The sequence below is a fragment of the Carcharodon carcharias genome, chromosome 3, assembly GCF_017639515.1.
Source record: "Carcharodon carcharias isolate sCarCar2 chromosome 3, sCarCar2.pri, whole genome shotgun sequence".
Classification (NCBI taxonomy): domain Eukaryota; kingdom Metazoa; phylum Chordata; class Chondrichthyes; order Lamniformes; family Lamnidae; genus Carcharodon; species Carcharodon carcharias.
Genome location: NC_054469.1, coordinates 102,335,540 through 103,488,972, shown reverse-complemented (window position 1 = coordinate 103,488,972; position 1,153,433 = coordinate 102,335,540). Strand labels below are relative to the sequence as shown.

The 1,153,433-nt window shown below is 41.9% G+C and overlaps 7 protein-coding genes and 2 non-coding genes across 39 annotated transcripts; 4 read left to right on the top strand and 5 right to left on the bottom strand.

The window, feature by feature from the left end:
* Positions 1-16,312: 16,312 nt before the first annotated feature.
* LOC121275773 lies at positions 16,313-85,332 on the bottom strand. Of its 3 annotated transcripts, XM_041183379.1 has the most exons (19): positions 85,236-85,332; positions 84,919-85,015; positions 83,311-83,379; positions 76,689-76,710; positions 67,798-67,851; positions 64,695-64,793; positions 58,355-58,491; positions 53,466-53,588; positions 47,019-47,085; positions 43,477-43,590; positions 42,922-43,017; positions 42,715-42,825; positions 34,647-34,782; positions 34,176-34,236; positions 32,888-32,953; positions 26,246-26,353; positions 25,027-25,228; positions 24,090-24,323; positions 16,313-17,398 (listed from the first exon to the last, which is right to left on the bottom strand). In XM_041183379.1, the coding sequence occupies exons 2-19, from the start codon at positions 85,000-85,002 to the stop codon at positions 17,331-17,333; spliced, it is 1,851 nt and encodes a 616-aa protein (XP_041039313.1). In that variant the 5' UTR covers positions 85,003-85,015; positions 85,236-85,332; the 3' UTR covers positions 16,313-17,330. The 3 variants fall into 3 exon arrangements, with proteins under 3 accessions (XP_041039313.1, XP_041039315.1, XP_041039314.1); XM_041183381.1 differs by lacking the exon at positions 43,477-43,590; XM_041183380.1 differs by lacking the exon at positions 85,236-85,332 and having other exon boundaries at positions 84,924-85,004.
* Positions 85,333-85,570: 238 nt separating this feature from the next.
* Positions 85,571-167,572, top strand: LOC121276532. 9 transcript variants are annotated; one of them, XM_041185059.1, is made up of 15 exons: positions 85,572-85,739; positions 101,379-101,463; positions 104,577-104,645; positions 108,160-108,187; positions 108,601-108,681; positions 111,577-111,713; positions 127,659-127,781; positions 132,300-132,366; positions 134,830-134,973; positions 138,356-138,935; positions 144,881-144,908; positions 147,950-148,021; positions 152,529-152,630; positions 157,432-157,555; positions 163,528-167,572. In XM_041185059.1, exons 2-15 carry the CDS (start codon positions 101,389-101,391, stop codon positions 163,734-163,736), a joined length of 1,839 nt encoding a protein of 612 aa, XP_041040993.1. In that variant the 5' UTR covers positions 85,572-85,739; positions 101,379-101,388; the 3' UTR covers positions 163,737-167,572. The 9 variants fall into 9 exon arrangements, with proteins under 9 accessions (XP_041040999.1, XP_041040993.1, XP_041040994.1 ...); XM_041185060.1 differs by having other exon boundaries at positions 108,571-108,681; positions 138,356-138,815; XM_041185056.1 differs by having other exon boundaries at positions 108,571-108,681.
* Positions 167,573-199,987: 32,415 nt separating this feature from the next.
* Positions 199,988-359,496, top strand: tex10 (testis expressed 10). Of its 5 annotated transcripts, XM_041184793.1 has the most exons (16): positions 200,267-200,529; positions 200,872-201,336; positions 204,554-204,744; positions 215,271-215,986; positions 221,615-221,849; positions 223,051-223,163; positions 236,199-236,440; positions 237,157-237,295; positions 242,976-243,145; positions 248,941-249,118; positions 270,619-270,707; positions 275,383-275,516; positions 327,853-327,933; positions 335,730-335,911; positions 345,856-346,066; positions 358,625-359,496. In XM_041184793.1, exons 3-16 carry the CDS (start codon positions 204,565-204,567, stop codon positions 358,736-358,738), a joined length of 2,784 nt encoding a protein of 927 aa, XP_041040727.1. In that variant the 5' UTR covers positions 200,267-200,529; positions 200,872-201,336; positions 204,554-204,564; the 3' UTR covers positions 358,739-359,496. The 5 variants fall into 5 exon arrangements, with proteins under 5 accessions (XP_041040729.1, XP_041040728.1, XP_041040725.1 ...); XM_041184795.1 differs by lacking the exons at positions 200,267-200,529; positions 200,872-201,336 and adding an exon at positions 199,988-200,171 and having other exon boundaries at positions 249,031-249,118; XM_041184794.1 differs by lacking the exons at positions 200,267-200,529; positions 200,872-201,336 and adding an exon at positions 199,989-200,171 and having other exon boundaries at positions 242,979-243,145.
* Positions 359,468-788,791, bottom strand: invs (inversin). Of its 15 annotated transcripts, none has more exons than XM_041184776.1 (20): positions 788,716-788,791; positions 778,366-778,471; positions 769,991-770,090; positions 709,928-710,063; positions 658,698-658,864; positions 610,915-611,097; positions 601,551-601,718; positions 596,328-596,508; positions 588,946-589,055; positions 584,050-584,221; positions 557,965-558,120; positions 545,764-545,993; positions 533,177-533,283; positions 510,777-510,986; positions 489,626-489,969; positions 475,049-475,790; positions 421,961-422,196; positions 421,581-421,661; positions 391,341-391,460; positions 359,468-363,499 (listed from the first exon to the last, which is right to left on the bottom strand). In XM_041184776.1, the coding sequence occupies exons 3-20, from the start codon at positions 769,991-769,993 to the stop codon at positions 363,387-363,389; spliced, it is 3,459 nt and encodes a 1,152-aa protein (XP_041040710.1). In that variant the 5' UTR covers positions 769,994-770,090; positions 778,366-778,471; positions 788,716-788,791; the 3' UTR covers positions 359,468-363,386. The 15 variants fall into 15 exon arrangements, with proteins under 15 accessions (XP_041040710.1, XP_041040712.1, XP_041040711.1 ...); XM_041184778.1 differs by having other exon boundaries at positions 769,991-770,087; XM_041184777.1 differs by lacking the exons at positions 778,366-778,471; positions 788,716-788,791 and adding exons at positions 776,264-776,401; positions 781,587-781,669.
* LOC121276616 lies at positions 775,165-775,276 on the bottom strand. The gene has a single exon (XR_005942698.1). It is a non-coding gene; the product is annotated as a U6 spliceosomal RNA (small nuclear RNA).
* Positions 788,792-788,908: 117 nt separating the features above from the next.
* Positions 788,909-899,451, top strand: erp44 (endoplasmic reticulum protein 44). Its single transcript, XM_041183624.1, has 12 exons — positions 788,909-789,072; positions 837,249-837,321; positions 838,673-838,712; positions 846,862-846,977; positions 864,416-864,600; positions 875,359-875,474; positions 881,266-881,323; positions 881,518-881,634; positions 886,519-886,630; positions 894,391-894,532; positions 896,295-896,397; positions 898,723-899,451. Exons 1-12 carry the CDS (start codon positions 789,013-789,015, stop codon positions 898,822-898,824), a joined length of 1,224 nt encoding a protein of 407 aa, XP_041039558.1. The 5' UTR covers positions 788,909-789,012; the 3' UTR covers positions 898,825-899,451.
* LOC121276617 lies at positions 815,334-815,452 on the top strand. The gene has a single exon (XR_005942699.1). It is a non-coding gene; the product is annotated as a 5S ribosomal RNA (ribosomal RNA).
* On the bottom strand, positions 899,400-1,002,244 carry stx17 (syntaxin 17). Of its 2 annotated transcripts, XM_041183626.1 has the most exons (8): positions 1,002,145-1,002,244; positions 979,728-979,892; positions 956,982-957,047; positions 914,860-915,088; positions 907,945-908,069; positions 907,541-907,591; positions 900,243-900,329; positions 899,400-899,890 (listed from the first exon to the last, which is right to left on the bottom strand). In XM_041183626.1, exons 2-8 carry the CDS (start codon positions 979,848-979,850, stop codon positions 899,642-899,644), a joined length of 930 nt encoding a protein of 309 aa, XP_041039560.1. In that variant the 5' UTR covers positions 979,851-979,892; positions 1,002,145-1,002,244; the 3' UTR covers positions 899,400-899,641. The 2 variants fall into 2 exon arrangements, with proteins under 2 accessions (XP_041039560.1, XP_041039561.1); XM_041183627.1 differs by lacking the exons at positions 899,400-899,890; positions 900,243-900,329 and adding an exon at positions 900,362-901,914.
* Positions 1,002,245-1,030,566: 28,322 nt separating this feature from the next.
* Positions 1,030,567-1,063,193, bottom strand: nr4a3 (nuclear receptor subfamily 4, group A, member 3). Of its 2 annotated transcripts, none has more exons than XM_041184519.1 (8): positions 1,062,595-1,063,193; positions 1,059,167-1,059,417; positions 1,055,700-1,056,547; positions 1,053,665-1,053,794; positions 1,052,872-1,053,032; positions 1,050,747-1,050,946; positions 1,048,986-1,049,164; positions 1,030,567-1,032,145 (listed from the first exon to the last, which is right to left on the bottom strand). In XM_041184519.1, exons 3-8 carry the CDS (start codon positions 1,056,543-1,056,545, stop codon positions 1,031,889-1,031,891), a joined length of 1,773 nt encoding a protein of 590 aa, XP_041040453.1. In that variant the 5' UTR covers positions 1,056,546-1,056,547; positions 1,059,167-1,059,417; positions 1,062,595-1,063,193; the 3' UTR covers positions 1,030,567-1,031,888. The 2 variants fall into 2 exon arrangements, with proteins under 2 accessions (XP_041040453.1, XP_041040452.1); XM_041184518.1 differs by having other exon boundaries at positions 1,059,250-1,059,417.
* Between the last annotated feature and the right edge of the window lie 90,240 nt (positions 1,063,194-1,153,433).

Sequence of the window (1,153,433 nt, the reverse complement as noted above, 5' to 3'; positions counted from 1 at the left end):
GAGAAGGTGGTGGTGAGCTGCCTTCTTGAACTGCTGCAGTCCATGTGGTGTAGGTACACCCACAGTGCTGTTAGGAAGGGAGTTCCAGGATTTTGACCCAGCAACAGTGGAGGAACAGCAATATATTTCCAAGTCAGGATGGTGAGTGACTTCCAGGTGGCAATGTTCCCATCTATCTGCTGCCCTTGTCCTTCAAGATGGTAATAGTTGTGGGTTTGGAAAGTGCTGTCAAAGGAGCCTTGGTGAATTCCTGCAGTGGAGGGAGTGAATGTTTATGGAAGTGGTGCCAGTCAAACGAGCTGCTTTGTCCTTGATGGTGTCAAGCTTCTTGAGTGTTGTGGGAGCTGCACTCATCCAGGTAAGTGGGGAGTATTCCATCACACTTCTGACTTGTGCCTTGTATATGGTGGTCAAGCTTTGGGGGGTCAGGAGGTGGGTTACTTGTTGCACGATTCCTAGCCTCTGACCTGCTCTTGTAGCCACAGTAATTATATGGCTAGTCCAGTTAAGTTGCTGGTCAATGGTAACCCGAAGGATGTTGATAGTGGGAGATTCAATGATGGTAATGCCATTGAACATCGAGGGGGTGATAGTTAGGTTCTCTCTTGTTGGAGATGATCATTGCCTGACACTTGTGTGGCACGAATGTTACTTGCCACTTGTCAGTCCAAGCCTGGATATTGTCCCGGTCTTGTGCATTTGGAAATGGACATTGCATAAGCCATATAGACCTCAATCCTTAAAGGTATCTGAGGAAAGGGGGACATGTAGTAAAAGTTGTAAAGGAGTCTGATCACATCCAAACAGGAGAAAACCCAAGGGGAAAAGGCAAAATGTGGTACAGCTGTGATAAAAGGGGTAAACTAATAAGGGGAAACTGATGGCCCATATGGAGAATTTTCCATAAATATAATAACTAATGAAAATAAGGGAAAATGGAGTGAGGATGGCTAACTATGATGCAGAGAGCAGTTAACCTGAATGAAAGATATACTAACTCCAGAGAGCTAAATTTGAATAAGCTACTGTCATGTCTATAAACATGAAAGAGATTGTAAACTATTTAAATCAAACCTTACTTTCTGCTTATTTAAAAATTAATTTTGCTGGATCAAAAAAAAGGTACAGGTCACATAATTTGCAAGTTGGCTACAGTTCTGGAAAATTCCAATAGCAATTACGCAACAAAGCTCAATCCTCATCCTTGTGGAATCTCACAACTATCATAGTGTGGACTATTACATCAACAAAACAAGGGAGCAGCAGATGATTTGACTCCAAGACTGAACAGAAAGAGAGCCATTGAAGCTCATTATATCTGCGGAGGTGCTAATAGCCACCATTTATCTCCTAAGGTGAACAATGGATTTTGACCAGAGACATAGAAACTGATTGGTTACCTGAAACTGACTCATCAATGGGTAAAAACACAGGACCTAAGCTCCTCTGGCCTTTGGAAATTTTTAATATTACATTCCTAAACTGTCAGGGCAGTCTGCTGTTAAACATCCAGCCTGTCAATATCAAAGCTGAACTCCAGGCTGACAACAAAGCCTACCTCAAGTCTGAACCTCCTCGAAGCCTAGTTCTCTGGAAGATTCCTGCCGTCACCTGTAGAGTGGACCAAATCTCTGGATACCAACCTCATCTTGTTGCACCATCACCAACTTTAAAGGAATTCTATAACTCCTGCTTTCAGCCAGCTGAACCTTAACTCCTGCCTAAAGGAACCCTCACTGGACTCTGACATTCACATGAATTAATCTCCATACTTTTGGTTCTCTTTTTAAAATTATTCCCAGTTACAAAACTCTTTTCTTTCCTAGTTCCTTGTGTATATGTAGTTGCGAAGATCATCCTCTGTGTTTGAATGTATGAATAAACAATACTTCTTATTTAAACCTAAAGAGAATTTGCCACGAGGCGCTTTAAAAATTGACTTCACAAACAGAGGGTTTGAGGAAGCATACCACAGCCTATTTAAAAAATTAAAACACCTCTGCTTACGGGCAGACGGCAAGTAAAAACAAATGTGTTCCGGTTGACTTTTTCCCCTGTTGTAGCACTGGCCAGAACCAGAACCTTCAGAAAGAGATAGAAAGTTTGAAAAATTAATAGGGAACTATGTTGGCAGAATGCTGCCTTCCAGGAAATAGCTCACTTACTCACCCAACTACAGAAAACCATGGAGACAATGATTAAAAACAGGAAAAATTAAATTACGTTAAAAACAATTAATAGAGACCCATGAAACTTGTCTCATGAGAACAATGACAGAAGTTTTGAGGAAATGGAGGAGCAACAGGGAAGAGAATGGGATAAGATGAAGTGACAGAGTCGGAACACCTAGTAAAATCACAAGCCCCTTGTCACTCTCCAACAATAAGACTAATATCTCTGCTCACACCAGGTCTTAACTCCATGTCTCAATTGTGCAAATGGCCCCTGTAATAATTAAGAGGGTGAAGACCAAGGGCAAATTTGACACAACTTCACAGCAGCACAATAGGGATTTTACTCTTGGTGAGTCATTTCAAATGGGATCATAAGTACCAAAGTATGAGGGTATAAGTGATCCCACTCCACTGTTAAACAAAGTAGCAGCTGACCTCCATTCTGATAAAGATGCTGGTCAGTTAATGTAACAGCCACATCATGTAGACTTCCCTAGGGTTTTCCTTTGGCAACATATCCATTCAGTCCACCTGTTTATAGAGGGTATCTAGAGAAGCGGGCTATGGAATGGTGACAAACATGGGCAAGATAATGAATCATTAACAAGGAAACAAGCATTCCAGTCAGTACTTAAAGGTCTTTGTGGGAACACACGAAGACTTATAAAAGGAATGCTGGAAGGATGGAGTTGAGAGGAAACAACCAAATGATAATTATAAAGACCTTGAAAACTATACTTGTGATTATACATTTTGCCAGTGTGCTATGGAGTTAACAGTCACTACAACAAAGTAAAAGGGGGTATCCAGGCAGCTCTTCCACTTAGTATGAGTCCCAGCTAGACTGAAAACCACCAGAGCTCCCAAACAACAAAACAAGCAGTAACTCTTGCAGCAAATGAAGGAGCAAAGGCAGTGAGATCTTGCTTTATTGCAGGAGATGGGGACACTTTGCCAGGGAAGTTATGCACATGCACTATCAATTCTTTGAAAACAGGGTTGATGGGGACAGGTCTCAATAGTTGTGGTGAGTCAGCTTGCAGGTAATGAAGAGGGTAGATTATCGGCCATAACTTCCTTGGAGTGGCAATCAGCACTGGACTGCCACTCCATGCCCAATACTTGTGTGATTTTTCTTCCTAGCCTGTTTCACCTGACCTTCCGACTCTGGCTGGGTGAGATCCACACAGTGCAGCTCGTCCTCAAGGCTCAGTGTCATGCTCTGTCAAAGGAAAGGAGGCCACACCCCCTTTTTATGGCTGTAACTGCCAAAAACCAGGTAAATTAAAGGTCCCATTAAAATTTAAAAGTCCGTGGATAGGGTTTTGGGGATGAGGGAGATCAGAGGTCTGGGGCAGGGGGGATAGGAGGTCCTGGGGGGGTGTTGGAGTTTAGTGGGGAGGGCATTCCTTGGTGGGGGTGAGGGGGTTTGCACCTTGAGGTGAGAGGTGGGTGGGGGCCAGACCTCAGGTGGAGTTCGACCTCGGGGTGGACTATCGGACCTCGGGGGTGGGGGCTATTGGACCTCAGTGGTGGTGGGGTGGGGGGTCGAACATTAGGGAGGGTAAGGGTGGGTTGGTCCTCACTGGGGGGCGTGGACCTTTGGGGGATGGGAAATTGGGTGGGGGTGGGGGTTGGGTCGGACCTGCAGTGGGTGTTGACTTGCTTATAGGTAATGTCAGGTCAGGCCAGGAATGTCGGGTCGTGTTCACAGAATCACATGCTGTGGAAGAGGCCCTTCAGCCCATTGAGTCTGCACTGACACGTGAGAAACACCTGACCTACCTACTTAATCCCATTTACCAGCACTTGGCCCATAGCCTTGAGTGTTGTGGGGGTTAGGTTGAGGGGGGGGCGGTATTGGGTAAGTGGTTGGGGTTTCAGTGGGTCGGTTTGTTGGGGGGGTGGTCAGGCCTTGGGTGGGTAGTGGGTGAGAGTTGGGGCCGTGGGAAGGGGAGTAGTCCCATGTGCATGGGGGCATCCCATGGAGGGTGGAGAATACCGTGGGGGGTGGTTAGTCAGCGGGAGGGTAGGGGGAAACCTATGAGGCGTGTGCGGTCTGGGTCTTTACAATCATTACCCAAACATTAGAAGAGGTTTCAATTCTTCTTTTTCCGCGTAACTATTGGTGTAGCCCTGTCAAAACCATCCTAAGTTTGTGATTTAAATCACAATTTTGGATGGTTTCCAGAGCAGGGCAATCGTCCAGAGGAAACTTGCACTTCTGGGCAATTGGCATGCAGGCCCTTACCTAGGAATTTCCGAGAGGGATGTCCCAGCGTGTCTTTGGGGTACCCCACAAATCCGGCACTGGGGAGCTTGGAAGTTATGGTTCTGTATTTCAATCTTGGTAGGATGCCGCCAGGGCATTTTAGCCACTGGTGCTTACTGATCTATCACTCACCCTTCCAGCCTGTGGGTACTGGGAGTAGATGGTGAGCTATTTCAGCAAAGATGACCTTACCACTCCAATTGGACATTAAATTTGCATTTTCATTATCTATGGCATCGAAAAAGGAAGGTTGATCCTTGAAGTTGTTTTTATCTATGTAAGATGATAGACATACATCAAATCCATTGACATTGGGATAGTTTCACATAGAGCACTTTTGCTCAATCCATGAGAGGCTGGTTCTACCACAAGTGCTGCATATGAAGTGGTTATCACGTGTTGTGGAATGCTGTTTTTGACATTGCCACCTATTGTCAAGCTGCGGTAGCCACTGATTGTCATGGTGATGCACGCTGGTTCACAGGTAATATCACCTTTTCCCGATGTTGTTGGATAATGTCTCCTACTAATGAAAATCAATATTTAGGGCCTTCATGTTATGCTTGCAAGCATCTTTGAAACAGAACTTGTGTATCCTACTGGTTGCCTGGCTCTGTATACCTCGCCATACAGAAAATCCTTGGGAAGGCGTCCATTTTCCATTCTATGAGCATGTCCAAGCCAACAAAGTTGCCTCTGCTTGCTGGATGCTAGCATACATAGTAAATTTGCCTTTGAGAGGATTGTCACATTCGTGATTTTGTCCTTTCATGAGATGCTGAGAATACACCAAAAACATCGATGGTGAAAATTGTTGAAAGCAAAATACCTCGGATGCTGGAAATCTGAAATAAAAACAGAAAATGCTGGTAAAACTCAGCAGGTCTGCAGCATCTGTGGAGAGAGAAACAGAGATAGTGTTTCAATTCCGTATGATTCTTCTACAGAGCACAGATGCTGCTAGACCTGCTGAGTTTTTTTTACTGCATTTTCTGTTTTTATTTTATACTATATATGAAAATTGTTGAGTTTCCTTTCTTAATAGCTGTGAGTTGTCCATGTTTCACAGCTGTACAAGGTGCTGAAAATACAGTCCTCATAAATCAGCATCCTGCTCCTAAGAATCAGCTCGTTGTTTCTCCATGTCCATTTTGTAAGTTAGCCAAAGGTGACAGATACTCTCCCTGTGCATCAAGAGTCAGACTGACACCGTGGACCCAATGTAGCAGAATTTGCTATTCGCTTCCAATGGGGTGTTGTTTAGTGTATCAAGGGTGGAGATGTGACAGCATGTCCCATAACCATGATTTTCTTGATACAGTAAGGGAGAACAAGTTGCAGCATAGGAGACACAATTCATGTGTCTTGCGGCAGAGTTTCCATATGGGAGACTACTAGCTTGGTATCATTGGCATAGAGAAGTTCTCTGATCAAGACATGCTGTAGTTTTGTCTTTGCTTTCAACCTGTATAGCTTGTCGTCTGAGTATGCAGTTAAACTCCTTCAATCTGCAGGGAAGGCAAATGTCAGGAGCCTGGAGTAGAAAATACCAAAGTTGGGGCTAGGACACAGCACTGTTTCACTCCAATCTTCACCCTGAAGCTGTTGTCCAGCTGTACAGTACAATGCATGTCATCATGGAAGTAAAAAATGAGGTTATAAGGACCTTTGGCGCATAGGCATTAGTCTCCTAAATCTTGTAGAGTCCTTTCCTGTTGATTGTGTTGAAAATCATCTTGTCAGTTCTCTGAAAGCAAGACAGAGAGGTTTATCTTGGCTCCTGCACTTCTCTTGTAGCTGGTGTATGGCGGTCATGTCCACTATAGATCCACCAGAATGGGAACTGCACTATGCTTCTGGATACACTTGACCTGCAAGTTTGAGTCTTTTCTGCATGACTCTAGGAAATGCACTTATAGTAATCCTGAGGATTATGCATATCCTCTGGAACGGATCCTGACCTCAAACAGAGAAAGAGGAGGTTATGAATGTGTGGGACTTTCTGTGCTTTAAGCAGTTCATTTGCAATGAGGGTTCTGTGTCTAACTCAACTGTGACAAATCTTGATGTTGCAAATCATACAATTAGGCAAAGACCTGAGAGCCTGCCCCTGCCACACCAACGTCATATATCAACTGTTGCACCTGATGTGCACTCAGTACCTGAACAGGACAAAGCCAAAGACAGTGATGGAGCAGCATGGGAAATTGGCTGTAAGGGGGCAATTCCGCAAGTATGACTATGTCTGTGTTGTTGCTTGAACAGTCTATGGGACAGCTCTCCCTACTTTGGCGCAAGTTCCCAGGTATTAGCGAGGAGGATTTTTGCAGGTATGACTGGACTGGGTATGCCTTGGTGTGTCCGAATCTGCATTTGTTTTGTATTGTTACTGATTTGTAGTACCTCAGCTTACACAATTCCATAATCCTATAAATGTATAAAAATTCATTATTACCTGGAAAAACTCAGCAGGTCTGGCAGCATCGGCGGAGAAGAAAAGAGTTGACGTTTCGAGTCCTCATGACCCTTCGACAGAACTTGAGTTCGAGTCCAAGAAAGAGTTGAAATATAAGCTGGTTTAAGGTGTGTGTGTGGGGGGCGGAGAGAGAGAGAGAGAAGTGGAGGGGGGGGTGTGGTTGTAGGGACAAACAAGCTGTGATAGAAGCAGATCATCAAAAGGTTTAATTGACTGCCACTGCTCTTCAAGAAATGCCTACCTCCTTGAAGAAGTTCTGTTCTTTTCTGCGACAAGATTTCCGGTCCTCTCTTTTGCCCTGCTCACCTTCCTTGCTTTCCATTTCCCTCCTGGTGTTTGACAAGGTGTTTACTAAAACCCGCTTTCACAACCACATTTCCTTTCTCAGTGACTGTCTCCATCTCCGACTTACCCCACGTAGATTTCAACTGAAATTCCACCCCTCATGTTTCGAACCCACCCAGGATTACAGGTATCTCCGGGACATAAAACGTTTCTCGGACTGCTGTTCCCGTCACATTCTGAAATCCACATTCAGTGCCATGCACCGCCATATGAACACACTCGACCTCTCCCTCCAGCAGCACCGCCGTACCCTTTTTCAAAGCTGCGCGTGCCCCCAGTTTCATTTTATCCTTCGGCTCATCCGACGCCTCAACAAGAAACTTTTTCTCTTTCTCTCAAGTGCTAAGGAACGCAAGCTCCAACAACTGATCGACACCAACACCCATCTAGGACCCTCCACCCCTGCCTGTCCCTCCGTCCCCACCCCATCTTCCAATCCCAACCCCAGCCGTGTATTCACTATACCCCCTGACCTTCCCCTCTTCGATGCTGAACGTTCAGTGTTCAGCAAAGGACTTAGTTTCATATCCTTACGCCCTCACCTCAATGAATTTCGGGCTCGGCATGATGCTGAACTCTTCTTCCGCCGTCTTCGTCTCCGGGCTCACTTCTTTGGGCAGGAGTCCTCTCCCAGTTCAACGGATCCTTTTACCCATCTCCAATATTCTCCCTCCACCTGGACCTCTCCCTCTGGATTCTTACCTTCTCTTGATCTTTTCATTGAGAACTGTCGGCGCGACATTAGTCGTCTCAATTTCTCTGCTCCTCTCACCCATTCTAACCTGTCTCTCTCTGAACTTACTGCACTCCATTCTCTCAGGTCCAACCCTGACATTGTCATCAAACCTGCTGACAAGGGTGGTGCTGTTTTTGTCTGGCGCACTGACCTCTACCTCGCGGAGGCTGAGCGTCAACTCACAGACACTTCCTCCTACCTCTCCCTGGACCATAACCCCACCACTGAACATCAAGCTATTGTTTCCAGGACTGTCACTGACCTCATCTCCTCTGGGGATCTCCCTCCCACAGCTTCCAACTTGATAGTCGCCCAACCTCGGACGGCCCGCTTCTATCTCCTACCCAAAATCCATAAACAGAACTGCCCCGATAGACCGATCGTCTCAGCTTGCTCCTGCCCCACAGAACTCATTTCTCGTTATCTTGACTCCCTTCTCTCTCCCCTTGTCCAGTCCCTTCCCACCTACATCTGTGATTCCTCTGACACCTTACGTCACATCAAAAATTTCCAGTTCCCTGGCCCCAACCGCTTCCTCTTCACCATGGAAGTCCAATCCCTCTACACCTCCATCCCCCACCAGGATGGTCTGAGGGCCCTTAGCTTCTTCCTCGAACAGAGGCCCGAACAATCCCCATCCACCACTACTCTCCTCCGTCTGGCTGAACTTGTTCTCACACTGAACAATTTCTCCTTCAACTCCTCTCACTTCCTCCAAATAAAAGGTGTGGCTATGGGTACCCGCATGGGCCCCAGCTATGCCTGTCTCTTTATGGAGAATGTGGAACATTCCTTGTTCCAGTCCTACTCTGGCCCCCTTCCACAACTCTTTCTCTGGTACATCAATGATTACTTCGGTGCCGCTTCATGCTCTCGTCAGGACTTGGAAAAATTTATTAATTTTGCTTCCAATTTCCACCCCTCCATCATTTTCACGTGGTCCATCTCTGACACTTCCCTTCCCTTCCTTGACCTCTCTGTCTCAATCTCTGGTGATAGACTGTCCACCAATATCCATTACAAACCCACCGACTCCCACAACTATCTCGACTACAGCTCCTCACACCCCGCTTCCTGTAAGGACTCCATCCCATTCTCTCAGTTCCTTCGCCTCCGTCGCATCTGTTCCGATGATGCTACCTTCAAAAACAGTTCCTCTGACATGTCCTCCTTCTTCCTTAACCGAGGTTTTCCACCCACGGTCGTTGACAGGGCCCTCAACTGTGTCCGGCCCATCTCCCGCGCATCCGCCCTCACGCCTTCTCCTCCCTCCCAGAAACATGATAGGGTCCCCCTTGTCCTCACTTATCACCCCACCAGCCTCCGCATTCAAAGGATCATCCTCCGCCATTTCCGCCAACTCCAGCATGATGCCACCACCAAACACATCTTCCCTTCACCCCCTCTATCGGCATTCCCTCCGGGACACCCTGGTCCACTCCTCCATCACCCCCTACTCCTCAACCCCCTCCTATGGCACCACCCCATGCCCACGCAAAAGATGCAACACCTGCCCCTTCACTTCCTCTCTCCTCACCGTCCAAGGACCCAAACACTCCTTTCAAGTGAAGCAGCATTTCACTTGCATTTCCCCCAACTTAGTCTACTGCATTCGTTGCTCCCAATGTGGTCTCCTCTACATTGGAGAGACCAAACCTAAACTGGGCGACCGCTTTGCAGAACACCTGCGGTCTGTCCGCAAGAATGACCCAAACCTCCCTGTCGCTTGCCATTTTAACACTCCATCCTGCTCTCTTGCCCACATGTCTGTCCTTGGCTTGCTGCATTGTTCCAGTGAAGCCCAACGCAAACTGGAGGAACAACACCTCATCTTCCGACTAGGCACTTTACAGCCTTCTGGACTGAATATTGAATTCAACAACTTTAGGTCGTGAGCTCCCTCCCCCCTCCCCACCCCCTTTCTGTTTCCCCCTTCCTTTTTTTTTCCAATAAATTACATAGATTTTCCTTTTCCCACCTATTTCCATTATTTTTAAAAAAAATTTTTTAAATTCTTTTATGCTCTCCCCACCCCCACTAGAGCTATACCTTGAGTGCCCTACCATCCATTCTTAATTAGCACACATTCGTTTAGATAATATCACCAACTTTAACTTTAACACCTATGTGTTCTTTTGTTCTATTGTTGTTGACATCTTTTGATGATCTGCTTCTATCACTGCTTGTTTGTCCCTACAACCACACCCCCACTCCACTTCTCTCTCTCCACCCTCCACATACACACCTTAAACCAGCTTATATTTCAACTCTTTCTTGGACTTGAACTCAAGTTCTGTCGAAGGGTCATGAGGACTCGAAACGTCAACTCTTTTCTTCTCCGCCGATGCTGCCAGACCGGCTGAGTTTTTCCAGGTAATTCTGTTTTTGTTTTTGTTTTGGATTTCCAGCATCCGCAGTTTTTTTGTTTTTATAAAAATTCATTACTGTTTAATTGTGTTGAGTTTATTTTATAAATGACAAAGCTCACAGAATTATTGATTTTTAGGTTATTAGCATTTTTGTGGTCCTTTCCTATTGTCTGCAGTTATAACACCACAACAACAGTAGTTGGGGCCAATATTATGCTATTTATTAGTATGCTTTTCCCACCCGCTGAAGTGTTATTCTATGCTGCAGCATTAATTGGTTGGCTAAAGGAGGCACAGATTAGGATGGCCAGCACCACAGGGCACCAAATCCACTTTGGTGGTGCACATCAGGGGATAATGTCATCATGAACATGGTGACATCATCATGTTTGGAGATTCCTCACCCTGGAGGGAAAGTATAAAAACAACTAACTGACTTTTGCATCCCCATCGCAACAAGGCTGCTGTAGACTGGGAAAGCTACGAGCAATGTCCCCTGCCACTGTTTCACTAAGGATTAAAGGTTAAAATACTGGATGTGAAGCCATTTAGTACTAGACAGTGGTCAGACCAGCTAAAAACTGGATTGACAAGTACAAAAATTGATGTCTGGTCACCCTACGATACTATCAAGACATTCACAGAAAATGATAAAGATGCTCCAAGCCACAAAAAGAGAAATAGAGTGAGCTGGGAAACCAGTTCTGAATGTGCATTTCTTTTAAAGAATAAACAATTGAGTTGTTATTTCCTTAGATAAAATTCTGCAAGGTCATTGCAAGTCTGCTAGCATCTGAAAAGAATAAAGTTCAACATATCAGGTGTAGACCCTGTTGCAGTTTTAGTTCTCACAACATACTTTACACAGCACCTTTGTATATGCAGTAAAGGTGGTCTCTATTAAGCAGACCTATGCCACCTATAAATTGAAACTTGCATTGTTATATGCAATATGGATGGAACAGCATGCCTAACAATTAGCCTGTTGCCACTATTTTGCACTGGAGATTTTGTGGGTTGAGGGAATAATTCTAATGAGGAACCTGGGTTTGCAGGGCACCATAATTGACACTGTGGAAACCCAGCACTCGGATTGCTTCAGATTCCGTTCTTAAGGATGACCAATGCTGGGAGATGATGTAAACAGGACTTTGGTGCAATGCTTCCATGATTTCTTGGTAGCTCTATGCGCTCCTTGTGTCTTTCAGGAAAAAATGTAATCACTGGACTTGGCAAACAATGCCTCATCGTCCTGCTGCACCATACTACCTCTAGATTTGACTATTGCAATGATCTCCTAGTTGTAATCTTCCAGCCAACATAAACTTTGGAGTTCATTCAAAACTCTGTTGCCAATATCCTTCCACAGGCCAACTCCTGTTCACCCATCATCTGTGCTTGCTGAACTACGTTGGCTCCAGGTCTGGCTTCAATCTTAAAGTTCTCATCCTGGTTTTCAAGTCCTTCTATGGCTTTGTCCCTCCCGATCTCTTTAACATTCTCCAGCCTGACAACCCTCTAATATCTCTGCGCTTTTCTAACTCTGGCCTGTTGTGCAGCCCCGATTTTAATCACACTACCATTGGTGGCCATGCCTTCAAATGCTTATGGCTCTAAACTCTTGAATTCCCTCCCTAAACCTGTCTCTCATCCTTTAAAATGCTCCTTAAAACCTATCTCTTTGACCAAGCTTTTGATCAACTGCCCTAATATCACCTAAGGTGACATGGTTTCTAATTTTATTTGATAACACTCTTGTGAAGTGCCTTTAGGCATTTTACAGAGATAAAAGTGCTATATAAATGCAAGTTGTTGTTTTTGATCGACCTAATGCTCTGAAAGGAACCTGTAGTATAAAACATTCAAACCAGCTGAATATTTAACAAAATATAAATTGAGACATTTGCGTTGCTGGCAAAGCTAGCATTTATTGCCCAACTTTACTTGCCCTTGAGAAAAGGTGGTGGGCCATCTTCTTGAACTGCTGTAACCTGTATTGTGAAGGCGCTCCCACAATGCTGCTAGAAAGTGCTAGGATTTTGACACAGCAGTGATGGAATAGCAATATCTATCCTAGTGCAGGTGGTGTGCAACCTGAAGGAGAACTTGGAGGCGATGGCACTCCCATGTATCTACTACCCATGCCCTTCTATGTACTGGCAATAGTGAATTTGGAAGGTGCAACCAATAAAGCTTTGGTAAGTCGCTGCAGTACATCCTGTAGATAATAATATACACTGCAGCCACAGTACACTGGTGGTGAAGAAGCTGGATGTTTTAAGTTAGTGGATAAGGTGTCGATAAAGCAGACTGCTTTGAGCTGCATGGTGGCCAGCTTCAAAAGTTGTTGTAACAACACAGCCTGGGATGAACTTCAGGACATTGATGGTGGGAAACTCACTGACAGTATGTCATTGAATAATAAGGGAATACAGTTAAAACTTGATCTTAGCAGGCCTGACAGCATTTGTGGAGAGTAAGAGTTAACGCTTCAAGTCCAGATGACTCTTCTTCAGACGAAGAGGAGTCATCTGGACTAGAAACATTAACTCATTCTCTCCACAGATGCCGTCAGGCCTGCTGAGTTTTTCCAGCAATTTTTAATTTTGTTTCAGATTTTTGCTTTTATATAACTCATCTTGTTGGAAATGGTTATTGTCTGGCACAAATGTTTCTTGCCATTTATCAGTACGTAGGGTGTTGCCCAAATCTTGTTGCAAATTATTAAAATGATCACATTATGAATGATAATTAAGATTAATTTTTTTTAGTGTTGTTGGTTTTTGACCTTATTTCATTGCAACTTTTTTGGGGACAGATCAAACACATATCAAACCCTCGAAAGCATTACCTGTGTAAAAGTCAACCCCCTAACTTTTGGCCTAAAATATAGGTGGTCTCAAAAATCATATTTTATATGAATATCTACAGTAAAATTCACATTATGTATCAACATACTTTATAAACAGATTTTCATAGTTATGATGTAATTTGTAAAAAATTTTATCTACTCATGTAGATTTCAGCAAAGCTCTCCATATTTCCAAGTGACAGAAGAATGTGAAACTCTTCTCTCCCCCACCCCCCACACACCTTGATGATTCCCTCACAAGCCCCTCCCACACATTGTAATCAACCCTTCCTCACCCACACACTGTAATGAACCCATCTTTCCTCCCACAAACTAATCAATCCCTCTCTGCCCCACATATACATATCAACGCCCTTCTGCCCCACGCAATAATCAGCCCATTCTTTTCCTCACACACTGTAATCAGCCCCCAAACCCCACCCCATGCAGCACAGAGAACTACCTGTAGAAGCAGTGGAGAGGCACGACAACTCTGACAGCCAAACACCAACTTGAGCTCAGGCTAATTCACCAAACCCATGCTCCTGTTCTACCAGCTACTGTCTATTAAGAACTTAGTTTTAACTAAAAAATGTTAGGAAAATATTAACTACTCCACTGGAATAAACTGGTACTAGGAGGAAAACTGTAACTGATATAGGGTCTAAAGTTCAATTTGTGGTGGAGCAGAACATGGAGGTTGGGATTTAATGTGGGTGACGGCGGTGTTGCCAGAACCCCGCAGCAATTTTCTCCAGTGGCCCAAGGCTATTACATACTAATAATGTGGGCAGTGTTGAGCCTCCCATCTGCTTTAAGCCCCAGTAGGGTGGAAATCTCACTCACAGGTCAGAAACTGTCCAGTACTGGCAGTGCCCCAGGAGTGGTGACCATTGCCAGTACTACAATGGGGCTGATAATGAGGATCACTGATTGATCCTCAGGTAGTGTGAGCAGGATGGGGTTTACTGGTGAGGGATGGGGGGAGGGTTTGGAAACGAGGGTGGGGGCAGGCTTCCCATAGCACCACCGCCTTTCCTATGCCAAGTCCCTCAATTGCCTATGAATGAGGGACTCTGCGCCCCCACCTCAGTAGGCTGCTGGCAATCCTAAGAGAGTTTGCTGGACAGCCTCCCTGAATGACAAGTCCCCCACCCACTGCTGCTTGAATACTACCAGCAGCAGAACCTCAAATGGCTTCTGTGCAGGAAGGCTACCTGCAAGCCTTCCTGCCCCTCACTTGACCAGTGGGAAGCAGGATCTCCACCCTCTTACCTGATCACATAGCTCTCCCTCCCTCTGCGGGAGCTGGGGATTAAATTTCACCCTGGGGTTGCCAATTGAAACAATGGCTAAGGAAGGGGAAGTGTTAAAACCAAGAGCAGAGTTTGTAGTTGGGCTGAAAATAACTTTGGTCTTCCCAATATGGAACTTGATAAGTTAGCACTTGGATGTTGGTCAAGCAATCTTGGTCACAGCTCATGTTAAGGGATAAAGAAAAAGAGATGAAGTCAAAGTTAGCATCATGAGAGTGCAATAGCTGAAGCGAAGTCTGTAGATGTTGTTGCTGAGAGCAACATGTAGATAAGGGCAGTGAGAGCAGATCCTTGGGGCATCTTAGGAAGTGATATTGCAGAGTTAGAAAATAAACCACTGCTGGGGCATTAGAACCATGGAAGAAGTCTTACACAGTTGGATGACAGGTGAAATGTTGAAGCACTATTAAAAGCAAGATTTTCAATTATAGCTTCTTTTATGATCTTAGAACATCTCTTCACAGCCAATTAAATATTTTTGCAGTGTGGTCACTGTTGTAATATAGAAAATGCAGTAGCCAATTTGCACACACCAAGGTTCCACAAAAATCAATGTGATAATGACCAAATAGTCTGTTTTTAGGATGAATATTGATCAGGGCACTGCTTTGGGAACTTTGTGTTCACCTGAGGATGTAGAAGGGACCTTGGTTTAATGCCTCATCTGAACTGTGGCACCTGCAGTATTGCACTGGAGTGTCAAGCTCCAATGATTTTCGTGTCCAAGTGTGTGGGGTATGCCTTATCCACAAACTTCTGACGTAACATTCTGACACCTCAGTCAACTGAATCATGGCTGCCAGTACAACCGCTGGAGAAGGGCAGCATGGTCAGTCACAAAAGATATCATTTCTGGCTTTGCCTAGAATTGTTTTGATGTTGTGGGAGATAGGCTGGAAAATGGAGTTTCAATAGAGATGGAAACAATGCTGGGAGGCAAGGGAAAATAGAATTAAGGGAGGTGGAGAATAGTTACCATGAGAGGATGCATGGATCCAGGGAAATTTTTCAGTAGGGTAAAGTGATGTATTGTAGGAAGCAGGCAGTGTGAAGGAAAGCGAACAATTCTAAATGGCAGCCATTATAGGGGTCAGCAGGGGGAGTGGAGTGAGATGGATTATGGAAGCAAGATATGAAGCTTGTGGAAAAATGATTTGGAGAAAATTGGGAGAGATGATGGTCAAGAAATCTTGGGGGTACTGGATACAGTGGTAGGAGATAGCAGAAGCAGCTCATGGATAATCTTGGCTTTGGAGAGGAAAAAACATCATGACCTCCTTCCAATTGGTGCTTGAGGCAAGAAGGGACGAGGGATGAGTGGTTTAAAGAGCAAGTTCTTAGTGGAAGAAAAGTTGTCCTTGCTCTCCAGAATGATCCTAGAGTAATATGTGGTTTTGACTGGGAATAGAAGGTAAAGCATGTTTTATGATTTGATGTTCAATTAGACCTCACAAATAACAACAAATCCAATTGTGTGCCAGATTTCCTCAAGTTTGAGCTTGAGAGAGTGACAGGGATGACAGATAGTAACAGATTTGCAGGTAGGGATAGGGATGACGAAGCAGAATCACAGCATGAGGTACTGGGATAAATGGGCATGAAAGGTGAGCAGGTTAGAATTTGAGCAAGTTTGGAAGACTGGGGGAAGAATTGCCAAAAGGTGTAAACCCTTTCTCCTCATTGTGTACACAATCAAGAATACTACTGTTGCAAACATCCATTAGTATCTTGCTCTATTCTAAAATTGGCAACACAAATTAAAGATTCACAAAGGGAGTTGTATAAAGCTTTATTCTCAGTACAGTGGAGGGGTGGTGTAGGACACTGACCCCTGGCCATGTCATGCAATCACAAAAAGAATGAGATTATGACAAAAACAGTTGCTTTACTAAGTTACATAACAGAACAAATTCTAACCTTAGTTTAGACAAGGCTATTTAAAAAGCTAACAAGCAAAGCAACTTTAAAATACATTTTATATTATATTTTGCCGAGTTTACTGAAGCTGCATTACATCAATTCTTTAATCCCAGTACTCTGATAATCTTTGAAATCACTTGCAATTAAATGACTTGTAAATTTCAGATGTATCTACATCAGCTACCTTTAGCCAATAAAATGAATAAGTAAACTGCAGGCATAGAGAATGGGATGTTACAAGGATGAAGAACTCTAAACACGCTTGGTGAACTCTTCTGAAAAATGTATAATTACAGCACTAAATTTAAATGATAATTTAAGTCCAAGAACACAGTAACACATTGCTCTTGACACTTCCTCAACATTGAACTTGAAATTTTATGAGTTTATAGAAAGACAAATGGAGTATTTTTAAAATTTATATACCTAGAATAATAACATGACCGTCAACACGGGCTACTCAAATGGATGTCACTATACTTCACAAAATGTACAAAGGTTGTAAGTTACAAATGTACTAAAGTTTTGAAGTTCCATTGTACGGTGTGTACATCACATGTAGAACAAGTCAAACAAAGCTCATTAGCAGACAAACATCTCAACATTAAGAAAAAAGTTGCAATGAAACATCTGACATCCCACAATGCTTTACCATCCCTACCCAAAAATATGAAAAAAAACAAGTTTATTTCTTACAAGCTAGTCTAGGTCTTTACTCAATTTATTGCAGAATTTCAAAGTTTCACCAGTGGTCAGCATCTAAGACAGCAGTCTGAATAAAGCTCAAAAGTTCACAATCAGCAAAGTCTATATCTTTATAATAGCCCTGCTGATGTTCTTTTGTGAACACCAACTCCATTTGATAGCGGCCTTAAGTCTGAACATTCTTCAGCACACCAGCCTCTACCAGCACATTAACCAAGACAGAGACCTTTACACCTAGAAAGTAAACAGACATGAAGTCAAAAAGTGTGAATTTCTCAAAACTAACTGCAGAGCAATTTAAAAGAGATTTACCAAATGAGCATATTAAATCCCAGAGGATTGAAAAGTTGTGAATTTTACACCCTTGTTCAAAAAAAGGAGTGATAAACATAGTACATAAGAAATAAGTTGGGCCATATGGCTCATCACTGCTATACTATTCAAATGATCATGGTTGATCTTGGGTTTCATCTCCACTTTCCTGCCTGCTCCACAAATCCCTCCATTACTTGAGACACCAAAAATCTATCTATCTAGGCCTTAAATATATTCAATAATGGAGATTCTACAACCCTCTGTGGTTAAGAATTCCAAAGACTCATAAACCCTTTGAGTGAAGAAATTTCTTCTCATCTCAGTCCGAAAAGACTGCCCACTTATCCTGAAACTTTGCCACCTTGTTGTAGATTTCCCAGCCAGGAAAAACAATGTCTCAGTATCCACCCTGTCAAGCCCCTTCATAATCTTGAATGTTTCAATGGGATCACCTCTCATTCTTCTGAACTCCAGAGAATATCGGTCCAATTTATTCAGCCTCATAATAGGACAACCCTTTCATTCCAGGGACCAAACTATGAACCAGTCAGCCTAACGCTGATGGTGGGAGGCTTTCAAAAGACAACAATGCAAGACAAAATTAGTTGCCACTTCGAAAAACATGGGAACAAATCACATTTGACAAATTTGATTACAAACTCTTTGACAAAGTAATGGAGACGATTGATGGACTTTCCAGAAGCATTTGATAAAGAAGCACCTAATAGACTGGTTAGAAAAATTGAAGCCCATGGGATTGATGGGCAGTGGTAGTGCGAATCTGAAACTGGCTAAAGGATCCAAAAGCAGAAACCAGTGGTAAACTGCTGTTTTGTTAGACAGGAACGAAGTATATAGTGGGGACCCTATGATCACTGCTCACTTTCACATATTAATTACCTGGGCTTAGGTATATAGAGCAAAATTTCTAAATTTGCAGGTGATCTAAAACTCCAATATATAAACAGTGAAGAGGCTAGCAGACAACTGCAGGACGACGTGGACAGGCTGGTGAAACGGGCAGTCACATGCAAATGAAATTTAATCCAGGGAATTGTGAAGTAATGCATTTGGAAGAAAGAACTAGAGGCAATAATGCAATCTTAAATGGGGTACAGGAATGGAGACACCTTTGGCTCTACATACACAAATCTTTGAAGATGGTAGAAGTTGACATTAAAAAAGCATATGGGATCCTTAGCTTTAAAACAGAGGTAAAAGGGTAAGATCTTCCAATGCCAGGGATGTTCACTTCTGTGCGCATCAGGATCCTTCCGAAGTCCTGACCTGCGGGCATGGTGATAATTGCCCATGAAGTTTAAACTACCATTGGGCAGATTTGAGATGACCGGGCCCCTTTGAAAATGCCTTCTACACTGACCTCAGTTTTGGAGATTTGGGCTTGTTGTGTGATACTTACCCAGATACTTACCCTAGTATTGTTCCACTGTTAACTTTGGCATAGGTCAGCGAATAACAGCAAAACCCACTCCATCCAAACACCTGACCACCTGCCCCGACCCAAATATCCTCCACCCCACTAAACTCTTCATGCCTTTAAAACTTACCTGAACGTGGCAGCCGATGTCGTAAAGAGTGTGGCCTCTCCATTGTCCATCTTTATCAGTGCTCTGTGTGGATGGCAACACCAGGGAATTGCTGTTGCAGCCAGGACAGAAAGACCCGGCAAGGATGGAAAATAGTAGGGCTGTAATTATCTTCGCAGCAGAAGTTCTGGCCCACAGAATAAAAAGCAACGAGGATGTCAAGGCTTTAGGGAGGATGCAATGGTACCAGAGATGAAGGATGTCAGTTATGTGGAGAGGTTACAGAAGCTAGGTTTGTTCTCGTTAGAACATAGAATATTAAAGAGGAGATTTCACTTTGTCATGGGTTTTGATATAGTAAAGAGAGAAGCTGTTTCCAGTAACAGGAGAGTTGGTCATTAGAGAACAGATTTAAGGTAATTGGCAAAAGAACCAGAGGAAACATGATGATTTTTCTTTTGATGCAGCAAGTTGTTATAATTTGGAATGCACTGACTGAAAGGGAGGTGCATGATTTAATAATAACTTTCAAAATGGAATTCAATAAATACTTGAAGGGGCTATGGCATAAGAGCAGGGCAGTGTAATTAATGGAGGATACATCCACTTAGAATCTAGCTGTCAAGCCCCTCAGAATCTGATGACTCAATAAGATCACCCCTCATTCTTCTAAACTCCAATGAGTTGAGGCCTAAACTGCCCAACCCTTTTCTTGTAAGACAATCCCTTCATCCCACAAATAAACCTAGTGAACCTTCTCTGAACTGCCTCCAATGCAAATATATTCTCTGTTAAAGGAGACCAAAACTGCATGCAGTATGAATTATGAGGTGCCAGATTCCATACCCCCTGGCTAAAAGATCAGGGGGAGCCCGCTGATGGCAACCTGTAAGGCCAGGCATTTGGCAAGGGCCTCTCCTACCAACAGTTAAATTCTGGTGGCGGAAGGAATTAAGCCCTTATGTGGGCATTAATTTTCCACTCAGTGATCTCAATCAGCTCACTGGTAGATGCCACATCCACCGCTGGTATAAGTGCAGTGGGTCAAGGGTGGGCAGGTAGGTCACCACAGGATTAAACCATACTCCCCCACCTTCAAACCTATTGGCGGGGGAGTGTTACATCCAGCCCTAGGTATGGTCTCACCAACATCCTGCACTGTTGTAGCAAGACTTCCCCTTTTATATTTCATCCCCCTTCCTAATTACTTGCTGTACCCCCATGTTAACTTTGAGGTTCATGTACAAGGACACCTCTGTGCCACAGTATTCTGTAGTCTCTCTGCGTTTAGATAATAATTTGCCTTTCTATTCTGGATAACCTTGCATTTTCCAACATAATATTCCATCTACCAAATTTTTGTCCACTTACTTAACCTATCGATGTTTCTTTTCAGGCTCTATTCTACTCAACTTGCTTTCCCACCTTTCTTTGTATCGCCAGCAAATTTAGTTACCATATCTGGTTTCTTCAGCCAAGTCATTAATAGAGTTTGTAAATAGTTGAGCCTCCATCTCTGATCCTCTGGCACTCCGCTAGTTGTTCTTCCATTCATTCATTGGGAAGTGAACATCACTGGCCCTTGAGAAGGTGATGGTGAGTCACCCACCTTGAAATGCTGTAGTCCATGTGGTGTAGGTTCAGCCACTGCTGTTAGGGATGGAGTTCCCAGGATTTTAACCCAGTGTTAGTGAGGAGCGGTGATATGATTCCAAATCAGGATGATGCATGGTGGTGGTGGTGCTAATGTTCCCATAGGTCTGCTGACCTTGTTCTTCCTGTAGGTTCTAGAGGTCACTGGTTTCAAAGCTTCCATGAAGGAGCCTTGACGAGTTGTTGCAGTGCATCTTGAATATGGTACAAGTAAGTGAATGTTTAAAATGGTGGACAGGGTGCTGATCAAGGCTTTGTGCTAGATGGTGCTGAGCTTCTTGCATGTTGTTGGAGCTGTACTCGTCCAGGCAAGTGCAAAACTTTCCATCACACTCCTGACTTGTAGACAATGGACAGGCACTGGGGAGTCAGGAGGTGAGTTACTCACTGCAGAATTCCAGCTTCTGGCCTGCTCTTATAGCCACAGTATTTATATGGCTGATCCAGTTCAGTTTCTGGTCAGGGTAACCCCCAGGATGTTGACAGTGGATAATTCAGTGATGCTAATGCCATTAAAAGTCAAGGGAACATGTTTAGATTCTCTCTCGTTGGAGATGGTCATTTCCTGGCATTTGTGTGGTGCAAATGCTACTTGCTGCACATGACCATGGACTGCTTCAGTATCTGAGGTGGTGTGCATGGTACTGAAAATTGTGCAATCATTAGGCTCACCTGAATGCAAACAGCATTTATAACAAGATGGATGAACTGATTGCACAAATAGAAATAAATGAGTATGATATGACAGCCATTACAGAGACATGGTTGCAAGGTGACCAAGGCTGGGGACTGAATACTCAAGAGTGTTTGACATTTCAGGAGGGAAAGGGGGTGGGGTAGCTACACTAGTAAAGAGAGAGATTAGTACAGTAGTGAGAAATGATCTTAGCTTGGAAGAGAAAAAAGTAGAATCAGTTTGGTTGGAGATTAGAAATAGCAAAGGAAAGAAGTCACTTGTGGAAATAGTTTATAGGCCTCCCAACGGTAGCCTAGCTGTAGGACGCAGCATAAATCAAAAAATAATGGAGGCATGTAAAAAAAGGTACTGCAATAATTGTGGGCAATTTTAATCTTCATTTAGATTGGATAAATTAAATTGGCAAAGGTAGCCTGGAGGATGAGTTCAAAGTGTATATTTGGGATAGTTTCTTAGAACATGCAATATGTTCTGGAACCAACAAGACTGTTTTAGACCTGGTAATGCATAATAAGACAGGATTAATTAATGACCTCAGAAGGATCCTCTGGACGAGCAATCATAACATGACGATTTTCACATTTTAGGGAAGATCGGAAAATTAGGGCAAGCCCTTCTGCTGCCTCCACACACAATTCCTTTAGCAAAACAAAAACAGAAACAGAAATACCTGGAAAAACTCAGCAGGTCTGGCAGCATTGGCGAAGAAGAATACAGTTGATGTTTCAAGTCTTCATGACCCTTAAAAGAACTTGGAATGCAAGCATTTGGGCCAGCTGACTTATCCCGGTCTAAGCACAGCCAGCTTTTCCAGGACACCCTGCCCATTAATTTTCACTCCATCTATTACTTCTAGCATCTCCAATATTTTGTCAACATGCTCTTAGTAAAGATGTTAAAGCACCCATCAAGTATTCTAGCCTTGCCCCGAACTTCTAAGCATATAGCACCTCCTTTATCACTAATAGGACCCACCCAGCTTCTTACTACCCATTTACTTTTTACATGCAGGTGGAATATATTTTGGGTTCTTTTTTATGTGAACTGCCATTCTCTCTCTTATTCTCTCTTTGCCAGTCTTATTTGCCTCTTCACTTTCCCTCTCAACTTATTGTATTTGGCCTGATTCTCATTTGAAGAATTCACCTGACATGCATCACACAGCTTTTTTTTATTTCATCATATTCTCTATCTCCCTCATCATTCAAGGAACCTTGACTTTGGGTCCCCTACCTTTCACCCTTGAACTAGACCTAGCCTATATCTGAAATAAGTCCTCCTTAAAAATCACACAAAATTCTATTTAACCAAAGTCAGTCCTGGGTAGATCCCATCATTCCATTGAAGTTAACCCCCTTTCTAATTTAGAAATACTACTTTAAATTGTTCCTTCCTCTTCTCCATTACTAATCTAAACCTTATGATACACTGATCGGGCTTACCCAAGTGTTTCTCCCACAGACACTAGGTCCACTTGGCATAACATATTGGCCAGTCCCAGATCCAGCAATGCGTCCTTCCTAGTTGGGCTGAGAATATACTGGCCAAGCAAGTTCTTCTGAAAATATTTCAGAAACTCCACCTCTCTTTTCCCTCTACTCTCCACATTAATCTATTGGGATAAAGTACCCCCCCATATCACCACTCTATAGTTATTGCATAGCTGCAACTTTCCTACAGATTTGCTCCTCCTTCTCTTTTTCACTAATTTGAAGCCTATAGAATCCCCCAGTAGTGTGATCATGCCATTTTTTGCTTTTCAATTTCAACTAAATGGATTCTATCCTTGTCCCCTCAAGGATAATCTCTTTCCAACACTCCAATGCCTACTCAAATCAGTACTGCTACTCCAATTGTTTTCCTTCCATATCTTCCCTGAACACTTTGAAATCTCCGAGTATTTAATACCCAGTTCTCACTATTTTTAATTGCTGCTACATCATATTCCCACATGGTTAGTTGTTCTTGTAGCTCACCAACCTGATTCACCACCTTTTGTGCATTTACCTACATGCATTCTAAACCTATCTTTGTATTCCTCGTAGTCCTCTGCTCCCAATAATATGGTACTATTTCTTCTCTCATACTATCCAACATATTCACATAACACATCTTATGTTTCTTCTCGGCTTCTATATGTTGGTGCCAAACTTCCTGCCAATTTCATTTAAATCCTCCCCAACCACACTAGTGCACTGCCCAGTGATGACATTGGTCCATGGATTCAACTGTTATGCATTTGTATAGGGGAGAAGGGGAAACTGTGTTTTCAGAATAGCGTGTCCACAGAGGTATCAGAGGAATGTGAAATTCTGTTCATTCTTGTAACGTAGCCTGTGATCATTAGCAATTAATGCACAGAAAAGATTAATAAACCAGAGACGGTAAAAGATAATGGAGATGAGAATAGAGTTAGAACACTCCAGGTCAATCAACTATGGATGTGTTGCACATATCTAGTGGTTAATGCACTGGACAATAGTATGCTAAACTCCCAGCAAGATGACATCTAAAAAATGCGGCCACCAAAGGATCAAATATTTTGATGAAATCAAAAGTGTGAAGTGATAATTTGATTATTACAACAATTAGTATTTATACATGGATGTAACTTAGTATACTTCTAAATTGGGCTTGAAATACTCAACTGAACTTTACTAAATGAAATGAAATGAATGGAAGTTGATGAATTAAGAGAAGATGCAATTCTCACCTTTCAATGCCGGATTTGTTTTTGACAGTTTAGCCAGAGTCTTAGTGGCTCTACTAATATCCATTCCACGGACGGCCTTGAGCAGGTGTGGGGTCAAAATACCACTACGTTTTGATTTTGACAGACCAGTATTAAAAGTTGCAGGTTTAAACTGTCTTTGATTTGATTGAAAACCTGGTTTCTTGTTATTTGATTTAGACTGCAATGCAACTGCCTTCTTCCAGGCACCACCAACTGCAAAACATAAGATGTTCCGGAAACATTAATATTGCTCTGCCTATACAACTTGAGAAAACCTGCAAGATAAATAAAAACATTTCTACGAGTAATGTTTGACGGTTTCAAATTTTATCCATGACACTTGAGGATTATATAAGAAAAGTTATAAACCAATTTTTTACTTTCACTGATTTAACCTGTTCAAGTTCAGATCTACGTACCATTAAAAATACATAAGGTAAACCAAGAAATTTACTTCAGTGTGGTTTCCTTTTAATCCTCTCTAGACTGTACAGCCTGACATTCTCTAATCTTTTGTCACAGCTCATCAGTTTATACTTTGGATCATTCTTAGAGCTTCTCTCTCTTCCCTTTCCAAAGAATGTACTACTTTTTGTAGCATGGTGACTGAAAATTAGCAAAATAGGTAGTGCGGTCTGTTTTAAAGCTATTACTAAAATGCCTAGACTTAAGTGACATGTCCATAATCAGTCCCTTTTTCATCCTGGGCTGATTTTATTCTATTAATTGCACACAAAGGATACACATCCTTGACCAAAAGGTAAAAATTTACATTGAGCACTGGTCAATTTTATTTTCCACTTATTTTCCCAGTTACACAACTGATTTAACTCTCCAAATGTTTCTGTCTGTGTCTTGTTGCAGTGAGATTTGATACAAGACTATTTAGGTAGTCTGAACTTTTTGGTCAATTTACCTTTATATTTAGGTCTGAAGTTAGATGAGCTACCAGTGTATCTCTGAGAGTTTCCTGGTGCTGGACGTGGCATAGCTGGACGTTGCAAAGCTGGACGTGGCATAGCTGGACGTGGCATGCGAGATTCATATCTCGAGCGTTCATCTGGTATGCCAGGGGGTTGTCTCAATTCCTCATCCAATGGAGGCCTTTTATCTTGGTTCTGATAAAATGAAAGACCGAGTTATAGAAGTCTACTGGGTGCAGCAAAGATAAGATTTTACACTGTTGATTTGGAAAATTAGCTACTTCAGCAGAATCACCAAGTGTATTAATATCTACCTACCAAAAAGCTAAAATTTGAACATTTGATTTTCTTTTAAACTTTGTTTGCCCCATGAAGAGACAGTCATTCTAAGAATTCATGCTGGGAGCCTGAAATTTACAGGTATCTATCAATTTCCAAACTTTCTTCACCACAAGGGATATTTCATCTTAAAAACATAGATCCATGTAACAACATTAAAACTTAATGTCTCAGCAATAAAAACAGGTTACCATCTGATCAACGGCAAGTAAAATGGATCCATCTCTTCATATGTTAACTGATTTCAGGTGGAGACCACCACCAACTAATGATTAAGCATCACAGCAGTGATGCATAAATTCTCAACATCAGAGATGTCTGTAAATTTGAGTAGATACATTCATCCTATTCTCAATGCCAATAAATTACTTCTTGATTTGGAGATAGGTTTGACACTCCCGATGAACACATTAACTTAAGTTGCTGACTTCCCTCCATACAGCCTGCATCTGTACTTTTACTGGAGGGTGACCATGAGACTCAAATAGCTTTTAGTGCAACTTCCTGCAGTACGGCCTGCAACTCCAAAGATTTGCAGCGATATCCGTGTCTCTATTCTATCACTGGGAAGAATTAGTCACGTTTTCTGTTATCTCATAACTTGCTCTTCAATGGAAAATCACAAATCTTTAAGAACTGCCATCGCACTGGACTTATCTTTCCCCACTTAGAGAACAAGTTTTTGAAATGCGAGTGGGCACTTAAATTAGAGAAAGATTCCCAGTCACACAATTTGCCGCTGTTGGTCAGGGCCCTTTTTGCTCGAATTGGAAAATTACTGCTAAAACATTCATAAACTCAGACCAAACTGACACAAATACCCCATTCAGGATGGGAACAAAGAACCCAATTTAAATAATTTCAAATACTTACTAATCCAGTCATTGTCTTGAGGCGATACTCCATCAGTCCATCTGTGAGACTCTGTGTAACCTTCAGGGCAAAACTTGCATCACTGTCGCTAGTGATTTGAAAATTTTGCTGGAAGACAATATATCAACTAATATTGTTTTCTTATTTAGATTAATTGCAACACACCAGGAAATGCCTGCTGAAAATGTAATGTTTTCAAAACCTAGGAAGTATATCCAAATAAAAGTAATGTTATTTAATGACACAAATAGATCAGCACTATGGGGTGATCTGTGCAATACTCTACAAGTTAAAGTTCACAAAATACCCATAAGAGAATTACATTTTTTTTTAACGCTGGACAAAATGAAAGTTACATAATTGGGAGAGCAGGTAATGCTGGATATAATGGTGAAACACATGTTAAAAAATGAAAGCTTGTTGATTTAACCTTTAAGTTTCCCTTCTCTGGAGAATCTCAACTGCACTATGCCACAAATGATTCAAAATGTTAATATATTGTCAGTTCTCCTAAAGCCTTGCTCATGAATAGTCAATTTCAGCCTAAAAATGACAATTATTCAAAGTAATGCAGTCATTTTTACTGCACCAAAATACAAGAATGGCTCTTGATACTTGATAAGATAGTGCACTGATGGATATATTGACTTTTAAATTCAAAAAATTTACTCAAGATGAAAATAACCTCTGCTCAAAAACTCATTGGTTATTTAAATTAGGTTGAAAAAAAAAACCCTTCAGTTTCAAGCAAGAGATACCTGTTAGTCCATCCTGCTCACGTATTTATAGTATTCCTTTGGGGTGTTTTAAAATTCATGAATGGAATTCAGTGTGAATAGAAAGGCACCAAGGGAATAATTGTGGATAGCTGGGCTAAACATGAATCTTGTGATTTCCTTCTTGAAGCCCACTGAAGTCTTTTATTCCACCACCTGTGCTGGTAATCTATTTTGCATTCTTACCACACTTCAAGGAAAGAAAGTTATGTATTTTCTGTTTATTTTTCCCCAATCCATAATTTGTAAATATGGTCCTGTTTAAATTCGATATACGGGCAGAAAAGATTACTTGGATTCAGCTTGTCCAAATCTCACAATTTTAGGCATTTTTATCATATCGCCACTAAAACCAAAACTAGTCAATCCCATCTTTCCTTGTATCTCATTCCCTTAAATTCTGGAACCGTCTATTTTCTGCCTTCTGGAGAGGGGATAAGTAGACTTACAAAGCAAAAGAATACAGCGGTATTGCAGGGCAGCTACTTAGGTATTGATACCCAGAGCGTGACAGGGAGGGACAGAATATACAAATGTAAAAAACAGCAGCAAATAGGGTCAAAGGAGAAAAAAATGGTAAAAAGGCAAAATTAATAGCTCTTTACTTAAATGCACGTAGCATTCAGAACAAAATAAATGAATTAGCGGCAAAGATAGAAGTTAATGGGTATGATCTTATAGCCATTATGGAGACATGGTTACAAGGAGATCAAAACTGGGAACTAAATATTCAGGGGTATGAGACTTTTTGAAAGGACAGGCAGGAATAAGTACGATAGCAAGAAATGATCTTGGATCTGGAGATGTGGAATCCATATGGTGGAGGTAAGAAATAACAAGGAGAAGACGACACTAGTGTGAGTAGTCTATAGGTCCCCTAGCAGTAGCTATGCTGTAGGGCAGAGAATAAATCAGGAAATAATGTAGGCATGTAAAAAAGGCAGTATATTAACCATGAGTGACTTTAAATCTTCATGTAGATTGGGAAAATCAAATTGGCAGAGGTAGCCAGGAGCAAGAATTCATAGAGTGTATTTGGGACAGATTCTTAGAACAATATGTTGTGGAGCCAATCAGGGATCAGGCTATTTTGGATCTGGTAATGTGTTATGACGCAGGTTTAATAAATGATCTCAGAGTAAAAGATCCCCTAGGAAACAGTGACCATAACATGGTGGAATTTAGCATTCAGTTTGAGAGTGAGAGACTCAGGTAGAAACAACTGTGCTAAACTTAAATAAGGATAATTACAAAGGAATGAGGGCAGAGTTTGCTGGAGTGGACTGGGAAAGGAGTTTAGCAGAAGAGACGGTTGACGAACAATGGTAGACATTTAAAATGGTTCATGACTCTCAACCAAAAGATAAATCCCAGTGAGAAATAAAGAAGGGGATAAGCCAACCATGGTTAACCAAGGAAGTTAAGGATAGTATCAAAGTGAAAGAAAAAACATACAATGTCGCAAAGATTAGTGGTACACCAGAGGATTGGTAAAGTTTTAAAAACCAAAAGATGAGCAAAAAAAGGGAGAAAATAAACTTTTGAGGGTAAACTAGCAAGTAATATAGAAACGGACAGTAAGAGCTTCTTTAAATACATAAAAAGGAAGGGAGGCCAAAGTCAATATAGGCCCCTTAGAGAATGAGGCTAGGGAACTAATAATGGGGAACCAGGAAATGGCAGGAGTTGAAAAATACTTTGAATCAGTCTTCATGGTTAGAAGACACTAATAGCATACCAGAAATATGAAAGAATCATCGGGCAAAAAGGGGGCAGGGGGAAATAAATACAATTACTATCACTAGAGAAAAAGTACTAGGGAAACTAATGGGGCTAAAAGCTGATAAGTCACCTGGACCTGATGGGTTGCATCCTAGGATATTAAAGGAAATATCTGCAGAGATAGTGGATGCACTGGTAGTAATCTTCCAAGAATCCTTAGATTCTGGAAAAGTTCCAAAGGATTGGAAAACTGCCAGTGTAACACCCTTATTCAAAAAGGGAGGGAGACAAAAAACAGGTAACTATAAGCCAGTTAGCTTAACATCTGTCACAGGGAAAATGTTGGAGTCTATTATAAAGGATGCAATAGCAGAGCATATAGAAATGCACAATATAATCAAGCAGAGTCAGCATGTCTTCATGAAGGGGAAATTATGCCTGACAAATTTATTAGATTTCTTTTGAGGTGATAACAAGCAGGGTAGATAAAGGGGAAACAGTAGGTGTAATATATTTGGATTTCCAAAAGGCGTTCGATAAGCTACCACACATAAGGCTACTTAATAAGATAAGAGCCCATGGTTTTGGGGATAGTATATTAGCATGGAGAGAGGGCTGGCTAACTAATAGAAGACAGAGTTGGGATACGGGGGGGGGGGGGGGGGGGGGTGGCATTTTCAAAATGGCAACCTGTAACTAGTGGAGAGCCACAGGGATCAGTGCTGGGCCCACAATTATTTACAATATATATTAATGACTTGGATAAGGTAAATGAATGTACTATCGCCGAGTTTACAGATGACACAAAAATAGATGGGAAGGCAAGTGGTGAGGATGGCAGCGTCTACAGAGGGATACAGACAGGTTAAGTGAGTGGGAAAAACGTGGCAGATGAAATATAATGCGGGAAAGAGTGAGGTTATGCACTTTGGCAGGAATAGAGGAGCTGAATATTACTTAAATGGAGAAGGACTGAAGAAAGCTGCAGCACAGAGGGGTTTGGGGGTCCTCATGCACGAATTCCAAAAAGCTAGCATGCAAGTTCAGCAGGTAATAGGTAAGGCAAATGGAATGTTGACCTTTATTTCAAAGGGAATGGAGTACAAAAATAGGGAAGTCTTGCTAAAGCTATACAAGGCACTAGTAAAACCACACCTAGAATATTGTGAACAGTTTTCATCCCCTTATCTAAGGGGAGATATACTAGCATTGGAGGCAGTCCAGAGAAGATTCACGAAATTGATCCGGGGGGGGGGGAAGGGATTTTCTTATGAGGCGAGGTCAAGTAGGTTGAGCCTGTACTCATTGGAGTTTAGAAGATTGAGAGGCAGCCTTAATGAAACATTTAAGATTCTTAGGGGGCTTGACAGGGTAGATGCTGATAGGCTGTTTCCCCTTGTGGCAGATTCCAGGACCAAAGGGCATAATCTCAGAGTAAGGGGGGCACCCATTTAAAACAGAGATGTGAAGGAATTTGGCCTACTTCTGCTACGTATTATGATCTTCCAATAACTGAATACTGTTTCTTGCAATTAAGGGAACCAAAGCCACATGTAGTGCTCCAGATTTGGGCTCTCCAGGGCCAAATACAATTTTAAGATCTCTAGATTTATCTCATAGCAGTTGTTATGCAAACCAACATTCTTTCTGCTTGATTAAAAATCACCTGGGAGCTGTGTTAATAGTTTTAATGATCTGTGCACTAAACCCATCACCGCCCCCCGCAGACCTTGCTCGGTCTCCAATATCTGAAGCGCATTCCCATTTAGCCACAACCACCCCTCTGCCAAATCTCTTAACCTTAAAAGACCCCATATTAAACTGCATCTACCATATATCTTTGCCCACTGTCAAGTTTATAAAAGTACTTTTGAATTTGTGCACACGCATTTTCCACATTTACTCTACCTCCTGTACCAATTTTCTACAATGCCAGTATTGGTTTATTCTTCCTTCATCACTCCCTAAAACCTTCCTTCCTTTTCTTAGTTAAGTGAAAAAAATAAATTCTATCTCTCCTTATTTCCCATGCTAGATTTTTGTTTTAAGATTTTACTTCAACTATGAATTGTGCAACAATATATCAGGAAGTTTTTTTGTATCAAGACTCCAATTGAGCAATCTTTTGAGCAGTTGGGGCCCAAGCATGTTAAATAACCTGAAGGGCTAGCTGCAATGCCTGAATTCAACAGTCTCTCACAAACATCATCCTCTGGCTTTGTTGCAAGCATCAGTCCACACGAGATTAGAGTACAATGGAGCGGATTATATAGGAGTATACTCAATATTGCAGATGATATAAAGCTAGGAAATAGTAAACTAGAGTAGAAAATTGAACAGACAGATTCACCAAGTGGGCAGATCTACTATGGGAGATGGAGTTTAAAATGAAATGTGCACTTGAGGTAAGGAGAGTATATGGAGTGGAATCTGAATTGGGGGGGGGGGGGGGGGGGGGGTGGGGAGGCAGAGCAGAGTGAGTGAGTGAGAACGAGGTGAGAAAAAAGAGAGCACAACAGAAATAGTTTCTCTTTCTACTCTATTGCACTCCCTTTAATATCTTGAAAACTTAGACCAAATCAGTCTTGAAAGGTTTAACTATCCCAGCATTTTGGGGGTTTGAAGAAAGAACGTTCCAGATTCCTACTACCCTCTCCATGAAAAATGTTTCCTGATTTAAATCCTGAATGGTCTGGCTCCAATTTTAAGATTCTGTCCTGGATTTCCCCACCAGCCAAAATAGATTCTCAATATCTAACCTATTGACTTAATCTGTAATTTTAAACACATTGACTAGATCACCTTCAATCTTCTTTACTCAGGGGAATATAAGTCAAGTTTATCCAACCAGTCTTCATTTTAATCTTTTAAGCACTGGTACACCACTACTTCCAGTGTGCGAGAATTAAAATCTCCCACTATTAACTGCTTTACTGTTGCTGCCAGCTTATATGATCTCCATATTTATATATCCTGCTACTACCTCAAACATTGTGTGGCCTATAGTCAACTCCCACGAAGTCTCACATCTTTGCTATTTCCTAATTCCATCCAAAAAGTATTTCCACTGCCTGCTCACCCTTGCTGATATCCCTTCCGCAAGGATGAGCGGCTAGGGAGAACTGAGAGGACAAGAAAGGAACAACAAAGAGATAGAGAAAGACAACATTAAGTTAACAGACAGGTTAAACTGGTAGCACATTCTGTGACTTATCACCCAGGAATCAGGAGAATTATTAGTATACATACACACACACACACGTACAATATGGTCTCAACACTGAAGCCAAGTCACCCCTTGCCAGTCAATGAAACAGCCATTTATATCAACTCGGCTGTATGCCTTTTAGCCCTCCCTCTTTGCATAAAAAGAGAAGTCATCAATATACATACACACATTGTATATACATATATACACACACACACACATATATACACACACGCACACATATATACACAATATATAAATATTATATATTTATATTATATATCAAATCAATGTCACTGATTCTCAACTGCTTGCATCAAAGTTTCTGCATGAACATGAGTTTTCCATGCAACTTTTGCCCATTTCCAAATATGTATAAAAAAAAACCTTCTAAATATACTTTATAGTCATTTAGTAGTACAGAACTTGAATATTGCTGAAAGAGAGACATACCTAACTTTTGGTCAAGGCATTGCCCCGAGGGTTGAGTCAGCAATTGGATGTCACTTATTTTGTTTAGCTGAAACAGGCGTAATGTACGTACATGTTTTGTCTGCAAACTTCCTCTGAGTAATGCCTTGACCAATCAGGGTCAAGCTGCCTGGTTTAAATTTCAAACAATGCTTGGCAGTTAACTGTCAGTCACCATCAGTGATGCATTCGCCATGGCAATGCCACTTGCCAGCCAATCAACACACTTTTCACATACAGTATAAGTTGTTGCTTGCCCCATACATTAGTATTCTTGCAAGTGTCCTGATGAGTGCAAGACAAAAAACTTAGACATGTCTCTTTTTTCAGCAATAAATATAACTTTAGTTGCAGAACCAAATTTAAAAGCCAGCCATGTTTTCTTTCAAAGTGTTTTGGTGTTTTGATTGCTGCATTTAACATAGCTTTATCATAAATTCAGTATCATAAAAATTTCATACTCACCAAATATTCAAAAAGCTCCTCATTTGTATAGGTTGGTTTGGAATCACCTGATCTGTACGGTTCAAACTAAAAACCCAACACAAATGAAAAAGGCTGATAAGAACCTACAGGCACTAAACACATGAAATACACTTAAAACAAACTTTGGATGCTAAGATGACTGCCAAAGCATCAAATGATGTACTGGGAATTTTTTTTTAAATAAAAGAACATATTCACTCATTAATTAACACATTGCTACAGGACGGTGTCCATATGGACAGACTATTGGAATTGGTAAGATAGGGAAATTAAGGAGCCACGCGCTAAGTTTTTTTTTGTGGTTCACTGCCTGCAAGAGGTAGGTGGGATGTTGGCACATATGCTCATGGTCACTCTTCCTGAAATTGAGTTGAATGGCTATGGGGGAGCGGTTGTTTGAGACGAATTTCCCAGGTTTTCTTTTTCCTTAAATTGGTTGAGGATCTTCCTTTTAAATCTGACCCACCTTAAGGAGATTACATTGCTGCTAGCGAGAACAAACACTGGTGAGAAGAAACACTGGCAGTCATAATATTTATTGATTGATAGATCAGATTATCTTTTTCTCTGTTTTTTCATTTGTATTTTGTATCGCTAGCAATGGAGAGGGCCCCAAACTTTACCTGGTTCATTTAGCAGACCTGCTACCAACATTTCCAAATTCATTGGGTGATACACGTATAGAATTAGTTTGCTACTTCAAGAATAAAATCTCATGCTCATGGATGGCCCCATTTCTTTCTGGAAATACTTTTAAATACAACAGGTCCCAATTGACAATATGGGGAAATTTGTGCAAAAGGCAGGACAAGCACTCTCTTTAAAAGACAAGGTCACTCTTCAAAATATTCAATGAACTGTATACAATTCTTCTATTTACCAACTTTATTTTTTTCTCTTTTCCAAGCTGTGCAACTTTCTGGCACAACATGCAGACCTAAATATGCAAAAATGCTCACATATGTTTTGGGGAGATCAGGTGAGGATTGTGTCAAATATGCTATTGATGCTGTTCATGGTTAATGAACCAATGCCTAATGTCTGAATTCAAGCACAAAGATTGGATATTTCATTCAATACTGGAGAACTGCCAATATCTACAGAACCACACCCAGCATGAGACGCTGCCTTCAGGAATATGGGGAGAGGGCAAGATTTGGAAATCAATTTGTAACTAGGAGGTTTTCACTTAATGCCAATGATTAACTGCTTTGTACCTACACTAAAACAAACCACATTCAGGGAACCACATCATATTGCAACTTACCTCGTTTTGCATCCAACGATCATCAACATCGGATCCTTTGGTGTAATCGTTACGATAACTCCTAGGTAAGAGGAAAAACTTTAATCGGAACTCAACAGAAAACTTGAAAAAGGTTTTCTGTTCTCAATTTGAACCAACTAATAAATAACTTTTTGCCATATGACAATTTCTGCACAGGAACTGATGAAAATAAAAATTCAACAACTTGTATTTATAAAGCACATTTAATATGAAGAATACCTCAAAACATTTCACTGATAAGTGCACAAAACACTGATGTCCAACCAGGGAGGACAAAATTAAGAGGGTGACCCCAAAGAGATGCAGATTTTTAAGGGTGCTTTTAAATAAGTGGCAAAACAGAGGGGTTTAGGGGGACAATTCCAGAATAGAACCCAGAACCCAAATAAAGGCTGCAGTATTTAAATTCTCCTTCAATAGAAATGCTTATATTCTTCAAATTTTGATCACCTCATTTGTTCTCCTCTCCTGTAATCATCTCCAGAGTCTCGTATGTTGTCTCCACCCCAACTCATATGAAAGGTTTCTTCAGATTTTATATTTTTTCTCCAGTCATCATGCATAACCTCTCCAGTTGATCTGTAATCTTCAGAAAGCAATACATAGCATGAACGTTTATTTAGAGACAGCATGGTAAATAAAGGGTTTCCGTATATGGAAAAGGGAGAAGAGCGTAAGAAAACGGACAGGTTCAATGATTCTACACAAACTTTTGAAATGCTTTTGGCAATGACATGAAGTACTGTGTAAAATAGGACATTTTCTCAATTTGTACAGAGTCGACATTAAGTAAGCAAAGGGATGAAGCAAGGTTTCTTTTCAGGATAGTTAAAGATAGGTAGGGCCATGAGATGAAGATGAAATGGTGTACTTGAGTTACATCAAGTCTACAGTACAGAAACAGCCAACAAGTCCAGGCTGGTGTTCATACTCCACATGAGCCTCCCCACATCCCCCTTCATCTAACCTTATTAACATATCCTTCAATTTCTTGCCCCATCACGGACTTATCAAGTTTCCTCTTCAATGCTTCTGTGCTTTTTGCAGCAACTACTTGTGGTAGTGTATTCTTGTCACTTAGTGCGTAAAGGACTTGTTCCTGAATTCCTATTGGATTTTTAAATGACTCTCCTATATTTAAGGCGTTTAGTTTTGGTCTCCCCAACAAAGGTAAATATCTCCACATCTACCTTATCAAATCACTTCAGTTTGGTCAATATGAGTAGTTGCAGAGAGATCATAAATGATTACAATAGAAACAGATTGCAAAGTTAGGAATTTGGTGTAGAAGCAGAAAGGTGGTGTAGCTCAGTGGCTTGAGGCAGCAAGTAAAACAAGTCCAGTGTTTTAGCATTCTGTGCAAGTTACTGCGTTGAAACCAGGATATAGAAACGGTTTGGGCAGAGATGAGGAATGATAAAGGCAAGAAGTCACTCGCGGAAGTGTGTACAGGCCCCCCAACAGTAACCACATTGCAGGACAGGTTTTAATGCAAAAATAGTGGGAGCTTGCCAAAAAAATGATCACAGGGTGATTTTGATCTACATATAAACTGGAAAAGTCAGATTGGGCAAAGGTAGCCTAGGCGAAAAATTCATAGAATGTTTTCGGGGTCATTTATTGGATCAGCACATTCTGGAGCCAACCAGGGAGCTGGCTATACTGGACCTGGTATTGTACAATGAAATAGGACCATTTAATGGCCTCACAGTGAAGGCACTCCTAGGTAGCAGTGATCATAATGCGATTGAATATTACATTCAGTTTGAGGGAGAGAAGAGTGGGTCTAAGACTAGTATTTTAAATTTAAATAAGGGCCATTATGAGGGCATGAAAACAGAGCTAGCAAAACTGTTAATAATGAACTGGCAAATGAAGTTAAGGGATCAGTCAATAGAGATGCAGTGGCAGACATTTAAGGAGATATTTCAGAATACACAGAATACATACATTCCAACGAGAAAAAAAATTCCAAGGGAATTTTTGCATTGATACCCTGTCCTGCAATGTGGTTACTGTTGGGGAGCCTGTACACCACTTCCGCAAGTGACTTCTTGCCTTTATCATTCCTCATCTCTGCCCAAACCACTTCTATATCCTGGTTTCCTGAACATGTATGTTTTATCTTTTTCAACGCAGTAACTTGCACAGAGGATCCACCATCTGTGGTTAACTATAAATACTAAAGATAGTATCAAGCTTAAAGAAAAAGCATATAATTGCACAAGGATGTGTGGCAGGTCAGGAGATTGGACCGAATATAAAAAAAACAGCCAAAAATAACCAAAGGATTAATAAGAGGGGAAAAATTAGAGTACAAGAAAAAGTTAGCTAGAAATATGAAGACAGATAATAAGAGTTTCTATAGACACAAGAAAAAGAGTCAACAAAGTAAGCGTTGGTCCAATGGAAGGCGAGTCTGGGGAGTTGGAAAATAAGCAGATGGCAGATGAATTGAATAGGTATTTTGCATTGGCCTACACTACAGATGATAAAAGTAACGTTTCAGAAATGGCTGTAAGTCAGGAATTGGAAGGGAGGAACTCAGGAAAATTACAATCACCAGGGAAGTGGTACTTAGCAAATTGTCGGAACTGCAGATTGAGAAGTCCTGGGTGCTGATGGATTTCGTCCTAGGATCTTAAAAGAAATGGCTAGTGAGATAGTTGCTGTGTTGATCTTAACTTTCCACTGCCTGAAGGGGTGGTAGAGGCAGGAACCCTCAATTTAAGTAGTATTTAGATAAGTACTTGACAGGGCCATAGCATACAGGGCTACAGGCCAAGTGCTGGAAAATGGGATTAGAATAGGTAGGTGCTTGATGGCTGTCATAGACACAATGGGCTGAAGGGCCTGTTTCCATGCTGTATAAATCTGATTCTAAAATTCACTAGATTTGGGGAAAGCTCCATTAAATTGGAAAACAGGTAACGTAACTCCATTATTCAAAAAAAGGGAGACAGAAAGCAGGAAATTACAGGGAAAATGTTAGAAGCTATAATTAAAACATTATAACAGGGCACTTAGATAAATTACAGGTAATCAAGCAGAGTCAACATGGCTTTGTGAAAGGGAAATCATGTTTAACCAATTTATTGGAGTTCTTTGAAGAAGCATGTGCTGTAGATAAAAGTACTGTACTTAGATTTTCAGAAGGCATTTGATAAGGTGCCTCATCAAAGTTTATTGTGGAAAATAAAAGCTCACGGTGTAGGAGGTAACATATTGGCATAGAAGATTGGCTAGCTGACAGAAAACAGCAGGCATAAATGGTTCATTTTCTGGTTGGCAGAATGCAATGAGTGGCGTGCCACAGGGATCAGTGCTGGGGCCACAACTCTTCACAATTTATATAAATGATTTGGATGAAGGGACCGTTTGCATGGTTGCTAAGTTTGCTGATGACACAAAGATAGTTAGGAAAGTAAATTGTTAAGAGGACATAAGGAGGCTAACAAAAGGACATAGCTAGGTTAGGTGAGTGGGCAAAGATCTGGCAAATGGAGTATAATGTAGGAAAATGTGAAGTTGTCCATTTTGACAGGAAGAATAAAAAAAGCATATTATCTAAATGGTGAGAGATTGCAGAGCTCCGAGATGCAAAGGGATCTGGATTTCCTAGTGCATGAATCACAAAGGATTAATATGTAGACACAGCAAGAAATTAGGAAAGCTAATAGAATGTTATTATTTGAATTCAATTCTGCTTGCAGTAAGAGTAGGGAGGTTAAACCTTAGTTATATTGGGCATTGGTGAGAACACATCTGGAGTGCTGTATATTGTATTGGTCTCCTTATTTAAGGAAAGATCTAAATGCAATGGAAGCAGTTCAAGGAAGGTTTACTAGACTAACACCTGGAACGGGCAGATTGTCTTACGAGGAAAGGCTGCTCAGGCTAGGCTTGTATCTGCTGGAGTTTAGAAGTCTAAGAGGCAACTTGACTGAAACATAAGATCCTGAAGGGTCTTGACAGATGGATGTGGAAAGGATGCTTCCTCTTGTGGGAGAATCTAGAACTAGAGGCCACTGTTTAAAAATAAGGGGTTGCCCATTTAAGACAGATATATGGGAAAAATTCTCTCTCCAGAGGTGCTAAGACTTTGGAATTCTCTTCCTCAATGTGGTTGTACATCTTTAGGCCAGAAGTAGTTAGATTCTTGATAAGCAAGAGGGTGAAAGGTTATCAGGGTAGGGAGGAATGTGCAGTTGAGTTAAAATTACACCAGTCATAATCTTACTGAATGGCGGAGCAGGCTTGAAGGGCCGAGTGGCCTACTGGTTCCTAATCTGTACGTTCGTAAACAACTAAAAAAGGTTTAGTAATGAGCCAGATTTGGTTATCAGCCGAATATGGTGTTGAAAATTATTTAATAACAATCAAAATATGATCAAGTGTTTGAAAGGGTGCAGGAGCAGCCTAATTTGGCCAGGGTCCTTACAGCCACCTAGCTGCCAAGATTCTGCAGCCATGTGACTCACCAATGCTGAACCTACTGCCCACCCCAACTCCCAGCAAAAAATATCCCCACAGTCAATAATTCTTCCATTTCACTGACTCCCACTGCCTGTCTTTACTCATGTCATACTATTTACCTCAAGGCTGATGTGCGGCAAGAGTGGAAATGACTGGACAACAGTCTTGAAAAACATATGGTGCATAAATAATTACAATAAATTTGTCAATTAACACACTTCTAAACTGTCAAGTGAAATCATGAAACTTTATTTTAAAACCTGTTATTTCTACATGGCACTATCACTTCAGCAGAGACAGGGGCAGGCTGTTTGCTTCCCTGCTCTTAATTGCTGAGATGTTTGTGACTGACATCCTATGGGCTTTGGAGCCCATGAGTGCCCTGACAAAGATTACCTCACCTGTCCATCAGGACAAGGGGCAGTCTATGACCTCTGACTGGGAACGGGGAAGCGGAGGCGCAAGGGGGAGGAATTGGAGGGCCTTGATCTATCCTCACTTGCACATATCTTTTCTCCGTCATCCTTCTCATGGATCACCTGCAATATATTGTGAACCATAAGCTGGAGAGCACTTGGTTGTACTTCAGTGAAATTCTCAACAGCCAAGGGGCTTTATCCTATTTCAAACCACAGACCATGCAGGCTGCCCATGATGACCAGCATGCACTTCATTGCCTGCTGCTTCTGAATCTCCATGTAGTAGGTCACTCCCTCCTTGCAAATCCATCTTTTAAAATTCTGACTGTGGTTTCCAACTGAGGTCGATTTTGAAGGAGAAAATAAATGTTAATAACTATAATTTTCCAGAAATAGCTACAAACAGGGGTTCTGCAAGGAAAGGAAGGGAAATAAGCTAGGATATCATAACTCAGATATATTTCCCTGTTAAATATAAATTTGTTAGATAAAATTAATCAATACTAAGAAAACAATGGGATAATCAGTGACAACCAGCAAGGAGCTTAAAGGGTAGTTCATGTTTGATTAATTAAATTACATTTTAAGGAAATCACAAGAGCTTATAAAGAAATGTGGCGGACATTGTAGGAACCCGAGAAAGCCATTCAGTCCGTCAAGCCTGCTCCGCCATTTAATACGATCATGGCTGATCGAACACTTCAATGCCTTTTACCCAAACTATCCCCATAACCCTTTATGTTACTGTTAATCAAAAATCTATCAATCTCTACCTTAAACATAGTCAATGATTGAGCTTCCACGGCCCTCTGGGGTAGAGCATTCCAAAGATCCACAACCCTCTTGATTAAAGAATTTTCTCCTCATCTCGGTCCTAAGTGGCTTCCCCCTTATTTTGAAACTGTGTAACCCTGGTTCTAGACTCCCCAGCCAGGGGAAACATCTTACCTGCATATACGCTCTATTCCTTTATGTATTATGTAGGTTTCAATGAGATCACTTTTCATTCTTTGAAACTCTAGAGAATACAGGCCCAGTTTGCCCAATCTCTCTTCATAAGACAGTCCTGCCATCCCTGGAACAAGTCTGGTGAGTCTTCATTGCACTCCCTCTATGGCAATAATAACCTTTGAGGTAAGGGGACCAAAACTGCGCACAGTACTCCAGGTATGCTCTAACCAAGATTCTACACAATTGAAGCAAGGCTTCACTACTCTTGTACTCAAGTCCTCTTGCAATAAAGGCATTTTTTTTTAAAAGGAGTTTCATCAGTTAACATATAAGACTTGCAGTGAAAACTAAGACATCATATCAAATGAAATGTGACAATGGTAAAGGGATGGCAGGTGGTATAAGAAAATGGAGGATTTTTTTTTAAGGTTGGCAGGATTTGGCCAAGGATGTGCTTCAAGAATCCGTGGTGGTACCAATTTTCATCCATCTATTCAAATGATCTGCGCACAAGCAGAAAAGGAAATAGGTCAAAATTTATTACTGGTGGCAAATTAGGGGCATGGGAATCTGTGAAGAAAAATGCAAAAGTGACAGGCTGGTGTTGCAGTAGATATAGTTCAATTTAGAGAAATGCCAAGTTGTATACTTAAGCAAAATCAGGGAGATGAAGTATGCCCTAAAGAGGAAGTTCTTTCCAAAAAAGAAAAGGGCCAGAAGTCTAAGGTGCATATAAACAAATGCTTAAACAGGAGTGCAAGTGGAAAGGCCATAAAAAACGACAAATGGGATTACGCTTTATAAGTAAAAGCAAGGTCTTGAAGTTAAATTTTAATTAGGTTGAAGTTGGGGCATTGATTTTATTCCAGAAGAGGCTGAAGGCAGTTTTAAAAAGGCACAGGATCATACCCAAAGAGAAGGAATAATTTACACCAGCTAGCATGGAAGCCATGAAGCAAAGTTAGGTGCCCAAGAGGTTAATGGGAATGGATCAATGGAGTAGGCAGCTGGTTGCACAGACAAGATGATCTCCAAGATAGCATGTGGGGAAAATCGAAGAGAAACTACTGAAAGATGCAGATTCAGCACTAGGGCAAGAGAGGCTGTGAGGGAACTTGAACTGAAAGGCAGAACAGGCTTAACCTCCTGAAGGGCCAACTTCTTTTCCAAATGTAAAAACCGATTTGAATGAAGGCCTTTATCTTCATCTGCTATTCTTCTTTGGTCGTAATTGGGTCACCACTTACAATTCCAGTGTGCAGCACCATTTCCTCCAATAATGAAAAAGCCCATGATAGACTACAGCAGCACACGGACAAACTTAGGTTGTTAAGGGGCAGTCAATGTTTGCACCACATAAATGACAGGCAATGACCATTTACAAGAAGCAGCCCAAATGCTTTCTTGACTTTCAATAGCATCAATATTTGCAGAATTGTCCATTGTCAACATACTGAAGAGTTATCTGTTAACAGGACCAGCATATCAACAACTTGATTAGAACAGCAGGGCAGAGACTGATAATAACAGAGTGCTTAAAGTACAGAAGGAGGCCATTCACCCTAGATCCTCAAAAGCTTTCTCACTATCTACAGGGCTAAAGTCTACCTGATTGGGTACAGCTGCAAAAAGAAAACAAACACAAGTAGTTTGATATTTTCCAGGACACAGAAGACTGCTTGATCATTGCTGACACTGGACTCTAAAACGGAGCTTCTTCACTACCGTACTGTGGCTGCAGTACAGCAACTCACCAAGTTTACTTTAACAGCAGCTTCTCTCTTGAGCAGGACAAAGGCAATATCATGTAAACATTACTTCTAAATTACCTATCGCTCCTGGATCAAATTACTATATTTCCCTATCCAACACCATTCCCTTTTGCTTACGTGGCATTATCACAAGGACTGCAGCAGTAGAAAATGGCAGCATTCACTACCTTCTCAGAGGAACCAGGGCAATAAAAGCAGTCTTGCCAATGCCACAAACCCTTAAATAAACAATGAAAAGAACTTGCATTAATATCGTGCTTTTCATAACTCAGGGCATCCCAAAGTATTTTGCAGCCCATAAAGCACTTCTGAAGATATGCAGCAAGTCAATTTGCTACTGAAAAAAACAAAGAACTTCACAGAGGCTAAAAATCCTGGAAGTAACCCAGGCCTTGTGCATGATAAACAACTTGAAACACCTGAGATTTTGATTAAAAAATAAATCCAAACTGGATGGAACACTTCCTTCGCTGTTGGATCTAAAGAATTTGTTACCACAAATCATTTTGTTATTCATTTTTCTGCTTCTCCTGAAGATGATAACTCAATCTGGACCAGTCACATTGTTGGTAGAAATGCTCAGCTACAGTGCCCAAGTAGTAAGCCTGGAAAGCTTATTGATTTACTTTTGATTACAGGGGGGAAAAATGCAGCTAGGCCCAAACCAATTTTCACCCAAAGTCCAAAAGTGTCCACATTTCAGCAGGGTTGACAGAAAGAAGTGAGAAGCAGATAAACCCTAATTTCCATTTCCAGGCCCAGAGAGTGACACATTCTATCACCATTTTAAAGTGTGATCAGCTAGGTCAGGCAGATATCAAAATTGAGAGTTTTGTAATCTTTCACATGTAGTTGGTATCATACAAGGAGTATTTCTGAATGAAATTTTAAGTAGCCTACCTTGAGAATGTGGCATTCTTGATTCATAGGAACTGGAACTTCCCATGTTAACATGCTGACCAAAATTACTTCCAAAGTTCTCATATCTTGAGAAGTTGCCCTGTTGCCCATCTGAAATACAAAAGAATAAAAGTTATGACAAACAAGTATATTTCAAATAAGTTACTTATACGCATGTGCATGTCCAAACCTACTTAACTAACATACCTTGTGATCGTAGCCTTCTTGGGTCATAGGCACTGGAACTTTCCATATTAATATGATCAAAACTGCTTCCAAAGTTCTCACGTCGTGACTGACCATCTGAAACAGCAAAAATGGAACGGTGAAAGAACAGCATATTTCACTAAGCTAACTATATTAAACAGGTGCAATAAGAGTTTTCCTGCACATTTGAGAGATGAAAATTATAATTAATGAAAATTAATATAAATTATAATTTCCATGGGGAAAATGGTGGCTTAGTGGTAATATCACTGGGCTAGTAAAGCAGAGTCCTTGAGGACATGGGCTCGAATCCAACCACAGCAGCTGGCGGAATTTAAACATTTTTGGAATTCTCTACCCCAGAGGGTTGTGGATGCTCCATCACTGAACACATTTAAGGCTGGGATCACAGATTTTTGGTCTCTCAGAGATATGGAGAGTGGGCGGGAAAATAGAGTTGAAGCCTAAGATCAGCCATGATCATATTGAATAGCGGAGCAGGCTCGATGGGTCATGTGGTCTACTGTTTCTTTTATGTGCTTAGGTTCACCCTACCTTGTGATTGTGCCATTCTTGACTCGTATGAAATAGAACTTGCAGCATTCATATTCTGGCCAAAACTACTTCTAAAGTTTTCACGGCGTGAAGATCTGGAGTCTAACTGACCATCTGAAATACCCAAAGCAAGATAGTTCTCAATAGGCAAATACATTTTTCATACCTAATTTTCCTTTATTGTAGTTACAGGTAGTGAAAATCAGGGATCTACTCATGTTCTTGTTTGCATTCAATATTAGCATGATCGTTTTGCCCTTTCAGTTCATTATTTAAAAAAATAATTCAAGGAAGCACTGTTGTTCTTGTTGCCCATCCTCCAACTGATTGTGCTTATAGAGCATTTCAGAGGGCAGTTAAGAGTTAACCATGTTGCTGTGTGTCTGGAGTCACATGCAGGTCAGACCAGATAAGGACAGCCAATTTCTTTCACTAAAAGACATCAAGGAATCAGATGACTTCTTACGACAATCTGGTAGTTACAATGGGCTAGATTTTACTGGGTGCTGTGGTCCCCATTCCCCCACCACCTCCAGCTTAAATGTTTTAAGGTGAGACTTCCTCCCTAGATAGGGGCGGAAGTTGCCTTAGAGAGCTGCTGCCCAATCAGATTGGCCAGAAACTTTGTAGCCCCAGCAGCACCACTGGTAGCCACTGCTGGTATTAGAAGCAGTCCCCAACAGAGGAGCCCAGACTGACAAGTAAATCCAGGGTTGGGGTTTGTGGCAAGAAGTTGAGCAGGAATGAGGTGGGAAAGACCAGGTTCAAGAGATCAGGAGAGGGGGGGTTGGGGTGAAGGACAGAAATGCCTCATGGGCCAACAGGGTCCTCATAACCGACACCAGCATATACAGTGGTGCTGGACTTCCAATGTGGCATGGGCCTCTCCCAGCTGTGGGCTAAATACTGGCACAGTGGGGCTCACTGCCCAGCTCTTGTCCCACTCTCACAGAGTTTCAGACAGGTAAGAAGTGGGCAGGGAAGCAGCTGGAAGACCACCTGCTGGATATTGTGCACCCCACCTTCAAACTCACTGGCAGGGAACATAATTCCAGCCCATGGTCACTCTTACTGATGTCATCAATTTTTTTGTGCCAATTTATTTAGGTTTTTGTTCAGATTTATCTGAATTTAATTTCCCCAGCTGTTCTGGTGCAAATGGAATTCATGCCTGCAGATCATCAGGCCTGCTCTCTGGTTTGCTAGCCTAGTAACATAACCATGAAACTGCAGTTCCCACTGATCATATTCTTTCAAAGTCTCAATCTTACACTTCTTCAGTGAGTTGAATGTGCTGGTATCAATGACCTTTTCCTAGCACTTCTAGTTGTCAATCACTTCCTGTACACAAATGTTGCCTAAGCTTTGTCCTGCCTAATTGTGAACCTGTGCCCTTGCTTGCGGCCCAGCTACGTCTGAAAATATTGGATATGCTGTCAACCATTGTTGAACTGCTGCTTCACTTGAATTTTTCAACACCCTGACAGAACTCCGCATTTCTGGCCAGGTCTTCAGAGTCCAGCTTCTTCAGAAATGCAGAGTGTACAGTTCCATGAAAAACGGCACCACAGCACTGTAGCATTGGGCGGCGGGGGGGGTTGGTGGTCAGTATGAATGACTGGGGTTCAGTAGTTACTCAGGAGCTCCACTAGGATTTTTCTGTCTATCATTTCCTGGGGTAACTATTTAGGCAAGTTCCACGGGCTCTAACACCGAGTCGGAGACTTTTGCAGAGGATCCTGGGGAGCAGGGGAATTGCCCATCGGAAGTTCAAACCTCCCAGGCAATTCCCAGAGAGGTCAGCAAGTTGAGACTTCCACAGGGTCCTAACACACATCTTGGGTCGTACATGAGGTCTCTGATAACCTGGAGACCGGAGGATCTGGGCCATTGTTTCAAATATTGTATTTTTTTTACATTACATTAAATATCTTACTTACTACTCTTCCCCCCCACCCCCCCAAATCTGTTCTCTGATCTGAGGTCAATGAGCCTTAGTTTATCTAGTTATTTGACACAGCTCTTCCCCTCGACACTCACCAATCAACCTCAGTGCTCTCTATACTGCACCTAAAAGCTTTCACATCAAGGTGACTAGAACTGTATGCAACATAGCAGGATCTTCAAAACATTAATTCTAAAGGCTAGGAACTCAACTGCATTTCATGCTGCTCTTGTTGCTGCATCCACAAATGTGCTTCTCAAATGCATTTGTCTAATTTTACTATGATCAAATCTACTTGCAGCTATAACCTCTACTAGGAAGCCTTTCCAAAAATTGACCAACCTCTTTACCTTTGCCCCATATGCATTTAACTTCTCAGATTATTTTTAGGTCTCTTTATTCTGCTGCTTGGTAACAATTCAATTGGCATCAGTTGTTCCCTACATCTCCAAGGCATACTAAATTGAATGCCTCAATCATATAATTCTTTACCAGAGAAGAATTCCTGTTCTTTCAGCCTATGTGCAAGTTTCATTCTCTGGTTCCTTTATTATAAGTTCTTTTTAATAGCTTTTGTTTAGTTCTGTAATTTGAGTGTTCAGGATTGCTGCTAATATAAGTGTGGTTTCACCAAGGCATATATAGTGGCAGAATTACTTGGCATGACTGCACTCAACTTTCTCTTACACCACCAACATCTCAATTGCTTTTTTGACAGCAACCAGACATCAGCTCCATGTCTCAAGAAATCCATCATGCCTCCCAGATCCCATTTCTTATTTGTCTGTGTAATGATTTTTACTGTTAATCTTGAAATTCCCATCCATTCTGTATCCTTAAGTGCAAAACTTACACTGAGGCATCAAACCACATTTGCTTTATTTGCTCACCACCCCCCATCCCCCCACTAGTCTAAGATCCATATTGCATGCCTCCATCTTCAACTGAATTAATCAATTTTGCCATCAACTGCCAAACTCAGAGATGAAGGTCCCTTCCAGATTATTTCTGGACAAGTTGGGAGAACTTGTCCCAACAGTGCATTGCAGGGTCTGACTCAGTGTACCACCTGTTTGCAGATCCTTTCTTTTGCCATGCTTCAATCCACCTCTGCATTATGCTGCCAATACTGTATCTGCTAATTTTCTGAACTAGGCATTATGAAACATCTCATTATAAGCATTAGAAAATTTCAAATACATCACTTACATCGTCTTCCTTACCTGCATTTTGTATTACTTTTATCAACAATTCTACAAAGCTGCTTAATCACGACCTAGCTATTCACACTTCCTTGTTGACTCTCAACAATTTCTTTATATCTCCCATGGTTCCACTACCAGCTGAAGTGACCAAACTCAAAGGCATAGAATTGGTGGCAAAGGAAAGCTGAAAGGTTCAGCCTCAGCAACTTCAAACATATATTGAATAAAAGGTTTTAATTTTTTTCTTACAAGTTGAAATGCAATGGATCTCCCTATTCATTACAGAAACGACATTTCTTAAAAATAATACCTATATTTATTTGGTAATGGACAAGGCTAAAGGAAAACTGGAATCTCTCCTGCTAGTTAAGCACTGAGTACAAGGAACTTACAGTTATCTGAAACTCTTCTTCCAGAATTCCCTCCAGAAAGTTCAACTGGGACATCATCCAGGACAACCTGAAATTCACATCATGAATATTTTTGAAAAAGACAGTTTAAGTATCAGCTGATCATAAAAAAAAATCTACAGGTCAAGGAGTACATCATTTACAGATCAGTGGAGATGAACCAAGAAAGGATCATCAAAACTCCCACAAGTCCCAGAAACACAGATCTTAATGACACACAAATCCATCGCCTGATCTGGCTGGACTAAAACAAATGCCAGCAGATCTAACTCTCCTCTGCCAAATCGGCTCACAACTCACCAACTTACCATGGAGACCAATAACAACGTGCAGGTTGCTTGTGCAGAAAATAAACATCCCACCCTTGCCCCTTCAACTCATACGTGTGAGGGGTTAGCAAGCTTCTTGGTCACTGAACTGCTTTCCTTTGTCCAAGACAAAGGCTCCTCAATGTCCTAGACTTGAACCTATGTATTTTCCTTCAATTGCCCCCTCATGCCCTCTGAGCTCATCTTGTCCATGCGACCCGACTCTTGTTCCCTTGATCCAATTTCGACAAAACTGTTGACCACTCAACTTGCCTTATGGCCCATACTAGACAATTTAAATAGCCCTAAGGTGTTAATGGTGGGGGAGAGGGGGGTTCAGCAATGGTAATGCCTCTGAATGTCAAGGGGCGATGGTGAGATTCTCTCTTGTTGGAGATGATCATTGCCTGGCATTTGCATGGGGTGAGCGTTACTTGCCACTTATCAGACCAAGCCTGGATATAGTCTAGGTCTTGCTGCACATGGACACTGACTGCTTCAGTATCTGAGGAGTCACGAATGGTGCTGGACATTTTGCAAACATCAGCAAACATCTCCACTTCCGACCTTACGACGGAGGGAAGGTCATTGGCGAAGTAACTGAAGATGGTTGGGCCTAGGACATGACCCTGAGGAACTCCTGTAGCAATGACCTGATGACCCAGTGCCCCATCAATTCCCTCCCCCCATTCCCCTAAATTCCCCTTGACTCCAGTGTTGCTTGGTCTCCTTGATGCCACACTCAGTCAAATGCTGCCTTGATGTCAAGGGCAGTCACTCTCACCTCACCTCAGGAGTTCAGCTTTTTTGTCCATTCTTGAACCAAGGCTGTAATAATGTCAGGAGATGAGTGGCCCTGGCAGAACCTAAACTGAACATCAGCGAGCAGGTTATTGCTGATTAAGTGCTGCTTGATAGCACTATCGATGACACCATTTATCATTTTGATGATGGGGAATAGACTGATGGGGTGGTAATTGGCTAGGTTGGATTTGTCCTGCTTTTTTGTGTATCGGACATACCTGGGCAATTTTCCACATTGCCGGGCAGGTGCCAGTGTCATTGCTGAACTGGAACAGCATGGCTACGGGCACGGCTTGTTCCCGAGCACAAGCTTTCAGCACTATTGCCGGAATATTGTAAGGACCCATAGTCTTTGCAGTATCCATGGCCATCAACTGTTTCTTGGTATCACCTGGAGTGAATCAAATTGAGTGAAGGCTGGCATCTGTGACGCTGGGGGCCCAAAGAGGGGCCTCAAGATGGATCATCCACTTGGATGAAGATGGTTGCAAATGCTTCAGGCATGTCTTTTGCACTGATGTTCTGGGCTCCCACATCATGGAGGATGGTGATATTTGTGCAGCCTTCTCTTTGAGTTAGTTGTTTAAGTGCTCACCACCATTTATGACTGCATGCGACAGGGCTACAGAGCATAGGTCTGATGCATTGGTTGTGAGATTGCTTAGCTCTGTCGCATGCTGCTTCCAATGTTTGCTATGCAAGTAGTCCTGCCAATTTGAAAATGTCCCTGTTTATCTCTGCTGTTTGATTTTTGTCCATTAATCACTCTGCTATTCATGCTAATATATTGCCCCCAACTCCATGTCCTTATCTTGCATATTAACCTTGTGTGGCACCATGCCAAATGCCTCTTTCGGAATCCAAGTAAATGCATCTAGTTCCTTTTATCTACCCCCCCTAATTATATCCTCGAAAGAAAAACATACATTTGTCACTCATGATTTCCTTTTGTAAAACCATGATGATTTTGTCTGATCATACTATGCTTTTCTAAGTGCATTTTTAAGACTTGTAGAACTGAATCTTCCTCTGGGCTCAGGAAAAACCTGACTTGTGCACTTTCATGGCTCATAAACTGCACAGACGACCCGTGAGTGACTTCACACGCCGTTTTTGTCTCATCACACCAGTGTCGGGTTCGCAGTGCAGTTTGTGGCCACTTTAGACTGAGAGGAATATGGGTGCAGAGGCAGGCCGGTTAGAAAGAACATAGTGTCCCAACTCCAAACGGTGTTTAACGTCCTCCTAAACCATACCCTCATGCAGCCAATGCCCCCTCAGATCTCCCTTGCCATCCAATGCCCCCCAGTGCCCTCATGCATCCTCTATTGCTACTCACCCAGTATGCACTATGTACAGTCCTCAAATTCCATGCAATATCAATGGAAAATATCTTTCCCCAAGGAATGAAAATAAACCTCTCACCATTTAATAAAATATATTTGATATTGAAATAAATATGCACTCGGCAATGAGAAAATACTGCATCAACAGGTAAACATAGAAACTAGGAGTAGGCCATTCGGCCCTTCAAGCCTGCTCTGCCATTCATTATGATCATGGCTGATCATCCAACTCAATAGCCTGCTCCTGCTTTCTCCCCGTGCCCTTTAATCCCTTTCGCCCCAAGAGCTATATCTAACTCCTTCTTGAAAACATACAATGGTTTGGTCCCAACTATTTTCTGTGGTAACGAATTCCACAGGCTCAACACTCTCTGGGTGAAGAAATTTCTCCTAATCTCAGTCCTAAATGGTCTACCCCGTATCCTCAGACTGACTGTTGGTTCTGGTCTTCCCCACCATCGGCAACATCCTTCCGGCATCAACCCTGTCTAGTCTAGAAGTTTATAGGTTTCTATGAGATCCTCCCTCATTCTTCTGAACTCCAGCGAATATAATCCTAATCAACTCAATCTCTCCTCATATGTCAGTCCCAACATCCCAGGAATCAGTCGGGTAAACCTTCACTGCACTCCCTCTATAGCAAGAACATCCTTCCTCAGATAAGGAGACCAAAACTGCACACAATATTCCAGGTGTGGTCTCACCAAGGCCCTCTACAACTGCAGCAAGACATCCCTATTCCTCGAATTCACTGGCTATGAAAGCCAACATACCATTTGCCTTTGTTACCACCTGCTATACCTGCATGTTTACCTTCAGCGACTGGTGTACAAGGACACCCAGATCTCGTTGCACACTCCCCTCTCTCAATTTATAGTCATTCAGATAATAATCTGCCTTCCTATTCTTGCTACCAAAATGGATAACCTCACATTTATCCACATTGTACTGCATCTGCCATGCATTTGCCCACTCACTCAGCTTGTTCAAATCACACTGAAGCATCTCTGCATCCTTCTCACAGCTCACCCTCCCACCCAGCTTTGTGTCATCTGCAAATTTGGAGATATTACATTTAATTCCCTCATTTAAAACATTAATATATATTGTGAATCCCAGCACCGATCCCTGCGGTACCCCACTAGTCACTGCCTGCCATTCGGAAAAAGGCCTGTTTATTCCTACTCTTTGTTTCCTGTCTGCCAACCAGTTTTCTATCCATCTCAATACACTACCCCCAATCCCATGCGCTTTAATTTTGCACGCCAATCTCTTATGTGGGACTTTGTCAAAAGCCTTCTGAAAGTCCAAATAAACCACATCCACTGGCTCCCCCTCAGCAACTCTACTAGTTACATCCTCAAAATTCCAGTAGATTTGTCAAGCATGATTTCCTTCTCATAAATCCATGCTGACCCTGTCCGAGTCTGCCACTGTTTTCCACGTGCTCAGCTATTCAATCTTTTATAATGGACTCTAGAATTTTCCCCACTACCGACATCAGGCTGACTGGTCTATAGTTTCCCGTTTTCTCTCTGCCCCCCTTTTTAAATAGTGGGAATTTTAAATAGGTAGCTTGTATGACCAAAACAGAAACTACATCAAAGGAACAATCCGTTGTTATTTCTTGAAACTGTCAGTCATTCATTCTCAACTGAATGGAACACCTACTGTGCTGAAACCTATTAATACTGGAAAACTTAGCCAAGTACTGATAATGGCCACAGCTGTCCAAACAATAACTCTCCGGGAAGAACAAAAAGTGTTCATTTCAATTTCAAAGCAGAGTGCCTGTCAATCAATGTAAGGGGCAGGTGGTTAAGACTTATAGCCCTAAATGGCAAAACCATATTTTCAAAAATCAGCCAGAGCCATTTAAATCATAGCCTGTGCTGCCATTTTTCACTGCAGTATGGTGCTTTCTCCATTGGAAAAGCACTAATGCATGTGAACAAATACACAAGGCTGGTCATTGGAAGGATTAATTTAAAAGGACAATCTCTATGAGGAATCATTGCATTAAAAATATCTAATTACAATACAGCACCTAATAGTGACATTTGAAGGTGTGAAAACACTTCACACCCATCTTTCAGAATGTTCTGGACTCCACAGCAGTCTTTCCATTTTCTTTATGAACTCTCAAACCTGGCATGCTTTTCATGGGTTTCGAAAATCCTGCACCACCAGTTGAAAATGATGTGCAGGTGGAAACTGAATTTTCACCTCCCATTTAAAACGAGGAACCAGACTTCAGCAGGAGTCGTGTGCATATTGCGCACTAAGTATTCCTGACCTGCAAAAAGGCCAGAGGAAAATGCCAGGATAGGGAACGTGAAGAAAAATTGTATTTCTTCCAGAAAAAAAAAAGCATGGCCATGCATGCATCAAAATGCACCTGTGCACCCAAAAATTCAACACCTAGATCAACCATTTTCCCCGAGTGATATAAGGCTAACTGACCTCTCGTTCCGTTTTCTCTCTCCTTCCTTTCCCGAATAACGGTGTTACATTAGCAAACCAGTAACCCACTGGGACCATGCGAAAATCAAGAATGTTTTGGGAAGTCATAATCAGTGCATCCAACTATTTCTACCTTCATTAAAACCCTAGAACATAGGCCATCGCGTCTTGGGATGTGTCAGATTTTAATTATTTCAGTTTTCTAATATCTTTTCTCTGCTGGTATTAATTACCTCACTCTTATTAGTTCCTCTATTTCTGGTATGTAATTTGTGTCTTCTGCTGTGAAGACAGACAAATTATTTCTTCAAAGCATCTGGCATTTCTTTATTTCTCATGATAATTTCCCCTGTCTCTGGGCCAAAGGGAACAATGTTTACTTTAGCTATCTTCTAGCCACCATATAGTTGGAAAAGCTCTTGCAATCTGTTTTCATATTCCTGGTTAGTTTAGCCTCATATTCTTTTTTTTCCTTTTTATGAAGTTATTAATGACCCTTCGGTGGTTTCTAAAACATTCCCAATCCTCAGGCTTCCTACTATTCTTTGCAACACTATTAGCCCTTTCTTTTAATTTAATACCATCCATAGCTTCTTTAGTAAGCCAGGAATGGATCTTAATAATAATATAAAAACAAAAAACTGCGGATGCTGGAAATCCAAAAACAGAATTACCTGGAAAAACTCAGCAGGTCTGGCAGCATCGGCGGAGAAGAAAAGAGTTGACGTTTCGAGTCCTCATGACCCTTCAACAGGAGGGTTGAAGGGTCATGAGGACTCGAAACGTCAATTCTTTTCTTCTCTGCCGATGCTGCCAGACCTGCTGAGTTTTTCCAGGTAATTCAGGAATGGATCTTTCTCGCCGAGTGTTTTTATATGAAATGTACTATTGTTAAAGACAAAATTCAACATGTTCAAATGTTGTTAGTCTATTTACCCAATCAACCTTCGCCAGCTCTCCCCTCATACCTAAGTAACAAGCTTTAAGATTCTTGTTTGGGACTACAGTATGCCACTTTCAAGCTTAATGTGGAATTCAAATGCACCATGATCACTTTATCTCAGAGGATCTTTTACACTGAAATTAATAATTAACCCTGCCTCATTGCATAACACTAGATCTGAAGCAGCTTTATCCTCAGTTGGCTCCATAAAGTATTCTTCCAGAAAACTGTCACAATAACATTCTACAAACTCATCTTCCAGACCACCATAGCCAATTTGATTGGTTCAGCCTATATGAAGATTAAAGTACCCCCCACCCCCCACAATTTTTACATTACCTTTGTTACAAGCTCCAATAATTTCTTGTTTAATACTCTGTCCAACGGTATAAATACTGTTAGGGGCCTATCGACAACACTACCCCATCCATGACTAATCCAAGACGCAATAACATAAATGATGCAGCACTTGATGTTGCGATATTAACAACAAATCTATTGATATATGCCTTGCCAAATGAGATCAAGGCACAGAAGAAATCTTCAAAAACATTAGTAAATTTACCTTGACGTTCCCCCTTCCGTCGATCTTTTCAATGAATTCTGCTTTTTCTTTAACTAGTGCATTCAATTCTGACTGCTTTAGTTTTGCTCCATCAAGTTGTAGTGCATCTGGATATACTTTTGCCTGAAAAATTAAATGGTATTACATGGATGGAATGTCACATGTCTTTAACAATCCACTCAGAATTTGACTCTCAACAAATTGAGCAATTTTTTCAAATTTTGTTTTCTAGTGCATAATTCTAAATACTGGAAAAGGTTTAGCTCAGCAGTAAATCTTTTCCAAGGTCTCCCACTTTGGGGGAAAAAAAGCATCATTTTGATTTAACTGAGCTAAAACGCATATTTAAACATTAAGCCAGTACACACACATTGTGTGTACTCAGTTGGCATTCAATAACAGGTAATACGTGGATTTTAAAAAAACTGTTAAGTATTGATAAAAATTCAGGAATGCAACCCATATCAAGTACTTTAAATAATGGAACAGTGGGCAATTCAGGCCCTTGAGCCTGTTCTGTAATTGAACAAGGGCACAGCTGACGTGCATCTCAATTCCATCCACCTGCATTGGCTCCATATCCTTTTCTACTCTAATCTAGCAAATCTTGGATTTAAAATTATTAATCAATTTTTGTGGAATAGATTTCCAAACTTTCTTCAGTTTGCATGAATAAGTGTTTTTTAATTTCTCTTGAATGATTTAGCTGATTTTAAGGCTATGTCTCCTTCTCCTAGACTTCCCTAACAGCTTAAAAAGGTTTATTTCTATCTGCCTTATCAATTCCTTTAAAGATAGTAAAAACATGAAATTACATCCTAACTTTCTATCCAGGGAATGCAAGTTGAGTTTATATAATTGCTCCTCATAATTTAGCCTTTGGAGCACTGGTAACATTCTAGTGAATCTACACTGCACTCCTACCATACACAATATAATCTTCTCTTAAGGTGTGGTGCCCTCAACAGTGCACATACTCCAGATGTGGTCAAAACAGAGCTTTGTACAGCAGAAGCCAAACTACCCACACCCCTTTATATTCTATCCATTTAGTCATAAAGCCATTTCATTAGGCTTTTTGGTTGTTTGTTTGTAACTGACAACTACATTTTGGTGATCAGTGTACATGGATCCCTAAATCCCTTTGGGGCCTTCACAGTTCCTAGTCATTATTTAACAATGCACGCTGATCCTATTTTTGATGGTCTCACAGACAGATTCAAAGTACTCCTGCTAGTGTGGTCAGCAGAGAGGAGTGCCCCTTCAGCAAACTACCAAGCAGAAATGTAGGGAGAAAAGATAGTCTCTGGTTATAGGGACGTATCCCGTAGCAATCTAAGATATCTGGAAGATGTGCGCTGGCATGGCTGGAAATTGAGAGCAGTGCCTTTTGACGGTCACTCGATGCTATCACTTGGCAAAATGGGGAGAAGCAAGCTTGTTGGAAGATGGAAATAATAATGGACTGATTCCCTTAAAAACTGCAATTCTGCAGACAGTGGGTAGTAAAGTATAGCTGCCGTTATCCCTGCAACCGTGTCTTCTAAAACCATTTAAATGATGTCGGTCGTTAGGTCCATGGATTTGTCAACTTTTAGGCCCATTAATTTCTCTAGTGTCTTTCTAAACATTAAATTTCCCACTGTCTTCAGATCCATGGCTCTCCACTATTTCAGTTATGTTTTGTGTCTTCTACTTAAGACCTCTTCCATTTCTTTAAACACCATTATAACTTAGGCACTTTGCCTCCAAGTGACCAACATTTGCATTTGCTAATCTTGTTCCTTTTAGATAATTGCAGAACCTTTTACAATGTGTTTTTCAATTTCTTGCTAGCTTACTCACATTCTATTTTCTCCTTCATCAATTTCTTGGCCATCCTTTGCCAATTTCTAAAAACCTTCCAGTCCACAGGGTTACCACACTTCTTGGTGGCATTGTAATTTCTCTTTAATTTAAATACTATCCATAATTTCTCTAGTTGGTTGGTCGACTTTATTCATGGAGATTTTTTTTATTCCTCAAGTTGAGTTATAATTGTTTCTTTAAATGCTCACCATTGCTTATCCAGCACATCTTTTAATCTAATTTCCCAATCTACCGTAGTCAACTCGCCCCTCACAATGTAATTGATTGGTTTAAATTTAAGACCTCCATTTTGGACCTAACCACTCAAATCCAATATAAAATCTCATCATATTTTGATCACTCTTCCCTGGAGACAAGGATTACTAATTAACATTACAGTCAATCTAATATAGTCTGTTTCCTAATTATTTTCTTTCATCAAACTTAAAGCCAATTTCGTAGATATGAGGGGAGAACTGGCTATGGTAAATAGACTAAAAAGTATGCCTCTAAATGAACAATGTGGAACATTTAAAGAAACAATTCCAGATGCCCAACAAAATTCATTCCATGAGAGAACAAAAACTCAGCAAGAAAGACTCATCTGTGGCTCACTCAGGAAGTTAGAGACAGTATGAGATTAAAAGAAGAGGCTTACAATATCGCAAGAAAAAGTTACAAGTCTGAGGATTGGAATGTTTTAGAAACCAAAGGACAACCAAAAAGTTGGTAAAAAGGAAAAAAAAAACAGAATGAAAGTAAACTAATATAAAAGCTCTTATAAAAAGGAAGAGAATGGCTAAAGTTAACGTTGGTCCATTAGAATCAGAGACAGGAGAAATTATCATGGGAATGGGGAAATGGTAAAGGCACTGAATAAATATTGTGTGTGTGTCTTCACAGAAGAAGACATGAGTTTAATTCCAGACAAAGAAAGTAAACTAGGGGCTAAAAAGTGAGGAAAATTAGGGAAATTAATAACAGAGAAAAAGTCTTGGACTGAAATGTGACAAATCCCAGGGGAATGGATGGGCTATACCCTAGGGTTTGAAAAGACATAGTTGCAGAGATAGTGGATGTGCTGACAGTGATTTTCCAGAATTTGTTGGGTTCAGGAACGGCCCCATCAGATTGCAAATTGGCAAATATTACTCCTCTTTTCAAGAAGTGGGGGATAGGGGGTGGGAGAAAGAGGCAGAAGAGAAAACGGGGCCAGTTAGCCTAACATCAGTTGTTGGAAAAATGCTGGACTCTATGAAGAAAGTGTTAACAATGCACTTGGAAAAGCATTGTATGATTAAAGTCAACACAGTTTTACTAAAAGGAAATCCTGTTTAACAAATTTATTGGAGTTTTTTGAGAATGTAACTAGTAAGATAGATAAAAGGGGAAACTAATAGATGCAGTACACCTGGATTTCCAAAAGACTTTCAATAAGATGCTACAGAAAAGGTTACTAGCCAAGATATGTGCACAAGGAGCTGGAGGTAATATGTTAGCATGTATAGCGGATTGGTTAAGAGATAGGAAGCAGAGAATAGGCATAAATGAGACTTCTTCCAGTTTGCAGATAGTGAATAATGGAGTACCACAAAGGTCAGTGCTGGGGCCTCAGTATTTAAAATCTATACTAATGGCTTAGATGAAAAAACAGAGTAAGGTATCCAAGTTTGCTGATGATACAAAGCCAGGTGGAAAGGTAAGCAGTGAGGAGGTAAAAGGCTACAAAAAGATATGGTCAGGTTAAGCAAGTGGGCAACAAGATGATAGATGGAGTATAATAGAGGAAACTGTTAAGTTATTCACTTTGGATGAAAGGATAGAAGAACTGAATATTTTTTAAGAGGTGAGAAACTTGTAAGTGTGGATGTTCAAAAGATACTTTGTGTGCTTACACAAGGAATTTAAAAAGTTTACAGGTACAGCAAGCAATTAGGAAGGCAAATACCATGTTGGCCTTCATTGCAAGGGGACTACAATACAGGAATAAAGAAGTCTTGCCAGAGTTGAACAGAGTTTTGGTGAGATCACATCTGGACTACCGTGTGCAGTTTTGATCTCCACATTTAATAAGAAATATACTTGCATTGGAGGCGGTACAGTGAAGGCTCACTAAATTGGTCCATGAGATGAGGGATTTACCCTATAATGAGAGGCTGAGCAAATTGGAGTCTTATTTTCTCTGGAATTTAGAAGAATGAGAGGCAATCTCATTGAAAGATACAAGATTCTGAAGGAGCTTGATAGGGCAGATGCTGAGAGACCGTTTCTGCTGGTTGGGCAATCTAAAATACAGAGGCACAATCTCAGACTAAGGGGCTGATCATTCAGGGCTGCTGAGAGGAAACTGCTTCACTCAAAGGGCTGTGTATCTTGAGAATTCTCTACCCCAGAGGGCTGTGTTAAATTTAAGGCTGGGATAGACAGATTTTTGGTGTCTCAAGGAATCAAGGGAAATGGGGAATGGCCAGGGAAGTGGTGTTGAAGCCCAAGATTAGCCATGATCGTACTAAAAGGTAGAGCAGGCTTGAAGAGCCATATGGTCTACTGTTCCTACTAGTTGAATTCTGGTATTATAAATCAGCCCTTCAACAGAGGAATCAACATTAAGTCAAATCAATTCCAGAGCTTAGATATCTCCTTTGTACTTGAGTGACCAAAAACGAACACAATACTCAAGGTATGGCCTGATCAGGGCATTGCACACTTCAGTACGAAGGCCTCAGACTTGTAATCTGCTGATCTGGCATGAAAGCCCTCTATTCTCTGTTTTGCTGTTGCTTGGAAAAGCTAGCCCTGGCAAATGTTGACACCATCCCTTCCCAGATCTCTTTCATTCTCTCCCCTAGACTCATCAACATTCATTTGGAATTCTGCTTCCTTTCTTCCAAAGATATACACATGTTGGAGTTACTCAAATTGAATTCAATTCATCATCACACTGCTGATTTGCAAATTCTGTCTGTCCTTTTGCAGTTCCTGATTCCTCTGTAGGCGGGTAGACATATTTAACAACTGGATGCCATGTAAGAAATGCTTACCATATAATTCAGTCTGTGTTTATAGCCAAGTAAATGCGACATGAAGGAAGCAAATCCTCCTCGACAATTGCAAAGTTCACAGAAGAATGCTGGATCTGGTGACCGTTCAGTCTGATATTCAATCACATAGTTCAGTCCTGTAGAAACAATATATTCACGCCTGTAACCTTATTTTTTTTTTACTGATGATGACTGAATAATTCGTGTTGTGCGTTTATGACATATAACCCCACACCTGAAAACGCTTATATTTCTATTCCTAGTCTGGCAGCTGGACATGAGCCATTATGCCTCTGCATTAGTGATCACCGCGACTTGAATTTCTGTTATCATTAAGCAAACAGAAGCAAAAAGTCTCCTACATATCTGTAATGGAGAGGTTTGGCATAATATAACTCAAGTCAACTGCAATGGAGTAGTGAGATGTTGGCCAATGGTGAGGCCTAGATCTCAGTCACCAAGGTGGGAGTAAACCAAGCAGAAGCCCAACATCTCAACTAGAAAAAAAAGTTACTCTAGAAATCTTGCAGGCAACCTCCAATCCCATTCAACAATAGAAGATCTAAAAATGGCAGGGAATTGAAAACGTTAGGATTATCTACTCACGATTTCTATTCTTAGATATAGTGGATAGCAGACAATCCACCTAGATCAAGGATGCAAATGCAGTCTACTACTGAAAAGTAGCTGTCTAAAAGAGGCAGAAGTCATTGGGCAGAATTTTGTCCTTGATGGGCGGGCAGGCCTGACCGACTCAGCAGCAGAGCCGCCGAAACGGGCCCCACCACCATTTTACGTGGACGGGCAAATTAAGGCCCACACAGCGTACCACCCGACCGGAAGCGCTATGCACTACTTGTGCCGGGGGGGGGGATTCTCCAATTGCAAGAGTGCGCTCTTTCCTGCGCATGCAAGTGCCTCAGGGAGATCGCTGAAAGGGTGTCAAAAGATAAAAAAAACAATAAAAAATTAACATGTCCCCCTCATGTGAAAATGTCACACGAGTTGGGCCATGTTAATGAAGTACACTAAACCTTTATTAAACATTTTTAAATCCGATATCAAACCTCATCCTGCCACTGGATGCGGTTTGTTTAAAAAAAATATCACTTACCCACTTGCCCGTTGGGCTCGTGCGCCGAGCCAAAGTTCGCACGAACCCCTCAAAATCCTGGTCGACTACCGAGTTAAGGGCCTTAACAAGGCCTTTAATTAATGGTGGGCGCATGTCGCGCTGCATAGCACACCCGCCGACCTAACTATCGCGATGTCGTGCACTGACGTCAGGACGCTCGCGTGATATCAGCGCACAACATCTTCAGTGCTGGCGTGTGGGCTCCGCTGCCCGCACATCAGCCAGAAGATTCAGCTCGTTACAACCAAGAGTCCTCCTAACAGAATTGGTTGATAATGAAAACCCTATTTGTGGATACCATGCCAAAATTCACTTGTAGTATTGTGTACAAACTTCAACTTGTTCAGTACACTTACCTGGGCTCCTTCTGTTTAAATTGCTCATACAGCAATCCATCGGAGTCATATTTTGTTGCTGTTATCACGTCTCATTACTGAAAATGAGACTGTGACTAAACAGAGACACATGTCTGAAGAATCCCTTGTTGTCAATTCTGCTAACACTAGTGATATGTTCAAACAGGATTAAGGACAGGATTATAAAGCCATGATTTGTATCAAAAATTACTTATTAATTGGGCTGAAACCACTGGTTGAGTTCTAAAACACTGAACAACAACATTTCAGTGACTTAAAACAGCAGCTTCCAAGATTGCTGACATTCGCATAACTCTACTTAAATTTTGAAGCCATTAAAAACCTGAGTCAGGCTGTTAAAGACAATCATCTTATATGAATGCCCAGGTCTCCTGACCCAATCACAAACATCCAGGCAATCACCTGGGTAATCAACTGGTTGGCGAATAAGCCATTAGACAAAATCACTTCAGACAAACAGACCCTGGCTGAGAAAGGAACTAGTCCAGCCATTGTTTAATCAATTCTAAACCATGAACCTGGAATCAGCTTGCTATGACCATGTTTGGTTAACTGGTTAGATGGTAGGAGGGGATAATGTGATGAGCCAAACTAACCCTCTTATGTATTTCAAGAAACTATCTTTCTCCAGGTCAGCCAGAATACAAGCAGCAACTGAGTGGGTTCTCTCTCTCCATTCATTCCGCAAGTTTGAGCCCCATCTATTATTTGACCACCTACACACCACAGGCAGCATTTTAAGAATCAACCCAACAGCTGCTGTCTCTCAAAGATAAATCATCCAACATCATCTTTAAATTGCCTTGACAAAGAATCCAGAAGGACCAGTGAGCTCAGCTTGAAACCAATCAAGTCAATCTACAAGATCCATGTGCCACTGATATTTATTGGCCTACAAAAATACTATTTAAATGCGTTAATGCACGTGTGCGAAAGCGTCAGAGCTTTTTATTATTTTAATTTATATCAGGTGTTATGTGCAATAAATAACTTTTTCTTTTCAAGAATTTACAAGGAAACCTGCCTGTGTATATCTTTTACTTACAGTACGTAAGCAGTTAAACATCCACTGGTTTTGCAAGTAAATCCTTTTAGAAAACGGCATTGCTATCAGATTGAGAAATGAAGCAAGCCACTCTATCCCTCCTCACCTGACCGTAACAATAGGTTGGCCATTTAAACCTTTTAATCCCACTCTGCCATTCAATTAGATAATGGCTGATCAAAAGTGCAACTTCGTTTACCCACCTTAGCTCCATATTGCTTGTTATCCTGAACAAACAAAAATATTACATGGAAGACTGCATCACAAGATGCATCCAACTTGATCATACAATGCACAGCAGGCCCTTAGACAGCCAGAATCAAATAAGGGACTACGTGCCCCCTCAGTTCCTGGATGAAATCACTTCTGACCAAGAATATGGGTGTCAATCCACATTGGATGCGGGAATAGCTGTATCTGCCGCCTTCCTTGGACTTAAAATGGTTATGGTTGGTTTAGTACTGACTTCAAGAGACACAGATTGTACCAAAAGTTAAAAACAATTTACTAATATTATGCAAAAATAAAAATACCTGGAAAAACTCAGCAGGTCTGGCAGCATCTGCGGAGAGGAACACAGTTAACGTTTCGAGTCCATATGACTCTTCAACAGAACTAAGTAAAAATAGAAGAGAGGTGAAATATAAACTGGTTTAAGGGAGTGTAGGACAACTTGTCAGGGAGGGAGTTCCAGGATTTTTGACTCAGCAACAGTGAAGGAACAGTGACATATTTCCAAGTTAGGATGGTGAGTGGCTTGGAAGGGAACTTCCAGGTACTGGTGTTCCCATGCACCTGCTCCCCTTGTCTTTCTCGGCAGCAGAGGTCGTGGGTTTGGAAGGTGCTGTCTAAGGAGCCGTGCTGAGTTCCTGCAGTGCATCTTGTTAATGGTACATACTGCTGCCACTGTGTGTCGGTGGTGGAGGGAGTGAATGTTTGTGGATTGGGTGGCAATCAAACAGGTTGCTTTGTCCTGGATGGTGTTGAGTTTCTTGAGTGTTGTTGGAGCTGCTCTTATCCAGGCAAGCGGAGAGTATTCCACACTCCTGGCTTGTGCCTCGTAGATGGAAGACTGGCTTTGGGAAGTCAGGAAGAGAGTTACATGCCACAGGATTCCTAGCCTCTGACCTGCTCTTGTAGCCACAGTATTAATAATGGCTAGTCCAGTTCAGTTTCTGCTCAATGGTAATCCCCAGGATGTTGACAGTAGGGTAATTCAGCAATGGGAATGCCATTCAATGTCAGAGGGTGATGGTTGGACTCTCGTGTTAGAGATGGTCATTGCCTGGCATTTGTGTGGAGCAAATGTTACTTGTCACTTGTCAGCCCAAGCCTGGATATTGTCCAGGTCTTGCTGCATTTGGACATGGATTGCTTCAGTATGTGATGAGTTGCAAATGGTGAACATTGTGCAACTGGCAGCGAGCATCCCCACTTCTGACTTTATGATGGAAAATAATTGATGAAGCAGCTGAAGATGGTTGGGCCTAGGACACTATCCTGAGGAACTCCTGCAGTGATGTCCTGGAACTGAGATAATTGACCTCCAACAACTATTTTCCTTTGTACTAGGTATAATTCCAACCGGCAAAGAGTTTTCTCTCTGATTCACATTGACTCCAGTTACGCTAGGACTCCTTGATTCCACACTTGGTCAAATGCTACCTTGATGTCAAGGGCAGTCACACTCACCTCACTCCCGGAGTTCAGCTCTTTTGTCCATGTTTAAACCAAGGCTGTAATGAGGTCAGGAGCCGAGTGGCCCTGGCAGAACCCAAACTGTGTGTCAGTGAGTAGGTTATTTCTAAGCAAGTGCTGCTTGATAGCACTGTTGATGACTCCTTTCATCAATTTACGGATGATCGAGAGTAGACTGGTGGGGCAGTAATTGGCCAGCTGGATTTGTCCTGCTTTTTGTGGACAGGGCATACCTGGGCAATTGTCCACATTGCCAGGTAGGTCCCAGTGTTGTAGCTGTACTGGAACAGCTTGGCTAGGGGTATAGCAAGTTCAGGAGCACAAGTCTTCAGTAATATTGCCGGAATATAGTCAGAGCCAATAGCCGTTGCAGCATCCAGTGCCTTCAGCCGTTTCTTGACGTTGCATGAGAAATGCCGGGGACCTCTGGAGGAGACCGAGATGCATCATCCACTCGGCACTTCTGGCTGAAGATTCTTGCAAATGCTTCAGCCTCATCATCTGCACCGATATTCTGGGCTCCCCCACCATTGCGGATGGTGATATTTGTGAAGCCTACTCTCCAGTGAGTTGTTTAATTGCCCGCCACCATTCACGACTGGATGTAGCAAGACTGCAAAACTTAAGATCTGACCCGTTAGTTGTGGAACTGCTCAGCTCCATCTATCATATGATGCTTCAGCTGTTTGGCACGCAAGTAGTCCTGAGTTGTAGCTTCACCAGGTTGACACATTTTTAGGTAAGCCTGCTGCTACTCCTGGCACAACCCTCTGCACTGTTCACTGAACAAGGGTTGATCCCCTGGCTTGGTGGTAATGGCAGTGGGGGGGATACGCCAGGCCATGAGGTTACAGATCGTGATCAAGTACAATTCTGCTGTTGCTGATGGCCCATAGCACCTTATGGATGTCCAGTTTTGAGTTGCTAGGCTTGTTCGAAATCGTTCCAATTAGCACAGTGGTAGTGCCACACAAAACGATGGAGGGTAGCCTCAATGTGAAGATGGGACTTCGTCTCCACAAGACTGTGCGGTGGTCAATCCTACCCATGCTGTCATGGAGAGACGCATTGGTGGCAGGCAGATTGGAGAGGATGAGGTCAAGTATGTTTGTCCCTCACCACCTGCCGCAGACCCAGTCTAGCGGCTATGTTCTTTAGGACTCAGCCAGCTTGGTTAGTTGTGGTGCTACTGAACCACTCCTGGTGGTTGTCATGGAAGTCCCCCACCCAGGGTACATTCTGCACCCTTGCCACCCTCAACATTTCCTCCAAGTGGTGTAAAACATGGAGTAGTGCTGATTCATCAGCTGAGGAGGAGAACAGTATGTGGTAATCAGCAGGAGGTTTCGTTGCCCATGTTTGACCTGATGCCAAGAGACTTCGTCGGGTCCAGAGTCGATTTTGAGGGCTCCCAGTGCAACTCCCTCTGATGATATATCACTGTGCTGTTACCACTGCTGGGTCTGTCCTGCTGGAGGGACAGGACATACTCAAGGATGGTGATGGTAGTGTTTGGGACATTTTCGGTAAGGTGCTATCCTGTGACTATGTCAGGCTGTTGCTTCCTCTCCCAATTTTGGCACAAGCCCCCAGATGTTAGTAAGAAAGACTATGAAGGGTCAACAGGGTGGAGTTTGCATGTTTGTTTCCGGTGCTTAAGTCAATGCCGAGCGGTCCATCTGGTTTCACTCTTTATTGACTTTGTAGTAATTTGATACAACTAAGCGGCTTGCTAGCCCATTTCAATCAACCACATTGTTATGGGCCTGGAGTCACATATCTGGGCAGGTCAGGTAAAGGACAGTAGATTTCCTTTGCTAAAGGACATTAGTGAACCAGGTGGGATTTTTGGACAATCGACAGTCATCACTGGACTTTGAATTCAATATAGGATTGGAATTAAAATTCCACCATCTGTCACGATGGGATTCAAATCCGGGTTCTCTGGTTTACTGGTCCAGTAACAGTACCACTGTGCCGCCAACTCCCACCCAACAATTTGCAATAGCAGACTCATTAATTAATTGAATAGTACATGGTATAGGATAAAATAATCATACTGGGCACAGAAGGAAAAAAACATACCAATTAAAGGATCTTGTACACCAGCATCTCTTAAGTGTTGTTCCAAAAGGGATGATCCATAGACATGTTGTGAATCAATTGTTGGGACCTTTCTTTTAGCTATAAACAGAAGAACCGAAAATTAAATGTGTACTACTACAAAAAAGTTGACAACGTCGTGCCACTTTTATGTAACTGTACTATTAAAATATACCAAGTCGCTCATTTTGACAAAGTTAATAGCTAAAACATACAAGGTTGATATCTTAAGTCTTTTTTGAACTTTGCAAATCTTGCATAACTGTTGAACTCTATCCCTCACTGGTGCACTCTGGCTTCCAGTTGCTTAGGTGATGGTTGGCTTCTCATCAATAACACTGCTGATCTTGACTTACAAATCCCCTTTTGAAAATGGAATAACAGCAAGGGTGGCTTCTTCTGATTTGTTGGAAGAGTGGCAACAAAGATGCTTCAAGTTATTGCATTCAGTTGAGAGAGGGAAGAGATTCCATTTTTTTTTTTACATATATGTAAAACAGCTCCAGTTATTTATACCCCTCAGGAAAGTCAGTAGGGTCAAAATGGCTTCATGACAGTACCAAGATGTGAAAAGTCTATTACAAGTACAGTGTCTCAAAACCAGCAACCTTGGGAACGAGGCACTGCCAGATTTCGGGTCAGGTAGTTCAGAGCAAGCTGGGATGGGTGTGGCCAATGGTTGCTCAGAGCGTGGGAATAGACCAGCGTGCGAAGCAGCAAAGGTGATAACTAATCCAACGCCACACTGCACCAATTCGCCACCTAGCCGAACTGTCCAGAGTTTTTTTTTGATTGAAATTGATGCATGGCACAGTATAAAAGATGTCTAGATTTCAGGCAGCTTATTTGGACAGCTGAATTTGATACACTGTACTTGTACAACAATAGAAGTAGGATAAATGGACTGATTCTATATTCTGTACCTTCATTAATATAGGTTATGCACAAACATGTCAAAATTCCTTTTCAAAGGCTACCTTACTCTTCAACCAGAAATGCAAAAGAAATTTTGAAACTTGTTTCTTAGGAAACAATGAATTCATCATTTGCTTTGCAAAACACAGGGTTATGCCAAGATTAAACACAAAAGTAAAAAACTTAAAAAAGTTATCGATATCAAATGCATCTTCCAATGATGCCCAAGCCCTGAGCCACATCAGTAGAGGGGTGAATGTTGTTCCTGTGTTTAGCTCATGATATTGAACATGCATATTCAAAGTCCTGTTGCCAAAAATTTTGCTCCTGGTACCATGCTAAAACTAGGAATGCCAGAACAGTTGAATAGCGTACTATTCATTTTGAATAAATTCTTATTTTGTGATGAACATCTGAAATGGAGTTTCAGGAGGCATGCCAACAATTGTGTGAAAATTCAATTCCAATTCTGGGGCAGAGGTGATGTGGAAATCCTTCAGCACTGGCTGAAATAGTTTTACTTCTGAGGAATTACGATGAACTAAAGCATATAGGCCTGTATTTTCATTCAGGAGTCGGGAACCTGACATGGGGGGTTAGTCTTTGGTATCAACACTGCATTGCATGTTATATACATGCCCAGCACTATCCTGAAATGGAAGGCCTTTCAGCATTCAGCCTGGTAGCCCCACCTGTAGAGGTGGGACCTATCGATCTGAAGATGGAGATGCAAGGGAGAAGGCCAGGTTAAGGTTTTGCGCTTTTATAAACATCCACAGCTGCCTGAACATGATCCTGGAGGGGGCAACCCCTCCAGGGAATGGCCTGCAGCCACACGTGTGTGTGTGTATGCACTCGCACGTGGGGGGGGATTTATTAACAATCACAGCCACTCCCTTCCCACCCTGAGCCCACCAGGTTGACTTGTGGGGTGCCTGCAATGCTGATTCGAAATCCTTATTGGTGAATTAATTTTTAGAAATTTGGCTACCAGTGGGCAGCCAATCCGACCTCCGCCCAGTCTCTTAGATAATGGCTTGAGGTCAGTATTGTGGTGGGGAAATGGCACAATTGCTGGCAGCCTCAAATTGTGGGCCCACCCACCTCTAATCTGGGCCCTGCTCTGGATTGAAAATTTGTCCCAGTGTTGATAGAAGGTTTACTTAACTGATTGGGTCATCTTCATGCTTCAAATGATATGAACACTCCACATCTGGCAAAACTATTGCCCCAGAATCTGTGAAGCTAGGCAATCTTTTATAAACACACAACTAGTAAAATAATAGCTGAAAGGAAGGACGGGCTGATTATGGAGCAACAGGAGATATTCTGTGGAGGCTGAAGGAATTGCTGATGTACTTATTTTGTACCTGTCTTCAGTGAAAGATGCTGCCAATCTAGTAATAAAAAGGTAGAGGCAAGAGAGATATTGCACATGATTAAAATAAAGGAGGAAGAGGAGAACAATGGTAATAGACATTTAACAGCATCCATGTCAGTGGCCAGGAAGTTTGATTTCTATAAATGCAAGCTTTTCTGCTTAGGTGAGCAGCATCATCCACACACTAGTCTTTAACTTTAAATATATATTCTTCCAATGGATATCCATCAATCTCCGAATTCTGTGGTAATATCATTTAAGCGTTGAATTTAACTTGAAAGGGAATATTTTTAATATAAAAATATACCAAGATCCTTCAATATGTAATCCATCACCTAGGATGCAAGACCATAATATGACAGTTTCTGGGAAGCCTGAAGAATAAATAAAAAAAAAATGAAAACTCCAAGAGTCCAAACTTTGGAAATGCCTTCCACAAGAAGCAAAATCTTCTCGCCAGGAAAAAAAATAACAGGCACAAATGCATTGTATGACACAGAAGCATCATCTAAATTCAGCTCTTTGTCTATCTGAAAAATCTTGACATTTGCATCGATATGACCACTGAACCTCAAAACAGTTTTAAAAATTCTTTCGTGGGATCTGGGTGTCACTGGCTAGGCAGTTTTTGCGAGTGCGCAAAGTGAAGACTAGCATTTATCAAAATCCATCTTTATGAGCAACAAAACTAGAGGAACAGTGACAGGAATGAACCTGAAGCAATGCAATGGTGATCAAACATTTTTGTCACATATCATTTAGAAGAAATAGTGAATAGAAAATACATACCAGAGTTAAAGGTCTTGACCTCTGTGCTTTTGTAGTGTCCTTTTGATCCAGAAACTGAGAAACAGAATCCAAAATTAGGAACAATACACAACTGAATTTATCACCACCAGATGTATTCAAGTCATAATACCTCCTGCACTGAAAAACTTACAGCTCTGGTTTGACTTATATGCATCCAATATATGGAAATGCTGCAAATGAGTTCATCTCATTCTCCTGCTATACTTCATCTTGAAAACTATGCTTTTAAAATCAATTCAAGGTTAGGTACAGTGCACCTTGCCACCATATTTTATGTTCTCATCCATGCCATCCACTACATAAAAATCCACCTGTTGTTTTAATAGTCCTCCGTATTGTTAGGATTACATAGGATATATGACATAACATGCCATTTGGCCCAAACAGTCCACACCTGTGTTTGTGCTCCACATGATATGACAAATGACATGTTCAGATCCTGGTCCAAAAAGAATCAAATTGTTAATTCTCTCTAAACACTTAAAAAAAAAGCAAATCTAAATTCTGGACAACCATTTGCAGCCCCTCTCCTGTAGAAGGAACCTAACTAACTTGCACAGCAGTTTACAAACGTTTGGAATCAACTACAATTGGGGCAAATAATTTTGGTACTTATAAGAGGGAGTTGGGCAAAACAAAAAAAAATTGTTAGTGAATTGTACATTCTATTCTTGAACTCAGACTGACCAGATTTGTCTAAATGTTCCTTTCCAGTTGCTACAAATTTTAGATCTATCCCAATATTCCCACTGGTCCAGTGTCACTCGTTAGACCTGCAAGTGAACCCTGCATCATCTACGAACCGAGTGTTCATCTATTTCCTAATATCTAGCTAAGCGATACTGTTACGGCCCTTGGCTGACTAATTCCCTCCACAGTGTGCACTGAAAAAAGTGTGGCCTCACACAGGTTGACAAATACTATCTATTTTTCTTGTGACAGGCAGATGGAAACAGGAGTATATAAGTTGACGTGAATAAACAATAGAAAAATGCTGAAAATACTAAGGTCAGGCAGCAGGCAAAGCGGAAAACAGAGTTAACATTTCAGGTGGATGACTGGTGGCTATGCTTTCAACAGCCTAGGACCTAAGCGCTGGAATTCCCTCTTCACACTTCTCTACTTCATTTTATACCGATGAGACATATCTTAAGACTTACCTCTTTGACCAATGTGAAAATGGCCAGATAATGTTTTTGTGATGTGGGATGAACTCCCCTGCTCCTCTTCGAAATAGTGCCATGGGATTTTATACGTCCACCTGAGAGCAAACCTTGGTTTAACGTCTAATGAATGACAGCATCTCCTACAATGTGGCACTCCCTCAGTACTGCATTGGGAGTGTCAGCCTGGATGATAAGCCTTGGTCAACTAACCCATTATCTCCATATGTCCCTTGGTCATAATTTGCTCTTGTGAAGCCCTTTGGGACATTGTGTTACATTAAGGTGCTATATAAATCCGAGTTGCAATTGTTGTTCTTTCATATAGGTCCAACATATTTTATAAATTAACAGCCTCCTTGGTGAATAACACAAAGCTTCAAAAGCAATTCTGCCCTGACTGTTTCAGCTCCAATACAGGATCCAACAACTGGTCAACATATTGAAGACTGGCTGGTTGGCTGGCTGGACTTACCAATAAGAATAAGAACTCACTCCTCTCGGCACCTTAGTGCGAAAGTTAAGCCAACTACATCTTCTGTTTAGATAGGCTCCTCCAGGGCATCTTTGAATGAAAAATCGTTTTAACACTAAATGGTGAAAACAACTCTAGGGTGTGTTGGATGATTCTCGGTCTCAAAACAACGTGATATGGTGAGCACACACAATATGAGATAGCAGATTCATTTGACCGTCTACCCAATTTGTCCCAAATAATACCACCCGATCACCTGCATCTGAGAATCAGCCCTCTGAAGTGAAGTCAATTTTATAGCAGCCACAATGGAACTTAAAACAAAATCCATTTCAGACCAAATGGGTATAAGTTTCAAAATGCTACAATCTATTTTGGTTGCAGAGGCTCTTTTCAATGCAGAAAGTTCAAACTGGGCTACACAGGCACAATGTACTTTAACCAAGATCTCATAAGATCAGAAGAAAGATTAGTAATTGTCTTCCATGTTTTTCAAATATTCACAAGTGTGATTATGATCAAGGGCTAAAAACAACTATTAAATAAATTCCTCAAATGGAATAAGATACACAAGTGGTAGGATGTTGGCTTCTGACCACAGTCCACCGACTGATCTTCAAACTTGGAAGGGTGCAAAGGTAGGTCAAGTGCCAACCAAAACAAAAGGTGGGAGGAAAGAGTCAGGAATAGGTTATATGCTTTCCCAGTGCAGAAGCGGTGGAAAATAGTCAAGTAGAGAAGTACCAATTGAGAAATTCAAATAACTCCATATATATTTCAGAGTTTCACTGCAGTCATTTCAGGTTCAAAAACAAATTTGCATTTAAGTAACACTTTTAACATAAGGGAAAATTATGAAGTGTTTCACAGCTTAGGAACTAAATAGCTAAAAACCTCAGTGCCAACGATGGTGTGAACAAGTGGGGCCCAAGTTGGAAGAAGATCAAATTCTTTGCAGCTGCAGCACGTCACCTGCCCTACTATTGCTATTTAACTAATTAGGTTTTCAAGTTTTGAAATTTCACTCAATCTATTTATTATTTTTAAACGAGGTAATAACCTTGTTTCATTCATTAAATATAGTTATATAATTTACTGTAACTTAGCCTACAGTCCAAATTTAAATCAGCAGACCAGACAATGTTGCAGCTGCAGCATGTGGGAGCTGGTGGACAGTGTGATTCACAATCTGCCATGTCTGGACTTGAACTCGAATTTACAAGCTGGAGTGCAAGGTTCAGATACAATGATGCATCAGGGAGAGAGAAAGTTACTTGGACATAAAAAGCATCCCAATAATAGTCAAAAATCTTGGGGGAGAGGAAGGGAGGGAGGAACTTAAAACAATTATCACTGTGAAGTAGTATTAGGGAAACTTAGCAAACGTAGGCTGACAAGCCCCCCGACCCGATGGCCTCCATCCTGGCGTTTTAAAAGAAGTGGCTGCATATATTGTAAACTTCCTCGATTCTGTAAAGGTCTCAGCAAATGGGGAATACTACAAATGTAACCCTACTCAAGAAAGTAAGATGACAGAAAGCATGTGTAATTAGGAAAATGATCGAATCCTTTGTTAAGGTAGTAGTAATTGGGACAGTTAGAAAATCATAAACTATGAAAGAAGGATAGTGTTTGGCAAATTTATTGAGTTTTTTTGAGAGTGTAACAAGCAGGGTGGATAAAAGGGAACTAATAGATGTAGCATAGAGTATTTGGATTTCCGAAAGGCATTCTATGCAGTTCAACATAAAAAGATTACTGCACAAGCTAAGAGCCCATTGTGCTGTGGACAATATATTAACATTCATAGAGGATTGTTTTTTGTTAGTTAGCTAGAGTGTGGGGATGAATGGGTCAGTTTCATGTTGGCAAATCAAAAGTAGTGAGGTACCACAGGGATCAGAGTTGGGGTCCCAACTATTTACAATCTACAATGACTTGGATAAAGAGGAGATATTGTGGCTCAGTGGGTAGCAACCTTGCCTCTGAGCCAGAGCTGTGGGTTTAAGTCCCACTCCAGGACTTGTTGATCATGGAAGCAGTCATAATGTGTTTCAAACAGGTTGGTAATCAGCATGGTAATCTTGTCCACTATTCCCAAAGGGAAGTTTGTGTGAAGACACGAAGCAAACAACTTGAATGAAAGAACGGAGTGTATTGGAGCCAGATTTTCTAATGATACAAAAACAGATGGGAAAGAAGTTTTGAGGAAGACTGTCTATAAATGGATAATGAGAGTGAGGCAAGGTTAATCATGTGGCCAAAAATTTAGCAGAGGCATATAACCTGGAAAAATAGCAGATTATCCATTTTGGCAGGAAGAACTGAAAAGCAAAATATTACTTAAAATTAAGAGGCTCCACAAAATGGTAAGATATGGAGGGGCCTGGGTCTCCTTGTAGATAAAACACAAAGTTAGCATACAGGTACAGCAAGTAAATAGGAAAGCAAATGAATTTTGGATTTTATTGCAAGGAGGATGGAGTACAAAAAGAGGAAATCTTGCTGCAACTGTACAGGGCATTGGTGAGACCACACCTGTAGGAGTATTGCACACAGTTTTGGTCTTCCTTTTTAAGGATGGATATCCTTGCATGGAGGCAGTTCAAGGTTCACTTGCTTCATTCCTGGAATAAAGGGGTTGTCTTATGAGGAAAGGTTGAGTATTTTGCGATGATACTCAAGAGTTTAGAAAAATGAGAAATGATGTTATGGAAGCATGTATGAGTCTGAGGGGGCTTGACAGGGTATATGCAGAGTGGATGTTTTCTTCATTGCGGGGGAATCTAGAACTAAGGGGTATAGTTTCAGAATAAAGGGTTGCCCATTTAAGATGGAGATGAGGAGGCTTCTCTCACAGGGTTGTCAATCTTTGGAATTCTCTACCCCAAAGAGCTGTGATGGCCAAGTCATTGAATACACTCAAGGTGGAAACAGGCAGGTGTTTGAGCTATAGGAAAGTCAAAGACTATGGAGAAAACAGACAGGAAAGTGAAGTTGATGCCAAGATTAGACCAGCCATGATCTTACTGAATGGCAGAGCAGGTTCAATGGGCTCCTCATACTCCTATTTCTTGTTATGTTCTTATGGGACATACCAACACCAGGAATTAAGCATTCACTAATGAAATACGTGTGTTATAATGAAATGGGGAAGAGAAGAGGGAAGACCTGGGAGACCAGGCACTGAGGCAACACAGGTAAAGCTGCTTTGTTTCCAATGATCAGCCTTACTTTGGGTATACACTGAACAGAGACAGCTCAATCTAAGCAATGTTCTAGTAAGAATCATAAGGTCAAGTTTGTCAGCAATTCCCGGTCATGTATGCAGCTTCACTCTGCTGAGAGCTCTTTTGCCCAAAAGCTGAAAACGGCTGCAAAATCTACCTGATGCTGGCTTGTGCTTTACTTTTACTGTACACTAATTAGATGGCGTATATGGCTGTCAGGAACTGCAAGTTAACTTGCTGATACCCCCAACATCTTATTATAATTTTAACCTGCCTGGAACTGTACAGAATTGAACAACATTCTAAATTGTTTTTATTGGTGATACTGCTCGCAATCAACAGCCCACTGATGCTCAATACCTGGGCTCACAAGACTGGTCACTTCAGTGAGATACCGGAAGGCTACTGGCAGCCACATAATCATACCTCACTATGACCTAGTGAATGCAGGAAAAAGGAGGAAAGATGATGGGATGGGGAGCAGAAATCAATGTTTTGTTGTTGAAATGCAGAGTGAAGCTGCAAAGCTCACCTGCCATCCATTACGGAAATTCATTTACAATATCACATGCAACTGCTTCCCATGCCTGACTGGGATACATTGGGCTGCTTCCGACTAGTGTCGCAAAGTGCTGGCCCGCAGAATTAGAAGAAATGCCTACTTACCTGGTCTTGAAAATTAACTTGCCACTTCCATTTGCCAGACCTGCTTGGGGCCTACATTGAAAGACTCCTCACAGGCCCCAGCGAAGTCTAGCTCCAGTGGATTCAAGGAGGCCATTCCCCCTTCTTTTAAATGGCATTTGCTGCCATGAAGCAGGTTAAGATTAAAGAGCTAGGGAATTTGACAGGCCAGGGGCAAGGCGAATGTCTAAGGTAAGAGAATGGGACTGGGGAGGAGGTCAGTGGGTAGTGGACGTCTGAAGTCTGGGTGGAGGTTGGACATCTGTGGGAAGGGGAGGGTCTGAGGTCTGGAGGGTGTCAGAGGGATTGAAGGATGGACTCTGGTGTCGGGAGGGTGTGGGGGCGAATTCCGTGGGGTCGGTCTGGTCCTTTACAATAGTTAGTTACTCAGAAGCTAGAAGAGTTTTTAATTCTTCTAACTTCTTCTGAGAAACTATTGGTATGACCCTAGTGGAACCATCCAAAGCTTGCGATTTAACCCACATTTTTGAATGGTTCCCAGTGCAGCACAATTGTCCAGACGAAGTGTGCACTTCCAGGCAACTGCCATGTAAACCCTTACCTGGGAACTTCCTAAAGGGATTCCCCAGCACATCTTTGGGGTACCCCCCCCCCACCCCGCAAACCAAATCCAACACTGGGGAGCGCAGAAGGTACCGGCCATTATGTATTTACAGCAAATCATATTGCTGCATTAAAACCTTTAAAGTGAGATTAAACAACTGTTAACTATTCCTTTAAAAAGTGCCTTTATATTGAACATGCAAATTGACTTGTTGGTATTTGCAATTTTCTTTAAGGTACAAGGTAGCTACACAATTTAGTTTGTTTGAATAGAACTTCTATCATACTGCTTGAACATAAGCATGCAATAGATTTGGTAGGGAAAGTGGAATTGAGGCAGGAGATCAACCATGATCACCTCAAACGGTGGAGCAGGCTCATAAGGTCATATGTTCTATTCCTGCTCCTACTTCTTCTGTGGCATATTATGAGCTCACCCAAGAAGTTTACTCCAGTGCTATTATTCATCTCAACTTTCTTCTCTGAAGGTATGGAAGGCCGACTGGTATCTACGTGTTTCTTTTGGTACTTCATCCAAACGATCTTTCATAGCAGATCCTTCATGATGAGTGTCAGCAAGTTACTTGACCACAGAAGGCATCACAGTTGAACCCAATCCCGTCCTTGCCGACATCTACCTGATCATTTTTAGCAAGGTGTCGGCACAGGGATGTCACTGGATGGCCATCAGGGAAGGAACCTTAGCTGATTAACACTCTAAACCCTGGGGCACTGAGAACAACAGCAATATTTTACTGTCTCCCTGACTGAGGTCTGTTCACTCAGTAGAGACTCAGTACCAAACCTGGGGTCTTGTCCTTCTGTATGGCTCAGCTACTCAAACTCACTGAACCATCAGCAGTGCCTTGATCAATGATTTTGCTGATGCTCCAAAAGTTCTAGTAAAATTCCCAACCCGAACAGAACTGTGTACAGCTTTAAAGCAGATGGCAATCCTGATGAAAGTATACACAGTAAAACAGATCAACTATGAGCTTCTAGTCCGAATAAGTCATGGAAAATTGTGCTGCTGCAATGTTGTCGCAGAATTTTGATTTACTATGCCATAGTTACATGTTGAGTACTAATGATCAAAATAATTTAAGTGGGCATCCATCAACAAAATTATACAGGAAATGATGCAATGTCTCCCACTGCAGTGCTGCAATGCTTGCATTGGCAGGGAGTCCTTGATGGAAGAAGCCCTGGACTTCATTGTTGTCTGTTGTCACATTTTAACAAACACGCTTCAGTCACTGCATTCATGGATTCAAAACTGGGGTTGGCAGAACACTGGAGCATTCAATGCAAGGAATTGGGCACTTAACTTTACTTCAGATGCAGTACCATTATTACCACCAGTTAAAACAGGACAAGAATTTTTTTCTTGAAATACCCAGTAGCAAACTTTTGTCACTTGCCTATAAACCAGTAACACTGCATGAGCACCTTCAGCCAACATTCTGATGGCAAGACAATTCTTGCCAAACTTCACCACTCATGGTACTCCAAAATGTTGTAAGTGGGCCACCATATTGTGAATAGGGCACTAACCCCACTCATCTTGGGATTTGTAGTGTTTTCCCAACAAAAGGCACCACCAGCTGAACTGGTACTGGCATAGACAATGCAAATTCTAGTCATCAACCCTTGACTCAAGTGGATTTTTAATTTTGCTACTGGGATACAGTTAATTTCAAGCACTGAACCATGTCACATCAACATGAAATATTTTAAGAAATGTGGGTCAAGTGTATCACAACATCCTTCATCACTTTTGGTGACAGGCTGAGTACCATGCACACCAGTTTTGAAGTAGAACTCAGTGGACTCAAAGTTAGATATCAAGTCCAGAGAGGAATGATAAATCAGCAACCCTTGCTCCACATTCCAAAATGGAGTAACATCAATGGTGCATTTTAAAACAAGTGTGCAATAGTAACACTTGTTAGCAGTAAAGGTTTTTCAAACCAGAGCCTGCTGTATCATTTACACCACGACTTCAAATGTTACACTGACCCAGCAGCATCTTGGGAAGAACCTGGCAACAATAAAAAAAAACCTCCAAACCTTTATTTCCCAGTCCCAAGTGACTGAAATTAAAATGCAAAAAGAAAAATAAAGATGCATCAAAGGAAAAACTAAATAACTTGGTGAAATCAAAAAAAAGTGAACAGAGAAAAAGCTGGACAAAAAAATTGATTTGTTAAATGTTGGAGAAGGTGAAAAGGGGACAAAAAGACAAATTGTTTCTGGTATCTTCTCCAAAAACCAGCATTCTTTCTTGTAAATTATTTTACTGTGGTTTTGTAAAAATGACTGAAGTTTACGTTCAACTTTCTAAGGTTCATGCCAAGTATCCTAAACTATTGGCAAATAAAGCTTCACAGTGAAAATAAATTTCACAGCTAGAATGATCCACAAGTCAAACAAAAATGTCCTGACCTTCTCATCCTGCCAATCCTTCAATTTTGGAAGTTGGCACCAATGCACATTGCAATGGCATAAGAATATGATGAGGTATAAATAAATTGAGCTCAAAGCCCACCTTGTGGCTTAGATGCAAACTGAAACATAAATGTTCAGTTATTCCTTTTAGCCACAAATTATTTTGCAAGGTAAACCCCTATATGTTTACAACTGGAAGTAAACTTGATTGAGTCAGTGCATGATTTAAATAAAATTTAGAAGCGTCAGACTTTCTATAGCGTCTGTAAAGATAACAAGATCCTTAAAGAATCTTGTAATACTTACCATTTTTAAAGGTTTCCTCATTCTGTCATATGACGTTCGGGGTGAACCATCGAGGAAATTGAACAGAAAAAAAGTTAGCAGGGTTGCTTCTGTTGGGACATAAAACTGAAAGTTTTCATTAACAATGATATTTTGCAGACTCTCTTCTCCCAGAAGGTCATCTTTTCATGTGTTATATTCAAGAAAAGGAACCCTTCAGGGTATATTCTGCAAAAATTCAATTGAGCTCTTTCATATTTTTCTGACAAGTGCAGAAAAAAATTCACAAGACCAATTCAAAAACAGTGCCTAAAGAAATAGCTTTTGTATATTAGAAAGCTGATTTAGTAAAATTACAGTCATTAGTAATTTTACTATATTCAAAAACACATTTAAAACACACTTAAAAGATTCTGAGATTTGTTAATCACATGTTGTTGAATATCTGAATACTGTAAGACTTTCTTACATCATTGGGGCTTAGAGCAGTCTAGTGCTAATGACCAGAAACTTTATTCAAAACAATTTTGTTGGGCAAACTTTACTTTCTGCCCCACTTTTTGAAGATGCATTGCAGCCTCCGTTTACTTGATGCACCAGAGCCTGTGTTTTCCAAGACTTTCTTGAGGCAGTAAGTAATATGAATGAACAAATGTCCTCAGAGTCGAGTCCTTCCCTGTGCAACTGCACAAAAAGACGTTTGCACACTGTGAACATCACAAACATCTAACTGTCCCACTGGACATCTGAAAAATGTTTGGTAGGACTCTTGAACTTGGAATCAAGAAGCTGGAACTTTTTTTGAAAAAAGTTACTACGAGCTCTGGGCACTCAGAGTGCTATCCACTGTCCCTTGCTTAATCCCTTTGTTTGTGCATGTTTAACCCACCTCCAGTTCAACTCTGGCTGTTAAAAAAATGTTTTTCTTTTAACCAGAGCGAGATGGTTACAGCACAGGTTGTGTCAAAATAATTTGTAAGTAAAGTATTCCCATCAAATTTAGTGAAAAATTAAAGGTTGATGAGTCAATGTTTAAAAGGCAATATTTACAGATAGCCAGGGTTCTTAGCAGATCTGTTTTCATAAGAACCACAGAATGATAGAAGGTCTTTTGTTCAACTTCATTTTGTCTGTTGAACAATTAGACAGGTCAGACTCTCAGGACAGGACCAATCATTGCCATTTCATTTATATCAGTCAGATTTGGCTAAATCCTTGATTTCTTAGTAACTCGTGCACTTCATTTACATGTCTGCAATAGCAGGCAGTCAATAATAAAGCTAAAAAGGCAAGAAAAAGATGAAATTAAAACAAAAAAACCACAATGACTTTGGTTTAATTCTAAGACTAGATGCACATTTAAACAGTAGCAAAAATACTTAAGCAATACAATGAAATTCTGGTTGTTGATATAACAAGTATAGAAGTATTATCAATTGAAGCCAATGTTAAACAACTGTTTCTGTATTCAGACTTAATTAACCAACACAAATACTTAAAAATCCATTTCCTAGATGGGCGATCTTGCCTGCTACTGATGGTCAAGTACTTCCACTATATAATCCAACCAAAAAAAAAATAACTGAGTTCAGCCAAGCCTACCATCTTGAACAAATGCTCAACAACCACATTTCAAGACGCTGGTAATGCACACTAAGATTAACTGAATTGGATGGATCCACCACAGACTGCTACTCTTTTATCATGCATATCTTCACACACTTTTCCTCTTTCGTCAATGTGGGGAGAAGGTGGAAGGATCACTGGGCAAATTATCAGCCTGTTGTATCGTGTCATGAACACTTCTCCTGTTGCCAACAAGTCTTGGCATGGGACTTGAACTTGGAGCTTCTGGCCCAGGGTAGGATGCTACTACTGCGTAACAAGACTCTGTTACAGAGTGCTACTTAGAAAACACAATTTCAATACAAGTGCAACTCCAAAAAAAGGCATAATGTTAAAGTGAGTAACTCATTTGGTAGTAAACCAATTGGGTTCTAATCTGCCTACAAATACACTTAGCTAATCGTTGATAATTTTCAAACATTTTTCTGTTTCCTTGATGCAAATACAAATAACAGTGATAGATTCAAAGTGTGGTCAACACATTAGGCTTCAACTTATAGTTAACATTTGCTCCATTAAACAATGTTGCACTGGCAAATCATCTTTATTTCCTTTGTTTTACTTCAATATAGAAAAGTAATTGGAACTAAGTTTGGTTCATAGAACTTGATGCCCAAGACTAGCAGGAGTTTTTGAGAGATGTTTTCATGGAGAAATTTTATTTAATGCTTGAAAAGTATTTGAATAGTTCAATTTATTTCACAAATGCAGATTTAGTTACAAATTTATTAACATTAACTACATAGGGAAAATCATTCTCTGACCTCTCACACAGCAGAGCAACATGGCTGATTTTGATAGGTTCCAGGGGATCATTGCCCAACATGATCACTTACTCCCGGGACCTCAAACCCTGGAACAAACATGAGGGAACCCAGGGTTCTATGCTGTCCAATAACTTTGCTCCTGTTGTAAATTCCTGGCAGCTCAAGCGACAGATATATCCATTGTACTGCAATCTATTGCATTCCAACATAGTTTATGAGAATTATGTCCCTCATTCCTCATTAACGTGAGTGACTACGAAGTCATTATTTAAAGACTTCGTTTTCCCCATAATAAAAAAAACCCAGAAATGTGTTAGCAGCAGTAGTTTCACTGCCTGATGAGCCATATACATTGCCCAAATATGCACTTCCATTGTACCCATTTTACATGAAGACGACAACAAGGGTCTCCCAGGCTGAAAAAAAACACCGGTCTCTACTATGACCTGATGAAAGATGCATGGAGGAGCCCTTAAAATATTGCTGCCAACAGACCATAGATTTGCACTGGTACTTGGTCCAGAGGAACTAGATAAGGAAGTGTATCACAAACACCTTGCAAAATTTCTGTACAAAGAACCACATGAACAGCATAAACTCTTTTACCATCCAACAGTCATGGGATCAGTTGCTACTGCAACTCAAGGCATCGTAGAAAGGACTGGGCAAGGCCACAAAATAAGGACAAGGAAGCATAAAACATACACTAAGCCATATGCTAAACATTTCCTGCTTTAGTACTGCAGCTTGTGTTTACTGCTCAAAGACATTCAATAAATTCATCGTATTATGGTTAGGCAAGTAGTCTTAAAGACAGACCAATTTTTTTTTTAAAATAGCAATGTCGTGAATTTGACAGATTGAAACCTGACCTCTTGTCATAATCAGCTGCTCCCCGAGGGTGGAGGAAGAAACCTACCCAACCAGGAGATATTTGGAGCATTTAATCATTCATAAAGATTGCTGGTCTACAATAACCCTGGAGCAGACGCCTCAACCATTCAAGTGCTCAGATCAGAGCAATCCAATAGCCCATGTTGCAAACTGAGTTGCCTCCAAGCTTGATGGGGGAAGGTAGACTGCCATGGCCAGAAGAATGCAGCACAAAAAGACAAAGTTTAAGTTTCTGAGAATACTGGAACCGTTTTGCTAATTCTGTCCCATCTGGGTGGAAACACAAGTTGAATATCCATGTCGAACAGCAACAGGAAATAGATCTTACTTATTATACAGTTCCACAGCATTAGAATAAACAGAGGCAGCCATGTTTCTCTGCCTTGAAGTCCTGGTTCAAGGATGAGTGATGCATATAATGGAGTGGGGGAGAAAGCATAAATCTTCCTAGCTAGTCAGTCTCTTCATCACACATTGTGAATTTCTAATATTCTTGGGTTGAAACCCTTCTCTAAGCCAGAGACAAACTCTAATTTGTGTCTGCTGAATTTATTTTTATCATAAAATAGAATAAATATATTTTTGGTGATATCAGTGAGCCAGAAAAACTCAGGTATTTATTGCTTTAGATAGACCAGTCTTGAAGGACTCAATAAGAAAATGGCTAGGGGAAGATTTTGTACACATCCCTGCAACCAGAGATCATCAGGATAGAAGGAAGCCTTTTCCTTTAGGTGGCTATAAAATACCTTAAAGGGTCTTAACAAAAACACCAAATACTTCATCTTTAAAGCTATTCCCCCGCCCCAAATAACTCAGCCACAATAGTAGCAAAACAAAAAAAAGGTACATCCAAGACCCCTGCTATAATTGCATTTTTAATCTACTCGAAACCACCCCCCCAAACCAAAGGCAAACTCTAATTTGTGTCCAATGGATTTATTTTTATAAATCTATTTTTGGTGATATCAGTGATGCAGAAAAACTCAGGTATTTATTGCTTTAGATAGACTAGACATGAAGGACCCAAAACATTTGGGGAACGATAGGCTTTACGCACCACATAGGCAGTTTTGCCAAATAAGTTTTTAAAAAATCATCCTTGAGTTTTAGCAAACAAGAGTCAGCTCCTTACAAGCCCTCAAGTAATCAATATGAGAGAAGCGTTAAGAAAACGAGTAACCACGCACAACTGAAAACTGAACATATCTCCCAAAATCCATGAAGATCAGGGAGGCCTGTCTCTAGAGGTCAGATAGTGATCTTAGGACAAACTAGGGTTATTAAAAAAACCTGAAAATTGTGGAAATACTGTCTAGATCAAGCTACATCTGTGGAGAGAGATGAAAGGTCATCGCCCTGAAAGTTGTACTGATTTTCGTTCTACAGATGCTGCTATTTCCATTTATTCTACTTTTATTTCAGATTTCCAGCATCCACAGTATTTTGCTTTTGAAGGGCAGTCTCAAAACATATACTTCAACAATCAACAAAAAGATTTAATTAGAGCTTAAGAGAAACTTTTCAAAATTATGGGAAAAGAACAGTTATTATGCAAGTCATGGCCTTCTACAGAAGGGGGGCAGGCGTGTCTCAATGACATTTGGAGAAAAAGATAATCAGAATCAAATTCTAGACAAGTTCCTATGTGTTGGAATGTCTGAATGACAAAGAAGCTCTACTGCTCCCTTTGACTTCAAGTCCTATTTCAAACGCGTTTTTAAAAATGGTATGGAGGCACCCATCCCCCATTTGTCCATAAAAAGTGATGGTGAGCCTTTTCTGTGAACTTTGCAGTCCGAGTGACGATGGTGTTCCAACTCTGTGTGCTTCTGCCGTGTAGATATCAACCATAGTGGATGAGTTCACAATTTGTAAGAATGTAATGAGTTTTGCAAGCTTGTTGCACCATGACAACAAAATATCAATGAGCGTTATAGTGTTATAACAAGTTGACCTCTCTGTACAAGGTATTTTTCTGTATTAAAAGCACATAAATGCATTTTCTTTACTCTCCTTACAAAACCAGTTATCCAATCTTAATTTAAGCCGAACTGGTCTACATCACAGCATATGTTGAGCTGCACTGAAAAGTAAGATCTGAAGAACAACCTTAGGCAGAATCTTTATGTTGTACCTCTGGTTCTTTGGCTGATCCCAAGTTTGTTCCTTTCAGCTCTGTCAAACAAAGCAGTAATCTTACTTCCTGCCATGAGCCATTTAACTTCCTGCCAGTGACAGGCTGACTTTAGTAACAATTCAGTTTAGTAAATAATCAGTTTATTGCTAACTGGGACCAAGGTACTGAAGTCAGGCAACAAAATATTGCAACTATTAGTTGAAGAACATTGAGAAAGCTGCCATAATACTTTAGTACAATGAAATCTGTATTTTAACAAAATTTCAAAAAAAGCATGATGATACAACATACAAAAACTTGGATCATGTGCACTAGCTTTTAAGCCCCAATGAATTGTGTACAGTTTCAACAACAAAGAATCTAGTCACTCTTAGTCTGCCAAGAGTAGACAGCCAGAAGTTAACAGTCTCATGTCATTTTTGTTCAGTCTCTAGTAATCTGATAGCAGATAGAGAAAAGATTAGAGCTGAGCAAAAAAAAAGTGTGTTTTAGTAGCCCTGTGACCATCAATCAGACATCAGGCAGTGCCAAATCTGTCATGTGGTTGTCACCTCATTGGGTAACGCACTGGCCAATATATGATGGTGACCTATAGATATTTTTTGTAACAGCAAATGCTCGTTTCGTTCATTTTCAGAGCAGAAAATTGGATGCGAGATAGCTCCAAATACTACAGGAACAGATATCGTGCCCAACCATAACAAACCAAAAATTGTACTTATGTTTACAAATGGAAGTGTATAGAGAACCAGGTGCAACATTATGTTGCAAGTATCTCAACACTAATGGAACCTTGTTTACAACAGATTCAGAAATCTGTTATGTGGAACATACAATATCACAAGGCCCTCATCTGTTCTGCTCTCATAATACACTGTAAATGAGCAGAGGCATATTACAGTGCTATTCATAGAAGCTTACAACAGTAAATTTTAGATTTTCTATTCCAGACCAGTATTTTAGTACAACAAGAGGAGAGATGGTTACTCCAAAGGGAGCAAAATAAAAAGCCCAGAAGTGTCCCTGAAAATCCTTCCGTCAATTGGCATGCCCAGCAAAGCTAGGAAACGAACCACATTAGTGAGCTCTGTAGTACAGCTTTTCTGAGTCAAAACAACAATTTATAGACAGCCAATTTAGTTGTAAAGTTGAACTTCTCAGCCACAAGCATTTTTTCTATATGTTCAAATGAAGTTTCCCCATTTGGTGCTCTTACCTTTTTGTGTTTCAACCCAATGAAATGCATTTTAAGATTCATCTCGGATGTACAACGAACATCACAGATCTAAAATTTAAATATAAATGCATGGCGTTCGTCATTTAAATATGAAACGTTACATATTCATAATTAAGCTATCCATTCGAAAATATATGATTGATTGAAAATTCAATTGTTATACAGCTTAGGTTATGAAACTGTAATCTTGAGAGAATCATATTTTACAGGCAGACAATTTTGTTGCAGTATATACAAATAAAAAAGTCTGATATCCACAGATCCACAAGCAGTACATACACAATCTGGGCAAACACTACCCAATCAGTCCACTCCAAAATGATCAGCAAGTAATAGAAGTAATTGTTGACAATGCTACTGAGCATCTTAACTCATCGATAATTGGCTCATTGGTGCTCAGTTTGGAATCCGTCAGGACACCCCAGTTCCAGACCTCATTTCAGCCTTGGTCCAAAAGCTGAATTCCAGAGGTAAGGCAAGTGACTATTCTTGGAAACAAGGAGCCTGAGGAAAATTGAAATCAGTGGAAATTTGGCAGGAGAAACCTTCTACTAGTTATGTCTCAAAACAGTGAAGAGGAAAATAAAAGCAAAATACTGTGGATGTTGGAAATCTGAAATAAAAACAAAGTGCTCAAAAAGTTCGGCAGATCTGGCAGCATCTGTCATCTTGCACTTAACATTAACTCTGTCCCACTCCTAAGAAGGAGTTGACAACCATGGACCTCCATGTTAAACTTAATCAGCTGATTAACCTAAGTGGGGAAATCTAAAGAAGCATTTTCAAAGCACTTTTAATATAGACTAGGACAGTTTCATGTTTAATTCTCAGTCTGTGCTAAATTAGCCAGCACAGTAGTAGAGTGCTACAACTCACTTTGTTTCGTGGGGAAGGTGAAAACAAAATGTTCTCTGCTCTTAATCACTATGGTAACCAGATTTCCCTGGCGAAAGCGCGAGTACACAGACAGAAAATAACTCATCTATCATACAATGTTCAAACAGCCACTTACATGAACAGAAATTTAGCAAAGGGCAGGAGCATCTGGTAATTGAGGAAGCCTAATCGACTGCATGTTCTTTGTGCATTACGTAAATTGGGGTAAATGACTTCCCTTGTCCATAAGTAATATTGAGTGAAGGAACAGACTCCGAAGAAGCAGCACTGAAATGACTCCAGCGACCGACGCATATGCCTGCTGACGGTTGCAGAGAAAGGGTGGCTTCAGACGTGGTTAAATTTGTAGGAGACAATTATCCTAAATTGGATCGGTTTAGAGGAGGAAGCCAGCAAGGGCAGGCGCCAGGTGGTCGTTTGTATGGAGATAGCGATTGGTGTGCCATAAAGGACAACATCGTAAAAGTTCAAGCTCACAACGGTAAAAACATATGGCCAGGTTCACAAGGTAAACCGAGTTACAATACAGTCAGTTCTCTTTAAATTGGCAACGAAATACACTAGCCGCCATTTTCCCTGTTGTTTTGTAACCAGATTCAAAATGGCGGAAGGCCTTTCCTCGCGCGACAACTTATGCCACAAACGTCTGCGCGCTCCAGGCATATGGCGCTTCCCTGCATTGATGCGCACCTTACAATAGAAAACGTTGGCCGCAACCATATTTTTCATCTCACGGTTCGCCCGATCTTGTCGCCGATTAACGTCGCCCATCATCGCGAGGCGAACTCTGCAGCAAATTAAAGTAAACACATTGGTAATACGTTTCAGGATTTCAATGTGACAAATACGCAATATAAAAAAGAACTGATCGTCTGTGAATCTCTAATCATTCGTAAATTATTTTAATATTATCGACACTCATTACACAAACGGAAACATAAAATGCTCATAATAAACGTGATATCCATTTCCCGATCCCGTAATTTGCACGATAATCTTTAAATTACCCAAAAAATCAAATCCTCTCGCGCAAATCAACCGACTCCAACCGACACCCACTCCCTCGCGATCTTCCGGCGTGATTACGTCACTTCCTTAGAAACGGAAAACCCCGCGCCCAATCCTCAAGTAGCAAACAAGGCTTCGAAAACGAGATTAACAGTAAGAAAAGTCATATTGGCCTCGAACCCAATAGTTAAGGACCAAATCAGCTAGCCTGAGATAATATTTCATGAATTAGTAATTGTAGTTATAAAGCAATATTGGATTTATTATCATTCACAAAGAACATGTCACCTCACATCCGGGACACGGGTGCTGGTGTGGGAAATGATGTAAATGGCCCATCGGAAGTCACAGTTTGACGAAGTCTTCGTCTTTGAAGAAGCGTCGATCGCGGAAAGCGCCAATTATTTGGTCGTCGTGGTTATCAATAATCATCAAGATAGAGCTTGGAATATCGTACAGTTGCTTTACAAATTATCTCCATCACGCACGGAGGAACTGCACTGGTCAGTAAAAAATCTGTTAGGTGAAGGAGATATACGTATATCGAATGCAGCTTTGTGTGTTAGGTACCCGCTCCTAGTGTTTGTGTATCTTTTAGGCCCGGGCCGTCATGATGAGATTATACCTTTTTTCTGTCTTAAAGTTAATGAGGCCTGATTAAGTATTTAAGTAAAATAATAAAAATATTCATATGACTTCAAAGTTAGGCCATGAAATACGAACGTACGAATTAAGAGTAAGAGCAGGCTATTCGACTCTCGAGTCTGCTCCGCCATTGAGTAAGATGATGGCTGATCTGATTGTGGCCACAATGTTTGCCTACACCGATAACCTATACGTAACGCAAAATATTTTTCCATTTTTGCAACATCATTAAAAGTTAGGATGTAAATAATGTGAACATTGCATATTTTAAAATTAAGCCATAAATTGAAGTGCCAAAGCCCATTGTCAAGGATGCCACTAAGTTTGAAGTGTAACGAAACAAATTAGAGACAGCTTGCATACCGAGGTATTGGTTTAAAAAAACGGAAGATTTTAGGATGAAACAACAGTGAGGAAAGAAAGAAATTCCACGGTATTGAGAATTAGACTAGAAATTAGTTTGCGTATTAAAGCAAACTATGAGACTATCACATAGGACATATAGAAGTGGGTTAACAAGAAAAGTACACTGGAGCTTAGAAGGAACATGAGGAAAAACTTCAGCAATGTTTGAGCTGATTTTTTTTTTAAAAAGTATGAAGAGTGTGATGGAGAGAAGAGTGTTCTGAAGAAGTCATATTGGACTCAACATTAACTCTCTCTCTCTCTCTCTCTCCACAGATGCTGCCTGACCTGAGTTTTTCCAGCACTTCCTGTTTTTATTTCAGATCTCCACTATCCATAGTATTTTGCTTTTATTTGTAGAGGAGAGATATTGGAGGTGCAATAAGTGCTAGATGAGGTTTACCATATAAGAAATGGGAGTAGGAGAAGACCATACGGCCCATCTAACTTGCTCTGCCATTCAATATGATGATGGCTTATCTGGAGCTTCAATCCCACTTTCCTGCTTGCTCCCCATATCCCTTGATTCCCTGAGAGATCAAAAATCTATCTATCTCAGCCTCAAATATTTTCAATGAGAGTGTATCCACAACTCTGAGGTAGATAGTTCCAAAGGTTCACAGCCCGTTGTGTGAAGAAATCTCTCCTCTGAGTCCAAAATGATCAGGTCTTTATTCTGTGCCCTTACTCTAGATTCCCCAGCCAAGTCCTTTCATAATCTTAAATGTTTCAATGAGATCACCCCTCATTCTTGTAAATTTCAGACCCACTTTACTCAGTTTCTCATCAAAGGACAATGCGCTCATTCCTGGGATCAATCTCGTGATTCTTCACTTCACTGTCTCAAGTGCAAGTGCATCCTTTAAATATGGAGACCAAAATTGCACAAAGTATTCCACATGTGGTCGCAACAAAGTCTTGTACAATTGTAGCTAGACTTATTTATTCTTATACTCCAATCCACTTGTAATAAAGGCTAATATAAGATCATTTGCTTTCTTCATTGCTTGCACTACCTGCATGCTAACTTTTTGTGTTCCTAGTACAAGAATCCCCAAGTCTCCTGAACATCAACATTTAAAATCTTTGCAGTTTTTAATAAATATTCTGGTTTTCTATTCTCCTGACCAAAGTGAATAACCTCACACTTTGCACATTAGACTCCATCTGTCACCTTGTTGCCCACTCGCTTAACCTGTCTATGTCACTTTGCAACCTCTGTGCCCTCACAGCTTGCATTCCCACCGATTTTTGTATCATCAGCAGACTTGGATACATTGCTCTTTGTCTCTTCATCTAAGTCATTAACATAGATGGATATAGCTGTGGCCCCAGCACTTATCCTTTCAGCACTCCAAAAGTCAAAGTCAACTTGAAAATGCCCCATTTATCCCCACTTTCTGCTTCCTGTCCATTAGAGGATTGGATAAAAGATAAATAATCTAACTGTGCTAAAAATCACCCAAACTCCATGAGCCATTATCTTTTGTATTAACCTTTCTGTGGAACATTATTGAATGCCTTTTGGAAATCGAAGTATGCTATATCTACCAGTTCCCCTTTATCAACCCTACTAGTTACATTCTCAAAAAAAACTAATAAATTTGTCAAACAGGATTTCCCTTTTGTGAAACCATGTTGCCATCTTCTAACGACACTATACTTTTTTTAAGTGCATTGTCAAGATTTCGTTGTTAACAGGTTCCGATACTTTCTTGATGACTCAGATAAATTGGCCTGTAGTTCCCTGTTTTCTCTCTCTCCATCATTTTTTGAATAGCAGTGTAAAATTTGCTAACTTCCAATCTGCTGTGACGTTCCAGATCTAGGGAATTTTGGAAAATGATAGCTCCTGCATCCGCTATCTCTGCAGTTATCTCTTTTAGAACCTGAGGATACAGGCGATCAGGTCCAGGGGATTTGCCTGATTTTGGCTGCTCGAGTTTCTCCATCACTATTTCTCTTTTGACATTAATTACCTTAATTTCTTCACCCTAGGTTACTTTCAATTCCTGGTATGTAATTTGTGTCTTCTACTGTGAAGACGGACACAAAATATTTGTTCTATGTCTCTGCCTTTTCCTCGTTCCTATGCTAATTTTGCCTGCCTCTGCTTTTAAGGGATTAACATTTACTTTAGGTACTCTCTTCCTTTTTATGCACTTGTAAAAACTCTTACAATCTGTTTTTATATTCCTAGCTAATTAACGTTCATATTTATTTTTTCACCTTTTTATCAACGTTTTGCTTCCCCATAGCTGGTTTCTAAAAAACTCATAATCCTCAGACTTACTACTATTCTTTGCATATTATAAGACTTTTTAATCTAATATTATCCATAACCTGCTTAATAAGCCATAAGTGGATCTTTCACATTGAGGTTTTCTTTTCAGTGATATGTATTTTTTTGTTGAACGTTTTGAATTGTTTCCTTAATTGTTTCCCACTGTTTATTTACTGACATATCCTTTTGTCCATTTACCCAATCAACCTTACCCAGCTCTCCCCTCATACCTATGTAATTGGCTTAGTTAAAATTTAAAGTTCTCGTTTGTGATTGGGACACTGGTATGTTGTTTTCACATTTAATGTGGAATTCAATTGGATTATGATCACTATTTCCCGGTAAATCTTTTACTATAACATTACCAATTAACACTTACCTCATTGGACAACACTAGATCAGATTGCTCCAGGAAACTGTCACAAAAGTATACTACAAACTCATCATTCAGACCTTTTCCAATTTGTTTGATTCATTCCATATCAAGATTCAAGGCCCCCACAACAATTACATGTTTAGTGTCCTGTCCAACAATGTAACCACTGTCTGGGGGGATGGGCCTATAAACTATGCACCTACCAGCATTTTAAGACTATTGTTAATTTTAATCTCCTCCCATACTTACTTTAATTCCTGATTTTTCTGAGCCAAGATCCTTTCTCACTAATCATCTTACATCATCCTTTATTTTCAGAGCTATGCCTCCTCCCTTTCCCTTCTATCTATCTTTTCAAAATGTGTACCCTGGTATGTTATTTTCTCCTCCTTCGTAACCTTGCAACCATGTTTGTAATGACGATTTGATCGAAATCACATTTGTGCCTCTAATTCATCTACTTAGTGTGGATGCTCCACACTTCAGATGAGGTGACTTCAATTTTTTTTTTACCACTAATCCCTGCATGGACTTTACTCTCTGATGCACTATTACTGTTAAACTCTCTACTCCCCTATCCCATTCGGCTTGCCTTTACACACGTCGACATATTTTTCTCTTGCCTTAATTTTTATCTTTGGATTTTTAAATCTCCTGTCACCTGAACCCTTCTCCCTCTCTGTATAGTTTAAAGCCCTCTCTATAGCTCTAGTTAACAACTCACCAGAACACTGGTCCCAGCGTGGTTGAAGTGAAGTCTGTTCCAATGCTACAGTTCCCTCTTTCCCCAGGACTGGTGCCAGTTACCCATGATCAACACCCATTTCTCTCTCATCAATCTTTGAACCACACATTTAACTCTAATCTGAATTACCCTTTGCCAGTTTCTTCATGGCTCAAGTAATAATCCAGAGATTATTACCTTTGTGGTTCTGCTTTTTATTTAGCTTCTACTTGTCATAGACCCCAGCAGAAGTTCTTAGCCTTACCTATGTTGTTGTTACCCATGTGGACCATAACAACTGGATCTTTCCCTTCCCACTCCAAGTTCCTCACCAGCTCTAAGGAGATGTCCTTAATCTTGGCAGAGGGCAGGCAACACCGCCTTCAGGTTTCACGCTCTTGTTTGCATAAAACAATATTTATCCTCCTAACTATCCTGTCCCCACCTTGAAACTACATTCCTTTTTAGTCCCCCACTTAAATGATCCCTTGCATCATGTTACCATGGTCAGTTTGCTCATCCATCCTGCAGTCCCTGCAAGAACCTCAAACCTGTTGGACGATTGCAGGGGCTGAGGCTCCTCCATTGCTACCTTCTGGGTCCCCAGATCTCTCACTTGCAATAGTACTTCCCTGTCTCTGACCAAAGACCACATCAGAGGTACTGAGCCTAACGGGTGTGACTGCTTCCTGGAACAAAGCACCCAGGTAATATCCTCCTTCCCAGATGCCTTGCAGTTTCTGAAGCTCAGACTACAGCTCATCAACTGTGAGCTGAAGTTTCTCAAGTTGCAGACATTTGCTGCAGATGTGGTTGATGTAGATCATGCAGGTATACATCAGTTCCCACATGCTATAGCTGCAAATTGCCTTGCCATCTTTATTTTGTTTTATTTAATTAGGTTTCATATTGAGGGGAAAAAATCATTCAATAGTAATTTGTAAGTAGTTTAACTAGTTAAACTATGAATTTGATACAATATTTAGATCTCCCTGCCAGATGAACCTACTGCCCTCTCAACTTGGCATTTAGAGAGGAAGAAAAATACTCTCCAACCAATCAGTTACCTACTTCTCTCTGACATCGTGCTAAGATTTTTTTTTGAATATGGTCGGTGAACTTTGAGCCCACACACCTGCCACTTTTGTGCTCACTGCTGGTTTCGCTCTGTACTCATTCTCACAGCTGCCACCCTCATCTCCCCACTAGTCTCGCTCCCATGTAGTGTAGTTATCATCATCAAGCCTCAGATGGACATCAGCTTTATAAAGATTTAAAAGTAAATGAGGAGGAGGAGGAGAGGTAAAAGCAACAACAGTCTGCTTTTACATAGTGCCTCTAATGTAAAACAAAAGTAGGTTTTTATGAAACAAAACTAGAAAAGGCTGGAAGTATATAGGTTAATCAGCGTTTGTGAAAATGAAAGATTAATGACATTTTGGATGTTTACCCTCAAATTTTTAAATTGCAGAATCCATGCTGCAGTATAAATCACTTATCAGGAAGACAAAGACCAAAAGCATGGAGATCCTGTTTTTAAAAAAAAAACATAAAAATAAATATTCCAAAATATTCTCCAATGCACTGCAACCATATCTGCAGGAAATGCCTGCAGCTCAGGCAACTTTGGCTCTAAGTTGCTGAGCTGGAGTCTGAGTTGTGGGGCATCAGGGAGGGGGAGAGTTACCTGGACACACTGTTCCAGGAGGCAGTCATTCTCCTAAGGTTAGGCAGAACTTGAGTAGGTCAGGGACAGGAGGATGTGACTGCTAGTCAGGCAGGTAAGGGAGACCGGCATGTACTGATGAAGGAGCTTCAGTCCATAACTTTCAGTCCAACAGGTTTGAGGTGCTTGCTACCTGTGTGGATGAGAAGAAGGACTCCAAGGTAGATGAGCAGATGGACCATGGTACCATGGTAAAGGATGCCATTCAAGTGGGAGGAGCGAAGAGGAATGTGGTAGTGATAGGCAACCACATAGTGAGGGAGATAGATACTGTTCTCTGCGGTTGAGAGGGTGAGTTCAGGTGGCTGTGTTGCCTGCCAGGGTTTGGGATATCTGCTCAGGGTTGGAGAAGAGCTTGCAGTGGGGGCGGTGAGGATCCAGTAGTCATGTACCATGTAGGTACCAATGAGATAGGTAAGATTAGGAAAGAAGTTCTGCATGGAGCATGAGGAGCTAGGCACTAAATTAAAAAACAGAACCTCAAAGGTGGTAATCTCTGAATTATTACCTGAACCACGTGCAAATTGGCACAAGGTAAATAAAATTAGAGAGATGAATTATATATTATTATTATAGAGAGATGAATTTGTGATGTGGGAGAAGTGGGTTCTGGTTCGTGGGACACTGTCAGCAGTACTGGGAAAGTGAGGGGCTGTACTGTTGGGATGGTCTACCCCTGAACCATGCTGAAACCAGTGTTCTAGCTCGTTGCATAACTGGGTAAGTAGAGAGGGTTTTAAACTAAATAGTAGGGACAGGGGATCAAATTTGGGAAGATGTGGTAAATCAAAGGGTAGAGACAAGGCAAGAGAGAAAGGTATTAACGTGGGAAACGATTAACAGCCCTGACAGGAAGGGACAAAGTACAAATAGAAGAGTAAAGCAGTAGACAAGGTTAGAGGTTACAAAGATTATACAAGGACAAGACTAAAGGCTCTGTATCTGAATGCATGTAGCACTTGAAACAAGACAGATGAACTGATAGCCCAAATAGAAATAAATCAGCATGATCTGATAGCCATTACAGAGACATGACTGCAGGATGACATAGATTGGGAACATGACATTTAGGAAGGACAGGAAGCTAGGAAAAGGTGGAGGGGTGGCTCTGTTAATTAATGATGAGAGCACAATAGAGAGGGATGACCTAAGTTCAGGAAACCAGGATGTAGAAATGGTTTCGTTAGAGGAGTGGTGTACAGGCCCCCTGATAGTAACCACACAGTAGGACAGGGTATAAAGTAAAAAATAATGGTAGCTGGTCAGAAAGGTATGTCAATAACCATGGGGGATTTTAATTCACATATAGACTGGAAAAATCAGATGGGCAAAGGTAGCCCAAATGAGGAATCCATAGAATGTTTTCAAGATAGTTTCTTAAAACAGCATGTTCTGGCACCGACCAGAGAGCAGGCTACACTAGACCTGGTATTGTGCATTGTGGTAAGATTAATGACCTCATAATGAAGGTGCCCCTAGGCAGCAGCGATCATAATATGATTGAATTTTACATTTGTTTTGAGGGAGAGAAGATTGGGTTTAAGACTAGTCTTTTAAACTCAAATAAGGGTAATTATGAGGCCATGTAAGCAGAAATAGCTAATGTGAACGGGCAAATTAAGCTAAGGGATAGGTCAATAGAGATGCAGTAGCAGACATTTAAGGGGATCTTTCAGAATGCACTTAATAGATAGAAAGATTCCAACGGGAGCACCCACCATCCATTGCTAACTAAAAAAAAGTTAAGGATAGTATCAAACTTAAAAAAGCGTATAATTGTGCAAAGATAGGTGGCAGGTCGGAAGATTGGACAGGATATAAAGAGCATTAAAGAATGACTATAAGATTAATAAGGAGGGAAAAGTAGTATGAGGAAAAAGCTAGCTAGAAATATAAAGACAGTAAGAGTTTCTATAGTTCTTTAAAAAGGAAAAGAGTTAACAAAATGAGCGCCGGTCTTATAGAAAGCGAGTCTGGGAATTAATGGAAAATAAGGAGATGGCAGATGAATTGAACATTTTTTTGCATCGGTTTTCACTATAGAGGATACAAACATCATTCAGATATAGCTGTAAACCAGAAAATAGAAGGGAGGGAAGAACTCAAGAAAATTACAAGTGGCAAATATTTGGAACTGTGGGCTGACAGGTCCCTGGGTCCTGGTGGATTTCATCCTAGGGTCTTAAAAGAAGTGGCTAGGAGATAGTTAATACATTGGTTTTAATTTTCCAAAATTCCCTAGATTCTGGGAAGGTTCCATTAGATTGGGAAATAGCGAGTGTAATTCCTTTGTTCAAAAAGGGAGGGAGACAGAGCAGGAAACTGCAGGCCAGGTACATGCATAACATCTGTCACAGGGAAAATGTTTGAAGCTTATTAAAGACATTATATCAAGCCACTTGGAAAAATTGAAGGTATTCGAGTAGAGTCAACATGGTTTTGTGAAAGGGAAATCTTATTTAACCAATTTATTGGAGTTCTTTGAGAAAGCAACATGTGCTTGAATGTACTGTACTTAGATTTCCAGAAGATATTTGATAAGGTGCCACGTCAAAAATTATTGTGGAAAATAGAAGCCCGTGGTTTAGTGGGTAACATTTTGACATGGATAGAAGATTGGCTAACTAACAGGAAACAGAGAGTAGACCTAAATTGCTCATTTTCTGGTTGGCAGGATGTACTGAATGGTGTACTGAGATCCGTGCTGGGACCTCAAATTTTTACAAATAATATAATTGACTTGGAAGAAGGGACCAAAGGTATGGTTGCTGAATTGGTTGATGAGACAAAGATATGTAGGAAAGTAAGCTGTGAGAGGACATAAGGAGGCAACAAAGGAATATGGATAGGTTAACTGAGTGGGCAAAGACCTGGCAAATGGAGTATACTGTGGGAAAATGTGAAATTTTCCCTTTTGGCAGGAAGAATAAAAAAGAAGGATATTATCTAAATGGTGAGCGATTGCAGAGGGATATGGTTGTCCCTGTGCATGAATCACAGAAGGGTTAGTACGCAGGTATAGCAAGTAATTAGGAAAGCTAATAGAACATAAGAACTAGGAGCAAAAGTAGTCAATTCAGCCCCTCGAGCCTGCCCCGCCATTCATTACAATCATGGCTGATCTGATTTTGGCCTCAACTCCAATTTCCCACCCTCTTCTCATAACCTTTCAACCTATTACTAATTAAAAATCTGTCTATACCCCCCCCCTTAAATTTATTCAGCGTCCCGGTATCCATTGCACTCTGAGGTAGTGAATTCCACAGATTCACGACCCTTTGAGAAAAGTAATTCCTCCTCATCTCTGATTTAAATCTACCACCCCTTAGCCTAAAACTATAGCCTCTCGTTCTAGAATGCCCCAGAAGGGGAAATATCGTTCCACGATTACTTTGTCTATCCCCTTTAGCATCTTATATACCTCAATTAGATCTCCTCTCATCCTTCTAAACTCTAGTGAGTATAGGCCTAAACTGCTCAATCTCTCTTCATAAGACAAAGCCTGCATCTCTGGAATCAATCTAATGAACCTCCTCTGAACTGCCTCCAATGCAACTACATCTTTCCTCAAGTAAAGGGACCAAAACTGCGCACAGTACTCCAGGTGCGGTCTCACCAATGCTTTATACAGTTGCAACAACACTTCTCTATTTTTATACCCTATTCCTTTAGCAAATGCCAAAATTTCATTTGCCTTCCTTTATTACCTGCTGTACCTGTATACTAGCTTTCAGCGATTCATGCACGAGGACACCCAGGTCCCTCTGCACTGAAGCATTCTGAAGTTTCAGTCGCCTTTTTATTCTTCTGACCAAAATGGATAACCTCACACTTATCCACTTTGAACTCCATCTGCCAAATTTTGGCCCATTCACCTAACCTGCCCATATCCATTTGTAAATTTCTTATTTCTTCATTGCAACTTACTTTCCCAACTATTTTGGTGTCATCTGCAAATTTAGCTATAGTACCTTCTATCCCTGAATCCAAGTCATTAATATAGATTGTAAATAGTTGGGGCTCAAGAACCGAACCCTGTGGCACCCCATTAGTTACAGCTTGCCATCCAGAAAAAGACCCATTTATCATGACTGTCTGCTTTCTGTTGGTTAGCCAATCCTTTATCCAAGCTAATATATTACCCCTAACTTTGTGTGATCTTATCTTGTGTATTAATCTTTTGTACGGCACATTATCAAAGGCCTTCTGGAAGTCCAGATATACTACATCTACAGAATCCCCATTATCCACTTTGCTTGTCACATTTTCAAAGAACTCTAGCAAAATAGTCAATCACGATTTACTTTTCATAAAACCATGCCGACTCTGATGGATTGCACTTCGACTTTCCAAATGCCCCATTACTCCTTCCTTACTAATGGATTCCAACAATTTCCCATTGACAGACGTCAAACTAACTGGTCTATAGTTTACTACTTTCTGCCCCCCGCCCTCCCGCCTTTTTGAATAAGGGCGTTATATTAGCATTTTTCCAATCCACTGGAACCTTTCCAGAATCCAGGGAATTTTGGAATATTATAGCCAATGCATCCACTATCTCTGCTGCCACTTCCTTTAAGACCCTGGGATGTAGGCCATCAGGTCCTGGGGAGTTGTCACCCTTTAATCCCAATAGTTTGCTCAGTACTTTTTCTCTAGTGATGGTGATTGTAAGTACCTCCTTCTCTATATCCTCTGCACTACCTGTTACTATTGGGGTGGTACTAATGTCCTCCACCATGAAAACTGAGGCAAAATATTGATTAAGCATTTCTGCATTCCCACTACTAACTCCCCAGTCTCGTCCTCCAAGGGACCAACATTCACTTTAGCTACCCGCTTTCCTTTTGTATACTTGTAGAAGCTTTTGCTATCAGTTATTATATTTTGCGCTAGTTTTCTTTCATAATTTACCTTTGCTCTTTTTACTATGTTTTAGTCACCCTTTGTTGATCCTTAAAAGTTTCCCAATCTTCCAGCCTGCCACTGACCTTTGCAATTTGGTATGCCTTAGTTTTTGCCTTTATGTTATCTTTAACTTCCTTGCTTAGCCTTGGATGCTTTTCCCCCTCTTACCATCTTTCTTCCTCTTTGGAATATATTTTACTTGGGAGGAATTGAATATCTCCTTAAATATCTGCCACTGTTCATCAGCTGTCCTACCTTGTAGTCTTCCTGTCCAGTCCACTAGGGCCAAATCTGCCCTCCTACCTATGCAGTTACCTTTGTTTAACTTCAAAACACTATTGTGGGGCTCAAGTTTCTCGCTCTCAAACTGAACTTGAAATTCTAGCATGCTATGATCACTCTTCCCTAAAGGATCCTTTACTATGAAATCATTAATTAATCCCATCTCATTACACAAAACCAAATCCAGAATAGCCTGCTCCCTGGTTGGTTCCACAACATTTCTCCAAGAAACAATCTCTAATACACTATGAACTCTCCCTCAAGGCTACCCTTGCCAAATTGATTAGTCCAGTCTATATGCATATTAAAATCACCCATGATCATTGCTGTGCCTTTCTTACATGTTCCCAGTATTTCCTGGTTTATACTGTGCCCGACTGCTAAACTGCTGTTTGGGGACCTATAGATTATTCCCACCAGGGACTTCTTTCCCTTGCTATTTCTTATTTCTACCCAGACTGACTCTACATCTTGCTCTCCAGTGCCTATATCATTCCTCACAATGGCACTGATCTCTTCCTTTACTAACAAAACTACACCACCCCCTTTTCCTTCCTGCCTATCCTTCCGAAACACTGAGTACCCTTGGATATTCAACTCCCAAACCTGTTCTCCCTGTAACCATGTTTCGGTAATCGCCACTAAATCATACTTATTCATCTCTATTTGTGCTCTTAACTCATTAGTTTTATTCCGATTGCTACATGAATTCAGATACAAAGCCTTTAAGTTTGCCCTATTGTCAATTTTCCCCACTCTTACAATTCTTTGGTGCAATATGGCATTCACACACCCTGTCCCTTCCGTTCACTTTTTGATAGCAATCAGCCTTGTCACTAACCTGCACTCTTACCCACTCCTTAAACGTTGATTTTTTTATATATTTCCATGCAACTGAACCCTCCCCTGAATGTTACTGTTTATTGTGAGGGGAATTGAATACAAGAGTAAGGAGGTTGTGCTTCAGTTATATGGGACATTGGTGAGACCACATCTGGAGTACTGTATACAGTATTGGTCTCCTTATTTGAGGAAGGATGTAAATGCATTGGAAGCAGTTCAGGGAAGGTTTACTAGACTAATACCTGGAACGGGCAGGTTGGGTTATGAGCAAAGGTTGGATAAGCTAGGCTTGTAACCACTGGAGTTTAGAAGAGTAAGTGGCAACTTTATTAAAATACACAAGATCCTGAGAGGTCTTGACATGGTGAATGTGGAAAGAATTTTTCCTTGTGCGGGAGAATCTAGAACTATCGGTCACTGTTTTAAAAATAAGAGGTCACTCTGTCAAGATAGAGATGAGGACAATTTTTTCACTCAGGGTTATGAGTCTTTGGAATTCTCTCCCTCAAAAGACAGTGAAAGCAGAGTCTTTGAATATTTTAAGGCAGGAGTAAATAGATCCCTGATAAACAAGGGGGTGAAAGGTTACCAGAAGTAGACAGGAATTTAGAGTTGAGGTCAAAATCAGATCAGCTATGGTCTTATTGAATGGTGGAGCATGCTCATTGCGGGGAGTTGGGTCCAAGTGGCCTGCTCCTACTCTTAATTTCTATGTTTGATAGTTCTTGACATATTGGGAAAGTTTTTAATGAATTTAAACAGGCAAAAATATTTCAGGTTCTGCCCTAGATTTTTAATCCTCTGGCAGGCAAATATTTAGATACTACTAGATAAACTAGTCTGTACAATTTTTAAATGGGACAAATATCAATGCAGTTATGTTTTGCATGGTGTTGCCCCTTCATTTTTAAACATTAGCTTTAAACTTATTCCCAAGACACCAACTTGCATTTATAGAGCATGTTTAACATAATAAAATGTCCCAAGATGCTTCACAAGAAGCATTATCAAACCAAATTTTCCAAAGCACTTCATGCAGAGATAATAGAACAAATGACCAAAAGCTTGGTCAAGGAGCATCTTAAAGGAGGAAAGTGAGGTAGGGCAGTTCAGGAAGGAGTTCCAGAGCTTTAAGCTCTGGTTGCACGATTTTAAAATCAGATGCGTAAGAGAACAGAATTGGAGGAAGTTTTTAGGGCTGGACAAAGTTACAGAAATAGGGAGGAGTGGGGCCATTGATGGATTTGAGAATTTTAAAAAGGAAGCACCGCATAACAAGGAGCAAATGTAGGTCAGTGAGCATTGGGGTGTTGGGTGGATGGGACTTGGATCAAATTGGGATACAGGCAGCAGGTTTTTTGAATTCGCTTCAGTTCACGGAGGGTGGAAAATGGTTGGTCGGTACTGTTCTAGAACTGCCAAATCTAGAGGTAACAAAGCACTATACAAAGATGCATACTTATGTTTGGATTAAATACCCTTTTGTTATGCCCAGGATGGGAGGAGTGTGCAAATTATCAAGCCCCCCTACTCCACAGGCTGTACTAATAATTTAAATGTTTAATTTTCTCAACAAAGTGGCCAATTGTGTACCTATACCTCTAGTACCCAGATGGAAAGAGATTCTGACCAGGCTTCTTTCAAAAACTCAGAATGATTAATTTATTTTAAAAGGAAACTCCTTTTAACAAGTTGCAAGTACTGGTTAACACACAATTGTAATCGGGAAGTAAACCTACCTATCTATCTGTTAAAGAATTCTCCCAGTGCGTGCACACAAACAGAGTCTCTCTGCAGAGATGGGTTTTGGAGGATGAGCGTTTTAAAATAAAAAATAAGTCTGCGGGGTCTCAACGCTGTCGACCTGGAGTTCTCTCGTGTGAAGATGGGCCGGTCACGATGGATACCTGGAAGTCCTCAGCACTGGTCTCAGCTTTGCAGGTCCAAATGCAAACTAGTTACACTGAGATGAACATTCTCTGGCAGAAGGTTGATAGCCACACACAATTTTAGGCAAGGTAGAGAGAGAGAGGGAGCCAGTCAAGTTAGCTGCCTTTTCTCAGCTTATTCTCCAAGAAAACACCCTTCAAAACAAGCAGGTTCACAAATTAAATTGTTTTCCTCTCTCCCATGCCTTTTGTCTCCCAGCTTTTCATTAATTAAATTCCTTGTTAAATTCCTTCCCTTCCTTGACCTCTCTGTCTCAATTTCTGGTGATAGACTGTCCACCAATATCCATTACAGGCCTACCGACTCCCACAGCAACCTCGACTACAGCTCCTCACACCCCGCTTCCTGTAAGGATTCCATCCCATTCTCTCAGTTCCTTTGCCTCGGTCGCATCTGTTCTGAAGATGCTACTTTCAGAAACAGTTTCTCTGACATGTCCTCCTTCTTCCTTAACCGAGGTCTTCCACCCACGGTGGTTGACAGGGCCCTCAACCGTTTCCGGCCCATCTCTCGCGCATCCACCCTCACACTTTCTCCTCCCTCCCAGAAATATGATACGGTCCCCTTTATCCTCACTTATCACCCCACCAGCCTCCGCATTCAAAGGATCATTCTCCGCCATTTCTGCCAACTCTAGCATGATGCCACCACCAAACACATCTTCCCTTCACCCCCACCTCCCCCCGGCGGCATTCCATAGGGATTGTTCCCTCCATGATACCCTGGTCCACTCCTCCATCACCCCCTACTCCTCAATCCCCTCTCACGGCACCTTCCCATGCAACCATGGAAGATGCAACACCTGCCCCTTCAGTTCCCCTCTCCTCATCGTCCAAGGGCCCAAACACTCATTTCAAGTGAAGCAGCCTTTTACTTGCATTTCCCTCAACTTAGTCTACTGCATTCGTTGCTCCCATTGCGGTTTCCTCTACATTGGAGAGACCAAATGCAGACTGGGTGACTCGGTCTGTCCGCAAGCATTACCCAGACCTCCCCGTCGCTTGCCATTTCAACACTCCACCTTGCTCTCATGTCTGTCCTTGGCTTGCTGCAATGTTCCAGTGAAGCTCAATGCAAACTGGAGAAACAGAACCTCATTTTCCAGCCAGGAACATTATAGCCTTCCGGGCTGAATATTGAGTTCAACAATTTTAGATCATGAACTCTCTTCCCCATCCCCACTCCCTTTCCATTTCTTCCCCCCCTTTTTGTTTTTTCCAATAATTTATATAGATTTTTCTTTTCCCAACTATTTCCATTATTTTTAAATGTATTTCCACCCATTGTTTTATCTCTACCTTTTAGCCTTTTTAGTATTCCTTCACCCCGCTCCACCCCCACTAGATCTATCTGTACCTTGTTTGTCCTGCTTTCTACCCTTAATTAGCACATTCCTTTAGATAATATCACCACCTCCAACACCTCTTTTTCCTTTTGTCTGTGACATCTTTTGGTTATTTCCACCTATCACTGGCCCTTTACCTAGCTCTTCTTGTCCCCAACACCCCCCCCCCCCCCCCCCCCCCCCCCCCCACACACCAGCTTATATTTCACCCCTTTCCTATTTTTTTACTTAGTTCTATTGAAGGGTCATGAGGACTTGAAAAATCAACTCTGCTCTTCTCCACCGATGCTGCCAGACCTGAGTTTTTCCAGGTATTTCTGTTTTTGTTTTCATTAATTAAAGTACTTTACAGTTCAACACAAACAACTTCTCAAGTACCATGTAGGTCAGGTGATTTCTTGGAAGAGGCCTGCTTGTTTCCAGCTCCAAAGTGAGTTTATGACTTTTTTTAAATCCCAGATTAGCATCCAAGTGTCCAGATCATGCCAAATCCTTCCATTTTGTAAAAGAAAACTCCAGTCCTGAGAGATATGATTCTAACACTTCAAATAAGTGAGAATAAATGGAGAATTGATATCCCCCAAAAAAACCTATTTGCTGCTATTTTTTCTACTTATGATGAAATAATGAAGTGACATTTCATTGTTTCCTCAGATTTGAAAAAATGAATATTGCTGGCATGAAATCCCAGTTTGAAGAGATTCCAAGAAATGTTCCCTGTAGCAAGTACTGGTGCGACGTAAGTGTTTTCAATGGATTAAGTTTACAGTAGTAACTTGTGTTTATTTTATGGTGCCTTTTAACATTAAAAGAATACAAGGTTTTAGCACATACCTGCAAGCAAAATACATATGCTGAACCAAAGGAAGCAATATCTGGAGGGGTAACCAAGAAATTGGACAAAGGAATGGATTTTTGGAGTTTATTAACATGAGGCAGGTGGAGAGCCATATGAGTTGGGAAAGAAATCTGAATGTAGGGATGATTTAGTACACCTAAAGGCATGGCTGTTGAGAGTGAGGCAATAGGATATGAAGATGCACACCAAGCTGGAGTTGGGAATAGAGAAGGAAGTGTGTGCATGTTTCTGTTTGTGTGTGTCTGTCATGTGGTAAAGAAGCTTGTGACTTGCAGGCACAATTTGCCATATGGGACAATGATAGAGTAACAATGATAGACATGGCTCAAAGAAGGACGGGATTGGAAACCTGTTATTCCTGTTTAAGGTTTTCGGAAAAGATGGGTAAACATAAAAGGGGGGGGAGTGGTAATAATGATCAAAGAGATCATTATAACACTGGAAATAGATGATATAGTTGAAAGCGTCAATAATGGAATCAATGGTTAGAAGTAAGGAACAATGAAGGAGCAATTTGGAAACCAAATAATAGAGTAGAACTTGAGTATTGCTGAAAATGAGACATGTCTAAGCTTTTTGCCTTGCACTCATCAAGATACTCAGAAGAAAACCAATATGAGGGGTAAAACAACAATTTATACTGTATGTGAAGAGAGTGCTAATTGGTTGCCAAGTGGCATTGCCATAGAGAATGCACCACTGATGGTGACTGACAGCTGCCAATCATTGTTTGAAATTTAAACCAGGCAGCTTGACCCTGATTGGTCAAGGCATTGCCCTGAGGAATGAGTCAGCGAATGGCTGATGTTTGTAGACAGCATGTATATACGTTGCTCCTATTTCAGCTAAACAAAATAAGTGACAGCCATTCGCTGACTCATTGGAATCAGGGTCAGCTGCCTGGTTTAAATTTTCAAACAATGCTTGGCAGTTAACTGTTAGTTACCATCAGAAGTGCATTCTCCATGGCAAATGCCACTTGCCAACCAATCAGCAGTCTCTTCACATATGGTATAAATTGTTGTTTTTCTCTTATATTGGTATGCTTGCGAGTGTCCTGATGAGTGTAAGACAGAAGGCTTAGACATGTCTCTTTTTCATCAATACTCAAGTTCTGTACTACAAGTGACTGCAAGAGTGGAACTTAGAGCGAGATGCAAGAACTGAGAGAGATGTGGTAATGGTGTACTTCACTTATCCTAATATAGACTGCGTTAATAAAGTGTAAAAGGATGAGGAGGGGAAGGAATTCTTTTGGTTTGTTTCTAATTTGCAGTCCAATGATGAATGAGGTGGTTTGGCTCTAACTTGGAAATCAGTGAGACAAATGGGACACAGGAGCATTTGGGCAACAGTAATCACAATATCATCAGGTTTAAAATAGCTATGGGAAAGAACAAGAAACTGTCAAGTGTAAAGATACTTAACTGGAAGAAGGCTAATTTTAGAGAATTAAGAGGGGATCTTGCCCAGGTAGATTGAACTAATAAAATTGTCACAACAACAACAATTTACTAATAGAAGGCATTCAAAGAGGAGCTTTTCCCATTACTTCCTCAATATTCTATGATCCTCTTTTGCTGTATCCTTTTAGCAGATATATTGGCAGCCTTCATTTTTGTGCACTGTTCCTTATTTGAGTTGAGTCATCAATGCCCTTAACTTGTGGAAATTTTTTTTAACATTTTGCCTGACTTTGGGTACAGTCAGCCACCTTGGCCTTTTCCCAACCACACTTCCTTTGATTCTAGGTACATATGTCTTCCGCAGTGTTTACCTTGTTCTTAGAAACTCTCTATTTATATTCTACATCAATCTCATCACCACCCAGTAGGATAAGTCAATTAACCCATTCTAATTCATCTGCCATTATAGCAAATTTGCCCTTCTGAAAACTATTAAAGAGTTTTAGATTTCCAGTATGCTTAATTCTACTCTCCAATCGCAACCGTATAATGTTATGGTCACTGTTGCCCAGATTTTCCCTTGCATCAGCAGGTGCAGAAACACTGATCTATCCTGGACTATCAAATCTGGCTATGACAATTGCATTTCTACATTTTGCTATGCTGTTCTTTGCAGTCATTTGACCTATGGTGCTGTGGATTTGCTCTAGACTGCATTTCCTGACCACCAAGGGTTTGGATACACAAATTAATTGGAAGGTGGCCTGGAGATTGTAAGAATCCTAGAGTTTGTAGATGAAGAAGACACAAATGAGGATTTTAGTTGGGCAAGCAACAGCTTCATTTTCAGTTGTCTGAGAGAGCTCAGGCTGACAATGTTATGGAAGTAGAAGTCAGCAAAAACTCAGCTTGGGGTCAGAAAGGATGTTGGAAGTTGCAGGTGGTCTAGTTCAGCCAGAGACAGCAGTCATGGAAGGGCATTGAATTTAGTGGCATTAGTTATGAAATTAAAATTAAAGGGATGATTATGAAAGTGAAGTAGTTGAGGGATGATGAAACTTAAATGGACTAGGTATGTAGGCATGAAATATAGAGCAGTTGAATGAGTTTTGCTTTTGTGGAGAATAAAATAAGTTACAAAAGTAAGATTTCAAAAGGTATTGTCTTTATCAGAAGGTGCAAGAAGAAATGTTGCCTGTTATTTGTCGTCATAGTCACAAATGCTACAATATGTTTAAACCTTACTCGTAAACTGTGACTTGAGCAGTGCAAATAAACAGAATAACCCATGAGGGTGGTGGAATTGGAGATGATGAAAGATTTCAAAAGGAAATTGGTTGGGTACTTGAGGGAAGTAAACTTGCAGGACTACAGGGCTAGACCAAGAGAAGGGACCAGATTGGATTGCTCTGTAGAATAATCTTGGTGAGCTTAATGGCCTCTCTGCAACAATGACTCTCTAACTGCAGCTGACCCCTTGCATTACCATCATATTGTATGCATGGTGGGTGCGCAGATACTTTGCTTTAACTGTTCAAATGTGATAAGTTATAAGATTAACCCTCTTCTTTTACATTTTATGTCTAGATCTGCAAAGTAGCTTGTGTATCTGCTCTGAATCTTCAGGAACACATAAGGGGGTATCAGCACAGAAAGGTAAGATTGGTTACAATGATCAAGCTCCATGTGCTCAAAAGTATGTTTGTGACTCATTGTAAATTTAATTTTAAACTGTAGATTTATGTAAATTTAATTTTAAACTGTAGATTGAGCTAAAAGAAAAAGTTGGTTGTATTGTGCATGAGGTCACAATTGTGCAATCTTAACTGCACATCCCTGTCAAACTACAGGAAACTACAATGGCATTAAAGTTTAAAATGGATGTTTATGTTATAAAATAATGTTAGGGTCAAAGTTAATAATGGATTTTGATATTGAACATTTCTCTGGCTGAATAATTATAACATGACAGGCAGAGTAACCTCAGAGTAACATGCAGTATTCATTCGAAATTGCTATACAGCTTTTGATTGGTTACAGACTGTCCTACAGTAACAGTTCTATATTGCTCAATTAGAAAATGATAAATATGCTTTCAACATGTTGCAGTTCTGCATTGCCTATCAGTGAGGGGAATGTGAACACTTGGACTCCAAATATATGTATATGTACACTGTGATTTTGCACTCCAAGGACTTTGATGCCTTGTTGGCCTAAATCATTAATGAATGCACAAACCATATTTCCCCTCATGACTTCTGCCGCTTCCCCATTGTATAATATGCACACATATTTGCAAAGCAGTTATCATTTCCAATTATTATACTGAATCATTTATAATAACTTGCAGGGAAGACCTGGATTCCAATTGATTTTAGAAGAATTGAGGAGGTGGGCAGAGGCAAGGCTGATGCATGGATCTTGGGTGGCTTTTGAGGGCGGGGATTGAAAAGTAGCTAGGGGAAATGTTCTAGAATGGTAGGTTGAGATGGCTAAAAGCTCTACCATTAATTTGAAGGTGGTCAGAGTAGGAAAGAATGGAAGACCTGAGTTGGGGCGGGGGTAGAGGGTATTGCAGGGGTATAGCAATGCCAAGGGAAAAGTTGCAAACGACAGAAGAGATATTAAATTTAATGCTTTATGAGGGGAGCCAATGGAAATGGGTAAGGACAGAGATGATGTGCGAGGGACACATGGTGCTGGAGATGAAACAGCTAATAGAGTTTTATACAAGTAATTTGGACATGAAGTATATAAAAATCTGACCATACTGCAGTGGTCATGAAATAGTGGTTGTGGAAATCTAGAGCTGGGAGTTATCAGCATAAATGTGGAAGCTGACTCTCAAGTCTATGGCTACTGTATTCAAGAGTGTCATTGAAGAAGAACAGGAAGAGGCTAAGGATACAAATTTGGGGCAACCAAGTTTGTTGGTGGTACCAAGGGTGGCACAATAAATAATGTAGATTGCAAAGGATATTGATCAAATGAGTGGGAAATGGCAGATGGTGTTCAATGTGGTGGGAAGTGAGGTCATCCACTTTGTAACTAAGCTCTATAGCTCAGAGTTTGTTCAAAATGGTGAGAAGCCAGGAGCTGTGGCGGAACAGAGACTTAGGGAGCTAAATAGAGAAATGAGGTCAGGTACAAAAAAAAAATTAGAATGCCAAGTAAATGTTGGCCTTTATCTGAAGGAAACTGGACTATGGAGGTGTGGAAATTTAGTTATATGAACGTTTGTAATTCTTACTCGGGAGATGGGCATCGCAGGCTTAGCCAGCATTTGTTGCTCATCCCTAATTGCTCTTGAGAAGGTGGTGGTGAGCCACCTTGAACTGCTGCAGACCCTGTGGTGTAGGTGTACCTACAGTACTGTTAGAAAGGGAGTTCCAGGGTTTTGACCCAGTGACATTGAAGGAAAGGCGATGTAGTTCCAAGTCAGGATGGTGTATGGCTTGGTGGGGGGCTTGCAGATGGTGGTGTTCCCATGCATCTGCCCATGTCCTTCTAAGTGGTAGGGGTCACGGATTTGGAAGGTGCTGTTGAAGGAATGTTGGTGAGTTGCTGCATTTGGCATATCGTATAAACTCTTACCACTGTGTGTCAGTGGTGGAGGGAGTGGATGTCGAAGGTAGTGGATGGGGTGCTAATCAAGCAGGCTGCTTTATCCCAAACAGTGTTGAATTGCTTGGGTGTTGTTGGAGCTGACCTGCTGTTGTGGCCACGGTATTTATATCGCTGTTCCATCTGGTCAGTGGTAATCCCCAAGATGTTGATAGTGGGTGATTCAGTAATGGTAGTGCCTTGGAGTGTCCAGGCCGATCTGGAGCACTTGACCTCAGGAAGGTGTAGTTTTCCTTTCAGGGGATGCAACTCAGATTCACGAGAATGATGCAGGTGCTAAAATGGTTAAATTACGAGGTTGCATAGACAAGATATTTGTTTCCTGGAATATAGAAGATTAAGGGTCATCTAATTGAAGTGTTCAAGGTGGTTAAAGGAGTTGATAGGGTAAAGAGCGCAAAAAGCTATTTCCACTGGTGGAGTGTCCAGAACGAGAAGCACAGCTTTATGAAATTTAGAGCTTGACTGTTTACGGGTGATGTTGGAAGCACGTCACAAAAAAAGGTAATGGAAATCTAGAATGCTTTCACTCAGAAAAAAAAAACAGGCTAGACGGATGGAAAATATCAGGACTGAGATGAACAGACTTTTGTTGGAGAAAAGGTTACAAAATTCAAATGGGTAGATGAAGGTAAGTTACAGATTAGCCATGATCTAATAAAATAGTGGAACAGAATCAAGACTAAATGGCCTACTCCTGTTCCAAGAGGGCAGTGAAACAAAATTGGGTAGTTGGCATTATTGAACAAGGCAAGTAGGAATAATGTTCCATTGTTACAATGACAATGTCCATGATTTTGACAAGCGCACACTCAGTGCTGGGAATGTATGGAAACCAGATTGAAAGGATTTAAATGAGAAGTGGTGGGAGGATAAGTGTGGGATTTGGTGACTTTGACATTTAAGAACTTTCAAGAGGTCAGAGGGTGAGTGATTATTGGCAAAGATGAAAATATCAAAGTAGGTTTCTTTCAGAGATGTGTGAAGGCAATTTTGAATGGTAGGGAAATTGTGTTGCTCGTGGTTTACATTGGAGTGAAGGAGTGGGAGAAGAGAATTGGGGGAGGTGGAGTGAGGTTTTTTGGCAATTAATAGTATGAGATAGTCCAAGCAGATGTGGAGTGAATGATCAAGTCTGTGATGTGGCACGGGCATTCAAGTTCATGAGGTCATCAAAATTGGAGTCATGGGTGCTCTTACCAGGTTGATGGATGTGGCAGTGAAGGATGATAAGCTTAGAGTAGGAAAGAGGGTGAATTTCTCCTGGGACTGAAGGGCATTGGGTATTGTGCGTGGGAAATGAGCAAGTAGTGAGAACAGTCTTGCACCACCTTCCTCCTGCAAACTTCTCCAGCCCCAACTCTTGGTTAACCTCTGGTCTTCTGACTGAGGCCTGTTGTGCACTTGCCTGTCTTTCTCCCTACCACCGTCACTTGCATTTAAGTGAATTATGATGCAAATGTTTGTTTTCTTTGCAAAGAAAGGAAACTTACAATTATTTTTCTCTTTCTTGCTCCTGGATCATTCTTGGCATGTAACATGAAAGGTTGAACAAATTTTAAAAGAAACTTTGGGTGAGTATATTTCAGCTCTTGGAGCATTAGATGTAGTCAGTGTAATTATATTGTCAATGCAACAAAGTTAAGCAGCGTGTAGTCTCTGATTCAGCACTTTAGACTTAATGGTTAGATAAACATATCTTTAGCATCAACAGTAGAGTATTACATTTAACAGTGCGTTTTAAAGCATGTTGGCTATCAGGTCCCTGTCCTTCACTTGTTTTTAAAAAAAAGTAAATTCTGAGATTCTGGCAATAATGTTGAATCATGTGTTTCCCTTTTTGGTACACAAATTAATTGTAAATAATCTACTTAAATTTAATGTAAACTCGTAACAAGTTATGGTTTCCCTGATGTATTTCTGAAATGCAAAATTGTGATGAGTTTTTGATATGCAGGTAATAAAGTGGGCACCCCTACACCTACAGCTCCTGCAATGAATAGTGGTTGTGATACAAGAACCTTTGATGATTACCTTTTGTCTTGGAATGCTGATGAACCCTTAATTGGTATGTATTTTTCCCACAAGCTTTGTGGAATAAATGCTGAGGAGAAGTTATGACTGTACTGCAATTAAAAATAGCTAAGTATATGGTTAAGAATATTTCCCTACATTACAGCAGTGACTTCATTTCAACAGTACTTCACCGACTGAAGCACTTTGGGATATTCAGAATTTCTGAAAGATGCTGTGCAAACGCAAGTGTTTTTTTTTTCATCCTTTGGAATTCGTCCATACCCAGCTAGTAGTCAAAATCTTCAATTGAAGGTGTAGGAAGAAAATTAATGCATAATCTAGTTTACATTTTTTTTTGTTTTAACTCCTAAGAAATATTCTATTTTTTAACTAAAAAAGAGTATTCTGGGTTGGGTGGAAGGAATCTCAATGTCACAATGTTTAACACACTTGCTCATTTAAAGCCATGGAGTCATTATAGCTCAGAAGGAGACCATTGAGTCCATGTCAGTCCTCTCTCGAGCAAGCCAGTTTGCCCCATTCTCCCACTTTATCCCTGTAGTCCTAGTTTATTTCCCTCAAGTGCCCATCCAATTCCCTTTTGAACTTATTGATCATTTTCATCTCCGTTTCCACCTTCCATATATGCGGCAAGTTCCAGGTCATTACCATTCGCTGTGTAAAAATGTTCTTCCTCACATCCCCCTTGTACCTCTTGCTGAAAACTTTATATCTCTGGTATCCTAGTTCTTAAAGCATCACCTAATGGGAACAGCTTTTATTTGTCTGCTTAACTAAACTGGCTTTATATTGTACACCTCTATCAAATCTCCATTCAATGTCCTTTGCTCCAAGAAGAGCAACCCCAACTTCTCCAGCCAAACTTCCCTCATTTCTGGACCAACTCTGGTAAATCTCTGCACCCTCAGGAACCCTCACGTGTTTCCTAAAGTGTGGTGACCAGATCGGAATGCAATACTCTATTTGTGGCTTAACCAGAGCTTTAACTAGGTGCAGTCGAACTTCCCTGTTTTTGTACTTGGTACTTATATTTAGAACTGTTATTTAACGTGTATCAAACCTCCCTATCCCGTCTGTCAAAATGCATCAGCTCACACTTCTCTGTATTACATTCACCTGCCACTTGTCTGCCCATTCTGCTAGCCTATCTGTCCTGTTGCAGTTGATCTGGTATCATCCCCATTGTTTGCCACACCTCCAAGTTTGGTATCATTGGCAATTTTGTCTTATAGGTACTAGGAATGCTCTTGCACTCCTTGAATAAGGCTGTTACATCTGCCATTCTCCAGTCTTCTAGCATCCCCCCCTGTATCCAGGGAAGATGGAAAGATTAGAGTGAGACTTACAGCTACCTCCAGCCCACTTCCCTTAGCAACCTACAGTGAAGCCTTACTGACCAGCCGACTTATCCATTCTAAGCATGTCCTGCCTTTCAAGAGCATCCCCATTTATGAATTTTCACCTCAGCCATTACCTCTGCCATCCTCTTGTACCAATATTTTGTCAGCATCCTTTTTCTTAGTAAACACTGCAAACTTCTCATTAAGTATTCTGGCCTTGTTTTGTACCTTGAAGCATAAATCATCTTCGGTACTATTCGGACCCACTCCGCCTCTAACTGGCCATTCTAGTCTCTTATTCTCTCTTTGCCAGCCTCATTTTCCTCTTCACTTCCCCTCTCAACTTATTGTATTTGACTTGGTTCTCGCTTGAAGAATTCACCTTGTATAATTCACCTTTTTAAAAATCATATTCTATTTCTCCTTGGTTACCCAAGGAGCCCTGGGTTTGGTTCCCTTACTTGTCCCCCTCAGAATTTATGTAACCTGGATCAGAAACGTCTCTTCCTTTAATATCACCCAATGTTCTGTAATAGTTTTTCCTCTCCAGCTCTGGTTCCACTTTAAATAAAAACAAAATGCTAGAAACACTCAGGTTAGACTGCATTAATGAAGAGAAACAGATTAATATTTCAGGTTGATGACCCTTCCTCACACTCTGGCAAGATGGCCACTCATTCCAATCCAGTTAGATCATTTCTTGCTGTTCTCTGTTACGAATCTAAAGCATACAATACAAAATCGTTGTTTTCTAGCATTGGCCCGATTAAATTCTCCCAATAGCAGCATATCTGCGGATTGGCTCCTTTATTTCTCTCCCACTTTTTGAAGACCTTGTAGACTCTTCTTGCTTCTCAACTTCAACCAAATGGATTCTATTTTTGCTCCATCAAAGAATTTTTTGAAGGAATGCAATGTTTTTTGTAATCAGTACTGCCTCTCCACCTCCCATTTTTCCCTTCCCTATCATTTATGAACACTTTGCATGCATAAATATTAAGCTAACAGCTTTTACTATGTTTAAGCCACGTTTCTGTTATTGTCACTACATAATGATCCTTTTTTGTAAAGTGAAAGGTTCTTAATGACACAGTTTTTTCTTTCTGGTGTGCTTGAGCTAACATAAGATGTTTGCAACCTCAACCGCCATTGCATAGTGATGTACTACATGTGCATCATCCTGTGTGGGTATCATGGACCTGTGCTGGTGTTTTCTTCCCCGCTAATTTCCTTCAGGCCGCATACCTCCTACATTCACACTGATGAAGTTGGTTGTTCATACTCCTAAAGGCACTAACAGAAGAATGACACAGGTAGAAGATACATTGTTGAGTACGGAGGAAGAATTGATTGGTGAATTTTTTTCCTTTGGTTGTTTTAGGAAGATTCTCTCATACCTTGCTCAAGCTCGATTTATCTGAAGTGTATCACAGTTAACCCTAACATGAAATCATGTGTGTTAATTTCCTGCAGCAGTTGTACCATAATGAATGAGTACTGTGGTGATATGTCTTCATTTTGATGAAATTATGTTTTATATCAGTGAATGCCATATGAAATGTTGTTACTTTGATGTGTCTGCGCAGGGCTCAATTATGTGATTGAATACCAGCGAGATGGGGGAAGAGACCCAATGTACGAATGCACATTATGTGACTTCACAGGTTATCTGCGCATATTTGTTTCGCACCTTGGTGGTATCAAGCACAGAATGAATTACATGGTGAGTATATACATAAACTGGAGTGGCTTGTATGTGCTTGTAAAATGGAGGAAAGGTTGATGAGATATGAAACGAGCCAAAATATAAATGAAACAGAAAAGGAGCGTTCAAGGCAAGCTTCACCAATGAAGGCTATAAATAACCAGGGAATAAACAGTTATAGACTCGTCGTGTAAAAAGATGGTTAAAAATGAAGTGAGACAATCTTCTGATTTGGTCTGACATGAGGCTGTGACTGCAAGTGAGGCAGGTATGGGGATTGATAAGGTAGCATGGGGGGGGGCCTCAGCCCTTACAACTATCCAACAGGTTCAAGGTTCTTGGAGCTTGAGTGAAGATCAATGAGTGAACTGACCATGGCACCAAGTGGTGAGGAGTAAATAGAAATGTAGTGCTAAGTCAAGGCAGTACAGTCAGGGGGATAGGCACAGGTCTCTGCAGCTGAGATTAGTCCAGAAGGCTGCTTGGTGTCAGGGTTTGGAACATCTGCTCCAGGCTGGAGAGCAACTTGCAGTGGGAGGGGGTTACCAATGACATGGATAGGACTAGGCCACAGGTTCTGCTTGGGGATTATGAGCAGCTGGGGCATGCATTTAAAAAGGAGAACCACAAAGATGATAATCTCTGGATTACTATCTGATTCAAGAGAGAATTGGCAAAGGGTAAATAATATTAGAGTTGAATGCATGACTCAAAAGATTGGCATGGGTGATTGGCCTGGGACACTGGCGCCAGGAGTAAAAGGAGCCTTGGTGGTTGGGAGGTGAGTTACTCACCACGGCCTCTGACCTGCTCTTGTAACCACAGTGTTAAGGGCTTGGGTGGAGTGGATTTCTTGAAATGGGTACAGGAGAACTTTTTAGGTCAATATGTAGCGGGTCCAATAAGGGACGGCGCAGTGCTGGACCTAATTGTGCAGAATGAAGCTGGACAGGTGGCTGAGGTGGTGGTGGGCGAGTATTTTAGCGATAGCGACCACAACGTGGTACAGTTTAAGTTTGTTATGGACAAAGACATCAAGTTGCAAAAAAATGTTTTGGATTGGGGGAAAGTGGATTTTAGTAAAATAAGGCAGGATCTGGCCAAGTTAGACTGGGAACAGTTACTTGTGGGGAAATCTACAGAGGAACAGTGGGGGGTGTTCAAAAAGGAAATCGGGAGGGTACAGGATCAACATGTTCCCTCTAGGGTGATAGGAAGGAGTAACAAGCCCAGAGAACCATGGATGACCAGAAGTGTTCAGGTTACGATGAGAAGGAAAAGAGAGGCTTTTAGCAGGTACAAGGAAGCAAATCAGCAGAGGCATTAGTGGAGTACAGACAGTGCAGGGTGGAATTTAAGAAAGCAATTAGGAGGGCAAGGAGGGGATATGAGAAAGCCCTGGCTGGTAAAAGTAGGGAAAATCCCAAGATATTCTGTAAGTATGTCAGTGGGAGGAGGATAACCAGGGAAAGAGTAGGGACCAAGGGGGCAATCTATGGGTGGAGCTAGAGGACATCGCTAGAGTGTTGAATGAATACCTCACATCCGTTTTCACCCAAGAGAATGAGGATGAAGGTATCAAACTCGGGGAGAGAGACTGTGAGGTTCTTGAGCAAGTTGATAGAGGGAGTGACAAGGTATTGGAGGTGTTGGCAGGCTTAAAAGTGGACAAATCTCCAGGTCCAGGTGAGTTGCCTCCCAGACTGCTGAGGGAGGCATGGGAGGAGATCGCAAGGACTCTGACCCAAATTTTTAATTCCTCTATTGCCATGGGGGAGGTGCCAGAGGACTGGAGAACAGCTAATGTGGTTCGGTTATTTAAGAAGGGTTGTAGAAATAAGCCAGGGAACTACAGGTCAGTGAGTCTCACGTCAGTAGTAGAGAAACTATTGGAGAAAGTTCTGAAGAATTGTATCTATCTCCACTTAGGGGAGGCAAGGTTTTATCAGGGATAGTCAACATGGCTTTGTCAAAGGGAGGTCATGTCTAACAAATTTGATTGAATTTTTTGAGGAAGTGACCAGGTGTGTAGATGAGGGTAGTGCAGTTGAAATAGTTTATATGGATTTCAGCAAAGCCTTTGACAAGGTCCCACATGGGATACTTACAAAGAAGGCAAATGCACATGGGATACAGGTTAATTTGATATGGTGGATTCAAAATTGGCTCAGTTATAGGAGACAGAGGTTGATGACAGAAGGATGCTTTAGTGACTGGAAGCCAGTGTCCAGTGTCATACCACAGGGATCTGTGCTGGGTCCCTTATTATTTGTCATTTATATAAACGACATAGATGACCATGTTGGGGGTGGGATTAGTAAGTTTCCGGATGACACAAAGATTGGTCGGGTGGTTAACAGTGAGGTTGAGTGTCTTGGGCTATAGGAAGATATAGATGGGATGGCCAAATGGGCAGATAAGTGGCAGATGGAATTTAACCCTGAAAAGTGAGAGGTGATACACTTTGGAAGGAGTAATTTAACAAGGAAGTATTCAATGAATGGCATGGCACTAGGAAGTTCTGAGGAACAAAGAGACCTTGGCGTGTGTGTCCATAGATCTCTGAAGGCAGAGGGGCATGTTAGTGGGGTGGTGAAAAGGGCATTTGGGACATTTGCCTTTATCAATTGAGGCATAGGTTACAAAAGTAGGGAGGTCATGTTGGAGTGGCATAGAACCTTAGTGAGGCCACAGCTGGAGTAGTGTGTGCAGTTCTGGTTGCCACATTATAGGAAGGATGTGATTGCATTGGAGGGGTGCAGAGGACATTCACCAGGATGTTACTTGGGATGAAACATTTAAGTTATGAAGAGAGGTTGGATAGACTTGGGTTGTTTTCATTGGAGCAGAGAAGACTGAGGGGTGACCTGATCGAGGTGTACAAGATTATGAGGGGCATGGATAGGGAGCAGCTGTTCCCCTTAGTTGAAGGGTCAGTCACAAGGGGGCATAAGTTCAAGGTAAGGGGCAGGAGGTTTAGGGGGGATGTGAGGAAAAACTTTTTTACCCAGAGGGTGGTGATGGTCTGGAATGCACTGCCTGGGAGGGTGGTGGAGGCAGGTTGTCTCACATCCTTTAAAAAGTACCTGGTTGAGTACTTGGCACATCATAACATTCAAGGCTATGGGCCAAGTGCTGGTAAATGGGATTAGTTAGGTAGGCCAGGTGTTTCTCACGTGTCAGTGCAGACTCGATGGGCTGAAGGGCCTCTTCTGCACTGAGATTCTGTGACAGCTCAGCCAAGCAGAATACCTGTCCTGTGGCATGTGGGGAGCCATGGACACTTCTCCTGACCTCGGCGAGCCCATGTGCAAAGTGTCACTGGCTGCACAAACTTGAGTTTCGCGTTTCAGAGCTGAAGCAGTGGCTGTAGTTGCTGTGGTGCATCTGTTAGGCAGAGAACTATGTGGATAGCATGTCCAGAGTGGCGGTCACACCGCAAGTTAAGAGCAAGTAAGCAGACGGGCTGCCTGGCTGCCACCCATTCCCTAAAAGAAACAGGCAGATTGTGCAGGAGTCCCCAGAGGGCCCGCTCACTAACCACTTTTCCACTCTGAATATCGGTGAGGGCGATGGACCCTTGGAGGAGTGGAATAAGAGCCAAGCCCATTGTACCACGGGTGGCCCAGCTGTGCTGGAGGGGAGGAAGAAAGGCAGTAGTGATAGTGGATTCTTTAGTTAGGGGAACAGCCAGGCGTTCCTGCAGCCATCAGCGTGACTCCAGGACGGTTTGATGCCTCCCTGGTGCTCGGGTCAAGGATGTCACAGAACAGCTGCAGAATGTTCTTGTGGGGGAGGACAAACAGCCAAAAGTCATGGTCTACGTTGTTACTAACGACATTGGTAAGAAGGGGGATGTGGTCCTGCAATTGGAACATAGGGAGCTAGGTAGAAAATTAGTAAACAGGACCTCTAAAGCAGTGAACTCAGGACTCCTCCCAGTGCCACATGCGAGTAAGCACAAGAATAGGGAGATTGAGCAGTTCAATATGTGACTGGAGAAATGGAGTACGAGGGAGGGCCTTAGATTTTTGAGGCATTGAGACGGGTTCTGCGGCAGATGAGAACTGTACAAGAAAGACGGTTTACACCTTAAAAGGACTGGGTCTAATGTCCTCATGGGGAGATTTGCTAGTGCTGTTGGGGAGGGTTTAAAGTAGCTTGGAAGGGGGGTGGCAAACTGAGAGGAAATTCAGAGTGGGAAGGAGAAAACCTGGCAGTGGGTGGTAGAGAAGTATCAATTGATAAGGAGGATATATCAGAGTAATATCAAGCTAAATAGAATTCTTGGAGAGTTTGATAGAACTATAGTAGTCTATAGTAAATCATTAGATGGGGTCAGAGCAAGGGGGAAAGTTATAAAGCCTAAATCAGTGTTAATGTGCATGTATGTGAATGCAGCATGTGATTAATAAGGTTGGTGAACTACAGGCACAGGTTGACAAATGGAACTGTGATATTGCTGTGACGGAGACCTAGCTCAAAGAAAGGCAGGACTGGGCGTTATATATTCCTCGGTACAAGGTATTTAGGAGAGACAGAAAAGGAAGAAAAGAGGGTGGGGAGGGAGAATTGGCAGTATTGATTAAAGATGGTATTACAGTACTGGAGAGAGAGGATGTTCCAGAGGGGTCAAGGATGGAACCTCTGGCTAGAGGTAAGGAATGAAAAGTGCAATAACATTGATCGATGTCATATCTAGACCACCAACTAGCGGGAGGGATGTAGAGAAACATATTTGTGAAGAAATTATAGAGCAGTGCAAGAATTATGGAGTAATTATGGGGGACTTCAATTATCCAAATATAGACTGGGATAGGAATTGTGCAAAGGGACATGATGGGTGAGTGTTTCTGAAGCATTTATGGTAATTTACTGCAGTAGTATGTTTCTGGTCCATTGAGAGGGCAGGCTCTGTTAAACCTGGTTCTGGGGAATGAGTTGGCCCAAGTGGATCAAATAACAGTGGGAGAGCATTTAGAGGACAGTGACCATTGTATCATAAGGCTTAGGTTGGCCATTGGGAAGGACAAGGAGCAATCCAGAGCAGGGATAATTAATTGGGGGAAAGCCAACTTCAAGGGATGAGAATGCTTCTGAGTCAAGTGAGTTGGAATCAAATATTGGCGGAAAAGATGATGGCTGAACAACGAACTACCTTCATACAGATAGTATTGCAAGCAATGTCAAGGTATATTTCCTTGAAGGGGATAGGTAGGACAATTAAATCTAGAACACCCTAGATGACAAAAGAGAGGTGAGGATGAAAAGGAAGAAGTAAACACATGACAGATGTCAGGTAGAAAATACAGTGGACAGCCAGGCTGAATGTGAAAGGACCAATGGGGAAGTGAAGAAACTAATAAGAAAACCAAGGAAAGAGCATGAAAAGCGGCTGGCAGCTAACATAAAAGGGAACCCCAAGGTCTTCTATAAGCATGTAAATAATAAAAGGGTGGTAAAAGAAAGAGTAGGCCCAATTAGGGATAAAAAGGAGACTTGCATGTGGAGGCAGGAGAAGTCGCGGAGGTATTAAACAAGTACTTTGCATCTGTCTTTACAAAGGAAGAGGATGCTACCCAGGCCAAGGTGAGAGGGGAGGTAACTGGTACGCTTGAGGAATTTACAGTTTGAGGAGGAGATGGTGTTAGAATTAAAATTGATAAGGTACCAGGACCAGGAGATGCATCCAAGTATACTAAGGGAGATGAGAGTGGAAATTTCAGAGGCATTGGTGATAATCTTTCAGTCTTCCTTAGACATGGTTGGTGCTAGAGGGCTGGAGAATTGCAAATGTACACCCTTGCTGAAAAAGGGATGCACGGATAATACCAGTAACTACAGACCAGTCAGTTTGACTTCGGTGGTAGGTAAACTGGAAACAATAGTTCGGACAAAATCAATAGTCACTTAGATAGGTGTGGGATAATTAAAGAAATCCAGCATGGATTCATTCAGGGAAAATCATGTTTAACTAACTTGCTTGAGCTTTTTGAGGAGGTAACAGAGAAGGTTGATAAGGGCAATGCTTTCATGTATATATGGATTTTCAAAAGGCATTTGATACAGTGCCACGCAACAGACTTGTGAGCAAAATTCAGGGTCATGGAATAAAAGGGAAAGTAAGTACTTGGATGAGAAATTGGCTGAGTGACAGGAAACAGCAGTGGTAAATGGTTGTTTTTCAGATTGGAGGAAGGTCTGTAGTGGAGTTCCCTAGGGGGCCAGTTTTGGGACCCTTGCACTTCCTGGAATGTGGTATGCAGGGCGGATGGTACAAAGATTGGAAGTTTTGTCAATTGTGATGAAGATAGTCTTGAGCTTCAAAAGGACATCGACATATTGGTGGATTGGGCAGTCAAATGGTAAATGAAGATCAATGCAGAGAAGTGTGAGGTGATTCATTTTGGTGGGAAGAATGTGAAGAGACAGCAGAAAATAGAGGGAGAAACTCCAAAAGAGGTGCAGGAACAATGGGACCTCAGCGTATATGTACGTAAGTCATTGAAGATGCAGGGCATGTTGAGAGAGCAGTTAATAAACCATATAAAATCTTAGGCTTTGTTAATAGGGGCATTGAGTACAAGGGTAAGGAGGTCATGTTGAACTTGTCTAAGAGACTAGTTAGGCCCCATCTGGAGTACTATGTCCAGTTCTGGGTGCCTTACTTGAGGAAGGATGTGAGAGAATACAAAGAAGATTCACAAGAATGATCCCAGGGATAAACAACTGTAGCTCTGAGGATAGATTGGAAATGTTGGGTCTGTTTTCCTCGGAGAAAAGAAGGCTGGGAGGTGGCTTGATAGAGGTGCTCAAGATCCTGAGAGGTATGGACAGGATAAATACTAAGAAACTGTGTTCTCTGAAGAGTACATCAAGAATTAGAGGGCACAGATTCAAAATAAGGGGCAAAAGGAGTAGAAGTGATGTGTGGATTTTTTTTTTTCACCCAGAGGGTGGTTGGAGTCTGGAATGAACTTCCTGAAAGGGTGGTGGAGGCAGGTTTGATCGAGGAATTCAAAAGGGAATCGGATTGCTATCTGAAAAGAGAGAATGTGCAAGGTTTCGGGGATAAGGCAGGGGAGTGGGATCAGGTGTGTTGCTCTTTCAGCGAACCAGTGCAGACTCAATGGGCCGAATGGCCTTCTGCACAATAATGACTCTGTGATAAGATCGTCACCAAAAATCAAGTGGGGAATTCCAAAGAAATGTCCTCCCCTGGAGAATGGTGAAAACATCGAACATGCTTGGAAGGAGCAGTTGAAATAAATAATGTAATGAATTAAAAATAAAAATACCTGGAAAAACTCAGCAAGTCTGACAGCATCTGTGGAGAGGAATACAGTTAACGTTTCGAGTCCATATGACTTTTCATCAGAACTCTGACTCTGACAGACTCGAAACGTTAACTGTGTTCCTCTCCACAGATGCTGTCAGACCTGTTGAGTTATTCCAGGTACTTTTGTTTTTCCAGATTTCCAGCATCCGCAGTATTTTGCTTTTATCTTAATGAACTTGAATATTGCTGAAAAAAGAGATGTCTAAGCTTTTCATCTTGCACTCACCAGGACACTCGCAAGAATACCAATATAAGGGGAAGACAACCATTTATATTGATACACAGGGCCCTTTTCTTTGCAGACAGAACATGTACATACATTGTACCTGTTTCAGCTAAACGAAATAAGTGACAGCCATTCGCTGACTCATTCCTCAGGGCAATGCCTTGACCAATCAGGATCAAGCTGCCTGGTTTAAATTTCAAACAATGTTTGGCAATTAACTGTCAGTCACCATCAGTGGTGCATTCTCCACGGCAATGCCACTTGGCAACCAATCAGCACTTTGACATACAGTATAAATTGTTCTTTTTCCCCCTTATATTGGTATTCTTCTGAGTATCCTGATGATTGCAAGACAAAAAGTTTAGGCATGTCTCCTTTTTTCAGCAATGCTCAAGTTCTATAATGAACTTGAGGGGTAACTAGATAAACACTTGAGGGAGAAGAGATTAATGGGTTTTGTTGATAGAGTTTAATGAGGAAGAGTGAGAGGAGGCTTGAGTGGAGCAAAAGCACCAGTGTGGAGCTGATGGGCCAAATGGCCTGTTTCTGTGCAGTACATTAGATGTTCTTGTGCTTTCGCAATACTTTTTCTGTTGCTTGTCGCGCAAAGGCAATTTTCATGAGCAGATCACATACCATGCCACATGACCAACTATGAACTTTTTAAATTGTGTAATGCATCGGAGATACATGGGATGGCCACCACATTTAGCTGTCTATTTGGAAAGGTGGTTGAAATCACCCTGTTCGAACATTGTGTCAGGCTAATGCTAATCAAGTTTAGTTCAAAGTAAGATATTGTACAGAAGCAGTATTTTTTCAGATGAAAGAGTCTTAGTACATGGATGCTGCTATTCTTGTATCTACCAAAGATAACTCTTCCAGAAACATTGAAAATTTAAGTCAGAGGAACACGTGCAACTCATTCTCTCTGCCAGCTGTAAAGACCTATCCAGCCCATACCTACTTTTGAGTTCTTGGTCCTTAGCCCTCTAGGTTAAGGCACTTGCGATTGCATATACCAGTAATATTTTTTTCAAATGCAATGAGGATTCCTGCTCTACTACTCTTTCGGGTAGTGGGTTCCAGATCCATACCAGCCTCTGTGAATAATTTCCTCTTCAACACCCCTTCATCTTTCTGCCAATTATTTTAAATCTTTGTTCCTTGGTTATTGATCGCTCTTCTAGATACACTCTGACCTGGATTTTCGCCATGACAGAGAGGCTCTCCGTCATGGCAAAAATGTTGGAAATGCTGTCCCCAAACCCAGCATTTCCCATCTTCATAGGTGGTGGGGGACTGGAGTTGGGCTGGGATTCATGCATGTGCAAGTTCGCAGAGGTAGATGACTATTTAAATCAGCTGCCTGCACTGAAGTGAGATTTTGGAAGAACGGGGCCAGAATTTTAGTTTAATCAGGTGGGTGCATGCCCAACCCGAACGCACATGAAATTGTGTGAAATGATGTCGGGCATGCATCCCGACATCATTGCACACACAAGCATTATTGAGGTCAGCGGGCATGATCGCGAGTTAGAACTGTACCCGCCAACGACTAAAGGGCCAATTAAGGCCATTAAAAACCCTATTGTCCACGATTTCACATTGCCCGTGCGATTTCACGCTCGTTGCTCGGGAAAAACGAGCAGGCGGGCAGTTCGTTTTAACGGAACCTCTTCCAAGGGCAGGATGAAACGTCCAGGGTGAAGTATACTGAAAAATGTCAGCAGACTAATCTTTTTGAGTTCAGTCAGGTGCTTGAATGTGTTGCAAAGTCAGTTTGGTATAATTTCTTTCTTGACGTTTAGTCTGTACACATCTGCAGCTATGCAGCAACTGTCTGCCTTCAGGGAGCTCGCTAAAAGTGCCCACCTGCTCCCTCATTTTTGTTGGCACCCACCCTCTTCCCGCACCCCTCTCAGCAGTGCTGAGGCTTTCTCAGCGAGTGTTTCACACTGGGTGGCCAGCCGTTAGTTGCCCAGCCAACATGAAATTGCTTTCGGGGGCCGATCGCTTGCGGAAGCACATTTCATGTCCACCTCTGGGCCTGCTGACTTGGTACACACGCCAAGCATGAAATTGAGGCCCAGGAGTATGGAATCCAGAGTGTACAGATTAGAACAAGTAAGAGGAGGTCTGAACTTGGTAGTTGTGTTTGATAGCGAGGGTACCCCTTTGGAGAGGTAAGTTGCCCTTTGGAATCCTGTCCTCGGACACCTTTGGGTGAGATAAGGCACCCTTTGGAATTGTTAAAAGTGAACATGATTATGCACTTTTTATACACATACTCATTGTAACTTTCGAGCTGTTGAAAGCTGTCTAGATGTCCAGGAAGTGTCAAAGCTATCCAGGAGGTGTCAACCCTGTCGAGGAACTGTCCAAGGATACTATGTGAGTTGGCATGGAGGGGGTAAGGGTAAAGGGTGATAATGGAGGCGTGGATTGGCATGAGTTGGAGCTAAGTTGTCATGGGTGTATGAGGACAATGGAGGTTCGTAGAGAGACACTAAATTGGCGTAAGGGCTTGAGGGATCATAGGGGTGGGTAGAGAGGCACTAAGTTGGCATAGATGTGAGGGTCCATGGGGGTGTGGGTGGGCATGGGTTGGCATAAGTTGGCATGGATGGGGCATAGGGAGCATGATTTTAGTTACACAGTGCCAAAACACAGACCTTGCGCGCAGCCTGCTTCCCGCACCCAGCAGCCTGTGTGTTAATTCCAGGGTCACTTACCCCAACTCCTTTTTCGGCCATCCCTCAACCCCCACCCGCACCAACTGAAAACCTGACCTGTGGGAAGACATTTTTAAAGATCATGATCGCTGTGACTTGGCGAATCTATCCGGGGATGAAAATCTGAGTTTCCATCTTGGTGCTTTATGATTTTATAAATCTTTAATTAATTCTCTGTTCAGCATCCTCTGTTCCAAAGGTAAGAACCCAGCATATCGAATCTTTTCTCATAACTCAAATTCTCCATTGCTAGGAATGTAAATTTCTTTTGCACCCTCTCATGCGATCGCATGCTTCTGGGAATGCAGTGACCAAAAATCCAGTCAGTACTCTAGCTATGACCTAACTAGTGATTATGCAGCTCTAGCATAAACTTCCTGCTCTTATATTCTGTGTGTCAGCATAAAGGAAAGGATCCTGAGTGCCTTCTTAACCATTGTATGTACCTGTCCTGTTTCCTTTAGGGATCTGTGGAGGTCCTTCTGTTCCTCTGCAGCTCTCAATATCCTACTTTATATTCCCTTGCCTTGTTTGTCATCCACAGAAGCATTACCTCTCATTTTTCTGGATTGAATTCCATTTTCCACTTTTCTGCCCATTTGACCAGTCCATTGATGTCTTACTGCAGTCAACACCTCACTATCAACTACATGACCAGTTTTGTATTATCTGCAAACTTCTCAATTATTTATAGGTCTAAATCATTGATAGGTGCCATCACCACCAAGGGACATTCCACTGAGCCCTGTGGAACACCACTGGAAACAGCCTTCCAATCACAAAAACCTGTTGACCATTACCCTTTGCTTTCTGCTACTGAGCCAATTTTGGATCCACCTTGCCATTTTTCATTGGATCCCACAAGCTTTTATTTCCCTGATCAGTCTGCCATGTGGCATCTTTTCAAAAGCCTTGCTAAAATCCATTTAAACTAGATCAAATATGCTATCCTCATTGACTTTCCTCAAAAAATTCAATCATGTTAATCAGACAAGATCTTCCTTTAATGATTCTGTGCTGATTGTTCATGATACCTTTTCAGAAAAACATGAATTAGACTTATACTGTCCCATTGAATGAGTTTCAGATATTTGGTCCACCACCAAGGTTAGGCTGACTGGCCTATGATTTTCAATCTATTCCTTTCCTTCTTTTTGTAAACAATGGTACAGCATTAGCAGCCTTCGGTCCTCCAGCACCATGCCAGTAGGCTGAAAGGATTGGAAAAGATGGCCAAAGCCGCCACTATTTCCTCCGTTGCTTCTCAACAGCCTGAGATACGATTCATCCAACCCTGGCATTGTATCTGTTATGTTTATCCAAAATTTTACACCCTTGCCCCTTAACCACAATGCCCTCCCTTTGGTAAAGACAGATGCAAAATATATTTAAGAACAGTGCCCTTTTTCCATCTCCACACCTGTTACTTTTTTGGTTTCTAATTGGCCCATCTCTTCCATAGCTATCCTTTCATTGATTTTACTTGCCTTTTTTTTCATTCCCTCTTGTTTGCTTTCCTAATTAAATTCTTAATTTTATCCCTGCACTTTCTGTACTCCTCTAGGCTTTCTGAAGTTCTGAGCTCTTGATATCTTATATAAGCTTTTTTTTTTTTGCATTATCCAACCCTCTGTAAGCTCTATGACATCTGGTGTGGGGGCAGTCTAGATTTGAGAATTCCACCTATTTTCTTTGTGGGAACATTTTTTTTAAAACTTTATTTATTTATTTATTTATTTATTTATTTATCTATCATCTTTGTCTCCCACTCCTGACATTGATTTACTTTCAAGTAGCTGTTGCTGTTTACCTTTTGCAAGATCACATTTCAACTTTTCTCTGATTTTAAACTTCTACTCTTGGTCTGTCTTTGTCTTTTTCCATAACTATGCAAAATCTAAGAGAATTATAATTACCACCAAAGTGTTTGATACTCTTGCACTGATACTGTTTCCATCTGATCAGCTTTATTTCCTAAAATTATATCCAGAATTACCCCTTCTCTTGTTGCGCCTGCTATGCGTTGGCTAAAACAAATTCTCCTGAATGCATTTGAAGAACTTGAGGAAAGTCTACTAAAATACATATGAATAAAAAGCTCAGGTGGGAGATGTTTCCAATCCATACGAATGATCAAGCACTTACTAATGGCGCTTACCCAGGGATGTTTTAATGCTTTAAGCAATGTATATTTTAAATTACCCTAGAACAAAACCCCTTGATAATTGAACCATCTAATATTTAATGCATTGTTTGTACGCTTCTATACTTTGGCACTTGCCAAGTGTTCTCCTTACAATTGACTGGTGAAAACTGGGATCTACAGATTAAAGTTGGTAGAGTTTAGAAGATTTGAAATTGGAAGCAAACTCATACATCTTGGCTAATCTACATACGCAAGAACTTGCCTTTCTTGTAATTGGGCATTAAATTAAATTTTGAAGTTCTGATGAAGGACACTCATTTATAACCTTTCAATTATTCCTAAGATGCACTACCTTAGATAAGTTCTGTGCTTTAGTTCCAAACAGGAGATACTGCTGTCCTAGTGTGTGAATCTAAACACTGGCATCAACTTGGCTCAGTGGCAGATTCAATTCTTCAGAGTCAGAAAATTGTGGACTCAGGTCCTGGTCTTGAGCTCATAATCTAGCAGGCAACTCATTTGACCAAGTGTGGCATCAAGGAGCCCCAGAAAAATTGAATTCAGTGGGAATCAGGAAGGAAACTCTCCAAAGGTTGGAATCATATCTAGCATAGAGGAATTAGTTGTTATTGTTGCAGGTCAATGATCTCAACCCCAGGACATCACTGTAGGAGTTCCTCAGGGCAGTATACTTGGCCCACCATCTTCAGCTGTTTTATCAATAACCTTTCTTCCATGAGGACAGAAGTGGGCATGTTCACTGATGTTTGCACAGTGTTCATTCCCATTTGCAACTCCTCAGTAACCGAAGCAGTTCATGCTCACATACAAAAAGACCAGGACAAGGTTTGGGATTAGGCCGAATGAACAGCAAGTAATATTCATGTCACACGAGTGTCAGGTAATGACTATCTCCAAGAAGAAAGAATCTAACCATCTCCCCATGGCATTCATTGGCATCGCTACATCCACATCATCAACATTCTGGGGATCACTATTAACCAGAAATATTACTGAACTAGCCATATAAATACTATGGCTACAATAGAAGGTTAGCTGGGAATTATGTGGCAAGTAACTCACCTGACTTGCCAAAGCCTGCCCACCACCTACAAGGCATATGCCAGGATAATGATAATATGCTCGACTCTTGCCTGGATGAGTGCAGTTCCAGCAACACTAGAGGTCAGTACCATCCAGCACAAAGCAGCCCACCTCATCAGCACCCTTTCCACCACGTTAAATCATGATCCCTTCCACCACTGATGGACAGTGGCAACATGTATCATCTACAAGATGCACTGCACTAACTTGCCAACTTTTCTTCAACTGCACCTTCTAAACCTGCAAACTGTATCATGGAAGAACAAGGGCAGCAAATGCATGGGGAACACAGCACCTGCAAGTTCTCCAAGTCACACTGATAACTGTATTGCTGTTCCTTCACTGTCACTGGTCAAAATCCTGGAACTCCCTACCAACAGCACTGCGGGTGTACTTACAGCACATGGAGTACAGTAGTTCAAGAAGGCAGCTTACCACCACATTATAAGGACAATTAGGGATGGGGAATAAATGCCTAACCAATGACACTGCCACCTCATAAACGAATACAAAAAAAAACTACATCTTGCGTTGTCAAGTGTTTTTCAAATGAGCCATTAAGGCTGTGTTCTCCTGCCTCTCCAATCAGGTGCAAGTTTTTTTTTTTTTATTCTTTCATGGGATGTGGGCATCACTGTCAAGGCCAGCATTTGTTGCCCACCCCTAATTGCCCTTAAACTGACCTTGATAGGTCATTTCAGAGGGCAGTTAAGAGTCAACCACATTGTTTGGATCTGGAGTCACATGCAGGCCACACCAAGTAAGGATGGCAGATTTCCTTCCCTAAAGGACATTAGTGAATCAGATACTTTTGGAACAATCAATGATAGTGATAGTGACTTTGAAATTGAGACTAGCTTTATATTCCAGATTTAGTAACTGAATTAAAATTCCACCAGCTGCTATGCTGGTATTCAAACCCATGTCCCCATAGAATTAGCCTGGGTCTCTGTCTGGTGACATTACCACTATGCCACCATCTCCCGTGAGATGATTGTGCTTTTTTTAAAAAGCGGCGGGTTTGCCTGCTGGCCAACTTGTGTACCAAAACAGAATGATGGTTTGTTTTTCCCCAATTTGTTGTTTTTGTAACTTGGTCGCTATATAATAGTGATCATACTGCAAAGTTTACTTATTACTTGTGAAGTTCTTTGGAGCACTCACAGGAATAGAAAACATTATTTAAATACAAGTTCTTTGCTTCTTTACCATAATGAAAGTAAATTTGGCGAGTGAGTTTTATGTTTGAGTTTCTATTTTCCCCAATTCTATTTGATCACATGATTTCTGTTGGAATGGTAGCAATGACATTACAATTGGCCCAAGTGCCTCTGAGAATCACTTGAGGCTTTTCTGTCAGTGATAAGTAAAAACAGGCTAGAAAGTACATGGGTACTTGCCAAAGAACTTGTTGAATAGCCTACAGCCATTCGGTCCAGTCTCCCAAACAGAAGAAGGTTCCTGATCTATGTTGCACACTGTTCTTGTTTGAGTTAATGGAGGAGATAGGTGCTCGAATTGATAATGTGTGGCTAGTGGCACACCCCAATGAACTCATTTACTCACAGTATTAAATAATGACTTAGAAGATAGTATAGAAAGCTGAAATTCAAATTTTGCTGAAAGCATAGGTGAAAAAGATTTGCTGGAAAGATAGGTGAGGTTGTAAGCAATATGTTTGTTTGAGTTAATGGAATTGGCCACTGGACCACATTCTCAGCTCCTGATTGCTGTCTGGAGACACATGCTAGAGTATTTGAACATGGAGATGTATTTTGGTTCTATTATGATCATGCTCAGAAGCTCCTTCGGTAAGTCGTTTTGAGGCTGCTGAAGAAGAATAATGAAAGAAGAAAACAGAATTAGGCAGGGAGTTGGGAATCTTTTGTGTTGGGAATTTCCATTAATTGGGTAAGATTATTCATGCACAATTTTACTATCTGATTTTTGACAAGCCAGTTCATAAGACAACTTTATGGGGGTAGTGAGATAGAACTCTGTTCTGTGCAGAAAATACCCTTTAATGGTTTAGGGATGAGTACTAACTCTATTGAAAGACTAAAGTTGTGAAGTGCCAGCCCCTTTTTAATTTGTGATTGTGAGACTGCTTTTCCTGAAAATTCTGGAACAAAGCAACACATTTCAATTCAAAAGCAAACTACTGTGGATGCTGAAAATCGGACATGAAACAGGGAATGCTGGAAATATGCAGCAAGTCAAGCAGTTTCTGCAGCGAGAAAGAGTTAACTGTGTTAATGAAGGGTCATCGACCTGAAACATTCACTTTGTTTACTGCTGTAGTCTAACTTGCTTACTATTTCCAGATTTATTTTTAAACCTGTTTTAATTGCATGTCCAGGGTAATTTTACCAGTATTAGATGAATCGCTTCAACTGTCATTTTTTTTTCTTAGTCAAGGGAATATCCGGAGATGATGAAGTGGGATGCAAATAAACTAAAGCAAGAGGAACTGTGCCTCATTGTTAAAGAAAGAGCTGCTATTATTGAGAAATTGGAAGGAAGGAGGACCATAAAGGTAACTTACCACAGAACATTTCATTGGCAAAGACATAGTAATTTTATGGTTTAACTTAGTGCATTTTTGTCTTAGTAATGAAATAAAGTTTACTGAAAAGACAGAAGGCAGGACTAAATTAACTGGCCTTTAATCGATCTATGAATTCTGAATAGACTTTTTTATGCTCCCTTAAACACTTTTTAAGGCTGCTGTTTTTGGTTGCATTGTATGAACATACAAAATGTGAATTAGGAGCAGGAGTAGGCCTTTGGCCCCTTGTGCCTGGTCTGCCATTTGATAAGATCATGGCTGATCTGATTGTGGTCTCAACTGTACTTCCCTGATTGCCCACTATACCCTTAGATTCTTCACTGACAAGGGAGTTGATCTAATTCAGCCTTAAAAATATTGAATGACCCTTTCTCCACTGATCTGTGCGGAAGAGAATTCCACAGACGAATGACCCTCTGAGAGAAACAAATTGTCCTCATCTCTGTTGAAAATGGAAGACACCTTGTTTTTGATCTGTGTTCCTCTAGTTCTCGTCTCGCCCACAATGGAAAACATCCTTTCAGCATCTACCCTGTCAAGTCCCCTCAGGTTCTTTATGTAAACTCCAATGGATACAGACCCAACCTGTCCAATCTTTCCTCATCAAACAACCCCTTCGTCCCAGCAATCAGTCAAGTGAACCTTCTCTGCACTGCTTCTTATGCAATTATATCCTTTTTAAATAAGACCAAAACTATACACAGTACTCTGGATGTGGTTTCACCAACACCCTGTACATTTGTAGCAATACACTTCCCTATTTTATATTCCATTCCTTTCAATAAAACATTAACATTCTATTTGCCTTCCTGCAAACTAACTTTGATTCATATGCTAGGGCACCTAGAGTCCTAAGTCCTGCAGTCTCTCTCTATTTAAATAATATGCTGCTTTTCTATTCTTCCTGCTAAAGTGGGCAAGTTCATATACTTCATCTGCCAAATTTTTGTCCATTCACTTAACCTATCTATATCCCTTTGCAGACTTCTTATGTCCTTTTCACAACTTACTTTCCTAGCTATATTTGTGTCCCCAGCAAATTTAGCAACAATGCATTTGGGTCCTTTCAGCTAAGTCATTGACATAATTGTAAAGAATTGAGGTCCCAGCACTGGCCCCTGTGGCAGTTCGCTCATTACATTTTGCCAACCCGAAATGACCCATTTATCCCTAGTCTCTGCTTCCTGTCAGCTAACCAACCTTCTATCCATGCTAATATGTTACCCCCTACATCATGAGCTCTTACTTTATGTAGTAACCTTTGATATGGTACCTTCTCAAATACCTTCTGGAAATCCAAGTACACCCCATCTATAGGTTCCCCTTTATCCACATTGCTTGTTACTTCCTTAAACTCTAATAAATTCAAAAACATAATTTCCCTTTCACAAAACATTTCAACTCTGCCTGGTGCATTAATGTTTCTAACTGCCCTGCTGTAACTTCCTTTAATAATAGATTCTAAAATTTTTCCTATGACAAATGTTAGACTAACTGGCCTGTGATTTCCTGCTTTCTCCCTCCCTCCTGGGTTACATTTGCTATTTTCCAGTCTGCTGGGATCTTTCTCGAATCTAGGGAATTTTGGAAAATTACAACTAATGCATCTACTATTTCAGCAGCCACTTCTTTTAAGACCTTAGGATGAAGTCCATCAGGACCTGAGGACTTGTCAGCTTTTAGTTCCAATAATTTTCTATGCATCCTTTCCTGGCAATTGTAATTGTTTTATGTTCCTCCCTTCCTTTCACCTCTTGGTTTAAGTTATTTCTATCTATTTTGGTCTTAAAAATGCTTAGTGACTTTCCACGGCCCTCTGGGGCGGAGAGTTCCAAAGATTCACAGCCCCCTGAGTGAAGAAATTTTCCCTCGTCTCCGTTTCAGGCAGGCCATTTAAGACTATGTCCTCTGATTCTAGACCCACCAGATAGGGGAAACATCTTATCTACATCTACCCTGTAAGAATTTTGTAAGCTTTAATGAGATCATCTCCCATTCTTCAAAACTCTAGAGAACACAGGCCCAGCTTCCTCAATCTCGCTTCATAGCCATTCCTGCTATCCCAGGGATTAGTCTGGTGAACCTCCATTGCACTCCCTTTATGGCATGTATATTCTTCCTTAGATAAGGAGACCAATAGTACACAACGCTCCAGGTATAGTCTCACCAAGACTTCATACAATTGCAGCAAGACGCCTTGTGATGAAGACTAATGTGCCATTTGCCTTCCTAAATTACTTTCTGCACCTGCATGGTAGCTTTTGGTGACTCGTGAACAAGGTCACCGACGTCCCTTTGGACGTGAACACTTACCAACCTCTCACCATTTAAGAAACGCTTTGTCTTTTTTTTTTCTACCAAAGTTGATAATTTCACACTTATTCGCATTACACAATGTGTCGAATAACCTACTATCTGGTTGGCTCTAGAACGTGCTGCTCTAAGAGACTGTCCTTGAAAGCACTCTGAGCACATCTTCCATGCTACCTTTACCAACCTGATTCATCCAATCTATATGTAGATTAAAATCACCCATGATTATCTCCATACCTTTCTCACAAGTTGCCCATTATTTCTTCCTGTATACCTCATCCTACAGCTTAGTTACTGTTGGGGGAGCTAGAAACTACTCCCACCAGTGACTTCTTAGCTTTTGCTATTTCTTACCTTTTGCTATATTCCTTATCACTACCCAAACTGATTATACATCTTGATCTTTAAAATTATGGTCATCCCTCACTAGTATACTAATGTCATCCTTGATTAACAGAGCTAACCCACTACCTTTTCCTAGCTTCCCATCCTTCTGGAATGTCATTTAGCCTTGAACATTCAGATCCCACCTTTTGTTACCTTGCAGTCGATGTCTCTGTAATGTTGATCAGATTGTAAATATTTATTTCTATTTGAGCTGACAATTGAGTTACAAATGCTATGCAAATTGATAAAGAGAGCTTTTAATTGTCTTTTTTTTCTATTTTTGTGGCCTCAGGCCTTATCTGTTGGTGCAGTCCTTATTTTGTGCACACTGTCCCTTTTTGCCACGCTATTTATTACTACTTTGTTCTTTTGCCTTTTCCTCTCCCATTAATTTACCACATCTCTTAATTGATCCCATGCCCTCTCTATTTAGTTTAAAGTCCTCTTTTATGTGATCTATTTGGTTATAGATTTGTTTCATGAATTAAGATGTGCCCCTACACTCTTCTATATAAATCAAAATCTGCCTTCTGTCTGGTACTGGTAAAATCCAAATTTATTCTTCTGAATTTTAAATCTAATCTGAAGATTATTCTGCCTATTTCTTGCATAAAAATCCCCATATTAATTCAGTCGGTATTTGATTTAGTTCAGAGTAGTCATTTCTAGAAATGCTAAGATTCATACTTTAATTGTATGAACGTTTATGACTGGGTGTGAAAATGCTGTTTCTTACTTTTATGAGAGGTGGCTAAGTAAATTTGAATAAAGTTATATATTCATTGCCTTTCTTTACTGCCACTAGTCAATAAATTAGTAATTGAGGAGATTTTGTATCTTTGGAGGTAAATCTGATTTACTGTGTGTCAATTTTAAATCACCAGTTTAAAGCTGTGTTTTATTGTAATAGTAATAAAATCATTTTTAAACTTGTGTGGTTATTGGGCATTATTGAATTAGAGTATAAGCCTTTTTTCTTGTAAATTTTTCTCCTGAGGCCTAATTTGAAGATCAATCCTATGTGTACAGCTTGCTTTTCAGCGTTTGTGGACCTATTTTGTAATATGAGCTCAGGTTTTCCTCAGTAAGCTTAGTTTTTATTTGTTCCAACCTCCCCTTATATTTTCTAATTGTTCCATCCTCTACTCTGGGGGAAGTTCCTGTTTACAGCAAAAGCTCTCTTATTGACTCCTATCATCATACTTGCCTCAACATGTTCCAAGAATCTTATTACCTCACACACTGAATTGATAGGCTGTATTATTAAAAAATTAAACCTGCTTGATGTCCTCAAAAGTGATCCCATTTCTATTTTTTTTTGACATATGGAGTTGTCATATACAACAAAGAGATCCAGCTGAAAACTTAATGTGCACCTATCAAATATCCTTACCCTTTCCCACTTCATCTTTTATTATTTTGGGTTAGCTTTATATAGAACAATAGGAATATTTTCAGTTAGCATTAGTGGGTTCTGTGATCAGTCAGGCACTGTTTTTTCAAATTATAAATGTAATTCTGAAGCAGTTATGAAATACACATTTGCTTTGTAGTTCAGATTTGCTAGCACAAAGCATTTTATTAAACAGAAGTCAGAAGCTGCGAGTGCAACCACAGTACAAACAATAATTGTGTTTACTTGTAGCACTTTGAGACAAATTCCACCAGCTGGTTTTCTTGGTTACAGTATATAAAAACATTGGATAATGAAAAGAGAATGTGTACTAGGTTAACTCTTTTGTTTTCTGTAATTCAGTGATGTTTATGGATATTTATGAATCATAGGTTATCAGAGGGCAGGATCCACCCAGTACAATTGGTGTAGTGAAAAGGGTTCCACTTCCAAGCAACCGTATGTATGCATTACCGTATTGTTTCCATTAAGTTCCAAATCCAAACACCTCTAACAGGTGGTATGAAAGATTTCAAGTGTATCTTCACTGGTAATTTGATGAATTAAGTTGGGAACGCAAATATCCCATAAGAATTTGAATAGATGCTTTGAGATTTAATTCTGCATATTTTCATAGATATTTTCTGAATCTTTTTTCTTTTACAGTGAACAAAGTGTTGCATTAGTACTATGTACAGAGCAGTGTTTACTTCCGGGAATCTGCTGTAGACTCGATTCCTGTTGTTTTGTAGTGACATGATTAATTTGTTGCTTCAATGGTATTTAAAAAAAATTGAGGAACTATTTCATGAACTTTGTACTACATATAAATACACTAAGATAAAAGCAAAATACTGTGGATGCCGGAAATCTGAAACAAAAGCAAAAATTGCTGAAAAACTCACCAGATCTGACAGCATCTGTGGAGAGAAAGACGAAGTTTCAAGTCTGTATGATTCTCCTTCGGAACTAAAGAGAAATAAAAATGTGCTGAAATATGTACTGTTTAAGGAGGGGGCGGAACAATTGAAGCTGGATAGAAGGTCAGTGATAGGTGGAGGCAAAGGAGGGATTGCAAAAGATGTCATAAACAAAAGGTCAAAGCGTGTTACTGGTGGTGATACAGGCTAAAGGAGGTGCTAATGGTGACATTAAGAGCAGAAGGCAGAATGAGCAAGTGACAGATGGCCCTGGTGGGGGTTGGGTGATGGGACGGTGTGGGGGAAAAAGATCGAAATAGGCTAAAAGGTGGGGATAAAACAATGAATGGAAATAAATTTTAAAAATAATGAAAAGAGGTGGGATAAACAATATATAAATAAATATTTAAAAGGGGATCAAAAATGGGTGAGGACGGAGGAGAGAGTTCATAATCTGAAGTTGTTGAACTTAATCTTAAGTCTGGAAGGTTGTAAAGTGCATAATCGGAAGGTGAGGTGCTGTTCCTCCACTTGCGTTGAGCTTCAGTGGAACATTGCAACAGGCCAAGGATGGACCTTTGGGCATGAGAGCATGGTGTTGTGTTGAAATGGCAAGCAACAGGAAAGTCTGAGTCATGTTTGCGGACAGACCAAACTGGTTTGGTCTCTTCAATGTAAAGGAGGCTGCATTGGGAGCAGCGAATGCAGGAGACCAAATTGAGGGAAGTGCAAGTGAAATGCTGCTTCACTTGAAAGGAGCGTTTGGGCCCTTGGACAGTGAGGAGGGGGGAAGAAAAGGGACAGGTGTTGCACCTTCTCTGATTTGCATGGGAAGGTGCTGTGGGAGGGGGTTGAGGTGTTGGGGTTGATGGAGGAGTGGACTTGGGTGTCCCGGAGGGAAAGGTCGCTACGGAATGCTGACGGGGCTGGAGGGTGGGGTGTGAAGGGAAGATGTGTTTGGTGGTGGCATCACGGCGGGGGATGATCCTTTGAATGCAGAAGCTGGTGGGGTGATAAGTGAGGACAAGCGGGTCCCTATCTTGGTTCTGGGAAGGAGAGGAAGGTGTGAAGGCATAGGTGTGTGAGATTGGTCGGATATGGTTGAGGACCCTGTCAACCACCATTGGTGGGAAACCTCGCTTAAGGAAGAAGGAAGACATTTCAGAAGCACTGTTTTGGAAAGTGGCATCATCGGAACAGATGCGACTGAGGTGAATGAACTGAGAGAATGGGATGGAGTCCTTACAGGAAGCAGGGTGTGAGGAGTTGTAGTCGAGATAGCTGTGGGAGTCGGTGGGCTTGTAATGAATATTGGTGGACAGTCTATCACCAGAAATTGAGACAGAGAGGTCAAGGAAGGGAAGTGTCAGTGATGGACCATGTGATTCCCATACCGTTCCCACCCCACCCCCTACTAGGTCCATCTGTCACTTGCTCATCCTGCTTTCTACTCTTAATGTCAACATTAGCACTTCCTTTAGCCAGCATCATCACCATCAACACCCCTCCGATCTTTTGTTTATGACTTCTTTTGCAGTTTCTCCTTTGCCTCCACCTATCACTGGCCGTTGATCCAGCTTCACCTCCCCCCCCTCCCTTAAACAGTGTATATATACATTTTTACTTCTCTTTAGTTCTGAAGAAGAGTCATACGGACCCAACGCTGTCCTTCTCTCCACAGTTGCTGTCAAACCTGAGTTTTTCCAGCAAATTTTGTTTTTGTTACATATAAATAGTTTGTGATATAACAAATGCCATTTTATACTGAAGCTTTGGCTTTTGATACATCCTTTAATTCTCCCTTCCTGTAAAAAGTACCCAGGACAGCAGGTCAGACTTGATTTCTTTGGTTCCAAATTACTTTATTATTTATGTGGGAACTGATTTAATCAAAAATGTAATTTTTGGCTTCAAATGCAAACAGTTAACAACATCATGCAATTGATTTTTATAACTACTAAGTTTTTTGTGAAAATTCTTTAATAAAATATTTTTGTTCCAGCTGGCCCAATTGCAAATCCTCCTCAGCCTTTGTATCCACAGTTTAACTCTTCTGATGTCAGAATGAATCAGGGTGGAAGCATACAAGAGGGAATAGATTCTCAAAACTATGCACACCATTCCTATCAAGAATATGGATCCAAAGGTATATTTATTCACTTGTAACATTTTAAATGTAGAAGTAAAACCTAGTTTAGTTCAGTTCTTAATAAGAGCCTAGTTTTTATGCTATGCTTGTTCTATTTGGTTTCATATTATTTTTTGAGGGTGTCATTTAAAAGGTATGATTTGAAACTGTTCTAAATAGACCTTGGTTTCCCTACTGAAATTTAAGTTAATTGTTGCTTTTAGATATGAAGGACAGCGCTTGTTACATAAATGAAAAATATATTTTTCATTTAACTCAAAAGATAAGTTTCAAGAAGAGTCTGAAGAGCATTGGAGTTGCTGTGTCTGGAAGTGACAAACACATGGATGAAGGTTTCAATGTCATTGGGCTGAGGCAGGGACAGTAGCATAGGTGAATGTTGTAGTCTTCGTGATGGGGTCAGAAGCTTAGCTTGTGTCAAAATAGGCCACCAAGGTTGTGAACAATCAACTTCAATCCAAGAACATGAATACAAAGAAGGTGGAATTGTGGATGAAAGCAAAAAACTGCGGATGCTGGAAATCCAAAACAAAAAAATACCTGGAAAAACTCAGCAGGTCTGACAGCATCTGCGGAGAGGAACACAGTTAATGTTTCGAGTCCATATAACTCTTCAACAGAATTAAGGAAAAGTAGAAAAGAGGTGAAATGTAAGCTGGTTTAAGGGGGGATGGGACAAGTAGATCTGGATAGAGGGCCAGTGATAGGTAAAGGCAAAGAAGAGATTGCCAAAGATGTCGTAGACAAGAGGACAAAGAGGTGCTGACAGTGGTGACATTAGCTAAGAAACGTGCTAATAGGTGATATTAAGGGTAGAAAGCAGGACGAGCAAGGTACAGATAGCCCTAGTGGGGGTGGGGTGGGGGTAAGGGATCGAAATAGGCTAAAAGGTAGAGATAAAACAATGGGTGGAAATACATTTAAAAATAATGGAAATAGGTGGGGGGGGAAAAATCTATATAAATTATTGGAAAGTGGGTGGGGATGGAGGAGAGAGAATTCATGTTCTAAAATTGTTGAACTCAATATTCAATCCGGAAGGCTGTAAAGTGCCTAGTCGGAAGATGAGGTGCTGTTCCTCCAGTTTGCGTTGAGCTTCACTGAAACAATGCAGCAGGTCAAGGACGGACATGTGGGCATGAGAGCATGGTGGAATGTTGAAATGGCAAGCGACAGGGAGGTCTGGGTCATGCTTGACCGAAGGTGTTCCGCAAAGCGGTCACCCTATCAATCTGCGTTTGGTCTCTCCAATGTAGACTAAGTTGAGGGAAGTGCAAGTGAAATGCTGCTTCACTTGAAAATGCTGCTTCACTTTAACCTGCGGTTAAATGGGAAGGTGCCGTGGGAGGGGGTTGAGGTGTAGGGGGTGATGGAGAAGTGGACCAGGGTGTCCCGGAGGGAACGATCCCTGTGGAATGCCGCCGGGGGTGGTAAGGGAAGATGTGTTTGGTGGTGGTATCATGCTGGAGTTGGCGGAAATGATGGAGGATGATCCTTTTAAACGTGGAAGCTGGTGGGGTGATAAGTGAGGACAAGGGGGACCTGGGAGGGAGAGGAAGGTGTGAGGCCGGATGTGCGGGAGATGGGCCGGACACAGTTGAGGGCCCTGTCAACCACCATGGCAGAAAACCTCGGTTAAGGAAAAAGTCAGAGGAACTGTTTTTGAAAGTGGCATCATCAGAACAGATGCGACTGAGGCAAAGGAAATGAGGGAATGGGATGGAGTCCTTACAGGAAGTGGGGTGTGAGGAGCTGTAGTCAAGGTAGCTGTGGGAGTCAGTAGGCTTGTAATGGATATTGGTGGACAGTCTATCACCAGAAATTGAGACAGAGAGGTCAAGGAAGGGAAGGGAAGTGTCAGAAATGGACCATGTGAAAATGATGGAGGGGTGGAAATTGGAAGCAAAATTAATAAATTTTTCCAGATCCGGACGAGAGCATGAAGCAGCACCGAAGCAGTCATCAATGTACCGGAGAAAGAGTTGTGGGAGGAGCTGGAGCAGGACTGGAACAAGGAATGTTCCGCATACCCCATAAAGAGACAGGCATAACTGGGGCCCATGTGGGTACCCATAGTCACATCTTTTATTTGGGGGAAGTGAGAGGAGTTGAAGGAGAAATTGTTCAGTGAGAGAACAAGTTCAGCCAGACAAAGGAGAGTAGTGGTGGATGGGGACTGTTCAGGCCTCTGTTCGAGGAAGAAACAGAGAGCCCTCAGACCATCCCAGTGAGGGAGGTGTGGAGGGATTGGACGTCCATGGTGAAGAGGAGGTGGTTGGGGCCAGGGAACTGGAAATTGTTGATATGATGTAGGGTGTCAGAGGAATCGCGAATGTAGGTGGGATGGGACTGGACAAGGGGAGAGAGAATGGAGTCAAGATAGCAAGAAATGAGTTCTGTGGGGCAGGAACAGGCTGACATGATCGGTCTGCCGGAACAGTCCTGTTTGTGGATTTTGGGTAGGAGGTAGACACGGGCCTTCTGAGATTGGAAGCTGTGGAAAGAAGTTCTCCGGAAGAGATGAGGTCATTAACAGTCCTGGAAACAGTGGCTTGATGTTCAGTGGTGGGGGTCATTGTCCAGGGGGAGGTAGAAGGAAGTGTCTGCGAGTTGACCCTCAGCCTCTGCGAGGTACAATTGAGGATGATGGTGGTGGGGAGATGAGGTGAGGATGAATACTTCCATTTTCTCAATATTTAACATCAGGAAATTGTGACTCATCCAAGACTGGACGTTAGACAAGCAGACTGGTCTGCTCCCATTCTACCTTTTTCCGCCCAGACCCATAGTTCCCTAGTTTCTTCTCCTGCATGTATGCCTAGCAGTCAGGAATGGGAAACCAGATTGATTTTTATTCTTCCCTCCTTAACTTGGGATTGAGTGCTACAAATGCACCAGTTGATTCAATTCAACATAAACCTGGGACATTCATGTTGCATTAGGAAATGTGTTACAATAAAGGGGAATCAGAAATTAAAAGAGAGAAACACAGGGCAGAATTTTACGGCCCCGTTTCGGCAGGGACGGGGCTGTAAAATGCGGCGGGCCGTTATAAATCCCATTGACGGGAACATAAAATCCCACTGTCATAAAATTCTGCCCACAAAATTTAATACACACAAAGAAAATTGTGGGATCCTATCACATCTCAAAGACATCTTAAGATGTCATTTTCCTGAATATGCTTTTTTGTACAGCAGTTTCTAATGGATATGTACTGAGCTTGAAATGTCTATATAGTTATGATATGACAAAAATAGTTTGAATTACATAACAATGCAATCTACTGCCCTTAACGTATTTTAATATAATAATAGTAACCATATTATATAAAGCTCTCAATTTTATTCATATCATTGACCTATTTGTTTTTCCTTAGGTTGGCAGCAAGAATGGGGAAGAAATCCATCTAAACTGGAACAAGATTTGATGGAAGGCATAATGAATGCTAGAGAGCAGTCTCTGACAAGCGAGATGATGTATTCGGTGCCGAGAAATGAAGAAGGGCAATATAGAGCTGATGTCAGAACTGCTGATATGTATTCTGACTGGAGAAGAGATAGTAAAGACCTATATGGAGAGAGCGTCGGAGCTATGGACAGATATGCAGAACCGAGGAAAGATAACAAAACGCAATACCGAGAAAATATTTCAAGTGGATATACTGATTGGAAAAGAGATAACAAAGAACAATATGTAGCTGCCACTGTAAGTTATGATCATTACTCTGATCAACGAGGGGGGCCATATGGAGATCGTGTACAAGATTCAGCTGGATATGCTGATTGGAGAAAAGTTCGCCATGAGGAACCTGAAAATGATATCCGGAGTTCAGATAGGTATTCAGATATAAGAAAAGATGATCAACTACAGTACGTAGATGACAGTAGAGGTGCAGACTGGAGAAGGCATGACAGAAAACAATATGAAGATGAATATAGTGCAAGAGAACAGATTGGGTTGGTTTCTGAGAAATATTTATTTTCTTTTAAAAAAGGACCATATGAACTGGTTTCAATGTAACACAAACTTAGTGTTTCTAAGTATTGTGTGCCCTTTCGTTTGTTATGTAATCTTAGGCAATTTTGGCAAGATCTGAGCATAAACTGAGTTACCCTGACAATACAAAAACAATTGAATCTCTAAATCTTAATTTACAAATTACAAAACTCATGGCCACATTTTATGATGAGAAAACATGGAAACAGGAGTTGGCTATTTAACTCCTTGAGTCTGTTCCACCATTCATTGAGATCATGGTTGATCTGTGACTTAAATCCACATACCAGCCTTTACCCCATATCTCTTTGGTCAACAAAAATCTATCAATCTTAGCTTTAAGATTATCAGTTGACATAACATCAATTACCATTTGCAGAAGAGTTCCAAATTTCTACTCTTTGGGTAAAGAAATGTTTCCTAGTTTCACTTCTGAGAGATCTGACTCTGATTTTTAGACTGTGTCCTCTAGGCCTAGATTCCCCAACCTGCAAAAAATAGTTTCTTCTTATCTGTTCCTCTTAATATCTTAGACTTCAATCAAATTGTCCCTTAGATTTCTAAATTTGAGAGAATATAACTCCAGCTGGTTCAACATCTCTTTGTAGATTAATCTTTCGAGTCCAGACATCATTCTGATAAATCTACGCTGCTGTCCCTCCTAGGCAATATATCCTTCTGGAGATCTGGTGCCCAGATCTTAACCAGGGCTTAGTCTACCTGAAAGATTACTTTTGTCCCCTTGTATTCCAGTCCTGGAGAGAAAAGGCCAGCATTCCCAATAGCTTTTTTGATTATTTTCTGTACCAGTTCACAACATTTTAATAACCTGTGTACCTTGGCCCTCAGGTCTGTTTGGATCTTCACTGTTTCTAGCTCTTTGCTGTTTAGAAAGTACCCTGTTCTGTAAGTTTTGGGACTAAAGCAAATGACCTCATGTTTGCCTATATTGAAATCCGTTTGCCACAGTTTTGCCCATTCACAGAACTTTATGCTTCTATCTATATTGCTTACAACCTCACCTATCTTTCCAGCAAATCTTTTTCACCTATGCTTTCAGCAAAATTTGAATTTCAGCTTTCTATCCTATCTTCTAAGTCATTATTTAATACTGTGAGTAAATGAGTTCATTGGGGTGTGCCACTAGCCACACATTATCAATTCGAGCACCTATCTCCTCCATTAACTCAAACAAGAACAGTGTGCAACATAGATCAGGAACCTTCTTCTGTTTGGGAGACTGGACCGAATGGCTGTAGGCTATTCAACAAGTTCTTTGGCAAGTACCCATGTACTTTCTAGCCTGTTTTTACTTATCACTGACAGAAAAGCCTCAAGTGATTCTGAGGCACTTGGGCCAATTGTAATGTCATTGCTACCATTCCAACAGAAATCATGTGATCAAATAGAATTGGGGAAAATAGAAACTCAAACATAAAACTCACTCGCCAAATTTACTTTCATTATGGTATCATTATCTTTGCTTTGTCTCTTACCGCTCGGCCAATTTCCTAACCAGGCCAATAATTTGCCTTCAATTCCATGAGCTTCAACTTGAGCTAACAATCTCTTGTGAGGAATTTTATCAAACGTCTTCTGGAAGTCCTTATGAATAATATCCATGCACATTCCGCTATCCGCTACTTCAGTTGTATTTTTGAAAATATTCCACAAGGTTCATCAGTCATAACTACTTACAAATGGGTGCTGACTCTGATCAGCTGAAAATTTTCAAGAAGTTCGCTCACTCTATCCTTAAAGACTCGAGCAATTTCCTGGCAACAGATGTTTGGCGAACTCGTCCATAATTCCTTTGTTTTCCTCTCACTTTTCTTAGAGTGGAGTAACATGCATGATTTTTCAAACTGAAGGAACATTCCAGAATTGAGAGAGCTTTGGAAAATTATCATTAGGGCATCTGCAATATTCCTATCCACCAATTTTAAAACTCTGGGATGGAAACTATCTATTTTTGGAGATTTGTTGTTCTTCAGTGTCATTAATTCTCCAATATTGTTATCTTGATTATGTTAATTTTGTTGAGCCCCTCTCTTTGATTGAATAATAATTTCCTTGGGAAGTTTGAAATGCTGACCCCTTCCTCTACTCTAAATACTGACATGAAATAGTTATTCAGCATGTCCACTATTTCCTTATTTTAATTGACAACAACACTGTTAGCAGTTTTCAAGGGGCCCCAGAGTACTTCTGATAACCCTCTTTTTTAATGCAATTGTTTAAAAAAAAATGTTTTCCTTGATTTTAATGTCCCCTTCAATTTTATTTCATGCCCCATTCTCATAGCTTTTGCTATTAGTATTGTTACTCTTGATGTACTTAGATCTTGGGCAAATGGGAAAGATACAGTGTTGTTGTTCTTTGCATTTTTGCCTGTTGATCTTCTGTAGTTTTACCCATGAACAGCTTTGCCCATTTTACTGTGGACAGTATCTTATCTCTATAAAGTCAGTCATGGCAAAATCTAGAATCTTCGTAGCTGTTTTGCATTTCTCCCTTTTTAAACAGTGCATTGAACTCAACTATATTAAGATTGCTGTTTTATAAATATTCGTGCAGCATTGGACTATTAACCATATCTGATTCACTATTCATTTCTAAATCTAATACTGTATGCTCACTATTGGTTCTAAGACATAATGTTGCAGACAACTATCACAGACTCAATAAATTCACTACATTTTTGATGTGCTAGTCTAATTATCCCAGGGTCTATGCAAGTTAAAATATCCCATTAAAACCACTTTTCCTTTGTTTCATGCTTTTCTAATCTCAGCACTTATACAATTTACCACTTCACAGCTGCTGGCCGGGGCCTATACACAATTGTCAGAACTCCTTTTCTGTTTGTTAATTCTATCCATAAAGTCGCCACTGCCCTCTTACCTCTTGCTGTATCCTCTCTTACCATTGAACTGATTTCATCCTTAATCATTTAAAGCTGTTCCTGCCCCTGCCATTTTCCATATCTTTCTTGTAAACCTTGTGTTATGTTTAGTTTCCAGTTCTGACAATCTTGCAGCCATGACTCAATAATGGCTACTGTGTTATATCCTCCAAGTTGAATTTGTGCTTGCAATTTAATCGGCTTGTTCCTTGTACTCGGTGTATTTGTGTGAAGAATGCTTTTTTGGGCCACATACCTAAAGCTATCGTTCTGCTGTAATGTTTACTCACATATTTCCCATTTCTGACTCCTGGTTTGGTTTAGTTACTTAACACCTTTTAGTTTCCCTTTAGCTGTAGTGCCTACAAGTATAATTTGTGATTGTTCTCTTTTTTGTTTGTTTTTGAACCAAAATACCTTTTCCATCTGACCTTACCCATCTTATTAGTTTAAAGTTCTTGTGACTCCTTTTTTTCCAAATAGGTCCCAGCACAGTTCAGATGGAACCCATCCCAAAGCTGCCATTCTTTACCGTGGAAGTATTGATACAATGAAATGAAACCCTTCCATCCCATGCCATTCCTTCAGTTATGTTCACCACCTCAATCTGATTAATCCTCAGTAATTTGCATGTTGTTCTGATAATAGGAGATTAGATGCCTTGAAGTCTTGTTACTTCAGTTCCTTCTTTCTAGTACTCTCTGAGCTGGACTCCTTGCTAATATTTTCCCTATATTTCTGGTCTCAACGTGGACCACAACAACGCAAACCTACCCTTCCTCTTCAATATACTTGTAAGTTCGTGAAGTTCTTCACCCCCACACCAAATAGGTAACAAACCATATGCAACACTCAATCCAGCTTACAAAGGATGCTGCCTGTCCCCCTAATTGTTGAATCCCCTACAATGACCATATAAGACAGCCCTTCCGCCGCCAACGACCACATAAGACAGCCTTTCCGCCTCCTTGCTCCCTCCCACTTTGGAGAACTTACTGCTTTTAAGGTGCCATAGTCCACATTCTGACTATGCTTTTAGCAGTCTTTATCATTATCCTACTAGACAGCAAGTATATTGTGCCTGTTGAATAGGATTTGTTTCTGTGATTCCTCAGTCGTGATTCTGAGTTAAGAGAGATTTGAGATGGAGACGTCTGCCACAGAGATGGAGACGTCTGCCACAGAGATGGAGACGTCTGCCACAGAGATGGAGACGTCTGCCACAGAGATGGAGACGTCTGCCACAGAGATGTCTTTGTTTCAGGATCGACTTACAAACTGCCACCCATATCCTGGCGCAAATCCTGCCCTTCATATCTTAACCTAAATTATTTATATCCACTTATTAGTTTTTCTAAGTTTTGTTCTACATACCAACATGCACTAAGCAGTGGACAAAAAAATTAAACACTTACTGCTTCAAGTTTCTGCTACATGTATTGGAGGTTTTAAAAACAAGAAAATAAGCACCCGTTTCTCCCTCTGCACCAAATTTGCAATTTTAGCACACATATCATGTTGCACTCTTTCAAAACCACTTTGGGCTATCATTCCATTGAGGTTATATTTGATATCATTAGTACAATTGAAACAGTAACTGGGTCATGTTACTAGAGAAAGTATCAGTACCTGAATCTTGAGAGGATGTAACAAGGCACTAGTTAGCCCCAGTGTAGCTTAATGTGTCTTGTGCTTGTCATCATACAAAGGAGAAATGTTCTTGTAACCCACATGAAGGTGCTGCAGAGGACTGTAAATATAGTAGTTGGTCTTGGGAAGTTGTGAGAAAAGGTTAAGAATGGTGGTTGTGTTCTCAGTGGAAAATAAAGTTCAAACTGATTTGTGGGTTCAATTGGGCCCATAATTTAGAACTTGCTGTTAACATGTAGCTGGTACTGTGTTGCAGTTGTAAGAAGGGGGTTGTCCAGGTGAAGAGAATGCTTTGAAAATTAAAGCTATCTTAGCAATTACCATAGAAGCTTTTAAATATCCTTTCCTGTATTGAACTTGTCCCACTTTAATCAACTGATTAGTGTAGAGTTCTTGGGCATTTAAAATGGATGTACAATGCCAACTCCTGAACACTGTTCAATTCTATATGTTGTTTTCCTCATAGGATATTGAAAAATCTTAAGTTTAAAGAAGGCCATAGCACTCCAAAAGAATTCAAATGTTGAACACAGTACAAAAGTAGACATTGTTTTTAAAATTTCAATTGTTGTTTACTCTGGGTGGGATTTTAAGTTTCCACTGCAGTCAGTGGAGTTTAGAATAGTTTGCTGCATATTACCAGGGTAATAAAATTCCGGCCTCTGTTTCTGCTTTCAAAGCTAAAGTTGGTTGCACGCAGGAAAAAAAATCAAATATTCTGTTTCTAATACCATGAATCAACAAACCACGAGTAAATTGGGATGCAAATTCATTACTACAATTTCCTGGTCTCGAGTTGATTAACATCCTCACCAATACTCCAGCATTAAGTGGTACAAAATGAGCTTAACTGAAGACAACTGCTGATTGGCTAGTTTTCTGATATAAGGCTGACAAAAATGGTACTTAACAACAAATTTCTCAGACAATTGAAGTGATTGCTATTTCTTTTTGTAGTTAGATGGTGTGTTTAATACTTGTGATTCTAAAAATAGAAAACTGAGCTTCATGTTTCTGGAGCTAGAAATTGAGTAGGATGGGAGAACATGGGGTGAAGATGGTTGTAAAGGTGCTAGTGAATTGGGTCAAATAATCCTCTGTTTCTAGACTTCCCTGTATTGACCTTTTGTGTTGTTAAATACAGTCAGCAATTGACACGTTATCTAAACAGTATTCAACCAGTTTCATTATTTGTACTTAACCATTTCGAATGCTGACATACTGAGCTATTTTCTCATTTTCTGCCCTTCAGCATTTTTCAGATTCTTCATGCTCTGTTCACTTTGTGCTAAAATTATGAAATATTCCAAATATATTAAAAATGCTAAACTTTTAATTTTTGTGCTGCAGGAAGCCTGATCACTGGACAGAGCAAAAGGTAAGTCACAGTTCAAGTGACCAAAGAGTTGCCAACTTTTCAGAATTTGAGTGAATCACTTAAATTGTGTCTTTTTTAAATCGGACTCTTCATAGAATCATATGGCACAGAATGGTGCCGTTTGTCCCATCATGCATGTGCTGGCCCTTTTTTAAAAAGCTATCCATTAGTGCTACTTGCCTCCACTTCCCCATAGCTCTGAAATTTTTCCTTTTCAAAAATATAGTGAAGTTCTGTTGGAAAGTTTCTATTGAATTTGCTTCCACCAGCCTTTCAGGCAGTGTATCGTAATTTACTGTGTAATTTATTTCTTTGAAATTTCCCTCTGGTTCTTTTGCCAATTATCTGCTCTATCAAAAGCTTTTAGCATTCTGAACACCTAATGTGATCGAAGCTACCATTCTTTGCATTCTCCAAAACCTTTGATATCCTTCCAATCATGTGATGCTCTGATTTGGACATACTATTCCTCCTGTGGCTTAGCCCTGTATTATAATTATTGTTTTTGTGCTCAATTCCTCTGTAAAGCCCAGGATTTCGTATGCTTTTTGAACAATCTTTTGAACTCTTAATGTTGGCTTCCAAAATTTGTATATATACCCTTCAAGGCCTCTATGTTTATGCATTCCTTTTAAAATTGTGGAGTTTCGTTTTATATAGATAATCCTAATACTTCCTAGCAAATGTAGCCCTTCACACATTTTTGCAGTAAATTCCATTTGTCATCTGAGGCTGTGTCATTTGATAAACAAGGGAGTCAAGGGTTATGAGGGCGGGCAGGAAAGTAAAATTGAGACCACAACCAGATCAGCCATGATCTTGCCAAATGGCAGAGCAGGCTTCAAGGGCCAAATGGCCTAGTCCTGCTAAGTCCTACGTGTCTCACTTATGGAAGTCTGTTACTATCCTCCTCACTGTTAGCTACATTTCCAAGCTTTGTGTCGTCTTCAAATTTTTGAAACTTTGCCTCCACACCATAATCTCCACACCATGATCTTCCCTTCCCCTTCACACAGTGTTTAATCTGTACCAGAATTACCTTCTCCCTGAAGCCCTCTATTGCCTGTTTATTGTTCTACTTGCCAATCTTTGTTTTTGTCCACCTTGGCAGATCCACTTTTCAAGTCACTGAAATTATCCCTCTTAAGTAACTTAATCTTCAGTTGTTCATGGTCAGATTCCATAGCTACTCTAAACCTAATGATGTTCTGATCCCTGTTTCCCAAATGTGCTCCCACTGAAATATACTCCATCTGCCCCACTTTCCATCCCAAAAACAAGCAACTAAAAGCACTTTAAAAAGAAATGTTACATAGAGCAAATTAAAAGTTTGGAAGGTAGAAGTTAAATTATTCTTAAGAAACTTTTTTAAAGGTTAAGGTTTAGCTTAAATCTGCTATTTTTTTTAATTAACAGCACTCCACGATCATAAAATTATCTTTTTCATGGAATTTCTCGTCCATCAAATTTTATTAATTACAACAGTTAAAAACATAAAAACTTGATTGAACAAGGTGTTACATTTTGAAATGTTTCAAATGGTGGTGTGGATATGATAACTCAACTCAATCTGGGAGAAGCCACAAGACAACCTGTGTCAGAATTCTCAATAACAGCACAACTTCAGGACTTCCATGGTGATCAGTGCATGCTTGATATCCTCAAGTTGGCTCAATGATGCGATCGCCAACTATTCGCTGTCAACACCCTGCCTCCCAACAAAATCTGACCTGTTTCCTCATTTGCTCCTTTAGCCAAATAAAAACAATCCTAAAGGGCATTGTCTATTTCTGTACAAGTATCTACTGCCGCCCCTATTATTCACTCCCCTATTTTTCTTGAATACATTGTAGCCAAGAAATTTCAGTTCCCATTCCTATCCTTGTTGAGCAAAGTCTTTGCCATTGCCATGATAACATAATCACGTTTGCCAAATTGAGCCTGAACACTCCAATCTTATTTGCATGTGGTTCAGCCTTGCCTTAGTTTGCTTTGCATTTCTTCCCTGTCTGATCCCTCCACTTCTTTACTCTAATGCTGTTTGTCTCTCTGTCCCCTGTGATATGTTTCTGCTCTCTGCTTCATCCTGCTTTCCCCCTGTCCTCACCGCCCCCCCCTCCCCCAAATTAACTTAAACCCTCCCTGAAAACACTACATCTGAGGTGCATCAGTTTATTTACCTTTGTCCAGAAGAGAAATGTTTTGGTCATAATCGGGCACAATCAGCTCAGAAACCTTTATTTCAACCCAAGGTAGTTAATAAAATGAGTTGGTCCATTGAGCAAGGTTGACATTTAAACAAAATCTTTTGTTCTATCTCTATTTCAATCTGCTGCCAGTATTCAGTCAATGCCTGAAGAAATCTGTAATACAATTCCTTATGTAATGGTTTATTCTATTGAATTTTATTTCATGTTTGCTGGGAGATGCAACACTTTTGAGTATTTAGTGCCTCTATCAAAATCTCTCTGGACAGAATTTTTAATAAAAATTCTCCTTTTTGTTTTGAAAAAGCATTTTGATAGACTTTCTTGATTACACTGTTTCTCTCATTTCATAAGCCTTTCATTGTCATCGTGACAGCACATCTAATGCATATGTTTACAAGTATTTATACTCTTCTAGTAATAAGAATTATTACAGCATTGTAAACATAGCAGCCATATTGTGAGAAAGATAGTTGTTCTAAATACGGAAACTATTACTTGTTCTGCTTACTAACATTTTTCTAAGGGTGGATTATACTAATTTGGAAAGGAATGTATCTATCTGCATTGAATAATAAAAATATAATAGTTGGTCCTTTTTTCGTTGTGAGGGAAGTTCATGGGGCTGTTTAACATGAAGGCATAAGATGACAAACATAATTCAATTTTTTTTTCCACTATTGAGGTCCAGACTCTCTCTCTCTTTCCAAATCTACTTTCATATATGATGTTCTTTCAAGTTGTGATGGAAGTTGAATGCACCTGCAAATGAAAACTCCAGTTTATAGCATTGAACAAAGCCTCCTGATGAGCTTTCTTCTTCTATCTTTAAAGGGTGATTATTCCAAACCACAGAGTTTTCCTGATGCGATTGATCTTAAAAGAAAGAAACTCTATGAGTATTTGGTGAGTCTGAATTAATTTTGTCTGTCATCAATAAAGTGGTATATGTTATGTAATGGGGAGCTGAAGCTTACAAGTTATACGTAATCCAAAATGTGAACTTTTTAACAATGCCTTGACAACATACTGCACTATATATAGGAGTATAGGCCCAGGCTAATGCCCTAGGAACATGGGTTCAGATCCCACCATGGTAGCTGGTGGAATTAAAATTCAATTAATAAATCTGACATTGAAAGCTGGTCTCAGTAATGGTGACCATGAAACCATTGTTGATTGTTGTAAAAACCCACCTGGTTCTTTAATGTGCCTTAAGGGAGGCAGATTTCCTTCCCTACCCAATCTGGCCTGGGTAGCAATGTGGTTGACTCTTAAAAGCCCTCTGAAATGGCCTGACAAGCCATTCAGTTCAAAGGTAATTAGGGATGGTCAACAAATGCTGGCCTTGCCAGTGACATCCACATCCAATGAAAGTATTAAAAAAACTGATAGCAATGCTTCACTTATTTATGTGTATGAAGTTTAATCTTTCATGGTTGTTCTGTTTGTAAGGACTTGCATAATGGTGAAGTAACTTAAATGATCAAGTTGAGTAAATTAGCGCCAGCCTTGTGAAAGAAGACTGCTGGCTCTGCCAAACAGCATACATACATAATGAAAATTGGTATGTCTTGTCACTCAAATCTTCCTTAACTTCTGAATGTTGAGATCCATGGAAGTTAGTGTATTTAATGTTAATGAGGAAAAATGACAATTGAGCAAACAGTGGCACTCCGGGTAATCAAATCTCTAGGATTTGAGGATTTTCACACAAGTGTTCAAAGAAAAAGGTGTGTTTTAGTCACAATTTTCAAAAGTATTCTTACTTCAGGAATTGTGCTTTTTTTATTAGAAAATTGCAAGTGCCACTCACTTAAGAAGTGAGAGGAGGAGAACCAGTTAATGGTCGATGTGTTAATTTAACATCATTTGTGGGGGAATTGCTGGAAATTATAATCAGAATGACTGAGCGCATGGCTGAGCTGATCAAAGAAAGTCTGCCTGGATTTGTGATAAATCATGTCTGAATAATCTAGTTAATTTTTTTGAGCATGTCACTATCATGGCAAATAGAGGTGTGTTAATTTAATATTAATTGTGTCTAATTGTACGCAGGTGGTTGGCATTAACTGAGGATTCACTGGTAGCCCTTCAGACACAGAATGAAACTGTTGTTGAGTTAGGTGGTGTATGCTTCAAATGTGTAACTCTAAATAAATGCTTATGTAAGTGAATAAAGATTGGCTCCAAGTCTATTCTTTACTGGCTGGCTTTCTGGACAGAATGTGGTAGCAGAAAATCATTGCCGAAAGATGAAGGTTGGAAGCCAAGAAATTTTCAGACAGGAAACTATAATCCTTTTGACCATTTGTGGAATATGGCCGTAAGCAAATGTAAATTGTTGAGGTACGATTACCTTCCAATATTCTTGGAGTCTTGGTGAAAGAATGAAATGGCTGTGTGGACACCATATAAGCGCTGCAGTTTGCCACATCCAGTTGTGAATGGTGGTGGACAATTAAACATGTAATTGGAGGAGACGGCTCCACAAATATTCCCATCCCATCACATTAGCACATTTCTTAGTTAATATCACCACCGTCAATACCACTTTGTCCTTTTGTCTATGATATCTTTTGGCAATCTCCACCTATCACTGGTCCTCTATCCAGCTCTACCTGTCTGTCCCGTCCCCCTTAAACCAGCTTGTCTTTCACTTCTTTTCTATTTTTCCTTAGCTCTGATGAAGAGTCATTCGGACTCGAAACGTTAACTGTATCCCTCTCCGCAGATGCTGTCAGACCTGCTGAGTTTTTCTAGGTGTTTTTGTTCTAGATTTCCAACATTCGCAGTATTTTGCTTTTATCCCCATCCCAATGATGGGAGAGCCCAGCACATCAGTACAAAAGACAAGGCTGAAGCATTTGCAGCATCATCAGCCAGAAGTGTCAAGTGGATGATCCAGCTCTGCTTTCTCCGGCAGTCCGCAGCATCATAGATGCCAGCCTTCAGCCAATTCGATTCACTCCATGTGATGTCAAGACATGGCTGAAGGCACTGAATACTGCAAATGGTATGGGCCCTAACAACATTTCAGTAACAGTACTGACGAATTGTGCTCCAGAACTAGCTGTGCCCTTAGCTAAGCTGTTTCAGTACAGCTACAATGCTGGCATCTACCTGGCAATGTGGAAAACCAAATCCAATTTGACCAATTATTGCCCCATCAGTCTTGATCATCAGCAAAGTGATGGAAAATGTCGACGCGAGTGTTATCAAGAGGCACTTAATCAACATTAACCGGCTCACTGATGCTGATTTTGGCTTCTACCAGGGCCACTCTGCTCCTGACCTCATTACAGCGTTGATCCAAACATGGACAAAAGAGCTGAACTCCAGAGGTGAGGTGAGAGTGACTGCCTTTGACTAGTTAGTAATACATAGCACAAAGGAAGATGGTTGTGGTTGTTGGAGGTCAATCATCTCGCTGTTGTTGCATGAGTTCCTCAGGGTAGTGTCTGGGGCTCAGCCACCTTCAGTTGCTTCAATCAATAACCTTCGCTCCATCATAAGATCAGAAGTGGGATTGTTTGCAGATCATTGCACAATGGTGTTCACCATTCGTGGCTCCTCAGATACCATGCCCATATCCAGCAAGACCTGGGCAACATTCAGGCTTGTGCTGATAAGTGGCAAGTAACATTGGTGCCACACAAATGCAGGGCAATGACCATCCACAACAGGAGAGAATAAAACCATCTCCCTTTGACATTCAGTGGCATTACCAGTGCTGAATCCCCACTATCAGCATTTTGGGGGTTACCATTGACCAGAAACTGAACTGAACCAGTCATATAAATACTGTGGCTACAAGAGCAGGTCAGAAGCTGGGCATTCTGCACAGTAACTCACCTCCTGACTCCCCAAATCCTGTCCACCATCTACAATGCGCAAGTCAGGAGTGTGATGGAATACTCCCCACTTGCCTGGATGAGTGCAGCTCCAACAACACTCAGATACGACACCAGTCAGGACAAAGCTGCCTGCTTGATTGGCACCCCATCCATGGCCTTCAACGTTCATTCCCTCCTCCACCGATGCACAATGACATTAGTGTATATCATCGACGAGATGAACTGCAGCAACTGACCAGGGCTCTTTAACAGCACCTTCCAAATCTGTGACCTCTACCACCTAGAAGGATAAGGGCAGCAGATGCCTGCAAACACCACCACCTGCAAGTTCCTCATCAAGCCACACATTATCTTGACTCGGGACAATATAGCCGTTCCTTCACTGTCACTGGGTCAAAATCCTGGAATTGTCTCTAACAGCACACTGGGTGTACCTACACCAAGTGGACTGCATCGATTCAAGAAGACTGCTCACCACCACCACCACCTTGAGGGCAATTAGGGATGAGCAATAAAACTGCTGTCCTAGTCAGCGCCTACATCCCATGGAATAATATTTACAAAGAGCACTGATTAGGTTCCTACCAAAGATGACGTCTATGTCCAATTTAGTAGGAATAGGATTGAGTAAACAACTGGTAATCTCATAGACAGGATGGGCTCAGCGATGCCATGATGGTACATAGGAAAGAACCTAGAGAAAGATGTGAGTTCAGGGCTAGGGAAAAGAGGAATAGTAAAGGTTGGCCAGGTGGGCTAGTAGAAGGGAGGCAACAGCAGCTGCTGATCGGATTGTCTCAATCTTAGTGATAAGTCCATAAACTCACACTTGTTGAAGTTCATTTTATGGAATGGGGAGAGGGGTTTACGAAAATAGTCTGAAGTTAAGGTAAGAAGCTGGGGGTTATCTTTGCATTCCAGGATGATCCTGGAATAGTGAGCAGTTTTAGCAGACGATAGTAGGACCTGGTAGTATTTTAAGTGGTCAAGTGAGGTCAACTAAAGCAAACCCTGCACTGTTTTATTGGTGTCATAAAGGAAAACTTGCATGCGTCTTCATGGTGCATGTTGATGATTTCTTAGGGGTGTGAATTTAAGATATGTTATAGTGTGGAATTTAAAATTTGGAGATTTATAGGACTTTTCATAAGTAATGGTTTAGATAGTCAGCAAAGTAGATTTGGAATAACTTTTAAATCAACAATCCTGTTTGAGTGTTATTCCCAGACTGGTTGGTTAGTACTAGGTCACTGCAAGATTATATTATTTCTATGGAAGAAACTGAATGCTTGTGAAGTTTGATTGGTTAGTTGAACTGGTTGGGCACTCATCAAAACTAGCATCTGGTCAAGTATGTGCTTAAGTTAAGTACTACAATGAAACCTGCAATAGTCAGTGCAGGGTGCACAGTTAGGCACAGAATAAATTTGTTTTCTTGGACATTTGTGACTAGTCCTGGTTACTGAAATTCCCAGTTGTGCAGGACATGTTTCTGACTGGAATAATTTGACCTTCTGTAGTGAGGTGTGGAAATGTAACTTTGTATTTATTTTCAGCAACGCTTTCAGATAAAAAGTGAAGACGATGCCAGTTTTGTTCTGAAGGTTACAAAGGCTTTCAAGGATGCATTGATCAGTTACTATCAAAAGAAAGAAACTGTGAGTATTTTGAAATTCTTCCACGGACTGATCCATGAGTCTACATATAGTGAATGATTCAGCCCTCTCATTCAAATGATAGTATATCTTTACAACAATTGCTCTTTTTGGTTCTTGTGGTGATATGTGATCTGTTTTGAAGCTGAAAAGGATTGAATTTCTTACTTCAGGTTTTTTTCCAGCTTTTTTGTTCAATACAATTGCTGCAAATATCTCTTGGTTAACTACTCCACAGTACAAAATGCTGTGTTACCTCAGCAATTGAAATGTGCTGTGTGGGGAACAAACATGCCGTGCGCAAGCAACGTTTTCTTTGAAATATGTAGCTGCGTGGCAACAAGCTGGCCACGTACAGCAAACAGAAGTTAAGAGGCAATGTTGTTGCACTGATGTGTGGCATATGGGCTGTTGAAGAATGTGACATATCTGCAATTTGTCTCAAAGTTCTTTCTCATTAATTGATATCTCTGGATTTAAACCTATAATATAAATTCTTCTGATTGAATTGTTGTTGTTTCACCGTACATAATCCTCAGAGGTATGAATATAATGCATTTGCAGCTGAATAATACTTCATAATTTAACACAGATTAATGGGAGTTTTGTGGTGACTTTCTAATTTGGTGCAGCAGCCTTAAAAGGAATTAGGCATGTGTGAGGAAGATATTTTGACTTTGTGTGCCGTCTTGAATTCCACCAGCATTATTAGTTTATTGAATTATAAATAATGACGGCTAGTCAATAATTTCTTTAACCTTTTGCATTAAAAAAAAATTTACAATTTTGAAAGCCAATAAGAAACAGCACACTATTAGTGTTTTGTTTGCATTGGTCAATTTCTAGTCTCAATTCGGTATTTTTTCCCCCCGAGAGTAGGCAGTTTTACTTTAACATGCCCACTCATTTTTGCACGTACTGTTTCTTTCTACCATCACTATCTGGAAGCTGGAAAGAGGGAACAGCGGGACTGGCACTAGGAAAGTCCTGAGGTGAGTAGGTTTGAGCTGGGTCAAATAAGTGCCCTCTCCACAATGTCATCAACTGCATTGGATCATAATTAAGATGACTTGAACTCTCGATCTCCGAAATAGTGAACACAGTTACTTGTCTTATGCGAGTATACTGGACAACGGATTTCCAACTTTTCTGAATAAAATCTGCCCAATTGTGGTTTGTATTAAAAGATTTTGTTACTTAATACTTTGTAATGTGTAGGTGTTAGTTCATTAAAGTTTAATTCTTGCAGAACAACCAATGTGAGTTTTTTTTCTTGTTTTATGTGTCTGTTTTGCACTTCTCCTGCACTCTTGACAGATGAACGACCATGTCAAACATTGATCCATTGTACCAAAAAGCATAACCTGTGCTACCACTATTTACACAAGCACCTACTATGTCAAATAGAGCTCTCTGCATTTTTTCACAATAGGACAATTTGCATCTGAATGAATTGTCTATTCATCAAACTTTCCAAAAATCTATCAGCACTAAAACTTTAACATTAATTCCTTATACCATATATCAACTTGGTATAGGGGCTTAGGCATATTTTATTCAAAGTGTCAAAACCAACCAGATTAAGGTCTCCTATCATATGCAAGGAATCATTCGGTACTCTGGAATTAACATTTGAAGAAGTTTTGTGAACACTTCTTCAGTTTTTGGCTGGGAAGGAGACTTTATACTACATTTCAGTTCTGCACAGAGGTGGTTACCTGGTATATTTTCTCAGCTGAGGTTTTTGGTACCAATTGGCTCAGACTTCTGTTTCTTGTTCTGACTTCCTTGAAATCACATACCAACACAATGTTAAATGTTCCTTTAGTATGCAGACTGCTTCTTCCTGCACAAATACCTGGATTGTTTTACAACTGATGATCATCAGCACAGATAATTTGCACGCCTTTAACCATTACCATTTCTTAATATTGCTGCTAATGAAAAGTGAAGATAAATACTCGTAATCCTCTCAGTTTTATCTTATAACTCCACAAGCTACGCCATTTTTCCTATGGTGGTCTGATGGTCCTTTGCTAGAACTCAAGATGGAAAGAAAGCAGATTTTTGTTCAGTTCTACCTGGTTGTGTTTGGTATGGCATACTTCCAGATTTCATGTTACAACTGTTCTGTACATTCTTTGATCCAATCCAAGTAAAGATTAGTGTTTTTTCTTTCAACACAACAGTTGCAGGAATAACCTGTGTATTCTCCTAAATTAAGCAGTAAATATACAAATTCAAAATGAGGGTCGTGCATTGATGTTACCAAAGCCTTAATCTGTTGTGATCGCTAAGTTTTGCTGCAAATGAGGAAAATACTGTAAACTATTTGAGTCCCTATTTTCAGACAGAATTATGGTGTAACTATTCCTATGTAAAGGAAGAAAGAGCTTGCATATATTGTACATTGCCACACTTTTTAATGTCTAAAGTGCTTCACATCCAAGTAATTATTTTGAAGTGCAGTGACATATTGCAACGCAGGTGTGGCAGCCGTTTTGTACAGCAAGATTTCACAAAAGGCAATGAGGTGAATGATCTGACCCATTCTTTGTCATGCTGTGTCAGTTGAAAGAATATTAGTTAGAACACTTTGCAAACTCTGCTTTTCACATAATGCAATGTGATCGTGAACATTCATCTTAACAGTGTGTTCTTATGGATAGCACCTGTGATAGTCCCATACTAGAGTGCTAACCTAGATTATGTGCTCAATCCTGGAGTGGAGTTTGAAATTACCAGCTTCCAACAGTGCTATCAACCCATGCAAGGACATCACAAGTAAGAAGGCAGCTGGGAGGTGTGTACCAAAGTTGATCATTCTGTGCATTGGAGTGGGTCTTTGTCGGAGAATCTTGATGTTCAGCAGAGAGTAGCATCCAGTTTCAGCACTTGGTTCAGGAACTGCTAGAAGATGACCAGAAGTCTTTCTAAACTCTAACAGTGCACTGGTTAAGGAACTTATATGTCTCTAATGACTTTTAATTTTGCTCGCCAAAAGACTTTCTTCCAGTGGTACTTATGTCAGACTATACACATTGCTATGGGCTTCAGGAGAGCTCCTTTGCTTTCTTTACTTCTCGCTAACTTTATATGAAAGTTATTTATTTTCCTCCACTATGGCCAGAATGCATCAGATTGTTCATGTTATACAATGCAGTTTAGTAATCTTTTTTACATATTTAAAAAAGGTTTGGATGATTATCACCTGTACCTGTGCTCAGGAATATAAGCTTATATTGCTTCTTGTTCCATACAATCAGATGAGTTTTTTTACTTGATCTGGAAGTAGGTTTCCTTTGCTAATAAGAACGTCAAGGACCATCATCTAAGCAATTTGAAGCGACAGTAGTTGACTTAAATTGTGAGCATATCTAACGGTTGCTTACTGCAACAATTCTGTCAATGCTTGTAGACATTTTCTACATTTTTCCATTGTTTAGGATGCGCAATGCTGCTCTTCAAGTTATCCACACCAGATAGAATTTCCATACATTGTATGGCTGCAAAAACAACTGATTTAATTTACCTTCACCAAAATGACTGGCTGACTTTGACCTATATCCAAAAGTTACCTTTTTTAAAAATTTTAACAACCAGGTATCCCTTTTCATGATAATTTGGAATATGGTTCACCCAAAGCTTTAACTTCAAACAGACATATAATGTAATATCTCCATCTTCAAAAAATTCCAGATTCAATTCATTTTTTCCCCAATTACACTTTTTAAATCAAATAAAATATTTTCTCCTGCTTGTCAGTGAGTTTTTTTGGTTCCAGTTTTGATTCATAACCAGACAGTTGTCTTATGTCAGTTATGCTCTTGGTCGATCGTTTTGGGTACTTTCAAGATTGTGGTAAAGCCTTCACTTCTGACAATTGATACTTTACGGATCAACTGGAGAGTCCATCAACTCTTATGTGCAACACTGTCATGTATGAAAAGTTTCATATGACTATTTGAAACTTCGTGTTTGGAATTCTTATTGTTTGTGGGAACCCTTGCCAGAGAAAATATTTCTGAAGATAATTAGCATTAGCTCTAATGTTTTACTGGAACAGACTAATGCACTCTTCTCGATATGTTCTTGTAATTGTTGGACTTCAGATGACTTGAGTCATTCAGCAGGAAGGCTAAATTGGCTTGCAGATCATTTTTCAGGAATATATTCAACCTGTGGAGGTGGAAAATAGTCTACAGTGATAAAACGTTCAACTCTCCCGTTGATACTTTTCGAACCAAATGGCTGCTACTTGCTGCCTTGTTCTCTCCACTACGCAGACAGCAGGCTGTCTTTGAATGGAATAGGAAACTTAAATAGATTTTCTGATTCTTTCTTCACTCACAGATGTATTGTCCCCACAACACAAACTGGAACTTTTAAATTCATATTTTTTGAAAAGTCGTCATTTTGAATTTTTCACTCCAGAATTTTCTGTTTTTGCTGCTAATTTCAGAATTAGCTTTATTGCAGTGAAATTACAGCTAAATTGAATAAAGCAGCTTGAAAATCAATACTGCTTGGGATCTGTGTTTATTTGTTTCACTGAACTCAAGTATCATACTTTGATCTTATATTGATTACCAAAGGTACTTGACGGACAATCCCAGTGAACTTTATTTACTGTCAGCCTAAAATGCTTCAATGATCTTAAGTTATAGTAAATAAACTAGAACTGGGTTTTCTTCTTTTGGGGAAAAAAAACTATGTTCTTATGCTTTGTTTTTAACTAAACAGTGTCTTCGTAGTTCTAGCTGTATCCCATTTCAAACCTTTTTTCCCTTGCCCAACCTCAAAGGACCCAGCCATGAGGCCAACATTGGATCAGAGAACTGCAAGATCCATCGGTATACCAGATGACTATTCCAGATATAAACCTGATGTGCCAGCTTCAGCGGTACGAGGCTCTGAAAGCCCGAGAGGTAATTCAGATTTGAAAATTATCAGCAACATCTCTATTTACAGGTGCCAGCAGGCAAACCATATTACCTCTTACCTCATTTGGTATCTTTGAATTGACTTCATTTGACCAATTGAGGATTTTTGTCTGAAATTTAGCTTGGATTTTCAGGTAAGTGGGATGAGAGGATTTGTAATAGGACAGCACTTGGAGCTATGATCAAAAGCCAATTGAGATCCTAATTTATATTCTGGATCAAAAGTTCAGATTCCTGCAATCTGTGGTGGCTTGATCTGGCATACCAGCCTAGTCCAGTCTTTGGATCATTTTCAGAAATGGTTACTAAAGTGCATCGTTCTGGCCAAATCTGTGTTCCGCTTTGCAGTATTGGTTCGGTTCCTGAGATCAAGGACCCATCATTGGGATCCACGTTGCACAAGAGTCAGCTGTCATTGGCTACACCAGCCAGTTGCTTTTGTAGGTTAGCTGACCCTTGGTGCACAAATCAGGTGCCTAAAATCCAAATTTATCCATGCCAGCTTTATTATATTTCGGGCATAACTCCTTTAAGTGGATTTGGAGCTGAGTTTCCACCTGCAAAACTTGCCCTTTGCAACCTCCGGTCGGAGTGAGTCCTGTTAGTGAGTCCTGTTTGTCGTATTCGAAAGCCTGAAGGTTAAACCATTTAAGTCCTACTTGCAGGCAATGCCAGCTGTTGTAGAGGTACCACCATCACCAATGGGCAGTTGCAGTCACTTTGGTCCCAGTATCCAAGAAACCCCTCAAAAGCAATATTTGCTTAACAGATCTTGAGTATATTACCAGTTGCTTAAGATTCATAATTATCTGTGCCAGCTTTTTTGTACCTTGGGGGTAGCTCCTATTAGTGGACTTGGGAGTTGTGTCCCCAGCTGCAAAATCTGCCCATTCCAACACTAGGTTGGAGTGTAGTTCAACCTTGTAATTCTTTTAAGGCTGAACCGTTTAAGCCTTACTTACAGGCAGTTCCATGTTTTGGAGAGACACACTGCCATCATTGAGCAATTTCATTCACCTTGGTCCCAATTTCCAAGAACCTCCTCACCACCACTCATGAGAGAACCTAAAGAATGCTCTCTTTTACATCAAGGAAGAAGTCCATTTTTTCATAACATTGAATTGAACTCAACCTCTGTTCAAGTCAAATTTCTTTGACTTTAATGAACAAATGGCTTCAACCTTCTAGCACTTTTACATCAAAAGAGTGTTGGTAACAGCATTCTGTGGTACTCAGGTGTTGATAGCATTCTGTAATGTCAAGGACTGAATGGAATCAGAGACTGACATTTTGAAGGTTTCATGAGTTGCCCTTCTCCACTTGCCTGTAAATTTATGGAGCCAAATTCTGCCCCTGAAACTACAGGAACCACTGGACTTTACTCTCCTACTGGCCCAGCTTAGGAATGTCAGCACCACCTAAATTTTAATAGGATTGAGCAATGCAGAGAGATCCATTTGAGTTGCACTCTTCTGGAGCTCCTCATGAAAGCACAAAAGTACCTTTTTACATAATGACATTTGAGTTGGGAGAAGGTAATGGTGCCTGTGACTTTCTGCATTTACTGGTGCTTGTGACTTCCTCCATTTGCTGAGGCAGGGTTATCTATGTCCTGTGAGTTTTAATGGTGAATGAAACCATCTGTAGTTTCGACATAGATTGTTGATTCTAATAACCATATGGGGAGCCTGTGCAAATGGTGTTTGAATAACACTGTCAGCAGAATTCACTGTCTTGTATAAGGTATGATCCACATTGAGAAGAGAGAACTCTGGAAATGTTCCAGTTGTCTTTAGCTTCCAATGAATGCATCTTTGTAAATTTGTTCCATTGCTGGCTTGTGTCACTAGCTGCTGAACATATCCCCATAATACCTTTTCCCTCCCAGCTGGAAGATTAATGAATGCTATATGCATACTGTTTGTTCTGGTTTATCAGGCATCTATGTAGACATGTGAAGCTGACTAAAATGCAGTTGAAAGCATCAGTCAATGACTGAAATGGAAATTCAGTTGATCCTTTTTTGGCTGATTCCCTACACTCACATTTGTGCCTGTGCATCTATCAAATGTCACCTAAGGGTTTGGTGATTTGAGTTAGACCTGGTAAGTAATTATCTGGGAGATTTCAGAGACAATTTAACGCATGCCGAAGATTCACCAACATTTTTTTAGTTGGGCTTTAAATACCTTCACTTCAATAAAATTTGTGTCATGAAAAATGGAACATGATCCACTGCTTTTGTTCCAGGACACTACTTCAACAATGGTTTGTGCCTTCAAACCATAGTGATCGAATGGAGAGCATGTACCTGCTATTATTTTTGTGGTGTGATTAAAAGCCTGCGATTGAGTCAGATTCCAATGCCACAGGTTTTTCGCTCCAATATTAAATAGCATTCTGCACATACATGCTCTGGTATGGCAGTGGTTGGCAAAGGGTGACTTATAAAAAGTAATTATATTTTTCACCCTAAAGGAGATCTGCTTCAAGGACAGGAGAGGTATAAGTGTTATTCCTGTACCTGCTGCTGGTATTTTCCAAGGACAGAGACTTAGACCTATCCTCAAGCACAAGAAAGCAAAACCGATATTTCAGGATCAAAGTGCTTGAGTATTCCCTGGTCTGATAGTCACTGCATTCTGAGGGATTTAGCCTGCAGTTATTGATCTCTCTGATGCTAACCAAAAATGGCCAAGTATTTGTGCCATCAAGTGCCAATAAATGTTGCCAGTGCAAAAATACTGCTGGAATCACAACTTCTAGATTCCATGGGTTGAATGTATACCCTTAACTCAGGAACTGGTTCATCCAGATCTGCACAGAACCTCTATAAATTGAATCAGAATTCTGATATCTTTTTTAAGCTAGTCAGTAATTGAACTTCTGTTACAGACAGAATTTGCATGGCAGAGAACTGGTGAGAACCGCCATCACATGATTCTGACAAAGTATCTTGAGAATTTGTTTCTACTAATCAGTTTTTAAAAGAGAAACATTGTGTTGGTGTATATGTTTCAGATTTGTTGTGTCATGGTGTTTGTAGCTACCAACTTCTGGAAGTGGTTTAGCATTTTTGCCACATGTCAAATTGAAATGCTTACTTCACCTGAGGATTTGAAAATGCAACTTGTAGCACTTAATGCCACATTGCATTACTTGTTTTATAATGGGACATTTGGGTAGCTGCCTTGCTATAATTTTTCAGTAAGATGAAAGCAAAATACTGTAGATGCTGGAAATCTGAAACAAAAACAGAAAATGCTGGAAAAACTCAGGTCTAACAGCATCTGTGGAGAGAAAAACAGTTAACGTTTCAAGTCCGTATGACTCTTCAGAGCTAAAGAGAAGTAAAAATGTGATTGAAATTTATACTGTTTAAGGGGGGGTCGGGTGGAGCAGGTAAAACTGTATAGAAGGCTGGCAACAGGTGGGGGCAAAGGAGAGGTTAACAAATGTGTCATGAACAAAAGGACAAATGGGGTGTTAATGGTAGTGGTAGGGGCTAAAGGAGTGCTGATGGTGGCATTAAGGTAACAAAGCAGAATGTGATAATAGGACAAGGGTATGTACTCTGAAAAGAAGATAAACTAGTGACAGATGGCTCTTGGGATGGGGTGGAGGGAGAGATTGGTGGTGGGGGGAAAGGTTGGAAAATAGGATAAAAGGTGGGGATAAAACAATGAATAAAAATGAAAATAAAAAGTGGATAAAGCTTTAAAAATAAAAATGAATATGGAAAAAAGGGATAAAGGGGTGAGGATAGAGGAGAGAGTTCATGGCCTGAAGTTGTTGAACTCAATGTTAAGTCCGGAAGGCTGTAAAATGCCTAATCAGAAGATGGGGTGCTGTTCCTCCAGTTTGCGTTGAGCTTCACTGGAATATTGCAACAGGCCAAGGACGGACATATGGGCAGGAGAGCAGGATGGTGTGTTGAAATGGCAAGCGACAGGGAGGTCTGGGTCATGCTTGCAGCAGACCAAAGATGTTCCACAAAGCGGTCACCCAATCTGCGTTTGGTCTCTCCAGTGTAAAGGAGACCACATTGGGAGCCGCGAATACAGTAGTCCAAACTGAAGGAGGTTCAGTGAAGCAGTGTTTCACTTGTCAAGTGTGTTTGGGCCCTTGGAAGGTGAGGAGGTAAAGGGACAGGCATTGCACTTTCTGCGATTTGCATGGGAGGGTGATGAGGTGTTGGGTGTGATGGAGTGGACCAGGTGTCCCTGAAGGATCAGTCCCTACGGAATGCCGATAGCGGGGAAGTGAGGGGCATGTTGAACATTCCTTGTTCCGGTCCTGTTCAGGCCCCCTCCCACTACTCTTTCTTTCAGTACATCAATGGCTGTTTGGGTGCTGCTTCATGCTCTCACCTGGACTTGGAAATCTTATCAATTTTGTTTCCAATTTCCACCCCTCCAACACCTCCACATGGTCCATCTCTGATACTTCCTTTTCTTGATCTCTGTCTCAATTTCCGGTTATAGACTGTCCGCCAATATTCAGTACAAGCCCACCGACTCCCACAGATACTCACACCCTGCTTCCTGCTTCCTGTAAGGATTCCATCCCATTCTCTCAGTTCCTTCGCGTCCGTCGCATCTGTTCCGATGATGCCACTTTCAAAACAGTGCTTCTGACATGTCTTCCTTCTTCCTTAACCAAGGTTTCCCACCCACTGTGGTTGACAGGGCCCTCAACCGTGTCCAACACCTTCCCCTCCCTCCCAGAACCATGACAGGGTTCCCCCTATCCTTACTTTTCACTCCACCAGCCTCCACATTCAAAGGATCATCCTCCGCCACCTCCAGCATGATGCCACCACTAAACACATCTCTCCCCCCTGCCCGCCCCCACCCACCCAGGTCAGCATTCCGTAGGGACTGTTCCCTCCGGGACACCCTAGTCCACTCCTCCATCACCCCCAACACCCCATCCCCTTCCCATGGCACCTTCCCATGCAATCGCAGAAGGTACAACACCTGCCCCTTAACCTTCTCCCTCCTCACCATCCAAGGGCCCAACACACTTTTTTCAGGTGAAGCAGCGCCTCACTTGCACCTCCTTCAATTTGATCGTTCCCAATGTGGTGGTCTCTACATTGGAGAGACCAAATGTAGACTGGGTGACCACTTTGCGGTACACCTTCGGTCTGTCTGCAAGCATGACCCAGACCTTCCAGTCACTTGCCATTTCAGCACACCAATCTGTTCTCATGCCCACATGTATGTCCTTTGCCTGCTGCAATGATCCAGTGAAGCCCAACGCAAACTGGAGGAACAGCACCTCATCTCCCAATTAGGCACTTCACAGCCTTCCGGAATTAACAGTAAGTTCAACAACTTTAGACCATGAACTCATTCCTCTATCTACACCCCATTTTCCATCTTCATTATTTTTTATCCACTTTATTTTTATTTATTTTCATTTTTATTCATTGTTTTATCCTACCTTTTATCCTATTTCCAACCTTTTTTCCCCACCACAGTCCCCTCCCCCACCCCACACCAAGGGCCATCTGTTACTTGTTCATGTTGTTCTTTACAGAGTGCTTATCCTTGTCCTGCTATTATCACATTCTGCTTTCTTACCTTAATGCCAAGATCGGCACCTCCTTTAGCCCTTACCACTACCATTAACACTTCCTTTGTCCTTTGTTCATGACATATTTGTCAGTCTCTCCTTTGCCCCCAGCTATCACTGGCCTTCTATCCAGCTTCACCTGCTCCACTCCCCCTTAATCAGTATAAATTTCATCACATTTTTACTTCTCTTTAGCTCTGGAGAAGAGTCGTGTGGACTCAAAACTTTAACTCTGTTTTTCTCTCCACAGATGCTGTTAGACCTACTGAGCTTTTCCAGCGTTTTCTGTTCTTGTTTTATAGTTTTTCAGACCTCGCATCGCAGTCCATTTTTACTGCAACAAAATCTACTTACGTTCTATTTTGCTCTTTTTTTAGGCGGTTATGATTGGAAACAGGATACTTTGGCAACAAACCTGAGACAGTCACTTGAATCCTCATCGTACCTATCCTCTGCCACTCCTGCCAGAGATTCTGCGTTGTATTCCTCTTCAGGCAGGGGCTATTCGTCAGATTACAAATCCAGTATTCAGGATGTAAACTGGGGCATGAATACAAGCACAACCAATACCTACTTTGGTCGCTAAATTCATTGCAAGTTTGTATACAAAAAATAATGGTTTGGGCTGTGCGTTCTGAACGTGGCACACCTGCAGCACAGCACAAATTGATCTCTTAGTTCTATAACTTCCCTGACCATCCATTATACTATGTGTGCTTTTTGTATTTGTTTCTTAAGTAGCTTGCATCTCCTGAAAGGTTAGCCATATGACTTCTGCTCTAACCCAAGCTCACAATTCAACTGAAATTCAATGAATTAATATATTTCTCTGCCACCCTCTTGACACTTATTGAAAAGCAAGCAGTCATGTCTAGAAGCAATGTTATAAATAGCTTGCCTTTTTTCTCCTGTCATTGAACACTACATGTACACAACCTGATGTGCTTAGAACAACTAGTTTCACGAGTGAAATGTTATTTTTATCAACATACTTTTTTTGTTCATCTTGTGACTGCATTTCCATAGGCACGAGCATCCACCACTCAAACTTTCACATTATCTGTGGACAGTTAGATCATGATGGGCATCACATACAGGCCCCATTCTGTCCTCACCTGACATCAGCAAGCATCTTGTTGAGCAGGGATTATTGGCAATTGGGAACAGGAACCTGGCTGCCAGCACTGTCCTCCCCACAACTTCCATATCTAGGGATACTGAGTTATGTTACCACTATTGTCTGATGTGGGATCAACCAATTCTGCAGAGACCCAAAGCTTTTGTTGGGTTGTCTAGTTCAGCACCATGCCATATGATACATTTACTCAAAAGTTTTTAAAAGAGGGAGAGATACGGTTTTTCTACAATTTTGTACTCAAATAAGTTTGTATACACAATGCAAACAACAATTGATCTGTGATGCCCATAAGCCAATAAAGTGATCATTTAGAAATGAAACATAGATATTTTAATGTTCAATTCAAATGGTAAGACCATTTTCAAAAAAATAGTCATTAATAAAAATGGTAACCTTTTTATAATCTTTAGTGATGGGAAGCTTAAGAATCTGTTGTTTTATTTTTGTTCACTGATATTTATCACACTGGTGTTCTAACTAGTACACTCAGCTCACAAATTGCTTTTGTGCATCAAATGCCAATAGGCAATGCCATTTGGAGAGGGGAGCAAAAAATAATGATACAACTATTTGAGCTGGTATTGAAATTGGGGAGAAAATCTCCCAGCCCTGTTCCCTGAAGACTAGTTTGTGTTGAGTGGGAAGCCTTAAAAAGAGCAAACATAAATTTATTCGAAATTCTCTCCTGACAGTGTTGACTTGGGCAGTCTTCAGCATGTACACAACATCAGTTTACGAGCTAAATGTGGCCACCAATACATGCAGCATGAAAGCTATGATTTGGTTTGGTAGACATTTAATACAATAATAAAGATGAGTTTCAAGGTAGTTATGGCATCAAATCTAATGCACTTCAAGCAGTGCGAGGTGTAGTTAAGTTAGGCAACTTGCCTAAATCTATATTCTCTCCCCCCCCCCACCATTTTGAATTTAGTAGTAGGGGAAAATGCTTCTTATTTATCTGGCTATAAGTGGCTTGATGATTTTGGTAAACTTTTGATACATGACAGAAGTGTTGAAAGGCTACTTTTGGGTGATTTAGAGAGCTTTAACTGTCATGTCTATTATATATATGGAAGAAACATTGGGTGACTGAAACTGTTTTTCTGTTAGGCATGGAACTACGGTGTGCAAGTCTGTGAGTTTATTTTGTTAGTGTTGCGTTAATTAGCTTGACTTTTTAATTTCAAGAATCTTGGTGTTCTTATACACCCAAATAGAAATGTCCTTCAGCTGATAGCTATTTTTATGTGCAAGTGTTTGTTAACTAATCGTTTGAATATTGCATTTTCCTTGTAGCTTTTAAATTGCACCCTTCGTCAGTTGTATCTGCAAATTCACTTTGTAGTACATATTGAATATTAGAAAGCAGAATTGGAGGAATTTGCATGATCGTCGACCATTTCCTCATTTGGACTGTTCAGAGTACACAAGTATTGTGAATTTTGGCTATTTTAATACAATATCTTTCAAAAGATTGTTGCAGTATCAGATTTGTAACTGAATCAGACCCATGAAACTCTTTCACTGAATCGTTTAGCTTTAACTTGTATGTGTGTGAATTCACTTGTAAAAGTGAATTATGTCCTTAAGGAATAACCATCTTATTGTTTTGCGAGCTGTAATTAGATGAGCAGTGTTTTGAACATTGGAACAATATGCTATTTAAAATAAAAAAAACCTTCCCATTCTTGAGTAATTTAAAAATGTGCTTTTTATACTCAAACATGCAACCAAAATATATTGCTAAAATGCTTTAAAGATAATGTAAGTGGTTCTGCTGATGGCCAAGTCTGTTATTCCACTGTTTAGAGCATTAAGGTTCCATGTTCAATTCTCAGTTAAGTGTTAAGTTACCAAATCTTAATTAGGGCAACCACTTAATTGATTATGGCACCCATCAATTAGGGAGGGGAATATTGACTAGAGTTCCTATTTGATCACAATTCAAGGATTCTTGCTAAAGTGCTTAGGTATCAGCATTGACTTGGATTAGGGTTAATCTCAACTATCTTCCTGCACTTGATTAATTTGCTGATGATTACTTTGAAGATAACTAGCACCCATGCATAGTAAGGAGGGGACAGGAGAAAATTGCCCAGGAGGCTGAAAAGTGCAAGAGTTTTTATCTCCAATACTAGTGCTCTAATATGCAGACAATTAGAAACAGAAGAATATCTAAGTAATAACCACAACTCTTAAATTGAACTTTATTGGTGAGGAATTTGGTTCTTGTGGCACAGCCTGGTTGGGCAGGAGTCAGAAGGAGGCTATATACTTTGCCACAGAGGAGCCAAAATATTGGTGAATGAGATACCTTGGGTCACGCATGAAATCTCCAGATGGTTTATTTTAGGAATCTAAATTATGGCTGGCTGTTTTGTGAGGTATGGAGTGAGGCCTGGAGACCCTGTTGGAAGGGCAGAAAAACTCGTGCATGAAATATTGAAATATACAATCTCCTGCGTTTAATACAGATTGAAATGGCCATTAAATGACAATACTTGTATAGTAAAATGTAAGACACCTCATAATTACTTTCCTCATGGATACACTCGACATTGATAGATAACTTAAATATTAGAGATTCAAAATTGCGTGAATCTGTTTTCTAACTAGGCCATTTTTCAATGTGTGAGGTATTATTCCACATAATGCACGTTGTACTCTGTTGCTAAGCATCAACTGTGTGAGATGTGACCTGTACTTTGAGGGTCATATGGTCTAAATGCTATTTCATGCAAAATTTGTTTAGAGGCTATTAGATCTTAAGAACATCTGGCTCCTGAAGCAAGTTGGTTTATTTTTTGGGAAAGTTTTTGTAGATTGGAAGTGATTGACTTTATTTTTAATTATGAGCTTTGCACAGAAAATACATGAAGTGCAACAGGTCTGTTTTAAAATATGTAAGTGTAAAGTATCTGGTAAATAACCCTTTCAAATTTTTACAACTAGTATGATAGTTGCATTTACGATTGAAATGTCACAAACATTTTTGATTTTATTTTGTGTTTTGGTGACATGGCAGAATAGATAGGGAAAGTACCCTTTTTAGTGAGGAATGTCATTTTGTGAAAATTGTGTATTACTATCCTTTGAAAGCATGGTTGATGCTAAGCAACAGTGATGCTCAAAATGTAAAGCTGCAGGAAGTGTGATCTATGTTCTGATTTTTATTTCTAAAATTTTTGAAAAGTTCGTAGTGTTTCATCAATGTTTAAATAAATGTGATGTTCACTTAGTTTTTGTGACTGTAAAGGAACCAAAATAAACAGAAAATTCAATACTGTGTTCAGGACAATTTTTTCTTCCGAATCAGTCTATCGATGAGTAAAAAATCTTTTTATATCTCTTACTTTATATCTCAGGGGGACTGGAAAGACATTTTAAAAATGTATTCTTTCATGATGCTGGCCAGGCTGTTGGTTCCTAAGAGCACAGTGGGTGTTCCTACAACACATGGACTGCAACGATTCAAGAAGACAACTCATCACCACCTTCTCAAGGGCAATTAGTGGTGGAAGATGAGAGTTGGCCTAGCCAGTGGCACCCATATCCCATGAATGAATAGTTTCTTTTCATATTGCTCACCCCTAATTACCCTTGGAGGTGGTGGTGAGTTGCCACCTTGAATGGTTGCAGTCCATGTGGTGTTAGGTACATCGACAATGTTGTTAGGAAGAGAGCCCCAGGATTTTGACCCAGTGAGAGTGAAGGAACAGCAGTATAGTTCCATGTCTGAATGGAGGGGAACTTGGGAGTAGTGGTATTTCCCATGTATCTGCTGCCTTTGTCTTTCTAGGCAATAGAGGTCGTGAGTTTGGAAGGTGCTGTTGAAGGAGCCGAGGTGAGTTGCAGTGCAACTTGTAGATGGTACACACTACTGCTGGCACTGAGTTGGTGGTGGAGGGACTGAATGTTTTAAGGTGGTGGATGGGGTGCCACTCAAGTGGGCTACTTTTATCCTGGATAAAAGTGTCAAGCTTCTTAAGAGATGTGGGAGCTGCACTCGTCCAGGCAAGTGGAGAGTATTCCATCACACTCCTGACTCGTGCCTTGTAGATGGTGGACAGGTGGGGAGTCATGAGGGGAGTTACATTCCACAGCATTCTGAGCCTCTGACCTTCTCTTGTAGCCACAGTATTTATATGGCCAGTCCAGTTCAATTTCTAGTCAATGCTAACCCCCAGGATGTTGATAGTGGGGGAATTCAGTGATGTTAATGTCATTGAATGTCAAGCGGAGACAGACTCACTCTCTCGTTGGAAGATGGTCATTGCCCTGCACTTGTATGGCATGAATGCTACCTGTCATGCTTAAGCCTTTGTGCTGGGTATGACCCCAACCAATTTCCCCTTCAGATCTATTTTCACCTTCCTTTCACTGCAAAATGCAATCTTGTTTTTCCCTGATCATCAAGAAAGAATAAGCATCAGTTTCCAAAGTTTGGCAAGTTGGAAGTCAGAACGTTCAGTAAATATGGCTATTTTTAAATTAGAAAAGAAAATCAATGTCTATGGTCCTAAAATTTACGGTTTGTAATCCTACAACTGTATGACTTCCACTAAATAGTATCATTTATTCAATGGGAGTATGGATGAGAAATCTAGCAGATTCTAATCACACAGCCTTGGCCTGCTTTTTGTACTTGCATCGAAACATTATGCTTGTACTCCCTAAATCTTTCCCTCCATTAAAGAATATTTATGACCCCCTTCAGCTTTGTCATGGATCATAGTCACTTCCCAGACAATGCTATGTACATGCGCTTCTTTATAACCATCACCAGCCATAACCCTACTTCCTCCATGGGTAAATAATTTCTCCCCAGAGCCAAATCACTCACAACCACACTTGTTCAATCTCAGTTGCCTAGCATTCAACCTTCTGTTCAATTTGGTTGGTGGGGTGCAGGGGGTGGGGGGGCATGGTTAGATTCTCTCATGTTGGACATGGTCCTTGTTTGGTGCAAATGTTACTTGCCACTTATCAGCCCAAGAGTAAATCTTGTCCAGGTTTTACTGCATAAGGGGATGGACTGCTTTTTCAGTATCTGAGTTGCCACAAATGGTACTGAACATTGTGCAATCATCAGTGAACATCTCCATTTTTGGCTCTGTGTTGGAGGGGACTTCATTGATGAAGCAGCTGAAGATAGGTGAACCTAGGACACTACCCTGAGGAACTCCTTCAGCAATGCCTGAAAATGCTAATGTCTGTGACAGCATTGGTAAGATTTGCCACAGCACAGTCCTTGTGGAAATGAAGCCTCAACTTCATACTGAGGACATCGTCCATCTTGTGTAGCACAAACACTGTTAAATGAGATGGACTCAACAAACTGAGCAGTCAATACTGGACAACTGAGGCGCTGAGCCATCAGTAGCAACAGAATTGTATTCAACCACAATCTGTAACATCATGGCCTAGCATATGCATTACTGTATAATTCTGATGAAACCAGGGAACAAATCCTGATTCAATAAACTGTTTGGGAAAGCATGCCAGGAGCAACAACAGGCAAACCTGAAAATGAGATGCTAACCTGATACTGCTTCTGATTTTTAACATGCATGTTGTAGCTTTATGCTCCAAACTGAGTTAAGCAATCCCAACACCAACAGATCAAATCAAACAATTCTGCCATATCCTGTAATTGTCAACAGCTGTTGTCAAATAATGAAGCAGAAGTGGCTCCAAAAACATCCCCATCCTCAATGAAAGTGGAGCTTGGGAAGTCAGCACAAAAGACAAGGCTGTAGCATTTGCAGCCATCTTCAACCTGAAGCATCAAGTAGACGATCCATCTCAGCCTCTTCCTGAGTTCACCAGCATCACAGATGCTAGTCTTCAGACAAATTCAATTCAGTTGAAGTAATATCAAGAAATAGCTGTAGGCACTGGATACAGCAAAGGGTTTTGGTTCTGACAAAATCCCGGCGGTCGTACTGAAGGCTTGTGCTCCAGAACTAGCCATGTCCTTAGCCAAGTTGTTTGTGTACAGCTATAACACTGGCATCAACCTGACAATGGAAAATTGTCCACAAAAATGACATCCAATCAAGCCTATTACCTCCCCATCAACCTACTCTCAATCGAAGTGATGGAAAGTATTATCAATAATGCTATCAAGTGACACTCAGTAACAACCTGCTGGCTTGGTTTCTGATCGAGCCACTTGGCTCTGGTCCTCATTACAATATTGGTCCAAACATGGACAAAAGAGCTGAATTCCAGAAGCAAGGTGAGAGTCACTGTAACATCAAAGCAGCATTTGACTGAATATGGCACCAAGGAACTCTAGTCAGTGGAAATCAGGAAGTTCTCCACTGGTTAGAGTCATACCTGCTCCATACTTTAGCAATCAATGCCAGATCAAGTTAAATGTCAAACACTATTGGTCCTTATCTTCCTTTGCCAAAAACACACCCCAAGTCCAGGGTATTACTTGCACTGTCTCTTTCATCCTTTCTCTTTTTACCTACTCCATTCTTGCCTCTTAACATAATTGTCTCATGAATGTCTTGTAATTAGGATTGAGATCTTTTCAGCTGCCTGTGCTGCTGTTTCACTTGCCCACCAAACTTCCCACTACTGCACTGATTTTCAACATTGTATTTCTGCATTTCTTTTCATCTCTTGTGAGCTCATCTTGTCCAGGAATCCTGCCTCTTGCATCCCATGGCACTTGACATTGTGAATGGCCCCTTCTCCTTAAGAACCATCTAATTACTTTCCAAACCTTTTCATCTCAAAAAAAAAGACCCTCTATTCCTCTGACCTTCATCTAACTTGTCACCATGATGAGTTTTTTTAATTCATGCTTCCTGGAGCCTTTGAACTATTTCCAACACCTCTCTTCCCCATCTTAACACCACCATTCTCCAACCCTCTAGTACCTCTGTGTCAGATGTTTGTCTGAGATGTGGTCTTGGACAAGCGACAGTTTTCCCTAATTAGTGAGAAGATCAAAGTCATTGTCTTCAGCCCCTGCCAATAATTTCACCCCTTCAAGCCATTGTCCTGTGGTCAGCTAGACTGTAGTCTGTGCGCTGTACTAGACCTCGATGAGCTTACAACCCTACAACCTCTCCTTCACAAAGATAACCATCTCAATCCATCTGCTGCTGAAACTCACCAAGCCTTGATTGCCTCTCACCTTGAAAACTCCAATTCTTAGCCAGCTTCCAATGCTGCAGCCTCTATAAAACTTGGTTCATTTACAATGCTGCTACCCATACCTGATCTTACATCAGCTCCCACTTACCAATCACAACTATCCTTATTTCAAGCTGACTGATTTACCAACAATTCTAATTTAATTTTCTCATCTTTGTTGAAAGCTCCAAATGCCTCACCACTATCTCTGCAACCCCTTCCTGCCCCCTTTGTCCCACCATTAACAGCTATTGCTGTCTGCTACCTATGCTCTGGAATCAGTAATATCTCTTTCGGCTTCCAGCGACCCCTCATCTAAACAATTTGAGTCTGACGTCAAATATTGCTTGCAATAACAAATCTGTTTGCCCAAGTCCAGAGGAATACAGGAGATATTCACAGTATCTCTGAGGTGGTAGGATGTTGTGCCTCCATCTTGTAGGAGCCATTTTTTTTTAAAAAAACCATAGAAAAGTTATGGCACAGAAAGAGGCCATTCAGCCCATTGTGTCTGCTCTGGCCAAAAAAGAAACTAGCCTCTTATTTTAACCCCACTTTGCAGCACCTAGTCTACCCTTGCAGGTTACAGCATTCCAGTTGCAGGTCCAGATACCTTTTTCAAATGAGTTGAGCATTTCAGCCTCAACCACTAATCCTTCTACCAATCGCCTTAAATTTATGCCCCCTGGTAATTGACCCCTCGGGGGAAACAAGTCTGTCTCATTGTCAGGAAGATATAATAATCCTCAAATGTTAAATGGAATTTATTGTAAAATAATGTGCCTGTATGTGAGATGCTTAATTGTATTAAAGACAGCTGGTCTGAAGTCTTTGATGCAAACATGGGGGAAGTTTAGAATGTAAGGTGTAAAAGGACATTTGCATTTTTAAATAAACCAGACTAAATTTTTTTCAAAGGGGTGAAATATGTCACCTAGCCAGGTGAAGTTGAGAAACTGTTCATTTTTCCCCAAAGATTATTGGTAAAACTTAGTACTAAGATTATCAGAAAGTTAAAGTCTAAAGACATAGTGAAACAATGGGAATTTCTATTCAAAGGGGAAAATATGTATAAAGGCTGTGTGTAACGATAGGCATTTTAAGATTTAACAAGAGTGAAAAGCCTTCAGCATCTATGCCTCAAGCTGCTGTTTTCAAAGAACTGAAGTTAAGAAAACAGACTTTGTATTTGACTGGTTCAGGATATTGTGTGTCACTTTGCCTGGGTCTTTTAAAATCTGTGTCATACTGTTGCCTTAACAAAAAAATGTAACAATCAAATTAAGTAGGGGATTTATCATTGTCGTAATTTGTAGACATATGTATGTGCTAAAAAAAAATCATAATCCAGCTGTGGCCTCACTAAGGTTCAATACAACTGCAACATGACCACCCTACTGTTGTAATCCATGCCTTGATTGATAAAGGCAAGTGTCCCATATGCCTTTTTCACCACCCCACTAATATGCCCCTCCGCCTTCAGAGATCTATGGACAAACATGCCAAGGTCCCTTTGTTCGTCAAAACTTCCTAGTGTCATGCCATTCATTGAATACTTCCTTGTCAAATTACTCCTTCCAGACTGTATCACCTCACACTATTCAGGGTTAAATTCCATCTGCTACTTATCTGCCCATTTCACCATCCTGTCCATATCTTCTGTAGCCCAAGACATTCCACCTCACTGTTAACCACCCGGTCAACCTCTGTCATCTACAAACTTATTAATCCTACCCCCCACATAGTCATCTATGTCGTCTATATAAATGATGAATAATAGGGGACCGAGCACAGATCCCTGTGGTACGCCACTGGACACGGGCTTCCAGTCACTAAAGCATCCTTCTGTCATCACCCTCTGCTTCCTACAACTAAGCCAATTTTGAATCCACCTTATCAAATGACCCTGTATCCCATGTGCATTTGCCTTCTTTATAAGTCTCCCATGTGGGACTTTGTCAAAGGCTTTGCTGAAATCCATATAAACTGCACTACTCTCATCTACACACCTCAAAAAATTCAATCAAATTTGTTAGGCATGACCTCCCTTTGACAAAGCCATGCTGACTATCCCTGATAAAACCTTGCCTCTCCAAGTGGAGATCAATACTCTCATTCAGAACTTTCTCCAATAGTTTCCCTACCACTGATATGAGACTCACTGGCCTGTAGTTCCCTGGCTTATCTCTACAACCCTTCTTAAATAGCAGAACCACATTAGCTGTTCTCCAGTCCTCTGGCACATCCCCCGTGGCCAGAGGAATTAAAAATTTGGGTCAGAGTCCCTGGGATCTCCTCCCTTGCCACCCTCAACAGTCTGGGACACAAATCATCTGGACCTGGAGATTTGTTCACTTTTAAGCCTGCCAACACCTACAATACCTTAACAAAAACAAATACCTGGAAAAACTCAGCAGGTCTGGCAGCATTGGCAGAGAAGAACAAGGTTGACGTTTTGAGACCTCATGACCCTTCAACAGAACTAAGTAAAAATAGGAGAGGGGTGAAATATAAGCTGGTTTAAGGTGGTGGGGGGGGGGGTGGGGGGAGGAAAAGAGAAGTCGGGCGGGGGTGGTTGTAGGGACAAGCAAGCAGTGATAGGAGCAGATAATCAAAAGATGTCACAGACAAAAGAACAAAGAGCTGTTGAAGGTGGTGATATTATCTAAAAGAATGTGCTAATTAAGAATGGATGGCAGGACATGCAAGGTACAGATAGCTCTAGTGGGGGCGGGGTGAAATAAGACTAAGGGCAAAAAAGGTATAGGTTTAAAAATAATGGAAATAGGTGGGAAAAGAAAAATCTATATAAATTATTGGAAAAAACAGAAGGGAGGGAAGAAATGGAAAGGGGGTGGGGATGGAGGAGGGAGTTCAAGATCTAAAGTTGTTGAACTCAATATTCAGTCTGGAAGGCTGTAAAGTGCCTCGTCGGAAGATGAGGTGCTGTTCCTCCAGTTTGCGTTGAGCTTCACTGGAACAATGCAGCAAGCCAAGGACAGACATGTGGGCAAGAGAGCAGGGTGGAGTGTTAAAGTGGCAAGCGACAGGGAGGTCTGGGTCATTCTTGCGGACAGACTGCAGGTGTTCTGCAAAGTGGTCGCCCAGTTTACATTTGGTCTCTCCAATGTAAAGGAGAACGCATTGGGAGCAACGAATGCAGTAGACTAAGTTGGGGGAAATGCAAGTGAAATGCTGCTTCACTTGAAAGGAGTGTTTGGGCCCTTGGACGGTGAGGAGAGAGGAAGTGAAGGGGCAGGTGTTGCATATTTTGCGTATGCATGGGGAGGTGCCGTAGGTGGGGGTTGATGAGTAGGGGTTGATGGAGGAGTGGACCAGGGTGTCACGGAGGGAACGATCCCTATGGAATGCCGCCACTCTTACCTCCTACCATCAGTGTGTTGAACTTGGTTTGGAGCAATAAGATAAAATTTGTTTAGGGTAAATACTGCGTTTCTTATTATTTCCTTAGGGTGCTGAAGTTTTTCTTCAACCAAAGGAAGAACTGCAGGGAGGTGCCGCCAGGGTGGGTGAAGGGAAGATGTGTTTAGTGGTGGCATCATGCTGGAGTAGGCGGAAATGGCAGAAGATGATCCTTTGAATGTGAAGCTCAACACAAACTGGAGGAACAGCACCTCATCTTCCGACTAGGCACTTTACAGCCTTCCGGACTGAATATTGAATTCAACAACTTTAGATCTTGAACTCCCTCCTCCATCCTCACCCCCTTTCCGTTTCTTCCCCCTCCCTTTTGTTTTTTCATTACCCCCCACTAGAGCTATCTGTACCTTGCGTGTCCTGCCATCCATTCTTAATTAGCACATTCTTTTAGATAATATCACCACCTTCAACACCTCTTTGTTCTATTGTCTGTGACATCTTTTGGTTATCTGCTCCTATCACTGCTTGCTTGTCCCCACAACCACCCCCCCCCCACTTCTCTTCCCCCACCCCACCACCTTAAACCAGCTTATATTTCACCCCACTCCTATTTTTACTTAGTTCTGTTGAAGGGTCATGAGGACTCGAAACGTCAACTTTGATCTTCTCCACCGATGCTGCCAGACTTGCTGAGCTTTTCCAGGTATTTCTGTTTTTGTTTTGGATTTCCAGCATCCGCAGTTTTTTGTTTTTATCTCTGTGTTTAATTGACTGCCACTTCTCTTTAAGAAATGCCTTACTTGAAGAATTATTGCTCTTCTCTCCGACAGGATTTCCGTATCTCTTTTTCCTTGTTCACCTTCATTGCCTTCCATTTCTCTCCTGGTGTTTGACAAGGTGTTTACTAAAACCCGCTTTCACAGCCATATTTCCTTTCTCAGTGACTGTCTCCGTCTCCAACTTACCCCACGTGGATTTCAACTGAAATTCCATCCCTCATGTTTCGAGCCCACGCAGGAATACAGGTGACATAAAACGTTTCTCGGACTGCTGTTCCCGTCGCATTCTGAGATCCACACTCAGTGCCATGCGCCGCCATATGAACACACTCGACCTCTCCCTCCAGCAGCACTGCCGTACCCTTTTTCAAAGCTGCGCGTGCCCCCAGTTTCATTTTATTCTTCACCTCATCCAACGCCTCAACAAGAAACTTTTTCTCTTTCTCTCAAGTGCTAAGGAACACAAGCTCCAACAACTCATCGACACCAACACCCATCTAGGACCCTCTACCCCTGCCTGTCCCTCCGTCCCCACCCCATCTTCCAATCCCAGCCCCAGCCGTGTATTCACTATACCCCTTGACCTTCCCCTCTCCGACGCTGAATGTTCAGTGCTCAGCAAAGGACTTAGATTCATACCCTTACGCCCTCATCTCAATGAATTTCGGGTTTGGCGCGATGCTGAACTCTTCTTCCGCCGCCTTCGTCTCTGTGCTCACTTCTTTGGGCATGAGTCCTCTCCCCGTTCAACGGATCCTTTTACCCACCTCCAATATTCTCCCTCCACCTGGACCCCTCCCTCTGGATTCTTACCTTCTCTTGATCTTTTCATTGAGAACTGTCGGCGTGACATTAGTCGTCTCAATTTCTCTGCTCCTCTCACCCATTCTAACCTGTCTCTCTCTCAACTTACTGCACTCCGTTCTCTCAGGTGAGAGAAACCCTAACATTGTCATCAAACCCACTAACAAGCGTGGTGCTGTTGTCTGGCGCACTGACCTCTACCTCGCGGAGGCTGAGCATCAACTCACAGACACTTCCTCCTACCTCTCCCTGGACCATGACCCCACCACTGAACATCAAGCCATTGTTTCCAGGACAGTCACTGACCTCATCTCCTCTGGAGATCTTCCTCCCACAGCTTCCAAACTGAAAGTCACCCAACCTCGGACGGCCTGCTTCTACCTCCTACCCAAAATCCACAAACAGGACCGATCGTGTCAGCCTGTTCCTGCCCCATGGAACTCATTTCTCGTTATCTTGACTCCCTTCTCTCTCCCCTTGTCCAGTCCCTTCCCACCTACATCCGTGATTCCTCTGATACCTTACGTCACATCAACAATTTCCAGTTCCCTGGCCCCAACCGCCTCCTCTTCACCATGGACGTCCAACCCCTCTACACCTCCATCCCCCACCAGGATGGTCTGAGGGCTCTCAGCTTCTTCCTCGAACAGAGGCCCGAACAATCCCCATCCACCACTACTCTCCTCCGTCTGGCTGAACTTGTTCTCACACTGAACAATTTCTCCTTTAACTCCTCTCACTTCCTCCAAATAAAAGGTGTGGCTATGGGTACCCGCATGGGCCTCAGCTATGCCTGTCTTTTTATGGGGTATGTGGAACATTCCTTGTTCCAGTCCTACTCCGGCCCCCTCCCACAACTCTTTCTCCAGTACATCGATGATTACTTCGGTGCTGCTTCATGCTATCGTTGGGACCTGGAAAAATTTATTAATTTTGCTTCCAATCTCCACCCCTCCATCATTTTCACATGGTCCATCTCTGACACTTCCCTTCCCTTCCTTGATGTCTCTGTCTCAATTTCTGGTGATAGACTGTCCACCAATATCCATTACAAGCCCTACCCTCCCCATTTCCTTTTTGAAAACCCCCCACTGTTCCTCTGTAGATTTCCCCACAAGGGGAGGGTAGGGCTCAACATGTTCCCTCTAGGGTGATAGGAAGGAGTAACAAGCCCAGAGAACCATGGATGGCCAGAGGTATTCAGGTTACAATGAGAAGGAAAAGAGGCTTTTAGCAGGTACAAGGGAAGCAAATCAGCAGAGGCATTAGTGGAGTACAGAAAGTGCAGGGTGTTCCCAATCTACCTTGGCCAGACCCTGCATTATTTTATTAAATATCCACTTTCCCCCAATCCAAAACATTTTTTTGCAACTTGTTGATTTCTTTGTCCATAACAAACTTAAACTGTACCATGTTGTGGTCGCTATTGCTAAAATGCTCGCCCACCACCACCTCAGCCACCTGTCCGGCTTCATTCCCCAGAATTAGTTCCAGCAATGCACCGTCCCTTGTTGGACCCTCTACATATTGATCTAAAAAGTTCTGCTGTACACATTTCAAGAAATGCACTCCAACCAAGCCCTTAACACTATGTCTATCCCAATTAATGTTGGGAAAGTTGAAATCACCTAATATAATTACACTATTGTTATTGTTTTTACATACCTCCATAAATTGTGTACATATTTGCTCCTCAATTTCCCGCTGACTATCTGGGGTCTATAATAAACACCTAACAATGTGGCTGCCCCTTTTTTATTTCTAAGCTCTACCCACAAAGCTTCATTCGATGCCCCCTCCCAGATATCATCTCTCCTTACTGCGGTAACTGACTCCTTAACTAATAATGCAATGCCTCCTCCTCTTTTACCCCCTCCCCTGTCTCGCCTGAAGATTCTATATCCCGAAATTTTGAGCTGCCAATCCTGCCCTTCCCTCAACAATGTCCCAGTGATGGCTACTATATCACAATTCCACGTGTCAATCCTCACCCTTAACTCATCCGTTTTAGCTGTAATACTCCTGGCATTAAAGTAGAGGCCATCCAGCCTTGCCTTACTCCCTTGAAGCTTAATGGAGCTTTATTCCCTCTGATTTTATTGTTTTACTGTATTATGATGTGTCCCTATTCTGCTAACATTCTGTATCCCCTTCTCCTGCCGAATTAGTTTAAACTCCTTGCAACAGCACTAGCAAACCCGCCCGCAAGGATGTTAGTCCCACTCTGGTTCAGATGTAGACCGTCCCGCTTGTACAGGTCCCACCTTCCCCAGAAACGGTCCCAGTGATCCAGCAATCTAAAACCCTCCCTCCTGCACCAACTCTTAAGCCACGTATTCACCTGTGCTATTCTCCTATTTCTGTGCTCGCTAGCACGTGGCACTGGGAGTAATCCAGAGATTACAACCTGAGAGGTCTTGCTTTTTAATCTACTGCCTAACTCCCTGAATTCTTGATGCAAGACCTTATCCCTCTTTTTACCTATGTCATTGGTACCAACACGTACCATGAGTTCTGTCTTATCACCCTCCCCCTTCAGGATGCCCTGCAGCTGTTCAGTGACATCCCGGACCCTGGCACCAGGGAGACAGCATACCATCCTGGAGTCATGTTGAAGGCCACATTTGCGCCTCTCTGATCCCCTGACTGTAGAATCTCTTATTACTATCACTCTTCCTCCCTTCCTCTTCTCCTGTACAGACAGGCTGCTTGTGGTGCCAGAAGCTGGGCTTTGTCTGCATTCCCTGGAGGAATCAGCACCCTCATCAGCCTCCAAAATGGCATACTGATTTGCGAGCGGGACCCCAGGGGTTCCTGAACTACCTGCCCCTTTCTCTTGGACTGCCTGGTGGTCACCCATTCCCTTCCTTCCTCAAGTCCTCTCATCTTTGATGTGACCACCTCTCTAAACGTGCTATCCATGATGTTCTCAGACTCACGGATGTTCCACAGCGTCTCCAGCCGCCATTCCAGCTCTGAAACCCAAGCTTCCAGGAGCTGCAGCTGGAGACACATCCTGCACACATGTTGGTCCTGGGCACTGGAAATGTCCCCAGCTTCCCACATAGAGCATACCACGGCTTTGAGCGCTCCTGCCATGATTTATCCTTTTAAATTAAACCTTTTAAGTCAATTACTCTAGGGCCTTTCTTTCCTGATTCTCATTACTGTAGAATATACAAATTGTAAACCACAAAAGGACCTTAAACTATAAGCAATTAAAGTAGTAAATACCTTACCCACTAATTACCAGTGATTACTTTCCCTTATAGCTTTTACTGCTGCAGCATGTTCTGAAGATTTAAGAAGTTGGATAGCAAGGAAAAAATACATAGAGCACCTTGTCCCCTCTGCAGTTCAATTCCCGCTTTGCACCAAATTGCCAATACCTGCTCTGGGTGCGCCCCACTCAGGATGTGCACTCTCTCCAGTTTGTGCGCAAGCACACTGTAGTGTGCTTCTAGATAGTCCCTTTCTTAAATAGAGATGAGTTGACTCACCGCTAGTTAAGCTTTAAATAGTAATTAACCCCTATTCAGGCCCTAATCAGGCTTCAGATGATTGACAGTTAACTGTCACAGTCAGCTGAGTCAGCTACCTTACCAACCTTTTAACTAGACCATTGAACTTACCAAAATTAAAGAGAAAGACTTACCAGTTCAATTCCCGCTTTGCATCAAATTGCCAACACCCAGTCTGGCTGTGCCCCACTCAGGATGTGTTCTCTCTCCTGTACGTGTGTCTCAACATCCTCCCATTTATTGAATATTCCCTTGCTTTGTTTGCCCTCCCCAAATGCTTAACTTCACAGTTCTCTGGGTTGAATTCCATTTGGCACTTTTCCGCCCACTCAATCAAACCATTGATATCATTCTGGAGACAACAGCACTATCAACAACAGGGCTAAATCTTGTCATCTGCAAATTTCTCAATCCTGCCTCACATTTAAGTCCAAACAGCAAGAGCCCCAACACTGAGCCCCGTGGAACGCCACTGGAAACTACTTTCCATTTGTAAAAGCATTCAACCATTATACTGTTTCCTGTTGCTGAGCCAGTTTTGGATCCAACTCTCCGCCTTGCCCTGTATTCCATGGGATTTCTCTTTTTTGACCAGTGGATTTGCCATTCTTCATCTGAGAGGTCAGCTGGCATGCTGCACAGGTGATGTTGTGCTCCTGGTGTTATAGGAGTCTGTGGTTGATGTTGTGTCACTTGCTGGTGACATTGATGTTTGACCACTTGTTGGTGATGGTAGTGATATTATCTTGCTGGTCAGTGATGTTGCTGGTGGTGTTGTTCTTTCCTACTTCACCAACTCTGGTGTAGGTCAAAGATGGATTCTGTTCCTTCACATTGGTTTACCGGTTTTGGTCTCTTGGAGTCTCAGCTTCACCAACAACTTTTGCTGGGTTCAGGTTTTCATTATTGGATCATGTACATGTTACAGTTTGTCCTTTCAACAACTCAGGCAGGGAATTGGCACTCTTATTGAAATGTTGATCTCCTACCTGTGCATTAGTGAGTTATTGTCTTACCTCCCCTAAATAACCAGGAGGAAGTATCTTGCTTGGCAGAGTTGTCTTATACTTTTTCCCATTCAACAGCTCTGCACGTGACTTCAGGTCAGCCTTGAGAAGTCTAGATAGGAATGAAAATTAAGCATGTTTTGGGTTTTCCTTTTGTCCTGCAGCATTGAGGGCTCTCTTGATCGTCTGAACGTGACTTTCTATAAACCAGCATCCCCTTGAGTACTGTGGTGATGAAGTGATAATGTTGAATTCCTTAAATTCTCTGGTGAACTGTGTTCCAGTGTTATATATTATCCCTTCAGAAATCCCTTGCTTGGTGAACTGAACTCATACTGCTGACATGATTGTTGTGGCTTTCAACTTTTAGATAAATGGGTACTTAGAATAGAAGTTTGCAACTATGAAATACCGTTCTTGATTGTTTGAGAATAAATTGGCTCCCACAGTATGCAGTAGCCTGGGTGGTACATCAGTGGCTATTATCTTTTTGCTGTGTATTTCTGTGCTTCTGGCAAACGTTGCATGTAGATACTGTTCTTTTGATATTTTTGTAGATTACTACCCAGTAAACAGCTGATCTGGCTCTGAGCATACACTCCTCTGTTCCTATTTGGTCTTCATGTATCTTCTGGAGAAGTTCTTTCTGCATGGTTTTGGGTGTGATTATTCTGGATCTGGCTAGCAGAACACTCCTGATAGTGAGATGTCATTTCTGAGAGACAAATATGGCCATATTGCTGGCTGCGTTTGCTGTATCTTATCAGGCGATTGCTGGATCACTTGCTGAGAGAGCACCTGTAACTCATTTTTGCTGTGCTCATCTCTAATTTGAATCCATTCCAGTGGTGTTACGTTCAGTAGGTGATGGATCTTCAACCTGGAGTTTTTATGTTCTCCTGTGGCGACTGTTGCATTTTTGGCTTCTTTATGTGAACTTACCAATCTTAAACACAGGATTGGTAAACTGTAAGTAGTCTATTTATTTGAAGACCAGAACCATATACATACCTTACAGAAGAGCTCCACAAACAGGCTCACTCTAGGGATTCAGCACACAACAATCAGCACCAACACAGCCTGCTTGTCACATGCTCCTTTACATCCGACTTCTGTGATGACATGTACAGCATTTGTATATTCTTAGTGATCTTGAAAAATCCCCCCCAAAGATAACATTACATACAGTAAGAGTAAATATACATAGGGTGACTCCGAAAACTATTTACACATAAGATAGATCTCTTCTTTATTTAAGAGTTTGAGTCTGTATAATGTGTAGGTGGCTTGCTAATCCTCAGGGATGTTGGACAGTATAATCTTCCACTTCAGTGTTGTTGAACATAAGACTTAGGAGTCAGCCATTTGGACCTTCAAGCCTGCATCACCATTCAATAAGATAATGACTAATCTTGTGCTCTCAATTCTACTTTCACATCTGCCACCCATGACCCTTGACTCCCTTGTAGATCAAAAATCTGTCTAACTCTGCCTTGATTAAATTCAATTACCCAGCCTCCACGGCTCTCTGGGGAAGAGAATTCCACATGCTAACGACCCTCAGAAAAAAATTCTCAATCTTAAAAGGGAGACTTCTTATTCTTAAACTGTGTCCCCTCACTCCAGTCTCCTCTACAAATGGAAACATCCTCCTGGTATCTACCTTATCAAGTCCCCTCAGAATGTTCTAAACATTCTTCTAAACTCCAATGGATATCAGCCCAATCTGTTCAACCATTTTTCATAGGATAAGCCCTTCATCTCAGGAATGAGTCAAGTGAACCTTCTCTATACTACTAACATAATGAAATCTCTTTTCAAAAAAAGACTAAAACTGTACACAGTATTCCAGATGTGGTCTCATCAATTACCTGTACATCTGCAGTAAAACTTCCCAACTTTTATGTTCCATTCCCATTTCAATAAATGCCAACACTCCATTTATCTTCCTAATCACTTGCTGTACCTGAAAACTAACTGTTTCATGTTCCAGGATATCTAGATCCCTCTGTACCACTGAAATCTGCAATCTGTCTCTATTTAAATAGTATACTGCTTTTCTATTCTTCCTTCCAAAGTGGACAAGTTCACATTTACCCACATTATATTCCATCTGCCAAATTTTTGCCCCCTCATTTAACCTATCTATTGTCCTTTGCAGACTTCCCACCATCACTTGACAACTTTATTTCTTACCTATCTTGGTGTCATCAGGAAATTTAGCTACCATACATTCAGTCCCTTCATCCAAATCATTACAGATAGTTGAGACCCCAGCACTGATCCCTGTAACAGTCCATGAGTTACAGCTTGCCAACCCAAAAAAAGACACATTTATCCCTATTCTTTGCTTCCTGTTAGCTAACCAATCATGTTATCCATGCTAATATGTTACCCCCTACACCATGTTCTCTTGTCTTGTGCAGTAACCTTTGATGTGGCGCCTTAGTGAATGCCTTTTGGAACTCCAAGTACACCACATCTACATGTTTCCCTTTGTCCGCCTTGCTTGTTACTCCCTCAAAACTAGTTAATTAGTTGAACACAATTTCTCTTTCAAAGCCATGTTGAATCTACCTGATCACATTATGATTTTCGAAGTATTGTGCTATAACTTGGTTGACTTCTAGGTGCATAGCCATCCTACATGTTATTAGACTGCTGATTGTTTTCCACAATTTCACACTCGTAATTCATCTTGGTATGTTTCTATTGTATGTGAAGATTTCTCATCAAAATTCACATTCCAGTAGCCATTTCTTGTACTAACCTTGCTTAAAACCTATACCTCGGCCAGTGCTATCGTGATCTCTTCCAGTGATGGAATAGGCTAGTGATTCCACTTTATGGCTTGATTAAGATATTTGGGATCCAGGAAAATTATTAGCTCTGGCTTCTCTTCTGTAGGCTCTGTGACTTCCTTCTCTTCCATCTCTTGGAGCTCTCTTTCATGCTTTTCTTTTAGTTTTATTGGTACTTTACATGGATCTCTGATTTCTTGGCTATTCTTCAATAGTGATGCGATACTCAAAATCTTCAAAGCATTTAACCGTCTCAGCCACTCTGGATACATTTGTACTTCTGATCAGAGGCCACTACCGGAAGGGTTACTTTCAGCCCTCAGTTCGGCCTCCTTCACCTTATAGTTTACTGAGATAAGCTGAAGTTCTTCACAAGTCTCAACCTCAGGATAACTGGACTATCTGTTTTTTTAAACTTGTTGATGGGATGTGGGTGTCTCTGATTAGGCCAGCATTTATTGCCCATCCCTAATTGCCCTGTTCAGAGGACATTTAAGAGTCAACCACATTGCTGTGCATGCTGATCAGACCAGGTAAGGACGACAGATGGGTTTTTGCGCCAATGGTTTCATGGTCATCAGACTTTTAATTCCAGATTTATTGAATTCAAATTCCACCATCTACCATAGCAAAATTTGAACCTGGGTCCCCAGAGTGTTACCTTTGGTCTCTGGATTACCAGTCCAGTGATTATCACTACGCCACCACCTCCCCTAATTTCCTTTGCGAGTCCCTCCGATTTGGGTCATTCCTAGATGTCAAATTTCAGTTCTCCAGTATGCTGTTAGCATGACATTGTTCGATTTCAGAGCATTTTTCCTTGGGTAACCATTTCCTTCCAAATTTTCAGGAAAGATCTTCTGGTATAGCCTGAGTGGGCTGATATTGCTGTGCTCATATCAATCTTCAGATTTATGGTTGTGGGCTGATTTCTCACCCTCTTTGTGGCCTTAATGGTTGTGACAATTTCTTTTCTCTGGGTACAATCCAGCATTCAGCCATTTCATGCAGCTGCGTGCAGCTTAAGCCTATTGTGTTCTTAAACTCTTCCTCATCTTCCAAGGCATGGATACTTTGGTTTCTTTTCCCTCTCATTCGCCCTCTGCCTCTGATAATCTGTTTACCATCTTTCTTTATTCTGCACATCCTTTCTCAGTGATTGGGCTTTCCACAGGTTTGATCCATATGTGAGACATTTTCTTCTGTCTGTGAACTTGTGGTTATCCACAGCTCCTGCACATCTTTCTTTCTGGTGTGCATTCATTTGTTGTTGTTTCATTGCATCAAGCCTTCTGCCTTTCTCGTGACTTAATTGAAAGCTAGCTGTTTAGGTATTCAGCATCTTGGTGTGTCTACTCATGACTTCATGCGCTCTGGCAGTGTACACAGTCTGAGATATTGTGAGCTTGTCCTTTTCAGTCACCTATTTTTGTACTTCAGGGTTTGCAGAGCACCAACTGAGCTGATTTATCAGCCTTTCATTGGTTTCCTTGAATTTACATTTTTCAATTGTGTTAAGTAATTGTCAACAGATTCACCTGGTTCCTTCCCCAGACTTTAAAACATATGTCAGGGTCTGATGATTTGATGTTGGCTGGAGATGTGTGCTGAACTTTTCAAAAATTTGTCTTGGTTTGTTCTGTAGTCCTGACTCATTTCCCAGCTATTATACAAATTTATCCCCTTCTCTCCTGTCTACAAAAAGATATAGCTGACCCTTTCCTCTTCGCTAGTGCCTTTTAGAAAGCTATTGAATGTCAGTCTGCACTTTGTTTGAACTTCTCAAATGCCTCTATGACATCATCTGCCTCTCAATTTATCATGGGCCGGAGTTGCGTGTTCATTGCTGCGGCAGCAGCAATTTCATTATTGCACGATTCACTAGGTTTTCCTGTCTCTGGCACTAATTCAGGTTGATTTTCTTCAATCTAAATCAGCATTACCTCTGTTTTAAGATGTTTGGTTTTTTTACTCAGACACCTGTTAACCACCACCATCTCCTTGTTCTCAGAATATCACCTTTAGACTCAAAATTTTAGAGCTTCATCGAGGGTATTTCTTACTGCTTTCCACGTAGAGAGTGACACAGGATAACGTCACTGGACTAGTAATCTAGAGGCCCAAGTTAATCCTTTGAGGACATGGGTTCAAATCTCACCACGGCAGATGGTGGAATTCAAATTCAATTAATAAATCTTGAATTGAAAGCTTGTCTAAGTAATGGTGACCATGAAACTCTCATTTTTTTGTTGTAAAAACCCATCCGGATCACTGATGCCCTTCAGGGAAGGAAGTCTACCATCCGGACCTGGTCTGGCTTACATGTGCCTCCAGACTCACAGTAATGTAGAGACTCTTAATTGCCTTCTGAAATGGCCTAGCAAACCACAGAATTCAAGGGCAATTACAGATGAGCAACAAATGCCAGCCTTGCCAGTTATGCCCTCAACCCATGAAAGAGTTAAAAAAAATGTGGCTGGTGGACTAGAATTGTTACTAGGCACCTTACAGCAGTAAATGTGGCACTCTGGATGTACATCCACATAATAGTTATATTCTAGCTCTTCACAAATAACATAACACTGATTTTACTATTGGGAAGGAGGCAGGCACCAAGTTTCCTTCAACTGGGATCAAACCATATGCTGTTGATAGTGTGGACCACATTCTAGCCATCGAACCAACTGAGTTCGTTGACCTAAGATAAAAGCAAAATACTGCGGATGCTGGAAATCTGAAACAAAACAAACTCGGGTCTGACAGCATTGTGGAGAGAAAGAGTTAACGTTTCAAGCCCGGATGACACTTCTTCAGAACTAAAGAGAAGTAAAAACATGGTGAAATATATACTGTATAAGGGAGGTGGGACAGCTGAAGCTGGATAGAAGGCCAGTGATAGGTGGAGGCAAAGAAGAGATTGCAAAAGATGTAATAAACAAAAGGTCGGAGGGGTGTTGACGGTGGTGATACTGGCTAAAGGAGATGCTAATAATGACGTTAAGAGTAGAAAGCAGGATGAGCCAGTGACAGATGGCCCTAGTGGGGGTGTGGTGGGGGGAGGGGACGTGGGAGCAAGGGTCAAAATAGGCTAAAAAGTGAGGATAAAACAATGAATGGAAATAAATTTTAAAAATAACAGAAATAGTTGTGAAAATATGTATATATAAAAGTTTTTAAATAAATATTTGAAAAAAAGTGGGATCAATAAGGGGTCAGGACGGAGAAGAGAGTTCATGATCTGAAGTTGTTGAATTCACTGTTAAGTCCGGAAGGCTGTAAAGTGCCTAATTGGAAGATGAGGTGCTGTTCCTCCAGTTTGCGTTGGGCTTCTCTGGAACAATGCAGCAGGCCAAGGATGGACATGTGGGCATGAGAGCAGGGTGGTGTGTTAAAATGGCAAGCAACAGGAAGGTCTGGGTCATGCTTGCGGACAGACCAAGGTTTTCTGCAAAGCGGTCACCCAATCTGCGTTTGGTCTCTCCAATGTAGAGGAGACCACATTGGGAACAGCGAATGCAGTAGACCAAATTGAAGGAAGTGCAATGAAGTGCTGCTTCACTTGAAAGGAGTGTTTGGGGCCCTTGGACGGTGAGGAGAGGAGAAGTAAAGGAGCAGGTGTTGCACCTTCTGCGTTTGCATAGGAAGGTGCCGTGGGAGGGGGTTGATGTGTAGCGGGTGATGGAGGAGTGGACCAAGGTGTCCCAGAGGAAATGTTCCCTATGGAATGCCGACAGGGGTGAAGGGAAGATGTGTTTGGTGGTGGCATCATGCTGGAGTTGGCGGAAATGGCGGAGGATGATCCTTTGTTTACGGAGGCTGATGGGGTGAAAAGTGAGGACAAGGGGTACACTATCATGGTTCTAGGAGAGAGAGGAAGGTTCGAGGGCAGAGGCGCGGGAGATGGGTTGGATATGGTTGAGAGCCCTGTCAACCACCTTGGGTGGGAAACCTCAGTTAAGGAAGAAGGAAGACATATCAGAAGCAATGTGTAGGAAAGTGATATCACAGGAACAAATGCAGAAGAGGCGAAGGAACAGAGAGAATGGGACGGAGTCCTTACAGGAAGCAGGGTGAGGAGTTGTAGTCAAGATAGTTGTGGGAGTCAATGGGCTTGTAATGAATATTGGTAGACAGTCTATCAAAATTGAGACCGAGAGATCAAGGAAGAGAAGTGTCAGTGATGGACCATGTGAAAATGATGGAAGGGTGGAAATTGGAAGCAAAATTAATAAATTTTTCCAGGTCTAAACGAGAGTATGAAGCAGCACCGAGGCAGTCATCGATGTACCGGAGAAAGAGTTGTGGGAGGGGGCCTGAGTAGGACTGGAACTTGGAATGTTCCACATACCCCATAAAGAGACAGGCATAACTGGGGCCTATGCAGGTACCCATAACCACACCCTTTGGAGGATATGACATGAGTTTAAGGAGAAATTGTTCAGTGAGAGAACAAGTTTAGCCAGGAAGAGAGTGGTGGTGGTTGGGGATTGTTCGGGCCTCTGTTCAAGGAAGAAGTGGAGAGCCCTTAGACCATGCTGGTGGGGGTTGGAAGTGTAGAGGCATTGGACGTCCATGGTGAAAAGGAGATGGTTGGGGCCAGGAAACTGGAAATTGTTGATATGATGTAGGGTGTCAGAGGAATCACGGACGTAAGTGGGAAGGGACTGGACAAGGGGAGAGAGAATGGAGTCAAGATAGCAAGAAATGAGTTCCGTGGGGCAGGAACAGGCTGACACGATTGGTCTGCTGGGACAGTCCTGTTTGTGGATTTTGGGTAGGAGGTAGAAGCGGGCTGTCCGAGGTGAGGTTGGAAACTGTGGAGGGAAGGTCTCCAGAGGAGATGAGGTCAGTGACAGTCCTGGAAACAATGGCTTGATGTTCTGCGGTGAGGTCATGGTCCAAGGGGAAGTAGGAGGAAGTGTCTGCGAGTTGGCATTTAGCCCCTGCGAAGTAGAGGTCAGAAGACCAGACAAGAACAGCGTCACCCTTGTTGGCAGGTTTGATAAAGTCAGGGTTGGACCTGAGAGAACAGAATGCAGCAAGTTCAGAAGAAGGCAGGTTAGAGTGGGTGAGAAGAGCAGAGAAATTGAGACAGCCGGTCACGCCGACAGTTCTCAATGAAAAGATCAAGAACAGGTAAGACGTCAGAGGGAGGGGTCCAGGTGGAGGGAGAATACTGGAGGTGGGTGAAAGGATCCGTGGAACGGTGGGGAGAACTCAGAATTACAGAATCTCAATGCAGAAGAGGCCCTTCGGCCCATCGAGTCTGCACCAACATGTGAGAAACACCTGGCCTACCTACCTATTCCCATTTACTGGCACTTGGCCCATAGCCTTGAATGTTATGATGTGCCAAATGCTCATCCAGGTACTTTTTAAAGGATGTGAGCCAACCCGCCTCCACCACCCTCCCAGGCAGTGCATTACAAATCGTCACCACCCTCTGGGTAAAAAATTATTTCCTCACATCCCCCTAAACCTTCTGCTCCTCACCTTGAACTTAAGTCCCCTTGTGACTGACCCTTCAATAAGGGGAACAGCTGCTCCCTATCCATCCTGTCCATGCCCCTCAATCTTCTCTGCTCCAGCGAAAACAACCTCTCTTCATAACTTAAATGTTTCATCCCAGGCAACATCCTGGTGAATCTCCTCTGCACCCCCTCCAGTGCAATCACATCCTTCCTATAATGTGGCAACCAGAACTGCACACAGTACTCCAGCTGTGGCCTCACCAAGGTTCTATCCAACTCCAACATGACCTCCCTACTTTTGTAATCTATGCCTCGATTGATAAAGGCAAGTGTCCCATATGCCTTTTTCACCACCCCACTAATATGCCCCTCTGCCTTCAGAGATCTATGGACACACACGCCAATGTCCCTTTGTTCCTCAGAACTTCCTAGTGTCATGCCGTTCACTGAATACTTCCTTGTCAAATTATTCCTTCCAAAGTGTATCACCTCACACTTTTCAGGGTTAAATTCCATCTGCCACTTATCTGCCCATTTGACCATCCTGTCTATATCTTCCTGTAGCCCAAGACACTCAACCTCACTGTTAACCACCAGACCAATCTTTGTGTCATCTGCAAACTTACTAATCCTACCCACCACATAATCATCTATGTCGTTTATATAAATTACGAATAATTGGAGACTGAGCACAGATCCCTGTGGTACACCACTGGACACTGGCTTCCAGTCACTAAAATATCCTTCTATCATCACCCTCTGCCTCCTACAACTAAGCCAATTTTGAATCCATGTTGTGGTCGCTATCACTAAAACGCTCCCCCACCACCACCTCAGCCACCTGTCCCGCTTCATTCCCCAGAATTAGGTCCAGCACTGCGCCGTCCCTTGTAGGACTCTTATCAAATGACCCTGTATCCCATGTGCATTTGCCTTCTTTATAAGTCTGCCATGTGGGACCCTGTCAAAGGCTTTGCTGAAATCCACATAAACTACATCAACTGCACTACCCTCATCTACACAACTGGTCACCTCAAAAAATTCAGTCAAATTTGTTAGGCATGACCTCCCTCTAACAAAGCCATGCTGACTATCCCTGATCAAACCTTTCCATTCCAAGTGGAGATAGATTCTCTCCTTCAGAATTTTCTCCAATAGTTTCCCTAACACTGACATGAGACTCACTGGCCTGTAGTTCCCTGGCTTATCTCTACAACCCTTCTTAAATAGTGGAACCACATTAGATGTTCTCCAGTCCTCTGGCACCTCCCCCGTGGCCAGAGAGGAATTAAAAATTTGGGTCAGAGTCCCTGGGATCTCCTCCCTTGCCTCTCTCAGCAGTCTGGGACACAAATCATCCGGACCCAGAGATTTGCCCACTTTTAAGCATGTCAACACCTCCAATACCTTGTCACTCCCTATATCAATTTGCTTAAGAACCCCACAGTCTTTCTCCCTGAGTTTGATACCTTCATCCTCATTCTCTTGGGTGAAGACGGATGTGAAGTATTCGTTCAACACTCTCTTGATGTCCTCTGGCTCCACCCATAGATTGCCCCCTTGGTCCCTAATGGGCCCTACTCTTTCCCTGGTTATCCTCTTCCCATTGAGATACTTACAGAATATCTTGGGATTTTCCCTACTTTTACCAGAAAGAGCTTTCTCATATCCCCTCTTTGCTCTCCTAATTGCTTTCTTAAGCTCCACCATGCACTTTCTGTACTTCACTAATGCCTCCACTGATTTGCTTCCCTTGTACCTGCTAAAAGCCTCTCTGTTCCTTCTCATCGTATCCTGAATATCTCTGGTCATCCATGGTTCTCTAGGCTTGTTACTCCTTCCTATCATCCTGTACCCTCCCCATTTCCTTTTTCAATGTCCCCCACTGCTCCTCTCTAGATTTCCCCAAAAATAACTGTTCCCAGTCTACCTTGGCCAGATCCTGCCTTATTTTAATAAAATCCACTCTCCCCCGATCCAAAACATTTTTCTGCAACATATTTCTTTGTCCATAACAAACTTAAACTGTACCATAAAATCAAAATAATGCAGATGCTGGAAATCTGAAACAAAAACAAAAATAGCTGGAAAAACTCAACAGGTCTGACAGCATCTGCAGAGATGAACACATTTGAAGTCTCGAGTCCGTACGCAGCTGCTGTCAGACTTGCTGAGTTTTTCATGCTTTTTGTTTTAAACTGTATCATGTTGTGGTTGCTATCACTAAAATGCTCCCCCACCAGCACCTCAGCCACCTGTCCCGCTTCATTCCCCAGAATTAGGTCCAGCACTGCGCCGTCCCTTGTAGGACTCTCTACATATTGACCTAAAAAGTTCTGCTGTACACATTTCAAGAAATCCACTCCATCCAAGCCCTTAACACTATCCTGCCCAAAGAAGTGAGCACGGAGACAGAGGTGGCAGAAGAAGAGCTCAGCATTGTGCCGAGCCTGGAATTCATTGAGGTGATGGCCTAAGGGTAGAAACTGAGTCCTTTGCTGAGTACTGAACTTCAGCATTAGAGAGAGGGGAAGGTCAGGGGGTATGGTGAATATACAGCCGGGGCTGGGATTAGAAGACAGGATGGGGTCAGAGGGATGAGAAAGGGTGGAGGGTCCTGGATGGGCGTTGGTATCTATGAGTTGTTGGAGCTTGCGTTCTTTGGTACCTGAAAGAAAGAGACAGAGTTTCTTGTTCAAGCGTCAGATGAGATGAAGAATAAAATGAAACTGGGGGCAAGGACTGCTTAGTGATAGGGTGAGTTGGTGCTGCTGGAGGGAGAGGTCGAGTATGTTCAGATAGCGACACATGGCACTGAGTGTGGATCAGCAGTCCAAGGAGCATTGTATGTCCTGGAGATATTTGTAATCCTGGGTGGATTTGAAACATGAGGGATGGAACTTCAGTTGGAATCCATGCGGGGTAAGTCGGAGATGGAGATGATTACTGAAGAACGAAATATGGCTGTGAAAGCGAGATTTAGTAAACACCTTGTCAAACACCAGGAGGGAAATGGAAAACAATGGAGGTGAACAGGGCAAAAGAGACAAATGGAAATCCTGTTGGAGAGAAGAGCATTACTTCTTCAAGGTAGGCATTCCTGGAAGAGAAGTGGCAGCAAATTAAACACTAAGATAAAAGCAAAATACTGCGGATGCTGGAAATCTGAAACAAAAACAAAAATTGCTGGAAAAACTCAGCAGGTCTGGCAGTATCTGTGGAGAGAAAGAGTTAACGTTTCGAGTTCAGATGACTCTTCATCAGAACTAAGTAAAAATAGAAAGATGAAATATAAGCTGGTTTAAGGGGGTGGATAGAGCTGGATAGAGGGCCAGTGATAGGTGGAGATAGCCAAAAGATGTCACAGACAAAAGGACAAAGAGGTGTTGAAGGTGGTGATATTATCTAAGGAATGTGCTATTTAAGGGTAGAAAGCTGGACATGCAAGATACAGATAACCCTAGGGGGGTGGGGTGGGGTGAAGGGAAGGGATCGAAATAGGCTAAAAGGTAGAGATAAAACAATGGATGGGAAATACATTTTAAAATAATGGAAATAGGTGGGAAAAGAAAAATCTATATAAATTATTGGGAAAAATAAATGGGGAGAATCGGAAAGGGGATGGGGATGGAGGAGAGAGTTCATGATCTAAAATTGTTGAACTCAATATTCAGTCCAGAAGGCTGTAAAATGCCTAGTCGGAAGAGGTGAAATATAAGCTGGTTTAAGGACTGTCCCAGCAGACCGATCGTGTCAGCCTGTTCCTGCCCCACGGAACTCATTTCTTGCTATCTTGACTCCATTCTTTCTCCCCATGTCCAGTCCTTTCCCACCTACATCCGTGATTCCTCTGACACCCTATGTCATATCAACAATTTCCAGTTCCCTGGCCCCAACTGCCTCCTCTTCACCATGTCGTCCAATCCCTCTACACCTCCATCCCCCACCAGGATGGTCAGATGGCTCTCCGCTTCTTTGTCCTTTTGTCTATCTGCACCTGCCACTGGCCCTCTATCCAGCTCTACTCCCCCCCCCACCTTAACCAGCTTATATTTCATCTCTTTTCTATTTTTACTTAGTTCTCGAAATGTTAACTGTGTTCCTCTCCGCAGATGCATCCAGATCTGCTGAGTTTTTCCAGAAAAAAAAAGAGGCTGTTGCCTGATTCGTTCCTGCTTGCGATAACACAAAAGAAGAAAGAACATTAATCAAGAAGTGGAATACATTGTTCCTTCTGGGGGAATACAGGCTTAAAGTGGATTGACTTGGCCGTGCCTCAGCGCTAGGGTGAGGCATTTACCTGCAGAGTGTGCTTTTCTCTCCTGATGAGCTGGTGGCACACTCCTGTATGCCACATCCTAATGTGATAGCAGCTGCCCCTTGAACACTTTCAATAGCTAACTGCATCAAAATGCCAGATGTGCCTCCCTGTGTGGAGGCCACTGTCAGAATTGGCTCACTCGTGAAGGAGTGGGCCCATTTCCTGGATACAAATGGATCTCCTACTCTCTCAATCACTCAGAATCACAGAATTGTTACGGTGCAGGAGGTGGCCATTCGGCCCATCGTGTCCGCACTAGCTCTGAGCATTTTAACTTAGTGCCAATCTCCTACTCTTTCCCCGTGACCCTGCATATTGTTTCTATTTAAATAATCATCCAATGCCCTCTGGAATGCCTCAGTTGAACCTGCCTCCATCACACTTTCAAGCAGTGCGTTCCAAACCTTAACTACTCTCTATGTGAAAAAGTTTTTTCTTACCTTGCATTTGCTTCTTTTGCAAAACACTTCAAAACTTGGCCACTGGTTCTCAGTCCGTTTACAAGCAGGAACAGTTTCTCCCTATCTACTCTGTCCAGACCCCTCGTGATTTTGAAAACTTCTATCAAGTCTCTTCTTAGCCTTGTCCTCTCCAATCTTTCCTCATAACTGAAGTGCCTCATCCCTGAAACCATTCTCGTAAACCTCTTCTGCACTCCAATGCGTTAACATCATTCCAAAAGTGTGGCGCCCAGAACTGCACACACTATTCTAGCTATGGTCTAACCAGTGTCTTATAAAAGTTCATCATAACCTCCCTGCTCTTATGCTCTATGCCCCTATTAATAAAACCTAGAATACTGTATGCTTTAGAAACAGCTGTCTCTACCTGTCCTGCCATCTTTAATGACTTATGTACATATATATGCAGAACTCTCTGCTCCTGCACACCCTTTAGAATACTCTTTCCCCATGTTCTTTGTACCAAATTGAATCACCTCACACTTCTCCACAATGAACTTCATCTGCCACCTACCTGCCCACTCCACCAATGTGTCAATGTCCTTTTGAAGTTCTACACTGTCCTCACAGTTTACAATTCTCTCAAGTTTTGAGTCGTATTTTCTACCAGACACTGGTCATAAGTACACTTTTTTCTTCTTTATCTTAATCTCAATCTCCTTTTTCACCCAGGGAGCTCTGGATTTGTTTGTCCTACCTTTCCCTTTCGATGGAATATACCTTGACAGTGCCCAAAGCAATTATTTTTTGAAGGTAGCCAATTGTTCTGCTACAGTTATTCCTGCTAATCTATCTAGCCCAGCTCCATTCTTGCCCCAAAGTCAGCTCTTGTCCAGTTAATTATTTTACTCTGGATTGCCTAACGTCCTTTTCTATCATCCTAAAATGTACAATACAATGATCGCTATCTTCTAAATGTTACCTCACTAACACTTGATCTACATGGCCCATCTCATTTCCAAGAACCAGCTCCGACAATGCATCTTTTTCTTGTTGGATTGGACACATACTACTGTAGAAAATTCTCCCGAAAATAACCTATGCCCCTCTTCACCCTTTACACTACCTCTGTCCCAGTCTACATTTGGGTAATTAAAGTTCCCAATTATAACTACTCTACAATGCCTGCATCTCTCTAATTTCCCTGCAAATTTGTTCTTCAAAACCCTTCTCACTATTTCAGGGTCTGTTGACTACACCAAGCAATGCACCCTTTGTGTTCCTTAGCTCTAGCCAAATTGATTCTGTCCCTTGAACCCTCTGGGACATCCTCTTTCTCCAGCACTGCAACGCTCTCCTTAAGCAATACCAACACCCTTCCTCCCTTCCCATCTCTTCTGAACACCTTGTTTCTGGGAATATTTAACATCCAGTTCTGCCCTTCCTTGAGCCAGGTCTCTTATCGCCGCAACATCATATTTCCACATGGCAATATGCGCCTGTAACTCCCCAATCATATCTACCATACTCCGTGCATTCACATATATGCATAGTAATCCAGATTTAGATTTTTTGTTACTTTGTCCCTTACCCCAACTTTATCTAATAACTTACTATTCTCTATTATAGTGCTATCTGTCCTTCCCAGTATTTTGTGCATCTTGGTATTCCTCTCATTTTTTCTTGGTTCCTACACCTCTGCCGAGTTAAGCCTTCCCAAATGCAAGGGACTCGGTCCCAGCTCTATTCAGGTGCAACCCATCCAGCTTGTCCAGATGCCATCTCCCCCAGAACCAGTCCCAGTGGCCCAGAAATTTAAAGCCCTCCCTTCAGCACCATTTTTCCAGCCAAGCATTCAGTTGCCTTATCCTCCTATTTCTGTACTCACTGGCATATGGCAATGGGAGCGATCTGAAGATGACTACATTAGAGGTTTTGCTTGCTAATTTTCTACCTCGCTCCCCAAATTCAGATTGCCAGACCACATCCCCCTTTCTACCAAAGTCATTGGTACCAGTGTGAACTACGACATCTGGATGATCACCCTCTCCTGGAAGAATGTCCTGCAGCTGCCCTGTGACATCCTTGACACCGACACCAGCAAGGCAACATACCACCCTAGAGTCACATCTATGGCCACTGAAACGCCTGTCTGTTCCCTTAAACAATGAATCCCCTATCACTATAGCTCTTCCTTTCTTCTTCTTCCCCTCCTGTACAACCAAGCTGCTCGTGGTGCCACAAACTTGGCTCTGACTGCACTCCTCTGAGGAACCAACACATTCACCAGCTTCCAAAACTGAAAACCAATTTGTGAGCGGGACCCCCAGGGACTCCTGCACTACTTGCCTACTTCCCTTGGGCTGCCTGATGGTCACTCATTCCCTTTCTGTCTCCAGGCCCTTAAGCTGCAGTGTGACCACCTCTCTGAACGTGCTATCCACATAGATCTCAGCCTCATAGATGCACCACAGTGACTCCAGCCACTGCTCAAGTTCTGAAACCCGGAGCTCAAGTTTCTGCAGCTGACAGCACTTTCTGTACATGTGGTCAGCTGTAGCATCCATGACTTTGCACATATTACAGGACACGCATTCCAGTTGACTGAGCTGCCCTGCCATGTCTTCCCTTAATGCTAACTTTATTATACTTTGGATTATTTATATTACATTATTATATTAGCCCTAAATTTCCCTTTTTCCTGGCGTTTTACAGTTAAATCCAAGTATAGGAACTTTAAAAATTTTATACTTTTCTAATTTACTCACCAGTTCCCACTTTCCAAGGCCACTGCTCTTCTTTCTGAGCAAAGGTTGAAAAAGAAAAGACCACTTCTTCCGTTCTCACTGAACTCCTTCAGTCACCAAACTCCAACTGAAGCTCTCTACTGCAGCCAAAAACAGCACTCTAGTTCAGACATAGTCAGCACTATGAGATAGCCTACTTTTATACTCTCTGAACCTAGCCTCTGAAAGCCTGATTAAGCCAGTTATCTAATTAACTAGTTGCAGTTGCAAGCAGAGTCTGTATGAGCCTTGTTTTAAGGGGCTGGATGAAAACTCACCTCCTTCTAACCCTAACAGCAACTTCCAGTTGATTGCTAAATTAAAGAGAGACTTGACTTTAGATAGAGTTTATCCCTAATTTAACCATTAAACTCCCTCAGTCACCAAACTCCAACTGAAGTCTTGCGCGCTCTCTCTCTCTACCACACACCCACCCACCCATACACACACACTCACCCACACACACACACACACACATACACTCTCACTCCCACACGTATTCACTCCCTCTGATTCCCACACACACTCATTCACACTTTAACTCCCACACACACTCACTCACTCCCACACATTCATTCTCTCAGTCTCACACACTTTCACTCCCACACACACTCAGTTTCACTCCCACACACACTCAGTTTCACTCCCACACGCATACACGCTCATTCTCATCTTCACTCCCACACACTTACTCACTCCCACACATATACATGCTCACTCACAGTTTCACTCCCACACACACACTCCCTCACTCTCACACACTCACTCACTCACCCTCTTACTCCCACACATACACACACACTCACGCTCTCACTCCCACACACTCACTCTCACACTCTCACTCCCACACACTCACACACTCTCACTCCCACACACACTCACTCACACTTTCACTCACTCCCCCATGCACACACACTAACTCATCTCTCACTCCCACAAACGCACTTACTCATTCCCCCCAACACACACACTTTCACTCCCACACACATGCAATCACTCACACTCTCACTCCCACACATACTGATTCACTCACACTCTCAATCCTCCCACACACACATTCCCACATATGCACACACTCACTCAGTCTCTTACTCCCCCTCACACACAATCCCTCACTCTCTCACTCCCACATGCACACACTCACTCGCTCTCTCAATCCCACACTCTCTCACTCCCACACACACACTCAGCAGTCAGCCTCTTCCTCTGTCCCCTCAACCACCCCATGGGGCTCCGCTCTGCAATGGCTCATTCCCAGATCTTGCAGCCAGCCTCTCCTGCCTGAAGCCCTGAACCTTGCAGCCTGCCTCTCCTTCCTGGGGCCTTGGACCTCGCAGCTATCCTCTCCTCCCTGGGGCCCTGGCACTCTGCTCCACTGCACTCTGCTCTCTGGACCCTGGTTGGGGCTGCCGGATCAGGCACTATACTACTGGTTGGGGAGCTGCACTTAACGTTGATGGGACCACCACTGGCTCGTGGGCCTCACAATGAAGAATACTGTCCTGGGATCTTGAAAGAAGTGGCTAATGAGATGGTTTTAATTTTCCAAAACACCCTGGATTCGGGGAAGTTTCCATTAGATTGGAAAATAGCAAATATAACTTCGTTATTAAAAAAGGGGCTGGGGATCGGGGGAGACAGAAAGCCGGAAACTACAGGCCAATTAGCTTAACACCTGTCATAGGGAAAATGTTCAAAGCTATTATTAAGGATGTTATAACAGGGCACTTAGAAAAATTCAGGGTAACCAGACAAACATGGTTTTATGAAAGGGAAACCATGTTTAACCAATTTACTGGAGTTCTTTGAAGGAGTCACATGTAGTGTAGATAAAGGGGAACTGTACTTAGATTCCCAGAAGGCATTCGATAAGATACCACATCAAAGGTTATCATGGAAAATAAAAGCTTGTGCTGTAGGGGGTAACATATTGGTACGAAGAGAAGATTGGCTAGCTAACAGGGAACAGAAGGTAGCCATAACTGGGCCTTTTGCTGGTTGGCGGGATGTAATGAGTGGTGTGCCACAGGATCAGTGCTGGGACCTCAACTTTTTACAATTTATGTAAGTGAATTGGATGAAGGCAGTAAAGGAATGGTTGCTAAATTTGCTGATGACACAAAGATAGGTAGAAAAGTAAGTTGTGAATAGGACATAAGGACAAAGTGACATAGATTAAGCGAGAAGGCAAAAATCCGACAAATGGAGTATAATGTTGGCAAATGTGAAATTGTTCATTTTGGAAGGAAGAATAAAAAAATGGGTATATTATCTAACTGTGAGAGGTTGCAGAACTCAGATTCAGAAGGATCTGGTATCCAAGTGCATGAATCACAAAAGGCTAAGATGCAGCTACAGCATGTAATTAGGAAAGCTAATAGAATGTTATCATTTATTGTAAGGGGAATTGATTGCAAAAGTAGGGAGATTATGCTTCAGTTATACAGGGCACTGGTGAGACCACATCCAGAGTACTGTGTACAGTATTGCTTTCCTTATTTAAGGAAGATGGTTTACAAGACTAATACCAGGAATGGGTGGGTTGTCTTATGAGGAAAGGTTGGATGATCCTGAGGGGGCTGGACAGAATGTTTCCTCTTGTGGGAGAATCTGGAACTCGAGGTCACGATTTAAAAATAAGTGGTTGCTCATTTAAGACAGAGATGAGGAGAATTATTTTCTCTGAGAGTTGAGAGTCTTTGGAACTCTCTTCCTCAAAAGGCAGTGGAAGTAGAGTATTTGAATATTTAAGGCAGAACTAGATAGGTTCTTGATAAGGGGGTGAAAGATTATTGGAGGTAGGCAGGTATGTGGAGTAGAGGTTACAATCAGATCAGCCATGATCTTACTGAATGGCAGAGCAGGCTTGAGGGGCCAAGTGGCCTATTCCTCCTCCAAGTGGCCTATCCCTCCTCCAAGTGCTGGAAAATCACAGCAGGTCTGGCAGTATTTGTGGAGAGAAAAACAGAGTTAATGTTTCAAGTCCAATATGACTTCTTCTGAACTGGAATGCACAGATGCACCAGATTGGCTGCATTGTCCCAGCACTTGGTATTTTTATTACATTTTGAACTTTTCCTAGTTCTGATGAAGGGTCATCAACCTGAACAGTTTAATTCTGTCTCTCCATGAATAATGCCCACCCTGATGAACATTCCCAGCCTTTTGTTTTTGCCCCCGACGTGATCAAGAACTACATTTCCCGGAAACCCCAGTGGAAGGACCCTGGGCTGTCCTCAGCACTGCTTTCTGAAGACATAGTTATTGAAATCGTAAACGGCCTGTGGACCGGAAACGGGGCAATGAGATTAATTATAACCAAATAAAACGGCGTCACCGTTAGTGACAGGAGCGAATCGGCCAGCTATAGTGCGCGTTGGGAAGAGGAGAAGCCCGGGAAGGCCCCGCGTGTTTCTGGCAGTTGAAGGAAGCCTCGAGAAGGCGGCGGAGCGGGTAAAAGGGCGGCCAGGGGAAGGGGAAGGGGAAGGGGAGGGGGAGGGGGAGGGGGCGATAGGGGGAAAGCAGGGGCCGGAATCTAGGGCTCTCCCACTTGGCCCGCTCTGCTGCCGCTGAGCCGGTCAGGTTTTGTGTGCTGGGTTGCGCGGCCTGTTTGGGCCCTTGTTGATTTTGGGGATTGTTGTTTCCCTGTCTATGAATGGCCTGTTGGTGCTGAAATCATAGCAGAAAGCGCTGGAATTATCCAACAGGTCCGTGCAGCGAGAAATATGAGTTCACGTTTCAGATCAGTGATCTTTTCATCAGTTGAGACCGGAGCGAATCCGGTTCAATACACGCAGGCATATTTTTGAGAGTAAGAGATACTTTAAAAATATTGTACATTTTCTTTTGTTATGGATACTCCACTCGCATAAAAGTTGCGGATTCCAGATCAGTAAAATTGTGTTTTTTTTGTCTGGGGCAGAAAGTAAACATTGGGATTTCTAAAGGGTTTACTGAAACTGATGCTAACCTCCAATGCATGTATAATTTTATTTCAATGCGCCACGCTGACACTGAAATCCTTAAGATAGACAATGTAGATAAGCACGTGACTGCATAAATTTTTCCTGTGTTAATGGGAACTTCATAAATGGGTGCAGTACCATACAGTTGCTAACTGTGGCATTGCTGAGCTAAAAAGTTATTTTTTCAGAAATTAAAATACTGCACGTACTGGACAGCTGAAAACAAAATCTGGAGACATTCATACCAGGCAGAATTTGAAGAAACAAAAGTTAGTCGAGATTTCAGGTGCACGACTGTTTCTCAGGACCGAAAGGTATTAAAGATGAACCGAGCAGCAAGTAGGGAAAAAAATGCACATGTAAAAAATTGTGAAGTGCTTGGACGGAGAACCAGGAGATGGTTAAGTAGCCGAAGTGGTGTTAGCAAGAGACGTAGGAAGCACACAGTGTTGTTTCCCCAATGTAGGGGAACTCACATTATGAACAGCTAATACAGTGTACTGAAAAAAAACACTGCAGATGCTGGAAACCTGAAATAAAAACAGAAAATGCTGGAAAAAGTCAGCAGGTCTGGCAGCGTCTGTGGAGAGAGAAACCGAGTTAACGTTTGGAGCCTGTGTGACTTTTCTTCAGAACTGAATATATTGCAATAGGTAGGAGGAAGTACATATAAATTGTTGTGTGTCTCAGGAGTGTTTGGGGCCCTGGACTATGGTGTTGATAAAGGTGTATTTCCTGTGATTGCATGAAGAGATGCCAGGTTTATGAGATGACTGCTTTAAGTATTTTTTAAGGGATTCATGCCTGATTATTCTTAGTATGACACATTTGATAGGATACAGTTTGTTCATGTCCTTGATAAGATTTAAGTTGCATTTTTCTCTTCTATAATTATATGTTTTTGAGTTTTCACTACATTTTTCTTCTTGTAAGACTGCAACTCTTACTGGGGTACAGCGCATTCTTCATGTGAGCCCAACTAGTGAGCTTTGGAAGGTAGTTTGCCTATGGAGGAAGAAGCATCATTGCAAAGTTTGACCCTCCCCTCATGGTGTGGCACTCACTGTATGGTAGTGCAAACTAATTATATATTTGGTTCCTCAATTAAGTTTGATTTGTGCCCATATTCTTATACCAAGTCTGTCCAGTCACACATTTGCATTGCTGAGACATTGGGGATTTTTTCCATGATCTCCACAAATTCATTTTTTATATCTCTTAAATTTTTACTGGAAACTAAATGCTCCTTGTCAAAATTATTTCATCTTTGCTTTCTAGTTTGTTCCTCTTTTTGACAAATTTTGTTACGTTTGGTAGCTCAAAGTAAAATTAAATAACTAATACCATAGTTATGATTCTTTGAATTGGTTTGATGTACAATTTGTATTCATGGAATGTGGGTTTGTGGCAGGCACATGTATAGAACAGAGAGAAGGTGGGGAAAGCACAGCAAACATGATTAATTTTGTTGCATCTTGTTATTCTCTGGTTAGTTTCCTCAGATTCACGTAGTTGCAATTTTGAGCTTGTTGTACAGTGCTGGCCTCTATTTTTAGAGATAGATATTGTCTGTGTACTTTCACTACTTTTGTAGTTAACTAGCAGAGTCCTGCAAAACATTTGCGTTAAAATTAGTATCTTCATTGCAACAGTGTTTCTTTAAATACGTTATTTCTAGTTATTCTTTCACCAAAGACTTGAACATAATCAAAACTTCTCATTCTGGAAAAAGCTGCATAAAGCATGAAAATGTGTCAAAACACCCAGAAATATAAATACAGTTTTGTCAAGAGTTTGGTCCAGTAATTTTCAATTATAGTCATGGAAAATGGCAGTCTAATTGGGAACTGTTTTCTCCTGACTTAAAGGCAGGTTTGCATTTGACGGGCACAATATCATTCAAGGAATAAACACCCCAAATCCTTGAAATCTGTTAACTCATTTGTAGAGAGTGTGAAGAGCATGAGCAATTGGCTTTACTCTGGGGAAACAATGAATGTGTGATCTGGGCAAAAGTACAGTGATCAGATTTACAGAAATTGATCTTGTAGTTCTCATCGAACTTGGATAAAATAATTTATAACACAATTGGAAAATGAGAGTCAGGATTGTAGGTTTTTGCTTTATTCTCAGATGAGGACAGACCTAAGGTGATAGTGCACTGAAGTGTCAGCTTGACATTATTGTAGATGCTGTCTTTCAGAAGAAATCAAGGGCTCATTTGCCTATGTTGGTGTACACAAAGGACTTTGTGCTACTAGGTAGAGCATGCCATACAATATAGGTTAACTCATTCATTTCATTCCCTCCATCTCATTCCTTATTTGAGGATTTTTCTGTGTGCAAATTGCCTTCTGTATTTGCCCAAATAAATGATTATCGAATTTCAGTTTTAAGCATACAGACCATTTGCTTTCACACCATTAAAGCTTTGCATTGTAGTTTATTTCACACCAATTATACAAACTGACCTTTATTTATAAGCTCTTTGTGCAGAAAAGAGCTGACAGGATGAAACAAGGATTTCCCTCCTTTTTCTGTCACCCTCTTATCAAGGTGTTTATTTCTCACTGAGGCACAGTTTCTTGGTACCATCTGCCTTCCGATAACCATTCCAAATGACTGTCACCCTGGCTAACTCATCCCAGCTAAGACCTAGCCTCGACTCTTGCAACTCTAGGCTAGCAAGTATATTTTCCAGGGAGAAACTTAAATTTACTTTGTGCTGCTTCTTTGGGGTTTCTTCCAATCTCTCTAAAATTATTCAGGTGATTGAGAGAATCCTGGTGGAAATTTGATCTCCATATGTCACTTCCTTTTTAGCTTTATTCTTTTTGTTTTTGTCTTCACCTCCACCAGCCCCACCCCCTACTCTAATCTCCTATGTCTACTCAAGCCTAATTTCTCCTGTGTTTCTGAATACTCCTCTCCCGTTTTCACCAATTCTCAGATCTATGAATGCCCTTCTTTCATTCTGAATTAATCTATTAATATGGGAAATAGTCCAATTTTATTGTGTGGATGAAGCTATGATAGTCACATCTCCCATTTGTGCTCCCTGAAGAATTGTCTCACCGAGGAAGCAGCAATATATACATGACAAATCAGTAATGAAAGATCAAGAATCTGAAGCCATAACTAATTTTAAATGTTCATGCATTTGTGTCTGCAACCTAAAAGTTAACCTTGAGATAAGAATGGATAAAGTAAGATTTTAAAAAAAATCTAATACTTGTTTGTTGAATATGATGGGGAAACCTCCACCAGGACATTTTATTTGTGGCAACAGAACAAGTATAGATTGACCGAATCAATTAAAATATTCCAGTGCCAATCAGTCATGTTGTAAACAACATCAATCTAACGCAAATGGAACATCAAACTACAATCAGCACTCTGTTCCCTGCCATGTAGGTATATACACAACCACAAGAAATTATGGTCAAGACCTAAAGCATTTTGTGAATGGTGAGGGAGGGAGTTCAAGTAGCCAAGAGCATGTTATAATTTGTCTGAAAAGAATCCTATCTCGAATATAAATTCTGTCATTGGTCCCTGACTGTGATTCAGGATGGTGGTAATCCGGTTCAGCAGTGGTCCTTTTGGTTTAACCCTCCATCTGATTAGTGCCAATTTGATTTTTTTTTTAGCTTTTTGCATTTCTGTACTGAATTCTCTCAATGTCGTCTACTTGAAATCATATAGATCAATCAGTTCTGGTCCAGCCTCTTAAAGCCGGCCACTCGGAGATGTGCAAGTGTTCCAAGGTGACTCTTGCTGAGTAAACCTAGGAGAAAATCTGAGGCATTTTCCATATCTGAGGCTCACCATTTCTTGTGAGAAGTTAAGAATTTGTGTTCTTTGCTACAGGGTAAACCAAGATGACTAAGAAGAGAAAGCGTCAAGATGACTTTCAAAAAGTGAAGCTAAAAGTTGGCAAAAGGAAACCTAAAGCAGACAATGCAACCAACACCAGCTTCAAAACTCGTGCCATCTATGTTCCAGAACAACTGAAGTGTGATGCATCACTGCCAACAAATCACCGCAAACTTAACATAAAGGTACATGTGCTATCCTCAGTCTGTGATATTTGATGGTGAAGTTAAGTACAATGCAATTTTCTCTTTTAATTTTCTCTCTCCTTGAAGGTTGTCATGAAATCCAATTATTTTTGTCCCTATGTACTTTATAAGTTAGCACCTGTGCTTTTAGGGCACAGGATGTTCCAATGAAGTTTATCTAAATCTCAGTGGATCATGACTCTGGGTTGTTTGCTGTTTGCAGGATGTTTTGCTTGTTACATTTAATCCTGCCTAGTAATAAGAGGATGGGGGGGGAGAAGACCCTCTTAGAATGTTTTGATAGGCTACCCAGAAGTTCACTTGTTATTGAAGAGCAGTTCAGGGTCAGTCAGTTTTAGTCAAAGAGAGAGTCAGGAGCAGGAGAAGAAACTCCATGCAGCTAAAGTGCTCTGTTAGCTCTGAGGAGCTGGGTTGGCAGGCTTCAAGTAGCGAGGGCTTGGGAGAAGCTCCGGTGAGCCAAAAGGCAGAGAAGGATTGGTGATTCTGTGCTGTGGGCAGTGGGGACAAAGGTAATCCTTTGGAGCAGTGGTGTTCTGCTTGTCATGCTTGTAGAGCTGAAGTTGTGCCTGTGAGTTGGTGCTAGAATGTAGTCTTGGGAATCCAGGGGGACATAGTTTTGGGAGATGAAATTGAAATCCTGGGAAATGAACATTGTTGAGGCAGTCCAAGTCAGAGTGGTTTTGAGAGAATTCAGAGACCTGATCTTCGAAAGTGGAAAGTTTGGAATCCCTCGTAAGGGAGACAAAGTTTCAACAAGATTGTCTAAATCTCAGTGGATACTGACTCCGGGTTGTTTGCTGAGAAATCTGTGGGATCTGTCTTGGTCACATCCGCCATTGATTGTGCAGTGTGGTGTGTTCGACCACAGTTTGCCTGTTAATTCACATGTGCCTCGGCTTGATTCTGAATGTTAGAGTATAAGATAGATATTGTAAATTGTTTTACTTTCCTGACTTTGTATAGTAAAGTTTATTTTTTCATTCAAAAGCCATGGAATCTTGTGGTTTTATTCACTTTGTCTACTTTAACCAAAAAGTTATTTGGCCCTGACTGGGTTGTACAAAAAATTTGGGGGTTTGGTTCAAGATCATAAGGTAAATCCTTATTTGCTGATCCTCAAGTGCCAATTTGTTATGGATGCTAAGGCATCCATAAGCGAGTGCGTTGGACATACAGATCCTGTTTTCAACTTATATTTGTGTGACAGCACTTCCAGAAGGAGTCAGTGAATAAAACTAGAAACCCTGACTGATATCCTTCTTGCCTCTTGCCTATGAGTGGCAGGTCACTTGGCCCGCCCCAAACATTCTCTTGGCTGACAATGGTTAAATTGGCACAGAGCATGTGTTAATTGCCTGGTCTATGTCTCAGTATCTTATTTGCCATCATTATCCTCTAAATCAAGTGTTCATTCTTGTCACTTGCTAAAGCTTTACTGTTTGCAGCAATTACCTAAAAACAGGCCTAGAAAGAATGGAGACCACGTGGGTTTGACAGGCATTAGTGGAGTACCTAAGTATGAATGATCAAAAAAGGGGATTGCATAAAATAGTATTTCAAAATTTGTAGCTAACTTTCAGGCTTACTATTTTTTTTTAAATGCTTGTGCTCGTGAAAAAAAAGAGAACATGAGATTTCCTGAACTCATTACTTGCGTTTGAACCCACACTGGGCAGGATTGTCTTGCATGGAATGATTCTTCTAAGTTTAATTTGCACGACTCTCAAAAGGTTAAGTAAGAAAAACATTGACTAAGTTTTTGTGGCATGGACAGCCTCACCAACTAAGTACTGTTTGTCAAAGTCTTCTGCACTTTCAACAATCATGGCAAATGTTACTACATCAAACTTGTTAGCTGTTTTGCTTGTGGTAGACTCCTCGTTGACTATGTCCAAGCTGTGCTTATCCTTATGTGACTCTGTGGGTGGCACTCTTGTCTCAGAAAGTCCTACCCCAAAAACTTGAGCGCATAATCTAGGCTGATATTCCAGAACTGTTGGAGCTGCTAAAAGCTATGTACTTTCATGTAACTTACTACCAAACTTTTAAAAAGAAAATCTAGCTTAAGAGCCAATAGCTTGCAGTGCTGCTCAAGTCACAATATTGCAGAGGAATATCTGTTCAGCTATATCTTGCCCATTCCCCTATAGTTAACATTGGCAAGAGTGTGACATGAAATTTTGCCATCTATTAGATAAGGTAGACACTGGTGGCCTGGTAGTCTCATTAAAACTATTGGTCTCCATAGCTTTACTGCTTTTTGATATCAGTACTGACTGAACAGAAATTTTCTCCACTGGAAGGATAGAAGCCATTTTTTTCAGTCCCTGTTCTGAAGTCTGCTCCCTAGCTAATGATTCCAGAGCTCTCCATTGCAAAAATCTGTGATTAAACGGACAGTTGCAACCTTGCTGTCATATTTGACCCAAAGCTGAGCTTGTGCTCACATATGCGTGCCATTGCTAAGATCTCTGTAACTTCCCTCCCTCCCTGCAACCACCGCCTCTCTCCCCCCCCCCCCCCCAAAATCCAACCTCAGTCCATCTGCTGCTGAAACCCTTGTCCATTTGTTACCTCTTGTTGCCTTTGTTACCTCTAAACGTGACTATTCCAGTGCACTCCCTGTTACCTCTAAACGTGACTATTCCAATGCACTCCCAGCTAACCTCCCACATCCCACCCACCATAAACTTGAGGTCATCCAGTGGGCTGCTAGTGCCCATTCACCTATTCCCCTGTGCTCATTGACCTACGTTGTCCCTTGGTCAAGCAATGTCTTGATTTTAAAATTCTCATGCTTGTTTTCAAATCTCTCCATGACCATGTCCCTCCCTGTCTCCTGTAACCTTCTCCATACCCACAACCTCCCGAGAAAGCTATGCTCATCTAATTCTGGCCTCTTGAGCACCCTATATTTTAATTGCTCCACCATTGGTGGCCATGCCATCAATTGCCTACGTCATAAGCTCTGGAATTTTCTCCTACAAAAGGGGAGATATGGTGTAGTGATAATATTACTGGACTAGTAATCCAGAGACCCAGGCTAATGCTCTGGGGAACAAAAACAAAAATATCTGGAAAAACTCAGCAGGTCTGACAGCATCTGCGGAGAGGGATACAGTTGACATTTCGAGTCCGTGTGACCCTTCATCAGAACTAAGACATATAGAAATGAGATGAAATATATGCTGGTAGAAGGGGGTGGGACAGGAGAGCTTGATAGGGGGCCAGTGATCAGTGATAGGTGGAGGCCAAGAAGAGACTGCCAACGATGTCATAGACAAAAGGACATAGGGATGTTGATGGTGGTGATATTATCTAAAAGATGTGCTAATGGGGATATTAAGGGAAGCAAGTTAGTGGCAGATGGCCCTAGTGTGGGTAGGGGAGGGGGGGGTGGGGGAGGTGGGGTGGGAAGGGATCTAAATGGGTTAAAAGCTGGAGATGAAACAATAGATCAAAATAAATTTAAAAATAGGAGGGAAAAGAAAAAATAGTGTTTTAAAAAAATATATAAATTATTGGAAAAAGGTGTATCGGGATGGGGATGGAGGAGAGAGTTCATGATCTGAAATTGTTGAACTCAATATTAAGTCTGGAAGGCTGCAAAGTGCCTAGTTGGAAGATGAGGTGCTGTTCCTCTAGTTTGCGTTGAGCTTCACTGAAACATTGCAGTGGGCTAAGGGCAGACATGTGGGCATGAGAGCAAAGTGGTGTGTTGAAATGGCAAGCAACAGGGAGGTCTGGGTCATGCTTACGTTTGGTCCTATCCAATGTAGAGGAGATCGCATTGGAAGCAGTGAATGCAGTAGACACTTTGCTGCCTTCCGGACTTAATATTGAGTTCAACAATTTCAGATCATGAACTCTCTCCTCCATCCCCATCCCCTTTCCGATCCTTTTTCCAATAATTTATAATATTTTTTTAAACACTATATTTTTTCTTTTCCCTCCTATTTTTAAATTTATTTCGATCTATTGTTTGCTCCACCTTTTAGCCCATTTAGATCCCTTCTCCCCCCACCCACCCTACCTGCACTAGGGCCATCTGCCACTAACTTGCTTCCCTTAATGTCCCCATTAGCACATCTTTTAGATAATATCACCACCATCAACATCCCTTTGTCCTTTTGTCTATGACATCATTGGCAGTCTCTTCTTGGCCTCCACCTATCTCTGGCCCTCTATCGAACTCTCCTGTCTCACCCCCTTCTACCAGCATATATTTCATCTCATTTCTATATGTCTTAGTTCTGATGAAGGGTCATACGGACTCGAAACGTCAACTGTATCCCTCTCCGCAGATGCTGAGTTTTTCCAGGTATTTTTGTTTTTGTTCTAGATTTCCAGCATCCACAGTATTTTGCTTTTATCTTAATGCTCTGGGGACATGGGTTCAAATCCCACCAAGGCAGTTGGTGGAATTTGAATTTAGTTAAATCTGGAAGTTTGAAGCTGATCTCAGTAATGGTGACTATGAAACTATTGTTATGATATGGCAGATGGTAATTGCCAGACTGACCAAATCCCAGAAGGAAACTTGGTCAAGCTATCACAACAATTTTGCAAATTGTATTTATTACGAGAAGGTAAACGAGAATGTATACTGAAGTTAGAAGTAAAGAGTCCACTACCATCCTTGGAGATTTTAAAGATTAAATGAGAACATTTATTAACAAAAGAAAGTAAGTTAAAAGCACAAGATTACACTTTTATACAGTTAAACTTAGTCTTACAACATTTCCCAAAGGATTTTTACTTAACTAGACTCTCAATTACACACCCCTTTAAGGCAACAGCCCAAATAGATTTATTAATCTATAAAACATCCAGCAATAATACTACAAGCACCCATTGTTGCTATAAGGGAGGTATTTCACAGCTTCTCTCTCCTTCTCACTCGACAATGGAATTCCAAAGCTTTTTACAAAACCTTGCTCTCTGGAACAAGCAAACACTTCTCTGGGGTGGCTAGAGGCTGCTTTTGCACAGGCCTATTTTACACAGTCCACTTCTCGAGATCTTCCAGGGCTACTCCCCATACAGCTTTCTGTCTTTCTTTTCAATATATTTTCCCCCTTTTGATCTGTAAATCCCATTGTTTCACCCTTTCTTTGGCAGTTACTTTTCTCAGAATATAAAAATCTTTCATGTTGTCACTATGGCCAGCACTTTCGGGCAAAATAAACTTTTTGCCTTATTTATCTTGCCAGTGGTAAAACATCTTATGTCCCTTTGAAAATCAAACAGCCTCTCAATTTATCTACAGCTGCAAATTCAATACACACTGTACCTGCTGAGACCTTATCTCCATTTCAAAATGCCTGTTTTACACTTATCCTGTTTGATGATTCAAATCTTGCAGTCTGACCGTCTTTAGTTTAATTAAATTAGACACACACACACACACACACCACCCCACAGTCCCCCACAAGCCTGCTGTAAAGTATCTCACAGTAATATTAGGAAATAAATGCTTTCTTCTTTACAGTATCATCGATTGTCATAACAACCCATCTGTTTCACTAATGTCCTTTTTAGGGAAGGAAATCTGCCGTTTTTCGCTGATCTGGCCTACCTGTGACTGCAGACTTACAACAATGTGGTTGAATCTTAACTGCTCTCTGAAATGGCCTTGCAAGCCACTCAGTTCAAGGGCAATTCGGGATGGGCAACAATGCCCACATCCTGTGAAAGAATAAAGAAAAAAAATGCCTCCTCCTCTCTGTTTTCCTCCTACAAGACACCTATCTCTTTGATAAAGCTTTTCGTCATCTGACCTAATTTCTCACATGGTTTGGTGTCATATTTTGTTATTTAATGATCCTGTGAAGTGACTTGGGTGTTGAGTGATGCCAAAAGGCACTTCATAAATAAAAGTTGTTATTGAATCAAAAAGTAAGAGATGGTTTTCTCTCTAGCCAGCAAAGATAGCTATGTAAACTAATCTGCTGAGCTGACATAAGGTGCTTTTTAAATTAAAGTGCTCATGAACATTATGGATATACATAATATGTACACAAACAGTAGTTATGCCTCCTTGAATTGTACATGGAAGAGTGAAGACCAAGTATAATCTTCAGGAAAAGTAAGGCTAGAGGGAAGAGGAATTGGATCAGGACATACAGATGTACTTAATATCAAATATTCTGTGCTTATATTTGTATAATACACTGATTTGCTATTTGTAATCAAGCAGCAAAATTTAGGACAGTTTGTAGAGCAGTGAAGGAGAGTTAGCTGCATCATAATTGCAGGTAGCCTTGTGGCATGGATCGGTAATTGGTTGAGAGGTGGTAGACGAAGTAGGAATAAATGGAACGTTCTGTAGTGGGATATGACAGTTGGTATTTCTCCAGGATCTGTACTTGGTCCTCAGCTTTTCACCATATATGGTAAATGACTTTGCAAACTTCCTTATCTCTTTGTAAAATAACACTGCTAGGAGGCACAGAAAGATGTATGAAGGGGAGCAGTAAGTTATGAAGGCGTATAGACATGTGAAGAGACCCCATCTAGAATTTTGGGAACTGAACCTCAGAAGTCTTGGGGGTACAACTCAGATTTACTAGAATGATATCAGAACTCAAAGGGTTAAATTATGGGGACATATTGTATAAAATTGACTTGTAAGGAAAGATGTAAATGCTTTAGAAACTGTTCAAAGAAGGTTTGCTAGACTAATACCTGGAATGGGCGGGCTATCTTGTGTGGAAAGGTTGGACTGGTTAGGTTTGAATCCACTGAAGGTTAGAAGAGCAAGAGGCTACTTGATTGAGACCTTTAATATCCTGAGGGGTCTTCACAGGGTGGATGTGGAGAGGATGTTTCCTCTTGTGGGAGAATCTAGAACTAGGGGGTCACTATTTAAAAATAAGCAGTTGCTCATTTAAGACAGATCAGAATTTTTTTCTGAGGGTTGAGAGTTTTTGGAACACTCTTCCTCAAAAGGCAATGGAATCAGAGCCTTTGAATATTTTTAAGGCAGATGTAGATAGATTCTTGGTAAGCAAGGCGGTGAAAGGTTATTGGGAGTAGGTAGAATGTGGAGTTGAAGTTACAATCAGATATTTCGTAATCTTATTGAATGGCGGAGCAGGCTCAAGGGCTGAATGGCCTACTCCTATTTCATATGTTTATATATGAGTTTTGGAGGTTGTTTGGTAAATGAATTGGGATTTTAAAAAAATGATTCATTCATGGGATGTGTGTCACTGGCAAGGCCAGCATTTGTTGCTCATCCCTAATTTCCTTTGCGAAGGTGGTGTTGAGCCACTTTCTTGAACTGCTGTTATCCATGTGGTGTGGGTGCACCACAGTCTTATTAGGAAAGAAGTTTTAGGTTATTGACCCAGTGTCAGTCAAGGAATCATAACGTAGTTCCAAGTTGGGATGGTGTGTGGCTTGGAGGGGAACTTGCATTGTGCTGCCTTTGTCCTTTTAAAGTGACAAAAGGATTTGACATTCTCTGTATAGAGAAACCATTTCCTCTGAGAGAATCCAGAGCAAATGGGGGCATAATCTTAATTTTAGGATTGAAATGTGGAAGCACTCTTTCCACATGAGACAGTGGGAATTTGGAAATCTGTGCCCAAAAGGTAGTGGATGCTCAGTCAATTGAAAATTTCAAAATAGACTTTTTTATTAGGTAAAAATAGATTTTTATTAGGTAATAATATCAAGGGAGATGTATCGAAGGTTCAGAAATGGAATTGAGGTACAGGTGAAACAAGCTAGAGTAGCTGAATGACCTACTCCTGCTCCTCTGTTCCTTTGAAATTTCTCTGCAGTACAGACTGGGAAATGCAAAGCTGAGGTACTTCAGTGCCAGCACTTGTGGGTTAGTGTGATTACAGCACAAGTTAAATAAACAGTTGCCATTACATATGTAGACCTAATTTTTATTGGAAATGCACACAAATGTGTATAAATAGCTAATAGATAATTTCAAAAATTTTGTAGGAAAGGCATTCAAAGGGAAGTGTGATTGAAAGAAAGAAAACATAATAGCATTTATATTCGGCCCTTCCTGACCTCAAATTGGCTCAAAGCGCTTTGCAACCAGTGAAGTACTTTTTGAAGTGTGGTCACTGTTGTGATCTAAGTCTTTGAAATGTTAACAGATATTGAATATTTGAGCAAGTTATTTAACTTAATTTACTACTTATCTGCACATCCAAATCCTCACCTCTACCATTGCGCTCATCCCCATTAAAACCATTATTCTCTTTCATCTTGGATATTCCTCCAAGTATCTGATCTTTGCTCCCTTAGGCCCAATGGGTGTAGTCTAAAATGGATATGATGAACTACTGGGTTAGTCATTTATCTCCAATTCTGACTGGACCACACAAAGCATCATTGGGTCCTGCAAAAATTGCTCACTATTCCAGGATCATTCCGGAATGCAAAGATAACACCGCCCACCCACCCCCAACTTTTTTTGTCTGTAAACCATCTTCTTAAAATCCTCTTCTGTCTCCTTCAACTTCACCTCCAGCAATCTGTAAAGAGCTCACAGATTTCTTTGTTGCTGAGATTGAGTTCATCCAATCAACTGCCTCTGCCAACTTCTTCCTTTACCCAAGCCTACCGAGCTAAAATCCTCTAAATCTCCCCTTTTGCCCAGCCCTGCACCTGTATCTTTCTCTACTTTCTTTATTATCTCTCCATATGTATTTCCCAACCTCATCTTGTCCATATGATCTACCTCCTGCTCTATTAACCCTATTTTTGTTAGACTGACCACCTAACTTTCATTCCTGGCTTTCATGGTAGTTGACATGGTTAACATTACTCTCTCGTCAGGTACTGACCCCTCCTTAAAAAAAAAACAATCTTTGCCTGTCCTGCCAAACTACTGCCCCTTCTTCAACCTTCCTTTCCTCAAGCCTTTGAATGTGTTCTTTCTCAAATCTGTGCCCATCCTTCCCATAACTGTTTGAATTCATCCAATCAAGTTTCCTTCCCCTGCCACAGTAATGAAACAGCTATGATCAAAGTCACAAATGACATCCTATGTGAGTAACAGAAATAAACTATTTCTCTTCGTTCTTTTTGTTTTGTCCTCAGCCTTTGACAATATTGATTACAATGCCCTCCAACACCACTCCACTGTTGTGCAGCTAGGTGGGATTGCACTTCTTTCGTTCCATTTTTAACTATCTAATCATGACCATCAAACCGCCTGCAATGGCTTCTCCTCCTGCTCTGTTGTCTCTGGTGTCCCATCTCCACACCCCCACCCCCCCTGCAGTGATCTATCCTTAGCTCTCTCCAATTTCTCATGTACATGCTGCCCCTTGGAATATCATCTATCACTTGAGAACAAAATTCCAGTTTCTGCACGTTTGCTGACAACACTCAATTCTACCTCAACAGTACCTTTCTTGATGCCCCTGCTGTCTCAGTTGTCAGACTGCGTATCTGACATCCAGTACTGGATGAGAAGAAATATCCTCCAATTAAATATTAGGAGGATTGAAGCTATTGTTTTTGTTGTCCGCAACAAACTTTGCTCCTTTGCCACAGACTCCATCTCTCTCCTGACAGCTGTGTGAGGCTGAACCAGAATGTTCTCAACCTTGGTGGTGTGCGTTTTTCCCCCCCAAGCTGAGCCACCAACCACATAACTGTGCCATCACTAAGACCTCCTACTTCCATAAGATCATAAGAAATAGGAGTAAGTGCAGGCTGTTCGGCCCCTCTAACCTGCTCTGCCATTCAATAAAATCATTGCTGATCTGATTGTGGTCTGTACTTCATTTTCCTGCCTGACCGCCATTACCCTTGACTCCTTGTAGATCAAAAATATGTCTATTGCAGCCTTGAATATATTCAATAATCTATCCTCCACTGCTCTCTGGGGTAAAGAATTCCAAAGACTAATAACTCTCTAAAGAAGAAATTCCTCCTCATCTCTTTCTTAAGTGGGAGACCACATATTTTTTATACTATGCCTCTAGTTCTAGATTCTCCTATGATGGGAAATGTCCTCTGTGTCTACCCTGTCAAGCCACCTTCATAATAGCACCTGACTTCACACCGACCTTAGCTCATCTGCTGCTGAAACACTTATCTATGCCTTTGTTACCTCTCGACTTGACTTCTCTAATGCGCTCCTGGCTGGCCTCCCACATTCTTCCCTTTGTAAACTTGAGGCAGTCTAAAACTCTGTTGCTGGTGTCTTTGACTTGCACCACATCCCTTTCCCCTATTACCCCTGTGCTTGTTGACTTGTACTGGTTCCCAGTTAAGTAATGGCTTGATTTTAAGCTCATCATCCTTGTCTTCAAATCCTTCCATGGCCTTGCATCTTCCCATCTCTGCAATCTCCAGCCTGAGAACGCTCTGAGATATGCGCTCCTCTAATTCTGGCCTCTTGAACATCCAGATTTTAACTCTTTCACTTTCTGAGGGATTAAGAAACATTGTGTGAATTTTTTGTTTACACTGCCATTGAAGTGTACAGTTTATAATTTAGTTTTTCCTTTTTCTCTCAATAGGATCTGCTGACACAGTTGCACCATTATAGTTCAGGCATCAAACAGAGTGCTCTAATTGGCCTTAAAGATCTTGTATCCCAACATCCATCAGTAATTGCATCTCATCTTTCCAGTATTCTCAGTGATGTAGCAGCTGTGTTCACAGACAAAGACCCTACAGTCAGATCAGCAGCTGTTCAACTTTTGAACTTTCTTGCTCCTAGAATTTCTGGTGATCAAATGGCTCCTTTTTATCCTTTGGTTTGTGCACACCTTTCCAGTGCAATGACTCACATAGTGGAAGGGATACAAGAGGATGCCTTGAAGATCTTAGATATTTTGTTGGAGCATTATCCTGAACTTCTTACAGACCATAGCAGCATCCTACTGAAGAATTTTCTGGAGCTCATTTCACATCAGAGATTGTCAAAGGACTTGAAAACAGGAGGAAAGATGTCTTCCTGGATGCTTTCCGTCAACCCAAACCGCCGGATTACTTCTCAGCAATGGCGACTTAATGTACTGAGTAGGTTAAGAAAATTCCTGCAGGCAATTGTTGAGGGTTCAAGCCAGTCTGTGGAGAATGAAGCTATTTTTGAGAGTGACGACAGGATCAGGTCTGAACATGTGACCACGTTGCAGGTCAACTGGGAGAATTATGTAACTGGACAGCAGCACATACAGTTGTATGAGCACTCTGGATCCCAACCCAGTACCGTGATTCCATTCAAACTAAGGTGAGAAACTTTGGGAAGATCTGACTCTCCACTAAGAAATGTTAAATGACTCCATCTTAACCGAGTAGAAAGAAGACTGTTTTAATTACCCATTGTCTTTTAGTTGAGCTTGCTATGCATGTTCGTTCTATGTGCGCTAAAGCGCATTTATTGAGTAAGGAACACAATTAGCCATTTAACCTGTTTATGTGCTGACTCCATAAATCTGTTCTGCATGGCTTGCCTTCATGCAAATTAATTCTGCCTCATCAATAAACTTAAATCTGCTTATCTGTATCGTAAGGTACTTGGTAAAGATTGTGATGTACAGAACATATGGCTTCTATTAAACTCCACACTCATCCTGGGATGGGTGTGAAGGGGGTGGGGGTGGTTAAAACTCTAAAAATGGGTAACTCATCTCAACCCAAGTGCATACCCATTGTAATCCTTACAGTGTTGAGTAACAGGGTGAATGAATGAGCTCCTTATCCTGGAGAGGAAGGGGAGGGGGGACATGCAATAATACATTTAAATCGGCCTCCCACAGTGCAGTTGGGAGCCTGATAGGCAGCAATTAAATTTCAATCATGTTTCCCAGGGCTTGGGGAATCCAGCAGTGAAACAACAGGGGCTGTAGGCTCTGGAAGCTAAGTTCTGTTCATAGAACTTATTGCAGCAATGCTTCCACAAGGAAGCCTTTGTTTCTCATGTCCCCCATCCTTTTGCTAATTGACACCTTTCTTGACTCTGCCACTGCCCCTGCCCTAGGTAGTCTAATTCATCCCTATGTGAATGATTCCCACTCACAGCTGGTCTATTTTTATTTTGGATATATTGCATGTTTTTGTGTAGTTACAGTTTTGTTGTGGTTTAATGGTAATCAATTAATCTGTAAAATTACGTTACTGTCCTCCAATCACACTCGTGCTTTTTTGCTATTTTTACTGCTTCCGATTTTCTCCTGACCTTTGTGGCTTTTATTAAGGTGTGGTTCCTTCGGCACCAGCTGCATTTTAGTGTTGTGCCAAATGGGCTGTCCTGTTTGTGAGCTTGGATAGTGAATAATCGGTAACTATACCTGGACCCTCACAGCAAATCCATCTACAAATAAGCTGTTTTTTCCCAGCATAAAAATCGGGAATAAAATCTCTTGGTGTTCTATTTTTCCCTTGTCCAACCTTCTGCTGAGGCTTGCTGTGCAGGGCTTTCACTACTGCTCATTTTGAGATTTGCTATCTTGCCTGGGTGCGTGCTTAGCTTTGGTGAGGTTCGTTTACCCATTGACCCTTTGGAAGGGCTCTATTGAATTTTGCTAGTTTAGCTATTCGTAGGTGATTTAACAAGTCTGAGGAATTTCATGTGTATTCTGGATTTTGCCTTCTTGGCTGATCTTCCATTTCAGATAATCCTGACACACGTGACTTCCCCACCACCCTCCAAACAATAATTAGAAGAAGGGTTCTTCTTGGTATTGAGGGTGGTGAGGAAGTCATGTGTGTCAGGATTATCTGAAATGGAAGGTCAGCAAAGAAGGCAAAATCCAGAATAACTGAAAGGTAAAACTCTGAAAGTTCTGTTTTTTAATTCTTAGCTGGAATACTTAGTATTATTCCCTATACTTTAGTTGATAGTTAATTTATTAAGATTTTAATATAGATTGCAAAGACCTAATGAGTTTAGTTCAAACATGTCCTTTTCATAAACCCATATTAGTTTATTTTCTTTAGCTTTAATGGATCTTGAGTGTCTTCCTATACTGTTAAGTTTCTTATACCAAAAGCATTAAGCTGAACACTTAATTATTTCAAGACTCTTGAGTTTGTTGTTTACCAAAAGCTTCAAATTGGCAACAGTGATGCAAATTTGTGACACTTATGGACCATAAATTGTTGCAATGATAGTTTTGTGGTGTAGTCTTAATTGGACTAAGCTCACGATTGACATTAATTACATTTACATCATATTGCTGGTGCCGCGATCCAGTGAATTGATAAGGAAAATAAGGACAGAAAGAAAAAGTAAGAGAACAGCTAAGAATAAGCAGGACATTTGACCAAATGTGGCATCAAGGAGCGCTAGCAAAACTGGAGTCAGTGGGAATCAAGGGGGGGAAACTCCACTGGTTGGAGTCATACCTAGCACAAAGGATGATGGTTGTGGTTATTTGGGGTCAGTCATCTCAGCTCCAGGGCATCACAGCAGGAGTTCCTCAAGGTAGTGTCTTCAGGCCAACCATCTTCAGCTGCTTCATTAATGACCTTCCTTCCATTATGAGGTCAGAAGTGGGGATGTTCGCTGATTGCACGATGTTCACCATTCGCGACTCCCCATATACTGAAGCAGTCCATGCCCAAATGCAGCAAGACCTGGACAATATCCAGCCTTAGGCTGACATGTGGCAAGTAACATTCACGCCATACAAGTGTCAGGCAATGATCATCTTCAATAAGAGAGAATCTAACTATCACCCATGAAGTTCAATGGCATAACCATCACTGAACCCCTCCACTGTCAACATCCTGGGGGTTACCATTGACCAGAAACTGAACTGGACTAGCCATATAAATACTGTGGCTACAAGAGCAGGTCAGAGACTAGGAATTGTGCAACGAGTAACCCACCTCCTGACCCCCCAAAGCCTGTCCACTATCTACAAGGCACAAGTCAGGAGTGTAACGGAATACTCCCCACTTGACTGGATGAGTGTAGCTCCCAGAACACTCAAGAAGCTTGACACTGTCCAGGACAAAGCAGCCAGCTTGATAGGCACCACATCCACAAACATTCACCACCGATGCACAGTAGCAGCAGTGTGTGTCATCTACAAGATGCACTGCAGGAATTCACCACGGCTCCTTCGACAGCACCTTCCAAACCCCTGACCACTACCATCTAGAAGAACTAGGGCAGCAGATAGTTGGGAACACAGCCACCTAGAAGTTCCCCTCCAAGTGATTCACCATCCTGACTTGGAAATACATCACCTTTCATACATCACCATTCTTTAATTGTTGCTGGGGCAAAGTCTTGGAATTCCCTTCCTAACAGCACTGTGGGTGTACCTGCACCACATGGACTGCAGCAGTTCAAGAAGGCAGCTCACCACCACCTTCTCAAGGGCAATTAGGAATGGGAAATAAATGCCGGCCCAACCAGCGAAGCCCATATCCCATGAATGAATTAAAAAAAGTATTTGGTAGGCTAGTTGTGCAACATATTCAGACATTCTTGACCCATGCAGTATAGAACCAGCAGCCCGTCCATGATCATGAGTAGTGGAGACCCAATGGCTTTACTGTTGTACTGCTTTCATAAGGTATAAATTAATAGACAACAAAGACCAGATAAAGGCCAATGACCATTTAGTTTGCTTTCTACTATTTTGGTAATTATACAACGATAATTGAGTTAGTAGTTAATCATATCAATCACTCGTTACCGGTTAGACGCAGAAATTGCAGGGAAAAATTCCAGCGGTGTAGAGTTGTGGGAACTTAAGTCCAAAGTTAACCTTTTTCTCCCAAGCAGACTATGCTTAGTACACTTCATGCCTGAAATTACTCATAATTATTGTTTATCCAATATAAATTGATTTAATTTGTATTGCTGATAAAAGAGGCATTTTCTGTAAAAGCTTTTCGTCTTGCATTCATCAGGACACTTTGCAAGAACGTACCAATGTCGGGGGAAACAACATTTTGAGACTGTAGGAGAAGAGAGTGCTGATTGGTTGGCAAGTGGTCTCTGGTAGAGGTGGTGCCATGGAGAATGCACCAGTTGATGGTGACTAACAGTTAACTGCCAAGCATTGTTTGAAACTTAAACCAGACAGCTTGATTCTGGTCAAGTCATTGCCCTGTGGAATGAACCAGTGAATGGCTTTCACTTATTTTGTTTAGCTGAAACAGGTGCAATATGTGTACATATTCTTTCTGTCTGCAAAGAACAGGGCTCTGTGTATTAATATATGTAGCTTCCAGTACATGTAAATACACCACACTGCGAACTCGACTGACAATCTTAAATTGGTTGTCAGCGTAATTCTGAACACGCTGAGGATTATTTAGCAATTGTTGTCCAATCGCTGAAGTAAGAAAGTAAGAGCGGAGTGGCAACCGGCTTTGCCATTCCACGGAAGTTCATGCGCATTGTAAATCCAGCAAATTCGCAATGAAAATCAAATTCAATGGGAGCTTCATTTCGAAAAATAAAGTTAGCAACTTTGGCTAACAGAGGAGTGAAGCAATTGTTCAGTAATTTGCACAGAATGGGATCACTTGGTGTACCTCTTTTTATTGTGAAAGATTATGGATTATTTTTCTAGGAGTTATTTTGGTTCTTTCTGATATTTGGGGCTAGGATCCAACTGATCTAGCAACACCATATTTAATAATAAACTAACACCATACTAAAATAATTCGAAGAATGTGTACAATCACTCCACCTGATTTGCCTCATTTTCATTACTTATCATTTTCTGTGATGCCAAAACATGCTGCATTGTAACTAGAATTGCAGTCTTCACTTGAGCACGTAATGTCACCATACCTACTCAAATAGATTTCTATATTAAACCCTATGAAATATTATTTAGTGATCACATTTATAATCAACTTTTTAGGTAATTAATAAGTAAAGATATGATTTGGCAGAGTTGTTTATTTGGCTATTGTATTCAAAATTTTGTTATAAATAATACAGGGAATGGGAATAGACTAGTTCCAAATGTGATTGTCTTATTTTTGAGTCGTTGTCTTCTTTTTTCAGCTCCTGCTATTTTGACTTGTGATCACCATGATGCTCATTTATCACCTTCCCCGTATCCTGCAAGTCGCCCATTCCTCTTCCAGTCCTGCTGCATTTAAGTCCCTTGTTGCCACATCTTTCCATCTGGTCTGAGGTCTTACTCCTCTTCTCATTCCTCCTGGCAGTCCCATCTCTCGCTTGTCTCATCACATTTCCTGCCTCTCTCTCTGCAACAGATGATCAAAGCATTTCAATCTCTTCTCAATTTATTGGTTAAAAATCAAACCCCTTTTGTACCCTTGACATTTTGAGGAGGAATAAATTGATCTTGATTGATTTTACTCTGGAGCTGTTATCTTTGTGCTGTTTCTGAGGCTGGATAGTGAAATGTGATTTCGCCTCGATACCTCAGCTTCCTGGAGTTATCAATTAGGAATTACAATTTAAGAGCAAAGGGCATATATTTCTTTGAGTACCAAAGTTTAATAATATTGCAGTACCTTTTCAGCCGAGGGAGTTGTGAATAGTGATATTTCTCATAAGCGTAGGATATCTGTTGATGGTCCTTTTTCATAACAGGAAGCTATATTTGTAACAATACTTCCCTCTCTTTCTTGGTTTGATTGTCCTTCTTTGTCATTCTCTAATTATTCATTCTGTCCTAGTGTTTTTTTCTTCATCACTTAGAATTCTTAAAATTTTCTTAGCAGCCTTTTTCTTTTCCCTTTCTATCGCCTAGGTATTTAAGAATATTTTTAAGCTTTTAAAGAAGGATGGATCTGTAACTGTCAATAATAAGACTTAAATGATATATGTTTGGAAAATAATATTTTGTGGATCAGTATCTCTACCGCTCATTGTGCATTTATTTTTCTATTAATTCTATTTAATATATTCCAGACCTTCACTTAATGCCGAAGAAACTTTGTCCTCCTTGGAGAATCTGAAAGGCTTCATTCAGATACTAGTGCCCCTTCTATTGGAGTGTTGGGTGGAAACCTCTCCTGCTCAGCTTACTAGCCCTACACCAAGTAATCTACTTGAACCAGAAGCCATGATGCTTAAATTGCAGGTTCTCGGCATCATCCAATTGTTGTGGAAACTAATGCAACACCAGGATGAGACTCAGAAACTGGTAAGGAAAATAGTCATTAATTTTGAAATGAGATGGGGTTATTGTAGTGATTTCTTTGTGGGTGGGGGCAGGGATATTGAAATAACCTTTTGCTTTTTAAACTGAAGAAACATTTTTAAAGTTGGCATTTACACAAGTAAACAGGAAGCATGTAAACATCATGTATGAAAGAGAATTGTTAGAAAGTGTCAGATTCTGTCAATATCTTCTATTGTGGAAGAAAGGGCATTAAAATTGAACTGATTTTGGGGTGGTGCATGGGTTTCGTAAAAGTATGAATACTTTGAACCTATTTAATTTTATGGTACTATCTATAACCTGCTCAGTTCCTGATCTGAACAGAAGTTCTGATATCTCCTTGCAGGGGGAGGGAAAATTGCACATTTGCAATAGCTCATGCATGACTACCAGATGGATGAAACATTGGTAGAAATGAAGCAGCTGCACTCGTTGTTGTGGTGTCAGAGCTATGAAAACTAGATGGACCTATTAAGGCCCCAAACTCTGGAATTTCCTCCCCAAACTCCCCTCCTGTTCTACCTTCCTCTTTTCATTTAAGACCCTGCTTTAAAACCAACCAGCTGACCAAGATTTTTAGTCACTCTTCCTAATATCTCCTTTTTTGGTTTTGTCATCCTTTTTTTTCTTTAAGCCTATGTGAAGCACTTTTGAACTTTTTTCTATGTTAAAATTGTTAAGTATATTGGAAAAATTCCATGACTTGATATAAGATTTTTTGGTGCATTTGGAAATGAAATATTGCAATCTTCCCTTTTATTATGTAATAAATTTTAGTTTGATCTGCCTCAAGAATTGAGTCCCTTAGTCAAACAACTAAGTGTGCCTGGATCAGGCCATTTTAAGTTGCAGTTCTGAATTTGGGCAAGACCTCCCGCAGCCTGACGCAGTCCAGCCCTCCTTATGCTTCTGTTTCTCATTCGCTCGTTTGGCCTTTGAATTTAATAGGCCTAGAGGTTTTGTAAAGATTGATTTTCATGTTGTGTCATTGGTTGGTAAATAAAATCACAATACCAGGATTTTTAATATCAAGAAATTGAGAAATATATAAATTGTTGAAAAGTTGATTGAAATTATATATATATATATATATATATATATATATATATAGATGTACCTGTTCTAATATTTTACTTTGCCCTGTTATAGTTAAATATGTGCATATTCTTTCCATTTTTTTCAGGAATCCTGGCTGAGGAATCACTATCTCTGTGATTTTAAAGATCAGTTCTTAAAACATTTTCCTTATTCTGTGTTAGAGACAGCCAGACATAAAAAGAAAGATGGGGCTAAAAAGTAAGTAAATGATAAATATCACTAGAACATTTGTTTTTGCATTGAAGCCGTGAGTAGCTTAAAAGTTGAGGAACTAGTATAATGCAGTTTTAAGATTCCTTTTTCATTTATGGAATTTAAATTTGAGCTAATGAGTAAAACTTTGTTACATCTAAGGTTCCTAAGGAATCTGGTGGTCACAGCACAGCTCAGTTCTTGCAGTGTGTGAATCCACTCACAAACTTGACAATAGGTTGATATCCTCACTGCTAGAGGAGCTATAAATTGTAGAATGATACAGCAGAGAAGGGGGCCATTTGCCCCTGTATTTCTCTGTTGGCTCCTTGCTAGAGCTATCTAATTAGTCCCTTACGCTGCTGCCTTCCCCATATTTTTGCCCTGTACTTTTTCCCTTCAAGTATCTATCTAATTCCCTTTTGAGACTATTAGCAAATCTGCTCCTACCAACCTTTCAGACAATGCATTCCAGATCACCACAACTTGCTGCGTTTTTAAAAAAAAACAACTCATACTCCAGCAAATTGCCATAAATCTGTGCCCTTTGGTCACTGACCCTTATGCTATGGGAAATAGTTTCTCTTTATGAAAACTATTCTTGATTTTGAACACTTATCAAGTCGTCTCCTCCTCCAAGTTTCACGTCATCTGCAGGCTTTGAAATTATGCCTTGAGACCCAAGTCCAAGTCATTAATATATGTCCAAAAGAGCAGAGACTTCAAAACTGATCCCTGGGGGATAGTGCAGCTCACTCATTATCTGTCTCTGTCTCTCTCGCTCTCTCGTCCTCTCGCCAGCCAGCTACTATTCTGACAAGTGTGGGAAATAAACATTATGTTGATGCTTGTTTTTGGTGCTGATGTATCAGCATACATTATCCTGATGTTCTGTAGTGGGCTTGCACCCACAATCTTCTGACATAGCTACCACTGAACCAGTTAACCCATGATTCCAAGAGGTTCCACCAGAGATAATAATGAAATAAAGAAAAATGTGCACCAGTTGAGTTCCCATGTCACTGCCTGATTGAGAATAACTAGAAATGAATTGAGTGTCAGGTATATCCTGCTCCATTTAAGTATGAGTCACTAACGTTCTAAAAAGGAAAACTGTACACACTTCATTTCAACAAAAGACTTGGTGTTAACTTATTGGAAAGCCAAAAATCTTGAAACGGCTAATTTTGAAGTTTATAGGTAACTAATCTTAGAAGCAGACATTAATCTGTGGAACATTCTAATATTCTTTTGATTTAAATTTATACGTGTCACTAAACTATAGTATATTCCAGCTAAGTATATAACATGCAGCTATCACCTTGGAGTGTTTTGAATATGCTAGCAGTATAATTTAAAAAAGACAAACAGATCATTCAGATAATGCCTGATTTGACCTTGGTTTCAATATGGTGTGCAGTGCTTGCAGAGAATTTAAGAGTAAATCTACAAGTACCCATTTTTTTTTGCCTATTTTACAAAATTGAAAGCAGATATTAAATCACTCATTTTTAAGAAAATTTGCATTTAAACCAGCAACTTTGAGTTTTTGTGATACTCAACAATCAATACAGCTTACTTTCAGTGACAATTCAAAAATCTCAACATTCAGAAAGATTTAATTTTTGAAACTTCATACCCTCGTATGACAAATACAACCTGACATGGAGTTTGAATGCAACTCTGAGAAATAGTGCTATAACTTACGAGCTCCAGGGCAGTGTATCAAGGTGGGAATGTACCCCAAAGATGTACTGGAGAACCCCACCTGTTGGAAGTTCCAAGGTAAGGATTGCATAGTAATTGTCTGGGAAGTTCAGACTTCTTTGGGCAATTGCCTTGTATTGGGAACCATCCGAAAATGCAGTTATAAATCGCAAACATCAAATGGCTCCAATTGTCTCGCAGAAGTTATTTAGAATTAAAACCACTTCTAGCTTCTGGGTAACTATAGCACTGACCTACCTCGGCCTGACCTACCCACTTTGCTTATGCACTTACCTTCTCCCTGGCTTGTCAAAGTAGTTGGACCTTAAACTCACCTGATTTTCGACAGCTAGTGCCGTGTAAAGGGGCGTAGCTTACCTTTGATTGAGCTGCCCTCGACTGTAGGCCTTGGGAACCAGCTGTGCTCCACAGATCTTTCCTGGCCTGTGTCAGAAGGTCGGGTGTGATTGGAGCAGCTAGATTTCAAGGTAAGTAATTACAAGCAGAGAGGCAATCTGACTCAGTTGCCACTCTGCTGGAAGTTACGGTTCATAGTTTTTAAAAGAATCCCTGAACTCTCTTTGCACTTTTGTAATTTCCAGCAAGGAACTTGTATCTAAATTTTCAGGACATACAGACCTGCCTTGAGTAAAAAGCATTGTACAGCCAGTACTGACTTTTTTTCCCAATCCAGTGTCTGCTGATCAACAGCGAGGCAAGTTCTGGATGCTGATATTTGAGAATGTACAAACAGTTGATGCCATCAGAGCAGTTTTGTAGTGTGCATAGAGAGCTAAATTTAAAAAAAAAAATTCTGCAGTAGCTATATGAATTCATATTGCACATCATATTTTTAATTCAGTTCTAGCTTCTGGTTAACTTCTTGGGATTCAAGTGTTAATAGGCTCAGTGGTAATATTTTGTAACTGAGTCAAACAGTTGAAAGGAGCATTGAAAGTAACAATCTAAATTTTGAGAAACCCCTGCATATGGAAATTCTGAAAAAAAGCACTAATTTGAGTACTAAGGATTGAAAATACTTCTTTTTCCCATGCATTGTCTTTCACATTACTATAGCACAGAAAAGTAATACTTCAGTAGCAGAAGGAAAAAAGTTTACATGAGAGAGGAAGAAGGATCAAACATGTTTTTACTTGTTTTTTTCCCTTTATTCATAAGATGTGAGCATTGCTGAATTGGCCAGCATTTATTGCCCATCTGTAATGGAGCTAGAGAAGGTGGTGGTGAGCTGCCTCCTTGAACTGCTGCAGTCCATGTGATGCAGGTACACCCACAGTGCTGTTAGGGAGGGAGTTCCAGGATTTTGATCCAGCAACAATGAAGGAACGGCGGTATGGTTCCAGGTTGGTGTGTGGCTTGAAGGGAAACATCCAGGTGGTGGTGTTCCCAAGTATCTGCTGCCCTTGTCCATCTAGATGGTAGACATCGTGAGTTTGGAAGGTGCTGTCTAAAGAGTCTTGATGAGTTCCTGCAGTGCATCTTGTGGATGGTGTACACTGCTGCCACAGTATTTCGGTGGTGGAGGGAGTGAATGTTTGTGGATGGGGTGCCAATTGAGCGGGCTGCTTTGTTTTTGATGGTGTCAAGCTTCGTGAGTGTTGTTGGAGCTGCACTCATCCAGTCAAGTGGAAAGTATTCCATTACAGTTCTGATTTTGCCTTAGAGATGGTGGACAGACTTTGGGGTGTCAGGAGGTGAGTTGCTCACCACAGGATTCCTAACCTCTGACTTGCTCTTGTAGCTACAGTATTTATAATCCAGTTCTGTTTCTGGTCAGTGGTAACCTCCCAGGATGTTGATAGTGTGGGATTCAGTAACGATAATGCCATTGAATGTCTTGGGGCGATGATTAGATTCTCTCTTATAAGACCATAAGACATAAGAGCAGAAATTAGGCCATTCGACCCATCGAGTCTGCTCTGCCATTCAATCATGGCTGAACCCCATTCTCCTGCCTTCTCCCTGTAACCTTTGATCCCCTTACCAATCAAGAACCTATCTATCTTGGTCTTAAATACACTCAATGACCTGGCCTCCACAGCCTTCTGTGGCAATGAATTCCATAGATTCACCACTCTGTGGCTAAAGAAGTTTCTCCTCATCTCTGTTCTAAAAGGTCTTCCCTTTACTCTGAGGCTGTGCCCTCGGGTCTGAGTCTCTCCTACTAATGGAAACATCTTCCCCACGTCCATTCTATCCAGGCCTTTCAGTATTTAAGTTTCAATCAGATCCCCCCCTCATCCTTCTAAACTCCATCGATGATAGACCCAGAGTCCTCAAACATTCCTCATATGTTAAGCCTTTCATTCCTTGGATCATTCTCTTGAACCTCCTCTGGACCCTCTCCAGGGCCAGCACATCCTTCCTGAGATACGGGGTCCAAAATTGCTCACAATATTCTAAATGTGGTCTGACCAGAGCCTTATAAAGCCTCAGCAGCACATCCCTGCTTTTATATTCTAGTCCTCTCGAAATAAATGCCAACATTGCATTTGCCATATCATCTCTTGTTGGAGATGGCCATTACCTGGCAACTGTGTGGTGCAAATTTTACTTGCCACTTGTCAGCCCAAGCCTGGATATTGTCCAGGTCTTGCTGTATTTGAACATGGACTGCTTCACTGTCTGAGGAGTCACAAATGATGCTGAACATTGTGCAGTCATCAGCGAACATCCCCATTTGTGACTTCATAATGGAAGGAGAGTCATTGATGAAGCAGCTGAAGATGGTTGGGCCTAGGACACTACCCTGAGGAACTCCTGCAGTGATGTCCTGGAACAGAAATGATTTACCTCTTCTTTTGTGCTAGGTATGATTCCAACCAGTGGAGAATTTTCCCCCTGATTTCTGTTGACTCTCGTTTTGCTATGGCTCCTTGATGCCGCATTTGGTCACTATGATACAAGATTTTATTGTTCATCAGCATCAAATAAGATGGTGCGAATGGAGTCCCAAATCCACTTATGGGTCTCAATCTTAGCATCGAGTTCCTTCAAGTCAGGTATAACATCAGTTTGATGCAGGGTGACACTGCCTTTGTTTTGCTCCAAAAATGTGTATGTGTTCATTCCCAGCTTCTGATGAACACGTTTGACTACTTCAGCATGACGGTTCCATTTTTCATTGCAATTTCGGAATGGTACCCAATTTTTGATGAATCATTTGTTTTAGATGTTTTAACTGGTATTACAATACAACAATTGTAGGGATGTGAAGTCATCTCATAAATATGGTTATTAATCTTGGTTGTGCAAATATTGACTATGGAAAAACATTTTGGGCTTTGCAACAACATTTGTGGGATTACTTTGAGTTGGTGCCATTTTAGAAACAAGATGTTGTAAAGTGTTAAGGCACGTTGGCTTAGATAGATTTTCTTATGATCGATAATGATGTGTAAATAGCCCGAGTGTCAACAGTGGTTTCATATTATGGATTATTATGCACCAGGAATTGAGCAAGAAGTCCACCCTCATTTCACATGAGAGTCTTTTAAAACTGCCTGGAAGAGGGCTTGCATTCTACCATACTGTACAGAGTTCCAGAAATGCAGTTAGTGTTTCAATTCACCTTGTTTATCTTGATTTGGACTTTAAGAATAAGTTACTTCTCTGATTAAAAGTGCCATGCCACAAGGTCATAAAACCGTTTTTGCAACAAAGTTGACATCATGAGCAGTGGCTGGATTAGTTATCCAGAGGCCCTGATTAATGCTCCAAGATATAGCAGCTGGTGGAATTTAAATTTAATAAAATCTGGAATTAAAAGCTAGTCTCAGTAATAGTGACCAAGAAACTACGGATTGTTAGAAAAACCCATTTGGTTCAAATTAGGGAAGCAGCTTAGCCATCCTTGCCCAGCCTGGCATCAGTCCCAAAACCGTGATCAACTCTCAACTGCCCTCTGAAATGGCTTCGCAAGCACTCTGTTGTACCAAACCACTACAGGAAAGTCAAAATCGAATAAAACTGGGTGGACCATACTGCATTGACCTAGGCATGGTAATTGACAACAGCACACCATGCACAGTTGACCCTGTACAGCCTTCTTTATCAACTTCTGGGGACTTGTGCCAAAATTGGGGGAGTTGTCCCATAGACTAGTCAAGCAACTGTCTGACACAGTCATACTCCGTGAATCATACCTTTGCAGCCAATTTCCCAGACTTCTTCCTAAGCCCTGGCAGGACAGACTTACCAGAGGTGACGGCACAGTGGTGTACAGTTGGGCGGAAGTTGCCCTGGGAGTCTTCAACGTTGAATCCAGACACCAAGACGTTTTATGGCATTAGGTCAACCATCAGCAAGGAAACATCATGCTGATGTTCAACTACAACCCTTGCTTAGCTGCTGAATCAGTATTTCTCCATGTTGAACACCACTTGGAAGAAGTGTTGAGGGTAGCAAGAGTGCAGGTTATACTCTAGTTGGGGAACTTCAAAGCCCATCACCAAGAGTGGCTGGATGGCACCACTACTGACCAAGCTGGCTGAGTCTTGAAGGACGTATCTGTCAGCCTGGGACTGCAGCAGGTGGTGAGAGAACCAACGAGGGCAGAAAGTTATTTGACCTTGTCCTCCCCAATCTGCCTGTCGCAGATGCAACTGTCCATGATGGTATAGGTAGGAATGACCACAACACAGTCCTTGTAGGGACAAAGTTCTATCTTCATGCTGAGAACATGCTCCATTGTGTTGTGTGGCCCATACCTCCATGCTAAGAGCTTGGCTAGGGGAGCGGCTAGTTCTGGGGCACAAGTCACGACAGTCAGGATGTTGATGGAACCAATAAGAGACAAAGATCTACTTGACCTTGGCCTCATGAATCTACCTGTTGCAAATCGAACTGTCCATGACAGTATTAATAGGAGTGAGCACTGCACAGTCCTTGTGGAGGTGAAGACCCATCTTCACAGTGAAAGATACTGTCCATTGTGTTGGTGGCACTACCACTGTTCTAAATGAGAGAGATTCAGAACAGACCTAGCAACTTTACAGTGGGTATCCATGAGACACTGTGGGCCATCAGCAGAATTGTATTCAACCTCAATTGCTAACTTTATGGCCTGGCATATCCATCACACTACCACTATCATCAAGCCAGAGGACTAACCCTGGTTCAATAAGGAATGCAGAAGACAGCATGCCAGGAAAATTACTAGGCACACATGGAAATGAAGTGCTAGCTTGGGGAAGGTAAAACACAGGACTACATGTATGCCGAAAGTGGAGACAGCATGAAATAGATAGACTGAAGGGATCCCACAACCTACGAATTGGATCGAAGCTTTTCAGTTCTGCTGCATCCAGTCGTGAATGGCGGAGGGCAATTTGAAAAGTAACTGGAGGAGGAAGGTCCACAAATATCCCCATCTTCAATGATGGGACAGCCTAGCGTGTCAGTACAAAAGCAAAGGCTGAAGGATTTCCAACTGTCTTCAGCTAGAAGTGCTGAGTGGATGATCCATCTGGGCCTCTTGGGTTCCCCAGCATCACAGATGGCAGTCTTCAGACAATTTGATTCACTCTATGTGATATGAGGGAACAGCTGAAGACAATGGATACAGAAAAGTCTATTTGCCCTGACAATATCTTGGTAGTAGTATTGAAGACATGCTCCAGAACTACCCACACCCCTCGTCAAGCAGTCCTAATACAGCTACAACCCTGGCATTTATCGATTTTAATGTGGAAAATTGCCAAAGTACGTTCTGTCCACAAAATGTAGGAAAACTCCAATATGACCGATTACACCTCAAATCTACTGTCAATCGTCAAGTTAATGGAAGGTGTTGTCAACTGTGCTGCCAAGTGGCACTTAAAAAGCAACAATCTGCTCACTGATACCTAATTTGGGTTCTGCCAGGGCCACTCGCTCCAGACTTTGTTGTCCATGTTTGGACAAAGGCAGTAACAGAGTTAAATTCAAGAGGTAATGCAAGAGCAATTGCCCTTGACATTAAGGTAGCATTTGACTGAAAATGGCATCATGGAGCTTTAGCAAAATTGAAATTGAACTCACCATTGCTTAGTCGTACTTAGTACAGAGGAAGATTGGTATAGGTTATTGGAGACCAACCATCTCGGTCCCAGGAAATTGCTGCAGTAATTCCTCAGTACAGCCCTCAACCCAGCCATTTTCAGCTATTTGAGCAATGACTGTTCCTTTACCGTAGGTCAGAAGTGGGAATGTTTAATGATGATGATTGCACAATGCTCAGTACCGTTAGTGACTCCTCAGGTACTGAAGCAGCAAGACCTGGACACTGTTCGCACTTGGGCTCCTAAGTGGCAAGTAACATTCACTCCACACAATGTGCCAGGCAACAACCATCCCCAACAAGAGAGAACCTAACCATCTCCCGATGACATTCAATGGCATTACCATAGCAGAAACTGAACTGGACTAGTCATATAAATATTGTGCTACAAGAGCAGTTCAGAGGACAGGAATTCTGAGGCAAGTAACTCACCTGACTCCCCGAAGCCTGCCCACCATCTACAAGGTACAAGTCGAGAGTATGATGGAATCCTTTCCACTTGCCTGCATGAGTGCAGCCCCAACAACATTTAAGAGCTTGACACCATCCAGGATCAAGTGGCTCGATTGGCACCCCAACATCTTACAAATTCACTTCCTCCACATCCGGTGCACAGTAACAGCAGTGTGAATCATATACAAGAAAGACTGCAGCAACTTGCCAAGTTTTCTTTGACAGCACCTTCCAAACATGCGCTGTGTGCCATCTAAAAGAAGGGCAACAGACGATTGGGAACACGACCACCTGCAAATTCCCCACCAAGCCACACAATCCTAACTTGGGGCAATAACTCCCTTCACTTTCACTGGGTCAAGAACCTGGAACTTCCTTCTGTAAAGCACAGCATGTGGCCCAACACGAGATAAACTGCAGTAGTTCAAGAAGGCAGCTTACCACCACCGCCTCGAGGACAATTAGGGATGGACAATAAATGCTGGCCTTCCCAGGTGATTGCTCACATCTAATGAATGAGTTTTAAAAAAAAAAAAATCTGTAATCCTGGCATTCACCTTGACCTAAGACGTAGTAGCAAAAGTAGGCCATTCGGCCCATGAGACTCTGCCACTCAGTGAGATCATGGCTGACCTGATAATCCACAACTCCACTTTCCTGCCTTTTCCCCATAACTCTTGATTCCCTTACTGATTAAAAATCTGTGTATCTCAACCTTGAATATACTTTATGACCTAGCCTCTACTGCCCTCTGTGAAAAAGAATTCCACAGATTGACTACTCTCTGAGAAGAAATTCCTTCTCCTCTCTGTTTTAAATGGGCACCCCCTTTCTCTGAGATTATGCCGTCTGGTCCTAGACTCTCCCACAAGGGGAAACAACCCCTCAGCATCTACCCTGTCAAGCCCCCTAAGAATCTTATACGTTTCAATAAGGCCACCTCTCATTCTTCTAAACTCAAATGAGTACAACCCCAACCTACTCAACCTCTCCTCAAAAAAAAATCCCTCCACCCCGGGATCAACCCAGTGAACCTTCTCAGGACTGCCTCCAATGCCAGTATATCTTTCCTTAGATATGGGGACCAAAACTTTTCACAATATTCTAGGTGTTGTCTAATTAGTGGCTTGAATAATTTTAGCAAGACTTCCCTATTTTTATACTCCGCTCCCTTTGAAGTAAAGGCCAGCATTCTATTTGCCTTAAAAACAAAAAAACTGCGGATGCTGGAAATCCAAAACAAAAACAGAATTACCTGGAAAAACTCAGCAGATCTGGCAGCATCGACGGAGAAGAAAAGAGTTGATGTTTTGAGTCCTCATGACCCTTCGACAGAACTTGAGTGAGTCCAAGAAAGAGTTGAAATATAAGCTGGTTTAAGGTGTGTGGCGGGGGGTGGGGGGAGAGAGGGAGAGAGAGAGAGAAGTGGAAGGGGTTGGTGTGGTTGTAGGGACAAACAAGCAGTGATAGAAGCAGATCATCAAAAGATGTCAACAACAATAGAACAAAAGAACACATAGGTGTTAAAGTTGGTGAAATTATCTAAACGAATGTGCTAATTAAGAATGGATGGTAGGGCACTCAAGGTATAGCTCTAGGGGTGGGGAGAGCATAAAAGATTTTAAAATATTTAAAAATAATGGAAATAGGTGGGAAAAGAAAAATCTATATAATTTATTGGGAAAAAAGGAAGGGGGAAACAGAAAGGGGGTGGGGATGGGGGAGGGAGCTCAAGACCTAAAGTTGTTGAATTCAGTATTCAGTCCGGAAGGCTGTAAATTGCCTAGTCGGAAGATGAGGTGTTGTTCCTCCAGTTTGCGTTGGGCTTCACTGGAACAATGCAGCAAGCCAAGGACAGACATGTGGGCAAGAGAGCAGGGTGGAGTGTTAAAATGGCAAGCGACAGGGAGGTTTGGGTCATTCTTGCGGACAGACCGCAGGTGTTCTGCAAAGCGGTCGCCCAGTTTACGTTTGGTCTCTCCAATGTAGAGGAGACCGCTTTGGGAGCAACGAATGCAGTAGACTAAGTTGGGGGAAATGCAAGTGAAACGCTGCTTCATTTGAAAGGAGTGTTTGGGCCCTTGGGTGGTGAGGAGAGAGGAAGTGAAGGGGCAGGTGTTGCATCTTTTGCGTGGGCATGGGGTGGTGCCATAGGAGGGGGTTGAGGAGTAGGGGGTGATGGAGGAGTGGACCAGGGTGTCCCGGAGGGAGCGATCCCTACGGAATGCCGATAGGGGGGGGTGAAGGGAAGATGTGTTTGGTGGTGGCATCACGCTGGAGTTGGCGGAAATGGCGGAGGATGATCCTTTGAATGCAGAGGCTGGTGGGGTGATAAGTGAGGACAAGGGGGACCCTATCATGTTTCTGGGAGGGAGGAGAAGGCGTGAGGGCGGATGCGCGGGAGATGGGCCGGACACGGTTGAGGGCCCTGTCAACGACCGTGGGTGGAAAACCTCTGTTAAGAAAGAAGGAAGACATGTCAGAGGAACTGTTTTTGAAGGTAGCATCATCGGAACAGATGCGACGGAGGCGAAGGAACTGAGAGAATGGGATGGAGTCCTTACAGGAAGCGGGGTGTGAGGAGCTGTAGTCGAGGTAGCTGTGGGAGTCGGTGGGTTTGTAATGGACACCAATATCCATTACAAACCCACCGACTCCCACAGCTACCTCGACTACAGCTCCTCACACCCCGCTTCCTGTAAGGACTCCATCCCATTCTCTCAGTTCCTTCGCCTCCGTCGCATCTGTTCCGATGATGCTACCTTCAAAAACAGTTCCTCTGACATGTCCTCCTTCTTCCTTAACCGAGGATTTCCACCCACGGTCGTTGACAGGGCCCTCAACTGTGTCCGGCCCATCTCCCGCGCATCCGCCCTCACGCCTTCTCCCTCCCAGAAACATGATAGGGTCCCCCTTGTCCTCACTTATCACCCCACCAGCCTCCACATTCAAAGGATCATCCTCCGCCAACTCCAGCATGATGCCACCACCAAACACATCTTCCCTTCACCCCCCCTATCGGCATTCCGTAGGGATCGCTCCCTCCGGGACACCCTGGTCCACTCCTCCATCACCCCCTACTCCTCAACCCCCTGCTATGGCACCACCCCATGCCCACGCAAAAGATGCAACACCTGCCCCTTCACTTCCTCTCTCCTCACCGTCCAAGGACCCAAACACTCCTTTCAAGTGAAGCAGCGTTTCACTTGCATTTCCCCCAACTTAGTCTACTGCATTCGTTGCTCCCAATGTGGTCTCCTCTACATTGGAGAGACCAAACGTAAACTGGGCGACCGCTTTGCAGAACACCTGCGGTCTGTCCGCAAGAATGACCCAAACCTCCCTGTCGCTTGCCATTTTAACACTCCACCCTGCTCTCTTGCCCACATGTCTGTCCTTGGCTTGCTGCATTGTTCCAGTGAAGCCCAACGCAAACTGGAGGAACGACACCTCATCTTCCGACTAGGCACTTTACAGCCTTCTGGACTGAATATTGAATTCAACAACTTTAGGTCTTGAGCTCCCTCCCCCATCCCCACCCCCTTTCTGTTTCCCCCTTCCTTTCTTTCCAATAAATTATATAGATTTTTCTTTTCCCACCTATTTCCATTATTTTTAAATATCTTAAAATCTTTTATGCTCTCCCCACCCCCACTAGAGCTATACCTTGAGTGCCCTACTATCCATTCTTAATTAGCACATTCGTTTAGATAATATCACCAACTTTAATACCTGTGTTCTTTTGTTCTATTGTTGTTGACATCTTTTGATGATCTGCTTTTATCACTGCTTGTTTGTCCCTACAACCACACCAACCCCCTCCACTTCTCTCTCTCTCTCTCTCGCTCCCCCCCCCCCCCCCCCCACACACACACACACACACACACACCTTAAACCAGCTTATATTTCACCCCTTTCTTGCACTCACTCAAGTTCTGTCCAAGGGTCATGAGGACTCGAAACGTCAACTCTTTTCTTCTTCGCCGATGCTGCCAGACCTGCTGAGTTTTTCCAGGTAATTCGGTTTTTGTTTTTTATTCTATTTGCCTTCCCTGTTACCTGTTGAATGTGTACGTTAGCTTTTTGGGATTCATGCACGAGGACTGCCTTCTGCAGTCTTTCTCCATTTAAATAACATTCAGCTCCTCTATTCTTCCTCCCGAAGTTCATAACCTCACATTTTCCCACATTATATTCCATTTGCCAAGTTTTTGCCCACACATGTAACCAGTCTCATCCCTCTGTAGACTCCATTTGTCATCCTCACCACTTACCTTCCCACCTATTTTTGTGTCACCTGCAAACTCAATGTGGATAAGAACTGTACTCATAGAATGCTATTTTCTATTTGAGGAGTAGTCATAATTTCTATTGCGATTATACCGCCTAGATTTTCATAATACATGAAAAAAAAGAAAAGTGCACTGTTTCTACAAGGATGAAGTTTACCCAATTGCATCAACCTAGGGAGTACATCATTACATGCATAACCCTATTCCTGGCAAAACCATGCAGTATAATGAACTATGATCAATGATTCTTTCAGTAAACTTTTCTGTTTTTAAAATGTCATTTTTAAGACCACCCTTTTTTAAATTGAATTTAAGTATGACAACTTTTGATAGTAATTGACGATTAGTTTGCTATCAAAAGATTAGCACCAACTGATAAATATGAGTGGGTTTTCTTCAAAACAATTAATTTGACAGCTGGAAGATGTGTAAATAAATTTTAGTTTATCTTTTTATTTTTGTCTAGTTCTACATTGTTAAGTATGTATCAGGAGAAAGTCATGTTATATTTTCATCATTTATTTTCAGGGACAAACAAGCAGCAGCATTCATGAACAGTGCAGACCATCCTCTTGCATTGAATCTTGCTTTGTGTCAGGTCATGGTGTCACTTACCAATGCTTTAACTGTCCATCTGGATACTGACTGGTTAGAGCAAATTCGAAAATTTGTCACAGAAAGCTTGTCAGATGGCAGGAAGTTGACCTCTCAGCAACTGAATGGGATGCTGATGTTGGTGTGGAGACTTGTACTTGTACAGTGCAACAGAGGTGAGATGAAATAGTAAACAGGATGGCTGGTGCAAAATTCAGCAGTTAATAGAGTTGATAAAATCTTGCAATGAATGCTTGTGAATTAGGGACAGGTGACACACTGGCATAGGCACATCATCCATAAACCAAGTTTGGTCCCTGAGAACTTTTAGAACTTTTATTTACTTTTATTACAGTTTCAAAAATAATGAGGTCCTATATGTTTATTTGTTGCTAGTTTGATACTTGAAGTTATTATAATTTATTCAGAGATTTTCTGCATGAATATATTATCAGAAGCATTTTTAAGCATTCAAAATATATCTGAGGAGAAATATTAAGAAAGGGGAAGTGTTTTTTAAATTATTCTTCAGTTTCCTTGTCTCCCATATGGACATTGGGTTACCTTGCCCAGGTGACCATCCTTCATGTGCAAACATAGACCGGTATTGGCAACATATTTAGCTCTGTGGGCATCACACGGAGCTTCATGCTTTCCTCACTGCACATCATATAGTTGTGCACGTTCTTGGCAGGAGTCATTGGACCATTGAGGGTGGACCAGGCTGTTTTTTTTTTCTCATTAAGCCTCTGATCCAGGATCACTGAGACCATTTGCTGTGCTTACTGTCAAATTGGCTGAAATAAATGAATGTTGTAGTGGTTATATCTTGAGAGAGTTGGGACTTTGTTAGAACTTGCTTATTTTCTCACTTATTTTTATTTGTTTTCAGGTTCCACAGAGGAATTGCTGAGGGCAGTTTATGCACAGTACCAGCAGCAGGGTCTTTCCCTTTCAGTTCGCACTATGTTGCTTAATTTCTTTAGTGGACTTTATCTGAGAGAGAAAACATCCAACCTTCAGATTGCTAGGTAATATGCTGTGATCAAGAAAGAAGTTTCTATCTCTTTCCTCTCCCCGCACCCAGTTTATTATTTGATTTCTCAGGCCACACACATTCTATTCAACATAGAGAATGCTTGCTTCCAGTTCTGTAGCATTTCTGGCTTCAGGGTTTAATTGCGGCATGATGAGTTTATTTAGACAGTTTTTTAAAAGTGTGGACATAGAAATTTTAAATTGAAATATGAAAATAAGGACAGAATGCATTGTTTACAATGGGACTGCTATTACATCTACGGATCCTGGCCCAATTATTCCCCACTCTAAAGATATGTTGCCTGAAGACAACACTTGATCTTGACTCCCCACGTGCAACAGTAACTAACATTAATAAAAATTTGCTATGTGGATCCTGTACCCGATGGAAATTTCATCAAATAATTTTTCCACATTTCAGCTGGCAAGTGGCACTCTAATGGGAATTTCAAGGTGAGGGATGTCACACCTTGCCTGTTGCATTGTACTGTTATGAACGGTGTTCATTTCCACCTTTTCTCCGGAACTTCTCTATACTTTCCCAAAATTATAGTCTGCCATTTTTTTTCTTGGTAACTAAAATTTCTACACCTAAAATATGGGCTGCAGCAACAAATTCAGTAGATTACATAATTCAGAAGAACATGGTAAGATTTATCTAATGAATTGTCTTTTATCTCTCTTGATGATCTTTATCAAAATTTTTACTTTAATACCTCAATTTCTTACAAATGTACAGGTTTGAATTTGATGATTTTTGCCCAGAGCTGTGATAGTAGCTGAATTCCAATTGTGAAGTTGAGCTTGGTGTAACAATTCAGTTAGGGACCATTACCATCAATTTAACCAACAGAACTATACAACAAGATTTCACATTTTTAAACAACAAACTTTTGTTTCATGAAAAAAAAACAAAAACAAAGCAAGCGCTATTAACTTAATATGTTATTTAAGTACGTATGTTATGCATTCAGCTTTACTTCTTACCTCCCCCTAAGAATTCACTTAGAAGACACATCAATCCGAAAGTTATTTATTTCTTTAGGGATCATCCATGAGCATTCACAGTCCTCTGGAGACTCTTCAGGTTCAGCTGTTCTCACATGTAAAACTTTAATTTACCATCTCTTGACTGTAGATGCCTCAGTCCTTTGTTCTGGTTACTTTTTCAGTACTTCCAAGCTTATATGCTGGTTGCTTTATTTGCCACAAGACTCTGAGAGGACCACTGTAGAATTTTCCACTCATTTCAAATTAGGCAATCTTCCAGCTTCTGTTCCCTCATAAAATTCAAACCGAGATTAAGCCTCATCTGCATTCCACACGGTGAATATTGAAGTCAGTTTCTTTTTACTCTGTTTACTGTGCGGCCCTGTCTAACGCTCATTTACTTTGGCTATCTTCTCTCTGCACACACCTGTTTCAAGCTGCAACTACTACTTGGATGGCTCTGTGTCTCTTTATTATAGCCTCAACTAGTTTCAGTCTGCCCAGAAGTTTTGGTTTCCAAATCTCAGGTTCAGTTTTTGTTCCCTTAGAAATGGTTAGGGTCAGTTTCCTTTGTGTTTCCTTTTTCAGTTTCTGTTTTCATTTAGGTCGTACATTGTTTTAAGTTTCTCCCTGCTGTTTTATGGTTTTATCTCTTGTATTCTGACCTTTTTAAGTGTAATAACCTCCCAGTTTGTTTATGTTGCATTTATCCAATTTTCTACAGTTAAAAGTTTAATTCTTAAAATTATATTCCAAAACGTATATTCTAAAACATGAACCATGAATTAGATATTTGCTACAATATACAATGTGACTTTTTTAGTTAGCCTCTAGCAGTCATTTTTAAAATTATTTAAAGAAAAGGTGGAAAAATTTTAAAAGCTTCACTTAGATAAAGTTTTTATATTGAGTGATTTTTAAATAGCGCCTTTGTGTGTCTGAATTGGGAAAGTAGAGAGATAAAGACAATGTACAGATAACAACCCTTTTACTGCTTTTGTTTTGTGTTCTATAAATTCAGTTTGTTATTCCTCATTTTTCCTTGAACTTTGAAATAAATAGCATCTAATTGCTACTTGATTAACTTGTATTTGTTAACATCTAGAAAGTGGAAAATGAAGAACGGAAAGCTAAGTGCTAGGCTGTCTCGTATTTTTCCCTATTTTGAAGTTATCTTCCACTTGTCAACCCAAGTGTAGATATTGTTCAAATCCTGTTGTAGGTTGCCATGTTCTGCTTCATTGGTGGATTTGTGAATATGGTTGGTTTAGGGCCGACTTGGTCTGGCAAAACCAAACTTTGTGTCACTTTGTATTGGGTATTACTTGATGGCACTATTTAACACTTTCATCACTTTGCTAATGAATGGATGTAGGCTGTCGCAGATGCATCAGTCCATGACAGTATGGTAGGAGTGACCACTGTACAGCCCTTGTGGAGATCAAGTCCTGTCTTCAGATTGAGGTTACCCTCCATCATGTTGTTTGGTACGATCACTGTGCTAAATGGGCTAGATTTTGAATAGATCTAGCAATTCAGGACTGATTAACCATAAGGCACTGTGGGCCATCAGCAGTAGCAGAATTGCATACAACCACAATTTGTAACCTCATGGCCTGGCATATCCCCCCTCTACCTTTACTATCAAGCCAGGGGATCAACCCTGGTTCGATGAAGAGTGCAGGAAGGCATGCCAGTAGTAACACCAGGCATACCTAAAAATGAAATGTCAACCCATTGAAGCCACAGCACAGGACTCCTTGCATGCCAAACAGCTTAAGCAGCATGCAATATGCAGAGCTAAGCAATCTCACAACCAAAGGATCAGATCTAAGCTCTGCAGTCCTGCCACATCCAACCGTGAATGGTGGTGGACAATTAAATAACTTGCTGGAGGAGGAGGCTCCTCAAATATCCCCATCCTCAATGATGGGGGAGCCCAACACATCAGTGCAAAAGATAAAGCTGAACATTTGCAACAATCTTCAGCCAGAAGTGCTGAGTGGATGATCCATCTCTGCCCCCTCTGGAGGTCCCCAGCATCACAGATGCCAGTTTTCAGCCTGTTCAATTCATTCCATGTGATATTAAGAAATGGCTGAAGGCACTGGATACTGTGAAGGCTTTGGGCCTGACAATATTCAGGCAATAGTACTAAAGACCTTTGTGCCAGAACTTGCTGTGCCCCTAGACAAGCTGTTCCAGTACAGCTACAACACTGGCATCTACCTGACTATGCGGAAAATTGCCCAGGTATGCCCTGTGCATAAAAAGCAGGACAAACCCAGCTTGGCCAACTATTGCCCTGTCAGTCTATTCTTCATCAGTAAAGTAATGGAAGGGTTCATCAGCAGTGCTCTCAAGTGACACTTGCTTAGCAACAACCCGCTCACTGATGCTCACTTTGGGTTCCGCCAGGGTCACAACTCCTGATCTCATTACAGCCTTGCTTTAGACATGGACACAAGAGCTGAGCTGCAGAAGTGAGGTGAGAGTGACTGCTGTTGACATCAGTGCGGAATTTGACTGCGAGTGGCATCAGGGAGCCCTAGCAAAACTGGAGTCAATGGGAATGCAGGGGAAAGCTCTCTGCTGGTTGGAGCCATACCTAGCACAAAGTAAGGTGGTTGTGGTTGTTGGAGGTCAATCATCTCAGTTCTAGGACATCACTGCAGGAGTTCCTCAGGGTAGTGCCCACAGCCCAACCATCTTCAGCTGCTTCATTAATGACCTTCCTTCCATCATAAAGTCAGATGTGGAGATGTTCCCTGATGATTGCAGAGTGTTCATCATTCGCAACTCCTCAGACACTGAAACAGTCCATGTCCAAATGCAGCAACACCTGGACAATATCCAGACTTGGGCTGACAAGTGGCAAGTAACATTTGTGCCACACAAGTACCAAACAATGACCACCTCCAACGAGAGAGAATCTAACCATTGCCCCTTGACATTCAATGGCATTACCATCATTGAATCCCCCACCATCAACATCCTGGGGGCTACCATTTACCCGAAACTGAACTGCACTAGCCATATAATTACTGTAGCTACAAGAGCAAGTCAGGCTAGGAATCCTGCAGCGAGTAATTCACCTCCTGACTCCCCAAAGCCTGTCTGCCACCTGCAAGGCATATGTCAGGCGTGTGATGTAATACTCTCCAATTGCCTGGATGAGTACAGCTCCCACAAAACTCTGCACCATCTAGGACAAAGCAGCCCAATTGATTGGCACACCGCCCTCAACCATTCACTGCCTCCACCACCAATGCACAGTGGCAGCAGTGTGTACTATATACAAGATGCACTACAGTAACTCGCCAAGATCCCAGGCAGGACCTTCCATGGCCACTACCATCTTGAAGGACAAGGACAGCTGATGCATGGGAATACCACCACCTGGAAGTTTCCCTCCAAGTCAGTTACCATCCTGATTTGGAAATATACCGCTGTTCCTTCACTGTTGTTGGGTCAAAATCCTGGAACTCCCTCCCTAACAGCACTCTGAGTGTACCTACACCACATGGACTGCAGCGATTCAAGAAGGCAGCTCACCGCCACCTTTTGATGGGCAATAAATGCTGGCCTAGCCAGAGACGTCCATATCCCATGAATGAATATAAAAAAATAGCCGGTATGGTGGTAATTGACTAGATTAGATTTCCTATGCATTTATTTTAAATTATTTATGGCTGTGCTCTTAATATCTTGGCTTGAGAGGAGCTAGTTCTTCATATCTGGGTGTTGTCAGGGCCCCCATAGTTGTGTTCAGCCTTCTGTTCTTACCCATCTTACTCAGCCACTTCTTGTAATCAATTGGTGAGACCTACAATGGCTGGACACTGGCATCTATGACAATGGAATCATCAGGAAGAAGTATCATCCATTTGGCATTTTTCATCTGAATACACTTGCTGACACATTAGACTTGCATCTTGCGCTCAAGTGCTAAGTTCTGCCACGGCTGAACCTCCTCTTCAGTTAGCTGCTTGACTTGACCACAGCCTTTCTCGGCTGTATATGATAAGGTGACATTGGTTTGCTCTGATCCTTCGATTGTGGGATTACTTAGTTCTGTTAATGGGATGTTGCTTTTGATTGTGCAGGTTGCATAATGCTGTAGCTTTATTAACATTAAATGCAAATGTAACTTTATGGGCAAGTACTTGGGTAGATGAGTGCATTCATATGTACATCCTTAGAATGCGGAACTAGGCTTCTACTGGGTGTTGACTGGTGCTCAGATTTTTCTGGAAAAGCAATATCTATTGATGCAGATATGTTGACTAGGATCCCTGGCTGTGCTCTCCATCTTCATAATCCATCTGTTTATGCAGGTTGGTTGGAATGGCACAGGAGCACTGGAAATGTTTTTTAAAATGTATTTGGAGTAACTCCTTACTATTTGTGGTACTGAGTAGAGTTGCATGCTTCAAAGATGTGAGTTTTAATGAATTTCACATTTGAAATAAAAGGTGGCTGATGTGAAAATTGTATGAATACCTGCTGACCTGCTGATGGAAAGTTTTTGATAAGGCATAATCTTCAGTTCTGTGATTCTGAAGACTCATGTTTTGGGCATGTACTTTACAGCATTTCTGTAAGAACACCCATAACCGTCATTTATTAACTGATGGTTTGTTTTCTCTTGACTGCTGATGTGCTTTTTCTATTGTTGGACAGAAGCAAAGTGCTGTCTCGTTGGCTAGCTGGGCTGCCATTACAGCTGGCTCAGCTTGGTTCAAGGAATCCACTTCTCTCAGCACAACTTATTGATGTGATACATGTGGCAGCTGCCCGTTCAAACAAAGAGCTACTTCAGAGCCTTCAAAGTAATGTGTACAGGTTGTATGGTAAGGCTGCTTTTTGGTGCTTACTATTTCTCATCACTTTATTTATAAGATCATAGGAACTAGAAGCAGGAGTGGGCACATTCAGCCCAGAGGGCCCACTCTACACCATTCGTTAAGATTATGTTTGATATGATTGTGGCCTTAACTCTACTTTCCTGTCTGTCCACCTTAACCCTTAACCCCCCTTGTCATTCAAAAATATGTCTAATTCAGCCTTGATTATATTAAATGACCCAGCCTCTACTGCTGTCTGTGGCAGAGAATTCCAAACATTAATGACCCTCTGAAAGAAGAAATTCCTCCTCATCTCTGTCTTAACAAGGAGACCTCTTATTTTTAAACTGAGCCCCTGGTTCTCGATTCCCCTATGAGAGAAAACACCCAGCATCTATCCTGTCAAGCCCCCTCAGAATCTTATATGTTAGATCACATGTTCTTTTAAACTCTAGTGAGCATAGGCCCAACCTGCTCAATATTTCCTCCTAAAACACCCCTTCATCCTAGAAATCAGCCTGGTGAACCTTCTGAACTGCTTCCATTGCAAGTATATCCTTCCTTAAATAGGAGATCAAAATTGTACACAGTACTCCAAGTGGTCTCACACATGCCCTATACAGCCGCAGCAAGACTTCCTTTTAGCACCCCCCCCCCCTTACAATAAAGGTAAAATTCCATTTGCCTCATTAATTACTTGCTGTACCTACATGCTAAGTTTATTGATCAATGCACAAGAAGACAGAGATCCCTCTGTACTGCAACATTCTGCAGTCTCTTTCTCCATTTATAGAAGATATGCTTTTCTAATTTTCCTGCCAAAATTAACTTTCCCACATTATACTCCATTTGCCAATTTTTTGCCCATCCACTGAACCTTCTGTGTACGTTTGCAGACTCTTTGTGTCCTTCTCACAATTTGCTTTCCTGCATTTCTTTGTATCATCAGCAAATCATTGTAGAAGAATAAAAGAGAAGCATGTTATCTAAATGGTGAGAGATTGCAGAGGGATCTGGGTGTCCTAGTGCATGAATCACAAAAGGTTAGTATGCAGGTAGAGCAAGTAATTAGGAAATCTAATAGAATGTTATTGTTTATTGCGAGGGGAATTGATTACAAAAGTAGGGAGGTTACGCTTCAGTTATACAGAGCTATTTTGAAGTACAGTGTACAGCATTGGTCTCCTTATTTAAGGAAGGATATAAATGCGTTGGAAGCAGTTCAGAAAAGGTGTACCAGACTAATACCTGGAATGAATGGGTTGTCTTATGGGGAAAGTTTGGACAGACTAGGCTTGTATCCACTGGAGTTTAGAAGAGTAAGGGGTGACTTGATTGAAAAGTATAAGGTCCTGAAGGATGTGGAGAGGATGTTTCCTCTTGTGGAAGAATCTAGAACTAGTGGTCAGTGTTTAAAATTAGGGGGTCACCCATTTAAAACAGAGATGAGGCGAAATCTTTTCACTCAGAGGGTTGTGAGTCTTTGGAACTCTCCCTGTAAAGGTGGTGGAAGCAGAGTCTTTGAATATTTTTCAGGCAGAGGTGGATAGATTCTTGGTAAGCAAGGGAGTGAGGTAGGTGGCATGCAGATTTCGAGTTACTGTCAGATCAGCCATGATCTTTTTAAATGGTGGAGCAGACTCGTGAGGCTGAATGGCCTACTCTTCCTTGTTGGTAAATTTGGCTACAATACAGTCTGTCCCTTCATCAAGATCATTAATGTAGATCATAAATATAGATCTTGAATAGTTGAGGCTCCAACTATGTGCATTTTTGGTCTCCTTATCTGAGGAAGGATGTACTTGGTATTGAGGGAGTGCAGCGAAGGTTTACCCGACTGATTCCTGGGATGGCGGGACTGAACTATGAGGAGAGGTTGAGTGGATTAGGATTATATTCGCTGGAGTTCAGAAGAATGGCACTCCACAAGTTACAGTTTGCCAGCCTGAAAATGACCCATTTATCCTGACTCTCTTTCCTGTTAGTTCGCCAATCAGCTATCCATGCTAATGTAGCACCAACACCATGAGCTTTTATCTTGTGTGGTAACCTTTTTTTGACACCTTAATGGATGCCTTTTGGAAATCCTGATACACGTGTTTTACTGGATCCTCTTTATCCATCCTGCTTTGTTACATTATCAAAGGACTCTAATAAATTAGTCAAACATTATTTCCTTTTCACAGAACCATGTTGACTCTGCCTGATTGTATTTTGATTTTCTAAATGTCCTCTTACTGTCTTCTTAATTATGGATTCTAGCATTTTCCCAGTGACAGATGTTAGGCTAACTGGCCTGTATCTCCTATGACTTTCTGTCTCCTTCCTTTCTTGAATAGTGGTGTTACTTCTGGAATTTTTGAATCTGCTGGGACCTTTCCAGAATCTAGGAAGTTTTGAAGATAACAACCAATGCATCCACTATCTCTGCAGCCATTTCATTTAAGACCCTCTGATGCAGGCTATCAGGTTCAGGGGAAACATAGAAACTAGGAGCAGGAGAAGGCCATTCAGCCCTTCGAGCCAGCTCCGCCATTCATTATGATCATGGCTATTCATCCAACTCAATAGCCTGCTCCCGCTTTCTCCCCATATCCTTTGATCCCTTTCACCCCAAGAGCTATATCTAACTCCTTCTTGAAAGCATACAACGATTTGGGCTCAACTACTTTCTGTGGTAACGAATTCCACAGGCTCAACTACTTCCTGTGGTAACGAATTCCACAGGCTCTGGGTGAAGAAATTTCTCCTCATCTCAGCCTTAAATGGTCTACCCTGTATCCTCAGACTGTGACCCTTGGTTCTGGACTCCCCCATCATTGGGAACATCCTTCCTGCATCTACCCTGTCTAGTCCTCTTAGAATTTTATAGGTTTCTATGAGATCCCCTCCTCATTCTTCTGAATTCCAGCGAATATAATCCTAATCGACTCAATCTCTCCTCATATGTCAGTCCTGCCATCCCAGGAATCAGTCAGGTAAAGCTTCGTTGCACTCCCTGTATAGCAAGTACATCCTTCCTCAGATAAGGAGACCAAAACTGCACACAATATTCCAGGTGTGGTCTCACCAAGGCCCTGTACAATTGCAGCAAGTCATCTCTGTTCCTGTACTCAAATCTTCTGGTTATGAAGGCCAACATACCATTTGCCTTCTTTACCGCCTGCTGCACCTGCATGCTTTTAGCAACTGGTGTACAAGGATACCCAGGTCTCGTTGCACATTCCCCTCTCTCAATTTATAGCCATTCAGATAATAATCTGCCTTCCTGTTTTTGCTACCAAAATGGATAACCTTACATTTATCCACATTATACTGCATCTGCCATGCAATTGCCCACTCACTCAGCTTGTCCAAATCACACTGAAGCATCTCTGCATCCTCCTCACAGATCACCCTCCCATTCAGCTTTGTGTCACCCTTTTAAGCCTTTAGTCCAATTTGTTACAAAGTACTTTTCCTTTAGTGGTCGTTATTGTTTTATGTTCTTCCCCACCCCTACACCCCCTTTGCTCCCTCATTTTCTTGGAATACTTTGTGTCTTCTACTGTAAAGACAGGTACAAAATACTCATTCCTTATTTCCCATTATTAATTCCCCAATCTCACCCTCTAAGGGGGCCAATGCTTACTTAAGCTACTCTCTTCTTTTTTAGAAACGTAGAAGCTTTTACTGCATGTTTTTGCATTTCTTGCTAGTTTTCTTTCACACTCTAATTTCTTCCCCTTTTTTTTAGTCATCCTTCGCTGATTTCTAAAATTTTCCCAATTTTACAGGCTACCACTAATCTTTGCAGCATTGTACATCTCATCTTTCAATTTGATATCATGCTTATCTTCCTTCGTTAGCCACGGATGGTGCATCCTACTTGTAGTGTCTTTCTTTGAGTGGAATATATCTTTGCTGAGAATTATGGAATAGCTCCTTAAATGGCTGCCACTCCTTCTCTACCTGCTACTCCCTTGCTAAGAGCACTGTGGGTGCACCCACACCACATGGGCTGCAGCAGTTCAAGAAGGAAGTTCACCACCACCTTCTCGAGAGCAATTAGGAATGGCGATAAATGTTGGCCTAGCCAATGATGCCCACATCCCATGAATGAATAAAAAAAATCTTAGCTTTAAACCTATTTTTCAGTTCCACTGTACCCAACTGTGTTTTCATACCCTTAGGTATGTAATTGTCTTTGTTTAGGTTTCATACACTTAGTTTCAGACCCATATTTCTCACCCTCAGAATCTATCATTGCTATCTTTTGGTTTCCCATAGCAACCTCACTTGTAGTCACAACCTCCTGTGCCTGGCCACAGGTCGCATCTGAAGAACATAGCCAAAGGGGTGAGCCCCTCCTGGAACAAAGTGCAGAGGTAACTTTCCCCCTCCCTGCTGCATTGCAGTGCCTGAAGCTTCGGCGTCATCTTTAAACTCTGAGCTGGCATTCCTCGAGCTGCAGATACTCAGACGTGGTTGCCGTGGAACAGGTCCCACATGCTCCAACTGCAACACATCACCTGCCTTCTTTATTGTTTTTAATCTAACTAATTACATTTCAAATTTGGAAATATCACTGAAGTGTTGTCTGTAGCAATATCAAGTACCTTAATAGTTGAGCTATAAATTTAACGCGATATTTGTCTCCCCAGTACTTGTTTAAATTGCTGTCTGTGTTTAGAAGGCTAAAATCTTAACTAAGCAACAATCACTTGATTAAAACCTCAGACACTCACCAGTTTATGGAGGCTGAAAAGAATATAAAACGAAGCACCATCTTCCTCCATCTGCACCAAATTAACATTTGTCAGACTAAGTGCAATGAACAATAAGTAAATTTAATTACAGCGGCAACAAAATATCTTAATAGCTTTGTGTTTTAGTTTTATGCATTTGTGCTAAACAATTTCATTGTAAATGAACTGCATTTACAAACTCCGTGTTTTTTAAACTTCAGTCAATTCCTTAGTTAATCTTTTTGGATGCTGACCAGCTGGCGTATTCATGTGAAATCAGGCGAGAATCACAGGTACTGCAGTAATAAATGTCAGGGTCAGCAGCCACTTAATGCTGTAAAAATAATTTCAATAGTTAGGTTATTTAAAATGTTACTACAATCGATAAAAACACTGAGGAATCTGCAAATATTTTCACTGGTCAGAAAGCACTTCATTGAACAAGATTGTTTTCAGCCCATGAAAGTAATGATTCATCCTCGTGATGATTGAACATGCTAGGAATAGTGAACAGCTCAAAAATTACTTGTGGTTGATTGTACTTACTTCAGTGTTTCATCTGCCTTCATAAGTAATTTTTCAGCACCGGCATGTTCTGGTACTGAAGTAGCAGCAAATCAAATCCTGCGTCAGAAATAGTTGAGTAAGTCGATTAAAACCAGATCTCAAGTTAGTATTACCTGGATTCTCAAACATCCCAGACAAGGAGTACTTGAAAGTGCAGAATTGGATTTTCTGACATTTTCAATTCCAAATGTGTTCCTTTTCAAATGTGAGAGAAATCAGTAAAACCATGGCCTAAGTCTTCATTTGGGTAATTCGCCATCTTTTGTAATGAATTGATTGCTTGGTGATGGGTAGCACTGAGGAAGTCAATAAAGTTTTTTTTTTTGTTAAATAAGTGGCCCAGGTTTTCTCCCTCATTCCTAAAGGTATCATTACTGGTATACTCATACTGGTTGTCACTTTAAAGATTATTGAGATCTTGTGATGTTTTGTTCATGTCTGAAACTAGATGGTGGTTTTAATATTGACATATGTTGTCTTATTGATGTCATTGTAATTTTAACTTAGATCCACAAGATGGCACTCTGGTCCTTCTTCCAACCGGAACACAGCATTCTTTGGTGCAGCTTGTGTATTTTTTACCATTTATTTCATCAGAGTTATTGTCTTGCCTAAGTCGTTGCTGCACTATGGGAAGATTGTCCTCCAAACTAGCCATTAGTCTTATCCGGATACTACATACGAGGTAAGGTTGTGAATTATTAAATTCTTAAAACTATTCCTTTTTTGGATTAAGTAAATGTCAATGCCCAGAAAGCAAATAATGCTCTTGTAGTACAAATTAATTGTTGCAATATTACTGAATATCCTGAAATGTTTTATCTTTGATATTCTAAAAGTAGCCCTATTTGCTGCTTGAAACAAGAAAGTGGAGAAAACCAAATTAATAACTCTTTCTCTAGATTTTTTTTTAAGTCCTGGAAGATATTGTACCTAGAACAACATAGTGACCATAACATCATTAGATATGATAAAATTGATATGGAGAAGGAACAGTGAAAAGAAAGCAAGGTACCTAACTGGAAAAAATAAATCTAAACAAATTAGCCCAGATAAATTAGGATTGGTAGATAAGATAGACTGAACAGTTGGAAGTTTTTACACAGGAGATGGTTATGGTTCAGACTAGGCATATTCAACGTGACAAGTAAAGGGCGGTGCAGCAGAAAAAAAAAGAGAAATTAATGTGAGACTTGGAAAAAAGGACTACCTAATGATACAAAAGCAAGCCAATTGAACGGAAGCAAAATGTGTTTTGCAAAAAGGTATAAAGAAAGAGTGGAAAATAATGTATAGGCAAGTAATTTAAGATTTTGGGAACACCTAACAAGTCAAAGAATAGTATGGCTGCTTAGAGGTGAAAAAGAAATTCTTTTGAATATACTTAATGAGTAAAACAAAAACAGAATTACCTGGAAAAACTCAGCAGGTCTGGCAGCATCGACGGAGAAGAAAAGAGTTGACGTTTCAAGTCCTCATGACCCTTCAACAGAACTGATTGAATGTTAGAAGAGGGGTGAAATATAAAACAAAAACAAAAACAGAATTACCTGGAAAAACTCAGCAGGTCTGGCAGCATCGGCGGAGAAGAAAAGAGTTGACGTTTTGAGTCCTCATGACCCTTCGACAGAACTTGAGTTCGAGTCCAAGAAAGAGTTGAAATATAAGCTGGTTTAAGGTGTGGGGGGTGGGGTGGTGTGGTTGTAGGGACAAGCAAGCAGTGATAGGAGCAGAGTGCCCTGCTATCCATCCTTAATTAGCACATTCATTTAGATAATATCACCACCTTCAACACTTCTTTGTTCCTTTGTCTGTGACATCTTTTGATTATCTGCTCCTATCACTGCTTGCTTGTCCCTACAACCGCACCATCTCCCCCCACCTTAAACCAGCTTATATTTCACCCCTTTTCTAACATTCAGTCAGTTCTGTTGAAGGGTCATGAGGACTCGAAACGTCAACTCTTTTCTTCTCCGCCGATGCTGCCAGACCTGCTGAATTTTTCCAGGTAATTCTGTTATTGTTTTGGATTTCCAGCATCCGCAGTTTTTTGTTTTTATCTTTATACTTAAGGAATACTTCACTTTGATTTTTACAAAAGATTTTAATGATGGGAATAAAAATACTGAAATTAGGTGGAACTCAGTGGAAAGTATTCTAGAATGTTGAGAGAAGTTGCAAATGAAATAGCACAGGCTCTGACCACAACCATCCTTCAATTAAAAGGTTGGCAGTGTTGCACAATTGTTCAAGAGGGACAAACCATATAGCTGAAGACCTTCCAACCTAACATCAGCGTAGGGTAAGCTTTTAAAGTCTCTTCATAAAGCATAAAGTAAATAATCATTTAAAAAGGCATAGGTTAATTAAGGATGGCCAGGACTGATTTTTTTTTTTAACAAAGTCTGTCTGGCAAATTTATTGCAGTTCTTTGAGGAAATAGAATGTACTGATAAAGGAAATACAGTGGATGTTATATATGGATTTCCAAAAGGTGTTTTTGAGGTGCCCCGTAACAGATTTGTAAAAATTAAAACAGCTGGCATTAAAGAGAATATAAAAGCTTGGATAGAAAATTGGCTTAAGGACAAAGTAAGTTCATGGTTAATGGATATTTTTTAGACTGAAGGGCTGTAAACAGTGGTATCCACTAGGGGTAATAATAAAAAAATAAAAAATGCTGGAAATACTCAGGTCATGTAGCGTGTATTTTCCAGTCTTTCTTTATACCTTTTTTGCAACACACGTTTTGCTTCCGTTCTATTGGCTTGCTTTTATATCATTAGACAGTCCCTTTTTCCAAGTCTCACATTAATTTCTCTATTCTTTTTTTCTGCTGCAGACAGAAGCAGAGTTAACATTTTAGGTGGTTGATGACCCTTCATAAGAACCTTCAGCCTGAAATGCTAATTTTGTTTCTTTAAAAGGTTGCAGGAGCTGTTGATAAAGCTGAAAAAAGGAACCAATTTATTTTTGGGTATAAAAGCAAAGACACTTAAATCTGTTAAATTGTGTTTAATTTTGGGCACCCTAATTTATAAGGAACATCAAGATCATGGGAAGGATGCAGACGTTGATATCGGGGATGAAAGTTTCATTTATGATGAGAAACTTTGGCTCTCCACTAAAATGGAAAAGGTAAAAGATCAGATATAGGCTTTAGATCAGGTAAATTGAAAGAAAAGTTTCAGTTGAGAAGGGAACTTGAGGGCATATATTTAGGATAGTTGTTAAAAAGGAATAATGGGTGAATTTAGAAGGCAGAATTTAATAACATTTAAAAGGCAATTGTTTAATATTTGAACACATTATTTAAATGACAGAGAAAAAAATTGACGTTGAACTAAATGGATAGTTTTTTTTTCTCACATCTTGTGCAGGTATGATGGACTTAATGCTTCCCCTGTGCTGTCAAACTCTAAAATTCCCTTTGAATGTGTAGAATCAGAACTGAACTTGAATGTAATTGGAAACTTATTTTGACCTTGATCTGAAGAATAGGCACAAAATGATTTTGTGTTTTTTTAAAAATTCTGATCATGATGTCATCCACATTTTTCTAATGTTGACAACTCTAAAGAAGTTATAGGAATGAAAGTGGTACAGAGGTTAGCTTCTTGATGTTGTGCATCTTTCTACACAATTTTTTCTTTTATTTGCTTATAGGATCAGTTGTGCTGGCAAGACCAATATTTGTTACCCACCCCTTATTGCCCTTGAGAAGGTGGTGGTGAGTCCCCTTCTTGAACCGCTCCATTCCATGTGGTTTAGCACACTCAATGCTATTAAAAAGGTAGTTCCAGGATTTTGCCCTGGCAACAGTGAAGGAATGGTAATATAGTTGTAAAGTCAGAATGGTGCATGGCATGGGGGGAGCTTGCAGGTAGTGGTGTTCCATGTGTTTTCTGCCATTGTCCCTTCTCGGTGGTAGATGTTGAAGGTTTGGAAGATGCTGTTGAAGGAGGTTTGGCGCACCTTTATAGATGGTATACATTGCTATCACAGTGCACAGGTGGTGGAGGGAATTTGTTTAAGGTAGTGAATGGGGTACCAATTAAACAGCTGTTTAGCCTTTGATGGTGTCAAGCTCCCTGAGTGTTATTGGAGCTGCACTCGTTCAGGCAAATGGTGAGTATCTCACCACACTCCTGACTTGTGCCTTGCAGGTGGCGAATCGGCTTTGAGATACATGCTGCAGAGTTCCCAGTTTTTGACCTGCCCCTGTGGGCATTGTACTTTTTTGGCTGGTCCAATTAATGAAGTCCAAAAATTTCACAATTTTAAGGTTATTCTAGACGATCAGTGGCGATGAGATTGGAAATTGATGTCATACAGGTGCCATTTGCCAAATTTTGCTGATGTCATCTCTTTGTTATTAACTGATTACTTCTAGTGTAGAACAATACTGTTTCCACACAGGCCCTTCTGAAAATAGCTGTTTTACTGTGAAAGATAGAAACTGTTAAGAAACATTAAAACCTGCCAGGTAACAGTGTATATTTAAATGCTTTGAAATAAGTCTCTGTGCATCGTATATATTGTATATAGATGAACCTGTAAATGTGAGCTGGGCTTATATGGAATCATGCAAGTTCCAAAGCAAAAGTAACTCTTCAGCTGGAGCTGCCTACTCCAGCCTCATTTCCCTGTTCTTTCTCTCAGTCCTTATATTTTTTCTTCATCAAATACTTATTCAGTCCTATTTAAGTTATATGGTTTCTGGCCTGAATGACATTTGTGATAGTTATTAGGACATAGACTATTTTATGTGAAGAAGATTGTTTTAATTTCTCCCTTTCTTCATTTTAGTAGTAATTCACTTGTTGCTTGCCCCTTGTTACCAATTCATTAACCAATGGAAACAATTTTTCATTATTTATCTCTATAAAAGTTTCTGTAATATTGCAAACCTTCCCTGAATCTCCCATAGCCATCTCTGTTTCAGTGCAAAATGCTCCAGCTTTTCAAGTTGTTCTCCACAAGTATAACTAGTAATTCTTTATTAGTGTAATAGACGTAACTTGTTTATAAAATCGCACCGTGTGTAAAAGATGTTTTAACTTGTGTTTTTTGATTTATAATAAGCTATGGAGTACTGTACAAGTTTTTGTCTGATACAAAAAGCATATGAAAGGCTTGTGTCATACAGGAGGCAATTTTAGTTAAAGTTAAGGAATAAGTTCATTTTAAAAAAAAAAATGTTGAGGGTTAGAATAATAATACCAGAGATTGTGGGTTCAAATTTGTTTTTGTCAGTCATTAAAGATCATCTGTCTGCCTGCATAAATTTCTACAGTTTCTGTACCATTTTGAAGAACAACCGGCAAAACCTCTGGATGTGCCCCACTTCTCAAAGTGGCACTGATATCTGCTCCACAGTCTGTGGCCTTTGCACTTCTGCTTTATGAATGAGTGAAATAAATATAGCAACAGCAGTTACTTTCCCAAAAAATGGAATTCTTGTCTGTCTTCAAAGGGAAGAATTTAAGGGGAGGCAGATGTGGGGATAAAAATGTTGCAAAATACAACAAGTAGGAAATGCTTCTGATTTTTCTTTAGCATCTAAATTATAATTAGATACTTGTGTCCTCTTAAACTAAATAAACATTTGGTATATTTTTCAGTTTACAAATGGATTTTTCAACTTGTTAATGAATTATTTGTTTATAATTCCTTGTGTGTTGACAAAGCAAGTATTTCTAGAAGTGTTGCTTTTACCATGTAAACTTAAATCTATACAAAATATTATATAAGCTATTGTTTGAAAATTGGAAAGATATTAATTACAAAGTTAATACCAGGAACGAGAGACTTCAATTATCAGGAGGAATACAGAAATTGGGGATATTTTCCCTAAAACACAGCAGATTCAGAGAAATGGAGAGAGAAATTAGGATGCTTTCCGTGCAGATTTTGTTAAACATGGAGTTAGCCCACTTGAAACAGCAGAGTTAATAAATAGCACAGAGCAAAACTTATCCTTTCTAAACATTTGTGTCTTCCTACCTCCCATTGCACCAGTTTAGCATTTTCTTTCTGTGCCTACCATTATCTATTCAGTCCTATCTGGCTCAAAATTGGTACAATGTTATGCCATGGGCCTACATTCACTAGGACATAAGTTGAAAAGATCAATGCTCGTTTCTGATAATCCATGCAGCTAGAGGAGAATAGAGATTTAACTGCTATTAGTTTGGATGAGATTGCAAACCAGGTTGAAAAGATGAAATGACAATGCACCTTGCCACTCTATCACCCTTGTACAGAAATACTTTGTGATGCACAACAGGGACCCAGTTCTCTTAACCTGTCTGCTGTGAGGGAAGTTGTAGTACAATGTTTTCTGTTCATTGTTGAAAAGAGAGACATGTTTACGTCTTGCACTCATGAGGACAAAAACAAGGATGCCAAATTTCAAAGGATCACAACAAATTATACTACAGGAAAAAAGGGTGCTGATTGATTGGCGAGTTGACTCTGGCCAAGATATTGCCATAGGGAAAGCAATGGGGCACTATATGCTCCCCAGGTTTCCTGGTAATTCAAAATGCACAAGGCTTGAACATATTCCTTTTACTTGGAGCGAATGGGTCCCTGTATATGAATGTATGTCACTTCTAGCAAGCATGAATGAGCCATGTTACGAGCAAAGCTGATCATCATCTTAAATTGGTTTTTGGTGTAGCTCAGGATTTTTCATCAAGTGCTGCCTAATAATGGAATCACATCCAACAAACATTAGACGTTTTGCAAAGCTGACTAGTTGAGTATGGTCTGTATTCTGCCTCTTATGAACAACCGAAAGAACATGCTATTTGATTCAATCAGCCAATCACTGGAACGTACGACTTACGTACCTGGCATCACACCAGCACTGATATTCATAGAAGACCTTGCTCAATTTTGTGGTAGGCAGAGTGTCTTTTTGGACAGATTGCAGTCTACTTCAAATTACCCTGGAAAGGCAAAGTATCTCAAAATTTGAACAGCAGGTTAAGCAAGCTGTTTCATGCTACTACAATGAAGTGGCTACGTGAGTGGTATTTTTAGGTTGTTATGCCTACCACACAATTGAGAATGTCATGTATAAATTTCACTGCCAGTGTGATGCCAGAAAAACAGGCCATATTTACTAGCATTTGGTTGTTCGAATCAAACAGCATGTTCCTTGAGTTGCTCATAACAGGCAAAGTACAGACTGTACTCAACCAGCCTGTGTTTGCCCAAAATGAAACATCGTCTTCTGGATGTAATTACATGATTGGGCAGCACTTACTGAACAATCCCGAGTGCGCTAATAGCGACACTAGCAAACAATTTAAAATAATCAGTCGAGCTTGTAACATGACTCATTTGCACTTGCTAAACGCCATACATTCATACACCAGGACCCGTTCTGTCTAACAAAAGGAATATGTTGAAGCCTTGCACCTTTCTTGAATTATCTGGTTGCTTTCTCCATGGCACCGCCTCGGCCAATTGGAGTCGACTTGCCAACCAGTCAGCACCCTTTTCTCCTTCAGTGCAAATAGTTGTGATCTTTTGACATTTGGCATTCTTGCTTTTGTTCCAGTGAGTACAAAATGAAAGCTTTGGCAACATGCCTTTCTTTTCAGCAACATTCAAGTTCTGAGCTGCCAACCGACTGTTTCTCATTCAATGATTTTGTGCCTATTGAAATGAAAGAGCTGGCTACTGTAGAAGTGGAAAACCCCAGCTATTGTACTTTGGGAGATGTTGCTTATCCACATATTTTATGATTAGAAAAACTTATATTAGGTTTTTGTACTGCATGAACAATGTCTCCTGTAGGATAATTAACAATTCTTTGCTTAGAGAAGTTGACTGGTGCAAGAATAAAAAAAACAAGCAGCGTAACAGCTATTGATCCTGTTTGTAAAAAATAATTTATCCTGTAAATATATAATTTCCTCTTTGGATTGGTGGTGAAGGTGGTGGCGAGGAGAACAATTTAGGATTAAAAATTAGGATTAAAAATTAATACTTTTTTCTCATTCAACATTCATTCAGCCCATGATGCTTGTTTCATTCTCGATACATTTGCAATCTCACCTATCGTGAGCTGCACCTCCCCTTTAAGTGTCCTGAAAAGTTCCACATAAATATCCTAAGATTGTTGAAAAGCAAGCAGAATTTAATCCATTATTTAACCTTGGCCTGCTGCCCTTTGCTCAGTGCAGACAGCCAACTTTGACTTTATTGTCTTCTCATTCCATTGAAAATTGGAAGATTAATAACCAGTAATTGCCCAATTTTAAATTGCATTAGCTATGGAATAATGTGTAGAATACGGTTAAGGAAGGCATAAGATTTGTTTCTACATAGTATTTTACCGTATCAATGTGCTGTAGATGATGCACCACTTGAGACTAGCTAAGGGCCTGAACTTTGGTTGTGATGTCAGTGAAACTGTCATTTGCTGTTATTGACACCAACTTCTGGAGTCTACATGTATAGTTAAGTGCCAAAATTCAGAAGTTGCTGTCAGTGCTTCTACACTTTCACAATGCTGTTAATATAAGAACACAAGAATTCGGAGCAGGAGTAGGCCATTCAGTATCTCATGCCTACTCTCCCATTCGATAACATCATGGCTGATCTGATTGTGGTCTCAACTCCACTTTGCTGCCCATCCCCCATAACCCTCGACTCCCTTGCTGATCAAAAATCCATCTAGCTCAGTCTTGAATATATTCAATGACCCAGCCCTTCTCTGCTCTCTGGGTTAAAGAATGCCAAAGACTTAACGACCCCCTGGGAAATAAAATTCACCATACCTCAATCTTAAATGGGAAACCCCTAATTTTTAAACTGTGGCCCCTAGTTCTAAATTCCCCCATGAGGGGAAACATCCTCAGCGTCCACCCTGTCAAGTCCCCTCAGGACCTTGGATATTTGAATAAGATTACCTTATTCTTCTAAACTTAAAGGGGTATAGGCCCAACCTGCTCAACTTATCCTCATAAAATAACTTCTTCATCCCAGGAATCAGTCGAGTGAACCTCCTCCGAGCTGCTTGTAATGCAATTATATCCTTAAGTAAGGAGACCAAAACTGTACATGGTACTCCAGTGTGGTCTAACTAAGGCCCTATACGCTGCTGCAACACTTCCCTTCTTTTATACTCGAGTCCCCTTGCAATAAATGCCAACATTTCACTTGCCTTCCTAATCATTTGCTGTATCTGCATACCATCTTTGTGTGGTTCATGTGCCATGACAAATCCTTCTGTACTGTAGAGTTCTGCAGCCTATTCAGATAATATATTGCTTTCCTATTCTTCCTGCCAAAGTGGACAAGTTCACATTTTCCCACATTATACTCCATCTGCTAAACTTTTGCGTACTCACTTAACCTACCTAAATTCCTTGTAGACTCTATATCCTCTTGACAGCTTACTTTCCTACCTATCTTTGTGCCACCATTTAAGGATTCCCCCCCCCCACCCCCAGAACGCAATCAATTAGAGGTTGAACTGACAGGGTACTTCCTCTGTTGTGCCCCTAGTCTCACTAAAAACCCTTGTTGAATTTTTTATATTCATTCATAAGATGTGGGTTTTGTTGCCAGGGCCGGCATTTATTGCCCTTCCCTAGTTGCCCTTGAGAAGGTGGTAGTGAGCTGCTGCCTTGAACTGCTGCAGTCCATGTGGTGTAGGTACATCCACAGTGCTGGTGAGTGACTTGGAGGGGAACTTCCAGGTGGTGGTGTTCCCATGTGTCTGCTGCCCTTATCCTTCTAGTTGGTAGTGGTCATGGGTTTGGAAGGTGATGTTGAAGGAGCCTTGGTGAATTCCTGCAGTGCATCTTGTAGGTGGTACAGACTACTACTGTGTATCGATGGTGGGGGGAGTGAATGTTTGTGAATGTGGTGCCAATCAAGTGGCCGTTTTGTCCTGGACGGTGTCAAGCTACTTGAGTTGTGGGAGCTCATCCAGGCAAGTGGGGAGTATGCCATTACATTCCTGACTTGTGCGTTGTAGATGGTGGACAGGCTTTGGGGAGTCAGGAGGTGAGTTACTCATTGCAGGATTCCTAGCCTCTGACCTGCTCTTGTAGCCACAATATTTATATGGCTCGTCCAGTTCAGTTTCTGGTCAATGGTAACCCCGCCAGGAATGTTGACAGTGGGGTATCAGTGATGGTAATGCCATTGAATGTCATGGGGCGATGGTTAGATTCTCTCTTGTTGGATATGGTCTTTGCCTGACACTTGCTTGGCACAAATGTTACTTGCCACTTGTCAACCCAAGTCTGGTTATTATCCAGATCTTGCTGCATTTGGACGTGGACTGCTTCAGTACCTGAGGAGTCGTGAATGGTGCTGAAGTTCCACATAACGAAGTGGAACTGAGTTTAACAGTGTGTAAATTTCATAATTACTGCTATACACCCTCACTAGCCCTGCAAGAGTAATTTTATATTTGTTGAACATCAAATTTCTCTATTATGATAAGTCCACATTTTTTAAAGCTTATTGATATTTTAGTTTCCACTCTAACCCCAGGGGTCTGCCCTAATCATTTACTTTGATGAATAAAAATTAGAGGCAGAGATTCAGTGCATTTTACTCCTTGGTTTGCTGTCTGGGAAAATACTTCATTGTGATTGGCTGCTTACTTTGCTTGATGACATTACTGTTGCTGGAAGCCTGGAGGTCATTTTGACTTGTGCAAAATTTAAACTGATGTCAGAAAAAGGGAAGCCCATGCCACTGAGATTACCAGATCTTTTGTGGGCAGCTTTCTTTGAGGTCACTTGAGTATATTACTTCGCTGTTTACCTCAAAATTCAGCACAATGATTATGTTGCTTCTCAGTTTATTAATTAAATCTGCCCTTGATCTCTAAGACTTGATGACAAGTGGTTTTCACAGTAAAATTTTATGATGCAGGTAGAAACCCAAGTCATCAACTTGTTTTTAGTGACCTTTTAGCTATTTACAAATATAAACAAATGATCTTTAAGATGAATTTTACTTTATCAATAAGCTTGAATAATAACTTCTTGTTCGTTTCACATACTTTTGTTCCAAGAACTTTGTATTTCACGGTATAAGTTGCCAACCTGTAATTGGAAGCAAGGGCTGATGAATTTTTCCACAACAGTTGATTAGGTTAGAGCTTTAAAAATACTTGGTGTTGAAGAGGGGATCCCTTGAAATGACAGTTGGGCATCATTTTTGACACATTGACGTCAGCATAAGATAGAACAACAGATCTCTAGTTGGAAGCTCTGTGATGCTTTGTCTTGCAATACACACACAAACTTTGTCTGATGATAGTGACGCAGATGGAGCTTTCATTTTTGGTAAAGGGCATTGATTATCTGGACAACTAACATAGTTTCTGAGTTCCTTTATAGTAACTGGCGTCTTGCCAAGCAGTTGGAATAGATGGGGTTTTTTTTTTGAACTTGTAATTGCAACAACTCAATGCCGCCAGTGAATAGTTGCATTTTGTAGGTATTATCAACCTGTGCAGCAGAAAATAATGTTTTGCTTGTTTCCTATTGCAGCAATAAAGGTAATTACATATTTTTAATAAAATGATTTTTGCGCTGTGTTCATTGACGTGGTGACATTAGAAAAGTTAGAGGTACCTTAATTAATTTCTTTGGTGTAACAACTTAAACAATTTTCCCCAATGTGAACGATTGGGGTTTAGCTTGTTGCTATGCCTATGAATGTAGTTAGAGTTGACTTAAAGAATTATGGAGCTGAGTTATTGCTTTTCTGCTAACTTCTACAACCATTTCCAAACTAGTTGAAGTACCTTCCTTCTCACTTCCCCTTTTTAGTTAGAGTTGTAAATCTGGTTCTGAAGATCATTGACAAAGGTGTAGCAGCAGGACACTTGTACTTTATTTGGGGAATGTTGTGTAGCGAGGAAGTATCTCGAGGTGTTTACTGCCCCAATGAGACTTGGGACTTGCTTAATTTAGATGTCACTTTCCTTATTCTCCAGTTTCTGTTAAAGGGCTGGGGAAGAAAATAGAGGCCTTTGAAATGTGGATGCTAAGACGTATGCTTAAAATTCCATATACAGACCATAAGACAAGTTAAGAGATACTTGAAATTATAAGAATAAAATGAACTCTCAAAAATGACTTCCAGAAAAGAAAATGTCAGCCTTTTCAGAGCTGAAAAGCTAGAGATCTCTTTTTAGAGGGCAAAGTGGAGGGCAGCAGAAAGAGGGGTCAATTTAAGCATAGTTGGATGATGGATGTCACATAATGATTCCAGACAGGCTATAGTGGATGTGTGAGGGTGGTGCAAGACAGATTAGTGTGACATACCATGACTGCAGATCTTCTGGTAGAAGTAGTCACATGCAGCAGCAGTTATCAGAAATTAACAACATATTTTTCCAGATTTTATTACTTATTTAATTGAGGAAACATTCTGAAAGTAACTTCATTTTGATGAGGATTTTCACACTTCATCTGGTTTTTAAAAAATTCTTCCCACGAAGTTAGTGACATTTTCTTGAATGCATGAGTAATTCCACACTAATTCCACTGTTGGTGAGGAGGTATGCTGACAAAGAAATTGGGTTGTAAATTGTATCACGACGGTCTTAACTCTGTTTCTCCCACCCCGACTTTTGTGAGCATCACTTTCTCCACACACATGCACCCTCCCCCTCCTCAGCCAAACTGGGAGTGTGAGATATATTTCAAAAAGGCACCAATGAGTTCTGTGGTAGTTTCCTGTGTATGCTGGGGTGGTGGTAGTTGAACCTAACCTGTTCTTGTTCAATGCTCACTTCCAGCAAGGTGTTCCTAGATCAGTGCTTCTCAAACCTTTTTGTTCACAGACTGCTTAGGCCAGGCACCCACTGCTCCTACCCCAACCTGCTTTCGTTTGCCACCCCCAAAAAACTGATCAGAATTAATGTGAACAATGACACTGCCTTTCATGAGACCTCAATGAGGTGATGTCTTGTTCCAAGCTGGAGAGCTTAACTCTCATGCCGGGCTCCACGTTCAGCTAATTCCTCTGTTTTCAGCTCTACAAAGGTGGGGAAACCTGACCTCTCAGTTGTATGTTGTAACAGTAACGTAAACCTTGCTTAAAACTGGTTCTGTGATGTCATGCAGGTGGTGGGAAAAAGGGCCTGGCCTGTTCTTTCATATGGCCTAGGTTATGGTGTTGAGTATCAGTGACTTGCATTTTGGACCAGCCCTTGGAGCACATTTTGAGAATTACTGTCCTAGATAGCGAGGAAGAGAAAAGCTTATACACTTAATTGTCAGCTGACATCTTCAATCGGAGGGAAAAGTTGTAAATTATTGTGCTTCAGTTACGAAAACAAAAGTACAGGTCCTGTTTTGCATAGGGGAAATGGGGCATTTTCCCTCCAAGCCCCACAGCATCCTGACTTGGAACTATATCGCCACTCCTTCACTGGCTGGGTCAAAATCTTGCAACTCCCTTCCTTTACAGCACTGTGGGTGTTCCTAACAACACATGGACTGTGGCAGTTCAATAAGGCAGCTCACCACTACTTTCTTGAGGGCAGTTAGGGATGGGTAATAAGAACATGAGGAACAGGAGCAGGAATAGACTATATGACCCATTAAGCCTTTTCCACCACTCAGTATGATCATGGCTGATCCCGGACTTGAACTCCATTTTCCTGCCTGCTCCTCATGCTCTTTAATTCCCTGAGAAACCAAACACCTCCCACCCCAGCCTTAAACATCTTTAGCAATGGAGCATTAACAACCCTCTAGGCTAGAGAATTCCCTTTTGAGTGAAGGAATTTTTCCTCCTCAGTCCTAAATGACTGTCTCCTTATCCTGAGGCTGTACCCCCGACTAATGGAAACAATCAGCATTCACCCTGTCAAGCCCTTTCAGAATTTTGTAGGTTTCAATGAGGTAAATGCTGGCTGAGCCAGCGACACCCACATCACATGAACAAATAAAAACATTTTTTGAAACATTTATTTCATGAATAGTAAGGAATATTTTTTATTTAGAATAGCATTTTGAGTAGACCTTGTTGACCAAAGGAGGGCTTACAGAGTGGGTTATTTCTTTTTGTGGAATGATATGCCTTTGAGGTGCAAAAATTCCATTTATTTGTTTTATTTTGCATTTCATCCGTTTTCAACCCCCCAACACACACACACACCACACACCACACACACACCACACACACACACACACACAAGAAAAAGGTTTTGATTGCTCATGGAGTTTTGTCATTGCTGTCTTACTTCGTAAGCCTCGGCTTCATTCATTTACTTATATGCCCTTCTCTTCATCTCTTTACAGCATGCACAAGCAAGGGTTAAACTTCCACATATATATGCAGATGACTCCTAGTTTTACTATCTAACCTTCTCCCTTGGTTCCATAGATGCTGCTGCACTCTTTGCCTGTTTAACAGGATCTAATGAGCCAAAATTTCTTCTAGCTTCATGTTGACAAAACAGATGTATCCGTTTTGGCTCCTGCGAGCATTTATTTTCCTCTGACCTTGTCTCCATCAACCAGTGTCACCTCGAGCCAAGTCCAGTGATGAAAACCAGTTTCCTTTATAAATGTATTGGCTAATGTGAAAATCTTGCATCTTAATTTAAATTAAATAAATACTCTTCGGCAGATTACCATTATTTTACACTAATTAAATTTTAGAAAAATCTGCTGCTTATCAGCAAGCTATAAACTTAACCTAACTAACTTACATGTGTATCTTTTTATATCAAATTGTGCAAAATTATTTTAAACCAACCAATAACAAAACTTAGAACAAGTGTAAGAAATCACTGTATAGTAATTTTATAAAATTCTAGGGAACTTATTGAATATTAAATGAATTGTGTTCTCTCTGCTTTCAAGAAAGCTCCCATACCTGCTTCCTAGTGTGACAAACACAAGCCAGCAAAGGTTGTTATCTCTGCTAAGGACATATCTTGAGCACAAGCACTGAAACAAGGCATTGTTAATCCTGAAAAGGGGGGTGGGGTGGGAGGTGACCTCATGACCCATATGTAAATCAACAGTCTGCAGGTTAAGCAGGAAATCTTAACAAGCATGAACCACGAGATGACTTAATGAACGTCCGATGGAAATAAGAGGGATTACCTTGAATATCTGCCTCTTGCAGATGGACAATTGAATAAATGATTGACATATCTATTTAGATTATGGATAATATCTAAACTGTTGCTTTTTAATAAACTTAATAAATTACCTTCAAATCAGTAATGAATTTGGGGTAATCTGTGACTCCCGAACCCAAATCTTGCACAAGCTTCCAGAATATTTGATGTGTTGATGCAGAGCACGCAATGTTACACTTGTAGAAACTGCTTGTTGTTTTATTCAATGTACTCTGCTCAATTGGATACTAAATGTTTGGAATATTAATTTTAAATAAGCACAGTGCGTTTTTACTCTAGATCAGAATCCCTTTTAAAATTAGAGTTTTCCCCTTCAATTATTTTTCTCCCTTCTGAAGCATTGGGGAATCCTTGAAATACAGCGACACAAATGTTCTACGGCATTTGGCTCACTTGGTGACCATTTGAACTGCAGTAGTGAGTTTAGCAGTAGGACGCGTTATGTATGCCTAATGTCTTAGTTCATGTGTTTTAAAATATAACTAAGTTTAAGGAATTCAAGTTTTAACAAGAAAGATGGGTATCTGGTTGAGAAATTGGTAAAAGCAGCCCTGAAGTAAAAAAAAATCAAACAAATTTGGTGTTTATTACACTTAAAAGGTAATTTGTTTACTGGATAAAGTCGGAGTAAAAGGGTGAGAGTCATGAAACAGCAGATGATTTTACTTAGCTAAAGAACTGGAGACATGATGTCTGCAATTAGTCCAGTAAAAGAGAAGCCTATGGTTTCCCAGCCTGGGATCAGGCCATGTGTACCACATTGCCATGGAGATGGATGGAATTTAGTGAAATGCTTTGTGGAGTGAGTGAATGTTTAAGGTGTTGAATGGGGTGCCAAGATGGTGAGTCGAGCTGTGTTGTTCTGGATGGTGTTGAGCTTTTCGAATGTTGTTGGGGCTTACTCATCCAGGTAAATGGAGAATATTCCGTCACACTCCTGACTTGTGCCTTTTAGATGGTTTTGGGAGTCAGGAAGTGAGTTACTCTCTGCAGAATTTCCAGCCTCTGACCTGCTGTTGTAGCCACAGTATTTTTGTGGCTGGCCCAGTTCAGTTTTGGGTCAATGGTAACCCCCCCAGGGTATTGATAGTGGAAGATTCAGTGATGGTAATGCTATTGAATATCAAGGGGAGACAGTTAGTTAGTTGTGCAATCATCCACGAACATCCCCACTTTTGATCCTGTGATGGAGGGAAGGTCATTGATGAAGCAGCTGAAAATGGTTGGGCCTAGGGCACGACCCTGAGGAACTCCAACAATTTTCTAGGACTGCGATGATTGACCTCCAGCAACTGCAGCCATCTTCCTTTGTGCTAGGTATGACTCAAACCACTGGAGAGTTTCCCCCTGATTCCCACTGACTTCAGTTTTGCTAGGGTTCCTTAATACAGCACTCTGTCAAATGCTGCCTTGATATCAAGGACAGTGCTCCTCACCCCACCCCTGAAGTTCCTCTTTTGTCCATGTTCAGACCAAACCTTTAATGAGGTCAGGATCTGAGTGTCCCTGGCGGAACCTAAACTGAATGTCAGTTCAAGAAGTAATCAATTTGGTTTGAAACTGTAGCAGCAGCTATTGGAAACCAAAATTATTTTCTCATGTTTTTAAGCAAGAGTTGCAGGGATACCCACTCTCGATCTGTGAAATCCAGAATTGAGGTCAGTGAAGAAGTCGGAGAGTCTCTTAGCCAAAAGCTAATGGAAGGACCCTGGTAAAACCTTGTACCTTGGTGAAGAGCAGGGTGGAGTGTTGAAATGTCATACCTAGCACAAAGGAAGATGGCTGCAGTTGCTGGAGGTCAATCATCTCAGAGTGCATTCTGGAGAGACATAGTTATGTCGGCTAATTTCTGGATGATCGGATTTCTTCTTTAAATGTTAACAGTCCCCAACAGGATCACTATGGTTGTCACAAACAAGCCTTGTGCTCAGTCCCAGCATTGGTCATTTGCCATTTTTTCATATCCTAACCTCTCCCTAGTCTGGGTGTACTGAGGACCCTATTCTCACCTGACATCACAAAACTCGGTTCAGGAAGTCAGCCAATATCCTGTCTGGTCTATATGGCTCAATTGCTCACTCAGTACCCACAGGAACTTCTAAAATTAGAGTTCTGATTATTTAAAGTACTGATGAGTGGAATATGTGTTCTTGAAATTATAGCTGAATGATACTGCATTCAACAATGTACCTGCTGTTTATTGTATTGTTAAACATGTAGAACTTGAAGAACTGGTTCTGGTTATTAATTTGATCTGAATTTAGCTTTAAAAGATCTCTGCTGCCACAATTGATGGTTCTGATTAATCCAGTTAGTTGTGGCTTCAGATTGTATCTTAATACTTGATGCCCTTTCTTCATTCAAACGAAAATCAGCACTTTCAGCGGGCCCTGGAAAAGGTGTTAAAGAGTGAGAAGAGTTAATATCCTTCCTAAGCTTTACAATCTTGACAGACCTTTTGTCTGAAATCTGTATTTGTTTTTGAAAACATTTTGCCAATCAACACCATTATATTTTGATAAAAGCAAAAAACTCCGGATGCTGGAAATCCAAAACAAAAATACCTGGAAAAACTCAGCATTTGCGGAGAGGAACACCGTTAACGTTTTGAGTCCGTATGACTCTTCAACAGAACTAAGGAAAAATAGAAAAAAGGTGAAATATAAGCTGGTTTAAGGGAGGGCGGGCCAGGCAGAGCTGGATAGAGGGCCAGTGATAGGTGGCGATAACCAAAAGATGTCATAGACAAAAAGGACAAGGTGTTGAAGGTGGTCATATTATCTAAAGAATGTGATAATAGGTGACATTAAGGGTAGAAAGCAGGACGAGCAAGGTACAGATAGCCCTAGTGGGGGTGGGGTGGGGAGAAGGGATTGAAATAAGCTAAAAGGTAGAGATAAAACAATGGTTAGAAATACATTTAAAAATAATGGAAATAGGTGGGAAAAGAAAAATCTATATAAATTATTGAAAAAAGGGGGGATTGGAAAGGGGGTGGGGATGGAGGAGAGAGATCAAGATCTAAAATTGTTGAACTCAATATTCAGTCCGGAAGGCTGTAAAATGCCTAGTCGGAAGATGAGATGCTGTTCCTCCAGTTTACGTTGAGCTCCACTGGAACAGTGCAGCAGGCCAAGGACGGTCATGTGGGCATGAGAGCAGGGTGGAGTGTTGAAATGGCAAGCGACAGGGAGGTCTGGGTCATGCTTGCAGACAGACCGAAGGTGTTCTGCAAAGCGGTCACCCAGTCTGCATTTGGTCTCTCCAATGTGGAGGAAACCACATTGGGAGCAGCGAATGCAGTAGACTAAATTGAGGGAAGTGCAAGTGAAATGCTGCTTCACTTGAAAGGAGTGTTTGGGCCCTTGGATGGTGAGGAGAGGGCAAGTAATGGGGCAGGTGTTGCACCTTCTGCGGTTGCATGGGAAGGTGCTGTGGGAGGGGGCTGAGGTGTAGGGGGTGATGGAGGAGTGGACAAGGGTGTCCCGGAGGGAACGATCCCTGTGGAATCCCGCCGGGGGGCGGGGAAGGGAAGATGTGTTTGGTGGTGGCATCATGCTGGAGTTGGTGGAAATGGTGGAGAATGATCCTTTGAATGTGGAGGCTGGTGGAGTGATGTGAGGACAAGGGGGACCCTATATTTTGCTCTCCTTTGTACTTTCTTTCTAATTGGAGGAAAAGGTTAATTTCCTCCTCAGTCCACAAAGATTTCCCTTCTTCTCTTAGGTGAATTATTCATTTCTATTCTTTTCATATTATAGACCTCAGCATGGAGAGACCTGTCATTCCTGCTGGCTTAATCTCTTTGGATTTAAATTTCAATCCACATAGATAGAAATCTCCCCAGTAATGTGCGTCTTCCATTACATTTTCATGTGCTGGCATGTTATTGAGTGAAATTTCCCCATAGCACATTTTAAGTGCATTATAACATTGTTTCCTGTAGATGGCGGTATTCCACATCACACTGCCAACTTGCTCAGGTGTATTTATCACAGTATCTGTAGTTAGTACTGCCGTCTTGCCTAGCAGATTTATGGAGTAGGATTTTGTCACTGTTCCACCTGTTTTTGAGACAAGAAAAGGGCCAACATTAACTATATTTTCAAGCATTGTATTTTGTGTTCCAAGTTTGTCTGAAAAATATCCTATACAGTCCTGGCCTTGGACTATTTTCAGGTGGCCACCTAAAGGGTGTTGGGTGCCTTGTTGCCAATGGAATGCTAGAGAAAAATATTCTTTCAATTTTAATGTGGAAGCGCGAGGAGTGGACAAGTGGATGCTACTCCCATCTTGTGGTACTGTGAGGCTGTTGTTGATCAGATACTGACCCAAAGTTCAATACTTCAAATAAAAATGAGGAAAACCAGAATATCTTTCTGTGTGTGGGAGCACATTGGATGCTGGCAACTCAGCCAGAATCTTTGAGACCCAATTTCTGAATGGCTTCTGGCTTCTTGATTTGTGTGCATGATGCTTACGTGGTTCCAAGTCCAAATGAATTTCTATCCCAAAGTGTCATAATAACACTGAGTAATTTGTATGTCACCTAAGTAACAGCTGGTGACTTGTGGAAATAGATCATGTTTATGTCACAAAATAAAAATATTCTGGTTTTCCTCATTTTTATTTGAGAATTATTCCTTTGTTTTTAAAAAGTTAGCCCATGAAAGAACAGCTTATAATTTGACTTTAAAAATGAGCATCTCCTCTCAGGCAAGTATATTCTTGCTTATGTATGTAGAGCAAAACTGTACACAGTACCCCAGGTGAGGTCTCACCAAAGCCCCAAATGATCGCAACAAGACTTCTACCCCACTTCCAATAAAAGATTGACAAGCCATTTACCTTCCTAATTGCTTGCTGTATTCCATCCTTACCTTGTGCCTCTAACATATATCACTCTCCTTGTCCTTAATAGATCCTACTCAACCTCTAACTATCACTTACTGTTTACCTACTCGTAGAATATTTTTGGGCTTTCTTTTTGTTGAATGCCAGCCTATTCTCATACTCTTTCTTCTCCAGCTTTATTCTCCTCTTCACCTCTCCTCCCAACCTATTGTATTTCACCTGGTTCTCACTTGAAGAATTTATAACTGTCACGACCAAGATAAAGAAAAAGGGATTCTTAAAGATGATATTTCAAATCAGTCTCTGTGAGATATTGTTGCCAGCCTGTTGTTTGAATTCCTTCTTTCCAAAGTGAATGGTTTGAACTTGAGGTTCGGTTTAGTAGCTGCAATGGCTCCTGCGGTTAAAGCTTTGGAGTTTGCCTTTGCCGGTGGACTCGGGTCCTGGGAGAGTGAAGGCTCCTGTTTTCACTGTTAAAGTAATGCAGGTGGTGGCCCTTGGTAGCCTGATTTAGTGCAGCTGTCTAATAGCTGTTTCTGGAAACCTTCCTCAGTCTCTCTCTCTTGAGAAGCAGTTTCTATTTCAAGGTGTCTCTCGCATGATGTTCAAGATGGTTCTCTCTTTAGGCAGCTTCCAGCCTTTTCTTACAGTATGAAACCCAGACATGTCTGCTTCCAAACTGATGAATCATGCTTCAATGTTAAGTATTGGCCATTCAAGCAGTCTTTCTACTGACTGGTTTCATTTTGCGTGTTTTATTAAGGCCCTTATCAGTTAATTGTCTTTGTTCTGAAAGAATACCAGCAAGTTGAAGGATCTTGTTTATACTTGTGGAACACTTGTTGTCTTTCGTGACCCTTTAGTTAAACAATTTGATAATGTTTTGGAACCAACACAAAAGTGCCAGGTTTCTGAACAAAGGTTTTTTTTAGAAGCTTTTTTAAACAAATGTGCTTTTCAAACAGTTGGCTTTAAAATCTATAATATCATAATTACATGTACTTGGCAATAATCTTTAAATTCTTTCTCCCTTCCTGTCAAACCCAGCTTATCTTTACCCAAATTTTGTGCTCAGTGGCTTTTGACTTTTCTCTTCACTCGAGGCTAACATCCAAGAGGCATATACTTCGATTGTGTGTATCCCAATCAACCTTAAAAATATAGTGATTTGTCAAGTATCATGCCCTACAGTGTGCTTTTTAAAAAAAAAAGTACAAATTCTATATGTATACGCTGGGTCGACCAGTTAGAATTACAGGTGAATCTGATTGCTTGAGATTCAAGCCCCAATTCAGGACTTATGCACCATAAGAGACTGATGGTTCATTGCAGTACTGAGGGAGTGCTGCATCATGGCTTTTGTATGAGATATTAAAAGTGCTGTTGGGTGGGCTTGGCATTATTCAAAACAAAACTGAGTTCTGGTGCTCTGTCCACTATTTATCCTTCAAAAAGCATCGCTAAGTAAAACTGATTATCTGGTCATGTAACTAATCGGTGTTTGGGACCTTGCTGTGTTTAAACTGACTGCCATGTTTTCTATCTTACACCCGTGACTATCCTTCAGAACCACTTCATTGACTATAAAGTACTTTGGGATATTTTGATAAACAATGTTACTTTATAAATATGTGGTCTTTTATTGAATTATTTCTGTTTTATATCAATATTATTGCCAATGTTCAATTTGACCTTGAAGGAAAGAGTTGCTAGGCATAAGGTAAACATTTAATGAGTGTGTCTTATAGAATGATGGTTCTACGATTTAATGTAGAAAACATAGAATATAGCCCTTCAAATGACCAAACTTAATCTTTGGACTCAAAATAAAGAAAAAAAATAGCATTTGCTAAACATTTGTCTTTAAAGGGTTGTAATTTATGGAAACAAGATGAAATTTATGTTTAGATCTTTAAATATGGTCCATTTAGATTGTAACCCTTTGTTCATACTGATCATAAGTTTTTTTTCTTTAATTCTCACCACTGAGACTTGTGCAAATTTCTGTTTAAGTGCATGAGCATTTTTTTAAATGTGCTTTGATTTTTTTTTCTAACTTCTCTAAGTAAAACTTCTGTTACGCATGTAATCTCGTTTTCTCCTTTATTAGCTGTTATTATAAATGTTGGTGTTTCAAATACGCAAGACATTTAATGCTGTGCCTTATTTCATTCCAGGTCATCTTTTGGTGGATGGACTACTTCACTTCCAGAAAGTCTAGTCAATGACGTGGATTACTTCAGTTTTCTGTTTTCTACGCTGACAGGTATTAACTATTCAATTTTCTTCTACTTGCATTTAAATATTAAAATTCAAAATTTTCTTTTGATGTAATAGACAATGCATTCCAATTTTAACTTTGTTTTTCTCAGTAAGCCCCAATTCATTCATGATATTCCAACTGTATGTTATCACTGTCCGCATACAATCGCTCTACTGTTTCAGCTGTGATGCATGAATTTCCTAGGTCTTGTTACATGAACTATATTACTTCCAAACAAATAGTTTATGTGCCACTTGCTACTCTGAGTTTTTTTTGTAATATCTTTTAAGGGAAGTCTTAATAGCACTTTGGAACAATAAATGCAAAATATTGCCCATGATGGAAACCTGAAATAAAAACAAAATGCTGCAACTACCTCTGTCTGGCAGCATCTGTGAAGGGAGAAACAGAGTTAATATTTCATGTTGAATATGACTGTTCAGAACTGAAGGAGGATAGAAATGTAATGGGTTTTATGCCATCAAAAGAATGAGGGAGAGGAAGAAGGGAAGGTCTGGCATACGCCAGATGGTGGGAGGGATTAAATGACAGAGATCCTGAAACAAAAGGCAAAGAGAGTTGTAATGATTGTAGTAAAGAGACGAAGCATTTGTCCAGAGTAATGCAAGAATAATGAACAGCTCTGTCTGAAAGCAAAAGCTTGAAAAATACGGCTCAAACCAGCTCATGGTCAAAAAACAGGAGCAAATGGGGGACAGAGATAATGGTCTGGATTTGTTGAACTCAAGTGTTAAATGCAGAAGGCTGTAAAGTGCCTAATCGGAAGATGAAGTGGTGTTGTTGGAACTGGTGTTGAGCTTCACTGGACAGCAGCAGGCCAAGGACAGAAATCTTAGCGTAAGAGCAAGATAGTGAATTAGAATGGCAAGCCACTGGAAGCTCAGGGTCATACTTGCAGATTGAGTGGAGGTGTTCCGCCAAGCAGTTACCCAATTTGCATTTGGTCTCCCCAGTGTAGAGGAGACTGCATTGTGTGCATCAAATACAGTTTACTGATTTGAAAGAATTATAGGTAAAGCACTTTGGAACCTTTTGGAGTGCAGGCATGTGGCTGCAAAACAATGGATGAATGCTATTAGATTTCTCTAAATTACTGAATTACTAATCTCAGCAAGGATTTTGAGATGCAGAGTATGAAGGTATCTCCCAACTGTAAAGAAGAAAAATTAGGCAGAGTTGACCTTTCAATGCTGTTACATTTCTTATGGTGCCTGATTTGGACGCATTTGATAAACACCTGGGAGTATATTGCACATTGTGGACCCTCTTGGCTGCAATATTGTTTTTGGACAGTGAATGTTTATATACTTGGAAAACCTAACTGAAAGTGTTTTCAAACCAAGCTACCAAGAAATCTACAATTAAGAGTTTTTTTTGTCTTGATGTGAAATACACATTCTTTTTTTTAGGAACATGTCCAACTTAGCCAACACCATGCAATTTTAATGCAGGTTGGCATGAACCAATGAGTGAAACCCAGCTACTTGCACGGATACCTGCTAAAATGTGAACATGCTGAATTGATGAGTCAGGAAAGATCAACTAGTCCACCAAGCCTGCTCTAAATCATGATGGTTGGGCCATCGTTGCTAAATGCTTATTTTTTCATCTCCAGCCATGTAATCTACTGGGAGAGATGGAAAAAAAGGCAGTGTGGGGAAAATTACTCTAAAATTTTTCTGTAACCTGTTCAGGAGGTCATAAGGATCAGGTATACTTATCACTATTGTCTTCTACATGATGCAGTCTTTGCTCCAGTCAGGAGCCAGTCCGGCACCTTCTTGGAGGCATGCAAAGAGTCAACATCCACCCCACTAGTCGGCCATGTATTCCAGAGATTTACTAAGCTCTCGGAAAAGAGGAACTGATGAATCTCCAGTCTATTCCTTCTCTTGTATAGTTTAAAATTCACCTCTTGTCCTCCCTAAACTATTCAATTGGAATAATCCAGGTATAGTCTCCGCTCCTTGAAAATAAATAGATGGAAGAGGTTGTTCTTATCCGAGTAACTGAGCTTCTTAAATCTAGGAATAATTCTTATCGCTCCCCTTTGGACCTTCGGAAGATGTTGTGTCATTCACCATGTCGGTGGATGAAAGCTGCGCTCAGTACTTTAGATATGATCTGACCAGAGATCTATGTAGTGTTAAAATTGTGTCTTTTGATTTATACTGTGTGTTTCTATTAATACAACCCAATACCTTGTTAGCTTTAACTACAATTTCTCTGCATTGATCATGAATCTTTAGTATCTTCTACCCAATAATGCCTTGAAAATTATACCTGTATATAGCTTTTTAATTAATTCATGGGATGTGGACATTGCTGGCTGGGCCAGCATTTATTGCCCATCCCTAATTGTCCTTGAGAAGGTGGTGGTGAGCTGCCTTCGTGAACTGCTGCAGCCCATGTGGTGCAGGTACACCCACAGTGCTGTGAGGGAGGGAGTTCCAGGATTTTGACCCAGCAACAATGAAGGAACAACATTATAGCTCCAAGTCAGGGTGGTGAGTGGCATGGTGGGGGTGGATCTTACAGGTTGTGATGTTTGCTGTCCTCCTCCTTCGAGATGGTAGTGTTTGTGGGTTTGGAAGGTGCTGTCTAAGGAGGCTTGGTGAGTTCCTGCAGTGCATCTTGTAGATTGTACACACAGTTGCCATTGTGTGTCAGTGGTGGAAGGAGTGAACGTTTGTGGATGGGGTGCCAATCAAGCAGGCTGCTTTATCCTGGATAGGGTCAAGTTTCTTGAGTGTTGTTGGAGCTGCACTCATGCAGGCAAGTTGAGAGTATACCATCACACTCCTGACTTGGAGTTGGGAGGTGAGTTATTTGCAACAGGATTCTTAGCCTCTGACCTGCTCTTGTAGCTATAGTATTTATATGCCTAGTCCAGATCAGTTTCTGGTCAATGGTAATCCCCAGGATGTTGATAGTGGAGGATTCAGCAATTGTCATGCCATTGAATGTCAAGGGCGATGGTTAGATACTCTCTTGCTGGAGATGGTCATTGCCTTGCGCTTGTGTGGTATGAATGTTACTTGCCACTTGTCAGTCCAATCCTGGAGCTTGCCAGGTCTTGCTGCATTTGGACATGGACTGCTCAATCTGAGGAGTCGCGAATGGTGCTGAATGTTGTGCAATCATCAGCGAACATCCCCACTTCTGACCTCATGATGGAAAGAAGGTCATTGATGAAGCAGCTGAAGTTAGTTGGGAATAGGACACTACCTTGAGGAATTCGTGCAGTGATTTCCAGCAACTGACATGATTGACATCCAACAACCACAACCAGTGGAGAGTTTTCCCTCAAATTCTATTGACTCTGGTTTTGTTACAGCTCCTTGATGCCACACTTGGTCAAATGCTGCCTTGATGTTAAGGGCAGTCACTCTTACCTCACTTCTGGGGTTCAGCTCTTCTGCCCATGTTTTAACCTAGGTGTAATGAGGTCAGGGGCTGAGTGACTTTGGTGGAAACCAAACTGAGTTTCAGTGAGCAGGTTATTGCTAAGCAAGTGCTGCTTGATAGCACTGTTGGTGACCCCTTCCATCATTTTACTGATGGAGAGTAGACTGATGGGGTGATGGTTGGGCAGAAGGATTGTCCTGCTTTTTGCGTACAGGATACACATGGGCAAATTTCCACATTGCCGGGTAGATGCCAGTGTTGTACCTGTACTGGAACGACATGGCTAAGGGCCTGGCGAGCTCTGGAGCATGAGTATTCAGTGCTATTGCTGGAATGTCAGGGCCCATAGCCTTTGCAGTATCTAGTGCGTTCAGCCATTTCTTGATGTCATGTGGAGTGAATCAAATTGGCTGAAGACTGGTATTTGTGATGCTGGGGACTTCCGGAGGAGGCCGAGAATCATCCACTTACGATGGATCATTCACTTGGCACTCTGGCTTAAGATTGATGGAAATGTTTCAGCCTTAACTTTTGCGTTGATAGACCTGTGGTTGTCTGGCTGTGATTTGTCCCCTTTTGTTTTGAAAATAGGAACTGTACGAGTTAGTTTCCACTGTAACAGAACTATGCATGACTATTGAACTATTGAATATATAGGCAAGGGGCTGACAGAGTATCTGCTCATCTCTTTAATTATCCTTGAATGGATATTATCTGGTCCTGGAGCCTGGTCAGTTTTACACAGATGGCCAGCACAGAGCCGCTGGAAAACATCCTGCTGGTTTTTATGTCGTAACCGTCTTACCTTTTGGGGAATTGACTGGAAAGAATCCCCAATGTTAGGGCTTCCCATGGGAGAGCTAAAAGAATTCTTACCTTCATCCCCGGAAACATTGAATCATAATAGATTTATTTTTTGTTATACCATAGATATTGACACTTGCATGCTAACAGTGAAGTCATAGAATGGCTACAGCCTAGATGGAGGCCATCAGCCTGTCTAGTCTGCACCAGCTCTTTGCAAGCGCAATGCATTTCGTGCCACACCAGTGCTTTTTTCCTGTAGCCCTGTAGAGTAGTTTTCAGTGTAGGTATTAGTAAAAGATTTATAAAATGTGAGAAACTGTGAAGGCAATTTTAAGCCTAATTTTCAGAATATTTTATCTGTATGGTAATAAGGATATCATCAAAGGGGTCAATTTTTTTTGAAAAAAATGCGATTTTCTGATTATTTCCTTTTTTATTGCAGGATTCTCAGGAGAAGAATTGACTTGGCTCCAGAACAGCAGCAGTAATCCTCATATAAGCCAGTCCCAGTTTTCATCTGTGCGCCTTTATGTAACTGATCTTGACCAGTTTGTGCATCACTGGGCCTTGACTGAGGTAACTCATTACACTTCGCAAGAAATATGAATTCTAATTGTAGGCAGCACAGCCTGAGCTCTATGGTGAAAGCAAAATAATGCAGATACTGGAAATCTAAAATAAACACACAAAATGCTGGAAAAACTCAGGCCTGGTAGCATCAATGGAGAGAGAAACAGTTAATGTTTTGAGTCCGTATGACTCTTCTTCAGAGCTGGGGACTTGTTTTTCCAGCATTTTCTGTTTTTATTCCTGAGCTTTATGATATCTCTTCATATCAACAAAGGACTCTGGGTCATAGAACACTAAAACCTTTTGTTAAAGACATAACACTTTTTATTAAGCCTTCAGGGATTGCATTTTTAATTGTTTATGTTCTTTGCAAGTTTTGAAGTATAATATTTAATCTGAGTCATACATGGATATTTTCTGCATAGTTCCTGAGCATTACTTGATCTCACAGATCTTAGTGCAAAAAAATTAAACAGTCATCCAGGTAAAAGGTAACAACAGTTCCTGGAAAACATGCATAAAGTAATTAATTGTTTTTTTAATTCTTTGAATGCTGTGCATCTATAAACGCAATTAATTTTGTATGTAAGTACCTTGGGCATTGTTTGGCATGTCACTTGCACACTTTTGAAATCTGGTGATTGAATTGGCTATTATAATAGTGTAAAATTACAGAATTATTAAATTACAAGCATAACTTGCAATTATAAAATTACAGAAATATACAGATTCCTAGATATTTAGCTAATTTATGCTGTTCATTGGATAAACATTTTACTGGCAGTTTAATGAATCTAAAATTTTTATCGTGGTGTTAAAATTCTTAGTTGATGCACAATGTGTTAGCAATCTCCATATCCCATTATCAGTTAACTACTATTTTAAACACCTGGAAAAACTGCAACCTTTCAAGTTTTAATTGAAGGTAAGTTCATATTTTTTTTATCAAACTCATCCACTTCCCTGTGAAAATGCAGTAACTGGAGGGATCATGGAAACAAACTTTCACTACTCAGCCTGCCAAACATGTGCCAGTTTTTTGAAAGAGCTATTGAATTTAATTCTGCACGACATGTCCATTAGGTCTTTCCTTTGCCCTGAGGAGAACAATCTCAAATTCTCCAACCTCTCCTCTTATTTTTCCATATTTTGTATCATCTGCAAACTTCAGAATTATACTCTCCACACCCAATTCCAAGTCCTTTATGTAAAACAAGGAAAGCAGTGGTCCAACTCCCAACCCCAGGAGGATTCCACTGCATACTTCTCTCCAGTCGGAAAACTCCCGTTCACCAGTACTCTGTCTCATAACCCTTGGCCAATTGTGTACGTAAGTTAACTCGGGTTAATCAGACATGATTTGCCTTTAATAAAGATGTGCCAGCTGTCCCTTACTAACCCATGCTTCTCTAGGTTAGAATAAATTTTGTAATTGTCAATTGCTTCCAGTACTTCAACCATCATTGACATCAGACTAACTAGTTTATCCATCCCGTGTCTTGATTAGGGATGTGATATACACAATCCTTCAGTCCTTTTGGCAGCACCCCAGTATCTAAGGAGGATTGAAAGATTGTGATCAGAGCTTCTGCTATTGCCATCCTGGTTTCCCTCACCAACCAAAGATGCATCTCACCTGTAGCAGCTGACTTTTGTTGACTTTGAGTGATTGAGTGATGTCAACATATTTAGCACCATTATCCCTACTCTTTCTCTCCGACCATTTTGACTCTGTCATTAACTTTATCCTCTTTTGTGAAGAAGAACACCTCGGTCATGCCCCCTGCCTTCAAAAGATGATTTCGTCTTTTGTTCCTCATTGGCTGTATCATTTGTTTAACTATCTTTTCATTTTTTATATATTTATAAAAGGATTTCTGGGTTCTCTTTTATGTTAGCAGCAAATTTTTCTGCGCACTATCTCTCCATATTCTTGCATCCTTTTTCAATTTCTTCCTCTGTCTGTGTATTCTGCCTGACTTTTGCTTTCTGTACCGGAAATTTGTCACAAATCTTTTTTATTTTAGCTTCTACCTCCTTTGTTGCACAGAGCTGTGGCTTTGGATGCTCCATCTTTCCTATTTTTAATGGGAATATGGTTGGTTTAAACTTAAACTATCTCTGCCTTGGAGGTCTGTCATTGATGATTTGCTGTTTGCCTTGTGCCTATACTTTTCCCAATCCACTTGTGCTGGATCCTTTCTTAAATCACTGAAATGGGCTCATTTCCAGCTGGCTATTTTCATGTTTGAGATTTTTTTTGCCCCTTTTCATAACTATTTTAAATCTAATCAAATGGTAATCTCTGTTACCCCGTTGTTTTCCAACTAAACCATGTTCCACTAACCCTACTTCATTCCACAGAATGAAGTCCAATATTACTTCATTCCTCATTGGACTGAAAGCCTGTTGATTTAAAATGTAGAGGAGAATTTGCTCACAAATATTTTTCATCCTCTTTTCTCTTTACTCCGTTTTTCCCCTGGTCTATTAAAGTAATAGAAGTCTCCTATTATTTTTGCTCTATTGTTTTTACATTTTTCTGAATTTAGTCTGCAGATTTGCTGCTCTAAGTTCTTATTATTTGGGGATCTATAGTAGAAATCTAACAGCTCCTTTTCTAATCTTTAACTCCACTCTAACCAAATTTGAACTCTGTAGTATATTGTTCCTCTGTAGAACAGTAATATTACTCTTGATCAATGCTGCCACCACCCTGCCTTTCTTTTTCCCTTTCATGTTCCTCTTGAATACAGTGGCAAGGAAAGCTTTGTTCCCAGCCCTTGCCCATGTTGAAGTGAGATCTCAGTTATAACCACAATGTCATAACCTCATGTGGCTACTTGTGCCTGCAGCTCGTTGACCATACTTACAATACTCCTTGCATTAATGTAGATGCATTCCAACACAGTGCTATTCTGCTTCTCCATTTCTTTCCTGCTCTTACCACATTATTCTTTGATTTGTTGTTTGTTCCTCCTACTTTTCTGTACATCATCTCTCTCTGCTGCTGCTTTCTGGTGCACCTCATGCCAGATTAATTTTAAACCCTTCCCACAGGATGGTGGAACGTTTGGGAACTTGTGTGCAGCAATTGATGCGGTGAATTTGTGCACATAGATTCCCAGCATTTGTTAAGTGATTCCCACAGGTTGTGAAGGAAAATTGCAAGGGGAGCCCTCTGCTATAGTGTCAACTGTTGTTCAGTTGGAAGCACACTCTCTTCAAAAGGCTGTGGGTTTACACCCCACTCCAGAACTTGAATGGAAATATCAAAGCTGACACTCCAGTGCAATACTGATGGAGTACTACACTGCTGGAGGTGCCGGATGAGACATTAAACCAAGGCACTGTCTGCCACCTGAGGTGGCTGTAAAAGATCTCCTGGCAGTTTCAAAGAGGAGGGCAGTTATCCCTTAGTTAGTGACCTGGCCAATACCTACTCCTCAATCAACATCACAAAACAGATTATCACACTGCATTTTGTCGGAACTTGTTGTGTGCAAATTGATTTCCACGTTTCCTTCATTACAACAAGTAGCTACACTTCAAAACTACATCATTGGCTATAGACTCCCTTGGGACATCTAGAGGTTGTGAAAGGCATGATACAAACACAAATCTTTTTTGTTTATTCCCTTATGTCTGCTTGCAAGTGGTTGAACAATAGTATTGATGGAAGTTTTTTTTTTTCCTACGTTCATGGGATGTGAGCATTGCTGCCAAAGTCAGCATTTATTGCTCATCCCTAATTACCCTTGAGAAAGTGGGGGTGAATCGCTGCCTTGAATCACTGTGGCCCAAGTAGTATTGGTACACTCAAGAGTATTGTTAGGTAGGGAGTTTTAGGATTCTGACCCATTTAATACTGAATCAATGGTAATATATTGGCACCCAAACTACCACCTTAAACATTCCATGCCTCCACCACTAACGCACATTGGCAGCAGTATGCAACATCTACAAGATGCGCTGCAGCAACTCAGCAAGGCTCCTTTGACAACACCTTGCAAATCTGTGACCTCTACCATCTAGAAGTACAAGGGCAACAGGTGCATAGGAACACCATCACCATCAAGTTCCTCTCCAAGCCACACACCATGCTGACTTGGAACTAGATCACTATTCCTTCACTGTCGCTGGGTCAAAATCCTGGAGCTTCTTTCCTAACAGCACTGTGAGTGTACCTACACCATGTGGACTGCAGTGGTCAAGAAGATGGCTCGTCACCAGCTCTCAAGGGCATTTAGGGATGAGCAATAAGTGACTGGCCTAGCCAGTGATGCCGACATCCCGTGACTAATAACTTAAAAAAAAAAATTCCCAAATCAGCATGGTGCACGACTTGAATGAGAACTTGCAGGTAATGGTGTTCCAACTGTTCTTGCCCTACTAGGTGGAAAAGACCATTGATGTGGAAGGTACTGTCAAAGAGGCCGTGGCAAGTTGCTGCAGTGCATCTCAGATAGTGTACCAGTGGCAGCTGTGATGCTTCGGTGGTTGAGGGATTGAATTCTTGGGGTGGTAGATGGGTGTCAGTTAAGTGGGCTACTTTATCCTGGATGGTGTTGAGCTTCTTCAGTATTGTTGGAGCTGTACGCATCCAGGAAAGTAGGGAGTATTCAATCACACTCCTGACTTGTACCTTGTAGAAGATGCATAGACACTGGGAACTTGGGAGGTAAGTGTTTCGCCTCAGAATATCCAGTCTCTAACCTCCTCCTGTAGCTACAATATTTATATGACTGGTCGAGTTCAGTTTCTGGTCAATGGTGACACCCCCAGCATGTTGATCATGGGAAAGTCAGTAATGGTATGGCCATTGAATGTCATGGGGAGGTGGTTAATTCTTCCTTGCTGGGGATGATCATTGCTTGGCACTTATGTGGTGTGAATGCTACTTGGCACTTATCAGCCTAAGCCTGAATTTTTTTCAGGTCTTGCTTCATATTGGCATGGATTGGCTCATTATATAAGTTGTGGTGAATGGAATTGAACTCCCTTTCTTTATCAGTTTCTTGGTCCTTCTTTGCCGGATTCTAATTTGCTCCTAATCCCCGGGCTTGCCATTTTTTTCTGGCAACCTTAGCAACCACTTCCTTTGATCTAATGAAATCTTTCACTTCTTTTGTTAGCCATGGTTGATTCACCTTTCCTGTTGGGTTATTGTGTCTTAGAGGGATGTATGATTGTTGTAATACACATTTAAATATTAGCTGTTGTCTGTCTATCATTTTTTAGTGAATTTTCCCAATGCACCTTGGCTAACTTGCCCCTTGTACCTTCATAGTTTTCTTTGTTCAGATTTAGGTTCAGAATGAGCTATATCGCTTTCAAACTTAATGTCAAATTCTATTATATGGTCACTATTCCCTAAAGGCTCTTTTTTATAGCAAGGTTATCAATTGACCCTTTCTCATTACATAATACTAAATCTAAAATAGCCCGATCCCTAGTTGGTTCTTCAGCACGCTGCTCCAGAAACTCATTTTGTACATACTTCAGGAAATCATCTTCCCCAACATTAATGCTAATTAGATTTACCCAGACTATGTAAATTGAAGTCGCCCATTGTTACTGTATTACCCATGTTACATGCAGTCCTAGTTTCTTGATTTATTCTGTGCCCAACATTACCACTAGAATTTGGTGGGCAACAAACAATCCCACCAGTGTTTGCTGCCTTGCTGCCCCTAATTGTTTCTTAGCTCTACCCAAACTGATTCTACATCTTGATCCAAGATCATCTCTCACTAATGTATTGACCTTATCCCTTATTAACAGCGTGATCCCACAACCTTTTCCTTTTTGCCTATCCTTCCTAGATGATGAATGTTCTTGATTATTCAGTACCTAGTCTCAGTAACCCTGTAACAATGTCTTCATTATGGCAATTAAATCATACCCATTTACCTGTATTTGTGCCTTCAAATCATCCACCTTGTTGCGAATGCTGCGTGCATTCAGGAGTGCCCTTAACTTTGTCTTTTTAACATTATTCTGCAGTCTGATACTAATTGATGCTTGCCCTTGCTTTGTCTGCCTTCTAATTTCACTTGCATTTTTCTATTTCCTGTTACCAGTTTTGCTTCCCTCCAATCTGCGCTCCCTCTCAGGCTCCCACCCCCACTGTCAATCTAGTTTGAACCCTCCCCAGCAGCCGTCGCAAATCTCCTTGCGAGAATGGTAGTCCCAGTCCTGCTAAGGCCCATCTTGTATAAGGCCCACCCACCTCAGAACTGATCCCAATGCCTCAGAAATCTGATGCCCTCTTTCCTACACCAGTTCTCTGGCTGCATGTTCAATTGTTCAATTCATCTATTCCTATGATGCCTAGTACGTGGCACTGGGCTGAGATTACTGCTTTTGAGATCCTGCTATTTAATTTCTTTCCTAATTTCTGCCTTCACAACTTCAACCTTCGTCATGTCATTTGTGCCTACGTGGACCATGACCTCTGACTGTTCGCCCTCCACTAGAAGAACACCATGCAGCCGCTTTGTGACATCCTTGACTTGACCCTGGCACCGGGAGGCAACATACCATCCTGGAGTCATGTCTGCAGCTGCAGAAATGCCTGTCTGTTCCCTGAACTAACGAATCTCCTATCACTATTGGTGTTCCACTTTTCTTTCTGCCTCCTGTGCAGCTGAGCCAGCTGTGATGCCATGGACTTGGTTCTTGCTGCACTCTTCTTGAGGAACCATTGCCCTCCACCAGTATCCAAAATGGAAAATCGGTTAGCAAGGGAGATTGACCTAGGGCTCCTGCACTATCTGTCTTGTTCTCTTAGACTGCCTGGCAGTCACCCATTCCCTCTCTGTCTGCATGTTCCTAACCTCCCAAAATGTGCTATCCATATAGTTAAAGGCAGTCATTCTCATCTCATCTGATATCCAGCTCTTTCGTCTATGTTTGGGTCAAGTTTATGATGAAATTTGGTGGTTCTGCTTGAATCCAAATTAAGCATTCGTGAACAAGTGCCACTTAATTCCATTGTTTTGCTGATGATTGAAAGGCCACTAGCAGTAATTGAGTGGATTGGATTTGCCCTGCTTTTTGTTGACAGGATATACCAGGGCAGTTTTCAATGTTGTCTGGTAGATGCCAGTGTTGTAGCTGCATTGGAACAGCTTGTTTTGGGGGATGGCTAGTTCTTTCGTTGTCAATTACATTGTGTGGCAGGATTTCAGAGCTTTCCTCTGATTCGTTGGTTATGGGATTATTACGGTGAAATCAAACATCTCGGAGACTCGGTTTTCGATCGTTTGTTCAAGCGAACACAGGAAGAACCTGTTTTAATCAGAAAATGCTGGAAAAGCTCAGCAGGTCTAACAGCATCTGTGGAGAGAAAAACAAGAGTTAACATTTCAAGTCCATATGACTCTTCAGAGCCAGGATTCTGCTCTGAGTTTGTTGCATTGTCTTTTATACAGTTAGTCCCTGCCCTTTCATGACTGTGGGTGTGTTCCTGGTCACAGGCTCACAATCTATCACAATAGGTGTAAAGTGTTTCAGATTTCCATCCTCCTGTGTACCTTGGCATTCCAGTGACTGACATCTTGTTACCTACAATTGCTGCCTCAATGAGTGCTAAGTGTTGTTGATCTCCTGTCTCGTCTGACTTAGCATTCTAGTGACCTGACGCCTATCTACCTCTAATCACTGGGCTCACACCCAGAGTTATTCTGGACTAGTTTTTGTTGTGTCTTTTATCTCGGCTGATAAAAGCCAAGTCTCCCAGCAGCTTCTTGACTGCTACCAAATACTTTTTCATGGCTAAACCTGCTACTGGCTAAAACTACTATGGTTGTCATGCTACACTATCAAGCACCTAGGTTACCCTGGCTAACATGAGACACACCTTTTAACTCTCTAACAGGATCACTTAGCTCTGTCTATAGCATGCTGCTTTTGATATTTAAAAAGCATGTAGTTCTGAATTGTTGCTTCAGCAGGCTGGGACTTTGTTTTTAGTTATGTTTGGTGCTATTTCTGGCATAGTCTCCTACAATCCTCGCTGATTCCCTGGCTTGATGGTAATGATAGAGTTAGAGGGATATGCTGGTCAGGATGTGGTTGAGTACAATTCTTCTGCTGCTGATTCACAGAGAATCCTGGATGCCCAGTTTTGAGCTGCTAGGTCTGTTCTAAATCGATCCCATTTAATACACTGGTGGTGTCACACAATATGATGGAAGGTGTCCTTAGTGTGAAGATAGCTCTTTGTCTCCATAACAGACTGTGTGGTAGCTACTGCTAGCAGTACTTCATGGACAGATATATCTGCAACTAGTCAGTTGATGAATATGAGGTCAGGTAGCTTTTTCCCTCTTGTTATTTCTCTCACCACCTTCCACAGGCTCAGCCTGGCACATACGTTCCTCAGGAATAGCCAGCTTGGTCAGCAGTGGTGCTTCTGAGCATCTTAGGGAGGCGGTGGCACAGTGGTATTGTAACTGGACTGGTAATCCAGAGACCCAGGGTGGACCAGGATTTGAATCCCACCATGGCTGGTAAAAATCTGGAATTAAAAGCCTAATGATGACCATGAAACCATTGTCAATTGTTGTCAAAACCCATCTGGTTCACTAATGTCCTTTAGGAAAGGAAATCTGCTCTCCATGCTTGGTCTGGTCTACATGTGACTCCAGACCCACTGCAGTGTGGTTGACTCTTAAATGTCCTCTGAAATGGCCTGGCAAGCCACTCAGTTGTATCAAACCCGCTACAAAGTCAATAAAAAGGAATGCAACCAGGCGGACCACCCCCATCGAGCTATGCACTGGAAATGACAATGGCAAACCCAGCCCTGCAGAGTCCCCTTTACTAACATCTGGGGGCTTATGCCAAAATTGGGAGAGCAGTCTCTCAGACTAATCAAGCAACAGCCTGACATATTCATACTCTCAGAATCTTACCTTACAGATCATGCTCCAGGCACCACCATCGCCTTCTCTGGGTATGTCCTGCCCCACCAACAGTGGTAGTGGTATAGTGCTATACAGTCGGGATGGAGTTACCCTGGGAGTCTTCAACATCGACCCGGCACCCATGATGTCTCATGGCATCAGGTCAAATATGGGTAAGGAAACCTCTTGCTGATGACCACAAACCGTGCCCCCTCAGCTGATGAATCAGTACTACATGTTGAACACCACTTGGAAGTTGCAGAGAGGGTGGCCAGGGTGCTGAATGTACTCTGGGTGGGGGGCTTCAATGTCCATCACCAAGAGTGGCTCGGTAGCATCACAAGAGACCGAGCTGACCAAGTCTTAAATGACATAGCTGCTGGACTGGGCCTGCGACTGGAGGTGAGGGAACCAACAAGAAGGAAAAATATTCTTGACTTCATCCTCACCAACCTGCCTGCCACAGAAGCATCAGCCCATAACATTATTGGTAGGAGTGACCACTGCACAGCCCTTGTGGAGACGAAGTCCCACCTTCACATTGAGGATATTCTCCAACGTATATAAAAACAAAAAAACTGCGGATGCTGGAAATCCAAAACAAAAACAGAATTACCTGGAAAAACTCAGCAGGTCTGGCAGCATCGGCGGAGAAGAAAAAAGTTGACGTTTCGAGTCCTCATGACCGTTTTTCTTGGACTCGAACTCAAGTTCTGTCGAAGGGTCATGAGGACTCGAAATGTCAACTCTTTTCTTCTCCGCCGATGCTGCCAGACCTGCTGAGTTTTTCCAGGTAATTCTGTTTTTGTTTTATATTCTCCAACGTGTTGTGTGGCACTACCACTGTGTGCTAAATGGATAGATTTCAGACAGATCTAGCAACTCAAGACCGGGCAGCCATGAGCTGTGGGCTATCAGTAGAAGCAGAATTGTACTCAACTACAATCTGTACCGCCCCGGCCAGGCATATCCCCCAGCCTAACATTATCACCAAGCCAGGTGATCAACCCTGGTTCAATTAAGAGTGCAGGAGGGCATGCCATGAGTAGCACCAGGCATTCCTTAAAAATTAGGTGTCAACTTTGTGAAGCAACAACAGGAGTAGTTGCATGTCAAACAGCAAGTGATAGACAGAGCTAAATGATTCCACAATGAACGGATGAGATCTAAGCTCTGCAGTTCAGCTACATCCAGTTGTGAATGGTGGTGGACAATTAACTCACTGGTAGAGGCGGCTGCACAAATATGCCCATCCTCAATGACTCACATCAGTGCAAAAGATAAGGCTGAAACATTTGCAGCAATCTTCAGCTAGTAGTGCAGGGTGAATGATCCATCTCGGTTTCCTCCAGAGGTTCCCAGCATCACGGGCGCCAATCTTCAGCCGATTCAATTCACTCCACATGATATCAAGAAACGGCTGAAGGCACTGGATACTGCAAAAGCTATGGGCCCTGACAATATTCCGACAATAGCACTGGAGACCTGTGCTCCAGAACCTGCCACGCACCCTAGCCAAGCTGTTCTAGTACAGCTACAACACATATCTACACAGCAATGTGGAAAATTGCCCAGTTTTGTCCCATACACAAAAATCAGGACCAGTCTAAGCTGGCCAAATATCACTCCATCAGTTTACTCTTGATATCAGTAAAATGATGGAAGGGGCCATTAGCAGTGCTTTCAAGTGGCACTTGCTTAGCAATAACCTGCTCACTGATGCTCAGTTTGGGTTCCGCCAGGGTCATTCAGCTTCTGACCTCCTTACAGCCCTGGTTTAAACATGAACAAAAGAACTGAACTCCATAAGTGAGGTCAGAACGACTGCGTTTGACATCAAGGCAGCATTTGACCGAGTGTGGCATCAAGGAGCCCTAGCAAAACTGGAGTCAATGGGAATCGGGGAAAACTCTCCGCTGGTTAGGGTCATACCTAGCACAAAGGCAGATGGTTGTGGCTGTTGGAGGCCAATCATCTCAGTTCCAGGACCTCACTGCAGGAGTTCCTCAAGGTAAAGTCCTATGCCCAACCATCTTCAGCTGTTTCATCAATGACCTTGCTTCTATCATAAGGTTAGAAGTGGGGATGTTTGCTGATGATTGCACAACATTCGGCACCATTTGCGGCGACTCAGATACTGAAGCAGTCTATGTCCAAATGCAGTAAGACCTGGACAATATCCAGGTTTGGTTGACAAGTGGCAAGTAATATTCACGCCACCCAAGTGCCAGGCAATGACCATCTCCAACAAGAAAGAATCTAACCTTCGCCTCTTGACATTCAATGGCATTACCATCACTGAATCCCCCGTTATCAGCATCCTGTGGGTTACCATTAGAACCTGAACTAGAGTAGCCATATAAATACTGTCCCTACAAGAGCAGGTCAGAGGCTAAGAGTCCTGCGGTAAGTAACTCACCTCTTGACTCCCCAAAGCCTGTCCACCAACAACGTTGTGCAAATCTGGAGTGTGATGGAATACTCTCTGCTTGCCTGGATGAGTGCAGCTCCAACAACACTCAAGAAGCTTGTCACCACCCGGCACAAAGCAGCCCGCTTGATTGGCACCCCTTCCACAAACATTCACTCCCTCCACCATTGACGAACAGCGGCAGCAGTGTGCACCATGTACAAAGATGCACTGTAGAAACTCACCAAGGATCCTTAGGCAGCACCTTGCAAGCCCACAACCGCTACCATTTAGAAGGACAAAGGCAGCAGATACAAGGGAACACCACCATCTTGAAGTTCCCCTTCAAGCCACTCACCACCCTGATTTGGAAATATATCGTTGTTCCTTCATTGTTGCTGGGTCAAAATCCTGGGACTCTCTCCCTAACAGCACTGGGTGTACCCACACCAAATGGGCTGCAGTGGTTCAAGAAGGCAGCTCACCACTACCTTCAAGATAATTTGGAATTGGCAGTAAATGCTGGCCTAGCCAGCGATGCCCACATCCCATAAATGAATAAAAAATTGACATACCCCAGCCAAAGCAATTTCTTCATGGTGTTTGGAGTCAGTATTGCACGCTCCCAGGTCCACACCCCCTCGATCACCTCCGGGCTGGTGGTAGAGGAGTCTAGGCTGATGGGTCTTCCCGAGGACAACTGGGGATCTACAAATTCTGGCCTTGTCCGTGACAGTTTTTGTTTTGATTCGTTCATGGGATGTATGACTCTGTGATTATGACTGTCGGGTTGTTGCTTGACTCATCTTGGGACAGGCCCCCAGATGTTAATGAGGAGAACTTTGCAGAGTTGACTAGGCTGGTTGTGCCTCTGCTGTAATACAAGCAGAAAATTGTTGGGAATACGCAAGCTACAATAGTACCAAGCAATAACCATCTCCAACAAGAGAGAATCTAACCATTGCCTCTTGACATTCAATGGCATTACCATCACTGAATCCCCCACTATTAACATGTGGCAGTTATCGTTGACAGGACCTGAACTAGACCAGCCATATAAATAATGTGGCTTAAAGAGTAGTTCAGAAGCTGGGAATTCTGATGTGCATAACTCACCTCTTGCTTCCCAAAGTCTGTCCACTATCCACATAGCACCTGAGGACTGTGATGGAATACTCTCCATTTGCCTGGAAGTGTGCGACTCCAACAATACTAAAGCTTGACACCATCCAAGACAAAGCAACCTATTTTATCAGCACTCGGTCAACCAACTTAAACTTTTACTGCATTGACATCCAATGCATATTGGCAGCAGTGTGTACCATCTGCAAGCCGCACACCATCCTGACTTCACCGTTACTTCATTGTCGCGGGATCAAAATTCTGGAACTTCCTTCCTAGTAATACTGTGGGTGTATCTGCAACAGATGATCTGCAGCAGTTCAAGGCGGCGGCTCATCACGACCTCCTCAATGGCAATTAGGGATGGGCAATAAATGCTGGCCTTGCCAGTAATGCACAAATCCCATGAAAGAAAAACAACAGATCAGGCAGCATCTGTGGAAAGAAGCGGCATTAACCTTTCAGGTTGATAGCCCTTCTTCAGAACTGAGGAAAGATAGAAATGTAATAAGTGTTCAACTGAAAGAGGCAGGCAGAAGGAAGAATGGAAGGGAAGGTTTGTGTTAAGGTGTAGGGCAGGAGGATTAAATGACAAAAGGTTTAGTGATACAAAAGCCAGGAAGTGGCTATAGTAAAGAAACAAAAGGTGTGTCTAGATTAGATGTGAATGGCTGGATAGCAACCATCTGAATGCAAAGTGAAGGAATAAAGAAATAAACCTGAAAAAACTGAACCAGCAAAATAAGCATGAAACAAAATGGCAGCATAGGTTATAATCTAAAATGATTGAACTCATTGTTGAGACCAGAAGGCTGTAGAGTACCAGGTTGAAAAATGAGGTGCTGCCCTCTTGACTTTATGTTGAGCTCATTGAAATAATGTAGAACACCACGGATAGAAAGGTCAGAGTGGGTGCAAGCTGGAGAATTGAAATAGGAAGTGACAGGAAGCTCAGGATCATGCTTATTGACTGTCTGGAGAACTTCTGCATTGCATCTGCCATGTAGGGAAGACAACATCATGAGGAGCGAATATAGTAAATTGAAATTAGCACTAGTAAATTGCTGTTTCACTTGGAAGGAGTGTTTGGGGCCCTGGATAGTGAGAAGGGAGGAGGCAAAAGGGCAAATGTTGCATCTCCTGTGCTTGCGTGGAAAGATGCCGTCGGAAAGGGTGGGGTGTTGGGGTGACCAGGGTGTCACAGAGGAAACAGACCGTTCATAATGCTGGGAGGGGAAGATGTGTTTGATGATGGTATCATGCGGAAAGTGGTGTCTTTACTGACACTAGCATTTTATTCCAGATTTACTTAATTAAATTAATTTAAATTATTGTACAGAATTTAAATTCCACAGCTGCTGTGGCGATATTTGAGCTCCCTTCTAGGTCATTAGTCCAGACTTCTGGATTAATAGCTGGTAGCTGAATTGCCATACCCATTAATCAGCAAACAGGTTAACCACAGTAGTTGCGTGACTTTCTTTCACTTCCAGAAGCTTCATAATTTGGACGGTAACAACAATAAACTTAATTTTGACCTTTGCATCGTTTGACATTTTTTAAATTCACGTGAGGCAGTGGATATATCTATAAACTAGCACTATAGATATATTAGCTTTTAAATGGGAACCATGTTTGTTTTCAGATTCTTCTTTTAAAAAAAAAGCTGTTGGCCTGCTGCTTGATTTTGGTGGAGTTTTTCTTGTTGCGGGGGTATCAAAAAAAAGGTTTATGAATTTGCACAAGATTCAGTTCCTTTTTTTTAGATCTTTTAAAATTATGGCCATGTGTCTAGTTTTCAAATATGCTTGACTGTTTATTACACACATGGGTCAGGGAGTGGTTGAAGTGAATAGTATAGATGCAATTAATGTGAAGCTAGACAATGTATGAGTGAGAAGAGAACAGATGGTAGATTTAAATGAGAAAACATGGAAGGAGGCACGATTGGAACATAAATACTGGCATGGAGTGATTGGGCTGAATGTCCTGTTTCTGTGCAATATATCTTATGTAATCCAAAGGTTTAATCCATATAAGTGGTTGGCTGTTAAAATATTATGAAAATTCCAATAGATTGACTAGCTATATTTTACTTGTATTTCATATCAATTATCTGCCTAATGAAAAATGTTGCATTCCAGTATAACATTTCCTTCCTGCCCTCAAGTGTTTCTTGTGTTATGAGCACAGCGGATTTGGGATTTTAAAAATTAAAAGTTAAAGTTTTACTAACAAGAAAGAAAATAGTATTACAAAACATTTCCCCCAAAAGACACTCTACTTGGTCAGACCCACAAATAAACACCTTACAGGCAACACTCCTTTATGGATGTTTAGCTATAAAAATCCAGTGACATTACCCAAGGCAAATTGCTGCTTTAATTAAGGCATACAACATGACCTCTTACGCTCTCTCCCACTCTGCTGTGGAAATCCAAGACTTTAGAACAGGACTACTTTTTGCAACCCAAGACTTTACTGGCTTGGCGGGATGGCTGATTCAAACTGCATCTTCTCCCAGCCTAGAGCTGTTTCCTGGAGATCTTCCTCATACAACCAACAATAAACAGCTACAGCTCACAGCCAACAGCTACCTTGAGCTTTCCACAGTAACTCTAAAATGCCTTTTTCCTTCTTTTCATCTTGTGTCCCATTAATCTCACACCTCTTTTTGAAAGCCAAATCCTTCCAAACTTAAAATCTTCGATGTTTCTACTTTGTTTCTGCTTTCTGATCAATAAAATGTAAAATATCCTTTTCTATTTACCTATGGAACTTCTGGAAGATGCAAACATCTTTATTGTCATGTCTGACTTACCTTTGATATTTAAACAAGCTTTCAATTTACCTAAAAATGCAAATGTTAGGTCTAACCTGTTCACTTTTACTTCAAACATAACGCCTCCGTCCTTTCATGTTTCAAACCCCGAGACAATCTGTCTTCTAGTAACTTTTTTCCCCAGCTTAACTAAATCATTATATACACACAGGCACACAGCCTTCTTCACAGGAAAGCACAATATTCCCCAAAAATATTTTTAAAAACATCCATTCTCATGCTTGCTGTAACAATTTATATTAACATTTGCAATAGAAACTGCCTATGTAAGCATTTATGGGAGAACCTGTCGAAACATGCCAACATCTTAGAATAGGATCTCCGTCTCTCCTTTTAAGATCCTCTTTTAAAAATAAACTTATCTCTTTGACCGAGCTTATTGTCATCTCTTCTATAGTCCCCACTGCTTGAAGTGGGCATGATGGTGTGAAAGTGCATTATACATGATGGCCAGTATTTAGAGATAAGAATTACATTAGAATAGTAGGGCTGTCAATTTAAGGATCCTGTTCACTTGGATCCCACCAACAAAGCTGAGAAGATGTCGAGTGGATCTGGGTGTGAATGGGCTTTTGGTACCACAAATTCTGCTCCTTTGCCACAAATTCCATCCATCTCCCCCAGTAACTGTCTGAGGCTGAACCTTTCACTGGAACCAGTGAAAATGTTTCATTTTAATCAGGAGTTTAATTGGTGAAAAACATATATAGAAAGAATCTCATGTGAAATCATCTTTCAGTTATGAAATCATCAAGAATCTCATGTGAAATCATCTTTCAGTTAATTTTTTTTAAATGAGAGCCCACGCTAATTATGTTTTTACTTAAGTTGTGGACAGGGGAAGCAATCGTTGAGTCTGAAGAGCATGTTTATCATGATCTGACTGTTGGTGATTATTAACAGTTTCAACCACCCCAGCTTGCTTGCGCACCACATACTGGTCAAAGTAGGTTTTGGTTTAATTGAATTTTGCAGTTTAGGATTATTTGATCCCATCTATGTTATAAGTCACTCTAGTTAGAGAAAGAACTTCATCCTAGAAACATCACAAACTAGAAGCAGGTATTCCAAGTGCTGAACTTAGGAAAGACACTCTCATGATTGCATCAGGCAAGCTGCTCCATTATTTGCTAGTCCATGATTGAAGGCTTTGATCCAGGGGCCAAGACAACAGTTCAAGGCATTCTGTTGTTCACAGTTTTGAAACTTGTGTAATTCACAAGAAAATTGTAGATCAAGACTGCAAATGTGAACTAGTAAGTAAGCTCAGTTGTTTCCATCTGAAATAAGCAGATCACTTCTGACACTATAACCATAACATTGAAATGGACATTAACGTCAATCGTAAATGGTTATGGCTTTTGGGCTGATACCAAGCGATTTCTTGTTTTAAATATGGACGTTTTAAGTAGTGGGGACTGTAATAATTTGCTATCTATTTTTTGATCGTTTGTTAAGTTTTAGATTGGATTTGGGTTGCTTTTCTGTGTTGCAGGTACAAAATAAATGGTTGTTGCAGTTGCTGTAGTTGTCATAGTTGAAGTTGTAGTGGTAGTGGCATGGCAAATTAATGTCCATTTTCCTAGAACTCATGTTTGTACCCCTCTTGTCAGGCTTTTGTACCTGCTACAGCACCAAAATTACTCTTTCAAAGTCACACATGACAACCTATGTAACTGTGACAAATACAAACTACCCTTCCTCGATTTTTCTGCAACTTTTGCCGTAGCTGATCACACCATCTTCCTAAAACACCTTGGTCCTGTTGTCCAGCTGGTCCCATTCATGTATATCTAATCATAGCCAGAGAAGAAGCAACAATGGCATCTTTTTCCATTCCTGTGCATTTACCCCTGGTGTACCCAAGGATCTAGCCTTGCACCCTTCCTGTTTCTCGATGACATCCTCTGAAAACGTAACATTAGTTTCCATATGCACACTGAAGAAATCCAGCGCTACCAAGCCATCACCTCTCTTGACCCTCCGCTGTTTCTAAATCGTGAGATTGCTTCTCCAACTGGATGAGCAGAAGGTTCACCAATTAAAAAGAATGAAGCAATTGTTTTTGGTACCACAAATTCTGCTCTTTTACCACAAATTCCATCCATCTCTCCCAGTAACTGTCTGAGGCTGAACCTTGTTGTCATATTGGACCCAGAGATAAGCTTTCACCCACTTATCTGTGCTGTGACTAAGACCACATATTGCCACATCTATCATGTTGCCCATCTCTGCCCCTGCCTCAGCTCATCTGCCGCTGAAAACCCCATCCATGCCGCTGTAATCTCCAGATATGATTATTATAATGGGCACCTGTCTAGCCTCCCACACCTGACCACAACTATACTGTAGGGCAGAGAATAAATCAGGAGATAATGAGGGTATGTAAAAAAAAAAAGCTAACACATTCATCATGGGTGACTTTAATCTTGGGAAAATCAAATTGGCAGAGGTAGACATGAGCAAGAATTCATAGTGTATTTGGGACAGTTTCTGAGAACAATATGTTGTGAATCCAACCAGGGATCAGGCTATTTTGGATCTAGTAATGTGTTCTTTTTCTTATCGTGTCTGTGGACAGTCTATACATGGCCCAGGTAATGTGTAATGAGGCAGGTTAAATAAATGACCTTAGAGTAAAGAATTCCCGAGGAAACAGTGACCAGAATATGGTAGAATTTATCATTCAGTTTGAATGTGAGAAACATGGGTTGGAAACAAATGTGCTAAATTTAAATAAGGGTAATTACAAAGGAATGAGGGCAGAGTTGGCTGGAGTGGACTGGGAAAGCAGTTTAGCATTTAAGACGGTTGATGAACAATGACAGACATTTAAGAAAATAGTTTATAACTCTCAACAAAAAGATATCCTAGTGAGGAAGAAGGATTCAAGGAAGGTGATAAACCAACCATGGTTAACCAAGTTAGTTAAGGACAGTATCAAATTGAAAGAAAAAACTACAATGTGGCAAAGATTAGTGGTAAGCCAGAGCATTGGGGAAGTTTTAATAACCAATAAAAATGACCAAAACATAATAAAGAGGGAGAAAATAAACTTCGAGGGTAAACTAGCAAGTAATATGAAAATGGACAGTAAGAGCTTCTTTAAATGTATAAAAAGGAAGAGAGGCCAAAGTGAACATAGGCCCCTTAGAGAATGAGGCTGGGAAAATAACAATGGGGAACCAGGAAATGGCAGAGGCATTTAATAAATACATTGCTATAGTCTTCACGGTAGAAGATACTAATAGCATTCTAAAAATACTAAATAATCAAGGGGCAAAAGGAGAGGAGGAAATAAATACAACAACTATCACTGGAGCAAAAGTACTAGGGAAACTAATGGGGCTAAAGACCGATAAGTCCCCTGGAGCTGATGGGTTGCATCCTAGGATTGTAAAGGAAATAGCCACAGAGATAGCGGATGCACTGGTGGTAATCTTCCAAGAATCCTTAGATTCTGGAAAAATCCCAGAGGATTGGCGAACAGCCAATGTAACACCCTTATTCAAAAAGGGAGGGAGACGAGAAACAAGTAACTTTCGGCCAGTTAGTTTAACATCTGTCATTGGGAAAATGTTGGAATCTATTATAAAGGATGTAATGGCAGCGCATTTAGAAATACATAATCTAATCAAGCAGAGTCAGCATGGCTTCATGAAGGGGAAATCATGCCTAACAAATTCATTAGAATTCTTTTGAGGTGGTAACAAGCTGAATAGATAACGGGGAACTAGTAGGTGTAATATATTTGGATTTCCAAAAGGTGTTCGATAAGGTATCACACATAAGACTGCTTAATAAGATAAGAGCCCATGGTGTTGGGGGTAATATATTAGCATGGATAGAGGATTGGCTAACTAATAGAAGACAGAGTTGGGATTTTTGGGGTGGCAACCTGTAACTTGTGGAGTGTCACAGGGATCCATGCTGGGGCCTCAATTATTTACAATATATATTAATGACTTAGATGAGGGAAGTGAATGTACTATCGCCAAGTTTGCGGATGACACAAAAATAGATGGGAAGACAAGTGGTGAGGATGATGCAAGGAGTCTACAGAGGGAAATAGGCTAAGTGAGTGAGTAAAAACTTGGCAGATGGAATATAATATGGGAAAATGTGAGATTATGCACTTTGGCAGGAAGAATAGAGGAGCTGAATATTATTTAAATGGACGAAGGCTGCAGCACCGAGAGATTTGGGAGTCGTGCATTCATCACAAAAAGCTAACAAACAAATTCAACAGGTAATAGGGAAGGCAAATGGAATGTTGATCTTTATTTCAAAGGGAATGGAGTATAAAAATAGGGAAGTCTTGCTAAAGCTATACAAGGCACTAGTTAGACCACATCTAGAATACTGTGAACAATTTTGGTCCCCTTATCTAAAGAAAGATATGCTGACATCGGAGGCAGTGCAGAGAAGGTTCACTAGGTTGATCCTGGATATGGAGGAATTTTCAAATGAGGAGAGGTTGAGTAGGTTGGGCCTGTACTTATTTGAGTTTAGAAGAATGAGATGCGACCTTATTGAAACATGTAAGATTCTTAGGAGGCTTGACAGGGTAGATGCTGATGTTTCCCCTTGTGGACAGTCTAGGACCAGAGGGCATAATCTCAAGAGTAAGGGGGTACCCATTTAAGACAGATGAGGAATTTCTTCTCTGAGAGTAGTCACCCTGTGGAATTCTTTACCGCAGAAGGTTGTAGAAGCCTGGTCGTTAAGTATATTCAAAGCTGAGATAGACATATTTTTAATCAGTAAGGGAATCAAGAATTATGGGGAAAAGGTAGGAAAGTGGAATTGAGGATTATCCAATCAGCCATGATCTCATTGAATGGTGGGGCAGACTCAATGGGCCAAATGGCCCACTTCTACTCCTATGCCTGATGGTCTTATGGTTTTAATTTACCCACAGAGAGTTTGACGTCATTCAAAACTCTGCAGCTCATACCAAATCCACAGGAAATACCTTGCACTAGCTGACCTGTACAGGCTTCTGGTTGAAAAATGCCTCAATTTTAAAAATCTCACCCCTGCTTTCAAATCCCTCAATGGCCTGGACCCTCACTATCTCTAATCTATCCAGGCTTGGACTGACAAGTGGCAAGTAACATTTCGAACTACACAAGTGCCAGGCAATGACCATCTCCAACAAGAGAGAATCTAACCATCACCCCTTGACATTCATACCATCCTTGAATTCCTGACTGTCAACATCCTGCTGGGGGTGGTTACCATGACCGGAGCAGGTCAGAGGCTTGGACTCGTGTGGCAAATAACTCACCTCTTAACTCCCCAAAGCCTCTCCACTATCTACAAGTTGCAAGTCAGGCGTGTAATGAAATGCTTTCCACTTGCCTGGATGAGTGCAGCTCAACAACACTCAAGTAGCTTGACACCATCCAGGACAAAGCGCCCCATCCACAAGCATTCACCCTCTCCACTACTGACACATAGTAGCAGCAGCGTACCATCTACAAGATGCACTGCAGGAGCTCAACAAGCCCCTTTAGACAGCACCTTCCAAACCCACGACTACTACCATCTCGAAGGACAAGGGAAGCAAACAGATGGGAACACCACCGCCTGCAAGTTCCCCTCCAAGCCACTCACCATCCTGACTTGGAAATATGTCGCCATTCCTTCACTGTCGCTGGGTCAAAATCCTGGAACTCCCTCCAGAACAGCACTGAGTGTACTTACACCTCATGGAGCGGTTCAAGAAGACAGCTCACCACCGTTTTCTCATGGACAGTTAAGGATTGGCAATAAGTGCTGGTCTAGCCAGTGAAGCCTACACCCCGTGAATGAATTTTTAAAAAAATCCTCCAGTTCTACAACTTTGAGGTATCTGGGTTCCTCTAATTCCAGGCTTTTGATCGTGCCTGATTTTAATTGCTTCATCAGTGGTGGCTGTGCCTTCAGCTGCCTCGGCCTTAGTTCTGAAGTTCCCTCCATAAACCTTTTCGCACTCTCTAGCTTGCTTTCCTCTTTTCAAACACTCCTTAAAATCTGCTTCTTTAACGAAGCTTTTGGTGATCTGCCCCTTCTTTAGTGGCTTGGTGTCATATCTGTGAGCGCCTTGGGACTTTTATTATCTTAAGGCACTATATGAATGCAGGTTGTTGTTGCAAATTCTGGATTCCCCCAATGCTCCAAAACCGCTTATCCAATTTGCTGATTCCTAGAAACCTCCTTTACAGATTTTCCACAATGCTCCCTATCTGAAGATCCCTCTGTTAATGTTCACAAACCTCTAACTGCATTTATTTCCAGTTATCCTTGATTCCAGAATCACCCCATTGTACCCAGACTCCGAGACTTCTCTCTTCAACCTGTCAGGTTTTGGAATCTGTAATCAAGAACCCTGGAACCTATATTTATGTGTTCAGGCCCATTGTTCTGTGACAGCTTTAAAAATATATATTCCTACACCCAAGGATGCCTTCCCAAATCTCAGGACCAACCCAATTCTGATGCATTGATGTAGCTGGTAATGTTACTCGGTAACAGCCTGATCTTACAAAAATTTACAACTTGCCATAAGTGTGATCCAGTGTGTCATTGCAAGTCTTGTATAAGGGGTGTATTTTTGCTCTCAAACCTTACTTAGCACGATTTTGAGCTATGCAGTTTATACAAACATTTAAAATAGAAACTACCAATGTCAACATACATAAGAATCCATATGTCAACATACCATGTGATACCATCACTTATTGCATTGCAGTTGCAGGCTTCAGCTACCAAGTGATGTTGTGGTGCATAATTCAGCTATTTGTCAGCCATTTTGTTTTTCATTAGATGTAATGTTTGCTATTTTTAATTTGGATGTTTTCTTTGATTTATATGTTTTAATGTATTTTAACTTAATGCTGCTTCTGAGCAGCTTACCAATCTTTGGCACTTCATTGAGTTAGTAGTTTTGTCTTTTTTTTCTCGATTGGGAGAGCATGTGATCCGTCTTAGGCTTTCCACCAATGCTGCCATACAGTTGGAGATGAGGAAGTATGTGCAATGCTGCCATACAGTTGGAGACAAGGAAGTATATGAAAGCTGTCTATGGCAACAATTTGCCTCTCTTCCTGCCTTTGTGGGCAGATGCAGAACATCTGGCCAGCAACATGTTATAATAACATTCAAAAAAATAATTCATTCAAAATCGAAGGCCACATATAGCATATGTCAATATAGAGTTCCATATTTCATTCTGAGCGTTGTTTTTTTTTATTCATTCACGGGATGTGGGCTTTGCTGCCTGGGCCAGCATTTATTGTCCATCCCTAGTTGCCCTTGAGAAGGTGGTGGTGAGCTGCCTTGAACCGCTGCAGTCCATGTGATGTAGGTACACTCACAGTGCTGCTAGGGAGGGAGTTCCAGGATTTTGACCCATCAGCAGTGAAGGAATGGTGATATAGTTCTAAGTCAGGATGGTGAGTGGCTTGGAGAGCAACTTCCAGTTGGAGGTGATCCCATCTATCTGCTGCCCTTGTCCTTCTAGATGGCAGTGGTTGTGGGTTTGGAAGGCACTGCCTAAGGAGCCTTGGTGAATTCCTGCAGTGCATCTTGTAGATGGTACACACTGCTGCTACTGTGCATCGGTGGTGGAGGGAGTGAATGTTTGTGGATGTGGTGCCAATCAAGCGGACTGCTTTGTACTGGACGGTGTTGCAGTTCTTTTTGAGGTATGACAGCCAGAATGGGTATTGATGAACAGAAAGCAACGCAAGGGGCAGGGTAACACACGAATTGAACTTCAGAAGAAGGATTAGGATTTTGTGAACTTCTGTTACTCTCCTGTGCAGATCCTGGGCATCATATCTCCTCTGAGTTGTTAATGCATTCATAGCATGATAACTTTATTCTTAATGTGATGATCAAACCTCATCAAGTGCTCATTATTTTTTTAGTCACGAGCAATTTCATTATATGGCGTAGAGAGAGGCTAGATGGTGGTGTGGGGGGTGTTAGTTTTATAAGTTCGTTGTATGTCCAGGAGCAACGGTGAGACATAAATCAAACGGGGTTCATAACCTAAATTTCTAACACCTATATTTGAGCATTAGAACAGATTTGAAAAATCAGTGATACATTTTTTTTCTAGTTTGTATTCCATGCATTTGGCAAATGCTTGAGAACTAATAGAACTTTTGATGTGTGTTTAGAATACTTGTGTTTTGGAGAGTATTCTCAATTGAATTTTCCAGGGAAAATGTTGTTCCGATAATTAAAAATAATGTAATTTCACTGAAACAAAATTGTGAAAATGACAGTGCATATAATCAAATTGCATTATGATTTAATTAATTGTAACCCTGCTATGTGCATGTCTAATGCTTGCAATATGTAAAAAGCGTAAACAATTTTTCTGAAACCTCATGTAATGGAAATTGTTACTTAACTAAGACTTGATTCAATTTTATTTATGTGATACTGTATTGTGCAATCGTTGAATCCAAACATTTATTATTAGAAATTCAGAGTTAAGTGTCTGTACTTAGGTCTCTTGAAAGAACTTAAGTGCTGTACCCCTCTCTCAATAACATTGTAGCTAACAACCTACTTGTTTGCAAGCTTTCTGTTGAATTATTTTCATTTATTAGGATTTACACGTCAGGAATCTGGCAGTTTTACTATCACATCTAGTACAGAAGTGGCTAGTCCTCAGTACCTGAGCGAATTAGAAACATAAACCCCTGTCCCTTTGCATATTGGTAGCTACTTCACTGGCTGCAAAGTACACCCGATTGTCTAGTTTTTAATAGCTTATATTGAAATTGTTCTTTATCACAAAAAGTTCTGTAATATGTTCTTCTTATGTTTCATTTTTAAAGGTATTTTTGTTTTGTTTCTTGTTGTAATTTTGGAGGTCCACGGTCACATTACACAATGGTCAACTGTGTAGAGTCAGGAGAAGGGTAACTGCTTCAACAAAGCCACATTAGTGCCCAAAGACAAATTGGACAAAACCAGAAATATCTTTCCATGGTTAGGGTAAATAAAATTAATGATAATATGGTTAGACATCTAACCTGCTGAAAGCACTGAATGGCAGGGAGAGATTTTAATGCAGATTTGGGGTCCTGTGACATGGCAAAGGTTTTCAACAACTTCCTTGCATCAATTTTCATGACTTAATATGGTCCTCATTTACCAATGCGAGTGTTGATATTAAATTTGATGGTGAAGTAGATGCAGGTTTGGTTCTTGCTAGAATTGGAGCGTTACATAGCTGATAGCCATGATGCCATTCACCCATGGATGTGAAGAAAATTTAGGGCTGTTATGCAAGCAAGGCCATTGCTTTTTTCTTCATCAGCAGTCTAGGTGATGGCATCTGGAGAATTATGTGCAGGATGGCATGTGACACAAGAATACATGTAAGGGCTATATATAAAAGTCAGGTTGTAGACAGCTCTGGATGCAAAGAGGAATGGCCTGGTCTGAAAGATATCTAATAATATAGACAAATGCAGTGTAAGACCTATGGATACCATGTAAATCTGTTTCAAAGCTGCCAAGTGGGAGAAAGAGCTTAGGAATTTAGTACATGACTCATTGAAGGACTATGCCCTTGAGTGCCATGAAGGTCTCAAGCTGTTATGGAAGTGAATAGGATGTGTTATATTGCAGTTACAGCTGAATATAAAATACACAGTGCTACCCTTGTATGATAACTTGATCAACTTGCATCTTATCCAGTTTTGGTTCCATCAAATGATACCTTGTCTAAATGATTTTAGTTTTCAGAACAGGCTTGGAGACCTGGGGCTTTTTACTTGGGCTAACTTGCCAGGATATATATTTGAGGTCTTTAAAACAATTAAGATATTACATAATTTGTCGATATGGATGGTCTACTTGAGCTGGATAGGTCAAAGCGGCCTGAGCACTGACCTAGGTTAGGTTTAAGGAGATGCTTCTTTTCGCAGGGAGACTTTGATCTCTGAAATAAGTTGTCAGCATGTACAGTGAGTGGGGATTCATTGCTAGTATTCTAATGGGAGGTAGCTGAGTTTCTACAAGCAGTAAACATGCCTACATAGAAGGTAGGACTAGTGTTACCATTCACCATGATCTACTGGAGCTTGCATTGATTGGCTTTAAAAGTCAGAGAAGAATTTCCCAGAGTTATTTCCTAATTTGTACTATGGCTTTTATCTTCATTTCTGCAGTTGTGAGGGGATAGCAGAGGGTGGTGATGGTGTATAAATTGTCATTCTGGTATGAAACATGTTCGACGGACTGGCTTGTTTGTAATTTTTGTTTCAATAGTTAAGTATGGTAGTTTCGGTAAATTCTCACATTTTGATTCTGGTGGTTCCCCAGAATATATCCACCTACTTCTCTGTTTCAAATTATGAAGCTCATCAAATATAAATCATGTTGTGGAAAAATTATTGATTAGAACAAATTTCCATTCTGTGATGCCTGTTAAATTGGGAAGATGAGGCAATAGTGTTCAGTTGATTTGGCATATTATTTATGTGATCGAATGGTTCCGATTACATTGGCTGCAATTTTACATTATCATTGGTTGTCACAGTGTCTTCCTTGATGAGAAATATTCGTAATGCTGTTAGTAATGTTATAGCTTCGAGGAGGAAAGTGGAAAATCAGTTTCCATTGTATCCAAGCTCAAAACTTAAAATCCTTCAGTAAAACTGTCATATTCTTCTAATTAAATTGCACTGTCAGTGTTAAATACAAACAGACATGAATGGCTTAGCTGGGCAAGTGTGATAAACCCTATTCTTTCCTGCTGAACCTTGGGGTTTTTCCACTTTTTGAAAAATAGAAACACTTGGAAGCATTTTAGTTTTGAAACTTTACCTGTCAAATTTTCAAAATGGAATCTTTTCAGGTGGTCAGTTTTGTTGTAGGGAAGTACAAAATGTGGATCTTTATTAGCAACCAGTTCCCATAGAGGAACTCCAATCTCATTGCTACAGTGCTGATATTAAATCCCATCTGAATATACAAATGTTTACTGCACATTGAGGGAAATTGGATTTGGAGAAATCTGCATTTGAGTTGTCTGGTCAGTGACCCCTCTCTTCCACCTGCCCTCCACCCTCCTCCCCCAACCCTCCTTCCAATTCCCAAATTAAACAGTTTTAACTTTCTAGTATGCCAACTGTGACTGCTACTATCAATAATATCCTTGAGTGCCAGGGTGGAGAGAAGAAAGTGATGAGACTTCAGGGATCTTTTATTATGTTAATGGAACTATATAAACACATTAATGTACCACTTGGCCTGGAGTGCCACTGATTACTGCCAAGGACAGTGGCTTGATAGGTGTCTGCCTGCATGACGATATCTCTCAGGGAGAGTTCTATATATGTAGTCACCTGACCACCAAAGAGAAATAGGAAACTAGATTTCCAAGGGTCACACTTAAGAGCACCAAAGAGAGGCATAGTAAAGAATAAACAGGATGTTTGTGGATTTAAGTATTGTTTGTACTGATTAAATATGCTGATCTGTGGTAAGGTTGGAGAAGAGTTGCAAAATGTATCTGAATTGTTAGCATTGGAATTGAGAGGAATATCAGTGCAAGAACGATTAGATGTCCTTTCACAAGAGGATACCATGAAGGCATTAGGCATTGCAATTATTTAACTGAAGAGGTCTCCTACGAGCCCCATAGCTAACTGGAAGTGAGCATTGGGTCCTTCTGATCTCTTTTTCAACATGGTCTCTGCTGCCTGTTGGACTTAGTCTCTTTCATCTTCTCTGAGATTAATTGGCAATGGCCTAGAATTCTGTGCTGTACAGTAATGACTTGTACTGCCACGGGCAATTCAGCAACTCTGGTTGAGGTTGCCTGTTGATCCAAAGTGATACCACTTCATTATTGCCTCACCAGGGAAGCAGACCCTTCTTGAGAATTGCTGAGTCATAAGTTTCAAATATAGCTGTCTGGGTTGTGTACACAGATATTGGGGACCTACAACAAGTAGCATGAAACTGCCAGTGGTGCTAGTATCGCTACGTAGTTCCCCTGATTTTCCTCTCCCTCTTCAGAACAAAAGGAAAGGGCCACAGTCATGATGATAAAGAAATAAAGTTAGGAGCAATGCTGAACCCATCAAAAAGGATAAGATGGCAAAAATGAGCCTTCAGCATTCTATTTTTAAAAATTCTTTCATGATGTAGGCGTCGCTGGCTAGGCCAGCATTCATTGCCCATCTTTAACTACCCTTGAGAAGGCAGTGATGAACCATCTTCTTGAACGGCTGTAGTCCATGTACTGTTGGTACACCCACAGTGCTGTTAGCAAGGAGTTCCAGGATTTTGATCCAGCAACTTTGAAGGAATGGCAATTTAGTTCCGAGTCATGATGGTGTGTGGTTTGGAGGAGAACTTGTAGGTGGTGTTCTCATGCTTCTGCTGTCCTTGTTCTTTTTGGGGGTAGAGGTCATGGGTTTGGAAGGGGCTGACAAAGGAGCCTTGAATTGCTGCAGTGCATCTTGTAGATTGCACACATTGCTGCCATTGTGTGTTGGTGGTGGATGGGGTGCCAGTCAAGCAGGCTGTTTTGCCCTGGATGATATCAAGCCTCTTGAGTGTTGTTGGAGCCACAGTCATCCAGGCAAGTGGAGAGTATTCCATCAGATTCCTAACTTGTGCCTTGTAGATGGTGGATGGACTTTAGGAGTCAGCAGGTAAGTTGCATGCTGCAGAATTCCCAGTTTCTGAGCTGTTGCAGCCACAGTATTTATTTAGCTAGTCCAGTTCAGTTTCTAGTCAATGGTAACCCCCAGAATGTTGATGGTAGGGGATTCAGCCAATGGTAATGCAACTGAATGTCACGGGGCAATTGGTTTGATTCTCTCTTGTTGGAGATGGTCATTGCCTGGCACTTGTATGGCGTGAATCTAATTTGCCATTTACCAGTCCAAGCCTGAATGTTGTCCAGGTCTTCCTGCATATGAGCATTGAATGCTTCGGTATCTGAAGTCAAGAATGGTGCTGAGCATTGTGCAATCATCAGCGAACATCCCCCACTTCTGATCTTATGATGGAGGGATGGTCATTGATGAAGCAGCTGAAGATGATTGGGCCTAGGACACTACCCTGAGGAATTCCTGTAGTGATGTCCTGGAACTGAGATGATTGACCTCTAACAACTCCAGCCACATTCCTTTGTGCTTGGTGTGAATCCATACCAAGGGCAGTCACACTCATCTGATCTCTGGAATTCAGGTCTTTTGTCCATGTTTGGACTGTAATGAGGTCAGGAGCTGAGTGGCCCTGGCAGAACCCAAACTGAGCATCAGAGAGCAGGTTATTTCTGAGTATGTGCTGCTTGATAGCACTGTTGATGACACCATCCATTACCTTGCTGATGATTGAGAGTAGACTGATGAGCTCAGTAATTGCCCGGGTTGAGTTTGTCCTTTTTGTGTACAGGACATACCTGGGCAATTTTCTGCATTGTTGGATAGATACCAGTGTCATAGCTGTACTGGAACAGCTTGGCTAGGGGCCAATCAGTTCTGGAGCACAATTCGTAAGTACTGTTGCTGGGATATTGTCAGTCCGTAGTCTTTGCATTACCAGTGCCTTCAGCCGTTTCTTGAAGACTGGTATCTGTGATGCTGGAGTCCTCAGGAGGTGGCTGGGATGGATCATCTGCTCGGCACTTCTGGCTGAAGATCGTTGCAAAATGCTTCAGTTTTCTCTTTTCCATTGATATTCTGGGCTCCCTTATCATTGAGGATGGAGATATTTGTGGAGCTGCCTCCTCCCATTCATGACTGAATGTAGCAGGACTGTAGAGCATAGATCTGATCCTTTAGTTGTGGGATTGCTTAGCTCTTTCTATTGCATGCTTCTTATGCAGTTTGGCATGCAATTGGTCCTGTGTTGTAGTTTCACCAGGTTGACACCAAAATTTTAGGTGTGCCAGGTGCTGCTCTAGGTATTCCCACCTGCACTCTTCATTGAACCAGGGTCGATCCTCCGGCTTGTTGGTAATAGAGTGGTGGAAGATGCCGGGTCATGAGGTTACAGATTGTGGTTGTATACAATTCTGCTGCTGCTGATGGTCCGTAGTGCTTCATGGATGTCCAGTTTTGAGCTGCTAGATTTGTTCAAAACCTGTCCCATTTTGCATGGTGGTCATGCCACACCACGATGGAGGGTATCAACAATTTGAAGACTGACTTCGTCTCCACAAGACTGTGCAGACTCCTACCAATACTGTCATGGATAGATGTATCTGTGACAGGTAGATAGGTGAGGATGGGATCAAGGAGATTTTTACCCCCTTTGTTTGTTTTCTCATCCCAAACCAGCCCAGCAGCTGTATCCTTTAGGACTTGGCCAGCTCTGTCAGTGGTGTTGCTATCGAGCCACTCTTGATGGACATTGAAGTTTCCCACCCAGAGTACATTCTGAGCCCATGCCACCCTCAATGCTTCTTCCAATTGGTGCACAACATGGAGGAATACTGATGTATCAGCTAAGGGGGACAGTAGGTGGTAACAGTTATTCACAATAAGTGCTTGTCGTGGAAGGATGAGTCCAAAGGTCTTTTACCTCAAGCAGATTTATTCTCAAGACAGCTCTGCATGTAGTAGATTCTCCCAGTCCCTTCCATACTGGAGTGTTACAGATGTAGCGGTTTATAGGTGAGCCAATGTCCATCACTGTTTTAACAATGCAATTGTCTTAACAATGTAATTGCTTTACAATGCAATTGTTACAGTTACAATGTGACAAGAAGGTTGTCGTTGGACCATGACAATGTAATTACTGATACATTGACAGAACCAGCAGGAGGTTTCCTTGCCCATGCCTGATCTGATGACATGAGACTTAACGGGGTCAGGAGTCAATGTTAAGGACTCCCAGGGCTACTCCCTCCCGACTGTATACCACTGTGCCTCCACCCCTGGTGGGCGTTGGTGGGACAGGACATACCCAGGGGTGGTGATGATGGTGGTGTTTGGGACATTGCCCATAAGGTATGATTGCTTGAGTAAGCAGCCATGATCTCATTGAATGGCGGAGCAGAGTCGATGGGCTGAATGGCCTCCTTCTGCTTCTTTGTCTTATGGTCTATGTCAGGCTGTTGCTTGACTAATCTATGGGATAGCTCTACCAATTTTGGCACCATCTCCGAGATGTTAGTAAAAAGGACTTTGCAGGGTTGACAGGGCTGGGTTTGCTGTTGTCATTTCCAGTGCCTAGATTGATGCCGGGTAATCCACCTGAATGTGGTCTTTAAGCCTTTGCATATGTCGACAGCTACCCAGGAACCCTCATTGCTTTTTCTTGGGCAATGAACCTAACACATTGAGAGAGAAAAATACAATGTTCAACTTTAAATGGAAATTTAAATGTCTTTAGTGTGCCTCAATATTTGATTGTATGCTGTGGTCTAAGGGAAAAAACAGCTGTTGATTCAGCTCCCAATCCATTTTTTTTCTTCCACCTACCCCAGATGTCTGACATTGCCCCAGAAACGTGAATAAAATCCAGCCTCTAGAGCTAACGTAGAAGCTTAGACTACTTAAAACATTTGGTAGAATGGAGGGATGAGTAGCTGTGAAGGGATTTTGTTGTCCCTTTATACCCAGCACTAGATGGTAATTATAAGGCCATTGAGATGATGGCCTTCATCTCAAGTGGGCTGGAATACAAAGGAGAGTAAGTGATGATTGAACTAACAGCCTGTTGGTGGGACCTGATCTGCAGTGCTGCATTCAGGGCACTAAAATGCAGAGATGATATATTGGCCTTGGAGAGGATACACTGCACAGAGGAAGATGGTTGTGGTTATTGTAGGCTGGTCACCTCAACCCCAGGACGTTGTTGCACAAGTTCCTCAGGGTCCTCTTCAGCTGCTTCATCAATGACCTTCCCTCCATCAAAATGTCAGATGTGGGGATGTTCACTGATGATTGCATTGTGTTCAGCATCATTTTCAACCCCTCAAACACTGAAGTAATCCCTGCCTGCATGCAACAAAACCTGGACAATATTCAGGTTTGGGCTGATTGGCAAGTAACATTCACACCATACAAGTGCAAATGATGACCATCTCCAACAAGAGGGAATCCAGCAATCCCACCTTGACATTCAATGGTATTATCATTACAGAATCCCTCACCTTCAATGCCCTGGACCAGAAACTTAACTGGACCAGCTATATAAATAATGTGGCTACAAGAGCAGGTCGGATGCTTGGAGTTCTGTAACTATTTACTCGCCTCCTGATTTACCAAAAGCCTGTCAACCATCTGTAGGGCATAAGTCAGGACTGTGATGGAACACTCTCCACTTGCCTGGGTGAGTGCAACTCCAACAACACTCAAAGCTCCACACCATCCAGGACAAAGCAGCCTTTTGGCTGAGTTGCCGAATCTCCTTTGGTGGGTCCTACCATGTTTGGGCCAAGAGAGGATGGTGTAGTCATATGTGCCAAATGCTGAGAAGGACAAGGCAGGAAGGTTTACCTTCGTCACAGTCAAATAGGATGTCATTTGTGACTTGAGAGCTGCTTCTTTACTGTGGCAGGAGCGGAGACCTGATTGGAAGGATTCAAACATGGCCTCTGGGGAGAATGGGCATGAATTTGAGAGGCCAAATTCAAGGACTTTGGAGTTGGTGTGATAGTTTGAAAGAATGGTGGTTTAGGGGGTGATTTTTTTTTTTTTTGTTGAAGAGTTGGGTGATAAGACAGAAATTAATGAGAGAACAACAGTACCCGAAGAGAGCAAACAATTAACAACATCAGCTAACATTCGGACCAGGAAAGGCAGTTGAGTGATCAACACTTCAGAAGAATTAGGGTCAGGAGCAGGATACAACAGGAACTTGGTGAGGGACATGTAAGAGAAATTAGAGAACGACATGAATTCAAGGCTAGGGCAGGGGGAAGCTTTAGAGACAATTTGTCCAGGGGTGTTAGAGGAAGGGAGGGATGTAACAGAGGCAGCTGATTGATGGTCTCAATCTTATTGATAATGAAGGCCATGAGTTTTTCGCACTTATTGTTGGGGTTGAGGGTGGTGAGACAGCAAAGAAGGGTTGGGGTTTAAGAAGTAGACAAAAGAAGCAGGAGCAACCTTTGCATCCTAGGATCACCTCTCGCCCTCAAAGACCGGATTCTGGGACAGCTCAGATTTTCAAGACTTAGTGGATTTTTGTTGGGTGAGGGCATTGAAACAAATGGAAGAAAGGTGAATAGATGGATTTCACGTGTAATTCAGCCATAATATCGAATACTGGAGTAGGTCAGAGGAGCTGAATGGACTACTCCTCCTTCTACATCCCTATGTCTACAGGACCAGTCTTGGATGACTGACTGAGAAGTTAGCATTCAGGAATTTTTCCTATGTGAAATTATAGACCGCAAAAATCTAAGCCGCTTATTAATATCATATACCCGTCATTTTGCCATTAATCAGGGATGAGCAAGTTCTGACTTGAAGAACTTAGACTGACCTCTGGGGAACATTTCCGTATGCTTCATTTCTGGATGGAGACCTGAATTCTGTGTATGTATTGCACATTGGATTCATCCACAGACATTTCATTCAAGTCTTGTTGCTTATCAGACTATGCAAGATATATTTGGAAAAGGGTATTTAACCCTATTCCATTTTTAATTTAAGTATTCTACTTGCAGTACCTTCTATGTATTTGATGACTAAAATATTAATTTTAGCTTGTACAGATTGATGAATTGGCATGGATCTTCCACTCGAGTCAGGAAAACGCTATGGGCATCTTTGATTTCAACTGGTTGATGTTGCATTTGGGGTGTAATTGTTAAGCCTTGGTATATGCAAATTTGCTTTCATGGGGGTTCTCTGCTTTATTGAAAACGCTATTTTGACTTCACTATGGTGAAAATATTATGAGTCTTCAGTGTAACCCCATGTAGTATAATAAACATCGGATATTGCACTTATTGTTGTAAAAATCCTATTAAGTTGCTGAGTGACCACACCATTTGAGTGCCAATACGGACAGTGTGGCTGAATTGGTGTGAAATCTAGTCAGCATATTATAATTTTTGTGCCAACTTTATGCGACATACAAATTGTAATGCAACTAGGATACCAATTTATCAGCTCTTTCCTGTTACTCTGTATATGCAAAAGTATTAAATATTAACTTTTATGTCACATTGGCAATGTTGTGAGTGGCAAGCCTCTCAAGTCTACTACCCTAATAACAACATTGGGACATCTCTTGCCAAAGTCACAATGGTGAAGCACTATCCCTGCTCCTCAGTCCCTTTGTAACATTTGATACTGTCAGCTTCACCATCCTTCATCAGTTCTGCTCTGTTGTCTAGTACCTTGTGGTTGGCCCATGTGTTTCCAGTTCTACTCTCTGAACCTAGCAAATGCATTTCCAGTGATGGCTTATGAGCATACGAACATATGGGTTAGGAGCAAGAGTAGGCCACTTGGCCCCTCGAGCCTGCTCCGCCATTCAATAAAACTATGGCTAATCTGATTTTAACCTCAGCTCCACGTTCCTGCCTACTCCCAATAACCTTTCACTCCCTTGCTTATCAAGAATCTACCTCCCCCTGCCTTAAAAATATTCAAAGACTCTGTTTCCACCATCTTTTGAGGAAAAGAGTTCCAAAGACTCACGACCCTCTGACAGAAAAAAATTTCTCCTCAGCTTGTTCTCCTTATTTTTAAACAGTGACCCCTAGTTCTAGATTCTCCCACAGGGGGAAACATCCTTTCCACAACCACCCTGTCAAGACCCTCAGGATCTTATGTTTCAATCAAGGCTTCTCTTCACACTGTTGCGTTGTTTCCTACAGATGTTCATGAAGGTCTTTTGTACCCTCTAATTCCTCATTTTGAAGCTGTCTCTCTTATGCCTGCTTTCAATCCCTCAACCACCACCATGCTATCAAATTCCTGATTGAAATAATTGATAGGTCACAATTTGCTTCAACTGAATATCAAGAAGACCAAGGGCATTGCTATTGACCCCCATTGGACACAGTCAATTCCCCAGCTGTTTGCTCATGCTAGACTATGCTACACTAAACGTTGGTGCTTGATTTGAGCTTTGACCCTCGTGCCCTGTTCATCAGCAGCACCACTATTTTAAAGAAGGAGGGAGGGAAAAAAACAGTATTACAGACCGGTTAGCCAATAGTAGGGAAAATGCTAGAGTCTGTTATAAAGGTTGTGATAACAGGACACTTAGAAAATATCAAAGGGATTAGATAAAGTCAGCATGGATTTATGAAAGGGAAGTCATGCTTGACAAGCCTACTGGAGTTCTTTGAGGATGTAATTAGCAGAATGGATTAGGGAGAACCAGTGGATTTTATGTATTTGGATTTTCAAAGCTTTTGATGAACTCCCACATAAGAGTTAGTGTGTAAAATTAAAACACATAGGATTGAGGGTAATATATTGACATGGAATGAGAATTGGTTAGCGGACAGGAAACAAAGTAGGAAAAAAATGGGCCTTTTTTGGAATGGCAAGCAGTGACTAGTGGGGTACCGCAGGGATCAGTGCTTGGGCCCCAGCTATTCACAATATATATCAATGATTTGAATGAGGGAACCAAATGCAATATTTTCAAGTTTGCTGACGACATGAAACTTGGTGGGAATGTGAGCAATGAGAAAGGTGTTAAGAGGTGTCAGGGTGATTTAGACAGGTTGAGTGATTGGGCAAATTCATGGCAGATGCAGTGTGATGTGGAATAAGTGTGAAGTTATCCACTTTGGTAGGAAAAATAGAATGGCAGAATATTATTTAAATGGTGATAGATTGGGAAATGTAGATGTACAAAGGGACCTGGGTGTCCTTGTACACCAATCACCGAAAACAAGCATGCAGGTGCAGCAAGCAGTTAAGAAGGCAAATGGTATGTTGACCTTCATTGCGAGAGGTCTTGAGTCAGGGGCAAGGATGTCCTACTGCAGCTGTGCAGAGCCTTGGTGAGACCACGCCTGGAGTATTGTGTGCAATTTTGGTTTCCTTACCCAAGAAAGGATATATTTGCCATAGAAGGAGTGTAGCGAAGGTTCATCGAATTCCTGAGATGGTAGGATTGTCGTATGAGGAGAGATTGGGCCTACCAGGCATGTATTCACTGGAGTTTAGAAGAATGGGAAGAAATCTCATTGAAACATATAAAATTCTGACAGGGATGGACAGACTGGATGCAGGGATGATATTTCCTCTGGCTGGGGGGTGGGTGGGTGGGGCCAGAGTGGTGGTGGGGGGGGGGGGGGGGGGGGGGGGGGGGGGGGGGGGGGGGGGGGTTGGTGTTGTCTGGAACAAGGGGTCACAGTCTCAGGATAGGGTTAGACCATTTAGGACTGAGACGAGGAGAAATTTCCTCACTGAGAGGATGGTGAACCTATGGTATTCTCCACCACAGAAGGTTATTGAGGCCAAGTCACTGAATATATTTAAGAAGGAAATAGATTTCTGGACTCTAAAGGCATCAAGGGACATAGGGAGAGAGTGGGAGTATGGCGTTGAGATAGAGGATCAGTCAGCCATGATCATATTGAATGACAGAGCAGGCTCAAAGGGTTGAATGACCTACTCCTCCTCCTATTTTCTATGTGTCTTCCACCTGTGCAACAGATGCCTCTGAACCTACGTCATCCTCTCCTCTGAAAGCTTTACCAATGTTTGGATAAATTTGGGATACAAGATGAGATAAATTCATGTTAGAGCAATACATATTTCTGATTGGCCATGTTGCTACTTGGTAATCCTTTGTCAGAGCTGATACCATGTAAAACTCCCTATGTTGTGCTCCAATAATATATCAAACTGCAATTTGAAAAATGTGCCTCCTTTTACACTGAACTGAATTATTTCCATGCAATCCATCTTTTGACTGAGATTAGCAAATTGGGCAGTTTGGTTTTACAGACTATCTCCCACTAAGAACTGGCGTGACTCTGTCCAAGCTCTCTTCACGTTCAGATACATGCAGCCAACAGAATGAGAAGATTTAAATTGTATTGGACAGGGTTGCATTCAAATATACCTTCAGAAATAACAGACTGAATTTTTGTAAATATTATGGCATGAAGGTACATGTTTGTATCCTGTAGGTGATTGGATTATGGATATTTGTTTCCCTTGCAAACTGTCTCCAAAAGTTCTGAATTTGAAGTACTTATTAATTTAAACCCTGTGATCTAAGGCAAGCCCTTATGATGAAGATCTCTTGTTATTTAGCAACTAAAGTGTTTGTTAATATTGTCCTGTCAAATCCATTTACTTCATTCAGTGTAAGCAGGATCTGACTGAATATATTTTGTAGTAAGACAGAGAGCCCCATGGGCTGAAACACTGGCTTTGGAAGCTAAGTTTCCCCAGCTGCTTCATCACCTGGAAATTTCTAGCTTTCTATAATTTCACTGAGCATGTTATTCTGGATAAAGTCAAAGCCTCTGTTTAACAACAGATTTGCATCAGCCAGTTTTTAGATTAGGGGTTCCAGTTATGTACTTACAGAATGACGCAGTATTTTTAAAATTGCATTTTGGTCCATGTGACCAGTGTATTTTAATTGATTTCCCCCATTAACCTTTTAATCCCCCCATTACATTTGCTAGTTGCATGAATTTGAATTAGGTTTTAAGTTGTCAATAACAGACAATAAAAATGTCTGTTAGCTATTAATGAAAGCTGCAGAAATATTAACATGCTTGGATTTCTAAATTCTGCGCTCAAGTACTAATTGTAATGACATTTTTTTGAGATTCTTTGTTTATAAATTGATTCAATGCACTTATGGCTAAATTCTCAGTTTTTTTCAATATGTAACTTTGTGCCAAATCAGAATCTAATCACACTACTCTGCAAAACTGGACATGACTATTGAATATTTTTTATCCACAAAAACTTCATGCATGTTTGCTTTTGTCTTCGTATCTTTATTGGAAATATATAAATTATTTGATCAACATGACTGCAAGAAAAAGTAAAATAATATTTTAATTGAAATTTTTAGTATGAAAATTTTAAAATATAAAAGGCCCAAGGACACAAAACAATGATTAAAAAATCATTTTGCCTCATACAATTAAATGCCTGAACCAAGGAAGCTCAGTTGTTGAGTGACATATTGATATTGAGCATGCTAATTGCAATCTAAATTTATTCAATCCATCACACCACCATCACTGTATAATCTTGTGTTGCAATGTTGTTTGAAGCGACAGTCTCTGAAATTCTAAATAATTCAAGTAGCAATAGATTCTTTAAACGTTTTTAAGAAAAATAAATTGTAGTTTGTTTTCCTCATTTTTACCTATTTTGTGAATTTCCGGAACATATGTGTGTATAGTGCAAGAGAGCAAACATTTCCCTGGCCAATTTTGTCTCTGGCAATTGCATTGAAAAGTCAAGTCTCCAGTTTACCCTTTTCACCAGTTGAGCAATTCTCTCTGTTTGCTCCCCATGATAGTGCAACCAAGTATCCCAAGTGCTGAGGAAAAACTGAGGAAGTTAGGTTTTCTCCCTGTTTTATTTTTCCAAAAATAACCCCACTAACTATAAACATCACTTTAAAGATTTGCTGAAAAGCTACTGAGCAGTAAGTGCTAGAAGTTAAAGAATGCTGTCCTACCAATATAAATACCTGGACGATGATGGGAGATTTGGCACTGTGCACATGCTGAGACTGCACAGCCTGTATTCTGCTCTAAGCATTGCTTTGGACAAGAATATCAAATCTGTAAGACCAAAATTTATTGTGAGAGACTGAAGTCTTCAAGTTAAAAACTTTAATGAAGGCATTAAAATGCATAAAACAATAAAACATATGTTTAATCATTTCATAAACTATGCATTTTCATTTGTAACTTTGTTTAGTTCCGTATTTTGGACATTAGAAATTTAAGAATTTGTTTGAAAGAACATGACTAAAAAATTTCAGAAAGCGTTCTGGGGAATTTATGGGAACCCAGGGGCTTGATCTTAATTTCAATTTGCACCATATATTTTAACTATAAAGTAGCAACAATTATGCTTCACAGTGTGACACCTTTAGCATTGAATACAGCCTTGGTTCAAACATGGACAGAAGAGCTGAATCCAGGGGTGAAATGAGAGTGACTGCTCTTGGCATCAATAGGATTTGACTGAGTATGGCATCAAGGAACCCTAGCAAAACAAGTCAGTGGGAATTGGTGGGAAAACTCTACACTGGTTTGAGTCATACCTAGCACAAAGGAAAATGGTTGTTGTTGTTGGAGGGCATCATCTCAGGTCCACTATAGGAGTTCCTCAGGGTAGTGTCCTAAGCCCAGCCATCTTCAGCTACTTCATCAATGATCTTCCATCATGAGGTCAGAATCAGGGGTGTTTGCTGATGATTGCATAATGTGCAGTACCATTTGCAATTCCTCAGATACTGAAGCAGTCCTTGTCCAAATGTAGCAAGATCTGGACAATACCCAGGCTTGGCTGACAAGTGCCAAATTTCATCCGTGCCAGGCAATGACCACCTCCAACAACAGAGAATCTAACCATCGCCCTTTGACATTCAATGGCATAACAATTGCTGAATCCCCTACTATCAACATCCTGGGGGTTACCATTGACCAGAAACTGAGCTGGACTAACCATATGAATACTGTGGCTACAAGAGTAGGGCAGAGGTTAGGAATCCTGCGGCAAATAACTCAACTCACCTCCTGACTTCCCAATCCTACCCACCGTATAGCAGGCAGTGGTCAGAAATACTCTCCACTTGCCTAGATGAGTGCAGCTCCAATAACACTCAAGAAGCTTGACACCATCCAGGACAAAGCAGCCTGCTTGATAGGCACCGCAACCATAAACATTCACTCCCTCCACCACCGACGCACAGTGGCAGCAGCGTGTACTATCTACAAGATGCACTGCAGAAACTCATCATGGCTCCTTTGACAGCATCTTCCAAACCACGACCGCTACCATCCAGAAGGACAAGGACAGCAGACACTTGGGAGCACCACCACCTGGAAATTCCCCTCTAAGACACTCACCTCCCTGACTTGGAAATATATCTTCCTTCCTTCACTGCTGGGTCAAAGTCTTCAAACTCCCTCTCTAACAGCACTATGGATGTACCTACACCACATGGACTGTAGTGGTTCAAGAAGGCAGCTTACCACCACCTTCTCAAGGGCAATTAGGAATGAGCAATAAATGCTGGCCTAGCGACGCCCAATCCCACAAATGAATAAAAAAAATACTTATAGCAGTGCCAAGTGCTTGAGTGACACTTAATGCAGATACTTAGAACAGGTTTTCAAGGAAAAAGGTGCTCCCCACTCACCAAATTTAATATAAATGTTTTTTATATTTCATGAGATGCGAATGTCCCTGGCATGGCCAGCATTTGTTGCCCATTCCCAGTTGCCCTTGAGAAGCTAGTGGTGAGACGTCATCTTAAACTGCTGCAGTCCATCTTGTGTAGGTACACCCACAGTGCTGTTAGGAAGGGAGCTCCAAGTTTTTGACCCAGTGTCAATAATAAATATGTTTCCAAATCAGGATGGTGTGTGGCTTGGAGGGTACTTGAAGGTGGTGGTGTTCCCATACATCTCATGCCCTTGGTTTTCTTGCTGGCAGAGTTTGCGGGTTTGTAAGGTGCTGTCTGTGGGGGCTTGGCAGCTTGTGGGTGGTACACACTGCTGTCACTGTGTACCAGTGGTGGAATGAATAAATGTTTTAAGAAGGTGGATGTGGTGCTGATCAAGCAGGCTGCTTTGCCCTGGGTGGTGTCAAGCTCCTATAGTGTTGTTAGTTTTGTGCTCATTGAGGCAAGTGAAGAGTATTCTATCACATTCTGACTTGTGCCTTAGATGTAGATGATGGACAGGCTTTGGGGAAGTTGGGAGGTGCTCTGACCTGTCTTTGTAGCGACAGTGTTTATGTGGCTGGTCCAATTAAGTTTATGGTTAATAGTAACCCCCAGGATGTTGATTGGTGGGGGATCCAGCGATGATAATGCTGTTGAATGTCAAGGGGCGATTGATAGATATTCTCTTGTTGGAGATAGTCATTGCCAGGCACTTGTGTGGCACAAATGTGACTTGCTACTTACTAGCCTAAGCCTGAATGTTGTCAGGTCTTGCTGCATACAGACATGGACTACTTCAGTATCTGAGGAGCACACTTGAACCATCAGTGAACATCCCCACCTCTGACTTTAATGATGGAGGGAAGGACATTGATGAATCAGCTGAAGATAGTTGAGCCTTGCATCTATTTAATCTCATTGTTTGTTTAAGATTTCATTGGCTATGAATAAAGATGGGACAACTTTGTCATTTCATCCATGAACAGGTCAACTGAGAGGTGATGTGGAGATCTGAGATGGTGAACATTAGGGAAAAAGTGTATCTGAAAATTTTAGATTTGATGTTGGCACAGTGACCAAGACTTGGAATAGAGGTGCAAGCCTGGGAATCTTTGAAGAAACAGATTCATTGATGGTAGAACTGTAGAATCTTTCTGGATGTGCAAGCTTAGCTGGGCAGAATGGTTTTAATCTTGTAGAAAGCAATTTTTTAAATGCGTGTCCTTGGTTGCAATGCATATATGAACATTAATTATATGCAAGTATATAGGTTTCCAAAATAAATTTTAGGTATTATAAGTCAGTACTTTATCCAGGCTCTATGAAATTTGTATTTAGCATTGATGTAACTTATAGATGTACTATCACTGTCAGCTATTTAGAAATCATAACACTTTTTTTGTAGTATGCCATGCAAGATGCTACTATGATTCCTAAGCAGTTAATCACTACCTCATCTAGTTACTATGCTCAAGCCAGTAGCACAATTTTCTACTCGTCTTTTTTTTACGTTATGCATCATTTTTGCATTATATCCTCATGTTTCTTATTTTAAGGTAGCCTTTTTGAAAATTTCCAGCTCATTTTTGGTGCAATTCACCAAAGCTAAGCTCTGTATTTTAAGTAATTTCATAGCTATTTAGGAACTAGGTAATTTAAGTGGCTTAAAACAAAACTACAAATGCTAACAGTTTAAAAAAGTGTTGGAAACACACAGCATGCCTGTCTGCATCCATGAAGCAAAATTTTAACTGATATTCCATGTTTGTAATCCTTGTTGAGGAACCAATAAAGTTAAACCTCTCTTTTCTGTTTACAAATGCTGACAGATCCCTCTTGACTTTTCAGCATTTTAGATTTTTTATCAATGATATTAATGATAATGACATAGTGTTAGTTTCCACACATATGCTGATGACACCCAGCTGTACCCCATCACCATCTCTCTTGACTCCTCCACTGCCTCTGCATTGTCAGATTCTTATCTAACATCCAGCACTAGATGAGCAGAAATTTCCTCCAGTTAAATATTGGCAAGACTGAAGCCATTGTCTTCAGCCCTGCCATAAATTCCAGTCCTTTGCTATTGATTCCACATTTTGTCTGACAATTGCCTGAGGCAGAACCACTGTTTGCAGTGTGGGTGTCATATTTGACCTCGAGGAGCTTTCAACCACATATCCAAGTTGTCATTATGGCTAGTCATTTAGTAGTATAGAATGAGTATTGTTGAAAAAAGAGACGCGTCTTACACTCATCAGGATAATTCACAAGAACACCAATATAAGGGAAAAACAACAATTTATATTGTATGTGGAGGGAGTGCTGATTGGTTGGCAAGTGAACTCTGATTGGTAGAGGTGTTGCCATGGAGACTGCACCAGTGATGGTGGCTGACCGTTAACTGCCAAACTCAGAACACTGTCCAGCATAAGATGTGATTCTGCAATTGGGCAACATTTGCTAAATAATTCTCAATATGTTAAGAGTTACACTGACAACCAATTTAAGATTATCAGTTGGGCTCATGGTGTGGTGCATTTGCATGTACCGGAAGCTACATATATTAATACACAGGCGTTACGTTTTAATACTGGTACTGCTGATAACTTCTCAAAGATTAATTAATACTCACGTAGGGGCGGAGGTGGTTGAACATTGTGCTTTCGTTTACTTTATTTCAGCAACTGAACAATAAGCAAATGGATTCTGCAATCCCATAATGCACTGGCTTGCAAAGTACAGCAAGCTAAACAAGACATACAGTACATAACATATTTTTCCCCGCTTATTGGAGATGTCATTTCAACAAAACATTTTTGTGAACTGGCTAAAGAGGGTAGACAGCCTCTATTCCCGGCTGAACCCTGGGGATTATCCTGCCCCCCCCAAAAGAAACACTTGGATTCGCCTTAACTATAACTCAGATGCTCAGGAGCTCTTCTCTCCCAGTTTGGGTTATGGCGGACTTCTGGTGCTTTTACAGAGTAATGTTCATTGGAGACTGGTGACAACTTAGGACTTGTAGCAGAACCTGAAGTTGTGTCTAATGTTGGTGAAGGTGAGACAACTTCAATTTAGCCGAGCTAGACTGAGGAGGTGAGACTGGAGTCGGCATTCCTTGACTTGGAGATGGCTCTTCCATAAGAGATGTACCCTTAGATGGTGCTTGACTTGGCAATAGTTGGTCAATATGTCTGCACCAGGTGAGATCATTCGCAGTTTGGACTGTGTACGAAACCGGTCCTGTCTGAGCAGTCACTGTACCAGGAACCCATTTAGCTCCAGTATCTTAATTACAAGCTAGAACTTGTCCGGAAAAGAAAATTTTTGGCTTTGATCTTTGTGCTCTTCTCTCCACTTGGCCATGCTGTTGATCTTGCACAACTTGTGTTTGTTTTGGTTTTAGCAGATCAAATCAAATGTACAGTTGCCGTCCCATTATTAGGAATGCTGGAGATGCTTTTGTGGTAGCATGTGGTGTGTTTCGGTATGTCAACAGAAATGTGTCCAGACGCTTCTGAGTGGAGGAATGTCCTTGTGCTGACCATAAAGCATGTTTCATGGTTTGAACAAATCTCTCTGCTAATCCATTGGTGGATGGGTGGTAGGGCGCTGAGGTGATGTGATGAATTCTGTTACTTCTCAAAAAATTCTCATTTCTTGCGAGACAAACTGAGGTCCGTTGTCTGTCACAAGTTGTTCTGGTAACCCGTAGTGACTGAACATTTCCCTTAGCCTCTGAATTGCAAAGTCAGCAATAGTAGAGGACATCCCTGAAACATAAGGCCATTTGGAATGAGCATCCTCAACCACCATGAACATAAATGGACCAGCGAAATCGACATGGATGCACTGCCATGGATTTTCCAGCCAATCCCATGGATGGAGGGCTGCCAATTGAGGCATGTTTCTCTCAGCCTGACATGAAGAACAAGATCTTGCCTTGGTTTCAATGTCTTGGTCCAGGCCAGCCCAGGCCACCAAAAGTAGCTTCTTATAATCTCTTTCATGCGAACTGCTCACAGTGTCCAGAATGCAGTTGGTCCAACACTGGCTTCCTCAATATTGGCGGAATAATAACTCAAATGCCCCAAAGCAAACATCCCGAAGTGACTGATAACTCCATCCTCCTGGGAACCTGAGGATAAAGGCCATGTGAGACTCGGGAAGAGTTGCCATGCATCACAAGGTCTATGACTTTGGACAATGTTGGGTCCACTCAAGTGGCTGCCTTGATTTGGACTGAAGTGATGGGTGTGTTTTCCATGTGTAAAAAAGCCTCTGGGCCTTGGTGGGCTCATTACTACTGAATTCATCTTGAAATGAAGTACAAATTGCAAAACAATTGTGGCAGCTGTTTGAAGTTTCCCTCTGGGATTTAATCAGTATGACATTTACTATCTGCTGTGAAATAGCGGCCCCAATTCCATAAGACCATACATCACATGCAAGTTGTAGAGGTAAGGAGGGGTCAAAGTGCGTCAGTACTTTGGAATCTGCCAGCGTTGCTTTAACCTTCTTGAATGCAGCATCACAGGCTTCGGTCCATTTCCAGGCTTTGTTCTGACAATGAAGCTCATGCAGGGGCTACAGCAGGATTGCCAGCTGTGGAATAATTCAGCAGCCCTAAGAACAAGCAAAGCTGGCTGATATTCGGAAGAGCTGGAGCTTCCGCAATAGCCTTGACCTTGAAGGGTGATTTATGAAACCCAGCAGCATCAATGACATGCCCCAAATATTTCAGAGGGCTGAAAAAACTCGCATTTGTCTTTGCGAACTCATAGGCCACACCCCTCTAGCCATTGTAGGGCTGCATTCAAGTTCTTGAGATGAACCTCATCGGTCTTGCCTGTTACCAAGATGTCGTTAAGGTAGCACTGAACTCTAGGCCAGCCACTCTAGGCCCTTTGAAACAAGGTTGGAGCTGATGTTATTCCAAAAGGCAAACGACAATATCAGTACAGTCCCTTGTGTGTTGTGATGGTAAGATATTCTTGTGACTTCTCATCAATGTGCATTTGTAAGTAGTTTTGGTATAGATCTATTTTGCTGAATTTCTGCCCAGCAGCCAGGCCAGCAAAAAGGTCCTCAATATGGGGAAGTGGATATTGTTCAGCACGCAACACGGGGTTAACAGTAACCTTGAAATCTCCACAGATGCACATGGAGCCATCTTTCTTGAACACTGGAACAATGGGTGTTGCCCAATCGCTATGGGAGACAGGTACCAAGACTCCTATCCTGACCAGACACTCTGAGTCAGCTTCGACTTTTGATCGTATGGCATAAGGCATGGTTCTGGCCTTCAGAAATTTTGGCTGAGAAAATCAACTTTTGATATTCAATTTTATGGTAATTCCCTTCATGCTTCCCAAATCTCCTTTGAAAACAACAGCATGTTTTTTTCATAACAGCTGTGAGACCAGTTTCTTTTGCAATGCCGTGTACTCCTGCCCAGTTTAACCATATCTTCTCAAGCCATGACCTTCCAACTAAAGCTTGTAGTTGCCTTTTACCACAAATAGTGGTAGCTTAGCAGTCTGTCCATTTAGTTCCACTTTAACTTCCATTTTGCCCATGATAGGTATAGGTTCCCCTGTATATGTTTTCAGAATGATTTTTGCAGGCGTCAAGGGAATATGTTTAAGCTTTTCCTTATACACAGCATTTTGGACCAGGGAAACTTCTGCCCCTGTATCCAGTTCCATACGTATTGGTTGGCCCTTCAGCAGTGTTACCCAGTTGCCTTGTGAGCCACCTGCCACTGATGAGATATGGAGGAGCACATTTTCTTCAGACTTGGTGTCACTCTGGTGCACTCGTTCCTGCAGTATGACATGTAAATCTTTCTTCTTGTGATGCAGATTTATTTTCCTCTGATTTGCTTTTCTGATTCCTGCTACTTTTTTGTTTTTACAAGCACACTCAATGTGTCCCTTTTTGCCACACTGACGGCATTGAAGATCCCTGCACCAACATTCAGATGGATGGTGACCAAGCTTTCCACAACGGTAACATTCTTGGCTGCATGCTATTTTGTGTGCACACTCAGTGTTATGTTATGCATTCGAGTTGATGCACTCAGCTGCTGTGCTTCTTTTGCAGCCAGCTCCATGGAAACAACAATCTCTCTGACTTTCTGCAAAGTGAGGTTAGCCTCTGTCAGGAGGCGTTTCTGGATTGCTTCACTATGAAGGCCACAGACCAACCTGTCAAGGAGGGTATCATTCAGTACTTTCTTGAATTCACAATGTTCAGTGAGCTTTTTAAGTACTACAACATACTGTGCAATTGTTCCCCCCTCTTGGTTTCTTTTGTGAAACCTAAATCTTTCTGCTATGATAAGTGGCTTGGGGGAACAATGCATCTCCAGTACTTTTACAATGTCCTCATATGATTTTGTGCTAGATTTGTTAGGTTGCACCAAGCTTCTTCTTTGAGCCAAAGGTTCTAGCTCCTATCATACTTAAAAATTGCCATTTTCTTATCATTTTTAATTCCATTTGCAAGGACAAAAATTTGAAGTGTTCAATGTAGGAGCTCCACTGTTCAGCAGTCTCATCAAATGTCCATAGGTCTGAGTGTAGTCATTCCCTGCCTTAAATGTGTTGCTGCTTTAAGAGCTGTAACCCTTTTACTTCAGGCGTTCTGTGCAGCTGTCAACAGCTTGTAGGTTTTGGCTCTGCGATTTTCCCGTGCTTTTCAGGATCTTGGTGGACTCACCGGCAAACATGGCTGCTTCACTTTTTCTGTAACCCTTTTTAAAGAAAATACTGTAGGAACAGTTCTCCTTTTTCTCCTCCAACCCTGTAGACCCTGTCTGTTTTGAACTTTGTCAGCTTTTTATGCTCTTGAGTTTCCAGCTTTTTGGGATCCCCGTGATTGTGGGCCTTTTTTTTTAAACTTCTAAAGCATTTAGAACTGCAGCAACTCTTTTCTGAGCGAGCCTTTGTTTTTATTTGCCTTTTAACTTTGCAGGACTTTGCTGTTTTTGAACTTGCGCTTCGGGAGTATTGGCGGGTGTGCTTTTTTTTGCTAGAAATTTCCTTTTAGTCGTTCTTCACTTTAGGTTCTCTTTTCAAGTGGCATTACCACAAAGGCCCCTCGTTCTCATTGCCAATTTGTTACGTTTTAATAGTGGTACTGCCATTAACTTTTTAAAGATTAATCAATACTGATGTAGGTGCGGAGTAGGCTGAACATTGTGCTTTCGTTTATTTTACTTCAGCGACTGAACTAACAAAACAAAATGGATTCTGCGATCACATAATACACTGGCTTGCAAGGTACAGCAAGCTAAACAAGACATACAGTACATAACGGGGCCCTGTTCTTTGTAGGCAGAAGAAACATGTATATACATTGTGCCTGTTTCAGCCAAACAAAATAAGTGACAGCCATTCGCTGACTCATTCCTCAGGGCAATGCCTTGACCAATTAGGATCAAGATACCTGGTTTGCTTTCAAACGAAGCTTGGCAGTTAACTGTCAGTCACCATAACTGGTGCATTCTCCATGGCAATGCCTCTACCAATCAGAGTCCACTTGCCAACCAATCAACACCCTTCACATACAGTATGAATTGTTATTTTCCCCTTTATCTTGGTATTCTTGTGAAGTATACTGATTAGCATAAGATGAAAAGCTTCAACATGTCTTTTTCAGCAATTTCCACCTCTGCACTATCACCTTTCTCCGCTACTACTTCAGCTATTCTGCCACTGAAAACCTCATCCATGCCTTTGTTAACTCCAGACTTGACTATTCTTGGCTGGTCTCTCACATTCTACCCTTCATATACTTGGGGTCATCCAAACCTCTGCTGCCCATATCCTACCTTACACCAAATGCTGTTCATCTATCACCCCTTTGCCCACTGACCTGCACTGGTTCCTGGTTAAACTGTGACTCCTTGTTAAACTGCAATCCTTGTCCTTGCTTTCACATTCTTCCATGGTCTGGCTCTTTTCTATCTCTGGTAATTTCCTGCATCCCTACAGCCCTCTGAGATATTTGCACTCCTCTAATCCTGACCTTTTGAGCATCAGCAAAGGTAATCGCTCTACCATTGGTGGCTGTGTCTTCAGCTGCCTAGGCCCTAAGCTTTGCAATTCCTTTCCTCAATGTTCCCCCTTTACGAAAGTGCTGGAAAAACTCAGCAAGTCTGGCAGCATCTGTGGAAAGAGAAACAGTTAATGTTTTGAGTCCAGTATAACTTCTTCTGAACTGGAATGTTTTATTATGTGCTACGTTTTCTTGGGCATTTTGTCACGATTGAGGATGACTTGTTTCCAATCCATTTCGATGGGTTCTGAAATGTCTGATAAGCCCAATATGTGGGGCAGGTAGCGCCTGTAGCTTTAGGTAGATGGGTTGTTTGGAGGCTTGTTTGTTTCCCTCGATGCCTTGAATTCAGCTCTGCATTTTCCCGATGAAGTCTCTGAATGTGTTTGGTCCCTTCCCGAATGAGTCTTCTCCATTTTAGTCAGTCACATACCAGGATCTCCCATGAGTTAGCAGGTATGTTTGACCTCTTCAGTGAAGCTTTAAGGATATCCCTAAAGCATTTCTGCTATCCTCCTGGAGTCTCCTGCTACGACTGAATTCCGTGTAGAGCAATTGCTTCGGGTCAAGTATACGATATGACATCTCCCAGTAGAGCTGCTTTTGAGTCATTAATGCCTCAATGTTGGGCAAGTTGGCTTGGTAGAGGTCACAGCTTTAGACTGCCTTTCTTGCCACCGGATTTGCGAAGGTACCACTGCTGGTACTTATCCAGTGCTTTGAGATACCTGATGTAGCTTGTCCAAGTCTCTGAAACATATAACAGCATAGGGATCACTGCTACCCGGTAAACCATGATCTTAGTCCTGACTTCATGAAAGCTTTTGACTTTCTCAACCACAGAGGCTTATCGAGTATTCTCTGCAAATTTGGTTGCCCTAGAAATTCTGACTACTCCATGATGAGCTGCATGCCGTGACCCTCATCAATGGAACCACCGCAAACTCTGTCGTTGAAAATGGATCAAACAGGGCTATGTTATTGTGCCTGACCCTCTTCTCCATTTTCCTCATTGCAATACTGCATCTCAACTCAGCAAATTACCCACAGATGACAACAGATGGGAAACTGTTCAATCCAAAACCAAAATCATTCCAGTCTCCGTCACGGAGCTTTAGTATGCAGATGTGCTTGTGTATGTGCTCTCACACAGACACTGACCTCCAGGTCATTGTTGGATCCTTCTCCAAAGCATATGAGAAAATGGACCTTACACTAAATACCGGGAAAAATTGAAGGTGGTCTTCCAGCCAGCTCTCACAATAAAACTTTGATTAAGATCAATGGTGGGATCCTGGAAAAAGTGGACCATTTTCAGTTCCTTGGGAGGCTTGTTCTCAATGAAGGCAGACTTGAATGACAAAATTCTTCATTGCCTCCAAAGTGCCAGCTTAGCCTATGGCCAACTGAAGAAAAGAGTGTTTGAGGACGAGGATCTTAAGCCTGAGACTAAGGTTATGGTTTTATTATGTTAAAGGCACTATATAAATACAAGTTTTTATTTGTTTAAAAATATATCTTGTATAAGTAAACTGTACTAGGGATTTATTTCAAGAAGTGCATTAACACTACTGTTCAGAGATATTTTGTCTGTTTAAGTTGTATTATGTGCACTATTAAAATTTTTATGCATTTTAACTCTGCAGCCTTAAGATAAAAGCAAAAAACTGTAGATGCTGGAAATTCAAAACAAAAACAAAAATACCTGGAAAAACTCAGCAGGTCTGGCAGCATCTGTGGAGAGGAGCACAGTTAACCTTTCGAGTCCGCATGACTCTTCAACAGAACTAAGGAAAAATAGAAAAGGTGTGAAATATAAGCTGGTTTGGGGGGGGGCAGGGGTGGGACAAGAGGAGCTGGATAGAGGGCCAGTGATAGATGGAGATAACCAAAAGATGTCACAGACAAAAGGACAAAGAGGTGTTGAAGGTGGTGATATCTAAAGGAATGTGTTAATTAAGGGTAGAAAGCAAGATGAGCAAGGTACAGATAGCCCTAGTGGAGGTGGGGTGGGGTGAAGGAATCGAAAAAGGCTACAAGGTAGAGATAAAACAATGGATGGAAATACATTTAAAAATAATGGAAATAGATGGGAAAAGAAAAATCTATATAAATTATTGGAAACAACAAAAAGGAGGGGGAAAATCGGAAAGGGGGTGGGGATGGAGGAGAGAATTCATGATCTAAAATTGTTGAACTCAATATTCAGTCTGGAAGGCTTTAAAGTGCCTTTTCACTTGCACTTCCCTCAACTTAGTCTACTGTATTCGATGTTCGCAATGCGGTTTCCTCTACATTGGAGAGACCAAATGCAGACTGGGTGACTGCTTTGCAGAACATCTTCGGTCTGTCTGCAAGCATGACCCAGACCTCCCTGTCACTTGCCATTTCAACACTTCACCCTGCTCTCATGCCCACATGACCGTCCTTGGCCTGCTGCATTGTTCCAGTGAAGCTCAACATAAACTGGAGGAACAGCATCTCATCTTCCGACTAGGCATTTTACAGCCTTCCGGACTGAATATTGAGTTCAACAATTTTAGATCATGATCTCTCTTCTCCATCCCCACCCCCTTTCCGATTTTCCCCCTCCTTTTTGTATTTTCCAATAATTTATATAGATTTTTCTTTTCCCACCTATTTCCATTATTTTAAAATGCATTTCCATCCATTGTTTTATCTCTACCTTTTAGCCTTTTATGCTTCCTTTACCCCACCCCACCCCCACTAGGGCTATCTGTACCTTGCTCGTCCTGCTTTCTACCCTTAACTAACACATTCCTTTAGATAATATCACCACCTTCAACACCTCTTTGTCCTTTTGTCTGTGACATCTTTTGGTTATCTCCACCTATCACTGGCCCTCTATCCAGCTCTGCTTTCTCCACCACCCCCCCCACCCCCCGACTTTAAACCAGCTTATATTTCACCCCCTTTCTATTTTTCTTTGGTTCTGTTGAAGAGTCATGCGGACTCGAAACGTTAACTGTGCTCCTCTCCACAGATGCTGCCGGACCTGCTGAGTTTTTCCAGGTATTTTTGTTTAGTTTTTAACTTTGCAGCCTTATTGATATTCTCCTTCTGAATGATTTATGACTTCCTTTAATCATGAGCAATTAGTTACAAAGGCACACATGTGCTGACTCTATCCAGTTCTATGTGCTGTTTGCTTAGACTGAGTTTTTTGAATGTAACTCTTGATTTAACCACCAGTGGATGCTCAAAATAAATGTTCAGTTATTTGTGTTAGAATTATATTTTTAATTTTGAAAGAAATTAAATTGTTGTTAGTAGGAGGATTGTGATATTTCTAAAAGAAAGAAAAGCAAGCATTTGGTTTAACGTGAACAATTCAATTTATAAAATTGCAAAATCTGAGAAATCTTACAGGACAGTAGTGGAGATTTGGGATGGCAGGTTAAGTCAGTTTTCTAGTTTTGAACTACTCAATGTTGTCATATCTGAGAATTGGATTCACTTGAGACCTACCTCTTGGGTGCCATCAAATCAATGTGCAAACTTCCTAAATCTGAAGTAGCTCTGGTTTCAGTTGATTAAAATTATCCAAATTTTAGAAAAGTTCATACTTTTTTTGCTACTATGGATGAAAAGTACCTTTGTATTACATCTCTAGTTTTGTGCCTAGTGTTGGGGGATACAAATAATTGAGCGATCATGGAGCAGCCATCAGGTGAAATTGTTTTATGGATAGAGGTGGGGTTACATTTCCACACATTTCTGCAAGGCAAGTTCCTAATTTCAGTCATGTCATGTGGAAAGGTTTTGAACAAATTAGCCATTAGGGAGACAGTACCACATCTGGTAACCAGATCACAAATAGTGCTGCCAGAAACTGGGAGAAGATCACCTGTGCTCAGCTGGGGATGTTGCATGTCCTGTGGAAGAAGAAGGAAAACATTATAGATGGTTAGTAATTGCTCAAACAAGAGATCTTACTGAATATAAACTTAAGAGATCCATTTGTCTAGATTCGTGCTCTTGTGAGTACTGTTTCATCTTGTGAAGAATATTTTTTGCTAAGATCTATAAAGCACATGTCACTCTTCATTTTTGCCTGATTCCCAGCCTCCTTTAGACTTCAAAGTCAAGCTAACGACTTCACTTATTTTAAGATTGCAGTTTGATATTTTAACCTACTGCCCATGCCCTTCAAAGTATTTGATTTTTTTTCTACTTAGTGACTGGCCCAAATTAAATTTCAGTTAGCTTTGTTGTTGGCTATCATAAAATGAATATGCTTTTATTTTCAATTTTCCTGGTTTGCCTGGTCCCATGAGCTGTTAAACTTCTGCTATAATGCCCTTTATTAGTCAGCAACGCAATCCGTTCACCTGATAGATCTTTGGGCACTTTTTCATATGAAGGGTCATTGGAGCATTAGATGGTTGTTGGTTTTTTGCTCTATGCGTACACTTATGACTTCACATTCTAGTTATATTAGCATTTATGCTTGATCATCATATATATTTATTCTTTAAATTCCATTCAACTGTAGTTCAATCCTAAATGTCAGTTCCCCTTCTACGTAAAATATGGATAATATTTTGGAAGATAGCTGTCATACTTAGTATGTTAGGGATTTTCTATGTTATATTTTGCTATTAACTGCTTGAGTGTTTTATCTTTCAGGTGGTATGCCAATGTTTATCAGCCATACCTTCCAGAATCCAGTGCTGTGACATCTTACAAAGCGCCATCTGTAAACACCTGGTAAGTCCAGTAATTGGTTGAATTCTTGCTGATGGGTCACTGTTTTGGATAATTATACTTATGGCATGGGAGGGCACCATGGGCCTTGACTATATGCTGGACCAGACATTAAAGATATGAACAAGGATGGTCAGTATACTGAGATACCAATTCAGTGCAGCTTTGTGTTATTACGCATATCTGACTGCCCCACTTCAAGTTCATAACTTCAGGCTTATTATTGGAGGAAAGCAGGAAGTTGAGGCTAGACACTTTCTAACAGAAGAGCTAAAAAATCAGAGGCTTGCCACAAACTTCGTGCATGGCCAAAGACCAGAATTGAAAATGAGATCAAAGAGGGATACTCAATAGAACAATCCTTAAGCTTTGTGTGTTACTAATGTAAGCGTGGTCAATGTCATGTCCTGGACTAGTTTCTATTGCTGAGAGGGGTTGGTCAAGGAGCTTTAAATTTTTTTTGGACTTTGATCTGTTTTTTCACTTCTCACAGGAGAATATATAGCAAGTAGGAGGTAAGGAGTCTCTTTGGTTCTACTGCAACAGATGTAGGATAGAGATTGGATCAAATCACAAGATTTCAATCTAGTTTTAATAAATATATGAAATAAACAATGAACACATGAAATCTTATCTATATCCTCAAGAGTAAAATAAAAGTACCTTTTTACTAAGATAAAAGCAAAATACTGCAGATGCTGGAAATCTGAAAGAAAAGCAGAGAATACTGGAAAAACTCAGCAGGCCTGAAAACATCTGTGGAGAGAGAAACAGAGTTATTGTTTTGAGTTCTGAGGAAGAGCCATATGGACTCGAAATATTAACTTTGTTTCCCTCTCCACAGATGCTGTTAGACCTGTTGAGTTTTTCCAGCATTTTCTGTTTTTACTACCTTTTTTGTGAAAACAGTTCATAACACAGGAGTTCATCTGTCTCAGCATTTACAATTGCAGTTCAGTTACTTTGTTACCATACATACCCCTTATGTCCACGTGCTTCAAATATTTATTGACCTTTTTTTCCCTCTACGATGGTCTCTGCCTCAATTTCATCATTTACTCCTGTTCCTAATTTGTATGTCCGTATGTATGTTCGTTATTCCTGTGTCAGGGCGTTCCATTCTTCAGACTAAAAATCATCTCCTTACGCCTCTCCTCACTATCTTTGTGTCAGGTTAAATTTATGACTCTGTTAACTGACTCCCCAACCAGAGTTTCCCTTTGTGCAATTTTTAAAAAATCTATTGAATTGCTTTTTAACATTCTTTGCTTCACTGGGAGTGGTCTCAATTTCTCAAATCTTTCTTCAACTGTAGTTTCCATTTCTGGCACCTTCCTACACTCCTTCACTGACCTCACTCACTTAACATGTGTTAAAAAAAGTAGATCGAGGCAGCAGCTTATTAAAAACCTTTTAAATTAGTGTTTATGCCTGCTTAAGAGAGAGCTTCTAGTCCAGGATGAGATACAACTGTTTTTTCACATCTCACAGGAGAATATATGGTAAATAGAAGGTAAGGAGTCTCTTCGGTTAGAGCGAGGTTCTACTGCAACAGACGTAGGAGAGAGATTGGATCAAATCACAAGATTTCAATCTAGTTTTAATAAATATATGAAATAAACAATGAACAAATGAAATCTTATCTATATCCTCAAGAGTATTTGTTACAAGTGAAATAAAATCAGTGAAACTGCTTCGCAGGTTATTTTAAGTGATAAAGTTATCAGTACAATTTTCAGTATATTCTTTGTGTCAGTTGGTAATTTTGAAATATAAATGTAAAGAAAAAGATTCCTTTTTACTTGCATTTATTCTGAACCTTATGGGGAAAAAAAGTAATGGCCAAGTAAGTAATAAAGCAAATGCTTGTGCCTATTTTTAGATTGAGCAATAAACAAATGCCTGTTGAGTTGCAAAAGCAGCCACATGCACCTTATCTCTGAAACCTTAAAGTTGACATTTTTAGCTTTGAACTGCAGTTAATAGTTACGTAATGACACTAGCATTGAAATATGGATTATAGGTAGCACCATTCGTTTACAGTGAAGGAATAAGTGAAATTCTGTCTCCCTGTTTGGAATCACCAATTTTTATTTTTACTATTTTTGGGGGGATTGAATTCCATGATTCTGTCCATTTTATTTTTCTGAGAACAAAACCTGTGCCTTCTAGGCTGTCCTCAAAAATCAGGCTCACTGGTTTGCAATGATTGAATAATTCATGTACCACTTTTATTTCATGATTCTTTTGGGGTTGATTTATACCAATATTTTGGAGATTTTGTGCTTTTTTAACAATTTTGTTGTGAAATCAGTAACTTTGGTTATGAGAGATGTATATTTATGATGCAGGTTTCTTGTAGTAGCATAACAATTCATTGTGCAATGTTTGTGAAAGATTGAAGACAGAAATAGAATAAAGTTGACTTGAGATAAAGGTTTATATCACATTTCATTTCTTATACAAGCACAGAATTTTAAAACATCAAACAAAGAGGGTCCTAAGCAGTGATTCACTAGAAGGCCATTCTCATCAGCTTTTGTGGAAGCACGTCAATGATTTAGATAGGCTGAAGGCAGACAACATTCAGAAAATAAAAGCAAAATGCTGCATTGTTGGAATGCTGAAATGAAAATAGAAAATGCTGGAAATGATCAACTGGTCATCGACTTGAAACATTAACATCAAGAATGTTCTGTGTGAACATTTTAGTTGCAAGTGACCAACTTCTACCAGAAACCAAGGAATATCGTAAGCTCATAAATAAGAGCAGGAGTAAGTCATTTGGCCCCTGGAGCCTGCTCTGCCAATCAATAAGATCATGGCTGATCTGAGTGTGGCCATAACTCTACTTAGCTGCTTCTTCCCCATAACCCATGACTCCAGTATCGGTCAAAATTCTGTCTAATTCAATCCTGAGTATATTCAATGAGCCAGCCTCCATTGCTGTCTGTGGAAGAGAATTCCAAAGACTAAACCCCTCTGAGAGAAGAAATTCCTCCTCATCTCTGTCTTCAATATGAGGCCTCTTATTTGTAAATTGTGCCCCCAGGGTCTAGATTTCCCCACAAGGGGAAAAATCCTCTCAGCATCTACCCTATCAAGCCCCGTCAGACTTTTTTTAATATTTCAATAAGATCCCCTCTCATTCTTCAAAACTCTAGAGTGTATAGGCCCAACATGCTCAATCTTTCCACATAAGACAACCCCTTCATCCCAGGAACAAAAACAAAAAATGCTGGAAAAACTCAGCGAGTCTGCCAGCATCTGCGGAGAGAAAATCAGAGTTTCCTTATGACTCTTCTTCAGAGCTGAAGGGAAGTAAAAATGTTGTGAAATATATGCCGTTTAAGGGAGGGTGGAACAGATGAAGCTGGATAGAAGGGCAGCGATAGATGGAGGCAAAGGAGAGATTGCGAAAGATGTCATAAACAAAAGGTCAAAGGGTTGTCAATAGTGGTGGCTCTGGCAAAAAGAGGTGCTGATGGTGACACTGAGTGGAAAGCAGAATGTGATAATGGCCTGACCTGGGTAAGCACTCTGGAAAGTCTCAGATGGTCCTAGTGGGGGTGGGGTGGGGGGGACGGGATGGTGGTAGGAAAAGAGATCGATAAAGCTAAGATCTGGGAATAAAACAATGAATAAAATGGAAATAAAAAATAATAATAATGAAAATAAGTTGGGGGGGATAAATAAATAAAAAACAAAAATGAATAAGAAAAAAGGAGGGGAGAGGGGATCAGAAAGGGGTGAGGATCGAGGAGAGAGTTCATGGTCTGAAGTTGTTGAACTTAAAGTTAAGTCCGGAAGGCTGTAAAGTGCCTAATCGGAAGATGAGGCACTGTTCCTCCAGCTTGGGTTGAGCTTCACTGGAACATTGCAGCAGGCCAAGGGCAGACATGTGGGCACGAGAGCAGGATGGTGTGTTGAAATGGCAAGCGACAGGGAGGTCTGGGTCATGCTTGTAGACAGACTGAAGTTGTTCTGCAAAGTGGTCACCCAGTCTGCGTTTGGTGTTTCCAATGTAGAGGAGACTGCATTGGGAGCAGCGAATGAAGTGGACCAAATTGAAGGAGGTGCAAGTGAAATGCTGCTTCACTTGAAAGGAGTGTTTGGGCCCTTGGGTGGTGAAGAGTGGGGCGGGGTGGTGAGGGGAGTAAAGAGGCAGGTGTTGCACCTTCTGTGATTGCACGGGAAAGTACCGTGGGAGAGGGATGAAGTGTTTGGGGTGATGGAGGTGTAGACCAGGGTGTCCCGGAGGGTCAGCCCAGTGAATCTTTCTAAACTGCTTCCCAATGGAAGTATATCCTTCCTCAAGAAAGGAGACCAAAATTGTACACAGTACTCTGGGTGTGGTCTCACTAACATCCTGTACAGTTGTATCAAGAGTTCCCTATTTTTATGATCCATCCCCTTGCAATAAAGGCCAATGCTCCATTTGCCTTCCTAATTATTTGCTGTACCTGCATGCTAACTTTTTTGTGATTCATGTATAAGGACACCCAGATCCCTCTTACTGCAGCATTCTGCAGTCTTTCTCCATTTAAATAATACTTTGCTTTTCTGTCCTTCCTGCCAAAGTGGGCAACTTCATATTTTCCCACATAATTTCCATCTGCCACATTTTTGCCAACTCACTTAACCTATCTATATTCTTTTGCAGTCTATTCGTATCCTCCTCACAACTTACTTTCCTTCAACATTCCAATCTCCCCTCAAATGAACCTCCCTCAATCCCCCAGCCCCATTATTTAATTTAAAGCCCTCTCTACAGCCCTAGTTAGATGATAGCTGTAAGCTGGTCCCAGCACAGTTGAAGTGAAGGCCATCACAATGGTACAGCTCCCTCTTCTTCCCCAGTACTCGTGCCAGTGCCCCATGAATCAAACCCATTTCTCACACCAATCTTTGAACCCCAAATTCAACTCTGATCTCATTTACTCTTTGCCAGTTTGCTTGTGGCCCAGGTAGTAATCCAGGCATTATTTGTGATTCTGCATTTTAATATGGTCCCTAGCTGCTCATGCTCCCTCAGCAGAAGTTCTATCTTTGTCTTACGTATGTCCTTTCTACCCATGTGGATAATGACAACTGGATTCTTTCCCCTCCTGCCCCAAATTCCTCTTCAGTTGTGAGGAGATGTCCTTAACCCTGGCAGCTGGCAGGCAGCGTAGGCTTCAGGACCCACGTTGTTGGCTGCAGAGAAAGGTACATATCCTCCCAACTATACTGTTCATTACTACAACTACATTCCTTTTTGCTCCCCCGACTTGAATGGCCTCCTTCACCACGGTGCCATGGTCATTTGTTCGTCCTCTCTGGTGTCCCTTTTGTAGTGAAAACAAACTGCATGGGCAGCAAATCTTTTGGACGTTGTAAGGGCTCTTCCATTGCTACCTTCTGGATCCCATACCTGCCTGTCTTACAGTTATACTTTCCTGTCCCTGACGATAGACCAAATCTGAAACACAGACCCTAAGGGCTATGACTGCCTCCTGGAACATAGTGGTAACTTTCCCCCCTCCTTGATCATTGCAGTGTCCAAAGTTCAGACTCCAGTTCATCAGTCCTGAGCCAAAGCTCCTCGAGCTACAGACACTAACTGCAGATGTGGTTGTTGTGGATCGCACAGGTTTCTATCAGTACTCACGTGTTACAACTGCAACACATCACCTGCTCTGCTATCTGTCTTGTTTTTATTTAACTAATTGGGGAAAAAATTTAGAATATCACAAAACGATTATCCGTAGTTATATTATGGAGTTTAACTAGTTGCACTATAATTTTAATGCACTGCTTATTATCACCCCAATACCGGTTTAAACTATTGCCCTAGTTTAGAGGAGCAAAAATCTTAGAACTCACTAATCAATTACCTGCATATCTACTTAATGCCTCTGAGCTTCAGCTCTCGGGTCTCTCTGCCTCTGGCTCCCTCTCTTGGACCACTCCTTTTTTGTAAACGCTACGCTGAATTCCCTAACTTAGCAAATTCCTGGATTTAATCAGTCTCCAGCTGCCACCTTCATGCAACATGCCATTTCAATTTTTAATGCAAGTAGTGTAGCTGCCCTCAGTTACTGATAATCTTTTGTTCGCTCAACCATGTTGCATATGGTGGCAAATGAAAAAGGAGAAAGCATTGAGCCAATTACCTGGAAGATACATTGCTGTGAAATGGAACCAGTTATGGATAATCATATAATAATTTTTCAGAGCAGTGTTTGTATTCACCCCAGGAAAAGAAGCAACTAAGATTCACTGGCACAATGCAAGTTGGGAGAGTGCAAACCCCACCTGGCATTTCAGCTAATTAAAGAAGTGGCTGATTTGAACCAAACACTAGGAGCCTTAAATAGTTTTGGGAGGTGGGGGGGGTGGTGGGGTAGCTTTAGCACTTTTTTCACTAGTTGGGTAGGAATCACCAGTTTGAATTGTAATCAGTCTAAATGCCACAATCAAGGCTTGCATGATCTTTTCGGGAGTGCATTGGTACCAAACCATATGCCATTTATTTTCATTAGACAGGATAAAATCACGTAATACAATGAAAAACAAATTTGGTAGTTGTGGAGTAGCTTCACACTCCTGATTCCTTGAAGCTTGTCCATCATCTAAAAGGCACAAGTCAGGAATGTGGTGGAATGCTCTCCGCTTGCCTGGATAAGTGCAGTTCCAACAACATTCAAGAAACTCGACAGCATCCAAGACAAAGCAGCCCGATTACTCAGCATCCCAACCATCACCTCAAACATTCACTCCTTCCACAAGCAGGACACAATGGCAGCTGTATCTAAAGACTCTAGACTCTAAAGGCTTCAAGGGGTATGGGGAGGAGTATGGTGTTGAGATAGAGGATCAGCCATGATCGTATTGAATGGCGAAGTAGGCTCGAAGAGCCGAATGACTGACTCCTATTTTCTATGTTTCTGTGTGTGCAAGGTACAAGATGCACAGCAGCAACTCGTCAAGTCTTCTTTGACAGCACCTTCCAAACCAATGACCTTGACCACCTAGAAGGACAAGCACACCACCACCTCAAGTTCCTTTCCAAGTCGCAAACCATTCTGGCTTGGAACTTGTATCACTGTTCCTTCACTTTGACTGGGTCAAAATCCTGGAACTTCCTTCCTATAGCACTGTGGGTGTATGTAGACTGCATGGACTGCAGAGATTTATAAAGGAGGCTGACCATCAACTTCTCAAGGCCAATTAGGGTTAGACAATAAATGCTGGTCTTCTCAGTGACACTCGCAACCCAAAAACAAATAATAATAAAAGCAATTATGACCCTTTGGTCCATTTGATCGCATCTTTCCTGAATACAAACTCTCTTGTTATTCCATCGCAGAATCTCTGTTCTTAACCAAGTGCTCAGGAACTCCCTTCAGGTCATTTCTAATATTGATTCTGGACCCATTTGATCATTTATATTCAAATTATTCACCAAGTGTGTATGTGTGTCTTTTTATGTCTTTTAACAGCGCGTAAACTCCATTTTTCCAAGCACTTCCCAAAGGACACAGTTCTAAAATAGGGTATTCTACTGGAAATCAAAGGCTTTCTCTTTCTTCCTTGAATAAATCTGTTAGCTAAGCCATGCAGCGGCACTGATGCCAAATGCTAAAGAGCTCTCAGTCAATCTGTATCAGCTAGAGGAATGTAGATGGAAAGGGTATTTATATTCCTTCTCCTGGATTTCTGATTAGATTGCTGGCAAATGTTGGTATTTGAACAAAAGTAATTTTTGCAGAATAATCATCTTTCATAATGTAAACCATTTTTCTGTCATTCCTCAGGTTAACGTTCATCTCTTACCAGACAGCACTGCAGGGTCAATCTTAAAAGCTGTTGGCCAACTCATAGATCCAGCTTTTATTCCCAATGAGTGTTTGTTGAATTTCCTTGCTGGGTGTTGCTATAGCCTCCTTTACTTCATACTAACTTTGGAAAGAAACAGCAGAGGAAATGCACAGAAGAGGTAATTAAAATTTCTTTGGAGTTTTCTGCTCACATTCCTCTACATTCAAGTTTATTCTTTATTTGTCAGCCCAGGTGAATTTGCTCGGGACTCTTCTTCCTGCCTATTAGCTCTGCTTGTTCTTACTATTGGGAAGTATAAAAAAAAGTCTGCACTACATGTGCAGAAGAATTAAAAAAAAACTATTACGCACTGGTTTAGTTTCACAGCCTGCAACCCAGTATTATTTGAGATATATTTTGGGTAATTGTTTGCTAAGATTTCAGCCCTTGTAAGATCTACCTTTTAAATGAGTACCTGTGTCCAGCTAGGTTGATTGGAGGAAATGTCACCAGTACTGAACATGCTATCCTTTGGGTGTGATATTAAACTGAAGCCACATTTGCCCTCTCGGGTGAATTTAAAACAACTTGTGACACTTTTTGAAGACGAGCAAAGTTTTCCTGGTGTCTTGGTTAATATGTATCCCACAATTGATATCATGAAAATAGATTATTTGTGCATTAATCTAATTGCTGTTTGTTCAATTTCCCTCTGCTCAAATTGGTTGCCACCTTTCCCTAAAATACATTAACAACTACAGTTCAAAAGTATGTTATTGACTGCGAAGTGCTTTGAAGGTCCTGAGGTCATTAAAAAACATAAAATAATTTTGCTTTCTATACTCAAAAGATTAATGGATATAAATTTTTTACATACAAGGTTCTTTGATTCTTTGTCAAAGAGAAATTAGCTGCTTGAAAAAATGACCAGGATTAGACCTGATGCAGAGAAAAACATCGGTTTAAATTTGATAGGTTGCAGCATCTGTTTTTTTTTATATATTTGTTAATGGGATGTGGGCATTACTGGCTAGGCCAGCGTTTGTTGCCCATCCCTAATTTGTTCAGAGTGCATTTTTAAGAGTCAACCACATTGCTTTGGGTCTGGAGTCACATGTAGGCCAGACCAGGTGAGGGCAACAGATTTCCTTCCCCAAAGGACATTAGAGAACCAGATGGGTTTTTACGACGATCAACAATGATTTCATGATCATCATTAGACTTTTAATTCCAGATATTTATTGAATTCAAATTCCACCATCTGCTGTGGTGGGATTCAAATCCGGGTTCCCAGAGCATTACCCAGGGTCTCTGGATTACCAGTCTAGTGACAATACCACCAGATTATCAGTCCAGTGACAATACCACTATACCACCGCTTCCCCCATTCTGTAACACTCTGATTTCAGACACCACAAGCATTGGTAAAATTAGCTTATGCTTTACTATTGGCAGATTGCAGTTGAATTTGCTCTTGTCTTGCCCATATCCATTAATATTATTTTTTTAGTATCTACCTAATTTCCTTTTAAATGCTGTGCATGATTGCTTTGAAAGCCACTTGTATTTATGTATTTGATATCTGAACAATTGTGCAAAAAATCCTCCTAACATCCACTGGCATGTTTCTAGGAGTAGTCATGATTTTATGTTCCTCCTCCTTACTGAATCATTAATCATTGTAAATTGTATCTCACTATTCACTCTGAGACCATTCTATTATTTTTTAAATGTTTACTAGATTTCATTATTTGTCTTGTGTACTCCAATGAAAAGGGCCCTAATTTTATTAACATTCTCATCAGGACTATATTGTGTTATCATGAGTTTTATACTAGTTCTATAATGAGCACAAATCAGCATACCATACTCCAGGTACAGCCTAAACATGTCTTATACAGGTCTTATAATTCTTTACGTTGTATTCCATACCCAAAAGATAACTGCAAATTCCATTTGGCAGTTTATGGCTTTTTCCACCTACAATCACTTGCAGCACTTCACTGTCTCTGGCTCCAAATCCTGGAACACCCTTCCTACAGAACTGTGGGTGTACCTACACCACGTGGGTTGCAGCAGTTCAAGAAGATGGCTCACCAAAACCTTCTCAAAGGCAATTAAGGATGGGCAATAAATGCTGACCTAGCTAGCGACAACCAAATCCTATGAAAAAATAATTTGAAAAGCAATTAAAAAGGGAGAAAGATCACTTCAAGTAGTTGGAGATCTCCAACTTTTTTGAAGTGCTTTTTTTTTCCCTTTTTTAAGTGCAAGTCACACCTTCTTGTAGCTCTAAAGTGTGTGGGAGATCAATAGCTAGTATATCAGCAGTTTCAGTCACTTAATGTTTAGCCTTGACCAGAGTTTTGGGAGTCAGCATTGTGTTCTGCAAGTCAAAAACAAATATACCTGGAAAAACTCAGCGGGTCTGGCAGCATCTGTGGAGAGGAACACAGTTAATGTTTTGAGTCCAAACGTTAACTGTGTTCCTTTCCGCAGATGCTGCCAGACCTGCTGAGTTTTTTCAGGTATTTTTGCTTTTGTTTTGGATTTCCAGCATCCATTTGCTTTTATTTTTGTGTTCTGCAAGTGTTTCACTAGCTATTGTTGGAGTTTCTGCTCCTGGTTGCCCTTTGTGAAAGTCAGTGCCTATATCAGGTTGTTCGATATCATCGGTATCCTAACCAGAATAGTTAGGTGAATTAGCACCCTGGTCACATTCATCAGCAGCGTTCTGGTCGCATTCATTCGTGGTATCTTGGTTATCGCCCTCATCCACACTCTGTTCAAAAAGTAGTGCGAGTTCCATAATTTCTTCTTCTGGCTGGTCACTGCTATCTGTGGTCGTCTGGCTGCCTTCATCCATTTTCTCCACAAAGAGTAATGCTAAGTCCAAAATGTCCTTCTGTGGCTGCAGATGTGGTGCTTCACCTATGGGGACTAGTTGAGATGTTCTGGACTGACTTGGGTTTCCACTGCTACTGGTGAATGAAGAAGCTGCAAAGCTATGCAAGCTTCTCTGCTTAATAAGGAACAATCTTGATTATGGATAACATAGTGTCAGTAAGTTCTCTTCCATTATATCGAAATGTAGCAGTCATCTGCCCTTGTACCTTGAGTGGGTTGCCCCGGACCATGAAGTCAAGTTGTAGATGGTTTGAGAAATTCAGGCTTCAGCCACTATGCGGTATCAGAAAGGATAGACACTGCTGCACCTGTGTCCAACTTAAAATTGGTTTTGTGGCCATTGACTATGATATCCACACTCCAAAAGATGTCCTTGAATTTTGCAACTTCACCCAAGAAAGGCAATTTGTATTCCTCTGTATTTTGTATTTCCTGGATACTGCATGATCTGATTGATCTCCCTTGCTGCCCTCTCTTTGTTCTGGATGTGTTTTTTAATGGGTGTGCTGGTTCCTTTATTGCTCTCAAACTGGACTGAGTCAGTAGTCTGACTCTACAAAGGTTCCCTATCACCATGGATTAAAACTTTTCTCTACTTCTGAAATTCAGCCTGTTGCACTAATAATTTTAGCTAATAATGTCAATAATGTTAGCTCTTCTCTTGACTGCAGAAATCAGATAAGGCTTCATCAAGAACGCCCACCACAATAATCAGAGGTCGTGAGTCTGGGGACTCTCTTCCCCAGAGAGTGGCAGAGGCAGGATCACTGAATATTTTTAAAGCAAAAGTAGATAGATTCTTGACTAACCAAGGGAGTCAAAGTGTATAGAGGGCAGGCAGAAAAGTAGTATTGAGGCCACAATCAGATCAACCATGATCTTACTGAATGGTGGATCAGGCTTGAGGGGCCTACTCCTGCCCCTGATTTGTATGTTGGTATGAAACTCGGATGAGTTCCTCTTTTAGAGCCCCCATACTCTCAACTATCAACCAAGTGATACAGGTCATTAATGAAAAAATCATTACTTTCTCCGGATTCCTGAGAGCGCTTGTTAAATCTCGCCTAGCCTATAATAATGTTCCTCCAAAGACTAAAATACGAATCAAAGGCCTTAATAACCTCTTCATAGGCTTCTGTGTCCTCAGTGACATGTTGTCTGCACTATTGTTAATGGGATAGAGTAGCGTGCTAACCAGCTCTTAATCAAAATTCTGAGCTAACCCTGAAGCAGCCCTGTACCTGTAAAACGGTTTTTCCAGTATGCTGCTTGATCGGGCCTTTCATGTGGTCAAAGAATTCAGGTAGAGGAAGGACTTTTTCCCTGGTTGTCTGTTACTTTGACTGTCTTGGGACCCTGTTGGCGCTATTCTTTCTGATTCCTTGCTGCAGTTGTTCTCTCACTGTTGTATTCCTGATGGCTTTCGCTTTCCTGCCACCAGAAGGATCCTTGTAATTCAGTTAGTTTACCGCTGCCACCATTAAGTAATATCAGAAACAGGCCCAGGGTGTGTTTGACAGAGACTATTGGAAACAAGACATCCAGGAACTTCCATACTTTTATTAGCTATATACAATTGATGGATGTTAGCTATTAGCATAATAGCTATTAACCCTTTATACTGCAGGTGGCGGAGGTGAGAGGGAAGTAACAATCATAGAGTGGATTAAATGACCTGCAAACTGCTTAATAGAATGTAGTTAGATACACAAAAGGCACCCAGTAACACTGCAGACATGCTGCAACAAGTGCATTGACGTTGACAGTGCTGCCCCTGGCTCTTGAAGGTTCCCGTTGGCATTGGAATGGCGAGGTGCTTGAAGAGGTTGCACCATGTCTACTCTATTCACGGTGCATGTGGGTCGAGTTATGATCCCATAACAGAGCGGCTGCACGCCCCAGAGGCTGCCTACCATTCCAAGGATGAGGCCACCATCATCAATTTTGAGTTGATGTCCTTCATTGGGATGCTGAGGATAGCAATGAAGGTATTAATGTCAAGGCAGCATGGAGGGCGCAGGTGAAAAAGGCTCCTCTGAGCTAGTCATCGTCGTCCTGGAACCTTGTGGCTATAAGCATCTCGAGGGCATGTCTGTTGTGTCTAGTCCATGCTATGGCCTCCTCTGGAGCCCCAGCTTCCTTGCCCTCATCGAGCTCAACCCTCTTGATGTCCCCCTCATCAAAAGAGATGTGCAGCTCCTCCATCTCGCTATCTGGCAAGTCATATCCCCCTGGTAGTACCAGGTTGTGTAGAGCGCAGCAAACCATGATGATGCGGGAGACTATGTGGGGCGATTACTGGAGAGCACTGCCTGACTGGTCCAAACATCTGAAACGCTTCTTCAGCATGCCGATGGTCTATTTAATCAAGGAGCGTGTCGCAAAATGAGCTGCATTGTACCTCTCCTCTGAAGCACTTTGTGGCTGCCTAATGGTTGTCATTAGCCTTTTTTGGATAACCTTTGTCTCTGAGGAGCCAACCCTGGATGCACTGAGGGCCCTCAAATCCATGGCACCTGCAAGTGACTCAAGGTGTAAGAGTCATGGAGCTTCCGGGTATCTCGCAAACACCTGTATAATCTGCTTCTGGTGGTTACAAATCAGCTGAACGTAGAGAGAGGGGAAACCTTTTCTGTTGATGAATCATAGTGGCTGCTGTCAAGGAGCTCTTAAAGCCATATGTGTGCAGACAGTGGCACCCTGCACCTGTGGGAAGCCAGAGATCATTGCAAACCCCTTTGCTCTGGCAGCCTGGCTGGCTTCATCCAGGGTGAACTGGCCATAATTGTGTACCTTGCTAAAGGGGGCATCAGTTACCTCTCGGATGCATTTATGAGCAGATGTTTGGGATATGCTGCAGAGGTCCCTCGTGGAGCTCTGGCTTGAGCCACTCTCATAAAAGTGAGAATAGCTTGCAAGAGGCAAGAAGGTCCAAAGAGACAACTGAAAGTCTGTAACTCTTGCTATGGGTATGTGAAGCAGTGGTATACTTTTGAGAGCTAAGTCGATGAGATAGAGTGCGTAGAAGACAACTTAAATGCAAATGGCAACGCAGGGAAGAGGAACACTGGAAGGAGAGTTCAAAACCCTGAAGGTGAACCTTTGTGGGAGGCGTCTGAGCGAAAGCATCTGTTTGGGAGAAGATTCCAAGGCGAGGCCTTGGAGAGTGGAGATTGGAAACCCTCGTGTGAAAGCCAGAGTGCAGTGAGACTGGTTGACTCAGTGTGACAAGCATCTGGGGGGAGTTGAGGAGAGATCCATAGCATCTCTTTGGGGTGGCATCTGTCACTTGGCTTCAGAGAGTGGTGTGTCTGGCCACAGCGTCGCCATGGATTTACATGGACTGTGTGCTTACTGTGGACATTAAAGTATAAGATAGCTTTTGTAACTTGTGTTATCCTTACAAATCTGTATATATCTGTAAAGATTATAGTTGTGGGTGAAGGAGTAATGTAATATAATTCATTGTTTCTTGTAGAATAAATGTTTTATTCTTTTGTTAAAAGTTCATCAACTGACTTGTGTGACTCTGTTCAGGGGCTACTCTCCACGTATCTAAGCAAACAAATAAAAGTTAGGATTTATCTAGCTGCATTCCACCCCTGGGATCGGGCTTGTCCAGGAGTGGTCTCAGCTGGGATCATAACACTTTGTCAGCCTCAGTGTCTGGGTCTTGATTGTTCCTCAGGGTGAGACTCTTTGCCATGTCTGACAGAGATGGGCCTTTCTTCTCTGCCTCAGTTGCCTGAGAGCAAGAAAAAGGCAATATTGCTTGCTGCATCCATTCTCCACTTCTCTTTTCAGTGGAAACATTGAACAGATACATGATTGTACTTCACCCTGCAATGATCACCTTCCAGTCGCAAGCTAAGGAGTCACTGTGGCGCCCCTCGATAGCTCTCATTCCTGGAATTCCATACCTAGATAGTCTCTTGCAGCTGTAGCACAGCCTTGAGCACCAATGGAAATGCTTTCAGATAGGGTTTGGATCTGGATGAGTGCAGCCAAGTGCCAGCAATCTCAGTCAGTGCTCTGTCAGACTGAGCTCTTTGGATTAGGCTAGAGCCCAACCTTGCACTAATGTAATGACTGTAATCATGAAGGCATAAGCCTGGACTTTTCAGCTCCGAGGTGTGGTGGTCTTTGGGGCTTTAGGCATATTCAGTTTGGCTGTTGTCTCTTTACAGCTGGATCCTTCTGAGGGTTGAGCTTTTTCTATGGGAAGGATAAATGGTCATTGGAACACAATTAGAATCTAGTCTCAGGGTGGAATGAAGTCTCGCAAGAATGAGCATCATGAGTTAAGGTGCCCAAATCCTTCAATTGGCTTGTGCTGCTGTGCACCTTCCCCAGTCATACCCCCGCCCCCTTAGTCACGTGTGTCTGTCCACTCTTATTTCTCACAGCCCCCAGTCATGTGTCTCTGTGCACCCTTCCCCCAGTCAATCTCCCGGCCTCCCCCACTCCCCAGTCAAGCCTTTGCCTTCCAGCCTCCACCCTTGCCTCTGTCTTGTCTTAATGCCACAACTCCCCCCACGTCCCTCCTGTCAAGCCTTTGCCTTCCGGCTCCCCACACCTTGCCTTGACATGGAACCTGAGTAGCTTTGAGTGCAGCACAGTGAAAGGTAGGTGAGAAAGGTGGCGTGATTGGAGTGAGCTGGGTTTTCAATGAGTATTCATGATATTCAAATACATGTAAATTTGTTCCCCAACATGGCACAGCAGGCTACTTGAACTGCCATGAAAATAGGGAGTGGAAAATTTAAACCTATTTTCATGCCAGTGGGAAACTGACTTTTGGCTGCACTCCAAATTTTTCCAAGCCACCACCATGATGTCTGCCACTGGCCGGACCAGAAAATCCCACCCAGAATCTTATTGAGCGTACAAAAGCAAAATACTGCAAATCTGCAATAAAAACAGAAATGCTAGAAGTACTCAGCAGGTCAGGCAGCATTGCTGGAGAGAAATAGAATTCAAGTTTCAGATTAATGATGACCCTTCATCAGAACAGAGCATATCTGCCATTCTGTTCTTTTCTAAGATTGCCTTCCTCATCTAAACTGATCTTGCCCAATAACTAAGAAAGCTAGGTGGACCCAGGAGCTCACGATTAATGTTATTTATTTTTTGCTGAGAGTCAGGCAAGCCTGACCTGGCTAAATTTTAGTATTTAATAAGTTAAGTCAAATTGGTCAATTTTGGGTCACATTGTGTTCACACATTAGTGTGCCATGTTGTCAATTAATCAGGCAAACAATATCTTGAAGCCAGAACATCCCACATTAGATGATGAAAGAGATGCATTGAGCAAAAGAATGGTGGGAGGGAAGAAGCAGGAAATAAAAAGGCGTTCAGCTTGTGAACTATTAGGGGAGATGGTGGCGTAGTGCTAATGCCATTGGATTAGTAATCCAGAGCCCCAGGCCAATGCTTTCAGGACCTAGGTTCAAATCCTACCATGGTAACAGGTGGAAATTTAAATTAATTAACCTGGAATATAAAGCTAACCTCAGTAATGGTGGCCATGACAACTATCATCGATTGTTGTCAAACCCCATCTGGTTCACTAATGCCCTTTCAGGGGGGAAAACTGCCATCCTTACTGGACTGGCCTACATGTGACTCCAGGCACAGCAATGCGGTTGACTTTTAACTGCCCTCTAATGGTCTAGCAAGCCACTCAGTTCAAGGGCAATTAGGGATGGGCAACAAATGCTGGCCTTGCCAGTGATGCCTACACCCATGAAGAAATAAAAAGAATTCAGTGTAATACTGTTACAATCCGTTTACCCTTTATTTGCAGAGTTTATTCTCATTCCTTGGTAATACTTAAGGATTGATTTTAAATAGCTGCTATTCTGATGGAATCAAATTTTAAGACCAGCAGGGCAACATGGCTGTGGTGGAATTGCAACCCAGAAACTCGGGTAGATTTATAGAACATGTACATCTATCTTGAGCATTGATAAAACTCAAGAAAGCAAACAAGGGATTTATTTGAAAAATGACTTCACAATTATTTATACTGTTCATTGATACCATTTTCATAGGACTTGCCAATCTTTGACTATCGCTTAACGCCTAGATAACTTGTTTAATTAAAGTAAAATTGAGGAATCTTATTCATGACTGTGTCATCTTTCGCTTACCTGCATCTGGAATAATAAAAATTGTTGGACATTGTGGGGGATTGTTGAAAACTTGATGTGTGACCCAAGTCTGTTTTTGTTGAGCTCTGTCTTTGGCTATTGGTATGGTAACTCTGTCAGTGCACTTACTGTTCTTGCTCCATATGTATTTAGGAATGAAGACTGACATTTTCTGCAGTAATAAAGACTTGCAACAGAAATTAAAAATGATCCCAGTCCACCCTTTATATTTACATGAAGGCATTAGGAATTTTATTCTCAAAGAAACTCAAGTATTCTTGACTGATTAATCACCCAAAAGAAATGCAATTTATCAATGAAACTCTGTTTTTTTAAAAAATAATTCTAATAGTTGCTGTGCTTTGGAGAATTCTATAGGTCCTGTGTGTTTCAGTGACCCATGTGTGTTTTCTTCCTCTCTGAAGCATTTCTAAGACAATTAGTTGTAAATGAGATCACAGGAGACAAGATGTTTGCTACACTGTCAAATGTGATTTGTGTCCATTTGTTTCCTGACCCACAGCTAGATAGAGCAATATCATCTTCATTCAATAATCTGATCACGTTTATCAGCAGCAAATTCTTTAGGCTTTTACAGAACCCTCAAAGAGGTTCATTGTTGAAATAAAAATAGGTCGGATCGTTGAATTTACACAAGTTGAGTTAACTATTTGAATAGAGTATTCTTAGCTTACAACAGGTATGTTAAAATATGTAAGCTCTATCAATTTCAACTGCAGTGCTTGTAAAATAGAGTTTGAAATGTGTTGAAAATGTTCGAATGAATTTCAGTATGAGCTAATGCCCAAGTTCTGAGGTAAAATGTAACCCACAGTGGTACTGAGTTTTTTTCTTTATTTGTTCTTGGGATCTGAGCATTGCTGGCAAGGCCAGTATTTATTCCTCTTGAGGAGGTGGTGATGAGCCACCACCTTGTACTGCTGCATTCCATGTGGTGTAGTTATGCTATTGTATTCTGTTCCTTTAGATTTAGATAAAAACAATTTCATTTTGTCCATCTTATCTTTTGTCTAATTGCGATGTATTGACAATTTCTTTGCAGAGAATTGCTGTGGGGATCATGCCTTGCTGCATTGGTCCGCATCCCCCGCTTGCTGCGACTGATGCTGCAGAGTCTGCAAGTAAATGGCACCTGCCAGGAGGAACTTCCTGTTGTTGCGCAGATCCTTCGCCTTCTGCTTCAGCAAGCACAGCTTAGGCAGCACATGGTAGTAAATGCAGCACTGGTGCAACAGGTCATACAGGATATCACGGTATGATAGCTTTTCTTCACAGTATTCCAAGAGCACCAAACTCTGGTGCTTTTATGAATATCAATATTTGTAACTCACTCTTTATTTTACAGTTCTACCAGATATTGTAAATACTTGTCAGAAGAGTTGCTGGATCCATCAACATATGCATTTCAGTTTCGTTGCTTGGCAGTTTTGCTAATCCTAAAGTGTGTCTGAGGCTGAAATAAATTAGTGGTACAGGTCGAGTATTCTTTATCCAAAACCCTCAGGGCTGATTGTGTTTCGGTATTCAGATATTTTCGGTTTTCGAATCTACCCTGTATACAATAGGCCTAGGCTTACTTACATTACAATAACCTAAGCCTCGGCTGGCTATAGTCTACAAACACTAGGTTGTTTCGCCATTTGCCAAATTTCGCACACTATACTTCTTACCTGTTAACGCTTATAACACCTCTAAAACATTGCTTTCTTAACATACAAATTAACTGCATAGCCGTTCAAAAAAAAGTTTGGTTTTTAGATGTGTTCCTTTTTCGGATGTACAGATAAAGGCTATTCGACTTAAGTATTATAGATATTTTGTATGATGCAGATTAGTTAGAATTGTGGGCATTTTAGTCACGTACAATCCCCTCACTTCAAATTGAATCACCTTCACGAGCCATAATTCAGCTTCATGTATTAAAGTCAATTTCTAAGTTGTTGGTTATATCATCTTCATAATCTTGTTTATTTCCGGGAGAGACAGTTGTGTTTACTTGCTAGTTGACACTTAAAGATTTCTCCTTCATTAAATTCACCTCTTGTGTCCTTGCCTCTAGTTTGGCATACTTTGGAACATTCCACTCTGATCACTTTGCTCAATTCACAGTCCTTCAGGTTTTACACTTCAATCATGGTGCTGAAAAGGCCATGGCTTTTTCTACCAGAGTCGTGGCAATTTTTGTTCCTCCACCCTTCAAAGCTTGTTTCACAGGTTCTTTCCACAGTTTGTTCTTGCAAAGTTGACTTTTCCACATTTTTTGCCTGAAGTGATCATCACAGTCGTAGACATGCAAGCTTTTTGCCAACCCGTCTTTTCCACTTCTTTTGAAGGCTATGGCCCCTGAAAACATTCTGGCAATATTATTGAAGACTTGTGCTCCTGAGCTAGCTGCGCCCCTAGCAACAAATCAGCAATGACACTGGCATCTATGTGGCACTGTGGAAAATTGCCCAGGTATGCCCTGTGCACAAAAAGCAGGAAAAATCCAAGCTGGCCAGTTAACCACCCCATCAGTCTGCTTTCGATCATCAGCAAAGTAATGGAAGATATTGTCAACAGTGCCATCAAGCAGCACTTAGAAATAACCTACTCACTGACGCTCAGTTTTGGTTCCGCCAGGGCCACTCAGCTCCTGACCTCATTACAGCCTTGATGTTATGAAATAGAGAGAGTTTAAGTAAGCTATATTGGTATTTGTGGGTGTTAAGAATTAGTTTTATCTTTAAAGCTTAAGTTTGATTTGTATTTCTGTATCTGTGTTAAGAAAAGTCAAATTAAATTTTAGTTTCACTTTAAAAAGGTGCTTGCATTTCTAATGAGAATTTACAACTTAAATTAAACAGGAGTGGAAGAATTGGACTGTTGCCTAGCAACAGGGGTCCAGAGAGACAGGTTCATCCCACAGACACATGTAGAAAAGCTAGAAACAGCAGATTTGTTTTGGAGTTCAGTTGGTTTGAAGACAGCTGTGAAGCAGAAGCAGCCTAATAGGAACAGATGGCAAAACCCAAACCAAGGAAAACCCAAAAATCCAGGAGAGTGGAAGAGGGGAACATCCAAAGCAGACTTTCTAGTCAAAGGAAGGAAGGAACCTGGAAAAAGTCCAGTTAATGAAGTTGAGTGAGGGGCAGAGAGAAAGGTGCCAAGGTTCAGATTCAAAGAGACAAAAGCTGCAGAAAGCAGATTTAAAGTGAGAATGGCTTGCAAGAGGCAAGATGGTCCAAAGAGACAACTGAAGGTCTGTAATTCTGCCATGGGCAAGTGAAGCAGTGGTACTGTTAACGCAGAGTCAGTGAGAGAGTGGAAGGCAGTTTAAATGCATGTGGTGACCAGGGAAGAGGAACATCTGAAGGAGAGTTCGAAACCCTGTAGGTGAACCCTCGTGGAAGGCTTCTGTGAGAAAGCGTCGGTTTGGGAGAAGATTCCAGGGTGAGGTCTTGGAGAATGAAGATTGGAAACCCTCATGTGAAAGATGGAGTTCAGTGAGACAGTGTGACAAGCATCTGGGGGAGTTGAGGTCATCTGGTTGAGGTGGCATCTGTCACTTGGTTTCAAAGTGTGGTGTGTCTTGACCTCAGGGTGCCTATTGGTTTACATGGACTGTGTACTTACTGTGAATATTATAGAGTATAAGATAGCTTTTGTAACTTGTGTTATCCTTACAAATTTCTATATACCTGTAAAGATGTAGTTGTGGGTGAAGGAATATTGTAATTTAGTACATCTTTTCTTGTTGAATAGATGTTTTATTCTATCAAGCTGAGCTCCACTCTGGGATCAGGCTTATCCAGGGGTAATCTCAACTGGGATCATAACACTCTGTCCAAGCATGGACAAAAGAGCTGAACTCCCAGAGGTCAGGTGAGAGTGACTGCCCTTGACATCAAGGCAGCATTTGACGGAGTGTGGCATCAAGGAGCCTTAACAAAACTGGAGTCAGTGGGAATTGGGGGGTTGTGGGAAAGCTCTCGACTGGTTGGAGTCATACCTAGCACAAAGGAAGATGGTTGTGGCTGTTGGAGGTCAAGCATCTCAGCCCTGGGATGTCACTGCAGGAGTTCCTTAGAGTAGTGTACTCAACCCAACCATCTTCAGCTGCCTCATCGATGACCCCACCATTAGAAGTGGGGATGTTTGGTGATGATTGCACAATGTTCAGCACCATTCGTGACTGCTCAGATACTGAAGCAATCCATGTCCAAATGTAGCAAGACCTGGACAACATTAAGTCTTGGGCTGATAAGTGGCAAGTAACATTGGTGCCACACAAGTGCCAGGCAAATACCGTCTCCAATAAAAAAGAATCCAACCATTGTCCCTTGATGTTCAATGGCATTACCCTCGCTGAATACCCCATAATCAACATCATGGGGGTTACCATTGACTAGAAACTGAACTGGACCAACTGTATAAATACACTGGCTACAAGAGCAGTCCAGAGGCTGGGAATTCTACAGAGAGTAACTCACCACCTGACTCCTGAAAGCCTATCCGTGATCTACAAGGCACAAGTCAAGAGTGTGATATAATACTCTCCACTCGCCTGCATGAGCGCAGCTCCAACACCATTCAAGAATCTCAACACCATCCGGGACAAAGCCAGTTTGATTGGTACCTACGAGATTCACTGCAGCAACTCACCAAGCCTCCTTCAACAGCATTTTGAAACCAGCAACCTCTACCACCTAGAAGGTCAACAGCAGCAGATGCTGGGGCACACCGCCACCTGCAAGTACCCCTCCAAGTCACACACTACCTGACTTGGAATTATATTGCTGTTCCTTCACCGTCGCTGGGTCAAAATGCTAGAACTCCTTTCCTAATAGCACTGTGGGTGTACCTACACCACATGGACTGCGGCAGTTCATGAAGGCAGCTCAACACCATCTTCGCAATTGGGGATGGGCAGCAAATGCCAACCTAGCCAGTGACTTTCTCATCTGAAAGAATTTTAAAAACCAGTAATGAACCATAAGAACCTAAGAAACACGAGCAGGAATAGGCCATCCAGCCCCTTCAGCATGCTTCGCCATTCGATAAGCTCATGGCTGATCTGATCTTGATCTCAACTCCACTTCATATCTGTTTCCCATAACCCTTGGCTCCCCTGCTGTTAAAGAATTTGTGTATCTCAGCCTTGAATATATTCAGTGATTCAGTCTCCACATCTCTGGGGAATCATAACCATCTGAAAGAAGAAATTCCTCCTCATCTCCGTCTTAAATTAAATTCAGTCTCCACAGGTTCAAGTCAGTGTTTATGCTTCTCGTGAGCCTCCTCCCACTCTTCATCTAACCCCATCAAAATATCCCTCTATTCCTTTATCCCTCGTGTTCCCCCTTAAGCGTATCTTTGCTAGTCACCTCAAACCCGGCTTGTGGTACTGAGTTCCTCATTTCTAACCATTCTCTGAGAAAAGCCGTTTCTTGTGAATTCTTCCCTGCAAGTCGAAACTTCTTCTCTACATCTGACCTATCAGGCTGTTTAATAATAAGGACCTTTATCAGGTCACCCCTCAGTTTTCTCTATTTTAGAGAAAAGAGCCCAATCTGTTCAATCTTTCCTGATAGGTATAAACTTTTTGTTCTTATATAATTCTTGAGTCTTTCTTGCACTTTCAAACTGTTTGCATTCGTCCAATTGTGGTCTAACCAAGATTTTATACAAGTTTAACACAACTTTTCTGTTTTTTGATACAAGTTTAACGGAACGTTTTCAAGAACATAAGTAATAGGAACAGCTACCAGTTATACATATAAGATAAAAGCAAAAAACTGCGGATGCTGGAAATCCAAAACAAAAATAAAAATACCTGGAAAAACTCAGCAGGTCTGGCAGCCAGACCTGCTAAGTTTTTCCAGGTATTTTTATTTTTACCAGCTATACATGTTGAGGCTGCTTCACTATTCAGTTAGTTCATAGTGTATCTTCATCAATTCCATTTTTCCACCCTATCCCAATATTCGCAGAATTCCTTAGTGCCCAAAGTTCTATCAATCCCCATCTGGAATATAAACAAGAGAGCATCCACAGCCTAGCATCATTAGTGGCTAGCTGGCTGAAGATTGTTGGTTCAGCCTTATCTTTTGCACTGCTGTGCTGGGCTCCTCCATCATTGAGGATGGGGATATTTGTGGAGCCGCCTCCTTCAGTGAGTTGTTTAATTGTCCACCACCATTCACGACTGGATGTGTTAGGACTGCAAAGCTTAGATTTCATCTGTTGGTTGTGAGATTGCTTAGTTCTGGTTTATCACTTGCTGCTAATGCTGTTTGGCATGCAAGTAGTCCTGTGTTATAGTTTCATCAGGTTGACATCTCATTTTTAGGTATGCCTGATGCTGCTCCTGGCATGCCCTCCTGCAATCGTCATTGAACCAGGGTTAATCCCCAGGCTTGATGGTAATGGTAGACTGGGGGATATGCTGGGCCACGAGGTTACAGATTGTGTTTGAGTACAATTCTGCTACTGCTGATGGCCCACAGCGCCTCATGGATGTCCAGTCTTGAGTTGCTAGATCTGTTCGAAATCTATCCCATTTAGCACGGTGGTAGTGCCACTCAACACAATGGAGGGTATCTTCAAGGGGGGACTTCATCTCCACAATGATTGTGTGGTGGTCACTCTTACTGATACTGTCATGCAGGCAGGTTGGTGAGGATGAGGTCAAGCATGTTTTTCCCCCTGCCTCAGACCCAGTCTAGCAGCTATGTCCTTTAGGACTCGGCAGGTGGTGAGATGATACAAAACTTAGTGTGATCGTGAAGGAGAATGGTGACTTCTAGAAGGCTGGCGGAATGGGCGGATGAGTGATGGATGAAATTTAACGTTGACAAGTGTGAAAAGATACATTTTGCTAGAAAAAACAAGGAGAGGCAATATAAAATAAAGGGTGGAATTTTAAAGTGGGTGCAGGAACAGAGACATCTGGGAGGGTATATCTGCATAAATTGTTGAAGGTGGCAGGAATGGTTGAGAAAGGAATTACAAAAGCAAACAGCGTCCTAAGCTTTATAAATAGAAGCATAGAGTACAAAGGCAAGGAATGTAATGAACTTGTACAAAACACTGATTTAGCCAGAACTGGAATATTTTGTCGAATTCTGGGCACTGCAGTTTAGGAAGGCTTTAGAAAACATGCAGTAGGAATTTACTAGAATGGTTCCGGGGATAAGGGAATTCAATTACGTGGATAGATTGGAGAAACTGGGCCTGTCCTCTTTAAAGATGAGAAGGTTGAGAGGAGATTTGATAGAGTTGTTCAAAATCATGAAACATCTAGACAGCATAGGTGGGGTGTAGAGAGAAGTTTCTCATTGGTGCAAGAGTCAAGAACCAGAGGACACAGATTTAAAGTGATTGGCAAAAGAACTGATGAAAGAACAAAGGCAGTCTGAGGAAAAGCTTGCTAATGCAGTGAGTGCTCTGGAATTCTCCGCTTGAAAGGGCAGCGGAGAAAGATTCATTCGAGGCTTTCAAAAGACTGTATAAGAGGAAAATGTTTGCAGGACTACAGGGAAAGGGTGGGGAGGAGAGGAGCCACCTTGATTGTTCTTATGAAGGGACACATGGGCTCGATAGGTCAAATTACATTCTTCTGAGCTATGATTCTGTGCCCTTCCATTTATTTGATTGCCAAGTCTTTCAATCAGGGTCAAAATAACATTTTTTTTCTGGAGCTCTTTGAAACTTTTTGGGGGGCTACTTTTTATGGGGCTCCTGAAGATAAAGCCTCCTATTAAATGATATTAAAGAAATGAGAGACTCCCTGCTGGGCAGGCACAATGTTGCCTGTTTCCCACCCTCTCTCTGTTGGCCTGATAGACCTCTGTCTTCCCCTCCAACCCCCTTCTTTTTCATCAGTGTCTCTCTCTTTCTTCCCCCCCGCCCCAATTCCTGTGTCTCAGAAACAGCCACAGCTGCTTTACCTGCATTGGATCTGCCACCATCTTAGCCTCCCTCTCTATTTCAGATCTGTGAATGGCAGTGCCCAGATCCCAATTTTCCTCTTTTATGTTGAAATAGGAAGTAGTTGTAACTGGGTGGGGAGGGGACTGTTTATTTAAAGATAATTTTTTAAAAAGGTTCATCTCAGAGTATTCACTCGGCAGCTTCCAGAAACAGGCACCCTTTTTCCCCCTCAATAAGAAAAACACAACTCTAAAAAGATTGTAAAAAAAAAATTCCAATGGTGGAAAAGTTGAAATAGACTCCTAAGTTCTGAGGTTCTGGTCTGAGGAGAATGGTTTGTTTCTTCCTCTGCCTCTTCAACTCAGGGTAAAGTTTTTTTTTCCCCTTCAGTTCTCCTCTCTCCATGCTGACTGTTCCAGCTCCTCCAATCCCAGTTTCCCTCCCTGCTGCCCTTGCTGCTCCTACAATCATAGATTCTGTCTCTGGTGGAGCAGCAAGAGCGGAAGGGAGCTGGAGCAGCCAGCATGGGAGAGACAGAATCTGTGTTTGGAGGAGCAAGCACCTCGCAGGTTCTGTCTCTTCCACACTCGCTACTCCTCTAATCAAACTCTGCAAGTTTTCCCGCTCTCAATGAGATGCCTGTGCCTACAATTGTTTATTCCTGGATCATGGAGGAGTCATAATGTAAAGTCATGTTATACAGAGGTGACCTTTCTTGAATTCTTTGCCTAAGTATGATATTACTTTATGTTTTTGTTTTATCAAAGGCTACTTGTTTTGTTTCAAGGCTAATTTGCCTGCCACCCCTGTGTGTTTTGAACCATGCTTTTGTCAAGATGTTAGTATAGCAAACCTTTTGGAGAAATAGGAAATACTGACAGCAACTTCCTGTTTCTACATATAACTGCCTATGTGCTCCACCAGAAGTTAGTCAGTTACTTTTTAATAATTGTGAGCGCTGATAATGTCACCATTATTTTTACTGCAAAATCTGGGTCAGTAGTCTCTTGTGAACCATGAAAAGCACTTGGGTCTCAATGATAACTCCCTAAACTGTGGCAAGAGAAGTTCGTTGCTTAGGGATTTTTTATCCATGGGTTCAGCCATTTTGAATATTCAGATCTTGCAGAAATAGTTGACTTGAAACCATATGCAAAACTGTAAATTATGTTATGACGTTGCAAATGATGTGTGCCAGGTGAACCAAATCCACAGGGGAAACTTGGTCACGCTATCACAATGGTTTTGCAATTTGTATTATTATGAGAAGATGTGCGCACTGAATTCCAAAGTAATGAGTCCACCAAGACCTTTAGAGATTTTCAAAATTAAAATTAAAATATTTATTACAAAATAAAAGCTTTGAAGCACATATGTAAGATTATAAATACAATAACAACTCCTAAGATTTCTAATTAGCCTGACTTCTAGTTGCACACCCTCTTTAAGGCAACAGTCCAAAATAGATTTTAGATTTTTTAAAAAACCAGCAAGTTATCACAGTACCCACTTGACAGTGGAATTCCAAATAGTTTTTTCCAACTTTAGTTACTGGACAGAACAGACTAATGCACAAATGGCTGGAGGCTTATTCAAGGCTGACCATTCACGAACACACTCCTGTTAGATCTTATAGGCCCCCAACATAGCCTTTCATTCTCCTTTATATATTTTTCTCTCTCTTTAATACGTCAACTTCATTGTTCCATATGTCTTTGGAACTGTACTTTTCCCATAATATAAAAATTTTTATGCTGCCAATATTGCCAGTAACCTTTGGGATAAATGAGCACAATCCTTAGCCTTGCTTATCTGGCTAGTTGTAAACAGACTAACATCCCTTTGAAATCCAAACAATCCCATCACTTATCTAAACATGCAAATTTCCTTCACACCTTACATGCTAAGATAGCATCCATGTCTACTCATTAGCATTTCAAGTACATTTCCACATCTAGCTTCTTTTGATAATTTCAAGCTTGCAGTCTACCTGACTCCAAAATAACTAAATTACACAGAATCATACACGCTTATACCCATAAACCTACTTTACAACAAACCAGAATAATGTTATGAAAAGTATTATACTTTTGTAACAATTAATATGTAAAATATATATTAATAAAAGATAGTAATTTAATATGTATAAGGAACCATCTTTTTTCCCTAATCTGTATATGACATACCATGCAAGTGATATGTCAGGGACTTGTCTCTGCCACAGACATTAAAACATTTTTACACCAATATAGTTTTTTAAATCCTTTTATCGCAGTGGTTTTGTAATTCTCAAAAAATAATTGAGGATTTTCAACTTTTATCATAAATAATAAGCAAATGTCTTCCATTTATCTATAAATTGGTTATACTAGTGAGAACAGTTGCCACTATCACCAGTTATTAAAAACATGTACGTAGCAATAAATAGTGAGTGAACAGAATTTTTCCAGTACCACTGTGTGATATTAACTACGTATGTTTTGTGTCTCAATATTTGCTGATGCCTTGCAGCAAGGCATGTAGAAGTTGGAAATATATTTATCCAACATTTGCAGTTGGGTGCCTGGAAGAGTGTCACATCTAACTGTGAGGTTCATTTGTTAGCATTTATACGAGTGATTAACAAAGTGCATTTTTAAAAATCTAATTTAGCATTAATTTGAATTCACCTTTATGATTTATGCGCATCAGGGGTTAGGTGATATGGTGGTGATCCATGCCTTTGGCTACTACTATTTAGTTCTGAAGACTGTGTTTCATTTGAACCAGGAAGAAGAGATGAGTGGATTTGATTTCCAGCAGCTGTTGAGGATCACAGTTGCCTCCCATTTCATGAGCTTTTGTCTTACTTAAATTTGAAGCAGAAACTCACTGGCATCAATTTATAAGCTTAGGGCTGAAAGAGAGGAGACAAAGTTTTTTTTTTTCTTTATTCATGTGTTTTGGGAAACCTGGATTTATATTTTCGAGTGGATATTACTTGTATTGTCCAGAGACTCCCTGAATTTCTTTTAGAAAGCAAAGTAAAACTATCACAAAACAAGTTAAAACATTTTTCAATAATTTATAATTTTTAAATCTATTTTTCTTTTCCCACCTATTTTTAAATCTTTCGTTTCATCTCCACCTTTTAGCCCATTGCGATCCCTCGATTCTCTCTCTCTCTCTCTCTCTCTTTCTCCCCCCCCGCCCCAAACTAGGGCCGTCTGCCACTTGTTTGTCCTGCTTTCTACCCTTGATGTCACCATTAGCACATTCCTTAGATAATATCTCCACTGTCAATCACCCCTTTGTCCTTCTGTCTACGACATCTTTGGCAATCTCATCTTTGCCTCCATCTGTCACTGGCCCTCTATCCAGCTCTACCTGTCCCACCTCCCTCTACCAGCTTATATTTCACCACATTTCTATATTTCTTTAGTTCTGATGAAGTCATATGGACTTGAAAGGTTAACTGTGTTCCTCTCCGCAGATGCTGTCAGACCTGTTGAGTTTTTCCAGCTATTTTTGTTTTTGTAAAACATTTTAAAGTTGTTTAATATGGAAAAGAATAGGTCCTGCAATTGAGTTAAATATAAACTAATTTCAATGATAAAATTGCATTTAGAATGTATAAGCATTGCCCTGGTGTAGAGGATATACTCTGAATGCCTTAACTATTTTTGAGCTAGCTTTCGTAGTGACTGTAAATGCCACACAGAGCAGAATGCACTTTTTATGAGATTGAAATTGAGACGTCAGCTCCATATGGGGGTGGGGGGGTCTTTGCATAGTCGCTAGCATAATGCTAAATGCAAAGCGAAGAAATATTCTATTGTCGAGTACATTTAGCCTTCACTATGCTAAACAGAATCAATTGTACCAATCTATTTCTAAATAGAATATATCTAATCGGAATTGGTGGGCGGAGAATTAGTATTTCCATTTATTTATATTGCCTAGCTGAAAGTGTGGGCAGAAAAATTGCTTCCATACTTTATATCCTGCTAATAGGGGGTGCAATGTCAGTAGGCTGGGGTGATTGACCCACTTTCTCTTTCTCTCTGACCTCCCCCTATGGCACAGTGGTATTGTCACTGGACTGGAAATCCAGCGACCAGGTAATGCTCTGGGGACCCAGGTCCAATTAAAAAATTCTGGAATTAAAAGTCTAATGGTGACCATGAAACCGTTGCTGACTGCCATAAAAACCCATCTGGTTCACGAATGCCCTTTAGGGAAGGAAATCTCCTGTCCTTACCTGGTCTGGCCTACATGTGACTCCACACCCACAGCAATGTGGTTGACTCTTTTAAATTACCACTAAAGGGCAATAATGGGCAATATCCCATAGCCCACAAACAAATAAAAAAAAGTGACCATTCATAAAAGGTGAGTGACTTGCTCCTAAGAAATATTCCCAAGCCTTGGAGATATGATGTTCCCCTATACGTAGTGGTAGTTAACATGGGAGGAACAAACCCATATCTGACTTAAGATGAAAGCAAAATTCTTTGGACCAAAAGAAGAGTTCTGAAAAAGTCATATTGGACTCGAAACGTTAACTCTGTTTCTGTCTCCACAGATGCTACCAGACCTGCTGAGTTTTTCCAGCACCTCTTTTTATCTCTTATTTGACTATATTGACCTAGAAGTGTGATGCACCGCTCTGCTCCTTTTTGCCCAATATTTGGTAGGTGGAGAAGTGGTTGGCCTTCATTGATTATCTTGCTCAACAATGCAGCTAAGATTGGGAGCATGCTAGGTGAAATGGAAAACATAATGTTCCACAAATGTGTGAAACACAAATGCTCACTATCATTGTCAAGGTATACTATTCATAGGTTATTTCACTTAACAAAATGTAGAATAAGCAATGCACTGTTGTCACTTTTTAAAAAATATTTTTCTTTCAAACGTTCCCCCTTCATTCTTAAGATGTTGGCTTCTTGCTGGGGTTTGGCATTGGAACTGCTGATCAACTTCTAGTATATCACTCAAAAGCTATTTTTCATGTATGAGCAAATGAAGGGTAACATCACAGATGATCCCCTCGCCTAAAATTCACAATCCTAGTAAGAATAGCGGAATAGAATTCAGGCATAGGAATCGAGACAATTTTTATTCAATCCAGTATCTCTATGGCCAGTGTAATACTCCTACCTCCACTGAGATTAGCTAATTTGGTAAAGGTGAGGAATCAAACCTCAAACCTTTACAAAATTATGAGTGGCATGGACAGAGTAGATAGTCAGAAGCTTTTTCCCAGGGTGGAAGAGTCAATTACTAGGGGACATAGATTTAAGGTGAAAGGAGAAAACTATAAAGGTGATGTGCGGGGCAAGTTTTTTACGCAGAGTGTAGTGAGTGTCTGGAATTCGCTGCCAGAGGAGGTGGTGGAAGCAGGTACGATAGTGGTATTTAAGAGGCAGCTTGACAAATACATGAATAGGATGGGAATAGAGGGATACGGACCCCAGAAGTGCAAAATGTTTTAGTTGACGGGCAGTATGATTAGCGCAGGCTTGGAGGGCCGAAGGGCCTGTTCCTCTGCTGTACTTTTCTTTGTTCTTTGAGCTCAAACTGTCATTCAACTTTAAAACTTCTTAAGTGAAGCTTAACTTTTTGACCTGAAGAAGGCTAGATGTTGCAACATACAATATAAGATTTAAAGATGTAATTTATATTGCATTAGCTTTAAGGTAAGCACCACTCCAATAGATTTGGGAGTGTTTAGTCCTATAGTAGCGATGTGGACAATGAAGTTACCACTATCAATTGCCCTTCTCCCCTCCTTACAAAAAAAATTTGTAGCCTATGGTAGGGAAGAGAAAAAATGGATGTGAAGCATTTGAAAATCTGTGGAGAAGTGAGGGACAATTGGCTGGCTTTTTGACATTCCATATTATTTTTTTCAGAACTTCAAGACTGAAGATTTCCAAGAGCAATGGTTAATCGACCTTCATTACTGCTTCAGAATCTACCTTACAACACAGCACAGAAGTTCAGCTAATTTTCCAGTTACCTTTTAAAATGAAAGAAATCCAGCAAAATAATGATACCCACTCTTTAAAAAGTGCTACATCAGAGAACAATTAGATATGGTGGATTTGCAGCTCCATAAATGTAGAACTGAGTTTACAAACCTATAAAATAAGATGAAAGCACTGTATGCTCAGATATTCCTCGGGATAGGTATCTTTAGCTTGAAATCCATAGAGATAACAGTGCTTCATTTGTTGTATAATGGAGATTAGACATATTCATTGGTTCTGAGTGATGTAGCATATCTCAAGAATAATACATTCCTTATTCTGTTGGATAACTTCCTGAAAGTATGAATGGGGAGCATTCTACACAACATATTCACAGGAAATTTCTGTTTGCAATAATATTTCAAGGTTGTGCTCAGTGAAAGTGGAAAGATTTTAATAAACATGTAGAAATATCTTTTTATTGCAGTTTCTTGAACCAATTGCACGTGTGCCTAAAAACGTCCTATAGCTATGTCAAATTTGCTTTTGTTTCCCTGACCAAAGTCATTTTCACCGCAATCCATTTATATCTTTGTGGTGACAGAAATACTCCCTGCCCTTTTTTTTTTGTAAAAGTGCAACTTAATTCTTTCCTAAATTTCCAAGTTTGAATCTTAATTATGTATCCTTTCACCTATCAATCTACATGACTCATCACAGCTCCTCTTTAAGGGCAAGATATTTACATGTTTTTGTTTGCGATCATTTATTTTGTTACACCAATAAACAATTTGAATAAAAGTCTTTATTGAAAATGTATATATTCATTTAATAAAAACTACAAAAATAATTAATCTGTAAGAACATGAAGCATTTCTGATACAAAAGGTTGTTTTAAAAGGGCAATGACAAATATTTCTAGATACATTTAAACACAGGTAAAATAGATCTATAACAATTACAATGGTCTTGTAAGTTATGGAGTACCATCAGATAATATTGTTCACCTAGTGCAATGTGGATGCAACATGTATTCATTCCATTTGTCATATTATAGCTAATTGCTGTATTTGGACATTTCTTTCCAAACTTCAAGCATAATACTGTACATTATGTTAGTGCTTGCAAGTGAATGGGTAGGTAATATTTAATCATTAAAATGATACATCATGGTATTTTACAGTAATGAAAGGACATGTACATTATGCATGGAACTATGTCAAAAAGTCAGACCAATCCAGTTGAACCAGCAGCTCCTGGCTATTCCTGTTAATTGTCATTTTTTAAAAACTTAGTAGTTTGGAATAAATAATTTTAATAAAACAGCACAGGAGACAGTTTTTGTGTGGTTTCAATTTAAATTTACAAATAATTAGAATTTAAAGTAGACAAGAATAAATGTTGATGCTGAAGGTTTAACCTTTTTCATCTGAACTTTAACATAATTCCTATTAAACCCAATTGTCATATTTTACCTCAGTGCCAATGAGATTTCATGCAATTGGGAGTGTATTGCAAACTGAAGTCTGCTGGATTTGTATTCATTATCACATCTGTGTAGCAGGTGTTAACAAAAGGGCATTTGATGATTTACTAATCAAAGACCATGAAATTTGACTACTTGAGGGGCTAATCATTTGAAGGATGGCAATATTTCACATACAACTTAAAAAGGTGTACTAAGTATATATAATTTTAGGTTTATGATTGCCCACCCCCCACTAAGATTTTTTAATTTAAAAATAATTTCCATGGGAATAGCAAGTTAAGTATACATTTCAATTTATTTATTGTACTTTAACTTTCATTTCATTTTAACATTTCAATTCTAGGAACTTCTATTAAATTTGGCTGCCTTACTGGGCTGGCTTGAGTATCTTAATGTTACTTGATTATGTATGTAGTTGATTAGCTGTTCTCCAATTATTTTTCTCAGTTGGGCTATTGTGTAAGAGTGCAAGTTTGAATTAGTGACAGTTAATCTTGAATAATTAAAGATCAATGGAATTACAAAGACCCAGTAAGGTATGGAGTCAATTGGGAGTTGAGCTTTAAGTTCCAATCAGCCTACAATTAAATTTGAGTGGTTAATGTGTTTAAATTCATCACTTTTTTAGGATACGACTGCTTAGTTTAACAGAAGTCAGTTGAAACCTCTTATGTGCAGTATCTGTGCAATATGAAAAATCTTGGACACTTGGGTGTGGCCAAACAAGCATGTGTGCAGAAAGTATTTTCAATTGCATGTGATCAATCTCTCAATTTCTGATCTTGAGCATATGGGGATGTGCCATTTTATATCGGGATTGGAGAAATCATGGATTGCACATTGCAGGAGTTGGTCACCTTGCAGGTGGAGTGAATCAGTAAGGAAGAGAAGTAGATGACCATTCATTGGAGTAGGAAATGGAGTCAGTGCAAGTGATTGCCAAGGAGAGGAGGGCGAAATTCCATAGGCAGAGGAGCAGACAAGGGTTTTTGATGTCACAACTTTTCACAACCAAGATTCCTAAATGATCCACTTTTTAGGTATGTTCTCTAGTTAAATGTGACTGAAGAGGTGGCATTGTGGGACAAAGTTGAGATTCACAGAGCCTTGATAAGTTTTGGGTGGAGAGATCAGCACAGGATAATGGGCTTCATCTAAAAGTGGCAGGACCTATGCTCTCACTGGGAAAGTAACAAATAGTTGTTTGGTAATACAAAACTTGAGTATTGTTGAAAAAAGAGACATTCATTGTCAAAGCTTTTCGTCTTGCACTCATCAGGACAATTCGCAAGAAAATACCAATGTCTGGAAAACAACATATTTATACTGTATGAGAAGAGAGTGCTGATTGGTTGGCAAGTGGACTCTGGTATTACTGTGAAGAATGCACCAGTTGATGGTGATTGACAGTTAAATGCCAAGCATTATTTGAAATTTTAAACCAGGCAGCTTGACTCTGGTCAAGATATTGACCAAATGAACGAGCGAATGGCTGTCACTTATTTTGTTTAGCTGAATCAGGCCCAATGTGTGTTAATGTTCTTTCTGTCTGCAAAGAACAGGGCTTCCAGTCCATGTAATTGCACCACACTATTGAGCCTAGCTGTCAATTTCAAATTGGTTGTGTGTAATTCTTAGCACACTGAGGATTCTGCCCCAAGAGATTTGAGGTAGTATTGGGACTGTGTGCTGGAGCATTATAGGTTGAGATTTAGCTGATCTTTTTAACATTTATGAACAGTTTGATAGTGAATAGGAAAGATAGTTTCTTTGGTTGATTAAACAACTACATTATAAATCTATAGTTATCACTCCAAGTGAGGAAAGAAGTTAGAGGAATTTTATTATGGAGAATATTCTTGTTACATGGAAAACTTTGCCCAGAAAATGATTACAGCTGAGACTGTTGTATCTATTTAGGGCAATTTTTAATAAATATTAGCAAAGGTACAAGGCTTTGGAGATGAGCAAGGCTGTGGGGCTATTTTTAGATTGCTTTAGCAAAGAACTGGAACAGATATGCACTGAGATCGCTGCCTCCTGAGCTGTAAGCATTTTTGGTTTTGTAGAAAAAAAGGGAAAGTTATATAAAAGAACAAGTATTGGGGATTAAAACAGGTAAGATTACTGAACCGGTGTGTTGAAATGTATGCTAAATACACAATGATTTATGAATGAAATTGTTGACTCATGGTACCAACACACTTAACCACAGGCAGGGCAAAAATATACAGCGTCTTAGCTGTGAACATTCTAAGTAACCAGGATAACAGACAGGTTAATGGACTGATTGCTCCTCCCAATCCTGACACGTCAATGTTTTGGAAGAAAAAAATGTAAAAGTATGGTAAAATAATGGTAAAACTTTCAAAGGAGTAACTGAGCAGAAATCTCTGGGAGGTCAAATTAATGAAGTTTTTTAAAAAGGAAAAAGCATTTACAATCCTGTTTTATAAATGGGGGAGTATCTAAAGTGAAGAGAATGTTAAACGTACAAGTAGCTGATTCAGCTGCAGTTGGAACATTATGTTACGCCTTGTTGATCTACTTTAGAAAACTTTCGAAGTCATGCAAATGGGATGCATAAGGGTATTTGGATTGAGAGACTTTATTTGTGAGATTAGAGAAACTGGCTCTTAATTGGATAAATCAAATAGAAAGTGTTCAAAATTATGAAAGCTTTTGATAAGGTAAATAAGGAAAACTATTTCTACTGGTAGTGAATTGTTAACTGAAGAGCACAAACTGAAAGTCATTGTTGAACATAAATTTAAAATCATTGTCAACTGAAGGGACAGGCCAGGAGAAACCATTTGTTTACATAGAAGGGTGTTAGGATATTGAATGCCACCCCAGAATCCAAAATTGCTTTTAAAAGGGAAGTGGATAAATATTTGAAAAATAACATTTTTAAATGTTGTGGGAAAAGGACAAACATAATGGAAATAAGTTGGTATCTTGGAGTTGACGCTGACATGATGGACTGATTGGCTGCCACCTATAATGTAACTTCTATGATTTAGATAAGATATTATAGCAGTGCATTTTTTCACATTCTATGGTATTATTTAATCCCTGTAGAATTAGAGCCTCTTTTTAAGAACATTTGTCTAAATACACCTCAGTAAGCTTCAGTGAAAAGCAAAAAGAACCTGTACACTTCAATGGGCTGAACTGGGCACATTTCCATCTTGGTTACAGTCCTGCGTCACTGCTTTATTCTTTTGGTTTAGTTCTGTAGGTCTTTGAAGTGTGTGGTCTCATGTTGTAGGAGAACTGTTTGGAATTTCCAGCGTTTCCCAAGAGCTGAACATGCTGAAGATTTCTCACTGTGGATGAAAGCAGACAAGTCAAACACAACTCTGAAATTGTATGTTGTGTCCCTCTCTTGTTTTTGCATAAACATTTATTTTGTTACAAATATTCCATGATTCATGATATTTCTTTCTATATATTTGCCATTGGAGGTATAAGAACTGATTTTGTAAGTATAAGTCACAGAATAAATCACGTAACTTGCTCCCAGCCTATCAAGGTATCTATGCCATTTAAAATAAGCTGCTGGAAGATGCTCAAGTCTGGGCTAGGTAGTACTGTCCTTATTTTCTTTTTGTGCCTATCCCCACAGTCATTCTGAGATCGGGTTCTTTGGGGTGCAGGAAATCAAACAAAGAAACAGAAAACTTAAGGCACAGAAGTCATTCAGCCCATCATATCTATACCAGCTAATAAAAATGCTCCAGCCTGATTCCACTTTCCAGCTCGTTGTAGGCCTGTATGCTACAACACTTCAAGAGCAGTTATAAATATTTTTTAAATGCAATGAGAGTTCCAGATCTCACCCACCTCTGATTGAAAGAAATTCTCAACTCCCCTCCAATACTTTAAATTCATGACCCCAGGTTACTGACCTCTCTGTTAAGGGAAATAGGTCCATTCTATCCACTCTATTTAGGCCCCTCAATTTTATCCACATCCATTCCAAAGGAAACAACCCCAACCTATCCAATCTTAACTCATAGCCAAAATGCTCCATTCCTGGCAACATCCTTGTAATTCTGCTCTGTACCCTATCTTTTTCAATCACATCCTTCCTATATTGTTGGGACTAGAACTATTAGTGTTTCATACAGTTCCAGTGTAACATCCCTGCTCTTGTATATAAAGGAAAGGTTCCTGTATGCACTGTTAATTACATTATCTACTTGGCCTGCTACACAATTCACTTACCTTTCACAAAGGCATTACCTCACATTTCATTGGGTTAAATGCCATTTGCCACCTTTCTGCCCATCTAACAGCTTTCACTATAAATCTCACGACCAATTTTTGTATGGATAGCCTCTTTTTTAAATTCATTTTTGGAATGTGGGCATCGATGACCAGACCAGCATTTATTGCCCATCCCTAACTGCCTTTAAGAAGGTTGTGGTGAGCTGCTGTCTTGAACTGCTGCAGTCCATGTGGTGTATGTACACCCACGCTGCTGTTAGGGAGAGAGTTCCAGGACTTTGACTGAGCGACAGTGAAAGATTGGCGATCTATTTCCAAGTCAGGATGGTGAGTGGCCTAGAGGGGAACTTCCAGGTGGTGGTGTTCCCATTTGTCTGTTGCCCTTGTCCTTCTAGATGGTAGTGGTCATGGGTTTGGAAGGTGCTTTCTAAGGATGCTTTGTGAGCTCTTGTAGTGCATCTTGTAGATGGTACACACTGCTGCTGCTGTGCATCAGTGGTGGAGGGCGAGAATGTTTGTGGATTGGATGCCAATCAAGCGGTCCGCTTTGTCCTGGATGGTGTCAAGCATCTTGAGTGTTGTGGGAGCTGCACTCATCCAGGCAAGTGGAGAGTATTCCATCACACTCCTGACTTTTGTCTTGTAGATTGTAGAAAGGCTTTGGTGAGTCAGGCGGCGAGTTACTTGCCACAGGATTCCTTGCCTCTGACTTGCTCTTGTAGCTACAGTATTTATATGCCTAGTTCAGTTTCTGGTCAATGGTAACCCCAGGATGTTGATAGTGGGAGATTCAGCAATGGTAATGCCATTGAATATCATGGGCCGATGGTTAGATTCTCTCTTGTTGGAGATGGTCATTGCCTGGCATTTGTGTGGCATGAATGTTACTTGTCAGCCCAAGCCTGGATATTGTCCAGGTCTTGCTGCATTTGGACATGGACTGCTTCTGTGTCTGAAGAGTCACGAATGTTGCTAAACATTATCGATAGCACAATAATCAAGAATCACAGAGAACATCCCCAGTTCTGACCTTATGATGGAAGGAAGGTCATTAATGAAGCAGCTAAAGATGGTTGAGCCTAGGACAGTACCCTGAGGAACTCCTGCTGTGATGTCCTGCAACTATGACAATTGACCTCCAACAACCATCTCCCTTTTTGCAAGGTATGACTCCAACCAGTGGAGTTTTCCCTGATTCCCAATGACTCCAGTTTTGCTAGGGCTCCTTGATGCCACACACAGTCAAATGCTGCCTTGATGTCAAGGGCAGTCACTCTCACCTCACCTCGGGAGCTCTGCTCTTATGTCCATGTTTGAACCAAGGCTGTTTTGAGGTCAGGAGCTGAGTGGCCCTGGCGGAACCCAAACTGAGCTTCAGAAGCAGGTTATTTCTAAGCAAGTGCGCTTGATAGCACTGTTGCTGATCCCTTCCATCACTTTACTGATGATCACAAGTAGACTGATGGGTTGGATTGGGTAATTGGCCAAGTTGGATTTGTCCTGCTTTTTGTGTGCAGGACAAACTTGGCAATTTTCCACAAAGCCCAGTAGATGCCAGTGTTGTAGCTGTACTGGAACAGCTTGGCTAGGGGGCGCAGCAAGTTCTGGAGCACAAGTCTTCAGTACTATTGCCAGAATATTGTCAGGGCCCACAGTCTTTGCAGTAACCAGTACCTTCATCCATTTCTTGATATCATGTGGAGTGAATCGAATTGGCTGAAGACTGATGTCTGTGATGCTGGGGACCTTGGGACGAGGCCGAGATGGATCATCCACTCAGCACTTCTGGCTGAAGATTGTTGCAAACTTTTCAGCCTTATCTTTTGCACTGATGTGCTGGGCTCCTCCATCATTGATGATGGGGATATTTGTGGAGTCCCCTCTAGTGAATTGTTTAATTGTCCACCACCATTCACGACTGGATATGGCAAGACTGCAGCACTTAGATATCATCCATTAGCGTGGAATCGCTTAACTCTGTCTATCGCTTGCTGCTTATGCTGTTAGCATGCAAGTAGTCCTGTGTTGTAGCTTCACCAGGTTTACACCTCATTTTTAGGTATGCCTAGTGCACTCTTCATTGAATCAGGATTGATCCCTTGGCTTGGTGGTAATGATAGAGTGGGGGATATGCTGGGCCATGAGGTTATAGATTGTGGTCGAGTACAATTCTGCTGCTGAAGGCCCACAGTGCCTCATGGATGCCCAGTTGAGTTGCTGGATATGTTCGAAATATATCCCATTTAGCACGGCGGTATTACAGATTCTTTACAGGGCAAGAGGCCATTTGTCCCACTGAGTGTGCACTGGCTCTCTGAAAGAGCATTCCACCTGGTCCCACTCCCCTGCCTTATCCCTGTAACCTTGCACATTATTTCTTTTCAGGTTGCAATCAATTTCCAATTTGAATACCTAGATCGAACCTGCCTTCACCATCCTTTCAGCAAGTTTGTTCCAGACTCCCACCACCGTCTGGATGAAAAAAAAATCCTTCTCATCACATTTACTCCTTTTTCCAATTATTTTGTATCTGTGCCCTCTAGTTCTTAATGCTCTCCTGAGTGGAAACAGTTTCTCACTATTTACCCTGTCCATTCCCCTCAGGATCTTGAATACCTCTAACAAGTCTCCTCTCAGCCTTCTTTTTTTCCAAGGAAAACAGTCTCAACCTCTCCAATTTATCATCATAGCTACAGTTGTTTATCCCTGGGATCATTCTTGTGAACCTCCTCTGTATTCTCTCACACCCTTCCTCAAGTATGGTGCCCAGAACTGGATGCAATACTCCAGATGAGGCCTGACTAGTGTCTTAGACAAGTTCAACATGACCTCCTTACCCTTGTACTCAATGTTCCTATTAAAAAAGCTTAAGATACTATATGCTTTATTAACTGCTCTCTCAACATGCCCTGCCATCTTCAATGACCTATGTACATATCTACCAAGGTCCCTCTGTTCCTGCACCTCCTTTAGAGGCTCTCCTTTCGAACCATCTGCAAACTTTGAAATCAGGCCCTGCACACTACAGTCTAGGTCATTCATATATATCAGGAAGAGCAAGGGTCCCAACACTGGCCCTTGGGGAACTCCACTACAAACCTTCCTCCAATCCGAAAAACAATCATTTATCACTACTCTCTGTTTCCTGTCACTGAACCAATTTCTTATCCAAGTGCCTACTTTCCCTTATATTCCATGACCTAGAATTTTGCTCACAAGTCTGTTGTATGGCACTGTATCAAATGCCTTTTGAAAATCTATATACATCACATCAACAGCATTTCCCCTATCAATCTTCTCTGTTACCTCCTCAAAAAACTCCAAGTTAGTTAAACACGATTTTCCCTTAATTATCCTGCACTTGTCTAAGTGACTATTGATTTTATTCTGAATATAGTTTCCAGAAGTTTCCCTGCCATTGAGGTCAAACTGACTGGCCTGTAGTTCCTCGCACCTCTTTTTGATCAAGGGTGTAACATTTGCAATTCTCCAGTCCTCTGGCATCTCCCCTGTGTCTAAGGAAGACTGGAAGATTATCACTAGTGCATCTGCAACTTCCCACAGTACCTTTGGATGCATCTCAACTGGTTTTGGTACCTTATCTATTTTAAGTAAAGAAAGCCTTTCTAACAGGTCCTCCTCAACTGTAAATTCTTCTAGTGTACCAGTCACCCCCTCTCTCACTTTGGCCTGGGTAGCATCTTCTTCCTTTGTAAAGACAGTTGCAAAATACTCAATCAATACCTCCCCTATTTCTCCATCTTCCACGTGCAAGTCCCCTTTCTTGTAAGTAATCGGCTTTAATCTTTCTTTTACCACTCTTTCATTATTTACATGTTTATAAAAGACCTTGAATTCCCTTTTATGTTAGCTGCCAGCCTCTTTTCATGCTCTCTCCTTGCTTTTCTTATTAGTTTCTTCATTTCCCCTATGGTCCTTTCACATTCAGCCTGATTCTCCATTGTATTTTCTACCTGATATCTGTCATATGCACACTTTTCGTCTTCACCTCTATTTCTCTCATAATCCAGGACGTCTGAATTTATTTACCCTACCTTTCCCCTTCAAGGCAATATACCTTGGCATTGCCTGCAATACTTTTTCTTTGAAGGTGGCCCATTGTTCAGCCACCGTCTTTTCTGCCAACATTTGATTCCAACTCCCTCAAGTCAGATGCATTCTCATCCCATCGAAACTGGCTTTCCCCCAATTAATTATCCTGTTCTGGATTGTGCCCTGTCCTTTTCCATGACCAACCTAAACCTTATGATTCAATGATCACTGTCCCCTACAGGCTCTCCCACTGATATATGGTCCACTTGGGCCAACTTATTCCCCAGAACCAGGTCTAAAAGTGCTTGTCCTCTCATTGGACCGGAAACATACTGCTGCAGAAAATTACCTTGAACACATTCCAGGAACTCTTGCCCCTCTTTATTATTCCTATCTCAATCTATTTTTGGATATTTGAAGTCCCCAATTATGATTATAATTCTTGCAACTCTGTAATTTCTTTGCAAATTTGTTTCTCCACATTCCTTCCGCTAGCTGATGGAATATATATACCAATCAATGTTATTGCACCTTTTTCATTCCTTACCTCTAGCCAGAGAGATTCCGTCCTTTACCTCTCTGGAACACCCTGTCTCTCCGGCAGTTTAATGCCATCTTTAATCAACATTGCCACTCTCCGCTGCACCGCAACCCCCCCCCCCCCCCCCCCCCCCCCCCCCCACCCCTTTCATCCTTTCCTGTCTCTCCTAAACACCTTGTATCCAGGAATATTTATTGCCCAGTCCTACCTTTGAGCCAGGTCTCTGTTATGGCAATAATATCATCATTCCATTTGTCAACCTGTGCTTGTAGTTCACCAATCTTATTAACCACACTCCATGAGTTCACATACATGCACATTAGCCCTAATTTAGGCTTTTTACTTTCCCCCTTATTCTGACCCCATTTAATAACTTACTATTGCCTACTCTAATTCTATAAAACTCTCCCAAGTATTCCATCTATCTTGATACAATTCTGATATAACCTCATTATCAATTGATACTTGTCTATTTCCCACTGCCAGTTTTTCTCCTCTCCACTCTGAATTTCCCCTCAGGTTCCCATTCCCCAGCCAATCTAGTTTAAACCTTCCACAACAGCAGGAGCAAACCTCCCCTCAAGGACATCAGTCCCAGTCCTGTTAAGGTGTAACCTGTTCTTCTTCTGTAGATCCCACCTGCCCCAGAACTTGTCCCAATGCCTCAGAAATCTAAAGTCCTCCCCCCTACTCCATTTCTCCAGCCATGTGTTGGACTGTTCAATCTTCCTATTCTTATGCTCACTAGCACGTGGCACTGGGAGTATTTCTGAGATTACTGTTCTTGAGGTCCTGCTTTTTAATTCCCTTCCTAACTCCCTAAAATTTGCTTTCCGGACCTCATCCTTTTTCCTACATATGTCATTGGTCCCAATGTGGACCACGACCTCTGGCTGCTCATCCTCCCCCAAAAGAATGTCCTGAAGCCGCTCTGTAACATCCTTGACCCTGGCACCTGGGAGCCAACATACCATCCTGGAGTCACGGCTACAGCCACAGAAATAACCATCTGCTCCCCTGTGGAATCGCCTACTACTATAGAATTTCCACTCTTCCTCCTCCCCTCCTGTGCAGCTGAGCCACTGGTGGTGACACGAACTTCGCTCTTACTAATGTCCTCTGAGGAACCATCTTGCTCCCCAGTATCCAAAATGGAAAAGCAGTTAGAGAGCGAAATAGCCTCAGGGGATTCCTGCACTTCACCAGCGTATCTAAGAGAAACAGGCAGGATCACCCATTCCCCCTCTTCCTGTGTACTTCTTAGCTGTGGTGTGACCACCTCGCTAAATGTGCTATCCACATAATCCTCAGCTTTGTGGATGCACCATGGTGACTCCAGCTGCTGCTCAATCTCCGCAACTTGGAGCTCAATTTTCTGCAGCTGGTGACACTTACTGCCGGCGTAGTCATCGAGGGCACTTTGTGCCTGCATGACTTCCAACATCCTGCAGGATGCACGTTCTACATGGCCGAACTGCACTGACGTACCTTAAACTTTATATAAAGTGCTTACTACAGTATTTATTTAATAATTTATTTTAAATATTTTCTTAATCAATTTAGAATAATTCTTATTTATACTACAATCTGCTGTGCTTATTAAATGCTAGTACCACCCACAAATACAAAAACCTTTTCCTTAATTACACAGGTTTGTGTTTTAGGACTCGCACTGTTATCAATCTCCCGAATGCCTCTCCACTTGTGCTGTTTTCAGATTACTGACTACCTCTCCACTCGTGCTGTTTTCAATCTCCCGACTGCCTCCCCACTTGTGCTGTTTTCAGATTACTGACTACCTCTCCACTCGTGCTGTTTTCAATCTCCCGACTGCCTCTCCATTCGTGCTGTTTTCAGATTCCCAACTACCTCTCCACTCACTATTTTCTATCTCCAACTGCCTCTCTACATAAAATGATGGAGGGTATCCTCAATGTGATGATGGGACTTAACTCCACCAGGACTGTGTGGTGGTCACTCCTACTGATACTGTCATAAACAAATGCATCTGCAGCAGGCAGGTTGGTGAGGATGAGGTCAAGCATATTTTTCACTCTTGGTTCTCTCACCACCTGCTGTGGACCCAGTCTAACAGCTACATCCTTTAGTACTTGGCTAACTCGATCAGTAGTGGTGCTACCGAGCCACTCTTGATGATGGACAATGAAGTCCCCCACCCCGAGTACATTCTGCGCCCTTGCCACCCTCAGAGCTTCCTCAAAGTGGTGTTCAACTTGGAGGAGCACTGATTAATCAGTTGAGAGGGAACAGTACATGGTAATCAGCAGGAGGTTCCCTTGCCCATATTTGACCTGATGCAATGAGACATCATGTGGTACGGAGTCTATGTTGAGGACTCCCAGAGCAACTTGCTCCCACTGTGCCGCCACCTCTGCTGGGTCTGTCTTGCTGGTGGGACAGGGCATACCCAGGGCTGGTGTTGGTGTCTGGGACATTATCTGTAAGATATGATTCTGTGAGGATGACTATGTCAGGCTATTGCTTGACTAGCCCGTGGGACAGCTCTCCCAATTTTAGCAAGGAGGATTGTCAACAGGGTGGAATTTGCTGCTGTCGTTTCCAGTGCCTAGGTCGATGTGCCGGGTGGTCCGTCCAGTTTCATTTTGGACTTTTTAGCAAGTTGATACAACTGAGTGACTTGCTAGGGCATTTCAGAGGACAGGTAAGAGTCAACCACATTGCTGTGGGTGTGGAGTCACATGTAGGCCAGACCAGGTAAGGACAGATTTCCTTCCCTAATTCGCATTATTGAACAAGATAGGTTTTTTTTTTCTGACAATCAGCAATGTTTTTTTTATGTTCATTAGATTATAATCCCAGATTTTTATTGAGTTCAAATTCCTCCACCATCTGCCGTGGTGCGATTCGACCCCTGGGTCTCTGCAAAACCATTTGCACTGTTTTCAGATTCTTGACCGCCTCCCCTGCCTCCACCTCTTTTGCTTTGCTTACCAGCCAGGCTGTTCAGCTGGGCCTGGTGATTAATCCACTTTCTAAAGGTGCAAAATCCTTTAATATTTCCTGTCTCACTACATTTATATACCTTAGGAACATATTTGTTCTCAACCCGCACAACCTCCTCTTTGAAAACCTCCCACTGCTCTGACACCGAATTACCTTCAAATACTTGTCACTAGTTCACCTTCGCCAAACTACATGTCATCTTGGTAAAATTGGCCATTCCCCAGCTCAACACTTTCACCCTTGGTCTATCGTTGTCCTTTTCCATAACTGCTAAACTCAACTGAATTATGATCCTTCCCAACAAAATGCTTTCCCACTCATACTGCTTCCCCCGTTCAGCTTCATTTCCTAAAGCTAAATACAGAATTCTCCCTTCTCTTGTTTAGCTTGCTAGATACTGGCAAAAAAAAAATCTCCTGAATGCACATCAAAATTTCTGTACCCTCTCTACCTTTTACATGTTCAATCTTACTGTGCCATCTTTATGGTTTATGTTGATGAAAGGTTAACTAAGACAATCTAATTTTTTCGAGATGTTGCATCTTCTGTTATTTCTGATCTCAATGCCTAAGGGAGATGAAGCAGTGCATTCATCCATAAGGATATGCAATTACAAGAAAATTATATTAAATTGTTTTTTGTTGGCTGAAGTCCATTACCAAGTGTGATCTAAAGGGTTTCTCTGGGTTTGTACCAATGACCAATAAATCTGAGGGCTCCTCATTGTCTGGAGAAAGCACCATACTGATGACATTTGACTACAGCAAGGATAGAGGGCTGTAATTAAACAGTTTGCTAGAAGTGGATTCCACAATCTATTTTCTAGTTAATGATACAGGTGTGCATGTATACTTCCCAAAAGCTGGCATTAAGTAAAAGGCGGGGGGAATGGCAATGTTCTTGGAGGAGTTAGTGCCTTCCTTTGGAGAAGCTATTCAAAGACTGTTGAATAGGGTACAGTTTGTGGTGCACAGTGTTCCACAGCACAGTTGTGATATTTATGCACTAGCAGGGGACCCTGGTGAATTCTTGTCAGTACCTGTGAGTTTTAAGGTGGTTCTTCTTACTGTTGCACTATGTTTACTGGAAGCCCATGTTATAATCTGAAAGGAAGTGCCTGGAATTTGCTCTTGTGAGAATGTAGAATGTAGAACAGACGTTTTTCAGGATGTGGGCCACATTTGTTGCTGCACCCTGGTTGCATAGGTTGGGGGAGTTGGATCATTTCCTTGAACTGCTGCAACTGTGGTGCTGATGGGGGTTTCTACAATGGTGTCAGGTAGGGAATTTCAGAATATTGACAAAGACGATGAAGGAATAACAACATAAAGCAAAGTCAAGATGGTGTGTTACTTGGTGATTTTGTTCCTACAATCTTACTCCTCTTGTGCTTCTCCATAGTGAAGTTTGCAGTGCTGGGAGATGCTGTTGAATAAAGCTTAATGAACTACTACAGTATATGTTTCGTAGATAGTACATACACACTACAGCCATAGAGTTCCACTGATGGAGATAGATTCAATTTACACTAATGGCAGGGACACTCATTAGGTGGAATTCTTTGCACAGGATGATATGGAGTTTGAGTATTTTTGCAGTGACATATCTCAAAGGTGAATTGGTGAGTATTCTATTGCACTTCTGACTCAGGCCTTGTAGATAATTGAGAGACATTGTCATGTTCCAGAAACTATGATGAAAGCAAAATACTGCGGATGCTGGAAATCTGAATCAAAAACAGAAAATGCTGGAAAAACTCAGCAGGTCTGACAGCATCTGTGGGGAGAGAAACAGAGTTAATGTTTTGAGTCCGTATGACCCTTCATCAAAGCAGGGGAATTAAGTGTGATCTCTGTGGAGTTGAAACATGTCCAAGGTGGCATGCTTGGGGGGGGATGATGAAATTTTCAAGCAAAGCGAATTGTCCTTTGCAGGTTGTAACTCAACATTAGAATCTGCTGGGTCGACAATAAGACAGGAGCATGTTAATAACTGATTACCCAATTTAGCTCATTACTGGAACTGATTATTGAGGGCAGGGGTTCTTTCCGGACAACTACTTAATTCAATGATAAAAACAAAAAACTGCGGATGTTGGAAATCCAAAACAAAAACAGAATTACCTGGAAAAACTCAGCAGGTCTGGCAGCATCAGTGGAGAAGAACAAAGTTGATGTTTCGAATCCTCATGACCCTTCAACAGAACTAAATAAAAATAGGAGAGGGGTGAAATATAAGCTGGTTTAAGGTGGGGGAGGGGGGTGCACGGGGGGAGAGAAGTGGGGGTAGGGGGATGGTTGTAGGGACAGGCAAGCAGTGATAGGAACAGATAATCAAAAGATGTCACAGACAAAAGAACAAAGAGCTGTTGAAGGTGGTGATATTATCTAAAAGAATGTGCTAATTAAGAATGGATTGCAGGACACACAAGGTACAGATCCAGTGGGGGGTGGGGTGAAATAAGACTAACAGGCCATAAAAGGTATAGATTTAAAAATAATGGAAATAGGTGGGAAAAGAAAAATCTATATAAATCATTGGAAAAAACAAAAGGGAGGGGGAAGAAATGGAAAGGGGGTGGGGACGGGCGAGGGAGCTCAAGATCTAAAGTTGTTGAATTCAATATTCAGTCTGGAAGGCTGTGAAGTGTCTAGTCGTAAGATGAGGTGCTGTTCCTCCAGTTTGCGTTGAGCTTTACTGGAACAATGCAGCATGCCAAGGACAGACATGTGGGCAAGAGAGTAGGGTGGAGTGTTAAAATGGCAAGCAACAGGGAGGTTTGGGTCATTCTTGCGGACAGACTGCAGGTGTTCTGCAAAGCAGTCGCCCAGTTTGCATTTGGTCTCTCCGATGTAGAGGAGACCGCATTGGGAGCAATGAATGCAGTAGACTAAGTTGGGGGAAATGCAAGTGAAATGCTGCGTCATTTGAAAGGAGTGTTTGAGCCCTTGGACGGTGAGGAGAGAGGAAGTGAAGGAGCAGGTGTTGCATCTTTTGCGTATGCATGGGGAGGTGCTGTAGGTGGGGGTTGAGGAGTAGGGGGTGATGGAGGAGTGGACCAGGGTGTCCCGGAGGGAACGATCCCTATGGAATGCTGCCGGGGGGGTGAAGGGAAGATGTGTTTGGTGGTGGCATCATGCTGGAGTTGGCGGAAATGGCGGAGGATGATCTTTTGAATGCAGAGGCTGGTGGGGTGATAAGTGAAGACAAGGGGGACCCTATCATGTTTCTGGGAGGGAGGAGAAGGTGTGAGGGAGAATGCGCAGGAGATGGGTCGGACACAGTTGAGGGCCCTGTCAACGACCATGGGTGGAAAACCTCGGTTAAGGAAGAAGGAGGACATGTCATAGGAACTGTTTTTGAAGGGAGCATTATCAGAACAGATGCGATGGAGGCGAAGGAACTGAGAGAATGGGATGGAGTCCTTACAGGAAGCGGGGTGTGAGGAACTGTAGTCGAGGTAGCTGTGGGAGTCGGTGCGCTTGTAATGGATATTGGTGGACAGTCTATCACCAGAAATTGAGACAGAGAGGTCAAGGAAGGGAAGGGAAGTGTCAGAATGGACCATGTGAAAATGATGGAGGGGTGGAGATTGGAAGCAAAATTAATAAATTTTTCCATGTCCTGATGAGAGCATGAGACAGCACCGAAGTAATCATCGATGTACTGGAGAAAGAGTTGTGGGAGGGGGCCGGAGTAGGACTGGAACAAGGAATGTTCCACATACCACATAAAGAGACAGGCATAGCTGGGGCCCATGCAGGTACCCATAGCCACACCTTTTATTTGGAGTAAGTGAGAGGAGTTAAAGGAGAAATTGTTCAGTGTGAGGACAAGTTCAGCCAGACGGAGGAGAGTAGTGGTGGATGGGGATTGTTCGGGCCTCTGTTCGAGGAAGAAGCTAAGGGCCCTCAGACCATCCTGGTGGGGGATGGAGGTGTAGAGGGATTGGACGTCCATGGTGAAGAGGAGGCAGTTGGGGCCAGGGAACTGGAAATTGTTGATGTGACGTAAGGTGTCAGAGGAATCACGGATGTAGGTGGGAAGGGTCTGGACAAGGGGAGAGAGAAGTGAATCAAGATAGTGAGAAATGAGTTCCGTGGGGCAGGAACAGGCTGACATGACCGGTCTACCGGGACAGTTCTGTTTGTGGATTTTGGGTAGGAGGTAGAAGCGGGCTGTCCGAGGTTGGGCGACTATCAGGTTGGAAGCTGTGGGAGGAAGATCTCCAGAGGAGATGAGGTCAGTGACAGTCCTGGAAGCCATAGCTTGATGTTCAGTGGTGGGGTCATGGTCCAGGGAGAGGTAGGAGGAAGTGTCTGCGAGTTGACGCTCAGCCTCTGCGAGGTAGAGGTCAGTGCATCAGACAACAACAGCACCACCCATGTCAGTGGGTTTGATGACAATGTTAGGGCTGGACCCAAGAGAACAGAGTGCAGTAAGTTCAGAGAGAGACAGGTTAGAGTGGGTGAGAGGAGCAGAGAAATTGAGACGACTAATGTTGCGCAGACAGTTCTCAATGAAAAGATCAAGAGAAGGTAAGAATCCAGAGGGAGGGGTCCAGGTGGAGGGAGAATATTGGAGGTGGGTAAAAGGATCCATTGAACGGGGAGAGGACTCCTGCCCAAAGAAGTGAGCATGGAGACCAAGGCGGCAGAAGAAGAGTTCAGCATTGTGCCGAGCCCAAAATTCATTGAGATGAGGGCATAAGAGTATGAAACTAAGTCCTTTGCTGAGCGTTGAACGTTCAGTGTCAGAGAGGGGAAGGTCAGGGGGTATAGTAAATACACGGCTGGGGCTGGGATTGGAAGATGGGGTGAGGATGGAGGGACAGGCAGGGGTGGAGGGTCCTAGATGGGTGTTGGTGTCGATGAGTTGTTGGAGCTTGCGTTCCTTAGCACTTGAGAGAAAAAGTTTCTTGTTGAGGCATCGGATGAGACAAAGAATAAAATGAAAGTGGCGGCACGCACATTTCCATTTCTCCATTTCTCTCCTGGTGTTTGATAAGGTGTTTACTAAAACCCGCTTTCACAGCCATATCTCCTTTCTCAGTGACTCTCTCCATCTCTGATTTACCCCATGTGGATTTCAACTGAAATTCCATCCCTCATGTTTCGAACTCACCCAGGATTACAGGTATCTCCGGGATATAAAACATTTCTCGGACTGCTGTTCCCGTCACATTCTGAGATCCACACTCAGTGCCGTGCGCCGCCGTATGAACACACTCGACCTCTCCCTCCAGCAGCACCGCCGTACCCTTTTTCAAAGCTGCGCGTGCCCCCACTTTCATTTTATTCTTCATCTCATCCGACGCCTCAACAAGAAACTTTTTCTCTTTCTCTCAAGTGCTAAGGAATGCAAGCTCCAACAACTCATCGACACCAACACCCATCTAGGACCCTCCACCCCTGCCTGTCCCTCTGTCCCCACCCCATCTTCCAATCCCAGCCCCAGCCGTGTATTCACTATACCCCCTGATCATCCCCTCTCCGACGCTGAACGTTCAGTGCTCAGCAAAGGACTTAGATTCATACCCTTATGCCCTCATCTCAATAAATTTCGGGCTTGGCACGATGCTGAACTCTTCTTCCGCCGTCTTGGTCTCCGTGCTCACTTCTTTGGGCAGGAGTCCTCTCCCCATTCAATTTTACCCACCTCCAATATTCTCCCTCCACCTGGACCCCTCCCTCTGGATTCTTACCTTCTCTTGATCTTTTCATTGAGAACTGTCAGCGTGACATTAGTCGTCTCAATTTCTCTGCTCCTCTCACCCATTCTAACCTGTCTCTTTCTGAACTTACTGCACTCCATTCTCTCAGGTCCAACCCTAACATTGTCATCAAACCCGCTGACAAGGGTGGTGCTGTTGTTGTCTGGCGCACTGACCTCTACCTCGCAGAGGCTGAGCGTCAACTCGCAGACACTTCCTCCTACCTCTCCCTGGACCATGACCCCACCACTGAACATCAAGCCATTGTTTCCAGGACTGTCACTGACTTCATCTCCTCTGGAGATCTTCCTCCCACAGCTTCCAACCTGATTGTCGCCCAACCTCGCACTTCTACCTCCTTCCCAAAATCCACAAACAGGACTATCCCGGTAGACCGATCATGTCAGCCTGTTCCTGCCCCACGGAACTCATTTCTCGTTATCTTGATTCCCTTCTCTCTCCCCTTGTCCAGACCCTTCCCACCTACATCCGTGATTCCTCTGACACCTTACGTTACATCAACAACTTCCAGTTCCCTGGCCCCAACTGCCTCCTCTTCACCATGGACGTCCAATCCCTCTACACCTCCATCCCCCACCAGGATGGTCTGAGGGCCCTTAGCTTCTTCCTCGAACAGAGGCCCGAACAATCCCCATCCACCACTACTCTCCTCTGTCTGGCTGAACAATTCTCACACTGAACAATTTCTCCTTCAACTCCTCTCACTTCCTCCAAATAAAAGGTGTGGCTATGGGTACCTGCATGGGCCCCAGCTATGCCTGTCTCTTTATGGGGTATGTGGAACATTCCTTGTTCCAGTCCTACTCTGGCCCCCTCCCACAACTCTTTCTCCAGTACATCGAAGATTATTTCGGTGCTGCTTCATGCTCTCGTCGGGACATGGAAAAATTTATTAATTTTGCTTCCAATCTCCACCCCTCCATCATTTTCACATGGTCCATCTCTGACACTTCCCTTCCCTTCCTTGACCTCTCTGTCTCAATTTCTGGTGATAGACTGTCCACCAATATCCATTACAAGCCCACTGACTCCCACAGCTTCCTCGACTACAGCTCCTCACACCCCACTTCCTGTAAGGACTCCATCCCATTCTCTCAGTTCTTTCGCCTCCGTCACATCTGTTCTGATAATGCTACCTTCAAAAACAGTTCCTATGACATGTCCTCCTTCTTCCTTAACCGAGATTTTCCAACAATGGTCGTTGACAGGGCCCTCAAACGTGTCCGATCCATCTCCGCCTTCACGCCTTCTCCTCTCTCCCAGAAACATGATAGGTCCCCCTTGTCCTCACTTATCACCCCACCAGCCTCTGCATTCAAAGGATCATCCTCCACCATTTCCACCAATTCTAGCATGATGCCACCACCAAACACATCTTCTTTTCACCCGGCGGCATTCCATAGGGATTGTTCCCTCCGGAACACCCTGGTCCACTCCTCCATCACCCCCTACTCCTCAAACCCCACCTACGGCACCTCCCCATGCATACGCAAAAGATGCAACATCTGCCCCTTCACTTCCTCTCTCCTCACCATCCAAGGGCCCAAACACTCCTTTAAGTGAAGTAGCATTTCACTTGCATTTCCCCCAACTTAGTCTCCTGCATTCTTTGCTCCCAATGCGGTTTCCTCTACATTGGAGAGACCAAACGCAAACTGGGCGATCGCTTTGCAGAACACCTTCCATCTGTCCGCAAGAATGACCCAAACCTCCCTGTTGCTTGCCATTTTAACACTCCACCCTGCTCTCTTGCCCACAAGTCTGTCCTTGGCTTGCTGTATTGTTCCAGTGAAGCTCAACGCAAACTGGAGGAACAGCACCTCATCTTCCGACTAGGCACTTTACAGCTTTCCAGACTAAATATTGAATTCAACAACTTTAGATCTTGAACTCCCTCCCCCATCCCCACCCCCTTTCCGTTTCTTCCCCCTCCCTTTAGTTTTTTCCAATAATTTATATAGATTTTTCTTTTCCCACCTATTTCCATTATCTTTAAATCTATACCTTTTATGCCCTGTTAGTCTTATTTCACCCCACCCCCACTAGAGCTGTTCCTTGCATGTCCTGCCATCCATTCTTAATTAGCACATTCTTTTAGATAATATCACCACCTTCAACACCTCTTTGTTCTTTTGTCTGTGACATCTTTTATCTGCTCCTATCACTGCTTGCTTGTCCCTACAACCACCCCCCCCACCCCACTTCTCTCCCCCCCACCCTAAACCAGCTTATATTTCACCCCTCTCCTATTTTTACTCAGTTCTGTTGAAGGGTCATGAGGACTCGAAATGTCAACTTTGTTTTTCTCTGCCGAGTTTTTCCAGGTAATTCTGTTTTTGTTTTTTTTTTACTTAATTCAATGCCCTAATGTGTAAGCTGAAAAAAGTGAGTGCCTTACTAGCACTTCGTGAAATTAAATGTGCAGTAAAATATATTTATTTATTTTATGTAAATATTGAGTTTGTCAGTTTGCAACAACTTCAAAATGGGATCTGGTCAAGTTAACTGTGATTTAAATCCCACTAGTGTACCTGAAATACATGGTTAAATTATACACTGGCCACAATGCAAACTGAACTGCAAATTGCTTCAGCCGGAACAGTAGATAGGAAAGACAGCTTTTAAAATGATGTAAATATTTATGTTTGCTATGAAAAATTAATTCTTAAACTATTTTGTTATGGGTCATTGTGATTTAGTACTCTGAGAGCTAATAGATGTTATTTTTAAATTCTGAGGGTCCAAATCTTCATATCCAAAATGCCAAAGCCCAGAGAATCACCCAGCTTGATTTTCAGGTTTGTTTTTGTTGCAGATCTTACAGAATATATCAGGAGTTTTACATTTATTTTAAATAACAGTTACATTTTTGGTTCTTTTAATTATATAGAGCTGAGTTTGTTGCTGTTGTTTACTAACACCAAGCATTCCAGAAGGCGAATAAAGCAGCTGTCTCACTTAACTAGCAACCAAGGTGTAAATTGCATCAGGGCAAGTTATAAACATATATGAAGCAGTGGGAGCATGTGCAGCAGCATAATTATATACCATCACAATCAGTAATCTTGTAATTCAAGAGACATCTCACTCCTCCATCATATCAAGCTAGAAAGCCAAGTAGCACCAAGAAGCATTAGGCATAACTTAGCATGAGGTACCAACATCAAGCTGCTACAACAAAGACATGCTAACCACAGCTGAGTCCCAGGACAGTGGATGGGAGCGAAGCTCTGTAGTCATACCACATCCAGTTGAGATTTTTGATGGACAATTATTAACTAAGGGGAAGTGAAGGCTACATATATTATCTCCATGCTCAAATTCAGGAGAATCCAGCACATGAGGGCAAGAGGCAAGGCTGAAGTGTCTGCAAACACCTTCAGCCAAAAGAACCGAGTGGAGAATTCTACTCGGCTGAATTCTATATGATTATTTTTTTCATTAATGGAGTGATTTAGTGGTTAAGTTTAAAACTGACCTGATATGAATGTCAGAGTTAAGGACGTTAGAATTGTTTTATAATTTGATAGAGATAATATTGTGCACATTGAAGCTATACGCTCTTTGGGATGATTCAATTACACTCTAGTTTTCATCAAAGATGGAGGTCTTGTGGTGCAGTGGGTAGGGTCCCTGCCTCTGAGCCAGAAACTCCTGGTTCAAGTCCTGATCCAGGACTTGATGGCCAAGGAAGGTGCATTCATAACATGGCCAAACTTGTTGATTATCAACCTGTAAATTCTTCCAATATACCAGTGGCAGGCAGTGAGAGCAGAAGAGTCTCCTAGTCAGCCATGCTTGATACCGAGTGGCCCCCTCAAGCTATAGCCTCTGGTGACAGGCTAACGCCCTATTCCAGGAAAAGCTAGCTATGGAAACAGACATAAGCACATATTTTGTTTGCCTCATTTGCCAATGGCACAAGAAAGCCTTGAAGTCTAAGTTTCATCAAGGATGGACACCAATATGTGACATTTAAAAAATAAAATTCAATACAATTAATTATTAGAAGGCAGTTGAAACAAACAATCAGAGATCAGAGTGTAGCCAATATGCTGCATCACAAAGCGCTGGCAACATACAAGACGAGCAAAACCATGATACTGGTCTGGTACCTAGAGTGTAACAACTGTTATCAGGATCAGCTAGAAGCGGAAGTGAGTTCCTGACTGTTTCTGTTAACTTGCCTTTTGAAGTAAAGTATCTGGTCATCCTTTTAAACCATTTTCATTCTGATGATTACCATAGGATATGATTAAAGTTCAGTTCATTTCGTATTTTCCTGATGGTGTCCTGAACGTCACAAACATTTCTGCTGCATGAATCGAACATTTTTGTCGCAATTTTGAGGTCAATTTATGGGAATATGTTTTGAAAAATGGAAAATCTGGCACTGTTCTCAGGCTGTTTCTCCCTATCTCCCGTTGTTATTATGAGGTTATTGAAGTATTAATTAAAGCTCTTGCATTTTCATTTTAATACATCTGAATTTTGATCTTTGTCACATTATTGTATGCACATAGATGTAAGGAAAACCAATGCCAAGCCAAAGAAGGAGATATTAAGAGGTGACCTAAAGTTTGGCCAGAGGTGGGTTTTAAGGACAATTGTAAAAGAAGGGAGAGTGAGGAAAAACTGGAGAGGTTTAGGGGCATAATGCTAGAGAATGTTACTGGAGGCTGGACTCAAGTGCAGAGTATTGAAGGGGGTGAGGAGAATGTAAGAACATGAGCAATAGGAACAAGAGTAGACCATTCAGCCCCTCAAGTCTGCTCCGTCATTCAATAAGATCACGGCTGATCTTCTTGTGTTTCAATTTCCACATTCTCATCTAACCCCGATAATTTTTGATTCCCTTGCCTAACAAGAATCTATCTACCTCTGCCTAAAAAATATTCAATGACCCCCACCTCCATCACCTTCTGAGGTAGAGAGTTCCAAAGTCGCACAAACATCAGAGAAAGAACTTCTTCTCATCTCTGTCCTAAAAGGGCAACCACTAATTTTAAAACAGTGCCCCATAGTTCTGGACTCATCCACAAGAGGAAAGATCCTTTCGACATCCACTTTGTCAAGGCCGTTCAGGATCTTGCTTACTTCAATCAACTCACCCCTCACTCTTCTAAACTCCAGTCTGTCCAACCTTTCCTCATAAGACAACCCATTCACTTCAGGTATCAATCTAGTAAACCTCCTTTGAACCACTTCCAATGCATTTACATCCTTCCTTAAATAAGGAGACCAAAACTGCACACACTGTTCGAAGTGCGGTCTCACCAATGTCCTGTATAACTGAAGCGTAACATCCTTACTTCTATGTTCAAATCCTCTTGTAATAAAGGATAGCATTTCATTAGCCTTCTTAATTACTTGCTGTACCTGCATTCTAATTTTTTGTGACTCGTACTAGAACACCCAGATCCCTCTGCACCTCAGAATTATGCAGCCATTCTCTATTTAAGTAATACTCTGCTTTTTTGTTCTTCCTGCCAAAGTGAACAACTTTACACTTTCCCACATTAAACTCCATTTACCAGATCTTTGCCCACTCACTCAACCTATCTATATCCATCTGCAACCTCATGTCCTCTTCACAACATACTTTCCTACCTATCTTTATGTCATCTGCAAATGTAGCTACCACTCTTCACTCCCCTCATCTAAGTCATTGATGTAAATCATAAAAAGTTGAGGTCCCAGTACAGACCCCTGTGGGATGCCAGGATAGGGGAAGGATGTTTTAAAGCAGAGGAGGATATAGAGATATAAATGCTGAGGGCACAGAAACATTTAAAAATAACTTAGAGGAATTTTAAAATTGAAGCATTATGCACATTTACCTGGTGTAGATTATCAAGAACAAGGGGGATGGATAAGCAGGTCTTGGAACAGTATAGGATGTGGGCAGCAGAGTTTTCAATGATATAAAAATGGAAACTGTTGGAAAACTCAGCAGGTCTGGCAACATCTGTGGAGAAAGAAAGAGTTAATTTTTCAAGTCCATAAGACTCTTCTTGATGCCATGGGATCATTTATATCAACCTGAGAGGGCAGATGGGGCCTCACTTTAACTCCTCATTCAAAAGACAGATTATGAGGATATGTCCTATAACCTAATTACTTCTCGCTGCTACTGTCCCACAGGAGAAAGTGAACTGCTGTTTGCTGGGTGGTTGTGGGAGCCTCTTGCAAGTTGAATGTGTGATTTGTATATATCGTAAGTAAGGAAAGAGCTTTAAGATTTTGTGAAGGCTCAGCCGTGACTTGGCAATAAATGTTAAACAGGTTATCAGGCAACACTTTGTGGCATGCACACTTAGATCATTAACTTGATGAATAGCACTGTTGGGTAAACTTACTGTGGCAACTTCGTTAAGCTATGCTGCCAACTTATGCATTTGTTCCCAAGTCCTTGGGTAACAAGCATATTGTTGATATTGGCCTTGGTCCGCTGTCAGACGTGCTGTTCTCTGAAGAGGGTGCCATTGATTGTCAAACATGGCACCATCATCACTTAACAGCATTTCCTCTTGCCAAGCAATTGAGTAGGGGTTGCTGCATATCTTTCCACAGCTGAAAATTTATTTCAGTCTTTGCAGCCTCTGGAAATTCTATAGGTAATTTTGTCCTCACATTTGACCATTTATCTTGAATTATAACATGTAATCCTTTAAGAGCTGATGAAAACAGAGTATTTCCTACCCTTCAGCAAACTCCCAACTGCAGGCTTAATTAAAACAGAGTTTATCTTGCATACTAAATGAGCCTGACCCCAGAAAATGTGAGAACGATTTTAACAAGATGAATGAGTGTTGCAGTAGGTGCTGTTGAAGGAAGAAGCCAAGGGCCTTTCAACCATGCTGATGGAAGATAAGGATTAAGATGAAGAAATAGTGTGCTTATAACAGATGTCAGGTAGATAATACAATCAAGAATCAGTCTGAATATAGAAGGTTCAGAGGGAAAGTGAAAAATCAAATAAGAGAAGCAAAAGCAGAGTATGAAAAGAGATTGGCAGCTAACATAAAAGAGTCTTCTATAGGCATATAAATAATAAAATGGCAGTAAAAGGAGTGAGGCTGATTAGAGATCAAAAAGGGGATTTACGCATGGCTAAGGTAATAAATGAATACTTTACATCTGCATTTACTTAGGAAGAAGATGCTGTACAGGTCACGATCAAAGAGCATATAATTCAGATACTAAAAGGGTTTAAAATTGATAAGGAGGTATTGGATAGGCCATCTGTACTTAAAGTTGATAAGGCACCACGGGCAGATGAGATGCATCCAAGGATACTGAAGGAAATGAGTGTGGAAATTGTGGAGGTCCTGGCCATAATTTCCCAGTCTTCCTTAGACTAAAGGGTGGTGCCAGAGGACTGGAGAACTGCAAATGTCACACCCTTGTTCAAAAAAAGGTGTAAAGGTAGGTCCAGCAACTTCAAGCCAGTCAGTTTAACTTCGGTGGTGGGGAAGCTTCTAGAAATACTAATTCTGGAAAAAAATTAATAGTCACTTGGGCAAATGTGGATTAATTAAGGGAAGTTAGCATGGATTTGTTAAGGGCAAATCATGCTTAACTAACTTGCTGGAGTTTTTAAAGAGATAACAGAGAAGGTTGATGAGGGTAATGCTGTTGGTGTGGTGGATATGTACTTTAAAAAAGCATTTGATACAGTGCTACACAACAAAATTACAGCTCATGGAATAAAAGGTACAGGCAACATAGATATAAAATTGGCTGAGATTCAATCGAAGCTTTCAAAAGGAAATGGGGTTGTTATATGAAAAGGAAGTGTGTGCAGGGCTATGGGGAGAAGGTGGGAGAGTGGCAGTAGCTGAGTTGCTTCAGTCGGACAGCCGGTACAGACACACAAGCTGAATGGCCTTCTTCTGTGCTGTAACAATTCTGTGATTCTGAGACAGGAAACAGAGTAGTGGTTAACAGAGTTTTTTGGACTGGAGAAGGGTTTGTAATGGAGGTCCCTAGGGGTCAGTGTTCGGACCCTTGCTTTTCTTGATGTATATTAATGACCTAGATCTTGGTATACAGGGCACAATCTCAAAATTTGCAGATGATATGAAACTTGGAAGCATTGTGAACTGTGAGGGGGATAGTGTTGAACTTCAAAAGGTCATAGACGAGTTGATGAAATGGACAGACAAAAGGCAGATGAAATTCAATGCAGAGAAGTGTGAAGTGATTCATTTTGGTATGAAGAACACAGAGAGATAATACAAAATAAAGGGTACAATTCTAAAGTGGGACCTGGGTGCAAAAATGCACAAGTCAAAGAAGGTACTAGACAGGTTGAGAGAGCGGTTAATAAAGCATACAGTATCCTGGGCATTATTATTAGGGGCATGGAGTATAAGAGCAAGGAGGTTATGTTGAACTTGACTAAGACACTCAACTGGAGTATTGCATCAAGTTCTGGGAGCCACTTTAGGAAGGATGTGAAAGCACTGGAGAGAGTGCAGAAAAGATTTATGAGTGTGGTTCTAGGGATGAGGAACTTTAATTAGATAGATTGGAGAAGTTGGGGCTGTTTTGCTTGGAGAAAATATTTGATAGAGGTATTCAAAATCATGAGGGGTCTGGACAGTGGAGATAGGCAAAAACTGTTTTCACTGGTGGATTGAGAGAGTTAAGGTAATTGGCAAAAGAAGCAATGCAGACATTAAGGGTACTTAAGAGTCAACCAATTTACTGTAGATCTGGAGCCACATGTAGGCCAGACCAGGTAAGGATAGACAATTTCCTTCCCTAAAGGACATTAGTGAACCAAATGGGTTTTTATGACAATCGGTGATAGTTTCATAGTCATCACTACTGATATTAGCTTTCAATTGCAGACATTTTTCATATTCCATCAGCTGCCATAGTGAAATATCTCCCATATCCCCAGAGAATTAGCCTGGGCTCTGGATTGCTAATCTAGCAGCATTGCCACTACACCACTGTCTGGAAAGTGCTACGTGAGAGTCTAGTGGAGGCAGGTTCAACTGAGGTGTTCAAGAGGGAATTTGATTATTATCTGAAAAGGAAGAATGTACGGGGTTACGGAGAGAGGGCAGGGGAATGGCAAGAGGTGCGCCGTGCATTTGGAGCGCCAGCACAGACACAACGGGCTAAATGGCCTCCACCTGTTGTATCAATTCTGTAATTCTGTAAACACACACAACGTTCGCAGCTCAGGCTCCAGCTCAACAACTCTGGCCTGACTTTCCTCCCACATGCTACAGTTGTGATTTACGACCTATGCTGCAATCACTATCTCAGTCATTTCATGCATTGTCTGTCCAAATGCAGGTCCTTGGCTCACTGTCTGCTGATGCTTCATCCTGACCCCATTTCTTTTTTGTCAGTAATGTTGTGCCATATTTGCCTCCCACTCTCAGGGGAAGAACGAGAAGGCATGTCCCAAGTCAACCTCAGCCGGAACAGGAATCAAAAATGCACTGTTGGCATTATTCTGAACCATATGCCAACTGAACTAACCAGTCCTCCCATCATTCCTATCTAACCTTGTTCACTTATGTAATAAATTTTGATTGAAATTAGGAGCTTTTTTTAAACTGTTCCAGTTCCTGCTCTATGCTCTGTTCTGCTCCTTGTTTTTGTTTATTAGCTTCTTTATTATTTATTTAACTCTAAGTTACTATTTATACATATAAGATTTTAATGCAATGAAAATTTGAAATCCTTCAATGTTAGTATCCTCTAGTTAATTTCAATTTTATCCTCCTAGATCTGATTAAATAATTAATTAAACACTGAACTTAATTATATAATAAATAAGAGTTGACTTCATTATAAAGTAAATTAATCACATATATAATTCCTTGGGCTCCTCCATTTATCTGACATCACTTTTTCAGATTGATATTTTTTCTCAGATTCTTCCTTGTGTCACAGAGTGACACCTCCTCACCGCCCCTTCCTCACGCTTCACCTCCTCTCCTCACAGCCCCTTCCCCATGCTTCACCCCCTCTCCTCACAGCCCCTTCCCCATGCTTCACCCCCTCTCCTCACAGCCCCTTCCCCATGCTTCACCCCCTCTCCTCACAGCCCCTTCCCTGCGCTTCACCCTCTCTCCTCACAGCCCCTTCCACGCGCTTCATCCTCTCTCCTCACAGCCCCTTCCCCACACTTCACTCCCTCTCCTCACAGCTCCTTCCCCACGCTTCACCCCCTCTCCTCACAGCCCCTTCCCCACACTTCACCCCCTCTCCTCACAGCCCCTTCCCCACACTTCACTCCCTCTCCTCACAGTACCCTCTCCCACACTTTTTGCCTCCAAAGAGCTAAGAACACAGAGGTACTGAAAACTCAAAACAGCCCACAGGAGAGGGTGATGGTGGGGACGAGTCAACCCAATCTACAGCTCATTACTCGCTGGCTAAAACTGCTGATGTCTGAAACACCAATAGTAATAATTGACATTAATTATATGAAAGCCCTGTGAAGCAATGTTATAAAGATGCTAAAAGTGTAAACATTCATTTCCATTTATAAATATCATTATTGGCATTTAGAATCCTAGCATATTTGTTACCTTTGTTGAAACTAAGTGACTAGAAATATCACAAGTTAATCAAGTAATGTCTTACAAGTAAGGTATGGCCTAAACATGTATTGTAACTGACATCTACCAAATAGGCTCATTATTGGATTATGAAGCTTTAATTAGTATAACAGTATACTCCTGTTCTGAGTGATAAATGATACAGTACACACCTTTTAATTGGTCTGCTATTAAAGTGAATATATTCTTAGGCATGATTCTGTATTTAAATACTCTAAATAAAATAGTGGATTTATATTGGGGGTTATGGTGACATACTGGTATTGTCACTGGACTGGTTATCCAGAAACCCAGGGTAATGCTCTTGGGACCAGGGTTTGAATCCCACCATGGCAGACTATAGTTCCGTCAACCATAATACAAGAGTTTATTCTTATTTTTCTGCGTATATTATCAGAAGCTTAATTAGATATCAAGGCAATTATAGATTTACCCCAAAATAATATAGGGTAAGAGTTTGAAAAAAACTCATAAACATAATCATCATCCATACTGGAAATTTCTCAGGAGCTTGTCAAGTTATATTTTAAAGAACAGTAGCAAATTCATACCCATCACAAATTTTGCTGATCTGTTCCAAAGTGTAATGACTGAGAAAACAAAGCACTTTTATAGCATCTTTTACATCAAAAGATGTCCAAAGCTTCACACAGATGTAAAAAATGTGATCAAAATAGTGCGTTGTAAAGGACATAGGAACTGCTCGACAAAAGAAGGCCAAGGTTCATGTAGTTCACCTTCTACCATTCAGGTTGACAAATCATTGCAATCAATCTCTATAAATTAGTCAACAATAATCATGAACTGAGAGAAAACCCAGTGGTGAAATGCTTTGGGAACTATAGACCAAAGTCACCTGTTCCTCCCAAGCAGGGGTCAGCTTGGGCTGACAAGTAACATTCATGCCACACAAGTGTCAGGCAATGACCATCTCCAACAAGAGAGAATCCAACCATAGCCCCTTGATGTTCAATGGCATTACTGTCACTGAATCCGCCACTATCAACATCCTGGAGGTTACCATTGACCAGAAACTGAACTGGGCTAGCCATTTAAAACTGTGGCTACAAGAGTAGGTCAGAGGCTAGGAATCATGCAACAAGTAGCCCACCTCCTGACTCCGCAAAGCCTGTCCACCGTCTACAAGGCACAAGTCAGGAGTGTGATGGAATACTCCCCACTTGCCTGGATGAGTGCAGCTCCCACAACACTTAAGAAGCTTGACACCATCCAGGACAAAGCAGCCCGCTTGATTGGCATCACATCCACATTCACTCCCTCCACCACCGACACACAGTAGCAGCAATGTGTATCATCTACAAGATGCACTACAGGAATTCACCAAGGCTCCTTCAACAGCACCTTCCAAACCCACGACCACTACCATCTAGAAGGACATGGGCAGCAAACACATGAGAACACCACCACCTGGAGGTTCCCCATCAAGTCACTCACCATCCTGACTTGGGAATATATCGCTGTTCCTTCACTGTCGCTGGGTTAAAATCCTGGAACTCCCTTCCTAACAGCACTATGGGTGTACCTACACCACATGGACTCCAGCGGTTCAAGAAGGCAGCTCACCACCACCTTCTCAGGGGCAACTAGGGATGGGCAATAAATGCTGGCCCGGTCAATGAAGCCCACATCCCATGAATGAATAAAAAAATAAAGAAAGCTCTTTGGTGGGCACTACTTGCGATGCATTGGTGTGTATACATTCTAGGACCTAACTTAACACTTCGCCTAAGGATTTTATATTAATATCCTCTAGTCCTTCTATACCAATCCAGCTGGACTGAAATATTAAAATTTGTTTGTGGGCTGTTGACAATGCTACATTTACACTGCATCCCTAGTTGCTATGAGGAACTAAGGAGACATCAAGTTGAACTATGGCAATCCTTCTGGTGATGGTACTCCCGCAATGATGTAAGAGATTCCAGAAATCTGATTTTTGTGGATGAAGAAACTGTGATTACATATTATAAGGAAAGTGCGTGACTGCAGAGTGGTGCTCAGAGATTATGGCGTTTCCATTGCCATTGGTACTTTTGGTGGGAGAAGTCACAGGGAGGTAGATGCTGTCAGAGTCATTGCTGACTATCAGGGAGATAGTACTCCTACATAATGGTGTGTGAATGGGATAGATTGCTCTTTTCTGGATAAGCGACTTGAGTTTTGCTGCAGCATCCAGGTAAGTGATAAGTACTCCATAAAAGGGGTGGGGGAAACAGCATGATCCCCGGAATCAAAGTTGGTATTACTCCAAACCAACCTGCCCTGCAGCCATAAAGTGCCATGGGGTGGATTAACGCGGGCCAAGATTGGCCAGCAACTCCATCAGTCCTGGCAGGACCAGGAGGGCGTCAGTGGCTGCTGCCAGGACTGCTGAAGAAGAACAAGGTTAATGGATTCCCGGAGAAGTTAAGTCCTGGGTCTTGGGCCAGAAGGGTTTGGGTAGGTTAGTGAGAGGGGTGGGTGGGGGGGTGGTGGATGGGGTGGGTTTAAAGGAGGAAGCAGGTAGGAAGAAAGTGGGTATTCAACCTTATTGGAGAGCTGCCTCATGATCGGCAAAGGGCAGCCCCCAAAGAGCGATGCCCTGTCCACCTTCCTTCCATCCCTTTAAACATGCAAGTGAAAAAGATTAGGCTGCCCTCTCCCATCCAGCTGCCTGTGGCAAACGTTTTATGGCATGGGTAAAATTTAACAGGGTCAATTGGCTTGTTAACAAGCCTAATTGACCCTTGATTATTTACTTTGGGGGTGGGCGCCCACCCTATTTTACGTGGCCTCCCCACTGGAAACACGGCCACCCATTATTGTAAAATTCAGCCCCATACAGTTCTCAAAAAGTAAATAGGCTTAAATGTTGAAACATTTTCTTATAACTAATAGGCTTATGGCCAAGAAAATATCTGGCAGTCGTCTCCTACACCTTCGCTATAGCCTTAATATTCTTTGCCATCTATAGTTTTCAATTCTGGGCACAATAGCAGAGCGGAGTTTTTCATCCAGAAATCTGTACTTACAATGAGTGTGCCTGTTGAAGGTAGTCAAGTCAAGCATAAGCTGGGAGTGATTCGTAGAACTGAGGGATGTGCTGCATGCTGATCTGACTCTTTGAAATACACCTTTCACAGGGGCTCCAGCTGTGTAGTTCAAGGTAAGAAGTCATCCAATCAGATAGCATGCCATTTACAAATTCCTGTAGCTTCCTCCATTCTCCCCTTTCTTCAAAATCTGATCATAACATTTACTATGAAGTTTTAATGGATCAAGGGACTTTGGATTTTTTAAATCATTAATTTTAACACCAAATTAAGGAAGGTTACACTGTGTCTTACTTTCATAGAATTATATTTTATCAGCTTCTTGTGTTAATGGTAAGACAGCTAAAAGTGAATATTGTTAATATGGTACAATTAGTACTTTATTAAAAAGATGACAATGATGCTTTTTAAAAGTCTCCACTAATATATTTTATTTCTATCACTAAACTGTTGATAGCAGTGAACAACTTTGATAAGGAAGCTGCTTGTTCGGTTCAGTTACAGAAAATCATTGAGCTGTGACAATTCTTCCTTGTACAATCAATAGAAATTATACAGTGACTCATAATTTAATAGAATGACAATGAGGTAATAAAGTTATTCATTTTTAAGTAAAAGAAAAATACAGATTAAAATTACTGATTTATATGTCAAGTGCTATTTTTGAAATTATGAAGATAAACATCATTTTATGCAGTGTTTAAATTCAGTTTCAGATCTTTTTTTCATGCCAACAGCAGTTTTTTTTTGCAAAATTCCCTGCCTTGTGTATAATAATGTTAAGATTAGTATTTGCGATGTTATTACTCTGCAGTTATTAAGATAAACAACTGTAAGTTATATAGCCAGTACACATCCCAAGTTTCTAAATGTTAAATACAGATTTCCAGAATGAACAATATACATAATACCAACTGAGAGTGGATAATAATAATATGGTAGTTGGGGGGAGGCCTGAAATCGGCAGCCCGCCCACCATTTTTAAATACCTCATTAATAAGTGTTTAGGCTTGTTCACAAGTTGATTGTCTGGAATAAGACATTGCCCACCCCATAATGCGATGGTTGCACAGGAAACATGGTCGGTGGGAGGTACGTTTCTTTTCATGAAATGTTGAAAAGGATATAAAAGCTGCAAGTTGGACTATGGCTGACCTTAGCAGAAGAATTTGCTGCTGAAATAAAAGCAAAATACTGTGGATACTGGAAATCTGAAACAAACACAGAAAATGCTGGAAAAACTCAGCAGGTCTGACAGCATCTCTGGAGAGAGAAATAGAGTTGACGTTTCGAGTCCTTATGACCCTTCTTCAGAGCTGCTGAATTTGCTGAAGCTGAGAGACTTAGCTCGTGTTCTTAATTGTGTTTTTCGTTACATTTCAACCTGCATTCGGGCATTTCGTCAAGAAAGGGCCAAAAAGGAAATGTTCCAATTACTTTTGAGCACTACAGCACATGTGTTATACACCACTGTCCCTTATGGGAATTGTCCATTCTGTTGGAGGCACCTCCTCAATCGTGGAGGAGAGGAGGAGAAGGAAAAGGAGGAGGGCAGCAGGCTAGGGATGGGTGCGCCATGAGGTACAGCAAGGTGGAAAACCTGCTGCAGAGCAAAGGGGCTGTGTAAGGGAAACAGCAATATCAGGCAGGCAGAGGTAGGCGAAGTTATTACCCAGCCAATTGAATACATGGTCAGGATCTTTTACCTGCAGATATCAGAACAACAGTCCCTCCAAAGACTGCGTCTATCAAGGGAAGCAGTCACATTTACGTGTGACATGCTTTCTGGGGAGAAAGCCTCTAACACATGTGCGATCACCAAATGCCTGTGGCCTTAAAAACCACTGTGACGTTGAATATTTTCACCTGTGGCTCATTCCAGGTAGCATGCAGAAACCTTAGCAGGATTACCCAGCCTGCAGCCCATCACTGCAAAAAGGTTTTCACGGATGCCATGTTTAGGTGTGCCCATCAGTACACCTTCTTCACCAATGACAACATCAGTCAAGTGGAAAGACCAAAGGTTCAAGGGGTAATAGATTGCACCCATGTTGCAATAAAAGCTCCGTCTGGACAGCCAGGGGCATTTGTAAACAGAAAAGGATATCACTTCATCAATGTCCTGATTGTGTGTGATCACAATCAAAGAATAATGCAGGAATGTGTATGTTACTCAGGTAGCAGCTATGATGCATACATCCTTAGACACTCCCAGGTGCCAGGGATGTTCACCAGCCCGGAACCTTTGCATGGCTGGATGCTCAGAGATAAAGGATACCGTCTAAAAAAGTGGCTGATGACACCAGTAAGGAATACCTCCTTACAGGAGGTATAATGATAGCCATGCACTGACCAGGGCTATCTCTACAATATGCACCTGCGAGAGTGTCACTTATGGTCACTGCCTGCTGTGTGTTGCAAAATCTGGCTCTCCAGAGAGGGGAAGCACTGGCAGAGGAGAAGTTAATGAAGACAGCCCTGTCCTCTGACGATGAATCTGATGAAGAGGAAGGTGAAGTGATGCCAGGCAGTTGTACAAGCTGTTCTGCGGGAGACTCTGAATGTCTGGGAGACACGAGATTCTCTTATCCAGAGGAGATTCCAATAGCAATGTCTCTCCAGCTCAATAACACTTCCTTGGCCCTTGACATCTTCTCCTGTTATCTCCCTTGCGTAAGGACAACGGGAGTCCCCAAATAATGTTGAGCAGAGGGACCAACATGAACACAAGCTCCCGTAACAGCAGCTAATATATCCAATTCAAATCCATCACATCACACACAGATAATGCACCAATGCAGCTGGAGCATCATGTGAAATGAAAGCTTACTTATATTCACGGTATCAAAACAATGTTCAAATGTCATAAATAAGAAAAGCAGCCATGTGCACCCAATTGTGACTAGTGTGGGGTTTTCTTGATTCTTTTCCGGGTGCTCCAGCGCGGTGCTCCCCCCTCATTGCCAGCTGTGCTGGAAACAGGCTGGCTTTTATGTCCCCTTGTCTGGGATGACTTTGGCAGCCTAAGGCTGTGAGGGCCCTAGTCTGGTTGGAGTCTCCTGCACAGTGGCAAGTGGCACATCTGTTGTAGCGGCACTCGGAGGCATCTGTGCCAATGGCAGAGAGATGAAGGACAGGGTGCTCCCCTCAGAAATGCAATGAGAGATGTCCCTGATGGCATTAGTAGCTGCTCATCTGCTGTTGTGAGGTCTATTTGGCCCTCCCTGCTTTCCTGAGACCTGTACCTGAATGTGACTTCAGGCTACTCGAATGCTCTCTCCTGTCTGCCTCTGTGGCACAAGCTCAGAGACAAGGTGATGGAATGCAGGACAGCATGCTTACCCAGTATACCATCTGTGAGCTGCTGGGTTTGGCCCTCCATGACAGTTGCCAGTCTGTCAATGGAGAAAGCCATGCATTCTGATGAGTGGGTGATCACAACGCTCAGGGCCTGGATGGACTCCTCCAATGTCCGTGCCAGTGTACAAATGCCTCCGGAATTTCTGTCACAACTCTACGTACTACGCACTAGATGTCCAGCATCAGCTGCCTGACGGATGACTCCAGAGGCTCATAATCAGCCAGGGACTCAGCATCTGGATCACCTTCAGCACTCCCCTGACTGCCAGAGGCCTGCTCCATGTCAGTCTCAGATAGCTGGTCTTGTGGCTGTGATGTGCTCTCACAAGTGTGTGGTTCTTTTACAGCCAAGTCACACATACCCACCGAGGTGTGTATATCTGGGCTGGTGCTGGGTGCAGAGCATGGATGTGACGCTGCACCCTCTGAGGTTTCCTCTTCCTCTTCAGAGGATATAAGTACTCCTGGGGGCAAATGGCTGCAGCTGCCGTTGTTGTGCCTATCGGGGAAACAAAAAGGAGAATTAGGAGCATTAGCTAGGCCCAACCATCTTCAGCTACTTTATCAATGACTTTGCTTCCATCATAAAGTCAGAACTGGGTATATTCACTGATGTTTGCAAAATGTTCAGCACCATTCGCGACTACTCAAATACTGAAGCAGTACATGTTCAAATGCAGCGAGACTTGGAACAATATTCAGGCTTGGGCTGACAAGCTCAATATCATCCAGGACAAAGCAGCCCGCTTGATTGGCACCCTATCCACAAACATCTATTGCCTCCACCATCAATGCACAGTGGCAGCAGTGTGTACCATCTACAAGATGCACTTCAGGAATTCATTAAGGCTCCTTAGACAGCACCTTCCAAACCATGACCGCTACTATCTAGAAGAACAAGGGCGGCAGACACTTGGGAACGCCACCACCTGGAAGTTCCCCTCCAATTCACTCACCATCCTGACTTGGAAGTATATCGCCGTTCCTTCACTGATGCTGGGTCACAATTTTGGAACTCCCTCCCTAATAGCACTATGGGTGTACCTACACTACATGGACTGCAGTGGTTCAAGAAGGTAGCTCACCACCACCTTCTCAAGGGCAATGAGGGATGGGCAATAAATACTGGCCTAGCCAGTACACTCAGATCATGAATGAATAAAAAAAAAACATCATTTGAGGTGAGTTTACAGACATGCTTCCTCAAAGCCCACACTGAAACCAATGGGAGATGGTAGCAAATAAAGAGGGAAATTTTAATGATGATGCTGTGCTACAATCATGCCTTCAAATGTGCGGCCAGTAGGTACTTTGTCAGGGGCCAACATTCTCAATGCTGTTTGCAAACTAACAGGTGTTGCATTTCAGCACCCCCTCCCCCACCCCCCATAACACCAGTTGCTCTGCAGAGTGGCATGCCTGTGTCATTCCACCTTGGACAACACAATCCCATAATTGACCCACGTCACACCCTTCAATATATGTCCATCTCCATAATGGTAACACACTCAACCTTGCAAATCTCAAGAAATCATTTAGCCTTTTTTGGCAGCGTGAACAATGCCAAGGCTGCTGACTTCTACTGCGATCTCCATCGAGGCTGCTTTTGTCTGGCTAGGAGGTTTCCTCTTGCCGTCAGTGGGCATGAGGATCTCCAGCCTATCACTTACAGCCTGGAGAAGGACACGCAGGGAGTCATCATCAAACTTCGGGGCCATTGTTGGTCCGGTGCCAATCCCAGCTCTTGGCTCCATTCTCTCTATCATCTGTGGAGAGACAGAGTTAAGAGGCTGATTTTGAATATCTTTGTAAACACTTGCTATTCATAAGGAGAATGGGTCTTCTGCATTCAAATGTTTTTTCTTCCCTGGCAAAGATTCTGGGTGCTTCAAACCCAGCAGAATAGCCATCCATGTTTAAAACCAAGCTCTTGGCTCCTGCAATAGTTCACTATATTTTAAATTCTTCCTCAAACAACTTCAGTCTCCAAATGATTAGTTCTTGTGCAGCTGCATTAGTCCCGTGCCAGTGGTGCCTTTAAATGGGTGGCCATAACCAACTTTCAGTTCATGGCCTGCCCCTCTCCGTCCCCAGATGTCTCACCATTTGATTGCTGATTGGGTGCTACCCATCTTTTCTTGCATGTAGGCTGGTTTCCTGCCAGGCAATTGTTAACTGGCTGCTACATGCATTATTGTACGCCTTTCAAAGGCAGGAGTCGGGAATCCACCCTCTTCTGGGTCAGACTTCCTCCCAATGCTGAGCAACATAAAATTCAGCCCCCAAACTGTCTGGCGTTATGAATTCTGTGGAGCTGAAATCAAGTTGACTATATTTTGGTATCTGAAATCCTAAACACAAGGTGACTGCAGTTATTTGGAGAGACAGGAGAAGCTGAGAGTGTTCTCCTCAGAGCATAGAAGGTTAAAAGGAGATTTAAAAGAGACATTCAAAAGTATGAAGATTTTGATATCGTAAATAAGGAGAAACTGTTCCCAATGGTCGGAGAATCAGTAACAAGAGGATATCGATTAAAGATAACTGGCAATTGAATCAGAGAGGAAAGGAATTCCTTTATGCAGTGAATTATTATGAGTTCAGAAGGTTGAAGTAGAGGAGAGGAGCAGAGAAATTAAGATGGCCGATGTCACGCCAACAGTTCTCAATGAAAAGATCAAGAGTACGTAAGAGACCAGAGGGAGGGGTCCAAGTAGAGAGAGAATACTGGAGGCAGGTGAAAGGATCCGTTGAATGGGGGGAGGACTCCTGCCCAAAGAAGTGAGCGTGGAGATGAAGACAACGGAAGAAGAGTTCAGCATCTCTGACTTATCCATGTGGATTCCAACTGAAGTTCCATTCTTCATGTTTCGAATTCACTCAGGATTACAGATATCTCTTGGACTGCTGTTCTCACCGCATCCTGAGGTGCACACTCAGTACCATGTGCCACCATATGTATACACTCGATCTCTCTGTCCTGCAACACCAACTCACCCTATCTCAAACCTGTCCTTGTCTGCAGCAACAGCTGGGGTTAAAAGGGATGGGGTCAGAGGGATGGGACGGGGTGGAGGGTCCCAGATGAGTGTTGGTGTCAATAAGTTGTTGGAGCTTGCGTTCCTTAACACCTGAAAGGAAGAGAAAACGTTTCTTGTTAAGGCATCTGATGAGACAAAGAATGAAATAGAACTGGAGACAAGGACAGCTTTGAGATAGGGTGAGTTGATGCAGTCGGACAGAGAGATCGAGTGTATACATATGGTGGCACATGGTAGTGAGTGTGCACCTCAGGATGCGGTGAGAACAGCACTCCAAGGAATATTGCATGTCCCAGAGATACCTGTAATCCTGAGTGGATTCGAAACATGAAGGATGGAACTTCAGTTGGAATCCACATGGTTAAGTCAGAGATGCCAAACTCTTCTTCCGTCGTTTTCATCTCCAAGCCCACTTCTTTGGGCAGGAGTCCTCCCCCCATTCAACGGATCCTTTCACCTGCGTCCAGTATTCTGTCTCTACCTGGACCCCTCCCTCTGGTCTCTTACGTACTTTTGATCTTTCCATTGAGAACTGTTGGTGTGACATCGGCCATCTTAATTTCTCTGCTCCTCTCATCTATTTCAACCTGTTGCCTTCTGAACTTGCCGCACTCCATTCTCAAAGGTCCAACACTGGCTTTGTTATCAAACCTGCTATTATCACCTTCTTTAGTATTTAGCACTACCATTAACACTTCCTTTGTCTTGTGTCCATGAAATCTTTTTCAAGTCTCTCTTGAGCTCCCATTTATCCCTGACCTATTTTGTTTCACCGACCCCCTCACTTCAACAGTATAAAATCCATCACATTTCTACCTCTCTTCAGCTCTAAAGAAGAGTCATATGGACTCAAAATGTTAACTCTGTTTCTCACTGCTGCCAGACCTGCTGAGTTTTTCCAGCATTTTCTGTTTTCATTTCTAACTAGATACTTATTTCAAAGAGCCAGCCCTGACACCATGAGCCAAATGGTCTCCTCCTGTGCTATATAATTCTATGATCTATTATTCTAAGTTTACCCTTGTCAGGCCCAAAGTCAACTGTTGTTCATAATCTGTCGCACACAGATTAATTAATGACAAAGTATGAAATAAACATGTTCAATTTTGTGGCAATCCCAGTGTAGATAAAACAGATGATCAGCACAACCAGGTTATTGAGAAACTCCGCTTTTAATAATGCAATTGTTTTATATACACGTGGGCAAAACATTGTTTTCTTCTATTTGCCCACCAATGTTTCCAGGTTGACATGTTACTCCAAGTACTTAATTGCAGCATTTTGAAACAAAGTTCACTGTCTAATCTATCAACCTGGGAACATTTTTAGCAGATAACCTATCCATAGTGAATTCAGCCAGCAAAGAGGAAAATGTAAAGATGCCACCTCCCATGTGGTGAATAAATACATTACTAGATCCATTTCGCTGCATTCAGTTACACACACTTAAAACACTTCCCATTTAAAACAAATAGTTGGACAACCTCCCTCCCCTTGCAGCCCTTACACATGAAAAGTAATAATTAATCATAAATTGGAACTTATGAATCAAATAACATGATTTGTTGGCCCAGTGCATCAAGGGAATATATTTCATCCCTAGTGACAGTACAAGCTGAATAGCAAAGGGAAGCAGATTTCCAGGATGCCTTGAGGCTTTTGGAATCGTTCAGTAGAAATGAGAAAATCTAATTGCTGTATAAATGGCATCTGCTATCAAATACAATATGCAGCTTCCCTTTGGTCTTTCGTTAGTAGCCTTATTAACACCTGAAGGGTATGACAGTTTGGTAGTGGGCAGATCACATTAGCTTGCCCTTTATATTATCTACTACTGTGCAAACCAATTGTTATTGAATGTTTTACTAAACATTTAAATCAAATATTTAAAGCCTGACTGAATCAATATGATATCAAAACATTACTATGCAAAATGCTGAACATGTAACAAGAAGGTGATACAAACAAGCCCAAGTTTATACTGAGGCAAAAAAGATGAACTAATCGTCAAGTGTTTGCTTGTTGACCATTAATACCAGCAGTGTAGGATATGAGTAATAAAGTATCTATAAAATAATATTGTCACATTCACTTAATTGAATTATTTTTACTTTGCCAAGTAACAATGTTCAGCAAATCGAAAAGCTTCAATTCAATACCATCCCTATCATAACTCTAATTGCGAATGCATTACCAAGACAGTTAAAGCAACAGTTTGTAATATAACACGTTTCCTGTTATAACTACAGGTTGACTATCCTTTATCTGAAACCCTTGAGGCCGAATGCATTTTGAATTTCAGATAATTTCATTTTTGAATGCTGCATATAAGCTTACATCACAATAACCTAAGCCTAGGCTAGCTATAGTCTAAAGTAAAGTAAGTTCAATGAAGTGTGCAGGAGGACATGCCAGAGCAGCACCAGGCATTCCTAACAATGAGGAGTCAACCTGGTGACGCTATAACACAGGACTACTTGTGTGCCAAATAGCATAAGCAGCAAGTGATAGATAGAGCTAAGCAATTCCACAACCAATGGATGAGATCTAAGCTCTGTAGTCCTGTCACATCCAGTCATGAATGGTGGTGGACAATTAAACAACTCCCTAGAGGGGGAAGCTCCACAAATATCCCCATCCTCAATGATGGGGGGAGCCCAGCACATCAGTGCAAAAGATAAGGCTGGAGCACTGCTACAATCATCAGCCAGGAATGCCCAGATCTCAGTCTTCTCCAGAGGTCCCCAACATCACAGATGCCAGTCTTCAGCTAATTCAATTCACTCTACACGATATCAAGAGAAAGCTGAAGGCACTGGACACTGCAAAGGCTATGGGCCCTGACAATATTCAGGCAACAGTACCAAACATTTGTGCTTCAGAACTTGCCACGTCTCAAGCCAAACTATTCCAGTGCTGCTACAACACTGGTATCTACGCGGCAATGTGGAAAATCGCCTAGGTATGTCCTGTACACAAAAATCAGGACAGATCCAAGCCGGCCAATTACTGCCCCATCAGTCTACTCTCCATCATCAGAAAAGTGATGGAAGGGGTCATCAACAGTGTTATCAAGTGGCACTTGCTTAGCAATAACCTGCTCACTGATGTTCAGTTTGTGTTCTGCCAGGGCCACTCAGCTCCTGACCTTGGTTCAAACATGGACAAAAGAGCTGAACTTCAAAGGTGAGGTAAGAGTGACTGGCGTTGATATCAAGGCAGCATTTGACTGAGTGTGGCATCAAGGAGCCCTAGCAAAACTGAAGTTAGTGGGAATCGGGGACAACTCTTCGCTGGTTGGAGTCATACCTAGCAGAAAGGAAAATGGTTGTGGTTATTGGAGGTCAGTCATCTCAGCTCCAGGACATCACTGCGGAAGTTCCTCAGGGTAGTGTCCTAGGCTCAACCATCTTCAGCTGCTTCATCATTGACTTTCCCTCCAACATAAGGTCAGAAGTGGGAAGGTTCGCTAATGATTGCACAATTTTCAGCACCATTCGCTCCTCAGAAACTGAAGCAGTCCATGTCCAAATGCAGAAAGATCTGGACAACATCTAGGCTTGGGCTGACAAGTGGCAAGTAATATTCGTGCCAAACAAGTGCCAGGCAATGACCATCACCAATAAGAGAGAAACTAACCATCGCCCCTTGACATTCCATGACATTGCATCACTGAATCCCCCATTATCAAAATCCTGCGGGTTACCATTTACCAGAAATTTAACTGGGCTAGTCATATAAATACTGTGGCTACAAGGGCTGGTAAGATGCTAGGAATCCTGCGGTGAGTAACTCACCTCCTAATTCCCCAAATCCTGTCCACCATCTGCAAAGCACAAGTCAGGAGTGTGATGGAATACTCTCCATTTGCCTGGATGAGTTCAGCTCTAGCAACACTCAAGAAGCTTGACACCATCCAGGAAAAAGCAGCCCACTTGCTTGGTACCCCATCCACAAACATTCACTCCATCCACCACTGATGCACAGTGGCAGCAGTGTGTACCATCTACAAGGTGCACTGCAGAAACTCACCAATATTCCTTCGACAGCACCTTCCAAACCCACGACCACTACCACTTAGAAGAACAAGTGCAGCAGATACATGGTAACACGACCACCTGCACGTTCCCCTCCAAGCCACTCACCATCCTGACTTGGAAATATATCACCATTCCTTCACTGTCGCTGGGTTAAAATCCTGGAACTCCCTTTCCAACAGCACTGTCCTTACCTACACCACATGGACTGCAGCGATTTAAGAAGGCAGCTCACTATCACTTTCTAAAGGGCAACTGGGGATGGGCAATAAATGCTGGCCTAGCCAGCAACACCCACATCCCCTGAATGAAAAAAAACAGATGGCTAGAAAAGTAAGACATATTACTGAATATTAAATACAGGGCACCTGAAAAAGCTTCTTTTTGACATGTTCACCACAAAAATTGCAAGGTAGAGATTGCAGACAAACAACTAGGCTTTCCAGGCTAAAGATTGACGGGGTTCAAAAAAATTGCATGTGTTTGGTTTTCAGATTTACGGATACGGGCTACTGGATCTGTATATCAAACAAGTACTGAACTGTTACAAACTATACTGCAAAACAAAAATACCACCCATGCAATTATTCACACACCAAGCATGAAACAGCATATAAAACATTTCAAACATGACCTGTTAACGTCAATTAATCTCAGCCACACACTATCGGTGAAACTGCAAAGATGTTAATACCAGTTCTGTGAAGGCTTATGGAACACTCAGGTGCTATGTAAACTTTAAAAAGTCTGATGCATAGATTGTTACATGGGCTCTTCTGTTTTGTTTTGTGTTTCTTCACAAAGATCAGAGTAAGAATCAAAGACCAATGTGACCTGTCTTTCCTCACTTCATTAGGAATTGTCTTTGGCATCACCAGTGACAGCCTTGAACTTTTCAGACAGTCTTCATGCTGTCACCTACAACTATAGTTGAAAGAAGCTGCTCACTTCTCCTTAAGGGAAACCAGTAATTCCCCAAGCTCCAATTTCTTTTAACATAAAAGAGTTGGCTATGCGATATATGAGCACATTCTCTTCAAATGAATCCTATTTTGGCAGATGTCACCTCCACAGACACCAGTTTTAAACTCTTGATACTAAGAATTAACATTTCCTTCATATATAAACAATTCATTCAAATTTCTCGGTTAGGAAAGACCGACCAGATATCAAATGTCACAATATAAGATCCTTCCTGGGGCAGCATAAATTACCTGCATATTGAGTAACTAAAGGTTTTTGCAACTGCTGTGGCTAATAAAACCGGCTGTGGGCATCCATATGAGTGCTGTTGACCAGATCCAGCACCTTGGGGAAATCAGCAATGGCTTTCCAAATATCTGCCTGCACATGTGTGGAAACGAATCAACCTAAGAACCTTCCAAAACCGTACCAATCATCTCTCAAATTCGGCAGATATAGTACATCTTTAAACATCCAAGACCTAGGTGACTAGAATAACCCTGTGCTGAAAATATTGTAACTTTCATAACTACAGGCAGAGTGGAGTCATAAGGGACACCTTAAGTAGCAAATATTTCACAAACTTCAGTAAATGGCTTCTTGGAGAGCTGTGAACAGGTTTGTTAGGCCTCCTTTATGATTTTTTTTACCATGTTAGCTCATTCACTAATACTACCTTCTTGATAGTTTGTCACTTGTTATAAAATCAGCCTCAAGATGTCAAATCATAGGACTTTCTTCATCCTCACCACATATGCATCACCCCATAATAAGACAGAAGTTTTTTGGGACTAAGGGAGGGGATTGGGGCATTAAGAATGACTCCTGTGATTCCTGATAAAGGAACAGAAAAGGAGAACAGGAATTTAATATATGAAAAATTAATTAATTTAAGAAAGTAGCATTAGTAGAGAAAAATAGCTCATATTTTCATTTGTTGTCCCCCTAGAAAGATTCTGTCAAGTGTTTTATTCAGTGAGGGTGGATCTGAAGATCTAGTACTTAGTTCAACGTTCCATATGTGAAATGGAAACAGAATCCTTAAGCCATAAAGATTTATAGTCAATCTTGGGAACTTAGTTCTATTTGCTTTATTTGTTTACTCTGCGGGTCTGAAGGTTTGTTATTGGTTTTCTTTGTTCACTGGTGGGTAAATCATAGGTCAGAATTTTACATTTGGCGTGCAGGCTCGGTGGGATTGGGGCAGGGGTGGTGGGGAAGCAAACCACCGCCTGCGATCAGCTCCACAACACCATTTTACGTGGGCGGGCCAATTAAGGCCCTCCCAGTGAAAGACACGGCAGCAGGGAGAAGGGGCAGGAGGGAGATCAATGTCCAATGGCGACCGGGCAGCCGATTCAAAAGTGGCCGCGGCAGCCATGCGAAGGCTGCCAGTGAAGCAGACGCACCTCGTCATGGAGCTTGTAAGTGCTGAACACGGCAGGCGGGAGGGCAGGTAGGCAGGGCAGTTGGCCCCGTGTTTTTCTGACGAGTGTCTCGCTGCCCTCCTGGAGGAGTTGGAAGCACGCAGAAATGTCCTTGTCCCCAGAGATGGAAGGGGGAGGACCCCCCCTTACCAAAAATGCCTGGGAGGAGGGGGAATCCAGGGTGAGCTCCCATGATGTGAGGCGCACATGGGTGCAGTGCCGTAAGCGGTTCAATGACATCCTGCAGTCGGGAAAGGTGAGTACCGTGTTGGCATGGGTCACTTAGCACAGCGGTTAGGAGCGGCCCCCTCCCCAACCCCGGCCTCAAAATTCTTAGAATGTGAGTGGCAAATGTTAATGAGGCAACAGCTGGGGAAGGGGGTGAGCCCTGGCTGCTTGGACTGAGTGTCTTGCGGCTCCAGGGTCACGAATCAGCTGAGCCCTGTGAGGTGTCCATCAGGTGGGGTTGTCCAGGCTGCAATGGCAATGCAGGTGGACTAATCAATGCTCTTCTGTCCTTTCAGGAGAAGACATCCCATAACAATGTAGAGAACTTGCCGATTGGTGGAGGACTGCCCCACCTACTCATCCTCACTCGATATGAGCAGGAGGCCCTGGAGCTGGAGAGGCACCATGTGCCTAGGTCAACTGGCCACGATGAGGTTGGGATGCCACAGGAAGGTAAGAGTGCAGTGCACTGAGGTCAGAATGTCTGTAAGAGCAACGATTCCACTATGATAAAAGCAAAAAACTGCAGATGCTGGAAATCCAAAACAAAAACAAAAATACCTGGAAAAACTCAGCAGGTCTGGCAGCATCTGTGGAGAGGAATACAGTTAACATTTCGAGTCCGAATGACCCTTCTTCGGACTTGAAATGTTAACTGTGTTCCTCTCCGCAGATGCTGCCAGACCTGCTGAGATTTTCCAGGTATTTTTGTTTTTGCAACGATTCCACTGTTGTCTCTATACTGATGTGAGCCTCGAGCATGGAATCTACATTGACAATGGAAAGATGAGGACACCCTGATCTGGGTGCCAGGCATGCACAGTAACAGTGTAAGGACTTCAACTAATGATATGTCCTTGTTCTTCCTTTCAGACTCACCAGAAGCCTGTTAGGGTCAGGAGCCTGAAGGCTGCCGCTCACCCCAGAGGACACAGACGATAGAAAAGCACCAGCATCACATCCTCTCAGGCAGGCACCAGTGCAGGTACCAGCACCTTGGTGGGCATTAGATCTGTGGATAGTATCTTGGTGAGGGCACTTCACACTCGCTTGAGATGCAGGCGGAGGCAGAGAGTGCCCAGGGCGCCGGCAGTTGGAGGACTGTTGGAGACCAGCAACATGCTCAGTTGATGGCTGATGATGTGCCTCTGGAGTCGTCCCTGAGGTAGCAGATGTTGGAAGTCCAGCGGGGTGTGCGGGAGAATCTGGCGGAGATAATGAGGGAATGCGTGCCATTATCTCCTTTGTGGAAGAGTTCATGGGGAGCATGGACAATGCAATGACCCTCATGGCCGAGCGCACTGTCTCACCAATGGAGTGAGTTGCAACTCTCATGGAGAGGCTCCTCCAGGAGCTGAATCAGGGGTTCCTGGGGATGCACTCTGACCTGCAAGCCCTCACAGCGGCATTGACCTCAGGTGGTCACTGTCAATGTGGGAGATGGACTGGGCACCCAGAATCCCAGCTAGGTGCCCATCCATCAATAATGAGCAGAGTGGTCCAAAGGTACCTGACATTGGCGTACAAGCCACTGGTTGTCTCTGCGGGCTCCTCTCAGGGCGCTCCAGATGACGGCAGCAGCTCCTCCACCCCTCTGCCAGTGACCGTGGCATTCGATGAGGCTGTGGCGACTGGGGAAATACCAGTTGCGGCACTGCTCTCCCAGGCAGGGCCAGCACTAGCTCCATGGGCCAGAGGACACCCACCAATGTCATCAAGGCCAACATGACAGCAATTCCGGTCTCCAATGCTGGTGCCAGCGAGGGGGAAGCACCTAGACATAGCACCCGCAAGCAAAAACTTAAAGCACCTTAAGCACAACACAGGCTTATCACTGGTAATATTTTTCCCCCCACTTTTACGTTAATTAATACTAGGTGTGATGGATAACACCTTTCAATTTAATTTGTATTTTGTATGCCAGGCACCACAGCATTAAATACGTTTCTGTTCAACAAGCCTCTGGGTGCTTCTTTAGTTCTGCAGATGCAGGGTAACCCATGATGTTATGAGTGACTTGTTTGTCATTGAGCTTTATTGAAATGGCACATAGTGCACGTTGTTCACCAAGCAAATGTTCCTGTCATGTATCGAGTATGGACCCTGCAGCCCTGGCATGTGGTGGTGGCTCTTATTTGGTAGGCTAGCTGAAGGAGCGTTGGATCAAAGCATCCTGGGTGTCCCTGCCTCCCTGGTGGTTGCCCAGGTCAGCGTCTATCCCCTCAGCGTACTCCTGACTGTGCTCATCCTCAGACTTACTACTGGACTCATCGTCTCTTCCCAGAGCAGCTGCGTCAACACCTTCTTCCTCCACTGCGTCCCCCCTGTCCAGCGACAGATTGTGGAGAGCACAGCATGCAGCCACTATCAGTGACACACGATCTGGGGGGTATTGCAGTGCACACCCTGAACGGTTCAGGCATCGGAAGCGCATCTTGAGAAAACCTATGGCTCTCTCTACCCTGTGGAGGCATAGCTCCTTAATGTACCGCTGCTCAGCCTCTGTTCTTGGAAGGTGGAGAGGTGTCATGAGCCACTTTTTGAGGGGATAGCCCTTGTCACCCATCAGCCATCCATCCAGCCAGGCTGGAGCACTGAAGAGCCCCGGCACCAGGGAGTGTCTCAGGATGTAAGCGTCGTGGGATCTGCCAGGGTACCTTGCACAGACTTGCAGAATCCGCATCCTGTGGTCACACACTATCTGCACATTCATGGAGTCGAATCCCTTCCTGTTGACGAAGGCACCGGGCTCACCTGCTGGTGCCTTGATGGCCACATATGTGCAGTTGATTGCACCCTGGATGTGGGGGAAGCCAGCAATGGCCGCGAAGCCTCTGGTTTGCTCTGCCTGGCTGGCTTCGTCCATGTGGTAGTGAATGAAAGTCAATGCACTCCTGGACAGAGCATCTGTCACCAGCTTGACATAACTGTGGATAGCTGATTGGGAGACTCTACAAAGATCACCCACCGACCCCTGGAAAGAGCAGGAGGCATAGAAGTTGAGGGCCACTGTGACCTTCAGCGCCACTGGCATGGGGTGTCTCCCCACACTGTCGGAGCTTATCTCGGGGCCTATCATCTGACAGATAGAGTTGAGAGGCGGAGCCTCCTTCAGCATTGCACCTCAGACATATTGAGGTAGCTGCTTCGCCGCCTGTAAACCCTGGCAGCAGGACAGTGGTATCTTCTGTGGCCCCTTCCGCCTTGGACTTCCTGTTGGCCTTGCACCCCTTGTGCCTGTCCCTCTCCACTCACAGGTCGCTCCCCTGGAGGTTGAATAGGGACACCTGGCCTCCTCCCACTTCTGGCCCTCTCTTCCTCCTCAGAGGAGATGCCTTCAGCGGAGACCACAATCCCCATTCCCAGGATAAGGGAAGGCTGCCTCTTATCTGGAAGGCCCCAAGTGGTATGACTCCTCCGGAGTCCTGAACTGAAGACTCTTATTTCTGTCAAAGCAGCTCTGAAGCAAAATGAAATTGTCCTGTTCACGCAAGCAAGCAGCAGCAACTTATAAGCTAAAGTACAAACATTAACGAGCTCACTCACCCCTCTTATCCCATCTGTGGATGAGGTTTCTGAAAATGTTGCCTACCTGCCTGCCCGTTGCACCCATGTAACGCCCTGAAAATTGCACGGGCTGCGTAATATCACAGACAATTGGTGCCTCAAGGGCTTTAACTGGCCAGTTAATTAATGGTGGGCACGCCTTCATCCTCACAGCACACCCGCCTAGCGAAATATCGCAACGGTGCGCGGTGACGTCAGGACGCATGCTCGATGTCATCGCGCATCATTTCACGTTCCAGCACGTCGGGCCCAATCCCGCACGCCAAATGTAAAATCCTGGCCATAAATTAGAACACCTAAATCTGTATGTCCATGGTTTGAGATATACACAATGAATGGGAACAGTGACTTAAACTTTTTATAGTTCCTCAAAGGCTCTATCTTGTACCTAAGCCAGTGCCCAAACTTTTTCCTGGTGTGACCCCATTTTAATGCCTCAGACTTTGTGCGAGCCCAGAGTGAGTGCTGTTGAGTGGGAGGGGAAAGAAGCTTGTGATAAGATGTCTACGGATGAGTAGGGCCATTTGTCAATTGTAGCTCATTCATCCTGAATGATCCCAAATTCTCCCCATTTTAGCATCTAATTGTTTCAAGTGATTCTAGGATTGTTGGCTCCACTACTCCGCCCAAAGTCTGTCACATCCAATCATTCTTTGTCTGAAGAATTTCCTGACATCAATTCTAAATTTGCCTTTTGCTAGTTTGAACTTCAATAATTCAAAACAATTTTCTAGATTTATCTTTTCCTTGCCACTTGGTACTATTTCTATCTCTATATCTCTTCTCAGACACTATCCTTCAAGGCTGAAAGGCACATGTTTCTCCAGTCCTTCCTCATAACACCGGGGTTAATTTTGTGACTCTTCTCTGTCTTAATGCTTTAATATCTCTCTTGCATTTCAGTGGAGAGAACTAGATATAGTTGTGGCCTTTCAGTTGTGGCAGTGGTACTAATTTGAGTTGCTGTGAAGTAGACTGAATTTATGCTGTTTACATATACCATTTCAAGAGATGCCCTGGGACACTTTCCTAATTATATGCATGATATGAAAGTAAGTTGTTGTTGTTGAATGTTGCAGACCAATTCCTGGAAACTTGTGTTTATGCCTTGAGATACATAACCATGGTTCTGACTCTGATCGGAAGATTTGGGCCACTATTACAAAAACCTGTTCACAGGCTTTTTTTGTTGCATCGCACAGGCCTCAGAGAAAAGTCCACACCCACCAACAGAAATAATTTGCGAGATTCAAAGGGGCCTCGCACCTAACAGAAGTCTGCTGCCGTGGAGCTTGTGACCCCAAAATTTTACCAGGAAGACCTGATCTAAGCAATCCACAAAGACAAAAAGCCCATAATATTCTTGTAGGGCTGGCTTTTGCAATCAATGGCAAAGTAATGGCACTCACCACTAACCTTAAAGAAAGCTGCCCATAAAGATCTAGTGATCTTTGAGGCATGGTCTTCCCTGTTTCTGGTGACAGTTTTAATCTGGCACCATGTCGAGTGGATATCTTGGCATGTAGCAGCACTAAAGTCAGGAAGCAGGCAGGCAGCCAATCATATTGAAATATTCACATACAGCAAATCAGGAAGCTAAAAGTAATTGATATCCTTCATTTCCAATTTAAATTTTCAGACGATGGCATTAAATGATTATGATTATTTAGATAGAAACTAAAATATCAATAGAAACAAGCTTTAAAAAATGATTATTCTAAAAATACAAGGAATTTTTAAAATCATAGTGGAGAAATTTGACATTGTATATATATAAAATTAGCTTTCCAGGGCCAGTGAGGGTTAGTAGCAGTAATTATGAAGTTAGTATTTTGTTAAAAATCCAGTCACACTTCATTCAACAAGGTACAACTTTTTCAAGGATTTTTAGTTAGATTACCAGTGTCCTCATCAATCCATAAGGTTTCCTATTGATTGCAGTCTGGGGGCCTCAACAGCGGACCCTCTAGAGAAGTATAAAATCAGTGACACCAACTTCTGGTTTTCCACGTTATTCTGTGCATTTTGGACGCCAAATGTTGCTGTCAGTTTTATTGGAGTAATGACAGTGAACGCTTACATCAAACCAGCAAACCACACCAGCAAAATCCATATAGTGTTTAACATAACAGTTTCACAGACACAATGCTGAAGGAAAACTTGGGTGGGACTGCAGTGTCACTTAACTTGCTCTTCTGTTTTTTTCTTAAAGAAAGGACCACATCAGCCAAGATTGACTGACTATAAACCTAACTCTTTCCCCATACAAGACAGTCTCCCTTTATCCACAATACTGTCTTTTCACAAATGTTCATGATTGAAGGGCATAGCAATTAGGAAACAATAGTCAGTTTCTTTCTCTTCCCCAGATGATGGAGCTAAAAGTTTGAACACTGCCCCAAAGAATGGCTTGTATGTGTTCAAGAAAGCAATTTAACAGCATTATTAGTAACTGCCTGTTGTTCTAAGAATTATAAGAGGAAAGCATAGTACATATGAGCAAACGAAGATATGAATTAGAAGCAGGAATAGGCCACTCTGCTCCTCGAGCCTGCTCCACCATTCAATAAGATCATGGCTGATCTAATTGCAAACCAACTCCAAATTTCCCTGATAACTTTTCACTCCCATGCTTATCAAAAATCTATCCAGCTCTGCCTTAAAAATGTTCAAAGACACTCTTCCTCAAAAGGCCATGGAAGCAGAGTTCCAAAATTGACCACCCTCAGTAAAAGATTCTCCTCATCTCTGTCCTTATTGGGCAACTACTTATTTTTAAACAGTGACCGATAATTCTAGATTCTCTTAACAAGAGGAAACATCCTCTCCACATCCACACTGCCAAGGCCCCTCAGGATTTTATATGCTTTGATCAAGTCATCTCTTACTCTTCTAAACTCTAGCGGAGACAAGCTTAGTCTGTCCAACCTTTCCTCATTAAACAGCCCACCCATTGGTCTGGTAAAACTTCTCTGAACTGCTTCCAATGCATTTACAACCTTCCCTAAATAAGGAGACCAATACATTGGTCTCACCAATGCCCTGTATAACTGAAACATAACCTCTCTACTTTTGTATTCAATTTCTCTTGCAATAAATGATAACATTCTATTAGCTTCCCTAATTATTTACTGTACCTACATGCTAACCTTCTGTGATTTATACAGTAGGATACCCAGATCCCTTTGCATCTCAGTGCTCTGCAATCTCTCATCATTTAGATAATAAGCTTCTTTTTTATTCCTCCTGCTAAAATGGACAATTTCATATTTTCGTACAATATACTCCATTTGCCAGATCTTTGCCCACTCACTTAACCTATCTGTATCCCGTTGTACCCTCTGTATCTCCTCTTTACAGCTTACTTTCCTACCTATCTTTGTATCACCAGTAAATTTAGCAACCATATCTTCTGCCCCTTCATCCAAATCATTTATATAAACAGTAAAAAGTTGAAGCCCCAGCACTGATCCCTGTGGTACACCACTTATTATATCCTGTCAACCAGAAAATGACCCATTTATGCCTGCTTTCTGTTTCCTGTTAACTAGCCAATCTTCTACCCATGCCAATATTTTACCCCCTCCATGATCAGCTTTTATTTTCTGCAATAACCTTTGATGTGGCACCTTATCAAATGCCTCCTTGAAATCTAAGTACAGCACATACACTGGTTTTCCCTTATTCACAGCACATGTTACTTCCTCAAAGAACTCCAATAAATTGGTTAAACATGATTTCCTTCTCACCAAACCATGTTGACTCTGCCTGATTACCTTGAATTTATCCCTTGAATTTATCAAAGTGCCCTTTTATAACGTCCTTAATAACAGCTTCCAACATTTCCTATGATAGATGTTAAGCAACTGGGCTGTAGTTTCCTGATTTCTGTCTCCCTTTTTGAACAAATGAGTTACACTCGCTATTTTCCAATCCAAAGGAACCTTCCCCGAATCTAGTGAATTTTGGAAAATTAAAACCAACGCAAAACCTTTTTCATTAGCCCTTTTAAGGCCCAAGGATGAAAGGCCCAGGGACTTGTCAGCCCGCAGTTCCAACAATTTGCTAAGTACCACTCCCCTAGTGAATGTGATTTACTTGAGTTCCTCCCTCCCTCCCATTTTCTGATTTACAACTATTTCTGGGAAGTTACTTGTATTCTCCATCGTGAAGACAGATGCAAAATAACTATTCAATTCATCTGCCATCTCCTTATTTTCTATTAATTCCCCAGACTCACTTTCTATAAGACCAATGCACCTTTGTTAACTCTTTTTAAAATATCTATAGAAACACTTACTGTCAATCTTTACATTTCTAGCTAGCCTTCTCTCGTGCTCTTAATTTTCCCTTCTTACCAATCTTTGAGTCATTCTTTGCTGTTTTTTATATCCTGTCCAATCTTCTGAACTTCTACCCATCCTTGCAAAACTATATGCTTTTTCTTTAAGTTCAATACTATCTTTAACTTTTTTAGTTAACCACGAATGGTCAGTCCTCCACTTGGAATTTTTCTTTCTCATTGGAATGTATTTATTCTGTGTATTCATAAATATCTCCTTAAATGCCTGCCACTGCATCTCTATTGACCTATCCCTTAACCTAAATTGCCAGTTCACTTTACTCTGCTATTCACTCTGCTTTCATGCCCTCATAATTGCCCTTATTTAAGTTTAAAATGCTAGCCTTAGTCTTTGAGTCTTACTCTTCTCTCCCTCAAACTGAATGTAAAATTCAATCATATTATAATCACAGCTACCAAGGGGCACTTTCACTATGAGGTCATTAGTTAATTCTATCTCGTTGCACGATACCAGGTCTAGTATAGGCTGCTCTCTGGTTGGCTCCAGAACATGCTGTTCTAAGATACTATCCTGAAAACATACTATGAATTCCTCATCTAGGCTACTTTTGCCCATCTGATTTTTCCAATCTATATTTAGATTAAAATCCCCCATGATAATTGTCCTACCTTTTCTTCTTTGATACCCTGCCCTACCATGTAGTTACTGTTAGGTGGCCTGTACACCACTCCCACAAGTGACTTCTTGCCTTTATCATTCCTCATCTCTTCCAAAACCGCTTCTACATCCAGGTTTCCTGAACTTTTCCTAGTTTAATGTCCTTACTAAATGTCACATACCCTTCAATAAACAGGTCCCAATCTATGTCATCCTGCAGCCAAGCCTGTGAAATAGCTATCAGGGGTGTCCTGGCCGTTTGAATCCTCTCTTCCCATGACCCCAGCAGCTCCAGCTCCACTGGCAAAGGAGGGTGCAACTGCCACACAGCAGGACCCCAAAGGCAGGCCGGGGCCCTCCAGGTCTCAGCCCTCCAGAGGACAACTGCCGAGGCTGCCTCCACCTCCGCTGTGGATGTTGGGGGAGCACCAATAGGCAGCAGCAGGGTTAGGAAGGGTAAGAAGATGCAGTTGCATTGCCTAGGCATGGGTGTTAATTGCTTATACATAATGTTCACTATTGTAAATAAAATATCAAGAATGTTTCTTTACCTATGCCTCCTTGTTATGATGAGCAGTGTTTGTGTCACTTAGATGTGAAAACTTTGTTCCTACACAAGATAAAAGCAGGTGTCTCAGTCCAGGGCCTTTTCCATGTGCAGTGTGTAACATTCAGAGCAAAGTGATGTTCCAACTTCACACTTACTGGTCACGTCAGTGATGCCTGCACCTTGACAGCGCTTGTCACTGCTGCCAGAATATCTTGGACAGGAGTTCCACTATTCTCTCTGTGTGCTTTCAGTGCATTTGAAGTGGGGTTGACCCTCCATCTCTTCAGCATCTGTGACCAATGACGCTGTGCTCCTGAAAGGGTCAGATACTGAAGGCTGACAAAGGATCAAGTACTTTTAAAGTTTCAAGGCTGTGTCCACATGATATGACCCTGGTCACAGAGTGCAAGCGAGCTGCCCTCAGCCAGACAGGAGTCAGACATTCACAGGGGCTATGTGGAGGTCTATGCAATGTCCTCACTGCATGTTGTCATCATCCTCATGGAATCGAGCGACTATTAGAGCCTCTGCTGTTCTGCTGCGTCTCCCATGACATGAGACTGATCACTGAGGGTATGAGTGCTGCCATTGTTCACACAGGAGACAAATGTTCACAGGTGCAAGGTGAGGATGTCAGGACTATCCTCACTGCATCTCGTCATCATTCTCCACGAATCTTGCAGCTATGAGCGCGTTTGCCTCATCTGGCCAGTGCAATGGCCTCATTGCCAGCACCTTCACCTTCGAGAACCTCATCATCGACATCCCCTTCAACGTCTTCCTCACTGGAGGAGGCGTGCAGCTCCTCCATCTCCTCCTCAGCCATATCCTCCCGCCACTGCAGCGCCATGTTGTTGAGTACGCAGTAAGCAACAATGATGCATGATGCTCTCTGGGGACTGTGTCGCAGTGTACCATTGGACTTGTCGAGGTGCCGGAACCTCATTTTCAAAATGTCTGTCATTTGCTCAACCAAAGTGTAGGTCATGGCATGAGTCTCACTATATCGTCACTTTGCTGCAGTCTGAGGCCACTGCATGAGTGTCATCAGCCACGTCCTCTGTGGACCCTAGAAGATGTCAGGGATCTGAGATCTGCTAAAGATGTAGGAGTCATGGATGCTCCCTGGGAATTGTGTGCAGACCTGTAGGATGTGTTTGTGGTGGTTGCACATCAGCTGAACATTCAGTGAGTGGAAACACTTGCGGTTGATGTAGTTGGCCGCTTGTTGCCACGAAGATCTAAGTGTGTCAATGGCACCTTGCACCTGTGGAAAACCTGAGATCTGTCAAATCCCAGCATTCTTGCTTCCTGGCTTTCCTGATCCTGGGTGAAATGCACAAAGTTCTGTGCCTTTGCGAAAATGGCGTCCATGACCTCTGGATATGCTTGTACCATAAGACATTGGAGCAGAAGTAGGCCATTCATCCATCAAGTCTGCTCCACGATTCAATGAGATCATGGCTGATCTGATAATCCTCAACTCCACTTTCCTGCCTTTCCCCATAACCCTTGATTCCCTTACTGATTAAAAATCTGTCTATCTTAGCCTTGAATATACTTAACGACCCAGCCTCTCCAGCCCTCTGCAGTAAAGAATTCCACAGATTGACTACCCTCTGAGCAAGAAATTCTTCCTCATCTCTGTTTAAAATGGGTGACCCCTTACACTGAGATTATGCCCTCTGGTCCTAAGCTCTCCCACAAGGGGAAACAACCTCTAAGAACAACCCCTAAGAATCTTAAATGTTTCAATAAGGTCGCCTTTCATTCTTCTAAACTCCAATGAGTACAGGCCCAACCAACTCAACTTCTCATAAAAAAATCCCTCCATCCCCGGGATCAACCTAGTGAACCTTCTCTGGACTGCCTCCAATGCCAGTATATCTTTCCTTAGATAAGGGGACCAAAATTGCCTATGGTATTCTAAGTGTGGTCTAACTAATGCCTTGTACAGTTTTAGCAAGACTTCCCCACTTTTATACTCCATTCCCTTTGAAATAAAAGCCAACATTCCATTTGCCTTCCTATTACCTGTTGAACGTGTATGTTAGCTATTTTGGATTCATGCACTCGGACTCCCAAATCCCTCTGTGCTGCAGCTTTCTGCAATCTTTCTCCATTTAAATAATATTCAGCTCCTCTATTCTTCCTGCCAAAATGCATAACCTCACACTTTCCCACATTATATTCCATCTGCCGTTTTTGTTCATGCACAACCTGTCTATTCCCTCTGTAGACTCCTTATGACATCCTCGCCACTTGCCTTCCCACCTATTTTTCTGACATCCACAAACTTGACGATAGTACTTTCACTTCCCTCATCTAACTCAATATATACGGTAAATAATTAAGGCCCTAGCACTGACCCCTGTGGCGCTCCACTAATTACAGGTTGCCTTCCCAAAAATGCCCCCCTTATCCCAACTTCTGTTAGTTAGCCAATCCTCTATCCATGTGTGGAGGCTTGCAAGATCCCAAACAGGTCACCTGTGGAGCCCTGAAAAGAGACACTGGCATAAAAATTGCCACCACAGTCCTTTCATGGCCACTGGAAGTGGGTGACCTCCATGCCCCTGTGGTGCAAAATCCTGCAGCAGGTGGCATATGTGACCAACCAGTTTCCTGGACATGCACAGTCTTCGACGACACTGGTTCTCAGTCATCTGCGGGAATGATAGGTGCCATCTTTAGACCCTGGATCCAGCAAAACGCCTATGAGCGACGGTTTGCTGTGGATCTTAAGCTTTGCGTGCAGCAGGCCCTGCTGCCCCTTCATCTTAAGGGAGGTGCTCCTCACTTTGCCAAGCCAGGTGCCTCTGCGGCTCTTTTCTTCTTCTTCTCTGCTCCCTAAAAGCCATGAGGCATACTGCTAAATTACCAGGCTCCATGATCCTAATATTCTCCTGCAGAATTAAAGAGGGAGACATGTGCTTTAGCAAAGGTGTCCTAAGAAACTCTCTTGGTTAAGTCTGAAGGCCCCTTCACGCATTTAGGAGAGTGCTGGCCACCACTTGGATGGCCAGTGTGTAGTGCACTCATTAGCTGTCCGAAACACCACCCACCTCTGCCTCACTCCACTTGACCGATTGGTGGCAGCTTCAGCTACTAGACTGCATGCTGTCACACGTAGACGAGACCTGGTTGGCTCTTTGAAATGGCCCAGCAAAGCACTCTGTTCTCAAGGGCAATTAGGGATGGACAATAAATGCTGGTCTAGCCAGCGATGCTCCCATCTCATGAATGAATAATAACTAACGTTGCTTGAGTGCGCGGAAAAGCTTCAGAGACCCAACTCCAAGCATGTCAAAGGAGCTGCAGCTGAATGGTTTCAGCTGCGGAAGAATGCTCACTTTTGACAACCTTTCCAAAGTGCGTGGCCTCTTCCCTCAACTCCCCTGGCATGTGCTTGTGTATTTACTTCAGTCTGTGCTGCCTTGCTCCCCCCTTCCCCAGCCTGACCCACACTGCAGCCCTTGCCCTGGCACTGAAAGTCAGCCTGGAAGAATCAATTTGTCTGTGCCTCCCGTGAATGCACAGCACCTCTTCCTTGATCTCCTACAGGCGATGCTCGCAAGCGCTGTGCAAGGTTGAGTGCATTCATCTCTGAGTTCCCCTAGAAGTTCAGGTTGCCAGCCAGTCATGAAACACGCCATTCTGAAGTCACATCGATGTGGGTGGTAAATTTGATGTGAGGGGATGATACTGGCAAGCAGGGCTGATAATGAGATGCTAAAGTATTGAAATTAGGTACCCGACGTTTGGTAGCGGGAAATGCGGCCCACCATTGATGGGTGGAATGGGCGATCACAAACTGGCTTCATGGCGGCGTGAAACCGATTTTTGGCCTCCTTGCCATATTGTATCCCCATGCCCTCCACGATGCCGATGGGCCGGAAAATTCCGGCCGTTGGTGCAATCTTATGATTCTCCAATCTTTTGCCCCTTAAAGTATTTATCCAATTCCTTTTGAAAGTTACTATTGAATCTGTTTCCACTATCCTTTCAGGCAGTGCAATTGAGATCAGAAAGCTGTGTGAAACAAAAAATCTCCTCATCTCCCTAGGTTTTTTGCCAATTATTTAATTTTATGTCCTATGATTACTGACCCTGTTGTCTCCTTGTCTACATAATTTTGATTACCTCTATGAACTCTTTCCTTAACTTTCTTTGTTCTAAAGAGAACAACGCCAATTTCTCTAGACTCTGCAATGAAATCCCTCATCCCAAATAACATTATGCTAAATATCCTCTGAACCTATAGTTATTCCATGAAAATATAACTTTAAAGATGTTTATGCTCTGACAGCCCTTTGCCTTCTCCTGGTGGGAATAGTTTATAGGCCCCTAACAGTAGTTACACTGTTGGGCAGAGCATTAAACAAGAAAATATTGGAGCTTGTAACAAAGGAAGTATAATAATTGTGGAGACTTGGACATTTATATAGACAGGGACAATCAAATTGGCAAGAGTGACCTAGAAGATGAGTTTGTGGAATGTTTTTGTGACAGTTTCTTGGACCAATACATTGTAGAACAGACTAGGGATAAAGCTATTTTAAATTTAGTATCGGGTAATGAAGCAGGGTTAATTAGTAATGTCGTCAAAGATCCACTGGGAAATAGTGATCATAATGCCACTGAGATCACTGTTAAATTTGAAGGTGACATACTCCAATCACAAACAAAAATGTTAAACTTAAACAAAGCCAATTGCATAGATATGAGGGGAGAACTGGCTAAGGTTAATTGGACAAGCAGGCTAAGAACATAAGAAACAGAAAACGAATAGAGGTAAATGAACAGTGAGAAGCATTTCAAGAACAATTCAAAATGTTCAACAAAAATACATTCCCTTGAAAAACAAAAACTCAGCAAGGAAGATCCATCTCTGGCTCACTCAGGAAGTTAGGGATAGTATTAGATTAAAAGAAGATGCTTACAATTTTGCAAAAAACAGTAGTACATCTGAGGATTGAGAGCATTTTAGAAACCAGCAGACAGAACCTAAAATGTTGATATAAAGGGAATAAATAGAATATGAGTAAACCAGCCAAGAATATAAAGCAGATTCTAAGAGATTTTATATGTATATAAAAAGGAAGAGAGTAGCTAAAGTTAACGTTGGTCCATTAGAATTAGGGACAGAAGAAATTACCACTGGTAATGAGGAAATAGCAGAGGCATTGTACAAATATTTTGTGTCTGCCTTAACAGTAGAAGACACAAGTTTCATTTCAGAAAGAGATGGTAAACTAAGGCTAAAAAGAGTGAGGAAATTAGGGAAATTAATATCAGCAGATAAGAAGTATTGGAGGAACTTAAGGGACTAAAATCCGACAAATCCCCGGGACTTAATGGCCTATGACCTGGAATTCTAAAAGAGATAACTGCAGGGATAGTGCAAGTGCTGGCTCTGGTTTTCTAAAATTCCTTAGATTTGGGAACATTCCAGTTAGACTGGAAGCTGTCAAATGTTACACCACTTTTCAGGAAAAGAGGGAGAGAGAAAACAGTGAACTATAGGAAAGTAAGCCTAACATCTGTTATCAGGAAAATGCTGGAATCTACACTGATTGTATTATATTGTATGTTTGAAGCAAGTCATAAGAAAGGGAAATAGTGCTTGACAGATTTATTAGAATTTTTTGAATAGTAGGGAAGATAAAGAGGAAACTGTAATTAAGGGATATGGGGAACAGGCAGGAAAATGGAGATGAAGCCCAAGATCAGCCATGATCATTTTGAATGCCGGAGCAAGCTTAATGCCCATATGGTCTACTCCTGCTCTTACTTCTTGTGTCCTGTTATTTGCAAATTTGATTTTCTGACTATCTTTTTTGATTGTCACTGTGTAACAAAAGGAATAAGTGTTAAAGAAATAAATCCTATATCTATATAAGCAAACCTCGAGAGAGACTTTCAGACTTCTGGTGTTATACTTGCTGCATTATGCAGTAGGTATAATGTCAACCTTGGTTCAATGGCTGCACTCTCACATCTGAGTCATAAGGTTATAGGTTGAAGCCCCACTCCAGTGCAGGGAGGGGTGGGGGGGGTGAGGGGGGAGATAATTTTTGGCAACAGTGTGCTGTTCCCAACAGTGTAACCAGAAGTGTGTGCCATTTCAGATCTCTCTCTTTTTGCCGTTTCCCACGTGAATACAATTAAAATTATAAGTGCTGGTGCCATGCATGATAAACAAGTGTGTTTCAGTGGCAGGGGAAGTTTTTCAATGGTGAAACCCACTGTCCACTGACAACGCTGTAGCTATGAGTGGTCTTTAAAAGAATCAGTGCTGGGTCCTCAACTTTTTACAATCTGTATCAACAACTTGGATGAAGGGACTGAATGTATGATAGCTAAATTTGCCGATGACACCAAGATAGGTAGGGAAGTAAGTTTTCAAGAGGAGGTAGAGTCCGAAAAGGATACAGACATGTTAAGTGAATGAGCAAAAATTTGGCAGATGGAGTATAATGTGGGCAAATGTGAACTTGTTCACTTTGGCAGGAAGAACAGAAAAGCAGTATACTATTTAAATGGAGAAAGATTGCAGAACTCAGTGGTACAGAAGGATTTGGGTGTCCTGGTACATGAATCACAATGTTAGTATGCAGGTACAGCAAGTGATTATTAAGGCAATTGGAATTTTGGCATTATTGCAAGAGGAATGGAATATAAACTTGTAAATATTTCACATTATATTGGTTTCATTTTATTCATATGTGCATTGTTGTAATTTGGTCAAACTAGATTAGTCATAGAGATAAATGTACTGCCTCATGGTTGGCACACAATGATGGTTACAGGGCAGTTAGGGATATATCCTTTATTGTGGAAGAGGCAATGTTGTGTTTTGTTGTTCACTCTTTATTGAATGTTCATGTTAGTCCAGTGTTGTACATGCCACTAATTTGTTGGCTCAGCTGGCCCTCCCTTTTATGCACTATGAAGGACATTGTCTGGGATTACTCTCAGCAGGGATAATTGAAATGTAGGTGAACTCAAAGCCCGGTAAGGACTCTGCCAGCCAACACCCTGGACCCACATTTGGACAGTACTAACTCCATGCTTTAGGCTCTTCATTTTCTTACCTTGTCTGATGGACCCCACCATCCCTTCCCCCACCGCACCCAGGACCACCAGGCCCTTCCCACTTCACTCCTCCATGCCGCTCCACACTCTACCCTCACCAGTTGACTCACCCTTGCCAATCCCAAGCCTCAATGCAAGAGTCCATCTTCCTGTTCCCCTCCCTTATGCTGTGAAGTTAAAAGAGGAAAACCACTGACTTTACACACAACTGCACAAAGCCAACAGGTGCATGCCACTTTCAAACAAATGTGAACCGCATGCCATGAGATTCTAGTTCGCTGCTGACTTTATCTTGCAGGTAGGATGTAATTAGAAGGAATTTTACACTAATGAATATTCATGACATACAAACATATTACAGGGGTGAACCTGGCACAAACCAGAGTGAGGCCTGACACACCACAAACACACCGAGGACTTTATCTCTGCAATTCAACCCGTAATCTGGAAGTTCAAATTTCGCATCCTGCCTCATTAAATCTCATGGGTCCCATAAAATCCTCCCCAGAGATTTAGGCAGATAATCTGGACCAAATTTCAGTGCTTGGGGACTGTTGTGGTTTCAGAGTTGTCATCTTTCACACAAGCTATTAAACTGCTCTCTAAGCTGGACATTAAAAATCCCATGGCAGTCTTCAAAAGAAGACAGGGACGTTCTTAGAATACTGACTACATTTGTATTGGTTGTGAAGTGCTTTGGTACACCAAGGTCTTGAGAGGTTCTACATGAATGCAAGTTCTCTCTTTTAACACTCCTGCCATTATAAAACAATTTATTGAGCATGAACAATGCCTTGAGATGCCTACTACTTAAAACATAACTTGATACTAAACAGGAACATTTGACCCAAATTTTAATATCCGCATTTTTAAAAATACATGCATATTTTGCACACTTCTGAAAACTTAAATGAAACCATGGGCGATATCTGAACCAAGCTGTAGCAACATTGTTGTATCTGGTAACATAAAACATCTTTTTGTACTTACAGGCTTTCCGGAAAGAGATATGATCATTCCTAAAAGGCAATGATTGTTGTGAATTGTACCCTTTTTCTTCTTGAGGTTTTCCTGGCAAGTAAGCATAAACAAATAATAAATTAATTGTGCAAGCCTCACAAATTCTACAAATAACAACTACTACATTATAATCATTAACATCTTTACTCAGGTACATAATAATTTATGCATGGCATAAGATCAATACGCTTGCTTGTACTAATTAGTTGTTTAATTTTCAGGACTCTATTCATCCTCCAATTGGAAAGATGATAATACTTTAACGAGATTCAATCTGTCCTTTTTAATCCTTCTTCCCATTCCATGCATAAGTGAACCTTATTAAGACGATATTGTTGAAAGCAAATTACCATAAATTTGCTTTAACACTGAGTGCTGCTTAGCTGTCCTGACACAGGAGCTCCTGTTGCTGAATGCTTGGCTGCTCTTGCTGGAAATAACATTCAAGACACTGCCACTGAGATACTTCCTCCAAGCTAGTTGAATGGTGAAGGCAGCCACCTCTTGTTTCCATGTCTTGTCAACATTGTCCCCATTCTGAAGCCTCCAGTGAAGGAGCAGCAGTAGGCCTTTACGTATCCTGTAACTACAAATATAAATACAGTACTAAAACTTTTAGGAGCATAGGAAAGTACATGACCAGAAAGGCATCTTTTTATTAAAAGTCTAATGATGACCATGAAACCATTGTCAATTGTTGTAAAAACCCATCTGGTTCACTAATGTCCTTTAGGATAGGAATTCTGCTCTCCTTGCTTGGTCTGGCCTACATGTGACTCCAGACCCACAGCAATGTGGTTGACTCTTAAATGCCCTCTGAATAAGGGCAATTAGGGATGGGCAATAAATGCTGGCCCAGCCAGCGACACCCACATCCTGTAAAACAAATATTTTTGAAAATCTGCTGGTCCCAAAAATGAACATTCCATTTTCCCATGCCCTCCAAAAAATATCCAATTTTCCTTTATTTCCTTCCATACTGTCTTCCTCCCTTGGCAGTTCACTCCATATGTTCACCACCCTCTGCATAAAGTAATTAAATATAAACTGTCCATGCACCTTTCCTCATCTAAATGTTAAAGCTTACTGTATCTCAAGCATATTATTGAGTTCAATTTATTTATCCACTTAAAGATCTTGAATAATATACTTTGAATCTCTTCTCTAAACAATCTCAAGGTTGTTAATCTTTAGTCACGGCTCAGATGCTTTGAGCTAGACATCAGCTTTATTAGTCTTTTATATGTCTGGATTACTCCCAGTGCCACTTGCTTGTGAGCTCAGAAATAGAAGAATAGCACAGATGAGTACATTGGTACAGGAGGGAGGGTTTTAGATTGCTGGCTCACTGGGATTGTTTCTGGGGAAGGTGGGATCTGTACAAGTGGGACGGTCCACATCTGAACCAGGGCGGGATTAACATCCTTTCGGGCTGGTTTGCTAGTGCTGCTGGGAGGAGTTTAAACTAATTCGGCAGGGGGACGGGACACAGAATGTTAGCAGAATATGGACACATCACAATACAGTAAAACAATCAAGTCAGAGGGAGTACAGCTGTATTAAGCTTCAAGTGAGTAAGGCAAGGCTGGATGGCCTCTACTTTAATGCCAAGAGTATTACAGCTAAAACAGATGAGTTAAGGGTGAGGATTGACACGTGGAATAGTGATATAGTAGCCATCACTAAGGCATGGTTGAGTAAAGGGCAGGATTAGCAGCTCAACATCTTCAGGCAAGACAGGGGAGGGGGTAATAGAGGAGGTGGCGTTGCATTATTAGTAAAGGAGTCAGTTACTGCTGTAGGGAGAGATGATATCTGGGAGAGGGCATGTGGGTAGAGCTTAGGAATAAAAAAAGGGACAGCCACATTGTTAGGTGCTTATTACAGATTCTCAGATAGTCAGCAGGAAATTGAGGAGCAAATATGTGCACAATTTGTGGAAGTATGTAAAAACAATACCAATAGGGTAATTATATTAGGTGATTTCAACTTTCCCAACATTAATTGGGATAGACATGGTGTTAAGGGCTTGGATGGTGTGGATTTCTTGAAATGTGTACAGGAGAACTTTTTAGGTTAATATGTAGAGGGTCCAACAAGGGACAGCGCAGTGCTGGACCTAATTCTGGGTAATGAAGCTGGACAGGTGGCTGAGGTGGTGGTGGGCGAGCATTTTAGTGATAGCGACCACAACATGGTACAGTTTAAGTTTGTTATGGACAAAGAAATAGACAAGTTGCAAAAAAATGTTTTGGATTGGGGGAGAGTGGATTTTAGTAAAATAAGGCAGGATCTGGCCAAGGCATACTGGGAACAGTTACTTGTGGGGAAATCTACAGAGGAACAGTGGGGGTGTTCAAAAAGGAAATGGGGAGGGTACAGGCTCAACATGTTCCCTCTAGGGTGATAGGAAGGAGTAACAAGCCCAGAGAACCGTGGATGACCAGAGATATTCAGGTTACGATGAGAAGGAAAAGAGAGGCTTTTAGCAGGTACAAGGGAAGCAAATCAGCAGAGACATTAGTGGAGTACAGAAAGTGCAGGGTGGAGTTTAAGAAAGCAATTAGGAGAGCAAAGAGGAGATATGAGAAAGCTCCGGCTGATAAAAGAAGGAAAAATCCCAAGATATTCCATAAGTATATCAATGGGAAGAGGATAACCAGGGAAAGAGTAGGGCACATAAGGGACCAAGGAGGCAATCTATGGATGAAGCCAGATGACATCGCTAGAGTGTTGAATGAATACTTCACATCCATCTTCACCCAAGAGAATGAGGATGAAGTTATCAAACTCGGGGAGAGAGACTGCGAGGTTCTTAAACAAATTGATATAGGGAGTGACAAGGTATTGGAGATGTTGGCAGGCTTAAAAGTGGACAAATCTCCAGGTCCAGATGATTTGTGTCCCAGACTGCTGAGGGAGGCTCTGACCCAATTTTAATTCCTCTCTGGCCACGGGGCAGGTGCCAGAGGACTGGAGAACAGCTAATGTGGTTCCGCTATTTAAGAAAGGTTGTAGAGATAAGCCTGGGAACTACAGGCCAGTGAGTCTCACGTCAGCGGTAGGGAAACTATTGGAGAAAGTTCTGAAGGAGAGTATTTATCTTGACTTGGAGAGGCAAGGTTTGATCAGGGATAGTCAGCATGGCTTTGTCAGAGGGAGGTCATGCCTAACAAATTTGATTGATGTTTTTGAGGAGGTGACCAGGTGTGTAGATGAGGGTAGTGCAGTTGATGTAGTTTATATGGATTTCAGCAAAGGATTTCAGCAAAGCCTTTGACAAGATCCCATGGGAGACTTATAAAGAAGGCAAATGCACATGGGATACAGGGTAATTTTATAAGATGGATTCAAAATTGGCTTAGTTGTAGAAGGCAGAGGGTGATGACAGAAGGATGCTTTAGTGACTGGAAGCCAGTGTCCAGTGGCGTACCACAGGGATCTGGGCTCAGTCCCCTATTATTTGTCATTTATATAAATGACATAGGTGACTATGTGGGGGGTAGGATTAGTAAGTTTGTGGATGACACAAAGATTGGCCCGGTGGTTAACAGTGAGGTTGAGTGTCTTGGGCTACAGAAAGATATAGACGGGATGGTCAAATGGGTAGCTAAGTGGCAGATAGAATTTAACCCTGAAAAGTGAGGTGATACACTTTGGAAAGAGTAATTTGACAAGGAAGTATTCAATGAACTGCATGACACTAGGAAGTTCTGAGGAACAAAGGCACATTTGCGTGTGTGTCCATAGATCTCTGAAGGCAGAGGGGCATATTAGTGGGGTGGTGAAAAAGGCATGTGGGACACTTGCCTTTATCAATCGAGGCATAGATTACAAAAGTAGGGAGGTCATGTTGAAGTTGTATTGAACCTTAGTGAGGCCACAGCAGGAGTACTGTGTGCAGTTCTGGTTGCCACATTATAGGAAGGATGTGATTGCACTGGAGGGGGTGCAGAGGAGATTCACCAGGATGTTGCCTGGGATGAAACATTTAAGTTATGAAGAGAGGTTGGATAGACTTGGGTTGTTTTCGTTGGAGCAGAGAAGACTGAGGGGTGACCTGATCGAGGTGTACAAGATTATGAGGGGCATGGACAAGGTGGATAGGGAGCAGCTATTCCCCTTAGTTGAAGGGTCAGTCACAAGGGCGCATAAGTTCAAGGTGAGGGGCAGGAGGTTTAGGGGGGAGGTGAGGAAAAACTTTTTTACCCAGAGGGTAGTGATGGTTTGGAATGCACTGCCTGGGAGGGTGGTGGAGGCGGGTTGCCTCACATCCTTTAAAAAGTACCTGGATGAGCACTTGGCATGTCATAACATTCAAGGCTATGGGCCAAGTGCTGGTAAATGGGATTAGGTAAGTAGATCAGGTGTTTCTCACGTGTCGGTGCAGACTCGATGGGCCGAAGGGCCTCTTCTGCACTGTGATTATGTGATTCTGTGAGTCTATCTACAATACATGAATTTCCTCACTATAATACGGCAAACAGCTGTACACAATACTCCGGATGTGACTATATCAGTACATGGCACAGAATTACTATCAACTTCTGCAATTTATGATGTATTCTTTAGATTATAAACAACCCACGATCCAGTTAACTTGCTTTACTGGTCTATTAAATTCATTCATGGGATCTGGTTGTTTCTGGCAAGGCCAGTATTTATTGCCCTAATTGCCTGCTGCCCTTATTCTTCTCAGTGGTAAAGGTTTGGAGGTACTGCTGAAGGAGTCTTGGCGAGTTATGGCAGTGCATCTTGCGTGTTGGTAGCAGAGGGAGGGATGTTTAAGGTGGAGAATGGGTTGCTGATCATGCAGGCTGTTTTGTCTTGGATGGTGCCGAGCTTCTTGAGTGTAGTTGGAGCTGCACTCACACCGGTCATCGAGGAGTATTCCATCACTTTCCTGTCTTATGCCTTGTAGATGGTGGACAGGCTTAGGGAGTCAGGGGGTGAGTTCCCAGCCTCTGACCTGCTCTTGTAGCCACAATATTTATGCAGCTGGTCCAGTTAAGATTCTGGTGAATGGTGACCCCCAGGACATTGATGGTTGGGGATTCAGCGATGGTCTTCTTCTTATCATGTCCACGGACAGTCTATACATGGCCCAGCCAGAAATGGACACATTTTTGCGCCTTGTTGTTGAATTCGGCAAGATCTGCAACAGTTCAGGGTTCCTCTAGCGATAGGCATTGCAGGAGATGTTGCATAGTCAGTGGCTCAGTTCCACATTCACAAGCTGTTGGGCAGGTTGTATAGCCCCATTTGCTTAGTGACACTTTTGAACGACCTACACCAGTCCTAAGTCTGTTAAGGCGCTTCCAGGTTGCCCAGTTGCAATTAGCTCCTGGGGGAAGGTTTTCATCTGGTAGAATTTCCATCGCTGGGGGTTGAGCGATGGTAATGCTGTTGAATATCAAGGGACATAGTTGGAGATGGTCACTGCCTGGCACTTACATGCACAAATGTGCCACTTTTCAGCCCAATCATGAATGTTGTGAAGGTTTTGCTGCACATGGACAGAGTGCTTCACTATTTGAGGAGATGAGAGTGGTGCTGACCATCGTGCACTCATCGGGGAACATCCCCACTTTTGACCTTATGGCGGGAGGAAGGTCATTGATGAAGCAGCTGAACAGGGTTGGGTCTAGGAACACTACCCTGAGGAACTCCTGCAGCGATGTCCTGGGGCCGACCACAACCACTTTCCTTTGTTTTAGGTATGAATCCAGCCAGTTGAGAATTTTCCCCGTGATTCCCGTGACTTCAATTTTACTAGGGCTCCTTGATGCCACACTCGGTCAAATGCTGTTTGATATCAAGGGCAGTCACTCTCACATTACCACATTCAACTGTTGCCACACATTGTACTAATGGTTTTAGTGAACTATGCACCAATACACAATATCCTTCCCTCATGCTGTATCCTTTGCCCTAGAGCTATTTAGTATATGCTTTCAATCTTATTGCCTTGCATTTGTTCACATTTAAAACCATTTGCCATTTGTTTACTAATCCAACTTTCCAGATCTTTTTATATTTGGCTTGGTTTTTTCCCATTAATTGGACCGCCATAACTTGTTGTTGTCTGCAAACTTAGACAGCTTTATTTTAATGACAACTTACATTTATATAGCACCTTTAATGTAGCAAATTATTCGCAAAGCGCTTCAGAGAAGCATTAAAAAAACTGACACCAAAGTCACATCAGGACATATTGCTCAAAGAAGCAGGTTTCTGACCTTAGCTCCAATTCCTTCATAAACAACAATGAACACAAGGGACTGCTCATCATATCTGCAATGCTCCATTCATAAGCACCCTTTACTTTCTCTGGTTTAACTAATTTTCAATCTACCTTAGATGTTCACCTTCTAGTTTATGAGCAGGATTTTCCTGTCAGTGAGCGGGGGGGCGGGGTCCGCTCACCAACGTGTAAAATGACGCGCGGTGACATTGGGCAGAACTCCCGACGTCACCGCGCCCCATTTAAATTTTCCGATAGGCGGGGGCGCAGCAAAATCAGCTGCATGCCCGTTGACCTGTCGATGGCCAATTGAGGCTATTGACAGAGTAATTAAGCTAATTAGCGGACCTGCCCATCCAAACTTAAGGTTGTCAGGTAGGCCAGAAGCCCTGGCGGGAATTAGAAAAAGTGTGAAACCTCATCCACGGGCAGGATGAGGTTTCAAAAAAGTTTAACAAAGTTTTTGTAAAAATTATGGACATGTCCCAGCTCTTGACAGTGTCACATGAGGGGACATGTTAGGGAAATTTGATTATTCTATTTTTAGCTTTTTTACATTTAGCCTCAGGGAGATGAGTGTGCTCTTTCGTGCGCATGTGCCAAAGAGCGCACTCTCGATTTTAGGATCCCCCCCACCACTGCCTGCACAGGGAATGCACAGCGCTTCTGTGTGGACGTCACGCTAGGCGGGCCTTAATTTACCCGCCCATGTAAAATGGCACTGCGCCCTGTATCGGGGCCGCCGATCGGAAGTATGACCGTGCACGCCCGCCCTTCAACTTCACCCCCGATGGGGGAAAATCCTGCCCTATGTCATCCTACATTTTCAACTAATCACTTCTATAGCACTGTATCAAAAAACTTGCTGACATTTAAAGCATCACAGAATTTCTGTCACCAACAAGATCTTTCATTTCCTGAAGGAACCACAGTAAATTTGTTGGGTGAGACGTTTTTCCAAGAAATCCATGCTGACTTCCTCTTGCTACATCATACTTATCTAACTAGGAGGAGAAATTTTCCTATGGCAGGAGGGCTGGGCTGGAACAGGCGGGGGCAGATGTGGAGCGGCGATCAGCTGCGTGTCGCCATTTTACATGGGCAGGCCAATTAAGGCCCGCCCAGCACAACGCGCAGCCGGTAGTGCTCAGCACTATCTATGCGGGCTGGGGGAAGAGGGAGAGTCAGGGCCTGCACTCTTTTGCGCGCATGCACGGAGCTGCCTCAAGGAGATTAAGTAGGTAATAAAGCTTTTTTAAAAATAAAGTAAAAAATTATTTAAACATGTCCCCTCATGTAACAGTGTCACAAGCTGGGACATGTTTGTGAAGTTTGCAAAATTTATTTAATTATTTTATAAAACCTTCAGGAAAACTCATCCCACTCGTGGATGAGGTTTCCTGAAAAATACCAAGGCCACTTGGGCTCTTCGCCTGCCTGTTAACCTTAAGGTGGACGGGCAGCATTGTTAATAAGTTAAATTACTTTTTTAATGGCCTTAATAGGCCATTGACAGTTTGGCTGGTGTGCAGCCACCGAACAAAATATCAAAATGATGCGCGATAACACCGGGACGCACGCCCAAAGTCATCTCACGTCATTTTATGCGTCAGCATGTAAGGCCCGTCCCCGCATGTTGATGGCAAAATTCTGCCCTAGGTGTTTCATTATTCCCTCTTTCAGAATGTTTTGTCATAGCTTACTCAAATCAGGTGACCTGTAGATCACAGTGTAATCCTTTTTAAGAATGGCGTTACGTTACTGTTTTCTAATCCTGAGCATTCATGATTCCCCAAGGATAGCTGCAGGACTTAACCAATTTGACTAGGACCCACCTTAAGTAGATTTATATGTAGAGCATTAAGACATGGTGCCTTGTCTTCCTTTAATTTCCTTAGCCTATCAAAATTTCACTTAACACATTGCATTCTAATTATGAGCCAGTTGTAATATTCAGGTGCACATTTATCCATAAGTTTGGCTATTAATACAAGTTTAAAAAATAGAGGATGTCACCAGAATTTAAGGACCTGCCCTCCAGTTGACCACCTGAATGAATTTCACAAGGCAATTTTCACTCAAGTTCAGCATGGTCATCAAACCCACTGACCAGGATGGCACTATTGTTGTCTGGCACGCTGGCCTTTGCCTAGCAGAGGGCAAACGCTAATACTTTTCCTCCTACCTCATTCTGGACTATGAGCCCACAACCGAACATCAAACCATTGTTTCCAGGGCTGTTGCTGACCTCATCTCCTCTGGAGATCTTCCCTCCACAGCTTCCCACCACAGTCCCTCAACCCTGAACAGCCTGCTTCTACCCCTTTCCCAAAATTTATAAACAAGACTTCCCTGGTCAACCCATTTTTTTAGCCTGTCTCTTCCCCATTGAACTTATTTCTTCCTATATCAACTCCATTTTTTCTCCCTTGTACAGTGTCTTCCCACCTACATCCGTGACTCTTCTGATGCCTTATGTCACTTCAACAGTTTCCGGACCTGTTTCCTCTTCACTATGGATGTTCAACCCCTCTACACCTCCGTCCCCCACCAGGACAGTCTCAGAGCTCTCCGCTTCTTCCTCGAACAGAGGCCCAACCAGTCCCCATCCACCACCACCCTCCTCCACCAGAATGAGCTTGTTCTCACATTGAACAACTTCTTCAACTCCCCTCACTTCCTTCAAATGAAAAGTGTTGCTATGGGTATCCGCGTGGGTCCTAGCTATGCCTGCCTTTTTGTGGGATATGTAGAACTTTCTTTTTCTAGTCCTGTCCAGGCCCCCTGCCTTATCTCTTTTTACAGTACATTGATGACTGTATCGGTGCCACCTCCTGCTCTCGTCATGACCTGGAAAATTTCATTGACTTTGTTTCCAATTTCTCTCACCTTCACATGGTTCACCTCTGACTCTTCCCTTCCCTCCTTCGACTTCTGTGTCACCATTTCTGGAGCTGGGCTATCAACTAATGTTCACTATAATCCCAATGACTCTCACAACTATCTTGCTCACAACTTCCTCACACCCTGCTTCCTGTAATGACTTCATTCCACTCTCCCAGTTTCTCCATCTCCGTCCCATTTGTTCTGATAATGTAACATTCCATGCCAATGCTTCTGATATGCCCACATTTTTCTTCACCTGAGGATTCCCACCCAGCATGGTTGACAGGGCCCTCCATCGTGTCCAATCCATTTCACATACTCCTGCTCTCACCCTTTCCTCTCCCTTCCGGAACCATGATAGGGCTCCCCTCATCTTCACCTTGCACCCACCAGCCTCTGTAATTAACAGATTATCCTCCGCCATTTTCACCAGCTCCAGCATGATGCCACTACCAAACATATCTTCCCCTACCCTCCCCTTCCAGCATTCTATAGGGACCGTTCCATCTGCGACACCTTGGTCAACTCTTCAGTCATCCTTAACACCTGCTCCCTTCCCTACCTTCGGGCACCTTTCCGTGCAAGCATAACAGATCCTTTCACCTCCTCTCTTTTCAGTATGCAAGGCCCTAATCACTCCTTCCAAGTGAAATAGCGATTTACTTATACTTCTTTCAATTTAGTATATTGTATTCGCTGTTCATCATGTGGTCTCCTCTTCAGTGGGGAGACCAACTTAGACTGGGTGACTGCTTTGCGGAACACCTTCATTCAGCCTGCAAGAATGACCCCGAGCTTCCTGTCGCTTGTCATTTTAATTCTCCACCTTGCACCCACTTTAGCCTTTCTGTCCAAGGCCTGCTACAGTGTTCCAATGGAGCTCAAAAAAAGCTTGAAGAACATCTTTATCTTTTGTCTCAGCACCCTACAGCCTTCTGGACTCAAAATATAGTTCAACAACTTTAAATCATAATCTCTGCCTCCACCTTGTTTTGTGAGTTTTCTTTGGGTTTTTTTTTTGCTGGCTTGTTTCTTTCTTTGTTCTTTCATGCTGCATTCAAATGGCTGCTATATAGCCATGCGTGCCTCACCTGGACACAACTTTTGTTTCTTTAATATATCTATTATTACTCTCTTTGGCTTTTGCATTATGAAAGCTTTTAATTAATCTCTCCTGCCCTCCACCTTATCAGAGACCTTCCCTTAAATATTGCTGAAAGGGGAGAAGCTTTTCATCACGATTTTAATTGATTCCCCCCTTTACTCCCACTCCCCTTTTCTCCTATAGTATAAATTGTTGAAATAGCTTGAAATTTGGCATTCTTGCATTTGGCCTGATGAATGCAAGATGAAAAGCTTCAGCATGCTTCTTTTAAAAGAAAATCATCTCTGCAAATCTTACATAAAGTTTAAAAGTGGGAGCTCCTGTTCATTGCTTGACCATCAAAACTATTATAACCTATATACTATATTCCAAATAAAAATTCACCATGGTTAGAATTGGTCACATTTCAGAGAGCATTATCACACTAAGAGAAATATTGTAAAAAAAAACCAGCACTGAAAGAATTTAGATTATAATTGATATCCTTGATTATGAAGTAAACACATTTAGGAGCATAAAAAGAGCTGGATGAGCTAAAATGTGGCAAGACAGCTTTTGATGTGTGATCTATGCTTAAAAGTTTTAGGCCAAAGACGATCAAACAGCAAATGACAGGATCTCCCTAGAGCTGTCCTATATGGAATAAATATGCACTTGAATCATTTCCCTTGTGTTGTTTGCTACTATTCTAAAAATGTGAATTGAAAAGCACAGCTGTTCTACTGCGATTTGAAAAGAATTCCTAGAAGTCTCTGCAGACATTTATCAATGGGTAATAATGAATGCTGTTTCATACATCTGGGTACAACATGCAAACTGAATAGCCCTGCTTCCATCCTTTAATGTCCTCATTCAAGTGGATTCCACTTTCCTGATGTATACATCATGTGATTTAGCTTTGTATAAAGTTGTAATTAACAGAAACTTAATTTAAATGTAAAGTTATATTATCCAATGAGGAACACAATTCCTACAGACTTAGTAGAATAAAAAGCAAAACAGATTTTGGGAATTTGGACTTGTGTAATATATTTAGCCATAAAAGAGAGTAGCAACTTAGATAGCTTAGACATGGTCCAACTTCGACTCAAGGGTATATGCAAGGTTATTTCTTGAACCCCAACATAACCCAGCACGAACCAGTGCCTTCAGAACAGGAATGCAAAGAACTAAGGACCCTCAGAAACACACCACCCTAAACCTTATTTTCTAGTTTAGATTTAGATTTAATTAACAAATTCTACTAATTAAGATTCAAAGGTCCTACAATTTAGTCACAAGATATTTAGTCACAAAAAGATATTTCCATATGTTTACAAGTGATCAAGGCAATTCGAACAAGACAACAGTGACATAAGCGCAATTTTTGCACAATGCTTGCCATACCAAATATATCTATTTTGCACGGTCTAATTTTAGGTAAGAATTACACAGTAAAGTTCAAATAGAAACATTCTTTCAATAAGTAAATGAAAAGAAAAAAAAGTTGTGGGGGGGAAAAAACTCAAACATGGAAGTTCGAACATTGGATTTGTCTCTCTAATCTATCAGTGACTTTGCTAATTGTTCACTGCAACGTTAAAGTGATTACTTAGAAACACAGGCCCAACTAATCAATTTTCACTGATTGATTTGCATAACTGACCAGCTTTGGAAGAATAACTGTTATCTCTGTGTACCATTAATTGACCTGAGGCTCTTTTGAAAAAATGGCTGGACCAGTGAAAATAAGTCATAGAAGTTTTCAGGTGCCTTTGATCAACCAAAACGCCCTCTCTGCCCTGAGCCCTGCAAGACCACTAGTAGATTGACACATTAAGGCATTTGTTTATAAATAAATGTAGTCTTTTGATGATCCAGGGTCTGAACGATTAGTGATACATTTACACTTTAATTAGTTGTTCTGAAACCTCTGCATTGAACATGGTGACAGTAAAATGCTACCAAAGGCACAAAACCAGAAAGCTAATCTCACTGGTCTACAAACAGGAGATATAATCATCATGACTCAAGCTGTCCAATTTTCATGCAGTGCAAAGAATGGACAGTGGCACATTTAAACTCAAAATTACTGACACAGATGTACAGCAAACACGTGTAAATGCCTTCAGAGAAACTGATAAAGAATGAACACCATCCTCATTTTGCATTTTAAATCGACAGACAAAGGGACTGCCTTATTTGGAAACTTTTAATTACTCAGGTTAGATATTCAATTGTGAAGCTATGGTAATTTGGAACAAGATCCTTGAATAATCAGCAATAGATATGCGCCATCTTCTTGGAGTTTAAAGAGAAAAAAAAGCTTTTTGTTAGTATCAATCCATCAGATCAGTTGGATGATGGATTGGAGCCTGGTTGAAACAGCACGTGTTTCTTTATCCCACTGCTGGTAACCATGAACTTGAAGTACAAAGCATTATAATGTGCTGCTGAGGTTACAGCTGTGATTTAATAACAGCCTTAACATAGAAAAAGCCATCCTAGAACGTTTCACATATGGAAAAAATGAATGCTAAGGCAGAGGAGAGGTAACCAAAGGTTTGGTCAAAGAGGTGGAAGTGTTATGGGGTTTAGGGAGGGACTCCAAAGAGTGAGGCCAAGGCGATTCAGGGCACACCCAGCAATGGTGAAGAGAAGGGAAGAGGGACACATAACAGGTCAAAGTCAGAAGAATGGCGATTTCTCTGAGGTTGTAGAATATTTTTGAGAAAATCTAGTTCACAGTTCGTATTTTAGAATATACCTTAAAGTTTTAAGGAATTAAAATGTAACAGTAGAAAATGGGATAAATGCAATTAAAGCAAGCTTGGAGCTAATACACTTAAAAAGTTGAGGCCATGTTAACTTAAAAAATCTAGCCCTTAGTTGGTACAAGGACACAGGCAGCAGAGTTTTTGATGACCTCAAGCCCACGAAGGGTAGAATGTGGGAGACCAGCCAGATGTGCATTAGAAAAGACAAGTCCAGGGGAAACAAAGACATGATTGAGGGTACAGCAGCAGAAGAGTTGAGACGGGGCGAAGTCTGGTGGTGTTATAGAGATGGAAATAGTTGGTATCAGTGATGGTGCAGATATGTGGTTGGAAGCTCATCTTGGTGGTCAAATAGTTTGATTTAGTGTAGAACAATTGCAAGGTAGAGGGATGAAGCTAGCAGCTAGGGAATGGAATTTGGGTTAGGGAGTGAAGATGATGGTTTCAGTCTTCCCAATATTTAATTGGCGGAAATTTCTGCTTGTCCAGTACTGGACATTGGATAAGCAGTCCAATAATTGAACAACAGTGGAGGAGTCGAGAGAGGTGCTGGTGAGGTAGAGCTGGATGTTGTCAACATGCATGTGCAAACTGTTGCTGTGGTTTTGGGTGATGTCGCTGAGGGACATCATATAGATGAGAAATAGGAAAGGGGTAAGGATAGATGCTTGGGAGACATCAAAGATAACGGTGCAGGAGCAGGAAGAGAAGCCACTGCAAGTGATTCTCTGGCTATGATTAGATATATATGAATGGAACCGGGTGAGAGCAGTCCTACTCAGCTGGACAACATTGAAAAGGCGTTGGAAGAGGATTGTATGGTCAACTGTGTCAAAGGCTGCAGAAAGGTCGAAAAAGGTGAAGAGGGATAATGTACCTTTGTCACAGCCACATATTGAAATCACAAACTACATCTTGAGTACTATTTTGGTACAGTATTTTTGACACCTGATTGGAGGGATTCAAATATGGAGTTCTGGAAAAGATGGGTGGCGACAACAAGTTCAAGGACTTTGGAGAGGAATGGGAGATTGGAGATGGAGCAGTAGTATTAAAGGACAGGTTGGTTAAGGGTTGGCTTACAGAGGAGAGGGACAATGACAGCAGATTTAAAGGAGAGGGAGATAGACAGCAACTGAGAGAGAACTTAACAATGTCACCCAACATAGGGACTAGGAGAAGAAATTGGGTGGATTAATGGGATGAGGAGAAATAAATAAAGTCTAAATGAGGGTTCTTGTGCATGTACATGAATGTGCAGAGTGTGGTAAATAAGATTGGAGGTGGGTCTCATGGATATGATGAGCTCAGAGAGGACATGAGGGGAGATGGGAGAGAAATTAGAAAAAGATGCAAGTTCAGGTCTAGGGCATAGGGTTTGGAACTTTAGAGGAAGTTTGGTCTGGTGAGCCTGGAAGGCAGGGCAGAGGCAGAGGCGCTTCATTGAATAGTTTCAATCTTAGTGCAAAGAAGTCCATGAGCTCCTCACAATTATTGTTGGAGGGGAGGGTGGAGCAAACCAGGAAAAGAAGAAGGTTTACAGAGGTGAAAAGAAGCTGGGGGTGATCTTTGTATTCTAGATCCTGGAATAGTGAGCAGTTCCAGCAGATGAGCAAGATAGTTCTTTATGTAGTCCAGCTAGATCTGGCCGTGAATGGCTAAAACAGTTGTCCACCAAATCCTTTGAATTGGTGTCCCTTTGGCTTAGGGAGCAGAAATGAGAACTATATCGGATTAATGGCCAGGATGAGAAAAGGTGATGGCTTTAGTAGGGTCTATGGCAGCAAGTTTGGAGGTGAGGGTGTGACTGAACAAATCAGCAGCTGCAGAAATGTTGTGGCGAATGGAGAGCCAAAGGCTTGACATTTGGGATTTGCAACGTAAGTGAATTGGGGGGGCAGTTTTATTCCAGGAGCCAACACAGAAAGGTTTAGGCATGGAAGGGTGATATGGGTGGAGAGTGATCAGATGTGGCCTTATTTGTGAGTGATACACTGTGACCAGTGAGACTATTTGAGATGGCAAGGCCAAGTGAGTGGCCGTGAATATGGGTTGGGGTATAGGAAGAGAGGTATTTAGAGGGGATAAGGTGCACTTGGACAGTATTATAACAATGCCCTCAGTATATTCTCATCAAAACATACTTAGCTTTTCAAAGACACCAAGGTGCACAGAATACTGGGAGAGTCAGATAGCGCAAGAGTAGGAAATCGTAAGTTATTATGTAGGTTCAAAGTAAAAGGGTAAGTAATAAAGTGTAAATTAAGTCTAAACACCTGCCCCTTTACCACACTCCTCACTGTCCGAGGCCCCATACACTGCTTTCAGGTGAAGCAAATATGGAGTTCTGGAAAAGATGGGTGGCGACAAGTTCAAGGACTTCACTTGCACTTCTTTCAATTTAGTTTGCTGCTCACAATGCAGTCTCCTCTACACTGGAAATACTAAACGCAGACCGGGTAACCACTTTGCAGAACACTTTTGCTCACTCTGCAAGCATGACCCCGATCTTCCTGTTGCTTGTCATTTCAATTCATCATCTTGCTCTCATGCTCATATTTCTGTCCTCGGCCTGCTACAATGTTCCAGGGAAGACTAACATAAACTGGAGGAACAGCACCTCATCTTCCGGTTAGGCAATTTACAGCCTTCTGGGCTTAACATTGAGTTCAACAATTTCAGACCATGAACTCTGTCCTTCATTTTGATATTTTTTTTTCCAACCCTCTCCCCTACAAGGGCCAGTCTGTAACTTGTTCTCATGTTTCACTTTCAGGGAGGGCTGATCCTTTTTCTGCTATTAATACATTCTGCTAACTGACCTTTATGTCATAATTAGCACCTGCCTTAGTCTTGAACACTATCATTACCACTACCTTTGGCTTGTGTTCATGACATCTTTGTCAAACCTCTCCTGAGCTCCTACATATATCCCTGACCTTTTACTTTGCTCCACGTGCTTCACCCCCTCTCTTCAACAATTTAAAACTATCATACTTCTACCTCTCCTCAGCTCTGAAGAAGTCATATGAACTTGAAATGTTAACACTGTTTCTCTATCCACAGATGCTGCCAAACCTGCTGAGTTTTTCAAGCATTTTCTGTTTTTACTTATATCTGGATTAGGATTACTATGCATGTATGTGAATGCATAGAGTGTAGTAAACAAGATTGGTGAGTTGCAGGTGCTGATTGTCCTGTGGAAATATGATGTTCTGGCTATGGGCTGCATTTAACGTGCCCCCGCTATGCCCACTCCACCACCTTCATACCCAGCCCGAGCTCACCCCCATATACAGGGGATGGGCGAGCTGCCTGATTCCACATTATTTAAATAGGTAATCAAGGGTCAATTAGGGTTGATACCAAGCCAATTGACTCCGATTATATATTGCCCAATCAGATGGGCAACGGTAGCTTAGATGAGGAATTCATAGAATGTTTTTGGATAGTTTCTTAGAACAGTATGTTTTGGAATCCGCCAGAGAGCAAGCTATACTAGACCTGGTATTGTGCAACGAGATTGGATTAATTAATGAACTCATAGTGAAGGTGACCCTAGGTAGCAGCGATCATAATATGATCAAATTTTACATTCAGTTTGAGGGAGAAAAGACTGGGTTGAAGACAAGTATTTTAAACTTAAATAAGGGCAATTATGAAGGCATGAAAGCAGAGCTAGTTAAAACGAACTAGCAAATTAGGTTAAGGGGTAGGTCAATAGAGGTGCAGTGGCAGACATTTAAGGGGATATTTCAGAACATGCAGAATAGATACATTCCAACAAGAAATGAAAATTCCATCCATGGTTACCTAAAAAAAGTTAAAGAAAGTATCAAACTTTAAGAATAGCATATAATTGTGCAAAGATGGGTGGCAGGTCAGAAGATTGGACAGAACATAAAAACCAGCAAATAATAACTAAAAGATTAATAAGGAGGGAAAAATTAGAGTACGAAAGAAAGCTAGCTAGAAATATAAAGACAGATAGTAAGAGTTTCCATAGGTAGATTTAACACAAAACTTGATGGGAATGTGAATGGTGAGGATAATGTTAAGGGGCTTCAAGGCAATTTAGACGAGTTGAGTGAGTGGGCAGATGCAGTTATCCACTTCGGTAGGAATTAATAATGGAAAATAAGGAGATGGGTGAATTGAACAGGTATTTTACATCAGTCTTCACTATAGAGGATACAAGTAAAATCCCAGAAATAGCTGTAAATGGAGAGAGGGAGGAACTCAAGAAAATTACAATCACCAGGGAAGTGGTACTGAGCAAATTGTTAGACCTGCGGGCTAACAATCCTGGGTCCTGATGGACTTCATCCTAGGGTCTTAAAATGGCACAATATTATTTAAATGGTGATAGATTGGGAAATGTTGATGTACAAAGGGACCTGGTTGTCCTTCTACTCCAGTCACTGAAAGCAAGCATACAGGTGCAGCAAATGGTATGTTGGCCTTCATTGCAAGAGGATTTGATTACAGGAGCAATCATGTCTGACTGCAGCTGTAGAGGGTCTTGGTGAGACCACATCTGGAGAAGTGTATGCAGTTTTCGTCTCCTTACCTAAGGAAAGACATACTTGCCATTGAGGGAGTGTAGCAAAGTTCACCAGACTGATTCCTGGGATTGTCGTATGAGAGGAGATTGGGTTGACTAGGTCTATATTCACTGGAGTTTAGAAGAATGAGAGGGGGTCTCATTGAAACTTATAAAATTCTGACAGGGTGGGACAGATAGGATGCAGGAATGATGTTTCCTCTGGTTGGGGTGTATAGAATAAGGGGTCACGGTCTCAGGAAACAAGGTAGGCCATTTAGGACTGAGATGAGGAGAAATTTCTTCACTCAGAAGGTGGTGAACCTGTGGAAATCTTTACCACAGAAGGCTGTGGAGGCCAAATCACTGAATACGTTTAATAATTAAAGACATCAAGGAGTATTGGCAGAGCAGGAGTATGGCATTGAGATGGAGGATCGGCCATGATCATATTAAATGGCGGAGCAGGCTCAAATGACCTACTTCTGCTCCTATTTACTATGTTTTCTATTTTTGATAAAGGAAAGAGCTAACAAAGTGAGCATTGGTCCAATGGAAAGTGAATCTGGGGAACTAATAATGGAAAACTAGGAGATGGGTGAATTGAACAGGTATTTTACACCAGTCTTCACAACAAAGAATACAAGTAACATCCCAGAAATAGCTGTAAATGGAAGGGAGGGAAGACCTCAAGAAAATTACAATCACCAGGGAAGTGGTACTGAGCAAATTGTTGGAGCTGCAGGTGAACAGTCCTGGGTCCTGATGAACTTCATCCTAGGGTATTAAGAGAAGTGGTTAGTGAAATTGTTGTTGCCTTGCTTTTACTTTTCTAAAATTTCCTAGATTCGTGTAAGTTTCATTAGATTGGAAAGTAGTGAATGTAAATCCTTTACTTAAAAAAAGGAGACAGAAAGCAAGTATCTACAGGCCAGTTAGCTTAACATCTGTCATAGGGAAAATGTTAGAAGCTATTATTAAAGATGTTATAGCAGGGCACTTAGATAAATTCAAGGTAATCAGACACAGTCAACATGGTTTTGTGAGGGGGAAATCATGTTTCAGCAATTTATTGGAGCTCTTTGAAGAAGCAATGCTGTGGATGAAGGGGAACTGGTGGATGTGCTGTACTTAGGTTTCCAGAAGGCATTTTATAAGGTGCCACATCAAAGCTTATTGCAGAAATAAAAGCTCATGGTGTAGGGGTTAACATATTGGCATGGATATAGAAGATCGGCTAGCTAACAGGAAACAGAGAGTGGGCATAAATGAGTCACTTTCAGATTGGCAAGATGCAACAAGTGGTGTACCACAGGGATCAGTGCTGGGGCCTCAACTTTTTACAATTTACATAAATGACTTGGATGAATGGAATGAAGGTATGGTTGCTGAATTTGCTGTTGACACAAAGCTGGTAGGAAAGAAGATAAGGAGGCTACAAAGGGATATAGATAGTTTAAGTGAGTGGAAGTATAATGTGAGAAAATATGAAATGTCCATTTGGTAGGAAGAATAAAAAAGAAACACATTATCTAAGTGGTGAGAGATTGTAGAGCTCTGAGATGCAAAGGGATTTGGGTTTCCTTGTGCATGAATTGCTAAAGGTTAGAAGTAGGTACAGCAATGAATTAGGAAAGCTAATAGGATGTTGTCATTTATTGCAAGGGAAATTGAATACAGAAGTTGGGAGGTTATGCTTCAGTTATACAGGGCATTGGTGAGACCACATCTGGAGTACAGTATTGGTCTCCTTATTTAAGGAAGGATGTAAATGCATTGTTAGCAGTTCAGAGAAGGTTAACGAGACCAATACCTGGAATAGGTGGGTTGTCTTATGAGGATAGATTGGACAGGCTAGGCCTGTATCTGTTGGAGTTTAGAAAAGTAAGTAGCAACTTGATTGAAACATATAAGATCTTGAGGGGTCTCCGCAGGGTGGATGTGGAAAGGATATTTACTCTTGTGGGAGAATCTAGAACTATGGGTCACTGTTTAAAAGCAAGGGGTCTCCCATTTAAGACAGAGATGAGGAGAAACTTTTTCTCTCAGAGGGTTGAGTCTTTGGAACTCTCTTCCTCAAAAGGCAGTGGAAGCAGAGGCCTTTGAATATATAAGGCAGAGGTAGATAGATTCTTGATAAGCATGGGATGAAAGGTTATCGGGGATAGGCAGGAATGTGAAGTTGAAGTTACAATCAGAATCAGCCATTGAATAGTGGAGCAGGCTCGAGGGGCTGAGTGGCCTACTTCTGTTCCTAATTTGTATGTTCATACATGCCGTGCCAACCTTCTTCCGGGTGGGGTTGAGCAGTCTGCCCCCCTGTAAAATTCAGCCCTATATTAGAGGTCTGGCTCAAAAGAAGGGCAGGACTGGGGATTAAATATTAATGGAATTAAGGTATTCAGGAAAGATAGGAAAGGACGGAAATGAAAAAGGGTGGCAGTATTGATTATGGCGAACGTTGCAGCGCTAGAAAGAGATGTCATCCTAGAGGGGTCAAGGACAGAAGCTATTTAGCCAGAGCAAAGGAACAAAATAGGTGCAATTAAATTGCTCAGTGTAGTTCATAGGCCACCAACTACTGGTAATGATGTAGAGGAACAAATCTGCAAGAAAGTTACAGAGAGATTCAAGAATTATAGAGTGGTTATAAAAGGAGATTTTAATTATCCAAATATAGACTGGGATAGTAGTGGTGCTAAGGGCAGAGAGGGGTAAGGGTTCCTGGAGTCTGTTCAGGAACATTTTCTACATTAATATGTTTCCAGTCCAACAAGAAAGGAGGCACTGCTGGACCTGGTTCTTGGAAATGAGGTGGGCCAAGGAGATCAAGTGTTAGTTGGGGAACATTTAGGGGATAGTGGCCATTTTATCATAAGATTTAGGTTGGCTATGGATGTCAACCCAGACTTCAGAGCTGGAGCTCTGGTTTCCACTTGCTGCCTGGACTGTCTGAAATGGGGCTCAAACCAATGTTCCTACTAAGCTGTGTAAGTGTGCAGCCACTCAGCCACATAAGAGAACTTAAAGGGGCCTGCACTAAAAAGAATGAGCCCCACACAGCAACTAAATTTCAAAGGGAACATCGGTTCAAATGTTGTACCTGACTCAGGCGAGAATGCTACCAATAACCCAAAGGCTTTTTACTACTAATTCAGAAATGTGATCTCAATTTGCTTTGCATTTCTTTGGCAAGAAACTAATCTTACTCTGTAACTATGCTATATTACCTATGCCTGTATTTAAAACTGTCGGAAAAATTATTATTCAAGAGGGTCACATGTTGAAGCAATCTGACATTGCTTGAGCTTGTGAAGCCTGATGACAGTAGAGATAAGTGACATATTTGTTCTGCTTATGTGTAGCCTTGAAAGTGAGGAATGGGGAATTCAAATTGAAGGTTTGAGATCAGGAATTTTAAAAAACTATGAACCGGATCGTGTGAAACTTGAAACTGATGAAAAGGCAGCAAACTGAGACTTGATAAAAATGACTTTGTTATTTTTACCATTTTACAAGTTATAAGTATTTAGAAATACTTCAAAAGGAAATATACTAAGGCTTGGAGTTTCCATTGAATTGTGCTGGTTATTTTGCTGCAACTCAGCCAAAATCGATGCAATGCAAGAGATCACAGGATTTAAAGCACAATTTGTATTTAATGAAATTTGAGTTCTTGTAATCTTTTCTAGTTTTCAAAACACAATGGCGGAAGCAAAATTAGCCACCCCCCCCACCCCCCACCCACTCCAGGGGGTGAATTAATCACTACTGGGAGTTTCAACTAAATGTGTTCATTTCTTCAGGGAGACTTTAAATTTAAGCTGGTTCTTTTGAATGCAAGGACACTAAAAGGTACATTGTAAAAGGTTTTAAATGTGACTTTTGTTTTAACTTACTAAGAAGCTGACTAATGCACCCAACATAACTGGAGAGTAGTTTCCATATTCCTTAAAAAAAATGAGTTTTCAGTAATTTAAAATCAGCTACTCAGAGGTGATTATAGAGTCATAGTCATTACAGTACAGAAGGAGACCATTCGGCCCATCAAGTCCAACTTGCTGTAGGGCAAGCTGATCAGTCCTATTCCACGGCTTTAGCCCTGTAGCCCTGTAAGTTATTTTGCTCAAGTGCCCATCCAATTTCCTTCTGAAAACATTCATCTCCGCTTCGACCACCCTCATAGGCAGCAGGTTCCAGTGTAAAAAAAGCTCTTCCTCACATCCTACCTACATCTCTTGCACAAAATCTTAAATTTGTAGCCCCTGGTCCTTGTAACATCAGCTAATGGAACAGTTCTTTGTCTACCTTATCTAAACCCAGCATAATCTTGTACACCTCCATCAAATCACCCCTCAATCTCCTTTGCTCTATGGAGAATAATCTCAGATTCTCCAACCTAACCCTGTAGCTAAAATTGCTTATCTCTAGAATCATTCTGATAAATCTTCTCTGCACCCCCTCAAGGACTTTCACTTCCTTCCCAAAGAGTGGTGACCAGAGCTGGATATTCTAGTTGTGGCCTAACCAGAGCTTTTGTACTCAATTATTTATGAAGATAAAGATCCTACCTGCTTTGTTAACTACTCTCGCAATAAATCTGCCACCTTCAAAGATCTACATACATGAATCCCCAGGTCCCTTTGTTCCTATAAACTTTATAGAACTATGCCATTAGTCCATCTTGCCTCTCCCTATTCCTTCTAACAAAGTACATCTCCTCACACTTCTCTGTATTAAATTCCATCTGCCACTTGCCTGTCCATTCTAATAGCTTATCTATGTCCTGTTGCGGTTGACAGGCATCATTGGCCAGGATTTTACGGTCCTGCTGCGACGTGCCTCCCCCCGGTGGATGCAGCAAGCCATTTAAATTTCCATTCAGACTGGCAGGACCGTAATATCCTGACCATCTTCACTGTCAACCACACCTCCAAGTTTGGAAACACCGGCAAATTTCGAAATTTTACTTTGTAATCCAATATCAACTCATTTTATGTATATCAGAAAAAGCTGTGGTCCTAGCACTGAACCTTGGGGAACACCAATATCTACCGTCATCCAGTTTGAAAAGCAATCATTTACCAAGACTGTTTTCTGTCCTTAAGTCAATTTTGTGTCCAATTTGACACTGACCCTCCTATTCCATGAGCCTCAATTTTGTTAACCAGCCTTTCACAGTACTTTGTCAAAAGCTTTCTTAAAATCCATACAGGAAACATCCATTGCTTTCCTGTCATCAGCCTTCTCTGTTATTTCATCTAAAAATTCAATGAGATTAGTCAAACATGACCTGCCCCTACAAATCCGTTCTGCCTCTCCTTAATTAATGCAAATCTTTCCCAGTGCCTGTTGATATTTTCCCCATTATTGTTTCCATAATGGTTTCTATTATCTTACCCACTACTTTTTATTCTATTCATTCATGGGATGTGGGCTTGGCTGGCTGGGCCAGCATTAATTGCCCAACCCTAATTGCCCTTGCGCAGATGGTGGTGAGCTGCCTTCTTGAACCGCTGCAGTCCATGTGGTGTAGGTACACCTACAGTGCTGTTAGGAAGGGAGTTCCAGGATTTTGACCCAGCGACAGTAAAGGAACGGCGATATGTTTCCAAGTCAGGATGGTGAGCGATTTGGAGGGGAATGTCTAGGTGGTGGTGTTCCCATGTGTCTGCTGCCCTTGTCCTTCTAGATGGTAGTGGTCATGGGTTTGGAAGATGCTGTCGAAGGAGCCTTGCTGAATTTCTGCAGTGCATCTTGTAGATGGTACACACCGCTGCTACTGTGCATCGGTGGTGGAGGGACTGCATGTTTGTGCATGTGGTACCAATCAAGCGGATTGCTTTGTCCTGGATGGTGTCAAGCTTCTTGAGTGTTGTGGGAGCTGCACTCATCCAGGCAAGTGGGGAGTTATCCATCACAATCCTGACTTGTGCCTTGTAAATGGTGGACAGGCTTTGGGGAGTCAGGAGGTGAGTTACTCGTCGCAGGATTCCTAGCCTCTGACCTGCTCTTGTGTCCACAGTATTTAGATGGCTAGTCCAGTTCAGTTTCTGGTCAATGGTAACCCCCAGGATGTTGATAGTGGGGGATTCAGTGATAGTAATGCCATTGAACATCAAGGGATGATGGTTGGATTCTGTCCTGTTGGAGATGGTCATTGCCTGACACTTGTGTGGCATGAATGTTACTTGCCATTTGTCAGCCCAAGCCTGGATATTGTCTGGGTCTTGCTGCATTTGGACATGGTCTGCTTCAGTATCTGAGGAGTCGTGAATGATGTTGAACATTGTGCAATCATCAGCGAACATCCCCAGTTCAGACCTTATGATGGGAGGAAGGTCATTGATGAAGCAGCTGAAGATAGTTGGGCCTAGGACACCACCCTGAGGAACTTCTGCAGTGATATCATGGAGCTGAGATGACTGACCTCCAGCAACCACAACCATCTTCCTTTGTGCTAGGTATGACTCCAAACAGCAGAGAGTTTTCCCCCTGATTCCCATTGACTCCAGTTTTTCTTGGGCTCCTTGATGCCATACTCGGTCAAATCCAGCCTTGATGTCAAGGTCAGTCATTCTCACCTCACCTCCGGAGTTCAGCTCTTTTGTCCATATTTGAACCAAGGCTGTAATGAGGTCAGGAGCTGAATGGCCCTGGCTGAACCCAAATTGGGCATCAGTGAGCAGGTTATTGCTAAGCAAGTGCCGCATGATAGCACTGTTGATGACCCCTTCCATTATTTTACTGATGATCGAGAATAGGCTGATGGGGCGGTAATTGGCCGGGTTGGACTTGTCCTGCTTTTTGAGTGCAGGATATACCTGGGCAATTTTCCACATAGCCGGGTAGATGCCAGTGTTGTAGCTGTACTGGAACAGCTTGGCTAGGGGTGCGGCAAGTTCTGGAGCACAAGTCTTCAGTACTATTGCCGGAATATTGTCAGGCCTCATAGCCTTTACAGTACCCAGTGCCTTCAGCCGTTTCTTGATATCACATAGAGTGACTCGAATTGGCTGAAGACTAGCATCTGTGATGCTGGGGACCTCCGGAGGAGGAAGATTTTTGGGTTTGCCAGTGTCTTCTCGTATTCTCTCTTTGCCAGTCACATTTTCTCTTCATTTCTCCTCTGACTTATTGCCTGGTTCTTGCTTGGTGAATTCACCTGACATGCATCATTTTTATTTCATCATATGCTCCATCTCCCTCGTCATCCAAGAAGCCCTGGCTTTGGTTCCCTTACCTTCCGCCCTTGTTGGAATGTACCTAGCCCATACCGAAACATCTCTTGCTTAAAGATCACCCATTGTTCCACTATTATTTTCTTATCAAATTTTGATTCCATTTTACCCTAGCTAGATCCTTTCTCATCCCATTGAAGTTAGCTCTCTTCCAATTCAATAGTTCTACTTTAGATTGTTCCTTGCTCTTCTCTATTGCTAACTTAAACCTCCAGTTATTTGTTTCATTGCCCATCACCATTCATGACTAGATGTGGATGAACTGCAGAGCTTTGGTCTGATATGTTGGCTATGGAATCACTTAGCTATACTGCATGCTGCTTCTGCTGTTTGATGTGCAAGTAGTCATGTGTTGTAGCCTCACCAGGTTGAAACCTCATTTTTAGGTGTGCCTTGTACTACTCTTGGCATGCTTTTCTGCAGTTCTCATTGAACCCAGGTTGAATCTCCCAGCTTGATGGGAATGGTAGAGTGAGGGATATGCCAGGCCATGAAGTTACAGTTTGTCGTTGAATACAATCCTACTGCTGCTGATGGCCCACAGCAGCTCATGGATGCCCAGTTTGAGCTGCTACATCTATTCTGAATCCATTCCACGTAGCACTCCATTCCAGGTGGTGGTCCCACACAACGTGATGGATGGTATTCTCATTGTGAAGACAAGATTCTGTTTCCACAATGTGTGGTGGTTTCTCCTACCAATACTGTCATGGACAGATGCGTCTGCGACAGGTAGATTTGTAGATGTGAAGACAAGTAGGTTTTTCCCTTCTTGTTGATTCACTCACCACTGCTGCAGGCCCAGTCTGGCGGATATATCCTTCAGGACTTGAACAGCTCAGTCAGAATTAGTGCTACCAAGCCCTTCTTGGTGATGGACAGTGATGTCCCCCAGCCAGAATTTATTCTGTGCCTTTGCTACTCTATGCTTCTTTGAAGTGGTATTCAACATGGAGAAGTACTGATGCACCAGTTGAAGGACGTCAGGATGCTGTAAATCAGCAGGAGGTTTCCTTGGCCATGTTTGACGTGATGCTATCAGACTTCATGGGGTCTGGAGTCAATGTTGAAAGCTCCATGAGCCATGCCCTCCTGATGGTATACCACAGTGCTGCCATCCTTGGTGGATCTGTTGTGCCAGTGGGACAGGACATAATCAGGGAAGATGATGGAGGAATCGGACATTGGCTGTAATGTATAATTTGGTGAGAATGACTATGTCAGGCTGTCGCCTGACTAGTGTGTGGGACAGTTCTCCCAATTTTGGCACAGGTCCCCAGGTGTTAGTGAGGATGGCTTTGCATAGTCAACTGGGCAGGGTGTGCCTTTGTTGTTTCTGATGCCTGGATCAATGTTGGGTGGTCCATCTGGTTTATTCTTCTTTGAAGTTTGATACATCCAACTGGCTTGCTAGGCTATTTCAGAGGGCATGTAAGAGTCAATTACATGGCTGTGGATTTGGAGTTACATGTAGGCCACATCAGGTAAGGACAGCAGATTTCCTTTCCTAAGGAAGGGTGATACAAATGGATTTTTACAACTATTCAGTAATTTCCTGGTCCACCATTACTTAGATTAGAACAGAATTACCTGGAAAAACTCAGCAGGTCTGGCAGCATCGGCGGAGAAGAAAAGAGTTGACGTTTCGAGTCCTCATGACCCTTCAACAGAACTGAGTGAATCCAAGGAGAGGGGTGAAATATAAGCTGGTTTAAGGTGGGGGGGTGGGGGGGGGGTGTGGTTGGGTGGGGGGAGAGAAGTGGAGGGGGTTGGTGTGGTTGTAGGGACAAGCAAGCAGTGATAGGAGCAGATAATCAAAAGATGTCACAGACAAAAGAACACAGAGGTGTTGAAGTTGGTGATATTATCTAAACGAATGTGCTAATTAAGAATGGATGGTAGGGCACTCAAGGTATAGCTCTAGTGGGGGTGGGGGGGGCATAAAAGATTTAAAAATAATGGAAATAGGTGGGAAAAGAAAAATCTATATAAATTATTGGAAAAAACAAAAGGAAGGGGGAAGAAACAGAAAGGGGGTGGGGATGGAGGAGGGAGTTCAAGATCTAAAGTTGTTGAATTCAATATTCAGTCCGGAAGGCTGTAAAGTGCCTAGTCAGAAGATGAGGTGCTGTTCCTCCAGTTTGCGTTGGGCTTCACTGGAACAATGCAGCAAGCCAAGGACAGACATGTGGGCAAGACAGCAGGGTGGAGTGTTAAAATGGCAAGCGACAGGGAGGTTTGGGTTGAAATGCTGCTTCACTTGAAAGGAGCATTTGGGCCCTTGGACGGTGAGGAGAGAGGAAGTGAAGGGGCAGGTTTACAGCCTTCCGGACTGAATATGGAATTCAACAACTTTAGATCTTGAACTCCTTCCTCCATCCCCACCCCTTTCTGTTTCTTCCCCCTTCCTTTTGTTTTTCCCAATAATTTATATAGATTTTTCTTTTCCCACCTATTTCCATTATTTTTAAATCTTTTATGCCCCCCCATCCCCACTAGAGCTGTACCTTGAGTGCCCTACCATCCATTCTTAATTAGCACATTTGTTTAGATAATATCACCAACTTCAACACCTGTGTTCTTTTGTTCTTTTGTCTGTGACATCTTTTGATTATCTGCTCCTATCACAGCTTGCTTGTCCCTACAACCACACCACCCCCCTCCACTTCTCTCCCCCCACCAAACACCACCGACCCCCCCCCCCCCCCCCACCCCCCCCCCCCCCCCCCCCCACCTTAAACCAGCTTATATTTCACCCCTCTCCTTGGATTCACTCAGTTCTGTTGAAGGGTCGTGAGGACTCGAAACGTCAACTCTTTCCTTCTCTGCCGATGCTGCCAGACCTGCTGAGTTTTTCCAGGTAATTCTGTTTTTGTTTTGGAATTCCAGCATCCGCAGTTTTTTGTTTTTATTACTTAGATTAGCTTTTCTTCCAGAGTTATAAATTAATTGAATTTAAATTCCACCAGCAGCCATGGAGGGATTTGAACTTGTATTTTGGGAATGTTAATACAGACCTCTGGATTACTAATCCAATAACATTAGCACCACGCTACCATTCCTATTCTGTTATTGGAGGTCCTGTCTTTAAATGAAATGTTATAACGAGGCCCCATCTGCTCTTTTAACTGGACAAAAATGACCCCAATTCACTGCCCGGGCCAATATGTATTGCTAACATGCAGATTATATGGCCACTATCTCATTGCTGTTATGGGACCTGTCTGAGTGCAAATTTGGAGCCTTGTTTCCTACATTACAATAATAACCACAATTCAAAAGATACTTACTTGACCATAAAAAGCTTTTGGATCAAGTGAGAGGTGCTATAGAATTGCAAGTTCTTTGTTTCTTTGATATATACACTTTTCAGGTCTTGGCGTGTTTGAATGTGCAATTTCCAGAGGGTCCTACTTCATAATTTAACATCCAGGTTTAGTATCTCCAGTGTGAGGACAATGGATGTGCTGTGGATCCACTTGATGCAATCTCAACAGAAGCATTTAAAGGGTCAATCCAATGATGGAATTTAGTGAAATTAGGAGTTGCAGCAAACTGAAGGATAAGTGTTGCGATGGGCTTGGCTGCACTAAGATTTAATGAAGCAGTCCTAGTAGTGATGCCAACCTTCCAGGATTGGCCTGGAATCTCCAGGAGTTGAAGATCAATCTCCAGGGCACTGCTGTGTGCAACCCTGGAGTAAAATCATTGGGACATTAAAAAAGATATTTTTTTTGTCAGTCTCTGCAGATTTCACTTTACCAGACATAAAAATACTTCAAATGGGGGGGGAAAAAAGGCTGTTTGGCTGACAGTTAAGCATCATCCAATTGGGTAATGTGTCTTTTGCTTTCCAATTGGTGTCGGAGGGCAGTCCATCACAAGGATGGATGTGTTGGCCAACTAATAGCTGCAGCATAGGGGCAAATCATCTGATGGAACCCCCAGGAATACATTTAATCACAGTTGGCAACCCTAAGTCCTAGATGCAATGAAGAATAAGGAGAAATACTCTTCCTTGGCAGTGCGAGGAAGAAACCTACTGCTGCAATGAAGAGGACATGGCTGGAGGTGGCTGAGGAGATCAGCAGCAGGGGCATTATGGCACCTGGATTCAGTGCAGGAAGCACTTAAATGACCTAATCAGATTAGGAAAGGAGTGTACAGTTGCACACTGACCTACATCCTGCTGTGCTCATCACCATCTCCCACCTAGCTGCTTTGTCATGCCTAATTCATCAGGCAATTCCTCACACCCTCTTACCTTGCAAGCACACCCAATATTTTCTATGCACTTCATGACAATCCAATTATCCACCCAGCACCGCCACACACCCTAATCCTCTTTTAATAGTCATCTCACCAAATGCACTGCATCCTTCAGGTAAACACATGCCATTACAGTCACTCATAGGTGTGTTCTCCATTGCAGAAGAATAGAGAGCAGTACAGTAAGGAGAGGGAGGGATCAGACGTGGTATTCTACAGCTTGTGTAATTGACAGCTACAGATAAGGAGGTGATGGAGATTGGTAATATTTTTGTGTACCTGACTATCAACAATGAAGAGACAGGTCTCCCAGCCTCCTGGTGACAGAATTAAATATCAGTAACACACATGTCATACAGCACCCAGTCATGCTGACTTCATTTCAGTAGTGAGTGAAATATGATCAACTTAAAAATGATAAATTGCAACATCCTTACCTTGTCAGTACCAATTCATATCATTTATCTCTGGCAGAGTCTTCACATGTATAGCACAATCAATGGAGCACCTGGGTGACTATTTCTCAGAGGAACCAATTCCTTCTAATGATGTACCATCACTGAACTCTTGATTATTATGCACCTGCACAGATACACACACTTCAGTGTGTCAACTGGGTAGTTAGTTGGGGTCTCACCTGGTGATTCACTTTACATGAGCATGAGCAGATAGTGGTGGCAGGGATAGCTTTGGAGAGACCGCACAGAGGACACAGCCCTATCTAACCTCTGCTCTGCTGGATGCAGATGCTGTACCTAATAACGGACCATCAATGAAAATGATAATCATTGAGGGACAGCAGAAAATCTATGTGGTACTAGTCGGGCTTCCATAATTGTAGCGATAATGAAGGGGTGCAGCTTGAGCATGAGTGCGATGATGCCACAAGATATTGCCATGATTTTATAAAATACTGGTTCAGCCTCAACTACAGTATTGTGCCAATTCCGGGCACCACACTTTAAGGAGGATCTGAAGGCAATGGAGAGCATGCAGAAAAGATTTACCCAAATGGTTCCAGGGATGAGAGGCTTCAGTTACATGAATAGATTGGAGAGGCTGATCTTTTTAGAGAAAAGAAGATTTATTGGAAGGGTTGTTCTCGTTAGAGAAGAGGATGTTGAGAGGAGATTTGATCGAAGTACTCAAAATCATGAGGGGTCTAGCTACAGTTAATAGGGAGGAACTGTTCTCATTGGCAGAAGGCTCAAGAAACAGAACAATGATTTAAGGTGACTGGACAAAGAACGACAGGCAACATGAGAGGAAACTTTTTTACACAGTGAATGACTGGGATCTGGAATTCATTGCCTGAATGTGTGCTGGTAGCAGATTCAGTCGTGACTTTGAAAAGGAAATTGGATAATTATCTGAAGAGAAAAAAAATTGCGGGGCTACAGGATGACTAGATGAGTTGCTTTTACTGAAAGCTAGCATGAACATGATGGACCAAATGGCTGCCTTCTGTGCTGTAACAATTCCAAGATTCTATGTCCTCTTGATTTATAGAATGATCAACTCCATGGAACATCAATCGTAGTAACCAAATGAGTGCATGCACACATTGACCATGGCCACTCATCTGGATGCCGATATTTCATGTCAGTAGTAGGAAGGCAGACACCTTAGCTGTAGCCTTACAGCAAGTAATTGATCTGCAAGTTGCTCTCCAGCAAACAGGTAGGAGTGAAATGCAATTGGCCCAGGAGAGGGATGATAGTGATATGGCACATAGAAATAGGAATCCCACTCAAAGCATTCCCACTTCTCACTCTTTGTCCCCCTGTCGATCAGTCCTTGACATTTTGCCTCATGTCCCAATAGCCGAGTTGGCCCCTGCAGAGGTGCTGGTTGAATAATCTTTGGTGGAGCCTGCAGAGGCTCTAATAGTCCAAGATCATCAACCAAGATGACCTATATATGTATATATGTATATGTATTATTCACATCATGAGTTGATCGGAATCTATGTTGTTTGTGGGGTGGGGGGGGGGGTCGGGGGATGTGGTGGAATGTTGAGTCAGACTTCACTTCGTTGGCAAATTTGTGTAATTAATAAGACAAATTATCAAATTGTACTGTACATAAGCTTAGTGATAAAAAAAAAGTCTCATTGGGATTTAATGAGTTTTTGGGCATGTTGTGAAGAAAGTCTTAAACTGGCATCTTGTTAGGTGCCAAATACTGTGACGTAGCTTTAAGTAGCTTTAAGAAAGAACACTTGGGTCCTTTGGTGGTGAACAGAAGTTATAGCTAGTGAATATTTGCATATTTGAGCTCTAGTGAGTCCAGTTTAGCAGTAAAGAGAAGCCAAAGCTGCAATGTGCTGACTGGTCAGGAAGGTGGCCTGAGGACTAGATCTTAAAGGGCCTCCACTCAAAGGTACAAGTTATAGTTTAGCGGTCAAAAGGGATGCCAAGGCCGCAATGCTGATTGGCTAAAACTATGATCTTTGGCCTAGAATGTTCCAAGGACCTCTGATTAGAGACACAAATTAAGACTATACTGTTGTGGGGACACTAAGAGCACTCTTCCCATTGGTCATGAGTTGGAAGTATTGGATTAGATGGCATTAGTTATGTTGACCCAGTGTACATACTTGGGCTAAATGTTGCAAAGCTACCTGCAAAATAGATATAATAAATCATGGTGCCGGTGCATCACTGAGGTTTTTGCATTTGCCAAGGGTTAGCACTTGTCACTGGACACTTGATGGTGGGCATTTGGCGGGGGAGAGAGAGTTTGGATTAGGGCACTTGCCAGGAAGTTAATATTTGCGTAGGACATTGCCAGTTGACAGGTATTTGTCAAGGACTGAAGGGTTGCTTAAGAACCCAGCATTAGGTTTAGTTAGTGGCCAAAGTAACCGTCACAGGGCTCAGGATTGCCATAAGAATCCATTATTAGATATCAGTGGATCCTGTATAGACAGGATTACCTGGGTAAAGTAGTTGCCTTAGAGAGAGTGCACAGAAAATGTATAACCACTTAGCTGCTGAGGAATCAGTCAGTCAGTTAAAGTCTAGCTTGGAAGATGCAGGAGCAAACCACAGTCTTAGTTATATTGGGAAAGTCACTGGCCGGAATTTTCCTCTTCCATTGGTGGCAGGCGTATTTGGCGGTGTGAGTGGACAATATGGCTAGAAGGCCAAAAATCAATGGCAAAATGCATTTCCTGCCGTCCAACGTTGGGAACTTAATTTTCATGTGTTTGCATCTCATCATTGTGCCTGCACGCTGGAATCGTCAACCCATATCAAATATACCTCCCACATCAGTGTGACTTCAGAACAGTTTGATTTACGACTGCTTTTAAAAGGTGTGCACCTGGTGAGCTGAACTTCGAGGGAAACTTGGAGGTGAGCGTACACAACCTTGCATAGCGCTCATGAGGATCGCCCATAGGACATCGAGGATGAGGTGCCGTGCATTTGTGGGGGGGCACAGGTAAGTTGCTTTCTCCAGGCTGGTTTTCAGTGCAGTGCCAGGGCAAGGGCTCCAGTGCAGTTAGGGTGGGGGGGCAAGGCAGCACTGATGAAAGTACACAAGCATATGCCGGGGGGGAGTAGAGTGAGGGAAGTGACCACGCGTTTAAAAAAGTTGGTCAAAAGTGAGCATTCTTCTGCAGCTGAGGCTGTTCCGCAGCAGCTCCATTGACATGCTTGCAGTCAGGTCTCTGAAGCATTTCTGCCATCTCAAGCAAGGAAAAAGCATGAATGTGCCACCAAATGCTCCAGAACTTTTCACCCTCGGGCGCAGACCGCAAATTAATGTGTGTTTTAGGAAGCTGGAGAACAATTGGATGACTAGGCAAGTTTTAGAATCCCCTTGTGAAAGGTCTTCTTCTTATCGTGTCCACGGACAATCTATACATGGTCCAGCCAAAACTGGACATATTTTTGCACCTTGTTGTTGAATTCGGCAAGATCTGCAACAGTGGGTTCCTCTTGCAATAGGCATTGCAGGAGATGTTGCATAGTCTGTGGCTCAGTTCCACATTCACAAGTTGTCGGGCAGGTTGTATATCCCCATTTGCTTAGTGACACCTTTGAACGACCTACACCAGTCCTAAGTCTGTTAAGACACTTCCAGATTGCCCAGTTGCAATTAGCTCCTGGGGCTTTCATCCAGTAGAATTTCCATCACTGGGGGTTGTTCGAGACTGGCGAGCCGGTCTTTCCACAAGGCGATGCAGGCTTCAGATGGGGTTGCAAAAGGTGACCATGGGGGAGTCACGGCTGGAGGCGCTCAGAGCCCCTTGCAATGTATTTATTCAGGTTTGGCCTAGTCTCCTTCATTGTTCAAGCTAACAGCACAGACTTGCAGTGCAGGTTAGGAGAATGCCTGCGCCTGAGATGGCAGCACAGCATGCAGTCCAGTGACTGAAGCTGTCGCCAAGTGGAGTGGGGCGGAGGTGGGTGGGGTTTCGGAATGCCATGAAGCACACTACACACTGACCATCCAAGTAGTGGCCAGCTCTCTCTGGCATGCATGAAGGGGCCTTGAGACGCAGCCAGAGTCGGAGACTTAACCAAAAGAGGTCCTCAGGAAATATATGCTAACCTACGTGTCTCTCTCTCTCTTTGATCCTGCTGAAGGAGAACATCAGGATCATGGAGCCTGGTGATCTAGAGGTACACCTCATGGCTTACACGGAGCAGAGAAGGAGGAGAAGAGTGCAACAGAGGCACCTGGCTTGCCAAAGGGAGGAGCACCACTCACAGATGACTGAGAACCAGTGTTGCTGAAGACTGCGCATGTCTAGGGGACAGGTCCATCACATATGCCACCTGCTGCAGGATTTGGCACCACAGGGACGTGGAGGGCATCTACTGCCAGTGGCCATGAAAGTGATTGCGGGGCTCAATTTTTATGTCAGTGGCTCTTTCCAGGGCTCCATAGGTGACCCGTGCTGGATCTTGCAATCTTCCACTCAAGTGCATCCAGGAGGTCATGGACGCCATCTTCGCGAAGGCACACAACTTTGTGCATTTCAACTGGGTTCAGGAAAGCCAGGAAGCAACAAGATTTGCACGGGCCTCTGATTTTCCACAGGTGTGGGGTGCCATCGAGTGCACTCACGTGGCACTTAGATCTCCATGGCAACAAGCAGTCAATTACGTCAACCTCAAGGGCTTCCAATCACTGAATGTTCAACTGGTAAGCGAGCACCACAAATGCATTCTGCCCACAATTGCCAGAGAGTATCCATGACTCCTACATTCTGAGCTGGTCTCAAATCCCTGACATCTTCCAGGATACACAAAGGCTGCAGGATTGGCTCCTTGGGGACAAGGGGACGTTATCAGCCTCAGAGGATCTGGCTCATAATGCCCATGCGGTGGCCTCAGGCTGCAGCAGAGAGAGGGTATATTGAGGCTCATGCTGCAACCCAGGCTTTGGTGGAGTAAACAATTGGCATATTGAAAATGAGGTTCCAGTGCCTCAACAGGTCTGGTAGAACACTGTAATACAGTCCCCAGAGGATGTCACGCATCATTATAGCTTGCTGTGTGCGACACAACCTGGCACTGCAATGGGGGGAGGACCTGGCTGAGGAAGAGATGGAAGAGCTGCATGTCTCTTCCGATGAGGAGGACGTCGAAGGAGATGAAGGTGATGAGGTCCTTGAAAACGAGGATGCCAGCAAAGAGGCCATCGCACTGGCCAAATGAGGCAGGCGTGCTCGTGAGGCCCTAATAGCTGCAAGCTTCGTGGAGGATGATGACGAGATGCAGTGAGGGCAGTCCTGACATCCTCACATTGCATCTGTGAATGTTTGACTCCTGTGTGGCTAATGGCAGTGCACATACCCTCAGTGCTCAAGCTCATGTCATGGAGACACAGTGGAGACCCTAATAGTTGCTAGATTCCAGGAGGATGATGACGATATACAGTGAGAACACTCCAAAGATTTTCACATTGCCTCTGTGAATGTCTGACTCCTGTGAGGCTGGTGGCAGTTTACATGCACACTCTGATCAGGGACATATCATGGACATGCAGCCGTGAAACTTTAAGTGCACCAGATCCTTTGGCAGTCTTCATCATCTATATCCTTCAGGACCACACTATCACTGGATGCAGTGGAGAGCACGATGGAATCTGACATCTGACAGCAATATTCTGGCAGCAATGACCAGCACCATCGAGGTGCAGGCATCACTGATGTATCCAGTGATTGTGAAGCCAGGCCTTCACTTTGCTTTAAAGGTTACACACTGCACAGGGAAGAGGCCCTGGACTGAGGCACCTGCCTTTATCTTGTGCAGGAACCAAGGTTTCACATCTGAATGATGCGAACACTGCTCATCAGGACAAGGAGCCATAGACCAGGAGACATTCTTGGGAGTTTATTTACAGTAGTAAACATTATGCACAAATGATTATCACCTGTGCCAACATGGTGCACCTACATCTTCTTAACCTTCTTAATCCTGCAGCTACACCTTGGTTCTCCCCCAATATCCAGTGAAGGTGGAGGCAGCCTGCTGACTGCTACGCCCTGTCTGTAATGACCTTGGCGGGCGTCCTCTGGAGGGCCATGACGTGAAGGGACCTGGCCTGCTTTGGGTGTCCTGCTGTGGCCAGGTGCATCCTCCTCGGCCTGTGAAACTGGAGACGATGGGGTCACACGAAGAGGGGATTTGGAATGGCTGGACATTCCTGAAGTCAACTGGGTGGATGGCCCCAGGGTGTCAAGTTGCTGTTGCTCCTCCCAATGGGTGCCTGACAGCCCCTGGCTGACTCCTTCAGGAGAAGGGAAAGCTGGAGTGAGATTGAGCTGCCCTGCACTCCACCCGCATTGACACTGCTGGAGGTCAACTATGGTGTCAATAATGGAGTTCAGCCCGCATATTAGTGCAGGACCAATGTCCTGGACCAAGGCCTCCATGGTGGCCACCATCCTGCCAGTGTTCACCTTGGTGTGTTGGCACAATGGCGCAAACACGTCAGACTTAAGGTGGATGGACTTCTCCATTGTCCCTTTCAATCCAAGGAGTGCATCAGACACTTCTGTTCCCGTGATCGTCTTTGCAGTTCCAGCAACTAACCCTAACCCTGTCCACCATCTACATGGCACAAGTCAGGACTGTGATAGAATACTCCCCACTTGCCTGGATGTGTGCAGCTCCCACAACACTCAAGAAACATGACATCATCCAGGACAAAGCAGTCCATTTGATTGGCACCACATCCACACACATTTATTCCCTCCACCACCGTTGTACCATCTACAAGATGCACTGCAGGAATTCACCAAGGCTCCTTCGGCAGCACTTTCCAAACCTACGACCACTACCATCTAGAAGGACAAGGGCAGCAGATAGATGGGAACACCACCACCTGGAAGTTCGCCTCCAAGTCACTCACCATCCTGACTTGGAAATATATCGCCGTTCCTTCACTGTCACTGGGTCAAAATCCTGGACCTCCCTTCCTAACAGCACTGTGGGTGTACCTACACCACATGGACTGCAGCAGTTCAAGAAGGCAGCTCACCACTACCTTTTCAAGGGCAACTAGGGATGGACAATAAATTCTGTCCCAGCCAACGAAGCTCACATCCCATGAATGAATTTTAAAAAAATGATTGAGGACGAGTCCAAAGGCTCATCATCTGACTCGGACTCAGCAGGGTCCTTGCCTCCAGCAGTCCTCAGAGAGCCGGTGACCTCGGATGTCCCTGCCTCCTCCTGCTGTGGAACAGATTGTGTGTTGTGCACACCAGATTGTGATCCTGAAGCTGCTCTACATATAGGTCCCACTGAGGTGTGTGTCGCTGCGCTGGTGGAGGGTGTTGGTGAGCGTTGTGATGGGTCTTCAATGGTGCTGCCCTCAGGGTGCTTGTCAGGGTCAAGGTTGCCTGAGGGCGACGTGGCAGGTGTGTCTAGAAAGAATGTGTAGATTATTAGTGTTTGACAACCGTGTTACACACAGAACAGTGGACTGAGAGTACCTTGGACAGAGGGATGGTCTGGTGCAGGATCCTCATGTGGATGCTTGCTGCAACCTCACTGTCCCCATAGGAATGGTCCACGCCGTCTCCGGTCAGCTCCAACACGTGATTTTTGAATGGAGCGAGGAACTGAATGTCCGGCACTCCATCCCATTCTAGGACCTCTCCTATCGATTGCGCATGACAGATGGAGACAGTACAAGCAAGGCGCATGCCAGGCCAAATAAGTAGGATGCCAGGCATGCGTGTGTGCTGAGTGGAGTCATGGACGGGATGAGGAGGCAGAGGAGCCAGAGGAGATGAGGCCAAATGGAGATGTGAGGGTGTGTGTGAGAGAGAGAGTGGTGATGTGCCTTGAGCTGGCAATTAATGTGTGATGGGCTTCTGAGTAGGTGAGTTGAAAATGATGAGATGGATGACCTACTCTGGTGGCACGGATGAGATCATTCATCCTTTTTCTGCCCTGGATTGCCAACCTCTTGTGTGCAGCACTGACACTGACCACCTTTGTCCACTGCCTCCCAAGCCGATTTGTGAGACTGATGGGCCTCCTGCGGCCAGAGTGGGGGTGGAGGACATCGCGGCAGGTGTTCCAGGGGTGCGTCACTGAATGGGAGGCTGCAGTCTTCTTGGCTTTTGGGGCCATGTCTTCACTGGAGCAGTCCTGGACTGCAAGCAATGAGAACAATTTGTGCGGCTGCAGTTTAAATATGGTGCCCGGAGTGAAGAAGCGTCAAGGTAACAGCATGAGGGGTAAATCGGAGACTGTCCACCAGCGAGATGGTGCGTTTCCTGTGACTGCATAATTTATGAGAAGGGAAGGGGGTGATACAGCGCAAAAACCTGCCATTGCAGCCAGCAGATAAAACATAGCTTTTCATGCCCACTACCGCACTTAGTGCAATTCTGGGATGATTCTACCCATTTGTTAGAAAGATGTTTATACCAGAGAGTGAGAACACTCAACAAGCAACTGCGAAATGTGTAGCTTCAGTAGTTAAGGTGGATTGGAAGCTATGAGTTAGAAAAGGATCCATGAGAGTTTGAATCTTAAAGCTGCAAAGAGTTTTATATGTATGTTAGATTTAAGTTGGCTAAGCTAAAATCTTGAGGACATCATGAGTCAGAGGATCAGGCTCAAGGAACCAAGAAGAAAGAACTCTAAAAGTCCCAGAATCCATAAAAAAGAATGACATGAGTTGACCGACAAAATCATGTGTAACGTGCCATGCCCCGACTAATTAAATGTTAATTACCAATCTTTATTGTCCAATAAATCTCATTAGTTTGCACACTGAATTAGTGATTGGTCAGCAAAATGGTTATTCCTTGACAAGAATTTCTTATTCTGGGGTTTAGTATGGAGTGCAAATCCCTACAAAAGGGTGAGTGGTCAGTTACAGTTCTGTTTTGCAGCAGTGGAATGGGAATGCTTGGAGAGTGACTATTAGATATGATAGTTACATCAGTTCATTCACATTGACTAATTGATCTTTACAGCTATAATGGAATCTTTGCCATTTCAGGCAGTGATAGGAGTGGCTAGTTCAGCATTGGAGGCACCATCCACATCCTTCACATCTTTCATTGGAATCTTCTACAGGTGATGTCTGCTAAGTACCTTGTTCCTCCTCCAGTTCCAATCTTTACTGCTGTGCAATGTCATGTAGAACATCATGATCATTCTGGAGACCCTTGCTAATGAAGGGCACCTCCGGATCTGTTCATAAACTGGTAATTTCTTTATCATTTGTTCAGGGGATGCGGGCGTCGCTGGCTAGGCCAGCATTTATTGTTCATCCCTAATTGTGCAGAGGGCATTTAAGTGTCAATGACATTGCTGTGGGTCTGGAGTCACATGTAGGCCAGACCAGATGAGGATGGTAGATTTCCTTCCCTGAAGGATATTAATGAACCAAATGGATTTTTACAACAGTTTCGTGGTTATCATTGAATTTTAATTCCAGATTTTTATTGAATTCAAATTTCACCAGCTGCTGTGGGTGGGGATTCAAACCCGGGTCCCTAAGCATTTTCTTGGGTCTCTGGAATACTAACCCAGTGACAATACCATTATACCACCACCTCCCGTATCTTGCATCTTGAACATTGAATTTTAAGGGCGTATCCTTTGTCTTCAGCTGCCACCCCTTAAATCTGCTTACAGGTCAAAAAAGTTCATGGAGCTTGGACTGTTGCATGATGAAAGCATCATAGCAATGTCCAGGAATCTGGCACACACTTGTATGATATTTTTCTTGTGGTTGCATACCACATTGATCGAATGGAATCACTTGCAGTTGATGAATATTCCTGGTTGAACTGGTGGCCCTCAGATTATCATGTGTGTGCAATCAATGGCACCACGGACCTGTGGGATGCCAGCCAGAGACACAAACCCAAACTCATACGAACAAGTGGCATTACAGGCAAAGTTGATTTAACTGCCACCCCAAGAAACAATCCATCCGTCACTTGCCTTATGCATTTACAGTAAGTCCCCGTTTTAAGTTGCCCCGCTTTGAGTCGTTCCGCTTTAACATCGGTCAATTAATGAGGCCCATATTCACGTTGTATTGCAAGTTTCATTTTAAAGTCAACTTTGTGCCGGTTGACTTAGGCCACATGACCCTCTATTGGCACCATTTTGGAGCGGGCTCTGCTTCTCCCCGACCATCCCTCTCTCTGCCAACCCTCTGGTTCACGGCCTCTGACCCTCCCTTCTCACTGCATCTCCAGCTCGTGGCTTACCCCTTGCAAGTCAAAGCTGTGCTTTGCACATCACCTCTGTGACACTCAATCACTCCTATAGATATAACTTTCTACCACTAGGTAATGCTTCATAAACTTCAGATGTCGATCCCTGTACCCACACTCTTTTAAGGAGCAGGGAAGTTATCCATGTTGCCCTGGCCAATAGTTATCCCTCAATCAACATCACAAAATCAGATTATCTGGTTGTCTATCACATTGTTGTTTGTGGAAATTTGCTGTGTGCAGTGTTGCAACAGTAACATTACAACCGTGGGTGCACTCCAAAAAGTACTTCATTGGCTGTAAAACACTTTGGGGCGTCCTGTGATCATGAAAGGTGGTACATAAATGCATGTCCTTCTTTACTTTTTAGATGAATCATGTAACTTTTCTGAATGACGTTCTGTCTGAGAGACTGATTCTGCAGGTTGTTCCTGTCACATTCCATACCCTTTGGTTTTCTACCAGTTAGAGCTTTCTGCTGCCTCTCGGTGCCTTTTAAAATGCTTTCTCCAACATGACTTCTGTTTTTCAGATTCCTTGACTGTTTTTGGCATCCTACCAGTTTAATCTCTTCTGAGGGTCGATGCTGCAACCTATTCCCTCCACCTCTTCCTCCCCCATTGGACTTGGTTTCAAACCTCTAAGCCTTCCTGCTGACTTTGAATGCTTTTTAAAACGCTTTCCTGCCATGATTACCTTTCTTTTTTAGCTTTCCTGATTTTTTGAGCAACCTACTAGTTTTTTTCTCTTTAGAGTATGATCATTCAGGCTATTTGTGCCACTCCTCCCATCACACAGGACCCAGCTTTCACCCTTAGGGCTTCCAGTTTCCTCTAATTGCCTTTTAGGATGCTTTTCCTGCCATGATTACCTACTTTTAAACTTTGATTTGGCAGTCTGCCATTTCATTTCTCTTCAGAGATCAATTCTGCCAGCTGTTCCTGACACCTCCCTTCACACCTGCAACACTTCAACCACTAGATGGAAGTTTACTCCATCTAGTAAACTCCAGAAGCTGCAGGTCTCCATTTATACCTCCATCTATACCTACAGCCACTAATACATGTAGAGATATTTTCTTTGTCTGATTTACCATGAGAAACACAGTGGGAGATCCATTAGTAAATTTTAATAAAAATTGTTACAAATAAAGGAAAGTATCAGACCACTTTAATAAAGCACTGGAATAATGCTGTCTTTTAATTGCCAAAAATTCTAGTGTTTATTTCGATACGATATATATTACAATATTTATACATTTCCAAACTTTCACCTTAGTTTCATAATTAGAACTCCCATTTTTAAATTGAACCCATGCCAACAACTACTTTCTATTTACAGAGATTCTATGTAATCCTATGTAAAGTCAACTTTCATGTTTGGTGATGACATGCGTAAAATGCATTGAGGTGAGAAATCAAAATTTATGAATGTATATACTGTGATGAGAGGCGAAAGGCAAGGATACTTCAGAGTGGAAAGGTCTTTGAAAACAATTCAGAACCTGATCAAAAATTTTCAGTTTAGTTATATTTGTGAAAGGATTTTTTTTTAATTATCAAATTATGAAAATAAGATCACAGATGGCTTGTGATAATGCAATCAAAATTTCACTAGAGGAAGCCACTTGGCAAGGTTAATGAAAAATCTGTTAAAATATATTTAATGTTGCTTAGATAATTTGGGATTTCTGAATGCAGTGCCGGATGTGACGAAAATTGCTCAGACATGCAGCATGCCCATTAACAGCCAGCAAATCAACTAAGGATCACATCATATTTGCAGAAAATCTTATTAAATATTATTGAATTACTGAGCTAAGGATGACAAAATAGCATTCAAAACATACAGACAGAACTCAATATAACCATGCGGATATTACAAAACATGCTGATGAAATACATTTTTAAAACTTCCTGATGCCACCTTCTTTAGTCAATATTTCTCTCTAGCCAGTGCTAAGGTGTACACAAGCATAACCAAAATTGACCCTCTCAAAATCTTCCCACTCAGGCTGATAGTTCCTTCTCCTCTACCCCACATACTTATTGAGTTTGGAAACTCATTACCATTGAGTCACTTCTTCCTTAAACCAACGAGAAAGAATCTTAACAACAGGATTTGAACTTATGTACTAACCACAAGAATTTATTAATGACGAGTCAAAGATTTACAAGCAATCCACTTTTTTTAACTAACTGCGTGAAATTCCTATCTTCACCAATTTCAACTAAAAAGTAGGCTTAAGAGATAAGTATAAAGATGAAATTTGCTGGACTTATTGACAGATTCATTGAAAATTTGCTTAACCAGTCCAAGAATCCGAGGAAATCAATTTCTGCCTATCTGTGCCTTTATGGTTGGGACTCCCAGCTTGGCCTTGCCAGCCAGCTTGATTTCTTCTCCTGGCTTTTAATCCTATTTTCTTTACCTTACAGTTCAATCACACATACATGATCAATGTCAATACTTGGGCATCTTCCATGCTTATTCAAAAAAGAATGCTTTCAGAAATGTTTCCTTATCTAATTTATCTGCTCTTGGACAATGCTATTTCTTTTTGCTGTGAATACTGACATCGTGGCTGGGAAGTCAGCACTGTCCCTGCATACTGCACCAGAGCTGTGAATGCACAGCCAAGGATGGATTTTGTCAACACTGAAAAAGTCCCACCGCTGGGACCAAAAGTGGGAGTCCACCCCACCTCCCAGAGCTGCTGGCCAAATCAGTGGGCAGATAGCTCAGCAGTGTCACCGCTAGCGGGAAGAGTGGAACCTGGGGAGAGAGGCGCACGAGATGAGGACAGAGGAGATGGGGGAGAGGGGAGAAGACCTCAGGAGTTTGTGGGGGGGATAAGGTCAGGAGCTCGGTGCAGAGAGCATGGAGAGAACAGAGGAAGGGAAAAGAATGTGACTAAGATCTAAACGGGGCAGGGGGAGAGGGCTATGGTGTTGATGAGAGGAAGAATGTGCTCCAGACCGGAGGGGGATTAATGTAAACAGCTCTGATTTCTCCACCCACTACCAGTCCGTAACCAGAAAGATGTTATTGATTTTTGATTCCTCCCTTTATAACTGGTGGCATAATTTCCCCAACTCTTCAGTTCTGGACGAATCCAATCCTCGATTAATAACCCCACGGCAAACTCGAGATAAGCTAAAATGAGAGGGGTAGTTTATTTTACATACACATACACAAAACCCGGAAAGGGATTTAGCAATGTCGCCCCTTTTTGCATTCATACATTAAAGGACAAATAAGAGAAAGAAAGGGGTTCGGGGCAAGACCATGGTAAAAATAAAAGCTATGGTTTCACGTGAGTCCAAAGTCCAGAATCAAAAGTCCTGTGGTGTCTTTTAGCTGGCTTTTTCTGGCAGAATCCCTGGACTTGATCCTAAGAACTTAGCTGCAAGTCAAGTCTGTTGAAGATGCAGCAAAGTATTCTTGTATCCTGGGTATTAGTTCCCTCTGTAGGTGAAATACAAGGTTCTTTCTGGAAATCAGACTTGGAGAGAGATGGAAGTCAAAGGCAGGCTGCTTGCCTGGAATCTGGTTTTCACTTCCAAGGTTAAACTACAACTGAAGATAAAGTTCAAAAGCTGTTGAATGAAAGGAATTCAAACAGCTCAAGTCTCGAGCACGTGGCAGGGTGGTTTTGGGTCGAGCTATTAAGCTAACTAGGCCCCTTTATGAAAATCCATTGCATTTTGAGCAGGTAACTGAAGAGCCATTCGTATAACGTTGAAGATGATGAGTCCTAAACAACTCTGCATTTGTCCAGAGCAGGCTGGTACAGATACATCTACGAATACTATGCCTTGGCTTAGCTGGGATGTTTATACAATGCAAGGCATGTTGCATTCCAGGGATTTTGGTGTGTTAGCCTTTGTTCATGTTTAAGCTGCTCAGAAGCTTCCAGAATGACAATCATGTGGTCAGCCGGGGCCGTTTTATCAGTCCAGCAAATGTCCATTTTGAGAAACAGATAAAATTACTTTATAAAGTAGCCAGGCAGATGTTGATATATATAAATTTGTTTCTTCCTGCCTTCTGGCCAGGACAACATGATCCAGAGAAAATGATAGATCATTTCTCCCCCCGCCACCCCCCCTCCCTGCCCCCCCGTTAGACCTGGATCATTTTCTTCCTCGCCCACAACTCCCTTCACAACTGCACCATGTTCCCCCCACGCTCCCGGCCCTAGACCTGGATCATCTTCTTGATTTTGAATGCTGTCGACTAATTTCTCAAAAAGCCCAGCCCATGCACAGCAAGTAACTTAATTGGACTGGATAAAATCCGGAAGTCATGACACTTATTATTCACTTTGTAAGGTAAAAGGTGACCCCAACCACCCACCCTTGCACTTTCTAACGAAGAAACCTGTTAGCAATTTGTGACCCACACATAATGCCTTATCAGTCACCACAGCTCTCACCCAGTGTTTCATTTGATGGAGTAATTAGTGACAGCTTGGGTACTTCTGCATGTCAGTCGACCTGCAAAGGAGCCAGGCCACTCAATGATGTAATTCTCAGCATATGCCAGGGGTGGCCAAACTTTCCGAACTTTAGAGCCACAGATGATAATCTTCAGACATTTGAGAGCCACTAGACACAAGCAACCTTTACAGTCGCATGCTTATTACTATTGCACACACTTATGTGAGGAAACATATTTAACATAAACATAAATACAAAAACATTTACTAATGTATGTATTTATTTATTTCCCTGCCCCCTGCAGCTTGTCTTCTTGCAATTAATCCAGCATTCCTTTTCCAGCTCAGCTCTAATCTCTGCACCAACCTCCTGCACAACACCAACTTCCTCCTTCATCTGCCCACTGCTTGCAAACTTGCACACAGACATACAGTCAAGGAGCTCAGTGCCCTGATTCTGCTGCTAGAATGCCGATTGTTTTCAGCCAGAAACACATTGTGCTTATATCACAGCAAAGGTTCTGCATGCGTTTGCCAAATAGTTAGTGAATGAATGAACGAATAACAAGAACAGGAAAAGATCCCAGATGCAGTCACAAACAGCGCATGGTTGTCAACCAACTCACTACAGTCACATTATAGCATGAGCAGCTCCGCCAATTGTCTGTTCGTCCCTGTCACCCTGTTCACTGCACTGTCATCTCCAGCGCTGCCGCACAACATGTGCTTGCTCTGCCTCTTGGTCACTGAGCCACACACACTTTGTGGAAAAGAGCCGCGTGCAGCTCACGACCTGAGGTTTGGCCATTCCTGGCATATGCTGAAAATGTACTGTTCCACTAGGGATGCCAAGTGCAATGACTTTACCCTCACTCATTCTTGTTGAATGAAGAACATCTCACTGAACCAACCTTGCAGCCAAATTATGTAAAATAATCAACACTGTGGATTTGTCAAATTCAGCTTCAGAGAAATGGCTACAGAACCCTGCATGTTCTTTTATCGCCTGTTCATGGGGTTGCATTTTTGAAGGGGTCCACATGTCAACTCAAACAGCAGAGGGGAATTTGCCAAAATCTTTTCATAAACGGACTTTGTGAAAGAAGTCATGCAGTGATCAATAAAATGCTGCATAAAATTTTAGTTGATCAACCTGACTGCAAATTGACAACTGCCCTGGCGTGGGTAGTTCATGCAAAGAATTCACTTCAGTTGGTTGGAGGATATAGCCGCCATCAATTATTCTATGGGTAAAATACAAAATTGACTTCTGCTCTGTGCAATGGTCCTCCTACTCTAGAAGGTGATACAATTAGTTCCATTTGCTGGACATTTGAAAACTTTACACACAAGGGGACAGGCTTTCATCAAGGCTGAGATCTCAGAGAAAACTGGAGAGCACTAAGGTATCATATAAGACCAAATGGATTTAATTTGTGATTTAATATACGATAAAAGATGGGGTCATAGGGAATGGAAAGACCCTGGTAGGGTAATAGGCCATGTTGGTAAGACAGTTGGTTGAAGTATATGAGAGACCATGAACTTCAAATGTCCATGTGTTTTGTGATGAAGGTCCTGAGGAACAGAATGTGGTATTTCAAGGGATGAATATTGGTAATCTATGTGATTATGACACACATGACTGAGCTATCACCTCCATAGGCCAATTGCCCAGAACGGAAATGAATGTTTAGGATGATGGTCAAGAAGTGAGCTCCATGGACCAGCAGAATGGAGTGAAAGAGTGAAGAGTAAAAATGTACAGTACAATTCTGACAATGAGTCCAGAAGTGGCTTGTGGCAGAAGACAGTCACAAACTGAAAAAAACTACCAATAGTCAAGAACTTGCAGGAGTAGCCCCAGCAGACTTAAAAGCATAAGTAAAGCCCATAGCTTAAATAAACTAGGTGATGAAATAAAGGCCATAGAACTGCCTTCTAACAGAACTAGAAGCAGAAGTCCTCAGAATTGTGCAGTTTTGATGGTTGCCAATAAACTTGAGGAAACTAATGAGAGACAAAACAGATCAGGTTAAATAGTTGGATAGGTTTCAGGATTTTTTCTGAGGTACCAGATAAGTATCAAACAACCTTGTCACATGGGTGGATTTGCACTGAAAAAGCCCATGCAGGCGGGATTTATTAATCTAAAGTGAGGCTAGTTCTTGGGATTTTGACAAGCGACTGGGTGATACAGATGTTAGACAGCTGGAAAAGTAACAAATTTTTTTAAACTCATTTGGCCGCATTTTCACGGGAGTGTAGATCAGTGTTGTCCAATAAATTTGCCACTCATCACATGTGGCGAATTGGCCACAAACACATGGCAAATTAATGCTGTTCATTTTTACAGCCACACAATACTGAGTTGTATTAAAATTGCAGCAATGGATAAGTATGAATGTCACTCGCTAGATCACTATTTGTCATCCATCCCTAATTGAGCAAGGAAGAATCAAATCACATTGCTGAGAGACAGGAATCACATATCCATCAGACAGCAACTATGTTTATCAGAATATAGCTCAATTGTTGGGTTTATAGTAACCTGGAAGCTGAAGGACCAGTTGCTCAATGAAACATAAAAAATAATCCGCTATTTGTTATGTTCTTTGTTTCTATTCTCATTGGGTGTCTCTAAAGGACAATCTGTAGGACCACTCTGTGAAGCACTGTAAATGCAGGGCCAGCCTTTGGAAAGGCAGCAGTCTGATGGCTCTCAAAATTTTCTTGGAGAGTTTAATGACACAGTGGATGCTGACTGATTTTGTTTAGCTGATAGTCGGCAGTTTTCGCAAAACAGTGCAGTTGTATAAGCAACAGGCATGACTGCAAAGCTACCAATGAGGGTTGAGACATATAATTTTGGCAAGCTGGGGTGGTGCAGCAACATCCAGATGTGTTCAGCTTTCATCTTAATAGATCTGTTAAGATGAGTGATTGAAAATAGGATGCTTTCACATGAACAGAGATATTACAGGCGGTTGGCATTAGCCAAAGGTCTATTAAATGTCTAGATACTGTGTTTGGAAATGGTAAGCAACAGAGCATAAACAAAGCAAGAGTCAGAGCACAGAAACAAATACGTGGAGATTTGTTGATTCATTTCCCTCCCAGAGTCTTCTATTATCAATTACGACAGTATTTTTGAAGAAATTTGGTTTTTTTGAAATAAACTGGAATACACTCTCAGAAACAGGACATTGCAGTTCATAGATTGTCCACACCCTTTCAGAGTATACACCAGGCTGGTTTTGTGGAACAGTGGGATAGCAACCTTTTGAAGCTGTTCTCTTGGCTCTGGCTCTGGTTTTGGTCTTGGCTGCTGACAGTTTAAAACCTCAAACCTGTTTTCAAAATATTTTGCAATTGTTTTATTAGTATTGCATATATTTTGTATCACGTGCTGAATATGGTAACCTGGTCGTCACAAGTTTGGCGAGCACCAAATTCTACTGGACATCAATGGCGTAGATCAATTGACATAAAAGCCGCATTTCTGCAGGGCGATCTCTTTCCAGAAAAAAGTGTTTCTGAAACACCCAAAGAGGCAGAAGATGCAGAAGGAAAATTATGGAAACGAAGTAAATGGGTTACGACCTGAATGATGCCTCTAAGGTATGCTACTCATCAGTGAGATCTGTTTTGCTGAAAATAAGCTGTATTCAACTAAAAGCAAATCTTGCAATGTTTTATTGGTGTCCTAAAGGAAACCTTTCAAGCATCTTCTTGATGCATGTTGATGACTTCTTATGGAGTGGTACTGTGGAATTTGAAAAATGTATTATTAATACGATTAGCGTAGAATTTAAAATTTGGAGGCAGACTTGAAGGGCTTTTAAATATATTAGTTTAGATATTAACCCGAGTTGGTCTGAAATAACTTTAAATCAACAATCCTATTTAGAGAGTGTTATTTTCATCCTGGATAATTGTACTAGGTCATCATAGAAAGATGATGTTTTATCTAAAGAGACAGAGCAATTGTGAAGCTTGATTGGTCAATTGAACTTGTGTACTCAGACTACACCAGACACTGGTTTTGATGTTAAGTACTTCAATGAAATACCCTAAATTAGAGAATGTTTTAAAGGTAAATCAAACATTGAAAAAATTAAATCTGGATAAATGTGTACATAAGTTCCCTTCCTTAGTCGACCCAAAGAACATGTTGCTACTCGTTTTTAACGATGTTTCACAAGCTAATCTTCCTGATATGGAAGTAGCTTCACCAGAATATCTATTTCTGATGGATGAAAATGGGAAATAATATCCTTTTGCACGGGAAGCTAAGAAAATAAAAGAGATTGTTAGAAGCACTCTAGCTGTGGAAATACTGGCTCTTGTGGAGTTCTGAAGGACCTAATTGCTGAACTGGGCTTGTAACAGCGAGGGGGGCATGTAACAGCGAGGGGGGCGGGGGGAGTGGGGGGGTGGTGCGAGACAACCAACACAAGGGAAAAAAACCTACTTGACCTCATCCTCACCAGTCTACCTGTCAAAGATACTCTGTCCAGGAGTCACCACCACACAGACCCTGTAGAGATAAAGTCATATCTTTACATTGAGGAAACTCTCCATTGTGTTGTGTGGCACAATCACCGTGCTAAATGGAATGGATTCAGAACAGATCTAACAGCTCAAACTGGACATCCATGACTTGCTGTGGGCCATCAGTAGCAGAATAGTATTCCATTATAATCTGTAATTTCACAGTGTGGCATAACCCTCACTCTACCATTACCATCAAGCCAGCGGATGAAACCTGGTTCAATGAGGAGTGCAGGACAGCATGCTAGGAGCAGCACCTGGCATACCTAAAAATGAGCAACAACACAGGATTCTATGCATGTTAAGCAGCCTTTAAATTGCGCCCATCTCTCTGCTCTCCTGCCTATTCTACACCACTGCTGTCACTAATTAGAAGGCAATGCCAAACCCAGCCATTCACTGGCCAGCTTGTTAAAAATTGTTTTGGGTGCCAGAGACCGATGTGATGCAGTATCAGGACCTGGACATGCATCTGATGTCAGGGTCCCAACCTCTTAATGAAAACGTATCTCATGGCGTCTGTTCCCACATGTACATTGACAGCACCCATATCTCCAGCTCCACTGCCACTGTGATGAAATGCTGCTTGTCCAAAACACAGCCTTAAATGGACTGCCATTTCTAGCTCCAATTAAGTGTTGGAAAGATAGAAATCATCATCAACTGGTCCCATCACAAACTCTGCAAACTTGCCATCTGTTCTGTCAGGTTGAACCAAACTCTTCACAACCTCACCCTCCTATTAAACACTCAACTTTTAAAGGCCCCCACCCCTCCTTCACCCTGGGGAGGCGATGGCATAGTGGAGTTATCGCTGGACTGGTAGTCCAGAAACCCAGAGTAATGCCGGGTTCGAATCCCACCACGGGCAGATGGTGGAATTTGAATTGGAATTAAAAGTCTAATGATGACCAGAAAACTATCGTCGATTGTTGTAAAAACCCATCTGGTTAGGGAGGGAAATCTGCCGTCTTTGCCTGGTCTGGCCTACATGTGACTCCAGACCCACAGCAATGTGGATGACTCTTAAATGCCCTCGGAAATGGCCTAGCAAACAACTCAGTTTTACCAAACCGCTACAAAGTCTCAAATAAGGAATGAAACTGGAGGGACCAAGGCAGCGGAAATGACAACAGCAAACTCAGCTCTGTTGACCCTGCAAAGTCCTCCTACGAACATCTAGGGGCTAATGCCAAAATTGGGTGAGCTGTCTCACAGATTAGTCAAGCATCAGCCTGACATAATCATCGTCACGGAATCATACCTTATAGATAATGTCCCAGACACCACCAACACCATCCCTGTAGAGGTGGTGGCACAGTAGTATATAGTTGGGAGGGAGTTGCTCTGGGAGTCCTCAACATTGACTCCAAAACCCATGAAGTCTCATGGCATCAGGCTAAGTAATCCTGCTGATTACCATGTACTGTCCTCCATCAGCTGGTAAATCAGTGCTCCTTCATGTTGAACACCACTTGGAGGAAGCATCGATGATGGCAAGGGTGCAGAATGTACTCTGGGTGGAGGACTTCAATGTCCATCAATAAGACTGGCTCGGTAGCAGCATTAGTGACTGAGCTGGCCAAGTCCTAAAGGGCATAGCTGCTAGACTGGGTCTGCAGCAGATGGTGAGAGAGCCATCAAGAGGGAAAAATATTCTTGACCTCAACCTCACCAACCTGCCTGCCGCAGAAACATCTGTCCATTACAGTACTGCTAGGAGTGACCACCTCACATTTGTTGTGGAGATGAACTCCTGCCTTCACACTGAGGATACCCTCCATCATGTTGTGTGGCACTACCATCGTGCTAAATGGGATAGATTTCAAACAGGTCTAGCAACTCAAGACTGGGTATCCATGAGGTGCTGTGGGCCATCAGCAACAGCAGAATTGTACTTGAACACAATCTGTAACCTCATGGTCCAGAATATCCCTCAGTCTACCATTACCATCAAGCCAGGGGGTCAACCCTGGTTCAATGAGAAGCGCAGGAGGACATGCCAGGAGCAGCACCGGGCATACCTAAAAATGAGGCGTCAACCTGGTGAAGCTATATCTTAGGACCACTTGCATGCCAAACAGCATAAGCAGCAAGTGATAGACAGAGCTAAGTGATCCCACAACGAGCAGATCCGATCCAAGCTCTGCAGTCCTACGACATCCAGCCATGAATGGTGGTGCACAATTAAACAACTCACTGGAAGAGGAGGCTCCACAAAAATCCCCATCCTCAATGATGGAGGAGCCCAGCACATTGGTGCAAAAGACAATGCATTTGCAACAACCTTCAGCCAGAAGTACCGAGTGGATGATCCATCTCAGCCTCCTCCGGAGGTCCCCAGCATCACAGATGCTAGTTTTCAGCCAACTCAATTCACTCCATATGATATCAAGAAACGGCTGAAGGCACTAGATACTGCAAAGGCTATGGACCCTGACAATATTCCGGCAATAGTACTGAAGAATTGTACTTCAGAATTTGCCGTGCCCTAAGCCAAGTTGTTCCAGTACAACTACAACACTGGCATCTACCTGGCTATGTAGGAAATTTCCCAGATATATCCTGTACACAAAAAGCAGGACAAATGGAACCTGGCCAATTACCGCCCCATCAGTCTACCCTCCATCATCAGTAAAGTAATGAAAGGGGTCATCAACGGTGCTATCAAATGGCACTTGCTTAGCAATAACCTGCTCCCTGATGCCCAGTTTCAGTTCCACCAGCGTCACTCAGCTGCTGGCCTCATTACAGCCTTGGTTCAAACGTGGACAAAAGCGCTGAATTCCTGAGGTGAGGTGAGAGGAACTGCCTTGACATCAAGGCTGCATTTGACGGAGTGTGGCATCAAGGAGCCCTAACAAAACTAATAATAGGAATCAGAGAGAAAACTCTCTGCTGGTTGGAGTCATACCTAGCACAAAGGAAGATGGTTGTGGTTGTTGGAGGTCTGTCATCTCAGCTCTAGGACATCACTGCAGGAGTTCCGCAGGGTAGTGTCCTAGGCCCAACCATCTTCAGCTACTTCATCAATTACCTTCCTTCCATCTTAAGGTCAGAAGTGGGGATTTTTGCTGATGATTGCGCAATGTTCAGCACCATTCACAACTCCACAGATACTGAAGCAGTCCATGTCCAAATGCAGCAAGACCTGGACAATATCCAGGCTTTGGTTGACAAGTGGCAAGTAACATTTGCACCAAACAAGTGCCAGGCAATGACCACCTCCAACAAGAGAGGATCTAACCATCACCCCCTTGACATTCAATGGCATTACCATCACTGAATCCCCTACTATCAACATCCTGGGGGTTTCCACTGACCAGAAACGGAACTGGAATAGCCATATAAAAACTGTGGCTACGAGAGCAGGTCAGAGGCTAGGAATTCTGTGATGTGTAACTTACCTCCTGACTCCCCAAAGCCTGTCCACCATCTCCAAGGCACAAATCAGGAGTGTGATGGAATACTCCCAATTTTCCTGGATGAGTGCAGCTCCCACAGCATTCAAAAAGCTTGACACCATCCAGGACAAAGCAGCCCACTTGATTTGCACCACATTCCCTAAATATTCACTCCCTCCACCGCCAACGCACAGAAGCAGGACTGGGTACCATCTATAAGATGCACTGCAGGAATTCACCAAGGCTCCTTCCACAGCACCTTCCAAACCCATGACCACTATCTTCTAAAAGGACAAGGGCAGCAGATAGATGTGAACACCACCACCTGGAAGTTCCCCTCCAAGTCCCTCACTATCCTGACTTGGAAATATATCGCCGTTCCTTCACTGTTGCTGAGTCAAAACCCTGGACCTCCCTTCCTAACAGCACTGTGGGTGTACCTGCCCCACATTGACTGCAGTGGTTCAAGAAGGCAGCCCACCATCACCTTCTCAAAGGCAACTAGGGATGGGCAATAAATACTGGCCTAGCCAGCGAAACCCACACCCCATGAATGAATAAAAAAAAATTCTCTTTATTTGAAAGACCATCTACTTCCACCTCAGTAACCTTGCCTCATCTGTCTCAGCCCATCTGCTGCCAATAATCTCATACATACCCTTGTCACTCCCAGACTTGACTATTTCAATACGCACCTGGCCTCCCATCCTTCATGCAGTATAAACTTCAACCCATCCAAGTTTATGCTGAGTGCATTGTATCCTGAACCAAGCCCTGCCTACTCATCACTCCTGTGCTTGCTGATATACATTGGCTCCCAAGCCACCAGTACCTCCAATTTACAATTCTCATCCTCATTTTAAATTCTTGCCTCACCCCTCCCTATCCTTGTAATGTTTTCCAGTCCTACAGCCCTTGCTCCATGAATTCTCTATTCCTGTGACTTGGCCTCTTGAGCAACAATTCTTCCTTTGCTTCATGATTGGTACACATGTCTTCAGCTGTCGAGGTCCCAAGGTCAGGAATTCTCTCTCCAAGCCCTCTGACTTTCTTTCTCTTTTCTATTAAGACTCTCATTAATACCCACCTCTTTAACAAGACCTTTGGCTACTTCTGCAAAAACTCCTATTTTGATTGTGCCCATCTTTGTCTCATTATGGCTCTGTAAAACACTATGTGACAATTTCAATGTGAAAGGCACCACGTGGGAGCAAGCTGTTGTTGACAAAACACATAGAAATATTACAACATAGCAGGTTAATATAAAAGGGCTCCTACCTTTTCCATGCCCTCTGAATAACTGTTGCTGCCCTATTCTTCTTCCGAAAAAGCTCTTTTCTCAATCTCTCCTTTTCGACTATTTGTACTCGGATTTCCAAAGGGACAAGTAGAATATCAGAGCTCTGATGAACCAGAGTGGTGCATGAACCCTTTTCGGTGCTAAGAGATCTAGAAGTGCCAGTTCTGTCCTGAGATGCATTTTCAATAGTATTGTTGCGCTTTCCACTGGCTGGAATTGCTGATGGGGAACTGCCACTTTTGGGTTTTGGGGAGGCCAGAGGATGCAAAACTGAAGTGATGATTTCAGAGCTCTGGGTATCAGTTTGCACTGTATGGCCAGCATTATCAGTACTGTTTACAACGATAGGTTTGGCGCTTCCAGGACGGCTTGAACCAGCAGGTGAGAATCGACCGCATTTTACTCCTGCCCAAGGCTCCTCATATTGTTGGGAAGATTCAGATCTTATTTTATGACGTATGCTACAAACCAATGAAGATGGACTCTGTTGTTTCACCAGTTTTTTTGTTGCACTGGCTGACCTAAAGCCAGGGGGTTTCAATTTATTGCCATTCAGTCTGTTGATACTTACAGGAACTTTTCTATCACTCTCAGTGTTACTATCTCCTCTTTCTGAAGGAGTGAGCTGACTGGAAGAGTATAGCTGATCAGGGATGCTTCCTTCAGTGTATTGCTGGTGATCACTGACATCATTGCTCTTCGAAGTTTTTCTGATGGGTTCTAGAACGGTGAAAAAATTCTACAAATTAATTTTGCTTCATACATTGGGGAAAATATCTAAAAAATTATAACACATCTTATTTTGTGACAACTGAATTTACACCTACATACAAGAAAAGCTATGTTCTTAGTAGTGTCAGCAAAGATTGGCAACTACATACCTACCAGGAACTGCTTTTCAGGGACTCTTTTCAAATAGGAGGATCCTTATAATCCAATGAAAAAGGATACATTTAATTGTCACTATGAGCTGGGTTGAAAAACAGGTTCTTAATTATAACATCGACCAATTTGTTGATTTATTTGGTCATTGAGAATGTTGCATTAGCAAGAATGTGTAATGCTGTTTGGAAATGCTATTCATGCACAAATACAAAATCCCAAAAACATGCCGGGCTGCAATCTCCTTAAACTCAGAAAATACAGTAACTCCAATACTTTATTACTGAATGCATGGTGCACACTTGACCCTGGTTTTTCACAGTTATGTATTGTTGGCAGCATGTTGTCCAAGACTGAATTCGATGCACATACAGAATTTAACTCCAATACAGTATTTTTAAAAGGTCCCTTCTAGTTCCAAAATCTTTTCTCATAGCGAAGCTGAGTTTTATTTGTATCTTTTTTTAAAAGATTAGAATGTGCATATTGATGTAAAGTGTAAACAGCTACTTCTACAAAAATAGTAAACTCCTATGTGCAAAGCATCAGCAGATCAGAACTAAAGGAAGAGAGAGGTTGACTTCCTTTTCCTCAATTGGGGATTCCCCTCCACCATGTTTGACAAGGCCCTTGGCCATATCCATCCCGTTTCCCGCAGTTCTCACCTCAGTTCTGTTCTCACTCATGCTCCTCCCTCCCATAACCATGACATAATTTCCCTTGTTCTCACCTCAATTTATTGCCATTCAGCCTCTGTATTCAACAAATTGTTTTCTGCCACTTCCAGCATAATGCCATCACCAAAAACATCTTCCCCCCACTCTTCCCTTTCAGTATTTGAGAAGGCCATTCTCTCTGAGACACTCTGGTCCTCTCTTCAGTCACCCCCAACAGCACTCCCCTTTCCTTTGGCATCTACCCATGCAAGCACAAGAGATGCAATACCATCCCTTTTACTTCCTCTCTCCTCATCCTCCAAGGCTTCAAACATTCCCCCCAGGTGAAAGGGTTTTGTGTGTACTTCCTACAATTTAGCATATCGTATTCGCTGCTCACAATGCGATCTGCTCCTATACTGGGGAAATCAAATGAAGATTGGGTGACGACTTTGCAGAACATCTCCATTCAGTCCACAAGCATGAAATCTTCCAGTTGCTTCTCATTTTAATTCTCTCCTTGCTCCTACTCTGACCTATCTTCAGTCTCCTGCAGTCTTCCAATGAAGGCTCAACAATTGCTTTCTAATATACTTTCAATGACTTCAGCACTGCATTGAAATATATTCTTTAACAAACAGTAGATATAACAGAACAAATATGCTGCAGTTGCATCCCTCATGCCCTTTCTTTCTTGCCAACTTAAAAGGGTGGGCAGTTGCTTGGTTCCTGTTAAAGCCAGTCTTGCAGACTCAAACAAGGGAGCCACTGGAGGCACTTTGCAGCCTTCTGGACTCAACACTTGTTCAATAATTTCAGATCGTAACCTCTGTCCTTATATATGTTACCTTTCTCTTTGCAGGTTTTGGTTTTACTCTCGTTTTTCTTTTGCTTTAAGATGGCAGCTGTTCGTCATTCTCACATTCACACTCTAATAGACATATCTTTTGTTTCTTTACTCGTCCCATTACCACTCCCTTTGGCCTCGCATCACCAACTCTTTTGCCATTTAATGTGTCCTGTCTTCCACCTAATCACATACTTTCCCCTTTTGATCTTTTTTCTACTACCCCTCCCCCTCCTTCATTTCCTTAAAACATATTACATATCTAATTTTTCCTAGTTTTGATGAAAGGTCACGGACCTGAAATGTTAACTCTTTCTCTCTCCACAGATATTGCCAGATCTGAGTATTGCCAGCATTTTCTGTTTTTATTTCAGGTGTACAGGATCTGCAGCATTTTACTTTTGTTCACATTCTCTGACGACTATGTGGTACCTTGTCAAATATCTTTTAAAAGATCCAAATATATTTAATCAACTCCGCTACCCTTGTCTACTCTTTCCATTTCTTTTCAAAGAATGCAATAAGGCTGGTCAAGCATGACCTTTCCTTTTGAAAGTCAATGGATTTTTCGCTGGGCTGCCAAATCTTCCACGGCAGGGCCAGGAAATTCCAGCCTAGATTTTTTTAATTACATCTTTGAGTGGAGATTCGTTATCTTTCCTACCATTGATGTGAAGCTAACTTGTCTATAGCTTCCTAGACTTGTTCTATCTTACTTTTTAAATACAGGAATAACTTTATCTGCCATTGCTCTTTCATTATTGTCTTAATGAATCTTAGAATAATTTAATAATATGTCTGCTATCTCTTCCCAAACTGGTTTTAAAAAGCGTAGATATAATCCACCTAAACCGGGGATTTTATCCTCTCTAGGTTTGATTACTTTATCAATCATCTTCGCTTTTCTATCTTAAATGCCATTTTGTACTTTTTGATTTCTTCAGCTGGCATGTTCACCTTGTTAGTCTACCTGGCAAACACTGAGGCAAAGTAACCATGTAACATTTCACTGTCGTTACCTGTGCAGCTATCTTGTGCATCCCTTAGTGGTCCAATCTCATCCAGTTTTTTGTTTTGATATTTGCGTCTGCCGAATATTTTACTATTTTGTTACATCCCTTGACAACTTGATTTCGTAGTTCCTCTTAGCTTTCCTAATTGTTTCTTTACCTTTCCTATCCTATTCGTGCTCTTTGTCAGTTTCTCACTTATTGCTGATGTATTAATATATGCCTTTTCCTTTAGCTTCAAATTTACCTTTATCTCTTTACTTATCTATGGTGGTTCATTGTGGTCAGCGTGTTCTTGCTTTTTTCTAAAAACAGGATATATATAATGATCACCATTTGAATTCTTCTCATTGCTGTTCTATCTCTTTATTTGCCAACATTTTTTCCAGCTTGCCTTAGCTAGTTCTATTCTGATCCCTCAGTTAGCTTTTCCAATCTATTACCTTGAACTTGTCTTGCTTACAGCTTTCTCACATCATTGTTTTAGACCTTATTTGTAATTTCCTAGGTGTTCCCCCATGCTAACTTCACTTATCCATTCTTACGTACTTCTCATTACTGAAACTTTGGATTGGACAGAATAGAGGGAGCACGTTTTGGGTGAGTTAAAGTTAACAGAGGGTAGAAGATGGGAGGCAAGCCAGGAAAGCATCGGATCTATCAAATCTGGGATGACAAAGGATGAGCGCTAGTATCAACAGCGGCAGATTGGCTGAGGCAGGAGTAGAGATGGACATAATAAAATTGGAGCTGGGCCATTTGGGACCGAAATCAGGAAACACTTTTCCACACAAAGGTTAATAGAAATCTGGAACCTGGTTCCGAAAAAGGCTGCAGATGCTGAGTGAATTAAAACTTTTAAAACAGACTGATAGATTTTTGCGGTGTAGGAGTATCAAGGGATATAGAACCAAGGTGGGTAAAGTAGTTGAGAGTCAGATGAGTGTGACCTTTGACCCAGAAACAATAGAGTAAAGAAAATTTGTAATTTTTTAAAATTGCTGTGGAATCTGTAATTATTTTTAACAATGTTTAAAAAGGAGTTTTAAGCATTTGCATAAATTGTAATTTTCTTGTATAGTAAGAAATGTGACCTGGCTTCACTTGACCTGAAAATAGTTCTAACAGGAAATAAGTTAAGATACAGTGTGCCTTGCAGACACAACCAGGGGAGCTGGGGGGTGGTGAAGGTGATCAGCACACAGATGCAGACAGAAACAGAAATACACCAAATTCTAGTGAGGTGAAGAAGCAAATCTCTCTCACGAAAAGCTTTTGGCAGAAAAAACAGGAGCTGTTGGAGGCACTGTGCAAACTGGCAAGAAAGATCAAAAACCTGGAGAGTTGTATGGATAGGATGGAGATGCTAAAAGGCTGGATATTTTCCTAGGCGTGGCCAAATCGTGAACTGGAGTGTTATTGGTTGAAAAGGAACTCTGGTCTCTGACATGACCATGGGAGGGAGAATTAGCAAAAGTGTGCCTTGCTGATGATAATCATACCTGTGAAACTTAAAGATGAGAGCGGTTGTCGGAAAGGACTCCTGACCTACCCTTCATGAATAAAGAACTGCATACTGAGAAATGTTTAACTACCTCGTGCCACATGTCAGCAATGAGTGATGGGGGGTAGTTGTGGTTGTGTAAGATGAATCTTTGTATCGGCTATTTAAAGTGAAACTTACCTTTATGTGAAGTATCATTTGCCCATTAGTTCATGTTTAGTTTAATTTAATTTGCATTGGTTCTGAGTTGTGTTAAAGTAAAAGCTACAAAAATTAGTACCTTGTTGGTAATTTCTTCATTTGGGGGTCAATCAGTAAACTTGGTTATTTTTGGTTATGGTTTCCCCACAGTGTTGGAACGAGCACAAGGGGCTACTTCTGTGTCTCATTGCTGACCATGCAGAATTAGAGTAGGTCAACTAATACTTCTCCACTGGCAGGCATCTGCATCATTAGAGGCACATGTTAGCCACCCATCTTGCCCCATACATAAAGTATTCACCCATACCCCAGAAAATGCTTACAACTGCCTCCAGTAGTTCCCCTATTTAGTCTACGAGACTGGCTTTGGCAGAAAACAAGCAACTGCCCACCCTCTAAGTTGGAAAGTGAGAAAGGGAATAAGGGATGCAACTGCAATAAAATTGTTTTATTATATTCTTTTTTTAAAAAGCAGATGTATTTCAATCCACTGCAGAGGCCATGCAAAGTTTACTAGAATGATTATGCAGATCACCATGTTTTATAGATTGCTATCAACTCTCCAAATTTATGGGTATTGAGAGATTTATTAAAGTGTACAATGCCATCACTCTTATTATATGCTTCGCCACGCTGAGAGCTGGAAAAAAACTTCCACTGACAAGAAAATTCTGATTTATTACCTATGAAGGGAGGTGGTGGCATAGCGGTATTACCACATACTGCCTCCCCCTCAGCTGCTGAATCAGTGCTCCTCCATGCTGAACACCACTTGGAGGAAGCACTGAGGATAGCAAGGGTGCAGAATTTACTCTGGATTGGGGACTTCAATGTCCATCACCAAGGGTGGCTTGGTAGCACCACCATAGACTGAGCCAGCCGAGTCCTAAAGGACATAGCTGCTAGACTGTGTGGCACTACCACTTCCAGGGACCCAGGGTATTGCTCTGAGAACACAAGTTCGAATCCCACAATGGCAGATGGTGGAATTTGAATTCAATAAAAATTTGGAACTAAAAATCTAATGATGACCATGAAACCACTGTCAATTGTCGTAAAACCCGTCTGGTTCACTGTTTTAGGGAAGGAAATGTGCCATTGTCACCTGGTCTGGCCTACAAGTGACTCCAGATTCGCAGCAATGTGGCTGACCCTAAATTGCTCACTGCAATGGCCTAGCAAGTCACTCAGTTGTATCAAACCACTAAAAAGTCAATAAAAACGATTGATACCAGACGGACTACCCAGAATTGACCTAGGCACTGGCAACTTCAATGGCAAACGCAGCCCTGTCGATCCTACATAGCCCTCCTTAATAACATCTGGGGGCCTGTGCCAAAATTGGGAGAGGTCTCACAGACTAGTCAAACAACAGCCTGATGTAGTCATGTTTATGGGATCATACCTTACAGATCATGTTCCTTACACCATCATTACCATCCATGGGTTTGTCCTGTCCAACTGGCAGGACAGACCCAGCAGAGGTGGCAGCACAGTGGTATACAGTTGGGAGGGAATTGACCTGAGAGTCCTCAACATCGACTCTGGAACCCATGAAGTCTCATGGCATCAGGTCAAACATGGGCAAGGAAACTTCCTCCTGATTACCACGTATCATCCTCCCTCAGCTGATTAATCAATGCTCCCCCATGTTGAACACCACTTGGAGGAAGCACTAAGGGTGGCAAGGGCACAGATTGTACTCAGGGTGGAGGACTTCAATGTCCATCACCAAGAGAGGCTCGGTAGAACCACTACTGACCAAGCTGGCCCTGTAGCTACTAGACTATGTGGCACTACCACCATGCTAAATGGGATAGATTTTGAACAGATCTAGCAACTCAAGGCTGAGTATCCATGAGGCGCTGTGGGCCAGCAGCAGCAGAAGAATTGTACTCAACCACAATCTGTAACCTCATGGCCCAGTTAATCCCCCACTCCAACATTACCACCAAGCCAGGGGATCAAACCTGGTTCAATGAGGAGTGCAGGAGGGCATGCCAGGAGCATTAGGCATACCTAAAAATAAGTGTTAACCTGGTGAAGCTACAACATAGGACTACTGACATGCCAAACAGCATAAACAGCAAGCAATAGACAGATCTAAGTGATTCCACAACCAACGGATGGGATCTAAGCTCTGCCGTCCTGCCACATCCAGGTGTGAATGGTGATGGACATTGAAGTCCTCCACCCTGAGCACATTCTGTGCCCTTGCCACCCTTAGTGTTTCCTCCAAGTGGTGTTCAACATGGGGGAGCACTGATTAATTAATCGCTGATCAACATCCTGGGGGTTACCATTGACCAGAAACCAACTGGAGATGGAGGCTCTACAAATATCCCCATCCTCAATGCTGGAGGAGCCCAGCACATCAGTGCCAAAAATAAGGCTGAAGCATTCGCAACAGTCTTCAGCCAGATGATCCATCTTAGCCTCCTCTGGAAGTCCCAACATCACAGATGCTAGTCATCAGCTAATTCCATTCACTCCACGTGATATCAAGAAATGGCTGAAGGCACTGGGTACTGGAAAGGTTATGGGCATTGACAATATCCCAGCAATAGTACTGAAAATTTGTGCTTCAGAACTTGCTGCACCCCAAGCCAAGCTGTTCCAATACAGCTACGACATTGGCATCTACCCTGCAATGTGGAAAATTTCCCAGGCATGTCCTGTACACCAAAAGCAGGACAAATCCAACCTGCCAATTACCGCCCCATCAGTCTACTCTCCATCATCAGTAAAGTGATGGAAGGTGTCATCAAAGTAGCACTTGCTAAGCAATAACCTTCTCCCTGACACTCAGTTGGGGTTCCACCAGGGTCACTTAGCTTCTGACTTCATTACAGCCTTGGTTTAAATGTGGACAAAAGAGCCGAACTCCAGAGGTGAGCCGAGAGTGACTGCCTTTGACATCAAGGCAGCATTTAACCGAGAGAGGCATCAAGAAGCCCTAGCAAAACTGGAATCAATGGGAATCAGGAGGAAAACTCTGCTGGTTGGAGTCATATCTAGCACAAAGGAAGATGGTTGTGGTTGTTGGAGGTCAATCACCTCAGTTCCAGGACACAGTGCAGGAATTCCTCAGGGAGTGTCCTAGGCCCAACCATCTTTAGCTGCATCATCAATGCCCTTCCTTCCATCATAAGGTCATAAGTGGGGATGTTTGCTGATGATTGCACAATGTTCAGCATCACTCGCAACTTCTCAGATACTGAAACAGTCCATGTCCAAATGCAGCAAGACCTGGATAATATCCAGGCTTGGGATGACAAGTGGCTAGTAACATTCGTGCCACACAAGTGTCAGGCAATGACCATCTCCAACAAGAGAGGATCTAACCATCACCCCCTTGACATTCAATGGCATTACCATCGCTGAATCCCCCACTATCAACATCCTGGGGGTTACCATTGACCAGAAACTGAACTGGACTAGCCACATAAATACTGTGGCTACTAAGTACAGGTCAGAGGCCAGGAATCCTGCAGCGAGTAACTCAACTCCTGACTCCCCAGATCCTGTCCACCATCTACAAGGCACAATTCAGGAGTGTGATGGAATATTCTGCACTTGCCTAGATGAGTACAGCTCCAACAACACTCAAGAAACTTGACACCATCCAGGACAAAGCAGCTCACTTGATTGGCACCCCTTCCACATACATTCATTCCCACCACCATCGACGAACAGTGGCCGCAGTGTGTAGCATCTACAAGATGCACTGTAGAAAATGACCAGGGCTCCTTAGTACCTTCCAAACACATGACCGCTACCATCTAGAAGGACATGGGCAGCAGATGCATGGGAACACCACCACCTTGAAGTTCCCTTCTAAGCCACTCACGATCCTGACTTGGAAATATATAACTGTTCCTTCACTGTCACTGGGTCAAAATCCTGGAACTCCCTTCTTAACAGCACTGTGGGTGTACCTACACCACAGGGACTGCAGTGGTTCAAGGCGGCAGCTCACCACCATCTTCTCAAGGGCTCTTAGGGATGGGCAATAAATGCTGGCCTAGCCATTTACGCCACCTCTCGTAAATGACTAAAATAAATAAATGGTAGGGCACTCAAGGTATAGCTCTAGTGGGGGTGGGGGGAGCATAAAAGATATAAAAATATTTTAAAATAATGGAAATAGGTGGGAAAAGAAAAATCTATATAATTTATTGGAAAAAACAAAAGGAAGGGGGAAGAAACAGAAAGGGGGTGGGGATGGAGGAGGGAGCTCAAGACCTAAAGTTGTTGAATTCAATATTCAGTCCGGAAGGCTGTAAAGTGCCTAGTCGGAAGATGAGGTGTTGTTCCTCCAGTTTGTGTTGGGCTTCACTGGAACAATGCCGCAAGCCAAGGACAGACATGTGGGCAAGAGAGCAGGGTGGAGTGTTAAAATGGCAAGCGACAGGGAGGTTTGGGTCATGCTTGCAGACAGACCGCAGGTGTTCTGCAAAGCGGTCGCCCTGTTTACATTTGATCTCTCCAATGTAGAGGAGACCACATTGGGAGCAACGAATGCAGTAGACTAAGTTGGGGGAAATGCAAGTGAAATGCTGCTTCACTTGAAAGGAGTGTTTGGGCCCTTGGACGGTGAGGAGAGAAGAAGTGAAGGGGCAGGTGTTGCATCTTTTGCATGGGCATGAGGAGGTGCCATTAACACTCCACCCTGCTCTCTTGCCCACATGTCTGTCCTTGGCTTGCTGCATTGTTCCAGTGAAGCCCAATGCAAACTGGAGGAACAGCACCTCATCTTCCGACTAGGCACTTTACAGCCTTCTGGACTGAATATTGAATTCAACAACTTTAGGTCTTGAGCTCCTTCCTCCATCCCCACCCCCTTTCTGTTTCTTCCCCCTTCCTTTTGTTTTTTCCAATAAATTATATAGATTTTTCTTTTCCCACCTATTTCCATTATTTTTAAATATTTTAAAATCTTTTATGCTTCCCCCACCCCCACTAGAGCTATACCTTGAGTGCCCTACCATCCATTCTTAATTAGCACATTCGTTTAGATAATATCACCAACTTTAACACCTATGTGTTCTTTTGTTCTGTTGTCTGTGACATCTTTTGATGATCTGCTTCTATCACTGCTTGTTTGTCCCTACAACCACACCAACCCCCTCCACTTCTCTCCCCCAACCCAAACACCACCCCCCCCACAACAACACACCTTAAACCAGCTTATATTTCACCCCTTTCTTGGATTCACTCAGTTCTGTCGAAGGGTCATGAGGACTTGAAACGTCAACTCTTTTCTTCTCCGCCGATGCTGCCAGACCTGCTAAGTTTTTCCAGGTAATTCTGTTTTTGTTTTGGATTTCCAGCATCCGCAGTTTTTTTGTTTTTATTAAAATAAATAAATGTCCACTGTGTGAGCTAGATTATGGGGAAAGTCTTTTAGCTTAATATATGAAGTTGGGCTTTCTTTCCCTTCTGTTAACCTAAGATACACTTTACTGACTTTTAGATATATAATGAGGCATGTTGGCAAGTCAGCTCTGGAGGCAATTCTTCCTCCTTTTCCTTATTGTGTGGCTGGATTTTTTTTTTGAGATTTTACCGAAAGGAACAAGAGGAAGCATGTCCCTCATGCATAATCATGCTTCCTCATGATGTCGGCTATAATCCATGCCCTACTCTGGCACTGTACTTGATCTGCAAGCATAGGCCTTGAGCTGAGTCCTGTATCTAGTTGATTGAATAGATTGGAACTTGATCATTTTGTTATTTATTTCCAAAAGGGCCTCTCTACAGTGGATTAATTATTTCTATGACAGGCAACTTAACGGACATCTTGTTATGGGTCAGCTTTTGAGAAGCTACTTAAAAGCAGTTTCATTCTCTTACTTTGCTGTTTATCTACGAATTACAGCTTCAGTTTGCATTGATCCCCACAAGTGAATCCTGCTCAAACGACATAAAATGAGAGTGCGAGAGTATTAGAAGCACAAATAAAATTATGCTTAAGAAACAGAAGAAACCAAGAAAGATGTAATAAACTGAGCAAAGAAAAATACAAATGCAAGGGTCATGGGAGCTTAAATTCAATAGCCCCCGAAAACAGATGTGGGGATCAAAATGTGGAATTAACCCGTGCCTGTTGCTTCTGATGCAGGCAGCAGGAAACTTGGTGCTGCCAGCTCATTACATAAATGCAGCTTGCAGCCAGTGCTAAATAAACTGTTGAGTTGCTGCACACCCCAATAGGGGCCACAAAATTGTAAGAGGGTAGCACCACATCAAGCTAGTCTGCATCTTTTACATGTGAGATGCATTGTGGCCTGAACAGGTGGTGAAAGTCATTATGGAACTCATTCTGACATGGAAAAAGATATATGGCAAACTTTAAGATAGAGCAGGCTCCAATATTTTCTAATGTTGTATTGAAGGCCTTGGTGCAGAGAAGGAGAGAGGTACTCTTTCTGCAGGGTCCAGGAGGCTCTCCAGGCAAACTCTCCAAAGACAGTGGGACCAGATAGCTGTCAAAGGCAGGAGTAAAGCCCGAAGACTCAAATACAGTGCCACTTAAAGTTCAATGACCTCACATGAGAGATCAAGCTCAGTGAATACATCTTCAAATACCATATCCCACCAACTGGACAAACAGCCTCAGCAACTGCTCAATGCATCACTCCTCCATCACTCACCAACCAACGATCTATCAATCAGGACTCATATATAGTATTCATAACTTCACTTCACCCTCACACACTTAGTAGTGCTCAAAATGTCACAACTCACTGGACACACTATTCAACTATGACAGGCATATCATCAAACAAATTGCACCACATTCACTGAAACACTTCCCTCTCTTTTTTCAGGAAAAGATGGCACACAACCAGGGGCAAACCAGTGGGGGACAGACACAGCTGCATGTCCGTAGTCCTTTCATCCACTATTCAAACTGGCAACTTGCTCCATTGGTACACTATTCCAGGGAAACAGAAACCATCAGAAATCCAAACTATTTCTGCTCTTACATAACGTTTTAAAAATTAATTCATGGGATGTGGGCTTCGCTGGCTGGGCCAGCATTTATTGCCCATCCCTAGTTGCCCTTGAGAAGGTGGTGGTGAGCTACCTTCTTGAACCGCTGCAGTTCTTGTGGTGTAGGTACAGCCACCGTGCTGTTAGGAAGGGAATTCCAGGATTTTGACACAGCGACAGTCAAGGAACGGCGATATACTTCCAAGTCAAGATGGGGAGTGACTTGGAGGGGAACTTCTGGGAGGCGATGTTCTTGTCTATCTGCTGCCCTTGTCTTTCTAACTGGTAGTGGTCGTGAGTTTGAAAGATGCTGTTGAAGGAGTCTCGGTGATTTCCTGCAGTGCATCTTGTAGATGGTACTCACTGCTGCCGTTGGTAGAGGAGGGCCGTGAGAGTGACTATGTCAGCCTGTTGTTCGACTAGTCTGTGAGACAGCTCTCCCAATTTTGGCATTCGCCCCCAGATCTTAGTAAGGAGGACTTTGCAGGGTCGATAGGGCTGAGATTGCGATAGTCGTTTCCGGTGCTTAGGTTGATGCCAGGTGGTCTGTCCAGTTTCATTCCTTTTTTGTGACTTTGTAGCAGTTTGTTACAACTGAGTAGCTTGCTAGGCCAGTTCAGAGGGCATTTAAGAGTCAACTACATTGTTGTGGATCTGGAATCACGTGTAGGATGACAGATTTCCTTCCCTAAAGGGGATTAGTCAACCAGATGGATTTTTACAACAATCGACAATGATTTTAACTCCAGATTTTTATTGAATTCAAATTCCACCATCTGCCGTGTCAGGATTGAAACCCAGGTTCCCACAGCATTACCCTGGCTCTCTGGATCACCAGTCCAGCGACAATACCACTATACCATTTGCCTTCCCTGTAAGCGAGAGACCTGTTTTTTTTATTCTTTCATGGGATGTGGGCGTCACTAGCCAGGCCAGCATTTGTTACCCATCTCTAATTACATTTGAGCTGAGTGGCTTGGTCAGCCATTTCAGAGGGCAATAAAGAGTTGACCATATTGATGTGGATCTGGAGTCACATGTAGGCCAGACCAGGTAAGGATGGCCGACATGTGAAAGCTGAACACTGTATTCTAACTGAGGCTTAACCAAGGTCTTGTACAAGGAGAAAATGGAATACTTTGCTTGCAGGGAATTGCCTGTAACTACAACCTTGTTTGCTTTAGCTATAGCCTTGTGGCAATGCCCATGAACAGTTAGAGTGATGCACTGTAATATCCAGTTTCCCCTTTTCACCACTTGCTTCAATTTTGTCCTCTCTAGGGTTTGTGTCTGGTTAACATTAGGCAAGCGATAAAAATAACCCTACACTATTCTAAGCTAAACATCATTTACCAAGCACAGTCCCATTCACCCTACAGATTGAGATCCGTTTTCGGAGTTTTGCATCCTCTATTGTCCTATAACTCACAAATATCTTGGTATCATCCCCCAACATCAACATCCAAGGCATGAATGAAAGTATTAAATAAAAAAGGTCCTGACAGTCGAAAAACTGAATTGTCCGGTAATTTGAATTAAAAAACTACAAATTAACAAGAGTAGACTGTAAAACTATATGCAATAATGTTAAGTTTAATAAGGAAAAGAATAAAATCTACCAATAATTTCAAATCACCTTTTGCATTAACATTTTAATTATGCTGTAATTTACGTAAAAACTTACATTTACACAGTGCCTTTAACATAGTAAATTGTCTTGAGGAGCATTATCCAACAAAAGAACCAAGCCACGTAAGATGTTAGGGCAGATGGCCAAAAGCTTGGCTAAAGAGGTATGCTTTAAGAAGTATCTTAAAGAAGAAAAGAGAGTTAGAGAGGTGAAGAGATTTTGGGGAGGAAATTCCAGAGTTTACGGCCTTTACAGCCACCAGAAATGGAGCGATGAAAATCGGGAATGCTCAAGAAGCCAGAGTTAGAGGCATGCAGGTAAGTCAGAAGTGGTGGAAGGAGATTATAGCGGTAGGGAGGGCTGAGGCCATGGAAGGATTTGAAAACAAAGATCAAAATTTTAAAAGAGGTGTTGCGTAAAAGGAAAAAGCGAAGCCACCAACAAGTAAACCAAATGAGATGGACACAAAGGAGTTACAATATTTGTGGTGGCGTCTGGTTGAAATAGACAATTTTGTTTTCATGGAAAAATGGACAGAATCTTGAATATGATCCCAAAAACACAAAAGTCACAACAAAACCATGCAATAAGGACAAGCAGAGCACGGTTTGTCTTAAATCACGCAAAATTAGTGTCTAATATATTTTGTGTTACATGGTACAACACCTCCATTATAAATCTATGGCTAACAGTGCCATTGGGGATCTACCAGCATCTTTAAAAATGGCACATTTATGGCATTAGATATTTTGCCATATTACATATGGCATTTTTTCTAAGTATTCTTAGCTAATGTGTGTAAACTATGTACTGAAAGCTGCCTTACCTTTTCCCATTTTTATTTCTTTTTTTCCAGCCTCTGCACATGTAGATTGACTCCGAATGGTGTCCATGCTCCTCCAAGATTGCAAGAAAGGCTTTACACTTGATTTCACTTCAGACCGGCTTTTAGATCTTCTCTTAGAGTCTTCCCTAATTCTCAGCTCCAATTGGTCATGTTCTGAAATGGTGGTAGGGGAAGTACTCTCCCCATTTACTGGATAAACATCAGCAAGTTGGCAATTAGCTTCTAGATTTACTACTTCTTGCTGTACGTTTAACTCAGATTCCAATCTCTTCTTTTCCTTCTGGAACTCTGCTTCTTTCCTTTTGTTCTCCTCCTCACGCTTCCTATAATTAAATAAAGACAATGAGAAACAAACTTGGTGGTCTATTAAAAGTGGAAAAGATTAATAGGTAATTTCACGTTGTATAAGATGCCATCACACCTGACAACATATCAGCTGTATAAAAGGGATCAATGGCTTTCATTCATATTATGAAACATTGGTTAGAGCACATTTAGAGAGTTGTGTTGCCATTTTATAAAAAGGATATGGATGCACTGGAGAGGGTGAAGAGAAGGTTTACAAGGATGATATCAGAAATGCATGGAGATGGCACTCCTTTGTGTCCATGTCGTTTGGTTTACTGGTTGGTGAGGTCTGCAATGAAGCTTCACTTTCTCCTTTTATGTAACATCTCTTTTAAAATTTTGATCTTTGTTTTCAAATCTTTGCATGGCCTCAGCCCTCCCTACTTCTATAATCTCCTTCCACCATACAACCCTCTGACTTACCTGCATGCCTCTAACTCTGGCCTCTTGAGCATTCTCGATTTTAGTCGCTCCATTACTGGTGTCTGTAAAGGCTGTAAACTCTGGAATTTCCTCCCTAAATCTATTCACCTCTCTAACTCTCTTTTCTTCTTTAAGATGCTTCTTAAAGCATACCTCTTTAGCCAAGCTTTTGGCCATCTGCCCGAATATCTCCTTACGTGGCTTGGTTTTTTGCTGGATAATGCTCCTCGGGACAATTTACTATGTTAAAGGCACTGTGTAAATGTAAGGTTTTACGTAAATTACAGCATAATTAAAATGTTAATGCAAAAGGTGATTTGAAATTATTGCTAGATTTTATACTTTACCTTATTAAACTTATCATTATTGCATATAGTTTTACAGTCTACTCCTGTTAATTTGAAGCTTTTTAATTCAAATTACTGGACAATTCAGTTTTTCGACAGTCAGGACCTTTTTATTTACTACTTTCATTCATGCCTTGGATGTTGATGTTGGGGGATGATACCAAGATATTTGTGAGTATTAGGACAGGAAAGGATTGACAGGTTGGGTCTCTTTCTCTTGAAAAAAGAAGTTAAGGTGTGACCTCAGCGAGATCTTTAAAATTATGAAAGGTTTTAGATGATGTTTCTTCTTGTGGGGAAGAGCATAACTAGACAACATCAATATAACATAGTCACCAAGAAATCCAGTAGTGAATTCAGAAGAAATATCTTCACCCAATGAATGGTTGAAGCAAATAATGTAGATGCATTTAAGAAGCTAGACAATATGAGGGAGAAGGGAATAGATGGTTACAATGGTAGCTTTAGATGAGAAAAAAATGGGAGGAGGGTCCAGTGGAGCATAAACACCTGCCAAAAGGCCTGTTATTATGCTATATACCCTATGTAATATAATTCATTTCTGAGTCAGATACTCCCAGGAAGCACTGATCAAAAAATCATAGGCCCACAATCAGATTATCCATCCATTAGTTGAATGAAAAATGAAAATCTCCAGGCCTGTGAATTCCCAATCAGCAATGCTCCTCACCAGGAGTACCTATACAAGGAAATCGGTTCTATAATTTTATATTAAAATGATTTTGATGTAGACAGAAGTGGGTGACTCCCATAAATGCTTTCTTTGGCCAGTGTCAGAGGATGGGCTAAAAATCTGATGACAAGATCCCCATTTACAGGGTACCTCAAATACCTCATTCAAGTTGCCATTCTTCATGCATAAGATAGATAGTGTGGGCAAATGTTTGACAGGAAGTTAGGCATTGCCTTTAACTCCAATTAAGTCTTCAGCCAAGGCCTGCACATTCTCACTTCTAAGCACGGTCTCTAGTGTAGCAATTAGGAGCAGTAATACTGGTTCATTTTTGTCCACTCTAAGCCATCCAAGCTGATGTTAATTATTGGGCTGGATTTTTATTTACCTGTCCTACTGGGAGCAGGGGGGTTGGGAAGCCCATGGAAGTTAGGATTTCTCGCACATGTTGGACAGTTTTAACCCAAAAGTGTGCATGTGAAATCACCAGTTTGTTCCTCAGCCAGAAACCAGCCTGACTGAAAGGCCTTGGGGTGGTGGTTGAACTGGGGGTAGGAGAGAGGAGTGGCTGCGGATTCTGGGGTGTGGGGGCAAGAGGAGGAGGTTAGTAGCCTTGGTGTTGGGGGAGTGGGGGGTGGGGAGGGTCAGGTTGGAAGCATGGGAGAGGACTAATTGGAGGCCTGGTGGAGAGGTGGGGGGGAAATCATAGGCCTGAAATAAAAACAGAAAATGCTGGAAAAACTCAGCAGGCCTGGCAGCATCTGTGGTGAGAGAAACAGAGTTAATGTTTCAAGTCCTTCTTCAGAGATGCTGCCAGATCTGCTGAGTTTTTCTGTTTTTATTTCAGATTTCCAGCATCTGCAGTATTTTGCTTTTATCTTAATCATAGGCCTGGGTTTAGAGCCGGGAAATTTGAGGTTGGGAGCCTGGAATGGGGTGGAAGAATCAGAGCACTCATAGGGAAGTTCAGGGACGGTGACTGACCACTCTGGATCCAGCAGATAAGTGCAAAATCACTCAACTCCTGGGTCCAGCAAGCCCTCAGCGCATTGGGCTTGCAGGGTTTCCTGAGGACCCGGAAACCTGGTCAACCACATTAAAGTTCAAAAGTAGAAGAACAATGAGGTTTGCAGCCTCTTTATCATTTTTAAAGTGCCAATACACCTCTTTAGAGCAGGTTGGTAACTCGCTTACTTTCACGCCTTTGTTAAACCTACAAGTGGACAAGTTGGAGGCTGAAACCTGAATTTCATGGCTTTAACCCCCACCCGGCCTAAACCTGCCCCCTTTTAGGTTAAAATTCTCCCCATTTTATCTCATTGCTGCCCTTGCTGGAATCACCTGAAACATCAAAGACCAGGGATGAAACTTGGAAATTTTGAAAATCAGCATAGATCAGAATCACAGTCTCTCTTTTTGTAACTGGCCATAGTCTGTGAGTGACCATGCAGGCATCTCACTCAGCTTCGAGAGAGAGACAAGTGTTTATAGCTGGAGGGATACCACTCAGCATCAAGCACAGCTGACTAGGAATTTCTTCCACTTTGCCATCTGCCATGGGCGGGTTGGAAGAATTAGCAGGTTGATCATCAACCTGTTTCGCTGTGTCATGGACACTCCTTCCGTGGCCAAGAAGTCCTGGAATAGAACTAAAACCTGGAACTTTTAGCTCAGAGGCAGAGTGCTACTAGAGTCACTGCACATTATAACTATTCACTGAATCTTTAGGGCTGGGGGAGGGGATTAGGGAATAGGTCATGAGAATTGCCTAAACAATTAAAACAACATTTAATGAAACAGAGGATGGTGATGTAGAGGGGATGTCACTGGACTAATAATCCAGAGGCCCAGGCTAGTTTTCTGGAGCACAGGTTCAAATCCCACCATGGCAGCTGGTAGAATTTAAATTCAATTAAATTAGTCTCAAGTACCTAACTATGACTATGACAACTATAATTGATTGTTATAAAAACCCATCTGGTTTACTAATGCCCTTTGGGGGGGAAATCTGCCATTCTTACCCAGTTTGACTTATCCAGACCCACAGCAATGTGGTTGACTCTGAAACAGCCGAGGAAGCCACTCATTTCAAGGGCAATTAGGGACGGACAACAAATATTGACCTTGCCAGTGATACCCACATCCCATGAAAGAATCGAAAAATACAGGTTATAACTGCATGTGCAGTCAATGACAATAAAAGAGGTTAAACATGCGTATCCTCCGTTGAGCGAATATTGACTGTGCACTGCACTCTGGGGAGAATCATGCAGTCAGAAGATAAACAAAACAACTTGATTATTTAGACAACTCATGAACAACCTACCTATTTCAAGAATTAGATCTCTGGTATAAACCATAATTATCTTACAAACAAGTCAAGCTAACGAATCAACATAATGTTGAGAAAGTGATCCAGTTTTAAATGAAAAACAGTAAGTGCAGAATTTTATGGACCCCGCCAGCAGCTTTGCGGTCAGGGGGCCCTTGAAATTCCTTGGATGCCTACCCATCACCCCCCAACCTGTCCACAATTTTACAGGGGGCGGATGAGACCTACGGTGGCTTGCCTGCCCTCACCCTAATTAAGGCTCTGAAGTGGCTACTTCCTGCCTGGCCTCAATTTTGAGGTCGTAGAATCATAGAGATCTACAGCACAGAAAAAGGCCCTTCGGCTCATCGAGTCAAACAAGTACCTAACTATTCTAATCCCATTTTCCAGCACTAGGCCGATAGCCTTGTATGCCATGGCATCGCAAGTGCACATCCAAGTATTTCTTAAATGTTATGAGGGTTTCTGCCTCTATCACCCCTTCAGGCAGTGAGTTCTAGACCCCCACCACCCTCTGGGTGAAAAAGTCTTTCCTCACATCCCCTCTAACCCTCCTGCCCCTTACCTTAAATCTATGCCCCCTGGTTATTGATCCTTCCACCAAGGAGAAAAGTTCCTTTCCGTCTACCCTATCTATGCCCCTCATAATTTTACACACCTCAATCAAGTCCCCCCTCAATCTCTGCTCTAGGGAAAATAACCCCAGTCTATCCAATCTCTCCTCATAACTAAAGCTCTCCAGCCCAGGCAACATCCTGATAGATCTCCTCTGCACTCCCTCTAGTGCAATCACATCTTTCCTATAATGCGGATTCCAAAACTGCACGCAATACTCTAGCTGAGGCCTAACCAGCATTTTATACAGTTCCAGTGTAACCTCCCTGCTCTTATATCCTATGCCTTGGCTAATAAAGGCAAATATCCCAGATGCCTTCTTAACCAACTTATCTACCTGTCCCGCTACCTTAAGGGACCAGTGGACATGCACACCAAGGTCCCTCTGATCCTCGGTACTTCCCAGGGTCCTACCATTTATTGTGTATTCCCGTGCCTTGTTTGTCCTGCCAAAGTGCATCATCTCACACTTGTCCGGATTAAATTCCATTTGCCACTGATCAGCCCAGCTGACGAGCCCATCTATATCCTCCTATAATCTAAGGCTATCCTCCTCATTATTTACCACCCCATTAATTTTCGTGTCATCTGCAAACTTACTGATCAACCCTCCTACATTCTAGTCTAAATCATCTATATATACCACAAACAGCAAGGGACCCAACACCGATCCCTGTGGAACCCCGCTGGACACAGGCATTCAGTCACAAAAATAGCTGAGCAGGGTGACCTGCTGGGTTTCCTCCCTGTCCCTGAACTCGTCCTGGCTCCCACCCACTAAAGACAAAGGGTGGGACCAACAAATCCAGGGAACCCTCGACCATCACTCTCTGCTTCCTGCCACTCAGCCAATTCTGGATCCAATTTGACAAATTGCCATGGATCCCATGGGCTCTTACCTTCATTATCAGTCTCCCATGCAGGACCTTATCAAAAGCCTTGCTGAAGTCCAAGTAGACTATGTCAAATGCATTGCCCTCTTCTACACACCTGGTCACCTTTTGAAAAATTCAATCAAATTGGTCAGATATGACCTCCACTTAACAAAACCATGCTGACTGTCCTTGATTAATCCTGCCTCTCCAAGTGTAGATTAATTCTGTCCCTCAGAATTGCTTCTAATAGTTTCCTCACCACTAAGGTTAGACTGACTGGCCTGTAGTTCCCTGGTTTATCCCTTCCTCCCTTCTTGAATAACGGTACCACATTGGCCATCCTCCAGTCCTCTGGCATCTCTCCTGTGGCCAGAGAGGTATTGAAAATTATTGCCAGCGCCCCTGCTATCTCCTCCCTGGCCTCACTCAACATCCTGGGATACATTTCATCCGGGCCTGGAGATTTATCCACTTTTAAGCCTGCCAGACCATTTAGAACTTCCTCCCTTTCTATGCTAATTTCTTTAATTATATCACAGTCCTTCTGCCTGATTTCCATACCCACATCGTCCCTCTCGCTTGTGAACACCGACACAAAGCATTCATTTAGAGCCCTACCTACGTCTTCTGGCTCCACACACAAATTACCACTATGGTCTTTAATGGGCCCTACTCTTTCCCTAGTTACTCTTAATGTACTTGAAAAATAACTGGATTTTCCTTTATTGTACCAGCCAATGTCTTTTAATGCCCCCTTTTTGCTCTCCCAATTTCCTTCTTAAGTTCCACCCTACACCTTCTATCCTCCTCTAAGGCTTCTGCTGTTTTGAGCCTTCAGTATCTGCCATAAGTCTCCCTTTTTCTCTTTATCCAATCCTGTATATTCCTCAACATCCAGGATTCCCTGGATTTCTTGGTCCCACCCTTTGTCTTTATCTGGTGGGAGGCAGGATGAGTTCAGGGGCAGAGAGGAAACCCAGTAGGTCACCCTGCTCAGGCTGCAGGTGAGAAGGGATGGGGGTGTCTCCCTCAAGGGCCCTCTTTCTATATCAGGCACTCCCCAAGGTCTGGCCCCCATGGATGCTCCCACCACATCCCTGGGTGTAGGAGGGTGTCTCTCTCCATTAAGACACCCAACACCCTCTTGGACTCCAGGACTTAGAATGTGGGGAGTGTCTGCAGTCCCAGTTCCGGACACTGCAGCCGCCAGTGCTGCTGGGACTACACAGCTGTTGGCCAATTGACAGCTCCTAGGCTGCTGTGATTGGTGGAGATTCATTACCCGCCAACACTTCAGGTGGGGGTGTGGGAACCCCCACCATCCAAAAAATACTGCCTTGAGTCTATGAAATTAAATGCATGGAGTGGAGTATATCCATTGGGTGTTTAATTGTTATCAGGTGTTGGACTTTAACTAGGGACTCACCTATATTCATATTAGAAGCAGACAGAAATTGTGATTATTGGATTGGAGGTGCATGATATGTAACGTGTATCTCTATCTCTGTAAATAAAAGCCTGTAAGCATACAGGCATGGCTCCAGTTCTATCTTTCACCATCTGGCTGTTTCAGTGTGGAGTACTGAGATTTTTACATAACCGATTATGTAAAATGAACAAAATAAAAACATAGAACAAACATTTGATTCTGTGGCCTCACATTGAAATCAGACACATGAAAAGGAAACTAACAGGACTAAACTGACACAGAACACAGATATGCATCATTAATCCTGTATTAAATCTACAAACCTGACAGCTTGGTTTGTGTCACACTATGGAGCACTCTGCAATGTAGAAATATCAAAGGCATCTGTGTGACAAAGCATTTAAAAATAACATATGCAACATTAAACTTCAATAACTTTTGCTTTTATTGCTTTTATTTGTACTCTGCACTATTACTTGCAATTCATCACTGGAATACTGACAAACAGTGAATGTTATATTATGTTGAATTCTGTTCTGCTGGCAAATGATTGATTAATGTTAATACATGGTACTGCGAATGTCACCACATTAGCACAAACCACAGCAAATGACAAGCTACTTATGTAATGTGTCATCATCATTTGCCAAGATCTATGCCAATGACAGCTGATGTCGGTTCAGTGCTATCTGTCATGGTAGACTCCAAACTTTATCTGTCATTGCTATCTGGTTGTATTTGTTCCTTAAAGAGAACTGATTATACCTTGTGTCTTGAATCCAGTTAATTGATCTTAACCCTGGATGCCTGGCAGGTGATTCTTACCAGCGATCCCTGCGGCTCTGATCAGTATGTCTACTGTTGAATATAACCATTGACATGGTACAAACAGATTGTAATTCTTCCTTCACAATGATATGGGGAATAGATTCAAGTGCTTTGCTCTTCTCGTCTATCAATAAAATCAATTTCCACTGCTTACAAATGAGTCTTCAATTGTGACAGGAAAGAAACTTTAAGTCTGGAGCTAAATGGATACCTCATACAAAGATGCTACATAATTAAAAGGCCACTTATTATATTTACTTCATATGAACATGAGTTAAAGATAGTTATGAAAGATAATTACCAATAACTAATGCCCACGTAAAAAGCTGTGTTGTATAAGCCAAACCAGAGCAAAGAATTACACTTTATCATCTTTTCATTGCAAGTTCTTTGAAAATCTAATTCCTCAGAATATTTGACCAAAGCAAGAGATCCCTCAGTCCATTTCATGCTATGATCAGTTACCCAGAGAGGCTCTGTATTGCAGATAATATTAGGAATTAGAAACTTTGACCATGGTCAAATATTTTACCCCCTCCCCATCATCCAAAGGAAATTACAAATGATCCCATCTAGTATTTTTTTTTTGGGGGGGGGGAACCAAAGAATGAAACAACTAAAAATAATGACTCCAACAGTGCTGTGCCATGTGGTGAGGATGCAAGTTTGCAGTGTGGAAAACCCACTTGATCTGAGCTGAAGCCACTTGGTGAGATAGAATGATGAAATATGACAGGATTAATCACCTACCACGGATCAGGTCAGATTCATACAGTAAGTAAGGCAGAAGCTGAACACCCAGCAGAGTATGTGGCTGTGATTTGTACCAGAAAAATGGGAAAAATAAAATTTAATGGCAGAAGAAAAAAAAAATTAAGGTTTCAAATGTTGATTCTTTACATTTTCAAGATAATACATGATCAAGATAATAAAGATGAATCAAAAAAGTAATATATTGAAAACCAATGGCATTACAAAAGAATAAATGGGAAATCTGGCAGTTACTTCTGGTAAATTTAGAGCTCATCATAAGGAATAGCATCATTACTGGAGAATTGAATCTTTTTCCATTTTTGGAACCGAATAACATTAAATCCCATATCAAGGAGTATGGGACAAGACCAGAAAACAATGCTGACTCAAACTTCTCCAAGCAATTTGCTTTAAACCCAACCTCAGATGAACTGCCATTTGACCCATGTTGCATCCCGTGGTCTCTTGAGTGAGACTGACAACCCAGTCACAAGTCATGTTAAATTATGGACAATTTGTTGTTGTGCATCTGCAATCACTAGAAATTTGCTTGAAATTGTGCAGTCATTTTACACAGGTGTTTTTTTTTTAAATTGGAAAGGTTTTTATCATATAAATTTGCAATTGATTCACACCCAGATCAATGGAGGTTAAAGGACAGTGTGATCTAATCTGCTGCACCACTGAAGAAACCAGTTAGACACCATTTACTATTTCAGTAAAGATAATTTTCATTTATGTTACTTATGGAAAGACTAATTTTTCATTGTAAATCTCCATATACAGCAGCTTGACATGCACAAGGAAGGATGAAATCAGCAGGCCACAAAGAGACAAAATTACCTACTGAATTAAAAAAAAATCTTTCGCGGGATGTGGGCATTGCTGACAAAGCCAGCATTTGTTGCCCATCCCTAATTGCCCTTGAACTGAGTGGCTTGCTCCGCCATTTCAGAGTGCACTTAAGAGGGCATTGCTGTGGGTCTGGAGTCACATATAGGCCAGACCAGGTAAGGACAAGAAATTTCACTCCCTAAGGGACATTAGTGAACCAGATGGGTTTTTACAGCAATCGACAATGGCTTCATGGTGACTATTACTGAGACTAACATTCCAGATTTTATCAATTTATTTTAAATTCTACCAGCTGCCATGGTGAGATTTGAACCCATGTCCCCAGAGCATCAGTCTGGGCCTATGGATTACTCGTTCAGCAACATTACGATTACGCCACCATCTCCCCACCGATGATCTATGGTACCTGACTTCACACTCAATTCTACCATCAACCTCTTCTGATCCTTGATTCTGCAGCAGTTATTACGATTATCTTGTTCTCCAATTTCTGGTGTCTTAAATTTCTGCATGAATCACCAAGACATTCTGAGTGATACACTTGAATTGATATACCGAATGTAATGGTACAGTGCAGTTCATTCATTATTTACTCATCGAGATCAGGGAAATTTGTTGATATTTGTGAATGGATGTTGAAAATCTACCAATGGAAAATGGCTACTTGTGTTTATGCTGTGCCAACAAATCAAGGAAATTATTTGCTAAGCTAATAATCAAATTGCATTTTCACCATAAGACTTTTATGGTTTCACAAAAATGGCAGGTATAATAAAAATTGAGATCCGTCATTTAGAAATTTTTGTTGATAAACAAGACAGCAGGAGGCCCAACACAGTTCAGAGTGGTAAAGTATACATAGGTCTGTGACCTTGATTCTCCACATGATGAATTACTAGTCTCAGTATTATGAATGTAAATGTCACAAAGAGTTTAGTGTGAACTAAGCAATTAAATAACACAATGCAACTAAATTTGGGGATATTAGCACAGCGGTAATGTTGTTGGGCTGGTATTCCAGTGGCCTGGACTAATAAGAATGACTTAGCTGAGAAGAAAGTCCAGAAGTGCAGTGGACCAGTGAAAAATTGGAAGCTTTGAGGAGAAGATAAAGTAAGGTCCAGACTCGGAGCCTATCACTTGCCTGGAGAGGGATTCGGTAGCTGGAGCGACCTGGGGCCTGTTTGAAAAAGTGGGAGGGAAAAATAAACTATGACATCACAGGAGGCCGTGAGTTGATTGGCTGGTGAGTATTGTAGTTTTGTTCCCTTTGTCCCACAGTTGGAGTTAGGGTAAGGAGCTGGGAAGTTAAAAATTTCAATGAAAAAAAAATAAGGGTTAAGTAAAACATTCAGTTAACTTAATTGACATCAACAGAAGGGAAGTGAGTAGCTGGTGGGTCTTTTTGTTAGTAGCAGTAAGCTTTATTATCTAAGAGACAGAGGAATGGCAGGGCAGGTCCAACCTCTAGATTGCACATCCTGTGCTATGTGGATACTCTAGGATGCTTCCTGTGTCCTAGATAATCACAAATGCGGGAAATGTAATCAGTTACAGCAGCTTGGTCTCTGGATTTCAGAGTTTGAGCAGCAGCAGCAGATGTCACTGCAGTGTATCCTTGGGCCTGAGACCTTCATGGATAGCACATTTATGGATGGGGTAATTCTGCAGCTTAAGCGTATGCAGGGAGAGAGGGAATGGGTCGCCACCAGGCAGTCAAAAATAAACAGGCAGGTAATGGCAGGAGTTCACCTCACTCTCCAACCTGTATTCAGTTTTGAATACTGATGGAAGTGATGGTTCACGTGGAGAGTGCAGCCAGAGCTAATTCCATGGCACCATGGGTGTCTCAGCAGTACAGGGATACACAAAAAAGACTGGAAGAGCAATAGTGACTGGAAATTCGATAATTTGGGGAACTGACAGACATTTCTGTGGACATGAATCCAGGATGGTATGTCACCTCCCTGATGCCAGGGTCAAGGATGTCACTGAATGGCTGCAGAGCACCCTGAGGGGTGAGGGTGAATGGCCAGCAGTTGTTGTCCACATCAATACCAACAACATAGGTAGAAAGAAGGATGTTGTTCTGCTGTCAGTATTTAGGGGGGGTAGGTAGGAAATTAGCAATCAACTGTTTACAATTTATATGAATGACTTGGATGAAGGGACAGATGGGATGGTTACCAAATTTGCTGATGATATAAACATAGGTAGGAAAGTAAGTTGTGAAGATGACATAAGGAGGCCACAAAAAGATATACATAGGTTAAGGGAGTGGGCAAAGATCTGGCAAATGGGGTACAATGTGGGAAAATTTGAAATTGTCCGTTTTGGCAGGAAGAATAAGAGAGAAGCATATAATCTAAATGGTGAGGGATTGCAGAGCTCTGAGGTGCAGAGGGATCTGGGTGTCCTAGTGCATGAATCACAAAAGGCTCGTGTACAGGTACAGCAAGTAATTAAGAAAGCTCACAGAATCAACAAATTTTAACGGCACAGAAGGAGGCCGTTCAGCTCATCAAGTCAGAACCAGCTCTCCAAATGAGTGCCAATGCCCTGCCTTTTCCCTGTACCCTTGCACATTGTTTCTATTCAAATAATTATCTAATGACCTCTTGAATGCCTCAACTGAACCTGCCTCAACCACACTTCCAAGCAGTGCATTCCAGACCTGAACCATTCATTGTGTGAAAAAGCTTTTTTTCAAGTCTCAATTGCTTCTTTTGCAAATCACTTTAAATCTGTGCCCTCTCGTTCTTGGTCCTTTTATGAGCGGGAACAGTTTCTCCCTATCTACTCTGTCCAGCCCCCTCATGATTTTGAACATCTCTATCAAATCTCCTCTTAGCCGCCTAGTCCAGGATTCTCTTAAGGTTAACTTGCAGGTTGAGTTGGTAGTTAGGAAGGCAAATGCAATGTTGGCATTTATTTCGAGAGAACTAGAATATAAAAGCAGGGATGTACTGCTGAGGTTTTATAAGGCTCTAGTCAGACAACATTTAGAATATTGTGAGCAATTTTGGGCCCCGTATCTCAGGAAGGATGTGCTGGCCTTGGAGGGGGTCCAGAGGAGATTCACAAGAATGATCCCAGGAATAAAAGGCTTAACATATGAGAAATGTTTGAGGACTCTGGGTCTATACTCGATGGAGTTTAGAAGGATGAGGGGAGATCTGATTGAAACTTATAGAATACTGAAAGGCCTGGATAGAGTGGACATGGGGAAGATGTTTCCATTAGTAGCCGAGACTATGACCCGAGGGCACAGCCTCAGAGTAAAGGGAAGACCTTTTAGAGCAGAGATGAGGAGAAACTTCTTTAGCCAGAGAGTGATGAATCTATGGAATTCATTGCCATAGAAGGCTGTGGAGGCCAGGTCATTGAATGTATTTAAGACCGAGATAGATAGGTTCTTGACTGGTAAGGGGATCAAAGATTACAGGGAGAAGGTGGGAGAATGGGGTTCAGAAACTTATCAGCCATGATTGAATGGCGAAGCAGACTCGATGGGCCGAATGGCCTAATTTCTGCTCCTATGCCTTATGGTCTTATGGAGAACAGTCCCAAACTCTCCAATCCATCTTCGTAATTGAAGTTTCTCATCCCTGGAACCATTCTTGTAAACCTCTTCTGCACTCTCTACAATGTGTTCACATCCTTCCTATAATATGATGCCCAGAACTGTACACAATATTCCAGCTGAGGTCTGACGAGTATCTTATATAAATTCAACATAACCTCCTTGCTCTTGTACTCTATGCCCCCATTAATAAAGCCCAGGATACTATATGCTTTATTAACTGCTCTCTCCACCTGTCCTGCCACCTTCAATGGTCTATGCACATATACACCCAGGTCCTTCTGCTCCTGTGCCCCCTTCAAATTTTCACCCCTTATTTTAGATTGTCTGTCCATGTTCTTCCTACCAAAATGCATCATCTCACACTTCTCGGCATTGGGCTTCATCTGCCATCTACCTACCCGTTCCATCAACTTGTCCATGTCCTTTTGGGGGAAGTTCTACACTGTCCTCCTCGCAGTTTACAACACTCACAAGCTTCATACCATCTGCAAACTTTGAAACTGTCCCCTGCACATTAAGATCTAGATCATTAATATATGTCAGAAAAGGCAAGGGACCGAATGCCGACCCTTGGGGAACACTACTTCAAACCTTCCTCCAGCTTGAAAAATATCCACGGATCATTACTCTCTGCTTCCTATTTTTCAGCCAATTTTGTATCCATTTTGCTACTACCCCTTTTATTCCAAGAGCAATAACTTTTCTCACAAGTCTGTTGTGTGACATTGTAACAAATACCCTTTAAAAGTCCATGTACACCACATCAACAGCAATACCCTAATTGACCTTTTGCGTTACCTCTTCAAAAAACTCCAGCAAATTCGTTAAACACTAATTTAGAAATCCATGCAGGGTCTTCCTCATCAACTCAAATTTTTCCATGTGACTACTAATTCTATCCCGAATCATTGTTTCGAAAATCTTGCCCACCACTAAAGTTAAACTCAGAGATAAAAACAAAAAATCTGCGGATGCTGGAAATCCAAAACAAAAACAGAATTACCTGGAAAAACTCAGCAGGTCTGGCAGCATCGGCGGAGAATAAAAGAGTTGACGTTTTGAGTCCTCATGACCCAATGACCCTTCATAATTAGCACATTCGTTTAGATAATATCACCAACTTTAACACCTATGTGTTCTTTTGTTCTATTGTTGTTGACATCTTTTGATGATCTGCTTCTATCATTGCTTGTTTGTCCCTACAACCACACCAACCCCCTCCACTTCTCTCTCTCTATACCCCCCACCTTCCGCCACCTCCCCCCCCCCCCCCCCCCCCCCCCCCCGCCTCCCCGCCACCTTAAACCAGCTTATATTTCAACTCTTTCTTGGACTCGAACTCAAGTTCTGTCGAAGGGTCATGAGGACTCGAAATGTCAACTCTTTTCTTCTCCGCCGATGCTGCCACACCTGCTGAGTTTTTCCAGGTAATTCTGTTTTTGTACTAAAGTTAAACTGACTAGTCTATAAATGCTGGGCTTATCCTTACAACCTTTTTTGAACAATGTTTGCAATTCTCCAGTCCTTTGGCACCTCCTGAGTCTAGGGAAGACTGAAAAATTATGGCCAGTGTCCCTGCAATTTCTACTTTCATTTCCTTCAATATCCTTTGATGCATCTCATCGGTCGTGGTGCCTTGTCAACTTTAAGCACTGGCAGTCTATTCAACACGTCCTCTTTATCAATTTTGAATTCTTCTTGTGACAGAGTTTCCTCGTCTGTCACCACGGTCTGGGTAGCAACTGCCTCCTTAGTAAAGACGGATGTAAATTATTCATTTAGTACTTAGTCATGGCCCCTTTGCCCATGTGTAAATTCTCTTTTAGGTCCCTAATTGGCCCTACTCCTCCTTTTACAACCCTTTTACTATTTATATGCCTATGGAAGACTTTGGGATTCCCCCTTATGTTGGCTGCCAGTCTTTTCCCATAATCTCTTTTCGCTTCTCTAATATGCTTTTTCACTTCCTCTCTGAACCTTCTGTAATCCTCTTGGTTCCCAGTTGTATTTTCTACCTGACACCTGTCATAAGTGCAATTTTTCTTCTTTATCTTAATTTCTATCTCCTTTTTCATCCAAGGAGCTCTGGATTTGTTTACCCTGCCTTTCCCTTTCGATGGAATATACCTCGACTGTGCCCAAACTAATTCTTTTTTGAAGGTAGTCCATTGTTCAGCTATAGTTTTTCCCACCAATCTTTTGTTCCAGTCTATCTGGCCCAGCTCCGTTCTTGCCTGCTGAAGTCAGCTCTCACTCAAATAATTATTGTTACTCTGGATTGCCTATCGTCCTTTTCTATCATCCTCTGAAAGCATACAATGCAATGATCACTATCTCTTAAAGGAAGAAGAAAGGAAGAGTAGGAGTGATAGGGGATTCATTGGTTAAGGGAACAGACAGGCATTTCTGTGGCCGTAGATGTGACTCCAAGATGGTATGTTGCCTTCCTTGTGCCAGGGTCAGGGATGTCACAGAGCAGCTGCAGGACATACTTCTGGGGGAGGGCGAACAGCCAGAGGTCGTGGTCCACATTGGTGCCAATGACTTAGATAGGAAGGGGGATGTGGTTCTGCACTCAGAATTTAGGGAGCTAGGTAGAAAATTAGCAAGCAGGGCCTCAAATGTAGTAATCTCCAGGTTACTCCCAGTGCCACCTGTGAATGAGTACAGAAATAGGAGGATAAGGCAGATGAATGCGTGGCTGGAAAGATGGTGCAGGAGGAAGGGCTTTAAATACCTGGGACACTGGGACTGGCTCTGGAGAAGATGGCACCTGTACAAGCCGGATGGGTGGCACCTGAACAGAAATAGGACTGAGTTCCTTGTGGGGCGTTTTGCTAGTGCTCTTGGGGATGCTTTAAACTACCTTGGCAGGGGTGTGGGAACTAGGGGAGAATATTAGAGAGCAATACTAGGGTGCACAAAATACTGGGAGAGACAGATAACACTAGAATGGAGAATAGTAAGTTAACAGGTGGAGTCGGGGTGAGGGAGAAAGTAACAAAATCTAAATCAGGGTTACTTTTCATGTATGTGAATGCATGGAGCATAGTATATAAGATTGGGGAGTTATAGGCGCAGATTGCCATGTGGAAATATGCTGATGTGGCGATATCAGAGACCTGGCTCAAGGAAGGGCAGAACTAGGAGATAAATATTCCTGAGTACAAGGTTTTCAGGAAAGAAAGGAAAGGCAGGAAAAGAAGAGGGGTGGCAGTATTGGTTAAGGAGAGTACTGCAGTGCTGGAGAAAGAGGATGTTCCAGAGGGTTCAAGGACAGAATTAATTTGGCGAAAGCTAAGGAACAAAAAAGGTGCGATTATATTGCTCGGTGTAGTCTGCAGATCGCCAACTAGTGAGAAGGACGTGGAAGAACAAATCTGCAGGGAAACTGCAGAGAGATGCTAGTGATTGTAGTTTTTTAAATTCCTGCCTGCCTTTCACCTCCTGATTCACACAGTTTTCTGGAATGTCATTTGTATCCTCTACAGTGAAGATAGATGCAAAATATCTGTTCAGTTTTTCCGCCAGTTTCATCTTCTCCATTATTAATTACTAAGGCCAATGCCCACTTCACTTACTCGTTTCCCTTTTAAATACCTGTAGAAACACTTACTCTCTGTTTATTTGCATTTCTGGCTAGCTTTCTCTTATACTATAATTTCTCCCTACTTAGTAATCGTTTAGTCATTCTTCGCGGTTCCTTATATTCTTTCCAATCCTCTGATCTGTCTCTCGCCTTTGTGGAATTATATGCTTTTTCTTTCAATTTGATACTATCTTTAACTTCCTTAGTTAACCATAGATGATGCGCCCTTTGGAGTCTTTCTCACTGTAATGTATATTTTCTGAGTATTCTGAAATATCTTCTTAACTGTCTGCCACTGCATCTCTACTGACATATCCTTTAACCCGAATTCACAGTTTACTTTAGCCAGCTCTGTCTTCATGATCTCATAATTGCCCTTATTTAAGTTTAGAACACTGGTCGTAGATCCATTCTTCTCTCCCTTAAACTGAATTTGAAATTCAATCATATTATGATTACTGCTACCTAGGGGTGCCTTCACTATGAGAGCATTAATTAATCCTGTCTCATTGCACACTACCAGATCTAGTACAGCCTACTCCCTGGTTGGCTCTAGAACGTGCTGCTCTAAGAAACTGTCTCCTGATTTAAGAAAGGATATAAATGCATTAGAAGAAATTCAGAGAAGGTTCACTCGACTGATTCCTGGGATGATGCAGTTATCTTGTGAGGAAAGGTTGAACAGGCTGGGCCTGTATCCTTTGGAGTTTAGAAGAATGAGAGGTGATCTTATTGAAACATACAAGATCCTGAGGGGACTTGACAAGGTGGATACTAAAAGGAATGTTTTCCCTTGTGGAAGCGATCAGAACTAGGGGACACAGTTTAGAAATAAGGCATTTAAGACAGAGATGAAGAAAATATTTTTCTCTCAGAGGGTAATGAGTCTTTGGAACTTTCTTTGCTAGAGAACAGTGGAGGCAGGGTTGTTGAACCCAGAGGGCAGGCAGATAAGTGCCTGATTGGCATTTAATCCCATAGGGGCTCACAGAAATTACACTGGTCGAATTCCTACCTGTTCTCCAGCCAGTGGATAGGGCCACTGCCGCAGCCATTAAAGTCAGCCCAATGAATAAAAATAGCTTTCAGTTCTGATGAACAGGGATGCTTTGCTAAGCAAGTCTTTGGCAAGGTTGAGGGGTTGTATAAAGGGGAAGGTCACTCATCCATGTTTTAAGGGGCTGGAGCTGTTGTTTGGTCTCTGTTTGTAGAAATAAAGCAATTGAAGAACTTAGGTGAGCCATATAACCATGGTAACACAATCATTTGGAAAGATTGAGGGCATCAGTGTATCTTCTTGGCTCCATGTTGTATTTCTGAAGTCTTGTTTATGGCAGGATTTTCTGGTTGGTGGGTGGGTGCAGCGGGCAGGCCTGGGAGCGGGCGGGAAATGGTCCAATGCCCGCAATTGGCCCCTGACCATGATTTCATGCTGGCTGGTCAATTAACAGCCAGCCAGCATAAAAAGCGTGCTGAGGAGCTTGGTGCTGCCAGGATGGGGGCGGGAGGAGTGCGAGTGCTAAAGTCTGTGCACGCATGGGAGAGCACACGCTGAAAGCTCCCTGAAGGCACAGAACTGTGTCAAGGAGTTGAAGAATTGTAGAAACAAAAGTAAAGCTTTAAAAAATGGGAGAAACATGTCCCCACATGTGACTCAGCCACATGAACAGGGACATATTAAAAATGATATCCAAAAATTTTAATTAAAAAAAAATTACGGTTGGAAACCTCATCCCGACCAAAGGCCACCTAGCCAGTTCACCCTCCCACCAACGTAAGGTTGGATGGGCAGCAAAAAATGGGCTTCAATGATTTGATTAAGGACCTAACTAGGCTTCTCAATTGTCGGCGGGCACGCTGCTGACACTCGCATGCGCCCCCTGAATGAAATATCGTGCGAGTGCGTGATGACATTGGGAAGCTCGCCTGACATCATTGTGTGCTATTTTACACCCGATCAGGTCGGGCGCGCGTCCACCCGCAGAGTGTAAAATCCTGCCCTACGTGTCTTTTAATGAGTTATGATTTAGTCTTAGTATGCATAGACATAGAGATCAAGGGATGGAATTAGTATAAGTGTTTTGAGTAAACCACTCTTTGCAGTAGTCATGCTGGAATTGTGAAGTCTTGTACCAGAGTTCTTATAGTGAACTGTGAGCTTAACAATAAAAAAAACGTATAAAAATATGGAAATGCACTGCATGATTTGACCGCTTACTCAAGACAGATTGTGTATCAAAATCTTGTTAAAGACAAAGATCTGATTCTGCAGTTGCTGCAACTGAAGTCTATGTTTGAAATAACTGAACAAAATAGAATAGGAAAGCAGTCCAACTCGTGCGATATTTCTGTTGGTGGGTGTGCGGGAGTCATCAGCACACCCATCAACAATTAAGTGACCTATTAAGGCCCTTAAGGAACTAACTGACTTGAATTTTACGCTGCCCATTCGGTTGGTGGGTGGGCACAAAGGCCAAGCAGCCTTTGTATTTTGGGTGAAATCTCATCAACAGGTGGGATGAGGTTTTTTCCAGTGATTTAAAAGAAAATAAAAACTTTTTGCCCTCATATTTTACATGTCCCTGCTCACGTGACAGAGTCACATGATGGAATGTTTTCATTATTTTACAATTATTTATTTATATTGATAAAAACCTTCAGTTCCCTGAATTCCCCAATTGCGGGCGGCAGTCGGCTTCACGACCACTCCCAGGCCTGCCTGACGAGGGCAAAATTCTGCCCTTTGTATAAATGTATATGTTGTTGGATAAAGGATTTTGTTGGTGCCTTTTATTATTGGATGCCCTTTACTTGGTGATCAAGGGGACACTGTGATGGGGCTTCTCAGATGGATGCAAAGGTTAGAAATAGTGGGTCCAAGTGTTTCTGGGAAGTTATATTACTGAAACTGGAGCTTGATAAACCACCCTCTCACAGCCCATTCAACTAAAAGGGTTTCGGACACCTCCTGCCTTCCTCTTCCTGTTCTTCTTCCTTTTTCTGCAGAGCTTCCCCCTCTGCACCTTCTGCTCCCTTTCCTGGTCACACTGCTGGCCAAGATACACTCAACCACATGCCTGGGTCAGGTATTCCTCTGTTCTCCACGATTGTATTCAGCAGCTCTCAAAAACCAATTCTAAAAACACTCCACAGTACTGCCACCAACTCAGCCTAAGCAAAGGATATTCAAATTAATTCTGCCTGCCAGCTGTGTGCCTGGCCCTTTAAATAACATGATTAGAGGGCCCATCTAGCAGCACAAAGCTGGATCTGTGCAGAGTGATGCACAAACTCGTTCAATGGATCTGGTTCAAATTAGGGAGCCTTGCCTTGCCTCACATCAGGTCAGTAGGGCTGTGCAATGTCAGAATAGCACCAAATCAGTTGCTTCCACCGCACGCAGTGGACACAAGCATGAACACCCTTCTCAAGAGGGCACACCACACTGAAAGAAGCTGGGCACATGACAGGTACCACCAAGACAGCATAAGGCTTACATAACATGGAAACCAAATTCACATACTCAGCATTTTAAATGTGCAGCATTGCACATACTGTGCCTTTCACACTGTAATTAGAATATTGACAATTATCCATATTTTGCTGTACTATTAACAGCGGAGACACACATACATATATTATATACACATACATGTACATATACATACGTATATCATATACACAGAAATGCAGAAATCTGACAATTGCTGTCAGTGGTACCTGCTCCTCCATAGGCAATGAGTGGCAGTCTTTGCCAATAGAATCTGCACAGAAATTATGTGAACTTAGAGTAATTACTCACTAGCCTCACACTAAACATGAATGAAAAAGTTAGGGATGATGTATTCAGGAGTAACTGAATTTTTAACTGCATAATTATTATTAATTACTATGAACAACCTTGCTGGCTCTGAAAAAGTAATTTTTCAATTCCTCAGATGGAAATTAATGGCTGGGATTTTCCGACCCCATCGCCACAGGTGAGGCAGCACCCAGCCAGAAGTCCATTGACTTGCGGCGAGACCAGACAAAGCAGCGGGCGGGTGTGGAAAACCTCATGTGTATGTCCTAATCCTTATTTCACTTCCTGTACAATGATTTAAGTGTCATTTATATTTCCTGCTTTTATTTCTTGGTTTTGCTGTCTTTGTGTCTTAGTGAGGATTCTCCAATCTGATTGACTGAAGAACCTCCCTGCTACTTTCCCTGGTGCAAAAAGCCAGAGGTCACTTGTATGGATCAGACACTAAATTAGTAGAAATATCCACTGACAAGACCACAAAAAGTAAATGATCAACGTACGCAAGGTCAAGAGCAAAAGTTCTTTCTTCACTGTTCCGGGCCAATATCTAAAGAATACACTTTAACCTCCCTATGATGAAAGTTTTTTTTAAAAAACTAACCAAAGTTTGGTCGTCTGAATTTGATTTTGTTACTGTTCAGACACTATACTCACTTGGCAGCATCCTTCCGTAGTTGTTCATGCTTCATGAGAAGATTTTTTCTCTCCTGGAAAGCCTTGCGAACCATGTAACCTTTGTAAACAGCCTGGACTTTGGAAGCAGCAATGTCTTGAATTGCAGCAATAGATAGTGCTCCATGCTCCAGCATGTACTGGATAACCTCCTGATGTTCCCCAAGCAAGGCATAATCAAGAGGAGTGAACCTGAAACACCAGAGAGAAAATGTTCAACAGCATAGTAAAGTTCTTGTTTTAAACTTGTAATAAGCTTGTAATACAGTTCTTTGAAACCTAAGATTGAAGGAAGAAGGAATAACTTAACTAGTTTTAAAACATTATATGCATTCGCATTCAAGAGCTCAGTCTCTGCTTACAAATTACATGTTATAGCCTGGTTGAAGCAGTTTATCTCAAACCAGGTTGATTAATAATACATTGTCAGAACTAATTAAGGAAATGTCTCTAAATGGTACACTCAAACTGATATGAAATAATTACATTTCTTGAGGTTTCAGCCTCTCTCCATTATTTGAAGAGTTTGCCTCAACCTCTGGCTGCTGCTCTGATCCACATAGCTTTATTTTGAAAGAGTAGGGCCAACTGCAGCTTCAAATTTTATCAAGAGGAAGTGCTGAGGGAAGGAGCTTGCCTTGACTGATTCAAATCAGAAATCAATTAGAAAGAATGGATATAGCCCAGTTCCAACATAATTTAACCGAGGAAACACACAAAGAAGAAGAGGCACATACAGAGAAGTTGAGAGGTAGACAATATGGAAGGAAGTAGCAGAGATAGAAGGGAACAAGCAGTGATTGACTGACAGAAGGGAATGGAGTTGAGAGATATGCTGCAGGAAAAGTGAGAGAAGTAATAAATGCAGGGCATGAGAGGCAGAGATGAAAGAAAAAAAGGTAACATAGGAGGGAAGAGGAAAGAAATACAGAGGGGAAGGAGAGAAACATTTCAAGGCTGATCAGTATATGTATGGTTAGTCACAAGAATGTGAAAGACTGAAACATTTTGTATTTTCTTCCTTCAGTCTGTGTCTTGTTCTCGCGTTTTGCCTTCAGACAGCACTGAGCTTTATTCTGCTACTAACACCTACTCTGGTGTTACTCTGGGGTACTCCTTTAATGTTACCATTACCACTCACTTGGCCTTTTATTCCATGACATCTTTGTTATTTATCTCCCCACCCTCTAACCTATTCCTGATTATTTGTTCATGGCATGTGGACATCACTGGCTGGGCAGCATTTATTGCCCATCCCTAATTGCCCTTGTTCAGAGAGCATTTTACTTTTGCTTTGGGTCTGGAGTTATATGAAGACCAGACCAGGTAGGGCAGCAGATTCCCTTCCCTAAAGGACATTAGTGAACCAGATGAGTTTTTACAACAAGCGGCAATCATGATCATCACGAAATCAGACTTTTTCATTGCATTCAAATTCCACCATCTGCTGTGGTGGGATTCGAACCTGGATCCCCAGAGTATTACCCTGGGTCTCTGGAAGACTGGTCCAATGACCATACAACTATGCTACCACCTCTCCTACACATGATCCTCCCTCCTTTTCCTAAAGCATAAAAACCCCATCACATTTCTCCCTCTCTCCAGTTCTTAAGAAGAATCATATTGGACTTGAAACATTAACTGTGTTTCTCTCTCCACAGATGCTACCAGACCTGCTGCATTTTTCCCAGCACCTTGTTTTTATTTCAGATCTCCAGCATCCGCAGTATTTTGCTTTCACTTTCATGTGAATCTTTGGAATTCTTTACCTCAGTGCGTGGTGGATGCGCCATCATTGAATATATTTAAGGTTGGGATAGACATATTTTTGGTCTCTTGGGAATCAAGGGCTATGGTGAGTAGGGGTGGGGGGGAGGGGCGCGAAGGTGGAGTTGAAGCCCATGATCAGCCATAATTATACTGAATTACGGAGCAGGCTCAACGGACCATTTGGTGTACTCCTGCTCCTATTTCTTGTGTTCCTTTGATCTCTCAAGGAATCAAGAGATATGTTGAATGGGCAGGAAAATGGAGTTGAGGTAGATCAGCAGTGACGTACTGAACAATGGAGCAGACTCAAGGGGCCAAGTGGTCTACTCCTACTCTTACTTTTAATGTTCTTACAGTATCACTACATATATCAAAATCATCACCAAACAGAAAACCATGCACTTCACAGTAGCTTTAAGGTGAAGGATTGGTATTTGTTTCATTAAAGCACATGTTAAGTTGACAGATTTTTAGAAGTACACCATTACCTTTAAGGTTTACACTGTCTTCAAATCCACACAAAATCAAATCACTTTCAGAACTGATTTCAAAACAGTTTGAGGTAATGAATGTTTTTTTGAGTTGTGACAGGCAAGTATAAACTGTCTGGACAATTCTTCCATTCCTATGGAATGACTGTCTTAAAATAAAACTGTGTTCACTATCATTTTAGACAGAAGGACCAAAATACCTCACAATTTAAAAAAAAAAACATTAATAAAATACTGACAAAGACTCCAAGTCCGATAACAGGTTGGTAGCACATATACTTAATTGATGACAACTGAGACAGTATTCAGACTTTCTAATTTCAGTAAATATGATCTTAATTAACTACATGCTGTTTAACAACAGTAACAGGAAAACGTTGTCTTCTCTTTAAGAGGGAAGTTAATGCAATATATCAGCTCCAGTGTAACATTAAGTATGACATTACACCATGGCCGCAATTAACTCACCCCCTAATATGAAGCTTTGAATTGGTTATTCAAGATCAGCTTTAGCAGAGATCTTGGAGTAGATTGTTTATCAGCCGTTTCAATCTAGTAGGAAGATTACCAGTAGAGATTTTCTGACCATGTAGTGGTGGCAGAGAAAAATCTGACTCAGATACATCTGTACTACCTTAGTATCAAGTACAATTTGAACAAGAACAAAGAACAAAGAACAAAGAAAAGTACAGCACAGGAACAGGCCCTTCGGCTCTCCAAGCCTACGCCGATCATATTGCCTGTCAAACTAAAACATTTTGCATTCCGGGGTCCGTCTCCCTCTATTCCCATCCTATTCATGTATTTGTCAAGCTGCCTCTTAGACACCACTATCAAACCTGCTTCCACCACCTCCTCTGGCAGTGAATTCCAGACACTCACTACCCTCTGCGTAAAAAACTTGCCCCACACATCTCCTCTAAAGCTTTCTCCTCTCACCTTAAATCTATGTCCCCTAGTAATTGACTCTTCCACCCTGGGAAAAAGCTTCTGACTATCTACTCTGTCCATGCCACTCATAATTTTGTAAACTTTTATCAAGTCGCCCCTCAATCTCCGTCGCTCTAGTGAGAACAATCCGAGTTTCTCCAACCTCTCCTCATAGCTAATAACCTCCAGACCAGGCAGCATCCTGGTAAACCGCCTCTGCACCGTCTCCAACGCCTCCATATCCTTCTGGTAATGTGGTGACCAGAACTGCACGCAATATTCCAAGTGTGGCCTATCCAAGGTTCTATACAGCTGCAGCATGACTTCCCAGCTTTTATACTTAATACCCCTGCTGATGAAGGCAAGCATGCCATATGCTTTCCTGACTACCTTATCCACCTGCGTTGCCACTTTCAGTGACCTGTGGACCTTTACACCCAGATCCCTCTGCCTGTTGATGCACTTAAGGGTTCTGCCATTTACTGTATAATTCCTACCTGTATTAGACCTTCCAAAATGCATTACCTCACATTTGTCCGGATTAAGCTCCATCTGCCATTTCTCTGCCCAAGTCTCCAACCGATCTATATCCCGTTGCATCCCTTGACAAGCCTCTTCACTATCTGCAACTCCTCCAACCTTAGTGTCATCTGCAAACTTACTAATTAGCCCAGTTACATTTTCCTCCAAATTATTTACATATACTACAAACAGCAAATGTCCCAGCACAGATCCCTGTGGAACACCATTAGTCACAGCTCTCCATTCAGAAAAACACCCTTCCACTGCCACCCTCTGTCTTCTATGACCAAGGTTAATTTGGCGGGCCTTTTAAATCAAAATACAGTGGTCTTACTGAAAATAGGCCTTTGTTTCATTTAAAAAGAATAGGTTGCAAGCTTAATTTTTTGATACTTTGGGTAGCAGTGAGTCGGTTACATTCTCTGCTGATCTGACGTAGGTGGAGAGAAACTCCCTTGAAAGGCTAACCTCTTAAGGTTACTCAAACTGCAAAAGTTAAAAAGTGGTGTTCCACGTGGTGCTGGGAGCAGTGTTTGTTACTATTTGCATAAATGATTTAGACTTGGGAATCAGAATCACAATTTCAAACTTTGCAGGCAATGCTAAATTGTTCATACATGTTAATACAGAGATGGACTACTACAAAATACAGAATAGACACAGAATTGGCAAAAGAGCTTCAATAAAGGTTAAGTGTGAGGTGATACATTCTGATGGGAAGAATGTAAATAATTGCCTAATTGGGGTAGAGGAGCAGAGAGATCAGGGGTGCAGATACACAAATTAAAAAAAAACAATCAAAGCATTGGGTCCATTCCTAGAGGCATAAAATTGAAAAGCAGAAAAATTATGTTAAACGTACAGAATCTTGGTTAGGCCACACTCAGAGAACTATAAAGAGTTCAGGTCTCCATATCATTAAAAAAAAGAATATAGAGGTACTGGAGAAGGTGCAAAAAGCTTTACTTGAAGAATACCAGAACCGAGATCATATCTATCAGGAAAGATTAAAAAGGCTGTGGCTCTTTTCTATAGAAAAGAGAATACTAGGGGTAAACTGGTAGAGGTTTTTAAGATTATGAAAGGGCTTGAAAAGGGAGACATAAAGAAGATGTTTCCACATGGGGCAGATCAGAACTATGAACCATAAGTTTAAGATAGTCGCTACTAAATCCAACAGACAATTCAGGACAATTCTTTACCCAAAGAGTGGTTAGAATGTGGAACTTGCCACTGCAAGGTACAATTAAGGTACTAGCACAGAAGCATTTAAGGGGAAGCTAGATGAAGACATGAGGCAGGGTTTACTGATGAGGTTAGATGAAGGATGAGAGCACAAACTCCTGCATGGATCTGTTGGGCGAATGGCTTGTTTTTGTGGCTGGAAATTATATGCAGTATTATGCAGTCATCTTTGCGACAATGCTTCTAGTTTGCCTGGAGAATTTGCCTGTAACATACTTGCCTCAGAATGAAAATTTCAGCTGGTTACCAACTCTTAAGGGTTGCAACCTTGCAAGTAAAAGACAGTGGCAGAAAAACTGGACTAATTGTTTCTCAATCAATAACAGCAAAACTTGGGAGCAAACTGTTTTTGTTGCTGAACAGTTGGCCATCTTGGTGCAGCAGGGGAGCTCTCTTTGGGGTTGATAGCCACCATTTAACACAGATGAAAGCTAGGTGGAAGAGACTTTTTGAGGTTTGTAGTTAGCCAGGCCCCTTATATCTGGCTGAAAATGGTGAAGATATTTGCTGGTATAGGATAAGATGATGATTAATGTGCTACTCACTTTTTAATCACACATTTCCTGTACAGCCCATCAAGTGCCACATAAAGTTGGAACTACAACAACCGCTGGGAGGTACCATTCCAAACTATGTACAAACCATTCACCATTTGCATACATTAGGGGCTGGGCTTTTCTTGTAGGTGAAGATGGCTGGCACGCAGCAGTAAACCAACACTCAGACTTCCAGTCTGAGGCACTCCTCTACAATTAGGGCTTTTTTCAATGGAGTCAGCAGCTGTGGATGCAGAGGTTAGACTTGGCCTCCTGACCCACACTCCAGCATTTCTTCGCCTTCCAAAAATAAAATGGTGGTACCAAAGGAAAGATGGGTGCAGACTTCCAAAGAAATTCCCATTCTTACTACTTTGAATGGTGTGATTTGAATTGCAGCAGCAGCCAAGTATAATGAAGAAAATTATTGGCAGGCAAAAAATAACAAAAACGCAAAAGGGCAATCTTATCAGCAAAACAAATCAATATAGGAAGAAAATTGCAATAGTTAGAAAAATAACATTTCCTTTATAAGATGCCTAACAGGACCAACTCCTATTTTATATGGATATAAGCTTATATGGATATAAGCTGTGGGCTTGAAATTGTGAAATGATCTATGGCCTAAGTACTCAAGGGCTCACCCTGCTGAGAGTCAAGCATGGAGGGGAGCTCATCAAGGACAGAAATGCAATCAGTGCTTGCTGGAGAGAACATTTCACAGAACTCCTCAGCTGAAGATCTGTCTTCGACTTTGTTATGATATGGCAAATGATAATTGCTGGGCTGACCAAATCCCAGAGAAACTTGGCCAAGCTATCACAACGATTTGCGGTTTATATTCTATTATGCAAAGGTATGTGCACTGAAATCAGGAGTAAAGATTTCACTACCATTTTTGGAGATTTTAAATATTAAATTAAAACATTTATTAACAAAAGAAAAGAAACTGAAATACACAAGGTTACAGTTACACGGTTATATTCAGTTTTACAACATTTCACAAAAGGTTCCTACTTAGCTAGACTCACAAATAACACCCTTTTCTAGGCAACAGTCCAAATTGATTCTTAATCTGTAAAACATCCAGTAAATATTACCACAAGGCACCCACTGTTGCTATAAGAGAGGTATTTCACAAGCTTCCCTCTCATTCTCATTCGACAATCGAAGTCCAAGGCTTGTAACAAAACCTTGCTTTCTGGAGGGTGGCTAGAGGCTGCTTTTTACAGGTCTGTCTTTGCACAGCCCATCTTTCAAGATCTTACATGGCCATTCCTGGTACAGCTTTCAATCTTTCCTTCAATATATTTTTCCTCCTTAATCTTTAAACCCATCGTTCTCATACGTCTTTGAAACTCAAACTCTTCCAAATATATAAGATCTTTCACGTTTCCATCTTGTCTTTTGCTTTTGGGTCAATAAAAATATGATATTCCCAATACTTGTTTACCTATGTACTCCAGCAAGATGCAAACATTTTCCTTGTCACCTTCTCATTCCCTTTTGAAATTGAAACAACCTCTCGATTTATCTACAAATGCAAATGTTGGCTCAAACCTATTTACTTGTACCCCATCTTAGCTCCTCCATTTCTAATTCAAAATGCCTGCTTTTATACCTAACCCCTTTGATGATTTAAATCTTGTAGTCTGACTGTCTTCAGTTTAATTAAATTATACACACAGATTTGCACACACACCCCTCAAGTCTGCTTCACAGTATCCCAGAGTAATATTAGGAAAAATTATATTCTCTTTAAAACTTGAACGCTCTCAACTCCATTCCTCAATACCTCATTCAGTCTCGAGTACAAAGATGAAAAAGCCAAAAAAGCAACAAAGACTCTGGAGCAGATGGAATCCCCGCCAAAATTCTGTAATATGACAGAGATACACAATTGGCACAGCTGCAAAATCTCATATCCCTCATCTGGGAAGAAGAGTGCATGCTAGGGGATCCCAGGGATATTGTGATCATGACTACATTCAAGAAGAGGGACAAGTTGGATTGCAATAACTACAGGGTGATCTCCCTGCTTTCTGACACAGGGAAGATCACTGTAAGAATCTTCCACAATCACTTCATCCCAGTGGCCAAAGAGCTCCTTCCAGAGTTGCAGCGTGGTTTTTGACCATCAAGAAGCACCACAGGCATGATCTTTATCCAAGAAAATGCAAGGGACAACACCAACCACTGTACATGGCCATTTTCATCCTCACAAAAGCCTTTGACTCTGTTAATCACAAAGGCTTATGGAGTATCCTCCTCAATCTGCCCTCAAAGTTGTCACCATCCTCTGCCTACTGCAGGATGACATGCAAGCTGTTATCCTCACCAATGGAGCAACCACATTCACTATCCAGTGCAGACTGGGGTAATAAAAAAGCTATGTAATTGTGCCAACTCTCTACTCTATCCTCCTCACTACAATACTACACCTCACCTCAAGCAAACTACCCAGAGGTGTGGAGATAATTTACAGAACAGATGGGAAACTATTTAACCTATGCCACCTTCAATCCAAAACCAAAATAACTTCAACTTCACTCAGTATGGAGATGGCACTTGTGTAATGCTCACTCAAAACTAGCTCCAATTCATGTCAATGCCTTCTCCAAAGGATATGAGAAAATGAACATTTCACTAAATATCTGGAAAATTAAGGTCCTGGTCCAATCACCTTCCATAGCACAGCGCTCCCCACCTCACCATCACCACCTCTGGATCCCCACCATCTTCATGAAACTATGTGAACCTGAACCATTTCCCAAATCTTTGGAGCCTCCTCTTGATGAAGGCAGACACAGACAATAAAATTAATCATCTCCAATGTGCTAGTTTAGCCTTCAGGCAACTGAGGAAAAGAGTATTTGAGGACCAGGATCTCAAACCCAAGACAAAGGTCATCGTTTATTGGGCAGCAGTGATCCCCGCACTCTTATATGCTTCAGAGGCTTGGATAAGTTACAGCAGGCATCTCAAAGCACTGGAGAATATTACCAGTGCTGCCTTCACAAGATCCTCCAAATCTGGTGGCAAGAAAGGTGGTCTAACTGCAGCTTCCTCTCCCAAGCCAGCATGGCCAACAAGAAGGCATCCATCACTCAAAACCAACTCTGCTGGGTAGGACATGTTATTTGTGTGCCTGATACCAGACTCTGGAAATAAATGCTCTACTCAGAACTCAGTTGTGGCAGGAGACTCCAGGAGGACATAGGGACCATTTTAGGAATGTCCCCAGAGCATCTGAAGAGATCAAACATCTCTGCCAATCCACAGGAATCCCTGGCTTGTGACCAACCAAAATGGAGAAGGTTCATTCGAGAAGGCACTAAACTCATCGAGAGACTTCATTGGGAATGCAAAGGTAGAATTGAGGCATTGGAGAGAGCACACAAATCTCTCAACAAATCATTTACCCAATCCTTCAAGCACCACCTGCCCAACATGTGGCACATGCTGCAGATTGTGCATTGGACTTATCAGGCATTTCAGAACCTATCAAACCAGAATGGAAGCAAGTCATCCTCCATCCCAAGCAACTGCCTATGAAAAAGAAGACACCTCCATTTTATATGGGTGTAATGCTGTGAGCTCAAAATTGCAAGATTCAGCACGGAATCTTATAGCAATAAAAATTGCAATACTTAGATTTTTTAATGGAATTTATGCAAGAAGGCATATGGAATGCTCTCCTTCATTGGCAGAGGTATAGAATATAAAAGAAAGGATATAAGGTTGGAATTGTATAAAACACTGATGAGGCCACAACTGGAGTATTGTGTGCAGTTCTGGTCACCATATTATAGGAAGGACATAATAGCTCTGGAGAGAGCGGAGAGGAGGTTTAAAAGAATGTTGCCAGGGTTAGAAAAGTGTAGCTACGAGGAGAGATTGGATAGGTTGGAGTTATTTTCCTTAGAACAAAGAAAGCTGAGAGATGACTTGATTGAGGTGTACAAAATTATGAGGGGAATAGGTAGAGTGGATAGGATAAAATTGTTTCCCTTGGTAGAGAATTCTAGAATCAGGGGACATAGATTCAGGATAAGTGGCAGGAGGTGTAGGGGGGACATGAGGAAGAACTTTTTTACGCAGAGGGTAGTGGGTGTCTGGAATTCGCTGCCCAGATTGGTGGTAGAGGCAGAAACTCTAAAGTCTTTTAAAAAGTACCTGGATCTGCACCTTGAGTGCTGTAAGCTGCAGGGCTATGGGCTGGATGCAGGAAGGTGGGATTAGAAAGGGCACCTGGGTGTCCTTGGGCTGGTATGGACAAGATGGGCTGAATGGCTTCCTTCTGTGCTGCAACTTTTCTATGGTTCAATGCCTCATACGCCTCCAACTATTTATACTTTGGATAATATCAAGGCACAATTGGCTCCAGGTGCCACTTAGTCAAAGAGACTATGGAAACAAGGTAGAAAATGTAAGGAACAAAAAAAAATCAAAATATTTTACAGAGGTTATGTCCAATACAGACTTTGTAGTACATGATGATCCAATAAACACTGCTATAAATTTACTGTGGTTTATATTGTCATGTTTTTCTACCCCACTACCCTCAGAACACAGACTTCAGCAAATTCTTAACAAGTTTCTCAGTTTTTGACAAGGAAGGGCCAGGTGCTTTTTCAGTACCAAGGTGCTAACAAATGATGAGCCATTCCAACAGCTTTCTTGCTTATCTTTCATATGGGAAAACAGAGCAGTGTAAGACACAAGCATCTTGGGAAGGAAGGGAAAATGGAATTGCATTTATGATCTTTTATGATCTCAGGAAGTCCCAAAGCTCTTCACAACCAATTAAGTATCTTTAAGAAGAAAAGAGTTGACGTTTCAAGTCCTCATGACCCTTCCACAGAACTGAGCGATATAAGGAGAGGGGTGAAATATAAGCTGGTTTAAGGTGGGGGTGGGGGGTTGGGTGGGGGGAGAGAAGTAGAGGGGGGTGGTGTGGTTGTAGGGACAAGCTAGCAGTGATAGGAGCAGATAATCAAAAGATGTCACAGACAAAAGAATAAAAGAACACAGAGGTGTTGAAGTTGGTGATATTATCTAAACGAATGTGCTAATTAAGAATGGATGGTAGGGCACTCAAGGTACAGCTCTAGTGGGGGTGGGGGGGCATAAAAGATTTAAAAATAATGGAAATAGGTAGGAAAAAAAATCTATATAAATTATTGGAAAAAACAAAAGGAAGGGGGAAGGATCAGAAAGGGGGTGGGGATGGAGGAGGGAGGTCAAGATCTAAAGTTGTTGAATTCAATATTCAGTCCGGAAGGCTGTAAAGTGCCTAGTCGGAAGATGAGGTGTTGTTCCTCCAGTTTGCGTTGGGCTTCACTGGAACAATGCAGCAAGCCAAGGACAGACATATGGGCAAGAGAGCAGGGTGGAGTTTTAAAAAGGCAAGCGACAGGGAGGTTTGGGTCATTCTTGCGGACAGACCGCAGGTGTTCTGCAAAGCGGTTGCCCAGTTTACGTTTGGTCTCTCCAATGTAGAAGAGACCGCATTGGGAGCAACGAATGCAGTAGACTAAGTTGGGGGAAATGCAAGTGAAATGCTGCTTCACTTGAAAGGAGTGTTTGGGCCCTTGGACGGTGAGGATAGAGGAAGTGAAGGGGCAGGTGTTGCATCTTTTGCGTGGGCATGGGGAGGTGCCATAGGTGGGGGTTGAGGAGTAGAGGGGGATGGAGGAGTGGACCAGGGTGTCCCGCAGGGAACGATCCCTACGGAATGCCGCCAGGGGAAGTGAAGGGAAGATATGTTTGGTGGTGGCATCATGCTGGAGTTGGCGGAAATGGCGGAGGATGATCCTTTGAATGCGGAGGCTGGTGGGGTGATAAGTGAGGACAAGGGGGACCCTATCATGTTTCTGGGAGGGAGGAGAAGGCGTGAGGGCGGATGCGCGGGAGATGGGCCGGACACAGTTGAGGTCACTGTCAACGACCGTGGGTGGAAAACCTCGGTTAAAGAAGAAGGAGGACATGTCAGAGGAACTGTTTTTGAAGGTAGCATCATCAGAACAGATGCGACGGAGGCGAAGGAACTGAGAGAATGGGATGGAGTCCTTACAGGAAGCGGAGTGTGAGGAGCTGTAGTCGAGGTAGCTGTGGGAGTCGGTAGGCTTGTAATGGATATTAGTGGACAGTCTATCACCAGAGATTAAGACAGAGAGGTCAAGGAAGGGAAGGGAAGTGTCAGAGATGGACCACGTGAAAATGATGGAGGGGTGGAGATTGGAAGCAAAATTAATAAATTTTTCCAAGTCCCGACAAGAGCATGAAGCAGCACCGAAGTAATCATCGATGTACTGGAGAAAGAGTTGTGGAAGGGGGCTGGAGTAGGACTGGAACAAGGAATGTTCCACATACCCCATAAAGAGACAGGCATAGCTGGGGCCCATGCGGGTACCCATAGCCACACCTTTTATTTGGAGGAAGTGAAAAGAGTTGAAGGAGAAATTGTTCAGTGTGAGAACAAGTTCAGCCAGACGGAGGAGAGTAGTGGTGGATGGGAATTGTTCGGGCCTCTGTTCGAGGAAGAAGCTAAGGGCCCTCAGACCATCCTGGTGGGGGATGGAGGTGTAGAGGGATTGGACATCCAAGGTGAAGAGTAAGCGGTTGGGGCCAGGGAACTGGAAATTGTTGATGTGACGTAAGGTGTCAGAGGAATCACGGATGTAGGTGGGAAGGGACTGGACAAGGGGAGAGAGAAGGGAGTCAAGATAACGAGAAATGAGTTCCGTGGGGTAGGAGCAAGCTGACACGATCGGTCTACCGGGACAGTTCTGTTTGTGGATTTTGGGTACGAGGTAGAAGCGGGCTGTCCAAGATTGGGCGACTATCAGGTTGGAAGCTGTGGGAGGAAGATCTCCAGAGGAGATGAGGTCAGTGACAGTCCTGGAAACAATGGCTTGATGTTCAGTGGTGGGGTCATGGTCCAGGGAGAGGCAGGAGGAAGTGTCTGCGAGTTGACGCTCAGCCTCTGCAAGGTAGAGGTCAGTGCGCCAGACAACGACAGCACCACCCTTGTCAGCGGGTTTGATGACAATGTTGGGGTTGGACCTGAGAGAACGGAGTGCAGTAAGTTCAGAGAGAGACAGATTAGAATGGGTGAGAGGACCAGAGAAATTGAGACGACTAATGTCGTGCCAACAGTTCTCAATGAAAAGATCAAGAGAAGGTAAGAATCCAGAGGGAGGGGTCCAGTTGTAGGGAGAATATTGGAGGTGGGTAAAAGGATTAATTGACTGCCACTGCTCTTCAAGAAGTGCCTACCTTGAAGAAGTTTTGTTCGTCTCTGCGACAAGATTTCCGTATCTCTCTTTTGCTTTGTTTACCTTCGTTGCTTTCCATTTCTCTCCCGGTGTTTGACAAGGTGTTTACTAAAACCCGCTTTCACAGCCATATCTCCTTTCTCAGTGACTGTCTCCGTCTCCGATTTACCCCATGTGGATTTCAACTGAAATTCCATCCTCTTGTTTCGAACCCACCCAGGATTACAGGTATCTCTGGGACACAAAACGTTTCTTGGACTGCTGTTCCCTTCACATTCTGAGATCCACACTCAGCGCCATGCGCCGCCATATGAACACACTCGACCTCTCCCTCCAGCAGCACCGCCGTACCCTTTGTCAAAGCTGCTCATGCCCCCAGTTTCATTTTATTCTTCGTCTCAACCGACGCCTCAACAAGAAACTTTTTCTCTTCCTCTCAAGTGCTAAGGAACGCAAGCTCCAACAACTCATCGACATCAACACCCACCTAGGACCCTCCACCCCTGCCTGTCCCTCCGTCCTCACCCCCTCTTCCAATCCCAGCCCCAGCCGTGTATTTACTATACCCCCTGACCTTCCCCTCTCCGACGCTGAACGTTCAGTGCTCAGCAAAGGACTTAGTTTCATATACCCTTACGCCCTCATCTCAATGAATTTCGGGCTCGGCACGATGCTGAACTCTTCTTCCGCCGTCTTCGTCTCCGGGCTTACTTCTTTGGGCAGGAGTCCTCTCCCCGTTCAACGGATCCTTTTACCCACCTCCAATATTCTCCCTCCACCTGGACCCCTCCCTCTGGATTCTTACCTTCTCTTGATCTTTTCATTGAGAACTATCGGCGCGACATTAGTTCTCAATTTCTCTGGTCCTCTCACCCATTCTAATCTGTCTCTCTCTGAACTTACTTCACTCCGTTCTCTTAGGTGCAACCCCAACATTGTCATCAAACCCGCTGACAAGGGTGGTGCTGTTGTTGTCTGGCGCACTGACCTCTACCTCGCAGACACTTCCTCCTACCTCTCCCTGGACCATGACCCCACCACTGAACATCAAGCCATTGTTTCCAGGACTGTCACTGACCTCATCTCCTCTGGAGATCTTCCTCCCACAGCTTCCAACCTGATAGTCGCCCAACCTCGGACGGCCCGCTTCTACCTCCTACCCAAAATCCACAAACAGAACTGTCCCGGTAGACCGATCGTGTCAGCTTGCTCCTACCCCACGGAACTCATTTCTCGTTATCTTGACTCCCTTCTCTCTCCCCTTGTCCAGTCCCTTCCCACCTACATCTGTGATTCCTCTGACACCTTACGTCACATCAACAATTTCCAGTTCCCTGCCCCAACCGCTTACTCTTCACCATGGATGTCCACTCTCTCTACACCTCCATCCCCCACAAGGATGGTCTGAGGGCCCTTAGCTTCTTCCTCGAACAGAGACCCGAACAATCCCCATCCACCACTACTCTCCTCCGTCTGGCTGAACTTGTTCTCACACTGAACAATTTCTCCTTCAACTCCTCTCACTTCCTCCAAATAAAAGGTATGGCTATGGGTACCCACATGGGCCCCAGCTATGCCTGTCTCTTTATGGGGTATGTGGAACATTCCTTGTTCCAATCCTACTTCGGCCCCCTTCCACAACTCTTTCTCCGGTACATCGATGATTACTTCGGTGCTGCTTCATGCTCTTGTCGGGACTTGGAAAAATTTATTAATTTTGCTTCCAATCTCCACCCCTCCATCATTTTCACGTGGTCCATCTCTGACACTTCCCTCCCTTTCCTTGACCTCTCTGTCTCAATCTCTGGTGATAGACTGTCCACCAATATCCATTACAAGCCTACCGACTCCCACAGCTACCTCGACTACAGCTCCTCACACTCCGCTTCCTGTAAGGACTCCATCCCATTCTCTCAGTTCCTTCGCCTCCATCGCATCTGTTCTGATGATGCTACCTTCAAAAACAGTTCCTATGACATGTCCTCCTTCTTCCTTAACCGAGGTTTTCCACCCACGGTTGTTGACAGTGCCCTCAACCGTGTCCGGCCCATCTCCCGCGCATCCGCCCTCACACCTTCTCCTCCCTCCCAGAAACATGATAGGGTCCCCCTTGTCCTCACTTATCACCTCACCAGCCTCCGCATTCAAAGGATCATCCTCCGCCATTTCCGCCAACTCCAGCATGATGCCACCACCAAACACATCTTCCCTTCACCTCCCCTGGTGGCATTCCGTAGGAATCATTCCCTGCGGAACACCCTGGTCCACTCCTCCATCCCCCCCTTCTCCTCAACCCCCACCTATGGCACCTCCCCATGCCCACGCAAAAGATGCAACACCTGCCCCTTCACTTCCTCTATCCTCACCGTCCAAGGGCCCAAACACTCCTTTCAAGTGAAGCAGCATTTCACTTGCATTTCCCCCAACTTAGTCAACTGCATTCGTTGCTCCCAATGCTGTCTTCTCTACATTGGAGAGACCAAACGTAAACTGGGCAACCGCTTTGCAGAACACCTGCGGTCTGTCCGCAAGAATGACCCAAACCTCCCTGTTGCTTGCCTTTTTAATACTCCACCCTGCTCTCTTGCCCACATGTCTGTCCTTGGCTTGCTGCATTGTTCCAGTGAAGCCCAACGCAAACTGGAGGAACAGCACCTCATCTTCCGACTAGGCACTTTACAGCCTTCCGGACTGAATATTGAATTCAACAACTTTAGATCTTGACCTCCCTCCTCCATCCCCACCCCCTTTCTGTTTCTTCCCCCTTCCTTTTGTTTTTTCCAATAATTTATATAGATTTTTCTTTTCCCACCTATTTCCATTATTTTTAAATCTTGTATGCCCCCTACCCCGACTACAGCTATACCTTGAGTGCCCCACCATCCATTCTTAATTAGCATATTCGTTTAGATAATATCACCAACTTCAACACCTCTGTGTTCTTTTGTTCTTTCGTCTGTGACATCTTTTGATTATCTGCTCCTATCACTGCTTGCTTGTCCCTACAACCACACCACCCACTCCACTTCTCTCCCCCCACCCAACCCCCCACCCCCACCTTAAACCAGCTTATGTTTCACCCCTCTCCTTATATCGCTCAGTTCTGTGGAAGGGTCATGTGGACTCGAAACATCAACTCTTTTCTTCTCTGCCGATGCTACCAGCCCTGCTGAGTTTTTCCAGGTAATTCTGTTTTTGTTTTGGATTTCCAGCATCCGCAGTTTTTTGTTTTTATAAGTATCTTTAAATTAGAGTTACTGTTGTAATAACGGCAGCCAATTTGCATACAACAAATCTCAGAAACAGCAATGAGGTAATCACCTGATAATCTGTTGAGTGATGTTGGTTGAGGGATAAATATTGGACAAGAACACCATTCAGCTCAGTGCGCCTGCGTTGGCACAGTCATGCTTCGTCCAACATTTCCACTTTTTGTCCATAACCCTGTAAGTTCCTCATTCTTAAGAACCTGTTCAACTCTACCCTTCTAAAATTATTTATGGAAACAGCTTCCACTACCTTTTTAGATAGAACGTCCTAGATCCCAGCAACTATTTGTGTGAAAACAATTTCTCATCTTCCCTCTAAAATTATTGTCAATGTTTCTATTTCTATGACCTCTGGTTATTGACAAGCCTGCCTGCTAAATGGCCCCATTCTCTACTGTAACTTTCTATGAATCTAACTCCAATGATCTTCTTCAAAAAGTGCCATTGAATCTATTAGTCACAGCTGAGAGAGTAGATGGGGCCTCGGTTTTTAATGTCTCAGCTGATAAACAGAATCTCTAACAATGCAGCACTCCCTCAGCACTGCACTGCATTACACTGCATTGCACTAGATATTAGCCTAGATTACATGCTCAGGTCTCTGGGCCTTTTGAACCAAGGGTGCTGCCACTGAGCCGAAGCTGACACTTGTCAGAGATGAAGCAGAGTTTGGGGTGAGATCAGTCACAATTATAAGGTAGATTGCATGAAGCACTACCTACCTCAATGCTATAACAAATATATATATCATAAATATCACATTGCATATATCCCCAACAATAAACATATGCCTATCAGGTTGGATTTCTGCACCCAATATACAAATAACAGATAGCACGGTATTAGTCCATAAAATGTACAATAAACAAAATCTGCTAACCAGAAGATTAATTAATTCTACTGCTCTTTATTGCAAGTGAATTTAATATGCTTTACTCTGCGCACATTAAAACCCATCCCACTTTCTCATCCTGTTATTTACACTAATTAAGAAACAATCAGTCGATGGCTGTCCAGCCAAAACAGCCAAATGAGATTGGCAGAGTGCTACTTACAGATGCAGAAATGCTCAGTTGTTAATAGAGTAGGTGCAAACATGACTTTAATATCCTGCTCTAGGGGACAGTGTGATGTAGTCAGATTCCAGAACACAGTGATGAATGTGGAAAACAGGAGATATGCAAATTTTATAGGCAGTTTGACAAGATCAAGTAAGTTCATTGGTAGCTAAGTCCAAAATTTGAAACTAGAACAAAATCAAGGGAGAAGAAAATGAACATGAAACTGTTTTCAATGTGAAATGTGCAGTGCAATGCAAGTGGATGCCTGAGGCTCGATTGAAATTGGGCCTAGGGTGTCATCTGCATGAAAGATTGAACTGTGAACGCCAATCAAGAATCCCAAAGCAGCTAGCCAGATGTGTGCTTTGGAAGCTGACCCTTTCTGTTTTTAACCCTCAGCTGAGTTCCTGACTCTATATCTATTCGACTCTGAAGTATACCTACATCCACCTCTACAATGCAGCTCATCTCAGTTTGGCTGCTGCTGAAACCCTCATCCATGCTCTTCTTACCTCCAGACCTTTTTAACCCTCTATATACATTAGCTCAACCTTTAAAACTCTGCTACTCGTATTCTAACCTGCTTCTGCTCATAAGAATATTAGAAATAGCAGCAGAAGCAGACCGCTTGGCATCTTGAGCCTGCTCTGCCATTCAATTTGATCATGGTTGGTCTTCTGCCTCAACTCCACTTTCCTGCACATTTCCAATATCCTTGATTCTCTGAGAGGCCCAATAATCCTTTTTTTTATTCGTTCAGGGGAGTTGGGCATGGCTAGCCCATCCCCTAGTTGCCTTTGAGAGGCAGTGGTGAGTTGCCTTCTTGAAACGTTGCAGTCCATGTAGTAGTCACAGTGCTGTGAGGGAGGGGGTTCTAGGATTTTGACCCAGCAACAGTGAAGGAATGTCACTATTTCCAAGTCAGGGTGGTGAGCGGCTTGGAGGGGAACTTGCAGGTGGTGGCGTTCCCATGCATCTGCTGCCCTTGTCCTTCTAGATGGTAGTGGTCATGGGTTTGGAAGGTGCTGCTTAAAGAGCCTTGGTCAGTTCTTGCAGTGCACCTTGTAGATGGTACACACTGCTGCCACTGTGCATCAGTGGTGGAAGGAGTGGAGGTTTATGGATGGGGTGCCAATCAAGCAGGTTGCTTTGACCTGGATGGTGTCAAGCTTTTTAAGTGTTGTTGGAGCTGCACTCATCCAGGCAAATGGAGAGCATTCCATCACACTCCTGATTTGTGCCTTGTAGATGGTGGGTAGGCTTTGGGGAGTCAGGAGGTGAATTACTCGCTGCAGGATTCCTAGCTTCTGACCTGCTCTTGTAGCCACAGTATTTATATGGCTAGTCCAATTCAGTTTCTAGTCAATGGTAACCCCCAGGATGTTGATAGTGGGGGACTCAGTGATGATAATGTGAATGTCAAGGGGCGATGGTTAGATTCTCTCTTGTTGGAGATGGTCATTGCCTGGCACTTGTTTGGTGTGAATGTTACTTGCAATTTGTCAGCCTAAGCCTGGACATTGTCCAAGTCTTGCTGCATTTGGACGTGGATTGCTTCAGTATCTGGGGAGTCAATGGTGCTGAACATTGTGCAATCATCAGCGAACATCCCCACTTCTGACCTTATGATGAAGGATGGTCATTGACGAAGCAGCTGAAGATAGTTGGGCCAAAGGTACTGCCCTGAGGAACTCCTGCAGTGATGTTCTGGGTCTGAGATGACTGACTTCCAACAACAACAACTTTGTGCAAGGCATGATTCCAACCAGTGGAGAGTTTTCCCCTTGACTCCAGTTTTGCTAGGGCTCCTTGATGCTACCCTCAGTCAAATGCTGCCTTGATGTCAAGGGCAGTCACTCTCACCTCACCTCTGGAGTTCAGCTCTTTTGGTCCATGTTCAGACCAAGGTTGTAATGAGGTCAGGAGCTGAGTGACCCTGGCGAAACCCAAACTGAACACCAGTGAGCAAGTTATTGCAAAGCAAGTGCCGCTTGATAGCACTGTTGATGACCCCTTCCATTACTTTACCGATGATTGAGAATAGACTGATGGGGTGGTAATTAGCCAGGTTGAATTTGTCCTTTTTATGTACAGGACATACCTGGACAATTTTCCACAATGCTGAGTAGGTGCCAATGCTGTAGCTGTACTGGAACAGGGGCGCAGCAGTTCTGAAGCGCGTCTTCAGTACTATTTCTGGAATATTGTCAAGGCCCATAGCCTTTGCAGTATCCAGTGCCTTCAACCATTTCTTAATATCATCTGGAGTGAATTGAATTGGCTGAAGACTGTGATGCTGGAGGCCGAGATGGATCATCAACTTGGCACTTCTGGCTGAAGATTGTTGCAAATGTTTCAGCCTTATCTTTTGCACTGATGTGCTGCGCTCCACTGTCATTGAGGATGGGGATGTTTGTGGAACCTCCTGCTCCAGTGAGTTGTTTAATCATCCACCACCATTCATGACTGGATGTAGCATGACTGGATGTGGCAAAACTGCAGAGCTTGCATCTGATCCATTGTTTGCGGAATTGCATAGCTGTGTCTATCACTTGCTGCGTATGCTGCTTTGTATGCAAGTAGTCCTGTGTTATAACTTCACCAGGTTGACAGCTCATTTTTAGCAATGCCTGGTGCAGGTCCTGGCATGACCTCCTGCACTCTTCATTGAACCATGGTTGATCCCCTGGCTGGATGATAATGGTAGAATGGGGGATATGCCAGGTCATAAGGTTACAGGTTGTGGTTGAATACAGTTCTGTTGCTGCTGATGGCACACAGCGCCTCATTGTTGCCCAGTCTTGAATTGCTAGATCTGTTTGAAATCTATCCCATTTAGCACAGCAGTTGTGCCACACTACATGTTGGAGGGTATCCTCAATGTCAAGATGGGACTTTGTCTCCACAAGGACTCTGTGGTGTGGTCACTCCCACCGATATTGTCATGGACAGATGCACCTGCAGTAGGTGACGATGAGGTCTAGCATGTTTTTCCCTCTTGTTGGTTCCCTCCCCACCTCCTGCAGGCCCAGTCTAGCTGTTATGTCTTATAGGACTCGGCCAGCTAGGTCTGTTGTGTTGCTACAGAGCCACTCTTGGTGATGGACACTGAAGTCCTCCACCCAGAGTACATTCTGTGCCCTTGCCACTCTCAGTGCTTCCTCTAAGTGGTGTTCAACAGTTACAGTATGTGGTAATCAGCAGGTTTCCTTGTCCATGTTTGACCTGGTGCCAGGAGACTTCACGGGGTGCAGAGTCGAAGTTGAGCACTCCCAGGGGAACTTCCTCCCGATTGTATACGACTGTGCTGCCACCTCTGTTAGGTCTGTCCTGCCGGTGAGACAACGCATACCCAGGGATGGTGATGGTAGTATCTGGGACATTGTCTGTAAGGTATGATTCCGTGAGTATGACTTTGTCAGGCTGTTGTTTGACCAGTCTGTGAGACAGCTCTCCCAATTTTGGCACTACCCTCCACATGTTATTAAGGAGGACTTTGCAGGGTCGACAGGGCTGAATTTTTCATTGTTGTTTCTGGTGCTTAGGTCGATGCCAGGTAGTTGTCCGGTTCCATTCCTTTTAAACTTTTTAGTGGTTTGATACAACTAGTGGCTTGCTAGGCCATTTCAGAGGGCATTTAAGAGTCAACCACATTGCTGTGAATCTGGAGTCACAAACATGAAGGCCAGGCCAGGTAAGGACGGCAGATTTTCTTCCCTGAACTAGATGGGTTTTTACGACAATCAACAATGGGTTCATGATCATCATCAGAATTTTAATTCCAGGTTTTTATTGAATTCAAATTTCACCATCTGCCTTGGTCGGATTCAAACCCAGGTCCCCAGAGCATTACCCTGGGTCCTTAGATTACAAGTCTAGTGACAATACCACTGTGACACAGTCTTCCCCCAAATCTGTAAATGTACCCAATGATACTCCAGGGCCCTCTAGGGTAGATAATTCCAAAGATTCATAACCCTCTGAGTCAAGACATTTCTCATCTCAGTCCTAAATGACTGACCCCTTATCCTTAGACTGTGCCTACGAGTTCAGGGGTCCTCAGCCAGGGGGAACAACCTAACATTGTCTACTCTGTCAATCCCCTTCAAAATCTTGTATGTTTCAGTGCAATCACCTTTCATTGTTCTAAACTCCAGCAAGTACAGGCCAAGTTTACTCAGCCTCTCATCACAGGACAACCTCTCATTCCAGGAACCAATCTAGTGAAACTTGTTGTACAGCCTCCAGTGCAACCTCGCTGATTTACATTAGCTACCAGCTGACCACTGTCTCAACTTTTCTTCTCATCTCCTGTTGAAATCCTTCCATGGTCTCTCCTGCTCCCCATCTTTGTAACCTCCTCCACCCCCACAACTCTCCAAGAACTCTATGTTCCTCCAACTATACTGTTGTGCATCCCCCACCCTCTTCTCTCCATGCATTAGCCACCTAAAGCCTTGGGTCTGGAATTCCCCTCCTAAACCTCTCCACCTCTATTTGATGAAGCTTTTAGTCCCCTGTCCTATTAATGCCTTCTTTGGCTTGATGTAAATTTTTGTTTCATTACTGTGCACCTGTTATCAATTCAGAATATTTTCCTATGCTAAAGATTCCACATACGTGCTAGCTATTTTTGTGATACAAAAAGGCATTTAAAAAATAATTACTTAACATTGGGTGGGAATCTTTCACTGATTTCCTTTCAAAGAATTCGATAGAAACAAAAATATACGGTGGTATCAAAGCTAATGAAGGCACTCTTAAAAGCATAGGGAGCTGTGGCTCACCTATGAGGGAAGTGTAAAATATGGGAGTCAAAAAATCAAGAAGTAGAAAGATAGAGAAAACATTAGTAGCCCCCTCTATCCTTCCCAAATGAGGCACTTTGACCCCAAAGTCGAAAATGCACCTTGACTAACCCAGTGCGACATTCCCATTTTCTGCATATGGCATCTCTGAAACATCGTGCCAAATAACATAAATTTATGAGTAGCTTTATTCTGTGGTTAAAAATACCTCAAATGACATTGTCAACCCGATATCTGGCCAGTATAAGTTGGATTTAAATACTTACTGAAAATGAATGGGCTGCACAATCTTACCTCCCAAAGGAAAAGGAGTGTCTGTTTAACTCTCACTTCAAAACGCCAACACTAATTATCAATAAGATATTATTTTGTTACAAAGGTTAACTTTTTTAAATTATTGACTCATTCAGCAAATGAGTTCCAACAACCTGAAAGCTAAGCCAAGTTGAGTGGCAGTTTTCATACAGTACCTCTCTTCATTGGTCTCCATATGATTAGGAAAGGCACTATAACCCAACAGAAGCTTGATGGCATCCAGGTAACCATTGTTGCAGGACCAATGTAGCGCTGTCCGCCCCTGTAAGACAAGACAATTTATGTAAAGTAAGCATGGTTTTGAACTGGAGAATGGAAAACAACTTTCTTCATAAACATACAGTAAGTGAATTTATTGCTTATTAGTCTTCTTCATGGTGCCACGTGGTAACCTTAAAGTTTGAATCATCTGTTTAGATCAATATTTTCTTTGTTGCATCTGGATGACGCTCACTTTCCATGGACAGAGAAGAGAAAGTATGGGTGCAAACCAATTACACTGAGTCTCTGCCATCATAACAATGCTCTGGAAGCTGGGGCGTGCCTCCACAAAATAATGTAGCTGGGTTTACATTAGAAGCAGGCTCAGTAAAACCATTCTAAAGAGTCAGAAAAGGGAGTTCTCTGCACACATTGGCAGTTTACCTGGTACTGGGCATAAGTCAAGACCCTCCTGTTGCAGGCAGCCAGAACCATAAGTGCTGATCATTCAAGCCTGTAGGTTTACACTCATTGCTGCTCCAATTCCAATATAAAGCCCTACTGGTGGGTGGCTTGTAGCCAGGTCATGCAAATCAAATGCACTCTTCTGTTTACAGGTGTGAGTGGAGACCTAAATTGTCTGCACTTTGGTTTGTTATTCTGACCTTTTTTATAAAATGAATCATCATTAAAGTAACCATTTAATAGCTGCTATATCATTTACTACAAACATAGCGAAATTATCGATCAATTTATTTTGTTTTTTACTTAAATATGTTCCCCACTCTCTGTTTTAGGTCTCCAGAAGCCACAAACCATTTCTCAGGCCTTTTCTACACTTAATATGCTTGCTGTAAAGTGCATGAATATGAAGTGGAACAACCTCAACAAAACGCATGCGTATGATGACATTCACAAATGGGCGCTTGCATTTAGGTTGTAATACAGGTTGTATAGTCATACAACACTAGATGATCTTGTATGGAATACAGTTGGAGGATATGCTATTTTATAATGTCAGCCTGCTAAGACCTGAAGGTGCCCAGAGCGTGGAGCACAGTGTGATCAGAAAACCGAGTGCTTCGTAAACCAAGTGCCACAGTCAGGTGCAAGTGGGAATTCGGTGCAGTGGGCTTTTTATTTATTTTTTACCTCCAGTAGCTGGCGAGTGTTTTTCTTTTGTCTCCCAGATGGAGACTATAACTTGCTATTACGTTACTGAATTAATAACTAGCTAACTAATCAATAAATAAATCGATAGAGAGACATGGCAGGGTAGGTGGTGTGCCATGATTGCAACGTGTGTAAGCTCTGTGGAAAGCACTGAAATCCCAGACAATCATATCTGTGGTAAGTCCTCTGCAGGTTGAGCATCTTCAGCTCAGAGTTGTTGAGATGGAGTCTGAGCTGCAGACATTGCAGTGTATTGGTGAGCATGAGAGTTATCTGGACACTTGGTTCCAGAAGGCAGTCGCACCCATTTGGTTAAGTAGAACTTTAGAATTGTTTCCGGTCAGGAACAGGAGGGTGTGACAATAAGTCAGCTATGGGGATCCAATATGTAGTGATGGAGGAGCCCTGGCTCTTGACTTTGACCAACAGATGAAAGGTATTTACTCCCTGTGTGGTGAAAAAGTGAGTGAAAGTTGCCATAGTCCCAGAGGACCATAGGCTACGCTCTCATTAGAGAGAGAGACGACTGGTGGTGAGTTTAACCTGAGGGTCACACAACCCAGGTGAGGGGAAAGGTTGAGAAGGCTTCATGGATGACCTCAGCCGGTACAGAAATTGAACCCATGCTGTTGATGTCACTCTGCATCACAAATCAGCCATCCAGCCAACTGCGATAACTGACCCCCTCCCTATGAGGATGAGAACAAGGACTGCAAAGTCGATGGGCAAACTGCCCATAGTGCCTTGGTGCAGGAAATCATTCAAAGGGGGGATGTGACAAGGGATATGATAGTGACAGGGGATAGTATAGTCAGGGGGATAGATACTGTTCTCTGCGGCATGACTGGGAGTTATAAAGCTTATGTTGGCACTGTGGTTTCAGGGTTAAAGACATCTCCGATGGCGGGAGACGAACGGGGAGTTGGAAGGGCAGGAGCCAGTTGTTGTGGTCCAAGTACGAACCAATGACAAAGGCAGAATTAGAAATGATGTTCTGCTGAGAGAATTTGAGAAGTTACGGCCAAAATTAAAATGCAGAATCTCAAGGTAATAATCTCTGGATTGGTCACTTAGTCACTTGCCATTTGGCATAGGATCAAGCAGATTAGAGAATTAAATGCATGGCTCAAAGAGTGGTGTGGGAAGAGCGGGTTTCAATATATGGGAAAATGGAACCAAATGAAGTTTGAAAACAACATAGTCCAGTCAAGATAAAAACAAAAAACTGTGGATGCAAAAACAGAATTACCTGGAAAAACTCAGCAGGTCTGGCAGCATCGGCGGAGAAGAAAAGAGTTGACGTTTCGAGTCCTCATGACCCTTCACCCTTCAACAGAACTGAGTGAATATTAGAAGAGGGGTGAAATATAAGCTGGTTTGGGGGCGGCGGGGGGGGGGAGGTGAAGTGGGGGGTGGGGGTGTTGGTGGTGTGGTTGTAGGGACAAGCAAGCAGTGATAGGAGCAGATAATCAAAAGATGTCACAGACAAAGGAACAAAGAAGTGTTGAAGGTGGTGATATTATCTAAACGAATATGCTAATTAAGAATGGATGGCAGGGCACTCAATGTACAGCTCTAGTGGGGGTGGGGTGGAAAGACCAGCAGGGCATACAAGATTTAAAAATAATGGAAATAGGTGGGAAAAGAAAAATCTATATAAATTATTGGAAAAAACAAAAGGAAGGGGGAAGAAACAGAAAGAGGGTGGGGATGGAGGAGGGAGTTCAAGATCTAAAGTTGTTGAATTCAATATTCAGTCTGGAAGGCTGTAAAGTGCCTAGTTGGAAGATGAGGTGCTGTTCCTCCAGTTTGCGTTGGGCTTCACTGGAACAATGCAGCAAGCCAAGGACAGACATGTGGGCAAGAGAGCAGGGTGGAGTGTTAATGGCACTTCCCCATGCCCATGCAAAAGATGCAACACCTGCCCCTTCACTTCCTCTCTCCTCACCGTCCAAGGACCCAAACACTCCTTTCAAGTGAAGCAGCATTTCACTTGCATCTCCCCCAACTTAGTCTACTGCATTCGTTGCTCCCAATGTGGTCTCCTCTACATTGGCAAGACCAAACGTAAACTGGGCGACCGCTTTGCAGAACACCTGCGGTCTGTCCGCAAGAATGACCCAAACCTCCCTGTCACTTGTCATTTTAACACTCCACCCTGCTCTCTTGCCCACATGTCTGTCCTTGGCTTGCTGCATTGTTCCAGTGAAGCCCAACGCAAACTGGAGGAACAGAACCTCATCTTCCGACTAGGCACTTTACAGCCTTCCGGACTGAATATTGAATTCAACAACTTTAGATCTTGACCTCCCTCCTCCATCCCCACCCCCCTTTCCGTTTCTTCCCCCTTCCTTTTGTTTTTTCCAACGATTTATATAGATTTTTCTTTTCCCACCTATTTCCATTATTTTTAAATCTTGGATGCCCTGGTAATCTTTCCACCCCACCCCCACTAGAGCTGTACCTTGAGTGCCCTGCCATCCATTCTTATTTAGCACATTCGTTTAGATAATATCACCACCTTCAACACTTCTTTGTTCCTTTGTCTGTGACATCTTTTGATTATCTGCTCCTATCACTGCTTGCTTGTCCCTACAACCACACCACACCCCCCCAACTTCTTCTCTCCCTCCACCCGCCCCCCCCCACCTTAAACCAGCTTATGTTTCACCCCTCTTCTAATATTCACTCAGTTCTGTTGAAGGGTCATGAGGACTCGAAACGCCAACTCTTTTCTTCTCCGCTGATGCTGCCAGACCTGCTGAATTTTTCCTGGTAATTCTGTTTTAGTCCAGACAAGGATCTTGAACTTAAACAAAGCCAATTATTTAGGTATGAGGGGATTGCTGTCTACCGTTGATTTGCTAAATAAAATTTACCAAGGCTCCTTCCAAACCCACGACCACTACCATCTGGAGGGACAAGGGCAGCAAATAGATGGGAACACCACCACCTGGAAGTTCTCCTCCAAGTCATGTACCAGGCAGAGTTGGAAGGAAGGAGCTATTCAATTAAGGTGGGCTCCACTTAAAGCGGGCTAGGATCAGTGCCCTGGCAAATTGTATAACTAGGGTTGTGGACAGGGGGTTAAACTAAAAATGGTCAGGTGAAGAGAGGTTTAGAAATCTAAAGAGAAAAGCTGAGGTGATAGGGCAGTGTAGTGATTTGGATACAGGCAAGCAAAATGCAACAGGAAGGGACAGAGAGTTTAGCAGTAATAGCGCATCAACACATAAGGCCCATGTAAAATTAAAGGATCTTTATCTGAATGTGTGAAGCATTTGTAAAAATATAGATGAACCAGAGGCACAAATAGTGATAAATGCTTTAGATCCAATTGCCATTGCAGAAACATGGGACTGGATTTTACACTCCACTGCCAGCAAGTTTGAAGGGGGCCTTGTAAAGTCCAGCGGGAGGCCTGCCTGCCAGCCCCCACCCTCTCTGAAATTTTACGGTGCAGGGGAGGTGTCCATTGGGTCACCTGCCCTTGGGCCTATTGAGACTCAATAAGGCCAATTAATGGCCACTTAAGTACCTCAACCTGCTGCTGCCTGTATTTTACCCATGACAGGGGATGGCCCACACCATGCGGGAAGACTGGCAGTTTTATCTGTGCAGGCTGTAGTTGGGCAAGTGACGGGGCCAACCTCCTTTGTGTTGGGCCCACCGGAGAAGCCCCCTACCAGGTCATCCCCCTCTTCTTTAACCTTCCCCTTTGGCCTCATGAATCCAGTCCCCAGTACCCTCTCTGTGACCTGAGACCCTGGATTTACCTGGGTTCCTAAGCATGGTGGGACTGCCTTTAGTCCCAGCAGTGGCCACCGGACTTCTCTGGTGCTGCTATGAGCATCTAACTGGCCAGCAGCTCTCTAAGGCGGGACTTTCTCCTGAGCTAGGGGTGGAAGTCTCACCTCAAAACAATTAATGCTGCTCCTAGCATTAAATTCCTGCGGGAGAGCATCTGGAGCATCGTTGGTGGGCTCTCCTCAACTTTTTGCCAAGAGGCAGGACCACAGCGGCCCATAAAACTTAGCCCATGATTACATGGTGACTAAGAATGAGAAATAAATATTTTAGGGTACCCAGCATTTTGAAAAGAAAGACAGAATGGAAAAGAAGGAGGAGTAATCTGATAGTAAAGGCAGAAGGACATTGGTGAGAAAGGATCTCAGAAGATCAGGAAGTAGAATCAATATGGGTGGAAATTAAGAATAACAAGGGTCAGAAAAAAACAGTGAAAGTAGTTTATAGGCCCCCTAACAGCAGTTATACGTTTTGACAGAGCATTAAGCAAGAAGTAGTTGGAGCTTGTAAGAAAGCCAATGTAGTAATCATGGGGGACTTTAATCTTGATATAGATTAGACCAATTTCATTGGCAAAGGTGGTGTGGAAGATGAGTTTGTAGAATCCTTTTGTGACAGTTTCCTGAAGCAATACGTTGTGGAACCAGCTAGGGACAAAACCATTTTAGATCTAGTATTGTGCAATGAAGCAGGTTTAATTAATCAAGTCATAGTAAATGATCACTGGGAAAAAGTAATCATAATACAACTGAATTTGATATTAAATTTGAAAACAACATAGTCCAGTCAAGAATCATGAACTTAAACAAAACCAATTATTTAGGTATGAAGAGATTGCTGTCTACCATTGATTTGCTAAATGGAATTTACCAAGGCTCCTTAGACAGCACCTTCCAAACCCACGACCACTACCATCTAGAAGGACAAGGGCAACAGATAGATGGGAACACTGCCACCTGGAAGTTCCCCTCCAATTCACTCACCATCCTGACTTGGAAATATATCTCCGTTCCTTCACTGTTACTGGCTCAAAATCCTGGAACTCCCTTCCTAACAACACTGTGGGTGTACCTATACCATATGGACTGCAGGAGTTCAAGGATGCAGCTCACCACCACCTTCTCAAGGGCAACTAGGGATGGGCAATAAATGCTGGCCCACTCAGCAAAGCCCACATCCCGTAAATTAATAAAAACAAAGACTAAAGGGTATTGTAGTAAATAAATGGCGGAAGACATTTAAAGAACATTCTCTTGTCCCTCTAGGTGGTAGTGGTCGTGGTTTTATAAGGTGCTGTCAAAGGAGCCTTGGTAAATTCAATGTTCAACAAAAACACATTACATTGAGAAACAAAAAGCATCTGTGGTTTAATAGGAAATCTAAGGATAGTATTAGATTAAAAGAGGAGGTTTATAATGTTGCAAATAGTAGTAAGGCTGAGGATTAGGAGTGTTTTAGAAAACCAGCAAAGGGCAACCAAAAAATTCATAAAAAGGGAAAAAATAGAATATGAAAGGAAACAAGCTAGGAATATAAAAGCAGGCTGTAAGAGCTTTTACAAGTATATAACAAGGAAGAGAGTAGCTAGAAGTAAATATTGGTTCCTTAGAGGCAGACCCAGGAAAAATTATCATTGGTGACACACACAATGAGCAAATATTTTGTGTTTGTCTTCACAGTAGAAGACACAAATTAGATACCAGAAATAGAGGGTGACCAAGGGGCGAACATGTGTAAGGAATTAAAGCTAATAAGTATCAGTAGAGAAAAAGTATTGGAGAAACTTAAGGGACAAAAAGCCAACAAAACCCCAGGGCTACACCTTTGGGTTCTAAAAGAGGTAACTGCAGAGATGGGGGATGCATCAATTATTGTTTTCCAAAATAACCTAGCTTCTCGAATGGCCACAGCAGATTGGAAGTTAGAAAATGTATTCAAGAAAGGAGGAAAAGAGAAAACAGGAGACTATAAGCCATTTAGCCTGACATCAGCCGTTGGGAAAATGCTGGAATCTATTGATAAGGAAGTCTTAATGATTCACTGAGAAAATCACATCATGATCGGGAAAAGTCAAAGTGGATTTATGAGAAGGAAATTTATCAGAGTTTTTGAGGATAACTAGTAGGTTAAATAAAGGGGAACCAGTACATATGGTATACTTGGATTTCCAAAAGCTGTTAGATAAGATGCCACACAAAAGGTTAATATACAGGATAAGGAGTTGGGAGTAATTTATTAGCATAGATGGATGATTGGTTAACACTGGAAACAAGAGTAGGGTTAGATGGAGCGTTTTCAGGTTGACAGACTTATCAAGTGCTGCAAGAATCAGTGCTGTGACCACGACTATTTACAATCCACATTAATGGCTTAGATGAAGAGGTTAAAAGTAATGTATCCAAGTCTGCTGATGATACAAAGTTAGGCAGAAATATATGCTGTGAGGGGGACAAAAAGAGGTTGCAAAGAGATATACCCAGGTCAAGTGAGTTGGCACTGAGGTGGCAGATGGGGTATGTGGGGAAGTTTGAGGTTATTCACTTTAGAAGTAACCACAGAGAAACAGAATACTGTTCAAAGGCTTGAAACTTTTAAATGCTGGTGTTCATAGAGGCTTGGGTGTACTCATACAAGGAACACAAAGTTAGCATGCAGATATAGCAAGCAATTAGGAAGGCAAAAGGCATGTTGGCCTTTATTGTAAGGGAATTGAAGTAGAAAAATAAGGATCTCTTGCAGCAATTGTATAGAACTTCAGTGAGACCATACGTGGGGCAGAATTTTACAGCCCCGTTTCGGCGGGGACGGGGTCGTAAATGCGGCGAGCCATCATAAACCCCATTGACTTCAGTGGGATCGTAAAATCCCGCTGCCGTAAAACTCTGCCCCTGGAGTAGTGTGCAGTTTAGTCTCCGTAACTAAAGAAGGGTATGCTTGCCTTGGAGGGGTACAGAGAAGGTTTATTAAAATGATCCATGGAATGAGAGGCTGAGTAAACTGGGCCTATAGTCTCTGGAGTGTAGCAGAATGAGAAGAGAGTTCATCGAAACATACATGATGCTGAAGGGTCTTGACAGGGTAGACACAGAGATTGTTTCACCTGGTTAGGAAATCTAGAACACGGGACCACTGCCTCAGGATAAGGGGTCGGTCATTTAAGACTGAAATGAGGAGAAATTTTTTCACTCAGAGGACTGTGAATGTTTGGAACTGTCTATCCAAGAAGGTTTGGGTGCTCCATTATTGAGTATATTCAAAACTGAGAATGATAGATATTTGATCTCATCATCATTTAGAATTCACACTTCACCCTACCTCTGTTGCGTCCTTTAGCTCTATATGGTAGGTAATATCTTCCACTTTTCAGTGCCTGGACCCCAGTCTAACATCAGTAACAGTATTTGGCAAACATATCACTGCACTCTGGAATTCTCTTCCTACCATGAAACCTTGCTTTTCATCTGTAAAAGCCTTATCAAAACATATCTCTTTATCTCTTTCCCTAACCTTCCCTTCCCATTTCCTGCTTAATGGCTGTTATCACTACTTTGCAATGCTTCATGTCATTAAAGTGTCAAATAAAGTGGAAAATGTTGTATTTTCTCCTTTGGTGTTTGTTTCTATTCCTTTTACTGCAATTTCTACAATATTTCTCTCTCTCCAGCTCATCTTCTGTTCATTATCTTAAGTTATCTAATCTATTTTTATTCCATTTTTCTTCTAATTTGTATTCCTGGTCCAGTGTCCATGCCTGGTACTGGTAATCAGGTTGTTAGGTTCTTTCCGGTAACCCTGTAGCTACTGAGGTCTAAGAGTCTATTGCCAGAGCAGGAAAAGTCTTGGCAGCAAATGGAGTGTATAAGCTAACCATGGGACAGAGCACAGGCAAAAATAATTAAATTAAATATATTAAATAACTGAATTATAAATCTTTTAAACTTACTTTCAGTGTTTCTTTAATCAAATAAATATCAAGAAGTGAATTGGAGAGGAATTAAATTTACTGAAAGAACATTGGGAAAATTAAACAGTCAATGGGTGAATTACAGTAAAAATCAAATATATTTAATATAATTCCGATGTATTTGTTGATCCTCTCGCTTTCTATCCTTTTTTTCCAACCTTACTGAAATTATGGAATCATAGAATATTTCAGGACAGAAAAATCAATCATAGAAATTTAGGGCACAGATTTGGTTCATTGTGTCCATGCTGGCTAGAAAATATTTATCCAGTTTAATTCCACTTTCCAGCTGTTGGCGCATAGCCTTGTAGGTGCCTGCACTTCTTAGAGCATATCCAAGTACTTTTAAATGCAATGACAATTTCTGCCTCTACCACTCTATCAGGCAAAGTTCCAGACCCCCAACACCTTCTGGGTGAAAAAGAAATCCTCACTTCTCTTAATCCTTCTACCAATTACTTTAAATCTATTCCCCCTAATTATTGACACCCCTGCGAAAGGAAATATATTTTTCCTATCTACTCTATCTATGGTCCACATAATTTTATACCTTAAATCTCTCCTCTGGTTCCTTGATTTCAAAGGAAACATCTTTCCTCATAGCTAAAATTCTCCAGCCCTAGCAACAGCATTGTAAATCTCCCCTGTTCCCTCTCTACTGTGATCATATTCTTCCTGTAATGTGGCAACCAGAGCTTTAGACAGTTTTATACAGTTCCAGCATAACTTCCCTGCTCTTATACTCTATGCCTCAGTTAACAAAGCAAAGTATCCATATGCCTTCCTAATGACCTTATCTACCTGTCCTGCTGCCTTCAGGAATGTATAGACATGTACTCCAAGGTCCCTCTCTTCCTCAAAATTCTCAGTTTCCTAACATTAATGTTAATTTCCTTGTCTTATTTGCCCTCCCCAAATGTATTATCTCACTCCAGATCAAATTTTATTTACCACTTTTTTGCCCACCTGACCAGTTCACTCATATTTTCCTGCACTCTACAGTTTTCTTCCTCATTATCAACCACACAGTCATTCTGCAAATTTCTTAATTATGACCCCTACATTTAAGTCCAAATCATTGATACGTACTGTACCACAAAAAGCAAGAGAAATAGTACTAAACACTGCAGAACCCCACTGGAAATAGCCTTCCAATCACAAGGACACCCATTATCCTTTGCTTCCTGCCACTGAGTCAATTTTAGAATTTTGCCACTTTCCTTTGGATCCTATGGGCTTTCACTTTTCTAACCAATCTGCCATGTGGGACTTTGTCCAAAGCCTTGCTAAAATCCATGTAGACTGCATCAAATGCACTACCCTCATCGGCCCTCTTGTTACCTCCTCAAAAAATTTAATCAGTTAGTCAGGCACAATCTTCTCTTAACAAATCCATGCTAACTGTCCTTGATTAATCCATGCTTTTCTGAAGTACTTCTAATATTGTCACTTCAAATTTTTCCCAGTTATTTTCTACCACCGAGGTTAGGCTAACTGGCCTATAATTGATCGGTCTATACCTTTCCCCCTTTTCAAACAATGGTACAACATTAGCAGTCCTCCAGCACCATGCATTTGCCCAAAGAGGATTGGAAAATGATGGTCGGAACCGCCAGTAATCCCCCTTCTCTTAACAGACTGCGATACATTTAATCTGGATCTGGTTATTTGCCTACTTTCAAAGATAATAAACAACTTAATATTTCCTCTTGCATTATGTTTATCCTCTCCAATATCCCGCACTTTTCCTCCTTAATTATACTGTCTGCATCGTCCCCTTCCTTTGTGAAGACAGAGGCAAAATATTCATTAAGAACATCTTCCACACATAGATTACCTTCTTGGTCTCTAATAGGCCCAACTCTTTCCTTAGAAATCCTCTTGCTCTTGATGTAGTTGTTAATCATCTTTGGGTTTTCCTTGAGTTCATTCGCCCCATCAAGTCTGTACTGGCTCTTTCAAAGAGCAATCTCACTTTTTTGCTCTTCCCTTTCTCCCTCCAACTTTTTCTCCTATAAGTATTTAATCAATTCCTTTTTGAAAGCTACTATTGAATCTGTTTCTACCACCTTATCAGTGCATTCCAAATTCTAAGCATTTGTTGCATAATGCATATCTATTATTCAGTCTTCAATGATGAATCAATAATCTATGTTTTCTCCTTATAGATGCTGGCAGACCTGTTGTATATTTCAAGCCGTTTGCAATAGCAGTTGGGGTTTTAAACTGCCCTTCCCCTTCAACCCAGTAACGATCAATGCTTATGCTACATGGGTGGGATGTACTCTTAGTATTAATAAATGGTAATGATGGAAACTGAGACATATAAAGTCACCACATTGTTGCCATTTCCTTTAAATACATCTTTATGTTTCAGAGTAGTGCTTCCAGTGGTGGCTGGATATTACAGTGGAAAATTGGGTAAACAAAATGACTGGATATCTGTGATGAGGGGTTCACTAACTGAGAATGTTATCCAAAAATCAGGCAAAAGAGATAGGAAAATCCAGGTTAATGTGTTATCTCTGTAAAAAACTATTTTCTTGTCAGGTTATTCCCATTGCACCCCAGATTGTTGTCAGGCCTTTTAAAAAAAGGTATAAAAAAAAGTGTCCAAAACATCCCAAGACTGCAGTGGAGGCAGATTCAACTGAGACCATCAAAAGAAAATAAGATAATTATCTGAAGAGAAAAAATTTGCAGGGCTATGGAGAAAAGGTAAGGAAGAGGGACTAGGTGAAATAAAAATAAAAAGTGCTGGAAAAACTCAGCAGGCCAGGCAGCATCTGTGGAGAGAGAAACAGAGTTAATGTTTCGAGTTGAATGATTTCTTCAGGAGTGGGACTAGGTGAGTTGCTCTTGCAGAGAAATGGCATGGACATGATGGGCGGAATGGTTTCCTTCTGTGCTGTAACTATTCTATGATTCTATGGTGATGGTTATAGGAGATACAAATGTCACCGGTAGAAGAAAATAGAAGAAATTAATACAAATCTGTAAATCATTTGAATAGGCCCTGGGACAATTTCAATGCTATATTCAGGATTTGGTTGAAATTCATCAGTTATCCACATGAATGTTGCTGTCTAGTAAAACTCCCAGCCATAGTTTGGTCTCAATTTTAAAGTGTTGTTACAAAATTTTTAGTTTTTTATTCAAGGTAATTTTACCTTCCCTTCATTTTTGAAGGAAAATGGTCTTTCCCTGTCTATACTACATTGTAATGAGATGTGAATGAGCAACCACAATCATAACTTGCCAAATTTTCCGCTGCAGAGAGGTGACGCATTTTCACTTGGTTCCTACATAGCTGAACTTAGATATCCACTGCAGAAAATATTCCACCAGAGAACCCAAGTCCTTTCATAATGGATCTCCATTAATATTCAGAGTCAGGTTATTATTCAAAGGGTACATATCCTATATCTTTAATAAACTAACAAATGCAAAAAGTTACTTGTAAATAAATGAGCTTTTTAGAGAAGTCCATTTTATCAATCCTCCATTCAGGATTCAGGAAAGCTTTTTCTGAAAACAACTGTTGCATTATCTGCCTGATCAACAGCATTCTTTTTAACAATGTATTTGATAGGCTACCTCTTTGTCTTGTATATTGGGATCCGCTTTGTTTTCCATGAGCACTGCCATACAGTTGATGTAACCTCCATATGCAGCACACTGCAAAGGAGTTCTTCCGGCATAATCCTGCACATTGGGGTTGATCAGATTCTGAATCAGGATCTGACACACATCTGCATTTCCTCCAAGGGCAGCCCAGTGCAAAGGACTATGGCCATCTTGGTCAATCAAATCAACACTCGCACCACCTGTAATATTACAATTAAAGTGTTTAGTGAAATTCCTTAAGATTTAGAAAAAAATATACATTTATGAAATTCCAAGTTTTAATCTCAATGATTGGATTGACAGGGATCAAAGCACGTTAATTTATCCTTACATGATCAGTGTTATTTGTGCCACTGAATCATGGTAGCAGAGAAGGTGACCTGTCAGCCAATTATGCCTGTGCTGGCTCTTTGAAAGATCTGTCCAACTAATTTCACATTCCTGTCTTTTCCCCCAAAGCCCTGCAAATCTTTCCTTTACAAGTTCATCTCCAATTTTCTTTTGAAAGTTGCTATTAAATCTGCTTTCACCAACTTTTCAGATACTATACTCTGGATCATAATAACTCACTATCTAAACGAAAATCTCTTAATTTCCCCTCTAGGTGTAATGCTGGATTAGATATATTCGGTTCCTGATAAGTAAGTGGGGTCCTTCTCACAGTTTGATTTAATTTATAGCAGTTTACAGTGAAAAGTGTGGATATTGATTTGACAGTTTTATGCACATTTTTTAGTCATATTGGAAGACCTCCTGAGGAGAGAGGAATTTCTTCTCTCGGAGGGTCATTAGTGTTTGGAATTCCCTTCCCCAACAAGCTGTGAAGGCCATGTCATTGAATATATTCAAGGCTGAGTTCGACAGGTTTTTGATTGACAAGGAGTCAGGGGTTATGGGGATCGGGGGAAAAGTGGATTTAAGGTCACAATCAGATCAGCCATGATCTTATTGAACGATGCAGCAAGTTCGAGGGGCTGAATGGCCTACTCTTACTTCTTATGTAAGCCGCTTCATTTGGTTACCGCTTTCAATTTGTGGAAGTGGGTTGGTGGGTTGTGGGCTGTGGGGGGCAGGGGAGGGCATCGTAATGCAGTGCACCGGGGCTTAATTTCCTGTTTTACAGACCCTGGGGGGGTTATGATTTCTGTCGAGACCAATAACCTTTTTTTTAAAAAAATTCAAAATCCCAGTTACTTACTGTAAAAATGAAACCACAAGTGTGCAAAATTTAAAACAAAATAATATTTACTATACAAGAATCAAAAAAAGCAAATACGAAGTACCATCCGGGGTAACCACCTAAACGCTAAAACCCAGAATCAACATAAGTTAAACATGAATTAATAGGCAAATTTCTGCCTATTAAAATCTATAAATTACACGTTAAATAGCAGACACAACAAAGGCAGATCTTACAAATTGGGTCAGGGGTCCACTAAGCATACAGGTCATCAATCTTAGTCACAAAATTCTTCAAAACTCTGTAATCCTCACAAAGAATTTCAGCTCCCCTTCTTCGAGGATATAGCCTGCTCTCCACCTGACAGCAGTGCACAACCAATTGGAATTCCACAGGCATGGTCTTCAACAAAAATGACACACATCTGCAGAACCTCCTCAACTCTGTTTACATGGCATAGATCCACCAATGTTATCTTCAAGTAACAGAAACAGCTGAAGCAACTGTATATTTGCCTATTCTCAGCTTTTGTATCTTCTCCATCTTTTTCAGCCTGCTTGTACTGCACCACTGGGATCAATAATTGAGTTCTGATGGCTTTGTGCCCTTTCATATGGTTTCAGTCTCCCCACGAGTTTTGGTTTCCAGTCTCAGTTTCAGCCTTAGATTCCTTAGAAACTGAAACGGTCAGTTTCCTTTCTCAGTTTTCCTTTTCAGTTTCCCTTTTCAACTAGGGTCTGTCTCAAAAAATACAAGCTTTGAAACCATGAATTCCATCAAAATAATACATTTTTAATCCCAACCATAATATTACGGAAGATGGTGAACAGGGGCTTGATGCCTTCTCTTAATGGAGGAAAGGGAATAATGGGATCTGGGTTATCTTGGGCTGCTCTTAGAGACTGGTACAGGATCACAGTGGCAGAAGATTGGGAGCAGATCTCACGCCCATTGATTTTGGTCAGGGTATCTTTGTGCAGGGATGTGAAAAGGGAACTGTGACAAGATATGAAAGTTAGTCACTTGATAGTACAGAACTTACTTAAATTCAGGTCAGGCAAGTCAGCTGATTGATCAAGGCATTGCCTTGGGGAATGAACCAGAGAATGGCTGTCCCCCAAGCTTCTGTTTAGTTGAAAGAAGGTGCAATGCCTGGATATGTTCTTTTTGCTTGCTTCTGTTTTCAAAGGAATTAGAACAAAAGCTTGGCAGTTAACTATTCCCTCATGCATTCTCCATAGCAACACCTCTATCAATCAAAGGCCACTTGCCAAACCTCTTTTCATGCAGTTTAAATTGTTGTTCCCTTTGAGATTTGGTAGTCTTGCGAATCTGTCCTGATGAGTGTAAGGCAAAATGTTTTGAGAGGATGTCTCTTTTTTCAGCTATACGAAAATTACTTACATTAATTCTGCAATTGTGGAAATAATCGAGATTAACATCTACAACCAGAAAATTAACAGAAGAGAGGTAATTTAGATGATTTGAGATTTTCAATTTAAACAGAAATACTCATTTCTCAGAAATGCAAATGAAATTGACTAGTGTCTAAACACATCTGTTCATTGCCCTAAATTTGAATTAAAATTCTTAACATTTGATTACTATTTAACAATCATGTGACAATGAATTGACTATTTGATAGATAATATTTGCTTTCTGAACAGCGAAACGTATGTTAAACAATTGGTGGAATTTAATGCCCCAGGAGCCAGGTTTGGAGGCAGAGGCCATTTATTCAGGTAAGAGGATGCGGTGTGGGCACCTCTCTGCCTTCTTGCCTCGGCTCGATTAAGTCCAGGGCAGGAAGGCTCGTGGTCGGTCTTCCAAGCTGGACACTAATTGAGGTCTTAAGTGAGCAATTAATGTCCCCTTAAGGGCCGCATCCCTCCACCGCTAGTATAGAATTTGTGGCAGTCGGGGTAGTCGCCACACGGGGAGCCCAAAAAGAAAACTCTGTCGTGCTTGCTTGTGGACTGCCAAGTGGGTTCTTCATTCAAAGGCACTCAATGCCTGATCAAGGGACCCAGCATCAGGAAGGGGTTGGGCTGCTGAAAATCTCCCCCTGCCCTTTCTCCCCTCCCATTACCCCCATCCTTCAATTCCCTAGGCCTCTAGTTGGTGAACTGCCGGCAGCTGCCACCATTCCCAGTGGCAATGGATAACTGCCAGCCTCTGTATGGCTATGAGCCCTCAGTGGGTGGGATTTTCACCCCGGGGTCTTTAATCGCTGGAAAGACTTGACACTGACCACTTTAAAATGGCAGGCTTTTTCCATTGGAGGTGACGCGGGGCTCCTGTTGGTTCTCCAGCCTGTAGGTGAGACAACCATCGCTGACATTAAAATCAGTCCAACGTATGTGAAACACATTGTGTTTTTATATGCTGGACTAGCAATCCAGAGTAATACTCTGGGGACCCAGGTTCGAATCCCACCATGGCAGAAGGTGAAATACAACTTCAGTAAAAATCTGGAATTAAAAGTCTAATGATGACCATGAAGTTATTATCGACTGCCATTAAAAAAATCCCATCTGTTTCATTCATGCCCTTTAGGGAAGGAAATATGCCATCCTTACCTGGTCTGGCCTACATGTGACTCCAGACCCCCAGCAAGTGGTTGACTCTTAAATGCCCTCCGAAATGGCCTAGCAAGCTACTCAGTTGTTTCAAACTGCTAAAAAGTCTAAAAGGGATGGAACTGGGCGGACCACCCGGCATCGACCTAGGCACCTGAAATGACAATGGCAAACTCAGCGCTGTCCTCCCTGCAAAATCCTCCTTACTAACATCAGGGGCTTGACCTACAATTGGGAGAGCTGTCTCACAGACTAGTTAAACAAAAGCCTGACAGTCATACTCACAGAATCATACCTTACAGATCATGTCCCAGACACCACCATCAACATCTCTGGGTATGTCCTATCTCACCGGCAGGACAAATCCAACAGGGGTGATGGCACAGTGGTATACATTCGGGAGGGGGTCCTCAACATCGAATCTGGGCCACATGAAGCCGCATGGCATCAGGTAAAAATTGTGCAAGAAACCTCCTTGACTCATCTTCCAGGAGTGGAGACAGGTGGACCTGTGAGTCACACCTCTACTAGGGCAACAGATTGAGTTTGAAAAAAAATCATCCAGGAGTGATATCACAGGAAAAGTGTAAGTTCATTGGTTGGTGAGAAGCTGCTGTTAAGGAGTGTGTTTAAATAGCTTTAAATGAAAAAAAGGTATTATTTGTAAAGAAGCAGCTACTTGGATTTCAGTAAGGAACACTAGGAAGTAAAGTGAAATCAAGTGTTTTGATCCCAGTTGAGATTACCCCTGGTCAAGCCCTGGGTGGAACCCAGCTTGATAGATCCTAACTTTTATTGTTTGTTTAGCTATGTGGAGAGTAGTTACTGAACAGAGGCACAGAGGTCAGATGATAAACTTTTAACAAAAGAATAAAACATGTATTCAACAAGATGAACTAGATTACAATATTCCCTCACCCACAACTATACCTTTACAAATGTATACAGATTTGTAAGGATAACACAAGTTACAAGAGCTATCCTATACTTTAATGTTCACAGTAAGTACACAGTCCATGTAAACCTATGGCACCCTGTGGTCAGACACACCACACTCTGAAACCAAGTGACAGATGCCAACCAGATGCCATGGATCTCTCCTCAACTCCCCCCAGATGCTTGTCACGCTGTGAGTGATCCAGTCTCATTGAATTCCATTCTTCACACGAGGGTTCCCAATCTCCATTCTCCAAGACCTCGCCTTGGAATCTTTTCCCAAACCGATGCTTTCTCCTGTGAGGGTTCTTTCTGCAAGAGTTCAACTCCAGGGTTTCGAACTCTCCTTTTGATGTTCCTCTTCCCTGGGTCACCATATGCATTCAAGCTGTCTTCCATGCACTCTGTCTCACCAACTCAGTGTTAACAGTACACCACTGCTTCACATACCCCTGACAAAGAATTAAAGACCTTCAGTTGTCTCTCTGGACCTTCTTGCTTCTTGCAAGCTGTTCTCACTTTAAATCTGAAGCTTGGAGTCTTTCTCACTGTCCCTCACTCTTAACTTCACTTAACAGTAAGCAACAGACCTTTTCCCAGGTTCCTGTCCTTCCTTTGACTACGAGGTCTTCTTTGGACTTTCCCCTCTCTCACTCTCTTGCATTTTTGGCATTTTTCTTTGTTTGGGCCTTTTTGTTTTTTGGGGAGTTACTAAGTAATTTTTCTACTCATTCTACTTACTTTAAGTGTAATAAATAGTTTTTAGAGTTACGGGATGGCAGGCCAGCTCGGCCAAGTGGAGTGTACATCCTGTGGTTTGTGTGAAGTCGTGGACACAACATGTTCCCCTGAGAAACTCATCTGTAGGAAGTGTCAGCAACTGCACAAGCTTGATGGTTTCGGAACTTTAGCGGCGGCTGGAGTCACTGTTGTGCATCTGTGAGGCAGAGGACTACATGGAAAGCACGTTTAGAGAGGTGGTCACATTGCAGGTCAGAAGCGTACAGCCAGAGAGGGAATGGGTGGCTGCCAGATAGTCTAAGAGAACCAGGCAGGCAGTGCAGGAGTCCCCTGAGTCTATCCTGCTTGCTAATCGGTTTTCCATTTTGGATGCTGATGAGGGTGACAGTTTCTCAGGGGAGTACAGCCAGAACCAAGCCTGTGGTACCATGGGCAGCTCAGCTGTACAGGGGAGGGGGGGGAAGAAGACTGGAAGGGCAATAGTGATAGGGGATTCCATTGTCAGGGGATCAGACAGGCATTTCTCCGGCACTAAACAGGACTCCAGGATAATGTGTTGCCTCCCTGGCGCCAGGGTCAAGGATGTCATGGAGCAGCTGCAGGACAATAAGGTAGATGATCTAAAGGCACAAATAGAGGTAAATGTGTATGATATAATTGCCATTACGGATACATGGCTGCATGGTGACCAAGACTGGGAACTGAATATTCAAAGATATTCATCGTTTAAGAAGGACAGACAAGAAGGAAAAAGGAGGTGGAGTTGTACTTATAATAAGGGATGGAATCAGTGCATTTGTAAGGATCTCAAATCGGAAGAACAATGTGTGGAATCAGTTTGGGTGGAGCTGAGAAACAGCAAAGGGCGGCAGACATTGGTTGGAGTTATTTATCAGCCACCAAACAGTAGTGGGGCACGGTATTAATCATAAGATGAGAGAAGCAGGTAGAGTGGGCAATACAGTAATTATGGGTAACTTCAATTTGCATATAGACTGGATAAACCAGTTGGGCACTAATGCTGTGGAAGACGAGGTTCTGGAGTATGTTAGGAATGGTTTTCTAGAGCAGTATGTTGAGGAGCCAACTAGAGGACAGGCTATTTTAAATCTAGTATTATGTAATGAAACAGGGCTAATTAATAACCTTGTTGTAAAAGAATCTTTAGGGATGAGTGACCACAGTATGACAATTTTATTTATGTTTGAAAGTGACGTAGTTCACTCTGAAGCAAGGGTTTTAAAGTTGAGGAATAAAGGAATAAAGGAAATTATGAAGGCATGAGGGACAAATTGGCTGAGGTGGATTGGGAAAATACATTAAAAGGTATGAATGTACATAGACAATGGATAGTCTTCAAAGAACTATTACATAGCTTACAGCACCTATACATTGCTTCAAGGTGCAAAAACCCCCAAAAAGTCAGTCAACAGTGGCTGACAAAGGAAGTTAAGCATTGTAAGAAATAGTAGTAAACCTGAGGATTGGGAGGTTTTTAGAATACAGCAAAGGAAGGCCAAGAAACTGGTAAAGAAAGGGAGAACAGAATATGAATGCAACGTAGCAAAATTATAAAAATATACTGTAAAAACTTCTACAGGTATGTAAAAAGGAAGCTTTTAGCTAAGACAAATTACAGGCAGAGTCAGGACAATTCATAATGGGGAATAGAGAAATGGCAGAGAAGCTAAATGATTACTTTGTGTCTGTTTTCACTGAGGAAGATACAGGAAATATCCCAGATTTAGAGATCCAAGGGACTAGGGAGAACGTGGAGTTGAAGGAAATTAGTACAAGTAAGAAGGTTGTATTGGAGAAATAAATGGGACTGAAAGTTGATTAGTCCCCGGGACGTGATATTCTGCATCCCAGAGTGTTGAAAGACATTGCTATAGAGATAGTGGACGCGTTGGTGATCGTGTTCCAAAATTCTATAGATTCTGGAATGGTTCCTGAAGATTGGTCATACAGACTCGAAACATCAACTCTGTTTCTCACCACAGATGCTGCTAGACCTGCTGAGTTTTTCCACCATTTTCTGTTTTTGTTACAAAGGAAGATGGTTATGGTTGTTGGAGGTCAATCATCTCAGTTCCAGAACATCACTGAAGGGGTTCCTCAGGGCCCAGCCTAGGCCCAACCACCTTCAGCTTATTCATCAAAGACCTTCTTTCCATCATAAGGACAGAACTGGGGATGTTCGTTGATGATTGCACAATGTTCAGCACCATTTGGGACTCTTCATATACTGAAGCAGTCCATGTCCAAATGCAGCAAGACCTGGGCAATATCCAAGCTTGCGCTGACAAGTGGCAAGTAACATTGCCACACAAGTGCCAGGCAATGACCATCTCCAACAAGAAAGAATCTAACCATCGTCCCTTGATGTTCAATGGCATTTCCAGCCCATTACCTCAGAAATTGCATTAATAAACTATTACTTACTTGGTTACTTACAGGACAAAACCAGTTAGCGCAAATCAGTTCCGTATTACTTTGTTTGTACGTACAATCCAAAATTCATATTAAATTTGCACATAACTGAAAATCTGTTTTCTTGATAAACAGAGAATGAAAATGATGTTATTATGGGTAATGCATATAGCTTATTCATGTCAGCTTATCTCAATAAATTCTATTCTCAACTTTGGATAAGAGGCTTCAGTTCATTAGCATAGGTTTGAACATTAGGCCCAGGTTTTGAGGTCAGTGGTAAAGTAACAACATTCACTTCTGGCCCCAAAGAAAGCTGCCCACAAAGATCTGGCGAGCTCTGTGGTGTAGATTTCACCTTTCCCAAAGTTAATTTCATTCCAGTGCCAGCAACAGGGAATCTCTGACCAGCAACAATGATGTTATCAAGCAGGCTAAACAGCCAATCAGATTGATGAATTCTCAGACAGCAAATCAGGAAAGAACCAACAGCTTTTCTCAATCACTTTTTATAATTTTCCAGAAAGTGAAATAAAGATTTGGACATGCACATGGTGGCAGGTAAAATATCATAAACAAACTATTCATGAAGTTTTTATAATGGAGTGGATACATTTGATATTTTACAAATATAAAATTAAGTTTTGAAGGCCAGAGAGATTGTTCAGCACTGATTATGGCTTTGTAAACTGTTAAAAACCCAGCTGTACCTCATTCAACAGGGCATAACTTTTAAAGTGTTTTTACAACAAGAATAATAAAAGTTCACATCAATTCAGCGACTTCAAATTCATTCCCATCGATGAGGACTTCAATACTGCACCCTGTGGAGGAACGGGGAATCATTATGAGCAATTTCTAGATTTCCACATTTAACTGCCCGCGTCTGGATACCAAAGGTTGCTGTCAGTTTTGCAGAACAATGACAGCGAATGGTGACAGTTCTGCCATCATTACAACTGCAAATTCTGGGTCATAAACTAGGCTGACATTCCAGGACAATAATGAGCTAGTCTTTAGTCAAATGAGGCATTACACTGAGGACTTATCTGCCATTGGCCCAGCTAACATTAATGATCCATGGTAAGAAGAAATGTGCATCATTGGTTAAGTGAACTTTTAGTATGTATTCTTCACTGGCCTATTCTGGCGGGGGGAGTGGGCTGAGTCGGGGCCGGCGTGCGAAAGAGCGCAGAAATCTCCCTGAGGCATGGAGCTGCCTCAGGGAGTTTAATTTCACTTTTCAAAATTTAAATAAAGAAAAAAAAAATTCAGACATATCCCCTCATGTGACAAAGTCACATGAGCTGGGACACGTCAATGAATTTTAATTTAAAAATTTGTTGGATTTATAAGTCCTTCATGAAAGCTCACCCCGCCTGCGGATGAGGTTTCATGATAAATGTGAAGGCCGTCTGGGCTCTTCGCCTGCCTGCCAACTTTAAGGTTGGACTGGCAGCTCCGTTGATTGTTTTAATTAGTTTTTAAATGTCCTTAATAGGCCTTTGACAGTTCGGTGGGCATGCAGCTAACTCCGGTGTGTGCCCGCCGAACTGAAAATTGGAATAACGGGTGGTGACGTTGGGATGCCCGCCTGACATCACTGCGTGTCATTTTGGGGCCCACCCCTGCACACTGACCCGAAGATTCTGGCCATGGATTCTATTCAACACACTGCTTAACAGTTTGGGGTGCCATCAGTGTCCTGGCCAACAGGATTTCTTCTACCATTAATATGGAGTGTCATGAGCTGCATTTATCATAATTCCCTTGATGAGGACTGAAAACAATTCAGAATTTTCAAACAAATATAAAAGCAACTTCAGAAACCTAACCTAGCAGACAGGTTTATCAGCAAAGAATTTAAAACCATTGACACTGAGTCACACTGTTATTCGGTACATAGAGAAATAAACATGAATAATAAGAATAAGGTACAAAATGCTCTGCTTAGTATTACAATCTATTCTTAATTCCAAGTCACTTCAAATTATCTCATAATTCATCTGCCTAGTATTAAATCCTGATTTTCCTGTCTTATTTACATTACTTAATACAAGCTTTTGGACAAATCACATTTTCAACATTAAAATTCACTGTTCAACTTTGAAACAACTTGATAACAATAAACAAGAGAGAGAGAAAAATAAACATTTATTTCTTAAATACCAGTACAAATCAGAATGCAATTTCAAAAATTATGGCAGCAATCCCAGAAAACCATGTAAAAATAAACCATAAACCAACGGCCCTGCTTAAGATTAATAATAACTTCTTCAGTCTTGCAAAAATAGTATCTTATTAAATATACATTTACACATTACACTAAATAACCCTATGTAAATACTTTGTAAACAGATAAAGTAGCAGGTTAAGTCTAGGCTATTATTCATGGGTCAAATTGAAAATAAGAAACTTTAAAACCACATAACTGACACACTATTATCAAACAAATTACACTCAAGAGAGATCAAGTGGATTTGCCGAAATTTAGCTGGGGGAGGGAATCCAAGGGTTTCACAAGGCTTTCTATAGCAGAAAAGCTGCATCCAGAAAATCCTTCCACATTCAAGATATTTAGATACACGTTTTACCCTCTTTCCCAGAGCAAGCTGGAAGGGCCATATGATCAACTCCTGCTCCTATTTCTTATGTTTTTGCACTAACCTAAACCTACGTAATGCAGAACAGATCAATTAAGTGGCCATTTGAAGGACAATTTTATTTACAGTGCATTAGCATGAAATATTTTTAAAAACTTTTATACAGATTAAATAGTATTTAAAGTCCAGATGTGTTTATTATCCATGAACTATGTAGTGAAAATTTGAGATTTTAAAAATGCTCCTGATGAATATTCTCTTAATAGACATACTAGATTCAAGTGAGGTCAAGTGATTCTGCTACTATTTAGCTGTGGAGAGGAGGGGAAAATGTTCATAAATATTCTGCATCACAGGCACTATTCTATTGCAGCAGTTAAAATAATTATAAAATAAATCCGTGATGACCCATGTGTTTTGGGAAGTATTATTTTGTTTATGGGTGATGTCCCTTTAAGACCGGTGGACTGGTGAGTATTCTGAAAGAGGGTTAATTAGTTGAACATAGGAACATAGGGCTTAGGAGCAGGAGTTGGCCATTTGGTCTCTCAAGTCTGCTCTGCCATTCAATAAGGTCATGGCTGATCTGGTTGTGGTCTCAACTCCACTTTTCTGTCTACATCCCATACCCCTTGATTCCCTTGTCTGTCTATCAAAACCTATCTAACTCTGCCTTGAATAAATTCAATGACCCAGTCTCCGCTGCTTTCTGGGGAAGAGAATTTGACATATTAACAACCCTCATAGAAAAAATTTCTCCTCAGCTCCATCTTAAAAAGGAGATTGCTTATTCTTAAACTGGTTTCCTGATAATGACATTATCAGATTCAAAGTAATGCCCATGTGACCTGGGGTTGCCACAGGGATGGACAGCTAAGGAGCAAAGGGGAAACAGAAAACTAATGGCATTGGGTTTAAGTCAGTCACTGTTTTCTGTTTGACAGTTCAGAACACACGAAGAGCTCATGTAGGGAGGGAACAAACAAGGTTCTCTCTGAATGGATCAGTCTTCTGTTCAGCAGACTTCAAACAGATTATGGTGTTGAAGCAGGCCTCTGAGAATAGAGCAGAGACTGTATCACTGTATGTGTTGTACAGTTGAAAAGAGCAGAGTGGAATACAGGAAGATTAAGGGACTGTGGTTTGGAAAAGACCTATTGCTCCTGTCACAGTGCTGCCAGAGCCCATTAGACCACATAAAGGTGAAAGAAGGGAGTCTCCAGGGATTCTGTGCCATCAGGACTGTCGTGACCTGAGTGAAAAGGGGTTCATAGGCATGTGCCTTGTCAGTGGTAATTGTGTCCTAGGGCTTGGGATGGAATAAGGCTGCTGGTGAATGTGACTCAAAGGCCAGAACGATTGGATGGGAAGTGAGAAATCCTACAAAACAGAGGCCGAGTTGGAAAGACTGTGTGATTGCACTTGGTATCATATTTGTGCAGGAAGTAATGAGAATGCTGTAACTTGGTGAGGCATATCTTTGTTGTATCGACTATTTATAGTGAAATTTACTTTTTTGTTTGAAATACGCTTTACCTGTTAATTAATGTTTGAATTATGTTGATTCTAGTTGATTTGTTACAATAGAAGTGTTAAAAAATGAAATCTTGTCCAGTAGTTTTCTATCTGTTGGCATCATGAGAATTCCTTTTTTTTTGAAAGGTTATTGATATCTACTGGCATCACAACAAACTCTAACCTTTAATGAGTGTCTGGATCACTTCTTTATGGCCCATCTCACAAGCCCGGAAAAGTGGTGTATGTTTCATCACATCCATGGCATCTACCTGTGCCCCATATTTCAATAGTAGCTTCACTGTGCTGACGTGACCAGAGAGGACTGCAGCATGTAGAGCTAGATGCATAGAAAGAAAAAAATAATGGACATATTGACACTTCATTTGAACAATACACACACAGGGATTGAATTTCCCAATATCTTACCTTTACAACAAAGAAAATTTTAATTCATAATCAGTAAATATTATCAAGTACAGTACTTCAAACATGCATGAAGATTTCTTCAAAGAAAAGTCACATACATGATTAAATTAAACTCATTGATATTTATCATGGGCAGAGGTCTGGACGTTATGTTACCGGAACAATTCTGGACATGGGAACAAAAAGGGAACAAAAGTTCAAATCCAATCATGGCAGCCTGTGAATCTGAATTAAGTTTTAAAAATCTGGAAATAAGCTGGGATCAGTGAAAGGCAGTCAGTGATGAAAGTCGCTGTAGCCCCAGAGGACCATAAGCTGCTCTCTCATTAGAGGGAGACGACTGGTGGTGAGTTTAACCTGAGGTTCACCACACCTCAGGCGAGGGGAGAGATTTGAAGGCAGGGCCTTCATGGATGACCTCAATCAGTACTGGAACTGAACCCACGCTGTTGATTCCACTCTGCAACAAAAACCAGCTGTCCAGCTAACTGAGCTAACCATTAGCAATCAACAATGAAGATGTCAATTATTGTATAAAAAATATCTAACTGATTCATTCATGTCATGCAGGGATGGGTACCTGCCTTCTTTCCCTGGTTTGCCTTATATATGAATCCATACTCCTGCCAAAATAATAGACTCATAAATGCCCTCTGAAGTGACCTAGTAAGCCACTCAGTTGTATCAAATTGCTACAACTGCAGCAACTCAAGAAGGAGGCTCACTGTCGCCTTCTCAGAGCAACAAAGGACAGATCAAACCATTTTATTCAAATATAAGCACACTGTGGGGCTGGCTTATAGACGTTTGCTTTGCAGCTATATTTCTGTCTACATTTGAGGACATGAATGGCCAATAACTTGAATCAAACAAAACATGTACGATTAAAAACCAACAACTACTTGTGCCTAAATAGCACCGGTAACATAATAAAACATCCCAAGATGTGTTATAAAGCAAAACCCGAGATCGAGCCACGTAATAAGATATCAGAGCTGATGAACAAAAGTTTGTTCAAACAGATAGGCTTTAAGGATCGTCTTAAAAGAGGAAAGGGAGGAATAGATCTGGAGAATTTTACGGAGAGAATTCTAGAACTTGGGGGCCAAGGCATCTTAAGGCACAAACACCAGTAATGGGGAAATTAAAATTTTATACTAATTGAGAAGTGTGAGGTGATACACTTTGGCAGAACGGAGGGGCAACATAGACATTGCCACAGTTCTAAAGAATGTGCAGAGATGCAGGAACCTTGGGATTCATGTGCATGGATGTCCAAGTTGTTCCAGTACAGCTACAACACGTATCTACCCGGCAATGTAGAAAATTGCCCGGGTGTGCCGTCCGAAAAAAGGACTAATCCACCCCATCAGTCTACTCCATCATCAGTAATGGAGGGAGTCATCAACAGTGCTATCAAGCGACACTTGTTTAGCAATAATCTGCTCACTGCCGCTCAGTTTGGGTTCTGCCAGGGTCGCTCAGCTCCTGACCTCATTACAGCCTTAGTTCAAACATGGACAAAAGAGCTGAACACCCAGAGGTGAGGTGAGAATGACTGCCCTTGATATTAAGGCAGCACTTGACTGAGTGCGGCATTAAGGACCCCACAGGAACATGGAGGGAATCCACTGCCAGTGGTCGTGAAAGTGACTGCAGTGCTCAACTTCTACCCAAGTGGCTCCTTTCAGGGCTCAACAGGTGACCTCTGTGGGACATCAAAAGCCTCCATGCACCAATGCATCCATTTCGCCTGGGATCAGGAAAGCCAGGATGCAAGAGTGCTGGGATTTGCCTAGATCTCAGTTTTCCACAGGTGCATGATACATGTGACTGCACTCACATAGCACTCAGATCTCTGTGGCAACAAGCAGCCAACTACATCAACCGCAAGGGCTTCCACTCGCTCAATGTTCAGCTGGTGTGCAACCATCACAAATGCGTCCTACAGGTCTGCACATGATTCCCAGTGAGTGTCCAAGACTCCTACATTCTTACTGGTGTTCAGATCCCTGATGCCTTTCAGGGTCCACAGAGACTGCGGGGTTGCTTCCTTGAGGACAAGGGCTACCCACAGAGGACATGGCAGATGACACCCATGTGGCAGCCTCAGAGTGCAACACAGAGAAGGTACAACAAGGCTCATGTTGCAACTCACACCTTGATAGAGCAAACTATCGGAATGTTGAAAGTGATGTTCCAGTGCCTGGACTGTTCTGGTGGAGCCTTGCAATACAGTTCACAGAGGGTGTCACTCATCGTTGTGGGCTGCTGCCCCCTTCACAGCCAGGCGCTGTAACAGGAAGAGAAGCTGCACATCTCCTCTGATGACGGGGACAATGACAGGAAAGAGGGTGAAGAGGTCCTTGAAAGTGAGGATGACAGCGATGAGGCCATCGCACTGGACAGATGAGGCAGGCATGCTCGGGAGGCCCTCATAGTTGCTTGATTCATGGGGGATAACATGCAGTGAGGAGACACCATAGATCATCACATTGCATGAACATTTGACTGTTGATGGCATCACACATACCCTCTGTGATAAGGCTCCTGTCATGGAGACACAGCAGATGCCCATAGTCCCAACATTCCAGGAGGATGATGGCAACATTTAGTAGGGGCACGCCATAGATCTTCACATAGCTGATGTTAATGTCTGACGCCCGTCTGGTTGATGGCACCTCACTTGCGCTCTGTGAACAGGGTCATATCATGGAGTTGCAACAGGGAAATTTTAACTTCTCCTGATCCTCTGGTATCCTTCGTGAGCTGAACCCTTCAGAACCACACTGTCACCAGACACAGATGCTGATGAGGTGGGGGGCCACCCGCACCTCAAAAGGTGCTGAGAGCACACAGAGAAAACGGCAGAACTCTGTGCCTCCAGCCCAGGACATTCTGGCTGCAATGAAAAGCAACACTGAGGTGCAGGCATGACTGATGTGTCCAGTGACTGTGAAGGCTGTTAGTGTGCTGGGATGGTTGCACAAAGAACAGGGAAGAAGCCCTGCACTGAGACACCTGCCTTTACCTTGTGCAGGGGCCAAGGTTTCACATCTGAGTGATATAAACACTGCTAATCAGAACAAAGAGCCATAGGCAGGGAGGCATTCTTGGGAGTTTATTTACAATAGTGAACATTATGTAGAAGTGATTATCATCAGTGTCCAGACTGTGCAACTACATCTTTTTAACGCTTGGCCTAAATAGCCAAGTGGTTATGGTACTGGGTTTGTAACCCCAAGATCAAGAGTTCAAATCTCACAACAGCAAACCATGAAACAATGTAACTTCATCTGAAACAGATGGAAACGGGTTTGTACTCGAAAGAGTTACATCTTCTTAACCTTCCTAACACCTCGAGGGCCCTGGCCTGCTTTCGGGGTCCTGCTGTGAGGCAGTGGCACCCTCCTTGGCCTCTGAAACTGGGTTTGCTGGAGTCATAGGAAGAGGGGATTCAGATGGATCGGACATTCTCGGAGTCACCTGGGTGGGCGGTCCCAGGGTGCACACCTGCTGATCCTCCTCCCTATGGGTGCGGAGGGCTCCTGGCTGACTCCTTGAGAAGGGGAAGCTGGAGTGAGATCGACATGCCCTGCATCACTCTCGGGTTGGCACTGTTGGAGGCCAACTGTGCCATCAGCGATGGAGTTCAGCCCGTGCAGCAGTGCAGGGTTGATTCCTGGACCAATTTCTCCATGGCAGCCACCATCCCACCAGTGTTGGCCTCAGTCCGTTGGCATGCTGGCGCTATCACCTCAGACTGAAGGTGGTTGGGCTCCTCAATCGTGCCTTGCAATCTGAGGAGTGCAGCTGACATCCCTTCCTGATGTTCCCAAGTTCACCTTAGCAGCTCCAGCAACTGAGGCATGACTGAGTCCAGAGGCGCATCATCTGGCTCGGACTCAGCAGGCTTCTGGTCTCCAGCAGTCCTCAGAGTGCCAGAAACCTGGGAAGTCTCTGCCTCCATCTGCTGTGGATCAGGCAGTGCGATGTGCTCACCAGATTGTGGCCCGAAGGCTACTCTAAAGCTTGGTCCCACCAAGGTGTGTGTCCCTGCACTGGTGGAGGGTGTAGGTGAGTGCTTTGACGGGTTTTCAATGACAGTTTCAGCAGATTCCTCTTCTGAGGTGACTTTGGGGTTTGAGTCGAGGACCTGGGTCGTGGACTCCCTCAGCTGTTTCCCAGATGTGCCTGCAAAAGCAAGGACAGATAACCAGTGCATGGCGGTGGCCTGTGAAACAGGACACATCACTCATAGCATGGTTGCCTGATTGATGTTGTATTGCTGGATCCTCACTTGGTTGAGCACTGCCAACCTCACCATCAGCACAGGAATGGTACAGATCTTCGTCAGCCGCCTGGATAACTCCCTTTTCAAAGTGCTTGAGGACCTCGATTTCAGGCAATCTCCATCAATCTGTGACCTCTCTCTTTTGTTGTGTGCCAGCTTGTCCTGCATGAACACAGATGAACAGAGTGTAAGCAGAATGCCTGCCAGGCCACATGATAAGTATGCCTGGCACATGTAGGTGGTGAGTGGTGCCAAGAACAGGATGAGGACAAGGAAGGTGTGTGTGAGAGACTGAATAGTGATGCCTTCTGAACTGGCAGTGAATGAAATCCCTGTGGATGTGTGATGGGTTTGCGAGTGTGAGAGTTGAGAGTGATGAGAAGAGTGATTATCCCTGGCAGAACGGAAGAGATCATTCATCCTCTTTCTGCACTGGGTGGCTGCCCTCTTTTGCAAGGCGTTGGCACTGACCACTGCTGCCACTGTCTCCCAAGCTGGATTGGTAATGTTGCTCTCCCTCTTGCGGAAAGAACAGGGATAGAGGATCTCACAGCGGGCCTCCACGGTGTCCAAAAGGCGTTCCAGGGACATGTCATCGAACCTGGGGGCTGCAGTCTTCTTGCCTTTCAGGGCCATGTCTTCTGTGCAGCAGTCCTAGGCTGGAAGCACAGAGGTGTGCACATGGTTGCACTTTAAATTTGGCACCCGGGATGAGGAAATGGCGAGGTGATGGCATGTCGGCCAAATCAGAGGCCTCCCGCCAGCGGAATGGCATGTTTCCTGGGAATGCATGATTAATGAGGCGAGATTGGGACGATACAGCGTGAAAAGCCGCCAATGCAGGTAAACGTTATTTTTCCCACCAGCTACGGTGCTTAGTGCAAATCTGGGATAATTTCACCCTATGATTCTGTTTGTCAGGTGTTCCTCTGCTTTAGTGTATGCCTAAGATATATTAAAACAATAATTCCTCTGCATCTAACCATCAGTACAAAGGAAATATAAAGGAAAAACTTCTAATAGTCATTTGGTTGTCCAGAACTTGGGTGTTGCTGCAGAAGGACATTTTGTTGAAGCTTTTTATCTTGCACTCATCAGGACAATCACACGAATACCAATGTTAAGGGAAACAACAACTTTATACTGTATGAGAAAAGAGTGCTGATGTGTCTGCAAAGAGCAGGGCCCTGTGTATAAATGTACGTAGCTTCCAGCACAAGCAGATGTGACACAATGCAAGCCCAAATGACAACCTTAAATGGCTTGTCAGTGTAATGTTTAGCTCACTGAGGCCAATTTTATAGCACGTGGAACTGCAAGAATCCCAACGTGTGTATTGACCAGTGAAGATAGGCTTGTGATAGACTGTGGTAGAGAATCCCCTGGCAAATTTATCAACTAGTACATGATGGAAAGGGAGTTCATTTGACCACTCCATTCCAAAGGTGAATTTCAGCGCAGGATGGAGCCCATTAAGACATGCAAGGAAATTATTACATGCTGCCATGGATTTAAATATTGCAAACGTATCATCCACATATTGTAAATATTAAAGGGGTAGGAGGTAAGGTGTCATTCCATTGAAGACACATTTCTAATGGAACAAAGATGTTTGCGAGAGCTGGGCCTAGAGGGGATCCCATGGCAGCACTATCTATTTGGACATGCACGGTGTCATTAAAGCTGAGCTCAACTGCGTGAGTTGCCGAGTTCATAAGCTCATTGAATACTGATTCACGCAATCCTGGCAGGACTTATTGGCAACCTCATGAATAGGGCCCAAGCCATTTTCTCATCATGCAAGCTTGATGCTGAAATAGGGCACATCGAAGACATCCAGCAGGATAATGGCTACCCTGATCAGATCATTTTGCACTGTATATCCCACACCTCAGGAATGAGCCTAAGGCTGTCACTTTTGGCCCCGACGACTGCCCAGTCTATCTCAGATTACCCTGGAAGGGCAAGGATCTCAAAAATTTGAGCAACAGGTGAAGCTAGCTGTTTCACCCTGCTACTATGCAGTAGCAACACAAGTGGTATTCACCACTAACTGGATGCTGCCATCAAGCCAAAATGAATTTCTGCCTATTACACAAATGAGTAATGTGGTATATGAATTTCAATGCCAGTGTGATGCTAGGTATGTAGGCCATACATCCCAGTGACTGGCGGATCATATCAAACAGCATGTCCCTTCCGCTATTCGCAATGGGCAAGGTACAGACTGTACCCAACCAGCCTGTGCTTGCTAAACTCAGAAGTCAAACATTAGATGTGATTCCGCGATTGTATAATGTTCTCTAAGTAATCCTCAGTGTGCTAATAATTATGCTGACAACCAATTTAAGATGGTCAGTTGGGCTCACAGTGTGGCACATTTACAACTGCACCTGTTTCAGCCAAACAAAATAAGTGACAGCCATTCGCTGGTTCATTCATCAGGGTAATGCCTTGACCCAATCAGAGTCAAGCTGCTTGGTTTAAATTTCAAACAATGCTTGGCAGTTAACAGTCAGTCACCATTTACTTGTGTATTCTCCATGGCAATGCCTCTCCCAATCAGAGTTCACTTGCCAACCAAGCAGCACTCTCTTCTCATACAGTATAAACTCGTTGCTTCCCCTGACATTGGTATTCTTGCGATTGTCTTGATGAGTGCAAGATGAAAAGCTTTGACAAAATGTGTTTTTTCAGCAATACTCAGGGAAAACTTCATAAACTGAACTGATGCTTAGGCACAGAGGTTGCTTTTCCTCAAAACTTTTGTTTTGCGCTCACAAGAACAAAGGAGCTTTCTTAATCCAAGTCTCCTGTGATCAGAGTTGTGAGTTTTTGTATGTGCTATATGTGAGTCAAGAGTGAAAAGCTTAACAGTGAATGATAAAAAGCTTATTAAAGATGTTGTTGGCCAGAACACTCTCTTGTTTTTCTTGGAGGGCTGAAAATACTATGCTCTCAGACGAATGAACACAGGCTACTACCGTAAGTCAGATTTATTTGCAGTTTGCAAAAGGCAAATGATACTGTAAGCTACTGAATCAGCATAATATTTAAAAATAAAACTATAATCAGCCAATTAGAATACTGTCTTTAGAATGTATTTCTTTGAACATAAACAACAAAAGTAAATTCATTTTTGTCACTTATAGCATTGCATCTGGAAGATTCTGTATGTGGATGATGAGAGTGTCAGTTCATCTGCAGAATTATATTGTTTGCCATTAGGGGGAATTTAACATGGGTAAGCATGTGGGTTTGGCAGCAGCTGTGGGAGCTGGTTATGTCCTGGAGAATTAAGGTGGATTCAAAATTGGCTTAGTTGTAGGAGACAGAGGGTGAGGACAGAAGGCTGCTTTAGTAACTGGAAGCCAGTGTCCAGTGGCGTACCACAGGGATCTGTGCTGGGTCCCCTATTATTCGTCATTTATATAAACGATATAGATGACTACGTGGGGGGAGGATTAATAAGTTTGCAGATGACACAAAAATTGGCTGGCTGGTTAACAGTGAGGATGAGTGTCTTGGGCTACAGGAAGATATAGACGGGATGGTCAAATGGGCTGATAAGTGGCAGAGGGAATTTAACCCTGAAAAATGTGAGGTGATACACTTTGGAAGGAGTAATTTGACAAGGAAGTATTGAATGAACGGCATGACACTAAGAAGTTCTGAGGAACAAAGGGACCTTGGCGTGTATGTCCATAGATCTCTGAAGGCAGAGGGGCATGTTAGTGGGGTGGTGAAAAAGGCATATGGAACACTTGCCTTTATCAATCGAGGCATAGATTACAAAAATAAAGAGGTCATGTTGCAGCTGTACAGAGCCTTGGTGAGGCCACAGCTGGAGTAGTGTGTGCAGTTCTGGTCGCCACATTATAGGAAGGATGCAATTGCACTGGAGGAGGTGCAGAGGAGATTCACCGGGATATTGCCTGGGATGAAACATTTAAATTATGAAGAGAGGTTGGATAGACTTGGATAGGTTAGAGCAGAGAAGGCTGAGGGACAACCTGATCGAGGTGTACAAGATTATGAGGGGCATGGACAGGGTGGATAGAGAGCGGCTGTTCCCCTTAGTTGAAGGGTCAGTCATGAGGGCACATAAGTTCAAGGCGAGGGGCAGGAGGTTTAGGGGGATGTGAAGAAAATCTTTTTTACCCAGAGGTTGGTGATGGTCTAGAATGCGCTGCCTGGGAGGGTGGTGGAGGTGCGTTGCCTCACATCCTTTAAAAAGTTCCTGGATGAGCACTTGGCATAACATTCAAGGCTATGGGCCAAGTGCTGGTAAATGGGATTAGGTAGGTAGGTCAGGTGTTTCTCACGTGTCGGTGCAGACTCGATGGGTCAAAGGGCCTCTTCTGCACTCTGTAATTCTGTGAAATGCAAGCATGTTGGGAAGCTGAGTCAAACCTGTCAACTTTCAACATTTAACTCCAGCACTTTAAGCTGTGTCTTCCTCAGGAGAGGCAGGTTGTCGAATTAATACATTCATCGCTCAATTGCAGGGATACTAACATGGCTTTTATGATTTAGCTGTGGGTCCACAGGTTTCCCAGGTTTCCTGGAACTTACCAGTGAATGCAAGGCGCGAGCACAGTGGCAATTGAAGGCACTGAAGACATGGCAAAGAAATATGTCAATAAGTACTGACTCCTATCTAAAAACTTTTAAATTATGCCCTTTAAACCCAATTCCAGCTGATTAATATATATCAAAAGAGCAGTGACCCCAATACTGAACCTTTAGCGGATACTTCCCTCCAATGTGAAAATCCATTGATCAACACTACTCTTGGATTTCTGTCTCTTTGTCAATTTTGTATCCATGCTGCTGTTGTTTCTTTAATGTCATGGACTTCAACTTTGTTAACAAGTCTATTGTATGGTACTTTGTCTCAAGCCTTTTGAAAGTCCATATACCCTGCTACACTTAACATTTAATTTGAAGGTAATGTGGCCATTTTACCTCCCCCACTCAGTTCATCCCATTATAAGTGAGGTGTTGTGCATTTGATAGATCTGACTTGAACTTACCTGAACAGATGCATAATTATAGGTTCAATACATTTAAATATGTTAGGCAAGTGTTGGGTAACTTTTTGTTCTAGGATTTTGAGTTCCTTGTCGACATGAGAGCTAAGTGGTGGAAGAAGCGTGTGCACAGGCTGAAGCATAAAAGATGAAAGATGAGACAGAGGTCCAGGTGAACAACTGCTGAAGATGCAGTACTGATCAGGCTTTGTTGAATCTTACATGGCAAACGGACTCTGACACTTCTGTTTATATATCTTTTTCTAAGACCAAAAATTTAGAGGCACTTCAGATGCCGGTCATGAGAAGATCTTGGACATTGGTCTGTTGTGGTACTGTGCCTTCATGTACAGTAGTTGCAAAATAAAATGTGAAAACTCAAAAAAAAAACCTCACAGGGCTGCACCAATACAAATCCCAGAGTCATTTTGGTGTGCTATGTGTTGTGAGAAACAGCAACCCAATGGCCTAGCTGTACTTTAGAAGGGCTTTAAGAAAAAAACTTCCTTGAGGTTGCTGGTTGTCCATACACAGATCTTTTAGTCTGAAGCAGTATTGTCATGCACTGGCACTCAGTTTCCTTAGATAGTCTTTAGAACAGATTCTATCTTGGGAATTAACCAGAAATTGATGGTGAAAGGCATTGTGACATAATTTCTGTTTCATTTGGATAGAATTCAAGTGCTCTCTCCTCTTTCAGGCAGGAGCCTCTTGCCAGTACCATTGACACCCTGGAAAATGCATGTTAAGACCCATCATTAAAGGTCACCACTCTGGTGCACATTGGGCATTGAGAAAATAGTGCCCGTGAAGTTTTTAAGCTTAATTTCTCTACGTCCACTTTTATTAATGTACAATACTAGGGTTGTTGTGCATGTACGTAAATACAGACTGTGGTGAATAAGATTGGTGACATACAGGCACAGACTGTCACACAGAAATATGATGTGGCGGCTATAACAGTAGGGTAGGACTGGGCATCAAATAATCTTGGATACAAGGTGTTCAGGAAACATAGGAAAGAAAGGAAAGAAGGGGCGGCAGTATTGATCAAGGAGAACAATGCACTGCTGGAGAGAGAGGATGTCCCAGAGGGGTCAAGGAAAGAATTTATCTGGAAAGAGTTAAGGAACAAAAAACAAAAACATTGACCAGTGTATTCTATTGGCCACCAATTAGTGGAAAGGAGGTAGAGGAACAAATTTGCAAGGAAATTACAGAGAGGGGCAAGAATTGTAGAGTAGTTATAATAGGATACTTTAATCATCCAAATATAGACTGGAATAGTAGTATTGTAAGGGCACACAGGGGCAAGAGTTCCTAGAGTATGTTCAGGAAAATTTTCTACAGCAATCTGTTTCCAAGCCAATGAGAAAGAAGGTACTAAATGACCTGGTTCTTTGGAAAAAGGTGGGCCAAGTGGCTGTCAATATGGGAGCATTCACTAGACAGTGATCATTGTATCATAAAATTTAGGTTGGCTATGGAAAAAGACAAAGATAAATCCCGAGTAAGAAAATTTAACTGTGGGAAAGCCAACTTCAATGGGATAAGAATGTATCTGACCCAGGTAAACTGGAATCAAATGTCAGCAGGCAAAACTAAGGAACAAATGGGCTGCTTTTAAAGAGGGAATAAGTTCAGGTACAGTCAAGCTATATTCCTACAAAGGGGAAAGATAGGACAAACAAATCCAGAATTCCCCGGATGAAAAAGGAGTTAGAGGTTAAGAAGAAAACGCGTGCTTATAAACATACAATTGAGAGCCAAGAGGATTACAGAAGGTTCAGAGGAGAGGGGAGAAAGTATATTAGAGAAGCAAAGAGGGATTATGAAAAAAGACTGGCAGCCAACATAATGGGCAATTCCAAAGTCTTCTATAGGCATATAAATAGTAAAAGGGTTGTAAAAGCGGGGGTAGGGCTGATTAGGGATTTAAAAGAGAATTTACACATGGATGAAGGGGCCATGGCTGAGGTGTTAAATGAATACTTTGCATCTGTCTTGGCCAAGGATATAGATGCCACCCAGGCCATGGTAACAGATGAGGAAACTCCGTCACTTAGAAGGGTTCAAAATTGTTAAGGAGGAAATGTTGAAAAAACTGTCGATACTTAAAAGTTGACAAGGCACCGGAACTGGACAAGATGCATCCAATGATATTAAAGGAAGTGAGAGTAGAAATTGCAGGGGCACTAACCATAATTTTTCAGTCTTCCCTTGATTCAGGGGAAGTGCCAGAGGACTGGAGAATTGCAAAAATTACGCCCTTGTTCAAAGAAGGTTGCAAGGCTAATCCCAGCAATTACAGACCAGTCGGTTTAACTTCAATGGTGGGCTAGATTCTAGAAAAAATATTCAGGATAGAAGTAGTAGTCACATGGAAAAATATGGGTTGATGAGGAAGAGCCAGCATGGATTTCTAAAGGAGAAATCATGTTTAACTAACTTGGAGATTTTTGATGAGGTAACAGAAAAGGTCAATGAGGGTAATGCTGTTGATATGGTGTACGTGGTCTTTCAAAAGGCATTTGATACAATGCCATATAGTATCCTGGGCTTTATTAATAGGGTCATAGAGTACAAGAGCAAGGAGGTTATGCTGAATTTATATAAAACACCCGTTAGATCCCAGCTGGAATATTGTGTACAGTTCTGGGTACCACATTATAGGAAGGATGTGAACACACTGGAGAGAGTGCAGAAGAGGTTTACAATGTGAAAAGTTGTTGCTCATGGAATAAAAGGGACAGTAGAAACGTGGATACAAAATTGGCTGAAAAATAGGAAGCAGAGAGTAATGGTCAATGGATATTTTTCGAGCTGGAGGAAGGTTTGTAATGGAGTTCCCCAGGAGTCAGTATTGGAACCCTTGCTTTCCCTGATATATACTAATGATCTAGATCATGGTGTGCAGGGGACAATTTCAAAGTTTGCAGATGATATGAAGCTTGGGAGTATTGTAAACTGTAAGGAGGATGGTGTAAAACTTCAAAAGGATATAGACAAGTTGGTACAGTGGGCAGATAGGTGGCAGATGAAGTTCAATGTGGAGAAGTGTGAGGTGATGAATTTTGGTAGGAAGAACATGGACAGATAATATAAAATAAGGGGTGAAATTTTGAAGGGGATGCAGGAGTAGAAAGAACTGGGTGTATATGTGCATAGATCATTGAAGGTGGTAGGGCAGGTAGAGTCAGCAGTTAATAAAGCATATAGTATCCTGGGCTTTATTAATAGGGTCATAGAGTATAAGAGCAAGGAGGTTATGCTGAATTTATATAAAACACCCATTAGATCCCAGCTGGAATATTGTGTACAGTTCTGGGTACCACATTATAGGAAGGATGTGAACACACTGGAGAGAGTGCAGAAGAGGTTTACAAGAATGGTTCCAGGGATGAGAAACTTCAGTTACGAAGATAGATTGGAGAGGTTGGGACTGTTCTCCTTGGAGAGAAGAAGGCTAAGAGGAGATTTGACAGAAATGTTCAAAAACATGAGAGGGCTGGAGAGAGTATATAGGGAGAAGCTGCTCCCACTCATAAAAGGGCCAAGAACAAGAGGGCACAGATTTAAAGTGATTGCAAAAGAAGCAAGTGTGATGCCAGAAAAAACTTTTTTACATGAGTGGTTTGGGTCTGGAATACACTGCCTGGAAGTGTGGTGGAGACAGGTTCAATTGAGGCATTCAAGAGGGCATTAAATGGTTATTTGAATCGAAACAATGTGCAGGGGTACAGGGAAAAGGCAAGACAATGAAACTAGGTCATAATGCTCATTTGGAGAGCCGGTGCAGACACGATGAGACAAGTGACCTCCTTTTGTGCCATTAAAATTCCGTGATTCTGTGATTATGACAGATGTCAGGTGGATAATACAACCAAGAATATCGGAGGTCCGAGGGCAAGTGAAAAAACAAATAGGAGAAGCAAAGAGTATGAAAAGAGTCTGGCAGCTAATGTAAAAGGGATCCAAAATCTTCTACAGGCTTATAAATAGTAGAAGAATAGAAAAAGGAGTAGGACTGATTAAGGACCAAAAAAGGAAATTACACATGGAGGCAGAGGGAGCACCTGAGGTACTAAATGAATACTTTGCATCTGTCTTTACCTAGGAAGTAATGCTGCCAAGTCATGGTGAAAGAGGAGGCAATTCAGACACTTGAAGGGTTTAAAATTGATGAGGAGTTGGTATTGGATAGGCTGTCTGTCCTTAATGTTGATAAGTCATCAGAGTCAGATGAGATGCATCCAAGATACTGAGCGAAGTGAGAGTAGAAATTGTGGAGGTACTGGCCAAACTTTTCCAAACTTCCTTAGACTCAGGGGTGGTGCCAGAGGGCTGGAGAATTACAAATGTTACACCATTGTTCAAAAAAGGTGTAAAGGTAAGCCCAGCAACTGCAGGCCAGTCAGTTTAACCTCAGTGGAGAACATAAGGGACACTTCTGGAGGCGATAACTCGTGCCAAAATTAATGGTTATTTCGAAAAATGCGAGTTAATTAAGGAAAATCAACATGGATTTATTACGGGCAAATCATGTTTATCTAACTGGCTTGAGTTTTTTGAGGTGGTAACAGAGAGGGTTGCTGAGGGTAATGCTGTTGATGTGGTGTACATGGTCTTCCAAAAGACTATAACAGACTTGTGACAGCTCATGGAATAAAAGGGACAGTAACAACATGGATATGAAATTGGCTGAGTGACAGGAAACAAAGTGTAGTAGGACTGAAGGAAGGTTTACAGTGGAGTTCCTCAGTGATCAGTGTTTGGACCCTGTTTTCCTGATATATATTAATGACCTAGACTTTGGTGTACAGGGCACAATTTCCAAATTTGATGATGATACAAAACTTGGAAGTATTGAGAATAGGGATGAGAATAGCATATAAGTTTAAAAGGGCTTAGACAGATTGGTACAATGGGTGGACAAGTGGCAGGTGAAATTTAATGTAGAGAACATAAGAAATAGGAGCAGGAGTACGCCATTCAGCCCATCAAGCCTGCTCCGTCATTCAAAACAATCATCTCTGATCTGATTGTGGCCTTTTTCTACTTTCCTACCCGCACCCCGTAATTCTCAACTCCCTTGAAATATTCAGTGACCTAGCCTCCACTGCTTGCTGGGGAAGAGAATTCCAAACACTAATGACCTTCAGAGAAAATATTCCTCCTCATCGCCATCTTAAATGGGAGACCCCATAATTTTGAAGTTGTGCCCCCTAGTTCTAGATTCCCCCATGAAGGAAATATCCTCTCAGCATCCACCCTGTCAGGCCCCCTCAGAATCTTATCTGTTTCAATAAGATTACCTCTTATTCTTCTAAGCTCCAGTGAGTATAAGCCAAACCTGCTTAACATTTCCTCATAAGGCTAACACCTCATCTCAGGAATCGGCCTAGTGAACCTCCTCTGAACTGTTTCCAGTGGAAGAAGTGTATGTGATACATATTGGTAGAAAGAATGCAGAGAGATGATATAAAATAAAGGTTACAATTCTAAAAGGGGTGCAGGAGCAATGGGGACCTGGTTGTACATGTGCAAAAATTATTGAAAGAGGCAGGGCAGGTCAAAAGAGTGATTAATAAGGCATGCAGCATCCTTGGCTTTATTAATAGGGACAGAGAGTACAAAAGCAAGGAAGTTATGTTAAACTTGTATAGAACACTGGTTAAGCCTCAAGTGGAGTATTGTGTCCAATTCTGGGTGCCATACTTTATGAACGGCATGAAGGTAATAGAGAAAGTGCAGAAAAAAATCACGAAAATGTTTCCAGGGATGAGAAACTTCAGTTACGTAGATAGATTGAAGCAAGTGGGACTATTTTCCTTGGAAAAGAGAAAGGCCAAGAGGGGATTTGACAGAGGTATTCAAAATCATGAGTGGGCTAGACAGTGTCGATAGGAAAAAACTGTTCCCATTGGTGAAAGAATTGAGAATAACATGGCACAGATTTAATATAACTGGCAAATTAAGCAACGATGCAGCAAGTGATTAGGATCTGGAATGCAGTGCCCGAGAGTGTGGTGGAGGCAGGTTCTCTTGAGACATTCAAGAGGGAATTGGATTATTAACTGAAAAGGAAGAATTTGCATGGTTATGGGGAGAAGGCAGGGAGTGACTCAGGGTGAATCGTTCCTTCAGAAAACTAGAAACATAGAAACTAGGAGCAGGAGTAGGCCATTCAGCCCTTTCAGCCTGTTCTGCCATTCATTATGATCATGGCTGATCATCCAACTCAATAGCCTGCTCCCACTTTCTCCCCATACCCTTTGATTCCTTTCGCCCCACGAGCTATATATAATGCCTTCTTGAAAGCATACAATGTTTTGATCTCAACTACTTTCTGTGGCAGCGAATTCCACAGGCTCACTACTCTCTGGGTGAAGAAATTTCTTCTCGTCTCAGTCCTAAATGGTCTACCCTGTATCCTCTGACTATGACCCCTGGTTCTGGACTCCCCCACCATCAGGAACATCCTTCCTGCATCTACCCTGTCTAATCCTGTTAGAATTTTATAGGCTTCTAAGAGATCCCCACTCATTCTTCTGAACTCCAGCGAATATAATCTTAATCGACTCAATTTCTCCTCATATGTCAGTCCCGTCATCCCAGGAATCAGTCTGGTAAACCTTCGCTGCACTCCATCTATAGCAAGTACATCCTTCTAGCACAGACACAACAGGCCGACTAGCCTCCTCCTGTGCTGTAACCATTCCGTGGTTCTGCAATTATATGACTAGCTCCCAGGTACCTCTAACAATGTGCCTCTGCATAAAAGCAGAAAGTGGTGTTGTCCCTTCTAGTTATCCGGCTCCCTGTGACAAAACTGAGATTAGAGCTGCGCTGAATAAAGCTGTAAAATGGACTGCATGCATGACCCTATGTTCTATCACTTTAGTGCACAATGGGTATACACTCTCTTGTATAAGACCATAAGATGCAGGAGCAGAAGTAGGCTATGTGGCCCATCGAGTCTGCTCCACCATTCAATGAGATCATGGCTGATCTAATAATTCTCAAGTTCACTTTCCTGTCTTTTTCCCATAACCCTTGATTCCTTTACTGATTAAAAATCTCTCTATCTCACTCTTGAATATACTTAACGACCCAGCCTCTACAACCCATAGCAGTAAAGAACTATCCTTTAAGAGAAGAAATTCCTTCTCATCTTTGTTTTAAATGGGCGCCCCCTTACTCTGAGATTATGCCCTCTGGTCCTAGGCTCTCCCACAAGGGGAAACAACCTCCCAGCATCTACTGCTGCAACACCTACTCTCCAGCATTTTCTATGTTCATGGAATTTAACTGTTACTTTTCATTCCAACATAATTTCTTTATAGTTAATGAAGGACAAAGAAAACATGCTTTGGTACTCTACAGAGGAGCCTAAATACATCTGTTAAGTAGCTGTGTAGGTCATTTTTTAAAACCTTTTTTCTGCCTGAGCATTCACTGTCTTTGTTGTCATGGTAAACCTAGTGTCTAGCAATCAGTCGTGAATTTATGTTCAACAGGCTCTGTAGCTGGTAAGAAGTAAAGAATTAGGTAAGCAATCCCCTGCTGTTCAGGAGATTTGGCTCATTCAGGTCTTTTACTGGCAAGTTCTGACCCTTCCTGAACTTGCAATTCTGCTTTATGCTTCTCTTCTTATGAAATAGATGCTGTTTATCTGTTAAACAAGTAGCATATAGGAGCCAGTAACGACACAACAATAAAGAGCTGCTGTGTCAGCTTGGCCCGCTTTTTCCACTATCAGTCATTCTGATGCTGTTTGCTTGTTTCCCACTCCAAGTACACAAGTCGTCTTGTAATCCAGATTTTCAATGATGCAGTCACAGTGACCAAGGGGATTCTCAGGCCAAGCAAATACAAAAAAGGCTTTGTTTGCACATTTAACTCAGCTACTGTCATGTCCAGTAACCAATGACAGCACTGTGGAGTGGCTTCTGCAAATGTGCTACTGTTTCCTACACTAAGGAGGAGGAATTTCACTTTCACAATGAAAAGCTTTCAGCACTGTCAGCTTCTATGGATAGACAGATGGATTGAGTTTCTTATGGCACGATATCCATTTGTCACCATGGAGCTCAGCAATGCTAGACGACGCTAGCAATGAACACACCCTAATTTCAGAACTGCACCACATTTTCTGAGAGGAGCTGAAGCCATAGGATGCAGCAGTCATGTTGTTGCCTGTGATTACCAAAGGGGGCATCCTAACTTCCCTAACATAAATGTGGCCTAGATTTTCACCAAGTTGGGATGACTCGGGAGCTCTTTAAAAATGGCAGCTGGTACTCAATTCTGGGATTCCCAACCCCATTCCCTGGGATTCCAACTTTCAATGGGGCCTTTAAGAGTGCAAGCTGGTTAAGATCCTGCACTCCCCAACCTGGCTGGTTCCATTCCAGGGATAGACATGTACTAGTCCTCTGCAATTTTCATGCGGAGGGGCCAGATTTTCAGTAAGTCATGGTTCATGGCACCTCAGAGGAGTCGTGATCTATAGTCTGCATGAGGGGACCTTTTAAAAGCTCCGGTGTGAAAAAAACGTTGAAAAAACTCCTTTTTACTACAGGACAATAAAAGTGTCAATCATTCAGGCCCTTTAAAGTTTTGATAGCTGAAACAGTAAGCACTTGAATCCTCTTCATCTTGTGTAAACAAACATTCTGAAACTGACAGCAGAGATCAGGTGGCCAGAGCTGTCAATCAAACAATGTTTTCTCTGGTGCTCAGGTGCTTCAATAGCCTTATGGATTTCTGAGCTCTCAGCCAAGAATATGTAATGAAGCTTACATAATGAAATACATAATTAAGTCCTTCTCATGCCTCCCATGCCAACATATGCCCACCAAACAACCCCTATGACCCCATGCCAAGGTATACCCCCATGCCAAGCTATGGCACGTCCATGTCCATCCACCCACCATATACTGCACAGAAGCAATGAACACTCTCATCACATAGAATATGCAAACAAAAAGCTTTAAAAAAAGTCATTCATTGATTACTTTCCACTTAAAGAAAAACTCATTTTATTACAGGGCAATATAACTGTCAATCATCCAGACCCTTTGAAGTTTCAACAGCTGACACTGCAGGCATTCAAAACCTCTTAACCTTGTGTAAATAAACATTGTGAAATTGGTAGCAGAGATCAGATAGCCATGGAGCTAAGCAATGCTCGTCAACACAAGCAATGAACGCACCCTAATTTCAGTGCTGCACCACTTATTCTGAGAGAAACTGAAGCCAAGGATGCAGCAGTTATGTTGCTGCCTGCCATTTTTTTCACACATCCTATTGTCATTATAGAGTTGTTTGCTTCTACACAGTGTATAGTGGGTGAATCAGAATGGAAAGTTTGGCATGGGGGGCATGAGGGGCCATGGGGTAATTTTAGGAGCATGAGGTGGCATGGATGAGATATGGGGAGTGTGTGGCGGTTGAGGGGGTGCAAGGAGTGAAGGCTGGAGGGCCTTTCTGTTTTTATTTTAACTGGGACAAAGTCTTACAGCACCACGGTGGGCCTTTTAAGCAGTCCGCCTTTGCAACCCAGCAGCCCCTGTGGCTACCTTCAAACTTTTTCCTGGGTAAACTGGCCCAACTCCAGCATGCTTCACCCTACCCCCCAAGCACAATGAAAATCCCTGGGAGCATTCCCCCGAGGCAGCAGGTTGAGCTGGGAATTTTTCTGACTCCCGCTACCCACCTCGAGGATAAAAATCGAGCCCATTATGTGCAAGTATCCTAAGTCCTAGTTTGAGTCATTATGTGAAAAAATTTGATCACATACATTACAAAGTAACGATTGATTAGAAACCAAATTTGCCTGGAGCTGCAGGATATAGCGACCAGAACATATGCTCCAAAATAATAATAATTAAAATACTCTGACAAAAGACCCTGAACCCAACTTGTCATTTCTTTTGAGCAGGTTTCCCTAGGTGATCTTGTCAGTAGGACAGTTGGGTGGGATCATGGCATAAAGATCAGATCTTTAGATACCATTTATTTGCCTTCCTTTGTGAAGTTGTAACTTCTAATAATATAAAATTGTTCCTCTATGTTATATAAAACTATGCCCATAACCTCTGGTATATATCTAATAATAGTCATGACCTGAACACAAAAATATCCTGCTGTTTTCCACAAGTAATGGTAAGACGTTCCTCTCAAGTTACCAATTATTCTCAATGAGGTCAAGGGGTTCACTTACTTTCACCTTGTCGAAGGAATAATGAGTATTGTCTTTCTTTAAGAGGGTTTGAATTCCCATGGGGATTCTTCTTCTTGTCTGCCATAATTTATGATTATGGAGCCGGAGAAAGTTAAGCAGATGAAACAGTAACTATAATTTTTATAGTGACTTTAATGTTAAAAATATTTCAAGGTGTTTTATGCAAGAAGGGAGAGAGGAATTAAACTTAGGTAAATGAAATAACAGGGTGAGCTGAGAACATGACCATAAGTTTGGTTGAAAAGATAGGTATAGACGAGGCTTTTAGAAGTGGGGAGATGAGTAGAGAGCTGGGGTGGGATTTCACGCTGTAACATCCACTTCCCGTCTTATTAATTATGTAGCCACAGGAAACATGCCGTCTCGCTGGCGGACCGCCTTTGAATTACCCGCGATGCTATTACCTCACTGTTTTTTCACTTCAACTAAACTGCAACCATGGACACAGTTCTCAATGCTTGCAGCCAGAGCTGCTCCAGTGACGACATGGCCCTGAAAAGGCCCATCTCTTGAATGCCTTTTGGAGGTCTGCTGTGAAGTACTCCACCCCTGCTCTGGATGCAGGTGTCCAGCAATCTCACCACTCTAGCTTGGAAGGCGGTTGCAGTGATGATCAGTGCCAATACTGCACAGAAGAGGTTGGCCATCCAATGTAGAAAGAGGATGGATAATCTCATCCGTGCTGCCAAGGTAAGGCGACCTTCTCATCATTGTAATCTCACATATTCACAAGGCCATCACACATTCACTGGCATCTCACTCATTGCCAGCTCAAGGGAATTCACCGTTCATTCTTTCACTCACCCTCACATCTGGCCTCATGTGCTCTGGGGACTGCCTCCTCAGTCCTCACCATCATGAGGCTACTTGCACAGATCAACATGTGCCCTCCACACACCCTGGGATACCCTCCTTCCCCAGTACAGCCCTCACCAGCTTCTTCCCTCGCCTGAGGCTATTTCTCCCCCTTCCCCAAGCAAGTCCTAGCCCTGCAGCCATTGAAAAGCAACCCCCGCTTTATGGCAGATCTGGTAGGTAGAGACCTGATGGTAGAAACCTCGAAGTCCCATGAGAACTGCAGCTTGCCAAGTGCACGTGGCTTCTGTACAGTTGTGAAACATGATGACAGGTGCCCGGATGATCCAGCGAAGGGGGATAATTCCAATGAGCAGGGCTTATAATGTGATGCTAAAGTATTAAAATTAGGTTCCCGATGTGCGACAGCAGTAATCATGGCCCACCATTGACGGGTGGAGCGGACGATCACAAACTGGTTTTACAACAATGCGAAATCGATTTTTGACTTTCTCGCCATATTGTCCACTCAAGCTGCCAAACATGCCGGCCACCAAAGGGAGCAGGAAATTCGGGCCCTGGAGCTATTTAGTTAGGGAATTCCAGGAAGTAGGGCTCTGAGAAGACCAGCATTACGTGTCACCTTTTCCTCCACTCATCCCAACACAGAACCGAATTTAAAAGACCAAAGGTTTAAGAGGGGACGTTCGGCTAGAAGAGGTTGCAGAGGTAATGTGGGGTGAGGAACAGTGCAGACAACAATAAAGATTCTAAATTCAGTGCACTGGTACATAGGGAATCAAGTTAAGTCAACAAGGACAGCAGCACTGGGTGAGCACTCAGCACATGATACCATTGAACTCTGAACAAATACACAGCAATGAATTCATGTCCCTGCTCCTTAAAAAGTATATGCAGTGATCAATGATTTACTTCAAGGTCTGATAGGTAGCAATTAACAGCAAATCCTGTGGATAAACCAAATGCCTATAGATATAATATCTTTGTGATGGGAAGGGGGAAGTTGAAGGTGTTCATGCAGCTGGAAAATATAGTAGTCAAAATACAGTCTCCTGTACTTAGAATCAATCAGCACAGAAGGAAGCCATTCAGCTCATCATGCCTGTGCTGGTCTTTTAAAGAGTATTAGGAACTAGAGGTAGTTAAATAAGATATAGCTTTAAGTTTAACTTATATTTTTTATTTGTAGGTTAGAAGGGTGAAACCTGGGTCTAATTTCATTTAGAGTTTTTCTCTGTGAGATGCTTGAGCTTTGTTTGTATACCTGCATTTTTCATGAGGTTTTACAACTCTTGAAGTGGTTTAGGGAAGTTAAAACAAATTAGGGAAAACCATGCTGTTGCCTAGCAACAGGAGGGGCGGCACAGAAAGAGAGAGAGAGAGAGAGAGAAACAGAAAGCAGTTTAAATTCAGTTGGTGATTATGCCACAAGGAGATGGGAGCTGTTTAGGTCTCTCTCTCTCTAGCTGGACAGTCTGGCAGATTGCTAAGGAAAATAAGTCTAAGGATCTTAAATGAGTTGCTCTAAAGTAAAAGTAACAGTGAATGTTGAATCAGTTCTGGATCTCAAGAGAGATACCAAGTTGTCAGCAGTCAGGAAGAGGGAAATGAAGGAAGCAGGTCCTAAAGGAAAAGGAGAAAGGTCCCAAGAAGGCCTTTAAGTTAAGTTGAAGGACAAAGACAGGAATCTGGAACAAGATCCTGTTCAGTGAACTTAAAGTAAGGAGCAGAGGAAAAGGCTCCGAATTAAATAGAGAAAGCTACGGGGAGCAGAATCAAGGCAAAGTGGGCTTGCAAGAAGCCAGAAAGTGTGGTGAGCCAGCCAAAGGTTGGTGACTCCTTTCTTTGGGCCTGTGAAGCAGTGGCATTCTTTTGGCAAAGCTGAGTATCTGTGAGAGAGTTCGTCGAAGGTAAAGCTTCAATGTATGTGGCGATCCAGGGGAAAGGAACATCAGAAGGACAGGTTGAAACCCTGGAGATGAATCCTTGTGGGAGGTGAATCCTTGTGGAAGATGACCAAATGAAAGCTTTGTTTGGAAGAAGATTCCAAGGTGAGTTCTTCAAGGATGGAGATTGGAAACCCCATGTGAAAGATTGAGTTTCCATGAGACTGATTGGCTCACAGTGTGACAAGTGTCTAGGGAGAATTCATGAGAGATCCATGGCGTTTGCTTTGGGTGGCATCTGTCACTTGATCTTAGAGTGTGGTGTGTCTGATGACAGGTTGCCTATTGATTTACATGGATGCTTTACTTACTGTGAATGTTAGAGTATAAGATAGATTTTTGTAACTTGTGTTATTCTTATGAACCTGTGTATATCTGTAAAGGTATGGTTGTGGGTGAAGGATTATTATAATACAGTTCATCTTTATCTTGTTTGATAAGTGTTTTATTCTTTTGTTAAAAGTACATCAGCAGACTCTGTGGCTCTGTTCAGTTGCCACCCTCCACGTTTCTGAACAAAAAATAAAAGTTACAATCTGTCAAGCCAGGTTCCACCCAGGGATTTGACTTGTCCAGAAGTAACATCAGTTGGGATCATAACAAGAGCTATACAATTAGTCTTATTTCCCTAGTCTTTCCTATAGCTATGCATTTTTTTCTTTTCAATAATGTATTCAACTCTCTTTGAAAGTTTTTATTGAATCTGCTTTCTGTTATTCTTTCAGACAGTACATTACAGATTGCACAGCTCACTATGCACTATAAAGACTTCTGTTCATTGCCCTTGTGGTTCCTTTGCCAATTCTCTTAAATCTGTCCCTTCTAATCAACCCACCACATGGAACAATTTCTCCTTATTTACCCTCATCATGACCCTTCATAATACTAAACAATTCTATTAAATCGGCCCTTAATATTCTCTGTTTTAAGAGCACCAGCTTCTCTAGTTTCTTCACGTAACTGAAGTCTCTCGCCCCTGGTTCCATTCTAGCAAATCTTCTCTGCACGCTCTCCAACGCCTTGACATCATTCCTAATAGGTGGTGTCCAAAAATGGATACAATACTCCAGCTGAAGCCTAACCAGTGATTTATAAAAATGTAGCATAAGTTTTTTTTTACTTTTATACTCTCCCTAGTAATAAAGTCAAGGATCCCATATGCATCTTTAACAGTTTCATTTGTTCTGCTGCTTTCAAAGATTTGGGCATCTTTTAGATTTTTCCCTTAGCCCAATCATATTGGACCATGATATTAAAGTTGTGCCTCAGCTCTTGTGGAATCCTAATGGAATCTGCGTTAGAGCATTGAGTCAAACACTGCTTCATCTAGTGGCATTTTCTTTCAGTTCTCTGTAAATGGGCAATGATGTCATTCTGCTCGCAAGGAAGGAACATTTATGAAATTCTGCATTTTCTTTGTTTATCTCAAATGGAATTGCTTCATTTTTGTTCTGCCTTTTCCAATTATCTTGCATGAGGTAGGGGCGGTTTATGTTTGCTCTAGTGCTCTTCGTTGACCCTTAAATCCACTCTGAGTCTGGAATTACTGATTTTGAATTCCAAATGCTCCCAATTTATTCTGCTATCTCCCTTCTCTACAACCGTCCAGCACCCCGACCACCCAATCTCATTGCAAAAGATGAGAGGGAATGCCATAGCTACACTCATCCCTTTATCTTTCATAATTATTTGAGCATTTTCTTTTGATTTTTATTCTTCCACGAGTCCAATATCCACTTGTCTGCTCCAAATACGTGTTTTTTTCTCTGTTGGACTTAACTTTCAGAGCTTTGAATTTTTTGCCTTAGCCTTTCCTTATATAAACCCACAATCTGCTTTCTTGACTCCAACCATACCAACCAATATGCCTCTGAAAAAAAGCGGATCATTGTGAATATTTCCTAAATTACCATTTGACAGGCACACACTGTGCACATACATGAAAAATTGCCAATAACTTTATCTGAATGCTCAGAGCACCAGAATTTCAGCTCATGACTAAAATGTACCTTTCACTACTGTACAAACAAGTAAGACAGCTCAAGAGTGAGGCAGACAGAAAAATTGCCTGTCTCCATTTCATGAAGCTAAAACCAAGAGGACAAGCAACTAGGGGAAGGGAGGAGAGGAGACTTGGAATATTAGAATGGGACAAAACTCTAGAAAAATTGTTCTCTTAGAAAAGACACTGCTTATGTTCAAAAATTTCCTGATAAAAGAGATGGTAACTAACCACCAAGTAACTATAAAACTACAGCTGTTGAATTAGCTACAAGATGCTGACTGAGCAGCTGAAGTTTACAGTGAGGAAGATTCACAGCCGAGATAACTTCAGGTTTGGTCTAAGCTGCACAACTAAGGTGTATTTGTAGTTTGATGAACTCTGTCTCGAGGCACCAAATGCTCAAATGTCGCCAAACACAACAGAGACTGAACAAGAAAGTTTTATTGGAGAGAGTACTTTGTTATGTTTCTAGAACAAAAATGCAGCTCAAAATTTGGAAAACTCTCAATTGCACAGGATGTAGTAAAAACTGCTGTTGTGCTTCCTTTGTTGCACCTAAACATAAATAATCATCAGGTGAAGCACATAGGGGAAAACTGGGGAAGGAATACTTACTATATAACAAAGGCCATGCAATTTTTCATTAATCTAAATTAGCGTGCAAAAATTAGGAGGACTCCAATATCAGGGGGGTGGGGCCGAGGGTGCCTTTGTGGGGTGGAGGTCATGGGGAGAGGAGTGTTAGAGGATTGGCAGCAAGGACAGGGGCTGGCTCTCAGTGGACCTCCCTTTCCCAATGTTGAGTCCTTCCCCTCGCCCACCCCCGGAGGCGACAAGCTGACTGCAAGGTTTTAGCCAGGTTAATATCATCAGCAGCGAGATGAGGTCCTTAGGTGGTTATTAATTGGCAGCAGGGCAAGAAGGTCACCCATGGGCCTTCTGACCCATAACTTAATTCTGGCGGAGGTGGGAAGGCAGCAGGGTTCAGGTATGCCATCATCCCACATAATTAAATGTCCTTCCTACCTCCAAGCTAGCCACCAGAGAGAACAGAAGTTGCCACCCAATATCTCTTTCAGAACAGGAGGGAGGTAGTACAACAATCATGTTACTGAGCACTAACTTCAGTAATATCTCACCCATATGGATAAAGTTTAATGAAGGAATAAACCAAAGCAGCTCTCATGCTGAAATATGCTTTCTCAAAGGTTTGCAATATTTAAAATCTGTACCTACCTCCTTATTGCAAACCTTAAAACATGCAGCTACATTTTCCAGGAATGATCAGAGATAAAAAATAAGCATTTTCATCTCATACTATGTATAGCACACCTTAAGCTATTAATTAGCAACCATACATTCCTCAATATGAACTATAGCTAGGCCACTTATTTTTTTCAAAAACTGCATGGATGATAACAGAGGTGAGAACAATATTATCAAATAAAGGTCTTTACAGTGCAAAAATGCTAAAGCGATTTAAACTGAAAAACTAACCTGTTCCACCATATTTATCTGCCATGTTGATGTCGATGTCTGATTTTACTCTCAGCATTGTTCGAAGGACATCATCACTGCCCTTTCCTGCAGCCCACATAAATGCAGTGCGCCCTTCCAAGTCTGGGTCATCTTTCACTGATGGATGATTCAAGAATACTTCAACAGTCTCCTACGCAAAAAAAATCTGAATTTATTCCACACAATCTGCATTCAATATTTTAGAAACTACCTTTCAGCAATCTATCCTACCCACTGCTTCCTTTTTTGTTAGGCACCAGCTGCTGATAATGGGCTGGATTTTACAGCATCCCACTGGTGTACTTGAAGGTAAGGGGGCTCAGAAGATATAGTGCATCACCTTCTCACTGCCTTCCCGTCCACCCTCAATGTTTCTCCCATTTTACGGTTGGGCAGGGAAGGTGTCAGGTAGCCTGCTCACCCTTGGGCTATTGAGGCCCTTATATTGCCAATTAATGGCCACTCAAGCACCTCATTCTGCCTTCGTTACTATTTTACACATGGAAGGGGAAGGTGTAAGCCAGATCGGTAGCCCAGGAGCTTTCACTGCATGGGCTGCTGTCAGACAAGAAAGGAGGCAACCCCCACCCCTAACTTTAACCCTCTACCCTGGTACCTCAAACCCAGCTCCCCCATTCCACCATCCACCTCACTGGGGTCTGCTAATTTGAAGTCTGGGTTCCAGCCCCTCCACTTCTTCAGGACCATCAGTAGTCAGCAGTGGCCACTGCTCAAACCCGGCACTGCTGGGACTACAGAGCTGCTGGCCAGATTGGCTGGCAGCTCTCTAAGTGGGACATCATCCCAAACGAGAGTGGAAGTCTCACCCTGAAACAATTAAGGCTGCTCCCAGCGTAAAATGGTGGGCGGAGGATACAGCACCCTGTAAAACCTAGCCCCACGATCCTGCTGTTGCCATATACACAACTTCTCTAGACCCATCTTATGTTTCTTTTCTTGACCTGATTTGCATTGCACCATCATTTTTTTTTACTTTCAATCTCTTCTGCCTTCCAGTCCAGGAGAAATCTTTTGTCCTTTCCTCCCTTTCCCTTTCTTACCATGCCTCTGTATTTGCTTAAAACCTGTTACATCACTAACTTTTTTCTGGTTCTGATAAAAGGGCTTCAACCTGAAATGTTAGCTCTGTTTTTGCCTTCACAGGTGCTGCCTGACCTGCTGAGCATTTCCAGCATTTTCTCTTTATATTTCAGATTTCCAAAATCCATAGTATTTTGCTTTTGTTTCAGCAATCTGTACCACACTGTACGTTTAAGTAGTATATAAAGCACAGCTCATTGAATGAGCAGTTTAATCGCTGTAACTTATTGTTGTTAGACAGATCAGAATTAGTTATCAAAAACAAAAACAGAATTACCTGGAAAAACTCAGCAGGTCTGGCAGCATCGGCGGAGAAGAAAAGAGTCGACGTTTCGAGTCCTCATGACCCTTTGACAGAACCGTTCTGTCGAAGGGTCATGAGGACTCGAAACGTCGACTCTTTTCTTCTCCGCCAATGCTCCCAGACCTGCTGAGTTTTTCCAGGTAATTCTGTTTTTGTTTTGGATTTCCAGCATCTGCAGTTTTTTTGTTTTTATCTCTGAATTAGTTATCACTTACTAAATGAAGCAGCTAGTACTGCTCGCTTTTTCACTCTCAGGAGTGCCAATCTCCTATTTGCTTTGTGAGTTCTTTAGATCTTCTAAACATTTTTTTATTTGCACCAAAAAAGATGACTATACCACAGCCATTTCTAACTATTTATTAAGCTTGTTTTGCAAATGGGAGATCAAGGCCATGGATATTTCTTAGGGAAAGCAAAGGCAGGGACATAACTAAACAAAGGGTGGACAGGGAGAAACAAAGGGAGAGTGGAAATTAGAGAAGAGGGTGGAGGAATGAGAAAAGGGTGGAGATAGAAAAGGGGAAATAAATGGGGAGAGAGAGAGGAGAAGCTGGTAATGGGTGAGGTGGAGGGGAAAGGAGGAGACAGAGATGGCAGAGAGGAGAGTAAAAAACAGGGGAGGAGAAAGGAGTGGAGGAGTGATGAAGAGTGGACAGTAAAAAATGGGAGAGAGGTAAAAGACAAGTGTGGATGAGGAAGGGTGGGGTAGGGAAAGTAGCAAGGGAATGTAAGGGGGAAGAAGCAAGAGATAATTTGACTCAGTTGGTGTGTGCAAGACTCTGGTCAATCATAAACTTTTGCCGAGTTGGTTGTCAGGCCTCATGGGAGTTGGTTGGTTTGGAACAGTGGGTTGGAGTGGAGTGGAATGGTGGAGAGTGGGGGAGGGAAATGGGCGGTCAAGTTCTGACTTTTACTGAACTGCCGTTGTTCCACTCAGGCTGTTTAGGTATTCTTCTCCCAGGTTTCCTTTTGAATTTTTGGATCATTTTCTGTTTTGGGTGGCTGGATTTTTAAAGCTATCTTATTTCCTTTTCGGTGAATCTTTGTTTCTGGTTTCATGCAAGGTTTGCAAGGACATTTTCAATTAAATCATATGCACCTGTGACCATTCATGGGTGCTTATCATTTTGTCCCTGAACGGTGATTATCCATTCCATTTCTGGTTTAAAGTTTCTCTGTTCTTTCATGAAGTGTTTTAATCCTTTTCAGCTATTTATTTACATATAGTTTTTATCGTGTATGTTGCTAGAGGTGGATTTCCAATTTTTTTAACTGTCCTTTTCACTCAATGACAGGGTCACAGCATAAGCTACACATATAATTTCTTCTGAATGTTGAGACCATATCCTTTTTAACATGCAACAGATTATGAAATTGATTTTCAAAGATAAAATGTAGGATTACTTTGTATTATAATAAACTAGTAAACTGCTACCAAAAAGGAATACCTTATCCTATTAATTTCCAAGACTTTATTGAGGCCATTAGCAACCCAAATGCCTTATAATTGGTATATCTAGGTTTTCAAAAACCATTGACAAAGTTCAACACAAAAGAAGCTTGGATTGTAATTAAAGATAATACCTGAGACTGGTAGGAAATTGATTAAAGAGCAGGAAAAAGCAGGTATCAATGAGACTGAGATAGAGGAAAAGAGTGAGTGGAATTTCTCAAGTATCGATGATGGGACATGTGTTGTTTCTAATTTATAATGAACCATTTCTAAGTTATAATGAACATTGGCTGTCAAAATAATTGTGAGGCTAATTGTGTTTGCCATTACTTAAGTACAAGCGGTACAACAACTTCAGGGGAGGGGAAGAATGCAGTGAAATTCAAATATCCCAAAGCTGCTGTGTGAATTGTGTTGCTTCTCTGTTAGCTTTACATAAAACTGCATTTCATTATTGGCTCACAATTGAAATGCATTGAAAGGCATCAAGTTACTGTATTTGGTAAATACAAACTATCATTAGTCTAGTAGGTACAAACTAAACTTGCCATAGGAAATTAAGTCTTGTTCATTTCAATCTAAGAACTCTTTTAATGATGGTAAGTGATAATTACTGCCAGTCAATCTCTTTGGCACTGAAAAGTAACTAGTACAAGTGTGATCTCATCCTTTCAGGTTTTAATTGTTGTTGAAGAGTTTTAAAATGTAAAATTTAAATTTTTAACTTATCCTTTGTCTTTTTTTTCTCTGTCTCTTATTCCAATCATTCTTTTACTCTTTTTATTTCTCTTTCTATACCTGATTCTTCATTGAATTCACCCATTGAAATGTATAGTTTCTCCTTAATCATTGCACAATTAATTTCATAATCCTTCCATATGTTTAGTTAAGGAGATATCCAGTTATTAGCCCCACTTACTCAGGCCCCAGGTGCCCATTTTCCCTGATTTTATCAGCTTTCACTTTCAGCCATTTGTCACACAAAAAACTCAAAAGCCTAAATGTGCAAGGGTAAGTACAACCAACAAAACACTGTAAGGTGCTCTGCAAAGTAAATTATGGCCCATTACAATCTCAATTTATAAACACAGTAGTCAAAATTTTCAAGTGAACACAAACTGGAGGGTAAGGGCAGTTGGGAGAGCCTTCGAATATGTAGCCAATTACCTATAAAACAAGTTAGATAAGATCTGTATGGGCCAACCACTGGCACAAGAAATTTAACATGGATAAGTACTGTATATTGAAGAAAATGGGCTAAAAAATATTCCATGAATTATGCCAAACAAGAGTATACAAAATTGTTTACGGAAGACGTAAAAGTGGACAAGAGAAAGTGACTGAGGGTATAAGTTAAAAACAGGAAACATATTCTCTAAGAGTGAAGTTGAGAAAAATTTAAGAGCTTTAGATGTGGTGCAAACCTGTCCAGTAACTGCAGAACACTGATCGACAAAACAAACAAAGTACTATACTGTCAGATTAGTAGAGCACAGGTTATCGTAGTGAAATTGTACAGTGCTCTGATCGTACGCTGAATATAAAATTCAGTTTAGTCCTAAACCATGAAGGAGGATTTAAGCCCTGGGAGTGCTGTAGATAAAAGCCACAAACCCTAGTAACAGAATTTAAAAAACACAAAGTTTAAGGCCAGAAATGAACGTAAGTTAATTTAGTTCACCCTTTTGTTTTCCTAACAGTTGTATCTGATAATATTTCACTTCAAAGTACTTGCTCAATTTTGCCTTGAAGATATCCAAGCAACTATATTCAAAAACCAAAGGATCTTTGATTCCGGTGTAAGTGCTGGGATCTGTCTATTGGTGACCTCTGGTGCTGACCTCAGCAAAGTTGGCGGGGTCAGTGGGAGGTAACATAATTTAAACATGAGAAACAAATAGTACTTATTGAGAAATATTACCTGATCTTGCTACAATTACACAAAATACTAATACTGCACAATTTAAAATTGCTAAAAATGTCTTTTCCTTGAGACTTATCCTCCAACAGTACTTACAGCAAAATTGCTCTGAGCAGCATAATGCAGTGGTGTGGCTCCTTGGCTGTCTGATGGAATAGTACCAGATTTATTCCTTTCCAGTAGAAGGTGTCCTATTTGAGCATGACCTAAATATAGGAATAAAATTTATGATTAAATCACAAAAACATGAAAGTGACATCAGCAAACAATGCAAGCAAAACAACCAGCAATGCAAAATTTCTCAGCTTTCAGAATTACTGGTATTATGTACATATTTGATTTGTGTTTTTAAAACATAGACTTCTGGCTATATTCTGGGTCAATTGAGGTTCAATTGAGGCATTCAAGAGAGAATTGGATTTTTATCTGAAAAGGAAGAATGTGCAGGGATACAGAGAGAAGGCAGGGGATTGGCACCAGGTAAATTCCTCCAGATTTCGTGATTGTGAATCAAAAGGTTTGGATAACTAAAGTCTGGATATGAATACAAAAGTCATGTTGTATTTCAAAGGTTCAATACGCGTTGTACTAAATTAGAACATTATTAAGTTTTTTCTTTAAATAATTTGGTCAGCAAAAAGTACTGGGAGAAGGGGAGAAGGCAGTATAGTGGTATTGTCACTGGATTAGTAATCCAAAGACCCAGGCTAATGATCTGGGGACATGGGTTCAAATCCCACCATGGCAGCTGGCAGAATTTCAAATCAGTTAATAAATCTGGAATATAAAGCTAGTCTCAGTAATAGTGACCATGAAACTATCTTCAATTGCCATAAAAACCCATCTGGTTCACTAATGACCTTTAGGGAAGGAAATCTGCCATCCATACCTGGTCTGGCTTACATACGGCTCCAGACCCGCAGCAATGTGGTTGACTCTTAACTACCCTCTGAAATTGCTTAAGAAGCCACTAAGTTCAAGGGCAGTTAGGGGTGGGAACAAATGCTGGCCTTGCCAGCAACACCCACAACTCATGAAAGAATAAATAAAAAAACCTGTGGGGTAAGACGACAAAATATGTTGGACTTGAACTAAATAATGTACTTAGTGTTTTTTAGATGTGGAACCAACTTTATACAAGAGCTTCTTCATGGCTTTTTGGGAAAAATGCATTGACCAAGTTATGAATAATTGAGATCCATAAAGTCTCAGGCTATTCTCAGCTAATTGTCTTCCCTGTCTCAAACTGGGGAAGGATAGGGGAGAAATCAACTGGAGCTCTCTTTCATGCATTTGCTAATGAGAAGCCTCTGTTGTACTTGGGATAAGAACAGGAGCAGGGTCAGATGCAATGCTCTCTAAAATTCAACTGCCTATCAATAATCAGCATTTAGGTTTACACATGAAGAATGGCCATTTGGGAAAAATGCAGGAGTGTATTGGCTTCTTTGGAACTATACATCAGCATAAAACACCATCACCAGGAGTGGAGCGGAGAAAATTGTTGGGTGGCAGAGTACGCAGGGAAAAATAAAGATCAGAAACATTTGTTCCAACAGGAATTTTATTTATGCATGTTAATTATCTAACCAGAATTAACAATGTTACAAAGGAGATAAGTTAACTACATGTGTTTATGGAAGAAACCCATTAGGCATTCTACATCAGAAAAATTTACTTTATGGATGTAATCAAACTTTGTTAATGACAGGAAAAGACTATGTGGTGATTCTTATTTGTGACATCAGACTAAATATGGTGATAAGCTAAGATCAGGCATACAATAAGGGGGTTAAAGAGGGGTTGATCATAGAACAGGTTGTTTACTTACCTGCTAACTGGAACTCCCTTTAATGCATTCACTAATGAGAGTCTGTTGTACATGAAGGAGGTGTCCTCCAGTAATTTTTGGATTTGCACAGGTCAAGAAAGAATCTTGAAGATATGGATATGGATTGAAAGATGTCTGCAGTGTTGATTCAGAGCAGAACTTGGGGTTCTGGCAGATAGCAACTTACTCTTTAGGAATAAGGACCACGGCTGAGAAGGGTTGAGGGGATTTTTATCCTTTTCACCAAGATCAAGCTCAAAGTGCAGGCTTAACTTGATACATACAAGAAACATTGTTTAAAATATTCTCTATAGTTCATACCTGCCCTACACTTAAGGTCCACAAGCAAGCTTTGAAGTGGATTTGTTGCTAAAAAAAGGGTAAAAGTTATGCAGAGAAGCCCACAGGAAGCAATCACTGAGCACTCTGGAGCTGGAGTCAGCCTCAATATCAGCAGGGCTCTTTGCCAAAGCCCCTCACAAAGACTTCGATTAACCAGGTGGTAACATGTAAAGCTTATACACAGCACAGGATACCTAAGCAAGAGATCTAACAAGCTATCTTGCAAAGATCCTTGCACTATGCCTAAAACAGAGGTCTAAGGGGAAATTAGGACATGGGATGGCAGTTGCTATGAGATGCCATCTGAAAGCCAGGTATGGAAACAGGTGGTACCATAAAAATGCACAGAGAGGTACGCAACTCCTACAGAAACTTGTCAAACTGATGCAAAGATTGTTTGAGAACATTTGTTGCATGTCTATACTGTTATCAGTGAATGGTGACAATGGGCTGTTTAGTATGCCCCACATGAACGAGAAGGGTTGAAAACATTGTTTTGAAGAATGTGAAATTTACATTATGCACATCTGAGTTTGTATTATCGTTTATGTCTGTATATGGAAGACAGAGAATGTTAAGACTGTATCAGTGAAGCCCTTTACGATGAGGGTTTGTTAACAATAGCAATTGAAGAACTTTCAAATGTAAAAGCAAATGTTCCATCCCACATGGTTTACAAGAAAGAAAAAGATACGTCAGAAATCATCTCACTCACTCTGCTTATGCTTATTCAGCTTTTTTTTTATCAACTAACTGAAACTTTTATTCCCAAACTTTCTCTCTAAAATGCATATAAATAGGTTCAGCCAGAAAAACAATTAAAACATTTAATGAGGAGTTTGACTTGACTGGAGACTTGCTTAAAAATGAGAACTATTCCCAAACTGCACAGGGATGCTCCAGTATCACCTGGCAGCCACCAAGTAAAGCATTAGATTACTTAGCTTGTATTCTCTCATTCTTTCAACATAAGCACACTCCACTTCCTCTCTTACTTCACTGCTGAAGTATTGATGAAGTAGGTCCAAGTTTGATCTGACCAGAATAACCCCAGAAAATATAGTACTATAGAATGGTAATATTTATGTTCTTCACCTGCATTGGAACAGAAAGCTCTAGTTCCAAATGCAGAAAATCAAAGGGAAATAACTTCAAATTATCTTTGATGTTGCTGAATGTGTCCAATTTTATAAGTGTCTCCACTAGAAATAATCATTTTCAAAAAGAAATATAATGGGAATATATCAAAAGGAATATTGGAAGAGGAGATAGGAGAAAAACAAACAGCCCCTCCAATATTCATTTTTTCTGCCCAATCTCTCACTTTTCTTCAAATACAGTGTATGCCATCTTTGTAAGTTGATCTTCTTTAACTTCTTGCTTAGCATTTCTAAATGATTAGTCTCTTTAGTAGGCTATTATTTCTAAAAAAAAATCTGGCTTTCATATCTCCCCCACTCTTAGTCTTTCTGTCTGACTCAGTATTTTTCTAGTTAATAACTTCTTGGGATTTTCTGAGGAATTCTTGAATTATTTTACTACTGGGGCCAGTATATTTACCATTTGGATCTTCAGTAGTCAATTTCTGGATGTTGACCTTCCTAGAACCATGCATCTATTTCACTGTAATTTTAATCTTATCTATATTATTCAAATTATTTCTCTTGTCTATTACAAAGTTCTTTCCATTTCCCACTTCTTTGTTTTGCATTCCCCAGTTATCTGAGCTTTCATAACCTTGTGGACTTTTTCTTGATTTAAGATTGGGAATGGGCATTAGTGAGTGGATAAAAACATGGCAAATGGAACATAATGTGGATAACTGTGAGGTTATCCACCTTGGTAGGAGGAACGGAGGTTCAGGATATTTCTTAAATGGTGAGAGATTGGGAGGTTTTGATGTCCAAAGGGACCTAGGTGTCCTTGTTCATAAGTCATGGAAAGATAACATGCAGGTGCAGCAATCAATTAGGAAGGCAAATGGTATGTTAGCCTTTATCACAAGAGGACTTGAGTACAGGAGTAAAGATGCCTTGCTTCAATTGTACAAAACCTTGGTTAAACTGCACCTGGAGTATTGTGTACAGTTTTGGTCCCCTTACATAGGGAGGGTTAGGGGTACTTGCCATAGATGGAGTGCAGCAGAGGTTCACAGATTAATTCCTGGGATGGCGGAACTGTTCTATGAGGAAAGATTGAGGAGATTGGGCCTATATTCTCTAGTGTTTAGAAGAATGAGAGATTATCTCATTGAAAATTTCAAAATTCTTAAGGGGCTAAACAGGTAGATGCAGAAAGGATGTTTCCCTGGCTGTGTCATCTAGAACCAAGGGAAACAGTCTCAGAATAAGGAGCAAGCCATTTAGGACAGAAATGAGGAGGAATTTCTTCACTCAGAGGGTCATGAATCTTTGGAACTCTCTACCCCAGAGGGCTGTGGAAGCTCAAACTTTAAGTATGTTCAAGATAGGAATCGATAAATTTCTAGGTACTAATGACATCAAGGGATGTGGGGATAGTGTGGGAAAATGGCCTTGAGGGAGACAATCAGCCATGACCTAGCTGAATGGGGCAGCAGGCTCTAAGGGCACAATGGCCTACTCCTGCTTCTGTGTTTCAAAGTAAGTGTGGAACATATGTAGTCAATGTCAATCCAATCCCATATTCCTCAGCAGAATGGCATCACTGAAAATGGAGGGTACTTGCAGAGTAACCTTTGCTCCAGATTAAATTACTGCGGAGAGTAACTCACATCCTGACTCCCCAAGCCTGTCTACCATCTACAAGGCACAAGTCAGGAGTGTGATAGAATACCCTCCACTTGCCTGGATGAGTGCAGCTCCAACAACACTCAAGAAGCCCGATACAATCCCAGACAAAGCAGCCCACTTGATTGGCACTCCATTCCCAGCTTAAACATTCACTCCCTCCACCACCAACACACAGTGACAGCAGTGTGTACCATCAATGAGATGCACTGCAGGAACTCACCAGGGCTCCTTCGACAGCACCTTCCAAACCTGTGATCTCTACCACCCAGAAGAACAAGGGCAGAAGATGCATGGGAACACCACTACCTGCAAGTTCCCCTCCAAGTCACATAACATCCTGACTTGGAAATATATCGACGTTCCTTCACTGTCACTGGGTCAAGATCCTGGAACTCCCTTCCTAACAGCACTGTGTGTGTACCTACATCACACAGACTGCAGCAGTTCAAGACGGCAGCTCACCACCACCTTCTCAAGGGCAATTAGGGATGGTCAAGAAATTCTGGCCTCGCCAGCAACGCACACATCCCATGACAAATAAAAGATTCTATACTAAATATTTCAATTATACAGACACACATTCAACCCAAATAATTTTGCATGATGTACAGAAGAGGTTATAATAGGGTTATCGAAAAGATCATGTCAAATTTAACATAAACCAAACTGCAATCTAAGTGACTGGATGACAATGTAATGAATGAGATGAGTATTGGGGCCAAAGTTCCCTTTAAAGTGCACATATGCACAGCTAAGCAGTAGAGTATTATGCATTGAAATAAAGAGGGCGTTTACAACAGTGAGCTCGAGTGGGGGAAGGCTGAGCTACAAATCCCAAAGGCAAAAGTGTGAGGGCCTGGGGAGAGAGCAGGAAATAGAGCAGCTGCAACTGGAGGAGCAACAATCATGGGAGAGAGAAAATTTGTGATTTGAGGAGCAAAGAGCTTAGGACAGAGGGAATCTGTGAGAAAAGAAGCAGTGAGCTTGAGTGAGGGGAGCAGGTGGTTTGTCTGGAAGTGACCAATATCCAACAAGAAGGTTGGGAAGCGAGGAGCCAGACAAAGCCTCAGAGCGTGATTAAAGGCTGAGCTTCAGAAGGTGAGCATGCTCTGGAATCATCAGTAAAGGTTTGTAGGAGAGGGAAGAGAATCGGGAAAATTCCATGGCAGGGTGGTGAAGAGGCTTAGCCAAATGAAAGTGATGGGCCTGCAGAGTAATCGATAGACAGTTCTGGATCAAAGTGAGACTTGGGAAGTGTTCCCCATTCAAGGGCTTTCACTGTTCCAGGACTCAATCTGGAGAAAAATGACACAAAAAGGCCCACAGCAACTCAAGGTCACAAACCTTGTGGACAAGGTCCATTGTGGCTAGGTAAACACACACAGTCTGGGATGAATTGATTTAGTATCAGTGAATACCACATTCTTTCTGGTGGGGAGGTTTATGATACAGATTGGGTTATTGATCAAATATATGCAGAATAACCAATGAACACTTACCTTTAGCACTGAACCATATAAACTAGTCTGGAAACCACAGATCACTTGAAGCTGTCTAGGTTAATGGATTATGGAACAATGACCAGATTATCTGAGTTTCATTCATTGTTTGGCCAACTGAATGGATTTTTAAAGTTGTTTTCAATAGAAGCTGAGACCTTCAAGCTATGTGCACCATCCCGGCTCCTTTCACATGTTATTACCTCTCCAGAAAGTGTGAGAAGTTTTGTTGGGAAAGGGGAGCTCTCAGTTCATGTGTGGCATGTGAGAGGGGAGGTAGAGTAGGGCCGAATTGAGGAGGGTTGGAATGGGATATATAAAGAGAGGTAGAATGGGACACATGTATAGTGGTGTGAGTAAAAGGAGAATGGGGCCCATGAGGAATGAGAAGTGTGAAGAGAGATAGAATGGGATCAGTGAGAAGAGCAGTGGATTGGGCCATGTGAGAGTAGATGTTTAATGTGACTTGTTAGAGGAGATATGAATTGGGGCCATTGAGAGGCGGAGCTATTATGGGAACTTTGAGTAGAAGTACAATGGGACCAGTGGGAGGAGAAAATTGTTTTCTGTAAGGTACATTTGTGTACAGCTGTTCTGCAATCTGGAAGCTACCACATATTGAAACAAGCAGACAATTCACAAAGTCATGAAATTTCAGTGACTATTAAAATATAAACTACCCACGGGCAAAAAGGTAGTCCTTAGAGGAGTTTGTTGCCCCTCCTACTAGAAAGAAAATTTCGAGGAAACATTGATTTAGGCCACTGGCTATGAATGGTTTGTGTCCTTGTTCTGTTGGAAGGACTATGTGCCAAGACAACTCAAATCTAAAATCACCATAAAACACAGTATGATTAGAAACATTGAAAATAAAGTACAATGAATTTCAGTCCTGTGGACAACTCAGCCCTGAATTCAAAACCATTTTCAATTGAATTTATATAGATTGTGTGCAACCTGTTCTAGGTCTGTGGATACATAATCATAATAATGATTTTCTGAACATGTCCTAAGCTCCCTTTTAGGACTAATTACCTAATAAAGCTGCCCAGTGCAGAGGAGTTCGAAATAAATTATCATAGGATGTTATATTGCATCCTTCATACAAGGTCAATACATCAACTACAGCGTCATTTCCATCAGCAACAGCAAAGTGAAGTGGCGTTCTTCCTTCATAGTCCTGCCAGTTCAATAGTGATTCAGTCGGAGCAGCCTCCTATCGGGTGGGAAAAAAACTGAATATTATAATATGCATTGCCAATACCTTTAAATGAGTAAATCCTCTAAACAGCACATTTCAGGAGATGGTCACTCAGCAGCCATAGAGAGTCCAGGCAGAGATTGGGTGACCGCCAAACAGACAAGGAGGACCAGGCAGGTGGCGCAGAAGTCCCCTGGAAGCATCTCATTCTCTAAATGGTATTCAGTTCTGAATACTGGTGAACATGATGGTTCCTCTGGGGAGTACACAGCAGCCATGGCATCCTGGGTGGCTCAGCTGTAGACAGGGTGACAGGGTGAATCAGAAAAGTTATTAGGGGATTCAGTAGTTACAACAGACAGGCATTTCTGTGACTGCAGAATCCAGGATGGTATGCTGCCTCCCTGGTACCAGACTCAAGGATGTCACTGAGCAGCTGCAGAGCACCCTGAGGGGGAAGGATGAAAAACCAAAGGTTGTGGATAACATCAATATCAATGACATAGGTAGAAAAAGGGATAAGGTCCTGCAGGCAAGCTTTAGGGAGCTAGGATTGAAATTAGCAAGCATGAACTCAAAGGTGGGAATCTCCCGATTACTCCCAATGCCATGTGCTCGTGAGTATAGAAATAGGAGGACAGAGCAGATGAATGCATGGTGCAGGAGGGAGGACTTTAGATTTCTGGAATATTAGCACGTATTCTGGGGGAGATGGGACCTGGACAGAATAACCCGGTCATACCTCAACAGGACTTGGACCATTGTCCTCGCGGGATGAGTTGCTAGTGCTGTTGGAGAGGGTATAAACTAATTTGACAGGAGGATGGGTACCAAGATGTAGCAATCGAAAGGAGAAACAAATGCACAAAGGATTGGGTGAGACAGGTGACTCTAGAGTAAGAAACAGTAAGGTATTAGGTGAGGTCAGGCTAAAAGAGAATACAGGAAGGTCTGACTTATGTTTAAATTGCATGTTTATAAATGCACAAAGTGTGGTAAATTAGTGAGCACAGTTACAAAGAGCCACATGGGAATATATTGTGGTGATAATGGAGGACTGGCTCAAAAAGGTCATGACTGGGTACTAAATATTCCTGGATATAAGATATTCGGGATAGGTAACATAGGAAAGAAAGGAGGCAGAGTGGCAGCACTGATTAAGAATAATACTGCAGTGCTGGATGTCATAGATGGGTCAAGGACCGAATCTCTTTACTTAGAGTTAAGAAATAATAGAAGTGTCATTACACTACTGGCCTATTGGATAGGCCACAAAATAATGAGAAAGGTATAGAGGAGCAAACTTGTGAAGAAATTACATAGAGGTGTAAGATCTTTGGACTAGCGATAATGGGGAACTTCATCCAAATAAAACTGGGATAGTAATACTGTAAAGGGTAGAGAGACCGAATAATTTCTGAACTGTGTTCAGGATAACTTTCTTGAGCATCATGTTTCTAGCCCAATGAGAAAGGAACTATTGCCAAATCTAGTTCTGGAGGATGGGGTTGGGGGCGAGGGGGGCGGGGGGGGTTGGGGCTGGGTGTGAAGGTGTGAAGTGGATCAAGGGTCCATTGGGGGATATTTAGGGAACAGCGGTCATAGTATTGTAAGGTTTAGATGAACTAAGGAAAATAAGAAGGAGCAATCTAGCGTGAAAATATTTAAGTGGAGGAGGGCTGCTGAAAATGGATCTGGTCTGCACGAATTAGAATCAAAGATTGACAGAAAAAACTGTAATTGAATAACAGCTGCCTTTAAAGAGGAGACATTCCCAAGACAGGGAAAGGTAGGGCATCCAAAGCCAGAGTTTTCTGCATGACAAAAGAGATAAAGAAGTAGATGAAGCAAAAAATGAGCATATGACAGATGTCAAATTGATAACAGAAGTAAGAATCAGACTGAATATAAAATATACAGAGTGAGAAAAAATAAGAGGATAAAGAAAGAATATGAGGTAAGAAAAGCAGATGACATAAAAGGGAATCCAAAAGTCTTCTATAGGTATTTAAACAGGAAAATAGAAGTACGGACCAATTAGGAATCAAAAAGGAGAACAACACATGGAAGCAGAGGGCATGCCTGAGAGTTAATAGTGTACTTTGCATCTGTCTTTACCAAGGAAAAGGATGCTGCCAAAGGAGAAAGAAGAGATGATTGAGGTACCAGATTGGCTAAAAGTTGATGAAGGTTAGGTACTAGGAAGGCTGGCTCACCTTAAAGTTGATAAGCTACCAAGACAGAGTGTGTGGCATCTGAGAATATAAGGGTGGAAATTTGCATATGTAGTGGCCATGATCTTCCAATCCTCCTATCTAAGGGGCTGATGCCAAAGAACTGGAGAATTGTAAATGTTACACCCTTGTTCAAAAAAGAGAGTAAAGATAAACCCAGCAATTCAGGCCGGTCAGTTTAACCCCATAGTGAGAAAGCTCTTAAAAATGATAACGTGGGGCAAAATCAACAGTCTCTTGGACAAGTATAGATTAATTAAGGAAAGCCAGCACAGATTTGTTCAAGGTAAATTGTGTTTAACTACCTTGATAGAGTTTTCTGATGAGTTAACAGAGAGGGTTGATGTGGTCTACATGGACTTCCAAAAGGCATTTGATGAAGTGCCACATAATAGGCTGGCCAGCAAATCTGAAGACCATGGAATCAAGAGGCCAGTGGATTTGAAATTGGCTAAGTGGCAGGAAACAATGAATGGTTGCTTTTTGGACTGGAGGATGGTATGGAGTGGTGCTCACCAGGGGTTGGTACTTGGGCCACTGCTTTTCCTGATTTTATTAGTGACTTGGACTTGGGTGTACAAGGCACAATTTCAAATTTTCAGTGACACAACACTTGGAAATATAATGAACTGTGAGGAGGATAGTGGTAGGCTTCAAGGGGACACAGATAAGGCTGGTGGAATAACGGACACGAGGCATATAAAATTTAATGCAAAGAAATGTGAAGTGATACATTTTGGAAAGAAGAGCAAGGGCGCACAATATTAATAAAGGGTACAATTCTAAAGGGACTGCAGAACAGAGATACTTTGGGGTACATGTGCAAAAGTTGTTGAAGATGACAGGGCAGGTTGAGAAAGTGGTTAAATAGGCATATGGAATCCTGGGCTTATTAAACAGACTGATAGAGTTTAAAAGCAAGGTAGTTATGATGAACCTTAATAAGCACAGGTTCAGCCTCAACTGGTATTGCGTCCAATTCTGGGCACCAGACTTTAGGAAGGATGTAATGGTTTTTAGAGAGGATGCAAGGAAGAAGGGACAGAGGACTTCAGTTACGTGGATAGATTGGAGGAGCTGAAGCTGTTTTCCTTAGAGAAGTTGGGTTGAAAGGAGATTTGATAGAGGTGATCAAAATCATGAAGGCTCTGGACAGGATTGGTAAAGGCAAACTGTTCCTATTGGCAGAAGGTTCAAGAGCTAGAGGACATAGGTTTAAAGTAATTGGCAAAAGAATCAAGTTTACATGAGCAAAAAAAAAACTTATGCAGCAAGTGGTTATGTTCTGGAATGCATAGTCTGAAAGGGTTGTGGAGGCAGATTCAATTGTGGCTTTCTGAAGAGAAAAATTTGCAGATTACAGGGAAAGGGGAAAGGGCAGTGGAGGGCGACTAGCTGATTTGCTCTTGCAAGTGAACTGGCATGGGCTCAGAGGGCCAAATGGCCTCAATCTGTGTTTTATCCATTCTATGATTCTAATACTATCTACCCAAAGGGAAAAAATAAATTTTACCACAAAAAATATTCTTAAGTCAAAAATTGAAATCTAAAGGGAGGCCAAGAAGTGATATTACCGGCGTCAACACCCCTTTGTCTTTTGTCTATGACATCTTTGGCAGTCTCTTCTTGGCCTCCACCTATCACTGGCCCCCTATCGAGCTCTACCTGTCCCATCCCCCTATACCAGCTTATATTTCATTTCATTTCTATATGTCTTAGTTCTGATGAAGGGTCATACGGATTTGAAACATCAACTCTATCCCTCTCCGCAGGTGCTGTCAGACTTGCTGAGTTTTTCTAAAGTTAAAGAGGTGCTCTTCTTCAAAACATTAAATCTGTCCACCATCCTCAGTTTTGTACTGTAGGGAAGGGTTCAAGCTGGGGTCTTATCAATGGATTGCTCAGCTACAGAGGCTGTACAGCACATTTTACAGACTGGCCAGAGCACTGCATTGTTAGGAACATAGGAAGTTCCTGGAAAGAAAAAGATTATTATGGTTCCTAATTCAGAACCAAGACTAATAACTAGTAAACTGTACAGGATACAAGTTCTCACCTAATGGATAAAATTGACTAAAAAAGTTACCTGAACGATTTCAATTAATAAACATTTCACATATTCAACTATTATCTGGTTGCAGATGAAAGTTTTTAATTTTTTAAATCTTCCTGTGGAGCTAGGTAAAGCAAAAGTGCTCCCTTGGCTCTATAGTCCTCACAATTGTCTTTCGCCCCACAACCCCATGTCCATTTCTAACCACCACCCCTCAACCTGAACTTATCTGAAGGCTGATGGGAGTGAGCTGATTTTTTTCTTGGGTGAGCTGCTTGTGCAACCCAAGTATGTTGGTGAGGCCCAAGGACCACTTATTGACATTGGTCTTGGTTCGTGATGATTCTGGTTCGTGATGATTCTGGGCCCAAAAATAGGCCCAGGCACAAATCTGGCTCAGTATGCTTTAGGCAATGCATTGATTCTGTGAGAAAAGCAGATTAATAGAAATCACAACGTTGGACGATATAGATAGAGTTAATCCTTATTTGCTACATGCGCAGATCGATCTACAATCTAATGATAACACAAAGTTCATAATTCACATTACTAAATTATTTAAATTTGAATTGAATGAAAAAGTCCCCTATGTCGTTTGATTCCAGTTGCTTAATTCAATTTACTAGTTAGTTAATTTTTTAAAGTGCAAAACGACATTGAATTATTAATAGACTTAAGTTATGATGCTACATCAATACAGCAGAACTCCTATTAGTTCTAATTTCTATTGTCTTCAGTTACCGCAGGAGAGTTTGAACCACCATGCTTACCAGAATGCATTTCACTGTGTGAATGGCTGTAGTGTCTTTGTTACTGGCAGCCCAATGGAGTGGGATTTTGCCTTCAATGTCAGGAATGCCTATATTGGAATCGTGTTTTATTAGCAGTTTCACATGTTCTGGGTGGTTGTAGTAGGCACTCCAATGTAACGCTGTTTGCTACAAAAATTAACAACAGGAAAATTGAGCTTGCAGATACCAGGTTACTGTATTTTTTAGCTCAAGAAAATTAACACTTCTATATTAGTGTTCTACCATAATAACTGAGTGAGAAAGCAAGTTGTCAATCTTAGCTGTTCTGTTAGATGGAGATATTGAATGAAGATCAGGTGTGTATAAGCAGGAAGAGAAAGGTAAAATTTAGGAAATGAACTCGATCCAGACAAACCATAATGCACTTTCTATTGCCAATCTAAGAATAGCATTAGCAGAGGCCGGGGTGTAGATTATGTACACAGGAAATATGTTATTAGTTAGATGCACAGGGATGAGACAAGAAGAAGAAAAGATTTTTAAAAATTAAAAGGATATATAAAATTGGTAATAATGTCATCAATAGTATCTGTAGAGAAAGAGATAGAGGTCACCAGTCTACTCAGCCAACGTTATAAATAGATCTATCAATGTAATTCTTATTGGGTCTCAATTTTTTGGCTGCATGATATTTCAATTAAATTTTTGGTTTTTCTTTCAGGCTCAACATGCTCTAGCTGCAGCTCTAATGATCTAATATGGAAATAATTGTTTTGATTGTATTCCCACTGTTAAAGATTTTGCAGTTGGTTATATTTAAATGAAATCAGTGAATGATTAGTTATACCTCAGCATATTTGCATTACTGTTGTAGCTTTGAGTACAAATACCCTACAACAAGAAATTAATAAAAATAATCAATCTGAACTATATTTGTTTACTGCACATGCTTTGTCTCATGTCTAGTAGTAGCATGAAATTTTGATCTACCAACAGATTGCAATATTTGACCGACTATATCTTTTTAAATATAGTTCTGACATTATAAATGCTCTAATTATATCAACAGAAGAATATGTTTGTGGTTGTTTTAACTTTTTCCTTGTGTACTATTTGATCTCATTTGCATCAAATTTAGCCGCTGTGTTTCAGTTTGCTTATAAATTCTCATATACAGGATTCTATCCACGTCGGAGAACATAATTTTCATGTGAACTGAGTGTTACAATGGAGTATAAAATGGCTTTTGCAACCCAGCTTCAAATCCAGTCCTGATTGATGGGATGAAAGTGCCCTCCCATCTGTTAGGTATGAAGATCCTATGTCAAATGAGTTTGGATAGTCTTGATGAGTTCACAGTAGTCATGAGCCTACAGCACAAAACTGCTCTTACTTCTGCCCTAATTGGCAACATTTTTCAGATAGCCTGAGGATGGTTAGTATATGAACTGAAAAAAAATGCCATACTGATACAAAAAGGGTGCTATTGTTATGATATGGCAGGTGGTATTTGCCAGGCTGACCAAATCCACAAGGGAAGCTTGGCCACGCTATCACAACGGTTTTGCAATTTGTGTTTATTATGAGAAGGTTTGTGCACTGAATTCAGAAGTTATGAGTCCACTAACATCTCTAGAGATTTAAAAAATTAAGCTGAAACATTTATTAACAAAAGAAAAGAATAAAACACACACATAAGATCACAGTTACTTAATATTATAACAGTTCCTAAAATTCCTAATTAACCAGATTCCCAACTACACACCCCCTTTAAGCCAACAATCCAAAATAGATATTTAAATTTATAGAAACAATCCAGCAAGGTTACCATAAGCACCCACTTGACAGTGACTTTTAACACAACTTTGGTTACTGGAACAGCAGAGGCTTTTCTTCAAGTCTGTTTCACATGGTGTACATTTGTGCCACATGGCACAGCCACACCCACACAGTCTTCCATCCTTCCTTAAATATATTTCTCCCTCTTTGATTTGTAAATCCCATTGTTCCCCATATTTTTGGAATTTGCTTTTTCCATAATATAAAAATCTTTTATGTTGTCTTTATAGTCAGCACTTTTGAGAAAAATCAACATAATAATCCTGCACTATTTATCTTGCCAGTTGTAAAAACCTTATCATGTCTCTTTGAAAATCCAACAACTTTTCCCCTTATCTAAAAATGCAAATTTTATTCACATCCTATCTGCTCACTCTATCCGGCTCATTAGCATTTCAAATGCCCTCTTACACCTAACTCTTTTGATAATTTCAACCTTGCAGTCTATACGTCTCGAATTTAACTAAATCAGCCACACACAGAACCACACACACACACACACGCCTACTTTACAATATCCCACAATAATATTATGAAAAATATGGTAGTTTTGTGACACTATCTGAGGTGAGGATGGAAACATATTGTTGAAGTATGGCGCAAGATGCTTTAATCTGCATCACATTATTCTATGAATTCTTGATGCTGACACCAAGGATGGGATTTTTATTATTTTGTGAGGATGGGAAAGGGGGCTGGTGGCCATCTAAACTCACCCCTAATGAATATGGCATCTAAAAATATAGTTTTTAAGAATCCTTTTAAATGTGAAAATAAAAGAGGATTTCAGGAGAGAAATCTAGAGAGTAGGGCCAAAGCAGCTGAAGGTTCTATTACCAAAGTTGCGGCAAAAAGTCAAAAGAACAGATAAAAGGCTAGAGCCAAGGGAAGGTCTACAGCATTGATATAAGGATTCAGGAGTCCATGGAAATATGACAGGGTGAAGCCATGGAGGGATTTGAAGATGAGTATTTTAAATTCCACCCATTGTGTTCAAGGAGCCAGCATAGTCAGGATGGTAATCGGAAAATGGACTTAATGCAGGAGAGCAGACAGCTGTTTGTATAATTTGGATCTTGTGGTGATGAGGTTGAAAAGAAGCTAATTTGTAAAATTGAATCCAGAAATGACAAGAGTGTGAGTAAAGGTTCTGATGCAGGCGCAGAGGTATGGGTAGATGGAGGAATGTTCTAAGGTGAAAGTGAACTTGGTGGTGAGCAGGATATGGAATTCGATATTGAATTGGAGGTTCAACAGGATGCCGAGATTTTACACAATCTGACTCAACTTCAACAAGTAGCTGGGGAGTTTGGCTGCCAAGGTGGGGGGTGGTGGGGAGTGGAGTTAGGGAAATGGTGTCAATGACAAAGGACCTGGGTTTATGACAGGAATTGAAAATAATGGTTTTGGTGTTTCCAAAATTCAGCTGGCAGAAATTCTAACCCATCCACAGTTTAAAATGGGGCAGTCTGAAAATACAGAAAAAGTTGTCGTCTTGAGGCAAGGGCTGTAATTTGTCAACCTATGTACAGAAGCTGATTCTCTGCTTGATGATGAGATCCCTCAAGTGTGATGTATAGATTATATTTACAAATTATAAATGTAAAGAAATAATCATACAATATGGTTGACTCTTAACTGCCCTCTGAAATGGCCTTGCAAACCACTCAACTCAAAGGCAATCAGGCTTGAGCAACAAATACTGGCATTGCCAGCTACAAAAGAATAAATAAAAAAACCTCCTGATACATTTCCTCCAAATTATTATAACAAAGCAAATACTTAGAAAGTGTATATATACAAGTCAATTGCTCTAAAAAAAATTGCAATTTGTCTATAACAAATTGCATTGAATACAACCAAGTCTGCTAACCACCTATAATGCCAACTATGTGAAGTTTAAAATAAGATTGATAGATTTTTTCTTAAAGCAAAGGCATTAAGAGATATGGGAAAAAGGTGAGTATATGGAGTTAAGTCATTGATCAGCCATGACCTCATTAAATGGCAGAAAGGGTTCCTATGTTCCTATTTCTAGAAACAGGTTACAAACGCAAGTCCATTAAACAAGTCAGGCAAGTCAAATTCTAGAGCTTATTTTCTGGCTTTATTAATCTGGATTCCAGATATCTCTATTTATCTTTCATCTGGGTTCTACCACATGAAATTAAAAGCACAAATTATTGCAGTCAATTTCTATACTGCATCAACTGCATTTGCAGATACTTGAGTATCTTGTCTGTGTTATAACCAGCACAGCCTTATTTCAGATTCCTTAATTTAAGACATTCCTTAAAGCCTACCTCTTTGATCAAACTTTGGTCATTTTTAAAATTATTTTATGGGATGTGGACATTGCTGGCAAGCCCAGCATTTATTGACCATCCCTAAATGCCCTTGAGAAGGTAAGTCACCTTCTTGAACTGCTGTAATCCATCTGGTGCTAGTACACCAATGAAGGAATGGCCATATTGTTCTCATCTGCCTTAATATCTCATTATGCAGCTCAGTGTCAAATTTTGTTTAACAGTGCTCCTGTGAAGTGCTTTAGGACATTTTACTACATTAAAGGAATTACATAAATTCCAAGTTGTTGCCATTGAAATTCATTTGTATGCTCTATTCACTTTCCTGCTCCAACACGATTTTGAGATTGCCATTATTTTAATAACAGCATTAACCTCCTTAAAACAACAGCTTAATTCCAGTGTTAAAATAACATTGATCAGAAAATCTAGGTTTCCCTGTCTTAAAGGATAGCCATTAAATTATATGCTTCATTTCTAGCATTTTAAAATCTCCACGTTGATGTCTTTGTCATACCAGCTGATGTTAATCATTATGAATTTCCATCAACTCTTGTAGGATCTCTCACGCAGTACCTGGATAGTTCACAGTTCTTTAGTGTATAGCAACAAGAGTGATTAATATCATCATACAGTTGTTTTCTTGTAGCTCACCGTCTTTCTTAATATCAAAGCTTTGTTCAAATGACTTCAGAATCAGCATTATTAGAATATTAATATTCCTAATTACCACATGAAGTTTTTAAAAAAATTATTCATGCAATTAGTTTCTATTTCAAGACTGAAGACCCTAACTATTCTTACCAACAGTGAGAGTTTAAAGCTGGGTGGGAGGTCAACAGTTCCCAAAGGTTCTTCTGATATGCATATTCTAAATTAAACCACTCATTTCCTAAGCATCTATTACAGTACATCTGACTGTCATTGTCAGGAGAAAGTTGAGAAATTTGCTCCAAATTTGCTGTTTCTTTTTGGTTGAACAACCAATAAAACAATGGTTTTAATAACATCACTGTTACTGCTTACAAGGACTTTAGTGCAAACTTAACTCCAACTTTCAACATTGCATTGAAACATCAGCCATTATATATTCATGTATATTCATGGTATTTTGGCTTGATCTCTCAAACTACTGATTCAAAAAAGAGAGTGCTACTAATTGAGCCAACCTCGCACATTTAACAAACTGCATATTTTACTTACTTCATTAAAGTTACAATAGGCAAGTTTACAACTTGTTGCATTGAAGAATACGTTCCTGCCATTAAAACAAACAGAAATAAGTAGATAGGATGCCCAGCTAAATATATGTACAGAATTGGAAGAAATTACAAATGGTCTTACAAAGCTGATCTGACCACAGAATGTACAGGTGCTGCTCTGAATCTGCCATTAAGGGTTGGGGAGAGGGGGTCGTAAAAACATGAGTATGCTGGTGAGATGTACAAAATCATGGACATGAATTCATTAAATTTTGTCAGGTGCAGAGACCTCGTTGGCGTCGAGCATCATGGCGGGCAGGGTGGGGACATTATGGTGAGAAGGCCAAAAATTAGTTTTACACTGTCGTGAAACCAGTTTGCAACTGCCCACTCCACCCATCAATGGTGGGCCACGTTTACCGCTGCCAGATATTGGGATTTAGGTTCTTGGTTGGTAAGGGGATCAAAGGTTACAGGGAGAAAGCAGGAGAATGGGGTTGAGAAACTTATCAGCCATGATTGAATGATGGAGCTGACTCGATGGGCCGAATGGCCTAATTTCTGCTCCTATGCCTTATGGTCTTATGGGAACTTCATTTTAATACATTTGCAGCCAATCATAAGCTGAACTACGTCAACTGCAAGGGCTTCCACTTACTGAAAGTTCAGCTTATGTGCGACCACCACAAACACATCCTGCACGTCTATGTATGATTCCCAAGAAGCATCCACAACTCCTACATCCTTAGCAGATCTCAGATCCCTGACATCTTCCAGGGTCCAGGGAGACTGCAGGGTTGGCTCCTCAGGGGCAAGGGCTACCACAGAGGACATGGCTGATGATGCCTGTGCAGCAGCCTCAGATTGCAACGGAGTGACAGTACAATGAGGCTCATGTCACGACCAGGACTTTGGTGGAGCAAACTATAGGTATTTTGAAAATGAGGTTCCGGTGCCTCGACAGGTCTGGTGGAACACTGCAATACAGTCTTCAAAGGGTGTCATGCATCATCGCCACTTGCTGCGTCGCTCCACAACTTGGCGCTGCAAAGGGGGGAGGACCTGGCTGAGGAGAAGTTGGAGGAGCTGCACGTATTGTCTGATGAGGAGGACGTCGAAGGAGATGCCAATGATGAGGCCATCGCACTAGCCAGATGAGGTATATGCGCTCTGGAGGCCCACATAGCTACAAAATTTGAGGTTAATGATGATGAGATGCAGTGAGGACAGTCCTGACATCCTCACCTTGCATCTGTGAACATTTGACTCCTGTGTGGCTGATGGCAGTACATATACCCTCAGTGCTAAACCCATGTCATGGAGACGCAGCAGAGGCCCTAATAGTCGCTGGATTCCACAGGGATGATGACGACGTGTAGTGAAGACACTCCATAGGTGTTAACATTGCCTTTGTGAATGTCTGACTCCTATCTAGCTTAAGGCAGCTCGCTTGCGCTCTGTGATCAGCGTCATATCATGGAAACGCAGCCGTGAAACTTTAAATGCACCTGATCCTTTGTCAGCCTTCAGCACCTGTCCTTTTCAGAAGCACAGTATCACTGGTTACAGATGCGGAAGAGATGGGGGGCCAGCCCCACCTCAAAGGCACTGAGAGCACACAGAGAGAACAACGGAACTCTGTGACCCCTGCATATGACATTCTGGGAACAATGACCAGCACCATCAAGGTGCAGGCATCACTGATGTGTCAAGTGAGGGTTAAGCCAGCCTATCACTTTGGTCTGAAAGTTACACACTGCACAGGTAATAGGCCCTGGACTGAGACACCTGCCTTTATCTGCGCATCTGCTCGTCATAACAAGGAGCCATAGACAAGGAAACATTCTTGGGAGTTTATTCTCAATAATGAAAATTAAGTACAAGTGATTAGCATCTGCGTCCAGGCTGTGCAACAACATCTTCTTAACGTTCCTAACACTTCCCCTATGTCTTGGTGCTCCCCCGACATCCACAGCAGAGGTGGAAGCAGCCTGCTGACTGCCAAGCCCTGTCTGTGATGACCTTGACGGGCCTCCTCTGGAGGGCCCCGGCCTGCTATCAGCATCCTGGTGTGTGGCAGTGGTACCCTCCTCAGCCTGCAAAGTTGGAGCTGTTGAGGTCACAGGAAGTGGGGATTTGGATCGGCCGGACACTCCTGAGTCACCTGGGTGGATGGCCCCGGGATGTGCACCTGCTGGTCCTCCTCCCTATGGGTGCCCAAGGGTCCCCGGCCGACTCCTTGAGGAGAAGGGGAAACTTGAGCAAGATGAGATGCATTGCATCCCTCTCACGTTGACTTTGGAGGCCAACTATGGCATCAGCCATGGAGTACAGCCCACACAGCAGTGCAGTACTGATGTTCTGGACCAAGGGCTCCATGGCAGCCGCCATCCTACCAGTGTTCATTGGCATGCCGACACTATCTCCTCAGACTGAAGGGAGACGGAGTCCTCTATTGTGCCTTGCAATTTGGGTATGCAGCTCCAGCAACTGAGGGATAATCGAGCCCAGAGGCTCCTCATCTGACTCAGAAGATTTCTGGCTTCCAGCAGTCCTTCGAGTGCAGGACACCTAGGAAGTCCCTACCGCCACCTGCTGTGGATCAGACAGTGCGATATGCTCACCAGATTATGACCTCAAAGCTACTCTAGAACTACGTCCCACCGAGGTGTGTGTCTCTCCACTGTTCTGTAGGTGAGCGCTGTGATGGGTCTTCAATTAGGTTGTCATCAGATTCTTCTTCTGAGGTGCCTTCGGGGCTTGAGTTGAGGACCTTGATCATGAATCCCCTTGGCTGCTTCCCAGGCATGCCTGCTAATGCAAGGAGAGACAATTAGTGCATAGTAAGGTATTGTGGAACGGGGAACTGACTCACAGTCTGATGAATATTGCACTGCTGGATCCTCACTTGGTTGAGCACTAACGACCTCACCATCAGCACAGGAATGGTCCAAATCAGTGCCTGCCAACTGGCTGACTCTATTTTCAAAGTATGTGAGGACCTCAATGTCAGGCATTCCTCCATCAGTTTGCGACCTCTCCCTTTTGTTGTGTGCCAGCTTGTCCTGCATGAATACAGATGGAGAGATTGTAACCAGGTCACCTGCAGGCCAAATAATAAGGATGCCTGGCACGTGTGGGTGGTGAGTCCATGGACAGGTTGAGGACATGATCCACAGGGCAGATGAAGGTGTGTGTGAGGGAGTGAATGGTCCTTTGAACTGGCAGTGAGTGGGGTCCCTGTGGATGTGATGGGCTTGCGAGTGTGAGAGTTGAAAGTGATGAGAAGAGTGACTTACCCTGGTAGAATGGAGGAGATCACTCACCCTCTTTTGGCACGGGGTGGCTGTCCTCTATTGCAGGGTGTTAGCGCTGGCCACCACTGCCACCGTCTCCCATGCTGAACTGGTGACCTTGTTTGCTGGTCTTCACCCAGAGCAGGGGTTGAGGAATTCACGGTGGGCCTCCACAGTGTCCATTAGGTGCCCGAGGGCAGGGTTGCAAAATTTGGGGGCAGCATGTTTCCTCTCTTTGGCAGCCATGACTTTCCAGCAGCTTCCAATGCCTTAGAGAGAACTAGCTCAGTGCAGGGGCGCCCTTTAAATATGGCACCCGGATTACTGAAGGCCCGAGGTGACGGCGGGGAAGGACAGGCGAATCAGAGGCCACCCCGCCAGTGATCTAGCATGTTTCACAGGAATGATATATTATTGAGGCGGGATGTGCTGGGGAATGGGAAAGCCGCCATCATAGCCGGCGGGTAAAATGTCCTTTTTCCCGCCTGCTGCCGCACCTTGCGCAAATCTAGGATGATTTCTTCCTGGGAAACAAATTAAAAAAAAACACTGATTTTCTATAAATTAAACCAGAAGTAGAATCTTTGCCAGGTAAAATGGAAAGTTGAACTTTCATGGAAAAATATGTTCTTTTGAGCACAATATACATCTACCTCCAGCATAGCTCCATGATAGCACTGTAAACAATATTATAAATATTTGTTTTTTAACATAATTCCTATTATAGCATCTCCAATACCTTGTTCTTGTCCTGGGTATCCACTTCTCCTGGAGCCATAAATTTTAGTAGCAAAGCCAAACACTTAGGACTTTTGTGGCGAGTAGCCAAATGAAGTGGAGTCATCTCCTCAAGATCCTTCTGCATCCAGTTGGCATGTCGACTAAGCAATAGCTTCATGAAGCGGTAATTTCCCTGTCCAAACAGGAAAGAAAAGTAACAAGAGAAAATTTATTTTTTCAAACTTGCTTATATATCAAAAGATTACTGACAGTTAAAAAGTCTATACAACACTGAATGAGTGGCACAGGAAATTGATGAACTGAATTGAACAACAACCGTTACAATCATAAGATTGCAAGTTTAAGTCTTAATTTTATTCAGTTGGAAGACTTCATTAGCACCTCAGTGGGTGCAGCTGCATTGCATTAAGTAGCACCTATACTGAGGTGACTGAAAGACAGTGAACCAGCAAAGCTTTTGACACAACAGGCCCAAACATCAGTGGTGCATTTGCAGTGCCAGTTGGACATAATAGGCCATGTAGGCATGCAAATTCAGATGGCATATGGAAATGTCAAGTCTCCACCCTGAAAAATAGGAGTACACAAGGGGCCTGTAGCAATTAAATAAAAATCAATGGGAGCAGGGCTTCCTCATACCAGAATTTCCTGAACTCCTGTCTCTCATCCAATCAGAAATCTGGATTCTGGCAACAGTCCAGCATATAGATCAGACTAGAAGCAGAAAAGGGCCTACTAGGATTTCCAGCTAGATCATAGGTCAGTGCTGTCCTTGATAATGTACAGTGGCTCCCAGTCCTCCAGCACTGGTTTGCTCCTGATCCCTAGCCAGCTTTCTAATATTAAGCTGCTATATAAATGCAATGTGTTATTGGTCATTGGCCCACTGTTGGGCTTTGATCACCCTTGACCAATAGCCACGGATGAACCCACAATACTATTTTACCTTCAGTGGGGTTGGGACTAAGTGGATAATTTCTTGAAGTAGGCTAAATGTGCTTAATCTATTGAGTAAAATTTATAATTCTATTATTCATAGAATGGGAGATCTAGAGTGCAAAGTAACCTGTAGAAATGAAAAGAAGTACATTTCCTAGTTGCTGACTGGGAAAAAAGATCCAATTTGGAAGCAATTCTCATCACTTTCTCATTACTGGGTCTCAAATTTAATCTGTGTTATACCATATACAAACTATCTATATACATATACTGTATAGGTAGTTGACGAACTACAATATAAATATAATACTTATTAGAAAGCCATATCATTGTTCAGTCTCAGCGCGTCAGATGGTAAGGGAGATATTAATTTGTAAGCGCCAGCAGCATTTTGCACCAACTATGGCGGTATCAAAGTAGATGGAATATTCAATATCCTGTAATGTTTATCAGGCACAGAAATCTTCTGTTGAACTGGTTAACATCATATGGTCGAATTCTATGGTGACCCCTGAACATACCAGAAATATAAACAAAGTCAGCTATCAATTAGTTTCTTTGCATTATAAAAATATCAGTAACAAATAAACAGCTTGATTAAAATTGACATTTCCTTTAATTCTTTGTATTCTGACTGTCACCACCATGAGTTTTATTTCTGACTGATCTCATTGACACTGGAGATGTGATACCATTCTGCACAAGCTTTCAGAAACATTAATAAATGTATTTTCTAAAATATTAAGTCCTGATGCATCCAAATGTGAATGGTGATGGACAGTTAAACAACAAATGGGAGGAGGAGGCTCCACAAACATGCCCATCCTCAATGATGGTACAGCCCAGTTCTTCAGTGCAAAAGGCAAGACTGAAGCATTTGCGCCCATGTTCTGCTATAAGTGTCAAGTGGATGATCCATTTTGACCTTGTCCTCAGGTACCCAACATCACAGATGCCAGTCTTCAGCCAATTTAATCCACTTGATATCAAGAAATGGCTAAAGGGAAAGGCTATGGGCTCTGACAACATAGGAACATTGGATCTAGGAGCAAGAGTAGGCCATTCGCCCCATCGAGCCTGCTCTGCTGTGGGAGAATAAAATACATCTACAGGTTAACAAAGGGTTAAGTGGTTAAACCATAGTGGAATACTACAACGAAGTCTCCTTGCACCAGTAGCAGACAAACCTGCGCTGTCAGCTATTGTGAAGGAAGAAAAACAAGTATCATAAACAAACTACCAAGAGTCCTTGAAACAAAGTTAGGATGTCTATTATCAGCACATGAGACAGGGCCTAGTCATGCTATCTGTTGTCTGTCGCCAGATGGGCTACTCAAGGTTTTGTGTAACTACTCAAGGTTTTTGCATAATTATAAACTAAGACAGAACAATTGTATGCATGCCAAAGATAAAATTTCAATGTTATAACTATGTGTGTACTCTGATGCTTCCTCAGAGTGCCGGCTAGCTCCAATGTATGCTGCTGGGCTCTCCGTGATATTACGATTCAATAAAGGCTTCCAAGACAAACCTCCTGGGTCTGAGTGTTCACTCCGTTTTCCGCGACAAATTGGCGACGAGGATGGGATCCGACTGAAGTCCAGTAGCCTCTTAAGTTGGAGAGGTGACTGAAATCCTAGGCCGTCGGATCTCTAAAAAGAACCCTCACGGAGACAGGGAGGAACTACTCCCTAAGTTGGGGAGAATACGAACTGCATCCTAGCTGAAGGGGAGATTGCAGTGAATTAGCGTCCCAGCTGAAAGGGGGATGGCATATAAAAGGGTAGCTACCGACCATAAGAAAGACCCAAGGAACTGGAAGACTTGTTGAGGAACTCTTAAACACCGGTGAGCGCATAGGGTAGGAAAACACGCTGTGCTGTTAATTGTGTTTCCTTTCTAGATATAATGGGAAGTCGTAACAGCAGAGCGGCATTTGCCGCCTCCCCGGTTCCACGGGTTTCGAAAAACAAATCAAAACCAAAGCCCAGATCAGGAACTTTGAAGATGGACAAGAAAACGGAATGAAAAATGGATGGAGGTAAAAAAGTAGTAGTACCCAGGAGTCCTGGAGGTGAAAAGTAAGCAATTTCTGTGTTTTCTTTTGTGTATATTATTAAGTAAAATGGGAAATATGACATCAGAGAAACTCCAGGTTCCCCCTTTGAAGGGAACCCCAAATGCTTATATGTATGTCCATTACGGTCCTGAAATTGTCCAATATGTTTCTGATTGGATTAAATGGACTCAGAGTAAAGGAGAGAGCTTCCCACCAGCTGGAACTTTTAATCGGACAGAATTGAGCGCTTATAATATGTTTTAAGGGAAGTAGATATTCCGCTACTGAATTTTCTGTAACTTAAAAAAATGAATTGATCTAAGTTAAAAGAGCTGTTTGTGCTGAAGAGAGAGAGAGAGAGAGAGAGAAAGGGTACCTCTAGGGGGTTAATGAGCAATTGACAAGCAGCAGCAGAGAAAATGTGAGCTTTCGTCAGTTTGAAGGTCTCTAAAGGTGGAGCCTTCAAGATCCCTTTATTTCCCCCCACTGCTACTTGAAGCTTCGTTTAGAGTTAAGTTCAATATTATAGGAGTATCGATACATACGTTTATCTATGTGTTTGTTTGTGTGCAAGGAAGCATTTGTATGTGAGCTTTAATGTGTTTCCTTCCCTGAATTGTCTTTTGTGTGGGTAATTGAGCACTTTAGAGTCGAAAGCCCCATATTAGATTAAAGGAAAAGTTTATTCAAATATTCCAAAGTTTTGAGTATAAGGTTTGAGTTGAGATTTCTGGAAAAAATCATAATTTGAAGGTAGTGTAAAGATAAAACAGGACATCTGCCATTCGATAATATCATGGCTGATCTGGTTGTGGGCTCAACTCCACCTTCCTGTCTACCCCATAACCTTTGTCTATCAAAAATCCATCTAAATCAGCCTTGAATAAGTTCAATGACCCAACCTCAACTGCTTTCAGGGAAAGAGAATGCCACAGGCTAATGACCCTCAGGGAAAAAATATTCTCCTCATCTCAGTCTTAAGAGGGTGACGTCTTATTCTTAAACGGTGTCCCCGAGTTCCAGTCTCCCCTCAAGAAGGAACATTCACCCAGTAACCAATCCATCAATTCCCCTCATGATCTTACATTTTTTCAGTAAGATCACCTCTTATTGTTCTAAACTCCAATGGGTAAAGGACCAACTTGTTCAACCTTTCTTCATAAGATAAGCCCTTTATCCGAGGAATGAGTCAAGTGAACCTTCTCTGAACTGCTTCTAACGCAATTAAATCCTTTTTCAAATAAGGAGACCAAAACTGTACACAGTACTCCAGACGTGGGCTTACCAAGGCCCTGTACAACTGCAATAAAATTTCCCTACTTTTATATTCCATTTGCCTTCCAAATCATTTGCTGCACCGGCATACTAACTTTTTGTGATTCATGTCCTAGGACACCCAGATCCCAAGGCAATATTACTGAAGACTTCTGCTCTAGCAGGAGGCAGTAGCATCGTGGTAATGTCGCCAGATTAGTAACCCAGAGGCCCAGGATAATGCTCTGGGAACATGAGTTCGAATTCCACCATGGCAGCTGATTGTGGAATTTAAATTCAGTGAAACAAGTGGAATTAAAAAGCTTGTCTCAGTAACAGTGACTATGAAACCATTGTTGATTGTTGTAAAAACCCATCTCATTCACTAATATGGGAAGGAAATCTGCCTTCCTTACCTTACCAGACCCACAGCAATGTGGTTGACTCTTAAATGCCTTGTGAAATGGCCTAGCAAGCTACTAAGTTGTACCAAAACTGTTACAAAGTCTACAAAAAGGAATGAAACCGGACAGGTCACCAGGCATCAACCAAGGCACCAGAAACAACAATGGCAAACACAATAAGGAGGGCTTTGCAGGTCTAACGTCTGGGGATTTGTGCCAAAATTGGAAGAACTATTCCACAGACTAATTAAGCAAAGGCCTGACATTGTCTGTGAGGTATGATTCTATGAGTATGACCATGCCCCAGACACCACCACCACCATCCCTGGATATGTCCTGCCCCACAGACAGGACAGACTCACCAGAGGTGGTGACACAGCTGTAAACAGTCGGGAAGGAGGGAGTTGCCCTGGGTATTCTCAACGTCGACTCTGGAACCTATGAAGTCTCATGGCATCAGGTCAAACATAGGCAAGGAAACCTCTTGCTGATTACCACGTACTGCCCCGCCTACGCCCCCCCACCCCCATAGCTGATGAATCAGTACTCCTCCATGTTGAATACCACTTATAGGAAGAACTGAGGATAGAAAGAGTGCAGAATGTGATCTGAGTAGGGGACTTCAATGTGCATCACCAAGAGTGGCTTAGTAGCACCACTAGCACTTGGCCAGCTCGGTCAGTGAAGGATTCTAGGCTGGGTCTGCAGCAGGTGGTGGAAACCAACAAGAGGGTTAAACCTACTGTACCTCATCCATCTACCTGTCTCAGATGCATCTGTGCATGACAGTATTGGTAGGAGTGACCATCACACAGTCCTTGTGGAGACCAAGTTCTGTCTTCACATTGAGGATACCGTCCATCATGTTGTGTGGCATTAAAACCTTGCTAAATGGGATAGATTTCAAACAGACCTAGCAACTCAAAACTGGGCATCCATGAGGTGCTGTGGACCATCAGCAGCAGCAGAATTGTATACAACCACAATCTGTAACCTCATGGCCTGGCATATCCCCCCATTCTAACATTACTTTCAAGCTGGGAGATCAACCCTGGTTCAATGAAGAGTGCAGGAGGGCATGCCAGGAGCAGCACCAGGCATACCTAAAAATGAGATGTCAACCTGGTGAGGCTACAACACAGGACGACTTGTGTGCCAAACAGCATAAGCAGCAAGTGACAGACAGAGCTAACCAAACCCACAACCAAGAAATCAGGTCAAAGCTCTGCAGTCTTGCCACATGTAGTTGTGAATGGTGGTGGACAATTAAATAACTCACTGGAGGAGGCGGCTCCACAAATATCCCTCTCCTCAATCATAGAGGAGCCCAGCACATCAGTGCAAAAGACAAGGCTGAGGCATTTGCAACAACTTCAGCTAGAAGTGCCGAGTGGATGATCCATCTCGGCCTCCTCCTGAGGATACCAGCATCACAGATGCCAGTCTTCAGACAAACGGATTAACTCCACATGATATCAAGAAATGGCTGAAGGCATTGGATACTGCAAAGGCAATGGCCTTGACAACATTCAGACAATAGTACTCAAGACTTGTGCTGCAGAACTAGCTGCACCAGTACAGCCATAACACTGACATCTGCCTGGCAATGTGGAAAACTGACCAGACATGTTGTGTCCACAAAAAGCAGGAAAAATCCAACCCAGCCAATTACCGCCCATCAGTCTACTCTTGATCATCATCATCAAATTGATGGAAAGTGTCGTCAACAATGCTATCAAGTGGCACTTACACAGCAATAACCTGCTCACTGATACTCAGTTTGGGTTCCACCAGGTTCACTCAGCTCCTGGCCTCATTCCAGCCTTGATCCAAACATGGACAAAAGAGCTGAACTTAAGAAGCAAGGTGAGAGTCACTGTCCATGACATCGAGGCAGCATTTGACCAAGTGTGGCATCAAGTAGCCCTAGCAAAACTGGAGTCAACGGGAATCAGGGGGAAAGCTCTCCACTGGAGTCATAACTAGCACAAAAGAAGATGTTTGTGGTTGTTGAAGGTCAACCATCTCAGTTCCAGGACATCACTGCAGGAGTTACTCAGGGTAGTGTGCTTGGCCCAACCATCTTCAGCTGCTTCATCAATGGTCTAAATTACATCATAAGGTCTGAAATAGGAATGTTCACTGATGATTGCACAATGTTCATCAGCATTCATGACTCCTCAGATACTGAAACAGTCCATGCCTGTATGCCATAAGACCTAGACAACATTCAGGCTTGGGTTGATAAGCTACAAGTAACATCTGCACCACACAAGTACCAGGCAATGACCATCTCTAACAAGAGAGAATCTAACCATCACCCCTTGACATTCAATGGCATCACTATTGCTGAATCTCCTATCATCAATATCCTGGGGGGTTACCATTGACCAGAAACTGAACGAGACTAACCATATAAATGCTGTGGCTACAAGAACTGGTCAGAGGCTGGGAATTCTGTGGAGAGTAACGCACCTCCTGACTCCCCAAAGCCTGTCCACCATCTACAAGGCACAAGTCAGGAGTGTGGTACATGGACGAGTGCAGCTCCAACAACACTCAAGAAAGTTCAACACCATCCAGGACAGAGCAGGCTGCTTGATTGGCATCCCCCTTAACACCATCAAAATCTACATCCTTCACACTGACACATATAGGCAGCAGAGTCTACCATCTACAAGATGCATTGCTGCAACTCACCAAGGCTCCTTCAACAGCACCTTCCAAACCTGCAACCTCTACCAGCTAGAACAAGGGCAGTAGACAAATGGAAATACCATCATCTGCAACTTCTCCTTCAAGCCACACACAATCCTGACTTGGAACTACACCGCCATTCCTTCACTGTCGCTGGGTCAAAATCCTGGAACTCCCTCCCTAACAGCTTTCTGGGTTTACCTGCACCACATGGACTGCAGCAGTTCAAGAAGGCCGGCTCACCACCACCTTCCCAAGGACAATTAGGGATGGGCAATAAATGTTGGCCTAGACAGTGACATCCACATCCTGTGAAAGGATAAAAAAAACTAGCTGCACCTCTAGCCAAGCTCTCCCAGTATAGTAACATTGCTCACATCTACTCGACAATGTGAAAAATTGCCTAAGTACATATCGTGCACGAAAAAGCAGGAAAAGTCCAATCCCATTACTGCCTTGACAGCTAACTCTCAATCATCAGTAAACTAATGGAAGTTGTTGTTGGCGGTGCTATCAAGTTGCTCTTATTCAGCAATATCCTGCTTATCAATGTCAGTTTGTTTCCTGAATGAGCCACTTGGCTCCATATCTCCCTAGAGCCTTGGTTCTAAACATGGACAAAAGAGCTAACTCAAGAGGGCGACTGCCCTTGACATTAAAGCAGAATTTGCCCAGGTGTGGCATCAAGACGTCCTAGTAAAAGTGAAGTCAATGGGAATCAGGGGAAAATTCTCCATTTGTTGGTCATAAGTATTACAAAGGAAGATGGTTGTGGTTGTTGTAAGTCAATCATCTCAGCCTCAGGACCTCACTGCAGGAGTTCCTTAGGGCAGTGCCCTAGGGTCAACCATCATGAGCTGATTCATCAATGACTTTCTTTCCATTAGAAGTTAGAAGTTGGATACTCATTGTTAATTATACAGTGCTAAATACCATTTGCAACTCCTCAGATACTGAAGCAGTCTGTGTCCACATGTAGCAACACCTGGACAATATTCAGGCTTGGGCTGATAAGTGGCAAGTAACATTCACGCCACAAATGTCCCAGGCAATCACCATCATTAACAAGAGAGTATTTAACCATCTCCATTGATATTGAATGGCATGAATATGGCTGAATCCTCCATGACCAACATCCTGTGGGTTACCATTGATCAGAAACTGAACTGGACCAGCCATATAAATACTGTGGCTACAAGAGCAGGTCAGGAGATGGGAATTTTGCATCAGGTAGTTCATTTACTGGCTCCCCGGAGCTTGTCTATCATCTACAAGGTACAAGTCAGGTGTGTGATGAAACACTCTTCACTTGCCCACGAGTACAACTCCAACATCCCTTAAGAGGTTCGACACCATCTAGGATAAAGGAATCAGCTTGATCGGCACCCTATCCACCACTTGAAACATTAACTCCTTCCATCACTGATGCACAGTACCATCTACAAGGTGCACTGCAGCAATTGGTCAAGACGCTTTTGTCAGTACCTTCTAAACCTGTGACCACTATCAGGGGAAGGACATGGCAGGAGACGCATTGGAACACTGCTCCGTGCAAGTTTCCTTCCAAATAGCACACCATTTTGACTTGGAACAACTGTTCATTCGCTCTGGGTCAAAACCTAGGACTTATTCCCTAACAGCACTGTGAGTGTACCTACACTTGATCGCCCACAAAAGTTCAAGGAGGTGTCTGGAACAATTAGGAATGGGCAATACATCCCGTAAACGTATAAAAAGCGGCTAAATTGTGCAAATTGGCCAAAATAGAGGCAGAAGGATCGTAAGCACATAATCCTTCATTTTTTAATAACTTAAAAGTATTCAAAATATTCCAGTTAAAGTTAACATTTTCCAGAACAAGGGATAATTTGCTCCTACTATGGTGGGCTAAAAATCTTGAAAATAATTTCCATCTTTACAGTTCCAGCTGACTTATTCAGATGGCTTGCTCGTTTGCAGTGTTTACTCTTGAGATCATTGATTTTCAAATATTAAAGCTCTCTAATATGACAAGAATTTGAGAAATGCTCAGCACTTCTTCTTGAAGTAAATTTAGTTGATTTTGGGTTCCTGATGGTGAATAACATGTCTCAGTCATGTTGCTTCTGAATTGTCAGTCACTCATGGAAATGAAAATAGTATTTAATGGGAAATTGCTAAGCATTTCCTGTAACTGATCTCCATCCTGGGGCAATTCTTATTCTGAATTGTTGCAAATGCATTACCATTACTTATTAAACAGTCTGGACACCTTAAATCTACAATGTTGATTTTGGGAGAATTGCTTTAAACTTAAGTTTCAGATTTCCTTTATGGCATCTTTTTAGTTAACTAAATACCTGACCACTATGGTGGAGGAACACCACCCATAAATGCAAGCAGTGAAGGTTGACAAGTAAATTGAACAATGAGAAGAGTGTCATCTGGATACAATGCTTTTCCCTTATTTTATTGTCTAAATCACCATGACTACATCACAACTATTTTAAATTTAATATATCACAAAACTATGAATGGATTCTGATCCTTACCCTCTCCTGAGCGCAATTATCTACCTCCACAAGTTGCTAATATATTTGCAGCTGGTATTAAATTATCACCTTAGTGTTACAAAGTGTATTACATTGTACAGTGTGGAAACATGTTATGTTCTGTCAGTTTTTAAAATAAGTGAAATGGAGTAAGCTAGAAATTTCTTCATATATTTCTAACTTAAAAATAAACACACAAAGTGTTATTTAATAGTCCTTGAATATAATTGCAATCCTTTGTGTAATTAGAATGGAAACAACAAAAGAAAACCTCATTTTACAGCATTCTGGAGGTTATCAGTCTTTTTCAAAAGGTCTACACTCATACGGCTGATTATTTCACTAACATAGTAAGATTGAATACAGATTTTTTAAAAACACTGAATAAATAGGAATACTAATGGAAATCATCCTCGGACATTAAATATTCTGGAAAAAACTTTTAGAAAACTACCAATAATTAAAAGTTTATTTTAAAAATGGAACAATTGGTACAACTCTATAACAGCTGGCCCCTCCTCTCTGGAACGTCTTCTATTCAGGCATAAAAATACAACACTGTGGAGAGCCCAGAGAAAGAGTGTGTGGACCTGAAGGTGTTCAGAGGCTGAGTAGCTAAAGCCCAGAGGGAGTGCGTGCTTTAAAGGAGTTTGGCCATCCAGTGCCAAACCTCACAGCCAATGGCAATGCATGTCCACCAAGCCCACTGGGAAGGAAGCTGCCGATACTAACAATGACTTGAAGTGAAAATCTGAGCCTCCTGAGACATTGGTACTCAAGTATGTCAAGAATGGTGATTTATTTGCCTGTGGACCTTGTGTTGGGGATCTCGCCTCCTTGGATCTTTGTGTCCATCCCATCTGCCCTGTGGAATGACCTGGCTGAGGAGAAAGCAGCTGGAGCTGCTGCATCTTTTGCATTTTGTTAGAGGTTCAAGATGGGACTGCATAAGTGAAGGTTTTGTCTTCTTTATTCTTTGATGAGATGTGGGCGTTGCTGGCAAGGTCAGCATTTGTTGCCCATTCCTGTTTGCCCTTGAACTGAGTATCTTACCAAGCCATTGCAGAAAACATGTAAAAGTTAATAACATTGCTGTGGATCTGCAGTCACATGTAGGCCAGAGCAGTTAAGGACAGCAGATCTCCTTCCCTAAAGGAAATTAGTGAACCAGATGGGTTTTTATAAGGCAGAGGCAGATAAATTCTTGTTAGGCAAAGGAATCAAAGCTTACCGGGAGTAAAAGGGAATGTGGAATTCGAAACTCAAACAAATCAGCCATGATCTTATTGAATGGCGGAGCAAGCACGAGGGGCAAAATGGCCTACTTCTGCTCCCATTTCATATGATAATCGACGATGGTTTCCTAGTCACCATTACTGAGATTAGCTTTCAATTCCAGATTCCTTTTATATTTATCAATCTAAATTCCACGAAGTATCATAGTGGGATTTGAACCCATGTCTCCAGGACATTAGCTTAGGGCTCTGGATTATTAGTTCAATGGCATTACCACCATGCCACCACCAAGAAGTGAGGTTCATGGAATGGCAGAATACGATGAAAGAGTGAAAAGTGAGAAAACGCAGCCCAAGTAGTGATAGTGAGTCTGGAAGAGTCGCATGTCAGGAAACAATCACAAACTGGAGAAAGATCCTCCTCTGATAGTGCAAGAGGGAGATCTTGCAGTAGTAATTAAAACAGACATATAAGTAGAGGTAGAGGGTATAACTTGAATGAAATAAAGGCCACAGGACAGTTGCGAAAAGAACTAGAAGCAGACGTCTTCATGACTCTGGTGGCTGCCAATAAACTTGAGGATAAACTAATATGGGTGCAAAACAAAGGGAGATAGATAGCTGGAGCAAGTTTGGAGGTTATTCTGAGGTACCAGACAAGTGCCAACCAGCCTGGTCACAAAGGTGGGTTGGTACTAAAAACGTCCTTGCCGATGAAACTTAAAGCTTAGAGCAAATCTAGTTACTTGGGTTTTTGAAGACTGACTGGGTGATACAGATGTTAGAATGGGCTCTTCCAAAGCTGGAAGAGTAATCCTGAAAATCCTTTTAGTTCTTTTGGCCACATTTTCATGAGAGTGATATTCATGGTAAAAAAAAACCATCTGGGCGAATATTCATGAGAGTGGTATTCATGGTAAAAACCCATCTAGTTCACTAGTGCCCTTTAGGGAAGGAAATCTGACATCTTTGCCTGGTCAGGCCTACACGTAACTCCATATGTATAGGCACACACAGATTTATCGACCCTGGGGGGGCTTAAGCCAAAATTTAGAGAGCTGTCCCACAGACTAGTGGACCAAGTCATACTCACTGAATCATACCTTATGGAGACATTGCCTCAGACACCAGACATTACCACCCCTACCATTACCAGCAGAGGTAGTAGCACAGTTGGGAGGGAGTTGTCCTCAACGCTGACCCCAGAAGTCAATGAAGTATCAAGTCAAGCATGGGCAAGGAAACCTGCTGATTAGCATCCAATCCAGCTCACCAGCTTTTCTCCATATTGAACACTAAGGACGGCAAGGGCACAGAATGTACTCTGGTTCCATCACTCAATGTCCAAAAATGTACTCAATATCCAGCACCAAGGCTGGGATTTTCCCTGAAATGTACTAAGTGTTTTGGTGGACGTAAAAAACCCACTCTGCCCATCTGCTGCCATGGCAGGATTTCATCCTGTATCGTGCGCTTCAGACTGCATTAATTATTCATCCACAGGGAACACACCGTTTGCTGCCGGATGGCATCTGATTCGCACACCCTGCCGTGACCTCAGCGCTCTCCAATGCTGGGCACACCGCATTCTGCAGCCTAGGACACCTCCTGTGAAGACAAAGGCAGAAAGCATGCTGCACCCAAATTCAGTGATGCCTCACTGGTACGCCTGTTGGAGCAATCGAAGCCTGCCGTCATGTTCTTTACCCCTGCTCTGGCCACAAGACTTCGATCAAGGTTTCCAATCCAGCTTGGGAGGTGGTTGCAGCAGTGGTCAGTGCAAATGCCCTGTAGTAGAGGTCAACCACGGAGAGGAGGAAGAGGGTGAACGATCTCCTCCTTTCCGCCAGAGTAAGTCAACTATCTCATTATTCTCAACTTTCACACATTCACAAGAATCTCACTCGTTGCCACCTCAAGAGACATCAACATTCACTCTCACATGCCTGACATCTTCTCCACCTCATCTTTTCTGGAGTTTGTGTACTAATCTGTACAGGGCTCCACTCGCCACCCATACATACCAGACATTCTTATCATCTGCCGTCGCATGTATCTTGCTGACACTCTCTCCATTGGTCTTCATGCAGGACAAGCTGGCTCACAATAAGAAGAGAAGTCCCAGACCATGATGAGTTCCTGAGATCAAGATTCTCACGGACTTCGAGAGCAGAGCCACAGAGTTGGCCAGAGAGGACATAGACCATGCCTGTGCTGACGGTGAGGTCGGCAGCGTGTACCCAAGTGAGGGTCCTGCACTACAACATCCATCAGACAGCCATACTGTGAGTGATTTCTCCTGTTTCAGTCATCTGCCATGCACTAATTGTCTCTCCTTTCTTTCTTAGGCACCTCTGAGAAGCTGCCACGGGCATCCATGAGCTAGGCCCTCAACTCCAGCCCCAACAACACCTCAGATGTGGAACCTGAGGACAGCACCTCTGAAGACCCATCACAGCGTTTGCCCAAACCCTTAACCAGTGCAGAGACACACACCATGTTGGCACCGAGTTCTAGATTAGCCTCGGTATCACAATCAGGTGAGCACAGCACACCATCTGGTCCACAGTAGGTGGAGGCAGGGACATTAGAGGTCATCGGCACTCGGAGGGCTGCTGGAGGCCATGACTCTGCGGAGTCCAGGTCCGATGATGAGCTTCCAGACTCAGTCCTAAATTAATTGCTGGAACTGCGAAGGCAAGCATGGAAACATCAGGAACGGATGTCAGCTGCAGTCCTCAGATTGCAATGCATGACAGGGGTTTCAGTCTGCCTTCAGTCGAGGTGATAGCGCTGGCATGCCAACACACTGAGGTCCACACTGGTAGGATGGAGGCTGCCATGGAGACCTTGGTCCAGGACATTGGTTCTGCACTGCTGCAGGAGCTGCAATCCAATCACTATAGCCATTGGTGGCATTCATCAGTGTCAAGGCGAGAGGGGTGCAGGGCACCTTGATGCCACTCCAGCTGTACCTTCTCCTCAAGGAGTTAGCCAGGGGCCCTGGGCAACCATAGGGAGGAGGAGCAGCAACTCAAAAGCCCAGGGCCATCCATCCAGGTGACTCTGGGAGTGTCCAGCTGATCAAATCCCCTCTTCTTGTGACCCCAACAACTCCAGCTCCGCAGGCTGTGGAGGGTGCACCTGCCCCACAGCAGAATACCCAAAGCAGGCTGGGCTCTCCAGGAATTGGCCCTCTAGCGGACACCTGCCAAGGTCTTCACTGACAACAGGACATAGCAATCAGCAGGCTACCTCCATCTCTGCTATGCATGTCGGGGGAGCACCAAGGTAGTGTAAGGAACGTGAAAAAGATGTAGTTGCACAACGTTGGCACAGATGTTAACCACATGTATATAATGTTCACAAATGTAAATAGGCTTGCAGCCAGTTCATATTCCCTCTTGTCTTTGCCTCCTTCTTATGATGAGCTGTGCCACTGTCAATCACCTGCGATACCTTGGTTCTTGCACCCACTTGTGGCAATGGTCCCTATCCTGGGCCTCTCTTCTGTGCAGTGTGTTATCATCTCACCACAGTGACTGTGCCGTTTCAACATAATTCTCCATATCAGTAATGCCTGCACCTTCATGTTAAGTGTGTTTGTGGAACAAACCTCATTCTCATGCCTCTTAGGATCGCATCATGAGCATTCTTGGCTCTGTACGATTGAAGCAGAAGTGTGTCTCTATCTGGTCTGCATTCTTGGAAGTTGAAGGTGTGGTGTTTAAAGAGATGTGCTTACGCATGGAGAAGGCTCATGTAGCGTTCAACTCCATCTGCCTGCTGTCTCTCAGCAGGGTTTTGATGATATGAGCCTATATTCAGAGCTTATGACTGCTGCCCTCAGCCAAACAGGTTTTCAATGTTCCCAGTGTCAATCTACAGAGCTCAGCAAAAAGTGGGAGCACCTTGCCACCTCAAGGTGATGAAGCATTGGCATATTTGTGTGCAGGTGCTGAGAAGTCCAACCTTTAAGCCTCTCTCACCCTGTAGTTGTGACTATTGCGGGGTTAAGGTTCTCGTCACAAAGTTGGTAGACAGCTCTGTGCATCCCATCACCTTGACACTCCAAGAGGTTACTGCTGCTACTTCCAAATGGTGCTTTCTGGAGGCTAAAACAACCTTTAAGCATGCTCTGGAATCACGTATCATTGCTACGGACAAGGTGGAGGGGAACAATAGGATAGGAACAAGCCTGTGATGAAGCAGAACAGTGCTCATCATTAGCAATGACGCATGCCCTTGACAGCTTCATGTTGTCTGATCATCTTGGAATTCGCAAGGGCCAGGGCTGGTCAAGAGGAGGCATCTCAAGAACAGGCAGCTAAATGTCTGACCTCATCATACTCAGGTGCTCTGCCCCCATATTAGGATTAAGATAAATGCAGCTCAGGATCCCTAACTCAAACTGCCGGATATGTGTCATTTTGGGGAGTGTACAACAGCCGACTGAGTCATCGGTAAAAAAAGTGCAGTCACAGCAGAGGTATTTCATTGGTTGCCTTGTCCCAAGTGTTATGTTTCTGTTTCACCATTAATGTAACATTTCATGCACGGCTGTGTTAGTTCCGATACATCTCCTTGAGGAGCCTTGCCAGATTGTAGGTATTCAGCCACTCGCCCACTGATGATCGTGCAAGTGCCCCAGCGTCTTGTGTGGTGCTGTTGCGACTGGGATGCTGGATGGACGTGTGAAGAAGCAGCACTTTCTAATGTCTAATGCCGAGACACCCTCCTCCATGTAGAACCTCATGCCAGCATGGACAAATGCTCACGTGGCTTGCTCATCCTTCAAAGCATCAGGGCAATGTGAGGGTGCTGTGCAATGATGCATTGTCATCTGGAAGTTTATAGGTGAAATTAGGGGAGTAGCTATGCTAGTGGTCATGCTGACCCATGATGGAGGAAAGTTGTCCAGGAGGATCCCCGATGCATCTCGTCACCTTCTTTCTGGAATCTGTTGGCAATGAGGGCCTCACAAGCATGCCTGCCTTGTCAGGCCCATGCAATGGCCTCTTCCACCTACATCCTCGGCCTCATCACCATCATCCCCTCTGAGGTCCTCCTCATCGGAAGAGACGTGCAACTACTCCACCTCGTCATCTGCCAAGTCCTCCCTCCTTTGCCAGGTTATGTAGCGCGCAGCAAGCTACAATGATGTCAAGGCCCTCTGGGGAGAGTACTGGAGCGCTCCATCAGATCTGTCTGGGCATTGAAACTGCATTTTCAGTATCCCTCATTATAAATTCTCTCAGCAGGAATCTGGCGTCATTAACCACATCCTTTGTTGGTAACCTTTGTCCCTGAGGAACCAACCCTGCATCTTGTGTAGTCCCTTGAAGGTGTTGAGGATCTCAGACCACTCAGGATGTATAAGCTGTGGAGCCTTCTTAGATATCTGGCACAAACCTGCATGATAAGTTTGTAATAGTCACACACCAGCTGCACAATGAGCGAGTGGTAGCCTTTTTGGTTGATGTATTGGACTGCCTTCTGCCAGGGAGCTTTTATAGCCACAAGTGCAATTGATGGCATCCAGGACATGCGCAAGACGAGAAATCTCAGCAAAGCCCAGTGCTCTTGCGTCCGGGCTTGCTCATTTCTGTCAACATTGACAAAATTGTGGGCCTTTGCAAAAATGGCGTCAGTGACCTTCTAGATGCATTTGTCAGTGGAAGCTTGGGGGGTCCTGCAGAGGTCCCTAGTGGAGCACTGAAGGGAGTCACTGGTGTAGAAGTTCAGTGTGGTGATTACTTTCATTGCCACTGATAATGGATGCCCTCCAAGTCCCTGTGGCACCAAGTCCTGCAGAACGTAGCAAATGCGAGTCACCAGATCCCTTGAGATGCAGAAGCATCTATGACACTGGTTCTTGCTGATCTGGAGATAACACGTGCAACGTCTAAACAGCCTGGTTCTAGCAAGGTGTCTATGAATGAAAGCTCTCTGAGGATCATCCTCTGCATTTGCAGGAGGACCTGCTGACCCATGGTCTTGAGGGTTCTGCTTCTCCCTTTAGTGAGTCAGGTGCCTCTGTCACATTCTTCTCATTCGTCTCTCCTCGCTATAAAGCAACGATAACACTAACACATAACATTCAAGAATGCAGGCCCCATCTTCATGATGGTCTCCTCACTGCAGTATCAATGAGAAACATGAAAGAATCGGCATTTGTTTCCATAGGTCCACTCTCTGTCAAGGAATCATCTGTGATTGTGGGCTCAAGGCCTTTTAATACATGCTGGAGAATACTGGCACCTGAAATGATGCCCAGTGTGGGGTGCGCATGAATGTTCACTACAACACCCACCCAGCCCCACATCCCCAGCCCACATGACCAACTGCCAACAGCTTTGGCCAGGTGACTGGATGTTCTGCTCTCAGCTCAGGTGCTGGGATCATCATTCCCTGCATGCCAAAAGGGCGCTGTTGGACTATACACGAGGGTGCATGTTCAGTGATGTCATGAGATTAATTTAGGGGGTCTGAAGGCTTCTCCCCTGTGAGTGATGCATGGCCCCATTTCCATGGGAGTCGTCAAGCTTCTTCAGTCTCCCAATAATTTTGCAGTTCCATAATACTCTGGTGTTTTTAGGATGAAGTAAAACGAGGACGTAATTGTGTGCTTCAGCTGTCAATGGCGTTTCCTGCCCCCATCGTTAGAAAATATCAGCATGTCATTATGACGCCTGCTTACAGGAATCATCCCTCCATTGGGGGATAAGCAGGTTGTTTTACGAGGACAGGTTGGACAGGCTGGGCTTGCTTCCACTGGAGTTTAGAAAAGTGAGCGGTGACTTGATTGAATTATATAAGATCCTGAACGGTATAGACAAGGTGGACGTGGAAAAGATGTTTCCTCTTATGGGTGAGTCCAGAACTGAGACGCATTGTTTTAAAATTAAGGGTTGCCCTTATAGGATAGAGATGAGGAGAAATTTTTTCTGAGGGTTGTGCAACTTTGGAGCTCTCAGCCTCAGAAGGTAGTGGAGGCGGGGGTCACTGAATATTTTTAAGGCAGAGATAGATAAGATTCTTAACAAAAACAGAATTACCTGGAAAAACTCAGCAGGTCTGGCTGCATCGGCGGAGAAGAAAAGAGTTGACGTTTCGAGTCCTCATGACCCTTCGACAGAAATTGAGTTCGAGTCCAAGAAAGAGTTGAAATATAAGTTGGTTTAAGATGTGTGTGTGGGGGGCGGAGAGATAGAGAGAGAGAGAGAGAGAGAGGTGGGGGGAAGGGGGTGTGGTTGTAGGGACAAACAAGCAGTGAAAGAAGCAGATCATCAAAAGATGTCACAGACGAAAGTACACATAGGTGTTAAAGTTGGTGATATTATCTAAACGAATGTGCTAATTAAGAATGGATGGTAGGGCACTCAAGGTATTGCTCTAGTGGGGGTGGGGAGAGCATAAAAGATTTTAAAATATTTAAAAATAATGGAAATAGGTGGGAAAAGGAAAATCTTTATAATTTATTGGGAAAAAAAAGGAAGGGGGAAACAGAAAGGGGGTGGGGATGGGGGAGGGAGCTCACGACCTAAAGTTGCTGAATTCAATATTCAGTCCGAAAGGCTGTAAAGTCCCTAGTCGGAAGATGAGGTGTTGTTCCTCCAGTTTGCGTTGGGCTTCACTGGAACAATGCAGCAAGCCAAGGACAGACATGTGGGCAAGAGAGCAGGGTGGAGTGTTAAAATGGCAAGCGACAGGGAGGTTTGGGTCATTCTTGCGGACAGACCGCAGGTGTTCTGCAAAGCGGTCGCCCAGTTTACGTTTGGTCTCTCCAATGTAGAGGAGACCACATTGGGAGCAACGAATGCAGTAGACTAAGTTGGGGGAAATGCAAGTGAAATGCTGCTTCACTTGAAAGGAGTGTTTGGGTCCTTGGGCGGTGAGGAGAGAGGAAGTGAAGGGGCAGGTGTTGCATCTTTTACGTGGGCATGGGGTGGTGCCATAGCAGGGGGTTGAGGAGTAGGGGGTGATGGAGGAGTGGACCAGGGTGTCCCGGAGGGAGCGATCCCTACGGAATGCCGATAAGGGGGGTGAAGGGAAGATGTGTTTGGTGGTGGCATCATGCTGGAGTTGGCGGAAATGGCGGAGGATGATCCTTTGAACGCGGAGGCTGGTGGGGTGATAAGTGAGGACAAGGGGGACCCTATCATGTTTCTGGGAGGGAGGAGAAGGCGTGAGGGCGGATGCGCGGGAGATGGGCTGGACACGCTTGAGGGCCCTGTCAACGACCGTGGGTGGAAAACCTCGGTTAAGAAAGAAGGAGGACATGTCAGAGGAACTGTTTTTGAATGTAGCATCATCGGAACAGATGCGACGGAGGCGAAGGAACTGAGAGAATGGGATGGAGTCCTTACAGGAAGCGGGGTGTGAGGAGCTGTAGTCGAGATAGCTGTGGGAGTCGGTGGGTTTGTAATGGATATTGGTGGACGGTCTATCACCAGAGATTGAGACAGAGAGGTCAAGGAAGGGAAGGGAGGTGTCAGAGATGGACCACGTGAAAATGATGGAGGGGTGGAGATTGGAAGCAAAATTAATAAATTTTTCCAAGTCCCGACGAGAGCATGAAGCGGCACCGAAGTAATCATCGATGTACCTACGGAAGCGCTTCCAACCTGATAGTCGCCCAACCTCGGACGGCCCGCTTCTATCTCCTACCCAAAATCCACAAACAGAACTGCCCCGGTAGACCGATCGTCTCAGCTTGCTCCTGCCCCACAGAACTCATTTCTCGTTATCTTGACTCCCTTCTCTCTCCCCTTGTCCAGTCCCTTCCCACCTACATCCGTGATTCCTCTGACACCTTACGTCACATCAACAATTTCCAGTTCCCTGGCCCCAAACGCTTCCTCTTCACCATGGACGTCCAATCCCTCTACACCTCCATCCCCCACCAGGATGGTCTGAGGGCCCTTAGCTTCTTCCTCGAACAGAGGCCCGAACAATCCCCATCCACCACTACTCTCCTCCGTCTGGGTGAACTTGTTCTCACGCTGAACAATTTCTCCTTCAACTCCTCTCACTTCCTCCAAATAAAAGGTGTGGCTATGGGTACCCGCATGGGCCCCAGCTATGCCTGTCTCTTTATGGGGTATGTGGAACATTCCTTGTTCCAGTCCTACTCCGGCCCCCTTCCACAACTCTTTCTCCGGTACATCGATGATTACTTCGGTGCCGCTTCATGCTCTCGTCGGGACTTGGAAAAATTTATTAATTTTGCTTCCAATCTCCACCCCTCCATCATTTTCACGTGGTCCATCTCTGACACTTCCCTTCCCTTCCTTGACCTCTCTGTCTCAATCTCTGGTGATAGACTGTCCACCAATATCCATTACAAACCCACCGACTCCCACAGCTATCTCGACTACAGCTCCTCACACCCCGCTTCCTGTAAGGACTCCATCCCATTCTCTCAGTTCCTTCGCCTCCGTCGCATCTGTTCCGATGATGCTACATTCAAAAACAGTTCCTCTGACATGTCCTCCTTCTTTCTTAACCGAGGTTTTCCACCCACGGTCGTTGACAGGGCCCTCAAGCGTGTCCGGCCCATCTCCCGCGCATCCGCCCTCACGCCTTCTCCTCCCTCCCAGAAACATGATCGGGTCCCCCTTGTCCTCACTTATCACCCCACCAGCCTCCGCATTCAAAGGATCATCCTCCGCCATTTCCGCCAACTCCAGCATGATGCCACCACCAAACACATCTTCCCTTCACCCCCCTTATCAGCATTCCGTAGGGATCGCTCCCTCCGGGACACCCTGGTCCACTCCTCCATCACCCCCTACTCCTCAACCCCCTCCTATGGCACCACCCCATGTCCACGCAAAAGATGCAACACCTGCCCCTTCACTTCCTCTCTCCTCACCGTCCAAGGACCCAAACACTCCTTTCAAGTGAAGCAGCATTTCACTTGCATTTCCCCCAACTTAGTCTACTGCATTCGTTGCTCCCAATGTGGTCTCCTCTACATTGGAGAGACCAAACGTAAACTGGGCGACCGCTTTGCAGAACACCTGCGGTCTGTCCGCAAGAATGACCCAAACCTCCCTGTCGCTTGCCATTTTAACACTCCACCCTGCTCTCTTGCCCACATGTCTGTCCTTGGCTTGCTGCATTGTTCCAGTGAAGCCCAACGCAAACTGGAGGAACAACACCTCATCTTCCGACTAGGGACTTTACAGCCTTCCGGACTGAATATTGAATTCAACAACTTTAGGTCGTGAGCTCCCTCCGCCATCCCCACCCCCTTTCTGTTTCCCCCTTCCTTTTTTTTCCCAATAAATTATAAAGATTTTCCTTTTCCCACCTATTTCCATTATTTAAAAAAAACCCCCCACTAGAGCTATACCTTGAGTGCCCTACCATCCATTCTTAATTAGCACATTCGTTTAGATAATATCACCAACTTTAACTTTAACACCTATGTGTTCTATTGTACTATTGTCGTTGACATCTTTTGATGATCTGCTTCTATCACTGCTTGTTTGTCCCTACAACCACACCCCCCCTCCACCTCTCTCTCTCTCTCTATCTCTCCGCCCCCCACACACACACCTTAAAGCAGCTTATATTTCAACTCTTTCTTGGACTCGAACTCAAGTTCTGCCGAAGGGTCATGAGGACTCGAAACGTCAACTCTTTTCTTCTCCACCGATGCTGCCAGACCTGCTGAGTTTTTCCAGGTAATTCTGTTTTTGTTTTGGATTTCCAGCATCCGTAGTTTTTTTGTTTTTATATAGATAGATTCTTGTTAAGCAAGAGAATCTAGAGGTTATCGGGGGTAGATGGGAATGTAGAACTCAAAACACAAACAGATCAGCCATGATCTTATTGAATAGTGGAGCCGGCAAAACATTCTCAAGGGCAACTAGGGATTGGCAATAAATGCTGGCCCAGCCAGCGAAGCCCATATCGGGTGAATGAATTAAAAAAAAAAACTTTGACTAGGAACTGAACTGGGCCAGTCATATAAATACTGTGCATGCAAAAGCAGGTCAGAGGCTGGGATTTCTGCAGCGAATAACTCACCTCCTGACTCCCCAAATCCTGTCCGCTATCTACAAGGCACAAGTTAGGAGTGTGATGGAATACTCTTCACTTGCCTGGATAAGAGCAGCTCCAGCAACACTCAAGAAGATCGACACCATCCAGGACAGAGTAGCCCGCTTGATTGGCATACCTTCCACCAACGTAAAGATTCACTCTTTCCACGACTGACGCACAATGGCAGCAGTGTGTGCTATCTACAAGATGCACTGCAGCAACTCACCAATGCTCCTTCGATAGCACCTTCCAAACCCACGACCACTACCACCTAGTAGGACAAGGCCAGCAGATGCATGAGAACACCACCACCTCTAATTTTCCTTCCAAGTCACACAGCACCCTGACTTGGAACTATATTGCTGTTCCTTCACTGTCATTGAGTCAAAGTCCTGGAACTCCCTTCCTAACAGCACTGTGAGTGCACCTACAGCACATGGGCTGTAGAAGTTCCAGAAGGCAGCTCACCAGTGCCTTCTCAAGGGCAATAAGGGATGAGCAATAAATGCTGGCCTAGCCAGCGGCACCCACGTCTCTTGAAAGGCAATAGAAAGTTCTGGTTAGACTCCAACTGGAGTGTTACATCCAGTCTGGTCACCACACTTTAGGAGGGATGGGAGGTGAATGCATAGGACATCTACTAGAATTATTTCAGGGATGGGTAGTTTTATTTAAAAGCCTAAGGTTGTTTTACTTGGAGCAAAGGAGAAGAATGGATGATTTGATAGAGCTGTACAAGATTATGACAGGCTTAGAAAAGTTAGACAAGGAAAAGCTTTCCCCATTAGCTGATGGTACAAGGACAAGGGGGCACAGATTTAAGATTTTGGCCAAGAGATGCAGAGTAAATACGAGGAAGAACTTTTTTTTACACAGGCAAGTGGCAATGTCCTGGCACATGCTGCCCATGACAATATTGGAAGCAGAAACAATCATTGATTGGATGCGCAATTGAAGGAAATAAACTTGTAGAGCTAGAAGGATCAATCGGTGTGTGGGACTGATTGGATTGCTGTCAGGGAGCCGGAATGGATTCCGAAGGCCAAGTGATCCCCTTCTATGCCATAAATGACTCTATGACTCTGTCAACAATCCTATTTAGAGAGTGTTGAGTCTATCCTGATTAATTGTACAAAGTCATCATGGAAAAATCAGTTATTATGACCATAATATGATAGAATTTACCCTGCAATTTGAGAGGAAAAAGCTGGAATCAGATGTAACGGTATTACAGTTGAATAAATGCAACTACAGAGGCATGAGGGAGGAGCTGGCCAGAACTGACTGGGAGATGAGCCTAGCAGGAAAGATATTGGAGCAGCAATGGCAGGAGTTTCTGGGAGTAATTTGGGAGACACAGCAAAAATTCATCCCGAGGAAGAAGAAGCATACTAAAGGGAGGACGAGGCAACTATGGCTGACAAGGGAAGTCAGGGACAGCACAAAAGCTAAAGAGAAAGCATACAATGTGGCGAAGAGCAGTGGGAAACCAGGGGATTGGGAAGCCTACAAAGACCAACAGAGGACAACTAAAAAAGAAATAAAGAGGGAGAAGATTAAATATGAGCGTAAACTAGCCAGTAATATAAAAAGAAGATTGCAAGAGGTTTTTTTAGATATATAAAGGATAAGAGAGAGGCAAAAGTGTACACTGAGCCATTGGAAAATGACGCTGGAGAAGTAGTAGTGGGGAACAAAAAAATGGCAGAGGAACTGAATAGGTACTTTGCATCAGTCTTCAAAGTGGAAGACACGAGTGACATCCCCAAAGTTCAAGAGAGTCAGGGGGCAGAGGTGAGTATGGTGGCCATTACCAAGGAGAAGGTGCTAGGAAAACTGAAAGGTCTGAAGGTGGATAAATCACCTGGACCAGATGGATTATACCCCAGAGTTCTGAAGGAGATAGCTGAAGAGATAGTGGAGGCGTTAGTGGTGATCTTTCAGGAATCACTGGAGTCAGGGAGGGTCCCAGAGGACTGGAAAATTGCTAATGTAACCCCCCTGTTTAAGAAGGGAGTGAGGCAAAACACGGGAAATTACAGGCCTATTAGCCTGACCTCGGTCGTTGGTAAGATTTTAGAGTCCATTATTAAGGATGAGATTTCAGAATACTTGGAAGTGCATGGTAAAATAGGGCAAAGTCAGCATGGTTTCATCAAGGGGAGGTCATGCCTGACAAATCTGTTAGAATTCTTTGAGGAGGTAATGAGTAGGTTAGACAAAGGAGAGCCAATGCATGTTATCTACTTGGACTTCCAGAAGGCCTTTGACAAGGTGCCACACAGGAGGCTGTCAACAAGATATGAGCCCATGGTGTTAGAGTCAAGGTATTAGCATGGATAGAAGATTGGCTGTCTGGCAGGAGGCAGAGAGTGGGGATAAGGGGGTCCTTCTCAGGATGGCAGCAGGTGACTAGTGGAGTTCCGCAGGGGTCAGTATTGGGACCACAACTTTTCACTTTATACATTAATGATCTAGATGAAGGAACTGAGGGCATCCTGGCTAAGTTTGCAAATGATACAAAGATAGGTGGAGGGACAGGTAGTATTAAAGAGGCGGGGAGGCTACAGAAGGATTTTTACCAGGTTAGGAGAATGGGCAAAGAAGTGGCAGATGGAATACAACGTGGGGAAGTGTGAGGTCATGCACTTTGGTAGGAAGAATAGAGGCATGGACTATTTTCTAAATGGGGATAGAATTCAGAAATCTGGAGTGCAAAGGGACTTGGGAGTCCTGGTCCAGGATTCTCTTAAGGTTAACATGCAGGTTGAGTTGGTAGTTAGGAAGGCAAATGCAATGCTGGCATTTATTTCGAGAGGACTAGAATATAGAAGCAGGGATGTGCTGCTGAGGTTTTATAAGGCTCTGGTCAGGCCACATTTAGAATATTGTGAGCAATTTTGGGCCCCATATCTCAGGAAGGATGTGCTGGCTCTGGAGAGTGTCCAGAGGAGGTTCACAAGAAAGATCCCAGGAATGAAAGGCTTAACACATGAGGAACGTTTGAGGACTCTGGGTCTATACTCGATGGAGTTTAGAAGGATGAGGGGGGATCTGATTGAAACTTATAGAATACTGAAAGGCCTGGATAGAGTGGACGTGGGGAAGATGTTCCCATTAGTAGGATTGACTAGGACCCGAGGGCACAGCCTCAGAGTAAAGGGAAGACCTTTTAGAACAGAGATGTTGAGAAACTTCTTCAGCCAGAGAGTGGTGAATCTATGGAATTCATTGCCACAGAAGGCTGTGGAGGCCAGGTCATTGAGTGTATTTAAGACCGAGATAGATAGGTTCTTGATTGGTAAGGGGATCAAAGATTACGGGGAGGAGGCGGGAGAATGGGTTTCAGAAATTTATCAGCCGTGATTGAACAGCAGAGCAGACTCGATGGGCCGATTGGCCTAATTTCTGCTCCTATGTCTTATGGTCTTAAACTGGTTGGGCACTCAGTGACCAGAGGCTAGTTCTGTTCTGTTGGAGTTAAGCACTGTACTGAAACATCCTGAAGTAGAAATATTTTAAAGGAAAATGAAATATTAAGAAAGTTCCCACGTTTAGGCGATTCCAAGAAAATGAAGCTAGTAATTATTAATGATGCTTCATATGATAAACTTCCTGATGGGTATTCTAGTACAGCTCATTTCATAATGTTTCTCATGGGTGGGAATGGGAAATGTTGTCCTTTTGCTCAGGAACCTAAAAAATAAAAAGGACGACTAAATATACTCTGACTGCCAAAACACTAGCTCTTATGGAGGCAGTGGATATTATATTTGTCAAATATTTTAAATGAGATTCTGAACAATAGGCATACTGAAGATAATATACCCTTTGAATGTTATGTGGATAATCGTTCCTATGAAAAGTGAGAATGAGGAAAGGTTATGGATTGATCTTGCTGGCTTGAAACAAATGCTGAAGAGAAAGGAAATCTTTAAAATTAAATGGGTGGATGCATGTCATCAACTGTCTGATCGTTTTACAAAATGCCTGTATGAAGAAATTGTTAGGGGTCCCATAGGAGGGATATCTCACAATGTAATGCTTTATATAGAATATGGAAGTTTTTGATTTAATTCATTTTGAAATTTTGATTGTACATATAAACTCAATTTTTTATCTGAAGAGAGGGAAGGGAATCTGTTAATTGTGTTTAATTCTATGCAGGTGGTGAGCAATAACTGGAGATCCACTTGTGCTCCAAGAAATAGGAACAGACAGAAACTGTGGTGGCTGGATTAAGAAGCCTTCGCTTGTAGTGTATAACTCTGTAAATAAAAACATGTAAAGGTTGGCTGCAATTCAATCCTTTACCAACTCGCCTTTTGGAAGGGAACAACTCTTGCTGGATGTCATCCATTTGGGTCAGGTTTCTCTCAATTTATCTATGTAATTGTAGCCAGAAAACCACTTTTTAAAAATAATTCGTTCATTGAGCGTGGGATTGGCTGGCTGAGCCAGCATTTAATGCCCATCCCTAGTTGTCCTTGAGAAGGTGGTGCTGAGCTGCCTTCTTGAACTGCTGCAGTCCTTGTGGTGTAGGTACACCCAGAGCGCTGTTAGGAAGGGAGTTCCAGAATTTTGACCCAGTGACAGTGAAGGAACGACGATATATTTCCGAATCAGGATGGTGGATGACCTAGAGGGGAACTTCCAGGTGGTGGTGTTCCCACTTATCTGCTGCCCTTGTCCTTCTAGATGGTTGTGGTCGTGGGTTTGGAAGGTGCTGCCTAAGAAGCATTGCTAAATTCCTGCAGTGCATCTTATAGATGTGACACACGGCTGCTACTTGCAATGGCTTCTCTCACTGCTCCTGCACTTGCACTGTTACCTCTGATGTCCCCCAAGGATCTATCTTTGGCCTCCTCCTATTTCCAGGGGAAGATGGTGACATAATGAGATTAATGGCATTACAGAGACATGGCTGCAGGATGACAAAGACTGGGACCTAGCTATTCAAGGGCACATAACATTTCAGAAGGACAGGAAGTTAGGAAAAGGTGGAGGAGAGCTCTGTTAATTAAGGATCTCACTGGAGCAATAGAGAGAGATGAACTTAGTTCTGGAGGACAAGATGTGGAATCAGTTTGGCCAAAGTTGAGTTGTAATAAATAATTCACTTGTGGGAGTGGTTTATAGGCCCCCTAACAGTAACCACGCTGTTGGATGGGGTATGGAGGAAGAAATAATGGGCGCTGTGAGATAATCATGCATGATTTTATTCTACATATGGATTGGACAAATCGGATTGGCAAAGGTAGCCTGGATGATGAGTTAATAGAGTGTTTTCAGGGCAGTTTTTTAAAGCAGCACATTTTAGCACCAACCACAGAGCAGGCTGTACTATAACTGGTAATGTGCAACGACACAGGATTAATTAATTACCTAAGTGAAGGTGCCCCAAAGTAGCAGTGATCATAATATGATTGAATTTCACATTCAGTTTGAGAGAGACAGGAGTGGATCTAAGGCTAGTCTTTTAATCATAAATAAGGGCAATTATGAGGGCATGAAGACAGAACTGGCTAAAGCGAATACAGTAAAAGTATGGGATAGGTCAGTAGAGATGCAGTGGCAGACATTTAAGGAGATATTTCAAAATAGACAGAAAAGAGACATTCTACTGAAAAAGAAAGACTCTAAGGGACGCACCAACCGTGGCTAAGTAAAGAAGTGAAAGATAGCAGCAAATTGAAAGAAAAAGCATATAATTCTGCAAAGGTAAGTGGCAGGTCAGAAGACTGGACAGAATATAAAGAACAGCAAGGGATGACTAAAAGATTAATAAGGAGGGAGAAATTAAGCGGGGGAGAAAGCTAGTTAGAAATATAAAAACAGATAGTGTTTCTACAGGTATTTAAAAAGGGAAAAAGTGAACATTGGTCTTCTAGTGAGTGAGAATGGGGAACTAATAATGGAAAATAAGGAAACGGCCGATGAATTGAACAGACAAGAAAAAAGACGGAAAGAAACAGGAGCAGACTACACAGCCCATTGAGCCTACTGCAACATCCAGTATGATCACGGCTGCTCTTAGCTTCAACTTTCCTGCCCACTCCTCATATCCCTAGGGTGTAGGCCATCAGGCCCCAGGAATTTGTCGGATTTTAGTTCCTTAAATTTCTCCAGTACTTCATCTTTGCTGATTTTAATTTCCTATTTTCCTCACTCTTTTTAGCCCCCAGGTGATCGCCCGATTCCAGTATGGAACTTGTGTCTTCTACTGTGAAGACCGACACAAAATATTTTTTTGATGCCTCTGCCATTTCACATGCTAATTTCTCCTGCCTCTGCTTCTAAAGAGTCAAAGTTTACCTTAGCTGCTCTCTTCCTTTTCATATATTTATAGTCTGCCTAGTTTACTCTCATTCTAATTTTTCCCTTTTATCAACTTTTTGGTGGCTCTTTGCTGGTTACTCTCAATCCTCAGATTTGCTGCTATTTTTTCAACATTGTTAGCCTCTTCTTTTAATCTAATACTATCCTTAACTTGCTGAATGAGCCACCGGATGGGTCCTTCTTGCTGAGTTTTTGTTCTTCAATGGAATGTATTTTTGTTGAACATCTTGAATTGTCTAAAAGTGTTTCCCACTGTTCATTTATCTCCATACCTTTTAGTCTATTTACTCAATTAAACTTAGCCAGTTCTCCCCTCCTATACGTGTAATTGGCTATGTTTAAGTTGAAAATTTTTGTTTGCGATTGGAATATGTCAATTTCAAACTTAATATGGAATTGAATGGTGCTATAGTCACAATTTCCCAGTGGATCCTTTACTATGACATTAAGAATTAACCCTGCTTCATTACACAATGCTAAAATAATACTATTCTGATCTGAAACTAAGGTCCTAAATCTAAACAAGGGAAACCACGCAAGTATGAAGTTTGAAATGACCAAGGTTGATTGGGGAACTTCATTAAAAGGCATGACGGGGGACAGGCAATGGCTAAAATTTAAAGAACGAATGTATGCATTGCAACAGTTACTTTGCAACATTACTTCCTGGTGCACAAACACAACAGGAAAGGTGGCCCAACCATAGCTAACAAAAGAAATTAAGGATAGTATTAGATCCAAAGAGGAGTCATATAAAGATGCTAGAAAAAGTAGCAAGCCTGAGGATTGGGAGCAGTTTAGAATTCAACAAAAGCCAAAAGAGGTTGATTAAGAGGAGAAAAATAGAGTATGACAGTAGACTTGCAAGGAACATAAAAGCAGACTGTAAAAGCTTCTATAAAAGAAAAAGGTTAGTGAAGACAAATGTAGGTCCCTTAAAGTCCGAAATGGGAGAATTTATAATACAGAACAAGGAAATGGCAGAGCAATTAAAAAACTACTTAGTTCTGTCTTCAGGGAGGAAGGCACAAATAACTTCCCAGAAATAATAAGGAACCAAGGACCTCGTGAGAAGGAGGAGTTGAAGGAAATTAGTATTACTAAAACAATAGTGCTGGAAAAATTAATGGGACTGAACACCAATAAATCTCCAAAGCCTGAGAATCTACATCCCAGGATATTAAAGGAGGTGGCCATGGAAATAGTGGGTGCGTTGGTTGTCATCTTCCAAAATTATGTAGATTCTGGAACACTCATGGCAGATTGGAGGGTGGCAAATGTAACCCCACTATTTAGAAAAGGACGGAGAGAGGGAGAAAACAGGGAATTGCAGACTGGTTAGCCTATCATCAGTAGTAGGGAAATTGCTACAGTCTATTATAAAGGATGTGATAACAGGACACTTAGAAAATATCAATGGGATTAGACAAAATCAACATGGATTTATGAAAGGGAAATCATGTTTGACAGACCTACTGGAGTTTTTTTGAGGATGTAACTAGCAGAATAGGTAAGGAAGAACCTGTGGATGTGGTGTATTTGAATTTTCAGAAAACTTTTGATGAAGTCCCACATAAGAAGTTGGTATGTAAAATTAAAGTACGTGGGATTGGGGGTAATTGGCATGGATTGAGGCAAGAAACAGAGAATAGGAATAAGTGGGTCTTTTTCGGAGTGTCAGGCAGTGACTCGTGTGATACCGCAGAGATCAGTGTTTGGGGCCAGTTATTCACAATATATATTAGTGAATTGGATGAAGGAACCAATAGTAATATTTCCAGGTTTGCTGACAACATGAAACTTGGTGGGAATATGAGTGGTGAGGAGGACGTTAAGAGACTTCAAGGCGATTTAGACAAGTTGAGTGAGTGGGCAAATACATGGCAGATGCAGTATAATGTGGATAAGTGTGAAATTATCCAGATGGGTGGGAAAAACAGAATGGCAGAATGCTATTCAAATGGTGATAAATTGGGAAATGTTGATGTACAAAAGAACCTGGATGTCCTTGTACACCAACTATTGAAACCAAGCATGCAGGTGCAGCGAGCAGTTGAGAAGGCAAATGGTATGTTGGCCTTCATTGCTAGAGGACTTAAGTACAGGAGCAAGGATGTCTTACAGCAGCTATACAGGCTTTGGTGAGGCCACGCCTGGAGTATCACGTGCAGTTTTGGTCTTCTTACCTAAGAAAGGATATACTTGCCATTGAGGGAGTGCAGCGAAGGTTCACCAGACTGATTCCAGGGATGGCAGGATTGTCATATGAGGAGAGATTGGGCTGATTAGGCCTGTATTACCCTGAGTTTAGAAGAATGAGAGGGGATTGCATTGAAATGTATAAAACTCTGACAGGGCTGGACAGACTGGATGCAGGGATGATGTTTCCACTGGCTCGGGGGGTCTAGAACAAGAGGTCACAGTCTCAGGATGTGGGGTAGGCTATTTAAAGCTGAGATGAGAAAAAATTTCTTCACTCACAGGGTGGTGAACCTGTGAAAATCCCCACCACAGAAAGCTATGGAGGCTGTGTGACTGAATATACTTAAGGAGGAAATGGATAGATTTCTAGACTCTAAAGGCGTCAAGGGGTATGGGGAGAGTGCAGGAGTATGGATTTGAGATAGAGGATTAGCCATGATCATACTGAATTGTGGAGCAGGCTCGAAGAGCATTAATGACCTACTCCTGCTCCTATTTTCTATGTTCCGAATATAGCTTCATCCCTAGTCAGTCCCACTACGTACTGCTCCAAGAAACTAAACACACCAATGTTTTCTGACTTTTGAAATTCATAATTTCCACCCTTACTGATTCTACTTCATTATCTTTTTCAGATCGTTTCTCATTAATATCCTTATGTCATTCTTTACTATGAGTTCCACACAAACTTCTTTGCCATTGTCTTTTTGAAATATTGTGTAACCTGGAATGTTTATTTCCCAACTTTGGTCACCTTGTAACCATGTTTCTGTAATTGCGATTAGACCTAAATCATTTACCTCTATTTGTGCCACTAATTCATTTATTTTATTGCAGATGCTTCATGCGTTCAGATAAAGAACCTTTAATTTCATTTTTTTTACGTCTATTCCCTGCAATGACCTTATTCACTGATACACATTTTTTCTTAAACTCTGTCCCTTCCTGTTCCACTCTGCTTGCCTTTCCTGACATTACTATATTGTTCCGATACCTCAAGCGTTCTCTTTGGATCTCTAAGTTTCCCTTCATCTGAACCCTCTGCCACTCCCTCTGTCAGTTTAAAGCCCTGTCTACAACCCTACTTACACAACTGGCCAGGGCACTGGTTCCAGCCCAGTTCAAGTGGAGCCCATCCCAATGGAATAGCTCTTCCCTGAGTATTGATGCCAGTTCCCCATGAATCAAAACTTTCTTCTTACACCACTCTTTAAGCCACACGTTTAATTTACTTTTTAACCCTATGCCAATTGGCACGTGGCTCAGGTAACAATCAAGAGATGATTACGTTTGATGTGCTGTATTTTAATTTGGACCCTAACTTCTCAAATTCTCTTGGATAGAAGCAGAAATTATATTCTGCTATGTCATTGGTTCCCACATGGACCACAACTACTGGATCTTCCCCCTCCCACTCCAAGTTCCTCTCCAGCCACGAGCAGATGTCCTTAACTCTGACACTAGGCAGGCAACACAACCTTTGGAGCTCCCTATTGTAGCTGCTGTTAAGGTCTCCTAACACAACCATATTCCCCTTCGCTCCACCCACTTGAATGGCATCCTTTACCATGTTGCCACGGTCAGTCTGCTCATCCACCCCGCAGTCATTCTCCTCATCCACACAGTTAACAATCACCTCCTAACTGTTGGACAAAGCCAGGGGCTGAGGCTCCTACATCACTACATGATATTTTTCATCTATCTTCACAGTAGAGGATATAATTAACGTCCCAGAAATGATTATGAATCAGGAGGTGAAAGGGAAGGGGGAATTTAAAACAATTACGATCACCAGGGAAAGAGTATTGATAAAACTATAAGTATTAAAAGCTGACCCAGGTCCTTGGATTTCATCCTAGGGTCTTTAAAGAAGTGAAAAAAAACAAAAAACTGCGGATGCTGGAAAAGCAAAACAAAAACAGAATTACCTGGAAAAACTCAGCAGGTCTGGCAGCATCGGCGGAGAAGAAAAGAGTTGACGTTTCGAGTCCTCATGATCCTTCGACAGAACTAAGTAGAAATAGGAAAGGGGTGAAATATAAGTTGGTTTAAGGTGTGTGTGTGTGTGTCTTGGGGGGGGGAGGAGAGAAGTGGAGGGGGGGGTGTGGTTGTAGGGACAAGCAAGCAGTGATAGAAGCAGATCATCAAAAGATGTCACAGACAACAGAACAAAAGAACACATAGGTGTTGAAGTTGGTGATATTATCTAAACGAATGTGCTAATTAAGAATGGATGGTAGGGCACTCAAGGTATAGCTCTAGTTGGGGGTGGGGGGAGCATAAAAGATTTAAAAATATTTAAAAATAATGGAAATAGGTGGGAAAAAGAAAAATCTATATAATTTATTGGAAAAAAACAAAAGGAAGGGGGAAGAAACAGAAAGGGGGTGGGGATGGAGGACGGAGTTCACGACCTAAAGTTGTTGAATTCAATATTCAGTCTGGAAGGCTGTAAAGTGCCTAGTCGGAAGATGAGGTGTTGTTCCTCCAGTTTGCATTGGGCTTCACTGGAACAATGCAGCAAGCCAAGGACAGACATGTGGGCAAAAGAGTAGGGTGGAGTGTTGAAATGGCAAGCGGCATAGAACCGTAACCCTCCTGGAAAAGGAGGGGTAGGCGCTACTCCTCGGGAGAGGGAGAAAGCCCAGAGGAGGGATATCATTCCGTGTAAGAGGTTTTGGTGCTTCTCACAGATCCTGCCCCCAATCTCAACATCAGGGGACATTCAAACGTTAGAAAAGTTGAGACAGATCCTTTCATCTGGCTTGTATGTCCCAGGGATATGAGGGGATACCTGCCTGAGGGAGGGGTGGAGGATTCACCCCATATAAACCAGTCACTCGTCGTCAGGTCGTGCTTCCTGGAGACGGAGGCAGAGACAGCTGAGATCAATGAGGTTGATTTTCCTACATTGTTTATCAAGGTTGCTCAAGCACAAGTACCAAGACCAGTCACTTTAGAATTGCAGAAGAGCAACTTTTTTCTAAACAGGTGACCCATAATATCAGTCAGAAAACATCATTCCAGGTACTGCAAAATAAATGCTCATCTGATGAAACAATATTCCATTTGGCCAATTTTCTTTTTGATAAAGGATTCAACATTTTACTAGGAACTGTAGTATTGCCTAGCTACCTATAAACTAATAGTTTTAAGCAATTGCCATATTAATCCTGCTTTGTAAAGTTACCAGGTGTTATACAGATATTGTGTTACAAAATGCGATCATATCTTAGAAATAGACTTAGATGACTTCCCGCGTCTAGAGGCGCAAGAGGCAAACAGAGCACATGCTTACATCTGCTTTCCGTAGCTTTTTTTCCTGGAAAGGTCACTAGCCTGAAGCCAGAAGCTATAGCTTGGGAGCACCACTCCACATCAAGCATGGCTAACCAGGAGTTTTTCCCTCTCTTACCACTTGCCATAGGCACGTTGGAAGTATTTGCAGGTTGATATTCAACCTATTTGGCAGCATTATGAACACACCTCCTGTGGCTCAGAGGCAGGGACGCTACCCACTGCGCCACAATCCCCCCAAATCATACCTTAGTTGAAAGAAAACCGAACAAATTATGCAAACTCTTTTAAGACAAGGACTTTCAAACCAGATGTCAATACAAGTCTAGACTATTAAATACATTTTGTGCATTGAGCTACTTCCACCTTTCTAATCCTGGAGCTTAGATATGTGTGAACATGTGTGAACACATGATTTAACTGATCTGTGTTTTTGGAAAATACTGAAGAAACTCTGGGTACTTTGTGAACTATACAAGTTGTTTGCAGACAAAAATGAATTGAATTTGAAATCTACAATATTTAGTGCAATCATCATCAACACAAAGTACAAATTATTTGCAATTATAAATTCTAGAACTCAGATTCAGAAAACATGTCATGGATTTTACAACTAGAAGGAAAGAACTTGGTTATTTTATTAAGAATTTGGCAGAATTGCATGGTTTTGCTTTGGTAAGCAGTCATATATTCTACAACAACAAATTAGACTCAACACACCTGTGGAATAGAAATCATTACATTGATTGGCAAGATCACAACTTTCAAAAGATTCTTTGCGGTATTGCTCTTAGTTATCTGGAAGACCCCACCTCCCCAATGAATAATGCATTGCAAGATGGGCATTCTGGTATTTATGTTTAGCATTTCAAAACTGCTAATAATGCTGCTAGAACTGTGAGAAAACACTTTCACACAACGAGTGGCTTCAGTCTGGAATGCACTGCCTGGAAGTGTGGTGGAGGCAGGTTCAATCGAGGCATTCAAGAGGGCATTAGATGATTATTTGAATGGAAACAATGTGCCTGAGTATGGGTAAAAGGCAGGGCAATGGAACTAGGTCATAATGCTCATTTGAAGGGCCGTGCAGACACGATAGGCTGAATAGCCTCCTTCTGTGCCGTTGAAATTCTGTGAACTAATTGGACAGAAGGAGTTGCCACATTTCTTTATAAAAAGTAGCCAAATTTTACCAGGTGAAATTCATTAGTATCTTTAAGATGTATGAGTTTCTAACCAATTAAACCCTGCTGGCTGGACTGACAGGTTTCTATCACCTTTAACATCTCTAAGCTCATTACAGGAATAGAATCTGAAGCAATTTTCATTAACTGTGTTTGCTGGGGTAGTTATTAGTATTGGCAGAAGACAAATGACAAGTTCCAAAGATTATACAATTTGTCCAGTTATGCTCAAAATAATGGATGAGAACCTGTACATTTTAGGCATAAAAATGAATTTATATGCAATTTCTTCAATATTTCTCAATTCTCCATTATGATTTTCCTTCTTACTAGTTAACCACCTGTCTTTCCTATATTCATAATGAACAATTTCTGAAGTTAGTTTTATCAATTCCCTTCACAATCTTGAAGATGTAATTAGATCCCTAAAAGTCTCTTTTCCAAAAAAACCCAATAATTAACATTTAGAGGATTAAAGGAACTGGATGTCACAACTTCCTCAGCCTTTCCTACATAACTTAAATACCTAACACCTGGAATCATCTTATATTGAAGTCTCTCAAGGGCAATAATATCCTCCTTGTGATTAAGGGCCAAATTTAAATGCAGTACTCCAGATGGGATCTGAGAGCCCAGTTTACCTAAGAAACCTAAATCGGTCTAAACCTGGTTGCATTGTTCCGCATTATTTATTCTCCCTCCCATTTTTATGAATGTTATAATGGTAAATCAGTAAATGTATCCATCTAATGCAATTTGTGTTCAATTACTTTACCTGCATTGGCCATAATTCGCTTCTACATTCACTCACAAGAAGATTATACAAAAAGCATGGACAGCTCTAAACAGTACAAACCCCTATATGCACATGTGCGGAGAGGTTCCATGAACCTTCTTTCTGTTCTAAGTTTGCATTACACTGGTCTCTACTTTTTATGACATTTGATCAACTGACCCACCATGTTAAGAAGGGATAAAAGTAACCTATATTATGTTCAGAATTTATTGAAGGGGATAAGAAGAAACAAGAATAAGAGGCAGAAAAAGGAGCTGGTTAAATTGTAGCCAATGATGAGCATGCTTAGATACTCCCGGAATACAACTGTTTATTGTTACTAGGAATTCAAAATAGAAAATATTCACATTCAGAAAATGTGATTTTTACTTTTTTAAAAGATAGGGATATCAGCAGATCTCTACTCAAAGTTTATGTTTACCTACCAGTTATGATGAACTTCCATTTGGGATCTAAGAAGATTTTGGTTATACCAAGAAAGTTGCACAATGATGTAAAATATAAAGGAAAAAAATAAGTCCAACTTCCAATTGCACAATGGCTGTACTCAAAAAAAAAAATCACTGAAACAAGTTATTAACAATTAAACATTGCTTTAGATTTAGTTTTATCAAATGATTAGGCATCTAATTATATTTTGGCAATAAAGGCTCTGGCTGGACAACAGTTAAACCTGTAAAAATTAGATGGTTCTGTTACCCACATTAATATATAACTTTCACTCTTAAAATAATGCTCTTAATCCCATTTATAACTGATGCAGCTTTTGAGACTCATTAGAATGGACAAAACCAAACTAACATGGACAACAATTTTTAAATTCACAACATTAGGATTTTTGTATTTTATGAAATTAAACTGCTCATTCTCCCTCACAGGTTTATTACTAAACTTATTCCAAAAATTCACTTGAAATTTTCTGGTACATTGAGAATAATAAAAGGCTTTTTAATAACAGTAGCATCTGTCTCTTCTGCAATTGTGACTGTCATGCAGTTAAACCTTATTATAAATTTCCCAGTTCTATTTTGAGCCTCATTCAGAATACTTTGTTTGCAAGCCTTTGAAAGTTCTACTCATCACCTCTCTGCTCTGGTATGAACAAGGATGACAACTGACAGCTTCACAGCACTGACAGGACAGACCAACAGCCCACCTTCCCTATTCTCAATCCAATTAGACCTCTAATCCTCTAGATGAAAGGCCCAACTACACACGTTCCACATGACAAGGACAGGTATTGATTATTTGTCACTACAGTTAACACCACCCTGTTGAGGCCACTCTGACAGAAGCAAACCTCTCAAATTAGACAGCATTTTAGCTGCCCCAGAGGCCAAATGGCAAAACAAGTGAAGGCTAATAAAAGGTATAAAAATGAACACTTCATAATGTTATGACAGTTTGATTGTTCCCAGCAGTTCAGACAATGTAGTCTGCCAGATTAGTAACAGGACTTGCTCCTCCTCCTTTTCCTATAGTGATGTTCCAACTTTGACTGAATGAAAGGCCAGAACAATTAAGGCATTTGACCAGCGAAGAGAAGCCTGCATAGTAACTATCATCAAGGGACACAATGTCAATAGTAGGCTACATTTGTCAATAGAAGCCTACATGACAGGCATATGTCTCAACAATTATCCTTACAAGGTGCTCTCTGCTTTCTCAAGTTTTGTTTCCTTCTCTAGCTCAAGATCACTCTTCATTGTCCTGGTTTTTAAATCAGTAAAGAACACACAAAATTTCAAATCAAATTAATATCTTCAAAGTTTTCATTATATTTGAAGTTCGCACACTGTCCAACAAAATAGGTAGTAGGTTCTGACAAAGATAAAACACAAACAACAATGATCTCTGGGGTAGGGAAGACAACTAGCTTTTTACTGAATTGCGAGCAGTAATTTAATTACAACTTGTAACAAAATTATATTAATGTGAGATGCTTGACAGCCCTATTTGTAATCATATCAAATTTTCCTAAAACAAATGTCAATCTTATTTGATTAAACAGCATAAAGCATTTCCAAAAGCATTTTACATATTTTACAACATATTTTAACACATACACAAGATACCAACAATTCATGTTTTTAAGAAACAAGTGTGCCTTTACAATAATGTAATACCATATAGCTGTTGTACAGCCAACTGAAGGACAAATTAAGGGAACCCTCACACCAAATTGGAACAGATAACAGGCACTCTTCAACGCAGTACAGAAGGAGTGCTGCCTCGCCCACCATCCTGTGTAAAGCTCAGGCCCTGCCTGTTATTTGGTGTAAAATATTACATGGTCTGATTCATAGAGGTACAGGGAGTTCTCCCAATGGTCTGGCCAAAAATAATCCTTCAACAAAAACAAAAGATTTTCTTAGGCCTTTCTGTGCACAAATTAGCCACTACATTTGCCCACAGTGGCTGCACTTCAAAATGAACGAATTGATTGTGAAGAGCTTTGAGCTGTACATTGCACATGCAACTTTTTTTTACTTTAACACATATATCTTATTGGTTTCAAAACACTGAAAGCAGCAGCACAGAGTAGGTGATACATTTGCAGGCAATCAAACAATTTCTTAAAAAGGAATTCTACATTGTAGCAACTTGAGTGGAACAAATCAGAATCTTAACCAACATAAACAAGGACACTCAGCCAATGTGGTAGATTGTGGAATGACGTTTAGGCTTACACGCTTCAGAGGCAACCCCTCAAGTCCATTTCAAAGAAGTTGGGAGAGCTGACCCTGATGTTTCAAAGAGCACAAGAGGAAGTGAGACAGAGTCCGGTCCCGGAGGCTTCAAAGAGTGTGAACCCAGAGGCTTCAAAAACCACGAAAGGGGGTGAGACAGAGTGCAGACCCAGGGGCTTCAAAAGAGCGTGAGAAGGGATGAGATTGAGAGCGGACCCGGAGGCTTCAAAAGAGCATGAGAGGGGCGAGACTGAGAGAGGACAGGGAGGCTGGCTGCTGTTGGTGGGTGGGGCTCAGTCTGTGTATTGATCACATTCAGAGAAAGTCAAAGTGTGACGTCACAGTGAAGTGATTGGTTGGTGAGTATCTCGCTCATTTTTCTCGTTTATCTTTTAAGAACTGGTACAATGTATTGATAACTGTAAGGTTTTATTAGTAGTAAGGTTTTGTAGTAGCAGTAGGAAAGTTTACTGGGCATAGTAGGGATTATTGATTAAAATTAATTAAGTAGTAATAAATCAATTAACACATAATAAAGACAGCAGGGTGTGTCATGTATTGTGACTGCAGAATGTAGGGGTTGCTGGACACCAGTGTGATCCAGAGCAAACATGGCTGCACTAAGCGTCAGCAGCTTGAGGAGCTTCGGCTCAGAGTCATTGAGCTGAAGGCTGCGCTGCAAACACTGCGATGCATCAGGGAGGGTGAAGTTACCTGGACACTTTATTTCAAGATATGGTCACACTCCTTAGGATGGGGTCTTCTGATTTGGTCAGTCGTCAGGGACAGCGATCCAGGTAGATAAGGGGATCCAGCAGGTAGTGATGGAGGAGCCTCAGCCCCTGACTTCGTCCAACATGTATTAGGTGCTTGCTACCTGTGTGGATGAGGAGAAGGACTTGCCATGGCACCATGGTGAAGGATGTCATTCAAGTGAGGGTAGCGAAGAGGGATGTGGCAGTGATAGGAGACAATATTGACAGGGGAATAGATACTGTTCTCTGCAGCAGCAAGTAGGAGCTCCAGTGTCAGGGTTGAGGACATCTCCTCATGGCTGGAGAGGAGGATCCAGTTATCGTGGTCCACATGGGAACCAACGACAGCAGAACATCATTCCTGGTTCTACCCAAGAAAACTTGAGGAGGTAGAGGCCAAACTAAAATGTAAATAATTAAAGATAATAATCTCTGGATTGTTACCTGAACCACGCACCAACTGGAAAAGGGTCAAGCAGATTAGAGAAATAAACCAGGCTCAAAGAGTGATGTGGAAAGGAGGGAGTTTCGATTCATGGGGCATTGGCATCAATACTAATGCAAGAGTGAGCTATTCCGATGAGATGGGCTACACTTGAGCCAGGCTTAGATCCAGACTTGGATAGGACTTGAAACTAACAAAGAAGAAGGAGGAGGGTTCAGATGAAGAGAGATTTAGAAAACCAAAGAGAAAGGTTGAAACATCAGAGCAGTATAGCAGTTGAGGTAAAGACAAGCAGAATGGGCAGTAAGGGAAAGAGAGTTTAACAAGAATTGTACATCAATGAATAAGGTCATTGCAGGGAGTAGAAGTAAAAAAAAACAAAATTTCTTTATCTGAACGCCAGAAGGCATCTGAAATAAGGCAGATGAACTAGTAGCACAAATACAGGTAAATGATTCCAATCTGTTCACCAATTCAGAGACATGGTTACAAGGTAATCCAGGTTGGGAAATAAATATTCTGAACTGACTAAGGTTAATTGGATAAATAGATTAAAAGGTATGGCTGTACAGGAACAGTGGGAAACATTTAAAGTAACAATTCAAAATGTTCGACAAAAATACATTCCATTGAAAAACAAAAACTCAGTAAGAAAGACCCGTCCGTGGCTCACTCAGGAAGTTAAGGGTAATGTTAGATTAAAAGAAGTGGCTTACAACGTTGCAAAAAAACAGTAACAAGTCTGAGGAATGGGAGCGTTTGAGAAACCAGCAAAGGGCAACCGAAAAGTTGATAGAAAAGAAAAAAGTAGAAATTGAGAGTAAACTAGCTAGTAATATAAAAACAATTTTAAGGAGATAAAAAGGGAGTAGCTAAAGTAAACATTGGTCCATAGGAATCAGAGACAAGATCATGGGGAGTAAGGAAATGACAGAGCCATTGAGCAAATATTGTGTGTCTGGCTTCACAGGAGAAATAGAAGGTAAACTACAGGGCTAAAAAGAGTGGGGAAATTAAGAAAATTAATATTAATATTAAAAGTATTGGAGAAACTTAAGGAACTAAAATCCCACAAATTCTTGGGACCTGTTGGCCTACACCTTGGGGTTCTAAAAGAAATAGCTGCAGAAATAGTGGACGTGCTGGCTGTGAATTTCCAAAATTTCTTCGATTTGGAAGCTGGCAAATGTGACACCACTTTTCAAGAAAGGAGGGAGAGAGAAAACAAGGAAGGCCAGTTAACCTAACATCTGTTGTTGGGAAATGCTGGATTCTATTATTAAGGTAGTCTTAACAATGCACTAAGAAAAACATAGTATGATTAGAACAAGTCAACTTGCTCTTACTAAAGGGAAATCCTATTTGACAAATTTATTTGAGTATTTTCAGGATGTAACTGGTAGGGTAGATAAAGGCCAACCAATGGATGTAGTGTACCTGAATATCCAAAAGGCATTCAATAAGATGCTACACAAAAGATTAATAAGCAAAATAAGGGCTCATGGGTTTAGAAACATAGAACGAAGAGTAGGTCATTCAGCCCTTCATGCATACTCCGCCATTCAATATGATCATGGCTGATCCTCTACCTTAATTCCGTACTCTATCTCAACAGCCTGGGCTATTTACAGTCTATATTAATGACTTAGACAAGGAGACAGAGAGTAATGTATCAAAGTTTGCTGATGATACCAAGCTAGGTGGGAAGATTAGCTGTGGAGAGGGCACAGAGAGGCTGCAAAAAGATATAGACAGGTTAAGTGAGTGACAAACAAGATGGCAGATGGAGTATAATGTAGGGAAGTGCGAAGTTATTCACTATGGTCATAAGTATAGAAAAGAGAATATTTTTTAAAAGGTGAGAAACTTCTAAGTGCTGATGTTCGAAGAGAATTGGGTGTGCTTGTACAAGGAACACAAAGTTTGCAAGCAGATGCAGCAAGCAGTTAGGAAGGTAAATGGAAAGTTGGCCTTTATTGCAAAGGGATTGGAGTACAGGAATAAAGAGGTCTTGCTAGAGTCTTGTACAGGGTTTTGGTGAGACCACATCTGGAAAACAGAGTGATTTGGTCTCCACATTTAAAAAAGGATATACTTGCATTGGAGGCACTGAAGGTTCTTGGTTCCGGGATAAGGGGTTGTCCTGTGATGAGAGGCTCAGCAAATAGGGTCTATTTTCTCTGGAATTTAGAAGAATGAGAGGCGATCTCATTGAAACGTACAAAATTCTGAGGGGGCCTGATTGGGTAGAAGCTGAGAGATTATTTCTGCTGGTTGGGAAGTCTAAAACACAGGGGCACAGTCTCAGGATAAGAGGCAAACCATTTAGGACTGAGGTGAGGAAAAATTACTTCATTCAAAAGGTTGTGAATCCTTGGAATTCTCTACCCCAGAGGATTGTGGATGCTCCATCGTTGAATACATTTAAGGCTGGGACAGACAGATTTTTGGTCTGTCAGGGAATTAAGGAATAGGGGAAAAGAATGGGAAAAGGAGTTGGAGCCTCATATCAGCTATGATTGTATTGAGTGGCAGAGCAGGCTCATCGGGCTATATGGTCTATTCCTGCTCCTATTTCTTGTGCTCTTGTGTTTTCCTCCTTAAAATTTTTTTATTCTTTCAAGGGTTGTGGGCATTGCTGACAAGGCCAGCATTTGTTGCCCATCCCTAATTGCCCTTGAAAACCACTTACCCAGGAGTTGGAGTTGAGATGGACCTGCGAGGAAGCAACCCAGAGCGGGAGGCCTACACCACTTACTTTGGGAGTCAGAGAGGCACACCACTCAGCTGTTCGGAACCGGCCCACAGAGAGTTCAATAAGACAGTGAGAAAAAATAAATAGTGCCACAACAGGAAAACCATAGCTCATTGGTTGGTAAGAAACTGCTGTTAAGGACTATCTTTAAATTTTTGTAAATTAGAAAAGCGCATTATTTTTAAAGAAGTAGCTATACTTGGATTTAAGTGAGAAACACCAGGAATAAGGGAAATTCAGGGCCAGTGTAATAAAGCAATATAAACAAACCAAAGTAAAATAAAGTTAAGGCATGGCACGGCAGCTCAGTCAAGTGGAATGTGTGTCCTGCAAAATGTGGGAAGTCATGGACGTTACTGGTGTCCTAGACGACCACATGTGCAGGAAGTGCTGCTACAGAACCTTGAGCTCTGAGTTTCAAAGCTCGAGCGGCAGCTGGAGTCACTGTGGCACATTCGCAAGGCTGAGAGTTACATGGATAGCACATTCCGAAAGGTAGTCACACCACAGCTTAGGAGCCTGGAGGCAGAAAGGGAATGGATGACTGCCAAGCAGTCCAAAAGAACTAGGCAAGTTGTGCAGCAGTCCCCTGGGGTCCCGCTCAAAATTGGTTTTCCATTTTGGAAGCTGGTGTTGGTGGCACCACGAGCAACTCTGTTGTACAGGAGGGGAGGAAGAAGAAAGGGTGAGCAATAGTGATAGTGGATTCATTAGTTAGGAGAACAGACAGGCGTTTTTGTGGCCATAGACATGACTCCAGAACAGTATGTTGCCTCCCTGGTGCCAGGGTCAATGATGTCACTGAGCGGCTGCAGGACATTTTCCTGGGAAAGCATGATCAGCAGGGGCCATGGTTCACATTGGTACCAATGACTTAGATAGGAAGAGGGATGTGGTCCTGCAATCAGAATTTAGGGAGCTAGGTCAAAAATTAGCAAGCAGAACCTCAGAAGTAGTAATCTCCGGATTACTCCCAGTGCCACGTGCAAGTGAGTAAAGAAATAGGAGGAAAAGGCAGATGAATGTGTGGCTACAAAGATGGTGCAGGAGAGGGGGCTTCAGATTCCTGGGACACTGGCACTAGCTCTGGGGAAGATGACACTTGTACAAGCCAGATGGGTTGCACTTGAACAGAGCCGGGACCGAGGTCATTGCAGGGAATTTTGGTAGTTCTGTTGGGAGGGCTTTAAACTAACTCAGCAGGGTTGTAGGAGCCAGGAGAGAATATCAGAGAGGAATACCAGGGTGCACAAAATACTGGGAGAGACAAATAGCACTGGAGTTGAAGTAAGGGAGAAAGCCATGAAGTCTAAATTAGGGTTACTGTACATGTTTGTGAATGCACGGATTATAGTAAATAAGACTGAGGAGTAACAAGCACAGATTGACACGTGGAAATATGATGTTGGCAATAACAGAGACCTGTCTCAAGGAAAGGAAGGACTGGGTGTTAAATGTTCCTGGCTAAAAGGTGTTCAGAAAAGATAGGAGAGGAAGAAAAGGAGGCTGGGTGGCAATATTGATTAAGAAGAGCATTGCAGTGCTGGAGAAAGAGGATGTCCCAGAGGGTTCAGGGATAGAATCAATTTGGTGAGAGCTAAGGAACAAAAAGAGTGCAATTACATTCTCAGTGTAGTCTACAGACCGCCAACTAGTGGGAAGGATGTAGAGGAATAAATCTGTGGGAAAATTACAGAGAGATGCCATCATTATGGAGTAGTTCTAATAGGAGAAGTTAATTACCCGAATGTAGACTGCAGCAGCAGTCTGTAAAGGGTGGAGAGGGGGCAAGAATTCCTAGATTGTGTTCAAGAGAGTTTTCTACAGCAGTCTCTGTCCAAGGTGCTATATAAACATTAAGTTGTTGCTTTGTTGTTGTAGGTCAGGGTAGCTCATATCCATGAATATGTAAGCAGTTCCTAAATGTTTGCCAAAAACATGGTCTTTATTGTGAAGAGATACAGGTACAGTCAGTTCTGCAATGGACAGGTAAATTGCATTCTTATGTTATAATACAAATAAGACTCCTTTTTATGATCATTGTTGAATGTACTGTGTGTAAATGTTGTGTCTATAATAAGCAATCGACCTTTGCAATATCATGCTTATTACATATGTTTAAAAATTAAATTTCAAGTGAACTCGTTAAAAATCCTTGGAGTGCACCAGTTTCACCTTTCTTTGGTCAAGCAAACACCATTAACAGCCTGCATTTATAAAGCACCTTTAAAAACTGCCAAAGAGATTTCATTAACAAAATATGATAATAGTTGATGCTAAGATAAAGGCAGGGGTATTTGGAGGGATGATCAAGAACTTTTCAAGAAGGCGGGTTTTAAGAAAATTGTTAAAAGGAAGATAGAAAGATGGGTGGTCCAAAGTGTGGCGCCAAGGCAGCTGAAAAACGCTTAAACATGAAATGAGAATTTAACATTGTTTCCTGGATCCCCAGTAGCACTGATGTAGGTCAGGCCAGGACAAGGGTAAAAGGTGAGCAGAATCTGCGATGGGTTCAAATGTAGGCAGAAGCAGAGACTGGTGCTATAATATAGGTAGCTTTTGTAATGTGATCCGGCCAGATGTGGTGATCAATGGCTTATCCATGTATGTCATGTACTCTTAGGTGTGCATTCCTGAGGCCCAATAGACCAAAGTTGGGGGGAAAAAAATGACTTTACTGGAGATAAGGGTATGAAAGGGGGGTGTAATGTTTGAACAAATCAACACCTGCAGAACTATTATGGAAAAAGGACCAAAGGCTAGGCATCTAGGATTTAGAAAAAGCAGTGATAATTAACTTGGAGAATATCTTTCTTCCCAGAAACGCAAACCAAAATCCTAACTCTTTGTTTTATGTTGATCCATACACTTTCTCTTGCACCATTCTTCTGTGCCTTAGTTCACTTCTGCAGGTGATTCACTCCATATTCTCCAAAGAGAACATTACAGAAGGAAAAATAAGGAGGCAATTAAACTAAATAGTACAATTTTAAAGGGGGTGCAGGAACAGAGATTTGAGTTTTCACATACAAGATTGCATACGGCTTTTAAAAAGATTGCAAGACAATGGGGTAAGAGCAGAGGAGTGGGACTAATTGGATATCTCTTTCAAAGGGCCAGAACATATGATTGTTTTTGCTTGTCCAAATATTTAGGTACACAAGTACTGTTTCCAAAGATTGAACATAGAATCTTCTCATTCTTGTGTTTGTTTAGTAATCTTCCTTGACTTTGTTAGGCGGTAGAATAACACAATACTAGACAATGATTTAAGCTTTAACCATCAAATAGATTGATTAAAGCGTAAAAGAAATGAATAACAGCAGTGACACAACATGGACTTTACATTAATTTTAAAACTAAACTTTCTACTGAGTCGAAAGTAACTGTTAATAATGACTATAATATATACTGTTTTCCCTTTCCTCACTGTCCACTGAACTGGATGGATTACCCGGCATCAAACTAGGCACCAGAAAAGACAACAGCAAACCCAGCCCCGTCAAACCTACAAAGTCCTCCTTACTAACATCTGGAGGCCTGTGCCAAAATTGGGAGAGTTGTCTCTCAAGCTAGTCAAGCAACAGCCTGACATAGTCATACTCACAGAATGATACCTTACAGATCATGTCCCAGGCACCGTTATCACCATCCCTGGGTATGTTCTGTCCCACTGGCAAAACAGGCCCAGCAGAGATGGAGTCAGTAGGGAGTTGCCTTGCAAATCCTCAACATCGACTCCAGCCCCGATGATGTCTCATAGCATCAGGTCAAACATGGGCAAAGAAACCTCCTGCTGATTACCATGTACTGCCCCACCGCTTCCCCCCCACCACCGACCACCCGCCCCACCCCCCCACCGCCTCCCCCCACTGACCGTAACATTCATGCCACACAAATGCCAGGTAATGACCAGCTCCAACAAAAAAGAGTCTAACCATTGCGCCTTAACATTCAATAGCATTACCAACTGTGAATCCCCCACCATCAACACCCTAGGTGTTACCACTGACCAGAAACTGAACTGGACTAGCCATATAAATGCTGTGACTACAAGAGTTGGGCAGAGGCTAGGAATCCTGTGGCATGTAACTCACCTCCTGACTCTCCAAAGCCTGTCCACAATCTACAAGGCATGAGTCAGGAGTGTGATGTAATACTTTCCACCTGCAGCGCCAACAACACTCAAGAAGCTTGACACCATCCAGGACAAAGTAGCCCATTTGATTGGCACCCTTTTACTACCGATGAACAGTGGCAGCAGTGTATACTATCTACAAGATGCACTACAGAAACTCACCAAGGCTCCTCAGTTAGCACCTTCCATATCCATGACCACTACCATCCAGAAGGAAAAGGGCAGCAGATACATGGGAACACTGCCACCTGCAAGTTCTCCTCCAAGCCATTTGCTATCCTGACTTGGAAATGTATCACTGTTCCTTCAACGTCACTGGGTCAAAATCTTGGAACACCTTCCCTAACAGTACTATGGGTATACCTACACCATAGGACTGCAGCGTTTCAAGAAGGCAGCTCACCATCACCTTCTCAAGGGCAATTAGATATGGGCAATAAATGCTGGCCTAACCAGCGATGCCTACATCCCGTAAATGAATAAAAAATAGTTATCTGCCTGGACTATCAGAGTCAGATGGCTTTCAGACTAACTCATCAATTTGCCCTAACCAGGGTGGGAAATATTTCACAGAAAAGAGAACAAGACCAAACAGATTAAAATAACTGTCTGTCAAATTCTAGCAAAAAACTGCCAATCAAACACATGCCATGAATTTCGATTGAATAGTTTGGCTCCTCCAGAAACAGAATGACTAAAATTTTGAACATTTGTTTCCGGATAAATCTGGAGCAGTTTTCTGTCAATGACACTGATTTTTAAGTCATTATCTGTTTTGTTTGCCTCTCCCAGAAAATCAACATGGTTTCAGTGGAGCAAAGAATGTACATTGTGATCTATGAGTCATTACAATTCTGTGGAACAGGTTAGATGCACTAGAGCAAATTTAGTTGTATGTCATTGCTCGTATGGTCACATGCAGTGATAGATCTAATGAAGATATTAACGTGGAATTCTGAGCCAAAGTGCTTCATTTTTGTGATATGGATACCATAACAATGCTCACCTTTTGTGCTGCGAGATGTAAAGCAGTCCTCTGGCTGCGGTCTGCTTTGTTAACATTAGCTCCAGTCTTAATGAGTGCCTCAGCACAGTCCAATCTGTCAGCCAGCACACAATACATCAATGGAGTCCGGCCAAACGGGTCTTCAGCATCCTTTAAATTTGGGTTTGCTAGATTGAAAAGGAAAAATTGTGAGAAGAGAACAAATTAAGAGTTATCTTAAATGTTGGATTAAACAGTATAATTATTTCACAGCTGGATAAAGTCACAGATGATTGAAACTGGTTGTCACAATTTATGCAAATTAAGCACCAAGAAATAATTGAAGCTTGTAACAAAGGAGACTTTAATCCTCATATAATCTGGACCTATCAAATTGGCAAAGGTACTCTAGAAGATAAGGATGTAGAATACTTTCATGATGGTTTGCTGGAACAATATATAGAGCCATACAGGGATAAAGCTATTTTAGATCGAGTATTGTGTAATGAGGCAGGTTTAATTTGTAATCTTATAGTAAAAGATCCTTCAGGAAAAAGTGTTCATGATACAATTGAATTTCATATTAAGTTTGAGAGAAACATATTCTAGTCCCAAACAAGAACCTTAAAGTTGAACAAAGGAAGTTAGGTAAGTATGAGGGGACAGCTGAAGGTCAATAGATGTAGTATACTTGGATTTCCAAAAGGCATTTGATGAGGTGCCACACAAATGGTTAATATGCAAGATAAGGGCTCATGGAGTTGGGGGTAATATGTTAACATGGATGGAGGATTGGATAATGGACAGGAAGCACAGAGTAGGGGATAAATGGGGCATTTTAAAGTTCCTTGTAAAAAATTCATCCAAATCCCTCTGAATATCAACATTTAGAAATTTTACCTCTTTTAAAAATTATTCTGTTTTTCTATTCTTACTACCAAAGTGAATAAGCTCACACTGGGGAGGAAGTCAATGTAACATACCAATTTTTTCTTGTCTAGCTTTTTTGATCATTTTTTCTATGGGCCCTATGCCAACTCATGTGCCTAAATGAATCAGGCAGAAATATGGATACTGTACTATTACCTAATTTTCACCTCATTATTGGCTCAGTAACTACAATAGTCCATACATAATTGTTAGAATTCACCTTGTTGGCACATTTGTGTAATTAATAAGACTTAAGTTATGAAATTGTACTGTATATAAGCTTAAAGATGAAAAGTCTTAATTTGTATGCTTTATTGGGATGACTTGTGAACACTTGGGTATGTTGTTAAGAAAATCTTAAACCTGGTACCTCTTTAAATGCCAAATACTATGATGTAGCTTTAAGAAAGAATACAGGGGGCAGAATTTTACTGCCACGTTTCGGCGGGGATGGGGCCGTAAAATGTGGCAGGCTGTTATAAATGCCATTGACGACAGCGGGAATGTAAAATCCCGCTGTCGTAAAGTTCTGCCCATGGAGTGAACTGGAGTTATAGCTCAGACACAGTGGCATATTTGGGCTCCAGCAAGTCTAGCTTAGCAATCAACAGAAGGCAAAGCTACAAAGCTGATTGGCCAGGAAGATGGTCTGAGGATCTCTGGTTAAGAGATACACGCTAAAGTTAGATTGTTGAGGGGAAGCCAGAAGCACTGTTACCTTTGGTCAGGAGTTGCAAATATTAGGTTAGAAGTTGTTATTTGCATTGACACATATGCACGTACTTGGGCTAAAGGTTGCAAGGCTTCTGGCAAAAAGGGTATAAACATAGGGATGTCTCGCTGAGCACTATGCACTTGCCAAAGAGTATAATTTGTCATAGGACATTTACTGAGGGGTCAGTTGTTGGGAGAGATTGTTAGGAATGGGACTTGCTGGGAAGTTAGTATTTGCTTAATAGATTGCAAGTTGACGGCTTTTTGTCACAGGGTTGAAGGTTGCTGTAATCCAGTATTAGAGATCAGTGGTTCAGTCAGTAGAAGTCTAGCTTGGGAGAATCAGTAGTAAAGTATAGTCTTAGTCATTTTGGGAAAGCCACAGTCTTTGTTAGAAAGCTGTTACTATCAGAGTGGGAAGAGGAAGAGATCGAGCGAGAGGGGGAAGAGGGAGAGGTCAAGCGAGAGGGGGAAGAGGGAGAGATTCAGCGAGAGGGGGAAGAGGGAGAGGTTGGGTGAGGGGGGAAGAGGGAGAGGTCGAGCAAGAGGGGGAAGAAGGAGAGGACGAGCGAGAGGGGGAAGAGGGAGAGGTCGAGCAAGGGGGGAGTGGGAGGGAGAGAGACTGACACAGAGGTAGAGAGAGAGAGACGGACAGACAGGTAGAGAGAGAGAGACGGACAGACAGGTAGAGAGACGGACAGACAGGTAGAGAGAGAGAGAGAGACGGACAGACAGGTAGAGAGAGAGAGAGATGGACAGACAGGTAAAGATAGAGAGACAGACAGACAGGGAGAGAGAGAGAGATAGACAGGGAGAGAGAGAGATAGACAGGGAGAGGGAGAGAGATAGACAGGGAGAGAGAGAGAGAGATAGACAGGGAGAGAGAGAGAGAGATAGACAGGGAGAGAGAGAAAGACAGGGAGAGAGAGAGAGAGATAGACAGGGAGAGAGAGAGAGAGAGAGAGATAGACAGGGAGAGAGAGAGAGCGAGATAGACAGGGGGGAGAGAGAGAGATAGACTGGGAGAGAGAGATAGACAGGGAGAGAGAGAGAGAGATAGACAGGGAGAGAGAGAGAGAGAGAGATAGACAGGGAGAGAGAGAGAGAGAGAGATAGACACGGAGAGAGAGAGAGAGAGAGAAAGACAGGGAGAGAGAGAGAGATAGACAGAGAGAGAGAGAAAGAGAGAGAGATAGACAGGGAGAGAGAGAGAGAGAGATAGACAGGGAGAGAGAGAGAGAGAAAAAGAGACAGACAGGGAGAGAGAGAGAGAAAAAAGAGACAGACAGGGACAGCGAGAGAGAAGGAGACAGATAGGGAGAGAGAGAGAGAGAGAGAAAGAGACAGCCAGGGAGAGAAAGAGAGACAGACAGACAGACAGGGAGAGAGAGAGAGAAAGACCGACAGGGAGAGAGAGAGAGAGGGAGAGGTAGAGAGAGCGAGAGAGAGAGAAATAGACGGACAGGTACGGAGAGAGAGAAAGAGACAGACAGGGAGAGAAAGAAACAGACAGGGAAAGAGAAAGAAAGAGACATACAGGGAGAGAGAGAGGTAGACAGAGAAAAAGACAGACAGGGAGAGAGAGAAAGAGGCAGACAGGGAGAGAGAGAGAAAGAAAAAGAGACAGACAAGGAGAGAGAGAGAGAGAGAGAGTGACAGACAGACAGGGAGAGAGAGAAAAAGATGCAGACAGGGAGAGAGAGAGAAAGATGCAGACAGGGAGAGAGAGAGAAAGATGCAGACAGGGAGAGACAGAAAGATTCAGACAGGGAGAGAGAGAAAGATTCAGACAGGGAGAGAGAGAAAGAGGCAGACAGGAAGAGAGAGAGAAAGAAACAGACAGAGAGAGAGAGACAGGGAGAGAGAGATAGAGAGAGAGAGACGGACAGACAGGTAAAGAGAGAGACAGACAGACAGTGAGAGAGAGAGAGACAGACAGGGAGAGAGAGAAAGATAGACAGGGAGAGAGAGAGAGAGAGAGATAGACAGGGAGAGAGAGAGATAGACAGGGGGAGAGAGAGAGAGAGATAGACAGGGAGAGAGATAGAGATAGACAGGGAGTGAGAGTGAGAAAGAGATAGACAGGGAGTGAGAGAGATGGACGGGGGAGAGAGAGAGAGAGAGAGAGATAGACAGGGAGAGAGAGAGATAGACGGGGAGAGAGAGAGAGAGAGAGAGAGATAGACAGGGGGGGAGAGAGAGAAAAAGACAGGGAGAGAGAGAGAGAAAGACAGACAGGGAGAGAGAGAGAGAAAAAAAGAGACAGACAGGGAGAGAGAGAGAACAAAGAGACAGACAGGGAGAGAGAGAAAAAAGAGACAGAGGAAAAGAGAGAGAGAGAGAAAGAGACAGACAGGGAGAGCGAGAGAGAAGGAGACAGATAGGGAGAGAAAGAGAGACAGACAGACAGACAGGGAGAGAGAGAGAGAGAGAGAGAAAGACCGACAGGGAGAGAGAGACAGAGGGAGAGATAGAGAGAGCGAGAGAGAGAGAAATAGACGGACAGGTAGGGAGAGAGAGAAAGAGACAGACAGGGAGAAAAAGAAACAGACAGGGAAAGAGAAAGAAAGAGACATACAGGGAGAGAGAGAGGTAGAGAGAGAAAAAGACAGACAGGAAGAGAGAGAAAGAGGCAGACAGGGAGAGAGAGAGAGAAAGAAAAATAGACAGACAAGGAGAGAGAGGGAGAGAGAGAGAGAAAGAGACAGACAGGGAGAGAGAGAAAAAGATGCAGACAGGGAGAGAGAGAGAAAGATGCAGACAGGGAGAGAAAGAGAAAGATGCAGACAGGGAGAGAGAGAAAGATGCAGACAGGGAGAGAGAGAAAGATTCAGACAGGGAGAGAAAGATTCAGACAGGGAGAGAGAGAAAGATGCAGACAGGGAGAGAGAGAAAGATGCAGACAGAGAGAGAGAGAAAGATTCAGACAGGGAGAGAGAGAGAGAAACAAACAGACTGGGAGAGAGAGAGAGAAAAAAAAGAGACAGACAGGGAGAGAGAGAGAAAAAAGAAACAGACAGGGAGAGAGAGAGAAAAAAGAGACACACAGGGAGAGAGAGAGAAAAAAGAGACAGACAGGGAGAGAGAGAAAAAAGAGACAGAGGGAGAGAGAAAGAGACAGACAGGGAGAGCGAGAGAGAAGGAGACAGATAGGGAGAGAGAGAAAAAGAGACAGACAGGGAGAGAGAGAGAGAAGGAGACAGATAGGGAGAGAGAGAGAAAGAGACAGACAGGGAGAGAAAGAGAGACAGACAGACAGACAGGGAGAGAGAGAGAGAGAAAGACCGACAGGGAGAGAGAGAGAGAGAGGGAGAGGTAGAGAGAGCGAGAGAGAGAGAAATAGACGGACAGGTAGGGAGAGAGAGAAAGAGACAGACAGGGAGAAAAAGAAAAAGACAGGGAAAGAGAAAGAAAGAGACATACAGGGAGAGAGAGAGGTAGAGAGAGAAAAAGACAGACAGGAAGAGAGAGAAAGAGGCAGACAGGGAGAGAGAGAGAGAAAGAAACAGACAGAGAGAGAGAGACGGGGGAGAGAGAGAGAGATAGAGAGAGAGAGAGATCGACAGGGGGAGAGAGAGAGATAGAGAGAGAGAGAGAGATAGCCAGGGAGAGAGAGAGATAGACAGGGGGAGAGAGAGAGAGATAGACAGGGAGAGAGAGAGAGAGATAGACAGGGAGAGAGAGACAGGGAGTGGGAGAGAGAGAGATAGACAGGGAGAGAGAGAGAGATAGAGAGAGAGATAGACAGGGAGAGAGAGAGATAGACAGGGAGAGAGAGAGATAGACAGGGAGAGAGAGATATAGACAGGGGGAGAGAGAGAGAGATAGACAGGGAGAGAGAGAGAGAGACAGATAGGCAGATAGGGAGAGAGAGAGAGAAACAGACAGACAGGGAGAGAGCGAGAGAAAAAGATACCGACAGGGGAGAGAGAGAGAGAAAAAGAGACAGACAGGGGGAGAGAGAGAGAGAGAAACAGACAGGGAGAGAGAGACAGAGAGGTAGAGAGAGAAAGAGAGAGAGAAAGAGACAGACAGGGAGAGAGAAAGAAAGAGACAGAAAGGTAGAGAAAGAGAAAGACAGACAGGGAGAGAGAGAGACAGACAGGTAGAGAGAGAAAGAAAAAGAGACAGACAGGGAGAGAGAGAAAAAGAGACAGACGGGGAGAGAAAGAGATACAGACAGACAGACAGGGAGAGAGAGAGAGAAAGACAGACGGGGAGAGAGAGAGAGAGGGAGAGGTAGAGAGAGAGAGAAAGAGAGAGAGAAATAGACAGATAGGTAGGGAGAGAGAGAAAGAGACAGACAGGGAAAGAGAAAGAAAGAGACTTACAGGGAGAGAGAGAGAGTTAGAGAGAGAAAAAGACAGACAGGGTGAGAGAGAGAGGGAGAGGTAGAGAGAGCGAGAGAGATAGAAATAGACAGACAGGTAGGGAGAGAGAGAAAGAGACAGACAGGGAGAGAAAGAAACACACAGGGAAAGAGAAAAAAAGAGACATACAGGGAGAGAGAGAGGTAGACAGAGAAAAAGACAGACAGGGAGAGAGAGAAAGAGGCAGACAGGGAGAGAGAGAGAGAAAGAAAAAGAGACAGACAAGGAGAGAGAGAGAGAGAGAAAGAGACAGACAGGGAGAGAGAGAAAAAGATGCAGACAGGGAGAGACAGAAAGATTCAGACAGGGAGAGAGAGAAAGATTCAGACAGGGAGAGAGAGAAAGATTCAGACAGGGAGAGAGAGAAAGATTCAGGCAGGGAGAGAGAGAGAGAGAAAGAAACAGACAGAGAGAGAGAGACGGGGAGAGAGAGAGAGACGGGGAGAGAGAGAGAGAGACGGGGAGAGAGAGAGAGACGGGGAGAGAGAGAGAGAGAGAGACGGACAGACAGGTAAAGAGAGAGAGACAGACAGACAGCGAGAGAGAGAGAGAGGGAGATAGACAGGGAGTGAGAGAGATAGACAGGGAGAGAGAGAGATAGACAGGGAGAGAGAGAGATAGACAGGGGCAGAGAGAGAGAGATAGACAGGGGCAGAGAGAGAGAGATAGACAGGGGCAGAGAGAGAGAGAGATAGACAGGGAGAGAGAGAGAGAGAGATAGGCAGGGAGTGAGAGAGAGAGAGATAGACAGGGAGTGAGAGAGAGATAGACAGGGAGAGAGAGATAGACAGGGAGAGAGAGAGAGAGAGAGATAGACAGGGCGAGAGAGAGATAGACAGGGGCAGAGAGAGAGAGAGATAGACAGGGAGAGAGAGAGAGAGAGATAGGCAGGGAGTGAGAGAGAGAGAGATAGACAGGGAGTGAGAGAGAGAGAGATAGACAGGGAGTGAGAGAGAGATAGACAGGGAGAGAGAGATAGACAGGGGGAGAGAGAGAGATAGACAGGGAGTGAGAGAGAGAGAGAGATAGACAGGGAGTGAGAGAGAGAGAGAGATAGACAGGGAGAGAGAGAGAGAGAAAGAAACAGACAGAGAGAGAGAGATGGGGAGAGAGAGAGAGAGACGGACAGACAGGTAAAGAGAGAGAGACAGACAGACAGCGAGAGAGAGAGAGAGACAGACAGGGAGAGAGAGAGATAGACTGGGAGAGAGAGAGATAGACTGGGAGAGAGAGAGATAGACAGGGAGAGAGAGAGATAGACAGGGAGAGAGAGAGAGATAAAGAGAGAGATAGACAGGGAGAGAGAGAGAGAGAGATAGACAGGGAGTGAGAGAGAGAGATAGACAGGGAGTGAGCGAGAGAGAGATAGACAGGGAGAGAGAGAGATGGACAGAGAGAGAGAGAGATAGACAGGGAGAGAGATAGATAGACAGGGAGAGAGATAGATAGACAGGGAGAGAGATAGACAGGGAGAGAGATAGACAGGGAGAGAGAGAGAGAGATAGACAGGGAGAGAGAGAGACAGGGAGAGAGAGAGAGAGATAGACAGGGAGAGAGAGAGAGAGAGAGATAGACAGGGAGAGAGAGAGAGAGATAGACAGGGGGAGAGAGAGAGAGATAGACAGGGGGAGAGAGAGAGAGATAGACAGGGAGAGAGAGAGAGACAGACAGGGAGAGAGAGAAAGAGACAGACAGGGAGAGAGAGAGAGAAAGAGACAGACAGGGAGAGAGAGAGAAACAAATAGAGACAGGGGGAGAGAGAGAGAAAGAAACAGACAGGGAGAGAGAGAGAGAGAGAGGGGGAGAGAGAGAGAGAGAGACAGGGAAAGAGAGAGAGAGAGACAGGGAAAGAGAGAGAGAGAGACAGACAGAGAGAGAGAGAGACAGACAGGTAGAGAGAGAACGAGAGAGAGAAAGAGACAGACAGGTAGAGAGAGAGAGAGAAAGAGACAGACAGTGAGAGAGAGAAAGAAAGAGACAGACAGGTAGAGAAAGAAAAAGAGACAGACAGGGAGAGAGACTGAAAAAGAGACAGACTGGGAGAGAGAGAAAAAGAGACAGACAGGGAGAGAGAGAGAAAAAAGAGACAGACAGGGAGAGAGAGTGAGAGAGAAAGAGACAGACAGGGAGAGCAAGAGAGAAAGAGACAGATGGGGAGAGAAAGAGAGACAGACAGACAGACAGGGAGAGAGAGAGAGAAAGACAGACAGGGAGAGAGAGAGAGAGAGAGGGAGAGGTAGAGAGAGAGAGAGAGAGAGAGAAATAGACAGACAGGTAGGGAGAGAGAGAAAGAGACATACAGGGAGAGAGAGAGAGAGGTAGAGAGAGAAAAAGACAGACAGGGAGAGAGAGAGAGAGAGACAGACAGGTAGAGAGAGAAAGAAAAAGCGACAGACAAGGAGAGAGAGAGAGAGAGAAAGAGACAGACAGGGAGAGAGAGAGAAAGATGCAGACAGGGAGAGAGAGAGAATGATGCAGACAGGGGGAGAGAGAAAGATGCAGACAGGGAGAGAGAGAAAGATGCAGACAGGGAGAGAGAGAAAGATTCAGACAGGGAGAGAGAGAAAGAGGCAGATAGGGAGAGAGAGAGAGAAAGAGACAGACAGAGAGAGAGAGAGACGGGGAGAGAGAGAGAGAGACGGACAGACAGGTAAAGAGAGAGAGACAGACAGACAGGGAGAGAGAGAGAGATAGACAGGGAGAGAGAGAGATAGACAGGGAGAGAGAGAGAGAGAGAAATTGACAGACAGGTAGGGAGAGAGAGAAAGAAAGAGGCATATAGGGAGAGAGAGAGAGACAGACAGCTAGAGAGAGAAAGACAGACAGGTAGAGAGAGAGAGAAAGACAGACAGGGAGAGAGAGAGACAGACAGCAAGAGAGAGAAAGAAAAAGAGACAGACAGGGAGGGAGAGAGAGAGAGAAAGAGACAGACAGGGAGAGAGAGAGAAAGAGAGACAGGGAGAGAGAGAAAGATTCAGACAGGGAGAGAGAGAAAGAGACAGACAGTGAGAGAGAGAAAGTTTCAGACAGGGAGAGAGAGAAAGAGGCAGACAGAGAGAGAGACGGGGAGAGAGAGAAAGAGGCAGACAGGGTGACAGACAGACAGGGAGAGAGAGAAAGAAAGAGACAGACGGAGAGAGAGACAGACAGACAAGGACAGGGAGTGAGAGAGAGACAAACAGACAGGGACAGAGAGAGACCGACAGGCAGAGAGAGACAGACAGGGAGAGAGGAAGAGAGAGAGACAGTTAGGGAGAGAGAGAGAGACGGGGAGAGAGAGACACACACACACACAGACAGAGAGAGAGAGACAGACAGACATGGAGAGATGGGGCAAGAGACGGAGAAAGAGAGGGTGAGAGAGACAGGGAGAGAGAGAGAGAGACAGGGAGAGAGAACATAATATATCAGAAATCCAGGCGAAATTATCAAGGACAAGGGTTAGCCCTCATAGTAAAGGATAACATAAGGACATTAGAGAGAAGGGATCTAGCCTCAAAAGATCATGAAGCAGAATCAGAATGGGTAGAAATTAGAGATAGCAGAGTCAAAAACAATGGTTTATAGGCCCCTATCAGTAGTTATACTGTTGGACAGAGTATTAAACAAGAAATCGTTAGATAAAGAATGCTTTTCTGACAGTTTCTTGGAGCAATACTTCGTGGAACAAACTAGGATGAAGCCATCTTAGATTATAGCAGCATTCATTAATAATATCATAGTAAAAGATCCATTGGGATCATTATACCATTGAATTTCAGATTAAATTTGAAAGTGACAAACTCCAATCATAAACAAAAATCTTAAACTTAAACAACAACAATTACATGTATATGAGGGGAGACTGGCTAAAGTTAATTGGGTAAATAAATTAAAAGATATGGCTGTGCATGAACCGTGGGGAGCATTTAAAGGAACAATTCAAAATGTCCAACAAAAATACATTCCATTGAAAAACAAAAATTCAGCAAGAAAGACCCATCTGTGGCTCACTCAGGAAGTCAGGATAGTATTAGATTAAAAGAAGTGGCTTACAATATTGCAAAAACATAGTAATAAGTCTGAGGATTGGGAGTGTTTCAGAACCCAGCAAAGGGCAACCAAAAAGTCAATAAAAAGGAAAAATGTAGAATGAAAGTAAAGTTGCCCACAATAAAAAAAAACAGATAAGAGCTTTTATACTTATATAAAAAGAAATAGCGTAGCTAAAATAAACATTGGTCCATAAGAATTAGAGACAAGAGAAATTATCGTGAGGAATGGGGAAATGGCAGACTCATTGAACAAATATTTTGTGTCTGTCTTCACAGTAGAAGGCACCAGTTTCATTCCAGAAATTGACAGTAAACTAGGGGCTAAAAAGAATGAGAAAATTAGGGAGATTAGTATTAACAGAGGAAGGGTATTGGAAAAACTTAAGGAACTAAAATATGACAAATCCCCGGGACCCGATGGCCTACAACTTAGGGTTCTAAAGAAGATAGCTACAGATAATGGATGCGCTGGCTGTGATTTTCCAGAAATCATTGGATTCGGGATCAGTCCAATCAGATTGCAAGTTGGCAAATGTTGCTATACTTTTCAAGAAAAGAAGGAAAGAGAAAACAGGGAACTATAGGCCAGTTAGCCTAACATCAGTTGTTGGGAAAATGATGGAATCTATTATTGAGGAAGTGTTAAAGCATTTAAAAAAGCGTAGTATGATTAGAACAAGTCAACAGTTTTACTAAAAGGAAATCCTGTTTAACAAATTTATTGGCGTTTTTGAAGATGCAACAGGTAAGGTAGATAAAGGGGAACCAGTAGATGTAGTTACCTGGATTTCCAAAAGGCATTCGATAAGTTGCCACACAAAAGGTTCATTGGCAAGATAAGGGCTCATAGAGTTGGAGGTAATAGATTAGCATGGATAGAGATCGGTAAACATAGGAAGCAGAGTGTGGGCATAAATGGACTTTTTCCAAGTTGGCAGATAGTGAATAGTGGAGTACCACGAGGGTCAATGCAGGGGCCTCAGCTATTTACATTCTATTTAGTGATTTGGACAAAGAGACAGAAAGTAGTGTCTCAAAGTTTGCTGATGAAACAAAACTTGGTGGAAAGATAAGCTTTGGGAGGACACAGAAAGGCTGTAAAGAGATATAAAAAGGTTAAGTGAGTGTTCAATAAGATGGCAGATAGATTTTAATGTAGGGAAGCATGAAGTTATTCACTTTAGTTGAAAGAATAGAAAATCTGAATATTTTTTAAAAGTTGAGAAACTTCTAAGTGTTGATGTTCAAAGGGACTTGGGTGTGCTCGTAAAAGGAACTCAAGAAGTTAACATACAACTACAGCAAGCAATTGGGAAGGCAAATGGCACATTGGCCTTTATTTCAAGAGGATTAGAGTACAGGAATTAAGAAGTCTTGCTACAGGGTTTTGGTGAGGTTAAATCTGGACTTCTGAGTGCAGCTGTGGTCTCCACATTTAAGAAGAGATATATTTGCATTGGTGGCAGTATAGCGAAGGTTCACTAAATTGTCCCAGGAATGAGGGGGTTGTTCTATGATGAGAGGCTGAGCAAATTTGATCTATTTTCTCTAGAGTTTAGAAGAATGAGGGATTCTCTCATTGAAACGTACAAGATTTTGAAAGGGTTTGATAGGGTAGATGCTGAGAGATTGTTTTTTCTGGTCGGGGAGTCTAAAACACAGGGGCACAGTCTCAGGGCAAGGGGCCGATCATTTAGGACTAAGATGAGGAGAAATTATTTCACCCAAAGAGTTGTGAATCTTTGGAATTCTCTGCTCCAGGGGATGGTGGATACTCCATCATTGAATACATTTCAGGCTGGGATAGACAGATTTTTGGTCTCTCTAGGAATCAAGGAGTATGGGGAACAGGCAGGAGAGTGGAGTTGAAACCCAAGATCAGCTATGATCATATTGCATGGTAGAGCAGGCTTGACAGGCCATATGGCCGACGCGCTCCAATTTCTTGTATTCTTATGTTTTTGAGAGATAGAGAGAACACTCAGCAGGAAGCTGTCAAGTGTGTAGCTTCAGCAGTTAAGGTGGAATCAAAGCTGTGGGCTGGAAAGAGATCCACTAAGGTTGAAGTTTTAAAACTGCAAAGGGATTTGTATGTGTGTTAGTGTTAAGTTGACTAAGCTAAAATCTTGAAGGACGTGGTGAGTCAAGAGACCAGATTCAAGGAACGAAGAACAGAAGACCCCGGAGTCCTGGGATCCAGATGAAAAACAGATCGATACGCACTGAACTTGTGTATCATGCCATGCCTTGATCAGTGAAATGTTAAGTATCAATCTTGATTGTCCAATGAACCTTGTTAGTTTGCACTCTAAGTTAGTGATTGTCTTTGTTTGCCAATAAAGGTATTCCTCGACAAGAATTTTCTTACTGAGGTTTAGTATAGAATTCAAACATAGTAGTCAGGGAAAACCTCTGCAGGATACATCACAGACTAAGTATTCTGATGCTCCTGTTGGAAACCACTGCTGCTAACCCAGTGGACTTTCAGGATCAACGAAGGTTCCTGCCTTTCAATATCAATGGTTGGTAGCCATAACACTGGAGATGCATCTGGAAAAATGGAGGTGCCCCCTTTGCAAGTGGACAAAAGTGCCCACTGTGCTGACTGCTGATGGCTCACCTAGCCACTGAGCTGATGACACGGGACCTCTTGGCATTGGGTGTTTCTGTTCCCAGTTCCACTTCCTCCTACTTTGCTGGTATTTGGGGTGGAAAAGAGGTTCTTCTTTGCACAAGACGCTGTAGAATGACCAACATAAGGCCAGGGCCCCGCATGTCCTGATTCTAGCCTAATTTCTGGCCACTCCTAAAGAGCACTAGCAGGGTTGAGGATTTTACTCTCCTACAATTCCGTTTGTTATTGTAGAAACTAGATATGCAGTAATGAAAGAACCTGCAGTTTTTTTTAAAAGGACGTCTTCATGGTCTCAGGACATCCCAGGCCACTTTACTAACAATATTAAAAAATTGAACATTGTAATAATGTGGGCAAACATGGCAAACCAACTTGCTCAAAGCGATGTCTCACAAACAACAAAGAATAAATGACCAGTAACATATTTGATGTGCTGAAGCAATGTCGCATCTCAATTTTTTCCTCAATGCCATTATTACATCTTTTTAAGTTTTGCCATATAGTCCCATGTCAACACAGGAGTGTTTTTACAAGCTAACTGACAATAGGGTCATTGACTGAAAAAATGTGTTTTACAGGGACAATATGGAGTTTTTCTTAATACTAGTTGTTTTGTATGTAATGAGACTGTATTTTAGAAGGAACATTAGTGTTCATTTTTATGAATTGCATGCAGGTATTATTGTGATATTAAAAAAACAGACCATTGTATGTTCCATACAGGATTGTAACACTGTGGCAGTAATTGGGTTAAAAAGGTCTTGACTGATGAGCAACGAGGTTCTACAGTAACAACAGTGCAAATACTGTATGTACTGTGGCTAGCAATTCATCTTCTATACAGTGCAATTGTCTGATTTGAACTAAGTTTTTTTTACCATTTTCCCACCAAAACACACAATGCTGCAGTTGATATTTGATAATTTACCCACTGCACTGTAGATTTGTCATTATACAGTAAAGAGTTCCACTACAGATGAGTCATTCTTACAATGTCAATCAAATAATAAAAAGAGAGTTAAATCTTTAATACTTAAGGTAGTAAACAAAAGTTAGTGATAATTGGTGATAATGTTTTCTGGCTTCTACTCATCTCAAACAGAAAGCAAACAATCGAAATGCATTTTTAAAAAAATGAACTGCAAGAGTCTATAATTTACAGTTAACTTATTGTGCTGCTAACCCATTACTTTGTCCTTATTGAAAAACTTTTAGAGCAAAACATATATCTACTCAAATACAAAGATAATATTTAATGTTTACCAATATTAATAAGATAAATGATAGATTTGAAAGTGGTGTTGCTTTAAGAGTATGAATGTGCCCATGATAATCTCATTATGAAAAGAACAGTGATCAGTAATGTTTTACAATTTTACCTGTACAAACTCATATTGAATAACATATACTTAACAGACTGCTCAGAATCACCATCTTATCTGAATGAAATTCTCGCCATTTTAAAAAAAAGGTTTCTTTCATAAATGAAACACACACAAGATGGGTGCTGCTCAGAAGGGTGCTTCCATCAAACAAGATGTGGATGGAAAGTTGGAGCGGTACTACACAATGTTTCAACTTATAATGCTATATCACAGTACAAGTTAACTGCAGAGCTATGTCTCTCAGATTGTACCCTGAGCTCAAGTATACTATTACATGAAGTGACAGATAGGTTACAGATGTTTTCCTGCTTTTTTTGGGGTGGGGGCTGAGGGCAGGAGAGGGAGATATGAAAAAGTGGCATTTATCTTGTTCTAACAGCAATTCCAGACAATAATCAGTAGAAACCCGAGTGAAAATCATTGATCTGAAACATAATGGCCCAGATTTCAGTCACAAAGCAACGGTGCTTGCCGCCAACCTCAAGGAAAGGTGCCCATCTCTATACCGTGGATTTCCCCTTTCTCAATATAACTTTGATTCCAGCTGGAATTCAAGAGCCGCTCTGGCATCCAATAACAGTGATGTTATCGAATAGGCTAAGCTGCCAATTGCAATAAAGAATCTCATAACAAGCAAAAATCACTGATTATTCTTTACTTTTTAATCATTTTATAGATAGCAAAATAAAGATTTATAAATACACATGGGATTAAGGTAGAAGCTGAAATATCATAAACAAACGTTAAATAACTCATTATTTTAAAAATCTATGTTTTTATCATAATGAAGAAGTTTGATCTTCTACAAATATAAGAATTTGCATTCAGAGTCAGAGAGGCTGTTCTATAGTAATTTTGAACTTAGCACACTGTTAAAAAACCAAATTACAATTCATTGAACAATACATATCTTCTCCAAGGGTTTTTTACAAGTGAGACTAATAGCTTAAAACTGGAAGTTCATGCCAATTCGAATGATTTCAGAAAACTGCTACCTGAGGGGTGTTCAACAGCGCATCCTGTGGGAGAGGAAGGAATCTATGGAAGAGGAAGGAATCTGTGGAAGAGGAGGGAATCACTGACAGCAACTTCTGGATTTCCTCATTTAACTGAAAAAGTGTGTATACCAGAAGTTGATACCAGCAGTGAAAGCTGACAGTTTCACCATCATTACAACCTCAAAATCGGGTGTAAAAACAGAAAGTGCTAGGAAAACTCAGCCGGTCTGGCAACATCTGTGGAGAGAAACAGAGTTAATGTTTTGAGTCCAATATAACTCTTCTTCGGAACAAAATCTGGTGGTAGGGTTTTGCAGCCATCTGGGTTTGTTTCAACATAAAGCTTGTCATTACTTAAGCAGCTGTGGAATGGAGTTATGAATAATGTTCTCAAGATGATCATTACCCTCCATGATGTCACTGTAGAATCAGGCTATGAACATGTTATGCCATAAAACTGAACTGGCTCTTAGCAAAATCACAAATGATATCTTATGTAAATGTAACAAAGGTAAACAATTGAACCGCGTCCTTCTCAGCCTGTCTGCAGCCTTTGACAGGGGTAACCACATCATCCTCATCCAATACCCTCCACCTTCGTCCAGCTGGATGGGACAGCATTTGCCTTATCCAATTCATATCTATTTAATTGTAGACAGGGAATCACCAGAAATGGTTTCTCTTCCTGACTCCTCCATCATTACCTCTGGTGTCCCCAAGGATCTTTCCTTGAGCTCCTCATATTTCTCACATACATGCTCCTCCTGGGCAACATAATCTAGAAACACAGCGTCAGTTTTGACATATACAACAATGACATCCACCTCTACTTCTCTTGACCCTCCCACTGTCTCTCAATTGTCAAACATCCAGTAATGGATGAGCAGAAATTTCCTCCAACTAAATATTAGGAGGATCAAAGCCACTGGCAGAGATTCTGTCAGGCCGATGCAAGTACAGCTCACCAATCAGAGAACAGGAGCTGTGGAGGGGTAGAGGTTAACCTTTGTCAGTTCTATGGTGGAGGAGTGATGCAATCAAATAACTTTCAGGCACTCAAGTGGCCACTGTCAGGCCCTCCCCACAATTGAGGTCCCCAATGGTGTGAGTCCCGCCTGCCAGGAGCTGCCAGCAAATGAGAGTCGGCAGTTCCTCATGGCATCAGGAGCATTGGCAGCTGGCGAAAATGCACCCACCTGAAGTACAGGGTCATCGTGGGATCCCATACGAAAGATGACGGAAGGTGGGATGTGATAGTGGAATTGGATCATGGGGAAGTCAGAAAGGTCAAAGGCAAGGGCAGGGGGTGGCTTTCAGTGGCCAAATCTCTGGCCAGTGCCAGGACCCTTGATCGGGCACAGAGGGGCACATCCCCCACCCATGAAGGCCAAAGGCGTTTGCTGGGTGACCTTTCGAGGGAATGGGAAAGCCATGCAGCCTCCATTAAATCCCTGAGCCATGTCTAAATTGCGGTGGGCTCAGGGATAATGAGTGTCAATTGGCTCATTCATGAGCCTAATTCACATGCCACTGGCAGTGGCCAAGAAACCAGGGATAGCCCCTCCGTCTCAATTGGTAGTGGTTTTGCTGCTGCCGGGAGACTGACGTGGGCCTTTCCCACGATTAAGTGGCCTGGCTACAATGTTTCCCACCTTGACAGACTGCATTAAATCCAGTCCATTGTCTTGATACCCTGCCAGAAACCTCATTCCCTATTCACTAGCACTATCCTTCTCCCTGATAACTGTCTGAGGCTCTCAATGGTGGTGTCATATTTGACTCCGAGATGAGCTTTTGATCACATATCTATACCACCATTAAAATGGTCTATTTCCACTTTTGTAACATTGCTCAACTACATCCCGTTTCAGCTCATCTGCTGCATTCACGCCTTTGTTGCCTCTAGACTTGACAATTCCAAACAAACTCCTGGTCATCCTCCCACATTGTACCCTCCATAAACTTGAAGTCATCCAAAACTCTGCTGTCCATGCCATAACTCACACCAAATCCTCTTCACCCATAATCCCTGTGCTCGCAGACCAATTAAGCTTTGCCTTGATTTTAAAATTCTCATCCTTGTTTTCAAATCCCTCCATGGCCTCACCCCTCCCCATGTGACCTACCCTCCATCCCCACAAATCTGTGCTTCTCCAATTCTGACCTCTCAAGCAGCCCTGGTTTTCATTGCTCCACCACTGGTGGCCATGCTTTCACTTGCCAATTGCCTGAGCTCTAGAATTTCCTTCCTAAACCTCTCAGCTTTTCTTCCCTCCCTTAACCAGCTCCTAAAACCTACCTCTGATCAAGCTTTGGGTCAGCTTTCCTAATATCTCATGTGGATTAGTTTACAATTTTGTGTGATAACGCTTTTGTGAAGTGCCTTGGGACATTTTATTTGTTAAAGGTGATACAAAAATACAGTTGTTGTTCATGTTGTGACTGTCCTCAAAAATGGCGTGTCAGAAGGCTGATACAAGCAAATGTGTCTGTAGACATGGAGGTGTGGTTACTGGAGGGTGGTGGGCGCAGTTGCATTTGGGGTAAGAAAATTTTATGTTGGTAATGGAATTGATAGAATTGATAGAATTTAAATTTACATCATCTTCTCAGTTAAATTATGTAAACAAGATGGGGTGAAGTAAAGGAATCTAGGGACCACGAACAAATCATTAAAAACAACACAGCTCAGGAAAGTTAAATTTGTTAAAAAAGTAAAAAAGTTAAATTTGACCTTGCTCAGGCTGCACTCAGAGTACTGTGCACAGCTCTGGTCCATACTAAAAGGACACAGAATCAGAGGAAGTGCAGAGAAAAGTTTACAAAAATGGCACCAGAACTGTGGCATTACATCAATGTGGAAAGACTGAAAAAATTGGGACCTTTTTCTTTGAAAGGTGAAGACTTGGAGGTAATCTGATGGAGGACTTTAAAATTATTAATGGGTGGACAGGGTGGATGTGGAGAGAATTCTTCCTCTTGTAGGAGAATCCAAAACTGGGGGTCATAAATAAAAGATGGTTACTCATCAAGCCAAGGGTTAGAATGGATAACCTGGCTCCACACGACATGGTTGAAAAAAATAAATGCTTCCAAAGGAGCACGAGGGAAAAGGGGGATAGAAAGAAATGCTGAACAACTGAGGGGAGGTGGACAGAATGGAAGGAATTTTGTGCAGGATATAAACACAAGCACAGACTATTTCGCTGAATTACCTGTTTGCGTTGGGTAATTTAATGTAAAATAAAATGTGGAGATAAAATAAATCGGTCGCCATGAGCATGAAATTTTCTAAAAGGAATTTGTGATTACAGATAATGTCCCGGACACCACCAGCACCATGTCCCACCGGCAGGACAGACCAGCAAAGGTGGTGGCACAGTGTATACAGTTGGGAGGGAGTTGCCCTGGGAGTCCTCAACATCGCCTCCAGCCCCAACAACGTCTCATGGCATCAGGTCAAACATGGGCAAGGAAACTTCACACCGATTACCATGTACTGCCCCCTCCTCAGCTGATGAAGCAGTACCCCTCTATGTTAAAGACCACTTGGAGGAAGCACTGAGGCTTGCAGGGGCACAGAATATACTCTGGATGGGGGACTTCAATGTCCATCACCAAAAGTGGCTCGGTAGGACTCTACCAGACCAAGCTGGAAAAGTCCTAAAGGACACAGCTGCTAGACTGGACATGTGGCAGGTGGTGAGGAAACTAACAAGAAGGAAAAACATACTTGACCTCATCCTCGCCAACTGCCTGCCAGAGATGCATCTGTCCATGACAGTATGGGTAGGGGGTAGGAGTTACCGCAGCAGAGTCCTTGTGGAAACGAAATCCTGCCTTCACGTTGAGGATACCCCCCACTGTGTTATGTGGCACTACCACCATGCTAAATGGGATAGATTTTGAACAGATCTAGCAACACAAGACTGTGCAACCATGAGGTACTGCGGCCATCGGCAGCAGCAGAATTGTACTCAAACACAATCTGTAACCCCATGGCCCGGCATATTCCCCACTCTACTATTACCGTTAAACTGGGGTATCAATGCTGGTTCAACGAAGAGTACAGGAGGGCATGTCAGGAGCAGCACCTGACGTACCTAAAAATGAGGTGTCAAACTGGTGAAGATACAACACAGGACTACTTGCATGCCAAACAGCATGAGTAGCAAGCGAAGCGATTCCAAAACCAGCGGATCAGATCTAAGCTCTACAGTCCTGCCACATCCAGTCATGAATGGTAGTAGACAATTAAACAACTAATTGGAGGAGGAGGCTCCACAAATATCCCCATCCTCAATGATGGAGAAGCCCAGCACAGCAGTGCAAAAGAGACATTTGCAACAATTTTCAGCCAGAAGTGCTGAGTGGATGATCCATCTCGGCCACCTCCTGAGGTCCCCCGTCTTATCTAAGCCAGTCTTCAGCCAATTCAATTCGCTCCACTTGATATCGAGAAGGCACTGCAAAGTCTATGGGCCCTGACAATACTCCAGCAATAGTACCTAAAATTTGTGCTCAAGAACTTGCCGTGGCCCTAGCCAAGTTGTTCCAGTATAGCTCCAACACTGACATCTACCTGGCACTGTGGAAATTTACCAGGTATGTCCTGTACACTAAAAGCAGGACATATCCAACCGAGCCAATTACCGTTCCATCATTCTACTCTTGGACATCAGTAAAGTGATGGGAGTGGTCATCAACAATGTATCAAGCGGCACTTGCATAATAACATTCAGTTAGGGTTGCACCAGAGTCACTAGGCTTCTGACATCATTACAGGCTTGGCTCAAACATGGAAAAAAGAGCTGAACTTCAAAGATGAGGTGAGAGTAACTGCCTTCGACATCAAGGCAGCATATGACCTAGTATGGCATCAAGGAGCCCCAGCAAAACTGGAGTCAATGGGAATCAGGGGGAAAACACTTCGCTGGTTGGAGTCATACTTAGCATAAAGAAACATGGTTGTAGTTGTTGGAAGTCAATCATCTCAGTTCCAGAACCTCACTGCAGGAGTTTCTCAGGGTAGTGTCCTAGGTCGAACCATCGTCAGCTGCTTCATCAATGACCTTCCAGCCATCAAAAGGCTAGAAGTGGGGACGTTCACTGATGATTGCACAATGTTCAGCCCCATTCACGACTTCTCAGATACTGAAGCAGTCCACATCCAAATGCTGCAAGACCTGGACAATATCCAGGTTTGGGTCGACAAGTGGCAAGTAACAGTTGCGCCACACAAGTGCCAGGCAATGACCAGCTCCAATAAGAGAGAATCTAACCATCTCCCACAACACTCAATGGCACTATCACCGCTAAATCGCCCATTATCAACAACCTGAGTTTTAATGTTGACCAGGAACTGAAAGAGTCATATAAATACTGTGGCTACAAGAGCAGGTCAGAGGCTGGGAATCCTGCATGCGTAACTCACCTCCTGATTCCCAAAAGCATGTCCACCACCTAAAAGATGCCAGTCAGGAGTGTGATGGAATACGCTCCACTTGCCTGGATGAGTGCAACTCCAACAACAATCAAGAAGCTTGACACCATCCAAGAAAAAACATCCCATTTGATTGCCATCCACAAACCTTCACTCCCTCCACCACCGACGCACAGTAGCAGCAGTCTGTACCATTTACAGGTTGCACTGCAAGAACTTACCAAGGCTCCTTAGACAGCACCTTCCAAACCCATGACCGCTACCATCTAGAAGGACAAAGGCAGCAGACACATGGGAACACCACCACCTGGAAGTTTCCCTCCAAGCCACTCACCATCCTGACTTGGAACTATATCATCATTCCTTCACTGCCGCTGGGTCAAAATTCTGGAACTCACGCCCTTATAGCACTATGGGTGTACCTAACCACATGGACTGCAGTGTTCAAGAAGGCAGCTCATCACCTACTTCTTAAGGACAATTAGGGATAGGCAATAAATGCCGGCTTAGCCAGCGAGGTGCATATCCCATGAATTAATTAAAAAAATCTTTGCTGAGCAGAAAGCCACCAAGCGGCAAGATTATGTAATTACGGTGCAACCGTGCATGGAAAATCCTTATTAATATGGACATAGGAAACTATGATTGGAAAACTGATACAAAATTTGTAACAAAAACATGAGAATAGGCAATCAAGCAGTCAGGGAGAATTTGCAGGCACCAGACTTATAGTAAGACAGAAATGTTTTGTTCATTTAGACAAACTGTTCATGGGATTAAGGAAGGACGTAATAGCTCTGGAGACAGTGCAGAGGAGGTTTACAAGAATGTTGCCAAGGTTAGAAAAGTGTAGCTACGAGGAGAGATTGGATAGGTTGGGGTAATTTTCCCTGGAACAAAGAAGGCTGAGAGGTGACTTGATTGAGGTGTACAAAATTATGAGGGGAATAGATAGAGCGGACAGGATAAAATTGTTTCCCTTGATGGAGAATTCTAGAACCAGGGGACCTGGATTCAAGATAAGTGGCAGAAGGTGTAGGGGGGACATGAGGAAGAACTTTTTTACGCAGAGGGTAGTGGGTGTCTGGAATTCGCTGTCCAAGTTGGTGGTAGAGGCAGAAAATTAAAACTCTTTTAAAAAGTACCTGGATCTGCACCTAAAGTGCTGTCAGCTGCAGGGCTATGGGCCGGGGGCAGGAAGGTGGGATTAGAAAGGGCACCTGGGTGTCCTCGGGCTGGCATGGACAAGATGGGCCAAATGGCCTCCTTCTATGCTGTAACTTTTCTATGGTTCTAAGTGAAAGAAGGAGAGCAAAAACAAGAGTGCTGCACTGAATGAGTATATGATGGCTTTTCCACTGTTTATGGTGCTAATTAATATAAGTGACCCAAATCTTAAAAGATCTGACAGCCTACATTTTCAAGATTCTTAACTTATTTCTACATCTCTATTGAAACATACAAGCATTCACAAAAAATGTGAATAAAAAATAAAAATACATTTTAAGATAGGGATTAAAAAAAGGGTGAAGATAGAGAGTTCATGGTGTGAAGTTGTAACTGCATTTGTTTCTTCAGTCAAGTTTTAGTGCAGCATCAGATAGAAAACCTAAGGGAGAAAAGAGTGGCAGAAAGAAGTTTCAGGTTTTAAAAATGCGCACCACGAGAATTATTTTTATGATATAAAGTTCTCCACAAACAAGAGGCCAGGAAAATAGGGATCCATCAGGATGGCTCCCCAATGCACTCCCACTGCCTTTCCTGTGGATGGCTGGCATGCGGTATGGCTGCCTGCTGCAAGGTAATAGGCAACCAATCTGCATGTTTAAGGCCCCAGTTAGGGACCAATTAAAGGACTCTCACATATTTCAGTGGTGCTGACCCCAACCACGTGTGGGAGCTGTCAGCCTAATGGAGCAGGCTTCCTGAGGCTCCCAGGGGTGCGGGGGTTGGTGGAGGGAGGTCAAAGTCTCCATCCCTCAGGGATGGGGCAGCCAACAGCAAAGGATCCACCTGCAGCCCAAACGTCGCTCTCCGTGGATGGGGAGGGAATAGAAATGTTTTATTAAAATTTTTAAGACATTGATGTGAAGTTGAATTTTGACCAAGGACAATTCATTTGGGCTTCCAGTTTAGAAGATTTAAGGGTGATCAAATCAAGAAGTTTAAAATGATAAAATGATCTGAAATGTCATTACAAAGAAAATACTTCCATATTTATTGTGATGCGGGAATCCAAGACAAAGTGGTATAATCTTAAAATTAGAGCTCGACCATTCAGGAGTGAAATCAGGATATATTTTTGTACATCAAGATAAAAGCAAATACTGTGGATGCTGGAAATTTGAAATAAAAACAGAAAATGTTGGAAAAACTCAGCAGGTCTGACAGCATCTCTGGAGAGAGAAACAGAGTTAATGTTTTGAGTCCATATGACTCTTCTTCAGAGCTAGAGAAGTAGAAATGTGATGGAATTTATATTGTTTAAGGGGGGTAGAATAAGTAAAGAGAATCGGGCATCAGCAATCGGTGAGGGCTAAGGAGAGGTTGACAAAGATGTCAAGGACGTAAGACAGAGAGAGTGTTAATGGTGGTGGTGAAGACTAAAGAACGTGCTGATAGTGGCATAAAGGTAAGATAGCAGAACATGTGAATAGCACAACTAGGTCAGAACTCTGTGAAAGAACAAGTGACAGATGGCCCGTTTGGGGCAGAGGGGGCAGAGGTTGGGGAAAAAAGATAGAAAAAGGGTTTTAAAAAGTGATTTTAAAAAAGGGATTAAAAAATGAATAAATGAATAAAAATAAAAATATGAATAAAAATGCTAATAAAAAATAAAAATAAATTTTAAAAAAGGTGAATATAGAGGAGCGAGTTCATGATGTGAAGTTATTGAACTCAATGTTAGGTCCAGAAGGCTGTAAAGTGCCTAATCAGAAGATGAGGTGCTGTGCCTCCAGTTTGCGTTGGGCTTCACTGGAACATTGCAGCAGGCCAAGGATGGACTTATGGGCATGACAGCAAGATAGTGTGTTGAAATGGCAAGCAACAGGAGGGTCTGGGTCATGCTTGCAGACAACCGAAGGCATTCCGCAAAGCGGTCATCCAGTCTGTGTTTGGTCTCCACAGTGTACAGTAGACCACATTGGGAGCAGCGAATACAGTAGACACATTGAAGGAGGTGCAAGTGAAGCGCTGCTTCACCTGAAAGGAGTGTTTGGGCCTTTGGATAGCGAGGAGGGAACGAGGTAAAGAGGCAGGTGTTGCACCTTCTGTGATTGCATGGGAAGATGATGAGGTGTTGGGGGGTGATGGAGGAGTGGACCAGGGTGTCATGGAGGGAATAGTCCCTACAGAATGCTGATTGGAGGGGTGAGGGGGAAATCTGTTTGGTGGTGGCATCATGCTGGAGTTGGTGGAAATGGCGGAGGATGATCCTTTGAATACGGAGGCTGGTGGGGTGAAAAAAGAGAACAAGGGAAACTCTATCATGGTTCTGGGAGGGAGGGATAGGGGTGAGGGCAGAGGCGCTGGAGATGGGTTGGATACTATTCCACACAGTGAGTGGTGGAAACCTGCTCCTTTCATCCATAATTGAAATGTTCAAGACCCAGATTGTTGGATTTTCATTAGGTAAGGCTATCAAACGGTATGGAGCATAGCAGGGTAAATGGAGTTGAAGTATAGATTAGTGATGATCCAACTGAATGTCGGAACAGGCTTGAAGGGCTGAATGGCCAACTCCTTTTCCTATATTTCTTGGAAATTCATTTATTGCATGTGCTACATCAGCTCAAACTGCACAAACAGGGTGCAAGACAGAAAACTCTTTACACAAAAAATATTTTAAATACTGAGAAATGTTCTTTAGCCCTGCACACACAATTGAGACATACTAGTGAAATGGCACCAAATAAGCTTCAGGGATCATCATCAATTGCTAGAGAAAAGAGACCTGGGACTGATTACAAGGCTGTAATCCATAGGAAACACTGGGATGGTGCAATAAGACATAAGAGCAAAGCTCAAGCAGTAATTTGTGGATTCTGACATTTGGGGTTGTTTCCATTCTTGAGTAACATATAGGATGAATACCATAGAATTATCATGGGAAAAAATCTGCACTTCATTACTTGCTAGTTATAAATCCAAATGCGTAGGTTTACACTATTACACTGTATAAGTACTCAAAGACAATTTTCTGATAATTCAATGATTCATTACAGTAACATGCTGCATGCTATTTTTAAGAACTTGAGAGAGATTTAAAAATTGGATAACTTAAATGCATTATGTATATCATCATTCAAGTCTTCAAGGTATTAAGGGGAATGGGAAGGGTAGAAAGAGGAATACTAATTTCACTGGTTGGGGGTGTGGTGGGTGGGGAGGTCTGGGTCTAAGGGCACAGTCTGAAAATTAGAGCCAGACCTCTCAGGTAAGAATTAGGAAACAAAGGTTTGAAGAAGTGTGGAACACTCTTCCACAAATTGCAGTTGATACTGGTTCAATTTTTAATTTTGAATCTAAGATTGACAGATTGTTGTTATTTAAAGGGATTAATGGACAAAGGAAGGAATATTTAGTTGGGTTGCAGATCAGTTATTATCTCATTGAATGGTGGAACAGGCTTGAGAGACTGGATAACCTAGCCCTGTTCCTAGCCCTGAGTGGAATACTATAATGCTGAATTTAGCTCAAGAACTCCACAAAGGAGAGCTTAACTGCCAGTACACAGTCTCAAAACTTAACAGTTATTTCCTTTGGTAATCAAACTGCTCAGTTAGTCAATGCACTGCATGCATATACAGTAGCATACTTTCGGTCAAAAGTAAACATAGGAAGTTCTTCAACAAGTTCTTATGTGATTTCAAAACTCATCGACAATATGGCAGTGCTGTATTGTTAGAGCTGGTTCAGTTGTAGAAGCCACGTCTAAAACAGAGGAGGACAACATCGAAATTCTAACCGTAGAGCTGAGCAAAGTAGTGACCTCAGTGTACAAGCCACCTGGCACAGATTTCAGCTTCTCTAACTCTGTACCCAACCTGCACAGTAAACCACAGATCATCATTGGAGACTTTAATAGCCACAGTACCCAATGGGGGTACAAGGAGCCCAACAACGATGGAGAAGCAGTCGAAGAATGGATGGACGCTAACCAGCTTAGTCTCATCCACGATCCTAAATTGCCAGCCTCCTTCCACAGTGCCCGCTGGAAGTGTAGTTATAATCCAGACCTTGCCATTGTCAACAACGACATCGCTGGCCTCTGCAAGAAGCTTGTCACAGACCCAATACCACAGACACAACACCGTCCTATTGGTATCCAGGTAAATGCAGCAGTATTACCAAATGTCGTACCATTCAAAAGTCACTTCAACTTCAAGAAAGCCAATTGGACAGGTTCACATGAGCACTTGACCGTAAGATTAAACGCATTAAACCATTACCTGAGCACTACAACCTGTTTGCAAAAGCTGTCCAGAAAACAGCCAGCAATCCTGGCAATCAGCTTCTTGACTGGCTACTGTGAAGATCATGATATTGCATGTAGCACTGGTGTCTATCCACATTAACTTGATGCTCTCTTTCTGCAATCTAAATTCCAACAGTCACAAGCCATTTTTTACCTTGAGACTTGACGGTGCCAACTTGTACTAGGGTATAGTGTGATCCATCAGAATCGTCAGCCGACATCTCTCCAGCAGCCAGCTTTATAGGCTTGCTTTTCTTCTTTCCAGCAAATCACTTGCGTACAAAGTGATTTGGATTCTTCTAGTTCGAGTGCAGCTTTCCCCATGTTGAACTTCCTTTCTTTTGGGTGGTGTCTTCTGCAATAATTACATCCTGTATTCTGTCCTTGATCTTTCTGCTGGCCCTTCCTTTTCTCCATTGTCTTGTGCTTGGAAAGCTTGAACTGCCTCTCAGCATAGTGCAAAGCCTCATCAGTTCTCCCATTAATGCTTTCCAACTGATGATCAACAACCTCAGAGCTTCTGCACATATTGATAGCTTTCTTGAGAGTAAGTTTCTCTTCTTTCAGCAGGTGTGCTCTCATGTGGGATCTCTTGTCTTATCTTTGGTCAGGTCATCCTTCAGTTGCCCAAACTCTCAAGATTTAGCTAGACGTCTCAGTGCAGTCACATACTGTTCAGTGTTCTCCCCCTCTCCCTAAGCTTTGGTGTTAAACATGTAGTGTTTATAAATAACATTAGTAGAGGCCTCCAAATTTCACAAGACCAAAATGTCACAATTTCTGTTCCTCAAAGAGGTCTAGGGTGCAATACAGCTTGTAGCACTCTTTCCGCAACACTGATAAACAGAGTTCCTACTCTTATTTGTTCAGGTTCCATGTTCAACTCTGGCTATCTCATAATTTTGCCATTGAGACTGGAAGAATTTCCAGTTGACTCTCAAATCTCCCTTCATCGCCATAGGAGCAGGTACTAGAATATTCAAAGCTATACTGACTCATTCAGCACAATGTCCTGTACAAAGTTGCAGACTGACGTTTTAATTATTCTCTGGTGTTTTTTCGTCTGTTGGCTCCCTTAAAGCAATGAAAATCCACTCAATTTCAGTTGCATACTCCTGGCAGAATGCACCACATGGTGGGTAAAATGGCAATTGCCCTAAAATCTTTATTAACAAAAGGTGACATGGGATCACATGACTATAGCAAGCCACAATGCACAAAAGCATTTTTCCAAACACAGTGCAGTACTGAGTGACGTACTCCCAAATGTACCAACCTTAAGATCAGACATTAAAACAAGTTTCCATCTGCCTATTTTGGTGGATGCTGAAATTATCAAGACATTAAAGTCACTTTTAACTACGGGTGGGAATTTGGCAAGCAGAGTAGACGAAAAACCCCCATGACATTGTTGGCAAGAAGCCCATGCCATTTATCTCCAGGACCTCATTATCAATTAAAGGTGGAACTGCCCTCCCAATCACATACGGAATCAAGCTGCTCATCCAAATGACCTGACCTGATTGCACTTAAAGTGGAAATGCACCTCTTAAAGCGAGGTTGTATTCCCCACTTTAATTGTTGGAAGAATACTGAAAAAGATTGAGGCAGCATAGATTAATCCAAGGGTGGCCTCCAACTTTTGTGATGCTTCCCTGAGGATGTGAGGGCCAGGAGAAAGGTACGCTTCCCCAGTACATGCAGCACCATCTCTAGGACCACTGTTAAGCTGGTCCGAACAGAAATAAACAAAAGGGTCTCTGCCACCAGCATCATCCCCAAAACCTGGCTTACATGTAGAAAGAGGTTCCTCAGAGATCGTCAGAAGAGCAGCAAGAGCTGATACAAGCTGATCTCTGACACCGCTGCTCTCTCATCTGCTGCTTCCTCCCCTTTCCCCAGATCTTCTTCATGTGATTGTGAAGGCAGCTGCTGTTCTGACTCCCCCAAATACTGCTTCCTCTGGAATGCAATGTTGTGCATTATGCAGATCACAACAATGTGTAACACACTATCTGGGACACATTGTTGTGGACCTGCCAAGCAGTCCAAACACACAAAAGTCTGCTTGAGCATTTTTATTGTGTGTTCAATAAAGAGCCTTGTTCTGCCCTGGTTTCGATTCTATTTGTGGTGCTCAGGTTTGGTGGAATGGGGTTGCACGAAGGTGTCAACAGATAGATCTGCAGATGTTATCCCTTATCATCTAGTAGCCATCTTGTTTTGCACAGGGTGGCACAGTGAGTAAATAGTAGTGCCAGGATAGAAAAGTATCATGGCAACTCCCTGGGTATTTTGCAGAGACCTGCATGATTTTGTTGCTATGATCAGCCGCTGTCTGTAGATTTATAAATTGATATTCTTATCTATTTTTAAGTGCTTTTGCTTTGTATTCAGGTGCCCTGATGGCCTTGTCCATGAAGTAAATCATAGCCTGCGCTTGAGAGAACACAGCTACTGCTGAAAAGCCATGAGCATCTTGTATTGGCTCCCAATGTCAGTGGGGAATGTGATCTACTGTTTGATCCCGCTGAAGATTGTGCCAGTCACCTGCTTAATGCAGCTGTGAACTGCAGACTGTGATATGTGGCTGATGCACTCAACAAAAATCTCAAAGGTCACAGTGACGCAAAAATTCAGAGCTATGGTGACTTTGAGGACAACTGGCATGGTACATCCTCATTGTCCAGTAGACAGCAGGTCATGTTGGAGGATGTTGCAGAGGTTTGTGACAGCCTACCTGGAGAAACAGTCTCCTCTTGCACCGCTTCTTAGAAAAGTACAGGAAGGTGACTCTTGGCATGTAGACCGAGTGCTGGATTTAGGCTGTAGTACCTAGACCCCCTTTGCCTGTTGCCTTCTGAAAAGGCACAGGTGCTGTCAGTGGTAATTCATGCCGCTGCCCCGCTTCCTCCTCCAAGTCTCTGTCCATCCAGAACAAAGAAGCAAAAATGACCCCCAAAGAAGTAAGGACAGCAAACTAAAGAATAAAATATTTACATAGTGCCTTTCATTACCTCTGGATGTCCAAAAGTACTTTACAGTCAATTAAGTAATTCTGAAGAATATTTACTGCTGTAATGTAGGAAAGGGTTGTAAGCTAAGTGTAAAGGTCATAAACTGGAAACTAGAATTTCTCTTGGCAAGTCAGACAGCAAAACGATCTAGAGAGTTACAGTTGACAGTACTCTTTTATACTTCTTCAGGAACTCTTAAGACACTGATCCTGCTAAATTTTGCTGGTGACATGGGCAGGGCATCTGCAATTTCAGATTATAATACTGCTGAGGCGAGTTTGATGGGATTGGTGTGCAACTTTGACTACTGAGTTAGGATCCCCCTTGTCTCAGACCGATGCCTGACATAGAGTCAAAAAACACTGAGTTGAAGTGAGAGAGGATTGCAAGGTTACAAGGAACCCCCAGACATGATTATAACTCCCAACCACCCTATTCCCACAGGCAGGCTGGATAAAATCTACCCTACTATTGTTGCAAAAAAGGATTTAAATCAGATACTGTATTAAATTACATCTGTCTGTCAATTACATATCAGCAAAAGTAAGCATATTGTGTAAAACACAACAGAGATATAAAATAAAGGGAACAGAAAGAAAAAAAAGGAAGATATGGGTAAAGACTTGATAATAGAAAAGCTGCCACTTTTAATGCTGAGAAGCAAGTTAAAAAGTAAATAAAGCAAGAAACATAGCCAGGATAGTTAAGTATACACTTACAATAAAAGTTTGCTTGAAGACAGCCCTTCAGTCAGTATGATTTCAGACTTGTAGAATGTCAACTCAGTGGGCTTCTTATTACAGCAGCATGGTGTTTCTTAGATTCTACCTCAATCATGCACTCTCTCTCAGTTGCATTCATGATCTAAATCCTTGTTTGCAGATTGTGGGGTCAATATTAATTCAGCCTGTCCACTATTGCATTTTTAATCTGAAATTGTGAAAGTCCCAACCAGTTGCGGTGTGTGAGAATTGTGTCTAGATATTTATCCTCAATTTGCTCTTCATAATTCTTAATTTGCATCTTTTGCCCTGGTGAAACCAGTAAATTGCAGACACTTTAGGGACTGATATAGCAGCCTTTTTTTGCACCTTACTATTTATGAATTGGTCAATATATGTACTGTAAAAATGTTCCCAGTACTCTTGAAGAACCAGCTGGAGATCCTGATCAGTACCTAATCAACTAAAGCTAAGCATTGCCCTCCCACATACCAACGTTTAGCTCCGTTCATCAACAGTTTTGTAGTCTAAATTTCTCAATTCCTATTTCATGTCAAACCCCTCTCACTTGAAGCAAAGTAAAACTTAAATAATGAACTGTATTACTCAGTTCTACTTACCAGTATTAGGGCAGTAACAGGACAAAAAAAAAGGGGGGGGAACAGGTTGTGCTGATATATTAAAGTTTCCAAGACTGAAAACAGCCTCTCTTTCCCATCTCTCTTCCCTTGAGCTTCCATTTCCCAGAGTCTCTTTTCCCCTGTTCTCCCTCCATCCCCAACCCCAATTCCCCGGTCTACATCTCACTGCTAAACCCCCATTCCCTCATCCCTTTCTCTTACACTGGAGTCCCTGTTCCCTAATCCTCAACTGTCAACCCCCAAGGTCCCCTGGCTGCAGACTCTAGAGGAACACCACCACCTGCTACCTCACCGCCCCGCCAAAGCCAACTCCTGAGCTCCCCAATTGCTGAGGATCCCCACCCCTAACTCCCAACCATTGACTGTTCCCAACCTACCTGCTGGCCCCAGCTTTACGTGTATGGTTGGAATGACATCACCAAGTCAGAGGTGGAAAATTATATTGGAGCAGAAGGGAATCAGTGCTCAAATGAAAACTATGGAGAGGTGAAGCAATGTTCCAATGCTCATTCACCCTGCACAAGGAGAATTTGGGAGCAGAAAAGAAGCAAACTGCAAAGGGAAGTGCCTGCGATCCAAACTCAATAAGAACATAATAGGAGAAGTGGGTCCTTGAGCCTGCTCTGCCATTCAATAAGATCATTGTTGATCTGATCTTAGCCTCACCTTCACTTTCCTATCTTTTCACCATAACCCTCAACTCCCCTATAGTTCAAAATTATTTGAATACATTTAATGACCCTGTCTTTACAGCTTTCAGAGGTGAAGAATTCTAAAGATTCACGACCCCCAGAGAAAAGAAATTCCTCCTTTCTCCGTCTTAGATGGGTTACCCTACATTGTGAATTTATGTCCCCTAGTTCTAGATTCCCCAACGAAGGAAAACATCCTTCTAGCGTCTACCTTGTAAAGCCCTCTCAGAATCTTTTATTTCAATAAGATCATCTCTCATTCTTCTAAACTCCAACGAGTATAGGTCCAATCTGCTCAACCCTTCTTCGTAAGATAGCCCCTTCATCCCACAAATCAACCTAGTGAACCTTCTCTGAACTGCCTCCAATGCAAATACGTCCCTCCTTAAATACAGAGACCCAAACTATACACAGTCCTTTAGGTGTGGTCTCACCAACACTCTGCACAGTTGTAACAAGACTTCCCTACTTTTATACCCCTTCTAACTTGCAATAAGATTTTGTTTGCTTTCCTAATTACTTGTTTTATCTGCATGCTAACTTTTTATGTTTCATGTATGAGAACACCCAGGTCCCTCTGTATCACAGCAATCTGTAGTCATACTCCATTTCAATAATAGTTTGCTTTTCTATTTTTCCTATCAAAGTAGATAGCCTCACATTTTCCCCACATGATACTCCATCTGTCAAATTTTTGCTATCTACTTAACCTATCTATAATCCTTTTGCAGACTCTTTGTACCCTACTCTCAACTTGCTTCCCCATCTATCTTTATATCTGTGGCAGAGTTAGTTACAAATCTGTCCCTTCACCCAAGTCATTAGCACAGATCGTACATAGCGAAGCCTCAGCACTGATCCCTGTGGCACCCCACCAGCTACAGTTTGTCAATTTGAAAATGACCCATTAATCCCAACTCTGTTTTCTTTTAGCTAACCAATCCTCTATCCATGCTAAACTGTTATTGAAACCGTGAGCTCTTATCTTGTGCAGACTCAGTGGAAATTCCTGATGCAGCAGCTTTGTAACTGATTGTGTCCTGTGCTTTAAGTTGTAAAAGTACATGTTACACTGAAGGTTGTTCGCAGTTCTTAATTTACCAGTGTCTGTGCCTCTTGTTTATAAAGCATTGTTTATATGTCTATCTGTTAGGTATCTGTAAGGTCCACTTTGAGAAGTCTCTCCTAAAAGAAAAAAAGCCTAGTCTTTCCTTATAATTCGCCCATCCATTAATGGAAATTAGCTCTTTGTTCTCAATGTTGTCTTTAAGACCTAAGTACCCCCACTGTTGCAACAAACAGTATTCAGTATCCCAAGGGCAGCCTGACCAAGGCACCACACGGTTCCAGCACAACTTCCAGAGATCTGAAATCAGTGGCCATGGCAATATAACCAAACATTCTATTCATTCTGTTCCTTTCCATCTTAAACTGTTTCCACATAGTGATCAATGGTTTTTTAAATCTCCTTTAAGCTCTACCAAGCTATAGCCTGACATAGTCATTCCCACTGAATTATATCTTACCTGAGCCAATGTCCCAAACTCCTCCATCACCAACCCTGGATATGTTCAGTTCCACTGGCAGGACAGCTCAGTGGCATACAGTCAAAGTGGAATGGGCATGAGAATTCTTAACATTGACTCCAGATCCCATGAAGTCTCATGGCTTCAGGTCAAACACGGGCAAGGAAACCTCCTGTCGATCACCATCTACTGCCCTCCCTCAGTGATGAATCAGGACTCCTCCACGTTGAACACCACTTTGAAGAGGCACTGATGGCAACAAAGGTACAGAATGTGAGGAACTTAAATCTTCATCACCAATATTGGCTCAGTACCACTATTGAGCAAGCCCTGAAGGACATATTTTGGTCTGTAACAGGTGGTGAGATAGGTGGTGACCACTACACACTCCTTGTGGAACAGAATCCTGTTTTCACACTGAGGATACCCTCCATTGCGTTGTGTGACACTACCACTGTGCCAAATGGGATACATTCAAGCATAATCTATAATCTCACAGTCCGGCATATCCCTCACTCAACCATTATCATCAATCTAGGGGATCAACCCTGGTTCAATGAGGAAGTCCGGAGAGCATGCCAGGAACAGCACCAGGCATACCTAAAAGTAAGGTGTCCTCCTGGTGAAGCTATAACACAGGATCACATGCATGCTAAACAGCACGATCAGCATGCTGTCAACAGAGCTAAGCAATACCAGAACCAATGGATCAGATCTAAGCTCTGCAGTCCTGCCACATCCAGTCATGAATGGTGGTGGACAATTAAACAACTAATAGGAGGTGGAGGATACATAAACATCCCCACCCTCAATGATGGCAGATCCCAGCACATCAGTGCAAAATACTGAAAAATCTGCAACCATCTTCAGTCAGTAGCACCAAAGGGATGATCCATTTTGGCCTCCTCCTGAGGTCACCACCATCACAGATGCTGGTCTTCAGTGAATTGTATTCAATTCACATGATATGAAGAAACAGCTGAAGGTCATTACAAGATACAGCAAAGACTAAAGCCCTAACAACATCCTAGCTGTAGTACTGTAGACTTGTGCTCCAGAACTAGCTGCTACAACATTGGCACCTACAAGACAATGTGGAAAATTACCCATTCATGTCCTGTCCTCAAATAACAGGACAAATCCATCCTGTCAATTACCACTCCATCAATTGACTCGCAATCATTAGCAAAGTCATGGAAGGTGTCATTGACCAAGCACACTTACTAAGCAATAACCTGCTCAACAATGCTCTGTTTGGGTTCCGCCAGGGTCGCTTGGCTCCTGAACTCATCATAGCCTTGGCACAAACATGGACAAAGGAGCTGAACTCAAGAGGTGAGGTGTCAGCAACAGTCCTTGACATCAAGGTAGCATTTGAATGAGTATGATATCAAGGAGCCCCAGCAAAACTTAAGCCAATGAGAATCAGGAGGGAAACTCTCCACTGATTGGAGTCATACCTAGCACAAAGGAAGATGGTTGTGGTTGTTGGGCGCCAATTATTTTAGCCCCAGAACATTACTTCAAGAGTTCCTCAGGCTAGTGTCCTTGGCCCAACCATCTTCAACTGCTTCATCAATGATCTTCCTCAATGATAAGGTCAGAAGTGGGGATCTTCACTGATGATTGCATAGTCTTCAGTACCATTCGTGACTCTTCAGACACTAAAGCTGTACTCACATGCAGCAAGACCTGGACAACATTCAGGCTTGGACTGCTAATTGGCTAATATTTGTACCACACAAGTACCAGGCAATGACCATCTTCAACAAGAGAGAATCTAACCATTTCCCCGTGCATTCAAATGCATTACCTTTGCTGAATCCTCCTGCAACATCATCTTGGGTGTTACCATTGACCAGAAACTGAACTAGACCAGCAATTTCAATACTACAAGAGCAGGTCATAGGCTGAGAATTCTGGATGACTTCTCCTGACTCCCCAAAGCCTCCACCATCTACAAGGCACAGGCCAGGAGTGTGATGGAGTACACTCCACTTGCCTGGATGAGTGCAGCTTCAATAACACTCAAAAAGTTTGACACCATCCAGAACAAAGCAACCCACTTGATCAGCATCCCGTTCACCACATTAAACATTCAACCGCTCCACAGCTGGTGCACAATGGCAACAACTGAGTCCAGCTACAAGATCCAATGCAGCAACCCATCAAGGATCCTTCGACAAGTGCTTTCTAACCCATGAACTCTACCACTTGGAAGGACGAGAGCAGCAGACACTTTGGAACACCACCGCCTGCAAGTTCCCCTCCAAATCACACACCATTCTGATCTGGAACTGTATCACTGTTCCATCACTGGCACTGGGTCAAAAATCTGGAACTCACTCCTTAACAGCACTGTGAGGGTACCTATGTCACATGGGCTGCAGCAATTCAGGGCTGCTCACCACCACCTTCTCAAGAGAAGTCAGGGTTGGGCAACAAATTCTGACCTTACCAGTGATGCGTACGTCTCAGCTATGAAAAATTAAAAAAGCAAATTGCATTTGTCCACATTGAACTTTAATGTCAGCTGCAAGTCCTGCCAAGTTCTGTCTCTAGAGTTTTGCTTGTTCAGCCTCCAGCTCTACCTTTTGTCAAGTGTTCAGACATTCTTTAATGTGAGGTACACTACATAAATATGAACAGTTGTTGCTTGGAATTATCTACCAAATGAGACAGTGCAGTGAAAGACATTGTGGGTATTGTGTGATTTAATAGTGGATAACAATGTCCCAGTTGTTATACTACTGTCAGCCTATGAGAGACTTGAAACATCAATGTACTGGATGGCCTTTTCTATCTTTTTCTTATGTTCTTAAACTATGGTTTCAGTTACTTCAGAATACTAAGCAGATAAGACAATGTCAGCATTTACATTAAGTATCTGCCTAAAGTTTTAATGGATTCCTTTCATTTAAGATGTGGAAACTGAGATGGACTTCCTTCCAAGAGTTCTCCTGCTTTTGTGTCTGGTGACACAAGGGGAAAACACAGTCAATCCTACAGACAAACGGACAATTAAAAAAGAAAAAGAAAAAAATGAATGAGAAAAAGAAAATCCGAGAAAAAAGGGTGAAAAAGAGTATATTAAAGCCACATTTAGCCAATACTGAATGATGCTATACGGGCCATTTTTCAGCAAAAAAAAGAATGTTTCACTTCCATCTTCCTTAGTTCAGAAGTTGGGAAAGGACAATGCCACTCTGGAATGCAAAGATATATATAGGCTAATGACGAATACTCTATCACCATGATTACAATCTTTAATGAGTAAGCCGAGAATCTGAGAAGGACATCAGCTTTCTTCAGTCATTAAAATTGGAATGGTGGTACCACAGGCTATTAGAATTTGGTTCAGCTTCAAAGCTATCATTCATTTTGGCAAGGTTTTACATCAGCTGTTGTTATACTACTGCCAGCCTTATCAGGCAAAAACTAACTCTTTTAAGTGATTTCTAACTGGCTGAAAGCTGCTCTTCTCGTGAATAGCAGGGCAGCATGATTCGTTAAAGTCACTTTTCGCATATCGAGTAAAGGACGAATCTGGAGTGTTTTCCTTAACACAGGTTTAATCACAAGAGCACCGGCTCCCCTTTTCCTCCCCCTATACCAGTGTAAACCAGTCCTTATATACTTAGGAATAATTCCCTAATCTTCCCCCAATTCATAACAGATACTCTCACTTACAAACTAAAGCGTGCACTTCATTTTAACAGGATCCCAAAATTAACAGATTCCCTTATTTCTTAAGAAAAAATAAGTGCATTTTTATTTTAGAGAAATAAATCACACAAGGCTCACATCATGAGTTATCCTTTTCACAATAATTTCTCACTAGAAGTGTTCTTTTTGGTAAAACAATCTAATGCCTGATGTCTTGTATCTACCCATTTGAGTTTAGGGGTTTCCTTTTTCTCCACTATTTGTTTTAGACTTGTAAGATCAATTCTTAATCTTATTTCATTACACACTTTGTACAATGCACATTATCCCAAAGACAACAATTGCCTATATAACATTCTATTTGTACATTTTCTTCGGCATTTCTCTCATTTAGAATTTCTCCTAATATCTTTGATAAAAAGAATGCCATGACAACTTTCTCAACAAGTGCAAGAGTCTCAGCAGTCAGGGTACTTTTTTACAAAGATCCTTATTTTATTGGCTTCCCAAGGGGCAACATTTCCCACTTTCCCCCATTAGAAATATTATAAAACCTGCTTCACTTGAAAACCCATCACAAAGGTTTGCATGAGAGGCATCACTAAAAACAATCAACTTTGTATCCTTAGGGTCACCCAAAGATGGAAATTTCACATATTTCTTCATCTTTAATTTTTTTAATGTTTTGTTCAACTGTAAAATGTCCTGGATCTTGGGTTGTTTCATTATAGTACTCAGTTGTAAGACATCAAAACTTGCATCCCACCTTGTCTGTGTGCCCAGCCAGTTCAACTGTCCGACTAGACTTCACAGAAGCTCCGTCTCATCTTTGGAAGCATCTGCATCTTTTTGTGAGGATCTAGCCTGATTAACTGTGATAGAGTTAATGCGTTCTAAATAAGATTGTTGATGTAAAGTAACATCAGACACATACTGTTTTATTTCCAACACAACACATTTAAAGGCCCCAGGAGCGCGACTCCCAACCTTAAATTCTGGTCTAACGCTGTCAATAACATGGTTTTGAAACTCACCAGCACCACCCCATAGGAAGCTATCAACATGCATCCCAAAGATGCCAGAGAGCTTCCTGCCATGATACCAATAAACATGACAGGATCTGCCTTAATTTGGAGACAACCCAATTTTAACAACACTGATCGAAAAGTATATTGCTCAAACCACATACACATTTATTTAGCTTCCAAAGTCTTCCTGTAACATCTGGCATTTCCTTAGGTGATTTGAGGAAACATTTCCCTCTGGAGAAATGCAGCTTTTATGTCTATTTATGTCTCCCAAGAAAATGTCGGCAAAAGGTGCAAAAACATTTTCAAAATTATCTTTCCTGCTGTGGGTGAGTCCACTCTGATCTCTCTATCTGCTAAGCATTCTTCAAAACCACAGGCCACTAACCTAGCCTTGACCTTGTATGCTCCATCCAGTTAGGACTTTTCCCTGCAGATCCACCTATGCGATAATGCTGGCTGGCTGCTATCTGAATACACGCTAAACTCCTTCCAACTGTCTAACTCTCCCATATAGCTTTATTCCCTAATTTGTTGGCTGTTACAAAAACCTCTGAATCATAGGGACCCCGCTTCTATTATTTTGTCGTGATGGTTCAGCATTCTCCATTCTACTATGTCATCTGGTCAAACTGCAGCCTCGACTTGCCTGTTGAAGCCTTTCTAGGTTGCTACTAATAGATCTCTCTGCATACCCCGAGGCCTTTTCCATTGTACATGAAATCTTCCTCACCTGGGAGTCATCGCTGGACCCCATTACTCCAACATGACTGCGCTTCCTTGCTTGCCATTGTCATACGCCATTCTCCCAGTCCATAGGGTTCACTGCTTGTTTATCGTCCTGGGCAGTCAACTAATTCTTATATTATCCAGTAGGTTTCCCTGCCCGTACCACTATCGTCACATCCTTCCATTACTTGATCCTTCTAGGCGATACAATACCCAAGAACCCACTTTGGCCAGCTGACCTCTGGAAAAACTAGCCCTTTTACGTTCACCACAATCTGCTTTTCTACCAGTGTCTAACTGTTGATCTAGCTTATCTTGTCCCTCCGGCTCTGCCCTGCAAAATATATGAGTATGCAATGCACATGGGGCTTCATCAAACCGTATCACATTATCAGTATTCGGAAATTATAATTGATTCCGATGACCTGTGAGGAATGAGCCTTTATTGTCTGGTTATCATTTTGGATAATCACAGTTTTCCCCTCGCATCCTATAACTTTTCCTGGGCCTTTCCAATCTCTGTGCCCCCCTCTCGTAATAAGCCAGATTATCTGAAATAAAGACTACTTCAAACAGCCTTATGCGATGTTGCAAAACTCTCTGAATTCTTTCTGAAACCTCAGCATTTATAAAAAGTTTCCTGTCTGCATTCATGTAAGGCATTCAAGTGGGCAGAGAAAATAGAGCTAACGGTTGTTCCTTGCAGACCAGGGGGAGCATCCAACAGCACCAAAGGCAACTTCGGATTCCTTCCATATGTCAATTGGTACAGGTTATACCCCCCCCCAACCATTTGCAAAGAATTTTTACTGCCCATCCAGCGTCATTTACAACTTGCAAAGCGGATGGTCAGCCAGTATTTTACCTAACATCTCGTCAACTACTGCATGATTCCTCCCACACAAACCATTGCTGAATGGGCACTCAGCTGCAGTATTCATGACTATAATATTAAGTTCTCACATATGTCCAGGAATTCATCATTTACAAATTCTCCTCCATTATCCATCAAAAATTTTGTTGGCATTCCTAGTCCAATACCAACCCATTTTCCCATGACCTTGTCTACAATGGTCTGTTTGACTTTGCCATTTATCACCGTAGATAGGGCAAATCTAGTCTCCATATCCATAAAGTGTAACAATAAAAGCCTCGATCCTTGTCCCATACTATTAGGTCCTATTGCCACTATGTCATTAAATCCTCTGGTTAGTTGAAGGCTTACCACACTGGCATTTGACATAAATGGCACACTGAGTCGTAACTTGCTCAATAAGAGTTTCATATTCACTGTTGACTATGCCAAGATCCCACAGCAGAGCTTTTAATTTCGGTGATGAAGGATTTGTGAATTGTCTTTGTAATTTCCAAATAATTCTTTCCTTGTCAACCAACTTGAAATCAATAATACATCCTGAACTTTTTGTCAAGAAATACCTGGCTTCCTCAATCATCTGCAGTAATGTCCTGATCCAGTGAAGTGTAAATCCACAGCTTTCCTGAATACAGGTGCTTTGTCATTTTCCATATCTAGTTTCATTTGCGCCTTTTTCAACAATGAATGTATCTCATTAGAGACCACATTAGAACTAATTAAGATATTTTATCCAGCTATCTTTCATGGGATGACCACACCTTTGAAAGACTTTAGTGCATTATCGTCCCCAAACCTAAAGCAGGTAGAGCTTTCATACTCTTTAACCTTCTGCTGATCTTCCTTGTCAAGAGATTCCAAATAGCAACTCAGCAAATTCACCCCACACACAGCAGCAGCACAACTGCTATCCAACAACACACAGTTGAACAAATCAGTGACCAAAAGACTCATTAGTGGACTCAAGCTCCCAGTAAGTAATACAAATCATTCACAGCAGTCATCATCATCATCATTCTCAACGTCAGAATTGTCTGTTTCATGCATTACCTCAAGAACACAAGTTTTTCATTTCGGGAATTCATTGTGTAATTATATTTGGAATCACAATGATAACACCTTTTTTTTGCGTTCATTGGATGTGGCATCGCTGGCTAGGCCAGCATTTATTGTCCATCCCTAATTGCCCTCGAGAAGGTGGTGGTGAGCTGCCTCCTTGAACTGCTGCAGTCCAGGTGGTATAGGTACATCCACATTGCTGTTATGGAGGGAGTTCTAGGATTTTGACCCAGAGACAGTGAAGGAACGATGATATAGTTTCAAGTCAGGATGATGAGTGCCTTGGAGTGGAACTTCCAGGTGGTGGTGTTCCCATGCAACTGCTGCCCTGGTCCTTCTAGGTGGTAGTGGTCGTGAGTTTGGAAGGTGCTGCCTAAGGAGGCTTGGCGAGTTCCTACAGCGCATCTTGTAGATGGTGCACACTGTTGCCATTGTGCATCGGTGGCAGAGGGAGTGAATGTTTGTGGATGGGGTGTGAATCAAGTGGGCTGCTTTGTCTTGGATGGTGTCAAGCTTCTTAAGTGTTGTTGGAGCAACACTCAGCCAGTAAAGTGGAGAGTATTCCAGCACACACCTGACTTGTGCCTTGTATTAGGTGGACAGGTTTTGGGAAGTCAGGAGGTGAGTTAGTCGCCGCAGGATGCTTAGCCTCTGACCTGCTCTTGTAGCCACAGTATTTATATGGCTAATCCAGTTCAGTTTTGGGTCAATGGTAACCCCCAGGATGTTGATAGTGGGGGTTATGTCATTGAATATCAAGGCACAATGGTTAGATTCTCTCTTGTTGGAGATGGTCATTGCCTGGCACTCATGTGGAGCGAATGATACTTGCCATTTGTCAGCCCAAGCCTGGATGTTGCAGGTGAAGATGGTTGGGCCGAGGGCACTAAAGAACTCCTGCACTGATGTCCTGGAACTGAGATGATTGACCTCCAATAATCACAATCATCTTCCTTTGTGCTAGGAATGACACCAACCAGTGGAAAGTTTTCCCCCTGGTTCCCATTGACTCCAGTTTTGCTAGGGCTCCTTGATGCCACACCTGGTCAAATGCTGCCTTGATTTCAAGGGTAGTCACTCTCATCTCACCTCTGGAGCTCAGACTTTTGTCCATGTTTGAACCAAGGCTGGTAAAGTGATCAGGAGCCGAGTGGCCTTGGCGGAACCCAAACTGAGAGTCAATGAGCAGGTTATTGTTAAGCAAGGGGGTAGACAATGGCTTAGTGGTATTGCTGCTGGATTAGCAATCCAGGGACCCAGGATAATGCTCTGGGGACCCGGATTCGAATCCCGCCAAGGCAGATGGTGGAATTTGAATTCAATAAAAGTCTGGAACTAAAAGTCTAAAGATGACTATGAAACCATTGTTGTAAAAACCCTTCTGGTTCACTAATGTCCATTAGGGAACCGGTCTGGCCTACGTGTGACTCCAGCCACTCAGTTGTAACAAACTGCTACAAAGTCACAAAAAAGGAATGAAACCGGATGGACCACCCGGCATTAACCTAGGCACTGGAGACGACAACGGTAATCTCAGACCTGTCGACCCTGCAAAGTCCTCCTTACTAACATCTGGGAGCTAAAATTGGGAGAGCTGTCTCACAGACTAGTTAAGCAACACCCTGACATAGTCATCCTAACAGTATCATACCTTACAGACAATGTCCCAGACTTCACCATCACCATCCATGGGTACATCCTGTCCCACCACCAGGACAGACCCAGCAGAGGTGCCGGCACAGTAGTATACAGTCGGGAGAGGGTTGCCCTGGGAGTCCTCAACATCGATTCCAGCGAAGTCTCATGGCATCAGGTCAAACATGGGCAAGGAAACCTCCTGCTGATAACCACATACCGCCTTCCCTCAACTGATGAATCAGTGCTCCTCCATGTGTAACATCACTTGGAGGAAGCACTGAGGGTGGCAAGTGCACAGAATGTACTCTGGGTGGGGGACTTCAATATCAATCACCAAGAGTGGCTCGGTAGCACAACTACTGACTGACCTGGCCGAGTCCTAAAGGAAATAGCTGCCAGACTGGGTCTGCAGCAGGTGGTGAGGGAATCAGCTAGAAGGAAAAACATTCTTGACCTCATCCTCACCAACCTGCCTGCCGCAGATGCATCTGTCCTTGACAGTATCAGTAGGAGTGACCACCGCACAGTCACTGTGGAGACGATGTCCTGCCTTCACATTGAGGATTCCCTCCATTGTGTTGTGTGGCACCACCACCATGCTAAATGGGATAGATTTCGAACAGATCTAGTAACTCAAGACTGGGCATCCATGAGGCGCTGTGGGCCATCAGCAGCAGCAGAATTGTACTCAAACATAATCTGTAACCTCATGACCCAGCATATTCCTCAGTCTACCATTACCACCAAGCCAGGGATCAACCCTGGTTCAATGAAGAGTGCAGGAAAGCATGCCAGGAGCAGCACCAGGTATACCTAAAAATGAGGTGCCAACCCGGTGAAGCTATAACACAGGACTACTTGCGTGCCAAACAGCATAAGCAGAAAGGGATAGACAGGGCTAAGCAATCTAACAGCCAATGGATCAGATCTAAGCTCTGCAGACCTGCCACGGCCTGTCATGAATGGTGGTAAACAATTAAACAACTCACTGGAGGAGGAGGCTCCACAAATATCCCCGTCCTCAATGATGCAGGAGCCTAGCACAGCAGTGTAAAAGATAAGGTTGAAGCATTCACAACAATCTTCAGGCAGAAGTGCCAAGTGGATGATCCATCTCGGCCTCCTCTGAAGCTCCCCAGTATCACAGATGCCAGTCTTCAGCCAATTAGATTCACTCCAGGTGATAGCAAGAAACAGTTGAAGGCACTGGATATAGGCCCTGACAATATTCTGGCAATAGTATTGAAGACTTGTGCTCAAGAGCTTGCCGCGCCCCTAGCCTAGCTGTTCCAGTACAGCTACAACACTGGCAACTACCCGGCTATGTAGAAAATTGCCCAGGTATGTCCTGTACACAAAAAGCAGGACAAATCCAACCCAGCCAATTACTGCCTCATCAGTCTACTCTTCATCATCAGTAAAGTAATGGAAGAGGTCATCAACAGTACTGTCAAGCAGCACTTGCTTAGCAATAACCTGCTCACTGTTGCCCAGTTTGGGTTCCGCCAGGGCCATGCAGCTCCTGACCTCATTACAGCCATGGTCCAAACATGGACAAAAGAGCTGAACTCCTGAGGTGAGAGTGACTGCCCTTGAAATCAAGGCAGCATTTGACCAAGTGTGGCATCAAGGAGCTCTAGGAAAACTGGAGTCAATGGGAATCAGGGGGAAATCTCTCCACCGATTGGAGTCATGCCTAGCACAAAGGAAGCTGGTTGTTGGAGGTCAATCATCTCAAATCCAGGACATCACTGCAGGAGTTCCTCAGGGTAGTGTCTTCGGCCCAACAGTCTTCAGCTGCTTCATCAATGACCTTCCTTCCATCATAAGATCAGAAGTGGGGATGTTCGCTGATGATTGCACAATGTTCACCACCATTCGTGACTCCTCAGACACTGAAGCAGTCCATGTCCAAATGCAGCAAGACCTGGACAATATCCAGGCTTGGGCTGACAAGTGGTAAGTAACATTCACGCCAAGCAAGTGCCAGGCAATGACCATCTCTAGCAAGGGAGAATCCAACCATCAACCCTTGATGTTCAATGGCATTAGCATCATTGAATCCCCCACTATCAACAACCTGGGGGTTACCGTTGACCAGAAACTGAACTGGACTAGCCATATAAATACTGTGGCTACAAAAGCAGGTCAGAGGCTAGGAATCGTGCGATGAGTAAATCACCTCCTAACTTCCCAAAGCCTGTCCACTATCTACAAGGCACAAGTCAGGCGTGTGATGGGATACTCCCCACTTGCCTGGATGAGTGCCGCTCCTACAACACTGAAGAAGCTGGACACCATCCAGAACAAAGCAGTCCACTTGATTGGCACCACATCCACAAACATTCACTCCCTCCACCACCGACGCACAGTAGAAATAGTGTGTACCATCTACATGATGCACTGCAGGAATTCAACAAGGCTCCTTAGACAGCACCTTCCAAACCCACAATCACAACCACCTAGAAGGACAAGGGCAGCAGATACATGGGAATACCACCACCTGGAAGTTCCCCTCCAAGTCACTCACCATCCTGACTTAGAAATATATTGCCGCTCCTTCACTGTTGCTGGGTCAAAATCTTGGAACTCCCTCCCTAACAACAATATAGGTGTACCTACACTCATGGACTACAGCGGTTCAAGAAGGCAGCTCACCACCACTTTCTCAAGGGCAACTAGCAATGGGTAACAAATGCTGGCCCAGCCACCGAAGCCCATATCCCGTGAATGAATTTTTAATAAGTGCCACTTAATAGCAATGTTGATGACCCCTTCCATCATTTTACATTAAAAAAGCTAAAAGCCAGCAATTCTGGGAAAGGGTCATAAAGCTCCATTACAGATAGAAATTATTCATATGGTTTCCCAGAATCAAGGAAGATTTTAGAATTCAAGGTAGTTAATTTGCATTTCTACCTAGGAAGAGGTAGAAGAGTATCACTTTGCCAATAAAGTAGTAATTCAGGGTGGAGCTTAGTTAGAGAGTTCTTTTGTTTATCTGTGTCCATTTGCTGACAGAAACAGGCAGTTCAGTTTGGGAACAGACATAGGCAGTTGTAGTTTTGTTTTGGTGAAGACTGCATTTTACCGGATCGAGATAGCCAATGACGATGGTCAGTTAGGCCTGCATTTCGAGCAGAGAAAATACTAACTTCATCATTCACCACATGACATGTGGGTGGGGCTCTATCTCAGTTTGGATTTTGAGGGTAAAGCTGCTGGAAGTTTGGCTCTAGCTTGCAGCTAGTGGAAAAATTCTACAGTGGTCCTCACAGAGGTTTGTGGCAGAAAGCAGTCTGCAGAATTAGCTTGGGAAGCTATGGGATGGCAATTGGAACTACTGGCAATCTGAACAAAGAGTCTAGACATCCAGAGTTGTGAGATCAGTGAAGGAAAAGGTGGAGGATCACATTACCACTAAGCTAATAGAAGGACCTTCACAGAATCTTACCTCGAAGGAATTGCTGAAATACTGAGAAGTAAATTCCAGAGGGCGTGGCATACCTTTTCAAATGGTCCCAGGAAAAGTGAACGGATGTTTAAGGTTTCATAAGATAAGGGAACTCTTGGGATGGTGGGAGGGGTGAAGAGCAAAATTTACAGCTGCTTATAGTAGGAGTCTTATAAGCTAGAGTTAAGTTAATAGTGCTTACTTTGTTTAATTCTTTTTAAGATACAATAACGTTTGTATTTGTTTAAAAACATGAAATCTTGTGGCATAGTTGGTTAATTGTCAGGTGTTCGGATTTCTGCTTTGAATATTAACTGTCCCTACCAGGATCATGACAATCTATTCCATAATGCATTAGTGCGTACATTTTAATTTTTAATTTCCCAGTAAGCATTCTTTGCAGCTCATTTGCACCCACAGTGCAAGACACAAAGTTAGGGAGAATAATTTTGCCCTGTGGTCAATATGCTTCTATTTGATGTGACTTTTAATTTGTTTTCTGGGTTAACTCTGGTTAAGCCCATTAAAAGCAACAACAGAATGGTTTAAAAAACAAAAAAACTGTGGATGCTGGAAATCCAAAACAAAAACAAAAACAGAATTACCTGGAAAAACTCAGCAGGTCTGGCAGCATCGGCGGAGAAGAAAAGAGTTGACGTTTACGGAATGGTTTGACTGATTTTAGTACAGGACAGGCACTTACACAGGAAAGTGAGGGCAAAAGTAATTTTCCCTTAAATTGCTGTTCAGTTTAAGAACGACACTGACATTGTTTAGAGATTAGGTGCCACCCTTGTATCTGATAGAGCAGAAAGGGAGATAAGGAAAAATATATTAAAGTAATATTAAAACCATATTTTCTTTTAAAATATGGAAGGACACTGCATTATCTGGTCACTTGGAAGCTGACCTGGATTTTTTTTTAAAAAGGGTCATAAGTTCACCTTTGGACTGGGAGCAAGCACACCTTTTCCAAGAAATCACTTGACCAGCATGGTACCTGAGCGGGAAGAGCTGTTTGCTTGTTTGCTCTGCAATTATTTTAATGGATGGGGAAAAAAAACTGGTTTAAAGGCAAAGGCTACTGGACATCACAGGGATGAGTTTTAAGTTTTGGACTTGGTATTTTGAATTCAGTTGGGACTCAACTGTGAAAGCAAAAAGCTATCCAGCTTGCCTTCGCCTTGCCTGAAATAAAGTGGTTGTCACTATTTGGCTAAGGATCCTCAGCTCAGTGGGACTTTCATGTCTTTGGAAAATGGATAGACTGAGACAAGAAGGATTGATCTGGCTATATTCTCCTCCAGCCGAAGATCCGCTGGTGAGAACCTCCAGACACCTTCTGGGTCTTCACATGAAGGGGCTCCAGATCAAGTGTCAAAACCCTGCGAACTTTATCCTTTATTTTATAAAACCTATCCTCCAAAACCCATCCCTGCAGAGACCCTATCTGTTTGTCCTGGTGTGTGCATGTGCATGCACGTGCATACAAATTTTAGAAGTGATAGTTACACTTCCAGATTACAATTGTGTGGTAACAGGTCTTGCAACTTGTTTTAAAAAAAGTTTTGTTTTATAATAAATCAATCATTCTGAGTTTATTGAAAGAGGCCTGGTTAAATTTTCCTTTATCCTGGGTCTAACAGTAGCAAAGTTAAATAATTGGCCATTTTGGTGAATGAGTTAAACTTTTCAACTAACGGTGCAACCTGTGGAGTAGTGGGGCTAGATAATCTGTGCACTCCTCCCATCCCGATCATAACAAGAATCAAAGCTCCATTGTGTCCCGTAACATTCCATCATGGTCTCAAAAAATAGAGAATGGTTAAAAGAATTTCACATTTTTAAGTGATTTAAGGAATATACATGATTCCTTTCATGGTAATATTCTACAGAGAGCTTGTGTAAAACCTAAAACCAGAGGTGGCAGCAAATGGGTAATGAAATGTAATACACTGTCACACTGAAATTCTCAATAGAAATGAGTCAGAATTTAATCTACGTCATGGATAACAGAATTGGAATGCTTCAGGCCAATTTCTTTATGGCAGCTTTTAAACAAATAAAATCAACATTTTACTGCTGTTCACAAAACAAAACAATACCTTGAAGCTAGCTCTTCTTGACACCATTCACAAGCAAAGAGATTTTTTTCAAAACATGGACAAATTTGCAAAAACTTAGTACAGTATTATGGTAGAAATAATGCTGCATGATCCCTTTACTGCTTTTAATGTGGATTTTTGAGTCACTTGAGGATGAGGTTTGAAAATCTTCTCCAAAGAAATATCAATTTTCAGAATTTTTTTAAAATATGAATGTCCCTTGAAGAAAACACAAGCTCTCTGTAGAATCTTACCATGAAAGAAATCATGTAAATTCCTTAAATCACTTAAAACTGTGAAATTCTAGTTAATTTAATTAAGCTAATAATTAATTATTGGACCACGCTATCATTTAATTAGCATAGAAAACATGTGCATTTTGGATTGCAGGCCCATTTACAGAAGTGACTGAGAGGTCACTTAATGCCAAAATCCACAAACAATTTGGGGTTTTGCATGGCTGTCGAAGCAGATTTTAATTGTTATCTGAACGAGTCAGAACAAGAGGAGAGTTTACTGGATCCTTTCCATAACTCTGTGTGAGTTATTAGAACTCAGAGAGCCAGGCAGTGAAAAATGGAACTAGAGTTTAACTTTTATGCACTTAGAAGCATTAATTTACAGGGCACACATTACGTATCATCTCAAATCCAACCACAGTTTCAACCTGTTCCTATATATATATATGAACACAAGAGAGTCCCTAATTAATGACCATCATTTTTATATAGTTAAACACCCAATTGATATACAATTAACAGACTTACAAAAAAAAATCAGGATCAGCAGAAATCAAGAAATAAAGCTGGACACAAAAGTAGAAAATTGATACATTCAACAAGCAAGAATGGAATTGAGCAAAATTAACTAAATAATGAAGCAGGATTAATTAATTCAAAGCAACATTACAGAATCAAGGGAAATGTCACCAAATAAACAAATTACAGAAGGAATGCAAACAAAAGGCTCAAGTTGCCGCACAATTCGAGAGAGAAGGTAGGCAGGTGTTTGGAGGGCATCGGATAAAGACTAAGCTGCGGAAAGAGCCAGCATATAGCCAGAGACTTTAGGGTTTAGGCCCGAGCGAAGAAAGGTTGAAATGGTAAGTGGGTCCCAATCAATGAGTGACAAGATGTGAAGCATCAAGGGCAAGGAAAAATCAAAAAATGCTGAGTATGGGGACTAAGCATGTGTAAGATAATTTAGGAGGAGAGGGTCAGGATAGGGAAGCTGCAGATTGAAAGGGAGGCCAGGAGAATAAAGAAAAAGGCAGGAAGAATAAAGCTGGCAGCAAGGGAATGGGTGACCTGGAAGGATAAATAACATTTTAAAATTTATATTTAAAATTTAAATAGAAAATAATCTTCCATATATTAAAAATCTTACATCTTCACCCATTTCGCAGCAACTTTTCCATTTTAAATTTCATTGTCTATGTTTATAATGGAAATTACCTCTGCAAACTTGTTCTGCTATAATTGCACTCCATATAAAGAGGTTTCTCTGTTATCTGCCCTAAATACTTGGCATTTAATGTTATGTGGGTGCTTGTTGCTCAGCATCCCTAAAACACTAGAAACTTCATTTCTTTCTACTCTGTCCTATCCCTTCATAATTTTAAATACTTCTATCAAATGAGCCTGAAATTTCCTCTATTGGAATGAAAACGACCCCAATTTTTCAAAACTTTCTTTCTATTGTGTGGATCTAGTATTTGAAAAGGTGGGTAAATGAGATAATTATATCGACAAGTTGTTGAAATGAGATTTGGAACATAGCCCTGCTGGTAAACAAGTTCAATTTGAGACAGGACACCAAACACACTAGGTGGTATCAATATCTGACAGAGACCAATCATTTGAAATAACTGCCATGGCTCTAATCAATGTCATGTTATATCTAAAGCCCACAATGTTTTAACATGATGGACCAGTGTTCAAGTGAATGGCTTAATTAGATGTCTGCATAGCAAGGTAAGGAAGTGTGACACTGGATAACTTCCTAAATCCCTTATTTATCAGAAAAGGAACCCAATGGCTGACAGCATGCCAAAAGAAATGTCACAAGGCACTGTGGAATTGTTTAATCACACATTCTTATCCCCTAACTGAGATTAACTTGAACAACAAAGATCCTAGTTCGAAAGCAATGGCCTGAAGATTCAAGACACACATTTGGGTGGGTGTTGGCAAAATAATTTAGGGACTCAGATGCAGATGATGAAATTAAAGTTGAAGTTTGTGTAGGGCTACCATTCCTAGAAAATATATTTTGGTAGCCTATGTTTCACTGTTGGCTATATTTTTACCCAGGCTCTAAATTTCGTGTCAAAAACAGAAACAGAAATACCTGGAAAAACTCAGCAAGTCTGGCAGCATCGGCGGAGAAGAGCACAGTTGACGTTTCGAGTCAACCCTAAGAGTCATGAGGACTCGAAACGTCAACTTTGCTCTTCTCCGCCGATGCTGCCAGACCTGCTGAGTTTTTCCAGGTATTTCTGTTTCTGTTTTTGTTTTGGATTTCCAGCATCCGCAGTTTTTTGTTTTTATCTCTAAATTTCATGTAACAGGAGATGGAATGGAATGCCATACTTTACAGAACAAAAACATTCAATATTGCACCTCAAGCTCACCTGTTTCCTTTTCCAGTTCAAACATAAACAGATTTGAGTTTCCTATGATGAAAAACTTATGCCTTCATTTGTGCCATGGGTTAGCTTGCCCCAGCTGAATAATTGATTCCTAATTGCAGATTTGTCAGCTTAACTTCACTGGTGGTAAGTTACTGGAGTCTGTCATCAGGAACAGAGTAGTTGAACCCTTGGACAAATATGGGCTGCTCAGAGGCTCAACATGGATATTTGAAGGGTAGGTCATGTCAGAACAATCTAGCTTAATTTTGAGGAGTTCACTGGCATGACATACAACTGAGTACTTCTGGATGTTGTCGATATGGACTTTCAGAATGCATTTGATAAGATTCTGCACAAGAGATTATGAGCAAAAAATAAGTGTATCATGGAATTGAAGGTAACCTTGTAATCTGGGCTGGCAGTTAGTTTGGGAATATGAGACAAAGAGTATGAATTTCAGGAGTATACAAAGATTGGCAGGATGTGACAAATGGTTCTCCCTCAGGGATAAAGACTGGGGTCAACAACTTTTCACCATAAATATCAATGGCTTAAATAAAGGAATAAAGAATTTTATATCCATGTTTGCAGATAGCACTAAGTTAGGGGGAATTTTAAGTTGTGTAGCTGGAAGCAGAAATTAGAAAGAGAGATAATCAGTTCAAATGAGTCATGGCAAATGGAGAGTGGGGTACTGCAAGTTCATGTACTTGGTGTATGGGAAGGACATATTGGAATATTTTGTCAATGGTTAGAGGCCATGTACTAAAATCTAGTGCACAACAAAAAGAAGTCTAAAAATATAATGGGATGTTGACGTTTATGTTAGGGGTACTGGAGCACAAAAGTGAGAAGATTATGCTTCAGTTTTTTTAATTTGGAAGATTTGGGGTAGAAAAGGAGTTTGCAATGACAAGAGGGGTTGAGGATGTTTCTAAGGAAAGGGTTCGAGGGTAGGGAGAGGGTGGTGATGATAGCGATTTTGAAAAGAAATGGATAGTACCTGAGGAGAGAAAACCATTGACATCAACTAGTATGGCAGCCAGGAAGGGAAGTTGTGAGGTCAGCAGCTTAATGGGAATGGAATCATGTCTAGGTATTTTTGACTCAAAATTGTGACAAAATCATGACAACCGGAAGTTAAATTCTATAGATAGGAAGTGTTTTCAGCTACACGTTTTTAAAATACGATTTAGATGTATAAATAAAAATGAAGGTTCTATGACTGATTTTGTGTTACTTAAAAACTTCCTTTACCCAGATTTCATTTTTACCCCATTTTTAAAGCAAGTTTTTGGACAGAAGAAACAAAACATTTAAATTTCTGTTACTTTAAATGTACCGAAACGTGTTTTAATTTCTTCTTTAACTTTGCTGAAACAGCATCCTTTTATTTTCTTTTATCTATGGAGAAAGGCAGTATAACCCTTAGATATTTGGCAATCTTTTAGTATTGAACTATAAATACAAGGTTGCTCACCTGCTATGAGTTTATGCAATGCACACTTGTCTCCATTGACTGCAGCAGCATGAACCTGAGAGGTCAGCATTGAGCCATTCGGCTGCCAGTTCTCTGTGCAAGTCGTACTTCCATCAGTTTGTGGTAAGATTCCAGCCTGGGTAAAGAACATGTCAGTCAAATATTAATGAAATGTATTGGGTTACAAATAAGATGCAATTTACAAATAAGGCCTTCAAATTCAAACTTAACTCTACTGAGAACTTCTGGGCTTATGTATGTGTGAGAAAACTATTAAGGAAAAATTAATGTGATTAGCATTAGTCCTTTATAATTGCTTGCAACACAGTGTGCGGGGGCCGTGTTGGGATGAGGCGGGGGAGGTCGGGTTGTGTGTGTGTGTATGTGTGTGTGTGGATGGAGCAGGGGGGGGGTCTCTAGTTTTGTTGTCCCATGTGAAAAAAAAACAAGTGAAGCACGCTAAGGCCTATAGTGCAAGGCACCAGGATTCAACAGAGCAGGAAAGGCTTAAGCAACTCATTAGTGAAAAGACCCAAGCTTGGAGTCAATTTATGTCTGTTAATTATAGAAAGATGGAAAAACGCGAGAAGAAAGCAGTACCTCACTTTCAAGGCACTGGAAAAGAATAAAATGGAATATAATTAGATGTAATAAGTCACAGTGAGGATTTAGGGATGAGAATGAATTTACAGAATGGCATATTTTCAGATTAGCAGAAACTAGATACAGAAGTTCAATAGGAAGTGACGTAAAATAGAGTTAAGATGTAGTGGGAGAGGTTGGAAGCTAGAGCTGAGAAGGAGGAGGATCACACTTCAAATGACACATCTTATTTTCTTTTGTTGCTAGGAATGAAGAAGTGACGTTAGTCTCCAAGTCACTGTAGTATTGTATAGCTATTGAATGGGAACAGAGTTGTTGAGAAGGAGGAATGTAGTTGACTGGAGAGTAAACCAAGCTTTTTGTGCGAGTTTTAAAAATGAAAGAAATATTGGAGTCCGTTTGAGATAGACACTAAGCAAGTCAGTAGAACAAGGTCAAGGAATTGAGCCAATGGAAAGAGGTGGTATTTTTTGGCTAAGCCTCCAGACATAGGCAAAGAATATTTTTGAAACTCTGAATGAATCAAGATTTTCACTGCCCCCACCCAGTGGGGCTTCAAAGAATAGTTGGCTGGAATTTTGCAGCACCACTCCCCCCTGCCCGCCCACGCAGTGCGGGCTGGCGAGCCATTGAAATCTCCATTCACATCGGCAGGACCAGAAAATCCAGCCAGCGTGAGGGATTGGAAAATTCTGGCCATTGATTCTGGAAGTGACAAAGGTATGTATGAGATTTCAGCAGTAGATGGGCCGAGATAGGGCAGATGGACAATGTCACTTAACTGCAAATAAATGATCTTTGTGATAGAGAGCATATGGGGTCAGAAGCTCAGCTTGGAGTCAAATAGTATAGACACCAAGTTTGCAAATGGTCTCATTCAACCTGAGACAACAGCTGGGGGGGAAACAGATAGAAGCGGGAGTTTATGACTATGACAATGATCCTTCCCAATATTAAATGGGAAAAGTTACTTCTCATGAAAACTGGCAGCCAAGCAAAAGCAAGATTTGTACAGCTCCATTTGCAACCTCAGGATGTCCCAAAGCACTTTACAGACAATGAAATATTTTTATTATAACCTAAGAAGTGCTGCAGCCAATGTGTGCAGAGTAAGCTCTCACAAACACCAATGAAATAATGACCATACAATATGCTTTAGTGATGTTGGTTGGGTGGATAAATATGAGGTAGGACACTGAGGACAACTCCCCTATTCCTCTTTGAAATTATGCTGTGAAATCTTTTTTGACCACCCAAGTGGGAAGACTGATCCTTGGTTTTACATGTCATCCAAAAGGTGACACCTCTGACAACGCAGCTCTCCTTCAGTATTACACAGGAGTGTCAGCCTAGATTTTGGGCTCAGGTCACTGAAGTGGGACTTACACCCACAACCTTGTGATCCAAAGGTGAGACAACTACACCTGAGCCACAATTTACACCTGTTTAGCTATCTAATTTGCAGTCCAATAACACAGAGGCAATGAAAGGGGGTTAAAAGAAGCAGTGAAGATATATTACTGGCTAATTCTAATTCTTTTAACATAAAAGCCTACCTCTAATTATCATACTTTATTCATACTATGCCACATATGTTAAGCTTCCAGGCCAAAGTTCCCAAACAAAACTTGACTGTTGACTTCTAATTTTGTCTAACTAATTCATTATCAGAGCAATTAGATCAAGAATAACTAATACAATATGAAAACTAAAAACTTGATTATTTCCCCCAATTTGATGTCTACCTTAATACATGCTGCTGAAACCAAGACAGGTTTGACTTGTTCAATAAATATTGTAACAATCAAAATAAATTCCAAATGTTCAAAGAAAAATTCTTTTTTCACAAGTGCAGTGCTGAAAAGGGTTTTAGTTGCTCATGTACTTGCTATTTAATTATTGTGTAATTATTGGGAAACTCATAGGATTTTCTCTTTTTTGGTTTCTTTAAAGCACAATGGAATATATGAGAAGACATTTATTGCGGAAATCCACATTTTTTGGTGGTGTTTGAACTTTGGCAATTTCTAAGCTACCCAAACAAGCGTCATAGATCCACCACATCATTACCATAGCATTCACTTTTCAACACACTTGCGTGACAGGAACTCCTCAATTACTTAGCCAGCCCTCCCACAGTCTTGAAACTTGGCAACTGCTCTGGAATGCATCAAGACTTTACACGAAAGATTAGAAGCACTTTTGCAGCAAAAGTTTTAAGAGTTAACCCAAGCGTTTTTATAACTGTCATATGTATTAAGTTGTCAAGCTGCATGGCAGATTTTTTTTAAAAAACAGGGCTCGTAAAGCTTCCTGTCTCTCCAAACTTTCACCTCAAATGAAGCTGAACAAGCAAATCTTATAAGAATGCAAAACTATACTGAAAACAGTTGAGTCTGTGTACTATCTACAATGGGAATCATACAGGAACCAGTTAGCCTCTGAACTCAATTCAATAAAGAACAATATCAAAGTCACTTCAGCTCAGTCTCCAGTATCTGTCAACTGTTTTTGTGTTCCGAACAAACACTTTAAAAGACAACTTGCTCATTTAATTTTATTCTGAAAGTGATGCATTTAGAATAAATGGAATTGTGGGTTTGCAAATCTAAACAACTGTTTTGGCTATTCAACAGCTTTTAAAGAACCAAGGATAGTATAAATGGTTAGCATTTTGCACCCCATCAACATCCTTCACCTTCCCCACAAATTAACAGCAAAATTCTTTAATGGAAACAAGGTTAAAATCCCAATGAAAAACAAAACTTCCTCTCATTGATAAATAATAAGGATTTTAATTTGTTGATGTTTCTTTCATGTATCCTGCAGCAAACAACAATAATCCCTAATTCCTATTCACAAGAGTTATTCAGCATCACAGTCCCGTGCAGATATTTTTAATCAGCCAATAGAGGAACTGTAATTGCACAACAAGGCAACAATGGCCATTTATGTTCAGATTTCATCACATTCATTTATCTCGCAACCCCATCTACAGCTGAGAGGGTATGCATGTGAGCTGCTTCCATATTTCACGACAATGCTGGTTTGCAACCAGCCACGATGGGCAAAGCCTATTACTAAAGCAAAATACTGTAGCTGTTGGAGATCTGAAAAAACACAGAAAATGCTGGAAATACTCATTTTCTGTTTTTATTTTATTTTAGGCAAATGCTATCTCTAATACTTGTTCCCTTCTTGTACAAAAGCTTTGCAATTCCTACTATCAAAATCGTCAAAATCAGCAGTCACTAAGCAACTCTGTCATTTTATTTATTTCAACAATTACATTATTTCCTTTTCAAATTCCTCCCTTCCTCATACTCATCTTTCTCTGCTAGTTTTTCCCCACTCTACTCCTCAGTGTTAAAAACTACTCCTAATTCCAAATCAGGCCTTGTGCGATGTGCTGTATCATAGACATGTATAGGGAAGCATAAAATCACCCAGTTTGATTGTGCAACTCATAACCATTTCTGCATGACAACTGCCTCTTGGCTGTTACCTCAGAATCAAGTTTGCTCTCATTTTTCAGTCTACTGCCGTCTATGTTGCTCTTATCCCTCCCCTGCTGTTAACCCAGTGCCCATATCATGTTTGTTTATCAATGATTTCCCATTCTTGACCTACACCCCTGCCGCACATACTACTACGTCTTCACTGACTTTTTCTCCCGGTGCTGCCCCAAATTCAGAGATCATCTTGGACATGCCAAATTTTCCCTTTGTTCTGCTCTTGGCATCTTCCAGCACACAAATTGCAGCTCTAACATTTCCTGGAACAGTAATCCATACTCCCTCATTACCCAATCTTACACAACACCCATCAATCTCCCACTCTAGGAACAAACTTTTCCAATCTTCTTCATTTATTTTCCTTTTGCCCTTGCCCCGTACACTGATCTTCTTCTGCCCATCATCCTTCTAAGTGCCTCCTTCCTGATAAATAAGGCTCTTAAAGCCACAACCTAATCACAGCTGAATCAATTGATACCAAAGAGCGTACCAAAATCTGGCTAATGGGTAGTGAGGAGGAGAAATTTGTGTGCATACTCTACACAAACTTTCCTCGATTCCCCAGGGGCAGGCAACCCCATGGGCTGCTCCCCAGCATGGCCCAGGCAGTGTTCTTCATTAATATCAATAACACTCTGGTGGATATGGACCCATGGAGCTGCAGTTTGCAAGCTAACTTTAGTCTCTGTCTGCAAAGGCCAATGGAAAGAACTAGAATATGATTCAAGAGTGAGGCATACTGCAGGGGAAAGCAGTCTTCCAGTTTACTAAGGAAGGAAGAAATGTATGAATCCTAGGATTTAAAGTAATGGAATGGAGAAAAACAGCAAGGATGCTGGGAAAGGAAAGACTTGGAAAAGATTAAAGACTAACTTTCCAAATCACTGACAAAGTAGGGCAGAGTAGCAAAGGCTTGAGAGTAGAGCATAAGGTGGCAAGAGGCAACATAGATATGGTGAGACACTGAACAGGTATAAGACCAAACGGGCCAGGACATAAATGTGCAGAGCCCGAAGGTGGCAGGGATGAGGCAGCATTGGGGACACTCATTTTTCCCTCTGAAGCCAGGATTGAAGACTAGAGACAGAAATGCAATTTCTTCCCTGCCTTTCTTCAGGTTTCCAACTCATCCACAGCACTGAAAAGGTGCTTATCAAACGATATCCTATGTGGCTGTAACAAAGGTATACAGTCCCTCCTCATCTTCTTGACTTGTCTGCAGCTTTTGCCAAAGTTGACCACGCCATCTTCCTCCAAGGATTCTCCTCCAATGTCCAGCTGGATAGGGCTGCTTCTATTCTTATCCATCCAACATAGCCTCTGACTTATCACGCAGCTTGTCCAACATCCATTATTGGATGGGCAGAAATTTACTTCAATTAAATATTGGGAAGACCACAGTCATTGTCTTCAGTCCCTACCACAAACATAACTTCCTAGCCACTGATTTTATCCTTCTCCTTAGTCACTATCTGGGGCTGAACCCTGAATTTGAAACTGAGCCGAGCATTAAATTCCATATCCTCTCCGTTACTAAGACAGTCGACTTCTACTTCTAACATTACCTGCCCCTACCCTGCCTCAGCTCATCTGCTGCTGTAGTTCTCATTCATGCATTTGTTACCTCTAAACTTGACTATTCTAATTGTCTCTAGGCCAGCCTCACACACTGTAGCTTCCATAAACTTGAGATCCACCAAAACGTTGTAGTCTGCAACATAACTCTCACCAATTTCCACTCTTGCATCATTGATCTACAATGACTCATTGTCCTGAAGCACCTCAATTTTAAAATTCTCTTCCTAGTGCTCAAACCCTTTCATGCACACCCCTCACCATACCACACCACACCAGCCCAGCCACCAGCCCACACACTCCCTACCACAGCACACCACCCCACCACCACCACCTGATCCTCCAATTCTGGTTCTTGCACATTCACAATTTTAATCATTTTACCACTGATAGCCATACTTTCAGCTGTTTAGACCCAAAGTTCTGTAATTCCCTCCCATAACCTCTCTATCCTCCATTAAAATGCTCCTTAAACCTGCCCCATTGATCAAACTTTTTATCACCTGTCCTACTGTCTCCTTATGTAGCTCTGTGTCAAATCTTCTTTAATAACACTCAGGTGAAGTACCTTGGGACCTTTTCCTACATGAAAGGCACTTGTTGACAGGGAGAGGAGTTACAAATTACGGTTGTAGTTGTCTCTAAAAAAAACATTAAATTTGTATGGAGCCACTGAATATAAAATAGACTTCAAATTGCTGACTTCACTGTCTTGTTGAGAAAGCTACTCTCCTCAGTTTATGATGTATCCTTGACCTGGTAAATAACTATTTCGCCCTTTCTTCAGTTGTTTATTGCAGGTTGGAAAATAATCTTTAAAGAAGTAGCTTCAGATTTCACAATCAGACAAAATTTTTCTAGTTTCTCTTGTAATTAAGTAAAATACACAGTCCTGTAACTATATATTAGCATGAAACAGAAAAATATACCCTTTTCCTATAGCGCTATAAACTCCAAATTGGAACAAGCTTTAATCGTTTACAAATTTTTACAAGATTGTAGATTGCAATAGATATGGCAATAGAACTGTGTCTGTAGCATAGTTCAGCATACAGCATTGTTCATTGGAGCAAAAGATCAGATGACAGAGCTTCAGATGCGATGTCATCATACAGTTAAATGAAACTAGCCACTGCATTATGGCCACTAGATAGAGCTGGTGTGCTAATTTTCTTTTTACAATTTATTTTAACAATGAATTAATAAAAAGTTGCATTCTTAAATGGTAAGTAAAAGAATTGATACTGGACAGGAGGAGGATACAACAACCTATTTGTGACAGTAAGCTTACATTATGACATATTACAATGAATACACCATCAACACTCATAATTCAAGCATTCTTTTCATTAATTTTTTTTAGTCACAGACTTCTCAGTAAATAAAAAAATAACTTTCATTCTGTTGCCGCAATATTCAGCAACTTTGAGGCAGGCTCCCAGCTTCCCTTTGCTTTACTTAAAGACCGCCATTAGTTCCTCCAAGGAAATACATGTCAACTGCTCTCTATCTCTCCCTCTGCCTATGATCACCTGCACAGAGTCTCTAGTAGCCATCAATTAAGTACTGCCTTTCAAAGTCCCCACTGCCTTGTGAATATGGTTTTCATCGTTGATAATCTTATTCATGATCTCATCCTGATCTTTTGACATTCTGGACCAGGTTCACTCACTAGTGACTTCTGCCCCAGTAACCAAGACGTCTCATCTGCCTTGTGGTCATCATGTAGCACTTTGTTGGGACCTTTACTCCTCAGACATCTTTTCTTTTGAGTATCCCACTCCCAACCAGCCCTTCCATCTTCTCTGCAAGATCCTCTTTTCTACTGCCCTCTCAAGTCCTCCAGCTTGCTCAAATCTCGTACCTTGTCCCATTTAGCTTCTGCAGTGAGTGACTCCTGATCCTCAGTGATTTCAACCTTCATCTTGTTTCTGCATGTTTCCTACCCTCATATCTCTCGAGAATCATGTCCTCATGTAATCGCCACTTACCTATACTTAGATCTATTCCCTTTACCTCACCACTTTGCAACACATTCCCACATTATAGGCTTCCATCACTGATCAGACCATGCGGAGTTGTCCGTGCCCGCTGGCTTTGGACGTGTTCAGCAGCGTGAGCGGACAACATGGTAGAGGCCAGGAATCGGTTTCACAACGTTGTGAAACCAGTTTGCAATTGTCCGCTCAGCCTGTCGATGGTGGGCCGCATTTCCCGCCATCGGACTACTGCATTGTAGTACATCTGCATATCATTATAAGGCCAGTCCCCTGGAATCACCCACCCTGCTGGATCGTCCGCCCATGTCAGTGTGTTTCACAACAGCATATATAAGGCATGCACTTGGTGGGCTACACTTTGAGGGCAACTCAGAGGTGAGTACACAGTAACGTTGCGCAGTGCTCGCCTGGGTTGCATGCAAGGTTGAAGCCTGTTGGAGGCATGGGGACAAAGGCTGGCCTGTGGTTGAGGCAATTTGGGGGTGGGGGCAAGGGTTGCCCAGTGGTTGAAGGTAGTGCATAAGCATGTGCGGGGGCGGGGAGGGGAAGCGGTCACGTGCCAGGAAAATCTTGTAAAAGTCACCATTCCTCTGCAGCTGAGACAGTTCAGACGCAGCCATATTGACATGCATGGAGTTGGGCCTCTGGCTTATCAACCCACTCAAGCAATGCAGAGGCATGAAAGTGCCACCTAGTGGTCTAGAGCTTTTCACTCCTTGAGCACAGAGTGCAAACTAATGAGCGTTTTTGTGGACTGCAGAACAGTTGGATGACAGGGCACATTGTACAATCTCCTTGCTAAAGTGGCAGTGAGGCAGTCACTGGTGGAGGCGCTCACAGCCCCTTGCAATATTACCTCGCTTTAAGCCAGTCTCCCCTATGCGTCAAGCTAACAGTGCAGCCTTGCAGTGTGGATTAGGAGAATGCCTGCTCATGAGCTGAGAGCACAGCATGCAGTCCAATGGGCAAGGCTGCCGTCAAGTGGTCAGGTGGAGTGGGGCGGAGGTGGTCGGGGTTATGGGCAGCCATGTTATGCACTAAACTCTGGCCATCCAAACGTCTATCTCTTTCAACCTGCAGGAGGAATATGTCAGGAACAAGGAGCCTGGTGAACTCACGGTATGCCTCGTGGCAGAGAGTGAAGACGACGGAGAAGGGAGCGGCAGAGGTGCCTGGCTCCTCAGAAGGAGGAGCTGCATCCTCAGGAAGGGGAGACTGAGTGTCCCACATACACTCCTGAAGAGCCACAGAGTCATCGCTGGTTGGTGCCTAGCTAGACCCAGGGTCTATAGATGCTGCCTTTCTTTCCTGCAGATGATTAACTACCAGTGTTGCCAACGACTGCGCATGCCTAGGGAATTGGTTGGTCACATCTGCCAGCAACATCTGCAGGATTTGTCGCCATGGGGAGATGGAGGGCATTGATTGCCAGTGGCCATGAAAGTGACAGCAGCGCTCAATTTCTACACCAGTGGCTCCTTTCAGGACTCCACAGGTGACCTCTGCAGGATATCACAAGCCTCTAACTACAAAGGCATCCATGAGGTCATGGTTGAAATTTTCACGAGAGGGCACACAACTTCATGCATTTTGTCAGAGACCAAGAGAACGAGGATAAAAGAGCGACCGGATTTGCCCAGATCTCGGTTTTCCCACAGGTGCATGGTGGCATTGACTGCACTCATGTGGTGCTCAGAACTCCGTCGCAACAAGGGGTTAACTATGTCAACTGCAAGGGCTTCCATTCACTACATGTGTATCTGGTGTGTGACCACCACAAACGCATCCTGCAGGTTTGTGCACAGTTTCCAGGGAGTGTCCACGGCTCCTACGTTCTCAGTCTGTCACAGGTCCCTGACGTCTTCCAGGGTCTACAGAATGTGCAGGATTGGCTCCTCGGGGAAAAGGGGCTGTGGCTGATGACATCTGTGCGGCAGCCTCAGACTGCAGCAGAGCAATGCTATAATGAGGCTCATGCTGTAACTCACAACTTGGTGGAGCAAACCATCGGGATGCTGAAAATGAGGTTCTGGTGCCTAGACCGGTCTTGTGGAGCCCTGCAATATAGTCCACAGAGGGTGACATGCATCGTCACTGCCTGCTGCTCCCTTTACAACCTGGCACTACAACAGGGAGAGGAGCTGGCTGAGGAGATGGAGGTCTCCTCCGATGAGGAGGACATCAACGGTGATGAGGGTGAGGAGGTCCTTGAATATGACGATGACAGCGATGAGGCTCTTGCACTGGCCAAACCAGGCAGGCGTGCTCGGGGGGCCCTCATAGCAGCTAGATTTGTGGAGGATGATGATGACAATCAATGAGGAGATGCCATGGATACTTACATTGCATCTATGAATGTTTGACTCCAGGCTAACTGATGGCAGCGTACATACACTCTTTGAGAGTGCTCGTCATCGAGATGCAGTGGAGGCCCTCACAGTCGCTCGATTGCAAGAGGATAATGCCAATGTGCAGTGAGGACACTCCATAGATCTTCACATAGCCTCTGAGAATGTCTGACTCCTATCTGGCCGAGGGCAGCTCGCTTGTGCTCTGTGATTAGGGTCATATGGAGATGCTGCCAAGAAACTTTAAAAGCACCTAAGCCTTTCAGGGGCACAACAACATTGGTCACAGATGCTGAAGAGGTGGGGCTGAAAAGGTCCTGAGAGCACACAAAGAGAATGAAGGAACTCGGTGATACCTGCCCACGACATTCTGGCAGCAATGGCAAGCACCGACAAGGTGCAGGCATCATTAATGTGTCCAGGGAGTGAGGGACTCAACCATCACTTTCGTCTGAAGGCTGCACAGAGCACAGGGAAGAGGCCCTGGACTGAGACATCTGCCATTATCTTGTGCAGACCTCTGAGTGACACGAACTCTGCTCATCAGAACAAGGAGCCACAGGCATTCTAGGGAGTTTATTTACAATATGAACATTATGTATTAGTGATAACACCCATGCCCAGGTTGTGCAATTACACTTTCTTAGCTTTCCTAACCTTGCTGCTACGTCTTGGTGCTCCCCGGACATCCACAGCGAAGATGGAGGCAGCCTGCTGACTGCTAAGCCCTGCGTATGTGATGATCTTGATGGGTGTCCACTAGAGGGCCAAGACGTGGAAGGTCCCAGCCTGCTTTCGGGGTCCTGCTCTGTGGCTGCAGCACCCTCCTTGGTCTGTGAAGCCAGAGCTGCTGAAGTCATAGGAAGAGGGCATTTGGATGGGCCGGACACTCCTGCAGTCACCTGGATGAATGGCCCCAGGAAGTACACCTGTTGATCCTCCTCCCTTTGGTGCCCGAAGGCATCTGGCTGAGTCCTTGAGGAAAAGGGATAGCTGGAGTGAGATTGGGATGCCCTGCACTCCACTCGCGTACATACTGTTGGAGGCCAGCTAGGGAGTTGGCGATGGAGTTCAGCCTGTGCAGCAGTGCAGGAGCAACGTCTTGGATCATGGTCTCCATGGCAGCCGCCATCCTGTCAGTGTTGACCTCGGTTCTTTGACATGCCAGCACTATCACCTCAGACTGAAGGCAGACAGACTCCTCCATCGTGCCTTGCAATCTGAGGAGTGCAGCGGACATCCCTTCCTGATGTTCCCGAACTTGCCTTTGCAGCTCCAGCAACTGTGACATGACTGAGTCCAGAGGCTCATCATCTGACTCAGATTCAAATTTCTGGCCTCCAGCAGTCTTCTGAGTGCTGGACACCTGAGTAGTCCCTGCTGCCGCCTGCTGTGGGTCAGAAAGTGTGATGCAGTCACCAGATTGTGATCCCAAGGCTATATAGTCTATAGCTAGGTCTCACCAATGTGTGTGTCTCTGCGCTGATGAGGGGTGTGGGTAAGTGCTGTGATGGGTCTTCAGGGAGGGTTTCAGCAGATTCCTCTTTTGAGCGTCCCTTGAGGCTTGATTGGAGGCCCTGGATCATGGACTCCGACAGCTGTTTCCCAGATGTGCCTGCGAAAGCAAGGAGAGGTATTAGTGCTTGGCAGTGGCCTGTGAAACAGGACACATCACTCAGCATGGTTGTCGGATGAATGTTGCGCTGCTGGATCTTCACTTGGTAGAGCACCGCTGACCTCACTGTCAGCACGGAAATGATCCAGATTCTCGCCAGCTAGCTGCTTTTAAAAGTCTGTTTTTTTTTAAATTCATTCATGGGATGAGGGCTTCGCTGGATGGGCCAGTATTTATTGGCATCCCTAGCTGCCCTTGAGAAGATGGTGAATTGCCTTCTTGAACCGCTGCAGGAGGACCTTGATTTCAGGTATTCCTCCACCAGTCTGCAACATCTCCCTCTTGTTTTGTGCCAATTTGTCCTGCATGAATAGAGATGAAGAGAGTGTAAGCAGAATGCCTGCCAGGTCAGATGATAAACATGCCTGACATGTGTGGGTGGTGAATGGTCCAATGGACAGAATGAGGACATGAAGGTGTGTGAGAGAGAGTGAATGGTGATGTCCCTTGAACCAGCAGTGAGTGAGGGCTCTCTGGGTGTGTGATGGGTTTGAGAGTGTGAGAGTTGAGAGTGATGAGAAGAGTGCCTTACCCTGACAGAATGGAGGCGATCATTTATCCTCTTAATGCACTGGGTGGTATACTCTTTTGCAGGGTGTTGGCGCTGACCACTGCGGCCACCACTTTCCAAGCCAGATTGGTGATGTTGCTGCCCATCCTGTGGCCAGAGCAGGGGTAGAAGACATGACGGTGGGCTTCCACTGCGTCCAAAAGGTACTCGAGGGACGCATCACTGAACTTGGAGGCTGCAGTCTTCTTGCCTTTCGGGGCCATGTCTTCCGTGCAGCAGCCCTGGGCTGGAAGCACCAACAGGTGTCCACACGGCTGCACTTTAGATCTGGCACTCAGCGTGTGGAAGCAGCGAAGTGATTGTGCGGCAGGAAAATGAGAGCCTGCCCGCCATGGAAATGGCATGTTTCCCGGGAACGTATAATTAATGCAGCAGGTTTGAGATGATATGGTGGGAGAAGTGACCATTGCGGCCGGCAGGTAAAACGTTGTTTCACCCGCCCGCTATCGCACTTAGTGCAAATCCCTATATCTTACTAGATCTTTGTTCCTCAATGCTTGTCATTCTTTATTTAAAATACTCCTAACTGCATTTCTGTATTCTCCCAAGCCTGGCCAAAGCCTGTCCTCACTGCTTGCTTAAAAATTTGACTGCCTCTAGGCTTTGTGGAATCTGACCGTCAGTAAGGTATCACTGCCTTAAACTCTTGGTATTCAAAAACAGAAAACAAGGCCTGTCAGACATCAACTGAGTACACAGGACCAGGCTTCCCAACAGAATGGGTGTGAGGGTCCCGATTTTCATGTCTCCGTTCCTGTCAGAACAGAGGTGGGCTGAAAAAAAAGTGCACTGAACCCAGAACTGGAAGTCCCATCCCCCTTTCCATCTCTGCGTATTTTCATCTGCATGGGAAAGGGGATGGAGCATGTTTCGCATACAAGTTCAGAGAGACGTCAGAGGAGCCAGTGCCTGTAGTGGATAAAGTTTTCCAACCCCATTTTCATCATCCCGACGCTACAATGATGAATGTCGGGAGCACATCCTTTGCAAAGAGTTGTGAACGCTTTAGGAGGGTGGACTGAAGGTGAAGAAACTTTATTCCTAGTTATTCCAAATTGTTATTAGTTTGTAAAGCCACCAGGACATCACTGTTCAAAGTGCTGGCCTTACATCTGGGGAGGGGAAGGGGGGAGAAAATAGCACTGGGTCAACACAGATGCTGCAACCATACCTGGCAACAAAGTGGGCAGCAGGCAGTCTTGCCAGGTTATCACAGAAATCATGTCTCTCTGAAAGAGGCATCTAATTGCAAAATGGATGTAGGTGTCTCACACATCCAGGTCATTGAGACAGGACAACAGCAGGTGTCCCTGGGCATCAGGAGGTAGAGCCTCAAGAGGCATGAACAAGAAAAAGTACTCACTATTACCCTCAGTACAGGGTATATCGTGTTAGGCGTAGCTATCTGGACAAGTCAGAGACGAGTGTAGGACAAAGTTGAGGCTATCCAGACAAATGGTCACAGACATCTGTGCAGGATGAACAGCTGCCTCAAACCAACTGCCAACAGGCGCTGTCCATAGCTATCAAGGTTACAGTAGCCCTAAATTTTTTTACATCCAGCTCATTCCAGATCTGCAGCAGATCTGTGTGGGATTCCAAATGTGGCAGCACACTACCGCATAACCACAGCTATGGATGCCCTGTTTGTGTGGGTGGTGAACTGCATAACCTCTTCCACAGGTGTGGACTCCCAGGTGCAGAGGGCAATAGGCTTCGCCACAATAACCAGCTGCTCCCAGGTGGAAAGAATAATCGATTGCACATGTGGTCATTGGGGCATTAATGGACAGGCCCGAGAGATTTTTAAATCAGAAGGTGTTCCATTCTATCAATGTTGTGTGTGACCACAGGAAGATTTTGCTGCACTTGTGCACTCAATTCCCGGGTAGTTATCACTATGCTTTCATCCTACATAGTTGTGTCGGCCTCAGTTATTCCAGTCCACTCTCCAGGTGCATAGCTGGCTGCTTGGTGACAAGGGCTACCCTATAAGGGGGTGGCTCTTCATTCCCCTGAGAACCCCACAGCGTGGGGCCCAACAGCAATATAATGCGAGCCATATTCACAAGTGCACCATCACTGAACAGGCATTTGGGCTGTTGAAGGGGCACTTCTGGTATCTTGATGACTCCAGAAGAGTCTTGTAATATTCACCTGCCAGGGCCTCCAGGATCATGGTTGTATGCTGCATCCTGTACAATATGGTGCAGATAAAGGGCGGGGGGGGGGGGGGGGGGGGGGGGGGGGGGGGGGGGGGTGCACCCTGAGTGGACAGATGTCAAGGAAGGGCCCATGTCATCAGAAGAGGAGAGGGATAGGGGAGTAAGCGTGAGCTACCAGAAGTGGAGGATGGTAAGGGAAGGATTGGTGGACTCCATGCAAGATACCACTGTTGACAGGGACCTCAAAATATAGTGGCAATTCAACTGAGCAACCATGAAGAGTTCACAGCACAGCACAGCATAGCGAGGAATCAATCCTGAGCCTTCAAATGAAGGACAGCATTCCGTGCCATCAACCTTAACATTCCGACTGTCACTGAAAGGTAGACTACAATCTACTATCTCAATTTGAACAGGCAGAAACCTTAGTCTTTGAATATGTACCATCAAGTGCTATGTAACACATGCTAAATGAACAAACACTGAAAAACTTTAGAGCAGACAGTGCATGTATTTACTGTCTCAATCCAAAATTTGAATTACAACAAAAGTCTGTTTAACACCATAGTGACCCATTTGGTGTTCATGGTGACAAGGTGTCTTGCAAATGCCTCAACATCCAGGGACCCATCGGGAGTAGGCCATTCGGCCCTTCGAACCTGCTCCTCCATTCATTATGATCATGGCTGATCATTCAACTCAATAGCCTGCTCCTGCTTTCTCCCCATATCCTGTGATCCCTTTTGCCTCAAGAGCTATACCTAATCCATTCTTGAAAATATACAATGTTTTGGCCCAAACTACGTTCTGTGGTAGCGAATTTCACAGGCTCACCACTCTCTGGGAGAAAAAATTTCTCCTTATCTCAGTTCTACATGGTCTACCCCATATCCTCAGACTGTGACCCCTGGTTCTGGACTCCCCAAGGAACATCCTTCCTGCATCTACCCTGTCTAGTCCTGTTAAAATTTTTTAGGTTTCTATGAGATCCCCCTCATTCTTCTGAATTCCAGCAAAAATAATCCTAACCAACTCATTCTCTCCTCATATGTCAGTCCTGCTATCCCAGAAATCAGTCTGGTAAACCTTCGCTGCACTCCCTCTATAGCAAATACATCCTTCCTCAGATAAGGAGGCCAAAATTGCACACAATATTCCAGGTGTGGTCTCACCCAAGGCCCTGTATAATTGCAACAAGACATCCCTGCTCCTGTACTCGAATCCTCTCGCTATGAAGGCCAACATACCACTTGCCTTCTTTACCGCCTGCTGCACCTGCATGCTTACCTTTAGCGACTGGTGTACAATGACACCCAGTCTCGTTGTACTATCCCCTCTCTCAATTTATAGCCATTCAGATAATAATCCGCCTTCCTGTTTTTGCTACCAAATTGGATAACCTCACACTTATCCACATTATACTGCATCTGCCATGCATTTGCCCACTCACTCAGCTTGTCCAAGAAGATGAGGTGCTTCACCTCCTCGACCTCCACAGCCCTGGATAGAATTTCCGGCAGCCTGGAGGGAGTCAGCTGCTGGGGTGCAGCTGCCAAACCCTCCAGCCACCGTTGGGCTACTAGCACAAGTGTCCTGTTTTGGGTACGCAGCACCTTGGTAAATCCATGGAGAACAGCACTCATGTTATGAACAGACTGGTCCAGGCTACTCAGTGAGCCTTGTACCCTGTGCAGCTGCTCATGCATGCACTCCAGGTGCTGCAGCATGTGGTTCTCCACGAGGTTGGCCACTCTCTCCTGCAAACAACGCATGTACTGCGCCATGGACTCAAACTCGCAGAGCATGAACTTGCTTTGTTTCCAAGAGCTCTGCCAGATATTCAGTCATTTGCTCTGGCTGTTCCAAGTACTGAGCCCTAAACGGTGACTCCTCAGGCCCTTCATCACTGTGTGCGGAGCGTGATTGTGACTGCCCTCCTTCCTTGAAGGGGAACTGTCCATGAATGCCTCTGAATCTGATACCTCCTGCACTCCAGTGCTGTGCGCCTCACTCAGTGACCCCGACTCAAATAGTGTGCAAAAACCCACTGATCTGGGGGACGTTATGCTCGTCTCATGTGATGTGGTATGCTCGAACACCCCTTCCTCCTCCTGATGCCTGGGGGATGACCTGGTTTGTGGGGTGGCCACATGCTGCTGTGACCTGCGCAAGACACAAGACGTGGTAATGAGAGTTCACCTTTGACACCATAATGGCTTTACAATCCATGGCACCATCCACACTTTGCCTTAAGGACATCGCTTCCAGCTATACTTGTATACTCCTTCAGCGGGGCTGCAATCCACTTCCTCCCCTTGCTGCCACTACTGTTTCCCACTACTGGTCTGGCCTATTTCCCTGGCCCTTTTTTCCTGTGAGGACAGTAGAAGGAGCTGTAAAACACATTGTACTCCTCCATGGATGTATACTGGTCAGCAATGTGGCTTGATTTGGCAGAGGTCACACACATTTTACAGCATGGGTGGTCTCCATTTTGATTATGTCATTCCCACATGGTCTTCCTGTTTTAGGAAACATATGCATCATGTGTGGCCCACCTACACTGGCCTATCACTTTTTTATTCATTCACGGGATATGGGCTTTACTGGCTAGGCCAGCATTTATTGCCCATCTCTATTGCCTTTGAGAAAGTGGTGGTGAGCTGCCTTCTTGAACCAATGCAGTGCATGTGGTGTAGGTACACCCACAGTACTGTTAGGAAGGGAGCAACAGTGAAGGAACGACGATATAGTTCCAAGACAGGATGGTGAGTGACTTGGAGGGGAATTTCCAGGTGGTCGTGTTCCCATATATCTGCTGCCCTTGTCCTTCTAGATGGTAGTGGTCATGGATTTGGAAGGTGCTGTCGAAGAAGACTTGGTGAATTCCTGGTGCATCATGTAGATGGTACTCACTGCTGCTACTGTGCGTCAGTGCTGGAGGGAGTGAATGTTTGTGAATGGGGTGCCAATCAAGTAGGCTGCTTTGTCCTGGATGGTGTCAAAATTCTACAGCGTTGTGGGAGCTGCACTCATCCAGGCAAGTGGGGAATATTCCATCACACTCCTGACTTGTGCCTTGTAGATGGTGGACAGGCTTTGGGAAGTAAGGAGGTGAGTTACTAATCACATGATTCCTAGCCTCTGACCTGCTATTGTAGCTGTGGTATTTATTTGGCTAGTTCAGTTCAGCTTTTAGTCAACGGTAACCCCCACCAGGATGTTGATAGTGGGGGATTCAGTGATGGTACCCTGGACGCGGGCGAAGCTAGCAATCGCCAAAGCCTCTGGCTTGCTGTGTCTGGCTTTCCAGGTCCCAAAGGTAATGGATGAAGGTCAATGCACGTCTGAACAGAGCGTCTGTAACCTGCTTGACACAAGTGTGAAGAGCTGTTTGGGGGACACTGCAAAGATCACCCACCGACCCCTGGAAGGAGCCAGAGGCATAGAAGTTGAGGGCAGCTGTGACCTTTAGAGTCACTGGCATGGGGTGTCTACCCACACAGTTCGCAGAGATCTCAGGCCCAATCATCTGGAAGATATAGTTGACTGTCTCCCTTGAGAGACGGAGCCTCCTTCGGCACTGCACCTCAGACATAATGAGGTACTGCTTTGCAGCCTGTATACCCTGGCAGCAGAATAGAGGTGTCTTCTGTAGCCCCTTCCACCTTGGGCTACCTCTTGGCCCTGCGCCCCTTGTGCCTGCGCCTGTCCTCCCAAAGGTGGCTCCCCTGGAGGCTGAATGTGCACTCTTGGCCTCCTCCCCCTTCTAGCCCTCCCTTCCTCTTCAGAGGAGGTGCCTCCAGTGGAGAGTTCAACTCCCATTCCCAGGCTAAGGGAAGGCTTCCTGAAATCTGCAGGCCCAAAAAAGATTCTTCACTGCAGAGTGCTGACCTGAAGGTTGTGAGTCCAGCCTAAGCAGCTGGAAGGCTTTTTGAAGTACTGCAAATCACACAGGCAAGTATCAGTAACTTTGAAAAATCGATATTTGACAAAGCACACTCGTGACCCCACTGAACCCTCTCATCCCACCCTTGGATGAGGTTTATACAAATGTGTCCTACCTGCCTGCCCGCTGCACCCGTGCATTGACCCCAAGATCGCACAGATGCCGAAAAATCGCCGTCAGTTGGCGCCGCAAGGGCGTTAAGTGGCCCGTTAATTAATGGCAGACACGCATTGGATATCATCACGTGCCCACCCAACAAAATATGGCGATGGCATGGGGTGACGCTGGGATGCTCGCCTGATGTCATCGTGTGTCATTTTACGCGTCAGCGTGCAGTCCCGCCCCTGCATGCCAACGGGAAAATTCTGCCCATTAAAATGTGCATATCTATTTCACATTTTAAAATCAAAAACAAAAATCAAATTGCTCCAATTAAAATCAAATACAGTGATTGTTTTGAATCTGTACTCCTCCCCCATTTTAATTTTCATTCCTTCTCATTAGTGAATGTATATACCCCATTAGCCGGTTCATGTTTAAATTTATTACTGGACCAATAGTCAGGATCACCAAGGATACTATTCGAAACCACCAGTATGAATCCATTAAGAACATTAGGAGCCTTCAAACCTGCTCTGCCATTCAATGACTGACCAGCTTTAACCTCAACTCCACATTCTTGTCTACCCCTAATAACCTTTCATTCCCTTGTTTATCAAGAATCTATCTACCTCTGCCTTAAAAACATTCAAAGATTCTGCTTCTATTGCCTTTTGAGGAACAGTTCCAAAGACACTCTCACACAGAAAAAAGTTCTCCTCATCTCTGTCTTAAATGGGCAACCCCTTATTTTTAAACAGTGGTCCCTAGTTCTAGATTCTCAAGAGGAAACATCCTCTCCACATCGACCCTCTCAAGACCCCTCGGGGTCTTATATGTTTCAATCTTATAAACTCCAGTAGATACAAGCCTAACCTGTTCAATCTTTCCTCATAAAACAATCACCGAATCCAGGTATTAGTTAAGAAAACCTTCTTTCAACTGTTTCAAAAGCATTTACATCCTTTCTTAAATAAGGAGACCAATACTGTGCACAGTGCTTCAAATGTAGTCTCACCAATGCCCTGTAAAACTGAAGCCTCCCTACTTTTGTATTCAAGTCCCCTCACAATAAATGATAACATTCTATTATTTTTTTATTCGTTCATGGGATGAGGGCATCGCTGGCTAGGCCAGCATTTATTGCCCATCCCTAATTGCCCTTGGTATTAATACCACTATGCCACCGCCTCCCCCTATTAACTTTACTAATTACTTGCTATATCTGCATACTAGCCTTCTGAGATCCATGCACTAGGACCCCTAGATCCCGCTGCATCTCAGAGCTCTGCAATGTCTCACCATTTAGATAATATACTTCTTTTTCATTTTTCCTGCCAAAATGGACAATTTCACACACCCACATTATACTCCATTTGCCACTCACTTAACTTACCTATATCACTTTGTAGCCTGCGTGTGTCCTCGTCACATCTTAGTATCCTACCTATTTTTGTGCCATCAGAAAATTTAGCAACACTACTTTTGGTCTCTTCATCCAAGTCATTTATATAAATTGTAAAAAGTTAAGGCCGCGGCACTGATCCCTGTGGCACACCACTTGTTACATCTTGCCAAATGGAAAAATACCCATTTGTGCCTCGCTCTGTTTCCTGTAAGCTAGCCAATCTGTTATGGCAGGCGGATGGTAAATACCAAGCTCCACAAATCCCAGAGGGAAACTTGAAGCAGCTGTCACAACTATTTCCAATATGTACATATTTCCAGAGGCGGGCTTTTGAATTCAGTAAAAAGGCCACCAAGTCTTATAGGTTTCTTAACAAAACTAAATTAAACTTTTATTAATAGAAGAAATGTTTTAAAACACATACATAGATCGGTAAATTACTGCTATGATAACTTCTAAATCCTCTAATCTAAACGCCAGTTACACCTCCATTAAGGCAACAATGAGACACAGATTTTAAAAGACCTAGGCAAAGTAATACACAATACCCTGAACAGTCGAATTCAAAGTAAGTTTTTCTCAGCTTCAGTTCCTTGTAGACAGCAGCTTGAGGCTTAGATGCTGGAGGCTTTTCACACTTGTGTTAGGTCTTAGAATGCCTGCCCTTACACAGCTTTCTCTCTTTTATACATATTTTCCCCTTTGAATGCAAATTCCCATTCTTTTGCTATGTCTTTGGACTTTTACTTCTCTACTAATAAAAATCTATCATAGTACCAATTTTACCTGTAATCTCTGGGAAAAATAAACACACTGTTTCTTAACTTCTTCTGGCTAGGTGTAACATTTCACCCCCTCTTTTGAATTCAGACTAGTCTGGTTTATTTAAAAATGCAAATGTTCCCTTTGCACCTTATATTCTAAAACATCCCCCATGTTTACCTACTTAACATTCCAAACCCAGCCTATCTTCCGATACATCAAAGCCTTCAGACCAGCTGCCTTTAATTCAATTAAGTCCCACGCACACACAGATACATAAACACAGTCCTCACTATTACTCTACGTTACAATAAATTCCAATAACATTATGAAAATTATCATATTTTCCTGACAATCTTCTACCAATGCCAATATGTTTCCCCCACATGATGAACTTTTGTTATCAATAACCTTTGATGTGGCACTTATCAAATGCCTTCTGGAAATCTAAATACAGTACATACATCAGTTCCCCTTTATCCAAGCATATGTTACTTCTTCAAAGAACTCCAATAAATTGCAATGGTTCAAGAAAGCAGCTCACCACCACCTTCTCAAGGGCAATTAGGGATGGGCAATAAGTGCTGGCCTAGCCAGCGATGCCCATATCTCATGAATAACTAAAAAAATTAATTAAACATGATTTCCCTTTCACAAAACCATGTTGACCCTGACTGATTACCCTGAATTTTTCCAAGTGCCCTGTTATAGCATCTTTAATAACAGCTTCTAACATTTTCCTTGTGACAGACGTTAAGCTAACTGGCCTGTAGTTTCCTGCTTTCTCTCTCCCTCCCTTTTTGAATAAAGGGGTTAACATTCAATATTTTCCAATTCCAATTTCCAATCTTCCCTGAATCAAGGTTATTTTGGAAAAATAAAACCAACACATTAACCATCTCACTAGCCATTTTTTTAAAGGACCTTAGGGTGAAATCTATCAGGACGTGGGGACTTGTTGGCCCACAACTTCAACAATTTTCTCAGCACCACTTCCCTGTGATTGTAACTTTCTCCCGGGTTACTCCGTCTCTTCCAATTCCTGATTTACAGCTATTTCTGGGATGTTACTTATATATGCTATAGTGAAGACCAATGCTAAACACTGGTTCAATTCATCTGCCATCTCCTTATTTTCCATGAGCAATTCCCCAGACTCACTTTCTAAAGGGCCAATGTTCACTTTGTTAACTCTTTTCTTTTTTAAATATCTAAAGAAACTATTACTTTGTCTTTATATTTCTAGCTAGCTTTCCCTCATACTCTAATTTTTCCTTCCTTATCAATCTTTAGGTCATTCTTTGCTGTTTTTTGTACTCTGTCCAATCTTCTGATCTGCCACCCATCTTGTACAATTATATGTTTTTTCTTTAAGTTAGATACTATATTTTTTTTAAAAATTAACCACAGGTGGTGGGTCCTCCTCTTGGAATGTTTCTTTCTCGCTGGAATGTAGCTATTCTGTGTATTGTGAAATATCCCCTTAAATGTCCGTCACTGCATCTCTATTCACCTATCTCTTAATCTAATTTACCAGTTCACTTTTGCTAGCTGCACTTTCATGCCCACATAATTGTGCTTGGTTAAGTTTAAAATACTAGTCCTGGACCCACTCTTCTCTCTCTCAAACTGAACGTAAAATTCAATCATATTATGATCGCAGCTACCTGGAGATGCCTTCACTGTGAGGTCATTAGTTAATCCTATCTCATTGCACAATACTAGGTATGGTATAGCCTGCTCTCTGGTTGATGCCAGAATGTGCTGTTCTAAGAATGTTTTCAGGATAGTTTCCATGAATTCCTCATCTAGGCTGCTTTTGCCCATCTGATTTCCCTAGTCTATATGCAGATTAAAATCTCCCATGATTGTCACCATACCTTTCTGACAAGCTCCAATTATTTGTTCCTTTATACCCTATCCTACTATATAGTTACTGTTAGGGGGCCTGTACACCACTCCCTCAAGTGACTTCATGCCTTTATCATTTCTTGTCCTTACCCAAGCCATTTCTATATCCTGGTTTCCTGAACTTATGGCATCCTTCTTGAATGTGCTCCTACCATTATTAATTAACAGAGCCACTCCTCCACCTTTCGCTAGATTCCTTTCCTTCCTAAATGTCATGTACCCTTCAATATTCAGCTCCCAATCTATGTCAACCTGCAGTCATGTCTCTGCAATGACTATCATATAGTACTTATTTTTATTTGTGCTCTCAGTTAATTTGCTTTGTTTTAGATGCTGCTGGCATTCAGATACATTTGCCCTTTTATTATTTTTGTAACCTCTATCCTTATTTGTGATTTACTCTTACATTTGTACTCCCTGTCCCTTCCTGTCACGGTTTGTTTAGCATTTCACAATGTTCAGCACCATTCGCAATCCTTCAGATACTGAAACAGTCCATGTCCAAATGCAGGAAGACTTGGACAATATCCAGGCTTGGGTTGACAAGTGGCAAGTAACATTTGCGCCACATAAGTGCCAGGCAATGATCATCTCAAAAAATAGAGAATCTAACCATCGGCCATTAACATTCAATGGCAGTACCATCACTCAATCCCCCACTGTCAACATTCTGGGGGTTACCATTGGCCAGAAGCTGAACTGGACTAGCTATTACTGTGGACTAGCCACTACTGTGGCTACAAGAGCAGGTCAGCGGCGAGAAGTCATATGGTGACAAACTCAGGTCCCAACTCTCCAAAGCTTGTCCACCATCTACAAGGCACAAGTCAGTAGTGTGATGGAATACTCTCCACTTGCCTGGCTGAGTGCAGCTCCAACAATACTCAAGAAGCCCGATGTCATCCAGGACAAAGCAACGCACTTGACTGACACCCGATCAACAAACATTCACTCCCTCCACCAGCGATGCATAGTGGCAGCAGTGTGTATCATCTGCAAGATGCAGTGCAAGAACTCACCAAGCCTCCTTAGACAGCACTTTGGAAACCCACGGGCACTACGATCTAGAAGGACAAAGGCAGCAGACACAGAAACATAGAAACTAGGAGCAAGAGAAGGCCATTCGGCCCTTTGAGCCTGCTCTGCCATTCATTATGATAATGGCTGATCATCCAGCTCAATAGCCAGCTCCCGCTTTCTCCCAATACCCTTTGATCCCTTTCACCCCAGGAGCTAGATCGAACTCATTCTTGAAAACATACAATGGTTTGGTCTCAACTACTTTCAGTGGTAACGAATTCCACAGGCTCACCCCTCTCTGGGTGAAGAAACTTCTTCTCATCTCAGTCTAAATGGTCTACCCCATATCCTGAGACTGTGACCCCTGGTTCTGGACTCCCCCAGGAACATCCTTCCTGCATCTACCCTGTATAGTCCTGTTAGAATTTTATAGGTTTCTATGAGATCCCCCCTCATTCTTCTGAACTCCAGCGAATATAATCCTAATCGACTCAATCTCTCCTCATATGTCAGTCCCGCCATCCCAAGAATCAGTCTGGTAAACCTTCGCTGCACTCCCTCTATAGCAAGTACATCCTTCCTCAGATAAGGAGACCAAAACTGCACACAATATTCCAGGTGTGGTCTCACCAAGGCCCTGTATAATTGCAGCAAGACATCCCGATTCCTCTACTTGAATCCTCTGGCTACGAAGGCCAACATACCATTTGCCTTCTTTACCACCTGCATGCTTACCTTCAGCGACTGGTGCACGAGGATACCCAGGACTCGTTGCACATTCCCCTGTCTCAATTTATAGCCATTCAGATAATAATCTTCTTTCCAGTTTTTGCTACCAAAATGGATAACCTCACATTTATCCACATTGTACTGCATCTGCCATGCATTTGCCCAAATCACACTGAAGCATCTCTGCATCCTCCTCACAGCTCACCCTCCCACCCAGCTTTGTGTCATCTGCAAATTTGGAGATATTACTATTAATTCCCTCATCTAAATCATTAATATATATTGTGAATAACTGGGGTCCCAGCACCGATCCCTGCGGTACCCCACTAGTCACTGCCTGCCATTTGGAAAAAGACCCGTTTATTCCTACTCTTTGTTTCCTGTCTGCCAACCAGTTTTCTATCCATCTCAATACACTACCCCCAATCCCACGCACTTTAATTTTACACACCAATCTCTTACGTGGGACTTTGTCAAAAGCCTTCTGAAAGTCCAAATAAACCACATCCACTGGCTCCCCCTCATCAACTCTACTAGTTACATCCTCGAAAAATTCCAGTAGATTTGTCAAGCCGATTTCCCTCTCATAAATCCATGCTGACTCTGTCCAATTCTGCCACTGTTATCCATGTGCTCAGCTATTAAATCTTTTATAATGGACTCTAGAATTTTCACCACTACCGACGTCAGGCTGACTGGTCCATAATTCCCTACTTTCTCTCTGCCTCCCTTTTTAAATAGTGGGGTAACATTAGCTACTCTCCAATCTGTAGGAACTGTTCCAGAGTCTATAGACTCTTGCAAGATGACCACCAATGCATCCACTATTTCTAGGGCCACTTCCTAAAGTACTCTGGGATGTAGATTACAGGTCCCGGGGATTTATCGGCCTTCAATCCCATCAATTTCCCCAACACCATTTCCCTACTAATACTGATTTCTTTCAGTTCCTCCCTCTCACTAAACCCTGTGATCCCCAACATTTCTGGTATGTTATTAGTGTCGTCCTTTGTGAAGACAGAACCAAAGTATGTATTTAGTTGGTCAGCCATTTCTTTGCTCCCCATTATAAATTCCCCTGTTTCTGACTGTAAGGGACCTACATTTGTCTTCACCAATCTTTTTCTCTTCGTATACCTATAGAAACTTTTACAATCAGTTTTTATGTTCCCTGCAAGCTTACTCTCATACTCTATTTTCCCCTTCTTAATCAATGCCTCGGTCCTCCTTTGCTGAATTCTAAATTGCTCCCAATTCTCAGGTCTGTTGTTTTTTCTGGCCAATTGTATGCCTCTTCCTTGCATCTAATACAATTACTAATTTCCCTTGTAAGCCATGGTTTGATCACCTTTCCTGTCTTACTTTTGCACAGGGAACCCCAACACCTGGAAGTTCCCCTCCAAGCCACTCACCTTGGATGACTTGGAACTATATCACCGTTCCTTCACTGCTGCTGGGTCAAAATCCTGGAACTCCCTCCCGAACAGCACTGTGGGTGTACATACACCACATGGACTGCAGCAGTTCAAGGCTGCAGTTCACGATCACCTTTTCAAGGGAAATTAGGGATGGGTGATAATTACTGGCCTAGCCAGCGACGCGCACATCCCATGAATGAATTCAAAAAATATTCCCACATCAAGACCTTTCTGAGAGATCCATCATTTTTGTCAAATGAACAGCATATTCCGTGGTGTCAGCTAACATGGTGGATCTTCAGCATGAACAAGGTATAAAATAAAGATGCCCTCCAAAAGGTCAAAGAGATCTAATCATTTATTTTACACAACGGATGGACAAAATACTTTATGGTAACATCCAGTGCACTGAAAACACCTTTGTCTTCTACCTCCAAACTAATGTCCCCCTACTTTCAGCCATCATCAAAGCAATGTTACATAAGTTTCAGGTCACTTATTGACTACACATTTGGCTTTTCCTATTTCTGGAAACTATTAAAGAAATAGCTTGCATGGATTAAAAAAAGTTAACTACATACTACAGTAGGAAACTAATTTAAGAGTTTGGCCCAAAATCCACAGTCAGCAGTGAATGAGCAATATTACCCATTTGTTACACTTGCCCATGGGTTTTTGCACTAGTGTACTGTTACTTGAAAGCCATTTTGATGCATTGCCTTCTAGAGGGTATCTGGGACCTGTATGAACAGGGTATGAAGCTGTGTATCTGTTTAACCAATCAGACTGAAGAATCATTGATGGGAAGCATAGAGTTTGAACCAGGAAGTGTCAGTGAGAATACTTACTTCAATGTCAAAGCATGGACAATATGAAATGGAGGGAAAGGAAGAAAGGATTAAGAGTGAGCTTAACAAATACAAGTAGTAAAAGGCATTTAAAAAAAATATACAACAGTAATCAGAATTTGAAGAATAAGACTACAAACTTATAAAAGTTAATTTTCAGTGGCAGAGAGGTTGTTTGGCAGCAATTAAGATTTAACTGACCTTTAAAAATTTAATTATAATGGAATGGGTAAGCCCTAAACTCTTCTGTCGCATCTGGTGGATATACATCACATAAATACAGCAATGTCATATCACTTCATGTATTTAGATGCCATACTATTATAGTAAAGCATCTGAAGGAGGAAGGCAGGGGCAAGCCAGTACAGCCAGCAACTTCCTGATTTCTCCTTTTTACTGCACATGTGCAGTCACTGGAGGTTACTGTACAAGTTAATAACTGAGTGTTGATAGGCTCATTATTTGTACAGCAAAATCCAAGCCATTATTTATTTATTTTTTAAAAACCTTTTATGATAGTGTTTCCAATCATATTCAGGATATAAGCCATATCAATATCACAAAACTGAAAGCAGGTATTCAACAAATAACTTAAATTTTGTGCTAATGTCAACATATTTTAGTGTTTTCGGCAAAACGTTTAACCCAAAATCTAAGAAATCTTGAAAAGTATATTAGTTGAGCTTGAATGTGAATAAAGTATCAAAAATATTAATTTTAATGGCTAGTTAAATTTTTGTCATTTTCTTATCTTGACAAGGTGTTGTACAAAAGAATTACACCTTTATTTCACTTCTGGCTTTCATTTTTAAAAGTTCTGTTGTTGTCATCTGTTTATGCATTGGGAGACTGAGAAGAATTACCAAAATACACTTTCATTGTTCAAAGCAGTTTAACTTCATTTTAAATTCAATCTTACATCAACAATTTATTAAAGTGTACAATGGTAGGTAGCATAGTCCCCAGCACACCAACACAACAGAAGTAAAGCTGGTTCATGATTGGGTTTCTCTGATACTAACCCCAATATTCCCCTCCATACTTTTGTTTTTAATGAGTCTGTAAATCCCAGGTGGATTATGAATGGTAAATAGTTTCCCATATGGTTGATTTTTTGTAATATTAATTGTTACTAAAAAGAGAGGAAGTGTGATCTTGTACCACCAATCTATTAATTGCTGCCAGTAAATTTTTGTGAACAGGTCATGAGCCTGCATTCTTGATTGGAGAATTGTGCATGGTGTATACACAATAAAACAAGATAAAATCAAAAAATTCTACAGTTGTTGTGCAATAAACAACTCATTTAGTCATCATGCCCTCACAAAGGTCAGGGAACTAACAGCAAAACAATTAACTTAATTCCATTATGAAATTTAGTTGTTCTCCAATAAGCTACCATGATTTTAGTGTCAATGCACATTGGTGAATGTATAGGTGCAAAGTGAATGCTTTAGCATCTCCAGTACTAGCAAAGGTTGGTATCTGGTACAAACATCTCTCTTTTTCTTAAGTGGTTTCATCAACAGCTTCTTACAGAAGTTGACTCACTCTGCCCAATAACTATTAGGGCAGTCACAAAAACCTAACAGGGAACAAACTCCCTTGTTCTACAATGTATCGATTTCTCTAACACATACATTCCATTGATCTTGACAAAGGCACTCTCTGTTAACGCTGGTCAAAGTGATGTTCAGTCAATTTCATAAAATGCTTTATTTCATATTAGGGAAAACATACAATGCACCACGTAAGATTCAAAACATTCGGTACAGTTGGTACAACTTCGGTTCACATATCATCACTAAACAAAAAACATATGTAGGCCTCACGCCTTCTCCTCCCTCCCAGAAACATGATAGGGTCCCCCTTGTCCTCACTTATCACCCCACCAGCCTCCGCATTCAAAGGATCATCCTCCGCCATTTCCGCCAATTCCAGCATGATGCCACCACCAAACACATCTTCCCTCCACCCCCCCGGCGGCATTCCGTAGGGATCGTTCCCTCCGGGACACCCTGGTCCACTCCTCCATCACCCCCTACTCCTCAACCCCCACTTATGGCATCTCCCCATGCAAACGCAAAGGATGCAACACCTGCTCCTTCACTTCCTCTCTCCTCACCATCCAAGGGCCCAAACACTCCTTTCAAGTGAAGCAGCATTTCACTTGCATTTCCCCCAACTTAGTCTACTGCATTCGTTGCTCCCAATGTGGTCTCCTCTACATTGGAGAGACCAAACGTAAACTGGGCGACCGCTTTGCAGAACACCTGCGGTCTGTCCGCAAGAATGACCCAAACCTCCCTGTCGCTTGCCATTTTAACACTCCACCCTGCTCTCTTGCCCACATGTCTGTCCTTGGCTTGCTGCATTGTTCCAGTGAAGCCCAACGCAAACTGGAGGAACAGCACCTCATCTTCTGACTTGGCACTTTACAGCCTTCCGGACTGAATATTGAATTCAACAACTTTAGATCTTGAACTCCCTCCTCCATCCCCATCCCCTTTCCATTTCTTCCCCCTCCCCTTTATTTTTTCCAATAATTTATACCGATTTTTCTTTTCCCACCTATTTCCATTATTTTTAAATCTATACCTTTTATGCCCGGTTGGTCTTATTCTACCCCACCCCTACTAGAGATGTACCTTGTGTGTCCTGCCATCCATTCTTGATTAGCACATTCATTTGGATAATATCACCACCTTCAACACCTCTTTGTTCTTTTGTCTGTGACATCTTTTGATTATCTGCTCCCATCACTGCTTGCTTGTCCCTACAACCATAACACCCCACTTCTCTCCCCCCACCCCCCCCCACCTTAAACCAGTTTATATTTCACCCCTCTCCTAATTTCACTCAGTTCTGTTGAAGGGTAATGAGGACTCAAAACGTCAACTTTTTTCTTCTCTGCCGATGCTGCCAGACCTGTTGAGTTTTTCCCAGTAATTCTGTTTTTGTTTTGGATTTCCAGCATCCGCAGTTTTTTGTTTTTATAACATATGTAGGCTAGCCACTCTAGTTGGTTCTCTAACTCAATTTAAAAGCACAATATCTCTCTCTGAATCACGTTCTTGCACCCACAGAAGAAATCACCTTTCCTTGCTATTGTTTGTGCTGCAGGGCAGATTTTTTGTGTCTATGTTCATGTATTGATTCAAAAAGCTTATCTCCCTGACTCACAAAGATCAAAATAATTTGTAAATAAATTAGGGTCGTATTCCATAGAATTTAGAACGTTAATGGGTGATTTGATCGAAGTTTTCAAGATATTAAGGGAAACATGGGGTAGATTAGGAAAAACTATTTCTGTTAGTTGGGGAGTCTTGGAAAAGCAACATAGTATACAAGATTAGAGCCAGACTTTTCAGGAGTGAAATGAGGAAACAAGCAAAGGGCAGCAGAGGTTTGGAACTCTTTCACAAATGGCAATTGATGCTAGATCAATTGTTAATTTTTAAACTGAGATGAATGGAATTTTGTTAGCCAAAGAAATAATGGGATATGGGCAAAGGCGGGAATATAGAGTTGGGCCACAGATCAGCCATGATATGATAAATAGTCCTGATGGGCTAAATGGCCAAGTCCTGTTTCTATGTTGCAGTAAGATTCTGAATGTTGTCTTGAATTGTAAACTATTCTTTGATTCTATAACTGTCCAACTGCAGTTAAATCACCTCTCATCTAACTGTGGACGGCAAACCAACACAGGGCTATCTGGGGAAACTACCCTCAGGCAAGATGTTGCCCATAACACACACAAAAAAATTGCTTACGCTGAACTGTATTTCTTGAATGAAGAGTTTTATAGATACTGAATTGAAACTTATTTGAAGGGCTATGCTGAGTACAACACCTCAACAACTCTTCAATCTAACATGCAGTGGCAGATGGATGTTTAGAACCCCATCTGTATTTATTGTAGAAATATCAGCCTGTCACAGTTCAAATCTTCTTTAAAAATGTTCACAGAATATGTAAAACATATCTTTTGGATAACAAATGCATAAAATCTTGTCTACAGAAATAGGTTGAGGAGGGGCAAAAGAAGATGCAGGAGGAATAATAATCGAGGTCGTCTGAATGCTTCATTCACCCTATAGCAGCTCATCTCTACAGATCCTTAGGCAACAGGAATAGTGGTTAATTAAAGCTTGTAGCAGTTTAAAAATTGCATTGGGTAGTCAGATTACTTTTTTATGTTTAAATCCAAAGAAAAATGCTAATTTGTATGGTTTCAGGCTTCCCCCAAAAATTGACAATGCAATCCATTTTTTCCAAAATGACTCAATCCATGCAGTAAAAATTATATTTGCCACAGCCTATTAAATGATGTTTGTTTTGTAGATTATATGACTGTGACAATCCATCTGTTACTGTGTGATTAATTATATGGATATTAAGACCCAAAAGGCTAGCTAACATCATTACTCTTATATCTATTCTCAACAGCAGTCTGATAATCCAGGTAAGATGCAACCACTTGTGCATTTCAAAATGGGATGGTATCTATCTATGGGTTAACTTTGAAAGCTACAAGTAGGTTGGCTGTATTTTTGGTTGGAAAATTTTATTTAGGAAGATGTGCAGCTGAGCAAAAGCATGTTGTACAAATGAGGCTATGAGTTACCATTGATATTGTGCTGTGAAATAAGTAATCACACACGCTGTCTTCACTTTAGCTTCTATCACAAATGGGGCTATATCTATAACAGAACCACCATTCCAATTCTATTATTATTACAATTTGCTTTAACAGGTTAGGATGTGAAATTAACCCAGTGATTGACAACTCCACTCAACTGAATGACAATTACCTGTCGGGCAAAAATCACACATATTCATTTTAATGCAAGATCCCATTCCACGTTTGTGCAGAATCAATGCGGGTTGGCAACAGTGCCTATTGGTGCATTATATTCAATACTAAAAAGAAAGCCAATTAGTACAAAATAAAGAATGAACATCATATTGAGGACTACAACATAAGAATTAAGAGACCCTGTTTTAATTAAACAGTGCTCCTTGTCCTTCTCAACCAGTCTACAGCCTTTGCCACCGTGATCACACCAACTTCCTCCAACGATTTTTCATCATGGTCCAGCTGGGTGGAATTACACTCACCTGGCTCCATTCTTATTAAACCAACTGTAACCAACCTCAGAATCATAGAGGTCTACAGCACAGAAAGTGGCCCTTCGGCCCATCCAGTCTGCACTGGTCAAACAAATACTTAACTATTCTAATCCCATCTTCCAGCATCGCAAGTGCACATCCAAATACTTCTTAAATGTTATGAGGGTTTCTGCTTCTACCACCCTTTCAGGCAATAAGTTCCAAATTCCCACCGCCTTCTGGGTGAAAAAATTCTTCCTCACATCCCCTCTAAACCTCCTGCCCCTTACCTTAAATCTATGCCCCCTGGTTATTGATCCCTCCACCAAGGGGAAAAGTTCCTTCCTGTCTACCCTATCTATGTCCCTCATAATTTTATACACCTCAATCATGTCCCCCCTCAATCTCCTCTGCTCCAGGGAAAATAACTCCAGTCTATCCAATCTCTCCTCATAATTAAAACTCTCCAGCCCAGGCAACATCCTGGTAAATCTTCTCTGCACTCTTCCAAGTACAATCACATCCTTCCTATAATGCGGATTCCAGAACTACACGCAATACTCTAACTGAGGCCTAACCGGCATTTTATATGGTTCCAGCATAACCTCCCTGCTCTTATATTCTATGCCTTGGCTAATAAAGGCAAGTATCCCATATGCCTTCTTAACCACCTTATCTACCTGTCCCGCTACCTTAAGGGACCAGTGGACATGCACACCAAAGTCCCTCTGATCCTCGGTACTTCCTAGGGTCCTACCATTCATCGTGTATTCCCGTGCCTTGTTTGTCCTGCCCAAGTGCATCACCTCACAATTATCCAGATTAAATTCCATTTGCCACTGATCAGCCCATCTGACCAGCCCGTCCATATCCTCCTGTAATCCTCCTCACTATTTACCACCCCAGCAATTTTCGTGTCATCCGCGAACTTACTGACCAACCCTCCTACATTCAAGTCTAAATCGTTTATTTATACCACAAACAGCAAGAGACCCAACACCGATCCCTGTGGAGCCCCACTGGACACAGGCAACCAGTCACAAAAACACCCCTCGACCATCACCCTCTACTTCCTGCCACTCAGCCAATTCTGGGTCCAATTTGCCAAACTGCCTTGGATCCCATGGGCTCTTATCTTCATTATTAGTCTCCCATGCGGGGCCTTATCAAAAGCCTTGCTGAAGTCCAAGTAGACCACGTCAAATGCATTGCCCTTATCTACATACCTGGTCACTTCTTCAAAAAATTTAATCAAATTGGTCAGACATGACCTCCCCTTAACAAAACCACGCTGATTAATCCCTGTCTCTCCAAGTGTAGATTAGTTCTGTCCCTCAGAATTGCTTCCAATAGTTTCCCCAACCTGCAATGGTTTCTCTTCCTGCTCTCGCACTGTTACCCCCAAGGATCTATTTTTTGGCCGTCTTCCTTTCTCATTGACATGTGGTTCCCCAGAAACATCCAAAAACACAACTTTAGTTCCCATCTATTCGCTGATGACACCCAACTACACCTCACCATCTCTCTCGACTCCTCCACTGTCTCTAAATTGTCAAACTGCTTGTTGGACATCCAGTATTGGAAGAGCAGAAATTTCCTCCATTAAATATTAAGAAGGCAGAAGCCATTATCTCTGGACCCCACCATAAACTTTGTTCGCTAGCCACCAACTCCAGCTTTCTTCCTGACAACTGTCCGAGGCTGAACCAGATTGTTTGCAACCTTGGTATGATATCTGACCCAGAGCTTCCAACCCCCTCATCACTAAGACAACCTATTTCCACCTCTGTAACATACTTGACTCCACCCCACCTCAGCTCATCATGTCTCTGTTATTTCTAGACTTAATAATTGTAACACAATTCTGGCCAGCCTCGCACGTATTACCCTCCATAAAATTTAGGTCCTCCAAAACTATGCTGCCCTAAAGCCTAAACCCATGTGCTCGCTGACCCACATTGGTTTCCAGTTAAACAACACCTCAATTTTAAAATTATCATTTCTAAATCCCTCCAAAGCTGGCCCATTCCTATCTCTATAATTTCCTCCAGCCCCACAACCCTTGCAAGATATCTGTGCTCCTCTAGTCTGGCCTTGCCAGCAACCCAATTTTAACTTCTTCAGCATTGGTGGTTGTGCCTTCAGCTGGCTAGGCACTAAACTCTGGAATTCCTGGGCCCTAAGCTCTAAGATTGCCTTCTTCAACATCTCCGCCTCTCTATTTTGCTTTCTTGATTTAAACCTACTTCTTTTGGTCATCTTTCCCAACATCTACTTAAGCTTCAAATATTTGATTTGATAACATTCTTATGATGCATCTAAAGACTTTTTAAAATTATGTTTGTTATGACACAGCAGTTGGTAAAGGTTGAGTTATTTAAAAGCCCAGAGGGAAACTTTCAACAACTGTCATAACCAATATTTTCAATTGGTATGCTTGAGATGCAGATCTGAATTCAGAAATAAAAAACCGCCCAGCCGCGAGGTAATTTTAATATATATTAAACATTTATTAATTTAACAACAAATTTAAACACATACACGTCAAAAATTAATATCGTAATAACTTTTAAACAAATCCCCAAGTTAATCACTCCCAGGTAATGTTCCCCAAGGCAACAATAACACAGACTTAACAGGGACCAGGCAAAGCACATTTTATCTTACAAATTCAAAATGAGGTTCCTTCCAATTTGTTTCCTTTGCAGACAGTTGTAGGGCTTACAGGTTGCAAAGATGCCTCTTACATGCCTGTGCCTCACACACAAAACTCTTTTTGTATCTAGCTAGCCTTCCCTTTGAATGCAAATTCTCATTGTATCACCACGCCCTTTGAACTCCACCTCTTGTAACAATAATCCCCTTTCATTGTACCAATTTTATTAGTAATATAAACATATTACTTGGTGTCTCCTAGCTAGGTGCAAGAATTCACCCCCAGTTCTTTGAAATGGTTTATTCAACAAAATGCAAATGTACCCTTTAACTTACTGTTTAACATCTCAAAAATAATAAACATCAAAGCACCCAGACAAGCTGGCTTTAATCCAATTAAGACACACACTCACACCCACAGGCACAGACCCTACTCCAAGTCCAATTTAAAATAATTTCCAATAACATTATATACATTAATATCTTCATGACAATGTTAAAGATTTTAAATTCAAGTTGTTGCTCTACATAAAACTTGTGATATTGACAAAGTTTGGTATCTGCAGACCAAGCTGTAATTCATTTGTACAAAAGCAAAATACTGCAGATGCTGGAGATACTCAGCAGATCTGGCAGGATCTATGAACAAAGTGAGTTTATGTTTCAGGCTGATGACCTTCTATCAGAACCAACATTGACCAAAAACATCTGTTTCTCTCTCCATAGATTTGGCCTGATATTTCTAATATTTTCTGTTTTTATTTGTAATTCACCTGCGCTGACTCTGGGAACCATGGTTTTTTTCTGCATAAACTGGATTTATTAATTATCATGATGTGGAAATGTAAACTTTGCACAAAGAACTGTAACAGATGTTAACTTAGTTTCTTTTTTTCCCCCCACATGTGTTACAATTTGCTCTTCTTGCAATGTTAATAGTTTCACATTCTTTATGTGGACATATCCAGTCACCATCACAGATGTGAATGCTTCTCATCGACATCTTTTCCACTTCCATTGAAAAGGCTGAAAAATTATGAAGCTGCAGATAGCTTATTACAGGGAGAGCGCGAGAGAAAATAAGCTTTCTTCAGGTGTCATGTCAGTCATTATATTACATCAGGGGTCTTCATTTGCACAAAACAATTCTTTCTGCACTGCAAAGCTAATCAAGGCTGGAGGGACAGAAATTGGAAACATTCTGGCTGAAAAAACGCTATGGCTTTTTCAACACCAACAACTGACGGTGTAAAGCCTGTGGGAATGTGAATTGAGCAAGATCAGAGTGGAACACTGAAAAGTATGTCAAACTAGAAGACTAGATACAGAAGTGGATTTAATGAAAGAGAAATCTTAATGAGATGAAAACTGGTGAGTAAGCAAAGATGTTTCTCCCTGAAATAAACATTGTTTAAGATTCTATAACCATCAAAAATGCAAATGATTAACGGTAAAAGCTTCTTTGGTCCATACACACAACATGTGTTTAAGTGATGGATATTGTTTTATTAGATTGATAGTAAAGCTGGTGACTCCGTGCGCACAACACGCTTCCAAAGAGTTGAAGCCTTGAGGGGATTTAATTAGTCCTCATCCAGTTTGTTGTTTTTTTAAAATCTATTTGGGCTTTAAAAGGTTAGGTGGAGGGGTTGGGAGGTATGGTTGGGCAAAAATCAGAATAAATGCTCTGACACTCCTCATGGAGCTAGTTACAGAAGTGCCCTCAAGGGACACAATGTTCCTAGGCCAGAGGGAAGGACAAAATAAGGGGCAGAATTTTTCATCTGGTGGGCGGGCTCGGCAGGGGCCCATCATCACCTGCGATCGGCTCTGCGCTGCCATTTTACGCAGGCAGGCCAATTAAGGCCCGCCCAGCATAAGGCATGACTGGCAGTGTTTAGCGCTACCTGTGCAGGTGGGGGAAGGAGGGAGAGTCAGGGCCAGCTCAATGCCTCAGGGAGATTGGAGCACATGAGCATGAAAGAGCGCTTCAATCTCCCTGAGGCATTGAGCTGCCTCAGGGAGATTGAATCAATATTAAAATTATTAAATAAAATGTGTAAAAATTTATTTAAACATGTCCCCTCATGTGACTGTGTCTTGTTCTTGATCATATCCAGTAACACTATGAGGCTAACCTCTGATGCAGCCCCTTGCACTTCCCACCACCCACCCCACCCTCCTCACACCATATCTCATATTTCAGCCACCGCCAACTTCGCTCCCCTACCCTCCCCTCACACCATACCTCATATTTCAGCATCTCTGTCTAGGTGCCAGAAAATGTCAGGAAATTAACACTTGTAGGATGCAAAAAAAAAAACGCAACTTAAATCAGAAACTAAGCTAAAATACAAATGGAAATAAAATTTTCAGAATGGAGAATAAACTTAAAATAGATGAATTTCAAGTAGAAGAAAGTCACCATTGTCCTAGAGGACCATAAGCTATTCTCTCATTAGAAAGAGACGACTGATAGTAAGTTTAACCAGAGGGTCACCACACCGCAGGTAAGAGGCAAGGTTGAGAAGGCAGGGCCTTCATGGATGACTGGGGACTGAACCTGCATCACAAACCAGTCATCCAGCCAACTAAGCGAACCGACCCTGAATTTCAAGTAATGAAAGAACATTAAGTTATATTACAAATACACAAGAAAAGTCAGGATTGTCACTGAAGCGTAATCCTAACTCTCCCAATTTGACATTCAATTGCATTTTGAATACCTGTAATATTTTTGTCTCAATTTCCTTGTCTCACAAATTATTCCAGATATTTCACACTTGGAGTAGAGTTCCTCCCATTATTGATATTAACTATACATTTCACATTTTAAATTTGTGTCCTATGCTTACTTTTCTAACGTAATGCGAAGAAATATTGTGAGTTCGCCTGAGCAATGGCATTTTGCACAATAGATCTCCTGATCTCCCCTTTTGCTCAAGAGAAGTCTATATAGTACAAGGCTCGCTGCTGATCTGGCCTGTCCCTTTAAATCCATTGCTCAGGAACTCGCTTGGGAGAATTGGTCTAAGTAGGCTGTCGGGTTGATTACAATGTGATTATTGTTGCAGTTGGTGTTGGTTTTTCTAATTTGGCAGTTCTTTGGCTCTTCTTCTTGGTATCTTAGCTTCTTCAGGTCATTTCAAGGTCAGAAAAATGAGAAGAAATAACTAAGCTCTCATTTAAAAATTGTTAAGGTACCAGCAAATCAAAACCGAATAAAGTGTTATTCACCTCCACCTTTGATGTCTTTATCTTTCACCATTCAGTCCCTCAAGCCTTCTCCACGATGTTCCACTATTCAATTATTTCATGTCTGATCTGTAGCATAACTCCATTTACTCACCATGGTTCCATTTTCCTTAATACTCTTATCTAACTAAGAATCTATCAATTTCAGTTTTGAAATTTTTAAATGATCTAGCTTAACAGCTTTTTGGGGAAAAAAATTCTAGACTTCTATTAATGTTTGAGTGAAGATGTGAATCCTGATATCACCTTCAACAGCCTAGCTCTAATTTTAAGGTTATACTTCCTCATTCTGAACAGCCCCACCAGGGGAAATAATTTATATCAATTGTATATGATTGATAGTGTCCCGTCAATTTTTAAAAATCATCTTTAACATTGCAATTAGATCACTACTTAATCTTCAATACTTCAAGTGAATACAAACTTTCCTCATAATTTAACCCTTTTAGCCACGATATCATTCTGGTAAATTTGTACTGCACCCTCTCTAACGTCAATATATCCTTCTTGAGGTATGGTGCCTAGAAATGAATGCATTACTTTAAATGCAGTCTAATCAGAGCTTTTCGTAACTGTTAATGTAACTACCATCCCTTTGTACTTCAGCCCCAGTGGGGTCAAGGCCAGCACAACATTAAACAACATTAAACTTTTAAATTTTTTTTGCACTTGTACACTAGCATTTGGTCATTTCTGTACAAGTTTCTTTAAACCTCTCTGCTGCTCAACAGTTCCTAGTTTTTCACCATTTAGAAAATGTTCTGATCCATCTTCCTGGATCCAAAGTGCATGGCCTCATGCTCACAGAATCTTAATGGCACAGAAGGAGGCCATTCGGCCCATCATGTCTTCACTGGCTTTCCAAATGAGCATTATGATCTAGTTTCATTGCCCTGTCTTTTCCCTTACCCTTGCATATTGTTTATATTCAAATAATTATCTAACATCCTCTCGAATGCCTCGACTGAACCTGCCTCCACCACAATTCCAGGCAGTGCATTCCAGATTTGAATCACTCGTTGTGTGAAAAAGATTTTCTCACGTCACACTTGCTTCTTTTGCAAGTCACTTTAAATCTGTGTCCTCTTGTTATTAATCCTTTTACGAATGGGAATAGCTTCTCCCTATCTACTCTGTCCAGCCCATCATGATTTTGAACATCTCTATCAAATCTCCTCTCAGCCTTCTTCTCTCCAAGGAGAACAGCCCTAACCTCTCCAATCTATCCTCATAGCTGAAGTTTCTCATCCTTAGAACCATTCTTGCAAACCTCTTCTGCACTCTCTCCAATGCGTTCACATCCTTCCTATAATATGGTGCCCAGAACTGTGCGCAATAGTCCAGCTGAGGTCTAACGAATGTCTTATATAAATTCAGCATAACCACCCTGCTCGGCACAATGAACTCCATCTACCACAATTTTGCCCACACGCTTAATCTATCAATTTTCCTTTATAACTTCCTGCTCCCATCTACATTACTTAGTGCAACCAACTTAGTGTCATCAGAAAACTTGCATATACGGTTCTCTGTTTCTCCATCCGTAGAGGTTCAAGAAAGGGACCCACAATCATCTTCTCAAGACAGCTTTTGTTTCTTTCACAGGCCAATGTTTATTGCCCATCCCTAATTGCCCTCAAGAAGATGGTGGTGGTGAGCCACCTTCTTGAACCGCTGCAAACCATGTAGTGCAAGTAAACCCACAGTGCTGTTAGGAAGGAGTTGTGAAGGAACAGTGATATAGTTCCAAGTCAGAATAGTGCAACTCGGAAGGGAACTTGCAGGTATCAGTGTTCCTGTGTATCTGCTGCCCTTTCCCTTCAAGGTGGTAGTAGTCATGGGTTTGGAGGTGATGTTGAAGCAGCCTTGGTGAGTTCCTGCAGTGTATCTTGTTGATGGTACACATTACCGCCACTGTGTATCGGTGGTGAAGGGAGTGAATGTTTGTGGATGGGGTGCCAGTCAAGTGGGCTGCTTTATCCTGGATGGTGTCGAGCTTCGAGTGTTGTTGGAGTTGCACTCATCCAGATATGTGGAGAGTATTCTAACACATTCCTGGCTTACAAACATATGAATCAGGAGCAGAAGTGGGTCATTTAGCCGCTCAAGCCTGCTCTGCCGTTCAACAAGATCACAGCTGATCCATTTGTGTTTCGAATTCCACATCCCCATCTACCTCCGAAAACCTTTGATTCCCTTGCCTAACAAGAATCTGTCTACCCCCGCCTTAAGAATATTCAATGACCCCGCCTTCAAAGGCAGATTGTTCCAAAGTCGCATAAGCATCAAAAAATTTCTCCTCATCTCTGTCCTAAAAGGGCACTCCTAATTTTAAAACAGTGCCCCCTAGTTCTGCACTCACCCACAAGAGGAAACATCTTTTCCACGCCTACCTTGTTCAGAATCTTATATACTTCAATCAAGTCACCCCTCATTCTTCTAAACTCCAGTGGAAACAAACTTAGTCTGTCCAACATTTCCTCATGAGGCAACCCACTGATTTCCACTATCAATCTAGTAAATCTCCTCTGAACTGCCTCCAATGCATTTACATCCCTCCTTAAATAAGGAAACCAAAACTGCACACAATACCCAAGATGCAGTCTCACCAATGTCCTGTACAACTGAAGCATAACATCCTTACTTTTATGTTTAATTCCTTTCGTAATGAAGGATAGCATTCCATTCACCTTCTAATTACTTGCTGTATCTGTATACTAACTTTTTGTGACTCATACACTAGAACACCTAGATCCCTCTGCACCTTAAAATTCTGCAGCCCTCTTCCATTTAAGTAACACTCTGCTTTTTTATTATTCCTGCCAATGTGAACAACTTCACATTTTTCTACATTACATCTGCCAGATTTTTGCCCAATCACTCAACCTATCTCCTCATGTCCTCTTCACAACATACTTTCCTGCCTATCTTTGTGTCATCTGCCTTCTACTTCCTGATTTACAGCTATTACTGGAATGTTTTTTGTCTCCTCTATAGTGAAAACAGAAGCAAAATGCTTGTTCATTTCATCCACCATTTCCTTATTATCTACTATTAACTCCCCATTCTCACTCTCTACAGGACCAACACTCACTCGCTCTTGTCTTTTTTAAATACCTGTAGAAACCCTTGCTATCTGTTTTTACATTTCCAGCTGACTTCCTCTCATGCTGTAATTTCTTTCTCCTAACTAACCTTTCAATCATTCTGTGCTGTTCTTTACATTCTGAACAATCATCTGACCTGCCACTCATCTTTGCGCAGTTATATGCTTTTTCCTTAAGTTTAATGCTTTCCTTAACTTCTTTAGTTAACCACAAATTATAGTAGGATTTTACTTATTCTGATTATTCAGAAATATCTTATGCCTTGTAGATTGTGGACAGTCTTTGGGGAGTCAGGATGTGAGGTGCTCACCACAGGATTCCTAGCCTCTGACCTGCACTTGTAGCCACCGTATTTATTTGGCTAGTCCAGTTCAGTTTCTGGTCAATGGCAACTTCCCACCCCGGCCAGGATGTTGATAATGGGGAATTCAGCGAGGGTAATGCCATTAAATGTCAAGGGGCAATGGTTAGATTCTCACTTGTTGCAGGTGGTCATTGTCTGGCCCTCGTGTGGTATGAATGTTACTTGCCATTTGTCAGCCTGGATATTGTCCAGGTCTTGCTGCATTTGAAAATGGACTGAGGATGGTGCTGAACATTGTGCAGTCATCAGCAAGCATCCCACTCCTGACCTTATGATGGAAGGAAGGTCATCGATGAAGCATTGAAGATGGTTGGGCTGAGCATATTACCCTGGGGAACTTTTATCATGAAGGTAGAACCTGTTTATTTCAAAAAGTTAAGTGCTCCTGGGAAACTCAAGACAATTTGCCTTAACAGTGTCTGACAAAAGTGCAAGTCTGGACATTTCCTGGAAAAAACAGGTTGTATTAGTTACTTGTCATTTAATGCAATACTGTAGAACAGTTATACAAGAATCACAAAGATAAAAGCAAAATACTGCAGATGCTGGAAATCTAGAACAAAAACAAAAATACCTGGAAAAACTCAGCAGGTCTGACAGCATCTGTGCAAAGGGATACAGTTAACGTTTTGAGTCCAAATGACTCTTAGTTCTGATGAAGAGTCATTCGGACACGAAACGTTAACTGTATCCCTCTCCGCAGATGCTGTCAGACCTGCTGAGTTTTTCCAGGTATTTTTGTTTTTGTTATACAAGAATCACACTCTGTTATTAGTCAATGCATATCAAAGCTTGTTGTTTAAAACCACTAGGGCCTGAATCAGTTTATTGCTACAGAACTAACATTTTGTTATGACCTTAATCACAGAAAATCTGCTAACACTCTTCATCTTTTTCTCTCACACTTACATGTAAATGTGAACATTTTAATTACCATCAAGAAAACGCAGGTCAAAATTAGAGCTTTCAAACTTAGCAGACAAGCTAAAACAAAAAATTGCTGGAAGAACTTGTTCATGAATTCCTATTGGCTATTAACAGTGCTCATATCCAACTCCCTGGATGGTATATTATAAATCATCTTCATATAGCTTGCCTGAATGTTGCCTAAAGTAAACGTTGTGAAAAGATGGTAGTACTTTTCCAACCAGCAAGGGTTACACTCCACCATCATCATTCAGTCTCCTGCAGAATCATCTTAGTTTTTGGAAAACTTGAGTGTTTCTGAGACTAGAGAAACATCAGCCTGCAGACAAAGCTCATAGGCTGCTGTTCTGATTGTGACCAAGACCTTGGCTACTTCAACCTTCCCTTCTCTCAATACCCCAGGATGCATTTCATCAGGTGACTTACTGACTTTCAAAATGCTAATCTTGTCTATCTATTACTATCCCTTCCACAACTTCCCCATCTCATTTTGTGTAATCCTAACATCATTGATTTCCTTTTGTGAAGGCAGGTGCAATTTACTAATTTAAACATAAAAAGAGCAGAAGCCAAGAGCAGAGATTTAAAAACAGTGGGAGCTGAAAGCCAGAGGGGAAATTTAAGAGCAGGAACTGAGAGCCTGAGCACACAGTTAAAAAGAGCAGGAGCAGCAAGATAGAGCAGAGATTTAAAAGCCAGAGCTGAGTGGAAATTTGAAAAGAGCAAGAACTAAGAGCCAAAGTAAAGATTTAAAAAGAGCAGGAGATGAGAGTGGAAATTTAAAAACAACAGTAATTGAGAGTCACAGTGGAGACTTAAGAAGAGTGGGAGCAGAAATCAGAACTGAGGTTTAAAAAGTATGGAGATTTAAAAAGCAGTGACAGAAAGTCAGAGCAGAGGTTTTATAAAAGAGTAGGAGCTGAAAGTCAGGGCCGAGTGACACTGGCTGTCCCAGAAGTGAAGGGACATCACTGGGATAAAGAGCCACATGGAGTGTATTTTCTGGTAGTTTTTGAATTTAATCAGGGCGAGATTGTTGATTAATTACTACAAAAACTAAAAAAAACTGAAGCCAATTTTATAATTTGTAATATAATTACAATCAATGCTCAATCAGTTAATCAGATCTAGGGGAAAAGTTAAAATTAAATAACAAGCAATAGCAACACTGAAGAGTTCTGAATTTTTAGATAATGGCAGTTAAGTAAAACATTCCAGCTAACCTCCCTATAAGGTAAAGTTATGTCAGCACAAGAGAAGCAGCTGAGTGGTGCATAGCTGGTAAGCCTTTATTTATTTTATCAATAAGTGTAATAGTCTAATAAATAGAGGTATGGCAGGGCAGCTCAGACCTGTGAAGTATGCATCCTGTTCCAAACGGGAACTCCAGGACATTTCGTGTATCTTGGACGATCACATTGAGCTCTGGGTTTTTGAGTTTGAGCAGTGGCTGGCATCACTGCAGCACATCTGCAAGACTAAGAGCTAAGTGGATGGCATGTTTATAGATGGGTTCACCCAACAGTTTAAGGATATGTGAGGAGAGAGGGAACGGGTGAAGGACAAGGCAGGACTACGTGAATACTGGTGAGAATGAAGATTCCTCTGGGAGGGTGCAGCCAGAGCCAGGTCCACAGAACCACACCAGGTTCAGCTGTACAGGCAGGGGCTGGAGGGGGAAGGAGGGAGATTGTTGATTTCCCAATGTTATGGGATCCAATTGCTGGAAGAACAGACAGATGTTTCTGTGGCCGCAGCATAAATACAGGATGCTACGCTGCTTCCCTGGTGCCAGAGTCAAGGATGTCACTGAGTAGCTGCAGAGCACTCTGAGGGAGGAGGGTGAGCAGCCAGCGGTAGTAATCCATTTCAATACCAATGACAGGTAGAAAGAAGAATGAGGTCCTGCAGGCAGAGTTTAGGGAATTGTCAAAGAAACTAGCAAGCAGGACCTCAAAGACAATAATTTCCAGGTTATTCCCAGTACCATGCACCACTGTGTATAAAAATAGGATAGAACAGATGAATGAATGGCTGGGGAAATGGTGCAGGAGGGAGGACTTTAGGGACATTGGATCAGTTCTGTGCACTAAGAAACAATAGAGGTGTTATTACACTACATGGTGTATTCTATAAGCCACCACCTATGGGACAAATATAGAGGAACAAATTTGCAAGGAAATTTTGATGGGTCCATGAATTATAGAGTAGTTATAAAGCGGGGTTTAATTATCTTAATATAGACTGGGACAATAATAGTATAAAGGGCAGAGAGGGGCAAGGGTTTCTAGAGAGTGCTCAGGAGAATTTTGTAAATTCTGGTCCAACAAGGAAGGAGACATGGCTGGATCTGGTTCTAAGGAATGGGATGGGTCAGGTGGATCAAGTATCAGTCGGGGACCATTTAGAGAATCATATTACCATAAAGTTTAGGTTAGCTATGGAAAAGGACAAAGGGCAATCCAGAGTAAAAGTAATTAATTAGAGAACAGCCAACTTTGTTGGCTAAGAACAGATCTGGCCAGGGAAATTGGAATTAAAGGCTGACTGGCAATACTGTAAGGAACCACTGACTGCCTTCAAAGAGGGGATAGTTTGGTTACAGTCGAAGTACATTCCCACGAGGGGAAAAGGTAGGACAAACAAATCCAGAGCTTCATGGATGATGAAAGAGACAGGGAGTAAGGTGAAGCAGAAAAAGATGCATATGACAAATGTCAGGTGGACAATATAAACGTAAACTAGGTCAAATATAAGGGAAGTGAAAAAACAAATGAGAATCAAAGAGAGAACATGAGAAAAGACTAGCAGCTAACATAAAAAGGGAACCCAAAAGTATTCGACATGCATGTAAATAGTAAAAAGTAAAAAGGTAATAAAAGAAGTGGGGCCAATTAGGAACCCAAAAGGAGATTTTTTGCATCGAGGTAGGGGGCAAAGCTGAATCACGAAATGAGTACTTTGCATCCGTCTTTACCAAGGAAGCCATAGTGAAAAAGACACTGTATGGGCTAAAAATTGATAAAGAGGAGATATTGGATAAGCTGGCTGTGCTTAAAGTTGATAAAGTCACCAGGGCCTAATGAGATGCACCCAAGGAAACTGAGGGAAGTAAGGGCGGAATCTGTGGAGGAACTGGCCATGATCTTCCAATCTTCCTTAGATACAGAGGACTTGAGAATTGCAAATGTTACATCTTTGTTCAAAAAAAGATGTGAAGATAAGCCCAACAACTACAGGCCAGTCACTTAAACCTGGGGTGGGAAAGCTTTTAGAAACGATAATTTGGGGACTGCGTTTGCTGCCACCGCCATGCATGCACAGTTGTATGCTGATGATAGGCCCAGGTTGATGGCCGCCATCTTTATAGGGGGCAAAGTGCAGCAGCGTGTATGGACGCCATCTTTATAGGAGGCAATGTGCGACATGAACCTAACTTACTTACTTTCAAGAACTATGTACCATGGGTCAAAATAAAGTGGCTGTCAGTGCTTTGCAAAATCATATTTCGTTCTGCAGCTTCATTAATTCACTCTATTTTTTCAATACTCACTCTCTATTTACCTCTCTCCATCTCACTTTCTATCTCAGTCTCTCAGCATCTTTGTCTCTGCATATGTCTCTCTCACTATTTACGTGTGGTTCATTCATCCTGTTTGCATCACACCAGCATTCTATCGCTCTCTCATCTCCCGTGCTCTATATCTGCATCTGTCTGCCCTTCTCAGATGCCGGCGCCAGTGCAAAGAAGCTGGCTCTCTGCCTGGCTGTGGGACAGCGCAGAATCGGATTACCGCTTTCCGGTGATAAGTCTGGGGCGCAATTAACAATCCGGGTTGCGCTGTTGGGGTACGTAGCAGAGGGCAAGGGTCGTAAATTGTACGAGGACTACCTTGCTGCAATGCTGGAAACGGCAGTGCCAATGCCCGCAAACCACTGAGTTCAGCCTATTTAAAATCAATGGAAACGAGTACTTGATTTCTGCGCATGTGTGGACCAGTGCGCATGCACAGACGGGTATTGGCGGCCATCTTACATGGCCATATTGTGTAGGCTGGAGGAGCCAAGTAATTTCGGACAAAATCAACAGTCACTTGGACAAAAGTGGATTGATGAAGGGAAGCCAGCACAGATTTGTTAAGAGCAAATCATGTTAAACTAACTTGTTTGAGTTTCTTGATGACGAACAAAGAGGGCCGATGAGGGTCATGCTATTGATATGGCATCCACGAGCTTCCAAAAGTTGTTTGTGAAAGTGCTAAACAGGCTTGTCAGCAAAGTGAGAGCCCATAGAATAAGAGGAACAGTGGCAGCAAGAATATGAAGTTGGCCAAGTGACAGGAAACAGAGAGTAGCGGTAAACAGTTGGTTTTTGGGCTGGAGGACAATATATAGCTGGATTCCCTACGGGTCACTGTTAGGACTACTACTTTTCTTGATTCTGTTGTTATTCATATGGCTGGGGAATAAGTTATAATTCATTGTCAAGGTTTCATTCAACTGCTTCAACGACCGCTGTGTAAATGGTTGTGATGCCACCAGGAATGGATGTCTTAGGGCAGAAGTTCAATATGTGAGTGATGTTTTGACTTGAATGGCCATATTCACAATTTGAGCTGTTCCTCATGTTCCACACATGGAGCAAGTGGCCACATCCTCCCTGGACCATCCTCAACCAGCTGAGGATTTTCCATGGAAGGTTGAAACCTGGGACTTCACCTTCTGGGTCAGTTACCAGGTTGTAGCTGGTGATGTTTGCACTCAACTGCAACGTGGGGTTGTCGTAAGTTTGGAGGATATGGAGCACATTCCAGTAGTAGGTGGTATAGGATTTCAGACAGGTGCAAAGGTTTTTTTTTTGATGTCCGAAATCAGGAGGAGCCCTTCATTACCTGTCAGCCAGTGGTATTCTTTGAGAATGTTTTCCCTGCAAAGATCAGGAGGTTCAATGTGTGCTAGCACAGGAAGCAACTCCAGCAGTGTTTGCCTCAACATCCCAGAAATAATCCTCATGACTTCCTGAAGGTGGATATCTACTATGTTTGTCTGGTGGTTCTTGATCTATATTAATAACCTAGAGTTTGGTGTACAGGGCACCAACTCAAAATTTGCAGGTAAACAATACTCGGAAATATTGTGAACCATGAGGAGGAGAGAGATAAACTTCCAGAGAACTTAAGACAGGTGGTGAAAAAGGTGGAGAAGTGGCAGATGAACTTTAATGCAGAGAAGTGTAAAGCAATTCATTTTGGTAGGAAGAACGAGGAATGGTAATATAAAATAAAGGGTACAATTCTAAATTGGGTGCAGGAGCAGAGGGACCAGAAATTAAGACAAGATCTGACAGAGCTTTTCAAAATCACAAGAGGCCAGGACAGTGTAGATAGGGAGAAATCATTCCTCTAATAGGAACGATTAAGAACTAGCGAACACCGGTCTAACGTTATCAGAAAAAAGCAACAGTGACAGGAGGAGAATTTTTTTTTAAACACAGTGCCAGGTTAGGATCAGGAATGCTCTGCCCTACCTTTAAATGTGGTGGAGGCAGATTTAATTGAGGCCTTTAAAAGAAAGCTGGATAAATCTGACATGAAAAAAATCAGTAGGGCTAGGTGAAAAGGCAGGGGAGTGGGACAGGACGAGTTGCTCCTCCAGAGAGCCACAATGGACACAATGAGCTGAATAGCCTCCTCCTATGCTATAACAACTCCCGTGATTCTTGGACTTTAGTCATGTCCTCATCAGCTGTGGCTCAATCGATAACAAACTTGCCTCAGTCAGTGTTGTGGGTTTAAGTCCCACTACAGCACTTAAGAGCAAAAATCTAAGGGAGTGCTGCATTGTCAGAGGTGCCATCTTTTGATGCAATATTAAACTGAGGTTCCGTCTGCATTACAAGGTGGACAAAAGGCACTATTTTGAAGAGGAGGAGGGGAGATATCCCCAGCGTCCCGACCAATATCTATCCTTCAATCAACATCACAAAAATAGATCATAGCTCCAGGGCAGAATAACCGTGGGCACCCCAATGATGCACTGGGGAAGATCTGCCTGGAAGTGCAAACATCCGATAGGCAATTGCACTGCACTGGGAACCATCCAAAAGTGCGATTTAAATCGCAAACATCGGAGAGTTCCGACTGTGTTACATCAATAATTACCCAGAAAAAGTTAGAATTAAAACCACTTCTAGCTTCTGGATACGATAGCACAGACCCACACAGGTCCCCTGGTGGATACCCAGTAACCCCTGACTACCGCCACAGAACTTCCTCCCCAACTCCCAAACCCCCAGGGGATTCCCCCCAACCCCTGACTAGCACTACCCAACTGTCCAATCCTCCCCCCTCCACCAACTGTCAACTCCAGACCCTCCCCCCCCAACCCGACTGTCCGACCTCCCCCCTCCCTCTGGACTGTCTGATCTGCCCCTACCCTCCTCACACAACCCCTAAGACCCGGTAATCAGCCAGTTCCATAAAAGAGTGGGCACAGCTTCTTCCATTCAATTCTGCAATGCTCGACTGAAGACCTCAGGAATGTACTATGCTGCACAGTTCTCCTCAGCCTGAGTTGGAAGGTCAGGTGAGACAGGGTGGAGACGGTTTCCAGGTAAGGAAGTATGAGTGGAATGGCAATCCAATTCTGATTGCCACTTGGCGGAAGTGCAGGCCCCATCTGTTCATTATCACATTGTTTTTCATGAAAGCTTACTGTGCGCAAATTACAAGTGACTCAAAAGTACTTCATTGGCTGTAAAGTGCTAGGCATGTCCTACGTTTGTAAAAGGCACAATACAAATACAAATCTGTATTTATTTTTCTTTCTCTGTGCCTATAAGATAATTTCCCTTTGGGTTCTTAATAGGCCCAACATTTGCCCTGGCCATATTCTTAGTTTATATTTTTATAAAATGTTTTGGAATTAAATTTTATGCTGTCTCCTAATCTTTTCTCATAATTTCTCTTTGCCCCCTGCATTGACTTTCCATAACCTTCCCAGCTGTTAACTCAAATGTATTCCTGTCTAAGCATCCTTTCTGTGATTTTGTTTTAACTTTTTTTTTAATCATACAGAATACAATCACTTTTGATGCTCTGAAGTTTCCCTTCAAGGAATAGCTTTATTTGTACCAGAACTCTCTCCTCCATAAATGCAATCCATTACTATTTTAACTTGGAATCTCCAATCTATCTGTCTGAAATCACTGAAATTAATCACCTTACCTTAGATATTTTCTGGTTTCTTGCCATAACTACTCTAAACTAAATTATGTTCCGGTTACTGTTAATTAGATGATCGCCACTATAACGCACCCAACTTATGAGTGCAATTAAGGCCCACTTAAGGGCCTCATCCTGCAGTTACTCAGAATTAACAGGCAGCAGGAGAGACCTAAGCCCAATGTGCAGCCTGGCAGGCTTGGCCCTGCAGGCTGTTGGACAGTTGAAGTTGGGGGTGGATGCCTCTTTTCTGGGTTCCTGGTGTCAATTGAAGGCCCACCCCAAAGTTCTCCCTTCATACATCTGCCTTTCCCTTCCTGCCCTGCCCAGCCCCCTTGCTGGCACCTGCCAGCCCAAGATCCCAGATTTAGTTGGAGGTGCAGATCCATTGCTGAATGCTTCCCCCCTGGTTCAGCAGCATTAATGGCAGTAGCCTCTATTTGGCTGGCAGCATTTTGAGGCAGTCCATCCTCCTAGAAAAGGGTAGAAGTCTCACCTCATAATAATTAATTTCGGTCAAAAATTTCAAGCGGGGCATGCCAGCCAAATGGAGCCCATTGATCAAGAAAGTTCTCTACACACAGCAGAAATTCTTTCCCAACTCTTAGTACTGCACCTTACCCAGTCTATATTAGGGTAATTAAGGTCTCTTAATGTTACTATTCTTTTTTTTTTTAAATATGCTATTGAAATTTGTCAACAAAATTTGCTCATCTATTGCCTTCTTGCTGTTTGGAGCTCTATATACAACTCGCAGTAATGTAACAACTACCATTGTGTTCCTTCACTCAAGGCAGATTCAATATAGTGTATCCTTTCGAGTCTAGGAAGAGTGTCCTCTGCAGTCACCGTCGCCGAGTGAAAAAAAAAAGTGACATCACAGGAAAATCATAAGTTCATTGGCTGGTAAGTAACTGCTAGTTTGAACTACCTATTCTAAGTTGATTTCAGATTAAAGGTGATTACTGGGGCCCAGGGTCAGAGGCCTAACACTTCAGCTTCAACTAAGCAGAGACCAATTTCCAGTTGATTTTAAAAAGTGTAGTTTGAATCTCTATTCTAACTTGCTTTCAGATTAAAGGTAAATGGGAGAAATATTTTACAGATTGATAAACTAAAGACCAGTAGGAAATTTAAAAACAACTTGAAAAACTAATTAAATAAAATAGAAATGCAGGGCCAGGTGATGTGCTGTAGCTGCATGATGTGGGAGCTGGTGGACCTCATTGTGGTTCCTAATGACCACCCCTGTGGCAAATGTTGGTTGCTAGAGGAACTCCGGCTCAGAGTTAATGAGCTGGAACCTGAGCTTCGGACACTGCGACACATCAGGGAGGGGGAGAGTTACCTGGATGCTGTGTTTCAGGAGACAGTCACATCCCTTAGATTAACTACCTTAAATTCGGCCAGTGGTGAGGGACAGGAAGGTATGACTATGAGTGAGGCAGGTAGAGGGATCCAGGAAATAGCACTGCAGGAGCCTCAGCCCTTGTCCTTATTCAACAGGTTCGAGATTCTTGCTTCCTGTGTGCACGAGAGCAGGGACTGTAGGGAGGATAAGCAAACTGACCATAGCACCATGGTACAGGGAGCCATTTAAGTTGGGGGAGAAAAAAGAAATGTAGTTGTAATCGGGGATAACGTAGTTAGGGGAATAGATACTGTTCTCTATAACCAGGATCGAGAGTCCTGAAGGCTATGTTGCCTACCTGGTGTCAGGGTTAAGGATATCTCATCTGGGCTGCAGAGGAACTTAGAATGGGAGGGGAAGATCCAGTTGACGTGGTCCATGTAGGTACCAATGATATAGGTAGAACGAGGAAAGATGTTCTGCTGAGGGAATATGAGCAGCCAGGGGCTAAATTAAAAAGCAGAATCAAAAAGGTAATAATCTCCAGATTACCACCTGAACCACGAGCTAATTGGCACAGGGTCAATAAGATTAAAGAGATAAATGCATGGCTCAAAGATTGGTGTGGGAGAAATGGGTTTGAATTCATGGGGCATTGGCACTAGTACTGGGGAAAGAGGGAGCTATTCCATTCAGATGGGCTCCACTTGAATCATGCTGGGGCCAATGTCCTGGCAAATCGCATAACTAGGATTGTAGATAGGGCTTTAAACTAAATAGTGGGGGGGAAGGTTCAGTTGCATGGAAATATAAAAAATCAAAGCTTAAGGAGAGGGTAAGAGTGCAGATTAGTGACGAGGCTGATTGTTACCAAAAAGTGAAAGGAAGGGACAGAGTGTGTGAACACCATATTGCACCAAAGAATCGTATAAGAGTAGGGAAAATTGACAATAGGGCAAACTTAAAGGCTTCGTATCTGAATGCATGTAGCATTTAGAATAAAACTAATAAGTTAACAGTGCAAATGGAGATAAATAGGTATGATCTGGTGGTGATTACTGAGACATGGTTACAGGGAGAACAGGTTTGAGAGTTGAATATTCCAAGGGTACTCAGTGTTTCGGATGGATAGGCAGGAAGGAAAAGGGGGTGGTGTAGCTTTGTTAGTAAAGGAAGAGATCAGTGCTATAGTGAGGAATGATATAGACACTGGAGAGCAAGATGTAGAGTCAGTCTGGGTAGAAATAAGAAATAGCAAGGGAAAAAAGTCCCTGGTAGGAGTAATCTATAGGTCCCCAAACAGTAGTTCAGCAGTAGGGCACAGTATAAACCAGGAAATACTGGGGGCATGTAAGAAAGGCATGGCAATAATCATGGGTGATTTGAATATGTATATAGAATGGACTAATTAAATTGGCAAGGGTAGCCTCGAGGGAGAGTTCATAGAATGTATTTGAGATTGTTTCTTGGGGCAATATGTTGTGGAACCAACAAGGGAGCAGGCTCTTCTGGATTTGGTCTTGTGTAATGAGATGGGATTAATTAATGATCTCGTAGTAAAGGATCCTCTAGGGAAGAGTAATCTTAGCATGCGAGGATTTCAAGTTCAGTTTGAGAGCGAGAAATTTGAGTCCCACACTAGTGTTCTAGAGTTAAATAAAGGTAACAACATAGGCATGGTGGCAGATTTGGCCCTAATGGACTGGGCAGGAAGACTACAAAGTAGGACAGTTGATGAACAGTGGCAGATATTTAAGGAGATATTCAATTCCTCCCAAGTAAAATATATTCCAAAGAGGAAGAAAGATGGTAAGAGAGGGAAAAGCATCCATGGCTAAGCAAGGAAGTTAAAGATAACAAAGGCAAAAGCTAAGGCATACCAAATTGCAAAGACCAGTGGCAGGCTAGAAGGTTGGGAAACTTTTAAAGATCAACAAAGGGTTACTAAAAAAATAATAATAAAAAGAGCAACTATAAATTATGAAAGAAAACTAGCGCAAAATGTAAAAACTGATAGCAAAAGCTTCTACAAGTATATGAAAGGAAAGAGAGTAGCTAAAGTGAACGTTGGTCCCTTGGAGAATGAGACTGGGGAGTTAATAGTGGGAAACGTAGAAATGGCAGAGACGCTTAATCAATATTTTGCCTCGGTTTTCACGGTGGAGGACACTAATACCACCCCAATAGTAACAGGTAGTGCAGAGGGTATAGAGAAGGAGGAACTTAGAACAATCACCATCACAAGAGAAAAAGTACTGAGCAAACTATTGGGATTAAAGGGTGACAAGTCCCCAGGGCCTGATGGCCTACATCCCAGGGTCTTAAAGGAAGTGGCAGCGGAGATAGTGGATGCATTGGCTATAATATTCCAAAATTCCCTGGATTCTGGAAAGGTTCCAGTGGAATGGAAAAATGCTAATATAACGCCCTTATTCAAAACGGTGGTGGGGGGGGGGGGGGGGGGGGGGGGGGGGGGGGGGGGGGGCTGCTGCAGAAAGTAGGAAACTATAGACCAATTAGTTTAACGACTGTTGTTGGGAATTGTTGGAATCCATTATTAAGGAAGTAGTAATGGGGCATTTGGAAAGTCAAAATGCAATCCATCAGAGTCAGCATGGTTTTATGAAGAGTAAATCATGTTTGACTAATCTGCTAGAGTTCTTTGAAGATGTGACAAGCAAAGTGGATAATGGGGATCCTGTAGATGTAATATACCTGGACTTCCAGAAGGCCTTTCACAAGGTGCCGCACAAAAGATTAATACACAAGATAGGATCACACGGAGTTGGGGTAATATATTAGCTTGGATAGAGGATTGGCTAACCAACAGAAAGCAGAGAGTCGGGATAAATGGTCTTTTTCTAGATGGCAAGCTGTAACTAGTGGGGTGCCACAGGGTTCGGTCCTTGGGCCCCAACTATTTACAATCTATATTAATGACTTGGATTCAGGGATAGAAGTGCTCTAGCTAAATTTGCACATGACACCAAAATAGGTGAGAAAGTAAGTTGCAATGAAGAAATAAGAAATTTACAAATGGATACGGACAGGTTAGGTGAATGTGCCAAAATTTGGTAGATGGAGTTTAATGTGGATAAGTGTGAGGTTATCCATTTTGATCAGAAGAATAAAAAAGTGACTTATTTAAATGGAGAGAAACTTCAGAATGCTTTAGTGCAGAGGGACCTGGGTGTCCTCCTGCATGAGTCGCTGAAAGCTAGTATGCAGGTACAGCAGGTAATAAGGAAGGCAAATGGAATTTTGGCATTTATTGCTAAAGGAATAGAGTATAAAAATAGGGAAGTGTTGATGCATCTGTACAAGGCATTGGTGAGAGTGCACCTGGAGTACTGTGCACAGTTTTGGTCCCCTTACTTGAGGAAGGATGTAGTTGCATTGGAGGCAGTTCAGAGGAGGTTCACTAGATTGATTCCAGAGATGCAGGACTTATCTTACGATGAGAGATTGAGCAGTTTAGGCCAATACTCGCTGGAGTTTAGAAGGATGAGAGGAGATCTAATTGAGGTATATAAGATGCTAAAGGGGATAGACAAAGTAGATGTGGAGCGGATGTTTCCCCTGGTAGGGCATTCTAGAACGAGAGGCCATAGTTTCAGGCTAAGGGGTGGTAGATTTAAATCAGAGATGAGGAGGAATTACTTTTCTCAAAGGGTCGTGAATCTGTGGAATTCACTACCTCAGAGTGCAGTGAATGCCAGGATGCTGAATAAATTTAAGGAGGAGATAGACAGATTTTTAATTAGTAATGGGTTGAAAGGTTATGGGGAGAGGGCAGGAAATTGGAGTTGAGGCCAGATGAGATCAGCCATGATCGTATTGAATGGCAGGACAGGCTCAAGAGGCTGAACTGCTCCTATGTCCTTATTTAGATCTTTAATCAGTACTGCTGCATCCCCTTCTTTTTCCTTCTCTATTATTCCTAAATACTTGGTAATCAGGAATATGAAGAACCAGTTCCTGGCATTGTTTGAGCCATGACCCTGTCAATGCAAACATGTCAGAATCCCATGGAACAATTTGTGCCTGCAGCTCTTATCAGTTACACTGCAGACATTGATTCACATATAGTACCTCCCATTATCACTTTTATTATTTTGCTCAATCTGCTCCCTTCAGTTTTTGGGATTTTTTGATTTTACTGCTGTTTATAGCTCTCTCTCTCCTCCAACCTTACCGCTGCTCCCTTCTGTTATTTTTCTGATTTCCCTCCCCCTTCTAAATTAGTTCAAACCCTCCCCAACAGGACTAGTAAACCTTCTATGCAAATTCTTTATGGATTGTCAAATTTTCTCCAGGGCTCAAGCTATCCAAATTTCACAAATTAATTTGATTATCCAAATTTCAACTTCACATGCTGCATACAAGAGCCAAATTGTTTTTCTGGATGGTTGCTACATGGCACTGCATTACTTGTATCCCAAAAAGTGATGCAATGATGTAGATAATTTGCAAGTTTGAATGATTTCTTTGAATGATACCACAACTAAAGGGATATCAGGAAAGAGTGATTAGGCTGGGGTCCTTCTCTCTAGAAAAAAGACCAAGGATGAAGAGAAGACTGAGCCTACAGGGTCACCTGACAGAGGTCTTCAAGGTTATGAAAGGGTTTGTTAGAGTAGACGTAGAAATGTTTTCACTTGCGGCAAAGACCAGAACCATAATATAAGATTGCTACTAATTTTCCAATCGAGAATTCAGGTGAAACTTCTTTATACCAAAAGTGGTTAAGATGTGGAACTCATTATCATAGGAAGTAGTTGAGAGGAACAGCACAGATGCATTCAAGGGCAAAATAGATAAGCAAGTAAGGAGCAAAGTTACAGAAAGGTATGATAATGGGGCCAGGTGAAGAGGGGTATGCGGAAACTTGTGTGGAGCATCAACGTTGGGCCAAATCACCTGTAAATACTTGGTAATCAGTTTGTAAAATAAAATGGCTATGCTTTGAGACTGCAGTTTCAGGTCCCTCCTGGAGCCTAAATACACGCCAGCTACATAAAATCAGGCAATTTTGCATCCAAGTTAGTTTTATGATTTTGCATCTTTTTTTAATATCATCTTTTCTCTCAACCAACAGTAGATCCTGTAAACAGACTCTTGCTCTCTACAATCCAAAATCTGTATCTTATCTCGGTTTTGGGTCTGCATCTTTGTAAGGTCAAAGATTAATAGTTATCCCATTGAAGTAATCCACTTACTGGATGTAAGTTTTCACCATGCTACCAAATTCTCTTCTAAATGGCAAAAGCTACAATACATATAGAGAGGTGAAATGCTGAAAATAATTACTTTATTTTTCCTTTTTAAATGTTAACAAAGTTACCAATTCTTAGTTTCTCCATGCCATTTATTATCTGCAACTAACTGGATTTAATCAACTTCAGTGTAATCTGTTGCTTGGAAGTGCACAAGAATGATACAAAGCCATTATCCATTCCTTGCTATGAAAATAACTGCTTGACTTTCTGTATTTCCTCCCAACAGCATTACTATGAACATAAGAATTAGGAGCAGGAGTGGGTCACTCGGCTCCTTGAGCCTGTCCGCCATTTAATAAGATCATGGCAAATCAATCAAGTCACCTCTTACTCTTCTAAACTCCAGTTGATACAAGCCTAACAGGTTCAACCTTTTCTCATAAGACAACCCGCCCATTCCTGGTATTAGTCTAGTAAACCTTCCCTGAGCTGCCTCTAATGCATTTACATCCTTCCTTAAATAAAGGAAACCAATACTGTACACAATATTCTAGATATGGTCTCACCAGTGCCCTGAATAACTGAAGCATAACCTCCCTACTTTTGTAATCAATTCCCTTCACAATAAATGATAATGTTCAATTAACTTTCCTAATTACTTGCTGTACTTATCTATAGCGATTCATGCACTAGACAACCAGATCTCTCCGTAACCTCACCATTTACATAACCATTTCTTTTTTATTCTTCCTGCCAAAATTGACAATTTCATATTTGTCCACATTATACTCCAAATCTTTGCCCACTCACTTAACCTATCTATTTGTAGCTCCCTTAGGTCCTCTTCGCAACTTACTTTCCTAGTTATTGTGACTGTTGTCTAGAGGTGCCAAGTTTCCAAGCAGGGGTGATACCATTTCATGTTGCTGCATCTTCCCAAAATATTGTACATCTTAAGTTAACTGAAACCAAGCCTTTTGCAAAATATATAAATTCTTTTATACTTCTAACAACAAAAATTTGTGACCTACTTGTTTGATTTTTCATTGTGTTTTCAAGGAAAAGGTCATTCCAGAAGATAAATACTGCAGGTGAATCACACATGGTTCATGCGAAAAGTGAAGGGTAAAAAGACAAAAGGGGGACAGGAGGAGGACAGAGACAGAGAGAGAGAGGACAGAAGATGAGAGAGGCAAACAAACTGGCAGTTTCTTTCTTCGTTATAGTTTGACTTTTCCTCAAAAAAAAAGTTGAAATTTGGAAGCAAATAGAGCCTCTTTGAAGGATAGTTATGGAGGGAAAGATAAAAATTGATTGATGATGAAAGGGCTCTGGCCTAACACAACATGCGCTTGGGTGAGCAAGTGGGGAGAGGGAGTAATGGATATTGAGTTAAGTTTAAAGTTAGTAGTAGACGTTCGTGTGTAAGGCATTGGATGGTCGGGAGAATAGTGTATAAATGCAAGTCTTTTTTTAAAATCAAATACGCAGATGAGCTATGTTGTAATTGTGTTCCTTTTCTAATTAAAGTTATTTTACAGAAATTGCAGATCACCAAATGGATAGCAATTTAACTTATTATGCAACATAATCTGAATTGGAATATTGGATTTTACTTCACCGTACATTTCAGAAGACAAGCATATTCTGACTAGCAAATATAAATTCCAATGCTAGAAAATAAGAGGAAGCATGCTTTTTGCAGCTTTCTCCAAAAATTTCAGTTGTAATTGATATTTGAAATTTCCTTGCAGCATTTGCTGAGAGAGAAAAACAGAGTTAACACTTTAGGGCTGTGTCAGACCTAAAACGTTACCTCTGTTTCTCTCTCCATAGATGCTGCCAGACCTGCTGAGTATTTCCAGCATTTTCTGTTTTTATTTCAGATTTCCAGCATCCACACTATTGTGCTTTTGTGTTGTTTGAAATTTATATTTTTTTATGTTTTATTAGCCAGGAAAAAGAATAAATGGTCAATTTCCTGGACTTAATTTCTTTGTTGCACATATTTGATAATCACATGCATTGCATTATTTCTCAGTGAAAGGCCATTATTGAATATTTTTCTTTGAAATAATTATACCAGCTCCAAAACCTTCCAGGTTACCATGGGTCAAAATGTATTTTAAAAGTAATTTAGGCCATTTTCATTTGTATCTATCAATGAATTGTTTAAAAAAAAAGCCTGTTCAATGCCACGACTGCACTCAAATTTGATTTATGACATTAAAAACAGATTGATCAACACAGCTAAATGCAAAAGTGAAGAAGTTGTTGTGATCCCTGCATTAAAAAGATAGGTACAGAAGGATGTATAAAGACCGCAGGGATTAATAATGAAAACAAAAAAACTGAACCCAAGGTTCACTGCACCTAGGTTATGCATAACCTATCCAACCAGTGGCTCCTGTAGAGGGGCACCCAGAGTTCACCAACTACCAAAACTCAAATAAAAAAGCAAAATACTGCAGATGCTAGCTGTCTCAGATAAAAACAGTAAATGCTCAAAATACATAGCAGGTCTAGCAGAATCTCTAAGAAGAGAAACAGAGTTCCAGTTTCAGGTCGATGACCTATTGTTAGACATTCTGAATGGTCTTCAATCTGAAACCTTAATTCTGTTTCTCTCTCCACAGATGCCTTTAGACCTACTAGCTATTCCCAACAAAACTCAAAAAAGGAGGCAGGAAAAATACGAATTAGGAGCAGCATGGATGATCTGATTGTGGCCTCAACGCCACTATCCTGCCTATCCCTGATAACTTCTTGACTAACAAGGGAATCTACCTCTGCCTTAAAAATATTCAATAACCGTGCCTCTACCACTCTCTGGGGACAGAGAGTTCCAAAGACTCGCGATCCTCATCTCTGTCTTCAATGAAAGACCTTATTTTTAAATTGTTTATTGTGTCCCCTAGTTCTGGTCTCTCCCAAAAGGAGAAACATCCTTTGAGAATCCACTCTGTCAAGCTCCCTCAGGACCCTATATGCTTCAATAAGATCACCTCTCATTCTTTTAAAGTCCAATGGATACAGGATACATGTATGCCCAGATTCAATCCAAGTTTAGATAATTTTTCATTATGCAATGCTTTGTACAGAAACAGGTTAATATGCAGCCCACACATGGCTCCATGAGATCTCTACTATCTAAAGGCCCAGGAGGTGACAAGTGAGTTTGGGGGAAGCAGTCATGAGTCATAAGCTTAATGTCTTTTATATGCTGGTAGTAGGAATTATACTATTAGAAAGATTGTTCCTTGATAGTTTCAAGGTTTGATTGGTTGTGGAGTGGAGGTGATTCCTCAAGATTTATCTTCTCTTCAACAAATTATTAAAAATTGTAATGAATTGAGATTCCCGCTTTGAATTGTTCTCGGATTATAAGGCAAAAAAAATCTGTATGTATTTGCAAACCTTTAGGAGTATTTTATTCCCTTAAGGAGTTTCAGAATACTAATTGGTGAACTATAAAATATCAGAGATCTGATCATGATCCATACCTTAAACACGAATGTTAATTGGCTGGAGGTGAGACTTCTACCCCTCATTTGGGCAGAAGTGCCACCTCAGAGAGATGCCAGCAAGTCCCAGCAGCGCCAGCGGCAGCAGTAGCCAGGACTGGGACTACAAGCAGTCCCCAGGATCTAAGTTCTGAAGTCCAGGACCAGGCAAGTGCAAGGGGGTGTTCTCATAGTGAAGATGGGAGGTGAGGCCCGTCCAGGGGGCTGGGGGGAGTGATATCTTAATGGGGAGGATGGGGGGCATGGACAAACACCTATAGGGGACAAATCTTGTAGGCCTCCCACCCGCCCCACCGCTCGAGGCCCAAGTAGGATGACTTGCCAGGCTTCCCTTTGTCCCTGAACTACACATGCCAGTATCAAAATTTATGATGGGTTAGAAGTGACCCTTAAATGACCAATAATTGGCCAACTAAGGACCTCAATTGGGGCAAGGAAGGCAGGCTACCCTAGGCCTCGCCCATCACCTGTAAAATTGCATACAGGTCAGGGGCGTGCAGGAGGGCAGCAGCAAGGCCATCCAGGGAATTTGCACGCCCTGCACCTGCAAGCCCGCTGGTGAGATCTGTAAAATTCTGCCCGGGTCTGAATGTGTTTTGTAATGCAAAACTAAAAGGAGTATTGGAACCATCAACTATGTTCACAGTATTCTATAAAGCACTTAACCAAAAGCTTGCCTTTTATACAAATTATACAAAAAACAAGCAGAGAAAAATAATGGACTTACCATGGCCTTTTACCTTGGTTCCGAACCAACTGAAAGCATTTGAAGCTTTGATGGTTGCACCCAAGACATCATTAATTATCTCTTAAATGGCTCATTCCTTCTGGAAGGAAAAGTGAACAATGTTCGTTTTTTTGAAAGCAAGTGCTTAAATCTTTAAAGCCTAAAGACAAAAAAGTGATTTCAATTTCAAATCAGAAAAGTAAGGAACATTTAAGCGTTTTAAACAACCAACTGTAGACACAAATCAAAAAGAAAAAGCTGCAAAGTAGAGCAAGTTATAAAGCAAGGCTGTGATTGTGTCTTCAGTGTCTTGCAATCAGGATATATATTGCACAACACAGATTTGCATTAGAAAAGTATGCAATGGTGAAATGTAACAAACAGAAAATGCATGCATACATAAAACTTTTAGAATATAACTAACTGGTGTCCGATGTTATTACTCAGTGAATTAGAAATTTTATCAGAATTGTGGATGTTAAGCCAAGTAGTGTTATCAGGAACCCTGATTTTGTGTTTGAGGCAGCAATAGGAAGATAGCAAAGATCTTGCAGTACTGGGTTAAGCTTTCAGCGTCTATCAGTATTTTACAGGGGTATTAGGTTACTGCAAAGGCCTCCCCTCGAAGATCCAGGAACACTAGAGAGATTCTGGACGCAATGCAACAGGTCCCACCAGGATTTGGAACATTGGAGATTGGAGAATGAAATCCTGGGTCTTGGAGAATTGGGGCTGGTTTGTGTGTGTGTGTGGGGGGGGTTGGTTTGTGTGTGTGTGTGTGTGTGTGTGTGTGTGTTTGGGGGTTGAGGGGGGGGCGGGTAACACAGTGGAGGCAAGAGTCCAGCAGATTTTTTGAGTTGTGGTGGGGAGGTAGGGCTGAGTACTGTCTGGAAACTTTAAGACGAAGGGAGCCAGGCAAATGAAGCCAAAACTGCCCTTGACCACATGGTACCTTCAGGCAACCTCTCCTCTTACAATCAGCCTCCTTCTGACCCACCCAGATACCTTTTGGTCTGTCAAACACCCACCTACATCACCAACCACCTCCTGACTTAAAGCATTTAAGGCTGAACTTTAGCACACAAAAATGGGTGGATTGGGTTTAAGTCAGATATAAAAATTTGAAACAATGAATCCGAATCCCTAATCCATCCACTTCAGAATTTTACAGAGTTGGGACAAGACGATGGCAACCACTCGAAATGTTAACTGTTACTCTCTCCACAGATGCTGCCAGATCTGTTGAGTTTTTCCAGCATTTCCTGTTCTTATTTTAAATAAGAGGCTGCCAGCCTCATTAAAATATTTAAATTACCAACCAACGATCTTTTTTTTATTAATCATTCACGGGATGTGGGCTTCGCTGGCAGGGCCAGCACTTATTGCCCATCCCTAGTTGCCCTTGAGAAGGTGGTGGTGAGCTGCCTTCTTGAACTTCTGCATTTCATGTGGGGAAACATCCTCTCAGCATCCACGCTGTGAGGTCCCCTCAGGATCTTATATGTTTCAATAAGACCACGCCTCATTCTTCTAAGCCCCAATGGATGCAAGCCCAATCAGTCCAACCTTTCCTCATAAGATAGCAAAGCACCATGCTTGATCAGCATCCTATCCACCTTAAATATTCACTTCCTCCATTGCTGGTGCACTTTACTGTAGTGGGCACTAACACTGCAGTGACTCACCAAGGCTTCTGACCTAATTTTTAGAAGGTCCTGTTCACCCATCACGCCTGTACTGATTGATGTACATTGGCTCATGATCCACCAGCACCTTGATTTAAAATTCTCATTTTTCATGTTAAAGTCCCTCTGTGGCCTCACCCCAACCTATCTGAGGTCAGCAATGTAAAGCACTGGGTGTTCCCCTAACCTGGAAGTGTGAACACTGTATACTGTTTGAAAGCAGTAGTGTTAGCACTGTGTTTTGTATGAACTGTAGCCTGTCTGACAATGACAGGATCAAATTACACAGTCCAGACTGTTCAGTGTGTTTTGTCCTCCAAGGGAATCAGTCAAAAATCTGGTAAAGCTTGCTTGTGTTGCAAATATTTTATCTTTCTGCTATCTAGAATGGTAGCCTTGGCGTGATGCTGGAATAGGAGCTTGTTAAACATTTTTCTTCTGGATTTTTAACTGGGAAACACATAGTCTTGTCCTCAACCAAGAAATCAGGGAGAATGCTGGAACTGAAAATCTATGAGAGTTCTTATGGGGGCTAGAGCATGGAAGTATGGAGAGCAGAGCTAAGGGAGTTATTAATTAGGTTGATAGAGCAGCAGCATTATGGTATGTAGAAAGCCAGGGGAGGAGGAGGTGAAATTGTGAAAAATACGCTGGAACACGCATTTGTTCATTTCCAGGGGCACAGGGCACTGATGGATGGGCTGGGGACAGGCAAAGGGATGTGAACAGCAAAGGGAGAAAAAGGAAGTAGTTGGAAATACCTGAGATGTCTTAACACTCACCAGTGATAGACACCTCAGGAAATGGAAGGCCTTGTTTAAACATTGGGATGATTGAAGCCATCATCACGGGGGCCCTGTCACAACCCTATCACTAAACAAAGTTTTTCTGGCCATTGTCACATTGCTGTTCGTGGAACATGGCTGTGTGCAGTCTGACTGCTGTTTTTCCTACGACAGTGATGATTGGCTGAAAAGTGCTTTGGAACATTCCAGGGTTCAGCTCCTTTATCCATGGTTTGAACCAAGGCTGTTATGAGGTCAGGAGCTGAGTAATCCTGGCAGAACCCAAACTGAGCATCAGTGAACAGGTTATTGCTAAGCAAGTGCTGTTTGATATCATTGTTGATGACCCCTTTCATCGCTTTAGTGACAATGGAGAGTAGACTGATGGGGCGATAATTGGCTGGGTTGGATTTGCCCTGCTTTTTGTAGACAGGACATACCTGGGCAATTTTCTGTATTGCCGGGTAGACGCTAGTGTTGTAGCTGCACTGGAACAGCTTGGCTAGGGGCACAGCAAGTTCTGGAGCACAAGTTTACAGTACTATTGTTGAAATGTTGTCAGAGCCCAAGCCTTGGTAGTACCCAGTTCCTTCAGCCATTTCTTGATATCACATGGAGTGAATCAAATTGACTGAAGACAGGCATCTGTGATGCAGGGAACCTCAGGAGAAGGCCAAGATAGATCATCCACTCAGCCACTCAATGTGGCAGAACTGCAGAGCTTTGATCTGATCAGTTGGTTGTGGAATCACTTAGTTCTGTCTATCACTTGCTGATTATGCTATTTGGCATGTAAGTAGTCCTGTGTTGTAGCTTCACAAGGTTGACACCTCATTTTTAGGTATGCCTGGTGCTGCTCCTGGCATGCCCTCCTGCACTCTTCGTTGAACCAGTGTTGATGTCCTGGCTTGGTGGTAATGGTAGAGTGGTGGATATGCTGGGCCATGAGGTTACAGATTGTGGTATATACAATTCTGCTGCTGCTGATGGTTGCCCAGCGCCTCATGGTTGCCCAGTCGAATTGCTAGATCTGTTCTTAACTATCCTATGGTGGTAGTGCCATACAACACGATGCAGGGTATCCTCAACGTGAAGACGGGACTTCGTCTCCACATGTGGTGGTCACTCCTACCGATACTGTCATGGACAGATGGATCTGCAGCAGGCAGGTTGGAGAGGACGTTTTTTCCTTCTTGTTGGTTCACTCACCATTGGTCACAGACAAAGTCTAACAGCTATGCCCTTCAGGACTCAGCCATCTCAGTTAGTAGTGGTGCTACTGAGCCACTCTTGGTGATGGACATTGAAGTCCCCCACCCAGGGTATATTCTGCGCCCTTGCCACTGTCAGTGCTTCTTCCAAGTGGTGTTCAACATGGAAGAGGGCTGATTCATCAGCTGAGGGGTTGTGTTGGGGCGGGGGGGGGGGGGGGAGGGGGGGGGATGTGGTGATCAGCAAGAGGTTTCCTTGCCCATGTTTGACTTGATGCCATGAGACTTCATGGGGCCCGGAGTCGATGTTGAGGACTCCCAGGGCAACTCCCTCTCGACTGCATACCACTCACCTGCTGGGTCTGTCCTGCCGGGAGGACAGGACATACCCAGTGATGCTGGTGGTGGGCGTGGGACATTGTAAGGTCTGTGAGTGTAACTATGTCAGGTTGTTGCTCAACTAGCTTATGAGACAGTTCTCTTAATTTTGGCACCAGCCCCTCAGACGTTAGTAAGGAGGACTTTGCAGGGTGGCCAGGGCTGAGTTTTCCATTGTCGTTTCTGATGCTTAGGTCAATTCTGGGTGGTCCTCCTCCAGTGAATTCCATTCCTTTTAGAGTGGTGCAGGCAGGTTATTGACTTTCCTGTTAGTCAAGAATCCATCCAACTCTGTCTTAAGAATATGGAGGCAGGCAGGAAAATGGAGTCAAGGGCACAATCAGATCAGCCATTATGTTATCAAATGGTGTACTCTTGCTCCTAATTTGTATGCTCCTATGTTTTCTACATTATAGCACTTCAAAAAAGTACTTAATTCGCTGTAAAGGGTGCCCCAAGGTGGTCAAAGATGCTATATACATACGTCTTCCACTTTTTTTCCTTTAAACATTTTTGAGTCTTATCCTACTTACCTAGACATCCTATCCATCTCCTTTTCTTCTCTCTTTGCTCATTAAACACATATCCCTATCCATAATTCTCCATTCCTCCAACTTCTCATGCATTGTTCCTCCTTAATGACACCATTTTCTGTAGCTTATTCCCTGAAATGGCCTCTCTAAATCCCTTTGCCTGTGTAATCATCTCTTCTCCTTCAAATCTACCCCACTGAACCAACTTTTAGTCACACTTCCTAATCTCACCTTCTTTGGCCCTGTTTTCTCATGCCTTGTGATTTGTTCTACATTAAAGGAGTGTATAAATGCATGTTCTTGTTGTTATGACTACTTAGTCAGGTAATGATGGGTATAGGTGGGAGAATTGATGTACCGGGTTGAACCGAGTGGCTATGATATTGTGGTAAGTAATAAAGACCTTGAAGGTAGAAGAGAAGGTATCAGCGGAGATGTTCAAAGTGGAGAAGTAGCTGGAGAAGTAAGGAGATAAGTTGAAATGGGACTGGAAACAAGAACCATGCTGGCACCAATGTAGTTGAACTCTTGATCTTGGGGTTACAAACCCAGTACCATAACCACTTGGCTATTTAGGCCAAGTTTTTTATGGAGCGCTTCACGAATTTGCGTGTCATCCTTGTGCAGGGGCCATGCTAATCTTCTCTGTATCGTTCCAATTTTTTTTTAATATATGTGCTGCCGAAGCAAGCACAATGAGAAGATGTAACTCTTTTGAGTACAAACACGTAGCCAGAAAATGGACTGTTAATTGGAGAAAGAAATTATTCTTGAATAGTCAGGCCCTTTATCAAGCCTGGTTAAGTATCGCTCTGTTGTTTTTTGTTTAGCTAAAAGAAGCTTTCTTTGCCCTGTAAAGCACAAAAGGATCTTTGTTCCCTCTGAGAACTGATCCACTCATATTACCTGAAAAAACCAAAGTGACAGAACATCTTAAATCTTCTAAATGACATATGAGTCATTATTCACAAATTTTGTGACTGGAAATTCCTGAAGGCCTGGAGCAGACTTGCTTGACGTGGAAGTTGTATAATGAAGAGGTCTGGTGGCAGCACCAATTGTGTTCTGATGTAGGAATGGTTAACAACAATCTCTCTGCCTATGCCATTGGAATAGCAGTCGGACATGCAGCCCCTCAATTATCTCCTGGCTTATCTATGCAACTCCATTTATCTGCAGCTGATTCACATTCCTTTATATCCTAACCTAACAAAAATCTGTTAATCTCAGTATTGAAAATTTCAGTTGATCAATATCCAGAATATTTTGAGGGAAGAGAATTCTAGATTCCAGTATTCTATGTGTGAAAAATGACTTCCAGATTTCATTCCCAAACAGTCTAGCTTTAGTTTTAAGCTAGTGTCCCCTTGTTCAGGATTTCTCCACCACAGTTTCTCAGTATCTAGCCAATTGAATCTCTAACATTTTAAAAACCTCAATTAGATCACTTCTAAACACAAGGGAACACAAAGCTATGTTCATGCTACCTGTCCTCATAACTTAATTCTTTTGGCCTCAGTATCATGCTGGTAATTCAGTGCTGTTTGGCACTCCATGGCCAACATATTTTTCATGAGGTATGGTGCTCAAAATTGAATGCAGTTACCAAGCTACGTAACAAAGTTATGTCCAATCCATACACTTAAGATTTGCTAAATTCAACTAGTCAGGCATGACCTACCTGTTACAAAACCATGCCAATGATTAGCTCATACATGCCCAAGGGCTCAGTGACAGTGTCCCTGATGATAATTCCAGTAACTTCCCAAAAGTGACGTTAAACTGACAGGTCTGTGATTTCCTGGTTTCTCCTTCCTACCTACTTAAAAAAAGTGATATTAGCAGTTTTTTAGTCCAAGGACACAATTTCTCAATCTAGAGTGCTTTGGAAAATTCTTATTAACAAAACTGTAATTTTCTCACCTATTTTTATTAATATCCCAGGGTGGAAACTATCAGGTCTAGGAGATTTGTCTATCTCAAGTGCGCTTACTTTTTCTGATACCATTTTTCAAAATATCAGCTTAAATTTCTAATTTGACTTGACTGATTTTTAGATTTCATCATATTATTTTGTCCTCTTCCTCAACTATGAAAATGGATACAAAGCATTAATTTAACAACTCAGCTATTTCTTTATTATCTATTATAGTATCAATATACAGGCCCATCGGCATGTCTTCACGTGCTGGCATCTATCAACCAGGTCCCAGCTATGGGTCAAATAGTGCCCACTGCATTGTGGGCCCGGCTCAAGAGAATCATAGGCACTGGAGTGGAGTCCTCTAGGTGGCTGGTGATTCCATTAAGCAATCACTTTCTGGCAACTCCTGCTACTAAGCAGGTTCCAGACATTAGGGCTCCCATTCTTCCTCTGGATTCAGTCTACAAGGTCAAGAGAAAGACGCAGATACTGGCTAAGTCTGCATCTCCAAATCCTGCCCAGGCTATGCAGCCATAAAAAAATGATGAGGACACTTCATCCTTACTCTTACTAATGAGGGGACCAACATGGAAGGTTGCAGTCTACGGGTTATAAAGCCCAGCTTGATTGGCATAAGGAAAGGGTTGCCTTTGGTGGTCGGAAGGATCACTGCATTCTATTGGTCACTCACTGCCTGCCTCAAGCTGGACAGCCTCCAGCCTATAAGATGCTGACTCACCGATGTTTGCTTTCATTTATAAATCTGTGAGGATTAGAGATCCTCTGCTAACAGGCAGATGGTAAATGGATACCAACAAACAAAAGGTGGAGATTCTCCAGTTTGGAAGCTGGATCTTCAGGACTATGTAGCCTGACATGCATAAGGAGTCAACAGACAAAATACATAAGACAGCACTGATCAACTGTGAGCTACATAAGTTTAACACTGACATTGATGCTCTCCAAGACACTAGACTGGGCGACACCGGATCAATAAGTGAAGCCAATTCGACCTTCTACTGGCACAACAAAAGTGCAGGTGACCACAGTGAGCAGGAATAGGGCTTTGCTGTCAACAACAGATTTAAGCAGATAATTGTGACGCACGTTAGAACTTCTGAAGGCCTCGTATATCTTTGTCTATCATCAGATGGAGGTTTAGTCACCATTGTCTGAGCTTATGCATCAACCTGTATGCCATTGCCAAAGACGAAGAACACTTCTGCGATGCTCTATACGATGTTCTCGAACATCTATCACGTGGTGAAAAGTTATTTCTCCTGGGGGATTTTAGTGCAAGAGTTGGATCAAAGTTTCATGCTAAATTTGCCTCAGATATCTTGGTATTGGCAAGATAAACAAAAATGGGCAGCAGCTACCAGAAATTTGTGCACAGCACGGACTTTATGTTTCTAACAACTTCTTCTAGAGCAAACATCTGCACAATGTATAATGGCACCATCTGAAAACTGGCCTCTGGCACCAACTTGGCCTGATAATCACCAGAAAATGCGATCTGTTCAGCATTCTTCACACGTGTACCTATCACAGTGTAGATTGTGATACTGATCACTTGCTTCTCAGTAGCAGGGTAAAAGTGTAACTATGGAAAATACACAAGTCCAAACACAATGGCATGTTACACGTCAACATTTCATGCACGAGGGATGATGACAAATGTCTTGGACAGTCCCTTCTTTCTGCGGGCTCACCAAATAATGCTGATGAAGCATGGCGATCCCTGCAGTAAATCATCTATGAAGCTGCAGTAACCACATTTGGCAAAGGAAGAAACAAGAAAAAAGATTGAGATCAGCCTTGCAGTGACTCCTATCATTGAAGCGAAGAGTTCGGCTCACCTCGTTTACAACCTGTCTCCTAGTCCGAAAGCATGGCACCATTCAGCTCTATGGTTCCACGTCTGACAGTTTTGAGATCAAACAGGACTGTGTCTTAGTCCCTACTCTGTTTTAGAATATAAAAACATAAGAAATATGAACAGGAGCAGACCACATGCCCATTGAGCCTCTTCTGACATTTAATACAATCATGACTTCAACTCCATTTTCCCACCTACTCACCATATCCCTTAATTCCCTGAAAGACCAAAAATCTGTCTATCCCAGCCTTAAATATTTTCAACAATGGAGCATCCAGAACCCTCTGGGGTAGAGAATTCCAAAGATTCAGACCTGCTTGCGTGAAGAAAGTTTTTATCTCAGTCCTAAACGATCGGCCCCTTATCCTGAGACTGTGGCCCCGTGTCTTAGATTCCCCAACCAATGGAAACAACCTCTTAGTGTCCACCCTATCAAACCCCTTCAGAATTTTGCAGGTTTTAATGAGATCACCTCTCATTCTTCTAAATTATAGCCCAATTTACTCAGCATCTCATCAAAGGACAACCACCCATCCCAGGGACCAATTTAGTGAACCTTCGCTGTGCTACCTCCAATGCACGTATATCATTCTTTAAATGTGGAGGCCAAAACTAACACACTATTCCAGATGAGGTCTCATCAAAACCCTGTACAACTGTGGCAAGGCTTCTTTATTCTTATACTCCAATGCCCTTGCAATAAAGGCCAACATGCCATTTGCCTTCCTAATTGCTTGCTTTCTGCATTCCTTGTCCAAGCAAACTCAAATCTGTTTGAACATCAGCACATACAAGTTTCTCACCTTTTAAAAAATATTCTGCTTTTTTATTCTTCTGACCAAAATGAATAACTTCACACTTCCCTACATTATACTCCATCTGCCATCTTGTTGCCCATGCACTTAACCTGTCAATATCTCTTTGCAGCCTGTGTGTCCTCCCACAGCTTACCTTTCCAGCTAGTTTGGTATCATCAACAACTTAGTTACATTACTCTCTGTCCCTTCAGCCAAGTCATTAATACAGATTGCAAATAGCTGAGGCCCCAGCACTGATTCTTGCAGTCTAACACTTGCCAACTTCCAAACGAGAGGGACCATTCCTGAATCTAAGGAATTTTGGGAAATCATAGCTACAAAGATAGTGGATGTCCTAGCAACCTCTCTTAGACCCCCTAGGGATAGGTCAAAAGGTCCCAGGGATTTGTCAGATTTTAATCCCTTAAATTTCTCCAATACTTTAACTCTGCTGATATTAATTTCCCTAATTTCCTCACTCTTTTTAGCACCTAGATTATCGTCTATTTCTGGTATGGAATTCGTGTATTCTACTGTGAAGATAGACAAATTATTTGTTTAATACCTTTGCCATTTCCTCGTGCCCTATGATAATTTTTCCTGTCTCTGCTTCCAAGGGATCAACATTTACTTTAACTGCTCTCTTTATTTTTATATACTTATAAAAGCTCTGACAATCTGTTTTTATATTTCTGGCTAGTTTATTGTCACATTCCACTTTTTCCCTTTTTATCAACTTATTGGTGGCCCTTTGCTGGTTTCTAAAACACTCTCAGTCCTCAGACTTGCTAATGTTTTTTGCAACAGTGTAAGCCTCTTCTTTTAATCTAATACTATCCTTAACTCCCTGCATGAGCCATGGATGAATCATTTTCTCTGTATCCTTTCCTCTGCCCTCCTGACCTATGCTTTCCCTGGCAAAATGGAAGGAATGTACCTCCACACATGGTCAGATGGGAAACTCCTCAACCTATCAAGATTGAAAACCAAAAGTGCAGCATATCCTGTCAGAGAATATTTGTATGTTCATGATGCTGCACTAGTTCTCCATACAGAAGACTAGCTCCAAAGGCTCATGGGTCGTCTGTCCCATTTCTGTGTCATGTTCTCCCTCACCATCAGGATCAAATAAATTGTAGTTAGGGAACAGAGTGTTGTGTCTTAGCCTGTGATCAGACTCAACATAACACCACTGGAAGCAGTAAGCAAATTTTGCAATCTTGGATGTACAATGACAGACAACCTCTCTCTTGACTCAAAGCTCAGCACACGCATCGAAAAGGCAGCCACCAACTTTGGCTGATTAACAAAACGGGCATGGAAAGGCAACAAACTGACCTGCAGGTCCATGATGCTCATCTACAAAGATAATACCTTCAGCACATTGCTACATGGTAGCGAAGCCTGGACAACTTACACCTACCAAGTATAAAGGCTCAATAACCTCCATCTCCATTGTCTAAGACACATCCTCGGCACTATATGGAAAGAAGGTCACCAACGAAGCAGTCCTTTCTGGGGCAAACATGCAGAGCATGTGAGCACTAATCAAGCAAGGCAGGTTTTGCTGACATCGGCATGTGCACAAGATGAAAGATGACTGCATCCTGAAAGATATGCTATATGGGCAGGTAGCCCGTGCCAAGAGACCAAAATAACGCTCAAAGCTCAAATTCAAGGATGCTGTCAAAAGAGACATGAAAGCCCTCAACATCAATCACAACAAGGGAAATCTAGCTGACAAGTGATGCAAGTGGGAAGGAATTGGCCACCCTGACAACATGCAATTTCAGAAGCTCCAAAGCAGATGCCAGCCCTGCAAACAAGACGTTAGCAGAGATCATCCCACACCACCAGCAAGGGAAAACGTCATGTGCATCATAAGGTCATAAGTGGGGATACCTAATGATGTATGCACAATTTTCAGCACCATTCACAACTCCTCAGATAGTGAAGCAGTCCATGTCCAAATGCAGCAAGACCTGGACAATAGCTAGGCTTGAACTGACAAGTGGCAAGTAACACTCACGCGACACACAAGTGCCATGCAATGACCATCTCCAACAAGAGAGAATTGTTATGACACAGCAGATGGTAAATGCGAAACTGCTCAAATCCCAGAGGGAAACTTGAAACAATTGCCACAACTGTTTTGCAATTTATGCTTTATTTCGAGATGCATGCCTTGAATTCAGTGGTAATGAGCCCACTAAGACTCAGAGGTTTTTGTACAAAACTAAATTAAACATTTATTAATATAAGAAAAGATTTTAAGCACATACATAGGTCTACACATTACTATAACTCCTAAATCTCATATTTAATCTAACTCCCAGTTACACCTCCATTAAGGGAACAATAAAAACAAATACATTTCAACAGACCCAGGCAAAGCATACAATACCTTGGACAGTGATAGTCACAATGAGTTTTCTTAGCTTCGGTTCTTGTAGACAGCAGCTTGATGCATAGAAGCTGAAGGCTTTTCACACTGATTAGATCTTAGAATTCCTTTTCCCTTACACATAACCTCATCTCCTTTATACATGTTTCTCCCTTTTTAATGTAAATTGCTGATACAAATAAAAAAGTAAAACATACTACTCCAGCAAATACGTCTTTGCAACTTTACTTTTTCTATAATATAAATCTTCTATTTTAATCATAACCTTTGGGAAAAATAAACTGTTTGACTTAGCTTCATATGGCTAGATGTAACATCCTCTCATCTCTTTGAAATTCAAACTGTTCTGGTTTATCTAAAAATGCAAATATTCCTCACACCTCACATTCTAAAACCTCAGCCACTTTTACATATTTAGCATTCCAAACATAGCTTCCCCTTTTCACTCAAAAGCTCCAGATTAGCTGTCTCTAACTCAATGTGATCCCACACCCACATCTACACACACAGAAACTAATCCAAACCCCACTATTAACCTACCTTTACAATAAATCACAATAATTTTATGAAAATTATTACATTTTCTTGACAAGAATCTAACCATCGCCCATTGATGTTAAATGGCATATCTATAGGTTTGCCCATTAATAGTGCAGCCACTTTGTGATCAATTTATATCTAATTTATTTGAAGTTTGTCTTAATTCACCTTGGGGATTTTCCCTTCTCAAACCAAATACTGAATTTAATTATTTCATAGTCACTATTTGAAAGCTGTTCCCTTATTGTCACTACTGTTAACTTGTCGCAAAATCTAATAATTTCATTCATAAGGCTTTCTTCCTTGGCAATTTTTAAAATATACTACTCTAAACTGTTCCAAATACTTTCTCCAAAATCACATAGCATCTGTTATGGCACAGCAGATGGTAAATGCTAAGCTGTTCAAATTACAGAGGGAAACTTGAAACAATTGCCACAACTATTTTACAATTTGTATTTATTTGAGATGCGCGCCTTGAATTCACCGAGTCGTATAGGTTTCTTATAAAACTAAATTAAACCTATATTAATTTAAAAAATGATTTTAAACACATACATAGGTTTACAAATTACTACTAAGATTAACTAGGGGAGCTAGGAGTTACCAATCTCCCAGTTACACCTCTGTTAAGGCAACAGTAAAACACAAATTTTAAAAGACCCAGGCAAAGTAACACAATACCCTGAACAGTCAAATTCAAAGTGAGTTTTCTTCACTTCAGTTCGTGTAGACAGCAACTTGAGGCTTAGAGGCTGGAGGCTTTTCACACTTGTTAGATCTTAGAATGCTCTCCTCTTGCACATAGCCTCATCTTCTCTCTGCAGGTTTCTCCCTTTTTAATGTAAATTCCATTGTCCCAATATGTCTTTTCAACTCTACTTTTCTAATAAAAAAATTGGTACTATGAAAGATTTTATCAGTAAGCTTTGGGAAAAATAAACACACTGTTTGGCTTGTCTGGCTAAATGTAACATTTCACCACCTCTTTTGAAATTCAAATTACTCTGGTTTATCTAAAAATGCAAATTTTCCCTTTACACCTCACATTTTAAAACTTCAGCCATGTTCTCCTTTTTAACATTTCAAACCTAGCTTCTCTTCTGATACATCAAAGTCTTCAGACCAGATGTCTTTAACTCAATTAAGTCCCACCCCCCCACACACACACAAAACTGCTCCTGCCTTACAATAAATTCCAGTAACAATATGAAATTATTATATGTTCCTGACACATCAGATCAATGATTTTTGAAGCATAACATGTCAGGAAACGCAGCAGATTATTTGCATGAAGCAATATTCAAGAATAGCAAATGAGACTAAGACTAATTACTCTGTCTTGGTGGGGAAAATGTTGGTCAAAACACTGGATGGCCTTCAAATAGTTCAGGTGGAAGTTAAATCTTCCATTGCACATGTAGACAGAACCTCGGATTAATGCCCCATCTGAAAAATGGTATCTCCAAGAATGCAGCACTCCCTTAGTTCTGCACTAGATTATCAATCTAGATTTTGCTCTCAACTCCTAAAGTGGGGCTTCACAAATTTCTGATTCAGAAATAATATTACTATTACTGAGTCAAACTGGTATTTTGAATATTTTTCTAGTTTATCTTCAAAACTTGTGTAATTTATTAGTAATTCTAAGGTTTATTCAGGTATGGTAAGGTTTATTCGCAGTAGTAAAGGTTATTGGGAGTAGTAGGGTTTACTACTTAAACTAAGAAAAATAAATGAATTAACACATAATGAAGATGGCAGGGCAGGTGATATGTTCCAATTGCAGAAGATGGGAGCTCATGAACACCAGTGTCATTCAGGGAAAACATGTTTGCAGTAGGTGTCTGTGGCCTGAGGAGCTTCAGCTCAGGTCATTGAGCAGCAGGCCGAACAGCAGACACTGGGCAAGTTACCTGGACGCTTTGTACTGGGAAGCAGTCACATCCCTTAGGAGGTTGTCTTCTGATTTGGTCAGTGGTCAGGGACAGGAGAGTGTGACAGCGAGTGAGACAAGTATGGGGGCCCAGAAGGTAGAAGTGGAGGAGCCTCAGCATTTGCAATTGTCTAACAGGTTTGAGGTTCTTGCAACCTGTATGGATGAAAGCAATGGCTGCAGGGTGGATGATCAAACTGACCATGGCACCATGGAACAGGAAAGCATTCAAACAGGGGGAGTTAAAAGAAATGCGATGGTAGTAAAGGGCAGTACAGTCAGGGAAATAGACACATTTCTCTGTAGTTGAGAGCAAGAGTCCAGATAGCTGTGCTGCCTGTCCAGTACCAGGGTTCAGGACATCTGCTTGGACAGGAGTGGAACTTGCAGTGGGAGGGGGAGGATCCAGTAGTCGTGGTCCATGTAGCTATCAACGACATAGGTAGAACTAGCAAAGAGGTTCTGCTAGGTAGTATGGGCAGCTAGGTGCTAAATTAAAAAGAAAAACATCAAAGGTAATAATATCTGTATTATCAGCTGAGCCACGAGCAAATTGGTGCCGGGTAAATCAGATCAGAGTTAAATATGTGGCTCAAAGGTTGATGTGGGAGAAATGGGTTTCGATTCATGGGGCACTGGCAGCAGTCCTGGGGAAATGAAGGAGCTGTACCATTGGGATGGCCTTCACCTGAACTGTGCTGGGACGGATGTTCAGGCGAGTGGTCTAACTGAGGTAGAGGGCTTTAAATTAAATAGTGGAGGTGAAGGATCAAATTTGGGAAGAGGTTATAAATTAATTAGAAAAGACAAGGCAAGATAGCAAGGTAAGAATAAGGGAAATGATGACTGAAGTGTGGCAGGAAGGGATATAGTGTACAAACCGAAAAGTGCACCAGCAGATAAGGCTAGAGGTTACAAAAATAGTAAAAAAGCAGAAATAAAGGTTCTGTATCCAAATGCATGTAGCATTCATAACAAATTAATTGACAGCATGAATAGAAATAGATATGTATGATCTAATAGCCATTACAGAGACATTGCTACAGGACGACAAAGACTGTGACCTAAATATTCAAGGGTGCATGACATTTGGGAAGAGCAGGAAGCTAGGAAAAGGTGGAGGCGTAGCTCTGTTAATTAAGGATAACATTGATAGAAAAGAAAGAGATGACCTTAGTTCTGGAGAACAAGATGTAGAATCAGTTTGGGTAGAGATAAGAAATAGTAAAGGTAAGAAGTCACTTGTGGGAGTGGTTTATAGGCCTCCTAACAGTAACCGCACTGTAAAATGGAGTATACAGCAAGAAATAATGGGAGTTTGTGAGAAAAGTATGGCAATAATCATGGGTGATTTTTTAAACTATGTATAGATTGAATGAATCAGATTGACAAAGGTAGCCAAGATGATGAGTTCATAAGAGTGTTTTCCGGACAGTTTCTTAGAGCAGCACATTCTAGCATGAACCAGACGGCAGGCTGTACAAAGATCTGGTAATGTGCAATGAGATAGGATTAATTAATGACCTCACCAATATTCATTCAATGTCCACCAATATTCATTACAAGCCCACTGACTCCTATATCTACCTCAACTACAGCTCCTCACACTCTGCTTCCTGTAAGGACTCCATCCCATTCTCTCAGTACCTCCACCTCCGTCGCATGTGTTCCAACGATGCCACCTTCCTAAATGGCACTTCTGACATGTCTTCCCTTTTCCCTAACCAAGATTTCCCTCCCACTGTGGTTGACAGGGCCCTCAGCCATATCCAACCCATCTCCCACCCTCTGCCCTCAAAACTTTCCCTCCATCTTAGAACCATGATAGGGTCCCCCTTGTCCTCACTTTTCAACCTGCCAGCCTCTGCATTCAAAGGATCATTCTCCACCATTTCCAGCATGATGCTACCACCAAACACATCTTCTCCTCAACAACCCCCCCCCCCCCACCTCTCCCCCCCCACGCAATCATAATTCCATAGGGACCATTCCCTCCATGACATGCTGGTCCGTTCCACCATCAACCCAACTCCTCATCCCCTTCCTAAGACACCTTCCCATGCAATCTCAGATGGTGCAACACCTGTCCCTTTACCTCATCACCATCCAAGGCCCCAAACACTCCTTTCAGGTAAAGCAGCGCTTCGTTTGCACCTCCTACAATTTGGTCCACTGTATTCACTGCTCCCAATGCAGTCTCCCCTGGGTGACCACTTTGCAGAACACCTTCAGTCTGCAAGCATGACCCAGTCTTTCTTGTCACTTGCCATTTCAACACACTATCCTGTTCTCAAGCACACATGTCTGCCCTTGGCCTGCTGCAATGTTCCTGTGAAGCCCAACACAAACTGCAGGAATAGCACCTCATCTTCTGATTAGGCACCTTACAGCCTTCTGGATTTAACATTAAGTTCAACAGCTTCACGCCACGAGCTCTCTCCTCCCTCTTGGCCCCTTTTTAAATCCCATTTTTTAAATGTATTTATTTTATTCTTTTATTTATTCATTTCTTAATTATTTTTCCCCAACTCCCCCTCCCATCACAGGGCCATTTGTTTTTATGTTTTGCTTTCACCAAGTACTGACCCTTGTTCTGCTATTAACACCTTCTGCTATCTTACCTTTATGCCACTATCATCACCTTCTTTACTACTAACTACTACCATTAACGTTCCATTTGTCTCATGTCCATGAAATCTTTGTCAATCTCTCCTTAGCTATTACCTATCCCTGACCTTCTATCTTGTTCCACCTGCTCCATCCCCTCTTAAACAGTATAAAATCCATTATATTTCTACTTCTCTTTAGCTTTGAAGCGTCATACAGACTCAAAACATTAACTCTTTCTCTCTTCACAGATGCTGCTAGACCTGCTGAGTTTTTCCAGCATTTTCTGTTTTTACCGCAAAGGATATTAAGTGAATGGGCAAAAATTTGGCAGATGAAGTACAATGTGGGAAAATGCGAACTTGTCCACTTTGGCAGGAGGAATAAAAATACAGTATATTATTAAATTGCAGAACTCTAAGGTACAGAGGGTTCCGGATGTCCTGGTACTTGAGACACAAAAGGTTGATTTGCAGGTACAGCAAGTGACGAAAGCGGCAAATAGAATGTACTTATTTATTGCAAGGGGAATCATCTATAAAAATAGGGAAGTTTTGTTACAGTTGTATAAGGTGTTGGCGATACCACATCTGGAGTGCTGTGTAGAGTTTTGGTCTCCTTATTTATGTATTGTTTAGGTCCCCTTATTTAAGAAAGAATATAAATGTGTTATAAGCAGTTCAGCGAATGTTCGCTCGACTGATACCTGGGATTTTGGGGGGGGGGGTGCAGGTGGCAGGGGGGAGTTAGTTATCTCATGAAGAAAGGTTTGACAGGCTGGGCCTGTATCCATTGGAGTTTAGAAGAATGAGAGGTGATTTTAGTGAAACATACAAGATCCTGAAGCACCTTGACAGGGTGGATGCTGAAATTATGTTCTCCTTATGGGAGAGATTAAAATTAGGGGACATAATTTATAAACAAGGGATCTCCCATTTAAGGTGGGGATGAGAGAAAAAATTCTCTCGGGGGGGGGGGGTCATCTTTGGAACTCTCTTCAGAGAGTGGCAGAGGCAGGGTTATTGTAGCAGGGTTCTTGACTAACAAGGGAGTCAAAGGAGTAGACTCAATGTGGAGTTGAGGCCACAATCAGATCAGCAATGATCTTGTTGAATGGCAGAGCAGGCTTGAGGGGCCAAATGGCCTACTCCTGATAAAAGTAAAATACTGCGGATGCTGGAAATCTGAAATAAAAACAGAAAATGCTGGAAAAGCACAGCAGGTCTGGCAGCATCTGTGGAGCGAGAAACAGTTAGCGTTTCGAGTCCATATGACTTCTTCAGAGCTAACCCCCGCTTCTAATTCGTATTCACGATAGTTTAGAAATTCAAAATGTGGTTTCTGGTTCTGTGGTTTGTCCTTATCCTAATAACCTTCAACTTTTCTATTCGCGTTGAACGATATGTTTGGCATGTTAAACACATCATGGGCGTGATTATATCAACATGCGAATAATCATAGAGATAAAAACAAAAAAACTGCGGATGCTGGAAATCCAAAACAAAAACAGAATTACCTGGAAAAACTCAGCAGGTCTGGCAGCATCGGCGGACTCGAACTCAAGTTCTGTCGAAGGGTCATGAGGACTCGAAACGTCAACTCTTTTCTTCTCCGCCGATGCTGCCAGACCTGCTGAGTTTTTCCAGGTAATTCTGTTTTTGTTGCGAATAATCATGCTCTTCTCGTTATCCAAAAGCCAATTTTAGCATTGCGCCTAAAAATCAAAAAAGTCGAAGACCATAATTTCAGCACGAACCATATCAATCAGCGTTACAAGTTCTTTTCACTTTCGAATAAAACAAAAAGCTCTCATTAGTCACCATTAGCTGCCACTTTAAATGGTTGGAATCTGTTTTCCTAGAGCTGCCGAAAGGCCCAAGAAAAATCTGAACACAAGTTTTTAACTTTGAGCTCTTTTCATTTTATCCTTCCACTTGTGTAATAACACAACGTTTACAGTCAGCGTCCGAAATAAAGTAATCAAGTCGCATATTTACCCTCCCGCAACCAGACGCCAGGTATTAATTAAAACACTGTTCTATTTACCAACAAATTAAATGTTTCCGAACTCCCTCTTCAAGCCGTCTGCCACGCGCTGCATTCTGGTATTTGTAGTCTCACTGCTCAGGGCCACTCTCAAACGGCTGATGACGCTGCCGCGCTAAAAACTATAGCCCCCAGCATACAGTGCGGTAGCGCAGGAAGTATTTGTGCGATGTTTCCCTTCCCCCACCCAGTAGTGGTTTCTGGTTCCGGGGGCGCCCTGCGGTGCAAGTGGAGCGGCGAGAGACTCGTAGAGGGGAAGCAGTGTGGAGCCCGGCCAGCCCACTCATACACCAAACCATGAAATCTACAGCACCTCTGCTGCACTCTCACTCCATCAGGCAAATCCTCCTCCTGCTGGTGAGTCCCTCGTTCCTTTCGTGACTTTCGGTTCATTCTCTGTACTCGGAGCGGGGCCTCGGCCTAAAGCCGGCCGGAGAGGGAGGGGAGCTCGTACCCGCCACAGCCAGGTCTGAGTGTCGAGGGAGGCCCTGTCTCTGGCCTTTGAGACTGTGCCGCTTGCTGCCCGGAGCTCAGGTCATTACTCTTCCCCAAGAGGCTGTGAGAATGACGGGGTCACCTCGCCGCTGGGCTCCTGGCAGGGATCTAAATTGATTTTTTTTTAAATAGACTTTAACCGCCGTTTCATCTACTCGGAAAATACAACCTGCTGCAGTCAACTACTGTCTTCCTGAAGAAGTTCCATTCATCAGCCGGTTTGATCTCCCGGATCTCGGGGTTTGGGTGTGTGTCCGTCTTTCATAGGCTGAGTGTTCAATCTGGGCACCCGGAAATGGAGAGAGTACTCCATCCATAGAAAACCCGGGCATAGGGATGTGTTTCTATTGAAGTTGTATGATATGTGCTTAACAACAAATAATTTAACTTGTGAAGCGCTTTTTACCGAAGCCAAAAACATGGATACGGGACTAAGGGAGATATTAGAAGGATGAGTAAGAGGTGATGCTTTGAAGGAGGAAAAGGAGTTGGAAAGATGGTGAACATTAGGAAGAATATTCAAGAAAGCGGGGGCCTAGGCGATCGTCAATGGTGCCTCTCTTTGTACAGGAGACGATACATAGGGAGCAGGGTTGGGGGAGGTCGCCGAGATAAGAGACAAGATTACAAATAGATTTAAAAACCAGGATGAGAATTTTAAACCGGAGGAGGAGCCAGTGTAGGTTAACAAGGGTGGGGTGATTGTTGAACAGGTTGGGGTGTGACTAAGAGCTTTGATGGTCTGGTGTTTGTGGAGGGTAGAGATGAAGAATACTGGATAGTTGAGTGTGGAGGAAACAAAGATGTGGATAAGTGTTTCAATGGCATATGGTCCGAGACAGGAATGGAAGTGGGCAGTTATAGAGGTGGAAATCTTTGTGATGGACAGTCAGAAGCTCAACTGCAGATTAAATAGGATAGCAAGATTGTAAACAATCTGGTTCAACGTGAGACAGTGGGCAAAAAGGTAGATGGAATCCATGGCAAGGGTATAGAGTTTCTAGCAGGATGGCTGTTTCAGTCTTACAAAATTTAACTTGAGGAAACTAGATTCAGCAAAGGCCATCAGCTCCTACATGTCCTCGTTGTCGTGCTGAAAACTGGTGTTCCAGAACCTATTTAAGCTTTTCCAGTTAGCTATAATAATGACATCTATCATACAATGTACAAAATTGCCTGAATATGTCCTATCCACAAAATTCAGGACAGTCTGGCCAATTACCACTCAATTTTTCAACTTTCAGTCATCATCACATTGATGGAGGGAATTGTCAACAGTGCTGTGAAGTGGTACTTGCTCACTAATAACCTGCTTTCACTGATACTCAATTTGGGTTCTGCCAGAACCATTTGGCCCTAGACTTCTTTGCAGCCCATGTCCAAACAATAAGCTGAATTCTAGGGGTGACTTTAGAATGGTTGCCCTTAACATCAAGGCAGCATTTAACTGAGGGTAGCCAGAGCCCAAGAAAAGCTGAAATCTTTGGGAACAGGAGGGAAAACTCCTCAGTGGTTGGATTCATACCTGGCACAGAGTTGTTGAAGGCAGTCATCTTGAGCCCCAGAGCATCACTTCAGGAATTCCTCAGAGCAACATCCAAGGTCAAACTACCATCAGTTGCTTAATCAGAGACCTTTCTTCCAACACTGCACAGTGGTTGGCTCTGTTCACAATTTCTTGTGCCATACAAGTGCCAGACACTCTCTATCTCCAACAAAGAGAGCCTAATCATCTCTCTTTGACACTCAATGGCATTAGCATTGCCAAGACCCCCATCATTAACACCCCTGGGGGGTTGGGAGGGCGGTGTCACCATTGACGGAAAACTCATCTACCCCAGTCACATAAGTATCGTGGCGATTGGAATATGTATGATACTGGATACAGCCAGTGGCTCACCACCTGGTTGTCCAAAACCTTGACAGCACCTACAAGGCATAAGTAAGGAGTGTAATGCAACACACTCCACTCACCTGGATGGGTACACTATGGCTACCTGCCAGTGCTTCTTTCAGAACTTCTCCCAAACCCACAACTTCCACAGCCTAGCTGGAGATGGGCAGCAGGCGCAAGGGGACACCATGTATCTCTAAGTTCTGCTCCAAGTAGCACACCATGCTGACTTGGACTTAAATTGTTCTTCATTTCATTGTCGCTGGTTCAAAAGCTTGGAACTCCATACCTTGTGACATTATGAGAGCACCTTCAGGAAGGCAAACCGCCACTATATTCTCAAGGAGGTTTGGCAATAAATGCTGGCCTGGCAACCAACACCCATAACCCAAGAATGAATTTTAAAAATAATTGTAGCTCATTCAAAACTAGATGCTGGATAAGCAACCTGACAATGCAAGTGGTGGGGGCATCAAGAAAATAGAGCAGTGGAACCCTGGTGTTGTCCGTGTATATTTGGAAGATGGCTCCATCTCTTTGGATGATGTCACCAAGGGGCAGCATGAGCAAGAGGACATCAAAAATGCCCAGAAATTTAGGGATAATGTCGTAAAAATTGGGGAAGCTTTCATAAACGTATGGTGATGCAGCAATTGGAAAGAGAGGAGTTAATAATTGGAGTTTTAATGAGGCAAATGGAGAAAAGACTAGCTCTATTGATTAGTTGGCCAGTAACAAGAAAAAATAAGCTTATAATCATTTGATGAACACAAGTGTTTAGGATATATTTTATGCAGTGGAACAGAATCTATAATTGCTTTTAAAATATGATATTAAAAAATGAAAAGCAGGAAAAATGTTCTGAGTGGATTGTTCTTTCAGATAGATGACCCAATAAGCCGTATGGATTCTTTCTGTGCTTCAAAGATGTGAGATTCTGATTTTAAGACATTGTATAGTGTGGATGCTACTGAAGTCTTCAAACATCAAGTGAACATTTCCACCATAAATCTTGGCGATTAAGATCATGCCTCAAACACATTCTTTTTGGGCTGAAATATTTCACATATTAAAAATACTAAAAATGCCTCTTGAATAGTTATATTACAGAAGATCATGCACACTTATGGTTATCTGAACAAAATTGATCTGAATCTGATATCTCAATGGAAGTCTTTTATCAGTAAACGTTTGACTTCATATACAATAGATATCTGAATCGTACTTGGTTATTTTGACATGTCATCTCACAAGTGAATGGAGCCAAGTTGCTTATGAGTGACTACAGCCTAGTACTAACTAAATTAATACTTCACATGTGGCCAGCAGGATATTCTGGAACTTGTTGATAGATCTTTGCTGTAAATAGTACATGGAGCCAAGACAGGTGGCATTGAATGACATACTCATGTTCCTATGGTGGTTTTGGCGACAAGTTGGAAATCATTTCAGGCCCAGTAACATTAGTGTTAACCAATATATAATCAATCAGTCCCTTACATAGGGGTCAGAAATTCAAGGACTAATGTTCAAACTCACTTGCTTTCGCCAAATGAGATTTTTCAGTGCGCAGCATGGCAATTGAAGGAGATATCACCCATCCTCAGTAACCCTTTGACCTTCTGCCCTGCTCAGGATCTTCTGATTTGTTGAAGTGAATGGTTGGCTTGATTTCATTGGAGACAGCAAACTGCAACTAGACTGGGAGGCTCAGTACATGTGTGCTTTAGTTGGTCCTTCAACTGTGATGATGCTCCATCACAACAGTTAGAGTAATGGAAATGCTGCTGGACTTGTACAGAGAAAAGCCTAGCTACACAAATGGGCATGAATTTGACTTTCGATTGCAAGTTTGTTTTTCATTCTAAATCATGTAGCTACAGACCAGGTTTTATATGGCCAATCATTGGTAGTTGCTAAGTCATGGTTTATATTCATAGAAACATAAAAACTAGGAGCAGGATTAGGCCATTCGGCACTTCGAGCCTGCTCCGCCATTCATTATGATCATGGCTGATCATCCAACTTAATAACCTGCTCCAGCTTTCTCCCCATACGCTTTGATCCCTTTCACCCCAAGAGCTATATCTAATTCATCCTTGAAAGCATACAATGCTTTGGTCTCAGCTACTTTCTGTGGTAACGAATTCCACAGGCTCATCACTCTCTGGGTGAAGAAATTTCTCATTTCAGTCCTAAATGGTCTACCCCATATCCTAAGACTGTGACCCCTGGTTCTGGACTCCCCCACCATTAGGAACATCCTTCCTGCATCTACCCTCATTCTTCTGAACTCCAGCGAATATAATCCAAATCGACTCAATCTCTCCTCATATGTCAGTCCTGCCATCCCAGGAATCAGTTGGATTCCTTCGCTGCACTCCCTCTATAGCAAGTACATCCTTCCTCAGATAAGTAGACCAAAACTGTACGCAATATTCCAGGTGTGGTCTCACCAAGGCCCTGTACAATTGCAGCAAGACATCCCTGTTCCTGTACTCAAATCCTCTGGCTATGAAGGCCAACATACCATTTGCCACCTTTACTGCCTGCTGCACCTGCATGCTTACCTTCAGCGACTGGTGTGCGAGGGCGCCCAGGTGTCGTTGCACATTCCCCTCCCTCAGTTTATAGCCATTCAGATAATCTTCCTTCCTGGTTTTGCTACCAAAATGGATAACCTCACATTTATCCACATTGTACTGCATCTGCCATGCATTTGCCCACTCACTCAGCTTGTCCAGATCACACTGAAGCATCTCTGCATCCTCCTCACAGCTCACCCTCCCACCCAGCTTTGTGTCATCTGCAAATTTGGAGATATTACTATTAATTCCCTCATCTAAATCATTAATATATATTGTGAATAACTGGGGTCCCAGTACTGATCCCTGCGGTACCCCACTAGTCACTGCCTGCCATTTGGAAAAGGACGTGTTTATTCCTACTCTTTGTTTCCTGTATGCCAACCAGTTTTCTATTCATCCCAATACACTACCCCCAATCCTATGCGCTTTAATTTTACACACCAATCTCTTATGTGGGACTTTGTCGAAAGCCTTCTGAAAGTCCAAATAAACCACATCCACTGGCTCCCCCTCATCAACTCTACTAGTTACATCCTCAAAATTCCAGTAGATTTGTCAAGCATGCTGACTCTGTCCGATTCTGCCACTGTTTTCCATGTGCTCAGCTAGTAAATCTTTTATAATGGACTCTAGAATTTTCACCACTACCGACATCAGGCTGACTGGTCTATTGTTCCCTGTTTTCTCTCTGCCTACCTTTTTAAATAGTGGGGTAACATTAGCTACCCTCCAATCTGTAGGAACTGTTCCAAAGTCTATAGAATCTCGCAAGATGACCACCAATGCATCCACTATTTCTAGGGCCACTTCCTTAAGTACTCTGGGATGTAGATTACCAGGCCCCGGGGATTTATCGGCCTTCAATCCCATCAATTTCCCCACCATTTCCCTGCTAATACTGATTTCTTTCAGTTCTTCCCTCTCTCTAAACCCTGTGATCCCCAACATTTCTGGTATGTTATTAGTGTCGTCCTTTGTGAAGACAGAACCAAAGTATGTATTTAGTTGGTCAGCCATTTCTTTGCTCCCCATTATAAATTCCCCTGTTTCTGAATATAAGGGACCTACATTTGTCTTCACCAATCTTTTTCTCTTCACATACCCACAGAAACTTTTACAATCAGTTTTTATGTTCCCTGCAAGCTTCCTCTCATACTCTATTTTCCCCTTCTTAACCAATGCCTTGGTCCTCCTTTGCTGAATTCTAAACTGCTCCCAATTCTCAGGTCTGTTGTTTTTTCTGGCCAATTTGTATGCCTCTTCCTTGCATCTAATACAATCACTAATTTCCCTTGTAAGCCATGGTTTGGCCACCTTTCCTGTTTTACTTTTGTGCCAGACAGGAATAAACAATTGTTGCAGTTCACCCATGCGCTCTTTGAATGTTTGCCATTGCCTATCCACCATCATCCCTTTAAGTACCGTTTCCCAATCCATCACAGCCAACTCGCGCCTCATACCATTGTAGTTTCCTTTATTAAGATTCCTGATTATTGTTTTTGATTTGCTGAAGATGAGGAAATTAAGTTCATGTAAATGAAGAATTAAAACCAGAAATGTTACAAAACCACAGGTCACCCAGCATCTGATAGCTGAGGGAAGAAAATCGTTAAGTCCACCATTACCTACATAGTTAATGTGTTATATGACCAGAAAACAAATTAAAAAAAGATGAAAAGCGTGAGAGAGGGGGGAAAAATTGAACATTATGGATGCAGCAGAAATGAAATTAAAATGAAACATGCAAGCCAAGCATAGTGGGTCCATACCAAGGTCTGCTCTGATAGTCTCCACAAAGTCCAAACCACTTCCACCGCATCCTTTCCCTGCCACCTCCACCCACCCCAGACCACTGTTGAAGGTTGAACCAGACTGCAGCTTCAGAATCCTGTTTGGCTCCAAGCTGTATTCCCCAACCCCTGTCCTCTCCATCACAATGAGCATCCACTTTCACCTCTAAGATTAAAGATCACTGTCTTTGCTCTAGATCACTTCCTACTGAAACCCTCATCCTTGCTCATATCATCTCCATGTGATTATGCCACACTCTTTGCAGACTCCAGTTGTCCACCTTCCATAAACCCCAGCTTGTCCAAACTATATGCTGCTGGTATTCTGTCCTACATCACATTCCACTCACCGAACACCCCTACCCTTCATTGGTCGCCTGCCCTCCCAACATGTCCAATTTAAATTTTTCATCCATGTGTTTAAATCTCGATATGACTATGCCTTTTTATCTCTACCTTCTGTCAGCTCTACAACACTCCAATAAGTCTCCATTCTTCTGCCTCTGGTTTTCATCTAATCTTTGGCAGGTATGCTTTCTACTGACAAATCCTCATGATTTGGATTTCTCTTCCAACGCCCTCCATCTTATCCCCTCCCTCTTTCTTTTTAAGGTGCTCATTAAAACTCACCTTCTGTGACGAAACTTTTAGGCACCCCGTGATAGTTTCCCTGGCGCTGTATCCATTTTTTGTCTCAGTAAGCCTCTATGAAGCATTTTGGGATACTTTGTGTTAAAGATACTAAATAAAAACAATTGATCCTTACATTAAGATTCACTTTACAGCAACTGTATCTTATGTAGTGGACACAGGGAGATGTATAATTGCAGTATTTTTATTTTAGAAAAGCTTAAACCTGAATGATACCAGGTCTAATTTAAACCTTTCTAAAATCTAGGGTAGATTTGCTTTTGTACGAATTACTTAAACTTATCTGAGATACTCAATTTTTCCTTTTCGTGCACAGGCAGAGCTCAAACAGCTGTTTTGGAGGAAGGGACTGGATATTCATTGCTAAGCCTGCAATCCATAAATAGGCTTTGGCTGCCAAGTTTCCTACATTACTGAAGTAACTACGCTTCAGAGCACGTGATTGGCTGTAAAACACTTAAGGACATCCTGAGTGTGAAAATTGCTATTAAAATGCAAGGCTTTTTTTCTCAAAATAAGTTTGATCTAAGTAGTGACTTTGTGACATCAAAACACCCCAAAGTACTTTATGGCCAAAGAAATACCAAGCATATTAGCTGTTGTATTGTAAAGAGACATGGCTTATTTGTAGACAGCAAGACCTTTCAAACATCATTTGAGATAAAACAGCTAATCTGTTTTAGTGCTGTGATTTAGAGATACAATTTAGTGAAGACACAGGGAGAGCTTCCCCCCCTCTTCAAATAGTGCATGCCATAGGGCCTTTCACTTTCAGCTGAGGGTCAGATGAGACTTCAATTTAATCTTTCATCTGAAAGACAGAACCTCCAACAGTGCAGCACTCCCACAGTAATGTTTTGGCTTGTCAGCCAAGATTTAGTGTTTGAGTCTGTAGAATAGGGTATGACCCCAGAGTCTTCTGACTCAAATGAGGGAGCCAAAGTTGACGATGTGATCAGCTTTAAATTCAAAATAACAAAAATCCAGTGTTATTCAAATATTTCTGTTGCAGGAGACGCTGACAATGTAATTTTGTATTAGAACCTGCCCCCCTTGACTTTTGATTTGTTTTTCAAAATTCATTGGTTACAGTGTTATGATTATGTAATTTGAATTTTTGTTATAGTAGACCTGGAAACAAATAGTTACTGTGGGCTAACTGACTATAAGTAACATGGATTTGTAAAGGGAATTTTTAAAAATTTCTTCTTTGACAGGGTTTGGGTGTCACTGGCTCGGCCAGCATTTATTGCCCATCCCTAATTGCCCCTGAAAATGTTGGAATTAGTGTCTTTGAAATGTGATAAGGTCTTTGGGCATAATAGATGATACAGTATTATGAAGGAAATTCAGTGAATGCTGTGCATATGGATTTCAAAGGTGCTTGCTAAGGTTTAACCTAAGGTGAGCGCTTCTGATTAAAGGGAATGTGACAGTATAAGTAGCAAACTGACTAAAGGACAGATGGTAGGTGGTGATTCATAGATTTCATTTGTTGTAGAAAATGATGTTAGTAATGATACTGTGATACCAATGCCTTTCCTCTTGCGCTCCTCCATCTCTGTCATTTCACTTTTTTTTTTCTATCTGTATATTTTAGGTGAGATTTGGATTCATTTATATAGGGGGAGCAGCATAACAATTTACAGACAACTAAAAAGACTACATGCTTTACCATAAGGAAGATGTAGATAGATTGGCAGGTTAGGTAGACAAATGTTGGATGATATTTAATGTGAAAAAATATGAGCTGACGTTTTTGGTGGAGACAAATAATGGTGAGGTTAATAAGGTAAATAAAAAAAGGAAAATAATTAATTGAATAAAATAATTTAAGTAGCTAATAAAGACACATTAAGGATGGCAGGCCAGGTGATGTATCAGGCATGCAGCATGTGGGAGCTTCTGGATGCCTGAGAGATCCAGGGAGCAAGCATTTGCTACTCATGGAGCTTCAGCTCACAGTCATTGAGCTGGAGGCTGACACTGCAACATGTCAGGGAGTGGGAAGGTAGCCTGGATACTTTGTACCAGGAGGCAGTCGCACCTCTAAGGACAGGGTCTTCTGACTTGGTTAGTAGTGAGGGACAAGAGTGTGTGATTGCGACTGAGGCAGGCAGGGGATCCAGAGGGCAGGAGCCACGGTGCTTTTTTAAAAAATTCATTCATGGGATGTGGGTGTCGCTGGTTAGGCCAGCATTTATTGTCCATCCCTGATCGCCCTTGAGAAGGTGGTGCTGAGCTGCTGCCTTGAACTGCTGCAGTCCCTATGGTATAGGTACAACCAAGGTGCTGTTAGGAAGGGAGTTCCAGGATTTTGACCCAGCGACAGTGAAGGAATGGCAATAAATTTCCATGTCAGGGTGGTGAGAGGCTTGGGGGAGAACTTTACGATCCCAGCTGAAGTTACTACTGGACAAACCTGATCCCAGGATTGAACCTGGTTTGATAGATCCTAACATTTATTTTTGTTTAGAAACGTGGAGACTGAACAGATTGACAGGAGTCAGCTGATGAACTTTTAACAAAAGAATAAAACATTTATTAAACAAGAGAAGATTAACTATTTTACAATACTACTTCACCCACAACTATACCGCTATAGATTTATACAGATTTATAAGGATAACACAAGTTTCAAAAGCTATCTTATATTCCATATTTCACGAGGTGTTTCCAATCTCCACTTTTGAAGAACCAGCTTTAGAATCTTCTCCCAAGCAACACTTTCTCTCGGGCGCCTTCCATAAAGGTCCACCTCCAGGGTTTCAAACTCTCCTTCCGATGTTCCTCTCCCTTGGATTGCCACATGCATTCAAGCTTTGCCTTCCCCACACACACTCTCAAATACTTAGTCGTGCCAACAGAACATCACTGCTTCACATGCCCATAGTAAAAAGTTGCAGACCTTTGCCTGTCGTCTTAGATCATCTGGCTTCTAGAAAGTCTATTTTGCTTTAAGTCTGCGTCCTTCAGCTTTCTCCCTTGAAGCATGGAGCCTTCCTCTGCTCTTCACTCTTCACTTAACAGGACCATTTCCTATCCTTGTTCTTTCACTACTTAAAGGGCTTCTTTGGCCTTTCTCTTCTTCTGCCCCCTACAGTTCCCTCTCCCTGTAGATTGCTAACAGCTTGGTATCTCCCTTAAGATCCAGTACTCACTTGACATTCACTGTTACTTAACTGTAGAGCAACTCATCTAAGATTCTTAGATTTATTCTCCTCAGCAATCTGCTTGGACTGACAAGTGGTTGCATTAGAACATGGATTGCTTCAGTGACTGAGGAGTCGCGAATGGACATTCTGCAATCATCAGTGCATATTCCCACTTCTGACCTTATGATGGAAGGAAAGTCATTGATGAAGGGGCTGAAGATGGTTGGACCTAGGACTCTACCCTGAGGAACCCCTGCAGTGATGTCCTGGAGATGACTGAACTCCAATAACCACAACCATCTTCCTTTGTGCTAAACGACGGAGAGTTTTCCTCCGATTCTCATTGGCTCTAGTTTTGCTAGGGTTCCTTGATGTCACACTTGATCGAATGCTGCCCTGATGTCAAAGGCAGTCACTCTCTCCTCACTTCGAGTATAGTTCTTTTTTCCATGTTTGAACCAAGTGTTGTTATGAGGTCAGGAGTTGAGTGGCCCTGGCAGAACCCAAACTCCGTGTCAGTGAGCAGGTTATTGCTAAGAAAGTGCCGCATGATAGTACTGTTGATGACTTATTCCATCACTTGACTGGTGATGGAGAGTAGACTGATGGGGTGGTAATTGGTCGGGTTGGATTTGTCCTGCTTTTTGTGTACAGAACACACTTGGGCTATTTTCAACATTGCCGGGTAGATGCCAGTGTTGCAGCTGTACTGGAACCGCTTGCTTAAGTTTGCAGCAAGTTCTGGAGCTCAAGTCGTCAGTACTATTGCCAGAGTAGTGTCAGGGCCCATAGCCTTTGCAGTATCCTGTGCCTTCAGCCTTTTCTTGATATCACGTGGAGTGAATCAAATTGACTGAAGACAGACATCTGTGTTGCTGGGGCCCTCAAGAGGAAGTTGAGATGGGCCATCCACTCAGCACTCCTGGCTGAAGATTGTTGCAAATGCTTCAGGCTTACCTTTTGCACTGATGTGTTGGTCTCCCCATCAATGAAGGTGGGGATATTTATGGACCCTCACCTTCCTGTTCATTGCTTAATTGTCCACCATCATTCACGACTGGGTGTGGCAGGGTTGCACAGCTTAGATCTGATTTGGTTGTGGAATTGCTTAGTTTTGCCAATCACTTGCTGCTTATGCTGTTTGGAATGCACGTAGTCCTGTGTTATAGCGTCAGCAGGTTGACAACTCATTTTTAGGTATGCCTGGTGCTGTTCCTGACATGCCCTCCTGCATTCTTCATTGAACCAGGGTCAAGCCCCTGGCTTGATGGTACTTGTAGAGTGAATGATATACTGGGTCATGAGGTTACAGATTGTGGTGTATACAGTTCTGCTGCTGATGGCCCACAGTGCCTCATGGTTGCCCAGTCTTGAGTTGCTAGATCAGTTCGAAGCCTATCCCATTTAGCACCATGATAGCGCCATCCAACATGATAGACTTTATCCTCAATGCAAAGATGGAACTTCATCTCCAGAAGGACTGTGCTGTGGTCACCCCTACCAATACTGTCATGGACAGATATATCTGCAGCAGACAGGTTGGTGAGGATGAGGTCAAGTATGTTGTTCCCTCTTGTTGGTTCCCTCATCACCTGCCGCAGACCCCAGTCTAGCAGCTATGTCCTTTAGTGCTCAGCCAGTTTGGTCTGCAAGTGGCGCTACCGAACCACTCCTGGTGCTGGACATTGAAGTCCCCCACTCGGACTATATTCTGTGCCCTTGCCACCTTCAGTGCTTCCTCCAAGTGGTGTTCATTTGTTTTTTTATTATTCATTCATGGAATGTGGATGTCACTGGCTAGGCCAGTATTTATTGCCCTTAAGAAGTTGGTGGTGAACTGGCTTCTTGAACTGCTGCAGTCCATGTGGTGTAGGTATACTCAGTGCTGTTAGGGTGGGAGTTTCAGGATTTTGACCCAGCAATAGTGGAGGAAGATGGAGGAGTACTGATTCATCAGCTGAGGGGGGACAGTCATGGTAATCAGCATGAGGTTTCCTTGCCCATGTTTGAGATGTCATGGGGTCTGGAGTCAATGTTGAGGACTCCCAGGGCAACTCCTTCCTGACTGCATATCCCTGTGCAGCCACCTCTCGGGGAGTGTGATGGTGGTGTCTAGGACATGGTAAGGAATGAGTGTGACTATGTCAGGCTGTTGCTTGACTGGTCTGAGAAACAGCTCTCCAGATTTTGGCACTAGCCCCTAGATGTTTTTTATGGCACAGTGAATGGTGAATGCTGAGCTGTTCAAATCAAAAGAGGGAAACTTGGAACAACTGCCACAACTATTTTATAATTTATTTATTTTGAGATGCGCACCTTGAATTCAGTAGTAATAAGACCACCAAGTCTTATAGGTTTCTTATAAAACTAAATGAAACCTTTATTAATTTTAAAAAAAAGATTTTAAGCTCATAGATTTACAAATTACTACTATGATAACTCCTAGCTCTCCTAGTTAACCTAACTCCCAGTTACACCTCCGTTAAGGCAACAGTATAGCACATTTTAAAAGACTCAGTCAAAGTAACACAATACCCTGAACAGTCAAATTCAAAGTGAGCTTTCTTCACTTCAGTTCGTGTAGAGAGCAACTTGAGGCTGGAGGCTTTTCACACTTGTTAGATCTTAGAATACCTTCTTTCCTACACACGGCCTCGTCTCCTTTTTACAGATTTCTCCCTTTTCAACGTAAATCCTATTGTCCCAATATGTCTTTTCAACTCTACTTTTCTAATAATCTTTCATAGTACCAATTTTATCAGTTATCTTTGGGAAAAATAAACACGCTGTTTGGCTTGTTCTGGCTAAGTATAACATTTCACCACCTCTTTTGAAATTCAAATTACTCTGGTTTATCTAAAAATGCAAATTTTCCCTTTACACCTCACATTCTAAAACTTCAGCCATGTTTACCTAGTTAGCTTTTCAAACCTAGCTTCTTCTGATACATCAAAGCCTTCAGATCAGCTGTCTTTAATTCATTAAGCCCACACACACACACTGCTCCTACCTTACAATAAATTCCAATAACATTATGAAAATTATTATATTTTCCTGACATGTTAGTAAGAAGGACTTTGCAGTGTTGCGTTATCGTTTCTAATGCCAGTGGTCTGTCCGGTTCCATTCCTTTTAGTGGTTCAAAGCAACTGCGTGGCTTGCTAGGCCATTTCAGAGGGCATTTAAGAGTCAAACCACATTGCTGTGGGTCTGGAGTCATGTGTAGGCAGATTTCTTCCCTAAAGGACATCAGTGAACTACATGGGTTTGCATGACAGTTGACAATGGTTTCATGGTCATCATTAGTCTTTTAATTCCAGATTTTTATTGAAATCAAATTTTAATATCTGCCATCCTGGGATTCGAACTGGGGTCCCCAGACCCTGGGTCTCTGGATTACTAATCCATTGCCTCCTCTTAGACAAGAGCAAACAGGTTTGAGGTTATTTCAGCTTGTTTGAATGGGGGCTGCACGATGGATGTGCTGACTGATCATGGCACCATGATACCAGAAGCCATTGGGGGTGGGGTGGGGAACAAAAAAGGAATGTGGTGATAGTATGGGATGGTATAGTGAGGGGGTTTGTTCTCTGCAGCAAAGACCAAGAATCCGGAAGGCTGTGTGGCCTTCCTGGTGCCAGGGTTCAGGACATCTGCTCAGGGCTGGAGAGGAAGTGGGAGGGGGAGGATCCAATTGTTGTGGTCCATGTAGTTACCAATGACCGGTGGACTGAGAAAAGAGGTTCTTCATGGACTGAGAAAAGAGGTTCTTCATGGACTGAGAAAAGAGGTTCTTCATGGACTGAGAAAAGAGGTTCTTCATGGACTGAGAAAAGAGGTTCTTCATGGACTGAGAAAAGAGGTTCTTCATGGACTGAGAAAAGAGGTTCTTCATGGACTGAGAAAAGAGGTTCTTCATGGACTGAGAAAAGAGGTTCTTCATGGACTGAGAAAAGAGGTTCTTCATGGACTGAGAAAAGAGGTTCTTCATGGACTGAGAAAAGAGGTTCTTCATGGACTGAGAAAAGAGGTTCTTCATGGACTGAGAAAAGAGGTTCTTCATGGACTGAGAAAAGAGGTTCTTCATGGACTGAGAAAAGAGGTTCTTCATGGACTGAGAAAAGAGGTTCTTCATGGACTGAGAAAAGAGGTTCTTCATGGACTGAGAAAAGAGGTTCTTCATGGACTGAGAAAAGAGGTTCTTCATGGACTGAGAAAAGAGGTTCTTCATGGACTGAGAAAAGAGGTTCTTCATGGACTGAGAAAAGAGGTTCTTCATGGACTGAGAAAAGAGGTTCTTCATGGACTGAGAAAAGAGGTTCTTCATGGACTGAGAAAAGAGGTTCTTCATGGACTGAGAAAAGAGGTTCTTCATGGACTGAGAAAAGAGGTTCTTCATGGACTGAGAAAAGAGGTTCTTCGTACTCAGCATGAGGAGCTGGTCACAAGTCAGAAGCAGAATCTCAAAAGTGGTAATCTCTGGATTCTTACTTGAGCCACTTGCAAATTGGCATAGGGCAAATAAGATTAGAGAAAAGAATGTGTGTCACAAAGACTGGTGTGGGAAAAGTGAGTTCCGGTTTGTGGAGCCCTGACACCAGTATTGGGGGAAGTGGAACCTGTACTGTTGGCACGTTCCACACCTGAACTGTGCTGGGACCGGTGTTCTAGTGAGCTGCATAAGTAGGGAAGTAGAAACGGTTTTAAACTAAGCATTGGGGGGCAAGGGATCAAATTTGGGAAGATGTGCTAAATCAAAGGCAAGAGAGAAAGATATTAAAATGGGAAATGATAACCTGACTGTGACAGGGAATGGTTAGAGAGTACAAAGCATAGAATACATCAGGTAAGGTTAGAGGTTACAACAATAAAAGAACAAAATGAAAGGCTCTCTACCTGAATGCACATATCATTCGAAACAATGCAAATGAACCGATGGCACAGTTAGAAATAAATGAGAATGATCTGATAGCCATTACAGTGGCATGGCTGCAGGATGACATAGATCTTGCCCTGAACATTGAAGGTCACATGATATTTAGGAAGGACAGGAAGCTAGGAAAAGATGGAGGGGTGCCTCTGTTAATTAAGGATTGTATTAACACAGTAGAGAGGGATGACCTGAGTTTAGGAAAACAGGATGTAGAAATGGTTTGGATACAAATGAAAAACGATAAAGGCAAGAAGTCAATTTTGGGAGTGGAGTATAGGCCTCCTAACAGTAACCACGTAGTAAGGCAGAGCATTAAACAAGAAATAATGGGAACTTGTCAAAAAGGTACAGCACTTATCATGGGGGGGTTTTAATCTACAAAGAGATGGATAAATCAGATGGGAAAAGGTAGTCTAGCTGAGGAGTTCATAATGTTTTAGGGATGGTTTCTTAGAACAGCACATTCTGGAGCCAACTAGAAAACAGGCTATCCCTAGATCTGGTATTGTGCAATGAGACAGGATTAATTAATGATCTTACTTGAAGATGCCTCTAGGTAGCAGCAATCATAATATGATTGAATTTTTCATTCAGTTTGAGAGAGAGAAGAGGAGGTCCAAGACTAGTATTTTAAATTTAAATAAGGGCAAATATGAGGGCATGAAAGCAGAACCAGCTAAAGTGAAGTTACAAGATAGGTCAATAGAGATGCAGTGGCAGACAATTAAAGGGGTATTTCAGAATACTCAGAAGAGATACATTCCAACAAGAAAGAAAAATTCCATCCATGGTTAACTAAAAAAGTTTAAGATAGTATCAAACTTAAAGCAAAAGCATATAATTGTGCAAGAATGCCGGACAAGTCAGAAGATTCGACAGAATATAAAAAACAGCAAAGAAGCACTAAAAGAATAAGAAGGGAAAAATTGGAGTATGAGAGACAGCTAGCTAGAAATATAAAGGCAGATAGTAAGAGTTTCTATGGATATTTTAAAAAAAAAGAGTTAACAAAGTGACAGTTCCTCCTATAGAAAGTGAGCCTGGGAATTACTAATGGAAAATATGGAGATGGCAGGTGAATTGAACCAATACTTTGCATCGGTCTTCACTATAGAGGATACAAGTAACACCCCAGAAATAGCTGTAAATTGGGAAGTGGAAGGAAGGGAGGAACTTGGGCAAAATTACAATCACCAGGGAAGTGCTACTTAGCAAATTGTTGGAGCTGCGGGCTGATAAATCCCCAGGTTCAGATGGACTTCATCCTAGGGTCTTAAAGGAAGTGGCTAGTGAGATAGTTGATGCTTTGATTTTAACTTTCCAAAATTCCCTCATTTCGGGGAAGGTAATGTTAGATTGGAAAATAGCAGGTGTAACTCCTTTATTCAAAAGGGAGGGAGACAGAAAGCAGGAAACTACAGGCCAGATAGCTTAACATCTGTCATAGGGAAAATGTTAGCTATTATTAAAGATGTTATGGCAGGGCACTTGGACTAATTCAAGGTAATCAGACAGAGGCAAAATGGTTTTGTGAAAGGGGATCATGTTTAACAAGTTTATTGGAGTTCTTTGAGGAAGTAAAATTCTATTGATAAAGGGGAACCAGTGGGTGTACTGTACTTAAGTTCCAGAAGGTGTTTGAAAAGGCACCACATCAAAGGTTATTCTGGAAAAGAAAAGCTCCTGGGTTAACATATTGGTATGGATGGCAGATTGGCTAGCTAAAGGGTAGCCATAAATAGGTCTTTTTTTGGTTGGCGCGATGTAACGATGTGTGCCATGGGCCAGTGCTGGGGCCTCAACCTTTTACAATTTATATAAATGTCTTGGATGAAGGGACCAAAGGTATGGTTGCTAAATTTGTTGGTGAGACAAAGGTAGGTAGGAAAGTAAGTTGTGAAGAGGACATAAGGAGGCTATAAAGGGACGTAGGTTAAGTGAGTGGGCAAAGATTTGGCAAATGGAGCATAATATGGGCAAAAGTGATATTGTCCATTTTAGCAGGAAGAATAAAAAGGAAGCATATCTAAATGTTTAGGGATTCTGGAACGCTCAGGTTCAGAGGGATCTGTGTGTCCTACTGCATGAATTACACAAGGTTAGCATGTGCGTACAGCAAGTAATTAGGAAAGCTAATAGAACGTTATCGTTTATTCCAAGGGGAATTGAATATAAAAATTGAGGTGTTATGCTTCAGTTGTACAGGACAGTGGTGAGACCACATTTGGAGTACTGTGTACAGTATTGGTCTCCTTATTTAAGGAAGGATGTAAGTGTGTTAAAAGCAGTTCAGAGAAGGTTTACGAGTAATACCATGAATAGGCAGGTTATTGTCTGAGGGAAGGTTGGACAGGCTATGCTTGTATTTGCTGGAGATTCTGCTGGAGTTTAGAAGAATAAGAGGCGACTTGATTGAAAGATTAAAATAGTTTCTATTTACTCCATCAATTCCTTTGATCATCTTACACACCTCTATTGGATTACCCCCTAGTCCCTTGACGATAGAAAATTAAACTTTGTGGTGCCTTATGGCACCCCCAGATTATTGATGTTGCGGGCTTGCCAATGGTGATGTCACTGAATGCCAACAGGAGATGATTATGCTTGAGATGGTCATTACCTGACACTTTCAGGGCACGAGAGTTACTTGCAATTTACCAGTCCATGTCTGGATTTTGTCCAAGGTTTGCTGTATTTGGTCATGGAATGGTTCATCATCATGGGAATTGTCAACTAAGCTGAGCATGTTGAAACCACCAGCGCACAGTCCCACTTCTGACCTTATGGTGGAGGGATTGTTACTGATAATACATCTGAAGATTATAGGATCTTGAATGCTAAATTCAATTGGTGGCCAAGTTTTCAAATCTATAATTTGAGACAAGATTATCTAAAGATGCATTCCCAATTGAGATTGAAAAACTTTAAGATCCTGAGAGGCCTTGACAGGGGAATGTGGAGAGGATGTTTCCTTTTGTGGGTGGATCTAGAACTTGGGGGCATTGTTTATACAGAAGGAATCACTCATTTAGGACAGAAACGAGAATTTTTTTCTGAGGGTCATGAGTCTTTGGAACTCTGTTCCTCAAAAGGCAGTGGAATCAGAGTCTTTTTAAGGCAAGGGGATGAAGGGTTATCAGGGCTAGACAGGAATGGAGGTTACAATCTGATCAGCCATGATCTTATTGAATGGTGGAACAGGCTCAAGGGACCAAATGGCCTACTCCTAATTCATATATCTGTATGTATGTTCCTTATACAAAGGGTGAGAAATTATACAGGGCCTTGTTGAGGCCACACCTGGAATATTGTGTGCAGTTTTGGTCTCCTTATGAGGAAGGATGTTCTTGCTATAGAGGGAGTGCAGCGAAGGTTTACCCGACTAATTCCTGGGATGGCGGGACTGACCTAATGGGAAAGATTGAGTCGGTTAGGATTATATTTGCTGGAATTCAGAAGAATGAGGGGGGGATCTCATGGAAACCTACAAAATTCTAACAGGACTAGACAGGGTAGATGCAGGAAGGATGTTCCCAATGGTGGGGGAATCCAGAACCAGAGGTCACAGTCTGAGGATACAGGGAGGATCATTTAGGACTGAAATGAGGAGAAATTTCTTCACCTAGAGAGTGGTGAGCCTGTGGAATTCACTACCACAGAAAGTAGTTGAGGCCAAAACATTGTATGTTTTCAGCAATGAATTAGATATAGCTCTTGGGGCGAAAGGGATATGGGGAGAAAGCGGGAGCAGGCTATTGAGTTGGATGATCAATCATGGTCATAATGAATGGCAGAGCAGGCTCAAAGGGTCGAATGGCCTACTCCTATTTTCTATGTTTCTAAATCAGAGAAACTGAGGCTTTTTTTTATTGAACAGAGATATTTAAGAGGGGATCAGATGGAGGTTTAGGGCATGAGGGATTTTGATGAGGCAAATTGGGGGGAGTGAAGAGTCTAAGATTTTTTGAATCTTTTTAATCCATATTTGAACAACAGCTGACTTAGCTTCTTTCCCGCTGAAAGGTGCATGGTATGCACATCCAGCATTTAAGGATGTTGGCTTGAATAAGTAGCACTTGAAGTGCTTTGCCAAAATTAATAAATGACTTCTTCTGACTCTTGAATTCTTTTGAAAATGGTGCAGTGAGTGGTTTTTAGAAACATTTATTTTACTACTCATCTTGAAGTTTGATTACGAAAACCATTGACTAGATGTTGAATTATTTTGGAAGCAAGTCTGTTAATAAGCGCTGCTTGTATGTTGCCTCCAAGGCTAAAATATGCACGCCAATTTAAAAAAAAAACATTGGCTACCCTCAATTAGGAATGCATTTTTAGATAATCTTGTCTCAAATTAAAGATTTGAAAACTTGGCCACCAATTGAATTTAGCATCCTAGATCCTATAATCTTCAGGTGTATTATCAGTAACAATCCCTCCACTATTAGGTCAGAAGTGGGGCTGTGCTTTGGTGGTTTCAACATGCTCAGCTTAGTTGACAATTCCTACGATGATGAACCATTCCATGACCAAATACAGCAAACCTTGGACAAAATCCAGACATGGACTAGTAAATTGCAAGTAACTCTCGTGCCCTGAAAGTGTCAGGTAATGACCACCTGAAGTATAATCACCGCCTGTTGACATTGTGGCATTACCATTGCCAAGTCCCCCAACATCAAAGTCCTGAGGGTGCCATTGACCACAAAGTGTAATTTTCTATAGTCAAGGGACTAGGGGGTGTGATCCAATAGAGGTGTTTAAGATGATCAAAGGAATTGATGGAGTAAATGGAAACTATTTTATGTGTCAGGGGAATTTGAAACAAAAATCTTAAAATTAAAGCCAGATCATTCAGAGGTGACGTCAGGAAACACTTCTTCACATAAATGGTAGTGAGAATCTGGGAGTCTTGATTTTCCACACCCCCCCCCACCAAAAAAAAAGTTGGATCAATTGAAAATTTCAAAACTGGCATTGATAGATTTCTGTTAGACTAGGTTTCTGTTAGACTAGGTTATTAAGGGTTTTGGAACCAAGGCAGATAAATGGAATTGAAATACAGATCAGCCATGATCTAATTAAATGGCAGAACAGGTTCAAGGGACTGTATGCCCTGCTCCTGTCCTAACTAAACTGGACTAACCATACCAACTGTAGCCACCATAGCAGGCCAAAGATTGAGTGACTAGCTCACCTGGTTCTCAAACACCACTGTACTACCTATAAGGCAGAAATCAGAATTGTGATGGAATACTGTCCACTTGCCTGGATGGGTGCAGCTCCAAAAGCCCTCAGCACTATTCAGAACAAAGCAGTCTGCTTGATTGGTACCAGAATGACGATCTTGAACCTCTGCAGCCATAATATGCCAATAGTAATGTGTACGATCTACTGGGTGCACTGCAACAACTTGCTAAGACTTCTTCAGCAATGACCAACACCAGGAAGGTCAAGGGCTGCGGGTGAATGGCAAAGACCATTACCTTCAGGTTCTTCTTCAAGTCGCACACCACACTGACATGGACAAATGTTGCCTTGCCAAACTCTTCGCACCTTTTCCTCAAGATGAGTTCCAACCACACATCTGTGCTGTTATTAAGATTGCCTATTTCCACCTTTGTAACCTTGCCCAACCTTAACAGTGCATCAGCTCACTATCTGTTGAAAGTCTCATCCATGCCCTTGCTACCGATAGAGTTGGCAATTTCAACTCTCTCTTGTCTGGCCTCCCACATTCTACCCCCTCTAAACTTGAAGTTATTCAAAAGTCTCCTGCCACAGATTGATCAGGGATAGTCAGCATGGTTTTGTTAGGGGAAGATCGTGTCTTACTAACTTAATAGAATTTTTTGAGTAAGTAACAAGGAAGATTGATGAAGGAATGCAGTGGATGTTGTCCATGTAAATTTCAGTGAGACATTTGACAAGGTCCCACATGGCAGATTGGTCAGGAAAGTGAGATCTCATGGGATACAGGGGAAGGTGGCATGTTGGATCCAAAATTGGCTCAGTGACAGGAAGCTAAAGGTCGATGGATGTTTTTGCAATTGAAAAACGGTTTCCAGTGGTGTTCCACAGGCTGTGTTTTTTTTCTTGCTGTTTGTTGTATATTTTGATGATTTAGACTTAAATGTGCTGGGGGCACAATTGGGAAATTTGCAGATGGCACAAAAATTGGTTGTATAATTGATAATGAAGAGGATAGATGTCAACTCCAGAATGATATTATTGGTTTGGTTGAGCGGGTGGAGAAGTGGCAAACGGAATTCAATCCGGAAAAGTGAGAGGTAATGCATTTGGGGAGAGCAAACAAGGCAGGGGAGTACTCAATAAACAGGAGGATATTGAGGGGGGTAGAGGAAGGAGACACCTTGGAATGCCTGTCTGTAGATCCTTGAAGGTGGCAAGACAGGTGGTCAAGAAAGCATATGGAATGCTTTCTTTTATTGGACAAGGTATTGAATACAAAAGCAGGGATGTAGTGATGGAACTGTATAAAATGCTGGTTAGGCCACAGCTGGAATTTTGTGTACAGCTCTGGTCGCCATATTACAGGAAGGACGTAATTGCTCTGGAGAGATTGCAGAGGAGATTTACAAGAATTTTGCCAGGGCTGGAAAATTGAACCTATGGAGAGAGATTGGATAGGCTCGGGTTGTTTTCCTTAGAACAGAGGAGGTTAAGGGGTGACCTAATTGAGGCGTACAAAATTATGAGGAGTCAAGATAAGTTAGACAGGAAAGACTTGTTTCCCCTAGCTGAGGGGTCAATTACCAGGGGGCATTGATTTAAGGTAGAAGGATGAGAGGGGACAAGAGGAAAAACTTTTTCACCCAGAGCGTGGTGGGTGTTTGGAATTCACTGCCTAAGTTAGTGGTTGAGGCTGAAATGCCCACTCATTTAAAAGGTACCTGGACCTGCATCTGAAGTGCTGTAACCTGCAAGGCTATGGACCAGATATTAGAAAGTGGGGTGAAAATGAGCGGCCAGTTTCTTTTTTCTCTTTTTGTCCAGCACAGATGCGATGGGCTGAATGACCTCTTTGTGCACCGTTACTGTTCTATGGATTGGACTCCTGACCTATCCTGCATGAATAAAGAACAGCATGCTGTGAAACTGTAGTTACACTGTGCCACATTTATGCAGGGAGTGATAGGGTACTTACGGTTGTGTAAGATATATCTTGTATCGGCTGTTTAATGCAAAATTTACCTTTTTTATTTGAAATATCGTTGTTAATGTTTAATTTGCATTGACTCTGACTCATGCTAAAGTAAAAACAACAAAAATTGGAATACAGTTCCCCATGAGGATTATAACGGTGTTGAAAAATGCAAAGCAAAAGTCCTTGTGATAGCTGTTAATAAAATTCTGCTATCCAGGCGAGCAATGCAAATCCTTAATACCTGATCACGGGGTCACTAGAATAACCTGTATGTGTGACTGCTGCTTGCTAAATTGTAATTCTTGTTTGTTCTTCATTACTGACCGAAACTCATAGACCCAAATAACATTTTTCCGAAATGGGGGCTATGTAACAGAACTTAATTGACTGAAAATCTAAAACTTAGCTCCGTGACTTCAGATTTATAAATTTGGCTTTAGAAATAAATTGCAAATAAACCATTGATATTCCAGACACAAATATTGCTAAGTTTATTGATAATTGCATAACTCTTTGACCATTTTCCCCCTTTTAATTGAATACTGTCATATCTAAATCTGTTCCTACAAAACAATGGGATCAGTATGCTGGTTTTCCAGTAGCCGTAATATTCAATGTCTGGCACTTAGAAATTCTGCTCTGGGAAAAAAAGAAATTCTTTTTTTTCCCCAGAGCTATGTGCACAGAGTTCAGAGTATCTGCTGTATAGAGTGGTGAATAGCACAGAAAGTGCTTTTATTGAGCTGGAATTTAAAATACTTGTCTTATTTCAAAACTGCACATAAGCAGTTAACAGTCAATTTGTTTTAAATGGATATCTGACTCGGTAATTGTCGTGGCTAGCTGTTGACTGAATACTTATAACTAATGTGTTTCTCGAGGGTATATATTAGAGAGATATGTGTTACACATTAAGCTTGAAGTATAGGCTGTACAGAATGGGAACAGGAATTTGGTAGGGGGGAAATGAGTGCAGAAGAAGGTGTTAAGTGCTTTAAACCAAGTTGGTCATCCTGCAGCCTCGGAGGTCAGGATGGTATTAAGTGGGTGGCCATCAGGCAGCATAGGAGGCAGGCAGTGCAAAAATGCCCTGGGAGGATGGCACTCGAGTCAATTTTAGTGCTGAAGACAAGTGAGGGTGATGGCACCATGGGGGAGGGGTGACGGCACAGCAGAATAATGCAGTGATCATAGGGGGCTCAATGGACAGGTGTTTCTCTAACTGCTGATATGCCTCCTGCGTGGTATGTTATCTCCTTGGTGCAAGAGTGAAGGGACATCACCAGGAGGGTGTAGAACATTTTGAGGGGAGAAGGGGACAGCCAAAAATTGTTGCCCGTGTGGAAACCATTGACATAGAGAAAAAAGGGTTGGGATCCTGCAGTTAGTGTTTCAGGAGATAGGGAGGCAGTTAAAAATCAGGTAGTAATCACTGAATTACACCCACTGCCACATGCTAATGAGGGTAGGAATAGTAGGATCAAAACAGTTCACACATATCTGGAGAAATGGTACAGGAGAAAGGGTTTCAGATTCTTAGGCCATTTGGACCAGTTCTGGGGCTGGAGGGACCTGTTCAAAGTAGATGGGTCGCACCTGAACTGACTTAGAACTAATGTGCTTACTGGAAGGTTAACTCATGCTATGAGAGAGGGTTTAAACGAATTTGGGAGGGAGGTGGGCACCAGGATGAAACATTTCAGTAGAAACGAAGTGCACAGAGGATTGGGTGAGATAATACTAGATTGGATTTGGAACATATACATAAATGGACAAAGCACATTAAATAAGGATCAGTAAGCTGCAGGCCCAAATCCTTGCATGAAATTATGATATAGTAGTAATAACAGAGACCTGGATAAAAGACTAGGAGGATTGGGAACTTAATGTTCTTGGCTTCTAAGTATCCAGGGAAGGAAAAACGGAAGGGGTAATGGTATGGATTCAAGAAACTTGTCTAGTACTGGAAAAGGATGATGAAATGAGGAACCAAAGACAGGGGTGACTTGGTTAAAATTAAGGAACAATAAAAGACCTATTGTACTACTGGGTGTATGCTATAGGCTACCAAATAGTGAGGAGACAGAAATAAATTGCAGAAATCTGTAAGATCTACAGAGCAATGACGACGGGAGACTTCAAATATTCTAATCTAGACTGGGATACTTAGTGTAGAAAGACAAAGAGGAGGAGGAATATCTGAAATGTTTATTAAGAAAACTTCCTTGATCCATGTGTTTCCAGCCCAATGAGAAAAGAAACATTACTGGATCTAATTGAAAGTGACAGAGCAAGTTGAGAAGTTTTTTTTTCAAAAAAGCAAGGATCCTTGACATCATGAATAGAGCAATAGAGTATGAAAACAAGGAAGTCATGCGCAGCGGGGTTTGGGGGGCGGGGTGCGTCGTGGGGTTGGTGGGTGCTGGGGTGTGGAAGAGCAGGACAATGGGATTAATTGGATATCTCTACCTAACGGGCACAATGGTTTAAATGGTCTCCTGTGCTGTATCATTCTAATCTGTTCACTTTTTTGCACTGATTGATCCAAATTTCCATGTAGTTTTTTTAAACCCTGGACAATTTGTGTTAACCATGCTTATTTGTGTTTGGCTTCTAAGGATTCCTGCCAGTGAGAACAGTGGGTTAGTGATAGTGTGCTCCTAAAGTTAGCTTCTACTGTGAATGCTTGTGTAATTTCATCTGTGGCAAATCGAGGACGGCATGGAAAGGTGATACTCATGAGAACAACACCCCCATTTTGCCACACCACTCTTCGTGTGCTTGTCTATCGAATGGGAACTGGGCCAAAATTTTCCAGCTACCCCAGCATATTGGTATCTATGCCTACATCTCTCTCTCTCTCTCTCTCTCTCTCTCTCTTCCACCTCCCTCCCTCCCCCTTCTCTTCACCCTTGCCCCGTATGTATTATTGTTGGTAATGAATATGTTGGAAAGGTAAAGAAAAACAGAATTACCTGGAAAAACTCAGCAGGTCTGGCAGCATCGGCGGAGAAGAAAAGAGTTGACATTTCGAGTCCTCGTGACCCTTCAACAGAACTGAGTGAATATAAGGAGAGGGGTGAAATATAAGCTGGTTTAACATGTGGGGGGAGGTGGGGGGGAGAGAAGTGGCGGGGGTGGTGTGGTTGTAGGGACAAGCAAGCAGTGATAGGAGCAGATAATCAAAAAATGTCACAGACAAAAGAACAAAAGAACACAGGTGTTGAAGGTGTGATATTATCTAAATGAATGTGCTAATTAAGAATGGACGGCAGGGCACTCAAGGTACAGCTCTAGTAGCTTGGTCTAAATAGCCAAGTGGTTATGGTACTGGGTTTGTAACCCCAAGATCAAGAGTTCAAATCTCACAATGGCAAACTATGAAACAATGTAACTTCATCTGAAACAGATGGAAACAGGTTTACTCAAAAGAGTATCAAGAGTTCAAATCTCACAATGGCAAAACTATGCAACAATGTAACTTCATCTGAAACAGATGGAAACGGGTTTGTACTCGAAAGAGTTACAAGTCAAAAGGATGTTTTAAGGAGAGGTTGTGGTGTAGTGGTATTATCACTAGGTTGGTAATCTAGTAGACCCAGGGCAACGCTCTGGGGTCCTGGGTTCAAATACTACCATGGTACAATTTGAATTCACTGAAAACGTGGAGTTTAGTGAAGCCATTGGCTTGGCCTAAATAGCCAAGTGGTTATGGTACTGGGTTTATAACCCCAAGATCAAGTGTTCAAATCTCACAATGGCAAACTATGAAACAATGTAACTTCATCTGAAACAGATGGAAATGGGTTTGTACTCGAAAGAGTTACAGTATGGTGTTATTTTGGCTTGGCCTAAATAGCCAAGTGGTTATGGTACTGGGTTTGTAACCCCAAGATCAAGAGTTCAAATCTCACAATGGCAAACTATGAAACAATGTAATTTTAGCCTATGGCCATACTAGTCTGAAAACTCCCGATCTCGTCTGATCTCAGAAGCTAAGCAGACTCAGGCCTGGTTAGTACTTGGATGGGAGACTGCCTGGGAACACCAGGTGCAGTAGGCTTTGCCTTGGCCTAAATAGCCAAGTGGTTATGGTACTGGGTTTGTAACCCCAAGATCAAGAGTTCAAATCTCACAATGGCAAACTATGGAACAATGTGACTTCATCTGAAACAGATGGAAACAGGTTTGTACTCGAAAGAGTATCAAGAGTTCATTCCTTTGGCTTGGCCTAAATAGCCAAGTGGTTATGGTAATGGGTTTGTAACCCCAAGATCAAGAGTTCAAATCTCGCAATGGCAAAACTATCAAGAGTTCAAATCTCACAATGGCAAACTATGGAACAATGTGACTTCATCTGAAACAGATGGAAACAGGTTTGTACTCGAAAGAGTATCAAGAGTTCAAATCTCATAATGGCAAACTATGAAACAATGTAACTTCATCTGAAACAGATGGAAACAGGTTTACTCAAAAGAGTATCAAGAGTTCAAATCTCACAATGGCAAACTATGGAACAATGTGACTTCATCTGAAACAGATGGAAACAGGTTTGTACTCGAAAGAGTATCAAGAGTTCAAATCTCACAATGGCAAACTATGAAACAATATAACTTCACCTGAAACAGATGGAAACATGTTTGTACTCGAAAGAGTTACAGCTCTAGTGGGGGTGGGGTGCAAAGACTAGCAGGGCATAAAAGATTTAAAAATAATGGAAATTGGTGGGAAAAGAAAAATCTATATAAATTATTGGAAAAAAACAAAAGGAAGGGGGAAGAAACAGAAAGGGGGTGGGGATGGAGGAGGGAGTTCAAGATCTAAAGTTGTTGAATTCAATATTCAGTCCAGAAGGCTGTAAAGTGCCTAGTCGGAAGATGAGATGCTGTTCCTCCAGTTTGGGTTGGGCTTCACTGGAACAATGCAGCAAGCCAAGGACAGACATGTGCGCAAGAGAACAGGGTGAAGTGTTAAAATGGCAAGTGACAGGGACGTTTGGGTCATTCTTGCGGACAGACCAAAGGTGTTCTGCAAAGCAGTCGCCCAGTTTACGTTTGGTCTCTCCAATGTCGAGGAGACCGCATTGGGAGATTCGAATGCAGTAGACTAAATTGGGGGAAATGCAAGTGAAATGCTGCTTCACTTGAAAGGAGTGTTTGGGTCCTTGGACGGTGAGGAGAGAGGAAGTGAAGGGGCAGGTGTTGCATCTTTTGCGTGGGCGTGGGGAGGTGCCAAAGGTGGGGTTGAGGAGTAGGGGGTGATGGCGGAGTGGACCAGGGTGTCCCGGAGGGAATGATCCCTACGGAATGCCGTCGGGGGGGTGAGGGGAAGAGGTGTTTGGTGGTGGCATCATGCTGGAATTGGCGGAAATGGTGGAGGATGATCCTTTGAATGCAGAGGCTGGTGGGGTGATAAGTGAGGACAAGGGGGACCCTATCATGTTTCTGGGAGAGAGGAGAAGGCGTGAGGGCGGATGCGCGGCAGATGGACCGGACACGGTTGAGGGCCCTGTCAACGACCGTGGATGGAAAACCTTGGTTAAGGAAGAAGGAGGTCATGTCAGATGAACTGTTTTTGAAGGTAGCATCAGCAGAACAGATGCGACGGAGGCGAAGGAACTGAGAGAATGGGATGGAGTCCTTACAGGAAGCGGGGTGTGAGGAGCTGTAGTCGAGGTAGCTGTGGGAGTCGGTAGGCTTGTAATTAATATTGGTGGACAGTCTATCACCAGAGATTGAGACAGAGAGGTCAAGGAAGGGAAGGGAAGTGTCAGAGATGGACCATGTGAAAATGATGGCAGGGTGGAGATTGGAAGCAAAATTAATAAATGTTTCCAAGTCCCGACGAGAGCCTGAAGCGGCACCGAAGTAATCATCGGTGTACCGGAGAAAGAGTTGTGGAAGGGGGCCGGAGTAGGACTGGAACAAGGATTGTCCACATACCATAAAGAGTTGGAATCCCTCTACACCTCCATCCCCCACCATGATGGTCTGAGGGCCATTAGCTTCTTCCTCGAACAGAGGCCTGAACAATCCCCATCCACCACTACTCTCCTCCATCTGGCTGAACTTGTTCTCACACTGAACAATTTCTCCTTCATCTCCTCTCACTTCCTCCAAATAAAAGGTACCCGCATGGGCCCCAGCTATGCCTGTCTCTTTATGGGGTATGTGGAACATTCCTTGTTCCAGTCCTACTCCAGCCCCCTTCCACAACTCTTTCTCCGGTACATCGATGATTACTTTGGGGCTGCTTCATGCTCTTGTCGGGACTTGGGAAAAATTTATTAATTTTGCTTCCAATCTCCACCCCTCCATCATTTTCACATGGTCCATCTCTGACACTTCCCTCCCCTTCCTTGACCTCTCTGTCTCAATCTCTGGTAATAGACTGTCCACCAATATCCATTACAAGCCTACCGACTCCCACAGCTACCTCGACTGCAGCTCCTCACACTCCTCTTCCTATAAGGACTCCATCCCATTCTCTCAGTTCCTTCGCCTCTGTCACGTCTGTTCCGATGATGCTACCTTCAAAAACAGTTCCTCTGACATGTCCTCCTCCTTCCTTAACCGAGGTTTTGCACCCACGGTCGTTGACAGGGCCCTCAATCATGTCCGGCTCATCTGCCGCGCATCCGCCCTCACGCCTTCTCCTCCCTCCCAGAAACATGATAGGGTCCCCCTTGTCCTCACTTATCACCCCACCAGCCTCCGCATTCAAAGGATCATCCTCCGCCAACTCCAGCATGATGCCCTTCACCCCCCCCCCCCCCCGACGGCATTCCGTAGGGATCGTTCCCTGCGGGACACCCTGGTCCACTCCTCCATCACCCCCTACTCCTCAACCCCCACCTATGGCACCTCCCCATGCCCACGTAAAAGATGCAACACCTGCCCCTTCACTTCCTCTATCCTCACCGTCCAAGGGCCCAAACACTCCTTTCAAGTGAAGCAGCATTTCCCCCGACTTAGCCTACTGCATTCGTTGTTCCCAGTGCAGTCTCCTCTACATTGGAGAGACCAAACATAAACTGGGTGACCGCTTTGCAGAACACCTGCGGTCTGTCCGCAAGAATGACCCAAACCTCCCTGTCGCTTGCCATTTTAACACTCCACCCTGCTCTCTTGCCCACATGTCTGTCCTTGGCTTGCTGCATTGTTCCAGTGAAGCCCAACGCAAACTGAAGGAACAGCACCTCATCTTCTGACTAGGCACTTTACAGCCTTCCGGACTGAATATTAAATTCAACAACTTTAGATCTTGAACTCCCTCCTCCATCCCCACCCCCTTTCTGTTTCTTCCCCCTTCCTTTTGTTTTTTCCAATAATTTATATAGATTTTTCTTTTCCCACCTATTTCCATTATTTTAAACTTTTATGCCCTGCTATTCTTTGCACCCCACCCCCACTAGAGCAGTACCTTGAGTGCCCTACCATCCATGTTTAATTAGCACATTTGTTTAGATAATATCACACCTTTGACACCTCTATGTTCTTTTGTCTGTGATATCTTTTGATTATCTGCTCCTATCACTGCTTGCTTGTTCCTACAACCACACCACCACCCCCCCCCCAACTTCTCTCTCTCTCTCTCCCCCCACCTTAAACCAGCTTATATTTCACCCCTCTCCTAATATTCACTCAGTTCTGTTGAAGGATCATGAGGACTCAACGTCAACTCTTCTCCGCCGATGCTGCCAGACCTGCTGAGTTTTTCCAGGTAATTCTGTTTTTGTTTTGGATTTCCAGCATCCGCAGTTTTTTGTTTTTATGTCTGTTAGAAAGGTATTTCACTTATCTCTTGAAAATGTAGCTCTTGCTGAATTTCTCTAGCAGTGTAACATGCCTGTTAATTATTGATATGAGACATGAGCTAATACTCTAATTGAATCAAAGTTTGTATATGTCAAAATTAGTTTTTGATCTGGTGTCCAGTTTCCTGGTCTGATGCCCTTCCTTCCCTGAGTTCCTTTGCATTTTAGAATCATATGAATGCAGGGTTGTGATTTTTGGTACAAAGTCACGAGGTTCCGGGTTCATATTCTTCCAGGGTTTGAGCACAAAAACCTAGGCTGACACTCCAGTGCAGTACTCCGTCTGAGGTGCGGTCTTTTGGTTGAAATGTTAAACCGAAGCTTCATTTATATAAAAGATCCTATGGCCCTATTTCGAAGAAGAGCTGGGGAGTTATGCTTGGTGTCCTAATCAATACTGATCCCTTTTCAACATCATGAAAGAACAGATTATCTTGTTGCTATCACATTACTGTTTAAGGGGTTTTGCCCTGAGCAATTTGGCTGCCGTGCTTCATACCTTACAACAGACTGTGCTAGAAGTACTTCATTGTAAATTCAGTGTAAGATGCTTTAAGACTTTTGGTGGTTGGGAAAAGCACTATATAAATGCAAGTCTTTCTTTAGGTAGCGTTTATTTGGAAAATTCAGTGCACTTCTGTTTATTGTGTTTTAGTGTGTTGGCAACCACTGAAGAAATTTTTTTGCCGTTTTAATTATATTACTTAACTTAAATGGCAAGTTGTCAACTTCTACCGTTACATATGTAAAATATTTTAGGTTAAAAGGGAAAGAGTACTGTAATTGGTTCACATTCCGAAAAACACAAAGTAGAGCTATGTCCAGTGAAAAGGACCTTGAATGGAAGATAGCAATTGAGTTTTGCTGCATTTCAATTTCTTGTTCAGATGACCCTTTCTTCCAACTGTCACCCTGTTGACAGCATCAGGACTGCTCTGAACAAAATAACTGATGATATTCTCTGTGATTGATTGCATTATTCCTTCTTACCCAGTTACTCCAACAATTGATCTCTCGGTCCTTTTTAACTATCACTCCAGTTGTACCTGTTCAGTAGAGGTAATGCTACGCTCTGGCTCCCATACAGTAATCTCTGGAGTTTCTCAAGGATCCATCTTTGGCCTTCCCCCTCAATATGATAACATCATCCATGGGCACGTATGTGAGGCATGTAACCTTCCACATGCAGAGGACCAGCTCTTAGTTTTTGGCCACGTCTTGACTACTTGTTTTTGACACTCAGGTTTTGGAAGGGTGATGATTTCTTCTTTAATAAAAGCAAAATATTGCAGAGGCTGGAAATCTGAAATAAAAACAAAGTGCTGGAAAATCTGAACAAATCTGGCAGCATCTGTGGAGAGAAAGAAACATAGTTAATAGTTAAATCCAATATGACTCTTCTTCGGAACTGAAGAGAGGTAGATATATATTGGGTTTTATGCTGTTGAAAAAGCGGGGGGAAGGGTCAGGTAGAACAAAAGAGAAAGGCAGGGATATGTTAGAGGGCAGAGATTAAATACCAAAGATGTCATGGAACAAAAGGCAAAGAGACTGGTAATAGTAGTAGTTGAGAGATAAAGCATTCGTCCAGAGTAGATGTTAACAGCTGAGTAAAGGTCAACTATTTCTAAAAGGAAAAACATGAGAACACAATACAGAACAACAACAAAAATACCTGGAAAAACTCAGCAGGTCTGACAGCATCTGCAAAGAGGCATACAGTTGATGTTTCGAGTCCATGTGACCTTCCTTTAGAATTAAGACATAAAAATGAGATGAATTATAAGCTGGTAAAAGGGGTGGACAGGAGAGCTCAATAGGGGACCAGTGGAGGACAAGAAGGGACAGCCAAAGATGTCATAGACAAAAGGGACAAAGGGGTGTTGACAGTGGTGATATTATCTAAAAGATATGTTAATGGCGACATTAAGGGAAGCAAGCTAGTGAAAGATGGCCCTAGTGTGGGTGGGGTGGGGGGAAGGGATCGAAATGGGCTAAAATGTGGAGATGAAACAATAGATCGAAATAAATTTAAAAATATGAGGTGAAAGAAAAAAATATAGTTTTTTTAAAAATGATAAATTATTGGAAAAGGGGGCTCGGAAAGGAGGTGGGGATGAAGGAGAGAGTTCACGATCTGAAATTGTTGAACTCAATTTCAAGTCCAGAAGACTGTAAAGTGCCTAGTCGGAAGAAGAGGTGCTGTTCCTCCAGTTTGTGTTGAGCTTCACTGGAACAATGCAGCAGGCCAAGGACGGACATGTGGGCGTGAGAGCAGGGTGGGGTGTTGAAATGGCAAGCAACAGGGAGGTCTGGGTCATGCTTGCGGACAGACTGAAGGTGTTCCGCAAAGCAGTCACCCAGTCTGTGTTTGGTCTCTCCAATGTAAGGAGACTGTATTGGGAGCAGCAAATGCAGTAGACTAAATTGAGGGAAGTGCAAATGAAGTGCTGCTTCACTTGAAAGGCGTGTTTTGGCCCTTGGACGGTGAGGAGGGGGGAAGTAAAGGGGCAGGTGTTGCACCTTCTACGGTTGCATGGGAAGGTGCCAAGGGAGGGGGTTGAGGTGCAGGGGGTGATTGAGGAGCGGACCAAGGTGTCCCGGAGGGAACAATCCCTGCGCAAAGCCACCGGGGGGGGGTGGGTGAAGGGAAGATGTGTTTGATAGTGGCATTATGCTGGAGCTGGTGGAAATCGTGGCAAAAATTGCAGCAGAGGCTTGCACCTGAAAGTCCCAGCTGTGAACTCAACACCTACCATGTTTACAGGGACAGGAAGGGGCCTAGGTTGGGATTTGTGTATGCGCGTTTCACAGAGACAACTGGTCATGGAAATCAACAGCTGTCTCCCTTCATGAGAGGTGTCTGAAACCTGACGTGCACAGTTTAGATCTGGTAGGAGCACGAAGAGAAATAGATGGAAGGATGTGGTGATAGGCTTATAAATGCAGAAGGATGGGAGGAGGCTTGTGTGGAGCGTAAACGCTGGCATAAAACAGTTGGGCCAAGTGGCTTAATGGAATTCCATGTGGAAAATAAGTTTCTAAATTGACTTATTTACAATCCATTGGGACCCCTCCTTTATTTACTGACTGTTTAGTGATAATTATCACTATATTTTGTATGTTTTCCCTAATCTCACTTAGCACCATATGTATACAGTGTTTGTTCCTAGAGACTTAATGTTTTTAGCTTGTCTAGAATATCCATGTAACTAACACCCAAGTTACTAAGCTTGTTGTGGACCCTCAGCCATAAACAAAACATTTGAAACATTCAACAAGTTAGACAGTATATTTGGAATGAACAGATGAATTTAACAAGACATTGCAGATGAATAGTATCTAAAAAAAAAAGGGAATGAAATGGGGAGAAAAACACACAGACACTTTGCTTGATGTAATGTTGTCCTTCTAGATGGTCACAGTCGTGGGTTTGGAAGATGCTGCAATCCTTGGTGAGCTTCTGCAATGCATCTTGTAGGTGGTACACACTGCTGCTACTGTTCATCAGTGGTGGAGGAAGTCAATGTTTGTGGAAGGGGTGCCAATCAATTGGGCTGCTTTGCCCTTGATTGTGTCAAGTAACTCGCTTGATTGGCACCCCTCCCACAAGCATTCACTCCTTCCACCACCAATGACTACTACTCAGTTTTTGTCTATCCAGACTATTTTGATTGATCATTGCATCATTGGGTTGCATCTGGCGATGGGTTCATTTGGTGGAACACTGCCTGGTGTACATGGACACATGAGGGGCATGCAGAGAACTGGAGTGTGAGATGTGCATGTGTTTGCCGACAATTGGTGGTGGCGCTGGCAGCGTTGTGGTGGTGGTGGATGAAGTTGATGGAGAACAAAAATAGCAAAGGGAAGGGGTGTCCCAACAACAAAATTACCCGGGCTGGAGAGATTGTTTCAGTGAGAGTGAAATGAATGGGACAGGAATGACATGGCATGGGAGGAGTGGATGAGATGAGAAATTGGTTAACTGGCAAAATGGCAGGAGCAATTATTTGGAACAATGTTCTGTGCTAAAAATGAAGATTAACTTGATTTAAATGCAGAGTTTTTATAAAAGTTGACAAGCGAATTAAAGGAATGTATTAGTGTTGGTGCTGCAGTTGAAGGTGATAACAATCTATACAGTTTCTGTATAACTTCAATGCCACCACACAAATTTAGACTCATGGTGGAAAGAGCAGCTGTAATGTTGGTAAGAAACGTGAATCTTAAACAGGACTTTGTCACAGAACATGATTGGTAGTTAGGAAGCTTTTTCTTCAATGATGCATGCTAAAATTATAATAGGCAGATTGCAAGGAAATATTGTTTATTCCTCGAATAATATGGTGCCCATCAGATGTAAATCTGCCTTTTCAACTTAGGAGAAAATGGCCCCCAATTAGAAATTCATATTCTATGACTTTAAACAAGGCATAAGTCCAGAATCTTGTCAAAATTTGTATTTATGTTCTGTTACAAATGGAGAGAGATAGTGGGACAGCTTTCTCCCTTTTCCTCACCTCTTGGTTGTCTGCAACAAGATGTACCGTAGAGTGAATGTTTTAAACCTTTCTTAGTGTTGTGATTTTCAGTAATAAACACGAAGTGGCTTTTAGTAAGTTTAAATCCGAAGAAAGGATAATGCTTATTCACATGACACCCCAAATGTAGATGTAATGAAACACACTCACTCCCTTGTACACACAGTCACACAAGTAAAGATGATTCTGGAAAGCAAAGCATGCGTTAAGGCTATTAGGAAAAACAAATACAGGAAGTAGATAAAGTGGTTGGACAGTCCTTTAGGATGGGATGTGTTGCAGGCCTGATGAAGTTCCTTCTCTTGGTTCTCCTGAAGATAAATGGAAATCAAAAGTCTCTGTGGCTGAGTTTCTGTAGAGACTAATTTTGCAGATGAAGACAAATTAGCCTCCCCCCTATCTCTGCCTGGGTTGGTTGACTGGTTGTTCAGGCAGGATCCTGTTCTTCTTGCTAAAGGATGATCCCTCTTGTCCTGCTGCTTTGCAGACTGCTGTCCCTCCCTGGCCCTTGCTGTAAAAGAATTTGTGATCAGAGGTCGGATTTGGTCATGTGACCCCCGCCACCAAAATAAAAGATCAATATCTCCATTGTCCACCTAACTGATTTGAGGTTAGAAGCCACTGCTACACAATGGAGTTTTCATGGTAGCTGTTCACATCCCTTTGTGATGAATTGGTTTCCCTGCACCTTTCTTTAAGGATTGAGTTGCAGACAATGCACCTGGGAGAGCTATTGATTTAGAGTTTTGGTAAATATCCAGTCAGCAGGATGTATAAGTTCACAAATTGTTTCACAGTGTGAATGTCTATTCAGGGAGGGCACTCCACCTTCATCATTTATTAACATTTTAAGAACATTCTGGAAGCATGTTCAAACATGAGTTAATCCTTTGTGCAGAAATCACAGAACATCACCTGACCCAGGGCAGCCATTTTGAGCAGCATTTTGACTGGTTTTAGGAATCAATTTTCAAAGTCTACATTGACTGAAGTCTGTATGTTGAAAGTTGGAAAATAATATTTTTGCAGGCATGACATGACTGTCTCAATTCCTAGGCTTTTTACACATGGACAGCTTAATGTGGTTTTTATCAGAGTGAGAAGTTTTGATTCTGTTCAAGTCTTTGTGAAGGAATAAATAGAAATCCTGTACTTAATGGAAGATTGTTGCATTAAAGATTCTAATTTGACTGCAAGTATTTTGTAGTTCTCTGCTAGTAATCAAATAATTTTCTGAAAACTAAGTCTTCTACCTTGCCTCCAGGGCTTTGCAGTGGCAAGTGGATTAATGCTTCATTCTGTTGAATTGGCATTGATCGGGTTTGGGCCTTATTCCACTATCAAGCAAGGAGGTTTTGACTACAGTCAGCAGAATCTTCCATGCAAAGGAAGATTGAGGGGGAAAAGTTGGACATGCGCAATCCTTGATGACGCAACTTGGGGTACAGCTAACAGCCTAGGAGCAGGTTGCATGTCTTACTGTTTCAGCTGACAATATCAAGACAGATGGACAATCAGTACCCCATCATTTTTCTTTCGAAGTCCTAGTGAAAAATTATTGAGCCTTCAAGTAATTGTGTTTCTGTTAGCCACAGACGAGTTATGTGCCATTTAAAAGTTGCATTTGCTTGAGATAAAAATTGAAACAAGTTTTAGTTTAAAAACCTGAGAAAAGCAAAACTTTAATTGGTTAATATTCAAAAGCAAGTTCATTACCTCATATTTTGAGATATTGCCCAACAGCAGAAATTAATTTTTGTCTCACACTGCAGCTGGATAAGCAATTTTATGAAAGTATTGATTTACTTTCAAACTGGACATTAAAAGCTCAGCTGGCTCATTTGCTTTTGTTCTGTCTTACTTACACTCTGTCTCACTTCTCCAACCCAACTTGACATGTTCTCTAGGGGAAAACATGAGGCTGTCGACTAACTGTTCAGTTGAAAATTAACACAGATTCATCCAATTTTCCACTAGAGAAAGAAGACAGTGTAGAATTTACAAATTAAAAAGGCCATCGATGTATAATCAGTATTGTTCATCACACTTGAAATGTGTTTTTCTTTTTTTTAAAAAAAAAAGATTTGAAGTTTATGCATTCATGCAGGTGCATCAGCAACTACATCCTCACTGTACCTGTCATGTGGCTTCCAGCTAGAAACCATCATGCTATCCCTGAGTACACTATTATTTTAGTTTGTTTTCAGCTACTCCACTCCAATCTTAACTTTTACATGCAGCCCACCTCTTGTTCCTCAGCCTCCTCCCTATCCAATTCCTAGCCACTCTCTATTACTTTCCTGCCCTCCCATGTTTGCTGACTTTCTTAATACCAGAGCAAAAGATAATATTTTTTACTCTTCAGTAACAAACTTGCATTTATATTGTTCCTTTAACCTAACAGCATGTTGCAAGGCACTTCACAGGAGTGTTACCAAACAAATTTTAGCATCGAACCACACATAGAGATATTAGGAAAGATGACCAAAGGTAAGTTTTGAGGAGTATCTTGAGAGGCAAGAGAGGCAACCTTCTCCAATCTCTCTCTTCAAGATGCTTAACATGACTGTGCCCCCAAACCTCAACCCATCTCTCTTGAAACACCCTTTTCAAATTCTTTTGATTTGTCTTTGCCCTCATCAACATTGTGACTTCCCAGGCTGTTACTCCAACCATGGTAAGTTACCTGTCATTGCCCCCTAACTTTAGACAGCATTTGACATGGTCAACTATGCCATCCTCCTCTGTTGTCCAGCTCTGCAAAACTGCTAATTGTCCCAACATGACTAAGAAAAGAATGGATTTGCATTTGTTTGTCTTTCATGACTTTAGGACATATCCAAACACACACAGCACGCAAAATATTTTTGAAATGTAGTCACTTTGTTGTATTGTTAGCTGGAGATGCTCTGCTTATTAAAAGCTATTGGACTAGAAATAGAACCCCTCGAGGTAAGTTTAAAAAAAAATTGAAAGCTGTTTGTTGTGTCGGGGGAGCAGGAGTTTGGGCTGGGGCTGCCCCTCTCATCTTCATCCTGAATATGCCTGACCCCAGATTCCAGACTACCTAGTATTCCACCAGCCCAAATCTGGCAAGCTGCCTCCAGACTTCTTGTTTGGGGGATGGTAGTTCACCATCCCATGTAAATGAGACCTGGCTAATAAAATGGACCATTCTTACCCCTGCACCTCCTACACAGCCAGCCTGCCCATTCTGTTGGCATGATGCCCAAGAATTAGAATTCCCTTTCCATTTCTGTGTGCCTATAGGACCAAGTTTTTTTTTAGTTTGGACTGGACTGCAGCGTTTCAAGAAGGCAGCTCACCCCCAGCTTTTCAAGGGCATTTAGAAATGGGCAATAAATGCTGGCTTAGCCAGCGATGCCCACATCTGTTGAATGAATGAATAAAAAAAAACGAACCTCTCACCTGACTTTTGAATATTTTAGAGCCTTGTACTTTCTCCTGCACCCTTAGGGCTTTCAGCTTTGCCCTTCCCCTTCACTCTATCTTTGACATTGCCTCAGCAGTATTTTAGAGTCATAGAGGTATACAGCACAGAAAAAAGGCCATTCGGCCCATCGAGTCTGCGCTGGTGAAACAAGTACCTAACTATTCTAATCCCATTTTCCAGCACTCGATCCATAGCCTCGTATGCCGTGACATCGCAAGTGCACATCCAAAAACTTCTTAAATGCTATGAAGAATTGTGCCTCTACCATCCTTTCAGGCAGTGAGTTCCAGATTCCCACCATCCTCTGGGTGAAAAAATTCTTCCTCACTTCCCCTCTAAACCTCCTGCCCCTTACCTTGAATCTTTGCCCCCTGGTTATTGAACCTCCACCAAGGGGAAAAGTTCCTTCCTGTCTACCCTATCTATGCCCCTCATAATTTTATACACCTCAATCTTGTCCCCCCGCAATCTCCTCTGCTCCAGGGGAAATAACCCGCCTATCCAATCTCTCCTCATAACTAAAACTCTCCAGACCAGGCAACATCCTGGTAAATCTCCTGTGCACTCTTTGTAGTCCAATCACAGCCTTCCCCTCATGTGGATTCCAGAACTGCACGCAATAATCTGTGGCCTAACTAGCATTTTATACAGTTCCAGCATAACCTCCCTGCTCTTATATTCTATGCCTCGACTAATAAAGGCAAGTATCCCAGATGCCTTCTTAACCACCTTATCTACCTGTCCTGCTACCTTAAGGGAACGGTGGACGTGCACACCAAGGTCTCTCTGATCCTCTGTATTTCCCAGGCTCCTACTATTCCTGTGCCTTGTTTGTCCTGCTCAAGTGCATCACCTCAAACTTATTCAAATCAAATTCCATTTGCCACTGATCAGCCCGTCTATGTCCTCCTGTAATCTAAGGCTACCCTCCTCACTCTTTACCACCTCACCAACTTTCATGTCATCCGCGAACTTACTGATCAACCCTCCTACATTCAAGTCTAAGTCATTTAAATATGCTGCAAACAGCAAGGGACCCAACACTGATCCCTGTGAAACCCCACTGGACAGAGGCATCCAGTCACAAAAAACACCCCTTGACCATCACCCTCTGTTTCCTGCCACTCAGCCAATTCTGGATCCAATTTGCCAAATTGCTTTGGATCCCATGGGCTCTTATCTTCATTATCAGTCTCCCATGTGGGATCTTATCAGAAGCATTTTTTTACTTTCTGCAATTCCTATCTTAAAACCCTCTTGCCTTAACTTTTCTTCCTGCTTTAAATACCACTTTGAATTTCATGTTTTTAACTAAACTTTGAATCACTCTTTAACCATTGTCCTTTGGCTTCCATCAATTTTCTTTTGTAAAGCTGTAGTCTTGGGTGTTTTTCTATGTTAGATGTGCTGTATGGGTGCAAGTTGATTTCCATTAGGCATAATTTTAATATGTATTTGTTCTATGCAGAACTATAATTGTATCTTGAAGATACTTATTATAGATGTTATTTGGCTCCTTAAATTGATTTGGGCTTTGTAACTCATTTTGTGTGTGTATGTTTCTTTTTAAAATTATCTTTTTGTTCATGCCAGTGCACACACAAATGAAACCCTTGTATGATTGTAGCTGAATAAACCATTTTTAAAATATTAAACCACTAGATGTCCATACGGGGGAATATCATCAACAGAAGAGACCTGAAGCACAAATTGGTGACTAGATGTCCAAACTTGATAGTAGTTTGTGAGGAAAAAGTTTCTTCTTGAAACTGCTTACAATTTCTGTGCCCGTTTGGTGTCCTGTTTTGTTAGATCCTGCTGTTTGTTAGAAGGCTGTAGGGAATCCCTGAGTGTTGCATGCTGATTGTTGGCTTTTGGACAAAATTTTAGGGGTGGTTGTAACCTAGTTTACTCCAGGGACCATTGCATTAAACTGGCAGACAAAAGAAAATGCAGGTCTATTACCCAGCTCTAGTGGGTAGACGTTCAGTCTCCAAGCACCATAAGATAAGCACACTTGGAGGAACGAGAGTGCATCAGGGACTGGAGTGATCTATGGACTCCTGTGGACTTGTAGCTCGAGGCACTAACTTCAGCATGTCAATCTGGATTAGGCATGGCAAAGATGACTGGTGGGCTTTTATTAAAAAAAAGGTTACTATTCATTTAAATAGTTTCTGCTTTGGATCTGTGGTATTTCCCTGAAGAAGGAAACTCAGAGAAAACAGATTTGCCAGAAATTAGTTCAGCTATCAAACTATGCTGCGTACCAGATGTAAATGCTAATTATAGAGTACCTAGGGGGAGAACGGATTACTAATATCCTCTAGGCAGCACCATACATTAGAGGTGAAAACCTCCATTGCATAATACAAATTTTTATATACACAGGACCATAGGAAAGCCTGTCACTGCTCCGTTATTGACAGCACATGTATCTGCTCACCAAGTTAGCTTAAAAGCTGCAGAAATTGTAGAAGGAAAAAACTATATGCTGTAGAAATTAAACTTTACTTTCTATATTTATACTGATTAAAATAACGTGCTTTTAGTACAAGTTTAACTTTTACTATAATTAAACTGTAGCTGAATATAAATGGCGCAATTAAGTGGCGTTTTCAATTGATAATTCCTCGTGTAAGTTTTTTTTACTGCATGAATAAATTGTGGAGGAAAGGCAATACAAGTACAAATTGCAGTAGAAGGCAGCAGTGCCTCTGGGCTACAAGAATGATTAATAAATATAATGTAATCTGTAGTTACAGAGTGACATTACTGCACACTAGAGGGCATGGTTTTAGATTTTTCAAACCTCAACGAATTCAACACCATTACAATCAATGTGTCAATCTCTCCTGCAATCGCACTTTCAACAGGAAAACAAATACAGCTTTGTTTTAAGACAGTTCGGTTGAATTTAGTACATGTTGGACCACTTTAATTAGCAGTAAAATATGCAACATTTAAATTTGGTTTCATATATTTTGTTCTGTGACAAGACATATGATTCTAGCTGGTTAACTTAATACTGGGGAAAAAATTAAGATCTTGTGTAGATCATGGCTGATCAAGTTTCATAGACATTCCATTGTCATGTTCTTGTAGAGTGCAGGGTAAAGTTATATGGTAAACAGGATCTCTAGTTTTTTTGAAAATCATGAATTTGCAAGTATGTATGCACAAAGCTACAGTGTCCCCAATAAACTAATGTAAGTGATCTGAATAACCAGATTGGTTATAACCTAATCTGCTGATATAGTGTACTTTTGTAGAACTTGAGGCAATATGCAATCAGCATGGTAGATTTAATGGCATAGAATACATAGTGCTGTTACATAGCTGCTCACTCACATCCATTTCTTGACTTGCCATATTCTATTGGAGGTTTGAGTAAATGTTGTTTGCAGTAAAAGAGCCCTGTTAACCAGCCAGTTTTATGAACTAATGAAGGATAATCCGTTTTAAACTTCCCTAAACTAAATTTGTATCTACCTAACAGGAGCTGTAAACAGGATCATAATATTTTGATTGTGAAAATAGATTTCATGGGAACATGAGTGGGCCATTCATTCCCTCAAGCCTGCCCTACCATCCAACCAGATCATGGCTGATATGTACTTCAACTCCATTAGTTGACTTAGCTCCACATCTCTTGTTAACCTTACCTAACAAAAAATCTGATCACAGCTTTCTCCAACTGTCTGAGCATCCACACAATTGTTTTGGTGAGAGAATTCCAGATTTCTCCAATGGGAAGTAATTTATTAGACAATTATATAAATTGAAGGCAAAATCTACGGTATTTGTGGCTGTAAGGATGTGGTAATGCTGTACTTATTGTGTGGGATTCCAAATCTGATTCTCTTGTGATTTTTGTTTTAACAATAGTTGAAAAGTAGATTTTAAAAATCGAAGGTTTACCAGTGTATAAAAAAAAAAGCGAATTTTGGAGATTTTTTTTTAAGATTAGCTTGTGCTAAATAAATTCAGTTCTCTAACTGGTGGTAGAGTTGCTAATAGGATTTTATTTTTATTTCAAGCAGTGAGGCAGTCCTTCCCTGCTGTTTTCAGTGTGCAGCTGAGCAAGCTGCAGCTGCACATTCCCACCCACCTATAGCCAGAGCCCACGGGACAGTGACACGTGTTAGATTCTTAGCATGTTCTGTTACTGCATCTGATGTGAAGTGAGGCAGAGTAAGTGAGGGTAGAAGTATGCTTGTGCATTTCATCTCTATTGATCTTTTCTTTTAAAACAAAAACTTAAAATTGATGAGAAATTAGACACTCGGCTGCTTCAGCAATAAAATGAAAAGGGAAATTAATTTCTATAATCCAGTACAGATGTTGAATTAAATTTCATCTATCTATAGACAGGCTTCTTGGGGATTTTTTAACTTCTTAAAAGGTCAGACTCTGGTCTAAAATTGATTTCTTCTTCCTGTACACAGGCCCCGCCCCAAACAAATTTTCCCTCTTCTTGCCATCCTCAGTTCACTAAAGAGTTTGTGATCACATTTTTATTATTTTGAATTTAAGGAAGGTTTTATTACAGCACTCGAGTTTCTCAGACAAGTGGAATGAATGTGTTTTTGTATTGACAATGCAAGGTATTTACACCTCGTGTCTTTCACATTCCTGATCAAACAGTAGTTGCATTGAACATCCCTGCACCTGTCAGCTCATATCAGAGCTGAATCTAATCAAGAGGAAAGAAGATGAGTCTTAGATCTTTTTTCCACTTGTCCATTCCTGAAGGCAGTGACTCATGTTGGCAATGCAGTTCCAGAAGTTTCGAACATAAGGATGTACAGGATCTGAAAAGACTTCTATCATCCATCTAGGTAGTACCATATCACTTGATGTATTTCACATCCCCCTAAAAAAAAAAAATTCTGCAGGAAATTATTCAGCTATCTTGTTTTTGCTAATACAAACCACTATCTCACCCCACCCCCCACCCCCACCAGCTCCCCTGGAGAACCATTTCATATATTCGTTAGCTGTGTAAGGTGGTTAAATGTAAACTCGTTTTACCCTTCCTCTGCTAAGTGTTATTCTGTGCCCTCTTGTCATTGACATGGCTGTTAAATGTCCTGATGCTTTTCTATGCCCTTTAAGATCTTGAATAATTTAGAAGATCGCCCTTGAGTGTTCTCTTCAGTGTAAGCATTCCCAGCTTCTGCAACCTCACTTTTATAACTCAGGTGCTGAATGCCAACCGTTAGTTCAGTTGCCCTTCATTACATCACGTCTAATATCTGACTCTACCTTTATCATTTGGTAACCAGAATTGTATTCTTCATAAACTTGATCAGTTTTTAAGATTTTTCCTGTTTGCTTTCTTTACTGGTGCTGCAAGTGCTGCTGGTTTCAGCAATCTTATTATCCTGTAAATTAATGTGATTTAACCTAATTTGCCAGAGTTGATGGCTTTGCATTTATCCACATTAAGTGATATCTGCTTTTCAGCTTAAGTTCTGTATTTCTCAGGATGCCCTTCAATACTTTACCAGCAATGGAAGTCAAGCTGATGACTATATGGTTATATCTGTGCTCCTTTTTTATAGATGGGTATTGCATTCATCCTTTCCCTGTCCTTAGGCATCCACCCTTTCCAAGGATTCTCTAAAGCTACCTGCTCAAACATATTCATTTCAACTGGCTACATTCCTCCAAGGTACAAAGAATCTGATTCAGAATCTTGACTGATATCAGTTGTTTTCAGCCTTTCCATTACCTGTATCAGTTTTTTTTATAGTCTCATAATTTTTCATTTAAATTTTACCTATAAAAAAGAGCAAAGCCCATTCAGCCTTCTTATCATTGCAAAACAAACAATTCATTTAAAATACTCAACAATTCCTTGATCCATTCACTTAGTGTCACTTTTGAAGTCCTTAGGCTGTATTTTGCCATCCCAACATTGGGCAAACCCGCATTGGGAGGGGCTGGGGTAAAAAGAGGTAGGTGGGAACTGATTGTGGGACCCCGCCCTGAATCCCCATCATCTGGTATTTTTAAGGGTGTGAATTGCAACCCACACTGAGCAATTTCAATGTTGGTGGCTTCATTGCAGGTCTGGTGATTTCAGATCCAAACACGCCTGCGGCGCGCCCCCCCCCCCCCCCCCAATTTTCATGGATTGGGCAGGCTTCTGAAAGAAGAGTGGTTCATGCCAACTCAGAGGTGTCATGGGGAAAACCTTTTGTGGAGTCAGAAACCTTTTGGCAGGGAAATTTAAAAGGTATTGCCAATTTCAAATGTCATAAGATCCTGTATGATTTTAAGTGTGTTTTTAATGTAGTGATTGTTCTTAATCTTCTTTAAAAGGTAAATGACTGTTAAGTTGACCAACATTGTGAAAGTGGGAACATCTTCAGATGCATTAGAGGTTTTTATCCACTGGATAAAGTGCTCTTCTGCACTGAACAGTATTGAAGTTAAGATTATACTGTGGCAATTATACTCAGTGCTTTAACTTTTTTATTGATTGACTGTTCAGCCATTGAAGCAGTGGAACAGATGGCTGAATTCTTTGATTGGCAAGTCAGCCATCTGTTCTACTATTTCAAAACTTTAATGCATTTGGCTCTGGAGGCTTTGTTGACACCATTGTGCAATGGAATCTTATTATGAATGCTTGGCTAAGCGCTAAATCCCACTAATGGCTGCAGCTCAGCAGGGATTATTGGTACAGCTGCCAGGAGGAATGAGTTTTTTTTATCTTGATAATTTTATGACCATGAAAATAGTATGTCCAGGAGGTGGACTAGTAATCCAGAGATCCAGGGTTATGCTCGGGTTCGAACCCTGCCATGGAATTTGAATTTAATAAAAATCTGAAATTAAAAAAAGTCTAATGATGACCATGAAACCATGGTCAATTGTTGTAAAAACCCACCTGGTTTACTAATGTCCTTATGGAAGGATATTTGCCATTCTCTGGCCTACCTGTGACTCCAGACCCACAGCAATGTGCTTCTCTTAATCAGGAAAGCCCCCATTTATCCCACCTCAGGGGAAAATCCAGACCCTTCTTTCCCTGTCTGCCTATTTGTTATGAAAAAATGTAAAAGCCTTTCATGTAGGCATTTTTCTTAGTGATATCAATTGTGTTTCCCAATTTGGCTCTTTTGACTTTTTATTTTAATCTACCTAATTTTGCTCATTTCACAGACCAGAAGGCATGTCTTTATACTTTTTACATCCATATCAATTAATCCACTTCTTTGAGTGGTATATGATTACTTTGTAGTGACAAGGTATTCTTGAAAGCGTTCCAATTTCCCTTTCTATCCCCGTCTTCTAAAATACTTGTTCAGTGTCTCCACCCAACCACCCCCATGTTCCCTGAAAATTGCTTTCCAATGTTCGAGGTTTGCTTATTACTCCCTCCTGCTAGTGTAAGCCTTAAGGGAGACGATGGGGTAGTGGTATTGTCGCTGGACTAGAAATCCAGAGATCCAGGGTTATGCTCGGGTTCGAACCCTGCCATGGAGTTTGAATTCAATAAAAATCTGAAATTAAAAAAAGTCTAATGATGACCATGAAACTATGGTCAATTGTTGTAAAAACCCACCTGGTTTACTAATGTCCTTATGGAAGGATATCTGCCATTCTCTGGCCTACCTGTGACTCCAGACCCACAGCAATGTGCTTCTCTTAAATCCCCTCTCAACTGAGGCAACTAGGTCGCCTAGCCAGCGACTCAAGTTCCGTGAATGAATTTTTTTTTTAAAACTTGTGCTCTCGGCTAACACCCTGATAATGTGGACAGTAGCTGTCGATTGCCAGGTACAAAGAAAAAATATGTTTTGTTCCCCTGCAGATTGTCACTGAAGGAACTCTATGTTCTTGGAAAATGAATCCATAGGCAGCTTTTGAGTTGCTATTTTGTGCATTATTTGGATTGTTATTGGAAGCAAGGTACAAATAAATACTTGTCTTTCACTGACAGTAACATTCTACTTTAACTTCATTTATAGCAATAGTACAATGTTGTAGAAATAAACTGCCAACCTCTAGTTTAATGATGAACTACAACCTTGTGAAATTGTTAAACAGTAAATCTTTTTGAATGATCCACTGAGCACATTAATAGTTTAATCCATTCAGGGAATATGCTACCTTGACAGTGTGTACAAGTAAGGGTCATTTAGGAGATGCATTTATTTGAGGCAGAAAATGGAAAAGGAACATGAGAACAGTCCTGGTCAGTTAATGTGGATCGCTTGACGGAAAGAATTTTAATTTGAAGCCAGAAGTGTTGAAGTTGATCTTTCCAATTCCAAATATGTAATATAATGTTTTAATGAGATGTTGGTATAATTTCAAAATTGAACTAAGTGTAATAAACTTGGATGAAATCAGCTCACTCCATGCCTCATTGAACAGTGTATGGTCATCTGTTTTGCACCATTGGAACCCATGAGATGGTAATCTTGAATACAGGTGCTGCAACTTTGCCCTCACATTACCAGTGCGTGGCTGAGCAAGAGAAACTGTTCCCAAGACATAGACAAGTTAACAGTTCATAATGATGAAGTAAAAACAAATCCTCTCTGAGGTTTATGACTCAAAACAGTTTTGGTAAGAGCAATTTGATGTCGTCAAATGAAACCTTTTGCAGAATCTTCCCCTTTTTCTGTTTTTATTTAAATGTAGCTCATTTTTCTTTCTGCTGTTGAATTGACATTTAAAATTGAGATGCTGTATTCTTTGCATAAATGCACAAGTCTGGCTTGAGCATTTATGAAACTTGTGTTGCTTCAGTCAGGACCTTGAATGTTTTTTCTGGTGATGTAATGGTAGATGTTCTGGAGTAAATATTCTTCATTCACCCTGTTTTACCGGCTTTTATGAAAGATGTGTTTTGGATCTGCCTTATGTTGTACAGTCCCTATTTTTATTCTTCCATGGGAAATGGGTGTCGCTGGCAATGCCAGCATTTGCCCATCCCTAACTGCCCTTGAACTGCGTGATTTGCTAGGCCATTTCAGAGGGCAATTAAGAGTCAGCCACGTTGCTGTGGATTTGGAGTCACATGTTGGCCAGACCAGGTAATATAGCAGATTTCCTTCTCCAAAGAACATTAATGAGCCAGATTGATATTATCAATCAATAATAGTTTCATGGTCACCATTACTGAGACTGGCTTTCAATTCCAGTCTTTTAAAATCTATTTTTAGAAATTAAATTCCATCAGTGGTATTTGAACCCATGGTGGGATTTGAACCCATTAGCCTGGCCCTCTGGATTATTGATACAATGACATTACCACCAAGCCACTGTCTCATCCTTAACAGTTGTTGTATTAATTTTGCTATACCATGAATGATTTACCTCTGAGCATGATCATGCTTCTGATACCATGGGCTTAACTCATACAGAAACAGTTGGTCCCTGGGCAGAAATATTGCATCATTGATTTACCCAGTGGTAGTTGATGAGTCTAGAGCTTGATTGGCTGAAGAAGGGATCTTTTTGTTGATTTTTCAGCCAATGAAAGGCAAATTTTTCCAACCCTTTTTCCTCACCCCAGACAAGATTGTGTCCTAGGAGTTTAAGACATGAAAGTTTTTTTCTCCCCAAAAAGAATATTTGGAAAATGGGGAAAAGAAAAGAGAGGGAATGGAAGGATTGAGCGAGCAGACGGTGTTTATATTTAAAGCATTTGTTTACATGTTATACAATTAATATAGTTCCAAACTTACTCCTTATAAGCAAACAAAGACACCATGGACCTGTGGAAGTCTGAAGATTAAATTAGTGTGGAAAATGTTGCCATGTTTAAAGTTACTTCTGACTGTAAATGCAAACACTAGTTTGAAATTGCTTTTATAGTGAGGTAAACCAGAATTGTAAAAATGTTCACAGGCTCAAATTCACTAAGATTCAGAAGATGAATCGGAATTTCACCAATTCCATTTGTTGCTGTTTGGAACTGTTATGAATTACTTGTTTTCCCTCTCTGGTTGCAACCATTGAATAAACAAAATAAAATGTCTGCTATATTTTAAAAACTTTTATTTTATGTTGTTTTTAGGCCATGTGGTTTAATACTTCAGCCCATAGTGAAATAGTAAACCTCGATAGTGGAAATATTGATGAAATCTTAGGTAAGTGCTCCTTCAAAATTTTATTTAAGTTTCTTCATATGACAGGGATTGGAATCAGAGTCCATGTAGACTCTTAGAATGTAATCTGCTCAGGACTGCATCATGTTTGAAAAAGAAAAACTTGAAAGGGTATGAAAAAAGCACTGGGGGATTAGATTAAATGTTACAACTCTTTCAGACCAGCAAAGGCAAAAGGAAGTGAATAGCCTCTTCTATGGTATAAAATTCCACGATTCTGGAATTGTAATAGATGCAACCTCATAGACTGTACACTGAGACATCCAACTACTTTGTTTGAATATTGTGCAGTCCTCCCCAGTATTGTTGGCAGTCTCCCTGACTAACTTCTTTATTTGCATCTTCAGCCTCATTTTTAAAATAATCTTGCTTAGGTATTCTGGTATTCTGGTCTCTTTACTTAAGGAGAGATATACATGCATTGGAAGCAAGCACCAAGGCTCCTTAGGCAGCACCTTCCAAACCCACGACCATTACCATCTAGAAGGACCAGGGCAGCAGACACATGGGAACACCATCACCTGGAAGTTCCCCTCCAAGCCACTCACCATCCTGACTTGGAAATATATCACCATTCCTTCACTGTCGCTGGGCCAAAATCCTGGAACTCCCTAACAGCACTGTGGGTGTACCTACACCACAGGGACTGCAGTGCTTCAAGAAGGCAGCTCACCACTGCCTTCTCAAAGGCAATTAGGGATGGGCAATGAGTGCTGGCCTAGCCAGCGATGCCTACATCCTGTAAATGAATTTTTTTATAGAAGGTTTACGAAGCTAATCCCTGGGATGAAGGGTTGTCTTAAGAGGAAAGGTTGAGCAGGTTGGGCCTATACTCACTCGAGTATACTCAGCCCTCGCCACCAGCAGGCCTCTCCATTGGCCGTGGGCTGCTATGTAGGAAGTTACCCCCCCCCACTCCCCGCCAAACCCATCCCAGGAATACCTGCCAGAGTTTACCTGGCATATTGCTCATATGATAGGATGAGATCCTGAAGCGGCCTTTTGCCAGTGCGGGAAGGCTGTTCTCGATCCTTCCTGCCCCAGACTTAATGGAGGGAATGGAGCGGGGAGTTGAGAAGGGAAGAAGGATTTCATCCCGTACCTTTCTACCCCTGGCACTGCCCCCCACCCCACCCCCTTCCCAGCCTGCCTCGGGGAGCATTAAATTCTGACCTGTATCTACATAATTTGCACTTAAAAACATGGTATTTATAATATCTTTGTTAACACAGTATTTGTAGCAGTATCGTTTAGCTAATGTTCAAAATTTTAAATGTGCTCTGGAAGGTACTGTGGAAATATTAACTTACTGTAATCTTTTTTCGCTCCCCAGGCAATGCAGATGTTGCACTAGTAAATTTTTATGCTGATTGGTAAGTGAAAGATAAATAATGCATTTGCAAATTGACTTTCATATTTGCTGTTGGGATGTGGTGGCTTTGGCAAGTTTGCATTTAGTTGTCCGGTGTATCTTCTGCAACAGTTGCAGCTCTTGCGGTGATGCTTCCACAATGTTGTTGCATCGTAAATTCCAGGATATAGACACAATAACGATGACAAAATGGAAATACGAAACTTTGAGGGGAACTTTCGTACAATGTTGTTCCCATGACATGGCTACTTTCTTTTACATTCATTCATTGAATATGAGCTTCACTGGCTAGGCCAGCATTTATTGCCCATCCCTAGTTGCCCTTGAGAAGGTGATGGTGAGCTGCCTTCTTGAACTGCTGCAGTCCCTGTGGTGTAGATATACCCACAGTGCTGTTTATGAAGGGAATTCCAGTGACAGTGAAGGAACAGAAATATTTCCAAGTCAAGATGGTGAATACTTGGAGGGAAACTTCCAGGTGGAGGTGTTCCCATCTATTTGCTGTCCTTGCCTTTTAGATGGTAGTGGTCGTGGATTTGGAAGGTGCTGCCTAAGGAGCCTTGGTGAATTCCTGCAGTGTATCTTGTGGATGGTACACACTGCTGCTACTGTGCATCGGTGGTGAAAGGAATAAATGTTTGTGGATGTGGTGCCAATCAAGCGGACTGCTTTGTCCTGGACAGTGTCAAGCTTCTTGAGTGTTGTGGGAGCTGCACCCATCCAGGCAAGTGGGGAGTATTCCATCATACCCCTGACTTGTGCCTTGTAGATGGTGTACAGGCTTTGGGGAGTGCAGGAGTGAATTACTTGTCTCACGATTTCTAGCCTCTGACCTGCTCTTGTAGCCACAGTATTTATATGACTAATCCAGTTCAGTTTCTTGTTAATGGTAACCCCCCGCCCCTGCAGGATGTTGATAGTGGGGGTTCAGTGATGGTAATGCCATTGAACATCAAGGGGCGATGGTTGGATTCTCTCTTGTTGGAGATGGTCATTGCCTGACACTTGTGTAGTGCGAATGTTACTTGCCACTTGTCAGCCCAAGCCTGGATATTTTCCAGGTCTTTCTGCATTTGGACATGGACTGCTTCAGTATCTGATGAGTCACGAATGGTGCTGAACATTGTGCAATCATCAGTGAACATCCCCATTCCTGACATGATGGAAGGAAGGTTATTGATGAAGCAGCTGAAGATGGGCCTAGGACACTACCATGAGGAACTCCTGCAGTGATATCCTGGAGCTGAGATGACTGACCTGCAACAACCATCTTCCTTTGTGCTAGGTATGACTCCAACCAGTGGAGGGTTTTCCCCCGATTCCCATTGACTACAGTTTTGCTAGGGCTCCTTGATGCCACACTCCGGTCAAATGCGGCCTTGATGTCAAGGGCAGTCACTCCACTTCACCTCGGGAGTTCAGCTCTTTTGTCCATGTTTAAATCAAGGCTGTAATGAGGTCAGGAGCTGGGTGGCCCTGGCACAACCCAAACTGGGAGTCGGTGAGCAGGTTATTGCTAAGCAAGTGCCACTTGTTCTGTTGATGACACCTTCCATTACTTTACTGATGAAGAAGCGTAGACTGATGGGGCAGAAATTGGCTGGGTTGGATTTGTCCTGCTTTTTGTGCACAGGACATACCTGGGCAATTTTCCACATAGCTGCATAGATGCCAGTGTTGTAGCTGACCTGGAGCACAAGTCTTCAGTACTATTTCCAGAATATTGTCAGGGCTCATTGCCTTTGCAGTATCCAGTGCCTTCAGCCGTTTCTTGATATCACATAGAGTGAATTGAATTGGTTGAAGACTGGCATCAGTGATACTGGGGACTCCAAAGGTGGCCAAGTTGGATCATCCATTCGCACTTCTGGCTGAAGATTGTAGCAAATGCTTCAGCCTTATCTTTTGCACTGAGGATGGAGATATTTGTGGAGCCTCCTCCAGTGTGTTGTTTAAATGTCCACCAGTATTCACAACTGGATGTGGCAGGATTGCAGAGCTTGGATCTAATCCGTTGGTTGTGGGATCACTTAACTCTGTTGCTGCGGCTTATGCTGTTTGGCACGCAAGTAATCCTGTGTTATAGCTTCACCAGGTTGACACCTCATTTTAGGTATGCCTGGTGCTGCTCATGGCATGCCCTCCTGCATTCTTCTTTGAACCCAGGGTTGAACCCCGGTTTGATGCTAATGGCAGAGTGGGGGGATATGCTAGGCTATGAGGTTACAAGTTGTGTTCAAGTACAGTTCAGCTGCTGTTGATGGCCCATGGTGCCTCATGGATGCCCAGTCTTGAATTGCTAGATCTGTTTGAAATCTATCCCATTTAGTATGGTGGTAGTGCCACACAACATGGAGGGTATTCTCGGTGTGAAGGCTGGACTTCGTCTCCACACTGACTGTGCGGTGGCCACTCCTTCCGATACTGTCATGGACAGATGCATCTGCAGCAGGCAGGTTGGTGAAGATAAGGTCAAGTATGTTTTTCCCTCTTGTTGGTTCCCTCACCACCTGCTGCAGACCCAGTCTAGCAGCTATGTTATTTAGGACTCGGCCAGCTGGGTCAGTAGTGATGCTACTGAGCCACTCCTGGTGATGGACATTGAAGCCCCCCACCCAGAGTGCATTCTGCGCTCTTGTCACCCTCAGTGCTTCCTCCAAGTGGTGCTCAACATGGAGGATCACTGAATCATCAGCAGGAAGTTTTCTTGCCCATGTTTAACCTGATGCCCTGAGACTTCATGGGGTCTGGAGTTGATGTTGAGGACTCCCAGGGCAACTCCTGACTATACCACTGTGCCATCACCTCTGCTGGGATGGTGATGGTGGTGTCTGGGACATTATCTGTAAGGTATGATTCCATGAAGATGACTGTCAGGCTGTTGCTTGACTATTCTGTGAGAGCTTTCCCAATTTTCGAGTGTGTTGATTCTTGAGTCCAGTAGGAGAGACGTTTATCAGAGTAACTGCACTGTCCATTGTAACATTGATTATAAGAATTCCTATGATTACATTAACTTGTAAATCTTTATATCTGGAGCTAGCTTGCTTTCTAGAGTATATTATAGACTGCTGAACAATTAGAAAAATAATTGAGTGTGAATATTGTAGACAGGTGATAGGGACGTGCATTAATATGGAATTATAATTGTACAAGATTAATCATTCAAAAATGGATTGGGACAAGAAAAATGTTTGTGCTGAGAAAATGGTGATTTGGCAGTGTGTTTGGGACTCTGGTGTCAGTCAATACACTGCTACTTCAAGAAGAGAGGAAGTCCTTAACTTGACTCAAGTCTGAGTAAATCAAGAAGGCAACCAAAAAATGTAGGAGAGCATTTGGGAAATAAAAGCATAATTAGGTTCAATGTAAGAATGGAACAAGATATTAAAATATAAATAAGCATATTTGACTGGAAAGAGCAAATTGGAATGTGATATTGTGCAGTTCAAATTGATATTTAACATTTAAATAGGAAATGGAAAGGGTACAAATTCAGCACATTCAAGTAAGGAAAAAGGGGTAAAATTTAGCCCTCCGAAAGATTGCATTTACATTTGTCTCTCTTTTAAGACCCTAGGAGGGCCAGTGAAGTGCTATTTTTATTTTAGTTGCTATTGTAACATATGAAAACACAGCAGACAGTTTGCACATAGCAGAGAGATAAATGCCCAGATAATCTGTTCCAACGATATTGGCTGAAAGATAAATGTTGGCCAAGGTACCGTGAGAATTCCCTCACTCTTCACATAGTACCATGGGATCTTTTACATCCACCGGAAAGAGCAGACAGGGCCTTGGTTTACTGCCTCATCTGAAAGAAGGCACCTCTGATGTAGAACTCTTTCAGGACCACACTGAAGCATCAACCTAGATTTTGTGCTTGAGTCCTGGAGCGGACCTTGAAACCACATCCTTCTGACTTGGGTGAGAGCCACTGAACCAATGCTGATTCCATGAATAAATAAGGTTAGATCAAATTTTTAAAAATTAAAAGAACAGTACCACTAAATGGGACAGATAATAAAAGATAGGAAAAATGTAAGATAATGTAGAAAATCTGCTTAAAAAAAATTTTAGCAAGAAATGAGTGGGGCAGACAAAAAAAAAGGTGAATTATTAAGATATTAGTCAAGGGAAGGGCCACAAAGAGATGAAGGCAGAAATACTAAATAAGTAGTTTGCCAGCTCTTTACAGGTGATTCTTCATTGAGAAATAGTATTAAAGAATTTATGGGAAATTAAGGCAAACAATCGCCAAAGCCCAGTTGTTTATACCCAAGGATCTTGAAGGAAGCTCAGGAAGAAATAGAGACTTTGACTTTAATTTTCCAACTGAAGGATAGCAGATGTAATAGCTCCTTTCAACAAAGCATAGTGAATCTTAACTTCTGCTTTGGTAAACTATTAGAGTTTTTGATAAAAGATGGAGTTACTAGACAATAGGAGATGCAAGAGTTAATCAGGGCCAGTCTGCATGGATCAGAAAAAGGCAGTTCGTACTTGACCTACCTTATAGAATTATTTGAAGAAATAACAGAAGATATGCAATAGCTATGGTTTTATATAGAGTTTCAAAAATTATTTGATAAGATACACAGGAAAGACTCTCAGCAAAAGTGATGGCAAGTGGAATTAAGGAAATGTAACGTGGATAGCAGGATATTTGGAGGGCAGTAAGCAAAAAGTTGGGTTAAAACAAATTCCTCAGAATGGAAAGATGTGGTATTCCACAAGGGTATGTTTAGAGTTATTCTTATCCACTCTACATACACATAAGATCTGAATTTAGAAATTGAAGGAAAAATGTTGAAATTTACTGATGATGTGAAATTGGGTATCACTAAATGTAGTGAAAAGCAGGCGACATAGAGGGGCTAGCAGGTGGGCAGACAGTGATGGGTACAGTCCAATGTAGAAGCATGTGGTGTTGGACATTTTGGAAGTAAGAATCAGGAATAGAGATACCTTTTTAAGATTTTAAATAAAGAGATTTGTATTTTTATGGTGGAACATTGCAAGTACTTTCATCCAATTAATTACTTTTGCAGAGTGGTCACTTTTTGGTGGGAAAAAATTGTCTGTTTGCGCACAGTAAGGTCCCACAAACAGCAATGAGATGAATGACACATTAATGTTTAGTCCCTCAAACATCATCACATAATGTTGACCAAACGAAGAGAATTTCTTACTATTTGTTCATCTAAGCAGGTAGGCAGGGCTCTGGTTTAATGGTCTAATTTAAAAGTTGGCACCTCTGATGGTGCAGCACTTTTTCAGTATGCATCTAAGGGTCAACCTAGATTAGGGGCTCAAATCCTGGAGTGTAGCTTGAACCTATAACCACCTAACTCAGTTGAGAGTGCTACCACTGAGTTGTGGAGATGTGTGCAGATATACTGGTGTTTAATACTGGCAGCATAAATGGTTTCAGTTGCTTAAAAAAAGCAAAATAGTTCTTGGCTTTGTATTTGGAGCCATAGAATACAAAAAGGAAATAGTACATTTCAAAAAACTTTGGATCACATTCTGAATATAGTGGGGAGTTTTGGGCACCCACCCCAGTTTTGGAACAAAACAATAGAAAAGATGTAGCTTTCATAGGCAAGTATATTACCAGAGATAGAGGCTGCAGTTGTATAGAATAATGGTTCTCAAATTTTTTTTGCCTGCACACCACTTAGGTGGAACAAAAGACCTCATGGACCATCTACTTAATCCACCTGATTTTGTTTGCCAGAGCAAAACAATTCAACAGTTAATGGGAACATTTGTGTCTCATCAAAAACCAATGAAGTGATGCCTGGTTCCAAGCTGGAGAGCTTCAGCCTCATAACTCCACGTTCACTTGGTTCCTCCTCGTTGTTTTCAGTGCCACAAGTGTTGAAAATCTGACTTTGCAGTTGTATGTTGTAAATGTAACATAAATCTCGCTTATAAAGCTATATTGTGTTGCTCGCGCCTCTGACAACTTGTGCCATGCACACGGGACCCAATCTGGTTGTGTATTGACATGCGAGAGGTGGGGGAATGAGGGTCCTGGCCTATTTGCTGCATGGCCTTGGCAATGACATTGTGCATCAGTGACTTGTCACTTCGGACAAGTCCGCAGACCACCTGGAAGACCCAGACCACACTTCCTACAGGTAACAGAGAGACCCGGTGAGTTGGAATTTTTTTCATGACAACTTAAAAGGTTGTGGTGACCAAGATTGTGAATATATAAATAGTAAAACATTTTTCATTGGTTAGTGATGGGGCACAAATCATAAGGGTCAAATGGGGAGATTAGGAAATGTTTGTTTATGCATAATATTGTTGAAACAGTCCATAAGTTCTTATAGAAAGGAACAGCTTGAAAATGGAAAATGTGAAATGACTTAAGGAGTGAGTAGGGGGATTGCAGAAGGGGGTTTGTGGAGAAAACCAGTAAGTGGTCACCATTTAACCTTCTAAGCTGTCATTAAAAAAAGTCCTAACTTCTTGGGTGTCTCTGTATAGCTGCAATAACTCATCTCTGATAAAATACTGATGTATGGAAGCTACATATTTTCCATTGATTTGTACCAATATGATATATCTAAAACTGCTCTCAATACTCATTATGATGCAAAATTTGTTGAAATTTACTGAGCTAAGGAAAAGATTTGAGCTAAGTGACCAGATTCTATGCTGTAACATTCTTTAACTGACTCAGATGCTGCTATCATGAATGTTAGATGTGCAACAGACCTGAAATTAATGAGAGTTCACACTGATGTAACGTTGTTCTATTTCTGCCTTTTTCCACCTAAATGGCTGGCAGGGATTCCTTAAATGTACTTTTAAAAATTGCTTGTGTCTGGCATTGAGCCAAGTTAGTTTTCTAGTTATTACATAATTCAATAAAGTCCAGTTCTAAATAACTAAAATTCATGGAAATGGACACATTATTATCATAACTTTTTTGTCTTCATTGTTTGGAACATCTGTGGGCAAAAGCAGCATTTGCAAAGCTTTAATTAATCACAGTATGCATATATTGAAGTCTAGACCGTTCTCAACAGATTTAAGAGTTGATCCGTGACTGAGGGATAACTTCTTAGATTCTGGGTAATTCAAACCTAAATGCTTAAAAATACACTAGTGTTGAGCTGTTTCATGGACAATCCCTTCAACCTTGATTTGTGAAGAATACTGCATAGCTGTAAATGGATATGCTGTAAACTGATTTTTATTTTAGTTTTACCACCTAATAGTGAAAATATTATTTTCTGGAGTGATGGTAATAAGTGGGGTCAGCTTTTCAGTTTTATCTGGGAGCTACATTTTTGTTGTAACCACAGACAAGATGAATTTAGTGAAGAACAAGTGTTCTTATCAATACCCACTTAAAAACCAAGCTTGTTTTTTGGGGTTTCTGGAATATGTATGTTTAAATAGGGCCAATTACGTTATTGGCATGATCTTGAAGGAGGAGTTTGCAACTATAATTACTGTGCCTGAAATTAAGCTCTCATAACGCCTAGTCCAGCAACTGTGTCCTCTTCATGGCAGTCTTGAGTACTCAAACTAGTTGTTTGAAAAGAGACTCAAAAATGAGCAGTAACCTAAAATTTAAGAGGGTTGTTGATTATAGGGGGCCATTTGTTATCATTAGCCAAGTGAGTTCTGCATTACAGATGTTGAAATTAATCAGATAAATTTGGCTTTAAGCACAGATAATGCTGAAGTCTTGAAGTTTTCAATAAGGTTTTGAGACAAAGTAGGAGTTGTTCGTAAACGGGCAGAAAACAAAATTGTGACTGGAGTTAGACATGAAACTTGGTGCTAACTTTCTATACCATCCAAGCAAGAAAAGAAACTAGACCATATAGCATAATTCTCATTGGTGCTTCCTCAGAGAATACAAAGTTTTTAAATTTTGTATTATGACTGAGCAATATGGCCATCAAGATGTGAAACACAAATATGGTTTCTGTGAGATTATAATACTTGTATCATAAATTAATATTGTAAAAGGTGAGTGTAGAAGAGGAAATATAAGCTGTTGACAAAGGGACAAGGGAAGATCAATTTAAGAAAATATAGTAAGAAATAAAAATAAAATTGTTGTATTACAATATATAGTTTAGACTTGGGTGCAGTTACTTCAATTTTTTTTCTACTAGGTGTAGATTCAGTCAAATGCTACACCCCATCTTTGAAGAGGCCTCTTCGGTTGTGAAAGATGAATTTCCAGACTCGAAGCATGTAGTCTTTGCCAGGGTTGATTGTGACCAACATGGTGAGTAGCCAAGTTCAAAAATAACTTTGGAAATAAATTTGACAACAGAATGTGGAAAGTAGCAATAACCCAAGCGAAGTAGCACATTGATACAATTTTCCCTTACTCCCTTTGCATTTGAAAAGGCAGACCGCTGCCAATGTATCTGAATGTTGCCAGCTTCTGCAGTCTGATACTATAGTTAAATTGAAAGTTAAATTGGAAGTTTAGCTAGTCTCAGAATTGAGTTTATTAATGAATGAATAGCTGAGCTATATTACATTGAGTTTTACATGAGTGCTTTAAATATTGATCCAAGTATAAAATGTAATTTACTATTACTTTGAACATTTCTCAATAGAAGTGAAATATAAAATCAAATTCTTTAAGAATATGCTTGGATGAGCTTGACATTTTGATGCCCAATCTTCTCTCAGTCGTAAATATTTTTCAGGAGCCATAATTGTGAACATATTAGTTTAAAATTAAAATATGAAAGTTGAATCAAAGTTTTGCTTTTCCTTCTTCTGTTACAAAAGACATTCCTACATTGTTTAAAATAGAAATCAAAATTTTATGACATCCTTTTGGACAGTCATTGAAAGCTTGTTAGTTTTTACAAGTCTCTTTTTGTGAGACATCTTTCTCAAACTATTTGTAACAAAACACAACCACCTTGATTTCTACCCACCCTATTTCCATTTGTCCCTTCCAAAAGTGGGGATGTTTTTTGGTTCCCGTCCCTGAAGGATATTAGTGAACTAGCTTTCTTTCCCAGTTTTCTCTTTTCCTGCAGAAGATTACACAGCAGGCAGCTGCCATCCAGTGTCTTGCCCAATGGCCATCTGTTATATTCAAGGTCAACTCTTAAATCTTGGTAGACTGTTCAACCATGACAACATCACAGGCAAGCCCAGTGCTAGCGCAACATGATGTTCACAGCAAGAACTGGCCAGTGTGAGCAAGGAGACTTAGCAGAATTTTTTTTCTCATTATCTTTAACCTAGACTGTGATTTTCATGGAGGTATTCCCCTTTTTGTGCTCCTGGAGTAGCGAAACCAAAATTGTATGTATGGTTGAAGTGGAAACGTAACATTTGCTTGGGAGGGGAGATGGAGCTATCGACCCGCCCAACAAAGTGGGAATCACCAGAAACACAGTTAAAATCGGTTCTAAAGCTTGCTTTTACTTTGTTCCTGTTCAGTTCTCACCCACTACCACCATAGTTGGGCCATTTTCATATTGTTCAATGTGTCCTTCTGACTCAGGTGAGGGCCTCATACTAATGCACGAAGCAGGCAGTTTGAGTCCTTGAGCAATAGTAATGATACTCGAAGGTGTTGTCCACTATAGCCCACAAGAGTGTCTTATATGATAGTGGTTTTCTGTATGCCAAAAGTGCTCCATAGCAGACAAAAATCAGTGGGAGTCATTCAAAAAGGAAATAGTGAGAGTTCAGGGCCAACATGTGCCCGTAAAGGTGAAGGGTAGAACCAGCAAGTTCAAGGAACCCTAGATGTCAAGAGATACAGAGAATTTGATAAGGTTAAAAAAGACCATGGCAGATACAGAAGGCTGCAAACAATGCAAGCCCTAGAGGAGTATAGAAAATGTAGGGGGGGTAGTTTAAAAAAAAAAGTAATTAGGAGATCAAAGAGAGGGCATAAAAATACACTGGCGGGCAAGCTAAAGGGAAATCCCAAGGCATTTTATAAATATATTAAGGGCAAGAGGATAACCAGGGAAAGAGTAGGGACCAAAGTGGCAATCTGTCCATGGAGCCAGGGGACGTAGGAGAGGTTTTGAATGATTATTTTTTTTCTATGTTCACTATGGAGAAGGACAATGTAGGTGTAGAAATCAGGGAGGGGGACTGTGATATAATTGAACAAATTAGCATTGAAAGGGAGGAGTTATTAGTGGTTTTAGAGGGCTTAATCGCCACTTGGAGAGGCAGGGCTTAATCAGGGATAATCAGCATAGCTTTGTCAGGGGGAGATCATGTCTCACAAATTTGATTGAATTTTTCGAGCTGGTGACCATTTGTGTAGATGAGGGTAGTGCAGTTGATGTAGTCTACATGGACTTCAGTAAGGCTTTTGACAAGGTCCTTCATGGGAGAATGGTCAAGAAGGTAAGAATCCACGGGACCCAGGGCAATTTGGCAAATTGGACCCAAAATTGGCTAAGTGGCAGGAGTCAGCGGGTGATGGTCGAAGGTTGTTTTTGCGATTGGAAGCCTGTGACGAGTGCTGTACCGCAGGGAATGGTGCCAGAACCCTTGCTGTTTGTAGTGTACATTAATGATTTAGACATGAATATAGGAGGTATGAACAATAAGTTCACGGATGACACGAAAATTTGTGGTGCCGTAAGTAGTGAGGAGGAAAGCCTTAGATTGCAGGATGACACAAATGGGCTGGTAAAATGGACAAAGCAGTGGCAAATGGATTTAATCCTGAGACGTGTGAGGTGATGCATTTTGGGAGGACAAAATGGCAGGGGAATGCACAATGAATGTTCGGACCCTAGGAAGTACAGAGGATCAGAGGGACCTTGGTGTACATGTCCATAGACGCCTGAAGGCAGCAGCACAGATAGATAAGGTAGTTAAGAAGGCTTATGGGATGCTTGCCTTTATTAGCTGAGGCATAGAATATAAGAGCATGGAGGTTTTGTTGGTCCTGTATAAAACGCTAGTTAGGCCACAGCTGGAGTACTGTATGCCGTCCTGGTCGTCACACTATAGGAAGGATGTAATTACACTGGAGAGGGCGCAGAGGAGATTCATCAGGATGTTGCTTGGGCTGGAGCATTTCAGCTATGAAGAGAGACTGGATAGGCTAGGGTTGTTTTCCTTGGAGCAGAGAAGGCTGAGGGGGGACCTGATAGAAGTATACAAAATTATCAGGGGCGTAGACAGGAAGAAATTTTTCCCCTTAGTGGAGGTGTCAATAACCAGGGGGCATAGATTTAAGGTGAGGGGCAGGAGGTTTAGAGGGGATTTGAGGAAAATTGTTTTACCTAGTGGGTGGTTGGAATCTGGAACATACTGCCTGAGGGGGTGATAGAGGCAGGAACCCTCACAACATTTAAGTATTTGGATGAGCACTTGAAATGCCATAGCATACAGGACTACAGGCCAAGTGCTGGAAAATGAGATTAAAATAGATCTGCTTCTATCACTGCTTGTTTGTCCCTACAACCACACTGCCGCCAACCCCCCCCACCACCTCTCTCTCTATCTATCTCTCCGCCCCCCACACACACTCCTTAAACCAGCTTATATTTCAACTCTTTCTTGGGCTCGAACTCAAGTTCTGTCGAAGGGTCATGAGGACTCGAAACGTCAACTCTTTTCTTCTCCGCCGATGCTGCCAGACCTGCTGAGTTTTTCCAGGTAATTCTGTTTTTGTTTAGAATAGATAGGTGCTTGATGGCTGGCACAGACACTATGGGCCGAAGGGCCTGTTTCCGTGCTGTATAACTGACTAAAAATGTGGAGCCACTATTGGAGGAGGGCCTTCAACACAGTGAGATAGTGAACACTGTTGACATGATTGACATCTAGGCAACCTAAAGGGTCCGACAGCTGCCTCAGCAAGAAGTCTTCAGCATTTTATTGAGTATATGAACTGAACAATCCCTGCTTCCCTGCATTGACAGTGATGCCCAACTCCTCCTCCGCAAAAACATTGCACCAAGCCAAAGACTAAATTTGATATTCATGTCAGCTAACATTGCTGGTCACCAACTACTATAGGAGCAGCCACTTCACACACATTTCAACCAGCATTATGTGTTGTTCTGAAGATCCTTCAGATGATGAATGGGAGAAAATATCAAGCAGTGATGAAAGTGATAACTCTGACTGAAGAGGTTGGGACACTTTTCTTCTTCTTTGTGTCTGTCTGCAGAGATCCTCTCTGCACTTCTGAACTACCTTATTCCAAAAAAGGTTCTGGAGAAGACTGAATTCACATACTGTAGATGTATGCATAGAAAGTTCACCTCGGCAACATTTAATTGCAAAAGTTAATTGCTTACAGAAATTGCCCTGATGTGGGCCTCATGCTTGTCTTAAGCTCCATATCTGAACCTCTTCAGTCAGGTTTGGGCCCTGTCTCAGCATGAAATAGCACTAATCAAAGTCACAAATGACATCACCGATGACAGTAGTGCACTATCCCTTCTCTACTGCCTCTGGCATAGTTCACCAAGTCTTCCTCTCCTCCAAACTACTCTCCTCCATTGTCCAGCTAAGTAGACTGTTCTTGCCTGGTTCCACTCTTCCTATTCCAGTGTTTGCCAGAGAACCTCCAGCAATGGCTTCTCTTCACACCTCCATAATATTAATCCTGGAATCCCCCAAAGATCTATCCATGGCCACTTCCTATTTCTCATTTACTTGCTGCTCCTATATGATGTCATCAGTAAGGTTTCAGATGTATGTTGATGACACCCAGCTCTACCTCACCACCACCATCGCTTGACATCTTCAATACTGTGTGCTATCCCTGGTATCAATATCATTGGTGGCCTCTCCCATCAGTGTTTGTTCCTCCTGTCCTGCTTCTCTTCCTCTAGTTTACCTGCAAGAGAAGCTGATAATATACAAGTAGCTTAATATGTACTCTTGTTTCTGAGTTTTCAAGATATGTGAGCTAGCTCCTCATAGTGTGCACAATGACTGGAAGAAACCGCAGGGGTAGTTAAGAGGAAGAAGTGGTTCTGAGGCCAGTGGCAGGTTTTAAAAGTCTGAATGTAAACATAATTGGAGGTGCAGTGAAGGTTCCCTGCTGGCTCGAGATCTGTGGGAAGGGAATGATTTATTGTGTGGGGACTAAAGTAGAGTCCTACAGGGCTGTGCTTAGTGTAAGAGAGATGTGACAGGCGCTCTTTTATTACTATCCCTGGTCAGATCATTATCTGTTTTCACTGTGGTGCAGCCAGGTCCTGGGGAAAATATTGATGACATTGACATTTTTTGCGCACTCTCCCTGTGCATATTCGGTATTTTATCTTGACACCCAGTACACATCAGAAAGAAAGAGGACATTCCTCCAGCTGGCCTGCTGGTCAATCAGTGCCTCCACCACTGAGTCAGAGAACCTGAAGAGCCTTGTCCAAATGATCTTGCTGTCTACTATCCATCACTGTGTAAAGCACTTTCCCTTTAAAATGTAGCATAGGATGCCTTTAAGTCATGACCACCCTGCCATGCCCCACTTGGCAAGCTGACAGCAGGAAGCATGCTGTATAGGCAGCTCACAGATCTGTTTTTTTTTAAAATTAGGCCGTCCCATGAAAATGGCAAGGGGCAGTGTAGCATTTACACTTCTGATTTGCACTGGAAATTTACCCCTCTTCACTTCATTCCTATATTTAGTTATTGCATGTGGAATGCCATATAAGTGGACTGAAAGATTATGAGCAGTAATACAATGTTGATACATCTGTATAGTATGTGTGCTTGCGTATGATCATCAATTCAATAAAAGGAAATGTTGTAACCTTGTTTCCAGTGCTTATCTAATAACAATTTTGCATTATCAAAATGGTTCCAGTAGAATCATACTCAAATGAAGGCATGTAATCTCTCATGCTGTCCTTTCTGTTCTCCATTGCAAACCTGAGGCTCATCTGGAGATCCAATGACTCATTACAATCCTGAAAATTTGAGTCTTTGATATGGTCAAATCAGAGTCAGGCTATTTATATTAAAGGACACCATTAATGACTGGAACATCATTGGTCTCTGGTCTCTGTTTCCTTCAGAGCAATACTTTGATTCTGATTTGGAATTGTAGTATTTCACAAAACAGGTGCTATTTGGTCCTGCAAGCCGGTGCTAATGCTCTGAAAGTGGCACTCACTTGGCCCCGTTGCCCCATCTTTTCCCCATGCCTTTTTAAAAATTTTTCAAATATTCATTTCCCATTAAAAGTTATGAATTCTACTTCCGCCAGTTTTTTTTATAGGGCATTCTGAACAAGCTCCAGTTTTTAAAAATCTGCTAAACTGGTGATCTTAAGTTTATGTCCTCTAGCTATTGACTCACCAAAACATGGAAATAGCTTTTCCCTATTCTTATCAAAACCCCTCAAAGTGCTAAGCACTTCTACCCTTTTCTGTTAAAGTGAAGGGAGTCCCAGTTTCTCTGGCCTTCCCTCATAACTACCTTGAAATTTCTTTTGTATCCTCTCGATGACTTTAACGCTTGCCTAAAGTAGGGTATTTTAACTGCAGCCTAATCAATATATACTTTCTGTTTTGTTGAATAGTTTTACTGTAAAAATTGGAATGAACTATCCTTGTGAATCACCTGATAAGTCATTTTAAAAAAACTGAAGCTGCTGATACTCAAACATCTTTCATGCAGTTTGCTTAAATGCCACATATTTTAGCATTCTGAGAGTTGCTGTTGTGTGAGATTGGTCCAGCTAATGATCCAGATATTTCTTTGGTTTGAAATGAAGTTCCAGAAAAAGAGAGAAATGAAATTACATTTGCTGAGTGCCTTTCAAAACTTGGGGGCCTTACCAAGTGCTTTACAGGTAATTAAGAACTTAGAAGTACATGGCTGCTATGTTGTTTACATGATAACAGCAAAGTTGTACACAGCAAGGTTCCACAAACAATAATGAGATAAAGACCAGATAACCTGTTTTGAGGGATAAATTCTAGTCAGGACACTGGAGAGGACTACTCTACTCTCCTTCAGAGAGCAGTGGAGGCTGGGTCAGTGAATTTATTCAAGGCAGAGTTACAGATTTTAGACAAGGGAGTTGTGTTATTGGGGGCCAGGAGGTGGGTGGCAGACAAGAAAGTGCAATTGAGATCACAACCAGGTCAGCCATGATCTTATTGAATGATGGAGCAGACTCAAAGGAGCGAATGGCCTACATCTGCTCCTAATTCCTATGTTCTTCATCAAATAGTACCATGGAATATTTTACATGCATATGTAAGAGAAGACATTTAATGCCTCATTTGAAAGACTGCATTGCTGACAGTGCTTCACTGGTGATGTCAGCCTAGGTTACGTGGTCAAGTCTCTGACAGTGAACTGAAAGTGAATCTGTTGTTCACTGTGGCAGAAAGCTGGCTTAGCATTTGAAACTTGGGCGTGAGTCATCATCTCTGTATAAAAGTAGACAGATTTTGCTATCACGTTGTGATGAGGCATGTGTGCAACAAGGTACAAGTGCTAACATGGCAATTTGGTGCAGATGGGGAAGGTGGTACTGCATTTTATATCTTTCTTTCAGTCTCCAGAACTTGTTTAAGGCGGAAGAATGTTTAAGGCTTTAATTAGGCAAGCAGGTAGGTGATTGGTGAGTTTTAATCCCCCTGAAACCCAGAAGTTTAAGCTGAGCATTGGGGAGATCTAAGCATTGCATAAATTTATAGTTTAACTGCAGACAACAATTGAGAGATATTTTTAAGCTTGAAACCTAATTAGTTAAATAAAACACAATAAAGATGGTAGGGCAGGTGCTTGTATTGCTGTTGTATGTGCCTGCATGCCATTGTGATGCTCAGCAGAGCAAGGGTTAACATGTGACTGGAGAATAGCACCACTCATTGTATGATGTATAGAGCCATGTGATATTAGACTCAGGGCATTCTAGAAGCAGTTGGTGATGGTTAGCAGCACCATGCATGCCATTAACTGGGATCTGTACATTGTTAGATTAAAATAAATGGTTCATGTTTAAGCATGCTGGTCTCAAGACCACATCATTGAGAGATCAAACGAACCAATAATACAATTGCAGTTGTAATATGAGAGAGCTGGCGAACACCAGTTTGATCCATGGCAACCACATCTGCAGGAAATTTCTGTAGCTTGAGGACCTTCGGCTCCAAGCTGATAAGCTGGAGTCCAAGCTTTAGATACTGCAATGCATCAGGGAGAGGGAAACGTTACCTGGGCACTTTGTTCCAGGAGGCAGTCGCATCCTTTAGGCTAGGTACTTCAGATTTGATCCTGGTCAGAGACAGGAGGGTGTGACTACAAGTAAGGCAGGTATGAGGATCCAGAAGGTAGCACTGAAGGAGCCCCAGCCCTTGCATTTGTCCAACAGGTTTGAGGTTCTTGCCACCTGTGTGGATGAGAATAGGGCCTGCAGGCAGGCTTTGTGGTGCAGGGAACCAGCCATTCAAATGAAGGGAGTAAAAAGGAATGCAGTTGCAGTTGGGGACAGTGTAATTAGGTTGATAGATACTGTTCTCTGATGCTGAGAGCATGAGTCCTGAAGGTTGTGTTCCCTGCCTGGTGCCCAGAGTTAAGGACATCTAGAGGCTGGAGAGAAATTTGGAGTGGGAGGGGAAGGATCCAATTATCGTCCACTTGGGTATCAATGACACAGGTAGATCTAAGAAAGAGATCCTGTGAGGGTGTCTGAACAGCTTGGGGCTAAATTGAAAAGCAGAACCACAAAGATAATCTAAAGATTACCTGAGTCAAAAGCAAATTGGCATAAGGTAAATAAGATAAGAGAGAGATGAATACTTGGCTCAAAATTGGTTTGGGAGAAATGGATTTTGATTTTTAGGGCACTGGCAGCAGTACTGGGGAAAGAGGGAGCTGTGCTGTTGAGACAGCCATCGCCTGAACAGCACTGGGACCAGTGTACAGGCAAATCGTATAACTAGAGCTGTAGATGGGATTTAAACTAAGTAGTGAGGAGGGGGAACAGAGGTCATGACGGGGGAGATTTTGAAATCTAGATAAAGGACAAGGCAATAGTGCAAGATAGTGATGTGGACGGTAATAGCCAGTGTGATAGGAAGGAACGGAGTGTGCAACCATAAGAGTGCACCAGCAAATAAGTTCAGAGTAGGGGGGGAGAAAGTAAAAAGACAGAATTAAAGGCTCTTTGTCTGAATACATGCAGCATCTGTATAAAGATGGATGAATTGATAGAGCCAATCAAAATTGAAAACGATATGATAGCACTTAGAGACACATGGTTGCAAAGTGACCACGGCTGGGCCTGAATATTCAAGGGTATTTGATATTCTGGAAGGACAGGAAGAAAAGACAAGAAGGTGAAATGGACCTGCTTGTAAAGGATGAGATCAATACAGTAGTGAGAAATCATCTTGGTTTGAAGGATCAAAATGTGGAATCAGTTCGGGTGGTGATGAGAAATAGCAAAGAAGAGAAGTTGCTGGTAGTATTGATTTCAGGCCCCTGACAGTAGCTACCCTGTAAGACAGAGTATAAATCAACAAATAATGAGGGTATACAAACCGTCATTTTGGTAGTACAGAAAGGATGTGTCTAAGCTTTTCATCTTGCTCTCATCAGGACACACGCAAATATACCAATATGATGCAGAAAACAACAATTTATACTTATACTGTACAAGAAGAGTGCTGAGTGGCAAGTGGCGTTGGTGGAAGTGGTGGTGACTGACAGTTAACTGCCAAGCATTGTTTGAAATTCAAACCAGGCAGCTTGACCCTGATTGGTCAAGGCATTGCCCTGAGGAATGAGTTAGTGAATAGTTGTCACTTATTTTGTTTAGCTGAAACAGGTGCAACATGTGAACATATTCTTTCTGTCTGCAAAGACCAGGGCCCTGTGTATTAATATGTGGAGCTTCCAGTATACGCAAATAAGCCACTCTGTGAGCCCGACTGACAATCTTAAATTGGTTGTCAGCGCAATTCTTGGCACATTGGACAATATTTGCTAAATAATTCTCATTTGCGAAATCATATCTAATGTTGGACACTCTTCTGAGTTTTGCAAGCATGGGCTAGTTGGGTATTGTCTGTACCCTGCCTGTTGCGAACAGTGGCTGTTACATGCTGTTTGATACGATCTGCCAGTCTTTGGGATGTACAGCCTACATACCTAGCATCACACTGGCACTCAGATTCAAATATCACATTACTCTTGTGTGGTAGGCAGAACATCTTTTCTGGTTTGACGCCAGTATCCTGTTAATAGTAAACACCACTCGTGTTGCCACTGCGTAGTAGCAGCGTGAAACAGCTAGCTTCACTTGTTGCTCAAATTTTTGAGATACCTTGCCCTTCCAGGGTAACCTGAGGTAGACTGGGTACTTTTCAGAGCCGAAAGTGATGGCCTTAGGCCTGTTCATGAGTTTGCATGATGTACAGTGTGAAATGATCTGATCAGGGTAGCCATTATCCTGCAGGATGCCATTGATGCGCCCTATTTCAGCATCAAGCTTGTATGGTAATCAAATAGCTTGAGCCCTATTTACCAGGTTGCCGATAAGACCAATTTTAAAGCATGTGGAACTGTAAGAATCGCAATGCACATATTGACCAGTGAAGGTAGGCTTGCAGTAGATGTGGTAGAGAATCCCCTGGCAGATTTCTCAACTAGTATGTCAAGGAAGGGGAGTGAATTTGACTGTTCCATTTTATAATTTGTTGTTTTCCCCCTTATATTGGTATTCTTACCAGTGTCTTGTGTGCAAGACTCAAAAATTGGGCATGTCATTTTTTAGCAATAATTAATGGGGCCTTGTAAGAAAGACATTGCAGTAACCATGAGAGATTTCAATCTTCATATAGATTGGACAACTCAAATTGGCAAGAGTAGCATGGAGGATGTGTTTTGTAGAGTTTCTTAGTATAATACATTCTGGAGCCAACCAGGGAACTGGTTAATTATGTAATGAGACAGGATTAATTAATGACCTCCGTTAAAGCAGGGGTCAGTTTTTTTCCCCTGAGGATTGTTCTTGAGATTTCTCGAGGGTTACTTGTTTTTCAGGGGATCCTTTTTCATTCTCACTAATTCCTTTATTAAGTGATGCAGTCATGTGGTAACATTCTCTTTCTATTTGTGTTGAATTTTTTTACGGTTACTTTATTTAAATAGATCTGGTAGCACACATACCAAAGGAAAAAAAAACCCCTCAACCAGCTTACATTTCATCACATTTCTATATTTCTTTAGTTCTGATGAAGAGTCATATGGACTCAAAATGTTAACTGTGTTCCTCTTCGCAGATGCTGTCAGACCTGCTGAGTTTTTCCAGCTATTCTTTTTGTACCAAAGACTGCGTGTGTATATCTCCCCTACTCTGTTTCCAAACTGAAAATTCTACTAGGCACAAGACAACATATTGGGAACGAGTCTCACATCTACAGTCCCTCCTCAAAGTTAATTGCAAACAATTATTAGTCTCCAGCATTCTGTGGTTGTGTTCTGCCAATTTCAAGTTTCTTTCCCCTCAATACTTACGTTTAAAGTGATTGTTGACAACACTTCAGCACACTGACTTCCAAAGGTCCATTATGCAACAAGGGGAATACACTGAAATTAATTCTGCAGCACCAAGGTAACCATCAGATAATAAACGGTTTAATTCACATATACTTCACGTTTCAGTGATTTTTCCACCCCCCCCCCCCGCCCCCCCGCCCCAGCTAATGCACCAACTCGCGTGATCATCTGTGCTTTGATACATAGATTGGAATCCTTTAGCACAGAGGCACCCTTTTTACGTTAAAGATGCATACAACTTTATAGAGATGGTTAGTTCACTAAATGTACCTGCCAATGCCATACCTTTTACAGTGGGCGTTGAAAGTCTGTACACAAATATAAAAGCAGAGATATGCTGGCTTTCTGAAATCATAGAATCTTACAGCATAGAAGGAGGCCATTTGGCTCATTGTGCCTATGCCATCTCTTTCAGAGAAAGCTATCAAATTATTTCATGCTCCCACCAATTCATGCCTTGCTGCGAACTATTATTATTAAAGTTTTGTTAAAGTCAATCTCTGTTGCAGCCAGAGGCTGAATTAAGATAAGTTTTACAATCATTAATTAAGTAAAATATAAAAAGTTCAGGCAAAAATTCACAGGCAGCATTGCAGACAACAGCACCATTGATTCACCAGGCAGCTATAACTTCCTTGAGGTGGTCTAATGCTTGAACTGCTCACCACTGCCCTCCATTTGATACAGTAAATTCTGCAAAAGATGACTTTTTAAAAAAAAACAGGGAGAAATTGGAGTGGGAGAGAAAACTAGCAAGAAATAAAAACAGACAGTAAAAGCTTTTACAAGTATATAAAAAAGAGGAGAGTAGCTAAAGTATGTGTTGATCCCTTGGAGGGTGAGCCTTAGGAATTAATGGGTAAAAAGGAATTGGCAGAGATTTTAAACAAGTAGCTTGTATGTCTTCACAATACAAGGTACAACATTCCAAGAATAATAGAAAATCAAGAGGAAAAAGGAGAGGGAGGAACTTAAAACAGACATGATCACTAGAGCAAAAGTACTTGGAAAACTAATGGGACTAAAGGCTGACAAGTCTCCTGGACCTGATAACCTGCATCCTGGGGTCTAAAAAGAAGTGGCTGCAGAGATTGGGGTTGCATTGGCTATAATCTTCCAAAATTTCCTAGACACTGTAAAGATCCCAACAGAATAGAAAACCGCAAACAAAACATTCCTATTCAAGAAAGGAGGGTGACAAAAAGCAGGAGACTATAAGCAAGTTAGTCTAACGTCCGTCCTTGAGAAAATGTTAGAATCTATTATTGGGTTGGTAGTTCCGGGACATTTGGAAAATCATAATACAATCGGCAGAGTTAACATGGTTTTGTGAAAAGGAAATTGTGCTTGGCAATTTTTTTAAAGAGTTCTTTGAGGGTGCAAAAATCAGGGTGGATAAAGGGAACCAATAGATGTAACCAATAGATTTCCAAAAAGCATTCAATAAGGCGCCACATAAAACGTTACTGCACAAGATAAGAAATGGGGTTGGGGAAAGGATATATTAGCATGAATAGAGGATTGGCTAACTGACAGAAAACAGTCGGGATAAGTGGGTCATTTTCAGGTTGATAATCTGTAACTAATGGAATGCCACAGCGATCTGTGCTGGGGCCTCAACTATTTGCCATCTATATTAATGACTTGGATGAAGGTACTGACTGTATTGTGGACAAATTTGTTGATGATACAAAAATAGCAAGTTGTGAGGAGGATACAAAGTCTGCTAAGGGATATAGATAGTTTAAGTAGTGGGCAAAAAATTGGCAGATGGAGTATAATGTGGGGAAAATATGAGGTCCACTTTGGCATGAGGAATAGAGAAATGGAGAGAGACGGCAGAATTCTGCAGTTCAGCAGGATCTAGGTGTCTTGTATATGAATCACAAAGTTAGCATGCAGGTACAGCAAGTAATTAGGAACATGAATGGAATGTTGGTCTTTACTGCAAGGGAGATGGAGTATAAAAATAGAGAAGTCTTGCAATAGCTGTACAGGGCATTGATGAGACTGCAGCTGGAGTAATGTGTTCAGTTTTGGTCTCCTTACTAAGAGGGAAAAACTTGCATTGGGAGCAGCTCAGAGATTCCAGGGATGATGGAATTGTCTTATGAGGAAAGGTTGAGCAGGTGGGCCTATATTCATTGAAGTTTAGAAGAATGAGAGGTATTCTAATTGAAACTGTTAAGATTCTGAGGGGGGGTTGACAGGGTAGATGCTGAGAGGATGTCCCTTCTCAAGGGGAAATCTGAAACTAGGGGGCACAGTTTAAAAATAAGGGGCCTTCCATTTAAGGAGGAGATGAGGAATTTCTTTTCCTGTCTTTGAAATTCTCTTCCACAGAGAGCAATGGAGGCTGCATCATTGAACATATTCAGGGTTGAGTTGGACAAATTGTTGATCAACAAGGGAATTGAGGATTATGAGGGGCAAGCAGGAAAGTGGAATGAGGCTACAATTCAATAAGCCAAGAATTTAGCAAATGGCAGAGCAGGCTTGAGGGGCTGAACAGTGTACTCCTTTTTTTTTGAACTTATCTCTGGAGTTGGACTTGAAACTTCTGATTTTGAGACATGCGTGCTGTCACTAAAGCAAAAGTGTCATTTGTAATGTACTGGTGAAATTTGATCTCTTGGAACAAATTAGTTTAAATAGTTGAAGGCAGAAGATGAATCTGTGGCTCTGTTTGACTCCCAACCTGACGTGTGTTATTTGCCTCCCTTGCTTACCTGATCAATGCATTGTAAAATAGAATCACAGAATTTTAAAAGCACAGAAGGAGGCCATTCAGCCCATGTCTGCACTGGCTCTCCAAATGAGCATTATGACCTCGTGCTATTGCCCTGCCTTTCCCCCATACTTCTGCACATTGTTTCTATTCAAATAATCATCTAATACCCTCTTGAATGCCTCGATTGAACCTGCCTCCACCACACCTCCAGGGAGTGCATTCCAGACCCGAACCACTCACTATGAAAAAGGCTTCTTTTGTAAATCACTTTAAATCTGTGCCCTCTCATCTTGATCCTTTTATGAGCAGGAACAGCTTCTCCCTATCCACTCTGTCCAGCCTCCTCATGATTTTGAACACCTCTATCAAATCTAATACTGTATATCTGAACGAAATGTATTTTCTTGCATTGCTCTATCTAACTTGTAAAATATTTTATAATGTTGTTTGGTTTGCTTGTTAAGTGATCCACTTGTGTAGAACTGGAGCAGGAATCAGAAAGAATCTTATCAAAAAGGTCGGAGTCCAGGCAGTAGTCAGAAATGCATTTTGACAATGCACGCACAGCTTGCTGGCAGGACTTTGCCCTTGATTTTACTGGTGGAAGTTCAGTAATAAGCTGCTGCTGGGTTTGCTGCTCTGTTTAAGATGGCCATCCATCCGCCAAAGCTGCAGGCACCTGCCTTGATCACCCAGCAGCACCAGGAATGACGGCCTTGCAGCCTTAACCAAGTAGGCTGAAGAAACGTTTAAAAAAAATAAAATTATATTGATAGAGTGGAAATGCCTCTGAGCTAATTACTGGAGCCACAGGGGCTGCCTTCCCTGCCTGCAGCCACCTCTTTGAATGAAAATTACTTCCCCAAACCCAATCCCCTCCAGGCAGCTGCTGGGGGACTGCCTGCATTCAGCTGGTGAGGAGCCGATCCATCGTCAACAGAACGGTCATTAATAGGCCATTTGAATATGTAAAATTGCTTCCCATCTCTTTGTGGAGGGAAGCCTGTCCAAAGCCAGTCTCACCATTGGTAAAATTTCCCTGACAGCAGGACATGGTCAGGGAGCCTATCTGCCATAGCTTCCCAGCCACGGTGATCCTGCCTCATTTTGGGCCAGCAAAATTCTGCCCCATCATTTCAGCAGATTTACCTTCAGCTCCTGTGCAAAAGTGTCTGAAAACTGAATAGCACAGAAGCCATGGTTCATCTAATTGACAACTAATGGAAAGCCTGATCACACAGAAGCTAATTATGGATAGCCTTTTGCCTTTCACCTTCATTTTTGCCATGACACTTGAGACATTTTGTTACTCTTTATTTGGATATCATGAAATTTCTCTGCCCCCCCTGGAAGGTGAAATCCTATTACTGATGACCTTGGCTGGATTTTGTTGGATTGTGCTAAACTCTACCCATTGTGGGGAGGCAATGGCATAGTGGTTTTGTCGCTGGACTAGTAATTCAGAACCCAAGGTAAAGCTCTGAGAACCTGGGTTTGAATCGTGCCACGGCAGATGGTGGAATTTGAATTCAATGAAAAAATCTGGAATTAAAAGTCTAAAAGATGATGAAACCATTGTTGATTGTTGTAAAAACCCATCTAGTTCACTAATGCCCTTTAGGGAAGGAAATCTGCTGTCCTTACCGGGTCTCGCCTACATGCAGACCCACAGCAATGTGGTTGACTCATAAATGCCCCCTGAACATGGGCAATAAATGTTGGCCTCGCCTGCGATGCCCACATCCCATGAATGTATAAAACTAAATAAATCTGTACTCAAACAGGGTTGGTTTTCTATTCAGACCTGAACAGTCTGGCTGTTGATTAGATACGTTGAACATACTCGTATGGTTCTGACTCAGTTGTTATATTCTCACTGCCCTCCCAGAAGAATTGTTAGCAGTGGGAAATGAAAGAGAATCTGCATTTGGCACTCTTGATTTGTACTCCACTAGCAATATGTCCTCTGCTCACTTGTGCCTTTTGGCCATTTTTTTTAAAAATTGAAAACAAATTCTGTCTGTCTTTCACAAAGTTTAATGGCACTTTAGTTAATGTCTCTATTCTAAATGAAAGTCATATTAGTTGATAATTAAATCCATCCTTCATACATAGGATCTAAATGTGTTGCAATCCATATTTGTGGCACCTGAGAAGCAGCAGTGGCATATGAAATTAACTTTTTTTCTTAGAAAAATGTTTCTGAACATTAAATCTGAAACATTTTGGCTATGGTTATCGATTTATTTAATTCCTTGGTGATCAGTTGAAATTTTTATCATCACCTAGTTATTCCTTATCATAATAATCGACAAACTTCAGCATTGAATTCATTTCTTAGTCATCTTTTGCGCACATTCACCAGCATATTAGACAGCTGCCATTTGAATTTAAATTTGCTCCTTGGGACCACAGAAAGACATGGTGAAAGAGAGATCCTGATGCATGGTCCAGCTACCTTTTCTCTGCCCCTGGCTGTGGAAATTGAAGTGCACAACTCCACAAGCAGGCAGTACATGCTTGAGGCTTCACTTGTATTCTGTGTGAATGTTGGGATGCAGCTCTTCTAGTTTGAACATGGCCTAGATTTAGTAATGGTGACTTGTGTTGCTTTTGTCATTATTGTGTACAAGACTTGATACATCTTTGACATTGAAGAGGGCAGATTCTGGCATGTCACCCTTTTTAAGTCAATTGCTCTGCTCAGACTTTGGCTTTTGATTCTGGGGTCTGTTGTTGACTAATTAATAGAGATTAACTAATCATAGAATTCAACAATTCCATTATCATGCAACCACCAGGATGGTAGAAGGCAAACGAGATGGGCCTTTATCATTTTATGTTCAACAATTCATATTTGTCAGAAAAATGTTTCTTTAACCTCCCAAACATGAGGCTTTTGTCTAAATAGGGATAAGAATTTTTAGATTTAGGGCAAATTGTTCTTTTTTCTTCCTAAGGCATTTTTTTCTTGGAGAATGCCTGTCAAAAGTTAACTAATAATTATATGCTGCCTTAGTGCATTCCACAAGTGCCTAATGTCAGTTAAAGGCTACTGCATCTGCTAACCCATATTATCTTGAATAATGTCAGATTGCATCCATATTGTTGTTTCATCCTGAAACAATTTACAGAAATAATCTTTAAGCAATTATTTTAAAGCAGCTTTATCTGCTGTCAGGTCTATAGAGTAAATTTTTACAAGTAAATTTCTTAGAAAATCAATAAAATATGGAAAAAAAATTTTGTTTATCAGGACTTTCTTTAAAGTGTGTTGGCCTTCATTTTCGTTCAATTCTTTTGTTCTGTATTTAGTCGAATTTGGATTTTTAATTTGTGTGTTTCAGGCCTTGGAAGCCTGCAAGCAGTTGTTGAAGCTACCTGACGTTATTTGTACCTTAATTATTACTGCCTATGCTTTTAACATTATTATGACTTTTTTTCAGCGGATATAGCACAAAGGTACCGAATTAGTAAGTATCCAACATTGAAATTATTCAGAAATGGGATGATGATGAAGAGGGAGTACAGAGGTCAAAGATCAGTGAGTGCACTTGCAGACTTCATCAAGCAGCAGAAAAATGATCCTGTTCAAGAGATTCTGAATCTGAGCGAATTGGAAACAGTTGATGTAAGTCTGCACATTGGACCTAAGAGTTCAAGCAATTTATATGATCTAATTTTGAAACAAAAGCATTCTCTGATTTGAAACAATTATTTAAATTGTGCTGTACACGGTAAAGATTTTACTCATAATTTCATGAAAATTTAAGTAAAATGTATGTCTCATGACAAAGATTTAAAATTAATGTACTAAGCCTCAATTCCTGAGTGTTTTTAAAATAAATTTTCTAATAATGTATGTGCATCTAGTTCAGAAAAAGCAAAATCAGAATGACAGGGCAGTGATACCACCCAAAAAATAGTTTAATTATTTTTGCACTGAATAGCCTATTCTAATGAGGGTATTTTCACATTCAAAATCCTATAGAAAAGCTGCCAAAGGCATTGTATCCAAAATAAATTAAGGGACATTTTTGTTAGATGGGAAAACATGAAGTGAAAGCTTTATATGTCATAATTGTGTCTATTAATAAAAAAAACTCTTGTCTTTTTGGTTCAAAATACAAGATAGCTAACTATTTCTAATGCCTATTCTGTTGCATGCATAATACTTTAAACTAGTTGCACAAAAGTCTAGAGTGGGAAGAACAGAATGGTCAGGAAGGATATTGTCAAGTTTCCAGTCCTTGCTGCAAATGCTGGATCTTGTCCAAGCAGACCAGAGATCTTTGCTTCGATCTCGAGGCTCTGCTTAGTTAATTGACCTCAATTAAAGTAGTGGGATCAGGGGGAGGTATATACAGCAGTATAGTTTAAAAATCCTGGATTCTAAGAAAACTTAAGGATTTGAATCATATAGAATGATACAGCACTGAAGGAGACCATTCAGCCCATCATGCCAGGTAGTTTTTCTGCCATTGGAAATGGGTTCTCCTGGTTTACTTTATCAATGCCTTCATGATTTTGAAAACCCCCTCTTAACCTTTTCTGCTCTAAGGAGAACAGCCTCTGCTTCTCCAGTCTTTCCATGTAACTGAAGTCTCTCATGATTGGCACCATTATAGTAAATTCCTTCTGCACCCTTCTCAAGGGCTTGATCTCCTTCCTAAAGCAAGGTGTCCAGAAATGAACACTGTTTTAATTGCTCCACCATTGGTAGTCGATACTTCTGCCTGAGCCCAAAGCTCTAAAATTCCTCACGTGAAACGTCTTGAAGACATTTTACTCCATTAAATGTGCAATATAAATGCAAATTGTTATAAGCCAACTGAAGCCTCGTCCGTGTTTTATAAAGGGTTTGCATAACTTTCTTGTTTTTGTACACTCTTCCTCTATTAATAAAGCTAATGATCGCACATGCTTTTTGATAGCTTTCTCAACTTGTGTGCTACTTTCAAAGATTTATGAATGTACACTTTCAGATCTCGCTATTCCTGCACCCGCTTTGATAACGTTCCATTTGCTTACTGTTGCTTCTCCTCATTCTTATCAAAATGTATTACCTCACATTTCTTTGCATTAGATTTCATTTGTCACATGCGTGCCTATTTGAATGGAGTATGTTTTCGAAGTCTGTTACTAACCTCATTGTTGGCTATACTTCTGAATTTTGTGTTATCTGCAAACTTTGAAATTATGCCCTGATCCCAAAGTCCAGGTAATTAATATATACTAGAAAGAACAGTGATCCTAATATTGACTCTTGGGGAACACCACTATATTCCTTTCTAGTCTGAAAAGCAGCTGTTCATCACTACTTTCTGCTTTTTGTCCCTCAACCAGTTTTGTACTCTCAATGTCGTTGTCCCTTTCATCCCATGGGCTTTAAATTTTCTAAAAAGTTAATTTTTTGGTATTTTATCTTGGAAGTCCATAGCCACAACATTAACCCCCTTACCCTTCTCAAATAACTCTGCTGTTTTGAGGGAATTCATGTTAGTGAAAAACTGGTGGGAGAATGGAAGGAGGAATCATGCCTGAAGATGCCCAAGACCAAATGTGCCATCAGACCAAGTGCCAGAGACAGGCCTGACCTTGAAAAGCATGTATTGAAATGGGTCTTGTAAAATTGTCAGGTCTTTAAAATTGTCAGAATGGTTACATCATCACCAGAAATGCAATGTGTATATACGCATTTAGGTGGACCAAATCAAACCCTGAGTCCAGTAAAGATTTCAGAGCACTCGAAACATCAACTCTTCTTCTCCGCCGATGCTACCAGACCTGCTGAGTTTTTCCAGGTAATTCTGTTTTTGTTTTGGACTTCCTGCATCCGCAGTTTTTTGTTTTTATTTCGGAGCAACAGCTAGTTGGTGTAGCCACTTTTTAGAATGAAAATGTCAATTGTTGCAGTAGAAGACCAAAATCGCTTGGAGACTACCGGAAGACCTTGATTCCAAAATGACCAGTTTCCAGTGATTCTTTATCAGATAGCGGCAAAAACCCATTATGTCACATTGGCAACATGGATGAAATGCCCATGAATTTCTGTATGCCCAGCAGTCAAACTGCAGAGTGGAAAGGTTCAAAAACAGTTGTACTGAAAATCACAAGACATGAGAAGACAAAATTTACAGTGGTACTAGCCTGCATGGCCAAAGGAACAAAATTAAAGCCTATGGTAATTTTCAAACATAAAATCATGCTGAAAACAAGTTCCCTGAAGGAGTTTTGTGCATGACCATGACACTGGTTAAATGGATGAGGATGGAGTTAAGTTTTGGATCGACAACCTGCGGAATAGGTGTCCCAGTGACCTATTCAAGGAATGCAGCTTATTAGTGTGGGACCGGTTCAGATCCCATATAACCAATGACATCAAGAGGTGTCTATGAAGAAATAACATCCAAATTGCAGTTATACTAGGGGGTCTAATGTCCTTCACTCAGACGTTTGGATGTCTGCCTCAACAAGCCATTCAAGGATCATGTTCGCACCAAATGGAATTGATGGATGGGTGACAGAAAGAAACCTTAAAGTAGAAATATGCATTCTGTCCCGCTTGATGTTTTGTGTTTTTTTTATCAAATCATGGGATGCTACGAGAATGCACAAACCATCGTATCACTCAAAAATGTGACCTTTCCAATTCAGTGGATGGAGAGGAAGATGATTTGTTGTGGAGGGATAATTCTGAAACCTAAAATGCCAAATCTGATCCAGAGTGGGATCCTTTGATGCCATAGCCAAAGTGACTCAATGAATTTGATGAACTCATTGCCTTCAGCATCTGATGCAAAGAATTTGACAGCTTTTAAAATGTTTTGATTGTGGTTGAAGGTATGCTTGTAGAATTAATTCATTCAATAAAAGGTCACTGATTTAATTTGATTTATTGATATTTTTTCCACGTTGCAACATGGCGACCACCTACACCAACTCAGCGTATAAATTGATTCCCGTTGGAGGATTTTTCAAGTTTTCAAAGGCTGATTTATATTCTGCAATCTATGGTAATTTTTTATGCAAATTTTCTTTGAAAAAGTAACATATGTTGTGGATAAGGGGGAACTGGAGGATATACTGCACTTAGATTTTCAGAAGACATTTGATAAGGTGCCACATCAAAGGTTATTGCAAAAAATAAAAGCTAATGGTGGAAGGAGTAACATTGGCATGATTAGAAGATTGACTAGCTAACAGGAAGCAGAGTAGGCTTAAAAGGGTAATTTCCTGGTTGGCAAGATGTAATGAGTGGTGTGCTGCAGGGGTGTATCCAAAACTTAACTCCATCCTCATCCATCTAACCAGTGTCATGGTCATGCACAAAAACTCCTTCGGTGTAGGGGCCTTAACTTTTTTTATAATTTATATAAGTGACAGACGAAGGGACTTAAGGTATGGTTGCTAGATTTACTGATAACGCAAATCTATGTAGATAGGAAAGTAAGTTGTGAAGAGGACATAAGGCGGCTACATAGGTTAAATGACTGGGAAAAGATCTGGCAAATGGAGTATAATGTGGGAAAATGTGAAATTGTCCATTTTGGCAGGAAGAATAGAAAAAGGGGTATTATTTAAATGATGGCACAGCTCTGAGGTGCAGAGGGATCTGGGTGTCCTAGTGCATGAATTGCAAAAGGTTAGTATCCAGGTACAGCAAGTAATTAGGAAAGCTAATAGAATGTTATTGTTTATTGCGAGGGGAATTGAATACAAAAGTAGGGAGGTTATGCTTCAGTTGTTCAGGGCACTGGTGAGAGCACATCTGGAATATTTGTGTATAGTATTGGTCTCCTTACTTAAGGAAGGATGTAAATGTGTTGGAAGCAGTTCAGAGAAGATTAGACTAATACCTGGAATGGGCAGGTTGGACAGGCTAGGCTTGTATCTGCTGGAGCTTAGAAGCGTGAGAGGCAACTTGATTAAAAGGTAAATAAGATCCTGAGGTGTCTTGACAGGTTGGATGTGGACAGCATGTTTCCTCTTGTGGGAAATCTAGAACTAGGGGTCACTGTTTAAAAATAAAGGGTCGCCCATTTAAGACACATGAGAATTTTTTGCCTAAGAGTCGTGAGTCTTTGGAACTCTCCTCCTCAAAAGGTAGTGGAAGCAGAGTCTTTGAATATTTTTAAGCGAGCGATAGATTCTTGATGAGCAAGGAAATGTTATTGGGGTAGGCAGGAATGTAGAGTTGAGGTTACAATCAGGTCAGCCGTGATCTTATTGAATGGCAACAGCAGGCAATTCATATGTTTGTATGTTCTAAAATTATGTTGTACTACTTGGTTCACAGTATCTTTACAGTGCAGAAGGAGGCCATTCAGCCCATCAAGTCTGCACTGGCTCTCAAAGATCATTCCACCTAGTCCCAATCCCTACCATATTCCCATAACCTTGCACATTCTCTCTTTTCAGGTAGCAATCCAATTCCCTTTTGAATACCTCGATCGAACCTGCCTCCACCACCCCTTCAGGAAGTTTTGTTCCAGACTCCAACCACCCTCTGGGTGAAAAATTTTTTTCCTCACATTACATTTACTCCTTTTGCCAATTATTTTGAACCTGTGCTCTCTAGTTCTTGATGTTCTCTTGAGTGGGAACAGTTTCTCACTATTTACCCTGTCCATACCCCTCAGGATCTTGAATACCTCCATCAAGTTTCCTCTCAGCCTTCTTTTCTCCAAGGAAAACAGTTCCCCACCTCTCCAATCTATCCTCATAGCTACAGTTCTTCACCCTGGGAATCATTCTTGTGAATCTTCTCTGGATGCAGCACTCCAGATGAGGCCTAACTAGTGTCTTATACAAGTTCAACATGCCCTCCTCACTCTTGTACTCAATGCCCCTATTAATAACATTGAAGATAGTATATGCTTTATTAAATGCTCTCTCAATATGCCCTGCCATGTTCAATGACCTATGCACATATACACAGAGGTCCCTCTTTTCCTGCATCTCCTTTAGAGGCTCTCCTTTTATTTTATATTGCCTCACCATTTCTTTCCTGCCAAAACAAATCACTTCACACTTCTCTGCATTGAACTTAATCTGCCACTTGTCTGCCCAATCCACCAATATGTCTGTGTCCTTTTGAAGTCCAAGACTATCTCCATCACAGTTGACAACATTTCCAATCTTCTTAGCATCTGCAAATTTTGAAATCATGCCCTGCACACCATAGTCTAGGTCATTAATATATATCAGGGAGAGCAAGGGTCCCAACACTGATCCCTGAGGAACTCCACTACAAATCTTCCTCCAATCTGAAAAACAATCATTTATCACTACTCTGTTTCCTGACACTCAGCCAATTTCTTATCCAAGTGCTTACTTTCCCCTTTATTCCATGACCTAGAATTTTGCTCAAGTCTGTTGTGTGGCACTGTATCAAATGCCTTTTGAAAAATCCATACACCACATCAACAGCGTTTCCTTTGTCACCCTTCTCTAAAAACTTCAAGTTAGTTAAACATGATTTTCCCTAGATGAATCCATGCTGGCTTTTTTAATTATCCTGCACTTGTCTAAGTGATTATTGATTTTATCCCGTATTACAGTTTCCAGAAGTTTCCCTGCCACTGAGGTCAAACTGTCTGGTCTGTTGCTGTCAGCTTTATCTTTGCACCCCTTTTTTGAACAAGGGTGTAACATTCACAGTTCTCCAGTCCCCTGGCACCTCCTCTGTGTCTAAGGAAGACTGGAAGATTATCACTAGTGCCTCTGCAATTTCCACTCTTATTTCCCTCAATACCCTTGGATGCATCTCATACGGTCCTGGTACCTTATCTATCTTAAGTAAAGAAAGCCTTTCTAACAGCACCTTCCTCTCGATTTTAAATTCTTCTAGTGTATCAGTTACCTCCTCTCTCACCTCGGCCTGGGTAGCAAGTTCTTCCTTTTTTAGTTCAGTTTTTTGTCATGCCTGTAAGGGAGATCAGTGGGTTAGCACTTTATGGTGTGATTTGTTTTAACTATATAGTAAATTGTGAATTGTTATTTGGAATCTTGGTCTGGTTCCATTTCCTGATTAGCAAATTATTTTTTTGTTAAATAGTGTTTACCAATGTAGTAATACACCATCTGCTACATGTGCACATACTTAACACCCTGTAGCCTGAGACCTTTTTAATCCTCATATATTTAAGAAGCAATTATTTCTTGTTCTGTCAGTGTACTGTTAATTTTATTGTGCTTTTATGTTATAATGAGTAATGCTATAGTGCCAAATTCCCTACTTTTACACTGACAATGCATTCAATAACTTAAGACTGACAACCATAAAGGTACAGCTGTTGCCAGGATCAGCTGACATAGGCGGATGTGGAGTTTCTGAGCCTGAAGAGAGTCTCATTAGCAATTTCTGCAGCTGGGAATCTCTCTTTGCAGTAATTTGAATTGTCTTCCCATTCTGCCTACACAGACCTGAATTTGCTTCTCACTGTATCTCACCAGGTCAAAGCAGTAGCTGAGTTTTGCCACACTCAAGCCCTCCCCCTCCCATTGTTTCTTCCCTCAATACACTAGCTATTTACAATCATGGCTTCACAGGAGCAAAATTTGGAATTTCCCAACAGATATACCCTTTTATGTCATTATCATGAAGGAGAAGGATCAGCACGGGTTGAGTAAAGAAGGATCGGACAACACTTTGGGGTGATGCAACCCATCAACTGTTCCCCTGCCCTTTCACCTAGGGATATACAACTGTACAGATAATTGAGGGCTTTTCTAAGAAGGTGTCAGTCTGAAGGATGTGCTTAACTTATGAGGCAATAGGCTGCTCCTTCATTTGTTTGAGGACCTGCAGAACCACTTGTCTACCTGTACTGCTCTCACACTGGCCTTTCAGGTGATTGCTGATCACAACTTTAATGGAGAAGGCTTATTCCAAGACAACAAGCATGAGCTTAAATTCATCAGGTAATGATACACTTTACAGGAGATCAGAGGAATTCATCACCTTTGACATCACATGTCATTGAGGAACTTTCTTTTCACTCTGGATGCCAAGTCCCACGACTCCAAAGCCACAGTCTTTTCCTCTGCCCCCACTGGAAAATGGCATATCTCACCCACTTCCTGCACTCTGCCAGCTGCCAATGGTTCTGTTATTGACTCTATGCCACATCCTCAAAAACACTATCAATTGTCTCAGTTGAAAATATCAGCGCTGGTGCTTGGGATGGAAGAAGCAAAATGACATTGGCAGTAAGTTGGATATTCTTGGGGCCAAGGAGCAGTAGGCAGGAGTTCTATGCAGGAACTCATGAGTGGACTTGTGGCTGATGACTTCCTCTGCCGCATCATCATTGTTCACAGGGATATTCTGGTGTTTTGTTCTTGCTTCTCCTCCTGCTCCTGTGCCCCTTTTTGATGTGGCGGATCTATAGGAAAGAAGGGTAGACGCTAAGAATGGATAAAATTGCACCCCTGAGACTAAGGAATCAGAAGGGAGTTCAAGCTTGTATCTGTGTGATACAGGATGCCAGGATGCATTGATGGTGTTTAGTCATTAACCTGGTGCCAGAAATGTGCTCCTACTTCCTCATCTCTCAATGCAAGATCAGTGTGTCTGCCTATGAGCTCCTTGGCCACCTTTTTGCAGCATGTGAGATGCTTAGGCATTCCCTCTCTGGTGGTTTACCTCCAGTGGGAATTCTGTACCCACTTCTGTGGCAAATATTTGAGAATGGATGGCAGTTGAGTATGTGACAAGTAGCAAAAAGAGCTAAAGTAAGAAATGCAAAGTGATCAATCTGTTAAAGTGGAAGAAGGAGCTTTTGTGTTGTGCACACAGTAATTGCCATTGGCGAAGATAAGTAACCATAGTGAGTTAGAGTGCCCTTCAACCGGAATGCTTTGGTGAAGTAATTTGTACAAGTGTTTCTCTTTAGTGTATGAAAAGTTGCAAGTGACTAAGGAAGAAAGTTTGGTCTGTCATTTTGCCAGCCCTGATTAGGTAATTGAACTTCTTGGGCATTGGCCTGCAGTCTTTGGGCTGAGAAACTTTGCAGTCAATGATAATGTCATACCTTCCCCCACCAATCTGTGTACTGATGTCAGTTTCCTCAGAGGGCTTGCAGCCTGAATCAGTAAAATTATGACATCATCCTGTGTATCTCTATCATGTCCTGTTGCCTTATTTCAGAGTACCAGCTATGGTGGACATTTTGGAAGGTATCAGAAAATGATTGCTGAGACATGCAATGAAGTTAGCTGGGAGTTGAGTGAACAAGGCATTGTTTCTTACCTTTTCAGACATTTAAAAAAAAATAAGGTTTCACCCTGATTTCCAAGCCCTCCATAAGAACTAAGAAATAAGAGCAGAAGTAGACTAAACAGCCCATCAAGCCACGTCCACCTTCAATATGACCGTAGCTGATCTTGGGTTTCAACTCTGTTTTCCTGCCACTCACCATAACCTTTGATTCCCTGAGGGACCAAAATTCTGTCTATTTCTTAAATATAGTCAATGATGGCACAGACATAACCATCTGGGGTAGAGAATTCCAAAGATTCATTCTTTGACTGAAGAAATTTCTTCTCATCTCAGTCCTAACTGATTGGATCCTTATCCTGAAACTGTGCCTACTTGTTTTATTTGTCCAATATCTGCAGTTTCCTCATTCCCCAGGATAATTTCTCCTGTTTCTGCTTCTAAGGGATCGACATTTACTTCACCTATTCTCTTTTTTATACACTTATAAAAGCTCTTACAATCTATTTTTATATCGCTGGCTTTTTTACTCTTTTTTTTTTCCCTTTTCACCTGTTATACAATAGATTCACACCAATCATTGTGCAAATACACTGACCCAGGGGGCTTGGCCTAAATAGCCAAGTGGTTATGGTACTGGGTTTGTAAGCCCAAGATCAAGAGTTCAAATCTCACAATGGCAAAACTATGAAACAACGTAACTTCATCTGAAACAGATGGAAACGGGTTTGTACTCGAAAGAGTTACACTGACCCAGGGGGCTTGGCCTAAATAGCCAAGTGGTTATGGTACTGGGTTTGTAACCCCAAGATCAAGAGTTCAAATCTCACAATGGCAAACTATGAAACAATGTAACTTTATCTGAATAGGAACAGATGGAAACATGTTTGTACTCAAAAGAGTTACACTGACCCAGGGAATCCCTGCTGAAATACCTCTCCAGGCCACTGGTGGACATGAATATTTACCATTTTTGCAAAAGCAATGGAATTGAAGTTCACCCGCATTGTGTTGAAAATACTTTTGCCAATGTTTTTTTATTATTCAAACTTGTTCTTTGTATTGGAAAAATACTGTTCTTGCCAAGCCTGTCCTTTTACAATCAAGACCTTTCAATTTAGCTGTAAATTGTACTACAAGCTTTTAGGTTTTAGAATTGAATCATGGGGAAAATGATTGGCACTTCACTACAACTGCAGAACATCTGGGTTTGTGACACTTCTAGCCATGACCACCTCTTGCAAAACAAAAACAATGAAAGTATTCTGAAGTGTTAAGAATCAGCATGCCAGTTAATCCCTTGAGTATTGATTTGTTAAGACTCTGTTGTCTACCCTCGTATACCAGCATTTTACATCTACCCAAGGAGATGCAACAATATTTAAACTTTGCTGACTACCAATCTTTTGTCATAATGCAGCTTTGTTCTGATAAACTTAATATGTCAGGAGGTTCAAATATCTATAAAGATATTCTGGAAAAATGACCAGAGATCACTGTGCTCTGAACATACTACTCTGTAGAAGAATTTTCAATTACCCTTGCTTCTTCATAATATATAGATTTTATGTGGTGTTCAAGTCGCAACTTAACCATGGGACATATTTGTCCCGAGGATGCTCATGCAATTATGAAATATGTCAGGCATCAACAGTTCATCCCGACTTTTGTAATTTACTTTTAATTACAGAGAGAAGCAAGATGCTTAGTGGATTTGTATAGTTCTGATCATTGTGGTTCTGCACACTGGCACAGTACTACAGAGAGATGAGGTGTATTTGATAACTGTTCTGTTAAGTCCCTGATCTATCTTGTGTTTCTGTGGACAGGTGAAAAGGCAGGAAGTCAAACCTTGCACCTGTTGAAGGCTGGCCCAGAGCAACACTAGTGCAGTTGCCTATCTGCTCATTCACAATTGGTGTGCTGAGTTTGGTGGGCTGGGCGAGTGTGCAAGATTTATATTCTCAAACAAAATGCCTCAGAAGTTTGAGGAAATTTAGGCTCAAATTCTTAATCATTTTGCTGTTTTGGTCATTTCACAAATACCTCTTTTGACTTTGGGAATTTGTACTGAACTGGATTGTAAAACTATTTTCTTACACTGCCTTTAAAATCATACACCTATATCAGTTGAACAATCCAGAATGTGGCTGTTGTATTTTACAGCGCAGCAAGCGAAACATCATTGGATTTTTTGAACAGAGAGATTCCGACAATTACAGGGTCTTTGAAAAAGTGTCCAATATTTTACGGGATGATTGCATCTTTCTGGCTGCGTTTGGGTAAGAGTGAACTAAATTTGTTTTAATTATTTTTTTTGAGTGGAAAATGATACCATAAAGATTTTATTGATCTCCCTATACTATGCAATATTCCCAGTATTAAAGGCTAGGCAGGTGATCTGTTCAGAGGACTCTGCTGGAGTTGCTCTGTAACTTGCTGCTAAGAGTGCATGAGAACAGCTTGGCAAAAGTACTTTCCCGATTATTTTCTTAAACCTCCCCCAATCCAGCCCTTTGCTGTCCCCCTCTTTGTGGAGAAAAACCGTGCAACAGCAGCATGACTGAGATTTCAATCTTGATTTTTGCTTAATGATGGCAATGTGCATCCTACAGCTTTGATACAGTGCTTTTAAGATCCGGTATGCTTAGGTTTTAGATGTTTTGCTTTGTTTATAAAGGATATAAGGAATGGATTTATGATTTCACAACACAGTGACAAGATAAATTCTTAAATTATTTAAATTTAGTAGTCTGTACTGTGTGGAATTCCAGATTTTGTTGTGAGAAAAATTATTCAGACAAATATAAATTTCAGGAGGTGTTGCAAACAATATTGTGTTGACCATATGTTATTTAAAGAGAACATGTAGTTGAATGCGCAAGTTTATTTGCTCTGCGATTTAATAGATGATGTATAGTTTCAGGCTTTGGATAAATAGTGATTCAAAAAAAATTACATCTCTTCAAACTAATCTGCTCCTTACAGGGACCCAGTGGGACTGATGACAACTAATAATACTCTCTTTCAGAACTGATAATTAAGTGTTGTTTGCAGCTGTTGTATACTTATCAGGAACAAAAATCAGACTGTGTTTTTGTCAGGAAAATAACTTGCTTAATATGTAATTGTGTAGTGTGCAATGTGGATTTACTTATGAATTGCTACAGCATATGCCATACAACAATGCCTGAGGAATCATGCTCTCTCAGGCATGGTATGAAAGATGCTGAGGAATTATTAAAAACACTTCATATTCTCCCCAGGTTCAGTCAGTAGAACAGGTGGTCTCCACATCAGTACAATACTGCCATTTATTTGTATTTGGTACATTTTAGAAATTTTCCCGTGCTATTAAGTGGAAACAATATTCCAGAAAGAATTCTGACAAATTATACTTCTGGATTATCCCTGAACAAATGGCATACCCTTAAGTAAAAATATGATCTATATTTGGACATTATCACTGGCTTCCTGCATAACTGAATGAATACAACTAGGGGTGGGGTCCTAGTTGCACTGGTTTTTCAAGGTACTACTGTGCGTGGAAATGTGTTAAGCACTGTGGGACTGCTAGGCACATACTCCACATTCCCATATTTCAGCTTTGTATTGGCCAGCTTATTTACCATCCTCTAAGTAGCTAGAATCTTGGCAAATTACACTTTAAATGTTCTATGCAATGAAGTATCACATTGTGGAAGGTTTAGATATATCTCTGAATCTTCCCTCAAATGTATATCCCATTTAAAATCTTCAGGTTTTAACATGAGTTTGATATTGCCTTTTAATATTTTTTAGCAAACCTCTTGATGATTTCCTGCTTCAGATTACTTAGACGCACTAAGAGCTGATAAGGTTAAAAAATTTGGGTAGATTATTTTGTTTCTTCGAACTGGAAGCTTATTCTATAACCACATTTGATGAAAGGCATTTGGAGAAATTGAGGCAACTGTAATTTGCAATTTTACAATGTAGAAAAATATCCAAAAGCTTGGTAAAAGAATGGTATTTAAAGGAGATGCACAGGCATAGAGATTTAAGGAGGAACTTCCTGAACATGGAACAAGACAGCTAAAGGCATAGTTGCCAGTGGTGGGACAAAAAGAGGTGGCACCCACAAGAACTAGGGAATAGTTTGTTTGAAAGGGTTTATAGCACTGTGGGAGATTATACAGATTGGAAGAGGCAAGGATAGATTTGAACAAGGTTGAAAATTTGAGCTTATATCAGGAAAAATCAATCAGGCTGATCATTTTGATCAAATTGATCCTCTAGAAAATAGAAGACTGAAAGGTGACCTGATAGAAGTCTTCAAGATTATGAAAGGATTTGATGGGGTAGATGTAGAGAAGATTTTTTCCACTTACGTTGGAGACCAGAACCAGGACCATAAATGTAAGATAGTCATGACTGAATCTAATTGGGAATTCAGGAGAAACATCTTAGCCCAGAGAGAACTCTCTACCACAAGGAGTAGTTGAGGCAAATAATTTGGAAACATTTAAGGAGATGCTAAATAAGCATGTGAGTGAGAAAGGAATATAAGATCATAAGAAACAGCAGTAGGCCATATGCTCCTTCAAGCCTGCTCTGCCATTCATGGCTGAACCTTGCACATCAACTACACTGCCAACCCAGAGGAAGTGAGAGACTTTGGAGTGCATGTCTACAGGTCCCTGAAGGTGGCAGGACAGGTGAATAAAGTGGTAAAGAAAGCATAAGGAATGCTTTCCTTTATTGGACAAGGTGTAGAATATAAAAACAGGGATGTAATGATGGGAACTTTATAAAATGCTGGTTAGGCCACAGCTGGAATTTTGTGTACAGTTCTGGTCACCACATTACAGGAAGGAAATAATTGCTCTGGAGAGAATACAGAGGAGATTTACAAGAATGTTGCCAGGGCTTGAAAATTGCAGCTATGAAGAAAGATTGGCTAGGTTGGGGTTGTTTTCCTTGGAACTGAGGAGGCTGAGGGTGAGCTAATTACAGTGTACAAGATTGTGGAGCCTAAATGGAGTAGACGGTGATGCCATTTTCCCCAAGTGGAGAGGTCAGTTACCAGGGGGCACAGATTTAAGGTGATTGGTAGAAGGATTAGAGGTGATATGAGGAAAAACTTCTTCACACAGAGGGTGGTGAGTGGAATTCGCTGCCTGGTATGGTAGTGAAAGCAGAAACCCTCAACTCGTTTGAAAGGTACATGGATCTGCACCTAAAGTGCTGTAATATGCAAGGCTATGGACTGGGAGCTTGAAGGTGGGATTTGTTTTTGTTTTTGTTTTTTTCTTTTTCAGCTGGTGCAGACATGATGGGTTGAATAGCCCCTTTCTGTGCTGTAATTTTTCTATGGTTCTTTGGATATTGATCACCCACAGCTTTGAGGTAGAGAATTCTACAAATTCACAACCCTTTGAGTAAAATAAAATGTCTGCCACCTCAGTCCTAAAATAGCTGACTCCTTATCCTAAGGTTATGCTCCCTCGTTCTAGACTCTCCAGCCAGGGGAATCGAAGAATATACTTATGGAGAGAGATGAGGCTTATTTGCTGTGTAAATCCTGATGTGAACCTATTGGGCCAAATGGCATGTTTCTGTGCTATAGATGCAATGTAATAACACAAGCGTTTCCCGATTACATTAAATGGCAAGCAATACAATCTGGTTCCTAGGCTTGAGGCAATTAGTCGCAACTCCTGTAGACTGCCTGCTCAGCTGTGGACCTCCACCCATCCTCCGGATTCTAACAATCGCTGACCACTAGCTCTATAATTATACCAAATAAACAGTCTAATTACATACATACCTGCCTTGTCCCTGACCATAACCTGTGTTAACAGCCTGTTATCAGTAAATTTCTGGTCCTTGCAGCTACAATCACGGTATGACCCCCAGACATTGCAAACTCACTTAGTACATCAAGGTCAGCACTTACAGGGACATTTTAAAATTGCATATGGGTCTGATGGGAAAATGGTCACCTTTCGTACAATCCCCTCAAACTTGTAAACTCAAAGGAATACTAGCTAGGTTTATGCAACCTGTCTTTCTAATTTAAAGTGCTAGTATTATTGTGGTGAGTCTCTGCTATACTCCCTCTTTTCACTCATACAGAACTCATATCTGAAGCTAAGCAAGCTAGAATACTTAAATGATCTTACTAAAATGTTCTAGCATTTTCTGTGAAGTACTTTGGGATATTTTTCTACTTAAAAGGTGCTATATAAATGCAAATTGCTGTAAAGGTACAGGATGAAGTACAGTAGTTAGAATAACTATAGGTAAGGAAATAATAGAAAAGCTTTTGGAACTTGGCATTAGGCCCTGATGAAATGCTAAAGAAAGTCAGAAAGGAAGAAACAGAACTCTAACTATAATCTTCCAAATATTCTTTTATATGGATGGTGGCTGTCAATGTAATAACTCAATTCAAAAAGTGATAAAGTAGATATATCTATAGATTACTGCTAGTGTAGGCTGACTAAACTTCTAGAAACCATACAACAGAATAAAATTAATACATAAGAACATAAGAAGAGCAGGGGAGTTATCCCTCAATCAGCATAACAAAAAACGATTATCTAGTCATTATCACGTTGTTTGTGGGAATTTGCTAAGCGCATATTGGCTGCCACATTTCGTACATTACAACAGTAACTACATTTCAAAAATTACTTATTTGGCTATTAAGTGCTTTGAGACGCCCGGTGGGCGTGAAAAGTAATATACAAGTCCATCTGTCTTTTTTTTCTCTACAATACCTAGAAAGGCATTAATTAAGGGCAGCCAACATGCTTTGTAAAAGGTAAGTCTTTTCTGACAAATGTAAAAGAATTCTTTGAGGAGGTTAAATTAGAAAAACTTTGAAGAAAGCCAAGGAGCCAAGATACTTGCAGATCCAGATGTAGAATTCTGAGAGGACAAGGTGATGAAGCTGTAAAATAGCATGAAACGCTTGGTTTTCTAAATTGAGGCAATGAGGTAATACTAAACCTCCACAATCATTGGTCAAACTGTTAGAGTACTGTGTTAAGTTTTGGCTACATCACTTTAGGAAGAATCAAGATTTTGAGGAGACTTATTAAAATGATGCAAGTGATGTGAGACTTTAGTTATGAGGAGAAATTACAATAATTGGGCATTATACACTATAAAACTGAAAAGTAAGGGAATTCATAGAGGTGATCAAAATTAATACAATTTGTTGAGGTAAATCTGGAAAAGTAGTTTCCATTGGTTGAGTCAGTAACTAGAGAGCATAAATTTAACTTGAGAAAAGAATGAAGCAATTAGGAAACGTTTTCATCCAGAGGGTTGTTACGATGTGAAATAATCTACCAGAAACATATGAGAACAGATATTACAATTACTTTTTAAAGGGAAGTGGATAAATATCTGTAGAAGAAAAAAACTAAAAGGAAATGGGGAAAGGATGAGGGAATGGAAGTAAGTGAATAACTTACTTTGGCTGATGGGGTGAATGAACTCCTTCCATGCTGTAAAATATCATATCTTATGAATAGGAAAAGTGGCATTTGGAAAAGAATTCATTTTTTGAGACTGTCGCATTAAATGCTGGGGTTACTCATAATCTCTCTTCAGCGTTTCTCACTATCCACTGACTGTTTTGACATTAATTAATATTTCTCAGATATATATAGAACCAAACCACGTATGATTCAGATGACTAAACATAATTTTGTAAGCAAATGCTCTATTTCAAGATGTATTCAATACTTAGCAATAGGTATGTTCAGCTCATGTTTTCATAATATACAAATGAACAGATCAAAATTACTTATGTGCTATGTCGTGTGTTTCAGCAAAGAAAATCAAATACTGATTTCATTTGGTTTCAGCAGTACTAACTCGTTCATCTGTCAGTACTTTTGTTCCACTAAATCATGACTGTCTGTGACCACTTACAGTCAAGAAGGGATGGATTGCACATTGGCTTGCAGTGGATAATTCTATTTTGGAATACATATGTTGTTACTAAATAATTTTGCAGCACAGCATTGAAACTAATGTGAGTGATGCACATCCTGATTGTTTTATTTTCCTTTTTAGGAGTGTTGCAAAACCGGAGAGATATAGTGGTGATAACGTAATTTACAAACCACTTGGGGTAGGTTCAAAGCCTCTCTTGTCAGTAATTCACAAACCACTTAGCTTACTGTTTGCCACTTAGAATTCATAACTGTTTTTCCTTAATAGCCTGGCAATCATTCAATAGAATTAACTTTGAAACTGTTGCATGTTTCAAGTTGCCACTTTATTTGGTTCTAACTTTACATGTGTATGTTTTACCCTATTTCTTAGGAGAATAGTCCTGACATGGTGTATTTGGGTTCATTAACCAACTTTGACCTGACATTTGCCTGGACTCAAGATAAGTGTGTTCCACTGGTTAGGGAAATTACTTTTGAAAATGGTGAGGTAAGCATGAGTCTCATCAACATGCATATTATACTTGCTTTTTTTTTTAAAAAAAAGGACTTGTACTAATACGGTAAACATTTTCTTAAGAGTACATTTCTTAACCCATAGCAATCAGCAATTCTGAGTCTGCTTTTTCCCTTAAATAATTGCAATTTAAGGACAAAACACCCACGTATAACACTGAAAATATTGCTAAATTATATTTGACAACTGATTCTGGTATGTTTTTTCAATTTTCAAACTTGATCTTCTGGCTTCTCTTGTAAAGCCACCCTGGTTGAACAGGCATTTCAGTGGATTACTTACACGAATGCATCAGCGCAGCTCTAACATGCCACAAAATCATATGAGTATATCCTGGGTTGACTTTGCTTTTTAAAAGCAAATTTCCTCCTGTTCATTGGACAGTTCCACTCTCAAATGAAGGTGAATATTGCATTCCTGCCTTCCACTATTGAATGTTATCTTTCAAGATTACAATAGAATAGTCTATACAAATGAAAGGGCTGACAGCTCTTGTGCAAGAAACTCTTTCAGGTCAAACTCCAAAGAAAAATTGGAAACAAAAAGAAAACTACCTGGAAAAACTCAGCAGGTCTGACAGCATCTGCGGAGAGGAATACAGTTGACGTTTCGATTCCGTATGACTTCATCAGAACTAAGGAAATAGAGAAATGAGGGTGAAATATAAGCTGGTAGAGGGGGGTGGGACAGGCAGAGCTGGATACGGGGCCAGTGATAGGTAGAGGCAAAGAAGCTTCAGAGCTAAAGATCATTTGTATGGGAGGCAGAATGCCCTTTTTGGCTTGATGGCAACATCTTGTTTATGGAAAATACCAGTTGTGTTGCTATTTTATAGTAGCAGTGTGAAACTTCCAGGACTTGGGTAATCATTTTCCCACAGGACAGCCTTGTACTCATTTGTACCCTTGACACATTTTGGCATCAAGCTTGCAGGGTGAGCAAATAGCTTGGGCCCTATTAATGAGATTATTGATGAGGCCAATCTTAGAGTATGGAGTGTAGAAGTCCCAATGCATAAATTGACCAGTGAAGGTCCCTTTTTTCAACAATACTGTGTTCATACACTAACTTTACTAGAAATGGACCTAGGCACTGTCATTTGCTGGTCTCTTTGAATGTGTAGGCATGTGGCTAAATATTTATTTCTTAACAGAATGGTGGCATATTTAGGCAGAACTGTAAAGATTTCAGAGTTTATGCAATGATCTGGCCACAGTGGAATACTGAGCTCAGTACTGGAAGTCACTGTAGTTAAAGAACGTAAGGCAATGGCGTAGTGATATTGTCACTGGACTAGTAATCCAGAGACCCAGGGTAATGGTCTGGGGACCTGGGTTTGAATCCCGCCATGGCAGATGATGGAATTTGAATTCATTAAAAATCTGGAATTAAAGTCTGATGATGACCATGAAACCATTGTCAATTATAGTAAAAACCCCTCTGGTTCACTAATGTCCTTTAGAGAAGGGAGTCTGTGATCCTTACCTGGTCTGGCCTACACGTGACTCCAGACCCACTCTTAAATGCCCTCTGAAGTGGCTTAGCAAGCCCCTCAGCTACATCAAATGGCTACAGAGTTACAAAAAAGGAATGAAATCAGACGAAGAACCTGGCATCGACCTAGGCACCAGAAACGACAACGGCAATCTCAGCCCTGTCGACCCTGCATAGTCCTCCTTACTAACATTTGGGGGCTCGTGCCAAAATTGGGAGAGCTGTTTCACGGACTAGTCAAGCAGCAGTCTGTCACAGTCATCTTCACGGTACATGTGACTCCAAACCTACAGCAATGTGGGTGACTCTGAAAAGGGGCAAATAGGGATGGGCAATAAATGCTGGCCTAGCCAGCAACGCCCACATCCTATGAATGAATTTTAACATCATACCTTACAGATAATGTCCCAGACACCACCACCACCATCCCTGGGTATGTCCTGTCCCACCAGCAGGACAGGCCCAGTAGAGGTGGCGGCACAGTGGTATACAGTCAGGAGGGAGTTGTCCTCGGAATCCTCAACATCAGCTCTGGACCCCCATAAAGTTTCATGGCATCAGGTCAAACATGGGCAAGGAAACCCCTGGCTGATTACCAAATACGGCCCTCCCTCAGCTGATGAATCAGTGCTCCTCCATTTGAACACCACTTGGAGGAAGCAGGGAGGGTGGCAAGGGTGCAGAATGTACTCTGGGTGGAGGACTTCAATGTCCGTCAGTAGCAACACCACTGTCGGAGCTGGCTGAGTCCTAAATGACATAGCTGCTGGACTGGGTCTGTGATAGGTGGTGAGGGAACTAACGAGGGAAAAATATGCTTGACCTCCTCCTCCTCATCAACCTGCCTGCCGCAGATGCATCTGTCCATGATTGTATCGGTAGGAGTGACCACCTCACAGTCATTGTGGGGACGAAGTCCCACCTTCACATTGAGGATACCCTCCATCATGTTGTGTGGCACTACCACTGTGCTAGATGGGATAGACTTCGAACAGATCTAGCAACTCAAGACTGGACATCCATGAGGCGCTGTGGGCCATCAGCAGCAGAATGGTATACAACCACGATCTGTAACCTCATGACCCGACATATCCCCCACTCTAGCATTGCTATCAACCCTGGCTCAATGGAGAGTGCAGGAGCAGCACCAGGCATACCTAAAAATGAGGTGTCGACCTGCTGAAACTATAACACAGGACTACTTGCATGCAAAGCAGCATAAGCAGCAAGTGATAGACACAGAGCTAAGCGATCCCACAACCAACACATCAGATCTAGGCTCTGCAGTGCTGGCACATCCAGTTATGAATGGTGGTGGACAATTAAACAACTCAATGGAGGAGGGGCGGCTGCACAAATATTCCCATCCTTAATGATGGGAGGAGCCCAGCACATCAGTGCAAAAGATGAGGTTCAAGCATTTGCTACAATCTTCAGCCAGAAGTGCCAAGTGGATGATCCACCTCAGCCTCCTTTGGAGGCTTCACAGATGCCAGTCTTCAGCCAATTTGATTCACTCCACGTGATATCAAGAGACGGCTGAAGGCACTGGATACTGGTATTGTCCCTGACAATATTCCGGCAATAGTACTGAAGACTTGTGCTCCAGAACCTGCCGCTCCCCTAGCCAAGATGTCCCAGTACAGCTACAATGCTGGCATCTAATCCAGCTATGTGGAAAATTGCCCAGGTATGTCCTGTACACACAAAGCTGGACAAATCTAGCCTGGCCAATTACCGCTCCAACATCAGTACAGTAATGGAAGGGATCATCAACAGTGCTATAGTGCTATGAAGTGGCACTTGCGTACCAATAACTTGCTCACTGACACCGAGTTTGGGTTCCGTCAGGGCCAGTCAGCTCCTGACCTCATTACAGCCCTCATTCAAACATGGACAAAAGAGCTGAGCTCCCGAAGTGAGAGTGACTACGCTTGACGTCAAGGCTGCATTTGACCAAGTGTGGCATTAAGGAGCCCTAGCAAAACTGGAGTCAATGGGAATCGGGGAAAACTCCACTGGTTGGAGTCATACCCAGCACAGAGGAAGATGGTTGTGGTTCTTGGAGGTCAGAAATCTCAGCTCCAGGACATCACCGCAGGAGTTCCTCAGGATAGTGTCCTCGGCCCAATCAACTTCAGCTGCTTCATCAATGACCTGCCTTCCATCATCAGGTCAGAAGTGGGGATTTTCGCTGATGATTGCACGATGTTCAGCACCATTCGCGGCGACACAGATACAGAAGCAGTCCATGTCCAAATGAGGCAAGACCTGGACAATATCCAGGCTTGGGCTGACAAGTTTGTGCCACACAAGTGTTAGGTAATGATCATCTATAACAAGAGAGAATCCAACCATTGTCCCTTGATGTTCAATGGCGTTACCATCACTGAATCCTTCACTATCAACATCCTGGGGGGGGTTACCATTGGCCAGAAACTGAACTGGACTAGCCATATAAGTACTGTGGCTTTGAGAGCAGGTCAGAGGCTAGGAATCTCGTGACGAGTAACTTACCTCCTAACTTCCTGAAGCCTGTCCACCATCTATAAGGCACAAGTCAGGAGTGTGATGGAATACTCCCCACTTACCTGGATGAGTGCAGCTCCCACAACACTCAAGAAGCTTGACACCATCCAGGACAAAGCAGTTGGTTGGCATCACATCCATAAACATTCACATCCTCCACCACTGATGTACGGTAGCAGCAATGTGTATCATACACAAGATGCATTGCAGGAATTCACCAAGGCTCCTTCGACAGCACCTTCCAAACCCACGAACACGGCCATCAAGAAGGACAAGGGCAGCAGGTAGAAGGGAACATCACCACCTGGAAGTTCCCCTCCAAGTCACTCACCGTCCTGACTTGGAAATGTATCGTTGTTCCTTCACTGTCGATGGGTCAGATTCCTGGAACTCCTTCCTAACAGCACCATGCGTGTACCTACACCGCATGGACTGCAGTAGTTCAAGAAGGCAGCTCGCCATCACCTTCTCAAGGGCAACTAGAGTTGGGCAATAAATGCTAGCCCAGTCACATCCCATGAATGAATAAAAAAAGGCATGAAAAAGCGCAAGAGGATATAAACTTAAACTTTGAAAGGTAAATTTAGAAAAAGGATATTACAAGCAACTTAATTATTTAAAATCTTTATCAGAGTAATGTAGGGTAATAGTGATGCTGAAATGAGACAGCTGAAGTACTAGATGAAGGAGCTATGACCAAATGTCCTTTTTTCACTCTGTATTTATGTTGTAATATCTTATTTATTTAATAGCTGTCAAAAGACAACAGCTAAAATATGTTTCATATTTTCAAAATAGGTTATTAAATGTTTTAATGGAGTTTTTATTTTTCAGGAGCTAACTGAAGAGGGCTTACCATTCCTTATACTGTTTCACTTGAAAGAGGACACCACAAGCTTGGAGAAATTCCAGCAAGAAACTGCACGACAGTTGATCAGTGAGAAAGGTATTTTTTTTTTCTCTGCCATTGCATAAGTTTTCTTTACTCTAATCAATTATATGTATCCCTTATACATTTTATCTATAAAATGTGCATTTAAATAGCTTTTTCAATATCTCAAAGCATTTCACAGTCAATGATATGCTTTTGAAGTATAGTCAATGTTGTAATGAATGGAAACAAGGTGGACAATTTGCACATAGCAAGGTCCCACAGTGAGACAAATGGCCAAATAATCTGTTTAAATGATCATCCTGCTGAGCGAAGAAAACCCATGGCTTCTTTTCACTATCAACTTTAAACTCTTTTCTTCAGTCCTCCTGCTTCTGTCAAGTGTGAGGAGTTCATGTAATTTTTCAATAGGATTGAGACCATCCATTCAGCTGCCTATGCTGCTACTTCCCCATTCTGTTTCTATCTTACCTAGCTATGTTCTCCCGATTAGCCCTGAATGCATGCCTTTCTTTAGTTTCTCTTGACTGCTCTCATGCCATTTCCAATCATATCTAGTACAGAGAACCACATCTCCCTTATCCCCCTCATCGCCACTAAGCTGCTCACTTCTCAGCTTCCTTCCTGGCTCCTCTGGTACTGTTCCCTTGCCTTTCAAAGTCACCTGTAGCACCTTCCTCCTCACATAACTGCCCTTAACCCCTCTGTCCTTGGCTACCTACTCTCAAATGGCTCTTTCCACTCATGTGCATTTCAAATCCAAGCCCATCTTCCACTTAACACCACATTTGAATCTCCCAAATCTGGCTACCATCCCTGCTACAGCATCAAGACGTCCCTAACTGATGACCATGGTGTTATCCTTCCTTGACCTCTCTGGAGCCATTGACAATGTCAACAAAACCAACCTTCTCCAATTCCTTTTCTCCATTGTACAGCTTAATAAGATTGCCTCGCTTAATTCCACCCTTACAGCAACAATGTCCCATGGCTCTTCACAGAAACACTAATCAAACATAATTTGACACTGAGCCAGATAAAAATATTAGGACAGGTGATAGCTTGGTCAAAGAGGTAGGTTTTAAGAAGCATCTTAAAGGAGGAGGGAGCAGTAGAGAGGTTTAGGGAAGGAATTCCAGAACTTGGGATCTTGGCAGTAGAAGGCACAAGGCCGTTAATGGTAGAGAAAATTAGGGATACGCAAAAGGCCAGACTTGGAGGAACACAAGAGGGTTCTAAGGTTGGAGCAGATTACAGAGATAGGGAAGGACAAGGGATTTGAGCACAAGAAAACTCATTTTAAAATCAAAGACTAGGAACCAATATAGGCTAGGTGCATGGACTTGCTGTGAGTTAGGTCACAGGCAGCAGGGAGTTTTGGATGAGCTCAAATTTCTGGAAGGGGCAAAGTGGGTGAATGGCCAGGAGAGCATTGGAATAGTTGATTCTAGAGTCAAAGTATCAAAAGCATGGATGAGGGTTTCAGTAGCAGATAAACTAAGGCTTGTGTGGAGATAGGTCTTGTTATGGAGGTGTAAACCTTGGTGATAGAGGATATGGGGTCGGAAGTTCTGGGTCTTGGTCAGATAAAATACCATGTTTGTAAACAGTCTGGTTCAGCCTCAGACAGTTGCCAAGGAGAAGGATGGAGTCAGTGGTTAGGAAACAGATTGGTTTCAGTCTTCCCAATATTTAGTTGGAGGAAATTTCTGCACATCCAATACTGGATGTCAGACAAGCAGCATGATAAATCAGGCAGTGGACAGGTTGAGAGAGGTGATTGTTAGGTCATCAGCTTGTATATGGAGGCTGACGTGTTTTCGATGAGGGTTGATGCAGGAGCTAGATGAGAAACCATTGCAGGTGATTCTCTGGCTAAGACTGGATAAATAGCAATGAATACATTGGATACAGCTGGACAATAGAGCAGAGGCATTGAGGGAACACCTGTTCAATCATAGCCAGAGCATCTCCAGTAATGACTTCACTTCCCATCCTCAGTTACATTTGGTATCCCCTAAAATTCTCTCCTTGGCTCCTTTTCAATTGTATGCTGTCCTTTGGCAACATGAACCATTGATATCAGACCACCTTCCACACATAGTGATGAAACCCAGCTGTACCTCTCCAATACTCTTCAACTGCTGTAGTGATGTCAAATTGTTGATCTAATGTCCAGACAATTAGTAACACTTTCCTCCATTGGCAAGACTGAAACCACTGTATTTGGCCCCCATAAAAAGCTCCATACCTCTGCCACTGTTTCTGTCCCCATCCTAGGGATTGTCTTGTTCTGAATTGTAGTTTTCAATCTCTGCATCCTATTCAACTTGAGATGAGCTTCCAAATCCAGTGAATGTTACGTCATAGGATACAGCTACTTTCACTTCAGTAACATTGCCTGCGTCCACCCCTGTCTTCACCTCCAGACTCAACTGGTCAATACTGTCATGGTCAGCCTCCCTGCTAAACTTCACATCCAAATCTGTGCAGGCCATATACTATCCTGCATCAAGTCCTATTCACCCATTACCAATGCTCCTGCTAAGTGGTGCATGTGTGTGACCACACAGCAGCCTGGATAGTGTACTACACAGGCTTTGTTCCATGGCTGTGCAAAAAAAAAAATTAAAGGTGCCATGCGCAACAATATATTTTGTTTGGATCTCTGCCCTGTCCTTGCATTTAAATACCGCCTTGGTTTTTCCTCGCCTTATCTCTAACCTCGCTCCAGCTTCCAACCTCTGGCTCCTGCTTTTTGTGCAACCTCCAGACTTAAGTATTCTAGGCTCCACACTCTGGAATTTCCTCTCTTTAAAGCCCCACATTTATTTCCTTTTCAAGACTTTCTTTATGACCCAGCTCTCAGCATGCTTTTGGTCATCTTCCTAATAAGTCTGTCTTTCTCCCCGCATCTATTATTGCTTGATTGCACCTCTGTGAATCTGGTCATTTTTCTATTTTAAAGGCACTATATATATATATATATATATATATATATATATGCAAGCCACTAAACATACATTTTATGGCTCTGCTGTGTTGTGGCTCATGATTAAATAACCTATACTATAGCGTTAATTACTAAGAAAATATTTTCTATCCTTTTGTGTCTGTTATGTTTTTAAATGCTTTATTTTTCCATAATCTCCATGTCCCTGCTCCTATCATTCATATAGAAAGCGCCAGCAAAATCTAAAATATTGGCCTTGGGTTGAAAAGTGACTCCAAAGGTCATTGTTTTCAACAAATTGAAGTCTACAAGTTTTCAACAAACTGAGGTCTACAAGTGAAAATTGAGCCAATGACATTTTATGCCCCAGCCTGTCAACATTAACAAGATTCCCATGCATCAGAGACCTGCTAAGTTATCTCCATAGCCAAATTAGTGGCCTTGAGAGATTTTTGCCCATTATAAAGCTCACAAGTCATTAACACCATATTCCTCAAAAATATTTTGAATGCAGTGCGTTTTACATGTGGTTTTATGTTAACTTTATCTACTGTACATGTCCACATTGACCTTTGGCCACGCGTATGATATCCTTGCTTACAGTACATTTGTATGAAATATAATTGTTCACAGCTAATCTTGTTCAACTTTTGGCTGACTCGTGAACTGTAAAGTCAACACTTGTCATAAATTGTGAAGATCTGCTAGCTTTTGAAACTGCAACAACATACATCTCTGCTTGGGGTGAGGGTGATCCGGTGTTAGGCAAGTGGCGGATAATTGTGATGTCTTTCACAATGTTAATTCAATTATGACTTTAATTCACTTGGTTGCACAAAGCCACATAAGTGACGTAAATGTATTTAGAGATGAGAGATGGTGCTACACAAAGATAAGCTCCCAGCATTCAGTTTTCAGTTTGTTAAAACAGTCGACATTTTTTATTGATGTTATAGTCATTAATATCAGTAGAATTTTAATGTTACTATGCTTTGTTATTGAAGCTCACTTTAAACTCGTTGTTTGCTTAATTATCCTAACTGGTACTGAAGATTTTCTGTGTTACAAGTATAAACCTTTAAAAATGTTGAATGGACTATTAACCCCAATATCTGAAGAATATCCATTTTAAATATTTATGGAGAATTTATTAGTCCGTTGAGTAGACTATTCTAGATTGAAAAATTGCTGCTTTATAAGATTCCACATAAAGAATAAAGCTGCTAGTGACTGTCCTGCCTGTTAAATAACTAGTGGTGGAGAAATCATTGCAGCATTAGTAAGCAGAAATATGTATCATATTTTATTAGAGCAAACCTTTATGCAAACTAACAGTTTAACAGCCCCCAGCTAGTAGTGGTAGCATAGTAAAGTAATAAGACTCATAATTTATTTTTTAAAAACTACTTCAATATGTCAGAGTTTGTCTGCTTGTATGATGCATTTTTAGCATCCAGCTCTATTGAGACTTCTTTTTGAACATGTCCCAAATCATATAACACCTGTACAGTAAATATGATTGACTAGTCAGCACACACCCACAACATCAATTTATTTATATAGCACCTTTAACATAATCTAAGTCCCAAGGTGCTTGACACGATCATTGTAAAGCAACATTAGACATTGAGCCACATAGATGATATTAGGGCAGATAGCCAAAAGCTTGGTCAAGGAGGAATGTTTAATGGAGCATCTTTAAAGACAAAAGAGAGGTAGAGATGGAGAGGTTTTGGGAGAGAATTCAGAGCTTAGGGGCTAGACAACTGAAGGCATGGTCACCAATGTAGCAGCAATTGGATGAGCATAACTATCTTGCAGGTTTAAAATGCTGGAGGAGATTACAGAGAAAGGGAAGAGCAAGGCTGCGGAGGGATTTGAAAATGGATGCGAATTTTAAAATCAAGGTGTTGCTTCACGGAGAGCCATTTGTAGATCAAGTACAGTGGTGATAGGCGAAGGTGACTTGGTTCAAGTAAAGACACAGGCAGCATTATTTTGGATGATCTCAAGTTTGTGCAGGGTAGAATGTGGGAGACCAGCCAAGAGTGCATTGGAATAGATAACAAGGTATGAATGGGGATTTCAGCAGTAAATGAGCTGAGACTGGCAAAGTGGAACAATGTTATGGAGTTGGAAGTCTTTGTGAGGCGTGAATATGTGGTCAGAAGCTCATCTCTGGGTCAGATATGACACCAAGGTCGTGAAAAGTCAAATTTAGTCTTCGACATTACTAAGGAGAAGGATGGAGTCGGTAGCTAGGGAACAAAATTTGTAGCAGGGACTATGGATTCAATTCTGCTCACCTAGTACTGGATGTCAAATAAGCAGTCTGATAATTTAGCAAAAGTGGAGAAGTTGAGAGAAGTAGTGGGGAGGTAGGGCTGAGTGTCCTCAGTGTATATGTGAAAATTAATGCTGTACTTTCAGATGTCACCGAGCAGCATCATGTAGATGAGAAATGTCAGGGAGTGTAGGATAGATCCTTAGAAGACATCAAATTTAATTGTGTGGGAGTGGGAAGAGAAGAGACTGCAGGTGATACTCTAGCTACGAGAGTTTGTGTGGTACTACGTCACGTGTAAAAACCTGATTGGAGGGATTCAAACATGGAGTTCCAGGAAAGATGAGCATGAATTTAGGAGGTGAATCATTTGTTCCGAGGGCTTTGGAGAGGAAAGAAAGATTGTAGATTGGGCAGAAGTTTACAAGGATGGGAAGGGTTGAGGTTTTTTTGGTAAGGAGAGGTGTGATTACGGTAGACTTAAAGGCAACAGGGACAGCATCTGAAGGGAAAGAGCCATTAATATCAGCTAACATGGGAGCCAAGAAGTTTAATGGGAACGGGTTCATGGGAGCAGGAGGTGGATCTTGTGGATATTATGAGCTCGGGAGGGCATGAGGGGACATAGGAGAGAAACTAGAGAAAGCAGAGAGTTCAGGGCTACGACAGGGGAATACCTTAGAGAAAGTTTGGCCTGGTAGGCTAGTGGGAGGGAGGGAGGCAGCTGAGTTAGATGGTCCAACGAAGAATCCCATGCACTCCTTGTATTTATTGTTGGAGGTGAGGGTGCAGGAGATGAGAGTTTAAGATGACTACAGTAGAGAAAAGAAGCCAAAGATTATCTTTGCATTCCATGATTACCCTGCAATGGTGAACAGTTTTGGCAGATGAGAGCAGGATCCAATGATGTTTAAAGTGGCCTAGGCAGACCTGGTAGCAGATGGCTAAACCAGTTAGTTGTCTGCCATATCTTTTCAAGTCTGTCTTTTGGATTTAAGGGGACCAAGATGAGGGCTGTACCAGTGGGAACGACCAAAGAGAGTGTGTGTAATATTTTTTGTGGGGACTAAGGCATCAAAGTTGGAACTGATAGTGTGGTTGAGCAAATCAGTAGCTGCAGAAATATTGTGGCAAATGGAGGACCGAAGACAAGACAGTTGGGAATTTGAAGAGCAGTTGTAAGTGAATTGAAGGGAAAGGCTGAGGAAAGCAGTGAAGATCGGTGAGAAACTGTTTTCATGCTTGGGAGGGTGATAGCAAATGAGGATTTTGAATGCGATGAGATGTTCAAAGATGGAAAAAGTATCAGAGGATTAGGGAGTCAGGCCAAGGTGTGATTTGGTGATAAAACACCATATAACCACAACGGTCTTGACGGGTGGACTTTAAGTGATGGAAGCCATGTTTTTGCTAAGGCTGTTATATTGATGGCAATCATCCACAAATTTCTTGTATGGCAAGAGCCTCGTTCATAAGTGAACGGACATTCTAGAGGGAGATGCAGAGAGGAGCAGTGAGAGACCCTGTGACAGAGTCCACCAGGTCAACACTGGGAGGGATGAGTTGGATGGGAAGGAGATTATCAAGGTTAACCCCAGCAGCCATACTGGATGTGAAGATTAATGAGAGTTTAGGATGGGACAGTTGATGTTGCTGCTCACAATGAGCCATTGCTGAATGTTCAATGAATCCTTCGGGGATGCCGTAAGAGGCACAGAGGGAAGCTGTAGGCTTATCTAAAAGAGATGAAGCTGGGATGGTGGCAAGAGAACGAGTAGGTTGAGGAACATTGGTTGAGGTAGGGAATTGGGAAGGCATTATAGCTGAGAGAAGTGAAGGAAGACATGATGGAAGAGAGGGATCTAGAAAGAGGGGAAAAAAAAGTTTAAAAAAAAAAGTGGAAATAGAGTGGTGTCAAGATGTTCATGCGAAGGACCTCGGAAAGTTGGTTACATAGACCTGGTTGTGTAAAAGTTAGAATAGTTTGATAGTAAATGGGAAGTAAGAATTCAATAGCAGATAGTAGTCCGGAGTTAAAGGCAAGAGTCCAGATGTGGGATAACAATGATGTTGATAGGGTGTATTTAGCATGGCGCATTGCCGAATTGTTGTCTGGTTTGAAGGCTGGTAGAACAAGTAAAGTCCAGGAGATATTTGAGGATAGCTTATTGGAGGATATGCCAATGGAGGTATCCTCATGAAAATGAGGATGCAAAGATGCATACAGTTGCAGAATCAGACCCTAATACGTGCACCAAATGCAACAAAAATACTTAGCAAAGATTTTATGAATCTAGAATTTATAAATAAGAGTAATTGCTTGAAAGCATGCCTGCATTTACATATAACACTGGTCTAGGAAGCAGAAACTAACTGTTGCCACTTTGAAAGCTGTGATTACAGTAATACAAAATTTTCTCAGACATTTGAAAAGTCAGCTCCCTTTGGGAGGGGATTGGAGGAAGGAAAATGTCCTTTCTCGATGTAAATGCAATGCTAGTTTGTTGTTATGTTACATTCAGGTCAAAGAACCTCATGAATTTATGTGACAATGTTATCCATGAATAAATTGTCTAGGTACAATAAACTTCCTGCATGCTGACTGTGACAAGTTCCGTCATCCTCTTCTGCATATACAGAAGACACCAGCAGACTGCCCAGTCATCGCTATTGACAGTTTTAGGCATATGTATGTCTTCCCAGACTTTAAAGACTTAGAGTAAGTATAGTTTTTTCTTTGTTACAGTTTGTGTTTGGAGAATTGTTGAAGGAAAAAATCAACTGGTAGTTCAGCATCATGTAGATCTTAAGTATTCATGTTCTTAATGTCTGTAAATGCATTACATCCTCTATTGTGATATTCCCTTCTATATTTTGGAATCCCAGTTATGCCACCATTGTAAAACACATTCATCAGTAATTTCTGTAGGGATTCTCTAAATTTGCTGCCCTAACTTTGGTAGTTGAACCCCCAAGGAAATTCTACTTTTTATATTGTAGGTTTGCAGAATTTGTTGAACTTCCTGTCTCTGCAAAAATATCTTCAATCACTTTTCAAATATAAATAAGTAAAGAATATTTTGAGATGTGAAATATATCTATAACAGACTTGAGGCTTCACCATGCAGGAAGAAGCCATCTGCAGTCACTCGTTTTATAAAGATAGATTTTTTTTTTAAAACATAGAGTGGAATTTCCCCATGTGCAAAATGTATTGCTTGAAATAAAGCTTCTGGGTGGCAGCCAATGTTTGATTTAATTGCATTTGTTAGACACTTTCAAGTAGAATTTATAACTCATCTTTTAATCGTGCATAGAACAAAATAGTGAACGTTCATGAATTATTGGCCAAGAAAGTGGAATAAGTGTTTGATATGGTGCTGAGCTATAAAGGATTAGGAGGGTTCCAGATATAACGCTCTTGTTTGCTATTACATGATCTCAGTTGGAATGTGGGGTCCTTCAAATGTTTGGATTAGAGAGAGTCTCCTACTTCCAATCGCCATCCACTGATCTCTGCTGGAAAGTGGACTGATTAATTTTACTTTACCTTTTGTCATGATGGATAGTATAAAACTTACTGTACTTGTAGGTCCATCATCATTTTAGTTGGTTATTGCCATGATAGAGTCAATGCACAGGATGCTTTGGCAGATTACTGCATATTTATACCATTAGCAGCCCCTATTCAGAGCTGTGCATCAGAACAGCTATTAAAAGAACAATATTCCATCATTTGAAAGGTTTCTTAGTAAGGCCTTTTAGGTATTGTTGAGCTTATGCTCTAAAGAAATGACTACAGCAAGATGCTTAATTTTTTTTTTAAAAAGTATCTTTACAACTTGATTTGATATTTAGGTCACTTATAAATATCTGTAGCTTACCAGGGGGCCCAGTCTATAAGATGCAATATATTCTTCAGAGTTATGAGACTATCTAACAGCAATCCCTGCGATTGCAGCAAATTTGACATTTTATAGATAAAATTGATTGCTGCAATTTAGCACTTTGCAGTAGGTGACAACAGAGGATCTAAGATGAAATTTAAATTGATCTTCCCTCAGCATTTTTTTTCTGGTATGTATGCAGTTACTTTGCTCTAGAGGACCTTTTGAAAGCCGTCTGTCAATACCAACTACCTGACTGGCGCTCGTATTTGTAAACTCAATGTTTGACGCCTGCTGTTGGTTGCTTTTTGGCTGCTATACAGAAAAGCTGTTGCAGGGGCTATGCGCTGTGGGAGTTATTGAGGGACAGCAATAGGCTGTCATTGCTGTAATGCCCTCAGGGAAATGGAAGAATCCCAGGATTCAACATAAGAGTACAAACTGACACTTCGTCTTCTGCCTCTTTTTAATTAAATAGCCTCTGACTAACCAAAAGAAGAATCAATTGGGATTGACTTTTTAAATGGCTTGTTTTTATTTCCTATTTTGTGCTCTAGTTTGCCCAGATAGTTGATTGTTTTATTTTAATTTCAGTACTCCAGGTGCACTGAAACAGTTTGTATTGGATCTACATTCTGGGAAATTACACAGGGAATTCCACCATGGTCCAGATCCCACTGATGTTGCTCCCGGACAGGTAAGAAATGCAAATATTCAGAATTTCAATTGTTAAGATAAAGTAACGGACCCCAAGGCTGGTTAGAGCTCTAAAGTATTAGTTATCATGAGGTGGGTTACAAATATTTGATCTAAACCACAAGACCAAATGATAGTCTGTTTCCAAATGTCTGAATTCTCACCCCCCATAACCATAACTCCTTCCACAATATCTGGTCTGTACTGTACAGTTTATATTAAATGTTAAAATGATAAACTTCTGAGCATTTTCAAATTTGAGCAGAGAATCCTGATCAATTGCAGTTTTAGTTGCATGGTATATATAATTTATGATCTGATGCATTACATAGTAATGTTATGAACAGAAGTAATTACAAGGTAAAAATCCTAGTCTAGTGTTCAGCGGGAGGATGCCATAAATACAAAGTCTGGAAGTACTTAAATGCATTGTTGAGATTATATTTAAAATTCCTTGTGAACAATGTCATAACCCACGCAAGTTTCTTGGATAGTTTTATAGTGTTGATCTCCCAATTAGTGTTTTACTGGTGATCGGTATAACTAATACTGGATAATGGATGATCATGCCCACAATGAGCAATTAAACTGTCTCTCAGTTCTGTTGTAGGGATTATAATCAGTTGATTAATAGAAAATAAAGCAAATTAAATATTGACATGGACCTCTTGGGCCAAATGGCCTTTTTGTGCAGTAAATACTTCGTAAATATGATATTTTCTAAATACCTGATTATACCAATGAATCGTGACAATTGGCAGTTGAAGACTTGCATTTATAGAGCACCTCATCACACCCCTTAATTCCTTTGATTGCATTTTGCATGAAGTATTTTATGTTGTGCACTGGAATGTCTCTGATAGCATGGAGAAGTTTGGACAGCTAATACCTCATACCTTCTCTTTTTCCAGCCGATATTAACAACAATAAAATAGAAACTGCTGAAAAATATAGTAAGCTTGTCAGCACCTGCGATACAGAAATAACAAATATTTTACAAAATATTGAAATACCTAAATATAGTTTGAACCATTTCAATGAATGACCCTTGAAGGGAAAAGAACACTGTATATACAGGAGATAATGAAATAGGCTAACGGCCACTGTAGGTAATGGGATCAATAATACATTAATACTTAAGTTTTAAAATTACCATTACTTATTTTTAAGATTTATTGCAGAAAGCAAAGTAGACCATATAGTGGAAGTCCTTATCCTAGAGACTGCAATAGTCTATATTTGATTATCTAAATTACCATTTAGGAATTTTCACTTGTACTCCAAAGCAATTCATTATTTGGGAAATACATGCAATGAACAAGGGAAGTCAGGAACAAAGAAATTGAACACTTTTTATCACACGGTGACTTTTTATTCTAAATTAAGCACAAGGTCCTTTCATATAATTAGGATAACTGCTTTTTAGGTTGTACTCTATTTATTTTCTCCATATTTTTGCAAATACATAATCTCACCCATGACGAAACATGGCTTTCATTCACTTCACCAAAGAGGTATGTAGTCTCCACATTGAAAATTCCCACACAGTGGTATAAGTAAAGCAGTGCAGACTATTGCAGTCCCTAAGATACAGACTCGTATTCTCATTTATTGTGCAGCATTGAGGTTAAATGGTATGGTGTTGAAAAAAAGCACTGAACTAATATTTGTGTTTTTCTCTTTCCCAATATATTAGCAGGGAAGATGCTGCTCACAAAGTTTTACATATGTTGCTTTTCTCTCAAATAGTTTGTGGTGTTTATTGTGTCTTGAGCTTCAAGCACTCCCATTCCTTGTTTTACCACCCCCGCCAAAATGTATTACTTCAGACTTAGCCATATTAATGTGCCAACTGTTTACCCTGACTACTTGAAGTCCATTTATATTGCTCTTAACTGTGTATCAAACCTCCTCCTCTTCTGTCATTGGTGAATTTAAAGCTTATGTTTCCAAAATCAAGTTTAACAATATATACATCTGAAGAACCCATCAATGGCTGTCGGGTAGTCACTTCCCATCCTTTCTGTAGTCTGAGCAATACCCATTTACCCTAATTCTTTGATCCCTCTTTGCCAACCAAGAGGGGAATTTACACTCTACATGAACAAATGGGTCCAATCGCATTTCCCCAGCCTGTTTCCATATCCCTTCAACCTTTTATCTTCTAAAATTCCATTCTCTCCCTTGTCCAGCGCCACTTCTCTTTAACAAATCTTTGATTATTCTAAAATGTCACCAACTTTGAATGCTTTCTTTAAAAGTCTAAGGAATTACCACAAGTTTTTGTGCTTCTATTCACGAATGCACATCTTTGTTTTTATCCTAGCCAAGTGAAGTCGCAAGCAGCCCCCCAGAAAGCTCATTCCAGAAATTGGCTCCAAGTGAGCACAGGTATACCATTCTCAAGAGAGAGAAAGATGAATTATAGATCTATGAAGGAACTGTACAAGACCAGAAATCAAAGAGCTTTGCCTGATGGGGCAGAAATACTAAGCCTATATTTTCATAAGTCTGTGTGTACAGTTTTTATTTTGGATAAAACAAAAAAAATGTTTGACAAATTGTGGGTTTTTATTTTTCTTTGCTTCCCTGGCTTGTGAATATGTTGATGTACTGTGGTCATTCAGTGTAGTAGATTTTAATAAAACTGTTAAGTGTATAACTGCTGGAAAACACTGATCATTTGCAGATCCTAAATTTTTCTAATAAAAGGCCATATCTTGTATTAGGATTTGACAAGAGTATGCTTGCCACATACTTTCACTGTCCCATTAAACAGGTCTCATCTTTTGGTGTTCTGTTTCCACATTGTCAATGCAATTTTTCTTTAAGTGGAAAATGTTCATTTATTACTTGCTATGTGGGAGCGGCTTGAGGTGTTCCTGTTTCACATTCCTTTGAGGATGTGTTGACCTTAATTTTGAGGAAATAATAAAATAAGTGGCCTACCAAGATGGGTGAAGAGATTTTGTTCAAGTTGTGATCATACAATTTGCATTCCAATTAGTTTTAAAATAAATATTTTAATAAAGCACTTAAAATATACAAAAATCAACATTTAATGATTGTACATTCTTTGAACATTGCTGTTATAACAGTAATACAGCTGATCATCTATTTGTCAATAAAAATGAAAAGTAAGATTAAGATTCTGTTGGGAGATCAATCTTACTGACAGCTTGTAAAATGCATATAAAATATTTTTTGCCTTTTCCCCAGCTTTAAGGGGCCAATATTTGGGTAATTCAGCTAGATTTTTTTCCATCTTGAGTCTTCAGCTCTGGGCAGCTGGAAGAAAGTGAAAGTTCCTGGTCTACCTTCTGCTGGCGTTTCTTCAGTAACAATTTCCCACCTGTGAAGCCCAGTATCCCTCCACTGACTGCAGCTGCAACCCCTACGACTTTGAAGCCTGCCAGGAGACCAATAGGCCCTCCCATTACACCACCAATGAGAGCACCTGCCACAGGCAACATTGCAAGTTTATATTTAGCGGCCTGAAAAATCAATGAAAAACAGGTTTAACAAAGACACAAACTAGATTGTAAGTTACTGTGTGATTTCTTGCTGTCTTAAGAGCTAGTACCAATCCATCAGTGTAAAGTCTTTCTTTACTGCAGCTGTTCAGTAGATGATTACTATGTACAGAGCAGTGCTAGTTGGTTTCACTGCACGAGACCATCACAATACAGATTGATTTTTTTTGACATGCAGTGTGTCACTTCTCCCTTATTTTCTTAATTGCTGCTTCCCTCAACATTAGAGAGCCCAGATCAATCAGTTGGGTTAATTCAGAGTATTGCTGGCAGGCAGAGTGCCATTGATTACTCAGCAGGCAAAGATCCCTACCTTGGCCAGATTCTTGGTTCCCTCTTCAACATTCTCAGCAGCAGTACTGACATGGTCTTCAATGCTGTCAATCTTCTCCTGTTGGGTCTAGATGCAACGGAATTATGTGCTAGCTTTCCAGCTGGGAAGCAGCAGTCAACCAATACACACAATTATAATTCCTATAATCAGAGTTTGCAGCATCTTTCATCTGCTAGTCAATAAATCTACAATTTCTTAAAAGTACCTCCTCTACCACCTTTCCTGGGAGACTGTTCAGATGGTTTGTCAAGTGTTTAAACATTTATCAATATTAAATGTGTCCTTAAATATTTATAGATTAGTGTTATTTTAACCGTCTGAGGGCAGTTCTAATTTGTGAATTTTTTTGGTTATCAAGCATCCTTCAGAATTTTTAATATTTCTGACCACTATATAAGGTATTTCCTGCACTATTATTTTGTGTGGTATTTGTTTTCTGCTTCCACAATCTAATTTGCTTGAGGTAGAAATATGGAAAAGTTACAAGGGTCACACTTTGACATTCCTGATCTCAGCTGTGCCCTCATGTGGAGGCAGGGGATTCTAGGCTCCTTACTGCACTTACAAATTGAATGACTGTGGGAGGGAGGAAGAAAACGGTCAACCACTTCAGAATTAAATTTAAATACTTTAATTTGGCAAAAGCCTAGACCTAGCATTATAAATACTTACATTTATCACCACACCCTATCATTGTAGTATATCTCAAATATGTAACAATTGGCAAAGCCAACACTGACAGGCATACAACATAATTCTAATCTTTTAAAATAAAATGGATAGGAGGTGCAGGAATTTTAGTTACTCATAATTAATACCTTTTCCTTAATGGGAAAGTAATTCCTAAAGCATGTAATAATGTGTCATTCCTTGTTTAGACTCAAAACTGCTGGCTTCAAGTATCCAAGCAGAAAATATTTTCAGACAAACTCCCAACGTTGTTTTATATTGGTTCGAGTCAAATAACTGGTCCAGATTTTGCAGTTGTAATGATGAAACTGTTAGTGTTCACCATCATTACATCTGTGAAACTCTGAACTTCTGGCATCCACACATTGTGTAGTTAAATGCAGTAATGCAAAGTTGCTATCAATGAATTACCATTCCTCCACAGGGTGATCTGTTGAAGTTCTTGCGGGTAGAAATCTTAAAATTCACTTGACTTGATATGAGTTTGCACTTTTTATACACAGCCATACTGTAAAAATCCTTGGAAAAAGTTATGCCTTTTTGACAACATTCTAAGTCATAATTGCTGAACAACCAATCTGGCCCTAATAAACTTATTTTTGTGAAATATCACATTTCTCAGATTAAAAAAAAAACAATCTTTGAGCACAGCTTCTACTTGAATCCCATCCATAATTTTTCCCATCTTAATTTTAGAGAATCAAATAAAGTGAAGGACAGTCTGTGCTTTTTTATTTCCTGGTTTGCTGTGTGGGAGAATATTTCAGCATGACTGGCTGCTTAGCCTGCTTGATGACTTCACTGTTGCTGGAAACCAGATATTTCCTATAGCTGATATCAGAGCAAAATTACCAAGAAAGGTAGAATTCATATCAGAAATCAATAGAGCTTTGTAACAGCTTCCTTTGAAGTCAGCAGACACCGCCGCTGCTTCACTGCTGACCACAAAAGCAAGGCCGATCTGTGGATAGAAATATTTTCTTTAAGCTTTTACAACAAAAAATTGCTATTATCTAATGTTCTCTGCTGAAAAGTATGCATAGTTGGCTGGGAAGAGAGTCGGGCTCAGCTATGATGCCCTTCAGAGTCATAACAATTTACTAATCCTGAATGATGAATGCTGACAGAAGCAGTACCAGAGAGCTGCTGCCACCCATTAAATCATACCTCAGCATAAGTGGATAGGAGGTGTATATTAGAGGTGATGCAGTAGATTGTGCCCTTTTTATATCTAATGTAATTTTCAAATTCTCAAAGGGATGTCATGCATTATTTTGTTACAAGATGGTAAGAAGTTGCTCAGTGGTAAGTCACCAACTTTCCTTTTAAAAAAAGTGTCCTTGTGATCACAAACATGATGTGGGCTTTAAAAAAACACGATTTAGCACCAATGTGCTGCATCACTGCAAGTTTCAGGCTATAATTGATAAGTCATTAACTCTGTCGCTTACGGTATGTTTTTCATTCCAGTGAGAATTGGGCCTTTGGGGAAAAAAAACTGGCGCGAGGACAAGTGAGCGTTGATTAACATTTATTGTGTTTACTTAAATTCCAATTTGAGGCATAGCAAGGCTGCTCATACCCATCGAGGGCACGTCCTGGACAACTACCTGAGAAGAAAGTGCTACCAAATGGAAATATTTGAGTGCCATATCTTTGAATTCAAGAAGCAGCTGTTGCATTCACCAGGATGAGAGCTATGCAGATAGCACAATTCAGAAGGTGGTCACCCTGCAGGTTAAGAGTGAGCAGGCAGACAAAGACAAGGCAGGTGGTGCAGCAGACCCCTGAGGACATCCCACTTTCTAACAAAGGGTTCCTTTGGAGAGAGCAGTAAGAATCATGACCAGAGCACCATGGGCAGCTCAGTTGTGCAGGGAGGGAGGAGGAGAGGAGAGCAATAGTGGTAGGGGATCGTATATTTAGGAGAAGACAGGCATTTCCGTGATTGCAGATGGGATTCCAGGAAAGTATGTTGCCTCCCTGGTACAAGGGTCATGGATATCATCGAGCGGCTTCATAGCATTCTGTTGGGTGGGGTGAAGGTTCACATTAGTACCAACAATATAGGATGAGGCCACATGCTAGTGAGTATGGAAATAGGTGAATACACCAGATGAATGTGTCTCTGGAGAGATGGTGCAGCAGGGAGGGCTTCAGGTTTCTGGGCAAGGTGGGGTCCATACAAGCCGGACAGTCCACACCTGAACAGGACCTGGACAAATGTCCTTGCAGGGAGATTTGCTAGTGTTGTTGGGGAGGATTTAAACTAGATTGGCAGGGGGGCAGATTCAGATAGGAGCAGGGAACGGGAGGCAGAAAATTAGCAAAATACTCAGACAGAAGAAGCACAGGTTAAACGGTTTACATCACAGGAATTTGGCAATGTTAAGAGGTATTTATTTAAATGCAAGGAGTATAGCAAACAAAGCCGATATCTTGAAGACGAAGACATATCATCGCTATAATGGAAACTTGGCTTAAGGAGGGGCAAAAATGGCAGCTGAACATCCCTGGATATAGGGTTTTCAGGCAGGATAGAGAGGGGGACAAAAAAGGTGAGTGTGTAACATTACTGGTTAAAGAATCAATTACAGCTGTGAGGAGGGATGATATACTATATGAATCATCAAATGAGGCTATATGGGTTGAGCTCAGATATAAAAAGGGGGCAGCCACACTACCAGCAGTGTACTATAGACCCCCCCAAATAATGAGGAGATAGAAGAGCAAATATGTAGCAAATTTCTGAGTGCAAAAACAATAGGACAATAATAGTTGAGGACTTCAACCACCCTAATATCAACTGGGATACAAAGAGTGTAATGGGCACAGTGTGCAAAAAATTCTGGAACTGCATTCAAGAGAACTTTTTTTAGCCAGCATGTAACAAGCTCAACAAGAGGGGTGCAATTCTGGATTTAGTCTTAGGAAATGAAGCTGGGCAAGTAGATGAAGTAGTAGTGGGGGGACCATTTTAGCATCATTATGGAAAAGGACAAAAACAGAGCAGGAGTAAAAGTTCCAAATTGGGGGAAGACAAATTTTACGAAGCTGAAAGGTAAACTGGCAAAAGTGGACTGGATACAGCTACTAGATGGGAAATCAGTGACAGACCAGCCAGCGGGTGACATTCAAAAGCGAGATTCTACGGGCATGGTGTAGACGTGTCCCCACAATTAAAACGGGTGGGACTGCCAAATCTAGAGCCCCCAGTTATCCTGAAGCATACAATGTAAGATAAAGCAGAAAATGAAAGCTTATGACAGGCACAAAGACTTCGTACTGTGGAAAGCCTAGAGTATGGAAGGTACAGGGGTGAAGAAAAAAGGTAATAGGGAAAGCAAAGAGAGGATATGAAAAAATATTGGCAGGTAAAATCAAAGAAAACCCAAAGATGTTTCACAGTATATTAAGAGCAAGAAAATAACGAAGGAAAGGTCAGGGCCTCAGATGTACATGGTAACTTGTGTGCTGATGCTGAAGATGTGGGCAAGGTTCTCAATGAGTACTTTGTCTCTGTTTTCACTAAGGAGGGGGATGATGCAGGTATTCTAGTTAGATTCAATAAGCATAGTGAGAGAGGAAGTACTGGAGGGACTGACGTCCTTGAAGATGATAAATCACCAGGGCTAGATGGATTGTATCCCAGGCTGATAAGGGAGCCAGGGAGGAAATAGCAGCTGCTCTGAGGATCATTTTCCAATCCTCACTACAGGTGAGATGCCAGAGGATTGGAGGTCTGCAAACGGTGTACCAATATTTTAAAAAGGTACGAGGGGAAGGCCAAATAATTATAGGCCAGTAAGTCTGACACTGGTAGTTGGCAAATTAGTGGAATCAATTCTGAGACACGGGTTAAACTGTCACTTAGAAATGAACGGATTAATCAGGGATAGTCAGCATGGTTTTGTTAGGGGAAGGTCATGTCTTACTAATTTAATCAAATTTTTTGAGGAAATAAGGAGGATTGATGAGGGTAGTGCAGTGGAGGTTGTCTATGTGGCTTTTAATAAAGGCATTTGACAAGGTCCCACGTGGCAGACTGGTCAGAAAAGTAAAAGCCCATGGGATCCAGAGGAATGTGACCAGTTGGATCCAAAATTGGCTCAGCAACAGGAAATAAGGGTATTGGTCGATCGATGGTTTTGTGAACAGAAAGCGGTTTCCAGTGGCAACCCACAGGGCTCAGTGTTAGGTCCCTTGCTGTTTTTTTGTACATATTAATAATTTGGACTTAAATGTAGGTGGCATGATTGGCAAACTTGCAGATGCCACAAAAATTGGCATTAGTTGATAGTGAAAATGATAGCTGTTATCTCCAGAATTACATCAATGGTTTGATTGAGTAGGCGGAAAAGTGGTAGATGGAATTCAATCCAGAGAAGTGTGAGGTAATGCATTTAGGGAGGCAAACAAAGCTAGGGAATACACAATGAATAGGATATTGAGAGGGGTAGAGGAAGTGAGAGATCTTGGAGTGTATGCCCACAAGTCCCTGAAGGTGGCAGGACAGGTGGATGAGATGGTAAAGAAAGCATATGGAATGCTTTCCTTTGTTGGGTGAGGTATTGAATACAAAAACAGGGATGTAACGATGGAACTGTATAAAAAGCTGGTTAGGCCACAGCTGGAATTTTGTTCTGGTCACCACATTAGAGGAAGGACATAATTGCTCTGGAGAGAGTAGAGGAGATTTACAAGAATGTTGCTGGAGCTTGGAAATTGCAGCTATGAAGAAAGATTGGATAGACTAGGGTTGTAATCCTTGGAACTGAGGAGGCCGAGGGGTGACCTGATTGAGGTGTACAAGATTATTAGGAGCTTAGATAGAGTAGACAGGATGCCCGGTTTCCCCTAATGGAGAGGTCAATTACCAGGGGGCACAGATTTAAAGTGATTGGTAGAAGGCTTAGAGGGGACATGAGAACAAACTTCTTCACCCAGAAGGTGGTGAATGTTTGGAATTCACTCCCTGGTTTGATGGTGGAGGCAGAAACACTCAACTCGTTTAAAAGGTACCTGGACCTGCACCTAATGTGCCCTAACCTACAAGACTACGGACCAGGTGCTGGGAGGTGGGATTAGAATGGACAGCTAGTTTTTTTATCTCTTTACAGCTGGCACAGATACGATGGGCTAATTGGCCTCTTTGTGCTGTAACTTTTCTATGGTTTTGGGAGACCAGATAAAACAGAGGAAACACATTTTCCTGAAACTACATACCTTTGACTACTAGGATTACCTTAAGTTCTGCGCACACTTCCAAGAGCTAAATTTTACTTAATCCTTTGTATTCGTATCAACGCCTTTAAATAGGTATTAAAGTTTACGAAATATAATTTGTGACGCTGTCTGATACTGATACAAATCTAAAGGCTGCTATGATTCTGAATCATTCATCAGCACACTGGTTTCAGCATTGCTGTACAAAGGCAGTATTTGAAAAGGAAATGTACAGAATATTTGTGAAACCAGCTTCTTGATAAACAATCTCTAATGCATACCTATCATTTATATATCTTAGCATCAGTATTCTTGAAATACACAAAAAGATTCCTACCAATTAATCACAACAACCACAATATTGCTACTGTAACTCAATTGGGCAGTTAAAAATCTCTTATTTAGTCAAAACTGGACCTATAGTTTTGTACAATATATGATTGAAGTTTTCTCATACAACTGTGTGACTTTCAAACCCATTATTTTGTCATTCTGCCACCGATGTTTGTGTCCATGTAACACAGATTTTCCCTTTAAGATAACAGTTCATAATTTAATTTGCTTTTTTATATGGTCACATTTTGTACCCTTCAAAATCTTTGCATAAACTAAGAATATACATAGATGTAGAGTTCAGCTTTATTGTGGACTTCAAATGTTGCATCTCCACTTCAAAGGAGAAGGATCACGGATTACACAAATTTAATAGGCGCTTATTTAATAAAGTTGTAAATGTGATCTAAGTAACTATGCAACAGTTCCTACTTTTCAACTCTCAAAGCATTGCAAAATATGCATTATTAAAAATGTGCTCAAATAAATCAGTATTGAAGGTTTCAAATTAGGATGATAGAATTCATATGTGTAACTGCTAATACAGATAATTATCATTTGATAGAAGAGAGAGAGTGTAATATAGAAATTAAAAGCAGAAGAGGTAGAACTGCTATTAAGCAAATGGTGGAACAAAATATTGGAGAGGAAATTACAACACAAATTTATTTGTGAGTAGAAATTAAACAGTTTTGCCTGAAGAGCAGTTGTGATTGTACAGCTCACAAATGCTGGCACTAGTCCTGTTATAATGAACTCCATGGATGTGTGGTCATGTTTAAATTTGGAACAGGGGTTATTACATACTGACATTACAAAAGGTGTTAAATCTAATTTCTCCAGAAATGTTCAACTATGATGCAGCTTATGTGTCAAAATAAAATATCCTTTTTAGTTCATACAAATTAAATTCTGCTGTATTTAGCTGCAAATTATTATTGCAGGCCCAAAACACATGGCAGCCATTAACAAAAGATATTGCTTTCCCTTCATTCCAGTACGCAAGTAATTGAAAGATAAATACTTACATGAAGTAACTGAGAAAATTCATTTACCAAGTTGCTAAGATCAATTAAATTCTGAAAAATAAATATGTAAATTAGCATTACAAGCTACTCACACAGACCCCTGAGAAAATCAATTAGATCTGAATGTCTAAAAGTGCCTGCAGTAAACATCACTATTGGCCTACGTAATTTAACAAAATAATGGAAATTAAACACCCTTACCATTAACTTAATCAGAGCACACACTCACCATATAATATGCTTTATATATACTTTTGAACTACTAAAGAATTAGAGACTAGACAAAGATGATACCAAATAGGAATATACGCAAACCAATACTGATCTGTGTTGCAAAAGTGTTACAACCCACTAGTTACAATTTCCCATCCTTATTGTCTTAAATTTAAGAGATTATGACTTGCCTCTTCCAGTTTCTCCCATGATTCAGCTGCATCTTGATCTTGTGGAATTTGTGGTAGTGGCACATTCAGCTGAACCAGATTTTGGGACAAAGGTGAGCCGGACTCTTGGGAACTCATAAGTGTTCCTACAACAAAATAAAAGCTAGAGCCAGGACTGTACAATTTCCAGTTGCAGAGTCTTAAAATCCTGGATGTTAATTAGCACTTATTGTTTCACTTGCAGGAAATTTCTGGAAAAGGACAAAAATGTCACTTTTCCTGACACGTTTATATTGACATTTTTATTTTAGCATAAGGTCACATTGTTTTCTCAGAATTCTCAGAAATGATGTCATCCAAATAAATTTACTTTAAAGGATTTAATTTAACTGCAGCAAAAAAATACCTGCATAAAAAGAGATCGCTTCTTGGCTGATTGATGATATAGAAAAATGACAGGTCTCAAATAAAAAGAAAGTTTAAGTCATTTTTTTTACTCCAGGGGCTGTTTACCACTCCGATGACAAGGAATCTTTCTTTGCGTACAAATGCAAAGAATAAAAGTCACATCTTGTGTCTTTCAACTTCATTAAAACAGTACAAGTTATTTGAATATCAACAGATATTCTCCCTACTTCATGGAATAAAATTTACTATGGGAACCTGTGCTATATTCACTGGTGCCCCCGCACATTTTTTGTTAGTTTTTCTGTCCTAGCAATTTACTTGGATTAAATTTAACTTACATTTGTCCCCTTTATAATTGTCTCTAGTTTCACCCTGTTGTTACCCTACTCACAGGCAATGTCATCTAAACACCATATTTGTTATGTCATACACTTTGATTTTGTAGCCACTGCCTTTGGACAAGAACACCCAAGTAGTAGGTCAGATCTAGCCACTTAGTGAACTTATACCTTATTTCTGCTGTCAGGTTCCTCCCAGGCTGGACAGATGCATATATCACCACAATCTCCAGTTAAAACGTTTCAGGTGAACAGAAATAGCACACAGTTACAGCTAAGCTTTCTGTGCTAGCTGGGTATATTCAAATATTTAAGTATTGTGATTTTATTCTGAAACTAATTCTGGTTAGTGCTAAATATCACCAACTCATTTTGCTGTCCTAGAGAAAACTTATATTATAAATAATCTTAACCATCTCTCCAATAAAATATATTGGAATAATGGTTGTGATTTATTTTTAGGAGTTTCTCTTTCAGGAGATGAATTTGAAGTTCCTTGTGGCAGGCTATAGACTGCCAATAGTTCAATTGTTCTGGTCTTCCCAATCCTCTTCCCTCTTTTATCCCTTAGTTCCATGATGGGAGTCAGACCATGCCCTCTGTATTTAGTCTGTTTTGGGCAAACCCATTCCAGATTTAAAATAAGACACTTTTTGGAAAGGAAATCGCCATTTCAGAATTCAAGGGTCAAGAGTGTTTTCTGAAACTTACTTTAACAAATTGCTAATTGTGTTGCAGATAATTTAAGTGGCCTCTGTTTTCATCAAACTAAATATTAGGCAGAGTTTTGCTGGTAAGTAACTACTCAGTGTCACTAACGTAAAACAATGGGCAGAATTTTACAATCACCTGTGGGGTGGGTTTGCGAGGGGCAGGGTAGAATTCCCTGGGTGCCGTTACCACTGGCTACCCACCCCACCCCAAACTGGCTGCAGTGGGTGAGGCTGCAGTCTTCCTGCCCTTGTGCCATTTAATGATCACTTAAGGGCAACTTCCCGCCCAGTTGCAGGTTTTTGGCCAGTGGGAGGAGGTCAGCAACGGTGGGGGGAGCCCAGCAGTTGAGCCTGATTGGGCCTCGGGTGGGAAAGGTGGGGGTGCCTCCTTCATGGACTCCTTTTCTGATAGGAGGCCCCCCCCCCCCCCCCCCCCCCCCTACCTTCAAGGTCTATCCCCCACCATCAGCCTTTGCACCCTGGCCCCCACTCCTCTCATGCCGGACCTCCTCTGCTGGCTCTGCCAACAATCTCCCCCAACTTACTTGTCATCCAACCCCTGACTCTTCTCCAGGACAGACCCAGCAGTAGCCAGCACTCCTGGTAACGCTGCTGGCACCAGAGTGCTGCCGACCAGATTGGCCAGGAGCTCTCAGAGACAGGACTGCAGAAACCCAGCATATAGGTATCAATTCTCTCACCGAAACCTTGCCACCTCACGGTTCATTCTATTACTTGCCCTACCCAAGCCCAAATAGAAACAGCTAGTATCAATAGAGAACAATTAAATGGTAATATGTTCCAAGGCAATTGATAGGAGTATTATCAAACAAATTTTAACACTGAGCCACATAAGGAGTTATTAGGACATGTGACCGAAAGCCTGGTCAAAAAGCTGCATTTTAAGGGAAGTCTTAAAGAAGGAGGGGGCAGTTTAGGAAGGAAATTCCAGAGCTGAGGATACCAATGATGGAAGGTTGAAAATTGGAGATGCCCAAGAGGCCAGAATTGGAGGAACAGAGATCTGAGAAGATTTTAGGGCTGGAGGAGGTTACAAAGGTGGAGGTTTTGAAGCTATGGTGATATTTTAAAAAAAGGCTTTGCTTGGCAGAGAGCCAATGTATGTCAACAAGGAAAGGGGTCATGAGTGAAAGGTATTTGGTGCAAGTTAGGACAGAGTTTTGGGTAGGTTTGAGTTCAAGGAGGGTGAAAGTTAGCGAGGAGTGCATTCAAATAGTCTGGAGATGGTTCTTATCACCAAGTTCCACCTTGGCTCTTCCCCTACTCATACGAAACCTTCTCCTTTCAATATATCAGCTTCTTTCATTAGGGCTCACTTCAAATCATCACACACCACTCTCCGAACTGAGATCTTTTCCCTTATCGTCTGCACAGAATAAATTCTCATCCTTGGTTAGTTACTTCAGCTTACTACAATTTCTTTGCTCTTCTGTCCTCAGTCAAACTCACCTTCACATAAATTCCCCCACCCAGCCAGTCTGCTGTCCTTTCCACTGCTTTGCAGACAATTATACCATTCTTCTTCATCTCCTGACCTCCATATCTACTATTAGGGTATGCCCTCAGCTTGGTCACACTCCTCTTTGTTCAAAAACAGCCAGCACATCTCCAGCAATGCCATTGCTTCTATTCTCATATCATTAGTTCCAGAGTGCTTCAAAGATTTATGCTGGTATGACTAGCTTCCGCAGTTACATGCTGTTCTTCAATGACTTCATTTTCAGGAATGAGGTCAGTTTCTGTACATACCCGGTAAGCTGATAACATCCAGCCCTCACTCTTCCAATGGCCGACGATATTAGATTTCCTGTCTGACATAAAGGGCAGAATTTAGCCCTTATCAAGCAAGCAGGAAGCCGACTGCCGCCCGCGATCGGGGCCGGAAGGCAATTTCATACTGGCAGGCCAATTAAGGCCAGCCCAGCGTGAAACACGAGCGGCAGCACTCAGTGGGGGTAGGAGGGCAAGTGGGATGAGCATGCGCGCGAGTGGGCACTTCAGAATCTCCGAGGCATAGAGCTGCTTCAGGGAGATGGAGTTTTTTTTTTAAAAAATTGAAAAAAATATAATAAAACAAGTCCCCTCACGTGACTGTCACATGGGCAGGGACATGTTATTAATTTAATTTTAAAACTTCTTTTTATTTTTATTTGCTTTTGGAAACCTCATCTCGCCCGTGGATGAGGTTTCCAAAAAAGTGCAAGGACTGCTTGGCCTTTACCCCTGCCCGCCAACCGTAAGGTTGGACAGGCAGTGAAAAATTTAACTAAATTGATTCTTTAATGGCCTTAACAGGCCTTTTAGTTTTCAATTCCAGCATGCATGCACTGACCGAACTATCGCGCGATTGCACGTTGATATTGGGACGCTCGCTCAACAACAACATGCGTCATTTCACACTCGAGCAGGTCAGGTGTGCGCCCACCCACCAAGATGAAAATTCTGCCCCAAGTCATGAATAAACAAATTTTCTCCAACCATCCCACTCCCTTGTCTCCAACTCCTTCCCTCCCTCCCTCCTCAGCCAACTGTGGATTAAACTAGACCATGTAAATTTTTGGTGCCTTCTTACACCCAGAGCTGAACTTCAAAACCTACATCATATCCACCATCACGACTCTTAACTACTACTTCCACATTACCGGTTTCCATCCCCTACTTTAGCCCCATTGCCACTGAAACCCTCACCCCACACTTAGGTCACCAAAAGCTATTTCTCCAATATCCTCCTTGTTGACTTTCTATCCTCCTCACATTTGCCCAAAACACATGCATCCATATTCTGTCCCGCCCACCACCATCTCACCTTCACTCCCTGTCTACATTAAATTCAAAGTCTCAATCCTCAAATCCCTCCACAGCCTTGCCCCATCCTACCTCTACAAATTTCTTCAGGCTTATATCCCCATCCAAAAACTCAGGTCCTTAAATTCTGACATTTTGTGTCTCCTACTCTCCATTCAATCCATCTCTGGTGGCAGCGCCTTTAGTCACCTCAGTCTGAAATTCCTTCCCTAGACCTTTCCAATGTGATACATCTTTCTCCACCTTTTAAAATCCTTCTCAAAAAGCATCAACCCATATTTTTGACAATGCTTTCAACTATCTCTCCCAACTCTTCTTCCATGACTGACCTCTGGTTCTTTAGTTATTTCACCCACTCTGTAATACACCTTGAGTGATTTTCTACATTATCTGGGAGAGCAGGAGACACAAAAATGCAAGCTGGTGTCTTTCAAGTAAGGAGCCTAGCTGTTCAATGAAATACAAAAATCCTTTATGATTTGGTAAATGTGCTTGGTCCCAATCACATTATTGACCATTAAGATAAAAGCAAAATACTGGGGATGCTGGAAATCTGAAACAAAAACAGAACATGCTGGAAAAACTCAGCAGGCTTAGCAGCATCTGTGGGGAGAGAAACAGAATTAACTTTTCAAGTCCGTATAAACCTTCTTCAGAGCTAAAGAGAAGTAGAAATGCGATGGAATTTATACTTGACTTGCCCTACTCTTCAGGTTTCACTAACAGTACATCACCAAGAGCCTCAGCATTCGAAACACATCAAGGGCGACACGTTATTGTATTTGCCCACCAGATAGCCACTAAACATGTCATAAAAAGTTAAGGCTTGCCTATTCATGTGTAACTGAACTTTTAACTTTGTGGTAACTTCCCTTGGAGGGACTAACATCCTACTATGAAGAAAACCACCTTCGCGCAAACCCATCAAAGACGCAAGTTTGTGCATTCCACCTCAGAAACCATGAAGCCAAATGCCAGCTTAAAGTAACCTGGTGTGGAGCAACACTGACGCATTGCAAGCACCCTATCTACTCAGGAGTCACCCTTGACAGATGCCTCACCTTCAAGAACAACATCGAAAAGACAAAGGCAAAAGTGAGCGCACAAAACAACATCCTAAATAAGCTCACTAACACAAAATGGGGAGCAATCTCGAAAACATTGCGAACCAGTGCACTTGTTTTTTGCTATTCCACTGCCGAATACACCTGCCCTGCATGGGAAAGATCTACTCGTTCTAAGAAGGTGGATGCCGTTCTGAATGCAAGCTGCCAACTTATCACAGGTTGTTCAAAACCAACAAACACCGATAGCCTATATATCCTGGCGGGTATCACTCCTCCTGATATAAGAAGAATGGTAGCCAGCAAGAAAGAGCAACTCTGTCAAACATCAGATGAGAGGTACCCTCTACATGGTCATACACCTACCCAGCCGCCTAAAGTCAAGGAAGAGCTTCATGAACAGTGTTGTTCCATTACAATCAACCCCATCTGAAACCCGCAGCGCCTTGTGGAAAGTACGGCTCGCCAGTCTCGAACAACCCTCAGCGATGGAAATTCTACCGGATGAAAGCCTTCCCCCAGGAGCTAATTGCAACTGGGCAACCTGGAAGTGCCTTAACAGACTTAGGACTGGTGTAGGTCGTTCAAAGGTGTCACTAAGTAAATGGGGATATGCAACCTGCCCGACAACTTGTGTATGTGGAACTGAGTCACAGATTATGCAACATCTCCTGTAATGTCAATGGCTAGAGGAACCCTGCACTGTTGCAGATCTTGCCAAATTCAACAACAAGGTGCAAAAATGTGTCCAGTTCTGGCTGGGCCATGTATAGACTGTCCATGGACATGATAAAAAGAAGAACTCTGTGGTAAGTCTTAATTACTGCCAAAAAAAACAAGTGTGGCATCCCATTCCTTTAGGTTTTAAATTATTGCTGGGAGATTTAAAGAAAATACAATTAAAAATATTTTTTTCTTTCTGTTTCTTTTATCTCTCTCTCTCATAATCCTATTTTCTTTATGTCTCTTTATTTTATTTTCTTTACGTGATTTTATATTGAACTGTGTGTCCTATCTTACACTTTCTGGTTTAGATTCTGCATGCCACAGTAAGATTTCTTCAATTTGATTGGTTGAAGAAACAGGCTGTTGCTTGCCTTAATAACACAGGTCTTAGATGCCTGGTAGAAACTGCTGCACTGTTTCAGACCCTGATGATTATAAGTTGCCTGTCAAAAGCTCATGAAGTCTGTGACAACTCTAAGTATAATGAACGGAGAGCATTCAGACTCATTTCCCTATAATGCTAGTGTGTTACAGTTTATGGGTAGCAGAAGTTTCCATTCCGACCTACATGGGGGAAGGCAACAACAGGACACATTACATACAATAAGATTATTATTCTAATTGTGCCCAATATCAGAAGGAAGGAAAAGTTCACAAATACCAAACACACATAAAAGTAATCATATATCAGAAACATAATGCAGGAGTAAAATTATACAGCAAGTGTACTCCCTCACTGAAACTACTGTTGCTTAAATAAGAATTAAACAATCAGTGAAAGCTAAAAGAGGTAAAACAGCCATTATTTGTACTAATAAAATTAGTAATTATTTATTAATTAGTAATCACTAATAAAATTACCTTCTACAGTCTGGGACCTCACTAGAGATGAATGCGGTCCCTGTGAATTGCCCATGTTACAATGTCCACCTGGCTCCTCTACAAGTTCTGAATGGAGTTTCAGGAACTCCAGCACTGCAGCTGCAGCCCGCTTCTGCACAGGTTTTATTATTTTCTCCAAAGCTTGTGAATCTTCATCTCTTACCCGAAGGCATAATGTTTCCATTTCTCTCATGTTAGCTCGTAGCTGCTGTAGGACAAAGTAAGGAAAAACAAACTTTCTGTACAAAATGGGTCAATGAACCTTTGTGGTTATAAGTTAAGGAATACATTGCCGCAGCGCTTACACATTGATCAAACACTCAACAGTTGGAGCGTATCACCGCCAGGGGCATAGTAATACGCTTTCACTTTGCCCAACAAATTGTCCTAACCTCCAACTCAGAAAAACAACCCACGAACCTGTGTGAATGGTGAACTCTGGACGCAAAGCATTTTTTCTCAATTCCAGATACTTAAAAATTGTTTAAACTGATTTTGTTATGAATAGAACGTACATTGAATTTTCCCACCACTACAATATCGCGCAGGGTCTTAAAAAATTCCTAAATCAAACTAATATAAAATTTTGTTTAAGTGTACACTTGTGTTTATCCACTGACATGGATGAATTTGTTCCAATTCAGTTTAATTAAATTACCAACAGGCTGGTGGGCTTGCACTAAACTAAGATTACAGTAAAACTAGAATATAATACACCAGCCCCACCACACATACTAATTAATCACAACATAAAAATGAGTCACTTCCTGCGTTGGTAAGATTTTAGAGTCCAATATTAAAGATGAGATTTCAGAATACTTGGAAGTGCATGGTAAAACCAGGCAAAGTCAGTATGGTTTCATCAAAGGAAGGTCATGCCTGACAAATCTGTTAGAATTCTTTGAGGAAGTAATGAGTAGGTTAGACAAAGGAGAGCCAATGGATGTTATCTACTTGGACTTCCAGAAAGCCTTTGACAAAGTGCCTCACAGGAGGCTGCTCAGTAAGATAAGAGCCCATGGTGTTAGAGGCAAGGTACTAGCATGGATAGAAGATTGGCTGTCTGGCAGGAGGCGGCCAGTGACTAGTGGAGTTCCGCAGGGTTCAATGTTGGGACCACAACTTTTCACTTTATACATTAATGATCTAGACGAAGGAACTGAGGGCATCCTGGCTAAGTTTGCAGATGATACAAAGATAGGTGGGGGGACAGGTAGTATTGAGGAGGTGGGGAGGCTGCAGAAGGATTTTTACCAGGTTAGGAGAATGGGCAAAGAAGTGGCAGATGGAATACAACATGGGGAGGTGTGAGATCATGCACTTTGGTAGGAAGAATAGAGGCGTAGACTATTTTCTAAATGGGGAGAGAATTCAGAAGTCTGGAGTGCAAAGGGACTTGGGAGTCCTAGTCCAGGATTCTCTTAAGGTTAACATGCAGGTTGAGTCGGTAGTTAGGAAGGCAAATGCAATGTTGGCATTTATTTCAAGAGGACTGGAATATAAAAGCAGGGATGTGCTGCTGAGGCTTTATAAGGCTCTGGTCAGACCACTTTTAGAATATTGTGAGCAATTTTGGGCCCCGTATCTCAGGAAGGATGTGCTGGCCCTGGAGAGGGTCCAGAGGAGATTCACAAGAATGATCCCAGGAATGAAAGGCTTAACATATGAGGAACGTCTGAGGACTCTGGGTCTATACTCGATGGAGTTTAGAAGGATGAGGGGGATCTGATTGAAACTTATAGAATACTGAAAGGCCTGGATAGAGTGGACTTGGGGAAGATGTTTCTATTAGGACCGGAGGGCACAGCCTCAGAGTAAAGAGAAGACCTTTTAGAACAGAGATGAGGAGAAACTTCTTTAGCCAGAGAGTGGTGAATCTATGGAATTCATTGCCACAGAAGGCTGTGGAGACCAGGTGATTGAGTGTATTTAAGACCGAGATAGATAGGTTCTTGATTGGTAAGGGGATCAAAGGTTACGGGGAGAAGGCGGGAGAATGGGGTTGAGAAACTTATCAGCCATGATTGAATGGCGGAGCAGACTCAATGAGCCAAATGGCCTAATTTCTGCTCCTATGTCTTATGGTCTTATAGCATGGCACATGGAGAGTCAAAGTGTCCTGACTTTTAAACAATATTTGGAGTTTATATATTATTTATAGTTAAAAAGCAAAATGTAAGACAACTTGAGAAGTAAAGCTGATTGGGGCATTGGGGTTTCACTGCAGTACAGGTGGAATATCTGAGAAATGCAAAACTGAGGCAACACACAGCCCCACCACTGACTGGAGGTAGTTACAGTATGCCCTTTTCCATCGGCAGTTTCCATTATAAATGTGGACAAATCTATTTGTAATGGGAGAAGTGAGGTTTTGTAGACAATATATGTGCACAGAGAGGATAATTTTTTTATAGGTCTACATTTTGCTAATGCAACAAAATGGAAAATTTCAATTTTTAATTTTCAGATTTGGTTTCATTTCTATCCTGTCTCCCAAATATGTTCAGTTTTGGGTTGGAAGTGGAGGAAATCAGATAAATACAAATGTAGTGCTCTGTTTAAAAAATCTAATCACTTATTGGGTGAAATTTTGTCCACTGCAAACAGAATGGCCAATGATATCCACAGTATGTGGAAGAGGAATTTTGGGGTGGACAGACAGTGTTTTTAATTAAAAATTTATAAGTATTTTGAGAAAGGAAGTGAAATTATTGATTTGATAATACGAAAGCTTTGAGAAAATTAAAAGCATCAGGTTGAGGGTTGAAGGTGAATACCTGCAGCAGTGATTAACTATTGATTTCGTAGGTTCATGTGTGAACGTAGGGAAAAAACGGCACAAAGAAAAATGGGAAGATATACACAATATAAATAGAAACAGTCTGGCCAATTTGAAATAATGAAGCAAAGAACACAGTTTCATATGTCAGTACAACTGGTAATAATGTTCCTCTCTCTCTCTTAACTGTACCAAAAGGTAGACATAAGTAAATAGTGATGTAACGTTCAACACAAAATGCCAATGGATATTCACCCATATTCAGCACTACTATGAGGATTACCAAGTATTAGTGAAACGTGAGTAAAAGGTTAGTTTTTTCACTTGTTGACTTTTTAAGTTTAAAAATAATAAACTTGCATTTCTATAACATTTTAACATTAAAATGTGCTAAGGGGAAAACAGATAAAGTAGATACAAATGCCAAGCTAAAGGTAAAGAGAGATTAGGATGGTTGGAAGCTTGGTCAAAGAGAAGATTTTTAATGATTCAGAGAGGAATGAGGAAGTGGATGGGTTTAGTGTGTTTCAGAGAATGAGATCAAAGTGGTTGAGAATTATCTCACTGGTAGTGGTTACGGTAGTGGGGTGGGTGGGGGTTGTGGGGAGATGCCATTGCTTTTAGCCACCACAATAAACCTCACTCCCTGACCAGAGTGTAGGAAGGGATATAAGGCTAAAGGAGGTTGCAGAGATAGGATCTCGTATGGAATTTGAAGATGAGAATTTTAAATTAAATGCTTTGGAGATTAGGGAGCCCATATAGGATAATAGGAAACATAATCTGGATGACTGAATTGTGGATAAAATAGAGTTTACGAAGGATGGGAGGGAGGTCAGCAAGAAGGGCATTAGAAAAAATGAGGTCTAGAAATAACAAAAGTATGGATAAGGGTTTTGGCGGCAAACAAGCTGGAATAAGCAATGTGCAGGCGAACAGGATAAGCACTTTGAAATTTAGCACAATTCCCAGCAAAGCGTCAAGGTCTTGCACCATCTGTTTTAGCCTGAGTGAATGGAGTCAGTGGTAAGAGAATGCCGTTTATGACGATAACCAAAATCAATGCTTGCATCTTCCTGCTAACCAGTTAGAAGTTCTGATTCATCCACAACTTGATGTTAGATTTGCAGAGGTGGTTTAAGGCTCTGAGGGCTGGGATGAGGTAAAGCTGCACATCATCTGTGAACATCTAGGAGATGAACATCATACCTAGGAATGATGTCAAAATAGTAGCAGATGAGTCTCACAGAAAAGACAAACTGAGAGAGGACAGATTGGACAGATGGGAGAGAAGTTTCAAAACAGTGGACAATTTAGGCTAGAATGAGTGAGACATCGAAAACAAGAGAGAGGAAGGGTGGGTAGCAACAGAAGTACTTACACGAATAGTCTTAATCTTAGAAATGAACAAATCTGTGAGCTCTTTATGTAGGATAACATAGCATGTACAAGCAAAGAACAGGCATTGGCTCAACAGGACAAGGCCAGAGTTTAGGATGTGCATAAGCCTTCTCCCACTCCTCTTCATCTAACCCAGCAGCAAAACCTTCTATTCTTTTTGCCTCATATGCTTACCTAGCTTCTCCTTAAATGCATCTATGCTATGAGTCTCAACTACTCATTGTGGTAGCAAGTTTCATATTCTAACCATTTCTCTTGAATTCCCAATTGGATTTATGGGTGACTATCACATATATGGTTCCTATTTTTGATTTCCCCCACAAAATAAATAAAGTCTTATGTACAAATGCCCTATCGAACGCTTAAGCAATCTATACATTTGGAAGTATTGATTGAAATAGTGGAGAAAACAGTTTGAAAATTTCAGCTGTGGAGAGCAAAGTTCAGAAATACAAGACATGATTGAGCCAAATCTGGTGATGAATGATTGAATCAGTTGTGCACCAGGTATGCTCTAGTTTCCTTCCTGAAATTGGGAGCTTTAATAAGTGTCTGAGACTGAGGCCTGGATTTTCACAGTCATAAAGACTCAGCGCACCTTCCAAAATGGTGGGAAGAACACAAATCTGGAAGCCCCATGCCCACTTCTGACATCCCATTTTTGCCAGTAAGGAAAGGAGGTGGGCTGTAAATTACAGAAGGGAAACCAAAACTCAGCAGGACCATTTGAGCTCAGTGCTGAGTTTAAAAAGACCTTATTTTTGCTGTAGTGAGGGCCTTAACCCAGTGTGGGAGTTACAAAGTTTTAGAGTAAATGTAAATGCTCTTGAAGGGCAGGGTGGTTCTGTAGAACCGTTGAGATGTGAAAGTTAGTTAAATCCCCAGCCCTTTAAAAATAAAAAAACAGTCTGCCTGTGTCAGTGAGAGAAACTCATGCTGTAGTTATTTAAATCCTCAGCCCTTTAAAAATTGAAAAGGACACCTGCTTGTGTAAGCGAGAGTTTAAAAAAAATCAGGTGTAGCAGTTAGAATAGCTGTTTGTTGATATCACCCTAAAGGTTTTCATGTCATTATTAAAGTTTGACAGATTTTCACAGCCTATAATTATCCCACAAGGAGTCCTAAGTTCAAAGCTTGACTGACAGCTCAATGAGGTTATCAAAGGAATAGGTTATCTTTGATGTTTGGTTATGAATACAAGTCTATTTGTTTTTATAAGGGATTAAGTACTTGATGGGAATAAAAGTTTTGAATGGGCTTTCATGAATTGGAGTGCTTTTTTAATATAATAAAGGCTGTAATAGATATTTAGAACTTATTTTATGTATTGAAAATGGCTCCTGAGGTAGATACTGGGTGAATTGGCATGCAAGGTGTAAGAGCAAAAGATGGTGGATGGGTTGGTATGAGTTGACATTAAGGGCTATAAGGAACCATGGGGGTCGGTGATATGCATGGATTGGCATGTGCTGGCATGGATGACCATGGGGAGTGGGTGGGGAGTGAGGGGGTGTGAGGGGTGAGAACTAGAGGGCCTAACATATGGGCAAACAACTAAGACAAAGCCCCAGAGAACAATGCAGGCCTTTTAAGTAGCCTGTCTCAGCACTTGGCAGCCCGTGGCCACCTCCGATCTGCATCCAGAGCAGCAGGCCCAGCTCTAATCCACATCCAACCTCCCAGAATGAAGTTCCCACTATTTGAGGGAGTTTTTCTCAAGGTGAGTGCACTGAACTGGGAAATTTCCCAACTTGCACAATCTGCCTTGGGAGCGAAAATCCAGAGTCGAATAAATTAGTGCAAACAAGATATCAAGGGTTGAGACAAGGAAGCAGTTTAAGCAGGTCACTTACAACAGGAGGGTAGTGATGTGTGGAGAGTGGAGGAAGTCAATAGTTCACTAAGTCAGAGTGAACTACTAAGGGAAAGTTTTACCCACTGGCAGATAGTGACGGTAGTGTGCGAGGGAAGGTGGTGGAAAAATTGTGAATGAAGGAAATGATCAGAGACTGCCTTGCCTGTTCTAGATATTGGGAATGACTGGATTACAAAGAATGATAATGTTGACATACAACCATGGGTACAAGTGCAGGAGCTTAAGCAGAGAGTGAGAATGAAGACAGGATGGCAGAGGGCATGAAGATCTAATGTGCAGCCTAATGTCACAGGAGACTGCATTACTAGCAGCACCTCTATCCTTAACTTCTGTATGGGCATCTCATGATTCATACATCTTATTTACTCTTGGATCAATGACTATTTCTTTTCGGCAGAATCAAAGAATGACTGAACATAAGTTATATTGAAAGTGAAGTGAATGTTCATCTGACTGAACACAAAGCACTGATAACTAACTGCAAAATCAATGCATAATGTACATACAGGCCCTAATGGTCTCATCAGTGCCAGGATTCCCTTTGGTTGGGAGTCACAGCTGGCATTATCAGCCATTTGTAGTGTGTAACATGGTGCTGCATAACTGTCACCAACTGAATGTCAACTGGTGGCTGCTACAGTGGCTATATCCCACGTAACTGAGATCTTCACTGGAGGTGCCATTGGTTTTGTCACATGTTGCTGGCAGATTGAAATGGAGCGTAACTCATCAATCTAATGTAAAACAACAGTGCTCAGATTGCCTGAGGTCTCCTGCCAACAATGAAGGGTGTCGTTGATTAGAACAGCAGAATAGTGGATTTCTGGCTACATAACAGATAAAATGACGTGGGTAGCATTCATTGACAACTAAAGCCAGTTTGTTGGAAGACTGAAGCTTTTCAATAAAGATGGGATTCACCTGACTAAAGTAAGTACGTAACTTTTCACTGCCAATGTTGATGAAACAGTCAGGGTTTCTTTAAACCGATCAGGCGCGGGAACAAAAGACATCCTACAAGTAACAGTGTGATTCCAACCACATTTAGTGTCCTGTGAAAATGTAAGCAGTAAGTCAGGTCTTTAAAATGGTTAAAATATCAATAACACTAGTGGATAAATTGAGGTCACTGCATCATTTAGATAGTATATACTGCAGCCACAGTACACAAGTGGAGAAGCTCCAGAATCAGCAGTGATCAAGCAGTCTGTTGTGTCCTGGAAAATGTCATACTGCTTGTGTTTTTGCAGCTGTACCCAATCAGCCAGTTGGTGGCTGAGTTGAGCCTTCCAGATAATGAGAAAGCTTTTGAGGAGCTAGGATTTTCAGTCTCCACCTTCCTGTTGTAGTCAGGCTCTTAATATGCTGGTCCAGTTATACATCTGGTCACTGGTAACATTCAGCATTCTGGGAATGGTGATGCTGTTGAAAGTAAGGAAGGCATTTAGGCTGTTTCTTGTAGATGGCCATTGCCTGTCATTTATATGGTGCAAACCTTGACTGCCACTTACCAAGAAAAATGCAAAAGTGACAGGCTGGTGTAGCTGGTAGATGCAGTCCAGTGCAGAGAAATGTGAAGTTGTATATTTAGGCAAAAATTGAAATGAAGTATGCCCCAAAGAGGAAGTTTTTTTTCTAAATAGAAGGACCAGAGGTCTAGGGGTGCATATACGCTGCTGTTTAAACAGCAGTGCAGGTGGAAAGGCCATAAAGAAACACAAATGAGATTACGTTCTATAAGTAAAGGCAAGGTCATGAAGTTGAATTTTAGTTAGGTTGAAGTTGGAGTGTTGGTTTTATCAGAAGAGGTTGATGAAGCCAGTTTTAAAAAGGTACAGGATCATACCCAAGGGGAAGGAATAATTTATAATGCCAGCTAGCATGGAAGCCAGGAAGAAAAGTTAAGTGTCCATGTGCTGCTATAGCCTGTCATGGACTTTTTCATTATTGGAGGAAATGTGAATGGTGCTGCACACTGGAATCGTAAACAGAGACCCAATTATGACCAAAGAAGAATAGCAGATGAAGATAAAGGCCTTTTTTCAAATAGGTTTTACATTTGGAAAAGAAGTTGGCCATTCAGCAGGTTAATCCTGTTCTGCCATTCGGTTCAACTTCCCTCTCAGTCTCCCCTGCCCTAGTCCTGAATCTGCATCTTTCTGTAGTTTCTCTTCGATTTTCCCCTCATGCTATCTTGGAGATCATCTTGTCCATGCAACCAGCTGCCTACTCCCTTGATCCATTCCCACTAACCTGTTGGGCACTTAACCTTTCTTGCCGGCTTCCATGCTAGGTGGCATTATAAATTATTCCTTCTCCTTGGGTACGATCCTTTTTAAACTGCCTTCATCAAACTCTTCCAGATAAAACCAATGCCCCAACTTCAACATAATTAATCCCATGGCAAGGAAACCTCCTGCTGGTTATCACCTACCATCCCCCCTCAGCTGCTGAATCAGTGCTTCTCCATGTTGAACACCATGAAAATGGCAAGGGCACAGAATGTACTCTAGGTGGGGGAATTCAATGTCATCACCACGAGTGGTTGAGTAACTATTGACTGAACAGGCTGAATCCTAAAGGACATAGTTGCTAGATTGGGTCTCCGGCAGGTGGTGAAGGAACCAAAAAGAGGGGAAAACCTACTTGACCTCATTCTCACCAATCTACCTGTCGCAGATGCATCTGTCCAAGACAGTATTGGTAGGAGTGACCATCACACAGTCCTTGTGGAGACAAAGTCTCATCTTCACATTGAGGATACCCTCCATTGGGTTGTGTAGCACTACCATCATGCCAGCACTCAAAACTGGGCATCCATGAGGTGCTGTGGGCCATCAGCAGCAGTACAATTATATACAATCACAATCTGTAACCTCATGGCCCAGCATATCCCTCACTCTACCATTGCCATCAAGCCAGGGGATCAAACCTGGTTCAATGAAGAGTGCAGGAAGGCGTGCCATGAGCAACACCAGGCATACCTAAAAATGAGTTGTCAACCTGGTGAAGCTACGAAACAGGACTACATGCATGCCAAAAGGCGGAAACAGCATGCAATAAACAGAGCTAGGCAAGCACACAAGCAACAGATCAACCTAATCTCTGCAGTCTTGCCACATCCACTTGTGAATGGTGGTGAACAATTAAACAACAAACTGCAGGAGGAGGCTCCACAAATATCCCCATCCTGAATGATGAAGGAGCCCAGCACATCAGTGCGAAAGACAAGGCTGAAGCATTCGCAGCCATCAACAGTCAGAAGTGCCGAGTGGATGATTCATCTCAGCCTCCTCCTGAGGTCCTCTGCATTGCGGATTCGATTCACTCCAAACAATATCAAGAAACAGCTGAAGGCTTTGGACACTGCAAAGGCCAAGGGCCTTGACAACATCCCGACAATAGTACTGAAGACTTATGCTCCAGAACTAGCCGTGCCCCCAGCCAAACTGTTCCAGGACAGCGACAACACTGGCATCTAACCGCCTATGTGGAAAATTGCCCAGGTACATCCTGTCTACAAAAAGCAAGACAAATCCAACCTGGCCAATTATTGCTCCATCTACTCTGAATCATCAGTAAAGTGGGAAAGTGACATCGACAGTGCTATCAAACAGCACTTACTCAGCAATAACCTGCTGAGTTGGAGTTATACCTAGCACAAGGAAGATGGCTGTGGTTGTTGGAGGTCAGTCATCTCAGTCCCAAGACATCACTGCAGGTGTTCTTCAGGGTAGTGCCCTTGGCCCAACCATCTTCAGTTGTTTCATCAATGACCTTCCTTCCATCATAAAGTCAGAAGTGGGGATGTTCACTGATGACTGCACAATTTTCAGCACCATTTGTGACCCCTCAGATACTGAAGCAGTCCATATCCATATGCAGCAAGACCTGGACAATATTCAGACTTGGACTGATAAGTAGCAAGTAACATTTCCGCCACAAAAGTGCCAGGCAATGACCATCTCCAACAAGAAAGAGAGCATCTAAGCATCTCCCATTGACATTCAATGGCATTATCATCGCTGAATCCTGCACTAAAGTCCTGGGGGTTACCTTTGACCAGAAACTGAACTGGACCAGCCATATAAATACAGTGGCTACAAGAGCAAGTCAGAGGCTGGGAATTCTGCGAAGAGTTACTCACCTCCTGACTCTCCAAAGCATGTCCACAGACTGGTACAGACTGCTGCCAGTATGGCACCCCATCCACTATAATAAACACAGCGCACAATGGCAACAGTGTGTACCATCTACAAGATGCATTGCAGCAACTCACCAAGGCTCCTTCAAAAGCACCTTTGAAACCCATGACCCCTACCACCTAGGACAAGGGTAGCAGATGCATGGGAACACCACAACCAACAAGTTCCCCTCCAAGCCACAAGTTCCCTGACTTGGAACTAAATCGCCGTTCCTTCACTGTCTCTGGGTCAAAATCCTGGGACTCCATCCTAACAGCACTGTGGGTGTACCTACACAACATGGACTGCTGCGGTTCAAGAAGACAGCTCACCACCGCTTTCTCAAGGGCAGTTAGGGATGGGTAATAAATGCTGGCCTAGCCAGTGACACCCACATCCCATGGCCGAATATATAAAAAAGCTCCATTTTCTTATACCATCTACCATCGCTATATTACTGAAATTACATTTCATTTAAGACCACATTCCTAATCTTTCACAACAAGTCTTGTATAGTATCGTATGAAACGCCTTCTAAAAAAGCATACATACAATATCCACTGTATTTCTTTATATATACCCATTAAACTCCTTGCTGGTTGACACTGATTATTCCATTGTTTTCTAAGTATTTATTGGTTCTATCTGGTAAGAAGATTATATTTAATAGTTAGGTCTAACTCAACAATGATATTCTAACTTATTTCCTTCCCTTGAACAGGGGTATCGCTATCACCATCTTCAAGTCCTTTAGCACATTCACTGTTTAAAGTTATTTTTGTAAAATTATTATTACCTTTTACTTTCTCCTTCAAAATCTCCCTCAATAACCTAAGTCTGAAGAATTTTCTACTCTGAGCCCCATTAACCTATTTTAATACAAAACAAAATATTGCAGATGCTGCAAATCTGAAATAAACACAGAAAGTGTTGGAAATACTCTGCAGGTTCAGCAGTATCTGTGGAGGAAAAAAGAAGAGTTAATGGGTCTTGTTTCAACTCTGTGCATGTGAATAGGTTTTGAGTGAGTTAAAATCTTGTCTGATGTTTCAGGTCAATGACCTTTCATCAGAACAGTTCTGATGCAAGGTTATTTATTGGCCTGAAATGTTTAACTCTGTTTCTCTCTCCACAAATGCTGCCAGACCTGCTGAGTGTTTCCACCATATTCTGAACTTATTTTTAATACAGTTTTCTGTTAAATATTTGTCTTCAATAATGGTTTTGTGTATTCTATTCAGGTACACCTATTTTCTACTTTCACCTTCCTCTCTCTTTTAAAAGTAAAAGCCAAGTGCTTATTAATCAATTCTTTCATCTCAATTGGCAACTCATGAAACAAAAAAAAAATATTGCAACAGAGAAAAAGAGACAGAACAGCAGTGGGAATTATTTAAAACGTTGATCAGTCGTGTTCACAACAAATATATTCAACAAAGTAGCTAGTAATGAACATCATGGATGAATAAAGAGGTATGGGTAAAATTAAAACTAAAGAAAATATATGCACTAAGTACATAGAATATAAAAGGGAGTGCAAAGAGGTTAGGAAGGAAGTCAAAAAACAATTAGGAAAGCAAAGCTGGACCAGATAATTAAATTATCAAGAATATAAAAAGAAATGCAAGTATTCTACATACCCATCAATTACAAAAGGTCAATCAGGAAATGTGGAAAATGGGAGGCCATTCAGGAGACCAGTGAAATAGTTATGTCTAAAGGTAACAAAGGCATGGATTAGGGCTTCAGCAGCAGAACTGCTGACACAGGGCAGAGTTGAATGATTTTACAGTGATGGAAGTAGGCAATCATGGTGATGGTGCAGTTATGTGGTAGAAACTCTTCTCGGGGTCAAACATAACACCAAGTTAGTAATATTTTTGTTCAGATTAAGACAGCAGGGATGGAACTAGTGGAAGAGAACAGAATTTGTGGCAAGGCCAAAAGACAACGGCTTCAGTCTTCAGTTCAGTTTGAATGTGGGCAAGTGTGACAATGTGATAGAGTTGAGCGTCATCAGCATACAGGTGGCACCTGATGTGTTTCCAGATGATATCGCCAAGTGATAGCATGTAGATGAGATATAGAAGGATTCCAAGGATAGATCCTTGGGAAACTCCAGCAATAACATAGCGAGAGGGGGGAGAGAACCAATGCAGGTGATTCTCTGACTATGGTTCAAAGTTAAAGAGAAAGCAGAGGCACTGTTACATATTGTATACATATTTTTTAGTTTGTTCATTCATGAGATGTGGGTGTCACTGGCAAAGCCAGTTTTTATTTAATGCCATTCAGAAGGGGGTTGGTGAGTCACCTTGAACTGCTGCAGTCTGCATGGTACTCCCACAGTGCAGTTAGGTAGAGAGTTCCGGAATTTTGAGCCATTAACGATGACGGAACAATATAGTTCCAAGTCAGGGCGGTGCGCAATTTGGAGGGAAACCTGCAGGTGGTGGTGCACCCATGTGGTTGCTGCCCTTGTTGGTTTAGGTGGTTGAAGCTGTGGGTTTGACAGGGGCTAAGAAGCCTTGGCGAATTGATGCAGTGCATCTTGTAGAGGGTACACATTGCAGCCACACTGTGCCAGTGGTGGAAAAAATGATTGGTTAAGGTGCTAACTGGGGCACCAATCAAGCAGGTTACTTTGTCCTGGAAGGTATCTAGCTTCTTGAGTGTTGCTGAAGCTGCACGCTTCTAGGCAAGTGGAGAGCATTCCATCACACTCCTAACTTGCACCTTATCGATGGTGAAACAGCTTTGGGGAGTCAGGAGATGAGTTACTCACTGCAGCCTCTGACCTGCTTAGTATTTATGTGGAAAAACTCAGCAGGTCTGGCAGCATCGGCGGAGAAGGAAAGAGTTGACGTTTCGAGTCCTCATGACCCTTCAACAGGTTCTGTTGAAGGATCATGAGGACTCGAAATGTCAACTCTTTTCTTCCCCGCCGATGCTGCCAGACCTGCTGAGTTTTTCCAGGTAATTCTGTTTTTGTTTTTGTTTTGGATTTCCAGCATCCGCAGTTTTTTGTTTTTATCTTAGTATTTATGTGGCTGGTTCAGTTAAGTTTCTGGTCAACATCCCAGGGTATTAATGGTGGGGGATTTAATGATGGTAATACAGTTGAATGTCAAGGGGAGCTGGTTAGACACTGTTGTTGGAGATGGCCATTGCTTGCCACTCATGTGGCACGAAGGTTACATGTCACTTATCAACCCAAGTCAGGATCTTATACACATCTTGCTTCATTTGGTTATGTACTGCTTCAGTATCTGAGGAACTGCAAACAGAACTGAACTCTGCAAAAATCATCAGGTGACATTCATTGAAGAAGCAGCTGAAGATGTTTGGGCCTAGAACATTGCCCTGAGGAACTCTTGTGATGGACTGGGGCTGAGATGATCCAACTCCAGCAACAACCACTATCTTCTATTGTGCTAGGTATGACTCAAGTAGTGAAGAGATTTCCCCCGGAATTCATTGGCTCCAATTCTACAAAGGTTCTTTGATGCACACTCTATCCAATACTGCCTTGAGTCAAGGACAGTCGCTCTCACCTGACCTCTGGAATTCAGCATTTGTACCAAGACTTTTAATGAGGTCAGGCATTGAGAAATCCTGGCAGAACCCAAATTGAGAATTAGTGAACAGATAATTGGTGCTTTTTGATAGCACTGTCAACAACTTCCTTCACTTTGCTGATGATTGAGAGTAGACTGACAGGGTGGTAATTGGCAAGATCGGATTTGTCCTGCTTTTTGTGGACCACATATACTTGGGCAATTTTCCACTTTGTTAGGTAGATGCTAGTCTTATAGCTGTACTAAAACAGTTTGGCTAGAAGCATGGCTAGTTCTGGAGCTCAAGTCTTCAGCACCATAGCCGGGATGTCGTCAAGTCCCATAATCTTTGCTGTACCCAATGCGCTCAGCTATTTCTTGATATCAAATGGAGTGAAGCAAATTGGCCGATGCCTGACATCTATGCTGATGGTGACCTCAGAAGAGACTGAGACGGATCATCCACTCAGCACTTCTGACTGAAGATGATTGCCTTTGGCTTTTGCATTGACATGCTGGGCTCTGCCAACATTGAGGATGGGGATGTTCATGGAGCCTTCTCCCTCTGTTACTTGTTTAATCGATCATCACCATTCATGTCTGGATGTAGCAGGACTGCAGTTTAACCTGATCTCTTGTTGTGGGATCGTTTACCTCTTTCTGGTTTGGGTGCATATTATAGCTGTTAGGTTGGAGCCTCAACTTTAGTTATGTTTGGTGTTGCATCTGATATGCTGTTCTACATTCCTCATTGAAACAGAGTTGGTCCCCTGGGTGATGGTAACGGCAGAATGAATGATATGATGTACTATACAGTTACAGATTGTGATGGAATATGTTTCTTGTGCTGCTGAAGCTCACAGCACCTTATGGGTATTTTGAGCTGATAAATCTTTTTTGAATCTATCCCTATAAGCATAGCCGTGGTACCACAGAACACGATGGAGGGTACCCGCAATGGGAAGATGGAACTCTGTTTCTAAAAGGAAGTCACTCCTACCAATCCTGTTCATCCTTCGAGGCGAAGATGACCATGTTCATCATTTGGGTGTTTAGGAGGGTTCCTGTGACTGCTAAGGCCAATCTACACCTAGAACTTTCTGCTGCAAATGGGACAGGATATTTTTAATAAGTTGCTAGCTCGGGATTTCCTCTCCTTGCATTTTCTCTCTGCCTCTGATAAGCACTTGCTCTCAAAGAAGGCCACACCACCTTTTATCTGGTTGTGCCAGTGCAGTGATCCTGGGTGAGCTTCTCCTAGGACTCAAAGTTGATGTCAAAATTCCTAATTGAAGCCTTCAGAGTGTCCTCATAGCACTTCCTTTGACTGCCATGAGAACACACCCAAGACTCAAGCTCTCCATAGAAGATTTGCTTTCATAAGCCTAACTCAGTTGTGACTGCCTCAATAAGGTGTGGATGCTTGGCATGCCAACTCGGGTGAGCACCTCAGTGTCTGGTATTTTGCCCTGCCATCTGATTTTAAGAAGCTTCCAAAGGTAGCTCAAGTGAAAGTGGCTGAGTTTCTTGGCATGGCGCTGGTGCACAGCCCTAGTCTCGCATGCGAAAGTAAAAAGATTTGCTTTTGTACAGTGCCTTTCACAACCACCAAACATCCTAAAGCACATTACAGTCAATGAAGTACTTTTTTTTTGAAGTGCAATCTCTTTTGTAAGAAACACAGCAGCCCAATTTGCAAACAGCAAACTTCCACAAACAGTAATGTAATAGTGACCAGATAATCAGCTTTTGTGATCTAATTAATTGAGGGATAAACATTGACCAGGACACCATGGATAACTTCCCTGGTCTTGTTCAAAATCATGCCATGGGATCTTTTACGTCCACATGAAAGAGCATTCGGAGCCTTGGTTTAACATCTCATCTGATAAACGACACCTCTGACAGTGCAGTGTACTCCCTCAGTATCGTACTGGAGCGTCAGCCTTGATTTTTGCACTCAAGTCCCGGAGTGGGGCTTGAAACAACAACCTTCTTGACTCAGAGGAGAGTGTGCTACCCACAAAGCCATGGCATACACTTAAGATATAGCAATATTCGAATTTCATACCATCCAGGACAAAGCCTACTTGATCCACCGTCCTAATTATTTACTCCCTTCATCACCATAGCTGCAATACGTGCCTTCTAGAAAATGCACTGCAGCAGCTCACCGATGCTTCTTTAACAGCACCTCCCAACCTAGACATAACCTCTGCCACCATAAAGAACAAGTAGAGTAGGTGCCTGGGAACACCACCACCTGCAAGTTCCCCTCAAAGTCAGACACCATTCTGACTTGGAACTATTTCGCTGTTCCTTCAGCATCACTTGATCAAAATCCTGGAACTCCCAATCTCTCAGTACTGTGGGTGCACCTACACCATTTGGATTGCAGTAGTTCAAGAAGGCAGCTCACCACCACCTTCTCAATTAGAACAGGCAATAAATGCAGGCTTCGTCAGAGGCTCCCACATCCAACGAATAAAAAAATTATTTTCTCTTCATTTAGATACTTAGTAATTTCATCTTTGGGCTAATGGCTCTAAGCAAGATTGGCTGCTATTTGCTAGTTTCACTATTTTTCACTTGCTCCTCTTCTGAATAATGAATAGGAAGCACTGAGTACAGAGGTAAGCAAAAGAAATGTGATATTTCAGCACCTATCCTGTGAAAAGGTAAAATAGCTGTCCTGTTTGAGAGGCCTATTGTACAGTGATTTTTGAATTAAAAATATACTTATAATTTGGATGGTATGAATATTCTTATATCTTTCTAATCAAAAGTAAAGCAATTGTAAAGTTCTATCCTTAAAGGCTTTGAGGACTGTTTTCCTCATTGTAACGCTGGTAGTGGTTCTTTGGTTCACTGTAGGCAGCCTTTTAAGGCTTTCACCTCCCCACAGGTTTTACTTCGAGTAGTGAATTAAGAATTTAATTTGAGTACCTATGAGCTACAACATTTTTAGTGAAAGTTAATCTTTAGTAATTTGCAAGAAAACATCTGGCCGTCACCTCATTCTTTGCTTTTTTATGAAATTCTGAGTCACAATAGCTGCATGGTGCAATGCAAGGTGCACACACATGGATGCTCAAATAGCTAGGGTTTAAAATGCTAAATTCAACTTTTTGTTTCATTTTTATTCAACAGTACAAAATAAGTAGTTTAAAGACATCTTTTGAGATTATTAAGGTGAAGAGAGGATTATATGTTTAATTGTAAAATTCATCCTGCGGTGGTTAGTCTCCTGAATCGCACAAACGTCTTGTGTTTATGAGGCAAGGTGTTAAACTGCGATTGTTCCTTGCTTTTTAATTCTCAGCTCCTCTTCTGAATAATGAATAGGAAGCACTGAGCACAGAGGTAAGCAAAAGAAATGTGATATTTCAGCACCTATCCTGTGAAAAGGTAAAATAGCTGTCCTGTTTGAGAGGCCTATTGTACAGTGATTTTTGAATTAAAAATATACTTATAATTTGGATGGTATGAATATTCTTATATCTTTCTAATCAAAAGTAAAGCAATTGTAAAGTTCTATCCTTAAAGGCTTTGAGGACTGTTTTCCTCATTGTAACGCTGGTAGTTTAGATGCTAGAGTCTCTGAAGTTGCTAAACTCAGGTCTGGAGTTGCATTGCCTGGTTAACCTGACTTTAGCAAGACCCCCATCTTGGTAAAGGAGCTTAAGTGCATGTTAGGAATGCCTGCCTGGAGAATGACGAAGCCTCTGATAACCAATTAAATTAGCTTCTAATGCTCCACAAAGAATCTGCAGGTCATTTTTCTGGCTGGCGCTATATTAATAACCTCTTCAAACGGCGACCAGCTGAAGAGCAGTAAAAATATCAATGGTGAGGATTGCGAGCACTATTTAAAGCCATGCTCAACTTTCATTGCTCACTTCCACATTGAGATAGACCGACAGAATTTGCAAAGGACTTTTGATACGCCTTGGGAGACCTTCTGGGACACTTTGTCAAGGCTTCATCAACACTATCACCATTTATTCCACAAATTGTCTGAGGACTTCATCTAAAGCATGAGTGCTATGCTGCTGTATCTTATCAGAAATCTTAGAGGAATCACCAGGACAAGGGTCATGGGATTCTTGCTAGGGATTCTGCTTGATGGCAAGGAAAGATAGGAGGAGATGAGGCCAGGTAGAGTAGCATCTGCTGCAGGAAGACAGAAAGAGAGGATGGACAGGACGACTCCCCAGATTAGGGATGGCTTGCTGGATGCTTCACAATCTGTTGATCATGACAGACCAGCTATTACCAGCAATTATCCCAAAGAATCAAGCTTAGTAAACTACAAGTAGAGGAAGAGATGGTGATTGAGAAGGAGTAATAAGAGGACGACCAGAAGGTGTAGAGTATTGGACTACATATATACACGATTGTAACTTAAAATCTGATGGATTTTCTCATCTTCATTGGGAATCTTTCTATTCATTCTATGTCTTACTGTTAAATGTATATTGGAAGTCTCTATCACTTTGAGAGTGGAATAATCCTGGCAATACCCATCTTGGCTTTCTGTAAGAGTGTGTCATTGCATTTAGAGAAGTCATGAACAAATCTGTAGTTGGCACTGTCCTGCTGTTATGCTGAAATATGAGCATGGCAGCAGAAGTATAACAGTTAAACTCTCAGCATCTCTACATTATTTCCTATTCTATGAAATAGTTTTTTTTTAAAAGTTGGACTCTACCTGCTTTGAGTTATCTGTTCCACAATCTGTATATTTTTGGAAGAATCAAATTTTAGATATAGTATTGAGACTATATTTTGTGGTCAATCTATTTCACAAGTGTAAAATTCATCAATAAAGTATGTAAATGCAAGCAGGCAGGATGCTTATATGTTTAGAAAAATTGAACAGTTTTGAATACTCAGCCTATTTCTTTGCATTACTTCATGTCACTGCCAACCAGGAAAGACCTGTGGCTAGAACATTAAAGCCACTATGACAATATCTTATTTAGATTGCATGGCCTCTTTCACTTGAAGTGATGCTACTAAATCAAAGATGTTTTGGAATCCATCTCATTAACAGCATGGGGAAGATTTCAAAACACAGATTGTGATGGAGAATTAATACAAAAGAAGTGGTTCAATAGTCTAAATGTCAAATCATACATCCTCTGTTACTATATTCCCAAAGTTTCTGAGTTCTACAACAGCATATCCATGTCAAGCTAATTTAAAATGAGGTATTAACAAAAACTATAACATACATTTTTATATAGTACCTTTAACATAAGGAGGCATAACTTCCAAGATAGAAGCTGAGCCAAAAAAACATTAGGAAGGGTGCTGGAAAGAGGTGAGTTTTAAGGAAGGTATTAAAAGATAAGAGGGTGACAGAGAGGTTGAGGGAAGCTGTTCCAGAGCATGGGACTTAAATGGCTGAAGGCTTGGTAGCGGATGGTGGTCCAAAGAGAACAGGATATACAAGAGGCCAGAGTAGCAGCAAGTTTCGGGTAGGGGGAGCAGGAAGGTGTATTACTGTAGGAGAGATTGTAGGGAGATGAGATACTAATGAGGACTTTGCAGGGTTGAATGAACTGGATGTACCTGGTGCCTAGGTCGATGCCAAGTGATCTGTTAAGTTTCATTTTCATAATAATTAGATACAACCATCTGGCTTGTTAGGGCAGTTCAGAATAATTAAGAATGAAACACATTGCTTTGAGTCTAGGGTCACATATAAGCCAGACCAGGTCAGGTCAGCAAATTTCATTCCCTCAAGGATGTTAGTGAACTGAATAGGTTTGAACAACAATCCGGTAGTTTCACAGTTACCATTATTGATATTAGCTTTTTGTTCCAAATTTATTTATTTAATTAAGTGAAGTTAAATTCCTAGCTACCATGGTTAGATTTGAACTCATGCCTATGGATCATTACTCCAGGCCTCTGGATTACTAACACAGTAACATAACTACTTTGCTGCCATTCCCAGAAAGCAGACAAACTGATTTCTCAAAGGTAGTATTTAACAAACTTGATCAAGTTACTTAAGGAAGTAACAGATATGGTTGGGAAAAATGCATAGGTGTGGAATACATAGATTTTCAGAAAGCTTTTGACAAGGTACAAAACAGGGACAAAAACAGAATTACCTGGAAAAACTCAGCAGGTCTGGCAGCATCGGCGGAGAAGAAAAGAGTTGACGTTTCGAGTCCTCATGACCCTTCAACAGAACTGTTGAGAACAGATCAGTTCTGTTGAAGGGTCATGAGGACTTGAAACGTCAACTCTGTTCTTCTCCACTGATGCTGCCAGACCTGCCGAGTTTTTCCAGGTAATTCTGTTTTTGTTTTGGATTTCCAGCATCTGCAGTTTTTTGTTTTTATTACAAAACAGGGAGACTATTGGGAAAGATCAAGGAGTGCTGAGTTTGGGGAATAATAGCTGGATTAAATAATAATAATAAAATAGTAATGGATTAAAAATGTCTTAGAAGGCAGGAGACAGAGGAGATAAGGGCAGTTTTTCAGGACAAGTCAAAATGTGTAGTGGTGCTGCCTTGGGTTCTGACCTGGGATTATTTTCATATACTGCATGCACCAATGATTCGGACATAGACCTAAATGGAGTGGTGCCCATATCTGAAAACAATGCTAAGGTAGGAGGCATAATACATAATTCTGCAGACCAAAGAAAGCTGCAAGGATATCTCTTAAGATAGTGGGATGGGTAGTAAAGTGGTAGATGGAATTCAATGTCAGTAAATGTGAAGTTGGTGCATTTTGGTAACAAAATAGAAGTAATACTTTGAATGGGGGGGAAGTTTGGAGATATGGAAGAGCGGAGGGACTTGGAGCTTCAGGTTCACAAAGATATTGAAAGCAGCAATTCAACTGGATAAAAGTTATTTTTAAAAATGCTAATGGGATCTTGGGTTTTACGGCAAGAGGTATGGAATATAAAAGTTGAGACCTAATGGTGAACCTATATAAAAATTTAACAAGAGCACAATGGAAATACTGTGTGCAGTTTTGGGCTCTAAACTATAGCAAGAATGTTAAGGCAATAGAGATGGGCAGCTGAGGTTTACTAAGGTGTTGCCTGTTGTGAGGAAATACACGCACAAAACCGAATTGCAAGTTGGAGCTGTTTTTATTAGGAGAGGAAATTAATGGGTGATTTGATAGATCTGTTTAAAATTATGGAAGGATGGGACAGAGTGCAAACAGGTTGCTTCCAGTGATAAAGGACTCTAGAACAAACGACCATAGAAATAAAAAAACTTGGATTTCCAATTTCAACTTTTCACTAATTCAGAATGTCCCAAACACCACAGCTAATGAAGAACTTTTTTTTAAAAAAAGTATATTTACTATTGCAATTTTGGTACAAGTGGCAGCCAACTTGTACACAGCAAGTGTACAACACAGCATAAACAGTAATGAGATAAATGACCAGATGATGTGTATCAGTGATACTGGTCTAGGGATAAATGTTAGCCACAACATTGAGAAAATTCCTGTTATTCTTTTCACAGTGCCATGGGACATTTTACATCCCAAACTGCTCCTTACAAGATCACAACACAGTTATGGATTAGGAACACCAGTTAGTCTACCTTAATTCATCCATCCAGAGCGATTGTAATTCCAACGCCCCCTTCCACACTCTGCTGCCACCACCCCACCTTACCCACCAATAACTCAATCCAGATTAACTTTCACTAAACCCTTAACAATCTTGTATATCTCTATAAGATCACCACTTAGACATCCTTTTGTGGCTGAAAAGCACACATTTCTCCTGTATTTTTTCACATTAGCAATTAGACTCATGGCTCTTCTCTGTGCTGCCTACAGCACCCAAATGTTCTTGTTTCTGACAACCAGAACACGATGCTGTATTCGAGATGCAGTCTGATTTGAGTAACAAAGTTTGATCTTTACCTCCTAGAAACATAAAGAACAAGAGTAGGCCAATCAACTCCTTCAGCCTGTTCCACCATTCAATGAAATTATGCTGATCTGCACCTGAACACCATTTCCCACCTTTGCTCCATACCTCTTTGAACCCTTATCCAAAATAAACTTACCATTTCAGATTGGCAAAATCAAATTATCCTAGCATTTGGAACCTTTTGGGAGAAAGTTACATTACGTTGCACGTGAAAAAGTGCTCCTGAATGGTCCAGTTCTAATTTTATGAGGTCCCGTTTGTTGGTTGTCTCACCAGCAGAAATAATTTCTCTGTGTTTACCCTATCAAATCCTTTTAACATGTTAAAGGCCTTGAAACATCCCTCATTTTTCGATACCCAAGCAAATACAAGCCAAGTTTATGCAAATTGGTCCTCATAATTTAACCCTCTAAACCGCAGTGCCATTCAGCTGAATCTGCATTCCTCTGACTTGCATTCTACTGTTTTGATTATGTAGGCAAATATCCTATTGACTTTGATGATTGCTGCTATGCATTGTTGGACATATGTAGCATTGAATCCACGAAGATTTCTAGCTTTCTTCTGGGCTCACACTGTAGTATGTCAATACCATTCTTGAGGTCCTGCATTATTTATTTTTTCTTCCAAATCGTAGCACTTTACATTTGTCTCATTAAGAATTTCATGTCATGTTTTATCCAGTTAAATATCTTGTCCAACTCATTCTGTAATTTCTGAGCTACACCTTTCAATTCCTCTGCTCTTTCTAGTTTGATATCATCTGTAAATTTGACCATTTTATACTAAGTTTCAGAATCCTGGTTATTTATGTAAATTAGAAACAGTAGTGGGCCAGCACTGAGACATCCCACTTGGCAACTGCCCCACTCTTATGTAAATGTTTTTTTTTTAATCATTCACAGGATGTGGGCTTCGCTGGCAGGGCCAACATTTATTGCCCATCCCTAGTTGCCCTTGAGAAGGTGGTGGTGAGCTGCCTTCTTGAACCACTGCAGTCCATGTGGTGTAGGTACACCCACAGTGCTGTTAGGAAGGGAGTTCCAGGATTTTGACCCAGCGACAGTGAAGGAAAGGCGATATATTTCCGTCAGGATGATGAGTGACTTGGAGCAGAACTTACAGGTGGTGGCATTCCCATTTATCTGCTGCCCTCGTCCCTCCAGGTGGTAGTGGTCATAGGTTTGGAAGGTGCTGTCGAAGGAGTCTTGGTGAATTCCTGCAGTGCATCTTGTAGATGGTACACACTGCTGCCACTGTGCATCAGTGGTGCAGGGAGTGAATGTTTGTGGATGTGGTGCCAATCAAGCAGACTGCTTTGTCCTGGACAGTGTCCAGCTTCTTCAGTGTTGTAGGAGCTGCACTCATTCAGGCAAGTGGGGAGTATTTCATCACATTCCTGACTTGTGCCTTGAAGATGGTGGACAGGCTTTGAGGAGTCAGGTGGTGAGTTACTTGTCGCACGATTCCTAGCCTCTGACCTGCTCTTGTAGCCACAGTATTTATATGACTGGTCCAGTTTACTTTCTGGTCAATGGTAACCCTCAGGATGTTGATAGTGGGGGATTCAGTGATGGTAATGCCGCTGAACATCAAGGGGCAATGGTTGGATTCTCTCTTGTCGGAGATGGCCATTGCCTGACACTAATGTGGCGCGAATATTACTTGCCATTTGTTCGCTCAAGTCTGGATATTGTCCAGGTCTTGCTGCATTTGGACATGGACCGCTTCAGTATCTGAGTCGCAAATGGTATTGCACATTGTGTAACCATCAGCGAACAACTCCACTTCTGACCTTATGATGGAATGTAGGTCATTGATGAAGCAGCTGAAGATGGTTGGACTGAGCACACCACCCTGAGGAACTCCTGCAGTGATGTCCTGGGGCTGAGATGACTGACCTCCAACAACCACAACCATCTTCCTTTGTGCTAGGTATGACTCCAACCAGTGGAGGGTTTTCCCCCTGTTCCCATTGACTCCAGTTTTGCTACGGCTCCTTGATGCCACACTTGGTCAAATGCTGCCATGATGTCAAATGCAGTCACTCTCACCTCATCTCGGGAATTCAGTTCTTTTGTCCATGTTTGAACCAAAGCTGTAATGAGGTCAGGAGCTGAGTGGCCCTGGCGGAACCCAAATTGGGTGTCAGTGGGCAGTTTATTGCTAAGCAAGTGCTGCTTGATAGCACTGTTGATGACCCCTTCCATTACTTTACTAATGATGGAGAGTAGACGATGGGGCAGTAATTGGCCGGGTTGGATTTGTCCTGCTTTTTGTGTACAGGACATAACTGGGCAATTTTCCACATAGCCGGCTAGATGCCAGTGTTGTAGCTGTATTGGAACAGCTTGGCTAGGGGCGCGGGAAGTTCTGGAGTACAAGTCGTCAGTACTTTTGCTGGAATATTGTCAGGGCCGATAGCCTTTGCAATATCCAGTGCCTTCAATCATTTCTTGATGTCGCGTGGAGTGAATTGAATTGGCTGAAGACTGGCATCTGTGATACTGGGGATCTCTAGAGGAGGCAGAGATGGATCATTCACTTGGCATTTCTGGCTGAAGATTGTAGCAATTGCTTCAGCCTTATCTTTGCACTGATGTGCTGGGTTCCTCCATCATTGAGGATGGGGGTATTTGTAGAGCCTCCTCATCCAGTGAGTTGTTTAATTGTCCACCACCATTCACGACTGGATGTGGCAGGACTTCAGAGCTTAGATCGGATCTGTTGGTTGTGGGATAGCTTAGCTCTGTCTATCACTTGCTGCTTATGCTGTTTGGCATGCACATAATCCTGTTTTATAGCTTCACCAGGTTGCCACCTCATTTTTAGGAATGCCTGGTGCTGCTCCTGGCATGCCCTCATGCACTCTTCATTGAACCAGGGTTCATCTCCTGGCTTGATGGTAATGGCAGAGCGGGGGATATGCCAGGCCATGAGGTTACAGAATGTGTTTGAGTACAATTCTGCTGCTGCTGATGGCCCACAGCGCCTCATGGATGCCCAGTCTTGAGTTGCTAGGTCTGTTCAAAATTTAGCACGGTGGTAGTGCCACACAACACGATGGAGGGTATCCTCAATGTGAAGGCAGGACTTCGTTTCCATAATGACTGTGCGGTGATCACTCCTACCAATTCGGTCATGGACAGATGCATCTGTGGCAGGCAGGTTGATGAGGATGAGGTCAAGTATGTTTTTCCCTCTTGGTGTTTCCCTCACCACCTGCTGCAAACCCAGTCAAGCAGCTATGTCCTTTAGGACTTGTCCAGCTCGGTCAGTAGAAGTGCTACCAAGCCACTCTCAGTGATGCACATTGAAGTCCCCCACCCAGAGTACATTCTGCGTCCTTGCCACCCTCAATGCTTCCTCCAAGTGATGTTCAAAATGGAGGATCACTGATTCATCAGCTGAGGGAAGGCGATACGTGGTAATCGGCAGGAGGTTTCCTTGCCCATGTTTGACCTGATGCCATGAGACTTCATGGGGTCTGGAGTCAATGTTAAGAACTCCCAGGCCAACTCCCTCCCGACTGTATACCACAGTGCCGCCACCTCTGCTGGGCTTGTCCTGCCGGTGGGACAGGACAAATCCAGGGATGGTGATGGTGGTGCCTGGGACATTATCTGTAAGATATGATTCCATGAGCATGACTATGTCAGGCTGTTGCTTGACTGGTCTGTGAGACAGCTCTCCCAATTTTGGCACTAGCCCCCAGAAGTTAGTAAGGAGGATTTTGCAGGGTTGACAGGGCTGCGATTGCCGTTGTCGTTTCAGGTGCCTTGGTTGATGCCGGGTGGTCCGTCCAATTTCATTCCTTTTTTGTATCTTTGTTGTGGTTTGTTACAACTGAGCGGCTTGCTAGGCTTGCACTGCTGCAACTTCTCTTTTTTTTTATTCATTCATGGAATGTGGACTTCGCTAGCTGGGCCAGCATTCTAATGCAGACTGTTTCCTACCCTTTGACCCAAGGTTCACCCTGAAATCCACAGCTTTAAGTTTAATTAGCAGCATTTTGTTTGGAACTTTGTTAAGGTACACTGGGTGGTAGAGCATCTCTCAGTCCATTTAGGTTGTCACTTCTAGAAAGAAGTCAAGGAGAAACATCAGGCAGAATATCTCCCCCTTCTGAATTAACACTGACTGTTTATTAAGTTGTTACTGTAAAGATTGTCCTCACATTTAATAATCAAGTTAATAATCAGTTCCTTTATTTCACATGAAATGGAACAGGAAGTATTGGGATTGAAGTGGCCAGTGTCAGTTGTCATCTTTTTAAATACAAGCTCTATACCAGCCTGTTTCCAATCTACCGGTACCTCACAGGTGTCCACTAACCTTCTCATAATAATTGCCAGTGCTTCACAAATCTCTTTACTATCTTCCAGCATCCTGAAAGACAACCATTTATTTCTGGAGGTTTTGAGCTTGATTAGTCTATCTCAGACTTGCATCTCATTTATAATAATGATGTTGATTTAACTTAGGACATCTTTGTTTGAAGAGGGCATGTTGCTCACTTCTTACCTTATGATGCTTGAAACACTCATTCAGAATATTACATTATTAAATCAAGGTATAGCAGCCTAGTTATGGGCAAGATATTTTGTTTGCCTTGACCTATTACAGATACAAAGCACTTCAGTGTACTCTGGAATTAAAAAAGAAATGTAGTAATATAGCTTTAATTTGTAGTCAGTCCGTGAACAGACCCAGATCATGTGCTTTAGGACTAGAGGCATGAAACGCCACTCATATTCCCAAGTTTCTTGTGGGCTAAACAATGAAAGAGTATACACCTGTGTGCTAATCTAAGACAATATTAATGTAATTATGGGATGTTATTCTATTCAGCAACAAAAGGCACACCAGAGCTCTATTATATCTCTAAATCCACTAAATCTTCAATTACAATCCACAATAATATTTAAAAAGCACACAGGGAAGATGGGAGGGATGTCACATATTAGCGACCAATACATTCTAAAAGGTACTGGGCCATGTCCATAATATAGTAGCTAAAGGGAGACACTTGCTGCCACTGAAGGACGGAAAGAAAGAGAAGTTGGGTTTCTTGCTGAATGCTGAGTCCAGGTATCAATGTTCCCACTAAATTTTCTTTGTTGTGCATGACCTATTGTTTCAATGCTCAGTACCTTTAAATCTTTTGAGCGTCTACACCAAGTGGAACAGGGAACAACTTGTGAGTGGCCTGTGTGGTACCTTCCAGATTGCTATGCGGCTGCACATACACATAGTTTAGCAGGAACATTGCCAGGCACCTGGCAAGCAGTGAAGTGGGTTGTGAAACACACGCTTTCCAGTTAGCTCAGTTGCAGGTCAACTGAGCCCATCCAATGTCATTGAAACAGTTGTTAATTTGTGTTAGGCCAGAAGATGGTGGAATGACCCATTGCATTGGGGGGAGGGCTGGTGGAAGAAAAATAAAAAGCCAGAATTTAAAACGAAATTCACAAAAAATTTCCCCACAAAAAAGTGTTGATAATGAAGTTTGCAAAAATTAAAAGTATTCAAAATATCATGAAAATGATAAGCAAATGTCAACATGAAATGAAAAGGTCTCAATCTTTCAAAAATATTTTTTAAAAATTCCACCAATATGCTTTTGTACCAAATGCAGGAATAAATTTTTATTACCCTAATGTGTGTTTTTGGGCTAGTATGTGTGTTGCATTTTTACAAAGCACACCTCATGCAAAATTTATGATCTGAAATGCAATCAATCACTGCTGAGCATACAAATGTTTTAAATTCATTCAGCACTTTATTAAATCTTAAATTCTTTAACATCTCTTGAGGGCAAGTTGATCCTTCATTCCTCCACATTCTGTTGGGGTTTCTCCTATGCCTCTGAGGAGACCAGTTTTTAGGCTATATATGATGTCCACACAGCATTCGTATGGCACAAGGTTGAGAAATTTCCACTATTTAATGGATTTCTGACTTTTCCAGTATGGAATTCTGCCCTAGAAAATTATTTTCTGACCTCCGCCTCTCCGCAGTTGTCGGTGCGCTCGAAGTGAATCTCATGTGCTTATGGACGATGCTTGAAGTCCGGGCTGTCCAAGGCGCAATCTGTGAAATTCACAGTGAGGAGCCCCATCGCAGCTCGTGCCGGGACTCGAACCCCAACTGCCGGCATTCAGTCTTGCGCCAGCCCAGATTCGGCAGCCTCGCTCATTCCACCAGTTGTTGACGGGTTCATAGACCTGCAGGGTTCAGCAACCGGGGGGGGGGGGGCACCAGTGCATGAATCTACGCTGGGTGTAGTGAATCACAGCCAGTTTTCAGTGGCGGCGGCCTGGCCGTGAATAGGCCTGTGGGGTCCCAGTGCAGTTTGGTGATGCTGTAGGCTGTTGGAAAGGCCAAGCTGCCCAGTGATTGTTGTCCGTCTGGCAAGATTTAGCTACTATACCGATTGAGCAAGTGCAACATACTGATATCCAGAGGTGAAACTATTCTTTGAAGTCCAATGAGTTTCCAGGTCTGTATATAGTTAACATGCAAAGGAAACACTACCCCTTGCTTTATAGAATCTGCATCCTTGCTAGAAACGGGGACATATGCTGACAAAGCATTGACAAGCTTCTTGACTTTTCCCTTCTTGTTCACCTACTATTACAAGTGCTCACTCAGTTTGGGGAGGGGGGGGGGGGGGTTAGGGGCTTTGGGAAAGAGGGGCTACTGAGTAAGGAGGGGGAGGAGATAGGGAAGAGGAAGAGGGGGCGGGTGTGGGCGGAGAGAGAAGGGCAGATGACAATGTGTTTACTGGTCAGGGGAGAGGGACTTCTGAGTCTTCTGTCACTGGGAAATATGGGGAGCTTGGCTGAAAAGTACACAAGTACATAAAATAGTAACATTTTCATAAAGTACTTTAAAACACAGATTTTCATGTTTATTTGATGTATTATTTTGTGTTGATTGATACTACTTGAATTTTAATAATTATATACTATTTATTGTGCTGCTTTATTGCTTCTTTGTTTTGCTAGTGTCTGGGATCACATTAACATGCAAGCTTTTCTATTTGTTCATGGGATATGGGCATTGCTGGCAAGGATAACATTTATTGACCATCCCTAATTGACAATGAGAAGGTGGTGATGGGTTAAAATAGGATTTCATTGAAAAATAGTTTGTGAAGCACTGCCGTAGTCCTTTACTCATAATCCAGCAAGGCCATTTTCAGTTGTGAGTATGGACTTCGTCCTGCATTATTTGCACTAACTGCATTGAATGCTGAAATGCTGAGGTCACTTTGGTGATCTGATGCAAATGCATTGGTCCACAATCTTAACAGTAATAGAAGGTAAACAAAAGGAAAACTAATATTTCTAATCACTTGAAGCCTAGTAATGCCACAGTTTTGAAGTGGCCTAGAAGCATTTGCATCTCACTATAAATCATAAAAAGTGCTATAATTACATGATTCCTTGTCACAAAGAAATTTCAGATGTTTTTGTCTTCAGCCACTATTTTTCAGACTTTTTGTCTTTGGCCACTCTCACCCCTGTATGACAGCTTTGAGGGTCAGAACCAGTTGCATGCATATTGAATATGTTATCTTTGCACTTGCTCTCTAAGGGCTGCGACCTATAATTCTGATTTTATGCTGACGTTTGGTGCAGGAGATGGGTTGTGCAAAATTTTGAAATGAGAGTGCTTTATCTATAATTTGAACAGGTTACAAAGCAAGGCAAAGCTTGCCCATACAGATGTGTAGGACATGAGGCTGGGGAGCACAAAACCTAATGAATCAGCAGCTCTTGAGCACTGCAGCTCTTTTTAAAGGATAAATTGTGGAAATGGCAGTAAAGTGAATTAAATGCTCACAAAGATATAGTGAAGATGCATGGAGTGTGCTACTCCCTTTGCTGCTGTAGAAAGATGAATTGCAGAAAGTGCACCAAAAGAGGATGGCTCTGTTTGGGACTGAACGCCACTCTCTAGTAAAAGCACAGATGTTAATTGCATGGAGGGAGGCCATCACTCGAAATTCTGAGGTGACCCACATCCCTTATAAGATGCTTGATATTATCAGAGGAAGGCAAAAGAGAGTTCTAATTTTTGCACATATTTCTTGTGAGACCCATCAAGGCTGGCACAAGTCCAAGTCAGGAACTTATGCATCCTTCAAAAATGCAAGTTCTTTCTTTAGGCTGTTTTACTATAAGGAATAGACATAAACCAGTTGTTCACTGTAACTAAGTTGTTTGGCGTACTTTTATTCCAGGTGCAGCTAGTAGCTGCATACGAATTAGGAGCAGGAGTTGGCCACTTGGCCCCTTGAGCCTGCCCTGCCATTCAATAAAATCATGGCTGATCTGAATGTAACTAAGTACAGTACACCCACCAATTCCCTTTTATCTACAGCACATGTGACTCCTTCAAAGAACTCCAATCAATTGGTTAAACATGATTTCCCTTTTACAAAAGCATATTGGCTCTGCCTGATTGCCTTGAATTTATCTAAGTGCCCTGCTATAACATCTTTAATAATAGCTTCTAACACTTTCCCTATGATAAATGCTAGGCTAACTGGCCAGTAGTTTCCTGCTTTCTGTCTCCCTCCCTTTTTGAATAAAGAAGTTATATTTACTATTTTCCAATCTAATGGAACCTTCCCCAAATCTAGGAAATTTTGGAAAATTAAAAACAGTGCATCAGCTATCTCACTAGCCATTTCTTTCAAGACCTTAGGGTGAAGTCCATCCGGACCTGGGGGTTTGTCAGTCTGCAGCTGACAATTTGGTCAATATCACTTCCCTGGAGACTGCAACTCGCTACCCCTTTCAGAACTCTCTAACTCTGGCTTCTTGTGGGTCCCCTTCCATTTTGCCCCATTATTGGCAGCCCTACTTACAATAGCATTGGTCCTTCACTTTGGAATTCCCTTGTTAAAGTTCTCCTCTTCATCTTTCTCTCCCCCAACTTAAACTCCAATTTTGACTAAGTTTTAAGGCACCCCTCATAACATTTGCTTCCTTGCCTTGGCATCTATTTTTGTCTGATTGTCTGTGTGAAGTGCCTTTAAACATTTTCCTATGCTCAAGAGACTATACAAGTATAAGTGGCAAGTTTTTCAGTGGGGTCAGCAGCTATGGATGCAGAGCTTAGCCCTGGTCCCCCAATTGCTATCTAATCCTTGCTTTTCTTCAAAAAATGTTGGAGCCATGAAATGCTGCACAATGAAGGCACTATAATTGCTTCCTTGATGTGCATAATGTTGTTTCTGTGATCATAAAGCAATTGAAAATTGGTTGAGTGCCAGCTCTTTGTACAGGATGTGAAAAGCCCTGATGCCCACAACAGTCCCATGTGAAAACTTTATGCATTTGAGGGAACCCCATCAACCACTGAAAGTTGTGTGTCCTGCCACACTGACAAGTCCTATCCATGGTAAAAATGATGGGTTTCCCTCATGAAAGCACAGAGACTGTTACTTATCCAATTATAGGTTTGCACTGCAGGATGTCTGGCCTGGCAAATTATTCCTGGATGGTTTGAAAGAGGGAAAACTTCATGCAGCAGTTACCTTCACAACCCCAGGAAGAACTATTCCTGATCCAGATTGTGTGCAGGTCATTGTGCAGAAGATGATGCAACTACAAGGGGATTTCCCTCCTGTTCATCACAGGTAAGATCCTGGCCTGCATTCCCCTGAGAACTTTCCCTTACTTCCTTACGTTGCTTTTGGAAAACAAGCAAAAACCAACAACAAACTAAGTAAATAAGGAAAAGTTCTGTCGGAGAGTATACACCTGAGATGTTAACATCTTTTCCCTTTATGCATGGTGTGTATTTCCAGGATTTTCTGTTTACAATAATGAAGTATTGGCAGGGAGCAAAGAAACAAAAAAAATCAAAAGACAACCAGCATCATCAAATAACAGACAAAGCAAAATGCAGTAAGTGACACATGAAACCGTAGCAAGGTTATTTCATGGAAAACCTGTGTAAGCCTGCTTTTCATACCAGGCCTTGGCATTTCTGTACATCCAATGTTTTTGCACTGCACCTGAATTTTGGGCATAACTTTAACCAAAAATTTAAAATTTAACATGAGAACTTCTCTAGGGAACTTAAGTGTTGACATGAGGCCTGCACTCCAGACCCACAGCAATGTGGTTGACTCTTAAAATGCCTTCTGAACAAGGGCAATTAGCGAGGGGCAATAAATGCTGGCCTTGCCAGTATCGCCCACACCCCCTGAACGAATAAAAAAAAAGCTTATGAGCAGTATGGCTTCCTTTCCCTGACTCCCAATCACCCATGAGAAAATCAGGCATTTCTCACATTAGTTGCATGAACTCTGTGGCCAATTTTCCAATCTGCACAGTCCTGTGACATCAGAACGGCATCATAAATTCAGCAAAATATTTCAGTATTATTGATTTGGCAGTTCCTTGCTAAATGAAAACAATACTGTGGGAGTGGAGAAGGCCAATCAATTCAAAGCATTTCAACCTTTCTGCCACCCTTGTACAGATATCTTAAGAAATAGAAATCTGGATTTACACTGTGGGCTGGGCTCCCATTCAGACTCTGCATCTTAAGGTAGGGATTACAAAGGACATCATCTGGCATCAACCATGCCCTATTTACTGAACTTTGAAAGAATGGCGTCAGCATTCTTTTCATTTCTGGCTACTAATTCAGAGTGCACATTCTTTCCTTAACTCAGTGCAGCCTGAGTACAAATCTGGGCTTGATCAGCAGATCTCCTTAGCAATTCCAAGCAGAGTATTAACATATTTCTATAAGCATATAGGGAATTAAATAAAATACAGGTGGGAAATATAAAAGAGGGAAATTGTGTTAAAATATCTCCAATCACGGGCTAATGCAACAAGCTAACAGTTTCCTGCATGACCTTTTTCAAAAAGCACCAAAGGAAGGTCAATGAAAGGAATTAAATTTTCAAAGAAAAATAGCCAGGCTTGATAAGAAACAAATCCTTCAACATTGGTTAAAAAGGTGAAAAGTTACTGATTACTGAAAGCAACATAAACAAAGCACCTACATATTAAAACGTGACAAGGGCAAACACCTTGCTTGGCATAAATCAATCTCTTCCATGGTACATTTCTGAACTTTAAACTGCTTTTACTCCAAACAAATTTAAAGCTTTGGCTATCAAAAGCCTCTGAAAAAGGTTTACCTTCACTTGTCCTCACTTAACCAGATTATCAACTGTTGCTAACACTGAACTTTTGCAATCAGCAGCTCCAGTAAGCAACTCTCATTTTTTCTAAATGTTGGACACAGAGATTCTATCATTTTCAGTTGCAGGTGCCATAGTAGTCTGGTTTGAGATGCAGTTAGCATTATTACTAGTTCATTTCAAAATCAAGATAGAAAACAGAAAACATTTGACAACATATTTTCTCCACCAGAAAACTTAATTATAGCAAAGTTGCAAGATGAAAGCAAAAGCTAATGGAGAACCACCAAGAACACAAAATGAAACACAAAGCAATATCAAAATAAAAGTAAACATTTCATAAGTGAAACATCTTAGAGGAAATACTTCAAGATATGATTCAAAATTAATAAATAATGTACACCTATATATTTTGAGAGTAGATTATTTTCATTTTCTCCCTCCGTGATCTGTTGGACAATGTGGTAACTGCTTACAGGCCAGGCAATTAACTTGTGTCCAAAATCTCTACGAATGCTACTCTAACAATCCCTGGAGATGGACAGTACCCTAAGATACTAAGAGATAATACGCAGGACAGCAATTACCAAAAGAAAATTACTAAGTGCTAGAGCAGCCCCACTAAACTGAAATCAAGCCAGTGTAGTACTTCTATTCAAAGAGAAGGACATATCTCACCAGGGTACCTACAGGCTCATTGGTTTAACAGTAATAACCAATAAAGGAATTGAATAAATAAGGAGCAAATTTTAGGAAAACTAATATATGTCAAAATTAAAATAAAAATACATTTTGGTACAAATAAACATGACTTTTTTATTATTTTGATAATTATACCAGCATAATGATTCATTACAATAATTAAACCAAATGTTCTCCCTTTTCACACCCTCTTGACTTAATATGAACAATGCAGTTGGTCACCCCTTTTTACACTGGCATCAAAGTCCAGTGCCATTCACGTTGTGAAAATCCTCAATGAGAAGTTGCAATTCTGGCCACTTAACTGAGATGTGTGTGAGATTTGTCGTATTTCAGCAGGGAAAATGTTTGTTCACACACATAGGTGAAGCCAAAAAAAACAAGGATTTCCTGTGTCACTTTTTGGATATATAGGAAATTAGAATCAGTGAAAGAAGCATACAACTTGTCCAGTTTTTCAAGATTATGTTTTTCCTTGAAGGCGTTACCTTAGTGCTAGAAATGCTCTGTTATGTCCACCTTTCTGTTATGTTCTTGCATTCTCTGGTCCTCCAGCATTTTGCTGATAAGCAGTTTATGGGAAATTTAGCTCTTCCATTTTCATGATTACAAGGTGTTAAGGGAAAAGTGGAATGCAGCTAGAGAAGGTTAAAAGAAGCAAAGAACGAAGCCAGAAAATTGATGCAGAGAGGTACGGTGCATCAGGTATCTACTTGACAGCCAAAACAGTATTTGATGTTCTGACCTAATCATGTATTTGAATCTACATCTCATCTGAAAGATGGCATCTCTGGCATTGCAGCATTCCTCGGTACTGCACTGGAACATCAGCCTTACTTTTTGTGCTTAAGACCTGGAATGGGACTTGAAGTCAGAAACATCTGGCTCAGAGGCATGAGTGTTGCAACTGAACCACAGCTGTTACAGAATTTCTATTTTTTTCCACCAACTCTTAAGAATGCGTACCAGTGTTTAAAATGCACAATTTGCCAGGATACACCTATCGAAGTTGAAAGGTCATAGAGATTGCTTGTGGAGGCGTTCAGTCATACATATCTTGAGACTTGATGCAGGTATTGCAACATTAGTGCACCTATACTGTATTTCAATCCCTTGTCCGCTAGCAGGACAACAATTGTCAAAAGGGAATTACCGAGTGCTAGAGCAGTCCCATTAAATTGAAACCAAGCCAATGTAGTGTTTCTATTCAAAGAAGAGGACATATCAGAACATATTGTAGATCAAGTTTCTTCTGGGTCTACAAATCTTCTACCCTCTGGATCTTTTGCCAATTACCTGAAATCTGTGCCCTTTGGTTACCGCCTCTTCTGTCACCAGAAAGTTTCTCCTTATTTACGTAATCAATATCCTTAATAATTTTGAACATCTCTATTAAATCTACCCTTAACCTTCCCTACTCTAAGGAGAATGCCACCAATTTCTCTGATCCCCTCACTTCACTGAAGCTTCTCTTCCCTGATACCATTATAAATGTGGCTTTAAGAATTTATAATGTAAAAAGTTGACAGGACCTACATACAGAGGCAAGTTTTTTAAATAAATTATAGATATATAACCAAACTAATGGGTAAAAGGTACTCTTCAGTGTATTACTATTCCAATGCAGGCAGGTTCAGATCCTGGTCTGTGCTGTTAGTTAGCTGAGCTAAGCCAGGATAGCAGCTGTACTGCTTTCCTCAGCATCGATAGAGGGACGGGGAAGAAAGAAATTGTGCATCAGTTCTGGATACGACAGGGGCTGACTTCAGTGCTAAACAGCCTGCCAACATTCACTGTGCAGGCTTGCATTTGAAGAATAGCCACTCAGAAAAGAACTGAAGAACTGCCAGCACCCATGGAACCAGTCCTCAGCAACACTCAGCACCTTCAGGTGAGGTAGTAAGAAAAATGGGAAACATAACTACATAAAAGTTGTCTTGACTTTTCAAGAAGAGTTTTAAAACCTAAGTGAAAAATAAGCTGAAGCTTTCAAATTCCTGTGCATGTACATGGAAAACCAAATGCAAATCAAAACTGCAGTAATCTAGTAAATAATCTTGAATACACACTTACCTTGTGCTACTCTCTGCATTCCTCTGGGTGCACCCACCTCCTTTAACATAGCGGCCGCACTTTCATTCTGCAGGTGATCGGTTCATGGTAATTACAGTGACAGGCCTGACACCACCTGCACGGCTCCTGCTCCTCCTCTTACCTTAAAGTCTGCCCCAAACACTGTTGTTTTGGGAATGTGGCAGAGAAGCAGTCCTTATAGATGAAGGGTTGGGGGGAAAGAACTACACTTTTCAGTGAAGTGCACTCGAAGCCTGAACTCTGGCTCAAACCCTGTGGTAAGAACATGTCCTGGTCTCTTAGCAACCACCATTCATTTACAATTCTGGGCTACATTCTGAGATTCCAAGCACTGCAGCATTAGATACAAGATTCAAATACAGCAGGAGTGTGCAAGTGTGTGTTGTGTTGGGGATGGGAAAGTCATTTAGACACTCTGACATTGGGATCAGAAGGTAATGAGGGCATTTAAAATAAAATCAGGAGGAAGGGTCTATTGTTTATCAGTAGTTTTATATTTCAAATATGTTTTGCTCATTTGCTGTGCTTATTTCCCTGACACAGCTGTGGGCTGGATGTGGCCTGTGGGCTATAATTTGCCCAGGTCTGCACTACATGGCCTATACCCAGTTTATCCTTTCTCCCTTCTTGAGCAGAGGTGTTAGATACTACCCTTCAGTACCACAGCAATTTGCATATTTAAGTAGAACTGAAAATATGTGGTTAAAGTCTTTGCTATTTCCTCTCTCACTTTCTTCAGAAGCATGTCGGCAAAGCCAGGTGACTCATCCACCTTGACTTCTCCTAATTTTTTCAGAACCAATTTCTTTCCTATCTCAACAATTGTTCCAAATCCCCCTTAGAACACCAATATTCTCACTTCCACCATCATACAAAAATGTAAAATATATTTTAAGTATCTCTGCTATACCTTTTCCTCCAAAATGGGATTTACATTTCATCTTTGAGTGATCTTATCCTCTCGTTGCCTGTTATTTTACTGCTTAAAAAGCTCTACTTCCTTTATATTAACTGTTAGTTTTTTTTTGCATATTTATCTTTAGCCCTTCGAATCTCTTTACAATACTTCCTATATTCTTCATTATTCTCTTACCCCCAGTTTCATCAAATACTGCCCATGCAGCATTCAGAAAGGTGACAATATTCACTTTCTTCAATCCTATATGCAGGCACTTAATATTAAGTGGTCACACATACCACGAAAGCTCTCCTCCCACTCCACTACTACCAAGCCACCTATACTGCTCCCCAACCCCCATTGTTAAACCTTGGTGAATTTCAGGCATCAGGCACAATGAGTTCAGAGCTCACAATGAATTGGGATTCACTCTGAGAATTCCAAAAAGAGCTACCTAGCTGAAAATCATCAAAAGTTGCACTCAACATGCTCAAATCTCATTAGTACTAGGATCAGGAAGTATATCTATGATATCAAAAGACAGCCTTAGGTCCAATAATCCAGGCTATAAAATATACATTTACACATCAAAAACTATATGCAATGAAGAAAGCTAACCAAATCTGTTAAAACTATGACATGCTGATCATACAGAATCAGTGCGCAGGAAGCTTACAACATCACAAGAGCAGCTTATAGGCTACGCTCACAATGAGAAACTTCCCTGGTGCATTTTCCATGGCAATATCTCGACCAGATTCCACCTGCCAACCAATCAGCACCGTTTTCTCATGCAGTATAAATTATTGTTCCCTTTGAAATTTTATATTCTTGCATCTATCCTGATGAGTATAAAACTAAAAGGTTCAACAATACACAATGCATTTTTTAATTTATTCATGGGATGTATGCATCACTGACAAGGTTAGCATTTATCACAAATCACTAATTTACTTTGAGAAGGTGATGGGAAAGGCACTCCCACAGCATGGTAAGGTAGAGAGTTCCAGAATTTTGATCCGACGACACGAAGGAATGGCAATATATTGCCAAATCAGTGTGATTTGGAGGAGAACTTGCAGGTGGTAGTATTTCATGCACTCGTAGCCTTTGTTCTTCTAGGTGCTAGAAGACGTGGATTTGGAACATGCTGACAAACAAGGCATGGTAAGTTACTGCAGTGCATCTTGTAAAAGGTACACAGTGCAGTCACAATACAGGTGGTGTTTAAGGTGCTGGATGGGGTGCAAATCAAGTGGGTTACTTTGACCTGAATGGTGTCAAAATTCTTCAGTGCTGTTGGGGACACGCTCATCCAGGCAAGGCTTTGCATCACATTCCTGACTTGCGCCTAGTACAGGGTGGAAAGGCTTTTGGGAGTCAGGAGGTGAGTTATTCATGCAGAATACTCAGCCTCTGACCTGTTCTTGTAGCCACACTATTCATGTGGGTGGTTCAGTTAATTCTCTGATCAATGGTAACCCCTGGGATGTTGTAGTGCCGTTCCATGTCAAGGGGAGGTGGTTAGGTTTTATCTTGATGGAGATGGTCATTGCCTGGCACTTGAGTGGTGTGAATGTTACCTGCCAATTATCAGACGAAACCTGAAAGTTGTCCAGCTCATGCTGTATGTGGGCACGGACTGCTTCAGTATCTGAGTAGCTGCAAATGGAACTGAACACTGTGCAATCATCAGTGAACATCACCACTTCTGACCTTATGATGGAGGGAAGATCATTGCTGAAGATGTTTGGGCCTGAGACACTATCCTGAGGAACTCCTGCAGCAAAACTCTAGAGTCGAGATGATTGGCCTCCAACAGCCACAACCATCATCCTTTGTGCTGGGCATGACTCCAACCTGTGGAGAATTTTCCCCTATTTGCCATTGACCAATTTATTAAGATTCCTTGATGCCACACTCCATCAAATATTGCCTTGATGTCAAGGGCACTCATTCTCACCTCACCTCTGGAATTCATCTCCTTTGGCCATTTGTAGGCTATAATGAGATCTGGAGTGGAGTCATCTTGGTGGCACCAAAAATAAGGTACAGGCAATCATATGCAGTATGAAGATAGGCCACAGCCTGCCATCTCAGGAGGTAGTTCAGGAGATGACTTAATTAAAGCACGCTAAATGTTAAATGGAGAGCCTAGAGTGCTTCAAATCTAGGTCTGGAAAACATATCCAGAGGGGAAGAAATATAAACGAGTGAGAAACAGTTATAAACAGAATTGAGGACCAATTTCCTTACTCAGTGTGACAGATATTTGTAACTATATGTCAGCAGGGTAGTGGAGGCAAAATATTTAAAATGTTCAAAACTAGACTAAGCTGTGGCATCAAAGAAAGAGCAGTATGGGATCAGCTGCCCATTATTTTCAGTTTCTAATATATAGTTATGGTACAGTCAATGGAATTAAATATAAATGCCGCATGTAACAGTCGGCCGATTCAATAACGCCCACTTTACACCACTGCTCAAGATGAATTTCTACCTCTATATATAATAATGGGAAGACTGAGGTATTAGGGTGAACTGCACAGTGATCTTGCATCACCTTTGACTTCTTATCTTAAAATATACTAGTTTTTGAGATGGTGGAGAAAATGCAGCTTAATAATATTTCAAGATCTCTTATGCTGCTGTCCTGATAATCATGTTGGGAGGCTATTCAGAGTGATTGTGATAATCATGCATCTTGTCATTATTTCTTGTAATATCCTTTTAAAACTTTCTATGCTAACTGATCTTTGTAAATATTATTAAATACAATGGCATGTTCAATTACATATTTGTAAAATTACAAATCCTAAAAGCATGTGTATGTTACAGATAAAAGGTGTATAACTGTTACTATAGACCACAGACTGTTATAGGCAGTAGCTTGTTATAACCTCCGCCTCAGTGGTTTCGCTACTATTTGTGAAAACAAAGCTGCAACAGTTAGTCAACTAGAAATGTCAGCAACACTGACATAAATCTCTCTATCCCCCTGCAACAGTTGTTGCTGGTGAAGATTGTGAAAATCTTTCACAAAAATGCCACATGAAGATATTACTAAAATCTACACAGGCCCCATTTCCCCCACAAAAATAAGTTATCTGTTTCTAATGCTTGCACACCATTTTAAAATGTACAAGTTGCCCAAATCTGAAAAAAAGTTCTAACTGTGTTCACTTTTTAATCAAAATAGAAAACGCCTGAGTTCTTGAAGTACAAATGACTTAGAAGTCTGGTTAATATCTGTTCAAGGTTTTCAACTTCTTGAGGTCACAGAATTACTTTAAAGAGTTAACATCCACCAATTTAACTGCCCATAGGGCTGCAGTTGAAAATCCAAGAATTCAAATATTCAATGGTTAAAGCTGGGAAATATGATTGATTTTAATCAAAATTAATCTGATTTAAACATTGAAATAAAATATGAATGTTAAAATAAATGTTTACACAACTCATGTCTCCACTTTCAGTTATTGCAACTCTATGTACAATTCCCTAGTAAAGAGATCAAATCTTGGCCTCAATTCCACCAAAGTACGAAATAAAACATAAGAAAGTATGAAACAGAGCTCTGAGACTGCAAACATAGTTTCCTTCCTTTGCCTGATATCCATCCCATGAGTCAATATCATGCTTATTATTCCACAAAGGTTAAGACATGCAGAGGTGATTACTCAAGCCCCCATTAGAAAATAGACCAATTAATAGTTGAACAAATGCATAATGTATATGGTTGTCAGTCTTGTTTCTCCTGAACAGTTTTCTTATTCAAGCCTTAAGCACACTGGGTCAGCCAATTAATATAACCAACTTACTGTTGCACACATCACAGGGAGATATGACCACAGTGAGATCAGATGAAATTACTCAAATGACATCAAAAGAATTCAGGAAATCCAAGGCCATCTTCACTTCAGTCATCTGGCTAGCAAATGTCAAACCTCATGAATCCTAAACTGCGTGAGAGGTACAACTGGAGTTTAATGACCTGAAATAGGGCAGCTTACTTACACCAAGTATTGGATGCTAAATCGAGGCCCTGTGGGTCCTCTCAAGTGGGTATAAAAGATTCCAATGCACTATTTGGAGAGCAAAGGAGTACCCTTGGTCTCTTGGCCAATATTTATCCCTTTACCAATAACACTAAAAAACAGCCATCTGATCAATGCTGTTTGTGGGATCTTGGTGTGGGCAAACTAGCTACTGTGTTTCCCTGCATTACAACAGTGACTTCTCTTCAAAAGCACTTCATTGGCTGTAAAGTGGCTTGAGACATCCTCAGGTCATGAAAGATGCCATATATATGAAAGATTTTCCTTCTTTTCAATTACTAGTACAAAAACCAGGGAAGAACGTACTTAAAGTTGAGAAATCAAAGCAGACCAAACACAGATTTCAAATAAACTACACCAATGCTAACGTGCAATACAAAAGCCTTCCAGAAGAATATTTTGAGACTTTGCCTTCTCTGAAATCAGATGCCATTAATAAAATGTTGCAAGACAGAACCATGAAATTCATCATATTGCTCAGACTGATGTAAAAGTTGCTTTGGCATTTACATGATGCAGCAAACCAAAAATATACGGATACATACACACTTAGCTTTACAGTGGTTAAAAATCTAGGTACAGTTATGATCAATTTCTAAGTTCACTCATTTTAAAAGAGAAGAGAAAAGGAGGAGAATTATTGCATTTTCAATGGAAACATGTGGACAAGTCTGTCTTTAGCCATTCATAAGGCAGCAAAGCAGACATGTGAAATTATCTACTTTGGTAGAAAGAATGGAAAAGCAGAATATTTTTCAAAAGGTGAGAGATGAGTAAATGTTGGTATTCAGAAGGAATCTTGGTGCCTTTGTAAATGAGTCACAAAGTTAACATGCAAATACAGCAAGCATTAGGAAGGCAAATGGTATATTAGCTTTTATTGCAAAGGGTTTGGAGCACAATAAGGAATCCTTGCTGCAATTATATAGGACTTTGGCGAGGCCACACCTAGAGTACTGTGTGCAGTTTTGGCCTCCTTACCAATCATAGAATTAAGAAACAATTCTTCATCCCAAGCAGAATTTGTTTAACTTCAATTATACTATATCAGTATGCCAGCACCACTATGGAAATGGCTCAGTGCTGCTAAGAGAGTTCAATATTAACAAGGTTAAGCATTCAAGAATGGGAATTCTTAAACAGGAAAATAAAATTAATGCTATTTTACAATTAGATTTCTAATTAGGTTATAGAAAGTTACAACAGTCCAATTCCTTAATCAACCCTAAAGAATTTACCATGTAAGTTCTAAGAGTGCTGAAACTATGAAGCAATTTATATTTTAATCATTTTACACAACACATCTGAAAGGTTCCTTTTTTGGATTAACAGCACAAACAAGCAAACATAAATAGAGAAAATTCTTGAGAATGGCATTCAGTCATTTTCAATATAAAAACTCTATAACAAACTAAAAAGAAAGCATACAAACATTATCTACCTGCACAGTACGGCTTGCATTGATGTGCTCCTGGTGCAGCTTGTCCCATTGACTCCATCGCTGGTACTGCAAAAAGGAATTGCATACTTACATCATAGAATTCATATACAGTATTCAAATGATGACAAACATAATTTAACAACCCTGGGACTGGTGTGATATGAGTATTGTGTTAAGAATCATGATTTTTAGATTTAAGTAACAAGTTTTCTACAATTCTACTTCTCTAATTTACCTTTAACATGTATATTCTGAAAATGTCCAATGCAGTGTATTTTTCAAATGCTACACAATTCAAAGCATGTATATTTTTTAAAAAATCATTTTATAGATATTATCAAGAGCTTACATATTTTACCGAAGGCCAGAACTTAAAATAAAGGATTTGTTTTTATGTAACCCCTTTCACAAACAGCTGATGTCTCAATGCGCTTTACAGCCAATGTAGTACTTTTGAAGTGTAGTCATTGGTGTAATGTAGGAAATGTATCAGCCAATTTGTACATAGCAAGCTCTCACAAAGCAATGCAACAAAGACCAGGTAATCTGTTTTTGTGATGTTGATTAAGGGATATTGACCATGACATTGCTCTTTTTCAATGCCATGTGATCTTTTATGTCCACCTGAAAGAGTTGACGGGTCCTCAATTTAACGTTTCATCTGAAATCCAGCATCTTTGGTAGTGCAGCACAGCACTCTTTCAGTACTGCATTGGAGTCTCAGCCTTGATTTTTGTGCTCAAGTCTTGCAGTGGGACTTGAACCCACAACCTCTGACTCAGAGGCAAGCGTGCTATCAACTGAGCAACGACTGACACACAATATTGGCTGTTTCTAGTGCTAAGCATGGGTACTATGCATTGTACACAAACATGCTTCAAGTGGTCTCTACATAAAATTAAAAATGTAATCGCATGATTTGGATTAATTGTTTTGATGCATGAGTGTTTAATGGATATTCTGATAAAGTAATTAAACTATTTATTAATTCAGTCTGAATAAACCTTTTGAGTGATCAAAACATGGTTACATTCTATTATAAAATTCTGAATATTGTTTTGTTTTTATCACAGTGCTTTGAACTCTAACAGCTTTAATACCACCTACATGCATTTCAGAAATTTATATATCAGAAACTTCCAGTTTGTTGTTTTCCATAGGGATCAAAACAACCACAGATCCCACCAGAACTAAAATTTGGCTATTTATTTTCTATATAAACAGTTGCCAGAGGCATTCAGAGAATGTTCTGAACTCTTGTCTCTGGGATGCCTCAATTTTAGATTGTTTGGGACATGCTCCTGCCAGTTAACTACTTACCATTAAATTTTTAAAAAAGAAATTTAGACCAGGAGTAACATATTTAAAGTTAAATTTCAAATCCAGGACCAGTCCAATGCTAAATTACCTAATAAAGTAAAACCTTCTCCAAATCTTATCTCTTTCAGATGAAAGTTTCAGATCGTGAAGCTATGAGTAATTAGCTGGTCATACTGTTTAAAACTTTCCCTGTGACAACCTCATAAAACATGGGTCTGCCAGCTTCTATAGTGGCTGCTGAGAAACTAGATCTGAGAAATCAACGTTTAATACTTAGAACTTTAATTACCTGTCTCTGCAAGGTTTTAAGTTGTAATACTTCAAGATATCCTAACCAGCATGGCAATTGGGCAGAATTTAATGGAGCCTGCTGGAGTAGGCGTGATGGAGGGAGGCCAGAAGAATTGGGCAGGAGTACCAGCATCAGATTCCCGGTGTTGGGCAAACTGTTCCCAATTAAGTTTGAGGCCAGTAGTTCGATGCAGGAACCCCTTCCGCTGACAGTGGGATGTCAATTAGGCTTATTGATGAACCATTTGACACCAATTATCCCTGAGGCCACCAGAATTCAGTGGTGACAGAGATTTAACAGGACTCACATGGACTCAATGAGGGACAGGAAATCAGTGCCCAATTGAAGGACCCACCATTGGGAAAGAGGCAAAGAGGGGTGCTGCTGAATGCCACATCCTTGCCCTTGCCACCAACCCCCTTGCATGTCTCCTCTCTAGTGACCCCACCTCTTCCCACTCACTTGTGTCCTGGGATCCAGTGTTAATCCTCGAGCTGTTCCTGAGAGCATTACGGGCAGCAGCAACCTCTGATTGATTAGCAGATTTTGGAGACTAAGGTATTTTTCACCCCTGACTCCACACCCCCCCCCCCAAAGGTCCTAAATCCCATGGAAGGTCCAATGCTGGCCAGCTAAATGCCTGACGGGCACAATTTCATCAGACCTACCCCACCGAAGCAACATGGAGCTCCCGCCAGTTCTCCTAGCCATTATATTTCAGAAGACAATTTCTAAGTCACATATGAAAACGTACCTAAAGGGCTCTGAACTAACAGAACAACCTTTGGCAAGATTATCGAACAGTGAAGTGCTCCTAGATTTTTAAATAGCAAAACCATCAGGGATTAAACATGTAGCTGCTCCTGTTGACTACAATCTTCTACCAAGATAAGCTGAGAGGTAGGTACCTTAGTCAGCAGTTGTCACCAATAAAAATTTTTTTGCTCTGTTAAAATCTATAGAAAAGTTGAAGCAATTCTGGGTTGTGGCTTTTCTGACTAGGTCCATCAAATCTGCTTGCCTCACAAGAGAATAAAGCCAAAAGCTGATCTGGTTTTTCACATTTTGAACTGTTCCATGCAAACATTTATTGGAAATGTAGAATATTCTCATATTAAAATCTGATAAGATTTTAATTCTGGGCACCAGCAGGGCCAAAGGAGTACTTAATGACTTTCAGGTATGATGTCATAACTCCATCTAATATAGTATTACCCTTTTGTCTATGTACATATTTAAATAATGTTACTGCATGTGAGAATTATCCACTCCATGGGCCACAGTCACCTTACAGTGAAGTTGTTTTAATTGTTAGTAAATCCATTAAAATGAATAAAATTGATATAAGACAACAGGACACAAGTAAAGAAAAAACTGCATTTATTTAGTGCCCATCACATCCTCAAGATGTTCCAAAGCATTCACAGCCATCAAGCATTTGAATGGAAGAAATTTGTCCTGGTAAGCAATGCAAAACAATAACAGCAGCAAATTGGCAAGTATAAACGGAGCTGTATTTCGCTATCACCCAAAACATGACATCCACCAACCCCCTCCCCACCCACTCCTCCCATCATCCCCTACACCGCCTCAAATTTTGATTGTGGGACGGTGCATTTTCTAGCATTTTGAGAGCTTACTGTTATTCTGTACAACTTTATCATATTCTGCAACTCTAATCTATTATGTCAATGTGAACTAAAATCCTTGAGTTACAATAATGCCACACTGCAGTGTATTCTACATGAGCAAAACAAAACTGGCCCAGTAGCGCACCCGTCCCTTCCAACAACCCAATTGCAATCAACATGAACATGATTACATAATTGAATACTAATTCTAACTAGCTTGAGGAAGAAAAAAAACCTTATAACACAAATTCTAATAAAAGGTCAAACACAACTATTAACCTGATTTTAAATCCCTCTGCTGCTGATCAAATTGCTGTATATTTCACAGCTTTTCTAACGTGTGGCTATAAATTACTGTTAGTTATAACAGCAAAATGATAGTTAACATTCCTTGTATGATATTTTAGCACCTACCTCGCTTTAACAAAGTCAACCTATTTTAAATCGGTTTTCATAATTAAATTCTCACAAACAGGATGATATTCCAAATCATACATCACAAATGTACACTGCAATAAAATCTTACACATGAGAATATCACCAATTTAAAAAAAAATCAACTCATCACCTCTCCAAGTCCACTCTATTTTAGATCTAAATTCTAACAACATTGCAAATGCTGTGATAAGAATGTTCAAATAAAACCAATTAATGCACTCACATCCAACAGACCCTCTAATTATCTTTTGTTCTGTGCAGCCTATACCTTTAACTGTGCAGGACCTTTCAATTTTGTTGCGCAGCCGCCCACTGGCAGTAACTTAAAAGGGCAAACTTGTGCTTGGCACATGTGGGAATTTCCGGTTTGTAGCCAGGCCAGTGCCGCTTAAAGGAAACATTTCTCACATCTCCCAAAATATAGACGCAACAGGTCCAACATTCACCAGCAAATTCCATGAAGGGTTTTTTTTTAAAAAGAGCTGCAATTCTATGACAGTGAAGCTCAGGATGCAAGTGCAAAAGACAAGGCTGAAGCATTTGCAACCATCTTCGACTAGAAGTGCCAAGCAGCACAGATGCAAGTCTTCAGCCAACTTGATTCACTCCACAAGGTATCAAGAAACAGCAATGGCTATGAGCCTGACAACAACCTGGTTGTAATACAAAAAGCTTGTGCTCCAGGGCTAGCTGCAACCTTTGCCAAGCTGTTCCAGTACCGCTACACCATTGGCATCAACCCGACAATGTGGAAAATTGCCCACATGTCCTGCCTATAAATAGTAGGCAAATTAAATCCAATCCAACCAATTACCACTCCATCATTCCACTCTTGATCATCGGTAAAACGATGGAAGGTGCTGTTGACAGTGCTTTCGAGCAGCTATAACCTGCTCACTGAACTCCAGTTTAGGTTCTGCCAGGATACTCAACTCCGGGCCACATTATAGCTGAAGAGCTGAATTCCAGAGGTGAGGTGAGATTGTGACTGCCCTTGACATCAAGGCAGCATTTGACCTCATGTGGCATCGAGGATTCCTCGTAAAGTTGAAGTCAACGGGAATCTGGGCGAGATTTCTCCAATGGCTCTAGTCATACCCAGTTCAAAGGAAAATGCTATAGTTGCGAAAACCAATCATGTCTGTCCCTGGCATCACTGAAGGAGGTCTTCCAGGCCCAAGATCCTTCAGCTGCTTTATCAATGATTTTACTTTCTTCACTGTTCAATTCTATTAGTAATTCCTCAGATACTGATGCAGATCATGTCTGCATTCAGCAAGACCTGGACAAAATTCAAGCTCAGGCTGATGACACACAAGTGCCAGGCAATGACCATTTCCAACCAGAGAAAATCTAACCATCTCCCCTTGACATTCAGTGGCATTACCATTGCTGAATTCTCCATCCTGGGGATCATCATTGAGGAGAGACTTAACTGTACTAGTCACATAAATTTTGTGGCTATAAGAACAGATCAAAGGCTGGGTATTCTGCATAAGTAAACTTACCTCCTGACTCCGCCAACCCTTTCTACCACCAACAAGGCACAGGTCAGGAGTGTGATGGAATACTCCCCACTTGCCTGAGTGAGTGCAGCTCCAACAACACTCAAGAAGCTGGACACCATCTAAGGCAAAGCAGACCACTAGACTGACACCCTCTCAAGCACCTTAAACATACACTTCCTCCACTGCTGGTGCACATTGGCAGCAGTGAATACCATCTACAAGATGCGCTGTTCCCTCAGTGTCATTGGATCAAAATCCTGGAACTCCCTAACTATACCACAAGGAGACTGCAGGCCTTTAAGAAGATGGCTCACTGCCACCTTCTCAAGAGCCAATCAGGGGTGGGCAATAAATACTGGCCTTACCAGCAACACACAAATCCCACGAACGAATAAAAATTAAATGTGTTGTATAGAACTTCAGTCACAAACAATAAATAAATACATTTCTAATTACAACTCTCAGAAACCAACAGCTTGTATTAAAACAGAATAGATTTTAGCAGCCCTATATTAATGGGCTAGGAATCGGAGGCACCAGTAAAATAGCAAGGGAAGGTAGGGGGTAGTGTTCCTGTTGTTTGCCTACCATCATTGCATTTTACCAGCAGCAGGGAAGGGGGAGCATGTTCCCCCCACCCCCCTACCAAAAGACCACTTGAGCCACTTAAGTGGCCAATAAAGGGCTCATCCCAGCCCCACTTGCATTTTACCAGAAGCAGGCAGCTGCGTGGGAAGACTGCCAAGTGAACCCTAAGCAGCCTCCCTGTCCGCTTGCGGGCAGGGGCTTTTTAAGTATTTGTTGACTCAAAGAGGTGCCTCCCAGTGGCAATGACCTGCCTGCCTGCCTTCACCACCTGCCCCCTTACCATGCTGGAGCCTGCCTGACTGGCCCTGGCACCCCCAGACCCCAGTTAACTGTTTGGGAGGATGGCAAGCTTCCATGGCGACAACCTCTTTCAGGTATGGTCCCAACAGTGGACACTGCTCCCAGTGAGCTGCTGGGGACACAGAGCAGGATAGTACAACCCTTTGGAGCTGCAAACGTTATGATTGCACAGAAATTCAAGCCCTGATACACAGAACATTCAGACCCCAAGATGCAGAAGTTGTAAGATCCCAAGAACAAAATTTGCAGGACCCCATACACGCTAAAGCATTATCACACATTCAGAAAAATAGCGACCCCCAAACACAAAAAGTCAGAGACCCCTTCCAAACTGCCAAACATAAAACATACAAACTCTTCCCTCTTCAAACAAATCCTCAGCCCCTTCCTTCCTTCCCTTCTCATCCTCACATCTTCATTCCCATCCTTCTTCATCCATTTCAGGTTTCCCCTGAAGATTGAGGGTGAGGAACACATTGGAAAAGCCATGGAGAAACAGTTGTAAGCATTACCCTGTAAAAAGAATTCTAAATTAAGCACAAATATGAAAACCCTGCTCCCTAATCCTATAAAACATGAATTCAGATAGGTGTATTTTGTTTGACTTGTCATCGTACACATGCAGTAATATGATAAGCCCAATAAATTGTGTGTGCATAATAATAGAATAGTTTTCACATAAATTAACATTTATTATTCAAGCTCTGAAACTTAACAAGAGACTCTGTATAACCTGTGACACCACATACAAATACGAGGAATATTAACTAACTAATAAATGAATGGCAGTCCAATTAAGCACCACAAAAAGCATTCAAGCTGCAATCCCAACAATATAAATTTGTAAATCAGTATAAAGAAAGAGGTGGTCTTGTGGTGCAGCGGGTAGCATTCCTGCTCTAAGCCAGAAGCTCCAGGTTTGAGTCCCACCCCAGGACTTTTTTTTAAATTCATTCATGGGATGTGGGTGTCACTGGCTTGACCAGCATTTATTACCCATCCCTAATTGCCCTTATTCAGAGGGCATTTAAGAGTCAACCACATTGCTGTGGGTCTGGAGTCATATGTAGGCCAGACCAGGTAAGGACAGCAGGTTTCCCTCCCTAAAGGACATTAGTGAGCCAGATGGATTTTCACAACAATTGGCAATGGTTTCATGGTCATCATTAGACTTATAATTCCAGATTTTGTTTTGATGGGCAAGGAAGGTGAGTTCAAATCGCGGCCAAAAAAGTCGATCATCAACCTGCAATTCCTTCCAACATATGCTGATGTAAGAGCGGGAGAGATCAGTCCTGGTCAGCTCTGTCATTGAAAAAAAGTTGGAGCTTCTACCACTATCCATAGCTCCAGGCCGTAACATGCATGTAAAAGTGCATGTTGCCACAGCAACTCGACTCCATGTGATCTGTAATACACCACCACTGTAATGAAAGAATTTATACAATTCTTTTCATACCTCAGCACATTCTGAAGTGTTTTACAGCTAATGAATTACTTATCAAATCTGGTACTACAGAAAATGCAGTAGTCAATCTGCACAGAGCAAGGTCCCAAAGCAGCAATGAGATTAAGGTGTGATAATCTGTGGGATGTTGGCCAGGATACTGGGAGAACTCTCCTGCTCTTCTTCAAATAGTGCCATGGGATCTTTTACATTTACTTTATGGAGCATCTGTTTCACATTTTATCCGAAAGATAACACCTCCATAGAGCAGCGCTCAGTTCAGCACTGAAGTACCAGCCTGCATTACTAACATTATTTCACTACTATATTTACAAAGAATGGTGTATGTCATAACTATCACAATTACTTATACCTCAAACAAAAACAGAAAATGCTGGAGAAAATGCTGGAAAAACTCAGGTCTAGCAGCATCTGTGGAGAGAAACAGAGTTAATGTTTCGAGTCCGTATGACCCTTCTTCAGAGCTCTGAAGAAGATTCATATTAGACCTGCTGAGTTTTTCCAGCATTTTCTATTTTTGTTTCAGATTTCCAGCATCCGCAGTATTTTGCTTTCATGAGTTTTACTTCGCTTGGAATCCAACATTGAATTCCTAAAGTGCAGCAATAGAAGGCAGTGTTCTGTAGGTCCTAATACACAATCAAAATCAAAGAATAGCAAAAAAAAGCAGGATAAATCAATTTATCGCAAAATAGATGGTGCCAATCTTGGATTTATTAACTTCTGGGGGCCTGCTAAATTGGTTGGTTCCCAAAAACAGGCACAGGGATCACGATGCACAATTAACACACACCCACTGTGTTGTTTAGTTGCTGCACATATCAATGGGGGGGGCTGTCAAAAGAAAAACTTAGCTTCCTTGCTTCATTAAGCTTAAAGCTAGCTTGCATCTCTTAAAGGGGAGGTGCATTTTGGTTGGAACACATACTAGAAGGTATGCAGAAAGTGAATATGGTCTGGGAATGCCGCAACATGAGACAGAGCAGACTCCAAGGTTTTCAATCAATTCACTTGATGGAGGAGATGGGGAAGGTAGGAGAGATGTCCTCTATCAACATGGGTCCAGTAGGTCCTCATACACAATCAAAATAACTGGGAACAGATAGCCATTAAGTTAATGCCTGGAGTCTAACAACAAGGACCTAGATTCAGTGCTTTAAGAAATTCAATGACCTCACATGAGTAGTCAAGGTCAATAAATGCATCCTCAAATGTGATAACATATCAATTGCATCACTAAGTCTTAGGCACACTTAAATCCACCACACCTCATCGCTCACCTGCTAACAATCTCTATCAATTAGGATTCATAGCTGACATTCAAAAGCTCCACTGTACCCTCGCATACTTAATACTGATGTAAACCTCACACCCACATCTTGCACACACTACCAGCTATTTAATCATGACAGCCACATCATCAAACAGGTTGCACAATATTCTCTAACACACTTACCTCTCTCTCTTTCAGGACAACATGGCACACAACTGGAGGCAGCAGGAGCTAACCAGAAGAGGACAAGTGCACCTGAATGTCTAACCTCTGATGAAAATTAGGGTGTTGACACATTATTCAAACAACTATTGATAAGAACCATAGAACCAGAGAAAAGTTACAGCACAGAAGGAGGCCATTTGGCCCATCTTATCCATGCCAGCCCTAGGACACCCAGGTGCCCTTTCTAATCCCACCTTCCTGCACCTGGCCCATAGCCCTGCAGCTTACAGCACTTTAGAGTTTAAAGTTTCTGCCTCTACCACAAACTTGGGCAGCGAATTCCAGACACCCACTACCCTCTGCGTAAAAAAGTTCTTCCTCATGTCCCCCCTACACCTTCTGCCACTTATCTTGAATCTATGTCCCCTGGTTCTAGAATTCTCCATCAAGAGAAACAATTTTATCCTGTCCACTCTATCTATTCCCTTCATAATTTTGTACACCTCAATCAAGTCACCTCTCAGCCTTCTTTATTCTAAGGAAAATAACCCCAACCTATCCAATCTCTTCTCGTAGCTACACTTTTCTAATCCTGGCAACAGTCTTGTAAACCTCCTCTGCACTCTTTCCAGAGCTATTACGTCCTTTCTGTGATGTGACCAGAATTGCACACAATACTCCAGTTGTGGCCTCACCAGTGTTTTACCAATTCCAACATTATATCCTTACTTTTATATTCTATAGCTCTGCCAATGAAGGAGAGCATTCCATATGCCTTCTTTACAACCTTATCTACTTGAACTGCTGCCTTCAGGGACCTGTGTACTTGTATGCCAAGATCTCTCACTTCACCTACCCCTCTTAGTAGGGCTTGGCCTAAATAGCCAAGTGGTTATGGTACTGGGTTTGTAACCCCGAGATCAAGAGTTCAAATCTCACAATGGCAAACTATGAAACAATGTAACTTCATTTGAATAGGAACAGATGGAAACGTGTTTGTACTCGAAAGAGTTACCCCTCTTAGTATATTCCCATTTATTTTGTAAACCCTGTAACTGTTTGATCTCCCTAAATGTATGACCTCACACTTCTCTAAGTTAAAATCCATCTGCCACTTTACCGCCCACTCCATCAACCAATCTATATCGTTTTAAAGATTATGGCTATCGTCTACACTATCCACTACTCGGCCAATCGTCGTGTCATCTGCAAATTTCCCAATCGTGCCCCCCACATTCACGTCCAAATAGTTAATATATAACACAAACAGCAAGGGTCCTAACACCGATCCCTGTGGAACACCACTTGAGACAACTTTCCATTCGCAAGGGCATCCATCGACCATTACCCTTTGTTTCCTGTTACAAAGCCAATCTTTTATCCAGTTTGCAACATTACCCTGAATCCCACGGGCTTTTACTTTCCTGACCAATCTGCCATGTGAGACCTTGTCAAATGCCTTGCTAAAATCCATGTACACAACATCCACTGCACTACCTTCATCAATCCTTCAAAACCAGAGTTTTTTTAATTCATTCCTGGGATGTGGGCTTCGCTGGCTGGGCCAGCATTGTATTGCTTATCCATAGTTGCCCTTGAGAAGGTGGTGGTGAGCTGCCTTCTTGGACTGCTGCAGTCCATGTGGTGTACGTACACCCACAGTGCTGTTAGGGAGGGAGTTCCAGGATTTTGACCCAGTGACAGTGAAGGAACGGTGATGTATGTCGTAGTCAGGATGATGAGTGACTTGGGGGGAACTTCCAGGTGGTCGTGTTCCCATCTATCTACTGTCCTTGTCCTTCTAGATGGTAGTGATCCTGGTGGAACACAAACTGGGTGTCAGTGAGTAGGTTATCGCTAAGCAAGTGCCTTGATAGCACTGTTAATGACCCCTTCCATTACTTTACTGATGATGGAGAGTAGACTGATGGGGCGGTAATTGGCCGGGTTGGATTTGTCCTGCTTTTTGTGTACAGGACACACCTGGGCATTTTTCCACATAGCCAGGTAGATGCCAGTGTTGTAGCTGGAACAGCTTGGCTGGAGGCACAGCAAGTTGTAGAGGACAAGTCTTCAGTACTATTGCCGGAATATTGTCGGGGCCCATCACCTTTGCAGTATCCAGTGCCTTCAGCCGTTTCTTGATATCACGTGGAGTAATATCATGCCCATTGGCCAGCGGCCAGTCCCCACTTATTTGGGACAGGTAGCTGAGCAGCAGCATGCAGAAAAGGCTTGGGTGTTCAAATAACCTGGGCCCCTTAGCTGCTCATGTTGTCAGATGGAACGGATTGAAACCTCGCACCTCCACACCAACCAGGATCCCAGGTTTAAGTTCCCCCTATACTTAGCCACTTTTAAATAGTCTAAACAGAGATTAAATGGACATATTAACCTACATCTGGACAGCAGAGCCAGGAACTAAATGGACACTAACTTATCTGCTCCTGAATAATCCAACCAATGGTTTAATGGAGACAAATTGGTTATATTGCATTCTTGGTGAAAACATTTCTACAAAATTCCACAAGAACAGCAAACGTTTAATGTAACAGTTAATTTGATATAACTCAATTTACTGTTGGGTGTTGACTGAATCCTGAACAACCGAGAATAATACTGCAATGATGGTACAAATACCCATTTACCAAGGTGGCCTATAGATCTTAAGTCACAAGTAACCTGGTGTCTCAGGATGAATGCCGCCCTGGTTGACAATGGTAGAACACTCTGGCCCAGGTTTTGCAGTCACAGTAGAGGCAAACTCAGAGAAGTTTGCTGCTCATGAGAGCTGCAATGCACCACAACTTCCAGGGAGCCCACGTAACCTTAAATACAGAGATCGTGGTAAGCCTGAATGGGAACCACACTGAAGGTTTCACCAGGGCCTGTCATTTGGAAACTTCAGCTGATTACCTAGAACATAATACAACTTTTTAATGTTGAATTTTTTTAGGACAGCTCCTAGGAGATGCGGAGCCTGCTCAGGAGGCATATGCCTTCAAACACTCCCTCTCCTCCAGCTACCCCAGTTCCTTTCCCCACAAACTCAGCAGCTCTTCTGGTTCTGCCCCTTCCTCCCCCTCCCACCCCATCATCACTGTCCTACCAATGTCTGAAACAGCACTTGAGATTTTTCCCCTCCATCAAGCACTGTTTCCGATATCATTGGAGCCAAGGAGCCTAAGTGGAGAGGACCTGGGGGTGCCAGGGATACTTGGGGGGAGGAGACCGGTGGTGGAGAACTGTAATTAAAATGTATATACACTTTCATCACCACCATCAAATAAGAAAGTCTAAGAAGTGAAGAAACACTTACCTGTCATTGAGCTGAACTTAGACGTCAAGGGATGTGGCTTCAGTTGTTAGGATCAAGAGTGAGGGGGTTGGTTGGGGGGGGGGGGGGGGGGGTGGTTTTTGCATGCGGCAGGATGTGACTTCAGCAGCAATGCACCATCTTGCTAGACCTCTCCACCGACTTTACCATTGGACCCATGCTGCAGCTAGGAGAGCAAGTTCCCAATGCAGCCCATGACCAAGGTCAGGTTACTTCTTCATGCAGTCAGTGGCAAAGACCTCCACTCCGCTACTGACTACAAGATCCGGTCCCCTGTTTTTCCATGCATGCCCTTTGAAGAATACTCTCATAACCTACTATACATAACTGCAGTAAAATCCTCACTCCAGTCCTTATATTAACAACCATAAACAAAACATACCAGCAACTTTGTACATGTTCTTTTGAGTTTGGCTTCTGTGAGCAGTGGTAACTTATGCAATTATTGTTTCATGCAATCAAGTTATTTTTAGGGGCAGTTTTCTCCCCACAGGCACCAATGCTTGTTGCCATACAGTGGTACATGATGTGGCCTGAGGCCATGTGCACCATATAAGATATATTCAGCCGTAGAAGAAATGACAGCCCAGCCTATTCTTTTCTCTTACCCAATATCTACTCCACATTTGGACCGCCTTTCTGGATAGCAATGAGCAGTGGAATTCCTAACTCAACTTTTCTCTACCTTCACGACCTCAGGAGCCAATTGCGGAACTTCACTAACCCCCTTGGATGTGATTACCTAACTAACTCAGATCAGACCAAGACTTGAATTTGGACGTGTCTGTCCACTGAACTTTAGCCACCAAGCTACTTAGTTACCTTATTCACAGAGAGTGTTCTGATTAAGTATTCACAATCCTGTTCCTACTGGTAAATCTGTGGAGGATTGTCAATACACAGGACACTCACAGGAAACAGGATAGGGTTAAAGGAAAGAAAGAGACAGATTAATGCAAGATTATAGGAAAAACTCATTTATTTTTTTATACAAACTCCAACTAAATACTTGTTTAAATAGTGTCCTGATGATAAATTTAAAAAATAACCGTTCATAACCATAACATGGCATTAATCTTCCTCTACACATTAATACATTTTGTTAATCTGATCGCAGACCCCTCGGAAATTATTCAAGAGATCTGTGGTAGAGTTTCTGCAAGCTATCATTTTAATTACTTAATTGAGTTTTGCAAAATAATGTCTTAATTCAAGTTTTCATCATTTACCCAACTCCTGCTGAATGTATTAACTCAGTCATTACTGGAAGTACCTGTTGTGGGGAGGAAGGGCAGTAACGCAGTCTGAAGGCTCAGATTCAATTGCTAACAGCTTTTGGGGCTGAGATTTAACTCCAAGGTGTGGCAGTGAGACCTTTGAAGGAAGAATTCTAAAAGCTTGTGGCAGTGTCCTCATATCTAATCCTCCTTCTTATATCCACTTCTTCTTCATCCTACAATCTCTTCTGATTTACAAACTGGTGTATGATGAGGTAAGCCTGCACCTCTAACTCCCCCCCCACCTTTCTTCTTTCAGATATCCAAGAAGTGCAACCTGGTCAGGCAGTGGAGAAACAGCAAGAAGAGTGATGAATAAGACACACCATCACTTGCTTTCACACTTGCAGCCACTAGCTCAGATCCTGACACTGCATGTATCATAGAAGTTAGATTAGAGCCAGGATCTGACATGGTGAGACAATGGGTATGAGTGGCCTAGAGTCAGGGCAGGATCCAGATTTCAGTTCACTGGATGACTTGGTCTGACATGAATTCTGCTGCAAAGTTGAGCTCTTCGATGAGGCAGGCTACAGAAGGTGGTTGATGGATATACACAACAAAATGCTTGGTGCATTAGGAAGCCTGTGGTTCATGTCAAGAAGCATGCTGGAATTCAGCACCAGCTCAGCACAGGGTTTTTCACAGAGCTTGAAGCACCTCATTTCCCAGATGAAAATGGTGGCCAACTCCATGTGTACACTTGTGGTCTCAACCATGAAGCAGCATCTGATAATCAATGTCTCAACTGCCACTGCAGCACAAGCAGCTTCCAGCAGAAGTCTGAGTGCTGCTGTCAAAACTCAGACTGAAGTCATTTAAGATTAGCTTGCTGCCATGTAAGCTCAGACTGCTGTAATTATGGCTGTTGATACCACCGTTCAAAAGGGGCTTTCAGGGGGTAACAGCAGCGCAGCAATAAATCCACCAACAGACTACTATGATTGCTGAGGCCCGATCACAGGGAAGTGGCAGTGATTCCATGGAGCACAAGCCACAAGCACAGAGCGGGGCGGTCGCAGGGAGAACAAAAGGGAGAGTATGACAGTTGGAAAGCAGGAGGGATTAATTAACAAAAGGGTTGATAGTACAATGCAAAAGGAAATGGTGGTAGGACAAGAAACAAAAGATATCAGTGGTGCTCCATATCCTTCCCTTTCCCCTGCCCCAATCCCTTCTTCCAATTTAATTTCGTGCCATGCTTTCACTAAACCCTCCGACCTTTTCCTCTGACTTCAAATGATTTTTTAAAATTTATTTTTTCACAGGATGTCGGCATTGGTGGCTAGGCCAACATTTATTGCCTATGCCCTTGAGAAGTTGGTAGTGAGTCACCTTCTTAACCCACTGCAATCAATGTGGTGTAGGTACATCCACAGTATTGGTAGGGAGGGAGTTCCAGGATTTTGATGCAGTGACAGTGAAGCAGCGGCGATATAGTTCCATGTCAGGATGGTGTGTGACTTGGAGGGGAACTTGCAGGTAGTGGTGTTCCCATCTATCTGCTGCCCTTGTCCTTATGTGGTAGAGGCTACAGGTTTGGAAGCTGCTGTCGAAGGAGCCTTGTTGAATTGCTGCAGTGCATCTTGTAATTGGCACTCACTGCTGCCCCCATGCATCAGTGCATCAGTGGTGGAGGGAGAGAACATTTAAGGTGCTGGATGGGGTGCCAATCAAACAGATTGCTTTGTTCTGGATGGTGTTGAGTTTCTTGCATGGTGTTGGAGCTGCCCTCATCCAGGCAAGTGGAGTGTATTCCATCACATTCCTGACTTGTGCCTTGTAGATGGTGGGCAGGCTTTGGAGAGTCAGGAAGTGAGTTACTTGCTGCAGAATTCCCAGTCTCTGACCTGCTCTTGTAGCCACAGTATTTATATAGCTGGTCCAGTTCAGTTTCTGGTCAATGGTAATCTTCAGGGTGTTGATGGTGATGATCACTCCTCAACAAAAGCTACATACCCTTTCATTCTCAATGAATTTCAAGCTTGGCACAACGCTAAGCTGTTTTGTCACCTTCATCTTCAGAATCCTCCTTCAGTCTGGACCTCCTCCTCTGGCCAGCAATGTGATGGAATTTTTTTTTACTTGCCTGGATGAGTGCAGCTCCAACGACACTCAAAAAGCTCAAACCATCCAGGACAGAGCAGCCTGCTTGATCGACACTGCATCCACCAACTTAAACATTTACTTCTTCCACCACTGACGCACAGTGGTAGCAGTGTGTACTATATACAAGTTGAACTGTAGCAACTCATCAAGCAACAGCACCTTCCAAACCCCAACCTCTACCACCCAGGACAAAGGCAGTAGACACATGGGAACACCACCAGCTGCAAGTTCCCCTCCAAGCCACAAACCATTCTGACTTGGAACTATATCGCTATTCCTTCACTGTTGCTGGATCAAAATCCTGGAGCTCCCTTTCTAACAGCACTGTGGATGTACCTACACCAGATGGACTGCAGCAGTTCAAGAAGGCAGCTCACTGCTGCCTTCTCAAGGACAATCAGGGATGGGCAACAAATGCTGGCCTTGCCAGCAATGCCCACATCCCAGTAAAGAATAAAAAAAATCCTGGGGATAGACTGTTGACTAAACATCATTATAAGCCCAGTGACTCCGTTACCTTGACAGCATTTTGTCCCACCTTGCTTCCGTCACATCTGTTCTGATAGTTCCTTCCACACCAGTGTTTCCAATATGTCTTCCTTTTTCCGCAAACAACAATTCAGCCCCTTGGCTGAGTCCATTCCATATCCTGCACATTTGCTCTCAGTTCCTTCCCTTCCTCCCAGAACCACCATTAGGTTCTCCTCACCTTCCACTATACCAGCTTCCATATTCAATGGTTCATCCTGCAATATTTCCACAACTTCCAAGATGGTGCCACCTTCAATAACATTTTTCCCTCCCCTTTCAGCATTCTGAAGAGAACATCCCCTCCACAATACCCTGGTCAAAATACATCACCTGTCCTTTTACATCCTCCCTTCCTATCATCCAAGACTCCAAACAATTCTTCCAGATGAAAAGCAATTTACTTGTACTTCTTTCAATTTAGTATACTGCATTCGCTGCTCACAATGCAATCTGCTCTACGTTGGGAAGACCAAATGCAGACTGGGTTACCGCAAGCATAACGCTGAGTTTTCAGTCACTTGTCATTTTAATTTTCCACATTACTCCACCTCTGACCTCCTTGTCCTCAACCCCCTACACTGTTCCAAGGAAGCTCAACATAAGCTCAAGAAAAAGCACCATATCTTATGATTAGGCATTTACTACCTTGTGGATTCAACATTGAGTTCAACTATCTCAGTCATAACCTCTCCCCTCATTTGGTTGGATGGCAGCTATTGGTCATGATTCTGCGATTCCCACTTACATCTCATCTAGAACTTTTTTTTTGTTTCTTTACTTGCTCCATTACCATGTCCTTTTGCCTTGCACATTCATCCCTTCTGTCACTTAACCTGTGCTGCCTTCCACCTGATCACAGACCTTCCCTTTGTTCTTACCCCTCCCTCCAAGACCTTTCCTTGCTTCAAATCTATTATATTTCTAACTTTTCCAGTTCTGATCAAAAGTCATAGATCTGAAACATTAACTTTGTTTCTGTCTCCACAGATGCTGTCTGACATGCTAAGTATTTCCTTTGTGCTCCATTTTATATCCAGAAACCACAGTATTTTGCTTTTGTATTAGGAAATGAAATGTATTTAGCTCTCTTTGAATAGAGTCTTGGTGACCTTCCTTATATAACAAGTAGGTGGCAAACTTGGGATGTTGCTAATATATCCAGTTCCAGCCTGGAAGGAGCCAGCCCCGTTCATAAAAGTTAATTGACACAATCACCTTCACAACCACTGGTAATATGGTCTTTGCCCTGTTCTGTTGCTACAGCATTTGGCAAATTTCAGTGAGGGCCTCCTTAGTGAAGTGCAGATATCTCACATTGCTTCCTGCTGAGGTTCAAGTAGGAGAATTGCTCCCTGAACACCTGTAGTAGGTACAGCCTCAGACTAATAGCCCTTCTTCCTCTCCTTTCTCTACCAGCAGCATGTCCTGTTCTACATGCCTCTGATCATTCTCACTGTAATGTTCTATTCCAAGGAGAAGGCCTACAAGTCACCCCATGCTGCAGAGCAAATGGTTCATGTAGAAGCCTTGAAGTCAGCAAAATAACCTTCAGCACCTGCTACACCACTCCCTCTAGAATTTTGCAGAAAGCACCAAATGCTTGTAGTGATGTACCAATACCTAGAAGAAATCATCCAGTAACTAAAAGAAAGAAAGACTTTTTAAAATTAATTCACAGGATGTGGGCTTTGCTTGTTGGGCCAGCATTTATTGCCCATCCCTAGTTGCCCCTGAGAAGATGGTGAGCTGCCTCCTTGAACCTCTGCAGTCCATGTGGTTTAGGTACACCCACAGTGCTGTTAGGGAGGGAGTTTCAGGATTTTGACCCAGCAACAGTGAAGGAACGGTGATATATTTCCAAGTCAGGAATGTGAGTGACTTGGATGGGAACTTCCAGGTGGTGGTGTTCTATATAGCACTTATCAGGATCACTGGATGTCTCAAAGTGCTTTACAGACAATGAAGTTCATTTGAAGTATAGTCACCGTAGTAATTTAGGAAAAAGGGCAGCCACTTGCACGCAGCAAGCTACCACAAACAGCAATGTAATAATGACAAGACAATCTGCTTTTGGTAATACTGAGAGGTAACTGGGGATAACAGCTCTTTTTCAAAATAGTATCACAGTATCATTACAGTGCAGAAGGAGGCCATTCAGCCCACTGAGTCTGCACTGGCTCAACATTCCACATAATCCCACTCCCCTGCCTTATCCCTGCAACTTTGCACACACTCTCTTTTCAGGTAGCAATCCAATTCCCTTTTGAATACCTCAATCGAACCTGCCTCTATCACCCCTTCAGAAAGTTTGTTCCAGACTCCAACCACACTCTGGGTGAAAAAATTTTTCCTTACATCACATTTACTCCTTTTGCCAATTATTTTGAATCTGTGCTCTCTAGTTTTTGATGTTCTCTTGAGTGGGAGCAGTTTCTCACTATTTACCCTGTCCATACCCCTCAAGTTCTTGAATACCTTTATCAAGTTTCCTCTAAGCCTTCTTTTCTCTAAAAAAAAACAGTCCTAACCTCTCCAATCTATCTTCATAGCTACAGTTCTCCATCCCGGGAATCATTTTTGTGAATCTCCTCTGTACTTTCTCCAATGCCTTCGTATCCTTCCTCAAGTATGGCGCCCAAAACTGGATGCAGTACTCCAAATTAGGCCAAATTAGTGTCTTATACAAGTTCAACATGACCTCCTCAATCTTGTACTCAGTGCCCCTATTGATAAAGCCTAAGATACTACATGCTTTATTAACTGCTCTCTCAACATGCCCTGCCACCTTCAATGACCTATGTAATGTATACACCGAGGTCCCTCTGTTCCTGCACCTCCATTAGAGGCACTCCCTTTATTTTATACTGTCTCACCATATCTTTCCTGCCAAATGAATAACCTCACACTTCTTTGCATTGAACTTCAACCGCCACTTGTCTGCCCAATCCACCAACATGTCTATGTCCTTTTGAATTTCAAGACTATCCCCATCACAGTTGACAACATTTCCAATCTTCATATCTCCAACTTTTGAAATCATGCCTTGCATACCACAGTCTAGGTCATTAATATATATCAGGAAGAGCAAGGGTCCCAACACTGACCCCTGAGGAACTCCACTACAAACCTTCCCCCAATCTGAAAAACAACCATTTATCACTACATTCTGTTGCCTGTCATTCAGCCAATTTCTTATCCAAGTGCTTACATTCCTTTTTATTCCATGACCTAGAATTTTGCTCACAAGTCTGTTGTAAGGCACTGTATCAAATGCCCTTTGAAAATCCATATACGCCACATCAGCAAAGTTTCTTTTATCAACCTTCTGTTACCTCCTCAAAAAAACTCCAGCGAGTTAGTTAAACATGGTTTATCCTTAATGAATCCATGCTGGCTTTCTTAATTATCCTGCACTTGTCTAAGTGATTATTGATTTTATCCCGTATTATAGTTTCCAGAAGTTTCCCTACCACTGAAGTCAAACTGACTGGCCTGTAGTTGCCCAGCTTTATCCTTGCACCCCTTTTTTTGAACAAAGGTGTAACATTCGCAGTTCTCCAGTCCTCTGGCACCTTCCCTGTGTCCAAGGAAGATTGGAAGATTATCACTAGAGCCTCTGCAATTTCCACTCTCACTTCTCTCAGTATCCTTGGATGCGTCTCATCCGGCACTGATACCTTACCTATTTTAAGTAAAGATAGCCTTTCCAACACCTCCTTCCTTTCGATTTTAAATTCTTCTAGTGTACCAGTTACCTCCTCTCTCACTTCGGCCTGGGTAGCAAGTTCTTCCTTTGTAAAGACAGATGCAAGGTATTCGTTCAATACCTCCGCTATTTCTCCAGCCTCTACATGCAAATCCCCGCTTTTGTCCCTAATCGGCCTTAATCTGTTACCACCCTTTTATTATTTACATGCTTATAGAAGACCTTTGGATTCCCTTTTATGTTAGCTGAAAGCCTCCTTTCATGCTCTCTCCTTGCTTTATTAGTTTCTTCACTTCCCCCCGGTCCTTCTATATTCAGCCTGATTCTCCATTGTATTTTCTACCTGATACCAGTCACAGGCACGCGCAATTCTTTTTCATCTTTACCTCTCTCTCATTATCCAGGACGCTCTGGATTTATTTGTCCTTCCTTTCCCCTTCAAGGCAATATACCTTGACCTTGCCTGCAATACTTTTTCTCTTAAGGTGGCCCATTGTTCAGCCACTGTTTTTTCTGCCAACATTTGATTCTAACTCACTCAACTCTGATGCATTCTCAATATGATATTTTACATCCACCTGAAGGGGCAGATGGGGCCTTGGTCTAATGTCTCATCTAAAAGACGGCACCTCCAATTGTGCAGCACCCCCTCAGTACTGCACTGGCTTGTCAGCTTTGATTTTTGTGTTCAAGTCCTGGATGGGACTCGAACCTGGAACCTTGTGACTCAGAAGGGGAAGTGCTGCCACCTGAGCCACAGTTGACACACACGAACCTGCATGTAGTTACTTCTTGTTGGTATTCTTCCATATATGAGAGATGGTGGACATGTAAATCATTTAGTGGGGTGTCTTCATTTGGTGCATCTTTGCTGATGGCTGTGAAGGCCAATCCTTGAGGAGCAGGTTTTGCCATAAGCACCACACATGAAGCTACCAACTGACGATACAGGCTGATGTTTTCGGCATTGGCACCTGTTGCCAAGCTACTGTAGCCATTGGTTGTCGTGGTTGTGCAGGCCAGCTCACAGAAGGTGTTGCTATTTCCTTCTTTCGTAACAATAACTAGTAGTAGTTGACAATGCCTTTAGATACGATCGGTGGGGAATCCTGGGAGGTATGATGTTAAGAGATGGTATCACCTGGAGAGTTGTGCTCCCAAATGGCATCACTGGTGTCAAATCTGCATTGCACAATCTGTCTGCACTCTGCACACTATACATGCTTTGGTAGCTGGGCGTGCATAAGATGGTATTCAGCTCAATTTACATTTTGGACCCCAAATTGCATGCCCAAGCCAAGTTTACATCCTTGGAATCCTAAAATCAGACAGTGATGGCTGCAGTACATCCTGATTATTTGCTGTACAAAGAAACTGAACAGATTCATGCCCACTACACCCAAGATGCACACAATATTGGATGTAACAACAATACCCTATCTGAAAACAAGCAGGTACACTGATAAAGAATAAAAATACAGGCCTTATTTTTAATATGAATAGGCTATGTCAAGAGCTTTTAGAATTGTGAAATGAAATGAATGACACTGCTTTACAACCTACAACACTACATAAGTCATATTAAATTTTAGAAAAATACAGTCCTGCATGCTATTTACTACAATGGCTGAGCCCATCAGTGTTAAAGACTTACCATTTCACAACAATAACTGCAATTCAGTAACACTCCATTATCTTCGATCCTTAACCTGATCAGAACTAGCAAGCCATTTCTGTATCTGCAGGTAGCTCAGTGGTTGATTACAATTACTGAGCAGCCTGTGTCTAAATCCAACTGCAGTTTCGAATTTACAATAATCAGGAGGTGAACCGTCACAGAGGGCAGTTAATTTTTGTATTTTCCAGATAGAGGTTTCAAATGAATTTGATGATTTTGAGAAAACCTTTGCAATTTGCTTTCCATTGGTCCAGACATCAAGTGTAGAATGAGATTGATAGTAGAGTTCACTTAAGTCTGGTATTTTGTGCTGACAAATGCAAGCAAAATATAACAACTGGACTGGAAAGAAACAATTGGACTGCTTGACTTATTACTTTTTAAAAGTATAAAATGAGCCTTAATTTAAATACAATTAATAAAATTAGATGGAGGATCAAGTGCCACAGTACAGAACAATTATAAGGTCGGAAAACTTAACAGAGAAGATCCCATAGAAACAGGAATTGGTCACTGGCTCAACTCCATTTACACAGCTCTGATCCATATTCTTTGATGACTTTACCTAATATAATTGGAGAATTACTGTCATTGAAAATTTTAATTGACCCAGCATACACAACCTTTTCAGGAAGGGAGTTCCACAACACATGGTGTGACTAGACTCCTAAATAGCCGAGCTCTAATTTTAAGATTACGCTCTATTTTTCTTGATTTTGCCACCAGAGGAAATATTTACCCTATTGAATCCTTTTATGATTTTAAACATCTTGTGCTAACTCTGATTGGTCAAGGCATTTCCATGGAGAGGGAATGTCCAGGTATTGTGCCATTTTAAATTAAACAAAAGATTGGGGGACAATTGTTCCCTGGTGCATTCTCCATGGCAACGCCTTAAGTAATCAGAGTCAACTTGCCAACCTATCAGCACCCTTTTCTCATGCACTATAAATCGTTGCTCCCTTTGAAATTTGGCATTCTTACCTCTATCCTGATGAGTGCAAGAAAGAAAGCTTCGACAGCATGTCTCTTTTTCAGCAATATTGTAAATATTTTATTCCAAGTATGTACCACTGACCATGAAAACATATACAGCACATCAATATTGACATAAATCCCACAAACCTTCTCAATATTTATCTGGTGCTTTTGGAGCCGTTCCAAATCTGTTGGGATTGCAACTTTAACAAATTTCTGGATAGCTGGTTCCAATCGTCGAATGTTCAATTTTGCAGGATCTTCTGCCATGCTGTTTCCATACAGCTATTCGGGTCTTTCACACATCTGGACCTTCATTCAAGATTAAAAACATTGGTTCAAAGGAAAAAAACTGATAGTGCAAGGTCTTTCAGAAGCTCTTCCTTTCACCATGAAGTTTGAAGTCTAATAAGTAAAACAGGTGTTAAATGATGATTTTTATAAATAACTTCTTTAACAAAATATTGCAAGATATTCAACACATTGATGTTTTAAAGATCACGATACTTTTAAGGAAATATAATTTTCCGTTCATGTAAAACTGCTGATATAAGCCTATTCTAACCCTGCTCCCCATCACCTCAAATATTGGTTGCAAATAAAAATACTTCCTTGGAAGTTCATAAGCACAACCTCATTGTGCTCTCTCAATTTCTTTTTACACCGAGTTGGTCATTTGAAAATTTATACGAATGCAATAGGACATCCATAAAATTGCTCCTACATAATAAATACTGCACAATAATAATAATTCTTGTACTGAGAAATAAATGATTACTACGTCAGCCACACTAGTTTTGCCATTTTTTTCCGTCAAATTCCCTTCATTAAAAATGCATACATTTTTATGCCAATCATGATGTAATGCTTCAGTAAATTTGCTGTCTTACCCAGATGGGTGAACAGTTATTTGGTCTAGGCTGGAGTAGGACTATGGTAAACATCAGAAATTGCACTTCACACCCTGAATTATCCACGAGCAATGCTATAGATGATCTATCAATCTTAAATTATTTTGCACTGACCTAAAAACACATTTGCGCCGTTGCTGGTTTGAATGTGGTTTAGCCTTAGCCCAAAGAATGATCCAATTTTAAATCCCTTTCATATCAAAACTCTAACCTGGTATTGCAGAAGCATTTTGTTACAGAGAACCATTGTTGTTATCATTTCATCTTTTCTACTCTTTTTAAAATTCCCTTTTAGGTCATCTTGCGCTACATATCATTTCTCTCAACAAAGCAAATGATTTTCTCCCAGGCCTCTTGCAAAGCGTTGTGTAACATGCTACTTCTAACAGTTGAAGGGATGTAGATATAAGATTAATTGTAAAGAAGTGGAATTTCCTGAGAGGGTATGATTGGGATGACACATCTGAAAATGTACCTGCTTGTACATCCATTTTACCAAATCAATTCATGCCCAAATATTCTACCAATCCCATTAGTTCAGTGCTGCAACTTAAAATTCGGCATAAACAAGAGGAAATCAGCAAAATTGGAGCCTGAGGTAAGTGTGCAACTCGCACCATATATCCTGCTTTACATGCAAAAATTGTTTGAACTATTTAACAATCATTAATCCACATTAGGCACAGCATGTTTAAGAACATGCAACTGGGCATGCTTCAATTTCTTGCCGAACCTAAAATTCTGGACTGAATTTTACACCCATTGTAAAATAGTGTACTTGCAGAAGAATCATGTGTATGGTTCTTTAGCACAGGGAAAAAGCCATTATACTAATGCCAATATGCATTAGGGCACAAGAATCAATAGGCGGATGAAAAAGATTGGGGAAGTTTGATCCTGGCATAATTACATTCGTAATACACTTATACCCTGGTTTTCTCAATGTTTTACATCAGGTCTTCATGTCTTGATTGTGCATGTCTCTTGATGCAAATGCACAGGAAATTTGAGACTCAACCTTCATTTGACATCTTCTCAAAGCAGCCCAGCCAAGACTGTGAACTTTCCACAGGGGGAATCGTGGGTGTAAAGTTATATTCTTTCTCCGTGATACAGCTCAACAGCACACCAACGCACAGTTGTGCTAGCCTATCTTTTGTCCTATGTCTATAAACAGATCCTATAGAAAAGCATTTATGGAGAGCAAGTTGTGGTCTGGGCCTTTCTCCCACATAAAGTTTCTGTCTCATCGGAGGGAAATCCCCTGCTTGCATTTTGCTTTCAGTTACTTAAAGCATTAGGAAACCAGAATTAAACAAAGAATTGTTGATCAGTGCACATGGAGTCAATTTTTTATTTTTTTACTTAAAGATTTTAAGCAATTCAATTTCTACAGGCAGAGAGTAAATTCTCTTCTAATGTAATTCCTTTAATCAATAGTTAAGGTTCAACATATTTCATTTCCTTTTGACTAGTAGGAAAGTTTGTTTGAAAGCTGGAACATAGGAATAGGAGTGCACCATTTCGTCCCTCAAGCCCACTCTGCTAGCAACTCAATGAGATCATGGCTGATCTGAAACCTAACTCCATATATGCAATTTTGCCTCGTATTTCTCATTACACTTCGGATAAAAAAAAACTACCAATCTCAAATTCAAGAATTGCTATGTATCTAGTATCAATTGCCATTTGTGAAAGAGAGTTCCAAACTTCTACCATCCTTTGTGTGTAGAAGTGTTTCCTAATTTCACACCTGAAAGCTCTGGCTCTAACTCTTAGACAATGCACTCTAGTCCCCAGCTAGCGGAAATACTTTCTCTCAATTTACACTATCTAGTCCCCATAACATCTTGAACACTGCAATCAAGTAACCCCTTAACCTTCTAAATTCAAGGGAATATAACTCGATTTGTTTAATCTCTCCTTGTATTTTAACTCTTGGACTCCAGGTATCACTGTAGTAGTTTTGTGCTCCCTCCAAGGACAATATATCCTTCCTAATGTGTGGTGTCCTGACTGCTCAAAGTACTCCAGGTGTGACTAACCAGGGCTAAGTATAGCTGAAGCAGGACTTCTATCCTCTTGTAATTTAGCCGTCTAGATATGAAGGCCAGCACTCCATTAAACCTTTTGATTACTTCTATACCTTGAGAGCTGTTGTAGCTGCATTTGCCTGGATGAGTACAGCTCCAATAACACTGAAGAAGCTTGACACCATCCAGGACAAAGCAACCTGCTTGATTGGCACCCCATGCACAAACGTTAACTCCGTTCACCACCAACGCACAGTGCCAGCAGTGTCTACCATCTACAAGATGCACCTGCAGGAACTCACTAAGCCTCTTTAGACAGCACATTCCAAACCATCGACCGCTACCATCTAGGAGGACAAGGGCAGTAGACACCACCACCTGAAAGTTCCCTGACAAACCACTCACCATCCTGACTTAGAAATATATTGCCAGTTCTCCACTGTTGAAATCCTGGAACTCCGTCCCTAGCAGCACTGAGGGTGTACCAATACCACATACTGTAGCGATTCAAAAAGGCAGCTCACTGCCACCTTCTCAAGGGCAATTAGGGATGGGCAATAAATATTGGCCCAGCTAGCAATGCCCACATCCCATAAATTATTTTTAAAAAAACCTGTTCATAACATTTTAATAATCTGTGTACCTGGCTCCCAAGTTGGTTCAATGAAATGTTCATTGCCTGCATACATACCTATAGACAAAAATTTCCCAATTGCATGCAAATTGGGGATAAATGGTGCAGGGCAGATACTTCCACCAGCTGCATATGTGGTCATTTATGGCTCATATTACATCTACTGTATGACATCCCACCCGCACATTGGGCAACCTGAAAGGGTTTGCACAAAATTCACAACCTGTCACTTCAAGAGCTCCAGCAGCCACTGGCTATTACTGAAGAGCAGTCCCCACCTTACAAACTGGTACAACTAGCCTGGCAGCAGATAATTATCAGACTGAGTGTTGTCAGCAATGACCAGGTGGCCTGGCTCCAAATGTGCAGGCAGACCTGAAGAAAAAAAATAATGAGGACCATTTAACAGTTTTCGATATCAAGGGCCTCTCTGAAACCTCATGCCACCAAGTGTTTTCTGGGAACCATTTACACTTTTATACCTGCGCTATCCAAAGAATTCATAAATCTTGCCTTCCTCGAAATGTTCAAATGCTAGCAGCATCAAGGACAAAAATGCACACTGCAATTTACAACAGAAACTATTGCAACACTGAAATCTATAGGGGACTTCATGCTGAACATCCAATACACCTAGCTGCATGAAGAATGTTCATCTAGTGATACGGACTGCATGATCGGCAAAAGTGAGTCATTGTACATGCTCTTCAAACCTGCAAAGTCTCAAGTCTAAGCTAACAGAATGCACATAACAAAAGGTCAGACACAAACTTGTCCTCAGAAATTTCAAGCCATTGACACTCTTTAAAAAGACCATGCTGGACACCAGGGGCTAAGGGAAGGCTGAGAAGAGAAGGTGAAACTGAAGGCTCCTACAAGCTGAGGATAGTACCATCTTATCTTTGTTCTCCCCTACTCACTCATAAAAAAGCATGCAGTTAACCATAAAAATATTACACATAGCATACTACAATCCCAGCACTGTTTGACTGTGTCTCTTGCAATCAACGTAACAACATAAGGGAGTAGGACTGATTGGATAGCTCTACCAAAGTGCCAGCTCAGATACAATAGGCCAAATGGCTTCCTTCTGCACTAATTCATTCTGTGATTCAATGTCCTCCTTCTATTTGTAGGCCTGGAGGAACAGATAGGGCCCCAAAGAAGCCTGCCCACTGGCCTCATTCTTATCAGCTATCATCAGCAGGTGTCACACACCCCATGGACAATTTTGTAACTTTGAGAAGGTGGCAACAAAAGAGTCGCATACAAGCCAGACGAGAAGCAAGTGTTGGAAGCAAATGCAGAGAAGGAACTAAAATCAAAGCAAAATACTGCGGATGCTGGAAGTCTGAAATAAAAATAAAAATAGCTGGAAAAACTCAGCAGGTCTGACAGCATCTGCGGACAGGAATACAGTTAACATTTCGAGTCCGTATGAGTCTTCATCAGAACTGAAATAGAAATGAGGTGAAATATAAGCTGGTTGAAGGGAGTGGGACAGGTAGAGCTGGATAGAGGTCCAGTGATAGGTGGAGGCAAAGAAGAGACTGCCAAAGATGTCATAGACAAAAAGACAAAGGGGTGTTGACGGTGGTGATATTAGCTAAGAAAGGTGCTAATGATGACATTAAGGGTAGAAAGCAGGACGAGCAAGTGACAGCCTGAGTGGGGGTGGGGTGGGGGCCAGGGATCGAAATAGTCTAAAAGGTGGAGATGAAACAATAGATGGGAATACATTTAAAAATAAAAACAGAATTACCTGGAAAAACTCAGCAGGTCTGGCAGCATCGGCGGAGAAGAAAAGAGTTGACGTTTCGAGTCCTCATGACCCTTCGACAGAACTTGAGTTCGAGTCCAAGAAAGAGTTGAAATATAAGCTGGTTTAAGGTGTGTGTGTGGGGGGCGGAGAGATAGAGAGAGAGAGAGGTGGGGGGGGGTGTGGTTGTAGGGACAAACAAGCAGTGATAGTTTGTCCCTACAACCACACCCCCCCCCTCTCCACCTCTCTCTCTCTCTCTATCTCTCCGCCCCCCCACACACACACCTTAAACCAGCTTATATTTCAACTCTTTCTTGGACTCGAACTCAAGTTCTGTCGAAGGGTCATGAGGACTCGAAACGTCAATTCTTTTCTTCTCCGCCGATGCTGCCAGACCTGCTGAGTTTTTCCAGGTAATTCTGTTTTTGTTTTGGATTTCCAGCATCCGCAGTCTTTTTGTTTTTATATACATTTAAAAATAATGGTAATAGGTGGGAAAAGAAAATTATGTTTTAAAAATATAAATAATTCGAAAAAAGGGGATCAGAAAGGGGGTGGGGATGGAAGAGAGAGTTCATGATCTGAAGTAGTTGAACTCAATATTAAGTCCAACAGGCTGACAAATGCCTAGCTGGAAGATGAGGTGCTGTTCCTCCAGCTTGCATTGAGCTTCACTGGAGAAGAAACTTGCAAGCCAAAGAGCCACCAGTTCCTTCCTCAATGCATGGGGATTTGACTTACATATACAAATTATTTTCTGAACAGGATCATCTAATATGTCATTTGATGCTGTCAAAATTACCCTGCAAGATTATTGTCCTTTAATGTAAAGAAAGGTCCTTTTTTGGCTTCGACATTCAATGACGCTGTCAAATTTATCCCAATATAGACAGTTGTATAGAAGAAGTGGCCTTCTAAACCATACCGCTGAATTCAGGGAAAAGCAAAATAGTTAATATTGGAATAAGACTGGGAGAGTTGAGACAAACAATGGACTCTGTGTGAACACCAGATGTTCTTAATTAGAGGCCTGAAGTTGGCTGTGCTAGCTTCGTCATGGTTACCAATATGAATGGGTTGAACCATCTGATTAGATAAGAGAATGACAAAGTCTTGTTTATATCAGGCTGGCTCCTTACTTTGATTCTGACACTAGAAGAGCAGAAAGGTATGAGGCATCTTATCAGAAGTTTGGTATTTGTCAAACTAATTAAAGCATGACTATAGTAGTCCTTGACATAAAAGCAAAAAACTGTGGATGCTGGAAATCCAAAACAAAAATAAAAATAAAAATAAAAGCAAAAAACTGCAGATGCTGGAAATCCAAAATAAAAACAAAATTACCTCGAACAACTCAGCAGGTCTGGCAGCATCTGCGGATAGCAGCACAGCTAACGTTTTGAGTCCGAATGTAACAAAAACAAAAATACCTAGAAAAACTCAGCAGGTCTGGCAGCATCTGCGGACAGGAACACAGTTAACATTTTGAGTCCAAATGACTCTTCAACAGAACGAAATAAAAGTAGAAGAGAGGTGAAATATAAGCTTTGGGGGGGGGCGGGGGGGGGGGGGGGGGGGGGGGCTGTGGGTGGGACAGGTGGAGCTGGATAGAAGGCCAGTGGTAGGTGGAGATAGCCAAAAGATGTCATAGACAAAAGGACAAAGAGGTGTTGAAGGTGGTGATATTATCTAAGGAATGTGCATTTTAAGGGTAGAAAGCAGAACGAGCAAGGTACAGATAGCCCTAGTGGGGGTGGGGTGGGGTGAAGGGAAGGGATCGAAATGGGCTAAAAGGTAGAGATAAAACAATAGATGGAAATACATTTAAAATTAATGGAAATAGATGGGAAAAGAAAAATCTATATAAATTATTGGAAAAAAAGGGGGGATCGGAAAGGGGGTGGGGATGGAGGAAAGAGCTCATGATCTAAAATTGTTGAACTCCATATTCAGTCCGGAAGGCTGTAAAGTGTCTAGTCGGAAGATGAGGTGCTGTTCCTCCAGTTTGCGTAGAGCTTCACAGGAACAATGCAGCAGGCCAAGGACGGACATGTGGGCATGAGAGTAGGGTGGACTGTTGAAATGGCAAGCGACAGGAAGGTCTCGGTGATGCTGCGGACAGTCCGAAGGTGTTCTGCAAAGCGGTCACCCCGTCTGCGTTTGGTCTCTCCAATGTAGAGGAAACCGCGTTTGGGAGCAACGAATGCAGTAAACTAAATTGAGGGAAGTGCAAGTGAAATGCTGCTTTACTTGAAAGGACTGTTTGGGCCTTTGGATGGTGGGCAGAGGGGAAGTAAAGGGGCAGGTGTTACACTTTCTGCGGTTGCATGGGAAGGTGCCGTGGGAGGGCGTTGAAGTGTAGGGCGTGATGGAGGAGTGGACCAGGGTGTCCCAGAGGGAACGATCCCTGCAGAATGCGCCAGCGGGGGTGAAGGGAAGATGTGTTTGGTGGTGGCATCATGCTGGAGTTGGCGGAAATGGCGGAGGATGATCCTTTGAATGCGGAGACTTGTGGGGTGATAAGTGAGGACAAGGGTAACCCTATCATGGTTCTGGGAGGGAGAGGAAGGTGTGAGCGCAGATGCGCGGGAGATGGGCCGGACACGATTGAGGGCCCTGTCAACCACCATGGGTGGAAAACCTCGGTTAAGGAAGAAGGAAGACATGTCAGAGGAACTGTTTTTGAAAGTGGCATCATCAGAACAGATACGACGGAGGCAAAGGAACTGAGAGAATGGGATAGAGTCCTTACAGGAAGCGGGGTGTGAGGAGCTGTAGTTGAGGTAGCTGTGGGAGTCGGTGGGCTTGTAATGAATATTGGTGGACGGTCTATCACCAGAAATTGAGACAGAGAGGAAGGGAAGGGAAGTATCAAAGATGGACTATGTGAAAATGATGGAGGGGTGGAAATTGGAAGCAAAATTAATAAATTTTTCCAGGTCCAGATGAGAGCATGAAGCAGCACCGAAGCAATCATCAATGTACCAGAGAAAGAGTTGTGGGAGGGGGCCGGAATAGGACTGGAAGAAGGAATGTTCCACATACCCCATAAAGAGACAGGCATAACTGGGGCCCATGCGGGTACCCATAGCCACGCCTTTTATTTGGAGGAAGTGAGAGGAGTTTAAGGAGAAATTGTTCCGTGTGAGAACAAGTTCAGCCAGACGGAGGAGAGTAGTGGCGGATGGGGATTGTTCGGGCCTCTATTCGAGGAAGAAGCGGAGAGCCATCAGACCATCCCGGTGGGAGATGGAAGTGTAGAGGGATTGGACGTCCATGGTGAAGAGGAGGCAGTTGGGGCCAGGGAGCTGGAAATTGTTGATTGATGTAGGCTGTCAGAGGAATCACGGATGGAAGTCAAGATAGCGAGAAATGAATTCCGTGGGGCAGGAACAGGCTGACACGATCGGTCTGCCAGGACAGTCCTGTTTATGGATTTTGGGTAGGAGTAGTAGCGGGCCATCCGAGGTCCTTGACATGGTTGTCCAAATTGAATGACACCTTTAAACGGATCCAAGTGAGAGAATGAATTACCTTGGATGGATGCTAATAATGGTGTTCCCTGAAAGAGGATTAACCTTGTTAAGCTAAAGCTACTAATCGATCTTCCTTGACACACCTAAAACAGAAGATTTGGAAGAAAGAATGCTAGGAATACTTGTAAAGAGCTTAGAAAATTAAGTCTCCTAACTGCAAAATTGTTATGAATAAAGATTAATAATGGTGTGAGATTAATCTGATAAAAGTGAACTTGTAATGTGCATCACAAATTACAACTCCCAGTATACAGAGACTAAAGTAAGCATATAACTATACAATGTATGTGTGAAGTTAGTTAGGCTAGGATGAGATGACCAAAAATAACCAGAGAAGTGCTACATACAACAACTCACCAAGAATGAAGCTGATTATCCAAGGGGAAGTTAAACAACCAAAGCCAGACAGCTAACTGATTTGCTAAATGGACAAGACTGTGTCACTGGACTTATATCCCACAGGAATCGAAAGACTTATCAGCAATACAGTAAATATGAACTGTAAACTTTACCTAACAATGTGTATGGTAATGTTAGATATTGAATGTAACTCTATTGTACCACAATTAAAGAGAATCCAGCTTTTGCTGAGATACTGTGATGCACTTGAGCTATTTTTGTGCCTATGATGATTTAGACTCAGTCAGTAAATGTTTACCCTCTGTATTTTATGCACTCCCCAATACTGAACCTCCTGATGGTGGTTGTCATGTTATGTCAAACAAAGTAGTTAGTTAATGCATCTCTCCATCTGACTTTGATTCTAATGATTCCAGATATTAGTAGTTAGTCGCTACATTCACAGCAATACCTCGCATTTCTTGAGAGCCTTTAATGTAACTGGAAATTCCAAATCACTTCATTAGAAGGTAATCAAAAAATTGAACATCAAGCCTGAGAAAGAAAGACAGGCAGGGAATAATTGAAAGATAGATGAAAGAGGTGAGTTTTAAGGAGAAGAGAGAAATGGAGAGCTTTAAGAGAGAACTCTAAAGCATAGGCAGCTGAAGACATGATTGTCAATGGTGGGTGGCAGCAGGAAGATGCATGAGAAACTAGAGGCAGACAATCAGAGGATTTGAGGGAAAATGTAAGCTGGTTACAGAGATTGGGAAGGACAAAGCAATGAAGGATTTAGAAACAAGGGTGAAATTTGAAGGACCAAGAGCCATTGTAATTCAACGAAAACAGGAGTCACAGCAAGCAGGATAGGAAATCAACAGCAGCGTTTTGGATGAACCAAAGTTTATTAAGAGAGGAGGTCGGTCAGGAGTATCGGGATAGTTGGGTTTGCAGGTGACAAGAATGATGGTTTCAATGGCAGATGAGCTGAGGTAGGGAGGGAGATCAGCAATGTTACAAAGGAGGGCGTAGAGTGTCCTTACAACGGAGAGCATATGGCGTTGGAAGATCAATTTAAAAGAAAAAAAGACTTGCATTTATACAGCACTATTCATGACCACGTACATCTCAAAGCACTTTACAGCCAATAAAGTGCTTTTGACGTGTAGTCACTGCTGTAATGTAGGAAAGGGAACAGGCAATTTGTACGCTGCAAGCACACACAAACAGCACTGTGATAATGACCAGATAATCTGTTTTTTTCGTGATGTCAATTGAGGGATAAATATTGGCCAGGACACCAGGGAATAACTCCCCTGTTTTTTTCAAAATAGTGCCATGGAATCTTTTACATCCATCCAAGCAGGCAGATGGGGCCTCGATTTAACGTTTCATCCGAAAGGCAGCATCTCCAACAGTGCAGCACTTCTTTAGTACTACACTAGAGTGTCAGCCTAGAATTTTATGCTCAAACTCTGGACTGGGACTTAAACTCACAACCTCAGAGGCAAAACTGCTACCCACTGCATGAATGGCTGTCATGTTTGAATAGGAAACAAAAGCGCAAGACAGGAACCAGGAAGGAGGATAGAATTGCTTACAAGGATATAGAGTTTGTGGCGAGGGGTGAAAATGATAGCTTTGACATCCTCAAATTATAGCTGCAGAAAACTGGCTCATTCAAGACTGGATGCCAGTGTTTCAGGGTGGATATTCTTACTTATAAGATACTGTTCAAAATTCAAGAGTTCACAGCACTACAGGCAGATATTCACCTATTTATGAAGAAGATAACCATGACTGACAATAATTAAACAATTCAACAGCAGCACATGGCAGCAACATACATATTAACAGTTTCAAGCTTGACATTTTCCAGGTTGATCGGACCTTATATGAATTCTGAGTTATCTTGCTCAACATTTTTATAATAAAATCAGAAAATGCTGGAAGTACTCAGCAAGTCAGGCAGCATCTGTGGAGACAGAAACCGAGTTAATGGGGGGAATTTTATGGTCTTGCCAAAGTCAATGGATTTTGAACAGCTCGCCGCTGCGACGGGGCCATAAAATTCCACCCAATGTTTCAGGTCGATGGCCCTTTATCAGAGACATCTGTTGAGTATTTCCAACATTTTCTGTTTTTAATTTCAGATTTTCAGCATCTTCAGTATTTTGATTTTGTATCAATTCTTTTATGCCATTTTATGAACCCTATTATGTTTCAGTATTATGTAATTTTTTTTCATGTTCTTTGTCAACAATTTTATTTTACACATCCTGACTCTTCTGTCAATCAAATTTTATGTTGAAGTCAATTACAGAAATTGATGAAAAACATAGGTCTTCTGACACTTTAAGGGTGTTATTTTTCAATCACCCTACACCGTATTCCTTGGACAGATGTGGCTTTAGATGCAGCTGTTTATGCCTGATCAATACAACCCTTCCCTATCTACAGCTTTGCAGCCATCTATTATAATACAGTATTGTCACAGATATCTTCTGCATCCCTGTGAAGTTGAAAGACAAATAGCCTACTAGATGAAGAATCATTCAGACTTGAAACATTAACTGTGTTCCCCTCTGCAGATGCTGTCAGATCTGCTGAGTGTTTCCAGGTATTTTTGTTTTTGTTTTAGATTTCCAGCATCCGCAGTATTTTACTTTTATCTACTAGATGCCACATTGTCTACACAAATACACAGGCCTATAAGCTCTCATGGTCTTGTTACAGGTCTGTTTATATCAAAGGGATAATTAAGCTGCAACTGAGATCAAGTACAAAACATCTGATAAATCTTTTCCAACAGTAGACATGCAGTTTGACAGTACAGCACCAGTAGCAGGGTCAAAGGCAATGTTCCCTCTAAGCTGCATGACAGCACAGCAACCCAGTAGCTGCAAAGCAGGCCAAATACAAGTCAGTCCCTTTAAGTTACTGTGTGCATGGCCACACAAAAAACGAAAAGGTCCTGCAGACTTAAATAAATAGTCCGCTCACAACAAAAATAACTTAGAGGGGTGTTGGTCAAGAGAGGTGACTGAGTGGTCAAACTGGGTTACATGAGCATATATTTGGAAGCTGAACCCTTATTTGCAGATGATGTTGCCAAAGGGCAGCATAAGAATGAGGAAGAAAAGGAAGGCAAGGATAGATACCTGGCCCATCCCTTCTGTCCTGAGGAGCTGCATGTGGCTACGGAGAGGGCAGGCACTGCTGCTGTTGGAGTTGCTGCTTCTGTGGCTGTTGGGCTGGATCAAGCTGTTGCTCCTCCTCAGAGCTCCAAGTTACTGCAACATAGGTAGCTCCCATGTCAGTGTTAGGATTTCACTGTGGCTAACAAGAAGCTTGATGATTATAACCTTTATACTGTTGAAAGCATGTCACTTTCATTCAACAATGACTTCCCACTGCACTCGCCTCCTCCAATCTGGCGAGATGTTAAAACATCGTGGAACCCATGCACTGGCAGTGGAAGTCAGAATGCAGGATTAAAGAACTACTTAATTGGCTTTTTATGTTTTTTAATAGATTTTGTGACAGATGTGAGGTGATGCACATGGGCAGGACAAACAAGGCACGGGAATACACGATGAATGGTAGGACCCTGGGAAGTACCAAGGGTCAGAGGGACCTTGGTGTGCATGTCCACCGGTCCCTTATGGTAGCAGGACAGGTAGATAAGGTGGTTAAGAAGGCATATGGGATACTTGCCTTTATTAGCTGAGGCATAGAATATAAGAGCAGGGAGGTTATGCTGGAACTGTATAAAACGCTGGTGAGGCGTCAGCTATAGTATTGAATGCAGTTCTGGAATCTGCATGAGAGGAAGGATATGATTACACTAGAGAGAGTACAGAGGAGATTCACCAGGATGTTGCCTGGGCTGGAAAGTTTTAGTTATGAGGAGAGATTGGATAGACTGGGGTTATTTTCCCTGGTGCAGAGGAGATTGAGGAGGGTCATGATTGATGCATTTAAAATTATGAGGGGCATAGATAGGAAGGAACTTTTTCCCTTGGTGGAGGGATCAATAACCAGGGGGCATAGATTTAAGGTAAGGGGCAGGAGGTTTAGAGGGGATGTGAGGAAGAACTTTTTCACCCAGAGGGTGGTGGGAATCTGGAACTCTCTACCTGAAAAGGTGGTAGAAGCAGATACCCTCATAACATTTAAGAAGTGTTTGGATGTGCACTTGCAATGCCATGGCATTCAAGGCTATGGGTCTAGTGTTGGAAAATGGGATTAGAATAGTTCAGTACTTGTTTGACTGGCGCAGACTCGATGGACCAAAGGGCCTTTTCTGTGCTGTAGACCTCTATGACTCTATCTACTTGCCTTGGAACATGCCAACATGAAAGCCGGAAGAGGATGGGATGACACCAGGAGCCCGAGCCTAAGTCACTTTTAGGGGATCTAACTCCCCATATGACCCAAACCCACCTCTCCCTGCCTGGGAAAAGTCCCCCTCAGTGCCAGCACCAAGCACTCCCAGGTCAGCCTGCCAGATGTGGAGGAAAGCTCTTTCTGTCCCAAGACATCTTCTACAACAATGATAATTTTCCATTCTCACGGCAGCCACCCTTTGACCTCTCTGAGTGGAGATGATAGCTAGAGTAGAATTAGGATGATTTTGTACCACGCCCATTGCTGTACTTAATAGTTTAATTAAGCCATTTTCCTCTACATATTTTCAGTTTCTGTTTTTCAGATTGTGCATACATAAATCTTAGCTCTTTATACACTGAAGTGAGCTTTCACTTTCCCTGACATCTAATCAACGTATTATAAAGCGAACAAAATAATGGAGAGACAGGAACTTTGTTAACCTCATTTCAACTTCAGTTTGATTCTGCGCCTCCAGAAGAGGAGAGGAGAAAGGTATCGAATAACAATACGCTCAATCTTTGTTTGGGCTTAAGTACAAAAGCGAATTTACTAAATCGAATTAGTACAAACAAAATTAAGCAGTTACAAAGCATTTTACAATAGTTGGGACTTTGCTAGTTCCTCATTGTTAAAACAGTTTTCAACTCTTGTGTCAAATCATACTGAAATTAATTTTCTTACATATCAATTCCTTTTCCTGATAAAGTGCCACATCAAAGGTTATTCAGAAAATAAAAGCTCATGGTATAGGGGGTAACATATTAGCATAGATAGAAGATTGGCTGGCTAACAGGAGGCAGAGAGTAAGCATAAATGGGCCTTTTTCAGGTTGGTAAGATGTAATGAGTGGTGTGCCACAGGGATCAGTGTGGGACCTCAACTGTTTACAATTTATATAAATGACTTGGATGAAGGGATGGATGGGATGGTTGCCAAATTTGCTGATGACACAAAGATAGGTAGGAAAGTAAGTTGTGAAGAGGGCATAAAGGAAGCTACAAAAAGACATAGAGAAGTTAAGTGAGTGGGCAAAGATCTGACAAATGGAGTATAATGTGGCAAAATATGAAGTTGACCATTTTGGCAGGAAGAATAAAAGAGAAGCATATTATCTAAATGACGAGAGATTGCAAAGCTCTAGCAGTGTAGAGGGATCTGAGTGTCCTAGTGCATGAATCACAAAAAGTACAGCAAGTAATTAGGAGAGCTAATATAATATTATCATTTATTGCAAGGGGAATTGAATACAGAAGTAGGCAGGTTGTACAGGGCACTAGTGAGGCCACGTTTGGAGTACTGTTTGGAGTACTGTGTGCAGTATTGGTCACCTTATTTAAAGAATCACACAGATCAAAAGAGGCCTTTCAGTCCATCGAGTCTGCGCCGACATGCAAGAAACACCTGACCTACCTACCTAATCCCATTTACCAGCACTTGGCTCATAGCCTAGAATGTTATGACGTACCAAGTGCTCATCCAGGTATTTTTTAAAGGATGTGAAGAAACCCACCTCCACCAACCTCCCAGGCAGCGCATTCCAGACCGTCACCACCCTTTGGGTAAAAAAGTTTTTCCTCACATTCCCCCTAAACCTCCTGCCCCTCACCTTGAACTTGTGTCCCTTTGTGACTGACCCTTCAACTAAGGCTCCCTATCCTCCTTGTCCCTGCCCCCCAGAGAGGAAGGATGTAAATGCGTTGGAAGCAGTTCAGAGAAGGTTTACCAGACTAATACCTGGAATGGGTGGGATGTCTTATGAGGAAAGGTTGGACAGACTAGGCTTGTATTCACTAGAGTTTAGAAGAGTAAAAGGCAGCTTGACTGAAACATAAAAGATCCTGAGGGATCTTGACAGGGTGGATGTGGAGAGGATGATTCCCCTTGTGGGAGAATCTAGAACTAGGGGTCACTGTTTAAAAATAAGGGTCACCCATTTAAAACAGAGATGAAGCAAAACTTTCCACTCAGAGAGTCATGAGTCTTTGGAATTCTCTTCCTGGCAAGGTGGTGAAAGCAGACAGAGCCTTTGAATATTTTTAAGGCAGAGGTGGATAGATTCTTGGTAAGTAAAGGGGTGATAAGTTATCAGGGGTAGGCACAATGCAGATTTCAAGTTACTATCAGATCAGCCACGGTCTTATTAAATGGCGGAGCAGGCTCAAGGGGCTGAATGGCCTACTCCTGCTCCTTGTTCAAAAGTTTGTATGTTCCATCCCTCTTGTTTCTCACCTACATTACTTAATGATCTTCCCAGTTCATCCACGAGACGCACCTCCATTCCTCATTCCCACTAAACCACTGGTGATCCAAATTGCATTCCTGCTCCCCATGCTACTTGATCTTCAAGATCATCAAAGGCATCCGTTCCTCAAAACCTCATCCTCAAACCCTCTATTGTTACAAACAAATATTCAACCCATCCCAGGCCTCCATATCTTCTTCAAAGTCCTCAAATGTGTTGTCCATTCCCAAATCTCTCTTGTATTTCCTCATTTGAATCTTTTCCAATTCGTTTCCTGCCCCTCCCAAAGCATCAAAACAGCCCCAACTCAAGTCACAAAAAATAGTCTATTAGTGTGACTGTGGTGAATTTCCTTATCTCCTTGTCCTCAACGGTTTTTCAGCCTTTGATACAATCAATCACACCCCATCCCCCTTCAATAATTCTCTTGCATTACCCAACTCTGTGGGATTTTCTTCCCATGTTTCAATTCACCTATCTGAGCACAGCAAGAGCATGTCCACCCCACAGCATTCCCCCAAGAATCTCCCCTTGGCCCCTCCTCTTCCTCATATACACGCTACCCCTTGGTAATACCATTCCACAGGTACGTTGACGATATCTCGCTCTACCTCTCCATAGCCTCCCTCAGCCTGTACACCACCTCTGCATTATTAGACTTCTTATCTTATATCCAGCCTTGGATGAGTCACTATTTTCTCCAACTAAACACTGGGAAGACCAACACCACTGTCTTCAAGGCCCAGCATAATTTCTTACTCTTGCACCAATTCCATTCCTTTCCCTAGTCAGGCTGAACCAAACTGTTTTACTGTTTTCAGCCTTGGTGCCTTTTTTGAGTTGAATGAGGTTCCGACCCCAAATCTTCTCCATCACAAAGACCGCCCACTTGCACCTCCATCATTCCCTCAGTCATTCACCGCTGAAACCTTCACTGTCACAGGGTCAAGATCCTGGAACTCCCTCCCAAACAGCACTATGGGTGTTCCTACACCACATGGACTGCAGCAGTTCAAGAAGTGGCTCACCATTACCTTCCAAAGAGATATTAGGGATGAGCAATAAAATTGCTGGCCTAGCAAGTGATGCCCATGCCTCGGGAAAGAATTTAAAAAAACCCTCATCCAGACTTGCCAACTCCAATGTCCTTCTGGTTGGCCTCCCATCCTCCACTCTCCATAGACTACAATGCATCCAAAATTGGCTGAATGCGTGGCTCCACCGTGGTACATTGCCTCCCTGATGCCAATGTCAAGGACATCACTGAGTGGCTGCAGGACATTCTTCTAGGGTAGGGTGAACAGCCAGAGGTTGTGATCCATGTTAGATGACTTGGGTGGGAACAGGGATGAGGGCCTGAAAGCAGATTTCAGGGAGCGAGGAAGGAGACTCAAAAGCAGGTCCTCTAAAATAGTAATCTCAGGATTACTCTCAGTTCCATGTGCTAGCAAGCATAGAAATAGGAGAATTGAGCGATTGAAGACATGGCTGGGGAACTGGTGTAGGAGGGTGGGCATCAGCTTTCTGAGGCTTTAGGACTGGTTCTGGGGCAGGTGAGATCGGCACAAGATGGACGGGCTGCATCTTAGCAGGACCGGGACTAACATCCTTGCAGGGAAATTTGCTAATGCTGTTTGGGAGGGCTTAAACTAGATTGGTAAGGGGATGGGAACCCGAGAGGGAGCTCAGATTTGACAGAAGCAAAACTGGTAAAAGGAAGTAGAAAAGTAAAAAGCAAAAATTGAAAACAGACAAAGCATTGGCAAGCATCAGATCAGAATAGAGAATAAAGTTAAAAAAGCAGAATTAAAGACACTTGATCTGAATGCATGTAGCATTCACAAAAAAGTTGATGATTTTAATGCACAAACTAAGGTAAATGGGTATGATTCAATTCCCATTACAGAGATGTGGCTATAGGGTGACCAAGATTGGGAACTAAATATCCAAGGATATTCGGCATTTAAGAGGGATAGGTGAAAGGAAACGGAGGTGGGGTAGCACTCTTAATAGGGGACAAGATCAGTACATTGGTAAAGGAGGATCTTACATCGAAGGATCAAGATGTAGAATCAGGTTGGGCAGAGCTAAGAAACAGTAAGAGGGGCAGTAAACATTGGTGGGAATTGTTTATACGCCAGCAAACTGCAGTGGTAATGTTGGGTATCGTATAAATCAGGAAATTATAGATACATGTAACATGGGCAATACAGTAATTATGGGCAACTTTAATTTACACAGAGACTGAGTTAACCAAATCAGCACTAATGCTCTGGAGGAGGAATTTGTAGATTGTATATGAGGTGTTTCTGGAGCAGTATGTGGAGAAGCCAACTAAGGATTGAGCTGTTTTGGATTTAGCATTGTGTAATGAGAATGGGCTAATTAATAACCTTGAAAAAACTCAGCAGATCTGGCAGCATCGGCGGAGAAGAAAAGAGTTGACGTTTCGAGTCCTCATGACCCTTCGACAGAACTTGAGTTCGAGTCCAGGAAAGAGCTGAAATATAAGCTGGTTTAAGGTGTGTGTGTGGGGGGCGGAGAGATAGAGAGACAGAGAGGTGGAGGGGGTTGGTGTGGTTGTAGCGACAAACAAGCAGTGATAGAAGCAGATCATCAAAAAATGTCAACAACAATAGTACAATAGAACACATAGGTGTTAAAGATTTTCCTTTTCCCACCTATTTCCATTATATAAAAAAATAAAAAAAAAACCCACTAGAGCTATACCTTGAGTGCCCTACCATCCATTCTTAATTAGCACATTCGTTTAGATAATATCACCAACTTTAACTTTAACACCTATGTGTTCTATTGTACTATTGTTGTTGACATCTTTTGATGATCTGCTTCTATCACTGCTTGTTTGTCGCTACAACCACACCAACCCCCTCCACCTCTCTGTCTCTCTATCTCTCCGCCCCCCACACACACACCTTAAACCAGCTTATATTTCAGCTCTTTCCTGGACTCGAACTCAAGTTCTGTCGAAGGGTCATGAGGACTCGAAACGTCAACTCTTTTCTTCTCCGCCGATGCTGCCAGACCTGCTGAGTTTTTCCAGGTAATTCTGTTTTTGTTTTGGATTTCCAGCATCCGCAGTTTTTTTGTTTTTAATTAATAACCTTGCTGTAAAGGAGCCTTTGGGGAATAGTGATCATAATATGAAGGAATTTCACATTAAGGTCGAATGCGATAAAGTTCATTCTGAAACCAGGATCTCAAATCTGAAGAAAGGAAATTATGAAGGTATGAGGGGCAAGTTGGCTATAGTGGATTGGAAAAATACACAGATTTGACAGCAGACAGGCAACAGCTAGTACTTAAAGAAATACTACATAGTCTACAACATACATTCCACTAAGGCACAAACACCCAAAGGGAAAGGTAAATCAACCACGTTAGCGAAAGAAGTTAAAGATTGTATTACATTAAAGGGAATGGCCTATAAGGATACCAGAAAAAGTGGTAAGCTTGAGGATTGATAGCAATTTAGAACGCAGCAAAGGAGGACCAAGAAACTGACTAAGAAAGGGAAAGGAGGAAATGAATGCAAACTAGCGAGGAACATAAAGGTGGACTGTAAAAGCTTCTTTCGGTGTGAGAAAAGGAAAAGACTAGGACATATTTGGGCCCGTTACAGGTGAGCACAGGAGAATTTAAAGTGGAACACAGGCAAAAGGCAGATAAACTAAACAGTTACTTTGCATCCGTCTTCACAAAAGAAGATACAGAAAATCTCTCAGAAATACTAGGCAACCAAGGGACTTGTGTTAATAAAGAGATAGTACTTGAAAAGTTAACTGGATTGAAGGTTGATAAATCCCCTGGGCCAGATGAGCTTCATCCCAGAATGCTGAAGGTGGCAGCTAGAGAGATAGTGGATACGTTAGTGGTTTACTTTCAAAATTCTTCAGATTCTGGAAAAATTCCTGCAGACTGGAAAGTAGCAAATGTAACCCCACTATTTAAGAAGGGAGGAAGAGAGAGAATGGAGAACTACAGATGTTAGTTTGACGTCAGTAGTAGGAAAAATGTTAGAATCTATTATTAAGGATGTAATAACTGGTCATTTAGAAAGGAATTGGGCAGTGTCAACATGGTTTTATGAAAGGGAATGCATGTTTGACAAATCTGTTGGAGGTTTTTTGAGGATGTTACTTGTGGCATAGATAAAGGAGAACCAGTGGATGTGGTGTATTTGGATTTTCAGAAGGCTTTTGATAAGGTCACATACATGAGATAAGCAAATAAAATTAGAGCACATAGGATTGGGGGAAATATACTAACATAGATTGAGAATTGGTTAACAGACAGAAAACAGAGAATAAACAGATCATTCTCAGGATTGCAGGCTGTTACTCGTGGGGTACCGCGAGGATCAGTGCTAAGTCCACAACTGTTTACAATCTATATAAATGATTTGGATGTGGAGACCAATTATAATATTTCCAAATCTGCTGATGACACCAAACTGAATGGGAACATAAGTTGTGAGGAGGATGTGAACAGGCTAAGTGAACGGTCTAGAACATGGCAGATGGAATATAATGTGAATAAGTGTGAAGTTATTCATTTTGGTAGAAAAAACAAGAAAACAGAGTAATTCTTAAATGATGAGAGGTTGGGAAATGCGGGTGTCCAAAGGGACTTGGATGTCCTTGTTCATGAGTCACTAAAAGCCAGCATGCAGGTGCAGCAAGCAATTAGGAAAGCAAATAGTATGTTGGTCTTCATCACTATGGGAATTGAGTACAGGAGTGAAGATGTCTCGCTGCAGTTATACAGAGCCTTGGTGAGACCTCAATTTTGGTCCCCTTGTCTAAGGAAGGGTATACTTGCCATAGAAGGAGTGCAATGGAGGTTCACCAGATTAATCCCTGGAATGGAAGGATTGTCTTATGAGGAGACTAGGTCTGTATTCCCTAGAGTTTCAGAGAATGTGGGGTGACCTCACTGAAACTTACAAAATTCTTACAGGGTGTGACAGGGTAGATATAGATAAGATGTTTCCCTTGACTAGTGAGTCTAAAACCAGAGGGCATAATCTCAGGATAAGGGGTAGGCCATTTAAGACTGAGATGAGGAATTTCTTCACTCAGAGGGTGGTGAATTTTTAGAATTCTCTACCCCAGAGGGCTGTGGAAGCTCAATCATTGAGAATGTTCAAAACAGAAATTGATGGATTTCTGGAGACCAATGACATCAAGGGAAATGGAGATAATACGGGAAAGTAGCATTGAGGTAGGTGATCAGCCATGATTTAATTGAATGGCAGAGCAGGCTCAATGTGTTGAATGGCCTACTCCTATGTTCTTATATTTACACTTTTGTAAGACAAAATAGACTGTAACAAGGGGTGCCCAAATTATTGCCTTTATAGGTTGGTGCCATAGCATGGAGCCTCATCAGGAGCCTTTTGAAAACTTTAATCCATGTTCCCATTAATATGTAAACATTTCATATTGCTGATACTGACAGGAATGTTCTGATACAGTATCTATAAACCAATAAGACAACAGTAATAGCTGATTCCAAGGAAGCATTGTATTCAGGCAAAAAAGCACCAGCAAAGACAAAATAAGCAGAGATGGAACTGGGTTGCCTGAACTTCAAGGGCATATTATGGGACTTGTGCTGGGAAGAGCAGAGTTTGGACACCCCCACTTCAAGCTACGGAAATAAGTGTTCTGATGTACTTGCAAGTGACCAGGATCGAGTGGATGCAGTAAAACCGGAGAAGTTATATTGCATTCACGAGTGCCAAGTTATGCAATAAATGACATGGGGAATATGTCCAGTCTTGAAAGTTTTACATAGTTCCATACTAAGAGATAATTTCATCTCAAGTTAAATCTGCACCAAATTTCAATACACATCCATGTACATCTCTCTCTACAGGAAATGGGTGGTGAGTGAGTCTGGTACCTACACCTATTGACAGGATGGAAAAACCTACCAATTCCATCCATTAACAGCCCCTGGCAAATAAAACCACAACATACAGGTATAGGTTGTGTGGAAACCACAGGGCTGGGTTTCTGCCTGAATGCCAAATTTTAAGTTTCCATACACACCTGGGTGACCATGCCCACCAACACAGTCACCGCAAGATGTCTGCTATTGGGTGGACTTAAACCTGGCACATACAGATTCAAAGTGGAAAATAGAACCCTTAGCTTGGGTGGGTGATGTGATATTTTGTTGGTGGCACCAATCTAGGAAGGTCTTTTCTCTGGAGTCGGCCAACTACTCAACCTCTCCAACTTTGTGGCCAAGTGGGCTGACACCAAAAAACAAAGATACAAGGGAGCGGCGAAAGGAAAGAATCTCCGGCAGTCTCCCAGTAACTGCCCGAGGAATACAGAACAAGCTGTGCCCTGGGCCAATTCCGTAAAACATGGGAGACAGTTCGTCATCCTGTTTGTAAGAACATCTGGTAGCATTTAGCGTGTCGGTGCCGGGCCAACCACCTATCGAGAGCTGGGCAGCCAAAGACTGACCCCAGACTCTAACTGAATACATTGTGTCCACAAGGCAACACGGGGGATATTTGTCCCCTTTTCACCCACAGCAACAAGTGGGCTGCTCCTGTCTTCAGCTGTAGCTGAACCCGAGCCCCAGAAGCCGGGACTCCGCTCGCCATCGGGTCCGTCCGACAGAAAAAAAGCCTCCAGCAACTTGGTGGAAAGAGACGCAAAATGAGACGTACCTCGGGCCCCTGCCCGCGGGTTAAAATCCGAACACAAACTACGCTCCCGATTGACCGAGATCGCCAGAACTCGACAGGCCTACCACTTCCGGTGTCACCTCAAAATAAAGCCCCCGAGCTCCAGGCGCGGCTCCGTCAGGACCGGAGCCCACAACCCAGGACTCATTATTGCAGATTGACAATCTTTCATTTATGCTGGTATTGCAAATCTGCAGATCACCCAAAGAAAATATCCCAGCGTTTTGCTAACTTATGCTCGCCCCCAATAATTGTTTTTACCAGCAATCCGTTTGTACTAAGACTATTTTAGAAACAGATTTTAACACATTCTATTGAGTTAAGCTGCTGCACTTATAATGCAAGAAACCAGCACACAGGTGGTCCTAATAAAATGTGACAGATTATCACTGTATTTGCACCATGTATATAAATAATCACAGTCACACTGTGGACCTTCCCATGTTGCCTCTTTACCTACATGGTCTCAGTCACACGGGACTCTCTCAGGCCACTTCCATATACCCAAGTTCCCCTACCACACAGGTGTCAAACCCATTTGAGGGCCTAAACAAAAACAGAATTACCTGGAAAAACTCAGCAGGTCTGGCAGCATCGGCAGAGAAGAAAAGAGTTGACGATTCGAGTCCTCATGACCCTTCGACAGACCCTCTGTCGAAGGGTCATGAGGACTCGAAACGTCAACTCTTTTCTTCTCCGCCGATGCTGCCAGACCTGCTGAGTTTTTCCAGGTAATTCTGTTTTTGGTTTGGATTTCCAGCATCCGCAGTTTTTTTGTTTTTATCCATTTGAGGGCCTGACTGACATCCCGACACTTGGTGTGGGCCACCTTTAGCAAAAGATTATTTGAACACACTTGAATAAAAGTTGCTATGTGTTCTACTGCCCTTTGTTCAGGCATAAAATAGGTACATCTACCAATTTCTGAAGTCCTGCAAATAATTTGCATCAGTGGCATGCATGGCTGCCACCATATATTGATCATTTTTAGACACGCAAATCAACGTTAGATCAATTTAATTTTGCAAGGCATGATTTCTGCCTATTTCAGGACCCGCATCTGCTGAATATGTGGAAAACTGGACTGCACAAACTCCAATTTGTTTTCAGCAGGCTGAAGTGTGGATATTAAAAGAACTGATGGTATGGTGAAGAAATGGTACCTTTCCCAGCTGCACAGCATTACAGTGGGCCACTGCTGGCCTGCTGTCTGTCCTGTATTTTCCTCGACCCACCTCCTAGGATTTACCAAAGATGTAGTGGGCCACACCATCAGGCAAGCTGCTTCAAAGTTTAGCAGGCATTAGTAGCTCTATTTTAGGGGCCCAGCTACAAATGCTGTAAGAGACAGAGAAAGGAGGCTTCAGTTCAGACTGGTATGGCCCAAGACCTGTTTGTTGTGTTTGTTATCCTGAGGGAATATGGAACAGGGCACAGATTGCAGCTATGACTCTCCCAGTCTGAACACAATCATCGGTTGGAGCTTGCAATATAAATTCAGGACGTGCAATCCTTGCACACAATGAGAATTTTTAGTCCCATTTCCCTTGATCCCCATTCAATCACCAATGGAAAAAAACTCCCCAGGTTTCATTTACCCTTTCATTAGCTGCACCTCTCTCGATGGCTCTCCAACTCACCACGTTGATTCTACTGTTGGTTCCACCTCTGCAGGAAATGGGCCCATGCCCACAACTTCATCCATTCCCCAGTCCTCTCTAACCCGCTGCCAGTCCCTAGTTTCCCAGTCTCTCTTTCTTCCCTAGCTAACAACCCAATCCTATTCTCCAAGCCCATCCCCTTTCACACTTTGCCTCTCTCCCTCAGTCACTTACAACTGCACTTTAAAATTCTTAAGTGCTTGATTTTGGCTAGTGTGGAGGCCTTGTGCTGCAGTGGTAGCATCCTTACCTCTGGACTAGAAGCTCTGGGTTTAAGTCTCACTTCAGGACTTGGAAGGTGCTTTCATAATGTGGCCAAACAGGTTGATTATCAGCCTGTAAATCCTTCCAATATGCCTGATGGCAGTAAGAGTGGGAGTGTTTCCTGGTCAGCCATACTGCTGAAGGCAACAGCAAACCATTGCAGTACTTTACCAAGCATAATCATGGACCAATCAAATGGAAATGCATAGTTGCCAATGTCCTATCAGAATTATGGTACCTGAAGGAGGAGGAGGAGGCATTAGCCGTCCATTTGTGACACTGTCCATTGCTGAAATAACAATATAAATGCCACAAGCTTCAGAAGTAAAAAGAGCAAGTTATTGGAGTAACTGATTTTGGTTGTAATTATGAATTTTGGGATGCCTGTAATTATGAAACATACTGTTTACTATACTTAAAGACTTTGATTTAAATATTGTCTCAAAACTGTAGAAAGCTGACAAACTGTAGGAGCAGCCTGACCATTCTCTTTGACAAACATCCAAGTAAAGCTATTTTACAAACCAGAAGAAATCTGGGCACAGTAAAAGAGGAAGATATGTTCCTCATTTTAAAAATAAAAAAAACCTTATTTTGTTTCATATAACTGACTGTAATTCCTGTCTATTAATTTAATTTTCTGACAGTGCCAATTTCAGAATTAACAATGATTGTCAATAAAAAGGTTGTGATCCTTTGAGAGATGTTTTTTGTGACGAGCAATGGTTAAGGTGTGATCTTGATCTGAAACTAATGTGGCATTCAATGCAATGACCACAATGTTTAAAACTTCTGAAACCCACAATTATTGGGAGCAACTTGTTATCTGTTTGAAATTCTTGTGGGTGTAAAGCATGCAAAGGTTAGGACTTTATATATAAATTCAAATAATTTCATTTAATTGAACTTATCTACAATAGTTTAAAAAGTTATTTAATTCTACCAAGTGCGTCAGGATGGAGAGCAATTTGTTAAAAAGAAAATAATGTTGGTCTTTCATTTATTTTTCCTTTTTTTCTTTTATATTGCCATGCACTGTCCCCTGGCTGAGAGGAAAAGCAGACAGATGACTTCAGTGAGCTTGTCACTAATGTTTTAGACAAAACCTAAATACCTTGATGCTAATATGATCTGTCACTGAGCAAGCTCTGTCTAGTATCAGGCTGCCCACATATATGATGCAATACAGTGCCTAAGATAGTCAGCCAGATGACAAATGTCAGGATTGGTCAATAATTCAAATATAGAAAAATGGATTGTCAGGCCAGCATACAAACATTGCAACAAGCATACACAGTTCTGAATTGGTTCCCAGCTGGCAAATGCAAAATGCTTATCTATTCATGCATACATTACCTTCTGAACTGAAGATAAGGCATGATGTAATTCACAACTTTTCCTTGGCCCTGATTATTTTAGAAAATGCCTGCTATCCAAACACACATACATATAAATTATACTACACCAAATAGACTATCATAAAACACAGGCTGCACTACTGACCCTGAAAATCCACAGACCAGCTCCACCATGTAATAGTGACAAAGTAGCACTGGTGACATCCTTTGTGCAGTATCACGGCTCAATGAGAGGTCAGCTCATTTAAATAGCAATTATGGGCTCTCGGCCACTATGGAAGCTGCTTAATGCCCCAGCCAGGTAAAGAGTGTAACTAGAAAGCAAAGCTGTGTGCTGACAAGCGCTTCTCTTTGTTGATGCCACCATTGACAATTTTGACTGCCTCAATCGGCCCCAATTATAAAGGGGCCAAGAGGATTATTGCTGGCATAACATTTAGGGGAGCCCCAAGCCAGGCCCTATGTCTGGAACCCTGTTGGGTTCCACTTATACTACTAAGGCATTCTGTAGGCTGGGTTTATTCTGATGCCCCTCTGCATTAAAGAGACCAAGGCCATGGAAATTTGCATTGTGAAAATTCCTTTAACCTGGCCCCACCCCCTTTAATGTCATGAGCCATGTTTGGGGTGGATAGCGATCCACCCCAAAAAGGCCCTGCTAAAATCTAGCCAGAAATGAAGTTCTGGAGCTGAGCTTGTGGAAAGTTGCAGCAAGAGAGAACAAATTGAGAGCTCAATGACATTAAAAATGTAAAATAGAAGGATCATTATTTTGCCATCATTTTGTGACAATTTTATGTTGGGAGGATTCACTAAGTTCTAACTGTAACTTCATTCGAGATTAGTGTAACTGCAGAGAAAAGAGGCAAATAGCTGTTTACACTGCTTTATGCAGAATTTCTGCCAAAATTACAGCAGAGAATTTGGAAAACTGCAGATTTGGAAAATATCTTGGAAAATATTTTGGAAAATATCAGACCACTGTTAAATCCTTCAGGAACAATATGTACAAGTACTGCTGATACTTATAATGAGTTTATAAAGAAGCACATGCTCCACATGTACCAACATTTTATATATGTGTATGTATTTTTATTCCTTTGGCTGCTTACTTCATTTTTATCCATTTTCAATTTTACAAATTGTGCTTACACAGTAAGACAGTATACCAGTTGGATTAAGATCTGGTATCTCAGACCTTTGCTGATCTGGGCCACTGCCCAAATGTGCGAGGAACAGGATTTCTATCCGTCAGTCTGCTACAACTCCTGACCTCATCCTAAGAATCAAGGGCATCTGATTGTTGTAGGGTGTTGGTTACAGTTCAGTAGGTCTAAAGAAGTAAAAAATATAAAAACAAAAAAACTGCGGATGCTGGAAGTCCAAAACAAAAACAGAATTACCTGGAAAAACTCAGCAGGTCTGGCAGCATCGGCGGAGAAGAAAAGAGTTGACGTTTCGAGTCCTCATGACCCTTCGACAGAACTTGAGTTCGAGTCCAGGAAAGAGCTGAAATATAAGCTGGTTTAAGGTGTGTGTGTGGGGGGCGGAGAGATAGACAGACAGAGAGGTGGAGGGGGTTGGTGTGGTTGTAGGGACAAACAAGCAGTGATAGAAGCAGATCATCAAAAGATGTCAACGACAATAGTACAATAGAACACATAGGTGTTAAAGTTGGTGATATTATCTAAACGAATGTGCTAATTAAGAATGGATGGTAGGGCATTCAAGGTATAGCTGTAGTGGGTTTTTTTTTTAATAATGGAAATAGGTGGGAAAAGGAAAATCTTTATCCAAACACTCCTTTCAAGTGAAGCAGCATTTCACTTGCATTTCCCCCAACTTAGTCTACTGCATTCGTTGCTCCCAATGTGGTCTCCTCTACATTGGAGAGACCAAACGTAAGCTGGGCGACCGCTTTGCAGAACACCTGCGGTCTGTCCGCAAGAATGACCCAAACCTCCCTGTCGCTTGCCATTTTAACACTCCACCCTGCTCTCTTGCCCACATGTCTGTCCTTGGCTTGCTGCATTGTTCCAGTGAAGCCCAACGCAAACTGGAGGAACAACACCTCATCTTCCGACTAGGGACTTTACAGCCTTCCGGACTGAATATTGAATTCAACAACTTTAGGTCGTGAGCTCCCTCCCCCATCCCCACCCCCTTTCTGTTTCCCCCTTCTTTTTTTTTCCAATAAATTATAAAGATTTTCCTTTTCCCACCTATTTCCATTATTAAAAAAAAAAACCCACTACAGCTATACCTTGAGTGCCCTACCATCCATTCTTAATTAGCACATTCGTTTAGATAATATCACCAACTTTAACACCTATGTGTTCTATTGTACTATTGTCGTTGACATCTTTTGATGATCTGCTTCTATCACTGCTTGTTTGTCCCTACAACCACACCAACCCCCTCCACCTCTCTGTCTGTCTATCTCTCCGCCCCCCACACACACACCTTAAACCAGCTTATATTTCAGCTCTTTCCTGGACTCGAACTCAAGTTCTGTCGAAGGGTCATGAGGACTCGAAACGTCAACTCTTTTCTTCTCCGCCGATGCTGCCAGACCTGCTGAGTTTTTCCAGGTCTAAAGAAGCCTTTGTAGTCACACATAGGTTAACTGTAAGTCCTTATTGACTATTTACAAATATACAGTAAAGGGTACAAGCTAGGAACTGTCTCCGTGCTTACTTCAGTCCAATCCTCAACTGACCCTGGGTGCAGGTCATGTGTCCTCCTACATCACTTAGTGGGGAGTACTCAGTCCCACATTAACCTTATATGTGCCAGACCCTTATGTTATACCTTCCCCAAGTCTTTATCCAATGTATTTTAAGTGCTTATAGTTTACATTATGTCTTACATTGTTATTACTATCATACATTTACATTGTCATTATAACATTATCACAACCCAACCTCCCCTTTTCAAGTCCTTGAATTTAAAGGTTCAGACAGTCTGGAGGCCTTATAACTCTTCCATATCTTGTTTGCACTTGGGAGGATTGAAAGGCTCTGTCGCTGCTAATTCTTGTTGTAGGTTTTGAGGCTGTTCTGGCAAATGGGAATGTTTTCATCCTTTTCTTCCATGTTGAACCGCACTTTATCAGTTCGATGGGTGCTAACCTAACTTGTTTCTTACAGGGTGGATGAACATTGTCCTCGCCTCAAACAAAAACAAAAATACCTGGAAAAACTCAGCAGGTCTGACAGCATCTGCGGAGAGGAATACAGATGACGTTTTGAGTCCGTATGACTCTTCATCAGAACTGAGGAAATAGAGAAATTAGGTGAAATATAAGCTGGTAGAGGGGGGTGGGACAGGTAGATCTGGATAGGAGGCCAGTAATAGGTAGAGGCAAAGAAGAGATTGCCAAAGATGCCATAGACAAAAGGACAAAGGGGTGTTGACGGTGGTGATATTATCTAAGTAATGTGCTAATGAGGACATTAAGGGTAGCAAGCAGGACAAGCTAGTGGCAGATGGCCCTAGTGGGGGTGGGGTGGAGGGAAGGGATTGAAATGGGCTAAAAGGTGGAGATAAAACAATAGATTGAAATAAATTTTAAAATAGGTGGGAAAAGAAAAATATATTTTAAAAATATTATAAGTTATTGGAAAAAGGGGGATCGGAAAGAGGGTGGAGACGGAGGAGAGAGTTCATGATCTGAAATTGTTGAACTCAATATTAAGACCAGAATGCTGTAAAGTGCCTAGTCAAAAGATGCGGTGCTGTTCCTCCAGTTTGTGTTGAGCTTCACTGGAACATTGCAGCAGGCCAAGGACAGACATGTGGGCATGAGAGCAGGGTGGTTTGTTGAAATGGCAAGCAACAGGGAGGTCTGGGTCATGCTTGCGGACAGACCGAAGATGTTCCGCAAAGCGGTCACCCAGTCTGCGTTTGGTCTCTCCAGTGTAGAGGAGACCGCATTGGAAGCAGTGAATGTAGTAGACCAAATTGAGGAAAGTACAAATGAAGCGCTGCTTCACTTGAAAGGAATGTTTGGGCCATTAGACGGTGAGGAGGGGGGAAGTAAAGGGGCAGGTGTTGCACCTTCTGTGGTTGCATGGGAAGGTGCCGTGGGAGGGGGTTGAGGTGTAGGGGGTGATGAAGGAGTGGATCAGGGTGTCCCGGAGGGAACGATCCCTGCATAAAGCTGCCAGGGTGGGGGGGGGTGGCGGTGGTGGTGAAGGAAAGACGTGTTTGGTGGTGGCATCAAGCTGGAGTTGGCGGAAATGGTGGAGGGTGATCATTTGAACGTGGAGGATGGTGGGGTGATAAGTGAGGACAAGGGGGACCCTATCATGGTTCTGGGAGGGAGAGGAAGGTGTGAGGGCGGATGCATGGGAGATGGACCACACACGGTTGAGGGCCCTGTCAACCACCGTGTGTGGAAAACCTCAGTTAATGAAGAAGGAAGACATGTCAGAGGAACTGTTTTGGAAAGTGGCATCATCAGAACAGATGCAATGGAGACGAAGGAACTGAGAGAATCTCCTCGCCTCCTTGTTTTTTTCACTTCTTCCGTCATCAAGTGTGTCGTTGCGACATATGCGGAAGTTTATGTTTCAAAAACTGAAACCTCATTCCCACTTGTTTCACACTTTGGCACAAATTTTTGAGTACTCTTTTCTTTTCCAGTTGTTTTTTGAGCTTATGAATCTTTTCATTCAGCTCAGCAACTACTCTAGTGAGTTGAGTTGTTTTTGTTTCAGAGCATTTCAAGTCCTTTTTAAAGTGTTCTACTTCCTTTGAATGACATTCCAGTGTTCTCATCCTTTTGTTTCTCCTTCATAAACTCATCTTTTGTATGTGAAAGTTCGTTCTCCACACTGATCAGTTTTCCTTTAGCAGAGCATAACTTCTCTGTGCTATCCTCCAAGCTCACATTCTGTAACTGCACTTCTGTCAATTGTCTCTGAGACTCTTCACACTCTTTTGTGAGAATTTCTTCCTGCTCTTGCAATTCTAGGACCTTAATTTTCATCTCTTCATATATATATTTGGAAATGTAATGTTTTCCCAAGTTTTCTTCCAAATGTCCAACAATTTTCTTCAGTTCCATCATCTCTTTCTTGGCTTCCTCTTGGAATATTGAACATTCCTTCTCTGCCAACTGGTTCTTCAGTCCTTTCAAGGCTGCAACTTCTTTGAGTGCATTTTCTGCCTGCTGTTGTGCCTGGCTGTAATTCTGGTTGAGTTTTTCTAACTCCCACTTCAATTCGCTAACAATGGAATTCAGAGTTGTTATTTCCTCCTGGCACCTTGTAACACCTCAGAACATGTTTGTTCAGTTCTCGAACAGTTTGATTCATTGAAAACTTTAGTTTATTGTGCATTTTCAAAAGTATATACTCAGCTTGAATTTTTTATTTTACATCTTCCAATTCAGCTTTGGTGCAAACATTTTCCAACCTTATTTCATTTTCCTTTTGCAGGGCTTGTGTATTTTGGACTTCAGCAGATAGCTTTCCTTCATTCACAGTCAGCTGCTCATCCTGCACTGCCACCTACTGTTGCAGTTTGGGTTGCAGTCAGGGTTTCCAAAAATATATATTTTTGGGACTTTGGGAAAGTTCTTTGCCTTCCTGGTGCCCTTGCGTAGTTTGCACTTTTGTAGCTTTACTATCCCTTTTTAAAACTCTGTTTTTAAGCAACTTGAGGATTAAAATATTCATAAAAAGCTTTTAATATTTAATTGAAGCTGTTTGAGGATCCATTAATGGCTTGCATTAGGATTACTTTATCCGCAAATACACTAAAGGGATATGAAAATGTATTAACTTGTATTTTTTCTAATTTCTGACTTAATTCTGATGTACTCCTGTAATCTAAAAATTCTCTTCTTCAAGTCATCAGATTTTGGGTCTGGTTTTGGACCTTGCCTTAGCCTAAATTGGTCTGGTAGTTTTAATTTACTATCCATGGCTGTTTTTCATAACAGCTGAGTACTTCTTTAAATTTTTTTTATTCCAAGATGTCTCCGCATTAACTTTTTTTTCCTCTCTTTGTTCTTCCCACACTAATCAGATTTTGGCATGCTCCCATTGTGCTGATTGGGCTGTTATTTTAAAATTTATTCTCTCTGCAGGAAACTTTTAAAACAAAAAACTTGGGCCATCTAGTGGATATTTACATCAGAGAAATTATACTGGAAGGCAATTTTTATACTGTGCCGTCAGTTTTAAAACTTTTTTTTCATTCATCTAAGCTCAGCCATCACATGTTATGGTGCTGGCTGTGGCCCATTGCTTCAGCTTTCTGACTATCAAGATGGCGTTGCCGTTCACTTGGAGCAAAGGGATTTCCCTTTGGAAATCTGGCTTGCCAGCTTTGGTGGGCTCGACTACAATGGCGATCATGCTAAAGTTGATAAAAACATTGAAAAATGGCTGCCTGGATTGACTGCCTGCAAAGTTCTCTTGCTCAGTGTTTATGTTTAAAGTCACAGATTCATTAAATCCTGGCTTTTGCTTGCCTTTATCTGGGTTTAAAAAGTTATGATTCTCCCAGTGTATTAAATTAATTATTTATGATTTTTTCAGAACAAGCTCGGACACCACATGTCAAGGTGCCGACTCAGGGGTAGGGCTTCTGGCAATGGGTTTTTCAAACTTCACTTCTGCCTGAAATTTTTAAAGATTTCCCAGGAGCTGCTGCAGCCTGGAATTTTAAAAGATTTAGCTCACCCTTGTTAGGTCTGCTGACTCTGTGCTCTGGGATTTGAAGCTGGACTTCCAAGGGAGATTCAGTGGAGTCTTCTACAGCAGTAGGGAATTTTAAATCTCTGCCTTCAGATTCCAAGCCTCTCTTTGGTGCTTTTTCTTGACAATTTATCTTGCCAATTTTTTTATCCGCGCGTATGCTTCTGGAGCTGCTTTTCAGTTCAGACTGCTTTGATGAATTTTTTCTCAGCCTTCCAGAATTTTAGTTTTTCTCTACACTTTCTGTGAGGTTTTGCATTTTTCCACAAGCTGCCACCCTTGTAGGGTATTGGTTACAGTGCGGTAAGTCAACAGGAGTCTTCGTGGTCATACATAGGTCAACTGTAAATCTTTATTGACTATTAGAACTACCTACAAATATGTGGTAAAGGGTACAAGCTAGGAGCTGTCTCCATGCTTGCTGGTGCACACAGCTCTGTCCACCACTCGACTAACCCTGGGCATGGGTCATGTGCCCTCTTACATCACTGTGTGGGCGGTACTGCAGTCAGTCTCATGTTAATCCTATATGTGCCAGACCCTTACGCCACACTGATTATGATGGGGAGAAAGCATGAAACATTTTTTAATGCTGCTGCAATGCCCATAGGGGAAGGAATCAAAATGCAAGAGTTCTTAGTGCTGGGGAAACTCAGGCACAATTTCCAATTAATGCTGCCACCTTGCCAACCCCACTTGTTTCAGTGATGCTCACACAAAGAGGGCACAATGTAAGACAAGGGCATTAGATATATGGGAAAACCACCACCTGAAAGCTCCCCACCAAGCTATACACCATCCTGACTTGGAACTATATCATTGTTCCTTTACTGCCATTGGGTCAAAATCCTGGAACACCCTTCCTAGCAGCACTGTAGATGTACCTACACCCCATGGACTGCAATGATTCAAGCAGGTGGCTCACCACCACTTTCTCCAGGACAATTAGGGATGGGTGGGCAATAAATGCTGGCATAGCCAGCAACGCCCATATCCCATGAAAGAATAAGTTAAAAAAAAGAAACATCGACACTAATTTCAGATAGAATTTGGCATTGCAAAACAAAACTTAGGCCCAACGCTGTTCCAAATTCTGGACCACAAATATATCCCAAACTCAGGAAATTCAGTCTCCTGGTATTAACAACCTTGTAGTGGGAATGATGTACAAGTGCAGTGGGAATAGAGAATTTGGACTGCTGCCTCCATGGACTCATTGTAAACCCTTCTGAACATCCCCAACCCTATAATTTGGCTTATGGCCAGCCTGGTGGCTTACACCATTTCCTTTGAGTTTACAGCATTTACAGCAGGCAGAACTGCCACTGAATTTGAAGACCTCTGTCCTTTTATGCCTTTCTTTTAATTTATTGTGCTTTCTAAAATTTACAGGATAATGACATGAGAATGAAATAAACTGCAGTTGGAGTGTTAACATTACTGCCTATCATTTCTTCTTCTCTCCCTCTCTTCCATGTACAGACCACAGCCACTACTTAGAAAAAGAAACTATTCAATATAAACTTGTCTTTGATAAACTTTTTTCTGTACGCTTTACCAATTAAATAACTTAAAAAAATAGATTTGTTTTTAGAGGCTGAGAAGCATCCACCATTTTACTATCTTAAATAGGTACACACTACACATGCTCCAACTGTCTTTTTTTAAATTCATTGAATGTGGGAATTGCTGGCTAGGCCAGCATTTATAGCTCACCCCTAATTGCTCTTGTTCAGAGGGCATTTAAGAGTCAACCACATCACTGAGGGTCTGGAGACACATGTATACCAGACCAAGTAAAGACAGCAGATTTCCTTCCCTAAAAGGCATTAGTGAACCAGATGGGTTTTTATAACAATCAGTAATGGTTTCATGAGACTTTTAGTTTCAGATTTTTTATTGATTTAAATTTCACCATCTGCTGTGGTGGGATTCAAACCCAGGTCCTCAAATCATTCCCCTGACTCTCTGGGTTACTAATCCAGCAACAGTACCACTACACCATCACCTCCCTGGCAATAAAAGTCACTGCTTCAGGTAAAAATGTCAAGTCCAAACCCAGACATTTAGGAGAAGCTGAGGTCTGCAAGTAAAAACTAATGAAGATATTACAAAACACAAAATCAATGCCTCCCATTCACTTTCAGCTGCGGCTCAGTTGGGAGCACTCTTGATTATGAGTCATGAGATTCTGGATTCAAGTCACATTCCAGAACTTGACTACAAGAATCAAAGCTGACATTCTAGTGCAGTATTGAAGGAGTGCTATTGTTAAACTGAGGCCCTACCTGCCCTCTCAGATGGATGTAAAAAATTTCATGGCCCTACTTTGAAGAAGAGCAGGGGAGTTTGTAGGAAGAAACTTAAGCAAGGAGTCAGGAGGACTAAAAGGGGTCATGAAAATTCACTGGCAACCAGGATTAAGGAAAATCCCAAGGCTTTTTATACGTATGTAAAAAGCAAGAGGGTAGCCAGGGAAAGGGTAGGCTCACTCAGGGACAGAGGTGGGAATCGGAAGAAATGGGAGAGATACTAAATGAATACTTCTCATCAGTATTCACCAAAGAGAAGGACTTAGCGGTCGATTTGTCTAGGGAAGAGTATGTAGATAGCCTGGATCATGTTGAGATCAAATAAGAGGAGGTGTTAGGCATCTTGAAGAATATTAAGGTGATAAGTCCCCAGGTCCGGATGGGATCTACCCCAGAGTACTGAGGGAGGCAAGGGAGGAGATTGCTGGGGCCTTGACAGAAATCTTTGTATCCTCACTGGCTATGGGTGAGGTCCCAGAGGACTGGAGAATGGCCAATTTTGTTCCATTGTTTAAGAAGGTAGCAGGGATAATCCAGGAAATTACAGGCCGGTGAGCCTTACATCAGTGGTAGGGAAATTATTGGAGAAGATTCTTCGTGACAGGATTTATTACCATTTGGAAGCAAATGGGTGTATTAGTGAGAAGCTGCATGGTTTTGTGAAGGGGAGGTTGTGCCTCACTAACTTGATTGAGTTTTTCGAGGAAGTGACAAAGATGATCGATGATGGAAGGGCAGTGGATGTTATATATATGGATTTCAGTAAGGCCTTTGACAAGGTCCCTCATGGCGGACTGGTACAGAAGGTAAAGTCGCATGGGATCAGAGATGAGCTGGCAAGATGGATACAGAATTGGCTTGGTCATGGAAGACAGAGGGTAGCAGTGGAAGTATGCTTTTCTGAATGGAGAGCTGTGACTAGTGGAATTCCGCAGGGATCAGTGCTGGGACCTTTGCTGTTTGTAGCATACATAAATGATTTGGAGGAAAATGGAACTGGGCTAAATAGTAAGTTTGCAGACGACACTAAGGTTGGAGGAGTTGCAGATAGTGAAGAGGATTGTCAAAGGATACAATGGGATATAGATCGGTTGGAAACTTGGGCAGAGAAATGGCAGATGGAGTTTAATCCAGACAAATGAGAGGTAATGTATTTTGGAAGGTCTAATACAGGCAGGAATTACACAGTAAATGGCAGAACCCTTAAGTACATCTATGGGCAGAGGGATCTGGGTGTACAGGTTCACAGGTCACTGAAAGTGGCAACGCAGGTGGATAAGGTAGTCAAGAAGGCATATGGCATGCTTGCCTTCATTGTCAGGGGTATTGAGTATAAAAGCTGGGAAGTCATGCTGCAGCTGTACAGAACCTTGGTTAGGCCACATTTGGAATATTGCATGCAATTCTGGTCACCACATTACCAGAAGGATATGGAGGCATTGGAGAGGGTGCAGAGGAGGTTTACCAGGATGCTGCCTGGTCTGGAGGTTATTAGCCATGAGGAGAGGTTGGAGAATCGGATTGTTCTCACTAGAGTGATGGAGATTGAGGGGTGACTTGATAGAAGTTTACAAAATTATGAGTGGCATGGACAGAGTAGATAGTCAGAAGCTTTTTCCCAGGGTGGAAGAGTCAATTACTAGGGGACATAGATTTAAGATGAGAGGAGAAAACTATAGAGGAGATGTGCGGGGCAAGTTTTTACGCAGAGGGTAGTGAGTGTCTGGAATTTGCTGCCAGAGGAGGTGGTGGAAGCAGGTACGATAGTGATGTTTAAGAGGCAGCTTGACAAATACATGAATAGGATGGGAATAGAGGGATATGGACCCCTGAAGTGCAAAATGTTTTAGTTGACGGGCAATATGATCGGCGCAGGCTTGGAGGGCCAAAGGGCCTGTTCCTGTGCTGTACTTTTCTTTGGTCTTATCCCTGGTGTTCTGGTCTCAATCAACATAACTAAAAAAAAAATCAGACCTTTTTATAAATAAAGGTAGGATTGGTATCAAACTTAACTATTTTGTCCAAGTATAGAATCTGTAACTCTGTGCTCCAAAGCGAAAAGTTATCTATACCAAGGCCAACCTAAAAAGCAGGACTTTCTCAGTGCACAGATCAATATAAATTATTTGAGGCTCATTGGAAATGAAGATTGAGACTTTCTTCCTGGCATTTGAAGATTTACAAATATTAACAATCAAAACACTTTCATAGTAAGGCTTTTATGTAACAAGATCTGATTACAAAAATAATGCAATCCCATATCTTCTATCTATAGACTAAACTGATAGGTGAAAGTAGCTTCTCTCTGTTGCTGAAACTTGCAGCCACAAAGATCGTGTTTGAACAGATCATCAGAATATTTAAATAAAGGTGCTTGGAATATTACAGTAAAACCCTATCAAGGTCTTAAAGCTTATTGTGGGCTGTGACTACTTGCCATCCAAAAGCGCATTACAACAAGAGGAAAAGACCCTAGTATGAAAAGTGAAACTTTCCATTGGAAATGTTGAATTGCTTGTTTATTTTATCATACAGTCATATGTATTTGAATCTCCCTTATTTTATAGACAGAATTTAACTGATTTTTCAGTGTGGAAATTACATAAACTAGATAGGCAGAAAAAATTGAAGTGGGATCCTGAAACTTTGGCTGCAAAATTAATTTGTGTAACATTGCTACACAGACATTCCTGCAAAACTGGAATATGGAACACGCCACTGACCATTTGCCATGCAGCCCTAGTGGTGTGAATCAACTGGAGTGGTGCACACAGGTGTGTCCCCTGTATGCACCCAAAGAGGTTGAAAGATCATGAATGAGCTGATGCAGCACAGAAATGCTAATAATGTGTAGGGGTCTTCCCTATCCACTCCTGAAACAACAAATGTTTGGAAACCAGATGAGTCCTGTCTCGGGCTTTATAAAGGGCTGCTGTACAAGTTGCAGCTGAGGTGCTCTTGATTTACTTGTGCTAAAGCAAAGTTGATGGAAGCATGGCATTGAGTGGGTGGAGGAGTTTGAAGGGGCCAAATTTTCCCATTGGAGGCAGGAATCAGGAGATGGGTTTGATTCCAGGTTGCAAACCCTCCCCCAGTGTCAGCCTCCTGTAAAGTAGAATTTTCATGGGGTTGGTGCTTAATGACTCCAGAGGCAGATCTGTTTGTTCAATTAGTAGGTGTAGGGGGGAGAGGGGGTATGGGAATAGAGATGGGACACCTGGGAAGTAGGCCAAGCCCTGGCCCAAATCGACAATTATTGCTGTAGTTGCTGTCTCTGCATGGTTGTAAAAAAAGAAAGCATCTTCATCTTCAAAATGGCCATGGCAAATGGCCAACCCAGAGATAAGGTAGGGACAGTTTGGTTATTGAAATTTTGTTGCTGCTCAGTTCTTTTTGTCCAAACCTTAACTTTTTTGCATTGAATAAAACTGCTCCAGTGCTGCTACCGTGTTCTGGCTAGGACGCAGCTGGTCAGCTTCAAAGAGCTCCTAAAGGCCACCCGCCCCCATGAAAATCTTGGGAGGTCAGAAGGTAAGCTCTTAATGAGCCTCTTAATGACCTTAATCTGCCCAATTAATGAGGCAAGTGGCTTCACTTTCCTCCTCTCCCAGCACTCCCTCCCCTGAACCCCCACAATCCTCAGCAAAGTTATCAGAGTTTGTAATGAAGGTTGCTGACCAGCATGCAGGCCGTGATGCTATTTTTTTTTGCCGTCCTGCCTCTGTTCTGTCCTGATTTGGTATGGGAAAATCCAGTTCAAGGTTTCTGGCAACCACAGAAAGGCAGAAAATAATATTGCCTTGCATAGTTATGGGGGCAATAGTTGATGTGCCACTTGCTCTGCAACTTGAACAGGACAGGCAGAGAGGAGAAACTGTGCAGTGGGGGGAAGGGGAAGGAGGTATCTCCTTAGAAAGCCTTACCCCTTACCCTGAGAGTATCATCTGGGAGCTCCTGGCCTACATTGAAATGAGCCAGGGAGAGTGCCTCAGGAGGCTTCGCTTTACTCAGAAGGTGGTGACCAAGTTGCATCACCTTGTTCACAAATACTTGGATCCTCAGGGCAATTTTGGCCTTCCCAGTAGCTGTGAAGATCAACGTCATCCATACATTCATCACAATTGTTCCTTCTAGGTAGGTGGCATTAGAACCATCATGGTTCTCCATCCACAGAGGTATCTAGGAGGCAACAGAGGTGCTCTACACAGGGAGGGGGGATTTCATCCTCTTCTCCCTCAGGAGGGAAGACCAGGATCAAAGGGCACGATTGGTTTGCCAGTCTAGCAGGCTTCCTGATGGTGCAGGGTGCTGTTGACTGCATATCCAAGTCTTTGTGTACCCCCAAATCAATAGTGGGCAGTAATGCAAATGCAAGGGCTACCGATCTATCAATGTAGTGGAAAGATGTACCATAACAATAATGTTATGGACTAGTAATCCAGAGACCCATACTAATGGTCTGGAGTCATAAGTTTGAATCCCACCATGGGAGCTGAGAAATTTAAATTTAGTTAATTAGCAAATCTGGAATAAAATGCTAGTCTCGTTAATAATCATCATGATGCCACCAGAGTGTTGTAAAAACCCATCTGGTTCACTAGTGTCATTTAGGGGAGGAAATCAGCTGTCCTTACTTGGTCTGGCCTACACGTGACTCAAGATGCACAGCAATGTGGTTAACTCTTAACTGCCCTAAATGGCTGAGCAACTCACTGAGTTTTATCAAAGCCGCAACAGAAAATTTGAATAAGAATAAAACTGGACAGACCACCTGGCATAAACCTAGGCACTGGAAATGAAAAAAGGCACTCCCAGCTCATTCAAACGTGCCAAGCTATCCTCACTAACATTTGGGAACTTGTGGCAAAGTTGGGAGAGCTGCCCCACAAGTTAAATCAAGCACGCAATCATACCTTACAGCTAATGTCCCAGACTCCTCCAGCACCATCCCTGGGTTTGGCCTGTCCCACTGGTATGCCTGACCCACATAAGGTGGCAGCACAGTGTATCAGGAACGAGTGGCCCTGAGAGTCCTCAACATTGATTCTCGACCCCATGAAGTGTCATAGCATCAGGTCAAACACAGAATGTATTGGTTGATTACCACATACTACCCTCCCTCAGCTGATGAATCAATATTCCTCCTTGTTGAACATCACTTGGAAGAAACACTGAGGGCAAGAAGAGCATAGAACACAAGAATCAAGGTGGGGGACTTCCATGTTGATTACCAGAAATGGCTCAGCAGCACAGCTACTGACCAAACTGGCCAAGTTTTAAAGAACTTATCTGCAAGTCTAGGCCTGTGGCAGGTGCTGAAGGAATCAACAATGGGGAAAAGCATTCTTGGCCTTGGCCTCACCAGTTGACTTGTCAGAGATACATCTGTCCATGGCAGTATTGTTAGGAGCGCCTATTGCACAATCCTTGTGGAGACAAAGTCCCATCTTCACACTGAGGACAACCTTCACCACATTGGATGACATGACTACCATGCCAGATAGGGTAGATTCGGAAAAAGTTCAAGACTGGGTATCCATGAGGCAATGTAAGCCATCAGCAGGAAACTGGAGGAAGATAGAATGGAAATTGTGGAGGCACTGGCCATTAGTTTCCGATCTTCCTTGAACTCAGGTGTGGGGCCAGAGGTCTGGAGAAGTGCAAATCTTTCACCCTTGTTCAAAAAAGGGTGTAAATATAAGACCAGCAACTACAGGGCAGTTTTTTGAGGATGTAACTAGTAGGGTAGATGAAGGTGAGCCAGTAATGTAGTATACCTGGATTTCCAAAAGGCATTTGAGAAGATGCCACACAGAAGGTTAATAAGCAAGATAAGGGTTCATGGAGTTGGAGTAATATGAATGGATAAAGGATTAGTTAATGGATAGAAAGGAGAGAGTGGGCATAAATGGGGCTTTTTCAAATTGGCAGGCAGTGGAATGTCCGAAGGATCAGCACTAGGGCCTCAATTATTTACATCTATATTAATGACTTAGAGGAAGAGATAGAGAGTAATGTATCAAATTTTGCTGATGATTGCAAGCTACATGGACAAGTGAGCTGTGGGGAGGATAGAGTGGGGCTGCAAAGAGATATGGACAGATTAAGTGAGCGGACAAGAAGATGGGAAGATGGAGTATAACGTAGGGAAGTGTGAAGTTATTCACTTTGGTTGTAAGAATAGAAAACAGAATATTATTTAAAAGGTGCGAAACTTGTAATTGTTAATTTCCAAAGAGACTTGGGTGTGCTTGTGCAAGGAATGCAATAAATTAACATGCAGGTGCAACATGCAATTAGGAAGGCAAATGACATGTTGGCCTTTATTGCAAGGGGATTGGAGTAAAGAATAAAGAAGTCTTGCTACAGTTGTACAGGGTTTTGGCGAGACCACATCTGGAATACTGTGTGCGTTCTTGGTCTCCACATTTAAAAAAAGATACACTTGCATTAGTTTCACTAAATTGGTCCCAGGGTTGAGGGGGTTATCCTATGAGAGGCTGAGCAAATTGGCCTTATATTCTCTGAAGTTTAGAAGAATGATTCTCATTGAAACCTACAAATTCCTGAAGAAGAGGCTTGATAGGGTGGACGCTGAGAGGGTATTTCCACTGGCTGGGGAATCAAAAACACTGGAGGACAGTCTCAGGATAAGGGGCCAATCTTTCAGGACTCAGGTGATGAGAAATTTCTTCACTCAAATGATTGTGAAGCTTTGGAATTCTCTACCCTAAAGGATTGCGGATGGTCCATTGTTGAATACATTTAAGGCTGGGATAGACAGATTATTGGTCTCTCTGGGAATTAAGGGTTATGGGGAGTGGGTGGGAAAATGGAGTCGAAGCCTAAGGTCAGCCATGATCATATTGAATGGTGAAGCAGGCTCGTCAGCCGTATGGTCTACTCCTGCTCCTATTTCTTGTGTTTTTGTGGATCAGTGTTAGGACCCTTGCGCTTCCTGATATACACTAACGACGTAAACTTTTGTGTATGGGGCACAGTTTCAAGTTTGCGGATGATATGAAATTAGGAAGTATTGTGAACTGTGTGGAGGATAGTGTTAAACTTCAAAAGGATATAGACATGGACAGGTTGGTGAAATGAGTGGACAAGTGGCAGATGAAAATGAATGCAGCAAAGTGTGAAGTGATTCATTTTGATAGGAAGAATGCTGAGAGACAGTATAAAATGAAGGGTACAATTCTATAGTGGGTGCAGGAGCAGAGGAACCTGGGTATATGTGCATAAATCATTGAAGGTGGCAGGACAGGTTGAGAGAACGATTAATAAAGCATATGACGTCCTGGGCTTTATCAATAGGGGCATAGAGTACAAAAGCAAGGAAGTTATGTAAACCTGTTCAAGGCACTGGATTGGCCTCAACTGGAGCATTGCATCCAGTCCTAGGCACCACACTTTAGGAAGGATGTGAAGGCATTAGAGATAGTGCAGAAAAGATTCACGAGGATGGTTCCAGGGTTGGAGAACTTCTGTCACATAGAAAGATTTGAGAAGTAGGGACTGCTCACCTTGGAGAAGAGGAGTTTGAGAGGAAATCTGATGGAGGTATTGAAAATCATATGGAGCATAGACAGAGTAGATAGGGAGAAATTGTTTCCATTGGTGGAAAGATCAAGAACCAGAGGGCACAGATTTAAGGTAATTGGTGAGAGAAACAGTGGAGACATGAGGAAAAACTTTTTTTATGCAGCAAATGATCAGGATTTGGAATGCTCTGCCTGAGACTGTGGTAGAGGCAGAGTCAACTGAGGCTTTCAAAAGGGTATTGGATTATAATCCAAAAGGGAAAATTTGCAGCTTCAGGGGGAAAAGGCAGGGGAGTGGCTCTAGGTGAATTGCTCCTTCAGAGGGCCAGCACAGACACTGTGGGTGCTGTGATTCTATGATTCTAGGATTCCATGACAGAGCACAGTATGTCTGTGCAAAAGACAAGGCTTAAACATTTGCAACCATCTTCATACTGAAGTACCAAGTGGATGATCTACCTCAGCCTTGTCCTGAGGTCTCAGCATCATAAAAGCCAAACTTAAGCCAATTTGATTCCATGTGATATCAGGAAACTGCTGAAGGCACTGGATATTGCAAAGGCAATGAGACCTGACAACATCCTGGCTGTAGTACTGAAGACTTGTGCCACAGAACAAGCTGCAACCCTAGCCAAGCTGTTCCAGCACAGGTACAACACAAGCACCGAGCCCACAATGAGAAAAATTCCCAACTATGCCCTGCCAAAAAAAAGCAGAAAAAAGTCCAATCTGCCCAATTACCGCCTAATCAGTCTATTCTCAAGCATCAGCAAACTAATGGAAGGTGTCATCGACAGTCCATTCAGGCAGTACCTACTTAGCAATAACCTGCTCACTGATGCTCAGTTTAGGTTCCGCCTGGGCCACTTGGTTCCTGACCTCATTACAGCCTTGGCCCTAACATAGACAAAAGAGCTAAACTCCAGAGGTGAGGTGAGAGTGACTGCCCTTGACATCAAAGCAACATTTGACCAGGTGTGGCATCAAGGAGATCAAGCAAATCTGGAGTCAGTGGGAATCGGTGGAAAACTCTCCACTGATTGGAGTCAGGCCCTGCACAAAGAAGATGTTTGGAGGTTAGTCTCCTAGGCCCAACCAACTTCAGCTGCTTCATCAATGATCTCCCCTGAGAGGTAGGTATGAAGTTGGCAGTATTGGTAAGTTGAAAGGATGAAGGGCAGTATAAGGATGCTAGGGGTGAATCCTGAGTGCCAGAGTGTGCTGCTGGAAGAGCGATGGGGGTTTGGTGCATTGAGCAGTGTGAGAGACGGGTGGGTGGGGTGGGTGTGAAATGTGATGTGCAGATGCATTCACTCACTTTGACCACCTGAGTGAGATTATGAAACTTTTAGCAAGACTGCTGCCATGTTTGTGGTGCCATGCTCTGAGCATTCACGACTCTTGCCATCTACTCCCATGCCCTTTGGAGAGTTAGCGTGGAGGGTTTCTTGTTGGAAAATCCCCATCCCCATGGTCTGGATCTCTCAACAGAGTGAGTCCAGGGCAGCATCACAGAAATCCGAGAGTCCTTTCCTTCCTTTGCCATTGCTTTTCCCTGAATGGTTAAAGAAAATTATCCAGTAACCTGAAGTGCATTGCTGTAACTTCCCTTTTTTTCATTCATTCATGGGATGTGGGCTTTGCTAGCTGGGCCTGCATTCTAACGTGGACTGTACCTTTGAAAAGGGAAAGCTACAGCAAGTGCTTTCTGAACTACCCGGGAGTGAGCAGAGTGAGGATGCTTGCACTGTAATGGAGACCACGAATATGTGGGAGCCACTTGTGGCCACACCACAATCATGAGGTGTGGAGATGAATTTGGTGTGTTACCCATCCTACTTGTGACTGGTGTGGGCAATGCTGTGAATTATAGCTCCTACGCCCAAATATCAGGGCAAATGAATTTTGCGTCCTGTGAATTGCCACAGCTGTTGACATCGGTCAAAGGTTCTACCAGAATTGGGTGGTCACAAGAAGTGCAGCCCCTCCTGGTGGCCATATGGTTCATGAGAGGATTGTGACACCTATTTGAAAACCTGTTATTTCTGCCTGACAGGCCACTCAATTTTATGACTGCCTGTGTAAAGCAGGCTGTTGTGCCTGTAGCAGTGGATCAAGACAGAAGTGATTTAAATGCTGAAATTGTAAACATGAAACATTAATTTGGCATTTCTGCAGCTATTTATGTTTGTAGATATCGCACAGCTCTCAAGGGGGTCTTTAACCAGCTCGGCTATAGTCTCCAGGGCCACCAAGAAAATTTAATTGCAGCCTTTGGGCAATCTACAGCATGTTGTTCCCCACGGAGATTCCAATGTTTACCTTTTTAATTGCTACTTCCTCCATCACCACCAAAGAACCCCCCACCAAACCCCCCAGCCCCCCACCCCCCCAACATTATGTCACCACAGATCTTCGGGATCTCTTACCATCTACCCAAAACAAGCTGGCTCTTCGTTGTTGCGTTTCACCCAGGAGGACTTCCAAGCCAGAACTGGACAAACTGGCAGCTTGATTCATGCCTGCCACTCGTGCTGCTATGCTTGTAATCCTGCTGGAAACTCTTGACCAATTGCTGCTGTTGCCACTTTAAGCAGGTTCAGAATTTATATTCTTTGAATGTGGACTTCACACTCCTTAATGATGTTTCAAGGATGTGCTCTCATGCAGATCATTGATCTATGCAAGAGGCACCCACCTGCTGGTGTATAGCAAGAAGAAGTACTGTTAAGGCTGTTACCTCTTAGCATGTTAGCACATTACCTCACAATTGACTTCTTCAGAGGACGGAAGACATAGGTAGTGTATAGGAGCAGGCAGTGGGCAAAGGGTTACCTCATGGCACAGCACAAAGTAGCTCAGTGCCAAAACTGTCTAATGAAACTATGCTGAGCAACATTAGGCCAAGACAGCACTGATGCCCCCCACTAAAGCATTACTCAGGGTTATGAGAATAGGCAATAGAAGATACCCTATACCCAAATGAGGGACAAGTATCGGGAAAGTAAATATTGAAGCACTTATGCAGGGTACTGGAGTAAGGGAATAAACTGGTTATACCTTCTTGCAAATATAGTATGTGAGTTATGGGCACAATTTTCCTCCACTGAAAGAATTGAAATTGAAGGTTGACTTCTTATGTCATAAAAACAATCTTTCATTTTAATTTTAATTTTAAATGTGTTATATTAATAAAAAAAAACCTGCTGTCAATAAGGTATGATTAATATCTCTATGAGGCTAACTATAACTCACCTACAAGTTAGTCACTTGTGAATTGTCCTTTCAGCCTCACTTGTAAGATGTAATCATTATTGCTGCAATGACACATCCTGTAACAGTATGCTATTGCATGGCCAGCTCAAGTACACTAACAGAATAGGTATCTTGGCTGGGATTTTCCATTTTCCATTGTAACTTCCATCCATCCCACATGTTCACTGCTGATGTTAGAAGATTTTCTGTAATATACGCATTTTTGGATGGAGCAGGAGTTCTTTCTGCCAGTAATTGAATGTTTGTGCCGGGAAGGGCAGAAAGCTTTGTGCTGCTACAGGAATTAAATTCCAGCAGCAATTTAAAGAACCAGGCAGTGGTTTTATTACTGGACTAGTATTCTAGAGACGCAGGGTAATACTCTGTGGACCTGGGTTCAAATCCCATCATGGCAGATAGTGAAATTTGAATTCAATAAAAGTCCAGAATTCAAAGTCTGATGATGACCATGGAATCATTGTTGATTGTTGTTAAAAACCCATCTGGTCACTAATGTCCCTTTAGGAAATTTAATGTGGCAATTGGGGACGGACAATAAGTGTTAGCCTAGCTAGCGATGCCCACATCCCAGGAATGAATTTTAAAAAAAATGTATGTGAGGGTGAAGTGGTGTACCTGGATGTTAGGCATGAATCCTGAGTAATGGAGTTGTGATGCTTTGAGCACCATGAGAAGCTAGTATTGTAGTGAGTAGGAAATATCATATGAAGATGTATCCACTTGCATGAGGTCTAGCAGCACTGCTGATCCTTTCTAGCCAGTTGTTCCCTCTCCCTTGTGAGGTTTCCTTGAGGTCCTCCTGACCTCCACCGCTAATACCTCTAGTGCCACTCTCTCTCCCTTCCCTGGTGTTCCATTTTGCATATTTTAAATTCCACAATATTATTTCAAAACATCTTCCCATTAAGATGGACAGCCTGACCTTAAGAGCAGGCTAACTACACCACATGCTTTCAACACAATGCCGTTCAGCCTCCTGCTGAATGCTGAGGATGCCAGCAATGAAGAACCCACTCACCCCACCATGTAAATCATGTAAATGAGGTTAGAGCAGTAAGTTTGCCCACTGCCTACCTCCAAAAGAACTGGAGCAGACTGATTGTGAATTGAAATCCTCATGCGCAAAAAAGAGAGCAAATTTTTATCCCATTGCGTCCAGAGTGCTTTTGAGCTGCTTCAGCTTCATAAATAGATAAGCCCACTCTTTGCATAAATTTTGAAGCATGCACAATGCCTCACCATTGAAATACAGTGAATGTTGTGAAGTTGTTGCATTTGCGCATTAGACATGAAGTTATCTAGCCACAGAAAGTTAAATCTTGTCATTAGTAGTGCAAGTACCCTTTTAACAACATAATTGTTAATTACTGCTAATCAATTTCATGCTGAAAATTAACCAGAACAAGTGTGTCTTATTCTAACAATGGCTGGAGCTTTCAAAGTGGTAAATTTAAAGAATTAAAAAGTAAAACATTTTTAATTTGTCTCTTTTTTCACTCTCTCTTTATTTCTCTTTCTGTACCTGATTTGACAATGAAATTCAGATTTACACTTCCTTCTCAGTCCTTCCTCTGATTATTTTTCAATCCTTTAATCTGATGGATTCAGGAGATACACCAGTTACTTGCCCTGTTTTCCTTGCTGTGCTGTTATCAACTTAGTGGGCAAAAATGTTTCGAGTTGAAAGATGCAGGGGCAAATCTAACAAATGGCAGACATTGTTAGATGCTGTGCTGCAGCAAAGTCTGGTCCAACATCTTTCATCAATGATGCAATTCACTCTGCTCTTGGGGAGGAAAGAGAATACTGCAATTAGGGGGCCTGTGGGCATGCAATGTACTGTGAATAAATCTGAGTTTTTCTCTACTCAGATTCAGCTTTTTCCAATTATGCACTTTACAACTAGATGAATAAACATTTTGAATCTTATACTGGTTAAGTGGATTGTTAGCTACTGAATAGCATTCAAGGAACATCATTGCGGGTGTACCTTTTTTGATTGATATTTTAATTTTTTTTTTACATATGATTTGCATGGTACAACATTTTTCCTGTATTTTTTTGCACTTTAGCAACATTAAGAAAAACCTGGCCACATGTTTTGGGGAAAAGAATAATATCACTCACAATCTCTCTATTTATAAAATAATAAGATTTTGTGTGTAGTGAACATCCTGACTATAGTGAATGAAGGGTCTTTCATGAATGTCCACCAACCTGTCTTTGAATATTCACCAATTTTCTCCTTCCTAATGTATGTTTTTCTCTTCACTAACTGATTACTTTCTACTTTTGTTATTTGTAGTAATAATAAAAAAGCCCCTTTCATTCCAATTTAGTTACATCCTGATCACTTTATACCAAAAAAACCTGACAAATACAGAATTAAAATCCTCTGAGATCATCTATCATGACAGTTCTTCACCCACCCCATTATTAAACTAAAACATGATCACATAATTCATACACAAAATGTTCCATTGACAAAAACAGTAAAACCTTCTTCATAAACTTTCCAGCCCTACTTTCACTTCAACACATCTCTTTACACCCACACAAAACTCCAGGTATTCCCAGCCCAGTTAGTAACCATCACTACACTGACTTGGTACCCACTTGTGATGTGCCCAATCCAACTCAGGTCAGACATTCTCAGACTTGATGTGAAAACTAGATCCACATTTGTGCATGCAGCAGACCAAAAACATGCACTTACTGATGACTCGGTTCTCTGCTGCTCTCTGGTGCTGCCACCAACTGTTCTCTGCTTTATCACTCACCACTTAGTGCTGACTCCAGCTACTTTCCACTCTCCTGCAGCTCCCATCTTGGCCCCCCCAGCTGTGACTCTGTTCTAAGATATTGTTGAAAGAAAACAGCACTTGCAGCTCATTGAAAGCAAAGCATGCAGTTGGAGAAGGTTGCCAAGGTAACAGTGAGCACTGGGAGAAATGAAAGTGGCAGTGTGAAATGTAGAAAGGAACAGTATTATGGACTGAAGAAGAATAGCTGAGAGAGAAATCAGATAAAAATGGTGAGTAACAGAAACAGCAAAGGGGCAATAAAGAAAAATAGAGTGTAATGACAAAGCACTAGACCCCCTTGACACCAAGCACCTCTGAGATGACAAATAAGTTCCAAACATTGGTGAGATCTCCCCATTCCCCAAATGGTTGCTGTCTGGATAGGAAAGACTGACCAAAAGAAGCACCCGTTTTGTCTACACCTTTCAGCATAAAGCACCCCCTGCCCATCCGTAGAGTACTCCCAAGCTCAACATACATGCCAAAAGACAACTGAAAGACCTTAACGAGAAAGGAAGCAGTGATGCCAACTCATCACAGATTAAATAGACACTATCCTCCATGCCCCAGATAAACTGGAGCAATGACACACAATATATAATTAATAATTTTAAATATTAGAAATATCCTTTGTCACTAACACAACAGGACTAACAATAAGCTAAAAGGTAAGACAGAATAATATTTTTGAGTGTCTGTTCTACTTGCCCATGGATCTACAAAGCACAAAAAATGGCTACAAAGATCTCCCTGTTTGAGTGAAGGTTTTGTATGTCTTGGCAAAATTTCAATTATCAAGCAATAACCATTAATGAGACTAAGACACATTTAGCGGCAAAGTTAGCGCTCTTGCCTCACAGCTCTAGGACCTGGGTTTGAACTTGACCTTGGGTGTCTGTCTGTGTGGAGTTTGCATGTTCTCTCTATGTCTGTGTGGGTTTCTGCTGGGTGCCCTGGTTTCCTCCCACCATTCAAAGATGCACTGGTTAGGTGGTTTGGCTATGATAAATTGCCCCTTAGTGTGTGTGTGTGAGTTTGTGCCCTGTGATGGACTGGCATCCCATCCTGCGTGTACCCCACCTAGTGCCCATTGCCTGTCAACTTAGGCTCGCACTCCCGGCGATCCTGAATTGGATGAAGCAATTCTGGAAAAGTGAATGAGACTAAGACACCAAAGAGTGGATACAAAGCTCGGACAGAAAGCTAAATCTGAGTTAGGTGGTTAGTGTTTTTCTAACAGGACAGGCAAGCTGCACTTATTCATATGTTTTCCATCACAGTCAAGTAATATGCAAAAAGGGTAGATATTTATATAAAACATACAAATATTATTGGAAACAATTCAAAGGAAAACATTTGTTTTGTGGAAAATTTGTAATTAAAATTAATTATAGGGCAAAAGTTAAAAGTTAAAATATCCATCAAAAATGAAAATAATTGTTTGCAATGTTCCATATGCTGCTGTTTACTGTATCATTGGCATTCCATGTGGTGGTGAGTATTTTACAATTAAATATCTCAAAGTGTTTTAAATTAATAACATATGAGATGTGAGAAAACACTGATCAAATAATCCTCATTAAGAAGATATTTCATAATTACACTGTAGAGTTCAGGTTGACATTATTAGAAGTAAATAGCCCCATGATGTTATAGTTCAATTTAAATTTAAAAGATAGACCTATCAGTAATCTTGAAAAAGGAAGACCTAAACCAAATGAAATATTCTATTTGTTCTGATCAAGGAACATAATCATACTTTTAAATGAAACTCTCTTTCCCATTATGTAGCAAAGACCATACTGAAATAATAAAAAAAATCTGATCTAATATAGACAGATTTGTATGTTGCATAATCATTCAGCTATGCAACAGCTCCACAGAAATGCTGGTGGTTATTTTGACTGAAATGAATATGTTTTTTCAGTATCAAAACCATTTTCATGTTTTGACTTATAAAATCAAACTTTAGCATACTACCATAACAATACTACATTAGAATTTGTGGCTGTGCCATCATTTGCTGGCTGTTTGTTTTTATGTTAAGACACTGGGAACACAGGCTTACACCTGTGACGACCTAAAAGGCACATTTCCACTATCCATTGGGACATCAGGGAAAGAAAGCTGGCTACTGTCATAAATCCTAGCTGTCACATTGGATCTCTTTCATATAACTTTTTTGCAGCTGATCTTGAGCAGTCTTGGTGAAGGCCCAGTACCATGAATTGAACCCATTGTCTCAACCAGGAGAAAGGGCACACTGTGGTCAGACACAAGAAGGGGAAATAATTGATAAAAAGAGGGTAAAATAAGAAATTCCCCATTACATTCATTGACTTAGAATAAAAACTAAAATATAAATGAAATCAACATTTGAAAAAGATACAACATACCATGGTTAGAATTGGATATAATATGAATTATGTGCACAAGAAGCATTTCAAAGAGAATCTTCCAAAGCCAAGTGTGTTCTGATAAAATGTTATTCAATTTAATATTTTAATTTACATTTCTGTCTATGTACAATGTACTGAACATTTGAAAACACACAAGTTAACACAATAAAACACTGTTGAATGCTAAAGGAGCACAGAGATGGTTTGTGAATACACTCTGTTGTCAAAAGCAAGGCACTGCCCCTTTAACAGCTAGGGTTCCTGAATTCAGCCTGCAGAGTTACTCTGAGCAACTGGCAATTGTCGCAATAAATACAGGCAAAGCCATTACAATAACATGCATATAATCTTTATACAAATAAAGACATTATGCAACAAAAGTATTTCTGTATTAGAATATGGCATCAACAGTATAAACATCATACAAAAACTTTTACGAACACGGAATGTTTAATGCAGCTGACTGCATCCCTTCTAGCACCTACATTCTTACAACTACAGTATTCAGTAAGACCTGCTGGGTTTGTAAAACAGTCTGGTGGATTAACCAATTCTGACTCAGAAGATCTTGCCTTTGCTGTACTTCAATATCCTTACGTCCAAGCTCTGTGATCATCCTTAAAACACTGCATAAAGTTTTTTTAAAAATTAAAATGTGTTTTTTTTCTATATATTTTTCTCTTTCTAAGCAACGTGTAAGTGCTCTTCTGGTTCACAAAGTGTCCCCACGTCATATGTATATTTATCAGTACAAATATCACTATAATTCAAGTTCAGGTAACTTTGTCAGTAAAGTTAGTGCCAACAATTCCTGTATTTCATCAAATTCTTTTAGTATTACAATAAATTAGAGTTTGAAAAAACAAAACCAACAAAAAAATCTTGAAATTGTAGCACTTTCAAAAAATTGCACTTGAACGTTTGAGCCAACAGCCTTTTATCGTTGCATTCTAAAATCAGAATTTTTCATCAAAGATGCCTTCTTGCACCACCACTTGCTGTACATATGACACATCAGGAGCTATACTAAAGGCATCAATCACAACAAAAAGCGTACTACCTTTGTGACAACTTTGTTGTTGACATTTTTAAAAAGTTTCCTATCACCCAAGAACGTCAGGACGACATGTTACAGACTGAAAATAGTCAGATAATCATTTCTACCATGACAGGTTTCGTTCCCAAGGTGCCACGTTAGCATTCCCAAAAGCAGCAAGCAGATAGTTTTTTTTAAGTATAGGATCCTGCAGAGTGAAGCGCCAGGAAAAGTCCTTGGACGTGGGCAGTTCGGGCTGCTTTCTAGGGGAGAGAAGCCACAGCACCAGCTGTTGTTTTTGTCACAATCCACTTGGCTACTGAAGTGTGCACTAGCCAAGAAGAAAGAGGTAAGTCGTCTCAGAAAGGCAGTGTGTCCAGAAATAGCTTGTCGATAATGGCTGGGGGCGGCACCAGGTCCTCTAGTTTTAGGTAGAAGATGCGCTGGAGCCCCTGTGTACAGAGAGCACGCAACTGAGGTATGACGCCCAGCACCTTGGACAATGGCTGCCCTTTGTTTTCCCCAGTACTGCTGAATGACATGTGTTCTTTCAGGCAGCTGACGATTCGTGATTGCAACTCTTCCACTCTCTTTGGTTCTTTTAACCCATGGCGATCTGCAGAGACATGATAAGCAATATTAACAATCTACTCTAATATTGTATACACAAAAAAACAATACATTTCTTTGCTTTTTGCTGACCCATCAATGCACTTTTCAAACATGGCCAGCCTAATTATAAAATTTTACTGATGCGATGGGTTAGCTCATTGTCATTTTATCTTTGGAATCTTGATTTACATTCCAGTTCAAGCTCATGGGATGAAAGTTTCCTCTTATAGGCAGCTGTGAAGCTGTATTTGGCTAGTAGTTGACACCAAGCTAAGTGGGAAGGTAAGCTGCGGGGAGGACAGAGTGAGGCTGAAGAGAGATATAGACAGGTTAAGTGAGTGAGCAACAAGATGGCAGATGGAGTATAATGTAGGGAAGGGTGAAGTTATTCATTTTCGCCACGAGAATAGAAAAGCAGATTATTATTTCAAAGATGAGAAACTTGTAACAGTTGATGTTCAAAGAGACTTGTGTGTGCTTGTACAAGGAATGCATTAGTATGCTGGTGCAGCAAGCGATTAGGAAGGCAAATGGCAAGTTGACCTTTATTGCAAGGGGATTGGAGTACAAGAATAAAGAAGCCTTGCTACAGTTGTACAGAGTTTTGGTGAGACTGCATCTGGAATATTGTGTACAGTCTTGGTCTCCACATTTAAGAAAGGATATACTTGCATTGAGGTGGTACACAAAGGTTCACTAGATTGGTCCCTGGGATGAGGGGGTTGTCCTATGATGAGAGGCTAAGTAAATTGGGCTTATATTCTCTGGAGTTTAGAAGAATGAGAGGTGATCTCATTGAAATGTACAAAATTCTGAGGGGGTTTGATAGGATAGACACTGAGAGATTGTTTTTGCTGGTTGGGCTAAAACACATGGGCACAGTCTCAGGATAAAGAGCCAATCATTTAGGACTGAGATGAGGAGAAATTTCTTCATTCACACAGTTGTGAATCTTTGGAATTCTCTACCCTAGAGGTTCTGGATGCTCCATTTTTGAATACATTTATTTAGGGCTGGATAGACAGCTTTTTGGTCTCTCAAAGAATTAAGGGATATGGGGAGTGGACGGGAAAATGGAGTTGAAGCACAAGATCAGCTATGATCATATTGAATGACAGAGCAGGCACAATGGGATATATGGTCTACTCTTGCTCCTATTTCTTATGTTCTTATCTTCAGTCTCACTCAAAGAACTCATAAAAATGATTAGTAGAGGATAGCTGGTGCTATTCTGGAGACTAATGCACACATTGGAGCAGAGTAAAGGCACTTTATTCTGAATGGGCCTCTGATAATACCTTATCTAGGAACATTTGATACCAATGCTGGGTGTCCAGGGTGCAAAGTTGTTCACTTCCTAATCTACATGAGCACATAGATTCATCACATGAACATTAAAAATCCCACATAGGGTGAGTACTTCATGCCAACAACTTTACTTCTGTTATCATCCTTTTTGGTCCCACTTTAGCCTTCACTTTTCTTGTGGTAAATTATATCAACATTTCTCATTCAGATTTTTTCCCCCATTTCAACTCTGTGTAATTGCAGGTTCTGGTCACTGGGTGCCACTGTACTTCTGAATTCGGCGTCTACTCTTCACCATCTTGTTTTTCTTTTATGCAAAGTGGGGTCAGATAGATAATTATGTTTCTGCTGCCCTAGTTGATTAGAGTTATAAACCTAAAAATTAGTTCTTGCTTTAAAGCTTTTGGCAGCTTAGGAAATGGGGATTGGGTTAGTGGTGTGGGGGCAATGCTGACAGGGATGGTATGAGGCAGAAGCAATGGTGGGGAGGGAGGCAATGGGGGGTAGAAATGTAACCCAGAAACAATAGGGAATGGAGGATGGAAGGAGAGTGGAGGTTAGAACATCTCAGGGTAACAACAAGGGATGCAGCATGGGAAGCAGGGAAGGGCCAAGTTAGTCAGAATTCCACCATTTTCACACTGCTCCCCAGTACCACTGGAAAATACGGCCTCTTTCCTTCAGTAATTCACCCCTTCATCACACCATCCATCACTGCACACAAAAGAAAAGAGAAAAATTGGCAGAAGGTAACACAGACAACAGAAAACACTGAGAAGAGGAGACAGAGTGAAAGCTGAACTGAAAGACACAAAGAGCCAGAGGGCAAGTCTGAGACACAAGAAGAAGCACGAGAAGATATTAAATGAGGGTGCAATTTCCTATAAGCATTGCCACAGGAAATCCATTAGTAACAACTTAAAAAGCACTAAATTACAAAATCTTGGACTAAAATTTTAGTGTTGGATGGAATTAAAAGAATAAAAGTCCATCTTTAGAAATTTTTTAAATCCAAAATTTAATTAAAAGAAAATTTAGGACTGAGCTTTATGATGGTAACTTGGGGTTTGCTGCAATTGAAAACAAACAACCCTTTATCAAAGCAGAAAAATCAAGTTATCTTTCCCTTCCTGATGAGTTCTATAGAATTTTTTTTTGTTGAGAAAATTCAGGAAGATTTAGGAAAGGGTAAATTCAAAAGCAGTAAGGGAAATGTCAAGGACGTAGAGGAGACTAACTATTTGGGTAAAAGTAAGTAAAGCGAATCAGGAAGAGAGACAGGAATCTTAAAGACAATAAGAAAATTCGCGACTAAGGTGATATCAGGGAAAAATAGAAAAAAGTTAAAACGAAAGGCATTATCTCTGTGCAGAACATTGCAACAAAATAGATGAATTAATACCACAGATAGAAATAAGTTATGTTTGATCTAATAGATATTACAGACTTGCAATGCAGGATGATCAAGGTTGGGAATTAAATATTCCAGAACACTTGACCTTTAGAAGAGATTGACAAAATGAAAAAGAAGCAATGTGGGGGGTTGCTTTGATAATAAAGGATGGGATAAAGATAAAGAGAGAAATGATTTTAGCTCAGAAAAATCAAGATGTATAATCACTTTGGGTTGAGCTAAGAAACTAAAAGGGGCAGAAAACACTGGTGGGACTAGTTAATAGATCCACTAACAGTACTTGTAGTGTTGGCCAAAGAATACATCAGGAAATTAGAGGTATATTTAACAAGGTAGTCATTATGGGGACTTTAATCTTCATATAGAGTGGGAAAACAAAATTTTCAATAATAATGTGGGGTCGAAATCATGGAATGTATTCAAGATAGTTTTCTAGTTCAGTATATGTCAAGGTTCCAACTAGGAAACAGGCTATTTTCAATCTAATATTGTGCATGGGACAGGATTAATTAATAACCTTGTAGTAAAGGCGGCTCCCGGGAAGAGTGATCATAATACAGTGAATTTTATGTTGAATTTGAGAGTGATTTAGTTAAGTTGAATTTAGGGTCTTAAGTCTGCACAAATCAAACTAAATAGATATGAGGGCGTCCAACTATGCTAACAAGTATTCAACGAAAGGCGAGGCATGTAATGTTGCCAAAAAGGGTAGTAAGCCTAAGGATTGGGAACATTTTAGAATCCAACAAAGGATGACCAAGGAGTTGATTAAGAGAGAGAAAGCAGAATGAGAGTAAATGATCAAAAGGCATAGGGCAGAATTTCACCCATGTTGGGCAGGCAGCAGTGATCAGGAAGCCAACCATTGCCCGCAATTTTACGCTGATGGGCCAATTAAGGCCTGCCCAGCATGAAATGCAAGCAGCAGTGCTCAGCGCTGCCTGTGCAGGTGGGGGGGAGTGTGAGTGGGGTGAGTACGAACTTCGTGTATGCGTGCAAATTCATGCTTCATAATTTCCCTAGGCAAAGAGCTGCCTCAGGGAGATGAAGAGGTATATAAAAAAATAAAGAAAATAAAAATGTAATGAAACTTGTCCCCTCATGTGACTCTGTCACAAGAGCAGGGACATGTTATTAATTAAGTTTTAAATTTTTAACTGCTTTAGGAAACTTCATTCTGCCCATGGGTGAGGTTTCCTAAAAAGTGCAATGGCAGCTTGGCCTTTTTGCTTGGACGGGCAGCAAAAAATTCAAGTTAATTGATAATTTAATGGCCTAAATAGGCCTTTTAATTGTCGGTGAGCGTGCTGCTGACTCCAGCGAGCGTCCGCTGTCCAAAATATTACGTGAGTGCGCGATTACGTCAGGACGCTTACCTGACTTCATTGTGCGTCATTTTAGACTTGGTCGGGTCGGGCGCACACCCATCCGCCGAGCTAAAAATTTTGCCCATAAAAACAGGTTGCAAAAGCTTCTATAAGAACAGAATCAGTAAAAGTAAACTCCCATCCTTTAGAGGCCAAGAAATGAGAAATTATAATGATGAAATAAGGAAATAACAGAGGCATTAAACAAATATTCTGTATTTGTTTTCAAGGTAGAAGGCATAGAAAACTTTCCAGGAATAATGGGGAGCTAAGGATCGCACGAGAATGAGTGAAAAACAGTATTGGACAACTCAATGACAAATCTCCTGAATTTGATGGCCTACATCCTAGAGTTTTAAAAGAGGCACATACAGAGATGGTGGATGTATGGCTTTTGATCTGCTAGAATTCCTTAGATTCTCTAAACCTCCATGGGGATTGGGAGGTGGCAAACATAATCCTGCCATTCCAAAAAGGAGGGGTGGAAAACAAGGAACCATAGGCCAGTATGCCTTACATCAGCAAACTCTAGGCTCTATTCTTAGGAACGTGATCTAACAGGGCACTTAGAAAATCAGAATTTGAATGAACAGAGTGAGTATGGATTTATGAAAGGGAAATCATATTTGACAAATCTGTTAGAGCTTTTTGAGATTGTAACTGGCAGGGTAGATAAAGGGGAACCAGTAGATGTAGTGTATCTTAATTTTCAAACAATATTTGGTAAGGTGCCATACAAGAGGTTATTACATAAAATTAGGACTCATGGGATTGGGAGTAATGTTTTAGCATTGAGAATGGGTTAGGAACAGGAAGTAGGAATTGAAGGTTCATTTTCAGTTTGGCAGGCTGTAACTTGTGGGGTACCACAAGGAGAGTCTCACCTATTTAAAACTGAGATTAATGACTTGATAAAGGGACTAAATGTAATGTGTCCAGGTTTGCTGACAGTATAAAATTAGGTGGGAAAGTAAGTTGTCAGGAGAAATCAAGGAGGTTTAAAAAGAATATAGAGAAGTTAAGTGAGTGGACGAGAATGTGACAGGTAGAATATAACATGTAAAAGTTGAAGTTTTCTATTTTTCATATCAAAATGGATAAGCAGAATATTTTTTAATTGTTGAGAGACTGGGAAATGTTATTCAGAGGGACCTGGATGTCCTTATACACGAATCACAGGAAGTTAACATGCAGGTACAGCAAGCACTTGGAAAGCAAATGTTAGCCTTTTTTTAAACAAAAGGACTGGGGCACGGGAACATCACTATTTTGCAAGTTCTCCTACAAGCCATACCATCCTGACTTGGAAATATATCGTTGTTCATTCACTGTTGCTGGGTCAAAAACCTGGCACTCCCGCCCAAACAGCACTGTGGGAGTACTTGCACCTTAAGGATTGCAGTGATTCAAGAAGGTGGCTCGCTATCAGTTAGGGATGAGCAATAAATGCTGGCCTTGCCAATGTTGTTCACATCCCATGAACAAATGAAAAAGGAGTAAAGAAGTCTAACTGCAATTACATATGACCTTGGTGAAACCACACATGAAGGTCTCCTTACCCAAGGAAGAATGGAGCACAATGATGAATCACCAGAGCACATGAAAGTGCGAGAAACAAACATCGAGAGAATTGGAGAAAGTGACATAGTAATGGAGGAGGAGACGGGAGAGTAAGTATAAAGATAAACGTTTAATTTATCTTACTTCTAACATAAAGAGAATCTGAGAGCTTGGAAAAAACGGACTACGTACAGAAAAAGTATATGCAAGGAGTTTAGTGAATGAGGCAAATGAGCCGAGGGTACAGAAGGAGTTTATAGAAGCATAGAAAGGCTACGGTGCAGAAAGAGGCCATTCAGCCTATCGTGTCTGCGCCAGCCATGAAAGAGAAAATAAAAGCCTTTCTTGTCTACTCTATCTAGGTCTCTCATAATTTTGTGCACCTCAATTAGGTCACCCCTCAGCTTCCTCTGTTCTAAGGAAAACAACCCCAGCCTGTCCAATCTTTCTTCATAGCCGCAATTTTCAAGCCCTGGCAACATTCTTGTATATTTCCTCAGTGCTCTCACCAGAGCAATTATGTCCTTCCTGTAATGTCGGGACCAGAACTGTACACAAAACTCCAGCTGTGGCCTAACCAGCGTTTTATGCAGTTCCAGCATTACATCCCTGCTTTTATTCAATACCTCATTCAACAAAGGAAAGCATTCCATATGCCTTCTTTACCACTTTATCCACCTGTCCTGTCACTGTCAGGGACCTGTGAACATGCACTCCAAGGTCTCTCACTTCCTCAGCCCCTCTCAATATCCTCCCATTTATTGAGTGTTCCCTTGCTTCGTTTGCCCACTCCAAATGTATTACCTCGCACTTCTCTGGATTGAATTCCATTTTCCACTTTTCCACCCACTCGACCAAACCATTGATGTAATTCTGGAGACAACAGCTATCCTCTTCTCACTATCAACCATGTGGACAATCTTTGTGTCATTTGCAAATTTCCCAATCATGCCTCCCACACTTAAGCCCAAATCATTAATATATATGATAAACAGTAATGGGTCCAACACTGAGCTTTGTGGAATGCCACTGGAAACCGCTTTTCACTCCCAAAAAGATCCATCGATCATTACCCCTTGTTTCCTGTCACTGAGTCAATTTTGGATCCAACTCACTACCTTCCTCTGTATCCCATGGGATGCCATGTGGGACCATTTGAAATGCCTTACCATAATCCATGTGGACAACATCCACTGCACTACCCTCATCAATCCTCCTTGTACATTCCTCAACAAACTCTATGAAGTTAGTAAGACACGATCTTCCCCTAATAAAAACATGCTGACTATCCCTGATCAACCCGTGCCTTTCTAAGTCACAGTTTATCCTGTCTCTCTGAACTGATTCCAATAACTTACCCACCACTGAAGTCAGCCTGACTAGCCTATAATTTTCTGGCCTATCCCTCACACCCTTTTTAAATATTGGTACAGCATTTGCAGACCTCCAATCCTCTGGTACTTTGCCTGCGTCTATGAGGATTGGAAAATGATCCTCACGAGTATCCACTATTGGCTTCCTTTAACAACCTGGGATACAATCCGTCAAGCCCTGGTGTATTATTCACCTTCAAGGATGCCAGTCCCTCCAGTACTTCCTCTCTCATTACTCTTATTGTATCTAATATTTCGCATTCTTCCTCTTTAACTGGAATGTCTGCATCATCCCTCTCCTAGTGAAGACAGAGACAAAGTACTCATTGAGAACCCAGCCCACATCTCCAGCTTCAACACTGATAGGCCTTACATTTTCCTTAGTTACCCTCTCGCTCTTAATGTACTGGTAAAACATCTTTAGGTTTTCTTTGATTTTACCTGCCAATACTTTTTCGTATCCTTTCTTTGCTTTCCTAATTTCTTTTTTTACTTCACTCCCCTTTTTATACTCCTTTAGGCTTTCTAAAGTATTAAGCTTTTTGTGACTGTCATAAGCTTTCTTTTTCTGCTTTATAAGCTTTCTTTTTCTGCTTTATCTTATTCTGTATGCTTCTGGATAACCAGGGGGCTCTAGGTTTGGCAGTAGCACTCTTTTTCTTGTTGGGCCATGACTACACTGTGTCCGTAGAACCTTGCTTTTGAATACCTCCCACTGATTGACATTGTTTTCCCTTCTAGGTGCTGTATCCAGTTCATTTCGCCAGTTCATCTCTCAGCTTTGTAAAGTTTGTCTTCCCCCAATTTAGTAATTTCACTCCTGTTCTATCTTTGTCTTTTTCCATAACGATGCTAAATCTAACTGTACTATGATCACTATCTCCAAAATGGTCCCCCCGCTATTACTTCATCCACTTGCCCTCTTCATTTCCCAAGACTAAATCTAGAATTGTGCCCCCCATAGCCCCCACTCTCGTTGGGCTTGTTACATGCTGACTAAAAAAGTTCTCTTGAATGCAGTTCAAGAATTTTGTGCTCTCAATGCCCTTCACACTGTTCGTATCCCAATTTATCAACTTAGGGCAGTTGAAGTCCCCAATTATTACTGCCCATAGTTTTTGCACTCAGAAATCTGTCTACATATTCACTCTTCTAATTCCCTTCCACTATTTGGGAGTCTATAGTACACTCCTAGCAGTGTGGCTGCCCCTTTTTTATTTGAGCTCAACCCATATGGCCTCATTTGGTGCTTCATTTAGTATACCATCTCTTCTCATAGCTGTAATTGATTCTTTAACCAATAATGCTACATCCCCACCTTTTAAACCACCTCTCTATCCTGCCTGAAAACTCTATATCCAGGGGTATTAAGCTGCCATTTTTGCCCCTCTTTAAGCCAAGTTTCCATTATAGCAATGATATCACGCTGCCATGTATCTATCTGTGCCCTCAGCTCTTCGGCTTTATTTGCTATACTCCTTGAATTTATGTACAACTTTTACAACTTATACAACTTTTGGCACTGCCAAATTCCTGTGTTGTACACTTTTTAATCTGTACTTTTTCTGTCATTCAAAGTCACTCATGATTTCTCTATTTCCATTCCCTGGCCTGAATTTGCCCTCAGGTTCCCAGCCCTCTGCCAATCTAGTTTAAATCGCCCCCAGCAGCACTAGCAAATCTCTCTCCGAGGATATTCTTCCTGGTTCTGTTCAGGTGTAAACCGTCTAGCTTGTGCAGGTCCCATCTTCCCCAGAACCAGTCCCAATGTGCCTCAGAAATCTGATGCCCTCCCTCCTACACCAACTTTCCAGGCACGTGTTCAATCGCTCTATTCTCCTACTTCTATATACTCACTTGCATGTGGAACTGGGAGTGGGACTGATGTCACAGACTGCTTAAAGAAAGGCAGGAATGGCAGCACAACATTCTAGTTACAGGGTTTTCAAATGGGATAGGGGGATAATAAAGGGAGGGGGTTGCTGGGCAGTGTCACAATATCAGTTAAAGAAACAATTATGGCTCTAACGAGTGCTGATATACTAGAAGGATCATCAAATGTGGTCACTTGTGTTCAACTTAGGAACGAAAAGGAAGAAATCATACCAATGAGAGAGTACTATATATCCCCAAACAATCAGAGGGTGTTAGAAAAGTAATAATGTAGACAAATTTCAGAGATGTGCAAAAACAGTAAGGCAGTAATGGTTGAGGCAATTTCAACTAGCTTAATATTAACTGGGATAGAATCAAAGTAAGACATATATAGTGTGTAAAATTCTTTAAAATTCAGTAGAACTTTCTTAGCCAATACATAGCAAACCCAACAAGAGAAGGTACGGTTCTGGACTTACTTTTAAGGAAGCTGGAGCGGTGGAAGAGGTATCAATGGGAGAGTGTTTTCGTGATAGTGATCAATTCAGTTAGATTTAGCATAACTAGGGAAAAGGACAAAGATAGACTAGGGGTAAAAATTCCCAACTGTCGAAAAGCCAATTTTATTAAGCTGAGTTGTGATTTAGCAAAAGTGGACTGGAAACAGCTATTTGAAGGTAAATCAATGACAAAGAAGAGGGAGGCATTCAGAAATGAGATAGTGAGAGTTCAGAGGAAATATGTTCCTACAAAGAAAAAGGGTGTGACTCCCAAATCTAGAGTCTCCTGGATGTCAGTAAGTATATAGGGTAAGATGTGGCAAAACAATGAAAGCTGATGTCCGATGCCGAGGGCAGGATTTCCCCGTCCTGAAACTGGCCAGAATGGAGGTGGGAGAGCAAAGAAAATGGCACTAGCTGCCTGTGTGATGGTCTTCTGCCTCCATTCCTGACTCTGACAATTTTCCTGAGAATGGGTGGGAGAGAAGAGCAGGATTGGTGGGATACAGAAAAGTGAAGTTGCCCGGCTCATTTACTGGGTGGCATGAGGTCATTAGGGTGCTTATTAGGATCTCACCTTCTGACCTCTCAAGAATTTCATGGGGGGTGTGGGCAGCCATTTGGAGCTCTCTGAAGCTGACTAGCTACAATCTGGCAGGAACAGGGTGGCAACAGTAAATAAAACTATTTCAATGTGAAAAAGTGAAAGTTTCGACAAAGAAGTACTGTGCAGCAATAAAATTTTAGTAACCAACTTTTCCCTACTTTATCCGAAGTCCCAGTTCTTCATTTGCCATGGCCAATTTGAACATGAAGATCCTCTCATATTTTATGACCACGCACAGACGCCAGCCACAGCAATAGCTATCAATTCAGGCCAGAATGTGGCCCACTTTCCTGTTGTCCTGCCTCCATTTATGTGCCCCCCACCCCCACCATCCCCCACCTACCCCACAAACCACAATCCAAAGTCATTAAGATTCCAATCCACTGAAAATCGCACTTCATGGCATGCTGGACCCAGAATTGAACCTGCTCCCCAGTTCCCACCTCCAACAGGTAAATACAGCCCTGAGAATTCAATACTGTAGAAAGCCTAGAGGAATTATAGAAAGTGCATAGGATGAAATTGAAAAAGAAATTATAGAAAGCAAAGAGAGAGCACAAAAAAATATGCCAAATAAAACCCTAAGATATTTTATAAATACATAAAGAGCAAGAGAATAAATAAGGAAAGAATAGGGTCTATCAAGGCCAAAAGGTAACCTGTATGTTCAGGTGAAAGACATCGATCATGGGGCAGAACCTTCTGCCTGTCAGGCAGGCAGGTCGGGAGTGGGGGAGCGCGGAGCCGATCGCCATCTGTGATCGGCTCCATGCTCGCCATTTTACGTGGGTGGGCCAATTAAGACTCAGTGCTACCTGTGTGGATGGGAGAGGAGGGAGAGTCAGGGCCTGCGCTCTTTCTCCCATGCGTGCAAAAGAGTGCAGAAATCTCCCTGAGGCAAAGAGCTGCCTCAGAGAGATAAATTTCAGTTACAAAGTTTGAAAAAAAGAAAGTGAAAAATCATTTACACATGTCCCCTCATGTGACATGTTTATGAAATATTTTTAAAATATTTATTAATTTAATAAACCCTTCATGAAAGCTCATCCCGCCCGTGGGCGAGGTTTCATGAAAAATATGAAGGCCGCCTGGGCTCTTCGTCTGCCTGCCAACTTTAGCAGGTCAGTCAGCTTAACCCCGGTGATGGGTAAAGTATTGGAGAAAAATTCTGAGAAACAGCAGTAATCATCATTTAGAAAAGACTCAGACTAATCAAGGACAGTCAGCATGGATTTACATACGAATTAGGAGCAGGAAAAGACCATTTGGCCCCTCAAGCCTGCCCCGCCATTCAATAAGATGATTGTGGCCTCAGTTCTACTTTCTTTCTTATGCCCATAACCCTTTGACTCCCTTATCAATCAAGAATCTATCTAATTAAACCTTAAAAATATTCAATGACCCTGCCTCTAGGACTCTCTGGGGAAGAGGATTCCACAGACTCATGGCCCTCTGAGAGAAAAAAAAATCCTCCTCAATTTCACCTTAAATGGGAGACCCTTTATTTTGAAACGGTGTCCCCTAGATATAGTCTCCTGCTAAAAAGGGAAAGATCCTTTTAGCATCCACATTGTCAAGTCACCTCAGGATCTTATATCTTTCAGTAAGATCACCTCTCATTCTTCTAAACTCCAATGGATAAAGGCCCAACTTCTCCTCAAATGATAAGTCCTTCATTCCAGGGATCAGTTGAGTGAACCTTCTCTGAACTTCTTCTAATTCAATTATGTCCTTTCTTAAATAAGGGGTCAAAATCTGTACACAGTACTCTAGATGTGGTTTCACCAATACCCTATACAACTGTAGCAAAACATCCTTGCTTTTATATTCCATTCCCTTTGCAACAAATGACAACATTCCATTTACCTTCCTAATCAATTGCTGTACCTGCATACTAACCTCTTGTGATTAATGTACCAGGACACCCAGGTCCCTCTGGACCTCAGAGTTCTGCAATCTCTCCCCATTTAAATAACATGCTGCTTTTTTATTCTCCCTGCCAAAGTGGACAGGTTCATATTTTCCCACATCTGCCAAATTTTTGCCCACTCACTTAACCTATCTATATCCATTTGTAGATTCTCTGTCCTCTTCACAACTTACTTTCCTTTCTATCTTTGTGTCATCAGCAAATTAAGCAACCATACATTTGATCCCATCATCCAAGTCATTAATAAAGACTGTAACTAGTTGAAGCCCCTGCACTAATCCTTGTGGCACTCCATTCGTTACATTTTCCCAACCTGAAAATGACCAATTTATGCTTACTCTGTTTCCTGTTAGTATACCAATCCTCTACCCATCCTAATATGTTTCCCCCTACACCATGAGCTATTATTTTGCGTAATAACCTTTGATGTCGCACCTTGTCAAATGTCTTTTGGAAATCTATGTACACCACATCCACAGGTTCCCCTTTATCCACTTTGCTTGTTACTTGCTCAAAGAACTCTAATTAATTAGTCAAACACTATTTCCCTTTCACAAAACCATGTTGACTCTGCCTGATTACATTGAGATTTTCTAAGTGTCCCACTAGAACCTCCTTAATAATAGATTCCAACATTTTCCCTATGACATATGTTAAGCTAACTGGCCTGTAGTTTCCTGCTTTCTATCTCCCCCTTATCTTGAATAGAGGGGTTACATTTGCAATTTTCCAATTGGATGGGACCTTTCCAGGATATAGGGAATTTTGGAAAATTAAAATCAATGCACCTACAATCTCAGCAGCTACTTCTTTTAAGACCCTAGGCTGAAGTCCATCAGAACCTGGGGAACTATCAGCTTTTAGTTCTAATAATTTTCACAGTACACTTGCCCTCATGATATTAATTGTTTTAAGGTCCCCTCTCCCTTTTACTTCTTGATGTACACTTATTTCTGTGATGTTATTTGTATCCACGATAGTGAAGATAGATGCAAAATATCTGTTCAATTTATCCACCATTATCTTATTTTCCATTATTAATTCCCCAGATGCTTGTTAAGGGAAAGTCATATTTGACAAAATTGATTCAATTTTTTGAGGTGATATCAAGGAGGCTTCATGAGGGTAGTGCATTTGAACCACTCCACATGCATTCTAGCAAGGCTTTTGACAAGGTCCCACATGACAGATGGGTCAGAAAAATATAAGCCCATGGGATCCAAGAGAAAGTAGCTAGATGGACCCAAAGTTGGCTCAGTGGCAGGAAACAATTGGTAATTGTCAACAGGCGTTTTTGTGACTGGAAGGCTGATTCCAGAGGTGTTCTGCAGGGTTCATCATAGGTTCCTTGCTTTTTGTAACTTATTACACTTAAATGTAGGGGTCAAGATTAATATGTTTGCAGATGATTTTTGAATCAGCCATGTTTTTTAATTGCAAAGAAGAAAGCTGTAGAATGCAGGAATCTATCAATGGATTGGACAAGTGGCATTAAAGTGGCAAAATGAATTCAATCTGGAGAAGAATGAGGAGTGACATTTGGAAAGGGTAAGAAAAGGCAAGGGAAAGCACAATAAATAGTAGGTTACTGAGAGGTGTAAAGGAACAGAGAGACCTTAGAGTGCATGTCCACACATCCCTGAAGGTAGTAGGACAGGTTGATAAGACCATTAAGAAGGGAAGCCTTCCTTTATTAGCTGAGGCATAGAATGTAAGAGCAGGGAGGTGTTGTTAAAGCTATATAAATTTTTAGTTAGATGAAAGCTAAAGCACTGTGTATGGTTCTGATCACAGCATTACAAGGAAGAATGTGATCACCTTAAAGAGGGTACAGAGAAGTTTACAAGAATGTTGCCGGGAATGGAGAATTTTAACTATGGGGAAAGATTGGATAAACTTGGATTGTGTTATTTGGAACACTGGTGACTGGGGGAAGGTTTTATTAAGGTGTGCAATATTATGAGGGGGCTAGAGTGGGTGGGAAGCACCTATTTCTATTAACAAAGAGGTCAATAATGAGGGGGCATAGATTTAAAGTAATTGCCAGAAGGATTAGAGGGGAGTTGAGGAGAATTTATTTTTCATCCAGTGACTGAGGGTAGGGTCTGGAACTCAATGTGTGAAAGGATGGTAAAGACAGAAAGTCTCATTGCATTCAGATATGCACATGAAGTGCCATAATCTACAAGGCTATGGGCCAAGAACAGACGAGTGGGATTGGGTCGGATAGCTCTTTTTCAGCTGGCAAACACTTAATGGGCCAAAATGGCTTCTTCTTGTTCCATAAATTTATATTATTCTACAATCCTGGGATGAGGAGATTGTCCTATGAGGAGAAATTGAGTACACCAGGCCTATAATCCCTGTGGTTCTGAAGAATGAGAGGTGCTCCATGCAGAGGTTTGCTAGGTCTACTATAGATTACAATGTAGAGATTTTTTTCATGCAATATAGGTATATTTTGGCCTGTGTTTATCATGCATAGAGGCTAGGTGTGCATGCACAAAATCATAAAAGTGAAGTTTACAAGTTTATGATGGGTTTGGATAAGGTGGAAAAGGGATAAACTGTTCCTGTTAGTTGATAGTACAAGGACTGGTGGACACAGATTTAAGGTTTTGGACAAGAGACTCAGGGGGAACGTGAGGAGAAACTTTTTTAAGCATTGAATGGTAATGATCTGGAACTCACTGCCCACTAGGGTGGTGGAAGCAGAAGCAGTCAATGATTTCAAAAATTGGATGAGCACTTGAAATAAACCTGCAGGGCTATGGGGATCGAGTGGGGGAGTGGGACTGACTGGATTGCTCTGTGGAGAGCCGGTATGGACGTGATGGGCCAAATGGCCTCCTTCTGTGCTGCAAATGGCCTCCTCCTGGGACAATGGGTCATTTACATAAAACCTTGAAAATGCGGGTGCAGGAAAAAAAAGTCATATAAATTAGAATGTGGGGTTTTATAAATAAGGGCATAGGATACAAAAATCAATAAGTAATAATAAATTTATACTAAATGTAAGTTAGGCCATAGTTTGAGTTCTGCATAAGGCAGAAACTATTGCATCTTTTAAAAGAAAAATTAGATAATTATTTTGAAGCAGAGAAATATATAAGGTTATAGGAAAGAATGGGGCAATGGGATTAATTTTTGATTGCTCCAAAGAGCTGATACATACATAATGGGCCAAATGCTCTCCTTCTGTGCTGTAAATTTCTTTTACTCTATTAAAGCCCTCTTCCTCACAAATGGAAAGTTCTGATGTCAATTACTCACTCAATCTAATGGTTTTGTTAAGTAAGGGAGGAACTTGTAACTAGCTTTAGGACGTTCAAATTCTAAATTGTACTGAACTCTAAATCTGACACAATGATTGAGAAGCCAGCAATATAATTCCTCGAGGGCTATGCTTATTGTTTCTTTGGTTTGTACTGTGCTACGTTTATTATAAAATGTCATGATGAAATTCATATGAACTTTACCCATGTCTTCTTAGAATATCAATTTCAAAATTTTGTTCTGTATTGATCAGTAAGCACAGAGAGTAGCTCTGGTTTATGAAATACATGGCATCTAGTAGCATCTTGGACTTAAAGTGTGACAGTAATGTCACTGTAAGATATTGACCCAACATTGGTTTGTTGGTGACACTGAAGTTTGGCTTATGCTGGCAATTGGCAGCATCTAGGCTGAGACCTAATCAAGGCATGTACCACTACCTGGCAGAACAAATGCTTAAAGAGATCCCCTGCACCTATGTGACTGAACAGCTGGACATCTGAATTGATTTGTTTTTTTTTAAAAAGCAGGAAACAAAACTGCAATCTGTTAATGCATATTCAACAAGGCCCCAAGCAGATCCCTACAATATGTAATCATCAAGTTAGCAAGGGGACTTCATTTCAAATGGAAAAACAGAATAAATCCACCTGATCCCACAGCCACAATGCCTTCTATTAGCTGAGTGTAAAGCAGTTTTGGCTTTGGTCAGCTTAGAAATGTATTTGACCTATTCAATTATGCTTCCACAGATGAGCAAAAGGATAGGTCAAAAAGAGAAACTTAAAAAAATACTTAAAACTAAAACTAAAACTATTACAAAAAATATCCAAGATGTATTTCTGGGCTACATACCACTGATAAACTATGGATACCATTATTTATTTTACAATTGAAGATCAGGCTACAGTCCAGCTGTCAGTATCATAAACACATAGGCTGGGATTTTCCGACTGTGGTGTGGTGTGTCCTGCTGTGTTGGATGTAGCGAGCCAGTGAAAAGTCCATTGACTTCGGTAAGAGGGTGTTCGGGAGAAGATCCCATTGGCAGGCACAACCGGAAAATCCAACCCTAAGTCTGGAATTCCTCATGGAATCCATATGTAACCCAAGAGTTAACACGAAATATCACAATGGTTATTCCAAATATCTAAATCATGTTTAGCCATCTAAAACTTTTGAAACATATGAATGGATTAAGTAGCAGATCTATAGAGAGATAGTAAATCAATTATCACATGTACCACTACCTGGCAGAATAAATGCTTAAAGAGATCCCCTGCACCTATGTGACTGAATAGCTGGACATTTGAACTGATTTGTTCTTTTTAAAAAAGCAGGAAACAAAACTGCAATCTGTAAATGCATATTCAACAAGGCCCCAAGCAGATCCCTACAATATGTAATCATCAAGTTAGCAAAATAGTTTGCAATCGTATTCAATATTAAAGCTAAAGTAATACTGCCAGCACAGACTCAATGAGGTAAAAGTAACTGTGATTACAAAACTTAACATAAAACCATAGGATAGAGAGATAATAAGCATAAATCAGTCCTACAAATATTGTACCTACAAATCCACAGGTGTGTAAACCACTACAAGATTCTGGAAGAAAATAGATAATTGTTCCTACCTGTGATCATAACTAGAGCTGCTAGGCATGCAAAAGCTGAGACATCAAAGTTAAGGCTTTGTAAATTTGTAGAGAATTCCTTGATTGTGTCAAGCCATTCACCAAATCCACGAAGGCACTGAAGTCGATGCAAGACAAGCCCATTACAGAATACAAACTTATCCTCTGCTGGTGCGGATCTGTAAATTATTGTTAAAATTATGGTTAAATAAACTGTAACATTATAATCCTACCATTGCCTTTGCAAAATATAATCAGCAGTATTCTACTTTTACAAGAGATCTAAAATTATTAACTTACAATCGTCCAAGAGAGCTTTAATACAATTATTATTTGGCAACAACACTTTGATATATATTCATTGTATGCAGTATCTATGGCAGAATACATGGGACAGAGTGATAGCAAGTGGCCCTAGATTCCAATTCTAGACAGCAACAATGCTGTTGGACTGCACTGTTGCACATGCTCACTGATTCAATGTCTGGTATGTTTTAGATGTACATCATAGATTGTATTTTAGAAATTTTGGTACACTGATTGTTGAAGGGGGAGACGGTGGGATAGTGGTATTGTTACTGGATTAATATTCCAGAGACCCATACTTGGGGGACCTGGGTTTGAATCCCACCATGGCAGATGGTGAAATTTGAATTCAATAAAAATCTGAAATTAAAAGTCCATGAAGCCATTGTCAATTGTTGTAAAAACCCATCTGGTTCACTAATGTCCTTTAGGTCTGGCCTACATGTGACTCCAGACCCACAGCAATGTGGTTGACTCTTAAATGCCCTCTGAACAAGGGCTGTTAGGGATGGGCAATAAATGCTGCCTGAGCCAGCGATGCCCACACCCCATGAATGAATAAAAAAACGATTTGGTTACATTCCAAGTATCTTAGTCAATTATTTGGTAACATGTTTAATTTGTCATTATTTCACTTTGCCTATCTTCAATGATAAGCATATTTTCTTTGCCAGCTGGTGTCATCTCAAGCTGATGTTCATTCGAACAAGCAGCAAAAGTGAGAAGAAAACAGTAAATGTATAATGAACACAAACATCTGTTAAACATTACATACAAAAAGATATAAAGAAAATTTTTAAAGATGGGCAATTTGAAATAGTGAAGGGAAAAACTGGTAACGTACAAGGTCAGTCAGCATCCAAAAGTGACTAGAAACATTCAACTTTCAATGTTCTGATGAAAAGTTACATTGAAAATGTTAATTATGGCCAGGAATATCCATAACTTTACTGGAAGTGTGGTGGAGCCTTGTTTGGTCGTGAATGGGGTTACTGTTACAATTCCAGCAAGGAAAAATAGCAAAGCAGGAATAGCCCAGAGGAAATTCCTGATCTATCCTTTATTCTCCTTTACATAGTGAATGGCTTCCTGTGCATTTCAAGCATTTCAAACATTTTTCTGGATTCTACACCCCCGCCTCCTAAAATCAAATCCAATTCCTTTCAGGGTTACCTGTAATTGATTATAGCTACATTTTTATAATAGCAATACTCTGCATTGTACAGGAAGGGTTTTTACAGAAGGTGTGTCCTATAATCTCATTTTATAAACAGTGCACTGTCATCTAAACTAGATGACAATGTGCAAAATCTCTTCAAAGTATAAATTTCTAGTTCTTCACTTCTTTAAAAATAGGATTTTTTTTCTATAAAGTACTTTTTGTACTTTATAGTATGTGATCTATGTATAGACTTTGAATGTGGTACATCTTTTTTCGGGAATTAAGAAATTTACCTGTGGGAGAGTCTCAGTACAAAGAGTTCAAGGAAAGCAGATTCGATAAGCAAAGTCTGATCTTCCTTAGGGAGATCACTAAATCCTGGTATCTTTTCAGCCCAGCTCTGTGTGATCTCCAAAGATGTGGCAAGGAGGCCATAGAACTGATGAACATACTCAGCATCAGTTCCAGATGTGGGCTGTTCAGCAGCACAGAACTGTAAGGGAAAAAAAGCAACATGTCAGTGAAGGTCAATTACACAAATTACATTTTCCAATTCACACAATAGAAGGAGGAAATAAAGATGTTCAGGGCCTTCTGAAAAGAATGATCATTGACTATAAATAGATATGTGCTAAAAACTTCGCATGTTGTTTATGAAAAATTTTCCTATATTGATCGTCAGATTTTTGCCATATATTATGTTTCAATTTTAGGGCATGTCTTAAGAATTAGTTATGTTTTGCAGGTCATTGCATAATTGATAGCATACCAAAATGTACTTTATAGAAAAAATTCCTATTACTAGTAATATTCTGCAGTCTTGCTCATTCTACATACAATCTCCAATCATAAGTGAAAATTATTTATATTTGTCCAATATACAGCAGATATTAATACTTGACAAAGGCTCATCTATGTTGTTCAATAAGCATTTTAAAACAAATGAATTGAACCATGGTCAAATGAATCTTATGCATTTCTCTGAAATGATAATCTTTAAGCATATGCAACTAATTCAATAGCTATGGTTTTGAGAAAATGTTCTTCCGTTCTGCATTATTGAAATTAGCAAATTGCTTTTAACTATAACATTCTGCAAACCATTCCTTCATATGCCATCTTCTGTTTTGACCAAAGACTGTTATGAAGCATGAATACTAGTGAAATTGTAAGCTAATTGTGATTTCAACAGAAATGTTTGCCATGAGATCAGTGTTATACATCAAGCCAATTAAGAACTGCATTGAAATGATTTTGACTTTGCTTTTGGAGTCCAAAAAAAATTCCAATGTTCGAAAAAAAGTGACTCAAAGCTGATTTGCTGCTGTATTAATGGTGGGTTGCACTGTTAGCCTAAAAATGAAATACGTTGCTTGTAAATTCAAATTACTGGAATAATTTCCTCACTACACAGATAAGTTAACATCTTAAAGTATATCATTTTGACTTCTGTTTTTTGTGTAAGAGATGTAAGGGAGGGGTAGCACCTCTCACAGGCAGGCTTACCACACTCTTTGGAGTGGCTCATCCTGTATTGGTCCTTACCTCTCAAAAGTACATAATAATGCAATAGTGGACACCCAAGTAAATAATTTGCCTTTTTGAAAAAAAAATACAGCTTTAAGAAATTTTTCAAACATCAGATGAGGAAAATGCCATGGCTTCCCATGAGGGAAAAGACAGGAATGATAGCAGCCCCTGGATGTGTTTGCAGGAAATCTGATTGTTAAAAAGCTTGTGGGGATCAGCAAGATAATTCTTATCAGTCATCTGATACTGGAGCTCCTTTGATAACATCTTGCTTGAAAAAAGATATAGCCAGACTATTGCTAATGGGTTAAGCTGTGGAGCTCCTGCTGAATAGAGAAAATGTTTGTTGTAACCCAAGTTTTCTTTTTTCATAATTTAGAATGAAGTTTCTTTTTATTTACACAGCTCTTTTAAATAGGAAGTCTTGGAATGACCACTTAGATTTGTTTCTCCATTGGATATATTCTACTTTCTAATTAAAAGTAGAATACACATTGCTATCAGGCATCATCATGTTTACCACCAGGTTTCCAAAGATTGATTTTTAAAAAAAATAAACCATATTCCTTCAATTGGTTGTTTCTGAGTCAATGCTGTGGAATACATTACAGTAATCTAGATCAAAAATATGATTTTCAGATTTTCAGAAAGATTATAGAAAAATAATACCAAGAATATGTTTTGAAACCACAAATAATTAAAAATTTGATTAAAGGTTTGTCACCTTAGTACTTACTATCACAAAATAAAACAATTACTTAAGTAGCTGTGATATAATGATCAGCTCAGAGCATACATCATTTCATGGCAGCAGCTATTGTTGCTGCTGGTGTTAAGATGCTATCTACTTCTCACACTGTCTTTACATCTATGTGGGCTCTTACTTACCTGGGTGTAATTGTGGCTGCTGGGAGTGGAGTCTACGAGTGCCCGCACAAGAGCATTCATCATACTGATTGGGGGTGAGGGTGGGGATGGTTCCTGGAGAGGGCTCTTTGGTTTGGAGGGAAGACGACCCCTTCTCCCTTTTAAACTATCTGTACGGACCACTGGAGAAAGAGGCACAGAGAGAGGGAGAGAAGGAAATTTTTTTAAAGTTTCATATGCAGTTACAGACCTGTAAGAAAGTGAACCAATCGAGTTAAAATTAAAAAACCTTCAAACTTCTGGGCTACAGTGCAAATTTTCATCAATTGACAGATTATTTAGAAGGTGTGTTAAAATTGTGCTTGTAACACTGCTATATTGCGTAAAATAAAAAAAACACTTTCCAGATCTAGAGGTTTATAATTTGAGAAAACGTTAAAGCCACATCTCGATTAGTATTATTGTGGCTTTGTTTTTTGCTGTTTGGGTTTCCTGTTCGGTTCATTCAGAGGAGTCTATTACCCCACTATCCTGCCAGATATTTACAACATGCTTTTGAAGATTGTGAAAAAAACCTATAAACAGGAAATGCACACAGCCGACTGAATTTAGAAGGTATGGCATTTATATTAGCAACACACTGCTTTATCCCGCTCTTAATCTAAACGGTGACAAGTCCTAATCACAGCCAAGCAAAATCATCGCCAACTGTACAATCATTTTTAAAACCTGGGTCTAGTGAAAGCTGGAGGGAAGGATGGATTAGAATGATCTGGGGTGCTGCTGTTGCACCAAGACAGCTACCAGCTCTCACCTTCTTTAACCATGCCCACGCTGAGGCATTTCTGGAACCTGCAATATTGGCAGCGATTGCGCCGCCTCTTATCCACGGGACAGTTCTTGTTCGCCAGACAAACGTATTTTGCATTCTTCTGCACCGTCCTCTGCGAAGAACAAATATTATTACAGGATGTTTTCTTGTCGAAAAAAAATAGGAGCTGACAAAGCAGACTCTAATTACAATATGAAATGCGCCAACGCCACTCCGATAATTAGATAAAATTAATTTCCTAACACGTTAGCCTGCAGGAAAAACAATTTTACTGGTGTTAGCTCCTGACAATGAGAATCAGCCAGATCCGTGCCGGAGAAACTCTCAAGAGACAGGCAGCTTTAAATGATGAAATTATTTCTGAAATTACCGGGTCATCAAATGATACCTTTGGGTATAATATCCCTCCCTCTTAATATACCTCCGGGGATCGCTTTCCACTTGGCTTATTCCCGCGGTGATTACTGACCTTATTAAAATAAATTTAAAATGATTTGGGGGAGCGTTTCTTTAACCAACATTGGTTTAAAAATAAAAACCCGAGCTTGGATTTCGCTAATCAAGACTGATCAGTACAATTTAAATCACATTCGGAGTTGGAGTTTAATTAAATACTATACATCTTGATAAAAAATTATATAGTTAGGCTATTGCTAACGGGTTAACTACAGAAGTCAAACGTGCTTTTTGGTAGAGGGCTGATCATGGTTTATTCTTCAGGAATGGGAAGGTGGAAACCCTCTGGCGCGCTCGCTTACACCGGGTCCTTTACCAGTTTGGAAAAGTTTGGTAAATCATTACGTTTACAAAGCGACAACAAAGAAAAACTATTATTATAATTATAGATTGGGCGGCCTTTAGAAAACGCCCCTTAAGCGGTGTAGTTAAAATGACTCATTAAGCTAATTACTAGTAACAATGAAACGTTTTGTAGTATTTTGTCTGCTCACTTTTGTAAATGAGACTGGCCTCCTGCACCAAATAGACAGCCACTGTGATTGCCAATATTGAACTCTTACTCTGAAATTACACCATGCCTCTTTTTTTTTAGGCAGAACTTATTACAATATCCAAATTCTGGCCGCGGTAACTGCAATTATCAAGAATAAGACATCATTTTAAACTGCTATTCAGTGTATAGGGCTTCCTACATGCTCGAATGGAGCAGGAGGCAAGTTTCCACAAAAAAGCGCAGAAGCTATTTTAATAGTTTGTTTACTACTTGGTTTTTTTCTAATATTCTCAATTCAATTTCAATTAGAAATGTGTTTCAAAAATAAACTTCTTGGTAATTCCGCTTGTGATCCTTCTGATCTTTAGATACTGAAAATTTCTCAGTCCCAGTTCTGCCCCTGTCACTTTGACAATTTATGAAGTTTTTTCCGGTGAAAATGTTGCCCTTTTGTACCCGATCGTTTGAAATGATCACCATTAAACTATTGGAGCGTATATAAAACTGCCATCCTAATGAAAACACAGAAGTGGCTTGTTTGAAACCCGGTCCCCTATTCGGGCGCGGAAGTGCTGCGTGTAACGAAGGGTTTCTCACTTTTTATTTACACTTCACTTCGGCGTGCGCATTCCCAATGAGCTGCTGGATTGGGGTCCGGATACTTGCAGGTTGTAACAAGATCGTACCACTCTTTGGAAAGCATTCCTTCGAAAAACAGGCCAGGTCAGGTATATCCCCGACCACCCCAGTTTTGTTTAATTGCTGACCAAGTGAAATAAATAACGAGCTCAACTTATTTAAAATTGGGCGCATTCAAAAGGTTTTCTTGTTGAATGCTTTATTTATGTGAACATTTCCAATTCAAAAGTACCTCATTGGCCGTAAAGCGCTTGGAGATGTCCGGTGGTCGTGATCGACGCTATATAAATGTGAGACTTCTTACGCACAAGATGGTTTAGGTCTTTCCAATGTGTTGTTTACTGAGCGAATACCCCCTCCCCCCAAAAAAACTTCCCTTTTCGCATAGAGTAGAGATGTCTTAGATAAAATTAAGGGGCACCGTACCTTAAAAAACCCTTTGCATCCCTCGCAGGTCCTCACCCCGTAGTGCTGACAGGCTGCATTGTCCCCGCATACGGCACACATGCCCTCCCCAGAGGAGGAGCCTCGGTTGGGGGGAGACGGCAAACTCTGGGCGCTCTGGCTGAGAGGCATCGGATGGAATCCTAAGCCCGACCCTTTGACTAAATGCAGCGGGTATTGACGAGTGTCCATCACAGACTGTGCAGAAGTACTCTCGGTTCCCATTGGCATGTTCAAGGTGGGTTCGTAACACATGTGGCTGCTGGAGGCTGGAGAGTGTGGCGGAGACTGTTTGAAAGCAAACAGCGGAAATGTCGGTGGGGCGCTCTTCATAGGGGCATCTAAGATATGACCTGTGGCCATGCAAGTCTGGGTCACTGGGGGTAACGTGTGAGGCTCGTCCCACATGGATGTCTGTGGAGTTGTGAACTGGGGCGTGGTGGGGGTTGATGGAGGAGACTGCTTGAAGTAAATGGATGTCGATGGTATGATGTCCTCAGTTTGATGCTGGATCGATGGCTGATAGCTGTGGTGGGGAGCATCCTCCAGTTTGATGAAGGGTCTCTGTGAGGAAGAAGAGTGCATTTGATACACGCACGATGGTTTGAACTCATAGCTGCCCGAGTAGCCAGTCTCCATGAAGGTGCTGAAACTGGGCAGGGAGGTGGTGGCTGTGATTTCAGTGCTGCCCAGGTCCATGCCAAACTTCATATAGGGAGATTCAGTATGCACTAAATCAGAGCTGTAATCCCCACCATATGCGTAATTCTGAGCTGCAAAACTGGCACCTTGTGGTGAAGAGCTGTATTGGGTTTGCACACAGGGCATGTCTACGAAGAAACAAAAAGACAAGTTACTAAAGGTAGCAGCACTGATTTGCTATTACCTCATAGCACGATATACATTCAAGCTGCTGAAGAAGGGGAAAAGTTATTACATTAGAGATTACACCAACCGCAATTGTTCAGAATCCACATTCCCGTTTCTAACGCCGTCTTTTTGTTTCCTGGTTCAGTACCATCCCGTAAAAATAACTGCAATTCACTGACACATTTGTACCTTTAGGGCTAAACCGTTTACCTAAGTGGTGTTTAAAAGAGGTCAGGATTCCTCTACATTAACGTCTGCACCGCCTCACTTAGTTCGTCAATGACTTAAAAGTTACTGAGTATCTGTGATTCAGGTCGAAGACTCCACAGCAGTGTATGACAATGTGTGACAGTGCTTACTCATAAGTATTTCCGCGGACAATTGTATTTGTGGCATTGTACTTGCAGTGCTCTGGCGTACAGCGTTTTGTGTGTGCACCCTGGACGTTATTGTCTATCTGCTTATATCAATGGATAGATGGTGGCCAATGGGGAATGTTTCGATTCAAGAAAATCAGCGACAAACACAATTAAATTTTCTTATTAATATTCTTGCGTGTGTCTGGGATTGGAAAGTGTGGCGGAGGTAGTGGGGTGGGGGGCGTACTGACCATTGTATACATCATAATTAATATTTTTAAGTGTTATTGTTTCTTGCTAGTAAAGCACCAGGTCATTTAATAAAACCTGTGTTCGGTGACAGGCTGTAGCCGAGACAGACGGTCTCCTATGCGAAGAGTTGAAGTCAAATAGAGAGAGGGATTTTACCTATCAACAACAGTGGTGTGACTAAGCATAGAATGAACACTGCACTGTGTCTCGTAGATGAACGGATTTTTCGAAACATCAATCGAGAATGGGGCCAGTTACATTTAGATGAAAGATAGGATCCAAGAGTATTGGTGCAAAAAAAAAGGCAATAGAACATGTTGTATTACGACTGGGCAATTAATGAGATCAAGTTCCAGTTTCAACAATCTAAAAGGGCCCAGCAAACATCGATACTGACTGGGAATGGATAGATTATGTTTTGAATATTACACCTAGTTGTCACAACACATGGTCGAAATTAATTGAGAGAAATAGAGGGTAGGTTTGATAACATCAGTGGGCAAACTGCTTCAAGGAGAGCTGTAGACATTTGTGAGTTATGTGCATGTTTTCTGTATGTTTAAGCAACTTTATCTGCATTTCTATCATCTATCGAACCCTGCAGATAGGCCTGTTTCATTTCACTACACGTGAACGTACAGATTTCTAGCTGCATAATCCTGTATGCAAGTGCAGTTTTCTGTTATGTACAGAAACCTGGATATTGGCAGCTTTCTCTATGTACACAGACACCTAGATATCAGCAGATTTTTACATGTATACAAACCCTGGATATAGGCAGGTTTCCACATGCATACAGACCCCTGGATATAGACATGTTTCTATATGCATACAGACCCCTGGATATAGGCAGGTTTCTATATGCATACAGACCCCTGGATATAGGTAGGTTTCTATATGCATACAGACTCCTAGGTATAGTCAGTTTTCTATACAGATGCGGACCCCTGCATATAGGCAGGATATATGCAGGTTTCTATATGCATAAAGACTCCTCGATATAGGCAGATTTCTATATGGATACAGATGCCTGGATATAGGCAGGTTTCTATATGGATACAGACGCCTGGATATAGGCAGGTTTCTATATGGATACAGACGCCTGGATATAGGCAAGTTTCTATATGCATACAGACCCCTGGATATAGGCAGGTTTCTATATGCATACAGACCCCTGGATATAGGCAGATTTCTATTTATTTGCCTGGATACAGACGCCTAGATATAGGCAGGTTTCTATATGCATAATGACCCCTGGGTATAGGAAGATTTCTATTTGTATACAGACCCCTGGGTATAGGCAGATTTCTATTTGTATACAGACTCCTGGATATAGGCAGCTTTCTATATGCGTACAGACCTCTGGATATAGACAGATTTCTATATGCATTCAGACTGTTGGATATAGGCAGCTTTCTATATGCATACAGGCTCCTGGTAGGCAGGTTTCTATATGCATACAGACCCCTGGATATAGGCAGATTTTTATATGCATGGACCCCTGAATATAGGATAGTTTCTATATGCATGAAGACCCCTGGATGTAGGCAGCTTTCTATATGCATACCGACTCCTGGACACAAGCAGGCTTTTTTGTGGTGATTCCTATATATCCATAGGTTTCAGTATATATGGGCCCATAACCCAATCCATCTACTAATTCGCTAAATTAAGAGTGGAGAATCCAAAGCTTTGCTACCCTTTCCCATGATCTGTACCCGAGGTAAATCATGTCGCAGAGCAAAACGTACAAGTAGAGAATTGAAGTGGAAAACATGGTAAACAAAAGAAGGCGATAAGAGAATGAAAATAAATCCTAACAATAACTAAACAAGAGAACGAAAAAGGAAAACAACTTTCCCGTCAACACTCAGCTAGCTACAATGAAGCATCATCACCCCACCATCATCGCCCACCCTCAGCCCCCAAAACAAGGTACATGGAAAATCTCCTGATGTTGTAACGAACCTTCACGTGTATGATACACTTGTGCGTGTATTCTGTTGTTTACATACAACCATGTCGCCTCCAGTGTGTGCGGCAGTGTGTACCTGTGTGTGCTGAGGGAGGGTGATATTTGGCTCGCTGAATGTTGGCTCGGTGGGCTGCCAGAGGCTCGGCCACTGTGGATGTGTTGTCTCTGGGCTGGGTGCTCTCGGCAGTTCGCGGTGTTGACTCGGAGCTCCGGGTCGGCGGGGAAAGCTCTTCCGAACCAAGATCTATTCAGAGAGAACAATAAAGATCAGAGCGGGGGCAACAAATGAAGCGCACCACTTCCTTTTGCCCTTATCTTTTCAACACGAAAATCAGATACCTAAAACATCAGGTGATGGTAATAATGTATAATCCCTCACACAAAAAAAAAACACCAAGGGAAGACCGAGACAAAGGTGTTGCAACCGTTGCTGACCGCAAAAAAACTTTTAAAAGTAAAAATCTATAATGAAAATGACTGCTGCATCAAATTGACCTCAAATCACTACGATTTAAGTTACTAGTCCTGGTCAACAGTGTGTGGTTATCAGTTCAGGACAAAGTAAACTTAAATTAATGGAAACTCAACTCAAACTATAGAGCGCTCCTCTCCTGGTTTTTGTTCCAGTGCAGCCACTTAAGATGAAGCGGTGCATCCCGTGTTGCTTTCCCTCAGCTCGGACTGAGTCAGAGAGCGATGGGTTGGGAAAGTTAACAAATGTGAGCGACTCTTGTGCTTCCTGCCTTGGTTCAGCCACTCCATGCTTCTATCTAGGATGTCAGTGTGGGTCCTGGTCTGACAGCTTACGTGCCAGCCTTACGTTCACTGCCCACACTGTCTCCATGTGATGTCACAGGATGGAGACCATGACTTCTCCACATGGTTTGAGATCACCTGGCATTCGACTAAATCATAGGGTTGAAACACATTCACAAAATGCCTGCAGCATTATTAAAAGCGCACCATTAAAGTTTTGCTGCCGTTTGCCCCATTCGTGGAGTCGAACTCTATGAGTTGAGCTGCAGCGCCCCCTCTCAATATATTTAATCTGACCGCCACTCGGCAAAACTTTACAAAGTTACAATATTCCATCAGATGTCATTATCTTTTACACTGTTTAACAAGGTTATAACACCCCTAAAACTCCATTTCACAAGCGTCCTACAGAACAGGTCTTTACTGAAAAGGTTCAGCCAAACAGTGCTACTTTACAATCCGCAATGAATTTGACTGGATAAAACCAAGGATTTGGTGAAATTCATTATAATCTGCCTCCTTTATCATGACAGGTATAAACCATATAACCTGTCGGTGAGATCTCAACTGGAGATCGTGGTTGAAGTAATTATACTAAAGCCATTAATCTCGACTCTTTCCCACCTCTTATGAAACAGTCTTCTTAGAAAATGTAATTCTACAATATTACGGTGCCCCGGACATTTATAATCAGACAGCAACATCCGAGCTTTATTCTGGGGCTGTCAGGTATGAAACAAAGAGAAGGCGTTTTCGGACAACTATCCCTGTCATCGGAAAGAAACGGTCATAACCACTTTTCACTCCCGGAGCTTCACTCAACAGAAATCCCGCTACCGGCGGAAATCGGCAGAAGAGTGCCGAGTTTTGGGTTATACTGTGATCGTCTTTTACTTTTTTATAACATGCACTAAAGGAAAACATGTTTTCCGAATACCTTTCTCTTTCACTTCTAGAAATGGCCTTAGTAGTTTGATCTATATTGTGTGGAATCCCGTTTTACATAATTAAAAACACTTTTTTTTTGCAAGGCTACATTTGACAATCAAGTTGCTCAGCTTCTCCGGTTGACTCCTTTCCACATTATTTCCCCACAGGATGAATGCTCTAAATCAGCTGGTTACCTAGAGAACAGGCGATGTCTCTTTAAACATCCGCCTTGTTGTCAGCCTTATTCCTTGCAGCCCCGTCTACCATACAGAGCCGGGCAGAACATAAACTATGGGGAAATTTTCATTTAGTGTAAACTTATTACAAAAAAATACTCTTTTATCAATGGCGTTTTCCTTTAAGAAAGGAAACTGCCAACTCTACTGGAAGTCAGAAATCGGCGCCCAAGGCTGTGTAGAGTAATTAAAATATGAAAAAATAAATGTTAATATGTAAAATGAAAACAAATAGAGTCAGTGTAAAATGCACTTGGAGCATTGGGTTTAAGGATAACAGCACATGTTTGTGCCACCTACACAACTCAGGATCGTACCTAGTCAGGGCAGTCCAGACAATTATTTAAGACTCCACATATCTGACACCCTACTACTAACAAAATCAATACTGGGAATAACATTCTTGTAATTTCACTAACATGCCAAAATCACCACAACTGGTTAAAACGAAGAATAAAGGATATAGTTAGTATAGGGTTATATGGACTTACTACAAGGTTTTGATTACAAATTTCAGCAGATTTCATCCTTGGAATTCTACTGGGATCCCGATTAGAAACTTTCCCAAATTCACAAACTCGCCCGTGTCATGTCACCCACCCCTCGGCACCGCCTCAAAAAAATGAAGTTTATATTTTACTGGCTATTTGGGACTTGGACTGTTGACTCGCCCGCATGTAGCCTTATTTATGTTTCCACTTACTACTTTCGTCAGTGCGAATATATTTCAAAGTGATTCTATTGAAAATTCTAATGTAAATACCCCATGTACACACATATACACATGTACATATAAGAACGTGCTGCACTTGCTACTACTGAATATTACCCAACAAAAAGTAAAAGTTAAACAGATCCGCTTCTGAAAGTGAAACTATTAGTAAAAGAATTGCAAAAACATTTGAAGCCAAGATTAGGACTAGTACCTTAAATGATCACGCGTGGTGGGTCAACAGGGTCCATAATTAGACGTGGTTATTTCTTAACTGAAACTCCGAATATCGATGGCCGTATCCCAAACCAACGTGCAAAATGATAATCGACACTAATTCCATTCCAAAGCGCTGCATTTCAACTTTATAAACAAACCAGTACTATACCCTCTTCAGAATGCGATCGTAGTGAAGTCAAACAGACACTAAATAACTATACACTTTCACTTGAACATAGCTAATTATAGATACAGACAAGTGCAAGACAAATCGCATCTATTCATCGCATCATAGCAAACACAGTGCCTGCAGCATTACATTACCATGACAACTACCAGAAATACCTTAATACCCGCTGATCTCCAATTGTCACACAACCCAAAGCGGCTGATTAACCCATAAATTCTCAAGACACAAGGGACAGGCATCAAAGCACAAGTTCTGAAGTATGTTCCAATCAGCGTTAACAAAATACATCACTAAAACTCATTGAATTGTAGTCACTTGTTCTATAGCATACCCATTGTAACTTTTATGATGTCCAGTGAGTAACTGATTGATACGTACTTGATTGCTGTGACGGTTCCGTCTTTACATACAATCAAATAGCCGTCCAAGTTGCGTGTAGGCGTACAGTCCGAATCATGGATATTACACAGAGAAACTTCTCTTTAAAATATCACTCCCAGTAAATGATTTGATTGTAGTGCAGACTCGATCCTTCCTCTTAACGCGAGTTCATCAATAGAAAAAAAGTGTGAGAAACTCTTCTTTTCCCCTTCTCGGTTTTGTAGTCTCTCCTCCGATTGCAATGTGCCTTTGTTTATGTGCGGACAGATAACAGTACAATTCCTCACTTTGTGAACGTCATTTATGTTTAAGGAAGGGGGTGGGGAGCTTTGCGAAAGCTGCTCGCCTATAGGAGGAACGCCGGTATCTCCATAAGAGCGGCTGGAATGCAGTCAACGTCAATTGTGACGCCTCCGAGCCGTCCACGTCACGCGGCGGCACGTCACGTCAGCTGGCTTTATTGTGTCTGCTCAAAGTGCTTTTCGCACAGTCTCAGCTCCGGGCCCCTGGCTGGCTCGCGCGTCTCGCGCTCGTGCGCGCACAGCCACGACGTGAAAGCTTAACGAGCAGCTGACAGCCGAAAGAACACAGGCACTCCACTCTCCTCGCGCTGCTTTATTATCATTTATGAACCCCGCGTCAGCGCGTCATTGCCTCCAGGCGCCCAATCGCTGCGCGCTATTCGCTATGGAACACCACGCCCCCTCCCCATACTCTCGTCATAACCACACCTCTCGATTTTTCTCAAGGATTCTAGACCAATCGGTGCGCGGGAAGCCAGGCGCGGCCAAGAGGGCGGTCTGGAACTTGTGCGCGTGAGAGCGTCCCGCTGACGCACGCATTGACGCAAGCTGCAGCTAAATTTAGCAACACTGGGCCAATCCATCGATTGAGATAGCACAGATCTCATTCATTTCTGGGGCGTACCGTTTATTTTAGGAACTATTTTGTGATCCAGTGAAACCAAATATAGTTGTGGATAGGTATTTTTAGTCACAGCTATCTCGTTTTGTTAATGTTTAGAAAACTCTGTTTCTTTTTTTACATAACCCAATTATAGATTAGATTACTAATGGAATAATTATTATGTTAATTTCTCATAATACCCGAATTGTTTCAAATACAATGCTCGGTGTCGGGAGTGTTTGGATAAAAACGATTGTACAATCTGCTTTTCACTTAATGCGGCACCTTTATGAATTATATCAAAGTGTTTATTTTTTCAGTTTATGTGTACTGTAGAAGTGTAATTAGTTTGGACGCGATGCTGGAAAACGTAATTTATTTTAGTAAGCAATTGGAAAACGGAAGTTGGAATAAAGCTTGCACTGGGGAATTTATTAAAATTTAAACTGTTTAGGTTCCACCCTTTTAATTATTTGAACAATAGACAAATGCTTGTAATTTTGCCAAAACGCCTTTGCTTTCACAAATTTATTACGCACTAACGCCTTGCGTATGTTTTTTTTCTGCTGTGGAGACTTCGTTCGAGTTATTGCTTCATGGGATGTTCCGTATTTGCTTTAAAGTGAGATAATTTTTGGAAAAATATTTTTGTGTTTTAATTCCATTATTGCATTAGGCGGTTGACCAATTCATGATGAGTCGTGTTTAGGAAGCATCGCGGTTTGGCAGCTTCACCGAAGTGCCTGAGGCTTTTGGCAGGTGAGTGAGGTGGTGAACCCTTGTTCCACTTTATAAATAGGCAGACGGAAGGGAACGTTCCTATTACGCACACGCGCGGATTACGTAAAGGAGCGTGGTCATAATCAGGAGACGTCTGATGACGCAGGCACGCAGCCAGCACGAGGTTAGTTCCGGCTTGCGTTTCAAAAACAGTTCTTAATTCTAAAGATTACATTTTACATAAATGTTTACATTATGCAGGCTTTATTTCTGATTTAAAATTCTATCCGCAAAAATGAAAGATATTTTATTCCCGCTGAACGCCCCGAAGGAGAAAAGCACTGCTTATATAATGCAGCGAGTGCAATGTACTAGATTCTTGTGGTGAGTATAACGCATGAAATCCTTTTTATGATCGTCTTGTTGCGGCCTTATCAAGATAATTTTTTAAAAGAGAACTTGAACTTTTTTCTTTTTTCCCTACAGAAAGGCCCCAGTAAGTCCAAGGCCCCAATAAGTCCCGTTTTATTTCTGAAAGCACAGTGTACTTGGATTTACAATAGTGACTAGTTTGCAGCACTTTCAAATAATGACATTGCTAATAATCACTTTAAGAAATAACAATTATTGCATTTTCATGTGGAAAAGTTGCAAAACTAACACGTTTTAATATAACTATATATTTACCCTCATTGTACCTTAGCAATGTTTTGGAATATGTGAAAAAAAGCACCACCAGATTTTCAACGTGCTCAAAGCAACAGAAACAATGAAGCACAGAATGAATGTTACTTAATAAAATCGGCTGAACAGTTTCCATAGGTCGTCTCATTGATGGAAAAAGCTAACAAAACAGTTTATCAATTAATGCTTCCAACTGCCAGCGCATTTTTGCACTTCATTTTATTTCAGATTGTCATAGGGCAACATTTCAACAGTGTATCAAACATGAGAGCAGCATTTAATTTTTAAGGATAATTTCCTCTTTATATTTGAGTTTTGGAGACATGGGGATGACAAGTTAGTTATCTAATTGACTGGTTCGAATAAGATCACAAACGATTAAGTAAAACCAGATTTTTGTATCTTTCTCATAATAAATAATTTGTTTTCATTTTCTGTTTCAGTTTCATTTGTTTTCTTCCCTGCCAACTTCAGCTATCAGCACAGATGCCAACTACCAACATATCAGTAGAAAATGTAATGTGAGGTTACATGCAGTCCTGAATAAGCAGTGTTACATAACACATTACAGAATAAGAATGTTCACATGTCAGGCTGAAATGTCAATGGTTATTGTTCCGTTAGGTTAGTGTAAATGATTTAAGATTTCTTCTCGGTTTATATTTATACAATGTCTATCATGACCTCTGGATGCCTCTATGTACTTTACAGTTAAATAAATGCTTTGTGAGGCGTAGTCACTTTTGTGATGTGGGAAGATTATCTGAAAATTCTCTGACCAGTATCAGTTATATACAGAATGATCAAAAAGTGGCAGTTCCAAGATAAAAGCAAAATACTGCGGATGCTGGAAATCTGAAACAAAAACAAAAGTTGCTAGAAAATCTCAGCAGGTCTGACAGCATCTGTGGAGAGGGTGACAGTTAACATTTCGAGACCGTATGACTCTTCATCAGTCAAAGTGCTCGAAGTGCTAGTAAGCAAAATGAGTGGAACGGTAGTGCTTCAGTATCATTTAGGTTGTATAATGTATTATCTATTAAACCCTATTTATCAATTACAATGATTAAACTAGACTCGAAACATTAACTCTGTCTTCCTCTCCACAGATGCTGTCAGACCTGCTGAGTTTTTCCAGCAATTTTTGTTTTTGTGGCAATTCCAAGATTGGTTTAAAAACAAAATGCACAAGAGGCTGGCTCACTTCTGAAAGAAAAATATTCAACTCATAAGTTGAGGTGAAATTTTTTTCTTTCTCTCTTTTGGACCTGCTAAATATTTTCTATTTTTGTTATTTTAACTCCTAAGATTAGTGTGATGCCTTGAAATTACTCCCTAGTGCCTTTTCCTAAAAATAGATACATACTGTTTTGCCTTACTTTTGAGATTTACTCAGTTTTTGATCATTTTTGTGGTGGCACAGCTGGCAGCAGAGACGTTGCCTCCTAGCGCTCTCCATATCACTAATAGAGACCGTATTCAGACTTTAGGATTAGCAAGTATTGCTTGCGGTTACTCCAGCTTTATGAGGACATTCCTATGAAGTTCTTCAGTAAGAATATGTTACTTATCTTAACTGCCAATAAAAAATTGTTCTTTGGGAAGTCATTTTTATGCACACAATGTGAGGGGATCCCGTTGATGTGTGACTCATAATTTGCTTATATTTCTAACAAAATATTTAGGGTCACCCACTACACGGTTTTCTGTATCATAAATTATGAAACTTCTATTCCAAATGAAACTGTTCACTAAAATGTATATGCACAGAAATCTAGATTGAAAGAACTATTCTGCATACCCCACTTATCTCTTTCTAAACCTAATTTACTAACTCACTCACTTCTGGTTTAATCATTATAATTGATAAAGAGGGTTTAATAGATAATACATTATACAACCTAAATGATACTGAAGCACTACTGTTCCACTCATTTAGCTTACTAGCACTAAAATGTAATGTTTTTAACATACATCACTGTTTGACCTTTGTAACAGATTTTAAATTGGGAACAGCATTAAAGTATGGGACATTTGGAACTCCATTGAAAAATGAAATATACTATACCACACTGTGTGTTACGAAGGAACATTACTGTACAATGGCTTTGGAAGCATACAGAAAATAATTGATGTGTTTACTCATCAATATTTTAACTATTAGAATTAAAACTCACTACCCCTTCTGCCATCTTGTTCATTCCAAATGAACATATCACTTTTTAGAACTCCAATTAGTTATTCTAAGCCCTTTTTTTTGTCTTCAATAATGCCCAGTATTTTAAAACTCATGAGCCACAGTGATGCTGACATTGTTTCTCTGCGCTCTTTTAAAATTATTTTTTAAATAAATTAATATGGAGCAAACCAATTTAGACATTTGAAAATCTGGGTGACAAGTCATTTATGACACAAACCTTAAGAGACTTTCAAAAATTCCACACAATACAACATTTCTTTTTTGTAAATTGGAAATACAACAGTAATCTTATGAATTAACTATAGTTATTTTTGCTGTTGATGGCAAACAATGTGTTATACAAGCTCACACTTCCATTAATAATGACTTTATCATTTTGTATGTCCATGTATTTTCTCCTGAAGAAAGTTTAAGCTAATATAACCCCATCCCCATACCGGCTATGGTAGTTCATGAAGACCTGCCTCCTTACCTTGCCTCGTACTTGATGCAGAGTGGTGCCCCTCAAGCTATGCAACCAATTCTGTCACTAATGGAGAGAGATGCCTATGGGCCTTCACTGTCCCTGGCTAATTACCAGACCATAATATAACCTCAGTTTCTATGGTGATCTAATGATGGTTTTATGATTGGCAGTCAACAACAACTGCAATTTATATAGTGTCTTTGATGTAATGAAATGTCACAGGAGCATTATAAAACAAAAGTATGACACTGAGCCACATAGGAGCTATTCCATCAGATGACCAAAAGCTTGGTCAAAGAGGTAGGTTTTAAGGAATGCCTTAAAGGAGGAAAGCGAGGTGGAGACGGGTAAAGAGAGAATGCCAGAGCTTGGGGCCTAGGCAACTGAAGGCACAGCCACCAATTGTGGAATAATTAAAATGGAGGATGCACGAGGATATAATACGAGGAAATGAGGGGCTGGAGGAGATTTCAGAGATAGGGAGGGGCAAGGCCATGGAGGGTTTTGTAAACAAGGATGAGAACTTTAAAAGTCAAGACTTTGCTTGGTCAGAAGCCAGTGTAGGTCAGCGATCACAGGGGTGATAGGGGAATGACACTTGCTGTGAGGTAAGAAATGAGCAGCAGTTTTGGATGACCTCAAGTTTACGGAGGGTGAAATGTAGGAGACCAGCCAGGAGTGAGTTTTAATAGTCGGAATTAGAGGTAATGAAGGCATAAATGAGGGTTTCAGCAGCAGGTGAACTGAAATGAGTGAAGTCAGGTGATGTTACCGAGTTGTAAACAGGTGATCTGGTGATGACATGAATATGGGGTCAGATGGGCTCATTTCAGGATCAAATGTGATATCCCAAGGTTGAGAGCAGATTGGCTTAATCTCAGATTGTTGCTGGGATGAAGGCTGGAGTTGGTAGCTCCGGAACAGAATTTGGAACAGGGATCAAGACAATAGCTTCATCCTCTGAATATTTAACTGGAGGAAATATCTGCTCATCCAATACAGGATGTCGAATAAGCAGTAATTTAGCAATAGTGGAGGAGTGGAGAGAGCTGATGTTGAGGTAGAGCTAGGTGTCGTCAGCGTACATGTGAAAATTAGCTGTGTCTTTGGACGATGTCACCAAATGGTAGCATGAGGTGAGAAATAGGCCTGGAGCCAATGTTAGAACCTTGCAGGACACCAGAGGTAATAGTGAGGGAGCAGAAAGACAAGCCACTGCCCTTGATTCCATGTACGATTAGGTAGATACGGATGATAAAGAAAGAAACACATTTCTGACCAAGACCCTTGTTTAAATTAGTTGAAGGGAGTGAATGGGGATCCCTGCTTCCATAGAGCTCAAGTAAAAGTGACTTCCCTGCAACTGGGCTCCTGAAGCAGAAATATCTTCTAAGATAACTTCCTGCCACTGAAACGAAAGCTACACATTCACGGGAGGAAGGCAGTACATCAGGCGAAGTAGACCCTTCTGAAATGAGGGAACGGGGACGCATTACCGAAAATCATTCATGCTTAATATCGTTACCCGTGGCTTACCTCCGAAGACTTCACTGCTTAAGAAAGGGCCATTCATTTGCGTGCACTTATATAATACACTAACACAAATTATTAAATCTGTGGCATTTCTTAGTGCACTTGGAATGATTCAAACATCTACTAATATTGTGATTTTAAATCGCTGGTATTTGGGAAACAAACGCGCGTTTTGTCCGACTGGTGTAAGACAGAAGTTGTAGGTGTTACTCATCAGCTAGTTTTTCAATGCTATTAAATTGAATACAAGCGGGTCTTGAGTTCTAAAGTACGGCGATTGATGAGCACGTATGGTTGACTTAATTTCTCTCACCTAGAACCCCGTTGTTGTAGCCTCCCTCACACAACAGGTTACGCTGCTACAGAGGCGAAGTTCACTATTATCTTCAAAAGCTTTGCACAGGACAAAGGACATTTGCCCATCACCTTCCAAACAAGGGCCACTCATTTCAAACCCAACTTCAGTTGGAACAGGGATGGAATAAGTAGAGCAACGCCATATTTAGGGAAAGCATTTGAAAAAAAAAACATGCAGATAGTGATGTTAATTATCTCAATATGCAGGTTAGCTATGTCATGTTGACATTCTTATGACACGAACAGGACAAATATGAAGATGGAACTGAATATTATGCTTTCTATTGATTACCTCCCAGATCCTGCAATCATGTTATGAACAGACTATGAAGTACCTGAGATCTTTCTTAGCTTTCTTTACAGTTCATCATGTTTGACGATTTATTGGGTAATTTGTACACATTCGTTAAACTTTTAAGGATCTAATAATATTAAAAGCTCATATTATTACCCCAGACGACAAAGTTTAGTGTGTGAGAGACTCCCTACAAAAAATGGCTTATTTTTTAGGATCCTCTTGTCTTCCGAGCCGTAATGCCAGCTAAACAAATGAAAACAAATTGCAGAAGGCATGTTTTAAGTTAGTGTACAGCAACATACATAATGTACTAATAAGTTAACGAGAAAAATACAGAATTGTTCTGCATTTTCAGCGTGCTTTTCTCAAGATGGAAGTGTGATGTGCGTTTAACGAGAAGTTTAGTGACTTGGAGATTGGCCTCTCACCTTTGAAATTTGGGCTCAAATCTAAGCCAGACCAACGTGTGGAAGGATCCTATAAACAAAATGTTTGGACAGTTTTAAAACCTACTTTGCCATTAATTGGCTCTCTCACTCAGAGAGGTTCCAGGATAACTGTTGTGGTAAATGGAGGCGATGCCATGATGAACCAAAGAAATGCTTTTCTGGAATAAAACCAGAAAATGCTGAATACTCAGCAGGTCTAGAAACTCCTATGGAGGAGATAAGACATCGACCTGAAAAATTAACTGTTTTTCTCTCTGCAGCTGCTACTAGCCCTGCTGAGTATTTCCAGCATTTTCTGTTTTTATTTCAGATTTTCAACATCTGCAGTATTTTGATTTTGTATAGGTGCTTTTCTAGGTTTGGGGCCATTTGGTAGAAAGAGCTTTCCTCCACACCAAAGTGAGTTGCGAATATTTAATGATGACGCTGAGTGCTTGAATATCCTTTGCCTTGATGAGGGTGAATAGAAATAAAATAAATCGGACGAGCTTTCTATTTGGGTTCGCCTTAGTATCCCTAGGCCCCAGAATATTGGAATCAACCATTTAAAAATTACCAACCTTGATTTGCCCCTCTGTTAATGGCCAATTAGGGAAATTAGACCCATCATGTGTGCCATTCCTAAAGTTTTCACATGTTGGTTACCTGGGCAAGTGTTGCAGTGATGGTGATTTTCATTACAAGAACATAATTGTCTTGCTTATACATTCATTGTTTGTGGATGCATGACTTTGACACGTATTAAACTTAACTCGTCTATTTCACAAAAATACCTCCACAAAATAGCAAGGATTTCCTTGAAAGTTGATTACTGTTATGCAGTTATACAGAATGTCGTTAGTACAGTACATAATTACTGGAATGCAGTCATTGGTGATGGGTCACTGCTTTATCTAATAAATCACGTCATAAATGCAAATACTAATAGCATGAGTGTAGATTTTTAGAAACTCCACTTGAATTACACATTCTCAAAGCAATTCTTCACAACTATTCCACCAAGTTAAGTTTTTAGATGGCGCCTATAGTTTTAAAAGTTTAACATTTCCAGTGAAGATTAAGAAACCTGAAACCATGTTAGGCATATTTTCTTGTCACATCTGATATCAGAAAATCAGATGTGAATATAAATGGTGTTCACTTCAAGTCATTCATTCTTTCTCCTGGAAAAGTGGGATCCACCATTATATTATAAAATATAGCACTTGAACTGGAAAAAGGATGAGGTAATGGCATGAAGAGAGGAAGGGGGTGGGGGGGGGGGGGGAGGTGGGGGGCAACTTTTGTTAACATAAAAACATTTTAAAAGTTTATAATGATTCAATCCATTTCGGAATACTTAGAGAGAATTGGCACTCTATCATTAACAGAACCACTCAGCCCTATTACGTAGGTTTCTCTATGGTGCTGATATGCGAGAACTATACAGAATGCAACACTATCAGTAGCATAACTTCAAATGGACAGTGGAAGGGGAATTACAAGGGAATAACTCAGTCAAGGTAATGACATCATAATTTCCAAGGGAAGTGAGCTATCCTTCAATCTTGTTGCAATGACCATAATATCTCTTCTGCCATTATCACAACTTAAAGAACCTTTGGATAGAAGCCCAAGTTTTAGTTCCCTTATGATCTCTTTTTTATGCAGAGGTTAAAATTTCTGTAATATGCTGCCAGTTGTCATGATCCCTAGAAAGGGAAGACCTAAGAAATCAAGATTGTTAAACTAGTACATAGAAATACTTTGGGGTTACAACACAGAAACAGATCATTTCACTCTACAAGTTCTTGTCACAATTTGTCTTCCACACAAGCAAATGGTTATTAAGGAGACAATGCATTGATGGATGCATGTTATAATAAAATAAGTCATGTAAAACTGTAAGAACAAAATGAATAACATGTCCAATAGGGGGTATCTTTGTGCTTGTCAAAAAAGCCTGTACTATAAATTTTATTGTAAAAATACAAATGTAATAACTTTTTTATTAAAGAAATCATTCCATTGTCAGGTTTTGCATTGTGTGCTCATTATACTGTTTGCCACATTATTGAACATTAACCTCTAGTCTTCTGATAGCTCTCTCCAGGGACTTCCCAACTCCTTGGATTAAGCACCTCATGGTTTTTGGCTCATACATTCAGATGTTAAAAAAATACTGTTATTACAACAATAAAGCTACTCATAATAGGAGTAACTTTATTATTGTAATATTCATCGCAATGAGCACAAATATATACACTTGATGAGTGGGTGTAAGGAGTAATGTAATGGAATACACTTAACAAATCAATGATTGGGGGGGGGGTGGGTGGGGTGGGGGTGTATTAAAACTACAGAATATAATTTCTGTCCCAGTTACATTATCAACCGATACCTATATTCCATCCTTGACCTGAGAGCGCATCAGGTGGGTGCGCATCACATCACATCTGCTGTTCACCTTGGAGACGCGAAGCTTAGAAATCAAAATTAATTGGTACAGCTCAGTTGAAATAGTTAATTGTGACTCAATTGACCTCTGGGTTCCCCGTGCAATTCCATTCCCCCTGCTTGGAAGCCACCTTCAGATTAATAATGGAGCCATTGTTATCTTCCTGCAGCAAAAGTAGATGATTGACCATGTGTCCCAGCACTCTAAACTGTGTAGTGGACTTGCAATGCACTTGATCACTGCGTAGGAATGGGAGTGAGTTATTTAGCCCCTTGAGCTTGGACCACAAGGCTGACCTGTACATCAACTCTATTTACATGCCTTTGTTCCATTTACCATGATACCCTTACCCAATAATGTATCAATCCTTGTCAATTGACCCATCTTCACAGACTTTTAGAGGAGCAAGTTTCAGATTCCACTACCTTTTGTGTGGAAACATGTTTCCTGATTTCACCTCTAAATGGCCCAGCTCTAAATATAAAATGATGAACTCTTGTTCTTAATAACCTGATCAGAGAAAATAGTTTTCCGCTATCTACTTAATAGAAGCCCTATTACATTTTAAACATCTTGATTAGGTCGCCCTCAACCAAACTGAACACAGTTTTCCTGATGGGGTCTGATCAAAGCTTATACAGTTAAACCATAACCTGCTCACTTTCAAATTTCAAGATCCTGATGTATTAAATATTTTTAGCAGGGTTTTAATAAATAAGGCCAAAATAAGTCAATTCGATCTTTAAGAAATCACAAACAGTAAATAACTCTCTAGTACTTGATAGCAGACATGTTCTGGCTGAAGTGTGATTGTCAGTAGTTTGCATTTTGTCCTTCATTCACTTTGCACTAATGCACCATTAGTAACTGCTGATGGGAACATGACAACAACTTAGAAATGGTCTTATAAGTAAAATGTTACCAAGTGACCTTGGTTTGTTGGAATTTATTGGGAACCACACACTTTTAAACAATTGGAATCATGCATTGCTGTAGAGGCACAATTTTAGAATAATAATGAAAATTCCCAAGTTAATAAAAAGAAAAGCACTGGTGCTAATAGTTGCATGATTTTTATTTTTGTTTCTTTCATCTTTCAGGTGAACTTGCACAAAAGTTATTTTATCAATTGACTTTGTCATCATTTAATAATATCAGACAATTGATAGAGGATATTGTTAGGGTTGCCCTGTTTGTCATTCCAAAACTGAAGATAGGCAGGATGGGTTGGGTCTCGATAGGATAATAACGTGACTTAAGTTCTGACAATGCTTTGTTGATAATAAAAGTTCACTAGAACCTTTGGTAACCTCAGTAACTAATACTTCAATTTCATGATACACAGTAGTGGGAAAATACTTCTATTTTAAAATCAGACTTTGAGTAAGGGAAAATCAGCCCTCAATATTGGATGGGATTGCAGCAAAAATGGAAGGAAAATGGTTTGGTGTTCTTTGCTGCTGTATCATTACTCAAACTCTCTTTCTCCTCACCTACTCTCATTGGGAGAGACCTTGGCAGTGTCTTTCCCAGCCAATGAGGGATTGGCCTTTAGCTTGCCCCAGTGACCACCATGCCCTGGAACTGCTTGGTGGAAGGTGGCGGTGCTTTGCGATAGCAGCAGGAAGGCTCTACAATTCTTTAGAATGAGAAGGCCTAGCAGAGGTCTCCTCTTCCACCAGTTTCCTTCACCAGTTGGACATCAGTGGTTCAAGAAGGTGAATTACCACCACCTTCTCAAAGGCAAGTAGGGATTGGCAATAAATGTGAGGAACAAATGAAACAAATTATGTCCTAAAGCCTCACTTCCCTTGGCCTTGACCTTGGCCAAGACTTAAAAAAATTATAATTTTATCTGTAGAGCACTTCTTCCCCTTTAAGGTCCTTCACTTCCTCTTGGGTTGCTGCAGTGGTCTCTCCTTCCCTTACACTGGTGAGCTCCTTCTTGGTGGTGAAAATCTTACTGGGAACCTGTGTGCATATTAAATAATCTCTGATCCTGGAAAATAGGTTCCATTCAAGGTGAATTCAAGAGCGGGCAGAAGTTCTGCCCAACCAGAACTCCAACTTCAGTAATGAGAATCCAGATCTTCATGCCAACTGCCTCTTAGAAATTTCTCAGCATTAGGTATGATCAGATAATTCCCTGCAGTATCTGACTGTGAAATTAGGGTGCACAGCTTCCATTACAATAATACTCTACATTCAATATTGATTTATATGAGTAGTGAAAGCTGATTAACTCAGTGGTATTTTCAGTGGTTGATTGTGGACAGGGCTGGAGTAAGGTTATACCAACTTGACAGGTTGTTCTACTGGACTGAACCACAGATATCAGGTTGTAAAAAGCTCCATGTGTTTTGTAAAAAAATAGAAATGCACCCGAATTGTGGAACTGAAACATTTTTTAAATAGTATGATTTAGCAATACTGGACTTCCTGGGGTAGATTTTTGTCTTCACTTGTTGGGCAGTAATGTGCAGGTGTTTTGGCTTGCTAAGTTTTCATTCCATTAATTTCCCTGCTCTATCCCCCACTTGTCTGTTAATGTCTGTAGTTATGTATCATCCTTTAATTGTGCAGCCTGTCATGAATTAGGTAAAACACTATTGCTTAAAAACTAAAACAGTGAATTTCAAAGCAAACACCATGGCCTGAATTTTGTCCCGGAGGTGAGTTCTGGGCTGAGGGGCTATTGCGAGGTTGGGGAACCCAAAAGAATGAGTTTCCTGAATGCCGCAGCCTTTAACGTCAGGTTACATTTTTTTCTGTTGGATACATCCCCCAACCAGCCTGTTTGACGAGCTGAATAACTATGGAATGGGAAGATTTCTTCACAAGGCCATGGCCCAGGACAGCAGGTAGGTATAGTGGGGGAGTGAGAGAAGTGGTGAGGGAGAGGAGGGTGTCTGGCAGATGTGGTTCACTGGGTAGCTTGCTGGGCTTGGAGGAAGCACCCCTTTTCCTCCTCCTGCTCACAAACAGTGTAATAAAAATATTCACCTAATGGATTCAATTTTTCCCATCTTCTTTCAGCTGGTCTGGGAACCCTGGCTGCCTGTGTTTAAAAATAGAATGACTGTAAAAATGAAAGCAAGAAGCTTCATTATAACAATGACCAACATGGTTCCTGCAAGCAGATTGGTCACCAGCCCTTTGCCCCGCCTCTGATAAAACTGAAGCTGGACTGATTATGTTCCTGTTCCAGATGTTTTGCATGTTAACCTCTGACGCAAACTCCAATCCAATTATTTTTGGGAATCAAGCTTCAGCCCTATAAATGAATGATGCCAGGGTTTCTAATTCCCCAATTTTCACATCCCTCGAATTTCATGGTAAGCTATGGTTCCGCAGAAAGCAATTATCTTTAGTACCTCCTCCAAGTGACCCTAATGAGTGATTATTTGAATATGAGTGGCATGACAAATGTACATAAGAGAATAATTCAAATAACAACCAACAACTTGAAGAACTAGTCCATATAGATCTGTCACTGGGGACATTGTTATAGATCAAATTCTGTTTTAATACATGGGATTTCAAGATTTCCTTCATTTTAAGTTTGCATTTTATAAAACCACCTCCTTCTCTGCAAATACCAAAATCTCTGGTCATTTGTAGAAAATTTGCAACATCTGCCCATACAGAGATTTCCAGCTTCTATGCATGTGGATAAGTGTTGTAATTCTGGGCATGTAAACTTAGTGCTTGAATTCCACACATTGTATATACACTGAACTTCACGTGCATACAAAAGCAAATTAGAGGGCATCTTAAGGCAGTTTAAAGGAGTGTCTGGAGACAAGATGAAACGCTGATTTCTGTTGAGCAATTGCTCATGCGTAAACAGGGGTTGGGTAACACTGATTTTCAATGGGAAATGCTGACAGTCATGATTTAAATGAAGCTCTCACACATTGCACAACACAAGCAGGGATCTGTCAATGTACATCTCCATCCTGTCTCATTTTTCTCGCCTGCCATTTCCATGCCTGTTATCACTGGCCATGCAGAATGGAAAATATGCCTGCTTATTTTCGTTTTGAAGAGTTGCGGCACAAACCAACCATATGTTATTAGACATATTGGGCGGAATTTTCTGAGCCTGCTGGCAGTGGGTCTGATAGGTGGCGTGCGCGGAAAATATGGCGCGACCTCTTCACCACAGCGTGAAGGCAGGTCGTGATCGTTCGCTCAGCCTGCTGACAGTGGGCCGCGTTTACAACCATCAGTCAGCGGGTAGCTAATTGTAATACATTAGCATATAATTAAAAGGCCAGCCCGCTAGGCTTTTGGAACCCCACCGTACCGTCCGTCCAAGTCGGCAGGAAAGCACACCGACATGTTTTACAACAGCATGTAGGCGATGTGCACTTGGCAGCCTTCATTTTGGGGCAACAGGGGTGAGTGAGCAGCAGCGTTATCCACAGCTTGCCTGTTATTTAGAGGCCTCAGGGGCACCGGGGAAGTGGGGCAACTGATGTCTGGCCTCGCAGGCGACTGCTGAGGTGGGGGGGTTGTCCGGGGGCAAGTGCTGGCCAGCCTTGGAGGCGACTGCTGATGTTGGAGGTGGGTTCAAGTGCTGCCCCGGCGCTGCATTCCGTGCACAGGCAATTAAGGTGGGGGGCAGGGTAAGCAAGCGAGGGGTGTGGCCATGCATTAGGGACACCTGTATAAACTGACCATGCCTCTGCAACTAAGACAGATCAGGCGCAGCCACAGTGATATTATTGTGGTCAGGCTCCTAGCCTGCCCATCCATACAAGCAACACGGAGGCACCAAAGGGCCACCAAGGGCTCCATACCCTAACCATACCCCCCTGCCTCCCCCACCCACCCAGCACAGATTTCGAGTCCACCACCACTTTATTGGACTGTGGAGCAGTTGGACTGCATACTTTGTAAAATCTCCTCGACAACGCTGGTCATGTAGCAGTCACTGCTGGAGGCGCTAACATCCCCTTGTAATCTCAGCATCCTGGTTTGGACCAGTGTCCCACATATCCCAGGTTGGTGGGAAACCATGCAGCGCACTCATCTCTGGTCATCCAAGGGGTGACCAGCACTCTCCGGGACGTGTTAAGGGGCGGTCACACAGGGCCAGGAAAGGTGCTAAGTACAGCCATGATAACCATGTCTCTCTTTCTTTCATGCTGCAGGAGGACCACGTCAGGATCATGGATCCTGGTGACCTAGCTGTATGCCCGATGGCCAACAGAGACCATAGAAGTTGGAGGAGAGAGCAACTGAGATAGCTGGCCATGCAAAGGCTGGAGTAGCAACCTCATGATGAAAGGGCAGCAGGAGCTTCCGCACACGATGCCCAGGAGTGACAGCGAGCCACGGCTGGTTGGTGCCCAGTGACACACAGGGCCTATAGATGCCGCCTGCCATTCCTGCAGATGACTGAGAACCAGTGTTGCCGATAACTGCACAAGTCTGCGTATGAGGTCACAGATGCCATCTTCTCCATGGCACACAACTTTGTGCATTTCGTCTGGACCGGGACAGCCAGGATGCAAGAGCCATTGGATTCGCCCTGATCTTGGGATTCCCACAGGGGCAGGGTGTGGTGCTCAGGTCTCCATCGCTACACTCAGTGGACTTCATCAAACGCAAGGGCTTCCACTCACTGAACGTGCAGCTGGTTGCAACCACCACAAATACACCGTGCAGGTACGTGCACAGTTTCCAGCGAGTGTGCACGACGCCTACATCCTGAGTCGCTCGCAGATCCCTGCAGTCTCCCAGGGTCCACAGAAGCTGCAGGTTTGGCTCCTTGGGGACAAGGGTTACCCACAGAGGCCATAGTTGATGACACCCGTGTGGCGGCCTCAGACTGCTGCAGCAGAGCGACACTATAATGATGCTCATGCAGTAGCTCGCAACTTGGTGGAGCAAACCATTGGGATGCTGAAGTTGTGGTTCTGGTGTCTGGACCGGTCTGGTGGAGCCCTGCAAGACAGTCAGTCGAGGGTGTCACACATCGTCATTGTCTGCTGCGCCCTTTACAACCTGGCGCTGCAACAGGGAGAGGAGCTGGCTGAGAAGGAGATGGAGGAGGATGCCAATGGGACTGAGGGTGAGGGGTCCTCGGTGGTGATGACGACAGGGATGAGGCTCCTGCACTAGCGAGATGAGGCAGGCGCATTCAGGAGGCCCTCATAGCTGCCAGATTTGTGGAGGATGATGACAACATGTAGTGATGACACTCCACAGATCTTCGCATTGCCTCTGAGAATGTTTGACTCCTGTCTGGCTGAGGGGAGCTTGCTTGTGTTCCATGATCAGGGCCATCTCAGAAACGCAGCCATGAACCTTTAGACGCATCTGATGCTATGTCTGCCTCCAGCATCTCAGCCCTTCAGAAGCTGGTGTACAGCATCACTGGTCACAGCTGCTGGTGTGATGGGGGCCAGCCCCTCCTTAAATTGCTGAGAGCATACAGAGAGTATGAGAGAACTCTGGCGCCTGCATTCTGGCAGCAATGACCAGCACTACTGAGGTGCAGGCATCAGTAATGTTTCTAGGGAGTGTGAGGCTGAACCGTCACTTTGGTCTGAAGGCTGCACAGAGCACAGGGAAGAGGCCCTGGACTAAGACACCTCCCTTTTATCTTGTGCAGAAAGGTTTCACATCCATGGGACAAGGACACTGCTCATCAGAATAGGCAGGGTGACATTCTTAGGAGTTTATTGACAATAATGAACTGTACATACAAGTGGATCAACATCCGTGACCAGGCTGTGCAACAAATTTTATCTAACCTTCCTACCCCTGGCACTGCGTCTTGGTGCTCCCCGGACATCCACAGCAGAAGTGGAGGCAGACTGCTGACTGTGATGCCCTGTCTGTGATTACTTTGGCGGGCATCTTCTGGAGGGCCAAGTCTTGGAGGACCCTGGGCCTGCTTCCGGGGTCCTGCTGTGTGGCAGTGGCACCCTCTTCAGTCTGTGAGGCTGGATCTGCGTAGTCACAGGAAGTTAGGATTCGGATGGGTCGGTCACCCCCAGAGTCACCTGGGTGGATGACCCCGGAGCGTGCATCTGCTGACCCTATGGGTGCCCGAGGGCCCCTGGCTGACTATGTGAACAGAAGGGGTAGTTGGAGTGAGATTGAGCTGCCCAGCACCCCTCTTGGGTACACACTGTTGGAGACCAACTGTGGCATCAGTGATGGAGTTAAGCCCGCGCAGCAGTGCAGGAGTGACGTCCTGGACCAAGGTCTCCATGGTGGCTGCCATCCTGCCAGTGTTGACCTTGATACATTGGCATGCTGGCACTATCACCTCAGCCTGAAGGTGGACGGACTCCTCCATCATGCTTTGCGATCTGTTAATTCCCTCCCTGTTATTCCCGAGCTTGCCTTTGCAGCTCCAGCAGCAGTGACATGACCTAGTCCAGAGGCTCGTCATCTGACTCAGATCCAGCAACGTTCTGGCCTCCAGCAGAACTCCGAGTGCTGGGGACCTGGGAAGTCCCTGCCTCTGCCTGCTGTGGAGCAGAAAGTGCTCACCAGATTGTAGTCCCGAGGCTACTCTAAAGCTAGGTCCCACTGAGGTGTGTCTCTGTGCTGGTGGAGGGTGTGGTGAGCACTGTGACGGGACTTCAGGGAGGGTGCCTCCAGATTCCACTTCAGAGATTTCCTCAGAGCTTGATTGGAGACCCTGGGTCATGGACTCTGTTGGCTGCTTGGCAGATGTGCCTGCGAAAGCAAAGGGAGATAATTAGTGCGTGGAAATGACCTGTGAAAGAGGACACATCACTCACAGCATGGTTGTCTGATGGATGTTGCACTCCTGGATCCTCACTTGGTAGAGCAGCGCTGACCTCATCGTCAGCACAAGACCGGTCCCGATCATCGCCAACCAGCTGGATGGCTCTGTTTTCAAATTCTGTCAGAACTTTGATCTTTATCATGCCTCCACCGTCTGCGACCTTTCCCTCCTGTTGTGAGCCAGTTTGTCCTGCATGGATAGAGATGGAGAGAGTGTATCAGGACTCCTGCTGGACCAGATGATAGGCATGCCTGGCCTGTGTGGGTGGTGAGTGATCTCATTGACGGGTTGAGGACAATGACGGTATGTGTGAGAGAGTGAATGGTGATGTCCCTTGCACTGGCAGTGAGTGAGCATCCTGTGGGTGTGTGATGGGTTTGTGAGCATGTGAGTTGGGAGTGATGAAAAGAGTGACTTATCCTGGCAGAACAGAAATGATTATTCATCCTTTTGCAGCAACGGGTGGCTGTTTTCCTCTGCAGGGCATTTGCGCTGACCACTGCTGCCACTGCTTCCCAAGCTGGATTGGTGGCATTGCTACCTATCCTGCAGCCAGAGTGAGGGTAAAGCAAATCCCGGCGGACCTCCAAGGCATCCAACAGTTGCTCAAGGGACCCGTCATTGAAGCGGGGCGCTGCAGTCTTTTTGCCTTTGCTGGCCATGACTCCCAGACAGCAGTGGTGAGCTGGTGGCGATGAGGCTTTGCTGGTGCCTGCCTTTTAAAGATGGCAGCCGGCGTGATGCAACAGCGGGGTGATGGCAAGTGGATGAATGAGAGCCCGCCCACCATGGAAGCGGCATGTTTCGTGAGACTGCATAAATAATGAGGTGGTCTTGGGAAGATACGGTGTGAAAACCCGCTATTTTCATCGGCTGGTAGGACTCCATTTTACCCGCCCGCTACCGCACTTAGTGCAATTCTGGGAAATTCTGCCTATTGTTTTCATTGAAAACTCAGGTTGTATTTATGTATACAGTAAACCTATGTGAAGGGTCTGCAATCAAGTCATCAGATTTCTTCTTGAACCCTTAAATTATGAACTGAATTAATGGTTTATCAAGGATTTCTACATGTGACAATTTTAAACAAAGAATGAAAATCTCTCAGGTTTAGCAGACCCTCAGTCCTTTTCATTTCGGTATGCAGATTACATTGAGTGGACAATGAACCAACTCAAACTAACAATTATATTGGTCACAAATTCTGAACAAAACTGATTTCCTTAATGAATCAAATTTCAAAAAATCTGGATGGGATTTTATGGGGCCCCAGAGACCAGGCTGGGAGATGGCAGACGTGAAAAATCAGGATGAATTTCAGGGGTTTGGCCTGCCGATTGCCTTCCTGCCACTGCTGGCATTTTGCCAGCGGCAAGAAGATGGAGGACCGCCTTGCCGTGCTTAGGCCAAATGAGGCCCTTAAGTAGCCAATTTAGGGCCACTTGAGGGCTTCTTTCCACTGCTGCTGGGATTTTACCAGCTGTGGGTGACAACATAGCCATGTGGGCAGACTGTCAGATAAATACTAGTGGCCACCCTGTGGGCTCAGGGTAGGGGCTTCCTGACTGGGCACCCTGTGGCCTGTGGAGGAGCCCCCCAGTGGCAAGGGCTGCTCCTTGGAAAGACCCTGCCCCTGTCCTCATGAATCACAGTGCTGCTGGGACTAAAGAGATGCCGGCCCTCCAATTAGCCAGCAGCCTTTGGGGGCAAGTTGCAATCCCTTAAAGGATGGGAGCACTGACTGCAGGAAGTTATTGCCTGCTGCACGCAAGTGCAGTTGGATCTCCCAGAACTGGCTGAGGCGAGGTTGCCCCCAACTTTCTAGCCACTGGATGGGGCTATTTATGGATGCCCATAAAACCCAGACCTGTATTCCAGCAAAAGTGATTTTGCATTGCTTGTTCCAAAATACATTTGTGCCATTTTAACATAGAATTTAGTGTTTTCCATTTAGTTATGTACTGCCTGAGATCCAGTCAAAAGTCAACATGAAGTCAACTGGTTGCTCATGTGGAAGATATTTTGAAAGAATTCTGGGGCAATCTCACAGGATTGTCCAGGCACCATAGAAACGTCAAATCTCACAATGATTTCTCAGTAAATGATGATATGCAGACAAAGGTTCACAAATAAAGTGTATGAGCATGAAACAGTAACAATTGACAAGTAGGGAGCTAAGTTTGATCCTGGTGTCCAAAGACATGAAGTTTTCGGGGGAACTTGATGGATGATGATTAGCATCACTTGGCCTCCCATCTCAGGAACACTGAGGCCAATTACGCCACGCTTACTCAAATTCAGGTAGTTAATTCAGCAGGGATTAAGTTGAAATCTGAGTTTCCCTCATTGAATTGATTCAATATCCCACAACACAATATTTATACCCATCCAACCATTGGAGCACCCCTATTAGTTCATTTTAAAGCAATCTTATCACTTGATATATCCTTAAAGAAGTATAATCAGAATGTACTAAGGTTTGAAATGTTACTTTTTAACGGGAATAGTGGTGTGTGTACTTTTAATTACCTTTGTTATTGAAAACTGTCTTTCAATGAAAAACAGGTGAATATGCGTTTTGCCCTGTGATTAATGACCCACTAAAAATCACAGGATTTTTAAATTCTGTATCAGGGTGTGTGTTGTTGGCAAGGCCAGCATTTGTTGCCCATCCTTAGTTGGTGATGGTGAGCGGCCTTTTTAAACCACTGCTGTGGGTACACACCCACAGTGCTATTAGGGAGGGAGTTCCAGGCTTTTGACCTTGAAGGAACAGTGATATAGTTCCGAGCCAGGATAATGTGCGGCATGAAGGGGAACTTCCAGGTGGTGTTGTTCCCATGCATCTGCTGCCCTTGTCCTTATAGATGGTAGAGTTCATGGGTTTGAAAATTGTTGTCAAAAGAGGCTTGGGGGGTTGCTGCAGTGCATTTTGTAGATGGTACACATTACTGCCTTTCTGCATTGGTAGCGGAAGGAGTGACTGTGGGTGGGTGCCCATAAGTAGGCAGCTTTGTTCTGGATGGTGTCAAGCTTCTTGAATGTCGAGGCTGAATTCATCTAGGAAAGTGGAGAGTATTCCATCACACTCCTGACCTGTGCCTTGTAGATGGTGGACAGGCTTTGGGGAGGCAGGATTCCTAGCCTCTGACCTGCTCTTTTGGCCATTGTATTAACATGGCTGGCTGGCCCAGTTCAGTTTCTGGGCAATGGTAACCCCCAGGATGTTGATAGTGGGGGATTCAGTGATGGTAATGCCATTGAATGTCAAGAGGTGATGGTTAGACTTACTCTTGTTGGGGATGGCCATTGCCTGGCTCTTGTGCGGTGTGAATGTTGGTTAGTTGCCACCTATCAGCTCAAGTCTGAAGGTGGTCCAGGTCATGTGAATGTCGATTACTTCAGTATCTGAGGAGTTGTGAGTGGCTGTGCAATCATCAGTGAACTTCCCCACTTCTGACCTTATGATGGAGGGTGGATCATTGGTGAAGCAGCTGAGGCTTAGGACACTGTCTTGAAGAACTCCTACAGCAATGTCTTGGGACTGTGATGATTGGCTACCAACAACCACAATCATTCTTTTTATCTTAGGTATGACTCCAACAAGTGGAGAGTTTTCCTGTGATTGCCCCCTGATATGTGGCTTTGAAACATGCCAGTCCTGAGATGTGATTTATTCATGGGCTGTTAACTATGGAAGAATCCCCCTCAGTCTTGTTCAATTCGTATTTTCATTATTTTTGTGCAACCGAAAAAAATTGCGAGTAGTGGACTTCTAGTTTTTTTCAAGAGCTATGCTGCAGCTCAAAACCACTTCTTTTTGAATGTTTAGAGATTGTTTCCTGCTATTTAATGTGCAATGACATCTAGTGGAATGTGGAGTGGTCCACAAGGAAGTGAAGTTTATGAAATTAATTTGAGTGTTTAGTGAAACAGAAATTTGTAGGGAGATGGTGACGTAGGTGGTAATGTCACTGGACTAGTAATCCAGAGGGCCAAGCCAATGTTCTGGGAACAAGGGTTCAAATCCCACCATGGCGGCTGGTGGAATTTGAATTCAATTAATAAACTCTGGAATTGAAAGCTAGTCTCAGTAAGGGTGACCATGAAATTATCATTGACTGTCATAAAAACTCATCTGGTTCACTAATGTCCTTATGGAAAGAGATCAGCAGTCTTTACCTGGTCTGGCTTGCATATAACTCCAGATCCACACCAAGTGGTTGACTCTTAACTGTCCTCTGAAAAAGCCCAGCATACCACAGTTCAAGGGCAGTTAGAGATGGGTAACAAATGCTAGCCTTGCCAATGGCACCCACATCTCATGAAAGAACAATAAAAAAAATAGACCTTAAGATGTATACATTGGTTGTTTCAATTATTATAGCTAACCAGGTTTTGTTTAAATGGCAGACTTACAAGAACACAAGAATTAGGAGCAGGAGTAGGCCATTTGGTCCCTTGTGCCTGCTCTTCCATTCGATAAGATCATGGCTGATCTGATTGTGGCCTTAACTCCACTTTCCTGTCTTCCCTAATCGTTGACTCCCTTGTTGATCAAAAATCTATCTAACTTAGCTCTGAATATATTCAATGACCCAGCCTCCACTCTTCATATCCTCTTGACAACTTACTTTCCTACCTATCTTTGTATCAACAGCACAACATGTAACCTGCTGAATTGCACTCTGTAGGTAGATATTAAAATGCTCGTGTTGCCAGGCCAACTCTTAAAGACTACTTTTCAAGAATGTTGGCGTATAAATTGGGGTTATGATCATCCAGTGGCTGATCACATTTTTTTTGCCCAATTTCTTTCCTCTTCTCCCTGAAGAGATTGATTCTAGCTGAATATCATTTCATGGGTGGCAATTACCTTTCAGGACCTTACCCAAATAGACATTCTGACCATTCACAGAACAGGAATCAAACCTGGGACTTCAGAGAATATATTAAAGAAGCGTGGGACCAAATGAACAGGTGCCTGCAGCACACGCCACCACCCCCCCTCCCCCAAACGGTGGTTTTTGGGTGTGGTTAAATGTCAAGCTAGGACCACATGTTCATATCCAGATTTTCCAAAGTGATCTTATAGTACTAAATTATTTGAAGCTCCATACACATACTGGGCTTCGTGTGCAAAACCCACTGATGGGGTGAGTCAGGATGTCTGACTTTTCAGTAGCCCTTAAAGACCTCCTGCTCCTGCTCATTAAAGGTATGTGGGTACAGCATATATGAACCATCCCGTTGACTGTTAATCTGCTACAGCTTAATTGGTGTCACACACTAACCATATATCTATGTCTCATGTTCATGTACATTCCTGTATTCTTGCAGGACATATTTCTGCGATAGGACTGAAATATCCAGCTCTAGTCAGACAGAAATCTTGAAAGTTGTGTCCATAAATCTGCTTCCAAAAAAGGTGGCTGCCTGCTGCAGGGTTGTTAGTTCTTCACATACCAGTCGGGTTGTCATGTAGACATTTGAATGAGTGTAGTATGGAGGGAGACAAAGCTGCTACTAAAACCTCCAAACCCATGGATTGGGGTGATACAGATAGTGACATAAAAACTTGCCCATCACTGGCCTTGACATAAATGTCAGTGGTTCTGCAGGGGTTATCTAATTAAAGTTTTTAAAATAGGGTAGATGTGGAGAAGTGACTAGGAAACTTTCCTCCGCTGGGGAAATCCAGAATAAAGGGACATAATCTTAAAATTATTCCATGCAGGATTGAAACCAGGAAAAATTTTTTCGCACAAAGGCTAGTGGAAATCTGGAATTCTATCCCTCAAAAGTCCCTGGATACTGGACCAATTGAAGATTTCAAGACTGAGAGCGATAAATTTTTGTTAGGTAAGGGAATCAAGAAATGTGGTGCAAAGCAGCAAAATGGAGCTCATGTACAGATTAGCCATGATCTCATTGAATGGGGAACAGTCTTGGAGGGCCTACGCTTGTTCCTGTGCGTCCTAGACATAAAGAAAACCCTCCAGGGTTGGGAGGCCTACCCACAACACTGTTGTGCATGTGGCAGTTAGAGAAGGAGTGGTAACTTTGGTCCCTGACGGGATAGGAGAAGGGAAATCCCAGCTGAATTGGTGGTAAGCCTTACCGTAAAATTTGGGCCACACAGCAAAAGCATCATTTCCTATTCCTACTTTATTTTTTGTGTTATTTGGCTGCTTAGCACACTCACACACTCATTTTACTTTTCTGAATCCCTGCTTGCTTCAATATTTTCTTAGGTGCCAGCCTTAGCTCAGCTGTCTTGCTTCTGAGTCAGAGGTTGTGGTTTGCGTCCGATTTCAATTTTGAACATTTAATTTAGGCTAATACTTCTGTAGTTCTGAGGGAGTGAAGTGCAATAGGACATCCTGAAGTCATGAAAGATGCTGTATAAAGCAAGCTCTTTCTCCTCATGGGGAAAATAGAAGGACTAAAAACTTGAATTCTTCAATTCACATATTGTAGTTTTGACTGCTTCCTGACATCCTGACATCAGGACACCTTGTTTACTGTTTACAGAGTATAGAAAAGCTATAGACTTTGGAACTATAGATTTTAAAAGCACAAAATGATGAGTACCCAATGAGGTAATTTCTCCCTGATTCTAACTTTACTCCTTTACTAACTTGGTGCTGTAATAAGGCTCCTAAATTTAATCCAACATGATTACATACAGGTCGAATTATTGTCAAATACAGAATCATATTTGATCAGATCCAGACACTTACTACTTGTACTTGGTCACATTGTAAGAAATCAGAGAGAGAAGAATAATTCATTTTGAATGAATACTTCACCTATCAAAATAAAGACACTAATATTTTTAAAGATAAACCTAAACTTATGGAATGTCTTCTAATAATTTTGAAGACTCACAAGCGATTAGCTCCACAGGTGGGAGTTTTTGGTGATGCCTTTTGTTCAACAGAAGAACTTTTTAACAGACCATCAATTGCATAGTATTATATGGAATTTATAGCATAGAAACAGACCATTCACCTCAACTGGTCTCTGCCAGTGTTTATGCTGCCTATGAGATTCCTCCCACCTCACTTTATCTCACCCTATCCACATATGCCTCTACTACTTTTCATGGGATACATGAAACATTCTTGTTCCTGTCCTGCTCAGGTTCCCTCCTTCACTTCCACCTTGGTTGACAGAGCCCTCAACTGTGTCTGTCCCATTTCACACACTTTGGTCCTTACCCCTTCCTCTCCCTTCCAGAACATTGAAAGGATTCCTCTTGTCCTAACCTTCCACCCCAATCCATATTGGACAGATCATTCCCCACCATTTCTGCCACCTTCAGTGTGATGTCATCACCAAACATATCATCCCACCCCTCTCCTTGTAGCATTCTGAAGGCATGGTTCCCTCCATGGTACCCAGGCCCATTCTGCACTAATTTAATGAAGTTCAACGAAAACTCAAGGAACAGCTCCTCATTTTCAATTGGGCCTTTTTAAACCTTTCAAACTCAATGTTAAGTTCAAAAATTTTAGATTATATCTTCTGCTCCCTTTTTTTCAGACAGCAGGTCTGCTGTTAATGATTCTGCTATTGCCATTTAGAGCTGCTCTGCATTAATGTTCTGTGTGTGTGCATGTGCATGACCATGCAGCAATCGGGAATGTGCTGCACAGGGAAGAAACAAGCCATGCACAACCAATGTCCCCTTTAAGACCTGCACATGCATGGCTGCACACCAATCTTACAGGGACTGCGCAGTGGAACAAGAGGTTAGAGGAAACAATACTCTCGTCTCATCCTTTTTTTCTCTGTTTACTCATTACCACTCTCCTTTGACTTGCACCATCATCCTTTTTTGTCCTTTAACCACTCCTGCCCTCCACTATATCAAAGAGCTTACCTTATCTTGTCTCCTTCCTCCCTGCTCCCCCCACCCACCTGCTTCTGTACTTGCTTAAACCATATTACTTATGTAACAATTACCAGTTCTGGTGAAAGGCCACTGATCTGAAACGTCAGGCAGAATTTTCGATCTCTGGAGGGGGAAGGTTCCTGAGGCAGATGAGGGCTCAAATTCAGATCCCCAGGTGGTGTGCCGGCTCTCTGTTGCAGTCCTGCATGCACTGGGACCTGGGTGCTGGCAAATCGCATCAACACAGTGGGTCAGCTCTTTATTGTGTAACTGAAGTTCTTAACAGCTAGTTAAAGTGCAGAGAGCAATTTTTGATTCCAGGCATGGGGTCTAGGTAGGGTCACGACCATGTCCCTGAGTAGGAGGTTCACAGTGTGGAGCCAATCAGGTAGGTGGGTTCATTTAACATTTGTGCATTTAAGGGAATGGCTCAGAGATCTGATTAGGTAATGGCACATACTGGCCAGGTAGTGTGAAAAGTCGCAGAGAGATAACTCTGAAGACAATGGAACACTTGAGAGTGGGGGAGTGATGCTTAGAAGGGGGTAGCAGGTGTGGGTCAGGCAGCCATGACATTGCTTATGGAGGCAAGGGAGATCAAACATGGATGTGGGCTTTAGCTATTCAGTGTTGGAGATGAGTAGTAATGAGGAGCAAAATGACTCCCACAGCAAGTGCAGACCTTTAGACATGAGGCATGCAGAGGTATTGGCGAGCTGCAGGGAGGGAACAGAAGCAATGCCCTTCACATAGGGGATACTGACAATGAAAACTTCCTGAATCTGACAGAGGATCAGTGGTGGCAAAGGAATATTTGTGAACTGGAAGGGATTCCATTCCCTCAATGTTCAACTGGTGTGCAACCACTACAAGTGTTTTCTGCAGGTTTGTGCATGGTATCCTGGCAACTGCCATGACTCCTTCAGCCTTAGACAATTGCAGGTACTGCAGTCGTTCATGGCACTGGAGAGAATATGTGGATGGCTGCTAGGGGACAAGGGCTATTCATTGAAGTGATGACTGCTGACACCTGTCCACAACCTTTCCGTGGAGGCACAGAGGTACTGCAATCACTGCCATTTTAGCACAAGGGTCATCAAAAGTCAGACCACTGCTCAAGAAGAGGCTCTGGTGCACTGACCGGTCCAGGAGGATGCCCTCTGTTACACTCCCTCAGGGGTGTCTCGGATTGTGGTGGCTGCATGAAAAGGTCTCCATTGTTTGTTTTGCTAATTTCCTTAAATCTATGCCTTCTTGTTCTCAATCTTTCCACCAGTGGGAAGTTTCTCCCTATCTACTCTGTCCAGACCCTTTATGATTTTGGACACCTCTATTAACTCTCCTCACAACCTTTTCTCCAAGGAAAACAGTCCCGACTTCTCCTATCTATCTATATAGAAGTTCCTCAGCCTGGGACCATTCTCATGAATCTTTTCTGCATTATTGTTTTATGCAGGATTGACATAACTTCCTTGCTTTTGTGCTTTATGTCCCTATTGATAAATCCCAGGACACTGTATGCTTTATTAACTGCTCTCTCAAACTGTCCTGTCACCTTTAATGACTTATGCACTCTCTTTGGAGTTGCACCCTTTATTTTTTATTGTCTCTTCATGTTCTTCCTTCCAAATTGAATCATTTCACACCCCCCTGCACTGAATTTCCTCTGTCATTTTGTCCACCCATTCCTCCAAACTGTCTATGTCCTTTTGAAATACTTCTCAAAGTTCGCAATGCTTCCAAGTTTTGTATCATCCACAGGTTTTGAAATTGTGCCCCATACACCAAAGCCTAGGTCATTAATATGTGTCAGGAAGAGCAAGGATTCCAACACACACATCTGCGGAATCCCAGTACAAACCTTCCCCCAGCCCGAAAAACATCAGTTAACCACTGCCCTCTATTTTTTGTCACTTAGCCAATTTCATATCCATGTTGCTCCTGTCCCTTTTATTCCATGGGCTATAAATTTGCTCACAAGTTGTGTGTCATTATATCAAATGCCTTTTGGAAGTCCATGTACACCACATTGACAGTATTGCCCTCATTACCTCTTCAAAAACTCCAGTAAGGTAATTACATATAATTTACCTCAATGGAGACATTGCTAAAGTGGATTCCATCCTGGCATCCTGGGTGCCTGTTCTGCTGGCCAGCTGTTCCTCCCCCTTCTGCCATTTCCCTTTAAGCCAGCAATGGCAATACTAGCTGCTGGTTTGCCTTTACATTGTGCCCTCCTCTGCTACCCCGGACTGGATGGTGGCTGCTCACCCTAGCCACTAACTGGCTTCCTTGTTACAAATCTTGTTGGAATCCAAGCGCCGACATAATGTGGGATTGGGACTCAGGACTCGGAAATGCACCTGATGTTAGGATCCTGACCCGGAAGAAACATCTTCCCCATTAATTCTGTTTCTCTCTCCACAATGCTGCCAGACAGACTGAATATTTCTGGTATTTCCTGTTTGTATTCCTTCTATTTCTTTCTCCCTCATTACTTATCTAGCTCCCCCTTAAATGCATTCTTGCTATTTGCTCAATTACTCCATGTGGTAGTGAGTTCCAATTCTCACCAATCTCCGAATAAAGAAGGTTTTATTGAATTCTTTATTGGATTTGTCAAGGACTAAGATATTTATGGCTCTGAGTTTTGGACTCTCTACTGAATCCTCTCATAATTCTAAAGACCTCTATTAAGCCACCCTTAAGTGTTCTTTTTTCTGGAGTAAAGAACCTTCAGCCTTTCTTGATAGTTGTTAACCTCTCAGTGCTGGTATCACCCTTGTAAATTTTTCTCACATTTTCTCCAGTGCTTCTTTATTCTTTTTGTAATATAGCAATCAAAACTATGTCTAGTGTGGCCGAATCAAAGTTCTACATTAATTTAACATAATTTCTCTGCATTTTAATTCTATTCATCTAGAAATGAACCCTAGAACTTTGCATTTTTACAGCCATGTTATGCTGTGTTGCTATTCTTCAAAATTCTTGAATCTATACCCCAAGATTCCTTTGTGCTCTTTGGTGTGACATTTACTTATTAAATAGTTTTGCTTTGAAATGAGCTCAAGAGGAAATTGCATTATTTACATTAAATTAAGAACAGCCATTTAAAAATATTTGGGGGTTCGGGGGTGGGGGAACGCAATGGCATTAGCTATTTGAAAGCCAATTCTCAGTACCATAGAAGAGATTGCTTGTAATAGCTTCGAGTTGGTCCCTACTTAGTTCCTGATCTGCGACATATCTGGAAATGACTAACAAAGCCTGCAACATTTTCCAGGAGATGACAAGGAGCATAGAAGGGACATTCATACCTGAACACCTTGCTGGAGATTTCTGAGACCCAGCTACATGTGACATTTGTGGAAGCCTGGGATAGTGTAGACACTCGTGCAATCGCAGTCTTTTCTGCAGGCATAAGGCTGAGTGAAAAAGGGAGAAAGGTCCATAAAATATCCCTGCACCTCCAAAAAATATAACTTTTCTCTTCATCCTGTAGTCCATGCCCATATGCAGCAAGACCTGGACAATACTCAGGCTTGGGCTGACAAGTAGCAAATAACATTCATGCCACACAAGTGCCAGGCAGTGACCATCTCCAAAAAGAGAGAATCCAATCATCTTCCCTTGACATTCAATTGCATTACCATCGCTGAACATCCTGTGGGTAACCATTGACCAGAAACTGAACTGGACCAGCCATAGCAATACTGTGACTACAAGAGCAGGTGAGAGTCTGGGAATTCTGCATAGAGTAATCAACCTCCAGACTCCACAAAACCTGTCCACCATCTACAAGGCACAAGTCAGGAATGTGATGGAATACTCTCCATTTGCCTGGATAAGTACAGCTCCTACAACTCTCAAGAAGCTTGACACCATCCAAGGCAAAGCAGCCTGCTTGATTGGCACCCTGTCCACCAGCTCCAACATTCACCATCTCCACAACTGAAGCACAGTGTCTGCAGTATGTACCATCTATATGATGTACTGCAGCAACTCACCAAGGATCCTTAGACAACACCTTCCAAACCCATGACCTCTACCACCTAGAAGGACAAAGGCAGCAGGTGCATGGGAACATGACCACCTGGAAGTTCCCCTCCAAGTACGTACCGTTGTTGGGTCAAAATCCTGGAACTCCCTTCCTAATAGCACTGTGAGTGTACCTACACCACATGGACAGCAGCGGTTCAAGAAGCAGCTCACCACCACTTTCTCAAGGGCAATTAGGGATGGTCTGTAAAAATGCTGGCCCAGCCAGCGAAGCCCACACCCCATGAAAGAATATGAACTAAAGTATCCCAATAACAGTTTTTTTAAAGTGAATGACTATATAATTAAATTATAAATGTAAAATACAAACCAAAAGAGAAACATGTTGTAATTTTTTGCAACACCCTTAGCGACATTTGCTCACAAAAGCAGCAGTGTACGATACAGAAAGTTAGGCCAGCAGTGGGAGTTTGTGGTCTCAGTATTTGATCAGTACCAGGATCATTTATTATGCCAGACAGAAGTTAGTGTTTGAGTTCAGTTTTAATAATAATCCAAGCAAGTCCAATCATGGAGTAGTTTACATTTCACATGAGTTTCAAATGGAGACAATAGCTGCCACACTGGGGTTGAATTCTCCCCCCATTGGGGGGATTGTGCGGGGGCGGGTGGGAGCAAACACGAACCTGATTGGCACCTCTGATCTGGTGCACGCCGCCATTTTTGTTGGCCCGCCCGGCGTGACACTTGCTTGGAAGAGCTGAGTGCTCCCTGTGAGGGTGGGGGGGGATGGGGGGGAATTCCCTGAGTCCAGGCCTGTGCTCTTTTGCACATGAGCACACAAAGGTGCCTCAGGGAGATTTGTTTAAGGTTCAAATGTTTAAATAAAAAATTGAAAATATTTTAAGACACATCCCCTCATGTGACAGTGTCATATGTCAAGGAACATTAATTAAAAAATTTATTTAATTTATAAACACTTCATGAAACCTCATCCTGCCTGTGGATGAGGCTGCATGGAAAATGTGAAGGCCACCTGGGCTCTTTGCCTGCCTGCCAACCTTAAGGTTGGATGGGCAGCTCATTTAATTGATTTAATTAGTTTTAAAAAGGACTTAATTGGCCTTTGACAGTTTGGTGAGCACATAGCTGACCCGGCTGCGCGCCCACCAAACTGAAGATCTAAATGACGCACTGTGATGTCGGGATGCCCGCCTGACATCACCGTGCGTCATTTTACGCGCTGGCAAGTGGGGCCCGACTCCGCTCGCTGACCGGAAAATTCTCCCCCTTATCGCAGAACTTTTTAATTCAGTTGCGGGATGTCGAACCATCCCTAATTGTCGATTGAGAAGGTAATGTTGAGCTACCTTCTTGAATGGCTGCAGTGGTGAAGGTTCTCTCACAGTGCTGTTAGGAAGGGACTTACAGGATCTTGACCTCTTGATGATGAAGGAACAACATATATTTCCATGTCAGGATGGCATTTGGCTTGGAGGTAAATTTGCAGGTGCTGGTATTCCTATTTACCTGCTGTCCTTGTTCTTCTAGGCAGTTGACACATGGATTTGGAAGGTGCTTCAAATAAGCTTTGGTGAGTTTCTGCAGTGTAGATGGTACACACTGCTGCTACTGTGTGCCACTGGAGGAGAGAATGAATATGTAAATTGGTAGATAGGGAGTTTGTCCTGGATGGTGTCAACCTTCTTGAATATTGTTGGAGCTGCACTCAACCAGATAAGCGGAGAGCGTTCAATCACACTCTGGACTTGTGCCTTGTTGGTGTTGGAAAAGCTTTATGTGATCAGAAGGTGAAACAATTATTTCAGCATACCCTGCAGCTGACCTGTTCTTATAGCCAGAGTATTTATATAGCTGGTGCAGTTAAGTTTCTATTCAATGGTGACCTCCAGGATGTTGGTGATCCCATTAAATGTCAATGGGAGGTTGTTAGATTCTCACTTACTGGGAATGGTCATTGCCTGATACTTGTGTGACAAGAGTGTTACATAGCATATCTCTGCGATAATGGCACAGGAGGCCCAAATCCGTAAGTCATGATTTTGAATCTGGCCCCCACCATTTTCACAGGGAGGAAATGGGGGTGGGTTGTACTTTGGGCTTCCTTGGTTCATGGAGGCAGCTGTACATGTTAAAGTGCAGCTGCCTTCAGTCTGATCTGTTTCTCGCTAGGAGAGAGTGGGAAATACAACTTGTGCACATTAGATCTGGTAGGAGAAAGTCTATACTTACTGGAGTTATTTGGAAAGGTATCCCTTTTGGATAGGTAAAGTGCACTTTTGGATATGGTTACGGGATACCTTTGGGAGAGGTCAGGTGTCCTTTGGCAGAGGTAAGGTGCCCTTTGGGATATGTCAAGTGCCCTTTAGGATTGTTAAAAATAGACATGAATGTATGTAAAAAGTGAATAAGCTCATTGGAGCTGTCAAAGGGGGTTGTCAAAGTGAACAGTCAAGGGACACTGTCAAGTTGTCACTGGATCTGTCAAACTGCTAAGGGAACTGTCAGAGCTCTTTGGAACTGTCAAGCTGTCAAGGAATTTAAATCTCATGGTCTTTAAATTTAAAACAAAACAGTCTGCAGGTTAAGAAAAACAGTACTTGCTATTTCATTCTGTTTTGTTAACATAAGCCTGAGGGTTATTATTATAGGATTTGTGTTGCATGAATGATTTCACATGATAAAGTCTTTGATGTGGGCTGTGAATACAAATGTTTATTATTATAAGAGATTCAGTAGTTTAAGGAATTTAAATGTAGTGAAAGAGTTTTTAATCAATGAGAATGTTTTTTTTAAATAGTGAATTCATTAATAGACACTTAGAACTTTATTTTATTCCCACTAAGCGTGGATCCTGTGGTCTACCCTTGATGGCACTGGTTGAATTGGTATGGAGGGTGAAAGGGAAAAGGTTGATGGGTGGGAGGATTAATGGTTGACATAAGTTGACACTAAGTTGGCTATAAAGACTCATGGGGGCTTGGTAGAGGGGCATAGGTAGGCATTGAGGGTATGGGGTCATTGTGTGTGGGGGCATAGGCTGACATGGAGGGTATAAGGGCAATGGGGGTGCATGTGGGCATGGGGTGGCATAGGCTGGCATGAATTTTCACTAAATTGATTTAGGAGCTTTAAAGGCCCGAGGGAGGATGGTAGAAGGTCATAGGTTGACATGGAGGTTATGAGGGGAACAGGGGGTTTGGTAGAGGGGCATAGGTTACCATGGAGGGTATGAGCGGTCTTTGGGTGTGGGTGGAGTACATAGGTTGGCAAGGAGGGTTTGAGGGCCAAGGGGGTGTGTGGAGCATATGGGGTGGCATGGGTTGGCATGGATGGAGAATGGAGAGTGTGTGGGGGTGAAGGGGTAAAGGCTAGAAGGCTGTTTTTTGTTTTATTGCTTTTTTTTGGGTCAAAGCACCAGATCACCAAGGCTGGCCTTTCGCTCAGCCTGCCCCTGCACCCGGTTGCCCCTGTGCTGCCTCCAAACTTTTTATGGGGCAGTGGGCACGACTGTCGTAAAACCCAATGCCCCCAGAATGAAAATCTGAACTCCTGGGTCAATTTCTCCTGAGTCGGGATAGCAGAACCGGGAATTCTCCTGACTCTGTGCTCCTGACACGGGATCAAAAATTCAGGCCAGAGTATCAGCGAACAGGTTATTGCTGAGTAAGTCCCACTGGATAGGATGTCGTATACAAAGCAGGCAAAGTCATTTTGTCTGTTTTAACCATTTCTTAGCAATATTTAATGTTCAATCGTATAACTTTCTACCTTTTCTGCTTGTGGCCTATGTTAAGTCTTAGAAGGTCAGTTTATACTTAACAGCTAGTTATTGCTTACGTAACAATATTTAACAAGAATAAAATCACTGGTGAAATAATTTTTTTGTGAAGAGCTACTATTCAGAAAGCGCTAGTGTTTTTTCTCTGAGCTTGCTTTGAGTGAGTTCTGACAAAAGTTCTACGTCAATGGCTCTGTGCCTATGTATAGCCTTCATGTGTTGAATTTAAGGCAATATTTGATGAAATGAAGAAAAAATTCATTGAATTGCATCATGTTTTAACTTCAGATATATTTCAAAATATATAGGAAACTATGTATTTCCCTGAGTGAGAAGTTAAAAAAATTGTGATTAAATGTCAGGATAGAGGTAATTTTTAGCCCTTGCATTGGTACAGGGAGCTTTCTCTTCCAAGAGTGCATTTTGGAAATTTAAGCTTACACTGCCCATGTCTTTCAAATAATTTTCCACACTGTAGATGAATATCTGGTGAATGATGCTCCAAGTAAGCAGTACAATGTCAGAAAGTCACTTCTAATAAATCAATGCCACATTCATAAAAGAGTCCTTCAAATTAGCCACTGTGTTTCCTACCCTGCATTAGTGACCACAATTTAAAAATACTTCAATGGATGTGAAGTGATTTGGGATGGTTTTTCCTCCTGATACTATCAGTTGGTCCATGTTGGTAGTTTACTGCCTCCAAATAGGTGAACTAGACCCCCATAGAAGTGCGGGTAAGGCATGGAGCTGGCTCCTGAAGACTGGAGAATAAAAAAGAAATCATGATCAGCTCACAGGAGGCCATAGTAACACTATAAGGGATCTCATGGGGTTGGGTGGGTGGAAGGGGGATGGGGGCAGTTCTGGGTAACCCACCTAACCCTCACCAAATGTCCTGCTGCTGGGTTTTCAGGATGTATGCAGTTTGTGGCTGCTCAAGACTGGGCTGTGCATCTGCTGGGCTTGAGAAAATTGGGCTCCATCCAATGTTCTCCCTCATTTCCCTTCACTCTGCTCAGCCCGGGCAACTTAAAAGGCTTCTTGTGCACAGCCTTTTTATCCTTAGTGCAGTACGTTCATGGGTCCTGCATGCCCACATGTCTGAGCAGCTTTGGGGGAATGCTGGTTCCATCCTACTGACCCTACAAGTTTTGGGGCTCTTGCAATATTGCTGCCTTTGGAAGTTCCTTTCATCTTCCTTTTCACAGTCAAATGGGAATAATGCTCAGTATACTGGCATCTCTAGCAGCTTATTCAATGGCAAACCTTGATGTGTTTGCATAGTTGAGGAAGGAATCAGTTTCCTTTCCCTCTCCTAGGCGACATGGCTCAGACTGATAAACACATTTTGAAGAGAAATCCTATTTTTGAGTTGAGACCAGCATTCTACCTTAGTAGCAAGTCAATTTTAGGTCACCATACTCCTGAACTATGCACTCTTGGATTAGTTTTCAAGACAGGTGACCTTTACAGGCACATTTCACTTCCTAGAGGTTTCCATAACAAATATCTGCAATTGAATTAGGCACCAGCAGCATTGATATTCTGCTAGATTGTAAAACAGGAACGGCTCTCATCACCCAGCACCATCTGTCATTTCTCTGAGCTCCTGGCAGACATTCAGCACAGTCTGACAGATATACCTGTTGACAGATCTAATTTTTGTTCCCTGGTTGAAAGAAGTGTTTAGGTAATTGAGTGAGTCATAATGAGGTCAAGTTAGTGCAAGCTTCCACAAACCTGTCCTGCAGTCAAAGATCCTACTTTGGATGATTGTTCTTTGTTAAAACTTCATGAAAAGCCGACACTGTATCCTCTTCGTAATATTTGCAAGTCACTCTCGAACCTGGCACAGAGACCTGACGGTAGAATAGCAGTATAAATCTCAGCCACTAACAAAGGATTTCCAAGTGCATTTGAAACCAGGACATGAGTATATAAGATAATCAGAATCTTTCCAGGCAGTTGCATAGTCTTTATTGCTTATTGAGGCTTATTAAATAGCACCATCAAAGGGTTGGCATGCTTTTTTTTTGAAATGTTTACAGAATTTTTCTAGGATATGCTATTTTTGTTACTCCTTGGGTTTACTTGAAGTCTATTCTTGGCAGTAGACAAGCTGATATGGAAGGGTTTCCAGAAAATTTATGGGTTTTGATCATGGCACAACTTACAGGATCGTGCCCGCTGTGTCCTCAACACAGTTTGTTGTGTCAGTGGGATGCAGCCTTATTTTCTTAAAGCCAGCGGATGCATGTGCAACCTCAGGCCAGTCTTGAATGGTCATTTACTCTATGCATCCTGAACCCAGTGCCTGGTCACCTGACGGGGATTCGGTGGAATGCCCAGCTGTGCCACCAACTCCCCATATTCCCCGTCACGCCGCCCGGCCAGATCCCTTGAAGTGTTACCATGGCCTCCTGTTGGCTGATCATGATTTCTTCTTTAATTCTCCAATCTTCAGGGGCCAGGCCTTACCTGCAGTCCTCTGGCGACTCACTGCACACATTTGGAGGCAGTGCACCTCCTCTCACTGGACCTCCAGCCCTACAATGGGTCCTGACTGAGCCAAGGAAATGGGAACTACCTAGGGAATCCTGACCCACCAGCTGTCTCTTGGGCCACCCCTTGACATCATTTGCTCTGCCCAAACAAGGCTGTGGGTGCACCAGGTTGCTGAGGACAGGTGAGAGTCCAGTGATCAATACTTCTGAAATCTTGACATTTGAGGACCAGCAGAATATTCAACTGGAGCAAGTTTCAAGGCTTTTCTAAACCCTTTCCTTACCTGGTGTCATTTATCAATTTGTGATGGTAACTGAGACATATCACCAAAGTTATTACAGAAATCGTGGCCTCGATTTTAATCATCCTTGATCTGATTCCCGTCCATTAAAGTTTTTACAATCCCAAATCAGGGCACTATTGAGGTTGCTGCAAAAGGCAGGCAGGGCCTTAATTAACATTCAAACATCATCAGTGCCATGGCTTAAACTTAACAGTAGATCAGAAGGAGTCCTGTGCTGTCAGTTGCTCAGTAGCAGATCTGAAGCGGAAGGCGCTGAATCCCTAAGGTAAGTATTGACAATCAGGCTTTTTTGGTAGACCTCGTGGACCAGGATTGCACCCCAAGCCTTACAAGGAAGTCTTCACACCCCAATAGTCTTCCTCACCTGATCGTGGGCCCAAACTTCTGCCTCCCCCAATCATAGCCTTAATCTTCTGTCTCCCCCCATCATAACCCAATCTTCTGCCTCCCTTGATTACGGCCTGGATTCTCCTCCATCCGCCATGCTCATTGTGCAGATAGTTCTTTCCCTTACTGTTTGCTGGAAATGTCCCAGGGTCCATGGTTGCACCTCTTGCCTGTACTTACTAGTTCCGCCCGGCCCTGCCAACTGGTCACATAGTCAACCTGGCCAGCTGCTGGTCAGGTGCCTGTCCAAAATGATCCAAATGAGGCCTGTCATTAAAATTGTCAGTACTTCCATGCTCCTGCCTTAATCCATTCTTCACCTGCTTTCGGGCTTCCCCACAGCCACCCCATCTCCCCATCAATATCGGGACCTATGTGTTTCGCACTTGTCGTTGAGCAAAGAAGATGAAAGGAAGAAACAAAGTGTTTCTGTAAATGTGTCCTATAAAGCTAACTGATGAAGAGCTTAAAGTCATTTGAGTTAACCAATATAAGCCATATTGTTGACTTTGTTCTCCAACATGTGACAATTAAAATAAAACCATGAATTATCCAACATCTCTTACTGCAGGCAAAATTATGAAAAAAGTCAATAATTCTATTCCAGTAACCTTTGCAGAGAGGTTTAATGTAGATAAGGATTTTTTAAGGGCAAATCATGTTTAACTAATTTGTTTGAGTTTTTTGATGAAGTAACTGTATCGATTAGAGTGATGCAGTTGATGTAGAGTATATGGACTTCCAAAAGGCATTTGATAACGTGTAACATAATAAGCTGCCAGCAAAGTTGAAGCCCATGGAATAAAAGGAACAATGAGAGCGTGGATACAAAATTAGCTGAGTGACACGAGACAGAGTAGTAGTGAGAGGTTGCTTTATGGGCAGGAGGAAGGTACAAAGTAGTCTTCCCCAGAGATCAGTACTAGGGCCACTACTTTTCCTGATACATATTAATGACTTGGACTTGGGTGTGCAGGGGACAATTTAAAAATTGGCACATGACACAAAGCTTGGAAGTTTAGTGAACAGCGAAGAAGGTAGTGCTGGACTTGAAGAGGCCATAGATAGGCAGGTGGAATAGGCGGCTAAGTGACAGTTGAACTTAATGCAGGAAAGTGTGAAGTGGTACATCTTTGTAGGAAGAATTAGGTGAGACAATGTAAATTAAAGGATACAATTCTCAAGTGGATGTAGAAACTAAGAAATCTGGAGGTTTATGTGCACAAATCATTGAAAGAGGCAGGTTGAGAAAGCAGTTAAAAGGTATATGGGATCCTTGGCTTTATAAATATAGGCATGGAGTACAAAAGCAAGTATGTTATGAAGATAAAGGCAAAATACTGCGGATGCTGGAAATCTGAAACAAAAACAAAAAACAAAAAGTGCCGGACAAACTCAGCAGGTCTGACAGCATCTGTGGAGAGAAAGACAGAGTTAACGTTTCAAGTCCATTTGACTCTCCTTCAGAGACATATCCGTCCTTGGCCTGCTGCAATGTTCCAGTGAAGCTCAACGCAAACTGGAGGGACAGCACCTCTTCTTCCAATTAGGCACTTTACAGCCTTCCGGACTTAGTACTGAGCCCAACAAATTCAGACCATGAACTCTCTCCTCCATCCTCAACCCTTTTTTATCCCCTTTTTCCATATTCACTTTTATTTTTTAGTTTTTATTTTATATTCTTTTCTCCACTTATTTTTATTATTATTATTAATAAAATTTATTTTTATTTTTATTCATTGTTTTATCCCCACCTTTTAGCCTAATTTCTCCCACCACTGTCTCGTCCCCCCACCCTACCCCCACGAGGGCCATGTGTCACTTGTTCATGTTGTTCTTTCCTGAGCGCTTACCCTTGTCCTGCTATTATCACATTCTGTTTTCTATCCTTAATGTCACCATTAGCACCTCCTTTAGCCAGTACCACTACCATTAACATCCGTTTGACCTTTTGTTTATGACATCTTTGGCAATCTCTCCTTTGCCTTCACCTATTGCTGGCCTTCTATCCAGCTTCACCTGCTCCACCCCCCCTTAAACAGTATAAATTTCATAACATTTTCACTTCTCTTAGCTCTGAAGAGGAGTAATATGGATTTGAAATGTTAACTCTGTCTTTCTCTCCACAGATGCTGTCAACTCTATGTTATGATGAACATTTTTAAAACACTGGCTTGGCCTCAGCTGGAGCACTGTGTCCAATTCTGGGCATTACACTTTAGGAAGGGAGTGAAGGCATTAGTGAGGATGCAGAAAAGATTCACGAGAATGGTTCAAGGGATGAGGAACTTCAGTTATAGTTGTAGATTGGAGAAGCTGTGGCTGTTCTCCTTAGAGAAAAGAAGGTTGAGAGGAAGCTTGATAGAGATGTTCAAAATTATTAGGGGACTAGACATAGTATATAGAGAGAAACTGATACCATTGGCAGAAGGATCAAGAACTAGAGGACGCAGATTTAAGGTGATTGACAAAAGAAACAACAGCGACTTGAGGAAAAACTTTTTTAAGCAGCAAATGATTACAAACTGGAATACACTGCCTGAGAATGTGGTGGAGGCAGATTTAATTATGGCTTTCAACAGGGAATTGGAAAAACACCTGAAAAAAAAATGCAGAGTTATGGGGAGACACCAGCTAAATTCCTCTTGCAGAGAGTCAGCACCTACTCAACTAGGCTGAATGGCCTCCTCCTGTGTTGAAACCATTCTATGATTTTATGATTCAATACAGGAAGGAATAAAAAGAATGTGGAGTGAAATGAAGATTTCTAATGTAAAACTCTTATTAGACAGAATCTACTATCCTTTGGCTGCAATTTCAATGTCCACAGGAAAAGCATCAACATGACAGACTGAATGGCCTCCTTTTGTGCTATAACTCTTCTATGATTCTAGGATTCTAAGATCATGTGTAAAACCAAAACTAAAATTGAATTATGGTGTTAATGCATAATAATTGGGAGATTACAAAGTGATCTAGAATGAAGTGAATACATATGCTAAATGGTATTCTTAACTCAGTGAATCATGATGTAATTTAAAATATTGTAAAGGTGATACCTGAATGCTGCCTGATATCTCCTAATCCGCTCTTGTTCCAGGAATTTATTACTTTAAAATCTTAATTCAGCAGCAATCCCTCAATTTAAAATTTGTGCAGAATTTTTCCCATATAACATCCTGAAGCTTTCTTGCAATAAAATCATGAATGGACAACACCGCCCTCAGCAAACTTTCTTCAGTCATGGTGTAGTTACAATGGAACATCAGAATGCCCCAGCAGATACTATTCTAACAAAATGCCCTTTGTTTTTAAACGGTACTCTTTAGGCATAAAATATGGAGAAAATGGCTGATGAGGGACACCAGTAATCATACAGATATTTCTTTTCAACCTCCTGTCCTATACCTCCATCCCTTCTCCTGCTTCATGCTGTGGGACAGTTCCAGGGTTCCAGCCATTTTTGAAGCTATTTTACTGTCTATTTCTGCATTCTTTTTCTCCACTCCTGGTCTCTCTGGGCCACTTACAGCTTGTGGCTGAGAGACTGGACGGGTGTTGCACTGTGGCTAGAATATTATCAATGGTGTGCTGTTCCCAGTGGTGGAACCAGAAGTCTGAGCCACTTCTGCTCCCTGGCTTTTTCCTATTTCCCATACGATTACAATTAAAATTTAAAATGCCGGCGGCCTGCATGGGAGACACTGCGAGTCTGCGGCAGGGGTTGCTTCTCAGTGGTGAAACCTACTGTCAGCTGACAATGCTGCAGCTATTGGTGGGCAATAAAAGAGCTTCTTGGCCAAACTGTGAGGTTCTTCATCACAGCCAAAACTTTCCTGCCCAGCTTTAGACTTATTGAGAGAACAAAAGTGGCACAGTTGTTTTTTCCAATTTAAATTTTACTTGTAAGTATTTCACATTAAATCGGTTTCACTTTATTTGTGTGTGAAACATTGTTATTTGTTGAGACTAGCTTAGTTAGAGATCTAAATTACCGGCATGTCTCATAGTTGGCACGCATTGATGGTTACAACGGAGTTTGGGGCATTTTCTTTATTGTGGAAGATACAATGCTGTATTTTTTGTTCATTCTTTATTGAATGTTCGTGTTAGTCAGAGGTGAAAGTAAGCTGGTTTGGTCCCGTATGGCGCACCGGTAAGAAAGTTGTTGAGCAAATGGAGATGAAATGGGAATGCAGAGACACAGGGAGGGAGAATGATAAACAGAAGCTAGGGAGAGGTAATCTTCCAGTTGTAGTTAAGAAATCAAGTGGTTAACCCTTCAAATTGTGGTTAAAGGACTGAATGAGCGGGGAAAATGGAAATGAGAATGGAAGTCACTTGGTTGTAGTTAATTATGTTTTAGTGTGGGTGTGTGGAGGTGACAGTTTCTCTCAATTTCTGTATCGATGTTTCATGCCTTTTAAACATAATGACCGCTATTAAAACAGATCAATTAACTGATCTTGTATGAGGATTAGTTCAGGCAATATGTGGTGGATTGTTTTTATTTTTTGAGTAAATAATGGGCACTTCTTTCCATGCTTCTTGTACGATTGGAATTTGAAATGCAGCATGTTTCTTTGGTGTGCTTTCATCTCGTTGTTTGAAATATGAACTAGCACCGAATTCATTCATTATAGCTTATTGTGCTGGTTTGACAACTCCCACCACCAACATTACCTGATCCCAGAGAATGGTTCAATGGTTGGCTGACAGTTGTGTTCATAAGCTTGATAAGTGATATTTTCGAAAGTGCAGTGCCACCTTTTAAAGCTGACCCATTGTAAACCAGAATATTCCCGACGCAGTGAGGAATCGTGAGGTTTTCTCATTAGTCTTTTCTGACAGTGGATGGCTTGTTGTGAACCACTTTGGTTGTCAAAGGTTTAGGGAGTGAGCCTGTGCTGTTGTTTGTGGATTATTGGCAGCATCAATCTGTACAGTCCTTTGATGCCAGTCGTGCAGCGAATTCCTTATTTCGTTCAAACACGCCTTGGGGGCAATGGATTCATAATAAAAGTGCTTTGAACACGGAAACCACAAGTTCAATTAAAAAAAGCGGTTACAGGTCAAAGAAAATGACCTTCCATGCATTAAATTATAATCAGTCAAATTTGGGATTCCTTATATGGCCATATCGATAAAAAATTTAAATTACTTTCACCCCTGATGTTAGTGTCCAATATTGTACTTGCCACTCTGTGGGACATAATTGAACTTTCAGGCTCAGCTGGCCCTCCCTTTTATTTTGTAAAGGACATTGTACAAGATCATTCTCAGCAGAGATAATTGAAATGTTGGAGCTGAACTCAAAGCCCTGTAAGGACTCTACCAGCCAGCACCCCTGAGATGAACCCACATTTGGGCAGTACAGACACTGCCCTTTAGGCACCTCATTTTCTTACCTTGACTGACTATTCCCACTACACCCCCAAACACACCCAGGACACCAGGCCCTTCCCATTTCACTCTTCCTTGCCCTCAACCCCATCCTCTGACCTCCCTTGGATCCCTCTTCCACTCCTCCATGCACCTGAAACCCCAATCTTTCAACCGCATCACACGCCTCACCCCTAACTTGGTCTTGCTGGTCCTAAGCCTCTGTGCAGGCTGCCATTCTCCTGCTCCCCAGAGTTCAACAAGGAAAACTACTGACCACAGGCACATCTGCACAAAGCTGACTGGTGCACGTCACTTTATATGTAGTAGATCAGCAGCCAATAGATTCCCGTGTGTCACTGACTTTACCTTGAAAGTAGCACATTATTAGAATGTTTGATGTGAATGAATGTTCATGGAAAGCAAATGCATTACAAGTACAAATTTGCCATAGGCCAGAATGAGGCCTGACATGGCCCCAAAACGCTGCGGACTTTATCCCTGCACCTCAAACCGCCATTGGAAAATCGAGATTTCACATCCTGCCTAATTCAGTCATCCATGTGCATACCACGTTTTCCTCTCTTGTGTGCTGTATAAAATCCCCTCCTTGCCATGTCTCTGCATCACCCAGATGTTTACATCTCTCCATCAGTTTTAGGATTAAGTGACAATTCAGAGGAATAAAGTTCATTACTTGAGGATTCGCAGAGTAAAATTAACTGTCTACTGTTACCATAAAACTAAGATGGGATTAGACACCCTTAAAAAGAATCCAAATAATAAGAATAATCTCATTGGTGGCGGTGAGTTTTAGATACTAACTTGCTTGTGCAAAAAAGCCACTGTAACATTGCTCTACATCTATTTGTGAGTTAAAAACAGTCAGTTTTTGTGTAAGAGCTGTCACAATGGCTGAGCTATCATGTCTATTTATAGCTAGAAAATGCAGCCTATGGCGATAACTATCACTTTAAGGTATTGCTGTAACATGACAAAGCAACTGATTGGGACTGATGTAATCTTTTGAGCTTTACATAGATCTGATTTTACAACTCTTATACTTGGTTTTGGATTTTTTTCAAATGTATTTCTTGCCATGTATCAGATCAGGTTTTATAGCTTTCACACTGCGCTATTACCTGCTACATATTAGGGGAGATTTTCCTGGGTGCAGTGGGCTCCCCAGAAGCTGCAGCTGTTGGAATTTGAACTGGTCTGTGCAGAAGGTCTAAGGCAAAAGGACCAAAGTGGCTTTCCTCCGTGAAATTGATGGCAGTTGCTGCATAAGCTTCCGAAAGCTCAAGGAGGTACCAATTCCATCAGAAGATGAGAATCCTTTTGGCCACTCCAGACTGGTTAGAAGAAGAAAGCAGCAGCAAGAGGTGGAAGGACCACATGGAGATGCAGCTGGAGTTGCAGAGTCCACAGAGGAGGAGGAGAGCACCTAGACACTCTTACCCTTCCAGTAGGCCCAGAATCACCTATCCCCAGTTCTTTGAGGAGCAGTGACAATGAACAACTGACACTCACCCAGCATCATCTTCTCATTGTGCAGCCTGGAAACATGCTCAGACAAAAATTAACACTGAGCCAAAGAAGGAGATATTAGGTCTGGTAACCAAAAAGCTTGGACAAAGAGGCTGCACTTCTCCAGAGAAGCTGTCAAACACTTGTGCCATCTCTTGCAACAAAACCTGCTACCCACTTACAGTTATTAATGCATCATTTGTTGCAAGGTAACAGCAACACTTGTTTTTTGCCTCTGCTCCTTTCAAACTGCAACAGAGCATATCAGCAGCATCAGTCAGTCCACTGCTCATCCATATTTCCTGAAGCAAACACATTCACCCCATTCCCCACAGATGATATTGGTGATGGCAAAAAAGCTGGAAGGCACCAACACCAGGCTGTATTTTTGATGTGAAGTTTTTGATGTATATCAAACTTTAAACATAACCTTTGATAATCTGAAAGTTGAAGGTTACCATTAGTGGGCCTCTTATATGGCTGATGGTGTCTTGCTTCGATTAGAGAATCCCGTTGAATAAATGAAGCCTCTGCAGTGTAGGCGCAGTCACCTCAGAGTGATTGGATTTAATAGAAATGCAGTGTAATCATTTCAATTAGATAGTTTCACATCTCTGGCACTGGTGCAAAGTAAATTTAAAATGCTCTCAGGTTTAACAGGTCTAAACTTTATGGTAGGGTGGTAATTTTTTGTTTGGAAAATTTTGGACAGATCACACCCAACTATTTGATTTGTGCTGCTGATTTTTTTTGGAAGAATATACTTTATTCATAAAATATCTGAAAGAACATTACAAAACATTTCTAAACGGCCATCACAAAAAGTGCAATCAGATTCAACTTTTACACATAGATCATGAGGTGCTTCAATACAATCAGACATCCCAACATGGTTATTACAGACAGCCAGACAGTGCAATGGTATTGGAGTTATCAATCACACCTCATGTTGCACACTGAGGTGCTTCAATACAATTATGATACATTTAGTTTTCACTACATATGTTCCTCGTGAGCCATACAGCCCAGTGGGTCTATACAATTCCCAGCCCCTTGGTGCAATATGGCAGAAAGGCCTTAGACAGCGACCTTTCCCCATTGCACCTTTGTGGTGGCTGCCTCAAGCTTTAGTGCGTCCCTCAGCACGTAGTCCTGGACCTTGGAATGTGCCAGTCTGCAACACTCGGTCGGGGACAACTCTTTGCACTGGAAGACCAACGAGTTTCAGGCAGGCCAGAGAGCGTCTTTCACCGAGTTGATGATCCTCCAACTATAGTTGATGTTTGTCTCGGTGTGTGTCCCTGGGAACAGCCTGTAGAGCACAGAGTCCTGTGTCATGGAACTCCTCAGGATGAACATTGACAAAAACCGCTGCATCTCTCTCCAGACCTTCTTTGCAAAGGCACAATCCACAAGGAGGTGAACAACGGTCTCCCCCCACACCCCCCACCCCCCACCCCCCCCCACACTCCACACAGCCACCTTGAGGGCAACGTGCAGCGGGGTGAGACTCCTGGTGTGTAGGAAGGATCTGACGTGGGGCGCCTTTCTCACGACCAGCCAAGCTTCATTTTGGTGCTTGATGGAAAGTTCTGGCAATGAGGCATTCTGCCAAATGACTTTGACAGTCTGCTCGGAGAACCAGTCGACAGGATCCACCATCACCTGTCCCTCTAGGATGTTACGTGCCAACCACTGCCTGATGGACTTGTGGTCAAAGATGTTTCTCTGCATAAATTTTTCCACGAGGGACAGGTGGTAAGGCACGGTCCAGTTACTTGAAGCGTTCTGCAGCAGCGTGGCCAGACCCATCCTTCGCAGCACCGGGGGATAGGTAGAACTTCAGCACGCAGTGACGCTTGGTGTTTGCGTACCGAGGGTCTACGCACAGCTTGATGCAGCTGCACACAAAGGTGGCCATCAGGATGAGGGTGATATTGGACACGTTTTTGCCCCCTTTATCTAGAGGTTTGTACATCGCGAACCTGCGATTTGTACTGCTGATGAGTCAGAATCTCTACCTGCAGCTTAAACTAGTAAAATGACCCTGTGAAAACCAAAACCTTAGAACACTCACACATTCATTTTTTGCTTGTGGCACCTTAATGCGACAGTGACTATGCCCCCAATTTTAATTTCACAATGCTCTGTAAATGAGGGTGAGGCAGGTTTTTCAATAGCCCATGGGGAACCTCAAAATAAATGCACTACCTTTGTCACAGCTTTTTAACTCAGCCACCTCATTAACATTTTATTTCCAGGTTTCCCAGTCACCGGAGGTGGGTGTGAGATGGGCCCACATCACACAATCTCAGCACTAGTATTTAACGGGACACTGCAAACATACAATTTGAATGAGTTTGGATCGGGAACCAAAGCAAAGGAAGGGCCTGGGTGGAATCCAGATGGGCAAAGGCCGTGTATTGTTTCACTGATGCCTCCCTGGTTGTGCTCCTGGGGGTTGCAAGGAATTGGAGATATATACTCTTCCTACAAATGGGAGGAAGAAGACTCCAGTGTAGATCAAGAAGTTGTGGTTAGAGGTTGCAGAGGATGCAGCAGCAGGAGTGTGGTGTCACACTCCTGGATTCAGTGCAATAAGTGGTGTAATGACTTAATAAAATTAGGAAAGGTGAGTACAGCGGCATTTTAACCAAATGCCGCTGTGCATATCACCTCACATCCTCACTCTGCCTTGTCAAGTCTATGCCAACACATCACTCCTCATATCCATTTATCTCACTCGTCCCTCCCTTTCTACGTGCTACCTCACATCCCCGTCCATCCTTCCACCACTAATACTCACCCTCAATCTTATGCAATGTCTTGACTCACCCTCATAGTCACTCTTAGTGGATGCACTCCATCCATTGGACAACACTTATCATCACGATCACTTGTAGGTTCCCTCTTTGCAGAGGAGCATAGCACACCAAGGAGAGAGGGAGAATCAGAGGGAGCTCTCCAAACATCTCACAGTTGGCTGTTGGAGATCGGGAGAAAGGAGCTCCCAGTTATGTGGTGACACAATTAAATCAAACCCACCCACATGTCATATGGTACTTAGTCACGTTGGCTTGATTTCAACAGCGTGTAAAGTATGAACAGCTTTACCAGATAACTTGTAATGTTTTACCACATTATATTGCCACAGGCACTTCATGTCTTTTATCTCCACAGGGTATTCACACATGTAGCATGAGCCAGTGGACATAGCAGTCAAAGAGCCCTCAGAGGAATTGAGTCCATCTGAGGGCACATTACCACAGGAATCATTCAGATCATGCACCAGATCAGATAACCACACTTCAGTAAGACCAGTAAGGCAGGTAGTTGGGCTGTCACCTAATGAATTACAGTTTAGAAGTGATGGTGGAGATAGGAACAGCCGTGGAGAGTCCGCATGGGAGGACACAGCCCTCTCCAAGCTCTGCTTAGCTGGACACAGATACTATACTTGGGGGTGTAGATGAAGAGGAGAATCATTGAGCACTAGCAGACAATTTGTGATGCACTGATAGACTTTCAAAGTGGAATTCCTTTACAGATTGGAGAAGATCACTGAGGAGTGAGGTCACAGGCCACTGAGAGGATTTTTTCCCAATAGAGTGACCAATGTCATGGATTATCAAATGTACCAATCACACGAGTCCTTGCAATTGGATCACCACCATGCACACTCAGGATGTCAACATGCCTGCCACTTAAATAGATTGATGGATACTTTAATCTTGGCCTTACGGGATTGTATTGATTTGCACCAAGCTGTTCCCTAGCCCAACTATCTGCTTGACTGGTCCCACTGAAGTGTGGGTATCTGATCTGGTGCATGGTCTGAATGATTCCGGTGGTGATGTGCCCTCAGATGGACTCAGTTCCTCTGAGGACATTGCCTGCCAAGTCCACTGGCTCATGCTGCATGGGCAAATGCCCTGTGGAGATGAAAGGCATGAAGTAGTCCTGGCAGGGCAAAATCATTGCAAGTTATTATTACGAAGATACCACTTGCTGTTGAAATCAAGCCAACATGGACTGAGTGCAACATGACATGTGGGTGACTTTGGTCACCTATGGTAGCAATGAAGTGAGGCTGGATCATGAGAGGGATGGTGACGAATGGGGTCATGGAAGCAGTGACATGATTTAAAGTGTTTCGACTTCTCACAAGCAGCCCACCTCTCAGCCTATAAACTGTCACTTAAAAAAGCATGGCTCGATCAGGGATAGTCAGCATGGTTTTGTTAGGGGAAGATTATGTCTTAGCCAAATTCAAAGAATTTTTTGAGGAAGTAACAAGGAGGATTGATGAAGGTAGTGTGAGTGAATGTTGTCTACATGGATGTTAGTAAGGCATTTGACAAGGTCCCACATGGCAGACTGGTCAGGAAAGTGAGATCTCATGGGATACAGGGGAAGGTGGCAGGTTTGGATCCAAAATTGGCTCAGTGACAGGAAACAAAGGATGTTTTTGCAAATGGAAAAGCATTTCCAGTGGAGTTCCATTGGGCTCAGTGTTGGGGCCCTCACTATTTCTTGTATATATTAATGATTAAGACTAAAATGTGGGAGGGAGGCATGATTGGGAAATTTTCAGATTACATGAAAATTGGCCATGTAGTGTTGATAGTGAAGAGGATAGCTTTCGACTCCAGAATGATATCAATGGTTTGGTTGAGTGGGCAGAGAAGTGGCAAATGGAATTCAATCCAGAAAAGTGTGAGGTAATGCATTTGGGGAAGTCAAACAAAGCAAGGGAATATTCAATAAATGGGAAGTTATTGAGAGGAGCTGAGGAAGTGAGACACCTTGGAGTGCGAGCCCACAGGCCGCTGGAAGGTGGCTAGACAGGTGGACAAGGTGGTCAATAAAGCACATGGAATGCTTTCTTTTATTGGGTAAGGTATGAATACAAAAGCTGGAATGTAATGATGGAACTGAAGAAACCGCTGGTTAGGCCACAGCTGGAATTTTGTGTACAGTTCTGGTCACCCATATTACAGGAAGGACATCATTGCTCTGGAGAGATTGCACAGGAGATTTACAAGAATATTGCAGGGCATGAAAATTGTAGTTATGAGGAGATATTGGATAGGCTAGGGTTGTTTTCCTTAGAACAGAGGAGGCTAAGTGGTGACCTGATTGAGGTGTACAAAATTATGAGGGGTCGAGATAGGTTAGACAGGAAAGATTTGTTTCCCCTAGCTGAGGGGTCAATTACCAGGGGGCATAGATTTAAGGTGATTGGTAGAAGGATTAGTGGGGACAGGAGGAAAAACTTTCTCACCGGGAGGGTGGTGGGCATTTGGAATTCACTGCCTAAGTTGGTCGCTGAAATGCTCACTCATTTAAAAGATACCCGGATCAGCAGCTACAGTGCTGTAACCTGCAAGACTACAGGCCAAGTGCTGAAAAGTGGGATGAAAATGAGCAGCTAGTTTCTTTTTCCTCTTTTTGGCTGGGGCAGACAAGATGGGCTGAATGGACTCTTTTTGCACCGTAACTTTTCTATGGTTCTTGCCTCATCTCCCGATGGCTGAGTCTGCACCTGCACAAGTGCAGGTGGAGGTCAGTCTTTGGCAGGACCTTCATAGGCTCCAAAACCCAGAGGATGTCGGCCAAGAGCATCTCAGCAGTCAGGGCAGGGATGTGAACAGCCTGCCTCTACCTCTGCTAAAGTCACACAAGTTGTACCATGCAGGGTTAGCAGGAAATGGAAGAGTGAGGCTTTGTAGTAGCACAAGGGTAAACCCATGAATGTCTGAGAACATGTTGTTTTGATTTTTAAAATTACTTATTCAGCTCACATAAATGTTATTCCTTTCCACCATCTTCGCACATTTTCCATTCATGGGTTTTGGGCCATAAGTTGCCTTTTAACTTGTTTATAATGAATGGGAAAACATGAATTAATGAGGACCACTGGACGCTGCTGAAGGGATTGTTGGTTGGTTGTGGGACAGCTTTGTGTCAATGACATTAGGAACAAGGAGGGGAAGAATGGCTTTCGTATTTTCTGCTGACACAGATACGCTGATCATTAATAAAATCAGCCGTGCATTTCAAGCAGCTGTGTTTGCATTGCCCTCAACGCCCTCCTCCTCCTCTTCTTCTCCCCTCCTCCTTGGAATCATCTGAGGAAGATTGGAATTCTTCACCTTGGTCCTCCTGCAGACTCAAGCCTCACTGCTGTGCAGGGCTGGAGCCCCTGGCTAGTTGTAATCAAAAGTAACCTGCAGATCTATCTGGACATCAGAAACACATTTTTAACTGATGGCCTGTTCAATTATACATCTGGTGGTGATCTGGCATTCACTGTAATCTTGTTGGGATTTGTTGGTCAGGTCTCTGATGGGTTTGCAGTGGGTATCCCTTGTCTCTGAGCAGCTATCCCTTTAGTTCTGCTTTCAGCTATGAAGAGATCAGGGGGCTTGGACTGAGGCAGAACAAAAACACTATGTCAGCTGCTCAGGAATTTTGTACAATCCTGCATAACAATCTCTTTGTGACCACACCAGTTTCACATCGATAGAACAGAAGCCCTTGTGATTAACAAGTACTCCTGGTTGTTCTGGCAATGCCTGGATTGCCATACGTGTGCAGTTGATGCCCTGCACTTTTGGGAAGCCAATCAGAGTGACCCACTCATTCTGACTGGCATCGTCGGTGGCTAAGTTGATATCATTGCCAGCCCTGGTAAATAACCCATCAGTTACCTGGCTCATGCATTTGTGTTTGGCTGTATGGGAGCTCCTGCATGTGTCTGTAGCAGAGCCCTGGACGGATTCAGAGGCAAAAATTTGAAAGTGGTGATGACTTTGACACCTACTGGTAATCCAGGTCCAACCAACAGCCAGTCTTCTTCTTGGTGGCTGCAGATATCTGACACAACCTGACTCTCCTGAGTCTCCTGAGATCCTGGTGTCCAGACATGTCAAGGAAAGTGATCCTCTGCCTGTACACCCTGCTTGATGGGAGGTACCACCTGCAAGCTGCACCTCTCTGCTGGACCCCTTTCTGCTGGTTTCCCACCTGCTGGTTCCCCTCTGCTGATTCCAACTTTCCCCACATTCCCCACCCACTGCTGGTGTCTCTGCAGGTTTTCTTTCTCTCTGCTTCTCCCCTTCTCTGTTGGCCCCCTCTCTACTGGTTTCCCTCTCTCTCTGCTTATCCCCCTCTCTGCTGGTTCCCCTCTCCCTGATGGTCTCCTCTCTCTGCTGGTCCTCTCTCTCTGCTGGTCCCCTGTCTGCTGTGCAGCTACAGCTCAGTGAGCAGTAGGCCGTAGCAGGTTCTGATGCTGTTTCTGGTCACCCTAATCCTTATCCGAGGTACAACTTAAGGCAACAGAAGTGGCACCCATGCTGATATGTAGAAAATAACCCAACAGTAGATGTACTGTGAACAACCCCTTTCCCACCGAGAACTAAGAAAGCAGCTGTGTACAAGTACTCATTGCCATATTTCCCCGAAATTGATTTGCCCACTCAATTGCTGCTGCCTTATGTTCACCAGCGAGTTTCAAAATAACCTGTGGACCTGATGTTAAAGTGGAAACAGTTTGTCAATATCACTCTATTCGAACGATTAGCATGTGGAAATTGACAACCTGCCTCTCCCATGGGGCTTGCCTGCAGGCAGTCTAATATGTCCAGTCAAATGTGGAAGTTAGTGGATTGGATCCAGCTTCCTAATCTTCTGTCAGTTTCACCGCTTTTAACCTCCCAGCCACTCCCAAACTCATTCGGTCTTCCATATTAAAATTCAGCCCTTGAGTTCAATGGTATTTCATTGGTAGTGAAGTGCTTTGGGATGTCAGCAGAAATGATAAGGAGCAACATGAATTAAAATACACATAAACTGCAACAGGGGAACAGGTCATTTGGCCCAATCAATCCATGTCGATGCTTTTCCTCTATATGAATAAACTGGTTAAATTATATTCATCCACCCTATTCCAGTTTTCCTTCAATTTTTTAATTGTTTCTAGAACTGATGTCTCATTGTGGTGAGTGAACTTTCATGATTGAATGTAAACAGGCCAGTGTAGAGCTCCACTTTCCCTGGCTTGAGAGCCATTCTTGTCCACTGAAGCAGGTATTGGTCTCAAACTGTAGCTGTAATAAAACTGTATCATTAGTTATGCTATCTGAGGCTAATCAGCATGTGACCACTAAGAGGATTACCAAGTAAATAATTCATGAGCCTCAGGGGATGCCTTCATGAAACTTCAGAAGTAATTGTTTAGTCTATTATAGATAACAAAATTTACAAAGTATGCTAATTAGAATGTTTTATATAGAAATCAGATCAATATACAATATACTCATACCTACAATTCAAAATCAAAAGTTCTGCTTATAACCCTTAGTGGGAGTGATTTTCAGTCGGACATTGAAGCACTAATGACTCACAAGGTGATCAAGATGCGGATGCCGGAAATCCAAAACAAAAACAGAAACAGAAATACCTGGAAAAACTCAGCAGGTCTGGCAGCATCGGTGGAGGAGAGCACAGTTGACGTTTCTGTTGAAGGGTCATGAGGACTCGAAACGTCAACTGTGCTCTCCTCTGCCGATGCTGCCAGACCTGCTGAGTTTTTCCAGGTATTTCTGTTTCTGTTTTTGATCAAGATGGGGGTCTTGAGTTGAAATGTTGGTTTAGCCCACAATTTGTGTAAGACACCATCTTAGTAAAGGCATTGAATGGTTGTACAGAGCCTTTTTAATAGCTGATCACCACTTTGAATGCCTCCTACCATTCATTAAAGAGCTTCAGCTAATGCCCTCTCCTAACAGTGACCAGATATTTGGGAGTAAACACTGCACTGATGTTGATTTCAGGCACTACTTAAAGGGATCCTCATCATTTTATTGCTGCTGGAGCTGTGAAGAGGATATCTGAAACACATTGGGAGATTTTTCTGGGCACATTGTCACAACTTGACCAATACTCGAGCAACATTTATTCTGGAAATTCTTTGAGGATTCTACTTAACAAGACTGAGTGCTTTGATACTCCACCTTATTGGATGCCTTGTTGGAGCAGGAAAAAATGAATGAACCAGCATGTTCTAAAATGCATTGTTTGGGAAAAGTAAATAATGAAATTATGGTTGTTGCGATCCCCATAGAGACTGATAATTTTTAAAAAGAGATATGATTTTCTCAGTGACCAACATAAAGAATTGCATGACAAGATTTCACACTTTAATTCTTCTACTGGGACAAGCAAACTAAACTCAACATTGACTAAATATTACTAATCAGGCAATTGATACACTAAACTACAGAAAAGGTACCATTAATTTCTCAACACAACCAAACCCCCACACCACGTCTATACATTACACTGCACTCTCAGCAGAGATGTTGCTTTGTATATAAAGTGCCAAACTCCTTCTGGCTTCAAGATCCTTCTCCCTGCCCCAGGGATTCACCATGATCAATCTTCCAGTGTCCTTTTAAACAAAGCCCCTTTGCTCAATTGTCTGAGCATAATCGAATGGACCTCCGGTAGCAGGGAACCCTCTGGCAACTCCTTAGTCTTTAAATCTCCACAAGCCTTGTATCTTCAAACTGGGAATCCAGCTCAACAGCATTCTGCTTGCTGGTTAAGACAAAAATAGCCCTTTTCCTCTGCTTGGCAACTGCTTTCAGTCTTCTACCCCAAATCTCTCTGCCTGACTGACTCCGAGGCAGGAATTTTTCAGCCCCTCATGCCGTTGGGATCTTCTGGTCCCACTGATGTGAATGGAGATTTCAATGGCTGGCTGATCCCGCCATGGGGGAACCCGCTGTGAGGTTGGTGGAGGGGGCGGGGGCTGGAAACTTCTGGCCTGAGAGCCTGTGAGTCTGTATGCAACAAGAACAGCTGCCTCCTCTGTTGTGTACCAGTGTTACAATTTTCACCTTACTTTTAATAAGTTTTCACCTGGGTGGCTGTCCCCATGACAACCATGTCACATGGGCTTGTCCCCAGGAAAATTTCATTGGATGTCACATCCACTTCTCCAAACTACTCCATTTTACCTTGAGTTAAAGGACACAGTTTAAAGCGTGAACGCCTTATAAAGTACAGCAATCGCAACAAGGTAATAGCATATTGCTATGCTAAACGTTTGCATATGGAATGCATTAATAATGTAGAGTTTTTATTATGTACAGTAAGCATGCTATATATCCTGGCGAGTATCGCTCCCCTGATATAAGAAGAACGGTAGCCAGCAAGAAAGAGCGACTCTGTCAAACATCAGATGAGAGGCACCCTCTACATGGTCATACACCTACACCCAGCCACCTAAAGTCAAGGAAGAGCTTCATGAACAGTGTTGGTCCATTACAATCAACCCCATCTGAAACCCGCATCGCCTTGTGGAAAGACTGGCTCGCCAGTCTCGAACAGCCCCCAGTAATGGAAATTCTACTGGATGAAAGCCTTCCCCCAGGAGCTAATGGCAACTGGGCAACCTGGAAGTGCCTTAACAGACTTAGGACTGGTGTAGGTCGTTCAAAGGTGTCACTAAGCAAATGGGGATATACAACCTGCCCAACAACTTGTGAATGTGGAACTGAGCCGCAGAATATGCAACATCTCCTGCAATGCTTATTGCTAGAGGAACCCTGCATTGTTGCAGATCTTGCCGAATTCAACAACAAGGCACAAAAATGTGTCCAGTTCTGGCTGGGCCATGTATAGACTGTCCATGGACACGATAAGAAGAATTGTTATACTTATATACATGGTGCTACAATAATAACAATTTAGAAAACTGGATATGTTGCTAAAATTCCGTGGTCCATACTGAAAAAAATCTGAATCCCAACCAGTTAAAAAAACTTGAAACAAAAATAAAAACATCTGGAAAAGCTCAGCAGGTCTGACAGCATCTGCGGAGAGGAATACAGTTAACGTTTCAAGTCCATATGACTCTTCATCAGAACTGAGGAAAAATAGAAATGAGGTGAAATATAAGCTGGTTGAGGGGGGGAGGGACAGGTAGAGCTGGATAGAGGGCCAGTGATAGGTGGAGGCAAAGAAGAGATTGCCAAAGATGTCATAGACAAAAGGACAAAGGGGTGGTAACGATAGTGATATTAGCTAAGAAATGTGCTAATGGTGACATTAAGGGTAGAAGCAGGATGAGCAAGTGACAGATAGCCCTAGTGGGGGTGGGGTGGGAGGAAGAGATCGAAATAGGCTAAACGGTGGAGATGCAACAATGGATGGGAAATAGGTGGGAAAAGAAAAATATATTTAAAAAATATAAAAAAACATAAATAATTAGAAAAAGGGGGATCGGAAAGCGGGTGGGGATGGAGGAGAGAGTTCATGATCTGAAGTTGTTGAACTCAATGTTGAGTTCGGAAGGCTGTAAAGTGCCTAGTCAGAAGATGAGGTGCTGTTCCTCCAGTTTGCGTTGAGCTTCACTGGAACATTGCAACAGGCCAAGGATGGACATGTGGGCATGAGAGGAGGGTGGTGTGTTGAAATGGCAAGCGACAGAGAGATCTGGGTCATGCTTGCGGACAGACTGAAGGTGTTCTGCAAAGCAGTCACCCAATCTGCGTTTGGTCTCTCCAATGTAGAGGAGTCCACATTGGGAGCAGCGAGAAAACTTCTTGTTCGACTCATTGTAACGATTCTGCAGTCCGGTTACTGACATTTTTTAATGTAATTTGTGCAATGAAATTTATACAAGCTTTTTAGAAAATATAGTTTTGATAAATTAATGATACTGCATTGAAAAAATTAAATGGTTTGTGACATACAACGTATCGGGTAGTTTCTCCATTCCTTTTATTGAATTAGTACTTTGGTCTGTTTTAGTTACTTATCAAGCAACAAGTACTAGATCAAAATATATGGAAGCAATAATCATAGCAGTGTTTAATGGCTAGGGTATGTGGAATGGTTGACTGCTTATACTGAACTTTTCAGGTTTGGTTCATGGAGGAGACTGATAGGGATGTCGGTCCCACTGGTAAGACTGTATCTACTTGCCATCCTTGGCTGCTTCGAGAACATGCTGGTGGACCCACTTCTTGAATCACAACAGTCTTTGTGATGATGGTGCACAATCGTGTTAAGCAAAGAATTCAAGGAATTTGACACAACAGTGATGAAGGAAGATAATAAATGTCTTAAGATAAAATGCTATGTGACTTGAGGGGAAAGTGAGAGGTCATTATGTTCCCATGGCATTGTTGCTCTTATCTTTCTCAGTGGTAAAGGTTGTGGGGCTGGGAGATGCTGTCAAAGTAACCTTGGTTAGTTGTTGGAGTGCATCTAGAAACCAGCGAAACCATAGAAAAGCTACGGCACAGAAAGAGGCCATTCAGCCCATTGTGCCTGTGCCAGCCAAAAAAACCCACCTGCCCATTTTAATCCCACCTTCCAGCACCAGGTCCGTAGCCTTGCAGATTACAGCCCTTCAGGTGTAGATCCAGGCACTTTTTAATGAGTTGAGGATTTCTGCCTCAACCATCAATCTGTGCAGCAAATTCCAGACACCTACCATCCTTTGGGTGAAAAACTTTTTCCTAATATCCTCTCTAATCCTCCTACCAGTCACGTTAAATCTGTGCCACTGGTAATTGACCTCTCTGCTAGGGTCTTCTCTCTGTTTGTCTTCCCCATCTACTCTATCTAGGCCCCTCATAATCTTGGACACCTCAATCAAATCACCCCTCAATCTCATCTGTTCTAAGGAAAACAGCCCTAGCCTACCTAATCTTTCCTCATAGCAGCAATTTTCCAGGCCTGGCAGCATTTTTGTAATCTCCTCTGTACTCTCTCCTGAACAATTGTGCCCTTCCTGTAATGTGGTGACTAGAACTGTACACAAAATTCCAGCTGTGGCCTAAACGGTTTTTTATCGAGTTCTAGCATTAAATCCTTGCTTTTGTATTCAATAGGCTCTTGCGATAAAGGAAAGAATTCCATATGCTTTCTTTACCAACTAGTCCACCTGTATTGCCACCTTCAGAGATCTGTGCACATGCACTCCAAGGTCTCTCACTTCCACTACCTCTCTCATCTTCCCATTTATTGAGTATTACTTTGCTTTGTTTGCCCTACCAAAATGCATAACCTCACACTTTTCCAGATTGTATTCCATTTCCACTTTCCACCCACTCAAGCAAACCATTAATATCATTCTGGAGTTCACAGTTATCCTCTTTACTATCAAATACACGGCTGAATTTTGTGCAAATTTCCCAATCATGCCTCCCACGTTTAAGTCCAGATCATTAATATGTACCACAAACAGCAAGGGCCCCAACACTGAGCCCCGTGGAACGGCACTGGAAACTGTTTTCCATTCTCTGAAACATCTGTTCATCATTCCCCTTTGTTTCCTGTGGCTGAGCCAACTTTGGATTCATCATGCCACCTTCCCCTGGATCCCATGGGCTTTTACTTTTCTGATCAGTCTGCCATGTGGGACCTTGTCAAATGCCTTATTAAAATTTTGTAGATAATACAAGGTGCGGTTACAGAGCACTACTAGTGGAGCAGGTGTCCAGCGGCAGTGGTCCACAAGAAAGACCCAAACCTCCTTGTCGCTTGCCATTTTAACACTCTAGCCTGCTTTCTTGCCCACATGTATGTCCTTGGCTTGCTGCATTGCTCCAGTGAAGCCCAACGCAAACTGGAGGAACAGCACCTCATCTTCTGACTAGGCACTTTACAGCCTTCCGGACTGAATATTGAATTCAACAACTTTAGATCTTGAACTCCCTCCTCCATCCCCACCCCCTTTCTGTTTCTTCCCCCTTCCTTTTGTTTTTTCCAATAATTTATATAGATTTTTCTTTTCCCACATATTTCCATTATTTTTAAGTCTCTATCTTTTATGCCCTGTTAGCCTTTCCACCCCACCTCCACTAGAACTGTACCTTGAGTGTCCTTCCCTCCATTCTTAAATAGCACATTCATTTAGATAATATCACCACCTTCAACACCTCTTTGTTCTTTTGTCTGTGACATCTTTTGATTATCTGCTCCTATCACTGCTTGCTTGTCCCTACAACCACACCTCCCCCCACACCTTAAACCAGTTTATATTTCACTCCTCTCCTAATATTCATTCAGTTCTGTTGAAGGGTCATGAGGACTCGAAACGTCAACTCTTTTCTTCTCCGCCGATGCTGCCAGACCTGCTGAATTTTTCCAGGTAATTCTGTTTTTGTTTTGGATTTCCAGCATTTGCAGTTTTTTGTTTTTATTTTAATGGAGATTGGTTGGTAGTTTGAAAGGACAGAGAGCTCAAGGGTTTTTTTGAGTATGGGGTGATGTTTGTTAGTGTATCTTCACATCTTTCTCCCTTTAGCAAATGGTATGGAGTGTGGGAAGGATTTTCAGGTAGAATATCAACTGCTAAACCATGATGTGAGCACCCCATCTGTGGCCAGCAAGTCATGGAGTGATACTTGAACAGGAGTGCTACCAACTGAGCCACAAGACCTCAACGCAGAGGGGTGGGGGGGGGGGGTGGGGGGTGGGGGGGGGGTGCGCAGGGGGTAGCGGTGGTGGGTAATGTGTTGGGGTGATGATAGCTGATTTAAAGGAGAGCGGGACAGAATTTGAGGAGAAGGAACTGTTAACAATATCACCTTAACATGGAGACCAGGAAGGCAGATTGGGTTGTCAGTAGCTTAGTGGGAATAGGGTTGAGGGAACAGGAGGTGAGTCTTATGGACAGTATGAAATTGGAGAGGGCATAAGGGGAGATGGAAGAGAAACTAGAGAAGGAAACAAGTTTACAAGTTTAAGGCTAAGGCGGGGAGCCAGAGGAAGATTGGCCCAGTGGGCTAGTGGACAGGAAAAAGACACTGGGTGTTAGCTTTGCAATCTGGAAGATCCTTGAATAGTAAACAGTTTTTGCAGATGACTTCAGTTACGTAGAAAAGTTAGAGAAGTTGAGGCTGTTTTCCTTAGAGAAGAGGAGGTTTAGAAGAGATTTGATAGAAGTATTCAAAATGTTGAGGGGCCTGGACAGAGTATGTAGAGAGAAATTGCTCCCATTGGTGGAAGGATTGAGAACGAGAGGACACAGATTTAAGATAATTGGCAAAAGAAGCAACAGCGACATGAAAAAACCTTTTTCATGCAGTGAGTGGTTAGTATCTGATTTGCACTGCCTGAGACTGTGGAGGAGGTTCAATTGAGGCATTCAGGAGGGAATTGGATTATTAACTGAAAAAGAAGAATGTGCAGGACTATGGCGAGAAGTTGGGGAAGTGGCTCGAAATGAATTGCTCCTTCAGATATCCAGCACAGACATGACAGGTCACATAGCCTCCTTCTCTGCTGTAACCACTCTATGATCCTACAAGAGCAGGACCTGATGGTGTTTTATATGGTCAAGCTAGAGCTGGCAGTGAATTCTATCAAATCTCTTCTAAACCTCCTCTCCTCCAAGGAAAACAGCTCCAACTTCTCCAATTTTTCTACATAACTGAAGTCATCTGCAAAAACTGTTCACTGTCCAAGGATCTTTCAGATTGCCCAGCATCTTTTTTTTGCTTATCCCTAGCCCACTGGGCCAATCTTCCTCTAAGGGTCCCCGCCTTAGCCTTAAACTTGTTTCCTTCTCTAGTTTCTCTTCCATCTCCTCCTATGCCCTCTCCGATTTCATCCTGTCCATAAGATTCACCTCCTGTTCCCCCAACCCTGTTCTCACTAAGCTACTGACAACTCAATCTGCCTTCCTAGTCTCTATGTTAAGCTGATATTGTTAACAATTCCTTTTCCTCAGATTCTGTCCCTCTGTCCTAGAAATCATCACATCTGTTCAAGTCTATGTCTCTTGGACTTAAGAAAGTGGAGATGAGGCAGTGTGAGACTGCAGTTGTGAGGGAATTGGGAGATGGCTTTTCCAGGGTGGATACAGAGGGAGATTTGGAGGGAGAAGCGAGATGTGGGTGGAGAGCAATACAAGGAATTAAGCAGAAAAGGCCTATCTGATACTATAGGGATGCGAGGCCACAGCCTCCGTGTAAAGGGAAGACCTTTTAGAACAGAGATGAGGAGAAACTTCTTTAGTCGGAGAGTGGTGAATCTATGGAATTCATTGCCACAGAAGGCTGTGGAGGCCAAGTCATTGAGTGTATTTAAGACCGAGATAGATAGGTTCTTGATTGGTAAGGGGATCAAAGGTTATGGGGAGAAGGTGGGAAAAAGGGGTTAAGAAACTTATCAGCCATGATTGAATGGCAAAGCAGACTCGATGGGCCGAGTGGCCTAATTTCTGCTTCTATGTCTTATGTCTTATGTCTTATGATATAGCAAGATCAAGCACCTGCCTGTGAATATGGGCTGGGGAGTTTACATGGAGGGAGAGATTAAGGGAGAATGAAAGGGCAGTGAACTCAGAGGAGACAGAACTTGACAAAGTAAGATGGAGGTTGAAATTATTGAAGATGAGAAGCAGCTCAATGCAGAGATTGAGGGGAAAAAAAACAGTGAAAGTTTCTCAGTGATAGAATTAGCATGGTGGCGGTAGAGAGCGGGGATTTTAAATGAGAGGTGAGAGGTGAGGAACAAGGTGAGCTGCTCAAAAGAGGAGAAAGTGGCAGAGGATAAGGCGACAGACCAAGATATGATTTGGTGATAAGAGACATACACCAACACCACAATGGTCTGGGCAGGACAAGTGGTGAAAGGTATAGCCAGGCTGGGAAGCTTCATTTAAGGAGAAGGTGTCATTTGCCAGGTTCCTTTCAAGGCCATGATGATGATGCAATCATCCATAATAAGCTCAAGCATGGCAAGGTCTTTGTTCAAAAGTGAATGGACATTCTGGAGGGAGATATGGAAGGGGCAGTGATCCGCTGGTAGAGTCCACAGGACCTCCACTTGGAAGGGTGAGTTGGACAAGGAGGAGATTGACAAGGTCAGCCCGCTGGGCAGGAAGGTCAGTGAGAATGTAGGATGGGGGAGCTGATGATGAAACCCTCAATGGATCCTTTGGAGGATTCTAAGAAAGGCACAGAGGTAAGCTGTAGGCTTATTTAAGAGGGAGTCAAGCCTGGGACGGTGGCTGGAGAGTAGGATGGTTGAGGACTGCTGAATAGTTGGATTAGGGGTTTGGGAAGGCAGGGTACCCAAGAGGGGAGAAATGAAAGGAGGCATGACAACAGGAGAGCAAGTTCTAGGAGGGACAGAGAGAAAGGAAGTAAAAAGAGGGAGGAAAATAGTTAAGTGGAAATGGAAATGATGGGCTTGAGTACAGAGCGGCAGCCACAGTGCATTTATGAATGCACACAAGGCAGATTCAATTTACATTGGCTGGTAACGTAGCATAGTGGGAATGTCACTGGACTAGTAATCCAGAGGCCCAGGCTAATGCTCTGGGGATGAAAGCAAAATACTGCGGATGATGAATAAAAGTGGAAAATGCTAGGAAAACTCAGCAGGTCTGACAGCATCTGTGGAGAGAGAAACAGAGTTAACGTTTCGAGTCCAAATGACCTTTCTTCAGAGCTCGGAAGAAGGGTCATATGGTCTTGAAACATTAACTTTGTTTCTCTCTCGGCAGATGCTGTCAAACCTGCTGAGTTTTTCCAGCATTTTCTGTTTTTATTATTTATTATTATTTATTATCAATGCTTTGGGGACATGGGTTCGAATCCCACCATGGCAGCTAATAAATCTAGAATTAATAACAAAGCCAGTCTCAGTAAACAACACCATAAAACCACTACAAAAACAGAATTACCTGGAAAAACTCAGCAGGTCTGGCAGCATCGGCGGAGAAGAAAAGAGTTGACGTTTCGAGTCCTCATGACCCTTCGACAGAACTTGAGTGAGTCCAAGAAAGGGGTGAAATATAAGCTGGTTTAAGGTGTGTTGGGGGGGTGGGGGGGTTTGGGTGGGGGGAGAGAGAGAGAAGTGGAGGGGGTTGGTGTGGTTGTAGGGACAAACAAGCAGTAATAGAAGCAAATCATCAAAAGCTGTCACAAACAACAGAACAAAAGAACACATAGATGATAAAGTTGGTGATATTATCTAAACGAATGTGCTAATTAAGAATGGATGGTAGGGCACTCAAGTTATAGCTCTAGTGGGGGTGGGGGGAGCATAAAAGATTTAAAAATATTTAAAAATAATGGAAATAGGTGGGAAAAGAAAAATCTATATAATTTATTGGAAAAAATAAAAGGAAGGGGGAAACAGAAAGGGGGTGGGGATGGAATAGGGAGATCAAGACCTAAAGCTGTTGAATTCCTCCATCCCCACCCCTTTCTGTTTCCCCCTTCCTTTTGTTTTTTCCAATAAATTATATAGATTTTTCTTTTCCCACCTATTTCCATTATTTTTAAATATTTTTAAATCTTTTATGCTCCCCCCACCCCCACTAGAGCTATACCCTGAGTGCCCTATCATCCATTCTTAATTAGCACATTCGTTTAGATAATATCACCAACTTTAACACCTATGTGTTCTTTTGTTCTGTTGTTTGTGACAGCTTTTGATGATCTGCTTCTATTACTGCTTGTTTGTCCCTACAACCACACCAACCCCCTCCACTTCTCTCTCTCTCCCCCCACCCAAACCGCCCCCCCCCAACAACACACCTTAAACCAGCTTATATTTCACCCCTTTCTTGGACTCACTCAAGTTCTGTCGAAGGGTCATGAGGACTCGAAACATCAACTCTTTTCTTTTCCGCTGATGCTGTCAGACCTGCTGAGTTTTTCCAGGTAATTTTGTTTTTGTTTTGGATTTCTAGCATCCGCAGTTTTTTTGTTTTTATCTCTGTCCATAAAACCACTGTCAATTGTTGTAAAAAAGTCATCTGGTTCACTAATACCCTTTAGGGAAGGAAATCTGCCATTCTTATATGGTTTGGCTTATGTGTGACTCCAGACCCACACCAATGTGGTTAATTCTTAAATAGCTTACCAGCTACTCAGTTGTATCAAACTGTTATGAAGCCTAAAAGAAATGAAACTGGAAGGACCACCCACCATTGATCTAGGCACCTGAAATGACAACGATAAAGCCAGGCCCGTCATCCCTGCAAAGTCTTCCTTACTAGCATCTAGGGGCTTGTGTCAAAATTGGGAGAGCTATCCCACAGACCAGTCAAGCAACAGTTTGACATAGTCCTACTCATGGAATCATACCTTGCAGACAATGTTCCAGCCATCACCTGGCAGGACAGATCCACTAGGGATGGAGACACAGTGGTATGCAGTCAGGAGAGAGTTGCCCTCAACATTGACTCCAGACCCCATGAGGGCTCATGGCATCAGGTCAGACTTGGGAAAGGAAATATCCTGCTGGTTACTACCTACTGCCACTGCACCACACCCCCACCCCCAGCCCCCCAACGCCACCCCCCCACCCCACACACCTCGGCTGATGAATCCTACACTTGGAAGAAGCACTGAGGGTGGGGCAAGGGCACAGAATGTACTCTGGGTGGAAGACTTCAATGCCCATCACCAAGAGTGCCTCAGTAGCACCACTACTGACTGAGTTGGCCATGTCGTAAAGGACATAGCTGCTAGACTGGGTCTGCGGTAGGTGGTGAGGGAACCAACAATAAGGAAAAACATACTTGATCTCGGCCTCACCAATCTACCTTGTCACAGATACCTATCCATGACAGTACTGGCAGAACTGTTTCTTATTTTCTTATGAGGAGAGGTTGAGTAGGTTGGGCCTGTATTCATTGGAGTTTAGAAGAATGAGAGACAACCTTATTGAAACATATAAGATTCTTAGGGGGCTTGACAGGGTAGATTCTGAGAGGTTGTTCCCCCTTATTGGAGAGTCTAGGACCAGAGGGCATAATCTCAGAGCAAGGAGTCACCCATTTAAAACAGAAATGAGGAGGAATTCCTTCTCACAGAGGGTAGTCACCTTATGGAATTCTTTGCCTCAGAGGGCTGTAGAGGCTGGGTTGTTAAGTATATTCAAGGCTGAGATAGACAGACTTTTAATCATTAAGGGAATCAAGGGTAATGGGGAAAAGGCAGGAAAGTAGGGTTAAGGATTATCAGATCAGCCATGATCGCACTAAATGGCGGAGCAGACGTGATGGGCTAAATGGCCTACATCTGCTCCTACGTTTTATGGTCACCTTATGGTCAAGTGAACCTGGTGGAACCCAAACTAAATGTTGGTGTTAATCCTTCAAATTCTCTACCCCAGCGAGCAATGGAGGCTGGGTATTTAACAATGCTCTAGGCTGAGTTAGAGACATTTTTGATCCACAAAGTAATTAAGGGTTATAGAGGACAGGCAGGAAAATGGAATTAAAGCCACAATCAGATGAGCCATGATCCTACTGAATGATGGAGCAGGATCAACAGACCAGTGGCCTATTCCTACTCTTAATACGTATTTTCCTATGAATAGGTTATTGAGGAGTATTTGTCATTTGATGATGATTGTGAATAGGTTGATGGATGAATATTGGCCAGACTGGATTTGCCCTGTTTTCCATTGTCAGGCCATACCTGGGCAATTTTCCAAATTGTTTGGTGGGGATGCCAGTGTTGTAGCTGTACTGAAACAGCTTGGCGATGGTCGCGTTTATCTCTGGAGCATGTTATCCTTGCTTTAGTTGATATGTTACCATACAGCCTTTGCTATATCCAGTGCCTTCAGACATTTTTTGATATCTCCTGGAGTGAATTGAATTGCCTGGCAATTGTAATGCTAGTGTTATGGACAGGAAGAGGGTTAATTTAAACAGGCCTGATTTCCCCTCTTGACCAACCCCCCCCTCCCAATTCGTAAACAGAAAGCTGTTTTTGAATTGCTTTTCCCTTTATAAACAGTGGCACATTTCCCAACCCCTCAGCTTTGGTGTGATCCAATTTCTAATAAGAACCCCACAGCAAAATCATGATAGGATGAACTTAGAGGGTTAGTTTATTTGCACACACTCAAACGCGGGACGAGGTCAGCAACATTGTCTCCTTTTCACTATACAGTGAAGGAGGGACAGAAAAAAAAGAATTACAGGGCAAAGACCATAGAGAAAAGAATTATTGTTTCACGTGAGTCCAGAGTCCATAATCAAACTCTAAAGGTATATTACTTCACAGAGGTTGGCAGGCTGAACTGATGCTGGACAATTCACTTCCAAGATGAGATAAATGAGATAAGCACATAGCAATGAATCAGTCGTGCTTGTGGTGGTGCAGAAATTCCAGTTGAAACAGCGTAGATTGGGCCAGGCATTCAAACCTGGACAGAGCCCCTTTTCTGTGCTGCTGCTAGCTGGATGGAAAGATGGCAGACTGAGGTTATTTAGTACCACAAGGCAGTATTATTGGTTCCACCAGCTAGGGGGTTGTCCTAGCAGATGAATAGGTTCCGGATGACCAGGCCTGGCTTATGAAATGTAGATGGCTTTTTTATAGTTACCTTTGAATTTGGTCTCCGCAGCCCTTGGTGGTGTTGTTAGAGTCTTTTCAGCCCATAGTGATGCAAATTTCTTTGATACTGCCAAATAGCCCCTTTTGTTCAGGGTCACAGCCAGACATAGCTTCAGCCATTTTAAAATGTCATTGTCCAGTTTTTAAAATTTTGAAATTAGCCATGAGGATATATATGGATATATATAATATATATATTTTATAAAAATATAGAATGTGAGGTCTTAGCCCCTGATACTGGAGACATCAGGAATATGTTGAAATGGCCTTTCTGGCTGAGGATGGTTGCAAATACTTTAGCCTTATCTTTTGCACTCACATGCAGAGGTTCCACCATCATTCTGGATGGGGTTGTTCATGGAAACTCCTCCTCCTGTTTTAATTTAATTGTCTAGCACCTTTCATGACTGAATGTGCAGGACTGTGGAGACTTTATTACCTCTAGACTCAACTATTCCAATGCACTTCTGGCTGGTTTCTCACATTTACCCTCCATAAATCTGAGGTCATCCAAAGCTCTGCTGTCCTTGCCTAAACTTGCAGCAAGTTCCATTCCCCTAGCACCCCTTTGGGATTGACCTTCATTTGCTCCCGGTTAAGCAACGACTTAATTTTAAAATTCTCACCCTTGTTTTCAAATCCATTCACGGTGTTGCCTCTCCCTACCTCTCTAATCTCTTCTGGCTCTACAAACCTCCAATATCTGAGCTCCTCTAATTCTGGTCTCTCGTGCATGTTCAATTTTAATGATTCTATCACTGGTAGTCGAGACTTCCATTGGCTAAGCCCAAAGCTCTGGAATTCCCTCTCTATACCTTCTTGCCTCTCTACCTCACTTTCATCCTTTAAGACACTTCTTAAAACCTACCTCTTTGACCAAATTTTTGGTCACCTGACTTAATAACTGGCTCGATGTCATGCTTTGCTTTATAATGCTCCTCTGAAGTGTCTTGGGACATTTCATTACATTAAAGGTGCAATATAAATATGAGTTGTTGTTTGGTCCGATCTGATCTATTAGTTGTGTGATTGCTTAGCATGCATATAGCCCTGTTGTAGTTTCATCAGGTTGGCACTGCATTCTTGGGTACACCTGGTGCTGCCCCTGACATGCTCGTTTCCATTCCTCATTGAAACAGTGTTGATTTCCTGGCTAAATGGTAGTGGTAGAATGTGTGATGTGCCAGGCCATGAGGTTACAGATTGTGGATGAATACAATTCTGCTCCTGCTGATAGCCCTCAGTGCTTCATGGATGCCCAGATGTGAGCTGCTAGATCTGTTCTGAATCTATCTCACTCAGAAAGTTGCTAGCATCACAGAACACAATGGAAGGTATCCTCAGTGTGAAGACGTCTCCAGAAGGGCTGAATGGTTGTCACTCTCACTAACACTGTCATGATCTCTGACAGGTAGGTTGATGAGGATGAGATCAAGTCGGTTTTACCCTTGTGTTGTTTTTCTCACCACCTGTGGCAGGCCCAGACTGGCAGACTGGCCTTCAGGACTCAGCCAGCTCAGCCAATAGTGGTGTTAATGAGCCAGTCTTGGTGATGGGCATTGAATTCCCTCATCCAGGGTACATTCTGTGCCCGCTATCCTCCATGCTTCTTCCAAGTGATGAAGGAGTACTGATTCATCAGCTGAGGGAAGGTGGTAGGTGGCAATCAGCAGGAAGTTTCCTTGCCCATGTTTAACCCGATTAAATGAGATGTTATGCAGTCCTGAGTCAATGTTGAGGACTCCCAGGGCCACTCCCTCACAATGGCGCTGCCACCTCCATTGAGTCTGTCCTGCTGGTAGGATGATGATAGAGGTGTCAGAGGTGTTGTCTGAAAGTGAGTAGGGCTATGTCACTCACTTAACCTATCTATATCCCTTTGTAGACTCCTTATGTCCTCTTCACAACTTACTTTCCTACCTATGTGCCATCAGCAAATTTAGCATCTTATTGTAAAGTGAGATTTAAGCACACAGACGGCACAAAGGTAATGGAACAGGGTTCCTTTATTCCACTTGTATCAAAGCTGTATAAATTCTCAAGGTAAAACTTAACTTCATGGAACAAACTATATGCAGTGATTATTCACGGCTGATGCTCCAGACCTCTGCCCTATTCATGGTCTTGGCTCCTCACCAGCCTTGAACTATTGCTCAGCTTCTTGCTGCTGCCCTGCTCTCCTCTCTCTCCACTAGGCTTCTCAGACTCATGCATGCTGCCAGTTGGACTGACGAGGTCTCCAATTCCCCTTCCTGGTTCTTTAGTCATCCTCAGGGGCTTTAGGCTGTCCAATTCATGGCCTTGGCTCCTGCCACACTACAACTCACAAGTCCTGGACTTGTCCTTGCCTTTTTCTCCCATGGCCCATGGCTTTTGGCTCTGACCCCTCAACCTGCCAAAGACACTGCTCCCTGCAGGGAGAGGCCCATAGGGGCCGACCAGTTCCCCTGCTTGACGCTCTTCCCCACCATCTGCTGGAGGTCCCGCTACATTATGTTCTTATGAAAGGATGTTGTTCCATTTGGCACTTCAGGAAGCCCACCACACAGGAGAGCAGTTCACCACATCTTGCTGTTGACACTGTCATCTCGTACCCATAGACCCTGCCACCAGATACAGGAGAAATTGGCAAATGATAAGAAAGGTGCCAAGGTAACTCTAGCCAACAATACAGTGCCAAAAAGATACATGGTTCAGGTCACATGTCTGTCAACCAATTTCACATTTACTGCTGGCTCAGGCAATCCCCTCACCCAACTCTATAGTTCTTTCATGGCTTTCCATGCACACCCATAACCATACCCATATCTACCATATCTATATTACAGCTGGCCATACAGTAAAGTTGCAGTTTAAAAACTGGGCGCAGAAAATTCAGCTCTTTAACACTTATAGTTTTGGAATTATAGGTGCAATTTTGATTTCAGAATCCTTCCAGGCTGGAGCAGACGATTTCTGTAACATCTCATAGTTCGCTGTCTATAATCGCATAAGGGAGGCAACAGATACTTTTTAAAACAGGAAAGGGGGGTTTATTCCCGTCTCCCTGGCCGGAGAAAAGCAGGTGGAGGGAGTACTTGGCTTTGCTGTGATACAGGGATTCCACATGGTGGGGGGTGGGGTGGGGTTGCCATCATCTGTACACTTATAGCTTTGTGGCTCCCCATCTGAATACTGAAATTTACCAAAACTCGTGAAAGGTTACACCTCCTAATGTATTCAATACTGAGGATATACAGCACAGACACAGGCCATTTGGCCCAATCAGCTTGAGCCTGTGTTCATGCTGCACTCAAACCTCCTCCCATCTTTTCTCATCTAAATCTACAATTGTAACCATTTATTCCCTTCACCCTCATGTTTGTCTAATTTCCCTTTAAATGCATCTATACTATTCGCTTTAACCACTCCCTGTGGCTACAAGTTCTACATCCTTACCATTCTTTGGATGAAAAATTGGCGGGAGCTCTCATGTCCCAGCAGCACCACAGGGAGCAATGGCCACTGCTGATGCTGCACTGAGCCCAAGAGGAAGGCATTCAGTATTGGAGCTAGGTTGTAAGGTGAGTTTGGGATCGTCGGGTCAGGCTGGCTGGCCGGCGAGGGGATGGGGGCATGGTTGGAAAGGCCAAGAGGAGAATTTAGGAGGGGGGCATGGACTTCCCATCAAGGAGCACCCTCTTGTCTGGTACCAAGGCTCACCACATTTCACCTCATGGCATGCTAGCCAGGCATGGACCTCTCCTGCCTTGGGTAAAATCCCAGCTGTGACAGGAAGAGGCCTTAAGTGGTCATTAATTGCAGCAGGGGTGGATGGGATGGGTAGGCACCTGAATGGCATAATGGCAGCTATATTCACCCCAATGCCTGTCACCCAGCCCTTGGGGGGGACCATAAAATTCTGGCTGTTACCTCTGTTTCTCTCTCCGATGATGCCAAAATGCCATATTTCCAGCATATCCTGTTTTTATTATGGAGGATGGGCATTTGGGTTTCACTGGGTGTGACCTGCATCTCTCCAGCTCTCAGCACTGCTCTGCTTACAGGATTGTTAATACTCATTTGCTTTCCTCATTCCCTGCAAATCAAGAGTGCTACCTAATACATCTAATATTCTGACAAAATATCAGTGCCCCGAGGTCAAATTAAAAAGCGTGTTTCCTTTCTGGAAGGTGCAAACACTACACTGGCCTCCTGAACTTCAGACAAAGGTCAAAAAACACTGTCAGGCTAGGGTTCAAGATATGAACTAAGAATTAGGTTTCTTAAGAGTAAAGGTCGACAGGAATGGGAAATCAATACAGCGGTTTTCACTTGTACACCTCCTTAGGTACACAAGAATGACTTGACATTTTGCAAATTAACTTTCTTACTCATGTTAAACCTGTCTGTAACACAAGAATTAAACATTATTGGGCAGGGTTGGGGAAGATTTTGAGTCCTTCTGTCTGATGGAAATAGAGCAGTAGTACCATGAAAATAGGGAATGAATACTGCTGCTGGTATTGTCGTTGGGCCCCCTGCTAGCAGCTGGTGCTCCTGTCTAAGTCAGCTGGTGGGCACTTTTAATAAACAAATTGTGGACCTAAGGTGTATTTGGGCGTGAAACCAGCTTTCAGTCAAAATCCATACCAGTATGTTCTATTCCAGAAAGTCAGGGAGTGAAGGATAGAACTTGAGCCAATATTTATACACTTTTATTGGCTTTTATTTACGGACACACATTACAAACACGTGCCTCCTAATCTAGCCACCACAGTTTCAGTCTGTTTCTATTTATAGGAATACAAGTCAATGTCAGCATGGACTTGATGGGCCAAATGGCTTCCTTCTGTGCCATAATGACTCTAATGGTGGAACCTTGAGTCCCCCCTCTGGCATGTTTGGTGGTGGGAGGGGCATTTATTCAGTTGGGAGGGTGGCAGGTGTGGGGAACTGCTGCCTTCCTGCTTTCACCCTGTTAGGTCCATGGAGGAAGATCTGTGGACAGCCTTCTCACCCCTGTACTATTTGAGGTGCTTAAGTGGTAATTAATGCCCACTTAAGGGCCTCATCCTGCCACAGCTCTCCAGCCAGCAGATGAGACCCTGCCACCTTCGCAAGGTTCCTCTCTGTGTCTGTAATGACTCTCTGACAACCGAATTCACAGTTAATGCCACCAGCTACATACAATTAAACGCAATTAATACACAACTAACACAGTGTTTTGTCTAACCCTCATGAACTCCCTAAATCACATCCACATGGGTGATATGAGATGAATGCAAAGCCTTTGAAGTTCAAAACTGGGATGTGGAAAGTCAAAAGCTGTCTCCTATAATTGAACAAAACTCATCAAATTAAGGTGATGGCTTCCTGAACTCCACTTAGATATAGTCACAAAACTATTTGCAGGTGTTATCAAATCCTTTATCCTTAATTGCTTAACTTCAGGACAAAGCAGTCTACATTGAGTGGATTTTACTGATTTTGTGATTAAAATACTTTGCATAGAAATAAAGCTTTTCAAGTGATATTTTGCATACCAGACAAAATGTGTATTCTCTCCAAATGTGCAAAACAAGTTTGTCGAGGACCCTGAACAGCTGAGAGATTGTGCCTCGAATTTTTGCTCTCACATCAGGTATGCAGAGCTGGGAGAATACCTGGCTCAGTGAATCCAGCTCCTGAAATGTGCCCCGGAATGTCAGGTTTTCATTCTGTGGGGGTGGGGGTTTGGGGGAGTGGTGGGGTGCTGAGTTTTATGGGAGTTGTGCCCGTTGCCCCTGGAAAAAGTTCGTATGCAGCCACAGGGGCTGCCAGATCTGGAGGCAGGCTGGGTGAAAAGCCTGCCTCAGTGCTCTGGCACTTTATCCCAGCTGTGGAAAAAAAAACACTTACCCCTTACATAGACACCCCATGGCCCATCCATGCCAACCCATGTCATCTCATGCCCCCTACTCACTCCACCATGGCTCCTCATACCCTCCATGCCAACATATGTTCCTCCACCCACCCCATTGATCTTTATAGTCCATGCTAACTTATTGCCAACTTACGCCAACTCATAACCCCCACCCACCAACCTTTTCCCTGAAACTCTCCATGCCAAATTGCCCAATATCCACCATGGGCAGACCTCAGGACCCATGCTGAGACTAAATAATGTTCATAAGTGTCTATTAATGAATTCAATATTTTTTTTAAAAATACCCTCATTGATAAAAACTACATTCACCACATTTAACTTCCTTTAAGCCCTTAAAAGAAGAAGCACTCATAGTCCCACTTCATAGACTTTATAAGCACTTGGAGATGTCAATCAAACTGTGAACTGACAGGAACCCCGCTATGATAATTATAGGTTTAAAATCAGCCATGCAGCACTAATCTTTGAATGGTAACCCTCAGGTGTATGTCAACAGACAGAATGAAATAGCGAGCACTGATTTTTTTCCAACACTGCAGGCAGTTCTTTCAAATATTTAAAAGACAGTACCAAAGTGCTTGACCATTCCAATAATTGGTCACTTTTTTCACACATTCATGTCTAATTTTAACAATCTCAAAGGGCACGACCTCTCCCTTAGAACACCTTACCGCTCCCAAAGGCCACCTGACCTCTCCCAAAGGTGTCCTGGGACCAGATCAAAAAGAGTACTTTACTTCTCCAAAAGGGGACCCTACCTCCCCAAATGACTCCAGTTTGTTTAGACCTTCTACCAGGTCTAATGTGTACGTCATATTTCCCACTCTCACACTGTGAAAATTAGATCAGACTGAAGGCAGCTGCATTTTAACATGCGTCCGGAGTTTGGCCCATCCCCATTCCCCTTCCCCATCTGTGAAAATGGTGGGCGCTGGTTTCAAGGGCAGGGCTTTCAGCTTTGGGCCTCTGGTGCCATTTTCACAAGTATGGAAAGTCTCTCCATCTGCGTGAAAATTCAAGCTTCTGTCCTTGCATACACTAGCCATGTTTAAACTGATCAGCTACACCTGATAAATAAACATCAAAAATATAGAAGAAAGGCAAGATACTGCAGACACTGAAGTAAAACAACCCAGAAAACATTGGAAATACTCAGCAGGTCAGGCAGCTTCTTTGCAGAGAGAGGGACAGGAAGAGGCAGAGTTAACATTGAACTTTTGTCAAAACTGGTCTGATATAAATAAATAAAGATACAGTAGACTTTGTTCTGACCTGGATTGGAGGAGGCCTCCCAAGTTTCTGACATCTGACAGGTATTGAGGCTAAGAATTATTCACAGGGCCCCTGCAGAAAGGTTGATGTTTGCAGCACGTTCAATCAAATTCTGTGGTGTGAGAATTTAGATTCGTATCATTTCTGTCTAGTTTCTGTGGTATTTTATTAATGTTCTCAACATCCTGGGGTAGATTTTTGTTTCAGTTCCTTGAACTTAAATTAATGGAAGGAGAGTTGGTTGCCTCCCCATCTGATTTGCCTCTCTGTCCTCCGTCCAGGTGATGCTTAAATCTCAGGCAGCAAAAGGCAGCATAACTCAAACTATTTCACACAATGTTAAGGAAAGCGAGTTTTTTAAATTAAAAACTGAAAATAAAGTTTGGGGAATGGCAGGGGGGACAAATAAAGCTCTGGGGTGGTGAGGGAAGGCAGAATTCTGTGGCCATAGGCAAGTCTAGTGGATGGTTCTGTATGCTAATGAGTGAAGTGGAGTGGTGAGGATGAAGCCAGAACTCTCTGCCAAGCTGAGGGATCAATCACCACTCCTTTTTATATCAACAGCAAGCAAAAATAATTTACATTTATATGGCACCTTTAATGTAGTAAAATGTCCCAAGAAACTTCACAAAATTGTCAAAAAATTTGACACCGAGTCACATTAAGATATGTTAGGAGAGTTGCCTAAAAGCTTGGCTAAAATGGTGGTTTTTATGGAGCACCTTAAAGGAGGAGAGAGAAGTAGAGATGTGGAGAGGTTTAGGGAGAGAATTCTAGAGCTTACTGCTGAGGCAACTGAATAATTCCTTCTCCTCCTACTCACTCAATCTCATTATCAGACGATGCACTGAAGCACAGCAGTATACACACTACACCACAGTGTAGATGTGAGAAACAAAACCTTGTATGTGAAATTTTGCACTACTTGTTTATTTGGTGAAATGCTCTGTGTAATTGGGGTCATTCAATCTCTTTCACATGTACTTGTGTGTATTGAGAGCAAGTTAACCAACAGGAATTAAGCGGTGTTTTAAAGGAGGAAAGAAAGGTTGAGAGGCAGAAAGATTTAGAGAGGATGTTTTAGAGCTTAAGGCCTAGGCAGATGATGGAGCAATTTAATTCAGGGATTTTAAACAACAAGAACTATTGCAGAGATGTTCAATGAAGAAGGAATCAAGTTAAGTGAATATTTTCTTAAATTAAGGTTTTTAATTATCAGTATAAAAGTCCATTTTCTGGCCAGTGGATCCTTATGCTTATTTATGGTTGTCATGAGGCTGACTTAATGAAGTGCAGCCTGCAACTCTTCCCTAGTCTTAGGTACATCTCCAGTGTACTTGCCAGATTAGGGGCATGTTGTAGGGTATTGGATAGCATTCAGCAGGCCTTAATGAAGTCTTCAAAGTCTTAAGTAGGTTAACTGTATATATTTATTAAATACAAGAACTATGTGTATAAATACAGTAAAGGGTTCAGACAAGGAGCTGTCTCCATGTTTGCTTGATCACAGGCTCTGTCCAACATTAGACTGACTCCTAGGTCCAGGTCATGTGTTTTCTTACATCGCTGTGTGGGTGGTACTATACTCAGTCCCATGTTAACCCTATATGTGCTAGAACCTTATACTGCACTTCCCCCCCTAGTCTTTATCTAATGCATTTCAAGTTATTCTAGTTAATCCTTGTAGTTACATTAATATTACTATCCCATCTCCCCCATTCAAGTTAGCTCATTGGTTCAGGCTGTCTGGAGGCCTTCCATATCTCTTTTGTACTCCTGTCGGAGGAATGATAGGCTCTGCCATTGCAGGTAAACTCTGTTGATTTGGAGGTTGATCTGTCATCTGTGTAACTTTTTATCCTCTTTCTCCATTCCTTGGTACTGAACCGCTCTTTGTTGATTGGGCAGTTGTGGTCATTAATCTATTCTGGTTCTTGCAGGTGGACAACTGTTGTGCTTGTCTCCATGTTGTTTTTTCCTCTTCTTCCTCTGTTGTATGGGTTGTCATGATGTCCTCTGTGATGGAAGATGGCCATTCCTATTATGAGAGTGTGCTTTTTAGGAAGTTCACCTTTGTGTTTGGCTGCGTGGTGCACTGTTGGCAATGGATGGCAGCTACTTGGTTCCAGCATTGACTGTGGCACTGTCATGCTGACTGGGAGTTGTAGCATTTGCTTAGGGCAGTGTTGACCCCATCAACAGTTGTTGGAGCTGGAGGTTGAGGCTCTTCTGGTTGTTAGCTGCCCTCTTGTCTATCTTCCACTGGTGGTGTCGTGGTAACCATCTGAATTGTTGGCCTTCTGGCACCTGTAACGAAAATGGTCAAACTGTTCTGTAAAGAGAGAAAACAGTTCAGAGCTGAAATCCTAATCGTGATATTCTTTCTTGTTTGAGGAACTTGAGGTTCTGTGTAACGTATGGGGCAGAATATTACGCTTGGTGTGCGGGCCTGTGCCTGACAGGCCCGAGCATAAAATGACGCACAATGATGTCGGGCATGCATTGATTTGATGGGCACGAGCCGGAGTCAGCTGCGCGCCCGCTGATAATTAAAAGGCCTATTAAGGACTTTAACAACCTCATTTAATTCAAATTAACACTGCCCATCGAACCTTAGGGTTGACGGGCAGGCGAAAAGCCCAAGCGGTTATCCATGAGGGGGATGAGGTTTCCTAAAGCAAATAAACATTAAATAACAACTTTATTTTTGAATTAAAAACATCCCAGCTCATATGACAGAGTTACATGAGGGGACATGTTTTATGACATTCTTATTTTCTTTATTTTTTTTTTACACAGTGCTTCAATCTCCCTGAGGCTCTACCTACCCCCCTCCCCCGCCCGCACAGGCAACGCTCAGCGCTGCCGCTCGCCATCCACGAAGGGCGAGCCTTAGTTGGCTCGCCCCCCATGAAACCGCGGTGTGGAGCCAATCGTGGGCAGTGGTCGGCTTCCCCGACCATCCCTGCCTAGCCCTGCCGAGCACCCCCGCCAAGGCAAATTCTTGCCCGTGACAGTAGTTGTCTTGACATCTTCTGCTGTTTTGAGGAGGTTCAGAGCAACACAAGCATTTCTGCTCAAAAGACAAAAAGACATGATTATGGATGGTGTACATCAGGTCGAAGATTTGTTTGCTACCATACCTTAGTGACTCCAGAATTATGCCTATGACTGGAAGTCTGATTTCTCTGGGCCCAAAAAGTGGTGCGTCTGCTGATTGAAGCTAGCAGTGTGTCAGAACCAGGCAGTGGCATAATGGTATTATTACTGGGCTAGTATTCTAGGGACCCGGGCTAATGGTCTGGGGACCTGGGTTTGAATCCCACCACAGCAGATGGTGAAATTTGAATTTGGTGAAATCTTGAGTTCAGTAAAAATCTGGAATTAAAAGTCTGATGGTGGCCATGAAACCATTGCCAATTGTCATTAAAAACCCATGTAATTCACTAATGTCCTTCAGGGAAGGAGATCTGCCATCCTTACCTAGTCTGGCCTACATGTGACACCAGACCCACAGCAATGTGGTTGACTCTTAAATGTCCTCTGAACAAGGACAATTAGGAATGGGCAATAAATGCTGGCCTAGACACTGATGCCCACATCCCATGAACGGAATATAGAAAAAAAGTTCAGATTTCTTTGTTTTGCCATTAGTTGAAGGTAATTTGTTCAATAAACAGCTACTTACTTGTTAAGTTTACAAACCTGGTGCTTGCATTCTGTTAACCTAAATTAAACAGTTAGGTAGAATTGGGGCAATCTGTTGGTTTAATCAAACTTTTCACATTTGTCATGGCTTGGGGAACAATGGGGCTTGATATTACAGTGCACTGTCCCAGTGAGTCTTGACACATGCTAGATCTGCCGACTCTGCACTCTGGAAATTGAAGCTGGACTCCCAAGAGATCCTATGGGGTTTCCTGCTGCAGTGAGGAATTTTACATTTTTGTCTTCAGCTTCCAAGCCTTTCTTTGGAACTCTTCCCTGGTGATTTTCCTCTGCATGTCTGCTTCTCGAGGTTTTCTTTTGGTCAGAATGCTTCTTCAAAATTTTCTTTAGTCTTGCAGGATTTTAGTTTTTCGCTGCATTTTTTGCAAGGTTTTGGGTTTTTCCATTCGCTGCCACCATGTTGTAGGGTGTTGGAAACTGGATCCAACTGGAGGTTCAGTAGGTCTTAATGAAGTCTTTGTAGTCTTAAATAGGTTAACTGTATGTCTTTATTAGCTACAATAACTATGTACATATATACAGTAAAGGGTTCAACCTAGGAGCTTGCTTGTGCAAATGGCTCTGTCCAACACTAGACTGACCCGTAGGTGCAGGTCATGTGTTCTCTTACATCACTGCATGGGGGTACTGTACTCAGCTGCATGTTAATCATATATGTGCCATACCCTTATACTACAGGGCCAGCGTGGAAGATTCACATCCTGGCTGAATAGATGTTTCTCTAGAGAATTTTTCCATGTTGTTGTCTGTGTCTTGCTCTCACTTTGGTTGTGGTGTGGCCTCCTACTTCTCCCTGGTGAGGCCTATTTGTATTGCAAAATAATGCAGCAGATGACTGGGTCTTGGACATCCAGGTTATGACGTAAGGTGCCATCTGATCTATCAAGGCATCTGAAACATTGTTTCTAGATACCAATGGTAAACTTTGGTGATCCTGTTGGATTTTGTGGCTTGTTGTATCTTTGCTCTGCCCATGGCTGGCACATAGATGTTAACTGCCAGAGCTGAAGGGGGTAGACTACATTTGGCTTGAATTAAGGGTGGCACAGATGATTGCTTCAGTGAAAGGGTTCTGACTGCTGCCTGGGAAGTGGGCATTAGCCTGCATAATATCAAGTTTCTAATTATTGACAAGTTGCACATTGATGGAGTGGAATGCACTTTGATGCATGTCAGTCACATTATTTCTAGGGATCCGAATGACTTCCTGGGTGGCACCATTGACTCCTGGGCTTTGGGGAATTGAGTAATCCAGATAACTTTTCTAACTCTGTCACACCGCACTTACTATTCAGAGGGAAAGGAAATAAAATCATTTGCCTTTCTGCACAACACATTGTTTTACACATCTATGGACAAAAAAACGACCGATATTGTGCAAGCCCATAAGAAACTGGAGGCATTAAATTTGTGGGAGGAGCTGACTGTCACTGGCTGTGTTGTGTCAGTCCTGCATGTTGTTTCTAAGTGTCTTTGCAGAATATGGTGCAATTATGCAATTGCTTTCATATAGCTGCAGACCTGAAGAGGTAGTTCTCCATGATCAGGTGTACAAGGCCCTCTAAGTGTAGTTTGTGGTGTAATGGTGAGTATGTGTAGTTTGACTCTAGTGCCTGTTGATTGCTCTGCTTTCTTTAATCCACCCCTCAAGCATTAAAAACTAGGATTTGAGTATTTTACAAGCAAACTCCATATTTAGTGAAAAATTCCATTGGTAGAAATGCCTGTCCCTTTAAGAACTCTCTTCTGCCCAGTGAAGAATCCTGTTTATCTTTAATATCAAAATTGGATAGGCCAACATAACCCATTGGAATTTCTGCTAAAAATCAGGAAATATGAGCCGAATACCAATGCCCTTATTTAAATGCTTTCCACATGCGTAATGTGACATATTCATACACTTGGTGGAAGAGAAATAGGCTGGGAAACTGTGCAATATATATTGTGAGAAGTGACCTGGTGAATTGTTAAAGGAATGATTTTATAGTGTCTGCTTTCCAGATTTTCTCAGGTGGGAATATTGTCCACACAGGTGTTTCAAGATTCATTCAGCCTTGTCTTCTGCAGTTTGTTTACAAACTATTCCATCACAAATCTTAGCCACTTCAGTTAATATTCTGACAAAAGATTCTGTCTCTTCCCAACCCAAGGAATATTAGACAAAGGTCAGCTACTTTGCATTCGATGATTGCCTTTCTTGCTATGACAGTTCTAAACTTCCTGTCATTCAGAAATAGAAAGACTTGCATTTACATAGCATCTTTCATAAACCTCAGGATATACCAAAGCACTTTGCAGGCAAAAAAGGACCTTTTTGAAATCTAGTCAGTGTAATGATGTAGGAAACATCACCTTCCACATTGCACTCCATTGGCCAGGATTTTACTGCCCTCCAGGAGGGGGATGGGAGGCAGGGGTCTGGTAAAATCATGGGGAGCCAGCTTGGACAGCTCCTTGACAAATTACTGCCATTGGGGCAGGGAAGGCAGCACCAACAGCATCAACATCCTCCACAATGGGGCTTGCCATGAATTTCACATTTTCTCTTACTTACCTCTCAGAGGCCCCAAGTCTCTACCTCAGCAGCAGTCATCTCTCTTGGTAGCGTTGCTGAGGCTTCAGAGCTGCTGACCCTCTGACTGGGCTGGCAGCATGGAGAGCCTGTCCGCCATCTTTAGTTAGACAGCAGGCTGGCAGCCAAGCAGGAGGTAGCCTGTAGTAAAATTGCCAAGCAGGTCCTGCTGCCAGTAAGTGTGAGCTTGGAATCCACTTTTTACTCTGACATTGGTGTCCTGACACCCCTTGTAAAGTTCAGCCCATGATCCCTGTACTTACTCCCAAAGCTTTGCAAATATTTTTGATGACTACAGGTGCAATGTCAGAGGAGGGTTTTGTTCGTGAGCTCTGGTTCTGGGTTCAGCATGCTTCAGCTGCACCACACTACTTCACATTTCTGCTTGCTCAGGTGAATTTATTTTTATTTATTTCGTTATTCATAGGATGGCTGGGCCAGCATTTATAGCCCACCCCTAGTTGCCCTTGAGAAGGTGGTGGTGAGCTGTCTTCTTGAATCACTGCAGCCCATGTGGTGTGGGTGCGCCCACAGTGCTGTTAGGAAGGGAGTTCCAGGATTTTGACCCAGCGACAGCGAAGGAATGGCAATATACTTCCAAGTCAGGATGGTGAGTTCCTGCCCTTGCCCTTCTAGATGGTAGTCGTTTGGAAGTTGTTGCCTTAGGAGCCTTAGTGAATTTCTGCAGAGTATCTCGTAGATGGTACACACTACTGCCATTCCTCCTGGTGGAGGAAGTGAATGTTCATGGAAGGGGTGCCAATCAAGATGGTTGCTTTGTCCTGGCTGGTGTCAAGTTTCTTGAGTGATGGTGGAGTTGCACTAATCCAGGCAAGTGGGGAATATTCCATCACACTCCCGAATTGTGCCTTGCAGATGGTGGACAGGCTTTGGGGAGTCAGGAGATGAGTTACTCGCCACAGGATTCCTAGCCTCTGACCTGATCTTGTAACAACAGTATTTGTATGACTAGTCCAGTTCAGTTTCTGGTCAATGGTAACCCCCAGGATGTTGATAGTGGGAGATTCAGTGATGGTAATACCTTTGAATGTCAAGGGGCGATGGTTAGATTCTCTCTTGTTGGAGGTGGTCATTATCTGACAGATGTATGGCACAAATGTTACTTGCCACTTGTCAGCCCAAGCCTGGATATTGTCCAGGTCTTGCTAAATTTGGACACGGACTGCTTTAGTATCTGAGGAGTTGCAAATGATGCTGAACATTGTGCAATCATCAGCAAACATCCACATTTGTGACCTTATGGTGGAAGGAAGATTGTTGCTGAAGTAACTGAAGATGGTTAGGCCTAGGACACCACCCTGAGGAACTCCTGCAGTGATATCCTGGAGCTGAGATGATTGACCTGCAACAGTCATAACTATCTTCCTTTGTGCTAGGTTTGACTCCAACCAGTGGAGTGGAACCCAAACTGAGCACCAGTGAGCAGGTCATTGTTAAGCAGGTGCCGCTTAATAGCATTGTTGATGATCCCTTCCATTAATTTACTGATGGTCAAAGTAGGCTGATGGGGCGGTAATTGGCCGGGTTGGATTTGTCCTGCTTTTTCTTTGGTGTACATGACTTACCTGGGAAATTTTCCACATTGCCAGGTAGATGCCTGTGTTGTAGCTGTACTGGAACAGGTTGACTAGGGGGCTCGGCAAGTTCTGGAGCACAAGTCTTCTGTGCTATTGCTGGAATATTGTCAGGGCCTGTAGCCTTTGTAGTATCCAGTGCCTTCAGCTGTTTCTTGATATCACGTGGAGTGAATTGAATTGGCTGAAGACTGGCATCTGTGACGTTGGGGAGATGGATCATACTCCCGGCACTTCTGATTGAAGATGGTTGCAAATTCTTCAGCCTTATCTTTTGCACTGATGTGCTGGGCTCCACCATAATTGAGGATGGGGATATTTGTGGAGCCTCCTCCTCTAGTGAGTTGTTTAAATGTCCACCACAATTCATGACTGGACGTGGCAGGACTGCAGAGCCTAGATCTGATCTGTTGGTTGTGGAATTGCTTAGCCCTGTCTATCACTTGTTGCTTATGCTGTTTGGCATGCAAGTAGTCCTGTGTTATAGCTTCACTAGGATGACACCACATTTTTAGGTGAATGTAAAGGATCCCATGGCACTATGTTGAAAAAGAGCATGGGAGTTATTACCGGTCTCCTGGCCAATATTTATCCTTCAATCAACACCACAAAAACAGATTATTATATTGCTGTTATGTGGGAGCTTGCTGTGCGCAAATTGGCTGGCACGTTTTCTACATTACAATAGTGACTACATTTCAAAAGTATTTCACTGGCTGTAAAGTACTTTGGGATGTCCTAGGATCGTGAAAGGCATATAAATGCAAGTCTTTTTTTTTTAATGTTTGAGACGTTGTGCTTCAAAAGAGGAGGTCCTCACTGAAATCTGCCATTTGCTGCATACACAGTCACAGCCACAACTCCAACCTCAGAGCAGATAAGGACCACATTGCCAGGGGCTGGCTATGAACTGGGGCTAACTGTTAACATTCTTGTGTCTGCCTTCTTTCAGGATTGTGCTGGAGCTGTTAACAACATCTCACAGTTTGCTATTCACTGTTGCATTAGGGAGGTCACTGAAGAGCTCTATTAAAAGAGCGAGAACTTAATTTCATTCCCTCCTGCCACAGACAAGCAGATTTTTAAAAATTCTTTCTTGGGACGTGGGCATCACTGGCTAAGCCAGCGTTTATCGCCCATCCCTAGCAATGAGTGGAGTGAGCATGAGGATTTGCAATTTGCAAGGTTTCCCTGTGTTGCAGGGTGCCATTGATTTCATGCACATTTCTTTGTGGGTGCCTCATTTCAACTCTGCCATGTAACCGAACCAAAAGGAATTTCACTCCCACAGCATGCAACTGGTACGCAAGTGTAGGCAGTGAATCATGCAGGTCAATGCCTGATACCCTGGCAGCAGTCATGCTGCCTCCATTCTGCAGTTCAGTGTGCCAGTTGTATTTCAGCCGCCACAGGAAACCGAAAGGTGGCTACTAGGCGACAATGGGCACCTGCTGACGACATGGTTCATGACTTTGGTTTGCAATCCATGCACACATCTGCAGCATGCATACAATGAGTGTCACGCTGCCTATTATGATAGAGCAGACCATCAGCTGCTGAAACAACAATCTTGCTGCCTGGACCATCCTGTATGATCCTTGCAGTTCTCGGCTGAACAGGCCGCAAGATTTGTGTTGGTCTGCTGAATGCTGCACAATCTCGCCATCATGAGGGCACAGCCCTTGCCACCACCTATCAGGCTAGGATCTGAGGTGCAGGGCATGGGGAGAAAAGGAAGAGGGACAACAAAGAGGAGGAAGAAGATGGGCGGCTGTAACCTAGACAGCCCCTTTCTGCCAGAGCTTGTGAAGAACTAGTTCTAGTGCGAAAATTGTAACCATTCGCCAACAGTCCCACACTCCTTACCTTCTCTCTGTCACTGACCATCACAATGTCTCCTTGGTCACAACGTGAAGATAAAAACTGACACAAAATAAATATTCTAAACCAAATTCATAAATCAAATCAGGTCATATTCCATACAAACTTAAACTAATCACCCTTGTACATTCCCTTAGTGCCTGTCCTGTCTGCCTTGCTTCGTGATCCAGTGGAGTGCTACCCCAGTGGCTGTAGCATGGCTGGGGGGGATGCTGCCTGCAGCTTTGCAGAACACAGCCGCTCTGGTCCGAGAAGGCTCAGATGTGGACTGCGCCATCCCGCAGTCTGGGTTGGCTGGCTGGTAAGCAATAGAAAGGGCACTGGTTAAGTGGTAGGAGTGGGAGGGCAAATGCAGTCATTTGTGAAACCGCTGCCACTCCCCAGGGCAGTTCTCAGCAACCCTAGTGATCTGTTGCAGGACGGATTGCTGCACTGTTGTGACAACCCACAAACTCCTTGAAACACTGGCATCCACAACCATGACAGTAGCAAGTTGACCTTGCATAGCTTCAGTCTGAGCTTTCACTGAAGCACTCAGACATTTGGTGGAATTTCTGCTGCAATGGAGGCTGAGACATCAATCATCAAAGGCTGCATCATGGTTGGGTCCACAAGTGTGTTGGTTAAGTTGACCACCAATTCAGTGTTGGAAAGGATGGGTTGCAAGTTCTGTGCAATGTTGGTCCCAGACTGCATCATGCACCGTGACATTGACCACAGACTTTCTGGCAGGCCTGCCAATTGCTTTTATTATTATATTTGGGGACAATGGGGGGATTCAACCCTAACAAAGAAGACAGGTGTAATTGCAAACAAAGGTAACACATCTGGCTGAAAGCAAATAAAATTGGAGATGAGGATAAAGTAAATGTTTTCCTCACCATGGTGGGCCAGGTGCTTTCGGAGTGGTGTCCAAACAATGTTGCCCACGAGATCCCAGCACCACAGACTATTATGAAATTAATGAGGTTCTGAACTCAGATATGGTATGGCTAAGAATGCTATTACACTGAGAATTGCATTCCATGAAGGGAAGCAGTTGCCAAGTGAGACTGTTGCAAATTACATTCTTGAATGAAAGAAACTCACTCATCATTCTGGATATGGCGCAAGCTTAGAAATTGACTTAGAGAGGCCTAAAGGACGATAAAATCTAGGCCAAGCTTTTTAGCAAAGGCAATAAGCTGATGTGGAAGGAGGCCTGTGATCTGGAAAAGGCAGAAAGAGATAGTTGCAAATTTCAGGAGTATTCTTGTCCTGAGCCAGCAAGGGCGGTCCACTGGATTTCACTAGATCCAGGCCATGGCAGTCAAATTCACAGAATCAGAAATTTAGAAGCTACTGTTGCCATGGTAGCTACTAACCGTTTAAATGCCCATATTTCTCATCAAAATCAAACTGCAGGAGTATGTCACACATGGAAATGAACTGAGTGTAGATCAAGGCTGTCTCCTATGGGGTTTAAGAGTCATTCTTCTGCCAAAGTTTAGAGAGAGATTATTTGAAGAACTTCAGCAAGAGTACAAAGGGATGGTCTGTATGAAAGTAATAGCAAGGAGCTATTTTTGGTATCTAAATACAAATGGAGATATTGAAGAATTGGTGAAAAGTTGTGAAGTGTATGTCAGAATAAGAAACGATCTAACCAAGGTTCCTTTCATTCCATGGTCAATACAAGAAAACTGTGGGCATTTCTTTGAAGTGAAAGGGAAAGAGTATCTTGTTTTGGTCAATAGATATAGCAAATGGATTAATGTTGAGTCTCTGCTCAATACCACAAGTACCAAAAATATTGAAGTTTTTAGAAGTTGGTTTGCAATTTATGGGTTGCCAGAGATATTGATGTCAGACGATAGTCCACACTTTACATCAGAAGAGTTTGAAATAATTCTGGCTAAGAATGGAGTCAAACAAACTCTAGTACCACCATATCACCCAGTATTGAATGGTGCTACAGAAAGAAGAGTGCAGATTGTGAAAAAGGGTGGAATTTTACAGCCCCCCCCAACCAATGGGATCTTCCAGTTCTGCTGAAGTCAATTGAGCTTTGAAGGGTTCGCTGTACTTTCCGGCTCCATCCTCGCCATGATGGGGCCATAAAATTCCACCCCAAATCTTTGCAGAAATATTTGTTAGGTATCAAGCTAGGCAGTAATTTCCATGTTTGTCTTTGACATAGGCTGGACAATTTTCCGTTCTAATGCAGAATAACCCCACAGTCTACAATATATTGCTCATCTTTCAAGTTAGTGTTTAAACACGCTCCTGGGACTAGTTTTAATTTGCTTAATCCTTACGTCAATAGCAAAGTAAGAGAAAAGCAAGACAAGTCAAGGATGAGTAATGATACACCAGGCATGAAAAATAGAGAGTTCTGTGTTGGTTGGAAGGTGTTGGAGAAAAACCACTGAGATGTTAAGGAGAAGTATGTGATTTGAGTTGTTGTGGCTAGACTAGGTGCATTCACATATCTAGTGAAGATTGGAGAGAGACTCTGTCAATGTCATATAGATAATGTGCTTGAAAGTGAAAATCTGACAAAGGGAGAGCATGAGTACATCCTATAATCCAAATTCCTCCTACGGTCCAAGTGAAAGTCAGAAAGATAGTGAAAGTCAAAAAGGTACTGAAAATTTGCCAGTATCACAGAATCCACCAGTAGAGCAAAGTGAGTCAGGGTCTTTGATTAAGGCAAATCAATCAATGTCAAATCCCAACCATTAAGTGGAATTGGTAGTCAAAGTCAAAGTTCAGATTTGGCACAGTCAGAGATGTTGAGAGAGCAGAGTCAAGCTCATGAAAATGGAAGGAGAGACCCAGACAGAAAGAGAAAGAAGCCAGATAGATTCATTGAAAGTATGGAAGAAGGAAGAAGAAATAAATTGTTCTTTTCATTATTTCTTGTCAAATGATGTTTTTGTTAAACACATACTGGTGTTAAGGAAAAACATTTTTCAACATGTCAATTAATTTGGCAGTATTGGTCATACATGTTTTAGTTGTGATTATAGTAAAAATAAATATGCAACCCAACCTGTTAAATTTTCAGATATTGTTGATGCTTGTTTAGTTATTGTATTCTGGAAACTTATGTACATGTTTTTTACATTTTACATTTAAATGTATAAGTTGTTTTTTAAAGTGGGGAGGGTGCGCAGTACATTGCAAGATCTGCATTTTGTCATATTGCTGCTGCTTTCTCTGTTGGGGAGGTATAAATGAAGTTGGTTCAATAACAGCTGCCTACAGCTGAGCGTGTGTTAGTCTGACTCAGTGCAACATACAGAACAAACCAACCTCGATTTTCTAACATTAGCATCAATGCAGATAAAATTTTGAAGCCAAATAAGTTTAGTCTTTAGTACCCAAATGTTAAGTGTGTTGTGAAAACACTATTGCTGTATTAATTACCATATTTTGCTAGAAAATGTCAGCCATGGTAAACAACAATTCAAAGGTGATGTAGGCTGTAAAGCTAGATAGATAATTCTGGAATGTTGCTGGTATTGCCTGTCCCTTTAGGGACAGGACAAAACTTTGCATAACATTGAAAAGATTAAATTGAATAGAGTCCATGAAAGAGGAGGTTACAAATGGCTGGTGGAAGAAACTATTTCAATAGATTGAATGTCATTTCTTAATTACCTGTTTTCCTATTTTCTCAGTGTTGCCATGAAGCCTTGAGTTTAGTGAATGCTTAGTTTTAAATCTTTCTTTTTATGTACAGAAGCGCAATTGGTTGGAATTATTTTTTAATTGAAATTTTTAATTTGACTTGCCTTTTGGTTTCTGTGCTTTGTCACTGAGGTTGGGTTCTCCCCAGCATTAACTGTATTTGCATGTTCTCTGAGCTGGGACAGCCCCTTTAACCACAGAGGCACAACAGGGCCGTGAAATGGAGGAGGTGCATTGCAACTTTCAAATACAATTTGTCAGCATGGAGTCAAAAAAGATAGGAAATAAAATGTTTTCTTATACTTCAAAGCTCCCAGGCTTTGTTTTACAATCAGTAGCAACATGTTCTACTTTTGATTTATGCATAATTTCAATTTTTTGATACGTACACAGTTTGAAATACCAAACCATTTCCTGTGTAGATAGATATACATAAATGCTGCTTTCCATCTCCCTTAAAGTGACAGTATCCTCATGGGCATGGACCTGTATCCTCCCAATTCACAGCACAATGTGTTGGAGCACCACTGCACTGTAGCCTCATTTTATATTGCTTCAAATGTTCATTCTTTCTATTAGAGTTGTAAAAAAAAAACACAGCTCTGTTTTTTTTAATGGCTGCCATGCTAGTCCCTGCAATTGAGGACTATCTGATAACACTTCAGAGGAGTCTCAGCAAGGGCAGTCTGCTCTGGATGCTGCTTCACTTCATTCTCCTTGTCCTCTGGATGGCCAGTGCTAATGCCCTTTATCTCCAGCTCTCCTCCTCACTGCATCAACATGATATGCAAAGTGTAGCAAACAACCTCTGTGTGCAAAGCCCTGGCAGATCCATAATGGAGGGCTCCCCAGAGCAATCAAGGCATCTGGAACTCATCTTGAGAAGTCCTATGGCATGCTCGATGCTTGCCCTGGTAGAGCGATGATATTGGTTGTACCATTCCTCTGCCTCAGTCATTGGATTCCGGATTGGCATCTTGAGTCATGCCTTCAATGGATATCCCTTGCCACCCAGGATCCATCCCTGGAGGCGATGTGTTGGACTGAACAGTTGAGGGACTTGAGACTACCTAACAATGAAGGAATTTGGTAGCTGTCCAGCAATCTTGCACATGCTTGCATGAAGTATTTACATGGTTACAGATGAGCTCAACACTGAGGGAGTGGAAGCCCTTCCTCTAACAAATGCCCTCACCTGCTCAGATGGTGTCTTAATGTCCACATAGGTACAGCCAACCACTCCCTACACCTGCAGGAAACACTACAATGAAGCAAATCCTTATCCCAACAACTCTCCATGCCTGACCTGTCTCATCCATCTCATCTGATGTAGTCAAATGCCTAAACTTGTGCTCCAGAACTAGCTAAGCTGTTCCAGTACAGATACAGCTCTGCATTTATCTGGCAATGTAGAAAATTGCCCAGGTATGTCCTATCCACAAAAAGCAGGATAAATCTGCCTAGCCAATTACCACACCATCAGTCTACACTCGACCAGCAGCAAGATAATGGAATGTGTCATCGACGGTGCTATCAAGCGGCACTTACACAGCAACAACCTGCTCACTGACACTCAGTTGGGTTTTGCAAGGGCCACTCAGCTCCTGACCTCATTGCAGTCTTGGTCCAAACGTGGACCAAAGAGCTGAACTCCAGAGGTGAGGTGAGAGTGACTGACCTTGACATCAAGGCCGCATTTGTAGCATCAAGGAGCCCTAGCAAAACTAAAGTCATTGGGAATCAGAGGGAAAACTCTCCGCTGGCTGCAGTCATACCTAGCACACAGGAAGATGGAGTTCCTCAGGGTAGTGTCCTAGGCCCAACCATTTTCAGCTGCTTCATCAAAGACCCTCCTTCCATCATAAGGTCAGAAGTGTGGATGTTCACTGATGATTGCACAATGTTCAGCACCATTCGTGACTCCTCAGATACTGAAGTAGTCCATGTCCAAATGTAGCAAAACCTAGACAGTATCCAGGCTTGGGATGATAGGGGCAAGTAACATTCATGCCACACAGATGCCTGGCAATGACCATTCCCAACAAGAGAGAATCTAACCATTTTCCCTTGACAGTCAATGGCATTACCCATTGCTGAATTCCCCACTATCAACATCCTGGAGGTTACCGTTGACTTGTAGCTGAACTGGACTAGCCATATAAATATTGTGGCTACAAGAGCAGGTCAGAGACTGGGAATTCTGTGGAGAGCAACTCACCTCCTGACTCCCCCCAAGCCTGTTCACCATCTACAAGTCAGGAATGTGATGGAATACTCCACGTGCCTGAATGAGTGCAGTTCCAAAAACACTCAAGAAGTTCAACACCATCTAGGACAAATCAGTCCTCTTGCTTGGCACTTCATCCACAAACATTCATTCCCTCCGCCACTGATGCACAGTAGCCGAAGTGTGTACCATCTACAAGATGCACTGCAGGAATTCACCAAGGCTCCTTCAGCAGCACTTTCCAAACCCATGACCTCTACCACCTAGAAGGACAAGGGCAGCAGATACATGGGAACACCACCACCTGGAAGTTCCCCTCCAAGCCACACACCATCCTGAATTGGAAACATATCACTGATCCCTCACTGTTGCTGGGTCAAAATCCTGAACTCCCTCCTTAACAGCAATGTGTGTTTATCTACACCACATGGACTGCAGTAGTTCATCACCACCTTCTCGAGGGCAATTAGGAATGGGTAGCAAATGCTGGCCTAGCCACAGATGCTCACGCCCCATGAAAAAAAAACTGCCTTGCATTCAGGGAAAAGTCACCTGTTTTATGCATTATAGGCAGTTGATTCAGGCTACAATCAGATCAGCCATGATCTTATTGAATGGCGGAGCAGATTCGAGGGGCCGTGTGCCCTTCTCCTGCTCCTAATTCATATGTTTGTATGTTAGTTATTCAATAAATGTCCCCAGATGATGCCTGATATGAGCCACTGGCACAGAGATTAAGGGTGACTGTCATTTTTACTGCCATGGCCACTAGGTGACAACCTGCACCCTGAGGCCTGAGATCTTGATCCAGAAGTACACATCTGTCCAGAACCATCTGACACAAGAGGTGCAGCCTACTGCTGCTCCGAGGGGCCTGCAAAGCCAAGACATTGCCTATAAACTCTGCTTTGAGGGAAAGACCCTCTTCTGCCCTACCTCCAAACTGCCTGTGGCATACTGCTGCCCATGTCTGCCTGTGCTGCTTTCTATTCTGCTATTCATGGCCCATCTGACTACTGATTAAGTGGGCCCCACTATTGGGTGAGCACATCACTAATGTACAGTGCTCTGTCCTGGTGTCCTGATTAATCCTGATGGCTCAACCCAACCAATTTTTCATTCACTGACCCTTTTTACAGGTGCCATATCAAAATAGCCACTACTCCGTAACAGGTGTCTGACAATACAGGCGTTCAGCCCTGCTGCCTACCCTTTTTATACTTGTGATTGTATTAGTCTTTCATTGCACAATGCATTCCCACAGTGTAGCTGCTGAAGTGCTGACACAGCGTGCTTTGTTGACAAGATCTGATTTCTCACTCTGGTTGCTGCCTAAACTTACTTTTAGTTGATCATTACTGTCTACCTGCAGCTGCCGACGGTCACCCATCTCCGGCAAGCAGGAAGACGTCAGAGCACTGAGCTGATGCCCTTGTCTCCTATCTTGCTCCCAGTTCCACTTCAAACCCGCCTCCTTTGGACTAGGAAGATTCCGGCCTTAGCCTGTAACGTTGCAGATGGAAGCATCATGTAGAACGTGTTCTAACTTCTGCCAGGTTTACCCAAGACTCCTAACAAAAACATGTTGAGATTTAATTTGAGATATAACCTGCAAGCAATTTCCTTTGGATCCTGGGGAGACCTGCTGGGTTTATTTTTCAGCTTCCACCTTCCCTCCTGTGGAAAATTACACCTCCTGGCTGGTAGATGTAGTGCTGTGGGCTATAAAAGGTAATTCCACTGAATTTGAAAGCCTGAAAGGGAAAACTGATTGGGAATCCTGAAGTGTCAGACATCATTTCCTGCACTTATCTGTGCTAGTCTGAAAATCAGACCTTGTTTATGGATCAGGTAACAGTATTTTTTTTACGAGCAGTGAGATATAGTAAGTGATTTTGTTCCAGCTCTAATGTTTTTCCAGTATGTAGTTACTATTGCCTGGGGCCAGAATTATTGCATGTTAGTCTGTGACTTACAGCAATGAGAAATTTGCTCAGTTTATTCCAACTACCTGATCTATCCTTGGATAGTCTACATGCGCTGTACAAGAACAAAAGCAGTAACTCAATTTTTCTGTGAAACATTCAATGAAAAAGAAAAAGGTACATTAAAAAAAATGTGAGAATCTTATTTGACTTTGGCAGCCAAACATATATAAAATATATTTCTGCAAAAGCTGAAGGCTAAGGCTAATTCCAATAACTAAGAATGGCCCAGTAACCTCTCTAGGTCAAAGAATTTAAGTTTTATGTCAAGTAATTTAAGTTAAGTTTTTTCAAGTAATTTAGTTGGAAGCTGCAGGAGGTGAACAGTTATCATTTGCAGGAAGTTATCTTGTCTCCTTTCCCTTCAACACCAGCACTGAATTGATGTATAGTGCCCCTTACAAACAATGCTTCCGTGCAGCTCAGTAAGGCAGGTTCCACTGCCATATAAAATAAAAACTTGGTAATTGTTAGCTTCCTAGGGTATCACTGAATATTTCAGTCCCAGAATATGACTGCACATTTCAATGATATTACTGATTTCTTCCAATGATATTCTCATGATATGGCCAGATATTTTCAATTTTCACAGGGTGTTACTGGATATTTCAAACATTTATAAGATATCACCAGACATTTCAAAACAGCAATGGGTATCACTACACATGCCAAGCATTTGATATTTGTAGTGTAGGGTACATACAACTTGGTCATAAGATATGAGATAGTATAAAGTGATACTTGGTTTGTTCAGGTCAAATACTATTTGCTGTGGAGCAATTTCTTACTAAATCTAAATATAAGTTATAGGAGCAGAAAGAAAATGAGAACCATCCTTTGCCCTATGGAACTAACCACCAACACTGTCATTTTAATTTCTTCAAATTTGACTCTCTGTCATGTTATTTCTTACCATTTTTAAAAATTTTTGTTTCTAATTTACAATAAAATAAAA

Bases quoted from the DNA above. Each gene is read 5' to 3' on its own strand.
- tex10 (XM_041184791.1), top strand. From the start codon at position 204,565: ATGACTAAGAAGAGAAAGCGTCAAGATGACTTTCAAAAAGTGAAGCTA. The intron at 237,296-242,975 runs GTAATATGCTGT...ATTGTTGGACAG, and splicing joins TCCAACCTTCAGATTGCTAG to AAGCAAAGTGCTGTCTCGTT. The intron at 275,517-327,852 runs GTAACTCATTAC...TTTATCTTTCAG, and splicing joins ATCACTGGGCCTTGACTGAG to GTGGTATGCCAATGTTTATC.
- LOC121276532 (XM_041185056.1), top strand. From the start codon at position 101,389: ATGAATATTGCTGGCATGAAATCCCAGTTTGAAGAGATTCCAAGAAAT. The intron at 104,646-108,159 runs GTAAGATTGGTT...GTAACATGAAAG, and splicing joins GGGGGTATCAGCACAGAAAG to GTTGAACAAATTTTAAAAGA. The intron at 134,974-138,355 runs GTATATTTATTC...GTTTTTCCTTAG, and splicing joins TCAAGAATATGGATCCAAAG to GTTGGCAGCAAGAATGGGGA.
- invs (XM_041184776.1), bottom strand. The intron at 558,121-584,049 runs GTTAGTTTTTCA...CTATGCATCTAG, and splicing joins AGATAAATATGGTGGAACAG to CTCTACATGCTGCAGTCCTC. The intron at 545,994-557,964 runs GTTAGAGTTTGT...GTAATATTACAG, and splicing joins GATCCAGACACTCATTAAAG to GTGGTGCGAGTGTTGATTTG.
- LOC121275773 (XM_041183379.1), bottom strand. From the start codon at position 85,002: ATGATGGGCGACGTTAATCGGCGACAAGATCGGGCGAACCGTGAGATG. The intron at 67,852-76,688 runs GTAAGTATTACA...TCTGTTTCTCAG, and splicing joins TGAGGAAACCTTTAAAAATG to TTTCTGGATCAAAAGGACAC. The intron at 17,399-24,089 runs GTGAGAATTGCA...TTTACTTTCTAG, and splicing joins AACAAATCCGGCATTGAAAG to GTGTAAAGGTCTCTGTCTTG.
- erp44 (XM_041183624.1), top strand. From the start codon at position 789,013: ATGAAATCTACAGCACCTCTGCTGCACTCTCACTCCATCAGGCAAATC. The intron at 846,978-864,415 runs GTGAGTAGCCAA...ACTTTTTTTCAG, and splicing joins GGTTGATTGTGACCAACATG to CGGATATAGCACAAAGGTAC. The intron at 875,475-881,265 runs GTAAGAGTGAAC...TTTCCTTTTTAG, and splicing joins ATCTTTCTGGCTGCGTTTGG to GAGTGTTGCAAAACCGGAGA.
- stx17 (XM_041183626.1), bottom strand. From the start codon at position 979,850: ATGGCAGAAGATCCTGCAAAATTGAACATTCGACGATTGGAACCAGCT. The intron at 908,070-914,859 runs GTAATTTTATTA...ATTTTGTTGTAG, and splicing joins GAGGTCCCAGACTGTAGAAG to GAACACTTATGAGTTCCCAA. The intron at 907,592-907,944 runs GCAAGTCATAAT...TTTATTTTTCAG, and splicing joins CATGGGAGAAACTGGAAGAG to AATTTAATTGATCTTAGCAA.
- nr4a3 (XM_041184519.1), bottom strand. From the start codon at position 1,056,545: ATGCCCTGTGTGCAAACCCAATACAGCTCTTCACCACAAGGTGCCAGT. The intron at 1,053,033-1,053,664 runs GTGAGAGCTGGT...CTCTTTCTCCAG, and splicing joins CGTGGGCATGGTTAAAGAAG to TGGTCCGTACAGATAGTTTA. The intron at 1,032,146-1,048,985 runs GTAGGAACAATT...ATGTCTCTGCAG, and splicing joins AGCTCTAGTTATGATCACAG to ATCGCCATGGGTTAAAAGAA.